Here is a 1,153,433-nt window from a genome sequence, read left to right as displayed (position 1 = left end):
TGACAGTCACTTTTGGAGGCCCCACCCCATACCACATCACACATTAATTTTGAGTGGGGGTAGTAAAATAACGGGCAGAAAAGATTTTTTAAAGTTTTTCTTAATTTTATTGTAATTTTAAATATATAGATTTTTAGGTTGGTGTAAAAGTAATTGCAGTTTTCACCATTACTTTTACTTTTGCACCAACCCAATACATGATTCCAAACTCAAAAGATTCAAAAATGTATAAAGTCCTCACTTGACATTGTTGATAGGTTCTTGGAAATTGTGACTTTCAGCAAAACAACAAAAAATGAAACCAGTTTTTTTCTCATCAATGTTATAATGAAATAGGTTGAACAAAATGACAATATTCGAGAACCTGTTGTGCATCATTTTGCTTAAAGTCACAGTTTCCAAGAACCATCTACAATGTTAAGGGAGGACTTACTGTACACAAAAAGTCCCACATTTTTGTCCACAAGCTACTTGGTTCCATTACCAAGACACGATTTATTGTATATTCTGAAATGATTTGTAAAGTTTTATTTTTTGACGTTAATAATTACAGCTTCTAATTAATAGTTGATGTTTCTAGCTTACTTCTCATTCTTTTTATTTTCAAGTGTATGTGTTTCCATGCTTACAGTCCTTTGGGATGCCACAGGCTCTGGGTCTAATCACTGTGCTTGTAGTGCCCAATTGGCAACAGGGTCCTAGAGTAGATTTGTTTCTAACAACTCTGCATTCCATTTGCACCTCTCCCCAGTGACTCCCACCAGCAGCGACACCACCACTATGCCCTCTCTGTGCCCCGGGCAGACAATGAGCCAGAAAAATCTGTGACTTGGATTTTTAAAAAAATCTCAAGGACCATTTCTTAAAGAATGGTACTTCAAATCTTCTGCTCTTGGTCAAAGTCTTATCACTTCCACTCCCCCATTTCCAGAGAAAATGTTGGAAGATGGTAGAAATTGACATTTGGGATTGTGTGAGGTTAAACAGGTTTATAAGATTTACAGTACTTACATTCTTCCCAGAGTAAGCACCAGGTAGCTATCCCAGAGCTCTCTTGCAAAGCATTTTACTTCAAGTTAAAATTTCTAAGAACCTATCAACAATGTCAAATGAGGACTTACTTTATACGTTTTTTAATCTTTTGAGTTTGAAATCACGTATTAGGTTGGTGCAAAAGTAAAAGTAACGGAGATATATATATATATCTCCATATCTATCTATCTATAGATATATCTATCTATCTATATCTATATATCTATCTATATCTATCTAAAGATATAGATATAGATATAGATATCTCCATTACTTTTACTTTTGCACCAACCTAATACATGATTCCAAACTCAAAAGATTAAAAAGTGTATAAAGTAAGTCCTCACTTGACATTGTTGATAGGTTCTTAGAAATTTTAACTTAAAGCAAAATGCTTTGCAAGAGAGCTCTGGGATGGTTACCTGGTGCTTACTCTGGGAAGAATGTAAGTACTGTAAAAAAAAAAAAAAAATATATATATATATATATATATATATATAGAGAGAGAGAGAGAGAGAGAGAGAGAGAGAGAGAGAGGGAAGGAGAGAGAGAGAGGGAGATACCCCTAAGTATGTGGTATGTTTGGAATTACACCCAACAAGATCTTAAAAGTGATAGTCCCTGGATCACAGAATTATGGAAGTATTTTTTCCTTAATTCTACATTCTAGTTTTTCCATAGTAAAAATGAATAACTTGTGTTTAAAAATGAATTAAGAGAAAAATGTGTTCATGCTTTAAACTAAAGATTATACTGTAAGAGATTTATTCAGATGTAGTAATTAATAGGGACCACAAAAGCTGGGATATGGGGATGTTTATCACAATATTTGTCTTTTTTAGTTTTAATTGAAAACTACTTCAACACAAAAAATTCTACCCAGAGTACCTAGATACCAGTCACCTGCGCATAGATAACAATTACCTATAGAGCCCTGCACCCAGGTTAATCATGTATTAAGATTTTGCCATTTTTGCTTCAGATCTTTCTATAAAAAATAAAATATTACATTCAAAATCAACACTTAATCATCCAAATTCCCTGCCTCCTCAGTGTTAACAATCCTCATGAAGTTTCTGGGTAGCCTTCCCATTCATGTTTTTGTACCTTTTTTAATAGGTGTACATCTCTTCAACAGTACATAGTATTTGGGGGCAATTATAAAATTTACATGAATCATGTCTTTCTGTATGACTATACCATAAGTTCCTTTTTAATAAAGCATTGTTTCAAGATTTATCCACACTGATGTATATAAATTTATTTTGATTGATGTTACTCTATTAATGTATCATAATATATTTATCTATTATTTTATTAGTGCACAGTTTAAATTACTTAACAGTTTTTCATTATTAAAATGATCACCGAAAGACATCCTTGTACATGTCTCTTTGCACATATGCCAAAGCTTATCTCCGTATATACCTAGATGGAGAATTGCTAATCCCCAGGTAGATACATCAACTTTCTAGACGTTGCTAAATTACTCTGCAAAGTTAGTGAAGCAATTTATACTCCCACCACCTACATATGGGAGTTCCTGCTTCCCCATATGTTCATCAATAATTGATTTCACCTTTTTTTTTCTGGCCAGGCATATGGGCATAAAATGGTAACCCATTTTATTTCTCTTCTTCAATAGCTAAAATGTTATTTATAGTTTCATATAGTTTTTGACCATTTGGATCTCATTATTTGTACAGTTCCTGCATATATCCTTTGCATATTTTTCTACTGGGTTATGTTATCTCTCTTTTAAATATGTAAAACTTTTTATATATTCTGGTTACTAATTATTTGTCAGTTATAGGCATGAAAGTGTTCTTTCAGTCGTGACTTGACTTTTCATTTTGCTTATTTTTTTTATATAGAATGTTTTCATTTTAGTCAAATATACCTATGTCTTTCTTGATAGTTGTGCTTTTGGTATCTTAAGAAATTATCCAATATCCTGCCATCATTTGTTTTTCCTGTGTCTGAAGATAACTTTACAGAAGCCAGTGCTCCCCTGCTCCTTCTGCCAGTGGACTGAGTTGGAGAAACCACTCTGCCCAGTGCAGTGTCTACTATATCTGATTCTGAAGACATCAAGGCTCTCAGGTAGTACAGCTCTCTCCTCCTTCATTTATAAAGTATCTCCTCAGAGAGTCTTAGTTATTATATGGCATTTTGTGACTTTAAAAAATTTAGTAAATATCAAATACTAAGACTTTTGGAGTGGTACAAGAAAAGCAGTTGAGGGTCAAGAGGCCTTTACTCAGACACCACTCTTATGACAGCAGAAACCATGGCACAAAATACAATATTTTTATTAGTATAATATCCAGCCATAAAAAAGGATGAGTTCATGTCCTTTGCAGGGACATGGATGACACTGGAAACCATCATTCTCAGAAAACTCACACAAGAACGGAAAACCAAACACCACATGTTCTCACTCATAAGTGGGAGTTGAACAATGAGAACACATGGACACAGGGAGGGGAGCATCACACACCAGGGCCTGTCGGGGGGGGGGGACTAGGGAAGAGATAACATTAGGAGAAACACCTAATGTAGATGAGGGGTTGATGGGTGCAGCAAACCACCACGGCACATGTATACCTATGTAGCAAACCTGCACGTTCTGCACATGTATGCCAGAACTTAAAGTATAATAAAAAATAATAAAAATATCCACCAACTATAACTCCCTCACAAAACATGTAATGCAAACTTTAAATTCAAGCATGCTTATAGAAGTTCAAATAGTTTTACGCTTACCTAGAACTATTAATATTCTTATTTAACAAATACACATGAATAGTTGACATTTATATAGAGACGAAATAACGGTTCTTGTAGGAACAAAGAAGTTTCAGCATTCTGAAAACGTTGATTTTTTTCTTTCAAGTGTAACTTTAAATAAGAAACACAAAGTTATACCAACAATATTACAAGGATGAAAAACAGTAAAAGCCAAAATCGAACAATCTCCAGATATTCTGCCCCTTGAGAAAATTTATACAAGAAAAACTTTAGGTGACAAGTACCGCCAAAGGCTCTTAGAATTAACTTCAGCATTATCAGGACTCTTCTGCAATCACTACCAAAATGCAGTATTCATTTTATGATCTCATATGTAGAGTATAAAAAAAGTCAAACTCATAGAAATAGAGAATAAAATGGTGGTTACCAGAGATCTAGTCAAAAGACTAAAATTGTCAATTACATACGAGGAACTATTTCAAGGGTGCTATTGTACAGCATGGTGACTAAAGTTAATAACGATATATTTGAAAATTGCTAGGAGAATAGATTTAAAGTGTTCTTACTGCAAAAAATAAGTAATTCAGATAATGCATATGTTAAATAGCTTGATTTAGCCATTCCACAATGTATATATATAACAAAACATCATGTTATACACCATAAATAGATATAATTTTACTTGTCAATTAAAAATAAATAAATGCATACATATATAAAATGCAGTAGTCATAAGGGGGAGAAAGGCATTGAAAATACGTAAAATTCCTGAATCAGAAACAACCACGAAGTCTCTTTGAAGTCAAAGTGTTGATAATTACATTTAGAATGACCATGAGAGGGGTATTTTCATAGTGAAGAAAATATATATGTCCTATCATGCCTGGAACAGAGTAAATATGTAACAAATGAAAATTTTCATTATTTTTAAAATTACTACAGTCAACAAAGAAAAACAGAACCAAATCTGAGGGAGCAGAGGGCAAATTATTATATCAATTCTGCAAACAACAGCATTATTTCCTCTGACATAGACTGCACAACAAATGAAGACTCTAAAACAGATTCTAGTTTCAGTGAATGTATGAAGAATGATTTTGATGTCACTCTAAAATAGAGACAAGTGAAAAATATAAAAGATGAGTAAAAGAATGATGAGACCTTTCCTAAATCCAAATTTAATATTGTGACTTTAACCAGTCACTTAACTCTATTCTGACAACTGTCACAATAAGAGTTCTGTCCATTCTGAAGGTAAAGCATAAAGCCGCATACACATTTAGTCTTTAGTTGCAATTCAGAGGACCCCGTTCACTCCACCTTCAGTGTAAAGAAGCAGATGGCTTCTTTAATTTAGTTTCCTAATTATACATTCTGTCCTCAAGTGTATAATTTGTCCTGTTTATCAAGAGTTAAACCTCTGCATCCAAGTGTTCCTTCCAACTAAGAGAATGAAAAGGAAATCTTCTCTCATTAAGGAAATTACAGGTTTTGAAGTATGTTGATGTTTGAAGAGAATATTGTAACATAATACAGTTCTTTACCATTTTATGTAAAAGTTTCTAAATTATTCTGTAATTACCTTGTTTAAAAATTAAGCGACAATGATGAGATTTGTAGAAATATTTCCTAATTTCCTTTCCTAAGTCATACAAATTTTCTCATTTTCCACCAATGATATCACAAATACATCTTTCTAAATACCACATCGGTTTAACTTACAAGAAATCCTTTCACATAGTCATGGCAATCCTAAGCTATACTTCCATATTTGAGCTAAGTTTTAACTTTCTGAAGTTGTTATCAAACTAATGATAAAGAATTTATGTGGAAAAGTAAAAGTTACTCTTTTTATTTTTATTTTCACAGAAACTTATAATCTTTTGTAACACAAAATAGATGTGGGAAATACTGAAGCTTCCAATATGCTGCTAGATCTCCCCTTACTATGTAATAGACACACAATTACTAAGTAGAAAACACATTCTGATCCATAACTGTTCTAGAAATACAAAATAAATCTGAGTTCCTATTACAAAGAATATCAGACTGGTTAAAATATGAAAAACCTATTAGGTGAAACTTATAATTGTCCTTAAAGAGCCCTAAATATTTGAAAAGTGTCCTAGAAACAGAAGGGAATGGGAAACAGAAGGGAATGGGAAACACAAGGATGATGAAAAAGTTGATCTCTTGGAATCAAATGACATTAAATAAACATTTACTCTCTGAGATTCACAGATTCAAAATTGGATTAGGCACAGAATCTGGCCTCAATGAGTTCATATATAATATGTAAAGTAAGAACAATACTTATAAATTTTATATTTCTAGGTATTGTCCAAAGTGCCATACAACCTCCGACTCCTGGGTTCAAGTGATTCTCCTGCCTTGGCCTCCTGAATAGCTGGGATTACAGGCGTGTGCCACCACAACTGGCTAATTATTGTATTTGTAGTAGATTCGGGGTTTCGCCATATTAGTCAGCCTGGTCTTGAACTCCTGACCTCGTGATCCACCCACCTTGGCCTCCCAAAGTGCTGGGATTACAGGCCTGAGCCACTGCGCCCGGCCTTTTTTTTTTTTTTTTTTTTTTTTTAACCAACCAGGGGCTTCTGCTAGCAGTCTTCTGCAAGGCTCCTCCCATCCTGGAGAACTGCCTGGGAGAACATTTCCAGGCATGGCCTCTGCGATACTCAGTCGGCCTTGCGTATTTCCAGTTTCCAAACTTTTTCTTGAATGCATTTCTCTCTTCAGTCTCCCCTTGGTCATGACACTTTGAAGCATTGCTGGCTACCTGAGTTCATCCTTGCCAAAGACTTAGATTCTGGCCCCTCTTCACCCAACACCTCAGAGCTACCTGCTATTCTCACTCATTCCTGACTTAGGTGGATCCTGGAACTCCAGCTGGCCCTGAGCCTGGGCACTCTCTTGCTCCTGCTGGGAAGTCAGGGAATCTTTCAATGAACTCAAGTTAATGTAATAAAGTTTAGAAAGATGCAGGAACACCTAAATTGATCCCACAAGGACATTAAGTTGTCAAGTGCTTGAGCAACTGAAAATTATGACAATGATGGTAGCCATCTTTTTTCCTTAGGTACTCTATCCCTACATACAGGTGAAGAAACAGGTTCACATGGGTTAATAACTTGCTTGAGTTCACACAGTTTGTAAATGTGAGGAACATAGCTGATATTCGATCCCAAGTTGTTGAGCTCCAAGGCTGTGCTCCATGTAAGAGTATATAGTTTTATTTTTATTTCATTTTATTTATTTTTCTTCTGTCTAGAGATTTTTATATTTTTTATATATATAGGCTTATATGTACATATATTTTCATCTTTTATATTTAACATATAATTTTTTATTATACTTTAAGTTCTGGGGTACATATGCAGAACATGCAGATTTGTTACACGTGCCATGATGGTTTGCTGCACCCATCGACCCATCATCTAAATTAGGTATTTCTCCTAATGTTATCCCTCCTCTAAGCCCCCACCAGCTGACAAGCCCTGGTGTGTGATGCTCCCCTCCCTGTGTCCATGTGTTCTCATTGTTCAACTTCCACTTATGAGTGAGAACATGTAGTGTTTGGTTTTCTGTTCTTGTGTTAGTTTGCTGAGAATGATGGTTTCCAGCATCATCCATGTCCCTGCAAAGGACAAGAACTCATCCTTTGGGAGAAAATTTTTGCAACCTATCCATCTGACAAAGGGCTAATATCCAGAATCTACAACAAACTTTAACAGATTTACAAGAAAAAAACAAACAACTCCATCAACAAGTGGGTGAAGGATATGAACAGACACCTCAAAAGAAGACATTTATGCAGCCAACAAACATATGGAATAAAGGTCATCATCACTGGTCGTTAGAGAAACGCAAGTCAAAACTACAATGAGATACCATCTCACACCAGTTAGAATGGTGATCATCAAGAAGTCAGGAAACAACAGAAGCTAGAGAGGATGTGGAGAAATAGGAATGCTTTTACACTGTTGATGGGAGTGTAAATTAGTTCAACCATTGTGGAAGACAGTGTGGCGATTCCTCAAGGATCTAGAACTAGAAATACCATTTGATCCAGCAATCCCATTACTGAGTAAACACCCAAAGGATTATAAATCATTCTATGATAAAGACACATGCACACGTATATTTATTGTGGCACTGTTCACAATAGCAAAGACTTGGAACCAACCCAAATGCCCATCAGTGAAAGACTAGATAAAGAAAATTTGTCACATATACACTATGGAATACTATGCTGCCATATTTATTTATTTTTGAGACAGAGTCTCACTCACTCTGTTGCCCAGGCTGGAGTGCGGTGGTGCAATCTCATCTCACTGCAGCCTCCGCCTCCAAAGTTCAAGTGATTCGCATTCCACATCCTCCTGAGTAGCTAGGACTACAGGCGCGTCACCTCGCCCAGCTAATATTTCTCTTTTTCTTTTTTTTTTTTTTTGTTTGTATTTTTAGTAGAGACAGTGTCTCACCATGTTGGCCAGGTTTGTCTCAAACTCCTGACCTCAAGCAATCCACCTGCCGCCTCGGCCTTCCAAAGTGTTGGGATTACAGGTGTGAGCCACCGTGCCAGGCACATTTCATTTTTAATAACAGTATCTGCAATACTGACAGGATTGAATCAAGATGGCAAATACTATAATGGAGGAGCTGGAGGCCACTGCCACTTAATAATTGCTGATACTAAATGTTTACTATATACCAGGAACTGGGCTATACACTTTATAGAAACCATCTCATTTAAACCTCAAAAATAACCCTATGGGATATACAATGTTCTTATCTTCATTTTAAAAAGGAAAAGAAACAGCTATGGCCCAGAGAAGTTTAGCAGGCCCCACAGCTATTAACCAGTAGAGCTAAAGTGCCTTGAGTCCAGAGCCCATGTCACCAGTCATCATACCTAACCATTCTATCAGCCATTCTGACCATTTGTCAACTTGACGGATGTGGGGATTTGTTCCATTCCTCCTTGCTTAGATGGCATCTCTCCCCTCCTTACCATTCTTGCAGGTTCCAACTCAAGCTACAATATCAATCCTTGCTGACACAGTAATCTTAAAAATAAGTGTAACTAGTAAAACAGGATCCCAAAGCAAACTCTGAATTATACCTTCTTTACTCATTTTCTGCAATGGCTACCAATGCCCACTAAAGATATATATCTCTGTCTCATAATCCCAGGATGCAATAATCTCATCCAAACCCAGAGGAGATATGTGTTGCGTGTTTAAAAGGTAAGAACTGGGTAACTCTACATTAGGAAAACTGGATATATTTGATCAGTACAATGATATACTGTGCTATTGTTTAAATAAGTGTTACCCAAACTGTACTCCTTTGACCTCCTTGCTTTAGAGTTATTTGGAATGGTTTTTAAATGCAGATCTGTAGGCCTCCCTCAGCCTGTCTCCAAAAATTCTGGAAGGGGTATGGAACTCAGTAATTTTTATTTAGCAATTCACAAACTGCCCTAGTATTTTGGATATAGATGCACAACAGAACCCCTGGCCCCGTGGTGCTTGTTTCTATACTCTTCAGTATTGTATAACTTGGTTTTGCAACTGTTTGACAGATTAAAGATCAGGATTTATGTTACCTCAGAGCTTACAGAATAATTTATTACTCCAATCATTATCAGAATAGATTACTGATATTATAGGTACACCCAAATATTTCAAGAATTTTATGTACTCTATTGTCATGGAGGCCCAGTGTGCAATGATACACACACAGCATGCCCCTAAAAGTAGCAAACAAAATTTAACTTGAGTACTTTTTATGCATATTATGTCATACTGATCTTTAATTGCATTAGCCCAAGCACTGCAGAAGATGCTAATCAGTATTTTGAGTACAAAGTGTTTTACACTCAACAAAAGCTTAGGAAACTGCTTTATTAAATCCTTCTCCTGAGGATTCACAGTCATACAAAATTTTTGAGATGCTCCAGTGTGAAAAAGAAACTTGTTAACTTTAAGTAGTATTTCACACACAAAAAAAACTTATTTGTGCAGAGGATAAGCTTTTTTTCCTTCTTTTCTGCACATTTCTTACCACCAATTTGCTTAGTTCTGAATTCATTTACTCGACAAATGTATGTTGTAAATATATGCAACAACTATAAGCTAGGCAGTTACGTTAGATCTGAGGATAAAATGATGACTAAACTAGACAGACTCTTCAACAGCCACATTCATTATCACTTGAAACTTGTCAAGTCACACAGGTTTCTCATAGCCCAAGGGGCTCTGATGCAATGCAATCAGCTATATTGCCTCAGTTCCACTACTGACCTTACTTTAGTTACAGCTTTCAAGAGGCTTCGAGAATCTCCAAACAAACCCAGAGCTGCTGCTGAGCTGGGCTTGACAAGCAGAAGAACTCCCCAGGTGGCTGTATATCCAAGTTAGCCCTGTAACAAGTAGAGTATTATAGAATCTGTTTTGGCACACATAGTGCAGTGGCTGCTTCAAAACAGGCATTTGAACTAGTTGTTGAATCAAAATTTAACCTGCAAATTTTTGTGCTGGGCAGGAGTTTTTTCATACCATGAAATAATGCTAATTATTTGTAAGGCTATTTTGAACATCCACTGACAAATAATGCAGATAATTGAGATATTTATTTGATAACGCAGGTGGACAATCCTTTGTAATTACACTTTTGTTGCTATTGGCTTATTACTTTTCTCCTGAAATAAGGAGCACAAATGAGTTCACTGAAACAGCAGATCTTCCTTTTACCCATAATACTATTGCTATGAGAATGACTGAAAGCATGGTACATAACGGACACATAAGAATTAATTTCAGAGTTTTATTTATTTTAATGGTCACACCGATGATACATACTCCTAATTCTATAACGCTATATATATCCTCATAGCTGTTATAATTTAGGTGATTATAATTTTGTATTTGCAAAAGATGCCTTCCAACATGGAAGATGCAGCTAACCATCCTATAGTACACAGAATTGTAACCTATAAAGGTTTTATGATTGCGAAACATTAAACTCTGCCTTAGTTCCCTCCTATGGCAGAGGAGATAATACCAGAAATTTAGAAATTGAAATAGGTTCAAAAATTAGTGGTCAAAAGTCTCCTAGTCTTCAATGCACATAGCACAGTGCTATTAGAGATGTCCTACTGACACACAGAGGAAAATACCACTTCACTTTCACAGTCTCCTAATGCATAGGTTATTGTCCAAACTCTTTAATGTGGTTATCAGAGCATGCCACAATTTGTTCCCAATCTACTTACCTTAAACTGTTGCTTATAACCGACTTTTGTAATCCTCAGGAAGAATAACATGACTCACTTTGGTACCCTGTATTCTAGACATCAGCTGGATCCACCCTGCTCATCAACACAGTGGCAGATATTGCTGCCAAATCTTGCACACATCCACATTACAACTACTAGCTTTCAATGCCTTGTGCTGTTCCTATTTTTATCTGACCAAATAACGGAATGCTTTGCTTTGGAATTTGGACAAAACTGACAAAATCAGACCTAGACTAAATCAAATATGTTTGTTTCTTTGGATATGTTTGTTTCTTCAAGGCTGCAGAATTATCCTTCATCTATTTAATCAAGAAATAGTTAGCAAATGCCTACTGTCTGCCAGATACTCTGCTAGGGAGTGTAGATGGAGCAGGGAAAATAAGACGACGTCTGGAATTAAAAGTACATTTTCTCAAACCATATGAGGTTCAATTCTGAATATGTAAGACAATGTACAAAATTAAAATAGCTTCTCCGTTTTGAAGTTGTATGATCAATTTGGGTCATATAGGCCTATAACCTCTTCCAGGCTCACTCCCCAACCAGCCCACCAGCCACCTCTGCCACTATGGGGCTATTTATGGAATCCTAACTTTCAGCTGAAGAAGTTTCAAAAGGAATACTAAGTAGAAAATATGATGGAAAAAATAAAGCTCATTTGGGAGGTAGAATTAATAAAAAGTATTAAAATATAATTGAGTGACATAAGTCCCTTGTGTAAGAGAATGTAGTATGCAGGTTACATGTTATGTTTGAGATTCTCTCCCAAAAGAAAATTATCAAAGATACCACTCTGGCAGTGTGAAGTTTACCATTTAGCATACCAAAAAAAAAAATGCAAGTTGTGTTATGGCTTTATAACTTGAATTTGGGAAACTACCATCTGATTTAAAAAGAGAAAATAAGAGTGAGTATGAAATTAACATTCTGTTATCAAAAATCTAGACTTCAATCTCTTGGCAGAAAATTTTACAATTTTTCTATTAATCATTTATTTACGTTTTAACATATGAGTTTCTTATTTGCCTGTATTTATTATTATCCATTGAATAAAATCTATCAGTCTTCTAAAATCTATCACTCTTAGAGAGCATAGTATAACTAGATATGGAATATAAATGCAATATGTGCATGTTTATTTGCATACCAATAAACTGTAGCACTAAACAATTCATTTGGGGAGCTTGTTTGTGATAGCACTTTATGAGGTGGCTTTAAACAAAAGGTAGAAGAAACTGGAGCTATTTGTGTTTGTCTCAAGAGAATAAAAGCTTTTTCCTTGAGTTCTCTGATGCATGTAATGTTTGAGATTTACAGAAATAGCATCCTTCTCTCAAGAGAATAAAAACACCTCCAGGCAGAAAAATAACCCTGCAACATGTAACTAGCAGGTAGTCTGTTTCATCAATTACTTAGATAAAAGATGCAGAAATTTGAGAAAAACAATTTTAAACTGCATTACGAAAGCACTTATTTCCTTAACAGAGCTGATAGTCCATTCTGCTCCACCAAAAGAGAAGGCATAGAATTAATCAATTCAATTCTTTCTGTTTTGCCCCTCTGTCCTCCCCAGTTCCCTCTTTTACCCCATAGAAATTCTAAAGTTCCAAGGGAAGCTTTGCAATTAAGGATAGCTTTTCACAGCATCACTGGTCAGCTTGTCCTGCTGTCTACACTGCTGGAAATCTCACTGAATTCTCCAGGTATTCAGTAGCATTCTCTGACAGGAAAGGGGAGAATGAAATCCTTCCTTCTTTACAAGTTAAAGCTTCTTCATCATCAAAATCCTGAGTTTCCTTCTGCCCCTCTTTAACTCCTGCAGGTTGCCTTTCCCCCCACAGGACATCAGGGTCCTGAAATCCTGTTCAAGGGATGCTTTCCCCTGTAACAGCACTAGATTCTTAGCTATTCCCTTCTTCCTGACCCTCTCTCTTCCTGTGGCTTCTCCATCACTTCTTGAGCCTGGTTTTCCTTGAGCACATCTGACTCTCCTTCTCAACTTGTCTTGCCTTCTTATCTTTGAAATGTTGGTGTTCCAGATGTTTCATCCTCAGTCCTCTTTTGTGTCCTATATTCTCTTCTAAGCTAGGTGTTTTTAGGTAAGTCACTTACCCTCTCTGACACTCAGTTACACATATATGGTAGGGGTGAAAGAGAGTGGACTGGATAGCTTCTAAAGTTTAATCCCATACTAAAATTCAGTGATAATAACTCAGAAGGAAGAAATGACAGTGGAGATAGAGAACTGCAAATCCTGAATGAAAATAGATGGGCTTGGGAGAATGGATCTTGGTAAGAATACCATGAGAGAACTGGATGCTGCAGCTCAGAACAGGATGCCCCAGTAACCCTGTGGATCCCACTCTCTTTGGGATCCATTGAGATTCTCTAATAAATGCCAAGGGCAGTGTGAAACAGGGAAACAGTCACAAAAGAGAAACCAGAAAAGTGTCTGGATAAGGGGACAGATGTGGGGAATCCTTTTCCTTGCTTCCTAACTCAGAGAAAAGCAAGGTAGAAGCAACATACTCTAAGAGGAGAGTTACTGCTTACCTGGTTTTGCTCCAGGAAGCCCAAGCACAAGACATTTTACTCTGATATTCAATTAGAGCTCACCCAGGATTCAAAACAGTAGTCAAAGTACTCTTTTTGTTTTCAGACAGAGTTTCACAGTTGTTGCCCAGGCTGGAGTGCAATGGTGCACCATCTTGGCTCACCGCAACCTCCGTGTCCCGGGTTCAAGCGATTCTCCCGCCTCAGCCTCCCCAGTTGCTGGGTTTACAGGCATGCACCACCATGCCCAGCTAATTTTGTATTTTTAGTAGAGATGGGGTTTCTCCATGTTGGTCAGGCTGGTCTCAAACTCTCGATCTCAGGTGATCCACCCACCTTGCCTCCCAAAGTGCTGGGATTACAGGCTGAGCCACCACACCTGGCCCAAAGTACTCTTTGATCATGGATTCTATTAGGACAACAAAAGGTTTTCTTAATAATTCCAGGTATTCTGGAACAAAAACTCTACACACATGGTTTATGGGTAACTTACATGTAAAAATGATTTTTTGATGCCTGGATCACAAAGTTATACACAAAAATTCTAAAGAGTATTCATTTGGGAGCTGATATAAATGTCCAGCTCTTCCTCACTAGGGACCTGGTAAGAGGTCACCAGGTGTGGCTCAAAGCTATAGCTCTGTCCTAGCTGGGTTCACCCTCTTTCACTGTATAAGTGTTGTTGATTCTTATCCGTAAATCTTACCCTGCCTACAGGGGACGCCTATTCTTGTTTGGGAGCCCTTAGTGCTATCTTCCACCTTCTATCACTGCTCAAGAAGTTTGTTTGTGCCAATAAGTCTACAAAATGCCTGAAGTACATACTCATTACCCAGGTGTAATGGATCTGGCCTGTTCCACAAGACTCAGATTCAGATAATGTCTTGTCATTTTCTCATATTTGTTTTAGAACAGTGGTTCTCAACTGGGGAACCCCAGAAAACATTTGGCCATGTCAGGAGACCACTTTGTCACACTGAGGGGCTAGGGTGCTATTGGCATCTCACAGGTAGAGGCTAAAGATGCAGCTAACCATCCTACAGTACACAGAACAACCCCTACAGTAAAAAATTATATGACCCAAAATATCAATAGTGTCAAGACTGAGAACCCTCAATTGAGACCCAACTCAGAGTGCTACCAGTCAAGAGTAATGGAAACTCACCTAGGGACTCTCTCCCCCATCTCTCCCTCTCTTCTCTCTGGGGGTTTAATAAGTCTGAAAAGACACCTGTGTGACAAACTGAGCTGGGCGTGGGGAGTTGTGCCTCTCAGCCTATCGTTACCTGATGTTGTTCCTGGTGGCCAGATGGTACCACTGATCTGACACACCAGGAATTTGTTCTTACCTCTCGTTTCCCCACAAGAGCCCCTGATTCTCATTAGAAATATCTTGATGTCTCAGGATCCAAGACTAACAGAAGGTTTTTTGCCTTTTCTGGAAGAAATGAAAGCCAGGGCTTTAGGCACACTATGCCTTCATTAAACTCTCAAGGGGGGAATCCACATGCCTTTCAGTTCTTGCTGATAGGACCACAGCAGTAGAAACAAAGCACAAGGTAAGTTCCCAGTGGGTTCCCCTGCTCTGTATAAATTTGTAGTAACTTAGTCTGATTCTGGTAATGGCACCTCTCACTCTGCCTGCCTCCTTTTAGTCTGTGACTCTGCCTGTCTTCTCCTGAGCTGGGCCTTCAGGGTCCTGAATTCTGCCCCTAGAAAGACTGTACCCTAAAGGGTACTCATCTATACCCTCACTATTGGGCACGTCTATACCCTCACTATTGGGATGGGAGAGGGCAGGAAATTGCCACCCTTTAGACAAAAGAGTAACTCTCTGATAGGACCTCAGAGCTACAAATGGGTGCCACAGGGTGCTAAGCATGACTCCTCCTGTGGCCTATCTCCCATGTCTCATCCTCACCGTCAGTAATGGTCTGAGATTTTCCTGTTTAACCATTTCATACTTGATGTGTGTAGATACCAAGTGATATGGTTTGGCTGTGTCCTCACCGAAATCTCATCTTGAATTGTAGCTTCCACAATTCCCATGTGTTGTGGGAGGGACCAGGTGGGAGGTAATTGGATCACAAGGGCAGGTCTTTCAGTGCTGTTCTCCTGACAGTGAATAACTCTCATGAGAGCTGATGGTTTTATAAAGGGGAGTTTCCCTGCACAAGTCCTCTCTTGCCCACTGGCATGTAAGAAGTCCCTTTGCTCTTCCTTCATCTTCCACCATGATTGTGATGCCTCCCCAGCCATGTGGAACTGTGAGTCCATTAAACCTCTTTTTCCTTATAAATTACCCAGTCTCATGTATGTCTTTATTATCCATGTGAGAACAGACTAATACAACAAGTCTTCATCACAATACTTATATCATGGAATTGTAATTATCTGTATACTCATTTGTTTTCCCACTGGGCCTAGAGCTCCTTGAGGAAAAAGACTGTTTTAGTTATTGCAACAAAGAAAGCACAAGACAGAGTGCTTGTGCGTAAGAAGCATTTAGCATTACAGAATTAAAAATGCATTTAACTAAAATATTTTCCAGTGAAATATTTGTAAAGATTTATAAAGGAAGGTATTAATAGGGTGAGACTAGCTATCCAGAATTTACAAGGTGATATTTTATTTTATTTTATTTTATTTTATTTTTAATTTTTTAGTTCTTTGAAAAATCTTCAGACTGCTTACCATGGTGCCTGAACTAATTTACATTGCCACCAACATTGTGTGTGTGTGTGTGTTTTATTATACTTTAAGTTTTAGGGTACATATGCACAACGTGCAGGTTTGTTACATATGTATACATGTGCCATGTTTGTGTGCTGCACCCATTAACTCGTCATTTAACATTAGGTATATCTCCTAATGCTATCCCTTCCCCCTCCCCCCACCCCACAACAGGCCCTGGTGTGTGATGTTCCCCTTCCTGTATCCACGTGTTCTCATTGTTCAATTCCCACCTATGAGTGAGAACATGCAGTGTTTGGTTTTTTGTCACAAGGTGATATTTTATATAAACCAGTTAAAATACCAATACACAGCTCTTCTGAAGCTTTTAGCACAATGGAATAAAAATCAGAAAGATTTTTTTTCTTTTTTTTCTGTCATCTGGAAATTGTGGCAGCAAATAAATTCCTCTGTCTTTTATTTTTGGAAGACGCTGATAAAATTTCACACATCATCATTTGAATTACTTATTTCACAAGGTTAGATGAAAAACTTACCTGCAAGTTAAATAGAAGAGACACCAGAGTGAGCTTTCACAGGCTTGCTGGGTCTCATAATCTCAAGAGAGAAATGACTAAAATCAAAGTGTTCTATGGACCTATAAGCAGCTTCTCTCCAACGCCCTCTGTAATCTAAAAGCTGCCTGCTTTTAGAGATAGTTCTGAGTTATATAAATGATCTTTCTATTGGTCTCATTCAGCCCAAGGTCAGGTAACTAGCATGCATGTGTATTTCATTAAGAAGAATTCTGGTTTTGCACCATTGGATATACTTGACTCACAGGAAAGAGAAATGAATGAAGTAAAGTTTGCACTTACATTTTTTTCCTGGCTCTTAGGTGCATGTTACTAAACTGTTGAACCACCTGAATTAAGTCTATGGGAATAAGTTTGAAGTCTTTATAATAGCAAATTATAACCTATGTTTTAAGGTAGCTACTCTCCAGCTACCTTAAAAAGTAGCATAAAATTATCAATACAATTTATTTTTATTTATTTTAAAAGATTGACCCCTAGTATGAAAAAGAAGGACTCAAGTGTTGATGTGAGAATAATTATTATAGCCAATGTAGTTAATATTAATCTCAGATGTGCAAATAAGTAGACCATTATAATAATATTAACAACTTGACCTAATATATACTTTGAATTTCCATTCCACCAAGATAGGATGAACTTAATCTCACATATTTTGGGGTTCTATACCTCAAAATAATAAAAGCCATATATGACAAACCCACAGCCAACATTATACTGAATGGGGGAAAGCCGAAAGCATTCCTCCTAAGACCTGGAACAAGACAAGGATGCCCATTTTCACTGCTCCTATTCAACATAGTACTGGAAGTCCTAGCCAGAGCAATCAGGCAAGAGAAAGAAATAAAAGGCATCCAAATTGGAAATGAGGAAGCCAACCAAATTACCTCTGTTTGCTAATGATATGCCTACAAAACCCTAGGGACACCTCTAAAAGACTCCTAGGTTTGATAAATGAATTCAGTAAAGTCTGAAGATACAAAATTGTTGTACAAAAGTCAGTAGCATTTATATAATCAATAAAGTTCAAGCTGAAAACCAAATGAAGAACTCAATCTCATTTACAATAGCTACCAAAAAAAAAAAAACCTAGGAATATACTTAACCAAGGGGGTTAAAAATCTCTATAAGGAAAACTACAAAACACTGATGAAAGAAATTGTAGATGACGCAAACAAATGAAAAAGCATCCCATGCTTACAGATCATAAGAATCAATATAGTTAAATGACCGTACTGCCCAAAACAATATACAGATTCGATGCAATCCCAGCAAAATACCAATATCATTTTTCAGGAATTAAAAAAAATTAAATTCATATGGAACCAAAAAAGAGCCCAAATAGCCAAAGCAATCCTAAGCAAAAAGAACAAATCTGGAGGCATCACATTACCTGACTTCAAATTATACTGCAAGGGTAAGGTAACCAAAACAGCTGGTACTCATACAAAAATAGACACCTAGATGAATGGAGTAGAATAGAGAGCACAGAAATAAAGCCACATAACTATAGCCAACTGATCTTTTTACAAAGTTGACAAAAACATACCTGGGAAAAGGGTACCCTGTTCAATAAATAGTGCTGGGAAAATTGGCTAGCCGTATGTTGAAGAATGAAACTGGACTCCTATCTCTCACCATATACAAAAATTAACCAAGATAGATTAAAAACTGGACTTATAGACCTAACACTATAAAAATACTAGAACAAAATCTAGGAAAAACTCTCCTGAACAATGGCAAATAATTCATTGCTAAAATCAAATGCAACAAATACAAAAATAGACAAAAGGGATTTAATTAAACTAAAAACCTTCTATGCAACAAAAGAAATAATCAAAAGAGTGAACAGACACCCTGAAGAATGGGAGAAAATATTTGCAAACTATACATTTGAAAAATGATTAATATCTGGAATCTACAAGGAATGCAAACAACTCAACAACCACAACAAAATAACCCCATTAAAAAGTGGGCAAAGGACATAAACAGATATTTTGCAAAAGAAGACATACAAATGACCAACAAACATAAAAAAAATGCTCAGTACCAGTAATCCTCAGAGAAATGCAGGTTAGAACCACAATGAGATACCATCTTATAGTAGTCAGAATGGCTATTATGAAAAACATGAAAAAATAACAGATGTTGGTGAGGGTGCAGAGAAAAGGGAATGCTTACACACTGCTAGTGGGCATGTAAATTAGTACAGCCTCTATGGTAACACAGTATGGAGATTTCTTAAAGGAATAAAAGTAGATCTACCACTCCATCCAGCAATAATCCCACTCTTGGGTATATACCCAAAGGAAAAGAAATCATCATATCAAAAAATACTGGCACCCATATGTCTATCACAGCACTATGCATGATAGCAAAGATATCGAATCAACCTAAGTGTCCATCAACAGATGATTGTATAAAGAAAATGTGTGTATGTGTATATATATATACACACCACTATATATACATATACACACATTTTCTTTATATATACACACACACACACACACACATACAATGGAATACTATGCAGCCATAAAAAAGAAAGAACTCATGTCTTTTGAAGCAACATGGATGGAACTGGAGGCCATTATCTTAAGTGAAACAACTCAGAAACAAAGTTAAATGCCACATGTTCTCACTTATAAGTGGGAGCTAAATAATTTGTATATATGAACATATGAAATAATACATGTAAAATACTCAGAAGTGTGGAAAGGTGGGAGGGGGTGAGGAATGAGAAATCACTTAATGAGTAAAATGTATATTATTATTCAGGTGATGGTTACACTAAAATCCCAGACTTCATCACTACACATATAGCTATGTAATAAAATGGCACTTGTACCCTCTAAGTCTATAAAAATAAAAATTTAGGGTTCCCTCCCCTTGCCCAAGAGTGTGTTTAAAATCTGGGTGATTTATACAGTGCTATGCCATTTTGATGTAAAGGGTTGGATTCCCATCTGATGTTCAGTATCATATTTCTATGCAGTTTTCCTCTGAGAATGCTGTGACCCCTTTTGGTTCTCTGTTATCAATCTGCAGAGATCACCACTAAAAGAAATATCACCAGCTTCTCTCTGCCTGCCCCCTTCAAGTTGGATGTCTTTCTCTTCTTCTTCCTTTTGTTTTATGGACACATAATATATTCTAACCTTTCTGTGTCATACTGAGACATCAAAATCTCCACCAAACTGGCTAAGACCCATTCTTCCTAAACTTACCACACCTGTTTCCTCTCTGAACTCCAGGCTTTCCCCAGAAAGCAAGATACAGGATCCATCTTCCTGGACCAATCCATCCACCTTCTTCTACCTGGGAGTTAGCAAGGTCAGCCTCTTTCTCTTCCATCCCAAACATTTTGGTTGTGCCTAAGCTTATCTCCAGTCACCTAAGAGCCTAGGTTTTTTGGAGACAAAGTCAATAAGGCTCCTTTGTTTCTATCTTTTATCCTATCCTGTCCCCTGCCTTGAGCAAGGATCATAGAACTTCCCAAATCATTGAATGGGGTAGGGGTAGGAGGTTGATGAAAAAGTGAAGTACACATACGAAAAAAAAAATGTTAGAATCTCAAAATGTTATCTCCCCACACTTACCACATTTATTGAGTATGCTTCCCTAGTCAATATTTTTTTAATTGCCTCCTACGGTTTGCTTTTTGGTTTTGTCGGTTTTGGGGTTTGTTTTTTTTTCCTGTTTACACATCTTTCAATCCAACTCCACTGTTTGTCCTGAGTAAGCTTGGGTGGATTGTCACTCCTCCTTACACCCCATTCTGATGTTGCCACTTTCCTTCACATAAGGAATCTGGGGTTTTCTGCACAACCCAGCTTCTGCACAAACAGCTTCATTTGTGATTCCTAGCAGATGGACTAATGAGCTAAGGTTGGATCTTCCCTTCCTCAATCTGATCATTTCTTTCATCCCTATCTATTAACTACTATCTGTGTTCCACATGTCTCTACCTGTTTTCATTTTTTCTCTGACTAAATATCCCATAATACAGGACATTTCTTTCATAGTATACCATACAATGAAGTTTTTTCTGAGCCTCTCTTCCTCCTGCAGTGTGTGTCTTTGACATTGTATTTACCTCATGGACTGGAGAAAGAGAACTGCCATTGGAGGGTTGATGGGCTGGGGCACTGTCACAGAGTCTGGGAGAAAGGATTCCAGATCAGTCTGGCTCAGAGGGGAGCAGTGTGTGCATAACTTGCAAAATGACCCTGGATTTTTCTAGTTGTGTGACCCTTCATTATCCTGAGTTGGGTATAAAGGGAAGGGATTGGTTAGAGTTTTTCATCACCTTCCGAGGGACTAGATTAGGTGGAGCATATGGTACATCATCTAGGAAAGTGCTTCTTAATTCTTCCCCCTCAATGATGCAGTTAGTGAAAATTTGGGCCAGACTTTGAACTACATTTTTTCTTTGTCAGTGCCATTGTTAATTTTATTATATTTTCATATTCTTTTGGATTTTCAGTGAAATTTTCATGGCATATCTATTAACCACATCCAATATACCACCCTGCAAACACAGATGTCCCAAAGCTGGAATTTTCACCCATGTACATCTAATTCCAAAGCCCCACATTTTGTGCTACTTCATGGTGCCACCTTAAATGTAGTACATTCAGTTCTGTTCCTTGAATTCATGAGGCTGTTTTAAAATAGATTCTAATACTCTATTTTATCCTTGATTTCTGTTTCCTGAATTCCCTGAAGTTATTCAGTAGGAAAAAATGAGCATTGTATATGTGTGGCCTATTTCTCAAATAACATCAGTGGATGGAAATACTTCCAGAGAGAAGCCAGCAAAAGGCATGAGACACATGGAACACAGAACTTTAATAAAAATATCTGTTTTTATAAATGTTTAATAAAAACATTTTTAAAAAGTGACCTGGGACCCCACAATTGAAATATAGCATGACATAAACAGAAAAAGTCCAGGCTTTGGGGTTTTGATAGAATCAAGTCCATCACAAATCCATCTGTTCTGCTACCTTAAGCAACAATTCTGAGCCTCGGCTTTCTAATTTGTCAAATGGAGATCATTATGTTTACTTCCCAGGATGGTATATAAATTAAATGAGTTTATGCCTAAGGCTTTTGACAAGCACAGGAGGTAAGTGAAAAATAGTAGTTGTCTTAGGTAAGATACTATTGACTTCGTGTAAAAGAATACCTAACAAATTGACTTAATTAATAATGAAGGTGACTTATTATGTAGATGAAAATTTAAAAGATAGAGTTGGCTTCATATACAATTTAACATGGCAGTTCCTGATGTCATTTCAGGATGCCAGTAATTCTGTGGGCTTGTCTTCGTTCTGCTCTTCTCCTCAGGTCAGCTTTGTGTTGAAGCTAGCTTCCCCAATATTAATAAAATGGTTCACTGCAGTGAGAGAATGAGCACTTGTTCCAGAATTACTGGCAGGAGTCATGAGATTCACTCCAGAACTAAGTGGCCAAGAAGATGGAATCCACTGATTGGCTCAACTCAGGACTCTGAGTTGGGAGCAAAATACAAGCTTATTCTCTTTGTTCTCAAAATATCTACTGTTTCATTTTCCTTCAATTTCTTCTACATACCCTAAGTACTCCTTTTAAGGAAACCTTTTCTAGTCTAAGTTTGAAAGATGAATAAAGGGTACCCTCTCTTCTCAAACTATGTAGAATTCTGTACCTATTTCTAAAAACTCAGGTATTTGGAAATCAAAGCTAGAAAGTTCTCTTTGTCTCTGTGTTTTATCTGTGCCTGTCCCTCCTCTGTGACAATACTCACTTGATTCTTAATTTTTCTTTTCCTCAAGTCAAAAAAGTTAGAAAGTCTTACAATTATTTAAGCCACACACTCATATTTGTCTGTGGAGATGAGATATATTACACACATAATACTTATTTCGATAATCATCAGCAGTTTCATCTTGATGTGACTTTTTTTGCAGCTGCCTTGGTATTAGCAATAAACTCTAAGGACCATCTTGCTGATACTTTGAACAAATAAATAAGAATATTTCTAATCGCTAGCCCACAAACACAAGGACTTGAGCATGCACAAAATCTTAATATACTCCCCAAGCACTACTTGTGAGAGCTACACTAACTCTTGGTTTGGATTCCTATTTCCAGATATTGTTGACTCTAGGTATTCTAGTTTTCATCATGCGTTTGGGGTTTGATAGTGAAACTAACAATCTTTGGGATTCTCTTTTTGATCTTATAGTTTAAAAATAAATCAAGCAACACCACCAAATGGCTGAGAACAAAGAAATTCAGCTTTTGTGATTCTAGACCAGTGGAACCATAACTGCATCTAGTTACATAATCTTGACATATTTTGCCTACTGTTTGTCCAAACACAACATTACTTCACTAGAGCTGTGGGTAAGTATCAAACAAATCTACATACAGAAAGACAAACAAGCAAACCTATCTGGCTTCTAGAATGGCTTTCTTCTTTTCCTCTCCAAACCTAGAAAGTTGATTTGAGAATTGGTGACATCACAATTTACATATGGCATTTAGCAAGTACTCAATTGAGGGCAACTTTACTCTTCACTATCATTATGAGAAGAAAGATATACAGACGGTCCCCAACTTACCCTGGTTTGACTTACAATTTTTTTACTTTACTATGGTGCAAAAGGGATAGTCATTTGGTAGGCTTCTTGACTTAAGATGGGACTAAACCCATCAGAGGTTGAAAATATTATTAAGTCAAAAATGTACTTTCAACTGAAGATATTTTCAATTTACGATGGATTTATCAGGACATAATCCCATTGGATATTGAGGAACACCTGTGTATTCTTCCCAAACTCCTGTTCTGGATCTTCAATTCTGTTTCTCAGTACGGCCCCAGAGGGTGGTAGAGAGGCTTTGTAATAGAATTCCTAATTGAAATTAAATACATGGGGATTTTCAGTGAAGCTGCAAGTAGAAGATCTGTGTTTCTTAGATTAATCTAAACACTGTTCTGTGTTATTAAAGTTGTCTTGTATTGTGCTGATGTTGGATTTGGCTGAAATTTTAAAGATAGGGCCTTTTGTCTGAAGGCACTTTTTTAAAGAAATGAGACCAGGCATGGTGGCTCATACCTGTAATACCAGCACTTTGAGAGGCCAAGGCACAATGATGGCTTGAGCCAAGGAGTTCAAGACCAGCCTGGGCAACATAGAGAAACCTCATCTCCACAAATAATTTTTAAAAATAGCCAGGCATGGTGGCATGTCCCTGTGGTTCCAATTTCTCAGGAGGCTGAAGTGGGAAGATTGCTTGAGCCTGGGAGGTCAAGACTGCAGTGAGCCATGATTGTGCCACTGCATTCCAGCCTGATTGACACTGACCCTGCCTCAAAAAAAAAAAAAAAGAAATGTAATAAATACAAACCAAGGAATGAGGGAATAATCTGGTAGTTCATAACTGTGGTCCTCATGTACCATTGAAGATGTTTAACCATACACAGGAGTCACCAAATCCCGGGTGGGAATCCAAGTAGATAACTAAAAATCACCTAGGTAGACAACCCATAAGAGTAACAATTCCTGACATTGGACTCAAGTCATCTTCTACACAGAGTTCTTCTAACCTGGATTCTTCCTTTAATAATAGTTTGCCTATGACAGTGCCTGGCACAGAGTGGGCATTTAACATACAGGCATACCTCACAGATACTGTGGGTTTAGTTACAGACCATCCCAATAAAGTGAATACCACAATAAAACAAGTCACGCAAATTTTATTTCCCAGAGCATATAAAAATTATACTTACACTATATTGATATTATAATCTATCAATTATACATTATGTCTAAAAAGATGTACATACTTGCTTTTAAAATACTTTATTGCTAGACAGTGCTGACACAGAGACAAAAGTGAGCACATGCTGTTGAAAAATGGCAATGGCACCAATAGACTTACTCAATGCAGGATTGCCACAAACCTTCAATTTGTATTTTAAAAGAAAGAGGCAGTATCTGTGGAACATAATAAAGTGAACCACAATAAAATGACATATGCCCAAATATGTGTTAAATGAATAAATAATTAATGAGACACCTTCAGGTTTTCGTGGGCTTTGACACTCCAATCACCTGCACAAGCAATGACCTTCAACATTAGAGATGTTTTCAGATAGATATGCAAAGACTCCAGGAACATTGTTAAAAAATCAATCTTTTCTCCCATAACACATTAACCCAGGAGAGATGTAAGCATGAAGACATGCCATCAAGACTGATCCCTACCCATTTATTAACTTAGAATAACTAGGGTCTTTTGTGGGGGTAAGGGAAGGGCAGGTAAATGTAAAACTGGGAATCTTGGAAAGAAAAACGCAACATGTATTTCCCTCCAAATGTTGTCATATTATATTTTAATCTGGGACAATCAAATGCAAGACTACAAACAGTGAGCAGGAAACAAGCACTTCTGAGCAGACAAAACAAGGAAGTGTTTTCTGTCACTCTGTTAATCCAACCTCATCCATGCTATCGTAAGGCCCTGGAGTAGAAAGGAAAGTACAGTCTCTGTCAGCCTTCCAGACTGCATCAAGCTTCCCCAGTTAAAAAGATCTGCATTCTCTACTCTCTCCTCCAAGAGCTAAACTCCAGTCCTGCAGCTGCTATGGACATGTGGAAGCTGCAGACCAACAGTTTTAAGAGTAAACAAAGTATCAAGTAGGCTGTCAAAATGAACCGCTTTCTTAAGGAGTGCACTAAACCAACTGTATCTCACAAATTAGTTTTTCCTGACAAGGTTCAATATTTATAAAGTAATCAAAACAAACTAAATTACCAGGAAAAACTTCAGATAATTTGCAAATACATGGAAATTAATCAACATGCTTTTGAACAACCAATGGTTCAAGGAGGAAAATAATAGGGAAATTTTAAAATATCTTGAGACAAACAAAAATGGAAACATAAAATACCAAAACTTATAAGATGCACCAAAAGCAGTTCTAAGAGGGAAATGTATAGCAATAAATGCCTACATCAAAAAAGAAGGAAAAACTCAAATACGCAATATAACATTACGTCTTAAGGAACTAGTAAAACAAGAACAAATGAAGCCAAATGTTAGTAGAAAAAGAAAATAGTAAAGATCAGAAAAGAAATAAATGAAATAGGGACTAGAAAAAAAATCAATGAAACTAAGAGTTGGTTTTTTGAAAAGATAAAATTCATAAAACTTTAGACAAAGGTTAGACTGAGAAAAAAGAAGACTTAAATAAATAAATCAGAAATGAAAAAAGAGAAATTATGACTGATACAAAAGAAACACAGAGGAACATGAGAGAATATTATGAACAACTATACGCCAACAAATTGGATAACCTAAAGGAAGCTGATAAATTTCTAGACACATGCAACCTACTGAGACTGAATTATGAAGAAACAGAAAATCTGTACAGACCAATAATAAGTAAGAAGATTGAATCAATAATTTTAAAATCTCCCATTAAATAAAAGCTTGGGACCTGATGGCTTCACAGTTAATTCTACCAAACATTAAAAAAATTCTACCAATCCTTCTCAAACTCTTCTAAAAAATTAAAGAGGAAGGAATACTTTCAAACTCATTTTATGAGGCTGGCTTACCCTGATACCAAAGGAACATGAGGACATTATAAAAAGAAAAAAAAAACTAAAGGCTAATGTGCCTGATAAACCTAAATGCAAAAGTCCTCAAAAAAAAAAAACACTGGCAAATCAAATCTAACAGCACATTTTTAACATCATTCATCATTAGCAAGTGGTATTCATCTCAGGGATGCAAGGAGAGTCAAACATACACAAATCTATAAATGCGGTAAAACACATCAACGGAATGAAGGAAAAAAATATGACCATCTCATTAGATGCAGAGAAAAGCATTTGACAAAATCCAATATTCTTTCATAGTAAAACTCCCAACGAATTTGGTACAGAAGGAATGCACCTCAACACGATAAAGGTCATATATGAAAAACCCACAGCTGACATACTCAACAAGGAAAGTTGAAAGCTTTTCCTTTAAGATCCAGAACAAGACAAATGTGCCCACTGGAATCAATTCTATTCAACATAGTACTAGAAGTTCTAGCCAGAGGAATTAGACAACAGAAAGAAATAAAAGACATCAAATGGAAAGGAAGACGTCCCTGTTTACAGATGACATAATCTTATATAGAGAAAATCCTAGACACTCCATCAAAAAAAAACTGTTAGAACTAATAAATTTAGTGAAATTGAAGGATATAAAATAAATATACAAAAATTAGTAACATGTCTATACACTAAAAGCAAGCAATATGAAAAATAAATCAAGGAAACAATTTCATTTACAATGGCATTAAAAAACCTTAGGAATAAATGTAACCAAGAAGGTGAAATATCTCTACACTGAAACTATAATACTTTTATGAGAGAAGTTGAGGAAGACACAAATAAATGCAAAGATATCCTGTGTTCATGGATTGGAAGAATTAAGGAAAATGAATATTGTTTAAATGTTCATACTACCCAAAGCAATGTACAGATTCAATGCAATCCCTATAAAAAATACCAATGACATTCTTCACAGAAGGAGAAAAAACACTCCTTAAATTTGTGTGGAACCAAAAAAGACCCCAAATAGCCAAAGTAATCTTAAGCAAAAAGAATAAAGCTAGAGGAATTAGACTGCCTGATATGGAAGTCTACTATAGAGCTATAGTATTCAAAATATCATGATACTGGCATAAAAACAGACATACAGATCAATGGAACACAATAGAGAGCCTAGAAATAGATTGACCCATTTATAGTCAATTGATCTGTGACACAGATGCCAAGAACATACAGTGGGGAAAGAGCTAATCTCGTCAATAAATGATCCTGAATATCCACATGCAGGACAATGAAATTAAATGTCATCTCACACCATATGCAAACATCAACTCAAAATGAATAAAGACTTAAACCTAAGACCTGAAACTTAAAACTATTAGAAAACATGAAGGAAAATCTCCTTGACATTAGTCTGGGTAGCAATTTTTTGGATATAACTTCAAAAGCACAGGCAACAAAAGCAAAAAAATAGACAAATGGGATTACATCAAACTAAAAAACTTCTGCGCAGCAAAGGAAATAATCAACAATAAAGAAACAACCTAAGGAATAAGAGAAATATTTACAAACATTTATCTGATAAGGAGTCAATATACCAAACATATAAGAAACTCAAACAACTCAAAAGCAAAACAACAAATAATGTGATTAAAAAATAGATGAATTACCTAAATAAACATTTCTCAAAAGAAGACATACAAATGGCCAACAGGTATGTGAAAAAATTTTCAACATCACTAATCATCAGGGAAATGCAAATTAAACCACAAAGAACTATCACCTCATCCCTGTTAGAAAGGCTATAATCAATAAGACCATAAGAATTGTCAAGGATGTGGGGGAAAAAAAAGGCATCTTTGCACATGCCAGTGGGAATGCAAATTAGCACAGCCATTATGGAAAACACTATGAAGTTTCCTCAAATATAAAAAATAGAATTGCCATATGACCCAGCAATACCACCACTGGGTATATATCCAAAGGAAATGAAATCAGTTTGTCAAAGAGATATCTGCACTTCCATTTTCACTGCAGAATTATTTACAATAGCCAAGATATGGAATCAACCTAAGTGTCAATCAACAAATGAATAGATAAAGAAAATGTGATATATATACACAATGGAATAGTATTCATCCATTAAAAAGACAAAAACGCTGTCATTTACAACAACACTGATGAACCTGGAGGACAATATGTTAAGTGAGATAAGCCAGGCACAGAAAGACAAATACCAAGTAATCTCACCTATATCTGGAATATAAAATTGATCTCCTAGAAGTAGAGAGTATCATAGCGGTACCCAGAGGGGGAAAGGAGGTTGAGGAGAGAGTGGTCAAACAATATAGAATTACAGTTATATAGAAGTCATATATTCAAGGATATCTAGTGTAAAGTGGCTATAGTTAAATGACCATTTATTGTATTATTGAGAAAGGCTAAGAGAGTAGATTTTAAGTGTTCTCGTCACTAAAATAACTTTGTGAGATAATGCATATGTTAATTAGCTCAATTTAGTATTTCTTTAATGTAAATATTTCAAAATATCATGTCAAACATGATAAACACATACAGCTTTATCTGTCCATTTAAACAAATAAAAAACACTAAGGAAACTAATTTAATTTTTAAAATAAGAAATGAAAAGGGAGAAGGTAGTATAAAAGGGAGGGAAGAAAGGAGGGAGTGATTAAGGAAATAATATAATTGTTATTTTATTTTCTACTTGAAGAACAATATAAGTGATACCAGTCACCATTCTCTAAAAGGCTGAGTAATGTAACCGTGACTCGATTTGATTTCTATAGCTATAATTTGAAAACGAGGACCTTCATTTCTTTAAAACTAAGTACTGTAAATAAAGACCTCAAAGTAAACAAAATTAAATCCATGAGTTGAAGTTTTTGCAAAATACAAATTGACTATTTTTTATGTAATTTTATTTGTCAACTTCTATCCTTTATGTCCCTCAAAGTCCCTCTTCCTTGATAACAGTCATTATCCAGCTGGCTGTATCCTTGTGAAAACACCATCAGCCAATGTAGCTGCTGGTGGGAAATCCAGGGCAAGCTTCCCCTAAGAGATTTCAAGAAAGTAGGTAGACTAATTTACAAATTATTTCTTATGTTTCCTTACAAATTAGTAGTGACTGTAGAATAAATGAATTTATATTTTAAAAGAGAAAGGAAAGGAAAAATAAATTTTCCATCTTTTCTTCATTTATACAAACTTTGGATTTCAAAGGCCTCCACTTAAAAAAATCATTGACTCCCTGGGTTTAAGGGATTATTGTCTGTGGAATTTTTAATTACTTTTTGAAACAAAAAGATAATTGGATTGAGGATTTGACCAATAAAAGAGAAACTGATTTGATTTTTAATTTTTGGGATTTTAATTAAAATCTATAGTCCCTATCTAGTTAGTATCTCACACATTTTTGGCTCAAAGGGTCACTCTTCCTCCCATGTATAAAGTCAGTCACATGAGCACATATACCTCTTTAGACTTTTCTATACTATATAGTAAATATGTCCATTAAATGAAGAAATAAATACATGACAGTTCAAGGTTTGGAAGCTGTGAGTGGCAGTGTTTAAATGTCTGGACTCTCAAGTCAAATGTCATAATTCACATGCCATGCTCATTTCAATCACTCTTTGTCACTGTCAAATAGATTTTACTGTGCAGGGCCCTAAACTATATGGGCACTACAGGGACAAAAAGATACCAGCCTACATAAAACCACACTGTTGTCTTTCCAAGCGTACCTTTATCTATCCTTCTATAGCCTGCCTAATTCTTTATTTAAATTTTACCATTATTTATATTTATGTAAATGTTATTTATATTCCTGTTTTAAGCCTCTTCAGATACTTAACAAACACACACCAAACCAACCAACCTACAAGGTATTTATGTTTCTCAAGATTTTAAAGACATCTCTAAGCACTAATGTTCTGAAGGTACAATCCCCATCAGATTCCTTAGGAGTTATATGTTCTCAGGAAGAAACAAAACATTGTATGACTTTCATTCATCTTACCCTCTTTGAGGAATAATGCTGAGGGCACACTTGGGTGTGGCTATTACACGTGATTCAGTACCACTGCTGATGACTTTTTGTTGTGTGACCACTGGTGCAGTTTTCAAAGCCTTCCCTCTGTCTTTTTAATTCCCCCAGTCATATTTACCCAAAGTTACCTTGCTGGAAACTATCCTTTGGAATGATCATGTTTCTTTCCTATCCTTGCTCTTGAGCTTACCCCATTTGAGTTCAGCCAGGACAAGCTGGTTTATCCTCTGATGTCATCTCCACACATGGCTGGTTCAATTATGCTTCATCACTGCAGACCTAAGAGTCATTCCCCAGAATTGATTTTAGTTTTAGTTTCATATTTAGGTTTAGGAAACAACTCAAGTACTCCCACTATGACATCTTGGAGTTGATATAGGTTTCCCAACTATGTAAAACATAATAAATTCCCCTATTGGACATATTTGTGTTTAGTGTTGAGTTGGATACCACATCCATTATACTGTCAGAGGCCATTCTCAATTTTTAATCACATTCCAAATTCTTTGATCCTCCAGCCATTGCTGACAAGAGTGTTACTTATGTAGCAGAATGAACTGGGAGCTTTCTGCTGTCTCAGCCAGTCTACAAAAGAATTATGAACAGCCTCTGGGACTTTGATTTTGTTTTTCCAGTTTATTTATGTCCATGACACTCTAGCAATTTTCTAAAAGTTAGCCCTTTGTGTTTTATATTAGCAGTACTAGCTTGGCATACACTAATAATAATTAATGAAATATTAATTGTTGCATTTATTTGTTTGTATAATTACCACTTTTATTATTCTCAAATCATCCTTCCTAAACTTAATGACTTTGCTCTTAAGAGAGCAACACCCAACTTTGTGATTAAAACAGGTTTCAAGGGGGATAAGCATTTGAAGTCAAACTCTTGTCCCTAAGACAAACTCAAAAGTGTATATACTTATAAGTACATACTTAAATTATTTTATGCAATACAAAATAAGTAACAAATATTTACCGCTGGACAGAGTACAAATTCTAAGTTTGTTGTAAAAAAGAAGAAAATTCTTCCAATCAGTTACTACATGCTTGTCACCATCGTTGGTATTTACCAATCAAAATAAGCAGGTTCTAGAAGCTCAATGGATGCTTGTCAACACTATGGCTTGAGTAACCATGTGAAAACTATGCCCAATTGGACACCCAGGTGAGTGTTTACACAGATCAAGAACATAGAAAATTGATATCATGCTGGACAAGCAGAGCCATCCAGTGTAGTTGTTAGGAATGTGAAGATTACTGTAGAATTAAATTCAAGATGGTTGACTAGGAACAGCTAGTGTGTGGTGCTGTCATGGAGAGGAAACAGAATGGTGAGTAAACACTAGCTCTTCAAGTAGATCATTAATGAGACCACATCAGGATTCACCAAGGAAGCAAGGGGACCCACAGAGAATAGAGAGGAGTGAAGCCAGGAAGCTGCCTATCCAGGACCAGCCTGGAGCGAGGGGAAGCTCCCTAATGCAGAGAAAGGTTGAATGAGTGAGAGTGCCCAGGGATCCACGCTTGCCACATGGACCTTTGTAATCCTGAACACAGAAGCACCCACCGCCACAGCCCCTGTCTAGACCACACAGAGAGCTGCCTGGAGTTTTTCCAGAGGCACTGCTCTGGAAACCCCATAGACCCTGGATCCCTAAGCAGCCAAGCACCAACTGCCATAGCCCCAGTAGAGGTCAAAGTCATGGTGCTGAAGAGTAATCAGACTGCCCCACTCCTCCTCTCCAGGAAAGGCTCGGCTTGGGCTTCCAACACAGCAACCCCACCCCTGCCTGAACTCTGCACTCACCCAGGAACCACCTGGACAGCAGACCATCCACTTCCCATGCCCACTGCTCCTAGCAAGGCAAGGCTTGCCAGCTTGGACTTCCAGTGTAGCAGCCCCACCTGAACATTATGGTCAGTGACAGCTCTGTGTTCTTCTAGGGCAAAACTCCCAGAAGTAGCATGCAATGCTTGACACCTTTATGTGCCCCCAATAGTAAAGTTCAGCATCGCTTGCGTGGGAGGGAAGTATGAGCGTGCCATGTTCCCTATAGCCACCAGTCTCCATTGCCCCAGCTAAGGGGTCCTGCCATCCCTAGTGAAAGGCCCACAGCACAGCTGCCCTGCCCGCACCTGGTCATTTCACCTACAGCCCAGAGCCCTTCTGAAAACCCAGTCCCCACAGGCCTGTGATCTTCCTTCAGGCTCCCACCACCTAAGTGTTCCACCAGCCCCTGCCTGAGAGTTTGACCAGTTACCAGGGGACCAGCCTTCCTGCCCCCATAATAGCCACCACGTCAACTCTGAGTTAGCTGGACCCCGATCAAGCCCTTTCAGGACTCATACATGCTGTTCAGCAGACCATATAGAAGGGCCTGGGAACTGGGGATCTACCTAACCCAATTCAAGTTTCCTGGAACCTGACTACTTTCCCCAGAAACTAAGGCTGAGCTGACTCAAGCAGCTGACACCACCACAACCAACACCTACTCACACTGGCCCAAAGGTGGAGCACCCCTCCACCCCTCCTTTAAGAGAAGCAGTAGCATTGCTACATTGGAGAACAGGCGAGCCTAAAAGCTATCCGTGTCAGGTTGAATGACAAGGTTATGCCCTGAAACCACTCCCATGGAGAGTCACAAAACAAGCATTGCCCATACCTCCCAGCTACACTGCAGTCCAGAGACAGATGACAGTGTGTGTCTGAACTAGGAGTCACAAGCCCTGGAACAGGAATGTGACAGGGAAACAGACCATATTGCTGCCTATGTAAAAGCGGGGGCCAGTTCAACCACTTCACCCCCCTCTGCACAACACCCTCTGCCGAAACTTCAGCACATTTTACCAGGAACTCCCCCCAGCCACCCTCATCAAGGCTGGTGCCTTCTGTCACTATTGGGATATTGGTGGGAAGCCAGGGAGGGGCTCCAGCTCTGCTCAGCTGTGTCCTGCCACCTCTATACAACAGGAAGCTCAGGACACTGGGCACCCCAATGTCCAGTCCTTCACCCAAAACAACAGACAGCACCTCACAGTGAACAAAAACCAGGTTCATACCCACCAACTTGTGAAGCACCTGGCTGTTACCTGCAAATTCCATCTAACAGCCTGCAAGTTGAGCCATATAGCCCAATAAAAAACATGCCAAGAGAAGTGCGTAGGACTACAGGAGCAAAGCCCTACCCAATACAATCCTTTTCAGATGAGAAAGAACCAACATAATAATTCTGCCACCATAAAATATCTGAATGCTGTGATACCACCAAAGGCTCACTCTAGCTCTCCTGCAATGATCTCTAGCAAAAACAGAGGCACAGAGATAACAGATGGAGACCTCAAAGCATGGATTGCAGAGAAACTCAACAATATACAAGACAAGGTTGAAAATGAACAAAAATCAACCTCTAAAGCAACTCAGGAAATAACAAAAGAGGTAAATATCTTAAAAATAAATCAATTAGAGATACTGGAACTGAAAAACTCACTTAAGGAATTTCAGAACACAATTGAATGCTGTATCAATAAACCAGATCAAGCAGAAAGAAGAATTTCAGAGCTTGAAGACTGGTCTTTCTAACTAACCCAATCAGAAAAAAAGTTTTTTTAATTTAAAAGATGAACAATATAGGATCATGTAAAGCAATCAAACCTATGAATTATCGGCATTCCCAAAAGAGGAGAAAAAGTAAACAATCTGTGTATTAGTCCATTCTCATACTGCTATAAAGAACTACCTGAGACTGAATGATTTATACAGAAAAGAGGTTTAATTGGCTCACAGTTCCACAGGCTGTGCAGAAAGCATGGCTGGAGAAGCCTCAGAAAACTTATAATCAAAGTGGAAGGGCAAAGGGGAAGCAAGCACGGCCTCACACGGCAGCGGGAGAGAGACAGAGCAAAGGGAGAAGTGCCACACACTTATAAACCATCAGATCTCATGAGAGCTCACTCACTATCATGAGAACAGGAAGGGGGAAATCTGCCCCCATGATCCAATCACCTTCCACCTGGTCCCTCCCCCAATATTGGGAATTACAATTTGACATGAGATTTGGGTGGGAACATGGAGCCAAACCATATCATCCTGGAAAATATATTTGAGATAATAGTTTAAGAAAATTTCTCTAATCTTGCTGAGTACAGGAAACCCAAAGAACACCTGCCTGATACCATACAAAGTAAACATCAGCAAGGCATATGGTCAGTAGACTAAGGTCAATGCTGAAGAAAAAATCTTAGTGGCGACTAGGGAAAAAAGTCAGATCATACACAAAGGGAGCCACATCAGGTTTAACAGCACACTTCTCTACAGAAATTCTATAAGGCAGAAGAGACTGGGGGTCTATATTTAGCATTCTCAAAGAAAGGAAATGTCAATCAAGAATTTAATACTGGTCAACATGGTGAAACCCCGTCTCTACTAAAAATACAAAAATCAGCTGGGCATGGTGGCAGGCGCCTGTAATCGCTCCTACTCGGGAGGCTGAGGCAGGAGAATCACTTGAACCCAGGAGCAGACGTTGCAGGAAATAGGAAAAGAAGAAGTCAAATTATCTCTCTTCACTGATGATATGATTCTATATATAGAAAACCCTAAAGGTTCTGCCAAAAGGCTCCTAGAGCTGGTAAACAACTTTAGGAAAATTTCAGGACACAATGTACAAAAATCAGTAGCATTTCTATACACCACTAATATTCAAGCTGAGAGCCAAATCGAGGACACAATCCCATTTACAATAGCCATAAAGAAAATAAAATACCTAAAAATACATCTAACCAAGGAAGTGAAGGTTTTCTACAAGGAGAATTACAAAACTCTGCTGAAAGAAATCATAGATGATGAAAGAAACAAAAAGAAAAACATCCCATGTTTATGGACCAAAAGATTCAATTTCATTAAAATGGCTACAATTCCCAAAGCAATCTATAGATTCAATACCATTTCTATCAAACTACCAACATAATTTTTCAAAGGATTAGAAAAAACTATTCTAAAATTCACATGGAAACAAAAAAAGGAGTCCAAAAAGCCAAAGCATTTGGGCTTGGTTCAAAGACTTGGAACCAACCCAAATGTCCAACGATGATAGACTAGATTAAGAAAATGTGGCACATATACACCATGGAATACTATGCAGCCATAAAAAATGATGGGTTCATGTCCTTTGTAGGGACATGGATGAAATTGGAAATCATCATTCTCAGTAAACTATCGCAAGGACAAAAAACCAAACACCGCATGTTCTCACTCATAGGTGGGAATTGAACAATGAGAACACATGGACACAGGAAGGGGAACATCACACTCTGGGGACTGTTGTGGGGTGGGGGGAGGGGGGAGGGATAGCATTAGGAGATATACCTCATGCTAAATGATGAGTTAATGGGTGCAGCACACCAGCATGGCACATGTATACATATGTGACTAACCTGCACATTGTGTACATGCACCCTAAAACTTAAAGTATAATAATAATAAAATTAAATTAAAAAGCCAAAGCAATCCTAAGCAAAAAGAACAAAGACAGAGGCATCGCATTAACCAACTTCAAACTACACCATGAGGCTACAGTAACCAAAATAGCTTGTTATTGGTACAAAAAACTGACATGTAGACTAAGGGAATGGAATAGAGAACCCAGAAATAAAGCCATACCTACAACTATCTGATCTTCAACAAAGTCGACAATAACAAACAGTGGGGAAAGGACTACCTGTTAAATAAATGGTGCTGGGATAACTGGCTAGCCATATGCAGAAAAATGAAACTTGATCCCCCACCCGCCAACTTTCACCATATACAAAAATTAACTCAAGTTGGATTAAAGACTTAAACGTAAGACCTAAAACTATAAAAATTCTAGAAGAAAATCTAGGAAATATCATTCTAGATATCAGCCTTGGCAAAGAATCCATGACTAAGTCCCCAAAAGCAACTGCAACAAAAAAAATATTGACAAATGGGACCTAATTAAACAGAGTAAACAGACAGAATGGGAGAAAATATTCACACACTATGTATACAGCAAAGGTCTTATATCCAAAATCTGTAAGTTTCAACAAGCAAAACTCAAATAGTTCTATTAAAAAATGGGAAAAGCACATGAAGAGACACTTCTCAAAAGACAACATACATGTGGCCAACAATTATATGAAAGAATGCTCAACACGATTAATCACTCAAAACCACAATGAGATAACATCACATTCCAGTCAGAATGGCTATTAAAAAGTCCAAAAACAACAGATGCTGGTAAGACTATGGAGAAAAAGGAACACTTATACACTGTTGGTGAGAATGTGAATTAGTTCAGCCACTGTGGAAAGCAGTTTGGAGGATGTCTCAAAGAACTTAAAAGAGAACTTCCATTTGACTCAGCAATCCCATGAGTACAACCCCCCCGCCAAAAAAAATCTTCCTATCAAAAATAAATCATTCCATCAAAGGAAAATAAATCATTCTATCACAAAGACACATGAACTCACATGTTCATTGCAGCACTATTCACAATAGCAACCTAGGTGCCATCAATGATGAACTGAGTAAAGAAAATGTGGTACATATATACCATGGAATACTAAACAGCCATAAGAAAGAATGAACTCATGTCCTTTGCAGCAGCGTGGATGCAGACACAGGCCACAATCCTAAGAAAACTAATGCAGGAACAGAAAACCAAATACCATGTGTCCTTACTTATAAGTAAGAGCTAAATATTGGGTACACACAGACATAAAAACGGGAACAATAAACACTAGGGACTACTAGAGTGGGGAGGGAAGAAGGGGGCAGGTTCTGAAAAACTACCTATTGGGTACCATGCTCACTACGTGGGTGATGGGATCATTTGTATACCATGCCTCAGAGACACACAGTTTACCCATGTAACAAGCCTACACATGTGCCCTTGAACCCAAAAAAAGTTGAAAAAAATAATAAAAATAATAAAGATTACCATAGCTGGAAAATGTGTACTTCATGAAACTCTTAGGGCTTTGTTAAAGTATTTTTTGCCTTTTGAATGTTTGAAATGTGCCCTAACAAAATTCAAAACTAAAACTTTAGAAAATTGAACTAACAGGACTGGGCACAGTTGGCTCATGCCTATAATCCCAGTGTTTTGGGAGGCTGAGGCAGGAGGATTGCTTGAGGCCAGTAGTTCAAGACCAGCTTGGGCAATACAGCAAAACTCTGTCTCTATGAAAAAAAACAAAAATTAGCCAGACATGGTGGTTCACACCTATAGTTCTAACTACTTGAAAGGTTGAGGCAGAAAGATTGCTTGAGCTCAGGAGTTCAAGGCTGCGGTGAGCTATGATTGTGCCACTGCACTCTAGCCTGGGTGACAGAGCAAGACTCTAGCTCTTTAAAAAAAAAGAAGAAGAAAAAAAAACCTTTATTTTAAAAAAAAAAAGAACGGAAACTAAGGGCCTGTTCACCATAGAATATTATGCAGCCATAAAAAAGAATGAAATCTTGTATTTTCAGTTACATGGATGCAACTGGTGGTCATTATCCTAAGCAAATTGACACAAGAAAAGAAACCCAAATACTGCATATTCTCACTTATAAATGGCAGCTAAACTTTGAGTACACATGGATACAAAGATGAGAACAACAGACACTGGGAACTACTAGAGGGGGGAGGGTGGGATGGGGCTCACCTATCACTCTACTGACTCATAGCTGTGTCATTAAGTCTCTGAGCCTAAGTTTCCTCATGTGTAAAATGAGAATGATAATAATATATACATATTTCATAGAATTGTGAAAATTCAAACATATATAAACAAAACAGAAAAATAGATGTAAGTAAAAATAGTAATAACTACAGTTTCTGCTTCTTACCTTACAAGTACCTAGACATGGTACCTGGAATATATTAATCATAAGCTATAATTGTTTTTTTATTACAGTGTGTATTTGGAGTGGTCAATGTGTCTGAGGTGGTAAGTCTGTACTGAGATGCTAACTTCTCAGTGTATATAAAGCAAACCGGAATGCCAGTCCTTAAAGTTGGTCAGGAAATCAGGAATAGACAGTGAATGTGGAGTGGTCAGGCCATCCAAGCCCCAGGGGGCCTAGGGTGGGCAGTCAGCAGAGGCTGGTGAGGTTGGTGCTGAGCTTTCATACTTCTCCAAAAGCAAGACCAGGGTGAAATCTTGCTTCTCCAGGGAGAGTGGACCCTAAGGCCTTTATAGCCTAGATGGAGGCAGGTGGTTATTGCTGGCTACTAATGTGCAGATTTATTTTCTTTTTCTAGAGACTAGTCCCTAAATGAAGCCCCCAGTGTAGATCCCAGGTGGGCTAGAATGTAGGGCTCTTCCTTTTCTTTTCTTCCCCTTCCTTACCCTCCTAGTTCTTCATTCCCATAAAGTTGCCCTCTCCAATTTCCGGGCCTTTTCACAGCGAAGTTCTCAAAAGGTAGCACAGCTGGCAGGTCTCCAGCAGGTACAGACTCTGAAGAAGCACTGTTCAATGGAACTTTCCATGATGATGAAAATGTTCCATACCTGTGCTGTCCAGCAGATTAACCACTAGCCACAGGCGCCTACTGAGCACTTGAAATGTGGTTAGTGTGTCTGAAGAACTGATTTTGTAATTTTAATGAATTTTAATACTATATGAAGCTAGTGGCTAATATATTAGATAGCACAGCTTTAGAGACAGATACTCTGCGTTCAAGTCCAAGCTCTGCATTTTCTTGGCACCATGAAATTGGGAAAGTACCTTTAATTCTCCGAGCCTCAGTCTCTCATTATATATGTGGGTTATATTATTACTGACCTCATAGTGCTATAAGATTAAATAAACTCTTAAACGAAAGCACCTAGAATCAGATACAATCTACCCTAATATTTCAATAATGGTAGTTATATGCTTCAACATGCATTAGTTTTTCCCTGTGTTTCAGCTGGGTTTGCTCTTCTCAGTGTATTGACTGGCTGAAGTAACCAAACCAAAAATTATGTCCAGCTGATCCTTTGGTAAACATACAGAAAACATCAACCAGTAGTCCTGATGGAAATTTAATAAAAGACATTTTCAACTGTACCTTGAGGAAATAAACCAACAATCATGCCTAACTGAGCCATGTAGAAATATAACTAAGCCTTTTTTAAAAAAAAAAATCAAAAGATATCTTATTCTAAGGGTGTCTGAAAGGCTGAGTCACAAGAAAATTTCTTAAAGCAATGATATATTTTGTTTGATTATGGAAGTGTTGGGTCTTGTCTGAACTATCTAAGATATTTAATAAATAAAGGATAATTGACAATAAAGCATCAAAGGGGTAAATCAATTTAATAATTTTCAGTTGAATAACTGCTCTGTGTCTAACTCTGTGCTAAGTGAAATCGGATCCCAAAAAAGAAGATGACATTGCCTCTGTTTTTGAAAATTTTGCAGTGTCTTTAGAGATGCAATTTTTTCTAATACAAATGGCAGATGTACAAGATAGGATAAATACTATAGGTGTTTGGAAAGAGCAGAGCCCAATAGTGGCTAAAATGGTCAAGGGGTTGTTTTGTGGACAGAAGTGTGCACTTGGTCATAAAGCCTAAAAACAGACAGTGCTTATCATCTAGGTCTGAAGAGATTAGAATAGAAATAATCATTTCTGAAAGCATGTTCATGTGGCAAGCATTGTTTAAATTGTGTAGGCACGTATGTGAGTTTCCTTTGGATTCAATTCAGCTAACAAGTATTCACTGAGCATCTAGTGGGTGCCTGGCAAAAACACATCATAGGCAGCTTGTGGCTTGCTCAGAATTGTACAGTTAAAAACTGCACGAGGGGTGGGGAACCTACATTATGTAATGGCAACTTTGTAACCACATATTCATAAATCAGAATGTCCCAGTACATGAAGAAGTAAACATATGGTTATCATGACGACAATTGTTACAGAAATACAACTGTCCAGTTATCTAGTGGTGTCCACGTTAAATCTTTACTTCATTATTGTTTGCTTAATGTTTCTGGTTTCAATACCCTTCATTACTTCTTTTAAAAGAACATCTTTTAACAAATATTCTCACTTAGTAGACCAAAATCTTATTACTTTTAAAACAGTTACAAGTACAGGTCTATCAAGCCTTCCATATCTCATATTCTAAGCAACAACTTTGATCTCCAGCCCTGCCCCAGGCCTACTGAATGAAAATTGCCAGATCTGCTTTTAACATAATTTCCAGGTGATAGATACACACATGAAAAGTTAAGAAGCACTTCTCTAAGGAATATTAGATATTATTGAACTAATTCAAAAACACGGTGCCAGTTAACAAAGCCCTACACCCTTTAGTTTCATTCACAGCTAGTTACATGTAAATTGGTCTTGTGAAATAGACAGGAGTAGTGCTTTCAAGGTGAAATGACAAAGGATTCCTAACAGGTACTGACATTCTCTCTTCCTCAGATAAATATTGAACATGAATTTTTAAGATGCCAATTTAAAAAGCTGACAAATTGCTTTCTTACCTAGGTCACCTACATGACTCTCTATAGTCATCTTTCTCATCAACTGTTTCTTTTTAAAAATTAAAGTCTGAGATGTAAATGCAACCTAATTAGTGTAATAAATGATGAATTAGATCATGATGAAAGGAGAATTGGAAAGAGTAAGGAAGAAAGAAATATCAAGGAGGTTGAGAGAAATGGAGGAAGCCAGCTGTTTCTTAGAATCCCTGCTTCCTTAACTTCTCAGGGTACTCCTGTCAGACAATCTGTCTCCCACACCCACCCTGAGCAAGTCCTCCACGCTTTAGGATGATGGAGCAGAGCTTGAAACATGACCCTATGCAAGGGACACTCATTTATGAGACACTTTCTAGAGCAAATGAAATTAAGTCCATTATTACATAACTGGAGGCATACATCCTCTAATTGATGTTAAAGTTTACTTTTTTTAAAAAATGGAATAGAAGTGCATCTTTTAGCATGGGATGATTGATTTAAAAACAATCAAAAAAGATCTAGTTTATAGCTGTTGCGTTTTTGTAGTTATTAGCCACCAACCAACAACTCCTTATGAAAAACAAGGGAGGAAATCATTGCTTGAGCATGGTTTCCTGCTCTTGTGTAAAATCAAATGTATGAAAATTTAAATCCAATATCATTGGCTGACTCAACCAATCACAATGATGAACGCTGGGAGTTTTATATAAATAAACTAAATAAAATCATATAAACATGGGAAAGAAAGTATAAAAAGGGCCCTAATAATTGCAGTGTGCTGATAAATGTTTAACAACTGGCTTTCTGGTGGAGAGAACCCTAACTGTAGCATTTGCTGATTTCCATGACATAAATGCTCCAAACGTGCTGTGTTTCAAGCTGTCAGTGTTGTGTCACTGAGCACAGAATTTGGAAGAGATGCACACAGTTGGTCTCCGGTTCCCATGAAAGTCACACTAGCACACCCTCACAAATAACTAAAGGTACAGATTTTTCTACTCATCAATAACTCAGCAACATTTGATATTTGATCTAGATATGTATTTATTTATATTATGAAAAGTTTAGTTGTTCTGTTAATCTTTTTTTAAAAAAAAAACAAAAACAAGAAAACGGAGTCTCTCTCTGTCTCCCTGGCTGGAGTGCAATGGCGTGATCTCAGCTCACTGCAACCTCCGCCTCCTGGGTTCAAGCAATTCCCCTGCCTCAGCCTCCCAAGTAGCTGGGATTACAGGTGCATGCCACCACGCCCAGCTAATTTTTTGTATTTTTAGTAGAGACGAGGTTTCACCATGTTAGCCAAGATGGCCTCAATCTCCTGACCTCGTAATACACCCACCTAGGCCTTCCAATCTACCGTTAACCTTAATCACATGTGGCAGGGCCAAAATTTAAACTTCAGAAGAATAAGCATATGAATATTAAAGTCTGGATTTCCTTTTTCATTTTCACTATATCAGAAAAAGCCTTCAAAGTCTTGCACTTTTATGATATCCACCTACATGTCAATCATTCTCATGCTTATGTTTTTAATACCTGTTAAAGATGGGGATCTATTCTCTGCGGCTTAGGTTTTGCTTTCTTGGATATCTTCCCCTGAGTTTCTGTCACTACATTGGATGTAATCATGAATTCTAAGGAGAGATATGAAGCAATGGCCATGAATATGTATGCTTTGAGTTACTTCGTCATAATTTTTGGCAGCAATATTCTTCAAGATTGGCATATAAAGTTGAAGTGGTGCTTCAAAAATAATTTTAAGCTAGATATTTATAGCATGTACAAAGCAAGCTTACAGTTATTTGTCACAGATATTTTAATCACATAATAGAAAATAATATTACTTATGAGTAAAGTTTAAAACACATGAAATCACAAATCCCTACTGCTATACATTGTGTTCAACTAATAAGACAAACTCTAGTATGCATTTATTGTAATATATGTAAATATGAGATTTCTCATTCAAAGGAGTGTCTTGTTAGCATTTACTTATGCTGTATTTCCCAATCTTTCAAAGAAATATTAATGATAATATATTTTAAAAACACAATTCACAAAGCCAGTAGAAATTAAGGCTGCCACACCGCCTAATGCCAAAATCTGGGAGAAACTAATAATAACTAAGAAAGATAACATGAATTTAGAAAATTGACCAAAGCATCAGCTCATGGCATTAACCATCTTTGCTTTGTGGAAATAAAAGAACCATGAAAAATAAGGTAGGAAAAATCTACTACAATCCTTGCAACATAAAGTGTTTCTTAAACCCACATAGAGGAGCTGCTCCCAGGAATCATCATTGCATAACTCTTAGAACTTTAGTGGAACATGAAGACCTCTGAACTCATGAAACCACTTTTTCCCATCTCCATAGGCATTCCTCTACATCCTCTTAGAGTCTGTAAATCCTAGAAAAATAACTGGGCAGGAAATGGAAGTAGTGGTTTAAGAGGGGCACAATTACAAACGGCATGGGGCATCTTAGCAAATTTATTCACAGTTTTTAATATCCTAGAAAATTAGGCAATGACAGAGAAGCCGCCCTCACTGGGGACATGGCTGCTAAGAAATGGGAATTTAAGACCTGTGTACATGAATCTTCCTTCTTCCAACAAGAAATCTAAGAAAGAGATTTGATCTCTGTGCAAATAGGAAGAAGTACATAGGTCAAATTAATCACCCTATTTGTTGATAAACACTAAGTCTATGTGATAGTTATTTTTTTGTGTTAACTTGACTGGACTAAAAGATGCCCAGATAGACGGCAAAACATTATTTCTGAGTGTGTTAGAATCGACAGGCTGAGTAAAAAAGATCCGTCCTTGCCAATGCAGGTGGGCATCATCCAATTCATTGAGGGCCTGAGCAGAACAAAAAGGCAAAAGAAAGATGAATTTGCTCTTTCTGCTTGAGCTGGCACATGCATCTTCTTCTGCCCTCAGACATTGGCTCTCCTAGTTCTCAGGCCTTCAGGCTTGGACTAGAACTACACCACCAGCTTTGTTGGGCCTCCAGCTTGCAGAGAGCAGATTGTGACAGATCGTGGGACTCCTCAGCCTTCATAATCATGTGAGCCAACACCTCATAATAAATCTCATATACATATATATGGTATATGATATATATAGCTATAGCTATAGATAGATATCTCTTATTTGTTCTGCTTCTCTGGGGAATCCTGACTAATGCAGTCTATATAGATGTTACCTTTACCAAGGGTGAGTAAAAAGGAAATGTAAATATGGAACAAAACAAAATATAAAACTGCATAATAGGAAAAGGCAATATCCTGGAGACTCAGAGAAAAGCATACCTTTACAATACTGTCAATTGCAAGGTCTAAAAAAAATCCAGAAAATACCAGTAAAGTGTAAAAGATATGTTATATATTTTAAAAACCAACAAGTTATTTTAAAAGCTGAGATGAGATGAAAGGGGGAAATGGATGAGATAACAAGGAATTGAAAAAACACAATAGCAGAATTTAAGACCACATTGAGAGGGTAAAGAACAAAATCGATGCCGCAGAAAATGGAAGAAGTTATGTCATTTAAAAACTTGAAAAGCCTTCTTAGAATGCTGGATTAGTCTGTTCTCACACTGCTATGAAGAAATATGCAACATTGGGCAATTTAGAAAGAAAGGAGGTTTAATTGACTCAAAGTTCTATAGGGCTGGGGATGCCTCAGGAAACTTACAATAATGGTGGAAAGCACCTCCTCACAGAGTGGCAGGAGAGAGAATGAGTGCTGAGTGAAGGGATAAGGCCCTTATAAAACCATCAGATCTCAAGAGAACTCACTCTCTATCACAAGGACAGCATGGGGGAAACTGCCCCCATGATTCAATTATCTCACCTGGTCCTGCCCTTGACATGTGGGGATTATTACAATTCAAGGTGTGATTTGGGTGGGGACACAGAGCCAAACTATATCATTCCACCCCAGCCCCTCCCAATGTCCTCACATTTCAAAACACAATCATGCACTTCCAACAGTCCCCAAAGTCTTAACTCATTGTAGCATTAACTCAAAAGTCCAAGTCCAAAGTCTTATCTGAGATAAGGCAATGCAGTGGGGATACAGGTATTGGATGAATACACCCATTCTGAATGGGAGAAATTGGCCAAAACAAAGGGGCTACAGGCCACATGCAAGTCCAAAATCCAATAGGGCAGTCGTTAAACCTTAAAGTTCCAAAATGATCTCCTTTGACTCCATGTCTTACATCCAGAGCATGCTGATGCAAGAGGTGGACTCCCATGGCCTTGGGCAGCTCCACCCCTGTGGCTTTGCAGGGCACAGCCTCCCTCCTGGCTGCTTTCATGGGCTGGCATTGAGTGTCTGCAGCTTTGCCAGGCACACAGTGCAAGCTGTTGCTGAATCTACCATTCCAGGGTTTGGAGGACGGTAGCCCTCTTCTCACAGCTCCACCAGGAAGTGCCCCAGTGGGGACTCTGTGAGGGGGCTCCAACCCCACATTTCCCTTCCACACTGCCTAGCAGAGGTTCTCCATGAGACAGCCACCCCTGCGGCAGACTTCTGCCTGGACATCCAGGTGTTTCCATATATCCTCTGAAATCTAGACAGAGCTTCCCAAACCTCAATTCTCATCTTCTGTGTACTTACAGGCTCAAAACCATATGGAAGCCACCAAGGCTTGGGGCTTGTACCCTCTGAAGCAATGGCCTGAGCTGTACCTTGGCCCCTTTTAGCCATGGCTGGAGCTGAAGCAGCTGGAACTCAGGGCACCATGTCCTAAAGTTGCACAGACAGGGGGAGCCCTGGGCCCAGCCCAAGAAACCATTTTTCCCTCCTAAGCCTTTGGACCTATGATGGGAGGGACAGCCTTGAAGTTGTCTGACATGCCCTAGAGACATTTTCTCCATTGTCTTGGTGATTAATATTTGGCTCCTCATTACTTATGCAGATTTCTGCAGTGGGCTTGAATTCCTCCCCAGAAAATGGGTTTCTCTTTTTTACTGCATTGTCAGGCTGCAAAATTTCCAAACTTTTATGCTCTGCTTCCTCTTGAACAATTTGCTGCTTAAAAAGTTCTTCCACCAGATACCCTAGATCATCTCTCTCAAGTTCAAAGTTGCACAGATCTCTAGGACAGGGGCAAAATACCACCAATCTCTTTGCTTAAGCATATCAAGAAGCACCTTTATTCCAGGTCCCAACAAGTTCCTCATCTCCCTCTGAAACCACCCCAGCCTGGACTTAATTGTCCATATCACGATCAGCATTTTGGTCAAAGCCATTCAACAAGTTTCTAGGAAGTTCCAAACTTTCCCACATCTTCCTGTATTCTTCTGAGCTCTCCAAACTGTTCCAACCTTTGCCTGTTACCCAGTTCCAAAGTCACTTCCACAGTTTTGGGTATCCTTATAGTAGCACCCCACTCTCCCAGAATCAATTTACTGTGTTAGTCCATTCTCATGCTGCTATGAAAAAATACCCAATACTGGGTAATTTATAAAGAAAAGAGGTTTAACTGACTCACAGTTCCACATGGCTGGGGAGGCCTCAGGAAACTTACAATCATGGTGGAAGGCACCTCTTCACAGGGTGTCAGGAGAAAGAATAAGTGCCCAGGGAAGGGGGAAGCCCCTTATAAAACCATCAGATCTCGTGAGAACTTACTCACTATCATGAGGACAGCATGGGGGAAACTGCCCGCATGATTCAATTATCTCCGCTTGGTCCCACACTTGACATGTGGGGATTATTACAATTCAAGATGAGATTTGGGTGGGGACACAGAGCCAAACCATGTCTAATGTGGGGACTAAAAATAACCACATGTAACTAATGAAAGATACCATTATAGATATGGAAGAAAGAAAACAGAGAATATTCCAATTTTTAGTGATGTTTAGTGATATTAGAGGAGAGACCAGAGCAAATTGAACATTATGAAGAAATCAGAATAAATTTTAAAAGAAAAAAATGATCAAAGCTATAGTTTAACAAAATCCTTGAGCTTAGGAAAAATAAGTGCATACATTTCTTAAAGGGTTCCATACGTCTAAGAAATATCTGCTAAAGATACACAACCACTACCTATTTGGATGCCTTTCATTTATTTTGCCTGATTGCTCTGGCCAGGGCTTCTAGTACTATATTGAATAGCAGGGTGAGAGAGGGCATCCAAATCTTGTTCTGGTTTTCAAGGGGAATGCTTCTGCCTTTTGCCCATTCAATATGATGTTGGCTGTGGGTTTGTCATAGATAGCTATTATTTTGAGGTATGTTCCTTCAATGCCTAGTTTATTGGGAGGTTTTTTTAACATGAAGGAATCTTGAATTTACCAAAAGCCTTTTCTGCATCTACTGAGATAATCATGTGGGTTTTGTCTTTTGTTCTGTGTATGTGATGAATCACATTTATTGATTTACATATGTTCAACCAACCTTGCATCCCAGGGATAAAGCCTACTTGATCGTGGTGGATTAGCTTTTTGATATGCTGCTGGATTCAGTTTGCTAATATTTCGTTGAGGATTTTTGCATTGATGTTCATCAAGGATATTGGCCTGAAGTTTTCTTTTTTTGTTGTGTCTCTGCCAGGTTTTGGTAGCAGATGATGCTGGCATCATAGAATGAGTTGGGGATGAGTCCCTCCTCCTCAGTTTTTTCAAATACCTTACATGCAGCCAAGAAGCATTAAAAAATGCTCAATATCACCAATCATTAGATAAATGCAAATCAAAACCACAATGAGATGTCACCTCACACCAGTCGAAATGGCTATTACTAAAAAATCAAGAAATAACAGATACTAGCAAGGTGCAGAGAAAAGGGAACACTTACACACTGCTGGTGAAAGTGTAAATTAGTTCAACCATTGTGGAAAGAAGTGTGGCAATTCCTCAATGAACTAAAAAACAGAACTACCATTTGACCCAGCAATTCTAATACTGGGCAAATATCCAAAGGAATATAAATCATTCTACCATAAAGACACATTCACATGTACGTTCACTGCAGCACTATTCAATATAGTGCTGCAATACAATAGCAAAAACATGGAATCAACCTAAAAGCCCATCAACAGTAGACTGGATAAAGAAAATATGGTACATACATACCATGGGATACTATGCAGCCATAAAAAATAACAATATCTTGTTCTTTGCAGGAACATGGACGGAACTGGTGGCCATTATTCCTAGCAAACTAGTGCAGGAACATAAAACCAAGTACTCTATGTTCTCATTTATAAGTAGGAGCTAAATGATGAGAACCAATGGACACATAGTTGGAAACAACAGACACTGGGGGACTATTGAGAAAGGAGGATGGGAAAAGGGAGAGGTTCAGGGAAAAAAAAAAAAACTGTCAGCCAGGCACGATGGCTCACGCCTGTGATCCCAGCACTTTGGGAGCCCTAGGTGGGTGGATCATCTGAGGTCAGGAGTTCGAGACCAGGCTGGCCAACATGGTGAAACCTCGTGTCTACTAAAAATACAAAAAAAAAAAAAAAAAAACAGCTGGGTGTGGTGGCACGTGCCTGTAATCCCAGCTACTCAGGAGTCTGAGGCAGGAGAATTGCTTAAACCAGAGAGGTGGAGGTTGCACTGAGCCGAGGTCGTGCCACTGCACTCCAGCCTGGGCAATGGATCAAGACTCTTGTCTCAAAAAACAAACAAACAAATGAAAAACTGTCAGGTACTATACTTAGTACCTGGGTAATGAAATAATCTGTACACAAAACCCCCAAGTCATGAATTGACCTATATAACAAACCTGCACATGTACCACCAAACCTAAAAGTTAAAATATTTTAAAAATAAAAGAAACACAACCTCTTGGCAAACCTGACAAAATTTTGAACAATCAAAATAAACGAATTTTTTGAAATCTTGTAAACATCTGGACAAGATTACTGATACCTGAATAAACTTACCTCTAAAGAATTGTCTTCCAGTGGGTTCCCCCAAAGAAGATTCTGAGACAAGAGTTTGCTGATCCCAGGAGGAACCTGTAGAGGAGTGGGTACATGAAATAAGAAAGAGTCAGTAATGATTAAAGTCACCTTTATTGAGATTGTTACAGCTGTAGGCAACTGAAGCTCAACTGTAATAGAGAAATCTAGGAATATAAAGCATTATCCCACTTAAGGGGTGAGGAAGCTGAGATATTTATCCTGAACTACTATCCATCTCTGGCTAAAAGGTGATGAAGGGATCTTAAGTCCTGTTACTTCAGGCCAGCCCATGTGCTGACAGAAGTTCTCAGCACAAAGTCAGATGCTTATAGTAGGACACTGTTGCCACATGCTAAAAAGGTGAATATTTAGGTTATGTGAGAGAGTACTGAAAGCATCTGTGTACAATGATCAAGAACCTAGCTAACGAAGGCTTCCTTTGTACACCACAACAAAAAATGCTAGAAGGTGGTGAATTAATGTCAGCAAAATTTCTAGAAGAAAAGAATATGTATCAATAACTTGATATCCAACCAACTCTTTCATAGGCAAATACAACAGCCAGACATCTACATATGCAAGACCTCAAAAACTGTATGGCCCACGCACCATACCTTTTAAAAAATAGTTGAAGATTTCCATGCAAAAATAACATTTAATCATACTTATTTAACTCTCTTCCCTCCCAAATTCCCTTTGAAATTTCAAAGCAAGAAAAAAATGTTCATCCTCAGCATAACCCAGAAAATAACTTCATCCATCATCCAGAAGCTTCAAGGTATAGCAATTTCTACAAGGTATAGGAAAAATAAGATCTGGCTGAAAAATTTACTGAGCATCCCAAGGTTCAGTGCATGCATATTTAAAGTAATTATTAAGAAGAGATCTAATGTGGGGCAGCTTCCCAAGTGACTCCCAGTGATCTCTGCCTTTGGTATTCATACTTTTGTGTAATTCCTTCCCAACATACACGCATGTGTGCTGAACCTAGTGACTTGCTTCTAATAGAATACAGCAAGAATGATGGCATATCATGTTTTAGATTAGGTTATAGAAGACTGTGACTTCCCTTTCGCTAGTCCTCTCTCTCCTGCTGGTGCTCTTTCTTGCCTTCTACCTTGCTCACTCTGCCATGTTGTGAGATGCTCTGTGGAGGGACCCATGTGGCAAAGAACTAAGTGTAACCTCTGACCAGCAGCCAGTGAGAAACTGAGGCCTTCCAACAACCACGTGAATGAGCTTGGAAGTGGGTGCTTCCCCAGGTGGACCTTGAGATGAAACTACAACCCCAGCCTATACCTTGGCTGCAGCCTATGAGAGACCATAAAAAAAAAGTCCCAATTAAGATGCCCAGATTCTTAGCACTCAAACTGAGATACTGTTTTAAGCCAAGTTTAGAATAATTTTTTACAAAGCAAATAATATACCCAGAAATCTCTCCTAACATGGAATTTCAGGACTTGGCAATAAGGCTGGGTCATCAGGATGCAGTGGATACATTGAACAAATTTAAGTTCTGCATCAGTACCCATGCTAACCTTCCTTGTGAAGCAGTGCTGTTCTCAATGGTGGAAGCGTTACTACAATGAGCTCCCAAACACTGTGGACATGCCTGTTAGAGGTCAGTTTCAGACCCTCAGCCATCTCTCTGTTGCTGCCTGTAGTGTGCCCAGGGCAGGGCAGTGGGAGTGCTCATATTTAGTGTGAGAGCAATAAGTGGGTGCATATTCTGGGGAAATTTTAAATACTATAAATAAAGCCAACTAAAAGTCTGATTTCTGTTATCACCATGTACTGGCAATTCTAAACAATGTCAAGGCAACTCCTCCCCATCAGGCCAGACAGCCTTTACCGCCTCCCCTTTGGTACATCACTGACTGCTATGACAAAGATTTTACAAATGGTTGGCAGAGCTAGACTCCCTGCTGTGCATAGCCTTCTTGATAACTCCATCTGTACTTTTTATGGAAAATTGGATCCTTACCCAACAGATGCCCCCACAGATCAGAGTAGCAAGAAAGAGTAGGAGGAACAGCAAAAGTAATGGCAGGCTCAGGATCAAAGCAAATGAGACTCTTATGATTGACTTCCAGAAGTGCACCAGTGCGACAAGTACAGAGTGACCACCCATGCTCACCTGTCAGGGGCAGTGTGCAGTCTCATTTATTCAACAAATATTTATTGAGTGCTCAACTTGAGCCAGATACTGTTCTTGGAACAGGGAATCAGTAATGAACAAAGACAAATAATTGCCTTTGTGAAGCTCATATTCTAGTGGAAATAGACTGGCATAAATAAATTAACAAGTAAAATATATATCAGATGATGATAAATGCTATGGGGAAAAATGAAGCAGGGAATGGGGGAATGGAAACGTGCCAAGATGGTATCTGTCATTTTAAGTAAGGTGCTCAGGGAAGATTTCAGGAAGTACGGGACGTTTGAACAAAGTCAAGAGAAGGGAGACAGTCACATGAGTATCTAGAAAAAACAATCCAGGTAGAAGGATAATTGAGTCAAAAACCCTTACAGGGTAGTATCCTCATTACTGTTATCTCAACATCAACGAGGTTGAGAGGAGGGCTGGAGTGGTGTGAATATGCAAAGAGTAGTAGGAGATTGGATGGAGGGGTGGACAATGACTTTTTTTCTCTTCCTCTCCCAAATCTTCTATGAATTCCCGTCATCTGTGGCATCTGCAGTAGGAGCCTGCTGACAAAGGATTCTGGAAAATAAAGTGTGCAGGCTTCCTGCCTCTAGGACACTGAGGAGAGAACTCAGGTGGGCAGAAAAAGTGCAAGATACCAACAGGCAATTCAGCACCTTCACTGTCCCCAAACTTTCCTTCCAGGATCTGAAAATAATACCGTCAAAAATACCTTCTAAGACCTTACAACACTGACACAACCTGAAAGCATGAAAGAAACACTTGCCTTCCAGAAGACCGGATTTCTAGTTCAATTCTACTGCTTGACCTTGAATAGGCAGGCCCTTTAAGCTCTCTGAATCTCAGTTTCCCAACCTGTCAAATGGAGATAACCATATCTATATCTCAGAGTCAAGGAGGTCTCATGATTCAGTGCATGTGAAGGACTCGTCCCAGTATCTGGTAGGCTCTAAATAAACAGTACATATGATTATAGATGTAAAATAAAAGGATCTGTGGGTTCTACCTCTGGCTCCACCTCCCACTAGTGAAATGACCGAGCAGTTGTTTTCACTTTTCCAATCACTGATTTCCTCATCTCTAAAATGAGAATTCCATGTGTGACTTGAAGAATAAAAATTTTGACTCCAAAAATTAAATAAGTAAAATACAATAGCAAGACCTAAAGCCCTGTTGTTTTAAGGATTAAATGATATAATACAGAGGTGATACATAAGCTGGCACATAGTTAGGTTCTCAATTAACGCTAATTATTATAATTATCTAAAAAAATCAAGGGATTGGATTTCTTCAAATTTCCTTCCCATCCTCACAGTCCTTGGTATTTATCGTCAGTGGTTCTACAAGGTAGGACTTTTGTAAGTTACCTCTTCAAGAACTTGTGGGATTTACAAATTTTAATTTCCACTTAAGTAAATTCTACCTGACACACTGTCGCCAGAACATAAGAAAAGTAGAAATACATGTCTGTCCAATCAAATGTATGTCCACCGTCCAGATTCCTGAGCAGGAGCTGAAGTCAAGAGGTAGGAGTTACCACAGGAGGAGACCTTTCACAGATCATTTAGACAAACTCACTCCATTACTTTCTCATTTATCCACCATTTGGCCTCCTGGTCTCACCTGAAAGGGCAACTGCAGGCGGCTGTCCCATTTTCTGAGGCTTTTTCAGCAGAGTAAACCCAGCATGTAGGACTTGGCTGTCACCAAGCAATGTGAGGCCAAAGTCAGTGACAATCAGGAAAGGGGAGAGGAGAGCAGGCAGCAGCCATTCAGTCATCAACCACCCTGCTTCCCAGAGTCCCAGACACAGCCCTGGGAGGAGTGAGAACACACACAGTGGGAGATCATTCTCTCACTTCAACCCATCAGGGCAATTTCCTGAATGCAGCCAAAAGTGATGCTGAAAGAAAAACTGTTGAAGGAGCGAGGGAGACAATGAATGAGAAGATCCAGATATGAGTACCCTGAACTCTTGGCCAGAATGGAGAGTCACTGTTTAAAGGCCATATCAATGCACAGCTAACACAGGAATGTGAAACAATTCTTCATATGACCCTTTACTGTGACAGTGAGGAAACCAGCTGCAGGTGTACTCCATCTGAACACGTTCTCAACAGCCACTAAGTAGATAAGCTACACATAAATAATGCTCTTTCTACTCCTCCATTAACCACTCTGTATTAGTCGGGGTTCTCTAGGGTATATGGATATATGTATATCTGAAAGGGAGTTTATTAAGTAGAATTGACTCACATTATCACAAGGTAAAGTCCCACAGTAGGCTGTCTGCAAGTTGAGAAGCAAGGAAGCCACTAGTGGATCAGTCCAAGTCCCAAAACCTCAAAAGTAGGGAAGCGACAGTGCAGCCTTCAGTCTGTGGCTGGAGGCCCGAGAGCCCCTGGTAAATCACTAGTGTAAGTCCAAGAGTCCAAAAGTCAAAGAACTTGGAGTCCAATATTTGAAGGCAGAAAACATCTGGCATGGGAGAAAGATGAAGGCCGGAAGACTCAGCAAGTCCGTTCCTCCCACCTTCTCCTGCCTGCTGGCAGCTGATTAGATGGTGCCCACCCACATTGAAGGTGGGTGTGCCTATCCCAGTCCACAGACTCAAATGTTAATTTCCTTTGGTAACAGCCTCACAGACACACCCAGGAACAATCCTTTGCATCCTTCAATCCAATCAAGTTGATACTTAATATTAACCATCACACACTCCAATTTTTCTTAGAGGAAGAACCAGGCATGTGGCTAACAACTTCTCCACTCGTCCCTCCAGAACTAACATTCACTTAATTATTGATTTATTCATCCATCCAACTGCCATGCTGGACCCCTATCAACGTCATTAGGTATGGCACCAGGTTCAAGACGCTGAAGAACAGACCTGACACCAGCAAACTAAAACATAGGTTTATTTAGGGGAACTTACAGGGTGGTCCAGTGGTAGTGGGTGTGGCCACTTGTAAGAAACATGCTGTTTATATAGCACTTTCATTTATCACCCTCCACCCCACCAACCTCCATATGGCAACCCTAGTTTATTTATTTGTTTTTTGTTTTTTTGGTGTGGGTTTTTTTAATTTTGTTTTGTTTTGTTTTTCTGAGATAGGGTCTTGCTCTGTCACCCAGGCTAGAGTGCAGTAGTGCAATCATAGCTCACTGCAGCCTCAACCTCATGGGCTCAAGTGATCCTCCCACCTTAGCCTCCTGAGTAGCTGGAACCACAGGCATGAACTACCATGTCCAGTTTTTTGTTTTTTGTTTTTTGTTTTCTTAGACACAGGGTCTCACTTTGTTGCCCAGGCTGATCCCAAACTGTCAAACTCCTGGGCTCTAGTGATCTTCCCACCTCAGCTCCCAGAGTGCTAGGATTACAGGTGTGAGCCACTAGTCCCAGCCCCTCATTTCTTACTTTCTTGCTGTCAGGTGCATCTGCCATACAGGGTCATTCTCCTGGAATGCCTAAGTTAAGTTACTGCTTTCAGATGTGTCAACCCCAGCATCCCCTTTAATGGCCCCCACAATCTTAGCATACCATTCTCCCACAATTCCCCTGGGGCCAGGTGTGCAGAGGCACACTGCGGCCAGACACAGCAGCAGGAATACAAACTACAACAAAAAAGAACAGGGAATATAATAACAATCATAAAGTTTTTCTAAGTGCTTGGGAGTTGATCTTGGATGTGCCACAGCAGGCCCATGGTGGAGGAGAAGGGCAGCTCTCCACAGACCCAACCATCTGTTGTGTTCTGGAGAGAAGCCACGGTCTGTGCCTAGTCAATGAAGACGTTTGCTGCACACTGTCTATGGGCAGAAGGTGAGATGTTTAGTGGGTACAAGAAAGGACAAGTTTGCAGTACTAAATGGATTTCCCCTCCCCCTCCCCACCATGTTGCACATGAGGCCAGAGCAAGACACCAGGGGCACCACAACATTCCACAATGAGAAGATGGTCATCCCCCCGTGTGCAAGGGCAGATCAGGACTCACCATTCCAGAAGGAAGTATGAGGGGGAGTAGGGAGCAATACGGGTGTGACCCAATATCTCCCTCCAGGCCTTTCCCAACAATGTGGAAAAACCAAACCACTGGGGCCCGGTTTGCCATTTCCAAAGCCACATAATGATGTGCTCCCCAGGGGCAGGTTCCATGGCAAGGGCAATAGCAGGTTACCTTGATCCGTGTGCACCCCACACCTACACAGTTTCTCCACTTCCCCAAAGCTGGCAGCCACTTGGGCTGCCCAAGACACTGGCTGTCCTACCAAGGGGCTCAGGATAGACACTAGCATGCCATACCATTAGATAGGTGCCAACTGTAAAATGGTGTCTTTCATGGCAGCAGTGAAAAGCTCATTGTCAGGACCTCTGTAATGTTAAGCATAGATAGCATGCTTTGTCCCTAATTCCGGGAGGATATCCTGCAATTCCTCTGTAGTCTGTCATTGCAGAGGAGACATAGGGATGTCTCCCTCATTTGGCCAGGCTGCCTTGCAGCCTGCAACCACTCAGCTAAGAATAGGAATGGCCCGATGTTCACTATTGAAGCCATAGAGGTACTGCCTTAGGGCTGTGTGGCTTGAGATGGATGCCATTCCACTCATCTTGAGTCCAGAGAGTACGACACCCTTTGCCCCATGTCCCATAGATGGAGAAATCACCCCATGATCAACTCTCTCCCCTTCTGCCTGAACCTCTTTCCTGGCTCCACAAATTACACAGCAGTATAGTCCTACATTGTGGCATGCTGCTGCCTTTCAATTGGGGGCAACTCTTGGTGGCCTACTCCCTGCAGGCCCAGTTGGCTCACTTTTATCTTGGTAGTGACCACTGGATGTGCAGAGGATACAGGAACCTCTATGAGCTGATCTCAATCCTCACTCTCTTCCTCACTAGAGCTCTCTATGGAGTCCCAGGACAATTTAGTCATGATAGCCCTGACTCATTGATGTGGCAGCCAGTGACCCTTCAAACAGGCTACCTGATAAGCCAAGGTCTGCATTTTTTCACCCTGTGTTCACAGGCAGGACAGCAAGGTCTCCGACATTTCGGCCTGAACTAACCTGGCACCTCTTTCTAATCATAGCTCATCCTGTAACTGATAAGCCCTCACCTGTGCGGCAAGCTCAGCTTCCTTGGCTGTTCACAGTGTAGTCAGGAGCAACCAGCCAACCACAGCTGCCACAGTCTAGGCACTTTCACATAGTTGGATCCACCTACTGCAACAGCTCTTCAAGACCCTTCAACGTTTTGGGGTATCCGTGTACGCACGTGTTGGGCCTCATCCACCAAACACAGGGGCTATTGGGCCCCACATAAATGTGTATGGCCAGCCTGGAATTTCCCCCATGGATTTCCCCATCCCCAATCCCATCTTCTTGGCACTCATGGGGTTTTTCTCCAACATCCCAGCTAGCTCACCAATTGTCTGGTGGACCCGTGTTTACCTCAATAGGAAGGGCACCAGGTTCAAGAGGCTGAAGAAGAGACGCAAAGCCAGTGAAAAAAACATAGGGTTTATCTGGGGGGAACTTACGGGATAGTCCAGTGGCAGCAGGCTAAATGGGAGAATCACAACCACTTGTAAACACCATGCAGTTTATATACCACTTTCACTTGTTGCCATCCTCCCAGCAACCTCCACGTGGCAACTCTCATTTCTTATGTCATTACTGTCAGGTGTGTCTGCCATATAGGCTATGCTTAAGTTATTGCTTCAGGTGTGTCTGCCACAAGGGATTATTCTCAGGGATGCTTAAGTTACTGCTGTCACATGTGTTTACCATATAACAATGTGTAACTATTGAGTACACGCTATGCCTCAGCTAGGAACTGAAAATGTAACAAGAACAGGACTTCATTCAGCCCCAGCCCTCAAGGAGCTCTTGTTTTGGGGAAAGAGACAAATAAGTTAATGCACAATTATAGTATACTATGATAAGTATTGTGGGAGAGAAGGAAATGGCAAAGGATGCCAGAAGGAAAGCATAAAAATCAGAAAGACACATGGGGAAAGCTTCCAGGAAGAGTTTCATTGGAACTGAGTATAAAAGAATCTGGAGGAGTTAGCAAGTTGGAAAGGCAGTGATGTGGGGGTGTTAGTGGTTAGCATTAGAGATGGGATTCTATGCACAGGAAACAGCAAGGGGAAAGGCATTGTGTGTTCTAAGTCCTGCAGGTAGCTCGTCATGAATAGGAGTGTGGTGGGAGATGAAGTTTGAGTCTGCAACTCAGAGCCACAACCTAGAGCCAGAGCCTTGCAAGTCCTCAGCCTCAAAGATCTTGCTGAAGCCACGGAAGGGAAAACTATTGCCTGTGGGGTGTAGTGTGAGAAATACAGCTCAAGGACCAAGACCTGCAATGGAGCTGATTGTTTCTTAACGTTCTATTCAATTCCAGACACCAAACTTCACCACACTAAATCTTCCCCGCCCTTTTTCTTCTGATATCTAGACCCTCCCTCACCCAGCTACCATTTCCTGTCTCTACAATTTCTAGTGTTGTCCCCAGTTGTCATTCATATAAAGATAGAAGAATAAGGACTGTCAACTCTTTAGGTTTTTAGGTGACAGTGGGATCTTGGGTACGATTCTGCTGTAGAGAATCCTTTTATAGTAAGAATAATCATTTGCAATAGGTCTGTGTAATACATTGGTCATAGAAAGATACTGACATTTTTATAAAACAGAGTGTAAACTGTATTTTAACCTCTACATGTTGCTAATTAAGCATTTTCCACCAAGTCAGAGAGCAGACGGTTTCACAGACTTTACAATCTTTTGTTTTAATGATGCCTTTGTAGGAATCCTGGCAGAAAATACGTTCTGTTGTTTTTCCCTATTCATCTTTGCTTACAGGGCAGACTTGATGGATTGTTCTCACTGAACTTTTTCAACTTAAGATTTCTGACTCCTTTTGGCCAGGGAAGCCCCAGATTTGGCCTTTCTGGACTTTGAAAGCATGTGAATTTATTTTTATTGGAATTCTTCTGACTAATCGTTCTGCTGCCGCATATTGTAATTATCTGCCCAAGTTATCTTCTGGAAGGAGATGCTGCCTCTTTTTTCTTTTAAGGACTGGACACTTTCCTGTCTGTGATGGTGAAGGGCTCCCCAGTGCATCTTGTCCCTATTGAAGCTTCCTAGCTCCATCGTCATGGTAACACCATGGCATGGCAAGGAGATGCAGAGGACCTATGATGACATTCAGGCTCAGCTTCATGGGTGTATGACCTGTGCATTCACTCAAGGCCCTGCACTTAGAAAGGCAAAGACCAGCAGCATGCAGTGGCTCACACCTGTAACCCCAGCACTTTGGGAGGCCAAGGTGGGCGGATCATGAGGTCAAGAGATCGAGACCATCCTGGCCAACATGGTGAAACCCCATTTCTACTAAAAATACAAAAATTAGCTGGGCATGGTGGCACGTGCCTGTAGTCCCAGCTACTCGGGAGGCTGAGGCAGGAGAATCACTTGAACCAGGGAGGTGGAGGTTGCAGTGAGCCAAGATTGCAGCACTGCACTGCATCCAGCCTGGCAACAGAGCAAGACTCCATCTCAAAAAAAAAAAAGAAGAAGAAGAAGAAAGAAACAAAGAAACAAAAAAGAAAAAGAAGGAAAGGCAAAGACCCCATGCTTGGCTTAATGCTCTGTCATCACTGCCTTGAAAACATTGATAATGTTTTCACAAGAGGCCCCAAATTTTCATTTTACTTTAGGCCCCATAATCTCTGTAGCCAGTCCTGTTGACATTATAATCCCTTTTAACGACAAGAATCAGCCTCATTCCATAAACACTAGGTTTTCAGCCGCAGCAAAGCCAGTTTATTTCTTCCTGCCATCGGTGCATGGCTGCACGCACCTGGTAAACCACAAGATTTCAGAAGTCCAGAGGGCACTGGTACACCGGGAGAACATGGACAGACACATACCCACACTCAGCTGAACATCGCCAGGCACCATACACAGCTTCTTTGCCAAACATCAGCACTGTTCAGAATAATAAAGACAGAATTGTCAAGGTACTGCGAGTTTCCCCACAGCTGTCGCTAGCTGTGGCTAACCTCAATCAACCTAAGGGCTGTTCCCTAGAGAGTGGTACTTGAATGATCCAAAAAAAAAAAAAAAAAAAAAAAAAACTTACAAAATCACAATTCACAGTAATCTGAATCTGCTTTCAGGAAGTGTGAAAAGTGATGCCTGTTCAATTAGACCTTTTATTCATTTAAATGCAGTACTAAAAACCAGGTTAACAGAACAATGCTCTGTTTTTTTTCTTTTTAGTCCAAGAACACCTGGCTTGTTAGAAAAGCAACCCGAGAAGAGAAGAAGGCATCTCTCCAATTGTGGAGAGGTTTTATGCCTAATCTCTTTATTCATTTAGATTTTATCCAAAGGAGTAAAGCTGTTATACTGGATTTCACTTGCAATCACATGATACTCAGTTGTCAAGGATATGAATATGCCTAAAATTCTAGCTACAAAGGAAAAGGAGGTCTGTGTGCATGTGTGTAGGTATATGTGTGTATGTACATAAATATATACATACATAATATACATATAAAATATTTTTCAAATAGTGTAGAATAATTTTGAAATACTGACTAAAGTTTTCTTAGTCAAAATATTTAAGGTGATAGATATCCCAGGTACACTGATTTGATCTTTATATGAGTGTATTAAATTATCCCATGTACCCTGAAACTATGTACATCTATTATACATCAATAAAAAATTGTTTAAGAAATATATACACACATAGACAATATGAAAAAAGGATGTATTATTTCATTATTAACTTTAAGATTTTGATGACACATTGAAATGATATTTTATATTTATATATATATATATTCTGTTAACAACAGAGGCAGTGGCATACTAGAGCAGCTTCATTGGCTCTCGAGTGCTGAATGTACATTTTCAACTCCACATTCAGTGATGTTATATTGGTATTTTGAAATCAGCCATCATTTCAATACCATTAACATCATGGTATCATGGTGACATATGCTACAACCCAAGGCATTTTCCTCCTGGAAATCCATGTAAAAACACACCATTCTATTGAGCTTACTGTAAAAGTTCTAAATAAAACTTGGAAATTGTGAAAATTAAAATATTGTAGATCCAAGTGATTAAAACAAAACAAAACTGATGAAGAATGATTATAGTAGGAGTTTCAATTCCACATAAAGGAAGAGAGGAAGCTGGAAGAATAGCACTTACCTCCATCAGTTCCAACCTGGTGTTTCAGACTGTCTTCCAGGACAGCACATGATAGCCTAAGACACAGCAGTTAAAATAGCACATGTTCTAACTTATAAGTGGGATCTAAATGATGAGAACACATGGACACACAGAGGGAAACGACACACACTGGGGCCTTTCAGAGGGATGAGGGTGAGAGGAGGGAGAGGACGAGGAAAAATAAATAATGTGTACTAGGCTTAATACCTGGGTGATGAAATAATCTGTATAACAAACCCTCATGACACACGTTTACCTATGTAATAAAACTGCACTTGTACCCCTGAACTTAAAATAAAAGTAAAAAAAATCCTTCCCCTGAGCAACGCTGCACCTGAAAATGCAATGAGTGAGTATGTATAGTCTATCTTGGAGCTAGGCTACCTAATGTCATGAGTACGAATCACAAAATTAAATAATTACATAAAATATATGCCTTCATTTTCTCAAAGTCAATACTACTAAAATAAACACATTTTATAAAGATGGGGACAATTAAATCAATTAGAACTCTGTTTAATTATCCCATTTTGCTGAAGTATATTAAAATAACCCAAACATTATATATAACACAGAGGGAAATAATGATTAAAACTGAATAAGAATGTTGTCATTTTCTTTCACATCAAGTCTAATCATATGAAAAGACCCCTTCTCAACAGGGAACTATGAGAAATTAAACAAAGAATTTATTGGTCAGCTGTCTGTGGCTGCATAAATTTATGGCCAAAGGGAAAATTGCACCAGATGTATTCTGCAGGGGGAAAGGGACCACTGCATTTCATTAGTGCTAGCAAAGGTCTTACAGGAATAATTCAGCCTTTTTTATTTCATAATTTCAGCTTTTAGATCATCACTAACTTTTAGATATATCACTAACCACCCTCCACAGCCCATCAAATATTCAACATTTTATTTTCTATTGACTTCTTTCTTTCTGCAATTCCTTAAAGGAGGAGAACTAGAGAGAGGGAAGGAGAAAGTTTTTAGGAATCTTCAGGTCATATGTGTTGTTTAGAAGGAAGGATTGTTTATACTCTTGTTTTATAATACAAATTAAAGAAAGCAAATCTGGGCAAAATATTTTGGACTAGTGAGAATCCAGAGAAGATGCAATGCCAGCATAGATTAAAGACACTAATTTACAGTACTAACTACTAACACTCTAGGGCTAACTACTAATACTCTGGAGCTAACTATTAATGCTTTAGTGCTTTGTGCCCAGCACTGTTCTGAGGTGTCACAACAATCCTATCAAGTGATTATCTTTGATAGGCCTCATTTTACAAATGAGGAAACTGAGCACAGAGAGGGTAACTAAAATATCAAACTAAATTATAAAACCAGAAAGTGTAGTTGTAAACTAGACTCTAATATCTGTGTACATACCTCTATACTCTGCCGCTTAAAGCGTGAAATACCTGCCTTGAGAAAGCCAAAGAAATGAAAATATAAAGCCACCAAACAAATGATTTGGGGCAGGATTTAATGACTGGTCTTGTACAGAAAGTTAATCTTGTATAAAGTACCATACATGTATAACACATTTCTGTTTTTCTTTGAGGAAGTTTTCTACCATCCCAGACTCAGCTCTTGTTTATCTCCATAAAAAGATGTCCTCTTCCCCAGCCCCTGATACAGCTAGCATCCAGAATACAGTGTTGCTTATGAAACAATTTTTCAATGAATGAATCCATCAACCAATTAATCAGTTAGCCAATGAATGAGATAATAGCTATGGCATTAAATTTATCTGTAGCTGAACAGTGCTTGATGTGGTTTATTGTTTGAATAATCCTTTATGGTCTCAGAGTATCGGGATAAGCTTTGAAAGTTTGTAGACTGGAGCTGTGAAGACCTAATAAGGATAAAATGGAGAAATAATATTGAGAAAGATAAAGGTATTAGTCTTTAATGATGTACTGAGGATGTACCAAACTCAAGACTGTTCACATAATTTAACTCATTAATTCTCACAACAATACATTTGATAGATGAAAAAATGGAGGCTCAACAAACAAAGTTATTTGCCAAAAGTGATGCTGGCAAATAAGTGGAAAATTGAGGTTGTGAGGCCAATCTTTTTAATTCCAAAGCTCTTTTCACTACCATCCAGTATTTCAGGGGGAAGTGCAGGAGTGGAACAGGAGACGGGGAGGAGGAGAGAGAAAGCATAAAGTGAGTGTAAGATGAAATTTAGCCAGGAGAGAAGCTTTATCTGTGAACTTCGGTTCCTGCTCCAGTTTGACTTAGAAATATCCAGGCAATTATTTTAATTCCCCAATTTCCTCAGCTGGGATTAAAATAAGCATGACTCAGTTGTCACAGTCCTCCTGACAGGAAAGTCAGTGCTGACATGCAATTAACTCGGGGCTTCGCTGTGTGCTGGCAGGAGTTCCCATACGGAGGTAGCCTCCATGGAAGTTCTTTTTCACCTTCTGAGTTGGAGGTAATTGTCCCTGTACGGGAAATTCTAAACCTTGGTGCCTTCAGGCAGAAATATGGCCATTGATTTGCAGAGCCTTGGTACTATCCTGGCAGCTGCAGATGCCCCCTCAGCAGTTACAGCTGTCTGGTGGGACACCTGTTCTCCCTAATTGAAGGTGATGGGCAAGGGGCTGGTGAAGAAATATTGGCAGCAGCTCCTCTAATCTCTTGTGATTGGACAAAAACTCACAAGGAGCCATAATGTAAAGGAAATTCTGCCCACAGTAGCATTTTTCCAGAGAAGTACCAGCTTGAGATGCGGTGAGTTAGAGACACCCAGTAGAATCTGATGATGGGCAGTAAAGAAACTCCTTTAGAAAAGAATTCCTGGCAGTGGCTCATGCCTATAATTCCAGCACTTTGGGAGGCCGAGGTGGGCAGATCATGAGGTCAGGAGTTTGAGACCAGCCTGACCAACATAGTGAAACCCCGTCTCTACTAAAAATACAAAAAAAAAATTAGCTGGGCGTGGTGGTGGGCACCTGTAATCCCAGCTACTTGGGAGGCTAAGGCAGGAGAATACCTTGAAGCCTGGAGGCGGAGGTTGCAGTGAGCTGAGATCATGCCACTGCACTCCTGCCCAGGCGACAGTGCAAGACTCCGTCTCAAAAAAAAAAAAAAAAAGAGAATTCCTAAGGAGAAACTATAAAGAAGTGAAGAGTGCAGTGACCTCTCCACATTGGTAACACTATACATTTAAAAATCTCCAGCATCCACAATGGCTTTCTTCATCCACCCTCCTCCTACTTTTTAGTAATTGGTTTAATGGACACTAAAAGCATGATGAAGAATGTAGTGTACCCGATTTATTCCTACGGCTAATTTCATAGATAGCAAGCCCACACCTTACATGCTGCATTGAATATATAGGTTACATTTAAAGATCAATATCACTTGACGGCAATTTGATAAGTGCTTATAATTTAATTTCCAGTTATGACATTTACTTAATCAAAACTTTGGCAATGAGAGTCCATTCAAGTACAATATGCAATAAGAGGATCTGGAAAAGAGTCAGAGGAAATCACAGGGTGAATATTCAGAAACTTAAGTGCATGATTTACATCCACTATAACTTAAATAAAAACTCTTACGTCTTTTAAGAAACATTCACAAGCATTAACTATCCCAACACTTGTGGAAAACATAATAATTACAAAACATTTTATATGTAGGGAGTCTGGTAGAAGATATGAACAATCCAGATATGGCATGATCAATGTAAATAATGAGATTTAATCGGAAATACCTTATTAACTAATTATATATAAATGATGTCTTCATATTGCATTATGATCTGATACTTTTAATCACTTTAAATATATTTTGAGTGTGATTTTTAATTAAAAAGTAAATCATACTCAGGAAAATTTAAAGGCAGCTTGGAAACTGTTTTTAATGTATCTAAAAGTTACTCTAGGTATCTAACTTAAAGCCCTCAAGTAGGACTATTTTGTTATAAATAATCAAAAATTGTTTTTGTACCACTAGAGCTCCTGAATACAGCATTGTTTTCCTCATTTCATATTTTAAAGACATTGTGTCCTCCTAGTAAAGAGTTCCACAACCACACATGAAATCGTTTATATTGGTCCTTTTACTTGAAACTTTGGGCCTTTAGAAGAACATGGTTAGAGTAAGAAGAAAGAAAACAACTTTTAAGTAAATGATGAAAGATGAAAGACCAACACAGAATGTACAATATTTCAACTCAAACCTTTAAATGAGAGTGCCAAAGAAATGTACTCTTCACCTAAAAGACAGAAAAAGAGCATGGCCTTGCCATGCCAAGTAGAGAAAATTCTGGGAGCTTTCCAGGTGCTCCTTCCCTTAGATCTATCCTCTATTCTCTTCCTTTTTCTCCAACATCTCAGACATCAGCAACTTGCAGAAGAGAATTTCCCTGACTCAAAATGTAGTATAGGGGAGTTAATCTTGGCACCCCAACACTTCATAAATGATTTTTTGTGGACTCTTTTCCTAGGATTCAGGAAGAGGATATGTGCTATCCTCTCCCCTCACCCCTGCCCCCACCCCCCACACACACACAGAGAGAGAGAGAGAGCACAAGGTAAGTAAGGAGAAAACTTCCTTGTGTGAATACAGTACTCCCCAAGAGGATACCTCCTTCTCTCTTCCAGGCCCCTTATTATACCCAGTTGGGAGAGGGCAAGCCTGAAGAGAGGCAGATGGTACCTGCGGATGATGGTCCCATGAAGAGAATGTGAGGCATTTTTGCCCTTAGCTTTAGACCTTAACCAATTTCTGCATTTCTGAGCCAACTGAAAACATTCTACTCCACACTTAACACCAAAGTCTTACACTGAAAACAGCCTAAATGCTCATCTATGGTGAAATAGAAAAAAAAATTGACATATTCAAATTACGTAATATTGTGTTAAAAGGAATTAGCTAGATCTATGTATACCAACATGGAAAGATCTCAAAAACATAATGATAAATATAAAATGAGGCAGAATGAGATGTATAGTGCTCTCTAGCCTCAGTTTCCTCATCATTAAATTAATTCATTCACTCAGGAAATCTTGGTTGATCTGGGGCCTACCATGCCCCAGAACCCCAGAACCTGTTTTAGGCAATAAAGATATAGCAACAAAAAATGAAAGGAAAAAAGGTTCTTCCTTCATAGAGTTACATTCTAGTGGTGTGAAACAGGGAAACTAACAATAAATGAATAATAAATTTATGGCAAATCAGATCTATTGTTTTAAAAAAGCTATAAATAAAAATAAAACAGAGAATTTAAAAATGTAGCATTAGAGGAAGAGGACCAGAAAGTTTTGCAGATAAGATTTTGCTAGAATGGTGATATCCCAACAAAGACATACAAGAGTAGAGGAGAGAGGAATAAACCCTTGTTGTGACAAATGCACAGATTAAGATTTGAGGTTGTTAGTGAAGCCTTCTCAAGCCTGTTGTAATTAACATACATCCTTTCCTATTTTCTTTTCTTCTTCTTTTTTTTTTTTTTTTTTTTTTTTTTTTTTGAGATGGAGTCTTGCTCTGTCATCCAGGCTGGAGTGCAGTGGCAGAATCTCAGCTCACTGCAACCTCCGCCTCCTGGGTTCAAGCGATTCTCCTGCCTTAGCCTCCCAAATAGCTAGGATTATAGGCACATGCCACCAGGCCCGGCTCATTTTTGTATTTTTAGTAGAGACGGGGTTTTACCATGTTGGCCAGGCTGCTCTCGAACTCTTGACCTCAGGTGATCCACCCGCCTCAGCCTCCCAAAATGCTGGGATTACAGGTGTGAGCTACCACACCCAGCCTGAAAAAGGGTGGCTTTTTTTTTTTTTTTGATGGAGTCTTGCTCTGTTGCCCAGGCTGGAGTGCAGAGGCACAATCTCGGCCCAATGCAACCTGTGCCTCCTGGTTCAAGCGATTCTCGTGCCTCAGCCTCCTAGCAGCTGGGACTATGGGTGTGTGCCACAATGCCCAGCTAATTTTTGTATGTTTAGTTGAGATGGGGTTTTGCCATGTTGGCCAGGCTGGTCTTGAACTCCTGACCTCAGGTGATCTGCCCGCCTCAGCCTCCCAAAGTGCTGGGATTACAGGTGTGAATGACCAAGCCTGGCCTCTATTTTCCAGTGTAGATAAAAAGCATTCTTTATTTTTATATCTCTTCAGGCATTTCGGTGGGAATCTACTTCCTGGGGCTGAGAGGCAGACAATTAAACTTGGAACTAATTTTATTTTGAATCAATGTGTACCTTTTAAGGGATTTGGTAGAAAAAAAATATTGTTATTGAGCTACTCAGAAATAATTGTGCCTAATATACCTGATGCTTAAGCAGGAGTCACTATTAAGAACTCTGATATTGAAAATTTTTAGGAAGCTGAATAAAAGCATCTGGCTTGTTTCCTGAAGAACAATCCAATATATGTCAAAATCTCACTAGCTTGCCTCTCAAATTTATTGTTTAATCTAATGTTAGCTACAAAGCTAACTGTAAAGTTAATGGCAGAAGAGATTCTGTGACAAATGGAAGAATATCAAAATTAATGTCTAGAAATAACTGGATATAAAACCCAGCTTCTTAATGGACCTGTTATATTAAGCAAGATAGCTCACTTCTCTGGGACTCAGTTTCCACATTCGTAAATGGAAATACATTCCTTCCTCTCAGAAGTTGAAAAAAAGGATATATAAATGTTTGCTCTACATCTTTTCCTGTGCAAGAATCTAAGCTCTATAAATGGAAAGAGCATGCCTGCTGTATTAGTCCCAGTGCCTTAGGACCTATCAGAGGCTATCCTGGAACATAAAAAATGCTCATTAAATTTTTATGGACCAAATTAATGAATATATGATAATATCTGAAATAGTGCCTGGCACAGAAAAGATCTTCACATAATAAACATTAGTTTTATCCTTTCTTTTCTTTCTTCTAGCATTCTAGACATTTTTCTCTTCCTAAACTATTTAACCTAGTCCTGTGCTAGTAATCATGAATCTCAACAGTTTTTTTCTTGTTTGGAAGTTGACTTGTTTGGAAGTTGTCAGGAGTATAACAGGAATCTTCAAGCCATGAACATGATGCCTGCACTGAAAATTGACTTTCACCAGAGTGTGATCCCTAGGTAGACCCTGTGGGTCTCTCTGTCAGCTCTGGCATCCTAATATACATGTTGTGCCTCTTTAGAAGTCTTTTGTGACGTAAAAAGAATGCATTGATCAGCTTACCTCATTGAGGGCCTCAATCCAGGTATCCTGCTCCTGCCTAAATCGGGTGTTTCACTCAAGGTGTTCAGAGCCCAGGAGGAGTCAGCAGCAGGCTATCACAGCCTCCTGGCTTGTGGCTAGAGGCACAAACTGGGGCCACCTACTACCTCTCTATGGTTTGCATGGCATCTCAGAGGTAGGAGGTGGAGAGTGCAGTACTAATAGTTCAGAGATCTAAGCTGTTACTTGAAGTAAAGAAATTGAGAAGAGACTGCAGCTATAAATGCTGTGAAGAGAAGCCACATAGCATTATATTTAAGTGGATACTGAAGTCAGACATGATTCAAACTGCAACTTCACTGACTTTACAGCATCTTGGCAATTGCCTAATCTGTCTGTGCCTGGGTCTCCTTCTATATGATTTGATACCAACAGCCAACATCTACCGAACACACCCTATGGGCTAGAAACTGTTAATACATGCCTGTATTAAATCCTCACAATAACCCAATGAGGTAGATGCCAGAATTATCCTCATTTTACAAATAAGGAGACAAACACATGGAGTGGTTACATTACCTGCCAAATTCCCACAATAAAGTCCATTACCCGCCTGGGTTCAATGCTCAACCAGCCAGCACTCATGTTCACTACACCATGGTGAGGACTGAATTCAATGATACGCAGAATAGTTTCTGGAATGTCATCATGCCTTAGAAGGACCATGACAAGAACTGCCTGGCCAGAAATAAGGGATCATGAAGTTCCATAGGCAGTGGGATTGGTTAATAAAAATTGGAATTTTGAATCTCGTACTGCAAGGCTTGGGAAGGAATAAAGTTTGGAGCAGACGAGAGGAAGTCAGTTAAGAGAAGGGTGACTATTTGGAGAGGCAACCAACAGAGGGGGGACTTTAAAATGGTTCCATGAATTGCAGTAGGTAAGGATAGTACCATGCCTTTAAGAATTGGTGGGGTCACAGGGCCAAGAGTGAAAGTGGGCTTTCAGAAGAGGTGAATGCATTCAATTTCAGTCATCTTAGATTTAAAAAGAAAGCAAGACATGGCAGCCATACAGAAGATGACAAGGCTTCTTGTGAATACATGAGGGTAGACATAACAAATAAAATGGTGTAATTAAAAAGAAATGGAACTCACCTTGAGTAAGCCTCTGTTTTTATGCTTTTCTCTCAACAATCACAATTTATTAGGCTCCAACTTACTATTATTACATTTTCATACTTCCTTTACTTATGAAAGTAGGAGAGCTTTGTGAACAATTAAGAAATTTTCACAGGTGCTTCTTTTCTGAATAAATTGTTATGTGAAATAGTTTATTTTGGCAGATTCTTAGGGCTTGAGCCTTTATCTTGAAAAGAGGAAAGAAAGGTCTTTCACTTAAAGTGGCTTCTCAACCATTATAACTGAAAGAGACAACAGGAAGGAAAAAGCTTTCACAACCTTTTATCTGAACATTCTGTTGAACTGTTTAAATTATAAGAACTTATACCTGAGTTCTTAAATTTTCAAAGTGCACAAAATAAACTTTCTGTTCTCCTCAGAAATCATGTGATATTATCCCTCCAGGAGAAGAGATTGGGAAGGTTTAGAATATTCTTTAAGCTTTTCAATTGATGTCAAATGGAATGGGATACCTGCCTATGTCAGGAAGCTCATTTGCTTCACCCTGTGTCTGCCAAAGTCCAATATGCTGAAATTCTCACTCAGTGGTTCCACTCCGTGGGATGCTTTATGCCACCAGGCATTAACTATTGAACTGCCAGTCTCAACTACCACTATAAACAGCCTTAGTCACACAGAAGAGTTACTTGAGAAATGGCTGCCTTTGCAGGAAGTGGTGCCTGGAATAGTGTGATGCATAATATTTCACCAAGCATGAAAACAGATGGTAACAAAGGTGAGAAGTCACCCAAAGTGTCTTCTTCCTGGAGAATCCTTACCATGCCACATCAGAAAGGTATAATATCCACGGTATTGTCGACAACCATATTGTTCAGCCTCTACCTGGCTGTGTAGTCCTGGACAAGTTACTTAAACCAGCTGGGTTATCAATTTCCTCATATGTAATATGAAGATAAAATGCCTAGTTCACAGTATTGTTATTGAAAAATTATATGAATAAAACACCTTAGAATAGTGCTTAGGCATTCAATACACGTTAGTATCTGTCTCTCAGTTCTCAGTCATGAGCTTGTTCTCTAACTATGGCCCAAGTACTACCAGAACCCACTTTTCTCTGCATTTATGCATTTATGCCCCCTTTGGAGGGGGTCATAGGATCAGTATAAATGGTCAACAATATTTGGCTGGCAAAGTATTACGTTTTTTGACACCTGCTGTACCTTACACTGTGGACATTAAGAAATGTCTCTGTACTAGCTTAACCCAAAGAAAAATACTTACACATGAATTTTGCAACTAAATCCTCCCAAGACAATATGAGGATCAAGCAGAAGGCTGCAGAAAGAGGCACTGAAGAAGAGACCATAGAGGTAATATATTTAAGAGAGAAAATGCACTCTTTGTCCATTGCCCTAGGAGATTTGCTCCCATATTTTTCCATTCTCTCTTGGTATTTTGCCTTTAGCATCTGTTAATAAAGACATTTACTAGAGCAGGTTGATCCATCTGTGGGTCAACAGGGAAATACACAGATTATATAGATCCTACATATCAACCTGAGGAAAGGTAAAGAAAGAGAAGGTATCATTTGGGGACACTGTATTGGAGAAATTCAAGATGGTAGGCTAAATATCTAATCCTAGAGCTGCTATAATTCCAAATTCATAATGCTTATCTAAGTAATACAAAATACTACCTCAATCCCCTTTGAGGCCTTCCTAAATTTCTATCCTTTGGACCCATTACATAAGCCCATTTGACTATGTGTTGTCCCCAAGTTAGCTGTGGAATCACAATTAGTAAGTCATTCTAGAAAACTGTACATATCACAAATAATTTTAGAGTAACACCATCTAGAGATGTACCAATCATTTGCCAATTTGTCCAAAAAAAGACAGATTAAAATATGTATTGTAGAAGCATGTGTCATACATATATCAGTAAGAAGAAGTGATCAGGCCGGGCGCGGTGGCTCACGCCTGTAATCCCAGCACTTTGGGAGGCCGAGGCGGGCGGATCACGAGGTCAGGAGATCGAGACCATCCTGGCTAACACAGTGAAACCCCATCTCTACTAAAAAATACAAAAAATTAGCTGCGCGTGGTGGCGGGCGCCTGTAGTCCCAGCTACGCGGGAGGCTGAGGCAGGAGAATGGCGTGAACCCGGGAGGCGGAGCTTGCAGTGAGCCGAGATCGCGCCACTGCACTCCAGCCTGGGAGACAGAGCGAGACTCCGTCTCAAAAAAAAAAAAAAAAAAAAGAAGAAGTGATCATGTCAGAGGTTCTGATATTACAGTCATTCAAATGACTTTCTCCTCTTGGTTCCAGGTCAAAGGAGCTCCCTTTATTTCACACATAAAGATAATAATATAACACATTTCCAGTGATAAATAATGATAAAATACCTTAGCATTAGACCATTATGCTCAAGATAAACCAAAGAAAGCACATAAATCTGTTTGGTCCTATTCATTCCTTAAACCATTTTAGAGAGCACTATATCAGTGACAAGCACCATTCTAAATGCTAACAATATAGGAGTAAATGACAATTTTCCCGTCTTCAAGGAGGTTACAGCCTGTCAGACGAGGTTTGCCCACCACTACATATATACAAAATAGCATGTCGTATGCTTTAGTAACAGTAGAGGTGCCAGGTACCATGAGAGCACAGAGATATCAGCAATTCAACTGGATCTTTATTAATAATGGAGAGTGGAGGCACATTCCAAGTAGAATATCTAAAAACAATGCAAAAGATTGGTGAGTTGAGGAATGATGGTGTTTTAGCCTAGGTCCCCTAGAAAGCAGAACCTGAAGTAAGTCTTAAGGCACTAACACTTAATTTGCAAGGTATATTCCCAGGACCACAAAAGTAACAGAAAATAGAGTGGGGTGGTGGTGGGGCGGGGTGGAAGATGTGATACAGGGTGATACAATGCATTACAACAGCTATAGCTTCACAAGCAGAGAGACAGAGCATGCCACTCAGCAAGCATGTTTGCTAAGTACAACTCTGGAAGCACCACATGTGGAAGTAGTCTACAAGGAAGAGGAAGAAAGAAAATGTCTGTCAACTTTTTCATCGATCAAGGTTCTCCCAGTGGTGGGTCAGCTGGCCCCTTGATAGCTGCTCAAGAATGCAGATCATACACTAGGGAGTGATGTTCATCCAAGTCTGAAAATGAAGGAATGACCTGAGGCAGGTGGTGTGACGACAAAGAAAGACAAAGATGCAAGCAGTGGAGGACTCTGGGAAGCCACTCGAGGTTTTTGTGACTAGAAAGCATAGAAGGAAGACAGGGCAGAAAAAGCAGAGATTAACTTGTGAAGACCTTTGCATACACATTTGAAGGGTTTGGATTTTGTTCTGTGGGTGAAGAATATTTTTAGGAAAGGGGAAGTCAGTCAGACACTGTTCAAGGTTAATTGATTATCTAGGTAAAAGTGGATCCGCATTTTCTACTGATTGCTTCAATATTTACCCAAGGTTAAAGAAATTCATTTTGAGACACTCCAAATTTAGATATAGAAACAATCAACTGAGATGCAATAATTATTCAGGGAGCAGACAAACTGTCAATGAACAAGCAATGGTAGATGCTCTTGTCTATTTTGTTTAACTGAAAATAGAAATTAAATTATTATTTACTCAAACAACAGATGGATACCAGGTCCACATGGCATCTTGAGATGGTCTTGAATTATGTGAGTTGGCTGATATCACTGTTGAAACTCTCTGGGAAAGAGCCTCCTTTTCGCACCTGGCTTACAAAGCAACCACCCTGGAGGATGCAAACATATTTAGTGCTCTTTGAAACACAACCAAGAAAAACATCTGGCATTTTTTGGAAGAATGGTTTTTTTCACTGTATAGTTAAAAAAAAAATCATTGTTGTCTAGCAACAGCCAACATTTCTAGACAGCTTTTCATAATCCATAATCTCATTTAATCAGCATAGCAAGTTTATGAGAAAAGAATTATTGCCCCCTCGTACAGATGTCAAAATTCAAATAGATTCAGAAAGATTAAATAGTGAGCCCAATTCCTACACCTAATTAGTGGTGCTGCTGAAATGTTGGACCTTAATACATTTGCTCCAAAGTGCACATTTTTTCTGGACTATCTTGCTGCCTCACTTTGTGTTATGAAAAGACAAAGCCTGGTTTTTGTTGTTTTTTGTTTGTTTATGGTGAGAGTACAAAGCCACAGAATTTGAAAACCTATTAAAACACTCACACCCATAATTTCCCTATGGCAAATTTCTGAGAATCTTTCTTGATCAGATTTATCTTCTCACATGGCACAAAATCTTGAGGAAATGAGTTCCACATATCTGATGTGAAGTTGTTCTTCCCATTAAGGGTATTTAGTTCATACCCTTAAAGCTTACAGAGTTCCCGTGCTTTTAATATTCTGGAATTCACCTTGATGATTTCAAAGACTTTTTAATATCATACACCATCCTTCAGTCAATAGACCTGAATTTAAGTCTGAGCTCCTTCATTATGTAGGTTTGAACAAACGATTTAAATTATATGAACTGTCTCTTCCTTGGATGTAAAATGGGGCTTTCTTATGGGGTTTCTAGTCTGCTAGATGAGAGATTTATACAAAGCATAAAATAGGCCATTGTTTGCCTGAGAGTTACAAGGGTATCGATGATCAGCACCCCCAGTGGTGCACACACCTGTACATGATCCTGTACATGATGCTGACTTGAAGTATGTATCACTCTTGAGTGCCCAAATCCTCTGATTTCCTTCAGAGTCAGAAAAATGAAAATTTGCCTTCTGAAATAAAGACACTGTATAGATAAGCTGTGTTTGTATGCATGCACCTTAATCTTTACAGTGAAAAAGAAGAGTGACCGTTTGTCTCCTGTGTTCTCTTTTACAGTTAATGTCAAATACAACAAGATAAAAGGTGTAAGACCCCACCTCAGACTCTGTCATCTTTCCGGGATCTGTTTCTCCAGGTTTGCCTCTTTTTTCCTATGGGCTTCACCTTTGTGTCTCTCTCTCCTTCCTGCTCTGATGCTGCTGTTTCTGAGATGAGATTAGCAAACTTAACCCCCTGGCATAGATTCCTAGCTTTCACTTAGCAACTAGATTCTGGTTCCTTCTCATTCTCAATTCATTCTCAACTCATTCAAAAACTGTTGCAGAAAATTCATGATAAGATGTGCTAGAATAATAAATGTCTTACCCCTTTTCCCTGATCCCATTGAAACTACCAATGAACATAAAAATTAGGCTGCAAAAATATTTTGAATATTTGAAATTGCAGGGATGTAACAATATCTGGAGGACGTTTCTTTAAATTAATGTGTTTCCACATAGGAAATAAAAGCTTAAACAAAACATAAAATAATAAAATGCCATGATATTATGATTTTTTACTTTGTTTTACTCTTATTTGCTTCAAAATGTTAAATAATGAGCCTGAATCACTCTAAATAGAAACAAGATAAGCGCTATTTTTTAAAGAAAACAAAAGAAGAAAAAAACAAAAACATAACATTGACTACATTTTACAACTTAATAGACACTGTAGTTCATTTTGTCTACTTTGGATCATAAATACCAATACTAAGTACTTTGAAACATGCTCCAAGGCTAGTAAATAAGATGTGGCATATAATCCCCACAGGAAAAAGACAATGTGCATTTTAATGGTCTTCTGGTTAGGCAAAATGTAGATATTTGAAGTATCTTCTAATGAGTTTGGTACTAAAATTTGAAATATGCTGATAACATATCACAAAACATTTCAACAGCACAGCTATTAAGCTGATTTTAGTTTTCCATTTAATCATAATCATAAAGAATATACAGGTTAAATTTAGATTTATTTTAATGATCTTCAGCATTATTATTCTATTTCTTGAAGCATTCTTCATCAGCACTCTGACAAAGGGAATTTAACATCTTTATTTACTTTTACAGCTTTCTCTTTTGCAAGGGACATTATGATCCAATAGTCTGCATGTAAGAAATTCACCTAATTATGGTGTTCCAATCTTAAGACATGTCATAAAAGTAGCTTAGATTGATAGCAACGTGGAAGGGGTAGGGAAGAAGAAGGCATAGGCAGATAATTAGAAAACTCTATTGAAGAGCTTGAGAAATGATTAAAGTATCAATGTTGAATCTTTAAAACACTTCCAGTACAGTCTGTGACCGCTTCGCAATCATTTATGAATTTATGTTGCCTTAGATTTTCTTCATATTCACATCTTCCCTCTGTTCTATGTTATTTCTTGAAATATAATTTTTTAGAGACTTCTTTCAATTATATTTTTAATTAGGCTCAGAAATACTATCTAATCCTCTCCAAATTTCTTTCTTTCATCCTTCTTTCCTTTTTTTCCCTTCCTGCAAGTTGAGCGCACTATGTTCCTAGAAACTGCTAAAAGCCAGTTGTGCAAGTGACATAAGATACAGACCTTGCCCCTCAAAGAGCTCATAGTTGAAAATCAAGTCAAACTTGTAAATAAAGAACTGTGAGTTCCATAAGAACAGTTTTCACAATGCCCTTAATAGCACAGAGAAGGTGAAAAACTCATGTATGATACAGTTAACAGGGAAGAGCCCAGGCAGGGAGATTAGTGAAGATCTTATTGCAGTTTTCCTCCAAAGAGAGAATGATGTCTTCAAATATGTTTTATTAAAGAGAAAAGGTCAAAAGGAAATAATTCTGATCGAATAGGAAGCCGAGGGCAGGAACTAGTAGGGCCAGGCTGCTGCTCTCAAGTATGATACAAGCTAGGGATGGAGAAACACAAACACAATGTGGTAAAGATTATAACTGAGTTAATTTTTGAGTTTAAAAGGGAATTATAAAGGCCAGAACCCAGGAGTAACAACTATTTTTTCTATTGATAATGGCTAACATTTATTATGTCAGGTTTTAGGCTAAGTTCTTGACCTGTATTATCTAAGCTAATGTTTACAGCAACCCTAAGAATTAAGTAGATTATTTTCTCAATTTTATAGATGAGAAAACTGAGATGTAGAGAAGTTAAGCAACAAAATACACAGTAGTAAAATCAAGATTTACCTACAGTCTGACTATTCTGGGCCCTTAACCACACTCCTAGGGGTTCTACTTGACTGCATGTTTGATTCGCCTGGGAACCTTACAAAATGTATTGATACCAAGGCCCTACTTCAGACCAAATAAATCAGAATCTCTGGGTGTAGGACTCAGAATTGGTATTTCTCTTTTTTAAGTTACCTAGTGATCCCATGTTCAACCATGTTTGAGAACCACTCCATTATTCTCTTCTTAAAGAAAAGCTAAGATGATATTGAGTTGACATTTGAGGGATTAATAAAAGTTTAGCTTATAGAGAAGCAGAAAAGGGCACTCCAGTTGAAAGAAAAGCATGAGCAAAGGCATGGCATATTAGGACAAAGGGTATGCATCATATACAAGCCAAGAGCTTTGTGGGATGGAGAAGGCAAGAGAAGCTAATTGAAACTAGATTTTGAAAGGCCTTGAATTCCTCAATAAGAGCCTCTTACTTTATTCATCATGCAACAGAGAGTTTTTAAGTGTTTTTAAATATGGGAGTGAAAGAGAATCTGATCTATATTTTAGGAAAAAAATGGCTCTTTGGGGTAACAGGTATAATAAAGTTTAGTAAATGGCTTAGGGCATATTGAAATAATTTGAAGAATTCACATTTACCAGTGATTTGTTCTGTTGCATCCTACTGGAAGTGGACATACTGTTTGATATTTATAATTTAATTCAAAGTTAATTCTCTACTCTTACACCACAGCTGTTATCCAAGAGTACATGAACTTGAGAGATTTAAAATCAATTTAATAATCATTTAGGTATAAATAGAACCAAAGTGACTCACTAGCCTCTGTTTGGTGTCAGGTTTTCATCCTACATGGAGTGAAGACAGAGAAAAAGGTGAGAGCAGGAATTAAAACTCACATTTTTAAATTAGACTCAAATATTTTTTGTTAATCAAGAAAACTCTCCTTGAACCATGAAAACAAATGACATTTCTAAAACTATGGCCTATCTCATAAATCATGTTTTCTTTACCAAACTATTGCATGTTTTTAGTCACCTTACCATTTACAAACGGGATGTGGAAGACATGGGAATACCGCAATGAATTACAGTAGAAGGCCTTCTCTCATCTTCTCTGTAATCTCTCTAAAAAGCTGGGCTTCCTGCTTCCTTTATGACTGGAGTCAGCTGAAGAGACCCCTCAAGAATGACACGTAGCATAGTGCTTAGCAGCTGTTTTCATGTGAGGCTCCATAAGAGAATTAACTATAATTCCAGCCTAAGGTACTCATTGTACAGAATAAATTAACTTCCCTTATATATCTAAAATGGTACTAGCTTGTACTGTCCTTGGGAAAATTGAGAAAGTAGTCACTAAAATCATTTTCTGTAGGGTTTAATTCTCTGGTAGAACCCAAGTGCTAAATCAGATGTATGGAAAAAATCATGGGTTGTTCAAAGAAGAGGGAGCAAGAATATCAAAAATACTCTTATCTCAAAAATAAACCATCCCAGATCCATATAATTATGAGACTGGAATTTAGGGAAATACATATATCAAGACTATTTTACTTTTTAAAATTATTCTACATTTCCTGAATGTAGTGCTAAAAGAAAAACATTAGCCAAATTAAATTTAAAAGAGTTTAATTGAGCAAAGTACAATTCAGTCAGTCTCCCAAGCTCAGAGACTCCAGTGCAGCCATGTGGTGGAAGAAGATTTATGGATGGAAAAGGAAAGTGACATACAGAAAACAGAAATGATGTACAGAAACAGCTGGATTGGTTACAACTCGGCTTTTCCTTATTTGAACACGGTTTGAACAGTTGGCCACCTTTGATCAGCCAAAACTCAGTGATTGACACAAGAGTAGACTACAGTTTGTATATAACTCCATTTAGGCTATAGTTCGCAAAGTACAGAGAAACCTCTAGGCCAAATTTAAAATATGTAAGGAGGCAGATTTAGGCTAAACTTGGTCTAACAATTCCCCCCTTTTGGTCATCTTCTCAATTTTGAGAGATTGGCCAAAACTTTAATCATTGATGTCACAATCACCATCGTAAATATACTTCTTTGGTGTTTAAACTCACTGGGAAATAGCAGACATGGGTTTTGCAAGGTGGGAACAAGGAATTTAGGTTACCTTTTTTGTGAGGGTTAGAGTAGAGGTACCTCCTTATATGCTAGAATGTCCTGTTTACAGGAGGAAAAAACAAAACCCGGTCTGTTCTAGAATCTATGTGTTTCTTTAAACTCTTAGTTTGATTATGTCATATTTAGCACAAGTGACTCCATTTTGGTTTGGTCTGGTCTGTTAGGGCCTACTGCATGAGCTTAGTCCAAAACAATGGCCTGTCATAATTTTGTTTAATAATTCCCCCCTTTTGGTCAGGTTCTCACTTAGGTGAGAGTATGACCAAAATTTAGGGCCTTAGCACCTCTCTCAGTTACCATCATTTTGGGTTTCTGGTCTTAGCACGTCATTTACAGATTATGGTGCCCTCATGGTCACACATTTCTTTCAGGTCTTGTCATTCCAGTTGAAGAGAGACCACTTGACATTCTATAGACGGCTGCATGCAAACATTTAAAACTTTTGAGAGAATACAGTGCACCAGGGAGACTACTATTATGACTATCAGGAGGATAATACCAAAAGTTTGGAGTATGCTCCTTAGCCAGTGCTCCATAAACCAAACCACCTAAAATCAAATACATTAAAAAATGAGCTAGATAGTCTATTCACTTTAACTAAGCAGTCTCTTCATTAATCCCCTACAACTGAATCTCTGTAATATCTGATGTGATGTATTCCTCCATGGGCAACAAGTGCCAGCAGCTGCACAGACACTTCTCTGTTTAGTCAGTAAGTAATCTAGAGCAATTCTATTATTTAGCATAACTTTCACAAGAGAATTTAAAGTCTGTTGTGTAACCATAGCCTTTATAGTAGAATCTGCTATAGAGCCTATCATGAGGGATAAATTTCTAATCATTGCCTCATTTACTCCAAACCATGGCAAAAGAACCTAACAGTTGATGCCCTTCCAGAAGAGTAAAGACCTCCTGTCAATGTTTTCTTTAACCTATGATGTGGGTTAAGAGGAATGAACCAATGTTCTATTTCTGACTGATTATGAGGCAATGTAGGTACCATTAAAATTTCTCACCTACATTGAGCCTTCGTCTTTCATCTATCAAGGCATAAGTTTATCAAATGTATAAGTTTGGCTACAAAATCCTTCACAAGTAAAATTATACCCCATGAGTATACACAATGGACTCCCTGTACACTTCTATTGTTTATAGAGGCATAAGTAAGGGGAAAAAAGTGAAAGAGTCTCATGATAGCAGAGAAAGCTTGACCTGTGATTTGGGGGGAAAAGCTATTTCCATTAAGGATGCTATCTTCTTCTGGGAAGAAATTTCCCTGGTTAGCTTTACCTTAAGGTTTCCAATGGGTATACATTCCAAGAGTGTGGAGGGATCCTTCTGAGTTGAGAGATTATGAACCCAAGATTCAAGGTCCTGAAGTTTTGCTGCAGTGTGGATGACAAGAGCATCCTTTCTCTGATGTTCTCAGATCTAATCTTTGGGTTCTGGATTGTAAAGGGATTGATTGTCCTCAGTCAGTCAGTGAACCATGAAAAGCTTTCTTTAGCTGGTGAAAATACACTGTGGCATAATGAACTACTGTTATAACATCAGCCCTCTTGCATGGGAAAGCTTTCATACAACCAGAAAACATGCATTGAAAATGACAATTGGATGAAATCTGTCTATAAATATTTAAAAGGTCCATCGGATAGTGAAATGTACCTGAAGTTTTGATTGTCTTTTCAGGAATATGGGTTTGACAAAACCACACGTTGGTCATAAACTATTTTAGCAATTTAGAAGTCACCACACCAATATAATATTTAATTTGGATCATTTTATCTTTTTCATGATGAGTCATGATGCAGAACTTGTAATTAAAAAAAAAAGCCGAAAGCCTTAAGGACTCAGGAAGGACACGGCGGCCATCCTGGTTCTCCATGCTTAACATTGGACTTATGTCCTCTTGAAGTTGTTTCTCCACTTTAGGTGCATAGCACTGACAACTGATGGGTTACCATAGGTAATTTCACTTAGACCATGGAGTTCATTCAAATTGTGTATCTAAACAATTTCAGTATTGGCTGATTTAGCATGAAAATCTGGCAAAGTATTTTCTTGGTATTCAATTAATTTTTGTTCTGTTTGAGTTAGCAGTTTTATAAACCAGTCTTTTTATTGAAGTTCTAGGAATTCTTATCTAGTCCAAATGATGTGATTCTAAAGCTATCAGAAACCTATATTCAAGAGTGCTTTTCAGGGCCCTTTGCACCCTTTCATGAACCTCTTTAAAGACACCATATTATAGGATTTTGCATGCTTGTGAAGTTTTCAGAAATTGCATCATAATACATACAAATGGCCAACAGACATATGGAAAAAAAGGTTCAACATCAGTAATCATTAGAGAAATGCAAATTAAATCACAATGAGATATCACCTCAGACATGTTAGAATGGCTGTCATCAAAAAGACAAAAGACCGTAAGTGTTGTCAAGGACGTGGAGAAAAGGGAACTCCTGCACACTGTTGGTGGAAACTTAAACTGGTACAGCCATTATGGAAAACAGTATGAAGTTCCTCAAAAAATTAAAAATAGAATTACCATATGATTTAGCAATCCCACTACTGGGTATATATCGAAGGGAAATGAAATCAGTTTGTCAAAGAAATGTCCACACTCTCTGCAGTGCTTGCAGCACTATTTTTTACTATGTTTACTGCAGCACTATTCACAATTGCTGCATTATGGAATCAACCTAAGTGTTCATCAAACAACAAATGGATAAAGAAAATGAGGTATATATACACAATGGAATGCTATTCAGCGATTAAAAAGAAGGAAATCCTATCATTTGCAACAACATGGATGAACCAGGAGGACATTATGTTAAATGAAATAAGCAGTCACAGAAAGACAAACACCAAGCTTCACTTAAATGTGGAATCTTAAAAAGTTGGACTTGTAGAAGCAGAGAGTTAATAGTGGTGATCAGGGGCTGGGGTGGAGGGTGGTAGCGGATAGATGTTGTGCAGAGAATACAAACTTTCAACTAGTTAGGAGAAATAAGTTCAAGAGATATACAACATGGTAACTATAGTTAATAACCATGCATTGTATTCTCAGAAATCAGTAAGAGGCTAGGTGTGGTGGCTCACGCTTATAATCCCAATACTTTGGGTAGCTGAGGCAGGAAGATAGCTTAAGCTCAGGAATTCAAGACTAGCCTTGACAACATAGTAAGACCTTATCTCTACAAAAAATAAAAATAAAAATTAGCCAGGCATGGTGCCACATGCCTGTAGTCAGAGCTATTCAGGAGGCTGAGGCAGGAAGATCACTTGAGCTCATGAATTTGAGGTTAGAGTAAGTTATCATTGCACCACTACACTCCAGCCTGGGTGATGAAGTGAGACCCTCATCTCAAACAAACAAACAAAAAAATCAATAAGAGAGTAGGTTTTTAAGTGTTCTTAATAACAATAAAAAAAGATGAGTGTGTGAAGTAATGCATACACTAATTAGCTCAATTTATCCATTCCACAATGTATACATGTTTCAAAACAACATGTTGTACACAATAAATATATATAATTTTTATTTATCAATTAAAAATAAAAGGAAAATATTTTGTTCTTTTGAGTGTATTAAAGGAGGAGGTTTCTTGATTTTTTTAAGCCATTATCCTCAGCAAACTAACACAGGAGCAGAAAACCAAACACTGCATGTTCTCACTTATAAGTAGGAGCTGAACAATGAGAACACATGAACATAGGAAGGGGAAAAACACACACTGGGGCCTTTCTGGGTGGGGGGATGGAGGGAGGGAGAGCATCAGGATAAATAGCTAATGCATGCAGGACTTAATACTTAGGTGATGGGTTGATAGGTGCAGCAAACCACCATGAAACACGTTTACCTATGTAACAAACCTGCATGTCCTGCACATGTATTCCAGAACTTAAAATTAAATTAAATTTTAAAAATAATAATAATTGATTACAGAGCAAGTACAAATGTAAAGAATCTACAGAAGTCAAATTAAGATGTAAAAGGAATCTTGGTAGGAAACCAAGCAAAAAAGTAATTTTTTCTTAAGTTTTTTGTGAAGAACTATATCTCTTTTGATGGCCATACAGGGCACTGAGGAGACAGAAAAAGTCACAGGTCTGTGTAAAATAGGCAAATCCCTCCTCCACAAGTCCCCAAATAAAGCTGGAACATCTAAGATTTTCATCGTACATATAATGGTGGGGATGTGAAGTAAATCCATCTTGCAAAATAGCATTATTCGGAAACCAAATTGTCTTGGCCCTGGTGCTGCGTGGAGAAGAAAAATACCATACCTGAGAATTCATAGATAAAACTTACCACTCATGCTACCAGTATAGTCTGAAAAACCTCAGGCAGATAATTTGATATAAAATAGTTGGCTATGCTCCATGGAATAGTAAACACTCATTCTTTCTAAAAGAATGTAATGCAATCTAGGCTTCAGAAAATTCCCGTAGATAAAGTTCCAAAGAACATGAGTTCACAGTCAAAAATCCCAAAACACACAAGAACCCAAAGAACAACCATTGAAAGCATCCAAAACAACAATAAGCAAAGTCGGACCAGCAAAGATTCTAGACAATGGTATTCTTATACACAGAACACAAAATAGCTATGTCTTACGTGTTTAAAGAAATGTTTAAAAATCTTTAAAATGTGAGCAGAAAACCAAGAGGAATAGCCAAACAGATTGGGAAAAGAACCATATAATTCTTCCAGATATTAAAAGTATATTCTATCTTCCACCTAGGATGCAAAAAGTCAGCAGAGAAAGTCGCTCCTACCCTAACAATAAGAGCAAGTCTGATAGCCTATAAAAAACGTCTAGTCTACACAGAGAATTGAGGCTGCAAGGTAACCTACTGCACTAAAATCCAAAAAGATGGCAACACCCTCTGAGAAGAAATGAATCCCACAGCTGTTTCATCTTCAGCAAAGGAGTGGAGGTAGGAGGTAGCCACCACAGAAGTTGGCAAGAATAAAACATCTGAGGCTTTAATAACATGTTAAATGGTGAGTTTGGGTTGGCACAAAAGTTTAGAATAACTGGGGGCCCCAGACAAGGGGGGATTCTTACCCATCCACAAAATCTTTTTACTAATTTCCATTGAATATTTGTGAAAAAGATTAGGGGCAGGAGAGGAAACTTGAAAAAGATTGTCCCCGCAGTAAAGACAAGCAGGGCCTGCCTAAGTTTGAGGTTGAGAGGAAAATGAGAGCTGACCTGCTAAGCCCCAGACTCTGTGTGAGTAAGAAGCAGGGTCCTCCCCTGTTGGGAGAGGGCAGGAAATCCTGCTTTGCTCCTCTGAGAAGAGCCACCCCCACCCGGTCTCAATCTGACTTAAAGTCACTAATCTTTTTAAGTTAAAAACCATACCTGCTGTAAAGTTAGTTTTATCACTTTTACCAGATCTTCAAATATACAGAAAAACAAATAATAAAATCTCGCAGTCTCAAGACTGCTTTTTAGGTAAATATGTAGAATAACTCCACGAAACATTAAAATAGTTCATTGAATCTTGCAACTGAGTTCACTTACCTGATTATCTAGAATTCATTGGGCAAAAAAGGGAATCTTTTTCTAGGGAAACATCAGCACTCTATAGAGAAGTGTGGCAGGAAAAAAGTGCCATTTCATGTAAAGGTAGAAGAAGAAGTTCTTCCTATGCCATGGTCATGGTCTTCCCCACTACTGCCACCAACAACAAAATACCTCCTCCAACTTCCAAACACTTCTAGACTACTGAAATTAACAGTGGTCTAGATAGATAAAGAAAGAGTGAGAGAGAGAAATTTAGAAGGCAAAATGCCTGTATGAAAAACAATCATATTGAGATGATTTTATTCTTAGATGTGAGTGAGTGATCTAACAGTAGGTTATAACTACAACTGAATATGGAGGGAGAGGGAGAAGGGGGTATCTGAAAAGGGAGAGGGCATAATTTAATTTTATAACCTAAGAAATTTGTTACAAAGTAAATAAAAAAGATAACAGTAAAAAGTTCAGGTTTCATATGGATTTTCTGTTTCTGGTTCGTCCAAAACCAATAACCAATATATGCCTTCACTGACACCCACATTTCTTCAGTCAACCTAATTTTATTCAACAAATATTTATTGAACTACTATTATGTGCCAGGTACTGTTCTGACCATTTAGGATACATCATAGAGTAAAGATTCCTGTCCTCGTGGAGCTCCCATACCAGTGAAGGGAGACAGAGAATAAACAGTAAATATGATAAATCAGTAAATTATTTAATATGTTAGGAGGTAAGTGTGATGGGTAAAAGAAGGGGTAGAGAGGATGGGAGATCAGAAATGTAGAAAATTGAAGTTAAAATATTAAACAGGATGGTCAGGGTAGACCTCATGGAGAAAGTCAGATACGAGCAATGACAGAAAGGAAGTAAATCAAGCAGTTAGCTTTCCGGAAAAATTCCTGCAGGTGGGACATCTGGTATTCCAGCTGTATTCAAGGAACAGGAAGGAGGGCAAAATGTGGAGCAAGCAAGAGGAAATGTAATGGTATTGGAGGTCATCTCCTCCTTTTTATTCATTTTTATTCCCACTCCAAGCTATTAAATCCTACTTAAGGAAATCACACAAATGCAGTGATGGACTCCACCTTGAGATAAATTATCCAACTTCAGCTGCTGTAACTCAGTCCTAGTTATGTTCTCCCTTCCCTGAATCACTTCCCACAGCAGAACTTCCAATTATATTCTTATCAAGGTGGCATTCCTGCCTCCAGACCGTCACCTCCAAAGATGCCCTTGACTCCTACTTTGTTCAGAGAGGAGAAAAGACACTGGCTGTGCTATTCCCATGTAACCCCACTCCCCATCTCATACAGTTCAAAGGGAGACTATCCTCCTACTCAAGGCCAGTCTCTGCACCTGGCCTGGGCCCTTAGCACTTCCATTGCCCCTCTCTCACAGACTCCTGAGCCTCCCTCTCTGAAGTTTCCTTATTGAATGCGGGTGTCTCTCCTCAATCTCACTCTCCTCGAGCAGTTTTGTTCATGCCATCGCTATATATTTCCATCTAAATGTTGATGATTTTCTCATCGACTTCTCTAGTTCTGAGTTGTTTCTGAGGTCTAAGCAAGAATTCCCAACTGTGTACTAGACATGTATGTTCTAATGATACATCAGATATAATGTGTCAAAAATCAAGCATAACTCCACCTTCCAGATAAATTAATACTTCCCCTGTTTCCTGTCTCAACAGATGGCATCATTACTCTCTTAGTCATCTTGACTTTACAGTCAGCTTCTCTCTTTCCTTTATCTCCCATTTATAATCAGTCAAGTTCTATAAACCCTACCTTATAAATGTCTACCACATCAATAGCTACTTTTTACCAAATACCTGCATTCACAACTCTCACTGGCCTCTTCATTCAAAGACAAAAATCCAATCATGAGCATCTTTTACACTGATGCAAGGAATAATGAGCCAAGTGCCATTTGCTGTCTCTACATAGCCTTTTTTGATAAATGAGATTTGGATTTTTGCTTGTCGTTTTGTTTTGTTTTGTTTTTGTTTTTAATTTTCTAGTACCCAATGAGGTAGGTGCTTAATTCCATTGAACAAGTCATGTGAACAAGAAAAAATTGATTGGCTTCTATGCAAATTAAATTCATCTTAAAACCACACCGTAACAGAAAAGTTAACAGGGTAAAGCACTTGAGTTCAGACTGGAGAAAAATTAAAAGCTTGCAAAGCAAATAAGGGAGTCTGGAAAGAACTTCAGAGGGAGAGAGAGAAAGAGAGAGAGAGAGAGACAGAGAGAGAGAGAGAGAACACCATTGGAGAACATATATTTTTCAGAGGAAGCCTGGAGTTTAGGCTGTCATAGGAAGGATAATGAGGAATACAGTAGGCAAGAGTGAGCTATGATTGCACTACTGCACTCCAGCCTGGGTAACACAGCCAGACCCTGTCTCTCAAAAGAAGAAAATGTAGGCAAGAGATGGATTCTATATCCACCAGGGAGCCATTGAAGAGTTTTCAGCAAAAGAGTAACCTGAGAAACATAGATGTTAGGAAGACCCCACTGTATGTTGGTGGGAGGACTTGGCTTAAGTCATTTTTATTATCCCCCACAGAATCCAGTACAGTGCTTTCAAAGAATGTGTGAAAGTCAGAAATGAATTGTATTCGATTGAAGTAAACGATAGAGACTTTGTGGAAAGCAACGAGTGGCTGTGTTGTGTGCAAAGCACAGGCCTGAGCTGCCTAATTTGAAAGGGGATGTATTGGGCTGTTGTAAAGTTGAGACCAGCTTGTAAGCCCCACTCTCCCAGTTTGAAGGCTGGTGGTTGCCATGGTTACGGTTGCATGGGTAGGCTTATTTATAGCTGTACACTATCTTTAGTGAATTCCACAACAGATGAGAGAAAAATTCAACTGTGAAGCCATTTAAGTGCATTGGAAGCACTTAGGAAGAGCAATAGAATTAAATATACACTAGAGAATCTCAAAAACACTAAGGAGAGCCCCCATTTTAAACAACTGTTTTGTGAAGAGTGTTCTGTGTAAATTGAAAAAATAAAGGGGTAGAAACTGCCAAAATCTAGGCTTCTGCATGCCCTCTACTAGCTCTGCCTCTAACAATTTATAAGCATAAGCTCTAGGATAGGTTTTGGAAATAAATAAATTTTCTTTACCACTAATCACATGCAAGACACCTACAGATATCAGGTCTTTCAATTCTTACAAAAACAACATAAGATAGGTACTATTATTATCCCCATTCTGCACATTAGAAAAGGAAGTAAAAAAAGGTTAAGAGTTTCCCAAAGCCACATAGTTGGTAAAGACCAAGCTAGCCAAGAGCCCAGGCAGTCTGCTTCCAGTAATCTTAACCACTATGATATACTGCCTTGTTTTAATATGTATAACAAAAAGGTCTGGGGACCAGAAATCACTGGAGACCAAGAAGCTATATTTATTTCACTTTAAAGTGAATACAAATATAAAGTGATTATTTGATAATGCAGAAGACTGAGAATTCATGCTGCAGAACAAATTGTACCCAACCCAAAAATTTCAAATAAAACAAACCAGGGGCATCCTACTCCTATTTCAAAAACAGCGACAGTAGGATTACTTTATAAAGAAAATTTATCTGTTTTATGTCAAATTAAATATAATTTTTAAAAATCTATTTTATGTGTGGGTGCACATGTGTATGTTCATGCGCACACACAAATTTTGGGAACACATCCATTATGAACCACAAAGTAAAACTATAAATTATTTTTAAAGGGATGGATATTGACAGCTATCGAGCATGTTCATTCATTTAATCTTGACAAGTAAATGAGGCAAGTATTATTGATCCCTAGTTAACGGGGAAAAACTGAGGCTCATGCTGGATAAAATTCCCCTAAACACACATACCAAGTGGCCAGCAGAACTGGACCTGAAACGTAAGTCCCCCTAACGTCAAAGCCTGAAATTATTTTCTCTGTATCTTTCTGTGTCATCCTGACTTCAAGGGAACCAAAATTTGGCCAGTTTCTAACTGAGGCGCTCCTCAAAGCCAAGAAAGCTGTCTTTGAAAAACCACAGCTGTTCAAAGGAGGATGACAGGTAAAAATTTGCCTGGACAAGTCCTAATTCAGTGCAAGAACCGCTCACTTTTTGGACAAATGTGTATTAAAATACCATGACTTGGGCTGGAATACATTATTGTAGTATTTCTATAACCTACACTGAGAGTAGTTTTGAATAAAAGTAATATGGTAAGTCTTTGGAATTTGTATTTGTTGTTAGTGATCTTATAATCTAAAAAATCATATGATGTTTGTTCATGCTTTTTATCAGATAAATGTTTACTAACTCCTTAAAATGTTCCTCTAAGTGTGGTAGGTTCTGGGGATTTAGTGTTGGATAAGACAAACATAATTTTGAATGCCAATGAAAGTGCAATCTTAGACTCAAAGAACATTCAGAATATTCATTTATTCAACAAATGTTATCTAGTAACTCCCATAAACCAGACAATATGGGAGATACTGAGGACATAATGGTGAATAATTCACATTACTAGAAGTAACTTTAGAGATCAAACATATGACAAATGACTGAACTGAAAATACCAGGAGACTCAGCACTCATCCAAGGTCCTACAGTGAAATTGGAGTTAAAACCAATAGTTAGTAACTGTCTTTTTGACCCCTGTACTTTTCCTGAGGGCTCAAAGCAGTGGGAAGCCTCCTACCTTCTCTAGCACTTCATGGTATGACATAATTACTACCTGCTATCTTTTCTTCTAAACTGGGGGAAGTGCCAGAAAGAAGCAACATCACATCTGCCATAAAGGTGTTGGAGCCACAATTTCAATAATAAAGAATTATCTGGTCCAAAATGTCAGTAATGCCCAGGTTGAGAAACCCTACTCTAGCCTATCTTCTTATTAATAAAAAGGACTATAGAATATGTATGACAAAATAAAAATCATCCTTTCTGTCTAAAATAAAATACAAACTCAAGGAACTAGGAAGTAGTTTGATGTGACTCAGAAAACAAAAAAAAAAGTAGAGTGGTTATCCTGTTATCTTTAAATGCTGAAAATGGCGAGGGGGATATTTTTGGAGTTTATCATCAGTATCAGTTTGAATAAAAGGTTCACATCCAACTGGACCATGATTATAGGTTTAGACATGCCTTGACCTGCACATCTAACTCATTTCTGAGTCTGTATACTTACCAAGTAATTCTCAGACCTCTGTTGCTTGCATATGCAGATTATTTCAAGGAGAAAAAGACCCACTTATTGAGTAGCAAAAATCATAGGGCAGATGGTCTTTTTGGCTTTCAGATGCAAAGTAGTCCTGTTTGGTCTTAAACCAAATGTAGGTAGACCCAAAACTCTGGTCAGTGAGGTCCCAGGTCTATAGAATATTATAGTTCAGAGATATAGAGTCTACACCAGCCCTTAACTGCTTCCTGCTGCAGCCACTACATGCCAACTTCTCATCCCACTATTTTTGTTCCCTATGTAAGTATCTAAGTTAAAATATTGAAGTCCTGGGCTTTGGAGATTTAAAAGATTTTTAATAATGATGTAAACTGAATTAATACCCTAGCAGTACCTGAAATTAGCCATGAACACAATAAGTAATTATTTCTAGTAATGACAAACATTTTTAAGATACTACTTATGAAACTGAATCTCTGCCTTGAGGAGTCCTCTGACCAGAAATGATAAACACAGAGGAATTAAAGGCCAACAAATTGGCAAAACTCAAAACATTTCTCAAGAAATTTCAGGAAGGGAAGGGTTGTAATGCTAATATAAAACAAAACTGTTTGCAACCAGCCTGGTGAACACAGTGAGACCTCATCTCTTAAAAAGTAATGTTTAAAAAAACCAGCCAGAAGTGGTGGCAGGAGCCTGTAGTCCCAGCTACTCAAGAGGCTGGGGCAAGAGGATCACATAAGTCCAGCAGTTTGAGTGAGCTGTGATCACACCACTGCACCAGCCTGGACAACAGAGCAATACACTGTCTCTAAAATAAATAAACAAATAAACAATCTTTAAAAATTAAAATAAATAAAATAAAATTCAAGCCCTAAAGGAGAAAATATAGCATTTTATATTGATAAAAGCTAAAAGGCCATGTTGAACATTTATGTACTAAACAAAATAGCATGGAAAACAAAAACAGCTATTATTTGTTCAGTTCTTTGACTTTAACCTTCAAAACAACCTAAAGAAGTAAGTATTCTGAAAGGATGAGGTCAAGACTTAATATCTGAAATAAAAAAACACAAAGCTGATTTTATTGCTTACCTAAATAAAGAAGAGCTGTGCTGGTCAGGCACAACCTCTCCAAGCTGCTGATATAAGGAGAAAATGATGTATCTATAATTAAACTTTATGTGCCAAATAATGTTGCCTCAAAATATATTTAAAGGAAAATATCTTGGAAATATATTGAGAAATTGACAAAAAGACACCAGTGAAAGATATCTACAGAGCAAGCAAACAATACATGTCTCCTTATGGTGACACGTATTGACCTTCAAGGTAGAGACTTCCACATTGTCATTAAGCCGGAGGGATCATCAGCATTTAACAGGGAGGAGCTGGTCACTTCTGTAGGCCCAGAGGGTTCAATAGGATCTGAGGTTTCAAATTTATGGAGTAAAATGATACAGATAGCCCATTCCAAATCTCAGAGTCCCACACCTTTCCAATCAGGTCCTCCTGAATTTGGCATAGAAGATTTGTTGGAATAGAGAGTTCAAATTTCTCAAGAACTCTGCTAGTCTTAAGTTTTGGACCTCAGATTTTTCTTCTCTTTCAGCTAAAAGAGGTACATCTCTATATACGCTGCTAAGGAGGCACTCTGATTTACTTATTTTTTCTTCATCTGGTGATTAACCTTTAGCCTTTCATTGTCTTCTCCAATGCATCAGTATTATGAAGCATGATCGATTCCATAATTCTCATAATTTCTGTTTCCCACACAACTCTCAAGTGCCTGAGATATTGCAGCAACCAAGGCATTCCCTTCCAATATTATGCAATCCCAATGAAAATTTTATCAATTGTAGAATTACAGCATGGGGTGGGGGGAGGGGGGAGGGATAGCATTGGGAGATATACCTAATGCTAGATGACGAGTTAGTGGGTGCAGCGCACCAGCATGGCACATGTATACATATGTAACTAACCTGCACAATGTGCACATGTACCCTAAAACTTAAAGTATAATAAAAAAAAAAAAAAAAGAATTACAGCATGCCAGGGGCCATGTACTCTATCTACGGTTGGTGATGAGGTTTTCCTGCCCCAAAACTGCACTATAGATTCGGCTCCCTAAAACCATTTCTGGTACCAACTGTCATAGGTTTGGCTCCCTGGAAACATACTCTAGAGTAGAGATTTGCGTGAATCACCCCTTGGGGGGTGATTTCATGAATGACAACTCTGAGAATTGGGCAGAGGGCAAAGTTGATCTATGACATGTGATGCAGTTACAACAGAGGCCTTGCTGATCCCACAGGGAACGCTGGAGAAAGAATGGCCCTTTAGGGTTGTCTGAAATTAAGGCAAGGGGCAATCCTTGTAACTCCACCTTGACCCTTTATTAGACATGCGCTACCCCTGTGGAGGGATAACCTTGGGAGAGAAGGCCCCATTTGACTGAGGCAGCTCCCGGAGAGGAACACCTGCCAGCCATTAGCACATAACATTCCTGGCAGCTGGGGGAATGTGTTCTGGAGTGATCTGGGTATTTGGAACTCTATGAAAAGGAAATAAACCTTCTTTTTCATGTAATTTTGTTTTCTGTCTAATATTTTACCCTATTAACAGAAAATAGACCTTAGTGTCCATAGTAGTATGAGGGGTTTTGTTTTCTTATTTTCTAGAATGTTCTGACTCTGCACTTTCAAGCCAGCTAAGTATTTATTTTAAATTTATATAGAATTGTTTAAGATAACCCTTTTAGCACTGCCACCCCAATCACCTACTTTGTAAAGAGCTGTTTTCCCAAAACATTTTTAAACCCATCATGCAGACATAATGGGATATCCAAATTAATTGAAGGTTTTCTGAAAAAATTAGGTAGTCTTGATTGACTTTTGGCAAGTAACTAGTTGTGGTTAAGAAATTAAAATCACAGGACGGACGCGGTGGCTCACACCTGTAATCCCAGCACTTTGGGAGGCCAAGGCGGATGGATCACCTAAGGTCAGGAGTTCGAGACCAGCCTGACCAACATGGTGAAACCCCCGTCTCCACTAAAAAAATACAAAAATCAGCCAGGCATGGTGGTGGGCGCCTGTAATCACAGCTACTCGGGAGACTGAGGCAGAAGAATTGTTGGAACCTGGGAGGCAGAGGTTGCAGTGAGCTGAGATTGTGCCATTGCACTCCAGCCTGGGCGACACAGCAAGACTCTGTCTCAAAAACAAAAAAAAAGAAATAAAAATTATAAATAATATATTTGAAATACCATAGTCTTAGGGCCTCTACAAAAAAATTAATATAGCTTGTGATATGGCCAAGGGTTCTGATTTTATAGGACCTTAGTTCTTTATAATGGAAAGAGATGAGGATAGCGAGCCTGTATTATTCAAAAGAGCAAAAGATACTGATTTATTAATTTATTTATTTTTTAAATTTAGTAGACATTTTATGTTGCTTACCACGTTTTTTTTTTCAGAAATGAGGTTTATATGTGAGTTCAGCAAAATCTCTTTGAAATTAAGATATCGGTCACTTTCTTTCAGTCACCACTTACAGTGTTACTTATTTTTAAGGCAGCAGCTCAGATAAGCAAGACTAATTCCTAGAAGACTAAACATCAAATGATCTGATACCCGAAAAAAAAAGACAAGTTTGACAAAAGATCTGGTTCTCTCCTCAACTTTTTCTTAGTACAAAAATGAAGTAATATACTCACTACTTGTGGTCCACAGTATAACCATGCTGGATGACATTTTAAAAAATCAGAACTCCTTAGCTCCTGAGTTCCATTTGCCTTCGTTGTCCAATTAACAGGAATAAAACCAAAATGAATCAAGAAATGCTAAGAAAACATCAGCCACATTATATCACCCTAAGTCTTATAGCCCGAGCTCACCATATTGATGGATACAAAATTAGAGAACCAGCTAATGTCACTAATATTTGATGAGTCACAAAACTGAAAAGGATGCCAGGACATAGAACGTGGAAAAAATGTAATCCCAATATTTAAGGAAGAGCACCACAATATGAAACCAATCATTGTGGTCACCTGTAAAAATACATAGATCACTAGGGGCCAACACCAGTTCACTAGGTCAACCAGTCAGTTTGTCCTGACCAGTTAGTAGATTGGGTAAATTAGGGGAATGTAAGGTATAGTCTGTGTAGAGCTTAGCCAGCATTTGATGTTTTATCTCTCATGATATCTGTGAGAACAGCATAGAGGAATATCAGTTGGTTCCCAGTATAACTAGATGTATTCGTTGTTGGTTGAATTATTGTACTGTCAAAGAAGACTTATGAACCCTCTTGAGAAGTGAGGGCGGAAAGGGTGGTAGCACATATAGATGCAATTTGGATTTTAGAAACAGCTGAGATGAAAATTCCAGTTCTGGCACTATCCTGGCTGACTCTCTGAGCAAGTCAATCCCTGCTCTGATGACCTGTAGCACCACTCCAATGGGATCTCTATCACATTTGTTCTCTTAAAACTAGTCTTTGACATTGGTTTTCAACATAGCTTCCTAATTGAAATATCCTTTCAGATTCTGTCCATGCCTCTGCAGAGAATATAGACTTGTCTGATTATAAAACTCAGTGAGGAAAACTTTCTTTTCTTCCATTGCCCTTTTATTTCTTAGCAGCTCTCTTCTTGAATTTTTAGTGTCCCTAAATTCTATCCTTAGCTCTTCCTTTGACTAGCCTTGGAATAGCTTCAAGCTGAAAATAGTTAATACTCAAAGACTGTTAATGAATTACAAAAGCTGGTATCTACCAAGAAGGACAGTTCTAGTGACAAGCCATGGGGTATCGAAAAGAGTAAAAAGAATAGAAGCACAGAGGTAGCTGTGTCATCAGACCTAAGGGCTGAAAGTAAAAAACAAGTGGAAAGTTAGTGGCCAGGTCAGCCCATAAAAAGAGCAATTAGAATGAAGAGACAGGAACCAGCAAGACATACCAGAATATTCCTCATGTAAGAAGGAACTGTGGGGCCCTGAGCTTTGTTAGAGGTTTTCTGTACAGATGTGTGATGACAGCTCAGAGTTAAGTGGAAAAGATGTGGCTGTCAGCTTTCAGGAGTCCCTGAATAACAGCCATGTAGTACCTCTGTGGAATGCTGCCTGAAGAAAACAATATGGTCCCACCTTCTAGAAGACACCCTGCCTTATAAGCTCACTTACCCCTTGGGATAACAAAATTTACACTAACAACTTTGTCTCACTACAGATCATAGGATAATTTTGAGTGAACAATATTTAAAACAACTGAAAGAAGTGTGATGAAAAGTCATTGTGGTATGTTCTTTTAATAGGAATAAGAGAGATAATAGTTACAAAGACTTTTTAAACAACATAGAATTCTATGGCTGTGTGCCCTGAAACTACCTGTTTTCTTTAATGACAAACTATGTATTTTAAAGAGTGAGCATTATTGCCTTTTAACTTAGTAGCCTAAATCATTATGTGATATGAATTTTCTTCTCCAGTGACCCATGGTTCTGGGTGCTATTGATTGCTAAAATAGCATCCGATATTGAAAACCTTTCAAGGTTTTATGATTGCTATTTGAAAGAAGTGTGATACAGAATAAAGCTGTAGTGGCTCCTACAATCACATCAAATTTCACATCTCGAGTATAATTAGCATGACATTTTATGGATTTAGCTTGAAGAAGTCTACAAAATAATTCTTATTTTGCAGAATCAAAGAAAATTAGGCATTTAGATAACTAGCAGTTATCTTTGCTCAGATTTTATTATTAAAATGAATTCCTAATTCTATCCGCCAAGAACTCCATTCTCATTTGGAAAAAAAAGTCTTTCTTCTCATGAGCTCAATAACTGAAAGTCCATGGGAGTCACATAAAATGTCAAATTTATTATCAAGTACTCATTGGTTTAATTCTATTTTATGCTGGCAAACATCTGGAAGATTATGAAAAATAAATTATTTTAAGAGCATGAAAACAATAATAGGAAAAAATTAATTAGGGTTTTGCTTACATATTCATTTGTAAGTCAACAAATATTTATTGAAATCTATTAGACCACCCAGTCCTTATCTTACCAAAGCCAATTATTTATTATAAGTCATTAGCATATAAAACTTAATGATAATTTACTTTGATGTTTGCTACATGTGAATTCATGAAGATATTTGAATTTCATATCTAGCACTTCTCAGCATCAATCCAAGATCAGTCACTTACTTTTTACATTGGACACTGTGGTTGAGCATAAAGTTTCTAGAGTAACATAAGATTTATAACGAAGTTACAAATAGTACTTGAATTGGGTCTTGCTAATGTGACTGATGAACATTGTCTAGGGTTTGGTCTCAAACAACGCAACACACACACACGCATACATACATACACACACTCGAATAGTGACCATCTGTTTCTCTGGTTGCCATCAGAAACTCATTTTTCATTTCAGGAACCACTTCTCCCCTATTCTTAAACTACCTGGTTTGAGTGAGGTGACTTCTACTTTTCCTTCCAGAGAAAGACACATGACAGGGCCTGGTCAATCATTGTCCATCCTTCTAGTCGCAAATGGCCAGGTGACCAAAGTCATACTAATCAGAGCCCTCCTTGGAAGTTTTTCTGTGACTATTGGGGAAAAAATTGCTTCTCTTCTATGATTATAGAGGCTAAGGACCCACTAAGAGGATGCGGTTAAGAACAGCTTTGTGGCCATATGAAAAGAACCTTTCTGGCCGGGCGCGGTGGCTCATGCCTGTAATCCCAGCACTTTGGGAGGCCAAGGTGGGTGGTTCACGAGGTCAGGAGATGGAGATCATCCTGGCTAACACGGTGAAACCCCATCTCTACTAAAAATACAAAAAAAAAAAAATATTAGCCGGGCATGGTGGCGGGAGCCTGTAGTCCCAACTACTCGGGAGGCTGAGGCAGGAGAATGGCGTGAACCCAGGAGGCGGAGGTTACAGTGAGCCAAGATCGTGCCACTGCACTCCACCCCGGGTGACTGGCGAGACTCCGTCTCAAAAAAAAAAGAAAAGAAGCTTTATGAGAATGAGTCCAACAGAAGAGTGCAGCTCTGAGAGATGGAGAAAACAAAACAAACAAACAAAAAAATTCTTAATGACATCAATCTAACCTCACAATCCAACCATTTCTAAAAACAGCTTGACCCCTTGAACAATCCCAGTTATATGAGCCAGTTGATTCCAATTTGTGTTTCTTTGTTTAAGCTGATTTGAACTGAATTTCTGACATTTGCAACTGAATAAATCCAGACAATATACATACATACCCACAGACTCATTATCTTCTGTTTGTGATTTTTTCCTTATACCAATATACATCACACACACACACACACATGCACACACACAGTGTGCTACAGAAGCTTAGCATTTGTCCTATAGATGATGACAAAAAATTTTACAGTATGGTTTTCACCTTCATGGCCAACAGGATTTTGCTGAAACTCAGCAACTTTTTATCTGATTGATGTGCAACAACATGTTCTGACTGCTTGCAGAAACTCTTTTAGCCATTGACCCAAACGTGACAATACTTCAAATTGTGCAGCAGCCCTCCATCTGGGTAGCATTATTCCTGCCTAAGCTCTGAGAATCAGAAAACTCACTCACGTTTCTCACAAAGTTGGAGTCCCGTAAATTATCCAGTCTCCAAAATGTTGGGCCTAAAATGATGTAAACACCTGGAGGTTCTTACCCATGATTATATAGGCATCTGTTTTCAGTTGGAGCTTTATTCCTTATTGATGCCAAATTGAGACTGGCTTAGTTGTGCATTTTCTATATCTTTGGCTGACAGCATATTGTCAGAGTTTGCTCGATTATAGCAGAAACTCATAATTGTTTTCAGCTGCAAACAAATGCAAGGCTGACCCTATAGAGGTACGTGTCTTTTGTTCCTTTGATCAGTAGCTTCAGTTTGTCCCATCAAGATGGCATCTGTACACAGCATCTCAAGGTTAACTGCATTCAGTGTAATATATTCTGTTGTATTATTTGACATGTATACTAGTTGTTAAATTTTCTTTTCTTCAAGATAGTAGAATTAGGACCACCTTATCAAGTAGACACATGTTAACCTTAAAGTCCTTTCACCTTCCTGAATTTCAGACTTCTCAACTGCAAAATGGAAGAATTACTGACAACTTTCTGAAACTGCTTTTAAACTCAAATGAGAAAATTTATATGAAAGCACCTTATAAAATATAAAGTTTTGAATTTCATATCTATGAAATTCATATGAAAATATATGATGGTATTGTTGCCATTTCTGCTGTGGTTGACTTCATTATTGGCACTGGGGTATAAAAAAATAAGTGTATTTGTATGTATTAAGCATCTAGCATGTACCAGGTTCTGGTCAGACAAAAATCCTATTCCCTAAATGCTTATAATCATTAAAAAGACATTAACAAGAATAACTTCAAAACATAATATAGCCTTTTTTACTATTTTAACTAGCAAATCCCTTTCACAATAATATAGATAAATGTGGTCTGATAGAATTTTCTATGATAACACAAATGTTCTACATCTGTACTGTACAATATGATAGCCACGAGTCATGCGTACTACTGAGCAAGAGAGATGTGGCTAGTGTGAGTAGGAAACTAACTTTTTAAATTTCATTTTAATTAATTTAAACTTAAATAGCCACACACAGGTAGTGGCTACCATATTAAATAGCACATATCTAGAAGGTCTTCAATACCTTGATACTTGTTGGTGGATTTGACAGTTCTTGCATTGTATGCTGTAATGATGTGATTTTAGGTTGAAAATCTATTACATTTTAAATTCCATTTAAATGCAATCTTCCACAAATCACATATTTATATTTAATATTTATATATAAAATATAATATACAATTCCAATTTTGAACCCAGTTTCTTATTTCAAATGGTTTACATTATTTACTTGAATATTTGTCCTTTTTAAGAATTATTTATGAATATGGGTATATGCGCCTGAGGCTACTAAAAGCCAAAGAGAAAAAGAAGAAAAAAAGAAAAAGAAAAAATGTATACCACCTATATATAAAAACAAGTTTTGACTTTTTTCTGCTAACAGTGAGAAATGCTATTTAATTTAAATTAATTTTGTACGTAAAAGTATAATTTTAAATGCATATTATATTGATATGGGTAGCCAAGAGTATAATAAAATTTAAATTTAACTGCATTATGGCATAAAATAGATTAAAAACTATCTTGCTGAGGAAGTTTGAAATTCATATATTTTACACACAAAAATACATATTTTGTTTCATTTGTCTGAGGATGCATACTCCTCTAATAGTAACACATGTGGTAAACAATAGTCTTTATCCCCACACAAATGAAAAGTCAACTTTACATTCTCCACTTAATATTGATTTTTGAATTCTTCTCAACTGTCCTGCTGTGCTACATGAGAATTTTGATCAAATGGATGCAGCTTACAGATTTGAGAACTATTAACATTTTATATGCCTCATTAACTTGATGTATATCAGTTTCTATATTCCTTATGTCCCCATCTTAAGTAATTGTCGAGCATTAAGAATAATTTTATTCTTTTTTTATTATACTTTAAGTTCTAGGGTACATGTGCACAACGTGCAGGTTTGTTACATATGTATACATGTGCCATGTTGGTGTGCTGCACCCATTAACTTGTCATTTACATTAGGTATATCTCCTAATGCTATCCCTCCCCCCACCCTCCACCCCACGACAGGCCCTGGTGTGTGATGTTCCCCTTCCTGTGTCCAAGTGTTCTCATTGTTCAATTCCCACCTATGAGTGAGAACATGCAGTGTTTGGTTTTCTGTCCTTGAGATAGTTTGCTGAGAATGATGGTTTCCAGCTTCGTCCATGTCCCTACAAAGGACATGAACTCATCCTTTTTTATGGCTGCATAGTATTCCATGGTGTATATGTGCCACATTTTCTTAATCCAGTCTATCACTGATGGACATTTGGGCTGGTTCCAAGTCTTTGCTATTGTGGATAGTGCCACAATAAACATACATGTGCATGTGTCTTCATAGCAGCATGATTTATAATCCTTTGAGTATATGCCCAGTAATGGGATGGCTGGGTCAAATGGTATTTCTAGTACTAGATCCTTGAGGAATCGCCACACTGTCTTCCACAATTGTTGAACTAGTTTACAGTCCCACCAACAGTGTAAAAGTGTTCCTATTTCTACACATCTTCTCCAGCATCTGTTGTTTCCTGACATTTTAATGATCGTCATTCTAACTGGTGTGAGATGGTATCTCATTGTGGTTTTGATTTCCATTTCTCTGATGGCCAGTAATGATGAGCAATTTTTTATGTGTCTGTTGGCTGCATAAATGTCTTCTTTTGAGAATTGTCTGTTCATATACTTCTCCCACTTTTTGATAGGGTTGTTTCATTTTTTTCTTGTAAATTTGCTTAAGTTATTTGTAGCTTCTGGATATTAGCCCTTTGTCAGATTGGTAGATTGTAAAAATTTTCTCCCATTCTGTAGGTTGCCTGTTCACTCTTATGGTAGTTTCTTTTGCTATGCAGAAGCTCTTGAGTTTAATTAGATCCCATTTGCCAATTTTGGCTTTTGTTGCCATTGCTTTTGGTGTTTTAGTCATGAAGTCCTTGCCCATGCCTATGTCCTGAATGGTATTGCCTAGGTTTTCTTCTAGGGTTTTTATGGTTTTAGGTCTAACATTTAAGTCTTTAATCCATCTTGAATTAATTTTTGTATAAGGTGTAAGGAAGGGATCCAGTTTCAGCTTTCTACATATGGCTAGCCAGTTTTCCCAGCACCATTTATTAAATAGGGAATCCTTTCCCCATTTCTTGTTTCTGTCAGATTTGTCAAAGATCAGATGGTTGTAGATGTGTGGTATTATTTCTGAGGGCTGTGTTCTGTTCCATTGGTCTATATGTCTGTTTTGGTACCAGTACCATGCTGTTTTTGTTACTGTAGCATTGTAGTATAGTTTGAAGTCAGGTAGCGTGATGCCTCCAGCTTTGTTCTTTGGGCTTAGGATTGTCTTGGCAATGCGGGCTCTTTTTTGGTTCCATATGAACTTTAAAGTAGTTTTTGCCAATTCTGTGAAGGAAGTCATTGATACCTTGATGAGTGTGGCATTGAATGTATAAATTACCTTGGACAGTATGGCCATTTTTATGATATTGATTCTTCCTATCCATGAGCATGGAATGTTCTTCCATTTGTTTGTGTCCTCTTTTACTTCATTGAGCAGTGGTTTGTAGTTCTCCTTGAGGAGGTTCTGTTTATATCCCTTGTAAGTTGGATTCCTAGGTATTTTATTCTCTTTGAAGCAATTGTGAATGGGAGTTCACTCATGACTTGGCTCTCTGTTTGTCTGTTATTGATGTATAGGAATGCTTGTGATTTTTGCACATTGATTTTGTATCCTGAGACTTTGCTGAAGTTGCTTATCAGCTTAAGGTCACTTTGGGCTGAGATGATGGGGTTTTCTAAATATACAACCATGTCATCTGCAAACAGGGACAATTTGACTTCTGCTTCTCCTAATTGAATACCCTTTATTTCTTTCTCCTGCCTGATTGCCCTGGCCAGAACTTCCAACACTATGTTGAATAGGAGTGGTGAGAGAGGGCATCCCTGTCTTGTGCCAGTTTTCAAAGGGAATGCTTCCAGTTTTTGCCCATTCAGTATGATATTGGCTGTGGGTTTGTCATAAATAGCTCTTATTATTTTGAGACACATCCCATCAATACCTAGTTTATTGAGAGTTTTTAGCATGAAGCGTTGTTGAATTTTGTCGAAGGCCTTTTCTGCATCTATTGAGATAATCATGTGGTTTTTGTCTTTGGTTCTGTTTATATGATGGATTACGTTTATTGATTTGCGTATGTTGAACCAGCCTTGCATCCCAGAGATGAATCCTACTTGATCGTGGTGGATAAGCTTTTTGATGTGCTGGTGGATTCAGTTTGCCAGTATTTTATTGAGTATTTTTGCATTGATGTTCATCAGGGATATTGGTCTAAAATTCTCTTTTTTTGTTGTGTCTCTGCCAGGCTTTGGTATCAGGATGATGCTGGCCTCATAAAATGATTTAGGGAGGATTCCCTCTTTTTCTATTGATTGGAATAGTTTCAGAAACAATGGTACCATCTCCACTTTGTACTTCTGGTAGAATTCGGCTGTGAATCCGTCTGGTCCTGGACTTTTTTGGTTGGTAGGCTGTTAATTATTGCCTCAGTTTCAGAGCTTGTTATTGGTCTATTTAGGGATTCAACTTCTTCCTGGTTTAGTCTTGGGAGGCTGTATGTGTCGAGGAATTTATCTATTTCTTCTAGATTTTCTAGTTTATTTGCATAGAGGTGTTTATAGTACTCTCTCATGGTAGTTTGTATTTCTGTGCATCTACTTGATTCTTTTCTCTTTTCTTCTTTATTAGTCTTGCTAGCGGTTTATCAATTTTGTTGATCGTTTCAAAAAACCAGCTCCTGGATTCATTGATTTTTTGAAGGGGTTTTTGTGTCTCTATCTCCTTCAGTTCTGCTCTGATCTTAGTTATTTCTTGCCTTCTGCTAGCTTTTGAATGTGTTTGCTCTTGCTTTTCTAGTTCTTTTCATTGTGATGTTAGGGTGTCAATTTTAGATCTTTCCTGCTTTTTCTTGTGGGCATTTAGTGTTATAAATTTCACTCTACACTCTGCTTTAAATGTGTCCCAGAGATTCTGGTATGTTGTGTCTTTGTTCTCATTGGCTTCAAAGAACATCTTTATGTCTGCCTTCATTTCATTATGTACCCAGTAATCATTCAGGAGCAGGTTGTTCAGTTTCCATGTAGTTGAGTGGTTTTGAGTGAGTTTCTTAATCTTGAATTCTAGTTTGATTGCACTGTGGTCTGAGAGACAGTTTGTTATAATTTCACTAAGAATAAAAACACTTTATAGTATGTGTTGGCCAAGTTTACCATGGTTGGTGGTTATTGTTTAGCTCAGATTTTGGCCAAGTGACTGAATCATAAGCACATTCATCTCCACAATAGGCAATGACCACATATTCAAGAACTATAACACTGTCCTCTTTTAAAGGGATATTTTTGACAAAAATTACTTTATCTGTTGCTCCTTAATACAAATGTAAATATGTTGTTATTATTATTGCTTTTGATAACAAAGTTAACAAGGCAGTAAACTCATCTTATTCTGATATGTTTTTTTCTTTTTTTATCAGTGGTCATATTCTATTCCAGCTCCTACTGTCACTTAATTTCTTCAGTAGTCAAGCAGAAATTCATTTCAATATTTTTCCCAATAATTTTTGGAATTTATTAATCAAATCTTCTTATTCCTGTGTTCTAATCCACCAAAATCTTCTTTTATCTTTATTAATTTCTTTCTCCTGGTCTCCTTTGACTCATTTATTGTTTTCTTTAGGACTGCTTGAATTGAAAGGGTGGGTATATTTATTTGTATTTTTTCTAATCAATGATTTTAAAAAGATAATATATAATTCCAGTTTTGAACCCAGTTTCTTATTTCAAATGATTAAAATTATTTATTTGAATATTTGTCCTTTTTATAAGAATTATTTATCACTCTGGGTATGATATTGTTACTAAATTTACAACTGATATTTAGGCTTAATTTTTAATTTAAGTTTGTTTTAGTATTTCCCATCATTCCTTTTTTTAAAAAAAAATTACATCCAGTAAAATTCACCTTTTTAGGTGTACAGTTTTATACACTTTGACAAATGTAGTTTTGTAACTATCACAATCAAAATAAATTTTATCTTCATCAAAAACTTTCTTGTGTACCTCTCCTACTCCCAGCACCTAACAACCATTGATCTCATTTCTGTTCCTATAGTTTTACTTTTCTACATGTATTTTCTACATGTGTATACATATTGTTGCATGTATTAGTAGTTTGTTCCTTTTTATTGCTGAATAGTATTCCATTGCATAGGTGTGCCAAAATTTCATTCATCCATTCATCAGTTGATGGACATTTGGGTTGCTATATTTGCATAGAGACCTTTGTGTAGGCAGATGTTTTCACTTCTCATGGGCAAATACCTAGAAGTGGGATTGCTGGCCCTATGCTAAGTATATGTTTATCTTTATAAGAAACTGCCAAACTGTTTTCCAAAATTGCCATACTATTCTGCATTCCCACCAGCAACATATGACAGTTCCAGGTAGTCCATATCCTCATATCCTTGTCAACACTTAGAATTGTCAGATTAGCATGAAGGTGCACAAACAAATGAAGGGGTGGAGTTTATTCGTTTTGCTGTTGTCATTCTAATAAATGTGTGGTGGTATTTCCTGGCATTACTTTGCAATTCCCTTGTAAGTAATTGTGTTAAGTGTCTTTTCATGTGCTTACTTGCAACCAGCCATCCGGTATCTCTCCTTCGATAAAGTGTCCACTCAAAGCCTTGGTCCATTTTTAAAAATTAGATTTATGATTTTACTACTGCATTTTGATACATCCTTATATATTCTGGTTACAAATTCTCACGTGTTTTGCAAAGATTTTCTTTCAACTATGGCTCCCTTTTTTCATTTGTAATAGCATTTTTCACTTTATTCATTTTTAACAGTATTTTTCAAAGAGCAGAAATTTTTAATTTTGATGAAGTCCAATTTATACTTTTTTTCTTTTATGGTCTGGGCTTTGCGCATCCTCTCTGTGAAATCTTTGCCTAACTCAAAGTCTCAAACATTTGTCTCCAATGTTTTCCTCTACAAGTTTAAGTTTCAGGTTTTATATCTAAGCCTCTGATCCATTTTTGCATTCATTTTCGAATATAGTGTGAGATATGGGTCACCTTTTTCATATGGATGTACACTTGTCCCAGCACTATCTTTAAAAAGACTATCCTTCCTCTTATGAATTACCTCAGCACCTTTGTTGAAAATCAGTTGACCATATTTGTGTTGTTCTTTCTAGACACTATTCCGTTCTATTGATCTATACTACTATCCTTTCACCAATACCACCCTGTTCAGATTACTATAGTTTTAAAGTAAATTCTGAACAGTCTTCCAACTTTGTTCTTTATTTACAAAATTGGTTTGACTATTCTAAGTCCCTTGTAATTCTATAACATTTTAGAATCAGCTTGTTAATTTCAACAAAGCCTTTGGGGATATTGATGGCTATTTCATTAGATCTATAGGTGACTTTGAAAAGAACTGACATTTTTTTCAATGCTGAGTCATTCAATCCTTGAACATAAGATCTCCTTTCATTTGTTTAGGTCCGTTTTAATTTCGCTCATCACTGTTTCCTGTTTTTGATTTTCAACATTCAAATATTGATATTTTGTTAAATTTGATCTTAAGTTTTTTATATTTTATGATTCTATTGCAAGTAGTACTGTTTTTACTTCAATTTCCAATTTTCATTGTTCGTATGTAAAAGAACAGCTGATTTTCTAGTATATTGAGCTTGTAATCTGCAACCTTGCCAAACTTGTGTAGATCATAGTTCTAATAGCCTTTTTTTTAGATTTTGGGGAGAGTGTCTACATTGACAATCAGGTTGTCGAATGAAGATAATTTTATTTTCTCTTTTCTAATCTGATTGTCTTTTATATTTATCTTGTCTTCTTGAGCTAACTGAAACCCAGAGTACAAGGCTGAATAGAGGTATAAGAATAAACAACCTTTTTTGTTTTCATTCTTAAAGAAACTGCATTCCATCTTTCATCATTAAGTTTGACACCTGCGTTAGATCATCATTGATGTCCTTTATCAGGATGAAGAATTTCCCTTCAAGTTATAGTTTGGTAAGAGTTTTTATCAAGAACTGATGTTGAAATGTGTCAAATAATTTTTCTGCATCTGGTCATATAATTTTTCTCTTTTAATCTGTTGATATAATGTTATGATGATTTTTAATGTTGAACCAACTTTGCATTCCTAGTACAAATACCACTTGGTTATCTCTACCCCTTTTAAGCCACAATTTCATATTTTGTTCTCTATTTTTGTTTTATTTCTCACCTTAGTATTTCAGCAACTATCTTTGATGTCTACTCTATTTTAAGCATTGGTCCAGGTACTCAGAAGGGAGTGTGAATAAGACATTAGAAATCCCCCGCCCTTCTGGAGCTTAGATTTCAGAGGTGAGGAGAGACCCACAATAAAAAGCAAACAAATAATTTTAAATGGTGTAGTAGAGTATCAAGTAATATTTTTTCAGGTGCAAGTCACAAAAAAAAATCCCAAAACTTGTAAGCTTAAACAAGAACATATTTCACTATTTTATACAGCTTAAGTTCAGAAAGGTTTCAAGCATGCTTTAATCATTGGCTCAATAATGTCCTAAAAAACCTGAATGCTTTTCCTCACTCCACTGTTTTCTCAATGTAACTTTTGCCTAAGACTGTTCTTTCCTCCTGGTCCTTATTAGGCTGCCAGTGAGCTTGTTCTTGTGGATTTTCTTACTCAGTTTGGAAAGACTAGAACGTTAAAATTACCTCCTAAATTTCCTTACAGCTGTATTTCCGTATGTAAATTAAGCTCTGACAATTAGAATTACCTACTTGAGATTTAGAAAGCAGGAGTGAGACAGAATCTATTTTCCCAGACTTTATTTGGCTGTTTCTGCCAGCAACACTGTCATGGGAACATGAATTCTCTCTGCAGCAGTGTCCATTCTCCGGTTGCCTGGCTGGTGAGTAGTTGTGGGGGTGAGTGAAGTGGCAGCATTGACTTCATGCTTTGGTTTGCTACTTTACTTCAGGAATCAAAGCAATGATGTGTGTATTCTAGTTCCCTATGTTTCCAAAGGGAATTGGAATGGTCAATGGCAGCAGGAGGTTTTTCATTTGTAATAGGTTCAGTAGTGGTCTCACAGGTAGTTGCTCTCCTGTTGGGTCAGTTCTATATTTTTCTGAGAGTCATTCCTAAATATTCAGCCTAGAATCTACTCTCTCAGTGCTTCCAAAAATTTTTAAAGCAATAATCTCCTATGTTAAATCCATTTCTGCTCCCCAGATTCTTAATATGATTATCTTCACTGAAACCTGGCTCATGAAAGATCTAGGGATTGCCAGAGATGCTTATAGTGTCAAAGAAGTAAACTATCAGCCATATTAGAGATGCATCTGCCCTCCTCATAGGAATTACAGGTGAGAAATTCCTTGCAACTTGGGGAGGTGACTCATCAAAGAGCACATGAAGGTGGCCTGGAAAGCAAGAGTCAACGTTACATACACACCATGTCTACAGAGTTCTGATGCTATTTCACCAAGACGGTGCCCATGACATACAAACTTTATTGCTCCCCTTAACTCATCTGCCCCCCTTGTGGTCCAATCTGCAGTTCTCAGAAACAAGGGTTTGCAAAATAGAAAAAAGTAAATGTGCTAGATGGAGAAACACAGCACTTTTCTCTCCTCCTCAACTGCAGTTTGGCTGCATTAAAAAGGCCCAGCTGGGGAGGAAAAGAAGTCTCAACTTTAAACTGAAACTGAAGCTTTAAGTGTTACAGTGGACTTGATATTTTAATTATTAAACTGTTTCATGGTTTGAATTGACCTCAGAATTATGTATTACCTAAGAGTAACTACAAGAGTAATGGATCCTGCTAGAATGTTTATCCCGCGAGAGGATGAGAATTAGCCTCATACACTAACCTTTAAGATACAATGGGTCTCTAAATTAAGTTGCTTTATTATTATACACCATGAACTGTGCTTATTCAGTATAATGTAACACTGTCCTTATATTTTATTGATATTTATCCTATTAGCAAGAGCTAAATAGGATGCCCTTATGCAATCCGATATTTTTTCCCATAATCTCTATTCCTTCCTTCCCTTACTCTTCAAAATATATATTTCTTTGGAAATTCCCCAGCCTTATAGATAACCTCTTATTTCAAAAACTGCTTTTAATAGCCCAAACATTGGTTTTCTTCCCTAAATAAGTTTTCCCCAGTTTGACACAGCGGCAATGGGTGCCACTTACCTGGTTCTTAAATGAACAATGCCAGACAATCATGAGACTTAAAAGAATGATCTTGCTGGATACTGTGATAAAATGATAATATATCCTGTTACCAAGATCGGTTGTCACCTTCAGTTGTGAAATTAGGATAAGAAATCCCTTCTCATAAGATTGATGTATGGATTAAGTTGAATACTATTTAAGAAAGTACCTCACAGAGATTAAGTCACATAAAAGTCACTTAATGAAAGTCAGTTGACTCTAAGTCTGATTTGAACTTCACTCTGTGCAGCTCTATCTCAAAATCCCAGACTACAAATGTCAAAGATCCTTATGTTCCAAGAGCATGAAGCACAATTTTACCACTGAGTTTCAAAATTCATTTGTATTAACTGGACTTTATACCGCAAAGAGAAATAATGGAGGCCACAAAGAAGAAATGTTTTTGAAGAAAGATAAACCAGATTGCTAATCAGTAATTATCATTTCCCATGAAATGAATGTATTTTTGACTGAAAATGAACGAGTTGTACTTAACAGCAGGACCTATTACTATATTAATATACCTTCAGTAAAATGCCATTAACTTTCTCTACCTCACTTCCTCCATCTTTAAAATGGTGGTTATGGTTATAGTTGATGAATTTTATGACTGTCTAATTAAAAGTTATGTTCCCAGTGGGAAATACAGATTTGTGGATTTTAATAACATCTTTCCCTTCCACGCAGTATTGCCAGTGATAGCAAGTCCCTAGGACCTGAGTACTGGTATGAGTGTGGACCCATATAATAGAGGTTATATATATACGTTTGTAAAATAGCATTAGTAATGTCCCTCATCTGCCATATTCCTCCAAAATTTTTTCCTTCCACAGTTGGCGAGAGGAAAATCATTCTTTAACTTTGTGAACAACCTTCAGAACTAATTTCAATGGTAGCAGGCAGGATTGCCAAGATGATAATGGACATCTAGAGAGTATTTGAGAAAATCAGATCTGAGGTTTTGTAATTCTGGACATAAAGAGAAGCCCCAGGTATGATCAGATTATCTGCACAAAGAGAATTCATCCATGTGAAGCAGAATGTGCTGAAAGCCCCCAGGAAGGTTGTTTTTCTTAATGCCTAATTTCAAAGCAAGAAATACCACTAAATGAAACTAACCTTCAGTCTAGTAAGCACACGTGGGCTTAAAGATAGTTTGTCTTTGGAATTCAGTTTCTATTTAGGATTTCCTTCATGTGCTGTTCAATATAATTAATCCTATACCCAGAAAAGCAGAAAGTCATTTCAATTCAGGGTACACTGTCACTTACGAAGCTTTCTACTACAGGTTGGACGCTCAGAACCGAGAATATACGGTTGCTATTCTCAGATAGCTGGTGTAGTGATGTTCACTGAAGCACCTCTCTCAGAAATGCTGACATAATGGAGAATGTGACTGTATTAGTCAGGGTTCTCCAGAGGGACAGAACAAATAGGATATATGTACATATGAAGAGGAGTTTATCAAGGAGAATTGACTCACACTATCACAAGCTGAAGTCCCACAATAAGGCATCTGCGAGCTGAGGAGCAAGGAAGCCAGTAGTGGCTCAGTCCAAGTCCCAAAGCCCCAAAAGTAAGGAAGCCGGGAGTGCAGCCTTCAGTCTGTGGCCAAAGGCTGGAGAGCCCCTGGCACACCACTGTTGTAAGTCCAAGAGTCCAAAGGCTGAAGAACCCCCAATCTAGTGTTCAAGGTCAGGAAGCATCCAGCATGGAAGAAAGACGAAAGCTGGAAGACTCAGCAAGCCAGCTTATTCCACCTTCTTCCACCTGCTTTTTCTAGTCTCACTGGCAGCCAGTTGGATGGTGCCTATCCACATTAAGGGTGAGTTTTTCTTTTCCAGTACACTGACTCAAATGTTCATCTCCTCTGGCAACACCCCCATGGACACACCCAGAAACAATACTTTGCATCCTTCAATCCAACCAAGCTGACACTTAATATTAACCATTACAGTGAATAAAAGTTATGTTTTTATGAATCCTCAGTGGACCTCCTGGGAAGGCAGTGGAGGGGGCATGTAAGTGATGGTTTGTATCCGGGATACTGGAATGTAAGCTCCCAGTGAGAAACTGGAGTGAACATTGCTGGTGCTCTACACAGAGCCTTACAATCCTACAGTGAACTCGACAAAGGTGCCAAGAACATAACACTGGGGAAAAGACAGTCCTATTTACTTTTTCTATGTGCCCCTTCCCCAGCTTTGGTGTGCTTTTACTTTTGACAGCGCATACCTACAATGCTAATCTGGAAGGCTGCACTGTGGCTGCTGGAGCCAGGTTGCCCAAGCACACAGAAAATCAGAGGTGCCTGGGAATTCACATATCCAAAGGGTATGGCTAAAGCATACAAGAGCATGAAAGCTCAGCTGCCTTGCTTTGGGATGGGACAGCATTGACATAAAATTGGCATTCCAAAATTCTTCTATAGGATCAAGATAACACTCCCTTCTACAGGATTTTCTGAAACTGCACACTTATATGGCTCTGTCCTCTTTCCTGTTCCACTTTCCACACTATCTTGCTAATTTCTCCCAGGAACATGTCCTTAATCAGTTGCTCACATGCAAATCCTCTTCTCAGGGTCTTATTGACAGGAATCGAAACAGGCTATGCCCAAGCTCTTAGGAAATTCCATGGATAAGAAAGACGCAAACCAAAAATAAAAAAAGAACATAAGGGTATACCCATGTTCATAGTAGTGTTATTCACAATAGCTAAAACATGGAAGCAACTCCTGTTCATCAACAGATGAATGGATGAGCAAAATGTGGTACATACATACAATGCAATATTTTTCAGCTTAAAAAGGAAAGAAATTCTGACTTATGCTACAACAAGAATGACACTTGAGGACATTATGCTAAGTGAGATAAGCCAATTGCAATAGGACAAATACTATATGATTCCACTTATATGAGGGACCTAGAGTAGGCAAGTTTATAGAGGCAAAGTAGAAGAGTGGTTGCCCACAGTCAGGAGTTGGGGGAGATAATGGAGACTTGCCATGTAATGGGTATAGAGCTTCATATTTGCAAGATGAAAGGAGTTCTGTGATGAATGGATGTAATGGTTACACAACAATTTGAATATATTTAATACCATTGAACTGTCCACTCAAAAATACTTAAGATGCTAAATTCTATGTGTATTTTACCACATTTTTTAAACTGAGAAAAAAAAGAGAATGTAAGGATCTGTGGGGTCACTCATGGGACATGGGACACTAGCCTTGAAGACATTATTGGAAGTAAAATACTGCAAGGTACCTATAGAATTTATCTCCCACTGCTGGCTAAGGAAAAAAGTCTCACATTCCAGGTATCTAGAGCAGGCTACAAAAGGCTGAGAGAGTTCAGTAGCCCTCCTTAGAAGCAAGGCACCACAATCCACCCACAGGCCCCAGCAAAATCCTCCTAAAGGTGACCAGGTTAATATGAGAGTAAGAGAAAGGGGATATCAAGATTGCCAGGTGGTGGAGTAGAGATCAGACACCAGCAGGTATAAGACAAAACTTTAAAAACAGTGCTACATAGAAATAGAAAGAACTACTCCAAAATTCATATGGAACCAAAGAAGAGTCCAAATAGCCAAAGCAATCCTAAGCAAAAGGAACAAAGCCAAAGGCATCACACTATCCAACCTCAAACTATATTACAAGGCTACAGTAACCAAAACAGCATGACACTTATACAAAAACAGACACTAGATGAATGGAACAGGTTATAGAACCAAAAAATAAAGCTGCACACCTGCAACCATCTGTCTTCAACAAAGTTGACAAAAACAAACAATGGGGGCCAGGCGCAGTAGCTCACGCCTATAATCCCAGCACTCTGGGAGGCCAAGGCTGGCAGATGACTTGACACTAGGAGTTTGAGACCAGCCTAGCCAACATGGCGAAACCCCATATCTACTGAAAATACAAAAATTAGCCAGCATGATGGTGCATGCCTGTAACCCCATCTACTCTGAAAGCTGGGACATGAGAATCACTTGAACATGGGAGGTGGAGGTTACAGGGAACCAATATCACACCACTGCACTCCAGCCTGGGCAACAGAGCATACTCTGTTTCAAGAAAACAAACAAACAAACAAAAAACCAGCAATTGGGAAAGGACTACTTATTCAATGAATGATACTGGGATAACTGGCTAGCCATATGCAGAAGATTGAAACCAGACCCCTTCCTTTCACCATATACAAAAATCAACTCAAGATGGATTAAAGACTTAAATATAAAACCTAAAACTATAAAAACTCTAGAAGAAAACCTAGGAAATATTCTGGACATCAGCCTTGGCAAAGAGCAAACAACTCTATTTTTAAAAATGAGCAAAGGACATGAACAGACACTTCTCAAAAAAAGACATACACGTGCCCAACAAGCACATGAAAAAATGCTCAACATCACTAATCATTAGAGAAATGCAAATCAAAACACAATAAGATACTATCTCTTGCCAGTCAGAATGACTATTATTAAAAAGTCAAAAAATAACAAATGTTGGCAAGGTTGCAGAGAAAAGGGAACACATATACTGTTGGTGGGAATGTATATTAGTTCAGCCACTGTGGAAAGCAATTTGGAGATTTCTCATAGAACTTAAAATAGAAATACCATTCAACCCAACAATTCCATTACTGGATATATACACAAAGGAAAATAAATCATACTACCAAAAAGACACATACACTACTATATTCATCGCAGCACTATTCACAATAGCAAAGACATCAGATCAATCTAGAAGCCCATCAATGGTGGATTGGATAAAGAAAATGTGGTACATACACACCATGGAATACGATGCAGCCATATAAAAGAATAAAGTCATATCCCTTGCAGCAAAATGGGTGAAGCAAGAGGCCATTATCCTAAGCGAATTTATACAGGAACAGAAAACTAAATACCACATGTCCTCACTTATAAGTGGACACTAAATGTGGGGTACTCATAGACACAAAGACAGGAACAATGGACACTAGGGACTACTAAAGGGGGGAAGAGAAAGAAAGGGGTAAAAGCTGAAAAACTACCAACTACCTATTGGATACTGTGCTTACTACCTAGGTGACAATGTCATTTGTACTCCAAACTTCAGCATCACACAATATATCTGTGTAACAAACCTACACATGTACCCCATGAACCCAAAATAAAAGTTGAAATTAAAGTAATAAAATAATAAAAATAGTGCTATGGACTGAATGTATGTCCCACCAAAATTCATATGTTGAAATCTAACCCCCAATATGATGGTGTTTGGAGGCAAGCCTTTGGAAGGTGATTAGGTAATGAGGATAGAGGCCTTGTGAATAGTATTAGTGCCCTTATCTCCCAGTGGCCTGAGAGAGTTTTCTTGCCTCTTCCACTACATGAGTACTCAGCTAGAGGACAGCCATCTCTGCACCAGGAAACAGGCCCTCACCAGACACTGACTGCCAATCTTGGCAGGCCTTGATCTTAGACTTCTTAGCCTCTGTGACAGACAAATTGCTGTTGTTTATAAGCCTCCTAATCTATGGTAGTTTGTTATAGCAACCCAAATGGACAGAGACAAATAGCAATAGGAATTTACAAGTCACACAGAGATAAACTCACAGAGATTTACCAGGGAGTGGACTCAGAGTCTGACAGTTTTTGCATCTTCTAAAGGAGAGAGCATGTGTACAAATCACCCCCCACCACAAAAGGCAAGACATGATGTACATCACAAGTCATATGCAAGTTGAGTATTATGAAAATGCAAGTAGAAAAAATTGCTTCCAGATGAGAAAATTTGCAGCATCTGGGACCACGTGAACAAAAGCATGGAAATGGTGTGTTGCAGGACATAGTCACCTATAGATTTAAGAGGAGTTGTGATACAAGTTATAAATGCCATGGTATATTGATTAAAGCATTTATTGACTCCAGCTACCTCTAGAACTTACTTAAGTGTTACTCACACTTAAATGTCCCACACAGACACTCAGGCATTGCAAATATTCCCAAGATATACAAAGCCATTTGTTACACATGCTCATAGGTCCACTCCAATTCAAAAGTTTCTATTCCATGCCTGCTGGGCACGGCCAGAATAAGAATATCACCAAAGCTGGAAGATTTATACTCTGATAGAATTTTCCTTTCTCATAAAATTCTGTCTAACACCTTGTAGTCTCAAATAGAAGGTCCAGTCCAATCTTGGTCTTCCAGTTTTACTGTCATAAAGCACATGCTAATCTGCTTTGCAGACCTTCAGAAACTCACAAGACTAACAAAACCTTCCCCAAAAAGATTAGGTTTTGCTGGTCTTCTCAGCACTATTAATGACAACTATAGTCAGTTTTTGATCACATATGAACTCAGAACATTAATAAATTTATGATTTATATTGATCATAATTCATAACAAAACCTATTTAATAATTTGAAAATAAAACCTATTGATGGAGAAATTACACATCCAGCCTTCCCAACCAAACCCAAACCTTCTCCAAGGTTTCTTGTCTCAGTGAGTAGCACCACAATCCACCCACAAGCCCCCAGCAAAATCCTCTATGTCATCATTGCTTCTTTCTATCTCTGTTCACCCACGTCCAATTAATCGCCATATCCTGGTGTCTCTGCCTTACTTAAATTTCTTACTTCTTGCTTCTTCTCTCCTTCTTTACTTATGTGACCTTAGTTCAGGTATGACCATGATTCAGTTAGACCACTCTAACAACTTTCTGTCTCCCCATTTCCAATCTGATCCACTTCAATTGGCTCTCCATATTACAAACAGAGTGATCTTTCAAAAGTACAAATGTTAAGGATAAATTGTAAATGCTTTACATGACAAGCATGCTTTATTTATTAGAGTCTCAAAAGGAAACATGGTACACTCAAATTGAGAACTTGAGATCATAATGAAAAAAAAAATTTGCAAAGGAGCAGCAGGATTTAGAGCCTAGTTAACAGTAGGGTGGCCAACTTTTTTGGCCAAAACCTAAAAGTTTTCTGAATTTAGGACTTCCAGTGTTAAAACCCAGAAATTCCCAGACAAACTCAAGATGAAACGTTCACAGTCAGTTACAACCAGAAACCATCACCATCCTATGCCTGAAGGCACATGAGAAGGGAGTGGTTGGTGAGATCCAGAGAGAAACGCTGTACAGAGCTGGCCACCTCCCAGGAGTTGTGGCATTTTGAAGACTGGTAGATACCTAACCTGTAGAGACCCAGAAGGAAGGAGACTAAAATAATAAAGCTCAAACTCATCATGCTCTTTGATCTCCTGCTGGTGTCTCTCAGTGGCCTAACCTCGAGGAAAGGGCGAGAGAGATTACTTGATGTCATCATATGGGTCATCTTGGGGGAAGCAGAATAGGGAAAACCAGAGGTGACAACATGAAAAAGATGCAATCTGACATATTTGGCTTTGAAGATAGACAAAGGATACCACAATCCAAGGAATACAGCTGGCCTCTAAAAACTAGAAAAAGTCAGCAGTAGATTCTCCCCTAGAGCCTCCAGAAAAAAATACAGGCCAGCTAACAACTTCATTTTAGCCCAGTGAGACCCACTTCAAACTTCTGACCTCCAGAAGTGTAAGAAAATAGATGTGTGTTGTTTTAAGCCACCAAGCTTGTGGTAATTTGTTTACAGCAGTGATGGAAACTAATACAGAAGGAAATTCAGAGGGTATCTGGTCTAACATCTCAACCAAGGCATGAGTTGAACCAGAGCTTTGACGAGTGTGGGAAGTGACTTTACTCTGCTGACAGTGTGAAGTTTGTGAAGGTCTTTAACCTGCAAAGCGACATACTAAAATCTATGCTCCCACCTCCATTATAGGTGAGATGGGAAGGATGAGCAATTAAACGAAGGAACACCAGTTAGAAGGCCACTATGAAATTCAGGTTAAGAGGTATAGGCTCAAAATAAGGTGGAGACAGTAGGCATATATAGGAAGACAAGTGTGGCAGAGATGTCATTATGTGATGAATGCAACTCGGTGATGGTTAGGAGAACAGAAGCCAAAGTTTTTAAGACTGACTGACTCCAATAATGATGTCATCATTAAGAGAGCCAGCGTGGCCTTTCCTGTTGGCATTGTGCCTGCCACCTTTAACAGAGTCAAGAGTCTCTTAGAAAACATTTGAAACTCAGCTTCTAAATAAATTAAAATGTGAAAAATAAATTATTTGTTTAAATAAAGCCCAAATCTAAAGTAGTTAAAAATAGCTGGAATTCAATCAAGTAAATTGATGGTATGAGTAACTGCAGAAGTGCTTACTATGTAAATACTATATTTACCCTTCCATTTCCATTTTTCCTTAAGTTGCTCCATTTTAGGAAATTTTAAGTAAATGTTTTTGAGGTGTATAGCAAGTATGTCAATTTTTCGCACACATTTCTTTTTTCATTTAATGAAAACAGCCTAGTGAAGGCACTAAGCCACTTTGAATATGTCTTATAAATAATGAAGACAGAGTTTGAGCAGATGGTTTTTATTCTATAAACAAGATTGACATCAATAAGCCACCAATGAGGTTGATGTTTGTTTGTTGTTGTTGTTGTTGTTGTTTTTAAGTGTTTTAGGTGCTATCCCTGAGGGAGAACCTAAGATAAGGATACACGGGAAGTGATTTATTAGGAAGTTTCTCAAAGAAAACTGGTGGAAAAATGTAGAACTGGGATAGGAAACCAAAAAAAAGGCTGAGCAAGGATATGATATCAAGAAAAGCCCTGCAGTGAGCTCAGTCTGCAGGGGAATTCTGGAGACTGACCATGTAGTTGTGGTAGCATAAAACAACAAAGCTGGAATATTTGTATTCCCACCTGGCTTAATTTTGGTTAAGGCTGCCCCTCATGAACCCTGAAAGTACATCCTTCTCTCCAGCTGGGCAGACAAAGTAGACTCCAGCAGCCTTCGTGCAGCCCCACAGCAAATGAATACAGGGACTGGCTGCTGGGAATGAAAGTACACCTGGAGCACCTGGAGCCTGTGTACAAGGAAAAGGTAAAGGAATCCAAAGGGACCATTGTTGAGGACTTACAGTGTCTGTGACAAAACATTACTGAAACTTTCAACATTTTATATGATCATTTGACTAAGAAATTGATTCAAATGGTTCAATGGGGTTTCTATATCCACAGGTCTAGCAAACTCACTCTTATAAAAAAAATCACCAATGATTTTCATTGTTACCAAATCTAATAAATATCTTTTGTTCACATCTTACTCTTATTCGTAGCTGTGCCATTGCCTCCCTATTGAGACACAGTCCTCTTCTTTCTCAGCTTCTCTAACACTGCACTCTTGTAGGTCCCTCCCACTCAGTCTCCTTTGCTGGCTGTTCATATTTTTCCATAAATCTTAAAACACATTCTTGGGCCTTTCTTTAAAAAAAATTATTTAACTTTTTTATTTTTAAACAATCTCAAACCCTCAGAAAAGTTGCAAGTATAGTACAAAAATTTTTTATCTGAAATATTTGAATGTAAATAGCCAACAAAATGCCCCCTCACCATTAACTATGTTACTGTGTATTTTTTCCAATGAAAACATTCTCCTACATAGAAACAATACAATCATCAAAATTAGGAAATTATTACATAGATACAATAACGTCATCTAATTCCACATTTTCTTCCTTCGCCTCACCTATTCCCACAGCTTTAAAGACCCTAACACTGTAGTCTCCTCATTTTGAATCTCCATTCCAGATCTCTCCTCCAAGCTTAAGCCTCACTGCCAACTGCTTACTTGGTATCTTTGCTTGAATATTTTTAAAACCGTATCAATTTTAAAGTACCATAATTAGAAGCTCTGCTGGTCTCCGCATCCTATATTTTGCATCCAGATGGTCAGGACAGTGCCTGGGACTCAACCTGATTGTTTTCTAAATTCCTGTATCTAGTCCCACAGCATTCCATATGGGCAATACTTCCGAATATAGCATGGATATGTTCACTTCTTTCCACCTGCACTGCCAAAACTGTGGTCCAACCCTAGTCTTTCATCTGGATGACTACAGTCATCTCCCGACTAGTCTTCCTGCTGTTACTTCTGTCCCCTTAAAATTCAATCTCCAAGTAATAGCAAAAATGATCGTTTAAAATTGAATTCTGCCATCTCCCCATTAAAACCTTTATTGGCTTCCCATGGTATTGTAATTCCTGTCACTCTCTCCTGATTAAAACACTGTAGTGTCTTTCCATGGTATTTAAAATTAAATATAACAACGTCCTGTGGCACTTGGCCTCTGCGTGCCTTTCCAACCTCATCTCACATTTCCTCTGCTTGTTTTGCTTTGTCACACAGGATTCTGACATTTCCCAGACAACTCTCTCTGCACTGGTCCTGGGACACCTTAATACTTAATACTAGCTCTCCACATAGCTGGCTCCTTCTCATCCTCTTAGGTCGCGGTCTAAATATCACCTCCTTGAAGAAGCCCTCCCTTATCCCTCTCTCTGTTTATTGCTTCTTACCCTATCATTATTTATGGAAAATTTCTTCTTTAGCACTTATCAGAATCAGTACCTCTTTTGTTTGTTCATCTAACTGTTTAAGTGTTCCTTCCTAGAAGGTAAGCTCCTCAAGGATAGGCATCATATGTGCTGTTCACCATTGCATCCCAGTATCCAACAGTGTCTGATTCACATTCAGTGCTGATTTTGTGAGTAAGTGAATGAATAAAACACAGGGCTACTACATCTTATTTCACTTTCATTCCTAACAACTTGACTATTTGAGGTCATTTAAGGTATCATCACTTTATATACAAGACCTGACCAAAGACCAGGCATGGTGGCTCACACCTGTAATCCCAGCACTTTGGGAAGCCAAGGCAGGCGGATCACTTGAGATCAGGAGTTCAAAACCAGCCTGGCCAACATGGTGAAACCCCATCTCTACTAAAAATACAAAAATTAGCCAGGTATGGTGGCACATGCCTGTAATCCCAGCTACTCGGGAGGCTGAGGCAGGAGAACCGCTTGAACCTGGGAGGTGGAGGTTGCAGTGAGCCAGGATTGTACTGCTGCACTCCAGCCTGGGCAACAGAGTGAGATCCTGTCTAGAAAAAAAAAAAAAAAAAAGATCTGACCAAATCTTAATTATAACCAACAAACAAATTTGCAATCCTGGGGGATAAAAACTGATGGTTTTTTTTCCATGTTGAATTGGTCAGTTAAACAAGGTTTATATATGACAGATAACTTTTCAGAATGGGTACAAGACTCTAACAGACTTTTCCAGCATCATACTGTCTCTATTTTAGATAGTTATGCAGATAGTTTCACTGATACGTTCAAACTGTTTTGTGTCAGGTCTTTTCCTCAACTGTCCTTATTAATGTCTGGTAGATTCAAGAAGACTAACCCCTGGCAACTATTTATTGAAACTAAGAAGTAGTTCTTGACTTTTTAAAATTATTTTTCTCCTTATTTGACAAGTTTTATTTTAGAATCTTAAAAGGGGATCCAATTTAGTTGATGGTTTTTGGCCCAATTTCTACATTATTCAGTTAAGCTAACTGGATGTGTTAGATGTGTGAATACTTTAACATGATGCAAGCTGACACTCTCATTTCTAGGAAATTTGTTCTTTATAGTATGCATAGTTTATTATCTTTTGTCAATCTAATTGAGATTAACAAATTGACATTATAGATGCTATCATTTATTAAGATGTGGCTTCCATCAAATACCATTTATTCATTATTCTAACAATCAATGTAATTAATAGGTATTCATTTTAGAAAATTTGGAAAAGACAGAAAAAAGGAATTATCGACAAAATTCCTCCCATAAATAACCCTGTTATTGCATTTTGCTATATGTTATTTCAGTTTTTTATTTACACATATACATATTCATTCCTTCACTCACCTATTCGACAAACACTCATTTAGTATCAATTGTCAAAAAACAAGTGTAGGTGCTGCTGAACAAGACATATACATGAGGTCTGCATTCTAGGGAACAGATAAAACAAATAAATAAGATCAATCAGTTAGTGACAGAACACAAAACAAGTAATGTGACAGAGTGAAAGTCATAAATGGGGGGACAGTGAGGGCTGGCTACTTTAGAGAGGGTTAACAGAGAAAACCTTCCTAAGAAAAAAATGTTTGACCTGAGACCTAAAGCACGAGGAAGGGCCAGACATGGGAGGATGCGTAGGAAGACCATTCCAGGAAGAGGGAGCAGCACATGCAAGGAAGGGTCTGGTTGTTTCTAGTAATTGCCACTAGGTTATTGTGGTTGGAGCTAGAGAATAAAAAGGCCAGGACCTCTCATATGAATTAGGCATTTTAGCCAGCCTTGTGTATACTTTTTTGTTTATGGTATTTTTGACCTAGAGAATTTAAATTTTAGTGTTGTCAGATCAATCTGTCATTTTCCTTATTTCTCCCATTAGAAAGCCTTTTACCTAAACTTCATTCTGAAAAAAACATTCACCCATGTTTTCTTTGGGTACCTTTATTATGTCATTAATACACCCACAGTTTATTATAATATATAGCAGAAGATTTACATGGGAATTTTCCCTAAGTAAATAACTCATGTCTAAGCACAACTTTTTGAATGATCCTTTCTTCTCTGCTTATTCTGATGGTGCCATTAACATATACTTATTTCTTATATTGAAGGCCCGTGAAGAGAAAAGTGATAATAGCAGAGCGATCAAAACAGTTTTTTAGGATATTTATTCTGGCAAAAGTTTTAACCATTTAAACAGAGATTGTCAGGAGCTTGAGAAGTGGAAGATCAATTGAAAAGCTACAGTAGTCATTCAGACAAAAGGTGATAAGGGCTTCAATTAGGACAATAATACTGAGAATGGAAGGGAAGTCACAGATTAAAAAAAAAAAACTGAAGACACCAAATAAATAGAGCTCATCAAATGACTGGAAATCATGGCTGAGAAAAAAATAATTCTGAGCAGAACCCAAAATATAAAGCCTCCACATCTTGATTCGTGTTACGTGTTCAGAATCAAATGTCCACTCTTACTCATTTATTCTGAATTCTAATAAAATATTGGGACAGGGAAAAATCAACTAATCTTTCTTCTTGGCACATTGGAAGCAAAAAAATCACAGAGCCCAGTTACAAACTGAGTCCCATGCTGAATTTAAAATCCCCAATCCCATCTATCCCCACTAATCCCTTCAAAACCTTGCTTATCTAGAATTTACCTCTGTAGGCTGAGTGATACTTGTTTCACCTCCAGCTCTCGAAATCTTCACACTTGTTTCTTTTTCTTTCAGGATAAACAATGTGGCTTTCTTCTGGTCCTCACCTAGATTAGCCTCACCAACAGCAAGAATTTAGTTAATGCTTAGGGTTGTGATAAGTTCTAAGATAGTTCAGTAATTCTTAGCTATAAGTCACTCATCAACTAACTTGATCCAAGTCTTTCTGAGTCTCCAAACTAACACCCATAGTTCTCTGGTAAATATCTCTCTGTAGAAATTTTTCCAACACAATCATGTAGATAAAACAGTTCTCCCCAGGTGTTAATCCTGGTGGTTTCCAAGGTGAAGGAGGCCATCCACCCTCTCTTCTTCTGCCAAATCAGTTTTTCTAGACAGTCAGAATTATAAAAGACTTGAACACAAACACAGAAATAGCATGATGTCATCCACTGCTAACTGTGGCATTGTAATACATAGGGTTATGAAATTGTTTGTTGTGTTTACTGTAAAAATGTTGTTTAGACAAAAAAACAAATTGTGGTTGCCAGGGGAGTGACTATTCCATGGGTGTGGGGTTTTCATCTAATGAAAAAGTTCTGGAAATAGATCGTGGGTGCTGATGGTTGCACAATAATGTGAAAGTACTTAATACCACTGACTTGTACATTTTAAAATAGTTAAAATGACAACTGTTATATGTTATGTGTACTTTATCACAATTTCTAAATGAATATTGTTGATGCCATCATCTAGATTTCAAAATGATCTATCTATAAATATCCATGAGAGGAATGTCTCATTACCAACGTTATGAATTGCATTGTGAATCATATTTCCCTGGAATACTGGCATACACGAAGGTTCAATCCAACTTTCACCCTTTCCTGACAAGTGCATGAGACGTCTTTTTAAAATAACGTTTTATTTTAGGTTCAGGGGTACATGTGAAGGTTTTCTGCTCCTCTCCCTCCTCCCACCCTCCACACCTCCCAGTGTCTGTTGTTCCCCTTCTTATGTTCATGAGTTTTCATCATTTTGCTCCCACTTTTATAAGTGAGAATTTGGTTTCCTTTTCCTCCGTTAGTTTGCTAATAGTAATCTCCAGCCCCATCCATGTTCCTGCAAAAGACATGACCCTGTTCTTTTTATGGTTGCCTAGTATTCCACTGTGTATATGTACCATATTTTCTATATCCAATCTGTCATTGATGGGCATTCAGGTTGATACCATGTCTTTGCTATTTTAAATAGTGCTGCAGTGAACATTCACATGCCTGTGTCTTTATGATAGAATGGTTTCTACTCCTCTGGGCATACACCCAGTTATGAGATTGCTGGGTTGAATAGTAGTTCTGTTTTCAGTGCTTCAAGAATCGCCATACTGCTTTCCACACGGCTGAACAAATTTACACTCCCATCAACAGTGTATAAGTGTTCTCTTTTCTCTGCAACATCTTCAGCATCTGTTATTTTCTGACTTTTTACTAATAGCCATTACTACTGGTGTGAGATGGTATCTCATTATGGTTTTGATTTCCATTTCTCTTATGACAAGTGATGTTGAGCCTTTTTTAATATGCATGTTGGCTGCATATATGTCTTCTTTTGAAAAGTGTCTGTTTATGTCCTTTGCCCACTTTTTAATGGGATTGTTTTTCAATTGTAAATTTAAGTTCCTTGTACACACTGGATATTAGACCTTTGTCAGATGCAGAGTTTGCAAACATTTTCTCCCATTCTGTAGGTTGTCTGTTTACTCTGTTGATAGTTTCTTTTGCTGTGCAGAAGCTCTTTAGTTTAATTAGGTACCATTTGTCAATGTTTGCTTTTGTTGCAATTGCTTTTGGTGTCTTTGTCACGAAATCTTTGCCTATTCCTATGTCCAGGATGGTACTGCCTAGGTTGTCTTCCAGGAATTATACAGTTTTGCCTTTTCTGGTACTAAGCTAATTCCAGACTCCCTCATACTTTCGTAACTTTATTTTTCTTTTTTGCCTCATTTTTCATGTCTATTTTCAATTTATTTTATCTTACTACTACTATATGTGGTTTTTTGTAAGATACCTTAAATAATTTTAAGAGCCTGACAGAATATAAATAACCTAAAATCAAAATATGACCAGATATAGTGTTTGCTTATTTTCTCTCTCATAATGTGGTCTCCTTTCCTGGTGTGAACTTCAAAATGGTCCTTGCATTGAGATCTCCAAGAAATTCTATTAGATAAGTTGTTATTTGATAATTAACTTAGTCACAGTGAACATATTCTTTTTACTGACTTTATTTGCACCTGGTATTTTCCTCTATTAGTGGAGCACCAACCTTCAAGCACCATATTATAAATGCAGTAATCATGATGAAATATCCTTAACTCTGAGTAATAACCACTGCTAGGAAACTGAATCATACTTCCTCTCTGCCAGGTTTTTACTGCTTTCCATGCTACAAGCAAAAAGGCTTAGCAATGCCTTTTTGTCCTAGAAGTGCAAAAATTTGCTACCTTTTAGAAAAAGAAATAATAGACAACTATAATTTGCATTGTTCTTTTTATGGCAAATTGGAAACATAAAAATAGTTCCTCTTAGCAGCAATGCAAGCTTTTGTCCTTGGAGGATGGGAGAGATTCCCCATAAAACAGAGGCTGGTTACAGTGGCAGATAATACTCTTAAATAGAAATCTCCATGTTTGGCGTAAAACAAATATTGAATATATGGACAGTTAGAACACATCTTGGAGATTAGATGGGTCATCAAGACTGTAGTTCTGACTAATACAGTGACAATATTAATTACTTTATCCATTTGCTCAACAAATATTTGAGCTATATGTACTGGGCACTGTACTATGCCCCAGGGATAAAACAGTGGGAAAAGATGTTTACTCTTTAGTCAAGGAGAGAGATAAATAAGCATACAATTATAATAAACATATTATATTGTGCTAGGAAGCACAATACAGGTGGTTGGGAAAGCTCCTAGAGAAAGTGACATCTACATTGAGATCTGAAGTCAATCTTAGGAGAGGTGGGACTGAACTGGAAACCAAGCGCTTTCCAAACAAAGGGATGAGCACATCCAAAACCCCAAAACAGAGTAGAGGAGAGAATGGTACATTTGACAAACAAGTAGCTCAGTATGTCTGGAACTTAGAGGGCAAAGGAGTGAACAGCTAGAAACAAAGCTGGAGGGGGAAAGCAAAGGACATTTGAAGGAATTTGAGGGTCATTAATATCTAGGGTTTATTCTGAGAAAACTGGGAACCACTGAGGTTTTAAAGCAAGAGAGAAACATGATCAGATTTACATTTTAGTAATAAACACCTATCATCAGTGGATGGGATTGGAGGAGAGTAAAACATATCAACATTTTCAGAGAGAAAACCATTGCAGCAGTATAGGTAAGAAATGATGAAGACCTAACCTACTGTTGCCTAAATGTTTTGATCATGCACTCATATCATTAAAATAATCTTGAGCAATATGCTCTTATTTTATGCACATTTATATATCTATAAACTATAAATGTGTATTATTGTATTAATAAAGCTAACAAAAATAAATAAATGAAATAAAATAAAATAGATAGAAACAGAAATCCGGTATTTTGTTTTACATCCCAACAGATTGCCTTATACACATCCCCGAATGCACATGCCACACTCTGAAGACCACTGGCCTGAACCAAGAAAGTGGTGCTGAAAATAGAGGAATGTTAATAAATTGGAGAGACAGATAAGATATACAAGCAAAAATATTTGAATGATTGAAGATAGAGGGAGAACAAGTGAAATAACAAACACCAGAAACACCTGGGTTTTCAAGGTTTGGGTAGCTGGTGCTATATATTGAGTTATGGTGCACTGGAGAAAAAGTTAGGTTTGGCTGGAAAAAAATAGAGGACCTTTTTGCACATATTGAATTGAGATAGCGAAGCACAGCAAACACTAGTTTAAGCAGGTATAATGATTAATATTGAGTATCAACTTGATTGGATTAAAGGATTCAAAGTATTGTTCCTGGGTGTGTCTCTGAGGGCGTTGTCAAAGGAGATGAACTTTTGAGTCAGTGGGCTGGGAAAGGCAAACCCACCCTTAATCTGGGTGGGCACCATCCCCTCAGCTGCCAGTGCAGCTAGAAAAAGCAGGCAGAAGAAGGTGGAATGAGCAGAGGTGCCAAGTCTTCTGGCCTTCATCTTTCTCCCATGCTGAATGCTTCCTGCCTTCAAATATCAGGCTCCATGTTCTTCGGCTTTTGGACTCTTGGACTTACACCAGTGGTTTGCCAGGGGTTCTTGGGCCCTCAGCCCGAGACTGAAGGCTGCACTGTCAGCTTCCCTACTTTTGAGGTTTTGGGACTCGGACTGATCCACTACTGGCTTCCTTGCTCCTCAACTTGCAGACGGCCTATCGTGGGACTTCACCTTGTGATCGCGTGTGTCAATTCCCCTTAATAAACTCCCTTTCATATATACATGTATCCTATTAGTTCTGTCCCTCTGGAGAACCCTGACTAATACAGCAGGTATGGAGAGAGTTTATTGTTTATTGGGCACTGACTTACGGAGAGACAGAAAAGTCACCTCACCTTTCCGGCTGAACTCACGAGTCACAGAATTTTTTTAGTTATGATGAAAACTGGGAATTCTCTTCCTGCCATATACACAAGGATCTCCTTCCTATTTGTGGCTGCATAGTTAGGGAACTCTATGAGACAGGAAACATCAGACTTTCCTTCATGAAGGTATCAATTTCCCTTAAGAATCTTGGCCTTCCATAAGAATGATACAATGGAATTTGGGGACTCTGGGGAAAGGATGGAAGATGGGGAGGGATAAAAGACTGCATTGAGTACAGTGTACACTGTTCGGGTGATGGGGGCACCAAAATTTTAGAAATCACTACTAAAGAACTCATCATGTAACCAAACACCATCTGTTCCCCAAAAACCTATTGAAACTTAAAAAAAAAATTTTAAAAAAGATTCTTGGCCTTCAGGTCTGGTAATCTATTAATCCACTATATCAGGGTTTAGTAATGGGTACCATTAGTTAAAATACCTGAAATGTAATATGTTCCTTAAGTGAAGATAGGCTTTCTGTGACCTCTAAACTCCTGTACTTCAAGGCAACTCATTTAGAAGCTAGAACATCTATTCTAATATAAAATTGGGAAGCTCTAACAACATAAAAATATCTACTATGTACTGAATGCATCTAATGTCATACAGAGAGCTAATGCAGAAGTCATCTGAAAGCTCCCAGTGTCAGTCACTGAGGCCCACTGTGGACGCCAATTATTTTGTGGAGAAGACAGAAAAAATGTAAAGAAAGGACCAAAGCCATCTATATACTTTCACCCTTACCTTTAAGATGTTTAACTGATCTCTTCGTAATTCTCAAATGAGTAAAGTAGTGACTAAAGATTAATGTCAGATGTATAACCATGTTTTTTGTTTTTGTTTTTGTTTTTGTTTTTGCTTGTTTGTTTTTGTTTTTTGAGATATAGTCTCGTTCTGTCACCCAGGCTGAAGTGCAGTGCCACGATTTCGGCTCACTGCAAACTCTGCCTCCCAGGTTCAAGCGATTCTGATGCCTCAGCCTCCCAAGTAGCTGGGATTACAGGCGCACACCACCACACCTAGCTAATTTTTGTATTTTTAGTAGAGGCAGCGTTTCACCATGCTGGCCAGGCTGGTCTCAAACTCCTGACTTCCAGTAATCTGCCTGCCTCAGCTTCCCAAAGTGCTGGGATTACAGGCATGAGCCACCCCACCCAGCTCTCTTACCATGTTTTTATCTTATATTAAAAAGGCATCAAGATTTATCATTGTTAGAAGAGAAGTTGTTATTTCATTGGAGGATGTTGATTTTCTGGTGCAGATACATTCTCACTTGAAGCTCACAATAGCCATATTCAGGCAACTGTGGAAACACTACCTGAAAAGCAGAGAGTACCACTGATCCTCACCATTACACCATGGCGTCTCACTGACTCACCCAGCAATGCTGAGTGAGTGTTGCTCTCATATACGTTTTAAGGATGGCAAGAATAAAAAAAAAATAAAAAATAAAAGAAACACTGCTATTGCAAAATTTAAGAGTTCAAAGAGGCAGTGGTTTTCACTAAGTCACCTAGACCATGAGTACAGGAAGTAAAAATAAACGTAGGTTTCCTACCACCCAGTCCAGAACTTTTGCAATATAGCACATATGCAACCACACTCACATGTGCACATGCACACAGAATAACAAGAGCTCAGCCTTACAACTGCCAGGCAAGAAATGCACCGCCTTACACTGAAGAAGCTGTGAAAGCAGAAAAATCAATCTACCGTTTTAATGAAAATGTGAGAAACTGAGATGAGGTATGGTGCAATCACTTTGGGCAGATTTGGCTGTTTGGCTATTAATCATTTCTCTACTGTGCAGTCAGCACAACTAAGTCTATTCAGCATATTGTTGGGGCCACTGTAGAGACGCTGTAACCAAGTCAGATGAGATTATTAAACCATCATTGTATCCTAAGGACCAGGAACTGTGCAAAAAATTGCAGTTTTCAAGTGAAAAAGATTAACTCTAGGAAAAAAACAATCATTTTCCCCAGGACTGGAATATTGAAATTTCCTGACATGACAACTTACACTCTAGCAATTACAAATCTTGGATTTAAGATAAAATTTTATACCAAATCTAAAATCAATCTTCTATCACTTTCTGTTTAAAGAAAGTACAAATAAGATAATACCTTATAACCTCTCATTATAAGCTATTATCAGGTTAATACTTTATAATGAGAGTCTTAAATTTGCTTATAGATCTAATTATTTTTCTTTATCTTTGCCTTCTGCTCCCAAACTAATTTAGAGACCTCAGTGACTGCCTCAGAGGCCATCACACTATCCTTCCTAGTGTTTGATACTTACAGAATCATTCTGCTGACTACTGAGTTACCTAGAGAATACGGAGTATTTTCTAACAAGCCTTATAAATCCACCCATCTGAGTCTATTGTATTAGTCAGAGTTCTCTAGAGGGATAGAACTAATAGGATAGATATATACATATATAAAGGGGATTTTATTAAGTATTAACTCACATGATCAAAAGGTCCCACAATAGGTCGTCTGCAAGCTGAGGAGCAAGGAGAGCCAGTCCGAGTTCCAAAACTGAAGAACTTGGAGTCCAATGTTTGGGGGACAGGAAGCATCCAGCACAGGAGAAAGATGTAGCCTGGGAGGCTAGGCCAGTCTCATATTTTCACATGTTTCTGCATGCTTTATATTCTAGCCTCTCTGGCAGCTGATTAGATGATGCCCACCCAGATTAAAGGTGTGTCTGCCTTTCCCAGCCCATGGAGGGTGTTACCCAAATGTTAATCTCCTTTGGCAACACCCTCACAGACACACCCAGGATTAATACTTTGCATCCTTCAATCCAATCAAGTTCACACTCAGTATTAACCGTCACATTTATTGAATACCTAAAATACCCAAGATCTTGAAGCAAAAGCCTAAGTATTGGAAGTCAGCAGTCAATAGAAGAAATAGTGCCTTCAAGGGCCCATCTCCACTAACCCCCTCTACAAGTCTCAGAGCTCCACACTGTCTATATCCAAGAATGCTTCATGGGAACAGATGTCACTGGTGGTGCATCCAATGTTGCTGCCCCCTCTTGAACAAAGGTTGGTTGGCATTGGTTTACCAACTTCAAGAGCTGGTCCAAGGTAAATGTGTCAAGTCTCAGCATCAACCCAGCAAGCATAAATAAGATCCCTTTTCTCAACACCATATTCCCTCCTAAGAGAGAGTCAACTAAAGCAGGGGCTTTCTTCATATTAATTCAACTATTTTCTATTGCTTAGTGAAGGCAAAATCCAGAACACAAAAACAAAAAGATGCATTTGCTGAGGAATAGAATATTTTCTCTACTTTCTTTACCTAAACCTTAATCTCATTGCAATCCTAAACATCTTTAGCTTTTTATGACCTCTTCCCTTTACACTCTGTCCCAAGGCTGGGATAATTATAACAATATCCTTTTAAAAATCTCTTTGTGTAATACAGATTTGCTACCCCAATACTGCAGGAGCCATGACTTGGACTTTAGTGGCCTCTGCACATGTGCACGCTGTGTTACCTCACCCTGAGCTCAGCCTTCCTGTCCCCTCTGTTAATGCCATGAGCTCTCCACCCCCTAAAAAGGCAGCTGTTTGCTTTTGTATATAAGGTATTAACCTGATAATACCTTATCTCATTTGTTACTTACCTTCTCAACTGCAGCAGCAAAATCACATCATGATTCACTAAGGGTCTACGTGACCTCACATTTGGCAATATTGTCCCAGGATAAAAACCTCACTGACCACATTTGGGTCCTCTAAATGCCCATCCTTAACACACTGGCCACAAAATCTGAGGCTTCACTTATTCTAGGTTCTTCTGGTTTGGATGTCCAACCTATCTCACTGTCAAATCCACTGACCAGTCTATCCTCAGGAACAATACTGGCCTCAGACTAACTGTTAAATATTTGTGACCTCAAAAACTCCTACAATATGATATGAATGTGACTCCCTGTCAGATTCTTCTAAGTGTGGTAGGCAGAATTCAAATCTGTATGCATGCAGTTCAAGGCTATTTTATCCCAGTCTTATTGTTTGGGGTACAGAAGAATCTCTTTGGGATAAAGGGCCCAAATAATCTGTAGAAAGATCATTCTCTAGAAAACTACACTTCATTCCATAGATTTATCTTGTTTCTACATTTCAGCTTATCCTTTTACCATATTTAGTACATAGAGGAAAGTTTTGACTTCATATTTAGAGCAAGTGGGTGGGGCTCCAAAAGAAAATTTTCAGAAAATCAAATCTTCTAATTTTTCCTATCAGCTCCTTCCAGGAAAACAATTACATCTGCATAGACCAAATGCTGAGTTTGTACACAAGATGGTCATCAATTTTGTACAGATTAATAAAAGTATATTCATTCAAATCCCATTAATTTGAGATTTCTCATGAAGTCAGATGATTTCCCTGTATTACGTGAGGAAAAAAATGCCATCCCAAGCATATTAAGACAAAGTGACAGGGGGACTACATATGATATCAATATTCAATCTCTTCTAAGTACATTTTTAAAGCACTCCTAGAAGTATCAGTATACACATATCACAACATTCTTCATTCATTGTTGAGTCAAATTATTGTTGAATATTTTGTTTTTACCAAATAGCTGCCCTCAAAGAATTTACAATCTAGTAGCCACAAACTACAAATTTCCTTAGTTATAAATCATCCTGGTTATTGGATTTTTTAATTATATAATACTGCACACGGACAAAAGAAAGTCTATGTACATACATTATAAAGCATAACAATGAAAAATAAATATCCTATGATTCTACCACCTAGCCTAAGAACTAGAATATTCCCAGCATCCTTGTATTCACCTCAATGCCCCTTTCTTATTCTCCCATCTGCCTCTTTCCCCATCCCCACCAGAACTAACCACTATCCTGAAATTTTGTGTTTATCATTCCTCTACTTTTCTTATAGTGTTATTCCATATGTATGTATTCCTAAACACTAAATTAAGCTTTGCTTTTTTCAAACTTTTTTTAAAAATGACATTGTACTGTATGAAAACCAGATTTTGTAATCTGCTTTCTTCATTCAGTATTTTTAAGATTTATTCATGCTATAGCTGTATAGCTGTGATTTGTTCATCTTCACTACTGTATATTATTCCATTTTATTTATCTAGTCTCATGATAATGGACACTTGGGCTGTTACCAGTATTTTTCTATTACAAACAACACTGCTAGGAACATTTTTGCACATGTGTGGTGTTTATAAACAAGAGTATCTCTAGAATATACCTAATGCTGGGACCTGGAGCATATTCAAGTTTGCAAGTACTAAAGTATTTCCAAAATGGCTGTATCAATTTATAGTTCCCTCAGCAAGGTATAGTTTTCCATTGATCTATACTCACTTCAACAGTTAATATTGGTAGATTTATCTTTTAAATTTTGTGAATTTAGTCAATGTGAATGTTATATCATTGCAATTTTAATTTACATTTCAATGATTATCAATAAAATTGAGCACATTATCATATGTTTACTAGCCATTTGAATTTATTTTGTGAAATGCTTGCCCAAGTCTCAGAAATTTTTATATCAGATTGCCTGTCTTTCTCTTACTGATTCGTTGGTGTCATTTATGTATTAAAGATACTGGTCCTTTGTCAGTTACATGTGCTGCAAATTACTTTTCTTAGTTTGTGACTTGTCTTTTCATCCTACTTATGGTGTTTTGTAGTGAATAAAAAACCTTTATTTTAATTTAATTGAATTTATCAGTCTCTTCTTTTATGATCAATTTTTTATGTCTTAAGAAATCATATCCACCTCTGAGACCATACAGGTAAAAAATCACTGTTCTTATAAATTAATTACTTGTCCTTGCAAATAGTATAACTTTATTTCTTTTAAACTATTCTATAACTTTGACCAGTGTTTATTTGCCAAAGTGTATTCCTAGGACCACCTGCATCAGAATCACCTAAGTATTTTTAAAATGCTAATTCCCAGGCCCCATTTTTTTTTCAGCAGATATTTAAGTAGCTTTTAAATGCTTGGTTCTAAACTTGAGAACACAAAAGTAAATAAAATAGACAAAACACCTCAAGATTATGTGACTTGGAAACAACAGGTGCTGGAAAGGATGTGGAGAAATAGGAACACTTTTACACTGTTGGTGGGACTGTAAACTAGTTCAACCATTGGGGAAGTCAGTGTGGCGATTCCTCAGGGATCTAGAACTAGAAATACCATTTGGCCCAGCCATCCCATTACTGGGTATATACCCAAACGATTATAAAACATGCTGCTATAAAGACACATGCACATGTATGTTTATTGCGGCACTATTCACAATACCGAAGACTTGGAACCAACCCAAATATCCAACAATGATAGACTGGATTAAGAAAATGTGGCACATATACACCATAGAATACTATGCAGCCATAAAAAAGGATGAGTTCATGTCCTTTGTAGGGACATGGATGAAGCTGGAAACCGTCATTCTCAGCAAACTATCGCAAGGACAAAAAACCAAACACCGCATGTTCTCACTTATAGGTGGGAATTGAACAATGAGAACACATGGACACAGGAAGGGGAACATCACACACCGGGGCCTGTTGTGGGGTCGGGGGAGGGCGGAGGGATAGCATTAGGAGACATACCTAATGTTAAATGACGAGTTAATGGGTGCAGCACACCAACATGGCACATGTATACATATGTAACAAACCTGCACTTTGTGCACATGTACCCTAAAACTTAAAGTATAATTTAAAAAAGAGATTATGTGACTTACATGTATGGGCAGAAAGAAACAACAAATAAATACAATTCAGTCTGGGCATGGTAGCTCATACCTGTAATACCAGCATTTTGGGAGGCCGAGGCGGGCAGATTACTGGAGGCCAAGAAACCCCTTCTCTACTAAAAATACAAAAATTAGTGAAGCGTGGTGGCACATGCCTGTAGTGCCAGCTACTCAGGAGGCTGAGAAAGGAAAATTGCTTGAACCGGGAGGTGCAGGTTGCAGTGAGCCGAGATTGCACCATGGCAATCCAGCCTGGGCAGTAGAGAGAGATTCTGCCTAAATAAAACAAAATAAAATTCATAGTATGCCATCTTCCCATTTGTCTTCCTCTCTTTATTTCTCTACTCTGGGACTCTCAATTTTTCTGACTCAGGTCTTTTACACTGACTGTAACACTATGGCAAGGATGTCTTCACAGACGTTGCCAGAAAAATTGCAACTATGACATATGTTTTAGCCTTGAGGATTTCATTTTAGGGAGAGCTGTTAGCATAGGGCAATGAACAAGGTACTAGTAAACTCTTGTAAACTCTCACCTCTTCTAATGTATAGAGCAAGTAACCTCAATAAATATTTCTATCAACTTAGTAGAAGCCCATCATCTTGATTGATGTTTAAATAGCTGATCAGATTAATATATACACTAAGTATTAATGCAGCTACTCCAAAATCTGAGGCCCTTGCTTTCTTCAAGAAATAAACATTTTTTCTCATTTGACAAGATCAGTGCTGATTTAAAGGCAAATTGAGACCTTACGGTTTAAACTTAAAATAGAAATATTCAAAATTGATAATTATGGAAACTGCACTTTAGGAAAACTCAAAGATTGAACCAAGACAGAAAAAAGATCTGCTTACTGTGCAGATGATTCATTTGCAATTTAGCTCCAAAATCCCTTTAGGTTCTCACTTGTGTCTCAAGGGATGACAGCCTGGGAACTACATTTCCCAGAATCCTTACAGCAGAGCTCTGGTTAGAGAATGCCAATGAGAAGCTTCTAATCTTGTGCATGATTAGAAGGTAAGACAGAAGGAACTGCTATGTCATTGTTCCCCCAGCAGCAGTGGATGGACATATGCAGGATTTGAAAGGACTTCTACATGAACTTCCTAACTTGGTGCTACAGGAACTCTGTGAAGTTCCTGCAACTTTCTGATTTCCTGAAAGTGAACCTGAGAGCTAGTGATGGCCTTCCTTGAACTTGTATACCCCTATCTTTTCCAATGGTTTAGAAAACACCCAATTACCTATATTAATTGCTTGAAATACCTACAGTGGTTTCTGTTTTCTAGACTAAACCTTGGATAACACACCATACCATTCCATTTCATTTTCTTTCTTTCTTGATTTCTAAATTCCCAAATCAGAATTAATTTGATTGATAAGCTTCAAAACACAGACGACTCCTTCCCCCATTCCCAAATTGGAGATCTGAAACCTCAGAAAATCTAAACTTTAAGTGAAATGATGATTGGGAGCCCAATAGATCCTCTAAAATACAGAAGAAGAAAAAACATAAGAATTTATATTTTATTTCATTCTTACAGTGACCATGAAATTTTCACGATTCATAAATTTCTGTGTACACGTACTGAGCAAGATGGCCTTTTTAAAGAATTATATATTTTAACATCTGATTTAGAGAATTAAATTTCCTAAACTTTAAAGGCATATTTCTACTAAAGACCAATTTACTGAACATCAGAAATATGTCTTCCAATTTAGCATCTGTACTAGTTTTGGGAGGCTGTCATAATAAAGTACCACAAACTGAGTGGCTTCAAACAACAAAAAGTTATTGTCTCAGTTCTGGAGGCGAGATGAGGAAGTCTAAGATCAACATGTCAGCACAACCCTCTGAAGGTGCTAGGGAAAGATCTGTTGCAGGAGTTTGCTGGCAACCTTTGGTGTTCCTTAGCTTGCAGGTGCATCAGCTTGATTTTCCTTGTATGTGTGTATGTCTGTGTCCAAATTTCTCCTTTTTATAAGGACATTAGTCATATTTCATCAGGATCCATCCTAATGACTTTATTTTAACTTAACTAATTAAATCTGCAATGATCCTATCTCCAAATTATTCACATTCTCAGGTCCTGAAAGTTAGGGTTCCAACATATCTTGGTGGGGAGACACAACTCAACACATAACAACATCCTTCAAAATTGTCTCTCAGCAGGGTCAAAGCAAGACAGAGAAAACACTGATAGACTGCAAGCCATATTCTCAAGCTGGTAAAATCCTAACAATAAAATATAAGTATATTTTAATCCTTTTTCTTCTCACATATCACAGAAGTGAAAAAAAATGGTAACTCTAGATTACCCATGAAGATGGGCAGTTTGGGGCAGATAAGGAGCATTAACAAAGTTATACAGAAGACCTGGATTCAACCATGTACTTGAATTTGTTAGTGATGTAAATTTGCACAAGAACCTGCTGTCTAAACTTCCATTTCTCCATCAGTAAAATAGAGAAAATAACTTCCATACCAGTAGCAGTTCCATAATTTTGAAACAAGAGAGTTCCCTTGCACCCCGCCCCCCTCTCCCCACCCCCCCCCCCCCACCCACCACCCCCACCCCCCCGCCTCAGGACTTCCAACAGGGTTGTGGCTCGTCTGTTCGGCCACGGTGTGCACTCAAACCCCTCATGGGAGCGGGAGCACACAGACGGGCAGGTGCAGGAGCTGAGGTGAGTGCCCCTGGGCTGTAGCCCCACAGCAGCGTCCACGGGTGGGAGCCTGCGACTCCCAAAGCACAAGTGAGTATGTATTACAGTGCGCTCCTTTAGCTTTGCCATCCGTGGATGGCTTAAGTATTAACCAACTCAGTGCCCTCTTGGTACCCAGGTCCTTGTCTGGCATCGAGGAAGAATTAGGTGGCATACGGACTTGAAGGATGAATGCAGGGGTTTTATTGAATGGTGGAGGTGGCTCTCAGTGGGATGGATGGGCAGCTGGAAGGGGGATGGAATGAGAAGACAACCTTCCCCTGGAGTTTGGCCGTCCAGTGGCCTATCTCCTCCGCAGCCAAACTCCTCTCGGCGTTCATATGCTCCTTCTCTTCTCTCTGCCCTGCCGTTCTGCCATTCTTCTGCTCTTCTGTTCATTTCCTCGTGGAGCTGGGAGTTTGGGGTTTACATGGACACAGGATGGGGGGTGTGGCAGGCCAAAAGTCAACTTTTGGGCTCAAAAACAGGAATATCTGTTCTCATGTAGGGCCACAGGTTTCCAGGCTTGAGGGTGGGGCCTTTGCCAGGGAACTGCCCTCTTCTACTCAGTATTTCCTTGTCTCCTGTTTTTGTCAGCTTCTATATAGGAGTTCCATAGAAGCAATCACATTGGAAAAGGGATTAGAGGTAGTACCTGCACAGCATTTTACATAGAGGAAATACCAGTTTTCCATTTCAAACTATAAGAGGAGTTATTTTGAAAAATTGTGTGGAAAAGCACTTTGAGACAATATAAAACTATATAAAGGCCAGGAGCACTGGCTCACACCTGTAATCCCAGCACTTTGGGAGGCCGAGGCAGGTAGATCACCTGAGGTCAGGAGTTCAATCGAGACCAGCCTGGCCAACAGGGTGAAACCCCATCTCTACCAAAAAATACAAAAATTGGTTGGGCATGGTGGTGCATGTCCCAGCTACTCGGGAGACTGAGGCAGGAGAATCGCTTGAACCCAGGAGGCAGAGGTTGCAGTGAGCCGAGATCATGCCACTGCACTCCAGCCTAAGCGACAAAGTAAGACTGTCTCAAAAAATAAAAAAAATAAAAAAGCTGTATAAAGTCATTAAAGTCATCATTATATACTTTGTAGATTATCTTTGGTAATCCAATTTTCAACTTACTTTAAAAGTTTTCAGTAATATTAATAGTTATAATTGCTACTATTTACCTAATATCTTTAAATAATTGATTTGATTCTAAGTTTAGAATAATACAGAGTCATCATAGAAAACTTACCATTCAGAAAAAAACACACAGAAAAGTAATTTAATATCAACTATGGCCCCCAAGCCAAAAATATGTTTCGCTGCCTTTTTGCTTTTGTATCTCATTAAGACTCTTTTACAGATAAGTTTCAAAACAGAAGAGAAGACCCCTCTGTGCCTGTAGGGACAGAGGAGGAGTTATAAACTGGAGTCAAACTTTATGTTGTAATGTATATAACCTTTTTTTTCTTCTAACAATATATTGTGACCATTTCTCCATCTCATTAAATACTCTTCTCCAATATCTTTTCTAAAGACTGCATAGTATTCTATAGTATGAACATACCATAATTTATATTAGGATTACCTGCTATTTTCATTTTTTGTTATAATATATAACAATATAATATCCATTATTGAACATAAATTTTGATGTAATCATAATTTCTTTTTTAAAAATTCTATGAGAAAACCTCAGTTACAAAATATGATAATATTTTTCATATGAGTAATTTTTATACATATTATAACATTATACTTCATTTTATTTGTGCTCACCAAAATGGGTTTTTCTTTCGTCTTTGCAAATTCACTGGTAAAAATATAGTATGTAATAGTTGTTTCAAATGAAGCTTTTTAATTACAAGTAAAATTGAGCATGCTTTAACAAACATCTCCATTTACAATTTTTAGTGTGTATGAAATGTCCCATTATAGTATGATACATTGGAATGTTGTCTTTTTTATATTGATTATTATAGGATAAAAATAATAATGCCCTATGTGTCAGATATGTTGCAAATAATCCCAACTTATTTGTATGCACTTTGTAATGATTTTATAAATATCCATAAACCTTAGATTTTTAAGCAAATGACTGTGAAAATCTTTTTTTTTTATGATTCTGCTTCTGCATATAGATTTAGAAAACCTTTGCCCAGCCTAAGGTTAGGAAAATACCCAACATTTATTCTTGAAGTTTTTTTGCTTCATGTTTTACATTTAGATCTTTTCTTTAATTATAACAGCTATTTTATATATATATTAAAAATCATAAAAAAATTTAAGCCACATAGAAATGAACCAAAAAAAATGTCTTTTCCAGTCTCCACCTCTACCCACCTCAAGTCCTATGTCACAGAAAGGTTTGATTCAGAATACATCCTTCCAGATCTTATTAAAGCATGTAAATATAAAATACTTTTCTTTTTGTTTATCTAAATTTCCCAATGTGTATAAATGAACACATAGTGCTCACCTTTAAAAGAAAAAAGAGAAGCTTTGAAAAAATAAAATGGAAATTTTATTTCAAGATATCTTAGTGTATCTCTGGAATTGCATGGGCAAAGGAAGACAGAGCTACCCTTAGTGGGGAGAAAGGCAACATTTGTTTGTATATTGCAATAGAAATATTCACTATGTTTATTACCAGACTCGTTACTATTCAACTGGACAAGAACTAACTAGCTCAGTTCTTGGCACACAATACCTCCTCAATAAATATTAATTATTAATTAGACAATAAAGTAGTTTCCAGGAAACATCATTTGGGACTGGAGATTCTTGATTAGGAAGCTGTGAGGGCACAGGTGGTGTTGTCATTGCTTCTTCCAACTAACAGTTGGGAGTTTCAAAGAGAAAGAAGGCTATGGGAGGTGAAAGGCTGGCTATGCAGATGGTGTCAAAGAATGTAATTTATATTTCTGGACCACAGTCTAAAACAACAAAATGATAAGCTTTTGGCTAAAAATGCAATGCATGTTAGTAATTCATGGAAGCATATGTTTGTCCAAAAATGAGCTAACCTGGTTAAAAGGTCCTGAGAATGGAGCAGGGGATCTGGACACAAGTTGAAGTTTTGCCTCAATTAAACTTTATTAAGCCAAATCATTGTACTAATTTTGTACTAGCCAATTTTTAAATGACAAGACAATGTCTAAGAGCTCTTCTAATCTTAATATTCAATGTGTCTCTAAAGAGGGAGGGAGAAAATAAGAAACTGAAGTGTGTATCCACTTATTATGGAGACCCAGTAAAAAAAACCTGGTACACCGTGGTGTCCACAAAACAGCAAGTTTTAAAATATTCAGAAATAACAGTCATCGCCTTAGATGATTATATACCATTATGTAGAGTGTAAGTAGAGAACACAGAAATCTCGATATTGTACAAACAAAACAAAAAACACAAATGCAACATCATTGTAGTCCTCAGACTTGATAAGCAGCTGCATGGAAATGGAATATTGTGACTTATGTGAAGGAAGGAGGGGAATAATTTTATTGTGTGTTGATAAGATATACACCTGCTCAAAGATTCTTAAATGTGAGGGTGATATCTAGAAGAATACATGGGTAAGGATAAAAGAAGAGATCAACTCTAATAATATATCTATCCATTCATGCATTTAACCTGGATGATATTCAAAACATTTAAAACATTTATCAATGGGTATAGTATAGCAAATCAGAATGTAAGCTTCCGCCCATCAAAAGAGATACCAGCTTTAAACTAATGGCATAATGGTGTGGGGCACCTGGTGCACATATGCAAGCTATCATGTCTGCATTCAGCAGATGAGCACATAAGAGCAGTGTGTGCGTGCGTGTGTGTGTGTGTGTGTGTGTGTATAAAACTACATGGAACCCTTTTCACTACATATATCCCTACCTTACATAACACGTTAGGTCAAAATTATTGCTAATAAAATTTTAAGATCACGTATTTTCTTTTTTATTTTATTTTATTTCTTTTTTATTTTCTTTTTTATTTTATTTATTATTTTTTTTATTTATTTATTTATTTATTTTCTTATTTATTTTATTTCTTTTTTTATTATACTTTAAGTTTAGGGTACATGTGCACAACGTGCAGGTTTGTTACATATGTATACATATGCTGTGTTGGTTTGCTGCGCCCATTAACTCGTCATTTACATTAGGTATATCTCCTAATGCTATCCCTCGTCCTTCCCTCCACCCCACAACAGGCCCCAGTGTGTGATGCTCCCCTTCCTGTGTCCACATACACCATGGAATACTATGCAGCCATAAGATCACATATTTTCTCACCGAGAAAAAATTTTGAAACCCTCATTTAATTTAAAAACTCATTTTACTATAAATGTTTGACTTAATTCTGTTTCACTGGTTTAAAAAAAAACCCACAAATTCATTTATACCATGTTTTATTTATTTTTGGAATAATGGAGTAAAACATCCAATATATGTATGTATTTCTCCATGCCTTTCTGAACTTTGAAAGATCCAATCCCTCAAGATTAATCCTAACTGACTAACTGGGCCTAAATTCAAATTAGACCCAAACAGTCATTTTCTTACTAGAGGTCACACACCTACTCTGAGTTCCAAAAGAACCGGCACATCTTCTTAACTTTGGAACTTTCATAGCTACCTGTGTTTATGCTACCTGAGCTAACCAATAGGCTGTGACCTACATTGGCCAATCATAACCCAGCAAGCATCGACCACAGTTCAACAAACACCAACTAATCAGAGTAAGCAAATTTGAACACTTCATTTACATAAGTGAACCTGAATAGAAACTTTCCGAATAAAAGACAAACCCTCCCTTTATTCTCTGGAACACAGCTTTATTTTTCAACAAAGTCTGCTGGATTTCACCAAAGGCTCCTGTTGCCCTCATTTGCAAACTCTTCACTGAAATGAAGTATCTTTCCTCTAATTTCTTTTCAAATAACTTTTGTTCATACCTTACATACATGATACGTATCTCTCTTGCCTTTACACATAAATTCTAATTTAAATAGGCATTAAATTGGTAAGGTCTCAAAAGTTTCCTTATAGATTCGAAATCAGTGTCCCATTGTTCTTCAGCATTTATCCTTTCTAAGGAGAATTCTGAGTCAGGAAGATTTTTATTCCTTTGCAGGTAAACATCATATGCAATGAGATTATTTCCCTTTCAACTGAGTAAATTTTGCCAGTAACTATCCAGGTATGGTTTTCTTTTTAATTTTTAATTCTCTTTTTCATTTTTTATAAACTCCTTTCAGGAAACATTTCTGCTTTTGTCTCTATGATTTCTGTTTCCTTTTCTCTATTCTTTCCTTATACTATTCTTTCCTTTTTCAAAAGACCTATACCTCTTATCAACAAATAGTTTTCTAAAATATGTACATATGTTTTATAAATTTTTTAAAATATATGTATAAATATATACTATAATAAATAAAATATAAATATTTTAATAAATATATACATGATAAAATATAAATATTTTTATAAATATATACTCTCCCCATATATGTATTTATATATATCCATTTATATATATATATATATATATACACATAATTTTTAGCCTCAGCCTCTGAGTCAGGCTATTTCCTTTTCCTGGCTCTGATGCAATTTTTCTGTTGGCTTCATGTTGCTGTGGCAGATGTTGCTGTGGTTGTTGCTGTTGCTGTTGTTGTCTTCATCATCAGATGAGAAGCAGTCTGCCTAGATATCATGTTTTTCAACAAACAGGTTTTTTTTATTTCCTTGACTTTGTTCTATGTACATTTAGACAATGATGAAATCCCCTTTCTGGGATCTAAAAATGAAGAGCAGGTTGATATACCCAAACACGGCTAATAAGTGGCAGATTAGAATAAGAAAACAGCTCTTTCGACTCCATAATTTTTCTTGATGCTACACTATAAGAAGAATCTAATGTACCCAGGTATGGCATTGTGATAAAGCAGTGATGCTAATTTTAAAAATGTATGTCTATGTGAGTGCGTATGTAAATATATATAATATATAATGACAGTCCGTCCTATAAATACTATTCTATAACAGAAGAGGATTCAAAATAACACCAGAACCAAAAAGAAAAAGTAACACTAAAGTCAAAGATGATATACTAAAATATATTGTTACCAACATGATGTGAGCAGAGCTCAGTATAGCTTATGCAAAGAGTAACCCAAAGGGTACTTTGCATTGAAGTAAATCAAAGGACTTCTTTCAAATTCATAATATACGCTTGATAATTCTCCTCCCTTTGGTTTTCACATTTGCCCTAAAAGAGACTGGAGAGTTGTGTAATTGCAAAATGACGTGCAGCACGAAGAGTGATTTTTTTTTCATTTTATGCCATCCACTGATTAAGTGATCCAGTTTTCAACAATGTCAGCAATCTTTAAGGAAATCAGAGATTAAATACTGTATAAAAAATGTACAAAGGGGGCAAATGAATAAATTGTTTTTTAGGACTTGCAGAAACTTGATAATGGAATTTCATGTTTAAATTAAAAACTAATTCACCTTTAAATAATGATGATATTAGCAATACCCAAAACTATTGCCCTGTAGTGCATTTCCGGTATGCCTTCTATGGTCCTTACATGGCAAGTCCTTTATGTTGTGCATATTTATAATCTTGATTCTTTGGGGGACCATGGTCATACAGGATCACCTTGAACTCAACTTTGTAGAAAAGTCTAGAAACCACTCCTACAATAACATTAACCTGTTCACTAGCCTTGCTAAATATTTAATAAGCACCAAATTGTTAAGAAGCCAAACTAGCATGACCTTACAGTCTCTTTAAAAGTTTAAATGCAAGTTTCCACCATTTAATTGTAAAAATATAACTAAATTTTTGTATCTGATTCAGTCACCTAATAACCGATCAAAAATTTGCTACTCAATTCTAAGCAGATTATTTAGCTTACGCTTTGCTAGTTTGAATAAAAACAAAGTAATTCAAACAAATTTCCTTCCACTCCATCGAGATTATATAGGCAAAAACCACTTGGATTCAGATCCATGACTTTTGAATTATGTATTGTTTATTTTTTCTTTATATAAAATAGTAGTTTAATTATACTGATTTAAATTTTTTTCAAATAAAAAAATGAAGATCATCAGCAGTATTTCCACCATTAAAAATAATTGTGGTAGGGACTTGCTGGCAAGATGGCCGAATAGGAACAGCTCTGGTCTGCAGCTCCCAGTGAGATCAATGCAGAAGGTGGGTGATTTCTGCATTTCCAACTGAGGTACCCGGTTCTTCTCCTTGGGACTGGTTGGACAATGGGTGCAGCCCATGGAGGATGAGCCAAAGTAGGGTGAGGCGTCATCTTACCCAGGAAGCACCAGGGGTTGGAGGATTTCCCTTTCCTAGCCAAGGGAAGTCGTTAGAGACTGTACCAGGAAGAAGAGTGCACTCCAGCCCAGATACTGCACTTTTCCCATGGTCTTCACAACCAGCAGACCAGGAGATTCCCTCTGGTGCCTGGCTCAGCAGGTCCTACCCCCACAGAGCCCAGCAAGCTAAGATCCACTGGCTTGAAATTCTTGCTGCAAGCGCAGCAGTCTGAGGTCGACCTGGGATGCTCAAGCTTGGTAGGGGGAGGGGCATCTGCGATTGCTGAAGCTTGACTAGGCATTTTTACCCTCACAGTGTAAACAAAGCCGCCAGGAAGTTCAGACTGGGCAGAGCCCACCTCAGCTCAGCAAGGCTGCTGCAGCCAGACTGCATCTCTAGATTTCCTCCTCTCTGGGCAGGGCATCTCTGAATAAAAGACAGCAGCCCCAGTCAGGGACTTATAGATAAAACCCCCATCTCCCTGGGACAGAGCACCTGGGGGAAAGGGCGGCTGTGGGTGCAGCTTCAGCAGACTTAAATATCGCTGCCAGGCAGCTCTTAAGAGAGCAGCAAATCTGCCAGCATAGCATTTGAGCTCTGATAAGGGACAGGCTGCCTCCTAAAGTGGTTCCCTGACCCCCGTGTTTCTTAACTGGGAGACATGTCCCAGTATTGGCTGACAGACACTTCATCTGGAGAGCTCTAACTGGCATCTGGCAGGTTCCCCTCTGGGACGAAGCTTCCAGAGGAAGGACAAGGCAGCAATCTTTGCTGTTCTGAAGCCTCTGCTGGTGATACCCAGGCAAACAGGGTCTGGAGTTGACCTCCAGTAAACTCCAGCAGACCTGCAGAAAAGGGGCCTGACTGTTACAAGGAAAACTAACAAACAGAAAGGAATAATAGAAACATCAACAAAAAGGATGTCTACTCAGAGGTCCGAAGGTCACCAACATCAAAGACCAAAGGTAGATAAGTCCACAAAGATGGGGAGAAACCAGAAAAAAAGGCTGAAAACTCCAAAAACCAGAATACCTCTTCTCCTCCAAAGGATCACAACTCCTCGCCAGCAAGGGAAGAAAACTGGACAGAGAATGAGTTTGACGAATTGACAGAAGTAGGCTTCAGAAGGTGGGTGATAACAAACTCCTCTGAACTAAAAAGGAGCATGTTCTAACCTAAGGCAAGGAAGCTAAGAACCTTGAAAAAAGGTTAGGTGAATTGCTAATTAGAACAACCAGTTTAAAAAAGAACATAAATGACCTGATGGAGCTGAAAAACACAGCACAAGAACTTCGTGAAGCATAGACAAGTATCAATAGCCAAATCAATCAAGTGGAAGAAAGGATATCAGAGCTTGAAAATCAACTCAGTGAAATAAAGCAAGAAGACAAGAATAGAGAAAAAAGAGTGAAAAGAAATTAACAAAGCCTCCAAGAAATATGGGACTATATGAGAAAACCAAATATAGATTTCATTGGTGTACCTGAAAGTGACGGGGAAAATGGAACCAAGTTGGAAAACACTCTTCAGGATATTGTCCAGGAGAACTTCCCCAACCTAGCAAGGCAGGCCAACATTCAAATTCAGGAAACACAGAGAACACCACAAAGATATTCCTCAAGAAGAGCAACCCCAAGACACATATTCTTCAGATTCACCAAGGTTGAAATAAAGGAAAAAATGTTAAGGGCAGCCAGAGAGAAAGGTCGGGTTACCCGCAAAAGGAAACCCATCAGACTAACAGCGGATCTCTTGGCAGAAACCCTACAAGCCAGAAGAGAGTGGGGGCCAATATTCAACATTCTTAAAGAGAAGAATTTTCAACCCAGAATTTCATATCCAGCCAAACTAAGCTTTATAAGGAAAGGAGAAATAAAATCCTTTACTGAAAAGCAAAAGCTGAGAGATTTTGTCACCACCAGGCCTGCCTTACAAGAGCTACTGAAGGAAGCACTAAACATGAAAAGGAATGACTGGTACCAGTCACTGCAAAAACATGCCAAATTGTAAAGATCATCGAAAATATGAAGAAACCGCATCAACTAACGGGCAAAATAACCAGCTAGCATCATAATGACAGGATCAAATTCACACATAACAATATTAACCTTAAATGTAAATGGGCTACATGCTTCAATTAAAAGACTCAGACTGGCAAATTGGATAAACAGTCAAGACCCATTAGTGTGCTGTATTCAGGAGACTCATCTCACATGCAAAGACACATATAGGCTGAAAATAAAGGGATGGAGGAATATTTACCAAGAAAATGGAAAGCAGAAAAGCAGGGGTTGCAATCCTAGTCTCTGATAAAACAGACTTTAAAACAACGAAGATCAAGAGACACAAAGAAGGGCATTACATAATGGTAAAGGGATCAATGCAACAAGAAGAGCTAACTGTTCTAAATATATATGCACCCAATACATGAGCACCCAGATTCATAAGGCAAATTCTTAGAGAACTACAAAGAGACTTAGACTCCCATACAATAATAGGGGAGACTTTGACACCCCACTGTCAACACTAGACAGATCAATGAGACAAAAAATTAACAAAGATATCGAGGACTTGATCTCAGCTCTGGATCAAGCAGACCTAATAGACATCTAAAGAACTCTCTACCCCAAATCAAGAGAATATACATTCTTCTTAGCTCCACATTGCACTTATTCTAAAATTGACCCATAATTGGAAATAAAACACTACTCAGAAAATGCAAAAGAACAGAAATCATAACCAATAGTCTCTCAGATCACAATGCAATCAAATTAGAACTCTGGATTAAGAAACTCACTCAAAACTGCTCAACTACATGGAAACTGAACAACCTGCTCCTGAAGGACTACTGGGTAAATAACAAAATAAGACAGAAATAAAGATGTCCTTTGAAACCAATGAGAACAAAGACACAATGTACCAGAATCTCTGGGACACATTTAAAGCAGTGTGTAGAAGGAATTTATAGCACTAAATGCCCACAAGAGAAAGCAGGAAAGATCTAAACTCGACACCCTAACATCACAATTAAAATAACTCGAGAAGCAATAGCAAACAAATTGAAGAGCTAGCAGAAGACAGGAAATAACTAAGATCAGAGCAGAACTGAAGGAGATAGAGACATGAAAAGCCCTTCAAAAAATCAATGAACTCAGGAACTGTTTTTTTGAAAAGATCAACAAAACAGATAGACTGCTAGCAAAACTAATAAAGAAGAAAAGAGAGAAAAATCAAATAGATGCCATAAAAAATTATAAAGTGGATAGCACCACCAATCCCACAGAGATACAAACTACCATCAGAGAATACTATAAAAACCACTACGCAAATAAACTAGAAAATCTGGAAGAAATGGATAAATTTCTGGACACATACACCTTACCAAGACTAAACCAGGAAGAAGTCAAATCCCTGAATAGACCAATGACAAAGTCTGAAATTGAGGCAGTAATTAATAGCCTACCAACCAAAAAAAGTCCAAGACCAGACAAATTCACAGCAGAATTCTATCAGTGGCACAAAGAGGAGCTGGTACCATTCCTTCTGAAACTATTCCAAACAATGGAATAGCCTTGGCTGGGCGCAGTGGCTCCTGCCTGTAATCCCAGCACTTCGGGAGGCTGAGGCAGGTGGATGATGAGGTCAGGAGATTGAGACCATCCTGGCTAACATGATGAAACCCCGTCTCTACTAAAAATACAAAAAATTAGCCGGGCGTGGTGGTGGGCGCCTATAGTCCCAGCTACTCAAGAGGCTGAGGCAGGAGAATAGCATGAACCTGGGAGGCGGAGCTTGCAGTGAGCCAAGATTGTGCCACTGCACTCCAGCCTGGGCGACAAAGCAAGTCTCCATCTAAAAAAAGAAAGAAAAAGAGGGCCTAACTCATTTTATGAGGCCAGCATCATCCTGATACTAAAACCTGGCACAGACACACCAAAAAAAGAAAATTTCAGGCCAATATCCCTGATGAAAATTGGTGCAAAAATCCTCAATAAAATACTGGCAAACCGAATCCAGCAGCACATCAAAAAGCTCATCTACCACAATCAAGTCTGCTTCATCCCTGGGATGCAAGGCTGGTTCAACATATGAAAATCAATGAAAGTAATCTATCACATAAACAGAACCAATGACAAAAACCACATGATTATCTCAAGAGATGCAGAAAAAGCATTTGACAAAATTCAACAGCCGTTCATGCTAAAAACTCTAATCAAATAGGTATTGATGGAACAAATCTCAAAATAATAAGAGCTATTTATGACAAACCCACAGCCAATATCATACTGAATGGGAAAAAAACTGGAAACATTCCCTTTGAAAACCAGCACAAGATGAGGATGCCTTCTCTCACCACTCCTATTCAACATAGTATTGGAAGTTCTGGCCAGGGCAATCAGGCAAGAGAAAGAAATAAGGCATATTCAAATAGGAAAAGAGGAAGTCAAATTGTCCCTGTATGCTGATGACATGATTGTATATTTAGAAAACCCCATCATCTCAGCCCAAATCTCATTAAACTGATAATCAATTTCAGCAAAGTCTCAGGATACAAAATCAATGTGCAAAAATCACAACAATTCATATAAACCAATAATAGACAGAGAGCCAAATCATGAATGATCTCCCATTCACAATTGCTACAAAGGGAATAAAATACCTAGGAATACAGCTTACAAGGGATGTGAAGGACCTCTTCAAGGAGAACTACAAACCACTGTTCAAGGAAATAAGAGGGGACATAAATAAATGAAAAAACATTCCATGCTCATGGATAGAAAGAATCAATATTGTGAAAATGACCATACTGCCCAAAGTAATTTATAGACTCAATGCTATCCCCATCAACCTATCATTGACTTTCTTCATGGAATTGGAAAAAATGACTTTGAAGTTCATACGGAACCAAAAAAGAACCTGCATAGCAAAGACAATCCTAAGCAAAAAGAACAAAGCTGGAGACATCACCCTACCTGACTTCAAACTGTATTACAAAGGTACAGTAACCAAAACATCAGGGTACTGGTACCAAAACAGATATATAGACCAATGGAACAGAACAGAGACCTCAGAAATAATACCACACATCTACAACCATCTGATCTTTGACAAACCTGACAAAAACAAGCAATGGGGAAAGGATTCCCTATTTAATAAATGGTGTTGGGAAAACTCGCTAGCCGTATGCGGAAAGCTGGAACTGGATCCCTTCCTTACACTACATACAAAAATTAACTCAAGATGGGTTAAAGACTTAAACGTAAGACCTAAAACCATAAAAACCCTGGTAGAAAACCTAGGCAATACCATTCAGGACATAGGCACAGGCAAAGGCTTCATGACTAAATCCTCAAAAGCAATACCAACAAAAGCCAGAATAGACAAATGGGATCTAATTAAAATAAAGACCTCTGCACAGCAAAAGAAACTATCATCAGACTGAACAGGCAACCTACAGAATGGGAGAAAATGTTTGCAATCTATCCATCTGACTAATGGCTAATATCCAGAATCTGCAAAGAACTTAAACAGATTTACAAGAAAAAAACAACCCCATCAAAAAGTGGGCAAAGGATATGAACAGACACTTCTCAAAAGAAGACATTTATGCAGCCAACAAACATATGAAAAAAAGCTCATCATCACTGGTCATTAGAGAAATGCAAATCAAAACCACAATGAGATACTATCACATGCCAGTTAGAATGGTGATTATTAAAAAGTCAGGAAACAACAGATGCTAGAGAGGATGTGAGGAAATAGGAAAGCTTTTACACTGTTGTTGGGAGTGTAAATTTGTTCAACCATTGTGGAAAACAGTGTGGCAATTCCTCAAGGATCTAGAACTAGAAATACCATTTGACCCACCAATCCCATTACTGGGTATATACCCAAAGGATTATATATCATTCTACTATAAAGACACATGCACACGTATGTTTATTGCAGCACTATTCACAATAGCAAAGACTTGGAACCAACCCAAATGCCCATCAGTGATAGACTGGGTAAAGAAAATGTGGCACATATACACCATGGATTACTATGCAGCCATAAAAAAGGATGAGTTCATGTCCTTTGCAGGGACCTGGATGAAGCTCAAAACCATCATTCTCAGCAAACTAACACAAGAACAGAAAACCACACATCGCATGTTCTCACTCATAAGCGAGAGTTGAACAATGAGAACATATGGACACAGGGAGGGGAATATCACACACCATGGCCTGTTGGGAAATGGGGGGGTAGGGGAGGGATAGCATTAGGAGAAATACCTAATGTAGATGACAGGTTGATGGGTGTAGCAAACCATCATGGCACATGTATACATATGTAACAAAACTGCACGTTCTGCAAGTGTACCCCAGAACTTAAAATATAATAAAATAAATAAATAAATAATTGTGGTTAAAATAGACATTTATCCCAGCTAGTCATTCCATAAATATTTACTGTAACTTTACCATATACTGTGCTAAGTGCTATAAAATACAGTAGTGGGCAAGAACAAATTCTTTCCCCCCCAGAGTTAACAGCCTGATAAGAAATGAAGACACTGAGCAAGTAATCATAATTTGATTGGTAGTTCTGAGACAGTAGTTCTGGATATTTTAGGTGCATTCAATCAAAGGTTCAACTAGTGTATGATTAAGAAAGCAGTTCCTTGAAGAACTGATACTGTCTCCTTCCAGTAGAATGTAAGCACCACATAGGCAGAAATCTGTTCACTGTAGTTCCCAGCACTGATAAGTATGTGTAGACACTTAATAAATATGTATTCTATGAATGACTGTAGCTAGAAATGTAGGGAAGTAAGCAAAGTCCAAAGAAAATATAGGGATCTATGTTAAGAATTTGGCACTTCGAAGTAGTAGGAAACCATAGAAAAATTTTAAACACAGATGTAACATAATCATATTTATATTTTAAAAAATATATCTGTAACAATAAATAGAGAATGGTATAGAAAGGGACAATAGTGAGCCAATTCAGATGCTATCTAAGTAATCTACATGAAAGATGATGGTGATGGGGACTAGTGAATGGCAGTAGGATTAAAGAGAAGTGAATGGACTTAAGAGATAATTTGAGCATAAAATATAGGGTTCTTGGTCACTGGTTGGATGAGAGGAGGAAAGAGAGAGGAAAAATCAAAGATCACTCTGAAGTTTCTGGCTTCTTAAACTAGGGAGATGGTAATACCATTTGATGAGAAGTGGGCAACTAATATTGGTGCATATTTGTTAGTGGGGATCAGATATGATGGATTACACTATAAATATATTGAGTTTGAGGCACTAGTGAGACTTTCAGCTGGAGATATTCAATAGGCAGCTGCAAATACAGGTCAAGAACCCTGGGAGAAGGTGCAGGCTAGAAATAGACTTTTAAGGATCGTTAGAATATAGATGCTAAGTGAAGCAGTGAGAATGAGTCACATTACTCAGAGAGTATATACAGGAAAGAAGCAAGCTTAACATACTGAATTATTACAATATTTAGATTGGATTAAAAGGGTAGAACTACCGTAGACACTGGGAAGGATCAATAGAGAGGAGTAAAGCAGCCTGAGAGAGTGTGCTGTCATGGAAACCAAGGGAAAAGACTTTCAAGAAACAGAGAATGGTCAATAACATTGAATGCTACTGAGAGGGCAAATAAGGATGGAAAAATGACTGTGGGAATAAGTTACGGGAAGACCACTGGTGAACTTAATGCATACAGTTACACTAGCATGGTAAAAGATATTTTAGAATAGACTGAGGGAAAAAAGGAAGAGAAGAAATGGAGATAATCACTAAGATTTATTTAAGAAGCTTTGCTGTGAATGGGAGGAGAGAGGTGTCTGTACAGAAAAAAAAAAGCAAGTCAGACTGAGATTTTTTTTAAGATGGGAAAGACATTATCAATTTAAATATTTATGGAAGTTTATATTAGAAAGGGATATGTTGAAGATTCAGAAGCAAGAAAGTATAAATTATTAGTAGATAAAATAGGTGGGAAAATAGATAAGAGGAGAGACAACTCTTCAAATAGGTGAGAACGATGAAAAATAAAAGGAAAAGCAAGATTGCAGGTTAACAAATTTGGTGAAGGGAAGTTCACAGAAGTCTTATCTGAAAGCATCTATTTTATCTGTCAAGTAAGAGGTACTGTATCTTAATCTGCTTAGAGTGCTATATAGGAATAATTGGGAAAAGGAGGTATCAGATGTCTAAGGAGAAGAAAATATGAAACAGTTGTGTAGGGACAGAGTTTGAGTTGCCGAGGAAACTGGTAATCACAAATTTATAGTGACAAAAATTTGATCAGATTGTGAATTTTTGCTCACAGAATGAGGTAGCTGCATGCAGGCAAGGCAAAGGCAGATAGTTGAGTTAATCCAGGGTTGGGGTTTTTCCAAACAGATACATTATACGAATAAGGGACAAGAGAGCATAATATGTTTCAAGTTCATCCATCTTGTGGCATGTGTCTGTAGCTTATTTCTTCCAATTGCTGAGTAGTATTTCATTATATATATATATATATATACACACACTATATATATATATACTATATATATACTATATGTACTATATATAAGGATTGTTATATAGTCTGTTAACTGGTGAATGAATAAACAAAATATAGTATATATAGTATATTTTGTTTATTCATTCACCAGTTAACAGACAGTGGATTTTAGAGGTTTGGAGGCTCTTATAAATAATGCTACTATGAACATTTGCAAACAAGTCTTTTCTTGGGTAGGTACCTAGGAGAAGAAATGTTATGACATCTGGAAAGTATAAGTTTTTAAGTTTTATGAAACTGAAACTGTTTCCCAGAGTGGCTGCTCCATTTTTCATTCCCACCAGTAATGTATGAAGGTTTCAGTTTCTCCACATCCTTACCGACACTTGATATTGTTAATCTTTTGGATTACAACCATTCCAGTGAGCATGTAGTGGTATCTCACTGTGGTTAATTTGCACATCTCTAACAACATTTTAAGACGTGCTGTGGCATTTTTTCTCTACTTTGCTTGACTGGGCTGGCTCTATTTTAATTCAGTTCCTTGTTCTAATATGTCATCAATCAACTATTTCTTCAAGAGTTCGTGTTTTAACTGACAGCACTGCGTAGGAGCACTTCTGTTTCTTGCTGAAAATTATTCTCAAAAAACATGCTTTTCTTCTGCCTCTTTCTACTTTTCTTATTTTATCTTTCAGAATCTCTTCGTAGTTTCTATGTCAGATGCCATTCTATTTTATTTGGCTTTATTTTTCATCTTTGAATGAAAATAACTTTAACCTGGACTTTCATTTACTCTCAAAATGATCTGGTTAATTTCTTCCTAGGTCCTTTCCCTGATGCCCTGAACACCATTAAAGTCCTCTTAAATTCTAAAATGAAAAAAGCTTTCACAGTCTTGCAGCCTGACAGAGGATCTGGGACTAGGGGAAATCTCAGCGATTGTCTTTCTGTAACCACTTCTTTGTTGAGAAGCCACAACCACCTTTCTGTATTTGATTCTCCATTCCTTGTACTCAGTATGACTGAGGGAATCCTTCTTGCTGATATTACTGCCCATCATTTTTGGGGTGACCCCATCTCATTAGTTGGAAGTCATGTCAAGAAAAAGCCTGACACCTGCTGGTTTCCTATTTGGTATCGCCATGTTACTCTCTTAGCCTCATCACAGCCATGTCCAAACGCTATTGATCTGTGGTGAAGAAAGAAGCTCCAGGTGGCATGGTCCTCACTATTGATTCTTCCTTTGTCCATGAAATTTATTCATCTTACCAGGATTTTCACTGTAGGTACACTGAGCCCTTTTGACCTGCAGATTCAGGGGGTTTTCCATTGAGTAAAAATTATTTAACGCAACTTATTTTCCTTTTGTCCTGATTTCTTTATATGGCATGTATTTATATTTTTAATATCTGCCATATCTGACATTTTCCTATCATCTTTACATTTCATGGCCTTTTTTCTATATTTCAAGAAAGCATCTCGAAACTGTCTTCTGCGTATATTATGTAATTTCCTAAAATCTTTTCTGCTTTATGTCCTTCTAATTCTGATTTTAAATCTGAAATTATATTTTTAATTTAATTAAACTCTAATCCAGGTCTTTATTTCTGCATGCCTTTCAAGATACTCTTTTGTTCATTCTTAATATAATGCTTCATTACATTGTCTTTTATCTTTTACCATAGAGTCACTGAAACACGAAGTATTTAGTTAATCCCAGAAAGAGATGTTATCAAAATACTTTGTAAATCCTACAGCAAATTTGTATCAAAATGTTTGTCCTTCTTCTGCATTTTTAATGTCTTTGTTTTGCCATCCTATTTTTGAAGAATCCCATATTGATTTTTCTTTACTTTTCACTCTGTAATTAGAAGAGGCCTAAGTTTTCCCTTGCTGCCCACCTGATTGTTGTTGGAATTTCTTCAATTGTAAACATGAATGCTTCTTTATACGCCTTTACATCACAGTTCAGAGAACCAATGACAGCTGTAGCAAGGAAACTTCATGTGTCATTTTCTCCTCATGTTCCGTTACACAGTTATGACAGAGGCCAGCTTTCTCTTGAGAGCTTTTTTTTTTTTAATAGTTTAAGTTTTAGGATACATGTGCACAACGTGCAGGTTAGTTACATATGTATACATGTGCCATGTTGGTGTGCTGCACCCATCAACGCATCATTTAACATTAGGTATATCTCCTAATGCTATCCCTCTCTCTGTGTGTGATGTTCCCCTTCCTGTGTCCATGTGTTCTCATTGTTCAATTCCCACCTATGAATGAGAACATTCGGTGTTTGGTTTTTTGTCCTTGCTATAGTTTGCTGAGAATGATGGTTTCCAGCTTCATCCATGTCCCTACAAAGGACATGAACTCATCCTTTTTTATGGCTGCATAGTATTCCATGGTGTACATGTGCCACATTTTCTTAATCCAGTCTATCATTGTTGGACATTTGGCTTGGTTCCAAGTCTTTGTTATTGTGAACAGTGCCGCGATAAACATACATGTGCATGTGTCTTTATAGCAGCATGATTTATAATCCTTTGGGTATATACCCAGTAATGGGATTGCTAGGTCAAATGGTACTTATCCCAGCCTCTGGGCCTGTAACATGGTTTGGTCCTCCTAAGCCTCCTCCCTGGGCCTTCTGTTGGATACAAACGCCCTGCTGTGCTGCCAACCTTTTGCTTGATTTAGCAACTGTGCAGATCCTGGAGCTACCTTCAAGTGTTCTTGCTCCAAGACAGCAAAAGGGATTCTGCGTGACTTATTCCCCTGCTACTTCCCAACTCATAATTGCCTCTCCCAAAAATGGCATTGAGGTGAGTTTCTACCAGTTGTTACTGTCTCAGAAAGGACAGCAATGAGTCAGCCTTTAGGTTTCCTTCATCTTTAAACTTTTCTTAACTCCAAAAAGCTGGAACAATTTGTTTGTTCTAAGTGTATTCAGTCTCCTAATCTTTACTGATGGTAACTTATTTCACTTCTCCAACCAATCTTGTACTCTCATGTAAGACAAAAATACAGATGTACACACATGCATTATCAATTCATAGCATTCCTGGCTTTAATGGAAATGTGTTTAACTCTGTAATGCTATGAATCCATATGTGTGTGTGCATATGAGTTATTAGCCTATCATGTTCCTGACTTTAATGGAAATGTGCTTAACTCTGTTATGCTATGAATTCATATGTGTGTGTGCATAAGAATTCACAGCATACACAGAGTTAAACACATTTCTATTAAAGCCAGGCACATGATGAGCTAATATTATCACAATTAATTGTCATTATCCTGGAAAGCCAATGCAATTAGGCATGAAAACAAAATCAGTGTTATAAATATTGGCAAAAATATTATAAAAAATATTGTGTGATAGGTCTAAATACAAGAAAATTAATGATGAAAGTATAGAAACTAATAAGAGAATTCATTGTGATTATAACTTATTGTTGGGTGGAACACATTAAAAAACTTGTTGAATATTTTTACCCTCTTCTGGTTATTTGAAATGGTGCGTATGTGTGTGTGTGAATGTGTCTGTAAGACAAAAATATCAAAATGTCAACCGTATCTTACAAATACATACACTTACAAAAGTGATAAGATTACAAATGCCTTTTCCCTTTGTCTGTATTTTCCAAATTCTCTACAGTGAACATGCATTGTTTTTAGAATAAAAAGTGTTTTAAAATAATAAAATGACAATGAATGTTAACATGCCCACCTACATTAGTAGCTCCTTTCCTATTCATTAACCTTAGTGAATATTTAGAAATACATTAAGAAAACCCTTCTTGAAACAATAATTCATGTAAAAAGATTTTTTATGACTGTGCCTTTAACAAAGGAAATCTGAAAAAGAAATCCAGCCAAGCGTAAGTACAACCTGAAAAATGAAAACAAGAGCAAAGGACTAAAATCCTTCACAAAGACCTTGCAGGTTGGTATATAATGAGATTCAGAGTTTAATAATAGAAAACAATCTCAGTGTAAAATATGTACATTAATGTCAAGTTGGGATGAAGTGCAAATAAGACTCACAGCTCTGCAGAGTTCTCTCTTCTGTATTCCAGATTCCCTTTCTTGCCTATTCCCGAATAGCCTGGGAAAATGCCACACATCCTGAGATTCAAAAAATATTTATAAAGATAATGGCAAAATAACTTTCCAAGGGTCTCTCAGCTATTTTCCAGGAAACTAGTGAATACTAGAACAGATACCTGGTGCAAAGTTCTCCAAATACCGATTCCAATTTTAAGTTAGCAAATATTTGTCAGACTATACCAAGTGCTCTAGGCATTTATACACACTTTAGCTAATTTAATTTCATAATGTCTTCAAGAGATAAATGTCTTTTTCCCAGAATAGATATGAGGACACCTTCGCTCTTTAAAGTGATGGATCTTTGAAGAGCAAGGTGGGTAATGATGGCCCATGTGACAAATGAACAAATAGAGGCAGATGGAGGAACCGCTGTTGAAACCAGGTAAGAGGTTTTATTTGATGTTAGAGCGAAAATGGTGGGTCTCTTCATCAAACAAGGCCCGAGGACTATGCTAGATGCCAAGGACACTGTGGTTTTTAAAAAGTGCAAGCCCTGCCTTTTCATTCATGGTGCTTACAGTCTAGTTGGAAAGACAAACATTAAGTAGACAACCTCATTAGAACTTATTTTAAATAGTAAAAAGGACTAAAACAGAGAAGCTTGGGTAAATAGAAGTTGTCCGGGTAAAGAGTATAGGTAAGACCATTCCAGGTAGCTGGCACAGTATATTTGAAGGTGCTGAGACAGGTAAAAGCTGTGAAAATCCAAGACAATGAACAAGAGCCAGCTGCTGTGAGTGGATGGTTACCAAGGGCAGATGGTGGCAACAGATGAGGCTGGAGGGATAGGCAAGGCCTGATCACAGTGGGACTTGTAAGGCATGATAAGGACTTTTTAAATTTTATCTTTATCCAAAGAGGAAAGTGAAGCCAAAGAGCAGTTTTAAATAAAGACGTGGCACAACACAATTTTCTTTTTTAAAAGACTACGCTACCTAGACTGTGGAGAAAAAATGAATGAAGGCAAAAGTAAATATAGTGTGGTGGATATCTCATGCATGCTGCCTTTTACCTTCCTTCTAAGTTAACACTTCCTCAAAATCCTTCAGGTAATTTCCCCTGTGACATTCCTGGCCATGTGGTTGAAATAAGATTTATCCTACCTTAACTCAAAGAATGAGCCTTAATTAGTTACTTCAGTCAGCAAAATCCATCCCTCTGACTACAGCAAAAAACACATCACCCAAATTGGGCAAATGGGATATGAGAGGGTGTTTTCTAACAAAGACCACTGGAAAAGAAGCTTTGTCACCATTCTATAAAAACTGCTGAGAGAGATGTTCTGTCTTCCCTAAGATCATGAACAAAGAAGCATGAAGCTCTAAGACCTCCTGACAACCCCCTTGTTTGACATTGTGAGCCAGCTTCAGCAGCAAGATAAAACAGTAGAAGGTTGAGAGGAGAAATAGAATAAACTAGAATTTTGTTGACATGTTGATATGCTCAATCAAGTCTTGCCTGAATCCTACCCCAACTCTGGGCTTTTCAATTATATAAACTGATAAAAGTTTTTTATTGTTTAAGCTGTTTTCTGTATTTGCTACTAAAAGATTCCTAAAAAGACATCTCTCAGGAGTCTATATTCCAGGATAAACATACCATTAGCATGGGCTAGGGTTGTAGCAATAAACATGGATAAATGTGATACATTTCAGATTTATTTAAGAGCAGAACTGGTGATGATGGGTTTGAAAGAGAAAGAGATGACAAGGATGATTGCCAGGTTCAGAGGATGATTGAAGAAGGAGCTGGCTTCAGATTAGTTTGGGGGAAGGGAGTTAGAGAAGAAGATCATAGTTTTAGAGTCTGAGGACCCTCTGATATAGACAAGTAGAAATAGCATAGGCAGTAGAAATGCAAGCACCTAAGGAGGAGTAATAAAATAGTACTGCATAACCAGCTTCTTCTTTCTCACTTCGGATGTAAAAGAGCAAGTCCATACAATCTCTTAAAGTCAGCCTGTTCTCAGCCTCTGAAATTACAGATGAATGATCAGAAAAAGACAGCGAAACATAATCTTTGTTTAACAAAACAGGCAAAGAACAGTATTTCCCATTCTTTATAAAAATTACAGAAATGCTAAGGAAAGTGGGAATTGGGTGTGAGCCATAACATCTTCAGGGGAAGGAGGGGGCCCCAGAAGGGGAAAACCCCGAGAACTTTAGTACATTGGTGATTCAAAAAAGAGAAGGGTTTCAGCTAGTAACAATGTGAATGGGTTTTTGATCCATTATTATATGACTGTTTCGGGATCTTTGGGGTGTCAATTTTCTGGCTCAAAACCTCTCTGGCCAGTGGTACCTTTGACTAAGTTCTTGTACTGCATCCAGGAAGAATGAGGTACACAGACAAGTGGAGGGTGAATAAGATGAAAAGGAGCTTTACTGAGTGTTAGAACAACTCAGAGGATACCAGCAGTGGGTCTTCTCTCTGTAGGCAGGTCGTCCCATCAAGTGTTCAGCTCTCAGCAGAGAGGAGGCCCTGGAGAGGGTAGCTCCTCTCTGTAGCTGGTCAGCCTGATGTCTGCCTAGCTCCTAGCAGAGGGGAGGCCCTGGAGTGGATAACTCCTCTCTGCAGCTGGTAGTCCTGACATCCCTGAAGTTCTCTGAAGCTCTCAGCAGAGAGGGTAGCTCCTCTCTACAGCTGGTCTTCCCATCCTCTCTCTGTCCTCTACCCTGCTCTGACTGAGCCCAGGGCTTTTATGGACATCAGAGAGGAGGTAGTGCATGCCGATTGGTCCATGGGCAGCCATGGGAGGCCTGGAAAAGGCACCACAATTCCCCACTCCAGTGGGCAGGTCTGGCAGCCCAGCCCCCAACCTTCAGGCCTTCCCTGGCCGGAAGGTGGGGCCTTACTGAGGACCCTCTCTCTTCCAACCAGGAACCTGTCAGCCTTTAGCAGCCATCCATGGTGCCTAGGCTTCTTTCATCAAGGGGCACCTGCAGGCCAGTGCACAGTCACCTTCAGCTCCCCTTCAGTTTCCCCTCTCATGCTGGTTGCTGCCCAAATTCCAGAGGGAGCCAAGGCAGCAGGAGGCAGGCATGTCAGCACTGCCCTGAGCCGTGTGTACATCCAGCCAAGCTGTGACAGCACCTGGGCTTGGCCCCAGCCCTGCTCCAAGATTGGGGCAGGTGCTAGGAGCAGAGAGAGGCCAGGCAGTAGGAGTGGCACCCCAATGGGGATGGTGGGGGGCCTTCCCGCTTCATGGAGCAGACAGTAGCCCCACCCTCCTTGGTAGAGCTGCAGCTGCCCAAGTTGTGGCAGCATATCTGAGCCTCCCTGTGCTCTTAGGGGTGCCAGGAGCAGGCAGGATCCCTGCTTTCCTGGGTGCAGCTGCAGCCACCCAATCCCTGGCTGCAGACCCAGGTCTCCTGCTCCACCTAGCAGGCAGGAGCCGGGTACAAGTGGGACCCCTGCCTCTTCTGAGCTGGGGTGGGAGCTCCCCAGGTACCACTGCAGCTAACCAAACTGCACTGTAGACCCAGCCTCCTGCTCCATGGAACAGGCAGGAGCCTCACCCTCCTGGGATGTGGAAAAACCAAAGATAAGAAAGCTGAAATATGAGCAAATAAGGAAGGCAAGCCAAAGAAATCAACTCTGACTAATATAAGAAAGGGGAATGATTTCAAAGGATTTCAATGGCACACAGAATCAATAAAAGCCTGGAAAACCAGGTTTGGAAATAGATGGAAACCAACCAAGCTCCAGGAAGCAAAGAGGCAGGAACTTTAGTCCATCCTGTAGATAGAAGAGGCTCTAGGATATGAAGAACTTCAAAGGACTGCCACTCATTGGTCCTATCCCACTTGCTCAAGTTCCGAAGTTCTAGGAAAGGACATTCAATTGTCCAAGCTTGAAACAATATTTCCAGGATCCTTGAATAAATTCCACTAAACTATAAGCTCCTTAAAAGTCAAGACCAAGTAATATATAATGTACGTGTAATATACACAGTCCTGCCATGCTTACAACAGTGATTTTTTTAATGCAGCTACTCAATAAATGCTCATTGAATGCTGAACAAAAATCAAAACCGTGTGGACACTAAATAGGCTATATTTAGAATAGTCTTTCAGATAAATTAATGACATGAAATGAAAAATATTTCCTTCAATGCTGTCTCCAATCATTCACAAATGCCCTTTTATTTGCTTTTATTTCTAAGAGATTCTTCATTTCCACCCCTTTCTCTCCATTCTCACTTCCACACTGTGAGTTCAGGCCTGCTCTAACCATGCAAACCTTGCCAAGCTTCTTCATCTCACCAAGCCTCGATTTTCTATTATTAAAATTTATTATATTACAGTTTTGGAGGTCAAAAGTCCAAAACTGGTCTCACTGGGCTAAAATCAAGATGTAGTTGGGGTTAGATCTTTCTAAAGACTCCAAGGGTGAATCTGTTCCCTTGCCTTTTTCAGCTTCTAGAGGCTGCTTGCACTCCTTGGCTCATGGCCCGCCTCCCTTCATCTTTGAAGCCAGTAGAGCATTTTTCTGACTCTATTGTATCTTCACGTATCTGTGACCACAGCAGTGAAAGGCCCTATGCTTGGAAGGACCCATGTGCTTACATTGAGCTCACCCAGGTAATCTAGGATGATCTCTCCATCTCAAGGTCCTCCATCTGATCATCTCTGCAAAGTCCCTTTTACCATATAAAATCACATATTATTAACAAGTTACAGGGATTAAGATGTGCACACCATTGGGGGCCATTATTCAGCCTACTACTGCCTCTTTCATAGCGTTAATGTAAAGATGAGACAATTATGAGCACAATGTTGTACAGCAGACCTCTAGAACTTATTCATCTTGTATAAGAGAAACTTTACATCCAATGAACATCAATTCACCATTTCCCCCTTTGCTCAGCCCCTGAATACCACTATTCTACTCTCTGCTTTTATGAGTTGACAACTTTAGATACCTCATATAAGTGGAATCACCTAGTATTTGTCCTTTGTGACCGGTTTATTTCACTTAGCATAATGTCCTCATCAAATTGTACACTTTAAATGTGTACAGTTTTCTGTATATCAATTATACCTCAATAAAGATGGTATTTTTTAAAAGATGAGATGTTAGCATATTTAAAGTATTTAGAACAGTAACTGCCACATAGAAAACATCACATAAGTATTAGTGAATATTGTAACTATAATAATCACACAGTTCTGTTTTGTCTAAGCCAGTTAGCTAATAGAGATGTGGAAGGAGCGGAAGCCGGAGGCAAATGTAACTCCAAAACAAGTTGCTACAGTCAGTGCTGAATTTGCTCTTAGAAAAAGCAGGTGAGGCCAACTTCCATGCCTGCTCCAACAATGAGTTGCACAGCAAGCTGGTCATTTTCCAAGCACTGATTCCGCATTAGCCAGACCTGTAAAAGTTGATGTTGCACAATATCAACTTGTAAGAGCCTAATTTGTGCCCAATGGCTCACTTCATGTTTTCTTTATATATTGTGACTATTTAACCTGATCACAAATGTTCTTCCTCAGGATAAAGTGGAAAGGAAATAAACATTTTGGAGCACCCATTACATAATGGTACTCTGCAAGATATTCACAAACAGCATTTCATAAAATCCTCACCACACTCCTGGGAAGTTAGTATTCTTGTCCCCAGCTTCCAGATGAGAGAATTGAAGTTTGGAAAGGTTAAATAATTTGCCACCATCACACAGAGTAGTAATTGGTCAGGCCAGGTTCCTAGCATAGGGCTATCTGGTCTGTCTGACCCCAGTGCCCATGGCCTTTTCATTACACACATCTCATAAAACTCAGAATGTGTGTGTGTAGAGATACATCTTCCTGAATTCTGCCAGAAAGAAGAGAGCCATGAGTTTGGGGAAGTCAAAGCATCTGGGAGTCATCTTAGCACCTCCCAAACAGGTGATGGGAGTAGATGACCTCTGACATCCCTATAGGGCAGGGCTTCTCAATCTCAACACTAAGACACTGGGGCCGGATAACCCCTTGTTTTGAGCCTTGTAGGATGTTGATCAGCATTCTTGGCCTCTCACGCGATGCCAGTAGGAGCACCTCTGCCCCATTTGTTACAACTAAAAATGTCTCCAGACATTACCAAATGTTCACTGGGGAACAAAGTCACCCTCAGTTGAGAAATACTGCTCCAGGCCCAACATTCTGCAATTCTGAGACCTTCAACACAAGAAAGGAGGACAACTGCTCAATACAAACAGCCTAGGTCAACATTGGTCTGAGACCAATTAAGGGCCAAACCTACAGTGAAAATGAGAAGCTTTGGTTCTGCTCTCCTGCTCTCTCTGTGGAGCAGAGGGCTCATGGGCTCAAAGCTAAGTCATGAATATCAAATAGTGATGGATCCACACAGCAAAACTATGTTGTATTTATTTTTCCAGTCAAATTAATGTTGTTTGCACAGACAAATTCATTAGCCAAATTTGCGAGCCACTACTTGTGGTTCCAAGATTCTGTATTTTGTGTAATGTTATTTTGTAAGTGTGGTTATCCTGTTTATAAATGCTCAAAGGAAAAAATATTACCTGTAATCTTAACAACACATATATAATCACATTTCTATAATCAATATTTACATATATGTATCATATATATGGATAATATATGTGTACATATGTATATATAATTTATAGTAAACAATACATATAGGAAATCACATTCAGCTTCAGAGGTTGTCTTTTTAGTCTGTCTAAGCAGTGGTAGTTGTGGTTAACAGCTCAGACTTTGGAGTCAAGTTTTTCCCAATTTAATCACTGTTTTGCCTAGTGACCCTGAGCAAGTTATCTAAGGTTTCCGTGCCTGTTTCCTCATCTGTAAAATAGGGGCAATAATAGTACCTCACAAGTTTTGTAAAGAATTAAATTATTTAATACACTTAAAGCAACTTGGGTAGTGCCTGACACACAGTATTCACTCAATGTACATTAACTATTACTATTATTTCTACATCAAATACACTCTTTAATAAAACATATGTGTTTTTAACAAAAAATATTATTAATTACTTGGTAGCCTGGTTGTTTTACTGAGAAATGTATCATAAATACCTTTATGCCTCTAAATCTTTTTCTACAACATGATCCTTAATGGGCTGGATGTACCTCATTTAGCATAAACAGTTTATTTGAGGATATTGAAGAAAGTTGCAGATTTGAGATTTTGAGAAATATTACAATTGGGCATGCTTGAACATCTGTCTCATTATTTCCTTAGGATACAGTCCTAGAAGAAAAATTGTCAGGATAAAAGGTATATTTATTTTGAAGTATTTTGATACACTTTAGGTCCCAGGATTTCTGTCACCCAGAGTTCTTTGCGATATTTTATTCTTGGCTTGTATGAAAGAGGCCATAGGTGACTGCCTATGAGCAAAGTATTAAGCTGGTGCAAAAGTAACTGCAGTTTTTGCCATTCAAATGTGATGTCCTATTCAGGGACCTAGATGAAGCTGGAAGCCATTATCTTCAGCAAAGTAATGCAGAAACAGAAAACCAAACACCACATGTTCTCACTTATAAGTGGGAACTGAACAATGAGAACCCATGGACACAGGGAGAGGAGCAACACTCACTGGGGTCTGTCAGGGGAGGGCAGGGGGGCGGGCAGAGCATTAGGGAAAAGAGTTAATGCATGCGGGGCTTAATACCTAGGTGATGGGTTGATAGGTGCAGCAAACCAGCATGACACACATTTACCTATGTAAAAAATCTGTACATGCTGCACAAGTACCCCAGAACTTAAAAAAAAATAATAAGAATTAAAAGAAAGAAAAGAAGAAAAGGAAAAAAAAAGTAATGGCAGAAACCCCAATTACTTTTGCATCAACCTGATAACATAATCAAATCGGGATACTGTGTTCCTCAGCTACTCTGAACAGAAATGTGATGCTGAATTCCAAGTTGTGGGTGATGTGAACATCCAGTGAAGGTGATTTGGTGATGGATGTGGGCTGCCTATCATGCCAGCTCCTCTCCAACCCCATGCTGTTTGAAGTGCCAGTGCTCTTCCGATATAACTAACTCCAAAAACGAAAAGCATCATGTGGCCTGAGCGTCAGGAATCCTTAGCTTCAAACTGAGATAAATTCAGGGAACTCAGAACAGCTGCACTGACACGCATTTCTCAGGCTATCTCTCTTCATTTATTCCATTCATGGAGAATTCCTCTTGGCAAGGTGTTACAGCCCTTGTGTCAGGAAAGACTTGTATAATTTAGAAATGTGTTCCTAAAATAGTGAAAGGGCTGAAATGTCTCAGAGGCATAAAAATGACCTGAAAGGACTCCATCAAGAGGAACCTTGCCAGAGAGAGCTGATCACATGGAACTGCAGGTGAAGCAACAACATGACATGAGATCCAACCTATTAGTCCAACACTTTATACGTGCCTGTAATTAAAGGGACACCAATAAATAAGTGCTTTAATATTTAGAGAAGATACAAAATCATGAATTCATGGACTCTCAATATCATAGGGATCTGCAAGGTCACCTATTCTAGCCAATGGTCAGCTGTTGCTTGAATTCCATTTACAATTGTCCTGACAAGTGATCTCCAGCCTCTGCTTGGATATTTCCAGTAGCACAAAACTCACCACTTCCTGCAGGTGATTCTCTCCTTAGAATATCTAATTTTGGTTGTTGTTTTTTATTTGTTTTGAGGCAGGGTCTTGCTCTGATGCCCAGGCAGGAATGCAGCGGCAAGACCACAGCTCACTACTGCCTCAACCTCCCAAGTTCAAGCAATCTTCCCACCTCAGCCTCCCTGAGTAGCTAGGACTGCAGGTGCACACCACCACACTTGGCTAATTTTTGTAGTTTTTGTAGAGATGGGGTTTCTACAACCCCCATAGAAACATGAGGTTTTGCCATGTTGCTTAGGCTGGTCTTGAACTCCTGAATTCAAGTGATCCGCCTGCCTCAGCCTCCCAAAGTTCTGGGATTACAGGCATGTACCACCATGCCTGGTCTTAGAATACCTTTGTAACTAGAAATTTTATCCGTATTAAGATCCTGAAATCCATCAGCCTAAACAAACAAATAAATAAATGTTTTCAAGGCATTTGTGAGAGATACAGGGTGTTGAAAAAAATTGATCTTAATAGCTGGCTCCCTCTTAAGGAGGGAACAACTTTTTTTATAAAAATACTTGATAACCTATTTTGATTGACAAAGATGAGGTCTTAAGGGCTTATAGTAAAGTAAAACCAACTCTTATGCCCTAGAAATTAATGGAAATTTGTGGGTGGGATGAGCAGTCTAAGGTTAGAGATGGAATTTGTAGTAGGCAGAAGGGAGCTGAACAAGACATTGGGTCCTGTAGGGAAAAGGTGGCCAGTTAGAAATTTCCTGTGCCACAGGTATTTTAAGAACAATATTCCATTTTAAATTTGCTTCATTTCTACAATATGAAAAATAGATTGGTATAACACTTTAACAAGTAATTTGGTTAAAAATACTCAATTTGTAATTAGCCAAGAATAATCCGAATTCTTGACATCTATCCTGAAAAACTGAATCAAAATGTGGACATGCAAAAAACTGGAAGCAATCTAAACAATAAAACAAGGATTGCTAAGTGAATTATGGTACAACCACTTGGTGGAATATTTTACAACTATTAAATATGATGTTAAAGATAATTTAACATAGGAAATGTATGACAAAATGTTCTCGAAAATATAAGAAAAGTTATTCTTCAGTGTTACCTAATAAACAAAATGACAAAGAAATTCTATGCATAGAAAACATTTTAAAATAAATACATAAAAATGTTGATAATCATCATCTCTAATGGTAATTTTCTCCTATTTTCCCAATTTTTTACATTGTTATATAGCAAACATGTTTAATACCTAGGATTAGGAAACCCTAACATAATCTGTATGTAAACATTAATGTTAAGCCTCACTTAAATTGTCTTTATTGCTGGGTTCTTCAGCAACTAGCTGAGGAAAGCAGCTTCATGATTATAAAAAAGAAGCCAGCTGTCCTTTCTTTTAGACTGAACTCTGACACCTTGGTCAATTCCCTTCATCTTTTTGAGTGCCATTTATACAGGACTGTTGGGGATACAATGAGTTAGCGAAAATAAAAGCTCTCTGGATTCTACATCCTTATAAAATTACAAAGAACTGTTACTGTTAGAATAGAATCTAGAGGTGGTCACTTCATTCTTCCATCTTGCACTATATTCTTTTGCAAATGGTCATTTCATACAATCTAGGAAAACAAATTGCATATGGGTCACATTTCTATATAGCATACATTGTGATAAAATTTATACATTGGGATAAAATTCAGAGTAATACACTGAACTTCAGTGTATTATCCTGAAAACAAAATATACGAAGGGTCCCAAAACCGGTGATATCATAATTCTCTTCAACAGTGTGTGCATGTGTGATATGTGTGCAAATGCGAATGTGTACACACATGGTGTGTGTGTGCATATGTGGTCTGTGAGGCGTGTATGTGTTTATGTGAGTACGTGTACATTGAGGAGACCTTGAGAGCTAGAAATGATTTAGAATTCCTACTGCCCTGTAAAGAACTTTTGTTTGTATGGGGGGTTTTTTGCCTTACTATCCATGGTATATCTGGACATTAAGACAGAACTGTTCAGGACCACAGATTACAGATTCAAGTTCTGGGAACTTGAAATTATCACATATAAATGACCTGATGAAGCAGGCCATTCATTGGAATCTGATCACAATACTTTAATCTTTGAACAAAATTCAGAATAAGTCCATCTTTTATCCCTTCAAAAAGCCAGGTGAAGACCCACATATAAAGCAGTTTCAAGTGATAATTAAATAACTTTGCACTAATATTCAGATATAAACTGAATTTGCACTGAATTTAAGATAATATTCAGATGTATATACTGAGCAGAACACAACGCTTGAGTCAGAAGCACGAAATTATGTTCCTAGTTTCACTAACTACAAGGCCATTTTTGATTACCCGCTCAGCAAATGGCTCCTCTCCATAACTGGTGCCACTTCATTCCACTCTACTCTTTACTTCCCCAAATGACTGAGCCCCACCTGGCTATCCTTTCCCATTGCCAATCCCTCCCAACTCATTGCCAATTCTATGACCAGATCTTTTGGCCTCTTAATTCTTACAACTGTATCCCTTCCCACTCCCAGCCTGTACCATTTAAGTGAGATCAAGCTCCCAGCCTGGCCCCTTCCCAAAGATTATTCAAGCCATGTCTCAAAGTGGACACTATAGAGCCAAGAGAACATTTTTAAGTTATTTAACCTCACCAAGGCTTGTGGGTTAAATGACATCTAATGACCTTCCTTGATCTAACATTCCATGGTTCTGTGACAACATAATACTACTAATAATAAATATAATAATTATTACATCTGACGTTTGTGTAGAGGGCCAGTTCTCAGTGCATCTTCACTCACATTACCTTTGACTCACACAACAGATAGATAAATCAGGTGCTATCATCCCCATGCTGCAATAGAGATTGGAGATTATATGATTTATTTTTCCAGAACAGTGAGACTCAGAGCCACATCTACTGACTCCAAATTTTAGGCTGTTTTTTTTTTCAATCCACAGAATGATAACCTAAAATTAGGCAAAACTCTATTGCTATTTATTCACAGTGGAAACAAGAGATTTGTGTGATTATGGTAATTCCAAACTTTCAAATATCAGTAACATGACTTTTTCAGACTAGATTCAAATTCTTTTGAGTCTAATAAAGCATTTCAGCTCTTACGAAGCAAACCACATCTCTTGCCCAGAAGAGAAACTGGTAGGGTTTCAAAGACTCTTACTGAGCTCAAAGGGACTAAAATTGAGCACAGACCCTACTAGCTTGTCCAGATACAGAGCACTGTGAGCCTCATCCTTTCTACAATGGCACAAACTCTTGACAGTCTCTAATTCTGTATTAGTTTCCTATTGCTGCTATAACAAATCACCACAAACTTGGTGGCTTAAAACAACACAAATATATTCCCTTATAGTTCTATGTCTCAGAAGTCTGACATGGATCTCCCTGGACTAAAATCAAGGGGTTGGTAGAGCTGGTTCCTTCTGCAGTCTCTAGGAGAGAATCATCTCCTTGCCTTTTCTAGCCTTTAGAGACCACCCACATTCCTTGGCTTCTAGGCCCCCTCCTTTCATCTTCAAATCCAGCAATATAGCATGTCTCTGACTCTACTCTGTCCTCACATCTTTTCCCCTGGCCACAGCAGGAAAAGTTTCTCCACTTTTAAGGGGGCCTGTGATAAGATTGTGGCCACCCAGATAATCCAGGATAATCTCCCAATTTAAATGTTCTTAATTTAATGATATTCGCCAAGTTCCTCTTGCCATGAAAAGTAACATATTCACAGTTTCCAGGGATTAGGATGTTGACATCTTTGGAGGGCCATTATTCTGCCTACCACAATGATTATTTTTGTATTAATCTTACCAAAAATGATAATAGCAGAAATGTATCCATATACCTTCCATAGGTCAAACACCAATGTAGGAACTTTACACACCTTGCCACAAATTTTTTTTTAAAGTACCACACGATCAGTATCACTATCCCCATTTTACGGTGAAACTGAGATTCAGGGGCTATGTTACCCTACAAGCTAGTCAGAGGCAGAGCAGGCTTCCAAACTGCTGTAAAACAACTGTGTGCAGCAAAAACAGCCACTTCTCAAGGAAATCATTTATTCCCAGGCATAAACCTGCCATGTAGCTAAGCTCAGCTGGAAGCCTGGCAAAGATTTCTACACAGGGGAAACCCCGCCTATCCAGATTCCCAGCTTGCAGCCTGAGATTCCTCTGCAGTGGCACGTTCCATCCACAGCACAAGTGAAATCTGGAGATTAATATGGCAAAAGCTCCCTGTGAATAAAACTCTTCTAAAACCTCTGTAGACTCGTGGCTTTTGGTAACACATTTGCCATGTGACAGGTTTCCTGGGCTTCTGCTACTACTTGGCATCATCACACTCCACAATCAATTCTAAAATTGTCATTTTTGTCCCACTGAGGCTTTAAATAGCACCTCCTAACAGCCAGGCCAGCTTCTGCAGCTTTTGCTTTCTATTAAGAGCATGTGAGGGCTCTCAAGCTATTGAAAATAAATGCCACAGAGTATTTGCTGTGATGGTTAACACTGAGTGTCAACTTGATTGGATTGAAGGATGCAAAGTATTGTTCCTGGGTATATCTGTGGGGGTGTTGCCAAAGGAGGTTAACATTTGAGTCAGTGGAGGCAGACCCACCCTCAATCTGGGTGGGCACCATCTAATCAGCTGCCAGCATGGCTAGGATAAAGCAGAGAGGAAGAACGTGGAAGGACTAGACTTGCTGGGTCTTCCAGCCTTCATCTTTCTACCGCACTGGATGCTTCCTGCCTTCGAACGCCAGACTCCAAATTCTTCAGCTTTTGAACTCGTGGACTTACACCAGTGGTTTGCCAGGGCTCTCGGGTCTTTGGCCACAAACCAAAGGCTGCACCATTGGCCTCCCTATTTTTGAGGTTTTGGGACTCAGACTGATCCACTACTGGCTTTCCTGCTCCTGAACCTACAGATAGCCTATCGTGAAACTTTCCCTTGTGATTGTGTGAGTCAATTCTCCTTAATAAACTCCCTTTCATATATACATCTATCCTATTAGTTCTGTGCCTCTAGAGAACCCTGTCTAATACACTTTTATACATTTGCTTTGTTTAAATTACTTTGAGGACATTGAGAATGCAGACAAATAATTCACAATAAAATTTTCCAAAATAATACCATATATTCCAAGCACAAAAAACATCAATGCCATCTTCTCTCTGCAAGCTGCAGAGATAGAAATGCACATGTCACATTAATGCTAGGACCAAAAAGTGAGAGAATAAAAGAAAATGAAATTTCAAAATACTAACATTTATTGAGCACCTTGTTTGCCAAGTGTTTTGGACAGTTAATATCATTTAATTCATACAATAGATGTAAGTAACCCAAAATTACCGGTGAAGATACCGAGCCTTCGAGAGGTTAAGTAACAGGTCCAAGGTCACTCTGCTGGAAAGCAGTGAAGCCTGGGGTTGTCTGGCCATGAAAACAATCCACTGCACTACACACCCAACCGAAGAAACCAGGCTCAAGGGTGTAAGGCAGGAGTCAGCCCTGATTCATTTGAAGGCAGGGTGACTTGGGAAAAAATATGTATTTATTTGCTTATAGGCTGTGTGAGAGATAGGAAGCATTAAGGCTGAAGGTAAGAGACAAGCAGCTGCAGCTGATTTAGTTCCAGCTATCACAATCTCCATGCACCTAACAGCAGCAGTGATAGTAACACCTTGTAATTACAAACCACCCTTCTCAAAGATGCTCAGAGCTCTTAATGGACACATTCACATCCGTCTTGCCAACAGCTCTGGAATGGAGCAGACAGCACAATTATCTTCCTTTTACAGGTGGAGAAGCAAATGCATTTGCCCAAGGTCATCCAGGGACACAGGGATCAACAAAAACAAAAGCCCTCAAACTACTGTCTAGACTGTTACCCAATGGCTATGGGGAAACAAATTCAACACCCTGGTTCCAGAGACCCATGGGTGAAACATCTATCCATTCAGACTTGCTATGCTCTGTAAAGTTCCCTGTCAAAATGACCCACATATCCAGAAATATGTGACAGGAAGGGTCTCTGTATCCTTCATGCCTCCAGATACTCACTCCTGGTACAGAAACCTTTCTTTTGATAAACAGTACATTTACATTATTGAAAGCAGAGAAAGTTTTATTTGTCAAATTGATGATCTATCCTAAAGAACCTCAAAGCCATGGCCAGAAAAGTCCCCAATACCATTCCCAGGAGGGATGCTAGGATTTGCCTCTCTGGCCTTGACTACAAGAAGCACCAATTGAAGAAAGCAGGAACCAGAAGGCTAGGAGAGAGAAAAGGAAAAAGAAGGGTGATCCTGCAGAGAAGTGTGCAGACCCCACATGTGGGATGTCCAAAGTGGACTCTGTATGGGCCATTTCCCAGGTGAACCATACAGATGGTAAAATGTTATTTAGCAATAGCTTTGAACACCCTTGGTGATTATAGCTGACTACTGGTATAATTGTGTTCTTGATGAGTATTGTATTTTTATGATCTTCCAGATATTTCAAGGCTTAATAGCAAGTTTACTCAGGGTTCGGAAGGTATTGTGTAAAGCACAATACTACAGCATATAAAACCAGATAGAACTCTATTTTTTTTTTATTTTATTATCCTTTAAGTTCTAGGGTACATGTGCACAACGTGCAGGTTTTTTACATATGTATACACGTGCCATGTTGGTGTGTTGCACCCATTAACTCGTCATTTACATTAGTTATATCTCCTAATGCTATCCCTCCCCACTCCCCCCCACCTCACAACAGGCCCTGGTGTGTGATGTCCCCCTTCCTGTGTCCAAGCATTCTAATTGTTCAATTCCCACCTATGAGTGAGAACATGCAGTGTTTGGTTTTTTGTCCTTGCGATAGTTTGCTGAGAATGATGGTTTCCAGCTTCATCCATGTCCCTACAAAGGACATAAACTCATCCTTTTTTATGGCTGCATAGTATTCCATGGTGTATATGTGCCACATTTTCTTAATCCAGTCTATCATTGTCGGACATTTGGGTTAGTTCCAGGTCTTTGCTATTGTGAATAGTGCTGCAATAAACATACGTGTGCATGTGTCTTTATAACACCATGATTTATAATCCTTTGGGTGTATACCCAGTAATGGGATGGCTGGGTCAAATGGTATTTCTAGTTCTAGATCCCTGAGGAATCGCCACACTGTCTTCCACAGTGGTTGAACTAGTTTACAGTCCCACCAACAGTGTAAAAGTGTTCCTATTTCTCCACATCCTCTCCAGCACCTGTTGTTTCCTGACTTTTTAATGATCGCCATTCTAACTGGTGTGAGATGGTATCTCACTGTGGTTTTGATTTGCATTTCTCTGATGGCCAGTGATGATGAACATTTTTTCATGTGTCTGTTGGCTGCATAAATGTCTTCTTTTGAGAAGTGTCTGTTCATATCCTTCACCCACTTGTTGATGGAGTTGTTTGTTTTTTTCTTGTAAATCTGTTTGAGTTCTTTGTAGATTCTGCATGTTAGTCACATGGGTAGATTGCAAAAATTTTCTCTCATTCTGTAGGTTGCCTGTTCACTCTGATGGTAGTTTCTTTTGCTGTGCAGAAGCTCTTTAGTTTAATTAGATCCCATTTGTCAATTTTGGCTTTTGTTGCCATTGCTTTTGGTGTTTTAGACATGAAGTCCTTGCCCAGGCCTATGTCCTGAATCTTCTAGAGTTTTTATGGTTTTAGGTCTAATATTTAAGTCTTTAATCCATCTTGAATTAATTTTTGTATAAGGTGTAAGGAAGGGATTCAGTTTCAGCTTTCTACATATGGCTAGCCAGTTTTCCCAGCACCATTTGTTAAATAGGGAATCCTTTCCCCATTTCTTGTTTTTGTCAGGTCTGTCAAAGATCAGATAGTTGTAGATGTGTGGTATTATTTCTGAGGGCTCTGTTCTGTTCCATTGGGCTATGTATCTGTTTTGGTACCAGTACCATGCTGTTTTGGTTACTGTAGCCTTGTAGTATAGTTTGAAGTCAGGTAGCATGATGCCTCCAGCTTTGTTCTTTTGGCTTAGGATTGACTTGGCAATGTGGGCTCTTTTTTGGTTCCATATGAACTTTAAAGTAGCTTTTTCCAATTCTGTGAAGAAAGTCATTGGTAGCTTGATGGGGATGGCAATGCATCTATAAATTACCTTGGGCAGTTTGGCCATTTTCATGATATTGATTCTTCCTATCCATGAGCATGGAATGTTCTTCCACTTGTTTGTATCCTCTTTTATTTTGTTGAGCAGTGGTTTGTAGTTCTATTTGAAGAGGTCCTTCACATCCCTTGTAAGTTGGATTCCTAGGTATTTTATTCTCTTTGAAGCAATTGTGAATGGGAGTTCACTCATGATTTGGCTCTCTGTTTGTCTGTTATTGGTGTATAAGAATGCTTGTGATTTTTGCACATTGATTTTGTATCCTGAGACTTTGCTGAAGTTGCTTATCAGCTTAAGGAGATTTTGGGCAGAGACGATGGGGTTTTCTAGATATACAGTCATGTCATCTGCAAACAGGGACAACTTGACTTCCTCTTTTCCTAATTGAATACCCTTTGTTTCCTTCTCCTGCCTGATTGTCCTGGCCAGAGCTTCCAACACTATGTTGAATAGGAGTGGTGAGAGAGGGCATCCCTGTCTTGTGCCAGTTTTCAAAGGGAATGCTTCCAGTTTTTGCCCATTCAGTATGATATTGGCTGTGGGTTTGTCATAAATAGCTCTTATTATTTTGAGATACATCCCATCAATACCTAATTTATTGAGAGTTTTTAGCATGAACGGCTGCTGAATTTTGTCAAAGGCCTTTTCTGCATCTATTGAGATAATCATGTGGTTTTTGTCATTGGTCCCCTTTATATGCTGCATTACGTTTATTGATTTGGCTATGTGGAACCAGCCTTGCATCCCAGGGATGAAGCCCACTTGATCACGGTGGATAAGCTTTTTGATGTGCTGCTGGATTCGGTTTGCCAGTATTTTATTGAGGATTTTTGTGTCGATGTTCATCAGGGATATTGGTCTAAAATTCTCTTTTTTTGTTGTGTCTGTGCCAGGCTTTGGTATCAGGATGATGCTGGCCTCATAAAATGAGTTAGGGAGGATTCCCTCTTTTTCTATTGATTGGAATAGTTTCAGAAGGAATGGTACCAGCTCCTCCTTGTACCTCTGGTAGAATTTGGCTGTGAATCTGTCTGGTCCTGGACTTTTTTTGGTTGGTAAGCTATTAATTATTACCTCAATTTCAGAGCCTGTTATTGGTCTATTCAGAGATTCAACTTCTTCCTGGTTTAGTCTTGGGAGGGTGTATGCATCGAGGAATTTACCCATTTCTTCTAGATTTTCTTTTTTATTTGCGTAGAGGTGTTTATAGTATTTTCTTATGGTAGTTTGTATTTCTTTGGGATCGGTGGTGATATCCCCTTTATCATTTTTTATTGCGTCTATTTCATTCTTCTCTCTTTTCTTCTTTATTAGTCTTGCTAGTGGTCTATCAATTTTGTTGATCTTTTCAAAAAAACCAGCTCCTGGATTCATTGATTTTTTGAAGAGATTTTTGTGTCTCTATCTCCTTCAGTTCTGCTCTGATCTTAGTTATTTCTTGTCTTCTGCTAGCTTTTGAATGTGTTTGCTCTTACTTCTCTAGTTCTTTTAATTGTGATGTTAGGGTGTCAATTTTAGATCTTTCCTGCTTTCTCTTGTGGGCATTTAGTGCTATAAATTTCCCTCTACACACTGCTTTAAATGTGTCCCAGAGATTCTGGTATGTTGTGTCTTTGTTCTCGTTGGTTTCAAAGAATGTCTTTATTTCTGCCTTCATTTCATTATGTACCCAGTAGTCATTCAGGAGCAGGTTGTTCAGTTTCCATGTAGTTGAGCAGTTTTGAGTGAGTTTCTTAATCCTGAGTTCTAGTTTGATTGCACTGTGGTCTGAGAGACAGTTTGTTGTAATTTCTGTTCTTTTACATTTGCTGAGGAGTGCTTTACTTCCAACTATGTGGTCAGTTTTGGAGTAAGTGCGGTGTGGTGCTGAGAAGAATGTATATTCTCTTTATCTTAAACAAAAATGTGAGCCTTATTCCAATTACCAGAGTTACAAAAGGTTTCTATTGCACTTACAAAAAAGTCTTTTTTTTTGAGACAGAGTCTTACTCTTTTTGCCCAGGCCGGAGTGCACTGGCGTGATCTCGGCTCACTGCAACCTCCGCCTCCCGGGTTCAAGCAATTCTTCTGCCTCAGCCTTGTGAGTAGCTGGGATTACAGGCACCCACCACCACACCCGGCTAATTTTTTAATATTTTTTAGTAGTGATGGGGTTTCACCACGTTGGGCCAGCCGGGTCTCGAACTCCTGACCTCAGGTGATCCACCTGCCTTGGCCTCCCAAAGTGCTGTAAGTACAGGCATAAGCCATTGCCCCCAGCCCACAAACAAGTCTTAAAATTAAAAACACTACTCCAAAGCTGAGCACAATGGCATGTACCTATAATCCCAGCTACTTGGGAGGCTGTGGCAGGAGAATTGCTTGAGCCCAGTAATTCAAGACCAGCCTGAGCAACACAGCAACACCCCATCTCCAAAGAAAACACTACTCCAGGCACAAGACTTAGCACTCAAGAGCCATGCCAGCTTCCTCGGCTGCAATGTTAGGCCAACCATTGAGCTATTCTCACCTCCTAGGGAAAAAGTTCAGTGATACTTGTTTCTCCCTGGCAGAGGATACCATCAAGAAAATTTTGAAAGCTAATACCTGATTTTGGAAATGCTACAGTCTTAAATGTGAATTTAATGAAAATACTATGTTATTTTGTTTGGCTTGTCGCTCCTGGACTTGATGAATAAGATCAGGGGCTTTTAGATTAATAAAATGGGTTTTACCTACCCCACCCTTTCCCAATTTCTGATGAGTAAAATCTAAAGGAAAATAGAAAAGAAAGGAAACAAAAGAGCAATCTGAATTAGAAGAAACCGGGAGTGAAGTTTCAAGAAAATTCTGCTACATTGACAGTAGATGAGAATAAAATAAAGCAAAAATGGAACACAATCTGTCGGAAGAAAGTGGCCAGAATCCAAGGAAAAATTGACAAACAGCCTCCCCAGCCCAGCCCTGAGCTTCAGTGGTCAGAAGAAAGAGATGGCCATGGCATACCAGCTGTGAGGTCAACTCTCAGTCTCCTAGGCAATCATAACTATAAATATATCATTAATAAAATATAGGAAAATCAAGTCTGTCAGGATATTAAAGTACTAATACGCCATGATAAAATAGGCTTCATTCCAGGAATAAATGCAATTGTGGCTCAATATTAGGAAATCTATAATTCATCACATTAATGGGTCAAAGGAGAAAGCCATCTGATTGCCTCAATAGATTTTTTTTAAAGCAATTGATAAAATTTTAAGTATATGTCCTAGAAATAGAAAGATATACTTTAATTTGATATGGAATATCTACAACCAAATTAATCAGAAATACAATACTTAAATATAAAACACTAAGAATATTTTGATTAATATAAAGAAGGAGATAAAAATGGCCATCATCACAACTAATATTTTAATATCCTTCTGGTAGTTTTAGACAGTTAAATGAGACCACTAGAAATAAAAAACAAAAAAAACATAATATTAAGAAACAGGAGAGACTTTATCCTTACTTGCATATAATTAAAAATATCTATCTGAAAAAAATCTAAGACAATCAACTGAAATACTAAAATAAGAGAGTTGAGTAATACAGCTATTTCAAAAATATAAATAAATAAATACTTCAAATGATAGATTTGCTATATGCCAGTTATAACTATTTTCTTCCCAACCCTTGGATACATGTTGCTGAGTTCTAGCTGAGGTCTAACGCTGGGGCCCACCCAATTGAGAAAATCCAAAGAAAAATGAGGGTAAAAGTAATTTGGACACATGAACAGAACATTTCAGGAAACTTAAAGATACCAAAAGAGCACCAGCTCTCTAACTTATAATGCCCCAAACTACAATGGCATGGTTGAGAAAGGTAAGAAACATTTCAAGGTGACCACTATTGTATGAATAAATGATTACTTACAAATGGGAACAAGCAGCATTCCCTTCCCTTTTTTGTCAGAACATTCTAAAGTTTCATAACAGATGGCATCTTTAGCATAGTGTCCCACATCCATGCATCAACCTGCTGATTAGATCACAACTATATCTACACTTGAGATTAGAGAAGCCATGCCTAAGTCATGTTCTGGACCCCCAGTCACAAATAGGTCACCTCACTGCAAACCTTCATAATTCCTAGGATAGCCTCTTCTGATCTTTAGCAACGGTTGTCTTCCTGTCTTTCTAAACTCTGGAGTTATTCCTTTACTTACTTTTCAAACGCTCATCCTTCATCAATGAAATCAATCCATAAGCAAGGAGAACTTTGTCTTATTTCTTTTATTTGAGAATTAAAATACTGCTACCCACTCAGGGACTGCTCTATGCACTTATCCATTCATATGTTATCCAACAAGTGTCTATTCTGTGCCAATTATAGGCTAGGCACTGTTGCTGGTTCATTCATCCAACAAGTGTCTATTCTGTGCCAACTATAGGCTAGGCACAGTGGCTGGTTGCTAGTGGCAGAATGATGAATCACTTGGATAGAGTAAGGAACCTCAAATACTTTTTAGCTTAGTGGGATAATCAAACAAGTGGAGAGGCAATTTTAATACAGACAGCAATTGTGTGCTAAGGGATTGCTAATATAATAGAAAGGAGGATCTTCCAACCCTTGTTGAGGAAGGAGTTGCAGACAGACCTGAAGGATGACCAAGAGTTGAAAGACAAAGTATAAGGTGACGATAGGGAGAGGAGAGCTTGACTCATTTTACTCATTTCTTGCATACAAGATAGCCACACCCTCAGTTAATATTCTCATAATCAAGATGAGACCTTCCAATAGTTCAGCCTTTTTAGCTGGTGCAGACACTGTGTCACATGCAGTGTTTCTTAGCTTCTTGGAGATCTCTGACAGTGCTTTAAATAATCCTCTTGGAACTACCAGAAGTTTCAATTATATATGATGAATTCTAGGCAGTGTTTTTAAGAGCTTTTTATCCTCTGGGCCAAAGTGCCTTTCAAGGACAGTGCAAGCGATCCTTGTTGCTAGATGACAAACCCCATGGTTACCAAGGATGAGAAAACCATACGAAGAAAATATCGTTTTACTCTTCAGTAAATGTTTGAACTCTGCTGGGTCTGACAGCAAAACTCCAAGGACAAAGAAATGTTATGAAGTAGGCTTTCCTCATTCGGGCTCATGACAAAGATTTCTTAGGCTCAAATCAGGGTCTGCTACCATGGTCAGCATTTGAAGTATGCAGCCTAGAAAAGAGCAGCTTTGTAGATTTGGACAGTCTTATTGTCTTTTGTCCAGTAGAATGTGAATGTTACGGAGCAAAAATTTTTGCTAATCCCCTGAGAATCAGTACTTCTGCCCAATTTCAACTGATCCTCAGCTACTACAAATACTACTTTATTAATATATTACTGCTAGCCCCTTTAAACATAATTTACATTTTAAATAAAAAAGACATGTTTATTATCAGAAAGTAGTTACTATCTTGCCTCCCTATCCTTAAATATTTACATGCATTCTGCTACATCCTGAAAGAGAACAAATTCCAGCATCTCTCTTATTAATTACAGTAAAATTGGTTTCAAAGCTAATTTATATTAAACACATATATTGATTGCTGAAAACATGACCTAATTGTTACTTCCAGGAATAAGCAACTTTTGTAAATTATAACGAAGAAAAATATAACAGTTTTTCCCCTAAAATCAGGAATAAACTTAGGATGTCTACTCTTACCATGCCTATTAACATGGCACAAGATGTTCTAACTGAAGAAGTAAAACTGTCTTTATCCCAAGACAACATGATTGTTTATGTAGAAAATCCCAATATGGGAAGAAGAGAGGAGAAAAAAGGATAGGAGAGGAGGAGGGGAGGGGAGAGGAGGGAAAGAGAAGGGGACTACTACTAAGTAAATTTATCAAGTTCAATATTCAGCACCCAACTGCATTTGTATATACTAGCAAGAAATAATTAGAAATGAAAATTTTTTAATTTCCATTACGACAGCAGCAAAATGTGTGAAACACTTAAAACATCTGATAAAAGATACGCAAGACTTGCATGCTGAAAACTACAAAAACATTGCTAAGAGAAACTAAAAAAGAGACGTAAATCAATAAAAAGATATACTGTGTTCATGGATCCGAAGACTTAATATTAAGATGTTAATTCTTTTCAAATTGATGTATAGATTCAATGCAAACCCAATCAAAATTCCAGGAGACATCCTTATAGAATTTGACAAGCCAATTATGTAATTTGTAAGGAAGTGCAAATGGCCTAGAATAACCAAAACAAGCTTTTAAGAAGAACAAAGTTAAAGGACTTACATCGCCTGACTTTAAAACTTAGTACAAACCTACAGTAGTCAAGACACTGTGGTGGGGCATCAGGATCAACAAATAGGTGAAACGGAATAAAGAGTCCAGTAATAAATCCACACGTACATCATCAGTTGATTTTTGACAAAGATACAAAGACAATCCAGTAAAGAAAGCACAGACTTTTCAACAAATGGTGCTGGAACAATTTGAAATCCATATTTAAAAAATCAACTTCAACTGGCTGTAGTTGCTCATGCCTGTAATCCCAGCATTTTGAAAGGCTGAGGTGGGAGGATCGCTTGAGCCCAGAAGTTTGAGACTAACCTGGGCAACAAAGCAAGCAAGACTCTACCCCTACAAAAATTTAAACAAAATAGCCAGGCTTGGTGACACATGCCTGTAGTCCCAGCTACTTGGAAGGTTGATGCTGAGGATCACTTGAGCCTGGGAGTTCAAGGCTGCAGGGAGCCGTCATTTTGCCGCTGCACTCAGCCTGGGTGACATCGCAAGACTCTATTTCATTTAAAAAAAAAAAAAAAGCATCAATTCAAAACTCAAATCACATGCAAAACATAACTTGAAATGGATATAAATGTAAAACCTACAACTGTAAAATTTGTATGGGAAAATCTTTGGGTTGGGTGAAAATAACTATGATACAACATCATAAGCATGGTCCACTTAAGAAAGAATTAATAAATTGGGCTTCCTCAAAATTAAGGCCTTGGCTTCGAAAGGCATTGTTAAGAGAATGCAAGGATATCCTGCAGACTGGCAGAAAATATTTGTAAATAACATATCTGATAAAGAACTTGTTTCCAGAATACACAAAGGGCTGTCAAAACTCCACAATAAGAAATTAATAACAATAAATGGGCAAAAGATTTGAGCAAACACATCTCCAAAAAAGATAGACTGATGGTAAATAAACATGTTAAAAGATGTTCAACATCAGCAGTCATTAAAGAAATGCAAATTAAAACCATGACAATATAGATACTACACACCTTTCAGAGCGACTAAAATTTAAAAGACTGACCACATCAACTTTTGGCAAGCATGTGGAGGAATTGGAACTCTGATAAATCACTGGTAGGAATATAAAATAGTATAACCACTTTGGAAGATATTTTGTCAATTTTTTAAAAAGTTAAACATACACCTACTATATGATCCAGCCACTACATTCCTAGATATTTACCCAAGAAAATGAAAGTACATGTACACAAATGTCGATAGCAACTTTATCTGTAACATCCAAAGACCTCAAATCGTCCAAATGTCCATTAACAAGTAGATAGATAAACAAGTGATAAATCTATACAATGAAATTGATACAGGCCACAACATGGGTGAATTTCAAAATAATTATGCTGATTGAAATAAGCCAGACAAAAAAGAGTGCACGTATAATTTCTTTTGTATAAAATTCTAGAAAATTCAAGCCAATCTATCATGACAGAAATCAGTGGCTGCTTCTCAATGTTAGGATGGGAGGAAGGAATTATAAAGGGGCAAAAGGAAAGTTTTAGAAGTGAAAGACATGCTTACTTGCAGTGATATACATATCATTTGTGTGTATATGTATCAAAACTTATAAATTATACACTTTATGTACAGTTTATCATACTTAATTATACCTCAAAGAAGCTGTAATAGAAGAATATGCACAGACATACATATATCAAAGTGTTATTTTAGGATTATAAAGTTAAGACTGGTTTTTATTTTATTCTATATGCTTCACTTTATTTTATAACTTCTAAAAATAAATACATTACATTTTTACTTGATATTACATTTAAAATCAGACAAATGACTTTCTGGTCTTTGTATGCTTTTTTGTATAAATCGTAAAAAGTTTAAGCATACAAATAAATAATCCGATTTTTTTCACCATGTTTTTCTCATATACCTGACATATAACAGACTTTTGGTTATATTTTTTAATAAATCCATAATATTCCTCTGTATAACTGGACCACAATTTACCTAATCATTTTCTTTCATTGAATGTTTAAATTTCCCCTTCTTGCTGTTATCTTTAACTTTCTATTTTTTTTTATTTATTTATTTATTTATTTATTTATTTATTTATTTATTGGAGACAGAGTCTCACTCTGTTGCCCAGGCTGGCCTGGTCTCAGCTCACTGCAACATCCACCTCTCAGGTTCCAGTGATTCTTCCTGCCTCAGCCTTCCAAGAAGCTGGGATTACAGGCACGTGCCACCACACCAGCTAATTTTTGTATTTTTAGTAGAGACGGGGTTTCACCATGTTGGCCACGCTGGTCTCAAACTCCTGACCTCAGGTGATCCACCCACCTCGGCCTCCCAAAATGCTGGGATTACAGGTGTGAGCCACTGCAACCGGCCTATTATCCTAAACTTTCAAAACCGCTTTCATGCACATGGCTTACATATTCTTTTAAAATACAAGTATATGTTACCCAATTGTTTTCCCAAATAGAGGCAACAGTTTATATTTCCCTCAGCAATATATGAATGTGTTGGTTTTATCATAATCTTGTCAGTTTTGTGCTGATTTTTTTTGTTTATTTCTCTTTGGATTTTTTAGGGTGAGGAGTGTAGAATAGAAGTGTCCGGTAAGGCACAAAATGATACATTATTATTAACAAAGTTAAGCATTTCCCACGTATTTATTTTCGATATTTTGTCCTATGTAATGGTATTATCATTATCTCATTATCACAAGAAAACATTTATAGTCAATTATTTCAAAAGGAGATATAGGAAAGAATGGAAACCCAACTATATAAAATAAATGAGGAGGAGAATGATATATTTTACTAAAAAGGATTAGTGGTGACATCTTTAGGTAGGCAGAGGATAGCACACAAGTGTATAACCTGTCATGAATTTCCTAAATCCAGGAAACACTCTTCTGGGGATGGAATGAAGGGTAAAATCAAAAGCCTCAGGGCTTTAAGTGGAGCGGACTTGAGGGCAATTGGCAAGCCAGGTAGCAAATGCACCAGGTAGCAAAAGTCACCCCTTATATCTAGCCAATTGTTACCATGCAATAACCTGTGACAAGATTTTCTGATTTGTTTTAAAGATGTCTGAATTCTTGGCTATAATTTGAAATCTCCCCCATTTTTAAAACAGTGCATATTAAATAAAGACTTTGTATATCCAAACAAAGTACATCTCGAGGCTGTTTTGGACCTGCAGACTCCCAGTCTTACTTCTGGGTTGAGCCTCAGTCTGAATATCTTCTACTTGAGTTCTAACACTTTTCATGAGTATCCACCATCATGTGTATGAGTTGTTCCTAGACACAAAAGACTTTCCATGAAGGACATCTTGTTAGTCACGGTGTATTGAGCACATGTACTTATCTCTGGCTTAGTCCTGAAACTCTGCTAATGAGAATAGAGAAAATTAAAAGGTAAAACTCCATAAGGACTGAAAGAGCAATAGAGAAAACCATACTAATAAAGATAACAGGAGAAGAGACAACACAGGTAGATTCAAGGTGTCAACAAATTTTTGGAAGGTGGAAAATGGAGAATTAAAATTATTTTAAATTAATTTTAAAGGCTGAGTCATAGCTTGGCTTTATCACAACCAATACTGAGCATGTAATAGATATTCCTCTGAAATGTGTGACTTTGTGTTGTGGATTTTTTTTTAATTATACTTGAAGTTTTAGGGTACATGTGCACAAAGTGCAGGTTTGTTACATATGTATACATATGCCATGTTGGTGTGCTGCACCCATTAACTCATCATTTAGCATTAGGTATATCTCCTAATGCTATCCCACCCCCCTCCCACCACCACCAACAGGCCCCGGTGTGTGATGTTCCCCTTCCTGTGTCCATGTGCTCTCATTGTTCAATTCCCACCTATCAGTGAAAACATGCGGTGTTTGGTTTTTTGTCCTTGCGATAGTTTGCTGAGAGTGATGGTTTCCAGCTTCATCCATGTCCCTACAAAGGACATGAACTCATCCTTTTTTATGGCTGCGTAGTATTCCATGGTGTATATGTGCCACATTTTCTTAATCCAAAGTGTTGTGGTTTTTAAATATGTGTAAATTTTATCATGTATACTTGAGTTTCACAACATAATGTTATAGGGTATATATAGAGATAGATAGTAAAATGGTTGCTGTAGTGAAACATTAACATGTCTCTTATCTCACAGTTACTTATTTGTGATAAGATCATCTAAAATCTACTTATTCAACAATAATCCTTAATACAATATAATTTTATTAACTATTGTCCTCATGCTGTACATTAGATCTCTAGACTTGTTGATCCTACATATCTTCTTCTTTCTATCCTTTGACCTACATCTCCCCATTTTCTCCCACCCACCTACCCTCACCCACACCCCTGATAACCACTGTTTGATTCTCTGTCTCTGTATGTTTGACCTTTTCGTTTTTAAGAGTCCACATGAAAGTAAAACCTTGCAATCTTTTTCTTTCTGTGCCTGGCTTGTTTCACTTAGCATAATGTCCTCCAGATCTATCCATGTCGTGGCAAATGGCAAAATCTCCTTCTTATTTAAAGCTGAATATAAAATATTTTAGTGTGTGTGTGTGTGTATATATATATATATATATATATATATATATATATATATATACACTACATATTCTTTATCTATTCATCCATCTACAAACACAGGTTATTTCCATACCTTGGCTATTGTGAATAATACTACAATAAACGTGGGGGTGCAGATATCTTTACAAGGTGGTGATTTCCTCTCCTTTGGATATATACTCAGAAGAGGGGTTGCTGGGTCATATGGTAGCTCTGTTTTTAATTTCTTTAGGAACTTCCATACTGTTTTCCATAAGGGCTGCACCAAGCTACCTTCCCACCAACAGTGTACTAGGGCTCCTTTTTCTCCACACCCTGGCCAACATTTATTACTTCTTGACTTTTTTATGATAGCCATTCTAATGGATGTGAAGTGATATCTTACGGTGGTTTTAACTTGCATTTCCCCCTGATGGTTACTGATGTTGGGTACCTTTTTATATACCTGTTGGCCATTTTTATGTCTTTTTTGGTGAAAAGTTTTTTCAGGTCCTTTAGCCATTTTTTTAAATTCAGTTATTTGTTTTTCTTCTATTGAGTTGTAAGAGTTCTTTATAAATTTTGGCTATTCAGCCCTTATCAGATCTGTATTTTGCAAATAACTTTTCCCAATCCATAGATCACCTTTTCATTTTCTTGATTGTTTCCTTTGCTGTGCAGATGCTTTTTAGTTTGATGTAGTGTCATTTATTTATTTATTGCTTTTGTAGCCTGAGCTTTTGGTGGTGTTAAGCCAAGGTCAATGTCAAAGAGTTTTCCCTTTATATTCTCTTCTAGGATTTTATGGTTTCAGGGCTCACATTTATGTTTTTTATCAATTTTGAGTTGATTTTTATGTATGGTGTAAAATAAGGGTCCAAATTCATTCTTTTACATGTGGAAATCCAGTTTTACCAGCACCATTTATTGAAGAGACTATCGTTTCCCCATTGTGTCCTTTTGGTGCTCTTGTCGAAAATAATTGACCATATATATTTGGATTTATTTCTGGGGTCTGTATTCTATTTCACTGGTCTTTTTTATGCCAGTACCATACTGTTTTGATTACTATAGTTTTGTAATATAATTTTAAATCACGAGGTATGATGCCTCAAACTTTGCTCTTCTATCTCAATATTGCTTTGGCTAATCAGGGCTCTTGTGGTTCCATACACATTTTAAAATTGTTTTTTCTATTTCTGTGAAGAATTCCATTGCAATTTTGACAAGAATTGCATTGACTTTGTATATTACTTTGGGTAATGTGAACATTTTAGCAATATTCTTCCAATCCATGAATACAGGATATTTTTCCATTTATTTTATCTTATTCAATGAAATGTGTGAGTTTTAAATGCATAATCAACCATGTTCCTTTAATATTTAAGAAAATGATGTATTTTCAAATATTTCAATGATTTCATTTGATATAATTTTCAAGATTTAAGAAACTAATATACATAGTTGTCCTGTTTTTGATTTGAAAATATGTTTACCAAGAGACATGCCACAAACTTACAAAATTACCTCCACAATTTGCAAAGTATAAAAAAAGATAATAAAATTTTCTACTAAGAAAGATTAGATTTACGAAAATATATTTTAAGAATGTTTATAATAATAATAGCTATCATTTACTAACCAACTATTATGTGTGCCAGGCACTGTGCTAAATGCTTCATGATGCTACATTTTCTTTAATGTAATTCTCATGTTCATCCCATGAAGTATTATCCCTAGTTTTTTGGGGTTTGTTTTTTTGTTTTGAGATGGAGTTTTGCTCTTGTTGCCCAGGCTGGAGTGCAATGGCATGATCTCGGCTCACTGCAACCTCCGCCTCCCAGGTTCAAGCGGTTCTTCTCCCTCAGCCTCCTGAGTTGCTGAGATTACAGACGCCTGCCACCACACCCGGCTAATCTGCCACCACACCCAGCTAATTTTTTGTATTTTTAGTAGAGACGGGGTTTCACCATGTTGGCCAGGCTAGTCTCGAACTCCTGACCTCAGGTGATCCACCCGCCTCAGCCTACCAAAGTGCTGGGATTACAGGCGTGAGCCACTGTGCCCGGTCCATCCCTAGTTTTTAAAAATATTTAATTGGCAAATAAAGATTGAATATATTCATGGTTTTTATAGATGGATACATTGCTTAATGATTACCACAACCAAATTAACACATCTATCACCACCCAAGCTGTACATTAGATCTCCAGAACATACTCAACTTCTAACTGAAAGTGTGTTTGCTGAGTCATATTTTTATTAAGCAAATTACTTTTTAAGCATTCACATATTTCTGGAGATTCTAATCTGAACCTACTGGCTGAATTCAGCATAAGTCTTATTTGAACATTGCCCTACATTTTTGTATTTAAATACTAAGGAAACATTCTAATTAGCCACAAGCCACACTACCTCCCTGTGGTGTTACATAAAGTCCATTATACTCAATTACACTGCCTCAGTCCTATAAACATTTGAGTTGTTGAACTTTTATTTAAACCAAAACAAAAACAAACAACAAAAAAAAAACCACCATGAGGTTACAAGTGGAGTCAATACAATCTTTCATGATTCAAAGGGAACTGAATTTAAAGTATGACTGGATATGAAAAGAGAACTGAAATTTGAGCCCTGTATAAACCATTCAAAATGTATTCATTATAATCAATTAATATTTATAGTAGTGTATACTGGTCGGAAAGAATGGAGACCAAAAAAAATTCTTAACAGTATGGCCCCAGGTTTAAGAATATAGTAAACACTAATTGTGGTTGTAATTCTATCTGTATCTGCTTAAGTCATCTACACTTACAGCTTCAGCATTTTTGTCTGGGAAAGAGAGATAAGGCTTACCTTTGTCATAGTGGAATTAGGAAAGCTTAGTTTGGAAGAGGGAAAGTTCTTTGAAAAGGATACATAAATAGTCTTACTACATATTATAGTCCTAATACTAATGTATTTAGGAAAATCCAATCAGGTATTAAGACACTGCTCTAGAAAATTCATTTTTCTTTTCTTTATCAAAGTATAATTTTCAAAGAAAAATTACTTTTATCCCTAAATAATCTTTCCAGATCCCTCTGGTTTGTAAGGTGTCAGGTCTCAGCAGTTTTCAACATGAGCTCCTCTAAGGTAGGCGCTTGCTGTCCTCAGGGGCAGATGCCATCAAGAATTCTTAAAGAAAAATGCCTTTTTCAAATACATGTTACTGCCAGTAGAGCCACAAACCAACCTCATAGAAAAATGTTAAAGGTAGGGAGGACTAAAAGAAGTTTTATACTTTGTAACCACCTGGCAACAATTTTCTTTTTTCCACCTTCATATTGCCATGGCAATAAACAGACTTATACAACAGTTAATAAATAGGTGAAAAATACCACCAGACAGCTGTTTATTTCATAGATTTATAGGGCCTTGGCCCATTGGATATGTTGGCAGCATGGAGCACTTCTTGCCAATGATTCTGCTTCAATAAATTCCAAGCAGTTCCAAAATATTGGCATTTGGGGATGCTAAAGCCACTTCCTGTCACAGTCATTTTTCATGCCTTTTCCTACTGCCTCAGATGAAGAGACTCTAGAAAAAGCAACTGGAAAATATATTTATCTTGCTCACAGGCTTTCAATGTACATGTAGAATTATTGGTCAAGCAATGGCAGAGACATCAACCTTTCTCAACCCCATATTAAATTTTACTAAAGAAATTCACAAAAAATATAAAAACAGACATAGAAATCAAATTTTTTTGAACTTTTTTCAATTTAATTCAAATACAGAAATAGGCAGAGGCACTTAAAACCTTAGGGCTCAGCTTTTAACAGCTGTCCTAGAGCAAGTAGAAGTGGAACTCAAATGACTGAATAGCAAGCTCTGTATGACTCAGTGGTAGGAGAGAGTATTTTGTCTCTGGAGAACGAGTATTTCAACCATTCTTTCAACTTACTACCATTTAAAGGGAGAATTCCAAGAAAGGAGTTTAATGTTAGCATATCTAGGATCATAATGAAATATGCTGGGGCTTTTCAGTGTACTAGGGAAAAGGAATTTGGATAAGAACATCCGTTATAATTTCGAAGAGATACCTTGTTAATTGCTCCATTCTGGAGCAAGAAATATTTTTAACCAATGAATTTATGAAATTAGCAGCTGAATTTCTGGCTACAGATTTTGTTCTCTTTTTTACTTGCAATAATACAGAATATGAGTTTATGAGTGGCATTTACTCATTAATAGAGCAATGAATTTTCTCTTTAACTACAGATCAAGGCACTTTTAAAAGCCTACAGCAAAAGGAATCCTCCCACTTAGAGAAATCACTAAGCAGAAGGCTGCCAGCCTCAGCTCCAATGTTCCTGGGCGGAGAGCTTTCCTGACAGTATTAAGCAACTATGCAAAGTTCATGGCATGCCTATCTAATCTAGTAAGACCCTGAAATTCACAAACATACCCAATGCTGGGGACGTGATACTCACATGTCAAAAATTTGGGGGCAACTAAAGAATGCAGACCTTCTACCCCATAATTTGGGCTGGGAAAGCCTCTTTTGTCACAGGGCCCTATACTTCCCTTTCAGCACAAGTTGATTATAAAAAATAGGTGCCAGGGAATAGAATGTGGTCAGTGGTGAAATGCAATAAAGCAGCCGGTGTGTTCCACTAGGCTTATGAGCTGTGAAGGTCCCTCAGAGCCGATTTTGGGAGTAGCAGCATGCCAGGAGCAAACATATATGTTTCACCTAGATTATTAAATGTTTTTATCAACCAAATAGCTGATGAAAGAATGTTCTTTTTCATAGAAGAAATTCTACTAATAATGCAGAAGAAATAAGGGCATTGGAAAATCACCCATTTTGTAAACCCTAATGAATAAAGGATATGAATCTCAATGGGAGCTAAGACCAGTAAGTGACAATTGATGGTGAACTTTACAAAAGACAATCAGCTAATACCACCTGAACCCACTAATCAACCTTAAAATACCATTTAAGTGGAACAACCAGTCATTCTGTGCTTTACCACCTGTGAATTATTCTTGCTGGAGTAATTGAATTTAAATCTAGTTGAGCCTCTAGATCAAGACACTAAGTCTACAAGAAATACATAAAATTGAGGATGATGTTAAATAACCCTATAAGGATGTAATCAGCCAACTTCAAAATGAGAAAACTGTTACAGGAAAAATGTCCCAGTTTCCTTAAGAAATAAATGACATGCAAAAGTGGGGTGGGGGGGTACTGTTAGAGATCAAAAAAGACTTCAGAACCTCAGGAAAATAGCAGCCAAATTCAACATCTGAACCTTATTTGGATACCAAATCAAACAAAACAATTGTAAAAAGGTATTTTGAGACAAATGTGGGAATCTTAAAAAATATATATTTAATCAGATGGTATTGTGGAATCTTTGCTAATTTATAGTGGTGTTTTTAAATCCTTAGCTGTTATAAACATACTACAATTGACCCTTGAACAACACAGAGGTTAGGGGTACCAAATTCCATGCAGTTGAAAATTTGCATATAACTTTTAACTCCCCAAAAACTTAACTACTAATAGCCTACTTTTGAACAGAGGCCTCATCAATAACATATACAGTCAATTAGCACATATTTTGTATGTTACATGTGTTATATACTGTGTTCTTCCCATAAAGTAAGCTAGAGAAAAGAAAATGTTATTAAGAAAACCATAAGAAAGAGAAAATATATTTACTATTCACTAAGTGGAAATGGATTATCATAAAGGTCTTCATCCTCATCATATTCACGTTGAGTAAGTTGGGGAGCAGGAGGAAGATGAGAGGTTGGTCTTACTGCTTCAGGGATGGCAGAAGTGGAAGAGACAGAAAGGAAGGCAGGACAGGCAGGCACACGCAGTGTAATTTTTAATGAAAAAATATATATATAAGTGGATCCATGCAGTTCAAACCCATATTGTTCAAATGTCAATCGTAAAGCATTTATGAGTAAAATATTTCATGGATTTGTTTTAAATATGCCACCAGACTATGAAGATATGGGGGGAGGGGATAGATGAAATAAGATTGGCAAAATTTAATAACTTTTGAAGTTGGTTAATGGGTACATGAGGGTACATTTTACTATGCTACTATCGTGTGTATTTGAAATATTGCATAATAAAAAGACTAAAAAGAGAGAGAAAGAATTGCTATGGAAGGTTGTTCCCTTAGTTTAGTCCCCCACTTAAAGAACCCATGGACAGACAAAAAGTTTGCAGGGGGGAAAGCGGACAGAATGAGAGGAGAAAGAAGCAAACAAGAGGAAGAAAATCATGAGAGCTGAGAAAGTAGCTGCAGGTCATTTTGGTCTCTCTGAAGGAGAAGACATGAATTCACCATTACGACTGATGCTGCCTTTTTTAAGGAAAAAAAAAATCTTACATCAGCCCTTGGTCTAATCACATGTTCTCACTCATCATCCTTAGTGAGAAATTATGAAATTATATGAATGTAGATATTGAGTTTGAAAAGATAAACTATATATGTTGTTGATGCAGATTATTGTAAAAGTATATTTTCCAGAGTGATGTCTCTAAGCCTTTATTGTTTATTTTCACAGTAATTTTTTTCTATACATGGATTTAAATAATACTGTTGTTTTTCCAATGGAAACGGGTAAGTTCAGGGACAGGGAAAGGGCAGGTATATTGAGAGCTGATTATGTAGATAAGGATATGAGACCCCTAGGATGGCAGAAATATAAGTAGGCATGATCTTCAAGTGCTTTAAAAGCAAATTAAACTGGGCTCAGCACAGCTCAACCTGGACAGGAATACTGCCACCTTTCTCTGATATGCCGTGTTACTCAAACTAAAAACCCCTCAATGTGCAGATGCTGGATAATTGTAACTTGGCACAATTACCCTGGTGGGAGCCATTGGTCAAGATCACTTGCCTGTGGGATTTCTTTGAAAGGAGTAGATGTTTTCACTGTCAGCTGTTCCAAGAAAGAGTAGATCCTGGGGCCAAAAATGGGATCTAAAAAGACAGAGTCTAGAAAAGCAGATAAATTCCTTTCTCTCTCTGAAAATTGAATCTGGCCTCCAAGTATCACCAGCCTTGAGGACATCATCTGTGACTCATCTTCATGGATGCAGGCCTATGGAGCTAAGAGGGTCCTCATCTAGAAATGCTTTTAGGTTACATGTTCTATATGCCCCTTCCAATGTCCTTGAATCTTCATTAGAGTTTTGTCAGTGTTGTGACCAGCTTTTGGCCATTTCATTGGGACACTCAAGAAAGGGCTTGTGCCCATACTCATGCAAAGAAGCAAAAAAAAAAAAAAATTACCAGTCAGGAACTATACAGTGACCTAAAGCATAGTGAGCAGAGACTCAGGTACACATCAAAGCAGAAATCCAGGACCAGGCCTGGTGGCTCATGCCTGTAATCCCAGCACTTGGGGAGGCCAAGAGAGGCAGACCACTTGAGGTCAGGAGTTGAAGACCAGCCTGGCCAACATGATGAAACCCTGTCTCTACTAAAAATACAAAACTGGGTGGGCGGGGATCACCTGAGGTTAGGAGTTCGAGACCAGCCTGGCCAACATGGTGAAATCCCAACTCTACTAAAAATACAAAAATTAGCCAGGTGTGGTGGCAAGCACCTGTAATGCCACCTACTCGGGAGGCTGAGGCATGAGAATCACTTGAACCCAGGAGGCGGACGTTGCAGTGAGCCAAGATAGCCCCATTGCACTCTAGCCCAGGGGATAGAGCAAGACTCTACCTCCAAAAAAAAAAAAAAAAAATTAGCGGGGCAAGGTGGTGCATGCCAGTAATCCCAGCTAATCTGGAGGCTGAGGCACGACAATCACTTGAACTGGGAAGCAGAGGTTGCAATGAGCCAAGATCACACCTCCAGCCTGGGCAACAGAGCGAGAGTCTGTCTCAAAAAAAAAAAAAGAAAAGAAAAACTTCAAAGCTAAATGGCTCAACACCAGCACAGAGTTTTGTTTTTTTGTTTGTTTGTTTGTTTATTATACTTTAAGTTCTAGGGTACATGTGCACAACGTGCAGGTTTGGTGCATATGTATACATGTGCCATGTTGGTGTGCTGCAACCATTAACTCGTCATTTACATTAGGTATATCTCCTAATGCTATCCCTCCCCCCTCCCCCTACACCACAACAGGCCCTGGGGTGTGATGTTCCCCTTCTTGTGTCCAAGTATTCTCATTGTTCAATTCCCACCTATGAGTGAGAACATGCAGTGTTTGGTTTTTTGTCCTTGCAATGGTTTGCTGAGAATGATGGTTTCCAGCTTCACCCATGTCCCTAGAAAGGACATGAACTCATCATTTTTTATGGCTGCATAGCATTCCATGGTGTATTTGTGCCACATTTTCTTAATATAGTCTATCATTGATGGACATTTGGGTTGGTTCCAAGTCTTTGCTATTGTGAGTAGTGCTGAAATAAACATATATGTGCATGTGTCTTTATAGCAGCATGATTTATATTCCTTTGGGTATATAGCCAGTAATGGGACAGCTGTGTCAAATGGTATTTCTAGTTCTAGATCCCTGAGGAATCACCACACTGTCTTCCACGATGGTTGAACTAGTTTACAGTCCCACCAACAGTGTAAAAGTGTTCCTATTTCTCCACATCCTCTCCAGCACCTGTGGTTTCCTGACTTTTTAATGATCGCCATTCTAACTGGTGTGAGATGGTATCTCACTGTGGTTTTGATTTGCAGTTCTCTGATGGCCAGTGATGATGAGCATTTTTTCATGTGTCTATTGGCTGCATAAATATCTTCTTTTGAGAAGCATCTGTTCATATCCTTCGCCCACTTTTTGATGGGGTTGTGTGTTTTTTTCTTGTAAATTTGTTTGAGTTCTTTGTAGATTCTGGATATTAGCCCTTTGTCAGATGAGTAGATTGCAAAAATTTTTCTCTCATTCTGTAGGTTGCCTGTTCACTCTGATGGTAGTTTCTTTTGCTGTGCAGAAGCTCTTTAGTTTAATTAGATCCCATTTGTCAATTTTGGCTTTTGTTGCCATTGCTTTTGGTGTTTTAGACATGAAGTCCTTGTCCATGCCTATGTCCTGAAGGGTATTGTCTAGGTTTTCTTCTAGGGTTTTTAGGGTTTAGGTCTAACATGTAAGTCTTTAATCCATCTTGAATTAATTTTTGTGTAAGGTGTAAGGAAGGGATTCAGTTTCAGCTTTCTGCATATGGCTAGCCAGTTTTCCCAGCACCATTTGTTAAATAGGGAATCCTTTCCCCATTGCTTGTTTTTGTCAGGTTTGTCAAAGATCAGATGGTTGTAGATGTGTGGTATTATTTCTGAGGGCTCTGTTCTGTTCCATTGGTCTATATCTCTGTTTCGGTACCAGTACCATGCTGCTTTGGTTACTGTAGCCTTGTAGTATAGTTTGAAGTCAGGTAGAGTTATGCTTCCAGCTTTGTTCTTTTGGCTTAGGATTGACTTGGCAATGTGGGCTTTTTTTTGGTTCCATATGAACTTTAAAGCAGTTTTTTCCAATTCTGTGAAGAAAGTCATTGGTAGCTTGATGATGATGGCATTGAATCTATAAATTACCCTGGGCAGTATTGCCATTTTCACGATATTGATTCTTCCTATCCATGAGCATGGAATGTTCTTCCATTTGTTTGTATCCTCTTTTATTTCATTGAGCAGTGGTTTGTAGTTGTCCTTGAAGAGGTCCTTCTTGTCCCTTGTAAGTTGGATTCCTAGGTATTTTATTCTCTTTAAAGCAATCGTGAATGGGAGTTCACTCATGATTTGGCTCTCTGTTTGTCTGTTATTGGTGTATAGGAATGCTTGTGATTTTTGCACATTGATTTTGTATCCTGAGACTTTGCTGAAGTTGCTTATCAGCTTAAGGAGATTTTGGGCTGAGATGATGGGGTTTTCTAAATATACAATCATGTCATCTGCAAACAGGGACAATTTGACTTCCTCTTTTCCTAATTGAATACCCTTTAGTTCTTTCTCCTGCCTGATTGCCCTGGCCAGAATTTCCAACGCTATGTTGAATAGGAGTGGTGAGAGAGGGCATCCCTGATTTGTGCCAGTTTTCAAAGGGAATGCTTCCAGTTTTTATCCATTCAGTATGGTATTGGTTGTGTGTTTGTCATAAACAGCTCTTATTATTTTGAGATACATCCCATCAATACCTAATTTATTGAGAGTTTTTAGCATGAAGGTTGTTGAATTTTGTCAAAGGCCTTTTCTGCATCTATTGAGATAATCATGTGGTTTTCGTCTTTGGTTCTGTTTATATGCTGCATTACGTTTATTGATTTGCATATGTTGAAGCAGCCTTGCATCCCAGGGATGAAGCCCACTTGATCATGGTGGATAAGCTTTTTGATGTGCTGCTGGATTCGGTTTGCCAGTATTTTATTGAGGATTTTTGCATCGATGTTCATCAGGGATATTGGTCTAAAATTCTCTTTTTTTTTGTTGTGTCTCTGCCAGGCTTTGGTATCAGGACGATGCTGGTCTCATAAAATGAGTTAGGGAGGATTCCCTGTTTTTCTATTTGTTGGAATTGTTTCAGAAGGAATGGTACCAGCTCCTCCTTGTACCTCTGGTAGAATTCGGCTGTGAATCTGTCTGGTCCTGGACTTTTTTTAGTTGGTAAGCTTTGGTTATTGCCACAATTTCAGAGCCTGTTATTGGTCTATTCAGAGATTCAACTTCTTCCTGGTTTAGTCTTGGGAGGGTGTATGTGTCCAGGAATTTATCCATTTCTTCTAGATTTTCTAGTTTATTTGCATAGAGGTGTTTATAGTATTTTCTGATGGTAGTTTGTATTTCTTTGGGATCGGTGGTGATATCCCCTTTATCATTTTTTATTGTGTCTATTTGATTCTTCTCTCTTTTCTTCTTTATTAGTTTTGCTAGCGGTCTACCAATTTTGTTGGTCTTTTCAAAACCCAGCTCCTGGATTCATTGATTTTTTGAGGGTTTTTTGTGTCTCTATCTCCTTCAGTTCTGCTGTGATCTTAGTTATTTCTTGCCTTCTGCTAGCTTTTGAATGTGTTTGCTCTTGCTTCTCTAGTTCTTTTCATTGTGATGTTAGGGTGTCAATTTTAGATCTTTTCCTGCTTTCTCTTGTGTGGGCATTTAGTGCTGTAAATTTCCCTCTACACACTGCTTTAAATGTGTCCCAGAGATTCTGGCATGTTGTGCCTTTGTTCTCGTTGGTTTCAAAGAACATCTTTATTTCTGCCTTCATTTCGTTATGTACCCAGTAGTCATTCAGGAGCAGGTTGTTCAGTTTCCATGTAGTTGAGCGGTTTTGAGTGAGTTTCTTAATCCTGATTTCTAGTTTGACTGCACTGTGGTCTGAGGGACAGTTTGTTCTAATTTCTGTTCTTTTACATTTGCTGAGGAGTGCTTTACTTCCAACTATGTGGTCAATTTTGAAATAGGTGCGGTGTTGTGCTGAGAAAAATGTATATACTGTTGATTTGGGGTGGAGAGTTCTGTAGATGTCTATTAGGTCTGCTTGGTGCAGAGCTGAATTCTATTCCTGGATATCCTTGTTAACTTTCTGTCTCGTTGATCTGTCTAATGTCGACAGTGAGGTGTTAAAGTCTCCCATTATTATTGTGTGGGAGTCTAAGTCTCTTTGTAGGTATCTAAGGACTCAGCACACAGTTTTTAAAACAGGTAAGCATCTGGATTTCCAAAGAACCTGGTGAAGACCGTACTTATTTCAGGAATCCAGAGTGGAAGCATGAAGACTTTGTGATGTAGAGTATTAATCAAATGTGTTCTCACACACTAATGTGGCACATACTAGTTAAAATTATAAAAGGAAAATTTAATTTTAGTTTGGATTTTAAAAAATTAAAAAGCAGTGCATTCAATTGCAAAGAAAAACATGCTGCAGCTGAAGCTCTGACCAAAAAAAGCTCAGGAAGAAAATGAACCCGAAATTAACTTTGTTAGATTTATGTATGCACACACATGTGTGTGTTTGTGTGTGTGTCTATGTGAGTAACTGATACAGAATTGCATCAGCCTTCACTAGATCCACATCTCTTAATGTCAAAGAAATGGAAAAGGATTTTGTTAGACATTAAATTTTGTATCAGACCCCTGATTTTGCTGGTGGCCAAATGCTCTGAATATGATGGTTTGATTCGATTTGGAGAACTATAGTGTTCATCAGTTGATGCCTTCAGGCTTCAGGACACATTAATTTATGATAAATACCAGAATTGACCTCTTCCAAAAAGATAATGGTGTGAATACAAGTGACCAACCTCCCCAGCAGATGCCAGTTAGAATGACGCCAGCCCAGACTTGACTCTACCTTCACTACTGAAACTATGTGATGGGATCTTCTTGGGCATCTGACTCTAGTTGGCCTCTGCATAACATTCCTTACTCCCATCTCTAAGACGTCAGCTGAGAGTCACTTACCTGATAGAGTCTAAGACTGAATGTGAGTAAGTGGCACTGGACCTCCTCCCAGCACTTGATTCTCCTCCCACCTCCTCACCCATGTGTCCTAACCAGGCGGGAAATCCAGTTCTTGTGTCTAATTCATTCCAATATCCCTCGTTCTTATCAAAACATGCTCAGCCAAGGATAAATTTATCCTTTATCCTATCACCTTCTGATTAATCCCCACTATACTTTTCCCTCCCCACAAATATTTCTATCAAATGACTATAGCCTTTTCTGGTTGTCTCTAAACAGGTCAAATCTTGGCAAAATCTCATCATATAAATTCATAGGAATCATCAGTTGAATAATTTACCAAAAATTCATTGTCCCCATCTGTGTGCCCAATACCACATTAAGTCCTATACTACTCTTTCCAAAATATACCAACCTTAGGATTTTTTTAACTTACTAATTTTCCTTTTTTATTTCACCATCACATATATTGCTTATTATTTCCCTGGAACTATTCTAAGTGCTGCTACAGAGATTAACTCATTTAATCCAATCAGCTAATATAGATTGACCGCTTATTATGTACTTAAGTATTAGACATTATTAAAGGAACAGAAAAATATAATTCCCTGAACTTCAAGACCTTGAAATGTAGTTGAGTAGATAAGACTTAAATACAAATAACCATAATACATCAATCAGTGCCATATAAGTGGTTCAAACAGCAAGTTTTATAGGAGCTTAGAAGTGGCAGAAAGGTATAACTGAAACACAGTAAATGTGCAGTCAATGTTTGATTGAATTAAATTGAATCAGGGCACTTAATATTGAAAATAAAGACAAGTGGAGTGATATGAAATTTAATAATCTGGAAACGCGCAGGAAAATTGGATGTTTCCCTGCATTGTATGCATGTTTTCTTTTAAATAGATTTTTACTTAAAATAATATAAAAACATATTAAAGGGACACATTTTCTTAAACAATATCACCACTACACATGGGAATTCCTGCAGGTGGTGTATCTGATAATATGCTAAAAATATTATCATAATTATAATTCATTCTGCTTTTTGATAGAACATCACTGTAATTGGTATATATTTTGTAGAGTTTGGCTTAATCTGAGCCTGCTGAAAAAATGTCATTTGATTAACGAAGTTTTTTCTCTAATGTTGTATTGGTTTTTCTGTTTATTTCAAATCCCCCAAAAAAGCAGACCATGACATTATTCTAAAAGTTCACAATGAAAATTCAAAAAGTCACATTTTGGGGGAAACACTACACAAGCAGTACCATAGACATGAAGGAGTGGCGACAAGACTGTATCTCACTTCTTTACTGTGACATCGATTCATAAATTGAGATTAGCATGCCTAAAATATCACTAACAGTTTAGCACGCTAGTATGATTTTCATGGCAAAATCTCACAACTGAAGTATTTGTTAAAATGGCAAGCCCATAAATTGAATCAAAATGTTCATACTAAAATGGAAGACTCATAAGTTAAGATTCCAGGTAGTAATACCAGTATCCCAACCTGAATGAGGTCTTAGAATTCCCATTTGTAGTCAGGAAGAAAAGAAAAGATCTTGCAGAACAAGAAAGCAAGGGCACCTTCTGAAAAAGAAACTAGTAAAGACAGGATGTAATTAACATATTAAGTGACCTGGATAAAGAACAGGCTACCATAAAGAGTAGGCAGCATGGAGAAGGGAAAAGGACAGTCAGGAAGCCAGGGCTCGTACCAGTGTCTCCCTCATTGATTAGATGAAGGGCCCTGGCCACTTGAGAAGAGATGAATAGGTCTGGATGATAGTGTCCATTAAGATCGTTACGACACTTCCTGCTGTGGACTGCCCCCTAAGGAGCCTCTGACTATTACTGAGTTTCCCCTGAAGTTGCTGCTTTGATCGAGCTATGAGGGTTGTTATCTTGGTGAAAGTGTTCTCCTTGAAATAAATAAGTTGGCATACATTTCCTACATTTTCATCTTGAAATCTGGTTATCCTGTATTCAATCTTTCTGATATGTAATCACTATGTAGTTGACATTATTGATCTGTGCACCCCCATACTGTGAGACCACTTTAATAACAATAATCACAACTAATATTTATAGCATTTTATCCCATGTGCCAGACACTACATTAACAATGTCTGCCCATCACTGGCAGTGAGAAAACATTTGTTAATGTATTTATTTAAGGTCCTAAGCACCGTGCCTGGCATATGGTAGATGCTTAATAAATATTTGTTGAATAGGTAAGCAAGTAAACCTTAAAAACCTCAGTAATTCCTAGCCCTGCCCTTCCTACGGAGAAAAGCATTCACAGCAAGAGAAAGAATCTGCCTTCCCTAGTGCCTTAATTAACAGCAGGTGGAATGACAAACACAGGCCCACTTTTCATGACAGTATCTCTACCTTGGCTTTCTTAACTTCAACCACCTCCTGTATATCAGGTCTAAAATATGAATTAGAAGAGTCTAATTCTTACCCTCTTTATGTCTCAGACTAGAATATTCAACATCCCATGCCTGATAAATATTAATATATGTTGAATCAGAAGGGAGGTTTTTTTAAGCAACACAGAAGATTCAACACATGAAAGAAACTTGCAAAAGCCAAATATGAGTGTGAGTGCAGAGTCAAACTCCAGTTTCCAAGAAATATAAACACTAATCTGAGTTTGAAACCTTCTTTTGGCCAGAAAATTCCCACTGAAAAAGATGATAAAGGATTTCTCTACATTTAACTTTCCTTTTTTAATTTTTTCAAGGCTGTTTCTCAGTATGAAAGATTTAGCTTTCTTTAGGTATCATTCTGAGATGAAGGAGAAAGGGAAAGGGATAATTATAGAAAACCTATTCCTGAAAAAGTCCAATATTCACACATTTATTCATTTAATAGGTATTTATTGCAAATCTATTACATGCATGACACTTTGCAGGGCACTGGCTATGTAGTGATAACTAGGACCTTGCAGTCTGGTGGGAGAGACACATAGCAATCAGGACTGTGTGGTCCCTGTTTCTTACAGGAAGCTGCAAGACACAGGAAGGTCACCTACCTCAGCTGGATACTGTACCTATACTAGATTACATGCAGAGCGAAAGGGTCGCTCTGCAAATAAACATTTCAGCATGCTCTTTAGAGCAAGGGTGGCACTTGAAATATCTTCTCAGGCAATGCCAAAGCCAACGCTGAAAATCTCCAGGTGGAAACCAAAGGCAGTTGTGAAAACTCTGCTCTGTTTGTGCTAGTGTACTTAATGATATTATGATGTTTTTGACAATCTAGGAAAGATGTTCCCCCATGAAAACTTAGCCAACCAAGGCCTAAAATAACCCGATGGTTTCAGGAAACAAGATCATCTATACATTCCCTCAGCTCAATCCAAAAAAATTTATTGAGATAAAGCCTCATCAACTTATTTTCTTTCTAAATCCCTATATGAAACTACCTTTAATATGTTTTTAAATGCAGATATTCTTTGTGCCAGAGGATGGCATGAATAAAAATACTGTAAATGCAGTTTTGTACACTTGTTTCTTCATGGGCATCATCAAGTATTTTACATAATAATGTCATAATACAGATTTCTTCCCGCTGAGGAAGAAAGAGCTGAAATATAGGGTAAATAACAAATATTTCATTATTTGTGTTTTCCCATCTAACGCTACAGGTTCCAATAGTTGAACCTGGAATAATGTACTAGTTTTCCTTTTTCTATTCAATTAGTCTAAGATTGCACATAGTAAATTCCCAATGTAGTTGATAAAATAATATCCTTTTAAAGGAACCAGTGATTTTAATGTTTCTAGTTAAATAATAAATAAGATTGCATTAAGTAGGCTACTAATGGGGTTGATAAAATGTGATCCCTTTAAAGAAACTGGTGACTTTAATGCTTCTGGCTAAATAGTAAATATTACTAGTGCTATAGACTGAATATTTGTGTTCTGCTAAAATTCATATGTTGAAATCCTATCCCCCAAGGTATTAGGAGGTGGAGCCGTTGGGAGGTGATTAGGTCATGGGAACAGAGACCCCATGAATGCAATTAGCGCTCTTATAGAAGAGGCCAAAGAGAGATCCTTTGTCTCATCTGCCACGTAAGAACACATCAAAAAGATGGCAGTCTATGAACCAAGAAACGGGTTCTCAACACACACAGAATCTTCCTATGCCTACAGCCTCCAAAACTGTTAGAAATAAATTTATCTTATTTATAAGCCACCCAGTTTATGGTATTTTGTTATAGCAGCCCAAACAGACGAACAGCTAGCACTAATGTTTTAAGTATGACTGTGTGGCAAGGGAAAGAGAACGTGATCAAGGACTGAGCTAGTACAGAATGGGTGGCTTTCCATCTTCAATTAAAAAGCATTTGTTAGTATTACAAAAAAGAAATAGAAAGTTAACCTGGAAATAAATAAATATATAAATGTCAATGTTGTGCCAAGTGTACCAAGAGCGCTAGGGAAACTGGAAAGCATTTAGCTCAAGAAAAAAAATTGTAGTTTATATAGAAAGTCATTTCTGTAAGAGTCAAATATTCCCATTTAAAAGTTATCATGTCTTACTGTATAGTTGCATGGAATTTTCTTATTGCCAAAGTAAATGCCAAAAACAGGGAAAAAAGATTAAGGAGAAAATAAATTACCAAGATTTCTACTTACGGCAATATGGTGGATAAGAGTCAATGAATAGCCCTCAAGCTTGAAATAATAACATATTGATAAAATTATGAAATGAACAAATTCAATGCAATGCAAAACTGAACAGGAAATAAAGTAAAGTATACATAGAGCCCAAAAATAAAGTGAAAGCAGGAACCCCAAGAGTAATCAAACACCAAAGTTAGCTTTTATCCTAAGGTTTCTGTTGAGCCCTAAGGACTTTAAGCTTACACTTTGAGGCCGTGAAGATCCCAACACAAAGGAGATAAAGCCTGTGATTTCCTCAAAATGAGTAAACCAGTTTTTTTTAAACTACATATAAAAGCTAGGAGTCCTAGGTCCAAGATGAGAAATGAATCTCACTGAACAAAAACAGACAGCAAAATCTTGCCTGTCTTTACCTTGACACTAGGTGGAGAGAAAAATATCCCTGAGAATTAGTAACAAGCTAGTTCTCACATAAGTTTGCAGCCCCAATTCACACCACCTGTGTGAGTCCTCAATCAAAATTCAATTCGAAGTTGCTCAAGGTTGGTAGTTCCACTAAGCAACTGGCAAAAGCCAATGCTAATCCTATCTAGAGGAACTCAACTTCAATCCAGAACTCAGAGTTCCAAAGAAAATGAAGAGTCCACAATAAAAATATTACAAAACACACAAAGGAAAAAAAGGCACTATGAGCAAGAAACAAAAAATAGATCCCAGAGAAGGTCTGCAAAGACCACCGGTAATATAATTGTCAGGCACTGAAAATAAAATAATTATATCAACAAAGTTTTAAAGATAACAGGGGAACTTGAAAATGTGAGAAAGAAACAAGAGACCATAAGAAATTATTAAGCATACTGAGTTGAAACAAAATGGAATTATAGAAGTGAATGTTAAAATAAATGAACTCGAAACCTCAATGGAGGAATAAAATAGCAAACAAGATGCAGCTATAAAGAGAACTAGTGGTCTACAAAATAGATATTAAAAATTATCCAACATGAACTCAAGAAAAAAAAGGATGAAAATAATGAATAAAAGGTTAAGAGCCAGGGAGGATTGAACTAGAGGTCTAATATAGGTTCAATCAGAGTTCCATTTAAGACAGGCAGTATTTGAAAGAACAGTGACTGATCTGAGAAGACTCTATTTCTCAGATCCAAGAACCCCAATATATCCAGTCTCCCAGACACTTCCAGAATAATACACTCCCAGACACATTGCCGTGAAGCTGCAGAACATGAAAAGGAAAAAATAAATTAAATACAGACAGAAAGAAAGGGCAAAGCACCAACAAAGAAATGACGATTGACAGCTGACTCTTCAATAACAATGGGATGCAGAAAATAGTGAAATATAGATAATTATTACAATGTACTAAGAGAAAATAACTGCCAGTCTCAAATACAATAAGACAGTGGAACAATCTTTTCAAAACAAAGGAGTCCTACGTATAACAAAACTTGTGCTTTACCTTTAAAAAATGAAAATTATAATAAAAAACCTCTAAAGGATATACTTCATCAGAAGAAAGATGACTACAGGTAGTCTGAAGAAATGTTAAGAAAATATATTGGTAAATATGCAGGTAAACCCAAACAAATATTTACTACATAAAACCTAATGAAGAATATATTAAATTATAAAAATGTAATTTCAAATTAGTGGGGGAAATGATGAATCATTCAATCAATAGTATCAGGAAAACTGACCAGCCATTTTTTAAAATAGATGTCTGTTACTCAAGTGGATAAAGAAACTGTGGTATACATATTTATGATGGAATACTATCCAGCTATAAAAAGGAATGAGTTAATGGCATTCACAGCAACCTGGATGGAATTGGAGACTATTATTCTAAGTGAAATAACTCAGGAATGGAAAACCAAATATCATACACTCTCACTTATAAATGGAAGCTAAACTATAAGGATGCAAAGGCATAAAAATGGTACAACGGACTTTAGGAACTTGGGGGAAAGGATGGAAGGGGGACGAGGGATAAAAGACTACGAACTGGGTTCAGTGTAACTGCTCAGGTGTTGGGTGCACCAAAATCTCACCAATCACCCCTAAAGAACTTACTCATGTAACCAAATACCACCTGTTCCCCAAAAACGTATGGAAATTTAAAAACAGTATTAAATAAATAAATAAATAAAATGGATGTCTGTTATGGCCTCAATCTTGTTCCTTGAAATATTCACAGGTCAAAGCCTTAACTCCCACTATGACTGTATTTGGAGATAGGGTGTATGAAAAAGTCATAAAGATTAAATGAAGTCATAAGGGTAGGCCCGAATCCAATAGAACTGGTGTCTTTATAAAAGGAATAAATATTAGAAACCTCTGCCTCTCTGAGCGAGCACAAAAGAAAGGCCATGTGAGGACACAGCAAGAAAGCAGCCCTCTATTAACCAAGAAGAGAGGTCTCACCAGAAGCCTGCCCCAACCGCACCTTGATCTTGGACTTCCAGTCTCCAGATATGAGAAAATAAATGACTGCTGTTTAAGCCGCCCAGTCTGTGGCACTTTGTTGTGTTGGCTAGCTGATAAATATAATATCTTAAGTGTTCCATTTTTTACATTTCAGATGCATTAAAACTTAAATATAAAATTAAAATGCTAAAAACTAATAATTATATACAAAATTTTGAATATTTTGAATAGCAGAGATATTTCTTTTTTTTTTTTTTTTTTTTTTTTTGAGACGGAGTCTCGCTCTGTCACCCAGGCTGGAGTGCAGTGGCGCGATCTCGGCTCACTGCAAGCTCCGCCTCCTGGGTTCTCGCCATTCTCCTGCCTCAGCCTCCCGAGTAGCTGGGACTACAGGCGCCCGCCACCACGCCCTGCTAATTTTTTGTTTTTTAGTAGAGATGGGGTTTCACCGTGTTAGCCAGGATGGTCTCGATCTCCTGACCTCGTGATCCACCCGCCTCGGCCTCCCAAAGTGCTGGGATTACAGGCGTGAGCCACCGCGCCCGGCCGAATAGCAGAGATATTTCTAAGCGTGATAACAAAGAAATCAAAAAGAAAACACTGATTTAATATCAACATTTAAATATTGGCAAAAATATAAGACAGGCAAAATTTAGATGGCACACTTGGAAAAGATTTGTAATATAAATGAGCAAGAGATAATTTAAGAATTTGTACAAACAATGTGAAAAGGGAAATGACTCCAGTTTACAAACGGGCAAAGCATATGATCAGACAACTCACAAAAGAGTGAAAACAATGGGTTAATAAACATGAAAAGCAAGCAACATTCTTATTAGTGAAGGTTATACACATTATGACTACAAGCAATCAATTCTGCTTGTAAACAATTAAGATTAAATTGTATTTGCCCATAGTTTGAGAGGGTGTGCAGGCACATTTGGCAATATGTATTGTGTTCTTTGGCATCGTCCTTTCATCTTAACAAGAATTTAACCTGAGGAAAAAATTGGACAAGAATGCAATAATATATATGAATGCATGTGTGGGTGGATGCACATGTGCACGTGCATGGGTGTCTATTTGGACGCTCATTATAGGGCTGTCTCAAATAAGTAAAGAAAGTAAATAATTGAGACTTGTTTTTCAGTGCAAAACTAGTTAAATAGAACCTACAATGGGATATTATCCAATCTTTATAAATTGTGATGACAGAGAAAGATACCAGCATTATATTAGTAAATGGCTATTATCTTGTAAGTAAAGCAGGCTAAAAACTGTAGATATAGTGTGATGTCACCATGTTTGAAAAAATATATACATACATAATATATAAATTCATACTTAAGTAACTACTCAGAATATTTTTCTGTCATTGCAGCTGCACAGTCAAAAAATACTCCCATGCAAAACTTAAAACTCTAAACCACATTCGTTGATGATGTAATTCTCCATAGTTTTATACATTTCAGAGCTCATTATGTTTGATGGCAATTAGGCTAAAAAATGCTGTAATTCTTCATATCACCATCATGTTCAAATTACACATATACTTGATGAATGCACATGTTACTAGTCCCAAAGGAAAATACTGATTTAATACTAATCAAAATTACTAACATGTACATTCATCAAGTTTCAATGAAAAATGCTTTCTTAGCTTTATTTGTTCAGTTTTTCAGAAAAATAATTTTGATTTTAAACTTCTTTAACTTCTGCATTTAAATGATATTTAAGTTTTGATGGTTTCATTGCTTCTTTAACCAGTACACCTCGACAAATCCAGCATCCAAAAAGTAAAATTCACTATGTCTGCCATCCAACCAAAGATTACCATGCCTGAAAAAAGAAACCAGAAAAGTAGAATGCATAGTGAGGAGAAGAATGTATTAGAACTGACACAAATGTTATTAGTAGTAGACAAGAACATTGAAAGACCCATTGTTGTAATTTATACATTCAAATTAATTTGCAGAGACACAGAAAATATTTGAAAGATCCAAATTGCATTTCCAGATATTATAACTACAGTGCGTAAAATGAAAATACACTGATGGGATTAATGACAGAAAAGAAATTGAAGAATAAGCGATTAGCAAACTTAAAGATGCAACAATAGAAATAATAAAAAAAGAGAAAAGAGAATTTTTAAAATAATATAGCATCAGGGAGCTGTGAAACAAATACAAGTGTAATAATATGTGTCTTCAGAGGCCCTAAAAAGGAGGGGGATTAAAAAGATGAAAAATTTTTGAAAATTTTATAGCTGAAATTTTCCTAAGTTTGGTGAAAATTGTCAACCCACAGATTCAAGAAGCTCAATTAACTCCAAGGAAAATAAATGTGAACAAAATTACACCAAGACATGTCATCATCAAATTGAAAAAGATAAATCTTAACAGTGCCTATTCAAAAGATCAGTGAATCCAGGAGTTGGTTTTTTGAAAAAAATGATAAGATATACCACTAGCTAGACTAATAAAGAAGAAAAGAGAGAAGATCCAAATAAAAACAATTAGAAATGGTGAAGGGTATGTTACCACTGACCCCACAGAAATAAAGATACCCAAATAACCATCAGAAACTACTATGAATGCCTCTATGCACACAAACTAGAAAACCTAGAAGAAATGGATAAACTCCTGGGCATATACACCTTCCTAAGACTGGAAGAAACTGATTCCCTGAACAGACCAATAAGAAGCTCCAAAATTGAATCAGTAATAAATAGCCTATCGACCAGAAAAAGCCCAGGAACTGACGAATTCACAGCTGAATTCTACCAGATGTACAAAGAAAAGCTGCTACCATTCCTACAGAAACTATTCCAAAAAACTGAGGATGAGGGACTCCTCCCCAACTTATTCCATGAGGCCAGCTTCATCTTGATACCCAAACCTGGCAGAGACACAAGAATAGGAAACTTCAGGCAATATCCTTGATAAACATCAATCCAAAAATCCTCAGCAATATACTGACAAACTGAACCCAGCAGCATATCAATAGCTAATACACCACGACCAAGTAGGCTTCATCCTAGGATGCAATGTTGGTTCAACATATGCAAATCAATACATATGATTCATCACATAAACAGAACCAAAAACAAAAACCACATGATTATCTCAATAAACCCAGAAAAGGCTTTCAATAAAATTCCACACCCCTTCATGTTAAAAACTTTCAATGAACTAGGTATCGAAGTAACATACCTCAATAACAGCCATCTATTACAAACCCACAGCCAACATTATACTGAAAGGGCAAAAGCTGGAAGTATTCTCCTTGAAAACTGGCACAAGACAAGGATGCACTCTCTCGCTATTCCTGTTCAACATAGTATTGAAAGTCCTAGCCAGAGCAATCAAGCAAGAGAAAGAAATGGCATCCAAATAGGAATAGAGAAAGTCAAACGATCTATTTTCAGACAACATGATTCTATATCTAGAAAACCCCATAGTCTTGGCCTAGAAGCTTCTCAAGCTGATAAGCAAATTCAGCAAAGTTTCAGGATTAAAAAAATCAATGTATTAATACAAAAATCACTGGCATTCATATACACCAACAACTGCCAAGCAGAGAGCCAAATCAGAAAGGCAATCCCATTCACATTTGCTACAAAATGAATAAAATACCTAAGAATACAGCTAATCAGGAAGGTGAAAGAACTCTACAATGAGAATTATAAAACACTGCTGAGTTCATTGTAGATTCTGGATATTAGCCCTTTGTCAGATGAGTGGGTTGCAAAAATTTTCTCCCATTTTGTGGGTTGCCTGTTCACTCTGATAGTAGTTTCTTTTGCTGTGCAGAAGCTCTTTAGTTTAATTAGATCCCATTTGTCTATTCTGGCTTTTGTTGCCATTGCTTTTGGTGTTTTAGACATGAAGTCCTTGCCCGTGCCTATGTCCTGAATGGTAATGCCTAGATTTTCTTCTAGGGTTTTTACAGTTTTAGGTCTAACGTTTAAGTCTTTAATCCATCTTGAGTGATTTTTGTATAAGGTGTAAGGAAGGGATCCAGTTTCAGCTTTCTACATATGGCTAGCCAGTTTTCCCAGCACCATTTGTTAAATAGGGAATCCTTTCCCCATTGCTTGTTTTTGTCAGGTTTGTCAAAGATCACATAGTTGTAGATATGCGGTATTATTTCTGAGGGCTCTGTTCTGTTCCATTGATCTATATCTCTGTTTTGGTACCAGTACCATGCTGTTTTGGTTACTGTAGCCTTGTAGTATAGTTTGAAGTCAGGTAGTGTGATGCCTCCAGCTTTGTTCTTTTGGCTTAGGATTGACTTGGCGATGTGGGCTCTTTTTTGATTCCATATGAACTTTAAAGTAGTTTTTTCCAATTCTGTGAAGAAAGTCATTGGTAGCTTGATGGGGATGGCATTGAATCTATAAATTACCTTGGGCAGTATGGCCATTTTCATGATATTGATTCTTCCTACCCATGAGCATGGAATGTTCTTCCATTTGTTTGTATCCTCTTTTATTTCATTGAGCAGTGGTTTGTAGTTCTCCTTGAAGAGGTCCTTCACGTCCCTTGTAAGGTGGATTCCTAGGTATTTTATTCTCTTTAAAGCAATTGTGAATGGGAGCTCACTCATGATTTGGCTCTCTGTTTGTCTGTTATTGGTGTATAAGAATGCTTGTGATTTTTGTACATTGATTTTGTATCCTGAGACTTAAAGAACCCCATCAAAAAGTGGGCGAAGGACATGAACAGACACTTCTCAAAAGAAGACATTTATGCAGCCAAAAAACACGTGAAAACATGCTCACCATCACTGGGCATCAGAGAAATGCAAATCAAAACCACAATGAGATATCATCTCACACCAGTTAGAATGGCAATCATTAAAAAGTCAGGAAACAACAGGTGCTGGAGAGGATGTGGAGAAATAGGAACACTTTTACACTGTTGGTGGGACTGTAAACTAGTTCAACCACTGTGGAAGTCAGTGTGGTGATTCCTCAGGGATCTAGAACTAGAAATACCATTTGACCCAGCCATCCCATTACTGGGTATATACCCAAAGGATTATAAATCATGCTGCTATAAAGACACATGCACACGTATGTTTACTGCGGCACTATTCACAATAGCAAAGACTTGGAACCAACCCAAATATCCAACAATGATAGACTGGATTAAGAAAATGTGGCACATATACACCATGGAATACTATGCAGCCATAAAAAATGATGAGTTCATGTCCTTTGTAGGGACATGGATGAAATTGGAAATCATCATTCTCAGTAAACTATCGTAAGAACAAAAAACCAAACACTGCATATTCTCACTCATAGGTGGGAATTGAACAATGAGAACACATGGACACAGGAAGGGGAACATCACACTCTGGGGACTGTTGTGGGGTGGGGGGAAGGGGGAGGGATAGCATTGGGAGATATACCTTATCCTAGATGACGAGTTAGTGGGTGCAGCGCACCAGCATGTCACATGTATACATATGTAACTAACCTGCACATTGTGCGCATGTGCCCTAAAACTTAAAGTATAATAATAAAAAAAAAACACTGCTGAAAGAAATCAGAGAAGGCAAAAAAAAAACAAAAATGGGCAAACATCCATGCTTATGGCTAGGAAGAATGAATGTCATTAAAATGGTTATTCTGCCCAAAGCAATTTAGAGATTCAATACTATTCCTATCAAACTAACAGTGACATTCTTCACAGAGCAAAAAAAAAAAAAAACTATTTTAAAATTAATATGGAACCAAGAAAGAGCTCAAATAGCAAAGGCAATCCTAAGCAAAAACAACGAAGCTGGAGATATCATGTTACCTGACTTCAAATTACACTATATGGCTACAGTAACAAAAACCAGCACACAGACCAATGGAAAGAATAGAGAGTCCAGAAATAAGGCCACACACCTGGAACCATCTGATATTCAACAAAACTGACAAAAACAAATGATGGGAAAAGGAGTCCCTATTCAATAAATGATGATGGGATAACTGGCTAGCCATATGCAGAAGATTGAAGCTGGACCCCTTCCTTAACCATATATAAAAATCAACTCAAGATGGATTAAAGACTTAAATATAAAATCCAAAACTATAAAAACCCTGGAAGACAACCTAGGCAATACCATTCTAGACATAGGAATGGGCAAAAGTTTCATGACAAAGACACCAAAAGCAATTGCAACAAAAGCAAAAATTGACAAGTGAAATCTAATTAAACTTAAGAGCTTCTGCACAGCAAAAGAAACTATCAACAGAGTAAACAGACAACCTACAGAACAGAATATTTTTGCAAACTGTGCATCTAATAGATATAATATCCAGTATCTATATGGAACTTAAACAAATTTACAAGAGAAAAACAACCAACCAAATTAAAAAGTGGGCAAAGGACATGAACAGACACTTTTCGAAAGACATATATGCAGCCAACAAGCTTATGAAAAAATGCTCAATATCACTTATCATTAGAGAAACACAAATCAAAACCACAATGAGATTCCATCTCACACCAGTCAGAACGGCTATTAATAAAAAGTCAAAAAATAATAGATGCTGGTGATGCTGTGGAGAAAAAAGAACATTTATAGACTGTTGGTGGGAGGTGTAAATTAAGTATGGCAATTCCTCAAGAGCTAAAAGCAGAACTGCCATTTGACCCAGCAATCCCATTACTGGGTATATAGCCAGAGGAATATAAATCATTTTACTACAAAGCCGCATGCACGCAAATGTTCATTGCAGCACTATTCACAATAGCAAAGATATGGAATTAACCTAAATGCCCATCGACAACAGAATGAATAAAGAAATTGTGGTTCATATACACCATGGAATACTATGCAGCCATAAAAAAGAATGAGATCATGTTTTTGTGAGAACACAGATGGAGCTGGAGGCTGTTACCCTCAACAAAGTAACACAGGAACAGAAAACCAAATACCACATGTTCTCACTTATAAGTGGGAGCTAAATGATGAAAATTTACAAACACAAAGAAGGAAACAACAGACACCGGGGTTCTTCTTGAGGGTGGAGGAAGGAAGGAGAAAGAAGAGCAGAAAAGATAACTATTGGATGTTGGGTTCAATTCCTGGGTGATTAAATAATCTGTATAACAAACCCTTGTGACACGAGTTTACCTATGTAACAAACCTTTCACATGTGCCCCCAAGCCTAAAATAAAAGTTTCAAAAAAAAGATTTAAAAACTTCAGATTTCTAGTTTTTTTACAACAGAGAAGCCATTAAAAAGACCCACTATATGATATGTTTATTATGTTGACTGTAGCTATTGTTTCATTCTCTCTCTCTCTCTCTCTCTGTGTGTGTGTGTGTGTGTGTGTGTGTGTGTGTACTTGAAATTGTATACTTAAGATATGTGCAGTTTATTGTATGGCAAGCATACCCCAAATAAAGCTCTTTTCTAAATCTTGTTAGATTATTTTGTTCTTTCAATAAAGCCCTTTCTGAAAGGGCAGGTTAAAGACATGAGCATAGGTCTTAGTCTCTGTCTCAAATCTCAGAATCCCCTTTTTGTTTTGTTTTATATTGCCTTTGCTCCTGTGTATAATCTTAGACAATATAGTCTTCTCTGTGGCGTGGTATAATGAAAAGATTATTGGGTTAGAAGTTAGAACCAAATTTTTTCATTTTTAATTTTTGTGGGTATATAGTAGGTGTATACATTTATTGGATACATGAGATTTTTGAATATAGGCATGCAATGCACAATAATCACATCAGGGTAACCAGAGTATCCATTACCTCAAGCATTTACCCTTAGCGTTTCAAACAACCCAATTATACTCTCAGTTATTTTTAAATGAATGATTAAATTATTTTTTACTATAGTCACCCTGTTGTGCTAGCAAATACTAGGTCTTATTTATTCTAAGTGTTTTTGTACCTATTAACCATTCCCCCTTCCCCCCAACACCCCCACCCCTGACGACCCTTCCTATCCTATGGTAGCAATCCTTCTACTCTCCATCTCCATGAGTTCAATTGTTTTAATTTCTAGCTCCCACACATAAATGAGAACTTGTGATGTTTGTCCAAACCAAATTTCTATTTTGGCACTAAATAGCTGTGTAACCCTGAACACTTTACTTAAATTTTCTTGGATTCACTGCTCTCATCCAAAAAATCAGGTTGGACTGGATGATCTCTTAAATTTCTTCAGCATCTGTGATTTCCTGCAAATCAGATCAGGAGTACCACAGAAAGACTTCCCCTCAAAACTGATTCCAGAGCAACAGTAGGACTTGCATTTGGACATGATTAAATCACCTACCATTCAAAAGGAAACAGGAGCAATGAAAACAGAAAGAATATTTGGCACTGAGTCCATAAGTTTCCACCTACTGTACATTCAAAGGCAATCAGAAAAGGAAAAGTAGGGACCTGCAGATTGGATATCAAATCAGGGAAGTCATTAAGGCTGCAGTAACAAAGCAGGCAGCTCTGCCCTGTCATCCTGGGTAAGACACAGACAAATGCACACAGGGCTGGCACAATGCGGCCCATTTTAAATCACAGATCAGGGCTTCGGACTAAACGGCCTGTGAAGACCCTCCTTCTTGCTCCAACACGCTCTGATTTGCATTTTTATTGTAGAACAAGGATTAAAATGGAGACAGATGAACATTTTTCACACCCAGTCCCAGTTTAATGTGAAATGTTTCTGCACAAAAATGTTTAATTGCTTTGCAGAAGTCACAAAGATGATTAAATGCCTCTTTCCTCTCCCAATGTGTATAACTATTAACTCTGCTTGTACAATACAGAAAACATGATGTTTTGGGATAATCTAGAAAATGAACATGAACAATATTCTCTGAAATAGCTATCACTGGTATCTAACTCAGCAAATGCCTGCTGAATGGTGCTGCGCTCATTTCTCCTTTTGTCTTTGGCCCTTAAACAAAAAGATTGGAGCAATTGTTTCAAAAAAAAAAGTCTTCTGCAGAATGTTACCTAGATTAATGGGTGGGTGTGAGAGATACTCCCAATAGCCATTCCTCTTTCACCTGCCTGCCTTCACTAAAGTTTAAACACATTCCCAGCCTATCCCTGAAGCTACAATTGGCCATATGACACAATTCTAGCCATTGGGACATAAACAGAAGTCAGATGGGGGCTTTTAGGAATTTTTGCTTTTTCTGATAAGGCTTAGACAACCCCATCAGCCATCCCAACCCACCGCACCACACTTGCTTCCTGCACTGAACACAGGTGTGATTTCTGGGCTGACAGCAGCTATAGTACAACAATGAAATTACATATCAATATGCCAGTGACAGTAGAGGGAAAAGTTAGAAAAGGCTTAGGTCCCAAATGGCATAATTGAGTCAAAAAGATAAATAGGCAAGTAAACACCTATTTGTTTAAGCCTCCATTAGCCAGGCTAACTAGTAGACTAACCATCTACTAGTTTTAGCAGAATATATTCCTCTTCGATACAGTAGGTTTAGAAAAAGGATTACTTGCCCTTTAGTTTGATAATGTGTCCATTACTTGCAAAACAAATAAAATTGATCCTTGATGTTCCTTAGTATAAGAAGATCATCATTATTTTACAGGGCTTGGATAAACAAGTCTTGGTTTTCATCAGTATTCCAAGAAGGATATATTAGCATATATTGTCATCTCAGATAGACAACATATAAATACACGACTTGTATGTATATCATAATCTAGTTTGTGTCATGATCAAAGCCATAGTGATAAACCCTTCCTACTACCAAAGACCATATATATTTAGCATTTGCCTATTATCTACCTCAAAAGTCATAGTCATTTCATTCATTCATGTAATAAGTAGTTAAAATGACATTTCACATATTCTCAATGGATTAGTACAGGAATTTGTCAATCTTTGTCATCCAATGTGCTTTAAATTCTAAAACTTTACATTTTTATGCTACAAAGAAAGTGAACTAGTTATGATTTGTCATGTTATTTTAGCTATGCTAAAAGTTTAGATGAAGGAAAAATGAACTTGCTCTACAAAAGGCCAGATAATAAAAATTTTAGCCTTTATACACCATGTTGCCATGACTCAGTTTTGTCATTTTAGCACAAAAACAGCCATAGACAATATGTAAATGAATTAATGGCACTGTGTTGCAATAAAACTTCATTTATTAACACTGAAATTTAAATTTTATATAATTAACAGGTGTCACAAAGTAGTCTTCTTTCTGATTTTTTTTCAAACACACAAAAATGTAAAAAAAAAATTCTCTTATCTCACAGGTCATACAAAAACAGGAAGTGAACCAGATTTGGCCTGCAAGCCATATTTAAATCAATCCTCTCACTTTTTCCCTAAATGCTTCAGTCACCTGATTATGCCTTATAGAATAAGCAAGTGGGAACTTTCGAAACCTCACTCATATTTCATTGTGTAGCTCTTTCTAATAAAGTGTTCAACAGAATCTCTGAAATATACTGCTTTATAAATCACTGATACTAAATTTCTTAATTCCTGCTTTCATTTATACGGGCGAAATCAGCCTTGTTGCACAGCAATAGGCAGAATTAAAATGAATGCATTATGATCTGAAATCACATTTGCACAGATAGCTGATAATCCCCACGGAAGCTGCCTCCACAGCACCAGGGAGTACCCATTTATCTCTGTGCTCAACCCTGTTATCTTCCCCCAGAGCTCACCCCATCACAGGCTGCTTTTCTCATGCCACGTAAGAACACTGGCAGAGTAATAAAAGAAGGCATTCTTTGGTTAGCACATGATTTTAAGTGGCTTCCTTGAGTTTAGTCTGGCCACTAGAGAGATTTACACAGTTTCATCATTCATATAGAAGTTAATGGGACATCAAGGTTTTTTAATAATAAAATAGCATCAGGCAGGAAAAACATTGCTTTAGCATTCCTCAGGAAAAAAAAAAGACAAGGCAACATTATTTTTGGAGTATTAAAAAAATGATGCTTCTTGTCATTCTGGGGCTCAGAAGCATAACCTCAAAGAATGACTCAGGCATTTTTTTTACTATCGTCATATTTATTAAGACCAGCTTCTGTGCACATTTGGCATCAGTAACTAATACAAATTGTCTTTTTATGATCAAGTATTTTCTGATTCCTTCATTTTACTGAGCAGAAACAGAAACCAGCGGATTATGAAAGAGCTTTGAGCAGCTTATCCCCCCCACCACCACTTTTGTCTCATTCATCTGACTTATTACCCTGGCACAACCCCCTTCAGGACTGGAGCTCTGCCCACATTTCTATTATTTTTGGCTGGAAATCAAAGTCACCTATTAAATGAAGGTGACCTTGATTTCCGGGATTAAAAAAGAGACTTGAGGTATTCGCACTTTCACATTAACTGCAGCATTATTCACAATAGCCAAGATATGGGATCAACCTGTGTCCATCAGCAGACAAATAGATAAAGAAAACATGGTCTATATACACAATGGAATTCTATTCCATCATAAAAAAAATAATGAAATGTCATTTGCGATAGCATAGATGGAACTGGAGGACATTATGCTGAGTGAAATAAGACAAACATCGCATGTTCTCACTCATATGTGAAAGCTAAAATAGTGGATCTCACGGAGGTATAGAGTAGAATGGTGGTTACTAGAGGCTGGGAAGGGTAGGGGAGAAGGGAGGATAAGGAGAGATTGGTTACTGGGTACAAAAATACAGTTAGAAGGAATAAGATCTAGTGTTCGGTAGCACAACAGGGTGACTATAGCTAACAATATCTTATTGTGTATTTCAAAATAGCTAGAAGAGAAGATCTGAAATGTACCCAACACAAAGAAATGATAAATGTTTGAGGCAATAGATATTCCAATTACCCAGATTTAATTAGTACACATTGTATGCTCGTATCAAAATATCACATTAGCCCAATAATATATACAACTATTTATATCCATAAAAATTAAATCGAATAAAAAAGAGATTTGAGGATGGCTAGGCAGTGAATGACTTAGCGAGCACATCTACTAATAGCAAGGCACTATGCAAAGCTCTTCATATATTTAATATCTTATCACGTATTATACCTTTAGCTCTCAACAGTATCATTAGGTGCTTTATCACTGTTTTATACAAAAGAAAACTGAAGCTTAGAGAATTTTTAAAACTTAAGCAAATTCACATTGCTGGTAATAAGTAATATTCCTTCCACTGTACTGTAATTCCTCTTGGATTCCAGTTCTTTACAGCTCTTCCCTAAGAATGAATTTATCTCTAATGTCTCCATATGAGTATGGGAGGAGCTCCCAAAACAGTCACCACTTGGCAGTGGATACTCTGGCATCTGAATATTGATTTTGGATTACCTGGAACCTTTTCCTTCCAGGATGAGACTTGAGCATATTGTGTTTGAGCAGCCTAGCTGCTTGTTTCAGGCCAAGCCTCTATCACTGGATAACTTCTCCAGCCCCTATTGCATACCTTGGTAAACAGATCCCACTCCTTTCTTGACAGCACAGTATTTCTGGATACCTATTATACCCAAACCATGTCTACTTAAGCCACATTATTGCATTGTAAATCTCTGAATGCATAGTTCTACCAGTGAGAAAGAAGAGCATTTGTCCCACCTTAAACAACAATAAAAAGTAAATTATATGGTATGATGATATAATTAAATGTGAGGTTTTCTACAAAACAGAAAATTCCAAGGAACTTTTATGATTTTTTTCAATAATACATCTTGAATGCCAGGTCCTGGAATGTATCATGTACACAAAGAGACACATGGAGCTTTCCCTATGTATTTAAATTATCAGACCTACTCCCAAATCTAATGCACCCATATCCAAAGTTTGAATATATCTGCTACTAGTATATTGCGTATCTGCCTCAACTGTAAGAGAGCCTTAGTTTATGTTGCACAATTACAGCATAGCAATCAGTACAGGCCTGAAGTCTCTTCAGCATCAATGGTGCCTCATCCCTAGACATCCTATGACTGTCATGTATCATGCAGACCTTCCCATGGGGATCCCCCTTGTATTAGTCCATTTTCATGCTGCTGACACAGACATATCCGAGACCGGGAAGAAAAAGAGATTTAATTGGACTTACAGTTCCACATGGCTGGGGAGGCCTCAGAATCATGGTAGGAGGCAAAAGGCACTTCTTACATAGCAGCAGCAAGAGAAAATGAGGAAGAAGCAAAAGCAGAAACCCCTGATAAAACCATCAGATCTCATGAGACTTAACAACTACCATGAGAATAGCATGGGAAAGACCAGCTCCCATGATTCAATTACTTCCCCCTGGGTCCCTCCCACAACATGTGCGAATTCTGGGAGATACAATTCGAATTGAGATTTGGATGGGGACACAGCCAAACCATATCACCCCTATACTCCAGAATTTTCTCATTCCCCATTTTTGTCCCTGTCATAATTATCTGTTCAGAGTCGTTTTCTCAGTCATATTCTGCATTTTGAACCAAAAAAGAGATATCCATAAAATATTTTCAGTATAAGTGCCTTAGTATATCTCTCCTCAAAGGTAACAAATTATCAGTTTGTCTTCTAAGATTGGAATAGAGGTCTCTGGTCAGAACAAAGAGAGTCAAGGTAAAGGATTTCAGGTGACCATGGAGGCATAGAAGGAGAGGAACTTGGCAAATGGCCAGAGATGATGACAGGTACAGATGGCAGGCATCCAGTACCCAGGGATTCAGCTGGCAGCTAATTGACAGGAGAAAATAACCAGGCAGGTGGCTAACAGCACAGGCTCAGCTACCTGAAGTTAGGTCAGGCATAGGGTCAAAAAATCAAGAATAGAAGTCTAAGGAATAAGGAATCAATAGAAACTGAATGATTATGCAAAGAGGCTGCATTACTGTAACATTTCCCTCTCCAGCTTTGGAATGGCCTTGTCCAGACGCGGTTAACCTCCAGAGTTCTGAGAATGATAGGATGTAACAAGTTCAAATGAGAAGACACCAGACAGCATCGAATGGACTTAGGTTAGTAAGATCATGGACCAAGCCTTGTGAAAAAACCTTGGCTATTACCTTCCTTCGGGAGAGTCCATATTTTTAGTATAGGCAGAAATGTAATGACTGAAGCCATTCTAAATGCAATGCTCAAGTCCGTTCTATAGCACGGAGATTAATCCCACGTTAGAGCAGAAAGTTGCACAGGGAATTAAGAAGGATGTTCAAGAAAGGTTTCACAAAGAAGACAATACTTGAGCTTGATCACAGTGCATAAATAGAATATTGGTCATGGGAATAAGGACTTTCTAAAGTGGGATACAGCAAGAGCAAAGGCATGGAGGTTTGAAAGTACACATTGTACTTAAAGAATTTTGGATTCTCTACTACGATTAGCACATAGATAATGTGGTAAGAAGATGCAAAAATTAAACTAGATTTTATACACACACACATACACAAATGTAAATATGTACATTTAAATAACTTCACAATCTGATTCCAATTTGTATACACACATACATATTTGTTACATTGGAATCAGATTGCAAAAGTCTTTGACTAAAACCCTTAGGGGATGGAATTTGGCCTTAAGGGAATTCACTCAGATTTTAATCAAGCAGAGGAGCATAATCAGTTTTGCAAAATCGGTTTTAAAAATGCAAAGAATGGATTGGAAGAAAGGGAGAACCACAGCACAGAGAACAGACTCATCAGAGGTCAGTTGCAACAACCCATAAAGGAGATGATGAGAGGCTAAGTAGAGCAGTGGCCAATGGGCTTGGAGAGGTAAAAGCATCTTCCGGAGCTTTGAGGGGTAGAATCAACTCAACTTAGTGACCTGTTTTACATAGAGGAAGAGAAACATTGAGGTTTCTAAATTATGGAAACTTAGGATAGATATGATTGAAGTGCCAGGAATTAAGACAGACTGAGAGAGAAGACTTGGAAGATAATATGAATCGAATTTAAATTTGAAAAAAGAAAAACTCTGGAACAGAGTAAAGTAGTGCTAATCTACTTCACTCCAGTATATCAGTGATATTTCAAGACTTGGGAATATATGAAATCACGCAGGAAAAATTTCTAGGAAAAGGGAAACAGAAAGAGAATCTGGGAAAGACTAAATTTGGCTGTACACAATAAGATGGGTCATGACTACAACAACTGCACAGATATTGAAGTCAAATGGATATTACCTAACAGATTCTTGCTTTAGAAATAGGTGGGAGGCAATGCAAGATAGCCAAATAGAAGCCTCTGGTGAATGCTCCCCCTGGAAGGAACACCAAATTGAACAACTATCCACACAAGAAAGCACTTCATAAGAATGAAAAATCAGGTGAGCAATCGTGTACCTGGTTTTAACATCATATCAAGTGATATTGTTTGTCTGTGTCCCCACCCAAATCTCATCTTGAATAATAGCTCACATAATTTCCACATGTTGTGGGAGAGACCCAGTAGGAGATAATTGAATCATGGAGGCAGTTTCCCCCATAATGTTCTCATGGTAGTGAATAAGTCTCACAAGATATGTTAGTTTTATAAGGGGAAACCCCTTTTGCTTGGCTCTCATTCCCTCTTGCCTGCCACCATGAAGGACATGCCTTTTACCTTCCACCATGATTGTGAGACCTCCCCAGCTACATGGAACTGTGAGTCCATTAAAGCTCTTTTTCTTTATAAATTACAAAGTCTCAGGTATGTCTTTATCGGCAGCATGAGAACAGACTAATACAGTAAATTGGTGCCAGTAGAGTGGGGCGCTGCTGTAAAGATACCCAAAAATGTGGAAGCAACTTTGGAACTGGGTAACAGGAAGAGGCTGGAACAGTTTGGAGGGCTCAGAAGAAGACACAAAATTGTGGGAGAGTTTGGAACTTCCTAGAGACTTGTTGAATGGCTTTGACCAAAATGCTGATAATGATATAGACAATGAAATCCAGGCTGAGATGGTGTCAGATGGAGATGAAGAACTTGTTGAGAACTGGAGTAAAGTTGACCCTTGCTATGTTTTAGCAAACAGACTGGTGGCATTTTGCCCTTGCCCTAGAGATTTGTGAAACTTTGAACTTGAGAGAGATGATTTAGGGTATTAGGCAGGAGAATATTTTGGGGGATGCAGAGTCTCACTCTGTTTCCCAGGCTGGAGTGCAGTGGCACAATCTTGGCTCACTGCAGCTGCTGCCTCCCATGTTCAAGCAATTCTCCTGCCTCAGGCTCCTGAGTAGTTGGAATTACAGGCACATGCCACAATGCCCAGCTAATTTTTGTATTTTTAGCATAGACAGGGTTTCACCATGTTGGCTAGACTAGTAGTCTCAAACTCCTGACCTCAAGTGATCCACCCACCTTGGCCTCCCAAAGTGCTTGGATCATAGGCATGATCCACCACACCCAGCCTGGCAGAAGAAATTTCTATGCAGCAAAGCATTCAAGAGGTGACTTGGGTCCTATTAAAAACATTGTTTTAATAAGGAAACAGAGCATAAAAGTCCAGAAAATTTACAGCCTGACAATGTGATAGAAAAATAAAAAACCATTTTCTCAGGAGAAATTCCAGCCTGTGGCAGAAATTTGCATAAGTAATGAGGAGCCAAATGTTAATTGCCAAGACAATGAGGAAAATGTCTCTAGGGCTTGTCAAAGACATTCACAGCAGCCCCTCCCATCACAGGTCCAGAGGCCTAGGAGGAAAAAATAGTTTCATGGGCTGGGCCCAGAGCCACCCTGCTGTGTACAGCCTAGGGACTTGGTGCCCTGCATCCCAGCCACTGTAGCCATGGCTAAAAGGGGCCAAGGTGCTGCTTGGGCCATTGCTTTAGAGGGTGCAAGCCCCAAGCCTTGGCAGCTTCCACATGGTGTTGAGCCTGCAGGTGCACAGAAGAATTGAGGTTTGGGAACTTCCACCTAGATTTAAGAGGATGTAAAAAAACGCCTGGATGTCCAGGCAGAAGTTTGCTGCAGGGGTGGGGCTCTCATGCAGAACCTCTGCTAGGGCAGTGGGGAAGGCAAGTGTAGGTTGGAGGTCCCACACAGTACCCCCACTGGGGCATTGCCTAGTGGAGCTGTGAGAAGACGACCACTGTCCTATAGACCCCAGAATGATAAATCCACCAACAGCTTGCATGGTGCCCCTGGAAAAGCTGCAGACACTCAACACCAGCCTGTGAAAGCAGCTGGGAGGGAGTCTGTACCCTGCAAAGCCACAGGGACAGAGCTTCCCAAGATCATAGGAACCCACCTCTTGCATCAGCATGATCTGTATGTGAGACATGGAGTCAAAGGAGATCATTTTGGAGTTTTAGATTTGACTGCCCTGCTGGATTTCAGACTTGCATGGGGCATTTAACCCCTTTGTTTTGGCCCATTTCTCCTATTTAAAATGGGTGTATTTACCCAATGCCTGTAGCCCCATTGTATCTAGGAAGCAGCTAACTTGCTTTTCATTTTACAGACTCATAGGTGGAAGAGACTTGCCTTGTCTCTTTGGACTGTGGGCGTTTGTGTTAATGCTGAAATGAGTTAAGACTTTGGGGTACTGTTGGGAATGCATGATTGGTTTTGAAATGTGAGGACATGAGATTTGGGAGGGGCCAGGTCAGAATGACGTGGTTAGGCTGTATCCCCACCCAAATCCCATCTTGAATTCTAGCTCCCATAATTCCCACATGTAGTGGGAGGTTCCCAGTGGGAGATAATTGAATCATGAGGGTGGTTTCCCCCATACTGTTCTCATGGTAGTGAATAAGTCTCACAAGATCTAATGGTTTTATAAGGCGGAACCCCTTTTGCTTAGCACTCATTCCCTTTGCCTGCTGCCATGTAAGACATGCCTTTCACCTTCCACCATGATTGTGAGGCCTCCCCAGCCATGTGGAACTGTGATTCCATTAGACTTTCTTTTATTTATAAATTACCCAGTCTTGGGTATGTCTTTATCAGCAGCATGAAAATGGACTAATACATCAAGGAAAGAGGCACTGAAAAGAGTAGAAAAAGCAGTCTGGAAGTGTCTACACTACCTCCTCACTCAGCCTCCAGCAATGGCCTCAGAGAGAGAATCTGTGCACTTGGAGGAGGGGTTGCACAGTGATTGTGGGACTTTGCATTGGAACTCAGTGCTGGCCTCTCACAGTGGAAAGCAACACAGCTGGAATCCATGGAGGGAACATTTAGACCAGCCATAGCCAGAAGGGAACTGTCCATTCCAGGGGTCAGAACCTGATACCAAAACCAGACAAAGACACAGCAAAAAGAGAAAACTACAGGCCAATATCTCTGATGAATATTGATCCAAAAAATTTGCAACAAAATACTAGCAAATGAAATTCAACAACATATTTAAAAGATCCTCATCGGCCAGGCATGGTGGCTCATGCCTATAATCCTAGCACTTTGGGAGGCTGAGGCAGGTGGATCACCTGAGGTCAGGACTTAGAGGCCAGTCTGGCCAACATGGCAAAACCACGTCTCTACTAAAAATACAAAAATTAACTGGGCATAGTGGTGGATGTTTGTAATCCCAGCTACTCAGGAGGCTGAGGCAGGAGAATCGCTTGAACCTGGGAGGCAGAGGTTGCAGTGAGCCAAAACCGCACCACAGCACTCCAGCCTGAGTGACAGAGTGAGACTCTGTCTCAAAAAAAATAAAAAAAATCCTTCATAATGACCAAGTGGGATTTATTCCAGTGATGCAAAGATGGTTCAAAACATGCAAATCAATCAGTGTGATACACATGTCAATGGAATGAAAGACAAAACCCATATGATCATTTCAATTAGTGCTGAAAAAGCATGTGATAAAATTCAACATCCCTTCATGAAAAAAACCCTCAACAAAATTGCTATAGAAGGAAAACACCTCAAAACAATAAAAGCCATATATGACCGATCCACAGTTAGTATTGTATGAATCGGTGAAAACTGAAAGCCTTTCCTCTAAGATCTAGAATGTGACAAGGACGCCCAGTTTCACCACTGTTATTCAACATAGTCCTGGAATTCCTAACTAGAACAATCAGACAAGATATAGAAATAAAGGGCATCCACACTGGAAATGAAGAAGTCAAATTACCCTTGTTTGTAGATGTCATGATCTTATATTAGGAAAAACCTAAAGTCTCCACCAAGAAACTATCAGAACTATAAACAAATTCATCGAAGTAGATGTTATGATCTTGTATTAGGAAAAACCTAAAGTCTCCACCAAGAAACTGTCAGAACTAATAAACAAATTCAATGAAGTAGATGTTATGATCTTATATTAGGAAAAACCTAAAGTCTTCACCAAGAAACTATCAGAACTAATAAGCAAATTCAATAAAGTTTCAGGATGCAAAACCAACATACAAAAATCAGTAGCATTTCTATATGCCAACTGTGAACAATCTAACATAAAAATCAAGAAAGTACTCCCATATACAATAGCTACACATAAAATGAAATACCTAGGAATAAACTTTACCAAAGAAGTGAAACATGTCTACAATAAAAACTTTAAAACATTGATGTGAGAAATTGAAAACAACCCAAAGTGTTCATGGATTGGAACAACCGTATTGTTAAAATGTCCATACTACCCAAAGCAATCTACAGATTCAATGCAATTCCTATCAAAACACTAATGACGCTGTCCACAGAAATAGAAAAAATAATGCTAAAATGTATATAGAACCACAAAAGACCCAGAATAGTCAAAGTCATCCCAAGCAAAAATAACAAAACTAGAGGAATCACACTACCTGACTTCAAATTATACTACAGAGCTATAATAACCAAAACAGCATGATAACAGCATAGAAACAGACACATAGACAAATGAAACAGAATAGATAACCCAGAAATAAATCCACACATCTACAGTGAACTTCTCTTTTACAAAGGTGCCAAGATCATACATTAGGGAAAGGACAGTCTCTTCCACAAATGGTGCTGGAAAAACTGCGAAAGAATGAAACTAAACCCCTATCTCTTGCCGTATAAGAAAATCAAATCAAAATAAAGACTTAAATCTAGGACCTCAAACTATCAACCTAATAAAAGGGAACTTTGGGGAAACACTCCAGGACATTAGTCTAGGCAAAAATTTCTTGAGTATTACCTCCAAAGCACAGGCAATCAAAGCAAAAATAGACAAATGGGATCACATGAAGTTAAAAAGCTTCTGCACAACCCTAAAACTTAAAGTATAATTTAAAAAAAAAAAACCTTCTGCACAGCAAAGAAAATAATCAAAAAAGTGAAAAGACAACCCACAGAATGGGAGAAAATACTTCCAAACTATCCATCTGACAAGGGACTAACAACCAGGATATATAAGGAGCTCAAACAACTCAATAGGAAAAAATCTAATAATCCAATTAAAAAATTGGCACAAGATCTGAATAAACATTTCACAAAAGAAAACATACAACTGGCAAACAGGCATATGAAAAAGTGCTCACCATCATTGGTAATCAGAGAAATACAAATCAAAGTTCCAATGAGATATTATCTCACCCCAGCTAAAATGGCTTCTATTCAAAAGACAGGTAATAACAAATGCTGAGAGGAGGTTCCAAGATAGCTGAATAGGAACAGCTCCAATCTGCAGCTCCCAGCATAAGTGACGCAGAAGATGGGTGATTTCTGCATTTCCAACTGAGATACTGGGTTCATCTCACTGGGGCTTGTCAGACTGTGGGTGCAGTCCATGGAGCAAGGCAGGGCATCGCCTCACCCAGGAAGTGAAAGGGGTCAGGGAATTCCCTTTCCTAGCAAAGGGAAGCTGTGACAGACGGTATCTGGAAAATCAGGACACTCCCACCCTAATACTGTGATTTTCTAATGGCCTTAGCAAACGGCACACCAGGAGAGTATATCCCACGCCTGGCTCAGAGGGTCCCACGCCCACAGAGCCTTGCTCCCTGCTAGCACAGCAGTCTGAGATCAAACTGCAAGGCAGCAGCGAGGCTAGGGGAGGGGCATCTGCCATTGCTGAGGCTTGAGTAGGTAAAAAAGCGGCCAGGAAGCTCGAACTGGGTGGAGCCCACTGCAGCTCAAGGAGGTCTGCCTGCCTCTGTAGACTCCACCTCTAGGGGCAGGGCATAGCTGAACAAAAGGCAGCAGAAACTTCTGCAGAGTTAAATGTCCCTGTCTGACAGCTTTGAAGAGAGCAGTGGTTCTCCCAGCACAGAGTTTGAGATCTGATAATGGACAGACTGCCTCCTCAAGTGGGTCCCTGACCCCCTAACTGGGAGACATCTCCCAGTAGGGGCCGGCTGACACCTCATACAGCCAGGTGCCCTTTTGACATGAAGCTTCCAGAGGAAGGATGAGACAGCAACATTTGCCATTCTGCAATATTTGCTGTTCTGCAGACTCTGCTGGTGATACCCAGGCAAACAGGTCTACAGTGGACCTCCAGCAAACTCCAACAGATCTGCAGCTGAGGGTCCTGACTGTTAGAAGGAAAACTAACAAATAGAAAGGATATCCACACCAAAACCCCATCTGTACATCACCATCATCAAAGACCAAAGGTAGATAAAACCACACTGATGGGGAGAAACCAGAACACAAAAGCTGAAAATTCTAAAAATCAGAGCACCTCTCCTCCTCCAAAGGAATGCAGCTCCTTACCCGCAACGGAACAAAGCTGGATGGAGAATGACCTTGACAAGTTGAGAGAAGTAGGCTTCAGATGATCGGTAATAACAAACTTCTCCGAGCTAAAGGAGGATGTTTGAACTCATAACAAAGAAGCTAAAAACCTTGAAAAAAGATTAGACGAATGGCTAACTAGAATAAACAGCATAGAGAAGTCCTTAAATGACCTGATGGAGCTGAAAACCATGACACGAGAACTACGTGATGCACACACAAACTTCAGTAGCCGATTTGATCAAGTGGAAGAAAGGGTATCAGTGATTGAAGACCAAATTAATGAAATGAAACAAGAAGAGAAGCTTAGAGAAAAAAGAGTAAAAAGAAACAAACAAAGCCTCCAAGAAATATGGAACTGTGTGAAAAGACCAAATCTACATCTCACTGGTGTACCTGAAAGTGACAGGGAGAATGGAACCAAGTTGGAAAACACTCTTCAGGATATTATCCAGGAGAACTTCCCCAACCTAGGAAGGCAGGCCAACATTCAAATTCAGGAAATACAGAGAATGCCACAAAGATACTCCTTGAGAAGAACAACGCTAAGACACAAAATTGTCAGATTCACCAAAGTTGAAATGAAGGAAAAAATGTTAAAGGCAGCCAGAGAGAAAGGTTGGGTTACCCACAAAGGGAAGCCCATCAGACTAACAGCGGATTTCTCAGCAGAAACTCTACAAGCCAGAAGAGAGTGGGAGCCAATATTCAACATTCTTAAAGAATTTTCAACCCAGAATTTCATATTCAGCCAAACTAAGCTTCATAAGTGAAGGAGAAATAAAATCCTTCACAGACAAACAAATGCTGAGAGATTTTGTCACCACGAGGCCTGCCTTACAAGAGCTATGAAGGAAGCACTAAACATGGAAAGGAACAACCAGTACCAGCCACTGCAAAAACATATCAAATTGTACAGACCATCGATTCTAGGAAGAAACTTTATCAACTAACGAGCAAAATAACCAGCTAACATCATAATGACAGGATCAAATTCACACAAAACAGTATTAACCTTAAATGTAAATGGGCTAAATGCTCCAATTAAAAGACACAAACTGGCAAATTGGATGAAGAGTCAAGACCCAAGTGTGCTGTATTCAGGAAACCCATCTCACATGCAGAGACACACATAGGCTCAAAATAAAGGGATGGAGGAAGATCTACCAAGCAAATGGAAAACAAAAAAAAAAGCAGAGGTTGCAATCCTAGTCCCTGTTAAAACAGACTTTAAACCAACAAAGATCAAAAGGGACAAAGAAGGCCACTACATAATGGTAAAGGGATCAATTCAACAAGAAGAGCTAACTATCCTAAATATATATGCACCCAATACAGGAGCATCCAGATTCATAAAGCAAGTCCTTAGAGACCTACAAAGAGACTTAGACTCCCACACAATAATAATGGGAGACTTTAACACTCCACTGTCAACATTAGTCAGATCAATGAGACAGAAAGTTAACAAGGATATCCAGGAATTGAACTCAGCTCTGCACCAAGCAGACCTAATAGACATCTACAGAACTCTCCACCCCAAATCAACAGAGTATACATTCTTCTCAGCACCACATCACACTTATTTCAAAATTGACTGCATAGTTGGAAGTAAAGCACTCCTCAGCAAATGTAAAAGACCAGAAATTATAACAAACTGTCTCTCAGACCACAGTAAAACCAAACTAGAACTCGGGACTAAGAAACTCACTCAAAACGGCTCAACTACATGGAAGCTGAACAACCTGCTACTGAATGACTACTGGATACATAACGAAATGAAGGCAGAAATAACGATGTTCTTTGAAACCAACGAGAACAAAGGCACAACATACCAGAATCTCTGGGACACATTTAAACCAGTGTGTAGAGGGAAATTGATAGCACTAAATGCCCACAAGAGAAAGCAGGAAATATCTAAAATTGACACCCTAACATCACAATTAAAAGAACTAGAGAAGCAAGAGCAAATACATTCAAAGGCTAGTAGAAGGCAAGAAATAACTAAGATCAGAGCAGAATTGAAGGAGATAGAGACATAAAAACCCCTTCAACAAATCAATGAATCCAGGAGCTGGTTTTTTGAAAAGATGAACAAAATTGATAGATTGATAACAAGACTAATAAAGAAGAAAAGAGAAAAATCAAATAGATGTGATAAAAAATGATAAAGGGGATATCACCACCGATCCCACAGAAATACAAATTACCATCAGGGAATACTGTAAACACCTCTATGCAAATAAACTAGACAATCTAGAAGATGTGGATAAATTCCTGGACACACACACCCTCCCAAGACTAAACCAGGAAGAAGTTGAATCCCTGAATAGACCAATAAAAGGTTCTGAAATTGAGGCAATAATTAATAGCCTACCAACCAAAAAAAGTCCAGGACCAGACGGATTCACAGCTGAATTCTACCAGAGGTACAAAGAGGAGCTGATACCATTCCTTCTGAAACTATTCCAATCAATAGAAAAAGAGGGAATCCTCCCTAACTCATTTTATGAGGCCAATATCATCCTGATACCAAAGCCTGGGAGAGACATAACAAAAAAAGAGAATTTTAGATCAATATCCCTGATGAACATTGATGCAAAAATACTCAATAAAATACTGGCAAACTGAATCCACCAGCACATCAAAAAGCTTATCCACCACAATCAAGTAGGATTCATCCCTGGGATGCAAGGCTGGTTCAACATACGCAAATCAATAAACGTAATCCATCATATAAACAGAACCAAAGACAAAAACCACATGATTATCTCAATAGATGCAGAAAAGGCCTTTGACAAAATTCAACAACGCTTCATGCTAAAAACTCTCAATAAACTAGGTATTGACGGGATGTGTCTCAAAATAATAAGAGCTATTTATGACAAACCCACAGCCAATATCATACTGAATGGGCAAAAACTGGAAGCATTCCCTTTGAAAACTGGCACAAGATAGGGATGCCCTCTCTCACCACTCCTATTTGACATAGTGTTGGAAGTTCTGGCCAGGGCAATCAGCCAAGAGAAAGAAATAAAGGATATTCAATTAGGAAAAGAGGAAGTCAAATTGTCCCTGTTTGCAGATAACATGACTGTATATTTAGAAAACCCCATCATCTCAGCCCAAAATGTCCTTAAGCTGATAAGCAACTTCAGCAAAGTCTCAGGATACAAAATCAATGTGCAAAAATCACAAGCATTCCTATACGCCAATAACAGACAAACAGAGAGCCAAATCATGAGTGAACTCCCATTCACGATTGCTTTAAAGAGAATAAAATACCTAGGAATCCAACTTACAAGGGACAAGAAGGACCTCTTCAAGGACAACTACAAACCACTGCTCAACGAAATAAAAGAGGATACAAACAAATGGAAGAACATTCCATGCTCATGGATAGGAAGAATCAATATTGTGAAAATGGTGATACTGCCCAGGGTAATTTATAGATTCAATGCCATCAGCATCAAGCTACTGATGACTTTCTTCACAGAATTGGAAAAAACTACTTTAAAATTCATATGGAATCAAAAAAGAGTCTGCATTGCCAAGACAATCCTAAGCCAAAAGAACAAAGCTGGAGGCATCACACTACCTGACTTCAAACTATACTACAAGGCTACAGTAACCAAAACAGCATGGTACTGGTACCAAAACAGAGATGTAGACCAATGGAACAGAATAGAGCCCTCAGAAATAATACCACACATCTACAACCATCTGATCTTTGATAAACCTGACAAAAACAAGAAATGGGGAAAGGATTCCCTATTTAACAAATGGTGCTGGGAAAACTGGCTAGCCTTATGTAGAAAGCTGAAACTGGATCCCTTCCTTACACCTTATACAAAAATTAATTCAAGATGGATTAAAGACTGAAATGTTAGACCTAAAACCATAAAAACCCTAGAAGAAAACCTAGGCAATACCGTTCAGGACATAGGCATGTGCAAGGACTTCATGACTAAAACACCAAAAGCAATGGCAACAAAAGCCAAAATTGACAAATGGGATCTAATTAAACTAAAGAGCTTCTGCACAGCAAAAGAAACTACCATCAGCGTGAACAGGCAACCGACAGAATGGGAGAAAATTTTTGCAATCTACCCATCTAACAAAGGGCTAATATCCAGAATCTATGAAGAACTTAAACAAATTTACAAGAAAAAATCAAACAACCCCATCAAAAAGTGGGTGAAGGATATGAACAGACACTTCTCAAAAGAAGACATTTATGCAGCCAAAAAACACATGAAAAAATGCTCATCATCACTAGCCATCAGAGAAATGCAAATCAAAACCACAATGAGACACCATCTCACACTAGTTAGAATGGCGACCATTAAAAAGTCAGGAAGCAACAGGTGCTGGAGAGGATGTGGAGAAATAGGAACACTTTTACATTGTTGGTGAGACTGTAAACTAGTTCAACCATTGTGGAAGACAGTGTGGTGATTCCTCAAGGATCTAGAACTAGAAATACCATTTGACCCAGCCATCCCATTACTGGGTATATACCCAAAGGATTATAAATCATGCTGCTATAAAGACACATGCACACATATGTTTATTGAGGCACTATTCATAATACCAAAGACTTGGAACCAACCCAAATGTCCATCAATGACAGACTGGACTATGAAAACGTGGCATATATACACCACGGAATACTATGCAGCCATAAAAAAGGATGAGTTCATGTCCTTTGTAGGGACATGGATGAAGCTGGAATCCATCATTCTCAGCAAACTATCACAAGTACAGAAAACCAAACACTGCATGTTCTCACTCATAGGTGGGAATTGAACAATGAGAACACTTGGACACAGGGTGGGGAACATCACACACCAGGGCCTGTCATGGGGTGGAGGGAGCGGGGAGGGATAGCATTAGGAGATATACCTAATGTAAATCATGAGTTAACAGGTGCAGCACACCAACATGGCACATGTATACATATGTAACAACCCTGCACATTGTGCACATGTACCCTAGAACTTAAAGTATAATAATTTAAAAAAAAAAAAAGCCCAGAAACAACAGATGCTGGAGAGGATGTGTAGAAATAGGAACACTTTTACACTGTTGGTGGGAGTGTAAATTAGTTCAACCATTGTGGAAGACAGTGTGGCGATTCCTCAAGGATCTAGAACTAGAAATACCATTTGAACCAGCCATCCCATTACTGGGTATATACCCAAAGGATTATAAATCATGCTACTATAAAGACACATGCACACGTATGCTTATTGTGGCACTATTCACAATACCAAAGACTTGGAACCAACCTAAATGTCCATCAATGATAGACTGGATTAAGAAAATGTGGCACATATACACCACGTAATACTAGGCAGCCATAAAAAAGGGTAAGTTCATGTCTTTGCAGGGACGTGGATGAAGGTGGAAACCATCATTCTCAGCAAACTCTCACAACGACAGAAAACCAAACACCGCACGTTCTCACTCATAGGTTGGAACTGAACAATGAGAACACTTGGACACAGGGTGGGGAACATCACCCACTGTGGCCTGTCGTGGGGTGAGGGGGCTGGGGGAGGGATAGCATTAGGAGAAATATCTAATGTAAATGATGGGTTAATGGGTGCAGCAAACCAACATGGCACATGTATACCTATGTAACAAACCTGCACATTATGCACATGTACCCTAGAACTTAAAGTATAAAAAAAAAAACTTAAAAAATAAATAAATAAATAACAAATGCTGGTGAGGATGTGGAGAAAAGAGAAACCTACAGTTTTGGTGGGAATGTAAATTAGCACATCCACTAGAGAGAACAGTTTGGAAGTTCCTCAAAATACTAAAGTAGAGCTACCATATTATCCAGCAATCGCACTGTTAGGTATATACTCCAAAAGAGGAAATCAGTATATCAAAGATATAGCTGCACTTCCATGTTAATTAAAGTACTGTTCACAATAGCCAAGATTTGGAAGCAACCTAAGGGTCCATCAGCAGATGAATGGACAAAGAAAATGTGGTACATATACACAATGGAATACTTTTCAGCCATAAAAAACAATGAGATACTGTACTTCACAACAACATGCATGAAACTGGAGGACATTAAGTGGAATAAGCCAGGCGCAGAAAGAGAAACTTCACGTGTTCTCACTCATTTGTGGGAACTAAAATTAAAACAACTGAACTCAGGGAGATAGAGAGTACAGTGATTGTACTCCATAAATATATATACCTACTATGTACCCATAATTTTTTTTTTAATTTTAAGAAATAGATTCAGGAGAGAAGGGCCACTCGTACTTAAAAGAATGTATTTAAAAGTAGAAAAATGTTTACATATCCAAGTCCAGCCACATTGACAGAGAGCTACTCTCTCTGTTCAAGCCTTCTTGAAAGATCAAGAAAGCAGTAATGGTCCACAGGGTCTTTTCCAGTCTTTGAATTTGTAGTCCTGTAATGCTCTCTTCCTAGCAGCACTTGCTTGACTTGTTATTTACGTCTTCTCTATAGAACCCTAGCCTTTCCATGGCCTGCCATGGCTGGCAATGTCACAGTTATCATCTAAAATGCATTTGAATACATGGCAACGAAGTCTACCACGAAAATCGTGCATCAGCTCCCATGTTTGTTGCAGCACTGTTCACAGTAGGCAACATCTGAAAGTTAAGTGTCCATTAACAGATGAATGGATACATACATGGTACATATAATGGAGTACTATTCAGCCACAAAAAATAATAAGATCCTGTCATTTGCAACAAGATGGATGAAACAAGGTCATCATGTTAAGTGAAATAAAGACAAACCATATGTTCTCACTTATTTTGGGGATCTAAAAATCAAAACAATTGAACTCATGAAGACAGAGAGTAGAAGGATGGTTATTAGAGGCTGGGAAGGAAAGTTGGGGTATGGGGAAGGTGGGGATGGTTAATGGGTACAGAAAAATAGAAAGAATGAATAAGACCTAGTATTTGATAGCACAACAGAGTATATTAGGCTATTGTTGCATTGCTATAAATAAATACCTGAGACTGAGTAATTTATAAGAAAACAGGTTTAACAGGCTCACAGTTTCACAGGCTGTATAGGAAGCATGGTGGTATCTGCTTCTGGGGAGGCTTCAGCAAGGTTTCACTTACAGCAGAAGGTACAGCTAGAGCAAGCATCTTACATGTCATGAACAGGAGAGAGGAGAGAGGGGCTACACTTTTAAACTACCAGATCTCGTGAGAACTCACTCAGTATACAGTACCAAGGTGGGATGGTGCTAACCCATTCATGAAGGATCCACCCCCATGATCCAGTCACCTCCCATTAGGCCCCACCACCAATATTGGGGATTATAGTTCTGCATGAGATTTGGCCAGGGACACAGATTCAAACCATAAGACAGGGTGGTTATAGTTAATAATAATTTAATAATTATTTTATTACAGTCAATAATAATTTAATTGTACAACTGAAAGTAACTAAAAGAGTATAATTGGATTGTTTGTGATACAGAGGATAAATGCTTGAGAGGATGGACAACCCATTCTCCATGATATGATTATGACACATTGCATGCCTGTATCAAAACATCTCATGAGAGATTACCATGGTGGATGGGAGGCAGGACTAGATTGCAGCTCCGGACAGAGCAGCGTGTGGAGGCTCGCATTGTGAACTGTAGCTCCAGATCGACTGCAAGAACAAAACAGCAATTCTGAGAAGACCCAATCCTGCAGGACCTGGGAGACACTTCAAATATTGTGAGTGCCTCATCTGCGGAAGTGCGAAAAGAAGACCCTCTTCCCCCAAACACACACCCCCACTGGAGAAGCTGAAGGTCTGTTTGTGGGAGAAGTTTCTGACTTTACCTGGAGCTGAGTCAATTTAGAGAGCCAAGGGAAATACAGAGGTAGAGAAAGCAGCAGAAAGGCCCTGGGTGCTCACTGGGTCCCCAGGCAGCCCATTCCTGCCTGGCACCACAGGGATCCATCAGGAGGGTGGCTAGAGGAGCAGGGGGTAAAACTCCACGAGGAGAAGGAAATCTTTGAACTTTGTAACAATCTGAATGGGGCGAGAACCTCCTGGCCAGAACTGGTGGGGAGTGGAAAGAATCCAGTGTGTAGACTCCACAGGTCGGGTAAGAACCAAGCCCTTTTCTTTCACAGCTGGGAGGCAGGAAGCCCAGGGCAAGTTTTCAAGTCTGTCTCACCCTCCACCTGGAAACAGACTCTGGGCGGTTTGGGGGGCAGGGCATGATGGGAGTGAGACCAGCCCTTCAGTTTGCATGGGAGCTAGGTGAGCCCTGTGACTACTGGCTTTCCCCTACTTCCCTAACAACCTGCATGACTCAGCAGAGGTAGCCTTAATCCTTATAGGTACACAACTCCAGTAACTTAGGAATCTCACCCCTATCCTCCACAGCAACCGCAGCAAGACCCACCCAAGGAGGGTCTGAGTTCAGACATGCCTAGCCCTGCCCCCACCTGATGGTCTTTCCCTATACACCCTGGTAATGGAAGATAAGGGGCATTTAATCTTGGGAGTTCTAGGTCCCTGCTCACCATCAGTCCCTCTCCACACTACCACAGCTGATGCTTTCTGGAAAGTGCCACTGCCTGGCAGGAGGCCAACCAGCATGAAACAGAGCATTAAACCACCAAAATTAAGGACCCTCACGGAGCCCATTGCACCGCCCCTGTGCCGCCACCTCCACTGGACAGGAGCTGGTATCCACAGCTGAGAGACCCATAAATGACTCACATCACAGGACTCTGTGCAAACAACCCCAGTACCAGCCCAGAGCCAGGTACACTCACTGGGTGGCTAGACCCAGAAGAGAGACAACAATCACAGCAGTTTGGCTCACAGGAAGCCACATCCATAAGAAAAGGGGGAGAGTACTACATCAAAGGAATACCCCGTGGGACAAAAGAATCTGAACAACAGCTGTCAGCCCTAGACCTTCTCTCTGACAGAGCCTACCCAAATGAGAAGGAACCAGAAAACCAACCATGGTAATATGACAAAACAAGGCTCTTTGACATACCCAAAAAATCACTCTAGTTCACCAGCAATGGACCCAAACCAAGAAGAAATCTCTGATTTACCTAAAAAAGAATTCAGGAGATTAGTTATTAAGCTAATCAGGGAGGGACCAGAGAAAGGCAAAGCCCAAGGCAAGGAAATCCAAAAAATGATACAAGAAGTGAAGGGAGAAATATTCAAGGAAACAGATAGCTTTAAGAAAAAAAAAATCAAATATTCAGGAAACTTTGGACACACTTTTAGAAATGCAAAGTACTCTGGAAAGTCTCAGCAATGGAATTGAACAAGTAGAAGAAAGAAATTCAGAGCTCAAAGACAAGGTCTTCAAATTAACTCAATCCAACAAAGACAAAGAAAAAAGAATAAGAAAATATAAACAAAGTCTCCAAGAAGTCTGGGATTATGTTAAACGACCAAACCAAAGAATAATCAGTGTTCCTGAGGAAGAAAAGAATTCTAAAAGCTTGGAAAACATATTTGGGGGAATAATCAAGGAATGCTTTCCTGGCCTTGCTAGAGACCTAGACATGCAAATACAAGAAGCACAAAGAACACCTGGGAAATTCATCAGAAAAAGATCTTCTCCCAGGCACACTGTCATCAGGTTATCCAAAGTTAAGATGAAGGAAAGAAGCTTAAGAGCTGTGAGACAGAAGCACCAGGTAGCCTATAAAGGAAAACCTATCAGATTAACAGCAGATTTCTCAGCAGAAACCCTACAAGCTAGAAGGGATTGGGGCCCTATCTTCAGCCTCCTCAAACAAAATTTATCAGCCAAGAATTTTGTATCCAGCAAAACTAAGCATTATATATGAAGTAAAGATACAGTCATTTTCAGACAAATGCTGAGAGAATTTGCCATTACCAAACTACCACTACAAGAACTGCTAAAAGGAGCTCTAAATCTTGAAACAAATCCTGGAAACACATCAAAACAGAATCTCTTTAAAGCGTAAATCACATAGGACCTATAAAACAAAAATACAAGTTAAAAAGCAAAAAAAAAAAAGAAGTACACAGGCAACAAGAGCACGATGAATGCAACAGTACCTCACATTCCAATACTAACATTGAATGTAAATGGCCTAAATGCTCCACTCAAAAGATACAGAACTGCAGAATGGATAAGAACTCACCAACCAACTATCTGCTGCCTTCAGGAGACTCACCAAACACATAAAGACTCACATAAACTTAAAGGGGTAGAAAAAGGCATCTCATGCAAATGGACACCAAAAGCGAACAGAGGTAGCTATTCTTATATCAGACAAAACAAACCAAAGCAACAGCAGTTAAGAGACAAAGAGGGACGTTATATAATGCTAAAAGTCCTTGTCCAATAGGAAAATATCACAATCCTAAACATATATACACCTAACACTGGAGTTCCCAAATTTATAAAACCATCACTAATAGACCTAAGAAATCAGATAGACAGCAACACAATAATAGTGGGGGACTTCAATACTCCACTGACAGCACTAGACAGGTCATCAAGACAAAAAGTCAACAAAGAAACAATGGATTTGAACTATATGTTGGCACAAATTGACTTAACAGGTATATACAGAACATTTCATCCAACAACCAAGAATACACATTCTGTTCAACAGTGCATGGAACTTTCTCCAAGATAGACCATATGATAGGCCATAAAATGAGCATGAATAAATTCAAAAAAATTGAAATGACATCAAGTGCTCTCTTAGACCACAGTGGAATAAAACTGGAAATCAACTCCAAAAGGAACCTTTAAAATCATGCAAATACGTGGAAATTAAATAATCTGCTCCTGAATGAGCATTGGGTCAAAAATGAAATCAAGAAGAAAATTTAAAAATTATTTGAGCTGAATGACAATAATGCCACAACCTATCAAACCCTCTGGGATACAGCAAAGGCGGTGCTAAGAGGAAAGTTTATAGCCCTAAACACCTACATGAAAAATACTGAAAGAGCACAAACTGACATTCTAAGGTCACACCTCAAGGAACTAGAGAAACAAGAACAAACCAAATCCAAACCTAGCAGAAGAAAGGAAATAACCAAGATCGGAGCAGAACTAAATGAAATTAGAACAAAAAAAAACCACAAAAGATAAATGAAACAAAAAGCTAGTTCTTTGAAAAAATAAAATTAATAGACCAAAAGCAAGATTAACCAAGAAGAGAGAGAAAACCCAAATAACCTCGCTAAGAAACAAAATAGGAGATATCACAACTGACACCACTGAAATACAAAAGATCATTCAAGGCTACTATGAACAACGTTACTCACATAAACTAGAAAACCTAGAAGAGATGGATACATTCCTGGAAAAATAAACCCTCCTAGCTTAAATCAGGAAGAATTAGCTACCCTGAACAGAACAATAACAAGCAGTGAGATTAAAATGGTAATTTAAAAATTACCAACAAAAAAAGTCCAGGACCAGACAGATTCATGGCAGAATTCTACCAGACATTCAAAGAAGACTTGGTACCAATCTTTTTGACACTATTCCACAAGACAGAGACAGAAGGAACCCTCCCTAATTCATTCTACGAAGCCGGCATCACCCTAATACCAAAACCAGTAAAGGACATAACCAAAAAAGAAAACTACAGACCAATATCCTTGATGAACATAGATGCTAAAATCCTTATCAAAATACTAGCTAGCCAAATCCAACAAAGTATCAAAAATATAATCCACCATGATCAAGTGGGTTTCATACCAGGGATGCAGGGATGGTTTAACATACACAAGTCAGTAAATGTGATATACCACATAAGCAGAATTACAAACAAAAATCACATGATCATCTCAATAGATGCAGAAAAAGCATTCGACAAAATCCAGCATTGCTTTATGATTAAAACTCTCAGCAAAATCATCATACAAGGGACTTACCTTAATGTAATAAAAGTCATCTATGACAAACCCACAGCCAACATAATACTGAATGGGGAAAAGTTGGAAACATTCCCTCTGAGAACTGGAACAAGACAAGGATGCCCACTCTTGCCACTCCTCTTCAACATAGTACTGGAAGTCCTAGCCAAGGCAACCAGACAAGAAAAAGAAATAAAAAGGCATCCAAATCAGTAAAGGGAAGTCAAACTGTCACTGTTTGCTGATGATATGATTGTTTACCTTGAAAACCCTAAGGACTCCTCCAGAAAGCTCCTAGAACTTATACAAGAATTCAACAAAGTTTTCAGATACAAGATTAACATACACAAATCAGTAGCTCTTTTATACACCAACAGCAACCAAGCAGAGAATCAAATCAAGAACTCAACCCCTTTTACAATAGCTGCAAAAAAAATAAAATACTTAGGAACTGACCTAACCAAGGAATTGAAAGTCCTCTAAAGAAATCATAGATGACACAAACAAATGGAAACACATCCCATGCTCATGGATGTGTAGAATCAATATTGTGAAAATGACCGTATTGCCAAAAGCAATCTACAAATTTAATGCAATCCCCATCAAAGTACCACCATCATTCTTCACAGAATTACAAAAAACAATTCTAAAATTCATATGGAACAAAAAAGAACCTGCATAGCCAAAACAAGACTAAGCAAAATGAACAAATCTGGAGGCATCACACTACCTGATTTCAAACTATACTATAAGGTCATAGTCACCAAAACAGTGTGGTGGTGGTGGTGGTATAAAAATAGACACATAAGACCAATGGAACAGAATAGAGAACCCAAAAATAAGCTCAAATACTTATAGCCAACTGATCTTTGACAAAGAAAACAAGAACATAAGGTGGGGAAAGAATACCCTTTTCAACAAATGGTGCTGGGATAATTGGCTAGCCACATGTAGGACAATGAAACTGAATCCTCATCTCCCAGCTTATACAAAAATCAACTCAAGAGGGATTAAGGACTTAAACCTAAGACCTGAAACTATAAAAATTCTAGAAGATAACATTGGAAAAACCCTTCTAGACATTGGCATAGGCAAGGATTTCATGACCAAGAACCCAAAAGCAGATGCAATAAAAACAAAGATAAATAGCTGGGACCTAATTAAACTAAAGAGCTTTTGCACAGCAAAAGGAAGAGTCAGCAGAGTAAACAGACAACCCACAGAGTGGCAGAAAATCTTCATAATCTATACATCTGACAAAGGACTAATATCCACAATCTACAAAGAACTCAAACAAATCAGTAAGAAAAAAACAAACAATCCCATCAAAAAGTGGGCTAAGGACATGAATAGACAATTCTCAAAAGCAGATATATAAATGGCCAACAAACATATGAAAAAATGCCCAATATCACTAATGATCAGGGAAATGCAAATCAAAACCACAATGTGATAACACCTTACTCCTGCAAGAATTGCCATAATCAAAAAAAATCAAGAAACAGTAGATATGGGTGTGGATGCAGTGAACAGGGAACACTTCTACACTGCTGGTGGGAATGTAAACTAGTACAGCCACTATGGAAAACAGTATAGAGATTCCTTAAAGAACTAAAAATAGAACTACATTTGATCCAGGAATCCTACTACTGGGTATCTACCCAGAGGAAAAGAAGCCATATTTGAAAAGAATACTTGCACATGCATGTTTATAGCAGCACATTTCACAATTGCAAAATCACGGAACCAACCCAAATGCCCATCAATCTATGAGTGCGGTGGCTCACTCCTATAATCCCAGCACTTTGGGAGTCCAAGGCAGGCGGATCACAAGGTCAGGAGATCTAGACCATCCTGGCTAACATAGTGAAACCCCATCTCTACTAAAAATACAAAAAATTAGCCAGGCGTGGTGGTGGATGCCTGTAGTCCCAGCTACTCGGGAGGCTGAGGCAGGAGAATGGTGTGAACCTGGAAGGCGGAGCTTGCAGTGAGCCTAGATCACACCACTGCACTCCAGCCTGGGCAACAGAGTGAGACTCCGTCTCAAAAAAAAAAAAAAAAGGTAACTGTGGTGTGTATATATAAAATGGAATACTATGCAGCCATAAAAAGGGATGAATTAACAGCATTTGCAGTGACCTAGATGAGATTGGAGACTGTTGTTCTAAGAGAAGTAACTCAGGAATGGAAAATGAAACATTATATGTTCTCACTGATACGTGGGAGCTAAGCTGTGAGGACACAAAGGCATGAATGATACAATGTACTTTGGGGACTTGTGGGGAAGAGTGGGAGGAGGGCAAGGTATAAAAGACTACAAATATGGTGCAGTGTATACTGCTCGGGTGATGGGTGCGCCAAAATCTCACAAATCACCACTAAGTAACTTACTCATGTAACCAAATACCACCTGTACCCCAATAACTTATGGAAAAATAAAAACTTTTTTAAAATTTCATGTACTCCATAAATATATACACCTACTCTGTACCCACAAAAAATTAAAAATATTTTTAAAATCATGCATCAGTCCTGGAGCACATCTTCCTAGAAACATACTGGTTCTGTTGTGGCCAAATACCCCATGCATATTAGGTCTTCAGATTCATCCTTATTTCCAGCTACATATAGAAAATGATGTTTTCTATTACACTGATCAGAAACAAATTTCCAGTTATTATGTTCTCCAAAACCTCAGTATTCTCAACAGTAAAATAAGATAACAAATCTATCTTACAGGGTTGTTGCAGAGGTGGGTTCTGGTTATGGTTGATGTGTTCTGTAAACTTTTAATTACTACATAGTTGTTAGCTGTTAACTGTTTCAGATCTCTGGAGTTTAATGTATAGTTAATGATACATAGGACTAAATTGCAAAATGATTTTCGTCTCATTTTCATTGCAACTCATAAAAAATAGTAAATGATTAAGACATTAACCCAAAGAAATATATGATTTTTTTAAGGTGTGCACTTTTTTTCAACTGGTCTCAAGTCAGTGTACAGGTAAGCCCCTGGCTGCCCTCCACCCACTCCCAGGGACACCAAAAGCTTTCATATATCTCAAGTTGGGGGCCAAAAAAGGGGGAGCCATGAAGGCTGATCATTTAAAATAAAACAAAATTTAAAAAGTATTAAGGCAAAGATTTAAAAAATTGTGCTAGGCTGGGCGCAGTGGCTTACACTTATAATCCCAGCACTTCAGGAGGCCAAGGTGGGTGGATCACGAGGTCAGGAGATTGAGACCATCCTGGCTAACACAGTGAAACACTGTCTCTACTAAAAGTACAAAAAATAATAATAATAATAATAATTAGCCAGGCGTGGTGGTGGACGCCTGCAGTCCCAGCTACTTGGGAGGCTGAGGCAGGAGAATGGTGTGAACCCAGGAGGCGGAGCTTGCAGTGAGCCGAGATCACACCACTGCACTCCAGCGTGGGTGACAGAACAAGACTCTGTCTCAAAAAAAAAAATTGCATTACATAATTTACATGAAAGCAATGCTATCACCTCCCCTGTGTGGACTCGGGGGAGGACTGGGCCATTCTCCGTAGAGAGAAGTGGGGTGGCTTTTAGGAGGGCAAGAGGCTTCCTGTGACAACGCATCTCATGTTATTTGGAATTACTATTAAAAAAAGAACAAGAGCAATGTACAATCAAAGTCCTCGGCCACATTGTAGAACTTTGGAGGATGCTTGCTCAAACAGACTGCTGTCACCTTCACCGTTCCAGTTTTTAAATCTGAGTCAAGCCACACAAAAAAATAAAAATAAAAATAAAATAATAAAATAAAAAATAAAGCCATGCCAATCTCATCTTGTTCTCTGCACAAGTTAGGTTTTATCAAGAAAAGGTGTAACGCAATTAACAGTCTGCCTAGAAGCATTTGGAGGATGGAGGGGCCTGCTCGTCATACCCCTGCTTGCTGGTCCATATCTGATCTGCTGGAAAGTGGACAGCGAGGCCAGGATGGAGCCAATCCACACAGAGTATTTGAGCTCGGGAGGAGCAATAATCTTGATTTTCATTGTGCTGGGCACCAGGGCAGTGATCTCTTTCTGCATCCTGTTAGGGTTGCCAGGGTTCATGGTAGTACCGTCAGACAGCACTGGGTTGGCATACAGGTCTTTGTGGATGTCCACATCACATTTCATGATGGAGTCGAAGGCAGTTTCGTGAATGCCACAGGATTCCATGCCCAGGAAGGAAGGCTGGAAGAGCACCTTGGGGCAGAGGAAACGCTCGTTGCCGATGGTGATGACCTGGCAGTAGGGCAGCTCCTAGCTCTTCTCCAGGGAGGAGCTGGAGGCTGCTGTGGCCATCTCCTGCTCGAAGTCCAGGGCGACGTAGCACAGCTTTTCCTTGATGTCATGCCCAATCTCCTGCTCTGCCCTGGTGGTGAAGCTGTAGCCGCGCTAGGTGAGGATCTTCATGAGGTAGCCAGTCAGGTCCCAGCCGGCCAGGTCCAGATGCAGGATGGCATGGGGGAGGGCATACCCCTTGTACATGGGCACAGTGTGGGTGACCCCATCCACGGAGTCCATCATGATGCTAGTGGTACGGCCAGAGGCGTACAGGGACCACAAGGCCTGGATGGCCACGTATATGGCTGGGATGTTGAAGGTCTCAAACATGATCTGGGTCATCTTCTTGCAGTTGGCCTTGTGGTTCATGGGGGCCTCAGTCAGCTGCACGGGCGCTCCTCAGGAGCCACACCCAGCTCATTGTGGAAGGTATGGTGCCAGATCTTCTCCATGTCATCCCAGGTGGTGACGATGTGTGCTCGATGGGGTACTTCAGGGTCAGGATGCCTCTCTTGCTCTGGGCCTCGTTGCCCCACGTACAAGTCCTTCTGACCCATGCCCACCATCACACCCTGGTGCCTGGGGCGCTCCACGATGGAGGGGGAAGATGGCCCAGGGGGACATTATCACCTGCAAAGTCGGCCTTGCACATGCCTGAGCCGTTGTCAATGACAAGTGGGGCGATATCATCATCCATGGTGAGCTGGCGGCGGCTGTGGACTGGGCGGCGGAGCGGCAAGGGCGGGGTTCTGTGCTCGCGGGTCAGATGTGGTATTGGCCAGAAATATATGATATTTTAACAGACAAAATTGGTATTCTGATGAGCTGGATGAAAAATATTCATAAAATTGTACACATTTAATGTACCACCTACATAAATACAGACAGAAATTCTAACCCTTTCATTGTAAATAATGGAATAAAGTAAACTAGGCTGCTAGTGAGAATCTAAACGGATGTGCTTCTTCCAGTCGATAATACCGTGTGAATGAAAAAGGCATTAATTTCACTGTTATATATTTGGAATGATACTGTACAGGCATTGTTTTAGAAGAAATCTCTGTTCTGAAATTATCAAAGCTAGATAAAATGCAGAAGAGTGCTGTTGTTCAGGACACTAAGTTTGATAATCAGTTCACCTGGAGGGAAAACATTCTAGTTTTCACGTCTTTGCAATATTTTACATCTATGCTCAAGAGAAGCCTGAGTGAAGGAAAAGATATGAACATTTTAGCAGCAAAACCGTTAAACTCATGGTAGAATAATAATGAGACTAGTTGGTTCAGAAGAAAAACAGAAGAAAAATTTGCAGTAAGGGTAAACAAAATGAATTCATATTTCACAAGAATATACATATTTTAAGAGGAATAATACAGTTTGTAAGGAGAAAAATGTTAAAGGGAATACATATGTTTGTAAGGGGGTAAAAATATGTTGACAATGAAGTCAACTCTCTGGGTAACCTAAGCATTTGAGAACATCAGGGAATGCAATTCCTTAAAAGAAATTTTTGTTTAAGAAAGAGTTATCTATTAATGGAAGCTTTGTCTGAAAACATTGGGGCCAGGAATAGAGAAACAGAATGATTTTAGTCTAGAAGAAAGCTGCAGATCTATGCATTGGTGATCTTTAACAAAGGATCTGTTTAGAAATGTAAATCTGTTTCCACTGCTCACAGGGCTTAATGTTTCCAGGCTTTCCAGCCATTCTCTTCCACAGAGGTCCTGGCATGGCAGCATATACCGAGTGGGATGGCCATTAATGAGGAAATGTGGGACTGGGATAATAATCAATCCCAGCTGTCTTGTTATATGATCAAAGATAATTTTTAAAGCCCAAATGTTTTCCTTGATTTGGTGTTATGGCGATTGAGCTCATTTTTCAGTAGCTGAAAATGCATGACTGTATATTTACCCCTAAACACTTAAAAGGAAAACAGAAAGCCATATTTTTCCAGAGAAGCAGACTTGGCTTGGCTAGACTATAGATCACATTAAGTGGGGGCCATCAGGCAAATGGGCCCAGATTTGGGACAACAAATTCTGTCAATGGATTTGCTCCATTAGACTTGGATATAAACTACACCAAAATAATGGGATTTGGTTCCACATGAGAACAAAATTATGGAGCTACAAAAAAAAAATTGCTTCTTCCCATTACAATCAACTACTAAAGGATTCTGCAAGTGAAATGCACTAAAATGAATTAGTTGTATAACTGTTACTCTTTCATTAAAATGATTTAATAGTTCTACAAATGTCATTGCATTAGCATTTTATGCAAAGCTATAAAACAGTAACAAGTAAAAAAAAATTCAACTGCCTTTGAAAGTCAGCACTTTTGGACTATGTTTATGAGACTGCATGGTCACTTTGTGATATGAAATGGCAGCATCGCTAAGATAAATACCGCTTGCTGGCTAGTTTTATTTTGGGCAGGAGGCCATTAAAAGAATGAGGCAGCAGAATTCATCTTTCATTTGGATGGGCTTCAACCCCCCATTTACACTGACTAACTCATCCTAAGATGTCTCTTAGGAGAAGAGAAGCTTTTTGGAGTATTTCCTTAAGAAATTATCTAATGGCATATTTTTTACAATGTTTGAGGAGAAGGTTAAACATTTTTACAATGTTTACAATGTTTAACCTTCTCCTGTCAGGGAAATCTAAAAACCTATTTACAGGCAGGTAATAGACAGGTAATTTGTCATGGCAAAGCCCTAAAAGATCCATGTACAACATGGAGATTATGGTTAATAATAATGTATGGTATTTAGGATTTTTGCTAAATGTGTAAATTATAGAGGCTCTTGCCACAGGGGGGAAAAATGGGTAACTATGTGAGGGATGATGGATATGTTAATTCATTCCATTATAGTAATCATCTTACTACTATATATATATATATATATATATATATATATATACACATACTATATATAAAATATACAATATAATTTATAAATAAACACAATATACACAATAAAATTTATTTAATAAATTCCTAACAAACGACTTTTCTAGAAAGACAAAGGGCACATTCACAGGTGCTGTTTCTGTTGACAACTCATCCCCAGTCCATCGGATCTCCAAATAAATATTAGATGTTTTCCATCCTCAATAGTGTGTGATATGTAGGTGATACTTATATTTTTTGCTTATTGTTGCTTCCAAAACTGTTTCTTTAAACAAAATGTTGATAAGAATTAATAACACACAGGCAGGACAGTAACCCACAAGATTCCACAGTTTAAATTATTCGTTGGACATTAGCCAATTGCTAGGGTTTAATGATAACAATTGCCTAGTGATACAGTTGGTATTCACATTAAAAGTAAACATTTGGATTGCCATGATTCTGATTGTAAATGGATAAAATGTAAATGGCTAATATGCTGTCAGCAGTCCTTCAGGAGCTGATGCTGCATAAGAAATTGGTTAGCCAAAAAAAAAGGTCAGGGGAGTACAAAATAAGTTCTTTCTTTTCTGTTACCAGCCTTATTCCCACACGACCTACGCTGCTTTTTGACTCATATGTTTAGTAGCATGCCATACAGAGGAAATAGGATGCGGTTGTGGGAAACAATGAATTTGGAATATTAAGATCTGGGTTAAAATTCTGGCTTGACCTGAGGAAATTATATAGCTCATCTGAAACTAGCAGGCTGGACTGGAAGTTGTGAGTATCCTGTTATCACAGACTAATGCAAGGCCACTACTAGCTGACTCAGCAATTATCAACAGCCATCAGAAGGTACAGAAAAGCTTTTGTGTGACCCCTCAACATCTATCTAATTGAACTGATGTGAAAGTCTTGTCACAGTGAATTAGAAATGGACCATGTATGATCTAATTTCAATAATAAGCTAATTTCATTTATGTCTTAAATTTCTAAATGAGATGTTAGTCTTATCACTTTTTAAATTCTATATTCTAATTACCATTACTAGCTCCCACCAATACCTCTGTTTCTTTATTATTAAAACGTCCCCAACTTCAAAGGCAGGCAAACTGAGGCAGGAAATGAAGATGTACTGAGTCAGTATCAGAATGAGAAGAAGCATTCATGAGGTTGGTCTTAACTACGGGGCCTTTGGCTATTACCAGATGCTTTCATGAGAAGTCCCATCATATGAATCTTTCCGACAGTTGTATGAAAATATTTAATTTTGCTGCCTATATCAGAAAAAAAGCAAGTATTGATTAAGCTTGTAGTCAATGTCTAAATGTCTATTGCAGACTTGGGGATTTAGAAGGTTGTATGTAGATAGCATAATCTCTGACCTCAAGAAGTTTACAGTCAGATTAGGAAGGTAAATATATTAATGAAAAGTCAGCAAAGTACATGCAATGATTCTCAAAATATAGTTTGTAAGAGTTACCCGGGAAGCTTGTTAAAGATGCAGATTCCCAGGCTCTACATCTAGATCCATAGATTCTAAGACAGTAGATCTGGGTGGGTTCAGTAATCTGCATTTTTTTTGTTGTTTTTTTTGTTTTTTGGTTTTTTTGGTTTCTTTTTTTGAGACAGTCTCGCACTGTCTCCCAGGCTGGAGTGCAATGGCGTGATCTTGGCTCACTGCAACCTCTGTCTCCCGAGTTCAAGCGATTCTTCTGCCTCAGCCTCCCAAGTACCTGGGATTACAGGCACCAGCCACCACACCTGGCTAATTTTTTGTATTTTTAGAAAAGATGGGGTTTCACTATGTTGGCCAGGCTGGTCTCCAACTGCTGACCTCATGATCTACCCATCTCAGCCTCCCAAAGTGCTGGGATTACAGATGAGAGCCACTGCGCCAGGCCAGTAATCTGCATTTTTAACAGTATCCATGTTGGTGATTCTAATGTACATGATCAGAAGACCACACATTCAGAAATGCCAGTGGATAATAGCTCAGGCTCTAGGATCTAATGGTCTGGGTTTACCCAGATCCACCACTTGCCAGCTGTGGGGCCTTTATTAAGCTACTAAAGTCCTCTGGATTGCAATGTTCTTATCTATAAAATAAAGATAATAATAGTACATGCATGTCCAGTGGTTATAACATTGGTACTCAGTAAGCACTTAGTGAAAACTGCTGTTTGTTGTTATTAATGTTATTGAAACACTAGAAACTGACCAAGTGTTAATTGCCCTGACATTGCTCCTAGAATTTAATGAATAAAAAGAGAGTTCTGGGTGAGGGTAGGGAAAGCTTTAAGGAGGAAGAAGAGTTAAGCTAAGCTTTAAAAAACAATGAAAAGTTCATATTATCAAAGAAAAGAAGAAACTCTGGGTGAAGGGGACATAACAAGCAAATTATCAAAGAAGGGGAGAATGAGCTCAATGCAAGAAATGTCACAAAAGCAGAGGGTTGAGTAGGGGAAAAGTGGGAAATAAGTGGCCAGAAGACCCAAGGCTCAACAAACCTGGCTCTCACTTCCGTTGTTTGAAACACCTGTTTTAAGAAGCAGCTACACTAGCTATAAAGCCCCACATTAAGAAACAGGATACAAAAAGAGTAAACTTACAGTGCTCTTCTTATGGCAAAAAGTAATCTTTTCTTTACAAAATAATTAACCAGAACTTTAATTCATGGACTGGGTGAGCACACTTAAAACACATTTCGATTTACTAAAGATAAATAATTCAAGCCTTCAATAAAAAGGACTGTGAGTTTTTTGAAAGCAAGGGGTTATCTTACTCATTACAGGAATCCCAAACTCTAGCAGTGCTAGGAACATGAAAATAGCTTTATAAACAAATGGTTACCCAGTTAAACAGTCATATATGTTGTTATGACATAGAATGAGATATCTGTGAAAAAAAGTTTCTTTCTTTTTGAGAACTGCCACATCCAGTTATTATTCATATTCCTAGGTAAAACTATTGCTTTGAAAATCTAGCCAGATTTTCATTTATACTGTATTAGTGGTAATAAATTTAATTAAATATTGTACATGTCAATAATCAAACTGGATAATTCAATTGAAAACACACTGAACTCTAATCTGACTTATAGTTATCTGAGTAACTTCATTAAATTCATAATGTGATGGTTGATGAGAATAGCACAATGCACCGAGGCACTAAAAACCTATCTTGTTCCTCTTCTCTCCTCTCCTCTATTGATAGGGATCCTTATAGGTAAACTGACAGTTGCAACTTGATCTTCCAGGAAATAAGTACATCTCTGAACCTTCAGAATAGCCGTATCCCAAACTGGTTCCCATTGCCATGAATTTCTTTTCTGACTTAGCATATTTCAATTTCTCTTTCTTAACCTTGGGAAGTAGTATTAAAGGAACATATGGGATAGTTCACTCTTTTCCTTTGACTCACCAAATGTTATCTTCAAAATTAAGTCATGTCCATAAGGCATTCAAAACATAGGGGTCAGAAGTTCACGAGGCTATCCACGTCCCACAGACAGAGCAGCTGTGTTGATCACCTAGAAAGTACAAACTAAATGTGGATCATGGGATTATATTGCTGAGGAATCAGAAATCTAGGCAAGGAGAAATGTCCACATTGGTCATTAAAACAATCATTACAGTAGAAAAGATTTGCCTTAAAAACCACCAGAAAATAGAGATTTATCGAAAGTGAACATTTTATATCACTGTGTGAAAATATTGCACTAATAGAATTTGTGATCTTTGATGAACTAGAAATTGTGTCTTTGCTCCCACTGCCATTCGCCTCCTATTTTTGTGAAACTGGGAATAAAATGACCAACTTAAGCTTCACTTTACAAATATGATTCCGGTTAATGTCCCAAGGGAAGCTATCAGCATGTCTCTTCCAATTGCCTCCTAGGGAACAAGAGAGAAATATTTGGCCTATTAAAAACAATGGATGCATTCACTTCTGTACTGGCCTGACGGGGACCCTGTGCTTCCGTTTACAACTGCCAGGTTCATTCAGCTCTTTGATTACCTTCTATCAGTGCGTTCACAACCAATTCAAGCCAATAGTGGGAGATAATTAAATCCATGGAAACAGAAGCAGTTTTTATGGTCACACCTGCTTAATGCCCCTCAGTCTATTTTCACTCACATGTAATTAATAGGGTTCTCTGTCAGCAACTCAGACTTCCAGCAACACAGAGGATGGTAGTGAGAGCTCTGGGTATTGCCTTAGAATGAGCAGCCCGGTCTGAGTTTGTATTCCAGCTGACACACTTATTGCTCCAGCTGATACACTTAGTTGTGTGACCTTCAGCATATTTAATCTGTCTGAGCCTCAGTTTTCCTGTCTATAACAAAGGTAATAATACACACATCATGAGAACACTGATATAAAGAACCTAACACATGGCATGTACTCAACTAACATCAGTCCATTTACAAACATTGCTCAAAAATATGTTAGAATAACTATAACTTTGATTATATGGGACTTAAAGAATGGAAATGAAAACCAGGCAATAATGGGTTCAGAATTGTTTTAGTTTTACACAAACCAATGTGTCCCATAAGTTCAAATGGTAATTAGTTGCAACAAACTGGTTTCCAGTAGGTATAAATATGCCCTTATAAAGAAATACTGTATGATTCCATTTATATGAGGTATCTAAAATAGTCAAACTCATAAAAGCAGAAAGTAGAATGGTGGCTTTTGGCGGCTGGAAGAGGGGGAAAAAAGGAGGAGTTGCTGTTCAATGGGTATAGAGCTTCAGTCATGCAAGATGAATGTGTCCTAGAGTTATGCAGATGTACAGCATGGTGCCTATAGTTAACAATACTGTATTGTGTGCCTAATTTTGTTAAGAGGGTAGATCTCATGTTAAGTATTCTTACCATGAATAAAAGGGGCATGGATATGTTTATTATCTTGACGGTGGTAATAGTTTCACAGGTGTAGGCATATGTACAAACTTATTAAATTGTATACATCAAACATGTGCAGCTTTCTGGATGTCAGCTACACTTCAACAAAGCTGTGTTTTAAAAAAAAAAAAGAAAGAAGAAAGAAACACTTAGAAAGCCTTTACACAGCAGCTGGTCTCTATCCCAATAACAAAGTACATCATGGTAACCAGAAAGCTCTGCAGTCAGCACTTGCTGTTTATCTCACTATAAAGAGCCTACTCGCCTTACCCAATTTTTCCTTCAAGACTCAGCTTGGACATCTCCTTCTCCAGGAAACCCCCACTCAAGTGCCCTCTCTCATGCGCTCTTAGTGCCCTGTTCACACCTTTACATTTTCTTTCTTGTAGTTTAACTTCATCTCTAGAACCATGTCTTCTCCTTGTATCCCCAGCACCTACCAAGTGCAGTGTCTGGCACCAGCAAGTACCCAATAATAACTGTCAATTGACAGAATAGACACTGGCCTCAGAGTCAGGGAGATGGAATCAAATTCTGACTCTACCACTTATCTGTTTGCCTTTTCTAATACTGTGACTCCATATGCCCACATTAGCCATGCTCTCTCGTATCACAGAATAAACATAAAGATGACACAATACCACAAAAGGAGTTACATCTGCCTTTGTATTAACAGTCTCTGCCAGCTGCTTTTCAACATAGGTAGGGGAAGAGTAGTACCTTGAACAAGATATTTTTTCTTCAAAGAATCACTTGAGTGTTCTCTCTTTTGAAGAATGAGCATGGACTTTTTGTCTGGCAGAAGATTACAATAGGAATATTTGTGCCTTGCCAAGTCAGACCCAATACAATATCCACTGGCAAGCAGAGTCCATGTCTGCTGAAGAAAGTGGACCAATCTGCATATTGTATATTGCAGGAGAGAAGGATCTGATCCCGCAAACCCTGTTCCCTCATGGGAGAACCATGAGGGTAGACCAGGGTGGCCCAGAAGAAGGCCCAGAGTAAAGAAAGGCAAGGCCTCTGGAATAAAATTAACTGTGGAAAGGTATAATCTAGGCTAGTGACCGGGGCTCAACAGGCCTGAGACTTGGGAGTCAGGAGGCCTGGTAACAGCACAATGCATACTGATACTAGAAGCCTCTTGGGACTCAGCCATCCTAGCACAGTGTTGTTAGGAGATGTTTATGGACTATGGGAATAATGATCTTGAGCTCAACTTTGAGATTCCACAGTGGTCTGCACAGGAACTTGAGCATTCAACATATTGCAAAGGGAAACATCTATGGGACCCAGTTTCAACAGCAGTGACATGAGCTAATATGAAGCAGTGATCAGGGTTCCCACTTCCCTCTAATTATGGCATTATTAATAGAAGGAGAAATAATCCTCCCCTAAATTTGGACAGAGTAAAGCTTTGGAGTTCTTGGGAATTTTTAAGTAGGGGTAAAGGTCTTAAGGCAACCACTGGATATCTTCCTACCAGGATACCTTGGGTTTTAAACAATTAATTTGACAATATTAAGGTGACGGGATCATATTTGTACCCCAAATGAATGAAGTAAATGGTATCGGTTATGCTGATGCAACAGTAGGATCCACACAGCCCCACACAGGATCCACACAGAAAGAGCAAGCACTGACCTGTTGGAGAAGCCAGCGCTGGTAAGAAACAGACATCAGGCTCTCAGCAGCATGGAACTGCCACCTCTGACCCCAAACATTTAGTTTATGATCTTCTTTTTTAGATTTCCAGATAAAGAAATCTTGTCATGTCCCATTCCCAGTGCCAATTTAAAAGGTAAAAGCAAAATTTTAGGTAAGAATAGTGTGTGACATCTTCAACCAAGAAACATCGAGGTATTTCAAACCATTATGCAAAGGGAATTAGATAGGAGAAGAGCGGGCTGTTCCCATGACTTCTCTCACGTGTTGGACAAATGTACCTAAGAAATCAGCTCATGTTGCCATGCTGACCAAGTATAGGAGCACTGCCATCACTAGCCCATTTTAAAAACAACCCTGCCACACCAGGAAAAGTAGCATTGCCCTTGTTGAAGTCTGATTGCCTCAAGAAATATGGAAGTAAATTCTGATTCTACTTCCCAGCCTTTACCCACTAGCATGCTTGATCTCTAGACTAATTGGTAAGTCAAAGTCTCCTGACAACCTAACCTTTTCCTTTTCTCTTTCTTCTTCCTATGTGCCTGAAATAAACAAAAATCCACATTCCTTCCATCAGACCCATTTCAACTACCAATAGAGAAATTGATGTCACTCTGTAAGATGAGTAAACGGGAAAAAAAAATCACTAAACATGTAAAGCAATAAAGCAAATCAAATAAGGGGAAACCTGAAGAACCGGGACAAATGCACCCCTCTGAAACAAGTTGGGGCTGCATATGGTGGCTCATACCTGTAATCCCAGCATTTTGGGAGTCCAAGGTAGGAGGATTGCTTGAACCCAGAAGTTATCAGCCTGGGAAACATAGTGAGAACCCATTTCTCCAAAAAAATAAAAATTAGCTGGGTGTGGTGGCTCACATCTGTACTCCCAGCTACTCAGTAGGCTGAGGTGGGAGAATCACTTAAGACTGAGAGGTCAAGGCTGCAGTGAGCTGTGATCACACAACTGCACTCCAGCCTGGGTGGCAGCGTGAGGTCCTGTCTCAAAAAAAAAAAAAGAAAAAGAAAAGAAAAAGAAAAAGAAAAGCTAGTGATCAGTAAAATGTAGTCTCCAAAGTTAACATACACATTAAAATTTAATACAAGTTTCAAATTATCGTTATATTACTTAACATAAAAATAATAATTTTCTAACCTTAATTCAAACTGCCAATGCACAACAAAAAGTGGCAAGTGGGGAAAGCAGTGAAAAAGTCAAGTTATACCAAATTTCTCATTTTCCAGTCAGAAGTGGGCTGAAGTCAGCTCCTACTGACTCAGAAGAGCCAATGTTGCTCTTCTATTGCCAACTCCAAGTTCAGAGTCATTGTGTTGATAGCTTGAAATCTGCCTCAGAGGAAGCATTTACACCATGGAAATCAGCCAATGCTACAGATAAGGCTTTTGTTTATTTTCCAGAAAGCCACTACTCTCTACTCTCCTCCAGCATATAGTCAGTAGTTACATGTGTGGGGGGGGAGGTGGGGGCGGGTAGTGGTGGTGATAAAATATGGGGTAGTGGTGGTGATAAAATATGCCTAACATAAAATTTGCCATTTCAAGCATGCAATCCAATGGTATTAAGTACATTCACAATGTTGTGTAACCATCAACATTATACATTTCCAGAACTTTTTCATCATCCCAAACAGAAACTCTGTACTCCCTATAACTCCTCTTCTTCTGCTCCACTCAATGCCTGGTAACCACTGTTCTTTCTGTCTCTGTGAATTTGCCTATTATCATACCTCACATAAGTGGAATCATACATTATCTGTCCTTTTGCATCTGACTTACTTCTCTTGGCATCATGTTTTCAAGGTTCATCTGCGTTGTAGCATGTATCAGAATTGTCTTCATTTTTAAGAATGAATAGTATTCCATTGTTTGTATAGGCCACATTTTGTGTAGCCATTCATCCACTGATGGAAGTAGATACTTTTTAATATTTGTTAATAAATAGAAAAATATGTTTAAATAATTTTACTACCTACATGAGTAAGCAAAGATAAGAACAAACTCTGAACTTCCTGCTGATAAGACCTCCGTATTCTCAGTTACTTAGAAAATAAAAGAAAATATTGTAACCCACTATCAGTGAAATGGGTCATACTCTTATCACTGACATGGTCAAGGACTCCCAGCCTCTTGTGCTGGAAGCCCTCATCAAGCGTCTTGGCACAGGAGTTAATAAATTAAGAAACACAAACACATTGAGCACCCATTCAATTCCATGAACTGTGCTGGATACCGTCACATACATCATCTCATTAGTTCTTATGAAATAGATATTCTCCATATTAAAAACCTGTATGCACTGTTTAAGCCACTGTGTACGTCAGTATTTAAACTCTTTAATGATACCAACGAACTGGCTATTCCCTGTTAACTTATCTAGTCTACGTTGCAGTTCTTTCTACTATGAGAACGTAAAAAAAGAAATCATGCCCTCAGAGGTATGTTGATGAGAATAGAAGAGATTTTCAAGCCATTTCTGCAAGCACAGTGATATGGTTTGGCTCTGTATCTCCACCCAAATTTCATCTCGAATTGTCATCCCCACATGTTGAGGTTGGGAGGTGATTAGATCATGGAAGCCATTTTCCCCATGCTGCTCTCAAGATAGTGAATGAGTTCTCATAAGAGCTGATGGTTTTAAACTGTGGCACTTCCTCACTCTTTCGCTCTCTCTCCCAATGTCATGTAAGATACGACTTGCTTCCCCTTCACTTTCCACCATGATTGTAAGTTTCCTGAGGCCTCCCCAGCCATGCAGAACTGGGAGTCAATTAAACCTCTTCTTTTTATAAATTACCCAGTCTTAGGTAGTTCTTTACAGCAGTGTGAAAACGGACTAATACATTCAGGCTATTTGCACTCATTTCACAATACTGAGGAAGAAAGACACTGTTTCTGATAAGGAAAAAGGCTTAGATGGTCCAGTAACTTACCAATCCAGTCAAAAGACAAGAACCCAGTTTAAAAGACATGAAATAAAAGTTCATTCAACTAGGAAATGGATATGCAGTATCTAAAGGCTCAGACTACCAGATGTACTAAAAGTTGTGAACAGTAATCAACTATCATGGTACTGCATTATTTCCTTCTAGCCATGCAGCTGCTTGCTGTTCTTATAGCCATGGAGCTATGATTTCCTTATGCCCATGGAGTTGCCTGGTTTCCTCAGGCCCATGGTGCTGCATAGTTTCCTCATAACCATGGTGCCCCATGGTCCCCTCATGCCCATGGAGCTGCATGGATTCCTCATTGTCATGATGCTCCATGGTTCCTCATGTACGTGGTGCTGCTTGGTTTCCTTATGCCCATGGAGCTTCATGGTTTTCTCATGGACATAGAGCTGCATGGTTTCCACATCCCCATGGAGCTGCATAATTTCCTCATGCCTATGAAGCTGCATAGTTCTCTTATGGACGCATAGCTGCATGGTTCCCTCATGCCCATGGTACTGCATGGTGTCCTCATGCCCATGGAGCTGCATGGTTCCCTCATGCCCATGGAGCTGCATGGTTCCCTCATGCCCATGGAGCTGCATGGTTCCCTCATGCCCATGGAGCCACGTAGTTTCCTCATGGTCATGGTGCCACATTGTTTCCTCATGGCTATGGAGCTGCATGGTTTCTTCATGCACATGTAGCGTCATGGTTCTCTTATGCCCACAGAGCCGCATAGTTTCCTCAGGCACATGGAGCTACCCAGTTTCCTCATGCACATGGTGCCACATGATTTTCTCAAGCTCAAGAGGCTGCATGGTTCCCCCATGCCCATATTGTTGCACGGTTTCCTCATGCCCTTGGAGCTGCATACTACCGCATGCACATGAAGCTGCATGGCTCCTCATGGCCCTGTAGCTGCATGATTCCCTTATGGCCATGGAGCTGCATGGTTCCTCATGCCCATGGAGCCTCATGGCTCCCTCATGGCCATCATACTGCATGGTTTCCTCATGGCCATCATGCTGCATGGCTTCTTCATGCCCATAGAGCTGCATGGTTCCTTTAAGGTCATGATCCAGCATCATTCCCTCATGCCAGTGGCCATGATGAGGTACAGGGAATTTTTGCCTCATGCATGTGCCTAGCTAAGGATAGGGGATAGAGAGGGGCATGTGTGTCCTGGAGGAGTATAGATAGACCTTACACTGCAAATATTCCCCTAACTTTGCTCTTCTGTCTTTCAAAGCAAACAAGCCAAAAAGATGGAGGGCATGGTTCTCAACATTGGCTACATATTAGAATCACCAGTGCTGCTCTTAAAAAGCACTATTCCCAGACCCAGCCAAGACCAATTGCAGCAGAATCTATGGTGGCATTGCCAGGATTGAAAGCAAGTAGCATAAAGGCATAACTTTCAGTAAGGGACTGAAAACTTGCATGTCTGCATCAGATATGAAGGGGCTACTACCTCTTCTATAGCCTCTCTTGTGACTCTCATTCCAGGGAGTAAAAGTGGAGGAAACTAACAATACATGAAAAGACACATAAATGTTTCATAAACTAAGCATTGAAATGAGAAGCAACGTAATGCAGGCAACTCCAAGAACACCTCTTCAACCAACATTAAACCAGTGACTTAAATCTGCCATGGAAATTGGCTACATCTTCCACTGGTTTCACTTCTTCCACTCAGTTGTTTCTGCTACTTTTGACTTTGTTTTCTCTCTTGAGGGGATCCCTGTGGATTGTGCCAAACAGGCTTATTCTGGCTGACTCACTGCTGTTCAGAGACTTTCTAAGATTATCCCGCCTCAGTGGAATTATTCAGGGGGTTCCCAGTCCTTTCAGAGATAGCAAACCAATAAAATATTGGAATATATTATCAGGAGGCTGCTATAACATTACAATTATTAACAGATTATCTTCCCACAAATGGGTCACAGGCACAAAAGCTTTGAATAGCCTGGGGCATTACTGAACTTGATTTTAGCTGGATGCCAATGCCAATGAGCAAATTTTTTTTCACTTCTCAAAATAAATGTACAGCCCAGTTTACTTAAAGAGTGAAAGATTAAAAATACCTCCTAGTTTGACTACTGCATTCTCCTCGAGAATATAGAAAAGGAAAGTGAACTAGCAACTATTGGATACCATGTGAACTCCCTCTTGAAAAACAGAAGCTGCTATGGGAAGCTTTGGTGAAACCTGGGCCAGCTGCGTGGTGCTATTTACCATTGAGGTGTTACTAGATGAGGCATCTGTTATGGGTTGAATTGTACCCCCCAAAAAATGCTGAAGTCTTGTCCCCTAGTATCTGTGAACATATTATATTCACAGCTGGAATTATAGGCATGCGCCTATAATCCCAGCTACTCAGGAGGCTGAGGCAGGAGAATCACTTGAACCCGGGAGGCAGAGGTTGCAGTGAGCCAAGATCACACCATTGCACTTGTTTAGAAATATGTTCTTGAAGATGATCAAATTAAGGTGAGGTCATTAGGGTGAGCCCTAATCTAATATGACTGGAGTTCTTATGAAAAGGAGACATTTGGACACAAAGACACTTACAAAGGGAAGACAATGTGAAGTCACGGGGTAAATATCTACATGCTGAGGAATGCCAGAAGCTAGCGGAGAGGCCTGGAACAGATGCCTCCCTCACAGCCCTCAGAAGGAACCAACCCTGTTGACACCCTAATTTCAGACTTCTAGCCACTAGAAAAGTGAGACAACAAGTGTCTGATGCGTAAACCACCCAGTTTGTTGTACTTTGTTATGGCAGCCCTAGGAAAGTAATACAGCATCCAAAAAAAAGTATTGGTTTAAAACCTAGTGAACAATTCAAAACCAAACCACAAATCCAGAGCCCTAGGTAAAAACAGGCATTCAGGGTATCATGCCAAAGAAGGCAGGTACCAGAAAGAGCTGACTAGAGAAAGTTAGAATGCTAGGGGCTGGGGTGGGATCAGGGGAGGGACCAGTGGTAAAGAAATCTCAAAGACAAAGAGGAAATAAGCTCACTTCATAAACACAGATTTAGCACCTACTGTGGGCTAGGCAGTTTCCTAGGTGCTGGGGATACAAAGGTGAGTAAGTCATACCCTGCCCCCAAGGAGTCATGTGTCATCTGCCCCATTAGACTGCTGTTGATATCCTATGCCAAGATAGCAGCAAGCAGAGTAGTTTGAGGGCATAAAGGGATGGAAGATACTCACATAGCAATGTGGGTGCTTGGGGAAGACTTCCTGGATAATAGGATATCTAGACTCAATCTTGAAGAATGATATATTGGCAGGGTGGACAAAAAGAGGTCTATTTTCATAAAGAACTCAGGGGCCTCTCGGTACTGTGTTGAGGGTATCTAGTAGGATGTGATTCTTTCTAAAAAGAGAAGAGGTGGCCAGGTGCGGTGGCTCACACCTGTAATCCCAGCACTTTGGGAGGCCAAGATGGGTGGATCACCTGAGGTCAGGAGTTGGAGACCAGCCCAGACAACATGGTGAAACCCTGTCTCTACTAAAAATACAAAAATTAGCTGGATGTGGAGGCATGTGCCTATAATCTCAGCTACTCAGGAGGCTGAGGCGGGAGAATCACTTGAACCTGGGAGGCAGAGGTTGCAGTGAGCCAAGATCACACCATTGCACTCCAGCCTGGGTGACACAGCAAAACTTCATCTCAAAAAAAAACAAAAGGAAGAGGCATACCTTCACACACACACACACACACACACACACACACACTCTCTCTCTCTCTCTCTCACACACACACACACACACACACACACACTTGCACATAAACCACCACAGGTTTGGCACCTCCAGAGCTGGAGAGCAACCACAGAAATAACCAGCAGAAGCAACAGCCACCTTACAGAGCAGAGGGGACCGTGGCCAGTGGGAGTAACTGACCCTTGTATATGGGCACCTGAGATCAGGAGAAAGGGAATAAAACCATGCACACCATGTGGAAACTGGTCGTACTTCTTCGTCATACACGTGACATGCTCTGCACCACTGCTGCCTTTGAGAACTATCAGAAAAACAGAGAGAGGACTTTGCAGGGGTTCATGACAGCAAGTGGGAGCAGAGCCAGATAAATCAGAATAAAAACTTAAATAATGCAATCTCATAGTGTTGTTGTAAGAAATCAAGCACAAATAGAGCAACTGGGATATACCACCCCCAGCTCCATCTATCAATGTTTGGCCCAGCCTGCATTTGCATTTACTTTATCATCTTGTGTTAATTTGTCATCATTATCACTTACCCATATTCATTTCTTGAAAGCAACCTATTTCGGGAATGATGGTTTCTTACCACAAATGAGGCTGCTTTAATGACTCCAGTGAGTGGCAATCTAATGGGATCACTGCGGCTGCGAGCCTGAGCACAGACAAGCTCGGCAGCAGCCTCCTTTGTGCAGCAGCGCTCTGTAATTGGGTCTAATGGAGGAGTTGGAGGTTTTCTCTTTCTGCCTTCCTAATGATATTAACGTCTTCATGAGGTTAATGAAACTGCTAACCCCGGGCCAACATGAATCGCTTCCTGTATAATATAAAAACTTTCTATTTGGAGTCTTACGCAAGCACTAGGGATTACTATTGTTGTGATAGCTGTGTCTGTTATTGTGTATAACAGGTTTTTCCTTCTTTTCTATTCCAAGAGCCAGAATCAGAGACTACCAAGGACCTGATCGAATTCAGATTCCTGTCAGTGGTGGAGGATCCCAGAGGCAGTTGGTTAAGGAGATCCTCCTGGTTGGGTCAGATCCTTTACGGTCTCTACTGCCCCCTGCTGGCCTAGAGAAGGAGGAGCGGCTCTCCAGCACCCCTTGGGAGATGGAAAGTACCAGAAGACAAAATATGAAGAACTATTCTTTATTATCACTGACTATATGCTTTTCTGTTTAATACTTACAAATTCCTATAGGGTAGGTCTTGCTACTGTCATTTCATGTATGAAGAAACCTATCCTCTAGTGGTAAGCCAGCTTACCTAAAGTTGCTAGGGTGTGGGAGCGTCAGATCCAGGACAAGGTACAATTCGGTCTGGTTTGCCACTGTTGTTTGAAGACATGGTACAGTAAAAAATGCATGTACTTTAACACCAGAGCAACTTGGGTTTTCACCTTAATTCCCTAATGTAAGAGCTATACAATGACAAAACAAGTTACTTAAAAGAGCTAAGCTCCGTTTCGTCTACAAAACATGAATTATCATATCTACCTTGAAGGACTGCTGTGGGGGTTAATAACAAGGTAGGCAAAGCACAGGGCCTGGAATAAAGTGGCTGCACAGTACATGGAGGGTGGTATTGGGACCAGAGACAGAGGGTGGACAAGGGTAGGCCTTCCTGTGGATCTAGTGGCTCAATAGTTGCTTTATTCAGGTCCCCAGGAGGTTTTAACTCAAAGTCTGGGCTCAAACAATATACTAGAATGCTCAGCTAATGATGCCAGCACATCTGAATAGCTCTTTATCACTTATAAACCAATTTTGTGTATATTTTATTTGATCTTCACAAATATGTACCTGTAGATGCATAAATATGCCACAGTTAGTTGAGGAAACACACAATATGTCCAGTATTATACTAAGCACATAAAATAATGGCTGGATTTCATCTTCATAACAACCCTATAAGTATTATTATTTTCTCCATTGTCTAGATGAGGAAACTGAGCCTCAGAAAGATTAAGGAAATTTCCCAGAGTCACACTGTATTAAGTTGCAGAGCTAAGACTTGAACACTGGCCCATATGACTACAGAAATCATTTCTCTCAACCATTGGGCTACACTGCCTTTTTCTGAAGAAGGGAGACAAGTATTACATTTTCACTATATAGACAAGGATATTCTGACTCGTGTAATAGTGATATGGTTTGGCTCTGTGTCCCCACCCAAATCTCATCTTGTAGCTCCCATAATTCCCACTTGTTGTGGGAAGGACCCAGTGGGAGATGATTGAATCATGGGGGTAGGTCTTTTCCATGCTGTTCTCGTGAGACTGAGTGGGTCTCACGAGTTCTGATGGTTTTTAAAATGGGAGTTTCTCTGCTCTCTTTTTGCCTGCTGCCATCCATGTAAGATGTGACTTGCTCCTCCTTCTGCCATGATTGTGAGGCCTCCCCAGCCATGTGGAACTGGAAGTCCAATAAACCTCTTTCTTTTGTAAATTGCCCAAGCTCAGGTATGTCTTTATCAGGAGCATGAAAACAGACTAACACAATAAATTGGTACCAGTAGAGTGGGACACTGCTGAAAAGATACCCAAAAATGTGGAAGCAACCTTGAAACTAAGTAACAGGCAGAGGTTGGAACAGTTTGGAGGGCTCAGAAGAAGATGAAAATGTGAGAAAGTTTGGAACTCCCTAGAGACTTCTTGAATGGCTTTTACCAAAATGTTGATAATGATATGGACAATGAAATTTAGGCTGAGGTGGTGTCAGATGGAGATGAGGAACTTATAGGGAACTGGAGCAAAGGTGACTCTTGTTATTTTTTAGCAAAAAGACTGGCAGCATTTTGCCCCTGCCCTAGAGATTTGCGGAGCTTTGAACTTGAGAGAGATGATTTAGGGTATACGGTGGAAGAAATTTCTAAGCAACAAAGCATTCAAGAGGGAAGTTGGATGCTGTTAAAGGCATTCAGTTTCAAAAGGGAAACAGAGCATAAAAGTTTAGAAAATTTGCAGCCTGACAATGCAATAGAAAAGAAAATCCCATTTTCTGAGGAAAAATTCAAGTGAGCTGCAGAAATTTGCATAAGTAATGAGGAGCCAAACGTTAATCACCAAGACAATGGGGAAACTATCTCCAACTGTCAGAGACCTTTGCAGCAGCCCCTCCCACCACAGGCCCAGAGGCCTAGGAGGAAAAAGTGGTTGCGGGGGCCAGGCCCAAGGTCCCCGTGCTGTGTGCAGCCTAGGCACTTGGTGCCCTGTGTCCCAGATGCCCCAGCCATGGCTGAAATGGGCCAACATAGAGCTCAGGCCATGGCTTCAGAGGGTGGAAGCCCCAAGCTTTGGCAGCTTCCACATGGTGTTGAGCCTGCAGGTGCACAGAAATCAAGCATTGAGGTTTAGGAACCTCCACCTAGATTTCAGAGGATGTATGGAAATGCCTGGATGCCCAGGCAGAAGTTTGCTGCAGGGGTGGGGCCCTCATGGAGAACCTCTGCTAGGGCAGTACGGAAGGGAAATGTGGGGTTGGAGCCCCCACACAGAGTCACTACTGGGATACCACTTAGTGGAGCTGTGAGAAGATGGCCACCATCCTCCAGACCCCAGAATGATAGATCCACCAACAGTTTGCACTGTGCCCCCAGAATGGTAGATCCACCAAAAGTTTGCACTGTGCACCTGGAAAAGACTCAGACACTCAACACCAGCCCGTGAAAGCAGCCAGGAGGGAGGCTGTACCCTGCAAAGCACAGGGGCAGAGCTCCCTAAGACCATGGGAATCCACCTCTTGCATCAGCGAGACCTGGATGTGAGACATGGAATCAAAGGTGATTACTTTGAGCTTTAAGATTTGACTGCTCTACTGGATTTCAGACTTGCCTGGGGCCTTTAGCCCCTTTGTTTCAGCCAATTTCTCCCATTTGGAATGGCTGTATTTACCCAATGCCTGTATCCCCATTGTATCTAGGAAGGAACTAACTTGCTTTTGATTTTACAGGGTCATAGGAGGAAGGCACTTGCCTTGTCTCAGATGAGACTTTGGCTGTGGACTTTTGAGTTAATGCTGAAATGAGTTGAGACTTTGGGGGACTGTTGGGAAGGCATAATTGGTTTTGAAATGTGCAGATATGAGATTTTAGAGGGGCTGGGGCAGAATAATATGGTTTAGCCCTGTGTCCCCACACAAATCTCACCTTGGAGCTTCCATAATTCCCACATGTTGTGGGAAGGAACCCAGTGAGAGATGATTGAATCATGAGGGCAGGTCTCTCCTGTGCTGTCCTTGTGATAGTGAATGGGTCACATGAGATCTAATGGTTTTAAAAACGGGAGTTTTTCTGCACAAGCTCTCATTTTGCCTGCTGCCATCTATGTAAGATGTGACTTGCTCCTCCTTGCCTTCCACCATGATTGTGAGGCCTCCCCAGCCATGTGAAACTGTAAGTCCAATAAAACTATTTCTTTTGTAAATTCCCCAGTCTCAGGTATGTCTTTATCAGCAGCATGAAAATGGACTGATGCAAGTAGGAAACTTGTTCAAGAACTCACACGGTGTATTTGGCAAGTAAATGTAGGAGGATTTAAAGTCTTAAAACTGGAATAAATTTTTATTAGCATAAATCTAAAATAACGTTGGCACAAAAAGTTTCCAGGTGACAGCTGGAGAAGAATCTTGTGAAACTCATCATTGTTCAAAAGCATTAGTGTGCAAAGATAAATTAATAATAATGGGAAAGACCAATTATTCATTGAATCTAGAATGAAATGAGGAGGAAAATATTATCTCTTTACAAATCTGGCCCAGTACTTTCACTATAAATTAAAATCGGTGATAAATCACAAATAAATTGGATAGACATCTGCAGCAGAAATTAAATTACCAAATAAAAACTACACATTTGGGGAGTTTTATGAACATGGAAAGCTTTAAGAGAGATGGCTTTCTTTGTGGATTGTTTAATGGAGTCATTTCTTATTTAAAATGTTTTAAAGAATAAATGTAATGCCTTTGAATATTGAGAGTTTTCTAAGAACTAGACTATAAGGAAGGTGTCTCCTGCACTTTCTCCAGGCTTTGTTGATCTCACAGTATCAGATACATAAGGAAACAGTGATACACAAATGAAATGCCTAAATATAAATTTAATACATTGCAGTTACAAGTCCAACTTGTGACTTTGGCTTATGACAAATCACAGTTTAGTTATATTTATGAAAATCACGAAATCAGAATGGAAAGGAAGACCTTTATAAATATGAACTTTCTTATCTTTAAAGATAGCTTAGGTTTCTATATATCTAAGATCAGCTTTGTATTTAAAATGAATAGTGAAGGGGGTCGCTTCCAAGATGGCCAAATAGGAATAGCTCCAGTCTGCAGCTCCCAGTGAGATCGACGCAGAAGACGGGTGATTTCTGCATTTCCAACTGAGGTACTGGTTCATCTCACTGGGACTGGTTGGACAGGGGATGCAGCCCATGGAGAGCAAGCTGAAGCAGGTCACAGCATTGCCTCACTCAGGAAGCACAAGGGGCCAAAGGATTTCCCTTTCCCACCCAAGGGAACTGAGACAGACTGTACCTGGAGAAATGGTACACTCCTGACCAAATACTGCACTTTTCCCACGGTCTCAGCAACCAGCCGACCAGGAGATACCCTCCCATGCCTGGCTTGGTGGGTCCCATGCCCACAGAGGCTTGCTCACTGCTAGTGCAGCAGTCTGAGATTAACTTGCAATGGTGCAGCTTGGCGAGGGGAGGGGCATCCACCATTGTGAGGCTTGAGTAGCTCACAGTGTAAACAAAGCAGCTGGGAAGCTTGAATTGGGTGGGGTCCACCATAGCTTAGCAAAGACTACTGCCTCTCTAGATTCCACCTCTAGGGGCAGGGCATATCTGAACAAAAGGCAGTAAACAGCTTCTGCAGACTTAAACGTCCAGTGGTTCCCTCAGCACGGCGTTCAAGCTCTGAGAATGGACAAATTGCTTCCTCAAGTGGGTCCCTGACCCCTGTGTAGCCTGACTGGGAGACACCTCCCAGTAGGGGCTGACAGACATTTCAAACAAGCGAGTACCCCTCTGGGATGAAGCTTCCAGAGAAAGGATCAGGCAGCAATATTTGCTCTTCTGTAGCCTCCGCTGGAGATACCCAGGAAAACAGGGTCAGAGGGGACCTCCAGCAAACTCCAACAGACCTGCAGCTGAGGGGCCTGTCTGTTAGAAGGAAAACTAACAAACAGAAAGGAGTAGCATCAACATCAACAAAAAGGACATCCACCCCAAAACCCCATTGTAGGTCACCAACATCAAAGACCAAAGGTAGATAAAACCACAAAGATGGGGAGAAACCAGAGCAGAAAAGGTGAAAATTCCAAAAACCAGAGCGTGTCTTCTCCTCCAAAGGATCGCAGCTCCTTGCCAGCAAGGGAACAAAACTGGATGGAGAGTAAGTTTGACGAGTTGACAGAAGTAGGCTTCAGAAAGTCGGTAATAACAAACTTCTCCCAGCTAAAGGGGAATGTTCTAACCCATCGCAAGGAAGCTAAAAACCTTGAAAAAAGATTAGACGAATGCCTAACTAGAATAAATAGCGTAGAGAAGACCTTAAATGACCTGATGGAGCTGAAAACCACAGCATGAGAACTTCGTGACGCATCCACAAGCTTCAATAGCCAATTCAATCAAGTAGAAGAAAGGATATCAGTGATTGAAGATCAAATTAAGGAAACAAAGCGAGAAGACAAAGTTAGAGAAAAAAGAGTGGAAAGAAATGAACAAAGCCTCCAAGAAATATAGGACTATGTGAAAAGACCAAATCTACATCTGATTGGTGTACCGGAAAGTGACAGGGAGAATGGAACCGAGTTAGAAAACACTCTTCAGGATATTATTCAGGAGAACTTCCCCAACCTAGCAAAGCAGTCCAACATTCAAATTCAGGAAATATAGAGAACACCACAAAGATACCCCTCGAGAAGAACAACCCCAAGACACATAATTGTCAGATTCACCAAAGTTGAAATGAAGGAAACAATGTTAAGGGCAGCCAGAGAGAAAGGTCAGGTTACCCACAAAGGGAAGCCCATCAAACTAATAGCAGATCTCTCGGCAGAAACCCCACAAGCCAGAATAGAGTGGGGGCCAATAGTCAACATCCTTAAAGAAAAGAATTTTCAACCCAGAATTTCATATCCAGCCAAACTAAGCTTTATAAGCGAAGGAGAAATAATATCCTTTACAGACAAGCAAATGCTGCGAGAGTTTGTCACCACCAGGCCTGCCTTACAAGAGCTCCTGAAGAAAGCACTAAACATGGAAAGGACAACAGGTACCAGCCACTGCAAAAACATGCCTAATTGTAAAGACCATCAACACAATGAAGAAACTGCATCAATTAATGGGCAAAATAACCAGCTAACATCATAATGACTGGATCAAATTCAAACATAACAATATTAACCTTAAATGTAAATGGGCTAAATGCCCCCAATTAAAAGACACATACTGGCAAATTAGTTAAAGAGTCAAGACCCATTCATGTGCTGTATTCAGGAGACCCAACTCATGTGCAAAGACACACATAGGCTCAAAATAAAGGGATGGAGGAAGATCTACCAAGCAAATGGAAAGCAAAAAAAAGCAGGGGTTCCAATCCTAGTATCTGATAAAACAGACTTTAAAACAACAAAGATCAAAAGAGACAAAGAAGGCCACTACATAATGGTAAAGAGATCAATTCAACAAGAAGAGCTAACTGTCCTAAATATATATGCACCCAATACAGGATCACCCAGATTCATAAAGCAAGTCCTTAGAGATCTACAAAGAGACTTAGGCTCCCACACAATACTAATGTGAGATTTTAACACCCCACTGTCAATATTAGACAGATCAACAAGACAGAAAATTAACAAGAATATCCAGGACTTGAACTCAGCTCTGCACCAAGCAGACCTAATAGACATCTCCAGAACTCTCCACCCCAAATCAACAGAATATACATTTTTCTCAGCACCATATCACACTTATTCTAAAATTGACCACATAATTGGAAGTAAAACACTCCTCAGCAAATGTAAAAAACAGAAGTCACAACAAACTGTCTCTCAGACCACAGGGCAATCAAATTAGAACTCAAGTTGAAGAAACTCACTCAAAACTGCTCAACTACATGGAAACTGAACAACCTGCTCCTGAATGACTACTGGGTACATAATGAAATGAAGGCAGAAATAAAGATGTTCTTTGAAACCAACGAGAACAAAGACACAACATACCAGAATCTCTGGGACACATTTAAAGCAGTATGTAGAGGGAAATTTATAGCACTAAATGCCCTCAAGAGAAAGCAGGAAAGATTTCAAATCCACACCCTAACATCACAATTAAAAGATCTAGAGAAGCAAGAGCAAAAAATTCAAAAGCTAGCAGAAGGCAAGAAATAACTATGATCAGAGCAGAATTGAAGGAGATAGAGACACAAAAAGCCCTTCAAAAAATCAATGAATCTAGGAGCTCGTTTTTTGAAAAGATCACCACTAGCGAGACTAATAAAGAAGAAAAGAGAGAAGAACCAAATAGACAAAATAAAAAATGATAAAGGGGATATCCCACCAATCCCACAGAAACACAAACTACCATCAGAAAATACTGTAAACATCTCTATGCAAATAAATTAGAAAATCTAGAAGATATGGATAAATTCCTGGACACATACACCCCCCAAGACTAAACCAGGAAGAAGTTGAATCTCTGAATAGAACAATAACAGGTTCTGAAATTGAGGCAATAATTAATAGCCAACCAACCAAAAAAACTCCAGGACCAGATGGATTCACAGCCGAATTCTACCAGAGGTACAAAGAGGAGCTGGTACCATTCCTTCTGAAACTATTCCAATCAATAGAAGAAGAGGGAATCCTCCCTAACTCATTTTATGAGGCCAGCATCAGCCTGATACCAAAGCCTGGCAGAGACACAAGAAAAGAGAATTTTAGACCTATATCCCTGATGAATATCAGCGCAAAAATCCTCAATAAAATACTGGTAAACCAAATCCAGCAGCACATCACAAAGCTTATCCACCACAATCAAGTTGGCTTCATCCCTGGGATCCAAGGCTGGTTCAACATACGCAAATCAATAAACATAATCCATCACATAAAGAGAACCAACGACAAAAAACACATGATTACCTTAATACATGCAGAAAAGGCCTTTGACAAAATTCAACAACCCTTCATGCTAAAAACTCTCAATAAATTAGGTATTGCTGGAATGTATCTCAAAATAATAAGAGCTATTTATGACAAACCCACAGCCAATATCATACTGAATGGGCAAAAACTGGAAGCATTCCCTTTGAAAAACAGCACAAGACAAGGATGCCCTCTCTCACCACTCCTATTCAACATAGTGTTGGAAGTTCTGGCCAGGGCAATTAGGCAGGAGAAGGAAATAAAGGGTATTCAACTAGGAAAAGAGGAAGTCAAGTTGTCCCTGTTTGCAGATGACATGATTGTATATCTAGAAAACCCCATTGTCTCAGCCCAAAATCTCCTTAACCTAATAAGCAACTTCAGCAAAGTCTCAGGATACAAAATCAATGTGCAAAACTCACGAACATTCCTATACACAAATAGTAGACAAACAGAGAGCCAAATCATCGGTGAACTCCCATTCACAATTACTACAAAGAGAATAAAATACCTAGGAATACAACTTACAAGGGATGTGAAGGACCTCTTCAAGGAGTACTAAAAACCACTGCTCAATGAAATAAAAGAGGGCACAAACAAATGGAAGAACATTCCATGCTCATGGGTAGGAAGAATCAATATTGTGAAAATGGCCATACTGCCCAAGGTAGTCTATAGATTCAATGCTATCCTCATCAAGCTACCATTGACTTTCTTCACAGAATTGGAAAAAACTACTTTAAAATTTATATGGAACCAAAAAAGAGCCTGCATAGCCAAGACAATCCTAAGCAAAAAGAACAAAGCTGGAGGCAACACATTACCTGACTTCAAACTATGCTACAAGGCTGCAGTAACCAAAACAGCATGGTACTGGTACCAAAACAGATGTATAGACCAATGGAACAGAACAGAGGCCTCAGAAATAACACCGCACATCTACAATCATCTGATCTTTGACAAACCTGACAAAAACAAGAAATGGGGAAAGGATTCCCTATTTAATAAATGGTGCTGGGAAAACTGGCTAGCCATATGTAGAAAGCTGAAACTGGATCCCTTCATTACACCATATAAAAAAATTAACTCAAGTTGGATTAAATACTTAAACATAAGACCTAACACCACAAAAATCCCAGAAGAAAACCTAGGCAATACCCTTCAGGACATAGGCATGGGCAAAGACTTCATGACTAAAACACCAGAAGCAATGGCAACAAAAGCCAAAATTGACAAATGGGATCTAATTAAACTAAAGAGCTTCTGCACAGCAAAAAAAAAAAAACTATCATCAGAGCGAACAGGCAACCTACAGAATGGGAGAAAATTTTTGCAATCTACCCATCTGACAAAGGGCTAATATCCAGAATCTGCAAATAACTTAAAGAAATTTACAAGAAAAAAAACAAACAACCCCATCAAAAAGTGAGCGAAGGATATGAACAGATACTTGTCAAAAGAAGACATTTATGCAACCAACAAACTTATGAAAAAATGTTCATCATCACTGGTCATCAGAGCAATGCAAATCAAAACCACAGTGAGATGCCATCTCATGCCAGTTAGAATGGTGATCATTAAAAAGTCAGGAAACAACAGATGCTGGAGAGGATGTGGAGAAATAGCAACACTTTACACTGTTGGTGGGAGTGTAAATTAGTTCTACCATTGTGGAAAACAGTGTGGCAATTCCCCAAGGATCTAGAACTAGAAATACCATTTGACCCAGCCATCCCATTACTGGGTATATACCCAAAGGATTATAAATCATGCTGCTATAAAGACACATGCACACGTTTATTGTGGCACTATTCACAATACCAAAGACTTGGAACCAACCCAAATGTCCATCAATGATAAACTGGATTAAGAAAATGTGGCACATATATGACATGAAATACTATGCAGCCATAAAAAAGGATGGGTTCATGTCCTTTGCAGGGACATGGATGAAGCTGGAAACCATCATTTTAAGCAAACTATCACAAGGACAGAAAACCAAATACCACATGTTCTCACGCACAGGTGGGAGTTGAACAATGAGAACACGTGGACACAGCACAGGGAACATCACACACCGGGCCTGTCAGGAGGTGGGGTCTGGGGGAGGGATAGCATTAGAGAAATACCTAATATAAATGACGAGTTGATGGGTGCAGCAAACCAATATGGCACATGTATACCTATGTAACAAACCTGCACGTTGTGCACAGGTACCCTAGAACTTAAAGTATAATTAAAAAATGAAATAAAATGAAAAGTGAAAATAATATAAATACTATACAAAAAAATAACATTGTGTTTCTTAAAAGTTGTACCTAAAGGGAAATATTTTCAAAATTATTGGACATCTTGCTATTTAAAACAACTCTATAATTTGTCCTTTCCCTCTATAAAGTAAAAAGATAATTTACTGTTCCTTCATTCTTATGGTTTTATTTTTATTTTAAATTTATATTTTTTCCTTTTATTGCAAATATTCGTATTTCTTCAATCTAGACTTTCAAGGCAAGAAAGTGACATTAAAGTGTTTGCCTGAAACACAGACTCACCTGCTTTGCAAGGAGAATTTTCCCTTTCTGTGACCACAGCATGAACAAAGACACACCTGGCCATTCCGTAGTACTGGGCAGGGGAGTTGTCTGTATCTCATAAACCACTATTGGTAACCACAACATAACAACAAGACAGAGGGATGATAAGTGTCCGGGAAGGAGGGAGGTCTCCTATCTATTATGAGATGCTTTAATGTGGAGGAAAGGGAGAGTCACCTTGATGAATAATAGATATCCCTAAATCTCAGCCTCTCCACTCCAAGCCTGTGCCATCTACTGACCAATCAAGATACATAATACCCTGCACACCACACTCCCTTTTCTCCTTATTTCTGCTATCTACTTCCCACTCCTGCTGATGGCATGATGTATGTAAGACTCTCCTCTGTCTACAACAGTGAATCCTTTGGCAAAGAAGCCACCATAGCTATTTGTATAGTTGTCTCTTGAGGTAAATAGAAACTGGGAATTGAGAGCAGCTTCTTTCAGAAAAGCCAAGAGCAGATCCACGTAGTCTCCACACCTTCGTTTGGACCGTGACCCCTGAAGCAGACCAATGAGCCCAGGGTGTCCATGTGTGAGAGCAAAGCCTTTCCTCTCTCCCAACGGGGATGCTTTAGGTACCCAGCCAGTACAGGAGCGATCCACCAAGCCAGAGAAAATGTTCAGCCTCCGTCTCGGTCACATAGGAGGATAACACTGACATTTCAGTGTATACTTTTATCTGGTTGAACAACCCCCTTTCTTCTAGAAAATAAGGCTAGGTAAGATGTTTGTATTTATTTATTTATTTATTTTTGAGACGGATGTAGCTCTGTCACCCAGGCTGAAGTGCAATGGCGTGATCTCAGCTCACTGCAAGCTCCGTCTCCCGGGTTCACACCATTCTCCTGCCTCCGCCTCCCGAGTAGCTGGGACTACAGGCGCCTGCCACCACGCCCGGAGAATTGTTTTTGTATTTTTAGTAGAGACGGGGTTTCACCGTGTTAGCCAGGATGGTCTCAATCTCCTGACCTCGCGATCCGCCCGCCTCGGCCTCCCAAAGTGCTGGGATTATAGGCGTGAGCCACTGCGCCCGGCAAGATATTTTTATTTTTAGAAATCCTTAAGGGATAAAATCCATCCAGACAGCCTAGAGAGGGTAATCCATAAATCAGACATCAGAGCTAAGATTTCATCGCACAGTAACTGTGAGTGGGGAGAGAAGCTTGGCAACGATTCACTTGCCCCCTACATGGTCTCAGACTAGAATATCACTGGAGCTGAGACCGGCTTACAGGCAGACCTAATGAAGGTTGCCTTCTGCCTCTGCAGACAAGAAGTCCAACAGGAAGTAATATACATGTTTCTATAGCACCTTCCTGATCTGCAGTTTTTAAAATAAAGCAAGGGCTCTTTTTTACTAATTGTATACCATTGTATAAATGTTGGTCTTTATTATTATGTGGAATAAATGCAATAAAATTGAGAAGGAAAATGTGTCAAAGGTTTATTGCATGCTATGAAGAAGATTGAACCTGGATTCAGAAGGCCTGGGCTCTCCCGCTGCTGTATACAACCAAGTCCTCAGCTGACTCACATGGGCTGTCAGTTTCTCTGTAAACCAGGGTGATTGGAGGGGTGGCAAATTGGCAGCTCCTGGGCTGAACATTCAATGCTTCTCAAAAAGTTGAATTTAATCACCTTTAAATGGGACACCTGCTCTCCAGATGGCCAGGGTCCTGTCACCTTTTTGTCTCATATCCGGTTTTCCTTCACACATTTACGATACCAGCCTAGCCCTGAAAGCGTCTGAGCTTGAACTTAGAGAATCTCGAGGATCTTTCCCAGTCTTTAAAAAAAAAAAAATCCACGATGTTTTGACACAGGATATCAACCACTAATGCTCCCTCTTTCCCTCACTACTTGGATGTCTCAGCTTGAGCTGCATTTTGAAAATGAAGAAAGAGATAAAGACAGCCTAGCAGGAGGAAGGAAAGGCATTTGTTAAGATATGACACTGGGCAGCGCCACCCCACATTCCAGAACTGCAAGCAGGTGGGCCTGACTAGAGAGAAGGGTGTAGGAAGTGAGGTAAGGGGAATAGAAAAACTGAGGCAAATACCGAAAGGAATTGTGATTTAACTGGAAGTCCTGAACTTTGTCCTGACAGCTGGAGAGAGATGGGAGAGCAGGGAGGGCATTGAGGGCTTTTAATCTGCTAAATTTCTGTTTTAAGACCATCATTTTGAAGGCTGCTTGGAGGATAGGCAAATATCTTCCCCACCAGCAAAAAGTACTTTCCCCAGCTGTAAAATGATGGGCATAGATCAAAGGTTCACAGTACCGTTGCGTATAAGAATTGCATGAGAAGCTTGTAACAGTGCTGATAACCTAGCCTCACACCAAGAGATTTTTATTTAATTGGGTGGGGAGTGTGGGGGGCGGAAGGGGTGGGTAAGGGTACTTATTAAAGTGTGAGACCCTTAAGGACACTTCTTGCTCTGAAATTCTATCAACTATGTCAAGGGAGGTCCCCATCATTCAAATTGAAGAATGACAAGGAGCCATTTCCTTTGCATCTTCAAACCCCAAAATCTGAAGCAAGGTTTAGAAAGATGTCCTAACAGTTTACATCACTCTTCTTTAAATTAGCTGTTTTTCTTGGTCATATCCAATTACTCCCTGAAAAAAAAAAGAATTATTTCATAGTATGATTTCAGACTTCTATTTTAGAATTTCACACTGTCAAATCATTTTGATGTGAAAAAATACCAGCACCTCCCAAATAAATGGAAAACAATTATAAAATAAGCAAAACCTATTCGCAACCAATAAAGGATTGTTTAAAATCAGTAAATGAGCATATATATCAATCCTTAGTCTGTGTAACATTTTCCAGAATGAGTCATTCCAGGCTTGTGGGCGAATAGGCTCCCTGCTCATTTTCTGCTTCTATCTTCTCCTAGTCAGAACCTGAGAGTGTTTACTTGCTTGCTTTTTTCTTTTTAAGTTAATATTTATTGGGTAATTCGCATAGGCCAGGCATTGGGCCAAGGGCTTTACAAACAAGTGTCTATCACCACTGTATTAATAAGGAAACTGAAGGGAGGACAAATAACTCCAGGACACAGAGCTAGTAAGAAGCAATGCTGGAATTTGAATCTGCAATCATGTGCCCTAAGTCCGTGGGCTTCATTCACCATGACCCCACACTGTTTCACCCCTCCTCCACAGCTCTCTAATTTTACCTTGTCTCCTACCCTGACCTGCGGAGCCAGATTCCACTCTGAGTTCACTGAAGGTATATGCAGAGGTAGATTAAGGGTACACACACCCCTGAGACCATTTGGTCCCCGCTGTTGGGTGTAAGTTTGCTGTCAATAGGGCGCCCTCTGCTGTTTAAACAATGTAGAGGTGTGTTAAATATAGAGGGCCATGAAGATTTACTTCTTAGGAGGAAACCAATTTTTTTAGATACTTTTTTTATTGTATCTTCATAACAACTCTGAAAAATAGGACTTATATTAATTTCACAAATGAGCATCTGCAGATCAGGGAGCTAGATTTAAATCCACATCTATTTGACCTTAAAGTCCAGGTCTTTTTTTTTTTTTAATTATTATACTTTAAGTTCTGTGGTACACGTGCAGAACGTCCAGGTTTGTTACATAGGTATACATGTGCCATGGTGGTTTGCTGCACCCATCAACCCATCATCTACATTAGGTATTTCTCTTAATGCTATCCCTCCCCTAGCCCCCCACCCCCGACAGGCCCTGGTGTGTGATGTTCCCCTCCCTGTGTCCATGTGTTTTCATTGCTCAACTCCCACCTATGAGTGAGAACATGTGATGTTTGGTTTTCTGTTCCTGTGTTAGTTTGCTGAGAATGACAGAGGAAACCAATTCTTGAGATAAATGCATCCCTTATAAACAAACAACTGTACCTCCCCATCATAAAGAAAACACTCCTGCTCCACAGATCAATCCAAAAAGGGCTTCAATCCAAAAAAGCCAGAGACATCAGTCTCATCTTTCAAGATTGATTATATCCATATTCAAGCCATGGAGTCATTATAGTGGTCCTGAAATTAGTCTCTGCCCCTCCTGTTAGATGATACGTTCCTGTGTTTGCACTGTTCACCCTGAACTGACGCTTTAACCTTTATAACCATTGAAAGTGTGATTATGAGAAGAGGGAATGCCTCCCACCTTAGGCATCATAATAATTCTGAGCTTGCTGCTAAGAGTGCACAGTGCTGGATGCTTTTTTTCTTTACCCAGAAATTATAAAACATTTAGGGACTCCTGGGGCACGTTAATCATAAAATATTCAGCAACATCTGTGGCATATTATTTACTGACATGCTAGACCCAGAAAATATGGTGCCTGTATCGCATCACGTGAATGGTTACGCTGAGACTGGAGGTGCTATTTTATGGTCCTTTGCTTCCAGGCTACCTCTCTCTCTCACATGGTCTTTCTCCCCAGCACCTTACAGGCATGGGGCTACCAGTACAAGCTTAAGAATAGGTTTGTGCTCAGAGTCTCCTGGAGCAAAGTAATTTCTAACAAAGGCAGTCTAGTCATGCTGGGATGGGGTTATATCCATCTCCTTAGGAACTGCACAGGTGAGTCACAGGGGCAAGGGAAGAACAGGCAAGGTCACAGCTGAGGTGGGAATTGTCTGCAGGATTGTGAGACCAACTCCTCCCTCACTGGATCCTGTGCATGCAATCAACACACACGCATGCACACACACACGCTCACACACACAGAAGCTTCCAGCTGCTTTGCCCAGAAACTGACAGAATTCCTAGAAAGGATAGCAGACCAAAAATCAAGACACATGACTTATGTTAGGCAGTCAATAAAAAATCAACACCTTCTCTGTGCCAGGCTGTGTGCCAAGCTCAGCCACCATATGATTCTAGTGCCCTGTGATCCTCTGTATTCTTATATGGAGTGGACTTCAGGGTGGAGGAGACAAGAAAGTCACTTGTAGAGCTGCTGGGAACTACACACCCTCCTGGCACTGAATTCTGGCAAACAACTGCCCTCTGCAGCCCAGGCTCATCCCACTCCCAATTCCATGCTTATTTTGAAAAAGTCCCTCACTGGATATGGCTCCTCCCCTTCAAGAACCATGAGCTTAGGTCCTTTATAAGTAAAGTGGCCACATATCTGGTTTGTCCAGAACAGTCCCAATTTATGCCTGATATCCTGGCTATTTTATTAATAACACTCACTTTCACTCTCCAAAGTGTATCAGGTTGGGATATAAATTATATAGTCATCCAATATAAGAATCCTTCCAGATATAGTGTGACTTTAACACACCCTCACAAAGATGCCAGAGCATCAGAATCTTCCCTCTTCCCCCAAAGAAATCATCCCAACTATTTTGAGAATCCCAATTGGGATGTCTTATAAATGTCTCAACCTTCACGTGGCAGCTTCCATTCTTCCTCTGCTCCTGCTCTGTTTCCCCCAGAGTCTCCAGGAAAACCTGCAGGAATGAAGACCCCTTGCCACAGCCTCTGCCTCTCCCACCACTGAGGGTTTCGCCCATGGAGGCCTCCACTGAGGCCTGGCATAACAGCACCTTCACTGCCCCCAGTTCCGCATATTGAAGGGGGAGAGTCCCACGTACCTCCTGTGCCACACTCAGGCAGGAGGCTGAGGAAGCAAAGCTCACTCAGGCCCCCAGTGACCCCAGGGGTCTTCTTTGCATAACGTCTAGTCTCACTGCTCATATCTCATTTTACAGAGACCACAAAATCATGAACCTTTCAGCCAGACCTAAATTGCTGGTGTGCTTTTGTTTTTGCTTTTTACATTGAGCCAATGTTTTAGAATTAGATTTTACATGAAATCAATGATGTGCTGAAGAACCACTCGCAAGAGCTAAGGGTTACATTTTCAAGAATTTTGTGAGTGGCTGTTATACATAGCTGCCATTAAAACTTAAGTTATATAAACATACATCTAAATAAATTCTATTAAAACAAAGGCAACAATTAGGTTGTGGTGATGATTGTGCAAGTTGGTAAACATACTAAAATTTTTAGAATGCAAAGGGTGAATTTTGTGGTATACAAATTATATCCCAATAAAGCTGGGTTTGATTGTTCATTCGTTTGTTTGTTTGAGACAGGTTTTCACTCTGTCACCCAGGCTGGAGTGCAGTGGCACAGTCATAGCTCACTGCAACCTCGACCTCTCAGGCTCAAGCGATCCTCCCACCTCAGCCTCCAGAGTAGCTGGGACTACAGGTGCTGGGATAACAGGCATGAGCCACCACGCCCAGCCTAAAGCTATTAAAAAATAAAATTTTGTAAAGGTAATAAATATTCAAAATTTATCACTTGCTAATTATTTTATTACAATTTACTGTGGCCTATGTTCTTGTAGTAATTTATACCTATTGTATCTGTAGAGCGAAAATGCTATCTAATGGAATGCCATTGCACGTCTCTTATAATTCCACATAACATCCTTTGGTGGCTTGAACTAAGCCATGTGATGAGGGTATTGACACCACAGAAATAGGCAAACATTACAAATAAGGTCTTGGTTCATTGTTTGTTGATTGTCTAGACTTAAGAAAGTAAGGGAGAAAATGCTAACAATGCAGATTAAGCTTAAAACTGTGTTATGCCTGTAGTCTTTACATTGCGAATAGCACAAAAAATAGAAAAAATATTCTTCCAGTATCTGAAAACTATTATCCAGTTCAGAAAAGAAGTAACTCATCTCCCTGATAAACAAGTATAGTTATAATATGAATGTTGGTTGATACTTTCATGAACCATAACAAAACAACAAAAGTGAAACAACGAAGATATGTTAGAACTTCACTAATAATCAAGCTTTTATTCATAGTCTGGTTATGTGACCCTGTTGTTGGTGGTAGAATTATAAAACCTGATAATGGATTTAGTAAGAAATAGCAAGTCACACAGTATTTTAAATTTTATGAGTATTTTCAAATTGTATGCTACAATGCATTCTTTATATCAGTAAAATTTATAATACATATTGCATATATGCATACACACACATACACACACATTTTGTTATTGAACACTTCCCAGCACACCATTGTCTAAAGTCCTCATTTAAAAGCTTCTCTTGAAAAACTGAATCTGATATTATTGCCTATCTGCCCACCTAGTAGCTGAAGCTGAGGATCACCTTGTCTTCCACCTCATTAAATAGATAAGATGCCTTATCCCCCTTTAGACAGGCGTGCAGTCTCTAGTTCATGCACAGTGCCCACCACTGCCTACTGTTTTGCACTCTGCTTCTCATGTTTTTATTATCTTCCTGACTCTTGTAGGTTTCTGAGTTTAAACCCCTTCTCATAGGCTCTCTCCTTGACACTCAGACACAAGTCTTTTTTTTTAATTAATTAATTTATTTTTTATTATACTTTAAGTTTTAGGGTACATGTGCACATTGTGCAGGTTAGTTACATATGTATACATGTGCCATGCTGGTGCACTGCACCCACTAACTCGTCATCTAGCATTAGGTATATCTCCCAATGCTATCCCTCCCCCCTCCCCCACCCCACCACAGTGCCCAGAGTGTGATATTCCCCTTCCTGTGTCCATGTGATCTCATTGTTCAATTCCCACCTATGAGTGAGAATATGCGGTGTTTGGTTTTTTGTTCTTGCGATAGTTTACTGACAATGATGATTTCCAATTTCATCCATGTCCCTACGAAGGACATGAACTCACCATTTTTTATGGCTGCATAGTATTCCATGGTGTATATGTGCCACATTTTCTTAATCCAGTCTATCATTGTTGGACATTTGGGTTGGTTCCAAGTCTTTGCTATTGTGAATAATGCCGCAATAAACATACATGTGCATGTGTCTTTATAGCAGCATGATTTATAGTCCTTTGGGTATATACCCAGTAGTGGGATGGCTGGGTCAAATGGTATTTCTAGTTCTAGATCCCTGAGGAATCGCCACACTGATGTCCATAATGGCTGAACTAGTTTACAGTCCCACCAACAGTGTAAAAGTGTTCCTATTTCTCCACATCCTCTCCAGCACCTGTTGTTTCCTGACTTTTTAATGATTGCCATTCTAACTGGTGTGAGACGATATCTCATTGTGGTTTTGATTTGCATTTCTCTGATGGCCAGTGATGATGAGCATTTTTTCATGTGTTTTTGGCTGCATAAATGTCTTCTTTTGAGAAGTGTCTGTTCATATCCTTCGCCTACTTTTTGATGGGGTTGTTTGTTTTTTTCTTGTAAATTTGTTTGAGTTCATTGTAGATTCTGGATACTAGCCCTTTGTCAGATGAGTAGGTTGCGAAAATTTTCTCCCATTTTGTAGGTTGCCTGTTCACTCTGATAGTAGTTTCTTTTGCTGTGCAGAAGCTCTTTAGTTTAATTAGATCCCATTTGTCAATTTTGGCTTTTGTTGTCATTGCTTTTGGTGTTTTAGACATGAAGACCTTGCCCATGCCTATGTCCTGAATGGTAATGCCTAGGTTTTCTTCTAGGGTTTTTAGGGTTTTAGGTCTAACGTTTAAGTCTTTAATCCATCTTGAATGGATTTTTGTATAAGGTGTAAGGAAGGGATCCAGTTTCAGCTTTCTACATATGGCTAGCCAGTTTTCCCAGCACCATTTATTAAATAGGGAATCCTTTCCCCATTGCTTGTTTTTCTCAGGTTTGTCAAAGATCACATAGTTGTAGATATGCGGCGTTATTTCTGAGGGCTCTGTTCTGTTCCATTGATCTATATCTCTGTTTTTGTACCAGTACCATGCTGTTTTGGTTACTGCAGCCTTGTAGTATAGTTTGAAGTCAGGTAGTGTGATGCCTCCAGCTTTGTTCTTTCGGCTTAGGATTGACTTGGCGATGCAGGCTCTTTTTTGGTTCCATATGAACTTTAAAGTAGTTTTTTCCAATTCTGTGAAGAAAGTCATTGGTAGCTTGATGGGGATGACATTGAATCTGTAAATTACCTTGGGCAGTATGGCCATTTTCACGATATTGAGTCTTCCTACCCATGAGCATGGAATGTTCTTCCATTTGTTTGTATCCTCTTTTATTTCCTTGAGCAGTGGTTTGTAGTTCTCCTTGAAGAGGTGCTTCACAACCCTTGTAAGTTGGATTCCTAGGTATTTTATTCTCTTTGAAGCAATTGTGAATGGGAGTTCACTCATGATTTGGCTCTCTGCTTGTCTGTTGTTGGTGTATAAGAATGCTTGTGATTTTGGTACATTGATTTTGTATCCTGAGAATTTACTAAAGTTGCTTATCAGCTTCAGGAGATTTTGGGCTGAGACGATGGGGTTTTCTAGATATACAATCATGTCGCCTGCAAACAGGGACAATTTTACTTCCTCTTTTCCTAATTGAATACCCTTTATTTCCTTCTCCTGCCTAATTGCCCTGGCCAGAACTTCCAACACTATGTTGAATAGCAGTGGTGAGAGAGGGCATCCCTGTCTTGTGCCAGTTTTCAAAGGGAATGCTTCCAGTTTTTGCCCATTCAGTATGATATTGGCTGTGGGTTTGTCATAGATAGCTCTTATTATTTTGAAATACGTCCCATCAATACCTAATTTATTGAGAGTTTTTAGCATGAAGGGTTGTTGAATTTTGTCAAAGGCTTTTTCCGCATCTATTGAGATAATCGTGTGGTTTTTGTCTTTGGCTCTGTTTATATGCTGGATTACATTTATTGATTTGCGTATATTGAACCAGCCTTGCATCTCAGGGATGAAGCCCACTTGATCATGGTGGATAAGCTTTTTGATGTGCTGCTGGATTCGGTTTGCCAGTATTTTATTGAGGATTTTTGCATCAATGTTCATCAAGGATATTGATCTAAAATTCTCTTTTTTGGTTGTCTCTGCCCGGCTTTGGTATCAGAATGATGCTGGCCTCATAAAATGAGTTACGGAGGAATCCCTCTTCTTCTATTGATTGGAGTAGTTTCAGAAGGAATGGTAGCAGTTCCTCCTTGTACCTCTGGTAGAATTCGGCTGTGAATCCATCTGGTCCTGGACTCTTTTTGGTTGGTAAGCTATTGATTATTGCCACAATTTCAGATCCTGTTATTGGTCTATTCCGAGATTCAACTTCTTCCTGGTTTAGTCTTGGGAGAGTGTATGTGTCGAGGAATTTATCCATTTCTTCTAGATTTTCTAGTTTATTTGCATAGAGGTGTTTGTAGTATTCTCTGATGGTAGTTTGTATTTCTGTGGGATCAGTGGTGATATTCCCTTTACCATTTTTTATTGCGTCTATTTGATTCTTCTCTCTTTTTTTCTTTATTAGTCTTGCTAGTGGTCTATCAATTTTGTTGATCCTTTCAAAAAACCAGCTCCTGGATTCATTAATTTTTTGAAGGGTTTTTTGTGTCTCTATTTCCTTCAGTTCTGCTCTGATCTTAGTTATTTCTTGCCTTCTGCTAGCTGTTGAATGTGTTTGCTCTTGCTTTTCTAGTTCTTTTCATTGTGATGTTACGGTGTCAATTTTGGATCTTTCCTGCTTTGTCTTGTGGGCATTTAGTGCTATAAATTTCCCTCTACACACTGCTTTGAATGCATCCCAGAGATTCTGGTATGTTGTGTCTTTGTTCTCGTTGGTTTCAAAGAACATCTTTATTTCTGCCTTCATTTCGTTATGTACCCAGTAGTCATTCAGGAGCAGGTTGTTCAGTTTCCATGTAGTTGAGCAGTTTTGAGTGAGATTCTTAATCCTGAGTTCTAGTTTGATTGCACTGTGGTCTGAGAGATAGTTTGTTATAATCTCTGTTCTTTTACATTTGCTGAGGACAGCTTTACTTCCAAGTATGTGGTCAATTGTGGAATAGGTGTGGTGTGGTGTGGTGCTGAAAAAAATGTATATTCTGTTGATTTGGGGTGGAGAGTTCTGTAGATGTCTATTAGGTCTGCTTGGTGCAGAGCTGAGTTCAATTCCTGGGTATCCTTGTTGACTTTCTGTCTCGTTGATCTGTCTACTGTTGACAGTGGGGTGTTAAAGTCTCCCATTATTAATGTGTGGGAGTCTAAGTCTCTTTGTAGGTCTCTAAGAACTTGCTTTATGAATCTGGGTGCTCCTGTATTGGGTGCATATATATTTAGGATAGTTAGCTCTTCTTGTTGAATTGATACCTTTACCATTATATAGTGGCCTTCTTTGTCTCTTTTGATCTTTGTTGGTTTAAAGTCTGTTTTATCAGAGACTAGGATTGCAACCCCTGCCTTTTTTTGTTTTCCATTTGCTTGGTAGATCTTCCTCCATCCCTTTATTTTGAGCCTATGTGTGTCTCTGCACGTGAGATGGGTTTCGTGAATACAGCACACTGATGGGTCTTGACTCTTTATCCAGTTTGCCAGTCTGTGTCTTTTAATTGGAGCATTTAGTCCATTTACATTTAAAGTTAATATTGTTATGTGTGAATTTGATCCTGTCATTATGATGTTAGCTGGTTATTTTGCTGGTTAGTTGATGCAGTTTCTTCCTAGTCTCGATGGTCTTTACATTTTGGCATGATTTTGCAGCGGCTGGTACCGGTTATTCCTTTCCATGTTTAGCGTTTCCTTCAGGAGCTCTTTTAGGGCAGGCCTGGTGGTGACAAAATCTTTCAGCATTTGCTTGTCTGTAAAGGATTTTATTTCTCCTTCACTTATGAAGTTTGGTTTGGCTGGATATGAAATTCTGGGTTGAAAATTCTTTTCTTTAAGAATGTTGAATATTGGCCCCCACTCTCTTCTGGCTTGTAGGGTTTCTGCCGAGAGATCCGCTGTTAGTCTGATGGGCTTCCCTTTGAGGGTAACCCGACCTTTCTCTCTGGCTGCCTTAACATTTTTTCCTTCATTTCAACTTTGGTGAATCTGACAATTATGTGTCTTGGAGTTGCTCTTCTCGAGGAGTATCTTTGTGGCATTCTCTGTATTTCCTGAATCTGAATGTTGGCCTGCCTTGCTAGGTTGGGGAAGTTCTCCTGGATAATATCCTGCAGAGTGTTTTCCAACTTGGTTCCATTCTCCCCATCACTTTCAGGTACACCAATCAGACGTAGATTTGGTCTTTTCACATAGTCCCATATTTCTTGGAGGCTTTGCTCATTTCTTTTTATTCTTTTTTCTCTAAACTTCCCTTCTCGCTTCATTTCATTCATTTCATCTTCCATTGCTGATACCCTTTCTTCCAGTTGATCACATCGGCTCCTCAGGCTTCTGCATTCTTCACGTAGTTCTCCAGCCTTGTTTTTCAGCTCCATCAGCTCCTTTAAGCACTTCTCTGTATTGGTTATTCTAGTTATACATTCTTCTAAATTTTTTTCAAAGTTTTCAACTTCTTTGCCTTTGGTTTGAATGTCCTCCCGTAGCTCAGAGTAATTTGATCGTCTGAAGCCTTCTTCTCTCAGCTCGTCAAAGTCATTCTCCATCCAGCTTTGTTCCGTTGTTGGTGAGGAACTGCGTTCCTTTGGAGGAGGAGAGGCGCTCTGCTTTTTAGAGTTTCCAGTTTTTCTGTTCTGTTTTTTCCCCATCTTTGTGGTTTTATCTACTTTTGGTCTTTGATGATGGTGATGTACAGATGCGTTTTTGGTGTGGATGTCCTTTCTGTTTGTTAGTTCTCCTTCTAACACACAGGACCCTCAGCTGCAGGTCTGTTGGAATACCCTGCCATGTGAGGTGTCAGTGTGCCCCTGCTGGGGGGTGCCTCCCAGTTAGGCTGCTCAGGGGTCAGGGGTCAGGGAACCACTTGAGGAGGCAGTCTGCCCGTTCTCAGATCTCCAGCTGCATGCTGGGAGAACCACTGCTCTCTTCAAAGCTGTCAGACAGGGACATTTAAGTCTGCAGAGGTTACTGCTGTCTTTTTGTTTGTCTGGGCCCTGCCCCCAGAGGTGGAGCCTACAGAGGCAGGCAGGCCTCCTTGAGCTGTGGTGGGCTCCACCCAGTTCGAGCTTCCCAGCTGCTTTGTTTACCTAAGCAAGCCTGGGCAATGGCAGGCGCCCCTCCCCCAGCCTGGCTGCCGCCTTGCAGTTTGATCTCAGACTGCTGTGCTAGCAATCAGCGAGACTCCGTGGGCGCAGGACCCTCCGAGCCAGGTGCGGGATATAATCTCGTGGTGCGCCGTTTTTTTAAGCCGGTTGGAAAAGCGCAGTATTCGGGTGGGAGTGACCCGATTTTCCAGGTGCGTCCGTCACCCCTTTCTTTGACTGGGAAAGGGAACTCCCTGACCCCTTGCGCTTCCCAAGTGAGGCAATCCCTCGCCCTGCTTCGGCTCACGCACAGTGCACACACCCACTGACCTGTGCCCACTGTCTGGCACTCCCTAGTGAGATGAACCCGGTACCTCAGATGGAAATGCAGAAATCACCCGTCTTCTGCGTCGCTCATGCTGGGAGCTGTAGACCCGAGCTGTTCCTATTCAGCCATCTTGGCTCCTCCCTCCAGACACAAGTCTTTAAAATGCTGATCAGAGCATTGAAAACTGAAACGGACACAATACCGACCTCCTGTGGTAGACTGACTCATGGTCCCACAGATGTCCACATCCTAAACCCCAGAACCTATTACCTTACATGGTTCAAAGGATTTTGCAACTGTGATTAAGCTAAGGACCTTAAAATGGAGAGATTACCCTAGATTATCCAGGTGGGTTTGGTGTAATCACAAGGGTCCTCCTCGGAGGGAAGTGAGAGGATCAGAGTCAGAAGAGGGAGGTGGAGAGACAGAAGCAGTGGCTGGAGTGATGTGCTTTGAAGATGGAGAAGGCACCATGATCCAAGGAACACAGTGGGCTCCCAGAAATAGAGGAGCACAAAGAAACACTCTCCTCTTGAGCCTCCAGAAGGAAGGTGGCCTTCCTGATGCTTTGATTTTTAGCCCTCTGACTAAAAATTTCAGACTTCTGACTTCCAGAATTGTAAGATAATAAATGTGTGTTGTTTTAAGCCATGAAGTCTGTGGTAATTTGTTACAGCAGCCACAGGAAATTACTGTACTTTCCATTCCCTAACGCATATTCTTCCTAACACATATTCTTCCCTAACACATATTCTCCCTCTGCCCAAACTCTCTTCTCTCTTTCTAACCAGTCATGTCTCCACCTAATGTTTTGTAACCAGGCTCTTCAGACCAAGAGCAGCGTTTTTGCTTAAAATATTGACTTCAATTCTGTGATGGGGGATCAAGCAAGAACAGGCAGGGAATCCACATTTTGCAATGGGCTCCCATCCCTCCATCTTATCGTTACCTCTAGTACTGCTCAGCATTCTCTTTGTTCCCCCTCAGAGTGAAAGGGGTAGTGGTGTAACCACAGCAGCCTGTGGTTAAATAAACCCAGACTTCCCTCCAACCTGTCAGTACCTCAACCTGCCTCTGACTATCCCACTTCTGATTCTTTTTGCCCCCCGCCCCCGCCATTTTCATTCTCTGCCTCCCCTCCTACTTTGACTTTCTAGGCCAACTGATCTTTTGGCTCTGGATCTTCTGGCTTTGTTTTTTCTAAACTCCATCTAGCATGCTCCTTCCTGCTGTGATGTTTCCACAAACTGGTAACTCAGAAATAAAACTTTCCTTGGTCCAAGGCTGGAACACCACCCCATTTCAAGGAAACTAACCTTAATCCCTGGCACCTTCTCAGCTCAGCTAGAAAGAATTCAAGATCATGAAAATTAAGTGTTCTTGGAATATATCCTCTTTATTCACGGAAGTATTTGAGAATTCAAATTCATATCATATTCTCCTGTAATAATATTTTAAATCACAGTGGACCAGCTCAGTCCATTAAACACATCACTTACATCCCTCGCCTGTAATATACATAAGCTATAGAATTCCCCTGCCTTCAGAGTCACAGAATAAAGAGGAAGAGATTGTTGAGCTCCAGGTCAAATGTGAGCAAAATTCTGAAGTGAGTTTGTAGCAGGACAAGCCGCAGACAAAACCCCTCCGACACCGAGTTAAAGAAGGAAGCAGTTTATTAGGCCAGGAGCGTCGGCAAGACTCCTGTCTCAAGAGCCAAGCTCCCTGAGTGAGCAATTCCTGTCCCTTAAAAGGGTTCACAACTCTAAGGGGGTCTGCTTGAGAGGGTTGTGATCGATTGAGCAAACAGGCGGTATGTGACTGGAGGCTGCAGGCACCGGTAATTAGATCGGAACAGAACAGGACATGGATTTTCACAGTGCTTTTCTGTACAATGTCTGTAATCTATAGATAACATAACCGATTAGGTCAGAGGTCGATCTTTAACTACCAGGCCCAGGGTGTGGCGCCGGGCCATCTGCTTGTGGATTTCATTTCTGCCTTTTAGTTTTTACTTCTTCTTTCTTTGGAGGCAGAAATTGGGCATAAGACAATATGAGGGGTGGTCTCCTCCCTTAAGTTAAGTTGTATGGTTTCTCTTAGTCTCCTTTCTCTATTTGCCTTCATACTTAACTAAATCAAAAACTCCCTATCACCCCAAATACCAGTTGAACTGTAGACTGCACTGACCAATTTGGTAGCCACCATTCACACGTGGCACTTGAAATGTAGCTACAATTGAGATGTCAGTGTAAAATACCAGATTTCAAAGACTTAATACAAAAAAGAACATAAAATATCTCATTAGTACTTTGAACGTTAATTAGATGTTTAAATGATAATATTCTAGATACATTGAGTTAAAGTATATTACTCAAATTAACTTCACCTGTTTTTATTTTTTATTGTGACTGCTTGAAAATTTAAACTGGTATCTGTGGCTCACATTGTATTTCCTTCCTTCCTTCTTTCCTTCCCTCCTTCTTTTTTTTTTTTTTTTTGAGACAGAGTCTCACTCTGTTGCCCAGGATGGAGTGCAGTGGCATGATCTTGGCTCACTGCAACCTCCACCTCCCGGATTCAAGTGATTCTCCTGCCTCAGCCCCCCAGGTAGCTGGGACTACAGGCACATGCCACCGTACCTGGCTAATTTTTGTATTTTTAGTAGAGACAGGGTTTCGCCATGTTAGCCAGGCTGGTCTGGAACTCCTGATCTCATATGATCCACTCACCTTGGCCTCCCCGAGTGCTGGGATTACAAGCCTAAGCCTATAATCTACTGGAGAATATTGCTCTATACCCTTCTATTCAACCTGAGCATCACTTGGGAGCTGTTAAATGCAGAATTTCAGGTCCTATCCCAGGCCTACAAAACTAAATTCTGCAATTTGACAAGATCCCCAAGTGATGCATACGTACATTAAAATTTGAAAAGCACAGTTCTGGGATCAGGAAACTTTTTCTTTCAAGGGACAGAGAATACACATTTTAGGCCTTGAAGGTCATATGGTCTAGGTCACAACTACTGAACCCTGTCATTGTAATATATACAAATGAATGGGTGTGATCATGTTCCAGTTAAACTTCATTTACAAAAATAGGCCCCATACTTTTCCCATCCCTGGGCTAGACCAGTGGTTTCTTGAACTTTAGCATTCACTACCATCACCTGGGGAACTTATTTAAAACACTGCTTGCTGGACCCCACCTTCAGAGCTTCTGTCTGACTCAGTAGGTTTGGGGAAGGATCTGGGAGTCTACATTTGGGCAAGTCTCCAGATGACACTTATCCCTCTGGACCTGGGGCACACTTTGAGAACTATTACTCTAGCATAATAGTTTTTTACTCTGGCTGTACCCTAGAATCATCTAGCAGTCCTTTTAAAAACAGTGATGCCTAGATCTCACCCCAAACCAATCAAGTCAATCTCTAACGGTGGTCCTCAGTGGCACTGGCATGTTGTAAAAACTCCCCCAGGTGACTTTAGTGTGCAGCCAGGCACCTGCCCATTACAAAATTACCAACTACCCCCTAAATGAGCAGTGAAGGTGTTAGGAAAACAGAAACATTAATCAATAAGTTACAGTTATCTGAGAAAGACCTATTGAGACTTAACACACCAAAAACATAAGTATTTTACAAAGAGATTTCTTCTTACCATTCCCAAATTGATGGAATTGACAGTATGACTAAGCACAGTTTTTAAACTTTCAGATTGCTTGGGGATATACTTTTAAGTGAGCAGAGAGAAACATGGGCTATCATGATTTTCTTACCTACACTATTTCTGTTTTCGATTTCACAAATAATCAACAACAGCAAATACTAGGGTCTAGTTCTGACCTTGCTGATAAACTAGCTGTGTGACCTTGGATAAGTCATTTAGGCCTGTGCTTCCTTGACTATAAAATGAGGGGGCTGACTCTGTCCCTTCCAGCTCTAAGTGTCTTTGCTTTATGATACATATTTTGTGAATCATGAATTTTCAAAAAACATTTTGAGTTTTTTTTCTCTTTTGCAGAAAAAGTGGGAATTGTGTCAATAGGATCAAGGCAAGAGCAAAGGTAATTGCTTATGTAGCGATATCCTGTATGTGAATTTTGTTTATGTGGCATCTCACCACTGTGCAGCTTGCCAGCTTTATGGACCACTCTGTGAAATCAGAATCATGGCCAAGGCCAACATCAGGTACATGAGACATCAGCTACTGTGCCAAGGTCTCAGCTACCTTGGAGAGCGACATTGCAGGGTGGGGAGGAGGGAGTAAATAATCTTTTTTTTTTTTTGGGAGATGGAGTCTTGCTCTGTTGCCCAGGCTAGAGTGCAGTGGCACAATCTTGGCTCACTGCCACCCCCATGCCCCTAGTTCAAGCAATTCCCCTGCCCCAGCCTCCCAAGTAGCTGGGATTACAGGCACAGGCCACCAGGCCTGGCTAATTCTTTTCACATCTTCAGTAGAGACAGGGTTTCACCATGTTGGCCAGACTGGTCTCAAACTCCTGACCTCAGGCAATCCACCCACCTCAGCCCCCCAAAGTTCTGGGATTACAAGCATGAGCCACCGCGCCCGGCCAATAATCTTAACCATGTACATATATATAAAACAGACTCTTGGAAAAGAGGTTTTATCTATGGACTAAAGAAAAATAGACCCAAGAGAAGTCAACAGAGATGCCCTAGCATTGGTATGGAATTTGGCCAAGCAGGAAATGGCAACTGCTACATATACTTGAGAAGGGAATAGGGCCACCAAGAGAACCAGAGGAAAATAGCTTAAAGGGAAAAAGGGTAAGTAGACATAATTGGCTTCCTGTATCTATATTTTAGGCCTGACTTGAAAATAGTCCAAACGTCCTTTGAAAAAACAGTAAATTTACAGTAATAAGATCAGTTCTGATTCTTTGAGAACCCCTAAAGCACAAAGGGGCCTCTATTACCTCTATTACTAGACAGACAGACTGGACTCTAGGAGTTATAATTTCTACATAAGGTTTTAAGGAGGCAGTTTTTTCTTTTTTTTTTTTTTTTTTTTGAGACGGAGTCTCGCTCTGTCGCCCAGGCTGGAGTGCAGTGACACGATCTCGGCTAACTGCAAGCTCCAGCCTCCCAGGTTCACGCCATTCTCCTGCCTCAGCCTCCCGGGTAGCTGGGAGTACAGGTGCCCGCTAATTTGTACATTCCACAACCAGCTAATTTTTTTTATTTTTAGTAGAGACGGGGTTTCACCATGTTAGCCAGGATGGTCTCAATCTCCTGACCTCGTGATCTGCCCATCTCAGCCTCCCAAAATGCTGGGATTACACCGCGCCCAGCCTAAGGAAGGCAGTTTTTTCAACTTCACTAATATTCTTTCTAATGAATAGTCTTTTTCTTATACTGCCATGGAACTAGTTATCCAGTTTTTTTATTTTTTTACTACTCTAAATAATCTCAATTTAACAATAAATTAATAAAACTGATTTTGTGAAAAGCAAGTAGAATGATTGGCAGCAGTCTACAGATTCTGTCTTTTATCAGTAATGGATGTCAGTCAGTGTAGAGTGAGCCAACCTCCTTCTCTCCTTGAGGTCCTGCCCAGATTCATAAAATAGAAGCTTCCACCAACACATCCACCCTCCTGAGAAACTTCCATTAGCAATTCTACCCTCTTGGTCTTCTGGAAGAGAAGAGGAACCACTTATCTGATTGTTGAGATTGGGGCCAAAAATGTACAGCTCATACATAATCTCTGGCTGAGTCTAGAGAACCAAAATGAAATTCTAAAAACTGAAGAGTTATAGAATTGGGCTGAATATTACGAAGCATTCCTGTTACTCAGCAGGAAGGAAATTTGAAAAGGATATAAATGTGACAATTATTGAAGAAAACAGTAGCAGTCCATGTTTATACTCCAATAAAGTGTATTTTTGTATATGCATTTCTTTTTAATCTGAAATGCGATAATCTGTTACACATTAGTCTCCAACTTGCTTTTTTCCCTTAATAATGTGTCATTGGAATCCCCCCAGGTCAATATATGTAAATCTGATTCGCTCTTTTTAATATTGGCGCAACAATTTGTATTGAGGAATAGATGAATTATTCTAATTCATCTATTCCCCTATCAATGTTCATTCGAGTTGTTTTCAGTTTTTTTTTCTTCTTGCCACTATAAAACAACAAATAGGCATTGTTTCTCATCCATCCTTAAACACTTGTGTTTTTTCTCATAACATAGATTCCCAAAAGGGATTACAAGGTCAAACGACGTGACATATTTTAAACCTTGTCAGATGTTGCCAGATGCTTTCCCAAAATGTTGTAGCAATTCACATTTCAACCAGCAGTGTATTAACTACCCATTTTCCCTTTTCACTAATAGTGTTTCTAAAGATTCCCATTTTTACCATACTAATGGCTTGATTTTTATTTCCCTGAGTACTACTGAAATAAAGCATCTTTTTGTGAGTTTACTGGCTACTTGCATTCTTCTTTTTGTGACTTTTTGGTGTATACACTTTGCCCATTTTTTTCTATTAGGTTATCTGCCTTATTCATATCCATTTATTAGAAGTCGTCATTTATTAGAGTTGTTAAATTTTGCCTTTCATAGGTGTTGAAATATTGTTTTCTTTTTGTCTTCAATCTCTTGCTTTCGTTTATGTTATATTTAACCTTACATATTTTTAAGCTTTTTGAAGTTTAATATATCTATCTCTTATTGCAGCACAGCTTCTTATCTTGCTTAGGAAGTTTTCCCCACCCAAGGTTGTGAAAATATGCTCCTAAATTTTATTATTTTATCTTTCTACATTGAAATCTTTATCAGAAACATTTTTATTGAGGTAAAATTCACAGACACAGAAATGCATAGCTCTTAAGGGTAAAATTCAATGAGCTTGGACAAATGAGTACATCCACATAACCAAAACCTGTTGAGCTAGAAGACAATTCCATCACTCCAGAGAACTTTCATATGCCCTCTTGTAGTCAATCTGCAGCTGTCATTGGCAACTACTGCTCTGATTTCTATCACATACATTAGTTTTCCCTGTTATTGAACTTCATATTAATGAAATCACACAGTGGGAACTCTTTTGTGTCTCACTTCTTTCAATCAATATATGTTTTTGAAAGTTTTTTCCCATATTATTGCCAACCTGTATTCCATTGTATCAATATACAAGGGTTTGCTTACTCAATCTCCTATTGATGGCCATTTGTGTTGTTTCCAGTTTGGGGCTCTTACGAAGAAAACTTCCATGAACATTCATATACACATCTTTGTGTGAACAGACTGGATATATGCTTTCATGTCTCCCTGGGGAAATACCTAGGAGTGGATTTGCAAAGTCTTAGGTTAGGCAAACGTTTAGAAAGTGCCAAAACTTTTTCCAAAATGCCTGCACCATTTGTTATGTCTGCAAGCAAAATATGAGAGCTTCCTGCTGCCTCACATCCTCACCAACATTGGGTGCTGTCTTTTAAATTTCAGCCATTTTAGTAAATTTGAAGTGGCTTCTTACTGTGACTTAAATTTATACTTATTTAATACTGTAATTAATCATGTTTTGCCCCCGTTCATGTCCTTAGTGCCACTTAAATGGGGTTGTCTTTTATTATTGAGTTGTAGGAGTTCTTTATATGTAAATATATGTTCTTTATATTTATGTCATATATATGTATTGTGATATATGATATATTCCTTCCACCTCTGGCTTGTCTTTTCATTTTGTTAACAATGTCTTTTTATGAGAAGATATTTAAGTTTTGGTAAAGCCGAATTTGTATATTTTTTTCATTTATGGTTAGCACTTTTCATAAGAAATCTTTGTGTATACCAAGTTTACTAACATACTGTTTCCTTCTAGACACTTTATAATTTTACCTTTTAAACATAGGTCAATCATTTATCTTCAATTAAGTTTTGTTTATAGAGTTAGGTAAGTGTTAAAGTTCATTTTTTTTCCCATGTTTATTCAGTTATTCCAGCACCAGTTGCTGGAAAAAAAAATCCTTTCCCCATTGAATACACGTGGTGCTTTTTTCAAAACTCAATTAATTGTGGCCGAGTGTAGTGGCTCACACCTGTAATCCCAACTCTTTGGGGGGCCGAGGCAGGGGGATTTCTTGAGTCCAGGAGTTCAAGACCAGCCTGGGCAATATAGTGAGATGCCATCTCTAAAAATTTTTTTAATCAAGTGATGGTATATGTGGGTCTACATCTAGATGGCCTATGCTGCTCCATTCATTAATCTATTTATCTACTTGTTCTTATGCCAATACTACAGGCTTAATTATCATGGCTTTATAGTACATCTGTAAATCAGACCTTTTTTCATTATTCTAGGTCCTTTGCCTTAAATGTGAATTTCAGAATCAACAGGCCAATTTCTAGCCCCCTCAAAAAAAGGCTCTGAAATTTTTATTGGGATTACATTCACTCTATAAATAAATTCTGGAAAAATTGACATTTAATAATATTGGGTCTTCCAGTATATGAAATGAGTGTATTTCTTCATTTATTTAGGTCCTCTTTAATTTTTCTCAGCAATGCTTTATAATTTTCAGTACATAGGTTTTACACAACTTTTGTTAAATTTATTTTTATTTATATCATATTTTAGGCTATTACAAATAGAATTGCTTATAAAACTTACTTGCGTCTAGTATAAAATGCAATTTTGTATATTGATCTTTTACTCTGTTACCTTGCTAAGTTCAATTATCAGCTTTAATAGTTGCTTTGTGGATTTCTATATGCCTAGTCATGTTGTCTGCAAATGAAGATTATTTTACTTCTCTTTTTTTGTCTTTTTTGCCTTTTATTTCTTTTACTTGACCTTCCGCACTGGCTAGGGGCTAGGATTTCAGGAAAATGTAGAATAAAACTAAAAAGGGTGAAAGTTATTAGGTATAAACATATTTCAGAATGTTAGATATTGCTGATTAACCAACATTTTATCTTTTCTTTTTTTTTTTTTTTTTTTTTTTTTTTGAGATGGAGTATCACTCTGTCGCCCAGGCTGGAGTGCAATGGCACGGTCTCGGCTCACTGCAACCTCTGCCTCCCGGGTTCAAGCAATTCTCCTGCCTCAGCCTCCCAAGTAGCTGGGACTTCAGGCACGTGCCACCACACATGGCTAACTTTTGTATTTTTAGTAGGGACAAGGTTTCACTATGTTGGCCAGGCTGGTCTTGAACTCCTGACCGCATCATCCACCCACCTCAGCTTCCCAAAGTGCTGGGATTACAGGCATGAGCCACCACCCCTAGCCATTTTATCTTTTCTAACATCCCTCTTTATCTCTGTACCTAGTAACGGAGCTACAAAGTATGTGAAACAGATAGAAACAAAGGGTGAACTAGTTAAATGCTCAATGTGATAAAGACCATCTATTTTAAAAATACAGTTAACTAAATGATGAAATAATATTTGAAAAAAGGTAAGGTCTTCCAGTTACATTCATCATGTCTGAATGTACAAATTGTTTAAAGTGTTTTTCAATGTGATTTTAGTTGACAGATTCTAGATTTATTTTCACAGACCTGTAATTCGCAAATGAAGAAATTAAAATTGTGAATAACCTACTTTAAAAAGTTAAACTTGTCAGTAATCAAAGAAATGTAGATTAAAATGGTAATGAGAAAATTCCAAATTCTAGTTAAGGTGCTTCTTCTGCAGGCTTCAGTAGATCCCTATACTTCCTCTAGTATAGAGATAACCACTGTAAATTGAAATTGTCTGTATATTGTCTTATCTCCTTCTAGAGGAAATCTTTGTGAGGGCAGGGTTAGTTCAATAAGAACACAAAGATAAAAAATAATTAGAATGCCTAGAATTGTCAAAGACAAAAGGAATTAGGCACTCTTATATACACTGCTGGTGGAGGCATAAATTGATAACTCCTTTCTCCAGAGCAATTTGACACAGTATCAAGCTCCTTAAAATATGCATAAACTTTGACCTAGCAATTTAATTTCAAGGAATTTATTCTAAGGAAATAACTCATGTGCCCAAAGATTTCTACATAAAAATAAGTATAAGATATAGGTAATCTGAGTGTCCAAAACTGGGAAATAAGTAAAATAAATTATGACATTTATAATGGAATTATATAATAGAATTTTATGCAGCTATTAAAATTTGATTCATAAATGCTTTACCATTCTTTACAGATATGTTTGTAATACAGTAAGTGAAAAAGAAGTATAAAATACCAAATATCATTTGAATACATTTTTTCAAAAAAAAACATAGCTATAGCTGGGGGTAGTGGCACACACCTGTAGTCCCAGCTATTCAGGAGGCTGAGGTGAGAGGATCACTTGAGCCCAGAAGTTCAAGAACAACCTGAGCAACATAGCAACATAATGAGACCTTGTCTTTAACTTAAAAAAAAAAAAAAGTAGCTCAGATGAAGTAAAAAAATCACAGAGATCCATCAAAATGCTCTATTCTTAAGAGCAGTTTCCCTTATACCCATTCATTCTTTTATCCTCTATAAAACTGGGGATTGGGATTATAGGTAATGTTATTTTACTTATCTATATTTTCTTTTTTCTCTACCATTAGTGAATATTGCTTTTGGCACTAGGGAAAAAAAAACACAATTTTATAAGAAAAAATGGGGGCCTTCCAACCCAGTATGTATTTCGGTCATATGTTTCCACCCAATCAGCTTCAAAACAGCTGTCTTTCAGTTAATTGCTACTTCTCTTCCTCGCCCTCTTTTCCCTGGTACAGATATCATGTGGATTCATGGGAGGTTTACAATTACTCATCCTCTCCTTAGCACATCTATTCTTTTGATCACAGCTCTGGAAGGTGTGTGTCATGTGGGTAACAATAGAGAAGTGATGAAGTAGCTCATCAATGTCACCACAGAGTCAAATAGAAAATAAAAGACTAAGCTGAGAACAAGGATCATTTGTGGCAGGTATATCCAGGATTTCAGCTTTCATGTAGAGAAGAAATCAAGGGAAAATTGTAATTTCATTTATTGTCCATGTGTGAGAACAAAGAGAACTTGTCTCCTTCCCAATTCCCAACTCCCTCTCACCCCGTAAAATTTGTGCCATTATTTTATATGTTTGCTTTGCTTATGCAGATAATAAAAGGTATATGTTTCTTGCTCTGTTTTCCTCATTATATAAAATTATATAACGTCATTAATGTAATTTTAGCCCTAACAACTGACCACATTTGACCATTGCCTGGAACCACAAGCTTCTTTTAAACCTTGAGCTAAAAAGCACAATTTATTAGAATCTGATAGTCTCTTCTAAAGTTAGTTATTCTGTTGGGAAAGGGATTGTTTGTGCCAAGCTCCCATTCATCCTTTTGTCCTCTGCAGGACTGTAGGACATTGAAACTAGAAAAGGTCTTAGATAATAATAGCTATCACTTAAAGTGCTCGTTAAATAACAGGCACTATCCTAACAGCCATGCATACACATTAATACATTTATTCTTACGACTCTAAGGTAGGTTTTACTACTCATTACAAAGATCAAGGAACTGAGGTACAGACAAGCTAGGTTAAATTGTTTAATGTGACACAAGAAGTATCCCAGGATTGGAACAGAGGTTATATGCCACTGAAGTCCCCTCAGTTTCCATGCTCTACTGCCTTGCTGTCATCATCTGTATATCTAGTCCTCTTAGAGAACACCAACTATAATTCCCATTGTAGAAAAATCAGAAAGCAGACTGCAAAAGTAATACATCATTCATGCATATGTCTTTTTATTTATGGTGTTTATTTATGATTTTTATTCTTTATGTGCAAAATCATCCTCCATTTTCTTATGGCTTCTTCCTGTTGTGCCATCCTTAGATTTTCACACTTCCAGATGATATAAATGTAGGTAAGTATAGATATAAATTTAGATATAGACACCTACATCTAGGCCAGTTCTTCTATATTTATTTACTTGTTCTATACCCAATTTACTTCAGGTCTTTTTAAACATTTATATCTGCATTCAGGTGGAACTTATTTTAGGTAAAACTTTTTCCCAAACAGTTTCCTCTGCTGTCTAGCATGACTTACGATATATTTCTTTCCTCCTTCCCACTTATTTTAAGTGTGATCTTTATCACATGGATCTATTGAGGACTCTGCCTTCAATTTCATTAATATGTCCATCATTAGTCCATTAACACACATTTTTGCATATTCTGATTTGTAACACATTGTAATATGTTACCGGACAAAACCCCTCTAAATTACTGTTCTTTTAGAAAGTGTTTCATTTGATATAATTTCTCTTTCAAAAATGTGGTGTGCCTTCCTATTCATCTTAGTACTGGGAGTACTAGCCAGAGCAATCAGGTAAGAGGAAGAAATAAAAGGCACCCAAATAGAAAGAGAGGAAGTCAAACTATGTCTGTTTACAGACTATGTGATTTATACCTAGAAAACCCCATAGTCTCTGCCCAAAACTACTGCATCTGATAAACACCTTCAGCAAAGTTTCAGAATACAATATCAATTTACAAAAATCAGTAGCATTTTTATACACCAACATGCAAGCTGAGTGCCAATCAAGAATGCAATCCCATTTGCAATAGCCACAAAAAGAGTAAAATATCTAGGAATACAACTAACCAGGAAGGTGAAAGATCTCTACAACAAGAATTAAAAACATTGCTCAAAGAAATCAGAGATGACACAAACAACCGGAAAAACTCATGGATAGGAAAAATCAATTTACTATACTCCAAGGCTGCAGTAACCAAAACAGCATGAGGCTGGTACAAAGACGGACATATAAACCAATGCAACAGAACAGAGAGCCAAGAAATAATGCTGCACACATACCACCATCTGATTTTCAACAAAGTCAGTGAAAACAAGCAACAGAGAAAGGATTCCCTATTCAATAAATGGTGCTGGGATAACTGGCTAGCCATATGCAGAAGACTGAAACTGCACTCCTTTACACCATATACAAAACCCAACTCGATGGATTAAAGACTAAAATGTAAAACCTAAAACTATAAAAACTCCAAAAGATAACCTAGGAAATACCATTCTGGACATAGGCCCTGGCAAAGATTTTATGACGAAGACACCGAAAGCAACTGCAACAAAAACAAAATTGACAAATGAGACTTAAACTAAAGAGTTTCTGCACGGCAAAAGAAATTATCAACAGAATAAACAGACAACCTACAGAAATATTTGTGAACTATGCATCTGACAAAGGTCTAACATCCAGAATTTCTAAGAAACTTAAACAAATTTACAAGCAAAAAATAACCCCATTAAAAAGTAAGCAAAGGACATGAACAGACAGTTTACAAAAGAAGATATACATGTGGCCGACGATCATACGAAAAAATGCTCAGCATCACTAATCATTACAAAAATGCAAATCAAAATCACAGTGAGATACTATCTCACACCATCAGAATGGCTGTTATTTTTTAAAAGTCAAAAATAATAGATGCTGGTGAGGTTGCAGAGAAAAGGGAACACTTAAGCACTGCTGATGAGAATGTAAATTAGTTCAGCCATTGTGGAAAGCAGTGTGGAGATTTCTCAAAGAACTTACAACAGAATTATGATTTGACCCAGCAATCCCATTATTGGGTATATATCCAAAGGAACATAAATTGTTGTACCATTAAGACACATGCACCTGCACATTCATTGCAACACAACTCACAATAGCAAAGACATGGAATCAACCTAAATGCCCATCAATAGTAGACTGTGCCAGGCACAGTGGCTCATGCCTATAACCCCAGCACTTTGGGAGGCCAAGGCAGCAGCAGGATCACTTGACCCCAGGAGTTTGAGACCAGCATAGACAACTTGCCCAGTTTATGAATTCTGGCCAATTTCTGCCTGAATCACACTTACCAACCTACAGTTGAAGTGTAGGTTTCCATCCTGGCTTCTAGCAGTCAGCTCTACAATTCTGAGGAGAAGAGTTCTTTCCCCTATGTCTGGGTCTCTGACATACTGAACCAAACCAAGGAATTAAAAATCACATCCCCCATCACACACTACAACAAACATCTATCATCCCGTCTCCTCCCCTAACCATAATGCTTTACCTATTGGATACTACAATAGCGGTGCTGGTGGAGAACAGCTACCATGTCTGGAACACTGCTACATTCTAAATCTTGGCATCACCCCAAAATTCATGCTGGAATCTAATAACGTATAGTATTAAGAAGTGGGACTTTCGGGAAAGCGATTTAGTCATGAGGGCAGTGCCCTTATAAAAGAGGTTAAAGGGAGCTGCCTTGCCCCTTCCACCACGTGAGGACAGCAAAGGCACCATTTTTAAAGCAGAGCAAACCTTGACCAGACAGTGAGGCTACTGGAAACTCGATCTTGGACTTCCCAGCCTCCAAAACAATAAGAAATTTCTGTTGCTTAATAAATGACCCAGTCTGTGGTATTTTGTTACAGCAGCCCAAATAGACTGAGACAAACACCTACTATAGGCCAACTTTATATAGGACACTTTCTACTTCAAATCCATATAATAACTCTGTAAGAGAGACAATATTATATACATATTAGAGATGAAGAAACTGAAGCTCAGAAAGAATAAGTCACTTTCCCAAAGTTTCTCATTTATTAAGCAGAAGAAGTACGATTCTAACCCAGATCCATCCGTTCATTTGTTCCTCTGTAATGGGCAACATGCCCCCTGCCAGCACCCATCTCCTTCTTCCAACTCTGTTGTTTTCCAGTAACCTTTAGTATAAACAATTATAAAAAGATAGGGGAGTAGATACTTTCGTCATCTTAAAAAATCATTGTGCAGAAGAAATATGAGACCCAGGGTCCCTAAGATGGCACATATGGCAAGGAAGAGGAATCAGAGTATGCTGTGTTTTTTGTTTTTTGTTTTCAAATACCTATTTCATATGGTAAAGCATGGGTGTGCCAGAAAAGGAAATGAGGAGGTGTTTCTAAATCCCCCTTCTGTCAATTAGCTTTTTTTCTTTTATCTTCTTAGGTGGTATAATAGTTTTAAGATTTTCTTTTGCGCCTCCATACGCATATTCATGCAAACTTGGGGAAGGCTATGTCAGAGGTTGCTAACCTAATACAACTTTAAACATTGCAACATTCTATAATTAGGCCCAATGAAAGCCAGTGACATATATAATGCACACTGACTTTACCATCCTTCCTCTACACCACACATGAACCTATTCCACACAGATTATGGAAACTCTAACCTGGGAATTCACAGATGTCAAATGGGAAAAGTTGGCTACAATCACTCGGCCACAATTTTTAAAATACCCCTTGCATTCATTTGAGGTTAATTAAGAGGATGAGTTTTGTCATAAGGCCAAATACCTCCTCTAACTAGAAGAAATAATCATTCAGAGCATGTCATTAAAGGCGACAGCAAAGACTTAACGTCACTCCATTCTTTTTATATTTGCTGGTTGTAATTGTCTTTATGTGGGCTTTTTATAATGCTTGGATCAAATAATTTATAGAAAAATAAAATAACTAGTATCCATGTTCAGCATCCCTGTTCAGGTGTAAATGTGTTCCTAAGATATTTTTCCTAGAAAAAAATACTAACTCTATAAAAGAATGCTAAAATAGAATATAATCTGCGTTGTAAATTAGCAGTTTATACTAGTAAATGATGAAAATTATTCATTAAAGAGCTAGATACAATTGAAAAAAAATACATTTTACTTCTTCCAAGTGTAACCTGGGAAAGAAGATGCTCTTAAAAATGTTTGACTTGGTTCTTCAATAACTGAAGCACACTGTTTAGTTCTAGGGGTCATAAAATCTGTCATTATTGCTGCTGTTATTAGAAGTCTTGCATTTGCAACTACAAGTTACTAAAAATATTGAAGGAAATAGTACAGGGTTACAACAGATGCTCAGAGCTGAAATCCTATGCCCAGAAACTGCTGTTGCTTTTGAAATCACCCTTGTCGCTGAGTCAGTTGTTCACGTGCATGTCTGCCAAGGCGCAATGATCATTTTGAGCCAAATTTGGCAGGTGTTGTCTTCATACTCCAAAGTGAGGAGAGAATCTCTCTAAAAATATCTTTCTTCCTTATTCACACAGGCACCATATTATTCTGAGAAGGAATGCATCACTACCAACAATAGGGTGTGTATGTATTTTTGTTTATTTCTTGTACCATTTCTTTTTCCAAAAAAAAAAGATTTGTGTTTACACCATATTTTTGGATGGAGCACCTAAATGCATCTGATATGTGAATCACAGTATTCAACAGATGTTGAAGGAATTAATGATTCAGCAAAGCAACTCAGGCTCTCTTTCCCAGGAATTATATTGCAAAATTCTCAATGCCTGAAGCAATTGGCTTATTTTCAAGTTCCAGTACGTTTTTTGTATAATTCCTATTTATTTTCATAATGCTCATCCTTATCTAGATATTTGATGGTAGTTTATGGAAGCACAACTTTGCCAACACAGCTCTGTCCTGCTCACAAAGACCTTCTCCTGTACATATCTCCCTAGGATCCTTCTCACTAAGTTCGCTCAAACCTTGCCCTCCGCCTCAGATGACCTCCTTATCATTTTGCAACAATCCACATCATTTAAGTCCCAGCTCAAAATGTGTCTCTTGTGAGAATCTTTCCCCAGGACCTGCCGCCCCTTTCCATCTGTTTTCACCCCTCAGCACATATACACTAGGTCTGTGCTAGACACCCTAGTATTTCTAATCTCCTTTCTTTATAGTTGTTTTCAAACTGCTTATGGTGCACATATATTTTATAGCTCCTTAATTATGAATGCCTTCAGGAAAGCATCTGTTCTATGTTTTGGACACACTCCCACTTCCCCATAGGGTCAATTTTCCTATGTTGTATATAGTAAAAACTCAGTGAAGGCATCACCATTCAGAGAACACACTTCACAATTTTTCAGCCAAAGCTCAAAGCAGTTTTTTCTTCTTAGCCATCTTTGGGCAATTTATACAAGCCTCTGAGTCTCTATCTTTTATATCTGGCACTTCATTATTACACATTTTTCACTTTGGCAATATATGCCAAATGCTGATCTTCTATAAGGATGTCCTAACAGGACCTAGCAAGTAAGCAAGTAATTTTATGTCAGTGTGTGTGTGTGTGTGTGTGTGTGTGTGTGTGTGTGTGTTTTCTTTCTATGCCCAGAGCTTCTTTCCACTTGTCCAAAAATAGACTCTTCAAGGAAAAGATGTAGCTTCATAAAATCATCTTTACTCTAGGAGCAAAATAGACCTCCTTTGATCTTTATTATTATACAGTGTAGAAAATCAACCTCTGTCCTGCTCCAAGTTCTCAAATGATAATATTAAAAGAACTTGGTAAGAGCTTTGTAAGGTAAAGTGCTCAGATTTTTTTTCTAATGTCTGAGAAGCCACAAGAGTGTTGTAAGTAGAGTGGGGCTTTCTGAAAGATCACCCGGGCTGCAGGGGGGAGAACAGATGGTGGGAGAAGATGAGGATTTCAGAAGGAGGCCATAGAGTAGTCCACATGAGGACGGCTTGGACAATCATGCCTTAAAATATAATAGCTTTATATGTTTTTTAAAAAATAGAATATATGCTCAATGTAAAAAGTTTAAATAATACAGGAAACATTCACTCCTGCTTCCTGGCAAAGCACTACTTGGGTGGGAATCTCCAAGCTTCGGTGGCATCATGGGCCTTCTTGCACTTCTGTGTGTACTGATCCTTTTGGCTAGAATCGCCTTCCAGATTCATCAAAACTCCCTTATCTCCCTGGTAAATTCATACACATCCTACAATTAGTCCAAGTTCCTTCAAAGCTGTCCCTGTATGTCTTCCCCTTGCCCTCTATCTTTCCCTAACCAGACAGAACCACTGCCTCCTCCACCTCCTACAGATCTTCACTCACGCCTCTTGAAAGCACTCCTCCCATAATTTGCTGTTTATGAGTCTCTCTCTTCCACTGAATTGTAAGTTCTAGGACGGTAGGGGCCAAATTTTCTTTATCTTTACATCATGAGCATAAATGCCAGGGCACAGTTTGCAGCCTACCCTCACAGCAGGAGAAGATATAGCATCTCTGTTATTATATGGAGAGGTAGCATAATATGGTAGTTTAACTCTGGAGCCAGATTTCCTGGGCTCCAGCCTGGCTCTGCCTTTACCAGTTGTGACTTTGGACAAGTTAATTAACCTCTCCATGCTTCAGTTTTCTCATCTGTAAAATGGAGGTAATAATAGTACCCATCTCATTGTGTGATATTATGACAGTTTAATAAGGTAGGATTTTTAAAGATCTTGGGAGAGTACCTGGCACTAAATAAATGTTTTAAAATATTTAAAAAGTAACTATGATTCAGACTACATCTACATCACACCATTCAAAGGAGAAGAACAGACAGCTCACATTGAAACTCTTGAGTCTGCTTTTTCCTTCCAATAGTTTTTACCAGGTATTTGTCCAGTTGGTGCATATGGACAGCTAATATAGTTCCCTGTGCTAAAAACAAATTTGGTAAGCGGAATTGATTTCAAAGACCACTGAGTTTAAGCTTCTCATTTAATGGGTAAGAAAACCAAGATGAAGTGGTTTTCTGAGGGTACAGGGATCATTCATGACAGTGTTTCTCTTGCCAACCCAGTGTTCTTTCTACACATTCTCAGGCAATACCAGAAAGCGTGAGCATTGTTAAAATTATTTGGAAGAAAAAGTCAGCAAAACTTGTGCGGGCACAGGGCCGAGACTGATTAAGCAGCTGTTCTTATGCAAAACAGACCTCATTATTTTTTAACCAAAGTTGGATTCCACTCCTTCTTGTGAACTATTGTGCCCTTCTCCTTGGATAAAAATTACCATGAGTTTTAGAAAACGCCTCAAATTGCCTAATGAGTGGCGGGAAGAATTACAGAATGTAAAATTGCCTTTGTGTCATCTGGGGAGAATTTCTTCAATGCTGTGCTTCCAATGGGAAAGGACAGATGATTGTTCATATTACAACAAACATGGGGATACCATGGAACAGAATGCAAAATATGCATGCCTTTGTTTTGCGTTAAAAGAGACACTGCAAAGAAATTTCTCACTTTTGAGGAGGATGCTTCAGGCAATACCTCTGCCCTCTGGAGATTAAGTTCACACCTCCTCCCCTAAGGGTACTTCAATAGGACATTGTAAGATTCAGTGAAACAGTATAACAAGTTATTTACTGGAGATATGCACAAAATGCCTGAAAATATGTAAGTACTTAAGTCTGCCTGAAGACCTATGGGAGGCTTCCCAGGTGTTGGTGCCTCCCTAAATAACTGTAATTAGGCCATTATACTTTAAACATACAGAATTACTAACATTTTTTACTTATTCTAGTTAAAGCCACATTTTACCCAGAATTTATTTCTTTAACTAACATTTTTATAGCACCTGCTATTCAACAGGCAGTGTTCTCAACAAGCACCTCTTTAAGCACTACTCACATGTATTCTTTACTTTAAATTGGCTGCTGGCATTATAAATAACTGCTTTCAAGCAAGGAAATTATTTCTGATGCAAATATTTTGTTCTGGTTATATCCAAAATCTGCTCCTCCATACCATTACCAAATTCTACGGCTATCAGATCAACATACTTAGGCAATAAAGATGTGTCAAAAGGAAGAATGCAAGCTCATGCACTCAACAAATATGTACTGAAAATCCACTGTGTCCTAGAGCTTTTGCTACACATTGGGGTTACAAAGGCAAATAAAACACTGTTCTTCACCTCCAGGACGGGACAGTTGTAGTGGATGACAGTTGCTTCATCAACCCTGTTTTCCCTCCTCTTCTTCTGTTAACATAACCTCTATGGGGCTGTAAGTCATATGGCCTCAACTTTACCCCCAAAGTGCTCTTCTGTCTAAACACAGTGATTGGTTTCAGAGATGAGCATGTGACCCAAGTAAGGTGAATCAGAGATGTGATTTAGGGAACTGAAATACACACAGGGCAAGAAGCTTTATGTCCTTTTTACAATCCCAGGCACTGAAGACCATCCATGCATGTAAACTTGGCGCAGCTGGTAACCACTTTGTGAGGAGAAAGCCTGCCTACCAAGGAAGGAAAACAGGAAATGGGAAAGGCTATACTAATTTACATTATCACCAACAGTGTGTAAGTGTTCCCTTTTCCCCACATTCTCACCAATGCTTGTTGTCTTTTGTCTTTTTTTTATAATATCCATTCTAACTAGAATGAGGTGATTTCTCTTGGATTTGATTTGCATTTCCCTAATGATTAGTAATGTTGAGCATTTTTTAATATGCCTGTTGGCCATTTGTATGTCTTCTCTTAAGAAATGTATATTAAGGTCTTTTGCTTTTTTTTTCATTTTTCATTTTTAATTTTGTGGGTACATTGTAGGTACGATACAGGAGCAAAAAAGAAATTAGTTAGGCAGTTAGTGAGCAAAAAAGAAATTATTTAGGCAGTTAGTAAGGGTAAGAGAGTCATCAGTAAGTCTTCCCTTGTAACAAAAAAGCAGCCAAAAATCATTTCTTTTCTGACAAAGAGCAGCCTGTAAAATCGAGCTGCAGACATAAATAATCAAGCTGGAAGCTTGCATAGGTAAATGCTGGCAGCTGTGCCAATAGGAAAAGGCTACCTGGGGGGCATGCATGTTCAACATGGAGGTTTCCTCTTCCCTTTTCTTTGTGGCCACGTGTGCAGTAAAAAGGCTGCGCTGGCCACGTAGAAATCTTCTGCATAATAAAAGATTAGGGTGGGGTGGCCAGCTTCTTCCTGAACTACGCAAACAGCACACCTGGTCTAACCAATCTCTTGGGACCTATGTAAATCAGACACCGCCCCGTCAAGCTCGTCTATAAAACCCCATGCATTTCACCACAGAAATGGAAGATCGACTTGGGAGCCACTCTCTCTCTGCAAGAGAGCTAGTCTCTTTTCTCTTTCTTTCTCCTATTAAATCTCTGATCTTTAACTCACTTCTTGTGTGTCCCCATCCTCAGTTTCCCTGGCATAAGATGATGAACCTCGGGTATTTACCCCAGACAATGATGCCACTTCAGGTATATATGTTTATGGGGTACATGGGATATTTTGATACAGGCATGTATAATAATGTGTAATAATCACATCAGGGTAAATTATGTATAAATCACCTCAACCATTTATCCTTTGTATTATAAACCATCCAATTATACTCTTTTAGTTATCTTTAAATGTACAATTAAATTATTATTAACTATAGTCACCCTATTGGGCTATCAAATACTAGATCTTATTGATTCTTTCCATTTTTTGTACCCATTAACCATCCCACATCCCGCCTACCTCCCCACACACACACTCTACATTTCCTAACCTCTGGTAACCACAGTTCTACTCCATGAGTTCCAGTGTTTTCATTTTTGGCTCCCACAGATAAGTGAGAACATGTGAAGTTTGTCTTTCTGTGCCTGGCTTATTTCACTTAACATAATGTCCTCCAGTTGCATCCATGTTGTTTCCAATCACAGGATCTCATTCTTTTTTATGAATAGTACTTCATTGTGTATGTGTACCACATTGTCTTTATCCAGTCATCTGTTGATGGGCACTTGGGTTGTTTCCAAATCTTGGCTATTGTGAATAGTGCTGCAATAAACATGAGAGTGCAGATATCTCTCCAAAATACTAATTTCCTTTCTTTTGAGGTATATAGCTAGCAGTGGGATTGCTGGATCACCTGATAGCCCAATTTTTAGTTTTTGAGGAACCTCAAAACTGTTCTCCATAGTAATTGTACTAATTTACATTACCACCAACAGTGTAAGAGGGTTCCCTTTTTTCCACATCCTTGCCAGCATTTATTGCCTGTCTTTAGGATAAATGTCATTTTAACTGGGGTGAGAAGATATCTCATGGTAATTTTGATTTGCATCTCTCTGTTGATCAGTGATGTTGATCATCTTTTCATATAACTGTTTGCCATTTGTATGTGCCCATTTTTTAATTGAATTATGGGTTCTTTGTTTTTTTCTTTTTTAGGGGTGGTGGTGGGGTTTTTTTGCTATTGAGCTGTTTGAGCTCCTTATACTATTTATTAACCCCTTATCAGATGTATAGTTTGTAAGTATTTTCTCCAATTTTGTAGATTGTCTCTTTACTTGTTGTTTCCTTTGCTGTGCAGCAGCTTTTTAGTTTGATGTAATCCCATTTGTCTATTTTTGCTTTGGTTGCCTGTGCTGTTGAGGTCTTATCCAAAAACTCATTGCCTAGTCCAATGTGAGGAGGCATTTTCCTAATGTTTTCTAACAGTAGTTTTATAGTTTGGGGTCTTACATTTAAGTCTTTGATTCATTTTGAGTTGATTTTTGTATATGGTAAAAGGGAGGGGTCCAGTGTTATTCTTCTGCAGGTGGATATCCAATTTTCCCAGTGCCATTTATTGAAGAGACTGGGTGTTCTTGACACTGTGACAGGATCCTTGGGGTGTTGCTTCACCAGCTGGAAACCTTTGTGGCTGGTGACACCTTTGCTTGAGTTTTGCTCAGGCCCACTAGGCTTGTTCCACCCACTCGGCCTGGCAGGTGCACCTGGCTCATGCTACCAGCCCGGATCCCACACCTGCCAAGGGTGACCCAGGCACAGAGTGGTAAGGGATGCATGAGTGAGTGAGCACAGGGTCCAGCCACTGTGCACAGCCAGGCATGCCAGCTGTGGTGGGGCAGGCAGCTCCAGGCACCAGCATGGATGCCAGCTCCCTGTGAGGCTGCGGCTGGACCAGGCGTATGTCAAGCAGCTTCCACAGCTGGCACCAGGGAATGCAGTGGCACCTGGATGCTTAGAGATGCCACAAATTGTGGAGTCCCAAAGTGGGTGTCATGGCTCTGGCTTGGGGAGCTCCTAGGTCTGAGATCCCCGAAGCGCCACAGCTCTTCTCTCCTTCTCTCCTCTCCTTCTCATCACCCACAATGTAGTGAGCAAGGGGCATGTTTCAGCCTTGTTTGTGTTATAGTTCTTTCAACCCCACCATTCAGGGGTCCACAAGTTCTTATCCTGTGTCAAGGAAGAATGAGGTATGTGGACAAGTGGAGAGCGAGCAAGGTGAAGAGGTGCTTTATTGAGCAACAGAACAGTTCAGAGGAGACCCTCAGTGTGTAGCTCCTCTCCGCAGGCAGGTCATCCCATCATGTGCTCAGCTCTCAGAGAGAGAAGATCCACAGTGGGTAGCTCCTCTCCTCACACAGGTCATCCCTACATCTGCTCAGCTCTCAGCAGAGAGAAGACCCACAGTGGGTAGCTCCTCTCCTCAGGGAGGTCGACCCCATGTCTGCTCAGCTCTCAGCAGAGCAGAGACCCACAGTAAGTAGCTCCTCCCTGCAGACAGGTCATCCCAATATCTGCCCAAATCTGGCTGAATCTAGGGTTTTGGGGGGCTTCAGAGGGGAGGAAGTACATGCTGATTGGTCCAGAGGAAGCCATGGGTGGGCCCAGAAAAAGCACCACAAGTTCTCACTCTTGTCCATGGAACTGGCAGCCTGGCCCCCAGGCTTCAAGCCAACCCGGGCCTGAAGATAGGGCTGCACTGGGGACCCACCTCTTTCTACTCAGGAGCCTGTCTGCCTCCTGCCACCATCAACCTGCCATCCATGAAACCCAGGCTGTTCATGCTGAGGGGTGCCTGCAGGCCCATGCCAAGCTGCCCTCCTTGGCCTCCCCTTGGCCTCCCTCCTGTGCTCTTTGGCCCCACTTTGGCCTCCCTCCTGTGCTCTTTGGCACCCAAAGTCTAGAGGGAGCCAAGGCAACAGGGCATTGGTGTGTCAGCACTTCCCCGAACACACGCACACTTGGCTGGGTGGCAACAGTACCCAGGCTCGGCCTCAACATTGCTCCTAAATCAGAGTGGGCACCAAGAGCAAGGGCTCCTGGCAGCAGGAGCAAGTATTTCCAACCTGCAGGAGCAAGGAGGATTCCTGAGCCCCCAAGAGTGCAGGAACGCCTGCTTAGACAGGGGTGGGGCTTCTGCCTGTTCCCAGCTCCTATTGGATCCACACAGCACACAGCCCCAGTCACACCTCCCCTGCCGCAGCTGGCATCTTTGCAGCAGCTGCTCCAGACTGGCCACTGCTGCCATCAATACCTTTGTCAAAAATTGGTTGTCTGTGAATGTGTGGATTTATTTCTGGGCTCTGTATACCATTCAATTGGTCTATGTGTCTGTTTTTATGCCAGTACCATGTTGTTTGTGTTACTATAGCTTTGTATTAGATTTTTAAGTCAGGTAGTGTGATGCCTCCAGCTTTGTTTTTGTTGTTGTTGTTGTTGTTGTTGTTTGCAGGAATTGCTTTTATTTTACTATTTATGGCCTTCTGTAGTTCTTTATGAATTTTAGTATTTTTTTCAATTTCTTTAGAGAATGTCATCGGTATTTTGATAGCAATTGCATTGAATCTATAGACTGCTTTGGGTAGTATGGACATTTTAACAATATTCTCCCAATCTATGAATATGAAATATCTTTTCATTTATTTGTGTCCTCTTTCATTTCTTTCATCAATGATTTATAGTTCCAGTGTAGAGATTTTTCACTCCCTTGGCTAAATATTTATTCCTAAGTATCTTTTTCGTAGCTATTGCAAATGAAATTGTTTTCTGGATTTTCTTTTCAGATAGTTCACTATTAGTATATAGAAATGCTACTGATTTTTGTACATTGATTTTGTATTCTCCAACTTTACTGAATTTATTAGTTCTAACAGTTTTTTGGTGGAAACTTTAGGGTTTTCTAGATATAAGATTGTGTCTTCTGCAAACAGGGACAATTTGACTTTCTTCTTTCCAATTTGAATGTCTGTTATTTCTTTGTCTTGTTTAATTGCTCTTGCTGGGACTTTCGGTACTATGTGTTTTTACCAGGAAGGGATGTTGAACTTTGTTAAATGCTTTTTCTGCATCTATTAAAATGATCATATGGCCTTTGTCCTTGTTTCTGTTATTGTGATGTATCACATTTATTGATTTGAATGTAAATTGGTATGACCATTATAGAAAACAGTAGGGAGATTCCTCAAAAAATCAAAAATGGAACTATCATATGATTCAGGAATCCCACTACTGAGTGAATATCCAAAGGATATAAAATCAGTATGTTGAAGAGATATCTGCACTCTCATGTTTATTGCAGCACTATACACAATAGCCAAGACATAGAATCAACCTAACAGTCCAACAACAGATTAATGAATGAAGAAAGTATGATGTATATACATGATGGAATACTATTCACCCATAAAAAAGAATGCAATCCTGTCATTTGTGACAACATGGATGAACTTGGAGGTCACAACATTAAGTGAAATAAGCCAGGCACAGAAAGACATATATTACACGTTCTCACTCATATGCAGAATCTAAAAAAGTTGATCTCATAGAAGTAGTGAATAGAAGAGTGGTTACCAGAGACTGGGGATGGTGGGGGAAGGTGGGAATAGGGAGAAGATAGTTAATAGGTACAAAATTACAATTAGAAAGGAAGAATACATCCTGGTATCCTATTGCACGGTAAGGTGACTAGAGTCAACAATAAAGTATTGTATATCTCAAAATAGCTAGAAGAATTATGTTACAACCACAAAGAAATGATAAATATTTGAGGTAATGAATATACTAATTGCTGTTAATCATTACACAATATATACACATATTGAAACATCATACCCATAAATCTATAAAATTAGCATGTCAATTAAAAATAAAAAGAAATGGAAAGGGGAGATAGTAATTTGATGGCATCATCTGAATCCCTGGGTTTATTCTTGAAGATAGCTCCTCTCTGCCTTTTACTAAACCAATTCTCCTTCTGGCTTAGGTCAGTTTGAGTTGTTTCCTGTTGTTAATAGAGCCATTGGTTTCCACAGTGATATTTTCTAAAAATATGATAGTTTTACAATCAGAAAACATGAGTAGTAATTCAAAGGGCAGCCCATAAGTCACTACGTAAAAATTGCCATTTCAACTCAATTCATTGAAAGCTTGATGCTCCTGATGATGGACTAATGGTGGCAGACAGAGTGGAAGCAATAGTTATCAGTTACATCCATCCCTATCTTGAGCTTTGAGTTCCTAATCTCCCTCCATTGACCATACCCTGCCTTGCTCTCATTAGAGTTTCACTGGAAGGTCTGGAGTCCTGTCTCTGGGCCTCCTTCCAGTGACTGGGGGCTTCAGACCCACAGACAGAATGACAAGTCTGCTTGCTTGGGTGGACTTGGGGCTTATCCCCAAAACCTTTCTGGACTCATTTCCTCAACTCCACCCCATGCCGAGCCCTCCAGCTCCCTCAGCCCAGCCTCCTAGTGCTAACCAAGTGTTACAGATTACTAAAGTCCCTGGATCCCACTGCTACTCCCCGCTCTGAGTTTACCCCTCAAAGCCAGGGACAGATACCAGGCCCTGTCTCATTCTAGTGCCAAACTAATTCCTGAAAATAGTACATTTTATCCCCCCTCCGCTCCACAAACCCACCCCCCCAAAAAAAACAAGTGAATCAAAATTAAAACAATGTTAACTATAAAATAAATATTATAAGAACACTTAAAATTTCAAAATAAGAGGCTTAATTCTCCCTATTAAAAATAAGAAAAGATCAGTTAAATAGGAGGAATCAATTTAAGAAATTTATTGTGCAACATGGTAGCTATAGTTAATAATATATTTTATGCTTGAAAAATGCTGAGAATGAATTAAAGTGTTCTCACCAAAAAATAATAATAACTTTGTGAGGTAATAATACATATGTTAACTAGCAAGATTTAGTCATTACACAATGTATATATACGTTAATACAACAAGCTGTACATGGTGTGAATGCATACGATTTTACCTGTCAATTTTTTTATTTAAAATAAATAAGGAGGGCCAGGTGCAGTGGCTCATGCCTATAATCCCAGCATTTTGGGAGGCCAAGGCGGGTGGATCACAAGGTCAGGAGTTCGAGACCAGCCTGGCCAACATGGTGAAACCCTGTCTCTATTAAAAAATACAAAAAATTAGCCAGGCGTGGTCCCACGTGCCTGTAATCCCAGCCACTCGGGAGGCTAAGGCAGGAGAATAGCTTGAACCTGGAAGGTGGAGGTTGCAGGGAGCCAAGATCGCACCACTACACTCCAGCCTGGGCAACAAGAGCGAAACTCCGTCTCAAAAAAATAATAATAAATAAATAAATAAATAAATAAATAAGGAAAGAGATTTCCCTCCTCTCCTTTTTCTTACAGCATTTTCTTTAGAAACCTTAAAATTGTAAGCATATTCTCCTCTCTTTGAAATGTATATAAACCTTTGCCAAAATTAGATAGGTCTTTTGTCGGCTTTATGACCCAGAAAGTCTTCCTCAAAGCCTTGGGAACCATTTCTCTGAAATGCAAACATCAGCGGAGATAGTGCCCCTATCTCCCAGTTTCTGTGGAAGGGTAGGAGCCTAACTTAGGTAGGCACAATCCTCCAAGTTGCAAAACTACCTCCTGTCATAAAGATATGAGAGGTTTGTTTTTCCTCTGGATAAAGCCAATTAGCTAACACAGATGGTCACCTCAATTACCAGGTAAAGTTAGAACAAACGATGTGTGACAAATAGTGCTGTCAAGTCTTCTTACCTGAGGACTAGTTATTATTTATCTTGAGAACACATCTGGAATAGATTGTATCTGCTTGGCTATAGAAAGGGGTGTGATTTCTTTCCATCTTTGCAATCTCTTGAGGGATTGCCTGTGATGCACATCACATTTGGGTTTAATGCTTTTTCAGTAATAAAACTGTTGTCTTTCTCTTCTTTTGTGGAAAAGATTTCTTGAGCTGGAAAATTTTGTTTTTAATTATATTTGCCAAACAGTGTTTGGGCATAAAGAAATCCCACAAAATTCTGGGTCTAAATAAGAATACATGGACCCAGGGAAGGGGACATCATATACCAGGGCCTGTTGGGGGGTGGGGGGCAAGGGAAGGAAGAGCATTAGGACAAATACCTAATGCATGCAGGGCTTAAAACCTAGATGATGGGTTGACAGGTGCAGCAAACCACCATGGCACATGTATACCTATGTAACAAACCTGCATGTTTTGCACATATATCCCAGAACTTAAAGTATTGAGATGCTTTCCTCCAATTTTTAGATACTATCCTTCCCTTAAGAAAATTTTTTGCTCCAGTTTTGCAAGTGCCGAAAACACATGCTTAGTCTGCCTATTGAATAACCGAGCCCCGATTCTTCCCCATTACCTTGCAAGAAAGCTCACCTGGCCTCTAGTAAAATATGATAAGGCACTAACAACTAAGCTAGTTGCAGATATGAATCACCCATGGGTTCACCTTCAAAAACTCACACATGCAGTCTAGTCAAAAAAAAACAAAACCAGCATGGCCTCTTTTGGGGAGATGATTCCTGCTTTCCTGCCTTTTTCCTTTTGACAAATGTGGTGTGTTGCTAGGAACCATTTTCATAAATGTGTCATTCTCCCTCCTCCAGGCACAGTATTGCCAGAGAATGAATTATGACCAGCTTGGCCAACGAGTGTCTTTCCAGGAGCACATCCTTTCTAATTTGCTGTCACGGTAGTGCCTCCAGTGGCACAGACTGGGTGGAAAGAGCTCAGTGTCAGAAAATACCAGCAGCTTCTGCATCTGCTGATCAATCCATTGCTTGAGAGCTTACCAGGCAATTTATTTATAATCTTTTCTCAAAGTCAAGATGAACACAGTTTTCTTTCCTTCCTGCTTGGTAGAAAACATAAGGAAATCCTGCTGCAACTGACTTCTCCCACTTACAGTTCCCTTTTCAAGCTCTATTTCCCTTATGCCACATTCAAAGAAAAATTATTGTTCATCCTTTTTGAAAATGGCATACAACTTCCCTGGCTGCTGAATGATAATATTCATAATTGTTGCCTATCAGGAGAATTCATTTGTGGGTATTTCCTATTGCAGCTGTAACCACAGCACTGGAGGGGACAAGCGAGAGAAAAGAACATGATGTAGCCCCAAACGCACGCCCTCTGACAGCCTCATTCATCTCACCCAGGATCCCTCTCCCTTACACCTTCCTACTTTGTACCATAAAACCGCCCACAGAAAACACTTAAATTATTGAAAAGTCTTCACAAAATATTGCCATAGTACTTAGAAAAGTAGAAATTACTGATGTGGAAAAATTGATCCATCTTTTAAAGGAAACCCTCATTATGAGGTGAAGCAAAATGCATTAACCCTGAGAGTACTGCACTTTGGAGGATTCTGCTCTCCTCTGACATGGTTGGGCTGTGTCTCCACCAAATTCTCATCTTGAATTGTAGCTCCCATAATTCCCACATGTTGTGGGAGGGACCTGGTGGGAGTTAATTTAATCATAGGGGTGGGTCTTTCCCATGCTATTCTCGTGATAGTGAATAAGTCTCATGAGATCTGATGGTTTTATAAAGGGGAGTTTCCCTACACAAGTTCTCTTCTCTTGTCTGCCACCATGTGAGACGTGCCTTTCACATTCCGCCATGATTGTGAGGCCTCCCCAGCCACATGGAACTGTAAGTCTATTAAAGCTCTTTTGTAAATTACCCAGTCTTGGGTATGCCTGTATCAGCAGCGTGAAAATGGACTAGTACATCCTCCTTGGGACCCTAGCTCAGCTCAGGCATGGTTCCTTTACCCACCCAGCCACTCAGCTCAAAACCTTTCTCTTCCTAACTTCCCTCCATCCCATCACCAAAACTGTCACATTTTACCTCCTAAATATGTATTAAATGTGGCCTCTCATCCCTAACCCCACTGTAAATTCCTTGATTCAAATAATTGTTCTTTCTTTACAACAGTAGTTCTCTCATCGTTCTCAAAGCAGGGTTCCCAGATCAGTAATGTGGGCATCCCCTGAGAACATTTTAGAAAAGCAAATTCTCAGGCCCCACCCCAAACCTACTAGATTGGAAATTCTGGAGTAGCCCCAGCAATCTGTATTTTAAAGCTCTCTGGGAGGTTCTGTGTGTAGTAGTTGGAGGACTTCTACTTTATTACAATAGCCCTCTAATGAATCTCCCTGCTTACTGTCTTGCCTCGTTCCCCTTGCATCTTTGCTGAATGAGATTCCTAAATTCAAATATTGCTTATGTCAATTCTCCAGCCTAAAATCCTTTAGTGCTTCCCTCTAGATAAGATACTGACTTCCTCTAACAGTATGTAACGCCTTCCCTAATCAATAACTTTCCTCCCCTTCTGGTGTTGTCTCACCCCCTCCAAGTACCCTGTGATTCACCTATACCAGACAGCCCTCCTGAATGTGCTTCTCAAAGTACATGCTGTCACCTTAGCTGTGGAAGACATGGAGAGGACAGGGAAGGTTTCACAGAGGCAGAGTTCTTTGTCTGAGTCCAAAAATAAGGATATGGAAGCCAAGCCAGATAGGTCCTGATGGGTACAGAGGTCACTGAGGCTCTACTGTGCCCATAGGCACATGTTGTAAGGCTCGGTGACATCTAAGTTCTAGAACTTAGCATCTAGTAGAGGCCTATGTCAGCAGATACTCTACTGTGTGGGGCAGGAGGCCTGGCATCAATGGCTCAATTCAGTCTATGGCTTTCATCCACAACATTTGTCAGTGATCCCCATGTGACAGTAAGAAATAAAGATAAAAAATATATTTTGGTAGACCTATTGAGTGACTAGGAACTACTATGAACCAAAATATGCAGTTATTTTTCAGGTGATTTATTAAGTAGTAATCAAGGCTGAGAAATGGGAAATAACATTAATAGTTTGTCAACAGGAGACAGTGCTGGTTACATGACCTTGGGTAAATGAATAACCTCTCTGTGCCTCAGTTTTCTCATTTGTAAAATGGGGTTTGTAATAGTACTTACCTTGCGGAAGTGCGGTGACTAGGAAATGAGATTTTGAAAGAAGGGTACTTAGCAAAGCTTGACACATAGTAAGCACTCAACAAATGTAATCACTATAATTACCAACATTGTAATCCCTCATATTCTAAGAGCCTGTCAATGCCACACAGTATGCATTTGGGGAGAAGGCAACAAATGGGACAGAACACGTCCTGGAAATCATAAAAGCATAACAAGATTCAGGCTGCTCATATTCTTTGCATTTGTCCCACTTTTATTCATTCCAAATAGGTCTGCTGGAGGTCCTCACTGATGACATTACCCAAGTCCAAAAGAATTTGTTTCAGGAATTTGAGAAGATGACAGGAAAGAACTTTCTCCAAGCTTTGTGCAACTTACCCAAGAATCTCAGCTATAGAGATGGAGACAGAGATGAGAATATTATCTGGTAAGATTCAGCTCAAAAAATAAAACTTCATGTATAAAGTTATCTTGATTATTTGGTTTCCTTTTGACCAACAAAAATATCACTGAGTTTTGATAATTTCCACACCTTGTAGGTTGAGTTGTAACTACCTGACAAAACTGGAGGAACTACAAGAGAAAAAGATACTATTCTCATTTCTACAGTCTGTCTTTAAGTTCTTCTAATGCTTGACACAGGTGCCTAGGTGTTTGATAAGCTGGTTACAGCACAATCAAAATCAAAGAAAATTATTCCTATGCTTTTCTGACAGTTTATCTTCAGAACAAATTCTAGTGGCAGTTAGTCACAGTGAGAATTTAAGTTTTCTCCCAAGCTTTCTAAGTTTACACCATTCACTTTAGAATGTATGTTTCATTTTGGAATCTATGATTTTTGCGACTGAGAGACCCTAGGTAGTGGAAACTGAACAGACGCCACTAATACATATAAGTTGGGCTACTAACAAGAGAACTCATGATTGTTTTTAGTGAGAATTACAGGAGCTGTTACTATAATGAAAGGAGTGACCTGGACGTAACTCTACCCTTGTCATCTCAGTAAGTGCTTAGGGGTCTTTTGTAATTTGCAAATGTTTATCATGAATTTCCATCTGCCCAATTGGGTCAAATAACACATTTGGCATCTCAGTAGAATTTACATTGCCATAATCAAAAAATTTACTTGGTTATAGCTGAAGGGGCCTGGTTTGGAATGAAGGGGTTTCTTTTTTTTTTTTCTTTTTCTGAGATGGAGTCTTGCTGTGTTGCCCATGCTGGAGTGCAGTGGCGCAATTTCGGCTCACTGCAAGCTCCGCCTTCTGGGTTCACACCATTCTCCTGTCTCAGCCTCCCAAGTAGCTGGGACTACAGGCACCTGCCACCATGCCTAGCTAATTTTTTTGTATTTTTAGTAGAGACGGGGTTTCACCGTGTTAGCCAGGGTGGTCTCGATCTCCTGACCTCATGATCCACCCGCCTCGGCCTCCCAAAGTGCTGGGATTACAGGTGTGAGCCACTGCAGCCAGACTGAATGAAGGGGTTTCTAACACACTTGCACAACTTCTCTGCCTCCATGGTAATAACATTTAAGAATGCCAAATCTGTTCTCGATGCCATGTTAAATACTTTTATCAATTCTCTCTTTCAGTCTTTTTAAATAAATTTTATTGTGTATCTTTGAGGTTTACAACATGATGATACAGGATATATATAGATAGTAAAATTGTTACTGCATTCATCTGTTTTCATGCTGCTGATAAAGACATACCCAAGACTGAGAAGAAAATGAGATTTAATTGGACTTACAGTTCCACATGGCTAGGGAGACCTCAGAATCATGGCAGGAGGCAAATGGGACTTCTTACATGGGGGCAGCAAGAGAAAAATGAGAAAGAAGCAAAAGCAGAAACCCCTGATAAACCCATCAGATCTCGTGAGACTTATTCACTATCACCACAATAGCATGGGAAAGACTGGTCCCCATGATTCAATTACCTCCCCCATGGGTCCTTTCCACAACACGTGGGAATTCTGGGAGATACAATTCAAGTTGAGATTTGGGTGGGGGCACAGCCAAACCATATTATTCCACCCCTGGCCCCTCCAAATCTCACGTCCTCACATTTCAAAACCAATCGCGCCTTCCCAACAGTCTTCCAAAGTCTTAACTCATTTCAGCACTAACTCAAAAGTCTACAGTCCAAAGTCTCATCTGAGACAAGGCAAGTCCCTTCCACCTATGAGCCTACAAAATCAAAAGCAAGCTAGTTACTTCCTTGATACAATGAAAATTGGGTAAATACAGCCTTTCCAAATGGGAGGAAACTGGCCAAAATAAAGGGGTTACAGGGCCCATGCAAGTCCAAAACCCAGCAGGGCAGTCAAATTTTAAAGCTCCAAAATGATCTCCTTTGACTCCAGGTCTCACATCTAGGTGACACTGATGCAAGAGGTGGATTCTCATAGTCTTGTTCAGGTCTGCCCCTGTGACTTTGCAGGGTACAGCCTCCCTCTCAGCTGCTTTCATGGGCTGGTATTGAGTGTCTGTGGCTTTTCCAGGCACCTGGTGCAAGCTGTTGGTAGATCTGCCATTCTAGGGTCTGGAGTATGGTGGTCCTCCTCTCACGGCTCCACTAGGCAGTGCCCCAGTAGGGACTCTGTGTAAGGGCTCCAACCCCACATTTCACTTCTGCACTGCCCTAGCAGAGGTTCTCCATGAGGGCCCTGCCCTTGCAGCAAACTTCTGCCTGGGCATCCAGGCATTTCCACACGTCTTCTGAAATCTAGGTGGAGATTCCCAAACCTCAATTCTTGACTTCTGTGTACCCACAGGCTCAAAACCACATGGAAGCTGCCAATGTTTGGGGCTTCCACCCTCTGAAGCCACAGCCCAAGCTCTATGTTGGCCCCTTTCAGCCACAGCTGGAGTGGCTGGGATGCAGGGCACCAAGTCCCTAGGCTGTACACAGCATGGAGACCCTGGGCACAGCCCACAAAACCACTTTTTCCTCCTTGGCCTCTGGGCCTGTGATGGGATGGGCTGCTGTGGAGTTCTCTGACATGGCCTGGAGACATTTTCCCACATGGTCCTTGGGGATTAACATTAGGCTCCTTGCTACTTATACAAATTTCTGCAGCTAGCTTGAATTTCTCCTCAAAAAATGTGTTTTTCTTTTCTACTGCATCATCAGGCTACAAATGTTCTGAACTTTTATGCTTTGTTTCTCTTTTAAAATTGAATGCTTTTAACAGCACCCAAGTCACCTTTTGAATGCTTTACTGCTTAGAAATTTCTTCTACCAGATACCCTAAATCATCTCTCTCAAGTTCAAAGTTCCACAAATCTCTAGGGGAGGGGCAAAACACCACCAGTCTCTCTACTAAAACATAACAAGAGTCACCTTTGCTCCAGTTCCCAACAAGTTCCTCATTCACATCTGAGACCACCTCAGCCTGGATCTTATTTTTCATATTACTATCAGCATTTTTGTCAAAGCCACTCAACAAGTCTCTAGGAGGATCCAAACTTTTCCACATTTTCTTGTCTTCTTCTGAGCCCTCCAAACTGTTCCAACCCCTGCATGTTACCCAGTTCCAAAGTTGCGTCCATATTTTCAGGTGTCTTTTCAACAATGCCCCACTCTACTGATACCAATTTACTTTATTAGTCCATTTTCATGCTGCTGATAAAGACATACCTGAAACTGGGAACAAAAAAAGATTTAATTGGATTTACAGTTCCACATGGCTGGGGAGGCCTCCCAATCATGGTGGGAGGAAAAAGGCAGTTCTTGCATGGGGGCAGCAAGAGAAAAAAGGAAGAAGCAAGTGCAGAAACCCCTGAAAAACCCATCAGATCTCATAAGACTTATTCACTATCACCACAATAGCATGGGAAAGGCCAGCTCCCATGATTCAGTTACCTCCACCTAGGTCCTTCCCACAGCATGTGGGAATTCTGGAAGATACAATTCAAATTGAGATTTGGGTGGAGACACAGCCAAACCATATCAGTTACTATAATGAAATCAATTAACGTATCTATCGGCAAGCCTAAAAGGAGGCTATATTAACATTATAGACAAGGAAAGTGATGTTTAGAGAGTTTTAACCTACCCAAGGTCCAACAGCTGGTCAGTGTGGGGCAACAATAGTCAGAACAGGCAGTCTGCCTCATGGAGCCCATGCTTAATCACAGGGCTTTGCCGCTGCCATATTATCTCTGAAAGCCTGGGTTTCTGAGAAATTCCTTGAATACCACAGTTAGCTGATCATCTGTCTCCAATTTTTTTAGTTGCTAATAAAAAGTCAGAATCAAACTGAGGGAAAAGTCCAGTTAGCACATGGAAGATGGCTCAGCTCAGGTTAGTCAGAGACAGACCTATACCTCTGCTCCTTTCCTTAACTGCCATGTGAGCATAGTCAGCAATCTTACCTCTGAGAGCCCCAGTTTCCTTATCTAGAAAACAGTACAATAATATCTGCTTAGGGTCATTGTCAGGAAAAAAATCAGATTAATTAATGTATGTTGTCTTGTCAGTAGACTGATGGTGCTGTGTTTGATGAAAAGACACCAGCCTTAAATAGTAAGGATAAGAATGTTCATAAAAAATGTTCTGGTGTTGTGCCTGAACACCCACACTGGAAAGCCATGTAAAATATGCAACTGTGAGTTGTGGCCAAAGTTTGAAAATCACTGCTCTAATCCTTTCTCCCTCCCAACCCTTATATCTGAGATCTTTGGGGTCCCTTTCCACAATTTGCTGTTCCTCTCACAATGAGAAATAGAATCACCTTTTCCTCAGTATTTGAACTTCCTAGCACAGCCATTAGTTTAGGGTATAGAGTGAATGTTTGTGTCCCTCCAAAAACTCATAGGTTGAACTCCTAACCCTCAATGTGATGGTATCAGGAGGTGGGGCCTTCAGGAAGTAATGAGGTCATGAGGGCAGAATTAGGATTAGTGCCCATATAAAAGGAACCCCAGAAAGCTCTCTTGCTCATTCTGTTGTGTCAGGACACAGAAAGAACATGAGTGTCTAAAAACCAGAAAGTAAGCCCTCACCCAACACCGAATCTAGGAATTCCCAGCCTCCAGGAACACAAGAAATAAATTTCTATTGTTTGTAAGCCACCCAGTCTAAGACAGTTTGTTATAGCAGTATGAACAAAGACAAGAATATATTCATCACAATAAAGGTCTTCGTTATGGGCCCTTTCTGGTTTGAGAAAAAGAAGCAGTAATTTTTTAACTTCAAAGTGTCCTAAACGAAGTGGCAGAAATTTAAAGTCAGATTCTCAAATGCTGCCCACAGGCATCTCTGAACATAGAAGAAATCCCAACACAGTTAGCAAACCATGTGGTTTGCTAACAACTCTGAGTATCCCAAAAAATTTCCTAAATGAGTGTGGCTGATGATTGGGACCAATTTCCTGGTCTTGTGTCTTTGTTTGCCTTCCTTGGTGTATATTCCATTCTCCTAAACCCTTTTCACTTATTCCTGTACTTCCTCAAATCCTTCTATTCTTCCTTCTAGCCAAATAACGAATTGGGATGCAAAATGCTAATTTATCATTATTCATTGTGTATTTTAATGACAATTACACAAAACCAACATCCTTCAGTCAATTTGAATTAGCCCAACTCTTCAGTAATTGAGTGGTTGTCAAAACAGTAGTTTTGGTAACAATTGTTTCCACTCTCTGTCTGCCATTAATCCATCATCAGTGGCATTAAGCTGGCATTGAATTTCCCAAGTTCAAGTAGTGCATCTACATGTAGTGACTTATGGGGCTGTCCTTTGATTTGCTAATCACGCAGACTGATAGTAGAACTGCCATACATTCAGAAAGCCTCCTCATGGAAGCAAATGGATCTATTAACAACCTGAAACACTGATGCAGTCATTCAGAGCCAATAGCGCCATTATGTACACAAAACAAGATGAATGGTACAGCATATGAAGCCAAGCAGAAACGCTTCCAATACATGGTGAAAAAGATATCTGATTCACTGCAAATGCAAGGGACAATTGTCATTCTATGATATATAGTTACTTTTCTTCACTCATGTTAGCTGAGGTTTTTTTTTTTTTTTACTTTTACCATAATAATTATTATGGACAGATTCATTTGGGGTAAGAAATGGTCTTTCAGAAAAACACTGGGGGATTGCAGCAGAGCCCAAGGTATGGGAGCAGATGTGCGTTATAAAGCAATTTGCAGCATAATGAGAAAAGCATTCTTCCCTATCCTATTGATTGTTGGCACCACCTAATAATCAAGAACTGCTGACCCCTCCCACCCTCCAACTCACAGATATTTGTGTATTGTAATGCATGATGGCCCAAACACAAGCTCAACTCTCTGTAATGTTAAGAGCCAGCATTTCAGTAACTAAACTCTACCTGTTCTCTCTGCGTTGCCTATAACACAGTTTGTCAATAATACATAAGTACCTTCTAATTGGTGAATGGTTGGGTAAATGACATAATGCAATTGACTACTGTGCAGAAATTTTAACTGATAATTATGAAGCTGAATTTAAAATATGGAAAATGCTACAGATATGAGGTTAAATAATAAAAGCAGAATGCAAAAGTGTCAGAATACTAAGATTACAGTTATATAAAAATGCACTTGGATATAGAGAAGAGAAGAAAAAGGCAAGCTGCTGTATTGATGAGGATGACAAGCAATTTCTTTTGTCTTTTGAAAATACCCTTTAATGTTCCTAGGTTATTCTTATAATAAAAGTTATTTTTAAGATTAAGCCCACCTCTTATGAAAAAGTTAGTTACCCCTTACCATAAAATCCACACAATAAAACCTGCATGTGATAAATGCCGAAACATTTTTTTTTTCAGATTCAAAAATAGTGCTGGAATCTGCCAAGGAATTGGCTCACATTATTCAATGTCAGGCACATTTACACTCATATGTATTAGTAATCCCTTTGGTTGACTTTTCCTTGTCGTTGTCATGGCAACCGTTTCCACTGCCATTAGTACCTCTAGGGCCCAGCCTTGTTCACATATTTTTAGGCTGTTTCTCTTCTAACATAGCAATTAATACTTATGGCATATCTGTATCTGAAGCCCTGGTGGCGGTGATCCATTGTTTCCCTTGGAACTGCTGAGTGTTTGGTTTGCTTCCTTTCTGCTTTGCAGTTACTTCTATTTCTTTTTGGCGGTTCTTTTCATTAAATATTACAAGCCTCTTTACAGTTTCTAATTATCAGGTTGGTGCAAAAGTAATTGTGGTTTTTGCCACTGAAAGTAATGGCAAGCCGGGCATGGTGGCTCCTGCCTGTAATCCAAGCACTTTGGGAGGCGGAGGCGGGCGGATCACCTGAGGTCAGGAGTTCGAGACCAGACTGGCCAACATGGTGAAACCCCATCTCTACCAAAAATATAAAAAATTAGCTGGGCGTGGTGGCGCACGCCTGTAGTCCTAGATACTCAGGAGGCTGAGCATGAGAATCGCTTGAACCTGGGAGGCGGAGGTTGCAATGAGCCAAGATCATGTCACTGCACTCCAGCCTGGGCGACAGAGCAAGACTCTGTCTCCAAAAAAAAAAAAAAGAAAGAAAGAAAGTAATGGTAATGGCAAAAACCGCAATTACTTTTGCATCAACCTAATACATACTATTTGCATTATTGAAAGTTTTTTTACACATACTTTATGTTTCCCTATCAAATGACCTTCTCTCCATTATCAATAAAATAGCACATTTTCATAAAGCTAACTTTAGATCACTACCACAGAAGAGAAGCAAAATACTTTAGGAAAAAAGCAAAACTTTGGAGTGGTTCTAGACTAATAATCACATGATTATATAGTCTGAATTGGCATACCTCCATTCACAAGAAGTTCACAAAAGCAGAAGATATCCCCTTGCATTTTCTGACAAATGGAGTCATCTAATAGTCCTTTCTAATGAAGATATTGCCACTAATGGCTGCCTTTTTTCACTTGTCAAATTAATTTTTTAATAGTAATTAGTGCCCAGTACGGTGAGGTTGCTGTGAGATGGGCTTATTCTTACACTGCTAAATAGAGAATCAGTGTCCATCAACCTTTAGTTAAGCAATGATTCCTATAAAAGCTTTATCAATGTTTACTCCCTTCGGCTCTGCAATTCTTGCAGGAATCTTTTCTAAGGAAAAAGTCCAAAATGTAGAAAAAATTATGTATATTATTGACTGTCAAGTAATTTATAATTTTTAAAAATGAGAGCCATCTAAACATCTAACAACAGAAAAAAATACACGATACACCCACGAGGTAAAATAATATGCAAATAACACATCTATAATGGCATAGCAAGTACAAATGATATAATGATAATAATTGTAAAATGTTAATTTAAAGAAACAGATGTGGTTATTATGTGATTATAGCTGTGCAAAAAGAATAAATTAAACCATAAGCCCCAGAAGAACAGGAACTGTGTTTGTCTTATCTACCTTGTAAGAGAGAAAAAAATAATTTTCTCCTCTACCCTTTCTGGGTTATTAGTTAGAATGGACTCATGTAACAAAAACAGGTTAACAAGAGGGGGCAAACACAGTTTATTAACATGTATATTTCATATATACATGGGAAATACCCAGGAGATGGGTAATTCTCCAAGAAGTGGCTTTGAATTCCAGCTCATAGGGTATATTTAACAGAAAAGAGTAAATTTTTAGAAAAGTGCCAAAACAAAGTAAAAGAACTTAGAGTCTCTAGGGGTGGCAAATTTGGGGAAGGCAAATAAATGGCAGATAAAGGCTAGTTAGTAAAGTTTGTTCTATAGATTCCTCTGACCATCTCCAGGATGTTAAACATCAAAAGTTGTCTTCAGTGACTAAACTTTGTCCTTCCTGGTAGAGAGGGGAAGACAACTTTGTCTTTATAAGTCTATGTACTGCTTCTAGGAAAATAGAGAGAAAGCAGAGAGTTTTTCTCATACCTGCTTATCCTCTATTGCCTTCAGCTCAAAATAATCCTCATGCCAGTGTGGCACATTTTGGGATGGCATATACTGATCTCTTATAACCTTGTATCTATATAATCTACCAAAATATCTATATATTTTTGTTGTATCAAATGAAATGAATGGATGGACAGATAAATACGTGTAGCAAAAAGAATGTAAGGTAATATATCAAATTTTTTAAATAGTTATTTTCAGAGATGATAATTTTGATGTTTTCTAAATTGTTCTTTACTTATGTTTCCCATCTTACTAACTTTTAAAGACTTTTTGGAGGAATTAAATTAATCCTAAGCTTCTTACTCTCCTGTGGAGACAATACATATCTACACCCTCTATAGAACTCTTCAAATAATCGGGGTCAGTTCCAGTGATCAAACAGATTTCATATGGCATGCATTCTTAATCCCAATTCCATACAGGGCTTTATCTACTTCATTCTGTAGAACCAAATGCTTTTAAAGTACATGGAAAAGCCACATAAACTTTAGAATTCTGTATACATATAAGAATTCTGTACAATTAAGTTTATTAGTTTATAAATTGTCTTCCCAATATATGAATCAGATCACTTCCACCTTCAAAAATCTTCCTGCCTAATGAATAAAATTCAACTCCTCAGTTTCATCCAAGGCCTTCCAAAACCTTGTTCCAAAGATTATCTCCAATTTCCTGTCCCATCATCGTGTTACCCAAAGCCTCATCAGATTACTTTCCATTTACTCTGTATACCATGCAATGCCTTGCCTTCCTACCCATGCTCACACTGTACCCTTTGCTTGAAAGGCTGTTTTTCCCTTCCCTCTTGACAAAATCCTTCAACACCAGCTCAAATACCACCTTCTCAAGGCCATGAATATATGGTCAGTGATGAAAATCAGTCTGTAGAATGCTTAAAATTAAAGCCCTTTTCCATTTCCAAATACTTAGGAATTTAATGTCTGCTATCAAATCAATCAAAAATGAAAGTGTCTCCTATTCATTAGCCTTCTAATTAGAATCTACCGTGAGCAAGTCTCATTAATGATAGACAGCCTTTTAACCTGGCAGAGGTTCACTCAACTCCATTGTGACAGAGGTGTGTGCACGTGCACATGCTCGCATGCATGCATGTATAACATGGGGGTTTAGGTTCAGAGTGAATGTAGCCATCACTCTGCTGCAGCATGTGTACATGTGTAGGAGATGAGGAAGAGCATTTCATACTAACTAGAATTTTCTGGGATTGTGGAACCATTCCCTGACTTTTTTTTAAGAGCTCCAAAATTGAAGGTTGTAGTAAGACAGAAGAGAGTAGTAATTTTCTAGTCTGATAGATGGGCCAAGAATAGCATGCAAAGGAAAAAAAATTAATTTCAAAGGACATTAGTTTCCTTCTTTTAAAGCATACTTGGAAAATCCACAAAAATATGACATTTTTAAATGTTTCCCTTTTATAATGGCTGCCTGATATTAGTCTTTACCCTGCCAATGAGCACACGAGGGAGATAAAACCACCAACCCAGAAAAACACCAACTGTCAGAAGAGACTGACACATGGCAACCCCAGTTAATTCAGACACAGAAACACCTTCACTGAAGCACCATGCTCTTGTCTGTCCTTCCTCCTGTGGGTGACACCTCAATGCTTCCAAACCATTTTCTCTTGCCATGCAATTGTCTTTCTGCAGTGTTTTAGAATATCTAGAATATTTTCATTATTATATGTGTTCAAATTTTCATACCCATCAATAAAAGCCATAACACCTCCTCTCCATTTGTACAAAAATTCACTCCAATTCTTTTCCAATAAAAGCAGTGTGCACATTTTCTCATTTTGTATTTCCCTAATTCCCTCAATAAGCTGTAAGAGAATTATACCTATAGTTCATCTCCCAATGCCTTTTCTCACTGATTCATTGGAGGACTGCTAGTTCATGCTGTTTCAAGGGTCCGGGTAATTGATTGATGCTCATTGGTTTTACTCCATCTCTCTGGAAGATTGAACAAAAAGAAATGTGGTTAAATCACATCCGATTCTGGATATTAGCCCTTTGTCAAATGGGTAGATTGTAAACATTTTCTCCCATTGTGTAGGTTGCCTGTTCACTCTGATGGTAGTTTCTTTTGCTGTGCAGAAGCTCTTTAGTTTAATTAGATCCCATATGTCTATTTTGGCTTTTGTTGCCATTGCTTTTGGTGTTTTGGACATGAAGTCCTTGCCCATGCCTATGCCCTGAATGGTATTGCCTAGGTTTTCTTCTAGGGTTTTTATGGTTTTAAGTCTAACATTTAAGTCTTTAATCCATCTTGAATTGATTTTCATATAAGGTGTAAGGAAGGGATCCAGTTTCAGCTTTCTACTTATGGCTAGCCAGTTTTTCCAGCACCATTTATTAAATATGGAATCCTTTCCCCATTGCTTATTTTTGTCAGGTTTGTCAAAGATCAGATGGTTGTAGATGCATGGTATTATTTCCGAGGGCTCTGTTCTGTTCCATTGGTCTATATATCTGTTTTGGTACCAGTACCATGCTGTTTTGGTTACTGTAGCCTTGTAGCATAGTTTGAAGTCAGGTAGTGTGATGCCTCCAGCTTTGTTCTGTTGGCTTAGGATTGTCTTGGCGATGTAGGCTCTTTTTTGGTTCCATATGAACTTTAAAGTAGTTTTTTCCAATTCTGTGAAGAAAGTCATTGGTAGCTTGATGGGGATGGCATTGAATCTATAAATTACTGTGGGCAGTATGGCCATTTTCACAATATTAATTCTTCCTATCCATGAGCATGGACTGTTCTTCCTTTTTTTTTGTGTCCTCCTTTATTTCGCTGAGCAGTGGTTTGTAGTTCTCCTTGAGGAGGTCTCTCACGTCCCTTGTAAGTTGGATTCCTAGGTATTTTATTCTCTTTGAAGCAATTGTGAATGGGAGTTCACTCATGATTTGACTCTATGTTTGTCTGTTATTGGTGTATAGGAATGCTTGTGATTTTTGCACATTGATTTTGTATCCTGAGACTTTGCTGAAGTTGCTTATCAGCTTCAGGAGATTTTGGGCTGAGACAATGGGGTTTTCTAAATATACAATCATGTCATCTGCAGACAGGGACAATTTGACTTCCTCTTTCCCTAATTGAATATCCTTTATTTCTTTCTCTTGGCTGATTGCCCTGGCCAGAACTTCCAACACTATGTTGAATAGGAGTGGTGAGAGAGGGCATCCCTGTCTTGTGCCAGTTTTCAAAGGGAATGCTTCCAGTTTTTGCCCATTCAGTATGATATTGGCTGTGGGTTTGTCATAAATAGCTCTTATTATTTTGAGATACGTCCCATCAATACCTAGTTTATTGAGAGTTTTTAGCATGAAGTGCTGTTGAATTTTGTCAAAGGCCTTTTCTGCATCTATTGAGATAATCATGTGGTTTTTGTCTTTGGTTCTGTTTATATGATGGATTATGTTTATTGATTTGTGTATGTTGAACCAGCCTTGCATCCCAGGGATGAATCCTACTTGATCATGGTGGATAAGCTTTTTGACGTGCTGCTGGATTCGGTTTGCCAGTATTTTATCGAGGATTTTTGCATCTATGTTCTTCAGGGATATTGGTCTAAAATTCTCTTTTTTTGTTGTTGTGTCTCTGCCAGACTTTGGTATCAGGATAATGTTGGCCTCATAAAATGAATTAGGGAGGATTCCCTCTTTTTCTATTGATTGGAATAGTTTCAGAAGGAATGGTATCAGCTCCTCTTTGTACCTCGGGTATAATTCGGCTGTGAATCCATCTGGTCCTGGACTTTTTTTGGTTGGTAGGCTAATAATTATTGCCTCAATTTCAGAACCTGTTATTGGTCTATTCAGGGATTCAACTTCTTCCTGGTTTAGTCTTGGGAGGGTGTATGTGTCCAAGAATTTATCCATTTCTTCTAGATTTTCTAGTTTATTTGCATAGAGGTGTTTACAGTATTCTCTGATGGTAATTTGTATTTCTGTGGGATCGGTGGTGATATCCCCTTTATCATTTTTTATTGCATCTATTTGATTCTTCTCTCTTTTCTTCTTTATTAGTCTTGCTAGCGGTCTATCAATTTTGTTGATCTTTTCAAAAAACCAGCTCCTGGATTCACTGCTTTTTTGAAGGGTTTTTTGTGTCTCTATCTCCTTCAGTTCTGCTCTGATCTTAGTTATTTCTTGCCTTCTGCTAGCTTTTGAATATGTTTGTTCTTGCTTCTCTAGTTCTTTTAGTTGTGATGTTAGGGTGTCAATTTTAGATCTCTCCTGCTTTCTCTTGTGGGCATTTAGTGCTATACATTTCCCTCTACACATGATTTGCAAGAAAAAAATCAAACAACTCCATTAAAAAGTGGGCGAAGGATATGAACAGACACGTCTCAAAAGAAGACATTTATGCAGCCAAAAGACATATGAAAAAATGCTCATCATCACTGGCCATCAGAGAAATGCAAATTAAAGCCACAATGAGATACCATCTCACACCAGTTAGAATGGCAATCATTAAAAAGTCAGGAAACAACAGGTTCTGGAGAGGATGTGGAGAAATAGGAACACTTTTACACTGTTGGTGGGACTGTAAACTAGTTCAACCATTGTGGAAGACAGTGTGGCGATTCCTCAAGGATCTAGAACTAGAAACACCATTTGACCCAGCCATCCCATTACGGGGCATATACCCAAAGGATTATATACCATGCTGCTATAAAGACACATGCACACGTATGTTTATTGCAGCACTATTCACAATAGCAAAGACTTGGAACCAACCCAAATGTCCACCAATGATAGACTGGATTAAGAAAACGTGGCATATATATACCATGGAATACTATGCAGCCATAAAAAAGGATGAGTTCATGTCCTTTGTAGGGACATGGATGAAGCTGGAAACCATCATTCTCAGCAAACTATCACAAGGACAGAAAACCAAACACCGCATGTTCTCACTCATAGGTGGGAATTTAACAATGAGAACACATGGACACAGGGTGGGGAACATCACACACTGGGGCCTGTGAGGGGTGGGGGGAGAGGGGAGGGATAGCATTAGGAGATATACCTAATGTAAATGACGAGTTAATGGGTGCAGCACACCAACATGGCACATGTATACATATGTAACAAACCTGCACGTTGTGCACATGTACCCTAGAACTTAAAGTAAAATTTAAAAAAATAAAATCACAACTTAGAGGAAATTCTGAGACAGAGAAAAAGCTTCTTGAGTGTATAAATCAAATATTACTATGGTTTCTATAAAGGTTATAGAACACCTGTCATCATAGTTCTTTACAAAAGAGTTAACTCTATTTTTAAAGCCCCAACTTCGTTGGAAGAAGTGATCTTGAATGAAAGACCTCTTGATCCTTTTCCTTCACAATAATATTATGGTTGACAATATTAAAGCAGCAGAACTGGCTAACTGCTTGCCCAATATCCATTCTTCCTTCATCCTAGCTAACAAGTTCTTCCCATGCTACTAGAGATGGCCATGAAACCTGGCCAATAAGATGTAAGTGAGGCGACTGGGAGGAGCTTCTGAGAATGCTTTTCAAAAAAGCAGCAGACGCAGCTGGCATGCTCCTTTTACCCTCTGCCATTTGCTCTTTGTCTTTGCCCATTATTCTGACTGAAAGGAAAACTCAAAGCCTAGAAATACAGCCACTGTCTTGTGACTGTAAGGAAGCCACACACTAAACAGCAAAGGAGGAAGACAGAAGGCACCTTGAGTCAGTGCTCCAGCCATGAATGGCCTCTTCTAGACTTATTGTTACAGGAGAAAATTAAACCCTTTCCTTGTTTAAACTACTTTAATAGGGGTTTTCATTATTTACAGCCAAACTCAAAGCTAACTGACACAGTTACATTCTGCCCTCCCTCCCATTACAACAGATGTGGTGTCCCAACTCCTACCGAATGCCAGTTATTCCACTTGGAATCTGATTTCCTCCTCCTTACCTTCCCAAGAAATTCCCTTCTCTCTCCTACATCTTCAGTTTCTCCCTCTCTACTTCACCATTACCATTAGCACAAGCATGCTTTAGTGACTACTGTCTTGAAAGAAAGAAACCAATACAGAGAGAGGGAGAGGGGAAGTGAGGGAAGGCGAAAGGAAAGGAGAAAGGGAGGGACAGAGGGAGTGAGGAAGGAAGGTAGAAAGGAAGGAAGGGAGGGAGGGAGGGAGGGATGTCTTGATCCTATATCTCCTTCTAGCTATCACTTCATTTCTTGAAGTTTTCCTGAAGTTGCTATTCCACCTCCTCAATTCCCATTCTCACCTTGAGCCACTTCTCAGCCTCCATTTAGACCACTCAAATGAGACCACTTGTGCCAAGTCACTCAAGATCTCCTTATGGCCAGATCCAAGCTCCTTTGTCAGCTTTTGCTTGACCGTCCAGCAGCACTGGCCATCAGCAGCAGATCACTCCCTGGTTCTTAAAACTGGCTACCTTTGGCTTCTGTGGCACCATGTACTCCTGGTTTTCCTCCTCTCTCACTGGCCCCTCCTTCTCCTTTGCTGGATGCTTCTCTGTTCAGCCTTCTAGGAACTCTCCAGGAATCAGTCTTGGGTCTTGTCATAGACAAAATAATGGCCCCTAGAGTTGTTCACCTCCTGATCCCCAGAACATGTAAATATTTTACTTTACATGGCAAAAGGGACTTTGTGGGTATAATTAAGGAGATGGGGAAATAACCCTGGATTATCCAGGTGGACCCAATGAAATCACAATCATCTTTATGATTGTGAGGGAAACAGGAGAGTCAGAGTCACAAAAAAGATGTGACAATGGAAACAGAGGTGAGAATGATGTACTTTAAATATGGAGGAAGGGGCCACAAGCCAATTAATGCAGGTACCTCAAAAAGTGAGAAGAAGGATAATGCCTTAGTGTGTCCAGATGAAGCCCAGCCCTGCCAACATCTTGATTTCGGCCCAGTAAAACACATTTGGGACTTCTGACATCCAGAGCTATAAAATAATACATTTGTGTTGTCTTAAGCTACTAAATTTGTTACAACAGCATTAGGACACTACTACAGGTCCCAATTTCTTCTTTTTTTTCTTTTTTTTTTTTTTTTTTTGAGACAGAGTCTCACTCTGTTGCCCAAGATGGAGTGCAGTGGTGTGATCTCAGCTCACGGCAACCTCCACCTCCCAGGCTCAAGCGATTCTTCTGCCTCAGCCTCCCGAGTAGCTGGGAATAAAGGCATGCACCACCATGCCCGGCTAATTTTTGTGTTTTTAGTGGAGACAGGCTTTCACCATGTTGGCCAGGCTGGTCTCAAACTCCTGACCTCATGTGATCCGCCCACCTCAGCCTCCCAAAGTGCTGGGATTACAGGTGTGAGCCACCACTCCCGGCCTCCAATTCCTTCTTTATCTATACATTCTTCCTAAGAGACCTCACGATGTTCTATAGCTTTTTTAAAAAACTGTATTCTAAGACGACCAAACTGATCTCAGTAATTCTGACCTGTCCCCCAGGATTCCAGATTCATATATCCAAATTACTACCTATGAGCCAAAAAAAAAGTAGCAACCCCTTTACAAAATGCAGATTTACCTGAATCTATTTTTGTTTGAATGTGTTGCCTTTTGAGTTCATCTACATCTTCCTGTACTCCTTATGTGAGATAAGGCAGCATCTGATGAAAATGAGGGTCCAGAGCAGGCCACCATCCACTTCATTCATTCATTCTTTCATCCAAACATGGATATTGACCTAACCTAGAATGTACCAGTTCCCATCCCAGTCCCAAAAATGGATAAGGCATGTTCCATCTTATGTGTTGAATAAATATCCTAAACTCCTCACAGCCAAATGGGAACCCCTGATTTCACCACCTCATCCCACACACCAGCACCTCCTCACAAAAAAAAAAAAAAAAAAAAAAAGCCACTTTGCTTCTTCCCCAGCCTTCTCCATCTCTGGAAACTGCAACATCAGCCAACCAGGTGCTCCTGTCAAAAACCTAAGAACTTACTTGCATTCATTCCTTTTTTCCTCAGTCCACACATCCAGCCTATGCGCAAATCCTTTCAATTCTACCTTCAGAACACACCCCAAGTGCATTTGCATTTCTCCATCTCCATTGCTTCCTCTGCAGTCCAAGCTACCACCATTTCTCACATGGAATATTGCAACTAACTTTAAGAATCTATTTCCCACACAGCTGCTAGAAGTACATTTTTTAAAATGCAAATTAGGCCATGTCATGCCCCTACTTAAAACCCATCAATGGCTTCCCATTGCACTTAGAATGAAAGTCAACCTCCTTATGCCAGCTTTCAGAGACTTTCCTGCATCCTCCCAACTCTCTATCTTTGTCTTGTACCTGGCTTGCCTTGCACCAGCTACATTGGCCTTTTGAACATGTCAGTCTCTATTTTGCATCAGGACATTTCCACTAACTTTCCTCTCCACCTAAATTGCTCTTCCCCTGATTTTCTTTCTCAACCTTTAGGTCTCATTTCAAATGTCACCATCTCAGGGAGGCTTTCTTGACCACTCTATATAAAATAGCTATCCAATTATTCCCCAAACTATCTCCCTTAATTCCTTGTATAATATATATTCTTATTTGATATTTTTCCTAGTAGTTTATTCTGCTTCCCCCTAGAAGAATGTAAAAGTCATGACAGCAGGGGTCTTGTCTTCTTTACTGCTATATGCCCAGGTTTTTTTTAAATTTCCTGGCACATAGTAGGTAGTCAACAAGTATTTGCTGTATGAGCAAAATTTTTGCCCAGGACCTGTCATTACAGTTAGGAGCCACCTTCATCTAGTCATTGTTACCAGATGTCTTCACTGTCACTACATGTAACAAATACCACTATATTTTATTTCCCTGCTTGCTTTTTCTGTCACCTCTACTGGATGTGAAATTCTTGAAAACAGAGATTATAATACTAGTGCAGGGAGTGACTGGTACATTTCAGGTGGTCAGTCACCATAGTTGAATGAATAAATGAATGAATCAATCAGTTAATGACTCCATGAGTCAATGAATAAATGATGAATGAGTAAAAGGGAACAGTCTTTTGTTTTGTCACTGTATCCTCACTGTATCCTCAGATGCTACTTCACTACACATGAGGGACACATAAAGATTCAAACTAAGTTAACTGGTAGCAAATTCAGACGAAAACAGGCTTTGTTAAGTCTGCATTCTGTAAGGGGGCTGCTTATATGACTCTACTTTTCCACTCTGGCCAGTCCAATAGTCAGGGCAGGGCCACCTGTAGTAGATATCAATGTAGAATAACACCCTAAGGATTTTCTGCTTAGGAACACTATAAAGAGTATAAAAGGATTTGTGGGGAATTCTTAAAACTTCATTTTGTAATGAGAATAAGATACAGTTCACTAAATATACTAATATACTAAAAGTCATAAAATTTTAGAATGGATTCTGATAATAGTCTCCTTTCACTATGGAACTAATAATAAAATAATTGCATTAGCATATGTATAGCTAACATTATGGAGAATTTACTAGGTTCCAAAACTTTGCTAAGAGCTTCACATGAGGTGTGTTATATCATTATTCTCATTTTATAGATAACATACCTGAGTTTTAAAAAGACAAGTTCACACAGGTGTTACTTGGTGGATCCAGGATATAAACCTGTTGATCTGACTCTTGAGCCCACAAGCTTAACAAGTGCACTCGACTGAATTAACCAGCAGGGCCAGGGACTGGCCAGACTTTTTCAAGTGGTTCTCTCTGGACCCTCTCCTGAATGGTTTAGTATATGTGGTGCCCATCCCAGCTGGCCTGTTCCCTGCTGGGATGTCTAGATGTCTTATGTTTATTCCAGGGCTCTTATTATGAGGACTTGAGTCTCTGCTTATTCAAAGAGCTGATTTTGTCACATCCTAAATCCCTACACATCTGGCTTTGCTTCCCTCTAATGGGTCCTGGGTAATGCTGCTTGACGTAGAGTTCCCTGGCTCTCCATGCTGGGCTCTCTTGGCCCCAGTTTATCCGCTACTCTGTAGCTGAGCTCTGGCAGCAGGATAAGCTTATTTCAAAGACCCTGCGATATGAAGAGTGCATATCCACTTTCAATGGAAAGTTAAAATGACTCCCTCATTGGAGAGAAATATAGAGGGAAAAGCATTTCCTTTGAAACACCCTCTATTAATCCAACATAAAATGTTTAATTACTTCACGCCCAATTTTGTGTAAGTTATTCTAGAATACTATAATAGGATACGGGTCTTTTTAATCACATTTGGTAGATTCTTAATTGAAACCCTACGGTAAACTAAATCATCAGGTACTTTCGTTTCTTAATCATTTCAACCCTCTAGCTCAGAACAAGAGCATAGTCATACTTTTTCCCTCAGATAATACTCCCCTGGAACAGACAGTAATACATTTTTTTGCTTTGGCATTTGGCCATTTACCACAATGGAGGTGAGGATGACAGTGATAAAAGACTGAAATGTGCAGTTCTGCTAGCTTTTTTTCCTACGAAAAATTAAAAAGCACATGTCCTCTATGTCATGTGCCTTTGCTTTGGGTTCACACAACTACTGGGATATTCAAAAGAACCACAGAGAATTATTGCTGAACTGGAAAGGGAAATTCACCTAGATAAGTCATAGCTATCGGTCATATTTTTAAACAGATATAAGCATATTTTTAAATGACATATAAAATGGCATATGCATAAGGAATATGCTGAAAAGCTAGAAAAACACATCTACATTCAAACCACTACAACCTCCTGCCTCACTAAATGCAGAAGGTAAACTTCTAAAGAGAAGCCATGTCACTTTAAGAAAATTGAGGCCCTAGGCATACTAGAAACACAGCCAATCACAATTATCAAAAATAATTCATGTCTATGTTTCCTAGTGCACAAGACATTGCTTATACCCAAAAAGAAATATTAGGGCTTGGTGGTGTGGCAGCTTCTCACAGCTGTCAGAAACCCATTCCTTATCAGTCCAGGAGGAGTGTAATTAAAGACAATAGCCAGAGCAGCTGTATTGGAGAAACAAGTCATTTGTCTTCCCCCTCCCCCACCCCTTCTGTTCACATAGTTAACCTGAACATAGCATCAGCTCCATCGGCAAGGCTTCTTCAAAAGGCAGAATAATAGAAAACATCTATCTGTCTCCCATTGTGGATTATGAAGGTTAAAGAAATACTTGGTCTTATCTTGCTATTACATTATATAAAATGCAAATAATTTAGGTCTAGAAGTTCAAACACTCCTGAGAATAAGGCAGGTTTTGAAGCACACAAAAAAATAATCTTTAGGAACAGAGAGAATCTAGGGAAAAATGGCTTATGCTCAGTGGTGTTCTAGAAAATGTTTAACAACAGGCTCTCCAGAGGTAAAGCCCTGATTTGTAACATTTTTCCAATTTCTGTGGCATAAATACTCCAACTGTGGCTGACTGCAAGCTACACATGTGGCATCATTGAACACAGAGAATCTTAACAGCAGATTAGGTGAGAAGAGATGCACAGTAAGATGCCATTATAGAGTATTTCCACTACACAGAAACAAGAGATGGAAATAATCTCAAGGACATGGTAGTGGAATGTGGTAAAAACAACCAGGAAGTAGTGAATTTTGAATATTTGTTACTTTTGTTTGTAATATAATTTATTGAAATGTTATGTAATTCAATTTTTAATAATGGCTATGTTCAATTACCACCTTGCAGAATTCCTGAAAACAATCATATCTCACAAGCCCGTGCAAACTGGCTGCAGCCCACCACTCTCTATACTCTGGCTGCCCTGTTACTAGAATAAATAGCCCTCTTGTTATAACAGGTGAAAAAAATGCATAACAACAATATTCATTTTTATCAACAGTGGAACTCAATTACTTCTTTAACAATTTTCCCAAAACCTATATTTGCAGAATGATCTCCCTGAAGCTAGAAAGAGAGTAATTTAGGAATATCTTTATGCATTGTTACTAAAACAATGAAAACACAGGCTTTTTACATAATTGGTTGTGTTGCAAACATACTGTATTTTGCAATCCTTTCTTCTTCATGTGCATGCAACTAGATGCCAATAGGAAATTTTGTCTGAAGCACTGAGATAATAAATTTCAAGTGAGGCACAAGGCTACGCCACAAACTGGCAAAACGGGTGATTTTAAAAAGCAGTTTTACATCTGGGAAGACGGAGTTGACATATTTTTTCCTATCTCTCCCACTAAGCACAACTAAAAACCCTGGAAATTATATCTAAAACAACCAAAAGATTCTGGAGAGAAGACAGGCCAGCTAGGGAATAACATGGGCGAGTCCACTTCTTTCCTTTTTGCTGCATACATCCCAGACTAGCAGCTGGAGGAGTTGGCAACCCAGAAACACCAATGAGTGCAGACTAAAAAGGCCCCCAACAGCCTACATTTCTATCCAAAGGACCTTATGATGATGCAACTGTTCTGTATCTTGACTGGATTGATGTCCATTTCCTAGCTGTGAGATTGCACTATAGTTTTGTGAGAGGTTACCACTGGAGGGAAACTGGGTAAAGGGTAGAAGGGATATATCTCTACTATTTCTTACAAATGCATGTGAATCTACAACCAACTCCAAATAAAAAGTTTAATTTAAAAACAACTGTGGGCGGGGGTCACTTCCAAGATGGCTGAATAGGAACAGCTCCAGTCTATAGCTCCCAGAGAGATCGAAACAGAACAGGTGATTTCTGTATTTCCAACTGAGGAAAATGGTTCATCTCATTGGGATCGGTTGGACAGTGGGTGCAGCCCATGGAGGGCAAGCCGAAGCAGGGTGGGGCATCGCCTTACCTGGGAAGTGCAAGGGGTCAGGGGATTTCCCTTTCCTAGCCAAGGGAAGCCATGAGTGACTGTACCTGGAGAAACAGTACACTCCTGCCCAAACACCACACTTTTCCCACAGTCTTCACAACCAGCAGACCACAGGATTCCCTCCCATGCCTGGTTCAGCAGGTCCCACACCCACGGAGCCTTGCTCGCTGCTAGCGCAGCAGTCTGAGATTGACCTGGGATGCTGGAGTTTGGCAGGGGGAGGGGTGTCCGCCATTGCTGAGGCTTGACTAGGCGGCTCTATGCTCACAGTGTAAACAAAGCAGCAGGGAAGCTCAAACTGGGTGGAGCCCGCCACAGCTCAGCAAGGCCTACTGCCTCTCTAGATTCCCCCTCTAGGGGCAGGGCATATCTGAACAAAAGGTAGCAGAGAGCTTCTGCAGACTTAAACATCCCTGCCCGACAGCTCTGAAGAGAGCAGTGGTCTTCCCAGCACGGTGTTCGAGCTCTGATAACGGACAGGCTGCCTCCTCAAGTGGTTCCCTGACCCCCGTGTAGCCTGACTGGGAGACACCTCCCAGTAGGGGCCAACAGACATCTCGTATAGGTGGGTACCCCTCTGGAACAAAGCTTCCAGAGGAAGGATCAGGCAGCAATATTTGCTGTTCTGCAGCCTCCTCTGGTGATACCCAGGCAAACAGGGTCTGGAGTGGACCTCCAGCAAACTCCAACAGACCTGCAGCTGAGGGGCCTGTCTGTTAGAAGGAAGACTAACAAACAGAAAGGAATAGTATCAACATCAACAAAAAGGACATCCACACCAAAACCCCATCCATAGGTCACCAACATCAAAGACCGAAGGTAGATAAAACCACAAAGATGGGGAGAAACTAGAGCAGAAAGGCTGAAAATTCCAAAAACCAGAACGCCTCTTCTCCTCCAAAGGAACACAGCTCCTTGCCAGCAAGGGAACAAAACTGGATGAGGAATGAGTTTGACAAGTTGACAGAAGTAGGCTTCAGAAGGTCAGTAATAACAAACTTCTCCAAACTAAAGGAGTGTGTTCTAACCCATCGCATGGAAGCTAAAAACCTTGAAAAAAGGTTAGATGAATGGCTAACTAGAATAACCCATGTAGAGAAAAGCTTAAACGACCTTATGGAGCTAAAAACCGTAGTACGAGAACTTTGTGAAGCATATACAAGCTTCAATAGCTGATTCGATCAAGCGGAAGAAAGGATGTCAGTGATTGAAGATCAAATTAATGAAATAAAGTGAAAAGGCAAGATTAGAGAAAAAAGAGTGAAAATAAATGAACAAAGCCTCCAAGAAACATGGGACTATGTGAAAAGACCAAATCTACATTTGATTGGTGTACCTGAAAGTGATGAGGAGAATGGAACCAAGTTAGAAAATACTTTTCAGGATATTATCCAGGAGAACTTCCCCAACCTAGCAAGGCAGGCCAACATTCAAATTCAGGAAATACAGAGAACACCACAAAGATACGCCTCAAGAAGAGCAACTCCAAGACACATAGTTGTCAGATTCACCAAGGTTGAAATGAAGGAAAAAATGTTAAGGACAGCCAGAGAGAAAGGTTGGGCTACCCACAAAGGGAAGCCCATCAGACTAATAGCAGATCTCTCAGCAGAAACCCTACAAGCCAGAAGACAGTGGGGGCCAACAGGCATGTATACACCATGGAATACTATGCAGCCATAAAAAATTATGAGTTCATGTCCTTTGTAGGGACATGGATGAAACTGGAAATCATCATTCTCAGTAAACTATCGCAAGGACAAAAAACCAAACACCGCATGTTCTCACTCGTAGGTAGCAATTGAACAATGAGAACACATGGACACAGGAAGGGGAATATCACACTCTGGGGACTGTTGTGGGGTGGGGGGAGGGGGGAGGGATAGCATTAGGAGATATACCTAATGCTAAATGACGAGTTAATGGGTGCAGCACACCAGCATGTCACATGTATACATATGTAACTAACCTGCACATTGTGCACATGTGCCCTAAAACTTAAAGTATAATACTAATAAAATAAAAAAAAACAGTCAATGTTCTCAAGGAAAAGAATTTTCAACGCAGAATTTCATATCCAGTCACACTAAGCTTCATAAGTGAAGGAGGAATAAAATCCTTTACAGACAAGCAAATGCTGAGAGATTTTGTCACCACCAGGCCTGCCTTACAAGAGCTCCTGAAGGAAGCACTAAACATGGAAAGGAACAACCAGTACCAGCCACTGCAAAAACATGCAAATTGTAAAGACCATCGACACTATGAAGAACCTGCATCAATTAATGGGCAAAATAACCAGCTAGCATCATAACGACAGGATCAAATTCACACATAACAATATTAACCTTAAATGTAAATGGGTTAAATGCCCCAATTAAAAGACACAGACTGGCAAATTAGACAGAGTCAAGACCCATGGGTGTGCTGTATTTAGGAGACCCATCTCACATGCGAAGACACACATAGGCTCAAAATAAAGGGATGGAGGAAGATCTACCAAAAATGAAAAGCAAAAAAAAGCAGGGGTTGCAATCCTGATCTCTGATAAAACAGACTTTAAACCAACAAAGATCAAAAGAGACAAAGAAGGCCATTACATAATGGTAAAGGGATCAGTGCAACAAGAAGAGCTAACTATTCTACATATATATGCACCCAATACAGGAGCACCCAGATTCATAAAGCAAGTTCTTAGAGACCTACAAAGAGACTTAGACTCCCACACAATAATAATGGGAGACTTTAACACCCCACTGTCAGTATTAGATCAACAAGACAGAAAATTAACAAGGATATCCAAGACTTGAACTCAGCTCTGGACCGAGCCGACCTAATAGACATCTATAGAACTCTCCACCACAAATTAACAGAATATACATTCTTCTCAGCACCACATCGCACTTATTCCAAAATTGACCACATAATTGGAGGTAAAACACTCCTCAGCAAATGTAAAAGAACAGAAATCACAACAAACTGTCTCTCAGACCACAGGGCAATCAAATTAGAACTCAGGATTAAGAAACTCACTCAAAACTGCACAACTATATGGAAACTGAACAACCTGCTCCTGAATGACTACTGGGTAAATCACAAAATGAAGGCAGAAATAAAGATGTCTTTGAAACCAATGAGAACAAAGACAGCCTACCAGAATCTCTGGGACACATTTAAAGCAGTATGTAGAGGGAAATTTATAGCACTTAATGCCCACAAGAGAAAGCAGGAAAGATCTAAAATCGACACCCTAACATCACAGTTAAAAGAACTAGCAAAGCAAGAGCAAACAAATTCAAAAGCTAGCAGAAGACAAGAAATGACTAAGATCAGAGGAGAACTGAAGGAGACAGAAACACAAAAACCCTTCAAAAAAAATCAATGAATCCAGGAGCTGGTTTTTTGAAAAGATGAACAAAATTGATAGACCGCTAGCAAGACTAATAAAGAAGAAAAGAGAAGAATCAAATAGCTGCAATAAAAAATGATAAAGGGGATATCACCACCGATCCCACAGAAATACAAACTACCATCAGAGAATGCTATAAATACTGCTATGCAAATAAACTAGAAAATCTAGAAGAAATGGATAAATTCCTGAACACATACACCCTCCCAAGACTAAACCAGGAAGAAGTTGAATCTCTGAATAGACCAATAACAGATTCTGAAATTGAGACAAGAATTAATAGCCTACCAACCAAAAAAAAAGGTCCAGGACCAGACAGATTCACAGCCAAATTCTACCAGAGGTACGAAGAGGAGCTGGTACCATTCCTTCTGAAACTATTCCAACCAATAGAAAAAGAGGGAATCCTCCCTAACTCATTTTATGAGGCCAGCATCAGCCTGATACCAAAGCCTGGCAGAGACACAACAAAAAAAGAGAATTTGAAGCCAATAGTTCAAGACCAGCCTGGCAAACATGGTGAAACCCCATCTGTACTAAAAATACAAAATTAGCCAGGCATGGTGGCATGCACCTGTAACCACTGGTACTAACTAGGGAGGCCGAGACAGAACTGCTTGGACCCAGGAGGCGGAGGTTGCAGTGCCGCCTGAGACAAGATCGCATCACGGCACTCTAGCCTGGGCAACAGAGTGAGACAAAGAAAGAAGGGAAGGGAAGGGAAGAGGAAGGGGAAGGGGAAGAGGAAGGGGAAGGGGAAGGGAAGGCAAGGGAAGGGAAGGGAAGGGAGGAAGGAGAGAAAGAGAAAAAGAGAGAGAGAGAGAGACAACTGTGCATGTTTCCTACTCCCTCAGCTACATCAGGATATGAAAGGGTTAGAAGTCACAGATTAGGAGATTTGGGAGAAAGCTGTTGGAATATAACAAGAGGCCTAACTCCTCTCCCAAGACGGTAAACTAGAGGATGTCTTCCCCATCCCCACAAATCAAAATAGACAGGCTTTAAGAAGACCACTTGGAAAGCTTGCTATTTGGCCTTTAGAGATGGGGACACATAGACTAACTTACACCTGAGAAATCTAGAATAAAAACAAGGTATTACCATACTATAGTAATTTTCTACTACCCCTTGTATTTGAGTACAAAATTTAAAAGTATGTTAAGATGCTTTAAAAAAAAAAAAGTGGTGTAGAAAATTGTACTTTATTGTATCAGTGACAAGATCTTATATGCAGAAAGCATTCAAAAATATTTCCAGAAGCTAAACACAGCGGCTCACACCTGTAGTCCCAGTACTTTGGGAAGCCAAAGTAGAAGGATCACTTGAGGCCAGGAGTTTGAGACCAGCCTGGGCAACAAAGCAAGACTCCATCTCTACAAAATAAAAAATAAAAAAATTAGCCAGGCATAGTGTCATGTGACTATAGTCCCAGCTACTCAGAAGGATGAGGCAGGAGGATTGCTCGAGACCAAGAGTTGTAGGCTGCAGCGAGCTATGATCATGCCACTGCAATCCAGCCTGGGTGATGCAGTGAGACTCCATCTCTTTAAAAAAAAATTATATATATTTTTTGAAAGAACAAACCACTCTGGACCTTTTTAAAACCTCTTATTTGAAAGTTAACTGTATAAAAAGGGCATCTCCATCATTTACTCATTTAACAAATATTAATTAATATGCCAATGGACCTATCGTAGTCTTCACCTATAAGGAACCTTAGAGTTCTATCTACCTGTATTGGTTACATCAAACAGTCAACATCTAAGTCATAATAATAATAGCTAACACTTATTAAGCAACCATTGGGTGCCAAGAATTTGACATACATTACTTCACTTAATCCTTCAACAATCCTATAAAGGAGATGCTGTTATTATCCACATTTTATAGACGAGAAAAGCTGAGGCTTGTAGAGAGATTGATAACCTTTCTGAGGCCACTCTGCTGGTAAACTGTAGAGCCAGAATTAAAAATTATCTCATCTGATTCCAGAACTCACTCTTATCCTTATCATAGTCACACCCAAATTTCAAAGCACACAGGCTCAGGCATGAAGCAAAGGTAACAACATAAAGCCAATAAGGAGAGGAACCAGACTGAGATCCAGAGTTCCTTATTCACTTGGACATAAAATAAGGGCTGGGGGTAAGGAACCTGCTGCGGAAACTGGCCTCAAGGAAGACACATCCAAGGTCTGGACTGAAGCAAGTTTTTATTCCAAGGTTCACAAAATAGGGAGTCTCAGGCTGCTTCTTCCCATGGCCCCATCTGAACAGGCTCAGGAGCTGGAACAGTCCTGAGCTTTAGGAGTTCAGATGTAGGGAGCTGAGGGAGACAGAGTGAAACTCTGTCTCTGAACAACAACAACAACAAAAAAAAATGAAAACAAAAGACAAGTTCAGAGGAAGACATGCTGTGTTGAAAGCATGAGAAGCTAAGGTGAAAGGGTTGAGGGTATGAGCTTCTGAACGGTACTTTTAAGTTGTTAAGTAAATAGATGATCAGTGCCAAAAAAAGAAAATCAAGGATATTTCTGAACACTTGTTAGCAAATGCAACTTCTTGTAAATAAAAGGTCTTTGCAAAAATGCTGACTAAATGGGATGTTGTAAAATTCTTATATCTAAATAGAATATGTTATACAACCTTGAAAATCCCATTTTAACTGTTCTTGCAACAGTTTGCCATCTATAAAAGTTCTACCCAGAACAATTAAGAGAAAAAACTGTACACATTCTTTAATAATGCTCTTGAGTATTATGGAAAAAATGTGATGTAATTATAAAACTATCAGATTATTGCCTGAGGCTGATTAATCTCAGAACACCAGACAAGACGTTAAGGAAGCCATGGCCAAGTGTCAATTGTTGTGAAAGCTATTCAGGGTCATTGTGTTTCATGGCTTCCACCTGACCCCTCCCCTCAGCAAGACAAGGAGATGAAGCAAGACAGAGGGAGGAAATAGCCCTACTGATAGCAGAGGAATGACATTGCCTTTATATATAAAGAAAACATATTATTAGGTCATGACTGACATTAAATAGGTAATTTACTCAAATGACAGTACCATTTCATTCTCTGTAATTTGATGTAGTTGTTTTTTAAATAGCACCCTGAACAGATATATGTTTCCTATTTACACTGAAAAACACAGCAAGTTCTCTTTCCACCAGTATGGCTCTCCTGAAGGTTGAGGAATGAGAAGGTGAAGTCATTGGGAAACCACCCAGACCCCCAGCCTTAACAGCACTCTGCTTCCATCTGCCCTCTTTGCCTCTGTGAGCCCATTTTGCCCGACATCAGAGCTTTTACTGCTTTCCTTTCTATTTTAGAGTTACTATCACCTGGACTGTTTCTCCTGGAACCTTTCCCTGTCTCCCTGGTCCTCACCCTTCCCTTCAATGTGATATCTCAAAGTATGTACAAGGTGCATTTTTTTAGGGTGTTGCTGTTCATCACTATGAGAAAACAGGAGTTCACCAAAGTAACAAATACATATAAACTACAAACTGGTAAGACTCCCTTGGCTGGGTGCGGTCATTCACGCCTATAATCCTAGCACTCTGGGAGGCCAAGGCGGGTGGATCACAAGGTCAGGTGTTTGAGACCAGACTAACCAACACAGTGAAACCCCCGTCTCTACTAAAAATACAAAAATTGGGCATGGTAGTGCATGCCTGTAGTATCAGCTACTAAGGAGGCTGAGGCAGGAGAATCGCTTGAACCCAGGAGGCGGAGGTTGCAGTGAGCCAAGATCGTGCCACTGCACTCCAGCCTGGACGACAGAGCAAGACTCTCTCTCAAAAAAAAAAAAAAAAAAACTCCATGAGGTCCCCTAGTAATTGTACTTTTGGTAGAGCACAGTTCTCGGTATAGAGAAGACTCAATATATGTTTGCAGAAAGAAAAAAAATGCACTACCATTTAGTAGATTATTGTACGCATGTATCTCTAAAAAGTAAGACTCAAACTATCTTAAAAAAAGAGAGGTAAAAGGTGGGGAGGAGGCTCTTCGCATATTTATATGAAATGATCTGCAAGATACGTTATGAGAAAACTAAATGTAGAACAGATAGAGTTTGTGTACAGAAGGGAGAAATATATACTTAAATGTATTTACTTGTAAATATTTAAAATACTCCTAGAAAGATATGCTAGAAGCAGTCAATACAGATTGTCTCCGTGGAAGAGAATTGGGCGGCTGGGGGATCCATGGCAAAAAGATTTCTCCCTATAGTTCCTTTTATATCTTTTGAAGTTTTATTCTTTTCTCTCTCAGCCCCTTTACCTGTGAATGTATTCACTACTCAATAGATTAAAATGACAGATTTTAACGTAAGGAATCTAAAGAGAAAACGAGTGGCTAGGGTTCTAGGACCTCTAGTGAAGTTTCCAGAGCTGGAGCTCCATATAAGTTCTTTACCAGAGCCTTTCATAAAAATAAAATTCACTGCATAACTTAGAGTCACCACATTTTCAAAGGAGTGGATATGTGACCTAGATTAATCCCTCTGTTTTTTCATAATACTGATATTTTAAATGTAACAAGAATTATTAGCAATGTTTTCAGAGAAGACTCTCTTCTAGTTTACTAAGGCCTGAAACTCTTTATTTCCAAGAACAGACACATTTTTTTTCCTATTTTCACCTACTTAATATTACCTAGCTACCAAAAATCTTGGGATTCTTCCATTTTTAAGGGCAATATTCAATTAAAATTTGGCTTCCCCTTTTATTGTCAAGAATTTGATTAAGATACCTGTAAGTATAGTGATGTTAATGTGAATCTAATAATTTGTCTTTTCTAAAAGTTTATCAGAGATATCATCAAAGGATTCCAAGTCATCAGTCTAGTATCATTCAGGATCAATACCAACACCATTAATGACACAAAGGCATTGTTCTGGGAAGAAAACTACATCTGAAGATTGATAAATGGATTTCAAACAAAGAAGAGCAGAAAATAATCCATACAAGCTGAAATAAAGCTTTTAAAGGCAGGCAAAACCAAATGTAATATTCTGAAGCAAAATGCACCTTATGTCTTTTGTAATTTGAAAGAGAAACATCTGTAGAAAGATGCCATATACATTTAGTGATGTTAATATCTTAACCATTTATCTGACATTTTAACTATATACCTTTAGGATAGAACCAAAATCTATAAACCCCAACCTTTTTAATTCTAGGTAAACAATGATAAGATACTTGACCAGAATTATAAACATGGTATTAGAAAAAAAATACAGGGAGGCTATTTTTTCTCAAAGTACATCATTAAAATTCAATGCTATGAACACACACTTAACATGCACACTGTTATATCTGTATATAAAATAAAGGCACAGACCAGAAAATAAAAAAGGTAAGTTTACATAAGGAGATTATAGGTGATGCTTTGGTTTATATGTTAATATCTTTTTTATTATTATAATAATATTTTAAAACAATTACAAATCAATGCTGCTACTAGCATCCTAATTTACATACAGATGTTAATGTCCTATATATTTTCATTTTAATAAACATTTCAGCATAATTCATGCACTTTTCAGAAAACATATCTCATAAGGGAGTAAAAATGAAAACAAAAGCTTCCATGGTACTACAAAAATTCTAAATTCCTTGAGCCATTTGTTTATGCGTATTTCTACGACTAGGAAAAAAAATGGAGTTCTGCTTCTAGCAATGGATGATGCATACTTTTAGAATAACCCTCCTGTGGAGAACAACTATAAGCTATTTTAAAATATATACTTGAAATATATGTTGGCCTCAAACGACGACGAAGACAGTGAGAAATTGTGGGGCCAAGGTCTAGGAGATAAGGGAAACCAAGAGAGGTAGTTCCAGAATTTACAGCACGTTTCCCCTCAAGGCAAATTGCCAGTTCTGAAAATGAAAATAACAAATGGGAGGCAAGAAAGTGAGCACAATTTTCTTCATTTTCACAGGACTCAGAGAACATTTGAGTTCAAGGCTTCCCAAAGAGAAGGGTCTCTGGCAAATACCCTACACTTTCAGTAAGGTTCTTAAAGGTTGCCCCCAAAGAATAAGGGTGAACTAGAAACAAACTAACCCACCCAAGGACTGAAGCCCAGATTTGAGTCCTCTCAATTCTGAAAGAATTAAGCTGACCTGTCTAGACAAGCTCTAGAAAGAGCTAAAGGAAATCTTCCCTGGAGAAAGAAAACAATACCCAGAACCTCAATTTTTCTCTAAAATTCTTTATAAAAATATCTGGCACTCAATCAGAAAAAGGTTGGGGGGAAGAGCAGGTAAAAAGATAAGATTTATGTAAAAATCAAGAAAAAACACAATAGAAACAAACTCACAAGAGATTTAAATATTGAAATATCGAAGACAGACAAACTATTATTATGTTCAATCAATTAAATGAGAGGATGGAGAATTTCAGCAGAGAACTGGAAAGCAGAAAATAAATGAAAATTCTAGAAAGTCTAGAAGTGAAAAATAAACATTGTAAATTGACAGTACAATAGATAGATTTAACAGATTGCATACAACTAAAGGAATAATTAGTGAAGTAGAACATCAGAAGAAAATATACAGGCTGAAGCATGGAAAATCAAAATAATGAAAAAATACAGCAAAGAACATAAAAAACACAGGAGATATGATGAAATGGTCTAAGAAGAAGAGGGGAGAGTAAAGCAGAAGCAAAATTTGAAGACATAATGGCAAAAATTTTCCCAAAAAAATGATAAAACCACCAAGTGCTACAAACTCCAAGATGAATAAATATAAAGAAAATGGTACTGAGCACATCATGGTCAAACTGCTGAAAAACAAAGACAAAAGGAAAACCTTAAAATCAGCCAGAAGAAAAGCAATACATTACATGTAAAACCATCGGCCGGGCGCGGGGGCTCACGCCTGTAATCCCAGCACTTTCGGAGGCTGAGGAGGGCGGATCACGAGGTCAGGAGATCGAGACCATCCTGGCTAACACGGTGAAACCCCGTCTCGACTAAAAATACAAAAAATTAACTGAGCATAGTGGCAGATGCCTGTAGTCCCAGCTACTCGGGGCTCAGGCAGGAGAATGGCATGAACCCGGGAGGCGGAGCTTGCAGTGAGCCGAGGTTGGGCCACTGTACTCCAGCCTGGGTGACAGAGCGAGACTCTGTCTCCAGAAATAAATAAATAAATAAATAAAACCGTCAACTGATTTCCCAACAGTGGTGGAGGAAGGCAGGGGAGGCAGGGAGGAGAAGGCGATAAAATAGTGTCTTCAATTTGCTAAAAGAAAATAATTCTGAATACAGAATTCTATAACCACCAAAAATCCATTTGAAATTTAAGGTAAAATACACTTAATGCAAAAACTACAAAAATTTGTAATCAGCACAAATACACTAGTGGACATATAAAAAGGGAAAGGAAAATAATCCCAGAAAGCAGCTTTGAGATACAGGACAGAATACAGAATGATGGGAAGGGTAAAGTATGTCAGTATATCAGGTGAATGTTAACTACAAAATAATAGTAATAATGTCACATGGAGTTTAAAACATGTCATTATATGGAATCAACCTAAATGCCCATCAACTGTTGCCTGGATATAAAAAATGTGGTATGTATACACACATGGAATACTATGCAGCCATAAAAAAGAATGAGGTCATGTCGTTTCCAGTAACATAGATGGAGCTGGAGGCCATTATCCTAAGTGAACTAACACAAGAACTGAAAACCAATTACTACATGTACTCACATATCAAATACATATGGACACAAAAAAGGGAAGAATAGACACCGAGGCCTGCTTCTGGGTACAAGGTAGGACGAGGGAGAGGATTGAAAAACTACCTATCAGGTACTACGATTATTACCTGGATGATGAAATAATCTGTACACCAACCCCCTATGATATACAATTTACCTCCATAACAAACCTGTAGATGTACCCCTGAACTTAAAATAAAAATTAAAAAATAAAATATATCATTAAAATCCTTGACATTAATAATATATGAGGCAGGCAGGGGCTGCTCTACCATCTCTGCTTTATCCAAAACTAAAAAAAGTAACAACACATAAAATACCTGTATAAATCAAAAAAGAATGTTAATATATCAAGTTTAATCCCTAAAAGAGTGGTAAAAGAAGAGAGGAAATGGAATAAAAACTGATTAACCAAAAAGAAGGCAAGAAAGGGAGAAAAAAAAGGATAGACTAGCATGACAAGTATGTATTAAAATGGTAGGTTTTACCTACCATCAAATGGTATATTTTACCTACCATCAAATATACAAATAATACATTGAATGTGAATAAATCAAATGTATAATTAAAAGAAAACATTGTCAGACTGGATTAAAAATAAATAACTCAATTATGTAAAAGATACACCATAAGTAAATGATGTTGAGAGTGAAAGGATAGAAAAACTGCATATGCCAGGCAAACACTAACCAAAAGAAAGCTGGTGAATCCTCAGTAATATAAGGCAAAGCAGACTTTAAGGCGAGGAGCATTACTGAAAAAAAGAGGGACATTTAATGGGATAAAAAATTTAAAGGGAAAATATAATAATATCTAAATTTGTTTGAATCTAAGAATGTTACCTAAAAATATATAAAGCAAAGACTCTGGCAGAAATAAAAGAAATACAGAAATCCACACCATGATTGGTGATTTTAACACATCCTTTTCAGTAATTGACAGAAAATGCAAATAAAACATCATTAAGGCTACAGATTTGAACAAGAATAACAAACTACCTAATGGACAGATATAGAACAGTGTGCCCAACTAGTGTCAAATATACTTCTTTTCAAATACCACCGAACATTTACTAAATTGTGCAAAATCTGAGCCAAAAATCAAGTTTCAACAAGTTTCCAAAGATTTAAATAATACAGATTATGTCTTAATTAACCACGTAAAATTAAGCTAATAACACCAAAAAGGCACAGTAGCCCATGCCTATAATCCCAACATTTTTGGAGGCCAAGGCAGGAGGATCACTTGAGCCCAGGAGTCTGAAAGCAGCCTGGGAAGCATGAAGAAACCTTGTCACTACAAAAAATTTAAAACATTAGCCAGGCATAGTGACACGTGTCTGTGGTCCCAGCTACTTGGGAGGCTGAGGCAGGAGGATCGCTTGAGCCCGGGAGGTGGAGGCTGCAGTGAGCTGTGTTTGTGCCACTGCACTCCAGCCTGGGCAACAGAGTGAGCCCATGTCTCAAAAATAAAAATAAAATAAAATAAAATAAAAAGATAACTTTAAAATCCTCATATGTGTAGAAATTAATCAATACCCTTCTAGATAGCCCATGGGTCAAAGAAGATGATGAAACTAAGAGATATCTGAAGTGGCAATAATTTTTTTTAAAAAAACTACATATCCATATTTGCAGAAGAAGAACTAAAGCCACATTTAGAAGGACATTTATGGCCTTAAATGTATATATTAGAAAAATTAGGAAGGCTAAAAATTAGTGATCTCTGCACCCTAATCTTAAGAAGTTGGAAAGAGAAAAGGATGTCAAATTAATCCCAAAGTAGAAGCATGGAAATATTAAAGATAACATTAGAAATTAAATAAAAAATCATATGAGAAGATGAACAAAGAAAAAAGTTGGTTCTCTGAAAGCCCTAGTAATAAAATTAACAGGCCGGGCGTAGTGGCTCAAGCCTGTAATCCCAGCACTTTGGGAGGATGAGGTGGGTGGATCACCAGGTCAGGAGTTGAAGACCAACCTGGCCAAGATGATGAAACCCAGTTTCTACTAAAAATACAAAAAAATTAGCTGGCCGTGGTGGCAGGCACTTGTAATCCCAGCCACTTGGGAGGCTGATGCAGAGAACTGCTTGAACCCAGGAGGCGGAGGTTGCAGTGACCCAAGATCGCACCACTGCACTCCAGCCGGGGCAACAGAGCAAGACTCCATCTCAACAAATAAATAAATAATAAATAAATAAATTAATTTAATTAAATTAACAAATACCTATAAAGACCAAGAAAAAAGAAAAAACAGAAAAAAAAAACATCAACTATGGCTCCTAGAAACATTCAAATATAATGAGGATATTATTAACAACTTTATGCCAATAAATTTGAAATGATAAATGAAATGGACTAATTCCTGGAAAAACATAACTTAGGAAAAGTATGGGCAAGACAGAAAATCTGAATAGTCTTTAATAGATATTAAAGGTAGCCTAATTTTTAATAGCAATATGTTATAAACATTTCCTTATGTCATTAAATGTAGTTCTTCAGTGATAAAGGACATTTATTATAGTAGTAAGATTGAGGTTTCATTTAAGTTTTGCTCATTCTTAACTATGTGACATCTGATAAATTACATAACCTCTTTATGCCACAATTTTTAAAATACTGACCTCATAAATGAGATAGCACATCATATACTTAGTATATTGCCTTGTATGTAGTAAATGTTTGATAAGGATAGCTATGAGTACATTTAATGACTTCATGGTAGCCTATTTTCTCCTCTTATAAATGCTACAAGAAAATCCTTATTTATACACCTTTACACATATCCTTATTTCTTCAGGATAAAATCCCAGTAATAAAACTGATGCCTTAAAAGAGATTCATAATACATAGGGCCCAATTTTGCTTCAGAAAAGCTGAATCAGCTTATACTTCCACAAGCAGAATGAAAATGCTCATTTTCCTACACCCATACCCAACTAGATATTATCTTTTTTTGACAATTTATTGGGACAATGTGTCAGATTCATATTTTATTTATTTTTCACTCATTTATTATTCCTAGTAACTGTGGCATTTATTAGATCTACTGGTATCTGTAGCAGTCCTTTCATAAATTGCCTTTTTATATCTTTTACCAGAAGAGATGAAAGTAAATCTGGTGCAAATCACAAGGCCCAGTGGTCAAGGAGTCCCAAAGCAAATCCCATCTGAAGATTTTTTAGCCAGTCTTCCCTTTCTGGGGACCCAAAAATTGTTTGCACATGGGCCTTCTTCTCCCATCCATTTTTCTCCTAAGATACTTTTAACTTTGAATATTGATTTATAAGAGCTCTTTATAGGGCCTCAAGCAACCCTCCTGCCTGGCCTCCCAAAGTGCTAGGCTCTTCATAGGGCTGTTGGTTGTTTTAAATCCACTTATGCTGGTGTTCATTTACTTTCATTCTTATTTAATAATAAAAATATGAAGTCCAGATGAGATTGGGCATGCTCGCAAACTATACATCTGATGAAGGACTAATATCCAGAATCTACAACAAACTCAAATAAATCAGCAAGAAAAAGCAAACAATCCCATCAAAAAGTGGGCTAAGGACATGAATCGACAATTCTCAAAAGAAGATACATAAATGGCCAACAAACATGAAAAAATGCTTAACATCACTAATGATCAGGGAAATGCAAATCAAGACCACAATGTGATAACACCTTACTCCTGCAAGAATGGCCATAATCAAAAAATCAAAATTAACAGATGTTGGTATGGATGTGGTGAAAAGGGAACACTTTTATATTGTCGGTGAGAATGTAAACTGGTACAGCCACTATGGGAAACAATGCAGAGATTCCTTAAAGAACTAGAAGTAGATCTTCCATTTGATCCAGCAATCTCACTCGTAGGTATCTACCCAGAGGAAAGGAAGTCATTATACAAAAAAAGATACTTGCACATACATGTTTATAACAGCACAGTTTTGCAATTGCAAAAATATGGAACCAGCCCAAATGTCCATCAATCAATGAGTGAATTTTTTTTAAATGTGGGGTATGTGTATATATATAATATATATATATATACACACACACACACACACGCATATATATACACATATATATAGACACACACACATATACATACATACATACACACACATAATGGAATACTACTCAGCCATAAAAAGCAATGAAATAATGGCATTTGCAGCAGTCTGAATGGAACTGGAGACCACTATTTTGAGTGAAGTAACTCAGGAATGGAAAACCAAACATGTTTTCACTCATAAGTGGAAGCTAAGCTGTGAGGATGCAAGGGTGTAAGAATAATATAATGGGCTCTGGGGACCCAGGGTAAAGGGTTGGGGAGTGAGGAATAAAAGACTACACATTGGGTACAGTGTAGCTGCTCAGGTGATGGGTACACCAAAATCTCATAAATCACCACTAATAAAGAACTTATTCCTATAACCAAACACCACCTGTTCCCCAAAAACCTATTAAAATAAAAATAAAGTATGAAGGCCTTGGATTTATCTGCGGTTGCAGTTTTGATCACATGCTATAGGTTCTTTATTTATTTGTCTGTTTTTGTAGAGATGGGAGTCTTGCTATGTTATGCAGGCTGGACTTGAACCCCTGGCCTCAAGCAACCCTCGTCCCTGGCTTCCCAAAGTGCTGGGGTTACAGGTATGAGCCACTGTGCCCAGCTGTTTAAGGGTTTTTGTAGGGAGTTTTCTCATTATCATTATTTTCTAAATTTTTGCATCTGCAATATTTTTCATCGTATCTGAATTTAGCACATAAATACGTGTATATAAGAAAAAAATCAGGACAACACAATTACTAACTCATCTACAGGGTTCTGATTATTATAGAATATTAAACAAAGCACATAAAGACCATACTAAAAGGATATTTTGGACTAGAGTAGGGTTTTTGTCTGTTTGTTTGTTTTTTCAATTCAAAAGTTAAAGAAAACATACGGGAACAGGGAGAGTATGTAAGTTCTAAAGGGCAAAAATTATACATATTTACTTTTAAAAGTTATATGCAGTTGAAATTATACTGTATGTATTATCAAATAATGTTCATTTTTATTTTATCAAATATTTCAACATACCAGATGTAATCTATAATGCTTAGGCTTAGAAAATGAGACAATTCCAATGCCAGGCCATGGACAGGCACCAGCTGCAGCTGGGTCTTTACTGATCCCAAGTGAAAAACACGGCATCACAACAAACTTCCCTGGGGTCTGTTTTATTGGGATTAGAGATTACTTCTCCTATTAACAATGTATGTAGCATTGTTTATATTGTAGCGTTGACATTTTAGAAATTGTTGACATTTCCAAAAGAGCCATCTGATATGAGATTTTGAAATTATTTGAACTGAGGATAACCCGTGGCTTCTTGTCAAATTAAGCTCTTGTTGAATGCCTAGAGAGAGAGGATGAAGTGGAAGCCCAGAACAGGCCTGTAGGAATGCAAAATTGAATGAATTGATGCTGAGGCACTGACAGAGCCAAGATCTTCACTAAAACTTTTACATTGCACCTTTTCAGAAGAAAGCTACATGTAAAATCTGTGCCATGTAAGAGAAAAATTGTAATTACAAAATTAATAGTTAATACCCTCCCGCATGAGTAGGCATATAATCATGTCAGAGGGATCTAATTGTGCCTCATCCAATGAGATACAGTAAAAAGGGCTACGAGAGTTAGAAAAAGCAAAGTAACAAAACACAGGCAAAATATGCTAGTGCAAGAGGGATATTGATTTTCGCTTCCCTTTTGGCACAAGTGACCCTGTCCCCTTTAAAGCATAACTATAAGAACCTGAGGCGCTGGTTTTTTTTAGATGCCACAGGCGTAGAGGATTCCTTAATCTCAGTATTTCCCCAACTGACTTAACAATGGCCTGAGAAACACTTTTTGGAATATATTTTGTAAAAGAGTATTGACCTGTATACAATATATTGCCAAGTAGCGGAACACTATGTATAAGATATTAACAATTAGGTCATTATGTATTTTATATAGACCTTATATATAAAATATAAATATATGTAAAATATATTTATATAGTATATATTTTATCATTATATATACATATACAGTCAATCCTCATTATTCATGGATTCCATATTGGTGAAATTACCTATTTGCTACAGTTTACTTGTAACCCCAAAATAACACTCAAGGCACTTTCCCAATCATTCTTGGACATATGCAGAGCAGCAAAAAATCTGAGACCCCCATACTCATGTTCAGAGCTGAGGTCAAAGGTCAAATGAGGCACTATTCCGCCTTCTTGTTTCAGCTCTCATATTGTAAACCCATGTCCTGTCCTTTTCACATTTTATTTAGTGCCACATTTTTCTGCATTTTGTTGGTGATGTCACTGTTTAAAATGGCCCAAGCATAACACTGAGGTGCTATCTAGTGCTCTGAAGGAGAAGGCTATGATTTGCCTTACAGAGAAAATGTGTGTTAGATAAGCTTCCATCAGGCCTGAGCTATGGTGCTATTGGCCATGAGTTCAATGTTAATAAATCAAAATACATTAAACAGCGTCTTTATACAGGACACACATAAAACAAGGTTATATATTGACTAATTGACAAAAATGTTGTGACCAGAAGTTCACAGGAGCCTAACCTTGTATTTCTTCTAGTAGAAATGGCTCAGTATTCACTAATTCCATGTTTGTAGCAACTTTATAAACTATTACCACTGTGAATAATAAGAATGGATGATATACACAAATGAGTCAAAAAAACTTTAGGAACTTTAATTTCTTAAGCTGGAGAAATTAGCCTGAATAAGAGCCACCTCTGGAAGACATTCATTTTTTCAATCAATAAATATGTATTGAGTTCTTACTCTGTGCTGGGTATAACAGTCTAACCCAAGCTTGTCCTACCCACAGCCCATGGGCTGCATGTGGCCCAGGACGGCTTTGAATGTGGTCCAACACAAATTCATAAACTGCCTTAAAACATTATGAGATTTTTGCTGCATTGCTGGCAAGATGGACAAACAGAAACAACTCTGGTCTGCAGCTCCCTGTGAGATCGATACAGAAGGCAGGTGATTTCTGCATTTCAAACTGAGGTACTCAGTTCTTCTCATTGGGAATGGTTGGACAGTGGGTATAGCCCAAGGAAGGCAACCCAAACCAGGGTGGGGTATTGCCTCACATGGGAAGTGCTAGGGGTTGGGAAACTCCCTTTTCTAGCCAAGGGAAGCCATCAGGGGCTGTACCGTGCACTTTGGCCCAGATACTGTGCTTTTCCCATGGTCTTTGCAACCCACAGACCAGGAGATTCCCTCCGGTGCCTAGACCACCAGGGGCCTGGGTTTCAAGCACAAAACTGGGCAGCCATTTGGGCAGACACCGAGCTAGCTGCAGGAGTTTTTTTTCATACCCCAGTGGCACCTGGAACACCAGCGAGACAGAGCCGTTCACTCCCCTGGAAAGGGGGCTGAAGCCAGGGAGCCAAGTGGTCTGACTCAGTGGGTCCCACTCCCACAGAGCCCGGCAAGCCAAGTTCCACTGGCTTGAAATTCTCGCTGCCAGCACAGTGGTCTGAGCTCGACCTGGAATGCTTGAGCTTGGTGGGGGGAGGGACATCCACCACTGCCGAGGCTTGAGTAGGGTTTTACCCTCACGGTGTAAACAAAGCCACCAGGAAGTTCGAACTGGGCGGAGCCCACTGCAGCTCAGCAAGGCAGCTGCAGCCAGACTGCCTCTTTAGACTCCCTCCTCTCTGGGAAAGGCATCTCTGAAAAAAAAGGCACCAGCTCAGTCAAGCACTTATAGATAAAACCCCCATCTCCCTGGGACAGAGCACCTGGGGGAAGGGGCAGCTTTGGGCCCAGCTTCAGCAGACTTAAACGTCCCAGCCTGATGGCTCTGAAGAGAGCAGCAGATCTCCCAGCACAGCGTTCGAACTCTAATAAGGGATAATCTGCCCTCTCAAGTGGGTCCCTGACCCCCGTGTATCCTGACTGGAAGATACCTCCCACTAGGGGCCGACAGACACCTCATACAGGAGAGCTCTGGCTGGCATCTGCAGGTGCCCCTCTGGGACGAAGCTTCCAGAGGAAGGAACAGGCAGCAATCTTTGCTGTTCTGCAGCCTCTGCCGGTGATACCCAGGCAAATAGGGTCTGGAGTGGACCTCCAGTAAACTCCAGCAGACCTGCAGCAGAGGGGCCTGTTAGAAGGAAAACTAACAAACAGAAAGGAGTAGTAGCAACATCAACAAAAAGGATGTCCACTCAGAGACCACTTCTGAAGGTCACTGACTTCAAAGACCAAAAGTAGATAAATCCACAAAGATGGGGAAAAACCAGTGCAAAAAGACTGAAAAATCTGAAAATTAGAACGCCTCTTCTCCTCCAAAGGAACACAACTCCTCGCCAGCAAGAGAACAAAACTGGACAGAGAATGAGTTTGAAAATTGACAGTAGGCTTCAGAAGGTGGGTAATAATAAACTCCTCCAAGCTAAAGGAGCATGTTCTAACCCAATGCAAGGAAGCTAAAAACCTTGAAAAAAGGTTAGACAAATTGCTAACTGCCATTTTAGAGAAGAACATAAATGACCTGATGGAGCTGAAAAACACAGCACGAGAACTTCATAAGCATACACAGGTATCAATAGCTGAATCGATCAAGCAGAAGAAAGGATATCAGAGACTGAAGATCAACTCAATGAAATAAAGTGAGAAGACAAGATTAGAGAAAAAAAGAGTGAAAATAAATTAACAACGCCTCCAAGAAATGTGGGACTATGTGAAAAACCCAAATCTACATTTGATTGGTGTACCTACAAGTGACACAGGGAACAGAACCAAGTTGGAAAACACTCTTCAGGATATTATCCAGGAGAACTTCACCAACCTAGCAAGACAGACCAACATTCAAATTCAGGAAATACAGATAACACCACAAAGATACTCCTCAAGAAGAGCAACCCCAAGACACATAATAGTCATATTCACCAAGGTTGAAATGTAGGAAAAAATGTTAAAGGCAGCCAGAGAAAGGTCAGGCTACCCACAAAGGGAAGCCCATCAGACTAACAGCAGATCTCTTGGCAGAAACCCTACAAGCCAGAAAAGAGTGGGGGACAATAGTCAACATTCTTAAAGAAAATAATTTTCAACCCAGAATTTTATATCCAGCCAAACTAAGCTTCATAAGCAAAGGAGAAATAAAATCCTTTACAGACAAGGAAATGCTGAGAGATTTTGTCACCACCAGCCACCAGACCTGCTTTACAAGAGCTCCTAAAGGAAGTACTAAACATGGAAAGAACATCTGGTACCAGCCACTGCAAAAACATGCCAAAGTGTAAAGATCATTGATGCTATGAAGAAACTGTCTCAACTAATGAGCAAAATAACCAGCTAGCATCATAATGGCAGGATCAAATTCGCACGTAACAATATTAACCTTAAATGTAAACGGTCTAAATGCCCCAATTAAAATGCCCCCAGACTGGAAAATTGGATAAAGCGTCAAGACCCATTGGTGTGCTGTATTCAGGAGACCCATCTCATGTGCAAAGACACACATAGGCTCAAAATAAAGGGATGGAGGAATATTTACCAAGCAAATGGAAAGCAAAAAAAAAGCAGGGGTTGCAATCCTAGTCTCTGATAAAATGGACTTTAAACCAACAAAGATCAAAAGAGACAAAGAAAGGCATTACATAATGGTAAAAGGATCAATGCAACAAGAAGAGCTAACTATCCTAAATATATATGCACCCAATACAAGAGCACCCAGATTCATAAAGCGAGTTCTTAGAGACACACAAAGAGACTTAGACAACCACACAATAATAGTGTGAGACTTTAACACCCCACTGTCAATATTAGATCAATGAGAAAGAAAATTAACAAGAATATCCAGGACTTGAACTCAGCTCTGGACCAAGCAGACCTAATAGACATCTACAGAACTCTCCACCCCAACATTCCATGCTCACGGATAGGAAGAATTTATACTGTGAAAATGGCCATATTGCCCAAAGTAATTTATATATTCAATGCTATCCCCATCAAGCTACCATTGACTTTCTTCACAGAATTGGGAAGAAACTGCTTTAAATTCCACATGGAACCAAAAAGAGCCCGCATAGCCAAGACAATCCTAAGCAAAAAGAACAAAGCTGGAGGCATCACGCAACCTGACTTCAAACTATACTACAAAGCTACAGTAACGAAAACAGCATGGTACTGCTACCAAAACAGATCTATAGACCAATGGAACAGAACAGAGGCCTCAGAAATAATGCCACACATCTACAACCATCTGATCTTTGACAAACCTGACAAAAACAAGCAATAGGGAAAAGATTCCCTATTTAATAGAAAACTGGCTAGCCATATGCAGAAAGCTGAAACTGGATCCATTCCTTACACCTTATAAAAAAATTAACTCAAGATGGATTAAAGACTTACATGTAAGATCTAAAACCATAAAAACCCTAGAAGAAAACCTAGGCAATACTATTCAGGACATAGGCATGGGCAAAGACTTCATGACTAAAACACCAAAAGCAATGGTGACAAAAGCCAAAATTGATAAATGGGACCTAATTAAACTAAAGAGCTTCTGCACAGCAAAAGAAACTATCATCAGAGTGAACAAGCAACCTACACAATGGGAGAAAATTTTTGCAATCCATCCATCTGACAAAGGACTAACATTCAGAATCTACAAAGAACTTAAAAAAATTTACAAGAAAAAAACAAACAACTCCATCAAAAAGTGGATAAAGGATATGGACAGATACTTCTCAAAAGAAGACATTTATGCAGCCAACAAACATATGAAAGAAAGTTCATCATCACTGGTCATTAGAGAAATGCAAATCAAAACCACAGTGAGATACCATCTCATGCCAGTTAGAAAGGTGATCATTAAAAAGTCAGGAAACAACAGATGCTGGAGAGGATGTGGAGAAATAGGAACACTTTTACACTGTTGGTGGGACTGTAAATTAGTTCAACCATTGTAGAAGACAGTGTGATGATTCCTCAAGGATCTAGAACTAGAAATACCATTTGACCCAGCGATCCCAATACTGCATATATACTCAAAGGATTATAAATCATTCTACTATAAAGACACATGCACATGTATGTTTATTGCAGCACTGTTCCCAATAGCAAAGACTTGAAACCAACCCAAATGCCCATCAATGATAGACTGGATAAAGAAAATGTGGCACATATACACCATAGAATACTATGCAGCCATAAAAATCGATGAGTTCATGTCCTTTGCAGAGACATGGATGATGCTGGAAACCATCATTCTCAGCAAACAAATGCAAGAACAGAAAAACAAACACCACATGTTGTCACTCATAAGTGGGAGTTGAACAGTGAGAACACATTGACACAGGGAGGAGAACATCACAAACGGGGGCCTGTTGGGGGCTGGGGGTCTAGGGGAGGGATAGCATTAGGAGAAATACCTAATGTACATGATGGGTTGATGGGTGCAGCAAACCACCATGGCACGTGTATACCTATGTAGCAAACCTGCATGTTCTGCACATGTACCCCAGAACTTAAAGTATAATAAAAAAAGTTAAAAAAAAAACGTTATGAGTTTTTTTGCAATTTTTTTTAGCTCAGCAGCTATTGTTAGTGTTCACATATTTTATTGTGGCCCAAGACAATTCTTCCTCCAATGTGGCCTGGGGAACCCAAAAGATTGGATACCTCTGCTTCACGATTTTAGCAAATATATACACTGTCCTGACTTTCTGAAAGATTGTGGTCTAGCCAGCAGGGCCACCATTTCCATATATTATATAATGCAACACCTGAGTGGAGAGCACAGACTTAACCAAATAATCCCATTGGTGAATTAATTATTGCAAGCTTGATAAGTGCTTGGAAAGAGAAGAACATGGTTCTCTAAGAAGTCACCCTGCTTAGATGGAAGGTGGGAGGTGGGCTGGATAATCCAATGAGAAGATTGAGTGAAAGGAGCATGACATTCTGTAGAAACTGAGAGAAGACCATCAGGCCCAAAGCAAAAGGAAAGAGAAATAATCCAAACTAAAGCTGGAGAGACAGCAGGGGGTAAACCTTATAATCCAAGCTTTATAAGCCAAGCTAAGAAATTTTGGTTTTATTCCAAGCACAATGAGAAACCACTAATAAGTGTTGATTAGATTATTTACCTTATACAATCACTCTAGCTACGGCATTACTGGAAGGCAGAGGAGGTGGTCAGAATCAACGTGGAGAGAACAGCTAAACTATCACAACCTCCCTCAAGTGTCTCTTAAGTAAAAATATAGCCTAACAAATACATAAACATAAATGTACAGAGCAGAGCTGACCTTACACGGAGGGAAGAATGATGAGAAAAATCAGCATGGCCATAATCAAGAGTTTTATAGCCCTTGTTCTAAAAATTATAAACCGTGGGAATACTGTGATGACTTCTTTTTATAAATATATATCTGAATTTACTTTCAAATGCATACTTAACCTTCTTTACTGTGGTTTCCCTTGTTTTCAAAAGTTATATTTGAGTCTCCCTTCAAATGTCATTATTCCTCCATTTTCACAAAATCTGCTTTATGAAAGCAAACCACTTTCTGAATGTATAAGTATTCTTATGAATACAATGATTTCCCTCATCTGTGAATCCCAAAGCAATTTCTGGAAAGGATAGAGGTGGCAGGGAATTTTTAGTTATAACCATGAATTAAAGGTAACCTATATAACTCACGATTTAAGACATCTAGCTTTTGCTGTGGATGCTCCCCTTTTTTCCTGTATCAGACATATTAATAAATGGTAAAAGTTGTATTTCAGAGGAGGAAGTGAGAAAAGACAGGGAAAGGAGCATTGAACAGGAGAAGAAGGAAAAAGAGAAGAACACTCCTTCCCACGTGACCTTGTTTGGATCCTGATTTGGCCTTGTTTGGATCCTGAATTGTAAACAGACCTTCTTAAGACAAGCAGGGAGATTTGAATATGGACTGGTGGAATTGTATGATCTTGAGACATTTTGTTGGGTGTTATAATGCCATGGTAGTATGTAAAAATATATTTAAGGCCAAGTATGGTGGCTCACACCTGTAATCCCAGCACTTTGGGAGGTCAAGGAAAGAGGATCACTTGAAGCCAGGAGTTCAAGACCAGCCTGGGAAACACAGCAAAAAAAAATAAAATAATTAGCTGGGTGTGGTTGTGTGCCTGTAGTTCTAGCTACTTGGGAGGCTGAGGCAGGAGGATCACTTGAGCCCAGGAGGTCAAGACTGCAGAGAACCATGATCATGCCACTGTACTCCAGCCTGCATGATAGAGTGAGACCCTGTCTCTATGAAAACAAGAGAAAAAAAATTATTTAAAAGTTTTAAATAGAGATGCAGATTCAAGCATCATGTGTAAACTAACATGATATCTAGGATTTGCTTCCTAATACTCCAGAAAAGGGATAAGATAAATAAAAGGTGATTGGCAAAATGCTAGTAATTATTGAAGATGAGTAGTAGGACGTAGTGATTCATTATACAGTCATATGTCACTTAACAACTGGGATGCATTCTAAGAAATTCATTGTCGGGTGATTTTGTGGTCATGTGAATATCATAAAGTGAACTTAACACAAATCTAGATGTATAGCCTACTGTACACCTAGGCTATATGGTATAGTCTATTGCTCCTAGGCTACAAACCTGTACAGCATATTACTTACTGTACAGAATACTGTGGCAATTATAACATGATGGTATTTGTATATCTAAAAATATCTAAATAGAAAAGTACAGTAAGAATACAGAATTAGGCCAGGTGCAGTTGTTCATGCCTGTAATCCTAGCACTTTGGGAGGCCAAGGCGGTCAGATGACCTGAGCTCAGGTTCAAGACCAGCCTGGGCAACATGGTGAAACCCCATCTCTACTAAAATACAAAAAAAATTAACTGGGCATGGTGGCATGCGCCTGTAGTCCCAGCTACTCAGAAAGCTGAGGTAGGAGAATTGTTTGAACCCAGGAAGCAGATGTTGCAGTGAGTCAAGATTATGCCATTGCACTCCAGCCTGGGTGACAGAGCGAGACTCCGTCTCCACAAAAAAAAAAAAAAAAAAAAAAAAAAAAAAAAAAAAGGAATACAGAATTATACTCTTATAGGACCACCATTAAATATATAGTTCATCATTGACCAAAACATCATTATGCAATTATGCAATACATGGCTGTACTTGTTCTTTAGTTTTATACGTGCTTAAAAACTGAGGCAAAAGGAGGCAGAAGCCAAATTGCAGTGGGCTGAAGAGTGACAGGAAAAATACTTTTATGTTTTGCTATCTCAACTTCTTCAATGCATCTTTATGAAATGCTAAGCTTTGTTGTGACTGGGATTTGGGAAATTAAGACAGTGAATTGTGTTCATGGTTGGGAGGGTGATCTGGTTTTGCTGTGTCCCCACCCAAATCTCATCTTGAATATAGCTCTCATAATTCCCAGGTGTTGTAGGAGGAACTTGGTGGGAGATAATTGAATCATGAGGGTGGTTTCCCCCATACCGTTCTCGTAGGAGTGAATAAGTCTCACAAGATCTGATGTTTTTATAAGGAGTTTCCCTTTACATTTGGCTCTTTCTCTCTCTTGCCTGCCGCCATGTAAGACATGCCTTTCACCTTCTGTCGTGATTGTGAGGCCTCCCCAGCCATGTGGAACTGTGAGTCCACTAAACCTCTTTTTCTTTATAAATTACCTAATCTCAGGTATGTCTTTATCAGCAGTGTGAAAACAGACTAATACAGAGAAGATATTGGTGCAGCCTCATTTTTAGGGAGACAGTGGTCTAGGAACCCCAGGAGGTGGCCAATAGCACAGGACACAGCAGTTGCTGGTAGAACATTGAGCACCAGCCAGGAGTCCTGCCATGCTGAAGGTGGAGACAAAGGTGATAAGATGGATTTGTGGAAGTTGTTACAATTCCTTTAAAGTCCCAGATATGACTGCGGAGGTGAACGTGGTCAATGACGCACTTACAGTGTTCAGCAAACTGAGTGCACAGACTCAAAAAGCAGGCTTGAAAGGGGAAGGCATGCCCTGGGGCTGGACATACCAGGAGCCAAGAAATTAGATATACACAAACAGATAAAAGCTAACACGTACAAAGCACTCATCTTGAGTCATGCGCTGTTCTAAACTCTTCACATATATTCATTTATTCCTCTGTGAGTAGATATTATTCTATTTGGCAAGTAGAGAAACTGAGGAACAAAGAGATTCTGTAGCTTGCCTAATTTGGCAAAGTCTAACCCAAGTATTCTGACTTCAAACTCCTGCTTTTGACCTGTATTCTATACTATTCTTTACCCCAAACACACACACACCCTAGGAATAACAACCAGATAGACACTCAGTAATATGTTTGTGGGTGAATATTTTTTTCTTTATGTTTGTCCATTTTTTAGGTGTTATGAGTTAAACATATTATTTACATCTTTATTTTTAAATCCATAAATATATGTTTTAAATGAGGCCTTTCCTTGTTATAAATTCTCAAAATATTAATGTGAGATTTTGCCTCAATTAAATGAAAGTAAAAGTCCTTTCTGGAAGCGTTTTTGATTTATGCTCTTGAAAGGATGTTCCCTAAGAATAGGAAAGTACTATGAGATAGAAAATGTGACTATGAACATGGAAGAGCCCCAGGAAAATGCTCCTGTGTGGTCAGAGACCTCTTGACACTACAACAGAGAGATGGGATTAACACAGTGGGGTGAATTGCAAAAATGGCCAAAAATATTTCCACCCTAGTATATATGCTGCCTTGCAATGGGACTTTGCAGGAAGGGAAGGACCCCAGAAAGGGAAATAAAAGCCATCCAAAATACTTGCTACATCTCTGTTTTACTTTGAACCAGCACTGATCCAGGTAGATAACCACATGTTAGAAGGGCAGATTTGCTGTGGGAAATAAAAGATTAAGAAACGTCACGCAGAGAGCTGCAAAGCTCCTAGTGTGACCACTAAGGATCAATGTCCGCTCATTTCCTCTCTTTCCAATAAGACTTTCTTAGGATTCAAATGTCAGGGAAGTCAATTTCATCTTCATACTATTTTCCCATTGTTCATATTGCCATGGAGAACTGAGCATGACCACTGGATAAAGATAACATTTTTATTTCTTTAGTGTCATTCCCTGTGAGGATGTTTCTGAACTATGCAAATTTTAAATGTTACATGTTTAACAATATGTGGGGAAGCACATAGGGGTTTTTTAAGTTATAAATAAACTATGGAAAGTGTATGCAGTACTGTTGAAACAGAATAGCCCTTATGAATTACATTATTCAGAGCCCCTCTATCCTCCATCACTCCTATGGTCACACCATAGTCATCTCCTGAAGCAACAGTCACTGAGTTAGACCATAGCTTCCTAATCTTCTGACCTCATCAGAACTTCCAGTCCATTGGCCCATCCACTTTTTCCCAGCCATCAGCCCATCCTGGCTTCCTGCTCACCCTGTGCAATTCACATGCCAAGAGCTATCATTTCCATATTTATTTCAATTTCTCACATTTCCCTGGCTAAACTCTAGTGCTGGATATGTCCAATCACCCACCTGCCCCATGCACATACCTGAGCTTCTGATCATATTTAAGAAAAATCCCCAAAGGCTTCTCTAGTCAGCTTGCTCTGCACTATCACTACTATGATGGCTAATTTTACGCGTCAACTATACCTCGAAAGCTGGTAAAGCATTATTTCTGGGTGTGTCTGTGAAGGTGTTTCCAGAGGAGACTGGCATATGCATCTGTGAACTGAGTGGGGTTAGATCCACCCTCAATGTGAGTAGGCACCATCCAATCAACTGAGGGCCCAGATAGAACAAAAAGACAGAGGAAAGGCAGATTCACTTTTTCTCCGGGACATTCTTTTTCTCCTGCCTCTGGACATCAGAACTCCAGATCCTCTGGCCTTGGAACTCCAGGACCTGCACTAGCATTCCTCCTACCACCAACACCACCGCCACCACATTCTCAGGCCTTCAGCTTCATACCAAGTCATACTACCATCGGCTTCCTTGGTTCTGAGGCTTTCAGACTTGGACTGAGCCATGCTACCTTTCCATTCCTGGGTTCCAGCTTGCAGGCAGCCTATTGTGGGACTTTCCAGCCTCCATAATCATGTGAGCCAATTCTCCTAATAAATCTCCTATCAGATATCTATACATCTATACAGCCAGCCTCAGTATCCACCAGTTATGAATCTGTGGATTCAACCAAATGCAGACCAAAAATATAGTATTCAGATTGAAAATATAGTATTTGCAGGATACAGAACCCACGGATAGAGAGGGTTGACTTTTTGTATCTATAGGTTCAGCAAGGCCAAGTGCGGGACTTGAGCATCCATGGATTTTGGTATCCATGGAGGGGGGGAGTCCTGAAACTAATTCCCTGCAGATATCAAAGGATAACTGTATATTTATATTGATATAGATATGAATATATAAATATATATCCTATGGGTTCTGACTCTCTGAAGAACCCTGACGATACAACTACTTAAACCTTAAACGTTTTTCTACTTTCTTCAAATATCTAATCTCCCCTTTAACCTCCTCACTCCCAGCAGATAATCTCACCTCTTACTTACCACAGAGAAAAAACACTATCAAATGAAAACTCCATCAACTTTCCTTTCCTCCTTCCCTCCTGTTATGATTAGGAGTACTCTTCTGTCTAAAAGCTATCTCTTTCACCTACATTCGGGATCCCATTCCCCCATCATCTCAGGGTCTTCTAGCCTTTATGTTTGTCCATTTTTTGTCCACAGCTCACCCTCACTCCAACCTCACTTCCCATCTCTCTCTGTTCTACTGACTTCAGGTCAGCATTTGAGCATATCCAAGTCTTTCTTTAAAGTGATAGTTAATTGCATGTGTCAACTTGACTGAGCTAACGGATGCCCAGATAGCTGGTTAAATATTACTTCTGGATGTTTCTGTGAGGGTGTTTTGGAAGAGACTGGCATTTGAACTGGTAAAGAAGATCACTCTCCCTAATTTTGGTGGCATTAGAGAGCATGAAGAGAATAAAAAGGCAGGTGAATTTGCTCCCTCACTGCTTGAGCTGAGACATCCATTTTCTCCAGTCCTCAGACATCGGCGCTCCTGATTCTAATGTCCTCAGACATCAGCACCTGATTCTCAGGCCTTAGAACTCAGACCAAGACTTGTACCGTCAGCCCCCTGGTTAGCAGACCTTCAAACTCATACTGGGCTTTATATCATTGGCTCACCTGGTTCTCAGGGCTTTGGGCTTGGACTGGAACTTACACCAGCAGCTTTCTTGGGCCTCCAGCTTGCCAGTGACAGATACTGGGATTTCTCAGCCTTCATAATCACAAGAGCCAAAACGTCATAATAAATCTTTTTCTCTGTATCTATATATCTAGGAGAATCCTAATACATCTTTCATCATATATATATATATATATATATATATATATATATATATATATATGTAACATCCAATCAAGTAGAACATATATGTAACATCCAATCAAACAAGCATCCAAATCAAGTAACCCACCCCCATCCTCTGATCCTTAATAAAAACCAATGGAATATATATATAATCTCCACTCATTTCCCATCTACCCTCTCCTCTTTTCCCTCCTTCACAGTTAAATGTCTCCAGAGAGTTACATACCTTAACAATCTATTCATCACCATCCACTCTTTCCAATCTGGATTCTACTCTTACCAGTTCCCTATAACAGCTGTAACTAAGATCAATAATGATCACCATGTCAAAATCCAGTTAGAATGGAAAACTAGAAAAATATCCTCAAGGAGCTTAAATTGATCACCTTGTCATGATTGTCCATCTTCCCTTAGAAAAAACTGTAAATATAGAAATTATAGAAACTGTCACCTTATCACAAAAACTCTAACCAAAAATAGCTTGCAGTCACATTTATGGAGTAACAACAAAAATTTAGCAAAGCTAAGTACTAAAAGTAGATCTTAAGAAAATTTTGTAATACATACAGCTTGCTAAGGAAAACCACAGAGTTGTACTTGTTTTAATCTTTTTCTTTAATAACTTTCACATGGTAAAAATGCCTGCTTGTTCAATAACTAAAACAAAAGGTATACAAAGAAGACAATCATACAAATCAAGTAGCCTGCCCCCATCCTCTGATCCTTAATAAAAAACCAGTGGAATATTCTTCCACATCTTCCTCCCAGTCACAAAAACATACACAAGCATGTAAATACATACACAGGGGTTTGGCTTGTTTGCTAGTTAGCTATTTGGTCAGTGTGGTTGGGTGGTTGGTTGCTTGGTTTTCTTCAATATACTTTATTTTCTAGAATAGTTTTAGGTACACAGAGAAATTGAGCAGAAAGTACACAGAGTGCTCATATGCTCTCTTCCTCCCACCCCAACATCACTTCCCCCACTATCAGCATCCAGCACCAGAGCGGTCCATTTGTTATCATCAATGAACCTACATGGACATGTCATTATCACCCAATGTCCATAGTTTATATTAGGGCTCACTCTTGGTATTATACATTCTATGGGTTTTGACATACATAATATCATGTCCACAGTTATAGTATGGTACAGAATCATTTCTTGACCCTAAAAATCCTCTGTGCTCTGCTTCTTCATCCCCCCTGCCTCCTAAATGCTGGCAATCACTGATCTTTTTACTGTCTCTATAGTTTTCCTTTCCAAAATGTCCTACAGTTGGAATTATACAGTATGTAGCCTTTTCAGATTGGCTTCTTTAATAAGCCTTTAAGATTCTTCCATGTCTTTTCATAGTTTGGTAACTTACTTCCTTGTATGATTAGGAGGACTCTACTGTCTAAAAACAATGGAATAAACAATGGAATAATATTCCATTGTCTGGATGTATCACAGTTTGTCAGTTCACCTAGGAAGGACATCTTGATTACTTCCAAGTTTTGACAAATATGGATAAGGATGCTATATACAATCATCTGCTGGTTTTGTGTGAACCTAGGTTTTCAACTCATTTGGAAATACCAAGGAATGCAACTGCTGTCATGTATGATAACAGTATCCCAGCTGTCTTCCAAAGTGGCTGTACCATTTTGCATTTCCACCAGCTATGAACGAGAGTTCCTGTTGCCCCATGTAAGTTTGTTTTTATAGAAATAAAATAATTCTATACACATTACTCTACATCTTCCTTTTTTTAAACATAAATCATGGATATCCCATAAACCACTGATAAAGACTACATTCTTTTGTCTTAATAATTTTGTGCATATATATTTTACATATATGTATGCTTTTATACATCTGTATAATTTTATATATGTATGATTTTATATATATATAAAATAGCATACATATTTTCAAATTCTAGCTCCTTCATTTTACTGTGAGCAAATTAAAATCTCAATGTCTTCATTTTCTCATCTCTACAATAAAGATAATTTGGTGAAGGTTTATTGAGTTAAGATATATAATATGTTTATAATTATACCAGATATACTAAACACTAATGTTATTATTGTAGGAAAAAGGTTATTAAAGACATTGAAATGAGCCAAAGAAATTACTAAGTGTCTGTCTAGCACACCCTTCCAGGTTATATTAACCTTTCATCATCTTTGAGCTATTTTACAACTCTGTAAGTTGTAGAAAATAGAAAACAATGTAAATTATTTGTGTCCATAAAAATGTAAATTAATTTTCTCCAGAACATCATTGATTTTTCCCTCATAGATAGATCTGTTTTACATCTATTTGTAAATTAATTCCAGTATTCTTTATTTTCCTATATAATGTGTGGTTCTTTTAATTTCCCTTTGAACCAACTGTAACATTTTAACTGCCTCCTTCATTAATTAATAAGTTAAATAAACTCTTTATACATGTTCATTTTATATCTGTATGAAAGTCATGATTTTATATATTTTTAATTGCCCTTCAACACTATTATTATAGTGGTTTTTTTTTCAAGGAATGTTGTGAATCAAAATGTTACACCCACTTTTTTATATGTACAAAAGCAAAGATACTCTCATAAAGGCAAGTGTGCAGAAAATGTGTGAAATATATAACACAAATACCTTCATTGTTTAAAGTGCTTGAAGAAATCAGCATGCTGAAGCATAAATCAACATTAAGAACCCTGCAACAACCAAGAACTGGAGTTAAACACTAAAATCCCATAAATATGTATCATGTAAATAATTACAGCCATACGTTACAAATAAAAGGAAAAAAGGTTCTGAAATAACATATAATATTTTTAAAATACATTTAACTACAATATATGTCTCTAAAACCCTTCCATGCCCAATCCTTTGGTAGATAGGAAATCTGATTGCATAATTACTTTGGACTATAAGAAAGAGATTCCCCTACACGCCTGAAAAACTTTCTACAAAAAAGGCACCATTAAGGGGAGGATAGACAGCCTGCCTGCTTTGTTCTCACAAATATTCATGAGCACAGAATTCTCCTTCTGGCAGCTTCTTTCTGCAGACCTTGCCGGGGAACAGACCCTCTTTTTGAGCCATAGCAATCATCTGCCTAAACTAAGGGGACCTAACAGGGTCCAGCTAATCTCTTATCTGTGTATGCTCAAAGATAATTGGCTTGATTCTGATTTGCCTGTTTTTATAAGAACACTAAGAAATGGTAAGGAATATCCATTACCTCCTCAAAATGTTTGGCAGGAAGAGGTTCTGAATAAAGTGGATTTAAAGTGGATTATGTAAAATTTGCAAAATGAATTAAACTGATTCCGACTCAGCAATGTCTGAGTACTTACAAATTCATAAATAAGCACACCATCCACGCCAAGAATACTTTTTAAATGAAAGGTAAATAGCTATAGAAGTACAGGGCCTTTGATCAGTATCTTGACAAATGAAGTACTGTAGTCCCCCCCTTATCTGCAAGGGATGCATTCCAAGATCCCCTGTGGATGCCAGAAATAGTGAATAGCACTGAACCCTATATATACTGTCTTTTTTCCTATACATACAATAGAGTTTAATTCACAAATTATGCACTGTAAGAGATTAAAAACAATAATATAGTAGAATAATTATAACAATATACTGTAATAGGTCAGGCACGGTGGCTCATGCCTGTAATCCAGCATTTTGGGAGGCCAAGATTACTTGAGGATGGATTACTTGAGGCAAGGAGTTCGAGACCAGCATGGCCACCATGGCAAAACCCCATCTGTACTAAAAATACAAAAATTAGCCAGGCATGATGGTGCACACCTGTAATTCTAGCAACTCAGAGGCTGAGGCACAAGAAATCACTTGAACCCAGGAGGTGGAGGTTGCGGTAAGCCGAGATTGTGCCACTACATTCCAGCTTGGGTAACAAAGCAAGATTCTGTCTCAAAATAAATATATATATATATGTGTGTGTGTGTGTGTGTGTGTGTGTGTGTGTGTGTGTGTGTGTACATACTGTAATAAAAGTTATGTGGATATGGCCTCTCTCTAAATATCTTATTGTACTATACTCACCCTTCTTGTGTTGATGTGAAATGATAAAATGCCTACATGATGAAATGAAGTAAGGAAGCAGGACAGCGTGAGATTTCATCATGCTACTAGCACAGTGCTCAACTTAAAACTTATGAATTGTTTGTTTCTGGAATTTTCCATTTAATATATTTGTACTGTGGTTGACCACAGGTAACTGAAACTGCAGAAGGCAAAACTACAGATAAGGTGGGAATACTGTAATTAGTATAACAGTGACCTACTAGTCCCGCTGTGGGAAAGTATGCTAAGAAACTATAAGGAATTCACATCATATAGGCCCATTTTTTCCCACTTAAAAGAGAAAAAGATATAGCACACTTGAATATGTAATTCCTGAAATGAATTTATAAATATAATTCTGATTTATATTTCCATTTCTAAGAAACCTTAAGAATCTATATCATTCTACCCAGAACGTTTGCTTCCCAGAAGGAAATCAAGTCTTTCCCCAAAAGGGTCAAATCACTATTTTTCATGAAAAGTCAGTTAAATGCTAACCAGATATTAAGGCTTCTAAAAAGTTTATATCCATCTAGACCAGAAGTTCCCAAACTTTGTCTTTAAAGGGTCAGATAGTATTTTTGGCTTTGCAGAACATATGGTCTCTGTCGTAATGTTAGAGGCATTTGAACCAGAGCAACTCCATCTTGAATAGGGGCTGGGTAAAATGAGGCTGGGACTCGCTGGGCTGCATTCCCAGGAACTTAGGTATTCCTAGCCTCCAGATGCTTATGGTTAAGGGAACAAATTGGTAACATCTACTAAACAGACCTAGACTCAGGAATGTCCTGATATCCCAATATCTTGAGAACAGAAGCATTCGTAATTTTGCTTTAAAGATAATAATATCAATTGCTGCAAAATATAGTAATTAAGAAAATTAATCCTTTATCACAAACTGTATTAGTCCATCTTCACATTGCTGATAAAGACATGCCTCAGACTGAGCAATTTATAAAAGAAAGAGGTTTAATGGACTTACAGTTCCACATGGCTAGGGAGGACTCACAATCGTGGCAGAAGGCAAGGAGGAAAAGTCACATCTTATGTGGATGGTAGCAAGCAAAAACAGAGCTTGTGCAGAGAAACTCCCATTTTCAAAACCATCAGATTTTGTGAGACCCATTCACTATCACAAGAACAGCATGGGAAAGATCTGCCCCATGATTCAATTACCTCACCAGATCCCTCCCATAACATTTGGGAATTCAAGATGAGATTTGGGTGGGGACACAGAAAAACCATATCACAAACCCTTGTAGTAGAACGCCTCTCCCCATAATATAAACAAGAAGTGTACCTAGTTGGGTGCATCCCTCCTCTTGCTTTCGGGAATGCCCTGCTCTGCCTATGGAGTAGCCATTCTTTATTCCTTTACTTTTTTAATGAACTTGCTTTCACTTTACTCTATGGACTCGACTGGAATTCTTTCCTGCACGAGATCCAAGAATCCTCTCTTGGGGCCTGGATTGGGACCCCTTTCTGATAACAATAACTATTCATAGTTGTGCAAAAGACTTAAGATATGCCAACAAATGGGCATGGCTGTGTGCCGATTAAACTTCATTCACAAAAGCAGGTAGAGAGAGAAATTTAGCCCTAGGGCCATTGTTTGCTGACCTCTTTCTCTAGGCCTTTCTTTTAGAACTCACAGTTCATGCAAAACAAAGTGTGAGACAAAGAGCAGTGAATATTATATTCCCTATGTGTCCCTATTTTCAGAGCACAGGGTTCTTGTGCTTTCCCTAAAACTGTTTCCTAAATCATGCAGTAGCCTCTCAAGCAAGCAGAAGAGAAGATGTCTTGCTTGATAGTATTCCATACAGTTCCTCTGGGTCAGTGAAGAAGTGAAGATGCAGAGGATGTTTTCAGAGAAGTCTTCTGTATTAAGTGACTCAATCACACTCACTTCAAAGAGATCTCCCGACTCAAAGGCATTTTAACCTGAAGTGCCACTTCTTTTCTCAAAGGATATCAAGTACCAGAGTATCTTAGCCTGCCATCTTGTGGCAAATTGGAATATGGACAGGAAAATCACTGGACCAAGACTGGAACAAGCTGGAATACCTGCTTTGTAACAGGCTCTTTGTAACATGTGCTAGACACAGGGGCTCTGCAGGGAGGCAAGAAAGCAATAGTCCCTTGCCCTCAGGGAGCTTACAACTGTAGAAGAAAAGATAGATATTAATCCAAAAAATTACATGAACATATATAAAATTACAGCTGTGAAAAATGGTCTGAAGGAGCTGTCCATCATGCTTGGAAAGTGGATAAAGTGGATTCAGCCTAGGCAGGAAAGGTGGAGAAGACATCCCTGAGAATAAGACGATTCAACTGAGGTCTGAGATGAGTAGGGATTTGCCAGGTGAACAAGTGAGAGAAGAAGATTCCAGAGAGAGAAGCAGTAACTGTAAAAACCATGTGGTGGAGAAAAGCTAGGGGGGACTCTGGTATGAGATAAGGCCAGGAGGTAAAGAGGGGCCAGATGGTGCAGGGCCTCAGAAGGCATGAAAGGAGGTGTTTTTTATTTATCCCATAATCAGAGTGAACCTACAAAACAGTTTATGCAAGGCAGAGTGACAGAATCAGGTTTACATTTCAAAAAAGATCACACCCTGTATCAGTCAGGGTCCAATCAGGAAACAGAAACTATGCAGCAATTTGAACGGGGAAAATTTAACATCAAAGATTATTAGCTTTTTAACAGGAAATTGGAGTCACAAGGGATGGTCTGTGGGAAATAAAGAAAACTGGAGACGAGAGAGAGAAAGAATTACAAGCATAGCCGATATAAGGAACTGCCACTAACCAAGGAGGAGCCTCCTAATGAGATCTGGAACTTGTTGGAGACGCCATGGCTGTGGCTTACTGGACAACACAGAAGTCTCACTGGTGGAACTTACTGAAAAATGCACCCTCTAGGGTACCAGGGAAAGCCATTCAAAAGGAGGTAACTCTCCAGAGACACTCCATAATGAAACTGCCCAAGAGCATGCCACAGGAAGCTTCTGGCCACTGGGTGCTGCTGGCCATGATGCACTATAGGAGCTGGGCTTAGGAGCCTGGCACCTGTGAAGCTGCCCACAGGAGATGGGCCCTGGGAAATCTATGCACACTGCAAGAGGCTGCAGAGAGCCAGAGAGCCATACAGCCCAACTAGGAGAGAAAACTCCTTCCTCCTCCAGTGTCTCTCCAGTGCCCTCTGCTGACAAAGCTTAGCAACATGCCAGTTGGCAAAGGAAACATATTTAAAGGACCCAGCCAGAGAAGGCAATGCAGAGTGGATTTGAAACTGAGGGGCCATAAATTGATAACCAGTAAACATTGGCCTCTTATATGGAAAGCTTTCTAGAAGAAGAGTAAAAGTGGATGCAAATAAACCACTTAGGAGGTGCTTAAGTAGCCCAGGAGAGGGAAGAAAAGGAGATAACCTATAGGTTCTGGAGCAAATACATGAGCAAGTTCCCAATGGATTATGGGAAGGACACCAAATAGCATGGCTTATGTCCCTGTGCTCACTGACCTTGCAGAAGAGCTGCCTCGAAAAGTATGGCTAAGAGACCAAGGAGAGTCAGCTGTCATACACGGGTCGTAAGACAAGAGATTGGCAGCACCAGCTGTGTGGAGTCCATTCTTTGTATACAAAAGGCAAAGGAGTAGTGTTGCTCCCAAGAGACAGCCTTGCCAGGCTTAACAAGAACATCAGTTCCAACAAAAGCCACACCCAATCCATGCAAACAAACACTGTCAAAGCCAGGCCCACAAGGGCAGGCCTTTGGATCTAAAAAATTACTAGACAACAGCGAGCATGGCTTGTGACAAGGGCTTTTGGCTGACAGCCAGCAATCCTGGCCTTTTGGGGCTTCATACAGGCCTTCGAGCTACCTGCTATCTCAAGAAAATGGGTGGAGGGGAGTCCAGGTGAGGAGATGAAATGTCACAGCATGTCTCTGAGTCATCTCTCATGTCTCCCAAACATTAAATCGCCAAGTGGCAGAACCTGAGTTCCTACTGAGAAGCCAGGGTTAACGTAAATTTATCAACAACTATAATTTACTAAACACAAAAATAAGCGTTTAGAATGGCTTCCTCTAGGCAGTGGAACCGTGGCTGGAGACAGAAGTAGGGCAAATGACTATTGACTATTGCTTTTTAAATAAACCCTTTGGCATGGTTTAATTTTTTTTAAGACTTCACTGAAGGTGGAGAGTTTACAATTGGATAGAGAAAGTTGTTATATGATTTTGATATTGGACTGGAATTTTCATAACTCAAATAAGATTACTTTGGGTCTAAAAGTAACTAGAAGAATTTTTATTATCTGAGAGTGACCAAAGAAGTTGTAAGAATATGCCTGAGATGGTCAGTGGGAAAAGAACAGTTTCCCTCTCCTGGTACTCCTCTGAATTCAGCTCTCTCAATATAATGGCACACATAGGAAGTGTGCTGAGAAAGAATCGCTTAGAATTGAGTTCTGCTGGTTGGTGGAACCAGGATTTCGACAAATCTGAATGTAGGGGTAGTCGTGGTTTCTGAGAGTTGAGTAAGCTCTTTTGTTCCATGAAAGTGTTGCTTGCTTGTAGGTTGGTTTGCATAATGCTGCAGTACCAAACTAAAATTCTTCTCATTTGGAAGTGTGAATCCATATCTCAAAATCAGTAGTGAAACAGACCATCCTGGTGGATTTGCAAAGCAGGACTTGGCTAAAACCTTGAATTCATTATCTGTCCATAAAGAAGATATGAGGTCAAAGAATAGAGATGGGAAGAGAGGTCAGGTGAAGATCCTTTGGAGAGATCTGCTGAACCCCCTACCAAAGGAGGTGGTGTGAGGGGCCTGCTTCTAACCTCAAGCTTACCAAAGAGGGCCTCCGAGGGACCACTCAGGGAGCTTGCAGTCCAAGGGATGCAGTGCACTGCTGTTTGATTCCCATCCAAGAAATCTGGAGGCACAATGGTGCCTTTCAGGTGTGGCAAATTCTCAAGGCTGATTTTTTTTTTTCTTGTGGAGCCCTTTCAAAGTTTCCTCAAGCAATGCCTCCCCTCCAGCGGACTCCTGATGACAACCCCCTCAACTTACGCATCTGACAGTGAGGCCCCAATTCCCTTCTGCTGAGCTCTCACCTTCGAGAGGAAGTGTCTTAAGGAGAATTTTTTTCCAAGTAGCCAACTCCCTACCACTGACCCGCTTGGCCCAGGAAAAACTCAGTCATCATTGCCCTCTTGTCATCATATGGACAATTTGTTCCTAAGTCTAATTCAACCAACGAGACAGAAACTGCAAAGCTTAAACAGCTCAGTCGCCAGCCATAAATAAAACAGTGCCAGGAGAGAATAATTTTTCAACTGTAAGGAGACCAAGACAAGGGAATAATTTACATTTCTGGTTTGCGTGAGTGGAGCTGCAAAAATAGCCCATCATATGTACATCACTATATTTTAACAAATTTCCTATTGGTAGACGGCTAGATTGCGACAGGAATTAACAGGAATTCCTACAAAACAAACCGGACTCAAGCCAGGCGCTGAACCTGGATGCTGACGGACACGGGAAGAGAACACCCACCCCGCAGACCTCGGCGCCTGCGCCGGCTCTGCACCGGCTCTCCGTGGCGCGCATGCGTTACGCCATTAGCGCTTTTCATGTGGCTCCTCCCCGGCCCCGGCGCGCTTCCTGCGGGAAATGCAAAATTCCCTCCTCCTGCCTGCGGAGCCGGTTTCAAGAGAGCGAGCGGTGGGTTCTGGAACCACCCAGTCCTGCCGGAAGCGTACGCTCCCCCGCCTACCTGGGGACTGGGCGGGGCTCCAGGGAGAGAGGCCAGGCCTCCGCAGCCCCACCAGCTCCGGCCAGGTGCGTGGTATTCGAGTGTAGATTTGTTGTGAGGGTTAAAGTACTTAAAGTTCCTTGCCTTAAAGAGCATAATAAATTGTGGCTGTTGTTACCTGCTTCCATCACTTCTGGCGCCTGAGATTTGGTTCTTCCTCTCCAGGATTAGTTTTGTTTGCTCAGTCATCTTCCACCTGCTCAAGAATTTTAACCAGTTGCCACACCTGCGGCCTTCGCTTTATCCCTTCTTGGCTGGGCCTTCTCCTTCAGCCCATCTCCCCCATCATTTACAAATACCCTCCTGTTTTCTGTGCTCTGTCCCTACCTACCTCTCCTGTCCCCATCTCATGAGAGTTATCAAAGGTTATCACATTTGTCTCTTCTCCTCCCACCCCATCTACCCAACTCACTGGAATCTGGCTGCTTCTACCCACTCCACTCAAACTGCTCTCAGCAAGGTCCTCAGCGACCTTGTCATGCACCCCAATGAACACTTTTCCATGCTGCTCTCTCTGCAGCTCCTGACACATCTATCTGAAACTGCTGCAAATCCCTCTGTCATCCACAATGCTCACACTCCCGGTTTTCCAAACTCTCTGATCACTATATTTGCCACAAGTGTGTCTTCCTTCCCCTGCCCATTTCTGTTGGCTCCCACACACATGCTTCCTGGTTTGTTTTTTTTTCAGACTCCACACTTTTATGGGGTGAAGATTTCCTTAATGCCATTGTTTTTGCCTTGCTGATGACTCCCAAATCTGTACCTCTAGTCTAGATCTTTCCTCTGAGCTTCAAACTCCTGGCTATCCCACAGGCACCTCAGACTTAGCACCCCCAAAACGTATCTTTTCCAGCAAACCTGCTTCAACTTCTGTACACTTTCTTCTTTGTCCCTCTTCTCACTGGATAACATCATGTGCTGTCTCAAGCCAGAAATCCAGGAGCCACCTTAGACTCCTCCCTCTCCATCATGCCCAGCTGTGGGCTGGCTTCCCTAGGAAACAGACTCAGAGATATTGTAGGTGGCTTATTGAGTGATGCTCTCATGAACAGCACCTGTGAGGGCTGAAGGATGAAGGACGGAGACAGGAGTTGAACACTTAGTGAGGTTTAAACCGGGGCCTCAGCCAATGCTATGGCAAGCTCTGGACCCAGGAAGGTCCTTCAGAGCTGTTCCACACTGAAGCCAGAAGCCACACACATATCCCTCAGTCAACCCGTCACTCAATGTGGGCTGCTCTCAGGAGGGGGCATGACCTTGGGTGAGGTGGCTCTGTCTGCTGAGGTCAATTCCTGGAGACAGACTTGGGCGAGAGCCATCAGCCGTCAAAATTCCCAGCATCTGGAGGGATGAGTGCCAAGTCTTAGAGGGAATCTGATTGTCACCATAGAACCCACTACATCCCTCATACTCGGTCACCAAGTGTTTTACCTATTTCTACATTTTAACTTTCAAATAAAATCCCTCCCTTTTCAGACTACTCTATCTGAGGCACCCTGGCAGGGACAGAGCAATGGGCTGAGCAGACACAGTGCCAGTGCTCAAGAGGCTTACAATCTAGCTGAGTGAATAACCACCTAAATATATATTTTTAAACTACAATAAGTGTTCTTACTGTGTAACAGGGGAGGCTTTCCCTGTCAGGGAGTGACATAGAGGCAGGGAAAGCTTTCCTGAAGAAGTATCATTGTCAATGGAATCCGAAAGATGAATAGAAGTTAACTAGGTGTATGCTTAGTTGGTTGGGAGGGGAGTGGGAAGAGTGTGGACAGGCAAATGGAATTGCCTATGCAAAGGTCCTGAGACAGGTGGGATAAGGCATTGGAGGACCTGAGAGGCCAGTCTCTGGAATGCAGAAACTGAGGAGGAAGAATAAGAGATGAGGATGAAGTTAGGCACGCAGGAGCCAGATCCTGCAGAGCTCATATTTGAGCCTTTTTTTCCTAAAAGTTATGAAAGCCACTGGATGATTGTGATCTCTGTGTAGTAAAAATGCTATGTCTTAGTTAAGCAGAATATGCAACTGCCCACAATCAAAGTCGATAAAATGGATCATATACATCTACAAAATGGTTTCAAGCTAAATTCTGTTAATGTTAAATGCTAGGGGCAAAAAAAAATGTAATGCAGATACCATTATTACAATAGCCTCCTTCTCTATCTCTAGAGGCTACTTGTAGTCCCTCTAAACAATAACGCCTATTTTTGACTGCTTACTAAATGCTAAGTTTGCTAAGTGCTTTCCATAAAATATCTGGCTTAATATAACACCTTTAGGTGGGTACTATTTAGAAACTGGATTCAGATAATATAATTTGCCCAAGTTCTCACAGTCAGTAAATGGCAGACACAAAGCCAATTTTCCAGTTATAAAGCTAAAGCTCTTGATTGCTACATTGAAATACCCCACCTAAGCTTTTGGAAACACTCAACTTCACAGCTTTCAGTATCTCCATGCTGCCTTGAACTTCATTCCACCATGCCCTTCGCAGTAGACTCCGTTTGTAAATCAATGCCAACCTGACGCAAGCACAGGTTTGGAATACACACACCCTTAAACACCATACAACAAACCACAGCTACCTTTTGAGGGCCACCACTAGAACCAGGACACTTTCTCCTGGCTCATCCCACCTGATACTTTTTCTCCTCCTTACCAACCCATGATTTTGATGCCCTAATCTCTGGCAGCTGAACCCAGTTCTAATTAATACATGCTAATATATGCTAGATAAATGTAAATTTACCTGAATAAGAGCCAAAGAAAAACAGAGGCAAATCCACTATAGTATTCTACTAATCATCCAGTTTGTGATTTTCTATGTTAAACCTCCCCGTCTATTCTTAATCAACAGTGGATAGGTTCCAAACTGCCTGTGCATAAACAATTATGAAAATATCCACTAGATGTCAGCCTTGAGCTGCAGTGGGGCTTGGGGAGCGGACATGGAATGGAAAACTCTTGGGAGTTTGGGTGATTTCCTTTGCAGTGTAAACTAAGGCAGGAACTGTAGTTAGCTTTTTGTATGAACACAATGGCTGGATTTTTTCAATGAGTATAAATACAATAAATTGGATCATGTCGTTCTTATTAACACGTTCCCATGGGTCCCCTTCTCATTCAAAGTAAAACCCAAAGTCCTTAGAACAGCCTGTGACACCCCACTGCTCCCACACTTCCCACCTCACCCATTTCAACCACACTGTCTCCTGACACAACTGAAACTTTTCCTAGAAACACCTGAATGATTGACTATCAGATTCAAAACATTCTGGTTACCTTACCAGAGGCCTTCCCAGACACCCTTTCTAAAATAGTGGCAGCCTGCACCACCCCCACTCATAATGCCCTGCCCCCTTACCTGACTTCTTCTTCACAGCACTTATCACCACCTAACATAACTATATTTGCTAGTTACTAGTCTTTCTCTGGAATCTCTGAAAGCAAGGGCTCTGTTCACTACTTTACTCCCAGAAGAGTGCCAGGCTTACATGAGGTGCTCAAAAAAATACTCATCAAATAAATGATCCTAATTCAAAGATATTCAGAGAAGAGGCCATAGTTCAAAGAGGCATTCATTTGTTTTCATTCAGTAGATACTTATTAAATACCTATTATCTTATTAATGAGAAACACAGTAAGTCCTTTGCACTTACAGAATCTCAGAGAGAATGCACACACAATTTTAAAAGCCTTTACAAAGAGAGAGATATTTGGGCCAGGTGTGGTGGTTCATGACTGTAATCCCAGCACTTTGGGAGGCCAAGGAGGGAGGATTGCTTGAGCTCAGGAGTGTGAGACCAGCCTGGGCAACATAGTGGACCTCATCTCTATTAAAAATAAAGAAAAAAAAATAGCTAGGCATGGTGGGCATGTGCCTGTGGTCCCAGCGGTCCCAGCTACTTGGGAGGCTGAGGTGGGAGGATCACTTGAGCCCAGGAGATGGAAGCTGTAGTGAGCTATGATTGCACCATTGCCATCCAGCCTGGGCAACAGAGCAAGCCCCGCCTCAAAAAAAAAAAAAAAAAGCCGGGCACAGTAGCTCATGCCTGTAATCCCAGCATTTTGGAAGGCCAAGGAGGGCGGATTACGAGGTCAGGAGATCGAGACCATCCTGGCTAACACGGTGAAACCCTGCCTCTACTAAAAATACAAAAAATTAGCTGGGCATGGTGGCGGGCACCTGTAGTCCCAGCTACTCGGGAGGCTGAGGCAAGGAGAATGGCATGACCCCGGGAGGCGGAGCTTGCAGTGAGCCAAGATTGCGCCACTGCACTCCAGCCTGGGCGACAGAGTGAGACTCTCAGAAAAATAAAAAATAAACAAATAAATAAATAAATAATAAAAATAAGGGGAAAGAGGTGAATACAACAATATGGCTGCCCACTATGAAAAACTGTGAAACAACAGAAACACGATACATGCAGCATTTCTCTCTAGGCACTTCATTTACTACTCTGCCTCCAAATACAAGATTGTTCATTCAATTCTTAGAACTTCCAGATGGAAATGTTTCTGGAGTAGAAGCCTTTCTTTGTGATTAACCCGATTCCCTTCTCCTGCATTTAAACCCATTTTCTTTTGCATTTTATATTGCTTTGTCCTCAATGACAACAAAGGCCACAGGTTACCCTTCTCCAGATTCCTCCTCGTGCACAATTTACAGTGTTCTTGCCTTTGACCTTTAATTCACAGTTGAGAATTTTTTTTTTTTTTTTTGCCAAAACTCATAATTCAGTTTCATGATTTCCATATACAGTTTCCCCATTCCTATACCTCAAGCCCCTGGAAAAATCTAATAATCGTCATCCTTTCTACACAAAATTTTGAGACAAAGTCAGGAAAAATAATCCACCATATGCACATGACTTGGTCTCATCAAGCCACAGGAGTAAATCACAGGCTTCCTTGGACCCGGCCCAGTGCAGGCTTCTCCAGCTCCTCTACCTTGAGAGGGGCTGGCATTCTGGAGAACAAAGAGGGTGGAAGGATGCTTTAGCAGATTATCGCTGGAAAAGATGATTTAAAAAAAATAGGCAACTAGCAAATCTTAAGTGATTTTACCCTCCAATAAAGGTTTGTCTGAAATGCTGATGATTTCCTTTTATGTAAGATGTATGAGTTTCAAGCAGAGAATATGTTGGTGCATTTTCCTAATAAATCTACAACTTATGATTTATTGAGATATTTTCTCTCCTGTTAAAGAAAACATAGTCCTATTTCTTGGCAGCTGACAGCATATGAATGTTTCCCTCTGAAATCTTCTCTGTTGCTTTAACTAGAAAGGAACACATCCCATGCATAATTCTGTTAATTTATTTCTTCTCCTTGTGGAAACTGTCCAAACAAATGTGGCCACTTGAAAGGTGCTAATACAATTAAAGTGATACACTCATTTCAATGATTTTATTTTACCCTAAAACAACGTATTTACATAACCAGAGTTTGTTAAGAATTTAAAGCCTGTTCAGATAAAAAGCCTAGTTAGACCCTAGTAAGTTATGAATATTGGCCCATGACATTATTAGGAGACCTTGGCTGCCTTATAATACTAAGCAAACTTCAGCCAGGAGTAACACCTCAATGGAGTCACAGTAACAAACTGAGCCAAACTCTTCAGACTGGGGTGCTCATTGTAGTTCTAAATTTCAGCTTAGAACAATATGTAATGTTCCTCTTAAAGTGATTCTGTCAGGGGCTGGAAACCAGAATGAGGATAGAGACTGTTTGCCCTTTCAAAGGTAATGACAGTCACAGACTGATCGGCAGAATATAATTTTTGAAATAAGAGCCCAAGAACAATTGTTCAGAAGAATATTTTAGAAGTTTGACAAATAAAAGATCTTTATCCACTCCTTTCAAACTGCATGAAAACTCACAATTGCACTTACCTATACTTCAACAAATGTGTTATCCAGCCTTCATCTCTGGGCTGGGATCTGTAATATCCAACTTGCCTACCTTCCACTTGGTCCTCACTTAGTCCCCGCTGAAGATACACATACCTCAATTCAGTGTGTCCACAACAGGCCTCAGAAGCACTACAGGCTGAGTATCCTGTAACTGAATGCTTGGGAACAAGTATTTGGGAGAAGTGTTTCAGGTATTTTTTTGGATTTTAAAATCTGGCATTATACAGGTTGAGCATTTCCTTAAAGTGTCTTGTCCGCACTCAAGAAGTTTTGGATTTAGGAGCACTTCAGTTTTCGGATTTTTGGATTAGGGATGCTCAACATGGAGAAGCTAGGTTCGGTGGGCTCTGTTTAACTCTGCATAGTAGGCCTGAGAAGTGTAAACGAGGCTGTGGCTTCAAACTGGACCCCATGTTCTGACCCAGAGGCCCTGGCCTCTCAACTCTCTCCTTGCTACCTGCTCACTTGAGTTGGAGGTGACCACAGAGAGAAGGCACTCCATCCCCACTGCTCTCCCTGGCTGAGGATGTAAGCCAGCCTGGAGGCTTCACTGCTAGCTGAGAAAATGGACTCTGCTCCTGCTCTGTAAACCTTGCTCACCTGCCACCACATCAGAGCATGCAGGTCCCAGGGAGGGCCTAAGCCACATTCGCCCCCTGAATTTACTAAATGCCCTACTTTGGGGGGATTTATTGAACACATGCTCAGGCTGTAATAAAGGTGTTCTCCATTTTCCTGACAATCCTTGTATGAACTCTCCATAAGCCAGAAACTTGGAGGGGAAGAAGAATGGGTTGCATCAAACCCACCTTGAACCCCTGATACATTTTTGATGCCATGACTCATATCTAATATGACAGACATGGAGGGATTAAATTTGAAAACAAGTACCCGCAATGAGATCAAGGCTCTTGCTGCCACCATGGCAGCTGACTGGAGAAGCTACATGAACCTGGGCAATTCACCCTGACCTATGCAGCTGGTCACAGCAACTGTTATTGTGATGTCAGATGGAATAAAGCACAGCTTTGTCTGGAATCCTCAGGTGCCCAACAAAAAATGAGATTAGAAAATGATAATCCATTCTAAGAATCAGAAGTAGCCTTTCTTTGGACCACACAAACAGAAACAAACAGAAATCTGGCCTTGAGCAAAGACACAGATGGGAAAGCAGCTTTCACAATGGCCTTAGATCTGCAAGGCAGTTCTGCTTCCCAAGGACTTTCGCATCTTGGTGGAGATGGCAAGGCACCTGCTACAGCCAGAAAAGGGTCCCTTCAAAGGAGGCTTCTTCACGCATAGGTAGGAGCCACAATGGCTGGAATGGGCAGACCTCTAGTGGGGGAGCTTCTGGAGTATGGGCATAGTTCCCCTTTGTTCCTCAGCCACACTGAGGGATGAGTAACGAAGGCTGTCAGAGGAGAGACAGAAGCATCAGGAGAGCGCTGTCTTAGAACAGTCTTATATTTCCTGTCCCAGTGACTGGCACCACTTGCGACTTACCCAACTCAGAAACCTGGCAGTCATTTGTTCTCATCACAACCCGCAGCCAAGCTGACCCCTCCATAGCTCAGTTACTGCTTTACGTCAGGTACTCCTCTTACCTGGAAAAATTCAAGGCCCCTACCAACTGGTCCGTCTGCCTCTGGTCTGTTAATAGGACATCCTTTAAAACCTCTCAATGGCTCTCTATGGCCTTTGACATAAATCTCAGAACACCCTCATACAATCTCTCTAGCTGCATCTTGCCTTGAATTCTATTCTTGACTCAAATGGCCTTCAAATGCCAAGTTAAGCAACACTTTCTCTAATTTTCCCTGACAGCATTTTCCCAGATTGTGAGATATTTTTCCTCTATGTTCCCCTATCATCCTTTCTGAAATCTGAACATGATGTGTCTATCTCCTCCACCAAGAAAAAAGTTCCTTAAGCATAGGGACCACATCTTTCATCTCTGGATTCATAATACAGACGGCTAGCATATGGGAAGCTCTCCAAGTGCTGGTGACCCAGAGATGAGTAAAATGCAGTCCCTGACCTTAAGAAGCACAGTCTAGTCTAGAAGACGGTTACACAAATAAACTGCAATACAGTGCAAGTGCTAGGGCAGATGCATAATCAAAATACTCTATAAACAGCTTCCATCTCCGCAGTTCCATCATCTGATACATAGCATTAGTCACACTGCTGAATTTTTGCTTGTCTCCCAGAACTGAGCCTGAGATATGGGATAGGAAACGGCAGGGAAGAAACTTCCATTCATCTTTGAATCCTCAGTGCCTCACACAGAATGTGTGTGTGTGTGTGTGTGTGTGTATAAAACATATATATATATAATATATATATATATATATATATATATATATATATATATATATGGAGTAATTAGTCCTGCCCTTCCTAGGGGATGAAGGGACCAGGGAAAGCTAAAATTAGGGAATTGACATTCTCAGTGAACTTGAAGGGCATCTCTCAGAATGAAAGGGAAAAGTGGTGCTCCAAGACATACAGCATGGGCAAAGGCATCAAGTGGCAGAGCATTTGGCGAGGGCCTTTTGACAAAAGTGGTTGATTTTAGGAAGATGCCCAAAGTAAATTCGAACTGTGAGGATATTCTGCCACTCCAGTCTACCCTCTTAGGGATCCTTGGATGTCCTAAGACATGCACAGTGAAGTGGTTATCCTAGATCTCCTAGCCACTGCTTATGAAATACAATGACGGATTCTGACCTGGGAAAGACAACTATAAATCCTGAGACAACATAATTCAGAGGTGGCCACAAGAACAACACACAGAATTTAGCATGAAGCTTTTTCATTTTTTATTCACTACAGACCAGGGACTACCATGCCCCAAATTCAAACAGAATTGAGGATGAGACCATAATGGTCATTCCGCCGATTTGGGAATCATGATGTATAATTTTCTTAGCAGGGTTCAATAAAAGAAGCTATAGTAAACATGTCTCAGAAGAAAAATGAGCCCAATGATTTCATGTAATGGAACTGCACAGTTAACAATGGTTCTGTGGAATATTTTACATAACATGACTCATGCTTTTTGGCTGATAGAATCACAATGAACTGCAGGTCTTGGTCTAAACCAAACCCTTTAATGTGCATAGAAGGCAAAGAATGAAATCAAAATGTTTTGTATTTTTATCTCGATTTGTATTTTTAATTTATGGAGGCTTCGGGGAATTCACACACACACACACACACACACACACACACACACACACACCCCACAAGTACACTTTCAGCAAGCTGAATGTACTTTTCTTTCTTTTTTGAGAAGGAGTCTTGCTCTGTTGCCCAGGCTGGAGTGCAGTGGCGTGACCTCGGCTTGCTGCGACCTCCACCTCTCGGGTTCAAGTGATTCTCCTGCCTCAGCCTCCCAAGTAGCTGGGATTACAGATGCACACCACCACACCCAGCTAATTTTTGTATTTTTAGCAGAGACAGGGTTTCACCATGTTGGCCAGGCTGGTTTTGAACTTAAGTGATCCTCCCGACTTGGCCTCCCATAGCACTGGGATTACAGGCATGCACTACCACACCCGGCCTTGAATTTTCATGTACTTTGTTGTTTGCCCTGCTTCTCTAACCTGTAAGCTACAATCAGGCTATCACCCACTCAGAGGAAAGACCTGGATCATCGCGTGCCAGAGACAGACTTGCACCCCCCTACTCTATCCTGTCTACTCTGCAGAAGAGCCTGAGTGGCTCCATGCCCCCTGGTGTCTATAGATGCTACACTGTTCTGTCTCAGAGCAAGGAATCTTGCCAATGGTTTTATTTGAATACACTGTTTAAAACCTGGTATGTATAATTTCTAAAATACATATGAATAGGTAAAATAATTTGTCCCTGTTATCTGAAACTTTAAAAATAGGAACACTGACTAGAATATTCCTTATGTCAAACGGGACGTGTGACTTTGCAGCCCATTATTTTTATACCAAGAAAATTAAGTTAAAGGAATAATAAATTATGAATGTAGCATTTGGAATGTCCCAAATATGGGAGGAAATGTAGAGAAACAGAGAAACATGGAGGGAAAATCCTAGTACCAAGAAAGCAGTACAAGGTTACAATAAACCTCCAGGGACATGAAACTGTTTAGTGTTTTGGGGTTGCACAAAGTCTACCATGATGAAGAGCTGACCAGGTTATAACTCCTTCCTCATCAAAATTCAAATACAGCTATATGTGAAATGTTCCATAAAATGTCAAGTCTGGTTATATATGAATCAGTAAGCAAACTGACTTTACAAAAATTCCATGACAGTGATGTTTGCAGAAAAATATTTCAGGCCAACTGATATTTATTCTGCATAGGGCTAGAAAAAAGAAAAAGCTTGTAACTTCTTTACATTCACTGTTTGCATTATTAGTAAAAATATTTATAGGACACTAACATCAAATGTTGTAATAACGTTTTCTTAAATTCAAATTTATTATGGTTCTTAAGAAAATATGTGATTAGGCACTCAAGATATTTCCAAAATGTCATAAAAACATTTTAAAATTATTCATTTGAAAGTGTTATCCAATGTTGTATACACTTTAGTTTTCAATATAAAAAGGTAACAACATGAACGATATATGATTTTATGTATTCATGCAGGGTGAAGAGGAAATGATGCTGAATCAGACTCCCAAACCCAAACATCTGAGTAACTGAGTCAAATATTTTAAAGCCGATTTATGTATGCCTGTGTGTATATGTGTACACTTATTATTTTAACTACCATATGATTATCCAAAAACTGATCTGAAAGTGAGAAAAAAAGTGGGATAGCTGATCGTTGCCCCAACTCTTCAAATTCAACAATTTCATCATTTCTTCTCTATTACAACACCATGCTACATTAAACATCCTTCAAGTACAGAATCAGTACTACCATTTCTTTCTTTTCTTTTTTTCTTTTTTTTTGAGACAGAGTATTGCTCTGTCGCCCAGGCTTGAGTGCAGTGGCACAATCTCGGCTCACTGCAACCTCTGCCTCCTGGGTTCAAGCAATTCTCCTGTCTCAGCCTCCTGAGTAGCTCGGACAGGCGCATGCCACCACGCCCAGCTAATTTTTGTATTTTCAGTAGAGTCAGGGTTTCGCCATGTTGGTCAGGCTGGTCGTGAACTTCTGACCTCAGGTGATTCACCCACCTCGGCCTCGCAAAATGCTGGGATTACTCCCCGTGAGCCATCACACCCGGCCCATTTCTTTCTTTAGCAACAATAGACATTGTTCTACTTCCTGGATTCCACGATCTAAAGCTAAAAGATAAGGGGAATCTGGCTTCCTCCCAAAGCAGCTATGATGAACTCCTATCAACACTGTTTTGGACAGCTGGACCCTGAAGGGTACACTCAGGAAAACAGGAATATTTGTGGTCATTTCCAAACCCAATGCATCAGGGCCAACTTTAGAAACACAGTCACAATTTTATGCCTCATACTGCTTAAACAAATGTAGTGCTATAGTCCACCAAAGATCTTAATCAAAAGGAAATTAGAAAGGGTCTGGCCGGGGAACATTTTGAGACCCAACTAAAACCCAAGATTTAGTTAGTCTGATGAAAAAGTGGTCACCCAAACATTTACTTATTTTTCACTCTTGATTCTGTGAAAAGGCTTCTGAAGACCAGCTTTAGTTTCTCTCCAACCTAGGACCTTATTGATTGGTGCTGAGGGCTTTTTCAGAAGGTGTAACTCTTTCAATTCTGTTTTGGAGGAACTGGTGAGGCTTGTTTTCTCTGGGCGTGCTTCTTGTTCCCCCAGAATGTGTACCATTTCCTTTGATCATCACAACAGTCCTCTGAGGCGGGCAGCAGAGGCCAACCCTCTCCATTTTTACTGATGAGAATAAGCAGATGACTTGCCCAGGGTTTTCTTATAAGTAAAGCTATGATACTAGAGCCAAATGCTCAAGTCCAAAACTTCAATTTTTTAATGTGAAAGCATCAAAAAAGGGGTGTGACTGCTAATTTACTAACACATCTGTTGATCTGAACATTGGACGATATAACCCACACATGAATTATTCCCCTTTGAGGCTGGCCACAATATTAATCCTAACCAATATTTAGAGTTCTCTTGCAAATGATGGCCGCAAAGTTGCCCTTACCAAACACGTAACTGGCCCAACCTAGGAAACTATTTTTCTGGTGGACAAGAGAAAGGAACTAAAAAATCCACAGCTGCCGTGAGAAAGAGTGACAATAATATTTATATTATCTTCAAGATTTTAAATATAAGAAAAAAACATACATTTATGTTTTCCTACATGGCACAGAAATGTAGATGACTACACTATTCAAACTAAAACTGCATGATTAGGAGATTCATATTTAGGATATACTTAATTCCTCTTTACGATGAGTGCTTTAAATCTAACAAAAGAGATTCATCATCCTCTACTTTCACCTGAGATTTAAAAGTAACTTTTAAAGGCTCGGGGGTGGGGATTTCCCTTCCTTCATGGGGAGGATACACCGGCCTGGCTGCCTCGTGTTCTGGTTCACTGAGCTCATCAGAGTAGAGCTCACTGATGGGGCCCAGAGACTCGCTCCTGGCAGTGATGTCCACGCCCATCTCCCTGGCACATTCCTCACCTTCAGCCACTGTTCGGTCCTTACCTTTCCTGAGGCTGCGCATCTTAAAAGCTTCCTTTGAGGGAGCTGCATTAGAAATAGATTTCTTAAACCTCTCCCCTGACTGTCTCAGCCTCTCCCCTGACTGTCTCAGCCTCTCTCCTGACTGCCTTAGCCTCTCTCTCCTCTCCGGGGTCACTATTCTAGTTCTAATTCTGTTCACTTTCTTGTCAAGATTCTGCCGTGTCTTCTGCATGTTTTCTTTGGAAAATGCCTTCTTGATATTATCAATGCGCTCCTTGCCTGACTTCCTAAGCCTGGCAGATCTGCTTTCTTCAACATAATATTCTTCATCCGAAGACAGATCTACTGGGGGATCAAAGACATCATCATCATCCTCTTCTTGGTTCTCAGTTAGGTTTCTGTCTTTAACAACAGACAGGGATGTCGGACACCGAAACTTCTCCTGAAGTAGAGAAAAAACAAAGTATATTAGTGCTTCCTTTGCACTATAGAGCAGCTCTTTTACCTTCTGGCCATGCCTTGTAAATCTCCATGGGCTGTTTATCCTCTGCCCGCTCCTTAAATATTACCATTTCTTAGGGTTTCTCTTACCTTGGCCCTTTCCTCTTCTTCATCTCCCAGGCTTACCCTGGGCAACCTTAACCACTCCATTTTTCAGATCCAATTGTAAGTAAACTCACATGTATTTTATCTTCACTTTCCTTCTCTCCTAAGATGAAGACACATGTGTGAATGATGGGCAGACTGCTCCACAGTTTGAGGTTACACAGTCATCTTGAACTTAGCAAGTCTAAAAATCAAGGCCCATCCACCATCCTCTCCATTTCTACTTCTTTCCCTGTACCTCTCAGCACGAACACCTATCCAGGTGCCACATAAGATAGAAACTCCTGAATCATAATCCCAAATATTTCCTCTCCTTCTCATTCCATATCCAACCAGCCACCAAGCTTTGTTGATAATACTGCCTAACAACTTGTCTGTTCCCTCCTCCTTCTTCATTCCCTCTACCAATGTCTTGATTCTGGCCCTTGTCGTCTCAGTCCTGAACTTGCGCAATGCCTCCTCACTGATCCTTCTACCTCCAGAACATCAACTAAGTATTTTCTGAGAATATTACTAAAGCATAGCTTTGATCACATCTTTTCTCTGCTTTAAACTTTGGAGAGCTCACCAACACTCAACGAAGAGTTCAAATTCTTCAGTATGATTAGAAGGCTCCTCAGCTTTAGCTAGACCTACTTTCCCACTCTTCCAGCCCAGAAACATACAATCACTCTCAATTCCTCAAGCACAAGATGTTTTCATCCCTCTATGCCTACGTATATGTGATTTCTGGTATCTTCTTCTTTTCATAAAGACGGGGTCTCACTATATTACTCAGGCTGGACTCGAACTCCGAGACTCAAGGAATCCCCCTGCTTCAGTCTCCCAAGTAGCGGGAACTACAGGCACATGCTACCATACCCAGAAGTTTCTGACATCTTAGGTCCCCTTTCACCTCTTTTTGGCTTTGTAAATGAAATCTTTCTTCAATAATCAATTCAAGTGTCCCCAACTTCCTCAAGTGGCTAACTCTATCTCAAATTTACACATACATACCTCTGTTTATAACATTTAGCACAGTTTGAATTGAAGCTTTACTCAAAAATATGTGTCTCCCAGAGGTCTTCTCCAGATTCCTTGAAAGCAGAGATCATGTGTCTTATTTATGTTTTATGCCCAGCATCTATCAGAGTGTCTTGCACATAGTAGGCATACTCAATAAATGAATATTGGATCAAACAGGTGTATACCTTCCTTCAACAAAGTTATTAAGCAACACCACAAACCAGTAAATTTTCTGATTCTAGAAACTGTGAAGCTTCTTTGAAGACAAAAGAGTGAAAGAGCTTATATTCTCAGAGAGGGACAAACAAGTAAAATCTATATAGCATGTTAGATGGCAAGATATACACTAAGGTGAGAACTAAAGCAGGGAAGGGGAATATGCAGCGACAAGGAAGGTGCTGTTTGAACTACAGTGGTCAGAAAGGCCTCACTCATACGGTGACATCTAAGCCTAGACCTGAAGGCTGCGTATAGATCTGGGAAGAACAGAGAAACAGTGGGGAGGGCCGTGTGGTGACAGCAGAGTGATAAAAGGGCAAGAAGGGGAGGCAAGAGGGTAAGAGAGATAGCAGGTGGTCCAGGTCATGCAATGCTCTGTATCCAATGGTGAGGTCTGAGCATAAGAGGAAGTCTTCTAAAAGCCTTGCAGGAAGCCGGGTGCAGTGGCTCACACCTGTAATCCCAACACTCTGGAAGGCCGAGGCAGGGGGATCACCTGAGGTCAGGAGTTCGAGACCAGCCTGGCCAACATGGCAAAATAGTCTCTACTAAAAATACAAAAATTAGCCAGGTGTGGTGGGGCATGCCTGTAATCCCATCTACTCGGGAGGCTGAGGCAAGAGAATCACTTGAACCCGGGAGGCAGAGGTTGCAGTGAGCTGAGATTGTGCCATTGCCCTTCAGCCTGGGCGACAGAGCAAGACTCTGTCTAAAAGAATGAATGAATGAATAAATGAATGAATAAATGGCTTGCAGGAGAGTAGTGCCAGGATTTGACCCACATTATAAAAGCATCACTCTGTTGAAAACAGGGTGTAGGGACAAGAAAAGAAGCAGGGAGAACAGGTGGAGAACATTGAGGCAAGGGAGCACTGGGTAAAGGTGCTGACAGGGTGGGGGTGAGAAGCAGTCTGATTCGGAGCTGCTTTGAAGGTAGGAGCCAACAAGATTTGCCGCTAGATTTGGATGTGGAGTGCCAGAGTGTCAAGAACGATCCTCAAGTACATGGCCTGAGCAGATGAAAGATAGATCTGCCATTAATTGAGATGGGGGAGACAGCAGGAGGAAGAGACTGGAGGGGAAGGATGGGATCTGAACACGCTGCCTTGGAGACACCCACTAGCCATGCAGGCAGAGGCACTGAGCAGGCAGCTGAGTAGATGAGTCTGGAATTCAGAAGAGAGGGCTGGGCTAGACACCCAAATTTAGGAGTCATTGATGTAAAGATGGAATTAAAGTCATGAGACTAGATGAAAGAGATCACCAAGAAACTGAGTGAATGGGTCTATGCTCTGTTTTACTCAGAACTCCTTGGCACCAAGGTGTGTTTCAGAATTCAGAATATTTCAGACTTTGGAAATAATATGATTTATTACATAACATTCCCAGCAAGATCTTGGAAGAAACATTTCTGTGGCAAAAAAAATATGAATATTCACACTAAGTTGGGATAAAAGCTAGAAATAGCCTCCTGCTACTTTAGGTCAGGTTTTTCCACTGAATAATTTCAGGTCAAGTTAGGTCTTGCTGTCAAATATGTTATTAAAAAATATTTTAAAGAATTTTTGAATATGGGTGTTACAGAGCATGGATTTTGGACTGGTAGAAGGAAGAAATGAGAAAAGAAAAAAAAGGACAGATATCAGCCAGTGAGGCAGGGGGAACTCCCAAAGAGAGGAATAACCCCAGAAGTCAAGAGGAAAGAAGTTTCAAGGAGAAAGGGAGGGGCTGGGTGCAGTGGCTCATGCCTATAATCCCAACATTTTGGGAGGCTGAGGTAGGAGGATCACTTGAGGCCAAGACCAGCCCAGGCAACAAAGTGAGACCTCCACGAAAATTTTAAAGTGTAGCCAGGCAAGGTGATGCGCACCTGTAGTCCCTACTACTTGGAAGGCTGAAGAAGGAAGATGGCTTGCCCCCAGCAGTTGGAGGCTGCAGTGAGCTATGATTGCACCGTAGAACTCTAGCCTGGGCAACAGACCAAGACCCTGTCTCTTTAAAAGAGAGAGAGAGAGAAAGAGGTCCAATCGCGTCAAATGTGTCAAAAGAATAAGGATGAGAATTGGATTTGGGACATGACACACACTGGAAACCTTGAGAGCCAGCCCAACCACAGCAGCTAGAGGAACCCAACTGAATAGGGAGCATTTCTCAAACTAAACAGACAAAAGTTGAAAAATCATGAGATTTTTAACTGAACCACGAGTTAAAATTTCTAAAAGAAACTGTGCCCCCACGTGAGATCCAGATTAAATCTATTCAATCAAAAAATATATAAATATATACAAAACACATTTATGCATATTCCAAAACCTATCAGCCTGATAGTCAAGAAGATATCCCTGGAACCTTATTTCTTTGGATACTTATTTAAAATTAAATTCTTTGGCTATAGGATTAGAGAGTCTAGGAGCTAAAAAAGGCAGGGGTGGGCGTCTCATAGCTCTCTGATGAATCAGTTTGAAGCAGCGAAATTATTCCTCTCCTTTCCTGACACCTGCTGCAGGGAGTAGCTTCAGCAACACAATGTGGGTTGGCACGGCCTGAGAAGGTATAATTAGAAAACGAAAGAGCCAAAAGTTAATTACTGTTAGGTAGGGGAAAAAACACAATCTTGCTGTGAAGAAATCAGATATAGCTTAGCCCAGGAATCACATACCCTCCTTTAAGTACACAACAAATAATATAAAATCAGGCTTTAAAGTAAAGCAAAACAGGAGTAGAGTCAGAAAAAAGTACTTGTTACGTAGATCTATTAGTTGCAACTCCAATGAGACAGGGATATCATGAGCTAACGGTGAATAGACTGTTATAATAATTGAAGATTGTAGATGTTGAATTATAGTTGACTTCCAAATATAATTGTATCTTTTAATATAAAACTCCAGGTAAAAAGACTATTTTTGTAACAGAATGAATACTGTGCATCAAAGTACTGTGGGCTGGATTGAACATCAAACTAATATAGCTATGGGATGTGAGGGTGATTGGCTGCAACATCTGTTAACCCACTGATTGCCAGGGTTGATTCAGCTGATCTGGCTGGGCTAAGTGGGTGTCCCCTTCCTCCCTCACCCGCTCCATGTGCGTCCCTCTCGAAGCCGCACGCTTGGTCGAAGAGGATGACCATCCACGACAGAGGAGGACCAGTCTTTGGTCAAGGGTATACAAGTAGCTGCACTCCCCTGCTAGAACTTCCAAACAAGCTCTCAAAGTAATATAGCTAGGGAAATTTTGAATATACAGAAGTCTGAGGCTTATTAGTGAAGATATAGTATGTTCGAAGAGAAATAATAAATGTATAAGAAATAGCAGGTAATTTTTACTATGGCTGAATTGCTTGGTTTCAAGTTAATTTTAGTAGAAGGGGCAATCTCAATATAACCATTTATATACCTTAACTATGATGATTAATTATAACTAATTTTAACTGCTAAGAATAACCATGTGACCATGTATACAGCGTTCTAACATCTAATGCATCTTTGAATCAGAGTTCTATGTCCATTATTCTTTTCTCTACAAGCTGTCCCATTATAAATGATAGCAATTACTTTTTGACGAACTGCTGCTACTCTGAACAACTTAATTATGCAGAATCTTCATGGCATTATTTCTTACAAGAGAAGAGATGTGCGCTAAACTAGCACCCCTCAGTTGCTTTAAATAACTACAAGGGATCAAAGAAAGGAACAATTAGCAGTAAGTTACAGGGACTAAACAGGTGAATACAGAAACATCTTAAAGTTTAAAGAAGAGTTATGTCAATCAACAGAGTCAATGGAAACTTTTCAGAAACTTCTTTGCTCTTGCTTTTGTAAATCTTAATTGGCACTTAGTCCACTGCTTTGCACAAAAGTTCTCAGCAGTCGTGAATGCCAAATATGTTTCCTGGCCATGCGCCCATGCCAGTGGAGGGTAAGATATACCCACAATTCTGAACATCTTCAGAAGGCAAATCAAAGAATGGATACTACATTTCCCACTACATATACTAACACTGGAACTGGCCTCTGAAAATCAGGTGACTGATTTTTTTTCAATTTTTCAATTTTTTTTCTTAAGACAGGGTCTCACTATCACCCAGGCTGGAGTGCAGTGGCACAATCATGGCTCACTGTAGCCTCAACCTCCCCACAGGTGACCCTCCCACCTCAGCCTCCTGAGTAGCAGGGAACACAGGCACGCGACGACACACCTGGTTAACTTTTCTATTTTTGTAGAGACAGGGTTTTGCCACATTGCCCAGGCTTTTTTTTTTTTCCAAATTTTTAAGCCTATAGAAGGACTTCCAGGGACATGAAAGGAAAGGGAAATGATAAAGAACTTCAAATAGCATAGTCTGCCCTATCTACCTTTGAAATAAGCAACTCTTCACTCTCCTATTACTTTTCCTAAATAACCTACAGGCTCTTAAAAACAGACCTAAAATACCACTCTACCATCCCAGTGTAACCTTATCAGTCAACAGAGGGCTATGGAGAATTGCCTAATGTGTAAAGAATGCCACGGGGAGTTATGGGCCACATCCCTAGTGTTTTACAAATTATCCTCTACATAATCCAACTGTGTTCCTATTTCATTTAGTTTATATTCTTCTAGTTTTTTTCCTATGTACATAAGTACTTGTTTTTAAAATACAGGTGTCATTTTAAAAAATAACACTTTATATGCATCAGTGAACATTCCTACACACATTCCTGATTTTACGCATAGAACAAATTCTTTGACATAAATTTTGGGGCCAAAAAGTTTGTGAATTTTTAAATTTCTTAATACATACTACCAAATCTGCCTTTCAAAAAGTTTTATCAATTAATATTTCTACCAACAGAATGTGAAAGTGTTTTTTCCCAATCCTTAAATTAACCTCTGGGTATAGGTTTTAATAACTGCCAACATTTAAACAGGTGAAAGTAGAATTTTATTCTTATTTGTGTTTTGTAAACTGCCTGATAACGACAGTTTCCCACTTTTCTACTGTGAAGGAATGCTCAATTTTTTTCCTTTTAACTGTAAGAGTTTTAAAAATATACCACAGATATTATGCATTTGCCATAAATATGTTCCTATTTCCAAAAATATGAGTGCCAAGCACAGAATAATATGGGAACTTAGCTCAATACACAATGCCACACACAAAATATTATATTAAATCACTTAAGTAAAAAGACTTTGTAATCAAACATAGGAAACTACTTATGTGACTCATATATTTGTATTACTATAATAAGAAAAATAATTGCCTCATTGTTCATTGGAAAATCGCTATCACTGTGATCTATATGTAAAAATTCCAATACACAAATCACATTCTGAAAAGTTTATATCTACTGTTTAGGCCTTTCCAGGCTCTCCATATAAGCGGAAAAAACCATATTGTGGAGCTACTGGTTGTCAGTTTCTTCTTTTAGAGAACAAAGAAGTGTTTTAAACTAGAGGCTTCTGAGTCTTCTTCTAGTTCTAACATTTTGAAGGTCTATAAGAGGGCACCATGCTAGTAAGGCTAATATGCTGAAAGGGCCTTACCAATATTAAGTTTCAAAGGCAAGAAATAGCCTAAGCTATGAGCCACAGTTCATATTACATGAAATGGTTGAGAAGCTCAAAATACCGAAATGATAGATAGTACTTTGGTTAACTGAGAAATGGTTTTATCCTGAGATCGCTGCTAATACAGAACTCCATTGTATTAATATATACAATAGTTAAGATGTGACACTGGAAACCTCTGATATGACTTTTGGCAATTAAAAGATGCAAGAGATTAGAACAAGCAAGCTGAACACAAGTGCAAGCTTACCTGGAATATTACCACGCGGAATTTGTTTTTCTTCATTATTTCCTCTTGCTTGACTTCAACTTTTTTAACATGAATTTGTTGCTTCTCCACCCGGGCTTTCACATCTTTAATGTGAGCACTAACTTTTCGGGTTTTCTCAAACAACTTGTTAATGATATGCCCTGTATTGCTATGTGACTGTGAAAGCTTCAACAGGTCAATCTGGACGGATTTTATGGCATTTTCCATTTCCCTGTGTCTCTCTTCTATTCTCTTCTGGCTTGCCTGCACACTGTCCACGATGGAGGCTACTTTGTCCAGCACAGTCACAATGGTAAGAGCAGCGTCTTGGTCTTCATCTTCTGTAACACTCGACAGGCGATTCTGGTGGATTTTATCAGCATTTGAAGCAGACCCATTATGTTCCATTTTATTTATTTCTCAGCGTAAGATGTCCTAACCACAATCAATTCTGGCACTTGGAGCAAAAAGTCAGCTTGATAACAGGCAACAGGGTTGTTTAAAGAGTTGGAAACCCCACCCCTGGAGAATGGTCAAGTATTTATAACTACAAATACCCATATGTGACTGTTCTGCAATCTGAACCCTTGCAAAGCACCGGGGACTGTTCCAAACATGCTTGCTGACTGACTAAGGGACTCAAATAAGACTGTGTGGGTAGAAGAGGAAAGCTTTTTTAAAAAGTTCACTAAAGCCACCATGTAACTAATACTAAACCTAGAAGCCAAATGATCAAAAAAGCAAACTCCAAATGTTGGGTAAAGCTTTTGCCTTTAGATAATTTCAATCAGTATTTGTAACAGTAAAGGGGAATTCTGAACCGAAATCTGCTTTTTCTACTAATTTCACATATTAAATATACTGAAACACCAATATCAAAAAATTTAGTAAATAAACACACCAAAACAGAGGCCATATAGTGAAAACATTATATTATAACATGCTTTTCCAAACAAAATATTAAAATTAATAATTTTTAACATATTCTTTAAATTCTACATGCATACTTTTGAATATCTAAACTACATGTTAAACAGCTGAATACATTCTACTCACACTTCAGATCTTTAAACACCAACAATCTATGAATATTAACCTATTACTACAGGACAAATTTGGATAGAAGTCTTGGATAAATTTTAAGCTCACTTTAAGAGCACCAATCATTAACAATCATTTTTGTATTTTATTCACAAACACTGATACAATTTATTTATTTATGTTAAAACAAATATTTTCTTTAAAAATGAGTGTGTATTAGTTTAACTGGTAGAGTAGGCTTTATTCCAATCTGTTTGTTAAACAGCCTATTTTCACAATATCTATATCTACTTTTCATTGATCTGTTCCATCATTACTAACATACTTGTTCAAATTATTAGAACTATTTTTTCAAAGGGAGGAATAATCAAATTCTCCAGTCCATATATACACCTAATACACACAGCTTTACAGTTCATGCGATAGGCAGTGTCTAAAAAATCAGTTACTAAATCTCAAAAACATTTAAATATCTATTTAAACACAGTGTCTTCTAGATTTTTTTTGTAAGAAAAGTAATCTGTAAACATCTTTACCTTTAGTTCATGCTTGGTCATTTGCTGTGGTCATTGTGGAAGAAGTGGATATGACTTTATAACCATTTGTGAAGTAGTCCATCTTTGCAAAAATATTACATTCCATGGGTAAAGAACAAGTCTTAGAATTACCATGTGGTACAAATTTGTGAAAGCAATTTCTGTATTTAAAAACATAAAACAAAGACTACTAAACAGTCCAAAACTGTCGTAGCTGAATATTCTAAATACGAGCCAACAGTACTACACTAAAAATGTCCAAAAATAAGGCCTCTGAAATAAATATTTCCATTCTTTAAAAAAAGACATAATAAATGTACATCACATGGTCAGTGTACATATAAAAGTCATCAGTTTAAACCATTCTGGATGACGTATCTGAAGTAAAATGACCTAGGTTTTGCTTCTGTCGACGTCCTCTATTGTTTTTGGGGCATTTTCTGTTGCATTAAAAAAAGAAAGAGAGAAAAATATTGTTTTGATGATTTTGTTCAGGATATTTCAAATGTTTCCAAAGTAATACACATTTTGCACATAAAGCCACATTGCAAGCAATTACATGAAAGGGAAATGAGATGGTATCTGTTGCAAGACAAGATGAAGATGAACACAATTCAGACTGCTACCTCCTCTACAAACCTGGAAGTTGAGAGGATTAGATATGTAATATAGGTACTGGCACAAGCAAAACTCATTACCAGTGTCTATGCTACTATGTATGCATCCCTGACAGATATCCCACCCTTCCTCCAGCCTAGAAACTCCCTAGTCACAGTGACTGATAACATGAAACCCCTGACAGGAGAAAGGACTCTGGCCTATGTACTTTCCCTGTGCATTATGAGAAGACAGCTCTAAAATGACAAGAAGAGCTTAGATGAAGGAAGAAATCAGGAAGAAGTGTGCTTATTAACCTCAGCTATGAATACACAGGAATGTCTACTGATTTTAGACAATGACTCAAAAGAAGCTGTCCACACCCTCCTGGGGCAAACCACAGAAGCCCATAAGGAACTGCCACACTGAGGATGAGGGACATTCTTTAACTCTGCTCTCATTTTACCACGTTTCTCAACAGCAGTACAAATCTCACTGTGTTGGAACTGCTCTTGTGCCTGCACACTAGATTGCAAACACAAGATGCTGTGCTATGCAATGTGGAATAAGGGGGCTGAGATGAATTCTGGGCTCTGCTAATAACTAACTGTGCAACCTCAATTCTCCTATATGTAAAAAATAAATTAGGAGTTGGACTAGCTTCCAAAATCTCTGCCAGCAAGAAATTTACAACCTAATGGAAAGAAAGTCTTATAACAATGAGTACTCCTCATTTCGTTCGATTTCAAAGAGTACAGCTTTGCCTTGACTTAAAAGTGTTGACAATACTTCCATTTTGTATATGGTTTTACCTCACTAATCCTCATTTTAAAAGTATGAGGTAGACAGAGTTGGAATCATCTCCATTTCATAAATGAGAAAACTAGCTGACAGATCAAGCAACCCTCTTTTACTGTCACTAACTCACCATGACCTTGGACAAGTTCCAATTTCCTAGTGCCATGGTTTTTAAATCTATAAAATTAGGGCGTTTAGTTAAGGTGATGTTCAAGGTTCCTGACAATCTGTCATTCTATGAGTCTGAAAATATGAAAGGCGATTCCAAGAAGAAAAGAAGAAAAATTGACTCATGCAGTCTTGATAAACAGGTCAGTGGGAACATCCTTTTAAAGAAGATTCCTCCCACGTGACAGCCGCCACGGTATATGTCAACAGCTGTCTCATAATGGACTGTGTGGGAGAGATACTTAAAAACTCAATGGAAATAAATCCAAGTACATAAATGTTCTAAATCCAAGATAGCAAGACATTCTAGGGGAGGAAATACCATAATAAAAAGACAGGCCTCCAGGAGAAATCTGTGATAAATTCAGTGAGATGACTCTTCAATCGTAGAGACAGTGGGCAGTAAAGACACTGTGACATAGTTAGAAATACACTGTGATGTCTAAGTGGCTGTGAGGGCAACAAGGAGGGATCTGGAGCATAAACTAGAGGGTACCTACTTCAAAACTGCCTGCCAGGTAATTTTAATTGAGTAGTTGAGCATTATAGCACTGAAAGAGTTGGGTAAAAGACTGTTGTAAGGGGGCTTTCCTAGCTCTAGGACCTTAGACTGAGGTACTTCTTATCTCAGGGCTTCAGTTTCCCAACTTCTCTAAATGAAGGGGTTGAACTCAGAATTGTTTCTCATTGACTCTGACATCCTTTGACCCTCTTAAAAATGGCACTATCTGGCTGGGCACAATCCCAGCACTTTGCGAGACCGAGGCAGGTGGATCACTTGAGCCTAGGAGTTGAAGACCAGCTTCGGCAACATGGCCAAACCCAGTCTCTACAAAAAAAAAATACAAAAATTAGCAAGGCATGGTGGCGCATGCCTGTAGTCTCAGCTACTCGGGAGGTTGAGATAAGCCCAGGAGGTGGAGGTTGCAATGATCCAAGATCATGCCACTGCACTCCAGCCTGAATGACAGAGTGAGACCCTGTCTCAAATAAAGGCACTATCTCCAGGCCTCAAACATCTCCCCTTACTTTACCTTAATTTTCCTTCTGCCTTCCAAATCATTCATTACCTCACTCCTATTTAACTCTAATAATGACTTAAATGGTCTTCACCCTACCTCATATGTTCACTACTCCAATGAATTTTTCAGATGACTCATTAATACTCTGAAAAATATGGTTTATACCAAGTCCCTCCCCTGCTCAAAAACCCTAAACTGCTACAAAATCAAGTTTGAACCCTGCTCCCATGCAATGGTCATACTGGGCAAACATGTTTCCCAAGATGACTCAACATGGAACCTTTCAGTGTAAAGAATGAATGGGAATCAAACTGAATCCAAATCCAGACAATTCCACTTACTAGTCGGATGACCACAGGCAAATTACTTAACCTCTGAGTCTATATTAAATGGCTACAGCCAGTCCAGTCATGCTGTTAAATGTGTTTTCCCTATCTTCTCTTTCTGTTATCATTATTTGTTACATGATTATGTCCCTACTTTGATCTACCGTCCAATTTTATATTCAGTAGTCTTGCCTAAGGGCAGATCATCTGTTCTGTGAAATAAAGCGCACTGACTTTCATGCCTAGGTGTTATGAAAAATATCTGTTACTTGGAGAACCTTTTTTTTTTTTATCATTTCTAGATTTATCATTTCAGCTCCAGATGGCTGAGACTACTGAAGGTCTGGCTTCTATCCAGACCTTGGATAGAAGGGCCACAAATCCATTATGGCCTGCCAATATCTGTATTTGATATGCTTCAACCCTCTGCCCAGAATAATGCAGGGAAGTGGAGAAATGATGCTTATGAGACTTCTGAACTGAAGCTTAAAGAAAGAGGTAAGCAGGAAGAAAAGCATTAGACTGGGAAACACAAAGACAACACGAACTTGCTGGATTTACTCTGACTTTTCTCAGGCCCAGTTCAGTCTGACTTATGTATTTCTACTCAGTTTAGAAAAGACCCATTTTATGCCACTGCACTCCAAATAAGTCATTTAATTTATGACGAATAATTTTATTTATAATGCAGAATTTTAAAGCTTATTACTTATCGCTGCAATCCTGAAAATGAAGTAATGCTAACACCATGATATCACAATAAAACTATCTTCAGCCTCTGATTTCTTCCTTTCTTACTATACTAACTGTGAGTAAAGTACATTCTTAGGGCATAGAACCCCTTGCAGTTGTGCAGGGCTTAAAAATCTTCTGCATGGATCTCCTATGCATGTGCAGATCATTCTAGAAATTCTGAGCCAGTCAGGGCGGTTCACGCCTATAGTCTCAGCTACTCTGGAGGACCACTTGAGCCCAGGAATTCGAGGCTGCAGTGAGCTCTAATTGTTACTGCACTCCAGCCTGGGCAACAGAGTGAGGCCCTGTCTCTTAAAAAAAAAAAAAAGATTGCTACTAACATTATTTTCCCAGAATACAGTGTTCAAAGACTGTATACAGTTCTCAGATCCCTAAATTCCTTTATCTCATTGACTATTCTCACTCCCTCTCTGCTTGTCGCCCAGATATACCTGTAAGACTGGGAATTAGTCCCTGCCTGTATCCTAAAGAAGAAGGATAGGGAGAGACCACTGAAAACCTCAGGGAACTAATCATAAGATTTTTCCTAATAGACTGGTGGCCTCAAAGCATCTATAAATAAACAGTTGCCTGCCTCTAATTTAAAGTTGATATTTCTTACATCATTACCTACCTTGTTATGCACATTACAATTGCTACTATGATGGCAATCTGTACAGCTCCAATAATTGCTGCAATAAGAACATGAGTGAGCTTTTGCCTACTTGGCACTACATAGAGAATACTAAAGTCTGTCTTTTCACAGTGCTGTCCAGTGTAGCCAGATTCACATCTGAAAAGGAAAAATATATATATTCCTATGAAAATTACAAATTTTGATACTCCCAAGCTTTTACATTAAAAAATACAAAATAGTAATAAAATTTAAACAGGAATAGGATATCATGCACTTTCCTACCATCTGGGGGAAAAATGTCATTTGTATATTTCCCTACTGTCTTTTTGATATGCCTACATGGTGCTTCTTTCACCTAAGTTATATCACATTAATTTTAAAGTTGCTGAATATTGTTAATGTATATCTTTTTTGTTATTGTTGCTTTTGCTTTTGGTGTCATATCAAGAAATTATTGCCCAATCTAAAGCCACAAAGATTTACTCCTTTTTTTCACTTTTTAAATTAAATTTGCTTAAAAAGTGACAAATAAAATTACGTATATTTATCATGTACAACAGGGATCCCCCCCAACTCCCAGGCCATGGACAGATATTGGTCCATGGCCTGTTAGGAACCAGGCCACACAGCAGGAGGTGAGTGGTGGGCAAGTAAGCAAAGCTTCTTTGTATTTACAGCTACTCCCCATCACTCACATTACCACCCAAGCTCCGCCTCCTGTCAGATCAGCACTGGCATTAGATTCTCATAGGAGCGCAAACCCTATTGTGAACTGCGCACACAAGGGATCTAGGTTGAGTGCTCCTTATGTGAATCTAATGCCTAAGGATCTGTCACCGTCCCCCATCACCCCCAGATGGGACTGTCTAATTGCAGGAAAAACAAGCTCAGAGCTCCCACCGATTCTACATTATGGTGAGTTGTACAATTATTTCATTAAGTATTACCATGTAATAATAATAGAAATAAAGTGCACAATAAATGTAATGCACTTGAATCATCCCCAAACCATCCCCCCACCCCCAATCCCCAGTCCATGGAAAAACTGTCTTGTACGAAACTAGTCCCTGGCAACAAAAAGGTTGGGGACCGCTGATGTACAACATGATATTTGGAAATGTATAGACATTGTGGAATGGCTAAATCAAGCTAATTAACATATGCATTACCTCATATAGTTATAATGTCTGTGGTGAGAACACTTAAAATCTACTCTCTTAGCATTTTTTTCAAAATAGATACATATAATTTCAAAACAGAAATATAATACTCCATCCAGTGACTATAATATAGCTAGCATATCTATTCCCAGTTCTAAGACATGTCAGTTATTTTCAATTTTTCACAATTATAAATTAGATGTGATAAACATCTTGGTGAATATGCACTTTTCTATATTTAGTGTTATTCCTTAGGGCTAAGTACCTGAAAATTAGACTATTGAAAAAATAGGTATAAACATTTACAGTCCTCTGAACATAGCACCAAATTATATTCAAGACACTTTTCAGTGTATAAAATATAAACATGTAAGATGCAAGGGGAAGATGAAAATAAGCTATTAATGACAGAAACAATGTCAAGCAGTCAAGGAGGTAAGCTGTAGGTGCTAATCTTAGAAATCATCTGAATTCCAATTAAAAGTAGATAAAAAGACAACTGCATCAGCTGATGATAATTTGACAGGGAGAAATATTTAAGACACTTAACAGACAATTTACATTTTTAAGCTGACAGCAGTGAAATGTATAAATTAGCCAGCCTTCAGTGAGAACTGATTAATAAAACATTTGAAGTATAAAAATAGTATTTATGAATGTCCCACAACTCATTAAGAAAAGAATTTGAGGCAGCTTATTGCAAAGCACACATTAAAACAACAAAAAAGAAATGTGGGAGGAGGGAAACAGGGAAATCCAGGGGTGCTGCAAGTCTACCAGTCCAGTCCCTGAGGTTCCTAGACACTTCCCAGTACATTTCACATTGGGCTCTACGCTTCCCAGCAAACAAAAAAACAACGAGCAGTGGGCAGGTATGTGGATCATGGAAGAGAATGGAGAGCCTAGAAATAAACCCAAACATCTATGGTCAATTGGTTTTGACAAGGGTGCTAAGATAACTCAATGGGGAAAGAACTGTCTCTTCAACAAATGGTGCTAACTGGATATCCACACGCAAAAGGATGAAGCTAGACCTCTTCCTCGTGTCATACACAAAAATTGCCTCAAAATGGATCGCAGATCTAAATGTAAGAGCTAAAACTATAAAACTCTGAAGAAAAAAACATAAGATACAGTTATTATGGAAAACTGTATGGAAGTTCCTCAAAAAATTAAAAATAAAACTACCATATGATCCAGCAATCTCATTACTGGGTATATAACTATAGGAAATAAAATCAGTATATTGAAGAAATATCTGCACTACTACGTTTATTGCAGCATTATTCACAATAGCTAAGATATGGATTTAATCTAAGTGTCCATTAACAAATAAATGGATAAAGTGAGGTATATATACAAAATGGAATACTATTCAGCCATAAAAAAAGAAGGAAATCCTATCATTTGCATGGATGAACCTCCAGAACATTATATTAAGTGAAATAAGCCAAGCATAGAAAGACAAATACTAAGTGATCCCACTCATATGTGGAACCTAAAAAAGTTGATCTCATAGAAGTAGAGAGTAGAATAGTGGTTACCAGGGACTGGTGTGGTAGGAGGTGGTTTGAGGACATGTTGGTCAGGGGATACTAAATTTCAGTTAGATGGGAGGAATAAGTTCAAGAAATGTAGTGTACAACATGGTGACTATAGTTAACAATGCAGTGTATTCTTGGAAAATGCTGAGGATTTTAAGTGTTCTCACCACAAAAGTGGTAACAATGTGAGGTAATGCATATGTTAATCAGCTTGATTGGACATTTCACAATGTATATATATTTCCAAACATGATGTACATAATATGTATACATAATTTTGTCAATTTTTAAATAAATTTAATTTTTAGAAGAGAATAAAACATAGGAGTAAATCTTTGTGACCTTAGATTAGGCAACAGTTTCTTAGATACGACACCAAAAAGCAAAAGCAACAACAACAACAAAAAAGATAAATAGCACTAAATCAAAATTAAAATCTCTTGTACTTAAGGACATTATCAAGAAAGTGAAAAGACAATCCACAAAATGGAAAAAAAAAGTAAGTTCCATATATCTGATAAGGGACTTATATCTAGAATATATAAATAACTAATACAACTCAATAATAGCCAAAAAATAAAATAAAAGAGCAAAGGATGTGTACTGACATTTCTCCAGAGAAGATATACAAATAGCCAATAAGCACATGAAAAGATGCTCAACATCACTAGCCATCATGGAAATAAAAATCAAAGCCACCGTATATGCCAGTTTTTACAGTTACTACGATAGCCTAAATCAAAAAGTCAGATAATTACAAGTGTTGTCGAAGGTACTGTAGGGTGTGTAAAATGGTGCAGCCACTTTGGAAAACGGTCTGGCAGTTCCTCAAAATGTTAAACACTGGGTTACCATTTGGCCCAGCAATTCTACCACTGAGCTTTACCCAAGTGAAATTAAAACACGTTCACACAAAAACTTGCAAATGATCATTCAGAGCAGCATTTTTCATAATAACCATAAAGTGGAAAGAACCTAAATTTTCATCGACTGATGATGAGTAGATTAAAAACATGTGGTGTTATCCATACAATGGAATAGTATTCAGCCACAAAAAGGAATGAAGTACTGATATGTGTTATGACACGGATGAACCTGGAAAATATTACGCTAAGTGAAAAAAGCTAGACACAGGAGACCCCATACTATATAGTTCAATTTACATGAACTATCCAGAATAGGTAAGTCTATAGAGATAGAAAATAAATTAGCGGATGCCTAGAGCTAGAGAGCATGAGGGGATTTGGGAGTAAAAGCTAAAGGGTATGAGGTGTCCTCTTGAGGAGATGAAAATGTACTAAAATTGATTGTGGTGATGGTTGCACAACTCTGTGCATATATTAAACACCAATGGAGAAGGAAGGAAGGAAGGAAGGAAGGAAGGAAGGAAGGAAGGAAGGAAGGAAGGAAGAGAGGGAGGGAAGGAAGGAGGGAGGGAGGACAGTTGACACAAAATACAATCTCCATAAAAGAAAATCAAACAAGTCATTCAAAAGAAGCACAGTTATTACTGTTATGAAACTTAAGGGAACTTAATCTCATTGGTCCTCATTTAAAGAGGGCACCTTCTAACATAAAGAACATTATCCTCAACAACACAGCTGCAGTAAATTCAATGATATAATGAGGTCTCATGGGATTTTTAAAATAATGTCCTTCATGGTAGGCTAATGGCCAATAGTCAAAGCTCAGTAAAATAAAAACAGTTCCATAAGGAGCTGTAACAATGTCCTAGATATGCAGCTCTCTAATGGTTTGGCTTAAGCCAAAGATTAAAATCAGAGTATCAAAAAGAACCAATAGGCCATATATCATCCCTGCAGTTCTCCCTGGATATCGTTTTCTCCAACTGACTTTTGGTTATACTATCTGATATGGTTTGGCTGTGCCCTACCCCAATCCCATCTTGAATAGTAACTCCCACAACTCCCATGTGTCGTGGGAGGAACCCAGTGGGAGGTGATTGAATTATGGGGGCAGGTCTTTCCTGCACTGTTCTTGTGACAGTAAATGAGTCTCACGAGATCTGATGGTTTTAAAAACTGGAGTTTTGCTGCACAGGCCCTCTCTTTACTGGCTGCCATCCAGGTAAGATGTGACTTGCTCCTCTTTGCCTTCCCCCATGATTGTGAGGCCTCCCCAGCCACGTGGAACTGTTAAGTCCAATTAAACCCTTTATTTTGTAAATTGCCCAGTCTTGGGTATGTCTTTATTAGCAGTGAAAACAGACTAATACATTCTCCTAATACCTAGAGTACTAACTTCTAGGTTATTACTTCTTGTTCTGTTACTGATTAAAGGCAGATCCAGGGATTCAGTCCTCCACTTTCTATTTTCATCCCAAAACACCTTCCACAGGCAATCCCATTTACTCCCACTGTCTCACGTGTGAATTCATTCACACATCCATTTACCACAATTATTGAGCACCTACCGTGGTGAGCATTTGGGATGTATCAACGAACAGAACAGATAAAGATCCCTGGCCTGCTTACCAGCTACCGGGAGAAGAGTGTCAATAAACAAAGTAAGTGAATTAAATGGTTATGTTAGAAGGTGATATGCACTACAGGGGATGTGGGGTGTGAGGTGTTAAGGGAAACTGCGAACACCAGGTATGAGCCAGGAAAGTTGCAGGAAGGGAGGGTTGCAATTTTAAATAAGGCAATCTGGGTAGGTTAAGAAGGTAACACGTGAGTAAAGACTTGAAGGAGGTGAGGAGCCTGCCATGCAAACAACTGGAGGACAGCATACCAGGCAAAGGAAGAGCCAGTGCAAGTCCCCTAAAGTGGGAGCATCCATGCATGCATGGCATGCCCAAGAACAGCAAGTGTGGCTGCAGAAGAGGGGGTGAGGGAGAGGAGAGCCAGACAGAGAGGTGAAGAGACAAAACTGTGTAGGGCCTTCTGCACTTAGTGAGATGAAGGAACCACTGGAAGGATTTTAGCAGAGGAATGATATGAACTGACTTTTATTTTAAAAGGTTCACTTTGCACTTTGGGAGGCCAAGGCGGGTGGATCACCTGAGGTCAGGAGTTCGAGACCAGCCTGTGCAACATGATGAAACTGTCTACGAAAAAATGCAAAAATCAGCCTGGCCAATGTGCTGAAACCCTATCTCCACTAAAAATACAAAAAATAGCCGGGTGTGGTGGTGCACGCCTGTAATCCCAGCTATTCAGGAGGCTGAGGCATGAGAATCATTTGAACCCAGGAGGTGGAGGCTGCAGTGACCTGAAATCACACCACTGCACTCCAGCCTGGGCAACAGAGTGAGACCCTGTCTCAAAAAAAAGAAAAAAGAAAAAAGGGGGGGGGCACTCACTGTCTGCTGTTTTGATTATGGACTGTAGAATACAATCACGGAGGCTACTGCAAAAATCCCAGGAAAACATTGGCCTGCACTAGGAATAGCACTGGCAATGGTGAGAAGTAACCAAATTCTGGAGCTATTCTGAAACAGAATTCCCAGCTGACTGGATACGAAAGAGAAGTCAGAGATACATCAGAGGGTGTTTTGTCTGAGCAACTGAAAAGATGGAGTTGGAATCAACTGAGATGAAGAAGGTGGCAGGTAAAGCAGGTTTAGGGAGGGAGAGCAGATCAGGAGATCGGCTTTGGTCCTATTGAGATTGAGGTGTCAGACATCCATGTGGAAATGTAAAGGAGGCATATGGATCTACGAGTTTCAAATTCAGTAGAGAAGTCTGGGATTTATGTAAATTAGGAGTTATTAGCATATGTCATGGAAAGCCCTGAGACTGGACAGAATCTGTAAGGGAAGAGGACTGGGACTGAACCCGGGTACACTACTACATTGAGAGGTCAAGGAGCAAAGTGGGAAGCAGCCAAGAAAACTGGAACATCCAGCGAAGTAGGAAAAAAACAAGAGACAGTATAATTCTTGACACCAAGTGAAGAATGCATATCACACAGGAGGGGGTGAACAACTGTGTCAAATGCACTGATCATTCAAAAGTAATTTGAGACTAAGTACTGACCACTGAATTTAGAAATGAGAACAGTCTCAGTGGAGTGTTAGGGACAAAAGTTTGTTGGGGTGAGTTCAAGAGAAGTGGGAAGTGAGGAACTGGAGATAGACTTTAGACAACTCTTCTGAGTTCTATGAAGGAAAGGAAACAAACAGGACAGTAACTGGTGGGAATGAGAATGAGGAGTTTTTTTCCAAGATGGAATAAATAAAAGTTTATCAATATATATGAGATATACTGATATCAAGTTCTATGATACAGAGAAACAGGGAGAGGCTTGCTGGTAGGTGATAGTGAAAGTGTGCAAGTTCTCATATTGCTTCCATTTTCTCAGTGAACTTGGAAAGAAGATCAACAGGCCAGAGTGAGGATGAGAGAGGAGGTACTGCTAATCTGAGGAGAGAGGAGAAGGTACAAAGAAATCGTACAGGAGAGGAGGAGAATGTATAAACTGCAGGTGTAGAATGACTGCCAGGGCAGCATAAAGGGCCCACCTTGAGACCGATCGGTATGTCAGTGAGACGAGTTAACCGGTGGTGTGCTTTTCACCGACAGCCATGATCAACTGCATGTATAGGTATGCAGTGGGTGGAGAGCTGGGAGGAACCAGGACTACAGTTTTGGCAGGTGAGTATGATGAAGCAATAGAGGAATGTGGGATTCAAATGCAAAGGGAACTACAATGACTGGCCATGGAATTTACACTAACAAGGGGAAGAGAATATCCAGGGAGGGACACTGAAAAGGTGATAGGATCAATAAATGGGAGGGCTAGTGGGATAGAAGAATTGCTAGGTAGAAAGTAAAATGGATATGCTAGAGAGGGAATGATTCTCAAATGTATGTCTTCAATCACATCTCTCTCATCAGTTCCAAAACTAAAATATATCCAGCAGCCCACTAGACATCTGTAAGTGGATATCCCACAGGCATCTTAGACCAAGCATGTCAAACTGAATATATCATTTCCCCTCAAACCTTCTCCCTCTTCCCAATGCATTTCCCACTCAATCCTGTGTTAGCCAGAAAGCCAGGAGACTCTCCTGACTCTTAATCCCACTAACCTCCACCAATCCCCAGGTTCTCGTGCTCATATCCAACCTAACAGGTCGGTCACCAACATCTGTGAGTTCAACCACCTAATGATCTCTCTGCAATCCATTTATTTTCTCAGCCTCACAACTCCTTTATACTTAATTCAGGCCCTTACTTCTTACTAAGTCTCCTAAATTTTCTAATCTACTTTCCACAATGTCACCAGAGTGGCTTTCAGATTTGATCTCATCATTGCTACTTAAAATCCTCTAATCGTGTCTCACTGCCTTTAAAATAAAAGCCAAGCTCCTGGAATGGCCCAAATGTTCCTGTAAGACCTGACCCTTCCTCCAACAATGTCCCCCACCCATCTTCAGGCTGACGTGCCTTTTCTGAAGTCCCAAATCGCCTCATGTATAGCTGTGTATGATAGCATTTTCCATATTATAATTACTTATTTGTCGGTCTCTTCCACCAGGTTGTATGCTTTTTAAAGGCAAGATCCCTGGATCTCTGTCATAGTTGAATTTGACACCCCAAATTTGGGAAGAATTTGGCATTAATAAGTCAATCAACCAATCAGTCAATCAAAAAACAAATCAGGCCAGGTGCGGTGGCTCACGCCTGTAATCCCAGCACTTTGGGAGGCTGAGGCAGGTGGATCACCTGAGGTCAGGAGTTCAAGACTAGCCTGGCCAACATGGCAAAACCCTGTCTCTACTAAAAATAGAAAAATTAGCCAGGCATGGTGGCACACGCCTGTAATCCCAGCTACTTGGGAGGCTGAGGCAGGAGAATCGCTTGAACCTGGGAGGTGGAGGTTGCAGTGAGCCGAGATTGCGCCACTGCACTCCAGTCTGGGTGACAGATCAAGCACTCCATCTCAAAACAAAAACAAAACGAAAAATCAATGGTACCATAATGCTAGAAGATTTTAACCTAACAATAGGACTGTGGCTAAAGGCTGTTTATCCTTGCCTGTTTACTGCTATGCAAACACACCTACCTACTAGCAGAAGTGCACATGATATCATGGCCTGATTCCTATAGACACTGCACAGACTCAGACAAAAGAAAAAGATCAACTGCTTTTAAGGAGTTATAATTGTGCAGAAAAGGGATTCTTTAGCATTTAAGATATTCCTCTTAAAAATTTATCATCATCACATGTCATTCAAAAAATTTACTGAGTACCTACGGGGCTAGGTCCTATACTAGGCACAGGGAAAATAGTGGTTAACAAAACAAAGAGCCCCTGACTAACGGGCTTAGAGTCTAATAATATCAACTGCTATTCACTAAGTACATACTACATACCAGGTATCAGGCTAAGCACTTTACATATATTATCTCACTTAATTTTAACAACATGAGATAGGTACTATTACTATTCTACTTTAAGAAAGATGAAAATGAGGCTTAGATATTTTACGTAACTTCCAAAGAACACACAGCCAATAACTGGCCAGGTCAGTGTATCCAATTTCAAAGCCTTTAACCTGTACACCATTCAATCCTCTTACTTTCAGTTAGTAAAATACTAGAAAATGACCTTGTATCACATCATTACCAGAACATGATCCTCTCTCTCATCCTTCATTTAAGTATCTTGAAAGACGCACCATCCTAAGAGGACAAGATCCAAACTTCTATCAAGCTATCCATGCCACTGTAGGACAAACATGAAGAGCCCACTATAAGATTTAGTTTAAAAACTGGCCTGGGCCAGGAGCAGTGGCTCACACCTGTAATCCTAGCACTTTGGGAGTCTGAGGCACGCAGATTTAATGAGCTAAGGAGTTCAAGACCAGCCTGGGCAACACAGCAAAACCCTGTCTCTACTAAAAATGCAAAAAATTAGGCTGGGCATGGTGGCTCACACCTGCAATCCCAGCATTTTGGGAGGCCAAGGCAGGCGGATCATGAGGTCAAGAGATCAAGACCATCCTGGCCAACATAGTGAAACCCCGTCTCTACTAAAAATACAAAAATTAGCTGGGCATGGTGGCGTATGCCTGTAGTGCTAGCTACTCAGGAGGCCGAGGCAGAAGAATCACTTGAACCCAGGAGGCGGAGGTTGCAGTGAGCCGAGATCGCACCACTGCACTCCAGCCTGGTGACAGAGCGAGACTCCATCTCAAAAAAACAAAAAATTAGCCAAGCATGGTGGCCCATGCCTGCAGTCCCAGCTACTCAGGAGGCTGAGGCAGGAGAATCGCTTGAACCTGGGAAGCCGAGGTTGCAGTGAGCCAAGATCGCACCACTGCACTCCAGTCTGGGCGACAGAGCAAAAAAACCTGGCCTGTTACCATTCATACAGCTAGATTTTTTAAATGTTCACAAAAAAAAGAAAAGAAGGCTAGCTCCTTCAAAGACAAGGAGAACTTTCAATCAGGAAAAAGCAAATGTCTTAAAGAACTATTCAACCATTAACAGTTTACAGTGTTTTGTTTTGTTTCTTGTTTTTTTAAGCAGGAGAAAGGCAGGTGAAAAAAATCAGGAGCAGGGAGCTAAAGAAGTAGAAGGACCCAAGAGACTGGATTTCCAATTGCTTCCTCTTATTTTTTTGGAAAGAAAGATTCACTGGCTTCTAGGTGGACTGAACAAAAGAAAAGTATAGTATTTCTCCATGTTTCGATGTTTTGACTAAGAAAGGAAAAAAAGGATCTGGTCAAACTCCAGGAGGCAAGGGTGAGCAAAATGACAGCAATGTCCCCTTGTCTATAGAAACATCACCTGGCTAACTAGACCAACATCAAGCAGATGATGAGCTTCTAGCAGCAGCAGCAAAAAGGTGTATCCGCAGACAGGCAAGAGCAGCAAAAAACACTAAGATCATTAGGTAGGGTATCGGAAAGTCTGAGACTTAGTTTTTTCCCAGCTCTATTTCTAACTTGCTGTTGACCTTGAACAAGTTACATAACCTCTCTGGAATCAGGGATTTGAGGATTTACGCCCTTTCCATTTTCATCTCTCAATTCACACCTGGTTCTTCGTCCCCATCCCCTTATTTTTAGAAATCTATTTTAGCACATATTTTATTTGAGTTACATGTTCTCTGTTCTTAATACAGTCTTTAGTCCCTCAGCCACCTTGTGACAGATTGCCTAAAAACCAAAATAGTGTTGGAACGTGGCACATTTATTTTTTATATTAAAAATGTATAGTATTATATTTAAAATGTTAAGCCCTAAAAAAAATTGGTTTTTGTTTTCTACATACTACTTGCCAGTTTTTTTTTCCAAATAATGCTGCTGATTTGTTTTTTACTTGTCTACTGCAAATAAACACTACTTTCTGGTAATATTTAGTCTACATTTCATTCCCTTCTATAGAGCAACAACCACTGATGAAAAAAAATGCTCACCACTGATCTGGAAGCACTGACTTACCTACAAGAAGCCTTCTGAGTAGAATAGATGAATTCACATTTTCCATGGATGCAGTAACCATTGAGGTTTTCAGGGCAAGGCATGTGGTTTCCAATATAAACATCTTCTCTTTGATCACTAGCATCTTAAAAGAACATAAACCAGATCGTTCAACAATTAAACGCAAGCTGAAAAATAAGGACTTTTCAAATGTTCTGAAACAGCAAATGAATTCACCCGCTGTCAACCACCTACTGGCAATTTGAAAAGAAAATTTATCAGATAAGGGGTTAGATAAGATCCAGGGTCTCTTCTAATTCCTATTATGCCATAAACACAGCAGGTAAACTGTTTAGATTCAAAGCATTTAAAAATATTTGCAGAATGTGACCGCTAGGAGTTACTGTTGTTTAAAAACAATCTGGCAAAGAAAACTAAACACCTTTGCTAAAGAAATAAATGCTCTAAAAGAAAGTTCACCTCTGTGACAGACAGATGGTGTACATAGAATTGGCTTTTGGGGAATGAACTTAATCATTTATTTGAGGGCAATGAAATTGAGGCCAAAGAACACTGAATGACAGAGAGTAAATTAAGGGACTCTGAAATTTTAGGGTTAAAGGTTTATTTTTGGAATGAAAATTATCAAGCACATTGATTTTTTTCCCAAGTGAAAATAGCTTTGCTGCTCTTTTCATATAGTTTTTCTTAGTATATGGTCATTATTTTAAAAATTCAAGTAATACAGAGGTTAAAAAAGAAATTCAAAATAACCTGAGATTTGGCTCTCCAAAAATAAAACACTGTCAACATGTTGATGAACATCTGCTCAGACTTAAGTATAATGATTTGAACTGAACTGAAGTGAAGAAAATGAAGAGAGTCAGGAAGGAGAGATAGAACGGGTCAGGAGAGATGAAAACATAGGAACTTGGTCTTCAAAATCAGATTCATTCACTCGTTCATTCTCTGTATATACATCACACACTCACATATGCAGACACACATACACAAATAAATTTGGGAATGGATTTTTGTACTTTTTTTGGTATATTCCCCAATACATTAATCCTAAGCTCAAAGGACCCAGAATTCCGCAATATTTACAGGCCTGTCCATGTGCAGGAAAAATCCCCAGGCTTCCTGCCATTTCTATCTTACACAGTTCTAGCTAACAGATTCTGTGCACTACAGCCGTACCTGCAGCATACTACCCTCTTAAACCTGAGACTTCATAACTATAAATTCAGAATAATAGGACCTATACTTCATGCAGTTTTGAGAGGACTAAAGGAGATAACAAATGCATGTACAATACCACCAAAACAACCAGCTATTTATATAGCACATCATGTAACATCACACGGCCTATCTCCCCAAAATACAAATAAAAGGTATTAATAAAATTTTTTAATGTTAATGGAAACAAATTAAAAAGGAATGAAAGAGTGAGTTATATGTATGTGTATGGAGAAGATCAAGAGGAAGATCAAGGGAGAAATGAGAATAGAGGTGCCAAGTGTAAAAAAAACCTGAGAACCAAAAATGCGGATTTTCTGAGGATCAAAATTTACATATAGACAGAAAAAAACCTTAATGATTATTAAGGTCAGTGACAGTGGAACTAAAGCAGAGAGAAATCAGACCAAAATGATATTATTTTTCCTCAAAGTGTATATATTTACATTGTGCTTATTTAATTTATGCCTAGAAAGAGAATAGACCTAAAAGTCAGGAAACCTAACATATAAATTCTCAATTTAAAAAATGTCTTTACTGCTTTGTGACCTCGTTCAAATCACTTCTTCTCTCTGAGGGAACTGAATGAGACCAGCACTACCCAACATAGGTATAGTACAAGACACATACGTAATTTTATATTTTCTAGTAGCCCAGATTTTAAAAAGTAAATGGAAACAAGTAAATTAATTTTAATGATATATTTTAATCCAATATAGCCAATAAATATCATTTTCACATACTACCAATATTAAAAATTGAGATATTTTTACTTTTTAAAATAAGTCTCCAAATTCTGATATTTTACACCCACAAAAGATCTAAATTCTGACTAGCCACATTTCAAGTGCTCAATAGCCACACGAGCCTAGTAGCTATCATAATGGAAAGTGCAAAACAGATCACTAATTTATCATCTACTGATCACCTTGTATATGCTGGGTACTCTGTTAGGTGCTGGGAATACAAAAATGAAAACATATTCTGTCATCAAAGGGCTTATAAGGTCTCCTCCAGCTCCCATACTATAATTCTGCCATGGCAAAAGAAATCAAGCTCTCTTTTGGGCTGCTATGATCCTGAGCACTTACTCCTCTATTAAAACACTCACAATACTGCCTGTTTTATTGCTATTTGGGTTTTTTAAGTCAGCCTCTACCATAAGACTGTGAGCTCCTTAATAATCTAGCTGCTTGTGTTATTCGTTTCTGTATAACTCCTAACATTTAGAATGTAGTACATATAATGGCTAAGCACACAGCTCTAGAGTCAGACTGCCTAGGTTTGAATCCTGGTTACAACACTCTCTAGCTGTGTGACCCAAAGGCAGTTACTTAACTATTTCTGGCCCTCAGTTTCTTAATCTGAGAAATGAAGATGACAGTGATGTCTACTTCTTGTAGGGTTGTTTTGAGGCCTAAATGAGATAATATATTTAGTGTATTAAGTATGTAAGTGTGTACAGAACTTAGAAAAATGCCTGGCAAACAATAAGTACTTAATAAATAAGTATTACCAAGTATTGTTCCATGCTCAACAAATGTTTGTTAAATGAATAAATTCCAATTTTCTCCTGGTAAAGGGAGAAAAAACAGTTATAAATTGTATCTTTGTTGTTTTCCATTGACAAAATTATTATCCAATAAAGGTTTCCATCTTGAATTCCTTAGTGAACTGGGCTGTCTGCAGTAGTCCTATCCTGTGTTTCCTAACAGAGGTCAAAACTTAATTATCACATCTTTTATTTATTAATACTTGTGATCCAAGCAGAAAACTTTCCTGAAGTAATTTAGCTTTGATGAGAAATAGTTTATCAGAAGCCAAATAACTGAGATCAAATATACTTTTCTTGTTACAGTTTCAAACTAAAAATGCCACTCTACATTCCCAATCAGGCCATAAGTGAATTGAGGAAAGTGGTCATCTCCCATAGCATTTCTCAGAACATGGTCATGAAAGGGTATAACAATGGGACTATAGAGAATAACGTTATGCACCAACCTATGATAATAAAGTCCTATAAGGATAAAGTCCTAGTAATAGGACTGTGCAGGTCTGTAGAGGCTGTGGTAATGTACTAATCTACCATAAGAAAGTTCTTTAAACAGCAAGGAATTTCAAGAATAATGCAGAGCTGAAAGCTATAAGAGAACTCAGCTAGGTGAAAGCAGTCAGAGGAAGTTAACCAAATTAAAAACAAGGTTTTGAGAAATTAATAGAAAAAGTATGGCACCAATAAACATATACTGAATGAATTAATGAAAGAATGTGGTATCAAGCTGTAGGCAAAGTGAGGCTATATAAAACATGAACATGTCTAATAAGGCTTTGAATCCTGTGCCAACGTCCGAATTCACAGAGTCTAATATTCCGCTCAATGCCAACTTTATTCATCCCATTAAACGTACATACTATTTCTGGGCATAGCTACATGCTCAGCTAAGCTACAGAGGATATTAAAAAAAAAAAAGCATGCATGGTCCTTGCCCTCAAGAAGCTTATAGTCAATTTAGAAAATCAGCATATACACATGAAAAGCTGAATAACACAAGAGGAAGGGGTCCCATGTGGCAGTTTACAATTAAACGGCAAAAGATGGTTTTATAACACTAGGTGCTATGGAAGTTCAAGTTGAAAGGAGAACTCACTGTAGGCTAAAGGATTTATTGATAGGGTAGGACTTAAGACTCAAAGCATAAATAGATTTAGACAGAGGAATGGTGGAAGGCAAAGGGAAGGTATAATGCACATGGCATTCTCAAGAATAAACAGTAGCAACCTAGGTAGAGTGATACATTCAGACTGGGGAAGGGTATATGTCAAAGTTGGAAAAGTAGGCTAAAACTAGATTATGGAAAAATTTGAATTCTAGGTGAGACATGTTTTCTTCATCGTATGGACAAGGAAGACACTAAAGGCCTTTTGAAGAGCAGCACAGGGAAAGCCGGGTTTTGCATGAAAATTAGTTGAGAGTAGTTGCCTAGAGCTGGTGGTTAAGCGAATGGGGAGTGACTGACTAATAATGGGTGTGGAAGTTCTTTTAGGGGTGCAGAAAATGTTCTAAAATTAGATTATGATTAACACTTTTACAACTCTGTAAACATACTAAAAACCACTGAATTGCACACTTTAAACAGATGAACTTAATGGCATGTAAATGGCATCTCAATAAAGATACTAAAATAATTAATTGGATACCAGCATACAAGATAATGGGGCAGGGGAACTAGGAAGACCATATATATATATCAGGTGACCAATTAAAAGGTTAGTACATAATCCATTAACTGGGAATGGGGTGCACACCTGTAAGCCGAGCTACTCAGGAGGCTGAGGCACAAGAATCGCTTGAACCCAGGAGGTGGAAGGTTGCAGTGAGCTGAGATCGCACCACTGCACTCCAGCCTAGGTGACAGAGCGAGACTGTGTCTCAAAAAAATAAAGAAGGTTAGTACATAATCCAAACTTGTGGCAACAAGAAGCTAAGCTAAATCTCAGCAATAGGAGTAGATACTAGACACACAGAAAAAATAAAAATGGTTTGAAGATGTTTTGGAAAGTGGATGAGCTCAGAAACTCAGATCTGGAAGGGTCCTTGGAGGCCATCTGGTTTGATAAAGGAATCTCTTTAGTTTTATAACTCTCAGAGCCTATGTCTACTTGAACACTTCCAGAACTCATAATACAGTTTATTCTAATACCATCAGATTTTCTTTATGTTGAATGAAACCTCGCTTCAACTTGGTGTAGACTTCCCCACATCTGTTTACCCTCTCCCCTCTATTAACCAATCTTTTATTTTTAAGCTCAGATTTCCCCAGTCTCACCCCTATTCAAACAATTTACAACTATCTTGAAGAGTGGTACCCAGCAATAACCCCGCACATTTAAGAGTTTAGTAGAACCAAACTGACCTCTTTATTGAAGATGCTTGTAATACAGAATTATGTAAAAATGACTCCAAATGTGAGCCTAATGATGGGGGTTCCGAAGAGAAAATGTAGTAAGCTGAGAACAAGTTTAGATCTCCAGTCATTCAAAAAGTATTTTTTAAGCATCTATTATGTTCCAGGCACTATGGTAGTTCCAGAAGTTTGAAGCAATGGCAAAACAAACAAGTAAGTACAAGGACCCGCCAGGCAACTGAGTATGTGAAACCAGTGCTTGAAAAAAGATCCAGGCTCGAGAACAAGTGTTAAGGTTCACCAAAGTAATAGCTCAGAGGGGATTAAATATCTGAAGGTAATTAAGAAAGCAAGGAAGCAGAAAAGAATTCTAGAATCATGGTACAAACGGAAGGAGCAGCACTTAGGGTCAGAAAGGCTGAATTCCAGTCGCTGTTCTGCCATTCTATATGGGCAAAACTCCTGCAGCTTCAGTTTCTTCATCTGCAAAATGAGGATAAACTTGGTTGTTATGAGGACTAAATAACATAAATATGTGAAAGCACCTGGCACATAGTAGGGCACTCCATTAATAACTATTAAATGAAAGAATATCCTACTGATGTCACTTATGAACCATAATATTAAATAGCAAGACAGATAACTAACTCACCAATGGTGAGACTGTTGAGCACAGCCAGGTTACTGAACATGAAACTAGGAAACAAAAGTATTAAAAATAACCATAATAACACTGATAATGAACTCAGTAACATAGTGTTTAATATTCATAGTGATCTTAGGTAGTAGATATTACTGTCCCTAATTACAGATGTGATCAGTGAGGCTCAGAGAAATCAACACGCACAGCTATTAGATATAGACCAAGTCTGACTCCAGAGAGCAAGCTCTTAGCCATTACAGTATTATTTCTCCAAGCTATCCTAGGAGATGTGTAGGAAACAGATAAAAAGCAGAATGGCCAAGCACCTGCTCTCCAGGCCAAGTAAATTAGCCAACTTCAAAAAGGAAAGATAAAAAGCCTCAAAAGATGTAACATAACATGGTTTCAGAAACAACAGCAGAGATGTCACCTGCACACAGTAAGAACTGAGCACAGAATGATCCTGCCTAAACAAGCCCTTAGCCAAGTGGTGACAGGCTCCAAGAACAACAACTGCAACTGCTAGTCTCTGAACAATGTGTGTGTGTGTGTGTGTGTGTGTGTGTGTGTGTGTGTGTGTGTGTGTGTGTACAATATAAAAAGTATACTTGGTCATCAAATGGCTCCTTTCACCCACAGAGGCATTCAGAAACAAATCCACCACCAGCTGCAGTGTTTTCAAATACAAAAGATAGTTGTGGTTCTAAGGGATGATGTTATGAAAAAACCCAGTACCAGATGGCTTATCTGCAAAGGCTTGTTCCACTGGCTATCTGTCCTGGTCCAACAGTGTACAACCAAAATAAAGCATGAGGAGTTGCTATTAGCAATGGAGACATGTACCTGGAAGGTAAACCGCTGAGGCCACAACTATATCAACACTGCATCAGTAACCCTAGGGCTCATTATTTCTATAAATCTCTACAGTTAAAAAATTCAAAATATTCTGTCTTGCTTCCCCTATACTACCCTGCACCCCCCCAGCCTTCAACCACTAACATATCCCTCCACACATCCTTCCCTAACCACCGTCTGCTTGGACTCCATTAAGGAATTATCTTCCGCTATATAAACTCCTACCCACACTCCAATGCCTCCCACTCTCCCAATTCTAAACCCCACTGTCCTCCACACCAGCCCTGATTCCTCCTTTCCTAGCCTGCCCACTGTGCCCAGAGAAACACCTTTTCTAACATGAATAGGTTCATCTACCTCAACTACTCCCTTAGAAAATACTCCTTTCATCTTCCTGATGTACCAAGACCACATTACTTCCTAGATTCCCTTCCTTCCCTTTTCCCCTGATGTGCTCGCCACTGTCACTTCCAGCCCAGCATTCCACTCTCAGCTCCCCAGCACCTTCCTCTCTTAGGAGCCTGCTAATCATCCTCTGTATGACTCTCCACCAAGCTCCATGACATTCTCTGATTTCCTTCATTGATCTTAGCGCTTGGCTCACAGTCTTTCCTTTTGATGAGGCATATTTGTCAAAATCGTTTTTAAAAGGACATATCAAAAGAGCTGGACTGAAATATCTAAACAGTCACCAGTAATGGAAATGATATCAATATCTCGCTATCTCAGGTATCCCTGGCCAGCTGCAGGAGGAGAGACTAATGAGGCTCAAGGATGAGACCAAAGATGGGGTGGGGGTTGGGACAAGGTGGAGCTCAGGAACAAAGTGAGAATGTCTTCATAATAATAAAAAGGGTGGTATAGTTAGATTATAGGCTGTATGAGCATATCTTTGAATCAAAATGGTCACATTAAAATGTCATATACCACAGAGAAACTTCCTGTGCAGGTGGAAATGGTATCGATTATAAGATGTGGTATATGTGAAGTATATTCATTGGTCAAGATTTGTGCATTTCAGTGCTATAAATTACACCTTTAAAAACCATAAAATGAGAATAATGATAATCACACGGGTGGAAGTATACAGACAAAGAATGACAATGCTGACAACTGTTGAAGGTGGGTACTGGGTATATGAGGTTTATTATACTATTCTGTTTATATATCATAGATACATGTTTTCTAAATGTCACATACCCATCTCCCATACAACTCATGCTCAATCATATCCTTTATGACTTCAACATCTACAACAGAGCTTCTAACACCCCAATTTCAATATTTACCACAGGTTTTCCAACAGCCCAAGAAAAGCTCTAATTCAGCAGCTATTCTAGACATACAAATGCTCCATTTCACAAGCACTCTTCTCTAAGAGCTAAGTTTTAAAAGACATTTCTTACTGAGCACTATCTTCCAATCTTTCCAGCTTCTTGCTGGTGCTGTGTTCCTGCTTTTCATTTTGTAGCCTCCATCCCCAGATCACTGCCTTACCTACCCAATCTTGGCTGTGTGTTGCAGACGTGGATATTTACTAAGGGCCTCCTATAAATGCTGTGAGAACAAAAAAAATAAATAAATAAAAGCAAATGAGGTAAAAATAAACACAATAAAAATAGAGTTACCTTTTAACCTCTATTTCCTATGAGAACACTTTTACAATTTGGGTTTCATCTTTCATCCTTCATGGAAGAAACTTGGTCCAAGATTGACAATGATCCCCTTGTCTTCAAATTCAAGCATAGTTTAGTCCTTGTCTTCTCATACCTTTCTGTAGTTTTTTAAGCTATTGGCCATCCTTTCCCTCGTAGCTTCTGTGTACTCTTCTTGATTTTCTTCCTCTCAGTCCTCTTTCTGCTTCATCCCAAGTTGGGCCTTCTCTCCTTTCTAAATAATAGTGCATCCAACAGAACTTTCTTCAGCTCTGAAAATGTTCTGTATCTGTGCTGTCCCATATGGTAGTCACTGGTCATATCTGGCTATTGAACATCTGAAATAGGGCTAGAATGCTTTTTTTTTTTCCAAAACAGCGTCTTGCTTTGTCGCCCAGGCTTAAGTGTAGTGGTGCGATCTCAGTTCACTGCAGCCTCAACCTCCTGGGCTCTAGCCATTCTCCCACGTCAGCCTCCCAAGCAGCTGCGACCACATCACGTACCACCACCACGGGTTAATTTTGTTTAGAGACAAGGTCTCACCATGTTGTCCAAGCTGATTTCATTTTAATTTAAATTTAAATAGCTACATGTGGCCAGTAGCTATTATAACAGACAATACTCTCTCTCATTCATTCTTGTGGCTTCAGTTATCACCTCTATATCCAAAGACTGACTCACAAATTTATACTGAACAAAGTGACCTGGATGAGTTCCACAAGCACCTCAAACTCTAAAATACAATCAGTCATCTCCACCATCAACTCCTCTCTTACTTTATTCCAAACACCTTTACCTACCTAATATCCTTAGTTCTGTGAACAGAATTCATCATCCAAGTCATCTGAGCTTGAAGACTTAAGTCATTTTTAACTCTCTATCTCTCATATCTAAGATGTCTATTCCTTTTGACTTTACCTAACTGATATCCCTGCCTCCATTCCAATGTATACAATATGCACAATATTCCTGCCAGGTATCATTCTTTCAAATGGTTAACTTTGTAGCCTTGCTTTTTTCAAATATATTAATGATTCCCCACTGCCCACAAATAAAGTCTAAATTCCCTAGAGTAGCATAGCATTCAACACTCTACACAATCTGGCCCCAAGCTGTCTTTCTAGCCTTGCCTTCTACTTCTACCTCTTAAGCCTCCTATTCTCCAGCCCAAAGGATTCCTTACCTTTCTCCAACACATCCTGTCATAACATTGTGTGCATATCTATGCTCATGCTCTCCTATCCTTAGATATCCTTCTGACTCCTGTTCGTCCTTCATGGTTCACTCAAGTTCCACTTCTTCCATGACATTTCACAGATTCCCACTGTTCCCCAACAAAAATTAATCTCGACTTTTCTGAATTCCCATTGCACTTTTAAACTGTACTACACTTATAGCAATAATCAATCTCTACTTTGTTAGAAGTTGGTTATCTGCATTTACTACATCACAAGAACTTTAAAGATGCATATATTTTAGATATCTTTCTAACTACAAACAGTAAAATGACCAGTATAAATTAGGTACATAATAAATTATATCTACTAACTATGATAATTTCATTTAAATTAGAGATCAATTCTTATGTGTAAAACATTTTCAGTATCTCAAAAGTGGCCTAGGCTCTAAATTATCCATTATCAATGGCACACAAGTGCTTCGGAACACACAATTCCCCAAACTGCCCTAAGTATAAGCTTCCAAATACTGAAAAATGGCCTTCCTATTCTAGTCAAGTACTATCAGTATAGTGAATAAAACTGAAGCTGACCTATTTTGTCTCCTACGAGAATACAGGAAATTTTCTATTTTAAATACAGCATTTTGTTTCAACATAGGAGACATATTTCAGCAGCTTATGGGTTATAACTAACTCAGGTTTCATATGATTCAAGTAAGAGAAGTAACAAATTACTCAATGATAACAGCTACCATTTGTTGAACACTTACAAGTATATCCGATACTGTTCAAAGCACTTAACATATATTATCTCATTTAGTTTTTATGAAACTCTATGAAACAGGTACTATTATCACTCCCATTTTACATATTGTTTAGAAATTAGGTATAAAAGATAGATCACATATCTTTTAATGGGGCAACCAAACAAATGGATAGATGATGCACTTGTAATTCAGCAATTATATAGAGGTCCTGGCCTAGAAGGCCAAAGATATAGACCTGTTTCAGTTAACCAGATACAACCTCATTGATCCTCAATCTTCCCATTGGTCCTTACCTATCAAAGAGCAGTTATAAGAATCAAACAAAATAATGGATGTGAAAACAAGCAAAAAGAGCAGTGGCCTTGAAGTCAAGGGACCTGGAATCCAGCCTCTGCTCCGACCTTTACTACATGAGACCTTGTGTAAATAAAACCTACTGCTTCTTTGAGCCACATCCACTCTTTAGACAAGCACAGAGTACCTACTTATGTGCCAGATATTCGGCTAGGGTTAGGGATACAGAGTGAACATGACAGACAGGTTCTCCTCTCCTCACAGAACTCATAGCCTAGAGGAGGTTACAGATGAATAAAAAGGCAGTTATAATAGAGTGGGCTAAGTGTTCAGAGAGGGGAGTATACAGGAAAGGCATCTAATATAGACTTCAGAGTCAAGGGATATTTCCCAAAATAAAATGACTTCCAAGCTCAGATTAAAAGGATAAGAAGGAATTAATCAGGAAAGGAAATAAAGAGTTTCAGGCAAAGGAACAAGGTTCAAAGACCTGGGCATCGGGCAAGTGTTAACAGGAGATTCTAGAGGAGTAAAGAGGATTTTTATAAAACATATTGAGAGATCTTTCTGTATAACTTCTTACAAGTGCATGTACATCTAAAATTATCTCAATACAGACTTTAATCAAAGAAAGCACATATGAGAGTACCTTATAAAATGAGATGAACTTCAGCTGTTTCTGTTACTATTAATACTAATAATTAACTGTGTTAGGTATATTACTATAGAGAGCAAAGTTAGAGGTGTTGTTATAATGGAAAGAGAACTAATAAGGACAGCTAGTGACCGTATTTCCACAGCTGGCCAAAATTTGGAGATGCATGATTCAGTACCTTTCACATCTGGTCGATATTGTAGTCCATCATCTTTCTTTCCCAACAAACTAGTGTCATCTGTATCTGTAAGAGAAGACAGTTTTCAAATTAAAATATATACAATGGTTAAGTCATATCATGATACTCCCAATAATTCCAAATTATTCCAAGTTCTTCTTAACCTCTGCCCCCTTATCCTGCTCATGTTGTCTATCATTCTCTAAATCAATTATGTCATTTCTGTCTTAGGCCTCTAGGCATCCTAGGTATAAGTGCTCTTTGCATGATGAATAGCCAATTTCATCTATACTTCAGCTCCAATGTCGCCTCCTTTAAAAACTCTTTCCTATGCAAACTAAAACAACACCTACTCTGAGAAGAAAGGGTTAACCCTTTCTTTCTCTAAAAGACAACTGCCTCAAGATTTACCTTCTCCTACCATTGTTACCCTGGAAATATCAGATTAAGATAAATGGGGAATCTCCGCTGTGTTATGAAACACTTACTATAAAAAATGACCCCTGATTTGAGAACTGCACCTGGACTGGGAAGACTATAAATGAGCCATAACCACGTGTTTAGAAGCACAAGCTTCCCAGTACTAGTGGAGGAGGCAAACGAAAGACATAGTTAGGTTTGTGAATGAAAAATTACAGAGGGGACTAAGACAAAACTTAAGGCCCAATCACTCTAAAGGATGCATTTCAATTAAACTCTCAAACTTGACTGATATGGTTTGGTTCTGTGTCCCTGCCCAAATGCCGTGTCTAATTGTAATCCCCAACGTTGGAAAAGGGGCCTTGTGGAAGGTGACTGGATCACGGGGGGCAGATTTCCCTCTCGCTGTTCTCATAATAGTGAGTGAGTTCTCACAAGACCTAGTTGTTTACAAAAGTGCATGACACCTCCCTTTGCTCTCTCTTCCTCCTTTTCTGGCCATGTAAGATGTGCCTGCTTTCTCTTTGCCATCCACCATGATTGTGTTTCCTGAGGCCCTCAGCCATGCTTCCTGTATAGCCTGTGGAACTGTAAGCCAATTATACCTCTTTTCTTTATAAATTACCCAGTCTCAGGTAATTCTTTCTAGCAACGTGAGGATGAACTAATACACTGACCAGGTGCTCTGAACTTGAAATTCCAAAGAGTAGAGTATCATTCAAATATGCATCTTTTCCTCAGAGAACATAGTCCTTCTCTAAGCTAGTCTTCCCACTCAAGCTCTAAATGCCACCCCACTGGGGTGGGGGGACCATACTTCTTCAAGATCAAGGCTAAGTGGGACATCTACCCAGAAGGGGTCCCTGTCAGTAAATGGTGTCCTCTATCATGCCCACACTCAACTCCTACCTAAAAATTGTCTGATGAGCTTCCTGGGTATTCTTTGGTAGTTTAGACCAGAGGTACTGCAATCAATTGTGTAGTGTGTCACAAATAATTTGTTACCAATATAATGTACCAAATTTTGGCTTACAACCTTTTCCCTTTAGCTCAGATAAAAACATAATATCCCTTTAATAAGTCTAAAAAGGGAGGAAGAAGGGAACCAGTAAGCAAGAAAGATGTACAATCCTAGTCCATGAGAGTGTGCCTGGCCCACATATGTGACTGAGGAAATAATCCATCTTCCCAACTCATCTGAATATTACTGGGGAAAGAAAATTGGGAACTCTGGCTTTAGAGACTGAATATTTCTAGTAGGGGTGGAAAACAAAAACTCTTTCTTATATGGTATCATGGTTTCTAAGCTATAACAAAAAGCAAGAAGGGTGAAAAGAATTTTAAGCTAAAGGCAATAATTTTTCCTTACATTCTCTAACTTCACACCAAAATCTGTATCATACATAATATGTACAGGAAAATGATACAGATAATGGAAAAACAAAGTAAACTATTATGCTCTATAAAAAGAGGTTTAACAAATATATAGCAATAACATAGTTTTACTGAAATTAAAATAAGTTATCTAACTCTTAAATAGCTATAGTCATTCCAAATTTGAGATGATATTAGAACTATAAATAATAATTATAATTCCATGTTAGGATCAGCTAGCAACCAAGAACTAACTAAATAAAAAACCAAGAAGCATGGTTTATGTCTTGAGAAGATGAAAATAATGAAAAAAAACTAAATTAGTAATAAAAAATCTGAAATATAAAGTAATAAAAAAATAAAGCTTCGAGGATTTCTCATTTTACAAATTTGAAACACTACCAAATGTACAAATAAGATTACATTTATACAATAATAAAGATGGGTCTCTGAATAAATAAAATGGATTTTACCTGTGCAATGACCAAGATGCCTTATATCAATTTGTTCTTGCTTTATACAAGATGCTTCTCGAACAAAACAGGGATTGTTATAGGAACTCCCATCAGAAGCACACACAGGATTAAAACTGTATCCACTGCAATCTATATTACATACACACCTGTTGGAAAAGACAAAAATTACCTATATTTTACAACAAAAATATTTCACAATGCTGCAACAGCAAAAAAGACCAATTCTTTCTTCTGCTTTCTGTAACAAAAGTCAATATATTGTTTTAAGTCACTGATGAAAGCTTAAGCAAAGTAAATACCTAAAAAAAATTTAGGTGAGGATTTAGAGATAATTTCATCAAGATATTAGGAATCCAGTGGTTTCTCTGGAATTTTCATATCTAGATAAAGTAATCAGGAGATGTCAAATACCAATGACATTAATTAAATAGCAAAATGGCACAGTGTAAAGGACACAGAATTATGAGTCAATGGTCACAAACCTAAATTCTACCCCTAGTTATTACCAGATTTGTATCCAAATTCTTCCTCTAAGTCTTAGTTTACTGATCAGTAAAATGGAGGTAATAATAATGGCCAGGCATGATGGCTCATGACTGTAATCCCAACACTTCGGGAGGCCAGGGTAGGAGAATCACTTGAGCCCAGGAGTTTGAGACCAGCCTAGGAAACAAAGCAAGACCCCATCTCTACAAAATATAAAAAACTTAGCCAGGCACAGTGGTGTCTACCTGTGGTCTCCACTACTTGGAAGGCTGAGGCAGGAGGATCACTTAAGCCCAGGAGGTTGAGGCCGCAGTGAGCCATAATTGCACCACTGTACTCCAGCCTGGGGGACAGAGTGAGACCCTGTCTTAAATAAATAAATAACCTACCTTGCCAAATAACTGGGAAGGTTAAAAAATATAATAGACATGAAATACGTAAAATGGAAACCCTCAAAGTGTTTTCTAGCTACATGTCTACCTGTGTAACTGAGTATCCACTGAACACTGAGTGTTGTACTACAGAGAAGGCAAAAGAAGTCCAAAGCAAGATTACTCCCCTCAAGAATAGTAAAATCTAGTTAGGAATAGAGAAACAAAAATAAAAATACAGAGACTCTCCTGTTTATAGCAACACAGAGGACTAGGAACCTTTACTAACCTTCCTGATAAAAACAACAAAAAACACTGGACAAACATTTTAAAACATTCTCTTAAATACATTCACACGTTGGTAAAAAGTCAGGAATATTTAGGACAGAAGTTATAAGTACACAGGCACAGAGAAAGGTCAACTGAGCTCTCTAAAGCTGATTTTCACTTTGAAGGCATTTGCCAAACTGGGTAAATTCAATTACCAATTTTTTGGCTTTGCAGGCCTGATGTGGTTTGGCTGTGTCCTTACCCAAATCTCATCTTGAAGAGTAACTCCCACAATTCCCATGTGTCGTGGGAGGAACCTGGTGGGGGGGCGATTGAATTATGGGGGAAGGTCTTTCCTGTGCTGTTCTCGTGATAGTGAATGAGTGTCATGAGATCTGATGGTTTTTAAAATGGGAGTTTCTCTGCACAAGCACTCTTTTTGCCTGCTGCCATCCACGTAAGATGTGACTTGCTCCTCCTTGCCTTCCACCATGATTGTGAGGCCTCCCCAGCCATGTGGGTCTGGGGAACTGTGAGTCCAGTTAAACCTCTTTCTTTTGCCCAGTCTCCGGTATATCTTTATCAGCAGCGTGAAAACAGATTAATACAACAAACTGGTACCAGTAGAGTGGGGTGCTGCCGAAAAGATACTTGAAAATGTGGAAGTGACTTTGGAACCAGGTAACAGGCACGAGTTGGAACAGTTTGGAGGGCTCAGAAGAAGACAGGAAAATGTGGGACAGTTTGGAACTTCCTAGAAGACTGGTTGAATGGCTTTGACCAAAATGCTGATAGTGGCACAAACAATAAAGTCCAGGCTGAGGTGATCACAGATGGAAATGAGGAACCTGTTGGGAACTGGAGCAAAGTGACTCTTGTTATGTTTTAGCAAAGAGATTGGTGGCATTTTGCCCCTGCCCTAGAGATCTGTAGAACTTTGAACTTGAGAGAGATGATTTAGGGTACCCAGTGAAAGAAATATCTAAGCAGCAAAGCATTCAAGAGGTGACTTGGGTGCTATTAAAGGCGTTCAGTTTTATAAGGGAAGCAAAGCACAAAAGTTCGGAAAATTTGTAGCCTGACAATGTGATAGAAAAGAAAATCCCATTTTTCGAGAAGAAATTCAAGCTAGCTGCAGAAATTTGCATAAGTTACAAGCAGTCGAATGTTAATCCCCAAAACAATGGGGAAAATGTCTCCAGGGCATGTCAGAGGTCTTCATGGCAGCCCCTCCCATTGTAGGAGGAAAACATGGTTTCCTGGGTAGGGCCCAGGATCCCCGTGCTCTGTGCAGCCTAGGGACTTGGTGCCCTGCATCTCAGCTGCTCCAGCCATGGCTGAAAGGGACCAATGTAGAGCTTGGGCTGTGGCTTCAGAGGGTACAAGCCCCAAGCCTTGGCAGCTTCCACATGGTGTTAAGCCTGCAGGTACAGAGAAGTCAAGAAATGGGGTTTGGGAACCTCCACCTAGATTTCAGAGGATGTATGGGAATGCCTGGATGCCCAGGCAGAAGTTTGCTGCAGGGGTGGGGCCCTCATGGAGAACCTCTGCTAGGGCAGCGTGGAAGGGAAATGTGGGGTCAGAGCCGCCACACAGAGTCTCTACTGAGGCGTCGCCTAGTGGAGCTGTGAGGAGAGGGCCACTTCCAGACCCCAGAATGACAGATCTACTGACAGCTTGCACTGTGCATCTGGAAAAGCCACAGACACTCAATGCCAGTCCATGAAAGCAGCCAAGACGGAGGCTGTACCCTGCAGAGCCACCTGTACCCTGCAGAGCCACAAAGGTGGAGCTGCCCAAGACCATGGGAACCCACCTTTTGCATCGGCATGACCCAGATACAAGATGTGGGGTCAAAGGAGATCATTTTAGAGCTTTAAGATTTGACTGCCCTGCATGGGGCCTATAGCCCCTTTGTTTTGGCCAATTTCTGCCACTTGGAATGGCTGTACTTACCCAATGCCTGTACTCCCTTTGTATCTAGGAAGTAACTAACTTGCTTTTGATTTTACAGGCTTATAGGCAGAAAGGACTTGCCTTGTCTCAGATGAGATGTTGGACTGTGGACTTTTGAGTTAATGCTGAAATGAGTTAAGACTTTGGGTGACTGGTGAGCAGGCATGATTGGTTTTGAAATGTGAGGACATGAGATTTGGGAGGGGCAAGCAGGGGAATGATATGGTTTGGCTGTGTCCCCACCCAAATCTCATCTTAAACTGTAACTCCCACAATTCCCACGTGTCGTGGGAGGAACCCGGTAGGAGGTGACTGAATTATGGGGATGGGTCTTTCCTGTGCTGCTGTCATGATAGTGAATGAGTCTCACAAGATCTGATGGTTTTAAAAATAGGAGTTCCTCTGCACAAGCTCTCTCTTTGCCTGCCACCATCCATGTAAGATGTGACTTGGTCCTCTTTGCCTTCTGCCATGATTGTGAGGCCTCCCCAGCCACATGGAACTGTGAATCCAATTAAACGCTTTCTTTTGCAAATTGCCCAGTGTCTAGTATGTCTTTATCAGCAGTGTGAAAACAGACTAACATAAGGCCTCTGGGAACAGGAGACAAATAACACTGATCCACCTAAGGTGGCCTCTGGGAACATGAGACAAAGAACACTTACCCACCTAAGGTAGGGAGTCTGGAGACCCTAAAAAAGTAGTTATATATATATATCTCAGCATGAAGGTAAACTGGAAATGAGCTGTCATATTCCAAAGGGACTATTTAAAAAATTTAAAAGGTTGCACTGACCCATAACTTTGAAAAACAAAAAGAAAACCAGCTCCCCTGAGAATTCAAAGCCACAAGCCAGCCCTCACACAGATAATTACAACTTAAAATACTACTTGGTTGTTTCGAAAAATCTCAAACCCAGAATTAATTTTAAGGGGTCAAGGACTAGAAGAGGCTCTAGGCCAAGCTTGTCCAACCCACAGCCCAGGATGGCTTTGAATGTAGCCCAACACAAATTAATAAACTTTCTTAAAACATTATGAGATTTGTGTGTGTGTGTGTGTGTGTGTGTGTGTTTACTTCATCAGCTATGTTAGTGTTAGTTTATTTTATGTGCAGCCCAAGACAATTATTCTTCTTCCAATGTGGCCCAGGGAAGTCAAATGATTGGACACCCCTGCTGTAGGCAAATGACAGAAGCAGATGCAATCTTCTATGGAGAAACTCAATTTCATCCTAGACCTAAATGATTTTCCACAGATACAATTCTGAGAAAAATATGCAGCTCAGCCCACAGAGACACATTCAGTCACATACCCACAACAAAGAAATAAAACACCATGAGGAGAACAAATCAATTTTTAAAAGAACCAAACAGAACTTCCAGAAATAAACAATATATTACTAGATATAAGAAATGCAATGGGCAGATTTAACAGCAGATTAGAGAAGCTAAAGGAGAATTAGTGAATTAGAAGACAGGTCAGAGGAAATTAACCAGACCACAGCAGAGAGTCTAAGACATGGTGCATATTTAAAAAAGAGACATGGGCTGGGCGCGGTGGCTCACCCTTATAATCCCAGCACTTTGGGAGGCCAAGGTGGGCGAATCACCTGAGGTCAGGAGTTCGTGACCAGCCTGACCAACATGGAGACACCCTGTCTCTACTAAAAATACAAAATTAGCCAGGCATGGTGGCACATGCCTGTAATCCCAGCTACTCGGGAGGCTGAGGCAGGAGAATCGCTTGAAGCCAGGAGGCAGAGGTTGCGCTGAGCCAAGATCACACCACTGCACTCCAGCCTAGGCAACAAGAGTGAAATGCTGTCTCAAAAAAAAAAAAAAAAAAAAAAGACAGAGAGAGAGATGGAAGAGTCAGAAGATCTAACAAAAATCTCATTAGCATTCCAGGAGTTAAGAAAATGAGGCAGGAAAATATTCTCAGCTACTTCTCTTCAAACTTTCTAAAACTAAAAAAGATACTCATCTAAATATCCAAGAAGCCCAATGAATCCCAAACAGGATTACTAAAAATGGATCCACATACTGAAATATCATAGTGGAATTTTATAATGAGAAAAAGAATATTTTAAAAGCAGCCAGAAAGAAGAGAAAGATTACCTTCAGCGAAGTAAGAATAAGAGGGAAACTGACTTTTCAAAAGCAATACTGAAGCCAAGTTGTTTATAGCTAAAAGTGAAATAGTACCTGCTATGTGCTAAGGTAGAACATAATTCTATTTAAGACAAATCTTTTGAGAATAAGGGTAAAATAAAAGTAACTTGGAAGGAGTAAAAAGTTACAAAATTTGTCACCTGCTGACTGTCAGTAAAGGAAATTCTAAAGGCAATAGAAAAATGATCCTTTAAGGAAAGTCTGAGATGCAAATACGAATGAAGAACAAAGGTCTAAATACATGGGTAATATAAGAACAACAGTGCTCTGTGTGATTAAATTTTTTTAAGCTGGAAATTAAAATACATGATGGTAACAATAGCACACAAGTTTGGAGGAATTGAAATTCAAGTGTTTAAGGAGAACAGTGACATTAAGGAAATTTAGATTGTGATAAGCTGAATATGCATGTTAAAATTGCTGAGGTTACCATTACAAGAAGGAAAATCCAAAACTTCAAAACTACTAGAGAAAAAAAAAAATCCAAAAAAGGCAAGAAAGGAAAAAGAAAAAGGAAAAGCAAGACAAAAGTATAAAATAAGAAAAAAATCAGTATTCACAATATATTTAAGTTGACCACATTTTCCAATTAAATAACAAAGGTAGTTGGCTGGATAAAAATACAAAAGCCAGCTATATGTTGCTTGTAAGATACATGTTAAAATGATGACACCAAAAGTTCAAAATAATAGGAGAGTGAAAGAGATACATCACCCTGGGTATAGAAGAAACCTCGTATGGTTATATTTAATATCAGATATAAAAGATTTTAGGTCAAAAAGGATTATAGGAATTAAAGAAAATCCCTTCATAATAATAAAAATATTTTATTCAGCAGGATAACACAATTCTAAACATTTTAAGATAGTCTCAAAATCTATAAAGTGAAAACTGATATAACCACAATAAGAAATTGCCAAATCCGGCCAGGCGTGGTGGCTCACACCTGTAATCAATCTCAGCACTCTGGGAGGCTGAGGCAGGCAGATCACGAGGTGAGGAGTTTGAGACCCACCTGGCCAACATAGTGAAACCCATCTCTACTAAAAACACAAAAAATTAGTTGGGTGTAGTGGCAGGCACCTGTAATCCCAGCTACTTGGGAAGCTGAGGCAGGAGAATCACTCGAACTTGGGAGGCAGAAGTTGCAGTGAGCCAAGATAGCGCCACTGCACTCCAGCCTGGGCAACAGTGCAAGACTCCATCTCAAAAAAAAAAAAGAAAGAAAGAAAGAAAAAACAAAAAAAAACAAAATTGCCAAATCCACCATGATAGGGTTTAACACACCTCTCTCAGCAACTCATATACCAAGCAGAAAAAATATCAGCAAAACTGAAATCTTAACAGGTAAGGTGACTTGATGCTGGGATTTGCTTTAAATACTTCCCAAAAAAAGGTAAGGATGGAAGAAAAGATGTAACAGAATTAGACTTTTGAAGATGAATAAATGGGTAGGGGTCCGTCATTTTTCTCCTTTTCTGTTTGATGATTTCCTTAATTCATAATGAACTGAAGATCTAAATGTGAAAGTCAAAAACTATAAAGATTTAGGAGATCAAACATAAGACTGAGGAATTTGAAATAAACAATGCCCCATAAAGAGAATAAGAAGACAAGTTACAAACAAAAAGATAAACATAGCCCACATAATCAACAAATAAGTAGTATCCAGAATACATAAATACAAATCAATTTTTTAAATAACATATGTGATCAATGGGAAAGGGGAGCAAAAAAAATAGAAATAAAAGAGGAAACATATAAGAACAACATATGTGAAAAGATATTCAACCTCATTAAGAATCAGAAAACTTAAAATTAAAATCACAATGAGATACCATCCACACTCACGAAATTGGCAAAAGTCGAAAACAAGAACAAAACCCAAGTACTGGCAAGGATGAGGAGCTAAGGGAATTCTCATCCTCTGCTGGTAGTGAGAGGTGACAACGTGCTAGCAGCCCTCACTCGCTCTCAGCACCTCCTTGGCCTCGGCATCCGCTCTGGCCCTGCTTGAGGAGCCCTTCAGCCTGCCACTGCACTGTGGGGGCCCTTCTCTGGGGCTGGCCAAGGCCAGAGCCGGCTCCCTCTGCTAGCAGGGAGGTGTGGAGGGGGAGGCACGGGTGGGCACTTGGCAAGGCCGGCTGGTGCCTGCTGGGCTTCATCAGGGAACAAGCTCCCTCTGGGCTGCCGGAGTGCCCAGGCTAGGTGCCGCAAGGTCCCACGGCAAGTACCATTGAGAGGTGAAGCCGGCTGGGCTTCTAGTTCAGGTGGGGACTTGGAGAACTTTTCTGTCTAGCTAAAGGATTGTAAACGCACCAATCAACACTCTGTGTCTAGCTAGAGGTTTGTAAATGCACCAATCAGTGCTCTGTGTCTAGCTAATCTGGTGGGGACTTGGAGAACTTTTGTGTCTAGCTAAAGGTCGGGTGGGGACTTGGAGAACTTTTGTGTCCAGCTAAAGGATTGTAAATGAGCCAATCAGCACTCTGTGTCTAGCTAATAGGGTAGGGGACTTGGAGAACTTTTCTGTCTAGCTAAAGCTTTGTAAACGCACCAATCAGCACTCTGTGTCTAGCTAGAGGTTTGTAAATGCACCAGTCAGCACTCTGTGTCTAGCTAAAGGTTTGTAAACACACCCATCAGCACTCTGTGTGTAGCTAATTGGGTAGGGGACTTGGAGAACTTTTGTGTCTAGCTAAAGGTTTGTAAATGCAGCAATCAGCACTCTGTCAAAACGGTCCAATCAGTGCTATGTAAAATGGACCAATCAGCCCCCTGTAAAACGGACCAATCAGCTCTCTGTAAAATGGATCAATCTGCAGGATGTGGGTGGGGTCAGATAAGGGAATAAAAGCAGGCTGCCCAAGCCAGCAGTGGCAACCTGCTCAGGTACCCTTCCACGCTGTGGAAGCTTTGTTCTTTCGCTCTTCGCAATAAATCTTGCTGCTGCTCACTCTTTGGGTCCGCACCACCTTTATGAGCTGTAACACTCACCGCGAAGGTCTGCAGCTTCACTCCTGAAGCCAGCAAGACCACAAACCCACCAGAAGGAACGAACAACTCCAGACGCACTGCCTTTAAGAGCTGTAACACTCATCGCAAAGGTCTGCAGCTTCACTCCTGAAGACAGCAAGACTACGAACCCACCAGAAGGAAGAAACTCCAGACACAGCTGAACATCTGAAGGAACAAACTCCGGACACACCATCTTTAAGAACCGTAACACTCATCGCGAGGGTCCGCAGCTTCATTCTTGAAGTTGGCGAGACCAAAAACCCACCAATTCCGGACACAATAGGAAAGCTTACTGGGACAGCAACTTTGGAAAACAGGCATTCTGACGAAAAACTAGACTTGCACACGCCCAACAACTTCACAACAAGGCAAGGCCCTTGAAAATCTCCTACACACAGGCCAGGCTCCAAGGTTCATGCCTGTAATCCCAGCACTTTGGGAGGATGAGGCAGGCGGATCACTTGAGATCAGAAGTTCAAGACCAGCCTGGCCAACATGGCGAAACCCTGTCTCTACTAAAATACAAAAATTAGCCGGGCATGGTGGTAGGCGCCTGTAATCCCAGTTACCCAGGAGGCTGTGAAGCGTGAAAATCACCTAAACCTGGGAGGTGGAGGTTGCGATGAACTGAGATTGAGCCAGTGCACTCCAGCCTGGGCAACAGAGCAAAACTCTGTCTAAAAAAACAAAAAAAAACAAAAAAAAAGAATATCTCCTACTCGTGTATACCAGAAAATGTGAAAGAATATTCACAGCAGTATTATTCATGAAAACAAAAGACTGGAATAATCCAAACGTCGAAAGTAAAATGGACTGTAAAAGAATGTGGTACAGGCAAACAATCAAATTCAACAAGCAGTAAAACTGAATTAACTACAGCTATGTGCATCAACATAAATGAATCTCAAAAACATAATGCTGTGCACGAGAAAATCAAGAAGAATGCATATAGCATGATTCCATTTATACAAAATACAAAAGCAATCAAAAGCCAGATTATAGATCATTAAGGGACCTATCATATGTGATAAACTATAAAGAAAGGAAGGGAATAATTTCTGCAAAATGCAGTATAGCATGTGGGTGAGAGAAAGATGCAATTAGAGAGAGACATGGGAGGCCCTGAAGTACAGTCTGCCTTCCATATCCTCAGGGCCGACTGCAGGGCTTTGAGCGTCCTGAGATTTTGGTATTTGAGGGGAGTATCAGAACGAATTCCCCCCAAATACTCACAGATGACTGTACTGCTAAAATTCTGTTTCTGGCCGGGCACAGAGGCTCACGCCTGTAATCCCAACACTTTGGGAGGCCGAGGCAGGTGGATCACAAGGTCAAGAGATGGAGACCATCCTGGCCAACATGGTGAAACCCCATCTCTACTAAAACTACAAAAACAAAATTAGCCAGGCGTGGTGGCAGGCACCTGTAGTCCCAGCTACTCGGGAGGCTGAGACAGGAGAATCATTTGAACCCAGGAGGCGGAGGTTGCAGTGAACCGATACTGCGCCACTGCACTCCAGCCTGGCAACATGAGAGTCTGTCTCAAAAAAAAAAAAAATTCTGTTTCTTGCCTTGGGAGGTAGATTCAGAAAAGCTCATTTCATTTTTGCGCATTCAATCAAATGTGTATATTTTAGTTTTCATACACTTTTGAATGAATTTTTAAATTTTATAATTTAAAAATTAAGGCAACAGAAAAAAATTTTAGTTCATAAGAATATTCACTAAAGTCAAAAAATATATATTGTACCAAAAATTTAATTTCTGGAAAACAAGAGGTGAAAGAACCAAAGAAAATAAAGTTAGCCAATCACAGAAGGTGAGTTCAGGTAAAAGTTGTGGATAAGGGAGGGGCGCAGACAAATGCAGAGAACAACAATCTACTATGCGTGGGTGAAAACATGTGCACAAACATTTAGTCATAATACCTCTGCATCTAAACAAATATTGAAAGAATGCCATGCTGAAAAGGACTTTAGAAAGCCATCTATTCTGATCTTCCACTCAGTGCAGGGCTCCTCTCAGCAGTATTTGTGACCTTATTGTTACATTGCCCCTGCCAGAGCATCTGTAGCGATAGACAGCTTACTATCTCACCAAGGCAGTGCATCTCATGGGTGAGTGGTTATTACCTGGGCTGAGTCCCAAACATGCATCCTAATTAATTTCCACCCGTTGACTCTAACTCTGGCCTCTGAATTTACATGTAATAAGCCCAAAATATCATTTAAAGATTCAAAGATAATCATTATATTGAATACAAGTTTTCACCTGAAGTTAATTCAATGATTCATTTGTTATATCATCCTCATCACCCTCCAAATTCAGTATCTCATAATATGAGGCCAAGAACAAAACAAGGACTACAGTACAGAGAAGCTATTACCTTAACTGTTCTGGACACTATGCTTACATAAACACAGGAAGGATTGCATTAACTTTTCTGATAACCACATCAAACTTTAGACACATACTCAACTTCTTAAATATACTCAACTCTGTAGGTATGGCCTGCAAAACATGTCACCACTATTGTCTGAAACCCAGGGTTAGAACTTCACATTTATCTCTATCAAATTTTAGATTATCTATCTCAGCATGCTGAAATCTTTTAAACTCTAATTCTATCATGTAACATCTCTTCAGACTGACATATTCATAATGTTGACAAGTCATCAATAAATGCACTGACTAGAACAAAATAAACATAGCCATGTGTAATATTCTAAGAAACCTACCTTAATGTTTCTAGAAAAATGAATCCATTACTGAACACCTTTTAAGGAAAGTTGTTAACCAGCTAGAATTGCAACTATCATCTGACCTGACTTCCTATGTCATGTATACCAAGCCAGATTGATGATTATCTTGCTTAGATTCATATACATTACAGTTAAGGCTCAGCCCTGGTACCACAATCTTATCACACTACCAAAAAAGAAAAAGAGGTTAGATTTAGCATGCTCTTACTAACAATCTCAGCATGCGCTCAGAAATAAAGTTAATAATCAACAGAAGACTTAAAAGAAATGTAATCCTAAAACGTCAGAGGCTCAAAGATCATGGCTTCCCCAGTACCAAAATTAGTGACAATGCTTTTTATATTAAACAAATGTACAAAAACTTTTCCCATTACTTAAACAAAACTTGAGGTATTAAATTAATTGTGAACCTCCCTGCTCAATTTTCCAAGGAAAGGCCATATTTCTCTTCATTCTTTTGTTCCCAGTTCCTCTTCCTCAAGGCTCAGCATAAAGGACAAAAAATCATGCAATAACCAGTTTCATTTAAAAAATTTTTTGAGCCCTACAATATGAGGCAAGGTCTGCATAAAAACTTCCAAGATATTATCCCTAGAAATGGGCTTTCAAAGATTTAACCTATTTTTTTCTACTAAAGAACAGTATTTCAGATTCTCTCAATAGGGTCTTGATATACACATACCATTAGTTTTACTTTTGAAATAAATGACACGCTTCTAGCACTAATAAACATAGCCTGATCTATATACACACTGCTACATTTGAGAGAGCCCATGCTCGTTTCCACAGAAGATATTGTTTTTTAATATATCAAAATAAAAGAAGGTTGTTAAAATACCCTCCAAATTCCAAATTACTATATTAAATATCAAATCTAAATATATATTTGTCTTTAAAGGAGTAATATAATAAAACAATATTTGAGAATGATTATTCTCATGGCTACAGGTAAGCTGCAGTGAAATAATGTGAAAAAGAGTAGCAGAATAGAGGGGGCCAAATCAGGCAAAGGAGAAGAGAAAATTAATTTCAAAGAGCAATCTGGTAAAGTTAACAGATTTTCTTCTTTGTGGTTGTTAGTCTAGTTTAAGTTTTGTTTTTTGAGATATGGTCTCACTCTGTCGTTCAGGCTGGAGTGCAGTGGCACAATCTCGGCTCACTGCAACCTCCGCCTCCCAGGTCCAAGCCTGCCTCAGCCTCCCAAGTAGCTAAGATTACAGGCACATGCCATCATGCCTGGCTAATTTTTGTATTTTTGGTAGAGGCAGGGTTTAGCCATGTTGGCCAGGCTGGTCTCCAACTCCTGACCCCAAGTGATTCCCCCACCTCGGCCTCCCAAAGTGCTGGGATTACAGGCGTGAGCCACCACATTCAGCCCCGTTAGATTTTCTGGTAAATTCCTATTAGTAAAGGAAAATGAGAGAAAGGTAATAAAAGGGATGATCCAAAAAAGGGAAGTGCTTCTTTCCTTTCAATATGCCCCCAAGGAATGGGAAACATTTTTAAATGATATGAATTAAGTAATTAAGGAAAGGGATAAAACAAAGGCTTCACTAAGCAAAACAGATTTCTTGATTCATGGAGAACACAGGTGGAAAACACAAAGGTGAAGAAAATGAACAAGTAATGAAAAATAAAAGGAATTAAGAAACAACAAGGGGGAAAAAAGTACAGCTCAACCTGGAATAAAGGCACTATTTGCTGTCATTTTACCATATATTAAAAATATATATATATAGATGGATGATTTAAAGTAGGGATCAATCCTGGCAATTACAGAAGTGGGTCAATCCAGACCAATGCCTGTTTTTGCACACCCAGCAGCTAAAAATGGTTTTCACATTTCTAAAAGGTTAGGTATGGTGAAGACCACATGTGGCCTGCTAAGCCTGATATATTTACCACCTAGCCCTTTACAAAAAAATTTTGCCCACCCTGACCTACAGGATAAAAGTGGGCAAAACTGGGATGGCAGTTAAATAGAAATGGTGGTTAATGGAAGAAAATGACAGCAACATAGCAAAATACCATACCAGTCCAATAAGAAACAAGTAATCACTTGTTTAACAAGTGGCATTGTTTATAGTGGGTATTGCAGCCCAACCAGGAAATGCCTTGATCAAATGTATGAAAAAGACAGTGCTCCTTAGTGGGATGGTACCACTGCATCTAAGACTAACAACTGTGAAAACAATCACTACTGTTTTCAATGGCATACAAAGAAAGATTAAATTACCATTTCAAGTAAAGTCCAGCTCAGTGAAACAATGAGCGAAGGAGGAAAATATTAGACTCCAGAGGCCACGGATACTACTGATTATAGTGATTACAGCTGTTTGCAGACTGCCAAGCGTAGCAGAGGTCAGGATGCCCAAAGCACAGAAGCGTGCACTCAAATGAATAGAAATCACTCTTTAATAAATATGCTGAATTTGAAACATTTAACTACATTTACTCTGCACCTACTGTGTGGGTATAGTCAAATTTGCCTCATCTAACCCTGACAATTCTAAATTATCAATACAGAAACTGAATATGAAGGAAATCTAAAAGCCCCCGATCAAAAAACTAGTGAGGGGCTGAGACCAGTGTTTTCTCTATTCATTACAGCTGTTATACCAAATAAATATCTGAGCATGGAAAGTACCACATGAAAAGGCATTTTTCATGTTTATCATAAAATTTTTCATGAAACTCTACCACATCCACTTCTAACACTCCCACTTTTCTTTCTAACACACCAGGGACACTCCTGCCTCAGGCTTTCCCTCTTCCTGAAACACTTCCCCACACAGCCTCCTGGTTCCATCCCTCACCTCAAAGTTTTTTCTCAAAAGAATAGATGAAGGCCGGGAGTGGTGGCTCACGCCTGTAATCCCAGCACTTTAGGAGGTCGAGGTGGGTGGATCATGAGGTCAGGAGATCGAGACCATCCTGGCCAACATGGTGAAACCTCATCTCTACTAAAAATACAAACATTAGCTGGGCATGGTGGTGCACGCCTGTAATCCCAGCTACTCGGGAGGCTGAGGCAGGAGAATTGCTTGAACCCAGGAGGCGGAGGTTGCAGTGAAACAAGATTGCACCACTGCACTCCAGCCTGGCGACTGAGCGAGACTCTGTCTCAAAAAATAAATAAATAAAATAAAAAGATAAAAAATAAAACTAAGCATCCATTTAAAAAGTTAGAAAATGAACAACAGAAAAAAAAGCCAATAAAAACAAAAAGAAGGAAAATATATAACAACAGAAATTTAAAAGTTACAACAGAGGTTAGTAAAACCAAAAGTTGGTTCTTTGAAAAGACTTTCAAATTGATAACGCAAGCTTTTCTGCAGGCTTTTTCCTGAGAGAGAAAAAGATAAAAAGCAGTATCAGTAATGAAACAGACTAAAACTTCAACAGGGATTATGATTTAAAAGATAATAAAAGGTTATTGTAAACAACATTATGGCAGCAAGTTTGAAACTCTAGGTGAAATGAGCAACTTTTTAAAAATTCTATCAAGTTCTAACAAAAAAGGAAATAGAACCTTAAGGGTACACTAATCATTAAAGAAACTAAATCAGTTGTTCTTAAAAAGTCCCTTAAAGATAGCATCGGATCCAGGCATTTTTTTTTTTTATTATACTTTAAGTTCTAGGGTACATGTGCACACTGTGCAGGTTAGTTGCATATGTATACATGTGCCATGCTGGTGCGCTGCACCCACTAAATCGTCATCTAGCATTAGGTATATCTCCCAATGCTATCCCTCCCCCCTCCCCCCACCCCACAACAGTCCCCAGAGTGTGATATTCCCCTTCCTGTGTCCATGTGATCTCATTGTTCAATTCCCACATATGAGTGAGAATATGCGGTGTTTGGTTTTTTGTTCTTGCGATACTTTACTGACAATGATGATTTCCAATTTCATCCATGTCCCTACAAACGACATGAACTCATCATTTTTTATGGCTGCATAGTATTCCATGGTGTATATATGCCACATTTTCTTAATCCAGTCTATCATTGTTGGACATTTGGGTTGGTTCCAAGTCTTTGCGATTGTGAATAATGCCGCAATAAACATACGTGTGCATGTGTCTTTATAGCAGCATGATTTATAGTCCTTTGGGTATATACCCAGTAATGGGATGGCTGGGTCAAATGGTATTTCCAGTTCTAGATCCCTGAGGAATCGCCACACTGACTTCCACAACGGTTGAACTAGTTTACAGTCCCACCAACAGTGTAAAAGTGTTCCTATTTCTCCACATCCTCTCCAGCACCTGTTGTTTCCTGACTTTTTCATGATTGCCATTCTAACTGGTGTGAGATGGTATCTCATTGTGGTTTTGATTTGCATTTCTCTGATGGCCAGTGATGATGAGCATTTTTTCATGTGTTTTTTGGCTGCATAAATGTCTTCTTTTGAGAAGTGTCTGTTCATGTCCTTCGCCCACTTTTTGATGGGGTTGTTTGTTTTTTTCTTGTAAATTTGTTGGAGTTCATTGTAGATTCTGGATATTAGCCCTTTGTCAGATGAGTAGGTTGCGAAAATTTTCTCCCATTTTGTAGGTTGCCTGTTCACTCTGATAGTAGTTTCTTTTGCTGTGCAGAAGCTCTTTAGTTTAATTAGATCCCATTTGTCAATTTTGGCTTTTGTTGCCATTGCTTTTGGTGTTTTAGACATGAAGTCCTTACCCATGCCTATGTCCTAAATGGTAATGCCTAGGTTTTCTTCTAGAGTTTTTATGGTTTTAGGCCTAACGTTTAAGTCTTTAATCCATCTTGAATTGATTTTTGTATAAGGTGTAAGGAAGGGATCCAGTTTCAGCTTTCTACATATGGCTAGCCAGTTTTCCCAGCACCATTTATTAAATAGGGAATCCTTCCCCATTGCTTGTTTTTCTCAGGTTTGTCAAAGATCACATAGTTGTAGATATGCGGCGTTATTTCTGAGGGCTCTGTTCTGTTCCATTGATCTATATCTCTGTTTTGGTACCAGTACCATGCTGTTTTGGTTACTGCAGCCTTGTAGTATAGTTTGAAGTCAGGTAGTGTGATGCCTCCAGCTTTGTTCTTTTGGCTTAGGATTGACTTGGCGATGTGGGCTCTTTTTTGGTTCCATATGAACTTTAAAGTAGTTTTTTCCAATTCTGTGAAGAAAGTCATTGGTAGCTTGATGGGGATGACATTGAATCTGTAAATTACCTTGGGCAGTATGGCCATTTTCATGATATTGATTCTTCCTACCCATGAGCATGGAATGTTCTTCCATTTGTTTGTATCCTCTTTTATTTCCTTGAGCAGTGGTTTGTAGTTCTCCTTGAAGAGGTCCTTCACATCCCTTGTAAGTTGGATTCCTAGGTATTTTATTCTCTTTGAAGCAATTGTGAATGGGAGTTCACTCATGATTTGGCTCTCTGTTTGTCCGTTGTTGGTGTATAAGAATGCTTGTGATTTTTGTACATTGATTTTGTATACTGAGACTTTGCTGAAGTTGTTTATCAGCTTAAGGAGATTTTGGGCTGAGACAATGGGGTTTTCTAGATATACAATCATGTTGTCTGCAAACAGGGACAATTTGACTTCCTCTTTTCCTAATTGAATACCCTTTATTTCCTTCTCCTGCCTAATTGCCCTGGCCAGAACTTCCAACACTATGTTGAACAGGAGTGGTGAAAGAGGGCATCCCTGTCTTGTGCCAGTTTTCAAAGGGAATGCTTCCAGTTTTTGCCCATTCAGTATGATATTGGCTGTGGGTTTGTCATAGATAGCTCTTATTATTTTGAAATATGTCCCATCAATACCTAATTTATTGAGAGTTTTTAGCATGAAGGGTTGTTGAATTTTGTCAAAGGCTTTTTCTGCATCTGTTGAGATAATCATGTGGTTTTTGTCTTTGGCTCTGTTTATATGCTGGATTACATTTATTGATTTGCATATATTGAACCAGCCTTGCATCCCAGGGATGAAGCCCACTTGATCATGGTGGATAAGCTTTTTGATGTGCTGCTGGATTCGTTTTGCCAGTATTTTATTGAGGATTTTTGCATCAATGTTCATCAAGGATATTGGTCTAAAATTCTCTTTTTTTGTTGTGTCTCTGCCTGGCTTTGGTATCAGAATGATGCTGGCCTCATAAAAAGAGTTAGGGAGGGTTCCCTCTTTTTCTATTGATTGGAATAGTTTCAGAAGGAATGGTACCAGTTCCTCCTTGTACCTCTGGTAGAATTCGGCTGTGAATCCATCTGGTCCTGGACTCTTTTTAGTTGGTAAGCTATTGATTATTGCCACAATTTCAGATCCTGTTATTGGTCTATTCAGAGATTCAGCTTCTTCCTGATTTAGTCTTGGGAGGGTGTATGTGTCGAGGAATTTATCCATTTCTTCTAGATTTTCTAGTTTATTTGCATAGAGGTGTTTGTAGTATTCTCTGATGGTAGTTTGTATTTCTGTGGGATCGGTGGTGATATCCCCTTTATCATTTTTTATTGAGTCTATTTGATTCTTCTCTCTTTTTTTCTTTATTAGTCTTGCTAGCGGTCTATCAATTTTGTTGATCCTTTCAAAAAACCAGCTCCTGGATTCATTAATTTTTTGAAGGGTTTTTTGTGTCTCTATTTCCTTCAGTTCTGCTCTGATTTTAGTTATTTCTTGCCTTCTGCTAGCTTTTGAATGTGTTTGCTCTTGCTTTTCTAGTTCTTTTAATTGTGATGTTACGGTGTCAATTTTGGATCTTTCCTGCTTTCTCTTGTGGGCATTTAGTGCTATAAATTTCCCTCTACACACTGCTTTGAATGCGTCCCAGAGATTCTGGTATGTTGTGTCTTTGTTCTCGTTGGTTTCAAAGAACATCTTTATTTCTGCCTTCATTTCGTTATGTACCCAGTAGTCATTCGGGAGCAGGTTGTTCAGTTTCCATGTAGTTGAGCGGTTTTGAGTGAGATTCTTAATCCTGAGTTCTAGTTTGATTGCACTGTGGTCTGAGAGATAGTTTGTTATAATTTCTGTTCTTTTACATTTGCTGAGGAGAGCTTTACTTCCAAGTATGTGGTCAATTCTGGAATAGGTGTGGTGTGGTATGGTGCTGAAAAAAATGTATATTCTGTTGATTTGGGGTGGAGAGTTCTGTAGATGTCTATTAGGTCCGCTTGGTGCAGAGCTGAGTTCAATTCCTGGGTATCCTTGTTGACTTTCTGTCTCGTTGATCTGTCTACTGTTGACAGTGGGGTGTTAAAGTCTCCCATTATTAATGTGTGGGAGTCTAAGTCTCTTTGTAGGTCACTCAGGACTTGCTTTATGAATCTTGGTGCTCCTGTATTGGGTGCATATATATTTAGGATAGTTAGCTCTTCTTGTTGAATTGATCCCTTTACCATTATGTAATGGCCTTCTTTGTCTCTTTTGATCTTTGTTGGTTTACAGTCTGTTTTATCAGAGACTAGGATTGCAACCCCTGCCTTTTTTTGTTTTCCATTTGCTTGGTAGATCTTCCTCCATCCTTTTATTTTGAGCCTATGTGTGTCTCTGCACGTGAGATGGGTTTCCTGAATACAGCACACTGATGGGTCTTGACTCTTTATCCAATTTGCCAGTCTGTGTCTTTTAATTAGAGCATTTAGTCCATTTACATTTAAAGCTAATATTGTTATGTGTGAATTTGATCCTGTCATTATGATGTTAGCTGGTTATTTTGCTCGTTAGTTGATGCAGTTTCTTCCTAGTCTCGATGGTCTTTACATTTTGGCATGATTTTGCAGCGGCTGGTACCGGTTGTTCCTTTCCATGTTTAGCGTTTCCTTCAGGAGCTCTTTTAGGGCAGGCCTGGTGGTGACAAAATCTCTCAGCATTTGCTTGTCTGTAAAGGATTTTATTTCTCCTTCACTTATGAAGCTTAGTTTGGCTGGATATGAAATTCTGGGTTGAAAATTCTTTTCTTTAAGAATGTTGAATATTGGCTCCCACTCTCTTCTGGCTTGTAGGGTTTCTGCTGAGAGATCTGCTGTTAGTCTGATGGGCTTCCCTTTGTGGGTAACCCGACCTTTCTCTCTGGCTGCCCTTAACATTTTTTCCTTCATTTCAACTTTGGTGAATCTGACAATTATGTGTCTTGGAGTTGCTCTTCTCGAGGAGTATCTTTGTGGCGTTCTCTGTATTTCCTGAATCTGAATGTTGGCCTGCCTTGCTAGATTGGGGAAGTTCTCCTGGATAATATCCTGCAGAGTGTTTTCCAACTTGGTTCCATTCTCCCCATCACTTTCAGGTACACCAATCAGATGTAGATTTGGTCTTTTCACATAGTCCCATATTTCTTGCAGGCTTTGCTCATTTCTTTTTATTCTTTTTTCTCTAAACTTCCCTTCTCGCTTCATTTCATTCATTTCATCTTCCATCGCTGATACCCTTTCTTCCAGTTGATCGCATCGGCTCCTGAGGCTTCTGCATTCTTCACGTAGTTCTCTAGCCTTGGTTTTCAGCTCCATCAGCTCCTTTAAGCACTTCTCTGTATTGGTTATTCTAGTTATACATTCTTCTAAATTTTTTTCAAAGTTTTCAACTTCTTTGCCTTTGGTTTGAATGTCCTCCCGTAGCTCAGAGTAATTTGATCGTCTGAAGCCTTCTTCTCTCAGCTCGTCAAAGTCTTTCTCCATCCAGCTTTGTTCCGTTGCTGGTGAGGAACTGCGTTCCTTTGGAGGAGGAGAGGCGCTCTGCTTTTTAGAGTTTCCAGTTTTTCTGTTCTGTTTTTTCCCCATCTTTGTGGTTTTATCTACTTTTGGTCTTTGATGATGGTGATGTACAGATGGGTTTTCAGTGTGGATGTCCTTTCTGTTTGTTAGTTTTCCTTCTAACACACAGGACCCTCAGCTGCAGGTCTGTTGGAATACCCTGCCGTGTGAGGTGTCAGTGTGCCCCTGCTGGGGGGTACCTCCCAGTTAGGCTGCTCGGGGGTCAGGTGTCAGGGAGCCACTTGAGGAGGCAGTCTGCCCGTTCTCAGATCTCCAGCTGCATGCTGGGAGAACCACTGCTCTCTTCAAAGCTGTCAGACAGGGACATTTAAGTCTGCAGAGGTTACTGCTGTCTTTTTGTTTGTCTGTGCCCTGCCCCCAGAGCTGGAGCCTACAGAGGCAGGCAGGCCTCCTTGAGCTGTGGTGGGCTCCACCCAGTTCGAGCTTCCCGGCTGCTTTGTTCACCTAAGCAAGCCTGGGCAATGGCGGGCGCCCCTCCCCCAGCCTCGCTGCCGCCTTGCAGTTTGATCTCAGACTGCTGTGCTAGCCATCAGCGAGACTCTGTGGGTGTAGGACCCTCCCAGCCATGTGCGGGATATAATCTCGTGGTGTGCCATTTTTTAAGCCCGTCGGAAAAGCGCAGTATTCGGGTGGGAGTGACCCGATTTTCCAGGTGCCGTCTGTCATCCCTTTCTTTGACTCGGAAAGGGAACTCCCTGACCCCTTGCGCTTCCCAAGTGAGGCAATGCCTCGCCCTGCTTCGGCTCGCGCATGGTGCGTGCACACACTGACCTGCGCCCACTGTCTGGCACTCCCTAGTGAGATGAACCCGGTACCTCAGATGGAAATGCAGAAATCACCATCTTCTGCGTGGCTCACGCTGGGAGCTGTAGACCGGAGCTGTTCCTATTCGGCCATCTTGGCTCCTCCCCTCCAGATCCAGGCATTTTTTAAAAAGACAATTCATGAACACATCCATTCCAATCTTTCAAAGTAGGTAATTTTTTTTTTTTTTTTAAGACAGAGTTTCACTCTGTCGCCCAGGCTGGAGTGCAGTGGCGCGATTTTGGCTCACTGCAACCTCCGCCTCTCGGGTTTGAGAGATTCTTGTGTCTCAGCCTCCAGAGTAGCTGGAATTACAGTTATGTGCCACCACGCCTGGCTAATTTTTTCCCTTTTTTTTTTTTTTTTTTTTTTTTGTATTTTTAGCAGAGACAGGGTTTCACAGTGTTGCCCAGGCTGGTCTTGAACTCCTGATCTCAGGTGATCTGCCCACCTCGGTCTCCCAAAGCATTGACAGGCATGTGCACCACACCCGGCCAAAAGTAGATAATTTCACTCTTACACAAAGTCATCCAGAGACTAGAAAAAAACACTCCCTAACTCATTTTAAAAGGCCACATAACATTAAAAACTAAACAAAAGAACAATTATAACTCATTGACTACAAATGAATAAAAGAAAAATCCATGAGTCCTGAATGATTGATAGAAAAGCAAATCTCACTCTTTCAATAGATAGAATACCAACTAATAACGTATAGGTACCAAAAGAGACTGCAGTCATAAAATAAAAGTAAAATGCTCTAAAAATGAGTACTCTGAAAACAAAAATGAGCTCCTGGAAATTAAAAATTGCAGCAGAAATGAAAAACTCATAAAGTTGAAGAAATTTCTCAAAAAGTACAGCAAAAAAAATTTAAAACAGAAAACAGGGGGAAAAAAAGATAAAATGAGACTAGTCCAGGATGTCAACATTCACGTAACAGGAGTACCAAAAATAGAAAAAAGAGGAAAGGAAATCATCAAATAACTAAAGAAAATTTTTCAAAATGGAAGTAAGTAAGTATCTAGGAAAGGGCATAACATTGTGAGATATCACTACACTGGAGACCAAAAGAAGACTCTACATGCTTCAAGAGAGAAAAAAATCATATGCAAAAGATCAAGAATTAGAATGGCTTTAGACTTCAACAGCAACACTGGAAGCTAGAAGACAACAAAGCAACACTTTCTTAATTCTCAGGGAAATTTGTCTCACAGCTCGAATTATGCACTTGCAAAGTTCTAAATAAAATATTAGGTGTGGAATAAAAATACTTAAACACTTCAAACAAGGTCTCAAAAGTTTTTAAAATCTTACACCTTTTCATAAGAAGCTGCTAAAAGAAGTAATAAAATAGGAGAGTAAAACCAAGAAGTTAGAAGCAAAAATAGAAGAAATACAGTACCCTATATAGGAGGGAGAGACAAAGGAATTTATAGGAAGATCCTAGTGGTATAATAATAAATATTCATGGTCTTTTTCCCAGTTCCTGGTATAGAGTTCCCTTGACATATCTTGAGTGATAGGAGAGCTCTTATATTCTAGTGAGATGACTCATGGGGTGAGGGCGCAGGGAGTTAATGTCACCAGAAAAACCAACCACAGTGATTACAGGGTTAGAACTTCTGCCTCCCAGCCCCACCCCAATTCTTCTACCTCTGGGAAGGGGAGAGGGGTTGGATGTTAAGTTCAATCACCAATGACCAATGAGTTAACCAGTCACGATTACATAATAAAACTTCAGTTTAAAAACTCAGAATAAGGGGGGTTCGGGAGCTTCCGGTGAGTGAGCACATCTCGGTGGTGCACTTGACTCCATGGGGACAGACACTCCTGCACTCAGGACCCTTCTGGACCTTGCTTTATGTACTTCTTCATCTGGCTGATCATTTGTATCCTTTACAAATAAGTATAGTGCTTTCCCGAGTTCTGTGTTTTAGCAAATTAGCTAGGGCATGGGAACTCCAAAATTTATGGTCATCTGGGCAGAAGTGGGGGTAGCCTGGAGACCTCATTTGCAGCTGGTTATAAAGTGGGGGCAGTCTTATGGGACTGAGTCCTTAACCGTGGGTCTGCGCTAACTCCAAGTAGTTACTGTCAGAATTTAATTGAATTGTTGGACATCTAGGTAGCGTCAGAGAGTTGAAAAATCGATTGTTGTTGGAAAAGACACCACACTGAAGGGAGATCCTGGGATGACAGCTATATACAAGGTGTAGAGGGCAATCAGTCCACAATGAAATAGTTTAACTCTATAGACAGCTGCGTGGATGGCCATCATTACTAAGATGCCTAGTGCTACCGTACCCAACTTTCAGTCAGAAGACAGACTGCCCAGGTAAGCCTGGCCCAGATTCTTATCTGTAGTTGGCTTGTCTTGACCATAAGATAATGAAGTTCCTCATCACACACCGGGGCCTGCCAGGGGTGGGGGTCTGGGGGAGGGATAGCATTAGGAGAAATACCTAATGTAAATGACAAGTTGATGGGTGCAGCAAACCATCATGGCACATGCACTATGTAACAAATCTGCACGTTGTGCACATGTGCCCCAGAACTTAAAGTATAATAAAAAAAAATAAATGAAGATAATGAAGTTCCTGCTCTCCCCTCCATGTCCTGCTGCAAGAACAACTCAACCCACTCAGTTAATTGACATACTCCTGACAGCTGAAGATGAGCTATGGGGAGATTATAAGTAAACAACACAGAGCAGAGCAGTCCATTCTGATCACATTTCTACCAGTGATCCATACATTAGAATCCTATCAGATGCCTCAACTATAGTGAGCCTACGTTCTCCATGACCCTGTGACTCCAATACTCATGGCTTTGTCCACTGACTTCCCCAAAAGGGAACCTTGTAAACTCTCTGAGGAGCTGAAAACCAGACCCTGCCACAGAGGCTGTTCAAAGTGTCTTCTGTAAGCCTTCCTCTCTAAGTGGGCACTATTGCCCTTTCCTTCCATGGCTAGGTTAACACAAGGTACTGGAAATAATAGCAGTATTCTATTTTGTACCCTAGGTGTTAGGTACATAGGTAGTTTTTAATAGGTATTCCTTAAATTGCACATGTATGTTTAAACACTTTTGTATACAGTATACATTTTACAATAAAGATTTTAAATAAGGTACAGAACTATGGGTATAGTGTGATGCCATTAGTTTTTTTTTAAAAAAAAATAAAAGAATATATGTACATATTTGCTTGCACATACATAAAATACCCCAGGAGATTAAACAAGAAACAGATCACAGTGACTGTCTCTAGTGAAGACAACTGAGTGACTGGGAACAGGGGTCGAAGTGAGACCTTTCACTCTAGAGCCTTTTTAAGCTTTTGAATTGGCAGCACTAAATTTCAAAGGCATGAATGCATATATACATACATAAATGAATGCATAAATTCAATACCTTCTATGATTTAGCACTATAATTTTGGCAAATCACAACTCCAAGTCTTTAAAACAGGGATAATACCTCAAAACACTGCTGACAGGATCAAATAAGATTTTGTAAAAAGCCCTTTGAAATCTATCAAATACTGTGCACATCTGAATGGTATTATTACTGAAAAACATCCACACTTTCGCTTCCTTTTTTCTTAACCCTATATAGAAAGTACCATTTCTTCTCAATATAGTAAGTTTATTTAGCAGTTAGGAAAACATTGGCTTAAACTAATTCATGTCAAGTTACTGAGATTTAACAAACACCTAATAAAGCCTGCAACAAATTCAACACTAGTCTTTTTCACACATATTAAATCCTTACAACCACACTGTAAGCAGCTCTAAGTGAATAATAAAGGCCTAGTGTTGATTGCCACTAATTCAACAAAGGCCTATAAAAGGATCCATCCTAAGATACCCAACCTTATAGGCAGTTTACCCAAGACAAAAATCAGCAAGACAAAGTCCCTGCCCTCAGGAAGCTCACAGTCAACTTAGTGCTATGCAGAGGTTGCTTTTTCAAGACGAAGGAGGAACACAGAATATGGTCACATAACTCATAGGAACTGTGGGAGAATGCAAGGTAGGCTTATAAGAAGAGGTGGTGAATCTGACCTAAGTCACACGGCATCTAAGGCTAGAAGGAGGAATAGGAGTTAAAACAAGCTGATAAACAGGAATGGGACTCCAGGCACAGGGAATAACAGGGGCAAAGTGGGTAAGAAAGTGTTCAATAATAACAGTGCCTTCAGAAAACTGCAAGAGATTGTGGGGAGACGGAGTTTTGCATTTTAAAGGCAAAACTCTCTTACTGGCAACTGTCAAAGGACTTTAAGAAGGTATTTCTGGGCTGGGCGTGGTAGCCCACGCCTGTAATCCCAGCACTTTGGGAGGCTGAGGCGGGCGAATCATGAAGTCAGGAGATCAAGACCATCCTGGTTAACACGGTGAAACCCCGTCTCTACTAAAAAAAAATACAAAAAATTAGCTGGGTGTGGTGGCGGGCGCCTGTGGTCCCAGCTATGCGGGAGGCTGAGGCAGGAGAATGGCGTGAACCCCAGAGGCGGAGCTTGCAGTGAGCCGAGATCATGCCACTGCACTCCAGCCTGGGCGACAGAGCAAGACTTGGTCTCAAAAAGATACTTCTGGAAGGCCGGGTGCAGTGGCTCAGGCCTGTAATCCCAGCACTTTGGGAGGCCGAGGCAGGTGGATCACGAGATCAGGAGTTCAAGACCAGCCTGGCCAAGATGGTGAAACCCCATCTCTACTAAAAACACAAAAATTAGCCAGGCGTGGTGGCAGGTACCTGTAATCCCAGCTCCTTGGGAGGCTGAGGCAGAGAACTGCTTGAACCCGGGAGGCGGAAGTTGCAGTGAGCCGAGATTGTGCCACTCCACTCCGGCCTGGGCGACAGAGCAAGACTCCGTCTCAAAAAAAAAAAAAAAAAAAAAAGAAGATATTTCTGGATAAAGGAACCTGTCATTACTAACATCCAGATTATACTTTGGATAAAATAATGCTTAATAATGTTTGTGTTTTAAAAAACAACACAAAATTATTTTTCCATTATAATCTAAGGGGCTACAGTAGGGACTTACTAAACCTAAAAATAGTTTTAAAATATCCAGAATAAGGCAGTGCTAAATGACAAAAATTACTGCCATCTCTGATTAGGAGGAAATAAAAACAGAAGAATAGAAAAGGTAATTCTTCAGTTCTTGTTTTAAAAAGTACATGAAGCTTCCAGAAAGGAGGATATATTGCAGGACACAAATGTGTAGCATTACTCTGTTTACACAAGAGAAAAGATATCACTGCACCTTCTGAGGGAGAGACTCGTCATATTGTAGTACTGACCAGAAATCTGCATCAAAACAGAAAATGGTACCACAAATGACTAAGATGTCCAGCAGGTGGATTAAACTGGTTATCCATGTTGTCTGCCACACCCTGCACCTGTATGATTCTCTGAGCAACTCTGAGATATTTACATCACTCAGGGGGATAAATGGAAACAGCATCTCTAAAAAGGAGACTGACATAAAAAAGGCAGAAGAGCAGGGGCTATTTCCATAAAGTGCATTGCAGACAAAGTTCAAAAGGAATAACTGGAGGATTTTTATAACTCACCTGTATTGGCATTAGGCCTGATGATTCTACAGACTCCTCACACCATTCCTGGGCAGGGATTTAGGTCGGGTATATAAAAGGTACTGAAGTGAAGGAGTCCTATGATTATGTGTCCCCACTATCCAGAGAAGCAGCTGATGGCTATCTTACAGCAATAACTTCGGCCTTGGACAGATTAGAAATACTGTTTAGAAAGTGAGGGGGTGTGGTACTAAGAATATGTGATTTAAGAAATACAAGTTGCTGTAAAGGAAGTGCTGTTTTCAAGTTTTAAGACCCAGTAGGAAGTCTATGCACTGTTTCACAGTGGCCACAGTGAAATACTGAAACCCACTTATGTGGGGAGTCATATTTCTTGGAGCCTCAACCACCTACACCTCTAGGTATAAATTTGAAAGGTAAGCATTAACGAACATAACTGTCACAAACCCAAGCAAAGCCCACAATGCCATCAAAGAAATGCAGTGAGTTTCAGGAAGGAAGGGTGAGGGGGAAGCCTCTTAGAAGCAAAAATAATTTAAATTATAAATGAATTAAAATAGCCATTGAGCAGACAAGACAGATAAAATACATACGATGAATAAAGTTCACGCACATAACTCAGAAGAACCTATACACTCTTATTTTACATTTAGAACTTATTCCTACTTTAGATACAGTTTCTGCGAGTGTTTGTTTCCTATTCCAGGGAAGCAGAGAAGCAAATTAAAAATTGAGGGCATCTACAGTCAAACTCATTGCCGAGGCACACTGACAGCATCTAGAAGCAGCAGCTAACAGCCTTACAAGAGAGAAGAAAACATTTTTAAAAAACAGATATAGAACCCAAAACACAAAGCTAAATGAAGCCTTAAGTGCAGCAGTGAAACAACCACACATCATGGGCCTCTACATGTGCGTGCACAACACAATAGACTGATTCCTTGTCATGAGACCTATGTTCTGGTTCTCCATTCAGCCTTTCTGAACTCACCTTCACCTATAAAAATCAGGATAATACTTCCTTGCCCTACTACCAAACAGAACTGCTCAGAATAGCTTAAAAATATATTATGTGTAAAAAATGCTCTGAAAACTGTAATATACTACATATGTAATTGTAAGAGTATGTTAAACATGTTCTGTATATTCTGTTTAAGAAGGCAAAGAAGTATGTAATGTATTTAAATCAATTTCTATTTAAACGGCTAAATTTAAAAAAAGCACTTCTCTTAATAGCAGAAAATTAACTTACACGGTATCACCAAAATGCCAGATTTTTTTAACAACCATTAGCAAGAGAAAGAATTTTTAAAAGCAAGAGAAAGATTTTAGCTGCTCTTTGCAAATCAGATAGGTTGGATAACATTTCTTCTGACAGGAAAGACATTTCAAATTGAGAAAAGACAAAGTACGTGTGATTTTCTGGGTTGTTTGTTCGTTTGTTTTTGGAGACAGGGTCTTGCTCTGTCACCCAGGCTGGAGCACAGTGGCACAATCATGGCTCACTGCAGCCTAGATCTCCCAGGCTCAAGCAATCCTCCTGCCTTGGCCTTCTAAAGATTCTGAGATTACAGGTGTAAGCCACCACAGCTGGCCTACAATAAAATTTTAAATGAATACTTACACCTAAAAAAATACATGCAGTACACATCTATTATAGTTTACTATAGAGCAATACTTTTCAAACTGTAGGTCATAATCACTAGTGGATTATGAAGTCAATTTAGTGGTTCACTGCCAGTATTTTATAAGAAAGTAGGATAGAAAATATTAGAGTACATTGCATTTAATAAAGGTAAGTACTATTCCACAGAATTTTGTTTGACTTAATATTTATTAGTACCATGTGTATATAAACAGGAGTGCTGGATAACAATGCAAATGTATTTTTTACATGTAAGTGTAGTCAAAAAAGACTGAAAGTCACTGGTAAGAAATTCAGTAAATAGGCATTTGATTTCTAGATGCCAGCTAAGAACTAACAGAATTTAAAAGCAGCTAGTACTCAGAGTGACCAAGACTTAATACAGAAGTAAAGAAATCACAGCTGGGACCAGGCTGATGAAGAGGGCAGTGTTTTTGTTAAAAAAAAAAAAAAAAAAAAGTCACTGGGCAGCAGTCCTCAAAGTAGGAAAAAGAAGATAACATTCCTTCCGGGAATTTTTTCTTTAAAGGAAAATTAGAAAGAGGCAGATGGTAAGAAAAGCACTGTACTATTAATTAGAAGAATATACCCACATCAAACCCTCTGACTTTAGTCCTCAATGATTTCATCTTTGAAGTGAGAGGATCAGACTAGAAGATAAATTTTTTATTATTTATTTATTTATTCTTTTGAGATGGAGTCTCGCTCCATCACCAGGCTGGAGTACAGTGGCGCAATCTTGGCTCACTGAAACCTCTGCCTACCAGGTTCAAGCAATTCTCCTGCCTCAGCCTCCTGAGTAGCTGGGACTACAGGTGCATGACACTACGCCCAGCTAATTTTTGTATTTTTATTAGAGACAGGTTTTCATCATGTTGGTCAGGATGGTCTTGATCTCTTGACCTCATGCTCTGCCCACCAAAGTGCTGAGATTGAGATTACAGGCATGAGCCACTGCACCCTGCCTGAAGATAAATATTAAGATCCTACCTTAATACTCTGATTCCAATGCAGTTCATAATAATTAAGTCATAACAGAACTACTTGAATTAAACTGAACTTTTGTTCTTAATAACTAAAAGTTTATCTTTTAATAAGAAAATTATGTAACATCTTAATAAATAATAGGTTTTTATATAAAAATCAAGACTTAATGGCTAATGTCATATTTCTGCAGCTTTCCATTTTCCAGACCTAAACAGCCCAGCTGGATAGGTAAAAATTACCTTTAGATACATCACTATTCACCTGGTTAGCAACCATGAAAAACACATGGAATGTGCCTTGAGGGAGTTACATAACCACCATGTAACTTTCTTGGTACCATGGCCCATTTAAAAGTTAAAAAAAATTAACCAATGAGATACATTTACACTGTTAAAACAACTGCAATCAGTAACAAGTGCTTTACAGACTAAAAGATTAGATATTACCAACATTTCCTTTTGTCTCTTTCCATAGAAGGATCAAACACTTTAGCTTAATCACTTTTTTCTAGATAAAGATACCAACTGCTTCCTTCGTATTTTCCTCTTGTTGCATCAATTTCCTTGCCTGACGTTGGCTGCTTGTCACTGTCTATGTGCTCCTTAGCCTGCTGGTAAGAGCCTGCATGCTCCTTACTATTGGTAAGCCCTTCCATGGTCTATGTCCACTTCCTTATGCTTAGAGCTGGTATCTACAACAATAGTGGTGGCAAGCTCTCAGATAAATAGACACACAAAAAATTAATTTAGTAAACACAACAGAGTTGCTCTGATTGGGAATAGGCTACATATTACACTATGAGGAGGTGTTTACATAAAGATATGTATTTTATCATGTAGATGTCTAGAACTCCCAGCCTCAAGCAATCCTCCCACCTACGCCTCCCAAAGCACTGGGATTACAGACATGAGCCATTGCACCCAGCCTATTATGCAGATGTCACATCTGGAGCCACTTCTGAGACTAGATGGAATATGTTTCAATTCTAAGCAAAAGACCTCCATCTTTTTAAATTTAGGCATGAAAAATGATAATAGAAAAATGTATAAAATAGGGATGAATAGAAGCACCACGAAAGGAATAAAAACAGACCAATTGATCAAGCCAGTCAATCACTGACAGCTATTTTGACTCTGAACACTAATATAGAAGAGTACTAAGGAAAAATACTGACACATATACCTACATTAAGGTGTTTCATCATGCCATATCATTAGTACAAAATAAAAGGAAGAAACAGCATAATATCTATTATCAGTTCTCTCTGTAAGTCCATATTGCTCATCATTTCTCTATTGTTCTATAGGCCAGTATCTGCTTTGGAAAACATGTTCTTCCAAATCAAACCACTCTGAATGAAGTGAATGGACATGGGTCAATCTATGTGACCAATGTGCAGAAACAGTAAATTCAGGTTTTGTTGAGTTCATTTTTTATTGAACTTACTTGTCTTTTGCCAGTTCTCACCCACTTTGAAATATGCACCAAATAAATTAATACAATTTTACCAAGGGCCATCCAAATAGCTGATTTTGTACATAATACTGAAAATTGAATGTTCTTAATTTGCAAAACTAACTTTGGACATTAATGCTAATTAGATCATATTATTACTGTTCAGTGAAAGGCTCGAATATGCAGTTACGGGCTGAATAAATACGGAACTGGAAAATACACACCAAAAATATGTACAAGTAAGGAAGAAAGCACAAATATCTTATAGAAATAAATGTTTTAAAATAGATACTAAGTGGAAACTGAGGAAGTGAAGAAGATCTATTTATGCTCCCAGGTCCTAAAGTCAACATTAAAGCTTTTAGAATCAAATATGCAAAAAGCCAGCACCACAGGAAAATGAAAGAAGAATGATATTGGAAATAAATAAGAATACTGATGAAAGGAAAAATCAAACATGACTGTTGATAAATGTCTGCAGCCTTACTGTTCTAAAAAAGAACACCATTTCTTACACGGAATGAATGGGAAATTAGACAGACAGTGCTGTCAGCTACAAAACCTACCTTAATGAAGACTGAACATGAGTGAGAAAAGCATTTGGTATAAAATACATAAAACTATCGGGAGGAAAAAAAGCATAGATAAAACCAGAAAACTATAAATGGATTATCATTCTAAAATATAACACTTAAACTGATTTAAATAGCCATAGTATTATATCAATTTAAAAGTCAATAGACTAGCATTAAACAAAAAAAAAAAAATTTGAAAACACACAAAAGATACAGAACCAGGAAAATGATACCTTTCCACAATATAATCATACTGATGATTAATCTCTAAATAACTTTGTCCCTTCCCCTCAACCAACTCACCCAACATTTTCTGCATCTTCATCACACTCAGCTTTATATTTGCAGGGTCCACACTTGGAGTGTTTTCTGTGAACTTCTGCCCCTGACCCTTCCTCTTCTGTTTAAAAAGAAAAATCAAATTTACAACCAAAAGTTGGGATCCTTTCCAGATATACTTCATGTTTTCAGTAGTCATTATCCTGTTTCTGAGGAAAATGTACCTGAGCTCTTGAAAACAGTCACTTCCAAAATCTACCAATGCTTGAAGTTCAAAAATGTTGCCAGTACTGAGTACAACATATTTTGTGAGGAAAAGAAGTTTTGGTGCTGAAAAATGATCCCTTAAACTACGTAGGCAGAACAACATAGTAGGTTTGATAACGAATTGCTTCTTTAAAAAAAATTACCATATAACGCTGAATAAGGGAGAAAGAAAAGAGACAGGAGCAATACATTTAAGTCCTGTGATTACCCTCCTGTTGCAATCAGCCTGTGCAAAGCTGGTCAGCAGATAAACGCCTGACCACAAAAGAATGTAACTCTCACCTTTTCCTCACATCAGTTTCATACCTGTCTTTCTAACTACATAAAAACTAATTTCAGAGTTAAAAAAAATACTTATCTCCAAATTTTAAAATGGAAAAGGGTCTCTTTATAAAGGACTTTTCTTCTTTTTCTACTTGGTCACTTAGCACAGCCAAAAATATGCAGATACAAAAGTATGCAGGTCTCTTATGATCCAACGCAAAAGAAAAAAAAAAAAAACACTAAATACCTCCAGCCCCAAACTCAGCTCACATCCCACACTGAAAGGGCCTTACACTTTGTGGGTCTCAACTAGAATGGATCATATCCTGATAATCTCAAACTGGCCAGGGAGATCAGTTCTGAAATCAACTTAAGGATTTCAGTTCATTCAAGGGATTTCCCTCAAATTTGGTTTGAAAAAGAGTACTATTCAGGGAGTGTCTTTATTTTTGTTTTTTGTTTTTTTTTTCAGATGGAATCTCACTTTGTCATCCAGGCTGGAATGCAGTGGCGCAATCTCAGCCTGGATGAATCTCAGCCTGGAGAATCACTTGAACCTCTGCCTCCTGGGTTCAAGTGATTCTCCCACCTCAGCCTCCTGAATAGCTGGGATTACAGGCACATGCCACCATGTCTGGTGAATTTTTGTATTTTTAGTAGAGACGGGGTTTCACTATGTTGGCCAGGCTGGTCTTGAACTCCTGACCTTGTGATCCGCCCACCTCAGTCTCCCAAAACGCTGGGATTACAGGCGTGAGCCACCACACCCAGCCTCAGGGGGTGTCTTATAATAAAGACAGTGTTAAAAAAGGTACACAAATCTGCCATGCCTGTTTGGTAATGCTTCCGAACTTCTAATTTTTGGTGTCTGCCTGTCCTTAAATAGAAATATTCCCCTGAACTCTCATGAATACTCCCAAACAGATACCAGGGATTATCATCCTAAGTAATTCTGAGGCCCCAAAACATCATAATATTCAGAAATACTACAGTTACCATGAGCTCACTAAGGTCTGTATATTAACTGGGGCAAACCACTTAGCCCTTCTAACTCATGCTCTCAAAAAAAAATTTTAAAAAAAAGGTCAACCTACATCCTCAGGGCAAGATATCCAGCATTTTTTGTTTGGTTTTGTTTTGTTTGAGACAGGGTGCAATGGTGTGATCACCACTCGCTGCAGCCTCAACCTCCTGGGCTCAAGCAATCCTCCCGCTTTAGCCTCCAAAGTAGCTGAGACTACGTACCACCACACCTGGCTTTTTAAAATTTTTTTATTTTTTTATTTTTTGAGAAGGAGTCTCGCTCTGTCCCCCAGGCTGGAGTGCAGTGGCGCAATCTCAGCTCACTGCAACCTCTGTCTCCTGGGTTCAAGCAATTCTCCTACCTCAGCCTCCTGAGTAGCTGGGATTACAGGCCCCCACCACCACGCCTGGCTAATTTTTGCATTTTTAGTAGAGACGGGGTTTCACCACATTGGCCAGGCTGGTCTCAAACTCCTGACCTCAGGTGATCCGCCCGCCTGGGCCTCCCAAAGTGCTGGGATTACAGGCATGAGTCACTGTGCCCGGCCTTTTTTTTTTTTTTTTTTTTTTTTTTTTTTTGGTAGAGACAGGGTCTCACTATGTTGCCCAGGCTGGTTTCAAACTCCTGGGCTCAAGTGATCCTCCCATCTCAGCTTCCCACAGTTCTGGGATTTTAGGCATGAGCCACTGCGCCCAGCCCAATATTGTATTATATAAGCAAATCTTGAGATCAACTCTCACTTCTTTAATATAAGAACAATGACAATGACAGTTTCCTAACTGAATACCTGACCACAGGGGCTAGATAGACTACATGATCGCCTAAAATCTGTTCCAGCTCTAAGATCTGGAATTTATTATCTGATCCTTCACACCTAATTATAAAGCTTCTGCTTGAACATGTCCATCTACTTCAAATTCTATTGTTTGACAGCTTTAATCTTTTTTTTTTTTTTTTTTTTAGCTGAAACTGTCATCCTTGAATTTCTCCTCAGGACAGTTCTCCTATTCTCCAGGAGACCTTCAAAGTCCCTTCCAACTCTGAAATTTTAAGATTCTATGAAATGTAGACGTATGGAGTGAGGTTTCAGGCAGTTTTGAAAGGATCATAACTGCAGTTTCCATTTGCATTAAGTGTGAATTGTACTGAAGTGGGTGTTCTTTGGTGTACCCCATAATATCTCAAACATTATTTGGTATACAGTACATACTCATTAAGAATTATAGCCTCATTAGACTATGATATAGATTAGTCAATCTCAATTCTGATCATTTAAACTCCATTATATGCTATTACCAAATATTAATCTTTTAAACAACAGAAATAATTCATATATTTGTAAAATAAAATCAAAAACATAGATAGGAAATTGTTAAAGATTTAAATTAAACTCTAAATTCCATGAGAGTTGTTGGGCAAGTCTTCCTTTTTCTATGCACAACTCCCTCTGGAGTTTTTAACCCTGTACCATGAAAATTCCTTATGAGCAAAAACTTGAAAGCAAGGTATGGGAAAGAGTTACAAATAATCTGGTCCAAGCTAAAATCACTTGTGGGGATAATCCCAAGAAGAAATCACTTTGATGCAACCTCAATTTAACAGAAACTACAACATCTTCCCCTTAGCATGACAACAAACTTCCAGAGAAAAATGCAAGAAACAAAAATGCCTAGAGCTGAGAGGGAGAGTTGGGTTAGGAGTGATGGCTAAGGAGTGCATGGTTTCTTTTTGAGGTAATTAAAATGTTCTAAGAGTGACTGTGGTGATGAATATATAACTCTGAATATACTAATGAATATATAACTGTGAATTTACTAAAAGTCACTGAATTGTACACTTCAAGTGGCAAATTATATGGTATGTGAATTATATCTCAAAGCTGATTAAAAAAAGAAAAAGAAAAAGAAAAAGAAAGAAAGAAAGAGAGAAAAGCAAATATCCTTTAAGAGGTACTTGAAACTTACCTCCTTCTCCAGATCCAGATCCATTATCTGAGAAGAAAAACAAAGAATGAATATGAACATTTTTCCCGGAAATTTCATCTTATCAAATAATAAAATTTCCTATCAAAAATAAAACTGTGATATCCATTCTCAAAGAGTCCTTTTCTCATATTTTTGATATCTTATTTATTCTTACATACTTATTTTATGCTGCTCTTAAAATATAAGTTGCTTAGATACATAATCATCTATATTTCATACATCTTTGTATACCATTAAGGACATACCCAGATGCTTTGCACAGAGTAAAGACAATAAATACTGTAAAGTAAAAGGCTAAATATAAATAATTAATTTTAATCCACTCATTTAAAAGATAAGAGAAAATTTTAGTTTTTGTTAAAGCTTGAGAGAAATAATGAATAAGCTGCTTTTAGAAAGGCAGGAAAAGAGCTTTGGGTCTTACTACAAAAAAAAAATCTTCTTAAGGAAATCTGCGGATAAAGACCAAAAGCCAAAAGGTAAGAAAAGCCCCAAGGTTTAGGAAGCAAGGAACCAAAGGCTTGAGGTTTTCATGTTACTAATAAAATTAACTTCCTCTAGGAAATCCAATCCGAAGGACTTACCTGACTTGTCGCTAGTGAAATTAAAAAGAGCCTTCATCAAAGTTACCAGAAAGAAGCCAGTCTCAAGTATAATTAATGTAAAATATTTATTCTATAATCCTAAAGGAACCAACATATTAGCACAGAACATGTTGAAAAGAGGGTAATGATGTAAAATCATCAGCACAGAGTCATTTTAAAAAGCAGAGAGAGCAAGTGAGGAATTCGATGCTTTATCTAGCACTTGCCAGGGGAGAGGATACCCTGGACCCTAAAGAACCCATGCTAGCTCTCCAAATTGTCCTCTAGAGCAGAAAACAACACTCAGAACAATATTGTTCCCTTCCCTTCAAGCTCCTTCGGACAATAATCAAATTCCCAGATACCGCAGAAACAGGAGGAATTAGAAAAATATATGTTGTATGCAGTACCCATTGTAAAATCTTCGTGGGATTTTATGGAAAGTCTTAAATTATGTTCAATTTTGATTAATCAACCACAAAATGACATTTTCTCTGAGTAAATAAGGAGGAAATGAAAGAGTGATGGAACAGAAAAAAAGAGAGTGAGGGAGGAAACTCAAAATTGTTTTTATGACCAAACTCTTCTTAGGAAAACACCCCTTTATTACTTCGATTCCACATACAATGATTGGTTACATATTATGTGCCAGGCACCATGGTAAATGCGAGGAATAAAATGATAAATAAGACATATTCCCAGTACACGAGATACTACTCCCAATCTTTTTTTCAAACCATGTCTAATTTTAATAAATATAAAAATCTCATACCTTCGTCATTTAGAATCCTTAAATAAATTAAATACTGTGGCTACTCTGATAACAAGGTAGAATTCTCCCTGTATGTTATATTTTGTAAATGGTACGCATTTCCCCAACCTACACGATTCCATCCCACCCTGAGATTATGATACACATCCCTAGGTAAGACAGTACCTCCCCACTGAGAAAGCACTGATTTGGCTGGAGGTACTTATGTCAGATGAATGAAATACAATATGGTATATGTATAGAAATACACCCAAGGTATAAACAAACTCTGCAAGGAGATGTCACAGAAGGAAGATTTCACAGAGGAGAAAAGGCTTAAGACCAACCTTAAGCATAAGAAAAAGAGTTTTCAAATAAGGAAAAGAGAACAGTATTTCTAGTTCAAGGAATAGGATCCACAAAAGACCAAATAACATCAAACACTGCCCACTCAGAAAATAAAATCAATATAGCAGCTTATAATTTCGCTCATTCAATCCTTATTTAACAACCCCAGGAGATAATATCCACTTAACAAGGAATTGGGGCTCAGAGAGGCTTAGTGATTTGTCCAAGGTCACACAGTAAATAAGGGTTGGAGTTAGGTTAAGGCGAGGTCTTATAACCCTAGCACAGTGCTCCCAATCTACCACTCTGCTGCCTAATGTTTAACATTAGGTGTTAACACTTGGTGTCTTAAACATATGCTCCTCATAAGTGAAGCATAATTTGAGACTGGAAAGAACCTCCATATTCCTCTTTAATTTCTAGATCATTTCGTGAAACACAATGTACTTAAAGAAGTATATAACAACCACACCAAATCATAGTCTACTAGACTAAAAACATAATTTCTCTAAGCACGTGATTATTTTAGTGTGTATAGAAAGAATTTGGCCTTACTACAAGAGAGGTCTGGTCTTTTCCCTCTGCTTCCGGAAGGTAACCTACGTCATACCTGATAGGAGGATATTTGTTAAGGGAGGGTGCTGACCACACTGGAACTTAGTGTTGGGGGTTGGGCCATATCTAAGTCTTAGGGTGGGGGCTGGTTACACTAGAAAGACCAATCATGAAGAGTAGAGTAGGGGCTACAGGTCACAGTATTAGTGGACCTAGAGTCTTCAATTAACCACACAACCAACTCATCAAATTATACTTACATAAATGAGCCCCAATAAAAACTATGAATATCAGGGTACAATGGCTCACACCTGTAATCCCAGCACTTTGGGAGGCCAAGGCAGGCAAATTGCTTGAGCTCACAAGTTCAAGACTAGCCTGGGCAACATGGCAAAACCCTGTCCCTACAAAAAATACAAAAAAAAATGAGCCTGGCATGTTGGCATGTGTCTGTAGTCCCAGCTACTCAGGAGACGGAGGTGGGAGGATCCCTTGAGCCTGGGAGGTCAAGGCTGCAGTGAGTCATGATCGTGCCACTGCACTCCAGCCTGAGGAACAGAGTGAGATGCAGTCTCATAAAGAAAAAACTATGAACACTGACGCTCAGGCAAGCTTTCCTGGCTGGCAATACTCCATGTGCACTGCCACATACTGTAACTAGGAGGAGTTAACTCTGTCCATGCCTCCACTGGGAAAGAAAAATCAGCAACTCCATGTTTGGAACCTTCCCAGAATCTTCTGGGCATCTCTTTCTTTGGTTGATTTTAACACGTATCCTCTCCCTTCATAACCATGCATATAACAGCTGTCAGTGAGTCTGTTAGCCCTTCTAGCAAATTACTGAGCCCAGGGTTAGCTGGGGAACCTCTTGATCTCAGCTGGTGTCAGAAGTGAGAACAGCCTTGGAGACTGTCCCCTTTGACTTTGTAGTTGACCCTAAAATTGTCATATTTAGTAAAATGGAGAATTTCTGAACACTGTAATATATAGGGAAAGAAAGGAAGTGGAAATCCCGTAAGAATGGCCTTCACCTTTACCACTAACCTCGATATAATAATTCAAGTTACCTCACCGGCATCTCTATCCCCAAACATTAATACAAACACAAGAAAATAACATTAATAGTTCCCCAAATCAACCACTACCAATTCTGGAAGGAAAAAAAAGATGAAGTAAATACAAACAGCATGGGATGAACAGGTGGCAGAGAAAAAACTTGGAAAGCAACAATCTGTGATACTGCTAATGACTTTCTACAGAAATTCCTCACCTTTTTTTTTTTTTCTGAGACGGAGTCTTGCTCTGTCGCCCAGGCTGGAGTGCAGTGGTGCGATCTTGGCTCACTGCAAGCTCCGCCTCCTGGGTTCACGCCATTCTCCTGCCTCAGCCTCCCGAGTAGCTGGGACTGCAGGCGCCTGCCACCACGCCCGGCTAATTTTTTGTATTTTTTAGTAGAGACGGGGTTTCACTGTGTTAGCCAGGATGGTCTCAATCTCCTGACCTCGTGATCTGCCCGCCTCGGCCTCCCAAAGTGCTGGGATTACAGGCGTGAGCCACCGCACCCGACCTTCCTCACCTCTTTTTAAAAAATCATCAAGACAGATCCCCTATCATTCCCCACCTCAAAGCTCATTCTGTCTAATGTTCAAATCATAAGGCAAAGGACATGCAAAGAAAGTAAGTCCCTATAAAAAGAGGGTTAAGCCTTAACAATGTAGTAAGGAGTAACATAAGTCTATACAAGACCACCACGGGTTAAAAAGCAACAACCTGAAATGAGGGCAAAAAAGATTTCCCCTACTCCCCACAACAACCACCACCAATCCACGCAGCAGTTGTGGAAATATACCTCTGACTCAAAACTCCCTTTTAGAAATGATTGCACCATATTTTCCAAAATGTATTCAGAAGAATATCATACATACCAGAGTAGCATGGTCCTCTTGCTACTACTGTTATCTCTTTCTGGTGCTTACAAGCAGCCCTTCTGAGAAAGCATTCATTTTGATAAGTGTCCCCATTTGATCCACAGACAGGAATATAATTTGTATGGCACTGCAAAAGCAACAAAAATAAATTCTCAGAACTAGGCATGAATATTAATAGTTTATTTCACATTCATGAATGCAATACCATAGCATTATGACATACTTCGCTACTGAATAGTCTGGGTTTTTTATTTTTGGTTTAAAAAGAATTATGCTACTTCTTCATACCTTTTTTCACATTCATAAGGAAAATAACTACCAACTATCCATAAAAATGAGAATGAAAATCTCTATCTACTTCATTTGCTTGCTATGAAAAACCACCGAGGTAATAAGAGGAAATTATTGACAATGTAAAGAGTGCTACTTATGTAATAGCATTTTATTATTATCAAAATTCATTTATTCATTCAAACCTAATCATAAAAATAGAAAACAATCATTATTCAAAACATCTAGTAGGCAAAGTCCCAAGGTAAATGGTACAGAAGACACAAAGAAATATAGGATGATCTCTGTTCTTGGAAACCTTACAATCTTGTCAGAGAGTCATACAAGTAGGAAAAAAAAACCAATACTGCAAAGCTAGATCATGTACCAAATCAGTAAGCATGTGATGCCTAATACCTATTATTGTAAGCTGAAGTATTCAAGAAAAGCATCCTCAGAGAAAGTGGAATATGAACTGAGCCCTGAAAGATGAGTAGAAATAAGACAGGTGAAGAAGAAAAAAGGTAATACAGGTTTGAGAAATGACACTGGACCTGCATGTAGGAAAACTTGAAAACATCTACATGTTAGAAATATCATAAATGACTAAAGTTTTAAAATCTGGGGAAAATGTTATAACAATATGATACAAGTTATTATTATTACTTAAAAAATAGATCATACAAATTAATAAAAACAGAACCAAAGACAGACATGAAGTGTTTACAGAAAAATTACAAATGGCCAGTTAATGCATAAAATATTATTGATCTTCACTAGCAATCAGAGTTGTCCACTAAGATGAGATGCTATTTCCAACTTATAAAATTGGCTATTAAAAAATTCAATTAGGTGGACATCCCACTACACCAGTTTTGGTCATCTAAATTGGTTCTACTTTGGGGTAAGATAATTAAAGAATATGTTTCAAGAATTCTAAAAAAAGGAATACAGTTTTTGATCCAGAATCACACATTTAGAAATCAATGTGACAGAAACTTGTAGACAAACATTTATTACAGCCATTTCCAACAGAAATTTATAATATCAATAACCTAAAAATCTTAATATCTAACAAGACAATGTTTAATTGAAGTATAACTGTTCAAGAAATTAATATTGCAGTCATTAAGAATTACCTTTTGAACTTAAACAATCCAACAAGCAAAAGGCAAATAATTCCATTAAAAATAGGGCAAAGGACATGAACAGACACTTCTCAAAAGAAGACATACAAGTGACCAATAAACATGAAAAAATGCTCAACATCACTAATCACCAGAGAAATGCAAATCAAAACCACAAGAAAACACCATCTCACAAGAGTCAAAATGGCTATTATTAAAAAGTCAAAATAACAGATGCTGGTGGGACTGCAAAGAAAAGGGAATGCTACACAGGTGGGAATGTAAATTAGCTCAGCCACTGTGGAAAGCAGTTTGGAGATTTCTCAAAGAACTTAAAACAGAACTACCATTCAACCCAGCAATCTCATTACTGGGTATGTACCCAAAGGAAAACCAATCATTCTACCAAAAAGACACATGCACCCATATGTTCATCACAGCACTATTCACAATAACAAAGACATGGAATCAATCTAGGTGCCCAACAATGGTGAATTTGATAAAGAACATGTGGTATATACACACCAAGGAATACTACACAACCATAAAAAAGAATGAAATAATGTCCTCTGCAGCAACATGGATGCAGCTGGAGGCCAATATCCTAACTGAGGAACAGAAAACCAAATACCTCATGCTCTCATTAGTGTTAGGTAAACACTGGATACACATGGACATAAAGATGGGAACAATAGACACTGGACACTACTACAGTGGGGAGAGAGGGAGAAAGGCAAGCACTGAACTACCTATTAGGTACTATGCTCACTACCTGGGTGGCAGGATCAGCAATAAACCCATCTACCTACACATGTAGCCCCTGAAACGAAAATAAAAGCTGAAGTTTAAAAATAGTAATTGTAAAAAAGAATTATCTTTAAAAAAATATATTGTGTGACAAGAAAAGCTAACAAAGTTAGGCAAAAAGCACATATATAATTTCTGGAAATTCTGTCCTTTTTTTTTTTTTTTTTGAGACGGAGTCTTGCTCTGTTGCCTAGGCTGGAGAGCAGTGGCATGGTCTTGGCTCACTGGAAGCTCCACCTCCTGGGTTCATGCCATTCTCCCTGCCTCAGCCTCCCAAGTAGCTGGGACTACAGGCGCCCACCACCACACCCAGCTAATTTTTTTTGTATTTTTAGTAGAGACGGGGTTTCACCGTATTAGCCAGGATGGTCTTGATCTCCTGACCCTGTGATCCGCCCGCCTCGGCCTCCCAAAGTGCTGGGATTACAGGCGTAAGCCACTGCACTTGGCCTGAATTCTGTACTATTTTTAAACGTATTATGTATTCCACAAAGCTAACTGTAAATGTTTTAAATAATATAATATAAAATAAAATATAGCAAGAAAATCAAGTATATTTATAGCCCATTTAGAAAAAAATGAATACATGTAAAATAAATCCTGGAATAAAATGTCAACAAATTTTTCACATTACCTGTCTTCATGGTTTCCTAGTTCCCTATTTAAGATTTTCCATATTTCTCTATTTTTCTTCAATGAGCAAGACTTACTTTTATCATTTATCTACTTTTAAAAAGTGATCAGATTTACTTTATGAAGCATACATATGGCATGCTACCACAGGTCAAGCACTGACAAAAACAACTTCTAGTAAAATATTTTATAACCTAGTCAACTTTGCTATACATTCAGTATTGGCAGAATCTTACACCAACTTTTCTTAAAATTATATTTTTATTTTAGGAAGCCTCCCTATTATATATATTCCTCCAGTTTTTCATGGATCACATTCCTTTCTTCTCTTTCCCTAAAATTTACACAATACCTAGTATGATGTCTACATAAGTCAATGTTACTTTGTAATTATACAATACTCAATTAGCCAAGGAAACTACTATGAGCTCCAAGATATCAAGTGCTAAATCTATGAACTTTCCAATCCCACTTCATTCCTCAACAAATGCTTACTTTCTAACGTAGTGTTGTGTTCACAAAGGTGCCAATATCGCCCCCTAGGGGTGGCTGTCCCTGTGGAGGCATTTTTGGTTGTCACATTGACAGACGGACATCACTGTCATTTACCAGATAGATTCCAAGGATGCCTGAAGTACTGCAAAGGAAAGGACAGTTCCATACAACAAAAGCAAGTACCACACAACTTCTGAATGTCTCTCTGGCTATTCATGTAGGAATTTTGACAAGACTTTCCTTAATACTACAGATCAGTCTGATCTGTTATACCTTATCCTAATATTGGTTTTTATTCTAGCATCTACTAGACATCTACACTTTTGTTTCACGTACTCCTGGTATGAAATTGCTTTTAGTTGTTTTTGTTTTTTTTTTTTTTTGAGACAGGGTCTAGCTCTGTCGCCAGGTTGGAGTGCAGTGGCGCAATCTAGGCTCACTGCTATCTCCGCCTCCCGGGTTCATGCAATTCTCCTGCCTCAGCCTCCCAAGTAGCTGGGATTACAGGCACACACCACCATGCCCAGCCAATTTTTGTATTTTTAGTAGAGACGGGGTTTCACCATGTTGGCCAGGATGGTCTTGAACTCCTGACCTCGTGATCCGCCCACCTCGGCCTCCCAAAGTGCTGGGATTACAGGCATGAGCCACCGCGCCCGACCTGCTTTTAATTTTTTTAATCCAAACATTTATCATAAGCAGACATAAACATCTGATGACTGTATTTTCTTCTATGGTAATCATACCTAAGCATTTACATTCTGAAATATTTATTTTATTATAAATTACTTTTATTTCTCCTTTACATTGCAATCATGCATTAAATTCATTTCTTTAATCATGTGTTTATGTAGGTTAATTTATCCGTGAATTTCTTCTAAGGATAGTAAAGAAACTGAATATTAAAATGAAGCATTAATTCTGATAGGGCTGAGAATCTTCACATTTATTCAACAGTTTTTATCCAGTAAGCATTAGTCTACAACTTTAAGTGTCCTAACTTAAATATCATAAACCATGTGAAGCACATGGTTGAATGCTTAGAGCTAAGGCTATAAAGCCAAAAATGTTTGAATTCAAATCCTGGGCCCACCAACCATGTGACTATGGGCTAGCACCATCACCATGTTCAACGGTGTACAATGGTGATTATAATACTACCTACCTAACAAAGTTGTTATGAAGATTAAATAAGATAATCTACCTTTGGCATTTCTATCTGACCATGGTACATTCTCAATAAACATTAGCTATTTTGCTATTGCTAGTATCATTTCTCAGTCATAAGTATTTGCCAACAGTCACTAATAAGTGGAAGAGAACAATTCCTCCCATATGATGTATTTTAACCACTACGCACTCAAGTTAAGTCAATGGTGTACTGCCATCTGTCACTTGGTGATACTGAGCAGAGGACTTAATGTCTCTGAAATTCACCCTCACAAGCATACACCTACGAGTGAGTGTGAGATGGGAGAAGTAGACCTGCCGTTGGTCATTCTCAGTTTCCATGGGTCTCTCCTGGAAGCCTCTAATTACGCTAATGGACAAATTATGGGATTTGGACAATTTTAACAACATGCGATTTCTGACTTATGCACTGATGTTGGATTCTAAGTCTAACCTAAAGTCTGCTCCTCTATATTGCCACCCTTGTTGGGAGGAAGAACTCTCCCCTGTACCTTTTCTTTAGCTAGAAGAATGTGATGATGTTGCCAGCTATTTTAAGTAGTTTAGAAAGATGGAGCAGTGTACGACTCTGGAACTGCATCCATTCAAGCATTTATTGTGTACCTACTGTGTGTCAGGAACTATGCTGAATACAGCAAGTAGAAAATAATAACAAGGTTGTGATGATTAATTTTATGTGTCAACTTGACTGGGCCCCATGGTGTCCAGACTAAACATCATTTCTGGGTTTATCTGTGAAGGAATTTCTACATGAGATTAATATTTGCATCAGTGGATCAAGTAAAGCAGACTGCCCTCCCCAGTGTGAGTGGGCACTATTCAATCCACTGAAGAACTGAATAGAATTCTTCTCTCCTTCTGCTTGACCACTTAAGCTAGGACATCGATCTTCTCCTGGTGCCCAGGCCTTCAGTCTCAGATAGGGACTTGTACCACTGGCTTTCCTGGGCTAGTATACAGATGACGGACTGTAGGACTTCTCAGCCTCCATAATCAAATGAGCTAATTCCTTATTGCTCGCTCGCTCTCACATTCGTGTGTGTGTGTGTGTGTGTTTCTGTTTCTCTGGAGAACTGTGACTAATAAAGGGTCTAATAAGAGGGCATGGCACCTAGCAAGAGCAGACATTGATAAATACAGGAAGAAAGACACATAGTTCAGAGAACGCCGGAACAAAGACGAAGAAAGAAAACACGAAAAAAAGTCATAGACTGTACTCTATACAAAGTTTTCAGGGAAAGATGCAGTATTAATCATTTTTCTATATACCAAATTAATAAAAGTGGCTTTGTTTATATGTGTGGTAAGATAATAGCTCTTATTAGCAGGCCGAAAAAAAAATTTGAATTTTTATTTAAAATCCTGTTATCTGTTAAAATGTATTTAAATAATGTCCCAGAAAGCTTCTATTTAGCACTAAAAGCATGCTGAATCATAAGCAAGTTTTTAAAATGAATTGAAAGATACTGCTAAAGCATCCAGCAGAGAAGGGTTTAATGGGCATGTCAGGTCATTATTTTTAAGCTGGCAATAACCTAAGTCTACCCTGAACAGATTTATAATCTTATAAAGGAAGGCAGAATGGTCAAAGGAAGGTTCACTCGGTAGCAAGATCAAACTATACTGTAAGCCCTGAGGCAGTTTGCTCCTACAAGGCAAGGAACCAGTCTTTAAACATCTTTACATCCTCAGCATCTAGTCTCATACCCAGCACAAGTAAGCACTGGATAAATGTCTAATGGTGTCAAATCCCAACATATTTTCCTTCCCTGCTTTGCCACAAGGTAAAAATGCAAGGAATTCAGACAGATCATGGAAGGATTTTCTAGCTGTTCAAGTATATTTTTTAAAACGTCAAAAAGGCTATTTCTTTATAATCTTAGAGTTTCAGGGAAATACTTTTCTCAAAAAATGAAGAAAAGCAGGGCTGGGCATAGCAGCTCATACCCGTAATCCCAGCACTTTGGGACGCCAAGGTGGGAAGACTGCTTGAGACCAGGAATTCAAGACCAGTCTGGGCAACCTAGAGGTCTTGGCTCTACAAAAAAAAATTTTTTTAATCAGCCAGGTGTGGTGATGCACACCTGCTGTCCCAGCTACTGAGGAGGCTGGGGTGGGAAGATCATTTGAGCCCAGGAGGTCAAGGCTACAGTGAGCTATGATTGTGTCACTGCACTCCCGCCTAGGCAACAGAGTGAGACCCCGTCTCAAACAAAAAAAAAGACAGATAAATATAAGGTGAAAATCTGAAATTTCTTTGTGTCTAAAATATAAACAAAATGAAAATGAAACTAAGATATACAATTATTTTTGTCAATTAAAAATACATAGTGTTAAAAAGAAAAACAAAAAAATGAAATTAGGATAACTTCTTTAAAATATAGAGTTCTTTGGAATCTATTGTTCCTGGAAAGGAACAATCTCCAAGATAAATACTATTAAATGATTTAATATTTAAAAGGGGAATTAAACAAATTTATATACACACAAAATACTTCTAGAAGGAAATGCAAGAAGTAACAGATGTTGCCTCTGAGAAGAGTTGACAGTCTGGAGTGGAAGCTTTTTTTGCTACATATCTTCTTATATTGTTCAAGTTGTTTACTATGGGCATATATTACTCTTTTTAAAAATAAATCAAAGTAGCCAGGCGCGGCGGCTCATGCCTGTAATCCCAGCACTTTGGGAGGCCAAGGCAGGCGGTTCACGAGGTCAAGAGTTCAAGACCATCCTGGCCAACATAGTGAAACCCCGTCTCTACTAAAAACACAAAAATTAGCTGGGTGTGGTGGCGTGCACCCGTAGTCCCAGCTACTAGGGAGGCTAAGGCAGGAGAATCGTTTGAACCCGGGAGGCGGAGGTTGCAGTGAGCCACGATCGCACCACTGCACTCCAGCCTGGCAACAGAGCGAGGCTCCATCTCAAAAAATAATAATAAATAAATAAAAATAAATAAATAAATCAAAGCAGCAGGTTCTCTTGAGAGTTCATGAGTTAATGAATATCAAATGCTCAGCATAGTAAGCAATATATATATATTCCAATATTATACTGTACAGAGTATATATATATGCATACACATATGTCTTTACAAATCAACATGAGGGAAAAAGAAAATACCCCAGAAACTAGACACAGAATATGAAATATTAATTCACACAAAAAAATGGTAACAAATATACAGCACATTTTCAATTTCTCTAGTAATCAAATGCAAATAAAAATTGTTTTTGCCTTTCAGATTTGTAAATTTAAAAGGACCAACAAAATCCACTACCAAAAGGTTGAGGGGAAACAGGACATCTGATATGAGGCTACTGGTGATAATGTTAATCTGCACATGAGCATCCACTGGCCCAACAATTCCACCTCAAGGAATTTAACCTAAGGAAACACAGCAGCTGAAGAGGAGAACAGCCCCGGTCTTCCCCACAAAGGGTGACTAAATCTTCAACAACAAAACCCACCACCTTTCTTTTAACGAACCAGCTAACAGACTTGAGGACAATCACAGCCACTAAAAAGTGAGAGGGAAATCTCGGAAAGGAGAGAGTTCGAGGGGAGTCCCAGTTTCCGCGTATAAACTCAGAGCACGTTTCTGGCAGACCCCTAAACCACACATGGGGCAGACTCCAAGTAGCCCCAGAGAGGCTAAAAGAAATGAATTGATACTTGTGTTGCTGCCCACCACAAGTAAGGCAGAATCTGCAGTTTGAATTCAGCCAACTGTTCCAAAAATAACAATAATCTTCAAAGGAACATAACAAAACTCACACACTCTAAAACATATGATTCACAATGTATAGGATAAATTCAAAGTTACTCTAATGTGAAGAAACAGGAAAATATGGTCCATTCTCACATGAGAAAACAATCAACAGAGGCAATACCTGAGGATGTCCTAGATATGGACATTAGCAGACATATTTTAAAGTGGCAATAACATCTACGCTCAAGGAAAATATGCTTACAGTGAATGAAAAGAGGAAATCCCAGCAGGTAAACAGAAACTGTAAATTCTAAACATAAAAAATCTACGATTAAAAACTCACTGGATGGGAAGAATGGAGATGACAGAAGAAAGGATTAGTGAACCTGAAGACAGATCAATAAAAATTATCTAATGTAAAGAATAGGAAAAAATTTGGGGAAAAAATGAACAGAGTATCAGGGACCTTGAGACAGTATCAAAAGGTCTAACACATCATGAAGTTCCAGATTACAAGAAATAATAAGCAGAAAAAAAATTTTAAGAAATAATGACGAAATATTTCTTAAACTGAGTAACAAATAGATTTCAGAAGTTCTGCCAACCCCAAGCATAAGTTCAAGGAAAACCATACCACAGTACTTAATAGTCAAAAACAGTAACGAAGAAATCTTGAAAGCAGTCAGAGAAAAATGACACATTAGGTTCAGGGGGAAAACAGTTCAAATTATCACCGACTTCTCATTTCATTCTGGCTAAAGTCACCTTCCATGCTATGCAGAGCTCTATGGAAAGGTGCTCTTGGCAAAGAAATGATGTCTCCAGCCAACAGGCAGCAGGGATCTGAAGCCAGCCAAAAGCTACCTAAGAAAGCTTGGCAGAAGGTGGCTGATATGAAAATGCCCAAGAGAAACCCTCCTATCATTCTATGTAATTGAATGTAAAGCGCCTTTCAACCATGAAGAAACTGGCTGGACAACAGTATACCTACATACCCTTCCTCCTTTACCTAAACTCTCCACTTCTTTTAATTAAAATAAACCACCTGATGGTTTACAGTTTTCAAAGATGTTTCATATGCAAGCTTTCTTTCCAATTTTGATTCTCATTTACAGTATCATAAGTAAGGGTAGGAAACATGCCTTCACTTTTCAGATAGAATACTGATGCCAAGAAAATTACCTGAGCTCATACAGAAATTTGCCTGAGGTCACAGGGTTACCAGAAATACTAACTCTCCTATGCTTTCGTTCCTGATTTCTGTACCCTTTCTTCCCCTCAAAACCCAAATGGTGGGTACATTTAGAATAAAATTGTGAGTGGAGAAAAAATTCTAGTTCCTTTTTCGCCTCATATCAAATCAACCATCAGAGACCATCTTGTAAGAAACATTCTGAAGTCTGATTACCATTTAACCACAGAAAATAAAAAGAAAGAATTAAATATAACATATTTCCCTTGTTTTAATTTTTTAGACAACAGAATCACAACTAAAAGAGCATCTGAAAAGCAAAAATATTTACACTCTTAGTTTGAGGTTCCACTTGCTATTTGAGCTCTAACCTTGACTTACCCCGAGTCTCCAAGTCAGTCAAGTTCTGTGGCCTGAAGAGATGAGACAGCAACAAATAAGAATGGAAGGGAAAGAGACAGACTAGAAGGAGAAGAAAAGGAAAAAGATGCCAACATTTAAAATAAGAGACTCTAGTTCAACCTGTAGCTCTTTCCTTTCAGTGACAATTATACCTTACATTTAAATAGAAATTTGACATTTTTTCAAAGAATTGTCACATCTATTATTGTCAATCTGTCCTCAATTCCATGCAAGCAGCATGGAAGATACAAATAACAGGGCATCATCTGACAAAAAAGAACTGAGGGGCTGTGACCCCAATTTCTTTATGGGGTTCGAGGTGTTTTAGGTTTTTTAATTTGAAGAATTTAGAATTATAAAATATGAAGAATATAAAACTTTTCAAAATAGGCTGGGTTTCCTCACCTGAAATTGGCATGCACATTTCAAACCATCTCCATCTTCTTTACAGACTCCTCCATATTTACATGATGAGTCATCACAAACTCTTACGTCAGACTCCTTCACATTTAATTCTGCAAAAGAAAAAAATTGTTTGACATATATATTTGGCTTTTTATTACGTGTGTGTGTGTGTGTGTATGAAAAAGTCCTTAAAATGTATTGAGTCCCCCCATTCAGAAGTGTAATAAGACATAACTATACAAAAAGAAATTCTGTAAGACACAAAATGCTCAGTATTCCCCAAACAGAATCCTGCATAGTAATGAGCCTAAAAGTAACTCAAAATAGAACTCAAAATTTCAGGACTTAACATAATTTCCAAAGGTAAATCTGTGGAATTTTTCTATTTTGCCTTCTAAGGCCTTAAGGTAGCAATCTTACTATTTCTTATTTAACATTTTAGGTTATTTTTCTAGTAAGTTACTTTTAAGGCTAATGAGAATTAACAGTAATATTAATTAAATGAGATAAAAATTATCTTAATTATTTTGGTATGCAGAATAAATTTTGGGTGATCATTATTCATTCTAGACAAACTATTTTAACTACAAAAGAACAGTGAATCTGAATTTCATACAATAAATAATATGGAGCATTTGTGTACACAGAATTAAAGACATTCAAAATCTTACTAGACTTAAAACTTTTAACAGACTGAATTAAGTTGACTCTACCAAAGCAAGCAGAGCCAATCAACAATACCAGAATTCTGTGGTCATATTGCTCCTGCTCCAACATTAAGCACCAAATTAAGCTTCAAGGTTAGTGCTTGCAGCTGCCAATCAGTGAAAGTGGGTGAAAATCACTACAATGCAATTTTCATATACTTTCTATGGGGAATGAGAGCTTACAAAAACAAATGTACTTAGGCAAACAATAAACAAATGACTGTTTAAAAAAAAAAAAAAACCATCCCAGTGTAGTGGTGAATACATGAGTCTGGGAGCAGAGAGAGTCCTAGATTAACTCCTGATTCTGCTGCTCAAAAGCTAAGACTCTCTGGGAAAAGAGCAAGGACTTCTGTATCTCTAGATCATGATGAGGTCCCGGCAAAGAGATCTAAGGGAGCATTTCTCCAGTTATCCCCATTCCTGGTTGTTTTCTATTTCTAGATTTCAAAGCAGGACTCAGTAAACTAAGTCAAGGGAATTCTATGTCCGGTGACAACTGTCCTAGTGACATTTCATTACCTCTCTCTACCCTATTTGTTCCCACTGCTCTGCAGTGGTGTCTTGGGTCTCCTACTCCCAGCTCACCCTCTGAGGAGCTGGCAATCAAGTACCTGAATCCCTAAGGAGTTGACAGTCAACAGTACTTACTTGAGTAGTCACTGTCAACTAAGTACTGCACAAGGGCAAGATCACATCTACGTGGGTTACAAAAAAAAATCTTTCTTAAATGATTTCTGGGTTACAAAAAATTATTTTCCTTAAATGATCTCAGGTGCACAGAACTGGATTAAAGCTCAAGCACTCACCAAAAAAAAAAAAAAAAAAAAAAAAGAAAAGACATCAGTGGAAACTTAAAGCAAGAGAAAGCTAACACGAGCATTTTGTTATTCTTACTGTTTCACAAACTATTCCAGGTAGAGAAGGCCATCTTTTCATTACTCATCACCCTGGCTGTGGAAGCTTTATGTCCTTGGTTCTCCTTACCTCCCCATTTTTGCTGTCTCTTCCCTTTCCCCCTTGACCATTTGCTTTAGCTCTTGAGGCTCAATCCTAGGTATAGGGATTTTCCCCCTATCTACCCACACTTCTGCTAGGAACTTGGACAAGGTCTGGTTCCAATTACTATCAAATACACATCTTCAGACAAAAGGAAGATAACAAAATATTAATAAAGAACTGCCCTGTAAAAGAGGGTAAGAATGTACAACATCTGCTCAACTAAGAGCTTAATCAAGTTTAGGGGCTACAGAAATAAGAACTGCACAATTTGTCTTTTCTCCTTTCTCTGTAGGCTTAAAGTTCACACTGGGTTCTATTACAATCAGACATAAAAAACAAGAATAAGTAAAGTTTTTATTTTGTCTGCGAAGCAAGATAATGCTCTGAGTTATGATTTGCTACTTTGAGACTCTTGAATTGTAATGTTTTACCTGTTGTACTTTACAGGTACAGTGGATTGCAAGCTAGAACCTAAACCATCCCTGCCACCAGGAGTCACATTTGGTAACCCCAAGGAATGTTTGTATGAGGGACTACAGAATACTTTAGGGGAATAATCATCCCTGCTAATGTGAGGCAGAAAAGCTTGGTCCCACTGGCTGGGCCTGGTGGCTCACGCCTGTAATCCCAGCACTTTGGGAGGCTGAGCCAGGTGGATCACCTGAGGTCAGGAGTTCAAGACCAGCTTGACCAACATAATGAAACCTCGTTTCTACTAAAAATACAAAAATTAGCTGGGCATGGTGGTACATGCCTGTAGTCCCAGCTACTTGGGAGGCTGAGGTGGGAGGATCGCTTGAACCCAGGAGGAGGAGGCTGCAGTAAGGAGATCGTGCCACTGCACTCCAGCCTGAGTGAAAGAGCAAGACTCTGTCTCAAAAAAAACAACTTGGCATAAACACAGTCTTGAACAAGAGAGGTGATCCTGAGCATAGTCCCTTCTAAAGACTTGGTTTGCTCCTCCAGCCCAGCCCCAAGAACTCATAACAGAGACAGAGGAGCTACAACAAAGAAACTAAAGAATGATTTTCACTAAAAACGAAGTGACAAGCTCTGCTTTGATGCTCACACAAGACATAATACATGGGGAGAAAGGAGCTGGGAAACATCAACAGTCCCTGAATATCAGCGATGTATCTAGCAGGACAGCATAAGACCAAGGAGATGGTAGTGTCAGGCAAAGAGGTAGACCTCTGATATCTGACAGGAGGTACCAACGTGCAACTGCAGAGGCAGCAAACAGCACAGGAAGAAAAAGACAGGTGTCATGTAGCAGTGGAATGCATTAGTGGGCACACATCAAACACAATTTGGTGACTCCCGGAATAAATCTTGGAGGGAGGCATTTATGAGGGTGCTAGAGGTCCTATATCATTAATAGGTAAGGGTAAAAGTCATGAAATTCTGATTACTCTGGTTATTAGTCATATTTTATTTTATGCATATCTTGCTATCAAATCCATGCTAGTTTCATGTGTGTTCATGCATAAATGTGATTAGTTTATCATCAGAAAGCCATTACTAAGCATCTACTAGGTACTTAAAACTATGCTAAGAATTTTGGACACACAGGAAAAAAATGTAACAGGGGATGATCTTGCTAATATATGCAACAATTAGTGATGAATTCAATACAGTCTATAATTAAGGGGCTAAATGTGTCATACAGTCTATGACTGCTGTAGGAGTTCAAGAGACAGGGGACAAAACTGGATTTGAGGCATAGGGTGCAGTGTCAGAAAAAACAAGACTTGTATTGACCTTGAAAAATTAATAAGGCTTTTTTATCATAATAAAGCTAATCAGGATCATTATAAAGAATTTGGAAAAGATATTTTAAATATAGAATGTTCTAATTGCCCACAACATATGAGTAATAGTAAAAGACAGAAAAGAGAATGTTTTTATCTAGGAAAACAATGTAAGTGAAAGTAGAGAGAAAGTAATTTCATAGTACACACAAACAATATTAATATCAGTGGTTCCAAAACCATGTTCCTCAGGAACACTGGTGTCCTGGACTAGGGTATGCCTTCATTAAAATCAAATATGAAATTTTCTCATTTGCAAACGAAAAAAAAATCAACAAAAAAAACTTCTCATTTTTAAGGGTTTTTTTTCATTTATGTTTCTTAAACCTTCAATATCTGAGATTATTTCAGATTTGTTGCTGGCTATCAACTAACATCAGATGATTTCAGATATTTTGCTGGCTAGCAGCAAAAGTATGTTCAACAAATAGGTAAGGAATACTAATACAAATATTCCAACAATGTTTCATGAGAACACAGGTCAGGTCATGAATGGCACAAGCTCATGAATGGACATTTTAAATTGTTTTGTAGTTGCGGCAGTCACTGCTAATTGCCTACCTTGGATCTATTCTCCCCTTCTTACTTAGTAAGAGAACTCCAATTTTGTTCAGGGAAACAAAGTACCCAACTAAATAACCTACATTTCTTGGCCTCCCTCGCTCTGTGTTCATATGTAGGCACTGTCCCTTCCTCCTTCATTCTTCCTCTGTTTTTTTCCTTGACGGGAGAGCAAACCTGTTGCCTAAAGTTGCAGCAGCCAAGAGATGACAGAGCAGAAAGACCAGGAGCAAGACAGTAAGATGGAGGAATCATGAAATCACCATACCGCCTGTGGATTTCCTCTTTCCAGACTTACCATTATAGAAAATAATGTATATAAATGAATACATTTTTTAAAAAGCCCTTATCATATAAGCCACCACTGGTCACACCACTGATACATGCAAACGTAATTCCAATAGAATGATTGTGTGTAAATTTAATAAGATAAATATTTCTAAGTAATGGTCTTAAAAACTTTTGTGCTACATCAGAGACCACATGATAAAATTTATCAAGAGAATCATGACTTGCTGGTGCTCTGACACCTTACCTTTTTTTTTTTTTTTTTTTTTTTTTTGAGACAAGGTCTCACTCTGTTTCCCAGGCTGGAGTGCAGTGGTGTGAACACAGCTCACTGCAACCTCTGCCTCCTGGGCTCAAGCGATTATCCCACCTCAGCTTCCCAAATAGCTGGGCCTCAGCCTTCTGAGTAGCTGGGAGAACACAGGTGTGGACCACCATGCCCAGCTAATTTTTGTATTTTTTGTAGAGACGGGGTTCACCATGTTGCCCAGGCTGATCTTGAATTCTTGGGCTCAAGCCATCTGCCCACCTCAGCCTCCCAAAGTGCTAGGATTACAGGCATGAGCCACCACACCCAGCTGATTTCTAACAAATTTGAGAACAGAATCACTGCCTTAGCTTAAACCCAATACAGAAGGAATCTATTTTGGGATCATCTTCTGAATGTTCTTTGTTTTCAAGTATTCTGTACAGTACCAGGCATCAAGAGGACATTCTACTACCTGTCAATGATTATGATGATTACCCACCTGCCTTCCTGAAACCAAAATGGAAATTCAGTAAAATGGATGAGCCATTACTAAGGCCCTCAAAAATGAATTCTCCAAATAGAAATGTTTTACACAAAGAAGTATTCACAAAAGTTGCTCAGAACAAAATATTTTGCTCTTGTTGCAAATCTGCCCCACAATTCTCAAAATGTAAAACTTGTCTCAAGAATTTCATTAACATTTCAAAGCTCAGAAACAATACACACTAGTGGGAGAAACTCTGCTTTCTATGAACCTGAGCTGCCCAAATTCCCAACTTCTGGCAGCAACAACTAGGTTCAGGCTCTGATTCAAAATGAGATCCAGCAGCCTTCCAGAATGATATGACTTTTCTACCACCCTTCCGTTTAAAAAAAAGGTAGTTTTGGGGATCTTATGAGTTAGCTAACACTCACGGAGAGCCAAAAGGAAATAAACTTCATTAGATGTTACAACAGAATTCAGGGTTTCTCAGTCTGGGCACTATTGACATTTGGAACCAGATAATTCTTTGTTGTAGGGAATATCCTGTACACTGGAGGTTGTTTAGCAACAGTCCTGGCCTCTGCCCACTAGATGCCAGTAGGACCACACCAGCTCTGACAACCAAAATTGTCTCCAGACATAAGCAACCACATCCTGTGGGGCGGGGGGAGGGGGGAAGGGGGCAAAGCTGTCCCCATTTGAAAACTACAGTAAAAGGAAAGCAAACACTTTACATCTAATTCTCTGACACAATCACTACAAGGAAAATTAGTCAAATAATCGGCAATCTCAAAAGATCTCAACATACTGCCACAGCTATTCTCCATTTCAATAGAGGGACCTAAATATATTGATTCCAAGTTTATGTTAAATCTCCCACCTTTAATAGTACCTTAACCTCCAGCAGGCCTCATTTCCTCCTTCTTCCTATAGCAACTCTTCTTCTTCAAGGTCAAAGCAACCTCAGATCCAGTGGCTTTTTTAAGTCCTCCAATCCTTTTCTTGACCCTTCTAGAACAGTTGACACTTCTGGCCTCCCCTTGTAACCAAACAGTCTTCATTATCCCCCCAATTTTCTGACCTCTTTTCATTTACCCACTCCTTTTTCCTTCTCCTACTGCCCAGTCCGTGTCAATAACACTCTTAGAACTTATCTCCAACTTAGTCAACTCTCCAGATTAACCGAAGTGTGGCATTCTCTATAAAACCTACAGAGCAATGCCTATGGCACAATGAATTCTCAAGGCTACTAGGCCCTCTCTAGAACATCCATGAGCACTTTAGCTCCAACCAAGGTAGCTGTTCTTGTGCTTCAAGAGTCAGTTACCCAGCCTATGTAGTTGTTACTACAATTATGTGATTTCGACATTTCATGAGTGAAAATAAATTACTTCTATGAAAGCTAAATTCAAAGACTTGAATAAGGTGAGCTACTTTTTAAAAAAAACCTACAGTTGCATTTAGAATTCTGCATCCACAAGTCTTTAGCTTCCTTTTTAAAGGGATTAAAACTGGAATTTGTTATCAATGCATTATACAAGTCGTTTGTTCAAGAAAGAGGAGGCCAGGTGCGGTGGCTCACGCCTGCAATCCCAGCACTTTGGGAGGCCAAGGCGGGCAGATCATGAGGTCAAGAGTTCAAGACCAGCCTGGCCAACGTGATGAAACCCTGTCTCTACTAAAAATACAAAAATTAGCTGGGGGTGGTGGCACAAGCCTGTAATCCCAGCTACTCAGGAGGCTGAGGCAGGAGAATTGCTTGAACCGCGACCCAGGAGGCAGAGGTAGCAGTGAGTAAGATCGTGCCACTGCACTCCAGCCTGGGCTACAGAGCGAGACTCTGTCTCAAAAAAAAAAAAAAAAAAAAATTCTCAAAGAAAAATTATGGGCCCTCTTTCAAAATATTTAATAAATATGTATATGTTAAAATAAAATGTTACATGCACTTATGAATCATTTTTGTGACTCCCTACTTTAAATAACTTTCTCAATTAACCAAATAACTACCAGATTCTTATGGGACCAAGACAAAAGGATCCCTACTGTATAGTAAATGTTCTGCCTTCAACCATCCCATGTGTCATCTCATTTTGTTCATTCTCTGGCAGTATTCACATTCACACCCATCACTTCGAGTCTTCAAGCCTGGTTTTCCCAACCATATTAAAGCCATGTCATCTGTTTTTGCTAGTGCTATTTCCAGTCTTCAGAGCATTGCTGGGGAAAGTCTTATAAATTAATGTTCCCTAAGGCCTTATTAACATGTGGAAAACTTTAATTCATCTCTACTGGATTCTGTATTGACTCCCCACAGAATATGTTCAAACTTTTCACCTTGTCCTTTAAAAAAATTTGTCATGAGTTTATACTGACTGTCTAGATGTTAGTAGTATTTGGAGAAATCTGCCCTTTTTCAGAAAAGCAAACCAATCCAATCTGACAGGACCCTGCTGGATGGTTTCACTCCCAGAACAAGGCCAGTTTGTTCTTGAACATGTACCCAACGGCCTACAAAACAATTCCATGATCTCTATACTGAAAATAGCAGAAACATTTAAAATATTTAAACATTTGAAATACTGCACACCAGGAAATGGTGTGGTACAACTATGGAATATTATAAAGCTATTTAAAGATGTATATTATATAATATGGAAATAAGCTTATGAATGTTAAAGTGAAAATGCAGACCACAAACTATATACACAGACTATGATTTTATATGAAAAACCTGCCAGGCACTGTGATGCAGGCCTGTAGTCCCAGCTACTTTGGAGGCTGAAGCAGAAAGACCAGGAGTTGAAGATCAGCCGGGACAATATAGTGAAACTCATTTCAAACACACACATACACACATACACACACACACAAACACACCATACATATAAGATAATCCAGCCAGGAATAAACAAAACTGGTAACAGTAACCTGTTACAGCAGTTGAACAATGAGTGATTTCTCCCCTTTTCAAGTTTCTATATTGGTTATTATTTAATGCGGAAAAAAAAAAAACCTCAATGTGATTTCAAAGACAACCCCAGAGACAGTTTGCTATACCACAGACGAAGCATAAGTTTAGATATCAGGAAGGGCCAAGTTCACGTGGTAGTTCTCCTTTTAGAATAATACTTTCCCTTGATATTGTAATGATTAGATAATGTATTCAAAAGCAATCGTGCCTAGAACAAGTAGTTATACAACAAATATTCACTTTTTTTCTTTTCCCAGATATGACTTCAACTCCCAACCAATCTGAGGGGCACCTCTAATGACACAAATCACTGAAAATACATTTCAGGGTATAAAATCAAGCAACAGATTTAGCAAATGTTGACTTCAAGTCCCAGGAAATCAGAAGAATTAGAAATTAAATCCTCTTCAACTTGTTTACTAATCATATTAGTTATCTTCTAGTATAAAGATATGAGGAGGAAAAAGAAACTTTACCTAATATTTTATGACACAAAACCAAAAGCAGTTTACATTAATATTAAAAAGCATCAACTGCAGAGATGGCTAAAACTTCTCTAAGCTATACTTAACGAAAGAAATTTCACATATGCCACACAATCGTCTGACTCCAATATTTTTCATTCCATTTTGCATACTACTGCCAACTACCCTTTGTTAAACCACATTGCTCCTGTCAATCCTCCACCCCCACTCCTGCAATCTTCCCCCGCTGCCTACTTTAATTCTAAATGCCTGTATCAGGACTCTCCAGGCAAGGTGACAGGGAGAACAACTACTGCAAGATCAGATGGAAGAAAAGGCCTGGGTACAGAGTTGAGTGGTTAAGTCTCCCAGGGTCTTTCCAGGCCTCGCCAATCCTAGCCAAAGATCTCAGAGCTGTGACACTCTCTCCCTCACGGATGTTTCTGATCTCTGGGGTTCTGACACTAGCTTGGCAAACCATAAACTGAATCTGTTATGGTGCGGTTATTAAAATTAATGATGAAAAATCTCTACATTTCCTGACATGACACATTTAAAGGCAGGCTTTTTAAAATGTAGGTAACACAAACTTTTTTTAATGCCTATTTTAAAAATCTGGAAGGTATACCCACCAAAATAGGAACCACAGTTATCTCTCGGTAGAATTTAAGCCTTCTTCATTATTCTGTATTTTTCTGAATTGAGTTTCACAACAAACTTGTATTACTTTTAAAATCAAATAAAACAATTACATGCTACAGTATGTAAGAACCTTGAAAATTATGTAGGCAGGGTGCAGTGCCTCACGCCTGTAATCCCAACACTTTGGGAGGCCAAGGCAGGAGGATTGCTTGAGCCCAGGAGTTTGAGATCAGTCTGGGCAACATGGTGAAACCCCCATGCAAAAATTTGCCAGGCATGGTGGCACATGCCTGTAGTCTCAGCTACTGGGGGACTGACATAGGAGAATCACAAGCCGGAGGTCAAGGCTGCAGTGAGCCATGATTGCACCACCACACGCCAGCCTGGGAACAGAGATCTTGTCTCCAAAAAAAAGAAAAAGGAAAAGAAAATATTATGTTAAAAGAAATAACTCAGGCACAAAAGGCTACACATTGTATTATTCCATTTATATGAAATATCCAAAATACATAAATCCACAGAGAAAGTCTCTGTGGTTACCAGGGGATGGGGGTGAGGAGTAGTGGGACTGACTGTTAACAGGTAGAAACTTTCTGGGATGATAGAAATGTTCTATAATTAGATGGTAGATAGTGATGATCACTGCACAATATAGTAAATGTATGAAAACCACTGAATTGTATACTTTAACATGCTGAATTTTACATTATGAAAATTATCTCAATAAAAAATAGAAATAATTTTTAAATCATATAAATCATGCTGCTTAAATTTTGGAAAAATTGAAATAAAAAAATTAAAAACAGGCATTATAATATGTTTTTTAAGAGGGACACCCTGGCATCAGACCACCTTGTCCAGCATCCCGGCTCTACCACTTATCACAGCTGTGTGAGCTTAGTAATTTACCACCTGTGCCTCCATTTCTTCATCTACAAAATGGGGACAATAACAGCACCTATCTCAAAATTCTGATGGAGGATTAAAGATATGGAAAGCACTTAGAGCAAAATAATAATACACATAATAAGTACTCTATTAAGTGTAAGCTACTATTGTTTTTTATTAGCACCAGTTCTGGAGAAGGTATAGAAAAATGAGCACTCAAACCAACTGCGGAAGTACATAGTGGCACAACCTCTCATGTGTCCATATGCATTGCCATTTTAATTGTCTTTATCCTTTTACCCAACATTTCCAGGAAACTATAACAGATATAAAAGAAAAACATACAAAAACCTATGTCCAAGATTGTTAACGTCAGCACTTTCTGTAAAACCAAAGTAGAAAACAATCTAAATGTCTATCTTTTGGGAATTAAATTGTTGACATAATACTACACAGACTTTGGTAGAAACACATGTAGTGATATGAAAAGACAACTAAGACATATTGTGAAAAAAAACACATTGTAAAACTATATATACAGTTATAATCCCATTATTTTGAAATATATACCAGTTTACATATATAAGATTTTGCAGGTATACTCAATAAATTTCCTTCATTAAACTATTTTTTAAATCAATAATTAATCTAAACACAAGAACAATGTCCTCTGGTTCTATTTCTAACCACTATCCCTTAGTGTCCGCAACACTAAGTAGAATAGGAGGTAGCCAGAACCCAGGGAAATCACCCACAAAGACGAAAATCTACACAGCAACTTGCATATTGGCACTGAAAAACCTGGTATTAATGATTTTAAAAGATAATTTTTTAAAGACTTCACAAAATTCTGGTGCATTAGAAAGAGTTCCAGACTTGGGGTTCCAATTATTTGATTAAGTAAAAGTAACTATATGATCTTGACCAAGTGCTAAATCTGAGAATCCCAGTTTCCTAGAATTAAAAAAAAAAAAAATGAGTATAATAATCCCTTATAGGATTCCAATGGTTATAAGAGATCCTTATAAAAGAACACTGCAAACTATCAAGAAAACTGACTGTTACTCTGGCTGAAACCACCAAAAACAAACTTAAAAAGACACTACCATAACCAGAAACCCTGACAAATTTTGTTGTAAAACATCGAATAATTTTTTTAAAACTAGGTCTAAATAAATGGGAATTAGGATGTGCTTATGGTATAACCTTGAAGTAAACAATGGTAAACACAAGTGTACCACCTAGAAAACACCTCAAACCACTTGAGAGAGAGAAGGAGGCTGGGCGCAGTGGCTTAAGCCTGCATTCCCAGCACTTTGGGAAACCAAGGCAGGCAGATCACCTGAGGCCAGGGATTCGAGACCAGCCTAGCAAACATAGTGAAACCCCATCTGTACTAAAAATACAAAAGAAAATTAGCCAGGTATGGTGGTGGGCAGCTGTAATTCCAGCTACTCAGGTGGCTGAGGCACAAGAATTGCTTGAACCCAGGAGGTAGAGGTTGCAGTTGAGCCAAGATAGTGATACTGTACTCCAACCTGGGTGACAGAGTGAGACCCTGTCTCAAAAAATACTAATAAATAAAAATTAAAAATTTTTTAAAAAATAAAATAAAGAGAAAGAAGAAAAAAGCTATAGAAAATGAATACAGGACACTAAAAGATTGAGCTGACTTGTGAACAATAAAGAATCTAAATATATCAACTGGGCTATAAACAACAGAATTGATACAGCAACATCAGCAGTTTAGTTTCACGTGCAAAACAATATTAAATGAAAGCTGACCAGGCAAAAATAAACTGAACTTAAAAATTCCTAGCCAGGCACAGTGGTTCATGCCTGTACTTTGAGAGGCTGAGGCGGGAGTATCACTTGAGCCCAGGAGTTCGAGACCAGCCTGGGCAACATAGAGAGACTCCGTAACTACAAAAGATAATTTTTAAAAATTAGCTGGATATGGTGGCACACGCCTGTGGTCTCAGCTACTCAGGAGGCTGAGGTAGGAGGATCAGTTGAGCCTGGAAGGTCAAGGCTGCGGTAAGCCATCATGCCACTGCACGCCAGCTTCGACAACAGAGAGAGACATTGTCTCAAAAAATAAAAATAAAACATCCCAAAAGGAGATCTGACCTCTGAACAACAGTGGCTCCAGCATAAACAGAAAATGCAAAGCAAAACAACATGAATATTTTTTTAAAAGTTCAGGCCAGGTGCTGTGGCTCACGCCTGTAATCCCAGCACTTTGGGAGCCCGAGGCGGACCAATTATCTGAGGTCAGGGGTTCAAGACCAGCCTGGCCAATATGGTGAAACCCCATCTTTACTAAAAATACAAAATTAGCTGGGCACGGTGGCGCGCGCCGGTAATCCCAGCTACTCAGGAGGCTGAGGCAGTAGAATTACTTGAACCTGGGATGCAGAGGTTGCAGTAAGCCGAGATCACGTCATTGCACTCCAGCCTGGGCAAAAAAAGCAAAACTCAACTTCAAAAATTTTCTGATGAAAAGTGAAATAATTTAGCATAAACACTGAGATTAAAGAAGAGAATGGCAATTATCCCAGATTTCCTCTTCATATTTTTCCATATTCCTCAAATTTTCTACACAGATTATATACTGCTTTTACAACAAAGAAAAAAAGGTGTGGGTTTTTTCCCTTTTTTAATCCATGGAAAAGACAGACTCAGAATATTTGCAAAAAAAAAAAAAGAGAGAGAGAAATTGAGCTGTGGTTGAAAATATAATAACCTGCCAAAGTTTTTAAAGGTAAAAGAATATGTTAAGAACTTTAGAACCTTAAATGACTTCTGAAAAAATGACAAGGCTGCTGAGCCATGGAAAATACATGATACTTTTTAAAAAATAAATGAATTTGAATAGTAGCAAAGGAATTACAATAAATTAAGTTACCTAATAAACTAAAAGCATATATGGAGAGAATTTTCAGATTTAAGTATAGAATTTCCAAGTACATGAGAAGTATGCCAAGCCCCTAAATGCTCAAGAAGCTAATAACAGAATTATATGAATAAAGAAAATAGTTAAGACAATGTTTCTAACAATGTAAAAAATGAAGGGGGATAAATAGGTTGAAGTTATCTCCCAATCCAGCTTAAAAGAAATTGAGAATTTAAATTCCATTAAAGAAACCACATATATAGGGAAAATGAAGGATAACAAATAGGAACTTAAATGAAGATGGTTGGTTATAACAAAGAAGACAATAACAAAGGTTGGTGAGGATGTGGAAAATGGAATGTTCACACATAGCTGATGAAAATGTGAAATGCTGCAACCATTTACAATAGTTTGGCAAATCCTCAAATGTTAAACATAGAGTTTTACATGGACAGCAGTTTGGCAGATCTTCAAAATGTTAAACATGGAGTCACCACGTGACCCAGGAATTCCACTCCTAGGTGGAATACATACACCCAAGAGCTATGAAACCATGTATTTACACAAAAACTTGTACATGAATATCCATGGTGGCATTATTCATAATAGTCAAAAAGTGAAAACAAAAAAATGTCTATCAACAGATGAACGGATACTGAATGGATAAACAAAATGTGGTATTATCGAGATAATGAAATATTACTCAGTCAAAAAAAGGAATGAAATTCTGATACATCCTACAACATGGATTAACCTTAAAAACATCATGCTAAGTGAAAGAAGCCAATTATGAAAGGTCATATTGTATGATTCCATTTAAATGAGATGTCCAGAATAGACAAATCTACAGCAAAAGATAGTAAATCATGGCCAGGGTTGGTGGCTCATGCCTGTAATCCCAACATTTTAGGAGGCCGAGGCAGGCAGATCACTTGAGGTCAGGAGTTTGAGACCAGCCTGGCCAACACAGTGAAACTCCGTCTCTACTAAAATTACAAAATTAGCCAGGTGCAGTGACAGGCACCTGAATCTCATGCCGAGGTATGAGAATCTCTTGAACCGGGGAGGTGGAGGTTGCAGGCCTCCAAGATCACACCACTGTCCTCTAGCCTGGAGGATAGAGACTGTTTCAAAAAAAAAAGTACGTCAGTGGTTGCCTAGGGCTGGATGAGGAGAGGTGGGGATTGGGGAGTGACTGCTAAAGAATGTAAAGTTCCTTGGCCAGGCGCGGCGGCTCACGCCTGTAATCCCAACACTTTGGGAGGCCGAGGCAGGCGGATCACCTGAGGTCAGGAGTTCAAGACCAGCCTGGACAACATAGTAAAACCCCGCCTCTACTAAAAATAAAAAAATTAGCCGGGCATGGTGATGGGCGCTTGTAATCCCAGCTATTCAAGAGCCTGAGGCAGGGAGAATCGCTTGAACCCAGGAGGCAGAGGTTGCGGTGAGCCAAGATCGCACCATTGCACTCCAGCCTGGGCAACAGAGAGAGACTCCATCTCAAAAAAAAAAAAAAAATGTAAAGTTCCTTTTGGAGGAGATGAAAATGTTCCACAACCTTGTGACTATAGTTGAAAACACTGGATTGTGCAATTTAGAAAAAAGATGATGATGGAGGGTAGCACAGATATCAATTACTTAATTTAATGTAAATGAGTTGAATGCCACTGAAAGCAGAATGATCTATAACTCTATTGGGAGACAAATCCCAACACCTAAAAACTAAAATATAAACACAAATCCAGAAAAGGTTGGGTCCTATGATAACTTCAAGAGATACTTGAAATCTACTCTATACAAAGGTAAAAGTACAACAAATTATGATACAAAATAATGTTCAATGTATATGTCCTACATAGAATAACAAAAATATAAGAAAAACTGAAAAACTGTGAAAAATAAACCTATCATTATAAGTGGAAGTTTTACTATTTAATTAAGAGGAGATGACAAAACAAAAAATTTAAAGTATGGAACTAAAACATAAATTAACCCTCTCCCTTTGGTAGGGGCCAACTTGACAGAGCCAAGTTCAGTGAAAAAAAAAAAAGACAGATAGACGATAGAGAGAGAAAGAGTAGATATACAAAGAGAGACTTAAAGCAAATGTGGTAAAATCTTAATTGGGGAATCTGGGTATACTATTACAACATTTTTCTAAGTTTGAAATTACATGAAAATAAAGTAAACTTAAGTAAAAATAATAGTTAACATAACATGGAGACTGAGAAGTCAAGGAAATAACTCTTCTGGATAGAAGAATCTTTCACAAAATTTGTTTTCATACTAGAATACAAAGATACACCTTGTTTGTTTGTTTGTTTGTTTGTTTGTTTTTTGAGACGTTGTTTCTCTCTTGTTGCCCAGGCTGGAGTGCAACGGTGCGATCTCGGCTCACTGCAACCTCCACCTCCCAGGTTCAAGCGATTCTCCTGCCTCAGCCTCCTGAGTAGCTGGGATTACAGGCATGCGCCACCATGCCCGGCTAATTTTTGTATTTTTAATAGAGACGAGTTTTCGTCATGTTGGCCAGGCTGGTCTCCAACTCCTGACCTCAGGTGATCCACCCGCCTCGGGCTCCCAAAGTGCTGGGATCACAGGCATGAGCCACCGCGCCTGGACGCACCTAGTTTAATATGAAAACCCAGAGATTCCATATGACACATTCTTAGACCATAATGCAAAATCATGAAAAAACCCATCTGTAACATATATAAATTCATGTGTTTCACAACAATAAGAGAAATTTTATCATAAATGACAATGTAGTTAAAGAAACATAATGATCTATATCCAACTAAAGAATTTAGAAAGAGACAAAAGGGAAAGTTTAAGGGATAAAATTAAGAAAAAAAATAGACATAAAAACATCAGAGAGTGATTCAAGGACAATGGTATAATCAGAGATAGCAGGGTAGGTTTCAAATACAAAGGAGGAAGTGGATTCAAGGAAAGAGTTAAAAAGAAGAACAATACAGTGGAAGTTACAAGGAGTACAGGCAGGAGAGGAGTTCAGACCAAAACACCTAGGCACTGGAGAAATAAGGTCTCCCATCCAAACATGTAATTGTGAATAACAGGAATGAGGGAATGTACACCAATTTGACTCTCCTCCAAACAGGCTCTCCATCTCAAATTAAGAGCATCACAACTCACCCCACCATCTATAGCAGAAGATCCAGAAGTTTAGGCAGAAAAAGATCAATAAAAGAGGCTGGCTGGTTGAGGACTGGGCAAAGTAAAGAGCTCATGCCTCACTAGACAGCACTGACTGATTTTTGCAATGTGGAAATAAAAGCCCAATGCTGACAGTACCTCCAAGTTTAGAAGAGAATGCAGGCCAGAGTGGTGGCTCACGCCTGTAATCCCAGCACTTTGGGAGGCCGAGGCAGGCAGATTACTTGAGGTCAGGAGTTCAAGACCAGCCTGGCCAACATGGTGAAAACCCGTCTCTACTAAAAATTCAAAAATTAGCCAGGCGTGGTGGCGTGCACCTGTAATCCCAGCTACTCTGGAGGTTGAGGCAGGAGAATCGTTTGAACCTGGGAGGCGGAGGTTGCAGTGAGCAAAGATCAAGCCGCTGCACTCCAGCCTGGGCAACAGAGCAAGATACTGTATCCAAAAAAAAAAAAAAAAAGAAAGAAAGAAAAGAAAAGAAGAAGAAGAAGAGTCGGCAGAAAAATAGATTGCCAAGTGAAACCTCCAGATTTTTAATGGCTAACAACCAATGTAACTTTTTAAAAAAACTGTGCAGGCTAGACTGGGCGCAGTGGCTCACGCCTGTAATTCCAGCACTTTGGGAGGCCGAGGCAGGCAGATCACAAGGAGACCGAGACCATCCTAGCCAACACGGTGAAACCCCGTCTTTACTAAAAATATAAAAATTAGCTGGGCGTAGTGGTATGCGCCTGCAGTACCAGCAACTCAGGAGGCTAAGGCAGGAGAATCGCTTGAACCTGGGAGGCGGAGGTTGCAGTGAGCTGAGATCATGCCACTGCACTCCAGCCTGGTGACAGAGCTAGACTCTGTCTCAAAAAACAACAACAATTTAAAAAAAAAAAACAAAAAAAAAAACCTGTGCAGGCTAAACAAGTCCTCTCGATTCTTCCCATTTCTACTGTTACCTTTCATCGTACCGCCAGGCTCTTCCCTTCTCCATTCCATCTTCACCAATTTCAGACTTTGTTTTCTAAAACCATAATGTCACTCAAACCCTTTAAAAGCTTCTTGATGTCTTTGAACCAAATGCCAAAACTTCAGATGGGCCTTGAAGACCTTAATGTGGTGGCATAATCTCCTGCCTTAATCCCCGCAATTTAGTATTTCGAAAAGACTCCCTTCTCTTTTCCACCTTTGTGCCTTTCCTAAAGCTATTCCTTCAGCCTAGAATACCCTTCCTAAGAGGTATTCTATGTTCATTCATCTATGTTCAGCTCCTATGTTCATTCAGCCATTAATCTATTCCACAAATAAATACGTAATGGGAACCTAACTTCGTACCAGACACCAATCTGGACACTGTCAATACAGTGGTAAACAAAACAGATAAAAATCTCTGCCTTCATAGAGCTACATACAGAGACAGAAAACAAGTAAAACGTATAGTATGTCACACAGGAAAAGGTGTCCTAGAGCAAGAAAAAGCACAAAGGAAGATTAGCATGTGAGAAAGACATTGTGGATGGAAGGTGGAGAAGGCTGTAATTTAAGGCACCACTGAAGGTGACATTAGAGCAAACAACTGTAGGAACTGGGACGAGAAGATTCCAAGCCAAAGGAACATCAACAGCAAAGGCCTCAGGCAAAAGTGCATCTGTTGTTTCCAGGTGATATTCTACTCTCCTCATACAGCCCAGCTTGAGTGCCACTTACTCCAGGAAACCAGTTTTGATTCCTACAAATCAGAATTACACATTCCCATGACACCACATCTGTATCTTCCTCAGGGCACCTTGTACAGTGGAAATCCTCTTTTCAAACATATACAAGAGTGATCATTGATCTATTAACCAAAAAAGTCAGTTAAGGCAGAAACCATTTAAAATGATACCTATTTTAGCCATTTTAGTCTTAAATACGTAATTATACATTCATTTCCCAATGTAGCACCAAGACCTTTTTTTTGAGTGTAAGTCTGCCAAACACAGTTCCCCACTTCCTTAGATAAATCACACCCATAATCCATTAGATCTACAATGTCCATTTTCCTTTCCTTTAAGTAGAACAGGGGCTTAAAAATACTTGCAGTGTTTTCTGGGAAATCCTTCCAAAAGTTTACAGGGTTTCTCCACTCTGTTTCAGTTGTCTTGACCATAATTTAATTCGTTCAGAGGCAATTCTTTCAGCTTCTTGTCTTTATCAAGTCTTTTGAAAGCATTTCATAAAAACAACTTTTTGTATTCATATTTCATCGATTTGAGTAATATTTATTAAATTATACTCATAATTACCACTGGTATAAATAAGTTTGAAAACAAATACAACTGACTCTTGCTTAGTAAGCAGAAAAATCAAATGACAAACAACGAGAGCCAACTTAGCATTTGAGCATCTCTGTGCTTTCTGTGGGAACTGATTAGTATGATTTACTAAGGGAATGATTACTCCAAGATGTCAAAATCAAGCCCAGCAAAGGATCTGAATAGACATTTCTCCAAAGAAGATATACAGATAGCCAATACATTCATTAAAAGATGCTTAATATCAATAGCCATTAGGAAAATACAAATAAAAACGACATTGATACATAACTTCACACCCACTAGGATGGCCAAAATCAAACAGACAGACAATAACAAGTGTTGGAGAAGATGCTGGAGAAATTAGGATCTTCAAACATTGCTGCTAGAAATGTAAAATGGTGCAGCCACTTTGGAAAACCGTTTGGTAATTCCTCAAAATGTGAAACACAGAGTTACCATATGACCAAGCAATTCCACTCCTAGATACATACACAACAGAACTGAAAACATGTGTCCACAAAAAACTTGTCCATGAATGTTACAGCAGCATTATTCATAACAGCCAAAAAGTAAAAGCAACTCAAATATCCATCAGTAGAGAAATGGATATGCAAAATGTGGTTTATCCATACAATGGAATATTATTTGGCCATAAAAAGGAATGAAGTTCTGATACACGCTACAACATGGATGCACACTGAAAACATTATGCTAAGGGAAAGAAGCCAGACACAAAAGAACACACCTCATATGATCCCATTTGCATGCATATCTAGAATAGGCAAATCCATAGAGAGTAGATTAGTAGTAACCAGGGACTGGGGAGGCGAGGAATGTGGAATGACTGTTAATAGCTATGGGGTTTCTTTTGGGGGTGATGAAAATTTTCTGGAATTAGAGAGTGGTGACAGTTGTACAATTTTGTGAATATATATAAATCCACTTAACTGTACCCCTTTTAAAAAATCCTATCTTGTTCGTGCTCAATAAATGCTTATTGATGGGGACTGCTGTGGGGAAGCAAGCCCAGATGTGGTAAACAGAAACTTCCACTGTATATATCTGTAAGAGGCTAACCACCTCTATAAGATTATAAGGCCCTTGAAAGCAGGGAAGCCTTCTCACATATTTCCCTTAACATCCAGTATATTAGATTACACTACGCAGTATTCAATCAAGGTTTGCTAAATTAATTATTATCCATCCACATTTTACACAACAGGGATCTAGAAGATAAATGCCCTGCCCGAGATTCCCCATTAATTAGAAAAACTCACTTTTATTCCCGAGAATCCTGAATTGCCACAAATAAGGCACTTCTCATAATCTGACATTTATATCATCCATTAATACCATTCCTACCACCATATAATAATCCAGAGGACCCACTTCTAGTTAAAACCCATTTCAAATTCTCTACCTTATATCTATCACGAAATGCCACTTACTGGTCTCTCAGTATGTTCTTCTACCTCTTTAACCATATTCCCTAAGCTAGAAATGCCCCACATGGTTAGTCTCATTTGTTCTTCTCAAATATCCCAGAGCCAAAAAGGACCATCATCATCTTCATTTCACAAATGAAAAACAAAGTCAGTCAGTCTAAGGTTACCTGGTCTCCTAAATTCAAGTTTATCTTTCTTCACATATGTCATGTATTTCCAAGCTTTTTTTCTCTTTGGATAACTGGGAACTTTCTGTTAAGTTAGCTTTAAAAAAAAAATAAGCATAAATAAAAAAGATATAAAATTGAAGTTTTTCTTTTAATCGCAATAAGTCTAAAGTCCAGAATAAGTGGAGAACTGCGGCAAGAAGACAACAAAAGAAGTCTTGTTCCAGCCTGGGCATCATGGCGAAGCCTTGTCTCTACTAAAAACACAAAAAATTAGCCGAGTGTGGTGGCACGCACCTATAGTCCGAACTACTCAGGAGGCTGAGAATCACCTGAGCCCAAGAAGTTGAGGCTGCAGTAAGCTGAGACTGCGTCACTACACGCCAGCCTGGGCGACAGGAATGAGACCCTGTCTCAAACAAACAAACAAACAAACAAAAAAGTCTTGTTGAGAACAAGAAGAGATAAACCAAAGGCCCACTGCTTAGGGAAGATGCAATATCAAGAGACAACAGGGCCAATTCCCTATGCTTCATCTTCATCAAGAAGCATGATCTTCAAGCTAGGGAGGTCAGAAATCTGATAAAAGGAAACCAGCTTCTAAGGTAAGTGGCATGGGTAGGGGACAGTAACAGAATACAGAGCTAGTTCAAAAGAATATGCTTTCTGATCCAAACAACTCACACTCCATGATGCTGAAAAAACTTTTACATCTGCCTTAAAAACTACCACAAATTATCTAAGCTACCTTGACAAGGTGCCAGAAGACCAGAAATAAAATAAATAAAAATAAACACATGCTCAAATTTCAAAAAAGGAGAAACGCAGGCCGGGCACAGTGGCTCATGCCTGCAATCCTAGCACTCTGGAAGGCCAAGGTAGGCAGATTGCCTGAGCTCAGGAGTTCGAGACCAGAATGGGCAACACAGTGAAACCCCATATCTACTAAAATACAAACAATTAGCCGGGCGTGGTGGTGTGCGCCTGTAGTCCCAGCTACTCGGGAGGCTTGAGGCAGGAGAACTGCTTGAACCTGGAAGGCAGAGGTTACAGTGAGCCGAGATCATGCCACTGCACTCCAGCCTGGGCGACAGAGCAAGACTCCATCTCAAAAAAAAAAAAAAAAAAAAAAGGCAGAATGCAGATCCAGAAAAACATCTGTGGGTAAACCTGCTATGCAACTGCTGAAAAATTCTAAAATGGATAAATAAGTTTTCGAATACAGTAAAATGAGAAAGCCACCATCAGCTCTTTATTAAGGCAGGCTATACAACATGTGCTTTTTATTTAACAGGATTACTAAAATGGAAAAAGGGACGATGACAGGATGATATATATACATAACAATCTAACAAGACAATCTGAAAGAATCTTTTAAATAATAGGCTGGTGAACAAAATGGGAAAATGTTGAAGAGCAGAAGCTCGAAAATCTGTTAAATTCAACTAACAGGATGCATAGCTAGTTGAACATCTGGTTGACTAACGTAACAACATCAACCAAGTTGGTAGAAAGTCTCCAGTAATATGTCGCAGGGTTCCATCCTTTTTCACAATCTAGACAACTTCTATTAATTTAATGAAGCCATAGGACTGCTCTTCACATTTGCAAGTGAAAAAAACCTGTGAGTGACCCAACACACACAGCCTGACTGAATCAGCTCCAGAAAGCTCACAGTAGGCTGAAATGATGGTCCAAAACCAAAAATGAATATCTACAGGGAATCGAGGGCTGTATTTAGTTTTAAAACTGAAATAGGCCGGGCGCAGTGGCTCATGCCTGTAATCCCAGCACTTTGGGAGGCCGAGGCTGGCAGATCACGAGGTCAGGAGATCGAGACCATCCTGGCTAACACGATGAAACCCCGTCTCTACTAAAAATACAAAAAATCAGCCAGGCATGGTGGCGGGTGCCTGTAGTCCCAGCTACTGGGGAGGCTGAGGCAGGAGAATGGCGAGAACCCGGGAGGCGGAGCTTGCTGTGAGCAGAGATCGCGCCACTGCACTCCAGCCTGGGTGACAGAGCAAGACTCCGTCTCAAAAAAAAAAAAAACGAAATAGGCCAGGCACATTGGCTCACACCTGTAATCTCAACACTTTGGGAGGCCGAGGCGGGCGGATCACCTGAAGTCAAGAGTTCAAGATCAGCCTGGCCAACATTGTGAAACCCCAACCCTACTAAAAATACAAATTAGCCCGGCATGGTGGTGGGCGCCTGTAGTCCCAGCTACTCCGGAGGCTGAGGCAGGAGAATCACCTGAACCCAGGAGCCAGAGGTTGCAGTCAGCCAGGATTGCGCCACTGCACTCTAGCCTGGGTGACAAAGTGAGACTCCATCTCAAAAAAAAAACATGACAGAGTAAACTTCAGTTTGCGGGGGGATACCTAGATAATAAAAGCTACTAAACAAACTGTGCACAATTTCGAGCTGCATTAATAGATGTGTGTGTCCAGACTGTATTACTATGGTTCTCAAACTTACCAACCAAAAAAAATTTTTTTCCATATGAATCGTTCCCAAATCTTCATCCTAAAAAGTTACAATAAGAATCTACAAGTATCATTTAGTTAAAACTCTAGCTTTAGACCCAGTTATTCAAGTATATCTTCCTGCTAGAAAACATTTTATTTGATCAGCTTAATTTATTGACATTTATATCAGTGATGAATACGGGTGAAAGAAGACTCAGATATTACTAAATCCAAGTCTCTTTTTTAAAAGGAATGGAAACTAAGAGAAATTAAGTAACTTGCCCCAAATTACACAGCTGCTTAACAAGGACCATGACCCCTAGATCAGTCCCCTTTTTCCCACACTGCGTGTCACCCACCCCTCCTCTTCAATGCATAGTACCCCACGGTGACTAACTGAGCCCCAGGCTTCACACACACACACACACCACACAAAAACACAGGTTCACTTCTCGGGCCCTGGGACTTTCCTGCCCATACCAGAGGTCACTCCAAGCCCCTACATTCCATCTTAGAACCCAAAGAACACACACACACACACACACACACACACACAGTCACTCTGCATCACCAAGGGTATCCTTGGTGATACCCTTGGTATCCGCATCCTCAAGGGTATCCATCCCTCTATTTCTTTTATTTCCTTTCTTAAAACTTGAACTATGCAAGTTAGAAAGTACACACAAAAACATCCCATCAAGACACACTATATTTTGCTAAGAACGAATTAGCTTAGCAAGAACAAATACCCGCGACACATTAGCTGGAAAAATATTGACATGGTGCGATCACTTACAAGTTTGATAATTAATATTTGTTACATAAAAAGGCACTCTAATATACAACTGGTTTTTATTCTTAAAGTATGATTATGTAATAAAGCATTACCCCATATCCCGTTCAACATCAGAAAAATAACAGAAAAGTTTTTTCACAGATGGAAATGCTTTTAATGGACATGCCATTGTTTACTGTGCTCAAAACTGCCATTCCCCTCATAAAACATTACCATATGAAAATTATTAAAAGCTTTAAGGCCTTCAAACCTAAATAGCGGGCCAAAGGCTTGCTTCATTTAGGGTAGCATAAGCATCTGCGCTGAGACTCTCTTGCTCCTTCCTCACTCTTCCAGAAATAATGCCCCTTCAAGAGCCCAAAAGTATAAAGGTTATCCGGCAGATTCCCAGTGGCCTTATGTTCCTCCCTCCTCCCCCTACTCCGCCTTGGTTTAAAGAAGACAAGAGAAGGCTCCAGAATTGATAAAAGGGCAAGTTAGCAAGGATGTGGCTTATGATCACTAGCATCTGCTAGGCCAGCTCCAAGAAGACCCTCCACTCAAAAAATGAGACCTGAATGCCTGTCTTTGCCCCAGGGCCATAATCCTTGTGCGCCTCTGGGACCCCTTTAGAAATGAAGAGGAACTTTACTGCTGGGACCCTCCTCCCCAGTGTTATCCACTAAAGCCTCAGCAAGCTCTTTGTTTCCAACAGCTGTGAGGGGGCAAGCGGCCTTGGAGAGAGGGGAGAGGTCACTCCCTTGCTCCCCGCTGCTGCCAGTATCCAGGCCCTCCCGCAAAACACACACACACACAGGCACGACATCTTCCCTGGGACCCAATTCTCTCTTTCCACACTTTAATAACCCAGGGTTACACCTTGCTACACAAGGGCATTCCCTGAGACCTAATTTCCTCTTTCTACAACCAAACCCTACACAGGATGATGACTCCCAAGCCCCCTCCCCTTTGAAAAGACATAAATGGGGTTCGCTATAGGGCACCCGTCCCTCCTCTTCAGTGCATACCCCAGGGTGACTAACTGAGCCCCAGGCTTCACACACAACACACAAAAACACAGGGTCACTTCCTGGGCCCTGGGACTTTCCCCGCTCATATCCACAGACCCGAGGTCACTCTAAGCCCCCAGATCCCATCTCAGAACCCAAAGAACACACACGCGCGCGCGCGCACACACACACACAGTCACTCTGCATCGCCAAACCGCGTCCTCAAGACAACCCGTTCCCTTTATCCACATGACCCCCACCCCCGAGACCCCAGTGCCTTAAGGAAGAATCTCCCCAGCACATCAGCACATGGTCACTCCCCTGCCCTCACCCCGCCCAGCCCCTCGCCGTCTCCCACCCACCGCACTCTGCACACACACACACAGATCCCTGCCTGGGGCCGCCCTCCCTCCCCTCAGCCTTCACAACACAAACACGCGCTCCCGCGAGCACACCCACGACCACACCGGGAGCCCCTGCCGGCCGCTCAGCCTCGCCGGCCCCGGCCCCGGCCCCATCGCCTCCCCACACGCCGGGCCGCCCTCGCCCAGCCACTCGACACACTCGGACGCACCCACGGCCACTCCCATCCCCAGCGCCGGTCCCAAAGCCACACCGCACGCTCGCGCCCTGCCCTCCGCCCTCGCTCACCCTCACCTCGGGCCCAGCTCCCTGGGACCCCCACGACGGGGTCTTTCCCAGCCCGGCCGACCGCAGGGACCACGAGGGAGGCGGCAACGGAGGGGTGGGAAGACCTAGGGCCGGCTCCGACCGGTCCTACCTGAGCAGTTGATGCTCTTGCCTTTGCCGCCGGGACAGTCCCCGCCGCTGCCGCCGCCACCACCCGGGGGCTGGTTGGACGCGCGGCTCCCGGGCAGAGAGAAGGCGAAGAGCAGAAGCACCGACGTGTAGCAGCAGAAGGCGAGCGGAGGCGCGGCAGGCAGCCGGAGCGGCGCCTCAGCGGCCGCGGCGCCCATGACTGGTGCCCCTGGACGGCGGGAAGCGCAGGGAGCCGCAGGCCGGGGGCATCCAGCCGCGCGCCCAGAGCCCCGCCGCTGCCTCGGTGCCTCCTAGCAGCCGCGCCGCTGAGCCGGGGAGCAGCCCGTCAGCATCCCCGCCCCACCCGCAGCGCCCGCCAGGCCCGGGCCCGCGGCGCTCGGGACGGAGTCGGTGGGTCCGGGCGCGTGCGAGGGTCGCGGGCGCGCAAGGGTGCGCGCGAGGGTGCGAGCCGGCGTGGGGGACACCGCGGCGAGGGGAGCGGGCGGGCGCGCGCGCGGCGGGCGGGGGTCGCGGGCCGGAGGCAGGCCCAGCCTCTTGCTCGCCTCCTCGCCTTCCCTTTGTGTCCGTGGCCGTTGCCACCGCGTCACAAAGACCCCGGCCCGCCCGGTGAGGGGCGCGTGACGGAGCCGCCGGCGGGAGGGGAGGCTGCGACCCCGCCCCGCGCACACCCCCAGCTCCCGCGCCGACAGCTCCGCCCCCGGCCGCGGCCGGCGCCGCCTCCAGGGGAGCTATTGTTCCTGCGACAGGGCAGGGGCGCGGGGGCCGGGGTTTGGCCACCCCTCGGCGGTAGGCTGCACCGTAACAGACTTGTTTGCCGCCCTTTGTGAGCTGTTTTTGAAGCGTTTCCTTCGCCCAGCAGCAGGGCTGGGAATGAGGGCAGGTGGTCTGTCGTATATCTATAATAGTTTTTAGGTGGAAGAAACTGAGTCACGGAAGAGGTAAAGGTGACTTGTCCAAGGTTGCATACCAAGAAATGGGCAGGACCAGGATGGGAGCCCAAGTTCTGACTCTAGCCATGCAGTTCTCAGAGATGTTGGGTGAATGGTTAGATTTCTAGGTTCCTCATTCCCACCTCATTCCCGTAGACTCACATACAACTGAGTGAAAATAGTTTTACAAAAGTCTGTGTTGCCCTCTCCCCCTAACAAAAGCTGAGATTCAGAGAGGATTTTCTAATATACAAGGCCTGGTGAAAGCTCTTTATGTGCATTCTCTTCAATTATTTTTTTACAGGCCTCGGAGGGAGTTTTCATTCTTATCTGCATTCTACAGATGAGGAAGTAGGGACCCAGAGAGGCAAGGTGATCTGACTCCCAGTCCAGTGCTCTTCCTACCACATCCTGCTAGGTGATACCTAGACATAGGTACTAAGATCATGGACTGAATTGTGTGAAAGTCCTCTGCCTTTTTCATTCTATTATATTGCATCCCACCCCAGAAGGAATTTTAAGTCTCATTGAAAAACTGATCAATTTGATTCATAAAATTAAGAAATGTGTGAAAAGCCACCACAAGCAAAGCCACATTAGGAAAAATGTCTTCAGTGCAAATATGAGACAATATACTTAATATAAAGTTATATGTCAAGAAGAAAAAGTTGACATAATAGAAAAATAGGAAGCTTGACTCTTATTCACAAAAAGTACAGACAATAAATACATGAAAACAGATTTTGAACCCACTAGTAATAAAAGATTAAAACCACAAAACTCTGGCCAGGGGCAGTGGCTCACACCTGTAATCCCAGCACTTTTAGAGGCCGAGGTGGGCGGATCACCTGAGGGCAGGAGTTCGAAACCAACCTGGCTAACATGGTGAAACCCCGTTTCTACTAAAAATAGAAGAAATTAGCCGGGCATGGTGGCGCGCACCTGTAACGCCTATAATCCCAGCTGCTCAGGAGGCTGAGGCAGGAGAATCGCTTGAACCCGGGAGGTAGAGGTTGCAGTGAGCAGAGATTGCACTATTTCACTCCAGCTTGGGCAACAAGAGCGAAACTCCATCACGCACACACACGCACACACAATTATTTTCCCTTTGGATGATTAAGAAGAGTTAAAAGAATTGGCAGACTGAGCACTACTAATTTATACATTTTAGGAGGTCAATTTGACTATGTATCGAAAAACCTTTAAAATATGTTTACTCTTTAATCTAGCAATTCCATTTATTGGAATTTATCTAAAGGATAACTGGATAAGCACACAAAAATGTATACATTAGGATGTTCATCACAGCCTTTATAACTTAAATGTCCATCAGTGGGGACTAAAGTACGGTACCTCTTAGTACAATGGAGTATTATGCAGCTTTAACAATGATGATAATTAGGTTAGCGTTTACTGACGTGGAAAAAGCAGGATACTAATGAGTAATAGGAAAACCCTATTTTTCTAGAATATATATAATGTGTACACATCCGTAGGAGAAAAAAGTGAAGAACACTATACAGCAATATATTAACAGTGGTTATGTCTGAAAGACCAGCTTATGAGTAATAATTACCTATAATTACCTGTTCTTTATATTTTTCTCTGTGATCTGAATTTTTATCTTTTTTTTTTTCTAACAGGGTCTCACTTCGTCACCCAGGCATGATCACAAGACTCTGTCTCAAAGAAAAAAAAAAACTATTTTAAATTGTACTTTCATCATACTTTTTATACAAATAAATTCACATTTTTTAACATTTTATTAAGACTCGCCTCACACGTCTAAACTGTTAGTGGCATGCCAAATGTTACAACTAAAATTGAACTTCTGGCTTTTCTGAATATTGTGGGATCTCAGGTTCCTAACTGCTAAGCCACAGCTAAGGCTTTTTCTCAGACCTTCAGCAGCTTCTCTGCTAAGCTTGACCTCTTCCATGCTTCATTCCTGACCTGTGTCTTGGCTCTCCAAGCCCCAGTATTCTGCCTTGAATTTTCATTTCACTGCTCACCATAGCCCAGGCAGGAATACTAAGAGAAGTTAACCATTAAATAAAAAGCAAAAAATCGGCGGGAGTGGGTGGCTCACATTTGTAATCTCAGCACTTTCTGAGGCCGAGGCAGGAGGATTGCTTGAAGCCAGGAGTTCAAGACCAGACTGAACAACATAGTGAGACCTTGTCTCTACAAAAAAAAAAAAAAATTTAATTAGCCAGTGTGGTGGTGTGCACCTGTAGTCTTAGCTATTCAGGAGGCTGAGGTGAGAGGATCACTTGCACCCAGGATTTCAAGGTTACAAGTGAGCTGTGATCATGCCACTGTACCACCTGGGCACTGGGCAACAGAGCAAGTAAAAAAAAAATCCTGGGGCCATAAGTCACAAATTAATTTACATCTGCATCTTTCCCCAAATCAGCTAAAACAAATTCAATACAGATTTCTTGAAAAGAACTCTGCTTCAGAAACAGAATTTGTCTGACTTTGATCATATAATCTCAGAGAGGGAAAAGGTTGTTAGAGGTGAATTAATGTAACACCCATGACATGCCTTAATACTGGTGACCCCAAAATATCAGATAGCAAAAGGCTGTGGGACTCACTACCTAAATACCACCCAGTGAATTTTAACAGAATGTAGATTTCTGAACAGTACTCCAAACAGTCTAGGTGATGCCCAAGTATCTCTTATTTATTTTAAAGTTGTCTAGATAATTCAGATGCACTGTCAAGTATGGAAAACCCTGACCCTGATCAGTCAGCTATTGCTCCCTAACAAACCACCATAAAATCTCAGCAGCATGCCACAAGGAGCATTCATTTCTCATAGGTTTAGAGGTTGACTGGGGGTTGGCTGGTTGATCTAGGCTAGGCTTGGGTGGATGGCTTTGCTTCAAGATACAGGTTCAGCTGGGTTTGGCTCCTATGTGCTGGTTGAGCTCTGGTTCACTATTCTAGTATTCATTCTGGGGATGGGACCCAGGAAGAACTCCTGTCACGGAGATGGCAGTGGTACAAGGGGGCACACCCAACTGTGCTAGCACTTTTTACACACTGCTTGTATATGTCTGCTAAAATCTCACTGGCTAAGATCAGTCCTATAGCCGAGCTCAAAGACAAGGGATAGGGAAGTTTATTCTCCTTATGGAGGTAAGTGAGAGGGAGTAAATAGGAAGTGAATATTCTAAAACAAAAATCTATCAGAGATCTTATATTGAACATCATTAGTTATGCTCTACCAGAATGTTTTCAGTTCCAAGTAACAGAAAACCCCAATCCAAGTTAAGGTAAACAAAAAGGGATTTATTGGCTCAGGTTTAAAAAAAAAAATGCCAGAGGTAGTGCCCTCTCTTATGAGTTGATTTCTGTTCTCAATTAAGCTTCACTCATGGAAAACATTGCATTCCTTCAAGAAACCCTTATGAGCATTTGCTGCACACCAGAGTAGCCTCTGTGGGCAAGAGATCCTGCCCTCACTGTGTGGGAGAGAAGGAGACACTTGAAAATTAACAACTACAACTCAGTGTGATAAATACTAAATATAAATGGAGTGAGGGTGGGGTAGATGTAAATGGCAAATCCCATCCCATACTCCCAGCCCTGCCAATATCCTGGCTTTCCTAGACCTCCCGCTGGAGGGTCCAGCTGCATAATGAAGTCCTGATAAACAGTAATGAGACACTTTGGGACTGACAAATTGGCCCCAGTAGGAGAGAGTCACAGTGCTTGACCCAGAAACAAGGGAAAGCAATGATTTATGGTGCAGCACTGGCAAAGCCTGGGGTTAATCTCTGATCCAATTTGTGAAACTGGACCCCAATTTCTAGATAGGGGGGTCTTTGTAAAATTGATGTTATTTATTCATTCAACAAATTTGTGCTGAAGGTCTACTCCTAGTGCCTGGGAATATACAATGGTAAGTACAGCAGACCTGGTCCCTGTCCTTAGGAAGTTTACAGTCAAATATTAATCAAACAGTTATACAAATAAAATTAAAATTGCAATATTGTTAACAAATGCTATGAAAGAGAAGGTCAGAGAGGTTTCCCTAAAGGAGTGATGCTTGTGCTAAGATCAGAAGGAGGAGTAGAAGTTAACCAGGTGAAGAGGGAGTGCTCCAGGCAGAGGGAACACTCCCCTGAGAGTAAGAGCATCTGAATGCCAGCCAGTTTAGTAAGAACCTAAAAAAACAAGGTCGGCCGGGCATGGTGGCTCACGCCTGTAATCCCAGCACTTTGGGAGGCCGAGGTGGGAGGATCACTTCAGGTCAGGAGTTCGAGACCAGCCTGGCCAACGTGGTGAAACCCCATCTCTACTAAAATTACAAAAAATTAGCCAGGCATGGTGGCAGGCGCCTGTAATCCCAGCTACTCGGGAGGCTGAGGCAGGAGAATCGCTTGTACCTGAGAGGCAGAGGTTGCAGTGAGCCAAGACCGCGCCACTGCACTCCAGCCTGGGCAACAAGAGCGAAATTCCGTCTCCAAAAAAAAAAAAAAAAAAAAAGGTCAACTTATTTAGGACTTCATTTATTGATTCAACAAATATTTACTGAGCACCCACTATGATCTAGGCACTGTCCTAGATACAGAGAAACAGCAGTGAACAAAACAAAGTCTCTGATTCTCACAGAGCTTATGGTCTAATAGGGGAGACCTGATAATAATAATAATAATGTCAGTGGGAGAGAATAATTTTTGGGTTGAGCCATGATAATAATACACCAAGGACCTGCTATGGCCCAGGTATGCCTATGTCCCAGGCACTTCGCATTTGTTGTCATTAATCTTCCCGCCCACCTTTTTGGTAAGTATTATTTCCATTTTATAGATGAAAAAACAAAGCATCAGGTCAAGTACCCAAGGCCACAAGGTGAAGAAGTTGGAGTCACCAGGTTCATTCTGACTGTAAAGCCTCACCACATCACTAGCAGGAGAAGATGGAGAAGCATCATCATCTGACACATGATGAAGCAAAAAATTGGCATTATCAAGACTGCAGGCACCAGAATCTTCACAAGCCATCCTGACCATCTTGCAAGAGTGTCAGGAGATTTCATTGGGTTTCTTGTGATTATATTCAGAGATTCTTGTGATGACATTGGTGGGGACTTCAGTTGGAATCACTGTTATTCTTATCCACTTCCCCTGAATGGTCCTCAGTTACACAGACAAGGTAGAAGCCAAGAAGGCAAGGGTTACAGAATAAAAGTGCTATGGGAATGCAGAAAGATATTCTAACTCTCCTGAAGGAGAACAGGCTTCATCACTATAATTGTCACTTCTCACCCAAACAGTCCCTGTGAGTGGGTAGAGAAACTGAGGAGGCATCTCTGGGTTTTTACTGCAGGTCTTCTTGTCATTCAGTTGTTCAGCATTGCTCTGAATACAGAAGTAAGATTTTTCTTGATCTTTCACCAAATGGAAATTTTCAGCCGCAATCCAAAAATTTCTCCAAGTGTTTTAGTTCATAAAGGAGTGTACCAAAGAAATAGCTTCTCTGAGAAATACAATCACATGTAAATGGAAGTAGGAGGTATAGCATAGTAATTAAGAGTGTAGGCTCTGGAACCAAACCATCTGGGTTTGCATCTTAGCTCTACTGTTTGTTAGCAATATGACCTTGGCCAAATTATTTAACTTCTTGGGGCCTCAGTTTGATAATCTGTAACACAGAGATAAAATTTTTATCTGCTTCATAAGGTTGTTGTAAGAATAAAATGGGTTCATAGACATGAAGTGCTTAGAACCATGCTTATTACATCATAAGTACTCAGTAAATGATTAACTAGAAGTAGGAGTCACATAGTAACCACGTGATAAATGTTAGTTATTGTTAGTGGCAGTTGTCATTAACTGTACTTATATACCAGACTAAGAGCTCCACATGTATTATCTAATACAGCCAAAAACCTAGTCTTTTTGTGTTTTTTTTTTTGTTTTTTATTTTTTTAGAGACAGGGTCACACTCTGTCACTCGGGCTAGAGTGCAGTGATGCGATCATAGCTCACTGTAACCTTGAACCCTGGGCTCAAGCAATCCTCCACCCTCAGCCTCTTGAATAGCTAGGACTATAGGTGTGCACCATCATGCCTGGCTGATTTTTTTATTTTTTTTAAGAGATGAGGGTCTCACTATGTTGCCCAGGCTGGTTTTGAATACTTCGCCTCAAGTGATCCTCCCATCTCAGCCTTCCAGAGTGCTAGGATTACAGGTGTAAGCCACTATGCCTGGCCTGAGAAGGTACTACTATTATCTTAATTGTATAGATGAGAAAGCTGAGGTTTGGTGAGGTTAGGTAATTTGCCCAAGGTTACTCAGTTAATGGGCAACAAGGCTGGGACCAGGTCTGTCTAGCTCCAAAGCCTATACTTTGAATCCAAAGCCTATACTTTGAGTCAAAACCCAGAAGGTTAAAGTCAACAGTGAAAAGAGCTCATCTGGGCTGGCTGGGTACTAGAGAGGCCTGCAGGACGGCAGCCTGGTAATTGGCAGAGGTAGCCAAGCTGCTGGGAGGAAAAGTTCTGACAAAAAGCCAGGTGGGTCAAAAGGAAGGACAAGATGTTTCAGCCAAGAGCCTGGGAACTTGAGAATGGCATCCACTGAGCCAAGAATCATGAAAGAGAGATAAAGCAAGGAGCTAGGTACCTGGAGGAATTACAGTGAGTCAAATAATTACATTTTACCACTGTGTGTGTTTAAGTATGTCAGCCTTCCTCTGTATGTATACATATGTATTGACCATATGTCATTTGCCTGTGTGTACATATGTAATGAGTGTATCAGCTTGCCTCTGTACATATGCATAAGTGCCAAGCATATGTCATTTTACTCTGTGTACATATGTAAGGAGTGAGTATATATCAGGTTGCCTCTGTGAGTGTGTGTATGCATGCATATTGGAGTATGACAGCTGGGCCCTGTGTTTGTACATGCACATTTACATGTGTGTATCCATGCATCCATTACTGTATTTATCAACTCATCTGTATATGTACATGTGAACTTGAATCAACAGACTTTTAATTATTCTCCCTTCATCCCAGTTAAAAATTATTCCCTAAAGTCTAATGGCCTGGGGGTTCAGCATAAGGGTCAATATTATTGGATTCAGCCCTTAGTCTAGTTTCCTAATTGAGGGAGATGTAAAAGTAAAACAGCAAGACTGCATTCTGAAGCTATTTCTCTCAGCACAGAACAATAGTAATAATACATAAGGCAGCTTTGGCAGTGGTGACTTCAACAACGATGAGAACAGGGGTCAGGGCAGGGCATGGATCTTGGTAACAATACCCCCATTCACCCAGCATTCATCCAACAATATTTAGAGATTGCCCATTATCTCCTAAGCAACCATGTTAGGCAGTGAGGATGCAAAGGTGAACAAGATAAACACCATCCCTGTCCTATAGTCTAACAGAGAAGTCAAACTTTAAATGTAAAGCCTTTTGCAAATGATTGTGAATGTATCAGATTCCTACCACAGCAGGCAGTGGGGGTATCAAGGAAAGCTTCCCAGAAGTAGTGATATTTAAGCTGAGGCGGGAAGACTGATGAGTTAGAAAGGGGTAGAGAGGGAACAGTATTCTATGAAAAAAAATCAACGCGTAAAAATGGAATAAAGGGTATGGCAAGTTCAAGAAATAGAGAAAAGGCAACCGTGGATGAAGTCTGGAGAGTGAATGACAGAGAATGAAGTTGGGGACTTTAGGAAGCAAGGGGCAGATCATGTGGACTTTTTAAGCTAGAATAAGGGGTCGGGCGTGGTGGCTCATGCCTGTAATCCCAGCACTTCGGGAGGCCGAGGCGGGCAGATCACAAGAGATTGAGACCATTCTGGCTAACACAGTGAAACCCTGTCTCTACTAAAAATACAAAAAAAATAGCCGGGCGTGGTGGCATGCACCTGTAATCCCAGCTACTCGGGAGGCTGAGGCAGGAGAATCACTTGAACCCGGGAGGTGGAGGTTGCAGTGAGCCAAGATCGCATCACTGCACTCCAGCCTGGGCAACAGAGCAAGACTCTGTCTCAAAAAAATAAATTAATTAATTGAATAAAATAAGCTAGAATAAGGATTCAGACTTGATTTCAAAATTATAAGCAGGTAATAACCTGCTCAGATTTGTGTTTGTAAAAGGTCACTTGGTTAAATGGGTGAACTGTAAGTTATGTTAATTACATCTTATCAAAGCTGTTACAAATCATTTGGGTTGCAGTGTGCATAATGGATTGGAAAGGCAAAATATATGCAGGGAAACCATGAGGGGGCTATCACCATGGTCCACGTGAGTGAGGATGGTGGCTCGGACTAGGGAAAATGGAGACAAGTAAATTGATTGAATTTAGGAAGTAAAATCAGCAGTACTTGGTAACTGACTAGATGTGGGAGATGAGGAAGAAAAAATGTCAAGCAAGGGTTAATTCCAAATTCAGTGGCGTTTACTAAAATAGAAACTCTGGACAAAAAGCAGGTTTGGAGAGAAAATGATGAGTTTAGTTAGTTCTAGGCACACTGAATTTGAAGGGCCAGTGAGGCATCTGGATGGAGGTGTCCAGTAGCAGTTGAATTTATAAGCCTGGTGCTCAGAAGAGAGATTTATACTTGGCATATAAAGGTGGAAGGCATCAGAAGGTAAATTAATTGAAGTCATGAAAGTGAGTGTGATGATTTAATGAGATTTTATAAAATGAAAGAAGAGGACTAGGCTGAAGCTGAGGAATACTGATAGAAGTAACTAACTGTGACAGAACTGTCAGGAAATTCAGAAGGAACCCAGGAAAGAGCACTGTCATAGTGACCAAGAAGCAAAAGTGTTTCAAAAAGCAGGACATGGTCAACTGGTCAAATGCTGCTGATAGGTAAAGCAAAATGAGTCCAATGGATACAGTCACTTATAAGTCATCAATGATCTTAGTAAAGCCATTTGGTAAAGTGGTAGGAGCAGAATCCAGAAAAGAGTTTATTGAAACTTAGTAATAAGTAGGAAGTAGAGGTCAGGCGCAGTGGCTCACACCTGTAATCCCAGCACTTTGGGAAGCCAAGGCAGATGAATCACTTGAGGTCAGGAGTTTGAGACCAGCCTGGCCAACATGGTAAAACCTCATCTCTACTAAAAATATAAAAATTAGCTGGGCATGGTGGCGGGCACCTGTAATCCCAGCTATTTGGGAGGCTGAGGCAGGAGAATCGCTTGAACCCAGGAGGTAGAAGTTGCAGTGAGCCGGGATCATACCACTGCACTCCAGGCTGGGCAACAAGAGGGAAACTCCGTCTCAAAAAAAAAAAAAAGAAGTAGGAAGTAGAGACAGAATGTTTAGACAGCTCAGCTGTTAAGGGAAGAAGAGAAAGCTAAAGGTGACTGTGGGTAAAGAAAGTACTTTTTAAGATAAGACTATAAAATATTTAAATGATTATGATAAAAATCCATTAAGGGGGCAAGAGGAGACTTGAACATAACAACACAGGAGAAAGGATAATCAGTTGCATAAGACTTTTTCTTTGAGACAGAGTCTCGCCCTGTCACCCAGGCTGGAGTGCAATGGCACGATCTTGGCTCACTGCAATCTCTGCCTCCCAGGTTCAAATGATCATTTTGCCTCAGCCTCCAGAGTAGCTGGGATTACAGGCGCCCGCCACCACGCCCAGCTAACTTTTGTATCTTTAGTAGAAAGGGGGTTTCACCATGTTGGCCAGGCTGGTTTCGAATTCCTGACCTTATGATCCACCCGCCTCAGCCTCCCAAAGTGCTAGGATTACAGGCATGAGCCCTGCCTGAGATTCTTGAGAAAATAGGAAGCAGTGGCATTCAGAGCACAGACAGAAGAAATGGCTATTAAAAGAAGACACTTTCTTCTTTGTAACAAGAAGGAAGGTAGAAAGAATGGGGGCTGTTGCAGGTGGTTTGTAGTTAGGATTTTGAGTTATTGAGGAAATTCCCAGATCACAGCTTCTATGTTCTCCCAGCAGAGCTTAGGAGAGATGGATAGCACCAGAGGCAGACACCAGAGAGGCAACCTAAAGCCGTGATGCTTAGGAGGAGGAAGGAAGTTTTCTCTCTGGTGGGTGTTTCTTGGCACAGGGAAAAACTATCCCCTCTCCTCCCCACTCCAGCAAAGGAGTTCTAAGGGAGACAATCTCTTAAGAAACATGTGGCGAAGTGGAGCCTTTGCTTTCTGAGTAGCCAGCATGACTTGAGGTAACCTAAATTCAGATTTTCTCAAACCCAACATACCTTCTTTCCATATGAATGCTGACAAATGGTCAAGACTGAGTTAATCACCACTTTGCAATCTTCAACAAGATAATGGAATCAGATAAGGATCATCAATGTATGCCAAAACCGTTGGGTGAAAGGTTACAAGGAGACAATATTCGTGGTCTTAAAGCATCACCCTACAGACAACTTATTAGCTATGAGTGAAAGTAACTTTGGCCGGGAGTAGTGGCTCACGCCTGTAATCCCAGCACTTTGGGAGGCCAAGGCAGGCAGATTACTTGAGGTCAGGAGTTTGAGATCAGCCTGGCTGACATGGTGAAACCCTGTCTCTACTAAAAATACAAAAATTAGCCGGGCATGGTGGCACAGGCCTGTAATCCCAGCTACTCGGGAGGCTGAGGCAGGAGAATCACTTGAACCCAGGAGGCGGAGGTTGCAGTGAGCCGAGATCGTGCCACTGCACTCCAGCCTGGGCGACAAAGTGGGACTCCATCTCAAAACAACAACAACAACAAAGAACAGGGGTGTTTCAAATCCATAACCTTGTGTTTGAAATGAATGAAATATAATTAAAACAAGTTATTTAAAAAAAAAAGAAAGAAAGTAACTTTATAATGGAGAGATCTGACTGCTACCGCCTCCACCAGGTGATCAAATTTAGGGACAATTTGCCATCATGTGCCTCCTAAAATGATGCAATCAGAGGTTCGTGACATTTATCTGCATGATACCCTTGCTGACAAAGTTGAACCTGAATCTAATCACGAGGAAGTACCCAAATAAATTCAGAATGTGAGGGTACTTTACAAGTCCTGGACTTGAAAATAAATTTAATGTCACGAAAAACAAAAGATAAGGAGAGAGGTTCGTTCTAGATCATTTAGACTAAAGAGACAAAACAACCAAATGCCGTAAACCTTAATTGGATCCGAAAAAATAAACAGCAATAAAAGATATTAAGATAACTGCAGAAATTTGAGTATAGACTATCTATTAGACGATACTGAATTAATGTTAATTGCCTTAGGTGTGATGATGGGATTATAGTAATCTAAGAGAATTTTCTTATTTTTGGTAGATACATGCTGAAATATTTAGGGATGAAGTGTCATGAAGTCTGTAACTTCCTTTCAAATGGTTAAAAGACAGGAAAACGAACTATTAACAATTGATAAATGTAGGTAAAAGGTTAAAAAAAATTTAAAAAAAAAAAACCTCAGTGCAAACTATTTCTTAATTACTTCACCAAACTTTTCTTTGCCATGACCTTGGATAACTTTATGCTTATAACATAAACTGTGCTGCTTAATGTGCTAAATTAGATTGAAATCTTTAAAAGCATCATAGAAAGAAAATTGCTCTGCAAAGCTTTTTAGACATAAAAGAACTTCTAATTTGTGTAGGAGTATAAGTAAAGATATGGTAAAGTGGTAGAGCAAGGCACAAAATAATAAGAATGCTTTCCTGGGAGTCAGAAACCCTTTGAGTCTAGCACTTAAGACTAGAGATGTCATTCTCCTCATTTGCAGAGCAGGGCTAATGGTATCAGCTTCATCAGCCTGCTGTATAGGTACAGGAAAAACAGGATGTGAAAAGGATTTATAAACTGGAAATGGGTATGCAAGTGAAGGGGTTTATAATTATGATGACATGTTGATGTCCTATTAGCAGTGGTTCTCAAACATCATATACGTAACAAGCAAATGGGCAGCTTGTTACAAGTGTACATTCCAATCCCACCTCAGAGATCCCGATTCAGTAGGTCCAGGATGGGGCCCGGAATTTGCTCTGTGAAAGCACCCCAGATTCTCTGGTGCAAGTGATCTGAAAGCCACATTTAGACAACTGCCTTGGAGGAGGTTAGAGTGATCTAAATCCTTGCTATACATCAGTTAGTCCATGGCCAGCAATATCACCATCATCTGGGAGCTTGTTAGGAATGCAAAATTCACCGCATCACAGATTTACTAAATCAAAATCTGCATTTTAATGAGATATCCAGGTGATTCATATGCATACTAACATTGCAGAAACACTAATCTAAATGGCAAACCTGATTGATGATCTCTTTTTTGCCTTGGTCACGGGTTCTCAGCTTGCTATCAGACAGAATTGGGGTTGCCATCTTAAAATGGTTGCTGACACTTAAAACCTCACTTAGCTCTTCTCTCTGCTTTTTTTGCTTCAGGCTCCTCAGTCTCCTGGCAGATCTTTGATGAACATAACCACCCAATCAGCGTGCTGAATTTCTCCCATGTCATAAACAGACCAATCAAAGCCTACTGACTTGGAATCTAAATCTAGTTAAGCTATTTACTAGCTATGTGATTTCCTTTTCTTTCTTGTGGTGAAACATAACACAAAATTTACCATTTTAACCACTTTTAAGTGTACAATTCAGTGGCATTAAGTACATTCACATTATTGTGCAACCATCACCACTATCCATTTCCAGAACTTTTGGTATATAATTTTGAACAAGTCACTTTAACCTCTCCAGGCTTCACTTCCTCCTCTATAAAATATGAATATTATTACTTACATCTGCAGACTATTTTAAGAATTAAATGAAATAATACATAAATATGCCTAAAGCCCACCAGGTGTTCAATAAATGCTGACTTCCTTCCATTTGAAGTAGTTTTTCACATAGCCCTTGTTTTACAATAGAAATCATCTACCATAATCAATTGATTAGAATTTTTAAATGACATACAAAAATCTACATATCCTGGGCACATGATTGCCTTAGAATGGGGAAATTTATAAAATAGAAGTGGTATATAATCTACAGAACTGGGCAGTTTGAAATAAACAGCAGTCAATTACATTTTGTTGGGAAAATTACATTTGGAGCAGCAACAACCTTTTTGTTCCCATTGTAGAGAAATTCTTGTATTACCTATATTTAGATTGCATTTATAAACAGCTTAAGTATAATACAATAATCAATAACATTCATGAATGGTGCTTTCAACCTTGGGGGCTGATCCACCTGCATGTAGTATTTGAATTCCATTTATGTACACATTATCTTTTAAGGAGAAGGTAAAATTGATAACTTGGGTTACATGCAGTAAATTGAAAAAGTTAGTTTAATTTCAGAATTAGACTAATTAGAACATGAATTTAGAGATCCTCTTCTCCAACACCCTTATCTCACAAACAAATTAGTATCCAGAGAGACCTAGTAACTTGCCCACAACACTGGAACCAGAGCCCAGATTCTAGGATTATGTCCTGTTGTTCACTTGACCTTGAAGAACGGCTAACATTTCAGCAGCATAGGTGGTGGGAAGGGATTGCAGAGAAGCTAAGAGAACTCCAGGTAGAGGGATCAACAGAAGAAATTTCACAGAGCCTGGCTCTGAAACTGAGAGACTAATGATTGTGTTCAAGGAGTGTCAGAGTAAGGAGGCTGGAAGGCAACTGAAGATGAGGCTTTGTGATGGGAGAAGAGATAGTCTTAGACTCTTGTAACACAAAAGATCAAATTAGAGGGTTAGAGGTTTTGGGGGTTTGTTTTTGTGGAATTTTGTGGGGTTTGATTTTACAATTTTCAAGGCTCTTCCAAATTTGTACTCTCATGAGATCATAGCAATCATGAGAAAGTAGGTATTTTGCTGATGGTGGTCTTTACTCAGGAGGTCACATCTTTGCAAAGCTAAGATTTGAAGTCAGATGCTGAATACAAAGGCTGTGTATTACAATTCTTTTTTATTAATATTTTTTAATTTTTTTTTTGAAGACAGAATCTCACAATGTTACCCAGACTGGCCTCGAACTATTGGGCTCAAGTGATCCTCCCACCTTCGCCTTCCTAAGTGCTGGGATTACAGGGATGAGCCACCGCACCCAGGTGTATTGTCATTCTTTCCTTTTTTTTTTTTTTTTTGAGATGGAGTCTTGCTCTGTCGTGCAGGCTGGAGTGCAGTGGCACGATCTAGGCTCACTGAAACCTCTGCCTCCCAGGTTCAAGACATTCTCCTACCTCAGCCTCCTGAGGTAGGAGTACACCACCACAACCGGCTAATTTTTGTATTTTTAGTAGAGACAGGGTTTTGCCATGTCGGCCAGGCTCGTCTCAAGCTCCTGACCTCAAGTGATCAACCTGCCTTGGCTTCCCAAAGTGCTGGGATTACAGGCGTGAGCCACCACCCCTGGTCTGTATTGTCATTCTTAAAAGCATGAACTCTGGAGCCAGACCACTTAGGTTCAAATCTCTCCATCCCCATGTAGAAGCCATATGACCTTGAAAAAAATAATAATGGCTAAAATATATAATGTTTATTATATACCAGGCAGTATTCTGAATACATGTCACTCATTCAATCCAACAACCCTATGAAGGGTATTCTATTATTATCACCATTTTAAAGCCTCCCCCACTAAATGAAAAACAAATTTAGAGGAAGGAAAGCAGTAATGAAGAAGTGTCTTAGTAGAAAATGAGGAATGAGGACGCATTTGTTCCCTGGGTTCCCCATTCCTTGATTTATAATATAATCTCAACTCCTTGGTATCCCCCTAGTTTTCTTCCCACTTGTGATTCTGTGGTAGATTAGATTATTGTTCCTCCTCTCCTCACCTTCTTAGGAGGAGTCTACTTCCCTCCTCCTGACTTAGAGCTTCATGCTTTGGCCAAGGAGATGTTAGCAGAAATAACACTCAATCATAAAATGTTCTTCTACAGTTGGGCTTGCCCTTTTGTACTTCTGCCCTGAGAAGAGCTTCCCCTGCATAGCTCCTGCCCCTTCAGCCTGGAAATAAAGGTGACCACATGAGACATTTGCTCCAGCCATACCCCAGATTTCTCAATGCCTGAGTGACTGGGGCAACTGCCTCCAGTCCCACAGAATGTTGAAGACCAACCAGCCCCTTCCAAGAAACTCTTTGGAGACTCATAGTTAAGAATCTAAATCTATATGCACAGCACCAGCCTCTGAATTTCCTTTTTGGCTATGCTGGAAGCTGAACCAGATGATGGGACAGAAAAAGAACTAGAGCCTTACCTTCCACTGCCACTTAGAGTATTTCCCCCATAGCAAGTAGTCTTTAAATTTAAAAAAAACAATTTTTTTTTTTGAGACAGTGTCTCACTCTTGTTACCCAGGCTGGAGTGCAATGGTGTGATCTATGCTCACTGCAACCTCCGCTCACTGCAACCTCCGCCTCCCGGGTTCAAGCGATTCTCCTTCCTCAGGCTCCTGAGTAGCTGGGATTACAGGCATGCGCCACCATACTTGGCTAATTTTTGTATTTTTAGTAGAGACAGGGTTTCACTATGTTGGCCAGGCTGGTCTCGAACTCCTGACCTCGTGATCCACGCGCCTCAGCCTCCCAAAGTGCTGGGATTACATCCACCCGCCTCAGCCTCCCAAAGTGCTGGGATTACAGGTGTGAGCCACTGCACCCAGCCAGAAAAAAAAAAAAAAATCTCTTAACAGGATTTTGAATTTTCCCCCCAAAAAACCCATAGAGAAGAAAACAGACCACAGCCAACTTAAATCTCTTAGCAGTCACCAGGAGTTAAGAAAGAGAACCCATATTCCATTTCCCTATCTCATGGACTGACTGTCAGCCCTTTAGTGAGCATGCATGGTTAGTCTTTTCCCCCAAAACTGGCTGTGCTGTAAGGGCATTTTAGAAGTGGAACTGCAGATCCTCTCATTCGGAAGTAACAAGATCACATTCTGTCCATTCCAATCAGTACTTACAGTGAGAGAACTTTCATATACAATCTGGACATCTGGATAATGCAGAAACCAAGTTTTCCACCTAATGATGATAAACTTCACTGTTAGATTAATAATCAGCTTGCAAACCTAACAGTTATATTGGGTAATAGAGGTTCAATAGATGTGTTCTTTTAAATCTTCCATAAATCACTTCTATAAATTGAATCTCATACTAAATGCACCAAAAGCCTATTTAAAGAAATGCCATGTTGAAATTTTTCATAAAGAAAATAATCTGAAAGTAGAGCCTGAGATGAAGTTAAAAAAGAAAGAACGGAAACAATCACACTCTTGTATTTGTTATGGAAGTTTTGTACACTGGGTGTTCCTAAACCATGGTACACCTGGGATACTTCCCCTACAGGGCAGCCTCTCTACAGGAGGGCACCCACATCCCAAACACAACAATTCAATGCTTTATATCATTCTTTATTTTAAAAGTGCTTTACCAACATATACTAATCTTCACAACATTCAAGGGAGGTAGATAAGTATTACACCACTTTCACAGATGGAGAAACTGAGGCAGAGATAAGTAAGTTGTATTGAGGGGCATAATATACGGCACAATTAGGAAAAGAATTTGTTGCAGTCATGGATCACTGAAGACCTTTCTCATGATTTCTGAGTCCCATCAACACAAAAAGCAGCAGATGCAGCATGGAAGCAGGTCATCACTAGTTTGGCTAGTCTAAGGTTAAACGTTACCTTGTTGATACCAGATGTTGAATATGCTGTCCTTTGGCAAGCATCCCCCTCACACGCATTCTTACGTGCTTCCACCTCTAAACGGGAGAGGGGAAGCTGTTGTGAGTGCAGCAGGAGTGGGTGGAGAAACAGCGCTGGGAAGGAAGATGACAGAAGAGAAAACATGAACTGATATAAAAGCGAGGGCAAGGACAAACAAGAGGACCCTCTGGGAACCAGTCCAATAGAAAGGAAAGCCACAGCAGAAAAGAAGTATCATTTGAAAAGCTCAGACATCCAGAAATGCTACTCAAAGTGTAATTCTTAGCAATGACATTCAAAGCCACTCCTCCTGGCTTTGCCAAATGTAATCATCAGGTCCTTCTGACATTCCCAGGAGGCAGAATCATTCCTTTCCCTGGTCCAGTCCAAGTGCTGATGTAATTGACCTGACACTGCAGAGACTGTTGACAACTCAAATGTACCCTCCCACCATGCCACCTCTCTTCCTCTGCACATCTAGTCTCTTCAAAACAAAGCAAAACAATGCATTTAATATTCTCCCTGCAAAAATCCTAAGACATTTCTGGAGATTTTGATGCATAATAATGTAGGATTCCATGCATGAATTTTTATAAAAGGGGCACGATGTGTATTAACAGCCCCTCTCAGCGAATGCTTGTTTATACAACATGGAACATTTTTTAAAATTGTGGATACCAACTGTCTAGAGAAAAATTGGAGCACAAGGGAAAGAAATAACTTCTCTTGATCTTTCTAGTGGGAAGCAAATGTAAGAGATGGTGATTGACATCCCACCAGCTGCAATGGAGGTACTGACAGCAGATGAAGCACCAAATGAGTAGGTGAACAAGGACCCAGCAGGGAGGGTCTAAGTCAGATGAACAGGTGGAAGTGGCAGCCCAGAGAGCTGAAGAGGCAGAAGTCAGGGAAAAGACATAGTAGCCAAAGAGGAAATGCATGGAGGTGTTGGTGTTTGAGGTCTAGACCTTCCTAGGACAGGTTGGAGCCCGAAATACATCCTTTCTTCTTTTATTTCAATCAGCAGCATCATTCTTTCAGACATGTAGCTTTAAAATCTTATCCCTTCTCTCCAACAAACAAGGTCAACTGCCAAGCCTTACCGATTCCACTTTGGCAATGCCCTTCACACTGATCTCCCTCGTGGGTTTGTTTGTTTGTTTGTTTTGAGACGGAGTTTCACTCTTGTTACCCAGGCTGGAGTGCAATGGTGTGATCTTGGCTCACTGCAACCTCCACCTCCCGGGTTCAAGTGATTCTCTTGCCTCAGCCTCCCAAGTAGCTAGGATTACAGGCGCCTGCCACCATGTCCGGCTTTTTGTATTTTTAGTATAGACGGGGTTTCACCATGTTGGCCAGGCTGGTCGCGAACTCCTGACCTCAGGTGATCGACCCGCCTTGGCCTCCCAATGTGCTGAGATTACAGGCGTGAGCCACCGCACCCGGCTGTCTCTCTTGTTTTTACTGCAACCTCTTCTGGGTCCTGCTATCATCTTATCCTAACCAGGGACAAACCCTCCTACGTATCCCCTACTCCAGTCTTCTCTCCACTCAGTTCTTTCTTCTACTCTTCTTCCTGGAGTACAGTTCTGATCACATTACTGCCCAAACTCAGAAATTCCCCATGCTGTCACTCCCTCTCAATTATGTGTCTCATTATCTTGAATCTTCAACAGGACCTTGCATCTAGTGAAGTTCCTCTGGTTTCCCAATCTCCACCTGCCAAAATGCCGACTCTGAAGACTTAGCTCCAGTGCCATCTCCTCCATGAAGACTTCCTTCATGCTTCTTAGCTCTCTGCTGAGGTACAAGTACACTTTGAAGACATGCACTTGATCAAGCGCATGATAGCTGTGTACAACCCTTATACTCCCTACTGGGCTGTGTCCGTAATTTGCCAAGGTGGGGGATGATGAACTGTGTCTTAATATTTACCTGTCTATCCCCTACACCACCTACCAAGAAATGGTTATTGCATTTCTACCTCGGGTAAGAAACTGCTCAAAAGTGAAATGAATTGTGATATACTTGCTCACAAATGGAGACACTGAAACAAGTACCCTGTAATGTGATCTGACTCTCAGGATAAAACCAATCCATGATAGAGCTCAAGGAATGGGACAAGGGCAGGCAGTTTGGACTACATATTTTGGAGTCAAGAAATCTGGGATTGAGGTTCTGCTTTGCCATTCGCTAGCTATCTGCTTGACACCAGGTGGTTCTTCTTTGAGCATCATTTCCTTCCTTCTGCATGGCCTCATGGGATTAAGAATAAAATGAGACACAGTTGTGAATGCTACATCAGTGATTCTCAATCCCAGTTATGCATCATAATCCCCTGTAAAGCTTCTGAAAAATACAGAGGACAAGGCCCCAGCCCAGGTAAATTGAATCAGAATCCTCTGGAAGTGGGACGCAGTGGGACTAATTATTTATAAAATGCTGTTTCTAATGCATAGCCAAGGTTGGAAGCTACTGTTATAAACTCATAAGTACCATTAACAGTAGAGCAAGGTGCTTTAGGCTGCTGGTTTAATTATCCTTTATATGTAAAGTTAGGAATCAGTTCAATGCTTTTATAGTTCCATTAAAATACACTACTGTGTGCAAGCATTTTTTGTATTCTTCTGCATTGTTGCATGGTTAAGTTGTAAGTTTGGAAAGAATAATATCTAGCACCACTGTATGTAAAGATGTACCTAAGCCAAATTTTTGAGAAATAAAAACTTCATAGAGTCCTCTGAAACCTTCTATTCAGAAGTGTGGTGACCAGACAAACAGAACTGGCATAAACCAGGAACTTGTAAGAAATGTAGAATCTCAGACCCCACTCCGTCCTCTCTATATTAACGAGGTTCTTAGATGTGTCAGTAGGTGAAGCAAAGGCAATCTTTGCTCAGTTCACATGTATGTTTAGGGTCTGCCGTTCCCTGTCCTAATTCTAAAAGGGTAGGAGGGCATGAATCATCAGATTCTCTCTTCCACAAACCACTGAAGATTGGGACTTTATCCTGATGCTTCTTTCTCTAAAAGGGTCCATTTGGTAAAAACTAAATTAAGAACATAAATCCTTACAAAAGGATCTTTTCTTTCAAAGAAGACTAGTCTTCACAGGCTTTCTTCAAATAACCAGTTCCTCTGAGACATTGAAAATATAATTCATTGTTTAAAATAAATTCATACCCGTTTTGTGTGCTGTGCATAAATAGCAAGTATATGTGTACCTTACCAAACTTATGGTCCCCAGCCCCCAAATTCCAAAATTATGCAGGAGGGAAGGTTAGCCATTGCAGTAAACAATTTCTCCCTATTGACCCATGCTCTCCAGCTGATCATGATGTGGGCAGTACTCATCCAAGACTATACAGACCAGCTGGGCGCGGTGGCTCACGCCTGTAATCCAGCACTTTGGGAGGCCGAGGCGGGTGGATCACGAGGTCAGGAGATCGTGACCATCCTGGCTAACACCGTGAAACCCTGTCTCTCCTAAAAAATAGAAAAAATTAGCTGGGCGTGGTGGCGGGCGCCTGTAGTCCCAGCTACTCGGGAGGCTGAGGCAGGAGAATGGCGTGAACCTGGGAGGCGGAGCTTGCAGTGAGCCAAGATGGTACCACTGTACTCCAGCCTAGGCGACAGAGTGATACTCCATCTCAAAAAAAAAAAAAAAAAGACTATACAGACCACACCATAGCCAAGAAGTTGTAACAGACTTGGAATGTCATCTAGCCCAACTCCCTTGTTCTGTGGACAGGAAACACCACACCAAGGGTTAAAAGGAGTTACCCACATTCATACGGCAACTTGACGGAGAGTTGAGCTTAGAATTCAGGCCCTGACTCCAAGGCCTATACCACTTATGTGGACTCTGCCACATATACTCCTCCTTCCCCACCACATGGCCTTGAACTCTCACTGTCAGAAACTGCTGATCTGCCTTGGCACTTAAGTGTCACTTTGCTGCTTCCAGCTACTGCTGTCCCCAACACCCGGGGCTGTTTTTAACAAGAGGCTACAGGAGAAGCTATACTGCAGCTCAGTCAAAATATCCATTTATCAATCCATATTTCCGAATATGTTGGTAATGGATTCTCAAAAGGCCCAATGCTAATTATGTAATGCCAGCTACAAAGCATTACTACTGGCTAGCACCATGAGCATGGTGAGGGAAGGGCCTTTCCTTTGGTAGCTAAAGACTAAAAGCAAGGGCAACCATCAACTCAGTAGTACAAAGCTGGGAGGAAACTAAAGAGAGAAGAGAAAAACTGGAGCACAGCTGGGAAGGCAGCACCTTTAAAAAACATACACAGTGTGACTATAAAATTGCAAGTCTTTTTTTTTTTTTTAATAAAACCAACATAACAGAATGTAGAAATCTAAACGAACATCTCTCCCTCAAAGTAGTTACATCCTTAGCTCCAACAAAACTACCATTGTTGGAGACTTATTTAGAACTCCTGTTTGAGGAAAGGCCTTAAAAGGTGGTTTATGAGCCACATTAGAAAATACCCTTCTAAACTTTGGGCTGTTTAAAAACAGAAAATCCATACTCAGAGGATGACACCGAGAAAATTAAAAAGGTGCTGCAGCTCTCATGGAGGTTCCCTAAAGACCTCTAGTAAGTTCTGAGCAACAGCATCACCATTGGAGAAACGTGTAGCCTCCCAGGACAGCCACTTTCCATGGGACGGCATTCATTTGGATAGAAAAGTTCTGCTGTCTGTTTAAAAAGAAAAAAGAAAAAAAAAATCAGCCACACTCCTTTATAGTCACACTTGCATTTGATTAAAAAAAAAAACAACAACAACAACACTCACAACGTGGTTCTTGTATGAATTCTAATTAAGAGACATTATATTCAGAATTATAGCACTCATAGTGATAATTTTCAGAAGACTATAACAGCTTCTTTGCCACTTAAGGGGTACAGAGGGTGCAGCTGTTTACCTGAATGAATTCTTAAATAAGTGACTACTACCACTCTAATTTTCCTAGCTGTAGCTCTGTTACAGGTTACTGACCGCAAGTCCATGTTCCAGACATTCTTTGCCAACACAGATTAATTACAAGACAGCCACCCCCAAAGTCTTAGGGCGAATTGGGAAAGGGCCGGTTAAATGAGGAAACAGGCCATTCCTTGGTAAAAGTTTGTAGTTTTCTTTCCCAATACATCTTCTTTTTATTGAGAACTTCCATTTTTATCCTGTGTTCCTCCTCTGCCATCTCACACTCTCGCTCTATCTGCTGGATTTTGGCCACATGCACCTCATTCATTTGTATCAGTTGCAGTTGTAAGATGGACATTTGTTGATGGTGTTCTTCCTCATGCATCTTTTTTAAAGCACCTTCCTGAGAGGTTTTGCTCCTGTAGTTTTTATTGGCTGTTATTCTGACAGCTGAACACGAGGGTTCAGGTTGAGAGGTCCCCTCACATACTGGAAAATGTATGAACTCTTTCTCATCATCGCACAGTTCTCTATTTGAAACAGCAAATGATTCTGAAAAACAGTAGCAGAAAACATACGTTCAAAGATTTTACAGGCAGAGAAAAAAAAAAACCAATCCTATTTCAAATGACAGGGTCCTTCATTACAGGATGTATCTAAAATCATGTCTGCTTTGGCCTTCATGTCTACAGGGACCCTAGCCACACCTGACTTTTTAAAAACCCACAAATCAAAAGCAATTTTTTCTTAAGAAATAATGATAAGGGGTTTTGTTAGGTTATTTCTAGAACTTCAAAGTATGGGATCCGTGGTCAGAAACCATGCTTATCAAGAATCAGAGACCTTTTTATGTTGATATTCTAAACTGAAATATGTCCAGCTCTGATGAGCGTAGGACCACAATGCAAGGCCAATGTGGATCTTCAAATTAAGTTCTCTATCAGTCTGATCACCCTTTGCCAACTTCTCATTCAGCTATGAACATTTATATGTAATCTTTGCAAGAGTGCTATTGCTGTTTCCTGGTCACAGGTGTTAGCCCTTACCCTGGAGAGCCATCTTGTAAATGCTGTTCCTTGAAAGATAAGTCTACATTCCCTGGCTTAACTCCCTCACATACGTTTTCTCTTTACTCTCCAGCACTGCCATTTGGGGAGTTTTCAATGTCCCTCTTATTTAACCTGTCCCTGGTACTTGACTATCCTTGAAATTTCTTTCCTCCATTAGCTTCTGAACCATGACTCTCCTAATTTCTAAGCTGCCTTCCCCTCTGATTGCTCCTTCTCAAGTCTTCTTGATTTACAGAGACTCTTGCTCTACTCACCTGTTACCTTTTCATATTCTCCTGGGGGTTCCCATCTGTGGCTCTGTTCTTAATCTGCCCTAAGTAAACTCATAACCTGATTCCAACCTTCCTTTCTTTCTTGTCTGACTCTTCCAAATGCCCTGTGCACCCTTCAGTCCTACCACAAGCTACTCACATCCTTTATAAGGTCATGCTTTTTTTCATAATTCTGTTTCACTGTTCCCTCTGCTTAAAGTTAGGCTATCTGTCCCTCCACTTACTGTAGTCTCACTTTTTTAACCTCCCCCCAACTCCTACTCATTCAAAACCAATGCCGCTTGCTCTGTGAAACCTCAGGTCTCTCCTTTATATGTACTCTTCTGTTACAGCACTTAACACACACTAGTATTGTTTTGGCACCATGACATTCTCTTTTTTTAATCCTTGGGCACTAATTACTTTGTTTGGTACATAATGGATGCCTAGTAAATGTTTATTGGCTGAACCCTTGAATATAAAGGGAAGAGTATATGGATGCAAAAGGATACCATGTTTGGTAGGTGCTATGTTTGCCCTGCTTTTTTTATTAGAGCAGTAACATCAGTGTCAATTAGGGAGTTGCAATAAGGAAACCACTAACTCCACTAACCCATGGAGTCTTGTAGCTGTGACTCTAAGGCTTTCTCGAGAAGCTTTACATTTCCAATAACAAGCATTTTCTCCTTGGAGAAAAACAATGCCAATTTATTAACATAGTTGATTACATTATTACGTCCACTCCATTATTCTGGAAGATGAGATGCTGGGAATGTTCATGGGTACTGGGGGAAACCTAACTCATAATACCCTGTTAATAAAAGGAAAATGGCTACTGTTTAATTATTCCACTCCAAGAGGTAAAGTAACAACGATAACTAGTCCCTAATTATGATTAAAGAAAAGGTAAAAATCTTACTTCTGGAAGAGAAGTTTAAAAAAAAGAAAAAGTACTTCTGTGCCATCCAGAAATAATGAAAATGTCTCTTGGAAATCTTTCCTGGAGACAGCTCTGGCCTCAAAGACAGCTCTTCCTTCATGCTCCCACTGCCTCCTGGGCCTACCTCTGGCAGAACACTTGTTAAAACTGGCAGTTTACCTCCCTTTCAAGTCTCTAAGTACTTTGAAGACAGAGATTGCTTCTGTTCATCCTCATGGAGAACCCAGCACAGGGCCTGGTATAGTGCTGGGCATGTAAGAAATGTGTATGGGGTGAATTACGTGCAGTGGGTCACATCCCTCCCAACACGCCCAACCATGGAGAAGGAACAGTGCTCTGTGTGGGTAACCAAGGCACAGGACAAAGGAATGGGAGAGGGTTAACACTGAGAACAGGGCCCTCAGGTGTGAGTTTCAACTGCAAAGAGCATTACCTCACCTGTTTCCTTTCTAGTTTTGGATCTGAAAATGTCTTCTTTGAAGACTGGACACATTAGACATTTTGTGGTACTTCTAGTCTCTTTTCTCTTTGATTTCATTCCAGGGGATAGTTCTGGATACTCCTCTGAGTCCTTAAAGTTCATCCCCTCACAATGCTGCTGTCTCACCCAATTTCTTTATCTTCTTCTTTTTTTTTTTTTTTTTTTTTGAGATGGGGTCTCATTCTGTCACCCAGGCTGGAGGGCAGTGGCGTGATCTCAGCTCACTGCCATCTCTGGCTCCCAGACTCAAGTGACCCTCCCACTTCAGCCTCCAACTAGCTGGGACTACAGGCATACACCACCAAGCCTGGTTAATTTTTTGCATTTTTGGTAGCGATGGGGTTTCACCATGTTGCCCAGGCTGGTCTCAAACTCCTGAGTTCAAGTGATCGGCCCGCCTTGGCCTCCCAGAATACTGGGATTACATGCGTGAGCCACTGCACCGGCCTCTTCCAATTTCTAAAGGCTCACTTTCATCTCAACAATTCCAGGCTTTAGAGACCTGATGATGATATGGTGATGATGATGATGATAGCACCTACTGTTTTTTGAGCAGCTAACCAGGTCCTAGGCTAGTGCTTTATGGCATTACCTCATCTAATCCTTACCCTATGAGGGAGGTATTATAGAAAACCAAATACAATATCCAAGGTCACATGACTAGTTGAAAGAACCAGGATTCTAATCTAAGTCTGTATGACTCCAAAATCCAAACTCAACCACTACAATAATCAGCCTCCCACTCTTCCACTTGCTCAGCTGATCACTTGCATATCTTAAAATGTAGCCTCCAAATTGTATCCACTAAAAAACCATCTCTTATTAAGAATATGGGCGTGTATCCTGCATTTTGATCTCTAAATTTCTAGAGCTGTGAACATAAAAAGACAGTATGTTTGTGTCCGGGAGCAGAAAAATGACTCTTCTTTAAAACTACTCTTTTTAGTTTAAATGTATGCTAACATCCAAATTTTAAAGGAAAAAAAAGCCAGGCCTCTTAAGAAGACTCTGGCAGAAAACAGGGCTTTAAACTAGAGAGGCTCAATGGTATAATTAATTAACTTTCACACACATATTAGCTCCAATGAATAGAAACTACTGTTCAGATGGGAAGAATCTTGTCTTAATTGGAAAAAGACTAGCCTAGGAATGGCACTGTGCTGCAAATACACACCATGTAATCTCTCTCAGAGGTAAAAATAAAGCCACCTGAAGGAGAAAACAACTCAATCTTATGCAAAAAGGGTAGGAAATCCCAACAGCTTTCCTGGGACCAGGAAAGCCAAGGGGCTTTTCTTTCACTTGGACAACTGGAGTAAGTTTAATATCAGCAAGAAAAGCCTACTATGACAGCAAAAGGATGGGAAGGAAACTGTAAACAGGCCAAACCCCAGACACAGGAAATAGGGCTGACTGGGAAAGGGGATAAATAAGATGTGTGGATGCATGCTATGGAGTATATATAACACATTAAAAGAAAGAAACTAGACTTACACACTGCAGTGGGAATTGATCTTTTTTTTTTTTTTTTTAGACGAAGTCTGGCTCTATCACCCAGTCTGGAGTGCAGTGGTGCAATATTGGCTCACTGCAATCTCCGCCTCCGGGGTTCAAGCAATTCTCCCGTCTCAGCCTCCCAAGTAGCTGGGATTACAGGTGTGCGCCACCAGGCCCAGCTAATTTTTGTAGTTTTAGTAAAGATGGGAGTTTTGCCATGTTGGCCAGGATGGTCTTGAACTCCTGACCTCAGGTGATCGGTCTGCCTTGGCCTCCCAAAGTGCTGGGATTACAGGTGTGAACCACTGTGCCCGGCCTAGGAATTGATCTTAAAAACAGTATTCTAAGTGAAAAAAGAGAGAAAATGGTATCCCTAGCACAAATTTAAATCTACATGAATGTAAAATAGATGCACACAAAACACATGTAAAAGGATATGCAAGCGTGTTAGAATGATTCAGATGCAGGAGAAGAGAATGAAAGAATGGAATAAAAATAGAACAAACACGTAACTAACAAAAGAAAGGCTTTTCACAGACCAGTGAGGCTGGGGTGCCATGACTGGAAGTGTAACTCAGCCCTCTGGTACCAGAGATCTCACCCCCAAAGATTAGGATTGAACAGTAATAATAATGGCATTTATTAAGAAATGTTCACAGTTATCAAGTATCACTTTAGAGCATAGAATGTGAAATTAAATATAAATTATCCTAAGACATCTAGGTGCTACACCAAAGCTTAGTTTTCTTAAATGTATTTGACCTTTGGTCATCCTAGCCTCCCAGCCACTCCTAGCGAATTTTATTGGCTCCCTTAGTTGGTTCTGTACACAGTTGCCCTCAAAATAATGGAAGATAAGTGTCAAAGCCAAATTATCACACATCATAAAATCTGCAGGGTGTAAATTGTTTTAATATATTTAAGGAGGAAATACTGGGGTTTTTTGGCAAATATTAATATATTCCTAAGTGTTATACTTAAATTTTAAGACTAGTGTGTTCGAATGCAGATGGACATTTTCAGAAAGTCGTTGACAAAGCTAAGTATATCCAAGGGACAGTGATCAAGATGACACAGTTGAAACTATCTCATACCAAAAAGTAGTTGCAGGGAGGCCTCTAGTGGAATACTATTAGAGTCCATCCTGTTTAACAGTTTTATCATAAATTCCAATAAATTTCTGAGTACCTAATTCTGTAACAGGTACCCTGTAAGGTGTTGGAACAGTATTGTCCAATAGAAATACAATATAAGCTATTTATATAATTTTAAATATCCTCAGAGCAACATTAGAAAAATAAAAAAAGGTGAAATTTTATTTTGGTAATATATTTTTTAATCTGATATATCTAAAATATTATTGTTTCAACATGTAACAATATAAAAATTATTTAATGAGTTTTTTTACATTTTTAGGTACTAAGTCTTCAAAATGTGGTGTGCACAATTATAGCACATCCTAATGTGGTCTACCCACATTTCAAGTGCTTGTGAGCCTCATGTGGCTTGTAACAACTGTATTAGACAGCACAGCGTTAGAAATAGAAAGATCACACACACACATTCCTTATGTCAAATACACAAGATGTAATGAGGGCCATAACTCTATAGCAGATTTTCCACCTTTTTCCCCCCAAGTCCCAGAAAGGATGATTGACAATTCCAGGCTTCTTTTTCTTTCTTGAAAGAAAACTGAAATGCAAAATGAGTGAAATGAACTCAAAGTTATTTTACTGTATAGAAAGAGTACCAGTACCCTACCTACTAGTATTAACAGATTACCTTTGGACACACTTCCCAAATGACAAAGCACCAAGGTTCTCCACCACCCTCCAGATGGGACCTGGACACAGGAGCAAGGAGCATTTGGCTATGCTTTAATAATCACCAGCAAAAAGGGAAGTCCCCAGTGTCATCTATGTACAAACATCCAATTTAAAATAAATCCATTTATACTTGAGTCACTATTAAATGTCACTATAAGGAAAACACTCAGAATGTACCTTTATTCCCTTCTTGCTGAAAATTTATAAATTACATTTATGAGTAAATGAATTACATCATTTCTTCCAAAGAGAAAGAGAAAAAAATTTGTGGGATGAACTTTCCTAGTTCCTACCCCAGAATTTGAAAATGGGGAAACAAGACTGTCCAGGCCCCCTAAGAATAACCCTATGTATTCAATACACAATAATCTAGATCACAGGTTTGCAAAATGAACAGAAGGCAGCTCACACCAGCATGGTCCTCAGCAATATCTCCCAGGGAACATAAGCAATGTAAAGAGCGGCCCTGCTGATCCATTCCTTCCCTCCCCCAGCACACTCCTCCACAACCTCACAGAAGCTGAATGGCTCTGAAGCCAGCAAGATGGAGAGGAACAGAGTAACTGGCTAAAGCTATAAACATCTCCAAAACAAGGACACCATTAATTAGCAGTGGGGGCCCATGCACTACAGAAGCAGCAATGAGGAGTGATAAGAGAGAGAGCTGACAGTGCCCCCATAAACTGTCTGCTAGGAGGTACCCTGGCTTGGGAGCTTAGGGATCAAAACTCAGACACAACGTTCCCACACTGGAAATCGATGCATGAGGTTCCCACACTGGAAATCGATGCATGAGGTTCATAACATAAACCACTATGGTTACGCAACTGGCTTCCTGGACTTAACCTTGGTCAAATGATCAGTAAGCAAACTTTTGATCATAATTTGCTTCTCCAGGATCGTCTGCCTACAGGACAGAAAAAAAGGTGCTAATCAAAAACATGTATTTGATTCACTTGGCAATTATCTTTTCCACTCTACACAGATAACATTCCTGGCTTTAGACTGCTTCTTGTTACTTTTAATTAACAGGAGCCAGTCCCTCAGAGCTCAGTCTACTCTGGAGGCACTGACAATTGAATTTCCCATTCTGCAAGCTGAGAACCAGATTCTCCTGGGGAAGTGCTTGCTGGGTCCTTGAAGCACCTTATGAACAACCCTCTGTCCCCCACCAGGAAACATCCTCTGCTTCAATGTCTGTCTTCTGCAAACTGAAATGAATTTTTATATAAACTGGCCACTTCCTGTCTGAAAAGAAGCAGGAATTTCTGGAAATTTATCTATGTGCATTTCCACCCTCCCCTTGCCTAGAGACATTTCAATAGCCCCTAAATTCCAACCTTTTGAAGCTATGACACACTATCATTGCATCCTTCATTATATGACAGTGTTTTTTTCCCTAAGAATTATGTATGACATATTTTTCCCTTTTTAATGGAAGTATATTAAACTTAAAGTTAATTTCTTTTGGAGCTTTTCAAGATCCCTGGGGTGCCACAAACCAAAACTGTGGATCACAATAGTATAATGGCAAAAAATGCTGGTTTTTAATCTGGGTGAATGCTAAAACAGGCGTTTATCATATTATTCTTTGCACTTTTTTTAAAGTTTGAAATAGCTCTTTTTTTTTTTTTTTTGAGACAGAGTTTTGCTCTTGTTGCCTAGGCTGGCGTGCAGTGGTGCTATCTTGGCTCACCACAACCTCTGCCTCCCGAGTTCAAGCGATTCTCCTGCCTCAGCCTCCCAAGTAGCTGGGATTACAGGCATGCACCACCACGCCCAGCTAATTTTGTATTTTTAGTAGAGACGGGGTTTCTCCATGTTGGTCAGGCTGGTCTCAAACTCCCAACCTCGGGTGATCCACCCGCCTCAGCCTCCCAAAGTGCTGGGATTACAAGGCATGAGCCACAGAACCCAGCCGGTTGACTCTTTTAATACGGCCTTTTGAGTGGCCTACTGCAATGCTTTGCAAATAATGACCTCCAAAAATATTTTTTGGAAAAAGTGAAATTGAGTGGATGAATATAAATCTTCATACAATTCTCTTTAACATATTTGAGACAGGCTGATAGGCAACTGCAGCACCTCACTAATAAGAACTCCATTAACCCAGTCCCTTATTTTTCTTTATGTTTAAGTAATAATAAAGTCTCCAAGAGAGCTAGCACAATGATGTAAACAAGTACTTTTGTTTTTATATATTACTTTTTTTTTTTTTTTGAGACAGGGTCTCACTCTGTCACCCAGGCTGGAGTGCAGTGGCGCAATAACAGCTCACTGCAGCTTCCACCTCCTGGGCTCAAGTTATCCTCCAGCCTCAGCCTCCCGAGTAGCTGGAACTACAGGTGCATGCTACCATGCCCAGCTAATTTTTTCTATTTTTTGTAGAAACAGGGGTCTCACTTTGTTGCCCAGGGTGGTCTCAAATTCCTGGGCTCAAGCCATCCTCCCGCCTCAGCCTCCCAAAGTGCTGGGATTACAGGCATGAGCCACCACGTCCACTTCTATGAGACTTTGAATGTCCTATATAATCCTGAGATCTTGAATTAGGAAAATTGGATTTGATACAAAAGTTTCATTTTTAGAAGTTCCCTCAAAGTGGAGGGTTTTAAAATTAAAATGTCAAACAGATACCCAGTGAGAGCGTGCACACTGGCATCAGGAACGGATACCTTGGGCTGAGGCGTCGGGGTGGTATTCGGGCTCCTCCTCCGGGGGGCTCTGCAGGAAGTAGAGCTGCTCCGGCAGCATGCTGGCGATCTTCTCCTTCCCTAGGACGTGGGTACTCAGGATAGGGCTGACGCTCCGTTTCACTTTCTCTCTCCTTTCATGGGCCATAATTTTTTTGGTCCGAGCCTTGATGTTCTCCCAGCACTTCTTCAGCTGTTTGAAATCCCGCAGGGACACGCTGGGCTGAGAGTTGTATTCGTGGGCCAGCGCCTGCCAGGTACGCTGCTTAAGGGCAATAGTTCGCGCATCACTTTTCTTACATTCCAGCACATATTTATACTTTTCTACTAAAGCCAGCAGGATGCTCTTTTCCAATTCTGAGAAGTATTTGGCAGGCTTTATAATTTCGTTGTTTTGCATTTTCCACTATATTTCTCCTGGCCGCTAGCTATCCTGTAAAAGGAAGTTTGAAGCAATGATTACCAACTCCAGCAAAAACAATGCCTATAAATCACTGAAGCTTAATTCCTGACTTGATTCCCTTGTCTGAAATATAGTACTTTCTTTTCCATTAATGTTGAATTATGACATTCAGGACTCTGGAGAATATTTAGAAATGTACTAGGAATGGGGTTTTATTTCAAAGTGGATTGTTGTGGCTATACTGTGACTATCTGGTATATAACAGCAAAAAAAAGAAAAATTGAACATTTTTTTTTGAAACGGAGTCTTGCTCTTGTCGCCCAGGCTGGAGTGCAGTGGCATGATCTGAGCTCACTGCAACCTCCACCTCCCGGGTTCAGGCAATTCTCCTGCCTCAGCCTCCTGAGTAGCTGGGATTACAGGCGCCTGTCACCACGCCCGGCTAATTTTTTTTTTGTAGTTTTGGTAGAGAAAGGGTTTCACCATGTTGGCCAGGCTGGTCTCGAACTACTGACCTCAAGTGATCTGCCTGCCTCGGCCTCCCAAAGTGCTGGGATTACTTGCGTGAGCCACCGCGCCCGGCCTAGACTCTGATTTGTTAATTGATTTTTCTTTAATATTAGGGAACTGATTATTCCCCCAAATCATGTTAGCCAGTTTTAGAACTAAACAGCTTTCCAAAAGTTTTGTCACAGCTGAGGACAAAAGAAGCCACCGTGTACTCAAATATAAAATATGATGTGGGAGGCTGAGGCAGGCGGACCACGAGGTCAGGAGTTCCAGACCAGCCTGACCAGCATGGTGAAACCCCATCTCTACTAAAAATACAAAAATTAGCTGGGCGTGGTGGCGTGCACCTGTAATCCCAGCTACTCAGGAGGCTGAGGCAGGAGAACCACTTGAACCCGGGAGGTGGAGGTTGCAGTGAGCCAAGATAGTGCCACTGCAATCCAGCCTGGGTGACAGAGTGAGACTCCATCTCAAAAAAAAAAAAAAAGATGTACAGCCGGGCACGGTGGCTCACACCTGTAATCCCAGCACTTTGGGAGGCTGAGGTAGGTAAATTGCTTGAGCCCAGGAGTTCAAGACTAGCATGGGCAACATGGCAAAACCCTGTCTCTAAAAAAAAAAAAAAAGAAAGGGAAGAAAAAGAAAAAGAAGAAAAAAAAAATTAGCCAGGTGTGGTGGCACGCACCTGTAATCCCAGCTACTTGGGAGGCTGAGGTAGGAGGACTGCTTGAGCCCAGGAGGTCGAGGCTACAGTGAGCCATGTTTGCACCACTGCACTCCAGCCTGGATGACAAAGGAGACACTGTCTCAAAAAAAAAAAAAAATTTGACGTTTTCATCACTCTGTGGCATGTACCTGGAGCAATGGCAACCTCAGTTTTTTCATCTTTAAAATGAGGGGTTGGAGTCTGTGATCCTTCAGGTATGCGGGCTGCTTTTTAAAATCCTAAGTAAACAATGTATGTAATTTCAGATGTGAAAGGGCCTAGGCACTTAAGAGACTGAGTCCAGTGTCCCTCTTTACATTCCTCAAGTCTCTTTCCAGCTGAGAGAAGAAAGGGTCAGAAAGGTGAAGTGGATTGCACAAGATCACAAAGATGGTGACATGGAAAGTCCAGAGCTTGGACTGCCCTAGGAGTCTGGTATTCTTAGAATCATTCCACAACTGTTTCTCGGCCTCTTGCCTTGGGTCACTCCAAATGATTCAACCATGATTCCCATAAGTCACTTTGTCATCCTCTACAGTGCCGGGTCAGCATGTTTCACACAACAGGTGCTTAGTGAATGTCTTCTTCCAGTGAAGTGTATGAAACCTATGTGTGTTTTAGGACTGCACACTATTCCCACATCTTTCAATCACAGAAAGCTTCCTATAAAATTAACCTCTCAAATATGTTACGGCAAAAATGTAGCTAAGCAACACCGACTGCGGCAATAAAGTAAGCATTATCTATCGTTCCCCTTGTTGGGAAGGGCCTACGTATTCCCAGTGCTTCTTACATTCTCCAAGCCTCTGATTTCTCAGAGTAACAGGCATACATCAAGATACTGATGAGGCGGTCCATTTAAAACTGACCAATCATGTCAAAAAATTAGGAACTGGGCAGGCGTAATGGCTCACACCTGTAATCCCAGGACTTTGGGAGGCTGAGGCGGGTGGATCACAAGGTCAGGAGATGGAGACCATCCTGGCTAACACAGTGAAATCCCGTCTCTACTAAAATTACAAAAAAAAAAAAAATTAGCTGGGAGTGGTGGCAGACGCCTGTAGTCCCAGCTATTCGGGAGGCTGAGGCAGGAGAATTGCTTGACCCAGGGGGGCGGAGCTTGCAGTGAGCCGAGATCACGCCACTGCACTCCAGCCTGGGTGACAGAGCAAGACTCTGTCTCGAAAAAAAAATTAAAAAAAAAAAATTAGGAACCAACTTGAAAAGAGCCCCACAAGCCAAAAATGGAATAATTTGAAATCAAAGGTCATATGCACACAAGGATTCATTATTTTCTCAACCTTTGTTATGTTTTAAAATTCCATAATAAAAAATTAGGAAGGGGAGGCTGTGACTTTTAAGTTTACAGTACACTAATTTTGAATCACACTATTTCAAGCCGGCTACTCACGCACTATGCCTGGGAAGGGGTTTCTGTAGTTGTGAATGGCTGAAATCTGTTTGACTGAGGCTGGAGAGGACTGGGCCAGATCAGAGACCCTTCAAATTGACGCCAAGGAGTGTGGTCTTTACATAAGGGTGACAGAACCTGATCACGGTCTCTCACTACGCACTGCCTCATCCTAAAAGTTGTTATTAATAGAATGAAGTACGAGGGTAATCCGTGTCTCCAAATACCAGGTACCCTGCTCTACATTCATACTGGACACATCAGGTATCAGACACTGGGAGGTTCGGACACATGTCAAAGGTGGTTTGGCCCTCAGATCCTGAGCAAAGCTAAATGAGCGGACATTTATCTTTGGGGATGTGTCCCTATAATGCTAAATTCCCATGCTTCTGTTTTGATCATGTTGCTCTAATATCCATACAATGATACCCAATCCAGGCTCCTTCTTCCTCAAAGGTCCCAAATTAATTTTTTACCTTCACCCATACTTTTATTCCCTATGAATCAATGTTCCCCAAACTGAAATGTATTAACATACACCCTGTACAATATCTCTCTTCTGTATTATCTCTATCTGCCAAGATGTCTATGTCCAGCTTAACTTTCTGTAGTTTTTGTTAGGAAATCAATAGGTACCTGCCTGTTCTTAAATCACACAGCTTACACAGCAGATTCTGATCCAATTCCCTAACCTCAATGTCTCTGCTCCAGATGTCAATATGCCAACTTTCCCCACTTCTAAGAATTGCTGCTGTAAGGATGAAGAACTCTGATTCACAAATGAAAAAAGGATTACTCCCCATTTTGTTGTTATATGTAATGCTATTTTACATATACATTACATGTGTGTGTACACACACACACACACACACTTTCTAAATAACTCTCTTTTTTCTATTTTAGTTCTTCAAGATAAATTCCTAGGACTGCTCCACCAAAAGATAAAAACACTTAAGACTTATGTTATATCCCCAACTTGTCCTTGTAAAATGTTGCACCAATTACAGTTCTATTAACAGCACATGAGCATGTCCATTTCCCTATTTTGTTTTTTTATTCTGTGCCAACTGTGGAAGTAAAAAATGTCACTTCATTGATTAATGACATATGAATTTCAGCTCTGAGGTAAGTAAGCCACACTCTGAACAAAGGTCCTGTGATCCTTGGTGGGACTGAAATTACATGGAATTAATTCCAAGCAATCTAATTCTTCCTCAAGATGTGTGCAGTACCTCTAGCTGCCACTAGGTGGTGGTGGACTTGTGGGGAGTCTAAATTTCACAAAGGTTCTTGCCCTACATGTGGCCAGTTGAGTCTCAGAGTAATAATAATGATAGCAATAATATAATAGCAGATAACTTGCATTGAGCCCTTACTGTAGGTGTAACAAATGTTTAATATGCACAATATCATTTAACCCTCCCAAAAATAGCCTCTGAGAGCACAGTTTGTTATACTTCAATGTTTTCTGTTAAAAATACATATACATATGCATGTATATATATATTTACATATATAAAGTACCAGAAGAAATTATACGACTGCTCTTAAAAGCAAATACTCAGAATTACCAACACCTGGGGACCATTAATAGCCTATTAACTAAACTGTTATTTAATCACTAGCTAAGTAAATCCAAAGTTACCAATTTACTTTGCTTAATTTTGTAGAACAGCAGGTCTCATTGGGCCTTGCGGTTGCATTCTGCCTGGCTGTAAAGGGATTCTGATACAAGGCAATGTACCCCAAAGGTTCCTTATGGATTTTCAACAGCCTTGTGAAATAGGCTGTTTATCTCCCTTAACCAATTACCATTCCCATTTCCCAGATAAGAAAACTGTGGCTCAGTAACTTACTCTGGTCACAAAATAGTAAGTGGTCTGACTTACTCCAATGCCCATGCTCCTCTCTGCTCTGCTTAGCTCTCTTGTTTCAGACCTAGTGATAGCCTCTATTCCCCTCCTCAAAGTATGGACATTAACACTCTAATCATCAGCCGGGAAAGGGCCCAGGGTAGGGCAATTTAGGTGGAGTATGTCTCCATCTGTTGGCTCTTCCCCCATTCATTTCCCTCCCTCCATCACCTCCTCCCGATTTCAAACTTAGGGCCCATAATCCTCCCACGTGTACCTTCCTCACTCTAACCAGAGCTCTGAAATAATTTCTGCCCTTGATCCAGTAAGACTGTATGTTTCGGCCAGGCATGGTGGTTCACACCTGTAATCCCAGCACTTTGGGAGGCCGAGGCAGGTGGATCACCTGAGGTCAGGAGTTCAAGACCAGCCTGGCCAACAAGGTGAAACCCCATCTCTACTAAAAATTAAAAAATTAGCCAGGCGTGGTAGCAGGTGCCTGTAATCCCAGCTACTCAGGAGGCTGAGGCAGGAGAATCACTTGAACCTGGGAGGCGGAGGTTGCAGTGAGCCAAAGTCGAGCCACTGCACTCCAGCCTGGGCAACAGAGTGAGACTCTGTCTCAAAAAGACTGTATGTTTGAAAGGTAACTGTGGAGATCTTTTGGAGCTTTAACATGGTCCATGCCTCCGGGGAATGCTGGCATTCTGACTGAGCACAAAAACAAATACTTCCCAAAGAGGTCTCTCCAGCAAAGCTTATTAATGCTTATTAATACAAACTTTGAGGCTAGAAAGGATACTCTTGTTTAAAACTATTCATCAATTGTCCATAATTGTTTATAAATGACAACATAAAAAGCCTTCCCTGCCGCATTAACTTTTATTAGGGATAGACTGGCCTTCCCTGTCCCCAATTCTGCTCAGGAGCCATTATCTCTTGTGTCTGCTGTTCTGCTAGACAGTATATGATCCATTCTTATGCATGGTTGTAGGGCAACAAGCAGCCCAGTGACCCCCACAAAGTAGGCGCTCAGTAAACATTTCATAAATGCAGATATTTTGATATAGGCATAAAACAGCCCACCATGCACACAGCATCATACATGACAAAACAGTACACTAAAGGCTGCATTAGCTGGGTATGGTGGTGTGCCTGTAGTCCCAGCTCCCTGGGAGGCTGAGGCAGGGTGATCACTTGGGCCAAGGAGTTAGAGGCTACAGTGAGCTATGATTGTGCCTGTGAACAGTCACCCCACTTCAGCCTGGACAACACAGTGAGACCCCATCTCTTAATGAAAAAAAGCTGCATTAAAGTAGAAATGGTCAAATAAAATAGCAATATCCAAATGCAATGGAAGTTCCCCTTGGGCTAGGCAAAGACCCATAGATAGGCCTAAATAAAAAGGCACAATTCCAACACCCATAGAAAAACAAGAAGGAAACAATTAGCACAATTTCCAAAACACTAACATTGACTAAACCACCAGAATACTGTAATGCATACATTTACTATCCAACTTAAAACAAAAATTCATCTGTTTATGGACTAAATGTCTGTGTCCTCCCAAGATCCATATGTTGAAGCCCTAATTCCCTAGTGGTTGTATTTGGGGACTGGACATCTGAGGAAGCAATTAAGGTTAAATAAGGACATAAGTATGGGGCCCTGGTCCAGTGGGGTTAGTGCCTTGATAAGTAGAGACACCAGGAAGCTGCCCTGCTACCCTCAATGGCTTACAAAGAGGAGGTCATGTAAGAACACAGCAAGATGGCACACAGCAAGATGGCCACCACCTACAAGCCAACAGAAGAGATCTCAGGATGAAATCTAACTTGCCAACACCTTGATCTTGGCCTTCTCAGCCTCTAGAACTGTGAGAATCCAATTTCTGTTGTTTCAACCACACAATCTGTGGTATTTTATTATGGTAGCCTGAGAAGACTAATATACCATCTAGTGATTTTTAAGTCCACCAAGGGTGAAACTAAGTCCTAAAGTTTGAGCAAAGACAGAGAAACTTGTCAAGATTTCACATCTCTTGCTCTTTGTGGAAAGGGGAGTTCTTTGAAGTTAATGCTCAGAATGGGTACCATGACTGAAGAGCTGTGGCACTGGAAAATCAGACTTCAGGACATTAATAGACTGCTGATCTTAAAGTGAGGTGAAATGAACCAAGACACTGGATACAGAAAACCCGGGCTCAAATCCTGACTTTACCCCTCACCCAACCGTGTGACTTTGGGCAAGTCAATCAACCTCTAATGCTTCATCTGTGAAATGGAGTTACTCCCCCACTATCCCGGCCCTGCCTCATTCCCTCTACGCAAAAGTCCTGCAACGTGAATAAAGAAACACAGACTACAGCTTCAATCAATTTTAGTTCTTTCTACTCTTCCCACCCATATTAAACTGCTTCCAAAAGTAGAATAGTACTGTGTGTGTGCGTGTGTGTGTCTGTATATATGGTGTATGTGTATATATAACAAGTTATTGGCTCTTTATTTCATACACACACAATTCAACAAATATGTAATGAACTCCTGCCAAAGGCTCAGCACTGTTCTAGAGTATGCGGGAGATACAAGGACAGGCTGAACCCTCCAGCCTAGAAAGAGCGCTGACATGCACAAACTGACAACTAAAATGAGAGGCACGCTGAAACAAACACCAGAAGAGAGGACAAAGCACCTTGAGCATGAAGAAGAGGGAAGAGGTTCACTTGCATTCTTCATGAACAAGAGGACATTTGAGCTAGATCTTTAAGAATGTATAGGATATGAATGGAGAGAGTTGAAGAAGATCATCAGATAAATAATTGATAAGAGAAGGCCTGGACTCTGAGTGGGGACAATGTTATTGGAAAGGAGGCAGTATACACCAAAGACTGTTTCTTTCTTTTTTGAAAGACAGAGTCTAGCTCTGTCGCCCAGGCTGGAGTAGAGTGGCGTGATCTCGGCTCACCGCAACCTCCGCCTCCCGGGTTCAAACAATTCTCCTGCTTCAGCTTCCCAAGTAGCTAGGATTACAGGCACCCATCACCATACTCAGCTGATTTTTGTACTTTTAGAAAAGATGGGGTTTCACTCTATGTTGGCCAGGCTGATCTCAAACTCCTGACCTCAGGTGATCAGCCTGCCTCAGCCTCCCAGTGTTGGGATTAGGATTATAGGTGTGAGCCACCACACCCAGCCAAAGACTGTTTCAAAGGAAGAAATGAGCAGGATGTATATGTGTCCACAGTAGGGTAGGGGATCAACAGAAAGCAGAGGCCGGTAGGATATATGAGGATTAACCAAACACCTACTTTGTGCAGGCATCAGAGAGAATGGTATTCCTTAAGATCAAGGAGATCACAGACCTATGAGGACATCAGAGTCCCATGAAGACATAATGCACATGTATTGTGGGATAGGCTGGTGACGAGACAGTGTGATAAGCACAGTAACAGAGATAAGCCTAGGGACATACTCCAAAACTGGGGGGATCTAGAACAGGAACCTTAATTCCTACTTGAATAGACTGAAATTAGATTAGCTTGAGAATAAAGCAGGGCCACAACTCGGGAGGTAAAGACTTAACATATTCAGAAGTAGTGGGTGAAATGAAGGACACGTGGCAGCCCTCCCCACAAGCAAGGCCTGGAAAGTAATGGGCAATCCGTTTGCTCTAAAGAAAGGCTGTCTCCTACCCTAGTATCTTGCCTGTCTCCTGACTCAACATCTCAAAAATAACCTTTGTTTTAAACTACAAAGGACCTTGGCCAGGTGTGGTGATCCCCATCTGTAATCCCAGAACTTTGGGAGGCTAAGGCAGGAGGACTGCTTGAGCCCAGGGGTTCAAGACCAGCCTAGGCAACAAGGGGAGAACTCCATTGCTATAAAAATTAAAATTAAAAGTACTAGCCAGGCAAGGTGGCATGTGCCTATAGCCCCAGCTACTAGGGCGGCTAAGACAGGAGGATCCCTTGAGCCCAGGACTCTGAGGTTGCAGTGAGATATGATCATGCCACTGCATGCCAGCCAGGGTGACAGAGCAAGACCCTGTCTCCGAGAAAAAAAAGGTAGTATAATATAGAGGTTAAGGACATGGGCTTGGACCCATGGCCTGAAATCCCAACCCTACCACTGCTTCTGAGAGTGGAGCTTTAGAAAAAGAAAAACTATAAATAAATTTAAAGAAGGACCTCAATCTAATCCTCTTACTTTACAGTTGAGGAAACTGAGGCTCAGAGCAAAACAGGGCTTCCCAAGGCCCTAGTAACAGAGGAGAGTCTGAAATCAAGGCTTCATCATTTGCTTTCCAACCCCTCTCCCACTTCAGAACCCCCTCACCATCAGATGCCCTTTGTGCTAGGTACTCTCAAGCCTCCCCGACTGTACCATTTGAAAACTCCAGGGCACTGCTCTCAACTCTGTCATTCATTTTGTGACATTTGTCTTGGCACGTCTTCTTTACTTGCTGTCAATTCCTCGTCTCTAAATTATAAAGCTCAAGGGGGTATTCTCTAAAGTCCTATCCAGTACTGGTCATCCATGTTAGCACTGCCATTAAAATGGTTTTTCTGCAATCTAATTTCCACAGTTCACTGCCAAAGACACATAGTTGGTATTTTCTGATTATTTATGAGACTGGTGGAGCTACTGGCCAATGAAAGAGAGCATTACAGCAGAATGAAGTGATCTCAGCACTTTAGATGACCTTGTTATTTTGCTTAAGGCCTTTAAACAGGTTTAACTGTGCAAGTTAAGCAGTTCCAGGTGAAATGGCAAAAGCAGGTGATCTGATCTGTTCACTACGGCTCCTTGAAGAGTGCCTGGTGTACATCAAGCACTCAATAAATATTTGTGGAATTAGCTGCCATAACCAACCTGCTTGCCATTTGCATTTTTTAACTAATTATTGCTAGATGTTTTATTATTTTAAATTTCTCCTCTTACAAAGGATTTATCATAAAATAATCGTTTCCTTCTTGCAAATATCATTACAGTTCAAAGAAGGTAGAAATGGCAATGTTTTAAGAGCCTCACTACCACTATGATGCCTTCAGGATTTCATTTTATCCAGAGGTGAGAGTAATTGGACAGTACTCTTACCTGCCTGCACATGTACATACCTGTGTGCCCAGGATGGCCACTCACCCAAGCTCTCTCTGCCTCTCTACCTTCTTTCTTTCCTTTTCGAGAGCTTTCCAGTCAAGCCTAGCACCGAACTTGCTTTCTCTAATGCATTCCCTCTCTACCACTTTTCCACCCACTCCAGGCAGCCATGTAACTTGGAAGTGTTTATTTTCATCATCTGCGCCTGAGTGTGACTGTGTGCATGCAGAACCAGCCTTGTGTTGAAAGCCAGGGCTCCCCCACTTTCCCATCCTCACAGTCCCCTCTATAAACCAGATGAGAGTTCTTAAAGTCCTAACCCCGTCCTTCCCCTTCCCCACACTCCATCTTAAACCACCCCCACCCACGACTTCCCTGAAATGCCTTTGGAATCATTATTAAGGTATCTTCCACAGAAAGCAGTGTTGAAAAACAGAAGGTCCCCTTCTGTAGGTGTTCCCACTCCAGCCTCCTTCTCGTCTACTGAATACACTCTCCTCCACTCCCACCACTTCAGCTACAACTATCGGCTCTCAAATCTTCTCTAGGACAAGGGTACCAAGTATTTACCTCTTGCAGCACTCAGAATTACTCTGCACTGAGATCTATCCATATCCTGAAGGCTCTCCCTATCTGGCGGTGAGCTCCGAGGCATGGAACTACATTATATTTGTATCTTCAGCACACAGTAGATTCACAGTAAGTGTTTGTTTTAAAAAAAAGTTGGGAGTGGGGACGCAGGCACAGTAGCTCACACCTGTAATCCCAGCACTTTGGAAGGCAGTGGGGGGAGTACTGCTTGATGCCAGAAGTTTGAGACCAGCCTGGGCAACACAGTGATACTCCATCTCTAAAAATAAAAATTAAAAAATTAGCCAGGCATGAGCATCTGTAATCCCAGCTACTTGGGAGGCTGAAGTGGGAGGACCACCTGAGCCCAGGAATCTGAGGTTGCAGTGAACAATGATTGCACCACTGCACTCCAACCTAGGTGAAAGAGTAAAACGCTGTCTCTTTAAAAAAAAAAAAAAAAAAAAAAAAAGGCCAGGCATGGTGGCTCATGCCTGTAATCCCAGCACTTTGGGAGGCCGAGGTGGGAGGAGCACCTGAGGTCGGGAGTTCGAGACCAGCCTGACCAACATGGAAAAACCCCATCTCTACTAAAAATACAAAATTAGCCAGGTATCATGGCGCATGCCTGTAATCCCAGCTATTCAGGAGGCTGAGGCAGGAGAATTGCTTGAACCCGGGAGGTGGAAGTTGCGGTGAGCCGAGATTGCGCCGTTGCACTCCAGCCTGGGCAACAAGAGCAAAACTCCGTCTCAAAAAAAAAAAAAAAGAAAAGAAAAAAAGAAAAAGAATAAAGTGGCAGTGATGGAAGAACCTCTCTTCCAAGCCTCAACCTTTCTCCTTAGCATCAAACACATTTCCAATTATCTGTCAGCCACCTCTGTGCCCCACCATGGGCACCTCAGAAAACTCCAATTCTCCATAGCCAAAAACAAACTAATTATTCCCCATACACCAAAATCTCCTGATTTCTGATGATGTCAGCCACATCAACTTGGCTTCCCAAAGCAGAAATGTAATCTTCAATCACATGCAACTAATTAACAAGACCTATGGTACATTTTACCCAAACATCTGTTCCCTCCTCTCCCATTCTCACTGCCCATGTCTGTGGACAGACCTAATCTCTAAAATGGTCTCCCAAACTTCCATCCCCTCTTCCACACAACTACAGGGATCTTCCTAAAACACAGTGATCAAGCCACAGGCCTCCTTGTAAACCTCAGACGTCTCTCCCACTGCCTAAACGATAAAGTCCCAACTCTTCACATGGCATTCATGGCCTTTCCGGATCTGGTCCTGATTATAGCACCCCCACCAGCCCCTCATTCTCTCCATGTATTTTCAACCTAACCAGACCAAACTCAACATGCGGCTTCCTTTGGCTGGAATCCTTTACCCCAAGGCCACCAAGGGCCCATTTTCAATCTCTTTTTTTTTTTTTTTTTTTTGACAGTCTCACTCCCAAAGTGCTGGCATTACAAGCGTGAGCCACCGTGCCCGGCCCATTTTCAATCTTCAAAGCCCAACTCTCATGCAATTTTTGTTAAGCCTTCCTCAATTAATACCCAGTCTGTTATGTTTATTTTCTTTATAACGGCTTCCTTCTAAAATGGGTTTGAAGCAGCTTACAAATTACACACACACTGCAACTAGATTTTTTTTTTTTTTTTTTTTTTTTTTGAGAGAGAGAGGAGAGACTAGCAGGGCAAAGATAAGACAAAGGTAAAAGAGATCAAAGTTAGGTGGTAAAGGAGCATTCAAAACCTGTGTCATAGCTGGGCACGGTGGCTCACGCCTATAATCCCAACACCTTGGGAGGCCAAGGTGGGCAGATCACCTGAGGTCAGGAATTTGAGACCAGCCTGGCCAACATGGTGAAACCCCACCTCTACTAAAACTACAAAAATTAGCTGGGTGTGGTGGTGGGCGCCTGTAATCTCAGCTACTTGGGAGGCTGAGACAAGAGAATCGCTTGAACCCAAGAGGTGGAGACTGCAGTGAGCCGAGATCATGCCACTGCACTCCAGCCTGGGCAACAGAGCGAGACTGTCCCCCACAAAAAAAAACAAAAACAAAAAACAAAAACCTGTGTCATAAGGTCTCATACTCACCTTGTTAGATATAGATCGGCCCTGAGTTCCCACTGACTCAGAATGAGTTACTCTTCTATGAGCTCACTGACAGTTGTACATGACTGTACTGTAGCACTTCCCATATTTTTTGCAATTTGCTCTTTGCGTCCATCTCCCACACTGGACTGGGAAATTCCTAGGGGAATACATAATTTCTGACTCATCGCTGTATCCCCAGGATGTAACATATGACTCAGCACACGACTGGTGCTCAGCAGACATTTGTTGAATGAATGTTATCACGGACAGGGAATACAGTACTAGTGCTTGTTGAACTGCACGCCAGATATGTGAAAAAACATTATTTTATCCTCACAAAAAATGTACAAAGCTAAGAAATGGCAGAGCTAGGATTCAAACCCCAAACTGTCTATCTCTCCAAAGCAATTGCTCTTCCAACTATGCATGATGTTCCCTACCTTCACCATCGCTACGTACGCACCTACTCTCTGCTTCAATGCCTGGTTAAAAACAAAATAAAACACCCTTCTCCCAGACGTCTTTCCTACTCACTCAGGACAGCCCTTGATCTTCCACAATACGTTAACAAATCATCACCAACTGGGAGAGGAAAGGGTGCCCCCTCGGTAGCTGAGAACTGAACAGCCTCGTGGGTATTCTGCAGATGGTGGGGTGAAGTCCTCAGCTCCTTCTTCTCCTGCCTTTCCCTACAGGTGCAGTGCCTGGGCCCTTCCTGCCTCTCTTCCTTCTTCAGGATCCAAAGCCTTTTTAGTTCTTCCCATTCTAAACCCAAAATAATCTCCTCAGGCCCATTACTTCTCTAACCCAGTGAATGGTGTTGAAAATGCACTCCTCCATTATATCAGTGAGACCTTTGTATTTTAAGCATCTCATCAACCATTAGGGCTGGCAAGCATCCCCATGCCCTGAAACACAAGAATTTTGTGAGAAGGGACAATGGCATTTTAGGAGGCCCAATCACCCTACCCTCCATCAAGCTGAATATTTTTGGCGGCCTGGGAGTAAAAAGAGACAACCTATAACATCCCTCCCCACCCCCTGCCCCAGCTGCCTTTGTCCCCTAGCCCGGGTCTCTGCGGGAGGGATGAAATCTGGCCCAGCAATGCTGCAGGGGAGGGATGGTGAACCCTGGTGCCTTCCTCTACATCTTCCTCCAGGACTTCAGAATCCTTCTTCTCCCCCTTGTCCATCCCATGTCTCTCTCTGGCCCCGGACTCCCACAGCCGTCCTCAATCCTAACTCAGAAACTATGTTTTTTAATTAGTATTCAGCAATTTCCTTGGAATACAATCATCTGCTCTGACATGCTGAAAGGCACACTCTCTGGTCCTGATATTATCCTACCTCCAGTTTTAAATGTATGACAAATATATCCCTGCATCCTATAACTACTCTCCTCGATACTGCAGGAACGTCTGTAACGTTAAATGTTATCACGCCTAAGAAATACCCAACCTCCTGAATCGGAATAGGGAGACTAAATTCTTCACTGTTTCGTACTCCTAAATAAAGATTATTCATGCAATTTACAGTAACTACCTCATAGCGCCAGGGTGATGATTCAATGATAATTCATGCCAACTGTTTAGTACCCAGGGCCTGGTACATACAGAGTGCTCAAAATTTAGCTGTTATCATTTACATACATTATCTTTCACAATAGTACCTGAGGGTAGATATTATACCACGCCCCCCCGACCCCCGCCTCTAATTTACAGAAACAGTAACCCCGGCTCGGAGTAAAGGAGCTTTCCCAAGGTCAGTCGAGCAAGGATGTGATGCTCGGCCTTCATCCTGCAAGTGAGGGATCCCTCCCGTTACACTCTGGACGGGCGGGGCACTGGAGGTCTTAAAGGAGACAAGTATGGAAAAGCGCCGAGCACAGTGATCAGCACACAGTGAGGACGCCGGGATGGGAAGACCGCGGTACTGCGGGTCACCTGGATTCCCCCCGAGCAGCTCCCCGAGCCCGGGAGTCCAAAGCCCACCCCGCTCCCAGCCATGGGCGCGCCACTGAGTACCCCGGAGGCCCGCGCCCCGGGGCTTTGTACGCAGCAGGCCGGCCCTACTCACCGAGTCCCATCGCGGCGCGCAGAGGCGGCCGCCCGGCGCCCAGCCTGCAAGGCCGGGGTCGCAGCGGCTCGGCCCGAAAACCCTCCATGCCGGCCCCCGGCCCCCGGCCCCCACTACGCCCGGCCCGCGCCCCCCACCCCCGCCCCCGCCCGGCTGCGGCCCGCCCGGAAGGGGAGCCTCCTACCTGCAGCGGCGGCGCGGCGGCCGCAGCGACCGGGGGAGGGGCCGGCGAGGCGCGAGCGCGGGCGGCCTGGGCTCCTCTCGCAAGCAGGGCGGCCGGGAGGGCCGCGGGCTCCCGAGCGCCGGGCGGCGGCGGCGGCGCGCCCCCGGCCGGCCAGGCCCCGCCGCGCGCGCCGCGGCCACAAAGCCCGGACGCCGCCGCCCCCTCGCGGACCGCCCGCCGCCTGCCGGTCCGTCGGCGCCGCCGAGGAGGGCGGGAGCGCGGCCCCGCGCCAGTCCCCACTTCCCCGAGCTGCGGCCGCCGGCCTCCAGGGGACTGGGGCGGGGCGCGGGGTGCCCCCCCGCCCACCTGCCGGTCCGCACCGACCCCGCTCCTGACATCCTCGGGCTGACGTCCTCGTGCAGATTTAGTTGCCTTTTTTCCCCACCTTTGCAGAGGAGCTCCTGAAGCGGCCCGAAAAACTGTTTTATTTCTATGAACAACAAAAGAATACATTTGTCACACGGGATTTGGCGGCCATGAACACGAGTTAGTTCAGTCCAGGTCCCCCGACTGAAATAGGCCCTTTTCTTTTAGGACTCCTTGAGACTTGGGACAGCGAATCCCCCTATGCTGAGTTTATCAGAACTTCTGTTAATTTGCGGAATGTGCCTCCCCCAGGACAGCGACTGTGCTCACTGGAGCCCAGGACCTGTCTCGGACACTGTGCTGACTCATTTGGAATTAATGCGTGTGTAAATGCATGCACAACAGCTCAAACTGTCGGGACAAGCCACCCTTTGCTCCTCCCGCAAACAGAGTGGCTGGATGTTTCTTTTGCCCTGGATCCATTGGGAAGACTCCAACCCCAGAGAAAGGCAGAGAGGGCTTTTTAACTTTTGATTTATTTTTTTTTTTGAGGTGAAATTCGCATAACATAAACCATTTAAAAGCGAACGATTCGGTGGCATTTATTACATTCATAATGTTGAGCAACCACTTCTATCTAGTTCTGAAACATCCATACTCCATTAAGCAGTAATTCCCCAGTCCCTCCTTCCTCCAGACCCTGGCAACGACTCAGCTATTTTCTATCTCTGTGAGTTTACTTTTTTCTGGGTATTTCATATAAATGCAACCATACAATATGCGGCCTTTTGTGTCGTTTCTTTGACTTAGCCTGTATTTAAGATTCATCCATGTTGAGGCGTGGATCAGTACTTCATTCATTTTTATGGCTGATTAATATCCCATTGTATGTGTATATTATAATTTGTTTATTCATTCATCCCTTGATAGATATTTGGGTTATTTCCACCTTTTGGCTATTGTGAATAGTGCTGCTCTGAACATGCCTGTACACATATTTGAGTACCTGTTCCCAGTTCTTTTGGATACATACCTAGGAGTGGACTTTCTGGGTCATAGGGTAATTCTATGTTTAACTTTTCCAGGAACTGCCAAAAAGTTTTCCACAGCAGCTGAATGAATCATTTTACATTCCCATCACCAATGTTTGAGGGTTCCAAGTTTCCACAACCTTGTCAACACTTGCAATTTTCCGTTTTTGTGTTTTAATTCCTTGAACATTTTTGAGACTGTTGCTTGCCCTCCCAACTCCCACTATCCATAGCCCTAAAATAAAAACTGATCTAGGTTTTCACTATGTACAAAGAATCACGCAACCCTTTCTTTCTTCCCTCAAAAAACAATCCAGGGCAGAAGCACCAATAAAAATAAAGACCCTAAACTAAGAGCTATACTGGTCCTCATTCTTTTCCTTTTCTTTTTTTTTTCTTTTTTTTTTTTTTTTGAGACAGAGTCTCTGCTGGAGTGCAATGGTGCAATCTTGGCTCACTGCAACCTCCGCCTCCCGGGTTCAAGCAATTTTCCTGCCTCAGCCTCCCAAGTAGCTGGGACTATAGGCATGTGCCACCACTCCTGGATAATTTTTGTAATTTTAGTAGAGACAGGATTTCGCCATGTTGGCCAGGCTGGTCTCGAACTCCTGACCTCAAGTGATCTGCCCACCTCAGTCTCCCAAAATGCTGGGATTACAGGCATCTCATTCATTATTTTAACAATAATTTGTCTGATGTCCAGGAGGCCTTGAAATTGTCCAGAGAGCCTGGAAACTAAAATTATGCCAGGGGAGTTGCTACAATGTGCTAGCAAACAAACTATGATACCACACTGAAAGCCAAGGCTGTACATCATTTACACTTGTTTTCCACTAAATCCATGAAGATTCCCTTCTTAAATGCAGATACGGTCAAGGGAAAACTATTGGGGTGTGACATTAGAAGGTCAATTCAGATTGGAAATTTGATCGATAAAGTGATACACTGTGGAAAAAGCACTAGATAAACGTAAACTAAGTTAAGCTCCTGAATCTGAGTTTTCTCATTTCATTTTTTTTTTTTTTTTTTTTTGAGACGGAATCTCGCTTTGTCACCCAGGCTGGAGTGCAGTGGTGGCGCAATCTCGGCTCACTGCAAGCTCCACCTCCCGGGTTCACGCCATTCTCCTGCCTCAGCCTCCCGAGTAGCTGGGACTACAGGCGCCTGCCACCACGCCTGGCTAATTTTTTTTTTGTATTTTTAGTAGAGACGGGGTTTCACCATGTTAGCCAGTATGGTCTCGATCTCCTGACCTCGTGATCCGCCCGCCTCTGCCTCCCAAAGTGCTGGGATTACAGGCGTGAGCCACCGTGCCCGGCTAGTTTTCTCATTTCTAGGATGGGAATATGATGCCTACCTGGCTGGGTAGATAAAAGCTTCTAGTCTTAACTTCAGCAAATGATCAGTGTTATTTTATTGATTTAAATAATGAAGATTGTGGCTCATGTCTGTAATCCCAGCGCTTTGGGAGGCTGGAGCATGTGGATCGCTTGAGCCCAGGAGTTCAAGACCAGCCTGGGCAAAGTGGCAAAACTCCATCTCTACCAAAAATACAAAAATTAGCCAGTCTCATAACCTGGTCTCAAAATAAATAAACAGATAAAATTTTAAAAATAAAAAAGTAATGCTGTAATAAATAAATAAATAATGGTGATTGACATGAGCCACATGTAGATGTGCTGCTAAGGAGACATGGGAAACTCATATTTAGTCATGTGTCTCTCCTCAAATAAAGAGAGCAGACTATCTTAAAAACTAATGGTGCAGGGTAACTACTCAGGCCTGCAATGTGGTGGCTGCCTTCCCAGCTCTCTCCTTGATCCCTGACTTAGTTCTGCATGCTACCTTGGACAACTGTCTTCTTCTTCTTTTGTTTTTTTACTTTGGATCACTTACATCAAATTAAATAGGTTTCTTGAAAACACATAGAAAACACTCAATAAATGTAAGCTATTTTATCAATAATAAAGCTATTACAGTTTCTTTGTAGAAAGTGTTAACAGAAGGGAGGGTCTACACAGAGTCTAGGAAAAGAAAACCATAAAGAACTCATCCATGTGACTTGTCCCTTTTTCAAATGCTGGAGGGTCCCTTCAGGAGATCCATTCCTGTGATGGAGATGAGTGATGCATTGCGCTCCACAGGTTGCTGAGAATAGCTATACATATTGTATCTTTTTTGCTAGGATCCAGGCTCACCAAGCAGTCTTGATATAGTAGTTGATTTCAACGACATCTTTTTTTTCCCCCCCTTTTTTATTCCTTTTAGAGACAGGGTCTTGCTCTGTCACCCAGGCCAGAGTGCAGGTTATGATCATAGCTCACTGCAGCCTCAAATTCCTGGGCTCAAGCAATCCTCCCACCTCAGCCTCCCTAGTAGCTGACACTATAGGAGCATACCACCATGCCCAACTCATTTTTTAAATTTTTATTTTTGTAGAGAGGGGGTTTTTCTTTGTTGTCCAGGCTGGTCTTGAACTCCTAAGCTTCAAGCAATCCTCCTACCTCAGGCTTTCAAAGTGCTGAAATTACAGGCATGAGCCACTGCACCCAGCCTGGTTTCAACAAAATTTTCTTTTCTTTTCTTTCTTTTTTTTTTTTCTCGAGACGGAGTCTTGCTCTGTCGCCCAGGCTGGAGTGCAGTGGCATGATCTCAGCTCACTGCAACCTCCGCCTCCTGGTTTCAAGCGATTCTCCTGCCTCAGCCTCCAGAGTAGCTGGGATTATAGGCGCGCGCCACCACGCCCAGCTAATTTTCTGTATTTTTAGTACTGACGGGGTTTCACCATATTGGCCAGGCTGGTCTCAGACTCCTGACCTCATGATCCGCCCGCCTCGGCTTCCCAAAGTGCTGGGATTACAGGCGTGAGCCAATGCATCTGGCAGGACAAAATTTTCTTAAATGAGGGAAAATGCCCTGAACATCCAACTCTCACACTCTAGAATTCTGTGATGAAAGTACAGCTGTCTTTGAAAATTAATCAATTGGTGTTTAGCTTATCCATCTGTCTGTTATTTTAACTGGCAAATCCAGCCCCCCCAAAGTCTAATTACATATGGATATTAGAGGCTCTTTTCATCTCAGGCTCTTTTGGTGGCAAGGAACAGAGACTCATCCAAACTTGCTACAGGAGAAGGCTGTTTATTGAATCTTAGGTGTTGAAAGATAGGAACCCAAATTGAGAGGACTTCAAGGAACTTAAAAGCCACTGGGGGCCTCGTGCAGTGGCTCATGCCTGTAATCCCCACATTTTGGGAGGCGGAGGCAGGTGGATCTCTTGAGCCCAGGAGTTTGAGACCAGACTGGGCAACATAACAAAATCCCGTCTTTACAAAAAATACAAAAATTAGCTACGTGTGGTGGGAGGCTGAGGTGGGAGAATCATCTGAGCTCAGTGAGGTGGAGACTGCAGTGAGCTGTGATTGTGCCACAGTACTTCAGCCTGGGCCACAGAAAGAGGCCCTTTTTCAAAAAGAAAAAAAAAAAGCCACTGGGAACTGATTTTCCTCTGTCTCTCATTTGAAGTTAGTGTGTCTTTCTATGTCTCTGCTTCTCCAACTTTCTTTTTCTCTCAGTATTTTTTTTTTTTTTGGACGGAGTCTGGCTCTTTTGCCCAGGCTGGAGTGCAGTGGCGCGGTCTTGGCTCACTGCAACCGCCACCTCCTGGGTTCCAGCCATTCTCCTGCCTCAGCCTCCCAAGTAGCTGGGACTATAGGCAAGTGCCACCATACCCGGATAATTTTTGTATTTTTAGTAGAGACGGGATTTCTCCACGTTGATCAGGCTGGTCTCAAACTCCTGACCTCAGGTGATCCACCTGCCTTGGCCTCCCAAAGTGCTGGGATTACAGGCATAAGCCACCACGTGCAGCTGTCTCTCAGTCTTTTTGTATGGTTACACCACTCTCCCTCTGTTTACTGATGCTGTGCTTGGTCATCATAGACACCACAGCCCAAGGTCAACAAGGAAACCTCCTCCTTGTCTCTTGGTTCATATTTACCCAGACAAAACCTATGGGCTCAATCCATCGTTTCAAGCCAGGACACAAGACGGCAATCTATGAATTGACTAGTTTCAGATTAGAAGTCCACTTCCGATCCAATCAGCTGTTATGAGATGGAGGGGCAGTATCACCCGGTACAAAAATAGCCACCTGGCACAAGCAAGGGCTGTAAGTGAGGGTATTCACCAGAAGTTGGCATGGGTAGGTAGCTACACTGAAATCATTCTATTAATATGACCATATTTTCTGAGCCAAAAATTAGGATAAGTAGTATAAAATGTATTTGGGATCCACTTTCTGATGGTAGAGGCAGTCTGGATGATGCAGTTCAGGTGCTAAAATATTGCAACTTCTCAAGTATTTTGACAGCTAATGAGAATAATGAAACAAGATCTTTGAAATTGAGACTTTCCTGGAAAATTTGTCACTATAAAATAGTAGGTGACCTGCCAGGTGCAGTGGCTCATGCCTGTAATCCCAGCACTTTGGGAGGCCAAGGTGGGTGGATCATTTGAGGTCAAGAGTTCAAGACCAGAGTGGCAAACATGGTGAAACCTTGTCTCTACTAAAAATACAAAAATTAGCTGGGCATGGTACTGCGTGTCTGTAGTCCCAGATACTCTGGAGGCTGAGGCAGGAGAATTGCTTGAACCCAGGAGGCGGAGGTTGCAGTGAGCCAAGATCACGTCACTGCACTCCAGCTGGGCTACAGAGCAAGACTTTGTTTAAAAAAAAAAAAAAAGTAAGTGATCTTATAAAGCAGAGTACCTACGTCACAGAATTGTTGAGAGGATTCAATGAATTTATATATGTAAATCAATTTGATGGTTTCTATATAAATATTAACTATTATCATCACATATTGAAGAACTGGATAATCTTTTTTTGTTTTTTTGTTTTTTTTGTTTTTTTGAGACGGAGTCTTCCTCTGTCGCCCAGGCTGGAGTGCAGTGGTGCCATCTCAGCCCACTGCAAGCTCCTCCTCCCGGGTTCACGCCATTCTCCTGCCTCAGCCTCCCAAGTAGCTGGGACTACAGGCACCCGCCACCACGCCCAGCTAATTTTTTGTATTTTTAGTAGAGCTGGGGTTTCACCGTGTTAGCCAGGATGGTCTCGATCTTCTGACCTCATGATCCACCCGCCTCGGCCTCCCAAAGTGCTGGGATTACATGTGTGAGCCACCGCGCCCGGCGAACTGGATAATCTTTGATCTGTGCTGACTCCACCAAGGTACAGTTATCCTGTTAGGTAATCTCTGACCGCCAATCTGCCTCTTTGCAGATTTCTCGTAAATACAACATCAAACAACAGCCAAGCAGAAGGATAGCTTTTAGGAAGCTTCAAGAAATAGCAGTGATGCCCTTTATGATCTTACCAATGCACACATAAAGTTGATTTTCTATCTCAACATCCCCTTCCATAAAATGGAAACTGTTCTTCAGATTGCCAGATATATCCAAATATCTTTTATAATAAATGGATATTGAGAGAAATAGAAATACCTCAACCTGCAGAATCCAGCTATCCAGGGAGCAAATGAGGGGAGGAACTTGGAGCGCTGAATAAGAGGCTACAGGTAGAACTGTTGAGAAGCCCAAAAGCCAGAGTTGAAAAGCAACCTAGAAAAGTGGCGGGTCAGGAAGTCGTGGGGGACAGAGTCAGAATGAAATCCAGGCTGCATGAAAATTCCAGGACTCGTGCATTTCAAATGTCTACACCCCATCTTTTCCTGAGGCCCACTTTGTTGATTTTAAAATGGCTAGACTTGCAAGGTACTGGCCACTGGACTGGCTGGTGCCACAGCAATTTGATGTTGAGGTGGTTTTGGTGAACATATTCCAAGCCCATAATACATGGATTTTGAAATTTTTGTTTGTTTTTCTTTTTTCTTTCTTTTCTTTTTTCTTTTTTTTTTTTTTTTGAGACAGAGTCTTGCTCTGTCACCCAGGCTAGAGTGCAGTGGTGTGATCTTGGCTCACTGCAACCTCCACCTCCCGGGTTCAAGAGATTCTCCTGCCTCAGTCTCCCAAGTAGCTGGGATTACAGGCACGTGCCACCATGCCCAGCAAATTTTTGTATTTGTAGTAGAGATGGGGTTTCACCATCTTAGCCAGGCTGGTCTCAAACTCCTAACCTTATGATCCACCTGCCTCAGCCTCCCAAAGTGCTGGGATTACAGACATGAGCCACTGCGCTCAGCCTCTGAAGCTTTTACTACTTGTTTTTGGAGTACTTGATTACTCAAAATAATTGGTACCTAGATGTATAGTTACTTATTGCTATACAGCAAATTACTCTTAATATTTAGAGGCTTAAATCAACCAACATTTATTATCTCACAGTCTCTGAAGATCAGGAAGTAGCTTAACTAAACAGTTCTGCCTTGAGGTCTCTCCTAAGGTAGTCAGCAATATGTCACCTGGGGGAAGAGTCATTTAAAGCCTTGCCTGGGTTTGGAGAATAGACTTCCAAGGTGGCTCATACACACACACAGTTGTCAAGTTAGTGCTGGTTTTTGGTAAGAGGGCTCAGTTGCTCTCCATCTATGTCTGTTGCTGAATTAGAAACTTGAGTGAAAAGATGAGGGTAGTAGCGACTAATGTTGAAACAGCTGTTAGGGATTGAAAGCAAACTCTTTGTTTTTAAGATGTTAACCCTCCTTGTGAGCTTCCCCATACACTGTTTGAATAACCTCACAAAAGGGTGACTGTCTTTCCCCATAGCAAAGTATTCATAGACATATTTTAAAACCTCCACACCAGACGCAGCAGCTTTGTACTACGTCAGGTTAGCTAAGCTAACTTGGTACTGTTTCCCAGAATTCTGTTCCTTGTATAGTTCTGGCTTAGCCATGGACCTAAGAGACATTCTGGGTTAGATTTGGAAGGTGGAGATTTGGAAGCTGGAGACATGTCTTTTACACTCTGAAGGTCTTCCTGGGCAATAGGCGGTGGGACATCATGTCATGATCACTGGCTAACCTTATGCCATGGGGCAGCACTGGGTCCTGCAGCTCCTTTAGCTTCCCTGAGTTCTGACCCCCAATGAAAGCATGAGCATCAAGGTTAGAGTTGGTGAAAGACAGAGTCAGGGTCTAGTATTCGTTGTGGGCTACAGTTTGTCCTCACAGGTTTTAGTTTGTCCTTGACCTTGTCCATATTCAGTCTCCTTCCCGTCTGTCAATCTGGCTGACCTACAGTGACTTCAGGCTCAGCATTAGACTCAGAGGCAACAGCAGCCTGCACAGACTGCCACCACTGCTGCTGCAAACCTATGTTACTTTCTATAAAGCTGCTTGAAATTGTTCTTTATTTCTAGAGCCGTTCTGCCACTAACAGGCTGTGAAACCTCGAGGAAGAGAATTGATGTCTGAAAAACAAAGAGTTTGGTTTTGATCCCTAACAGCTGTTTCAACATCAGTTGCTACTACCCTCATCTTTTCACTCAAATTTCTAATTCAGCCGTTGTACTTCTCAGTGTCTTTTCTAGAAAAAGACTTGCCTGTGATTACCAAGAGCCATGTTCATGGCAGCTTTGATTATGGACAATAAAGGAAGGCAGGAGATAGGGAGAGAGAAAAGAGGCAGGGAGGGAGAGAGAGAAAGAAAGCAAGAAAGAGAGAGAGAGAAACATTGAAAAGAACTTAAAAGTTCATCAATAGGGAAATGCATCAATAAACTATGGTATTTCATAGGACTGATAAAGCATTGTATTGATGTGCATTTTTGTTTGATGATTTTTGGTTTGGTTTGGTTTTGGCAAGCCATTTTGACTCCACAGTTTTAAAACTGATAAACATTTTAGACCTGGGCACATTCCCACACAAGGAAATTTTGGGCTTTTATTTATTTATTTATTAGAGACAGGGTATCACTCTGTCACCCAGGCTGGAGTACGGTGGCACATAGCATGATCATAGCTCACTGAAGCCTCAAACTCTTAGGCTCAAGCCTCTCGAGTAGCTGGGACTGCAGAAGAGTACTGCTGAGCTCAGCTAATTAAAAAAAAAAATTTTTTAGAGATGGGGTCTTGCTATGTTGCCCAGGCTGATATCAAACTCTTGGCCTCAAGCAATCCTCCTACCTTGGCCTCCCAATCTTCCTGCTTTGGCCTCTCAAAGTGTTGGTATTACTGGCATAAGCCACCATGCCCAACAAACGAAGGACATTATAATTTAACCTATTGTTCTTAACTCTACCACAAAATGAGCAGTTAGTATATATAGACAAAGCTAAAAAAGCAAGAGACCAATGGAAGATGACAAGATGATGTTACTCTTCTGTAGCATCTGAAAGGATTTGCTTACAGTGTTTTCATAAGTTAAGAATTAAATATAAACTGTCAGTATTGTGTCCAATTTATAATAATATAAATATTTCTGTAGAAAGAATTAATACAAAATAAAATTGACAATGGCTAAAACTGCACATGGTAAACGTGCAATTTGATAAGTTGATTCTAAAATTTATCTCCAAGAGAAAATGCTCAAGAATAGTGAAGACATTTTGCAAAAGATTCGAGATGGCGCTCATTCTATCGGATAGTATCCTACAAACTTATAGAAATTAAATCTGCATGTCTCTAAACAGGATTAGACAATTAAACTCAAAGAATAAAATAGAACCTGAAAAGACTCTTGGACATGTAGAAATATCATACAGTTAGACCGTAGAGGAAAAGATTGATTAGTCCACAAATGGATTTGAGATAATTAATTACCTGTTTACAGAGAAATAACATTCCTACTCTGCATCACATAAAAAGAAAGATTCCAGACGCATTTTAAAGCTACATGTAAAAAACATTAGCTAGGTACTAAAATAAAATAGAGCACTTCTTTGTGTTATCAGAAAAGGAAATACAAAAAGCAGATCCTTGAATAATGTGTCTTTCAACATCGTTTTCTTCTAATTTTGATGAGAAAAAAATTGGTTTTCTATGTTGTTTTGCTTAAAGTTGCAGTTTACAAGAGCCTATTGACAATGTTAAGTGAGGACTTACTGTACTTTCTTATGTAAAATACTACAAGCAAAGTCATACAGAACAAGATTCATAAATATAACTATGTAAAAAATCATTTCTATACACATAGTGCCCAGATATTGATTTCTAATAGCATTCTCCAATAAAAGGGACCAGGATTCTTTGAAAAAATGGCTGATTCGAGAACTAGGGTAGGAAATATACAAGATAAGCATTGTGCATTTTTTAAAGTTAGAAAGTAAGGAAGAGCTGGCCGGACATGGTGGCTCACGCCTGTAATCCCAGCACTTTGGGAGGCCAAGGCAGGCGGATCACCTAAGGTCAGGAGTTTGAGACCAGCCTGGCCAACATGGTGAAACCCCGTCTCTACTAAAAATACAAAAATTAGCCGGGCGTGGTGGCAGGCGCCTGTAATCCCAGCTACTTGGGAGGCTGAGGCAGGAGAACTGCTTGAACCCGGCAGGCAGAGGTTGCAGTGAGCTGAGATCACACCACTGCACTCCAGCCTGGGGGACAAGAGCGAGACTTCGTCTCAAAAAAACAAACAAAAAAAGAAAGTAAGGAAGAGCTAAAATATGTACACAATTATGGAGATGTGTTGAAGGGACACAGGAATTAATTGAAGGTGATCCCAATGGCCAAAACTAGAACAATTTGAGCAACAAAAGAAAGTAGCATTGAATTTTTTTTTTTTTTTTTTTTTTTTTTTTTTTGAGACGGAGTTTCACTCTGGTTGCCCAGGCTGGAGTGCAGTGACTCGATTTCGGCTCACTGCCACCTCCGCCTCCCGGGTTCAAGCAATTCTCCTGCCTCAGCCTCCCAAGTAGCTGGGATTAAAGGCGCCTGCCACCACGCCCAGCTAATTTTTTTATTTTTAGCGGAGACGGAGTTTCACTGTGTTGGCCAGGCTAGTCTGCAACTCCTGACCTCATGATCCACCTGCCTCGGCCTCCCAAAGTGCTGGGATTACAAGCATGAGACACCATGCCTGGCTGAAGTAGCAGTGAATTCTTAATGTAACTCAAAGTATACAATAAATAACCATGAGCCCATACTGTACAAATAAATGATTGAATAAACACATTAATTAAATTAATAGGGAAGAGTTGGCAAATCTTCTATGCAGAAGAATTCCAAATAATGTGTGAAGATACTCCATCCTTAAGGTGGTGGAGCATAAATCCCCACCCCTTAAGTATGGATTGTGCAGTGACTGCCTTTCAAAGGGTACAGTATAGAAAAGGGGGAAAAAAGAAGAGTAACTTTACCATGGAGAAACCTGACAAACGCTATTTCAGCCAGACGAACAAGGTTAATATCACTAGTGACAAGTCATGTTAACAATCTGTACCCTTGAAATGGTATGATCAGAGTTACCTCTTCAGGTTTCCGCCCCCAAACCCAAACTCCAGTCCAGTGATTAGAAAAACACCAAACAAATCCCAACTGAGGAACGTTCTACAAAATACCTAATTAGTACTCCTGAAAACATCAAGGCTATCAAAAACAATAAAAGTCTGAGAAATTTTCACAACCAAGAGGGGTATAGGAGACATGATGATTAGATTTAATGTGCTATTTCGAATGGGACTGTCCAACAGAAAAAGGACATTAGGCAAAAATGAAGAAAATCTGAATAAAATATGGGCTTTAGTTAATAATAATGTATCAATATTGGTTCATTGATTGTGACAAAGATACCATTCTAATGTAAGATATTAACAATAGAGAAACTAGGTGTGGGATATATAGGAGTACTCTGTTCTATCTTCACAGTTTTTCTGTAAATCTAAAACTACACAAAAATAAAAAGTTGATTTTTAAAAATTGGTTTCTATGTTATAGACACCCTTAACAACACTAAAAGACAAAATCAAAACAATGATGTACTATTTTCAGATACCAGACTGACCAAAATGTAAAACTGGTTGGAAAAAATGGGTTCTTTCATGGAAGTGTAAATCGATAGGAGCTTTTTAAAGGGCAGTTGCTCTCAGAATGTTAAAATGTGCATTCCTAGGTATCTAGAGAACGACTACTTTCACATATGGAAAAAAGGGCATGCACAAGGGTTTCCTAAAGCATCATTAAACCTAACTTCTATCAAAAAGGAAATGATTAAATAAGCTATGGAATAGTCATATTTAGAACACCATATTTCGGCCTGGCGCGGTGGCTCACGCCTGTAATCCCAGCATTTTGGGAGACAGAGGCGGGCGGATCACGAGGTCAGGAGATCGAGATCATCCTGGCTGACACGGTGAAACCCTGTCTCTACTAAAAATACAAAAAATTAGCCGGGCGTAGTGGTGGGCGCCTATAGTCCCAGCCACTCAGGAGGCAGAGAGAGGAGAATGGCGTGAACCCGGGAGGCGGACCTTGCAGTGAGCCGAGATCGCGCCACTGCACTCCAGCCTGGGCCACAGAGCGAGACTCGGTCTCAAAAAAAAAAAAAAAAAAAAAAAAAAAAAGAACACTGTATTTCATTAACTCGAGGATGTGACCCGCTATAGCCTTCGTTATTTTATACATCATTAAGAAAGAAAAATGATCCTAATTAAGCTATGACACAAAGCTTTCTTGCCATTTATAATTTTTATTTTATACTTATTGAAAAAGCTAATTAAGGCTTAAGACATCTTTAGTTCCATATTATCCTTATGCATAAATTAAAAGGATTCATGAAATAAATTGATTACCATATAGCTAAATCCTCTTCTCAGAGTCTGAACCTTCTGTATAATGTTTAGACTCAGAATCATCAATATGCCAGGCTGCTAACCTCCATTCTGCAAGTTTTGATGCATACCCAGCAGGCAATGACAACTACATCACTATTGCTGCCTAGCTAGCTGACAGCAACTGTAAGATGCATACCAATCTGAGAGATCATAAAATGTGAATAAAAAAGTGTGCCTTGGAAACAAGAGTATTTTGCAGCAGCTAAAGGAACTGAGGAATTCTAATTCATATTGCTAAGAAAAAATAGCAAGTTGCAAAAAATAATATGCAGTATAAGCACATTTATGGAAAAAAGCAAAATAAACCTCTATGTTTGTGGGACATTCCCTGAAAATTTGGCTACTCAAATTTTCTTCCTTCTTTTTTTTTTTTTTTTTTTTTTTTTTTTGATACAAAGCCTCTCTCTGTCTCCCAGGCTGGAGTGCAGTGGCGCGATGTCGGCTCAGTGGCACGATGTCGGCTCACTGCAACCTCCGCCTCCCAGGTTCAAGCGATTCTCCTGCCTCAGCCGCCGGAGCAGCTGAGACCACAGGCTCGCACCACCATGCCCGGCTAATTTTTTTTGTATTTTTAATGGAGATGGGGTTTCACTATATTGGCTAAGCTAGTCTCAAACTCCTGACCTCAGGTGATCCGCCCACTTTGGCCTCCCAAAATGCTGGGATTACAGGCATGAGCCACCACATCCGGCCTCAAATTTTCTGACTTGAAAATTCTATACTTTAGATACTTGAAATTACCTTTCAAGTATCTATAGAATGGCACGATAAGGGGGACCTCACAGCTCCCCTTTATTGTGCCATTCTATACTTTAGACACTTGAAAAGTAACTTTCCCAGACGCCTGTTGAGAGGTCACGTGATAAAATTTTTGTCAATGAGTAGCAGGCGGGCATTCCCTTAGGCTCCTTTTTTTGAATGAAAATATAAAACTTCACAAGAAGATGACTTTTGGCTTTTCTTATCTAGTACATGCACACAATTCCTCGAGAAGCAGCAATCATCTTATGACCACAAGGACAAAAGTCACATGCTGGGAGTGGTAAACTGAAAGATAGAAGGACCCTAAGCGCCTGAGGGCATTGTTGAGCTGAGCTGCCATGCACTCCCGCTGTGCGCTGCCTGCTCCTGGGCTTCTTTCCTTTCCTTTTCTTTATGTGGTAAAATATACATAAAATTTACCATTTTAACCATTTTTTGGCTTTGTTTTGGTTTTGAGGCAGAGTCTTGCTCTGTCGCCCAGGCTGGAGTGCAGTGGCGCGATCTCGGCTGACTGCAACCTCTGCCTCCGGCGTTCAAGCGATTCTCTCGCCTCAGCCTCCTGAGTAGCTGGGATTACAGGTGCGCGCCACCACACCCAGCTAATTTTTGTATTTTTAGTAGAGACGGGGTTTCACCACGTTGGTCAGGCTGGTTTCGAACTCCTGACCTCGTGATCCACCCGCCTCGGCCTCCCAAAGTGCTGGGATTACAGGCGTGAGCCACCGCGCCCGGCCCATTTTAACCATTTTTAAGTGTACAGTTCAGTGGCATTAAGTGCATTCACATGGCTGTGCAACCATTTTCACCATCCATCCAGACGTTTTCATCATCCTAAACTCTGCACCTGTTAAACACTAACTCCTCATTTCTGCCCTACCTTCAGCCTCAGGTAACCATTATTCTATGTTCCGTCTTTGTGTATAATATTTGACTATTCCAGATACTTTATGTAACTGGAATCATACAACATGTGTTCTTTTGTGTATTTTTTTTTCACTTAGCATAGTGTCTTCAAGGTTTGTCCATGTTGTAACTTGCATCAGAATTTCACTCTTTTTAAAGGCTGAATAAGGTTCCGTATATACCACATTTTGTTTATCATTTATACGGGGACATTTGGTTTGTTTCCCCTGGGCTTTTTTTTTGGGTTTGTTTTGTTTTTTCAGGGTTTTACTCTGCTGCCCAGGCTGGAGGGCAGTGGCGCGATCACGGCTCGCTGCAGCCTCAACCTCCCAGGCTCAAGCCATCCTCCAGCCTCATGATAATGGTTATAATAGCACTTGCCATTTACTGGGCTTTTTCTGCGTACCAGGCACTGCGCTAAGCCCTTGATACATACGACGTCATTTGATCTTCACAAAATCCCTGTGATGCACACAACTACAATCAACTACATTTGATACAGGTAGAGATTGAAACTTGGACAGATAACTTGCCCAAGGCCACACACAGTCACACGAGACACTGGAATCTGGATCTGTCTCACTGCAAAGCAGCAGTTCTTGACCACTAAAGTAATTGAAAAAAAAAAAAAAAGCAAAATCAATAGACTCGATGTGAGCAGTAAAAGACGCATCGTGTGTAAACTAAGGTCAGTCTCTGACGGGTTCTCTTTGAGTACCCCCGGGACACCCACTAAACGGCCCCAAGAGCACTAACCCCACAGAGCCCTAGAGGTTTTCCTGCTCCTGTCCCATCCATGTTTTCCTCGTCACTGCAGTCTAAGCTTCGCGGGCTCCTCCCCTTCTTCGCCACTGGCTCCTCCTACGCAAGCGCACTGTGACCCGGAACTTGACTACCGTTCCGCGTGTCTCCCAGAGCTGCGGCGCGGGAGCTGAGGGAGCGCGCAGAGCGGGGCGGTTGGGCGGGGCCTCTGTGTAAGCTGCGGGGCTTCGCGGGCTTTGGGTTGGGGAATGAATGGCGTGGACCGTACTTGTCAAATGGAAGGAGTCGCAAAAATTTCGATTGCACAAGTGTTTCATCCATCCCTCCATTTACTCCAGAAGTCTGTACAGTGTCAATGACTGCTGTGTGCTGGCACCCACCTGGCACAACGACTGTGCTCCCTGCGTACCCGCACTTGATAGATACAGCAGTTCATGAAGGAAATGGGGACTAGGGGATGTGAAAGATGTTCCTGGAACCTCCCTCCTTGCTCACAGCCCCCATTTCCCTATCCCCTCACCCCACCGCCAAAATTCATATAGGAGAAGTCAGTATCTAGCAGGAATGGCACCAGGTTGTCTCTAGGGTTACCATTCCATGCTCCTCTGTTATCCAGAGGACCCGTACTTACCCCATGCGCATTCATCTGAGGGTCATGTAATGGCCTTTTTTAGTGTCAATGTCCTCCTAAGACTGTATGATCTAGGATGGTAGAGACAAGGTCTTGCTCACAGTTGAGTCCCCTCACAGTTGAATACCCAGATCCTAACACAGAGTTTGACCCAGGTAAGATTCAGATTTACCTCAATATAAGAAACACAAATGAGCAGCTACTCTGTACAGTGGGCTATGTGATATACAGCATACAAAAATAGGCTAAGTCCGCTTTCTAGGAGCTCACAGTCTAGGAGGGTTGGAACGCTTTTCATAAGATAAGGTGAGGAAAGGGGGCACTCAACAAAGGAGCAAATAGCTAGGGATAGGGACTGTCGAAGGCAGCCCATTGATCCTTACGCTGGTCCCCAGGGACAGAGAAAGAGAGAAAAGGGAGTGGGGGAGGGAGGGGAAGAAAGGAAGAAAAGTAGTAATTTTGTTTTGCTTGCTTATTTGTATTTTTGTGCCAAACTATTTTTTTCTATTATGTTTTCTCAAAAGTTGAATATTTTCTCACATCTGCAGCAACCTGGGCCATTATTGCATAAATTCCTCTTTCCTCAATGTCTGCTTCATGTCAGTCCTCTATCCTCTGTCTCCCAGTTCTTCCTCCTGACACCTACCACTCCTCTGATTGCTTAACAAGTGTTAAATTGTAGAAATGGTTTCTGTTCTCATTGTTCAGCTTCACAACCACTTTATTTCTAGAACATATGGTCTTTAACTCATTAAGAAATAGCCGAACTGACCGGGTGCGGTGGCTCACGCCTGTAATTCTGGCACTTTGGGAGGCCGAGTCCGGCGGATCACGAGGTCAGGAGATCGAGACCATCCTGGCTAACACGGTGAAACCCTGTCTCTACTAAAAATACAAAAAATTAGCCGGGCGTGGTGGCGGGCGCCTGTAGTCCCAGCTACTCGGGAGGCTGAGACAGGAGAATGGCGTGAACCTGGGAGGCAGAATTTGCAGTGAGCCGAGATCGTGCCACTGCACTCCAGCCTGGGTGACAGAGCAAGACTCTGAAAAAAAAAAAAAAAAAAGAAATAGCCAACTATCTATCTATATACACTATTTTATAATTTCCCAGTTCCAAAAAGCTTTTCATTTATCCAGTTTTTTGTTTTTGCTTTTATTTATTTATTTATTTATTTATTTATTTATTTATTTATTTATTTATTTATTTATTTTTTGAGACAGAGTCTTGCTCTGTTGCCCACTGCAGTGGCATGATCTCAGCTCACTGCAACCTCCACCTCCCGGGTTCAAGCGATTCTCCTGCCTCAGCCTCCTGAGTAGCTGGGATTACAGGCACGTGCCACCACACCCAGCTGATTTTTGTATTTTTAGTAGAAATGGGGTTTCACCATGTTGGCCAAGCTGGTCTCAAACTCCTGACCTTAGATGATCCACCTGCCTTGGCCTCCCAAAGTGCTGGGATTACAGGCATGAGCCACCGTGTCCGGCTCCATCCATCCAGTTTTATAAGCAAGCATAGTAATCTGGTAGATTTATTTGACACTATCCCCACCCTTACATTCCCATATCCAATATATTATCAAGTTTTGTCAATGTTATGTCCCGCACATTTCTCAAACCTGTCTGTGTCACACCATCTCTACCAGCACCTTAATCCAAACTTTTACCTGGATTAATACTATACTCACCTCAATTTCATTTTTGTTTATCTGCCAATCCATTCTCCCCAGAGCAGAATAATAATATTCTTAATATGCAAATCTAATCTGCCATTTGATCCTAACACCTGTCAATGATTTCCTTTCATTTCAAGGTTAAAGACGAAAATCCTTAGTGGGACCTACAATATTGCCCTGCCAAAATCTTCACTCTATTTTACTTTGTTCTATCCCCTTTTGTCTTTCTGTCTTACCCACTGGCCTTCTTTCAGTTCCTTAAAAACACCCTTCTACCACAGGGACTTTGCACATACTATTCCCCCTACTTCATGTATTATTTTCCTTGTTCTTCATATTCTTAGCAACTACACATCCTCTAGGTCTCAGATTTAACATCACTTCTTAAGAGAAACTATCTCTGACTCCCAGATCAAGTCATTACAAAGATGAATTCTGCCAAGTAAGCGTGATCAAAGTAAAAGTGTGTGTTCAGAACTCCATTTGCTCCTCCTGGTGCACTCTTCATGTTTCTCTGCCATGCCTTGTGGCTAAGCAGGCTGATTTGTGTGGACTACACCAACATCTCCCTGGCCTCCCTGGCCCTCAGAGCAAATGAGGGTGTCAAGGTGTTTATCCCCTGCACCTCCAAGCTGGGTCGCTGCAGGCTGGCTACTCCCTCAACCAAGTGCCAGCTACAGCTTTTGTCAGGCAGCTGTCTCCGTGGAGGTTTCTTTGTCTCCAAGTTCTAGGAACTGCTGCCTCCTCTTGCTCCTCCAGGCTAAGGGGTACCATCAACAGTGCTGTCACATACTACATTATTACTTCTGGTTCCCCTAATCCCTGCCCACTCCTTTGTAAATAGTTCTTGTATTTAACACTTTTCAAATTACCCTCTTGCTGTTTGCCATCTGTTTCCTCTGGGGACCCTGACTGCGACATTGCCCTGGGGAATTTTTGGTGTAACTAAAGTTTACATCATTGGTGTCAAAACTTTTATTTATGGCCAACCAAAAGGATTATCTAGTCCTTTATATTTATAAAATGGAATACTATATGGTTACTGAAAAAGCATGTTTTTGAAAATAGAAACAGGATAGAAATATGTTGAATTTGGTCTCAATTTTATTTTAAAAAATCATAACTAATATTTGTCTATATTCAACAGATATGCTTCAAAATGTTAATAGTTGCTTTCAGAGTGACAGGATTACCTTTTCGTGTATGATTTTCTCTATTTTCCTGGTTTTCTGCAATAATATTACATTTTTATGATAATAAAGATATATATACATACACATTATTTTAAGACACTTTTAATTGATCCAATTATTCAAGTTATAAAATCCATTAATTAATTAAAGTATAGATTAAACAAGACAATGAAAGTATATTGCCTAGGACACTACTTGCACAAGGTGGACACTCAATGTATCAATAACAATTTATCATGACAAATAAATGTTTTCCAAACTTCTCAGCTTTATTAAACAAAATACAGAGAACACAAATTAGACTTTTCTGGATGACTTGGGAATATTAATTATTATATTGTACTTTAATAGGATGCTCTGAGCTCATTTAATTCAATTCTTTCATTTAACATACCAAAAAAAATCTGTAAAATAGAATCATCCCCAGAGAGGTTAAGTGACTTCCCTGAGGTCATATACGGCTAATTAGTGCTCTCAGCTCATTTTTTTCTCTCTAAAGACTTCCTCCAAGATCTGCTTCCTTTCCTCCAGAGAAATACTTCTTTTCCTATATTTGTCACTACCTGCAACTTATTTAATTCTATTGCAAACTTTTTTTTGAGTAATTAACCCTATTTCTAACTCTGTAGTACTACATTATGTATTTTTTCTTTCTCTCTCCTTGTCTCAGTTCTATTTTGATTCTGGAAATAGATGTTATCAAGTGAAATGAATACTAATAATAGATAACAGTGAAAGAAAATAAAATAGATTCAGAATAAACTTAGATTTAAGAATGAGTTGCTGCAACTATCTGAGGCTGGTGATGCAGTTGGTAAAAAGAATTTACTAAGGCAGGCTGGGCATCATGGCTCACTCCCATAATCCCAGCACTTTGGGAGGCCGAGGTGGGCAGATCAGTTGAGCTCAGGAGTTTGAAACCAGCCTGGCCAACATGAAACCCCATCTCTACTAAAAATACAAAAATTAGCTGGGTGTGGTGGCACATGCTGGAATTACACCAGCTACTTGGGAAGCTGAGGAGGGAGGATCGCTTGAACCAGGGAGGCAGTGGTTGTAGTGAGCCAAGATCATGCCAGTGTACTCTAGCCTGGGTGACAGAGTGAGGCCCAATCTCAAAAAAAAAAAAAAAAAAGAATTTACCAAGGCAGTATATGAGAGAAAGTAGTAAAAATCCATTGCAAGAAGGCAATGGGCAGATCAGCAAGAGAGGAGCTGACTGCAAAGAGACAGAGGCTTGCTTGGGTTTTATAGGATGATGCTTGTGCTGGAGAGGGATATGTGCAGTACTGATAATGGCTAGGTTGCAGTGAACTAACTTGCATTTTTCTATCAGCTGAGGGACTGGTGATAGCTGGGTGCAGGAAGATTGTGAGCTATTTGCGCAGGAGGGCTATGTGTCCTGGACCATGAAGAAAGGCAGACTCACAGCTTATCTGCTTTTTCTTTTTGCTTTCCCCTGCTCCCACCAGCCTGACTCCCTTTCTCTAATTAGGACTCCACATGAATGCCATCAACTTTTAGAGCCAATTAACATGCCTTGTACTCCCCTTCAGAAATCACACAAATGCCTACCATCACCTTTCTCCACCTCTTTATACTAACAGTACTTTGTTGAGGTGTAATTTATGTATTAAAAATGAATACATTTAAGTGTAAAGCTTGATGAATTTTGACAAATATATACACTTGTGCAACCATCATCCAGATCAAGGTAAAGAAATTTCCTTAACTTCGGGAAATTCCAGTATGTCTCCTTCCTGTCATCTTCCCCCCAGACCCCAGACCCCCCAGTATTTCTCTGGAGGAAAGGGAGCAGATCTTGGAGGAAGTCTTTAGAGAGAAAAAAATGAGCTGAGAGCACTAATTAGCCGTATATGACCTCAGGGAAGTCACCTAACCTCTCTGGGGATGATTCTATTTTACAGCTTTTTTTTGGTATGTTAAATGAAAGAATTGAATTAAATAAGCTCAGAGCATCCTATTAAAGTACAATATAATAATTAATATTCCCAAGTCATCCAGAAAAGTCTAATTTGTGTTCTCTGTATTTTGTTTAATAAAGCTGAGAAGTTTGGAAAACATTTATTTGTCATGATAAATTGTTATTGATACATTGAGTGTCCACCTTGTGCAAGTAGTGTCCTAGGCAATATACTTTCATTGTCTTGTTTAATCTATACTTTAATTAATTAATGGATTTTATAACTTGAATAATTGGATCAATTAAAAGTGTCTTAAAATAATGTGTATGTAGATATCTTTATTATTATCATAAAAATGTAATATTATTGCAGAAAACCAGGAAAATAGAGAAAATCATACACGAAAAGGTAATCCTGTCACTCTGAAAGCAACTATTAACATTTTGAACATGAGACACACCACTATTCTGATTTCTATCACCATAGCTTGGTTTTGTCTGTTCTTTACCTTCTTATAAGGAATCATGCAGTGCGTACTCTTTCATTCCGTGTATGAGCGGTTCATTTCTTTATATTGCCATATAGTATTCTACTGTGTGAATACACCTCAATTTATTTATCTGTTCTGTCAATAGACACTTGGGTTATTTCCAGTGTGGGCTATTATGAATAAAGCTATTATAAACATTCCTGCACAAGTCTTTTTTGGACATACAGTAAACTTTCTTAAAACAGGAGGGTTTTTTTTGCTTTTTTGTTTTTTTAGCTCATCAGCTATTGTTACTGTATTTTATATATGGCCCAAGACAATTCTTCTTCTTCCAATGTGGCCCAGGGAAACCAAAAGATGGGACACCCCTGGATATGCCTAGGAGTAGAATTCCTCCATCATGAGGTAAGTACATGTTTCACTTTTTAAGAAACTACCAAACAGTGGCCGGGCGCGGTAGCTCACACCTGTAATCCCAGCACTTTGGGAGACCGAGGCAGGCGGATCATGAGGTCAGGAGATAGAGACCATCCTGGCTAACACGGTGAAACCCATCTCTACTAAAAATACAAAAAATTAGCTGGGCGTGGTGGCGGGTGCCTGCAGTCCCAGCTACTCTGGAGGCTGTGGCAGGAGAATGGCATGAACCCGGGAGGCGGAGCTTGCAGTGAGCAGAGATCGTGCCACTGCACTCCAGCCTGGGCGACAGAGTGAGACTCAGTCTCAAAAAAAAAAAAAAAAAGAAACCACCAAACAGTTTTCCAAAATGGTTGTTTTATTTTACACTCTTTCCCATTACCCCACATCCTCACCAATACTTAGAATTACCAGTCTTCTAAATTTTAGCAATTTTGATGAATATGTGTTAGTCTCTCATTATGATTTTAATTTGTTGAGCAACTTTTCATACATTTAGCAGATATCTATTTTGTGTGTGAAATATCTGTTCATTTTGCCCATTTAAACACTTGGGTTGTTTGTCTTTTTATTATTGATTTGTAAGAGTTCTTTAGATGTTCTGTTTACCTGTTCTTCATCTTTTCCAGTCTGTAGGTTGCTGTTTCACTTCTTTAAAGTGTCATTTAATAAACAAAATTTTTAAATTTTTATGAAGTCCAATTTATTGACTGTTTTTTTTTTTTGTCCAGTTAGTGAATTGTGTTATAGGAAACAGTTATCTGCCCCAGCACAGTGCCTCATGCCTGTAATTCCAGCACTTTGGGAGGCTGAGGCGAGCAGATCACTTGAAGCCAGGTGTTCGAGACCAGCCTGGGCAACATGGTGAAACCCTGTCTCTATCAAAAATACAAAAATTAGCTGGGCATGGTGGTGGATGCCTGCAGTCCCAGCTACTTGGAAGGCTGAGGTGGGAGGATTGCTTGAGCCCAGGAAGTGGAGGTCTCGGTGAGCTGTGTTCACACCACTGCACTCCAGCCTGGGTAACAGAGCATGACCCCAACAATCCCCAAAAAAAGAGTAGTCCAGAGACTTTTGCAAAGAATGAATGGATGGGGTTTGCTTTATCAGATATTAAAATATTATATAAAGAGGCCGGGTGCAGTGGCTCATGCCTGTAATCCCAGTACTTTGGGACGCTGAGGCGGGTGGATCACTTAAGGTCAGGAGCTCGAGACCAACCTGCCCAACATGGTGAAACCCCATCTCTACTAAAAAAATAAGAAAATTAGCCAGGTATGGTGGCAGGTGCTTGTAATCCCAGCTACTCCAGAGGCTGAGGCAGGAGAATTGCTTGAACCTGGGAGGCAGAGGTTGCAGTGAGCCGAGATCATGCCATTGCACTCCAGCCTGGGCGACAGAGTGAGACTCCATCTCAAAAAAACAACAAAAAAATACGTATATATAAAGATAAGTAATTTTAAATGTATGTTACTCCAGAGAAATGGAAATTTTTAGCAAAGAAACAGAATAGAGTTCAAATATAAACAGATACTTCTAAGCACATGGGCAAGGATGTACAAGCCCATAAATGATATTGAAACAACTATTTATTCATTGGGAAAAGAAATCAAATACTTACCTTACATTAAGGCAAAAATAAATTCCAGATGGAGCTTAACATTAAGAAATCATACCACTATTAAAAGAAAAAATGAAAATTGTTTATAATCTTAATGAATATCTTATGCAAATGCAAAATAATTAGAAATTAACTGTAAGAATTGTCTTCTGCCTGAGATAATAGGCAAAAATAAATGAGAAGCAATTTAAAACAAATGAGATAACATTTTTCAGGATCAGATTAGGAAAAATTTATTAATAAAAAACATGCTTTGTGTCACTTAATGGATACCCTGATACATTATTAGTGCACATTTATATTGATATAATCTTTTTGAAGGACAGTAGTTAGATTTTAAATGTGCAATCCTTTCAATTTAGAAATTCCACACCTATATATATATATATATTCTAGAGACACAGGTGTACACAAAGAGGCATGTATGAGGGAGTTCACTAGAACATTAATTTTGATAAATGGTGTTTAAAAGTCATAAAGTAGGCCAGGCACGGTGGCTCACTCCTGTAATCTCAGCACTTTGAGAGACCAAGGTGGGAGGATTGCTTGAACCCAGGAGTTCCAGACCAGCCTCGGCAATATGGTAAGGCTCCATCTCTATTTTTTTAAAAAAAGTAATAAACACACTGTATAATACTGTATTTCATTGACTCTAATGTGACATCATTTGTAAGACCCACCATTATTTTGTATACCAATAAGAAAAAAAAATGCTGCCAATTGAACTGTGGCACAATACTTTATTATGTAGAATATATATTTATATTTAATGAAAGAGATCTTTTTAGACTTATTTAACCTAGATTTATAAGTCACATATCTTTCTTTTGCACTCACAAAATGGAAAATATAAAGGAAATAAATGAGTTAAGGTATTTTTAAAACAACTTCACAGGCAAGGTGCAGTGGCTTACACCTGTAATCCCAGCACTTTGGGAGGCTGAGGCCAGTGGATTGCCTGAACTCAGGAGTTTGAGACCAACCTGCGCAACATGGTGAAACCTCATCTCTACAAAAAATACAAAAAATTAGCCGGGCATGGGCACACACCTGTGGTCCCAGCTACTCAGGAAGCTGAGGTGGGAGGATCACCTGAGCCCAGGAGGCAGAGGTTGCAGTGAGCCAAGATCTCGCCACTGCACCCCAGACCAGGCAACAGAGCAAGACCCTATCTCAAAAACAAAAAACAAAAAACTTCACATTAGGTCAGCAAGTCTGACTCTTCTGAATCCCTTTTGAGTCAGAGTCATCAATGATGTGCGTTTTCCCCATGAAGTTGTCCCGTGTGCCATCCAAAGTATTGGTGATACAGCATTTGTTTAAAAAATGTTCCTCTGTTTCAGTTTCTGTTGGATTTTCTAGCAAACTGACACCCATTCTCAGGTTTGGTGCACATATAAAGTCTGTGATAAGAGACTGTATTAATTCATTCTCACATTACTGTAAAGAAATACCAAAATACCTGAAAATGGGTAATTTATGAAGAAAAGAGGTTTAATTGACTCATGATTCCACAGGCTGTACAGGAAGCATGGCGGCATCTGCCTCAGGAAACTTACAATCATGGTACAAGGCAAAGAGGGAGCCAGCATTTTACATGGCTGGAGCAGGAGGAAGAAGAAGAGAGTGGAGGTGCTACACACTGTTAAACAACCAAATCTCACGATAACTCACACACTCACTATCACCAGAATAGCATCGAGGGGTGGTGCTAAACCATTCATGAGAAACTGCATCCATGATCCAATCACCTCCTACCAGGCCCCACATCCAACACTGGGGATTACAACTGAACATGAGATTTGAGATTTGGGTGGGGACACAGATCCAAACCATATCAGAGGTTTTCACGTTAAGATGTGAAAAACTGTATGTTAAAAATTGATGAAATATATGTGTTATACAGAAATATCTCTTCTAGTACATATTAAATGAAAATAGCAATTTGCATAAAATACGTACAATATGATTCCAGTTGTGAAAGAAAAAACTAAAGAGTTTCTGTGGCAGACACTCTAGGTTGACCCCCCAGAGCAATTTATAATCCTCTCTTCTTTTTAACTTCTAATAGCTTTATTGAGATGTAATTTGGGTACCATGCAGTTCATCCATTTTAAGTGTATAATTCAATGATTTTTAGTACATGTATTCTATTGTGCAACCATCACCATAATCCAGTTTAAAAGCACTTCCATCCCCATAGGTGGTTAGAGAAAGTGCCAGGAAGTGATCAGGGTTCTGGCTAAGACTGCAGAATAGCCTTGGGCTTGTGGAATGGCTGGGAACAGTTTCTATGTTGAAGGACTGGCATAAAGCTTCAATTCCATACAGATTTACTTTCATTTTATCATTCAAGAAATCTGCATTATTGTCTAAAATGTGCAGGCTCCCACCAAGCAATTCCCTTTGCCCCTACATTTAAAAGTATAGTAGGGACAGCATTACAATGCACTGCAGTGAGTACAACAACAGAGGAAAATGCTGGTAGGGATCAGGGTGGGGATGGGAGGTGGGGAAGGGGATTATAGAATGAGGTGGTGTAGGTGATGGTCCAAAAATGCACTTACCAGGGAAATGGCACTCAGGGCAGACTCTAAGTCATGCATGTCCTTTGAGCCTACAAATTTTTATCTGATCTCCTCCACTGTGTTCCACCCCATTCTGTACTAAACCCATCAGCTCTTAAAATGTATTGTTAACTGCCAGTTTGGTTGTTGGTAATCTCCATTAGACTGCAAGCTCACTGAGGGCACAGACTGAATCTTGCCCGTAATTAAACCCCTAGCTCCCACACAATTCCTGGCACAGAGTAGGGCCCATCTCCATAAAAATAGGATGAATCACTCTACCCTTTGTGCTAAGGGTTGCATAATGTCTAGTGTATAAAGATGAATGAGACCTCAGTCCTAGCTTCTTGGATCTTACTCCCTAGTGGGAGTAGAAGGCAGATTCCCCACAATAAAGTAAGTTGAGAAAAGGAGCACTAAACAGAGGGGCAGATAACCAGGGATGGGCCTGCAAAAGATAAAACTGTTAATACCCCTACTAGGCCCTAGGAGTATCACTGCTGTCCCAAAGTAATTATGCTCAGGATATACAGGAAATGTAAGAAAGTGGTAGCCTCTGCCTTAGGATGCCCATAATCTAAGAAAAACAAAACTGTGGTATGGAAGATATGGTTGCTAAAGCCTAATCAGCTAAAGGCTATGGTCAGATTATTCATTCACTTCAGTGAGGGAGAGGACCCCAGAGGAACCTGGAACTTCACTCAACAAGAGGGAGAAGGCAGCATCTTTTGTAAGGTTGTAGTTACATGCAAAATCCTGAGGAGGTCTAAGGGAAGAGGGGGTCAGTTTGGGATTGGCTGCTGTTTCTGAGACAATATTAGGAGAAAGGGGATAAACTAGGGATTGGGGCCAGGTGTGATCGCTCATGCCTGTAATCCCAACACTCTGGTAGGCTGAGGCAGGAGGATAGCTTGAGTCAGGAATTCAAGGCTGCAGGGAGCCAGGATTATGCCACTGCACACCAGTCTGGGTAACAAAGCAAAACACTGTTTAAAAAAAAATCCTAGGAATTGACTGCTTCTGTTGGTGAGATATCCTGGCCAGTCACAGAGAGAACACTGCAAAATCACCAAACATGGAGAGGTAGGACCAAACAATGGAAAACAGCAACAGCAACAAGAAACTTCCCACAAAATGAGCCTGCAAACCAAAAACCAAAGTACAAATCCACTCCTGAGAAAATGGATGATAGAGCAAATTAAAATATTTAATATTCTCAAAGGAATGAAGAAAAAAATCAATAAAAGAAAACAAAATATCCCACGTGTGGTGGCTCACACCTGTAATCCCAGCATTTTGGGAGGCTGAAGCAGGAGGATCACTTGAGCCCAGGAGTTTGAGACCAGCCTGGACAACATGGTGAGACCTTGTCTCTATGAAAAATACAAAAATTAGCTGGGCATTGGGTGCTTGCCTGTAGTCCCAGCTACTTGGGAGGCTGAGGTGAGAGAATTGCTTGTACCTAGGAGGTCAAGGTTGTAGAAAGCCGTGTTAATGCCACTGTACTCCAGCCTGGAACAGAGAGAGACACCGTCTCAAAAAAAAAAAAAAAAAAAAAAAAAAAAAAAAAAGAGAGAGAGAGAAAATGAAATAAACAAAACTACTGGAATTGAAAACTACAGTGAAATAAAATCTCAAAAAAATGATAAATACTGATGAATTCATTGACAGCATCCACAAAAAAAAAGATTCTTTTAAAAATATAAAAAAAGCAGTTAAGAAACACAGAGAGTAATTTGAGACATTTCAAAATATATTTAATAGTGAATAACGTGTACATTATGTGAATTATACCTCAATAAAGCTGTTTTTAAAATATCTATTATCTATCTATCTATCTATCTACCTATCTATCTCTCATCTGTCTGTGAGTTCCAGAAGAGAATAAAGGGAATGATGGAAAAGTGATACTGAAGAAACAGCAGCTGATCATTTTGAAAACTGAATAAAGTCCAGGTTCTCTGAAAGAAAGCTCTAGATACAGTCTAGTGAATCTGCAAAATAAATGAGAAACTATTAAAAACTATAACACAGAAGGAGAGAATTCATGGATTGGAAGTCCTTCTTTATCTATCCCCTTAATCTCATGTCCTGCTCCACAAATCACTAGTAAAAGTTTGGTGTATGGGTGCACATATATAACTATATATTTATGCAAATATATTATGCAATTGCTATGCCTGTGTTTTTGCTTTGTTTGAATTGATAAAAGGTTCATACAATATAACTTCTGTGCAATGTTCTCTTTTCATATAGCAATAAACCATGGGGATCTTTAGGACTCTGTAAGAATCTGTTTTTTTACTGTAACATTTTCCTTTTTTTAAAATGCTATTTAAAAATAATATTTAATTTTTTTCAATGTCAGAGAAAAATAAAGAGAAACTCATAATCTCATTGTCCAGATACCACTTGTTGATATTTTTTAAATAATAAAAGAAAGAAATATTCATAGCTAGGAAACGTTTTTACAGTTTAGAAAAACATAAAAATTTTAAAGATAACGTGATTTTTTTCAGACCTCTGCTTATTTACTTATTATTCCAGGCCTGTTTATACATTTATTAACATATGTTATTTACATGGATTTTTCTTTTGTTTTAAAAAGTTTTTTAAAGTTTTAAAACAAAAGGAATCATTATAACATTGTTCCTCATGTTGACTTTTACCTTAGTAATATAGCTTGGAGATCTTTCCATACTGGCCCATTTAAAACCATAGTGTTCTTTGCTTTTTAATGGATCCATAATATTTCATAACGTGCAATACCCCATATGTAACTACAACCATTTACTATATAGGAGATACATTGTGTATAACCACAACCACTGATATCCTCTGAAGTTCCTTTAATATTTCTCTAAAAGCAAATTTTAACTTGTTTCCAGTGTTTTGCTCTATAAGCAGTACTCACACTAAACATCCTTGTTCATATACCTCTGTACCTCTGTAAAGTTTTCTGTTGGACAGATTTCTAGATTTGGAATTTCTGAGTAAAGGCACATGGGCACTTCAAATTTTGATTACCACTTCCCCCTGCAATTTCCAATCCAGTTTCCCTCTCAAAAACCTGCACCAGTTTACCCTTCTAACGTGTATCTGGTGCTTTTTTCTCTATCTTTCATCAATGGGTGTTAGCAATTTTTAAAATGTTTGCAGCAAGGTGCAGTGGCTCATGCCTGTAATTCCAGCACTATGGGAGGCTGAGGTGGGTGGCTCTCTTGAGCTCAGGACTTCGAGACCAGCCTGGGCAACATGGCAAAAACCTATCTCTACAAAAAATACAAAAATTATCTGCACATGCCTGTAGTCCCAACTACTTGGGAGACTGAGGTGGGAGGATAACTTGAGCCTGGGAGGTGGAGGCTGCAGTGAGCTGAGATTGCACCACTGCACTCCAGCCTAGGGGACAGAGTCAGACTCTGTCTCAAAAAAAAAAAAAAAAAAAAAAAAGTTTTCCTGCATCATGGATAACTAAAAGTGATATTTTATTATTTTAAATTACATTTTTCTACTTAGTGGCAAGAAGGATATTTCATAAATTTGAATCTGAATTTTTCTTCAAGCCCAATTTTTTGGAGGTTAGTTTTTGAATGCATGATGTGTGTGTGTGTGTGTGTGTGTGTGTGTGTGTGTGTGTGTTTAATAGTCTAATACTTGTCTTTTATCTATCATTATATATATTTTTTATCATACCAAAGCTTGAAATTTTTATAAAATCTAATGGTTAATGGATTTGTGGTTTAGTAATATGCTTGTAAAGCCCCCAAAATATCATTTTATATTTTCTTTCTACAGTTTTTTTTTTAACATTTGGATGTTAGGTTGGAATATAGATAAAATTTTTATATCCAAACCCATAGCTAATCATCTCAACACCATCTATTGCATCATATATTCCTTCACTGACTTGAAATGTCACATTCATCATGCACTACATATACATATATTTGTATATCTATGCATGCCATATGTGGAGATCTCAGGTTTCCTCCTGCAAGGAGAGTAATTACCAACGGCTCCACTTCTTGCACTCTGAAATCCATCATTGTTTTCACTCTAAGGCCTTACTTCTCATGGGCTGCCCCCACTCAGTGATTGAGCACTGAAGAGACAGAAAGCAAGACTTTCCTGGAACACAAAGAATTCCTCTGACAGGTGACTTTTGCTCAAAACTTGGATGCTATGCTATGTAGACTGGACCTTATTCTCCAGTCAGTGGAGACCCATTAAAGAGCAGACTGACAGCAAATTGAGACCCACTTCCACTGTCAGCGTGCATAACAGATGTCTATAGTACAGTTTTCATGATCATAACCATCAGCAAACACTTGTTAGGAACCTGCTATGCATATAAGACTCAGATCCAAGTTTCAGAATATTTACATTCTTTTCCAGGATGATAGGAAATGTTGGAGGTAAATGTGATGTAAATGGAAGATTAGAAGCATAGAAAGTAAATGTCACTGGTGGGGTGTGGTGGCTCATGCCTGTAATCCCAGCACTTTGGGAGGCTGAGGTGGGTGGATCACCTGAGGTCAGGAGTTCGAGACCAGCCTGGCCAACATGGTGAAACCCCATCTCTACTAAAAATACAAACATTAGCTGGGTGTGGTAGTGCACGGCTGTAATCCCAGCTACTAGGGAAGCTGAGACAGAAGAATTGCTCGAACCCAGGGGGCGGAGGTTTCAGTGAGCTGAGATCGCGCCACTGCACTCCAGCCTGGGCGACACAGCGAGACTCAGTCAGCAAAAAAAAAAAAAAAAAGAAAGAAAGAAAAAGAAAATAAATGTCACCAAGTTCAAAGAGAAAGAAAATACTATTTGCTGGAGTAGCAGAGGAAGGCTTTCTTGAAGAACTAAAGTTTGAACATGAACCTGAAGGATAGGTAGCTCTTAGATGTGGCACAGAAGGTGAGAGGTATTCTAGGCAAAGGGGTTAGCAAAGAGGAACATCATATTATGACACTAAAGAAAGGATTAGTAAGAAATGAGTTCATTGAATAGGTGAATTAAAACCAAATAATATTATTTTTTAGACAGCTGGGACTCATAAAGTTTTTTTTGTAGAAAACGCTGACTTCTACAAAACAGTGTTTATTTTTTGTTTATTTATTTATTTATTTTTATTTATTTATTTTGTTGAGACAGAGTCTCGCTTTGTCGCCCAGGCTGCAGTGCAGTGGCGCCATCTCGGCTCACTGCAAGCTCCGCCTCCCAGGTTCACGCCATTCTCCAGCCTCAGCCTCCCAAGTAGCTGGGACTACAGGCGCCCGCCATCATGTCTGGCTAATTTTTTTGTATTTTTAGTAGAGATGGGGTTTCACCGTGTTAGCCAGGACAGTCTCGATCTCCTGACCTCGTGATATATATATATATACATATTCAGCCTTTGATATCTGCGGGTTCTGCATCTTCAATCAACCTCAGATTAAAAATATTTAAAAATAAATAAATAAAAACAATACAATAAAAAAAATTTTAAAACAATACAGTATACAACTATTTACATAGCATTTATCTTCTATGAGGTATTATAAATAACTTAGAGATGATTTAAAGTACACAGGATGATGCTAGTAGATTATATGCAAATACTACACCATTTTGTATGAGGGATTTAAGCATCTAAGGATTTTGGTATCTGCAAGGCCTGAAACCAATTCCCAAGGATATCAAGGAACAATAATATAATATAATTTGTATTTACCCTTATGTGAGCAGAAGTGATGTGCACCTCCTCCGGCAAATCTTGCCCATAAAAATGTCCCTCTAGTGATTCTTCATATTATTTGTCCTTCCAACATCTTGATACAGAGGAGCTCAGAGGCCATATTTTACTTGGCTTTTCTGGTTGATTGTTGCTAGTGTATAGAATAATTACTATTTCAAATAGGTTATATGTGTACATGGACAAAATTTCAAACAATATTAAAGGATACTGTAGTCAGCACTATTCATGCCTATCCAGATCCTCTTTACCAGGCCAGTACACACATTCCTAGGTGCTAAATGTTGTCCCCTAATGATATAGGAGTTAAGAAGAAATTATTTAGGCACATAGTGAGGGTAAGGAAGTCCTCCGTAAGGTTTTCTTTTTAATGAAAAGCAGCCCCAAAGTCATTTTCTTTTCTAACAAACAGCAGTCTGTAAAATTGAGCAGCAGACATAGACAAGCAAGCTCGAAGCTTGCATGGGTGAATGCTGGCAGTTGTGCCAATAGAAAAAGGCTACCTGGGACTAGGCATGTTCAAAATGGTGGCTCCATGTTCCCTTCTCTTTGCCAGCCACTTGTACAGCAAGGAGCAGACAACATGGTGTCCGGCCAAATGGAAGGCCCATTTGCATAATAAGATTAGGGTGGAATGGCCAGCCTTCCCCAAGCGCTGTGTAAATGTCACACCTGGTCTAACCAATCTGTGGGCCCTATGTAAATCAGACACCACCTCCTCAAGCCTGTCTATAAAATCTGGTGCGCCCTGCCATGGGCCAGAATTCCCATTGGAGGAATCCCTCTCTCTCGCAAAAGAGAGAGCTGTTCTCCTTTCTCTTTCCTTTGCCAATTAAACCTCCGCTCCTAAAGTCACTCCTTGTGTGTGTCCATGTCCTTAATCTTCTTGGTGTGAGATGACAAATCTCAGGTATGTACTCCAGACAATAACACCGCTTCACTAAGACATAAAGCTACACCCTCCTTTAGAGATTTGCTCTGGCCAAACTTACCCCTCACCCTAAGAGGGCACTCACAGCCAGTGATTCATCCAACGTAGGGGTAGAAAGGCCAGCTAGTTTGTCTCAAGTAGAAACCAACTCTTTGTGGCAATTTGTGCTCCTGCTTTTACAGTATGACCAGGTTGAAGTAACACTCTGAGACAATATCCTTGCTTAACAACTTCTACTTTATTCAGTTTTCCTTACTCCCTGTCTCCTGAAAGCATTTCCTCAATAAACCACATGCATGCTATTTCCTGTCTCAGGCGGTACTTCTACAGAATTTGACCTAAACAATTACATTGTGAAATGGGATTGTCAGTAAGGGAAGTAAAAGTAACTCTTCCCAACTTGCAATGTCTCCCTAAGAGACATTACAAAAAGAAAGGGAAAAGACTGACACCTTCATATATGCTATACAAAACTGCACATTTTAGTGTACTGCTAGACATAGTGTGCAGATTTCCTCTTGCATGCCAACTGTTGACTATTATATGTTGTGCTGAGAAGGATTCTGAGACCCAGCCTGGGCTCAGTGAGCAAGAGTGCTGATGGAGACGGGATACTTGCTTCAGGCAGGAGATAGAGGTGTGCAGGAGGAGGTGTAGTGAAGGATAATTTCAGCATAATTTTGCTGTTGAAACATACCTTTCTATTTTCTTAACATTTCAGGCATATTTTTGGTGCCAAACACAAGGTGGTAAATTCCTCAGTAACTCAATTTCAAAACAAGTGTGGATGTGACATTTCCAAGGCACTACACTGTAGTGGTTAAGAACAGAATTCCATCCCAGGCCACAGGCTCAAAGTTAAATGGCCTGGGTTGGAATTCTGGCTCCTCCATTTACAAACTATATGACCTTGAACAAGTTACTTAATCTCAATTTCTAGGTCCATAAAACTATAATAGTAGTATAAAGGTTCACTATAGAATTTTTATAAGAATGAAATAAGTTGATTCATGTAAAGATAGAACAGTGCTTGGTACATGTTAATTATTTGATGACTGTAAGCTTTTATCATTTTCATTTAATGATTTCACAATAGTAGAGTCTTGGCCAATGAGTGATTATTCCTTACTTAAAAAGTTTATTTATCTTCACATAACTGGTTATTCATGTTAACTTAAGAAAAAGTCCTTTGTACTGTAGAATTATAACTTTTAGGTGATGAACTACAACTACTTAAACTTTTAAGTGAATATTTAATAAGGCTGGTGATTGACCTGATTATCCGTGATTCATCAGGTTAAGGTTTGGGGGACTTAATTCCTTCTGGCAATTACAAGTGCTAATCACCTTAGGGAAGACAGTAAAAGAGGAAATCAAACTGAGAGATTTAAAATTAGAGGTTGAAACTCTTGGAAATATTGATTAGAAGAAATAACTTTTTGTTTTTTTTAGTATTTATTGATCATTCTTGGGTGTTTCTCGGCGAGGGGGATGTGGCAGGGTCATAGGATAATAGTGGAGAGAAGATCAGCAGATAAATACGTGAACAAAGGACTCTGGTTTTCCTAGGCAGAGGTCCCTGCGGCCTTCCGCAGTGTTTGTGTCCCTGGGTACTTGAGATTAGGGAGTGGTGATGACTCTTAACGAGCATGCTGCCTTCAAGCATCTGTTTAACAAAGCACATCTTGCATGACCCTTAATCCATTTAACCCTGAGTTGACACAGCACATGTTTCAGAGAGCACGGGGTTGGGGGTAAGGTTATAGATTAACAGCATCCCAAGGCAGAATTTTCCTTAGTACAGAATAAAATGGAGTCTCCTATGTCTACTTCTTTCTACACAGACACAGTAACAATCTGATCTCTCTTTCTTTTCCCCACATTTCCCCCTTTATTTTTCAACAAAACCGCCATCGTCATCACGGCCCGTTCTCGATGGTCGCTGTCTCTTCGGAGCTGTTGGGTACACCTCCCAGATGGGGTGGCCAGGCAGAGGCACTCCTCACTTCCCAGACGGGGCGGCCGGGCAGAGGCACTCCTCACATCCCAGACAATGGGTGGCCGGGCAGAGACGCTCCTCACCTCCCAGACGAAGGGCGGCCGGGCAGAGGCACTCCTCACTTCCCAGACGGGGCGGCCAGGCAGAGGCGCTCCTCACATCCCAAATGATGAGCAGCCGGGCAGAGATGCTCCTCACCTCCCAGACGGGGCAGCCGGGCAGAGGCGCTCCCCACCTCCCAGATGGGGAGGCCAGGCAGAGGCGCTCCTCACAACCCAGATGGGGCGGCCAGGCAGAGGCGCTCCCCACTTCCCAGACACGGTGGCGGCCGGGCAGAGGCGCTCCTCACTTCCCAGACGGCCTGGCGGCCGGGCAGAGGAGCTCCTCACATCCCAGATGGCGCGGCCAGGCAGAGGCGCTCCCCACTTCCCAGACGGGGTGGTGGCTGGGCAGAGGCGCTCCTCACATCCCAGACAGGGTGGCCGGGCAGAGGCACTCCTCACTTCCCAGACAGGGCGACCGGGCAGAGGGGCTCCTCACTTCCCAGATGATGGGCGGGCGGGCAGGGGTGCTCCTCACTTCCCACACGGGGCAGCCAGGCAGAGGTGCTCCTCACCTCCCAGACGGGGTGGCCGGGCAGAGATGCTCCTCACCTCCCAGACGGGGTGGCCAGGCAGAGGCGCTCCTCACCTCCCAGACGGGGTGGCCAGGCAGAGGCGCTCCTCACCTCCCAGACGGGGTGGCCGGGCAGAGACGCTCCTCACCTCCCAGACGGGGTGGCCGGGCAGAGGCGCTCCTCACTTCCCAGACGGGGCGGCCAGCCAGAGGCGCTCCTCATGTCCCAGACGATGGGCGTCCAGGCAGAGACGCTGCTCACTTCCTAGACGGGGTGGCGGGCGGGCAGAGGCTGTAATCTTAGCACTTTGGGAGGCCAAGGCAGGCATTTGGGAGGTGGAGGTTGTAGCGAGCCGAGATCACGCCACTGCACTCCAGCCTGGGCAACATTGAGCATTGAGTGAGTGAGACTCCGTCTGCAATCCCAGCACCTTGGGAGGCCGAGGCGGGCAGATCACCCGAGGCCAGGAGCTGGAGACCAGCACGGTCAACACGGCGAAACCCCGTCTCCACCAAAAATACAAAAACCAGTCAGGAGTGGCGGCGCGTGCCTGGAATGTCAGGCCGAGGCAGGACAATCACCGGAACCCGAGGCAGGGAGGTTGCAGTGAGCTGAGATCATGGCAGTACAGTCCAGGCTCGGCAAGAGAGGGAGACTGGAGGGAGAGGGAGAGGGAGGGGGGAGGGGGAGGGGTGGGGGGAGAAGGAGGGGGGAGGGGGAGGGGTGGGGGGGAGAGGGAGGGGGAGGGGGAGGGGTGGGGGGGAGAGGGAGAGATAACTTTTTAATGGAAGTTCTTTCTCACCTTTGAAAGTCATTTCCAATGTTGATTTACTTATTTCACTATTTTTGATGCCAGTTGAACAACATCTACTCATCAAAAAGTATTTTTTAAATGCTTTCATATCTGGTATTGGTATGATTGCTTTGTGAATAGCAAAAGCATGTAATTTAAGGATAGATATACACTATTTTGTGGACATGTTTGCACAGTGTGCAAGCTACTTGAAATAATGGTAACAAAGTTGGGTTAACGGGCTTTCTACATGAAAAATTAAATTTTATGGTTCCCAAGAGAAACCAGGAAGAATTTGGACTGCTGCTGTCTTAGACATGTGCTAATGTGGCTGTTATCAGTCTGAGGTGGAAGATACTGAGGTACTGCATGAATGGTTTGCATTTAGCAGTGATTGTTTTCAAGCTATGTTTAAAATTCCATTATGGGCCAGGCGCAGTGGCTCACGTCTGTAATCCCAGCACTTTGGGAGGCCAAGGCGGGCGGATCACGAGGTCAGGAGATCGAGACCATCCTGGCTAACACAGTGAAACCCCGTCTCTACTAAAAATACAAAAAAATTAGCCGGGTGTGGTGGCGGGCGCCTGTAGTCCCAGCTACTCGGGAGGCTGAGGCAGGAGAATGGCATGAACCCAGGAGGTGGAGCTTGCAGTGAGCCGAGATGGTGCCACTGCACTCCAGTCTTGGCGACAGAGCAAGACTCCGTCTCAAAAAAAAAAAAAATCCATTATGGTGAATATTTAATTGTAACAAAAAATAGGCTACATTTGCATTAGCCTACCCTAGATGATACCTAATTGGCACACAAATTCCATAGGAAGGCAATATTCCTACTCATTAACTTTCTTTATTTCTTTTTTTCTTTGAGACAGAGTCTCACTTTGTCACCCAGGCTGGAGTGCAGTGGCGCGATCTAAGCTCACTGCAACCTCTGCCTCCCAGGCTCAAGCAATCCTCCCACCTTAGCTTCCCCAGTAGCTGGGACTACAGGTGCGTACCAAGACGCCTGGCTAATTTTTGTAGTTTTTTTTCTTTTTTTTGGTTAGAGATGGGGTTTTGCCATGTTGGCCAGACTGGTCTCAAACTCCTGACCTCAGGTGATCTGTCCATCTTGGCCTCCCAATGCACTGGGATTACAGACATGAGCCACCACGCCTGGCCTCCTACTCATTAACTTTCTACAAGAATCCTGTGATGAAATAATTAAACAAATTTCAAGTAAGAGTTTATAGAACCATACACATAAAAGGTATCCATGTGAGATGATGAATATGTTAATTTGCTTGATTGTAGTATTCATTTCACTATGTATATATGTCTCAAAATTACATGATACACCTTAAATATATACAACTAAAAAAAGTTAATAGATAAATATATTGTGCTAGGGGTCAGTGTGGGTTCAGAAAAGCAGTCACAGAAAAATCTAGTTGTATAACGTATTTTAAAAATATTTTGGGGGCAGGGTGTGGTGACTCACGCCTGTAATACCAGCACTTTGGGAGGCCAAGGTGGGGGATCACTTGAGCCCAGGAGTTTTGACACCAGCCTTGGCAACATGGCAAAACCCTATCTGTACACATAAAAAATAAAAAACTTACCCAGGCATGGTGGCATGTACCTGTAGTCCCAGCTACTCAGGAGGCTGAGGTAAGAGGATTGCTTGAGCCCAGGAGGTAGAAGTTGCAGTGAGCTATGATCATGCCACTGTACTCCAGCCTGGGCAATAGAGTGAGATTCTGTTTCAATATGCATTTCTGCTATAATCTTTATTATTTTCACATGTACCATAATTGACTTTAAAAGGAATATAAGTACTTTCTACCTTAACGAAAGGTAGTCTAAATGGGCTCATATATTGGTTGTGTTAGTTATAACAATATCTGTAAAGTTGTAAGTAGCTAAATATCATAAAATTGATGAGTAAATTTAATTTCATTTAATAAACATATAATAAATAGATACATTTTCCTATACCAAACAAGGAAACAAGCATTATAATAGAAAGGTTAAGCATTATGTAACAAACAACCCTTGATATTAAAGTAGACTCTCACACAGTTTGGCACAAAGTAAGCTCTTGGCAAATGTCAATTTCCTTCCTCTTCTCTCCTCTATATTAATATATTGACTTTCTCTTATTAAATGTGGTATATTTTTGGTTTCTCTAAAGAAACAAAATTTCAGAAGCATTGATCACACATATGATTACCACCCAGTCTCCCAACTCTCCTGGGTGACGTAGGCTGAAGGGAACACAATTTAACGCCTAGGAAGGATGGGAAAGTGAACTATGGTGTAATAGGTACAGGCAATTGTCTCAACCAAGCCTCAGACAAATTGCAGGCAGATCAGGGATTTAAACCTTTCTTCATAATGTAATCTTACTATTTCAAACTACAGATGCTCCTTGACTTATGATGGGGTTACATCCCAATAAACTAATTGTAAATTGAAAACATCATAAGTTGAAAATATGTTTAATATACCTAACATACCAAACATTATAGCTTAACCTAGCCTACGTTAAACGTGCTCAGAAAACTTTCAGCACAGTATTCAATAAATTGCATAAGATTGCCAAAGTCAAATAAAATAGAGAGACTAATTTTAAAATGTTTTATTTGGGACACAAGAATTGCAATTCAGGGCATAAATACCGGCATGGTGGTTTTGGGTATGTATGAAGAACAAAGGGAAGGTTGGAGGTTTTAAAAAAGGAGAAATGTTATGTATTACTTTGAAAGAAAATTCATAGGCACTAATAAAGTTTTGAGGAGCTGACAGGTTCTGATTGGTGAGTGACAGTAGTGGGTAAAAGAAGTCTAGAGTCAAGTAGGTTGTTTCCTACTGGAGGTTTACTGGAGGTAAACCATTCAGGCTTTAGCATTTGAAACTGTGAGGCTAGACACCACCTGTTCATGCAGATTCAGGAAAACATTAGCAGTTCAACCACCAGGTCTCTTGGGAAGCTGAGTTCAGGCATAGCCCCTTCCACCTGGCGGACAGGGAACCAACTGTTCATAGGCAGGCAACACAAAAAGTGTTCTCAGGTCATTTATTGGACAATCCTGCTTGTTCTCCAAAGTCCACTCCTTCACTTACAGAAAGTTCTGCATGTTTTTTTCCATCAGAGGAAATAACCTATTCATATCTGAAATAGGAAGAGAGAGATGCTCATTTGCCTTCCTACCTCCCACCCACTTCCTGGGTTGGATACGGTCACGTCAAATTAATTGGCATCTGTTCTCCTCCACAAGGATGAGCCACACTGTTGGTCAGTCACATTCTGCCTAGTTGAAGCCATGAGAGTGAATGTGTCTAGATAAAAAAAGGAGAATGCATTTAAGGGCAGGACCTTGAGGAGCCCCTATGTTTAGAAGGGCATGGAATAAGAATAAGCTGATGGAAAACAACAACAACAACACAGAAAGAATGGAAGGTATTAGAGCCAGCATGTAAAAAGCTACAGGGTGGGTGGGGTGATCAACAGTGTTGTATGCTATAGAGAGGAGAAAACTATAAAGACCAAGAAAAGGCCAGATTGGATTTGCTGGTTTTGGGCCTCTAATAAATTTGGAAAGAGAAGTTTTAGTTAACCGGTGGGAATAAAGTCTCCTTGCAGAAAATCTTGTAGTAAGCTACAGAAGAGTCAAGATTTTAAGAAATTTGAAGGTAAAGCAGTCATGTTGAGTGTATTTTATAAATTTGTTCATATCTTTTCTTCACCTACCCCCACCAATCCCATCACAGGTTTTCATCATCTTTCTTTTTTTTGAGACAGAGTCTCACTCTGTCACCCAGGCTGGAATGCAATGGCGCGATCTTGGCTCACTGCAACCTCCGCCTCTTGGGTTCAAGTGATTCTCCTGCCTCAGCCTCCCAAGTAGTGGGACTACAGGCACACATAACCATGCCCAACTAATCTTTTATATTTTTAGTAGAGACGGGTTTCATCATATTGGTCAGGCTGGTCTCAAACTCCTGACCTCAGGTGATCCACCCACCTCGGCCTTCCAAAGTGCTGGGATTACAGGCGTGAGCCACTGTGCCTGGCCAGTATTCATCATCTCTTACCTGGTTTATTAAAATAGTCCTGTTTCTAGTGTCACTCTCTGACTCCCACCCCATGTTAATAACGGTGGCTATGTTGATAGAAAAAATAAACCTCCAAAATTCAGCATCTTAAAGAACAATAAATTCATTTCTCATCTCATCCAGAGTAAGTTTCTAGGTCAGCAGGTGGCTTTTCTCCATGTAGTGATTCACAGATCCAAACTCCTTCCATCTTAGGCCTTTGTCATTTGCAAGGACATTCGTCTCATTTGCATGATTGAGGCAGGGTCACCATTGCCAAAATTCAGCTGGTGGAAAGGGAAAGCAGGAAAAGGGTCAGCCTGGTCTTAAGGTGCTGGTGTGGAAGTGGTGTGCATCACTTCCATCACTTCCATTTGGCTAGAACATGCTCACATGGCCACACCCAACTTAAGAGGACACTGGGAAATGTCAGCTAGCTATATGCTCAGGAAGGAAAGGAGGCTGCATTTGGATAGACAGCTCTCAGTCTCTGCCATCCTCTCTGGGCCTTGTTCATCCTCCACACTGCTGACAAGCTAGCTACCTGATCATGTCATTTCCCTGTTAAAAATAGAACAAAATTCAGTGGTTTCTATAACTGAACAACAAACAATTATTGAGCATCTACTGTGTGCTGAACACTGTAGATACAATGGAAACAAAAAGAAAGATTCTGCATTTGTCCCCTTGAAGCTTATAGAGGAGCTGGAATTCTGGGAATCATATGTAATTCCTCATTGTCTCTCACCCAAGCCATCATAAAGACCTGTGAATTTTCCTTTCATTCACAGTACTACTCTGGACCGGGCACGGTGGCTCACGCCTGTAATCCCAGCAATTTGGGAAGCAGAGGCGGGTGGATCACCTGAGGTTAGGAGTTCGAGACCAGCCTGGCCAACATGGCAAAACCCCATCTCTACTAAAAATTAAAAATCAGCTGCATGTGGTGGCACACACCTGTAATCCCAGCTACTCAGGAGGTTGAGGTAGCAGAATCACTTGAACCCGGGAGGCAGAGGTTGCTGTGAGCTAAGATCACACCACTGCACTCCAGCCGGGAGACAGAGCAAGACTTCATCTCAAAAAAAAAAAAAGTACTACTCTGTACCCCTCCTCCCTGTTTCCCCCAAGTGTGGCAACCCTAGATATTTCTTTAAAATCCTAAATTGCATAGCTTTTACATAACCAGAAGTTTAGAAGATGTTATCAAATAACCCATGAATGTGCAGTGTGTGGGGGGAAATGGAGCATTTAAACTAGTTTGTTGGTATTATCTATTTTTATATTTATTCTCATTCGGCTCCTGCTTGAAGCTGTGTGGGAAACCTTTTCTGTAAATGCTATCTGATCCCTTTTCTTTCATGTAGTGGCTAAGTTCATTATCTGTGCTTGGTGGTCCATGAGATTTCCCTCTTTATCCTCAAAATAAACTCCCTGTAGCTTCAGTTGCTTGAATGGCTTTCTACTCCTAGTCACCAATATATCCCTCAGTAAAACAGTAATTTTATTTTTGAAAAGCATATTTAACATCTAATGTGGGCATCGTATAGTATTACATATTTTGGGGTGCCCATAGCATCCTTCGTGGAAAATGCTTTGGCAGTGGCTGGTGCCTGGTTTGGAAAAGAGCAAGATATCTGTATTATTTCCCTATTGCTGGTGTAACAAGATATCACAAACATAGTGGCTTAAAGCAATACCCATTTATTCTCTCACAGTTGTGTAGGTCACAAGTCTGAAACTATGTTAAAAAGTTTGCTTAAGTACATAATAATAATAAACTCCAATTAACATGATTTGTTCTAGTTAGGAGATTGATTTGCAAACTCAGTCTGCAGTAAGGAAGACAAGATAGCATTGTAAGTGAAAAGACCCCAAACCCAGCAATATCACTTACTAGTTGTGTGGCCTTGATTAAGTTACTTAACCTCTCTTAGCCATGTATCATATATTGCTGTATAATAATAATGCCTAAATCATAGAATCATTATAAGAATATATGAAAGTACATGTAGCAAAGTATATGTAAAAACTGTTGGCATAAACTAAATGATCAATAAACACTAAATAAGTAAATTTAAACATAAATGAGATGGGCCGGGCGCGGTGGCTCATGCCTGTAATCCCAGCACTTTGGGAGGCCGAGGCGGGTGGATCACCTGAGGTCAGGAGTTTGAGACCAGCCTGGCCAACACAGTGAAACCCCATCTCTATTATAAATACAAAAAAGTAGCCAGGCGTGGTGATGCATGCCTGTAGTCCCAGCTACTCGGGAGGCTGAGGCAGGAGAATCACTTGAACCCGGGAGGCAGAGGTAGCCGTGAGCCGAGATCACGCCACTGCACTCCAGCCCAGGCAACAGTGTGAGATTCTGTCTCAAAAAAAAAAAAAAAAAATTAATTTTGCCTGTTTGTTAAATTCACATAAATGGAAAAATAAAGTATGTATTCTTTACTATGTGGCTTCTTTTGATCAAAATCATGTCTGTGATATTTTTCCACATTGTTGTGTGTTTCAGTTGTTCATTCTTTTATATTGCTGAGTAGTATTCCATTGTGTGAACATACCACGATTTGTTGATTAGTTTTCCTGTTGATGAACATTTGGGTTGTTTCTGGTTATGAACAAAGATGCTATGAACACTTCTGAACAGAACTTGTAAATTTAATTTTTTATTTATCTTGGGTAAATGCCTAGTAGTGGATTGCTGGATCATATGGTAAGTGTAAGCTGAACTTGATTAGAAACTGAAGAACAGCTTTCAAAAGTGTACATACCATTTTATAGTCATAACTATAAAACGTAAGCAAAATATAAGACTATCAGAGTTCCTGTTACTCTTCCTCCTCGCTACAATTTGGTGTCATATTACATGACAGAGGCTGTGCCTAATAATTCTCTCTTTTTCTCTCCCATGTCATCCTCACCAGGACTCAATAAAATAGGCATTAGTGTCACCCAAATTTTATAGATGAGAAAATGAAAGTACAGAAATATGAAATAATTTGCCCAAGATCACACAACTTTCAAATTGTGATGCAGGGAATTTTATCTGGTAGCCTTCCTCCAGTACTGCTTTTGTTACAGGAAAGGGGTACCAATCCAGACCCCACCAGAGGGTTCTTGGATTTCATGCAAGAAAGAATTCATGGCAAGTCCATACAGTAAAGTGAAAGCAAGTTTATTACGAAAGTAAAGGAATAAAAGAATGGTTACTCCAGAGACAGAGCAGCCCCGAGAGCTGCTGATTGCCGATTTTAATAGTTTTTCTTGATGATATGTGAAACAAGGGGTCAGTTATTCATGCCTCCCCTGTTTAGACCATATAGGGTAACTTCCTGACATTGCCATGGCATTTGTAAACTGTCATGGCACTGGTGGGAGTATAGCAGTGAGGACGACCAGAGGTCACTCTCATCACCATCTTGGTTTTGGTGGGTTTGGGCTAGCTTCTTTACTGCAACTGTTTTATCAGCAAGGTCTTTATGATCTGTATTTTGTGCTGACCTCCCATCTCACCCTGTGACTTAGAATGCCTTAACTGTCTGGGAATGGAGCCCAGTAGGTTTTAGCCTCATTTTACCCTTCTGCTAATTAAGATGGAGTTGCTCTGGTTCAAACACCTCTGAGACACTTTCATTCATTACACATTACCTCTTCAGGTAGAGCTTTTACTTACACAGATAGTTATAATATATATTGTAACTATAGTATATATATATTACATAATCTAGTTACTTCACCCTACTGTACAAATGAAAATAATTGCCCTAAATAGATAATTTTATTAATTTGGCACTTGTGCCCTTTGCTCTTCCTAAATTTCCTGGTTATTTTTCAGAGCTTTGGATGCTTAGGTGTATATTTCTAACCTGGGTCATGGATGATTCCAAAGGAGAAAGGATAATTGAAGAACAGCTCTTGCACAGGGTACGGTAACAGTACTCTTAGGTCTTCTCTCAACTTCAAACATCTGGTTTACTGCTTGCCTTAGTCCATTTTCTATTACTTATAACAAAATACCTGAAAGTGGGTAATCTATAAGAAATGAAATGTATTTCTTACTGGTCTGGAGCCTTGGAAGTCAAAGCAGGAAGGGAAACATCTGGTGAAAGCCTTCTTGCTGGGAGACTCTCTGAAGAGTCCTGAGGCAAAGCAAGGTATTATATGGGGAGGGGGCTGAGTGTGTTAACATGCTAGCCCAGGTCTCTCTTCTTCTTCTTATAAAGCCTATTAATCTATTAACTAATTAATCTGTAACCACCCAATGGGTTCATTTTGCCCACTGCCCAGAAAGAGCTGACTTATCAAGACAGGGGAATTGCAATAGAGAAAAAGTTTAATTGACATAAAACTGGCTGAATGGGGACCAGAGTTTATTATCACTCCAATCAGCCTCCCCCAAAATTCAGAGGCTAGGGTTTTTCAAGAATAGTTTGGTGGGCCAGGGAATGGGTACTGCTGACTGGCTGAGGATGCAATCACTGGGTTGTGGAAAATGGTCCTTGTGTATGTGGAATCTTCTTCTGGGTGAGGCCACAGGACCATTGCTGGGTCTGGGTGGAGCCATTGACCAGAAATGCAAAAACCTGAAAAGATATCTCCAAAGGGCAGTCTTAGGTTCTACAATAGTGATGTTATCTGCAAGAGTAATTGGGGAAGTTGCAAATCTTGTGACCTCCTGAATAATGGCTGTTAATTGTTTACATCTACAACTTAGCAGAATTCAGGCTCCTCTCATCCTCCTAACCTGGTGGTCTTTCATTAGTTTCACAAAGGCAGTTTGGTTTTGGGGAATAGTTATTATCACTGAAACTATAAACTGTCTCCCAAAGTTAGCTTGGCCCAAGCCCAGGAATGATTGAGGGCAGTTTGGAAGCTAAAGAGAAGATGGGGGTTGGTTAGATCAGATCTCTTTTACTATCATAATTTTCTCACTGTTATAATTTTTGCAAAGGCAGTTTCAAATTCATTTATCTATGAATGAATTCATCCATTCATGAGGGTAGAGCCTTCATGATCCAGTCACCTCTTAAAGGGCCCACCTCTCAATAATGCCACATTGGGGATTAAGTTTTGACATGAGTTTTGGAGGGGACATTCAAACCATAGCACTGCTAAAAAGAAAATAGTTACTATATAAAGGAAGTATCTGTGAACTATTTACTACAGAAAAGTTAGCTTACTTATTCTGTAACTATTAGCCCTCGTAATCATATTTCATACAAAAGAGTAAGGGGTATAGAAAGAGAAAAAAAAGTTTGAATTTTTTTTTTCTGGCTTCAGATCACAACTGATATAAATGTGCATGTACTTGTAAGTGTGTGAATGTGTGTATAAGTATGTTTATGTGTGTATATATATGGTAGATATATACTAAATTATATACTATATAATTTACTATATACTATATTTTTACTAAACTGTTTTTTTTTTTTGAGATGGAGTTTTTTGCTCTCGTTGCCCAGGCTAGAGTGCAGTGGCGCAATCTTGGCTCACCACAACCTCCGCCTCCCGGGTTCAAGCAATTCTCCTGCCTCAGCCTCCCAAGTGGCTGGGATTACAGGCATGTGCCACCACACCTGGCTAATTTTGTTATTTTTAGTTGAGACGGGGTTTCTCCTGTTGGTCAGGCTGGTCTCAAACTCCCCACCTCAGGTGATCTGCCCACCCCAGCTTCCCAAAGTCCTGGGATTATAGGCGTGAGCCACTGCGCCCGGCCTATATTTACTAAACTTAAAAATATATAACATATGCTATATATATATATATATATATATATATATATGCATGCTATATATATATAAAATATATGCTATATATTATATACTATATAGCATAGATATATTTATATACTAATATATATACTAAATATATAAATAAATATTTAGATATATATATAAATATATCTATGCTATATATAGTATATAATATATAGTACATATATATTTCATATATAAATATATTTATACTATATACATAATATATATATTTTACTATATATATTTATTATGTCATTAAATTATTAAATGTTATTGAAAAGTACGGGTTTAATAAATGTACATTGAGGAAAGAATAAATAAGTTTATCCAGGTGACTCTAAGCAAATCCAGAATGTCTCTGCATTTCTCTTCTTGGACTTAAGTTACTTAGAAGAAAAATTCTAGAGGACTGAACTAAATAAAAACGGAAAGAAATTAGAATATATGACCCCAAAACATGCCTCTTTGACACCAATATTTTTGAGCTAAAGGCAATTAAGCAAACAGAGGAAGAGCTCTTTCTATCCTCCCAGCTTTTCTACCTAAAAACAGGATATACATTCTCCTTCACTGGAAATAACTCTTATCAGCTTAGAGATAGCACCAAAGGAATCTTCAAACAAACTTAATAATGACCCATTACCTACCATTAATTTCCCCATATATTTACCTCCCCATAGTTTCCTGCCTTTGGAAGCCTAAACCTGATTTCCTTTGTCTTGTCACTTCTCTTGAATTTTTTTTTTTATTAAAACATATATATGCCAGAATTCTAAACCACTGCTTTGAGTCACCTTCTGATTATGTTTCGCCTGCGTGATGTACACTGCAGGTGTTAATAAACTTGCTTGTTTTCTCTTGATAATCTGTCGAATTGCAAACTTATGATGTTGAGGATAAATTATATTTCCTCCTTGACATGATCATCTCTAATCTCTGGATGAAGAACTTGCTTAAGGCTCTAGATGTGACACCTCTGGGGTCAGTGCCAATGACTTAGGGAAGATTTGCCCTGTATCCTGAGTCTTACAGGCCTTGGCAGCGAAGACTTAGATGCATAGATGAATATTTTCTCTAGACCAAGGGCATGATTGCTATATTTTCCAAATCCAAATTTAGGACTTATAACCTGAAAAGGAACTTCAGGTTACAAGTCATATTGTAAATAATTCTAAATAATTGCAATTCTTTTTTTTTTTTGAGACGGAGTCTCATTCTGTCGCCCAGGCTGGAGTGCAGTGGCGCAATCTCGGCTCACTGCAAGCTCTGCCTTCTGGGTTCATGCTATTCTCCTGCCTCAGCCTCCCGAGTAGCTGGGACTACAGGCACCCGCCACCATGCCTGGCTAATTTTTTGTATTTTTAGTAGAGACAGGGTTTCACTGTGTTAGCCAGGATGGTCTCACTCTCCTGACCTTGTGATCCGCCCACCTTGGCCTCCCAAAGTGTTGGGATTACAGGCTATTTGTTTATTCATTACAAGGCATAAAAAATATGGCCCAGGCGGATCACCTGAGGTCACGAGTTCAAGACCAGCTTGGCCAACATGGTGAAACCTCGTCTCTACTAAAAATACAAAAAAATAAGCCGGGCACGATAGCGAGTGCCTGTAATCCTAGCTACTCGGGAGGCTGAGGTGGGAGAATCGCTTGAACTCGGGAGGCGGAGGTTGCAGTGAGCCGAGATCGCGTCACTGCACTCCAGCCTGGGTGACAAAGCGAGACTCTGTCTCAAAAAAAAATGTATATCTATATCTATACGCCCCAGGAAATGTCCTTAGTCTCTTGTGAGTCTACTTGTATTAAAAAAATTATATTATGGAAAATTCCACACACAAAAATAGAGAATGAACCCCCACATTCCTATCCTCCAGCTTTGACAATTATTAGCTTGTGGACAAACGTGTTTTATCTCTACTCCACTGTTAAGGACTGAATGTTTGTGTCTCCCCCAGATTCACATGTGGAAGCTCTAACCCCCAATGTGACAGTATTAGGAGGTGGGGCCTTTGGGAGGTGACTGGGTTTAGCTGAGGTCTTGATGGTGGGGCCTTCATGATGAGATCAATGTCCTTTTAAGAAGAGGAGGAGACTAGAGTTCTCTTTCTCTCTCTCTCTCTCTCTCTCTCTCTCTCTCTCTGTGTGTGTGTGTGTGTGTGTGTGTGTGTGTGTGTGCACGCCATGTGAGGATACAGCAAGGAGCCTGTCCGTAAACTGGAAGAGGGCCCTCACAACACACGAAATCTTCTGGCACCTTGATCTTTCACTTCCCATCCTCCAGAGCTGTGAGAAACTAAATGTTTGTTGTTTGAGTCACCCAGTCTATGGAACTTTGTTATAGCAGCCTGAAATGACTAAAAACCCCTCCCAGTCCCCTTCTGCTCAGGGATATTTGAAGCACATTTCAAACCATCACTTCATATTATTATTTCATCCACAAATATTTCAGTATGTAAGTCTAAAAGATAGGAACTCTTTTTTAAAAAATGATTACCTTTATCATTATCCATGATTTCTTAATATTACCAAATCTCCAGTGTTCATATTTCCTAGGTTTACATATAGACAAAGACTCTCTTTTTGACTAAAACTTCAGTCAGTCTCCTGAGTCTTTTCTGACTAGGCCTAAACTTGGGCTTCCCTCTCTGTCTGTGTAGAAGCCAGTTAGAGCAAGAATCCTACAGTCAGTTCAGTGAAAATTCCTCAACCTTGGTATGTGACCACTCTTGATATATTACCACCCTGGTCTGCCTTCAGCAATAATCCTGTAAAGTCTGTTTAGCCAGAAACTTCTTATCCTTGCTGTTTCTTCTTAGTAATTTTCCATCCACTGACCCCACCCTGATCTTTGGTTATAAATCCCCACTTGTCCTTGCTGCAGTCAGAGTCAAGTGTAATCTCTCTCCTCCAATGCAAGACCTTGCTGCAGTGGACCCTATACCTATCACCATGGTCACCCCTGAATAAAGTCTGCCTTATCATCTTTAATAAGTGTCATGGGCTGGGCACGGTGGCTCACGCCTGTAATCCCAGCACTTTGGGAGGCCAAGGCAGGCAGATCATGACATCAGGAGATCAAGACCATCCTGGCTAACAGGGTGAAACCCTGTCTCTACTAAAAATACAAAAATTTGGTTGGGGGTGATGGCACATGCTTGTATTCCCAGCTACTTGGGAGGCTGAGGCAGGAGAATCGCTTGAACCCTGGAGACGGAGCTTGCAGTGAGCTGAGTTTGCGCCACTGCACTCCAGCCTGGGTGACAAAGCGAGACTCTGTCTCAAAAAAAAAAAAAGTGTCATGAGTAATTTTTTCTGTATAAATATATATATTTAGTTTCTTTATTTGAATCAGGATTCTTAGAAAGTCCATACATTATATTAATAGTTCACTGATATATCACTTAAGATTCTCTTCATCTGTTGCTTCCTACTCAATCTCTTTTTATTCCTTCAAAATGACTTTTTAACAGAAATCAGGTTGTCTTGTTGAGTTTCCTACATCCAGATTTTACTGACTGCTTTGCCACAGTGTAGTTTAATATGCTCCCCTGCCCTTTATTTCCATAAATTGGTAGTTAGATCTCGGCTTGATTAGATTCAGTTTTGATTTTTATTTTTTGGTTGGGGGGGGCAAGACTTTTTAAAAAGTATTTTGTGTACTTTAATAAGAAGGTTCATAATGTCTGCTTGACTCTTTGTGATTTAAAAAGCTATTGATGGTCATTGCCCAGATCCATTTGGTTTACTAAGGGTTGCAAAGTGGTGGTGTTTTAATTCTATCATTCCCTCTTCATGTATTAGCTGGAATATTTCTACAAAAAGCAAATTGCCCTTATTAACTTTTTCCACCGAAGATTTCTCCATATCTTTAACTATACTTTTAAAATACTGTTTTTAAAAGTTGTAGGCCAGGCGCAGTGGCTCACACTTGTAATTGCATGCCTTTGGAAGGCCCAGGTGGGAGGATTGCTTGAGTCCAGAAGTTCAAGACCAGGCTGGGCAATAGAGTGAGACCTGTCTCTACAAAAAATAAAAAATAAAATTAGTGGAGTGTGGTGGCATGTACCTGTAAAGTACCAACTACTTGGGAGGCTGAAGTAGGAGGATCACTTGAGCCTGAGAGGTCAAGGCTGCAGTGAGCCATGATCATACCACTGTACTCAAGCCTGGAGAACAGAGTGAGATGGTCTCAAAAAAAAAAGTTGTAGTGTTTTCTTTCTTAAGTATGTACCATATTTTATATACCCATACCCTAACTGCTAGAGATATATAATGTTTCTGATTTTTCACTCTGTAAACATTGATGGGATCAACATTCTTATATATTTCTTATATATAAATCTTTATTTAGATACCTGGTTATTCAATTAGAATAGAATCCTAGCAGTGGAAGTCCAAAGGATAAACAGTTTTGTAGCTTCTTACTAAATATTAAAATGTTTCTTCCTGAAAAGTGCCAGTTGACTCCCTCTACCAATGAGAGTTCCTGTTTCCCTAAATCCTTACCATTCTCACATGTTTAATGTGTTTGTGTTCCATGTTTTATGTGAACTGTAAATGGTAACAAGTGAATTAGGAATGTATCTACTATACAGTGAGAAAATTTAAGGTTTGATATTTTATTTTATAGAGTACAGAGAAATAACACAAAGCAATTGCTCACATGAGAAAATAAAAATTAATCTGTAGAATTTCAAAACCATGAAGAACTATTGAGCTACTTGGTAGGTCTCATGTTTATTCATCTATTGTTCTCAGGAACTAATGGTTATTTATAGTGTGTGTGTATGTGTGTGTGACTTATTTTTCTAAAAATTTTGAAGTAATGTTTTTAAAATGTAAATTTCAGACTATAACTGTAATATGCTAATAGCAAAATACTGCTCTGAGGAAAAGCATTTTAGAAATAATGCTCCAGGCTCGCGATAGTCATTTTGTAATTTAAAAGTTTTCTTTAGTTGAGTATAATAAGGAAGGTTATTGTATTAGTTCATTTTCACACTGCTATAAAGATACTACTTGACACTCGGTAATTTATAAACAAAGGAGGTTCCATTGACTCACAGTTCCACGTGGCTGGGGAGGACTCAGGAAACTTACAATCATTGTGGAAGGGGAAGCAGGCACCTTCTTCACAAGGTGGCAGGAGGGAATGTGAGTGTGCGAAGGAGGAACTGTCAAACACTTATTAAATCATCAGATCTCATGAGAACTTAGTCACTATCACGAAAACAGCAAGGGGGAAAACACCCCCCCATGATCCAATCACTTCCCTCCCTCGACACATGGGGATTACAATTCAAGATGAGATTTGGGTGGGGACACAGAGCTAAACCATATCAGTTATCCTATTTCTTTGCAGGAAAATTTAGGAGTTTTGAGATCTGGATCAGAATCTTACTTTACAGATTAATAAATACGTATGTCTCTGTGCCTTACTTTCCTCAGGACTGAAATTCAGCTGGGAGGCACTAGGACAGCTATTTCGGTAGCTTAAAGCTGGCCTCAGTGCTGATTGTTGCTGGGCCACACTAGCTGTTAAACCTTTTGAGTATCATCCTTCTGATATGAATATCAACCTGTTGTTTGCAGCTTCTTACTTTTGTTGTGGGCTCAAGGATGCCTATCTAACTCCTAATAAAGTCTGTGTAGGATCTGGAAGGTAGCAATTTAACCTCTGATGATTACATGACTTTTACAAAAAGAGCTGTAAAAGGATGTGCTTCCTTACTTAAGCGGTCTATTTGCTTTTTAGCTTTTCAGAAGAGATAACTGGGAAGTTTACTACTTAAGATGAGTCTTCTACAGAGTTTTGTAATGGGACTTATGGGTTTACTATTGTCTCAAGTTCTGGGAAATGACAAAATATGCATTTAAATATCAATTCTTGAGCTGGGTGCAGTGGCTCATGCCTGTAATCCCAGCACTTTGGAAAGCCGAGGTGGGTGGATCACCTAAGGTCAGGAGTTCAAGACCAGCCTGGCCAACATGATGAAACCCCATCTCTACTAAAAATACAAAATTACTTGGGTGTGGTGGCACATGCCTGTAGTCTCAGCTATTCAGGAGGCTGAGACATGAGAATTGCTTGAACCTAGGAGGCAGAGGCTGCACTTAGCCGAGATTGAGCCACTGCACTCCAGCCTGTGCGAGACAGAGTGAGACTCCATCTCAAAAATAAATAAATAAATAAAATAAAAATAAAAATAAATTCTCGTTGTAAAAAACTGGTGAAATCCAAATAAGATCTGTACCTGAGTTAATAGTATTGTACCAACTGCAATTTTCTGGTTTTGACAATATACTATTGATAGAGGCAAGAGGCAGACAAATGCCTAGGCAGATAAAAAAGGGTCTCTGAAGAATCTCTGACCTGCTGCACAAATGTTTACACCAGATATTTTTGTGCAGATAAGGGAACCTGCACAGGGTCTTGTCAGGGCATGCCCGCAATGGACTGGAGGATTGGGGTGGAGCCACCAGGAGTTCACACCTTACTCAGGGGAGCAGACTGTCCTCTTCAGCTCATGTGTGGCAGCCTGGTATTCAGTCTATGAGGTTGGAGCCTGCTGGCGCGACCTTCTCTTTTTGCTGACAGCTTTCTTTTCACTTAAAAAATTCTGCCCTCCTCACCCTTCAATGTGTCTGCATGTCTAATTTTTCCTGGTCATGAGACAAGAAACCTGATTTAGCTGAACTAAGGAGCAAAAAATCCTGCTCACTATGGTTTTGTAACATATTAGGAAAAGCTGGATGAAGAGTACAAGGGAACTTGCTGTACTATTTTTGCAAATTCTTGTGACTCAAACTGTTTAATAATATAATATTTAAAAAACAACAACCAATGCTTGACATGAAGGTGTTAAATATTATTTTCTTTTACATTTTGTTAACCAGACATTTATTTATTTATTTATTTATTTATTTTTTTGAGACAGAGTCTCACTCTGTTGCCCAGGCTGGAGGACAGTGGTGTAATCTCAGCTCACTGCAACCTCTATCTCCCGGGTTCAAGCAATCCTCATGCCTCAGCCTCCAGAGTAGCTGGGATTACAGGCAGGCACCACCACACCTGGCTAATTTTTGTATTTTTAGCCAGGTTGGTTGGCCAGGCTGGTCTCAAAATCCTGACCTCAAGTGATCCACCCACCTTGGCCTCCCAAAGTTCTGGGATTACAGGCATGAGCCACCGTGCCCAGCCTGTTAACCAGACTTTTAATCATCTCTTTATGGTATTTACATGTTCCTCTTTCTTTCCTTCTGATCCTTCCAGGTCACTAATAACTTTCTGACCTGTTATTTTTCAGACTTTTCTCTATGTTTATATAATAGCCTACAAATAAATAAATACATATATGGATGTTTACATTTTCATTTATTTCATAATAATGTGACTAAATTGTATATACTTTCCTGCAGATTGTTTTTCTTACTTGAAAATACATTGTGAAAAATCTCTTCAATTTACTTGGTATAAATGGAATTCTGTCCTTTTAATGGCTTCATTGTAGTCAATGAATCACACAGCTTATTCAACCATTCCCCTACTAATTGGTGTTTATTTCCTTCACAACGTTTTGCTATTCAAATATTTTTATACTAAATATTTCAGAAATGTATATTTTGGACTGATGCTTTTATATCTGTTGGATAAATTCTCAGGGATTTATCTGTGGGATTACTAGATTGAAATAATATGATTTAAACATTTTTAAAGGTATTTTCAGACTTCTTTCCTAAATGGCTTCACTATTTCACATTTTCAGCAGTGAAATAGAGCATACTTTTTCCTGCATCCCTACCACTAGTAGGTGTTATATCTAATCCATGCTTCGTGTGTTCATAGAAGTTATATTTCACTAACATATTAATTTATGTTTCCCTAACAAACAGTGAGATCCAGCAGCCTTGCAATGTTTATTATCCTTTGGATTTTTTGTAAATTGTTATTCATAACTTTTGCCCTTTTTCTACTAGATTGTTTTTGCCATTTTCTTGATAATTTGCAAGAGCTCCTAATATATTACACATATTAATTATGTATCTTTCATATGTATTGCTAGTGTTTCCTCTATTTTTTGTCTTTTGTCTATGTTTATGATATCTTTTGCTATACCACCTTTAATTTTTTTAATGTTGTCAAATATGTCTATATTTTTCTTTACCATCTTCTTAGTTTCCTTTTTTTAGTCTTTCCAACTCCCAAATTACATATGCATTATGTAATTTTTCTGATGCTTTTGTTATTTTATTTAGTTGTTTTATATTCATATAGAGCTAATGTACTGATTATTAAGCTATCATCATTCAGCTTCAAATCCACCCTTCTGCATTCTGCTTTGTGATGTGGGTCTTGGACTCTGCAAACCACATTTCTGCTTTGCCAGCTGGTTCCCTGCTAAGCCCTGCCAGTGGGAGGCAGGAGAGGGAGACTGGGTGGATAAAGGAAGAATACAGGGCTTGATCTTTTTGGTCTTTTCTTTGTTCCTGTCAGCATCACTTAAGCAAAGAATCTTCACACAGTAGTAACTTGGTTCTAGGGTGGCAGTGGGTTTCAGTTTGTGGTTTTTCCAATTCTTGCAGAAACATCCTCATTGCACTCCCTTAGAAATGCCAGCCAATGGGCACCCCACCTGTCCATGCTTTCAGCGATCTGACTTCCAGTTCAATGAGCCCCATCTCCAACCTTCTAAGTTTTTTTTTTTTTTTTTCTGAGAAGGAATTTTGCTCTGTCGCCCAGGCTGGAGTGCAGTGGGGCAATCTTGGCTCACTGCAAGCTCCACCTCCTGGGTTCACACCATTCTTCTGCCTCAGCCTCCCGAGTAGCTGGGACTACAGGTACCCGCCACCACACCCGGCTAATTTTTTGTATTTTTAGTAGAGATAGGGTACTAACCTTCTAAATTTTAATAATCCCCACTCCTTCCCTTTGTTCTCCCAGTCCTATGGGTAGTAGCTGCTTTCTACATTTTCCCTGTGATATCTCAGTGTCCTCTTTCTGCCTTTTTATTCCCTGAGTTCCTAGTTAACAATTCTTTATATTAAATCCTCTCTGTTAAAATAGCTGGTATGGTTTCTGCTTCCTGCCTGGGCCTTGAGTGTTACTGTTGAATTTGTCAGTCTTTTCGTTTAGGATTTTTGCATGTTGCGACATGCTTTTGATGTTGGGAATTTCAGAGATGCCAGTTTTTTTCTCTTTAAATGGCTAATTAATTGTCCCAACAGCATTTATTGTCTACTTCATCTTTCCCTACTGATTTTAAAATATGTTTTGATATGTAGAACTTCAAAATTTTTGTATAGTCGAACTTATCAATTCATCCTTTATGATTTTTTTTTTGTTTTGGTGTTACTGATAAAAAGGATAAGTTCAGTCCCATTTCTCTGTGTCATGTCCTTTCTTACCTTCCACCATGAAATGACCTTTGCTACATGTTGGCACCATGCTCTTGGACTTCCCAGCCTCAAGAACTGTGAGCCAAGTAAACTTCTGTTCATTACAAATTACCCAGTGTATGATAGTCTGTTATAGCAGCAGACAGTGAACTAAGACACACTGGAGTTCAGACAATAATCATGCCTGTTTTCTTTCCGTGTTCTTGTACTACATTATACTGCCTCACTTAGCATAGTAGTTTTCAACATTTTAAAAATTGAGATTCACTGTAAGAATATATTTTGTGGCCAGGCGCGGTGGCTCATGCCTGTAATCCCAGCACTTTGGGAGGCCAAGGCGGACAGATCACCTGAGGTCAGGAGTTCGAGACCAGCCTGGTCAACGTGGTGAAACCCTGTCTCTACTAAAAATACAAAAATTAACTGGGTGTGGTGGCACGTGCCTGTAATCCCAGATACTTGGGAGGCTGAGGCAGAAGAATTGCTTGAACCCAGGAGGCCAAGGTTGCAGTGAGCCGAGATTGCGCCATTGCACTCCAGCCTGGGCAATAGAGCAAGACTGCGTCACACACAAAAAAGGAATATGTTCTGCTCTGTCAATGAGTATACATATACGTCTCTATAAAATTGAAACAAAAATTTCACAAAATAATATTTGTGGCAGAGATTTTTACTACTTACAACTTCCAAGAAACCTCCTTAAATGGAGGTTTCAATTTTCCTTTTCCTTTCCTTTCTTTTACTTGCTGACTGAAATGTGGGCATGATGGCTTGAGCTAGAATTGCCATTTTGAAGCATGAGATGACCTTGAGAATGGAACAAGAAAGAAGTAGTCTGAGTGAGGACTTCCTGGAATGGAGCCACTTGATGCTTAGTCTGCCTACATTTGAAGTTTAACATGAAAAATCAATTCGTTGTTTTGTGTTTTACTGTTACTCCCAGCCAAGTTAATGCTTACAAATACATTTTCTGTAGCGTTTATGCCAATTTACACTTCTGCCAATAATGTATGAGCACTATTTCTCCACAGCTTCACTACAGGTATGTTGTCAAACTTTTGGATTTTGATAATCTTGAAAGTGAGAAAAAATATCTTTTAATTTGCATTTCTCTTATTATGAGTCAGGTTAAACAGCTTTTAGTATGTGGAAGGGTCATTCATTATATTTCTTTTTCTGTTGTTTGAAGTAACTTTAGATGGATTAAATTTAACAGAGTTTAATTGGGCAAATAATAATTTGTGAATTGGGGAGCCCCTTGAACCAGAATAGGTTAAGAGAGACTCCAATGCTGCCACATGGCCAGAAAGGATTTATGGACAGAAAAAGGAAAGCAACGTACAGAAATAGAAATGAGGTACAAAAACAGCCGGATTGGTTACAGCTTGGCATTTGACTTGAATACTAAACAGTTGGCTATTTATGAGTGGTTAAAATATGGCTTCTGTGATTGGCTGAGACTTGGCTACTTGTTACAAAAGTCAGTTTCAGTCTGTTTACATGTCCAGTTAGGTTACGGTTCAATATGTACAGAAAAACCTTTAGGCTGAACTTAGAAGGAAGCAGCTTCCGACTAAATTTAATTTAACAATTGCCACCTCTTGGTCAACCTCTTCACCTCTTAGTCAACTTCTCAATTTTGAGAGGTTGACCAAATTTTTAGGCATTGATGTCACTCTGTCCCCATTGTGATGTTCTTATTTGGTCTCAAATCCCTCTGAGAGACAGTAGAACAGTGGGCTTTGTAAGATGAGAACATGGACTTCAGCTTCAGGTTACTTTTTTTTTTTTTTGAGACAGAGTCTCACTCTGTCACCCAGGCTGGAGTGCAGTAGCACGATCTTGGCTCAATGCAACCTCCACCTCCTGGATTCAAGCAATTCTCCTGCCTCAGCCTCCTGAGTAGCTGGGATTACAGGTGCCCACCACTATGCCCAGCTAATTTTCATAGTCTTAGTAGAGACAGGGTTTTGCCATATTGGCCAGACTGGTCTTGAACTTCTGACCTCAGGTGATACACCTGCCTTAGTCTCCCAAAGTGCTGGGATTATAGGAGTGAGACACTGCACATGGCCACTTTTTTTTTTTTTAATAAGGGTTATAGCAGAGGGGACCTCCTTGTGCTGGAATCTCTTGTTTTCAGGAGAAAACAAAACCTACTCTATGTTAGGATCTATTTGTTTCCTTAAAGTTTTAGTTTAATTCTGTTGTATTTAGTATGAGTGACTTCATTTTGGCTTGGCCTGATCTGTTGGCGCCTAGTGTGTGAGCTCAGTCCTAAACAATGGCCTCCCATAATTTTGTTAAAATATTTCCCCCTTGTGGTCAGGTTCTCACTTAGGTAAGACCAAAATTTAGGGCCACTCTCAGTTACCATCATTTTGGGTTTCTGGCTTCAGCATGTCATTCATACATTACGGCAACTTCACGATCATACTTTTTTTTGAGTTTTTGTCATCCTAGTCAGAGAGGGGCTGATATGGTTTGGCTGTGTCCCCGCCCAACTCTCACCTTGAATTGTATTAATCCCCATGTGTCAAGGGTGGGGCCAGGTGGAGATAGCTGAATCATGGGGGCAGTTTCTCCCATATTGTTCTTGTGGTAGTGAATAAGTCTCATGAGAGCTGATGGTTTTATAAATGGGAGATCCCGTGTACAAGCTCTCTTGCATGCTGCCATGTAAGATGAGAATTTGCTCCTCATTAGCCTTCTGCCATGCTTTTGAGGTCTCCCCAGCCATATGAAACTGTGAGTCAATTAAAACTCTTTCCTTTATAAATTACCCAATCTCAGGTATTTCTTCATAGCAGTGTGAGAACGAACTAATACAGGGTTCATCTGACATTCTATGCATGGCTGTAAGAGAATTTAAAGAAGTCTGTTGTGCAACCATGGACTTTGTAGTAGAATTTGCTATAAGGTCTATTATGAGGAATAAATGTTTAATTACTGCATCATTTACTCCAAATCATGTAAAAAGAGACCTAGCAAATGATGTCCATCCAAAAGAGTGAAGGCCTCCTGCCAATGTTCTCTTTAACCTATGACACAAGCTAAGAGGAGTGGACCAATATTTTGTTTTTTGATTCATTATGAAGCAACAAATGTATATTAAAATTTTTCACACATGTTGGTCCTTTATCTTTTATTTATCAATGCATAATGTTGTCCATGTATAAGTTTATAAGGTTGCTTAAAAAATCCTCTACAAATAAAAGTACACTCCAGAAATGCACATAAGAGACTCATTTTCTGGTTTTATTGTGGGTTTTTCTTTTGAGACAGGGTTTTACTCTGTTGCCCAGGCTGGAGTGCAGTGGTGTGATTACAGCGCACTGCAGCCTCAAACTCCTGAGCTCAAGTGATCATCTTGCTTCAGCCTGCTAAGTAGCTGGGACTATTGGTGCATGCCACCAAGTCTAGCAAATTATTTTTATATATTTGGAGTAGCGGGTCAACCCATAATTTGACCACAAACAGGGTCTCACTGTATTGCCCAGTCTGGTCTTGAACTCCTGGCCTCAAGCAATCTTCCTGCATTGGCCTCCTAAGGCACTGGGATTACTGACATGAGCCACTGACCCCAGCCTAGTTTTATTGTTCATAGAGGTGTGAGCAAGGAAAAAACTGACAGGTAAGAGCTTCATGATAGTAGAGAAGCCTTGATCATTAATCTGTCATCTTGCAAAAGTTGTCCACATCTAGGATGTTGTTTGTTTCTGAGGAGAAACTTTGCTGGTTAGTGTAGGAGTTCAGTCAGGGTGGTGGGAGAAATTGTAAAATAGACACAAACCTTCTTGGAAGGCTGGAAGGTTTTGCAAAAGCCTCAGGATAGCGTTATGGCTGAAAGCAGCCTAATCCTCTTACCTTGAGTTAATAGCTGAGAGGAGGTACAAAGGAATGTAAAGGAGTTTATCTAAAGAGCTTGTTTACTCATGTGGTGCTGACCTTTGATCATTTGTAGGACTGCTCTCTCCTGGGAGAGTGACCATCTTAATTATCCACAAGTGTGTTAACTCAAAGCCTTTGTCATTAAATCTGTACTAAATAAATGTGAACTTTGCCGGCTTATCAAGGTTGACACTGTGGACTCAGGCAGCAGATCCCCTTAGCCGTGCTGATGGGCAAAATATCTGTGTCAGTGTACATCTTTCATCCGTCACTGGGTAAAGGTCTGTGGGTCAGACCCGGCAGGTGGTGCCCCATGTGAGGAACGCTGCCACGAATTGTGAGAGAACCCTCAAAAACGAAGGTGAAGAAGACTGCACAGTTAGTAAATTCGTAAGTCATTGGTGCCTGCTTGGGATTTCCAAGTTTGAGGGAATTGTTCAGGCTAGGTTTCATCATGGGACAACAGTTTCAGCTCAACATCAACAGTAGATAAAAGTATTGAAACAGCTGCTTAAAATTAGTGGAGCCTCGGTTTCACAGGCTCAATTAAGGAGCTAATGCAAACTGTTGTATCCCATAACCCATGGTTCCCAGAAGAAGGTACGCTAGACGTAGAGTTCTGGGAACAAGTGGAGAGAAATCTTAAACAACATTGTGCGCAAGGGCAACAGGTCCCCAGTAACATCTCAAATGTTATGGGCCTTAATTAAGGCAGCTCTGGCCTCGTTATACACAGAAAAGCCTAAAAAGGGAAGGAAGGAGAAACAGTCAACTACTTTACCACCTCCTTATCCCTTAGCCCTGCTATCACTGAGCCAAAATAACAAAGAGGATACGGAGGTTTTGCCTGAGCCCCCTCTTCCAATAAATTGGAAAAAAGACAGGGGATACGCTATAGCTATGGGACCCTGTCTTAGGCAAGCAGCATTAGAAGGGGAGCTCTTAGCCTGCCAGGTAATACAAGATCAACAAGGCAATCAGGTACATAAAGAGATAAGGAAAAGCATTAGAGATAACAGAGCTGCTAGCCCATTTAATGAAAGGATTAATTGAGGCCAGAGCAGACAACTTCTATATGACTCCATGGGACTGGTCAGTGCTAGCTAAAACAACTTTAAACGCCAGTCAATACCTCCTCTGGAGGGCAGAATTTGATGAATTATGTGAACTGCAAACCTGCAAACCTCTTTCTAATAATGGCCACTGTCATTCCTCCACTACCCTTGACGTGGCTCCCTCGAAATCCTATTTGGGTAGAACAGTGACCTTAGAAGGGAGAGAAATTACATAGAGCCCATGAATTAGCTGAGGAGCAATTAAAAGCCGGTTATATAGAACCATCTAACAGCCCTTGGAATTCACCCATTTTCGTCATTCCCCAAAACTCTGGTAAATGGAGATTTTTGCATGACTTAAGTGCTATTAATGCTAATTTGCAGTCTACGGGGCCTCTTCAACAGGACCTCCCCTCCCCCGCAGCAATTCCTCCAGATGGGCCTATAATCGTTATTGACTTAAAGACTGTTTTTATAGGATTCCCCTTGCAGAACAGGACAGAGAAAAATTTGCATTTACAATACCAGCTATCAATAATGAAAGGCCAGTTTGTCGATTTCACTGGAGAGTGCTTCCTCAAGGAATGCTGAACAGTCCTACCGTGTGTCAGTATCATGTAAATCAGGCTTTGCTCCCCAGTAGAAAATTATTTCCTAATTGCAAGATTATCCATGTTATGGATGATACTTACTAGCAGCCCCAACAGAGCGAGTACTTTTTTTTTTTTTTTTTTTTTTTTTGAGACAGAGTCTTGCTCTGTCGCCCAGGCTAGAGTGCAGTGGCGCAATCTCGGCTCACTGCAAGCTCCACCTCCTGGGTTCACACCATTATCCTGCCTCAGCCTCCTGAGTAGCTGGGACTACAGGCGTCCGCTACCACGCCCACCTAATTTTTTGTATTTTTAGTAGAGACGGGGTTTCACCGTGTTAGCCAGGATGGTCTCGATCTCCTGACCTCGTGATCCGCCCGCCTCGGCCTCCCAAAGTGCTGGGATTACAGGCGTGAGCCACCATGCCCAGCCTGGAGTGAGTACTTTTAAAATTACATGCCTCTGTGGTAAAGAATACACAGTTAAGAGGTTTAATCACAGCACCTGAGAAGATACAAATGTCCTCTCCTTGGAAATATCTTGGATACATACTAAATTCCTCAATCAGTAAGTCCTCAAAAGGTTAAATTAAATACTAGCAACTTACACACCTTAAATGATTATCAAAAATTACTGGGCAATATTAACTGGCTTCGCCCCACCTTGGGCATATCTATTGATAAGTTGCAAAACCTGTTTTGTATCTTAAAGGGCAATACAGCCCTGGACTCTCCCAGATATTAAACTCCTGCAGCACAAAGGGAAATTGAAGAAATAGAACAAGCTATTTCCCAAAGGCAACTAGTTCGCATAGACACCCAATATTCCATCCAATTGTTTATTTTCCCTAATAAACACTCCCCTACAGGGTTAATAGGACAGATGGCCCCAGGGCTACGCTTTCTAGAATGGGTTTTTTGCTCACATACCAGGATTAAAACACACTCGACCTATATCCAGTTAGTCAGTAAAGTCATCTATTCAGGCCGCAGACTATGCAATCAGTTGCTAAGTTATGACCCTGATGTCATAAGAATTCCTTTGAGTAAAAAGCCATTTGAAGCAGTATTGCCCCTCTCTTTAGATCTTCAGACAGCACTCTCTGATTACACAGGCCATTTAGAACATATGCTTACTGCTGACAAGCTCCTTCAGTTCTTATCTCGTACTTCTATGGTTTTGCCTACAAAAATTTCAATCCCCCATACCTAACACTTTAACACTGTTTACCGACGGCTCTGGTAAACATGGAAAGGTGGCTGTTTGGTGGAGAACACATAATTTCCTCACTTGTTCTGGATTTACTAGCACTCAGAGAGCTGAGGTTGGAGCCTTAATATTGGCCTTGGAAACTTTTTCTGCTCAGCTCATCAATATTGTTAGTGACTCTACTTACTCTGTTTATTTATTGCAGAACCTGAGACAGCCCTAACTAAGTCTACTCTAGAGCCCATCCTGTGTGCACTTTTTCTCCAGCTTCGGCAATTGCGAGATCAATGTACAAATCCTATTTTTATTACACACATTCAGGCCCACAGTTCACTGCCTGGCCCATTGGCTTATGGCAATGATCAAGCAGACCTAAAAGTTATGACATCACTGCTTGTCCAAGCCACCCAATCACATCAATTTTTCCACCAAAATTGGAGAAACTGAACTAAACAATTTCAACTTACCCAAAGACTAGCTAAACAAATTATCCTGCAATGCCCAGATTGCCAGCTCACAGGCACGTCCCCTTCTTCTACAGGTGTTAACCCTAGAGGACTAGAACCTAATCAGTTATGGCAAACAGATGTTACACACGTCCCTGAATTTGGAAAACTAAGATATGTACATGTATCCGTTGATACCAACACTCATCTAATTAGTGCACACGGTCTTCCTGGAGAGTCCATTGGATATGCCATTAAACATCGTCTTTTAACTTTTGCATTTATGGGGTGGCCCACAAAAATTAAAACTGATAATGGTCCAGCTTATGCCAGCTCATAATTTCAACAATTTTATCACACACGGAACATCCAGCATTCCACAGGCATCCCGTATAACCCCCAAGGACAGGTCATAGAACAGGCCCTCTACCCTTAAAAATATGCTCAGAAAACCAAAAGGGGGAGTATGGGTAAGGACCCTGGAACACAACTAGCACAAGCCTTATTTACCCTTAATTTTTTAAATTTAGATGACAAATTTCAATCAGCTATAGAAAAGCACTTTGCTAAAACCTCTCAAGACAAAACCCACAGTTTTATGGAAGGATGTAAATAGTAATGAATAGTGTGGTCCAAATGATTTGCTAACATGGGGAAGAGGATATGCTTGTGTTCACACCCCCTCAGGTCCTCTTTGGATTTTAGCACGATGCATCAAACCATACCATGGCGTGGCTAGGACCCAACCCAGTACCAGAAATAAAGAAAATGACCCTACAGGACCCACAGCCCTGAACAATGCGGCTTCCTTGGACAACACAGGCCCCAGACAGGATGCTGAAGAGAACAACTCAGAAGGTGAAGCGCATCCTGCTCCATACACAAACACCATTCACAACCAAATAATTTATTCCTTTTTTAATTTTCTCACTCTGCCTGCAACCAGTACCTGCTACACTCTATTGGGCTCATCTCTCAAATCTGCCTTTCTTCTGCCCTGTTACTTTGACAAACACCCTCTTCCCAGCTTCTAACAACGTGACTGCTTAACTAAGAGGGATTAACATACCCCCAGTGGGGTTCCTTAGTAATGGCACACATGGAACTGAAGTGCCAGGTAACACTACAGGTCACTCCTTGATTAGAAAAGAATATTGCTAATTATACTCATGTTTGTTTTATGTTATTTACTAATTCTAAGATACAAAGCCAGAATATGAGCAGTGACCACCACACCTGACAGACCTGTTGCTGCACACATCTGTACTCTCTAATCAACGAAACCTGATGCTAAAAACAGAAAAGGTGGAGACGTAGGAGTTCAGTCAGGGTGGTGGGAGAAATTGTAAAATAGACACAAACCTTCTTGGAAGGCCGGAAGGTTTTGCAAAAGCCTCAAGATAGGTTATGGCTGAGAGTGGCCTAATCCTCTTACCTTGAGTTAATAGCTTAGAGTAGGTACAAAGGAATGTAAAGGAGTTTACCTAAAGAGCTTGTTTACTCATGTGGTCCTAAGACCGAGTTTTGATCATTCGTAGGTCTGGTCTTTCCTGGGAGGACAACCACATTAATTATCCACAAGTGTGTTAACTCAAAGCCTTTGTCATTAAATCTGTACTAAATAAACGTGAACTTCAAGAATTATCAAGGCCGACGCTGTGGACTCAGGCAGCAGAGCCCCTTAGCTGTGCTGACGGGCAAAATATCTGTGTCAGTGTACGTCTTTTATCTGTCACTGGGTCAGGGTCTGTGGGTTGGACCTGGAAGGTTAGCTTTGCCTTAAGGTGTCTAATGGGTGTATAGTTCCCAGAGTGGGAAGGGGCCTTTCTGAGTTGTGAGATTACAAACCCAAGTTTCAAGGTTCCAAAGTTTTGCTGCAGTGTGAGTGGCAAGGGCAGTCTTTCTCTGATCATTTCCAAAAGACCTAATCTCTGGGTTTTAGATCCATGAAGGGTTAGATTGCCCTCAGTCCGTGGACCACAAAAAGCTTTCTTTATCTAGTGAAAATACACTTGGGCATTGTGTTAGGTTGTTCTTGTGTTGCTATAAAGGAAAGGAATACCTGAAACTGGGTAATTTATACAGAAAAGAGATTTAATTGACTCATGGTTCCTGCAGGGTGAGCAGGAAGTGTGGTGCCAGCATCAGCTTCCGGTGAGGGCCTCAGGAATCTTACAGTCATGGTGACAGGCAAAGGCAGAGCAGACACATCACATGGCAAGAGTGGGGGCAAGCAGGGGTGTTGTCACACACTTTTAAACAACCAGATATTGCATGAACTCACTTATCACCAAAGGGCTGGTGCAGAACCATTCATGAGAGATCCACCCCTATGATTCAAACACCTTCTATCAGGCCCATCTCTAACTGGGAATTACATTTTAACATGAGATTTGGAGGAGAAACATATCCAAACCATATTAGGCATAATGCATTTGCATTAATCCATTTGCATTACTATAACAGAATACCTGAGACTAGATAATTTTTAAAGAAAGGTAGTTTAATTGGCTCTTGGTTCTACAGGCTGTACAAACATGATGCCAACATCTGCCTGGCTTCTGGTGAGGACCTCAGGAAACTTACAGTTGTGGAAGGCAAAGTGGGAAGCCAGGGTATTACACGGCAACAGAGGGAGTAAGGGAGAACAAGGTGAGAGGGAGGTCCCAGACTTTCAAACAATCAAATTGCATGTGAACTAACTGAGCAAGAACTCACTTATCACCAAGGAGATTGTGCTAAACCATTCATGAGGGATCCACCCCCATGATCCAATCACCTTTCACCAGGCCCCACCTCTAACATTGGGAATCATATTTCGATATGAGATTTGGAGGGTGCAAATATCCAAACACATGCGCATTAAAGCCTTGTAGCATTTAGTTATGTCAGAATTTAGAAACAGAAGATATTTGAAGTTTTATTATTAGAAGCATAGGCCTTTTAGTGACTATTGTGTAAGAGGTCAACTTATGTTTTCACTGGAAGTAGATCTGATTGTCATTAAACTCTAATATCTTTGACTAAGGCAATCTAGTCAACTCAGTTAGCTTTGTCTAATGTTACTGTATCTGTAACACCTTATTTAACTATCTTACAACTTGTCCAGTGAAACAAGTATCTTTTTTGCTGGAGATTTCTTCAGGAACAACCCAGGAGGGAAACAAATTTTTAAAATAACCTTTTATCTATTGTTATAACATCAGCGCCCTTGCATGGGAAATCTTTTATAAAAATAACTAGAAAAGATGTCTTGAAAATGAAAAGTGAGTAAAATTCCTCTATAACTGTTTAAATGGCCCATCAGGTAGAAAACATGTACCTGAAATTCTGATTGTCTTTCCAGGATTATGAATTTAAGAAACCAAACATTGGTCATAAACAATTTTAGCAATTTGGAATAGTCACCATGCCAATGTGTATTCTTTTCTTTCTTTCTTTTTTTTTTTTTTTTTTTTGAGACAGAGTCCCACTATGTCACCCAGGCTGGAGTGCAGTGGCACGATCTTCACTTACTGCAACCTCACCTCCCAGGTTCAAGCAATTCTCCTGCCTCAGCTTCCTGAGTAGCTGGGAATGCAGGTGTGTGCCACCACACCCTGCTAATTTTTGTATTTTTAGTAGAGACGGGGTTTCACCATGTTGGTCAGGCTGGTCTTGAACTCCTGACCTCGTGATCCGCCTGCATCAGCCTCCCAAAGTGTTGGGATTATAGGCGTGAGCCACAGGGCCCGGCTGTCAATATATATTCTATTTGCATATTTGCATCATCTTATTTCTTCCTTAAGAGTCATGGAATGCACAGCTTTTAATAATGAAAGCTTTAAATACTCAGGAATAACTAGGCAGCCATCTAGGTTCTGAGTCTATGCTTAACATTGGATTTACATCTTCTTAAATTCTATTTTTGCTTTTCTAGTTCAGGTGCCTACCATTGTTTATTAGATGGGTTATCATATGTAATGTGATGTGGATCATGGAGTTCATTCAAATTGCATATCTAAACAATTTCAGTACCAGCTTCTTTAGCATGAAAATCTGGCAAAGTATTTTTTTGGTATTCAACTAATTTTTGTCCTGGTTGGGTTATCAGTTTTATAAACCAGTCTGTCTCTTTCTTACGAGTTTTAGGAAATTCTTACCCAGTCCAAATGATATGGTTCTAAAGTCATCAGAAACCTGTATTTAAGCAAGTTTGTCAGGGTCCTTTTTATCTTTTCCATGAACTTCTTTGAAGACACAATACACCAGAATTTTATTTGCTTTTGAAAAGTTTTTAGAAACTGTTTCAGAATTAAGTAATCAACTGTGGAAATGACTTCAAATGGTTGTAAAGGCACAACTGACAAGGAAATTTGGTTATTTCTGTGGCCTACAATACTTTAACATAATAACTATAATTATGACTGATAACATATCAAGACATATCAGAATGTTAGGAATCTCATATAATTTTGGAACATATATTAATAATATATCTATTAAAATATAACTTGAAGAAGGTTAAACTTTATTCTTTATTTCACAATACTTTTCATATAATTTAACATATCAAACCATTTATCTCTCTTTTGGATGTTGTAAGAGCCCTCTGTAGTATCTCAAAGTTAGTTGCAGGTCAAAAAGACTGAATTTTGAATTCAAAATTTGATTTTGAGAAACATCAAATAGGTCAAAGGTTTAAAACAATCCAAATAGGATCACAGGTTACTGTAAAATAACAGTCATTCATTTAGCCAAAATGATAAAAGGTTTTTTTTTATTTTTTTATTTTTATTTTTTTTGGGACGGAGTCTCGCTGTCGCCCAGGCTGGAGTTCAGTGGAGCAATCTCGGCTCACTGCAAGCTCCGCCTCCTGGGTTCACGCCATTCTCCTGCCTCAGCCTCCCGAGTAGCTGGGACTACAGGTGCCCGCCACCATGCCCGGCCAATTTTTTTGTATTTTTAGTACAGACAGGGTTTCACCATATCAGCCAGGATGGTCTCGATCTCCTGACCTCGAGATCCACCCACCTTGGCCTCCCAAAGTGCTGGGATCACAGGCGTGAGCCACTGCACCTGGCCAATAAAAGGTTTTAAAAAGCAAAAACTTTATTCTTTGAGAGGGTACTGAGTTTTCCAAACAATTAACAGATCTAAGAAACAGCATAAGACAGAATCTTTCTCTCTTTTTCTCTTCTTGTCTTTTTTTGTCATTTACTCAAAAGGTGAACAAAAATTTTTACTATTAATACTACATGAAAATTTTTGTTTAAAAGAGAAAGCCATATTTTACTTTTGCATTTGTGTATTATAAATACTAAAGTTAATTTTACTAAAACCTTATAAACCAAATTATCTAATCTCAGTCATCTTTTGACTACACAAGATTTTTATAAACCTTTTATAACATATTGCAATGAATTGTTTTCACTTTTTATATTTAGCTTTATCATATCTTTTAAATTTTTTTAATTTGAAATAATCTTTAAGTAACTATTAAGTGAGATGAAATTATCTTTTTCTCAATAAACATACATTTTTATGTCTATTTCAATAGCTTTAGGGGTACAAGTGGTTTTGGGGTACATGGATGAACTGTACAGTGGTGAAGTCTGGGCTTTTGTAGTACCCATCATCCAAGGCCATTTTCATGTTTTTACAAAGTTTTTCACTAAAAGCCCATCTATCTTTTCCTTTATTATTATTATTGTTATTTTTTTTGAGACAAAGTCTTGCTGTGTCACCCAGGCTGGAGGGTAGTGGCATGATCATGGTTCACTGTAACCTCAACCTTCTAGGCTCAAGCGATCCTCCCACATCAGCCTCTGGAATACCTGGGACTACAGGCACATGCCACCACACCTGGCTAATTTTTGAATTTTTTGTAGAGACAGGGTTTTGCCATGTTGCTCAGGCTGGTCTTGAATTTCTGGGCTCAAGCAATCCTCCCACTTCAGCCTCCCAAAGTGCTGGGATTACAGGCATCAGCCACCACGCCCAGCCCTTGCTTTTCCTTATACACTCTGTATATAGAATTAGTATACTCTTAGTAACCTTAATTTCTTTTATTTTTTCCTTCTAACTTTCCTCATTTCAGAGGGTACATGTTCAGGTTTGTTACATGGGTAAATTGCATGTCGCTGGGGTTTGGTGTAGAAATCATTTTGTCACCCAGGTAGTGAGCATGGTGCCCGGTAGGTAGTTTTCCAATTTCCCACCCTCCACCCTCTAGTAAACCCCAGTGTCTATTGTTCCCCTTTTTGTATCCACGTGTACTCAATGTTTATCTCCCACTTATAAGTGAGTACATGCAGGATTCAGTTTTCTCTTCCTGCATTAATTTGCTTATGATAATGGTCTCCAGCTGCATCCATGTTGCTGTAAAGGATATGATTTCATTCTTTTTACTGGCTGCATAGTATTTCTTCATGTATATATACCACATTTTCTTTATTCAATCCACTGTCGATGGGCATCTAGATTGATTCCATGCCTTTGCTATTGTGAATAGTACTGTGATGAACATATGTGTGTATGTATCATTTTGGTAGAATGATTCATTTCCCTTCGGGTATATACCCAGTGATGGGATTGCTAGGTTGAATGGTAGGTTCTATTTTAAGTTCTTTGAGATATCTGCAAACTGCTTTCCATAGTGGCTGAACTAATTTACATTCCCACCAGTAATTTATAAGCACTCTCTTTTTTCCACAACCTCACCAGCATCTGTTATTTTTTTTACTTTGTAGTAAACATTCTGACTGATGTAAGATGTGATCTCATTGCGGTTTTGATTTGCATTTCTCTAATGATTATTGATGTTGGCCATGTGTATGTCTTCTGTTGAGAAGTGCTTATCTTAGTAACCCTAACTTCTAGTGAAAACTTAGGAAGTTTGAGCTGTTTTATATCAGTGTTTATAGATGAAAACATTTTATAATTTTTAGAAAGATTTGTTTTCTCACATTTTTGTTTACCAGTTCTAAATATATTTAGCTTTTAAATACCATAAGATGTCAAAGTACATAAATTTAAATTTATGTTTAATAATTACTGTTCAATATTTTAAGTGACTTAGAAGTGACTCAGCCATTTTATGATTATCTATTACTTTACTTAACAAGGATTTTAAGATTTTTAATTACTCAAACTATGACACAGGTATCTTCGTTAACGTCTTTCCTCGGTCTTAAGTAGGCATGTGGTACTTAGAAGGGCTATGAAAGGCAGGGCCCATCTGGTTCCTGAACTTACATACCAGGGGTAGGCTCAGGATAGACGATAACTGTGAAGACAATGCCTGGAGGATCCAACCCCTTCTAACATAGCCAGGGGGCAAAACTGGAACAGGTAGGAAGTGGTTATAGTGGGCTTGACTGCCTTATAACTGGTGGTCAAGTTGCTAAGAACATGTCCCCAACCCTTACCACAGCTACCTGTCCCAACAAAAGAATCCAGAGATTCAAAAGCAAAACCAAAAGCTTACAAACCAATAAGTATCAAAAATTAAAGAAGCCACATGTTATGACCTTAAAACATGTAGTAGACACATTTTAAACCTGTCTGACGAATATATCCAGGAAAAAATGTCTGAATTATATTTAACTGACAATTCTGAAGTCATTATTATTTTATTTTACCAACTATTTTAAAACTAGCTTCATTTCCCAAATATTATCACATACATGTAACACATATTGAGTTATAGAAATACAGACACATAGACACAGCAGGTCTTAGAGCTTTCATCAGGAATTCTCATTTGCCAGCTTTCAAAAATAAAGCAAAATTTAGACAGATTAAATTTAACAAAGTTAAACAAAAAACAATTCACAGCTCCCCAAATCAAAACAGGTTGAGAGAGACTGGCACTGCTGCATGGTCCAAACAATTTTATAGAAAAAAAGGTGACATACAAAAAACAAAAATAAAATACAAAAACAGCTGGGATTACAGTGTGAGCCACTGTGCCTGGCCCTTTTCTGAATTCTTTTATTGTTTATAGTAAGTTTTCAGTTGATTTTTTTTTTTGGATATACAATTATATCTGCAAATGGAGATAATTTAACTTCCTCATTTCTAATCCTTTTGTCTTAGACTGATTTTGTGGTGTAATGGTCTTTGCACTCCTGGCCTTGCTGGTCTTTTCCTTCCTGTCTTTTTTCTAAGCCTGAACTGGTAGCCTCCCTGGCCATTCTCTGTGTTATTCAATATACTTTCAATAAATTCCTTTTCACTTAATGTCAGAACTGGTTTTCTGTTACTTTATCTAAGAAGCCCAACTAAATGTTGATTTTGCACATATAGTGCAAATAATGCCCAATGATGCATTATCAGTAGTGATATCTGTTGCCATTTATTGAGGGGCTATTGAGGCTGTGTGCCAAGTCATTTGTATATATAATACCAATCAATTCCTAGACAATGTGCCCCTGGTTATAGTATCATGTTTGAACTCATCATTTCAGCTTCTTCAAAGAGACTGCTTTTTGTGTTAGTAGTAGCTCTAAAATGTAAGGTAAGAGCCAGTTTAATATGTATATGCTTTTGTTTGCTTTGAAATTATAAAGTCAATTTTTATTAGGTTAACAATGTTTCAGGTTTTTTTTAAAAGCAGTGATACCTTATTCCCAAAGCAAATGCTGGAAGCCCAGTATGAAGCACATTTTAAAGGAAAGCTGCAAAGGTTGGGTAGATTACGTAGAAGGAAGCTACTTAACCTAGAATATCATGATGTGTCTGAGCATAGACAAAAAGGACAAATCGTTTGGATGATGAAATACAGACATTTCTGGACACAGATCTTGGTGGCTCTTACGGGTTGAATTGTGTCCTCCAAAAAGATATACTGAAGTTCTACCCCCTAGTACCTCAGGTGACTTTATTTGGAAATAAGGTCTTTAGAGAAGTGATCAAGTTAAAATGAGGTAATGAGGGCAGCCCCTATGACTGGGGTTCTTATAAAAGGAGTAAATTTGAACACAGACAGATATACACAAGGGAAGACAATGTGAAGACACAGAAGGAATGTCTACAAGGAATGTCTAAAGCTACCAGAAGCTAGGAGAGACGTGTGGAACTGAATCTTCCTCAGAATCCTCAGAAGGAACCAATCCTGCTGATACCTTGATTTCAGATTCCATGGTCTCCAGAACTGAGATCCAGAAATTTCTGTTATTTAAGCTACCCAGTTTGTGGTACTTTGTTATGGTTGCGGAAACTAAACACAGCACCTATGTGGCCAATTGGACAGAGTTTTGGAATTGGAGTGTCCTACACATTCCAGAATGGATGTTTGTTGTAAATAATGTTTTTCTGGCATGGGTGAAGGACCTTGATTAATTACATGCTTGTTATTTATCAAAGATCTCTTCAAGCTCGGGAAGTGATCAATCCTTATAATTGTTGAGTTCATCACTTAAGAGTTGGAAAAAGCCTATCTTCAAGTACAAACTTTTTATGTCCTAAACCAGAGACAGTAAACTGGCAACTGGCAATAAGTATTTTGTTTGGCCTACACAGTGTTTCGAAAATAGGGGGAAAAATGTACTTGCCAATATTTAAAGAGCAGATTTCTTATAAACATTTCTGGATGTTATGGTTTGAATGTCCCCTCCAAAACTCATTTTGAAATTTAATTGCCACTCTAACAGTATTGAGAAGCGGGACCTTTAAGAGGTGATTAGGTTATGAGGGCTCTGCCCTCATGAATAGATAATTGTTATTGTGGGAGTGGGTTAGTTATCCTGGGTGTGAGCTCTTGACAAATAGGATGAATTCAAACTGATTTGTTCTGTCTCTAGAGCTCACTTCTGCCTTCTACCCTTCTGTCATGGTATGGATGACCCTCACCAGATGCTGATGCCACACTCTTGGACTTCTCAGCTGCAGAAGCATTAGCCAAATAGTCTTCTGTTCATTGTAAACTACCCAGTCTGTGGTATTCTGTTATAGCAGCAGAGAATGGACTTAAACACTGGATTTCCGGTTTGCTTGAAAAATGAGAAGATTTGCATTTCCTCATGACAACAGTTGACTGTTGCTGAAGATCTGCTGCTTCCTTTAGTCAGGCCAGGAGTACTTCTGTCAGCTACATAGCCACCAGACCCACTTAATGGGCTGAGTCTATAAACCCTGTCCTGCAGCGAAGTAGGGAAACAATAAGAGCTAGTGTTTGCTCAGCACCACTATGTAGCAGGTGCTTCCTAGACATTTATTCAACAAATATTTATTGAGGGCCTACTAGGTGCCAGACACTGCTCTAGCTACTTGGAATATACCAGGGAATAAAACAAACGACCCATGTAAAACTTACATATTAGTGGTGGATGAAGGACAGAATCAAATAATCATTATGATAAATAAGTAAATTACATGGTATATTAGAAGGTGATATGTTCTTTTTTATTTTATTGTATTTTATTATTATTATACTTTAAGTTTTAGGGTACATGTGCATAATGTGCAGGTTAGTTACATACGTATACATGTGCCATGCTGGTGTGCTGCACCCATTAACTCGTCATTTAGCATTAGGTATATCTCCTAAAGCTATCCCTTCCCCCTCCCCCCACCCCACAACAGTCCCCAGAGTGTGATGTTCCCAGAAGGTGATATGTTCTAAAGGGAAATTGCAAGTCCTGCGAGAAGGTAATTTGTGATTTTAAATGAGGTGGTCAGGGTAGGGCTCCCTGAGAAGATATTTGAGTGGACTCATGGGAGGAGAGGGAGTTAGCCACATGGACTTATTGGGGAAGAGTGTTTCAGGCAGACAGAAAATCTAAAGGAAAGGTCCAAAAGCAGGAGTGTGTCACTGGTGTTTGAGGAAGGCAAAGAAGCAAGTGTGACTGGAGCAGAGTAAAAAAGGGGAGAGTGGAAGGAGGAGTGCTCAGAGGGTAAGAGACTGTGTCAGAATATGGAAGAGCTTGAGAACTGATATGGTTTGGATATTTGTCCCTGCTCAAATCTCATGTTGAGTTGTAATCCTCAATGCTGGAGGTGGGGCCTGGTGGGACATGCTTGGGTCGTTGGGGTGGATCCCTCATGGCTTGGTGCTTGTTTAGTGATAGTGAGTTCTCATCAGATTTGGCTGTTTAAAAATGTGTGGCACCTCTCTCTCTGTCTGTCTCTTTTCTTTTGCTCTCTCTCTTGCTCCTGCTTTCAACATGTGACATGCCTGTTCCCCCTTCACCTTCTATGATTGAAAGCTCCCTGAGACTTCACCAAAAGCAAGCAGATGCCAACATAATGCTTCCTGTAAAGCCAGCAGAACCATGAGCCAATTAAACCTCTTTTCTTTATAAATTACCCAGTCTCAGGTATTTCTTTATAGCCATGCAAGAACAGCCTAAGGGAAGGCCCTAGAAAGGACTCTGGCTTTTACTCTAAGTGAAATAGGGAGCCATTAAAGGGTTTTGAGCCAAAGAGTGATCTGATCTAACCTAGATCTTAAAATAATCACACAGCTGCTCTGCTGATACCAGACTGTAGGGGGAAGAGGGACAATAACGGAAGCAGGAAGATGTGTTTGCAGGCTTTTTGCAGTGATCAAGAAGCGGCTTGGACCAGAATGGTAGCAGGGGAGGTGTGTTAACTGGTGAAAGTTAGGATGTCTTTAAAGATAGAGTCAATCTCCAGATGGATTAGATGTGAGGTGTGAAACAAAGAGGCCAAACCAAAAACCCAAAGGTTTCTGCTTGAGTAACTGCAAGGATAGACTTACTATTTGAGATGAATAAGCTGTAGGAAGAGTAGATTTCAAGGGGAAAATCATCAGTAGCTCTGTTTTGGACAAGTTGACCTTGAGATGTATACTGGATATCTGAAGGAAACATTGAAAAAACTGTTGGATACAAGTTTGGAGTTCCAGGGACATGTCTGGTTGGCAATAAATCTTTCCTCTTCTGATCTAGTCTCATAGCTTTAAACAGAATATAATGCCACATAAAGCCAATGACTCCCAAATATTTATGGTTATGGTCGATTCCAGGCAGATTGTGGTGATGTGGCCATATTGCCAGCAAAGGGAGGTCAGGATTTCTAGCGCTGCCTCTTTATCTCCGATTATGGAACAGGCATGGTTTTAGTTCCAGTGCTTGGGTCTCCCTATTTAGACATCATCCCTTTGAATTCCCACCCAAGATAATGAGGGTCAATATCTTCGCCAGCTTTACTAAGTCTTAATTATCTGGTGAGGTGTAGAGACAAATTTGAATCAAGGTCTGAAGTCCTTACCTGGGGCTCTTTCTTCCATGCCATCATGCCAGTCTCTGTGAAGACATTTTTCAAAGGCTCATTCTTCTTACCTCTTTTCTAGGAATTTTAGTTTATTTCTTTACTTAACTTCAGAAATTAATTTCTCACTTCATTTTAGTAGCAGGAATGTTAGTGCTGAGAAACTGAGATGTTAGGGAGAATCCTTGACCAAGACTTCCAGGCTCTAGATACTAGGTGTGTCTTGCTCTAATTAAGGAAATCTTATCTGCTCCATCTTAGCCCAGTTTAACGTCCCCAGGAATTCCATCTTCTGCAGTCCTAAACTTTTCCCTTTTTCAATTCAGTGCAACTTATACTCTTCTCTGAAAGTGGCTCCAGGTCTGAAGAACTGTGGTCTGGGAGGAAGAGAAAAGCATGCTCAGCTATAACCAGGCCCACATCCCCTAAGCTGCCTGCCCACCAAGTTACGGGCCGGACTTCTGCGCCACGCTCTGTCCGGGAACCTCGCGCTGTCCTCCCTCAGGTTCCCACAGAGCAGGGGGCTTCCGGCGCGGTACCCTCCTCTGTGGGCGGGGCCTACCGCTCCCGCTCCCGCCTCCCCGGTTGCGCGCGGCTGCGGGCTGCGATCACGTGAGCACAGCAGGGAGGGGGAGGGGCCCTGATTTCCGGGCGGCGGAAGGAGACGCGGCCGCGTGAGGACGAGGCTATTTGAAAACACGCTCTGGGAGCTAGAGCCTGAGCCGGCGGCGCACGCTGTTGCCCCGTGGGCTTCTGCTCGCTCGCTTGTCCCCTCGGGCTCCTCGCCCCGGCCGTGGCCGGGTCCTCAGGTAAGCGGCCGTCGCCCGTCGGGCCGGGTTCTCCCGGGGCGCGGGACTGAGCGTGGTGGGGCCGTCGCCCCTCGATCCGCGGCCCAAGTGGGCAGGGTCGGCCGTGCACGATGTGCGTCCCCCGGGTCTGGGCCGCGGCGTCCCTCCGAGCTGGGCCTGGGTGTGCGGCCGGCACTGCGGGGGCGGGACCCCCTAGGGCGTTTGGGGAGCTTCAGGTGACGGGGCGGGTTCGCCCGGTTTCGGGTCCGAGAGAGTTTTAGGCCGGAGTGTGTGAATCGGGCCCCACTTCCCCGACTCTGGTCCTGGCCGGCGTCCCTTGGAGTAGGAGGAACGATGGTTTCCTAAAACCCATGGTGTGTTCGCCTCTGGGATGGATGCAGGACCGAATACGGAGTGGGGATGAGCTGGCGTCCCCTGTTCCGCCCTCTGGTCGCCCAGGCGGGAGAGTTAAGCGAGCGGAAGGGGACCACCAGTTTTCTGGGGTCGCCCCTGCCTGGGCCATTTGCTTTTTGGGAAGTCTGTCGCCTCTGGTTGGCCCCTCAGTGGAGTTTGGAGGAACTCATGAGTTTAAGGGTTTGGGGAGGAAATTATCAAAGGCCGAGTGCAGTACGATCGTTCTCTCTGATTTTTTTTTGGAAAAGAAGGTGGAAATGAGGAAGGGTAAGAAGGTGGCAGGCAAACTATTTATAGTTGGAATTTAGTTAGATTGAAATCCTAAAAACGCTAGGATCTGCCTTTTGTTGGAATTAGCAGAAAAGACCTACAGTAGGAATGTGTGACATTCAGCTTTGAAACTATTGGGGATCGCAAACCTAAGGACTAGTGATGTGAGCTCCTCCTCTGAGACTGGCGTTCCTACCTTTTGCTAAAAACCGGCTACTGTAAAAGTGGCTTAGTGGGACTTTTTGATTTGCTGTGTTATGAAAATCTTTGTTATAAGTTAAAGTCAATTACTAGTAGAACTTTGAGAGTTCTTCGCATAAAAATGCTTTGTATCCCGTAATAATATTACTAGGTTTGAAAAGTCAAGGAAGGTCGATCAGCCTTCTTAATTTTCCTAACAGAGAAAGCATTAATGTGACTAATACAAAGCGATAGATAATATGGCATAAAGTTGACAGTAGACTGTTGAAGATCCATCAGGTGGGTAATGGCTAAATAGAACCCACAGGAGTGGAGGAGGAAGGGAGTTAATTTTTCTGAATGTCCTGTACCATTTACTTTCGTGTCTGGTACCAGCTAGTAATAAAATTGTAGGAAAAGCTCACAAAGTGTGCTTGCTTAATTAATGAAAACCATTTTTGTATTAAAAGAGGCCAGGTGAGTATCATGGCCTTCTTTTTAGGCCTTATTCCCTCCCACCCACCCACCGACCCCCAGCTTTTTTTTTTTTTTTTTTTTTTTTTTTAAGACTAAGGTAACTAGACGTGTGGGTGAGATGAAAATTTGGTCGGGCTTGGTACGTACTGATCCTGAGACTTGAGGGACACGCACATGTTTATGCTTTGAGCATACGTATTTAACCATGTACCAGGCACAGTTCTGAGTGTTTTACAATTGTGTATGATTATCCCTATTTTGTAGATAGAAATTGGGACAGTGTACAGCTGGAAGGCGTCAGAGTTTGGATAGAAGCCTAATCAATCTGGTTGTAGAATTGGTTCTTAACCTGTGGGAAATCCTACCTCATGGCGATCTAATATAACCCTGTAATTAAGTAAATTTGGATATATTGTCATAGCTGATTGGCTTCTGAATTCCTTGAACTTGAGCTGTTCAGTATTGCACTGGCCATTTTATTAATATTGTAATAACGGAAACTTTCGTTTTACCCATTTTTTTATACCCTCGTGTAACATTGTCACTTTTTATGGCCAGGCGCAGGATAATTATGATAAACCAGGAGATTAGCAGAAGTTTTATATATTCCAGAGGTACTTACCCTATTCAAGTGGTGTACAGTATTGTTCTCGGGTGTGGAAAAGGCTTCAAGAATTTAGCTGGTTCCAGGTAGAAGAGGCTATTGTTTTAGATAGAGGTTAGCTTGTGGGAAGATAAAGCTGGAGAGGATGGATGGGGCCACATTAGGAAGGACCTCATATGTCCTGCTAAGGAGGTTTTACTGTGTATGAGGAATAGAACAACTGAGAACTCTTGAGTCTTGATCATGAGATCTGTGTTCAGAGAGAGCTCTTTCGTAAAGGCCCAGTGGACTAGAGAGTAGACACTAGATAGCAGGCAGGAGTACCAGTGGGGAAGGTATTGAATGGTAGAAATAAAGGACTTCTTGAAAGTAGTGGCCTGGAAATGGGTAAGAGACACAGATCAAAGATTTCATGTGTAAGTACAAGGTTTGGAATGTGGTATAGAGGGGGAGGAAGTACAAGATGGCGTGGTGTTATGCCTGAGTTATTTATTATAATAGTGGCTTATCTGGTCTTTGTTCCTTATCCCCCTATTACATTATATTTCTTTTTATGCTGCTTTTTATCCTTTTTGGGGACCAAGGGGGAATACTGTTTTCTGTTTAGTCTGAAGTTTATTCACTTTTGCTGTGCTAGGTTTATCCCCTACACCTGATCTTTACCTTGTTTTCCTTGCTCTTGAAAGGCCTATTATTCTCCTTGCTGTGTATTTGAATATTACCCATTTTTCAAATGCTCAGCTTAGGTTCATAAATCTTTTTCTAACGGTTATAGGCTGCATTAAAGAATAACATTGGTTTTCCAACTTTGTTTGGTATTGCTAGAGAAGTTCCTCCGAGGCTCTTACGAAGGCCAGGAGCACACCAGCAGATACAAGTTATATCTCTAGGAAGTCTGTGCTGCTCTCCTACACTCGAACAAAGGAAAACAACAAAAAAAAAACACATTTCAGAAGGTTTCCCTTTAGCATATAGCTTGACAGAAGATTCTGTGACCCAAAAAACTTTCCAAAACCGTGGCAAGACTGTTGCCTTGTTACAGTATTTTATCACTAAACTGAGTTTTTAATAGTTCTTAACAGCATTTTTTAATATTTTGATCTTTCAGCATAATCAGATTCTTGATTACGATTGAAATAAATGTTACAGTAGTATGTGTTGGAAAGTGCCTTTTTTCTTCTTTTATCATTTATTCTTGTCTCTATCCATTGCTTTTAATTAATTCTTTTCATTATAGTAGTCGAGAATGACTAAAAAAAGAAAACGCCAAGATGATTTTCAAAAAGTAAAATTGAAAGTTGGTAAAAAGAAGCCCAAGTTACAAAATGCTACTCCTACAAACTTTAAAACAAAGACTATACATCTGCCTGAGCAACTCAAAGAGGATGGAACACTTCCAACAAACAATAGAAAACTTAACATAAAGGTAAATCATAAATCTTGTTTTGACAAAATAAGATTTTCTTTGGAATCATGTAGAATGTTATATTTTTGTGAAAATTTGTCTAAACTCTTAGAGTAAATAGTTTGCCTAGGGTCTTAGGGTTTATTGATGTTTGGAGTTTATCTTTTACCCGGAGATCTTTCATGCAGCTGTGTCTTTCCACTTCCTCCAGAAACGTTTGCTAAACTAAATGCACAGTTGTTTCTCCCTGGTATATTTATTTGATGATTTAATTTTTTTTTGAGACAGGTCTCACTCTTACACCATGTTGAGCACAATGGGGTGCTATCATGGCTCACTGCAGCCAGGACCTTCTGGGCTCAAGTGATCCTCCTACTTCAGCCTCCCAAGTAGCTGGGGCTGCAGGCGAGCGTCACCATGCCTGGCTAATTTATTTTTTTGTAGAGGCAAGGTTGCAATATGTTGCCCAGGCTGGTCTCAAACTCTTGGATGCAAGCAATCCTCCAGCCAAGGCCTCCTGAGGTGCTGGGATTGTAGGCGTGAACCACGGCACCTGGCTGTATCTGGAAATAATTCTTACATGTTTTTGATGTGTCAAATTTTTGATGAACAGTTTTCTAGCTGTTTTTTAGCGAATTAAGATACAATCCTGTCATTCCTTTTTGAACCCATACAGCACATAGTTTATTGTAGGTTTGTAGTAAATACTTGAAGTCAATTGAAGTTTGAGAAGTGTTGCTTAAGAATCTAACAGCTTTATGGAGACATAATTTACACATAATTAAAATCTCTCATTTAAAGAATACAATTCATTGGTTTTGGTATATTTACAGAGTTATGCTGCTATCACCTTAATCTAATTTTAGAACGTTTTTATCACTCCAAGAAGAAAACTTGTACCCATTAGGAATCACTTCTCATTTCTTCCAGCCCTAGGCAATCACTAATCTACCTCTGATATCTATAGATTTGCTTATTCTGGAAAGTGCATATAAATGAAATCATATAATACATGGCCTTTTGTTACTGGCCTTTTACTTAGCACAGTGTTTTGGAGGTTCCTCCAGGTTGTATGTAGCTTGTAGCATATATCAGAACAGTAGTACATTCCTTTGCATTGTCGAATTGTATTTCATTGCATGATTAGGTCACATTTTGTTGATCACTCAGCAGTTGATGAACATTTAGTTTGTTTCTGGTTTTTGGCTCTTATGAATAATGCTGTTATGAATATTTGTGTGTAGGTCTTTGTGAGGATATACATTTTTCGAGTTTTGCTTTTTAAGCTCTGAAGTTTAAATAATACTAAAGAGTTATTTAAAGTTTTTTTTCCCAAAGGTTACATAAATTATTCCACAGATAAAATTGTCAAGTAGTATACTCTGAATAAAACACAAACACCCTGTGAAAGCCCATTTGAAACAGGCAGAAAGGGCCTGTCAAGAGTATATATATACACCTTCCATGATGTTTGGTACATAGTAGATTTTCAATAAATGATGGTGTGATTGCTGTCACTTTATATCATAGAGCGCCTAAGCCTGCATGTAGGTTAATGTAAAGAGAGAAAATTCCAACTGAAAATTATGCAATGTTTTTATTAAGCTGAAAGTATTTTTCTGTTTCTGATCCTAACAAAAGCTAAATAACATTTAAAAAGTACTTATTGAAGCAGTTTCCCCAAGGAGTGTCAGTTTACTAGTGTAGTGTTAGTTAGCATGTTTATCTGAAATTGATACATGTATATAAGTATACATCTAAAATTTGTATTTTTATTTATAGGATTTGCTGTCACAGATGCATCACTACAATGCTGGGGTTAAACAAAGTGCTCTTCTTGGACTTAAAGACCTTTTGTCTCAATACCCATTTATAATTGATGCACACCTTTCAAACATATTAAGTGAAGTGACTGCTGTGTTTACAGATAAAGATGCTAATGTACGATTAGCAGCAGTTCAACTTCTTCAATTCCTGGCCCCCAAAATACGAGCTGAACAAATTTCTCCATTTTTTCCTTTGGTAAGTGCCCATCTCTCTAGTGCCATGACTCACATTACTGAAGGAATTCAGGAGGACTCTTTAAAAGTTTTGGACATTCTGCTGGAACAGTACCCAGCTCTAATTACTGGCCGTAGCAGCATATTGCTTAAGAATTTTGTAGAACTTATTTCTCATCAGCAGCTGTCCAAAGGACTGATAAATAGAGACAGATCCCAGTCCTGGATACTTTCTGTAAATCCTAATCGGAGACTCACTTCTCAGCAATGGAGGCTGAAAGTCTTAGTGAGACTCAGTAAATTCCTTCAGGCCTTGGCAGATGGATCCAGTAGGTTGAGAGAAAGTGAAGGACTTCAGGAACAGAAAGAAAATCCCCATGCCACTAGCAACTCCATTTTTATCAACTGGAAGGAACATGCCAACGACCAGCAACACATCCAGGTTTATGAAAATGGGGGTTCACAGCCAAATGTCAGTTCACAGTTCAGGCTACGGTAAGAAGGATTTCAGTTATGTCCACACAGTTTTCCTGTATTGAATTATAACTGCTAACCATTGATGACTGTTGGTGGGAAGACATGCAGTTGTCTTTCATAGTTTTCATATAGTTACTCATGATTTGATTTTATTTACTGATGGGAAGAGTTATTTGTATGTTAATTTATTAATTTATAGCAAAGCCTTTGAGAAATAAAACTTGATAATATCTTTTGGCTTTGTCATCTTAGAATTTCATTTTTCTTACTAGTTTTGATTGCTGTAATTATCAGTTCATGGTGCTTCATTTTACTAGTACTTTATATTTAAGATTTAAATTAGCAAGGGATAATAAACATTTTTTAATCACTTAATTTTTTTCTTTCTTACCCTTATTAGGTATCTGGTTGGAGGACTGAGTGGTGTGGATGAAGGCCTGTCATCTACTGAAAACCTGAAAGGATTTATTGAGATAATAATTCCATTGCTAATTGAATGCTGGGTTGAAGCTGTACCTCCACAACTAGCTACTCCTGTTGGGAATGGTATAGAACGAGAACCTCTACAGGTTATGCAGCAAGTTCTTAATATTATTTCCCTTCTGTGGAAACTCTCTAAACAACAGGATGAAACCCATAAATTGGTGAGAACTAATGGTTCTTTATTTTCTTAGTATTAATAGCCTTTTATCATAAATGGCAAGATTCAAAATCAGCTCATTACTACTAATTGGTTATATATTTTTCTGAAAAGTACCCTGGGTTTAACTGTAAACTTGTTTGTTTTGCACAAAACTACAAATTAGTTTTCTGAAGTTATTATCTGTGAATATATATATATATTTAAGTGAAATGCGTAACTCATGCCTGGTTCCATTAGTTTTTTACTAGCTATAATTCATAGTAGTGTTACAGTGTATTGTTTATGGCAGATTGATTGTGTAGGAACATTCTAGTTTCTGAAGGTCTCTTACAAGGTTTAAAAAGTTGCTTGTTAAGTAGTCTCTTTCAATTTATTCCACGTTGCCAGGTTTAGTAGAAATGGACAAAACTGAAGAGCTCATAATCAGACTTGAATTGTTTTAAGTGTTGTGCTATAGTGAATGTAGTGCATAGTGTATGCTACACTTTTCCTTTGCAACCAAGGAGGAACAAGCTGCAAGATTAAGTTGGTGCTAAATCAATACAGTAACACACTTGAAAAGGGTAGCTACAGAAGCAAGACTTCAAAGCTAGAAGCATCTGGTTTTCAGAAGAATTGCTGTAAGGACTTTTGATAAGGCAGGTGTGAATCCTTCAAGTTTATATAAAACTGAGAAGGTAGTTTTCTTGTTTTTGTTTTATTCTTTTTATTTCAAATTGAAGTTTAGAATGAGTCAGTATGCTGCATAAGACGGGATAAATTAAGTAGTATTTGATAGTCTTGAAAAGCATTATAGAGTTGTAGTAAGGTGTATATTTTAAGAGCGTGTTCTATTGCTGTTAACCCATCATCTGTAGGAATGTTTTGTCAATTGCTTTTTCAAATAAGATGGCATTTTATTGATTACGGTTTTGAGACTTTGTTTTATGATTCATTGCATACATTGGCAAAAAATTAATAATAGGGCTATAATGTAAGATTTTGAGAAAGCAAAGCTTGTTTCTCATATGGCAGTTAATTTGTGATGTAGGCTAGAGACAGTAAGAATGTATATAGCTCCTTTAAAAAAAGTATATATTACTTACAGTCTTGATCTATGATCATCTGAAAGGTTCAGATAGAAAATAAAAGTAATGCTAAAGTCCTTAAGATGTCCTATAAAAAAGAAAAAGTAATATTCAACATGGACTTTGAGTGCTAGTTCTTTTCTTTTTATTTTTGAGACATAGTTTCGCTCTTGTCGCTTAGGCTGGAGTACAGTGGCACGATCTTGGCTCACTGAGACCTCCACCTCCTGGGTTCAAGCAATTCTCCTGCCTCAGCCTCTTGAGTAGCTAGGCTTACAGGTGCCCGCCACCATGCGTGGCTAATTTTTTGTATTTTTAGTAGAGATGGGGTTTTACCATGTTGGGCAGGCTGGTTTTGAACTCCTGACCTCAGGTGATCCACCCACCTCGGCCTCCCAAAAAGTGTTGGGTTACAGGCGTGAGCCACCACGCCTGGCCTAGTTTTTTCATTTTTAGAGAGCCAAGAAGTAAAAATTCCAAGCTTCTTTGGTGTTTGATTACATGTAAGCACTAGTAAACTTTTGTTAACTGCTTTGTTAGTAGCATTTGTATTTAGATAGACTAGTAGGACCAAAATTCAAAATCTGAAAATTTATTAATTATGCTAGTTTTGGGTCATCTTAATCTGGATAACACTAAAAAAGGATCTAAATACTGCTTTAATTTTATGGATATTTAAAATAGTATACTTTAGAACTATTTTGTGCTATTATGACTAGGCTTATTAGCAGCTCATTAACATATAATGGTAAGTTTAAAAGACTGCGTAGACTGTTGAAGATCAGAATACAAATTGAGATACTGTATAAAGCTGAAATAAATAAATTCAGATAGGAATAATATTTAAAAACATCCACTGGTAGAATGCTCTAATTCACCTTGGCAGATTTGTAATAACTTGATAAGAACCATTATTTATTTATTTTTTAAAAAGGAACCATTATCTTAGAGACAGAGTATAAAAATGTACATCATTGGTACAATCTATACAAAATGATAGATTGTTAGTAGCATTCTATACAAAATGACATTAAAATGCACATTCTGGTCTTGAACTTCTGGCCTTAAATATCCTTGCACCTTGGCCTCCCAAAGTGTTGAGATTACAGGCATGAGCCTCTTTGCCTGGCCACAGCCTAATCTTTAGGAGGAACCAAATAGCATTGCTTGGCATTGATGTCAGATCACACACCACAAGCTGAATTGTAACTCTTTTTCTCTCAGAAACTGTATAGATTTTTCTATTGGTAAATTGGTGTCTCGGTTAGATATAGTCTTAGGACTACTGACTGTTTGCTTTTACATGTTGGTGCTGCAGCTTAATGCATTTAGTTTGCTAGTATTTACAAAAAGTCGAGAAATTTCACTTGTATTCAAGTAGTTTTTTTTTTTTTTTAAACTTTTTAGTAATTTGAAGCTTTGATCCTTACTTTGAAAAGAAGTCTCAGGGTACATTAAGTCTTACATGCAGTGGCTGAATAGTCAGATTCTGTAATAATCAACTGAAGTTGTTTATTTCTGAAATACTGTGTGTATCTTTTTTTTTTCTGTTCATATAAACAGCCATTTATTCCAGCAATATTTGTTGAAAAGATTGTTGTTTTACATTTGATTACCTTGGCACTATTTTTCTTTTCTTTCTTCTTTTTTTTTTTTTTTGCATTCCCTTACCTATCTTTTTTATTTTAAAGTCAAACCATCAGAAGGAATACAATAAGCACTTGCCTACCCCCATCTAGTTGCAGCAATTTCTAACATTTTGTGCACATGTTGAACTACTACTGTACGTATTCTTAATAGTTAGCTAGCTATATCCTTGATATAGCTAGTTTTTATTTTTTTTTATTTATTTTTTTTGGAGATGGAGTCTCACTCAGTCGCCCAGGCTGGAGTGCAGTGGCGCGATCTTGGCTCACTGCAAGCTCCACCTCCCGAGTTCACGCCATTCTCCTGCCTCAGCCTCCCAAGTATCTGGGACTACAGGCGCCTGCCACTATGCCTGGCTAATTTTTTTTGTATTTTTAGTAGAGACGGAGTTTCACCGTGTCAGCCAGGATGGTCTCGATCTCCTGACCTCGTGATCCACCCGTCTCAGCCTCCCAAAGTGCTGGGATTACAGGCATGAGCCAACGCGCCCGGCCGATATAGCTAGTTTTTAAAATGAAATTACAGTTTAACATTAGCTTTTTGATTTACTGTGGTTTTTAGGGTACTGTATTAGTAGTGTCAGGGTCAGTATTATGTTATAAAAATTGTGTCTTAGCTTTGCATTTAATGCTTGACTTGCTTGCTACTTTTTCTCTACGTGTGTGTCTCATTGCTTTTATCCTTTTGCTGTGAGGGTTAGAGTTTGTAACCAAACACTAATGCAGTCATGCTTTATAAGGCATTTATTCAAAGCTTTATTGGGCATCAATAAATAATGGCTACTTAAATTAATTAAAATTTAAAATTCAATTCCTCAGTAACCCTAGCCACATTTCAAGTGCTCAACAGCTACATGTGGGTAGTGGTTACTATATTGGACAGTGCAGATAGATATAGAACAGTTTGATCATTACAGAAAGGTCTTTTGAATAGTACTATTCTAGACTCTGGGGCTACAGAGATAAACATGGTTGATAAGGTGCTTGCCCTCATGGTATGTACCTTCTGGTGGGATCTATAGACAGTAAACAAATATATAATGTCAGTACTAGGAAGAAAGATGAAAGTAAAATGGGGTATAAAGAGCATGGGCAGGAACAGTGAGGGGGAGCTATTTTAGATAGGTTGTCAAATGCTCTCTGAGAATAAGTATCTGAATGTCATTGAAGTGAAGGAGCAAGTCTTGTCAACATCTGTGGGAAGAACATTCAGGCATAGGAAACAGCAAGTACAATGGCTTTGAGGTGAGAAAAGGCTTCGCATATTTGAAGAATGGCAGGAAGGCCTGTGCAAATGAGGTACTGGGAGAATGGTAGAAGATGGGGGCGAAGAAGAGTGATAGTGGCCAGATCATGTGGGACTCTGTGGTCCTTGGTAAGGAGTTTGGATTTTAACCTGAGTGTGGCGAAAAGACCACTGGAGGGTTTTGAGCAGAGGAGTGGCATGATCTGCATTATATTTATTTAACTTTAATATGCTGAATTTATAAAAATAGAACACTAGTGAACTCCCAGGTGCTCACAGTCTAACTCTGGCAACCATCATCTCTTGGATGACCAGTCTTGTCCTACATGTGTATACATTTCGTTTCCTTTCCCCCTTCCTGTATCATTTTGAAACACGATTTATGTTTTAAAAGATCACCCTGGCTGCTGTGTGGGGAATTGACTTTTGGAGGATAAGAGGAGAAACAGGTAGACTGGTTAGGAGGCTATTGCAGTAATCCAAATAAAAGATGATGGTGGCCGGGTGTCTAGTGGTTGAAATGATGAGAACTAGCTGGATCTAGGTAAAGCCAGCCAGACTGCTGGTATGTGTAATGAAGGAAAGAGGAGTCAAGGATGATGCCAGTGTTACATCGCCCAAATGAGAAAGAAAGTCATTTGGCAGGGAGAATTTGGTTTTATTCATGTTAAGTTTTAAGATGCTTGTCAGAAGTTGAAGAGGAAGTGTCAAGTATGTATTTGTATATAAAATCTGGAGCTCAGGCAGAAATGATTCAGGTATTATTACTGGGCAGATCCAAACGTTTAGAAGTCAGGAAGAAGAGAACCCAGTAAAGATACTAAGGAGGAACAATAATTGAGCTGTAAGGCCGGGTGCAGTGGCTCACGCCTGTAATCCCAGCACTTTGGGAGGCCAAGGTAGGTGGATCACTTGAGGTCAGCAGTTGAAGACCAGCCGGGTCAACATGGTGAAACCCAGCTCTACTAAAAATACAAAAATTAGCCGAGCGTGGTAGTGGGCACCTGTAATCCCAGCTACTCAGGAGATTGAGGCATGAGAATCGCTTGAATCTGGGAGGCAGAGGTTGCAGTGAGCTGAGATAGTGCCACTGTACTCCAACCTGGGCGACAGAGTGAGACTTCATCTCAAAAAAAAAAACCAAATTGAGCTGTAGAGTGACCAGCTGTTTTAGCACCTCAAGTCCCACATCTAGGAAACTTCTCAGTCTCTGACAAAATGGGATGGTTGGTTACCTTGGATAAGAGGAAATAAAGAATATTCTAATTTGGAATTAGAAAGACAGTGTTTCCATAGGAGGGAAATGATAAATTCACCAATACTACTGAAGCATTTTAAGTAAATGCATTGCTTTGTGAAATTGTTAAATAATGGAATTGCTGGAGAATAGAGTTATGGTGTAGACAGAACATCAGGGAGAAAGACTTTCTTGTATATTTCATAAACATTGCATTAGTAGTCCAAATTCAGAATTTTCTTAAGTCTCAGATACTTTCACTTTTTCTCTCTTAAGCAGCAGACGGAATGCAAGTAAATAGTTATTAAGCACCAAAAGGATCTATAGATGAAAAGTGGGTGCTTTAACAGTTAATTCTGATTTTTAAATTTATTTACATATTACTGGTAGAAAGTGAATTATGATGGGACATTTATTTGACAAGTTGTCATTTCTCTTCAAGTTTTATTGCTTTACATTTTTTCTTGTCGATTTTTCTAATCTTTGCTATTTCAATAGGAGTCATGGCTTCGAAAGAACTACCTTATTGATTTTAAACACCATTTTATGAGTCGTTTTCCATATGTCTTAAAAGAAATAACCAAGCACAAAAGGAAAGAGCCAAATAAAAGGTATTATGATTCTTTTTCACTATATAACCTTGAAAAGCTGTTTAAACTGAAATTATCAGGAAATAATTAACCTTAATATGGAACTTTCTACACTGCTGTGTATTTATGTCTAGATTTTGTGAAAATAAAAGTAGTAATATGGCTGATTTTTGGACAAGTGAGTTTGAACCTTGGGATTAACATTTTATTTTTATTTTTTAGTCTGTAAAATGGTTTTTTTGTGCTAGATGAATGTATCAGCTTATGTAAATACGAATTTAATAAAAATTGCCAAGGTGTATGGTTTATTTGGGTGAGGCACTGTGTGATTATTGAACCTCTTAAGCAAGAGAATATCTTGATGATCATCTGGTTCCACTCTCATTTATACATGAGGAACCTGGTAATGAAACTAATATCAGTATCCCGAAGGAAGGAGGGTAATTGGAGAAAAATCAGAAATAAAAGGTAATTGATTAGAAGGTGAAAGTTAAAAGTAAGCCTAGAAATTATTTAAAATGTCTACCTCAAGTAAGAGCAGATAAATGTGAGAACAAGTTATGTAATAAAATTTGACAAGCAGGTACAAGCTAAAATACTAATACTGTAGTTCCCGTAAATGAGCATACACTTGCAAGGGATCTTAAAATCTGTCAAAGGCTCTTTTATCAAAGGGAATACATTAGCTAGAGAATCACTGAGGTTTTTTGAGCAGGGTTCAGAGAATATGCTTGGAAGCAATACAGCTATTTCAGGCATAAGAGTTTTTCATTCATGCACTAAATATTTGTTTTGGTTGCTTACTGTGAACAAGGTAGAACAAAGTATTGTGATAGGATCAGATTTTTAAAGCCTTGTACCTTGCCCTCCTAAGCAGTTTTATAAATATATATAAATATAAATATATATAAATATATAAAAATGTATATTATATATATAAAAAATATATAAATATATATATATATTTTTTGAGATGGAGTCTCACTCTCTTTCCCAGGCTGTAGCACCATCTCAGCTTACTGCAACCTCTGCCTCCTGGGTTCAAGTGATCCTGCTGCCTCAGCCTCCCAAGTAGCTGGGATTACAAGTGTTCACCACCATGCCTGATTAATTTTTGTATTTTTAGTAGAGACAGGGTTTCACCATATTGGCCAGGCTGGTCTTGAACTCCTGACCTCAAGCGATCTGCCCACCTCAGCCTCCCAAAGTGCTGTAATTATAGGCATGAGCCACTGTACCCAGCCTTAAGCAATTATATTCTGAATCATAAAAGAATGTGTCAGGGTCCAGTCATGAAACAGAAACTGCAACAGTGATTTTTTTTTGAGACAGAGTCTCACTCTGTTGCCCAGGCTGGAGTGCAATGGCGTAATCTTGGCTCACTGCAACCTCCATCTCCCAGGTTCAAGCGATTCTCCTGCTTCAGCCTCCTGAGTAGCTGGGATTATAGGCATGCACCACCACGCCTGGCTAATTTTTGTATTTTTAGTAGAGATGGGGTTTCTTTCACCATATTAGCCAGGATGGTTTCAAACTCCTTACCTCGTGACCCACTATCTTGACCTCCCAAAGTGCTGGGATTACAGGTGTGAGCTACCGTGCCTGGCCGACAGTGATTTTTTTAACAAGAGAATTTAATGTAAATAATTGTTAACTAGGTATACAAAGGAAGTTAGGTATTATGGAGGTACCAACTGCAAGAAGCAGATACTACTTGTAGAACTGGGAGAACAAAGAAGGGAAGAAGCTTGGAGGAAGGGAGCCAAAACTCTAACCTCTCAGAAGGGTATGCTCCTCAGGCAGGTACTGATATCTTGAGCTGAGAGCAAGAAGCCCATAGGGCTGGGGCCCAGTACTCTGAAAAGGGGGTGCTGGCTGGCTGGTGCTGACGTTTCTTAGAGGCATGATGATTCTGGTTCTGTGTCAGAAAAACTACAAACTGGAGTCTGCTATGGCTACTATAATGAACTGCAAATGACCTGAAGAAGAGCTGCTGATCGACACTGGCAGCAATAGGAAACAAAAACAAAACTAGCAAGCAAACAGAAGAGTGTCCCGTCTTCCTCTTACAGCTTTCTAGGCCCTTTGTACCACCCCTTTATTGGCAGAGCCTAATAAGCCATCTACAAAGGAAAAAATGTGGGTCGCAGAGTCCCAACCCCAGGGTCACAAAGCAGAGTATAGAGGGCGACTTTGAAGCTGAGAAACAGTAGCTCTGTAACTAACATTTACATGTGTAAATTTACATATGTAACACAAAGCAGTATAAAAGTATCATTAGAACTGTACAACTAAGTGCTATAAGAATTCATAGGAAGAGACAGATAACTGCTTATTAGGATAAACAGACAAAGCTAAATTGAAGAGTAGTATTTGAACTGGGTATGAACATGGATATGGTTTCAGGAGGCAGAAATGCAAGGGATGAGACTATTGTAACTAGAGGAGATAGCATACAAGAAAGCTACAGGATTAGGAAATGGATGGAGAGCGTGGATCTGGGTCCAGTCTGATTTCTGCTCTTCACTGGCCTTGATGTGGAAGCCGTTTCTTGACTCAGGAGTTCATCTTTCAGATCCTTTTGGCATTGAAGACTTTTGGTTCAGTCAGAACTGTTTTGGGGAGCTTCTGGAGTTGAGGGGACAGAAACAAAGAGACACTTTATTGAGCAAGATGTTAGACTTTTTCCCCCATACAATTTTCTTACGAGTTTTTCTTCTGGGATTCATAGGTAAGCTTCAGAAAATCCATGAACTCTCGAAGTATTGATGGAGAATTATATGTATGGGTATTTTTTCGAATAAGGCATTCCATGTATAATTTTCATCAAAATGTGATTAAATTGTGGTTTAGATGTTTAGGATTTAGTAGACTTCAGTGTAAATAAATTATTGAAGAATGTATCAGCATATCATCATTCAAGAAATTTATTGGACTCTTAAGCGCAAGGCACTTATTGTACTAGTTGCTGAGCATTTCATGGTAAAGGAAATAGGTAGAGTACCAGCTCTCATGGAGTACGGTCTAATGAAAAAGACATTTATTTCACTTGATTCTTTAATCAGTGACGGATTGTGATAGATACAGTGAAGGAAGAGCTTAGGTTAATACAGGAGTATGTAACAAGGAGTTGGTCCTGATCTTTCATGAGGGGAGGACCATCTTAGAGAAGGCTGCCCTGATGGAAGTGACAGCGTGCTGAGATATAAATGGGAAAAAAGAAAAGGAATTTATGAGGAGGTTGAGATGATGAAATTGAGGGATTTTTAGCAAAGATGGATTGCCAGTGTGACCTACTTTTCAAAAGATTCCCCCCTCGTGATTGATTTTTGGGGAGCCTACAGGCTACAGGCTACTCTTAAGTAAATGCATTAAATACTTAGCAGCACAAATCACAGTTAGGGAAGTCAACAGTGGTCTAGGCCACCAGTCCCCAACCATTTTGCTATGAGGGACTAGTTTCATGGAAAACAATGTTTCCATGGACCTGAGGTGGGAGGCTTGGTTTTTGGGATGATTCAAGTGCATTACATTTATTGTGCGCTTTATTTCTATTATTACATTGTAATACGTAATGAAACAGTTCTACAGTTTACCATAATGTAGAATCAGTGGGAGCCCTGAGCTTGTTTTCCTGCAACTAGACAGTCTTATCTGGGGGTGATGGGAGACAGTGACAGATCTTCAGGTGTTAGATTCTCATAAGGAGCATGCAACGTAGATCCCTCGCATGCACAGTTCACAATAGGGTTCATGCTCCTATGAGAATCGAATGCCACTACTGATGTGACAGGAGGCAGAGCTCAGGCAGTAATGTGAGCAATGGGGAGCAGCTGTAAATATAGAACAATCTTCATTTGCCTGCCGCTCACCTCCTGCTGTGTGGCCTGGTTCCTAACAGGCCATGGACTGGTGCCAGTCTATGGCCAGGGGTTGGGGACCCCTAATCTAGGCCAATGTTGTTTGCACTTCTTATTCAGGTACCCCCAGTGTATTTTTATTTTTTGTTTATTTATTTATTCATTTTTTTGAGATGGAGTTTCATTCTTGTTGCCCAGGCTGGAGTGCAGTGGCACTATCTCGGCTCACTGCAACCTCCACCTCCTGAGTTCAAGCAATTCTTCTGCCTCAGCCTCCCAAGTAGCTGGGATTATAGGCATGCGCCACTATGCCCGGCTAATTTTTTGTATCTAGTAGAGACGGGGTTTCACCATGTTGGTCAGGCTGGTCTCGAACTCCTGACCTCAGGCGAGCCACTGTGCCCAGCCTGTATTTTTAACCATCCTACATTTTAAAATCTCAGGTTGAAATACAGAGTTAAAAATGATATAATTTATTTTTATTGGGGTAAAATATATATAACATTAACCATTTAAACCACTTTTTAAGTGTACAGTTCAGTGGCATTAAGTACTTTCACAATATTGTGTGATCATCACCATCTATCTCAAAAAAAAAAAGGACATGCTTTGCATTTTTCATTGTTTTGACATTTGCACTAATGATAAGAAAGCAATTGTGGGTAAAACTGTTAGTATCTTAGGCTGAATTAAGGCAGTGGCACCAAACTATACTAGTAGGCATGTATTCTTTACCACCATACACTCACAGTTTAAAAAAAAACAAGCCAGTTTCACTTAAGAAGGTCCTGAATAAGCAGTAAACATAAGTAATTGTATTAAGTCATGACCCTTGTCCGGGTGTGGTGGCTCACACCTGTAATCCCAGCACTTTTGGGAGGCTGAGGCAGCGGACCATGAGGTCAGGAGACCTAGACCATCCTGGCTAACACGGTGAAACCCATCTCTACCAAAAATACAAAAAATTAGCTGGGCATGGTGGCGGGCACCTGTAGTCCCAGATACTCAGGAGGCTGAGGCAGGAAAATTGCTTGATCCCTGAAGATGAAGGTTGCAGTGAGCCGAGATCACACCACTGCACTCCAGCCTGGGCGACAGAGCGAGACTTCTCCAAAAAGAAAAAAAAGTCTTGACCCTTGAGAACGCATATTTTTAATATTCTGTGTGATGAATGGGAAGTGTACATAAAGCATTTCTGCTGCATATCAAAGAACTATGATTGTCTCAAGGAAATAGCCCTGTGGGAATTTCTTACTTGTATTTTCCTGGAATGGACTAGATTTTAACTTGAAAAAAAATGACTGACAAACTGTGGTTATTCAGATTTGGGTGTTTGGCACATGTTTTCACAAAAATGAACAAAGTGACTGGCCAGGCACGGTGGCTCACGCCTGTAATCCCAGCACTTTGGGAGGCAAAGGTGGGCAGATCACCTGAGGTCAAGGGTTCGAGACTGGCCTGGCCAACGTGGCGAAACCCTGTCTTTACTAAAAATACAAAAATCAGCCAAGTGTGGTGGCGCACAACTGTAACCCCTGATACTTGGGAGCCTGAGGTGGGAGAATCACTTGAAGCCCAGAGGTGGAGGTTGCAGTGAGCCAAGATAGTGCCACTGTACTCTGGCCTGGGTGACAGAGTGAGACTCTGTCTCAGGAAAAAAAAAAAAAAAAGAACAAAATGAGCCTATCAGTTCCAGGAAAACAAATGGCATTTGTTGCCAATGATAAAATTTGAGCTTTCAAGCAAAAATTGATACTTTAGTAAACTTCTGTCTACCACTGTGAATTCTGTCCTTAGATTTACTACCTTTTTGCTCTTCATGTTTTTCATGTATCTCAGTCCTCCCTGGGATCATTTAGAGTCTTCTTTAGTTCGTTTTTTTCTCCCCCCATAAAAATGTATTTCTCTCGCATTTCTGAAGAATGTTTTAGCAGGGTTAATATTATAGATTCGGCAGTTATTTTCTTTGAGCACACTGACAATAATATTTTACTGTGTCCTGGTTTCTATTGTTAAGAAGTCAGCTATGAGTCTTAACTGTTGATACTTTAAGAGTTATCTGTGGTTTTTTTCCCCCTAAAGTTTTTCTTCTTGTCTTTCGTTTTCTGCAGTTTCACAATGATGTATCCAGGTGTGGTTTTCTTTTCTGTTTATTCTGCTTGGGATTTAGTGGATATCTGAGATCTTGAATCTTGAATGAAATGTCTTTTCATCGCTTCTGAAAAACGTATTATCTTTTAAACATTTGCCAATTTCTCTTCTTCCCTTTCAAGACCAATTTAATGCATTTTACATCTACTTACTGAATCCTCCACCTATTTTTTAATCTTTTATCTCTTCCAGTTTTTAATTCTTTAGTTGTATTCAGTTGTAGTCAAACATAAGTCCATTGAATTTTCATTTTTTATTTTTCAATTCTAGAATTCTTTCCAGTTGTTCCATCACCGTTCATTGGAAAGACTGTACTTTATCCATTAAATTTCCTTTGTTCATTTGTCAAAGTTCAGTTGACTATTTTCATGGGTCCGTTTTGGGACTGTGTTCCCATTAATTTATGTATGTTTATTGTTTCACCAATACCATCTTATCTTGCTTATTGTAGCTTTATTGGGAGTCTTGAAAATGGGGAGTGTGAGTCTTCCAGCTTTGTTTTGCTTTAGTGTATTTTTTTGTTGTGTGTTTTTTTGTTTTGTTTTGTTTTTTTTTTTTAATGATAGGGTCTTCTTATGTTGTCCAGGCTGATTTTGAACTGGGCTCAAGGGATCCTCCCGCCTTAGCCTCCCAAAGTGTTGGGATTACAGGCATGAGCCACCATGCCCAGCTTGTTTTGCTTTAGTCTTATGTTTGGTATTCTGGGTCTTTGACCTTTCCGTATAGACTTCAGAATCAGTTTGTCAGCAATTACAAAATAGCTTGCTAGAAATTTGATTTGGATTGTGTTGAATCTATCTATAGATTAGTTTAGGAAGAATTATTCCTTAAACTGCTAGAATGATGCAGAACTAGGATTCAGGTTTATCTTGACTTATTTTTACTTTCCTGGGAGAGAAACCTTTAAGGGCCAAGCTTAAGGTAGGGATGTTGTCCGGGCACAGTGGCTCACACCTGTAATCCCAGCCCTTTTGGAGGCCGAGGCGGGTGGATCACTTGAGGTCAGGAGTTACAGACCAGCCTGGACAACATGGTGAAGCCCCATCTCTACTAAAAATACAAAATTAGCTGGGTGTGGTGGCATGTTCCTGTAATCCCAGCTACCCGGGAGGCCGAGGTGGGAGGATCGTGCCACTGCACTCCAGCCTGGGTGACAGAGCAACACTCTGTCTCAAAAACAAAAAACAAAAAAACAAAAAACAGGTAGGAATGTCTTGGTAGGCCCTAGGCTTTGACTTTTGACTTTCTTTTCTTGTGGGGCCACTAAAAGGTTGCCTTAGTTTTGCAGCTTTTTTCTTTGGAACTGGCAGTTGCCCTCAGGACTAAACCTTGAGTGCTGGAATCTTGCACTTCTAGTTATTTTCAGCAATTTTTTTTTTTTTTGAGATGGAGTTTCGCTCTGTCACCCAGGCCGGAGTGCAGTGGCATGATCTCGGCTCACTGCAAGCTCCACCTCCCGGGTTCACGCTATTCTCCTGGCTCAGCCTCCCGAGTAGCTGGGACTACAGGTGCCTGCCACCGCGCCCGGCTAATTTTTTATATTTTTAATAGAGGTGGGGTTTTTATATTTTTAGTAGAGGTGGGGTTTCACCGTGTTAGCCATGATGGTCTCGATCTCCCGACCTCGTGATCCGCCCACCTCGGCCTCCCAGAGTGTTGGGATTACGGGCGTGAGCCCCTGTGCCCGGCTTGTTTTCAGCAATATTATAATCACCTATACTACCTTTACTGGAAGTTAAAGTTTCATCAGAGATCTGCCTTCCTCCTAGAATTGTTGGTTGGTATATTTAGTCTTTGAAATTTCTGTATATGTTATTGGAGGAGCAGAAGGAACTCTCCCAAGTTTGCAGATGTCCATTGAGACTTTCCGGATTGTAATAGATTATGCTGCCTGAGATAAACTTAGGGTAAATTTTCCAAAGCTCTACCTGTGGGGAAGAAATGTTGCAAGTCTATCCCAGTGTTTACTGTCTCTTTTCTTAATGATAGGATTCTTAATTTTCATCTGAATGTATCACTACACAAAATAAAAAACAGATTTCCCAGCTTTCTTTGCAGCTAGGAGCAGTTATATGGGTAATTTCTATTAAATAGCTCAGACTTCTTCCAGTGTCAGACTTGTACATTGAATTATCTGTTGGCCATCTCCGTCTGGATTTGATTATGATACTTTAGGCTCAACATATCCAATGTAGAATTAATTTCTAGATCTCTCTGCCCCTTTTTCTTCATCATCTCTGAATTTAGTCACTAGTGTTAGAACCCTTAGTGATTACTCCTCCTGTCTCCACCATCTTCAGACTCACATATTTGTATATATTTAAGCATATTTCAAATCTGGCTAATTTTTCTTCTTTGTAAATGCTCTCCTTCTCCCAGTTCATACCAGTATTGACCCTGGTTCTTGGACTTGCCATCTCTTGTCTGGAGTGCTGCTTCTTTGTTTATAGGCTGTAACTCATTTTCCCTTTCGTATCCACACAATCATGTCTCTGAAAGAAGCTTGCAACCATGTTATTCCCTTGCTTACACAATTAATTTTGATGTCTTTAGCCTCTGGCTCTTTGTAACCTGGTTTCATTTTACCTTTCCAGGCTCATTTGTCGTTCCTGGTCTTACATTTGATGCTTGATAATGCCAGATTTCTTTTATTTCCCTTCTCATGTATTTGTGGTTCCTCACTACTGTGCCCTTGCTCAAGACTAACTAGGATTAATCTTTTCCTTTAAAATTGATTGGCTTGAGATATTTATGGCTTTAGTCAAATTTACATGTTTCTTTTCTGTTTTTTAGTGATAGGGTCTCTCTTTGTTGCCCAGGTTGGAGTGCAGTTGTGTGATCATAGCTCACTGTAACCTCAAACTCCTGGGCTTAAGTGATGCTCCTGCCTTGGCCTCCTGAGTAGCTAGGACTACAGGCACTTGCCAGCATGCCTGGCTTATTTTATTTTTATTTATTTATTTTTTTGAGATGGAGTTTCACTCCTGTTGCACAGGTTGGAGTGCAATGGCGCAATCTTGGCTCACTGCAAACTCCGCCTCCTGGGTTCAAGTGATTCTCCTGCCTCAGCCTCCCAAGTAGCTGGGATTACAGGCATGTGCCACCACACCTGGCTAATTTTTTTTTTTGTATTTAGTAGAGACAGAGTTTAACCATGTTGGTCAGGGTGGTCTTGAACTCCTGACCTCAGGTGATCCACCTGCCTCGGCTTCTCAAAGTGCTGGGATTACGGGCGTGAGCTCCCATGCCTGGCCTTAATTTTACTTTCATTTTTTATAGAGATGGGGTCTCGCTGTGTTTTCCAGGCTAGTCTCCAACTCTTGGCCTCAAGCAGTCTTCCCAGTTCATCCTCCTAAAACACTGGGATTACAGGCATGGGCCACCACACCCAGCCAGCTTTATGTTTTTCTAAACATGAAAGAAATAAGCTCTGCTGTTGAATATACCACAGTCTGAAATGAGTATGTTCTAAGTTGCAAATTTTGTTTTTATTAAAATATTTTATTTTAGATTTTTTGAAATTTTGTTTTGTTTGGCTAGAGTGAATAAACTGATATTAATATGTGAATTATAAAATTGTTTCAAATCAGTGCTTACCGGGGTATGTCTCCTTATTTCACATGTGAGAAAGTTATGGCCAGGAAAGACTAGTGATTCTTTTAAGTCAGATGATTAGTTAAAAGCAGAGCCAAGATCTACTGTGATTTCCATCCAAATATAAGTATCTGCCTTAAATCAGGTGTGTCAGGGTTTTTAAGTCTTATTTTTCAAGTTCCCAGGCAATATTATAAGGGCATTTACATTTTGTGTGAATAGCACCTTGGGCAATGAATTGAGCTGTATACACTCTGTACCTTCTTAACAATTCTGATTCCATAATGAAATGGTTTATTTATAGAACTGTGGCCTAAGTCTTGCCTATGCACCTATCTTCTTGGCCATCTATTAATTCTAGAAGGGAATTTTTTAAAACTCCACTGATAGATTATTTTAAGTATTCTAATGAAGCAGGCCTGGTAGACATAATGCTTTATAGATGTGTGTGTCTTTGTTTCTAGCATCAAGCATTGCACAGTTCTCTCCAATAACATAGATCATCTCTTACTGAATTTAACACTGTCTGATATCATGGTCTCCCTGGCAAATGCATCAACTTTGCAGAAGGATTGCAGTTGGATAGAAATGATAAGGAAATTTGTAACAGAGACCCTTGAAGATGGCTCTAGGCTAAATAGTAAGCAACTGAACAGATTGCTGGGAGTATCCTGGAGGTTAATGCAAATACAGCCAAACAGAGGTAGGTGATGCTACTTTGCCCTTATTTAAGAGTGGAGCTCTTACATGTGCTATCTTAAGGTCTAGCTTTGAAATGATGGCTTGTAAACATTCCATGTAGTCAGGCTAATTGTATTCAAGCCGTAAAAGGTAGCTACTGTCTACTTGAACACTGAAATTGTTTATGGCTCAGAGTATCTCTAAGTGGGTAGGTCCACTCTGAAGCAGATTGATAAAGATTTCTACCCTCTTCTGATCTAGTTTGGCTAGAACTTGAGAACTTTTTCCCTTGATTGATATGGCATGAATCTTCCCTGTCTCTTTACCTTTTTTCTAGCTTGAGGTTAAGTTATATTAAGTCAGTTTTAGAGTGACTTACTAATTCTTTGATTTTAAAACAAAGTTTTCCTATTTGGTTCCCATCTAAATTGCCTTTCTAATATTCTGGTTTTTGTCATTCCTAGGTTTGTTGTTAAGAAAATTTATACTGTAACTACTGATTGGTTTGACTTTTTTATTAGGCCATTGCTATAGGACTTCAATGGTAGTTGTCAATTTGTGGCTAAAATTGGCTTTGCCATAGGAAGAAAGTAAAGTACTTCAGTGCATTCAGAGGAATTTGGGGGCTGTTAAACATTTTTTGATTCATATGCAAGTTGTTTTCTTTCTGTTTGTAGAGGACACAGAGACTCTTATTAAGGCAGTTTATACATTATATCAGCAGAGGGGCCTTATCCTTCCAGTTCGGACTTTGTTATTGAAGTTTTTCAGTAAAATCTATCAGACAGAAGAACTGAGATCTTGTAGATTCAGGTAAAATCTTGTTATTTTTCCTTTCTTTTTCTCTTGCTGAGTTTTTCTGTAGTCTAAGTATTTAAATAATTTTAGAGAGATTAAATCTTTGGAGAAGTTCATTCTTTTTAATCCTACTTGTTTGCATTTAAGAAATGGTATAAAATTTTAAAAGATGCATACGTAATAGTGCCAGTAAACTTTATACCCATATCTGAACAGATAAAAGACTGCTTAGGCATGCATATCTACCTGTCCACTTATAGCTAAGGGACAGTTGGAACAACCTCAGCCCTTTCTCTTCCCTTCCCATAAAAATTACGGAGGTTGAATCTCTAGCCATTAGTGACATATTGAGGCATATGGGATAAGAGTGAGGGCAATAGAAGATGAGAAAGTTTCTGGCTTAGTTTAGTGCTATCAGAGAGAGACAACAAAAGAGTGGACTAAGGAATTTTTCAATAAGGTGAGTTTGAGGTTTATTTGGCATAGTCAGAAATGTTTGAGAGGAAGATACAGATTTGGGATACCTCAACATATATAGGTAGTTGTTGTAACGTATTCTGGTATTTACCTTAAGCCAAGTACTTTACATAATCTCAATAATCTTCATACTGCTACTGTGAGGTGGATACTGTTAGCTTCCATTTTACAGAAGGAAGCAGAAAATAAATAAATTGGTGAGTATTATGTAGCTAATGTATAGCAGAGCTGAGACTTAAGTTCAGGTCTATCTTGACAGCAAAGTCCATGATAGAATCACCAACCTTTCAGGGGACCTAGTGAAAATGTTCACTGTTATTCAAGACATTTGCACTCCAGCAAGTATTCTAAAGAAATAAAAATAGCACAAGTTTGAAGCTATTTTGTATGGGAGCAACTTATGGTGAATGTGTACACTTGTTAATATAGTATAATAACACTGATTAGGATAAATAGTTAAGTGTCTTTGTCCTTCAAAATAAAAATAGAATTTAGATACTGCCCCAGTTAACATTAATTTAGTGGGTAAAGCCTTGGAAAATGATGCTGGCATCTTGTAGGTTCTCAAATGTTTAAATGAATAAATGTGGTATTATTGATACATAATTAGTCACTTTGTGATATATTTAAGTTAAAAAAAATTTTTTTTTGTTTAAATTTATTTCCCTTGTCTTTGAGTATTACATTTTATTCTTCTTTGGCCTTTCTTTCTAAGATATCGTAGTAAAGTGTTATCCCGTTGGCTGGCTGGCTTACCATTGCAACTTGCTCATCTTGGCTCCCGAAATCCTGAGCTCTCTACACAGCTTATCGATATCATTCATACCGCTGCAGCACGAGCAAATAAAGAATTACTAAAAAGTTTACAAGCTACTGCCCTCCGAATTTATGGTAAGAGTTCATTTGTTTAATGGTGTGGGTAGTCATTGATCCACCCTGATATACAAAAGAAGTTTTTAAGGGGAGCTCTGTAGTTTTGCCTTTCCCTTAGTCTGAATTAGTAATACCATGGTTAAATTGCCAAAACAAAACATCAGACAGTAAATTCATTTTCAATATTTATTAGAATATAGAAGGTTAATGATTGTTGATGCTTATTGCATTCTTAAATTGTCTTTCAAACCACTTGCTATTCATAAATTCAAAACTAATCTGATACTTAAAAATTCCTTTGAAGCTCTGATGGCAAGACATATCTTTATTACTTATTTAATCATAGTGAATATCTCGTATGACTTTCATATATTCTTTGTTCATCTAGGACGGACTTAACTAATATTTTAAGCAAAATTATTAAAACATAACTGGGATGTATGTATGCATATAATTATTTATTGAAATATAATTCACATACTATAAAATTCACCATTTTACAATATACAGTTCAATGAATTTTAAAAAATATATTCCTAAGGTTGTGCAACTATCACCACTGTCTAATTCTAAAACATTTTTATCACCCCAGAAAGAAACTTGTACTGATTGGAAGTTCATCCTTATTCCTTTCTTCCCCCAGCCCCTGGAAATCACTCATCTACTTTCTGTCTATATGGATTTGCCTATCATGGATATTTTGGAATTACATAACATGGGGCCTTTTGTGTCTGGCTTGTTTCACTTAGCATAATATTTTCAAGATTTGTCCATGTTGTAACAAGTGTCAATACTTTATTCCTTTTTATTGTTGAGTAGTATTTTGTTGTATGGATATGTCACTGGCATTTATCCATTTGTCTGGTGATGAACATTTGAGTGGTTTCCACCTTTTGTGGGTTGTAGTTTTAAATATGTATTTTTCAATATTGGTCATATATCTGTAGGTATATATATACACACAGCAAACAAAGTCTTTTGCTTTAAGTCAGGTTGATGTAATTGTCACTGTTTAGCAAAATTGCTTGTTTACTTTGCATTCAATCTCTTTTCCTTATTACGCCCCTGAAAGTTTTTATTTCTAACAAGACACTTGTATATTAAATCTTTAAATTATGTTTGGTGTTTTATTTTATGCAGTAGCTTAACAAGCCATACATATGTGTTTTATGATATTAATATAATTATGCTTTTATGTAATTGATATTCATAAAATTCAGCATAAAATGTTAGCCCATAATTCAATGGAAGTCATTGATCTGCTTTATTAATCTCTGGTTTGCATGTCTTTTATAGTTGCTTTTAATATGTCTATCCACCTCACTAGATCCACAAGAAGGTGCTGTGGTGGTTCTCCCTGCAGACTCTCAGCAGCGTTTGGTTCAGCTTGTATATTTCCTACCCAGTCTGCCTGCTGATTTGCTTTCTCGGTTAAGTCGTTGCTGTATTATGGGAAGACTCAGTTCAAGTTTGGCTGCCATGCTTATCGGGATACTGCACATGAGGTAGCATGCTCAAGTGAGCTGTATTTTAAGTGTATAATCTTTTTCCCCTTTTACTGGTAATTTGTGAATTATGGAAGCCTTTTGAAGTCGCATACACTACCTTCATTTACTCTTAATGCAACAATTAAAACTATTTATATCACTAGATAGAGTAAGTTCACAAGAGTAAGACTGTTTCAAATTACTTGTTTAATGACTTTTATAGATAGGTTGGAATAAGGGTTGAAGTAGAATTATCAAAAGTGTGTGTAGTAAGGGATTTATTGGTAGGTGATGGTGTCGTACTTCAAACCTTTGTTGTTATGGAATTGCAGTATAGACCTTTTCTTCAGAAAGCTCAGAATTTAATGTAGCTGGTGAATTAAACAAGCTTGTGGACTGAGACCAGGAATCACTTGTAATCTCTCACTTTTTTTTTCCTGGTGGTATAATAAACATAACATAAAATTTACCATTTTAACCTTTCTTGAAAAGTTTTGCCAGGCGTAGTGGCTCATGCCTGTAATCCCAGCATTTTGGGAGGCCGAGGTGGGCGGATCACGAGGTCAGGAGTTCAAGACCAGCCTGGCCAGCATGGTGAAACCCCATCTCTGCTATAAATACAAAAATTAGCTGGGCATGATGGTGCATGCCTATAGTCCCAGCTCCTCAGGAGGCTGAGGCAGGAGAATTGCTTGAACCCGGGAGGTGGAGGTTGCAGTGGGTCAAGATGGCACCACTGCACTCCAGTCTGGGCGACAGAGTGAGACTCTGTCTCAAAAAAAAGAAAGTTTTAATATTTCAAGAGACAAGTTCTCACTCTGTTGCCCAGATTAGAGTGCAAGTGGCATGATCATAGCTCACTGCAGCTTTGAACTCTTGGGCTCAGGAGATCCTCCCTCCTTGGCCTCCAAAGTAGCTAGCACTACATGCCATTTTCCATAGCGGCTGTGCCATTTTACTCTGAAACTCTGAAAGGTTTTATGTTGCTCATGTTGGAAGTATCCTCATGTATATATCTTCAGTCATAGTATTTTAGTATTCATCAGTATTACTGGTTGTGGGAAGGGTCTGATGTGGTTTTAGGCAGAAATAGAAATCTAGGCTGTAGTTGAAAACTTTTGTTGTATAGATCTCCTATCTCAGGTAGTTAAGAGTAGCTTACTCTTAATAGACTTTCTTCATACCAGTATAGGACAGATATTTGACTCTGGTCACTGGAAGTGTGCTTCATAACTGACAATAAACTTGCCTTTTACCAAAACAGAGAAAAAATATAAATAAAATATTGTTTGTATTTAAAAATTTTGGGTTTATTTCTTCCTTGTATATGCACATTAGAGGGGCCTGGACATATTTTTTAAGAATTTTAAATATTGATTAGTTTCCCATGTTTTTTCTTTTTAGATATTAAAAAACTGCACTTTGTTTTGTGTAAGCAAAATGCTAGGCCTTTTAAAAGTTAAATTTTTTAAAAATTTTTTCCGTAACTTAAGAGCTTGTTTTTTATTTGACTTCCAGTAGAGGGCACTCTGTTCCTTAGATATAACTTACATTCAGTTCCGTTAAATCACCCCTTGAATGTTTCTTGAAATTGATTCTCCTTGGAAGATGCATTTAATGTCTTCATCAACATCTGTTCACTTATGTTTAATAACTTTTGTCAAGGATTTTTTTTAAATCTTGGGGTTTTTTTTGCTTTTATCTTTTTGTGGCGATGAGTGGCGAGAATTGGGAAAATATATTAATTTTACAAATACTGATAATACAGACTCATGTTTAAATGATTGTCATTGTAGTTAAAAGTCTACCAAATTAAAATTTTGCTTTTTAGTATTTGTACAGAGTCCATTAGTAGATTTCTCTCTATGTAGGTATATTATTCCCATCTAAAGTAGTCCCTTTTTAAAAAGAATACAAAATTAGGACTTTTCAGCCTTCTTGAGCCCATAGCACCATCATTTTATCACTTTTCATAGGGTCATAATAAGACTAGCCAGGCGCAGTGGCTCATACCTGTAAATCCTAGCACTATGAGAGGCTGAGGCAGGCAGATCACTTGAGGTCAGGAGTTTGAGGCCAGCCTGGCCAACGTGGTGAAACCCCATCTCTATTAAAAATACAAAAATTAGCTGAGCATGGCTGCTCATGCATGTAACCCCAGCTACTCAGGAGGCTGAGGCAGGAGAATTGCTTGAACCCAGGAGGCGGAGGTTGTAGTGAGCTGAGATCATGCCGCTGCACTCTACCCTGGGTGACAGAGGGAGACTCCATCGTTAAAAAAAAAAGACTGACGGTTAGTTCATTCAGACATATGTTGGGTTACTTCATATCTTTAGTTTTTTATTCAAAATAGCTCCTCTTCTTGACCATGACTATAAAATAGTCAACTTTTAAATTATTTCCCACTTATACTCTTACAATGTTGCTTCTCAGTCCTATGCATCCTGTACACTGTTGCCAGATTGATTTTTCTACAGTACTCCTTTACTCATTTCTGATTTTTATCTTGTCACACTAATTGGTCTGTGAGATCAAGTTTAGCTCAATTTTTGTAGTTCTGATACCTTGCTGTCTCTATTAAAGCATTTGTCTAATGGCAGGACATGTACCACCTAAGCAAGGATTCCATGTGTTAAAAACCCATCAGCTAGAAATCATTCATGTTTATTTTCTCTCAGCTTTTAAAAAATGTGTTTAGAATTGCTCTCTCTACCTTTTTACCAACCAGTTATAGTTTTTTTACAATCTGATGTTTTCCTCATACCATTCTACTTGTGGTGTTTCATAATAATATCCAGTGGCCTTTTCTCAGTTCTTACCCCTCTACCCCAGTTTATTTATAGCCAGATTGGGGGAACAGAAAGCATAAATACGGAAAGATGCTCCGTGGTGTTAGATAAAATCTCTGAGGAAGGAGAAATTGGCTTGCACCAAGAAGTTTGGCTTGGGTTTTAAATAGGGTGAACATATGACCTGGTCTGCCAGGAACAGTTCCATTTTACTCCTTTTGGCCCAGCATAATCAGCGCCAGCACCCCCTTTTACTCACAGAAGTGTTCAGGCTTGGAAAGTATATATGGTTTTCATAGTTTTAAAGACAGTATGATATATTGCTTGTCATTTATCACTTTTCACAGGGTCAGAATTTTAAATAGGCTGTTAAATAAATTTGCTGCCCCTTTTGGCCACTGGATGGCACAGTTGCTTCCTGTTTTCATTGAGTTCAAGAAGATAATAGTTTGTTTTTCAACCACTCTTTTGTACTTGTGTTGAGCATCTGTGCTTTTTATAACCCCCTTAGCATGTGCTATTGTCCCCATAGACCTTTGCTTATCACCTGGGAATGACACTCAAGAAGAGTGTTTTCATTATTTTATGCCTGTCCCCTCCTTAAGAATATTAATAAGGCTGGGTGCAGTGGCTCACACGTGTAATTCCAGAACTCTGGGAGACCAAGGTGGGCGGATCACCTGAGGTCAAGGGTTTGAGACCAGCCTGGTCAACATGGTGAAACCCCATCTCTACTAAAAATACAAAAATTAGCTGGGTGTGTTGGTGCACGTCTATAATCCCAGCTACTCAGGAGGCTGAAGTAGGAGAATCGTTTGAACCCAGGAGGTGGAGGTTGCAGTGAGCTGAGATCATGCCATTGCACTCCAGCCTGGGCAACAAGAGAAACTCCATCCCCCCAAAAAATATATATATAAATAAATATAAATGCAATTATTATAACAGTAAAAAAATTACTGAGTACTTATAGGTGAATTAGAAGTTCCTAATTTTGTTTGATATTTATTCAGTTGTCTGTGATAAAAATTTTTAGTATCAGTTTGTCTGATTATTCTCAGCCTTTTTGCAATACCCATGATTGACATCTGTTTTCTTCCTAGCCTTACCTTGAAGGGAATTTTTAAAGGAGACACTAGAAACTGATCTCATAGGAGGAACCAAATAATCCTCATTTAATGGGAAGCTGCTTTACATTTAGCTATTCCTTTTGAGTCCTCTGCCAATACCTTAGCTGCACTATTGTGAAATAGACCTAGTTACAACTTTACTAAGAATAAGAACACATAGTTGCCTTATAGTGGCTTTAAAGATAAGTTTTCTTTGCCTAATTAAGATACTTTTGCTTAGTTATGTAGGAAGCTGAAGCTTGTTTAAACATAACTCATTTGCTGAGGGTAAGACTATAAAAATCAAATAGTAAATACATAGCAGCTGAACCTACTACTGAAAAGCAAAACTTCATCTTGGCTCCTTAGAGTCTGATTTTCAGATGGGATGGAAATTTTCTGTTGTACTATATATGTTGATCAAGTATGCTTTTTAATGAAAGTTTGTATTAATATGTTTGAATTTCAAACATTCATACTAGGGTACTTGAGCCCTTGGATATGAAATTAATACAAGGCATACTATGGGTTTTATTTTAAGCTACTAAATCAAACTTGTTTTCAGTAAAGAACAATGGTTATATACTGTGCTGCCTTTGACAAGTCTGTCAAGTTGGTCACTTCTGGTAATAGTTCTCCCTTTGTTTTTTATAGATCATCATTTTCTGGGTGGAAGTATTCAGCTAAAGACTGGTTGATGAGTGATGTGGACTATTTCAGCTTCTTATTTTCCACACTTACAGGTAACCACATTCACTTGCCAGATTCAAAAAGAAAAAACCTAATATGAATCACAATTCTCCTTCTAAGATTTGCCATTTTATCAGTTTGGTTCAGTTTTGAAGATGATAAATATTCTATCTTGGAGTGATTTTTGTGATTAGTAACTGGAAATCGAAAGAATATTTCTAACCTACATACACTGTTAGGCTTCTGAGGCAGGAGGATGGATGATTTGTCTTTAAATCTCTTATAGTATGAGTATCAAAACCCTGAGCATTATTTGAATGTCATGTTATTGTATTTTTAAGTTTGATGTACTACTACTATTATTTTAAATGTATTATTTGAATATTTTCATTTTATACTTGGATAATGATAGGATTCTTTGAAATTTTCTGAAGACTTGAAATTAGGAGAGTTAATATAGTGTCAGGATCCAAAAAGAACTTGACAGATCCAATACTATGCTGAATCTAGCAAGATAAATACTTCAGAAGATAAATGTAAGCTCCTATATGTTTACTGTATATTTATGAATGTATACATTTGAGGTGGGAGAGGCTGTGTGTTTTAATAGTAGTTGTCAGAAAGTTTTTAGTGATTTTAGAAAGCTCATTGGGGGTCAGTACTATGACATGGCTATCAAACTAGATGATGCCTCTTTAGGTAGTGCTTACAGAAGTATAGTGATTTGAACATCAAGGTAGCTAGGGTTGGGCCACATCAGTGGTATTCTGATCATTTTGAGAACTACCTTTCAGGAGTGACTTTGGCAGCTTGTTTGTGTAGGTTAGGCCAAGTGTAAATAGAGGTGGTAAGGGGAACTAGAAATTGTTGAATGAACTATACATGTATTGTCAAAGTAAAAACACCTAGGGGGATGGAGTAGTTTTGAAACATTTGAAGGTCTATTATCTAAGAACCTAAAGCATTTGATATATATGTAGGAGTATATTACTGCTTTTACTTGCTCATTTGCTTTTTTAAACCTACCATTAATTGGGAAGATTATGCCTTTCACTCTAAGTAAAATTGTCAAAACCCTAGTAGAAGTGGTAAAACCTGTTTCTTGCTATATTATAGATTGGGTCTGATCACATCTTTTATATAATTATATGAATTTAACTGTCTTCATTGCTAGCATTTTATTTTTTAAAATATAGCATGAAATGCAGAAGCTCAGAGAAAACAAGGTAGCTTAAAGAATGTTCACTTGAAGGCATATGTCATCTCTGTTTTTTAAGAAAGTCACTGTTCTTTTTTTTTTTTTTTTTTTTAATTGGCTTTCTTTGTTACCTGAATTAGGGTTTTCGAAAGAGGAGTTGACTTGGCTTCAGAGCCTTCGAGGAGTTCCTCATGTCATCCAGACACAGCTTTCCCCTGTGCTTCTCTACCTTACAGATTTGGATCAATTTTTACACCACTGGGATGTAACAGAGGTAATAGTTCATTTAAAAAGAAACTAATAATTATTAAAATTCAGTTCATCAACCAGCAATAGTTACTATATATGAGTTGCCTTGTGTGAGATCTTTTCAAAGATACTTGTTTAAAGTGCTTATAATCTTGGATGGGAGAAGTACGTTTGAAAAGGGAAACGTTCTCTATAAATTATGCCACTAGAACAGAACAAATCAGCAATTTGAATGATAGATCCATCTTTTTAAAAGAGGAAAGCATTATGAAAGAGTAAGAATTTGAGGTTTTGAAGGATAAGACTTAAGTAAGAGTTGGTATCCTTGAAGGTGACTTTTTAAATGGTAGATTATTCACCAGTTCCTTTGGTTTTAAGAATTACTATGTAACTTATTAAAATTAAATTTAAAACCCAAATTCTTTAAGTTTTGAAGTTTGGTTTACAAGTCTTATTTTTTATTTTATTTTATTTTATTTTATTTTTTTGAGACAGAGTTTTGCTCTTGTTGCCCAGGTTAGAGTGCAATGGTGCAATCTCTGCTCGCTGCAACCTCCGCCTCCCAGGTTTAAGTGATTCTCCTGCCTCAGCCTCCCAAGTAGCTGGGATTACAGGCAGGCGCCACTGCACCTGGCTAATTTTTTGTATTTTTAGTAGAGACGGGGGTTTCACTATGTTGGCCAGGCTGGTCTCGAACTCCTGACCTTAGGTGATCCACCAGCCTCGGCCTCCCAGAGTGCTGGGATTACAGGCGTGAGCCACCACACCCAGCCTACAAGTCTTATTTTTTAAGTAAATTTAAACATTTAAAAGAGGACTTTGATTTAATTTTATTCCTTTTACAAACCTAATTTTTTTATTTTCTTAATAACCATAATAGTATTTGTCCAATACTTCAGTTTTCTGACAAACCTTCACAAATAATTGAAGTAAATCTTAGAGATATTTAATAAATTAAAGATATAAATATGGGAAATCTTATGTTTTAGTACTACTTAATGAAACTTGAAATTAAAACCACAAGTCTAAATTAATTAACTACTGACTTTAAAAAGTTTTTTGTTACTGTTTTGGGGTTTGGTTTGGTGTTTTTTGTTTTTTTGAGATGGAGTCTCGCTCTTGTCGCCCAGGCTGGAGTGCATTGGTGCTGTCTCGGCTCACTGCAACCTCCATCACCCGGGTTTAAGCGATTCTCCTGCCTTAGCCTCCTGAGTAGCTGGGATTACAGGCGCCCGCCACTACTCCTGGCTAATTTTTTTGTATTTTTAGTAGAGATGGTTTTGCCATGTTGGTCAGGCTGGTCTTGAATTCCTAACCTCAGGTGAGCCTCCCATCTTGGCTTCCCAAAGTGCTGGGATTACAGGTGTGAGCCACTGCTCCCAGCCTGGTGTCTTCTTTTTAAGAGATCTTGCTATTTTGCCCAGGCTGGCCTTGAATTCCTGGGCTCAAGTGATCCTCCTGCCTCAGCCTTCTGAGTAGCTGGGGCTGTAGGCATATGGCATCATGCCCAGCTGCTGACATGTTTTAAATTGGAATTATAAGGCTGATCTTTTGCCCTAATAGGCAAAATTGTCTTAAATGTTACAAATACTTACACTAAATACACAAACAATATCACAAACATTAATACTAAAGATTTGTTTCATTTCTAAGTTTTTAAGTTTATTTTTATTCTTTTGTGTGTGCATGTAAATTTAGGGGTACAAATGCAGTTTTGTTACATGCATAAGACTACAATGGTGAATCAGGTATCTGAGAGTATCACCCAACAACGTACACTGTACCCATTAAGTAATCTCCTATCATTCACCCCACTCCCACCCATTCACCTTTTTGAGTCTCTATTTCTGTCATTTCACACTCTATGTCCATGAGTAGACATTATTTTTAGCTCCCACTTACAAGCAAGAATATGCGCCATTTGTCTGTGTCTGACTTGTTTCACTTAAGATAATGGCCTTCCGTTATATCCATATTGCTGCAGAAGGCATGATTTTATTCTTTTCTATGGCTGAATAGTATTTCATTGTGTGTAAATATCACATTTTCTTTATCCACGCATACGTTGGTGAACATTTAGGTCAATTCCATATATTTGCTATTGTGAATTGTGAATAGTCCTGCAATAAACATAGGTATCTTTTTGATGTAATTATTTCTTTTCCTTTGGGTACATACTTGGTAGTGGGAGTGCTGGATCGAGTGGTAGTTCTATTTTCAGTTATTTGAGAAATCTTTATACTGATTTCCACAGAGGTTGTACTAATTGACATTCTCACCAACAGTGTGTAAGTTCTGCATCCTCACCAATATCTGTTTTTTTTGTCTTCTTAATAGCCATTCTGACTGGTATGAGATGATATCTTTTTGTGGTTTTAATTTGTATTTCTCTGATGATTAATGTGTTGAACATTTTTTCATGTGTGCCTTTTTGGCCAATTTGTCATCTTGAAAAATACCCATTCATATCCTTTTGTCTACTTTTTAACGGGGTTATTTGATTTTTTGTTGTTGCTTGAGTTCCTTGTATTGTAAATTTTTGGTATTAGTCTCCTGTTGGATGCATGGTTTGCCTATGTTTTCTCCCATTCTGCAGGTTTTCTGTTTGCTTAGGTAGTTATTTTTCTGTGTAGAAATTTTTTAGTGTAATGAAGTCCTATTTGTCTATTGTTGTTTTTGTTGCTTGTGCTTTTGGGCTCTTAGTCATGAATTATTTGTCTAGATCAATGTCCAGAAGAGTTTTCTGTAGATTCTTAGTATTTTTATAGTTTCATGTCCTACATTTAAGTGTTTAATCCATCTCGAGTTGATTTTTGTATATTGTAAGAGAGATCCAGTTTCATTTTTCTGCATGACATTCCAGTTTTCTCAGCACCATTTATTGTAAAAGTTGTCCTATCTCCAGTGTAGTTCTTGTTGACTTTGTCAAAGCTGAGTTGGTTATAAATATGTGCTGTTATTTTTGGTTCTCTATTCTGTTCCCTTCATCCATGCATCTGTTTTTATAGCAGTACCATGTTGTTGTGTTTACTACAGCCTTGTAGGTAATGTAAAGTATCACAGGGAATGTGATACTTCCAGCTTTGCTCTTTTTGCTTAGTATTGCTTTGGCTATTCAGGCTCTTGTTTTGGTTCCATATTATTTTTAGGATGGTTCTTTTCTAATTTTGTGAAAAATGATATTGGCATTTTGACAGCCGTTTCATTTAATCTAAAGATTCATTTGGTTAGTGTTGTCATTTTAACGATGTCCGTCTTCCTATCTGAACATTGAATGTTTTTCCATTTGTTTGTGTCATCTACATTTTCTTTCATCAGTGTTTTCTAGTTCTCTTTGTAGAGCTCTTTTACCTCCTTGGTTAAATATATTCCTAGGTTTTTTTTTTTTTTTTTTTTTTTAGCTATTATAAGTGGGATTGCCTTCTTGATTTTGTTTTCAACTAGTTATTGGTATATAGAAATGTACTGATTTTTGTATGTTGATCTTACATCTTGAATTCATTTCTAGATATAAGATCATACCATCTAGTTGGATATGGTGGCATGCACCTGTAGTACTAGCTACTTGGAAGATTGGGGCAGTAGGATAGCTGGAACCCAGGAGTTTGAGGATGCAGTGAACTATGACTGTGCCACTGCACTCCAGTTGGGGCAACAGAGCGAGACTCCATCTCTTAAAAAATAATCATATCAGCAAACAGGGATAATTCAGCTTCCTCTTTTCCAATTTGGATGTCTTTTATTTTTTTTCTCTTGCCTGATTGCTCTGGCTAGGACGTCCCGTACTATGTTGAATAGGATGATGAAAGTGGGCATCCTTGTCTCGTTCCATTTCTTACAAGAAATCTTTCCAACTTTTCTTCATTCAGTGTGATGTTGGCTGTGGGTTTGTCATATATGGATGGCCTTTATTATTTTGAGGCGTGTTTCTTCTGTGCCTAGTTTGTTGAGGGTTTTTATCATGAAGGGATGCTGAATTTTATCAAATGCATTTTTTGTGTCTTTTGAAATGATCATATGGTTTTTGTCCTTAATTCTGTTTATGTGATGTATTACATTTATTGATTTGTGTATACTGAACCATTCTTGCACCCCTGAGATAGAAACCTGCATCATGGTATATTATCTTTGATGTGCTTTTAGAGTTGATTTGCAAGTATCTTGTGGAGGAATTTTGTGTCTGTGTTCATAAGGGAATAAAAGAATGAACAAAGCCTTCAGGACATTTGGGACTTATGTAAAGTGACTAAGCTTATGAATTATTGGTATTCCCAAGGGGAAGAAAGATTTAAAGTTTAGAAAACCTAGCCAACAAAGTAATTGATGAAAACTTTCCAAGCCTACCAGGAGATTTAGACGTCCAGATACAGAAGGCCTAGCAGTCCTTGGGAGAATACATTGCAGAAAGAACTTCATCGTGACATATTATAATAGACTGTCTAAAGTCAAAATGAAAGAGAGAATTCTAAAATCAGCAAGAGAATAGTGTCTAGTCATTTATAAAGAAAATCCTGTCAGACTAACAGCAGACTTTTTAGCAGAAACCTTACAGGCCAAAAGAGAATGGGATGGCATAATCAAAGTGCTGAAAGGAAAAAACAAAAAAACCCTGAAAGCTAAAAAGTACTTTATTGGCTGAAAGTTGGGATTAGAGAGGTGGTAAAAGATACTCATACAAACAAACCACAAGTGAGCAGGAGTAGCTATACTTTTACAGGTAAAACAGACTTCAAATCAAAAACAGGTTTAAAAAATACAGAGAAAATCATTATGTAATGATGAACGGATCAATTCAGCAAGAGGATATAACAATTCTAAATATATATGCACCCAACACCACTAAGTATATATGCACCCAACACCAGAGCATCCAGATTCCAAAGTATTACTAGACCTAAAGGAAGAAATACATAGCAATACAATAATAGTGGGGTGCTTTAACACCCCAGTCTCAGCATTAGATCATTGAGAAAGAAAATACAAAGAAACATCGGACTTAAGTTGAACTTTAGACTAAGTGGACCTTACAGACATTTATAGAACATTCTACTCAACAAACTGCAGAATATACATTCTTCTCATCATCACATAGAACTACCTATCTCCCAGATAGACCATATGGTAGGTCACAACAAGTCCCAACAAATTTTAAAAAAGCAAAATCATACCAAGTATATCTCCTCAGACCACAGTGGAATAAAATAAGAAATCAGTACTAAGAGGAACTTTACAAATGATGCAAATACATCGTTTTGCATTAATGTATTGCAAAATTAAACAACATACACCTGAATGATGACGTGCTCTTGAGCAATCATTGAGTTACTGAAGAAATTAAAATAGAAATTCAAAACATTTTAGAAACAATTGAAAATGGAAACAAATCATACTAAAACCCGTGAGATACAGGAAAAGCAGTGCTGAGAGGGAACTTTATAGCATTAAATGTCTACATCAAAAAAGGAGAAAGATTACTAATCAGCAACCTAACGTTGCACTTCAAGGAACTAGAAAAGTAAGAACAAACCAAGCCCAAAATTAGCAGAAGACAAGAAATAACAAAGATTAGAGCAGAACTAAATGAAATAGAGATCAAAAAACAATACAACGGGTCAACAAAATGGAAAGTTGGTTCTTCAAAATGATAAGATTGATAGCCAGTAGCTAGACTAAGGAAGAATAGTGAAGATCCAAATAGACAAAAAAAGAAATGAAAAGGAGACATAACAACTGATACCACAGAGACTGTTACAAACAACTATACACCTACAAACTGGAAAACCTAGAGGAAATGGATAAATTCCTGGAAACATACAACTCCCCAAGGTTGAACCAGGATGAAACAGAAAATCTGAACAGACCAATAATGAGTAGTATGGTTAAATTGGTAATAAAAAAAATCTCCAGGCCGGGTGCAGTGGCTTATGCCTGCAATCCCAGCATTTTGGGAGGCTGAGGTGGGAGGATCACAAAGTCAGGAGTTCAAGACCAGCCTGAGCAATATGGTGAAACCCTGTCTCTACTAAATATACAAAAGTTACCCAGGTGTGGTGGCATGCATCTGTAGTCCCCGCTACCCGGGAGGCTGAGGCAGGAGAATTGCTTGAAGCCAGGAGGTGGAGGTTGCAGTGAGCCTAGACAGTGCCACTGCACTCCAGCGTGGGTGACAGAGGAGACTCTGTCTCAAAAAAAAAAAAAAAAGAAAAATCTCCAAAGAACGAAAAGCCCAGAACCAGATGGATTCACAGCTGAATTCTGCCAAATGTACAAAGAAGAGCTAATACTCATTCTCCTGAAATTGTTTCCAAAAATCAAGGAGGGAAGAGGGAATTCTCCTTAATTCATTCTGTGACACCAGTATCACGTGATACCAAAACCATACAGGGACACGCTGAGAAAAGAAGGCTACATACCTATGTGTGTGTCTTTTTTTTTTTTTTTTTGGAAACACAGTTTCACTCTGTCGCCCAAGCCGGAGTGCAGTGGCACAGTCTCAGGTCACTGCCAACCTCCGCCTCCTGGGTTCAAGCGATTCTCTTGCCTCAGCCTCTTGAGTAGCTGGGATTACAGGTATGCACCACCACACCTGCTTTTGTATTTTTAGTAGAGACGGGGTTTCACCATGTAGGCCAGGCTGGTCTTGAACTCCTGACCTCAAGTGATCTGCCTGCCTTGGCCTCCCAAAGTGCTGGAATTACAGGCGTGACCCACTGTGCCCGACCCTATTCTTTATTACTTAAATTTCTTTCTTTTCTTTTTTTTTTTTTGACCAAGTTTCACTCTTGTTGCCCAGGCTGGCGTGCAATGGCACGATCTCTGCTCACTGCAACCTCTGCTTCCCGGGTTCAAGCGATTCTCCTGCCTTAGCCTCCCTAGTAGCTGGGATTACAGGCGCTTGCCACCATGCCCGGCTAATTTTTGTATATTTAGTAGAGACAGGGTTTCACCATGTTGACCAGGCTGGTCTTGAACTTCTGACCTCAGGTGATCCACCTGCCTTGGTCTCCCAAAGTGCTGGGGTTACAGGCATGAGCCACCATGCCCGGCCACTACTTCTTAATGTTGAAAGGTGCTTGTCCAGTGAGAATGCAAAATTATGTCATCCTAAGTAATTTTGATTTCATTTTTTCATGAAGTAATATTCTCTCCTGGCTAATTTTATTTTTTGTTAGCCAGTTTTGACAGTGTTGTCAACAGGGTAGTCTCTAGGTTCAAGTTACAACCTAATCTTTTGTTGTTGTTGTTGGTATACCAATGAATTTATTTACTTGATAAATTCATTTTATTTTGAATTATCTTCATGTTCTTCCTATCTCTAGGGACTATATCTTTTATAGATATTTAACTTATTTCTCTCATGGCTTTGTTTGACTCTGGTCACAATGCTAGGGTCATGCCAATGACATCCTCTTTTTATTACCCATAGTGCCTGGTACTGTGTTAACTTATAGGTCTTGAAATCTTACGTTTATTTTAGGTTTTCAGCTTGCTTTTATCTCTCAGGGTCTGTATGGTGACTTGTAAATTCTCAGGGAAAGCTCAGCTTCTATACGGTTATGGTAGCACATGTAACTTTCTTGGTATGATACTTGGGGAGAGTTCAGGTAGTCTCCTATTTGTGAAAGAGGAGATTATATTAGAGTAGTTATGGCAGACCAGTTTTCTGCAAAAAACAGTGGAGAATGGTATTTAGAAACCAACATGTGGAATTTAGGTGTGCTTATTGCTGTTGGGTGTTGCTTCTCCCGTATCCTCTTATTGGACATAAAGTAGTCATTCAACACCACAGAGTTTATTCTAGTTATATCCTGTTTCTTTTTTGTACCTGCTTTCTCTGATAGAAACCTGGCTGCAGTTATACTTAATATATTTACTTGATCAGCTTCTCTGTCTATAATTAGTCTTCCTTTGCTGCCACCCCTCTCATCTCACTCCATATGGGCTCTGGTTCTCTCGGGCTGTCTACTCTGGGCCATCTCAGCACTCCCACCAAATCCAGTGCCAAAGTTTACCTAGTTTGGCTCCAGCCATTGGCTTTAGAACTGAATTGTTTAGGGCAGCAAGGGGAGGCAGAAGGGAAGTGATGAAGTGGTCATTATTGAATGTGCACTTTTCAAATGTGGTTTGGATTAATAAAAATATTCACCATGTTTGCTTTGGAGTAGGAAGATGGCCTTGGAAATGAGTTTTTTCTCATTGTTACTTAATGGTATAAAAGAAGTTACCAAGTAAAATATCTGGGTAATATCTACAAGATATTTTACAGAGAAATAATGTATAGATCTGTTGATTCCCCCCCCCAAACTCTCAAATCTGTAAATAACAAGTATAAAAAGTCTTGATTTTTCAGGGCTAGATGACAGCTCTCTTGAACTTAACTGACTGATCTCTTCCTAGAGTGATATTCATCCTCCCAACATTCTTGTTTTTTCATGTGATGTTTTTACATATTTCATTTTTGGTAGTATACTGTATCAGATTCTGGAGTTTGTGCTGTGACTGATATCTGTGAAGGACTTAGTACTGTTCTTGACTCTTCTTGTTTTTCTGAGAACTTAGGAAATTAAAAATACTAGGGGTTTTACTTCTCTCTACTTTTTGTGCAGATTTCTTTTTTACCTTTAGAGAAGGCAGTGTTATGATTAAATTGAACAGGATATTTGTATTTTCTGGGTCATAAATATTTTTCTGTGATACATTTCTCTATCAGGTGGGCAAAAAAAAGCTTTTGTTAGCCCTTTGTTCATATCACTCAGATCTTTCTGTCGTAGCACTCAATAGAAATACAGTATGCCCTCACTTAATATCCTCAGTAGGTTCTTTAGGAAACAGAAATGACATACACGGCAGGTCCTTGAATAACACTTATTTTTTGGAGACAGTGTCTCACTCTGTCATCCAGGCTACAGTGCAGTGTCACCATTATGGCTTACTGCAGTGCAGCCTCAACCTCCTGGGCTCAGGCGATCGTCCTGTCCCAACCTCCTGAGTAGCTGGTACCACAAGCATGTACTACCACATCTGGCCAACTTTTTTTTTTTTCCTAGATGAGGTACCACTATGTTGCCCAGGCTGGTTTCAAACTCCTGGGCTTGAGCAGTCCTCCCACCTTGGCCTCCCAAAATACTAGAATTATAGTCATGAGCCACCAGGCCTGGCTGAAAAACGTTTCTTAATAATGTTGATTGGGTGGGAAAAATGATTGCATTATACATTGTTTTGCTTAAAGTCATAGTTTCCGAGAACCTGCTGAAGTTGTTAAGTAGAGGACTTACTGTGTGGTCTCCATGTTGGTAGATTGTAAGCCACTTGAGGGGTATGAGAAGAGAAGGTTTCTCATTCTTTTATTCCTGTGCATGGCATCTAATAGGGGCTAGCTCAATATTCAACATATGATTAGTAGATGAATTATTTGGAAAATTAGGCCATATATAAGGTCTATTTGTTTGATCTTTGACATTTGCATCTTCAAAGTAATTTGTTATGTGTTTCCTATTAATATGTAGAGCAAGTAGGTATTAAAAGAATCTATTGCTGGGCACAGTGGCTCACACCTGTGATCTTAGCACTTTGGGAGTCTTGAGGTAGGTGGGTTGCTTGAATCCAGGAGTTTAAGACAAGCCTGGGCAAAATGGTGGAACCCCATCTCTACTAAGAATACAAAAATTAGCCAGGCGTGGTGGTGTGCACCTGTAGTCCCAGCTACTGGGGAGGCTGAGGCCAGAGGATTGCTTGAGCCAGGTCACAGGTGACCTGAGACTGCATCACTGCACTCCAGCCTGGGCGACAGAGTGAAACTCTGTCTCAAAAAAAAGAATCTGTTGAACTTGTTTCTGACCTAAAATGTTCTGATTTGGTTAGTGGTTTTCTCCTTTTCTGACAGGCAGTTTTTCACAGTTTATTGGTTATTCCTGCCCGAAGTCAGAACTTTGACATCCTGCAAAGTGCCATCAGTAAGCATTTGGTAAGTATCCTTAAACTTTTTCTCTTAAGAACGAACACAGGATGCATTGGTTAGAATAGAGTTTTCCACAGCCCCAGAAAGAGCATGTCTGGAATTCTAAGATTAATGATATCATAGTCTCTTGCAGCATGATGCATTGGCAAGAACTGAGGAATCTTGGTATTTTTCCTTGCTGTTATTAATTTACTTCTGAGTGACCTTGGGAAAAGTCTCTTCTTAGGACCTCACTTTTCTAAATCAGTGAAAGAAGGGACCTGAAAATTAAACTTCACATCCTTTCCAACTTCTGTAATTCACGTGTGCTTGGCCTCATTGTATTGAGAATTCAACATCTAGACTGAAGTCTGGGTTCCACCTAGAAGGTTTGGGGTCCAAAGTAGGCACATCATCTAACCCGGCACAAGGTGTGGTCACTGGCAGCTGTAGACTCAACCCTGAGACTGACCTGTTATTTGATATTTGATATGGGATGTCTCATTTCCATTGGTATTAAATTCACATTAGATATACCTCTGTAGTTGCTTTTAACTTTCTCCAGTGTTTATACTCTTATCTTTGGCTTTTTATTGTAATGTGTTATAGTACAAAGCAGGGCTCCCAAATTATATCTTTGAGAAACACACTTGTTTGGATAAAATATAGGCACATCCAGACTCCTTTTTCTCTTAAAATGTTACTTCCCTTGAGTTGGAAGAGAGTACTGCTTTGAATTCCTAGTACTTTCTCCCTGCTGTCAAACTTCCAGTCCTTATCCCTGTGCCATCAACAATGCCCACTTTTTTTTCCCTACCTCCACTCCAGAGAATTAGACTCTCCGTTGACTACATTCATTATTCTAGTAAAAGATCAATATGCCAGTCAGTCTTGGCCACTATTTTCACACAGCCTGTGGAGGAGGTTAAGACATCAGAGTCTGCAGACTTTGTAAAATCATTACCCAACAGTAGCCTCCAGGAGATTGAAACCATGTATATATACAGTTACAAGTTAGACTCTACCTTAATGACAATGCATACAGTACATTCTAGAAGAATTAGCAAACTCTATTGACCCTTCCTGGGTTTCCTGGCAGTGAAACAGTCAAATGTTAACTATAGTAATATCTTTTACTGACTCCGGTAGAGGTGTGTTTATTCATGTCTAAATGACTAAATCAAAGTGCAGAGGAAGGCTAATTTTGAAATGAACTATTTATACATTTAATTACCTGGCATATGAGTGGTGCCACATGCAAGTTTTCCAGCCTGAATAATTTAAAAATTTTTAAGTATGATTGTTGGTATTCAGATTTTCTTTGAGTGCATGAAATAATCCCTTTAAATAGTTATTTCTAACCAGCAATAGACATTTTATAGAACATTTAGAAGATTCTGTCATGAAGGGGAGGCAGTGGATTGGGTTAATAGCACTTCTTGCGTTTGCATGTTTTCAAAGTCATTTAATTTAGGGATTAAATTCTCAAAGGAAAACAGGACCTTAAGGTGTGGCAGGTGGCATATGTTAGGTATATATTGGTTTTCAGTAGAAATGATGTAAAGTTAATCGTGAATTAACAGGCTTTGGTTTTATGTGGAGGAGCGGGTCTGTTTTGAAGAGGTGATTAATCTCGTTTTTCTCTGCTTAGGTTGGGTTGACTGTAATTCCTGACAGCACGGCTGGCTGTGTTTTTGGTGTTATCTGTAAGCTCCTGGATCATACTTGTGTAGTTAGTGAGACTCTACTGCCATTTCTGGCTTCTTGTTGCTACAGTCTTCTTTATTTTCTGCTCACTATAGAGAAAGGGGAAGCAGAACATCTAAGAAAGAGGTAATTATTTTTTATTCTTCAACCTTAATTTTCCTACTGTTCCTCCTCCCCCAACCAAATAATAAAATAGACAGTTAAAGATAATTAGGTTATACAAATACCTTAAATTCTGTTTCAGAGAGTTTGTGTCAGCCTAGCTAGCTTTTTCTTTGTTCCTTCATGAATCCCCTTTGTGTTGTAGTGAAAATTTTTAGTTTTTTGTTCTTTCCCCTTTAAGTTACAAATTTGAAAACTTAGATGGCATTATAAAATTTCTTGAGAGGTTTCTTTTATTAACATTGCTATAAGTCTAGCAAGAAAAATAATTCTACCCTTAGGAGGATGGGCTATTAGTACCAACCTTTGTATTTTGTTTTGAGCTTCATTAGAGCTAGCCAGAGTGGGAATTTTAAAATCTTGGATTTAAGGAAATTCTTCTAAGATGCTAGTGCTTTTAATTAGTACTTTTGCTCGTATATAAAATATTCAGGCTAGAGCTTTTAGCATAGTTGGGAAGATTTTATTTTAATTTTAAAAAGTATTTTATGCTTGTATTCTTATTGGTGTGCCCATTAAAAGTTCATTGTAGAAGGTTTTAAAACCTGCTAACAGGTTGGCAAATATTCTGTCACCTGCTATTAATGTTTTGATATGTGCCTTTTTGGTCTTTTTTGAACTTTTAAATGACATGAAAATACATATACTGAATGTATAAAAAAACATTTATGTAGTTTAAAAGGTAATTATAAACTGAACCTCCATTTAACCAACCCCAGGTTCGGATATAGAATATCATCAGCACATATACTGTTAATGTACCCTGCACAGTTAAATGTCTTCTACGTACCCCTCTGCCCCAGATCACTTGGTGTTGATCAACTTCATTACCTTAAAAAAAAAATGGTTTTATGTGCATTTGTGAACAGTATCAGCTCTGTTTTGCATATTTGTGGATTTTTTGTAATGGGAATTATACTGCATGTATTTTTTGTGATTTGATTCTCTCAGTATTGCTTTCGAGATTGATTGAAGTTGACTCATTCAGCTGTATTTCATTCGTTTTTATTTCTCCATACCAGGGTTCAGCAAACTTCTTTCTTAGGGTTAGTTAGTAAATATTTTAGGTTTTGCAGACCATTAGGTCTCTCTCATGGCTACTCAACACTACCACGGTAGTGTGAAAGCATCAATAGATAATATGTAAATAAATGAGTATAATTGTGTTTCAGTAAAACTATTTACAAATACTTACCATGGGCTGGATTTGGCCTGTGGCCATAGTTTGCTCAGTCTGCTCTATAGTATTCTGTTACATGCATGTACCATAACTTAGCCATTTTATTGTCAGCATTCAAATTTTTTCCAGTATGTGCATAGAAAAAAATTATGTATTTCACTTTAAATATACTATAAAATTTATGCATAACATAAATTCGATGATAGTTTTCTTATACATCATCAAACATTAGGTCTGACAGGTCAAGAAAAGGCTTTATAAGTAGCAAGGAACTTCTCAGGGTTCTAGAGATTTTATAAGATCCCCATTTAATGAAATGTGTGTGTATTGCTATTTGTTATTTCCTGTCACTTGAAGTATGGCCCCTAAAACAACTTCATGCATAGTTTCAAAGATCTATTGTAGTTTCTTATAGAGAAACGTCCTTTGACTTCATGTGGCTGGAATGAACAAAATTAAGTGTGTGTAATACTTGTTTGCCTGTTTAAAATGCCCAGTTGTAGGGGTATTCTATACTGGGTACTGGAAAGGTTAACATTACTAGGATATTAGGCACAGTTGGCAGCCGAAGTCTTAGGTACCTAAAATTCCCATTTGGGCTATTTCTTCCCCACTGGGGAAGGTGTTTATAAGATTACAAAATGATGAAAGTGCTAGTCAAATTACTGGGGAGCCTTTGATTTCACAAGTGCTGGCCAGAAAGTTAGGTTTGACCGAGTTGAGTTGTTTAGTACTGTCTGCTGTGCCTTGAAGATACTGTTGTATTGTCTCCTTGCCTCAGTGTTAACTAATGAAAAAATCTGCTGTTAGTCTGAGCCCTCTTAGTTTGTAGGTAGTAATCTTACAGGTAGTAATCTATATTTTTACTGTTTTCTCTTTATCTTCAGTGTGTTGCAGATCAGGACGTGTCCTAGTGTAGGTTTGTTATTTATCCTGCCTGAGACATAGTGTGCTTCTGTAATGTGAAGATTCAGTTTTTTTTCTTCAAGTCTGGAAAGTTGTTATTAATTTTTAACCATCTTCCCCCATTGTTTCTATTTTCTTCTAAAAACTCCTTTTAAACATAGGGAGCTTTTTATTCTGTCTTCATCTCTTAAAAATCTTTCAATTTGCTAATTCTTTTACTTAATCCTCCTACTGAGATTTTATTTCATCAACTTTTGTTTTCTTTTGGATTTGTTTCTATTTTGGATTTTTATTTGGTATTTTGTCATTTTCACGTGTTCTTGGTTTATTGGTGTTTCTTTAAAGTTCTTGTTAGTTCCATTAGCTCCTTTTTCCTGCGGTGTCGGCATTCTCCCTTATTTTAGGGAGCAAGTTGAACAGACTTGTATATTTTGGGCTGCATACCTTTTCCCTAAGTGTGTCTTTTGTGGGAGTTCTGTGGAGGTTTATAGAGACTTCCCTGTAGGATAGTTTGACATTTGCACTTTCCTGGCTTCCCATTCTGTGCAAGGAGCATAGTTCAAACTCCCTGCCTTCCATACCTGGGTTCTGAAGCCTCAGCTTCCAGTACTGTTGACTGTTGAAAATCCTAGCCCTAAAATCCCACATACAGTTTTTATGACTGTTGGATATCTTTATATGAATTTCATTATAGTTTCTTTCACCTAGAGGTTTTACCCATCTGGCCTTGAGCTTGGCTGTCTTTTTTTTTAAAGGTCTGTGGTTATTTGAAATCCACTCAAATTAAGAAAAGTAGAAAATGAAAATATTTGATTATTACAGGAGTAACTTGTAAAACCCAAGGGCTAGGAATTAGAAATTTAGCAAGAGACAAAGCAGCTTACTCTATGTTTCTTCTAGTTTGTGTAGTCTATATCTCCGTGCCTTTGCATTAGCTATGTCTGCAGTCTGGCTTTCTCTTTTCTCCTTGCACGTGACTGTCCCAGCTGGGCTCTTCATAAGAGTATCTATTTGGCCTAGAATGGATTCACTATTCACCATAGATGGAATTACCATATGTACAGTCAGGGAAATTGGTTATATAGTGAAGGGGCTGCTCCCTCTAGACCTGGAGGTAGTCAGGTTCTCTTAGAAAGATTTAGGAACTAGGAGGATTATACACTCCTGGTAAAGAAGCTGCAAAAAGGTCAGAGCCTTTCATAGTCAGTGGACTCTAGGTCTATGTGAATATTGCACCATCTAATTAACACTTGGAGAATGTGGTTAGGCTAGCTGGAAGGTCACCTGTCTCTACCATAAACATTTTGCTCCATAAAGATACCGAGAGAATGATGTTCTTGATTTGGCTCTTAGCCTAAATGTTAGTGAAAAACACCATGTTTATTGAAATGTGGATAGTTTCTCTTGTTCTTAAGTTTAATTAGGGCCCACTTGTCATTTTTTGTTTGTTTTTGCAATTGCTTTTGAGGACTTAGTAATGAATTCTTAATCTATCTTGAGTTAATTTTTTTTTTTGAGATGGAGTCTCGTTCTTTTGCCAGGCTGGAGTGCAGTGGTGTGATCTCGGCTCACTGCAACCTCCACCTCCCGGGTTCAAGCAATTCTCCTGCCTCAGCCTCCCGAGTAGCTGGGACTGCAGGCGCGTGCCACCATGCCTGGCTAATTTTGTATCTGTAGTAGAGACGGGGTTTCTCCATGTTGGCCAGGATGGTCTTGATTTCTTGACTTTGTGATCCACCTGCCTCAGCCTCCCAAAGTGCTGGGATTACAGGCGTGAGCCACCGCGCCTGGCCGAGTTAATTTTTTGTATATGATGAAAGATAGGGATCCATTTTTATTCTTCTACAAAAGGATAGCCAATTGTCCCATTTATTGAATAGGGAATCCTTGCCCTGTTGCTTGTTTTTGTCACCTTAGTTGAAGATGAGATAGTTGTAGGTATGTGGCTTTATTTCTGGGTTCTCTTTTCTGTTCCATTGGTTTATCTGTCTGTTGTTTTCTATCATTACCATGCTGTTTTGGCTACTGTAGCCTTGTAGTGTACTGTGAAGTCAGGTTGTTTTTGCTCAGGATTGCTTTGGCCATTCTGGCTTTTTTGGTTCCATGTGAATTTTAGAATATTTTTTTTTAATTGTGTGAAGAATGATGTTGGTAGTTTGATAGGAATACAGTTGAATCTGTAGGTTGCTTTGAGCAGTGTGGCCATTTTAACAATACTGATTATTCCAATTCATGAGCATGGAATGTTTTTCCATCTATCTGTGTCACCTGTGATTTCTCTCAGCAGTGTTCTGTAGTTTTTCTTGTAGAGATCTTTCACCTCCTTGGTTAGATGTATTCCTAGGTATTTCGTGTGTGTGTGTGTGGCTATTGTAAATGAGATTGCGTCCTTGATTTGGCTCTCAGTTTAAATGTTATTGGAAAACATGTTTCTTAAAAGGACATTTCACTTTGGGGGAATATAGAAGGGGGGCTTTTCCTGTGGGCATTTGCTCACTGACTCATTTCTGTCTCTGTTATTGTAGGGACAAGCTGTGGGGGGTCTGTGTCTCCATCCTGGCTCTCTTGCCTCGAGTCCTCAGGTTGATGCTGCAGAGCCTGCGGGTGAACAGAGTTGGGCCTGAGGAGCTGCCTGTTGTGGGCCAGCTGCTTCGACTGCTGCTTCAGCATGCACCCCTCAGGACTCATATGTTGACCAATGCGATCTTGGTGCAGCAGATCATCAAAAATATCACGGTAAGAAGCATGGTACCGGAGGCTTTGCAATATTAGCATGAGAATGAATTTATGACGGGGGCATGGGGGAGAGTGTGTTTTGAGGGAGGAAAGGGATCCCATACATTGAGTCCAGGAATTAATCCCAATATGGTAGTTTCTCAGGGTCTCCCGTGCTGTCCAGCACCTGACTGTGACTTAATGGGGGGGGGGGGCGGGGGGGGGGCGTGTCTGTGATTCCAGAATTAGTAATAAAAGTCAAAATAATCAAACTCAGTGAAGGTGACAAAGCTTAGTTTAGTTTGAAAAGGTAAGGGCATCAGAGTCATTCCTACCTAGACTGTGATACAGACTCTATTAATGAACTGTGACAGCTTGGCAAGTTTTTTTCTTTCTTTCTTACCTATCCAAGCTTGTTTTCCTATCTGTAAAAATGGGAATAATGCCAACTTTATTGTGTTTTGGTGATCATTAAAGGAGATAACCCAAGTAAAGTTTTTAGTATACCTGACATTTGTTAAGTGCTCCATAAATGTTGTCATTAAGGAAATTATTTAGCAGGAATAAACTTCAGGCCAATTTCTAGTCACTTAGTTCACTCTAAAGTAAGAAAATCAGAAGTTGCAGACTTCAGCTTTGTCTAATGGTTGGCTCTCTGCCTTCAGCTGTGTCTGTTTGGCCGGGACAGCTCTGTTGTTTAGGATTCCTTTGGTGATTTTAGTTTGGGGGGGGGGTTAAAAAAGTGTCTTGTATAGTTTGATTTGCAGATTATCCCTTGAGATTCGTAGTGATACTTTGAAGTAATAGTGCTTTTACATGCATATAACACAGGTGCTCATTAGTATTTTTTCAGTAGCCTTTGTAGGGGTAATGGAAGTGGCAGTGGAATAATTCAGAAATAGTGAAGGGAAGAAAATCAAGAGCTTGGATTATTCCCAGACTGGAGAATCAGCCCATCTTTGTAAAGAAGAGATTGACAGAAATTGTTGGTTGGCCCTGTAGAGTTAGTTATTCTCAGTTGGCATTGGGGTAAAGATCATGAGACACTAGAATGGCAAGAGGGAGAGAGGCAAGGGTGAAGGGATGGTTGGTGGTGAAATTTCATTAGTCTCTAGCATGTGCAGGAGGGAACAGACTCAACAAGAAACCATTAGCATTTGAGGATATAACTAGGAATTTTCACTGCCTGTGGTAATGCCCAATTAATAGTTCCCTGTTTCCTGGAAGACTTCCTATGGTAATTTATAGATGGGGATACAGTTGCCAAAGCTCTGGGAAATTGTGTTTGGGTGTGAAAAATACTGTCAGGTAGCATAGTGATTTGGGTGCAGTTCTCAGATTACTCTTGTTTTTCTCTCCAGACATTGAAGAGTGGAAATGTTCAGGAACAGTGGCTCACAGACTTACATTACTGCTTCAACGTGTATATCACTGGGCATCCCCAAGGGCCCAGCGCGCTGGCTACAGTGTATTGAAGAGGCCATAGTACCTCCTGTTTGAAGTTGTTTATTCACATCTATCTTATTTGAAGAAAGACTGATGTAATAGATCTTTGTCATTAAAGCTGAACTTTTAAAGAAGTTTACGAACCTTCTTTGCACTGATATAGGAAAATAATGTTTGGGCGTTCCTATTGATGTGTAGGCTGGCTTCCTGGACTAGCACACGATACATGGTCACAGGCGGTTGTGCATTGTGCATTTCATAGGAGCTAAATATTTACAAAATAGAGAGTGATACTGTGGTACCTTCTGTTATATACCAAGAAACTGGCTAAATCTTTGTAATCCCATCCAGGCAGACCTCCTTCTTTGTGTTTTTGTGATCACAAAAACGATGAATATAATAATTAGTAAACTAAAAACCAAGGTAATTAACTTAAGTGAACACTTCATTGCCTATCTATCTCTTACCGTTAGCACAGAAGTGGCACTGATCTGAAGAAAATGAAAGCAACCCCCAAAATACCTGTGAGTAAAATATATCACTGTTTATGCCTACTGTCAATATTCCCACAGCAGCTTTCCCCTTAAACAATGTGAAAGAGCCCATCATCACTGGATTTTATTTAAACCAGGTGTTCTTAGAATGCTAGGATTTGTGCCGTTTCATTCTTCCCTGCCAACAGGAATGGCATTTTAAGAAGATTGCTCACTTCTGCAAGTTGGTCAGAAAATACAAGTAGAACGTTGAAGCCTGAGTTAGCACCTTGCTGCATGAACAGTCTGGTCTGTAAACCCTACCTGACAGAATCCTTGATACTGTAATACGGCTGTTGGTATTCAGCACTGAGAAAGCCATTCAGAGAAGACGTGGCGGCAACTTGTGGCCTTGAGAGGCTAACGTAGGAACTGTAAAATGTAAGGAATCACCAGAATGTATCTATGGTCTTTTGGACAATTTCTAAATGAAAACAGTGGGCCATGATTCTGATCTAAAATTTAAACCTGATTAATTTTGAAGTAATAGTGGGATGTGATGTGTGTGTGTGTGTGATAAGTTTGTTGCATTAGATTCCAGGAAAGTAGTGAGAGGAAGGCTGCTATGGGACAGGCTTCCTATCTCATTTAGGTTCATCTCTTGAAACAAGAAGCCAGTACCAGCTAGCTGGCAGAAATCCCAACCCAGCAGCCGTAGTTTTCCTTAGATTTTGCTGTTAATTATGAATTCTCATTTCCAACTGTACAGACTGAGGTGAAAGCAGACACTCAGGCACTTTGCACAGACATAGTCTATGCAGGTCCTTTCAGTGCAGGCTGTGTTGATTGACAAAACAATGCTGTGTAACAGCAGAAAGGAAACATTCTGACATTTTCTTTCAGTTAACACATTTTTAGGTGAATCAGCCTTCAGGTACGGATATTAAAGTTTTCCCAAGGTGTAAAAGATTATCAGCAGAAAATCTGAACTCTGCACTAGCTACGCCAGCTCCCCCGAACACAGTCTTCCTCCATAGGCAGTCAAGGTTTTGTTTTGTTTTTTGGCTGAGTAGCTGATTGCAGGTTATAAGAAAAGTTCTTTGATCTTCCACTGTTCTCAAGGAGATGTATACACTGTAGGTTGCTCACTGTTAAAAACAAATACCAGATAGATATTAAGGTTATTAATTTTAAGGCTGAAGGGAATAGTTCATTGGTGTTGAGGAAGAAGGATTTCGGTTTAGGCTCTCCCTGGGATGATGGGCCAGTTTACTGTAGAGGCAGGATGACTTAATATAATAGCTTTATATTTCCTGCAGTCTCAAGATATGGGACATCTCTTCAAGGGAGACTTGATTAAGAGAGAGCAGGCACTTGGGGAGCTGGTACGAGAACCTCGGTCTTCAGTCTGCCTGAAATAACAAATAGATTCTCTCTCTGTGTCTCTCACATAACACATTACATAAACAGGTAACACATCTTTTAACTCTCCTATTACACTTCGAATAGTTGTTCTAGAAAATAGGTTTGTTAGAAAATATTCAGATCCTCATGAATGATAAGCTGATGGGAATATCAAAATGGATTTTTGAGGCCTTTTTATGACTTTGAATTAACAAATGTATAGGATGCCACAGTCAGAAAACATTAGTGATATACTTTGACAAATGATACTGAGGCCCCATATGAGAAACCTTGCTGAAGACATTGCTATATTTTGCTTCTAACTTTTTATGGAGCATATAAGCAAATACATTAAAGGTTTAGTAGTTTTTAAAAGTAACAAACATATGTCTCAACTTTTCTCTCTTGGTTTTATAACTTCCACAAAATTATTTTAATGTGAACTATTGTTTTTGGCTGTCTTCACTGTATCTTGAATGGAGTTGTCATCTGTACCCCTCTGCAGGTGAGCAAGAATAAACTGGATTTGTACAGGGGGTACCAATACTAATAATCACAGTTATTCCATTCACTGGATTGGAACTTTAAAGGGAGTTCTTTTCTTTTATTGTTAAAGAGATAGGCCCAGGTGTGTGTGTGTGTATGTGTGTGTGTGTGTGTGTGTCAATAAAAGGCTCTGCTGAGATTCTTGGTGGGTGGTTTGCAAGGCTGGGTGTGGAAGACTGACATGAGCAGGGATTGATTTGCTGCCTCCCAAATACATGTGGAGAAACAGCCCAAGGAGGCTGGCATTTTGCTATATCCACCTTTCTGCTTCTTCCTTTTTGAGTGGTAAAGGCACTACTAAAACCTCGGGGGTGGGGGGTTCTCCAAGTTGGAGGGTGAGAGCAATAATATTCATTAACTGGTTAATGCTTAATGTGGGTGGGCTTGAGCCTAACAAAACTGTGTGTTCTCCTAAATTTGGGGTTAGGAAAAGATCATTTTATCCTTGTCTGATTTTAAACCAGTCAAAAATATGTGTAGGACAAGTAAGTTGCTTGTTCATATGAAGTCCTAAGAAATCATTAAGTATTGATTTGAATTTATTTACTCTGTCCCTTCTGAGTCTCTTAACTAAAAAACTTATATGCTGCTAAACACCATTTTAAAGATTTCTGGTAGTCTTGGATTTGTTTTTCTCTTAAGACTGAAAAATGATCCAGTTATCTAATTTATGCTAGTATTTGATTGTCTAAATGCCACTTCTCTGGTAGTGATATCTGACAATTCTGTTTTTGAAATGATTCTTTAATTTGCTCAGGTATAACGAAAGGGGTTTTTTTGTTTGTTTGTTTTTAAACAGACTGTAGGCCTTGATTGCTTTGAAAGTTTCTAACTACCCCACCCACCACTCCCTGATCAGCCTGTCTGTATTACATGAGTTGTCCAACACTTATTAAAGATTTGGCAGTAATTACTCTGTCCCCCACCTCCAGATTTTTGCCCCCCATCAAAAAGCTAAATGAATATTAAAGTTCATGCTGACAGTCATTGTTCACCTTCCCAGCTGCACTCTGTTCCTCCAGGATGACTGTGTGGATCGAGGAGGCAGGGGGGAGCGTGTTGCCATAGCCACCTATGAGAAACACTGGACCTGGCATTAGCTGCTGACAGCAATGAACTTATCACCCATATTTAATGCTGGTGTGAATGAGGGGGCCCTAAGTAAAACACTCTTGTCTTGGCGGCTGAAAAGAAAGTTCCCTGAGCTTCTCCTGTATGAGGGAAAGCACGCACAGCTGAGCCTGGGCTGTACGTGCTCTCAGTGTTCTCTTCATGGTGTTCTTCCCATCTTGGAGAAGGAAATAGGGGATCATAATGTGACACCAAAATGGAACAAGGATTCCCAAGGTATTCCTTTGAAGAGTGACAGTATTTTCATTTATTTCCTCCTTTGTGTGAAAAAATGTGTAAAAGTGATCAATAATAGCTACCATTTATTTCTGTTGGAGTTAATGTTAACAATAATAGCTTTTAGTTGTGAAAATAATTTGCCTCTTAGGGAGACAGATGTTGGCTACAGTAATAATCCCATGAAATCAAATGACCATTGGAAAACCCTGGCCATCTCTGTTCTAATGTCTTCTGTCTTTGGGGATGAAACAAAGGAAAATGCTTCCCCATGTTCTTCCCCACCATCTGCTTTGCAGTGGCTGCCTTACCTGAGTTGAGACGCAGCACAGAAGAGGCTTTTACAGATCTTGTAGGATGATGTATTTTCCCTTCGTGAGAACAACCTGAAATGAACCAACAACTGTTACTTTTCTTTGGCCAGGGATACATTTGGCCTGACCAACTTCTGAATTCCTTATTGTGGTAAAGGCTTGAGCTTGCAGGTGTGTGTCAAGATAAGTTAGGTATGGTGTGGAACCATGTAGGCCCAGGGTAAAGTCCTGAGATTTTGCTAAATGAATGTTAAAGTTCATGCTGTAGGAGATCTTTCTAAAGGTGCCCTTGCTTATCTTTTTTTCTCTTGAGCCAGCAAGGCTTCTTGAACTCCACTGGGTCTATTTGGATGGGCTCTTTGCAGAGCTGAAAATGTTTCAATTTACAGCAGTTAATCTGCTGAACAAATATTTACTATAGTGCATGGGTGTTGAGCATTCTCATAGTGGGCAACCCTATAACATCTTAGCATAGGAAAAGTCAAAGTGATACAGGCAGAGTCTAGCTAAGTCTTGAATGCTCCAAATGGGTAATGCAAGGAGGAGACTCAAGCAGGGGTCTGGAGAGGTTTAAACAGTAAAGCTTGAGGGCACTCTGGGCTGAGATGCTAGAATGCCTCACGAAACCAAACAATTCTGACCCAGTATCGTTGGGAGGCAGGAATGAAATGGTGCTTGAGAAATATTAGGTTGGTGCAAAATTAATTGCAGTTTTGACCATTTTTAATAATACAATTAATTTTGCACCAACCTAATTTATCTGAATGGAAGTTTACCCAATGTAATTAAATTCTACTTCAGATTCTGATGTGGCGCTCTGGGGGTACTTGTGAACTACAAAGTAGGCAGAAGGACAGTTACCATAGATTTGCTTAAGCACTGAGTGCTTGGTGGACTTTGTGCCTGAGGTGCCCTTGGATGGACTCTTGGGGGCCTTGCTTACTGCAGTGGTTTGGGGGAATTTTAGTTCCAGTTCCTTCCTCCAAACCTGGAGGAGCAATGCTGTAGACTCTTGCCTCCATCTGTCCACATCTGCAGCTCCAAGCTGCTTCATATGCCGAAGGTGGGACAGGTGCTTCCTGAGCTGGTAGCTGGTTGGGTCAGAGGAGAGGAGAGGCTTTAAGATCACAGTACTGAGAAAACTAAATTTCCTTAAGGTTCCTAGAAGCTATAGGAGTAGTATTTGCTGAATTCCTGGTAGGTTCATTCAAGCTCCCATTCCTAATTTTGGCGGCAGCATGTTGAATGTGGAATTCTTTTTCCATTATCAAACACCTCCTGAACTAGGATTCAATCATGATTCCTTGCCTTCAAGGAGCTCACAGACTAGTGGAACAGGCTGCTGTGTAAAGAGGTACGTGTGGCATGAGAGTACTGTGCAAGAGCAAGGAGCTGGTTGTGCAAACAGATGCAGGACTGACTGATGGTTTGGTAAGGTTTCACAAGGTTAATATTTGTGCTGGATTTTAAAAGATGAATAGGAGCTTACCAGGCAGAGAAGGGCATTCTACGTAGCAGAACTGGCATCAGCAGAGATAGAGGCATTTGTGCCAGAAAGTCAGTAACACAATGTGGTGGAAGCACTGTGTATTTGGTGACAAAAGGGGGCTTTAGAGTGGTAAAGGCATGAGCTGCATCTTACTAAGATAAGTCTTTTGGAGGTGGGTTTGGAGTGGGTGAGGAATGGGGATGATGGCTATATTTACATCTAGGATTTATTTGATGTTTTCAGTCCCACATGCACTCCCAAACTTACTGAGCACAACAACTATTTTGAGGCCTCCAAAGGAAAGCTGCAGCAATGTTTATTATCTGTATCTGTCTTGATTCCTAGTGAGCCTATAGGTAGCTGCAGAGAGCAACAGGCTTCATGTCTGATTTTACAGTGATCCCATTTGGGCTGCACCAAATGGGAAGTAATCTTTTTCCTAAGTCTGCTAAAAGTTCCTTGCAGCGCTTGGTGCAGCCCCTCCCTCCTTCCCCAAAGACTGATTTCAGTCAGCCTACACTACTCTTCCTTCTTTCCTGGAGGGTAACACCATGGCATCCCTCTACTAGAATACGTACTACATTTCCAAAAAGCCAAGTCTAGAGAAAAGTATGGCACTACCGCGCTATAATTCAGTTTCTCCTGTTTGAAATGCTGTCTTCCATACCTTCTGCTCTTGTGGGCACAGAACTTGGGGGGAAGCCCAGGTAGTGGCTGAAGCTGTTAATGGTGTCAGCCCTCAGTGGGCCCAGCAGCACCTTTCCTGCTCAGCTTGTCCAGGATCCTGTTTCAATCTTTAAAATAGTCATCTTACTTGGTTATTAAACTGACAATTTTAAGATCAAGTTTCATTTTCTCAGGACCCAAGGTTCATTTTGCCCACTCCTTCCCTGCCTGTTTTCCAGCTCCTTTTCTCCATCCTCCACCTGTCCCCTATAACCACAGCCTGCACTGAACACTTACGTGTCCAGCCCTGACCCCTGCCCCAGCCCTCACTGCTTAGGTTTGCTATCAGATACACTTGCAGGACAGTGCTTCAGGCTCCTGTATTTACAATAGAAAATGTAGTTAAAATATAATAGAATCAATAAAGTGTGTTTACTGTCACCAGACTTGGCTTTCTGCAATGTGCAACAATCCCAGAAGTCCTTTGGGCCTGAGAATTGCACAATGGCACATCCAGAGGGGGCCTGTGTAGTTACCTACCCAGGTGGGCATGTTAGACCATAAGCCCACTGTTCTTGGGGGAATGACTGAAGGCTCATTTGCTACTCTGGTCACTTACTGACAGGACCTGTCAGCTTCTGACTCTTCAAAGGAGTCAAACAGACAGTCAGAGAAGGAGACATTTCAGGTAGGGAGCAGCTGTGGGGTCTGGTGTGATAAACCTTGCTGGCTTGTTTAGATCCTAGATTTCAGCCAGAATACTTAAAAAGTTCATCTGGATGGTAGCCAGTGCATGTCCCAGCATAACTGCCCAACAAGGGGGTGCAATGGCCATTTCCACCTGTGGCTTTCGAGGCCAACTGTCTTGGCTCAAAGCCAGCCCTGGCACTTGCTCTGTAATGTTGGTGAGTTGATGAACCTCTCTGTGCTTCAGTTTCCTCATCTGTGTAACGGGGATAAGAACAATACCTACCTTGCAGGGTTATCGGTGACGATTACATGCACAGGTAAAACTAGTTTGAACAGTGGCACAAGTGTCCAATAAATACTACTAGTATGCTAACAATTGGTAGTAGTAACATCACCCTTCTCCTGGTTACCCTGATGTGTGTGACACCAACCAGGCAGCCTTCTCCAGGCTATTTTCAGGCAAAGTGCATGGGGCCCACCTCCACCTCCATTAGCTTGACCACAGCAAAAACTAACTTCACTAATAATGTAAGGGAAAGGCCCTTGGATTTGAGTCAGCCAGAGGTTCAAGTGCTGGATCTGCACCAAAAGGACAAGTCAATTTTTCCTCTCGTCTGAAAAATGGGGATACTGCTCCCTGTCATGATGGCTTCCTGGTGTGGTTGGGAGTTCACATGGGGTCAGGCATGAAAGGACTTTGTTAATGGCCAAGAGCTGAAACAGACATAGGGAGAACACATTGCAAAGCCTGTGCAAGCACAAACCAGATCAGCCGGCTCTGGGTTAGGCAGTCTCTGGTATGATACGAACGGAGGCCTCTCCCTGGACCTCCTGGGAATCTATCTAGTTTTCTCCCTGCCAATGTTAAGGAGAGAACGTCTTCCTTTTTCTCCTGACGGGAACCTCGATATCTCATACACCTGTGCCCGCATTATTTCCTTGCCTTGTCTCCACATACGTCTTCCTCTCCCCAGTGATGGCGGCGACATAACTTCCACCTATTTCTTTTCTTGAGACAAGGTCTCACTCTGTCGCCCAGGCTGGAGTTCTGTGGCATGATGATGGCTCACTGTGGCCTTGACCTCCTGGGCTCAAGCGATCCTCCTGCCTCAGCCTCACAAATAGCTAGGACTACAGGCATGTGCCACCATGCGTAGGTAATTGTTGTACTTTTTGTAGAGACGGAGTTTGGCCATGTTTCCTGGGGTGGTCTCGTCTCATAACCCTGGGTTCAAGTGATCCTCCCTCCTCGGCCTCCCAAAGTGCTGGGGTTACAGGTGTAAGCCACTCTGCCCGGCCAACTCCCACCTACTGGTGATGGGTCCAGCTTCTCTCTGGACATTCATCACTGTAAGGCCTAATTTAGATTTAGGCTGTAGTGAGGCTTTCAGGATGAAAGAAATTATGAGACGTGAACATTTGTAGCAATAAGACCCCTCAAGTCCTCCCATAATCATCCCCTAGCGGCATTTGTCTCTACTATATTGGGAGTCTGTTTCAGGCTTTTAGGACAGCCTTCACCCCCACTCCCAGTGCCTACTATGTATTTTGAGCTTGGTAGATGCTCAGACAGGTTTACATAATACAGTTTAGTCACCCAATCTATTATATCCAGACCCTGGTTTAGGTGTTTGGAGTATGACTAGTTCCTGGGTAGTAAAGACATAAGAATAAAAATAAAGTATCTCCTATGTGTAGTAATTTAGAATTAATGAAGCGTGCATTATCTCATTCCAGCAACCTGTCATATTAACAGGACATGTGCAACAATTATTAAATCCTGTTTTACAGATGAAGAAGCAGAGGGTTGGGGGGCCATATGATTTGCCCAAAGTCACATAACCTGTTAGAGCTTACCTTAACCTCACATTTCATGGTTACAAACCCAGGGCTTTTTCCTTTACCCCATGCTGTCCTGAGCACTTTCCCATCTTTCTAGGCAAAAACATCTTCCAAATGGTTTATACAATGTAAATTACTAGGATCTGGTGTGAATTTCATGGGTAGGCTCTATAAAATTGGCCTTACCATGCCACCACATGGAACTCACTGGGAAAACATCAAAGAGCACAGATGTCATGTTGAGAATATCAGTAACAATCAAAGAACCACAGATGCGGCAGCACCCCATTTTCCTACCTTCGCCAGGCGCGCTGGATGACTGCTGCTGCCTTGTTCTTTTTGCGAAACAGCTCTTTCCTCCTTCGTTCTCTCTGAATTATCTGCATTCGGAGCTCTACGGGGAGAAGGTCAATATTCACACTCTGCCCAGAGACAGGACCAGGTGCTGGATCAGTCTCCTTAGATACCTGAAAGTCCTCGGACAGGGCAGATGTCTCCAGCCTCCTAGCTCCTGACCTCAACTCCTCTGTGCTCTGTGGCAAATCTGAATAGAGCCCTCCTGTGAGCTTGGCTTGTGTCACTTTGTTTCTTGGTGTACGATGGTGGGGAGGATTCTGCCCAGCATGGACTGCCTCCCCCCGGGCACTGCCAGGGCGGCTAGAACCAGCCGGGGAGCACCTTCCTCCTTTGAGCTCTTGAGTGCGCCTTTTCTGGGGGGCACATTTGGCCTTGGGTTCTGTGTCATGCCGCCTGCTGGGCTTCCAGTGGCTATCGTGCGGTGGAAGGCTTGCAACTGCTCGCCTGGAGTCCTCTCCTTTCTCATCAGGCCCAGCCACCCTGATACAGGAGGGCTGCTTCACGAAGCCTTTCCCCTTTGCACACCGCTCATCGCCAGCTGTCTCACCTCTGGACTTCTCAACAGAGGGAACTCCTGGATGCCTGCTTCCATCACTGCCTTCATTGGGTCTGAAGTGGACACAAGCAGATTGGCCTTTAGAATGTTCTCTGGCTGTTTCTTGGGGAAACAAAGAAAAAATATTGTCCAAAACTTGCAGAGTAGGATAATTTTCCTAATATGTTCACATAAAATATTCAGACTTAGCCTATATCATCACCATAATAGTGGCAGTTACAGACTAGGAAAAAAGCGGTTTAACTTCTATTTCCAGCAATATGGTAGGTTAGATAACCTGAAGCCCTTCTTGCCTTAACGAAAATATAGTGGATATCCTTTGGAAAGCACTGTCATGCCTTTAAGAAAATAAAGGAACTCTGGAGGCCAAAAACAAAGAGAAAATTGAAAATCAAAGCAATTAAGTATGTGAGCTGATCCAGTGACTGTCTAGGCAGGTAATGGTGGTGGAGTGGGCAACAGATGGTCTTATTAAATATCTGGCTGTGTTTTAACATCTACATAAGAACAGAAAATGAGGCCTTGCAGGAAGAAAGTTAACTGGAACCAAGACTACATGAAGCCAGCACTCTTGAAGGGATATACCTTTTGGAAATAATCCAGATTTTAAAATCTGCTCTCCAGCACTTAGAGATGACAAGGAAGTTTGTTTCAGCCCAGTTTCTGGATGGGGTAAGGAGTCTCCCATAAGAATTTAAAACCAAAGTCTTCTTCCTTACGTGGGCTTGGTATTCATTTATTCTCAATCCATAGGAGACATTACTATAAAAACTGGTCTTAGGATGGAGATATCCCAGGATGCCTCACAGAAGCAAACACAATATTGCTTTAGTGTGACATGCCCTCAACTCAGGCTGCACAACAGAGTCCTCTGAAAATGACTTCACAATCCAAAATCACAAAATGCATGAGGAAACAATGTACCATAAGCAACAGTTAACACAATAGCAAGATCAGATCTCTCAAAACGTTAGCACACACACGTTGATTAAACACACAAAAGAAGTTTAAAATACGAGAAAAGGATAGATTTGAAAAACAATTAAATACAACATCTAAAATGAAAAATATGCCAGGCACGGTGGCTCATGCCTGTAATCCCAGCACTTTGGGAGGCCGAGGCGGGAATGATGAGGTCAGGAGTTTGAGACCAGCCTGACAACCATGGTGAAACCTCGTCTCTACTAAAAATACGAAAATTAGCTGGGCATGGTGGCACACGCCTGTAGTCCCAGCTACTTGGGAGGCTGAGGCAGGAGAATCGCTTGAACTCGGGAGGCAGAGGTTGCAGTGAGCTGAGACTGCACCACTGCACTCCAGCCTGGGTGACAGCGAGACTCCGTCTGAAAAAAAAAAAAAATTCTTAATAAAACAGGCACATAGATTATCCAGATAATGTGTTTTCAGAAACAGACTTTAAAATAACTTCTGGCTGGGTGCAGTGGCCCAGCACCTTGGGAGGCTGAGGCAAGAGGATTGCTTGAGCCAAGTCTGAGACAAGCCTGGACAACATAGTGAGACCCCATTTCTAAAAATAAAACAAAAAAACAATTATCCAGACATGGTAGTGCATGCCTGTAGTCCCAGCTACTCGGAAGGCTGAGGTGAAAGGTCGCTTGAGGCTGGGAGGTTGAGGGTGCAGTGAGCTGTTTGTGCCACTGCACTCCAGCCTGAGCAACAGAGTGAGACTATGTCTCAATAATATAAAATAAAATACTCTTAAGTGCAAAAGAGCTATCTAAACTATACTACTCTTCATGTAAGAAAGAAAGGGATGGGCTGGGTGTGATGGCTCACACCTGTAATCCCAGCACTTTGGGAGGCCGAGGTGGGCAGATCACCTGAGGTCGGGAGTTCGAGACCAGCCTGACGGATGTGGAGAAAACCTCTCTACTAAAAATACAAAAAAATTAGCTGGGCATGGTGGTGCATGCCTGTAATCCCAGCTACTCCGGAGGCTGAGGCAGGAGAATCACTTGAACCTGGGAGGCAGAGGTTGCGGTGAGCCAAGATTGCACCACTGCACTCCAGCCTAGGCAACAAGAGCGAAACTCTGTCTTGAAAGAAAGAAAGAAAGAAAGAAAGAAAGAAAGAAAGAAAGAAAGAAGGAAGGAAGGAAGGAAGGAAGGAAGGAAGGAAGGAAGGAAGGAAGGAAGGAAGGAAGGAAAGAAAGGGATATAAGAAAATATATCTATATTTGCTCATCTGTGCAAAAGAAATATAGAAACCATAAAGCAAAAACTAAAGAAATTGATTACCTGCAGGAGTTGAGTGGGAAAGAGGTGGAAAGAAAAGAGAAATGGGAGCTGGATAGTAGAGATGAAGAGGGAGTGAGAGACACTTCTCTGACTCCACCTTTTTGTATAGCTCTGACTCTTAGAGCTGTTACAATGTTTCACATATATGCAACCCCCACCCCATCCCCTGCCAAAAAAAACCTAAAACTACAAGATACCACTGCACACCTATTAGAATGGCAAAAATCCAAAACAGTGACCAAATGCTGGTGGGGATGTGGAGCAATAAGAACTTTCATTCATTGCTGGTAGGAATGCAAAATGGTACATCCACTTTGGAAGACAGTTTGGCAGTTTCTTACAAAACTAAACATATTCTTACATAAGATCCAGCAATCACACTCCTTTATATTTACTCAAATAAGTTGAAAACTTATGTCCATACAAGCTGCACAGGGAGGTTATAGTAGCTTTATTCATAATGACCAAAACATGGAAGCAACCAAGATGTTTCTTCAGTAGGTGAATGGATAAACTGGGTAACATGCAGTTTCTGCCTTCTCTCAAGAGTACTGCTCTGAGAACAATATATGTAAGGAAGATAGTCTAACCTACTGGAGAACAAAAGGCCATATAAAGGAGAATAGAGACAGCCAACAGCCACCACCAATTGCCAGATATATGAAGGCGGCCATCTTGGCCACATCTTGTGCAAATTCTATCAACCTCATGAATGAGCCCAGGTGATTGAGAAGAGGAACTGCCCAGGTAGCCCATGGGACTGTGAGAAATAATAAACTTCTGTTGTTTTAAGCCACTTAGTTTTGGGAGTGTTTTATTATGCCACAAGAGATAACCAACACAGATATTTATATCTATAAAAGAGAGGTACTGTCTTAAAATACAAAACCCAGGGTATTGACTTTGGACTGGTTGGTGAGCAGAAGCTGGGAAGGCAATGAAGAGACTGCTGGTGAAGGCTGAAAGAGCAGAAAAGAAATTGCTGTTGGAATCTAGAGAGAAGTGAACCTTGTTATTCAGTGGCAGAATTAACTGGCAAAATTGTCACTTGCAGTAACATAGAAGATAGAAAATATACCTAATGGAGCTGTAGATACAGTTCAGGAAGTTTCCAGGTGGAATGTAGAACAAAATGTCAACTGCTTTTTAAGCTACATATGACAAAGTATGGGGAGAAAACAAAATGAAGGAAAAACTGCTCCGTTTGCAAGCAAAATTTAGAGATAATGTAAAGATCCCAAGATGTGCTGGGTTAGAAAATAAAACTATTTTAACATTTTTATTCTTTCCAACCAGCAAAAGAGTCTCATAGGCCTCAGCATAAAGATCAAATCAGGGCAGACACAATGACTAACACTTATAAAATCCCAGCCCTTTGGGAGGCCAAGGCAGGTGGTTTGCTTGAGTCCAGGAGTTTGAGACCAGCCTGGGCAACATGATGAAATCTCATCTCTACAAAAAAGAAATGCAAAAAATTAGCCAGGCATGGTAGCGCACACCTATGGTCCTAGCTACCCGGGAGGCTGAGATGGGGGGATCACTTGAACCTGGGAGGCAGAGGTTGCAGTGAGCTGTGCTTGAACCACTGCACTCCAGCCTGGGTGACAGGGTGAGACCCTGTCTTAAAAAAAAAAAAAAAAAAAAAAAAAAAAAAAAAAAAAAGTATGGTTGTACAACCCTTTATTAAGACTCAAAAATATTTAAGATGGTACATAATAGGCCCTCTCAGCTCGACAAAAAAATTTCTAAGACTCTCAAGGGCATTTTCCCACAGAAATCTAAGCCACTCAAATTAGAGCAAAGCTTGTTTGAAAAATAATGGATGTGGCTTTTGAAATATGAAATGAATCCAATCAGATTCGCAGGAGACCCATGAAGTTTTTGAGATAATCGCATTATTGAGAGTACCACAAGCTTGAACTGGTGACATAGTTCAAATCATAAGCCTCTGGGGCCCCAGTATCCTATAGTCAGGAGATAGGCTGACAAAGCTACTCAGCTGCAAACATGGGCATTTCTTAGGAAAAGGAAGAACTTCTCAGAGAGCAGAGCCAAGAATTCAGGTAGCAGAGCCAAGAGACATGGAGAACAATGGAATAGGAAGCCACCAGGAGTAATATGAGACCCTAATCAAGGAATACTTACCTCAGAGTAGGGGCCCTGGTAAAATGTGACCAGCTGGTTTTCAGAATTGCTACGGACTAATGGCTGCTATACGCCTCCTATTCCACCCTCTTTTGTCTACTATGGTTATTCTGTTCCTGTCTTACCACTGTTTGTTGGGTGTGGGGGGTGTTGATAATGTATCTTTTTGGCTGATTGGTCTCTGAATCAGAAAGAGTCCCAGCTGGTGAACCTGAACCACATCTAGTTCATGTCTTAAAATCCTAGACTTCAAGTGTGATGAGATAATCAGGATGAGATTTTGGGGTACTGAGATAGGGATGTATTAGTCCGTTCCTACACTGCTATAAAGAACTACCTGAGACTGGGTAATTTATAAAGAAAAGAGGTTTAGTCGACTCACAGTTCCACAGGCCTAACAGGAAGCACGACTGGGAGGCCTCAGGAAACCTACAATCATGGTAGAAGGCAAAGGGGAAGCAAGCACCTTCTTCACATGGTAGCAGGAGAGAGCATGAGCGAGGGGGGAAGTGCCACACACATTTAAACCATGAGATCTTATAAGAACTCACTATCATGATCCAATTACCTCCCACCAAGTCCCTCCCCAAACACTGGGAATTTGGGTGGGGACACAGAGCCAATCCATATCAAGGGGTAAGAATATCTTGCATGTGGGAGGAATGTGAATATTCTGTGACCAAATAGGAACTATGACATATTGTTTAATAGCCAAAAACTCCTTCCATCTTAGTATGCACAAAGGTGGAATCTATTTCTCGACATCATTTGGTCTGGGATGGTCTCGTAACTTGCTTTGATCAATATAATGTGTGCAAATTCTAGAGTCTATTTCTCAAGAGGTCTTGTGGCTTTTATCTTCGCTTTCTGAAAATGCTGTCCTGAGACCACAATGTAAGGAAGCCAGTCTAGTCTACTGGAGGATGAAAACCATGTAAACCAGAGTCAAGGAATCCCATCTGGTAGCCAGCATCAATTGCTAGACATTTAAGTGAGTATATCTTAGACATGGAATTCCACTGACTCTCCACCTGAATGCAGACACGTGAGTGAGACCAGATGAAGCCCATAAACAAACTTCCCAACCAAAATAGAATCATAAAAAATCGTCATTGTTCAAAGTCACTTTGTTTTTGTGTGGTTTGTCATACAGCAGTAGATAATGGAAGCAACCCTACTCTTACAGATCTTGCAGTTTGGTGGAAAAAATGACAAGTAAACCAGTAATAACAGTAAAAAGTGATGATCTTTATAAGAGGGAAGTATAGGAGAAGTATGGAAGCAATAGCAGGAAACTATAGCCTCCTTTAGTGGGGAGATATTGGTTGAACAGAAGAAGAAACATTATCCCTGATATCTAAAAAATAAGGTAGAGGGAGTGGCATCTGCAATGGCCCCAAGCTAAGAAAGAACTCAAGGAAGTTCAACATGGCTGTCACATTATGGGAGCTTAATTAAAGCTGGTTGGATGAATAAATGAATGAATATGTACTAAAGCATCATGAGTATATAATCCTTAAGGATTACACTGTAAAGTGGATTATGGAATTATATTCCAGAAATGTTTATATTCATTTTAGATATATATATTTTTTGAGACAGAGTCTCACTGTCACCCAGGCTGGAGTGCAGTGACGCAATCTCGGTTCACTGCAACTTCTGCCTCTCAAGTTCAAACAATTCTTGTGATTCAGCCTCCTGAGTTGCATGCACCACGATGCCTGGCTAATTTGTGTATTTTTAGTAGAGATGGAGTTTCGCCAAGTTGGCCAGGCTGGTCTTGAACTCCTGGCCTCAAGTAATCCACCTGCCCCAGCCTCCCAAAGTGTTGGGATTACAGGTGTGAGTCACTGCACCCGGCCTGTAGTCATTTTATGTATACTTTTCTGTAGTTCTTGGCTAGATTAATGAGTGGCCCAATAATAATAGTTACTGAAAACCTATGATGAGTTATGGGCTATAACAAGTACACTACATGAATTATTTCTATCCATAGCTACCTTGTGGTGTAGAAAGTATACCCTCACTTTATAGCTAAGGAAGTTAAGGTTCAAAGAAACAGATTGAACTGTCCAAGCCCTGAATTCAGTAATCATGAAGTTCCAGAGCCCCTTTCTGAGAAAGTCCATAAGGTCAGGGCTATTTTCATAATAATACGAAGACATTATTTGCCTTTTTCACTGTGTTGGCATTTGCACTTAGATTTTGGGAAAGCTCCTCCCATTCTCTAACTTATAAGAGTAGCTCAGTGTGTTTAAATTGCTTCGTGCAAACAATAGGGTTCGTGCTGCACACCTTTCCTTCTGGGAGTCTGGAATTTTGGCATATGCTAGGCAGAGGGTATCTATGTGACTGACTCCAGATAAAAATCCTGGAGTCCTAGGTTCATGTGAGCTTTCTTTGTCAACAAAAGGTTGTCTGACTGGTTGTTACAATTTATTGCAGAAGGAATTAAATGTGTTGTGTGTGACTCCACTGGGAGACAGCCGTTGGAAGCTCGTGCCTAATTTCCTCTGGACATTGCTCCATACACCTTTTCTCTTTGCTCATTTTGCTTTGTGTCCCTTTGTTATAATAAATCCTAACTGGGAGTACAACTATATGCTCAGTCAACCTAGTAAATCCTCCAACCTCACCAAACCTGGTGGTAGTCTTGGGGATGGGGATCATGGGGATCCCTGACACACAAGTAAACTCTAAATAGGATAAACTGCAAAAACCCATGCCAAGACACATCATATTAAACTTCTGAAAGCTAATGATAAATTTTAAGATCTTGAAAGCAGCCAGAGAGAAATGACATATTACCTAGGACTATTACTGAGAAACACCAATTTGAATGACAGTGGATTTCTCATCTGAAACCATGGAAGCCAAAAGGAAATGGCACAATATTTTTCAAGTGCTGAAAGAAAAGAACTGCCAACCCTGAATTCTATATCTGGCTTAATGATTCTTCAGGAATCAAATAAAAACATTCTCAGACAAAGGAAAACTGAAAGAATTTGTTGCTAGCAGACATACCCTTAAAGATTGGCCATAGAAAGCTCTTCATACAGAAAGGAAATGATACAAGAATCTTAGAGCATCAGGAAGGAAGAAGAAACAACAGAAGAGCAGAAATACAGGCGGGCACGTAAAATGTTATTTCCTTTGTGAGTTTTATAAATTGTATTTCATGATTGAAACAAAATTTATAACACCATCCGATACCTAAGCAATGAAACGTAAAAGTGGACAAGGTAAATGGAAGTGAGGTTTTCACACTTCACTCTAAAAAAGAAAAGAAAACAAAAAACCATAAATCAATCAAGATAGAGTTTTTAAAAATGCTGAAGTAACCTACAGGAAGGGAAAAAAAAGAAAAAGAACTGAGAACCAGAGGAAACAAGTAGAACACAAATCATCAAGTGGCGGTCCTAGGTGCTAATATAACAATTATCTTAAGTGTAACTGGTCTAAATACACCAATCAAAAAAGCCCACAGTCCATGGGCCGGCAGAAGATGACAAAGGCAATACACCTACCATTTGGCCTTCTGGAGTTTGTTCCCTGCAAATCTGAGGAAACATGCTGCTCCTTCTGGAGGGCTCCGCCTAGAGACCCTCCTGGAGATCCTCTGCTGTCTCTTGGCTCAGGGCCTTGGGCCACGTTGCCAGCAGAAGGCTGCTTGCTGGGGGCCCGGCTCTGCCTGCTGGGCACATCCTGGGTGCTGGGCAGACAGGGAAGGGCCTGGGGTCTGCAGGAATCTGGGCTCCGCCTTCCTTTTTGCTGTTCTGCCTCTTTTCGTTTGTTTTCTTCCTCTCGCTTTCTGGAAGCAAAGCCAAAGAAGAAGATGAAAAAATTTAAAGAGTATCACCTCCTCAAGTCTCTGTGTGAGTTTAAATTTTAAGAGGAGCTACTACATCACAGGAGATATTTGGAAATTTGCATTTTCCAAGAGCAGTCTTTTCTCCAGATAAAATAAAAACCATCTCTTTTACACCCAGGCCTTATAGCCCAAAAGATGATGGAGCAAAAGAGTTTATAGATCAGTCTTTGTGCTGTTGAGACACATGACAGATAACCAGGCAACTTTTCTGTGTGAAACATAACACACTCCCAACGGTGTATATGCTGCAAGCTTATGTGTGATCCCTGGAGCTACCTGTAACTCCACCCATTTTTCTCCTGTTTCAGAAAGCACACCAGAATGCTACTGAGAATGGCAGTCAAAGGCATAACCTTGAATCTGCTCTATTCATTTAAAAAAGCCCATCAAACCTTAATGATCATATAAAAAGTCACTTGCAAAGTACCTTGCCAGTGATTAAAACACACCTGTGAGTTGCAAATGCTGCCGTTGACAGCTCTAGCTAATGAGTCAAATCCACTCATTTTACAGATGAGACCCAGAAGGTAGGGTGATTTTCAAAAAGTCACACATAAGTAGCTGGTGGCAAAGCTGGAACCCTTGGGTAGCAAGAGAACAGAGAAGGGCTGGGGAGCAGGGGCCCGTCTAAAGATGAGTAGCTGGGCGAGGCAGGTGGGTCTGAGGTGGCTCAGAAAGGTAGCCCAGGCCCCTAACTCAAGACAAAGGGGCCGAGTTAGGGGCAGGATTTGTTTGATCATTGCTGTTAACTTGTAGGGATTCCCAAGGGAAAGACAGGAGGAAAAACACTTAATTTCTGAGTCTCTCTCTGCTGGGCACTGAAGATACAGAAATGACAACCACAGATTTCAGGTCCTCTCCTGAGGAATCTTCTACCCAGAAGGGGATAGCCAGGAAAACAAAGACCTAATATTTGATAGAAGAAATGTTATATTTTGTATTTATTTATCTTTTTAAAGACAGGGTCTTTTACCTAGGCTAGAGCACACTGTGCAGTGGTACCTTCTTAGCTCACCGCAGCCTTGAACTCCCAGGCTCAAGCGATTCTCCCACCTCAGCCTCCCGAGTAGCATGCCCCACCACACCTGGATAATTTTTAAATTTTTTGTAGAGTTGGGGAGGGGGGGGGGGTCTCACTTTGTTGCCCAGGTTGGTTTTGAACTCCTGGCCTCAAGCTATCCGCCAGCTTTAGCCTCCCAAAGGGTTGGGATTACAGGCGTGAGCCACCGTGCCCAGCTGAAAAGGACTTTAGTTCTGTGCTCCTCACACTTTATTGGGCTGAATCACCTGGTGTCTTGGTAATTATGGATTCCGACTTAGGCTAGGGAGAACTCAAGATTCTGCATTTCTAGCAAGCACCCAGGTGATCCAGGTGTTACTGGCCCTTTGGCCACACCTTGAGTAGCCAGGCTTAAGAGCACAGGAAAGTCTAATATGGACTGTTCACTATACCACTAGATGGAATGAAACATACAATATGAAATGTGATTCTCCACAATGACACCAATTTTTTGTAAGGCCCACCTTGCTCACACATGAGCATGCCTTCTTTATAGGCAACCTGACAAATTGCAGGGCTAAGGATCAGACACAGAAGCATGAGACAAGGCGGAGACCCTAAGCCTCCAAGCAGTCATAGAATCCAGACTGCTATGGACTACGGCATTTGAAGCAAAGCTTATTTAGATCTCAAGCGACAGGAAAGCCCCAGCTGACATACATCTGGGTTACATTTTGATTTACAACCTTGTCAACTTGTTAAATTCCCCTTCTGAAACTCTTTCTTCCTATATGGAGTAGCCCCTGATCTGGGGTCCAAGCTTGCTTATATAATAGTTTCCTACTGAGTCCCATTACCGAGAACATGGCCAGATGGGTCGTGCTAACTCCTGTACAGGTCTAGTGTTTTTATTTGACTCTTGTTTTGTGACATCTTTGCCACCTGCTAATGACTGTGGTCTACAGGCCAGCTGGACAGCCTGTCATCTCGGAGCCTGAGATTCATACGGATGTGAGCAGGTGCCATTTCAGTGTGATCTCTCTGGGACAAGGCTGCTTTTCAGAAGAAGGTGGAAGCATCTGGGTGGCTGAAGTGCTGCTAATAGATTTAATAGCCTTGCTCCAGGAAGGCAGAGGAAGTGCTGAGCTTTTTATCAGCACCGATGAGCAGGGCTGTTTTAAGAGAATGATATTGGCTCTTTAGACAGACACATGTGGGTGGTTGTCTGGGTTGGCACCTATATGGATCTCACTGCCATTAAGGGGGACTCTGAGGTGATAAATTAGACTTTGTTATTTGAGCAGTCTCCTCTTTCTTTTTAGGAAACCAAACAGCTCTCTTGTTCAATTCCAAGAAGCCTCTCTGTAGCCAGCCCCGGGGCAAACCTTATCACTACAAACCTTCCTCGGCCTTCAACAAAGGCAGCCACAGGAGGAACAGGGGATCCAGCCTTTTAAAGTGATCAAGACATCCAGAAAGCAAGAGGGCTTTGGCTTCTGGAGATTGCTTTGGAGGGGGGGATACCAGGGGGGTGATTTTTCATTTTGGTAGAACTAAGTAAGCAGAATTAGGAGACAGAATGCAATCATCTGAATGAATAATTAGCCCCTGGTCTTACAAATATAATTAATGTTTTTTAAATTGATGCATTTTGCATTAAAAAAATCTTCCAGGTGGCACATGGCCCACAGTTGTGAAGTTCTTCAGACCAGTGGTTCTTTGATGTAATAGCAGTGATCACTGAGAAAAAACGGAGTGGGATTAAAACTGGAAATTATGCATAACCTGTATCCTATTTTATCTATATTGCTGCCTTAAAACTAAAGCAGCAGCAGCAATAACAACAACACACACAATTCAGCTTCTGAGAATTGAACATGACCCCACATATATGTGTCTCCCTGGGGAAAAGGTCCAGAACCATTGCTCATAGTGTAAGAGTTTGAAGAAACCAGTTTATTGAGGGTGACACCCTCATTTGGTAGATAAGAAAACAGGCAGAGAGGTAAGTGACTTACCCAAGGCTACATGGTAAACTACAGACAGAGCCAAGATAGAATGCAGCTGCTTTATCTCCTGGTAAAATTCATCCCCATGACAGAATTGTTTTTAAAAATTTCACCTAATCTTCTTCCATTATTTAAAAAATTAATTGGGTCATACAAAGAAGCTGGGGATGCCACTTCAAACTAACCATTAGCAGCATTTGAAAATGAGCTTTATTTTTTATTTTTATCTTTAGAAACAGGGTCTCACTCTGTCACCTAGGCTGGAATGCAGTGGTGCAATCATAGCTCATTGTAACCTTGAACTTTTAGGCTAATTTTTTAAAAAAATTTTTGTAGAGACAAGGTCTCCCTATGTTGCCCAGGCTTGTCTTCAACTCCTGGCCTCAAGTGATCCTCCCACCTCAGCCTCTCAAAGGGCTGGGATTACAGGTGTGAGCCACCACACTCAGCCATAACTAGCTTTCGATGTAGTGTTTAGTCCTTAGCTCTTAGATTCCAATAATTGTCCTGAAATTTAAATGTTTTTTTCTTAAGTTATGATGAAATGTCAAAGATCTTTAATCATTAAGGTGTGCTATGTTATAAAGATCTATTTTACTTGTAAAGTTTAGAAAAAAAATCAGAAAAAGATTATTCTAGTCGATATGAAAAATTAAAAAAAGTTCTATGACACAGCAAGCAACATTTCTGCAGGAAAATTATTAACATGGCAGAATATTAGTGGATAAACTAGTCCCACCTTTCACTCTCTTTTTTTTTCCTACTATGTGAAGAGAAATTGGCTAGATGACAGCTTCTAATGGGCTTCCAATTTAGTCTGGTTTGTACTGTCTCTTTTAGAGCAATTTTTGCAGCTCTTCAGAGGCTTACAGGATAAGAAAGTGAGAAAGTCAACTGGGGGTCAAATCTTTGACAACATCTGTTTCAGGTCCTGTGCTCTATAGGGTGAAGAGGAGTTTCCAGACTATCAGCTGATGGGACTGGGGCTGTCTACCCAGGGAAGAAAAGATTTACAGTTGTAAAAAGATTTACAACGCTGCTTCACATTGCTGGAGGGCTATCGTGGGGCACAGATATTCCCCCAAAGCCCCCTAAAACCAAATCCAAGACCCACAGATAGAAATTTTTACAAATCACTAGCCTGGATGAAAATTTAGCAAGAAAAGGGCTAAAAAGAAGGTGAGTGATCAGAAATTTTAACAAATTTTAACAAAAGCTGATCAAGGGCAGTAACTTAAATGACTTGAATGTACGATGGTTTCAGCATCTCAGGAGTGGATGTATTTGTTTGCGCAATATGGCAAACTCTCGACTCTGGCCCTGCACAGTTGGAGTTATGGAAGTTGATATTTTTTCTACCCCACTATGTGCCTTCTAAATACTGCGACCCACAAGAGAGTTCTATTTGCCCACTTTTGACACGAAGAAATTAATTCTATCAGACACTGCAGAAACAGGCAGGCTCTTTCCCATCCCATGAATATTCAGGTTTCCATTGCCATGAATACAAGACCTAGTGAGGTCTGAGAGATGTGATTAAAATGCTTCCACAGAGAAGAGAAGTCTAGTTAGTGTGTCCTGTTGTACTGATTTAACCCAGCTTTGCCTAAATGCTGCCATCCTAGTTAACTGTCCTGGTGTAGGCTAGGGACCAATCAATATTTGTAACTTTCTCAAGGATTTAGGAGAATATTGGTGTGCTCTGTTCTGTTAGTTTTGAGGGTAATAGGAAGAGTGTTATTGAATTATATTATAGAATTGATAATGGTGGCTTGGCACCACTCTCTTAACAACGAATGGGATCAACAGTGGCATAATTGAATGACACAGATGGTTATTCAATCGGATGGTTGCTAGCATCTGGGGACAGCCTCTAGTATGGGCTTGGCTGGTAGGAGGATTCCCTTGAACCAAGTAATGGTAGGTAGCTTGGCCTTGAGACTTAGATTCATGTGCCATCTCTCTTCCTCACTAGCTGTGTGACTTCAGGCAGGCTAACCTTTGTGTGCCCATCTCCGCATTTATGAAATGAGATTAAGGACAGCTGTCATGTCTACTTTTTAATATTTATCTATATTTGTAATATCTAAAATCCACATTATTCAATCCGGCTTCCATTTCTTACGGGTATGTTTTTGGTTCCTAGAGACAAATTAACGTCAACTATTTGGCTAAACTTCCTTATATCTTCTAAGCAAGAAACAGGGTATTTACCTGCATTTGTTCTTCCCAATATTCTCTAAATCTGGCAGGGATAAGACTTGTAAACAGTTTGAGTCTAAGAAGTTTACAGAATCATGGTTTCATGTTCAAGTACAGACAGCGGTGAGCCCCTTTGCTCTGTCTTTCTTTTTAAAATCAGAACACAGACTGTTATAATCTGTCAAATGATAATTTTCTCATGACCAATATTCAGGGAGTTGGAAAACAAAATGAATATGTAAGTGTCAAAGAGCATTGTGAGGATGAGTGGTATATAATGTGTTTGCTGCCTTGAGCAAGGCAAACAAGTTAAAGTTGTACACTTACAGAGAGTCACGTATAAGAACTGAAAGAGACCTAAGAGAGTATTTGGTCTAACCCTTCTGTTTGACAGATGGGGAAACTAAGGCCTACAGTGATCAATGGCTTATGTAAGGTTTTAGACCCTTTGTAGGGGAATTTACTGAACATTTATTTATTGAATGCTTACTATATACCAAACATTCTAAGGTACTAGAGATGTGGAGGTACATAACACACAGTCCCTGTTCTCAAGAAACTGACAATCGAGTCGGGGAATCAGACCCATACACTCCTGCCAACAGTGAGTTCTAGATGTGATGAGTGCTAAAGGAGAAGTAACTATATAGGGCTATGGGAGGATGTGGGAGACACTCACTAATTAAACAGGGGGAGAAAAAGCCTGCATATGAAGAATGAGAGAGGAATAAACTGAGAGGTTATTTCAGGCAGAGAGAGAAGTATGCATGAGCAGAGACTCAGAAGAGATCTCAGAGACCAGCTCCTCACATAAATTTTTTTTTTTTTTTTTTTTTTTTGAGACAGGGTCTCTCTGTCTGTCTTACAGGCTAGAGTGCAATAGTGTGATGTAGCTCACTGCAGCCTTAACCTCCCTGGCTCAAGTGATCTTTCCACCTCCCTAGTAGCTGGGACTACAGGTATAAGCCACTACACACTGGCTAGTTTTAAAATTTTTTTGTAGAGACGGGGTCTCACTATGTCTTGAACTGCTGGGCTGGTCTCAAACTCCTGGGCTCAAGCGATCCTCTTGCCTTGGCCTCCCAAAGTGCTGTGATTATAGGCATCTTCACATAATTTTAAAAATTCCTTATATACGATCGTGGAGAGATGATAATTCCACTTCTGTTGGATCATTTCCAGTGAGAGGAAAATATTACCTCATGAGACAAAAAAGATTTAGCTCTAACCTTTTCAGTTGGTGTTGCATGGTGTCTAGGGGTTTGTCAGATTTTTATGTCTTCACTGTCACTGAATAACAGGCATAGAAATAGTTGATCTTTAACTCCCTCTCAAGGGAATAAGAAAATGTCGTGTGTCTTAGGACCTTTGACTTACAGAATGTTAGAGCTGGGAGGGACGTCAGAGATCATTTAGTCCAGTGGTTTTTGTCTTTTTGTGTGTGACTCATGGACCCCCTTTGGAGAATGTGATAAAAAAAATCTATAGATCCTCTCCCACAAAATGCATATGTGCTCCTGACACACAAAATGCTGTGTACAATTTCAGGTACCCATGGATCCCTGAGGCCCATCTTGAATTAAGAAAACCTCTTTCCATTAAGAAAATCTGAGGCTCAGAGAAGTGGAATGGCATGAAATAGAACTATGGAAGTAATTCCCCATGGGCCAGATGACTTTGTGAGCAGATGAGTCAGACACATGGGCCAACCATTAACAATCTGGTGATGTTCACGGGAGCATTGACTAATTACCAAGTGAAAAGGAGTTGAGCAGTAGCAATGGAAGAGTGTTATGAGCAGTTTTTTAAAAATCTGAAAGGTGGTTTATGAAAAAGGATTTAGATTTTTCTCTTTGGCTTCCAGGGGTAGCTTCAAGACCAAAGGGTAGAAAAGAACTTTTGCTAGACAGAGCCCTCCACAAATGGAATATGCTATCTTGAGAGGTACAGGACTTCTTGCACTTGACTTTTTGGGGACACAGAACAACCTCTCGTAGAAGGGACTTAAGCATCACAAGAGTTTGAACTGGGTGACCAAAACTGGACACGACAATGAAACTCTTAGAAACATAACCACATATACTAGCCAGGAAGGAGCTCAGGTCTCCCAGTAAGTGAAGTGAAGAAAGTTCAGGATGGCTGAGACATCAGGTGGGAGGGTGGTGGTAGTGGAGGGAAATGAGACTTAGAAATGTAAGTGGAAGTGAAAGAAATGTTGAAGGATCTTACAGAGCACCATGGCTGGTATTTAAGAATGAGGGGGCTGGGCGTGGTGGCTCATGCTTGTAATCCCAGCGCTTTGCGAGGCTGAGGTGGGTGGGTTGAGGTCAGGAGTTTGACACCAGCCTAGCCAACATGGTGAAACCCCATCTCTACTAAAAATACAAAAATTAGCTGGTCGTGGTGGCACACACCTGTAATCTCAGCTACTTGGGAGGCTAAGGCAGGAGAATGGCTTGAACCCAGGAGGTGGAGGTTGCAGTGAGCTGAGATCGAGCCACTGCACTCCAGCCTGGATGACAGAAAGACTCTGTCACAAAAAAAAAAAAAAAAAAAAAGAAGAATGAGGGCTTGTATAGAGTGCTGGTGGCACAGAAGAATGAAAGCAAAAGGCTATCAAAGGGGGAATGCATACGATCAATGGTAGCAGCACTCGCAAGCACATAAAAAGGCCAGAAGAGAGACAGACTGTGGTGATGGGCTGCTTCCATTTGCATGTCGGTGTGTTGCAGAGTCTGAAGTTATAGTGAAAACAGGACATGCAAATGGAAACGTCCAATGATCTAAAGTGTTGGCAAGTGACAAAAGCATAGCAGAAATGCCCAGTAGGCAACTGAAGATATGAGATTAGAGTTCCAGGAGGTCAGGATGTGAGACAGATTAGGGGGCTATCTACAGAGACGAATTAATTTAAAATTTAAGGGTAGATACATTTTCAATGGAAAAAAGTATAGCATGAGCAGAAGTCTAAAAGGTTTGCCTTCAAGGCTGACTGCAGTGTGGAGATGGAATAATTTAAAAGATGTGAGAAGGGAGAATCAGAGAGTTACAGGAGATCTGAGATTTGAGTGAAATAAGAACCTGGCAAAAAGGGAGCTTCAGGGAAGAAGGGTGATCAACATAAATATGGTTTTATTTTAGTGTACACTCAACCGTGTGTTTTGGCAGGTAAATTATAGTAATGTTCATTTTGGCAACAACATAGGCAGTGCAGTGTGAATTATAAAGTGCTTTTAAATTGATTATAGATATTCCTTAAATAGCATTTTCTAACATTACCTGCCTTAGTAAATATCGCTATAACTTTTTCTCTCCCGGTTTCTCTTTCAGTAAATTAGAAATCACTTTACTTAAGTTTAATAAGTGCCTTTCACATCCTCATTTTGAGGAAGATGATTTCTGCCATCCTAACATAATAAACTGGGAAAGGTACACCGAGGTGACATGCTGTGCCTGGGCCAGCTTAGTCAGTGAGGCAGCAGCAGCAAGGACTGAGTTTAGCATCCCGATGTTTGTTTCTTCAAGCAAGAATTAAACGGAAAATTAAACACTGACTCAGATTTTAAGAAATAACTTTTGAGAAATAGAACAAATGAAATCAGTTTCTCCACCACTTAAGTATATCTCTTAGAGATCTATAGCCTCCCTTTAGGGGACATACAAAGTCAGTTGTGTTGCCTTTGTTGAGTCCCACCTTATATTCAAGTAGGTATGACTACAAATTTTGAAAATAGATTGTCACACAATAAACTGGAGTTTATGGAAACATCAGTAGAAGGAAATACAACATTCCATCCCTTTACAGAGATCATTTACTTGCAACACAGGATAATTTGTCATGTGTATTATCTACTTATGCTTGCCACTCACATGCAGAGAACTTTTATAAGAAGGCTGGAAAAAGAGGGGTGTAGAGGCTTTTAGGTTGATACTGGATTCTTTGGCAAAAGTGAAAGGAAGAGGGCATCATTAAGAGAAGAGTGCAACATAGTATTTCCTCGGATGCCATCTACTTCAGTAGCTTTAGAGTCACAGAAAATGGTATGTTTCTCTATTTACTGAAGGCTGACATGATGATTAGCATTCCAGTACATAGTGGTATTTAACTTCTCATTAAAATGACTTATCTTGCCTCTTATTATTACTTTTAATGATTATTTAGTACACTTATGCTTCCCCCTTGTGGGTAAGATGTAGGATTTAAGAGTTAGAAGGACTCAAGATTTAGAAACATTCGAGATACAGCCAGGAAGTTATCTTTCAAGAATCTGCCCAGGCTGGGCACAGTGGCTCATGCCTGTAGTCCCAGCATTTTGGGACGCCAAGGTGGGCAGATCACTTGAGGTGAGGAGTTCGAGACCAGCCTGGCCAACATGGCAAAACCTCATCTCTACTAAAAGTACAAAAATTAGCTGGGTGTGGTGGCACAAGCCTGTAATCTCAGCTACTTGGGAGGCTGAGTCATAAGAATCGCTTGAACCCGGGAGGTGGAGGCTGCAGTGAGTGGCAATCACGCTCCTGTACTCCAGCCTGAGTGACAGCGAGAGACTGTCTCAAAAAAAAGAATCTGCCTGTCCACATCTTTATCATCAGAGTTTTTGGTATCTGTATTTGCTAATGTGATACACTGCTGCTATTTAAAATACTTCTACCCAACATATCTATCAAAGAAAAGGCAAACCTAAGTATAATCTAAAATCAATCTTTTTTTTTTTCTTTTTTTAGACACAGTCTGACTCTATTGCCCAGGCTGGAGTGCAGTGGTGCCATCTGGGCTCACTGCAACCTCTGCTTCCCAGGTTCAGACAATTCTCCTGCCTCAGCCTCCCGAGTAGCTGGCATTACAGGCGCTAACCACCATGCCCAGCTAATTTTTGTATTTTTAGTAGAGATGGCGTTTCACTATTTTGGCCAGTCTGGTCTTGAACTCCTGACCTCAAGTGATCCGCCCACCTTGGCCTCCCAAAGTGCTGGGATTACAGGTGTGAGCCACTGCACCCAGCTTTAAAATCAATCATTTATGTGAAATAATCAGAATGTGCAGTAGGCACAGACAGCTATTTTGTATCATCGTCCAAAAAAAACGCGAAGTCCTTGAGGCAGGGGGGATTTTGCTTTTTTAGTCGCCATTTTCTCTCTGGGCTCTAGCCAAGCATTTTGTCTGTATAGTAAGAATTCAATCAATATTTCTTGAGTAAATTACTTTATTTAGTACAGATGTGTTAAGAAATGGGTGAAGGAAAGCTGGGTGCGGTGGCTCATGCTTGTAATCCCAGCACTTTGGGAGGATGAGGTGGGTGGATCATTTGAGGTCAGGAGTTCAAGACCAGCCTGGCCAACATGGTGAAACCCCATCTCTACTAAAAATACAAAAATTACCCGGGTGTGGTGGCATGCGCCTGTAGTCCCAGCTACTCGGGAGGCCAAGGCAGGAGAATTGCTTGAACCTGGGAGGTGGAGGTTGCAGTGAGCCGAGGTTGTGCCACTGCATTCCAGCCTGGGCGGCAAGTGAGACTCCATCTCAAAAAAAAAAAAAAAAAAGAACTGGGTGGAAAAAAAAAACCAAGTTGTTTGCTTTAATCAAATTAAAACCAGACTTAGACTGGTCTAGTGAAAGTAGGCTAGATATTGGCATGTTTCTTTTGGAAAGAGAGGAAGGGCAAGAGGAGCAGTTATTTCTTTACAGCTTATTCTAGGAAGCAATCCCATCCCCAACTCCCTCCCATGGGTGGGAGTGGTTTGTCCCTGGGCTGAAACATTGGGACTAGTCTAGAGGAATCACTACCCAGCAGAGGTTAGGCCTCTGTCCTTCACTGCAGCCTCGGTTCCAGAAGACGGAGTGCTGAGAAGAGGGAAGATGACCGGTTGCAGGGACCAACAGTAATTCAGATTCTCATCTGTTTCCCTCTCCTGGCCACCCCAGCACCCCCCACACCCCCACTTCCATCCTGATTCTGGGTGGCGAAAACGCAATCTGCATAGCTCATACTTACTTGGCAGCAGCATCTTTTCTCAACTGTTCATGCTTCATGAGGAGATTTTTCCTGTCTCGGAAGGCTTTTCTGACCTTGTACCCTTTGTAGACAGCTTGGATTTTGAAGGCAGCGATGTCTTGTATGGCTGCGATGGACAGGGCACCGTGCTCCAACATGAACTGGATCACTTCATGGCGCTCACCAAGCAAAGCATAATCAAGGGGTGTGTATCTGAAGTGGGAGGAAGATTTCTTTTTTTTTTTAATTTTAGAATGTAATTCAAGGCAGTTAAACTGAAAATATTATTATGCAGCAGAAGGAAACTTCATTCTAAGATGTGGAATATTCCCCAGGCAAAGCCACCTTCTCTATAACAGGGCTATTCTTTTTTTCTCCGAGGGGCACAAAACAAGGTTGACTATGACTGTGGGTCAGGTGCTTTGTGCTGCTCACCATGTCAGTTTCTGAGTTTTACTCCCTGGCAAACAAATAGGGGCCTATTGGAAAGACGTGATCACTTCCCTTCTTTCCCATGTGCCAAATAATTCCCTGCCCCTATCTAAAAAGGTAGTGAAAATATTGTGAGATTTGTAAATTGGAGCCCATGATTACTGACAGTTAATGCTTATGAAGTAAAAAACAGAACTCCAAATGGAGAAATTCAGTATATGATAAGAATGGCCCTTTAAATTTCTGCAGAAAAGATGGATTACTAAATAAATAGTGATGGGACAACCAGGTAGCCATCTGGGGAAAAAAAAGAGATGCTTATAACCACATTTTATACCAAAATAAATTCTGGATAGAGCAAAGATCTAAATATTTTAAAAAGGAACCATGAAAGTACCAGAAGAAACCAGGAAGATTAAAAAATGATGTTGGAAGTCTTTTCTAAAAAAAGGATACAAAATTCAGAAACCATAAAAGGGCTGGGCGCAGAGGCTCACGCCTGTAATCCCAGCACTTTGGGAGGCCGAGGTGGGCAGATCACTTGAGGTTAGGAGTTCGAGACAGCCTAGCCAACAAGGTGAAACCCTGTTTCTACTAAAAATACAAAAATTAGCCAGGCATTGTGGCATATACCTGTAGTCCCAGCTACTCAGAAGGCTAAGGCAGAAGAATTGCTTGAACCCAGGAGGTGGAGGCAGCAGTGAGCTGAGATCATGCCACTGCACTTCAGCCTGGGCGACAGAGTGAGACACCGTCTCCAAAAAAAAAAAAACTTCGGAAACCATAAAAGAAGATTGACAAATCTGACTACATAAAAATAACAAAATTTTACAGAGTAAAAAAGACATCAAAGACAAAGATAACAGTTCCCAGAAGAGTACTAATAGCTCTTAACACATAAAAATGTTGAACCTCACTCATTTAAGAGAAATATGAATTAGACTAACATGAGAGAGTACCTTTCAATGATGATCAGATTTGCAAAAATCTGAAAAGTTAGTAACACACTGCACTAGCAAGGACAGAGAGAGTCAGGCTCTTTCATATACTACTTTAACTTCTAGGGAGGGTGATTTGGCAATATTTATCAAAATTATTCATGTATATATGCCATTTGACATAGCCGTTTCACTCTTAGGAATTTATCTTACAGATCTGCTCTCATGTGAAATGCTTTATGTACAAGGCTACTCATAGAAGTACAGCTAGTCATAGCAAAAGAATAGAAACAACCTCAATGTCTATCAACAGAGGACTGCTTAAACAATGCACAGGCCATCCATATAATGAAGATATCTGTATATGCAGTCATTACTGCTGTATATGAATAAATAAGAAACAATCTCCAGGATGTCAAATGAAGACAAAGAAAAAAGCAAGAAACAGGAGTTATTATGGCATGTTCCATTTGTATAAAAAATATATCCCTGTATGTTTATCTATGAAAAATGTATTTTCAGAAGTTTTCCAAGAAACTGCTAACAGTGATGCCTCTAGGGGAGGAAAACTAGCTGTCTCAGAGTCAGGGGTAGGAGGAACATTGAGTCTTCAGTGAACATCCTTTTAAAGTTTGTACAGTGTATATACATCACTGTTTTGATAAATACATTTAGAAACGATGAATATTATTGTCATATTGTTGTATATTTGAATCTCAAATGGCAACTTTCTAGGTGTGCTGTTTTCGGCACATTCTTTTTTTTTTTTTGAGATAGGGTCTCACTCTGTTGCCCAGGCTGGAGTGTAGTGGCGCAAACACAGCTTACTGTAGCCTCGACCCCTCCTGGGCTCAAGTAGTCCTCCTGCCTCAGCCCCCCAAGTAGCCGGGACCACGGGCATGTACCACCAAGTCTGGCTAATTTTTTTTTTTTTTTTTTTTTTTTTGAGATGGAGTTTTGCTCTTGTTGCCCAGGCTGGAGTGCAATGATGCGATCTCAGCTCACTGCAACCTCCGCCTCCCAGGTTCAAGCAATTCTCCCATCTCAGCCTCCCGAGTAGCTGGGATTACAGGCACATGCCATCACACCCGGCTAATTTTTTTTGTATTTTTAGTAGAGACGGGGTTTCATCATATTGGTCAGGCTGGTCTCGAACTCCTGACCTCAGGTGATCCGACCACCTCGGCCTCCCAAAGTGCTGGGATTACAGGCATGAGCCACCGCACCCGGCCAGTTTTTGTATTTTTTGTAGAGGTGGGATTTCGCCATGTTCTCCAGGCTGGTCTCGAACTCCTGAGCTCAAGCAATCCTTCTGCCTTGGCCTACCAAAGTGTTGAAATTATAGGCGTGAGCCACTGCACCCAGCCTATATTCTTTTAAAAAAAATTTCTTCTTAAATTTTGGAAACATAAAAAATTGGGTAAATATACAGAGGAAAATAGCTATCATCCATATTCCCACCCTGAGAATTAACCACTGTTCATATCTGGGAGATACAATTTCCTTTTTTAAAGAAAAATTACTACTTTGTCAAAATGATATAGATTTTATGAACTCAAAACACCGCAAAAAAAAATTGAAGTAAAAAAAATCCCCCAAATTCTACCATCCAACAATGGTAACGATGACTATCACTTTTTAAACAATTACTTTACATCTCTAAGCCTCAGTTTTCCTCATCTGTTAAACAATGTAATACGTTGCAGACTTGGCATGAGGAGAAAATGGAAAAATAAGTGTAAAGAGGATAGCAATGTTCCTGGCCCAAAGGAAGCAGTTAATAAATGTCAGCTCTGATTGTTATTATTACAGGACATTCACTGCTGTATGGCTTGCAATACCACAGCTGCTTATCAAAAATAGTATCTCCATAGGACCCAAACTAGTATCTATGACCATCCCATGATCACCACTGATGCTGATTCCTCTCAGGATGACTCTGACCAGCCCAAAGCCATAAAAGGTCTTAGGAAAAAACATCAGATGATTTATGAGGCAGAAAAAAGGATGATTATATGGATGCATGACTAGACATAGAAAATCATCTGATTATAGAAAAAAAATTATTTATCTTCAAAACTTACCTAACAGTCACAGTTAAGACATAAAAGGAAGAGGTTTTTCACTTTAGGAGTATTTTGATCACTTTAGTAAGGAAACTGAGTTTGGGAAGAAACCCCAAACACTGAAATTAAGGAACCTCTATTTTAGGACAGCTTCATTTGCCACTTACTGTTCAGGGACCAGAAGGCTGTAAGTAGAGAGGCATCTACATAAACTTTAAAACATTATTTATAAGTGGATAACATTTTTTAAATTCAGGAGAATTAAAATTTTGCTACAAGTTCTAAAATGCCTTTCTTGACTGTACTTTCTCTAATGGAAAAAATTATCATAGAGTCATTAAACCATGCAATAGTAGAGCTAAATTGAATTTTAGAGGTCATTTAGTTCAATACCTTTATTTTATAAATGGATGAACAGATCCAGAGAGGTTAAGCAACTTACCAAAGGTTATGTAAATTGTTTCTATAGAATGCAGACTAGAACTAAGATAACATGTCTCCCAGTCCAGTAACCTTCCACAACACATATATCAATTACTTAGTGTGTTTCCTATAGAATAAAACTGTTTCTTAAATCAATGTGCAAACAACATACGTATTTGGTAAGTTTGATCATTTTTTTCTATAATTATTAATAGGTAGTATCCTTCACATAATATATAAGCAGGATTAACAAAATTTAGTTTATAAAATGTAGGGCCCAAATTATTCCTTTACCTACAAATATTACAAAAGGAAATAACATGTAGCTTAATATACCCTAAAGAATGCTGATCTGGGAGTCAGGGGACCTGTGTGACCCTGGGCATTCTCTTAACTTCTCTGGGCTTTTGTTTCCTCATCTGTAAAGAGAAGAACTAGACTTCTTAGGCTGCTTTTGGATTGAAAATTATATCTTAAATATTTTCATGTAAAAAAATATATTTTTATTATGAAAAATTTTAAGCATAAAAAAGGTAGAGAGAATAACATAATAAATAAACACTTATACACTCAATACCTAAATTTAACAATTTTTTGCTACATTTGCTTCATCTAGACCCTTCCTTTTTATTTTTGCTAGAGTATTTTACAGCTAATCTCGGAACTCCTATCATTTTGTCAGAGGTATTGGAACCAGAGGACTCCATCTTGAGTGAGGGCTACGAAAATGAGGCTGGGGCTTGCTGGGCTGCATTCCCAGAAAGGTATTCCTAGCCTCTAGATGTTTACCATTAAGGGAACAGACTGATGTTTACTAAACAGACCCAGACTTGAGAGAGTCCTAATATCCCGATATCTGGAGAACAAAGGCATTCCTAATTTTGCTTTGAAGATAATAATATTGATTCTTGAAAAATGTAGTAATTAAGAAAATGAATCCTTTATCACAAACCCTTGTAGCACAGCACATCTCCCCATAATCTTTTTTTTAATCCTGTATATAAACAAGTATTGTACTTAGGGTGGATGCGTTCCTCTCTTACTTTCGGGAACGCCCTACTCTGTCTATGGAGTAGCTGTACTTTCACCACTTTACTTTCTTAATAAACTTGCTTTTGCTTTGCACTGCGGACTCACCCTGAATTGTTTCTTGCGAGATAGCCAAGAACCCTCTCTTGGGGTCGGGATCGGGACCACTTTCCTGTAACATCTTCATCTCTATGTGTTTAAGTATTCATCAGTAAATAATATGGGCATAGCCACAATGTCATTATACTAACAAAATTAACAGGAATTCCTTAGTAAAATCTAAGGACCACTTCATAATAAAATGTACCCAATTTTCTCAAAAAATATATTTTTGTAATTGGTTTATTCAAATTAGGATTCTCAATTTTTTATTCAGAGACACAATCCAAATATCTAGCATTATTTTAAGATTGAAGTCTATACCCAGTATTTAAAACAAGTGTGATGATAAAACACATTGTGATTATTACTACTGAATCTTTTTTCATCCCAAATTCAATTTAGAAAAATTCAAATGCTGTGAATATTCCCATCAGTGTTGGGGTGAGTGTGTCAGATAGTTATTGACTGAAAGTCAGCAGAAGTTGGCAAAAATTATGTCTATACGTTGTTCATCAACTGACTAGTGTCAATGTATGAGAAGTAAAAATTAGCACTACACTGATGGTAACCAACCAAGAAACAATGTGGATATAGACAACAGACAAGATACAATTGGACCTGCCATGTGGGAATGGTCTGATGGGATGAGTAGAATGCCTAAACTGGAATGTCAATAAACGTAAAAGGCAGTGCCAAGTTCTGACATTTGTACATCAAGGTACATTGCTGATGAAACATTAACAGAGACTGAGTTATTGCCACTGTCTCTTTTTATCTATAGTTTGGCAAGTAAAGTTAGGAGGATTTTTCCTTTGGTCTTTTGGTCTGTAATTAACATATGTTTATTCCAGGAGGCAGTAAACACCTTAATTCATGCAGTTACTTAGGTCTCATATTCAAGGTTTAGCATATAAATGGAAATTGAGTTAAAAAAAATTTCATTGTTTCCTTAAAAATATAGCAGTCAGGTGGTAAATGCTGTTACACAGAATAAATTTTTATAGAAACAAAACAAGTCATCACTAAGTCTAAGGATTCTTAAACTTTCTTTTTTTTTTTTTTTTAGAGTTTCAAAGGGAGACATCTTCAGCTCTCCCTCTAATGAGGGAAGTTTCTGAAAGAAGTGGTAAAGGGGTTGGTTCTAGAAAACAGGAACATGTTTCCTCTGAGATGGACCTAGAGAAGTCCCTTCTCAATAAAGTTTCCCACCAACTAATAGAAAGAATGGGTGGTGGCTAAGAGGATGGGAATGGTATTATAGCAGGAGCCATTTTAGTTAGAGCATCCATGAAACATGAAAACTAACACAAAGACCTAGGTCAGAGGGACTGTCAGAGGCATGTGAACTCCATCTTAAAGAGGATCTCGTAAAATGAGGCTGAAAGCTGTTGGGCTGCATTCCCAGAAGGTTAAGGCATTCTAAGGCATAGGATGAAATAGGAGGTCAGCACAAAATACAGGTCATAAAGACCTTGCTGATAAAACAGGTTGCAGTAAAGAAGCTGGCCAAAACCCACCAAAACCAAGATGCAGATGAGAGTGACCTCTGGTTGTCCTCACTGCTACACTCCCACCAGCGCTGTGACATTTTACAAATGCCATAGCAAAGTTGGGAAGTTACCCTATAAGGTCTGAAAAGGGGAGGCATGGATAATCCACCCCTTGGTTAACATATCATCAAAAAATAACCATAAGAAAACGGGTAACCAGCAGCCCTCAAGGCTGCTTTGTCTCTGGAGTAGCCATTCTTTTATTCCTTTCCTTTCTTAATAAACTTGCTTTCACTTTGCACTGCAAACTCGCCCTGAATTCTTTCTTGTGCAAGATCCAAGAACCCTCTGGTGGGGTCTGGATCGGGACCCCTTTCCTGTAACAGGACCTCAGGTATGGAAGTGTGATCACAAACTCAGTTGTTACCTACAAATTATAAGAATCTTCCTAGATCTAACACCACCAAGAATCGCTATTCCTTAGACTTCACATTCTGTTTGTTCCTTTTTTTTTTTTTTTTTTAGACAGAGTCTTACTCTGTTGCAGAGGCTGGAGTGCAGTGGCATGATCTCAGGCTCACTGCAACCTCCGCCTCCTGGGTTCAAGCAATTCTCCTGCTTCAGCCTCCTGAGTAGTTGGGATTACAGGCATGTACCACCATGCCTGGCTAATTTTTTTGTATTTTTAGTAGAGATGGGATTTCACCATGTTGGCCAGGCTGGTTTCAAACTCCTGACCTCAGGTGATCTGCTCGCCTTGGCCTCCCAAAGTGTTGGGATTACAGGCGTGAGCCACCGCACCTGGCCTGTTTGGTCCTTTTTATTGGGCCTGGATTCTTGGTCAATAACCCTAATATAATTCTCCAGACCTTACATTATTCATGCTATCTGCATTTTGATTAAACCCTGAACTTTCATCTTAGCTTCTCCTTATGTTTTCATGCTACATGGTGGCATCTCTTTGTCTACTGACTGATAATATCCTCTTCATCAAGAGAAACCTCTGGAATATATAACACATTCCGCTGGCCTAAATATACTCCTGGGCCCAGTCAATCAGGATTTCACTGACGTTATGTTATCCAGAAGTCAGAAGCAGGACTAAAATTTTCTCATCTGCAAAATACGTGCTTGCCCTAGGCAATAGATGAAATTCTGAAGAGCTATAAGATCCCATGATTCTAAATCAACATTGCATGAAAGTTTTGCTCTTCTATTCTGGCTCAGTATTTCTTAGTGTAATGTTTTATTATGAGTATAGTTATTATTTCTGAACAATATCTAACCTTGAGATTTAAAACATCTGGTAGAAAAGATGTATGATAAAGAGCACTTTCTTAAAAAAAAAGTCAACAACTTGGCTGGGCATGGTGGCTCATGCCTATAATCCCAGCACTTTGGGAGGCCGAGGTGGGTGGATCACAAGGTGAGGAGTTTGAGACCAGCCTGGCTAACATGGTGAAAACCCATCTCTACTAAAAATACAAAAAAATTGGCCAGGCGTGATCGTGCATGCCTGTAATCCCAGGTACTCAGGAGGCTGAAGGAGAAGAATTGCTTGAACCCAGGAGGCGAAGGTTGCAGTGAGCCAAGATCATGCCACTGCAACCCAACCTGAGTGACAGGGCGAGAAGCCATCTCAAAAAAAAAAAAAAAAAAAAAGTCAACAACAACTTACCTCTCTTCATTGTTTTCCATCTGATTAGGGAAAGCAGCAAAGTCTAGCAGTAATTTAATGGCATCAAGGTATCCATTGTTGCAGGACCAATGCAAAGCTGTTCTTCCCTATAAGCATAAACAAAAATCAAGTACATCTGGAGTAAGTATTTTTGGATATGTGGTTATTTATGCTAATTCAAAATTAATATAAGCAATCATTTTTCCAAATTGCTTATTTACAAAAAGGGAAAATATTAAATATACAGTGGAGAAAGCAAATGATATTTGATCCAAGAGCTCATAATTAACACTATTTTTTTTTTTTTTTTTGAGACAGAGTTTTGCTCTCGTCGCTCAGGCTGGAGTGCAATGGTGAGATCTCAGCTCACTGCAACCTCCACCTCCCAGGTGCAAGCAATTCTCCTGCCTCAGCCTCCCAAGTAGCTGGGATTACAGGTGCCCGCTGCCACGCCCAGCTAATTTTTGTATTTTTAGTAGAGACGGGGTTTTGTCATGTTGACCAGGCTGGTCTCAAACTCCTGACCTCAGGTGATCCACCCGCCTCAGCCTCCCAAAGTGCTGGGATTACAGGCGTGAGCCAACACACCTGGCCAATTAACGCTATGATAAGGGGCATCATATATCTCCAGAGGTAATACCCTTAGAAGGATTCATATTACTTATGTAATATTCCAACCAAAAATGTGAAACCTGAATCTAATTATGAGGGAACATAAGACTAACACAAATTGAGTCAAATTCTATAAAATAAATGGCTTGTATTCTTTAAAAAGTTCAATGTCATGAAAGATAAAGAAGAGATGAAGCATTGCTAGACATAAAGAGGGACACTTCATAGTGTTAAAGGAGTCAAAAAGGAAGATATCACAATGCTAAACTTGTGTGCATCTAATAACAAAGCTTCCAAATATACAAGGGAAAAATCGACAAAATTAAAAAGGAAGATAGTCAAGTCCATAGTCATAGTGGGATTTTAACTCATCTTTTAAAAACAACTGATAGAGCAGACAAAAGAGCAGTAAAGATATATAAGACCTAAACAACAGACTTTTAAAAATGGGCCCTAAGTGATATATATATAAATAAAGAACACTGCATCCAACAAGGACAGAGTTAGTGCTCTTTTCACATGTACATAGAACATTTCCCAAAATCAATCATATGCTGGGCCATAAAGTTCCAAAAAAAATAACGCACTCCCTCACAAAGATGTCCATATCCTAGTGCCTGGTACCTGTGAATATGTTATGTTACATGAGAAGGAAGAATTAAGGTTGTAGATGGAATTAAGATTGCTAATCAGCTGAATTTGAGATGGGAAGATTATCCTGGATTATCTGGGTAGGCCTGACCTAATCACAAGGGTCCTTATAAGGGAAACAGGGAGTCAGGAGGGTGAGTGTAAGAATTATACAGATAAGTGATACAGAGAAAGGCTCAACCAGCCAACGTGGCTTTGAAGATGGAGGAATGGGGTCATCAGCCAAGGAATGTGGGCAGCCTTGAGAAACTAAAAAATTAAAAAAATGGATCCTCTCCTAGATCCACCAAAAGAAAAGCAGTCCTGGTGACACCTTGATTTTTAACCCAGTAAGGCCCAGTTTGAATTTCTGACATCTAGAATGGTAAGATAATAAATCCGTGTTGTTCTAAGCCACTAAACCTGTGGTAATTTGTTACAGCAGCAATAAATAACTAATATAATCAATTTAAAAAATGAGAAAACACTCAACTGACTGAAAATTAAACAGTACACTTCTAAATAATCTATGTGTCAGAGAATAAACAAAAATAGAAATTAGGAAATAGAAATTAGAAGTTAGAAAATAAGACAGGAGCAAGACCAATGAAATAGTAAACAAACTCAAAATACAGGCCAGTTGCGGTGGCTCATGCCTGTAATCCTAGCACTTTGGGAGGCTGAGGCAGGTAGATCGCTTGAGCTCAGGAGTTCAAGAACAGCCGTGGGCAACATGGTGAAACCCCTTCTCTACTAAAAATACAAAAAATTTAGCCAGGTGTGGTGGTGTGCACCTGTAGTCCCAGTTACTCAGGAGGCTGAGGTGGGATGATCACCCGAGCCTGGGAAGGTTGAGGTTACAATGAGCCATGATCATGCCACTGCACTCCAGCCTGGGTGGCAGAGTGAGATACTGTCTTAAGAAACAAACAAACAAACAAGCAAACAAAAAAACCCAAAATCTCAAAATATAGAAAATCCACAAAGACAGAAATAAGTCCTTTGAGGAGATGAATATCAAGTTTTTTTTTTTTTTTTTTTTTTTTTTTTTTTTTTTTTTTTTAGTGCTCCAGGTAAGGAATAAAGAAAATTTTTAAAAAAGAAAGAGAAAACACACATTACCAATATATGAAATAAACAAGAGGAACTCACTACAGGTCCTACAGGCATAAAAAAGATAAGGGAATATGTGTGACAAAATTTATGCAAATACATTTGACATTTTGAATAAAATGAATAAATTCCTTAAAAAGTACAACTTACCAAGCTGAAAGAAAAATAATTAGAAAATCTGAATAATTAATGGAATTGAATTGGTTATTTAAAACTTTTACACAAAGAAAACCCCAACACCAGATAACTTCAAGAGGAAATTCTTCCAAACATTTAAGGAAGAAGTAATACCAATTTTATTCTCCAAGAGAATAAAAACAAGGGACTATTTTCTAACTTTTTTTTTTGACAAGGTTAGCCTTACCTTGCTACCAAAACCTTGCAACTATAATATAAGAAAGGAAAATTATAGGCCAATCTCTCTCATAAACATAGACGCAAAAATCTTAAAATATTAGCAGGTAAAATACATCAGTATATAAAAGTGCATAATATATGTGGGGCTTACTCCAGAAATGCAAGGGTTAACATCTAAAAAAAAAATCAGTCAATGTAATTTGCCATATTAACAGAAAAAAGGAAAAACAAATCTTGTTGATAAATGCATAAATAGCATTTGACAAAAACCCAACTATGATTTAAAAAAACTCTTGGCAAGTGGGAATATAAGGAAATCTATAGCAACATCTTACTCAATGGTAAAATGTTGAAAGCTTGCCATCTGAGAAACCAGAATTAATTAATGATGCCAACTATCACCAATTCTATTCAAGATTGTATTGAAGGTTCTAATTCAATATGGCACAGCAAAGAAATGAAAAGTATAAAGATTGGAAATGAAGAAATAAAAATGTTATTATTCACAGATAGCATGCATGATTGCTTACGTAGACAATCCAAAGCAATACACATAGCAGCTAATAGAACTGGAAAGATGCTTAATATTCGACTTATGTAAAAAACTGGCAACTTGGTAAAACATTAAAAGTACTACAAATTATAAAAGATGCATTCCTCCCAGGCACAGTGGCTCATGCCTGTAATCCCAGCACTTTGGGAGGCTAAGGCGGGCGGATCACAAGATCAGGAGATCGAGACCATCCTGGCTAACAGGTTGAACCCCGTCTCTACTAAAAATACAAAAAAAAATTAGCTAGGCGTGGTGGCAGGTACCTGTAGTCCCAGCTACTTGGAAGGCTAAGCAAGAAGAATGGCGTGAACCCGGGAGGTGGAGCTTGCAGTGAGCTGAGACTGGGCCAGTGCACTCCAGCCTGGGTGACAGAGCGAGACTCCGTCTCAAAAAAAAAAAAAAAAAAGATGCATTCCTAGTATCATAAAGACATGGACCATATTTTACATACTTTTCTTTATGTTACTTTTACATACAGTAACAATCTTGATAAATACTTGTTCAATGAGTTCATAGGGACTTGAGTTAATAGGGACAGCTAATTTTCTGACTTGGAAAACACAATTAACATGCAAATATTTTTAAAGAGTTAAAATAATTTAATTAACAAAAAAGTTAATACTGGCTAAACTGAGAGAAATTAATACTACGCAACTGGGGAAAGTAGAGATTAACCTGAATCTTTTAGAAATCAGTTTGGCAGTATATATGAGAGCCTAATCATATTAATAAACGATTGGTTGCTTTGATTTGATAATCTCACTTGGGGGAATTATTCTAATGCGATAATCCCAAAGGAAAAAAGTTAAATGCACAAAGATAATTACTGAAACATTACCTATAATAGTGAAAAAGTGACCAGCAATAGGAAGTTACTTATTTAACCTATATTTGGGTTAAGAGCATAGTTTGGATATTAAATCTCCCCCCAAGCTTCCCCCACTGTTGTTACCTTAGGCTAACTACTTAAACTACATGAGCTTCAATTTCCTCATCTGTAAAATGAGAATAATAATAGTAACTACTTTATAAGATTATTGTAAGGACTGAATAAGCTATTAAACATAAAGTTCTTGGAACCTTGGAATTTTAAGCATTCATGATAATTAAAAAGATTACATATCACATGAGAAAACGGTGACAATTTTAAGTAAACAAAATGTGGTTTGAAAATCATGTAATAGGCAGGCACGGTGGCTCACACCTGTAATCCCAGCACTTTGGGAGGCCAAGGTGGGTGGATCACGAGGTCAGGAGTTCGAGACCGGACTGACCAACATGGTGAAATCCTGTGTCTACTAAAAACATTATAAAAATTAGCCAGATGTGGTGGTGCATGCCTGTAATCCCAGCTACTCGGGAGGCTGAGGCAGAAGAATCGCTTGAACCTGGGAGGTGGAGGTTGCAGTGAGCCGAGATTGTGCCACTGCACTCCAGCCTGGGCGAAAGAATGAGACTCTTGTCTCAAAAAAAAAAAAAAAGAAAAGAAAAGAAAAGAAAAGAAAATGTAATAGGTCGGACATGGTGGCTCACATCTGTAATCCTAGCACTTTGGGAGGCTGAGGTAGGCAGATCACAAGGTCAGGAATTTGAGACCAGCCTGGCCAACATGGTGAAACCCCATCTCTACTAAAAAATACAACAATTAGCTGGGCATGGTGGTGTGCGCCTGTAATCCCAGCTACTCAGGAGGCTGAGGCAGAAGAATCACTTGAACCCAGGAGGCAGAAGTTGCAATGGGCGGAGATGGTGCCACTGCACTCCAGCCTAGGTGACGAAGCGAGACTCCATCTCAACAAACAAAAAAAGAAAAGAAAAGAAAATCATGTAATAGGGTCAGGTGCGGTGGCTCATGCCTGTAATCCCAGCACTTAGGGAGGCTGAGGCGGGTGGATCACCTGAGGTCAGGAGTTCGAGACCAGCCTGGCCAACGTGACGAAACCCCGTCTCTACTAAAAATACAAAAATTAGCCAGGCATGGTGGTGGATGCCTGAGAGGCCAAATACCCTCTCAGCTACTCAGGAGGCTGAGGCAAGAGAATCACTTGAACCCGGGAGGTGGAGGTTGCAGTGAGCCAAGATTGCGCCACTGCACTCCAGCCTGGGAGGAAAAAAAAAAAAAAAAAGGCCCCAGTTCCAAGATGGCCGAACAGGAACAGCTCCAGTCTACAGCTCTCAGCATGAGTGACGAAGAAGACGGGTGATTTCTGCATTTCCAACTGAGGTACCGGGTTCATCTCACTGAGGCTTGTTGGACAGTGGGTGTGGCCCATGGAGTGTGAGCCAAAGAAGGGTGGGGCATCACCTCACCCAGAAAGTGCAAGGGGTCGGAGAATTCCCTTTTCTAGCTGAGGGAAGCCGTGACAGATGGTACCTGGAAAATCGGGACACTCCCACCCTAATACTGCACTTTTTCCAATGGTCTTAGCAAACAGCACACCAGGAGATCATATCCCATGCCTGGCTCAGAGGGTCCCACGCCCACAGAGACTCACTCACTGCTAGCACAGCAGTCTGAGATCGAACTGCAAGGCAGCAGCGAGGCTGGGGGAGGGGCGTCTGCCATTGCTGAGGCTTGAGTAGGTAAACAAAGCAGCCGGCCAGGAAGCTCGAACTGGGTGGAGCCCACCGCAGCTCAAGGAGGCCTGCCTGCCTCTGTAGACTCCACCTCTGGGGGCAGGACATAGCTGAACAAAAGGCAGCAGAAACTTCTGAAGACTTAAACGACCCTGTCTGACAGCTTTGAAGAGAGTAGTGGTTCTCCCAGCATGGAGTTTGAGATCTGAGAACGGACAGACTACCTCCTCAAGTGGGTCCCTGACCCCCAACAGCCTAACGGGGAGACACCTCCCAGTAGGGGCCAACTGACATCTCATACAGCCGGTTGCCCCTCTGAGACGAAGCTTCCAGAGGAAGGATCAGGCGGCAACATTTGCCGTTCTGCAATATTTGCTGTTCTGCAGCCTCCGCTGCTGATACCCAGGCAAACAGGGTCTGGAGTGGACCTCCAGCAAACTCCAACAGACCTGCAGCTAAGGGTCCTGACTGTTAGAAGGAAAACTAACAAACAGAAAGGACATCCACACCAAAACCCCATCTGTACGTCACCATCATCAAAGACCAAAGACAGATAAAACCATGAAGATGGGGAGAAACCAGAGTAGAAAAGCTGAAAATTCTAAAAATCAGAGTGCCTCTTCTCCTTCAAAGGAACACAGCTCCTCGCTAGCAACACAACAAAGCTGGACGGAGAATGACGAGTTGATAGAAGTAGGCTTCAGACGATCGGTAATTACAAACTTCTCCAAGCTAAAGGAGAATGTTCGAACCCATTGCAAAGAAGATAAAAACCTTGGAAAAAGATTAGACAAATGGCTAACTAGAATAAAAAGCATAGAGACGACCTTAAATGACCTGATGGAGCTGAAAACCATGGCACAAGAACTACATGAGGCATGCAAAAGCTTCAGTAGCCAATTTGATCAAGTGGAAGAAAGGGTATCAGTGACTGAAGATCAAATAAAGGAAATGAAGTGAGAAGTTTAGAGAAAAAAGAGTAAAAAGAAATGAACAAAGCCTCCAAGAAATATGGGTCTATGTGAAAAGACCAAATCTACATCTGATTGGTGTACCTGAAAGTGACGGGGAGAATGGAACCAAGCTGGAAAACACTGTTCAGGATATTATCCAGAAGAACTTCCCCAATCTAGCAAGGCAGGCCAACATTCAAATTCAGGAAATACACAGAACGCCACAAAGATACTCCTCGAGAAGAGCAACTCCAAGACACATAATTGTCAGATTCACCAAAGTTGAAATGAAGGAAAAAATGTTAAGGGCAGCCAGAGAGAAAGGTCGGGTTACTCACAAAGGGAAGCCCATCAGACTAACAGCGGATCTCTTGGCAGAAACTCTACAAGCCAGAAGAGAGTGGGGGCCAATATTCAACATTCTTAAAGAAAAGAATTGTCAACCCAGAACTTCATATCCAGCCAAACTAAGCTTCATAAGTGAAGGAGAAATAAAATCCTTTACAGACAAGCAAATGCTGAGAGATTTTGTCACCACCAGGCCTGCCTGACAAGAGTTCCTGAAGGAAGGAGTAAACATGGAAAGGAACAACTGGTACTAGCCACTACAAAAGCATGCCAAATTGTAAAGACCATCGATGCTAAGAAGAAACTGCATCAACTAAAGAGCAAAATAACCAGCTAACATCATAATGACAGGATCAAATTCACACATAACAATATTAACCTTAAATGTAAATGGGCTAAATGGTCCAATTAAAAGACACAGACTGGCAAATTGGATACAGTCAAGACCCATCAGTGTGCTGTATTCAGGAAACCCATCTCACGTGCAGAGACACACATAGGCTCAAAATAAAGGGATGGAAGAAGATCTGCCAAGCAAATGGAAAACAAAAAAAGGCAGGGGTTGCAATCCTAGTCTCTGATAAAACAGACTTTAAACCAACAAAGATCAAAAGAGACAAAGAAGGCCATTATATAATGGTAAAAGGATCAATTCAACAAGAAGAGCTAACTATCCTAAATATATATGCACCCAATACAGGAGCACCCAGATTCATAAAGCAAGTTCTTAGAGACCTATAAAGAGATTTAGACTCCCACACAATAATCATGGGAGGCTTTAACACCCCACTGTCAACATTAGACAGATCAACGAGACTGAAAGTTAACAAGGATATCCAGGACTTGAACTCAGCTCTGCCCCAAGCAGACCTAATAGACGTCTACAGAACTCTCCACCCCAAATCAACAGAATATACATTCTTCTCAGTACCACATTGCACTTATTCCAAAATTGACAACATAGTAAAGCACTCCTCAGCAAATGTAAAAGAATAGAAATTATAACAAACTGTCTCTCAGACCACAGTGTAATCAAATTAGAACTCAGGATTAAGAAACTCACTCAAAACCACTCAACTACATGGAAACTGAACAACCTGCTCCTGAATGACTACTGGGTACATAACGAAATGAAGGCAGAAATAAAGATGTTCTTTGAAACCAATGAGAACAAAGACACAACACACCAGAATCTCTGGGACACATTTAAAACACTGTGTAAAGGGAAATTTATAGCACTAAATGCCCACAAGAGAAAGCAGGAAAGATCTAAAACTGACACCCTAGCATCACAATTAAAAGAACTAGAGAAGCAAGAGCAACCACATTCAAAAGCTAGCAGAAGGCAAGAAATAACTAAGATCACAGCAGAACTGAAGGAGATAGAGACACAAAAAACCCTTCAAAAAATCAATGAATCCAGGAGCTGGTTTTTTTAAAAGATCAACAAAACTGAGAGACCACTAGCAAGACTAATAAAGAAGAAGAGAGAGAAGAATCAAATAGATGCAATAAAAAATGATAAAGGGGATATCAACACCGATCCCACAAAAACACAAACTACCATCAGAGAATACTATAAACACTTCTATGCAAATAAACTAGAAAATCTAGAAGAAATGGATAAATTCCTGGACACACATACCCTCCCAAGACTAAACCAGGAAGAAGTTGAATCCCTGAATAAACCAATAACAGGTTCTGAAATTGAGACAACAATTAATAGCCTACCAACCAAAAAATGTCCAGGACCAGATGGATTCACAGCCAAATTCTCCCAGAGGTACAAAGAGGAGCTGGTACCATTCCTTCTGAAACTATTCCAATCAATAGAAAAAGAGGGAATCCTCCCTAACTCATTTTATGAGGCCAGCATCATCCTGATACCAAAGCCTGGCAGAGACACAACAAAAAAAGAGAATTTTAGACCAATATCCCTGTTGAACATTGATGTGAAAAATCCTCCATAAAATACTGGCAAACTGAATCCAGCAGCACATCAAAAAGCTTATCCACCATGATCAAGTGGGCTTCATCCCTGGGATGCAAGGCTGGTTCAACATACACAAATCAATAAATGTAATCCATCATGTAAACAGAATCAAAGACAAAAACCACATGATTATCTCAACAGATGCAGAAAAGGCCTTTGACAAAATTCAACAGCCCTTCCTGCTAAAAACTCTCAATAAACTAGGTATTGATGGGACGTATCTCTAAATAATAAGAGCTATTTATGACAAACCCACAGCCAATATCATACTAAATGGGCAAAAACTGGAAGCATTCCCGTTGAAAACTGGCGCAAGACAGGGATGCCCTCTCTCACCACTCCTATTCAACACAGTGTTGGAAGTTCTGGCCAGGGCAATCAGGCAGGAGAAAGAAATAAAGGTATTCAATTAGGAAAAGAGGAAGTGAAATTGTCCCTGTTTGCGGATGACATGATTGTATATTTAGAAAACCCCATTGTCTCAGCTGAAAATCTCCTTAAGCTGATAGGCAACTTCAGCAAAGTCTCAGGATACAAAATCAATGTGCAAAAATCACAAGCATTCCTATATGCCAACAGACAAACAGAGAGCCAAATCATGAGTGAACTCCCATTCACAATGTCTTCAAAGAGAATAAAATACATATGAATCCAGCTTAGAAGGGATGTGAAGGACCTCTTCAAGGAGAACTACAAACCACTGCTCAATGAAATAAAAGAGGACACAAACAAATGGAAGAACATTCCATGCTCATGGATAGGAAGAATCAATATCGTGAAAATGGCCATACTGCCCAACGTAATTTATAGATTCAATGCCATCCCCATCAAGCTACCAATGACTTTCTTCACAGAATTGGAAAAAACTACTTTAAAGTTCACATGGAACCAAAAAAGAGCCCGCATCGCCAAGACAATACTAAGCCAAAAGAACAAAGCTGGAGGCATCACGCTACCTTACTTCAAACTGTACTACAAGGCTACAGTAACCAAAACGGCATGGTACTGGCACCAAAACAGAGATATACACCAATGGAACAGAACAGAGGCCTCAGAAATAATACCACACATCTACAATCATCTGATTTTTGACAAACCTGACAAAAACAAGCAATGGGGAAAGGATTCCCTATTTAATAAACAGTGCTGGGAAAACTAGCTAGCCGCATGTAGAAAGCTGAAACTGGATCCCTTCCTTACACCTTATATAAAAATTAATTCAAGATGGATTAAAGACTTAAATATTAGACCTAAAACCATAAAAATCCTAGAAGAAAACCTAGGCAATACCATTCAGGACATAGGCATGGGCAAGGACTTCATGATTAAAACACCAAAAGCAATGGCAACAAAAGCCAAAATTGACAAATGGGATCTAATTAAACTAAAGAGCTTCTGCACAGCAAAAGAAACTACCATCAGAGTGAACAGGCAACCTTCAAACTGGAGAAAATTTTTACAATCTACCCATCTGACAAAGGGCTAATATCCAGAATCCACAAAGAACTTAAACAAATTTGCAAGAAAAAAATCAAACAACCCCATCAAAAAGTGGGCAAAGGACATGAACAGACACTTCTCAAAAGAAGACATTTATACAGCCAACAGACACATGAAAAAATGCTCATCATCACTGGCCATCACAGAAATGCAAATCAAAACCACAATGAGATACCATCTCATACCAGTTAGAATGGCGATCATTAAAAAGTCAGGAAACAACAGGTGCTGGAGAGGATGTGGAGAAATAGGAACACTTTTACACTGTTGGCAGGACTGTAAATTAGTTCAACCATTGTGGAAGACAGTGTGGCGACTCCTCAAGGATCTAGAACTAGAAATACCATTTGACCCAGCCATCCCATTACTGGGCATATACCCAAAGGATTATAAATCATGCTGCTATAAAGACACATGCACATGTATGTTTATTGCGGCACTATTCACAATAGCAAAGACTTGGAACCAACCCAAATGTACATCAATGATAGACTGGATTAAGAAAATACAGCACATATACACCATGGAATACTATGCAGCCACAAAAAAAAGATGAGTTCATGTCCTTTGTAGGGACATGGATGAAGCTGGAAACCATCATTCTCAGCAAACTATCACAAGGACAGAAAACCAAATACCGCATGTTCTCACTCATAGGTGGGAATTGAACAATGAGAACACTTGGACATAGGGTGGGGAACATCACACACCGGGGGCTGGCGGGGGATGGGGGAAGCAGGGAGGGATAGCATTAGGAGATATTCCTAATGTAAATGATGAGTTAATGGGTGCAGCACACCAACATGGCACAAATATACATATGTAACAAACTTGCACGTTGTGCACGTGTACCCTAGAACTTAAAGTATAATTAAAAAAAAGAAAAAAAATCATATATTTATTTTTATAGATGCATACATGTGTATGCCATGTAATCTTTTATAAAAGTTATAAAATTATTCCCAGCCTATATTATAACTATGTTAAATTATATATATAGGAAAAGACTGGAAGAGAACATGGACAAATAATAGTCATGATTAACAGATGGATTTGTGGGTGATCTCTTCATCTTGTAAACTGTTGTTTTACTTATGTTTACAACAAAGAAGAAATACTCTAAATTCTTCGGAGCAAACAATACAGAAAAGACATAATTTCTACCTCTTTGTCTTGAATGTTAGGGTCTGCATTATTTTCCATGAGAACTGCCATGCAGTTGATATAGCCTCCATATGCTGCACACTGCAAAGGGGTTCTTCCTGCATAATCCTGGACATTTGGATTGATCTTATTTTCTATTAATATCTGGCAAACATCAGCATTTCCTCCCAGTGCTGCCCAATGTAGAAGAGAATGTCCATCTTGGTCAACTAGATCTACCCTTGCTCCACCTGGAAAAGCACAAATATAATGAGAATGTCTAATATAAATAGCTTTTATTAAAATGAATAGAAGTAGAAAAAACACAATTGTTCCTTAAATGCATTTATTAAAATTAATAGAAGAAAAACAACAACAATTGTTCCTTTAATGCTTTATTCTTATGGAAATGCTTCCACATACATTGTCTACATCAGATTTTTACAATAAGCTTGTAAATTGGACTGGCTAGGAATCAGTCCCCCTTTATATAAAATAAAAGTGAAGATCAGGCAGGTGAAATGACTTTTCCTGTATCAAGTAACTCCCAACAAGTGGAGCTAGGAGTAGAACTTGAGGTTCCTCATGCCATGTTGTGTGATCATCCCTTCATCCTTGTACTTGTGCAGCTTTCTGCTAAGGAAAGCTTTATCTTAAACAGAGTATGCAAGAATTCCTACCTGTTAAGAGAGACTTATTAGGAGTACTCTTATTAGCCCACCTTTAATGAGTGTCTGAATCACATCTTTGTGTCCCATCTCACAGGCTCGGAAAAGTGGAGTATGTTTCATAACATCAGTAGCATCTACTTGAGCGTTATTTTCCAGTAATAACTTCACGGTGCTGACATGGCCAGAAAGAGCAGCAGCATGCAAAGCTAAAAGGGAACCAAAAGAAAGTGATGAACTAGTCAATAACAACTTCACCTTTTAAATTATTATATGTCTTTTCCTCTCTTGATTTCCCCATCATTTTGAATAAATGCAATCTCAATTTTAAGGATTCACTAATTTATTTTTTGCTTTTTTAGATTCTGCCTTCCTTCCTATTCATATGTATTACTCACACTTTCTCCTTTCCTTCTACCTTTCTCTTCTTGCTATTTTCTTCCTTTCCATCCTGTTGGTCTGAAATGGTATCCTCTTCTCAGCTACTAGTTTTCTCTTTTCAGCTATTAGTTTTCTCTTTTTCTCTTTAAGAGAGCAAGAAAACAATAACAAAGAGGAATGATTTAAATGATGTACACAATTCTGCCCAACAACCCACTCAATAAGCATATGCCCCTAAGGGGTCATGTGACTGGAGACATCAATCTACTGTTCCTTCCATTGGTTACATGCACTATTCCTTCAGTTGGCTGAAGTACCCCAGTGGTACTGAAAGCACGCACATCTTGCTGCATTGAGTGCATTTTTAATACAATATCAGCTACAAGCCAGCTACTTCCCCAGGGCTCAATTTAAGAAACAGCGAGGTGGCACATGTCTATAGTCCCAGCTACTTGGGAGGCTGAGGCAGGAGGACTGCTTGAGCCCAATAGGTCTAGACCAGTCTGGAGAAAACAGAAAGACCTCATCTCAAAAAAAGAAAAGAAAAGAAACAGGAATTTGCTTCACTGGAGAAAAACTGAGATGGAATATGGCCTCCTCTCTTGTGCTGTCCAGAGGTTTTAAAGATTAATTTTGATTAAATGTGTTTCATGTACACTGACTCCTCTCTATGTTACTCCACTGTAATGCTTGGCTTATGCCATCCCTCTATAGGTTTGAATTAGCCACAATAACACTTTAGAGGCCTGGGCCAGTTCTAAGTATTATGGCTCTATAAGGCCTAGAACAGTGTCTCTTTCATAAAGGGTGATCCACAGAGCAAACCTGGATGCAGATTTTTGGGCTGGGTACTATTATAATGCTGGGTGTTTAGCAAAGAATACAATAGATAAGGTTACATTCTAGGAAGGGAAGCAAAACAAAACAAAAACAAAACAAAACAAAACAAAAAACAATTCCCCACCAATAAAGTATTACATAGTGATAATTGGTATAATTAAAGTAATAAAAACTATTTTGATATGTAGACTCACTGAGGGACTACTTTTGATTGGTGGTTATAAGCTGACATTTAAGTTGAGACCCGAACCATGAAAAAGACAGCATATTTTGAGCAAAGGGAAGAGTTAGTACAGGACAGGAACAACTGTGTATGTTTAAGGAAGGAAGGGTAGTTGCAGCACAGTAAGTGACAGTGGAGTAAGTCAGAAAAGTAGAAGAGGCCAGATCACAAATGGTCCTACCAGTCAGTGATGGAAGACATTTGAAGGGCTTTATATAGTGGAGTGATATTATCTGATTTATGCTTTAAACAGATCACTCTAGCTCTTCTGAGGAGAAAGTATTTGTAGTAGATTAGAATATAAGCAGGGAGCCCAGTAAAGATTTTGACAGTAGACTGAGTGAAAAATGATGGTGGTCTGATTAGGGTGGTTGCAATGGAGATGGAGAGAAACAGAATGATTTAGAACACATTTTGGAGGTGGAGTCAACAGGACTTGCTACGGGATTTGACATAGAATCTCTGTCCATATAGCCTGGGAATCTGAATTTAAACAAACACCTCTAGTAATTCTTATGCCATTCTTGAATTTGGGAACCACTGACCTAAATGACTGAATGTTAGTTTGACCTAGACAAGATTCAGACAGGCGTGAGTAACTTCAAATATCTGAAGTGCTATAACATGAAAGACAGCACAGGGTAGAACATTCACATTTACAGATGAAAGGATATGACTCTAGAATTTTTTTCAAAACAATCAGAAGCAGAGGAAATGAATCGTGGTTAAATAAAACAAGATTAGCCACGTATTGATAATTGTTGAAGCTGGGTGAGAGGTATATTGAGTTCACTGGACAACTGTCTACTTTTGAATGTGTTTGAAGATTTCCATAATATAAAGTTGTATTTAAAAAAAATTAAGTTTCTATATAAACTTACAGCACTTTTCAAAGAGGGAGTAACAATAGCTAAATTCAAGGTTATTTTTATTTTATTTTTTGAGACGGAGTCTCACTCTGTCATCCAGGCTGGAGTGCAGTGGTTCAATCTCAGGTCACTGCAACCTCCACCTCCCAGGTTCAAACGATTCTTCTGCCTCAGCCTCCCAAATAGCTGGGATTATAGGCGTGTACCACCACACCCAACTCATTTGTATAATGTTAGCAGAGACGGGGTTTCACCACGTTGACCAGACTGGTCTCAAACTCCTGACCTCAGGTGATCCACCTGCCACGGCCTCCCAAAGTGCTGGGATTACAGGCGTGAGCTACCACGCTTGGCCTAAGGTTATTTTTAAATAAAGTAAATTCAGGCCAGGCGCGGTGGCTCATGCCTGTAATCCCAGCACTTTAGGAGGCCGAGGTGGGTGGATCATTTGAGGTCAGATGTTCAAGACCAGCCTGGCCAACATAGTGAAACCCCACCTCTACTAAAAATACAAAACTTAGCCAGCATAGCGGTGGGCACCTGTAGTCCCAGCTACTAGGGAGGCTGAGACAGGAGAATCACTTGAACCCGGGAGGTGGAGGTTGCAGTGAGCTGAGATCATGTCACTGCACTCCAGCCTGGGCAACAGAGTGAGACTCTGTCTCAAATAAATAAATAAATAAAAATAAATTCAAATAGTCATAAATGGGGAATTTCCTTTAATATGATCATTAATTTTATCTTTTACTTAATTGAAATTTTATTTTTTTAAAAAATTTGACATTGATATTATCTATACAGAATATTTCATACTTGATGCCACACCACAGAACTGTAGCATTTCAGAATTAGAAGTCACCTTAAAACTAAATCTAGCCCAGGGTTTTCCAAACCATGTTCTTCAGAACAACAGCTTTCTATAGAGGTACCTGAAATACTTAGCTGAGGGAATAGACAGTCAAGTGGGTAATGCTCCACTTCTGATTTAGTCAGAACCACTCAACCCTTACTTGCTTTATATGTTAGGTGTTTTATAAATTTTCATTTGGGGGAAAAGGGTTCTTCTGCTCTTCAAATGTGAAATCACTGAAATATCACAGATATTATATGATGCTTTCATCTGCCTTATGATATTCTCAGCACTTTGGGAAGCTGAGGTGGGAGGATCGCTTGAGCCCAGGAGTTTGAGACCAGCCTGGGCAACATAGTGAGATCCCATCTTATTATTACTATTATTATTTTTTTTAACTTTTTTTTTCTAAAAAAAGAAAACGAGACAAAAGCAAGAGCAGGACGCAAACAGAAAGATGTAATCCCTTGTCCATCTTCCAGCTTTCCAGTCTCCCTCCAATGCTCCCTGTTGATGGACTCTAAAAGAGCACCTGTGGCAAAGGGGAAATGTGATTTACAGAGCCCCAGGCCCAGCATTGCAAAGAAAGGACAAAAGGATCAACAAGAAGCTGAGAGACAATAGCTTAATCACTGGTAAAACCATAATGCTGTTATCACACCTAAAAAATACAAATAGAAATTCTGTAATGTTCAATAATATTGACATTTTCCTGATGGCTTTAACATTTTTTATAGTTTATTTATTTGAGTCAGGATCTAAATAATGTCATACATTGCTATTGGTAAGACCTCTTTTTAATGGGAAGGAAAAAAAAAACCCTGTAGAGGGATGACGGAGAGGAACTCACTTTCACAGAAAAGAAATGCCAGGAAGACATCTCTGACATAATAAAATCCCCATAGAAGAAAGAAACCAGCAAATTAATGAATCTGAGAAGAATTTATGTCTGAACTTCAACCATGGTGCATATGAGATACTTTTGGTCAAAGAGTGCAAGTATCCTTGCCCATACCTTATTCAAATACCTGAAAAAGTTAAACTAAAATCAAAGCTAGTGATAAAGTGGAAGAATATATAATGGAAATCTGACAAAAAATTAAATGTTCAGATCATTTATAAAGTCAATATCCTATGTGTCTGCACTATGCCCCTTAAGAAATTTAAGATCTGCTGGCCGGGCACGGTGGCTCACACCTGTAACCCCAGTACTTTGGGAGGCCAAGGCAGGTGGATTGCTTGAGCTCAGAAGTTCAAGACCAGCCTGGGCAACATGGTGAAACCCCGTCTCTACTAAAATACAAAAAGAAAAAAAAATTAGCTGGGCGTGGTGGCATCCACCTGTAGTCCCAGCTACTTGGGAGGCTGAGGCAGGAGACTTGCTTGAACCTGGGAGGCAGAGGTTGCAGTGAGCCAAGATCATGCCATTGCACTCCAGCCTGGGTGACAGAGTGAGACTCCGTCTCAAAGAGAAAAAAAAGAAATTTAAGATCTGCTGTAAGGCTTTCATAGAGAAATACTTTTGAAAGTTAAAGTCTTTATTGTAAAATTGTATTGTCTTCTTAAAATATTTTTTTTGAGGCTGTGGTTGTCTCAGTATAGGGAGGGAGATTTTAAGTAAAGCAACTCCCCTCCCTTCTCTCTCCCTACTGTTGCATCAGTAGTTTTGGTGGCCAAGAAAAATCTTATTCAGGATAACAGTAGATGCAAATAGCTCTAGCAGGTTTCTACAAATAAAAAAAAATAACATGGAGAAGCCCATCACTGATTTTTTATTCTATTCAGTGTTATTGTGGTGGTATGTGATTTCTCCTTCTGTTTCTGAGTTGTAAGTACGATACAGTACACAAGGAAGAGACCTCCAAGTTGACACTGAGGCAGAAAAACTTTATCTTTCATTAACCAACACATAGGTAAAGGCCTCTTCTATTAGAGAAAGAAATTAAAAGAAGTATCTAGTAAGAGTTTTTCAAGCAAGGTTGATTTGAAGCTTTGAAGCTTCTAGAGCCATGGGAGGTTATCTCTAAAAATGGGAGATTCAGGATGTGGTAATGCTATTCAAACCTGAGAAAAGAGCACAGTAAAGGAGACTGGTGAGAATACACTTAGATGTGTGCATTCCTTAAATAAAATTCTAAATTTTTGAAAATGTAATTAATGACTACTAAATATGCATAGTTTTAAAGTATAGGTTTTTTTTTTTTTTTTACAAAAAGATAAATGATCAGAAGAGTCCCCATAATCATGTCTAAGGAGCAACCAGGGTTTTAAACCAAATGCAACCATTCATTTGGTAGAAACATGCTAATCTTTGCCATAATACTTGGAAGAAATAAAACCTTTGGAGTGACATCCTGGCAAACCCAAACTTAAAACTGAAGACCAAAGTCAAACAATATTAGATTAGGAACAATGATTTCAAGTTGCTATTTTACAAATTTTATAGCAACATCTACACTTTGGAACCTAAATGAAAGCAAATTGAATGTGTCTACCAGTTCTTACCTGTACCTCCATATTTGTCAGCCATGTTAATATCTATGTCCGATTTTAAGCTCAGCATAGTTCTAAGGACATCATCACTGCCTTTGCCAGCTGCCCACATAAAGGATGTTCTTCCTTCCAGGTCTGAATCATCTTTCACTGAAGGATGTTTTAAAAACACTTTAACCGTTTCCTGTAAGAAAACTTGATTTAAAAAATGGAGACAAAACAGTAGTATTTTCTGTGGTAATAAAGTCATATAATAATATGTGAATTCCATTAAGAAGCAAAGCATTTTCCCCTTGCTTTTGAATCAAATTAAATTATCTTTTTATTAATGATAGAACTACAATTTCCATCGAAGATAACAATCCTCTGTCCTTACAAATTAGTTGTAGTGTCCATAACACTTCATAAACATAACCTAACTCTCCCATTCAACATCCTCAAAATGGAAAATAATCATCTTCAATCAAGCTTGGAAACTTTATAGGTCATCGTTTGAGTGACAGTTAGAAAACTCAGAAGTATTCAGTGTTTTATTTATTAATGACCAAAATTTAAATCTTTCTTTCTGCCTTGTTCTCTTCTCTTCTCCTTCCTTCCTTCCTTTTTCTTTCTTTCTTTCCTTCTTTTCTTTTCTTTTTTTTTTTTTTTTTTGAGAGGGAGTCTTATTCTGTTGCCCAGGTTGGAGTGCAGTGGTGCAATCTCGGCTCACTGCAACCTCTGCCTCCCAGGTTCAAGTGATTCTCCTGCCTCAGCCTCCCAAGTAGCTGAGTGTCACCACACCCGGCTAATTTTTGTATTATTAGTAGAGATGGGGTTTTACCATGTTGGCAAAGCTGGTCTTGAACTCCTGACCTCAAGTGATCCATCCATCTTGGCCTCCCAAAGTGCTGGAATTACAGGCATGAGCCACTGTACCTGGCCCATAAAATACATGTTTTCCTGGACATTTTACATGAGACCCATCTATTCAGGCATGCCTCCAGAGAAGGTTCTGCATTCTCTCACTGTGTTTTTTGTTTGTTTGCTTTTGCCTTAAATCCAGAACAAACTGGAACTATGTGATTAGTTACTAAACATTTTTAAAATGGTTAATGCATTTACTGAATACTGATTGATGGTTACTGAGAAATGCAGTGCTGAATTCATTAAAATAAGTATTTATTCAGCAATTCCTTTATTACTGAATTGTCCTTCTTCTATGGAATCATACAAAAATTAGGACTGGGCCGGGCGCAGTGGCTCACGCCTGTAATCCCAGCACCTTGGGAGGCTGAGGTGGGTGGATCACAAGGTCAGGAGATTGACAGCATCCTGGCCAACATGGTGAATCCCTGTCTCTACTAAAATATAAAAAAAATTAGCCAGGCATGGTGGCACATGCCTGTAGTCCCAGCTACTCGGGAGGTTGAGGCAGGGGAATTGATTGAACCCGGGAGACGGAGGTTGCAGTGAGCCGAGATTGCATCATTGCACTCTAGCCTGAGCAACAGAGTGAGACTCCATCTCAAACAAAAACAAAAACAAAAATAACAAAAAAAATTAGGACCCTTGACAATTCTATTAGTGCCTCACAATTTTAATGGGGGTTAATATTCCAGCATTTTAAATTGCCTCTTTACTCTGAACTCAGACTCACATAAACTTTAGAAAGATCATAGAAACTTTTGATTGAATGGAGGTAAAAGAGTTTCAGACAAAAAGTGCTGGAGGCTGTGATCTGATCAAAAATGTATAAAATGTTGACTCTCAGTATTTTATAGAAAGAAGAATTCAAGGGCTCATCTAATCCAGTTCCTTATTTTACAGATGAAGAAATTTAGGTTCCAAGGTCATATAAATATTGGTGGCAGATAAAGGAAGAATCCAGGGTTAAATCACAGCACTCCTTCCACAGCATCACACACTGCTTTCTACTTTTAAGACTATTTGTTGAGTTACTGAGGTAAAAGTTTGTGATTTTTTGCTTTGTTTTCTTTTACTAATTTGCAAACATTTCTTTGCTGAGTATGTTTTTACTTAATGATGAATGTTTACAGGGCTCTGTGTGTGTAGGGGAATGTGTCTGCATTTTTCAAGGAACGAGTTGTAATTTCTTGTCAGTTAATAGAGGACAAGGAGATCAAGGGACTTGAAACTGAGCTTATATAATTTGTATAATTATTAAAAATCAACTCTGGAATTGGCAGATTATCCAACAAAATATTTCTTTGAATACAATTATTATATTATTATATTATTATATTATTGAGTCATTATAAAGAATAATGTTCTACCATTCTTTCTTGTTTCCATTAGCACACCTATTTAATTATTGGTGTCTGTATATATATATTAAATTTGGAGTCTAAATTTTGGGTTCAAGACCATGAGCAAGTCATTTAATCTCATGGAACCTTGTTTTGTTTTGTTTTGTTTTCTGTAAACAGGGGATAACATGACTTATCTAATAGCCTTGTGTTGATTTATGGGTTGAGCTGTGATTTCCATAGATTGACTAGACTGGGTCAGGTTAATTTCCTATCTATTTGTAATAAGAAAAAGCTTCTCCTAAAATACTGCTTTGTTAGGTGATAATAGATAATGATTTGTCAAAACTCTAGGTGGTAAATTGAATAAGTTATTAGGAATACAAGAAGCAAGGATTATAGGAATAGTTGTTCTGGATAGCAGAGTAGGAAGTGTGTGAAGATAAGATATTTTAGAGATCTGAGTATTTAATGGAGCATTTGGAGAGGTCACGAAGATGAAATTATACTATGCTTGATGATAGTATTATTTATTTATTTATGTATTTTTGAGATGAAGTCTTGCTCTGTCACCCAGGCTGGAGTGCAGTGGCGCTATCCTGGCTCATTGCAACCTCCGCCTCCCAGGTTCAAGTGATTCTCCTGCCTCAGCCTCCCAAGTAGCTGAGACTACAGGCGCCAGCCACCTCGCCTGGCTAATTTTTGTATTTTTAGTAGAAACGGGGTTTCCACCATGTTGGCCAGGCTGTTCTTGAACTCCAGACCTTAGGTGATCCGCCCATCTCTGCCTCCCAAAGTGCTGGGATTACAGGTGTGAGCTACTGTGTTCGGCCTGATGGTATTATTATAATTTGATGAAACGAAGGGTTTCACTATGCATACCCATGTAGAAGGCAGCAAAATCTGTTTTAACATGTGCATCCTTGGATGAATCTGGTTCTTGATGGCCATTCATACTCAGGAAGCTGAAGTAGCCTAGACGCTATCATGTTGCGGCGTGGACTGGGGACATAATGGATGAGAAAGTGGAGGGGAAGAACTATGAATGCTATTCAGTATTTTTGGAAATAATTCATTTTTGCCTTCTCAGACGTATAATATACATAATTATCAACACTAGTAGTAATGAGAGTACATTCTATTTCTTGAGTACCTGCTCTATGCTAAGGTATACAGCAGGCACTTGTCATAAATTTTCTCTAATCTTTACAACAATCCTGGAAGAAAAGGTAAAATTATCCTCATCTTACATATGAAGAAACTAAGATTAAGAAACTTGTGTAAGGTAATGCCGTTTAGCAAAGTGCACAGACAAGATTCTAGCCGAGATTGTTCTAGTTCCAAAGCCTTGCCACACTGCTTTAAGGACAATTACACGTGGCTGAACACTAAGATGTTCTTAGTGCTATAAAAGTAATATAAAGATGAAGTATTCTTACAGTAAAGTAAAATGTTATGCTTAACATTAAAATAAAAACTGTATAAAACTTCAGATGTGACTAACAACTTAAAAAAAAAACCTCAGACTATCACTTGCATCACAGAGTGAACAGCATGAACCATTGTTAAAAGATAATTGCTACATAAAAACAGACAAATGAGTCTAAGTAAATCTGGGCAAAGCTGAATAAGATCAGGCATTGTATCAATGTCAATTTCCTGTTTATGATATTGTATTGGATGTTAACATTAGAGTGAATTAGGTGTAGGAGTGCAAAAAGCTTATTGGAAAAATAAATAAATAAATAAATAAAAACAGAGTGAACTAGGTGAAGGGTACATGAAATCTTGTTGTATTATTTCCTACGACTACATATGAATCTACAATTACATAAAAATAACAATTTTCACTAAGAAAAAAGAGCACTTACAGCAAAGTTACTCTGAGCAGCATAGTGCAAAGGTGTGGCTCCTTGGCTGTCAGATGGGATAGTTCCAGACTTATTTCTTTCTAAAAGGAGATGGACAATCTGTGCATGGCCTGAGAAAAGACACAAAAAGGTAATTATCACTTATAAAGGATGTTAATTAATTTATAATCTATTTAAATGAAAAAGATAAGAAAAATCACTAACATAATACAGCATTCACAATGGTTTCTGAACAGCAGCCCCCAATGCAGCCTCTTCTAACTTCTCACTAACATATTAATATGAGGTAGAACAGAATGAAAACTTACTAAAAACTTAATGCTTCAATCAGGTAGGAATGAATTAAGTATAATTGCCAGGCTGAGAAAAAACTATATTAGGTATCACCTCATTGCATTCCCTGGCTTCACTTTATAAAGCTGCCTAAAGCAAAGGAGGGGAAGGTGCTTTAGAGCCAAGCCCTCTTAGCCTTCACTGCTCCTACTCTCAAGGTTCCATTGCCCAACCAAACAGAACTGCATAGCTGTTCTCTTCTATTCAGGTGGACAAACTATAATACAACCTCTTCTATCTCTGAGGCTTCCCATCCCTATATTCTCCTTTCCACAATCTTTTATTATATTTATATTTTATAACATCTAGGCAGTGATTTCAAATCTCAGAAAACAAGTGGGCCGGCATGATAAGGCAGCGATGAAGACAATATAGTGCATTCTGGAGGATGTGATCTCCACAAGTGAAGAGCTGTAGAAAATATTAAAAAATGAATAAACCTGGTAGTAGCATACGTAGGAAACCTGAAATTTCATACACTCTATTGCTTTCAGATATTGGAGAATGAAGAAGATGCCCCATTAGCAGAGCAAGGATATACTGCATAAAAGCCAAGCAGAGAAAAGTAATTTGAGTGGAAATTGTGCTCATCTATCTGCTCTCCAGAGGTGGTCTAAGATGGAGTTCTCCATAACACAAATGTGGGATTAAAGACAATCTTTGCCACATAGTTACTCTAAACACATATCATTTTGTTTGAGAAATAAAGGGAAAAATTCAGTAAAGACTACATAAAAACATACTATAGGAAAGTGAAAAAGAAACACTGTCAGGAAGATAAGCAGCATACCTCTGAAAATGATCTAGAGAAGGATCCAGAGGAAAATTTCAGGAAACTGGTATCCTCGACTTAGTGCAAAAAGAGATGGCTTCTATGAAACAGAAACAGGGTATTCTAAGAAGAAAACAGAGTGAAATGAAAAAGTAATGGAAGGAAGTTAAAAGGAAATGAAATGAGATAAAAAGAAATATAGGTAAGACAAGGAAATAAAAATATAACCCAAAATACAATCTATATAGGAGGCAGAAAGAAAGCAAAACTTATAGAACAAAAAGTCAGTTTAGTTACGTGGAGACAAATTTGCCAAGTAAGCCCAGAATCCAAAGGAAAAATAAAAAGGGATGTAAGATGAAATCTGAATAATAATTCTAAATCTGGCGATAAAAGTGAGTGCACATATAAACATCATTTAAAAAAAAGATAACGTGTAATTTAAAAACTAAGATCAAGATTATAATAATTAGGGGGAAATCTCAGATTATATTAACAAGTACTAAAACGGTGATGAGTATCTGTGCTAAATTTTTTGTCTTAAATAGGTGGGAATCAATAGATGCATTTTTGCTCTTGACTCTGATTCAGGCTTTAAAAAGTTTTTAATAAATTTAAAAGTAGCCACTCCTAAACCCTCCTAAAACATTAGGCAATTCAAAACCAAATAACAACATCAAATCTAATCCATATACCAAAGAGCAGAAAGCAAAGGAAACAGGAAACAAAACAAAACAAAACGTTAAACTGAAAACACTAAGAATAGAAAGATAGCAGGAAAAAAAAGACCTGATTATTTATCTTATAACAATGACTATTAATGGGTAAAACTCCTTCATTGAAAGAGAAAGACTCTCAGATTGACTCCACACACAAAAAACCCCAACATACACATAAAACATACACATATATACACTCTCTCATCTATAAAAGTGATCTTCAAAAAGGTTAAGTAAAAGGCATTTCAGGAAAATATAAAGAAACAAACTCAAATATCATAGTATTAGCACAAACATAAAATTAAAGCCCTCCTCCCCAAAAATATAGGCGCTGAATGTGAGAAGAGGTTTATGTTACATTCACATGTTGTCACTAAATGTGAATTACTTTTATAACAAAAATTTAAAGTGAAGATATGATGTTGAAATTAAAACTAATATTTAACATAAAATAAATTTATATTACTATAATTTAGTTTATAAAACAATGCAACATATCAGTTAGAAATCAAAATAATTAACTAGGAGTTGGGAGTAAACAGTGGAAGGGAAGGCATAGAAATATTCCTATACTCATGCAGTTCCTTCTACTGTTGATCCTTTGAGTCACGTACCTAATAAAGCTGCCCAGTGCAGTGGGGTTCGAAATAAGTTATCATAAGACGTTATATTGCAGCTTTCATATGAGGTCAAGACATCAACCACGGTCACATTCCCATCAGCAACTGCAAAGTGAAGAGGAGTTCGACCCTCATAGTCTTGCCAGTTCAGTAAAGACTCTGTTGGAGCAGCATCCTGATTTGAAGGAACCAGAGACTTCAGACATACATGGAATCCTCAATAAATTACATTTGGTGTAAGTATTTTTTTCTTTCTTTCTTTTTTGAGACAGGGTCTTGTTCTGTCACCCAGGTTGGAGTACAGTGGCATGATCACAGCTCACTGCAGCCTCAAACTCCTGGGCTCAAGCAATCCTCCTGCCTCAGCTTCCCAAGTAGCTGGGACTACAGGCACACCCCACCACACCTGGCTAATTTTTCTGTTTTTTGTAGAGATGGGGTTTTGCCATGTTTCTCAGGCTGGTCTTGAATTCCTAGGCTCAAGCAATTCTCCTACCTCGGCCTCCCAAAATGCTGGGATTATGGTGTGAGTCACTGTGCCCAGCCTGGCAGAGGAATTAACTGAGGAATTTTCGAAATAAGACCTCTACATTATCTCTCAGCAGAAGTGATAAATCATGGAAAAGGTACAAAGTCTAAATCTTTAAAAAATTATTTTCATATTTAATTATAAAAAGTACAGAAAATAATATAACCATTACATACTGATTATCTAGATTAAAAAGGTGTCAACATTTTGCCTGATATGCTTTTGTTTCTGTTATCATTCAACTAAAGATGTATGTTTTACACTTTTGTATATATGTATGTATCCATAAACAATATATAAATTTTGTATGTGTGTTTTCAAATGTTTACATTATGGCAACGGACATGTATCCTTTGGCAATTCTTTCTCTCAACACTATACCTTGGATATCTATGTTGGTAATAGTTCAATTATTGAGGTGCTTGAATAAACCACAATATAGTTATCTATTTTCCTACTGAGGAACATTTAGGCTATTCCCATTTTTTTTCACTATTACAGACAATGCTGCAATTAATGTTTCCTTTACATATCCCTTGTAGCACATGTGTGAGATTTTTCCATAGGCTAGACACCTAGAAGGGGAAGTGCTGGGGTGAAGGATATCTTCAAACAGGTATTGTCACATCACTCTCCAAATGGTCTTACCAATTAACACTCCCATGACAATATGTAAAAGTTTTTATTTCCTACATGCTGGCACAAATTAATCATTTGGTATTATCAAGCTTACTGCATTTTTCCCTTATGGTTATGAAAGACATTTCACTGCCATTTTAACTTGTAGTTCATTTATGAATGGGGTTGAGATTTTTTAATCATGTGTTTATTAGTGAGTTCACAACGTTAATTAATTTTTCTACTGGATCTTTGTAGCAAGCATTACCAAAATTACCAGGCAGATTTGAAAAATAACCAAATAGAACTTTTAGAAGTGAAAAATGTAATCACAAAGATTAACAGTTCAATGGATAGGGTAAACAACAGGTTGGACTTATTTGAAGAAAAACTTAGTAAACTGGAAGACAGATCTGATGTCATTACCTAGGACGCAACAGAAAGAGACAAGGAGATGAGAATATGAAAGAGAAGTTAAAAGACATGGAGGATTAGATAAAAAGCCTTAAAAGATATATAATTGGAGACCCTAAAGGCAAGAGTAAAGGGAATGAAGGAGAGGTGATATTTAAAGATAACAGCTATATATGTTTGGCAGAACTGAGATGCAATAATCAGAATGTATACCAAACAGGATTTTTTAAAAAGGCCACACCTAGACACACTGTAGTAAAACTGTAGAATGCCAAACAAAGAGCAAAATGTAAAAGCAGCCTGAGAGAAAAGATACATCATGTATAAAGGAATGACAGACCAATAACAGACTCCTTAAGAGCAATAATAAAAGGCAGAAAGTAGCAAAATAATATGCTGAAAGAGCTGAGAAAAATAGATTCCTAGGACTGTGTACACAGGATAATCATTTTTTTTTCAAGAGGCATACATTCTTAACAATTAAAAAGGAGAGCTGGCTGGGGGTGGTGGCTCATGCCTGTAATCCCAGCACTTTGGGAGGCTGACGTAGGTGGATCACTTGAGGCCAAGAGTTCGAAACCAGTCTGGCCAACATGGTGAAACCCCATCTCTACTAAAAATATAAAACTTAGCTGTGTGTGGTGGCATGTGCCTGTAGTCCCAGCTACTCAGGAGGATGAAGCAGGAGAATCACTTGAACCCAGGATGCAGAGGTTGCAGTGAGTTGAGATCACATCACTGCACTCCAGCCTGGGAGACAGCCCAAGGCTCTGTCCCAAAAAAACTAAAAACAAACAAACAAAAAACCAGAGAGTTGACCACCGAAAGATCTATACTAAAGGGAGTCAAGAGGACAACTCAGCAAGATGGCCAAACAGGAACAGGTCTGGTCTGCAGCTCCCAATGAGACCAATGCAGAAGGTGAGTGATTTCTGCATTTCCAACTGAGGTGCCCAGTTCATCTCATTGGGACTGGTTAGACAGTGGGTGCAGCCCACAGATGGTGAGCAGAAGCAGGGTAGGGCATCGCCTCACCTGGGAAACGCAAAGGATCAGGGAACTCCCTCCCCTAGTCAAGGGAAGCCGTGACGCACAGCGCCGGCAGGGACGGTATCTGGCCCAGATACTACACTTTTTTCACGGTTTTTAGAACCTTCAGACTAGGAGATTCCCTAGGGTGCCTACAGCACCAGGGCCCTGGGTTTCAAGCGCAAAACTGGGTGGCCGTTTGGGCAGACACTGAGCTAGCTTCAGGAGTTCTTTTTTGTACCCCAGTGGCACCTGGAACCCCAGGGAAACAAAACTGTTCACTCCACTGGAAAGGGAGGGAGCCAAGTGGTTTTGCTCAGTGGGTCCCACGTCCCTGGAGCCCAGAAAGCTAAGATCCACTAGCTTGAAATTCTCGCTGCCAGCACAGCAGTCTGAAGTCAACCTGGGATGCCTGAGCGTGGTGGGGGGAGGTGCGTCACCATTACTGAGGCTTGAGTAGGCGGTTTTCCCCTCACAGTGTAAACAAAGCCTCCATGAAGTTTGAACTGAGCAGAGCCCATCACAGCGCAGCAAAGCCGCTATAGCCAGACTGCCTTTCTAGATTCTTCCTCTCTGGGCAGGGCATCTCTGAAAGAAAGGCAGCAGTTCCTGTCAGGGGCTTATAGATAAAACTCCCATCTCCCTAGGACAGAGCACCTGGGGAAGGAGTGGCTGTGGGCACAGCTTCAGCAGACTTAAATGTTCCTGCTTGCCAGCTCTGAAGAAAGCAGCAGATCTCCCAACAGAGCGCTTGAGCTCTGCTAAGGGAAAGACTGCCTCCCCAAGTGGGTCCCTGACTCCTGTGCCTCCTCACTGGGAGACACCTCCCAGCAGGGGTCAGCAGACACCTCATACAGGAGAGCCCCGGCTGGAATCTAGCAGGTGCCCATCTGGGACAAAGCATCCAGAGGAAAGAACAGGCAGCAATCTTTACTGTTCCGTAGCCTCTGCTGGTGACACCCACGCAAACAGGGTCTGAAGTGGACTTCCAGCAAACTCCAGCAGACCCCTAGAAGAGAGGCCTGACTGTTAGAAGGAAAACTAACAAACAGAAAGCAATAACATCAACATCAACAAAAAGGACACCCACACAAAAATCCCATCCAAAGGTCATCAGCATCAAAGATCAAAGGTAGATAAATCCATGAAGATGAGGGAAAACCTGTGCAAAAATGCTGAAAATTCCAAAAACCAGAATGCCTCTTCTCCTCCAAAAGATCAGAAGTCCTTGCCAGCAAGGGAACAAAAATGGACAGAGAATGAATTTGATGAATTGACAGAAGAAGACTTCAGAAGGTGGGTAATAAAATCCTCCAAGCTAAAGGAGCATGTTCTAACCCAATGCAAGGAAGCTAAGAACCTTGATAAAAGATTACAGGAACTGCTAACTAGAATAACCAGTTTACAGAAGAACATAAATGACCTGATGGAGCTGAAAAACACAGCACGAGAACTTCGTGAAGCATACACAAGTATCAACAGCCGGATCGATCAAGTGGAGGAAAGGATATCAGAGACTGAAGATCAACTTTCAACTTAATGAAATAAAGCATGAAGACAAGGTTAGAGAAAAAATAATGAAAAGGAATGAACAAAGCCTCCAAGAAATATGGGACTATGTGAAAAGACCAAACCTATGCTGGTGTACCTGAAAGTGATGAGGAGAATGGAACCAAGTTGGAAAACACACTTCAGGATATTATCCAGGAGAACTTCCCTAATCTAGCAAGACAGGCCAATATTCAAATTCAGGAAATACACAGAACACCGTTAAGATGCTCCTCAAGAAGAGCAACCCCAAGACACATAATCATCAGATTCACCAAGGTTCAAATGAAGAAAAAAATGTTAAGGGGCGCCAGACAGAAAGATCAGGTTACCCTTAAAGGGAAACCCATCAGACTAACAGCAGATCTCTCTGCAGAAACCCTACAAGCCAAAAGAGAGTGGGGGCCAATATTCAACATTCTTAAAGAAAAGAATTTTCAACTCAGAATTTCATATCCAGCCAAACTAAGCTTCATAAGTGAAGGAGAAATAAAATCCTTTACAGATAAGCAAATGCTGAGGGATTTTTGTCACCACCAGGCCTGCTTTAAAAGAGTTCCTGCAGGAACCACTAAATATGGGAAGGAAAAACTGGTACCAGCCACTGCAAAGAGATACCAATATATAAAGACCAACCATACTATGAAGAAACTATCAACTAATGTACAAAATAACCAGCTAGCATCATGATAACAGGATCAAATTCACACATAACAATATTAACCATAAATGTAAATGGGCTAAATGCCTCAATTAAAAGACAAAGGCTGGCAAATTAGATAAAGAGTCAAGACCCACCAGTGTGCTGAATTCAAGAGACCCATCTCACGTGCAAAGACACACACAGGCTCAAAATAAACGGATGGAGGAAGATTTACCAAGCAAATGGAAAGAAAAAAAAAAGCAGGGGTGGCAATCCTAGTCTCTGATAAAACAGACTTTAAACCAACAAAGATCAAAAAAGACAAAGAAGGGAATTCCTTAAAGGTAAAGGGATCAATATAACAAGAAGAGCGAACTGTCCTAAATATATATGCACCCAATACAGGAGCACCCAGATTCATAAAGCAAGTTCTTCGAGACCTACAAAGAGACTTACACTCCCACACAATAATAGTGGGACACTTTAACACCCCACTGTCAATATTAGATGGATCAACGCAACAGAAAATTAAGAAGGATATTCAGGACTTGAACTCAGCTATGGATCAAGTGGACCTAATAAACATCTACAGAACTCTCCACCCCAAATCAACAGAATATATATTCTTCTCAGTACCACATAGAACTTATTCTAAAATTGACCACGTAATTGGAAGTAAAACCTCCTCAGCAAATGTAAAAGAATGGAAATCATAACAAACAGTCTCTTAGACCACAGTGCAATCAAATTAGAACTCAGGATTAAGAAACTCACTCAAAACCGCACAACTACATGGAAACTGAGCAACCTGCTCCTGAATGACTACTGAGCAAATAATGAAATAAAAGCAGAAATAAATAAGTTCTTTGAAACCAATGAGAACAAAGACACAACATACCAGAATCTGTGGGACACAGCTAAAGCAGTGGTTAGACGGAAATTTACAGCACTAAATGCCCACAGGACAAAGTGGGAAAGATCTAAAATTGACACCCTAACATCACAATTAAAACAAGTAGAGAATCAAGAGCAAACAAATTAAAAACCTAACAGAAGACAAGAGATAACTAAGATCAGAGCAGTACTGAAGGAGACAGAAACACGAGAAATCCTTCAAAAAAATCAGTGAATCCAGGAGCTGGTTTTTTGAAAAGACTAACAAAATAGATGACTAGCCAGACTAATAAAGAAGAAAAGAGAGAATTAAACAGACACAATAAAAAATGATATAGGGGATATCACCACTGACCCCACAGAAATACAAACTACCATCAGAGAATACTATAAACACTTCCATGCAAATAAACTGGAAAATCTACAAGAAATGGATAAATTCCTGGACACATACACCCTCCCAGGACTAAACCAGGATGAAGTCGAATCCCTGAACAGACCAATAACAAGTTCTGAAATTGAGGCAGTAATTCATAGCCTACCAACCAATAAAAGTCCAGGACCAGATGGATTCACAGCCGAATTCTACCAGAGGTACAAAGAGGAGCTGGTACCATTCCTTCTGAAACTATTCCAAACAATAGAAAAAGAGGGAATCCTCCCTAACTCATTTTATGAGGCCAGCATCATCCTGACACCAAAACCTAGCAGAGACACAAGAAAAACAGAAAATTGCAGGCCAATATCCCTGATGAACATCAATGCGAAAATCCTCAATAAAATACCGGTAAACCGAAACCAGCAGCACATCAAAAAGCTTATCTACCACGATCAAGTCAGCTTCATCCCTGGGATGCAAGGCTGATTCAACATATGCAAATCAATAAATGTAATCCATCACATAAACAGAACCAATGACAAAAACCACACGATTATCTCAATAGATGCAGAAAAGGCCTTCGATAACATTCAACACCGCTTCATGCTAAAACCACTCAATAAATTAGGTATTGATGGAACATATCTAAAAATAATAAGAGCTATTTATGGCAAACCCACAGCCAATATCATAATGAATTGGCAAAAGCTGGAAGAATTCCCTTTTAAAACTGGCACAAGACAAGGATACCCTCTCTCACCACTCCTATTCAACATAGTATTGGAAGTCTGGCCAGGGCAATCAGGTAAGAGAAAGAAATAAAAGGTATTCAAACAGGAAGAGAGGAAGTCAAATTGTCTCTGTTTGCAGATGACATGATTGTGTATTTAAATAACCCCATCGTCTCAGCCCAGAAACTCCTTAGGCTGATAAGCAGCTTCAGCAAAGTCTCAGGATACAAAATCAATGTGCAAAACTCCCAAGCATTCCTATACACCAAAAACAGAAAAACAAAGAGCAAATCATGAGTGAACTCCCATTCACAATTGCTACAAAGAGAAATAAAATACCTAGGAATACAACTTACAAGGGATGTGAAGGACTTCTTCACATTGTAGTTCCCTGAAGGAGAACTATAAACCACTGTTCAAGGACATAAGAGAGGACACAAACAAATGGAAAAACATTCCACACTCATGGACAGGGAGAATCAATATCATGAAAATGGCCATACTGCCCAAAGTAATATATAAATTCAATGCTATTTCCATCAAGCTACCATTGACTTTCTTCACATAATTAGAAAAAAACTACTTTAAATTTCCTATGGAACCAAAAAAGAGCCTGTATAGCCAAGACAATCCTAAGTAAAAAGAAGAAAGCTGGAGGTATCATGCTACCTGACTTCAAACTATAATACAAGGCTACAGTAAACAAAACAGCATGGTACTTGTACCAAAACAGATATATAGACCAATGGAACAGAACAGAGACCTCAGAAATAATGCCACACATCTACAACCATCTGATCTTTGACAAAGCTGACAAAAACAAGCAATGGGGAAAGGATTCCCTATTTCCTAAATGTTGTTTGGAAAACTGGCTGGCCATATGCAGAAAGCTGAAACTGGACCCCTTCCTTACACCTTATACAAAAAATTAACTCAAGATGGATTAAAGACTTAAACGTAAGACCTAAAATCATAAAAATGCTAGAAGAAAACCTAGGCAATACCATTCAGGACATAGGCATGGGCAAAGACTTCATGACTAAAACACCAAAAGCAATGGCAACAAAAGCCAAAATGGACAAATGGGATCTAATGAAACTAAAGAGCTTTGGCACAGCAAAAGAAACTATCATCAGCGTGAACAGGCAACCTACAGAATGGGAGAAAATATTTTGCAATCTATCCATCTGACAAAGGGCTAATATCCAGAATCTACAAGGAACTTAAACAAATTTAAAAGAAAAAAAAACCATCAAAAAGTGGGCAAAGGATACGAACAGACACTTCTTAAAAGAAGACATTTATGTGGCCAACAAACATATGAAAAAAAGCTCATCATCACTGGTCATTAGAGAAATGAAAATCAAAACCACAATGAGATACCACCATCTCATGCCAGTTAGAATGGCGATCATTAAAAAGTCAGGAAACAACAGATGCTGGAGAAGATGTGGAGAAATAGGAATGCTTTTACACTGTTGGTGGAGTGTAAATTAGTACAACCAGTGTGGAAGACAGTGTGGTGATTCCTCAAGGATCTAGAACCAGAAATACCATTTGACCCAGGAATCCTATTACTGGGTATATACCCAGAGGATTATAAATCATTCTACTATAAGGACACACACACACATATGTTTGTTGCAGTATTATTTACAATAGCAAAGTCATGGAACCAACCCAAATGCCCATCAATGATAGACTGGATAAAGAAAATGTGGCACATATACACCATGGAATACTATGCAGCCATAAAAAAGAATGAGTTCATGTTCTTTGCAGGGAGATGGATGAAGCTGGAAACCATCATTCTCAGAAAATTAACACAAGAATAGAAAACCAAACACCACATGTTCTCATAAGTGGGAGTTGAACAATGAGAACACATGGACACAGGGAGGGGAACATCACACAGTGGGGCCTGTTGGGGGGTGGGGGGCAAGGGGAGGGATAGCATTAGGAGAAATACCTAATGTAGATGACAGGTTGATGGGTGCAGCAAACCACCATGACACATGTATACCTATGTAACAAACCTGAACGTTTTGCACCTGTATCCCAGAACTTATAGTATAATAATAAAAAAAAATCTAAGAACTATATTTCAGGATGTAAAATAATAACTTTAGAAGGAAAATTTGAGATACAAAAAAAATGCAGAGCTAAGCATTGCATATACAAAATAATACTTTTAGTATCAGAGGTTGTAAAAAACGATTAAAAAATAATACTTTAAAGTCTAATTTGTGTGTTAAAAACAAATATGACTAACTATTGGACTATCATAGCATGTAAGTTAGAAGCTGGGAGAGAGGGATTAGAAAACCTCAAAGAATCTACTGATAAATATTCGAAACAAATAAGGAGTTTAGCGAATTAGATATGTAATCAATGATCAAAAATATCAATTGCATTCCTATACACCTATAACAACCAGTTAAATATATATCCTAGATATGTTCAAAAATGTCAATGCAGCACTGTTTGTAAATAACAAAAAACTGCAAACAAAGCATCTGTCAATAACAGAATGAATACTGTGTGGCTTATTCATAAGATGGAATCCTATATAGCAGTAAGAATTAATATATCATGGCTACATGCAGCAACATAGATAAAATCACCAGTGGTCAGACACGTTGGCTCACACCTGTAATCCCAGCACTTTGGGAGGCTGAGGCAGGTAGATCACGAGGTCAAGAGGTCGAGACCATCCTTGCCAACATGGTGAAACCCGGTCTCTACTAAAAATACAGAAATTAGCCAGGCATGGTGGCGCACGCCTGCAGTCCCAGCTACCCGGGACGCTGAGGCAGGAGAATTGCTTAAACCTCGGAGGGGAGGCTGCAGTAAGCCGAGATCATGCCACTGTACTACAGCCTGGGTGACAGAGCAAGACTCTGTCTCAAAAAAAAATAAAATAAACAGCATAAGGTTGAGCGAGAAAGAAAAGGGCATTGCAAAAAAACAAAACAAAACAAAAACAAAAACATGCAATATAATTCCTTGTATATCAAATTCAAAACCTTTAAAAACTGAGCAATATATTGTTTAAGGATACAAATAAATGTGGTAATGGAAATCAGGGGAATGATAACACAAGATTGAAGACAGTTGTTGCCTCTGTGAAAGGAGAGAATAGAATGAGACTGAGAGGTACTCCACTCAGAGGACTTCAAAGGTAATGGTAATATACTTTTTCTTAAACTTGATATTGAGTATATGAGTATTTGTTGTTTCATTATTATTTATACTTTACATGTATTTTACTGATACTTATATCTATTCACTGTTTAATAAAAACAAGTATGAAACAAAGTAAGGAAATAAATATAAATTCAGGGTTCAGGGAAGTAGTTGCTGGGATACAGGAATGAGCACGACATAGGGGGAATGAATGTGTTTAAAAACTGGGACATAGGAAACCTCTATGTGGTCTTAAATAGTGGTACTGAAATGTTCTACTTCTTGGGGGATGAGTCCATATGTCTGTTGTATTGTTTTGCTTAATAATTTGCTCGTATATCAAATATACACTTTTGGATATATTAAATAATTCATAATAAAAAAATTTCAAGGCCATTCAGGTCTAGCAGTACCATTCAACTCACCAGAATGCATCTCACTGTGTGAACAGCACTTGGATCTTTATGGTTGGCTGCCCAGTGAAGTGGGATCTTGCCTTCAACATCAGGAATCCCAATGTTAGAATCATGCTTGATGAGCAGCTTCACATGCTCAGGGTTATTGTAGTAGGCACTCCAATGCAGAGCTGTTTGCTGCAAAATCGAGAGGTTCTCAAAATAACAACAGTAAAAACTAACTTTCCCCAATCTTTTATTGTGGGACAGGCACTGTTATAAGAGTTTTATACAGTAGTTACCCTGTATCTTTGTTTTCCCTTTTCATGATTTCAGGTCTCTGTGTTCAACCAAAGTCTAAAAATATTAAATAGAACATTCCAGAAATAAACAATTCATAAGTTTTAAATTGTGTGCCATTCTAAATAACATGATGAAATAGTGCTTCATCCCACCCCATCCTACCTGGGACACAAATCCTTCCTTTGTTCAGCATATCCCCACTGTAGACATTCCCTGCCAGTTAGTCACCTAGCAGCCAACTCAGTTATCCCATTCATTGTCACAATATTAGATTCACAGTGCTTGTGTTCAAGTCATCCTTCTTTTACTTAATGGCCCCAAAGCTCAAAATTATTAATACTGGTGATTCAGATGTGCCAAAGAGCAGCTATGAAGTGTTTCCTTTAAGTGAAAAGGTGAAAGCTCTCAACTTAATAAGAAAAAACTGTTTGTTGAGTTTGCTAAGCTCTACCGTAAGAACAAATCTATCTGTGAAACTGTAAAGAAGGAAGAAGAAACTCATGCTGGTTTTGCTGTTGCATACCAAACTGCAAAAATTATGGCCATAGTGCCTGATGAGTGCTTAGTTAAGATGGAAAAAGTACTACATTTGTGGGTAGAAGATATGAACAGAAATGTGTTCCTATTGACGGGAATTGGGTTTGACACGATCCGCAGTTTCAAGTGTCCATTGGAGGTGTTGGAATATATTTCCTTTGAACGAGGGAGACTATTGTCTATTTAATTGCATGCAGTCATCTTACTATCTCTGGGAGACAAGTATGTTTTTAAATTTGCATGTGATTGATGAGGAAACAGCACACAGAACCTAAGTAATCTGCTCTGGGACACAAAGGAAGTAAGTGGCTGAACTGAGATTTTAACCCAGGCAGTCTGACTCCAGAATCTGACCTCTTAGGCATGACAGTTATTTAGTTCATCCGGTACTGATAACACTGAGAAAGAGAAAGCGGCCCAGTCATTTATAAATAATCATCAACAAAGTAAGTGACGATCTTGATAATGCACATCTGGTTATCACCAAGGACCTTAAGAACTTGATAGGATGTTTCGAATTTTAATATCTATAAAAAAATCCATGCATAGGAAATTCATGCATCTGGAACCCATTCTATATATCAGAAGATAAATTTTAATTTAACTATAATTTTAGAGGATAAATTATTAGACCCAGTTATTGATGAAAAGATACATTTTGAAAATACAGCAGCACTTGCTTTAGTCAACCTAAATAACAGAGTCTCTCTAAAAGAAAATAATGTTTGGCTGGGCGCAGTGGCTCATGCCTGTAATCCCAGCACTTTGGGAGATCGAGGCGGGCGATCACTTGAGGTCAGGAGTTCGAGACCAGCCTGGTCAACATGGTGAAACCCCGTCTCTACTAAAAATACAAAAATTATTTGGCCCTGGTGGCGCACGCCTGTAATCCCGGCTACTTGGGAGGCTGAAGCATGAGAATCGCTTGAACCTGGGAGGTGGAGGTTTCAGTGAGCCAAGATCACACCACTGCACGCCAGCCTGGGCGATAGAGTGAGACTCTGTCTCAAAAGAAAGAAAGAAAGAAAATAATGTTTATTTGGTATCTGGTAGTAGGGCATTGCTAAACTATGTGTACTCAAGTAAAGGAAGACAAAAGTTTTTAAAAGAAAAATGAGGAGGATTACGTAATTGTTTTCAAATGATGATCCTTGGCTACAAAGATCGATAACAAAGATAATGCCAGTGCAAGGTTGGACAGGCAGTTGCTGGGCAAATGTCTTTGAAGAAGTAATTTTTGTGTAAGGTTATGATGGCCTTTGTGCAAGGCTGTGGTTTTTGCACAGTCTGTGATTTTTTTTTTTTTTTAAATCAGGCTTACAAGCACAAGAATCCTCTCTTCATGGCCTTCCCTAGCTCTGTCAGGTTTTGTTGTTGTTGTTTTAAACAGAAACAACTCCATTTTGATTTTGACAATGTTCACACTTTATTTCAGATAAAAGTTGAAAATGATCATCTTGAACTTGTTGAAGTTGCTTTAAAATCTCTTCTGCTGTTCTCGTCAACATAATTCTATAAGACTGGCTTCCCTATTAGGATAATTATTAAGAAAAAATGTAAGAACTGTTTAAATATATATTAGCCCTCGTGAGTAGCATTGTCAGCAATCCAATCTACAATTAGATAATTTAATGAGCAGGAACCAAGCTCATCTGTCACATTAAAAACTTTAGAAACTGACATACATGGTATTCCTTCAAGGTGTACCTATAGGCATTTAATATGAACACTCACTATTTAACTTATTACTTTTGCTTACTAACAACTGCAGATTTTTAAAAAGCCACAAGTATAATAGCACTTACTAATTACCTATAACCACATCTTCAGTAAACAACACGTAATTCCTTTCTTTTCCTATGTTATACTTGTTCTGATTCTATTTACTGAAATGTAATACTATGCTGAACCTAAGAGTAATCCTATTACCCTTTTTCCATACATACAAAAATTGAGGCACAGAGGAGTTAAGCAATTTGCTCAAGGACACAGAACAAGTTATGTAGTGGATTCTGGGTTGAAACCCAGGAAGTCTGATACCAAAGCGTAGGCCACTAAACTACTAAGCATTTAGGACATTGCCATAGGCATTTGGCCATCATGACTCTAACCACCTATAGTAACTATTATGACTCCCTGTCAAATATTGGATTTTGGAGTTAAGACAGGACTGATTTTTGTTTGTTTTTTTTTGAGAGTCTCACTCTGTCACCCAGGCTGGAGTTCAGTGGCACTATCTGGGCTCACTGAAACCTCCGCCTCCCAGGTTCAAGCAATTCTCATGCCTCAGCTTCCTGAGTAGCTGGGATTATAAGCGCATGCCAACATGCCCGGCTAATTTTTGTAGTTTTAGTAGAGATGAGGTTTCACTATGTTGGCCAGGCCAGTCTTGAACCCCTGACCTCAGCTGATCCACTTGCCTCGGCCTCCCAAAGTGCTGGGATTACAGGCATGAGCCAATGCGCCCGTCCGACAGGACTAGATTTGAATTCTAGTTCTGCCACTTGCATCTTGGGCAAACTTTTAATCTTCCTCAGCATCAGTTTTTCCATCTGTAAAAAGATGATACTACCTAACACACATGGTTGCTGAGAGGATAAAATGACAGAATTTAAGTGAAATACTTCCCTGAGATGTATGGAGATTTGGAATTGTTCTACCATGTATATATGTGGTAACTCAGGCCTTCTTCCTTGAAATTTCACATCATAAAAGGAAGCATTTGCTTTCTGGTCTTATTAGTCTTTGATTTTGAGTATCCATTACCTTGTTTTTATCCTGTGTATCCACTTCTCCTGGTGCCATAAACTTCAGCAGAAGTGCCAAACACTTAGGGCTCCTGTGCCGGGTGGTCAAGTGCAAAGGAGTCATCTCTTCCAGATCCTTTTGCATCCAGTTTGCTCTGCGTGTAAGTAAGAGTTTCATGAAACGATAATTTCCCTAAATAAAAAACAAGAGATGATAAGAAAAAAATGTACTATGGGGTCAAAATTTTTTTTAATTTTAAAATGTTTTAAGTATGTTAATTATTCTCCTAGAGTAATAACATTCAGAGAAATTAATAAGGAAAAATGCTTGTAATTCCACTATACTGAGATATCAATTGTTTTATTTTTTCATGTTTCCTTCCAAGAACTTTCTACATGAATATAATTTACATAGTGGTTGGCCAATATTTTATTGCAAATAAAAGCAACATGTTTTATTTAACCAGTCTATTATTGTTAGATATCTAGAATGTTTCTAATATTTTCTTTTGTAGAAAATGCTTCAATGTACATCTTTTTTCACATTTTTTTTCTTAATTTTTTCACAAGAATAAATTATCAGGAACCAAATTGTTGGGTCAAAGACGTTTGCACATTTTACAGTGTTTGGTGTATTTTCCAAATTGCTATCTAACAGCAGCAATGTGTAGGTGTATTAGTTTCAGCACATTTTGACCAACATAGTACCTATTATTTATACTCAAAGTGTAATAATGCAAAATAAGCAGAGATGTTAAATCCCAATTTACAGGTGAGGAAACTGAGATTCAAAGAAGTTAAATGTTTTGTTCAGGCCCTCTGGTTAATAAGGGAGGGATGATTAGTTTTCTTAAAGAAAGCTATTTATGGGTACAACTAAGGTAGAGGCAGCTTATTCAAAGTTTGGATCCCAGGGCCGGGCGTGGTGGCTCACATCTGCAACCCCAGCACTTTGGGAGGCCGAGGCGGGCGGATCACGAGGTCAGGAGATTGAGACCATCCTGGCCAACACGGTGAAACCCCATCTCTACGAAAAATTAGCCGGGCGTGGTGGTGGGCGCCTGTAGTCCCAGTTACTCAGGAGGCTGAGGCAGCAGAATGGCGTGAACCCAGGAGGCGGAGCTTGCAGTGAGCTGAGATCGTGCCACTGCACTCCAGGCTGGGCGACAGAGTGAGACTCCGTTTCAAAAAAAAAAAAAAAAAAAACAACCAAGTTTGGATCCCAGACTCAAACGGTCACCTAAATGCCAACTCAGAAGTCATGGTAGGCCCACCCACTTGCAGGCAGTACTCTCCACGTCAGTTAAATCCTCCAGTCTGGTAGAATCAACCCACCTCAAGAAAGAAGCAGGCCGGGTGCGGTGGCTCATGCCTGTAATCCCAGCACTTTGGGAGGCTGAGGTGGGTGGATCACGAGGTCAGGAGTTCAAGACCAGCCTGGCCAACATGGTGAAACCCCGTCTCTACTAAAAATACAAAAATTAGCCAGGCGTGGTGGCAGGCGCCTGTAATCCCAGCTACTCGGGAGGCTGAGGCAGAGACTTGCTTGAACCCGGGAGGCAGAGGTTGCAGTGAGCGGAGATCGCACCACTGCACTCTAACCTGGGTGACAGAGCCGGACTCCATCTCAAAAAAAAAAGAGAAAGAAGCTTAGTTACAAGGGCCACAGCAAGAGTGTTAATAAGCCAGGCCAACCATTACATAGTAAGTCTGTGTAACATGGGAGCTTTGAACAAAATAAGACTCTAAAAATTGTTCTTCTGGGCTCTTTTCTCAGATCTATTTCCTCATTTTTACTTCCAGTTGGAGGTTTCTATGTGCTTGGTACCTCAGATATTTCAAGGTCAGTGTGACCAAACAGTATTGCCTGATCAGGTTCTCAGCCTACTTCGTGCCTAGTTATCTCTCCCTATTCAGAGGATAATGGCAGGCAGGATTATTTGTCCATTTGTCATCCTTAACCTTGTTAGAAGTGGGCCCTTTTAGCATGATAATGCATTGATGTTCTCCTATGAGAGACTATCAATATTAGTAAGGAATACATTTTTTAATCAAGCAGACCACCTACTGTGAAGAATGTGCAGCTCTACAGCAAGCTTGTCCAAACCGCGGCACCCGGCTTGCATGTGGCCCAGGATGGCTTTGAATGTGGCCCAACAAAATTCTTAAACTTTCTTAAAACATTATGAGATTTTTTTGCATATTTTTTTTGTTTTTTTGCTCATCAGTTATTGTTAGTGCTATTTTATGTATGGCCGAAGACAATTCTTCTTCTTCCAGTGTGGCCCAGGGAAGCCAAAAGATTGGACATCCCTGCTGTAAGTCAAGGTTACTAGAGTGACAGTGAGGTGCAGAAGGACTAATGAGAACTAACTGCTTGCCCACAGGGGCAGAGATAGGATTGATTCAGTCCACCACAGGGGCAGAGATAAGAGAAGATAAGAAAGACCATGGCTAGGAAAGAGGATCTGTAGACTGTCTATATTAGATGGGAAGACTTGGAATAGGTGGAAAAGCCAACGGACTCTGCTGGGTATTTCCTCTCAGAGAGGCTTCCCTTGACGACCCTAAATAGAACTTACTTGTTATTCTTTATTCTAGTACCTATTCATTTCCTTCATAGTACTTTTCTCAGTTTGCAATTACATATATATTTGTTTGTTTCTCTTCAGTGTGAGCTCCCTCACAAACTGTAAGCTCCATGAAAGCAGAGACCATGTTTTATTGATCCCTGTGCTCAGCATAGTTCCTGGCACAGAATAGGTGCCTAATAAATATTACTTGAAGAAATGAGTAAATAAGAAGAAATGAAATATCTTCTAGAGGTTTTTGTTTTCATTTAAAAATTCTTATTTACAAGCCTGGGAGTGGTGGCTCATGCCTGTAATTCCAGCACTTTGGGTGGCCGAGACGGGCAGATTACTTGAGGTCAGGAGTTCGAGACCAGGCTGGCCAATATAGTGAAACTCTGTGTCTACTAAAAATACAAAAAAAATCAGCCGGGCGTGGTGGTGCAAGCCTGTGGTTCCAGCTACTCGGGAGGGTGAGGCATGAAAATCCTTGAACCCAGGAAGCGGAGGTTCCAGTGAGCTGAGATTGCACCACTGCACTCCAGCCTGGGTGACAGAGTGAGACTCTGTCTCAAAAAAAAATTAAAAATAAATAAATAAATGAATGATAAAAATTCTTATTTATAGTTGCTATATTAGATCATAACAGTTAAGAATCTTAATTCTCAAATACCTGGTATTTGGTTATTCTTACTTTTTAATGTTTCATTTTTCTGAGCTTCATTAATAGGGCACATCATTTATCTGGACTTGTCATTTCATTTGATGTCAGTTCTTGAGAAGGAAGATGCTAAAATTTCCTCAAGAGGGCACCCTGCTCTAAATTTCTTGCCATCTTTTCTTTGGGGGAAAAAAAAAAAAAAAAAAAGTTTGCCCAGGAAAAACAAATCTGTGTGACACTTCATACCGAAAAATAAAGTTTGACCTTTCTGAACATAACATTTCAAATATTACAGAATAATTCATCATGACCTTTAAAGATATTCAATCAGACAGTCATTTTGATTGGAAATTAGAGGAAAAGGGAAGGAGAAGAAGGAAACTAGTATATGTTGGTGGGGGTAACTACTGAGCTATAGACACAGTGCTTGGCATATTTACACTTTACATTATTCTGAGGACTCTACCCTCACAAGACACAGTGCAACTCAGTAATGATATTTACTCATTCATTCATTCAGCAAATATTCATTGAGCCTTGTTATGAAGCAGGTAACAGTACAATGCTTGTACTTTGTTTTACGTATTACAAAGCTCTTTGACATAATTTCATCTTTGTTTCTCATAGAAGTATCATCAAAAAGTTTCACAGATTAAATAAATTATCCTCCTGTGCCTCTATTTTCTCATACATAAAACAGGGGTAATAATGGTACCTGAAGTTATTATGCATATGAAATGAGACAAATGATATTTGTAAAAGTTCTTAGAACAGTGAACAAAGCAAATGCTCAGTAGATGTTTGCTATTATTATAAATAGTTTTCCAGTGTGTAGTATTCAACAAAACATAGATGGTCAGATAGAACCAAGAATGGCCCATGATAAAGGGCATGCAGATAGAAAGATCTGATTGTAATATACACAGTTCAGCTAGTGATTAAGAACCAAGATTAGGAAAAGGTAAAAGTAAAAATAGTTAGAATGTTATAAATAGAGTAGTCCCCCTTTATCTCCTGGGGATACATTCCAAGATCCCCAGTGAAGAGCTGAAACTGCAGATAGCACCAAACCCTCTATATATACTATTTTTTTCATATACATACATATCTATGGTAAATTTTAATTTATAAATTAGGCACAGTAAAAGATTAACAATAACTAATAATAAAATAGAACAATTATAATAATATAGTGTATGAAAAGTTATGTGAATGTGGTCTCTCTCTCTCTCAAAATACCTTAGTATTTTTAGATCATGGTTGACCATAGTAAATGAAATCACAGAAAGCAAAACCGTGGATAATGGGGAATTACAGTAGTGGTTTGTCTGATTTTTTTTTTTTTTCACTGAGAAAGATGTCTATATTCTGCCTACAGATAATGATGATATAGGAACAACAAAGGCATAGCCAATAGGAATTTAACAGGTACCTTGGGGAGGAGTCAGCTATTTGATAAGGCCAGCATCTCCTATTTCAAATGACAGAGACCCATCAGATATTATCTATGAAGGCTGGACTAGGAACAATATAATTTACTTGGACCAAGGCCAACCTGTTTGTTCTCCTAAACAAGCAACTGGCTGGGCACAGTGGCTCACACCTGTAATCCTAGCACTTTGGGAGGCTGGGGTGGGAGGATCACTTCAGCCCAGGAGGTCAAAACTGCAGTAAGCCATGATTGTGCCCCTGCACCCCGGCCTGGGTATCAGAGAAGACCCTGTCTCAAAAAAAAAAAAAAATTGTCCATTGTATGCAAATTCAATCTTTGGGAATGAGCAGAAGGGACAGAGAACTTTAAGTGCTAAAATCAGGAGAATATTTCTAGTATCAATGGAACAGACGAAGATACTAGTTTGAGGCAGTAAGCTAATTTGACAACCCTCTGAAGGTTGTGTGACCCTTCGGACCCATGTTATAGGCTACTTTGCTTCCTGTAAAACCTTCTCATTACAGAAAGTCTAAATACTTCCTCAGTATTTCTTGAACTGACGAGTTCTTATGTTTTTGAGAATATTCTTATAATGCATACTTTTTGGAGGATTTGGAAGTTAATCTATTTTTTTTTTTTTGGGACAGAGTCTTGCTCTGTTGCCCAGCTAGAGTGCAGTAGCACAATCTCAGCTCACTGCAACCTCTGCCTCCAGGGTTCAAGCAATTCTCCTGCCTCAGCTTCCTGAATAGCTGAGATTACAGGTGCCTGCCACCAAGCCTGGTAAATCAGGTTTCGCCATGTTGGCCAGGCTGGTCTCAAACTCCTGACCTCAGGTGATCCGCCTGCCTCAGCCTCCCAAAGTGCTGGGATTACAGGTGTGAGCCACTGTGCCTGGCCTGGAAGTTAATCATTTAGTATAACCTGTTAGAGCTATACAGAAACTGATCCTGTTGGGAGGACTGTTTGTTTTAGGGTCTCCTTTTATAATTTTGGAGTGGGTAGGAAATAGTATAAGAGTGAAGGAGATAATAGATCAAAAGAGGATATATACTTAAGAAAACTCTGATGGTAGGTAAGCAGAAGTAAGGGAGCTGAAGTTACAGGAAGGTCTTGATTTAGTCATTTAAAAGGACATTACTCTGCTATGATCAGGTCCGTCATGCTTCTGAAATGTGAAAACATTTCCCAGTATCTCTGAAACAGTGAATAAATTTTTTTTTGTTTTTCATTAGGTGGTCATAATTTTCCTCTAAATCTTCCTGTAATTAACACCAAGAGCTTCTTTCATCTGTCACATAAAGATTATGACACTTAGATTTTCTCCAAATGTATGAAAAGGGTGAAAGAGAATTAAAAGTTCTCTGACCCAGAGAACAGCACTTGAAATGAATCTGGGAAACAAATTAGGTCAAAATGTGATTTTTAACTTTATATTTGTGTCTGTCCAGTTCTCTTAAGATGAACTCCTTTTTTTAAAAAAAAAAGCATATTGCTATTTAATGGTAATAACAATGATATGGAGATTTTGAGAAAAATACTTTGATATTTTGCTTTGGATTTTTCATTTTTTAAGTAATAAAACCTAACAGATAAAGTTAATACTTCCTTTGTGTCCCCAATTCCATTACCTTCTCTCCCTCTTTGGAGACTACTATCCTGAATTGGGTGTTTATCATTCCAATGAATGTTTTTATGCTTCTATTTCATACAAACATATATATATATATCCATAAACGACATAGTATTGTTTTACATGTTTTCAATCTTTGTACAAATGGTCTTGCATGAATCGTGTCATTTTTTACTCAAAGCAGTATTTTTCAGATTTATTCAAGTTGCCTGGGTTCATACATTTTCACTGGAATAAGTACGCTGTCATATGAAAATAATCTATTTATTCTTCTCTAGAGGAATATTTAGCATGTTTCTCATTTTTCAAGGTTACCCAATATTGTAATGAATATTCTCATACATATCTCCTGGTAAGTACATAAGAATTTCTGAAACTTCTGGTTTGAGATTGCTCTCTAAAATAGCTACTCCAAGTTAACATCCATAACAGTAATGTATGAGTTCCTGTTTCTCCACATCCTCACCACACTGGGTTTTGTCAGACTTGCTAATTTTTGCCAATCTGACGGTTACAGTTTTTTGTTTTGTTTTTTAATAGAAGGGGTCTTGCTATAGCTTGCCCAGGCTGGACTCAACTCCTGGGCTCAAGTGATCCTACCACCTCAGCCTCTCAAGTAGTTGGGGCTACAGGCGTGCACCACTGTGCCTGGCCTACAGCTGTGTTTTAATGCGCATTTCCCGAATTGAGGTGGAACGTTTTTATATGTTTGTTGGATATTTGTTTCTTTTGTAAATAGCCTTCTTGTGTTGTAACTCATTTCTGAACTTGGCTATTTGTTTTTTTTTCTTACTGATCTATAGGAGTTCTTTATGTATTCTGGATACTAATTCTTGGTTGGTTTTGCAAATATCTTCTCTGTGTGGCTTATTTTTTTGCTTTGTTTATGCTCTCCCACTAGGAATGAATTCGTAATCTGAATAATATTGTTTGCTTTGTTAGCATTAGATTTCTTCAAATATTTTGAAATTTCTGTCTGCAGGTTCATTTTTGCTTTTCATTTGTTTGCTTTGTTTTCCTTTTTTCTCCTTGTTGACCCATAGAGTGTCTTCCACCCAGCTCCTAGTCCATTATAACAATCTGCTCCTACACAGATCTCCTGGAGCCCTGTCTTCAGTGATATTAGGGATGTCACAATTATTAACAGTGAGCTAGTGAGTAGCTTCCTGACCTGAGGCTTGGCTGGTGTCCTGCTTCTGCCATTTCTCTAGATAAACAGCTTCCTATAAAGCTGTAGCCTCACAGTGAGGCAAAGAATACTCCAAAATTCTAAGAATTTTCTTGCCTTTTGCACAAATATGACCACCTTTCAATCAGTGAAAAGGAAGGAGGCATCTTCCTGAACCCTATTCTGAAATCATATTCTACAGGACTGCTGTTTGTTCCCAGTAAGTGCCTTTATGATTAACTTATAGATAATTGGCAGCTGATCCTCAAAATATTCTGGATCCTACCTCTACACTTTTTCCCCAAAATGGCTACCATATTTTCTATATCTGTCTCCCTGGGGCCTTTGCTATTTGCTTCCTCTTCAGCTGAGACGATTACTTTAACAGACTTCAATGCCCAAGACTTGACTAAAACTGCCTACAGTGGCCCTTCTCCCCACTGGAGTACTGAAGAGGCCACATGTTTTCCCAAAACCAATACTTTGGGACCTACATGTTTTCCAATTAATTTCTTTGCATTCTTGTTCTGTGTCCCCAGTGCTTATATTTTCTGTCACTGTACTTGGAGAGAAAAACAATTGCTCACTATATATATATAAATGTTCACTATATTTTTTTGTTCATTTACAAATTGGTATATAATTTTGGCCTAGAAAGATAACTATATTTATAATAGCACACACAAATGTAAAGTAGGTACCCTGTCATAGTTCATTTTAAATCCTAAATATATTATATACCCAAAATACATTACTTAAAATTGAAATGGAAAAATAGAAACATGATTTATTAATTATAATGATAGCTATATAATTATGTATTTATCAACTCTCAAGGCATTTACTGTATTAATTTTTAAAAAGATTACTATCCCTAGGAAGTATATAGGTTGCAAATATCAGTAATTTCATTATATCAAACTTTTCTGTAGTGGTTGCAGACAGAAATGAGTTTTGGAAATACCACAATAGTGTTGGGAGAGGCAATCTGCCCTGGGCCTTGAATGTCCCTGAATGTACTTACTGGGTATGCCAAGAATGCAAAAGCTTGACTCCACTTTACTGGGACCATTTTCCAGAGTGGGGTTTGCAGTGAGCAATCTTGAGTGATGAGGTAATGTCACCCACCAGGGCAAAGAACAAGCAGGCTTGCTTACTACTCTATTTACTAAAAGCTGGAGATTCCCAAAATCTAGCACTCTTCAGATGTCATGCAAACCCACTGTGTGCTGGGCCCATCTGAGTCCTCTATATTGCCCCCATAATCCTTGGAGGGGAGGGAAACTGATGCAAACAGATAAGTACTCCTAGCTCCTAGCTATGCCATTAGTAATGACACTTTTCGTCTCTGATGCGAGTCTTGTGTCTTCTGCCAGCATCTGCAGCTAACTTATTACCTTGTAAATAGGGTTAATTAAATGCCAGAACTGACAAGACAGTAAAAGATGATAGGATACTGACAGAGACATAGTTTTCCTTTCTTTCTTCCTTTTTTTTTTTTGAGACAGAGTCTCACTCTGTCGCCCAGGCTGGAGTGCAGTGGCGCGATCTCGGCTCACTGCAACCTCTGCCTCCCGGGTTCAAGCAATTCTTGTGCCTCAGCCTCCCAAGTAGCTGGGATTATAGGTGTGTGCCCCCATGCCTGGCTAATTTTTATATTTTTGGTAGAGACGGGGTTTCACCATGTTGGCCAGGCTGGTCACAAACTCCTGACCTCAAGTGATCTACTCACCTCGGCCTCTCAAAGTTCTGGGATTACAGGCATGAGCCACTGCACCCAGCTGGAGAGACATAGTTTTCTTGAAGAGTAAGGGCAAGAACCCTAGAGGCCCATTCTCAGGTATCCTCAGGTTCAAGGGTGAGAAGACCCCCTGAGATCATGCCCAGGTGGTGGGCAAGGTTAAGGGGCAAGTGATCCCAATATTCTCTCTGTTAATGAGTCTGAATGGTGAGAGGTGGGATTCAAGCAAGCCACCCAAATAGTACCTTTGTTTTTGCTCACCTTCCTCTGGGCAGGCAAAAGAAGGAATGGTACATGACCACGGGGGCGGCAAGCTGAAAGACCATGTGGTTGTGGCTGCTGGGCCAAGAAATCTCCAAAACAGAAATAAATGGAGAGAACGATGAAGATTTTGCTATTTGACATGGATCTTTAGGTGGATTGAAAACATTAGAAGTTCATTTGGTTGAGACATGAGTGAGCAGGTGCTCAAAAGTGAATGTGAATGCAAAACCTTGCCTAATAGGACAGAGTCAACTGTTCTATGTATCTGATTCCTGCTTTAGCCTGACTTATTTGACATTGAAGACAAAGCACTGGGTATACAGGTGGCCACTGTCTGAAGCAAAGCTGCTGGCTTAATGGTCCCTTAAATGCCTTGGCCTGGTTTACTGATGCTTTGGCTAAGTTAAAACCTGATGGTGTCCAGTAGGGGGCAGTAGCTGTCCAACCTCAATGACAGCTCCAGGAGACTGAGTGGTAATGACCAGTTAGCCCAATGGGCTGAAATGAAAAGCCATCACCCTTACCTTAGGCAATACTCCCAAAGACTAGCCGTATTTTTACTGATTCTTGGTCTGCTAACAGTACTGTAGTCACCTGGTCTGCCACTTGGAAGACTACAGTTGGTAAATTAAAGATATTCCTGTTTGGGGCCACAAACTAGAAACAAATTGTGGCTGCCAATCAGACACTTTGGGTCACTCACATAGATACCCACAGTAACAGTAAGGGCCTGCTCTCTGATAAGACCGACTGAAATCAAGTCGCTGAACAAGTCTGTATTGCCTGGTCACTGGGATTTCCCACTAGGATCCATCACTGCACTAGATAAGGCAATGAACCCACCACAATAGACTGGATACAAAGTAAAAGGTATGTTTTTCATGCAGAAGATACCACTGCATACCACACTTATGTATCTTGCCCAGTTGGCCTCCTTTTCTTGTGGTGAAGAAGTCCACATTACATGGAGGATTGCCCTTGCCCCTTCCCAGCAGGGACCTCTGTCACCTCCTCTTGGGCTCACCTCGTGCCTTTCCACCATAGACATTTTTCAGGTTATGGTGTTGCTGCTCCACCATATGGAGTTGCTGCTCCAATCTGATTAGCCTATTCAAGCTATAGCACTGACGACCATGTTTTGGGGTTCCTAGACCTTCTATAGTCTGACCATGATATGCCTAACAATGAGCCAATAGTTAGGTACTTAATGGACATTCCATGCTTCCTACCATCCTCAGGTATCTGGAATTGTTGAGAGCTTGGAATGGCCTTCTTGAAAATCAACTCAAAAATGTTTCTGGCTCCACCTCTCTTACCTCCTCCTGGTCCACACTCTTGTATGAAGCAGTTTGCTTACTAACTGTGGCCACCTTCAGAAAGGGTTCATTTCATCCTTGTAGCCTCCTGGGAAACAATCAGGACAAAAGGAGTGGGGGATTATATATATCTGTTTTGAAAATTTGGGATTCTGCCTGGCCCAACCCTGGTTATCTTGCTTCTTTCTTTTTCCCAAAAGCAATCTCAGGATGGTTTGTTTCATATATCCCTTGGGTGGCAGCCAGCCAAAAGGGGGCTTAGAGATTCAAGCTTAATTTGGGTTTACCCACCTGGATTCATTTTGTTCAACTGATAAGGTCCCAGATCATAAATATCCATAATGACCATCTGATTGAGTGCCCTGCTCACTGAGTCATTCTATAGTGGTCCACATAGGCCAAAATGGAAGACATAATAGGTTTATAAATTTGTCCCATATGTACTTACCCTTCTATAAGCTACAGGCACAAGTAGGGGATGATTGGAGAAAAGGCGAAGTTATATCTACTGGAATGGGACACATTAACTATGTGGCCAAAGAAGGAAAGCAACAACTTCAGCCCCTAGGAAGGGAACACATGAGTCCTCAGGAAGTACAGGGATGGGGAGGACAATTAATACTTTCTTTGTCCTCTGGATCTGCAAGTGCATCCTGGCAAAACAAATATATAGTTAGCTACCTGAATCAAACAGCAGCTGAGGCCAGCCATCTGACCTGCGTCTGTTTCATCTCTGACCATGTGCTTGCTATGAAACAGAAAAATTCACATGGGCATTGGTGGTTCTTAATTCTTTTGTTGTGCTTGATACCATCAATGGCAGCTCCTGAATGTGGACCCTGTTGTATACATGGAAGCAGAGGGACTGGCACAACCTTATTTTAATCTGATGTACACAAATCCATATGCTTCTTCTGACATGTGAGAAGCTTTGGATTATGCCATGCATGGCAACTGAAGCAACAACTACTTGGTGATACTGCCCATGTGGCTTAGACAAATCAATGTAATGGTTGATCCAAGTTTAATGACAAATCCTGAAATAAAGTGACTCTTTATTTCAGCCTCTTTAGGCTACATGTTTGTATGTAGGAAAGAGTAGGCCACGGTGTATTCCACCTTTGAGTTTGGGGGTTGCTTTTTGGCCCCTGTAATCTAGCGCCTCCTGTAACTATCTGCAACGAGGCCAAAGATTAGCATGTCAGTCTAAACTCCCTTGCATGGGTCAAAATAGATAACAGACCAGACTTAGATTACATCCTAGCTGTATAAAGTAAGATCTACTTTCTCCTCTGGGGCTTATTCACAGTTGATTTAGTCCAAGATACTGAGGGACATAGTTGATACCAGTATTACAGGATGTTTTTATCCTGCTACTTGGAGTCTTGTTAAGTAAGTGCTGTATGAGACAAATTAAAGCGATGGTCCTAGTCTCTCTTGGTAAGATTAATAAGAGTAGCTGATGTAGTAGCATACTCATGTCAAGACAATGCTGGGCTGAGGGATGGGTTGTTGGAAGAGTCAATCTACCATGGGCCTGAAGCATTCCTAAACATTCTTACTGGGTATGCTAAGAATGCAAAGTCTTGGCCACTCTTTACTTAGGTAATTTTTCAGGGTTGTGTTTGCAACAAGCAACTGGAGAAATGAGGTAATGTCTTCCTCTGGGCTTACTAAGTGCTTACTATAAAAGTGGTAGATTCCTGAAGTTCGGTGTTCCTCAGTTGTGATGAAAACCCACTGTGTGCAGCCTCTGCAACTTCCACGTGTTCTCTGGGGGCAAGGGAAGCATAGAGGTGGTGCTCATTCTTTTTGCTGTGTTGTGAGTAGTAAACTACTTTGTCTCTGACTCCGGAGTCTCGTATCTATTGTTAGCATCCATGAAACAGTAACAGACTAACTTCTTAGCTTATATTTAGGGTAAAATCTCATCTCAAACTCCGCAAATAATTCAATATCATTGTAATATGAAATGCATTGTAAGGGCCAGGAATGGTGGCTCATGCCTGTATCCCAGCACTTTGCGAGGCCGAGGTGGGCATATCACTCGAGCCCAGGAGTTAGAAACCAGCCTGAGCCACATAGTGAGACCCTTTCTCTAATTAAAAAAAAAGAAAAAAGAAAAGAAACGCACTGTAATAGGAAGTGAAAAGTAAGATCAGAGAGGTGAGCAGGGGTTATAAAATGGATAGTCTAATATGTTATGATAAGGAGCCTAAGTTGATCATATTGGTAAAAAGGAGTGCTACAGACTGAATATATGTCCCCCCAACCCCCAACCCCCCCCCCCAATTCATGTGTTGAAATTCTAATGCCAATGTCTTGGTATTAGGATATGGGACATTTGGAAGATGATTACATCACGAGGGTGGAGCTCACAAATGGGATTAGTACCCTTAAAAAGAGACCTCAGAGAGCTCTTTCACTCCCTTCTGTCATGTGAGGATACAGCAAGAAGACAGCCATCTATGAACCAGGAAGCAGGCCCTCACCAGACACAGAATCTGCTGGTGCCTTGATCTTGGACTCTCCAGCCTCCAGAACTGTGAGAAATAAATGTCTGTTGTTCCAGCCATCCAGTCTAAAGTATTTTTGTTATAGAAGGCCAAGCAAACTAAGACAGGAAAAAGGGAAGATTTAAGAAGGAAATGACATGACTGGATTTGTGTTTTTAGAAAAGACACTGGAGGTTATGTGAAGCACTGATTTGAGGGGAACAAATCTTTAGGCAAGCAGAGCAGTAAGGGGGTTATTACAGCAACCCACAATAGAAATGTTGAGAGCTAAATGGAAATAAGGGAAGAGATCAGTGAAATACATAAGAAGATTCCTGAATGGCTACCAGATAGAGGGTGTTACCAACAACTGAAGAGATGGGAGAAAAAAATAGGGTTAGGGATAAAAATTTTTGAGTTCTGTTTTTTTTTTTTTTTTCTAAAGTGGAGTTTGAGGCACCTGAAGGGAATCTATGCAGAGAGGTCTAGCAAAAAGAAAAGGTTGTTGGGGAGGGGCAGATATATATAGACCTGAAGATTAGAAGAGATGGCTAGATTCAAGATATAGATTTATGAGGCATCTATATTAATAGTTGTCTCAACTGTTTTCTCAGAAGACATTAATTTTCTGACATAAATCAAAGACTATAAATTGGAAATATGAATCTCTACACCCTTCTTGAAATATAAACATAATATAAATATCCACATAAATGGCTCAGTACAATGCAATCATGAGTTAGCTACCAGTGCCATATAAAACGTAGAGCAGAAATGGATTAGAAAGAAGAATGCCTTCTTGTATGCTTAGATAATTTTCTTATTTCAGTTGATTTCGATGTCTGTTTGTACTTTGGTTTCTTAGTCTTTAAAGTGATTTTATAGGGAAGCAAACAGTTACAGCAATCAACTCATGAAAGACATAAATTCACTGAGCTACAGAAATAAAATGAAATCTGCATTGCTTTTTCCACTGACCGACATTCTTCCTCTTTACTTAAACTTCTGATTGTCAAGGCTTAATTCTGTGTTTTATTGCTAAAATTTCTAAGTACTTAACAAATATGATGAGAACCACATCACTAACCTGCCATCTTAAGCAAATCTTCAAAAATATATTTTTTAGTTATTTGACAATTCTCTAAGCAAAGGCTAAGAATGTGCTCCAAAGACAGAATAGGAGCTTTATTTGCTATTTTCCAAGTTTAAGATGTTCATCCATCTGGCAGAGCAGCTAGACAATACATCAGCCAAGAACATCTCTCTGGCTTGAAATAGTTCTGGCTCTCAAAGAGGATTTGACTGAGGGAAAGGCAACATCTTTAGTTGCTCTAAGGCTGAACTCTTCTAATATTTCCCCCCAATGCCTTCTCCAAGCCTTGGCTCCGTCCACTAACTCGGTTTCCATAGGAATAGACAGAGCTATCAAGTGGCACGTAGTCAAACAGCACAAATGAGAGAAGGAGAAAATGTTACTGTCAAAAAAAGGCTTTTCTCTATGAGAGGAAATTATGGAAAGGTATTCTTGACTCTGAGGCTTCCTTATCCAATGCCAGATTTTTCATGTGCTCTTCCTGACTAATATAGCCTATTTTATTTAGATTATTATGAAAATTAATGCCTTCATTGGAGAGCCTTTTATATATAGGAAACTCACCAAAAATAAATATTGAAAAAAGTTATAAAATGCTGGGATGCTTATTTCCACAAGGATAATTCTGTTGTGCTTGTGAGGTACTCTGATTTATTTAGAGTGGTGCTTTAAATTGGTACAACCTTTTAGGATGATTATAAAGTATATTTGGTTTCTTACAGTTGGTATTTTATTTAAGGACAACATTTTTTTTTTTTTGTCTTAAACTCCAGCAAAAGAAGTTCTCAAACTCTAGCATGCATCAAGATCGTCTGGAGGGCTTGAAAACACATAGGCCCTCCCACAGAGTTTGTCATTCACTGGTGTAGGGGCCAAGAATCTGCATTTTGTAGCAAGTTTCTGGGAAGTGCTGCTGCTGCTGGTCTAGAATTCTAAACTTTGAGAACCACTGTTGAAACAAAGAACCTAATCTAGGAGTTCTCAATCCTTAGGAGCTTAAAAAAAAAGTCTGTTCCCATCCTAGATCAACAAAATCAGAATTTCTGGGACTTTGGAATTAATATTTCTTAAATTTTCGGTAGGTGATTCAAAAATGCAACCGGGATTGAGAAGCACTGACCTAATTAAACCATTCATTCAACATTCAATGGTTATTTTTGATGTAATTACTCTGTATCAGACTCCATGCTAAGAGTTGGGGAAGCTTTATACAGATGTATGCTTGTATGCAATGCAAAATTATAAGCAAGGAAGGGTAAATGCATAAAAAGGATACAAAAACAGACCACAAAGACAGGATAGATGATGTACTTAAAAGTCATTCCTTGTGACTTCCCCAAGATGTCCTTGTGAAGAGGTGAAGGGGTTAGAACAGAATGACTTCATGAAAGAGATGGCAGTTGAACAGGATCTTAACTTAGGATTACTAACACTTTGGCACTCCTCGATGTCTCCATCTTGTTCCTGCTCCCAATTTCTTTGATATGGAGGGCAATAAGTATTTTCTGAATTTTATGTAAAATGCTATATAAAGACAGCTTCAAATCTTACTCCCACCCCTTCCAATCAATTTGTCCCCATAAGCTCCTCCTATATGCATATTCTGAAGCCAACATTAGTAAGTTGTGTATATCATGTCTCTTGGATCCACTTATTACATGCTCCAATAACCCCCACACTATCCCTCCCTTTGACCGTAATAGAAAGTGAAACCATATGCAATGCTATTCACTGCTGTCATACAATGAGATCAGTTCTATGATAGAGGTAAGGACACACGGTAGTAAGAACTCTGTAGAGGGGCACCTAACCCAGCCTTGAGGGGTCAGTAGAAGCTTATTGGAGAAAACAGTGCCTGAGCTGCATGTTGAAAGTATATGCAATTAAGCCAGCTTAAAGTAGGAAGGAAGCTGAATGTGCGACGGCATTGTGTGTGGAGGATGAAAAAGAGGTGACTAGAATGAAAGCTTTAAAAACACAGTATGTCTGAGGATAGAGTAGAACTGGAGACACAGGACACTGAAGCCCAAAAGATAAGCAAGAACTCGATGACGAAAAGTGCAGGGTCAAGGAGTTTGGGCTTTTCCTTTCAGTCTTCTGAAGTAGTACTGAAGGATTTTTTTTTTTTTTTTTTTTGAGATGGAGTCTCGTTCTGTTGCCCAGGCTGGAGTGCAGTGGCGTGATCTCAGCTCACTGCAAGCTCTGCCTTCCAGGTTCATGCCATTCTTCTGCCTCAGCCTCCCGAGTAGCTGGGACTACAGGCGCCCGCCACCACGCCCGGCTAATTTTTTGTATTTTTAGTAGAGACAGGGTTTCACTGTGTTAGCCAGGATGGTCTCGATCTCCTGACCTTGTGATCCTCCCGCCTTGGCCTCCCAAAGTGCTGGGATTACAGGCATGAGCCACTGCACCCGGCCAGTACTGAAGGATTTAAGTAAGGGCGGGACATGAGAGAGGTCTCAGCCAGAACACTCCCACACCCAAAGGCAAATCACTGAATTTTTCCTAGCCTCTGTTTCCTCCCACATGAAAAATAAGGAGGGTGGATTATGATCTAAAGCCCACCCAGCTTAATGTCCTTTGACTCTATGATTCTAATTCTAAAAGGCAGAAGACCCGCTCCCTATAGCTACTTCAAAACTAAATGTTTTTTATTCCAACTGACTCAACAATGACTTAATTTCTAATAATTTTTATTTTCCTTAACCACAGGGTAACAGTTTTTACATCCATTTCCTTTTTCCCAATACTGCACAAGTAATTCATTTTCCTAGCATATTGATGTTCGCTTTAGGGGATCCAAAAATGCTACTCCATGGGGAGGCAGTATGGTGTAACAAAATGAGAATGGATTTTGGAACCAGTCAGATCTGGGCACTTCATTGGCTATATTATTAATAACTGTGAGCAAGTTACTTCTCAAAGCCTCAGATTTCCCATTGGTAAAAAAGAAAAAAAAGTGACCAGTGCACAGCGAGTACTCAACAAATATTGGTTTCTTTCTCAGATACCATCATTGCTCTCCTCTCATCATAAAAGTAGTATCTGTAAACAAAACAGCTTTCATTTGCTCCTAATGTTCTCATTGTTTGATGTCCATGATAATCTGTGTAGCCTGTTCTTCTTACTGACCCTGACCAGCCTTCTCAGTGACACTGCAAGCAAAGTTATTAAAACATCATATTTTAATATTAAACTCAGAAGCTAAATGCAACAAATTTTGTTTAACTCCTGGTTCCTTTGAAGCACCCCAAGTCTTGTAGGCTCCATCTTTAGTTTTCCAACAATGTACCTTAGTTTTATTGATCCTAGCATGCAGTTTAGAAAAATCAATTCACCTACTCTGCAAAGATGTGTGCCTTTGGGGGAACTGTTTCAAACAACTGATTGAATCCATCTGTTGCCTTCTCTACTTCAGTTCCACACTATGGATGGGATTTCTTAGATGGTGGGAAAAGACAAATATACAGACAAATGTATAAGTAAATTCGATTATACTAAAAAACCTTTAATGAACCTCATTCAGACCATGCATTAAAGGGTTTAATCAAATGCTGACCATAACTAGTAATCTGACTTGGTAACTATTATCCATTTTCAAAATGGTAGCCTAAATCCTCACAGTGGTGAGTGCTTGAATTCAAAATTGTATCTTCTAGTTTCAAATTTAGCCATCTTTAAAAAATTATATCAAAACATACCTCCATCTGCAAGTCAATCCCTGAACTCTATACTGCTCCTCATCTGTCTGCCACCATTTTAGACCTTTTTATTTGAAACTAAGAGAAGCAACTGAGTTGAGAAAGCATAATGCTACAGCTTAGTGGCTGAAGTGAGGAATAAAGATTTGCAGATTAAAGACTATTTTAGTTGTGTCAATCTGTAATTTATGCCAGGGTAGATGTCCTGTTTGTTATAGCTATGTTTTAACTCTAATCTAACTATTCTTCCAAGTGCAAGCACACTACAATTCTGAAATCAATACTTTAGTATCTCCCTCAAGCCCTTTGTGGACCAAATGGAAATAAACAAACATAAATTTTAGAAACACATTCAAAGATTAGAAATTTTATGCTTTACATATATTGAAAATTTTGAAAAACTATTAAAAGTTGGGAAAACAAAGTAAGAAAAAAGGTTACCAAAAATTTTATTACCCTAAGCCTAACACAAGCTCTGCTAGCATTTCTGTGAAAACTCTTCTAATCCTTTTTAGTTTTTTTGTTTAAAAAGAGAGAGGATTTGCACAGTTTTCATCAAAGTATACATCTAACTGTATATCTTAAATAAGCAGTGGTTTTAAAAATAACTTGTGAAGCTGTGCACAGTGGGTCACACCTATAATCCCAGCACTTTGGGAGAATGAGGCAGGTGAATCACCTGAGGTCAGGAGTTTGAGATTAGCCTGGCCAACACGACGAAACCCCATCTCTACTAAAAAAACAAAAATTAGCAGGCATGGTGGTGCACACCTGTATTCCCAGCTACTTGGGAGGCTGAGTCATGAGAATCGCTTGAATCCAGGAGGCAGCAGTTGCAGTGAGCCAAGATAGTGCCACTGCATTCCAGCCTGGGTGACAGAGTGAGACTCTGCCTGAAAAATAAATAAATAAACAAAAAATAAAAAATGAATGAATAAATAAATAACTCTTTCATGTGGCAGCCATCATCATAACAACCAACTCAGGTGTGAGTGGTCAAATGATGCTAATAATAGAGTGGGTTGGAGGGGTCCCAGGATATTTATATAGTTTCAAATTAGCTCCCACAAGATACTTATTATTTATAGTTACAATGGAAAAAATAGTGACGTCACAGCAGAGGAACCTGGCAGGAGCTGCTTTATTCAAGTGAATAATCCAAAATTAACACCATTACTGGGACAAATTGATGACACATGCTTCCTGATATGAGGCACTGAGAGGAATACAACATCACTCCTGTGGTATTCTTACCAAAAGTGCATAATCTGAATCTAATTATAAGGAAATATCAGACAAATTAAAAAGGAAGGCTACTGTACAATTTAACTGGCCTGTATACTTACAACATGTGAATATCATGAAGTACACACATACGTACACAAAAGACTGAAAAACTGTTGCAGATTAATGAAGACTAAAAAGACATAAATGATTGAATGGAATGCCTGATCCCGGATTTTTTTTTTAAATAGATGACATTGTTGGGACAATGGGCAAAATCTAAGTAAGATTTTTGGATGAGATAATATTATTTATGTTAACTGCCTGATTGTGATAATTGAGCTGTGGCTATGTAAGAGAATGTCCTTGTTTTTAGAAATTATGCACTGAAATTTAGGGGCAAAGGAGTATCACACCTGCAACTTACTCCAAATGATTCAGAAGGCAATATCTACACATTCCCATATATCAAGGCAAAGTAGAGAGAAGGATAAAGCACACATGTCAAAATGTGCACATTTGAGGAATCTGAGAGTATATGAAAATTATTTGTACTGTTCTTGAAACTTTTCTGTAAATTTGAGATTATATCAAAACATAAAGTTAGAAAAAAAGAAAAAAAAAATTAAAATTTTTGTTATAAAAGTAATAACATGTCCATTAAAGGAATTTCAAAAATAAAGTATAAAGAAGAAAACAGTGATCAGCCTGCACCTCTTAAACCTGAGGTAATCACAGTTTACATTTTTACATACTCTTTTCCTCTTGTCTACAAGGAGTTGTTTCTTATCCTCAGATTACATTTAAATTTCAAAATGCTCCCTACTCATGCCTTACTTAATATTCACAGTATTCTTGTTGTGAAAACCAGAAGTATTCTCACTACTTAGATGAGGAAATATACATTCAAAAAGATTAAACTATGGGTTTACTTTTAAAAGATTATCTGTTTATATCCTATAATAGAAAAAAAGTCACTAAATAGCTGGTTGAGCATGATTCACAAACTAAGATCTAGTTTCCTGTAAAATGAGAAGTTAGTAGTAGATGATTTCTAGGATTCCTTCTAACATTAAAATGCTACAATTCTAACATGTTCTATCATCACAATTTTGTTTTGTATAGAGAATTTGTAGTGCCTAGCACAGTGCCTCATTTATAGTAGGCACTACATAAACATTTTTTGAATAAATAAATGCTTTACAAATTGTAAAATGGATAGTTATAGAGATTATCAAGATTGAATACTATATGTGAGTGGTTTGTAAAGTATAATTTATAATTATAATTAATTATAATTATTACTGATGATTTGGAATAGAAAATATAAAACAAATTGCTCATTATTCTAGAGATTAAAGTTAAGACAACAGCTAAAATATGTCACCTTTTTGTAGGAATCTAAGACATTTACTATGAAGTTTATTTCTATATTACTCTTGTTTCAAGTATAATTCACCTTCTTCTCATCAATAACCAATTTAACTGACTGTTTACAGACAGATGGAGAGATGAATGACAAATTAGTACTCCCCAGGTTTGTGGCATGGACATAAAAAGTGAATTTATTTTTCAAATACATTTTATAGCCATAGCCTTGCAAGTAGAAGACATCTTATCTAGTTTACTATTGATCCAAATGACAAGGCTGAGCATCAGATTAAGGATATGTCAGAAACCTGAGAAAGGCTACCAACAGATGCAGCAGGATGGCAGCTTCTTTCAAAATGATCTATTAAGGCTACTGTGTTTACAAAGGCAGTTGAGAAAACAGCACAATATACTAGGTCACCAGCAGAGTGGCCATAAAAACTTCTGATACTAATGTGAACCCCCATACACCAATCATGATACATGTTTATTTTCAGCAATAAAAACTATGCACAGACTTTTGCAGATAAACAAAAGATACGTGACTTTTTTTTCACCCCACATCCCTTTCCTATTGTCACAGTGTCTTCTTCAACGAAAGGAAGCATTCCTAAGAGATGACATCTGTTGTGAGATAATGGGAGATACTATATAATTTAAGCTGACTGTCAACCGGAAAGGTCAAGCGCAATTCAAGAATTTCATTTTAAGATATTTTCTTTGGTGATATTAAAATATGACATAGCTAAGTAGGTAATGACCAAAAAATATCATGCCAAAATGGAGTCCTTAAAAACAGAAATTCTGAGGTATTTCTTATATATATAGTACAATATTTTATATAAAAAAGAAACATTATTTTTGGTATAACATGCTAAGCATACTTAAAAAAAAGTAGCAAAACAAGAACAAGAACAAAAGAAACCTGTTCAGAGGTGGGAAAATCTTTTTTTTTGTGATCACCTTGGGATTAGCACATCTTTATGGAAGATCCATTACTTTCTAGACTAGAATGAATTGAAGAATTTTGTGAGAATCATGGGAGTAGAAAAAGCTTCAGAAAATTCCCCTTTCAGATGGCTTTGCACATACTTGAACTGTTTTTTCAAAACCCAGAGTGCTCTGAACACTATCAAGAGACCAATATTTGACACTGTTAAAAACTAAAGAGATAGATAACTGTGGTCTAAGTCGATTTAAAACATCAGCCAACTATTCAACTTCTTTAGTTTGCCTTTTAAACCAGCATATGATGCTTTTTTAATAGCAATTATAAAATGTTTTTATCATCAGCTTAAATAGCAGTGAATAGAAGTGAACTGCATTATCCTTATTAAATGCTATAGGTCTAACTTGTCAGGACAGCTGGGTTTTAGTCCTGGCTCTAACTAGTTATCTAAACATAAACATATCATTCAATTTACCAAACAATTATTGAGTACCTTCTTTGTGTAAGGCATTGTTTTTAGTTGTGATGAATAAAACAACTTTCTGGGCCTCAGTTTCCTCAATTGTGAAATGAGGAAATTCATTTAAGTTATAAACTAGTATTTTATTTACCAAAGTGTTTTACAGATCACTGTTTCCTTAAATGCTGTTAGTTTATGCTGGAAAAAAAAAGCATTGGGATCAAATGATTATGAGAAATTTTGGACTTAAAAAATTAATGGGTTTCTTCACTGTGCAACTTCTCAGAGCTTCTAGAATGCTTATACAAGCTAAATTTTCAAGGAGAAACATGCAGTAGTTCCTACACTTATCTGACCATGGGACCCATTTTTTTACACAACATTACATGTGAATATTACTTTAAGAAAGAAGATTTGGGGCTGGGCGTGTCCAGCACTTTGGGAGGCTGAGGCGGGCAGATCACCTGAGGTCAGGAGTTCGAGACCAATCTGGCCAACATGGTAAAATCCTGTCTCTACTAAAAATACAAAAATTAGCCACGCATGGTGGCGCATGCCTGTAATCCCAGCTACTTGGAAGGCTGAGGCAGGAGAATCGCTTGAACTGGGGAGGCAGAGTTTACAGTGAGCCTAGATCATGCCACTGCACTCCAGCCTAGATGATAGAGTGAGACTCTGTTTCGGAAAAAAAAAAAAAAAAAAAGGAAGCTTTGGGAAATGCTGCAGTAAATGTTTTTCAAGGTTCATTTTAGCTTTTATAATTTGTATTTCTTTTTATAAGAAACACAGAGCTGTTAAATACCTAGCCTGGATAAAATAAACTTGAGAAAAAAATGTTCACAAAGCCAAAGAAAAAGTTACCTGAGACTACAGTTATTAACAACAAGAAGTCGAGCTACTGAGTAATAGGCAATATAAAAGATTGAGAATGAGTAACAGTAAATGGGGCAGGAAAACAAAATTACAGGGTATGTTTGAAGCAAGGATTTAAAAAAAAAATCAAGAGTTCTTTCAAGCTACTTTATCAAAAGTAACTTGTATGTGCTTCACAATGGCTCACCAAATACTATAGATGCTAAACATCAAATGTATGTTGGACTTTATGTTTTGTACCTTAGGAGATATAATTTGCTGAGAGCTACGGTGAAATATCTATGTTACTGCCTCCAACATGCCTTGCACTCATCCTCTACAAGCCCATCACATTACTTTCATGCCTACCACTAACTCAAATTCCCTATCACATCCTTAACTCTTTTCTGCCAATGGATAAGAGATATTGCTCTGGTTAGAATCAGGTGGCAGTAAACAGGGCTGTAAAGCTCAAAGCTTCCAAGTGCAGTCATGCACATCTGGGGAGGATTTCTGATAGCCCACAATAAATCTAGTTAGTCTAAGGAGACTAAATTTATGAATGAGACTGCTTAGTAATAGAGCCAAGTTCAAGAATGAGCCTGCTGACCTAATAGTGGAATATTCAGTGGAAAGAACAAAACTTTGGAGGTGCAGCAACTTCTTTAATTCTGAAGGCCCCCAAAATAAGTAAGCAATGTCCATGAATGCTACTGTGTGACATGGAAGGTTAAAGCGACAGACAAGTGATATGCGGAAAGAAAGGAGAGGGAAGAGAGAAAGAAAAAAAGGAAGTGGAAAAGAAAAAGAGATGAAAACATTTAGGATTTGACAGGAAATAAAGAAATTTGTATAACAGGAAACTCTATCATTCTCTTCTGTAATCAATTTCCTCAATGTTTCTAAAAAATGCCATGGCCATTTCTGCCTTTTAATCTTTGCTCACTCTATTCCCTCTGCCTGAAGTTCTCTCTGGGTTCTCATTCTATGTCAAAAGTTGACCATTTCTTTAAGACCCACCTGAAATTTCAATTCCTCCATGTATTAGGCAGGTTCAGTACAGGAAACAGAAGCCATTTAGGTATTTTAGGCAGGAAAGATTTTAATACACGGAATTATGTACTTATAAAGTAAGTGGAAGGACTCTAGCTAGGCTTAAGGAATGACTCCCTGAATGATGTAAAGTCACCATTGTGACTACAGTATTAAGTTCAGTGCACATCTGCAGATGCATCAGGAAGTCAAAATAAAAAAAAAACTATTGTAATAACTGCTTTTCAACACCCAGTCAGAAGAATAATGGAAACTGAAATGTTCTATAAAAGCACCCCCTAATGACTGTTCCCGCCTCTGAATATGAGAAGCACTATGGCCAGACTTGCTTGTATGGGACACTCAGCATAATAACACTGGCTTGTAAGATTATGCCCTCTTTAAGTATATGTGCCCATTCTCCTTATCTTGGGTATAAGGCCCTTGCAGCTAGAACCATAGTGCATGTCTCTAGTCTCTTACTCTTCTGATTAAACCTAACTCAATTCCTTTGGATAGCCGTTTAAAGTATACATAAATTGCTAATTATAAACAGGTAATGCCTGCTTTTGCAGACTATACCTTTCCAGTTTAGTGTAAAGGAGTGCTAGCCCAATACTTCCAAGGTAATTCTGGCTTCCAGTCTTATATCTTGTTGTGGGATGAAATATTTAAAACCTTTTGTGGAAATTTATGTCTATAATTAGCAAGTGGTTGAGATTCTTTTATCTTTGCAGATGGAAAGGAGAATGATAACTGGGGTTGGGGAGCAGATGGACACATTTCTGATATCTCTGAAATCATTCTCAAAACTTGACCTAAGTGATTTGCTTTCTCCTTGTACTTGTTTGGAAGCAATTGTCCATCATGTTTCTGCATATCTGGTAATTTGGACTATCTTTTCAAAGACGTCTGCGTAACTAGTTGCTTTGGAAGCTAGAAATGGTACCTCCCTTCAGGTTAGAGGACAGATTTGTTTGCTAACCAGGATAATAAAGATAATGTTTCATTTGGTGGCAAAGGATAGGCAGGTTTGCTCACAGCCTTGATGTAAGATTGGAGGTTTTTAAAGTTCAAGTTTCCTCAGGTGTGACACTGACCCTCTGCCTTTGCAGCATCTACGTGGACCTGCCTCCATACCACCCTTATGGGACTTGGGGGCAAGGAGAACCAATGCAGACATGAAGCTCATGCTACCTGCTGTGCCATAAGCAATAAACTGTCTAAATCAATTTGGACTTATGGTCTTTTTAACAGCTGAATCTATGTGGCAAGCCAGCCTAGCAGCTGCAGTAGCTTGACTGCTTGACAGTATTGTCTTTTAGGAAAGTGCTCATTGACTATTTGTTACATGAGTAAATGAGTGAATGAAATCTGGCTGCAGTGTGAAGAATGGTTTAAAGAGGGGAAAGACTTGAATCAGGAAGATTGGTAGGCTACTTCAGTTGGTTAGACATTAGATGTGGTAAATCAGATTAAAATGATGGAATAAAAGAGATGGGTAAAAGAACCAAAAAGGGGAAGCCCCATATATGCATACAGACTCCCTTAAAATCCTTGGCTGATCTCTGAATTGACAATGTATGGGAGACTCCAAGATGTCTGCAGAAACCCACAAAAGGAAAGTTGAAAAGCTGATCAGAGATTTCAGCTACTACCCAAGGCATAGGGGTAGAATTTGGAGTTTGAGTTCCACTTAGTTAGAGATCTTAGTACATATTTCAGACTTCCCATTGAAATCTCAGAAGGGCCATGCCTTAAAAGTATAGACTATGTACCAGGACTGTGGACCTGGTCTAATAGATTCAACTAGACTAAGGGAAAAACCGAGATACTCAACAAGTTCAGTGTAATTAGTCAGCTTTAACTTTTACAAAACAAAAAGTCAACATTCTTTAGAGGAAGATAACAGAATCAAGAGTCCCTACAAGGTATCATCCACAATTCTGAGTATACTATAAAAAATTACTCCATATGCAAACAAACAGAAAAACAGGACTCAATTTCAAGAGAAAAAAACAAAATAAAGATATCTTAAGATAACCCAGATGTTGGAATTAGCACACAAGGAATTTACAATAGCTTTATAAATATGGTCAAAGACTTAACAGAAAAAGATGGTCATAATTACCAAACAAATGAGGGAATCTCAGCAGAGAAAAATTACATAAAAAGAAACAATTGGAAGTTCTAGAATTGGAAAGTACTATATCTGAAATGTAAAAACCATAGCATGGACTTAATAGTAGACTAAAAAACAGAAGAACAAGCCAATAAATTTCAGTTTAGATCAACAGAAATAATTAAATTTGAAGACAAGGAAAAAATGTTTCAAAAATCAATAGAACCTCAATGACCTGTAGGACAATATAGAAAAGTCTAATGTTATGTGTAATTGGTGTCCCAGAAGAAGAGAGAATGGAACAGATAACAGTATTTGAGAAATGATTTAAATTTGGTAAAAATATCAACTTTTATATCCAAGAATCTCAGTGAATCCAAAGCATGGTTAATATAAAGAAAACTACCTCTATGCACATGATAGGGAAACTATCGAAAACCAAAGCTAAAAAAGAAAACACTGAAAGAAGTCAGAAAAACAACCACCACCATTATACACATAGGAACAACAGGGATGATGGTGTACTTCTCATCGGAACCGATGGCTACCAGAAAACAATAAAATGATATAGTTAAGTTTTCTGAGGCATAGTATAATATTCCAATGCGGTAAGTGAAAGATGCATACTGTAAACCCTAAAGCAACCTCTTAAAAATAATACATAGGTATAGGTAAAGAGCCAATTGAAGAACTAAAATGAAAAATTAAAAATTTGATTAATGCAAAAGAGAAAAAGAAAACAGATTGAAAGGAGCAATAACAGATGACTCAAAATAAAAATAATAAGATGAAAAACTTAAAATCAACCATATCAAGAATTCATTAAATGTAAATGGACTAATGTTTCAATTAAAATGCAGATATTGTCAGACTAGATAAAAAAGAAAGTCTATAAGAGATGCTTATGTTGTCTACAAGAGATACACTTTAAATATAAAGACACAGATAGATTGAAAGTAATAATAGAAAAACATTTGCCTGAAATGAGTGATAAGAAAGTTGGAGTGGCTACATTAGTAGCAGATAAAGTAAACAATAAGACATTTACATAGTTTCAAAGTACTGTCCCTCAAAATATTTATTGATTATAAAGATAAAAAGCCTACAAGTACCTTAATTAAGTGAGCAAGTGAATGTAATTAGTGATGAAAAACATCAAAATTTTGTGACACATAATAGGATTCAATAGGAAGAACACAGCATTACTCCTATGATGTCTCTGCCAATGTGGACAACACAAATCTAATCATGAGAAGATACCTAACAAACCCAAACTGAGGGACATTATATAAAATATGTAGCCAGGGCCAGGCATGGTGGCTCACACCTGTAATCCCAGCACTTTGGGAGGCTGAGGCAGGCGGATCATGAGTTCAGGAGATTGAGACCATCCTGGCCAACATGGTGAAACCCTGTCTCTATTAAAAATACAAAAATTAGCTAGGCGTGGTGGTGCATGCCCGTAGTCCCAGCTACTCGGGAGGCTGAGGCAGAAGAATTGCTTGAACCCCAGAGATGGAGGTTGCAGTGAGCCGAGATCATGCCACTGCACTCCAGCCTGGCGACAGAGCAAGACTCTGTCTCCAAAAAAAAAAAATGCCAGGCGACGGTGGCTCACATCTTCATGTCTGTAATCCCAGTACTTTGGGAGGCTGAGGAGGGCAGATCACCTGAAGTCAGGAGTTCGAGACCAGCCTGACCAACATGGAGAAACCCTGTCTCTACTAAAAATACAAAATTAGCGGGACCTGGTGGTGCATGCCTGTAATCCCAGCTACTTTGGAGGCAGGAGAATCGCTTGAACTCGGGAGACAGAGGTTGTGGTGAGCCAAGATCGCACCGTTGCACTCCAGCCTGCACAAGAAGAGTGAAACTCTGTCTCAAAAAAAAAAAAAAAAAAAAATTCTAGCCTTCAATCTTCAAATGTGTCAACAGCATTAAAGTTGAGGAAAGATTAAGAAACTTTTCTAGATTGAAGGACACTAAATAGGTTTGACAAAGGCAATGTGTGATTCTGAACTTAATACCTAAGGATATTATTGGGATAATAATAGGGTCTGAGGATAATATTGTATAAATTTTAATTATCTGATTTTGACAGTGATATAGATATAGACACAGATTTTTGTCCATGGTTTCTGGCTTTTCACTCCCACAGACCTAGTTACAGTCTTTTGTTAAAATGTTGGGTGCTTTAGGCCTCAGAAACAGGCCTCAGAAAACAATCTCTCTCTCTGACCTTCTGCTTTCCTTTCACCTGATCCTTTTTCTCCCCAAGGCAGGCCCTTAGAAACTAAAAATATACTCTACTCTTCCTCTGCCTCTGGCCATAAAGAAATTCTCTGACCTACCTTGTCTGACTGTAGGTTACAAGACCACTGTTTCAAAAGAGCTTTGCCCCATACCCTGGAGGAAGGAATGCTGCAGAGAGGCCAAGATGAATCTGAACAGACAGGCCTTAATGGGTTTCCCCCTCAATCTATTACAATTAGATCACACCTTTTTGGCCCAATCACATTTCTACATGGTTGCTAATCATGCCTATCCAATGAAGTCTCCATAAAAGGCCCAAAAGGATGGGGTACATGATAGCTGAATATGTGGAGGCTTATAGGAAGGTGAACAAGAAGTTCATCCATATGCTGAGAGGGTGGTGCACCCCACTCCACAGAGACAGAAGCTCCTGTGCTTGGGACTCTTCTATACCTTGCATTATGCAGCTTATCTTTTCTTTTTTCTATTTTATTTATTTATTTTGATAGAGTCGGGGTTTTGCAATGTTGCCCAGGCTGGTCTTGAACTCCTGGGATCAAGGGATCCTCTCGCCTCAACCTCCCAAAGTGCTGGGATTGTAGGCATGAGCTATGGTACCCAGACCATGTATCTCTTCAACCGACTGTTTATTTGTATCTTTTAATATATCCTTTGTAATAAACTAGTAAACATGTTTCCCTGAGTTATGTGAGCCACTCTAGCAAAGTAATTGAAACTAGACAGGGAGTTGTAGGAACCCCAACTTGAAGCCGGTTTGGTCAGAAATTCAGGGGGCCTTGACTTGTAACTGGTGTCTGAAGCATGAGGCAGTCTGGAGACTGAGACTTCAATCTGTGGGATCTGATACCATCTCTGGGTAGATAGTGTTAGAATTGAATTAGGGGATATCCAGCTGGGTGTCTGCTACAGAACTGACTGCTTGCTTGCTGGTGGAGAGGTCTCCATATATTTGGTCACTGAAGTCTTCTGTGTTGATTTTGTGTTGAGTGAGAGAGCAGAAAAAAACCCAAACATGTGGGGTGTGTTTTCTCCCCTCAGAATTTCAAACTTGAAGAAAATGCAACATAGCAAAACTTGTGAGTTGCAGCTAAAGCAGTGGTTAGGAAAATTTCACAGGCTTAAATAATTATATGTATTTAAGAAAACTATGTATACAATTAGGTAATTATAAATAATATATTTATATATTATATATAATATTTTATAATAATTTTATCATAATAATGATTATATAAAATCATTGACCTAAGATTCCAGCATAAGAAGCTAGAAAAAGATTGAGATAGAACAGCGACCCCTTTCAGGGACCTGCTGGGCCCTCCTCAGCATGGAAATAAAGGAACCATTTTGAGTCCCTTCAAGGGAAAGTCCAGGCACCCAGCTAGCCTTGAAAAGTAAATGAGCAACCTGATAAGCAAGAAGGTAGTAAAAACAGTTTCCGAAGCAAGCCAGAGTCACAAGGTATTTTGATGTCCCATGGAAACTAAAAGATAACATCTTAACATATGTTCTTGAGTTGTTTATCAGAAACTCCCACCAGAGGAAAAATGCCAACAGCTATCACACAGGCCTCAGATAAAGGAGAATTGAGGACTGAATTCTGACCATCATTTTTTGTTCTAAATTTCTTCCTGAGGGGCCTTGGAGAAATCATTGAAAAAGACAGCATACTAAAATGGAGGTAAGAAGAAATAAAATCTGAAAAGTCTAAATCTATAAAAGAAAGTAGGTTTGTTGCCAAAAAACCTTCCTACCAAATCGAAAAGAAAAAACTCCAGCAAGACTAGATGGTTTCACTGGTAAATTCTACAAAAAAGTTAAGAAATAAATAATTCCAATCTTACCAGTCTTACTCAACTTTATAAATAATAGAAGAAGATAAGACAGTTTCCCAGCTTATTTTATGAAGTCTGCAAATCCTGATAGGAAAACCTGACAAACACATTATAAGAAAAAAAAAAAAAACTAAACTATAGACCAATATTCCTTTTAACACTGTTGCAAAAATCCTTAATGTATTAGCAAATTAAATTGAGCAATACATAAAAAGTAGGACTTAATCCCAGAAGTGCAAGGTTAGTTTCACATTTTAAAATCAATTGATGTGGCCAGGTATGGTGGCTCACGCCTGTAATCCCAGCACTTTGGGAGGCCAAGGAGGGCAGATCACTTCAGGTTAGGAGTTCGATACTAGCCTGGCCAACATGGTGGAATGCTGTATCTACTAAAAATACAAAAATTAGCCAGGTGTGGTGGCGCGCAGCTGTAGTCCCAACTACTCAGGAGGCTGAGGCAGGAGAATTGCTTGAACCTGGAAGGTGGAGGCTGCAGTGAGCCAAGATCACATCACTGCACTCCAGCTTGAGCAACAAAGCGAGACTCCCATCTCAAAAAAAAAAAAAAATCAATTGATGTGTTGCGTGTGGTGGGGTGTGTGCCTGTAGTCCCAGCTACTTGGGAGGCTGAGGTGGGAGGATTGCTTGAGCCTAGGAGTTCAAGTGTAGCCTGGGCAACACAGTGAGACTCCATCTCTATATATATTTTTAAACAATTGATATAATGAGCAAAATAAATAAAGAACAACAAGTATATGATAATTCCAATAGATGTAGAAAAGGCATTTGACAATATTCAACACCAACTCTTGGTTTAAATTCTCAGCGAACTAGAATCAAAAGAAAGTTTCCTCAATCAGTGTATCATTTATCAGTTTTTTGCCTCTCAGCTCCAAATCAGCTTCTTTACCCTGTTTTGTGAGACTAGACCCTGTGAAAATTTCTCCTTTGCAGTTGCCACAATATTTGACTTTATCTGTAGCAGGTGCAGCAGGGACACTGCAAATAATAGCAGAGGAAGGGGCTCTTCAATCTGGTTCCAATGTGCTGTTTTTGCTCCTATGATGCAGATGTCGGAGGTCTATAGGAGACTCAGTGGGTCTCACACTCCAGTAAGTTTCACCACTACCCCAGTGGGCAACTTTCTGCTCATCAGCCCTAGCTCTCTAGCTCTGGCCCTTGGCATTCCAGTGAACTTCACCAACTGGGGCACAGCCACACTCATTCCTACCAGGCCTGAATCTCAGCTTCCAAGTTTGCTCCTCCCTTGGATACTCTCCCTAAGCCTCAGAGGTAGTAGCTTCCCCCTACATTTGTTATTCCTGTATTCTTTAGCTCAAGGACATCTTTTAAAAATTGAAGTTAATTTCACGTTTAGTGGTGAAATACTACATGCTTTCTTCCTAAGATCAGAAATAAGGCAAGGATGTCTACTCTAATCACTTCTATTTAAATTTGTAATGGAGGTGTTAGCCAGTTAAATAAGGCTGAAAAAAAGAAAAGAAGGAAGAAAGGAAAGAAGGGAGGAAGGAAGGGCATAAAGATTTGAAAAAAAAACCCTCATTTTAATTTATATATAAGATGATTGTTTATGTAGGAGCCTAAAAAATCTATGAAACGACTAATAGAATGAATGAAGAACTTTAGCAAGTTTGCAGAAACAAGATCAATGCAAAAAGATCAAAGACCTACAAATGACAAGCACACGAAAAGATCTCAGCATCATTTGTCATTAGAGAAATGCAAATTAATACCACTACACACCTAAATGGAATAAATGGCTTTATTTAGAATGGCTCAAATGAAAAAGACTGACTATACAAAGTATCCTCATAAGAAAGTGAGGGTATGGAGGAAATAGAACTTTCATTCACTATCAGTGGGAAAGTAAAATAGTACAAGCACTTTGGAAAACTGTTCACCATTTTCTTAAAAGTTAAACGTACACCTGCTATATGACCCAGCCATTCCATTTATAATGATTTGCCCAAGAGAAATGAAAGCATATGCTTACAGATGAATATTCTTACCATCTTCATTAGTAATAGCCCAAAACAGAAAACAACCCAAATGTTCACCAACAGGCAAATGGTTAAACAATCTGTAGTGTATCCAAGGCTAGGTGCTGTGGCTTACACCTGTAAACTTGAAACTTTTACCTTGTTCATGCCTGCAGTCCCAGCACTTTAGGAGGCTGAGTCAGGAGGATCACTTGAGACCAGGAGCTTGAGACCAATTTGTAATATATCCATACAATAGAATAATACTGAACAATGATAATATATAAATCATTGGTGTATGCAATAATAACATGAATGAATTTCAAAATAATTATACTGAGTGAAAGAAGCTAGGCAAAAAGAATAGTTTTATATGATTTCACTTACATAAAATTCTTGAAAATGCAAATCAATCTGCTGTGACAGAAAACAGATCACTGGTTGCTTGGGGAGGGAGGGTGGAGGCAGAGAGTGGTTTGAAGAAAGGATAACAAATGGTCATGAGGAAACTTTTGAAGATGTGTAAATATGGTACAACTTATCAAATTACACATCTGAGATATATGTAATTTGTTACATATCAATTACATGCAAGAAAATACTAAATACGCAGAAGGAATAGTGGGGATGGTGGCACAACGCTGTTAATGTGCTTAATGCCACTGAATAGTATACTCAAAAATGGTTAAAATGGCAAATTTCATGTTATGTATATTTTTGCAAAATTTTTATAAAGAATCTGTGCAAAAGAGATTTAAAAAATCAATCAAAATATATTGCTGACTGGGCGCAATGACTGATGCATGTAATCCCAGCACTTTGGGCAGCCAAGGTGGGAGAATTGTTCATGGCCAGCAGTATAAGACCAGCCTGGGCAACATAGCGACACCCCATCTCTACAAAAAAATTTTAAAAATTAGCTGGGTATGGTGGCACATGCCTGTAGTCCCAGCTACTCGGGAGGCTGAGGTGGGAGGAATGCTTAACTCAGGAGTTCAAGGCTGTAGTGAGCTATGCTTCTACCACTGCACTTCAGTGTGGGTGACAGAGTAAAATCCTGTATCAGAGAAAAAAAAAAAAGACATTGGTATCATAGGTAATCTAATCTGAAATCTTATTTAAAAACTTTGGTTAGTGTCTTATTGTAGTAGCATCTAAAAATAATACAGAAAAAAATGGGTAAAGGACTTGAGCACACAACTTCACAAAAGAAAATATACAAATTATTATTAAGCATATGAAAAGTACTCAACATCAGTCATTAGGTAAATGCAAATTAAAACAAAAATGAGAAACACACTAGAAATGCTAAAAGTAAAAGGACTGACAAAACCAAATATTGCCCAAGATATATGGCATCTGAAACTCTCACATACTGTGTTGTTGGTCGGAGTGTAAAGTGGTAGCAACATTTTGGAAAACCATTAGGCAGTATCTACTAAAGCAAAAAATATGCAGGCACTATTAAAGATCATTGCACTTTTAGGTATTTATTTGATGAGTACAAATGTCCACAAAAAGACTTGTACAAGAATGTTAATTTTTTCAGTTTATTCATAAGATTCTCTCATAATAGCTAAAGACTGTAACCAACCCAAATGTCCATCATCACATGAATGTATAAACAAATTATGATATATTTGTGCAATAGAATATAATTCAGCAACAGAGAAAGAATAAGCTATGATATGTGCAACAATATGGATAAATCTCAAAAAATTGAGTGAAAGATCCTAGACACAGAAGAATACATACTGCATTATTCCATTTACACACACACACACACACACACACACACACACACACACTCTTTTTTCCCCAAGATGGTGGACTGAAAGCATTGTTAGCATGCCTCCCCTACTTGGAAAGACAAAAGAGTGTGTAGAGAGTCATACTGTGAACTTTTGTTCAAGAAGCAACACAGGAACTTAACAGGAAAACTGACAGAAATCACAGACCCTCTGAAAGAAATGGTGGGCTGCGGTCTACCCTGAGCCAGATGGAAAACTTAAGACAGTGAACCTGCTTACACACCAAGCACCTTGCTACTACAAACAGCATCTGAGAAAGCCATCAGACAAAGATTCTCTATAACCAAGGAACTCAGAGTCTTCACACCGGAAATCATCAAGAGCCAAATTGGGCTATAATAAACTGTAAACATTAAAGTTACATCCTTAAGGGGGAATAAAAAAATTAAAAAACACAGTTGAATGAAAAATAAATTCAAAAATACTAGAAGAAATAGTCTACCCAAGTGAGAAGGAACCAGAAAAATAATTCTGACAATATGACAAAACAGGGTTCTACAGTACCCACAAAAGATCACACTAACTCTCCAGCAATGGATCCAAACCAAGATGAAATCTTTGAAATACCAGATAAAGAACCCAAAAGGTTGATTGTTAAGCTACTCAAGGAGATGCAAGAGAAAGGTGAAAACCAACATAGTGAAGTTAAAAAAATAATTCAGGATATGAGTGATAAATTTTCTAGAGATGGATAGTTTAAAGAAAAACCAATCAGAACTTTTGAAAATGAAAGACACATTTAGAGAATTAAAAAATGCACAGGAAAGTTTTAACAATAGACTAGAACTAGTAGAAGAAAAATTTCAGAGCTTGGAGACAAAGCTTTTGAATTAACCCAATCAGACAAGAGTAAAGAAAATATAATTAAAAGAAATGAATAAAGTCTCCAAAACATATGGGATTATGTAAAATTGCCAAACCAAAGAATCACTAGTGTTCTTGAGGGAGAAGACAAACAAAAAATTTGGAAAACTTATCTGAGGGAATAATTAAGGAGAACTTCCCTGACCTTGCTAGAGATTTAGATAACCAAATACGAGAAACTGAAAGAACTCCTGGGAGATTCATTACAAAAAGGATATCACCAGCTGGACCCAGTAGCTAATGCTTGTAATACCACTTCGGGAGGCCGAGGTGGGAGGACTACTTGAGACCAGGAGTTTGAGACCAGCCTGGGTAACATAGAGAGAACCCATCTCTATAAAAAATTAAAAAATTAGCCTGATGTGGTGGCATATGCCTATAGTCCCAGCTACTCAGGAGGCTAAGGTAGGAGGATTGCTTGAGCCCAGGAGGTCAAGGCTGCAGTGAGCCATGATCATGCCACTGCATTCCAGCCTGGGTAACAGAGTGAGACTCTGTCTCAGAAGAAAAAAAAAAAGAAAACAAAAAGGACATCACCAAGGCATATAATTATCAGGGTATCTAAAATCAACATGAAGGAAAGAATTCTAAGAGCAGTAAGACAAAAGCATCAGGTAACCTATAAAGGAAAACTTATTAGACCAACAACAGCCTTCTCAGCAGAAACCTTACAAACCAGAAAGGATTAGGGTCCTATCTTTAGCCTCCTTCAACAGAATAATTGTCAGCCAAGAATTTTGTATCCAGCAAAACTAAGTTTCATAAATGAAGGAGAAAAAAAGTTTTTTTTCAGATGAGCAAATACTGAGAGAATTTGTCACTACTAGACCAGCTCTACAAGAAATACTAAAAGGAGCTCTAAATCTTGAAACAAAACGTCAATATGCACCAGAATAGAACATCTTGAAAGCATAAAACTCACAGAGCCTATAAAACAATAACACATGAAGAAAACAAAGTAGGTTAACAGTCAACAATGATGACTGAAATAGTACTTCACATCTCAATATTAACGTTAAATGTAAATGGTCTATATCCTCCACTGACAGAATGGTTGAAAAATTACAAACCAAATATCTGCTGTATTCAAGAGACTCACTTAACATGTAAAGATTCTTACAGACTCAAGGTAAAGGGTGGAAAAAGATATTCCAAGCAAATGGAAACCAAAAGCAGGCAAGAGTAGCTATTCTGATGTTAACAAAACAGACTTTAAAGCAACAATGGTTAAAAGAAAAAAAGACAAAGAAAGTCATTATATAATGATAAAAGGATCAATCCAACAAGAAGATATTACAATCCTAAATATATATGCACCTAACTCTGGAGCTCCCAGAGTTGGACAGAAACACAATAATAGTGGGGGACTTCAACACTCCACTGACAGCACTAGACAGATCATCCAGGCAGAAAGTCAACAAAGAAACACAGGACTTAAACTGCACTCTACAACAAATGGACCTAACCAATACAGAAAATTCTACCCCAGAACTATAGAATATACATACTTTGCTGGGCACAGTGGCTCATGCCTGTAATCCTAGCACTTTGGGAGGGTGAGGCAGGCAGATTGCTTGAAACCAGGAGTTCAAGACCAACCTGGCCGACATGGCAAGACCCTGTCTATTAAAAAAAACAACAACAAATAAATAAATAAAAGAAAAAATAATACACATACTTCTTATCAGCAAATGGAACATTCTCCAAGATAGAACACATGATAGGCAACAAAATAAGTCTCACTAAATTTTTAAAATTCAAAATCATATCAAAGGTAATCAAGTATCAATAAGGTAAACAAGTATCTTTTCAGACCATAGTGGAGAAAAACTAGAAATCAACTCCAAAAGGACCTCTCAGAATTATACAAGTAATGAAAATTAAACAATTTTCTCCTGAATTATTTTTGAGTTAACAATGAAATCAAGATGGAAATTAAAAAATTCTTTGAAATGAATAATAGTGACACAGTTATTAAAACCTCCCAGATACAGCAAAAGCAGTAGTAAGAGGAAAGTTTATAGCACTAAATGCCTAAATCAAAAAGTCTGAAAGATCACAAATTGACAACCTATTGTCACACTTCAAGGAAGTAAAGAAACAAGAACAAACAAAAACCCAAACTAGCAAAAGAAAAGAAATAACAAAGATCAGAGCAGAATCAAATGAAATTGAAACAAACAAACATAAACAATACAAAAGAACCAATGAAACAAAAACCTGAGTTTTTGACAAGGTAAACAAGATTGATAGACCATTAGCTATATTAACCAAAAAAAAAAAAAAAAAAAAAGAAGATTCAAATAACTTCCATTAGAAATGAACGTGGAGACACTACAGCAATATCTGTAACACAGAAATACAAAAAGACATCATAGATATACAAAAGATCATTTGAGACTACTGTGATCACCTCTATGCACACAAAGTAGGAAATCTAGAGGAAATGGATAAATTCCTGGAAATACACAGCCCCCCATCTTCAATTAGGAAGAAACAGAAATCCTGAACAAACCAATAACAAGCAGTGAGATTGACTCAGTAATTTTAAAAATTGCCAACAACAACAAAAAACGCCCAAGGTCAGATGGATTCACAGCCAAATTCTACCAGATATTCAAAGAAAAATTGGTATCAATATTACTGAAACTATTCCAAAAGATTGAGAAAGAGGGAATCCTCCCTAACTCATTCTACGAAGCCAGTATCACCCTGATACGAAGACCAGGAAAGGATCTAACGGACAAAAAAAAAAAAAAAAAAAAAGAAAGAAACCACAGACCGATAGCCCTGATGAACACAGATGCAAAAACCCTCAGCAAAATACCAGCAAACTGAATCCAACAGCATATCAAAAAGATAATTCACCCTGGGTTTCATCCAGGGCTGCAGGGATGCTTTAACATATGCAAGTCAATAAGTACGATTCATCACATAAATGGAATTAAAAATAAAAACCATACGATCATCTCAATAGACACAGAAAAAGCATTCAATAAAATCTAGCATTCCTTTATAAAAAAACCCTCAACACATTATTATTCTGAGGTATGTTCCGTCTAAGTATAGAAGGAAGCCACATATGACAAACCCACAACCAATATCTTAATGAATGGGGAAAATTAGAAAGCATTCCCTGGAAGAACCGGAACAAGACAAGGATGCCCACTTTCATCATTTCTATTCAGCATAGTACTGGAAGTCCTAACCAGAGCAATCAGCAAGAGAAAGAAAGAAAGGACATCCAAATTGGAAATGAGAAGGTCAAACTATCTCTCTTTGCCAATGATATGATTGTACACCTAGAAAACCCTAAAGACTCCTCCAAAAGAATCCTAGATTTGATAAATGAATCCAATTAAGTCTCAGGTTACAAAATCAATGTCCACAAATTAGTAGCACTGCTATACACCAACAGTGACCATGCAGAGCATCAAATCATGAACTAAATCCCTTTTGAAATAGCTGCAAAACAACACCACCACCAAAACAAAACAAAAAACTGGGAATATACTTAACCAGAAAGATGAAAGATCTCTACAAGATGAACTGTAAAACACTGCTGAAAGAAATCATAGATGAGGCTGGATGCACTGGCTCACGCCTATAATCCCAGCACTTTGGGAGGCTGTGCATCACCTGAGCTCAGGAGTTTGAGACCAGCCTGGCCAACATGGTGAAACCTCATCCGTACTAAAAATACAAAAATTAGCTGGGTGTGGTGGCACACATCTGTAATCCCAGCTACTCAGGAGGCTGAGGCAGGAGAATCACTTGAACCTGGGAGGCGGAGGTTGTGGTGAGCTGAGATCACGCCACTGTCCTCCAGCCTGGGTGACAGAGTGAGACTTTGTCTCAAAAAAAAAAAAAAAAAAAAAGAAATCATAGACGATACAAACAAATGGAAACACATCCCACGTTCATTGACTGGAAGCATCAGTACTGTAAAAATGACCATACTGCCCAAAGCAATCTACAGATTCAATGTAATTCTGATAAAAATACCAACATCATTTTTCACAGAATAAGAAACAATCCTAAAATTCATATAGAACCAAAAAAGAGTCTGGACAGCCAAAGCAATCCTCAGCAAAAAGAACAAATCTGGAGGCATCACAATTACCTGACTTCAAATTACATTACAAGGCTATAGTAATTAAAACAGCATGGTACTGGTATAAAAATAGATGTATAGACCAATGGAACAGAATAGAGAACCCAGAAATAAAGTCAAATACTTACAACTGATCTTTGACAAAGCATACAAAAACATAAATTGGGGGAAAAAACACCTTATTCAATAAAAGATGCTGGGAAAACTGGATATGCACATGTAGAAAAAAGAAACTGGATCCCTATCTCTCACCATATACAAAAATCAACTCAAGATGGATGAATGACTGAAATCTAAGACCTGAAACCATAAAAATTCTTGAAGAAAACCTAGGGAAAACTCTTCCAGACAATAGTCTAGGCAAAAATTTATGACTAAGACCCCCCAAAGCAAATTTAACAAAAACAAAAATAAATGAGACGTAATAAAAATAAAAAGCTTCTGCTCAGTGAAAAAAATAATTTTCAGAGTAAACAGACAACCCACAAAATGGAAGAACATATTTCTAAGCTATGCATCTGACAAAGAACTAATAACCAGAATCCACAAGAAACTCAAATCAGCAAGGAAAAAACCCAAATAATCCCATTAAAAAGTAGGCAAATGACATGAATAGATATCTCAAAAAAGATATACAAATGGCCAACATCTGGAAAAAATGCTAAACATCACTAATCATCAGGAAATGCAAATTAAAACCACAATGAGATAATATCACTATAGCCCAGCCAGAACAGCCATTATTAAACAGTCAAAAACCAAGAGATGTTGGCATGAATGGGGTGAAAGGGGAACACTTTATATGCTGCTGGCAGGAATGTAAATTAGTACAACCTGGCTGGGCTCGGTTGGTCGTTCATGCCTGTAATCCCAGCACTTTGGGAGGCCGAGGTGGGTGGATCATGAGGTCAGGAGTTCAAAATCAGCCTGGCCAAGATGGTGAAACCCCGTCTCTACTAAAAATACAAAAAAAATTTAGCCAGGCGTGGTGGTGGGTGCCTGTAATCCCAGCTACTCAGGAGGCTGAGGCAGAGAATTGTTTAAAACCCGGGAGGCGAAGGATGCAGTGAGCTGAGATTGCGCTACTGTACTCCAGCCTGGGTGACAGAGTGAAACTCCATCTCAAAGAAAAAAAAAAAATTAGTACAACCTGTATGGAAAACAATGTGAAGATTTCTCAAGGAACTAAAAGTAGATCTACCATTTGACCCATTTGATCCAGCAATTCTACTACTGGGTATTTACCCAGAGGAAAGTAAGTCATTAAAAAGACATCTGCATGCATATGTATATTGCAGCACAATTCACAGTTGCAAAGATATGGAATCAACCTAAGTGCCCATCAACTGATGAGCAGATGAAGAAAATGTGGAACATATATACAATGGCATACTACTCAGCCATAAAAAGGAAGAAATAATGTCCTTGTAGCAACTTGGATGGAGGAGGCCATTATTCTAAGTGAAGCAACTCAGGAATGGAACATCAAATACCGTATGTTCTCACTTATAAGTGGAAGCTAAGCTATGGTTATGCAAAGGCATACAGAGTGATGTAATGTACTTTGGGGACTCAGAAAGGGGAAGGGTGAGAGTGGGCAGAGGAATAAAAAGCTACATATTGGGTACAACATACACTATTCAGGTGATGGCTGCACTAAAATCTTAGACTTCACCACTAGACAATTCATCCATGTAACCAAAAATCACTTGCACTATAAAAGCTACTAAAATGAATATATATATATATTTCTATGCATATACAAAATGAAGTGTTTCTCTTGTAGACAGCAAAAAAAAATTCTATTTATAAAAACTTCAAGAACAGGTAAAACTAATCTTTTGTGTTAAAAATCATAATGGTGTTAACCATGGAGGTGGTGACTGGTTGAAAGTGGGGAAAAAAGGAACTTTCTGGTGTTGCCTAAATGTTTTATGTCCTGACTGTGGTGGTGGTGATGTGAGTAGGTACATTTATTACACATATCTAATTGTATATTTTTCTGTACATTCTTGTATGCACATTTTAACTCAATAATAATAATCATTAAAAAATATTATTGGAACAAATATAAAGATGACAGTATAAAGTTTACATTTTTGCAATCTAAGTTCATTTTAAAAAGTAAATCTATTATCAACATTATTTCATAAAAAAGTGTAAGCCCTCAAAAAGGAAATAAAGGACTGTCCTTCCTCAAAGGACAGCTGGTAGCTTTTCACCAACATCTATTTACATCTTTCGTGCCTGAGGAAAATCATTAATAACTGACAATCAATAAATCTATGGCATGCATTACACAGAATTGCCCAGGTAAGAAATAGCTTTACAGCAAAGGATCACAAATTAATTGTAACTTGAGTACCTACTCCTATCATTTTCCATTTGTGGCAAATATTCAAAATCGCTGTTTTTTCCTGCATGCAATGTCTTTAAGAATTATGGCATCTCCCTTCCAATGACCTCTTAAATAGGCCTCTTATTGAATCTCTGCTTGAGATGCTCTGAAAGATCTCTTTGAGTGCTCCCCTTACTTTCCCCCACATGCATTTTTTTGTATACCATGTAGCCTATATACGAAGTCATATTATTCTAAATATGCCTTTCCAATGTAGCAAAAGGCCACCCAACTATTTTCAAGAACTGTAGTAACAGGAAGACAGACTTATTACATACAGACTATAGGTGCACAGACATACACAAACCTATATGTTAAATACTACACAAACCTATATATGTTAAATACTACAATGATCTTTTCTTCATTTTTTTACAAAATGGTGAGGACTTTGTCATCAACAAGAAGCAAGTGGTCTATGGATTCACAGGAACTAATGCTTTTCAGTGAGGTAAAACAGTGCTCTGGTGATCTGCATGGTTTTCCAGCAACATATACTCTCTGTTACATGCAATATATACTTCTCTCTTATACAACTATATCCAATAACTTTGATTTAGCACTGCTAGAAACATTCCCAACACTGGCATTTTAAACATATTAGAATCAGGTGAGGAGCTTTTAAAAAGCATTACTGTCTGGTTTCCACCTCAGACCAATTGAATTAGAATCTTGGGAAGTGAAACTCAAGCAATTTTTAAGAATTCCTTTAAAATTTTTTCTCTTGAATTAAAAAAAAGCGATACTTCATTGCATTATTATTTTAGTATTTCCTCCAAGTATTATAGTTCATATCCATAACTTTACAAAGTCTACTTAGAGTTAATGTTGTATCACTTTACACAAAATGCAAGACCCTTGCAATTGTATAGTTGCATTATCCCCACCCCATACTTTATGCTGTAGATATCACATATATGTATTATACCTATATTTACTATAAATTCCAAAATAGTTTTATAATTTTTGCTTTAAATAGCAATATTAATTTTAAAGAGATTAAGAAAAAATAATTGTTTATCTTTAGCTACCTATTTATCTTTTCTGGTGCTTTTTTTTTTTTTTTTTTTTTTTTCTTCCCTGAAACAGAGTTTTACTCTGTTGCCCAGGCTGGAGTGCAATGGCGCGATCTTGGCTCACTGCAACCTCTGCCTCCTGGACTCAAGCAATTCTCATGCCTCAGCCTCCCGAGTAGCTGGGACTACAGGCGCATCACCACACCCAGCTAATGTTTTGTATTTTAGTAGAGACAAGGTTTCACCATGTTGCCCAGGGCAGTCTTGAAATGCTGAGCTCAGGTGATCTGCCTTCCTCAGCCTCCCAAAGTGCTGGGATTACAGGCGTAAGCCACTGTGCCCGACCATTATTTCTTTTAATATAGGTTTGTTTGGGATAAATTATCTTAGTTTTGTTTGTCCTTATTTCAGTTTTATTCTGGAAAGATAGTTTTACCAGATACAGAATTCTAGATTGACAGTTTTTCCTTTCAGCATTTTAAAGCAATTATTTTACTGTCTGCATGTGCCTATTGATACTGAAGAGTATGTTGTCACCTGTATTCATGCTTTACTATATTGGATCATGTCTTTTCTTTTTTTAATTATAAGTTTTGAGATACATGTGCAGAACGTGCAGGTTGGTTACATAGGTATACACGTGCCATGGTGGTTTGTTGCACCCATCAACCTGTCATCTACATTAGGTATTTCTCCTAATGCTATGCCTCCTCTTACCCCTCATCCCCCGGCAGGCCCCAGTATGTGATGTTCCCCTCCCTGTATCCATGTGTTCTCATTGTTCAACTCCCATTTATGAGTGAGAACATGCGGTGTTTGGTTTTCTGTTCCTGTGTTAGTTTGCTGAGAATGATGGTTTCCAGTTTAATCCATGTCCCTGGAAAGGACATGAACTCATCCTTTTTATGGCTGCATAGTATTCCATGGTGTATATGTGCAACATTTTCTTTATCCAGTCTATCACTGATGGGCATTTGGGTTGGTTCCAAGTCTTATTGTGAATAGTGCTGCAATAAACATATGTGTGCATGTGTCTTTATCGTAGAATATTTATAATCCTTTGGGCATATATCCAGTAATGGGATTACTGGGTTAAATAGTATTTCTGGTTCTAGATCCTTGAGGAATCGCCACACTGTCTTCACAAAGGTTGAACTAATTTACACTCCACCAACAGTGTAAAAGCATTCCTATTTCTCCACATCCTCTCCAGCACCTGTTGTTTCCTGACTTTTTAATGATCGCCATTCTAACTGGCATGAGATGGTGGTATCTCATTGTGGTTTTAATTTGCATTTCTCTAATGACCAGTGATGATGAGCTTTTTTTCATGTGTTTGTTGGCCGCAATAATGTTGTCTTTTGACGACAGTGTCTGTTTTTTGAGACGTGTCTGTTTATATACTTCGCCCACTTTTTGATGGGGTTGTTTTTTTCTTGTAAGTTTAAGTTCCTTGTACATTCTGGATATTAGCCCTTTGTCAGATGGATAGATTGCAAACATTTTCTCCCATTCTACAGGTTGCCTGTTCACTCTGCTGATAGTGTCTTTTGCTGTGCCAAAGCTCTTTAGTTTAATTAGATCCCACTTGTCAATTTTGGCTTTTGTTGCCATTGCTTTTGGTGTCTTAGTCATGAAATCTTTGCCCATGCCTCTGTCCTGAATGGTATTGTCTAGGTTTTCTTCTAGCATTTTTATGGTTTTAGGTCTTACGTTTAAGTCTTCAATCCATCTTGAGTTAATTTTTGTATAAGGTGTAAGGAAGGGGTCCAGTTTCAGTTTTCTGCATATGGCTAGCCATTTTCCCAACACCATTTATTAAATAGGGAATCCTTTCCCCATTGCTTGTTTTTGTCAGGTTTGTCAAAGATTAGATGGTTGTAGATGTGTTGGGTTATTTCTGAGGCCTCTATTCTGTTCCATTGGTCTATATCTCTGTTTTGGTACCAGAATCATGCTGTTTTGGTTACTGTAGCCTTGTAGTATAGTTCAAAGTCAGGTAGCATGATGTCTCCAGCTTTGTTCTTTTTGCTTAGGATTGTCTTGGCTATATGGGCTCTTTTTTGGTTCCATACGAAATTTAAAGTAGTTTTTTCTAATTCTGTGAAGAAAGTCAATGGTAGCTTGATGGGGATAGCACTGAATCTATAAATTGCTTTGGGCAGTATGGCCATTTTCATCATATTGATTCTTCCTATCTATGAGTATGGAATGTTTTTCTATTTGTTTCTGTCATCTCTTATTTCTTTGAGCAGTGGTTTGTAGCTCTCCTTGAAGAGGTCTTTCACATCACTTGATAGTTGTATTCCTAGGTATTTTATTCTCTTTGTAGCAATTGTGAATAGGAGTTCACTCATGATTTAGCTGTTTGTCTATTATTGGTGTATAGGAATGCTTGGGAGTTTTGCACATTGATTTCGTATCCCGAGACTTTGCTGAAGTTGCTTATCAGCTTAAGGAGGTTTTGGGTTGAGACGATGGGATTTTCTAAATATACAATCATGTCATCTGCAAACAGAAACAATTTGGCTTCCTCTCTTCCTATTTGAATACCCTTTATTTCTTTCTTTTGCCTGATTGCCCTGGCCAGAACTTCCAATACAAGAGTGGTGAGAGAGGGCATCCTTGTCATGTGCCAGTTTTCAAAGGGAATGCTTCCAGTTTTTGCCCATTCAGTATGACATTGGCTGTGGGTTTGTCATAAGTAGGTCTTATTGTTTTGAGATACATTCCATCAATACCTAGTTTTTTGAGAGTTTTTAGCATGAAGGGGTGTTGAATTTTATTGAAGGCCTTTTCTGCATCTATTGAGATAATCATGTGGTTTTGTCATTGGTTCTGTTTATGTGATGGATTATGTTTATTGATTTGTGTATGTTGAACTAGCCTTGCATCCCAGGGGTGAAGCTGACTTGATCATGGCGGATAAGCTTTTTGATGTGCTGCTGGATTCAGTTAGCCAGTATTTTATTGAGGATTTTCACATCAATGTTCATCAGGGATATTGGCCTGAAATTTTCTTTTTTTGTTGTGTCTCTGCCAGGTTTTGGTGTCAGGATGATGCTGGCCTCATAAAATGAGGTAGGGAGGAGTCCCTCTTTTTCTATTGATTGGAATGATTTCAGAAGGAATGGTACCAGCTCCTTTCTGTACCTCTGGTAGAATTCAACTGTGAATCTGTCTGGTCCTGGGTTTTTGGAGGTTGCTAGGCTATTAATTACTGCCTCAATTTCAGAACTTGTTATTGGTCTATTCAGGGATTCAACTTCTTCCTGGTTTAGTCTTAGGAGGGTGTATGTGTCCAGGAATTTACCAATTTCTTCTAGATTTTCTAGTTCATTTGCATAGAGGTGTTTCTGGTATTCTCTGATGGTAGTCTGTATTTCTGTGGGATCAGTGGTTATATCCCCTTTATCATTTTTTATTGTGTCTATTTTATCCTTTTCTCTTTTCTTCTTTATTAGTCTGGGTGGTGGTCTACCTGTTGTTAATCTTTTAAAAAAACCAGCTCCTGGATTCTTGATTTTTTTAAGGGTTTTTCATGTCTCTATCTCCTTTAGTTCTGCTCTGATCTTAGTTATTTCTTGTCTTCTGCTAGCTTCTGAATTTGTTTGCTCTTGCTTCTCTAGTTCTTTTAACTGTGATGTTAGGGTGTCGATTTTAGATCTTTCCCACTTTCTCCTGTGGGCATTTAGTGCTATAAATTTCCCTCTAAACACTGCTTTAGCTGTGTCCCAGAGATTTTAGTACATTGTGTCTTTGCTCTTATTGGTTTCAAGGAACTTATTTCTACCTTAATTTCATTATTTACTCAGTAGTCATTCAGGAGCAGGTTGTTCAGTTTCCATGTAGTTGTGTGGTTCTGAGTGAGTTTCTTAATCCTGAGTTCCAATTTGATTGCACTGTGGTCTGAGAGACTGTTACGATTTCCATTCTTTTGCATTTGCTGAGGAGTGTTTTACTTCCAATTATGTGGTCAATTTTAGAATAAGTGCAATGTGGTACTGAGAAGAATGTATATTCTGTTGATACGGGGTGGAGAGTTCTGTAGATGTTTATTAGGTCCCCTTGGTCCAGAGCTGAGTTCAAGTCCTGAATATTCTTGTTAATTTTCTGTTGCATTGATCTTTCTAATATTGACAGTGGGGTGTTAAAGTCTCCTATTAGTATTGTGTGGGAGCCTAAGTCTCTTTGTAGGTCTCTGAGAACTTGCTTTATGAATCTGGGTGGTCCTGTATTGGGTGCATATATATTTAGGATATTTAGCTCTTCTTGTTGCATTGATTCCTTTACCATTATGTAATGCCCTTGTTTGTCTTTTTTGATCTTTGTTGGTTTAAAGTCTGTTTTATCAGAGACTAGGATTGCAACCCCTGCTTTTTTTTTTTTTTTTTTTTTTTGCTTTCCATTTGCTTGGTAAATATTCCTCCATCCCTTTATTTTGAGCCTGTGTGTGTCTTTGCATGTGAGATGGGTCTCCTGAATTACAGCACACCAATGGGTCTTGACTATCCAATTTGCCAGTCTGTGTCTTTTAATTGGGGCATTTAGACCATTTACATTTAAGGTTAATATTGTTATGTGTGAATTTGATCCTGTCATCGTGATGCTACCTGGTTATTTTGCCTATTCGTTGATGCAGTTTCTTCACAGTGTCGATGGTCTTTACCATTTGGTATGTTTTTGCAGTGGCTGCAACCAGTTTTTCCTTTCCATAGTTAGTGCCTCCTTCAGGAACTCTTGTAAGCCAGGCCTGGTGGTGACAAAATCTCTCTGCATTTGCTTGTCTGTAAAGGATTTTATTTCTCCTTCACTTATGAAGCTTAGTTTGGCTGGATATGAAATTCTGGGTTGAAAATTCTTTTATTTAAGAATGTTGAATATTGACCCTCACTCTCTTCTGGCTTGTAGGGTTTCTGTAGAGAGATCCACCGTTAGTCTGATAGGCTTGCCTTTGTGGGTAACCTGACCTTTCTCTCTGGCTGCCAAGCCCTTTGTGGGTAACCTGACCTTTCTCTCTGGCTGCCCTTAACATTTTTCCCTTCATTTCACTCTTGGTGAATCTGACGATTATGTTTCTTGGAGTTCCTCTTCTTGAGGAGTATCCTAGTGGTGTTCTCAGTATTTCCTGAATTTGAATGTTGGTCTCTTGCTAGGTGGGGAAAGTTCTCCTGGATAATATCCTGCAGAGTGTTTTCCAACTTGGTTCCATTCTCCCTGTCACTTTCAGGTACATCAATCAAACATAGATTTGGTCTTTTCACATAGTCCTATATTTCTTGGAGTCTTTGTGCATTCCTTTTCATTCTTTTTTTCTCTAATCTTGTCTTCACACTTTATTTCATTAAGTTGATCTTCAGTCTCTGATATTCTTTCTTCGATTTGATTGATTCAGCTATTGATACTTGTGTGTGCTTCACAAAGTTCTCCTGCTGTGTTTTTTAGCTCCATCAGGTTATTTATGTTCTTCTCTAAACTGGTTATTCTAGTTAGCAATTCCTCTAACCTTTTTTCAAGGTTCTTAGCTTTCTTGCATTGGGTTAGAACATGCTCCTTTACAGAACAAGCTCAGAGGAGTTTATTATTGCCCACCTTCTGAAGCCTACTTCTGTCAATTCATCAAACTCATTCTCTGTCCAGTTTTGTTCCCTTGCTGGTGAGGAGTTGTGACCCTTTGCAGAAGAAGAGGTGTTCTGGTTTTTGGAATTTTCAGGCTTTTTGCATTGGTTTTTCCTCATCTTTGTGGATTTATCTACCTTTGGTCTTCTATGTTGGTGACCTTTGGATGGGGTTTCAGTGTGCACATCCTTTTTGTTGATGTTGATGTTATTCTTTTATTTTTGTTAGTTTTCCTTCTAATAGTCAGGCCCCTATTCTACAGGTCTGCTGGAGTTTGATGAAAGTCCACTCCAGACCCTGTTTGCCTAGGTATCTGCAGCAAAGACTGCAGAACAGCAAAGATTGCTGCCTGTTCCTTCCTCTGGAAGCTTCGTTCCAGAGGGGCACCTGCCAGATGCAAGCCAGAGCTGTCCTGTATGAGGTGTCTGTCGGCCCCTGCTGGGAGGTGTCTCCCAGTCAGGAGGCACGGGAATCAGGGACCCACTTGAAGAGGCATCTTTCCCTTAGCAGAGCTCGAGCGCTGTGTTGGGAGATCTGCTGCTCTCTTCAGAGCCAGCAGGCAGGAACATTTAAGTCTGCTGAAGATGCATCTACAGCTGCCCCTTCCCCCAGGTGCTCTGTCCCAGGCAGATGGGAGTTTTATCTATAAGCCCCTGACTGGGGCTTCTGCCTTTCTTTCAGAGATGCCCTGCCCAGAGAGGAGGAATCTAGAGAGGCAGTCTGGCTGCAGTAGCTTTGCTGCGTTGTGGTGAGCTTCACCCAGGTTGAACTTCCTGGTGGCTTTGTTTACACTGTGAGGGGAAAACTGCCTATTGAAGCCTCAGTAATGGGGGACGTCCCTCCCCCCACCAAGCTAGAGTGTCCCAGGTCGACTTCAGACTGCTGTGCTGGCAGCGAGAATTTCGAATCAGTGGATCTTAGCTTGCTGGGCTCCGTGGGAGTGGGATCTGCTGAGCTAGACCACTTGGCTCCCTGGCTTCAGCCCCCTTTCCAGGGGAGAGAATGGTGCTCTCTCGCTGACATTCCCAGGCACCACTGGGGTATGAAGAAAAACTCCCACAGGTAGCTTGGTGTCTGCCCAAATGGCCGCCCGGTTTTTTGCTTGAAACCCAGGACCCTGGTGGTGTAGGCACCCAAGGGAATCTGTGGGTTGCAAAGATTGTGGGAAAAGCGTAGTATCTGGACCGGAATGCACCATTGCTCATGGCACAGTGCCTCACGGTTTCCCTTGGTTAGGGGATCATCATGTCTTTTTCTTTGCCTGCTTTTTTTTTTTTTTAAAGGTGATATGGTTGTTTTATTCATTTGTACTTAAACCAGGCAAACTAGTACTGATGTCATTGTGATGCAGCAAATACAAGACCGCTGTCTATAAATATTAGCATAACCAACCAATTAGGGGCTATAGTAAAACACAGAGCCAAAGGGGCTGATGAAATCAGTGAAGTATGTTACAGCTTAATCCTTCACCTTAATAATTGGGTTTTTAACAGTAAGTAAGGCCAGGCACAGTGGCTCATGGTGTAATCCTAGCACTTTGAGAGGCTGAGGTGGGCGGATCACAAGGTCAGGAGTTCAAGACCAGTCTGGCCAACATAGTGAAACCCAGTGTCTACTAAAAATACAACAAAATAGCTGGGTGTGGTGGTGTGTGCCTGTAATCCTAGCTACTTGGGAGGCTGAGGCAAGAGAATCGCATCAACCTGGAAGGTGGAGGTTGCAGTGAGCCGAGATCGCGCCACTGCACTCTAGCCCAGGCAGCAGTGCGAGACTCCGTCTCTAAATAAATAAATAAAAATAAAAATAAGCAAAGCCTCCCAATCCCAGCAAATGGGACTACACCTTCACCACATCAATTTGTACTTTTACTTCCTATTCTTGAGGCTAGGTTCTAAATCCTAAAGATATTCAAACTAGTATTATATCTACTTATCTATAGCCAGAGACAGCTTCTATCATGTTGTCCTTAGCAGCCAAGGTTATTAAAACCTTTTTTCTCCAGAAAGATCCCATAGGAAAAAAAGAAAACTCTCTGATTTGGCTCCAATCATACCCCACCCTCCACAAAATCGACTTGATAGGCATAAAGGAAACAAAGATATGAAGGCAGAACATGCAGCTTCCAAACAAGTAAAATCCTATGAGGGAGGCAGGAGGGGAGAGGAAGGATTCAGCCAGTGCCCAGACTGAAATTGAGTAATATCAGTTTCACTCATCTTTACATATCTTCAGGCTGCATGTTCTTGGAATAGTTTAGGAATAAATCTATGGTTTGTGGAGTACTAAAATACCTAGTGGTCTGCTGTATTCCACTGTAGCTTTCTTCAGCAGTTTCCAAGGCAGCCTCCAAGTCACTGAGAGAAGAATTTTGCTGGAACTGCATGCAGGACTTGCAGAGATTCCTCTCCACAGCTATAGAAGGGATTGTTCCAGGCCTGATTGTTCCAGGATTGGGTGCACCAGGTCTGAGTGTTCAGGAATGGCTGTTCTAGGACTGGATGTTCCAGGTCTGGTTGCCCCAGGCTGAACTGCTACAGGTCTGGTTGCTCCACATTGAAAGGTTCCCAGACATGTTCGCCAAGCATCCTTGGGGGCAGGAAGAATAGAGGCTGGGGTAGGTAGGTGCTCAGGCCTTTGGAGTCACACCATTGCTATTCTTTGGGCAGCTGTTTTTCTGCCACCTCTTATATTTTATTCTCTGGTTCTGGAACCAAGTCTTAACCTGTTTGTAGCTAAGATTCAGGATGCTGTAAAGTTCTTGCATCTGCTGGAGGCTGAGGTATTTCTGTCTCTGAAATCTATCACTGAGTACACACAGCTGGGTGGAAGAGAACACAGTTCTGGTCATCTGTTTCTTGACCAGGACTTTGTCTTCCTTTTTTGTGGTGCTCTTCTCTGCAGAAGTGAGTTGTCTGTCTTTGGGACTGGTGAAAGAATTAGGGCTGTCCAGACTCTGTGTGAGGCATCTCAGCAGAAGATATATGCAAGGATGGATAGTTTGTTTTGGGCCCACAAATCACAGACATTGGCAAAGAGTCTTTACAGTTGGATGCTTCAGAGCAAGGCAGGTTTTGGGGACAAGCTGGATGCACACTCATGTTATTATTGAAAAAGGGGAGGAAAAAATTTAAGAGCTGGACTGTAAAAAAGGCTAAGGCTTTAAGACTGTTTTTCTGGAAGATGTCAGAGGAATATGAGCTCCAGAAGTGAAAGTATGAAGAAGCTGGGATGAAGTGAGTTCTCCCACAGTAACAGAAGGCAACCAGCTCAGTTCAGCCCTTTGGCTGCTTTTAAGAGTTTCTCTTCATCTTTGGTTTTCAGCAATTTGATTATGGTATTTTCAGGTGAGATTTTCTTTTTTTCGGAGATAGCATCTCACTCTGTCGCCCAGGCTGGAGTGCAGTGGCGTGATTCTGGCTCACTGCAACCTCCTCCTCCTGGGTTCAAGCGATTCTCCTGCCTCAGCCTCCCGAGTAGCTGGGATTACAGGCACGCACCACCATGCCCAGCTAATTTTGTATTTTTAGTAGAGACGGGGTTTCACCATGTTAGCCAGGCTGATCTCCAACTCCTGACCTCAGGTGGTCTGCCTGCCTCAGCCTCCCAAAGTGCGGGATTACAGGCATGAGCTACCACGCCTGGCCAAGATTTTCTTTGTATTTATCTTATTGGAGTTCATTACGTTTCTTGAATATTTAAATGTATATCTTTCACCAAGTTTGGGCAATTTTTGGCCATCATTTTCTTAATTATTTTTCTGCCCCATTCTCTCTCTCCTATCTTTGTAATTACAAACAGTTTGGTCTTTCAATATTGTCCTACAAATCACTGAGACTCACTTTTTTCTTAGTATATTCGCTCCTTTTTTTTTAAAGATTGGTTAATTTCTATTGATCTATCTTTAAGTTCACTGACTCTTCTTTATCTCCAATCTGCTGATAAGCCCTTCTAGTGAATCTTTAGATATTGTATTTTTCAGTTCTAGAATTTCCATTAGTTCTTTTTATAGAGTTTCTATTTTTCTGCAAGACATCCTATCTGTTTATTCATTACGAACATATTTTTCTTTGCATCCTTAAGCAGAGTTAAAAGACCTGCTTTAAATTCCTTGTCTGCTCATTAAAATCTGGAACAACAAAGATAGTTGTTCTCCATTGTTACTTTTTCTCGTGAGTATGGAACACAGTTTACTGTTTGTCCTCATGTCTAGCAATATTTGAGAATATCTTAGACACTGAAAATGATGTGTTGTAAAGATTCTGGATTCTGTTATGTTATGCTGAAGACTATTCATTTTTTGTCTTAGCAGGCAGATACCTTGGCTGAACCCAAACTCTAAATTATGTTTTTCCTGCATAGGCAGGCAGCAGCTAAATTGCTGATGAGTTATTTTAGCCTTAGCTTGGCTGCCTGAATTTTTCCCCATCTATGTTTAGGTTAGGGGTTAGTCAGAGATTTTGGCAGTTTATATGCAGAGGTTAGGCCTTCCCTTATATGAATTTATCTGTTCTGGAAAATCTCTTCTGTTTTTCATTTTTCTTCTTTTTTGAGATGAAGTCTCACTCTGTCACCCAGGCTGGAGTGCAAGGGCACGATCTTGGCTCACCGCAACCTCTGCCTCCCGGGTTCAAGCGATTCTCCTGTCTCAGCCTCCTGAGTAGCTGGGATTACAGGCATGCACCACCATGCCCGGCTAATTTTTTGTATTTTTAGTAGAGACGGGGTTTCACCATGTTGGCCAGGCTAGTCTTGAACTCCCTACCTCAAGTGATCCACCTGCCTTGGCCTCCCAAAGTGCTGGGATTACAGGTGTGAGCCACTGCACCCAGCCTGAAACATCTCTTCTGACTTACAGCCATTGCCCCAAATGCTGTCCTTTGATTCTTCAAAAAGTAAGAATGCAGATTTCTACTCAGTTTTCATCCTCTTTGAAGAACTGAGTAGGCCCTGTTATAAAAGTGGAAGCTCACCCAGTGCTATCCTCTTCTTACGGTCTTCCAAGGGCTGATTACACTGCAATTTCTGCCTACTTGGTCACTCTTCAATTCCTCCAGATAGTTTTTTTTATATTTTGTTCAGAGTTTATAAATGTTATCTACTGGAGGGCTGATCCAATAGGAGCTACTACACCATTTTCAAAAGCCATTGCTACTTTAAAAGGCTTTCTAGATGGTTGAGTACTGCTGTATCAATCTTGATGATGTGAGAAGTACTTAGGCCATCTCAATCATCTTCATCCTTCTAACTAAGTTAATCTAAGACAATGGTAGCCCTGCACTGACCACTAAGAAAGCACACACCTTGAGCCATCCATCCAACTATTATAACCTGGGACTTGGTATCTAGTGATTTCAAATCTAGTGATTACCACTGGGCTTTCATATTTTCCCCCATGCAGCCAATTCACTCTATTGAACTAATAATCTGACTCGCTGGGTGGAATAGCCACTCAATCTTAAGCTCTATTCTTGCTGGTGATTGGAACCCTCCTACTCTTGGACAGAATTTCAAGTTGCCCACTGCCTACCTGTAGTGGACTCACAAGTATTATCTGACTCTCTATCTACTTGTTTTTAAATCTTGTGCTAACAATAGCTGCCCTTGATTACAGGTAAACTATAATCTTTATGCAGCTCAATGTCCCCTCCTGCTGAACCTCTGTAACCAGCTTCTCTTAGAGCTTTCCTTGTCCAAGTAGATGAGACCAGTACTAAGCTTCTGTCCTTTCTTGCTGAGTTAAATGCCATATCTCATTAATAGATTCCAAAGTTGGAAAAATAAAAGATTTTAGAGAAGTAGTGGTATTTTTAAACATCTTTGCAAAACTGAAAAATAGAAAACAAAATGATCCAAGGATGTTAGATATTAAACTGTATCCAGAATGAATTCTGACACTACAAGAATTCATTGTTTCATTCCTTGAAGGTATTTATTTAGCACCTATTTTGTGCAAGGCATTGTAGGAAGATATAAAGATAAATTTGATAGGATTCTGTATTCTAGAAGCTCATAGAATAACAGGGGTAAATTTGTTCATGAATAATTATGGGATAATAAGGGCTAAGATTCATATGTAAGGGTCCAGTGTTATTCTTAGAACTGTTACCTAAGTGTTTTGGCTGACATTTCTTAATTTTAACTTCAATCTGCTTGAATACATTTTTTTTTTTTTACATGCTCAAGGGCCTTATCATTTTGTGATCTAAGTCAGGACTCTTTAGACTATGTGTCCCTTAACATAATCAAAGGTTTTACAGAGTCCTTTCAAATCTATTTATTTATTTAACTCCTGTAAGAACCTAAGTATTTCCACAAATTTAAAAAATAGGAAACAGAAGTCCAGAGTATTTAAACTTAAAACTTGCCTAAAATCACCCTGTTAGAAAGAAGCAGAGCCTAAGTAATGAATCTAGGTCTTCTGATTTGTATCAGTCCAATGCTTTTGCCAATGTTATACTTGATATACATCAGAGAAAAGAAAGAGATGCATGGAGAAAATCATAAAGAAGGTAAAATGTACCAATTTTGTCAAGAGGTATGAGGAAGCAGGAAAGGTATATGAATTTGGTGATCAGAAGGGCAGTGTTGAGTTAGTTGCAAATCCCTTTCATTTAGTCCAATTTAATCAATATTCAAGTTTTAAATCTAACTCTTCAGTAAATATTCAAATTTATTTATTGTCCTCCATGTAGGACAGACACTTCATGGTCTGATCCCACTTTACTTATCCAATATCATCTCTCCACGTTTTCTACCTCATAGTCAATAATACATACATATTGAGCTATAGTCATATGTTGCTTAACAATGGGAATATGTTCTGCAAAATGTATCATTAGGTGATTTTGTCATAGTGTGAACATCATAGTATACACAAACCTAGATGTTATAACTTATTACACACCTAGGCTATATGGTATAACCTGTTGCTCCTAGACTACAAACCTGTACAGTATATTACTATATTGAATACTCTAGGTAAATATAACACAATGGTAAGTATTCATGTGTCTAAACATATCTAAACATAGAAAAAGTACAGTAAAAATATTCTATGAAAGATAAAAAATAGGCTGGGTGTGATGGCTCATGGGACCACCATTGTATATGTGGTCTGAAGTTAAACAAAATGTCATTATGTGGCATGTGACTGTACATATTCTTTCCCTCCTTGAGAATACTCCAAGGGAATGGAGGGAATACTCCTTGGAAATGGGCTTCCTATCTCTTTTCTCCTCTCCACTTAGCATAGTTGCTATCTATTGAAGGAAGCCATTCTTCACCACAACACCCCAGGATGGCTTAGATGCCCCTCTTACATTTTCCTATGATATACCTAGGCTTACTCCTTTCCTAGCATTTAACACAGGAATACTATATTTTCATTACCCATTTAGCTTGTCTGTTGTCCCCATTAAACTATGAACTTCTTTGAGGGCAGGATAGTCCCTGTCATGGTTGTATTTCCATAACTTAGCACAGTGGCTGTTGCACAAATATTTGTTGAGTGAATAATAAGGATTATAAGGAGTTACAAAGCAACAAAATATTCTCATCTAACCTCAAGAGCAACAATTTTGTTTATAGGTCATAGAAAGTATGTTCTGATCAAAACCCCAAACACAAACCTATTTAAACCTATTTAAACTTTGAACTTCTTTTGCAAGGATATCAAATCTGATCTTACCATTTCCTTTTTTATTTTATTTTTTTTTTTGAGACAGAATCTTGCTCTGTCACCCAAGCTGGAGGGCAGTGGTGTGATTACAGCTTACTGCAGCCTCGACCTCCTAGGCTCAAGCAATCCTCCCTCTCAGCCTCCCAAGTAGCTGGGACCACAGCTGTGAACCAACATGACTGCTAATTTAAATTTTTTTTTTTTTTTTTGTACAGACAGGGTCTCACTATGTTGCTGAGGCTGGTCTCAAACTCCTGGGCTCAACTGATCCTCTGGCCTTGGTCTCCCAGAGTGCTGGGATTATAGATGTGAGCCATTGTGTTTGGCTGACCTTACCATTTCCTATGAGTAATTCTGCTTAAGTATAGATGTACTCACAACTATACTTCCACAGATAGAGCTCTAGAAGAACTGCATGAAATCTGAGAAATTTCTGTAATCACAAATAATTGTTTGAAATTTTAAATATTTCTAGCTTAGATCAAGCAAAGCAAGTTCTTTAGATAACCATACTTCTAAATTCTTAGTCAGTAGTATTGAGAATTTTGCTGATCTTCACTGTGGATTACACAAGTGAGTAAAATCATAGAATTTTCAAGCCAGCACCGATCAGGAAGAACTTAATGAAATATTTGTAATGGTAAGAAATAGTATGGACCTCAGGGTTTGAAGGGCCCAATGAGATAACCGGTTCATCCATCTAGTGTCTTTTGTACACACATTTAGTTCTTTTGGAGTATTTTTTGAAGTTATTTCAAATTGGTTAGCTGGGCTTTGATGACTATAGAAAAGGGACCATGGGTTTATAGAAATGGACTAAGTATATAATCCATAAGTTAGAAATGCCTATTCACATACTCTTGGCATTACTGTCAACTCACCTTTATTCAGGGCTTTCATAAAGATATACTGTATAGATGATGCTTACAAATGCTCTTAGTACCTACCACATTGTAAAAACATTTTTAAAAATTATACCTGCTTTTGGACAACAGCAATGCACTGAATTTAACTTGTACATAGAGAATGGATTCATAAAGAAGTTTATACTTTTTTTATAAAATTGTGTTTAACATTTATCATTATTAAATTTGCTCAATTTCTATGACATTTAGTGGAATTTAAAGTCATTTACTTGGCCTTGCAGAGGTAGTATTAAGAGCTCCATAGATTAGAGAACGAGCTAACTCATTTTTCTCAAATACCATCTCCATTCATACTCCAAATGATGGCATTATACCATAAATGTAAAGGAGTACAGCGTAAGTATGTAGGGATATACAAAAACATTTTGGGACTGAGTTGGACATGATACCATTGATATCACTTAAATGCAATCCTGTCACTTGCTAAGGAAGAAAAAATTAGGCATTCCTTTGAAGAGGTAATTTAGCCAATGCGTAATTCTTCATTTTTTGGATTAGTTCAGGTTGGAATAAATGAAAGATTTTGTTTTATAGGAAACCACATTTCTAAATGACCAGGGGAGAAAAATAACTGTCACATATCCATACTTCATTATTAACTAATCTATCCGTTTAATGTCTCACTTATTTTTTCTATTAATAGTATTAAAAATGCTTATCACTTGTTAATTCTGACAATGAGATGACAACTTATGCAATTTCTCTCATAAAGTTTCATTTTTCACCTCCATTCAAGTGGTTTATCTTCTGGCATCAGCAAAGACAAAAGAACCAACCTGGATTTGTATAGCGTTATATGTGAATGTGTGTGTATATTACATATCCAACCTTAAAAATGTCATTTAAAGTTCCACAGATTTATTATCTAAAGGGATATTTAATTAAGTTTAAAAGGGAGCATATGTTAGCTGAATCAACTTCAGGAGCTATTCCTTTGTATAAAGGGCTTTCACATGCCTTTCTCCTCAGTTCTGAAAGCACAAGGTTCCTCATTCCCTTCACCATGAATAAGGCCGATATTTGACAGCTTCACAAGGCTGACAGGGTTACCCAACAGCCCACCCTCCCTATTCTCAATCCAATTAGACCTCTAATCCTCCAGATGAAAGGCCCAACTGCTCACGTTCCTCATGACAACGACAGCTATTGATTATTTGTCACTGCAGCTAACACCTTCCCTGTCGAGGCTGCTCTGACAGAAGCAAACCTACCAAATTAGACAGCACTTTATCTGCCCTGGAGGCCAAATGGCACAACAAGTAAAGGCTAATAAATGGTATAAAAATGAACAAATCATAACATTATGACAGGCTGATCGTTGCCAGCAGCCTCCCAGCTCAAGCTTGATGTTCTGTTAGTCTGGCTCCTTCTCTTTCCCCTCTGCTCTAGCTCCAACTTTGACTGAATTAAAGGCCAGAACAATTAAGGCATTTGACCAGCAAAGATAAGCCAATTGAAGTATCACCAAGGGACAAAAATGTCAATAACTGACTGCCATTTGTCAATACAAACATTCTGGAGATGCAAATGCTCCGGCCTCTGCTCTCCACTAGGCTGCACTGACTCACTTTCCAGCAAGAATCAGCTCAAATGGACAGTCTGTGGCTATTTAACCAGAAGAAAAAAAAAATAAAGAAAAGAGAAAGAAATATCTAGTCCCAAGAGAGGAAATATTCTATGAAGTACAAGCAGGAGTCGCTGGGGTGGGGAGGAAGGATTGTATGAGAAAAAGAAAGATAGCAAAACAGGATTATTCTTCCTTTAAAAATATTCTAATATTAGACAACTGGAATCTCATAGTATGTTTTTTGCCCACAATATATGCATCATATAAGAAATCCTGGATCACCTGGGAGAATTATTAAAGCTATAACTTTAGAAGTACACTCATTCATTCAACAAATATTTTTTGAGCACCAACTACTAGTTCTAGGCAATGGGGATAAATTAGCGAATAAACAGACCAAAAATAAATCCCCAACTTCAGGGAGTTTATATTATAGTGGGGCAAAAGACAATAAGCAAGATAAATAAGTAAAATATATAGTATTTTAGATAGTGTTAAGTGCTAAGAAAAGACATAAAGCAGAGTAGGGAGAATACAATGTGTGAGGTGAAGCGGGTATTAGATAGGATTGCCAGAAAAGGGTTCACTGAGACAGTGACTTGAATAAGAAACTAATGAAAGCAAGGGAGTTCAACACAGAGATTCCTACTGGAACAGCATTCCTAGGAGAGGGAAGAACAAATGCAAAAACCTGTGGTGAGAGCTTGACTCACCTACTAGAGGAACAGCACTGAGGTCAGAGTGGTGTATGTGGAGGAAATATGTGGAAGATTAGAAATAAGGTCATACAAACAACAGAATTCAGAACATGAAATAAAAGCCTTGATAGAGCACAGGAAATACTTAGTCTTTTACTCTGAGATGGAAAATCTTTTTCTTTTTTTTTTGAGATAGAGTCTCCCTCTGCCACCCAGGCTGGAGTGCAGTGATCTTGGCTCACTGCAAACTCCAACTCCCAGGTTCAAGTGATTCTTGTACCCCAGCCTCTGGTGTAGCTGGGACTACAGGCACACACCACCATATCTGGGTAAATTTTGTATTTTTAGTAGAGATGGGGTTTTGCCATGTTGGCCAGGCTGGTCTTAAACTCCTAACCTCAAGTGATCTGCCTGCCTTGGTTTCCCAAAGTGCTGGTGTAAGCCACTGCGCTCAACTGGAAAATCCTTTAAAGGGTCTGGAGCAGAGGACTGACATGCTTTGACTTAAGTTTTAAAGGATCATTCTGGTTGATATGTTGGGCATAGACTGCAGGGGGCAAGAGCAGAAACCGGGAGACCAGTTAGGACACTATTATAATTATCCAAGCAAGGTTACTACAATAATCTAACCCAACATGATGGTGGCTAGGACCAAAGTGGTGGTAAAGGGAATGTTGAGAAAAGTGGTTGCATTCTGGATAAATCTAGGTTTGTAGATAAATCAACAAATCAAATTTGTTAATAGACACCAGTATCATACAGGTGAACAGGACTTTGTATAAAAATATTAATAGGTGCTCAGTGTGTGTTAGTTGAATTGAATTCTCTACCTGGCAGTTCTGCTAAAAATGCTACGCCTTGCAGCAAGGGATCTGTGGCTTCTTTTTTTTCTTAGACAAGGTCTCATTCTGTTGCCCAGGCTAGAGTACAGCGGTGGGAGCACGGCTCCCAGCAGCCCTGACCTCCCAGGCTCAAGTGGTCCTTCCACCTCAGCTTCTTGAGTAGCTGGGACTACAGGCATGTACCACCATGCCTGGCTAGTTTTTGTTTTGTTTTGTTGTTGTTTGTAGAGATGGGGTCTTGCTATGTTGCCAGGGCTGGTCTTGAACTCCTGGGCTCAACCCCTCATCCTGCCTAGGCTTCCCTAAGGAGCTCTGGCTAAACACAAATTTTCTAAAGATGACTTTAAGCACAGACTTTAGAGTCAAACAGATACATATTTGAACCCTGGTTCTGCCATTTAATGACAAATTACTCAAGCTCTTGCGTCTCAGGTTTTTCATTTAGACAATGTGATATTCTATCATTCTTGACTGGGTGAGCAAAAGGAGTAGAGATGTAAGAAGAGGTTAAGTTTAAAACCTTTTAGCCCAGAATTAGAATAGGAAGTGATGAAATATTTTTATTGCTTAAAAAAATCCGCAAGCTCTGTCCACTATAAAAGCCTAGAAACAATCACCAACCTGGTAGCAGTGAGCACCCTAGATCCTAGATTGTGTTCTCCAAATACTTTTTCCTACTAAAAGTAAAGCTATTGGAGAAATAGCTGATTCCAAGTCTAAAACAAAAATATAGAAATGAATCTGGAATATTTGGACATAGCAGATAGCAAGTAAGCTATCAAATACTAGGCTCATGACAAATGGATCAAGAAGTCTACTTGACAGGCCTCCCACAGGCCAAAAATAGAGTAATTTGAATACTAATTAAGGATAATAACTTCAATGGATTGATATAGTAAATATGTTAAAATGATACTAAAAAAATCTAGGCCTTGTTCATAATGATGTTAAAAATGAAAAAAAAATTAATTGATTATCCTAGGAGGATGCCAGGAAACCAATTCATTATTTTGAAAATTGGTAAATAAAGAGGGAGAATCAAGCATTCATCCTTCCTTTCCTATATGAACTGTACCACTGAGTAATCTAATAGTAGATACGGGGAAGTTTCTCTTTAATGAATTATTCCAGCTAATAACTGTAGGATAGATGGTAGAATTAAAGTATCAGCATTTTGCAACTCCTAATGAACAACGGGCTCTAGGCACTGAGCATCACTAATTGTTAACATCATAAAAATAGACACAGTGAAACATTATGTCCCTCCTAAGAATGAATGTACCATAATAATAAAACAGTTTGCCAAAAATTGAACTGTAATTCTAACAAAAAAATGATAAATGCTTGAGGTGATAAATACCCCACTTACCCTGATATGACTATGACACATTGTATGCCTGTATCAAAACATTACATGTACCCCATAAATACATATACCTACTAAATACCCATAAAAATGAGAAATTTAAAAAAGAAAAAAAAAATTGAACAATAATCAGATCAAGTCTTTAGACCCAACAGCTAATTTACAGGAAATACATAGGACTGAGGAATAGGTTTATCACACCTGAAGGGAGAATCATCTTACTGAGGCAATCAGTCTAGACTAAGACATCAAGTTAGGGCAGGGGTTAAGCCACAATAGCCAAAAAGTTGTAAAAAAAAAAAAAAAAAAGAAAAAGCCAAAAGAAACAAAGAGAGATGGAGGGTGAATCTATAGATTAAAAAAGACTTGACATATCAGCCAATCACAATATATAGCTCTTATTTGGAATCCAATTCAAACATGTGTAAATAAACAAAAACATTTATGACATTTATGAGACAATGGTAATTTGAACATCAATGGGCCATTTTATGATACTATGATATTAAGTGATTCTTGTTACATTTTTTGAAAACTATTATCATGATTATATTTTAAAAGGTCATTTCCTCTTAGAAATACATATTGATATAATGATATCACTGCAATATCTGAGATTTGCTTTAACATGGGAAGGGGAGAAGTTAATGAAGGAATACAGGAAATAAGATTAGCATGACCTGGTAATTACTGAAGCTGAGTGATGATACATGGAAGGTCATTTTACTATTCTATTTTTGAATATGTTTGAAGTTGTCCTTAAGAAAACATTTTTAAAAATGAGGCTTAAAAAAAAACTTAGTGTCAAAGTCATTGACTCTTCCTTTCACATCTATAATTTGCAGAAAATTCAAGATATATTTAATATTGGCTACAACACGGTGACTAGAGTTAATAACAATGTATTATATGCTTGAAAATTGCTGAGAGAGTAGATTTTAAGTGTTGACACCATGTATAAATATGAGGTAGTTATATATAATTAACATATGTACTACCTCATAATTAATTTAGTCAATCCAGAATGTATACACATTTCAAAACATCTTGTTGTACATATAAATACATACAATTTTTGTCAATTAAAATAAATAAATTAGAAAAAAATAAAATTGGACTTCTAACCACCTCTGCCACTACCATTCTGGTCCAAGCCAACATCAACTCTCAGCCTCCTAATTAGTCTCTCTTCTGCTTTCATCCTTTGACAGTCTATCCTCAACACAGCAGTTAGAATGAACCTTTCAAAATATAAGCTAGATCATATTTTCTGTGCTCAAACACTTCAATAACCGTACCCTCTTGTTCAGCGTAAAAGTAGAATCATTAAATAGCATACAGGCCTTCTGTGATCTCTGAACTCATCCTTACTTGACTAGAGCCACAGTGGCCTCCTTGCTAACTGTTCCTTGTAAATACAAAGCATGTGCCCGTTTCTGGACCTTGCACTTGGCATATTCTCTCCCAGAAAGGTTTGTTCCTTCATAATCTTTAAGTATTTGCTTAAATATTACTTTCTTAAGTGAGGTCTACCCTGATCACCCTATTTATATTTGCAAATCCCTACACTCCCTATCACCCTCACCTGTCTTATTTTTTTTCCATAGCATGTATCTTCATCTGACAAAATATATACTTTAAAAATGTATTCGCTTGTTTATTGGTTTGTTTCCCACCAACAAAATGTAAGATCCTTGAAGTCAGGGATTTTTGTTTTGTTTTGTTCACTGCTATATCCCACATATATAGAGCAGTACCTTATGATTAGTAGGTGCTCAATAAATATCTGTTATTAAATGAATTGTTTCAATTTTCAGATCATTGCTTTTTAAATTCTGAATTCAGAGACTAGATGATTGCTTTTTATCACTACACTTCTCAATTAAGTTTGTGGGGTAACAACATGTGAGGTGGTGCTCGCGTTTGTTACTGGAACAGCTAAGTGATTTGACTGTTTCCTCATTTGGGAGCATTTGGGAGGAAATATCCATATTTGCTAAAAAAAAAAAAAAAAAAAAAATAGAAAGAACATCAAGGTAGGGTAAAAGTTAGGGTCACCCCAGTGGCAAGAAAGAGTCTGTAGAGCTGGTTTTCTTGTAGCCTAGAGCTAAAGGGCAATGCCACTAGATGGAATTCCATGAAGGTGACCTACAGCCTATGGCCATTGCTTTTGATAGTAGTTAGGTTCACAAGGCTCTGTAAGTGTCCAACAGACATTGTGGCTGACACCATGGATTGCCTGGATAATATACATGCCCATCCTCTTCTAGGCTTCTAGGCCAACAGAACCCTGATATTGGTTGGTCTCCTTTTAAGTAGATATGTCCTTCAGAGAAGGCTGGGTCCTTGCCAAACTCAGAAGGTGACTTTTTTTTTTTTTGAGATGGAGTCTTGCTCTGTCACCCAGGCTGGAGTGCAGTGGCATGATCTCGGCTCACTGCAACCTCTGCCTCCCAGGTTCAAGTAATTCTCTGCCTCAGCCTCCTGAGTAGCTGGGATTACTGGTGCCTGCCAAGGTGACTTTGAATGACATAGCAATCAGGAAGTTTTCATTTTCCTTGCCAAGGGATAGGATTAGGCCTGGGAATCAAAGGAATGGAAAGAGCATCTGCCACAGGGCTTCTGAGAAGATTTTCCACGTTCAAAAGATATATACGGGTATTTCATTTTTCTGCTTCTAGATATTGTGGTCTATATGCAATGCCTGAAATTTAGGCAGCCACCTTGAAATTAACTCCAAGGAAAGCTAGCTTGAGAGTATAAGCCAACATCCTGATTACAGCAGAGAATAAAGATTTAAAAACCCAAGTCCTTGCTAATATCATTGAGCCACTGAGTTAATCAACCCTGGATATTACCTCTTGTTATGTAAGACTGCTTGATGTGTAAAATAATAGATGTGCTTGTCATCTAAGCCACTTTTATGTTATTCGTATTAACAGAAAATGTGTATTAATGATACAAATTTCCATGATGGACCCAAATGACTATAGAGCCACCCAAGCAAATATGAAATATTTCAGCAAAGGAAATCAGTTAGAGCATAGACTGCATTTCTGAACTCTAGTTGATTGTGCTACCAGCCTGATACTTATTATTATACCATTTAGTCTATTATTTCCGGCTCCTTTTTTTTTTTTCCTACGTTCTTTATTTATTTTTTTAAATTTTTATTTTTTTAATTAAGTTTTAGGGTACATGTGCACATTGTGCAGGTTAGTTACATATGTATACATGTGCCATGCTGGTGCGCTGCACCCACTAACTCGTCATCTAGCATTAGGTATATCTCCCGATGCTATCCCTCCCCCCTCCCCCCACCCCACAACAGTCCCCAGAGTGTGATATTCCCCTTCCTGTGTCCATGTGATCGCACTGTTCAATTCCCACCTATGAGTAAGAATACGTGGTGTTTGGTTTTTTGTTCTCGCGATAGTTTACTGAGAATGATGATTTCCAATTTCATCCATGTCCCTACAAAGAACATGAACTCATCATTTTTTATGGTTTTGTGGCCTACATGGTGCTTCATGTCAGTTCCCAGCCTTTTCTTCCAGGCTCTATCTTCTGTGTGAGATGCTCCTTGCAGGAAGTCTAACTGTTTATTACTCTGGAGGTTTTAGTTTGAAGTTTTTTTAGTTGACAAACAATGAATGGGATTGATAATTATCTTCTGGGGTCCTTGTGACCTTCCAATTTTCCCAGTTGAAGTTCTCTATCTGTAGGGTATGCTCTCCTTCCTTCAGTTTTGGGGCTTACCTTGACTCTAATCAAGGCAAGATTTAAGTCTAACTCATTAGTGAGATTAGCAAGAGTTAAATCAACCTAAGCGAAGCCTGACCAGATAATGTAATTCAGTTTTCTGTCTTGCTCCTGCAATCCAATCCTAACCTTCTGCCCCAAAGTCTAGAAAATTGATGTTCATCCACCCACCCATCCATCCATCCATCCATCCATCCATCTGGCCAGCCACTCAACAGCATTATGGTCTTAGTCACTGGGGCTCCAATTATGTTCTTTGTAAACTTCAAAACTTTCCTAACACCCAAATTTCCTCAATTTCCTACCTTTTGTGAGTTCTCCTAAGGAATGAATTATAAAACCCACTTCTGGCAGACTAACAAAATTAAAGTAGATCATATTCAAATTCTTTTGGAGCACAACACTCAATTTATGAGTTTTTTTTTTTTTTTTGAGATGGAAGTCTTGCTCTGTCGTCCAGGCTGGGCTGGAGTGCAGTGGTGCGATCTCGTCTCCTGAGTTTAAGCGATTATCTTGCCTCAGTCTCCCAAATAGCTGGGATTACAGGTGCCCACCACCACACCCAGCTAATTTTTGTATTTTTGGTACAGATAGAGTTTCACCATGTTGGCCAGACTGGTCTGAAACTCCTTATTGCAGGTGATCCGCCCAACTCGGCCTCCCAAAGTGCTGGGATTACAGGCGTGAGCCACCATGCCCAGCCAATTTATGAAATTTTTGTCATAAGAAGACAACTGCCTAGACTAAATGGTAGTAAAGGGAATGGGAAGAAAACAATAAATGTGGGATGATTGACAAACAAGATCAACAGAGTTTTTTTTTTTTTTTTTTTTTTTTGAGACAGAGTCTCACTCTGTCACCCAGGCTGGAGTGTAGTGGTGCGATCTCAGCTCACTGCAACCTCTGCCTCCTGGGTTCAAGTGATTCTCCTGCCTCAGCCTCCTGAGTAGCTGGGATTACAGGTGCCCACCACCATGCCCGGCTAATTTTGATCAGCCTTTGATGTGTCTTGGGACTGAGGAAGACAGAAGGCGTCAAAGATTAGGGTAATATTTTGAGCCCAAATTACCGAGGAATAATACTTTTCTTCATAACAATGGGGAAATTAACAAAGGAAGCTATGTTTTAGGTTACAGTGGGATATTTAAATGTAAATTATGGAGGGAGATAACTAACTGAACTAAATTTAGGAAAGAGAACACAACTATAAATTCAGACTTGCAAGTCAGCGTTATGGAAGTGAAGTAGAACAACTGAGTTCTGAGGAGAATGTATAAATGCAGGAAGGGACTCTATTGACTAATAAATGTGTTTCATAATCTGCACATAAATGATGAGACTAAAAAGGTAATCTGCTGTGCTGTTTGGGAAGACAGTCAATTAGACATCCAGGATTTCTTGTTATTATATATCACTCTGTATTCAAAATATAGATGCATTCCATTTGAACCCTGAGGGCTACCTCATAGGGTTGTACGAGGTGTACAAATGGTGCAATGCATAACCTGTGTAGTTATCTAGCAGTCCTGTCTCAGTGGCTGACTGTGCTAAATGGTGAGCTCTTTAAAACCAATGAAGAATGTCTTCCTCACCACAAGAATCCTCCATGCATAGAGAGTGGAACAGAATATGCCCTCAGAATATGATTGCTGAATGAGCTCCCAGAAGGGCATTGTTTCAAGGTTCTCTTGATAGTCTTCATTTGGAAGTAGAAAGGCTTCATAAGATACATCAGAGCAAAGCCTGATGCTGCTCTGTTCATAATTTTACAGCAATCATTTGTACTTCCAGAGGCTACCCTGGTTAGAAATCATGAAGTGGATTCCTCCCACAATACTGAGGACACATAGTTTGGGGAGATGGTCCAGGGCAGCATTTTCATTACAGTCAAGTGTGATGACAACTTCCTAGAACATCCATTCTGACAACAGCAGAATCATCAGAGTCGATTCATTAGAAGGGGATTTTGATGAATAAACCTTTAGCTACACTTTCTGAGAAGTCTCCAGAGTTATGAGGCAAAAAAATTAATTCCAACTACTCAAGCAGAGACACCTGGTAATTTCATAGTTATTAGTATAACTCAGATATAACATTTTAATAGGAGGCATCCTCAGTGATGAAGATATTTTAAATTAGTAGAAGAGAGGTGCTACGAACACCAGAGAAAACTGCCTTCTATTATAGTTTAGTCTGTATTTTTTATGTATTTGTGTTAGTGTGTTCTAGCAAATAGGAGGTAATTGGTTATGGAATTCCTATCTATAATAAAGGAATGTTCCAGGAATAGCTTTGTGTCTACCTGGTGTTATTAGTCCAAAGATTAAAAATGCTGGATATAATTTTCTCTGAAAAAAGTAAAAAACCTATTAACATAAAAAGATGTAGCTAGTAGAGCCACTCAGGGCCATTGACTATCTGTATGTCATTTACTTGGTTATCTCTGCAGAATATACTATTTATCTCCAAGCCTTTGAAAATTAATTCTGATTTTTCAATATCCAGTTCAAATTCTCTCTCCTTCATGAAACCTTCCCTAAAACTTCTCATTGAATATTCCCTTCCTCTATCTTTCCATACCATTTTGTTTGTATTCTTCTCTAGCACATATGCATTCTACCTTATACTTGAATTTTCTGTAGATTGTCTTAGTCCATTTGTATTTTTATAAAGGAACACCTGAGGCTGGGCAATTTATTTAAAAAACAGGTTTATTTGGCTTATGGTTCTGCAGGCTCTACTAAATGCATGGTGCCAGTATCTGCTTCTAATAAGGACCTCAGGAAGCTTCTAATCATGGGGGATGGTGAAGGAGCAGCAGCTATGGCACATGGTGAGACAGCAGGCAAGAGAGAGAGAGAGAGACAGAACGGGGAAGGATGCCAGGCTCTTCTAAACAACCAGCTATCACATGAACTAACAGAGCGAGAATTCACTCATTACCTCTGGCACCAAGCCATTCATGAGAGATCTGCCCCCATGACCCAAACACCTCCCATTAGGCCCCTCTTCCAACCACTGGGGATCAAATTTCAACGCGAGATTTGGAGGGGACAAATATTCAAACTATAGCATAAATACAGCTCATCTACTCCATCAGAGTTAACTTTGCTCATCTTTGTATTCCCCATAGTATTTAGTCCGGAGCATGGACTAGATGATAATTATAATAGTTAATATTCACTGGGCACTATTTTGGTGCCAGGAACTGAGCTAAGTAAGAAGTTTGTGGGCACCAGTTCATTTCATTCTCATAGGAATGTGGTAATATAGGTATCATTATTATTCTCATTTTCAGATGAGGAAACTCAGAATTAAAGAGATAAATGTCACAGAGCTAATAAATAAATGAGCAGGGACTAGAATCAATATAGGTCCCACTCCAAGAACAATTCTCTACTCTTTATTCAATATACTTAGAGAATTGAAGTGTAATAAGAACTCTGCTGTCATTGAAAGTTATAAATGAAAATATAAAGATTTTTTTCTGGAGTGCTAAAGCTTTTTGCATTACCAATCAAAATCAATATTTTAAGAATGGAATGCAATATTTATGGTACAGAAAAGAGATAATAGGATTCCCCTCATCAGCTAAAATATATCCTATGAGGTCTTCACTAAATATGAGAATATAAACAAGATAGATCTACTAAGAGGAAAGAAAAACTATCATTCTTTACAAATAGGAAACTTCCCAAATAAAAGCAATACAGATGGCAGAATAATAAAAACTGGAATGAAAAATTGGATATGCTATGCCCTTATTGAGTGACAAATGTTCTGTGATATATACCACGTTAAGAAATACTAAGAGATATGAAAATAAATTTAACAAATGGGTGGTGAGGACAAGTAAGCTTCTTCTGCATTAGAAACATTTAAAAGGAGACTGTAAAAGTGTCAGAAAAGGTAGCATTTTTGTTGTAGGAGATAATGAAAAATGATTTGGGAAATGAAGGAAAACAGGATTTAGTCTCCTCTTTGAAGTCAAAGATCTGAAACTCAGTTAAATTTCAAAGAAAATAAAACATGTAAGGAACTGCAGGAATTGCAAGGAATTGTCACCATTGAAGGGTGGCAGAAGTCTGGCTCAAAATAAAATTTAGAATTTTTAAAAAGTCTGTTTTTGAACTTTCTTCAGACTAAAATAATGCATGCCTCTTGTGAAAATGTTTTCCTATAATTTAAACCATGAGTTTTCTCATAATACCACCATAAGACATTTCTGCTATTTCTTGGCCGGGCACGGTGGCTCACACTGTAATCCCAGCACTTTGGGAGGCCGAGGCGGGCGGCTCATGAGGCCAGGAGATCGAGACCATCCTGGCTAACACGGTGAAACCCCGTCCCTACTAAAAATACAAAAAAAATTAGCCAGGCGTGGTGGCAGGCGCCTGTAGTCCCCGCTACTTGGGAGGCTGAGGCAGGAGAATGGCGTGAACCCAGGAGGCGGAGCTTGCAGTGAGCCGAGATTGTGCCACTGCACTCCAGCCTGGGCAACAGTGTGAGACTCTGTCTCAAAAAAAAAAAAGAAAAAAAAGAAATTTCTACTATTTCTTTAAATTTTTGCAATCTATATGATACATATGTATAACTGTGGTTATTTTAAAAAGTATTTATTTATAAAAACAGGTTTCTACTATACATATTCTTCTGCAGCTAGCTTTTTTTTCAGTTAACAGTATACCCTGGAGATCTTTCCATGATAGTACATATAGATTAATTTTTTAAAGTGGCTAAAAAGTATTCCACTGTATGAAAAATAGATTATATTTAACAATGAATAATTTACCTGTATTTTGCCATTATAAACAATGCTGAATGAATATCCCTATATATATGTGTGTGTGTGTGTATATATATATATGTATATATACATATATGTTAGTTTGAGTGGTTTATAAGGTACATTTCTAGTCACAGAATCTAGAGTCAAGGAACATGTAAACTTTTACTGCTTTTTTCTTCCTTTTTATCTGGTTTAAAAATCTTAATACTATCTGAAGCACAAAAGAGCATATATTAGAAGAAAAAGAGGCAACAAGGAAACATACATATATGAAACATACGAAGGGTAAACCAGAAATCAATATAGTTGATTGTCCTCAAAAGACAGGGAAAATGAGACAGACAGGACATGGAAGTGACTGAAACTTGTAAACCTATCTTTTCATGTAGTTTCAACTTTTGAAAAAGTTAAATCAGTAAGGATGGGAAGGAGGGGAAGTTAAACTGAAACACATAAAAACAACTGTATTTTAAATACACTAGTACCTTGGGAGGCTGAGGCAGGCAGATCACTTGAGGTCAGGACTTAGAGACCACTTTGGGCAACATGGCAAAACCCCATCTCTACCAAAAATACAAAAAAAATAGCCAGGTGCAGTGACTCATGCTTTTAAACCCAGCTACTTGGGAGGCTTAGGCTGGAGAATTGCTTGAACCCAGGAGACGGAGGTAGCAGTGAGCCGAGATCGCACCACTGCACTCCAGACTGAGAGACAGAGTGAGACCCTGTCTCAAAAAAAAAAAAAAAAAAAGTATTCCTAACTCATGGAGTTTTAACATGTTTGTTTCCATTGAAGCAACTGTACTTTTGCTACTCAAATTGTCCATCTTTGGAAGCTCCTTTAACACGGCTTCTGTGGCCCTTTGACATGACTCCAGTAGGCTTTGTTAGATACCTTGCCATCCAGCATGACCAGATGAGCCAGGCTCATTTCATATATTACTTGTCCCAATTTCTAAGCAGCCACTTCTCTAAGGAGTTCTGGCTCCTTTTAGTGGTATTGAGAGACACAATCTGGGTGATGGAGGTGATCCTTCATGGGGTTAGTCATTACTTCTAGGCTTTTTCAGTAGCTAGTGCTATGAAATTCAGAAATATAAATTTTTAGCAGACACATATATCAATAGTTTATATTTGTATATTTCTTATTGAAAATCTTGGTTACTAATGAAATTGACATATTCACTTGCTTCATCTTACCTTTATATAGTGATCCACTTATTTGTGTTGTGTCAAGATAACAGTAATAGTATTATTACTAACAGTATGTTTACTGAGCACATTTTAGGATTTCTTTGTAGCTGTCTTTGTCCTTAGGATGTTTCCTACCAGGACTGCAGAGTCAAATTTACTATGTTTTAAAGTCACTTGGGCTGGGCCCAGTGGCTGACGCCTATAATCCCAGCACTTTGGGAGGCCAAGGTGGGTGGATCACTAGAGGTCAGGAGTTTGAGACCAGCCTGGCCAACATGGTAAAACCCCATCTCTACTAAAAATACAAAAAATTAGCTGGGCGTGGTGGTGCGTGCCTGTAATCCCAGCTACTAGGGAGGTGCAGCCAGGAGAATCACTTGATCCCGGGAGGTGGAAGTTGCGGTGAGCCAAGATTGTATCACTACACTCCACCCTGGGTGACAGAGCGAGACTCCATCTCAAAATATAAAAAATAAAAATAAAAAATAATAAATTCACTTGAATAATTCTCTCTGCAGTTAAGCTACCAACTTAATACACAGGTGTCTTTGTTTTATTTGGCTATCAATCTTTAAGGACTGCTCATTTTCTTTTTTTTTTTTTTGAGATGGAGTCTCACTCTGTTGCCCAGGCTGGAGTGCAATGGCACTATCTCGGCTCTCTGCAACCTCTGCCTCCCGGGTTCAAGCGATTCTTGTGCCTCAGCCTCCCGAGTAGCTAGGATTACTGTGCCACCAGGCCTGGCTGCTAATTTTTGTATTTTTAGCAGAGATGGGGTTTCACCATGTTGGCCAGGCTGGTCTTGAACTCCTGACCTCAAGTGATCCGCCCACCTTGACCTCCCAAAGTGCTGGGATTACAGGCGTGAGCCACTGCACCCAGCCTGTAGACACTTAAATTTTTATAATTATGGAAATAATTTACGAAGTTCCAAAATCAAAACTATAGAACAAGATATACTCAGATAAGACTAGCTTCGATCCCTGTGTCCTCTACATTATCTCCTTCTCCCTTTAGGTAAGAGTCTTCATTCATTTTTCATTTACTCTTCTATCTTTTAAAAATACAAGAAAATATTGTTCTCCTCTTTCCTGGAAAAAAGGTTACACATGCTCTTTAGCACCTTACTTTTTTCTCTTAACAATAAACCTGGAGGTCACTTCATAGTTATGTATAAAATAGAGAATATCATACACAATATTCTGCGCTTGCTTTTTTCATTCCAGATCATTTTATAATGTTATATAAAAACATTTCTCATTACTTCTTACAGATGCATAGCATTCCATTGTGTGAATATACTCTTCTTTATGTAGCCAGCTCTCTAAAAGTACATTTGCAAGCAGGGCACGGTGGACACACCTGTAATCCCAGCACTTTGGGAGGCTGAAGAGGGCAGATGGCTTGAGCCCAAGTTTGAGACTAGTGTGGGCAACTTGGTGAAACCCCATCTCTACAAAAAAAAAAAAAAAAAAAAAATTAGTCGGTTGTGGTGGCACACACCTATAATCCCAGCTACTCAGGAGCCTGAGGCAGGAGGATTCACTAAGCCCAAAAAGGTCGAGATTGCAGTGAGCCATGATTGTGCCACTGCACTCCAGTCTCGGTAACAGAGTGAGATCCTGTCTCAAAAACAAAAACAAAAAAAAAGTGCATTTGCTTTCAAGCTTTCTCTACTACAAATAATGCTGCAATTAAATAACCTTGTGTATACATTTCTTATTTTTACCACATATGTATAGAATAGATTCCCAGAAGTGACAGATCAAAGGTAAATGCATATTCTGGTTAATTTTGCTGCATATTGTTATGTTTCCCTCCATAAGTGTTGTACCAATGCTATGGTTTGAATGTCCCTCCAAAATTCATGTTGAAATTTAATCATCATTATGACAGTATCGAGGTGGGATCCCTAACAGGTGATTAGGCCACTGGGGCTCTGCCCTTATGAATGGATTACTGCTGTTTTCATGGGAGTGGGTTCCTGATAAAAGTGAGTTTGGTACCCCTTTTCCCTCACTTGTTCTTGCCCTCTTTCGTCCTTCCGCTTTCCACTGTGGAATGACACAGCTTGAAGTCCCTCAGCAGATGCTGATAACTTGATATTGGACTTCCCAGTCTCCAGAATTGGGAGAAATAAATTTCCTTCCTTATAAATTACCCAGTCTGTGGTATTCTGTTATTGCAACACAAAACAGGCTAAGGAAACCATTTCCATTTCCTTCAGGGATATGTGAATGCTCATTTCCCTACAGTTTTGCCATCAGAACATGTTGTCAAACTTTTGGAGTTTTGCCAATCTGAGACATGAAGCATGTTATCTCTTTGTGATTTTAATTTGTATTTCTTTTATGATGAACAATATTGAGCATATTTTCATATATTGAAGGGCCATTTCCTTTTCTGTGAACTATCTAGATACACTCTTGCTCATTTTTATAGGATCATTGGTCTTTTTCTTCTCCACCTTATATATGAGGAGTATTAAACCTTTGATAATGATATAATTTGCAAATATTGTTTCCAATTTGTCTTTTTTTTTTTTAACTTTGCTTGCCACATTTTCTAGAAGGAAAAAGTCTTTCTTATCACTATGTAGCCATATTTATTAGTCTTTTTCCTATCACTTCTATATTTTGACTTGCAGATAGAAAGTTTTCCTTACACCCAGATTCTTCACTGCAAACCTTCTTGGTATCTTTAACATTTTACAATATATGTAAGCATTACAATCCAATTAAATAACAATTTAAAACATGCACCTGTGTGCACCTGTACACACACACACACACACAATTAGTTAACAATCTGTACAACACTGAAATAACCAAAGTTACATACATGAAGTTTACAGTCATTACTTCAAAGTACAGTCTAATATTTCAGCCCAAATTCCTTAAAAGAAAATGGCTTGAAAAGAGATGACTGACAAAGTGACAGGAAAGACTTGAATAAAAGGACCCAAACCATGTCTTCTGAAATCTGTAATTGTTTAAGATAAACTATGAGTATATGTCTAATAAATTGCCTGAAAATGAGTAGTTATATTGGTGAAATGTTAATTTTACTATTATAAAATCTGAAAGACCACATATTTAGACAAAGGTTGAATTTAAAATACTTTGAGATATAGTGTAATGCCTGATACATATTAAATACTAAAAATTTATCTGTTGAACAAATGAAATGAATAAATGAATGACATACCCATCAGAATTGGAACGGTGAGCAAGTGAATTCTGATAGATTATACAAAATTTTTCAAGAGGCTGAGTTAATACTGACGACATAATTTAGACAAGTATAATAAATGAATAAAACAACTTTTTAAATTAGTGAAGTTTATTTTAGTACTAGTGTTTCAATGATTAAGGTTTTCTATAAGCAGGATCTATTTTAATATCAAAGATTAGGATGAGAATCTTGGTGACTCATAAGTGGGAGAGATGACAACTATACTGAATGGCCGACTCAAGAATCAAGAGGACCTGGGTAGGTTACATGATGAACCCAATTCAATTCAGCAAGCATTGATTGAGTGTCGTTAAGTACTACTAGATATTGGAAATAAAAAAGATGACTAAGACACTCTTACATACTAAGATGTTCATCATCTGTGGAGAAATAAAATGTGTAAACAAATAAATATATTTCAGTGTAAAAGGTGGTATAACAGTGGCTGAGTACACAAGGTACTGGAGGAACAAAGGATACAATGGTCAATTTTACCTAAGTATGTCTGGGAAAGTTCAAAATATGGATACAATAAGATGCTGCCTTTGGGTCCAACAACCACGGCCATTATTAATATAGGATGTAGTTTAGGCAGTTGTAAGTATAAAGCAGATTTAGAGTTTTTATTTGAAAAATCTTAAATATGAATCAACTGTATTTTGTTGCTAAAATGTCAACAGTTATAGTCATGTAACACTCTGAGCTCATCAGACTGGCATTGTATTCTGTTGTAGGTATCACATTTTCAAGGGAATTTAGACAAATATGTGCATATCTGGTGAAAATGATCAGGATGAGAAGGAAACTTGAAAGCATATTATATGAGGAATGGGTGAAGGAATAGATAGTACTAAAACTGGAGGAAAATGTCTTCACTTGGCCAGAATGATTCTTTTGTAAATACATAAGTCAGACCATGTCACGCCTTTCTCAAACCCTCCTCATCTCATTCAGAGTGAAAACATATTCTTGACAATGGCCTATAAGGCCCTACAGGATCAGGCCACCATTCTTTCTCTTTCTTCACCTCTTAGTGCTTTCCTTTTGCTCATTCATTATAAGGTATATATATATTTATTATTATTTTTTTAGACAGGGTCTCACTCTGTTGTCCAGGCTGGAATGCAGTGGTGTGATCGTGGCTTACTGCAGCCTCAACCTCCTGGGCTCAAGTGATACTCCCATCTCAGCCTCCTGAGTGGCTAGGACCACAGGCATGCACCACCATGCCTGGCCAATTTTTAAAAATTTTTTTGTAGAGATGGAGTCTCCCTATGTTGACCAGGCTGGTCTCAAACTCTTGGGCTCAAGTGACCCTCCCGCCTTGGTCTCCCAAAGTGCTGGGATTAAAGGCATGAAGACTAATTTATACTAATTTTCTTGTTATTTTGCAAAAATTCTAGGCATGCTCCCATCTGAAGGCCTTTGTTCTGACTGTTTCTTCTGCCTGGAATGAATGCTCTTCCCTCAGGTGTTCACATGGCTAAAGTTCTCACCTCCTTTAAGTCTTGCTTCACATGTCACCATCTCACTGAATACTATTTTGATTGCTTAATTTAAAATTACAACCTGTCCTCCCCTGCCATCCCCTCCCTGGTTCTCTTAATCCCCCTCACTTTGGCATTTTAGTTATCATCTGTTGTCACATTTGTAAAAGATCATTTGCACCTTGTGAAAGCTTAACAGCTAAAGGAGGTACAAAGAGACCTCCTTTATTGGTCCTATGATTGGTCATAGGAAAAATGTCGTGCCCAAGTGTTGACAATATTCACACTATAGGAATAATAATCATCCTGATTCCCTCTCATCCTTTTATCAGTCATAAACTATGGGTAGGAGAAAAAACAAGAAGAGGAAATTACATAAACAAATAATGGCCCTATGACATAAGGTAATTAGAAAATTAACGCTCAAATTTTCTTTAGAATTGATGTTATATACAAAATTAATTTTTAAACGGTTAAATGAAAGTAAATGGATTTGAAGTCCCTTTTTACCAGCCATAAAAATATTTGCTGGCCCTGTGCCCAGAGTTTAAAAGAAACCAGCATGAGTCTAATGAAAAACAAGCTGTAGGTTTCATGGAAATTCAATATATACTCTTTATTTTCCTTTTAGTTTTTGATTGGTTTCCATGGGAATCTAGGCTTGTGAGATCTCTGATCTATTCATGGAAAGCAGATGCTTGTATTTTCATGACTTGGTAAAAGTGGGAGTCAGAGAAGAGATGAAGATGATTAGAAAATGAAGATGATTGTAGGAAACATAATCATATTTAAAACAAAATTCCACAGCCATGTAGATTTTAAGACAAAATCTTCAAGGCTGCTCTACTATGTTTGAGAGGTATGATAAAGAAAAAACAGTGTATTTAAAGAAAGAAGCTTTGGGTTCAAACCCTGAATCTGACCTATGAGAAAGAAACCCTTCAGTACTTCTTTGGAGGTTTGACAGGAAAACTGGATCTAGGAATTACTCATGGCCAGAAGAACAAGAAGTCTGAGAAAGTAAGCTTTAGGAAAGTATGTAAATTTTCTCCCAGTGCAGCAGTATCAGGAACACTAAGATGAGAATCAGAAAATCAGGATAATTTGTCACTCTGAAAGTGACAAGGTGACCTTGAAGAACTTTTTCAAATTATAGTTCAGTTTATGTATACAGAAAACACATAATATACAACTATTCCAACTGCTATGAAGCTACTATGAAGCTAAATGAAGTTTTTTTTTCATACTAGAAACATGATAGAAAAATTCAAAGTGGCAATTTCAATCAAGATGTGTTGACATGTTATTCCTAGTGACTATACATTTTACCCATGTAAATAGAAGTACATAAACTATAATCAAAGTGTTAAAGGACAGACAGGTTTTTATTTCAACTCGTTTTGATTGGAATACTAATTTGAAAGTAACTAATAAGATCCTAAATATTTGAAAGCACCTTCTAAACTGGAAAATGAGAGGATAGGTTTAGAGATAGTTTCTACATATGGAAGAACACAAACAATGCTGGTTTAAAAACCCCAGAAGTTGGAATAAAATGAAGCAAGACTCTTTAGCACTTTCTCACTGCCTGGAGAAAGTAGCCTAGCTAGCGTTGAAGTCAGCTACAAGAGCTGCCTAACATCACCATCTCAATCCAGAGGTTTCTTAAGATTCTAGGACATAAGAGTTTCAAATACTAAGATTTTCCTACATTTCTAAGTAATGTGGGCATCACAAATGTCTTTTGGTGCCTTCTTTTGGAAGCATACCAACAGTCAAAAACTCATAAACTATCACTACTTGCTTACTCTTCAGATACCCATTTGCTACATAGCTTGTGGTAGAATGGGCACTTATTAAATTGTTTTAAAATGGACTAATGAGTGGATACAGCCACAGAGATGCCTAGTAGTATCCACTGAAAATGTTTAACTAACTAAAGCAAAAGGTATGAGTAATGGCACAAAATCCATTTTTTTTTTTTTTTTTTTGCTACAATGAACATGTCTTACCTATATAACAAAAAGAGTTGAAGAAAAACAATGACAATATTTGATACATGGCAGTCTGTTACCTTCAGACAAGATTATGGGAGTTCTACTGTCACTTTAACAATATTAGTTCATTTACATAACACAGTCAAATCCCAGATCTAAAGTTGTTTTCATACATATGTTGCACCATGTAAGTCACTAAGATAAAAAATGACTTTTCTTGACGTGGATGGAATGTACATGTGTTGGTTTTATAGAAAGACTGAAGTAGAGGTCGAGAATATGTAAAGAATGGAGGCGATCTACAATATATATTCTTCATTTAAAATGTTCTTGCAGCTTTAAATAACAGCTTTAATTAAAATCTTTTCATTTTAATGTGTTAAACATAAAATCTAATTCTTCTACTGCCTCTTCTCCTGTGCTAATATTTTACTTATGCTTCAGCTGTTTAAATGTTGCTGCACAGTTTAATTACTTTTCTTTGCACTAGAGTAATCTGTCTGGTGCTTGTTGCCTATGGCATTATATCCTTTGTAAACTTGAAGTTACCTTATGTCTATCTCTTTCCCTTGGAATTTTCTGCCATTTCCCAGTCTTGCTCAAACATGTCTATTTCTATTAACCTTTTTGCTGCCATCATTTTTAAAATAATTTACTTTTACCTTAAAATTTTTGCATAAAATGCATTCAGATGGTTCAAAAAATAATATAAAGAGGTACATAATAAAAGCTTTCTCCTACCTCTGCTCTAGTCTGCATCATACCTTCCTCTACCCTCACTCTGGATAAATTATTTTATTAGTTTCTTATATGTCTTTAGAAAGTTTTTATATTCTTAAACTTTTTGGTGTTTTTTGTTTATTTCTGTTTTTTTTTAGAGACACGGTCTCACTCTGTTGTCCAGGCTAGAAGGTAGTGGCACAATCATAGCTCACTACAGCCTCAAACTCCTGGACTCAAGTTGATTCTCCAGACTTAACCTCCTGAGAAGCTGGGATTACAGGTACACGTTGCCATGGCCGGCTAATTTTTAATTTTTTTTTTTTTTTTTTTTTTTTGTAGAGACAGGGTCTTGCTTTGTTGCCCAGACTGGTCTCAAACTTCTGGCTTCAAGCAATCCTCCTGTTTTGGCCTCCCAAAGTACTGGGATTACAGGTGTAAGCCATGACACCTGGCCTTGTTTATTTTTTAAATTTTCTTAGCAATTTATAGTCTTAATTTTACATACTCTTATTTTTAACCCATCTCTTATTCACTTAACAATACATCTTGAAGGTATTTTCATTTTAATAGACACCATCATCTTTCTTTTCACAGTTCCCTAGTTTTCCATCGTATAAATGTACCATATTTTTTAAACCAGATTCCTTTTGATGGGCATTTGGGTTGCTTCCAACCTTGTTTTTGTAAATATTGCTGCCATAAAAAACCTTCTATATATATCATTTTTCACTTGTGCAGGCTTATTTTTAGGATAAATTACCAGAAATGGAATTGCCTGGTCAAAGAGTATATGCATTTGCAATTTAGATAACTATCCCAGGAGCAGAGTATGAAAAAACTTATTTATCCACAGCCTCACCAACACAATGAGGCAATAGGTGAGAAAAAATATTTTAGCATAGTTTTAATTTGCATGACTTTTATACGTATATTTGAACATATTTTCATATGCTTGAGGGTCATTTGAATTTCTTTTAATGTAAACTGACAGCTGATTTTTCTCTAGGTTGCTTATCAATTCCAAGGAGCAATTCATATTTGCCCTCTGTTGTAAGTGAAGATGTATTTCCCAGGTTGTCTTTGACTTTATGTTTGTGGTTCAAGAAAGTCATTTTACAGAAGACTGAGTATGTAGAGGGCCTATAGAGGTCTACAGAAGACTAAGCATATAAAACTAAGCATATAGTTGTGTTTTGCCCAATGTTATACAGTTTGTGGCAGAGTTAAGTCTATAATTGAATTAACATGTGATTAGACAGAAGAGGTAAAGGGGAAAGAAGAGAATGAGAACAATTCAACACATTAATTTAATAAATCCATTCAACCAACATATATTTAGCACCTACTACATGCCATGCAGTTTTTAAACTCCAGTGACTAAAAGAATACAGTACCATAAATTGATGAAGGACAATCAAATGAAGGAATTGAAAACAGGTACTCAAACAAGTATATGTACACCTACGTTGACGGAAGCACTATTCACAATAGTGGAAACAGCACTTGGATGAAGGAATAAATAAATTGCGGTATATACACACAACAGAAAATATTACTCATCCATAAGTTAGCTATATATTGTCAACTAGAAGCTTATTCTAATATACTACCTCTGTTATTTTCTCTTTCCTTTCTAAATCACTTAATTTCACCTAACAAACTGTCTTTTAAACTCTAGACTCATTTAAAAAATTTAATAATTAAATATAGTGTCACTGGTTTTATAAAAGAAAATATTATTCAACCATAAAAATGAATGAAGTACTGATACATGTGACAGCTTGGATGAACCTCAAAAACATTACCCTAAGCGAAAAAAAGCCAGACACAAAGTGTCAGGCCTCTGAGCCCAAGCTAAGCCATCATATCTCCTGTGACCTGCACGTACACATCCAGATGGCCGGTTCCTGCCTTAACTGATGACATTCCACCACAAAAGAAATGAAAATGGCCTGTTCTTGCCTTAACTGATGACATTATCTTGGGAAATTCCTTCTCCTGGCTCATCCTGGCTCAAAAGCTCCCCTACTGAGCACCTTGTGACCCCCACTCCTGCCCGCCAGAGAACAACCCCCCTTTGACTATAATTTTCCTTTACCTACCCAAATCTTATAAAACGGCCCCACCCCATCTTCCTTCACTGACTCTCTTTTCAGACTCAGCCCGCCTGCACCCAGGTGAAATAAACAGCCTTGCTGCTCACACAAAGCCTGCTTGTTGGTCTCTTTACACGGATGTGCATGAAATTTGGTGCCGTGACTCGGATCAGGGGACCTCCCTTGGGAGATCAATCCCCTGTCCTCCCGCTCTTTGCTCCATGAAAAAGATCCACCTACGACCTCGCGCCCTCAGACCCACCAGCCCAAGGAACATCTCACCAATTTTAAATCAGGTAAGCGGCCTCTTCTTACTCTCTTCTCCAACCTCTCTCACTATCCGTCAACCACTTTCTCCTTTCAATCTTGGTGCCACCCTTCAATCTCTCCCTTCTCTTAATTTCAGTTCCTTTCCTTTTCTGGTAGAGACAGGAGATGTGTTTTATCTGTGGACCCAAAACTCCGGCACTGGTCACAGACTAGGGAAGACAGTCTTCCCTTGGTGTTTAATCACGTGGGGATGCCTGCCTGATTACTCACCCACGTTTCAGAGGTGTCTGACCACACGGGGACGCCTGCCTTGGTCCTTCACCCTTAGCGGCAAGTACTGCTTTTCTGGGGGGCAAGAACCTCCCAACTCCTTCTCTCTGTGTCTCTACCCCTTCTCTGCTTTTTCAGGGGGGCAAGAACCCCCCAACCCCTTCTCCTTCACCCTTAGTGGCAAGTACCACTTTTCTAGGGGGCAAGAACCCCCTGATCCCTTATTTCCACTCCCCAACCTCCTACCTCTGTGCCCCGATCCCTTAATTCCATGCCCCGACCTCTTATCTTTGCATCCCAATCCCTTATTTCTGTGCCCTGACCTCTTATCTCTGTGCCCCAAACCCTTATTTCCATGCCCTGACTTCTTATCTCTGTACCCCTATCCCTTATTTCTGCACCCCAACCTCTTATCTCTGCACCCCGATCCCTTATTTCTGTGCCCTGACCTCTTATCTCTGCACCCCAACCCCTTATATCTCCGTGCCCCGACCCCTTTCCTGCTTTTCTGGAAGGTAAGAAATCCCAAACCCCTTCCCTCCGTGTCTCTACTCTTTTCTCTGGGCTTGCTTCCTTCACTATGGGCAACCTTCCACCCTCCATTCCTCCTTCTTCTCCCTTAGCCTGTGTTCTCAAGAACTTAAAACCTCTTCAGCTCACACCTGACCTAAAACCTAAACAACTTATTTTCTTCTACAATGCTGCTTGACCCCAATACAAACTCGACAGTGGTTCCAAATAGCCAGAAAACGGCACTTTTGATTTTTCCATCCTAAAAGATCTAGATAATTCTTGTTGTAAAATAGGCAAATGGTCTGAGGTGCCTGACGTCCAGGCATTCTTCTACACATTGTTCCCTCCCTAGTCTCTGTTCCCAATGTGATTCCTCCCCAGCCCTCCTTCTTTCCCTCCTGGCTGTCCCCTCAGTCCCAACCCCAAGCGTCACTGAGTCTTTCCAGTCTTCCTTTTCTACAGACCCATCTGACCTTTCCCCTCCTCCCCAGGCTGCTTGTCACCAGGCCGAGCTAAGTCCCAATTCTTCCTCAGCCTCAGCTCCTCCACCCTATAATCCTATCATCTCCCCTCCTCACACCCAGTCCGGCTTACAGTTTCGTTCCGTGACTAGCCCTCCCCTACCTGCCCAGCAATTTCCTCTTACAAAGGTGGCTGGAGCTAAAGGCATAGTCAAGGTTAATGCTCCTTTTTCTTTATCCGACCTCTCCCAAATCAGTTAGCCTTTAGGCTCTTTTTCATCAAATATGAAAAGCCCAGCCCAGTTCATGGATCGTTTGGCAGCAACCCTGAGACGCTTTACAGCCCTAGACCCTAAAAGGTCAAAAGGCCATCTTATTCTCAATATACATTTGATTACCCAGTCAGCTCCTGACTTTAAATAAAGCTCCAAAAATTAAATTCCGGCCCTGAAACCCCACAACAGGACTTAATTAACTTCGCCTTCAAGGTGTACAATAACAGAAAAAAGTTGCAATTCCTTGCCTCCACTGTGAGACATATCCCAGCCACATCACCAGCACACAAGAACTTCCAAACGCCTGAACCGCAGCAGCCAGGAGTTCCTCCAGAACCTCCTCCCCCAGAAGCTTGCTACAAGTGCCGGATATCTGGCCACCGGGACAAGGAATGCCCGCAGCCCAGGATTCCTCCTAAGCCGTGTCCCATCTGTGTAGGACCCCACTGAAAATCAGACTGTTCAACTCACCTGGCAGCCACTCCCAGAGCCCCTAGAACTCTGGCCCAAGGCTCTCTGACTGACTCCTTCCCAGATCTTCTCGGCTTAGCGGCTGAAGACTGACACTGCCTGATCGCCTCGGAAGCCCCCTAAACCATCACGGACGCCGAGCTTCAGGTAACTCTCACAGTGGAAGGTAAGTCCGTCCCCTTCTTAATCAATATGGAAGCTACCCACTCCACATTACCTTCTTTTCAAGGGCCTGTTTCCCTTGCCTCCGTAACTGTTGCAGGTACTGACGGCCAGGCTTCTAAACCTCTTAAAACTCCCCAACTCTGGTGCCAACTTAGACAATACTCTTTTAAGCACTCCTTTTTAGTTATCCCCACCTGCCCAGTTCCCTTATTAGGCCGAGACACTTTAACTAAATTATCTGCTTCCCTGACTATTCCTGGGCTACAGCCACACCTCATCGCTGCCTTTTACCCCAGTTCAAAGCCTCCTTCACATCCTCCCCTTGTATCTCCCCATCTTAACTCACAAGTATAAGACACCCCTACTCCCTCCTTAGCGACCGTTCCTGCACCCCTTACCATCCCATTAAAACCTAATCACACTTACCCTGCTCAATGCCAATATCCCATCCCACAGCACGCTTCAAAAGGACTAAAGCCTGCTATTACTCGCCTGCTACAGCATGGCCTTTTAAAGCCTATAAACTCCCCTTACAATTCCCCCATCTTACCTGTCCTAAAACCAGACAAGGCTTACAGGTTAGTTCAGGATCTGCGCCTTATCAACCAAATTGTTTTGCCTATCTACCCCGTGGTGCCAAACCCCTATACTCTCCTATCCTCAATACCTCCCTCCACAACCCATTATTCTGTTCTAGATCTCAAACATGCTTTCTTTGCTATTCCTTTGCACCTTTCATCCCAGCCTCTCTTCGCTTTCACTTGTACTGACCCTGACACCCATCAGGCTCAGCAAATTACTTAGGCTGTACTGCTGCAAGGCTTCACAGACAGCCCCCATTACTTCAGTCAAGCCCAAATTTCTTCCTCATCTGTTACCTATCTCGGCATGATTCTCATAAAAACACACGTGCTCTCCCTGCTGATCGTGTCCGGCTAATCTCCCAAACCCCAATCCCTTCTACAAAACAACAACTCCTTTCTTTCCTAGGCATGGTTAGTAAGGTCAGAATTCTTACACAAGAGCTGGGACCACGTCCTATAGCCTTTCTGTCCAAACAACTGGACCTTACTGTTTTAACCCAACCCTCATGTCTGCATGCAGCGGCTGCCGCTGCCTTAATACTTTTAAAGGCCCTAAAAATCACAGAGTATGCTCAACTGACTCTCTACAGTTCTCATAACTTCCAAAATCTATTTTCTTCCTCATACCTGACGCATATACTTTCTGCTCCCTGGCTCCTTCAGCTATATTCACTCTTTGTTGAGTCTCCCACAATTACCATTGTTCCTGGCACGGACTTCAACCCAGCCTCCCACATTATTCTGGATACCACACCTGACCCTCATGACTGTATCTCTCTGATCCACCTGACATTCACCCCATTTCCCCGTATTTCCTTCTTTCCTGTTCCTCACCCTAATCACATTTGGTTTATTGATGGCAGTTCCACCAGGCCTAATTGCCACTCACCAGCAAAGGCAGGCTATTCTATAGTATCTTCCACATCTATTATTGAGGCTACCGCTCTGCCCCACTCCACTACCTCTCAGCAAGCCGAACTAGTTGCCTTAACCCAAGCCCTCACTCTTGCAAAAGGACTATGCGTCAATATTTATACTGACTCTAAATATGCCTTTCATATCATGCACCACCATGCAAGAAGTTTCCTCACTACACAAGGGTCCTCTATCATTAATCCCTCTTTAATAAAAACGCTTCTCAAAGCCACTTAACTTCCAAAGGAAGCTAGAGTCATTCACTGCAAGGGGCATCAAAAAGCATCAGATCCCATTGCTCTAGGCAACGCTTACGCTGATTAGGTGGCTAGACAAGCAGCTAGCATTCCAACTTCTGTCCCTCACAGCCAGTTTTTCTCCTTCACGTCAGTCACTCCCACCTACTCCCCCACTGGAACTTCCACCTATCAATCTCTTCCCACAGAAGGCAAATGGTTCTTAGACCAAGGAAAATATCTCCTTCCAGCCTCACAGGCCCATTCTATTCTGTCGTCATTTCATAATCTCTTCCATGTAGGTTACAAGCCACTAGCCCGTCTCTTAGAACCTCTCATTTCCTTTCCATCCTGGAAATCTATCCTCAAAGAAATCACTTCTCAGCGTTCCATTTGCTATTCTACTACCCCTCAGGGATTGTTCAGGCCTCCTCCCTTTCCTACATATCAAGCTCGGAGATTTGCCCCTGCCCAGGACTGGCAAATTGACTTTACTCATGTGCCCCGAGTCAGAAAACTAAAATACCTCTTAGTCTAGGTAGACGCTTTCACTGGATGGGTAGAGGCCTTTCCTACAGGGTCTGAGAAGGCCACCGTGGTCATTTTTTCCCTTCTGTTAGACATAATTCGTCGGTTTGGCCTTCCCACCTCTATACAGTCTGATAGCAGACCGGCCTTTATTAGTCAAATCAGCTAAGCATTTTTTCAGGCTCTTGGTATTCAGTGAAACCTTTATATCCCTTACGGTCCTCAGTCTTCAGGAAAAGTAGAACGGACTAATGGTCTTTTAAAAACACACCTCACCAAGCTCAGCCACCAACTTAAAAAGGACTAGACAATACTTTTACCACTTTCCCTTCTCAGAATTCAGGCCTGTCCTCAGAATGCTACAAGGTATAGCCAATTTAAGCTCCTGTATAGATGCTCCTTTTTATTAGGCCCCAGTATCATTCCAAGACCAATTTGGACTGTGCCCCAAAAAACTTGTCATCCCTACTATCTTCTGTCTAATCATACTCCTATTCACTGTTCTCAACTACTCACACATGCCCTGCTCTTGTTTACACTGCTGGTTTACACTGTTTCTCCAAGCCATTGCAGCTGATATCTCCTGGTGCTATCCCCAAACTGCCACTCTTAACTCTTGAAGTAAATAAACAATCTTTGCTGGCAGGACTATGCTGAACCTCCTTAGGCACTCTCTAATTAAATGTCCTAGGTCCTCCCAATTCTTAGTCCTTTAATACCTGTTTTTCTCCTTCTCTTATTCCATTTAGTTTTTCAATTCATACAAAACCGTATCTAGGCTATCACCAATAATTATAAATGACAAATGTTTCTCCTAATAGTCCCACAATATCACCCCTTACCACAAAATCTTCCTTCAGCTTAATCTCTCCCATTCTAGGTTCCCACGCTGCCCCTAATTCCGCTCGAAGCAGCCCTGAGAAACATCGCCCATTATCTCTCCGTACCGTCCCCCAAAATTTTCGCCGTCCCAACACTTTACCACTATTTTGTTTTATTTTTCTTATTAATATAAGAAGACAGGAATGTCAGGCCTCTGAGCCCAAGCTAAGCCATCATATCTCCTGTGACCTGCACGTACACATCCAGATGGCCGGTTCCTGCCTTAACTGATGACATTCCACCACAAAAGAAATGAAAATGGCCTATTCTTGCCTTAACTGATGACATTATCTTGGGAAATTCCTTCTCCTGGCTCATCCTGGCTCAAAAGCTCCCCTACTGAGCACCTTGTGACCCCCACTCCTGCCCGCCAGAGAACAACCCCCCTTTGACTGTAATTTTCCTTTACCTATCCAAATCTTATAAAACGGCTCCACCCCATCTTCCTTCACTGACTCTCTTTTCGGACTCAGCCCGCCTGCACCCAGGTGAAATAAACAGCCTTGTTGCTCACACAAAGCCTGTTTGGTGGTCTCTTTACACAGACGTGCATGAAACAAAGGTCATATATGATTCCTTTTTACATGAAATGTCTATAAATCCATAGAAACAGAATGCATATTGGTGGTTGCCAGGGGCTAGGGAGAGAGGGCAATGGAGACAAACTGTTTAATGGATAAGTGGTTTTACTTTAGAGTGATGGAAATGCTTTGGAACTAGATAGAGGTAGTGGTTGCACAACATAACGAATGTACAAAATTTCTCTGAATTGCTCACTTTAAAATGGTTATTTTGTCTGGGTGCGGTGGCTCATGCCTGTAATCCTAACATTTTGGTGGGCCAAGGCAGGCTGATAGCTTGAGCTCAGGAGTTTGAGACCAGCCCGGGCAATAAGGTGAAACCCCTGTCTCTATAAAAAATACAAAAATTAGCTGGGCGTAGTGGTATGTGCCTATAGTCCCAGCTACTTGGGGGCTGAGGCAGGAGGATCACTTGAACCCAGGAGGTTGAAGCTGCAGTGAGCCCTGATCACACCACTGCACTCCAGCCTGGGTGACAAAGTGAGACTCTATCTCCCCCCACAAAAAAGGGTTAATTTTATGCTATGTGTATTTCACCTCAATAAATTGTTTTTAAAAATCAGATGACGGGACTGATTACAGGTAAAAAGGTAAGGTCTTGTTTCAGATATGCTGAAATTGAGATTTTGGGAAGATATCCAGGTAGAGATTTCTAGAAGATAGCTGGAAATATAAGTCTGGAATAAGGGGAGAGGCTAGGGCTAGAGACAAATATTTGAGGGAAAATAGCTGAAAGTTATAGAAGTAGATGAGACCTCTGAAAGGTAGAATATATAGAAAGACTTTTATCTTGGGGCAGAAATGGGAGTTAAAGGAAAGGAGTTAATAAAGAAAACAATGAACTATCAAAGGAGTAGCAGAAAAATAAGTTACTGCAGTATCAAAGTCCAGAGAAAATTCTGAAGTGAACAAGTGGTCAATATATCAATGAATCAGAGAAATACAGAAGTACGAGAACTGAGAAAAGAGTAAGCCTAGGTAAATTAGGTCACATTGTGCATCATGAAAACCACAACAACAAATAAGTCATTTCTGTACCCTATAATGTAAAACAAAGAAGTGCAAAATATGTTTGTAAAAGAAATCTCTCTCTACATGCTTTCATCTGTTTTGATTAAATAATGTTTCGACAAGGAAAACCATCAATAAGGCCGGGCGCGGTGGCTCACGCCTGTAATCCCAGCACTTTGGGAGGCTGAGGCAGGTGGATTGCTTGAGGTCAGGAGTTCAAGACCAGCCTGACCAACATGGTGAAACCCCATCTCTACTAAAAATACAAAAATTATCCGGGCGTGGTGGCAGGCCCCTGTAATCCCTGTTACTTCGGAGACTGAGGCAGGAGAATCGCTTGAACCCAGAAGGCAGACGTTGCAGTGAGCCGAGATCGCGCTGCTGCACTCCAGCCTGGGTGACAGAGCGAGACTCTATCTTGAAAGGAAAAAAAAAAAAAAAAAAAGGAAACCATCAATAAAAATAATTTAAAAACAAAAGTCGAAATCAATAAAATTTCAAGGTTAAAGACTCTTTATCAAAAGTGCCTATATGCAACTCTTTTGATTTAAATAAGACAGATTTGTCTGAGCAAATGACGGAGCCGGAAAAGGTAGAAGCTGGGTACAGAAACATTAATGGTTGAAGTATATGATAATGTTTCTTCAACTCAAATCTAATGTTTCCAATTAAAGAATAAAAAGATGTTGCTCTGAGGGCTAAATGTATAAGGAGATATATATATATATATATAAATTTTTTTTTGAGACAGAATTTCGCTCTTGTTGCCCTAGCTGGAGTGCAATGGCACGATCTCGGCTCACTGCAACTTCTATCCACTGGGTTCAAGCGATTCTCCTGCCTCAGCCTCCCGAGTAGCTGGGATTACAGGCACGTGCCACCACGCCCAGCTAATTTTTGTATTTTTAGTAGAGATGGGGTTTCACCACATTGGCCAGGCTGGTCTCGAACTCCTCACCTCAGGTGATCCACCTGCCTCAGCCTCCCAAAGTATTGGGATTACAGACATGAGCCACCATGCCTGGCTGAGGAGTTATATATATTTTAAAAAGAAAGTTAAAGTCACCAGATGGCTATACCTACTTGCTGTTATTCTCAATTAAAGTTACTTATAAATAAAGCACTTTATACACATATATTATTATGTTGACTCTCAGTCTTTTAAAGTTTAACTCTTTTTAAAGTTAAAAAACAGCAAAAAAAAACCTACAAAAAATTCAGTAGAACCTTAATGTTTAAATTTAGTATTTGTTGGTTCATTGAATAAATATGAGAATCGAATTCAGCTACAATTTTAAATGAAATGCCATTTTCTTAATCACATCAACTTCTAAATACAATTGGAAAAAGTACCTATATTTGCAAAAGAGATTATTTATATGGTTTTCAGATGTTGCATACTCATATATATCTGTAAACACTATGTATAACTTTGCTGCCTTCCAGGGTCTTTGGCATACACATCAATCAGTATTTCAATGTATTTTCATACTTACAATCTTATGATGTAAGTATGTTAGAAATATTATCTCCATTTTACAGAGGCTTAGAGAGTTAAACTACCTGCTCAAGGTCACAATCTAGTGAGTACCAAATGTCTTTGAATTATGACTCGAATATAGATCTTATAAATTCAGATACCAGATACCATTTCTTTTTCATTATGCTATATTTACTCTGCAGAGCACCAGAAAATAACAAGATCCTTGTTATGCAGTGAAAAAACAACTTATCATTAAACACTAGCTTTCTCACTTCCTCTGTTCCTGAAGCCCAAGTTTAGGAGTTCAATGGATCCAAGGGTGTTAGGGTTTGGGGAGGTGTGAGAGGAGCAGCAGTGGTCCCCTATATTCCTAAGGTTTCCTTTCCTATCCAGTCTCCCCTGCTTTAGGGACAAAACATCTCCCTCTAATCAAAAGAAAACCTAGAGCTCCTTGTTTTCCCATGCGTAAAATAAGAATAATTTCCAAGGCCCTGCGAGTTTTCATATTTTATAATTGATTGTCAAGAATATTCAGATACATTCTAAGTTCATAGCATACTCATTCATTGAACAAACTTTCCTATTGTGTATCTAAACTTTCCAACTGTCTGTCCTTTTTTTTTGAGGAGTCTCCCTCTGCTGACCAGGCTGGAGTAGAGTGGCGTGATCACGGCTCACTGCAACCACTGCTTCCTGAGTTCAAGTGATTCTCCTGCCTCAGCCTCCCGCACAGCTGGGATTACAGGCGCGTGTCACTACACCTGGCTAATTTTTGTATTTTTATTAGAGATGGGGTTTCACCATGTTGGCCAGGCTGGTCTTGAACTTCTGACCTCAGGTGATCTGCCCACCTCAGCCTCCCAAAGCATTGGGATTACACGCGTGAGCTACTGTGCCCAGACCCGACTGTCCTTTCTGTTCCCATCTCCCCAGCGACTTTGATCCATCAATAATCCGTTCTTTCTCCTAAACTTTTGATGTCTCCTTTTCCTTAACATTTAAACGTGTTCAAATATCTCTCATCTATTAGATTACAAGAGACTTAAAAGACTTATCAACCAAATACAATGTATAGACCTTGTTTAGGTCCTGATTTGAATAAATCAACTGTAAAAAAATGTTTAAGATATAATCAGGAAAATTTGAACACTGATTAGGTATTTAATAATATTACAGAATTATCACTAATTTCTTTTTGGTACAATGATATCGTGGGGATATATGAATTATATATATACTGAATATATACTGAAATATTTATGGATGAAATAATAGAATATATAATAAAACAGTTTGGAGTCTACAGAAACAAGTTTATGAATTAATATTTATTGAAAGTGGGTGACGGTTATACTGGGAGAGATTCATTATTATTTATTAAAAATTTTCCCACCACAATTTCTTCTGTTCATACTTTTCCTGATCAATAACCCCATTAATCAATCACTCGTACTGTCTCCATATCCTCATTTCCTGTTTACTCAACAGTGATATATATCTAGCTTGTGTGTCCACTAAATACCATTGCTCTTGCTAAGGTCACTTTCTAACTGAAAAATCCAATGGAAGCCTTTTAATTCTTATCATATTTATATCCATCCATTTATTGAGTCATTTAGTGGAAAAGGAACTATTCAAATCTTAGCATCATAGTAAAAAAGATGAAACAAATGGATCCTCTTCTGCTTGAAACCTGTCCCTCTGGCTCCATAACACCACTCTGATCTAGTTCTTCTCCTATCTTGTACTGTCTCCTTTGTAAGTTTATTTTCTGTAAATAAACCTTAAATATTGGTGTTTTCTATTTCTAGTCCTCTTCCCAGCTATAAACCATACCTGAGCCCTTCAACTACTTCTATGGTTTCTATATGTATACTAATAACTCCAGCCAAGACCTCACTTTGGAGATGCAAACTATCACAATTCATGCTAGTCATTACCACCGAAGCCTAAAATTCCATTTTTCACAACTGAACTCGATAACTTCCTCTCAAAATTGTACCTGGACTAGTATATCCTATCTCTATGAGTCATGTCATCAAGAGCTAGGAATACCAGTCAAAAGAGTCCCCAGTAAAACAGGATAGGTATCTAGAGGTTATAGAGCCAATAGCATTGAAAATGCAGCAAAGACAAATGGTATAAGCAGAATAGAGTAGTGATTCTCAAAGTGTGTTGCCTACATCATCATCATCACCTGGGACTTGTTGGATAAGCAAATTCTCTGGCCCCACACCAGCCCTGCTGAATTAAAAACACTGGTGGTGGGGCCCAGAAGTCTATGTTTTAACAAGTTCTCCAAGTGATTCTGCTGCATGTTCATCTGAGAACCCCAGGATAAGAGCATAGACACAGGGCTTTCATATAGCTCCTGAGGCTAAATGGGGGAAATTTGACCCGAGTGCTTAACAGTCTAGGTCAGGAACCATTCTTGGTTCCATCCTCCCTTACCTTCCCTACAAATAATGTCTACCAAGTTCTGAACATTTTATCATTTTTTAAATAATACTTTAAAAATTGAGAATATAACATATACAGTAAAGTGCATAAATCTTAAGCATACAGACTGATACCTTTTAATGTAACCAACACACACACTGATCCAGAACATTTTCAGCACCCCCGAAAGCTTATTCATATTCTTCTCAGTCTATTACCCATCTTTTAGGTAACCACAAATCTGATTTGACTCACCATAGATTAGTTTTTCTTGTTCCTGAGGTTCATATGAACAGCAAATAAATTTTTTATAAGTGTCTGACTTGTTCCACTCAACATAATGTCTATGAAATTCACTTATGTGGTTGAACGTGTCAGCAGTTCATTCATGCAGTGTTCCATTGTAGGAATACATCACAATTTAGCTACTCATTCACCTGTTGGTACGTATTTGGGTTGTCTGCACTATTAAGAATATTTGCTTTTATAAAGAAGTTACACAAATGACCAAAAAACATGAAAAAATGCTCAACATTACTAATGATCAGGGAAATGCAAATCAAAACCACAATGCAATACCACCTTACTCCTGTAAGAATGGCCATAATCAAAGAATAAAAAAACAGTAGATGTTGGCATGGATGGGGCGTTCAGGGAACACTTCTACACTGCTGGTGGGAATGTAAACTAGTACAGCCGCTATGGAAAACAGTGTGGAGATTCCTTAAGGAACTAAAAGTAGAATTACAATTTGATCCAGCAATCCCATTACTCGGTATCTACCCAGAGGAAAAGAAGTCATTATACGAAAAAGATACTTGCTCACACATGTTTATAGCAGCACAATTCACAATAGCAAAATTGTGGAACCAACCCAAATGCCCATCGATCAACGAGTGGATAAAGAAACTCTGGTGTATAGATATACACAATGGAATACTACTCAGCCTTAAAAAGGGATGAATTAACAGCATTTGCAATGACCTGGATGAGATTAGAGACTATTATTCTAAGTAAAGTAACTCAGGAATGGAAAACCAAACATCATATGTTATCACTGATATGTGGGAGCTAAGCTATGAGGATGCAAAGGCCTAAGAATGATACAGTGGACTTTGGGGACTTGGGGGGAAGAGTGGAAGGGGGGCAAGGGATAAAAGACAACAAATATGGTGTGGCATATACTGCTCGGGCGATGGGTGTACCAGGTTCTCACAAATCTCCACTAGAGAACTTACTCATGTAACCAAATACCACTTTTACCCCCGATAACTTATGGAAAAATAGAAGTTAAAAAAAGGAATGTTTGCTTTTCTAAATAAAATATCATGTAATTCTCATACATGTCTTCTAGTAGAAAGAGGCACTTATTTTTCTTAGGTATTACCGGGGCTGGGAGCATGAATTGAGATGAGGGATGTGAGTGTGTGTGTGTGTGTGTGTGTGTGTGTGTGTGTAGCTTTGGCAGATATAGTCAGATAGTTTGCGAGAGTAAATGTACCAATATACATTCTCAGCAAAAATGTTGGAGAGCTCCAGTTGCTCCATATCTTCACCATCAATCAATATTGATTGCCAGACTTTTTTACTTTATACATTCCACTGGTCATGTAGTAGTATCTCATTGGAGTTTTAATTTGCTTCTAATTAGTAATTATGTTGTGTACCATCTCATGTGTCTTTTAGGCATCTGAATATAATCTTTTATGAAATAGGGCTACATGTTTCAACATGAAGAAGTTTCAAATACATAATATTAAGTTGAAAAAGCAAGTTGGTAAATGTCACACAGTATAATACCATTAATTTAAAGATGCAAAATAATATGGTTTACCCATAATAGTGTATGTGCACATGTATACACACACACACACACACACACACACACACACACACACATAAAGTAAAGGTAGAAACACATGCATGGGAATTGAAACCACCAAAATCAAGACAGACTGAGGAGACAGGGAAAGAAGGGTTTTGGAAGATAAATGGAAGACTTCAAGTGAATCTATAGTTTTGTTTAAAAATTCTGAAGCAAAAATAAGAAATACTGAGTTTGATCTCTTCGAGGTATTAGGTACCTAATGTTTTCTCAGTTCTCCATTGTTTTTTGTTTGTTTTTGTTTTTTGAGATGGAGTCTCACTCTGTTGCCCAGGCTGGAGTGCAGTGGTGCAATATCCGCTCACTGCAACTTCCACCTCCCAGGTTCAAGCGATTCTCCTGCCTCAGCCTCCTGAGCAGCTGGGATTACAGGTACACACCATCACGCCCAGCTAAGTTTTGTATTTTTAGTAGAGATGGGGTTTCACCATGTTGGCCAGGCTGGTCTCAAATTCCTGACCTCAGGTGATCCTCCTGCCTCATCCTCCCAAATTGCTGAGATTACAGGCGTGAGCCATGGCACCAGGCCCTGTTCTTTCTTATCTCTATGCTTAAGATAATTAAAAAAAAAAATTCCAGGCATATGCAAAGGCAAAGAGAATGTGAGTACAGTAATTTTTAAAGAGAAGAGATGTAAAAGGAGTAGAGTTCAGTTTCCTCATCCAAGGACAAATTGGACAAGAAGATCCCAAAGACCTTTCTATCTCTGACATCTACTGATCTCTAAACAGTAATTTGATGTTTGCACCTACATTGTAGTGTGACTAATAGCAATAATATTGATAATGTAGTCCTTGAGAATAAATTTCTCCAACAAACAGAATGCTTTATATCTAAGCACTCATCATCCCTACATAGAAGACAGGATGTATTATTCCATTTTATAGATGAAGAAATTGAGGCATACAAGAGTGTTATTTGTTGAGAAATTAAGCTCACAGAAAATCTTAAAAAATCCTGATTACAAAATTGTAAGGGCAGGGAGTGGATAGTGAAAAGGAATAAATATAATTATTCATTTAAATTTCAACAGTCTTGAAGGCCATGCCCTTCATATTAAATCTATTTGATATTCACATTTACTGATTCATTCATTCATTCATGTATTCCTTAAATAAATTACTGTCTTTATTAAGTGGCAGAAGCTATGCTAAGACTGTAACTATGAAATCAAATAAGACATGGTCACTGCCTTCAAATAGCTTTACTGGGCGTGAGACCTAGATAAACAAAATCTCCAATAAACTGTGGTGATGAGTTATGGTAGAGCTATATATGTACTGAGGGGGAATACAGAGCTGAAGGGGACTGGGGCGTGGATTGTTTGTTGTGTTTGTGTGTGCATCTGCAAAATAAGAAAACCTAATAGTGTTACCTGGTATAAGTTTTCCTGAAAACTTTCAGAGGTATTCTTTCTCCTTCTTGTAAATCAGTAACATGGAAACAGCGTATCTTGAAAACTGAAAATAAACATTCAATTTTCATAGATGAACTAAGAATTGTTTATGAATTTAAAAAAAGGACAATGCAGCCACAACCAGAAGGTTCTTTAATTTTTGTGTTTACCGTGATATAATTTGTCAAAGTGGGTAGTCTTAAGCTTCTTGAAGCCAAATAAATAACCTCCTGGAAGATTAAACATGCATAACTATTAACATATAGTAATATTTCTAAAGCTTTTTTATCCTTATTAACAAATGTATCAGTAGAAGTCAGAGAAATAGTAGCCTCCCTGGAGCAAAACATTTCTAACAATTAGATATCTTTTGTGAGAAGCCCAGAGAAGGTATGACCAATTGCTTTCTTGGATTAAACTGATGGTTCTAAATGAAAAACAAATTAGGTGCAGATGTTCAGTATATTGAGATTAATTTTATTCTCACGGGTACCATTTCTTCAGTTTCTTGGACTAACAGTAATTTGTTTCCAGAGAAGTGAACATGTGCCAAAATAACTAAGCCAAGCAGCACAGTTCAGTAAGTTTTTCCACAAACATATATATTTTTAAAGTAGATAAATGTTTCCAATAAACAAAAGGTCTCGTATTTGTATTAGTAATGACTTTCTATAAAAGTAAAATAAAATTCATTCAACCAAGACATGTCAGAACCTACTAGATTCAGAGAGATTCAAAAACAAACAAAAAGAGCTACTTGCCTGGAGCTCCAGCCTAGTAGAAAAGAGACAAGTATGCAATAATTACAATATAAGGTAATGGGGCTCTAATAGAGATGTGAGCAAAATGCTTTGGGAATATGAGCTTTTCCCACTAATGAACCCAAGAAAAGATAACATAATATAGTTCACTATCACACACACACAAAAACTAGAAACATAATAAATAATGTATGAGAATGTTTGGTCTTCTCATGTCAATAATAACAATGACTATTATGGCTATAGATATTTTATAAAACACTTATGTATTACAAGGTAGATCAATCAGCTTTAATTATCATTTAATATCTTCATCCATGATCTTTGTAAGCAACTTAAGAGCAAGAATCATGTTGTTCAACTTTGTGTTCCAAGGCACCTAACATGATGCCTGTTACATAATAGTTTTAACACATGTTGAATGAATGAAGGTATACACATATACATGAGTGTTCATGATTACAAAAATAGCACACTTCTGCATTCATGGATACCAGAATTAAGTGGGACAGACAATACTTGGAAAGGATATTTGATATCCAATATATCAGAAGGTTCACTAAACAAAGGGAAATGAAGTTTAATAGGGATGGGTACTGAGAGCACCTATCTATAAGCTAACATACGTAATTCATTTTTTTCATATTCTCTCTAGTTGTATAATCATGACTACATAGTAGATATTCAACAAACGCTTATTGAATGAACACTTCTACCTCCATAATATATCTTTTAAACCCAATTCCTCTCTATTGGCCTGAACTATAATAGCAATCTATGTATCTCCACTCTTTCTCTTCCAAAGTAGCTTTAGTTGTCATATTAGTCCCCCTAAAATACACTGATCATGTAACTTTTATTTTCAAATTTCCCAAAGGCTCCCTAGTATTCAGGATCCCTCATTTAAAAAAACAGAAATGCATAGGGAGTTCATAGTACAAAAGCCTGGAACTGACACAGAGCAGATACTAAATGGCCAAAAATTAATGAACTAGGTTGTGTTGGGAAAATTAGTTATCCATATGCTTTAAAATGAGAATGGATCCCCATACAAAAATCAATGTGTTACATATTAAGAGATTTAAACATAAAAGAAAACATAGGATAATTTAAAATAATCTCTACTCAGCTGTCTAGTCTCCCAGCTGTTGTTTAATACTAGGTTTCTTAGAGCACCACCCTATACAAGCACAGTTTAGGAATCTGTTAAAAACTTGTGAGGAATTTGTATCCAGATTCTTGCATTCTTTCTCTGCAATTCCCTCCTCTCCAGGATTTTGACCTTCAAGTTCCAGCCACTATTATCTCCAAACTCTGCCTCAGTTTCTTCCACCTGGTAAGGCTGCTGCTTCCTGTTAGGGTTGTATTCTTTTGCATTCCAATTTGGAAAATGTCATAAAGGAAAAGGCCAGGATGAATGTGGTACTCACTTTACGTGTTTCTCTTCTTTGAATGATTGGAGTCTCTTAGATCCTGCCTGTGCTGATTGTTCTCAATGCCTTCAAACAATGTATATAGTATTTTATTCAGTTTTTACAGATTTTTTTGACAGGCAAATTAGTTTAAAATAAGCCATTATGGCCAGAATTGATGCCTAGTTATGAAAGTGTCTTGTTGGTTTCTGACTTTTCTGATTCCTTGTTTTTTTTAAAAAAAATTTTTATGTATTTACATTTTTTTTTTGAGGCAGGGTCTCACTCCAGTCCCGGGCTCAAGCGACCCTTCCACCTCAGCCTCCCAAGTAGCTGGGAGTACATGTGCTCACGACCATGCCCAATTAATTTGTGTGTGTGTATGTGTGTGTGTTTTTAGTAGAGACAGGGTTTCATCATGTTGCCCAGGCTGGTCTCAAACTCCTGGCCTCAAGTGATCCACCCACCTTGGCCTCCCAAAGTCCTAAGGTTACAGGTGTGAGCCACTGCACCCTGCCAGATTCCTTCTTTTAATTATAATATTAAATAAAAAATATACTTTTTGAGACAGGGTCTCACTTTGTTGTTCAGGCTGGTCTCAAACTCCAGGGCTCAAGCAATCCTTCCGCCTCAGCCTCCCAAGGAGCTAGGACTACAGGTGTGGGCCTCTACACCCAGCTAATTTTTTTTGTTTTAAATAAATAGAGTCTCTCTCTATGTTGCCCTGGCTGGTCTCAAACTCCTGGCCTCAAGAGAGCCTCTTGCCTGGCCTTTCTAAAGTGCTAAAATTACAGGTGTGAACCACTGTGCTTGGCTGATTTCTTCTTTCATATCTTTAAGCATTCCATCAGTGGTTATTTTATATTGTGTCTCTAATGATGCCAATCCCTGATGTTTTTCATAGACTAAATCTGTTTGTTGTTTCTGCTGACTCTCATTCATAGTGGATTGCTCCCTTATGAGTTTGGTGATCTTTCATTGTCAGTTCACGTTTGGTTTATTTAATATGGGAAAATCTTGGAAGTTTCAGGTGAAGATGTTTTCTCTAAAGAGAATTTGTGCTTGTGTCTCTTTGGGGGCAAGGAGTATTACAGCCCTGGGACATATTATCTCCAACTATTATTTGAAAATTATTTGTAGATCATTTACTATCTTATTCCTGACTGGTGTATACTATCTTTCATTTCTGAATGCTGGTGCTTTGTATAAAGCACAAATGAACTAACACAGTACCCAGATTTAATTGGACACAGGAGAATACTAAAGAATTATTACTATCCTTTTCTGGGAATTCAGATCCATTACTGCTTTTGGCAAGCATGTAAAAACAAACAGCAACACAGAGTAAGGAAGGAAATGCATAATTATCAGATACTTGAAAGAACATGAAATCTGTTATGAAACCAACTATGTAAATACCACCATATAAATCATAGTTCTATTTATTCTTCGATACTATGAAAAACTTATAATCAAAAATCAAAGTAGAAACAAAAAAACAAAAGAAAACAATGCATGGTATCTGATGAAAAGATTCCAGCTAACATGTCTGGTTGTACATTCCCCTTCTTTCAACCATCTTTGTCACATAATACTTCTACAGGATGTTATACTGTTGGATCATCAACTGAAATCCTCACTTGCTCCACATAATCTACTTGATGTTAAGCTAGATTCCTTCACTCTACATTTTTGAAGCTGAGTTTTACACCTAAATAAATCATAATGAAAAACCTAAAGGGTATCAAAGTCTTAATTTTGCGGCTTTTCCCAATCTGAACTATTTGCTTTTTTATGATAACAAGTTAAATGGAGTTACCTTTCTCGAGTGAATAATTTCATTAGCTGACAAGCCTAAGTGAAAGGTTATAAATACCTGAGCAGTAGTTAAAACTGAGATTGAAAATGAGGGAGATTTTTAAAAAAATTACTATAATAAAAACCAAATTCAAGAGAAGTAACTTTGAAAATAACCTGAAAGACCTAACTGAGAAGCGCATATAACTAGCATATTCAGTAGTATAACTTAATGTCAGCCTTTTTTAATGCATTCAACTAATGAAAGGTATTTTTCTAACCCCTTAATTAATTAGCTATATCTGGTTCACATTTTTAAATAGAAAATAACTCTAATAGTTCCCACTGGATCTAACTCACTTTAATTGCTTTTTATTCAAAAAATATAGAAATCTAAAATAACAAAAAGAAAAATACCAGGCACTGGAAATCTATTTTATGGACCAAAATTTTATGGAAGAAAAATAGTTTTTGGTGAATAAGTCTTTAACTAAATGTAGAAGCTTCCTATTTTATCTGTTTGATGGGTTTAATCTTAAAAATCTGAGCTCTTAATAATACATTTAAAAATGTGAAATCATTAATATTGACAACATAGTTTTAGATTTTAAAAAGTTGAAAATGCATTCAGAAAATAAATTTATTTTATGCTTCTTAATGCCACATATTTCAAGCGACATTTCAACCTTTTAAATTAAATTTAATTAATTAATTAATTAATTAATTTAGAGACAGGGTCTTGCCCTGTCACTCAGGATGGAGTACAGTGATGTGAACTCGGTTCACTGCAGCCTCAACCTCCCAGGCTCAAGTAATCCTCCCGCCTGAGCCCCACAAGTAGCTGGGACTGCAAGTGTGCACCACCATGCCCAGCTAATTTTTTAATTTTTTGTAGAGATGGGGTCTCACTATGTTGCCCAGGCTGGGATTTCAACTTTTTATAGTAAAAGTAATACTCATTAAGGAAAAAATTTTAAACAGTGAAAAGTAAAAAAAATTCCATATATATTCCCCAAATTTAAACCCAACCACTATTAATATCTTTGAGTATTTCTTTTTGGTCTTTATTTTTTCCCTATACATAGATTGGTAACATTGTTTCATCACATTGTATATATAAATTTGATCACTTTTTTCCCAATAAACTTTAGATCACAGAATAAATTCTACTGTTTGAGGAACCTGAAATGCAGCCGCTGATAGTTATCTGTGCTTTTACTCTCTGCAGCTTAAAGACAGCTTTTAGAGAAAATATATAAAACCTATGAGTCACGCATTTGAGACTTCTTTATTATCTGTCCATTGCATAGTTCCACTAATCAACTAGCAGACATCACAGAAAACATTTACTCTTCAAGGAAATTTTACTTCTCACCTTCTGGGCTGCAAGATGGAGGGCTGTTCTCTGGCTATGGTCAGTTTTATTCACATCTGCTCCTGCCTTCAGAAGAGCATCTGCACAATCCAATCTGTCAGCCAACACGCAATACATAAGTGGTGTTCTCCCAAATTGATCTTCTTTGTCTTTAAGAGCAGAGTTTCCTATAAGGATAAGAAACAGATAGTGATATTTGATAATTGTTATTACTAATATAAGTAGGAACTATATTCGCTGTTTATTATCAAACATTGTGCTAAATGCATTAAGTATATCATCTTATTTTTACTTGTCCTAATGAAGTAGATATTGCCATTGTCATATTATAGGAAACTGAGGCTCAAAGAAGTTAAGTAACCAGTCTATGTTCACACTGAAAGTACGTGGGGCTAGAATTTAAACTGATGACTCAATCATATTATGCTGAACTAACATTTTGAGATACAGAGCTACTTATGTTCCTCCCTCACTCACTCTTGTCTTTTGAAACAAATATTTAATTAATGCCAATTGTACACTAGGCATTGTGGTATGTTTTATGAGTGATACAAAAATGAATTACAGGCTGGGTGCGGTGGCTCACGCCTGTAATCCCAGCACTCTGGGAGGCCAAGGTGGGCAGATCACCTGAGGTCAGAAGTTCAAGACCGGCCTGACCAACATGGTGAAACCCAGTCTCTGCTAAAAATACAAAAATTAGCCAGGCGTGGTGGCGGGCGCCTGTAATCCCAGCTACTCGGGAGGTTGAGGCAGGAGAATTGCTTGAACCCAGGAGGCAGAGGTTGTAGTGAACCAAGATTGTGCCATTGCACTCCAGCCTGGACAACGAGAGTAAAACTCCATCTCAAAAAAAAAAAAAAAAAAAAAAATCACAGTTGATTTCCCTTTCTAGACAAGACGACAAGATAGAGCAAGTACATAGCATCCTCATCCTCCTGCTAATTACAACTAAAATCCGCAGGGCAAAAGGCAAAATAAATGACAGGCAGAGAAGGGAAGGCATCTTGGACTAGGAACTTTGGAACTTGAGAGACAACCTGGTGGTAAGTTCCCTGAAGCGTTTTCTGTTTGCTTGTTTGCTTTTGCCTCCCATTATGGGCTACAGTAGCCTATAATCCAGAAACACCAAGGTGCACAGATGCCAAATTTCTCAAGAGAAGTCTACTCTCTCTAGTAAAAAGACTGGGAGGCAGGTAACTCTGCCCAGTGAACCATTTGACTATGCTCTACTCAAAACAAACACAATAAAAGAAACTGCACCTCTTTTCCCCACTGGACACTATAGAGACCATTGGGAGGAGCCCTGCCAAATTATCAATGCCCAGAATTAAGCAAAGGATAGCAATGAGGTAGTATTTTACCCCTTTCCAATTAGAGAGTAGGAGATAGGAATACGGAGAGGACAAAGTTGGAGGAAGTAATTCTTTAAATTGGTACAAAAAGTCAGGACACTTTTGAGCAGCCCACGTGTGAAACTGGTCAGAATCAAGATAGCAAAAGCTCTGAGAATTGAACTACAGTTAGATCATTGCCTTGGTTCTAAATGGGCCTGAGCAGCCCAGAGATGGGGCAAACCAGAAGAGCCCTGCAAGATCTCTGAAAACTAACTTGAAATTTGAACCACAAAATCGAAAGAGAATGTTCATTCTAAACCTTGACAGATTGTCCGTTTACTAAAATAAGATATTTAAATAGGATCCAGAGTCTCATAATACAGAAAATGTCAAAGATATAATCCAAAATTATGAAACAACTCAAAAGTTTGGAAAATATTAATTTAAACAAGAAAACATAATCAACAGGCACTGACACTGTGATGACACAGATATATCAGAATTATATGACAAGAATTTTAAAACAACTCTCATAAAAATGCTCCAACAATCAACTATGAACACTCATGAAACAAATAGAACATCAGGAATGAAAAAAGAGAAGCAGAATGTAAATATGTGAGAAACATAATAGACTGTTTTTAACCTCTTTAGTTTTTTGTTTTTTTTTTTTTAATGAGGGTCTCACTGTGTTGCCCAGGCTGGTCTTGAACTCCTGGGCTAAAGCAATCCTCCCTGCCTCAGCCTCCTGAGTAGCTGGGGCTACAGTGCATGCCTGGCTTATCCTCTTTAATTTTTAGAGTTATGTTTCAATGATTGAAAGCAAAGATAACCTTGCTGTATGATGTGGTTCTCAGTTTATGTAGAGGTGATTTTTAAGATAACTATATCAAAAAGAAGGGTAAAGGGACCTAATTAGTGATAAGGCTTCTATGTTGTACTCAAAGTGGAAAATACAGACTGTGATAAAATAAGTATACATATTCTAATACCTAGAACAATCATACACACACACACACACACACACACACACACACACACACACTCAGAAACAAATAAAAAACCTCCAATGAAAACAAACTATACAAAGAGATTTATTTAAAAACACAATATAGACCCAGCAGGGTGGCTCATGCCTATAATCCCAACATTTTGGGAGGCTGAGGTGGGCGGATCACTTGAGGCCTAGAGCTCAAGACCAGCCTGGCCAACATGGCAAAAACCTGTCTCTACTAAAAATACAAAAATTAGCCGGGTGTGGTGGTGGCACATGCCTGTAATACCAGCTACTTGGGAGGCTGAGGCATGAGAATCACTTGAACCCAGGAGGTGGAGGTTGCAGTGAGCTGAGATTGCACCACTGCACTCCAGCCTGGGTAACAGAACAAAAACTACAATATAACATACCACTTCACATACACTAGGATGGTTATAATAAAAAATATACATAATAACAAGTATTAATGAGAATATGGAGAAATCAAAATCCTCATATACTACTGGTGGGAATCTAAAATGGTAGAGTCACTTTGGAAAATATTCTGGAAGTTCCTCAAAACATTAAGTAACCATTTGACCCAGCAATTCCAATCTCAAGTATGTACCCAAGAGAAATGAAGACATATGTCCACACAGAAACTGGTACACAAATATCCATTGCAGTATTATTCATGAGAGCCAAAAGGTGGAAATAATGCAAGTATCCATAAGCTATTCATCAACTGACGAACGGTTAAACAAAATGTTGTATAGCTCTACAGTGGAATATTACTCAGCAAAAGGAATGAAGGTCTAGTATATGCTCAACATGGATGAACCTTGAAAACATTATGCTAAGCAAAAGAAGCCAGTCAGAAAATACCACATATTATATAATTATATTTATGCGAAATATCTGGCACTGGCATATCTATAGAGACAGAAAGTAGATGAGTAGTTGCCTAGGACTGGGGGTTGGGCACAAATTTGAAGAGTAACAGCCAAAGGGTGAAGGGTTTCTCTGTGGGATAATGAAAGTGTTCTAATATCATTTGTGGTGATGTTTGTCCAACACTGAATATACAAAATCACTCAATTGTATACTTTAAATTTTGAATTGTATGGTATGTGAATTATATCTTAATAAAGCATTACAAAAAGCTCTACCATATATAAATTAAAATGGAATACTAAAAATATTCAAGAAACGGAAAGGAGGACAGGAATGAAAAATAGAAGGAACATGCAGTGTTCTACACAATAAATTGGAAATCTTAAATCTTAACATTCATAATTACATTAAATGTAAATGATGTAAATACATCAATAAAAAGGCTGAGATAAAAAAGAAGACTCGATTAGGCCAGGCGCGGTGGCTCATGCCTGTAATCCCAGCAATTTTGGAGGCTGAGGTGGGCAAATCATGAGGTCAGGAGATCGAGACCATCCTGGCTAACATGGTGAAACCCCGTCTCTACTAAAAAACAGAAAAAATTAGCTGGGCGTGGTGGCAGGTGCCTGTAGTCCCAGCTACCTTGGAGGTTGAGGCAGGAGAATGGCGTGAACCCGGGAGACGGAGCTTGCAGTAAGCTGAAATCGTGCCACTGCACTCCAGCCTGGGCAACAGAGCGAGACTCTGTCTCAAAAAAAAAAAAAAGAAACTCACTTAAAATACAATAACATAGGAGGTTAAAAGTAAAAGAATTAGCAAAAGTATAATAAATACTAATGAAATGAAAGCTGGAGTTACGTATATTAATATCTAATAAGGTAAACTTTAGAGAAAAGACAATTACCAGAAACAAATAGAGATGTTATATAACAATAAAAGGGTCAATTCACCAAGAATACATAAAATTCCTAAATGTATACATACTAAATCACAGAGCTTCAAGATACAGGCAGCAAAAACTGATAGAATAGAAAGAAACACTTGAAAACACAATTATAATTGGTAACTTCAACACTCTTCTCTCAATAATTGCTGGAACCACTAAAATGAAAATCAGCAAGGACACAGAAGAACTGAACACAAAAATAAAGCAACAGGATCCAACTGGTATTTATTTAACACTTCATCTAATGACAGCCAGAAATTCAATCTTTCAAAACACCCATGGGACCTTGACCAAAATATACAATATACTGGGTCATAAACGAATACTAACAGATTTAAAGAAGTGAAGTCATACAAAGTGTATTATCAGATGACAGTGTAATTAAACTAGAAATCAATAACAGAATAATAACAAGAAATAACAAAATATTTAAGATAATCCATGGGTTAAAGAGAAAATCTCAAGGGAAATTAAAAAGCATAATTAAATGAATAAAAACATATTGTTGTAAGGTTCTTGCACCACACATGAGGGAAGCTTAGAAGGAAATATATAGCAATGAATGCTTTTAATTAGAATAGAAGAATAGTTTCAAATCAATTATCTATGCTTCTACCTTAGAACACTAAAACAGAAGAGCAAATTTAACCCAAAACAAGCAGAAGGAAGTACATAAGAAAAATAAGAACAGAGAGCAATTACATTAAAATCAGAAAAAAATAGAGAAAATCAACGAAGCTAAAAGTTGTTTCTTGGAAAATTAAATTAATAAATCTCTAATCAGATTGATCATTAAAAACAGAGCAGACACAAATTCCCAATATCAAGAATGACATCACTACAAAGCCTGCAGATATTAAAAGGCAAATAAGAGAATGTCATATGCTATAAACTCACAATTTAAATGAAATGGATAAATTCCTTGGAAGATATACTCCTTCAAAGTCCACTTAAGATATAGATACTCTCAACAGTACTTGTGGTAGGATAATTCTAAGATGGCATCCAAGACTTCCAGCCCCTGGTATACATGCCCTGTATGATCCCCTCCTCTTGAGTGTGGGCAGGACTATGATGTCACTCCCATGATTAGATTTTGTTATGTGGCAAATATGAAGGGATTTTGCAAATGTAATTAAGTCTCTTAATCATTTAACTTCAAGTTAATCAAGAGAGATTAGTTTGGGTTGCTTTCACCTAATCAGGTGAGTCTTTCAAAAGAGTGTCTAGAGGTCTGAGGTAGAAATTGTAGAGATTTGAAGCAGCAGAGACACTTTCCTGCTGGCCTTGGAGAAGCAAACTGCAATGAATTTTAAAATTGTTCAAATAAAACTGTAGTCAACTTGTTCATCACTATTTGTTGGAGTTTAGGTTTTCAGGCTCTTTCTGGGCTACATAGTTCTTTCCAGGGTACCTTGTAGCAATTTGAGAGTTCAGCAACACATTCTGCTGGGACTAAAGATCCAGAAGGAGCTTAGAGCTATGACTAGACCATTGATTGACTCATCACAAATGTGCACCTTGATCCCAAAGTCTTCACAGTCTTCACAAATGCTCACCAAAGAAAGATTCCCACGATGATTCAGAGGCCTCTCATAACTTCTGCTCCAAAACGTTAATAAAGAACCTTGATAACTTGATTCTCCACCCAGGTACCAAATTCCCCTCCCCTCCACCAGAAGGTTCACCCCAACAACAAGATAGAAAAGCAAAGACCTTCCAGGACATCAGAGATGGTTTGCCTTACAGGAGGAGAGGAAAAAGGACATCGTTATTTGTGGAAAGAAAGGATGGTAAAACTGAGATACCTGTTACTCAACAGATTTTTCTCAGCTTAAACAAAAGCTAACAAATATTGGGCCTAAGAGGGTTCAGAATGAATCAAGAATTGAACCATTCAAATGTGGCTGCAGTTTCTACATGTATCATAGATGGGATCCTTCTGAGAATGCTAGAATAGGAAATTATGACAATGAACTGAGTTAGTCATAAACTTTATTCTTGTACTTTTCTTTCTTGCTGGCAAATTTATGCAGCAGTCTATGCTAGGACAGACTGTATACCAATAATAACCTATGATGAGTGATGTCTTTTTCTTCTTGTATCTTTTCCTTCTTACCTTGATAGCAGTAATTTATAAGGAATCTGTGTAAGTTTGAATGTATTTGAATAACTCGAATATACTTTAGCTCTACTTTTTAATTTGAACCCAAAGCAGCACCAATAAGTCTGAATTATTCTCATGTGCTGGGATTACAGGCATAAGCCACCACACAGGGCTCCCATATGTTTTAGAACCTAAGTCAGTGAGATGAATCCCAACATCTGGAATTTGAAGCACGGTAACTTGTGGGGATAGAATGAAAAGAAAACATTGAGAAGTTTGATTAGAGCATAACTAATTAGATTTTCTGGTTTTTAAAAATTTGAATTATATTAAAAGGAAATTCCAACATGCTATTTTTTCAATTTTCAGTAACAAATAAATGTGCATATAGAGAAACAATAAGGTTGACATATTTAAGTACCTTTAAAAAAGTGAATTCTGGACCAGGTGCAGTGGCTCACGCCTGTAATCCCAACACTTTGGGAGGCCGAGGTGGGCAGATCACCAGATCAGGAGATTGAGACATCCTGGCTAACATGGTGAAACCCCATCTCTACTAAAAAATACAAAAAAATCAGCCAGGTGTGGTGGCGGGCGCCTGTAGTCCCAGCTACTCGGGAGCCTGAGGCAGGAGAATGGCATGAACCTGGGAGGCAGAGCTTGCAGTGAAGCCGAGATTGCACCACTGCACTCAAGCCTGGGTGACAGAGTGAGACTCTGTCTCAAAAAAAAGAATTCTGCCAATGTGCAGTGGGGAGAGAATCCTAAATCTCAGATGAGACCTTAGCCCTGGCTGACGCCTTGACTGCAGTCTTGTGACACCACGAGCAAAAGCCTCAGCTTGAGCAGTGTCTAGATTCCTGACATACAGAAACTGTGAAGTAATAAATGTTTGTTGTTTGTAAGCTAAGTTTGTGTTAATTTGTTACACAGCAATAAAAACCTAATATAGTACTTTATTAAAAAATTAAATTCATAATCCCCACTATAAGGTACTACTACAAATAATTTGTTAAAAACTTCCCAGAGCAATCTTTGTAGAAATGAATGTGCAGTTTTAAAATTGTTATGAAAAGGCAAAAGAAGTAGGAGAATAAAAAGTTTTTGAAAAAAAGAACAAAGTTGAAGAACTCACATTGTATGATATCAAGGCATATTGTAAACCCACAGTAATGAAGAGAATGTGGTAGTGGCAAAGAAAGAGACTCATAGACCAATAGAACAGATTTGAGAGTGTGTAAATAGACACACACAGACATGATTAACTGACTCTGACAAAGATGCAAAGGCAAACCAATAGATAATCTTTTAAATAAATGGTGCTGGAAAGACCAGGCATGGTGGCTCATGCCTGTAATCTGAGCACTTTGGGAAGCCAAGGTGGGTGGATCACCTGAGGTCAGGAGTTCCAGACCAGCCTGGTCAACACGGTGAAACCCCATCTCTACTAAAAGTACAGAAATTAGCCAGGTGTGGTGGTGGGTACCTGTAATTCTAGCTACTCAGGAGACTGAGGCAGGAGAATCGCTTGAACCTGGGAGGCAGAGGTTGCAGTGAGCCGAGATCATGCCACTGCACTCCAGCCTGGGCAACAGGAGTGAATAATAATAATAATAATAATAATAATAATAATAAATGGTGCTGGAAAAATTTGGCATTCATATACAAAAACAAAAACAAACCCAAAGCTTTCAACCTATATTTTGTATGTTAGTCAGTTCAAGCTGCTATAACAAAGTACCATAGACTGCGAGGCTTATAAAAAACAAAAATTGGGGCTGGGTGTGGTGGTTCATGCCTGTAATCCCAGCACTTTGAGAGGCTGAGGCAGGCGGATCACTTGAGGCCAGGAGTTCGAGACCAGTCTGGCCAACATGGTGAAACCCTGTTTCTACTAAAAATACAAAAATTAGCAAGGTGTGGTGGTGGGCGTCTGTAATCCCAGCTACTCAGGAGGTTGAGGCAAGAGAATCGCTTGAACCCGGGAGGTGGAGGTTGCAGTGAGCTGAGATATTGCCACTGCACTCCAGCCTGGGCAACAAAGTGAGACTCTGTCTCAACAACAACAACAACAACAACAAAAATTGACTGGGAATGGTGACTCCTGCCTGTAATCCCAGCACTTTGGGAGGTTGAGGCAGGAGGATCACGTGAGGCCAGGGGTTCAAGACCAGCATGGCCAACATAGCAAGACCCCATATCTAAAAAAAAAAAAAAGAAAAAAAAAAGAAAAAATCTGTCTTGGTGGTATGCACCTGTGCCTAGCAGTTCTGGAGGCTAGAAGTCTGAGATCAGGATGCCAGCATGATCAGGTTCTGGTGAGGCCTCTCTTCTGAGTTGCAGACTGCTGACTTCTGATATCCTCACATGAAAAAGAGGGCTTGAGAGCTTTCTGGGGTTCCTTTTATAAGGGTGTTAATTCCATTCACGAGGGCTAAACCCTCATGACTTAAATTCTCTCCCAAAGACCCCGCCTCCTAATATCATCACATTGAGGGTTAGGGTTTCAAACATATGAATTTTGGAGGAATACAAATATTCAGTCCATAATAGCACCATATATAAAAATTACCTCAAAACGGATCATAAACTTAAATCTAAAACCTATAACTGCTTCTTCTCCGAGAAAACACCAAATGGCTGATAACGCCGGTGCAGCGGGAGGTGGGCGGGAGGGGGGGGACCAGAGGCCCTGGTGGCCCTGGGATGGGGAACCGCGGTGGCTTCCGCGGAGGTTTCCGCAGTGGCATCCGGGGCCGGGGTCGCGGCCGTGGACGGGGCCCGGGCTGAGGCCGTGGAGCTCGAGAAGGCAAGGCCGAGGATAAGGAGTGGATGCCCGTCACCAAGCTGGGCCGCTTGGTCAAGGACATGAAGATCAAGTCCCTGGAGGAAATCTATCTCTTCTCCCTGCCCATTAATGAATCTGAGATCATTGACTTTTTCCTGGTGGCCTCTCTCAAGGACGAGATTTTGAAGGTTACGCCGGTGCAGAAGCAGACCCGTGCTGGCCAGAGCACCAGGTTCAAAGCGTTTGTTGCTATCGGGGACTACAATGGCCACGTCGGTCTGGGTGTTAAGTGCTCCAAGGAAGTGGCCACCACCGTCCGTGAGGCCATCATCCTGGCCAAGCTCTCCATTGTCCCCGTGCACAGAGGCTACTGGGGGAACAAGATCGGCAAGCCCCACACCGTCCCTTGCAAGGTGACAGGCCGCTGCGGCTCTGTGCTGGTGCGCCTCATCCCCGCACCCAGGGGCACTGGCATCGTCTCGGCGCCTCTGCCCAAGAAGCTGCTCATGATGGCTGGTATTGACGACTGCTACATCTCAGCCTGGGGCTGCAATGCCACCCTGGGCAACTTCACCAAGGCCACCTTTGATGCCATCTCTAAGACCTACAGCTACCTGACCCCCGACCTCTGGAAGGAGACTGTATTTACCAAGTCTCCCTGTCAGGAATTCACTGACCAACTCATCAAGACCCACACCAGAGTCTCCGTGCAGCGGACCCAGGCTCCAGCTGTGGCTACAACATAGGGTTTTATACAAGAAAAATAAAGTGAATAAAGCCTGTTAAAAAAATAAAAAATAAATAAAACCTATAACTATATAAAACTTTTAGAAGCAATTGAAGGTGCAAATCTTCCTGATTTTGTGTTAGGCAGAGATTTCTTAGATATGATACAAAAGAATAATCCACAAAAATTAATAAATTAGATTTCATCCAAATAAAGAAATTGTGTTTGAAAACACAATTAAGAAAAATTTTTAAAAAGCCACAAATTGGGAGGAAATATTTGCAAAACACATATTTGATAAGGCCTTTTATTCCAGAATAAATAAAAACTTTTACAATAGAATAATAAGATGGATAATGAAACTTAGGCTGGGTGCAGCGGCTCACACCTGTAATCCCAGCACTTTGGGAGGCAGAGGCAGGTAGATTGCTTGAGTCTAGGAGTTTGAGACCAGCCTAGGCAACATGGCAAAACCCCATCTCTACTAAAAATATAAAAATTAGCCAGGTGCAGTGGCTGGACTCATGTCTGTAATCCCAGCTACTTAGGAGGCTGAGGCATGAGAATCACTTAAACCTGGGAGGCGGAGGTTGCAGGGAGCTGAGATTGCACCACTGCACTCCAGCTTAGGTGACAGAGTATGACTCTGTCTCAAAAAAAAAAAAAGAAAGAAAGAAAAGAAATTAAAAGCCAACAGACACATGAAAAAATGCTCATCACCACTGGCCATCAGAGAAATGCAAATCAAAACCACAATGAGATATCATGTCACACCAGTTAGAATGGCGATCATTAAAAAGTCAGGAAACAACAGGTGCTGGAGAGGATGTGGAGAAATAGGAACACTTTTACACTGTTGGCAGGACTGTAAACTAGTTCAACCATTGTAGAAGACAGTGAGGCGATTCCTCAGGGATCTAGAACTAGAAATACCATTTGACCCAGCCATCCCATTACTGGGTATATACCCAAAGGAATATAAATCATGCTGCTATAAAGACACATGCACATGTATGTTTACTGTGGCACTACTCACAATAGCAAAGACTTGGAACCAACCCAAATGTCCAACAATGACAGACCGGATTAAGAAAATGTGGCACATATACACCATGGAATACTATGCAGCCATAAAAAAATGATGAGTTCATGTCCTTTGTAGGGACATGGATGAAGCTGGAAACCATCATTCTCAGCAAAGACAAAAAACCAAATACTGCATGTTCTCACTCATAGGTGGGAACTGAACAATGCGAACACTTGGACACAGGAAGGGGAACATCACACACTGGGGCCTGTTGTAGGGTGGGGGGACGGGGGAGGGATAGCATTAGGAGATATACCTAATGTAAATGACGAGTTAATGGGTGCAGCACACCAAGATGGCACATGTATACATATGTAACAAACCTGCACGTTGTGCACATGTACCCTAGAACTTAAAGTATAATAAAAATATATATAAAAAATAAAAATAAAATAAAAAAAGAGAAATTAAATGGTGGCCAAAAGGTTTTAATAGACATTTCACTAAATAAGCATATGAAAAGACTCTCAACATCATTAACACACAGGGAAATGTAAACTTAACCTATAATGCGATACCACTGCACATCTATTAGAATGGCTAAAATGAAAACAATCAAAAGCAAACTTCACAATACCAAATGCTGTTAAGGATGTAGAACCTAGTTGTAGAACTATTAATAGAACTCTCAGCCATTGTTGGTAGAAATGCAAAATGGTATAGCTACTATTAAAACTGTAGCCTAATAATTATGGCCTAATAATTTTTCACTTAAGTGTTTACTCAGGAGAAAAAAAAGCATGAAAGTTTAAGTTAATATAAAAACTTGTATGTGAATATTTACGGCAGCTTTATTCATAATTGCTAAACACTGGAAACATCCCAATTGTCCTTAAACTGGAAAATGAGAAAATAATCTGCAGTACATCCATAAAATGGAATATAGTTCACTAATAAAAAGGAATGAACTACTGATCCACAACATGGAAAATTCTCAAATGCCTTAAGTCAAGTGAAAGAAATCCACTTCACCAGGCACAGTGGCTCACGCCCATAATCCCAGCACTTTGGGAGGCTGATGGGGGGAAGATCCCTTGAAGCCTGGAGTTTGAGACCAGCCTGGGCAACATGGCGAAACCCCATCTCTACAAAACACACACACACACTTAGCTGGGCATGGTGGAACATGCCTGTAGTTCCAGCTACTCAGGAGGCTGAGGTGGGAGGATCACTTGAGCCTAGGAGGTTGAGGCTGCAGTGAGTCATGATTGTACCACTGCACTCCAGCCTGGGAGACAAAGTGAGACTCTGTCTCAAAAAAAAAAAAAAAAAGAAAGAAATCTGCCTTAAAGGGTATATATATCATGTGACACATTGGCATAGGATTGTGGAAAAGTTAAAACTATAGAGACAGAAAACAGACCAGTGGTTACCAGGGACTGGAATAGGTGGAATGTGGGGAGAAACTGGTATAAAAGGGCACAGTTCTAACATTTTGGGGCATGATAGAATTGTTCTATATCTTGATGGTCATGGTGATGACATGATTATATATTTGTCAAAATTAAATAACTGTATACGAACAAGGGTGAAATTTACTGTATTATATACCTCAATAAATTTTAGTTAAAAACAATAACTACAAAAGATGCCATGGCTCCAGCTATGTACTGTAAGTGAAAAAAATGTTGCCACTTGTGTTACAGATAATCATCAAGTATTCATCTCTTACTAGCTGAGGGTAATTACATCTGGGTTAAACAAGAGGGAAGCCAGTTACTTCTAAGGTATCTTGGCCTGAACTGTGCTAATGGAGGAAGTGAGTAGACAAAATGAAAGTGTTTTCTTTGGAAAATAGAATGCTAGAAATGTCAATGGGTACAGTTAGATATAAGGAATAAGTTTTGGTGTTCTATTGCACAGTAGGGTGACTATAGTTAACAATACTGTATTGCATGTTTCAAAATAGCTAGAATTTTGAATGCTCTCACCACAGAGAAATGATAAATGTTTGAGTTAATGCATATGCTAAATACCATCATTTGATCATTACACAATGTATACATGTATTATAACATCACACTCCACCCCCATAAACACATACAATTAGTATGTATCAATTAAAACTAAAACAAACGAACAAACAAACAAACAAAAAAGACACCAGATAAATGCCTGGGTTGTTTTGGGCATGAAACTAAGCTACTGTTTTAGTTTGCAATACTTCAACATGTATTTTAATCTTGGATACGCTGGAACCCAGAAAGACTTCCTAGCTTTTCAGCAATTTACTTCGCTGGTAAAAAGCAAGAAAGGTCATTGCTCTGGAAATTTGAAAGAGCCTTATAGATGTATTCAGGTTGTGTATAACTCCTAGAGGAGGCAGATATTCTTTTTCAGAACTTTTTTGAAGATGGAGGCAAATTTTGCATTGGATTCAACACATATAATAACAGAAGCCCTTATGCACAAGGCTCTGTGTAGTACAACAGTATATTCTTTGTACTAGAGCCTTCAATATCTAATCTAGAAGATTCCAAAGATTCTATCACTGTATTTATAGATAAAGATTTATTTAAACTGAAACTCATTAACAGAACGAAAATGTACTACAAGAGCATGTTCCTTTTATCAGTTTGAGTCCTTCTGGAGTCAGTGATACTTATAGAGAATATGCCATAATGAGACTAGTCTCTAGTTCTCTTTCATGATTAAAGACATGTCTTTCATGTCTTTCATGCCAATCTCTACTGGCATCTTGTTAGGTTAAGCAAAGATAGTAGTAGCTAGTATTAGCAAGATAACAGTAATTCATTTACACTTTCTGCCTAGAGGGACATTCCTCCTTAGAAGCTTTAGTAAAGGAGAGGATTAGGAACTATGGTCACAAGAGTAAGTGCTGAGAAACAGAGGCCATCTCACATTCTGGGATAATCCTAACTCGAGCTTGACCAACCTGTGGCCTGTGGGCCACATGTAGCCCAGGAAGGCTTTTAATGCTGCCCAACACAAATTTATAATTTTTCTTAAAACATTATGAGTTTTTTTTTTTGCGATTTTTTTTTTTTAGCTCATCAGCTATTGTTAGTGTTAGTGTATTTTATGTGTAGCCCAAGACAATTCTTCTTCCAATACCCAGGAAAGCCAAAAGCTTGAACACACCTGTCCTAATTGATTAGGCTCCTCAGGGTCAAAGCAGAGTCAGCATCATGGGGTTAATAGGCAACTCACCTTCAAGGACACAGAACTTCAGGTCAATCCTGTCCTCTTCCTAAGTCTTATATAAGATACAGGGAAACTTCAAGCCTTCTCTTTGTTCCCTGACATACATTGTTTCTGTGTAACCAATATATGTATTTCCCAGAAGAGAAGATGTTATTGGGTTATGTCATCACAATCCAATATTTTGTGCCTATAAGGCAAAACTTGTCTATTTGAGGAAATTGAAAGTATATATCCCCTGGCTGGGCGTGGTGGCTCATGCCTGTAATCCCAGCACTTTGGGAGGCTGAGGCGGGTGGATCACCTGAGGTCAGGAGTTCGAGACCAGTCTGGCCAACATGGCAAAACCCTGTCTCTACTAAAAATACAAAAATTAGCTGAGCATGGTGGCATGTACCTGTAGTCCCAGGTACTCGGGAGGCTGAAGCAGGAGAATCACTTGAACCCGGAAGGCAGAGATTGCACCACTGCACTCCAGCCTGGGTGACAGAGTGAGACTCTGTCTCAAAAAAAGAAAGAAAGAAAGTATATATCCCCTAAATGATTAGAAAAAGCAGCATTCAACCTCACTTAGGTCCTGTCTTGAGTAGCTCTAGGGGGACAGTGGCTTCATGGCTAGTTTCTGAATAATGAGGGTACCATTAGGTTCTGGGCTTCCTGGCCAGTAACTGAGCAAGGTCTGTGCCTTTATCTATCCACCCTACTCTCTTCCTTAGTTTCCTCACTTATAACATTCAGCTAATACTTGTCCAGTCTACACCGTAACTTGTTTGATGATCCAATAAAACAATGTATTGTTTGGAAATATTTGGTAATTGTAACATGTTGTACAAACGTAGAGCTTATGATGTAAACTAATATTCACTGGATGGCAGTGCATTTAAATTTGCATTCCTGTCAGGAACAGTTAATATAGAAAGCAGCTGGCTACTGTGCTGTGTTGTGCTAATTATTCTGGCAACTGTGGAGATGGCCTCTAATCCATGACCAATTGGTGCTTGCTCAACTGTGGCTGGCATTCTGCATGTGCTCTGTCTCAACACAGTCCAGAAAGCTGAGCTAGAAGCATGACTGGAAAGCCACTGCTCTACCGCATTCAGTTATTTTAAGGCTTGTGGAAGCATAAGAGTACGTATGGTTAATGGGCTGGTATGTGCAGAAACCAGAGCGCCAACTCTAGCAGTTAGAGGAAATGACCGTCACTTGCAGTTATAGTTGTGCTAGTCCGCACAATAGCTACAGCAACACAATGCCCAATACAAGTAACAAGAGTAGTCTCTATTTATATCTTATTTGCTTGTTCTAAAATGTTATATTTGCATGGCATCCAAGATGTATTTATTTCATCTGATTTCACCCACTTCTTACTTTACATATTTTATACTGTTACAATCTTGGGAAGGCATTTTGCTGTCATTAAAAAATCTCTGATTATTGTTATAGAGTGACAACATGGGAACAATGGAAAGAACATAGGATTCATCATCAGATAATTTGGTTTGAGGCTCAACTTTGCCAGTTATTAACTGTGCAACTATATTTCTCAACTTCTGAGTCTCAGTGTCCTAACACGCAAATTGAGAATAATAATAACATGAGACATACTGTATTTTGAGAGGACTTGAGATTTTATAAAATATTTCTATAACATAATTTGTGCAGGTATGTTAAAATATCATTTTCACTCACTGCTATTTCAAAATTATCATCGCTGTAAGACTTGCCCCTACACCTTGCTATTTAATATGTTCATAAAAAATTATGGCAGAATATTGCTACGTCTCAACTTAAAAATATTTGATATTTCAATATAACTGGTTTCCTTTGTAATCCTCTATATTGCATTTCAGCTCTTAAAAATATATATATATATATATTTTTTCTGAGGAGTCCAGAAGCTTACCAGATTGCCAGAAGGGCCCATAGCACAAAAATGTTAAGAAAAATCCCATCTAGATAATCATTCATTTCATCATGCAAGGTTCACACCTAATCGGTTCTTTCTTTCCTATCTTTCTCATTCCTATTTATTTATACATATGAAAGTGCACGTGTGTACAAAAATATCTACCCATATACTGAGGTCCCATACTTTAGCAGTTAAAAGAATGGACTCTGGAATCAGACTTCTTGGCTTTAATCTCAGTTCTGATACTTCTTAGACAAGTTACTTAACCTCTCTGCATCTCAATTTCCTTATTTAAAAGTGAGGGTAATACTAATACCCCAAACTCTTCATATTATTTCACTGTTAAATTAAGTTAATGAGTTGCCAAACAATACAGTGGCTGGCACATAAAACATAACTTTATAAATGTTAGCTAATTTTATTACTATTGTTAGTATGGATGCATAAACATGTAAGTATATTTATAAACACATTTGCATGTAGGCAAGCATTTTAAAAACATTTAATGACTCTAGCTTTTAAGGTAGGGATTGAGGTAAGGGAAGAAGTAACCTGAAATAGTACCTCTACTCTGTCATTTATGAGGCTCACTTCCGTATCTAAATACTGTGTCAGAAGATGTTAAAAACAAGTAGAGGAGGCTGGGCGCGGTGGCTCAGGCTTGTAATCTCAGCACTTCGGGAGGCCGAGGCGGGTGGATCACTTGAGGTCGGGAGTTCGGGACCAGCCTGACCAACATGGAGAAACCCCGTCTCTACTAAAAATACAACAAATTAGCCGGGCATGGTGGCACATGCCTGTAATCCCAGTTACTTGGGAGGCTGAGGCAGGAGAATCACTTGAACCAGGGAGGCAGAGGTTGTGGTGAGCCGAGATCGCGCCATTGCACTCCAGCCTGGGCAACAAGAGCGAAACTCCATCTCAAAAATAAATAAATAAATAAACAAGTAGAGGAAATGATTTAGAGAGATTATGCTGCTCAGAACATGGACAGTGAAACAAAAGTTGTAGTAGAATCAGAATGGTGCTTTCTGGTCATGATACCACTAAAAACGACCTCAAATATTATTGGCAGTAATGACAACATTGATCATTACACACCATGCATATTTACAAATTATTTTGTTTAGTTTTAACAAAAAACCCACAATATTAATCTTTGCTGCATTTAGTGCTCTTTCATCTTGAGACATCTGAAGCTATGAAAAACTTGATTATTTTAGTCTAAGCTGATATAACAATAACAGTAATAGGATATTAACTTATTGTCTACTATGTGTCAAGTACCATGCTAGATATTTTACTGTCATTATTTCATTTAACTCTCACACAAGTGAAATATTATAATCTATAGTTTATGGATGAGGAAACTGAGGATTAAAAATTAAATGGCTTAGCCAAGATAATACTACTAATAAATAACAGTTAGAATTTAAAACTCAGGTTTATCTGACTCTAAAATCTATACTTTTTTCTACCAATACTACACTGTATAGTATTAAAATGAATCTACTAAATTCTGTTCTCAATTACATTTCTAGTATTCATTCAAATTATTTGAGTTTGGTGTTAAGAGAAAAAGCTAAATATCTATAAATGAGAACCATAGCATATAAAGATTTTACTATGTATGTTTATATTTTAAGGCTCAGAAGTAAGCCCTAATACATCTGAATCTAGAAGCAGTAAGTTATGGTAAAACATTAATCCACTGTATTAGGTTAAACACTGAGAATTGCTACTGAAATGATGTTTCATTCAGAGAAGTCCTCTCCAGTCCTCCTCCAGGACAATGGGCAGCACAGAAAGTGTTCGATTTAATTCGTTGTGTATGTAGAAAGAGACACTCATCTGTTTCCATGGAGTCAAACACATCACTGACATACTTCTCCATGGAAACAGAGAGGGGAAAACAGAAAATGCTAAAGTGAATGAATTCACTGAGCAGTTGGTGAACAAGGATTCAAGAAAAAAAATTCATCTGTAGTACTATGTCACTAGTTTAGAAAAGAGAAATAGCATATATTTAGAGATCATCAAATATGTGATACATAAAAAGATGTTTAAAATACATTGAAATTACCACCTGGCATTCATATGCATAGAAAAAAAATTACATTGAAATTTAAGATGAAACAGTTATTATTTTTGCACAAATATACAAATGCTGGAAAATACTCTGGAGCAAAGGTACACAGAAAACATAATGGCACAATTCTTAAAAGATGAGGAGTGGCACCCTCAGTCAGTAATTAATAAGAAGTTCCTCAGACAAGATGATAGAAAACAGAAAAACAATTTATAAATAAGTTTATTAGCTACATACTGGCTTCACATCATGATTGCTTTTTGGTTTTTAAGGATTTTCTCTTTGGGGATTTTCAAGGTTTCAAGTTTTAATAATAACACATTAATTAATCTGTATGACTGAGCCATAAAAATATAAGTGTTTTTAATTTACAACATACTGCACTTTTTTCTTTAAAGGTTATATTTTTAATTAAAGCATTAATGAATTCATTTTACTTGGTACTTTTTCTTGATACGTCCTGACTTAAAATTTTTTTTTCTCATGGAATTTAGTCCCAATCTGCTCCTCAGTTCAATTTAATTCAACTCAATTCATTTTTAGTCCTGGCCCTCAAGATGATTATAGACTACTTGGGAGAAAAGATACTTAAAGAATGATTAAAATATTTATTCATTCCTTCAACAAATATATTTCTTATGTGCCTACTATGTGCCAAGTACTGTGCTGGATTTTGTGGATTTAGTGATGAATTAAACAGACCCAGACTACTTTCATGAAGGCCACTAGCTTATGGAGGAGAGAGATGTTAAAATATTCATACACATAAATATACAGTGATAATCTGAAACAAGTTCTATGAAGAAAAACTACAGAGGGCCAAGAGGGAATACAATGAACAGATTTCATTGAGACTGGATGGTTAGCAGGCCTCTTTGAAGAAGTGACCTTAAAATTGAAATCTCAAGGATGACTAAGAGTTATTCAGACAGAGAATAGGGAGAACAGCGTTTCAGGCAAAAGCCCTGAGATGAAAAAGGGCTTGGCAGGTGTGAGACACTGAAAGAAGGCAAGTTTTACCACGTGAGGTAAAACGTGAGGATGGACAGGTAAAGAGATACAAGTAACCTGTCAAATTTTATTCCAAGTATAACGGGAATAATGAAAGAATTTTGAGCAGGAAAATGACAAAAGTGTAATATACATACATTTTTTAGTTCAAGTGAACATGGAACATTTAGCAAAAAGTCAAAAATGGCAAAATTAACTAAAGTGTTTAAGGATGTATATGTAGGTGGTAAAACCACAATGTAATGATTATTATAAAAGTCAAGATAGCCTATTCCTCTAGTGGGGAGAGAAGGATGCATTAGGGGCTTCTGGGGTTACTGACAATGTGCTGTTCCTTAACCTAGGTGGTTTAAGTGGATGTTTGCTTTATGTTTATTTGTTAAATTGTACATATAAGTTGTATGCACTTCTCTATATGTATACTTCAAAATAAGAAAGTATATTTTGTTTTAATAAAAGAGTGAATTAAGGTAAATAAGTGTGGACAATGGGTACAGCTGGCCCAAGAATCTTGGTTTTGGTGACAGACAGCAATATTTGCCCCCCATTCATTCTTTCATTCTTCTTTTCAGAAATTGAGCACCGTGAGTTTTAGCTGGGCATGATACCATCCAGGGCAAGACTTTTTTTTTCAGCTTCTTTTGTTCTAGGTGTGGCTTTGTGGTCTAAGTCTAGTCTACCTCCTCACTGACAAATTGCTTTCCCTGTGCTGTCTCTTCCTCCTTCCTGCTGACTGGGCTATGACTATAATGAACGTATCTGCCTTTGACCCAGAAATAGAAGCATCATGTTGAGAATGGAAGAGCCAAGGCCTGGCAGCATACCTAAATGATTTTGTGAAATGGAGATATCTATCTAACCTAGACTGCCCACATAACTGTGTACTATTACACAGCTGGGTTCAACTGCTTAGTAGTTGCCAGGAAGATAGGTTTGGTCCATGTAGAGTTGGGATTGCAATATCATGAGAGTGAAATATACTTCTATCTTATTCAAGTCATGGTTGTAGCAGTTTAGCCTGTGCACTAATGCAGTCGTGAGGGAAAGTTGAAAATGGCAATACCTAAAGGGAGATGAAGAAACAGAGATGGGATTTTTAAATAATGGAAACAATGAAGCATGTTTAAGTGTTGATGGAAAGAATTTAGCATAGAAGAAAGGTTGAAGGTATAGTAATCAGAGGGGGAAAAAAAGAAGCAATGTCCCTGAGAAGACAGGAGGGGATGGAACACAGAGCATGTGTGGAAGAACTGGCCTTTAACAGAAAGATGGATCTTTGCTCTGTTTTAGCAGGAAGATGAAGAGAGAAGATGGGTACAGATGGAGGTAGATTTGTAGATACCATACTGAAAGACGAGGGAGTTCCTACTTAATGTCTTCATTTCCTCTAGTAAGCCTACTGCATTAAAGAGAATGAAAGGAGGGGGAACTGGCAGTCACAGGATTCAGTAGAGTGAAAGGTATGAAATATTCATTACAGAAAAAATGTGGTATGATGAGTAGTAAGTACTGAGTGCCTATTTGAAGTGGGTAATCATGAATTTGGGGTGCTATCAATCTTTCAGCTGGATTCAACTGCTTAGCAAGATAGGTTTGGTACATCCAGAGTTGAGAATGCAACAGTCAAGTGCAACAGAAGGCAAAAAAAAAAAAAAAAAAAAAAAAGGGAATTTTTCCAAGAGAAGGATTTTAATAACAGACATAGAATCAAGGCTGAGTAGTGAGGAAGGAAAAGACAGAAGGAAAACTGATGGTCAAAACTAGAGAAGCTAGTGGATTGGAGGTCTCAGTGAGCATGGAAAACTATTGTTTGTCATCAGTAAGTGAGCTGAAAGTAAGAGTTTTAGTTGAATGGTAGAATGTTTGAGTGATTTGGAAGTGGTGGAAAATGTCAAGTTCCAGTGAATGTAGATAGCTGAGGTAAAGTAAGGATAAGCAGAGGAAGAGAAATCTTCACAGAGTGTGAGATAAAATAGTTTTGTCTTTAAAGATAAGTAGGAGTTTGTTTAGCACAGAAGAAGGTTAACAGAGTAGCAGATAGAAAAAAGGTGGGGAAACAGAACATATGGAGAAAGTTAGACAAAATTCATGGCTTATTGGGAAATAGAAGTAACCTCTAGCTTAGCCAGAGGTTACGGTACACCAGTAGAAGCTCCTGGAGAAACTGCAAATGTAGGGTAAAAACAAAGTCTGAAGGAACAGGTATGAAAGTTCAAGTAATTTGGACTTTATTTTGTAGCCCAAGTTGTCAATCATGATGTCACCAGACACTGGTGTGAATAAAGACTACAAATAATATATTTTTATTTTATTCTCTTTGGGATTTGCAACTTGTGAATATCTGGATTTGTGATAGAAAGATGGATCTTTGCTCTGCTTTAGCAGGAAGCTAAGGTTCTAGAAAATTCTTAGCTATTCTTTGTTCTCTTTATTCTCTTCTCTAGAACTCCTACATTGGACCTCTCTATATATCACTTATATATGCAAATCACAGGGGGAACATTGAATCAATTTTAAATCATTAAAAATTAAATCATTTGTAAACTTTAATACTTTGGGTATATATTAAATGTTAAAAGATTATCCACTGTTTCATTCGAGATCTGTTAACATAAAGATGAATTCATTCCCTTAGTACCTTAGAATATCTATCTAGATTTAGTGCTAAATACATAGAAATTTCTCAAGTACTTTTCACCTAATCCTAACCCATATTTTTAAGTTTTAGGACTTAATTCCTTTCTTGTTCATGTGTTGGAAGAAAATATAAATAATAACATATTTCCATTAAAATGTATGAGTACATTGCAAATTAAAACTAACGTTAACACACTTCCTCAGGACAAACAGTTGCTTTTAAAGTTTCTGTACTTAAGGGGACTGCTTACCTACGATGAGCCTCTGTAGAGCACCCTTATCTCCATTAACGGCAGCAGCATGGACTTGTGATGCTAATGATGAACCAGCAAACAGCAGGTTCTCTGACTTGTTCATAGTCTTCTTAGCAACTGGAGCAACCTGAAACAATGATTCAGACAATGAGCGCATGCAGCAAACATTTCTGAAACCTGTCTCATCAGTTCCAAGTGGGTATTTTATAAATATGGCTTACTAGAAATACTTGACTAGGATTAGAAAAATCTATAGTCCTGGCTGGGTGCAGTGGTACATATCTGTAATACTAGCAGTTTGGAAGGCCAACGCAGGAGGATTGCTTGAGGCCAGAAGTTTGAGAGCAGCCTGGGCAAGATAGTGAGGCTGTCTATCTTAGTGAGACCTGTCTCAAAAGAAAAAAAGCTACTGTCCTAGTCCTGGAATTGGCATTAGGTGGCAAATTAGGTGACCTTTGTACAAGTTGCTCATCTGCTCATCTGTAAAATGAGAGGGTAGGTGCTTCTGGGACTCTTCTTAGGGACTATCTGAGGAAAAAACAAAGACAATATTTAACATTAGGCACAGGGCTCAGGGTTACAGTGACACAAGCAATATGATGCCACATAATCTAAGTTAATACAAGTAATATGATGCCACATAATATTACACATTAGAATTGATATTGTGAATAAAAGTGAGCCCGATCCACAAAAAGAGTATAACATAAACTTAATTGTGAAGTCAGAATTAGCTGGATTTAAGCACTAAATAAACTTAAAAAAATTAATTAGGGCTGGGCATGGTGACTCATGCCTGTAATCCCAGCACTTTGTGAGGCCAAGACAGGAGAATTTCTTGAGCCCAGGAGTTTGAGACCAGCCTGGGCAATATAGTGAGAGCTCATTTCTACAAATCCCATCCCCTCCCCTCCCTTCCCCTCGCCTCCCCTCCCCTCCCCTCCCCTCGCCTCTCCTTTCCTCCCCTCCTCTCCCCCTGCTTTCCTCCCCTCTTGTCTTTTCGAGACAGGGTCTTGCTCTGTCACCCAGGCTAGAGTGCAGTGGTGCGATGTCAGCTCATTGCAGCCTCTGCCTCCAGGGCTCAAGCAAGTCTCCTGCCTCAGCCTCCTCAGTAGCTGAGATTATAGGCACCTGCCACCACGCCCGGCTAAGTTTTGTATTTTTTAGTAGCGACGGGGTTTCACCATGTTGGCCAGGCTGGTCTCGAACTCCTGATCTCAAGTGATCTGCCCACCTTGGCATCCCAAAGTGCTGGGATTACAGGCATAAGCCACTATGCCCTGCCTACCAAAAGTTTTTAAAAATTAGCTGAGCATGGTGGCATGCACTGTAATCCTAGCTACTTGGGAGGCTGAGGTGGGAGTTTCACTTGAACCTGAGAAGCAGTTTGCAGTGAGCTGAGATCACACCATTGCACGCCAGACTGGGCAACAGGTTGAGACCCTGACTCAGAAAAAAATAAAAAAATTAGTTAAGGCCGGGTGTGATGGCTCACGCCTGTAATCCCAGCACTTTGGGAGAGCAAGGCGGGCAGATCACCTGAGGTCAGGAGTTCGAGACCAGCGTGGCCAACATGGCGAAACTGTGTCTCTACTAAAAATACAAAAATTAGCTGGGCGTGGTGGCGCGTGCCCATAATCCCAACTATTCAGGAGGCTGAGGCAGGAGAATTGCTTGAACCTGGGAGGTGGAGGTTGCAGTGAGCTGAGATTGCACCACTGCACTCCAGCCTGGGCAACAGAGCAAGACTCCATCTGAAAAAAAAAAATTAGTTAAAAAACTATTTTTAAAGAGACGGGATCTTGCTATGTTACCTAGGCTGGAGGGCAGTGGCTATTCATAGGCGCAATCCCACTACGATCAGCATAGGAGTTTTGACCTGGACCAGTTCATTCCTTCTTAGGCAGCCTGGTGGTCTTCCACTCCTGGGAGATCACCATATTGATGCCAAACTTAAAGTGGACACCCGAATGGCATAGCGCACTACAGCCTGAAACTCCTGAGTTAAGCGATCCTCCCTCCTCAGCCACGTGAATAGCTGGGACTTCAGGCATGTGCCATCACACCTGGCTAAATACTAAATTAAAAGGTATCTAGTTCTTGCCCTCATTCCCACAAAAAGTGAAATTTTTATTTGTTCTCTCCTTGGTCCACCAGGAAAATATACCTAGATTGAGGTCTTAACCATAAGATCTTACTTGGAACATCATATCACTAAAATGAACCATATTTCAATAAGGACAATTTTGTTCTGACCGGTAGTCTCATGGAGCTTGTAAGAACCTTTTAAAAACATACGACAGGAGTTTGAGAGACCAGCCTGACCAATATGGTGAAACCCCATCCCTATTAAAAACACAAAAATTAGCTGGGCTGTGGTGGCACACACCTGTAATCCTAGCTACTCAGGAGGCTGAGGTGGGAGAATTGCTTGAATTTGGGAGGTGGATGTAGGTTGCAGTGAGCCAAGATCATGCCACTGCACTCCAGCCTGGGCAACAGAGGGGGACCCTGTCTCAAAAAAAAATAAATAAATAAATAAAAAATAAGTATCAGCTGCATAGGAAGATAGTGAGATCCCTATCACAAGAGTGTTTAAGAAAGCAGAGGCTGGAGAAATGCAGCAAGAATTCAAACATCTGATGGGAAGGAAAGATGAATAGTTGCATCAGTGATCTTAAACATCCTTCCTAAACCCTTAAGCTGCTTTATCAAAGTTCCAAAGCTGAATGCCTACAACGACCAGAGAGGTAACAACTGTTAGAAACGTAGGGCATCACAGAATCACGGTAAACTCGAGCATATGTACTTATGTAAAGGGAGCAGCTGTTAACCAGCTCCAGTTAATTGCTGCCATGAGGGTAGGCAAGTCCTTTTCTGATTTCACCAAAAAGCAGGTCACGCCAATCGCTGTTACTCCTGAGGATCTGAGAGTTTTCTAAGATAAATTTATAACGGATGAGCTGGTATTTGTCTTGTCATCGACAAGGATTATTGGTTCAAATTCTGCCCTTGAGAGAACATATTAATACTTTCTTAATTATGGTAAAGGACAGCTCCTTACGTCTTTATTTTGCTGACAATTTGAGTTAAGGACTGGCAGAAAATATGGAGGAAGAGGGTGTTGTGAGACACTTCAGTCATGTCTGAGTCTAACAGTCATCTCAGAAGAACTACTGTCATATCCAGGATTATATTAAGGTTATTTGAGAGAAGCTACAAAATAGAGGTGGAGGTGAAAACATGGGAGGGGAGTAACTGCACTTGGGTTCTAGGCCCAGTTGTATTTATAATCAGCAGTGTGTCCTCAGGCTACGTCAGCTTTCTGGGTTTCTGTAAAATGCAAAAAATAATAAGGGTAGACCATGTTCACATTCGTTCATTCAACAAGCTGAGTGACAACTATGTGCTAGGCACTGTTCTAAACTCTAAGACCTGTCATTTTTCATTCTAAGTGATCAGAGTTTTAGGCACATCAGAACCACAAAAAAAGTTCTTTATACCCTTTGAAAAATACACTAAAAATGTGATCTCTGTTTTATATATATGTGTGTGTGTATATATTATACATATATAATATATATAATATATACACATATATAATATATACACATATATAATATATACACATATATAATATATACACATATATAATATATACACATATATAATATATACACATATATAATATATACACATATATAATATATACACATATATAATATATACACATATATAATATATACACATATATAATATATACACATATATAATATATACACATATATAATATATACACATATATAATATATACACATATATAATATATACATAATATATATACATATATAATATATATACATATATAATATATACATAATATATACACATATATAATATATATACATATATAATATATATTATATATATATACTTTTTACTTCATAATTCTTAGCACTTAGCACAGTAACAGGTATATAGCCAGTACTCAGTAGATGTTTGTTGGATGAAAGGTCACAGGCTGAGTGCTAAGTCCAAAAAGTGAGCAGGATCAAAGTTTAATTTCTTGAATAATGAGTTCATACTTACAAGTCTCTGCTCTTTTAAAATTTCCCATTTCAACTATCTTTGGGCTCTGTCAGGGGCGTGGACAAGAGATAGGAGCACTAGTCTAGGAGTTAGGCAGCCTTGGTAAGAGTATTGGCTCTGCCACTGTCTAATTTTGTCACCCTGAGAAAGCCATTATGCAGGGCTCTTTTTTTTCTTAAGAAAAAATGTATTTTTTGCCCCTTTAAGAAAATAAATCATTTTTTATAGAAAAAAGTCAAAACCACTTTGATAAAGTGCTATAAAATGCAAAGGTGTCATTATCCTTGCCTAATTATACAACAAGCCCGTGTAATAAATGCTCTAATAATTATAACCGTACAAAACTAGAGGTACTGCAGTCACACTCATAGGAAGAGTAATTCTGATTAGGACTAAAGCGTTGGTTGTTCGGGAAGTTCTCAGAGATGGTGATATTTAAGATAGCATTCCAGAGAGAGAGCGGGGTAAGGCAATTCCAGGCAGCAGGAAAGCTGAAGCAAAGGCGGGAGCAGGGAGAACCACAAAAGCACAGTGTGCCTCCTGGGTACTAAGCAGAGATCGCGTGGGCTCCTGGACCTCACTGAGTGTTTGCAGAAGAAGCCGCAGAGCTACCTGGGGCCAAGTTAGGATCCTCGACTGCTTTGCTAGGGAATTTCGTAATTATACTGGAGGAGCGATCCACGCCTTAGCAGCAATCACTCACACAGTTTTCCAGTTTACGACGTGCTATCCCATCCCGTACCACATCTACTCCTTACAGGAGCCCTCAGAGACAATCAAGGATAAGTCATTGACTCATTCAACTGAGGCCCCGAGTGGTGGCTCTGACTTTATAATGCAGGAATTAGAGCAGAAAGAAGAGGCAGCGGGCGAGGAGGCCAATGATGGAGGCTCAGGCCACAGCCTAGGCCAGGAAGGCCGTGAGTCTGCAGCAGGGGCCAAGGCGGTGCGGACCGAATGATCCGAGCCTCCCCAGCCAGGCCCCCTCCTACTCACCCTCGCCTCCTCCAGGACTGACGTCCCGGGGACGGCTCCAGGAGGCGCAACCCGGACCGGGCCGCCCCTCCTGCCGGGTCGGTACACTATACCCAGCCAGGTCAGACCCCACGGCGCTGAAGCTAGCCGAGCCCCTCAAAAGGCCGCCCGAGGCTTTCGGCCGCACATCCTTCTGGGAATTGTAGTTCCCATCCTCTGAAGCACCGCGTACACCCGCCCTCCGCCCTTCTATCCCACAGGACCCCGCGCGTAGAGGACTCAGTGGACCGGGGCCGAGAGCCCAATGGGAAAGGAAGTTCTAGATGACGGACGACGTGCGGGGTGAGGCTAGTGCAGGACTACATTTCCCGAAGTGCACCGAGGTGGGCAGGACCCGGAAGTGAGGGTGTGAGAGGCCTCTCTGGAAGTTGTCCCGGGTGTTCGCCGCTGGAGCCCGGGTCGAGAGGACGAGGTGCCGCTGCCTGGAGAATCCTCCGCTGCCGTCGGCTCCCGGAGCCCAGCCCTTTCCTAACCCAACCCAACCTAGCCCAGTCCCAGCCGCCAGCGCCTGTCCCTGCCGCGGACCCCAGCGTTACCATGCATCCTGCCGTCTTCCTATCCTTACCCGACCTCAGATGCTCCCTTCTGCTCCTGGTGAGTGAGGGAATGACAGACCCATCGACAGACGCACGAACGGCCTCCGGCCCTCGCCCAGGGGGAACACTGCTACTCCTCCCCCTGCTTTTCCGTTTTTTCCTCCAGTGTTTTGGAGTGCACCCTCCCCCGCTGCCTTCACTCTCGCCTGTCGGCTTCCAGGCGCGGAGTCCCCGAGGCCTGAGAAACCAGGGTCGGGGGAGAATGGGAGAATTAGCCCTGAGGGAGTGATACGTAGTCACGGCGTAGGAGCTTCCCCTTCTCCCCGAAGTCCGGGGGTTTCAGTTTCGAGGGCTAGTGGACCTGGTGGTAGCTTGAATCGGAAAAGACCAAGCATAGACCTAGCGTTCCTTCCCACCCTCTCCATTTGGGAAGAGTGTGAGGTCGACAGGTGCTGGGGTTGTGTGAATCTCACTGTGTCTAGATCCCTGAAGCGGTGCCCGGGTTGGCAGATCCCTCTGTTGTGGCTTGATGCGATTGGTTGGGAACCCGGAACTGGAGACTTGTTTGGATTCCACTGGGAGAATAGAGTTTGAAGGGTGGAAGGTGTGGTTACCTGACAATCTCAGCTCGAGGCCTCCCTCAAATCTTATTGCAACGTATTTCCCCATGGAAGCAGATTTCTTCTTCATTGCGCCTTATTTGAATATGCATTCATTCCTAACTGCCTGACCTGCTCAGCATCATCCCATCTTAAAAGAATCTTTCCCTAGTCCCTCTTGCCCCAGAGTACGTCTTGAGTGTGCAGACTAATTGATCCAGGCTTCAGGTCAAATTGAGACAAAAGCGAAGGACTAAACACGTATGGCAAAATGGCTTATATTTAATTGGGCTGTTAATTATAATGTAATATTTGAAAGTACCTTAATTGTAGTAGATTTTTAGAAATTCAGATTTAAACATGAAGAACTACTTTCTTTACAATTTCAGAAACGATTTAGTGACGCATATGAAGTCACACAGCTAGTTACAGGCAGAGCTGGGATTAGAAACAAGTCTCTTGACTTCCAGTGCTTATTCCGCCATACCCCATTAAATGTTTAATATTTGTGTTTGAAATAGTTCTTTCTTTTCTTTTGTCACTTGGACCTTTTCAGAAAAAGCACTGTAAAAAACTAAATGGCATGTCAAAGTACTTTTGAGAACAAAAAGTTGTGTATAAACATTGTAATATTAAATGATAGTGTCTTATTGCCACTTCTTATAAGTATACAATAGTGAATGACTTCTGTATAGAGGAAAGTGTTCTGTATAGTGCTGTTTCTTGGTGATTTCATTATACACTGTGATACATTTTTCCTTCTAGAAGTGTTAGAATAATACCATTATTAGAGACCACTCTCTCCTTAAGAAGACTGGATACTAATCTTATCCACAAAATGGCTTGAGTTATGAATTGTGTGCACTTTTAGGAAATAAAAAAAAAGGGCAAAAATCTTAAGACATTGGAAAGAAAAGTTGAGACACTGAACAGGCAAACTATATCAGATGCACTTTCCTCAAATGGTATGGTTTGGTTGTAAAGCTAAGTTATGAAGAAGAAATAATTTATTTTGGAATAACTCATGCTTTTTATAGAAAAACCTAATCTTGTTAAATATGAGTTTTTTCCCAAATAGAATCTAGATTTAACTAAAATCTAAGCATTTTGTATAATTATCTTTCTAAGCAAATGTAAAGGCATAAAAATCTGGAAAATATGTTAGAGAATACCTGTAGATATGAAAAGGCTGAAAAATAAAGCCCCAGAAAAGGTTTAAACTAGAATTACAAGTCAAACTAGATTTAATTGGAATACAGTGTTTACCTAGTTTTAATACTCATATGCTAGTTAGCAAATATTTATAAAACATCTATCCTGTCTAATCGCAACTTTGAGTTGCTTACTTAACTGGTAATTCTCTCCTACTGATGGAACCTACTTACTCAGTATTCTCGCTGTCTAATAATTTGTCCTCTTTGTTCCCCGGTGTACTTTTTTCCTACTCCTCCAACTTTCTCTCTCAGACCTCAAGTTTATTCCTTCTTACATACAGATAAAGAAAAGCCAAGTTCCCATTTAGCTGAGGTCATCATTTTTTCCTTAAATGGCCTCCTCTAAAAAGCTGTATATTCTCTTACTGTGATAATTTTCTTCAGGCACTTTGTACCTCAACCCTAAAGAACTAGACCTATTCAAATTTAGTGGTGTTCATATAAGATAACAGTTGAAACATAATCCCAAACTTCTGGAGGCAAGTAGCTATCTTTTCCCTGATCTCAAAGCATTTTGGAATATATCACTCTGCCACAAAGCCTTTCTGGATGCTAAACACAAAAGCTGAATGTGATAACTTTTTTTCCTGAGCTTTTATATGTATATGTATCTTTTATATATATATTTATTTGCGTCTATATAGATTTTTATTTACATATATTTAGATAGATAGATTTAATTAGCCCTTTTCTGCTTATCTTCCTATCTAAGGTGGGTTTATTCAGGGTTTTCCGCTGGGAAAATGATCAGTAAGGGGGATAGAAATCTTGCCTGTTTTTCCTGCATTGGTTGTGTACAAGTTTTGAAAAGGCGAGATAAGAGAAATAAGACTAAATTGGAAAGAAGTTGTCTCATGCACCCTAAGTAACCTCTTCTGTAGTTCAGATTTGTAGCACTGCAGTCCATTTGTTTTATTGAAGATGTGTTCTCATTAATCTCTTGATAAGTATGTTTATAGATCATAATTGTTACTAGTTGTAATTGTCCCGTACGTGAACACTTAAGGGTTTTGCCATTGTTGTTCTCGGTTTGTTCAATATGTATAGGTAGCCAAGAAAAGTTTGCTTAGTTTAGGTAGCTATGTAAATTTGAGAGCTAAGTAAACATTTATTTAATTGTTACAAGTACCTTAAAAATAAGCACAGTAGAATTCAGAGATGTCAGTTTTATCCTTTATGTTAATAATATATGCAGATTCCAGTCTTCAGGAAGAGTACTTTTGGAAGCATGCAGTTTGATTAATACCTAGGTGAGGTTTTATTTATTTTGTTGATTTAACTTGCCCTAGATCAATAGTTTACAAAGCCTGGCTGCTCATTAGAATCATCTGTGGCAGTTTTAATAAAATGATATCGGGGCCCTATACCAGGTCAGTTATATCTGTGAGCCCCAGAAATTAGTTTTAAAAAAAAATTTCCCAGGTGACATACTAAAGTATGTCCCTCTAAAAGGTAAGAATTAAACAAAACCACAATACCATTATCACATCTGGAAAAATTGACAGAAATTCCTTCATATCATCAAATATCTGGTCAGTGTTTGGGTTTTCCTGATTGTTTCCCTTTTTAAAAAAAATAAATAAACATCATTGTTCAAAGCAAGGGCTATATAAAGTCCATCTATTCCAATTGGTTCATATGTCACTTATAAAACTTTTTAAATCCCTAGGTTCTCTCTCCATCTCATCATTTTCCTTATAATTTGTTTAGGAAACTGATCCTCTGTCCTGTAGCATTTGCCACATTCTGGATATTGCTGATTGCATCCTTGTGGGGTTTTATGTTTCTCTGTTCCTTGTGTTTCCTGTACATTTGTAATTCCATTTATGTGGTCCTAACCACCAGCTGCATATATATTGTTAGGTTCATTTGTTTCATTTATCTTTCAATTTTTAGTTTTTAAAAATTTACCTTTTATTTTATAATTATATAAAATCTCTTCCAAAACTAAATCTATAAAGCTAACTATATTTGGGTAAGTCTAATTTGTCTCTTTTACTGTCTTATCTCCCTCCTAATAAAATAACACTTTTTTTTTTTTTTCTTGAGGCAGAGTCTAGCTCTGTTACCCAGGCTAGAGTGCAGAGGAGTGATCACAGCTCACTGCAGCCTCAACCTCTGAGGCTGAAGCAATCCTTTCACCTCAGCCTCCTGAGTAGCTGGGACTCTGGGACTACAGGTGTGTGCTACCACACCTGGCTAACTTTTTTTAGTTTTTGTAGAGACAAGGGTCTCACTATATTACCCAGGCTGGTCTTGAACTCCTGGCTCAACTGATCTGCCTGCCTTCCAAAGTGTTAGGATTATAGGAATGAGCCACTGTGCCAGACCTAGGAAAATTTTTTTTTAAATTTTTTTTTTGAGTTGGAGTCTCACTGTGTTGCCCAGGCTGCAGTGCAGTGGCACCATCTTGACTCGTTGCAACCTCTGTCTCCTGGGTTCAAGTGATTCTCCTGCCTCAGCCTCCCCATTAGCTGGGATTACAGGCGCTTGCCACTGTGCCTGGCTAATTTTTATATTTTTAGTAGAGATGGGGTTTCACCATGTTGGCCAGGCCGGTCTCAAACTCCTGACCTGAGGTGATCTGCCCGCCTTGGCCTCCCAAAGTGCTGGGATTACAGGCATGAGCCACCACGCCCGGCCTGGAATAGTTTTTAAAAAACTTTTTCAATTTTATGTTCCTTTCTTCTTTTTTTTTTAAACGTACAAGCTATTTGTATTTATTTTGGCATATATTTGTTTCTCCCTCCACTTGGATTAAATTGTAGCTTATTAGTCACACTTTTCCCCCACCTTTTTTTTAACTTAAAATTTTATTCTAGAGATGTGGATAGAAATTTTGCCTATTTCTTTTTAACTGCTTATGCTTCACTGGATAGATACCAATTCACTGTTGTTACCATTCTTTTGCTGTTACAGATAGCTCTGCAAACAATAGCTTGTGCTTACGTAATTTTGATAGTGTATTTTTGAGATAGATTTCTGTACTTGCAGTTGCTAGGGCAAAAGGTAAATGTATATGTAGCTTTGTAGGTATTGCTGTATATTTGAAATTACTCTCCGTATAGGGGTTGTGCCATTTTATGACCTCACCAACAATGTAATAGTTTCCCTGTAGCCTTGACTAAAAAGGTATAATGTCAAATTATTGGGTATTTGTCAGTCTGATGGGTGAGAAATGGTATCTCAATGTATTTTAATTTGCCTGTCTTTAATATGAGTGTGATCAAGCTTCTTAGGTGTAAAAGTCATTTGCATTTCTTTTTGTGTGAACTGTCTTCCTGTCTAGGCTGGTTTTCTGTAGAATTGTTGGTCTTCTATTTCTAGACTATATAGACACAGACACACACAGAGTTCTTTTTTTGTTCCCCCCCCCCCCCGCCCCAGACAGGGTCTTGCTGTGTAGCCCAGGCTGGAGTGCAGTGGCCTGATCTTGGCTCACTGTAGCCTCAACCTCCCAGGTCACGTGATGCTCCCACTTTAGCCTCCCAAGTAGCTGGGACTACAGGCACAAGCCACCACACCCAGCTAATTTTTGTATTTTTAGTAGAGATAGGCTTTTGCCATGTTGCCCAGGCTGGTCTCAAACTCCTGGGCTCAAGCGATCCACCCACTTTGGCCTCCCAAAGTTCTGGTATTATAGGCCTGAGCCACTATGCCCAGCCCACACAGAGTTCTTAACCCTTTATATCCTTCGTTGATTCTGTGATGATGCTCACAGGGTTGAGAAGCACTGGAATATACAGCCATATGCGAATTCAGTCATATGTCTGATAGGTTAAAATTTGTAAAAACCCTTGGAGATGTTTAATTGCTTACAGTTATTGAAAACTTTTTCTAAACTGTATACTGTGATTTTTAATAGCATTATAGAAGCTCAACCTTTAAATACACTGTAGCTTACTTCATTATTTGTTAAGACATTTTGGTTACTGGTTATTTCAAGTTTTTCACAGTTATAAAAAATGTACAAAAGGTATGCATACAATGATGTTCACTGCAAATGTTCAGATACATTCTCAGGTTACTTTTCTAGAATTATATTTTTTGGGTTATATGGTGTGTCTTATATTTAGAATTTCTGATATGTTGTACTAAATTGCCCTACTGAAAATTTGTACCAATGTGTATTCCTAACAGTGTGTGACTATGCCCACTTCCTCACACTCTCATCAATAGTGGGTGTTTTTGTAATCTGTGCCAATTTACTAGACCAAAAATGGTATCACAATTTAAATTTACATTTCTTTGATTACAACCAAAGTTGAATTTTTTTCATATTTATTGATAATTCATTTTTTTGTGTGCATGTTTGTATTATGGGTTCTTGTTATGTGTCTTCTTTTCAAAAAATGGCTTACTCTTCCAGTAATTCAGAATGAATGTACTCACAAGATAGAGTTTATGAACAGTGGAAGGTATTATTCTTTTGTCTCTTCGTTAGTCTCCATTCAAAGGGCAGTGTAATGCAAAAGTAGATGTCATGGCATCTATGTAAGTTCCAACTCTTCCATTTACTTAACCATCATAACCTTGGTTAAATTACTTGTTTTTCTTGTCTATAATGTAAGCACATGGATTTGATGATTCAGTGATTCTTTGTGTAGTCTATCTTATTTTCAAGATAGACTACAAAAGGGTATTCTTTAGCTCCTACTGATTATAGACTTATTATTTGATTGGGTAGTTGCTTTAAAAATCTGCTAGCTTGTCAGCATGTTGCACGTGTGTATGGGGCATGCTTAGCATGCTTTTGTCACAGCTTTTCTGATATTGACTCTTGCTGTACTCTATTTCTTCTAACCAAGAAGACTAAAAACAGTTTGAGTTTTTGCAACATTTATTGATTTTTAGCCTAACTGATTCCATAGAGAGGAACTCATCTATGGCCCAGGCTGCAGAAACTTAATCTGTATCTTCGTTATTATTTTTCTTTTCTGCCTATCATTTGAAAGTCTATTTGCAATCTACTATGGAGGAGAAAAAGATCATTGAGATGCATATCATGCCTTCAAGAAATTAGTAATTCAGATGAGGAGAGAAGATATATATATAAATAATTAGAATACCAAAAGGAAAGTAATGGATGCCAAAGGTGTTTGTAGAAGTGGGTTATAGATCCTGCTACTCAGAAGTGTGGTTGTGAGCCCAGGCATCAGCATCATATGAGACCTTTTAGATCACCTCACCTCAGACCTACTGAATCAGAACCTGCACTTTAAGAACTTATACCCAGATGATTCATATGCACATGAAAGTTTGAGAAGTACTGCCATGGATGTTTGGAAGAAACAAATTATTTCTCAGTGGAGGAATCAGAGTAGTCTTGGAAAAAGATGAATTTGAATATTGCCTTGAATAGTTAAATGGATCAACTTATTTTCAGTCCTGAATGGAATGAAGAAAAAGGGCTGTGCCTCTCAATAACATAGTAAATCTTTTCTATCAATTGAATACTTGTTTTTTATTGTTTTATTTTTAAGAAATCTTGTTGTCTGGTTGGCTGACGTGGCCAAATGTCAGAATTGGCGCTAAAGAAGCTGGCAAACCCTTTGGCCAACTTCATTAAAACAGTTTGTTATCAACTTAGCAAAAATAAAAATCATGATCTTTAGTGGATTCTAACTAGCCTTCAGATTAGTCCATTCAAGAGGGGAGAGGAATAAAATGCCACTTTGGAGAAGTCCCTTCTGTAATGCTGTGGGTCTTGGTTCTGTCCTTGCAAAGACTGAAATCGAATTCTAACTGCTTTGGGAACCCTTGGTGATATTGTGGTTACCACATTCATCTCTGCAATTCCTACAAACCTGAGATTTCATCATTATGTAGAACTCTGAGCATTATATTGGACTCTAATTTTAAGTCACCTGAATTTGTAGACACGAACATTGCTAATATAGTAGAGAAAAGCAACAAAAAAGCAGAAGAAACCCATCTCAGAAAAACATTGTAGTAGTATTTGAGCTAAAGAAAACCATAGGCTGAATAGTAGAATACCAGTACTTTTTCCATTTCTTCCTTATTATAGTCTAGTAGTGGGACCTTTGGTGAATGGATTTAAGAGATTTTAGAAAAAGGTTAGGTCGTGTTTGACATCCTTCTGGGAAAAATAAATTTTTAAAAATAAAAAAGAGGTCATTAGGAATATAGATTATGAATGCATCTACAAAATAAAATATTAGAGTTAAAATTTCTTGTCCTATAGACAGTACGCACTCATATTTACAAGCCTGCTCTTTAGCTGTTTTGTTGTATATTTTTTTTTTTTTGAAACAGAGTCTCACTCTGTTGCCCAGGCTGGAATGCAATGGCGTGATCTCGGCTCACTGCAGCCTCCACCTCCTGGGTTCTAGTGATTCTCCTGCCTCAGCCTCCCAGGTAGCTGGGATTACAGGTGCCTGCCACCATGCCCGGCTAATTTTTGTGTTTTTAGTAGAGACGGGGTTTCACCATGTTGGCCAGGCTGATCTCAAACTCCTGACCTCAGGTGATCCACCTACCTCAGCCTCCCAAAGTGTTAGGATTACAGGCGTGAGCCACTGCGCCAGGCCTGTTTTGTTGTATTTGAAGTTTTAAATAATGTAGGGGAAAATGTCAGCTTTTAAAAATTACCATGACATCATTGAAGTATATCTCTTTGCTTACAGAACAGCTGCAAGTGTAAGATAATGTATTGTCATTTGGCATTACCTTGAGAGAAGAAACCTGCACATCTTCAGTACCTTTGACTTCTTACTGGAGTTCTGGCCCAAGTACAGTAAAATGTCAGCTAGCCAGTGGTAAGCTGACACTTCTGTAATGATTTTACCTCTGAAAGGGCTGAGAATAAAGAATAGCTACTTTTTTTTTCTTTTTTTGCTAGTCAAAATAATTTCTTAGAAAACAGCTACTCAAATGGACTCATTCCTCAAACTTTCTAAATAGCAGGAATTTTTACTGTAGGAGTGGATATTATTTCCTCACAGGAAGTCTTGTAGTGTGCTAACAACAAAAGTATTACAATGTTGTAAAATACTTAGTTCTTTGTTAGTTTAACCTTTGAATGAAATGAACAGTTTCAGAGACCCTAATTTTGCTTTAGAGTTACAGTAGTCCCCTCTTATCCACAGGAGGTAATGTTCCAAGATGCTCAGTGTCTGCCTGAAATTGTGGATTATACCGAACCCTATATATACTATGTTTTTTCTTATACATACATACCTATGATAAAGTTTCCTTTATAAATTAGGCACAGTAAGAGATCAACAATAGTAACTAATAATAAAATATACTGTTCACAGTTTCTTTATAGAAGATTTATTCTTAATCTAGATCTTAGCCACCTAAGCATATGATTTATTTTCTTTCCATTTAAAGTCAAGAGCTTTCATCTTTTCACTTAAGGAAGCGCTTTATGGCTTCTCTTTGGCATATCTTTTTTTTTTTTTTTTTTTTGAGATGGAGTCTCACTCTGTCACCCAGGCTGGAGTGCGGTGGCGTGGTATTGGTTCACTGCAACCTCTGCCTCCTGGGTTCAAGCGATTCTTCTGCCTCAGCCTCCCGAGTAGCTGGGATTACAGGCACTCGCCACTACACCCAGCTAATTTTTGTATTTTTAGTAGATTTGGGGTTTTGCCATGCTGGCTTGGCTGGTCTCGAACTCCTGACCTAAGGTGATCCGCCTGCCTTGGCCTCCCAAAGTGCTGGGATTACAGGCATGAGCCACCACACCTGGCCTCTCTTTGGCATATCTTAATTGCCAGCATCACTACTCTTGTGCTTTGGAGCCATTATTAAGTAAAGTATGGGTTTCTTGAACACAAGTATTGTGATTCCAATACCACTACAGTTGATAAGGGGCGGGTTATGTCTGCAGTGGGAATATGCTGGACAAAAGGATGATTCACATCCCACCTAATTTGAAGCAAGATGGTATGAGACTTCATCACACTACTTAGAACTGCATGCAATTTAAAACTTATAAAGTGTTTATTTCTGGAATTTTCCATTTAATGTTTTCAGATCATGGTTGGATAAAGGGGACTAATATAAAGACTGTGCTACATTTTTAAAGCATGTATCTTATTTGTTTCAGAAATCATCCAGTTTGTTTATTTGTACCTGTACTCTGGTTTTAGGATATCTTCTGGAATATTCGAAGTATTTCTTTCCCTTAATGATCGCTTGAATGTATATAGACTAAAGAGAAAACTTTTAGAAGAATGTTTAGTTTAGGGATCAGGGATTTGGGCCCAAATCTTGGATCTGTTACTCACCACCCTTCTTTCTTCTTAACATCTCTATTTTCCTATTAACTTCTGAGGAATAATACTGGTATTATGTCTGACTCCTAAGTGGTGGTGTTATTCCATGCTACTATTATGATTTTATGAAACAAAAAGTGGTGAAAGGTATCCCCTTTTCTCATTCTTAGATCTCAGTTTGTTGTACAATGCCTTATTATAGAGTAAGTGCTTAATAACAATTTAAGTACTGTGGAAAAAGAAAAGGTAGGGTTTACGTGAGAAGGATCAGGAGTGTATTAGGGGAGTTGTAGTTTGTAAGCATCGCTGGACAGGTGAGCCTTGAAGCAAGTGAGGGAGTTAGTCATTTGGATTTCCTGGAAGAAGAGCCTTCCAGGCAGGGCCATTAGTCAGTGCAAAGCCCCTAATGTGGGAGTGTCCGAGGCATATTCAAGAAATAGCAAGGAGAGCAGCGTGATTGTCATATAGTGAATAAGATACAGCGTATTAGAAGATGAAGTCATTTAGCTAAAACATATTTTGCAAAAGTGTACTTGCCCTTACTATGTATGTTGTTTACTGATAATTGTTTTTCTTTTTCTATTCTGTGCTTTATTTTATTTTTTAAAAATTGCTGATCTGACTCAGTAGGGAAGAACTTCCTAACTGGGTGGCTGATATTATTGATCTCTTCAGCCTTGCCCCATTTGCCTCTGTTGGGAGTAGCCTTTGTTGTTTTGATTCTCTCTCTTTTACAGGAGGGGTCCCAACTTGCAGTGTGAAAAATACTGTTGTAGTAACTTAAAATGTTAAACCAAAAGATTTCCTGACGTGTTTTTTAATTCCCGAAAGTGATAACACTTTCATGGTACAGAAAAGCATAATGAAGAAAAAAATGCGTACACTAACCACTGATAACATTTTAGTGTATTTCCTTTCAGTTTTGTTCTGTGCATATGCGTATGGATTTTTAATAGTAATGTGTATATTTTGAACAATATAAGATTGGGTTCTTTTTGTTTAATCCTGATGTAGAGTGGTAGACTTCTGGTTCATAGAAATATAGAAAGAAAAGATACCACATGCGTAGATGTATTCTACCACTTGGAAATAACTCCTAGCTTGACCATGTAACTTCAGAAAGTTATTTAACCTTTCTGAATTTCCATTTTCTCACATATCAGATAGAGATGAAGACCTCTCCTGCTTAGTTCTGGGGCAACTAATGAGACTGAATGTGTCTGTAGTGCATTATAAGAACCTAAACTCTCCTGGTTTTTGCCACATAATAGGTGTTCAATAAATGTTAAGATGAGGGACTGAGTGAATGAATGAATGACTAAATAGATACCCTTTTTTTGAAACTTTCAAGTTGTCTGTCCAATGGTATTAAAATTGTGTGCACTGATGTAATGAGTTCACTTGACCAGCTTCCGGCCCCTGTGGTCTGTGGTCTTCTTATCCTAATAATTACATTGTCATTATGCCAACAAAAACAGCTTAAAAATGTGACTGTTAAGTGAATAAGTTATCAGCTTAGCTCTGTTTTATAACTGTATTTTAATTAGTGTTATACATAAATTTGTTATATTATTTTGAAAAAAGCTTATGGAGGGAGTTGTGTTTTGTCGTATAGTCCATTGGTTTTAGAATTAAAGGAGAACAGGGTTTGAATTCTGTTCTGCCATTAATTTGGACATGTCACTTAGCTTATTTGAATCTTATTCATTTAATAAATATTCTCCCTTTTACTGTATGCCAGAGACTGCAAAGTTTTTTTTTTATTTATAAAATAGGGATAATGTAATTCCTACTTCACGTTCAGAGTTGCTATGATGATTTAAAGAGATAATATACATGTTTGTAAACTGTTGATAGAAGATACTGTTAGATTAAAATATTTGTGGATGTTTCAAACATATGTTTGTTGTGTGGATTCTTTCCCCAGAAGGCTAGGTGTGCAATGTATTTCCCTTTCAGGGAGAGTTGATGAATTATGGAAGTAGTTCTATGGTCTGGATTTCTGGGGTAACTGAGAGTACTAGAAGGTAGAGTGACTTTGAAGCTGGAAAGACCTGCTTCATTCCTAGCTCCCTCTCTTTTTAGCTGTTGTGATAGTAGGCAAATTTCTTTATCTTTTTGAGTATCAGTTTTTCTAAAAGTGGGAATAATAATTCTGCAAGATTGTGAGATTGAGATATAATGTATGTAAAGGACATTGTATGATGTCTGGCATGTAGGAGATACTTGTTTGTAAAGTAATAGTAGAGAAGGAAATGTTGTTAAGTGAATGGAGTCGTTGTGAAATGAAGAAAGCACGTTAGAAAAGGATAGTGCTTGTGCTGACCATCCTTCTGTGATTGTTATCTTTTGACTCTCTGAAATGAGTAAATGGGTGAGGCTTTTAATTTTAAAAGTCAAGTCTAGATATTAGTGGTTTCTTAAAGTATTTGTTAACTTGTCTCTTTCCTTTGGTAAGTTATGACATAGCCTTATCAAAATAGTGACAACTATAATTATGATTGATAGAAATAAAAATCTAACTTGATATGCATTTCAGCTTTTAATACAAAAGCAAATAAATTCCTGTAAGTGGTATAAATGAAAGTGAGGAAACATGCGTTATGCCCTGCTGTTTGAAAGGTATCATTTGCACTACATAGAAAAACATCGTTTCTATTACCTTGAACATTCAAAATCATTCAAAAAAGATTATCTCTGACTGTTGTAATTGACTAGGTATATGGAAAATGATGACAAATCTTTAGAAAAATATAATCTTTCTCTAGTTGAATTTAGTAAGGAAAGAGTAGATTATACTGCAGATTTCTCATTACTGAAAATATGAAAAAATAAAAATTCTGTTTAAGTGTGGAAGATTTTTTGTTTTGTTTTTGAGACAGAGTTTCGCTCCTGTTGCCCAGGCTAGAGTGCAATGGCATGATCTCGGCTCACTGCAACTTCTGCCTCCCAGGTTCAAGCAGTTCTCCTACCTCAGCCTCCCAAGTAGCTGAGATTACAGGCATGCGTCACCATGTCCAGCTAATTTTGTATTTTTAGTAGAGACGAGGTTTCACCATGTTGGCCAGGCTGGTCTCGAACTCCTGATCTCAGGTGATCCACCTGCCTCGGCCTCCCAAAGTGCTGGGATTACAGGCGTGAGCCACTGCACCCAGCCAGTGTGGAAGATTTCAAATTGCTAGTTATGCAGTTTCATTTGCTCCTGTAACTTAACTTACGTACACCATAGTTATCATAGTTCTGTGGTCTGGAATGTTGCTTCCATGGGGGTATAGTTTTTTTATACAAAAGCATATGTAATATTTACTACTTTTAGTAAGTTTTGGCCCTTAAGCTAAATCTGTTTATAGACTTGATGAAACTGGGGATTTAACAAATCTATTTAAGTTTAGATACTGTAATGAAGGTATTTGGTGAGAACCTGTTGGCAGATAAGATTGATTATGATGGACATTTTAATTTGGGATAAAGAAAAGTTCATTATATGGTCTTGCTTTTCTGATCTCATTAATAGTTACACATATACCTACCATTGGAAAGATGGAGAGTTGGTTAAAAGAGGAGGGTAAATTGTATTTTCCATTCTACAACGATAAGTAAAATTATAAAGACTTCCTTGATACACACTAGTTATTGTCTTGAATAAAAAAGTGTTTTAAAATATATAATAACCGAGCCCTCAGTAAATTTTAATAGCTTTTAATTCTGAGAAGTATCCAATATCCTGTAGCAAAATAATCAGAGGGTTCTGTTTTTCTTCTTCATTTGTACCATGAGGCAAGATAAACCACCTGGCTAGTATGACTGAAGTAGTTAATTGTGGTAAGGCTGTTGTGTTTGTTGCCTTAGCTTTTTGTGGTTGATGCCTTTCTTAGCTTACTTTATTTGGGGAATACCCCTTTCTACAGTAGTATCTAGTGTCTCTGGATTATCTTTAGCTCTTCTAATGCAAAACGGATTGTGGTATTTAAGGAAATAAGCAGGGAGCTTTATCCATAGTTCCGTATGATACGATTTTCTGAGAGTCTGTCACTTATTTTTGAATATTACTTTGAAGTATTAGTTAATAAATATTCTGGAATATTGTAAAAATAGGATAAAAGATGTTTTCTTGGTATCTTTAAATGCACTTTTATTCAGGTTGTTTAAATGGTTTTTAGTTTAAAGAAGCAACGAGGGTGTCTTCAGGGCACAATTTCTTTTAAGAGAAATATGAACTCTTGTATTATTATCAGTTTATTAACCCATTGTCAGGTAATGAAGTAATTCATATCAGTCAGATATTTTAGGTAATTAAAACCAATACCATTAAAGCAAAACAAGTTTGGTTGGAAATCATTTAAAAGTATACACAGTCATCCTCTTTATGTTTAGGTTCTGAAATGGTGTTTGTTAATGCCCTTGTGCATAAGTCCAGAGTGGCACATCGTACAAGGGATGGCTAATTTTATCTGTTGGTGACAGGCAGAGTCAATGTGGTTTTGCTTGATTTGCATCTGTGAAAACTTTTAAGTTTGTAGTTAGAAAGATTATAAATAGAAGAGCCTGTTGTCTGACATACTGCAGGCTATCATACATGATTTAACTTTTTAAGTGACTGTGATGTATTCCCTAGGTTGGAGTAGCTTCCTAATTACAAATTATAATATCCTTTGGTAAGTCTTCTGTAAGACTCTTAGAGCATTTCCTACTGTTAACTACCTCATTCTTCCCTGTTAGGCTATTTTCTCTGGTTCTTTTATGCTCCAGTAGTTCCATCTGTCTGTCCGTCTGTCTTTCCCTCTGTATCTGACTGTTTTCTCTTGCTTTTTCACGGGGTGGAAAAGGGAAAAATATCTACATTTAAGGGACAGAGGACCGTAAGGAGATATATGTGGATGCTCTCTAATGTACTACCTTAGAGCTTTTCTCCCGTCCTATTGCATCTTGATATCCAGTCATTTTAATTCATATCCACTATTCAATTTCACTTTTGCATCTCTATAGATCGGAGTAGCTAGGAGCCTGTTAGTGCTTTTGGACAGTGTTACTTTCTTGATGCATTAGTCCTGGGTGTAAAAGGTAGTCAAACACGATTTCCAAATTTCCCATGCTGATTGGTAGAAGGTGTCTCATCTTCTGACAGCTATTTTCCCATTGACTGGAGCAAGGCATGTACTAGTGAAATTGAAGTAGATCTGTGACTGCACAGAAATTCTTTTCTCTCAAATAGTCTTCCCTTTCAGTTCTCAGTCACCTAGGTTTGAAGTCTTACACTTTTTGACTCATTGTACTTTCAACCCTTCTCATGGCTTTTTATTTTTTGCTGTAGCTGATATCAACCCCCCTATCTGGCTTTCAGTGGTCTATTTTATATACACCTTGCTTTTTTCCTTTAATAATGTATTTTGGAGGTCTTTCCATTAGTACATAGAGAATGTCCTTATTTTTATTTTCATAGTGGCATAGAATTCCATTGTATTGATGCATTGTAATTTATCCACTATCTAGTTGATGAATATTCAGGTTGTTTCCAATCTTTTGCTATTACAAATAATATTACAGTGAATAGCATTATATGTTCATCATCTTTGTTCACCTTTTTTTTAATTGGGATGTTGTCTTTTCCTTACCCATTTCCAGAGCTTTTTATAATTTAGGGAAATTCTTTTTTGTTTTCTCAGTTTCTTTTCTCTTTCTTTTGTTTATTCATTCTTTCTATTATTTGTTATGTGGTTTTTTTGTGTAATAAGTGTGCTTGTGTTTGTGGTTTCATCAATCTTTTATGGCTTTGGGTTATGATTCATAATTAGAAATGCCTTCTCCATTCCAAGATTTGAAAGTAATTCTCATGTATTTTTTTTGGCTGCTTTTGTGGTTTCATTGGAAATATGTAAATCTTTAGATTTATTTGAAATATATTCTCATGAGGATTTAGAGCATGCTTTTTAATATACAGTTAACCCCTTGAACAATATAGGTTTGAACTGCATGGATCTACTTATACGTGGATTTTTTTTTTTTTTCCTACAGTAGGCCCTCCATATCTGGCAAGTTTCACGTCCACAGCCAAATGCAGATCTAAAATACTGTATTCATAGAATGCGAAGCCTGAGGATGTGGAGGACCAATTTTTTGTATCTATGGGTTCCACAGGGCTAATTGTGGGTCCTGAGCATGCATGGATTTTGGTGGAGTGTCCTGGTACCAATCTCCTGTAGGTACCCAGGGACGACTGTATATGTTTTTTCAGGTGGCTGCCTGTTGTTCCAAACCAGTTTATTGAAGTGCCTGTCTTTTCTCTCTGACTTGAGGTGTATAGCATGTCTTTATTTGGGGTTATTAGTGGACTTTATCTTCAGTTCCTTTTTTCTGCATATATATATATATTATTTTTTATATTTCACTCTAAGTTCTGGGATACATGTGCTGAATGTGCAGTTTTGTTACATAGGTATACATGTGCCATGGTGGTTTTCTGCTTATATTTTAGAATGGGCTTTTTTGGTTTAAAAAAACATTTTGGTATTTTATTCATTACATTGCATGTATATTTTAACTGAGGGAGGCTTGACTGCTCTATGATGTTTCCTGTTCATGAAGGTGGTATATATTTCTACAAGCTCAAGTGTCCTTTTATGTCCTTTGGGATAATTTAAAAGTTTTTTTGCTTTTTTACATTTTTTTGTTTATTCCTAGATATTTGGTTCCTTTTTTGTTGCATTACAAATAGGCTTTTTTCCTCTTCCATTATATACTCTAATTGTTTTGTGTGTGTGTATGTTATTAATTTTGTATATTAATCTTATACTCTGATACACACAGTCTCTAACTGTTTGTGGTGTTATTTTAGTTAATTTGTTTTTGGTTGTCATGTATGCAGTTATGTGATTTGCAGTGAGTGGCAATTTTATCTCCTCCTTTCTCATTTTTATACCTACAACGTTTTTCCTAATTGCTTTGTCTTGTACTTCCAAAAATGTTAAATGAATGTTAAATAATAGTGTTCTTAATGACATTCCTGTCTTGTTCTAAATTTAGTAATAATGCCTTTAGTATTTCCCCAATAGACGTGATTATGGCTTTGGGCTGAGACAGATGTATATTTTTTCTGTTAAGTGACTAGCATTTTAAATCAGGAATGCTGTTGGACTTTGTCAAATACCTTTTTAGCATCTATTGAGATGATTATATCAGATTTAACATTAATAAATCTCACTTAGGTCATTTTTATTAATATTTATGGTTTTTTTTTACTTGATCTGTCATTGAAATGAGAGAAGTAAATTAAAATTTATGTTACAGATTCATTTCTCTACTTGTATCTCCCACAATTTCTGCTTAACAGATGTTGCTGCTGTGCTATTTCGCATATAGATGTTTACAACTATTACACTGTCATTGTAAATTGTGCTGTTAGCTATTGAAAGAGCCCTTTTCTTTTTGTCTTATTAAATGCTTTTTGGCCCCATTCCACTTTGTTTAGTAACTAAAGATGGGTATCCCCCAGCTTTTCCATTATTTGCATTTGCTAGTATTATTTTATTTATTTTTTAATTTCCAACCTGTTGGAATTACTATCTTTTATAGGTATATCTCTGGTTTTCAGAATAGAGTTGGGTTTTACTCTGTGACCTACTATGAAAACTTTTAATAGATCAGTTAAACCTTTTATAATTACCGATATAAATTCTTTTATAATTACTGATATAGATGTGTTTAGTCTTGATTTTCATATTTTTTTCAGTTTTTCTAAATATATTTTACTATGCAATCTAGGTTTTTTGTTTATTTTGAAAAGTAGTTCTTTTCATATATAGGAAGCTTTTTTTCTTATATTGGTAATCACTATAATTAAATCTTATATTCCTCAATGTGTGTCATTCTACATACTGGCAGGATATTCATCTTTATTAAGATGCTGTATTATGTTAGTTTCCTATACCCACGTTTGCAAGGCAGCTTATTGGAGGATCAAGTCCATAGCTCTTTACAATCTTGCCCCAACCTAACCTTCCATCTTTATCTTCCAATGAGGCACTACATGAACTTCCATAGCCAGGATTCACTACTCTCTTCATCCATAGAAACTGCTTGTTGATCCAACCTGTGCAGTGCTCCCTGCCTTTTTTTGGCCCTGTCTGTAAATTTTCTCTGTAATGCTTTCTATTAGCCTTACAGTATATGCATCATACATATTATGTACTTTTTATACTAGATCATTAAAATCTCCCTAAGTGAATTGTAGGCTCTTGCAGGACAGAATGTATCTTGAATTTCCTTCAGGCCTTAGCTGGTGCAGTGCTTTCATCTTCATAGGTTCTCATCTGAGGACTGCCATGAGCTTGTGGAAGAGTAGGTAGATATGTTCTTGATGAGCTGTATATGATAGAATTTTCATCAATTTGTAGAAGAGAAAGGTGAGCAGATGTTCAGTCCTGCAAGGAAAACCTTCTAGCAGCATTACTTTACAATGGATTGGGTTTTCCTGTAAGCTCTCTGTCATAGCAAGCGTTCAATTGTACGGTAAATGGCCATTCTGCCGGGGATGCTGTTAAGGAGAAAGAGAATTGAAAGGGAAAGAGTATTCTAAAAGTAGGTAAACTAGGGCTCACTTCATCTTTGTAATTCTGAATACCTATGATTTTGACCTAAATAAAGCAGAAACCATAGAGGATATAGTTATTTAATATGGGGATTGAGGAATTGACAAGGATAATATGATAGGAAATTAAACAGTAATACACTTACTTTATATATAACTGAATAATCTTTGAAGTTTATGATTCTGTTTTTGTTTTTTTTGTTTGTTTGTTTGTTTGTTTTTAAAGACAGCACTCACTCTGTCACCCAGGCTAGAGTGCAGTGCTGCAGTCATAGTACAATGTAACCTAGAACTCCTGGACTCCAATGATTTTCCTGCCTCAGCCTCCCAAGAAGCTAGGACTACAGGCATACACCACTATGCCCAGTTAATTTTTTATGTTTGCAGTGAGAGAGGGGTCTTGCCGTGCTGACTAGGCTGGTCTCTAACTCCTGGCCTCAAGATCCTCCTGCCTCTGCAGTGCTGGGATTATAGGCATGAGCCACTGCGCCTGGCCTGATTCTATTTTCTAGTGCTCTTTTTACATCTCATGATATAAACAAAATAAAAAATTATAATATATATTTTTATGACTTTCATGTTTGATCATTTCTTAGACTACTGAAAGAGTCCTGTTAAGAAGAGGGTCAGCCAGGCGTGGTGGCACTGAACAATATGTTTGTATTAGGGTTCTCTAGAAAAGCAGAACTAATAGGGTGTCTGTGTGTGTGTGTGTGTGTGTGTGTGTGTGTAAAGGGGAGTTTATTAAGGAGCATTAACTCACACAATCACAAGGTTCCACAATAGGCTGTCTGCAAGCTGAGGAGCAAGGAGAGCCAGTCTGAGTGCTAAAGCTGAAGTACTTGGAGTCTGATGTTTGAGGACAGGAAGCATCCAGCACTGGAGAAGGATGTAGGCTGGGAAGCTAAACCAGTCTAGCTTTTTCACATTTTTCTGCCTGCTTTATGTCCTGGCCATGCTGGCAGCTGATTAAATAGTGCCCACCCAGATTAAGGGTGGGTCTGCCTTTCCCAGCCCACTGACTCAGATGTTAATCTCCTTTGGCAACACCATCACAGACATACCCAAGATTAATACTTTGCATCCTTCAAGCCAATCAAGTTGACACTCAGTGTTAACCATCACAAGTCCACCCCTTATCAACTTGAACCCATATATATCTCCTGATCATACATAATCTTTAAATAAAGACAATGATAAGGTCATAATTATGCCTAACATAATACAACTGTCCTTCGCACAACCGGAAAGGCACCAATCCCCAACCCAAATACTACTACATAAAGTTAACATACTTAAATGCTGATATGAAGTCAATAAATCTCATGTCACGTGATAAAGGAAATAAAATGAAGATATTTTTCTTTACTTTGTTTTTTCTTTTTTTGTTTTTTGAGATGAAGTCTTGCTCGTCGCCCAGGCTGGAGTGCAATGGCGTGATCTTGGCTCACTGCAGCCTCTGCTTCCTGGGTTCAAAGGATTCTCCTGCCTCAGCCTCCCAAGTAGCTGGGATCACAGGCGCCTGCTACCACGCCCAGCTAATTTTTGTATTTTTAGTAGAGACAAGGTTTCCCTATGTTGGCCAGGCTGGTCTTGAACTCCCAACCTCAGGCAATCCACCTGCCACTGCCTCCCAAAGTGCTGGGATTACAGGCATGAGCCGCTGCACCCAGACTTTTTTTTTTTTTTTTTTTTTGATAGAGTCTTGCTCTGTCACCCAGGCTGGAGTGCAGAGGCGCAATCTCAGTTCACTGCAACCTCCACCTCCCAGGTTTGAGTCATTCTCCTGCCTCACCCTCCTGAGTAGCTGGGATTACAGTTGCCCACCACCACGCCCGGCTAATTTTTGTATTTTTGGTAGACGGAGGGTTTCACCACGTTGGCCAGGCTGGTCTTGAACTCCTGACTTCAGATGATCTGCCCACCTCAGCCTCCCAAAGTACTGGAATTACAGGCATGAGCCACCGCACCTGGCCTGAAGATATTTTCTTAGTACAAGTGTATACATGCACAAACGTTTTTAACAAAAGGAGGAAATACTCATGACAATTACAGTCCTCATTTCTGCAGCTGGCCACATGGTCGTAACTGGTATTGATGACTGCCTTGTTCTACCCATTCTGTATTTCCTTTGCCTTCAGCAAGCACCTCAGCAGGTCGTGGTTTTTTTTCCTGGTGGTTGTGGTTTTTTTCCTGGTGGAGTGACCCAAACCTTCATTCCTGAAGTGTCTGGGCCATTTGTAGTTCTGCCTGGATTGGGCTGTTGTGGTTAATCACAAGGCATAGTAATACTAAGAGACACCCTAACAGATCTCCTGTATTCCATGTATACTCTTCCTTACCTCTGTTATGGAGTAGTAGACTGATTGCATCTTCATAGTCTGGGTCAGTCACCCCAGCCAACACTGTACCTCCCTTCTTAGCCTGTTGGCTTAAAGGTAGGAGGAGTCCAAAGTGTCCAGCTGGCAACCTGAATTTCCAGTTTAATGGAATTGTTGTTGTGTCCTTCCTCCCTCTGGAACTAAGACCTCTAGGCCAGCAGAACGTAATGTTGTGGGAACACGAAGCAAAAATTTTGCTAGTAGATCACTAGGGGTGATGGTGAGTGGTGCCACTTCCACCCCTTGATTACTGGATCCATGAATCCTGGCTATGGGAGAAATAGTACCATATATTGGATGTTGATTCAGAGCATACATGGCCTTCTGGAGAACTTTGCCCGAGCCCTGCAAAGTATTGTCACCTAGTTGGCGTTGTAATTGTGACTTCAAAAGGTGATTCCATCGTTCTGTCAATCCAGCTGCTTCAGGATGATGGAGAACATGGTAACACCAATGAATTTCATGAACATGAGTCTACTGCCACACTTCTTTAGTTGTAAAGTGAGCGTCTTTGTCAGAGGCAATGCTGTGTGGAATACCCTGACAGTGGATAAGGCATGCCTTGAGTCCACGGATGGTAGTCTTGGCAGAAGCATTGTGTGCAGGTTAGGGAAACCCATATCTGGAGTAAGTGTCTATTCCAGTGAGGACAAACCTCTGCCCTTTCCATGATAGAAGAGGCCCAGTATAATCAACCTGCCACCAGGTAGCTGGCTGATCACCCTGAGGAAGGGTGCCTTATTGAGGGCTCAGTGTTGGTCTCTGCTGCTGGCAAACTGGGCACTCAGCAGTGGCCAAAGCCAGGTCAGCCTTGGTGAGTGGAAGTCCATGTTGCTGAGCCCATGGGTAACCTCCATCCCTGCCACCATGGCCACTTTGTTCATGGGGCCCATTGGGCGATGACAGGGGTGGCTGGGGAAAGAGGCTTAGTGGTGTCCACAGAATGGATCATCCTATCCACTTGGTTATTAAAATCCTCCTCTGCCGAAGTCACCCGTTGGTGAGCACTCACATGGGATACAAATATCTTCACAATTTTTGACCACTCAGAGAAGTTCATCCACATACCTCTTCCCCCAATTTCTTTGTCACCAATTTTCCAATCATGCTTTTTCCAAGTCACTGATCATCCCCATTGGCTACAGCCCATGAATCAGTATATAATCACATATCTAGCCATTTCTCCTTCCATGCAAAGTGCACAGCCAGGTACACTGCTTGAAGTTTTGCCCACTGGGAAGATTTCCCTTCTCTGCTGTCCTTTACGGATATCCTAGAAAGGGGCTGTGGTGCTGCAGCTGTCCACTTTTGGGTGGTGCCTGCATATCATGCAGAACCATCTGTGAACCAGGCCCTAGTCTTCTCTTCCTCTGTCAACTGATCATAGGGAACTCCCCATGAGGCCATTGGTGCAGGTTGGGGAAGAGAAGGCGGGGTGGCAGGAGTGGAGACCATGGGCATTTGAGCCACTTCCTCATGTAACTTATTTGTGCCTTCAGGACCTGCTTGAGCCCGATCGTGTATGTATCACTTCCATTTGCTGATGGAATGCTGCTGTGCATGACCCACTTTATGGCTAGATGGGTCAGAAAGCACCCAGTTCATGATAGGCAGTTCAGGTCTCATGGTGACTTGAAGACCTATAGTCAAACATTCAGTTTCCACCAAAGCTCACTAACAGACCAAGAGCTGTCTCTCAAAAGGAGAGTAGTTATCTGCAGAAGATGGCAGGGCCTTGCTCCAAAATCCTAGAGGCCTCCACTGTGATTCACCTATAGGGGCCTGACAAAGGCTCCAGACAGCATTCCTATCTGCCACTGAGACCTCAAGCACCATTGGATCTGCTGGGTTGTATGGCCCAAGTGGCAGAACAGCTTGCACAGCAGCCTGGACCTGTTGCAGAGCTGTCTTCTGTTCTTGACTCCACTCAAAACTGGCAGCCTTTTGAGTCATTCGATAAATGGGTTGGAGTAATACACCCAAAAGAGGAATATGTTGCCTCCAAAATCCAAATAGGCCCACTAGGTGTTGTGCCTGTTTCTTGGTTGTAGGAGGGGCCAAATGCAGCAACTTATCCTTTACCTTAGAAGGAATATCTCGACAGGCCCCACACCACTGGAACCCTAGAAATTTTACTGAGTTAGAACGTCCCTGAATTTAAGTCAGATTTATTTCTCATCCTCTGGCATGCAAATGTCTCACCAAGAAGTCCAGTGTGTCTGCTACTTCTTGCTCTCTGGATCCAGTTAACATAATGTCATCAATGTGATGGACCAGTGTGATATCTTGTGGAAGTGAAAAGCAATCAGGGTCTCTCCAAATAAGATTATGACACAGAGCTGGAGAGTTGATATCCCCCCAAGGTAGAACAGTAAAGGTATATTGCTGGCCTTGCCAGCTGAAGGCAAATAGCTTCTGGTGGGCCTTATGGAAAGGAATGGAGAAAAAAGCATTTGTCAAATCAATGGCTGCATACCGGGTACCGGGAGATGTGTTAATTTGTTCAAGTAATGAAACCACATCTGGTACAGCTGCTGCAATTGGAGTTACCACTTGGTTAAGCTTACGATGATCCTCTATCATTCTCCAAGATCCATCTGTCTTCTGCACAGGCCAGATAGGAGAGTAGAATGGGGATGTGCTGGGAATCACCACCCCTGCGTCTTTCAAGTCCTTGATGGTGACACTAATCTCTGCAGTCCCTCCAAGGATGTGATATTGTTTTTGACTTACCATTTTTCTAGGTAGAGGCAGCTCTAGTGGCTTCCATTTGGCTTTTCCCACCATCATCGCCCTCACCCTACCAGTCAGGGAGCCAGTGTGGGGGTTCTGCCAGCTGCTAAGTGTGTCTCTGCCAATTAGGCATTCTGGTACCTGGAAAATGACCACAGGATGAGTCCGGGGACCCACTGGACCCTCTGTAAGTCAGACCTGAGCTAAAAGTCCATTAATTACCTGACCTCCATAAGCTCCTACTTTAACTGGAGGACCACGATGACATTTTGGGTCCCCTGGAATCAACGTCAGCTCAGATCCAGTGTCCAGTAGTCCCCAAAATGTCTGATTATTTCCCTTTCTCCAATGCACAGTTACCCTGGTAAAAGGCCAGAGGTCTCCTTGGGGAAGGATGGGACAAAGATTCACTGCATAAATTGTTGGTAGTATAGTGGGGTCCTTCCTCAAGGGGACTCAGCCTCCCCTTCATTCAAGGGGTTCTGGGTCTATAAACTGGCTCAAGTCTGGAAATAGATCGAGGGGCCATGATTCTCGGTTTATAATTCAAATTAGTCTTTTGTCCATTCGACCTACAAGTTTTTTCCTTATATAAATTAAGTAGGAATGCAGTAGGCTTCCTATCAATTTCACTCCTAGGAACACCGTGATTAATTAGCCAATGCTAGAGCTCTACATGAGTCAGACTATTCTGAATAGTGTTATTCAGTGTGATAACCCAGCAGTCTTGAACGTTTTTGGCACCAGGCACTGGTTTTGTGGAAGACTGATGGGGGTGGGGAGGATACTTTCAGGATGAAACTGCGGACTAGTACTGGTCTGCAGCCTTGGGTTTGGGGACTCCTGTGATAACCCACTTTGGACATTTGGCTCTAGTGAAATTTACCTTTTCAGAAAGATTAATCCCCAAAAGTCTTAGCTTTGTAGTGATGGATTATGTTGAAAAGCATGGATCATGGCTTTTTAAGGGATTTCCAAAGGAGATTTTCTCTCCAAAATATTTTCAGCAGTATTGTTTGAATAAGTGTATAATAGTCTTTAGAGCAGTATTTTTGGAACTGCAAACTGAGATACATTAATTGGTTGTATTGGGCTTACATTCAACATTAATTAAAAGGATAGGAATAGAAAATACTACTGTGCATTGAATGTAGTAAGGATAGGTAGTTTTGAGAAACTTTTATTTGTGTTTCTGTTTCCTGGACTGCAGTGTAAAGTGTATTTCTTGCTGTGGATCATGGTCATAAAAAGTTTGAAAAGCCTCTGCTGTTAGATGATAACACACATTTGGATATTAACTTCTTAGAGGTTAGTATATGTAGTCTCACCTATGTAGAATGTAATTGAAAATTTCTGTTGCTGTGTATTTGTCAAAAATGTGAGAATGATTTCTTGTGAAACAGTTTTTAGTCCAGTAATGATTTTAATGTTTATCTTCAATGGAAGACAAATTCCACTGAAAGAAGGCGTCTCCACATCTCTGCTGAATCTTAGAACATCAGAATCAAAAGCAGCCTTAGATTATTAGTTCAGCTTATTTATGGACAAATAGAACTCTGAGGTCAGGAGGTAGAGAAATGCATGCCTAAGGTTACACTGTGAGTGGTAGAGCTGGTACCAAAACCTAGGTCTCTTGACTCCCAACTCATAGACTGCAGAAGGTCAGTTGTAGTTTAATCATAATCTCAACTAATTGTATGTAACAGTTATAAAAACAAGCTTTTATGAGAGTTCATATTCAGAAGTAAACAATGACCAATTGTTTAGTTTTTTAAAAAAAAACTTGATCATGCATTACTTTTAAAATTCTCTTTGGCTATAGAATGTGAAATTCTTAATTTGAATTATGTAAGCTTATACTCTTTTTGAAACCGTACTTGGGAATTCTTGAGTTTGTTACAGGGTACTTATTTTTAAATCATCTGCCTCTTGGCTGAAATGAACTGTTACCAGATCCAAATCACCACTTAAAATTGCTTGAAATGTTTGTCAACTGCTTCATTAAAGCCCAAAGGGAGCATATATTCAGTGGGCAATTTTGAAGAGTCAGCATGAAGTTCAAACATTAGGAAATTAAGGACATCCTATACCTCATTATTTTAATTAATACATGTTATAAAAATCTAAAATTCAGAAGGATTCAAGGTTTGAAGGTTGTGGATGACTCAGGGACTTGGAAGATTGCCCTTCTTACCTCTAAGGTTGATTGACTGCCTCAAAACTCCAGAAGATGGAGAGTTAGAGAACTTTTTGTAATCCCAGCACTTCGAGAGGCAGAGGTGGGCAGATCACCTGAGGTCAGGAGTTTGAGACCAGCCTGGCCAACATGGTGAAACCTCGTCTCTACTAAAAACAAAAAATCAGCCAGACGTGGTGGCACACACTTGTAATCCCAGCTACTCAGGAGGCTGAGGCAGGAGAATCGCTTGAACCGGGGAGGCGAAGGTTGCAGTGAGCCAAGATCGCTCCATTGCACTCCACCTTGGACAACAAGAGCAAAACTATCTCAAAAGAAGAAAAGAGAGAGTTAGAGAACTTTTTTGTTTTTTAGTTCTGTTTTTTAGAAAAATGAGTTCTCTTCCTTTGTCCCTGCTTGTTGGTCTTTTCCCTCTACCTCCCAAATGGTTTTGAGGATTAAAGTAAACAGTATATTCCTAATTGTGCCAATGCTTACTTCTTCTTTCTGTACCTCCATCTCACAGCAAGTACAAAAGTGAGGACAGACATGAGCAAAGGAGATAGATTCCTAAATTCAGATTTCCTTTTAACACACCAAGGTCATTCTCTGATTAGCTTTTTGGTAAAAGTGCTTAGAAAGCTGAACTACTATGTGGTAGTAATGAAGATCAACCTTAGTGACCCTTAATATATAAGAAAGCCTTGAGACTGTCACTGGGGGTATTTTAGACTAAATAAAAGATAAATCTGTTTGCTTTACAAAGCTAATTCAAACAGTATATGGCAGATGGGACAGCATTAAAGATTCTTCTAATGATCATTAATTAGGATAGGCACCTCAAGAAGTATATGGCCTCTCAAGGACTACTTCTGATTGATATTTAGAATTAATTTGGTTAGAAGTAACAATGTAATTTTTAAAACACAGAGGTTTATTCTTTTTCTGGAGACAGAGTTTCACTCTTGTTGCCCAGGCTACAGTGCAATGGCATGATCTCAGCTCACAGCAACTTCCACCTCCCGGGTTAAAGTGATTCTCCTGCTTCAGCATCCCAAGTAGCTGGGATTATAGGCATCCGCAACCACGCCCGGCTAATTTTTTGTATTTTTAGTAGAGACAGGGTTTCACCATGTTGGCCAGGTTGCTCTCAAACTCCTGACCTCATGTGATCCCCCTGCCTCAGCCTCCCAAAGTGCTGGGATTACAGGTGTGAGCTACTGTGCCTGGCCAAAAAATACAGATCTTTAAAGTCAGTAGTGGATTAATACTTTGGATATATATAGTAATGGAATCATTAGGGGATTTGGTAATAAAAACATTTTTACCCAAGAATACATACAGTATTCTACTTAAGAATAAGAAACTAGGAAGTCTGAGAGTGATTCTGGAACTAAGTGACTGTGGAAAATAAGTAAGCCAAGGTTTCACTGAAGACAGTTTTTCCTTAAAGGCCATTTACTCACCCAAAAACAGCCAGGGCCACATGTTTAGTAATGAAATAAAGGCATTCTTTGACACATAGGAGATATTTTCCTCATACTTTGGAGTGTAGAAATGTGTGTGCCAATAGCAACAGCTAGTAAAAGGGCTAAAGAATGTTATATGTTAGCTGGATATGGTGGCACATGCCTGTAGTCCCAGCTACTTGGGAGGCTGAGGTGGGAGGATTGCTAGAGCCCAGGAGGTGGAGGTTGCAGTGAGCCGAGATCATGCCACTGCACTCCAGCCTAGGTGACAGAGCAAGAACTTGTCTCAAAAAAAAAAAAAAAAGTTATATAATTTAGGAGATACTACAATCTGTTGAGTATAAACTTTGAAAAATTGTGTAAAAGTCAAGTGAAAACATTGGTATTTCCAAAGTTTAGTATACCAATACTATAGCTCACCTGCTATAGTATATTGCCTGAGTTTCTGAGTTTCTGTCCCTGTCTCACTTCTCTGTTCCTCCTTTATCTCCCAAATACTTGACTCCTTGTGCTTAACTCCTTGTCTCAGAGTCTGCTTCTGGGGGGAGGCCAAATGAAGATAGGCTATCATTGTTTTCTGTAAAATTTCCTGTCATCCGACATGGCAGCTTGCATCCTCATGGTGTCATTTTACAAGATGTTCCTCTATAGCCAATGTTTCTTATACACTAGTTTCTTGGGCTTGATTAAATTGAGATCATGTTCAAATTGGTTGTTGTTAAGAATATTTACAAGTGGTGCTTTCTGTTTCGTATTGCATCCCATCAAGAAACAGAATACTTGGTTGTCCCACTTTTAGTGATGTTAAAAGATTGTTCAGTAACAGTGTGGATACATTCATTCTGCACTAAAATTAATTCAAAGCTTCATGAAAACCCAGGCAAAAACAGAGTACTGACATACAAGTAATCTCATGGTTTAATGCCCAGCAGTTATCTTCTTTAGAGAATATATAATGACTTTGCAGGAATTATGGATGACTTTTAAATTAAAATATTTGAATGAGAGAACCTTATTTCTCTCTTTTATTTTTAATGTGAAAATGAAGTTTGTAAGATTAACCATGTACAAATTATGTTTTTCACAGTGTCTAGCATGTTGACACTGTGATGACTCAGTGAAATATTTGTGGAAGGAGTGAGTGAACAAAAGATGTATGTACCAATATGTATGTAGATTCTCTTAAGGTAACTTTCTCTCATCAAGTATCCTGGGTAAGAATTACAGTGCACGCCTGTAATCCCCGCACTTTGGGAGGCCGAGGCGGGCGGATCACGAGGTCAGGAGATCGAGACCATCCTGGCTAACACGGTGAAACCCCGTCTCTACTAAAAATACAAAAAATTAGCCGGGCGTGGTAGTGGGCGCCTGTAGTCCCAGCTACTCGGGAGGCTGAGGCAGGAGAATGGCATGAACCCAGGAGGCGGAGCTTGCAGTGAGCCGAGATCGCGCCACTGCACTCCAGCCTGGGCGACAAAGCAAGACTCCGTCTCAAAAAAAAAAAAAAAAAAAAAAAGAATTACAGTGCAGCACAAAGTAGAATGGTCACAATTCTCATCTTGACTTTTCTTCCAATTCCCATGCTTTGTTAGTACTGCCATTGCTAGAAGTTTGAGTTTTAGAAGAGCAAAATGTGGTGATTTTAAGAGAATAATTTTTTTCCGCACATTGAGAAGTTCACCCCCAGCTCTGAAAAACTTTTTATAACAAAAATATACTCTTTGAAGGTCAGAGAAAAATACATTGTCTATTCCAGGTAAATTAATCTCATTTTTAAATACGCTGAAGAACGAAACACAGATAACATCAGTTTTTAATGGAAATTCATGCATGATCAAATAACTAAAATTCAAGAAAAAGTATGAATTGCAACAAATTTTGTTCCTTTTTATTTGTCCATGATTGTTTTTACTGGCAGCATTTGAGATTAAGGATTTGTATAATCTATATTTGAACTTTTTGGGGGTATGGAATTTGTTTTCTCAAACATTTCTGCACCATATTTTGACTTATTTAACGAAGAAATCTTATAATTCTTCTAGTGTTTCTTTATAAATGCAGATTGGTTCTCACATGACCAAGATGGGTTGCACTGATGCTATAGGAAGGTTGTACTACTGAACAATTTAAGGGTTAAAGTGGCTTCCCAGTGTTATTCTATACTTAGTCCTATTTTTCGCCTCTCTTTGAACTTCTAGTTCATTATAGTGCTTCTGGGAATGTGAACAGTGTGAGATGTGCCTTGATTGATACCCAACTTCAAGGCCCTTATAGTTCCTGTCAGCCTCAGCTTCTTTTCTCCAGGGACATTTCAACATCTCCTGCTCCTTGAAGCCAACTGGAAACCTGTATACTTCTCTTATCTGCCAGCTTAATGCGAAACTGAAAGCAAGAGTGGACTGATTGGAGTCAGGGAAGTGGCCCCCAGGGAGGAGAAGTAGCCTAGGTCTCAGGGCATTGGGACTTCAGATGGTAGGCTGACTTGTCAATCTAGATTAGAAATGGAAGATAACTGTTGCCTGGTACATTGCTTGTTTTTTGCTATAGGAGAGACATAGTTTGTAAAGAAAGGGCTCTGAGAATCTCCCAACAGAAAGGCAAGTCAATGAAAGATTTAGCAAAAATACACTAAGCTATTACAGCAGAATGCCTAGCAGATGTACTGCCAACTGAGAACAGTAATGCCACAGGGAAAGAAACATCCCTTATTGAAGCTTCTATTTTATGACAGTGATTTCGTGCAGAAATATCTGTTTAAGCTATTTTTTTGAGTAGAAGACAGTATACTTTAAAAAATTAACATCTATGTACATCTCTGATAGGTTACAGATTCATTCTACATTTTTCTAAAAGCACAGCAATTTGCATGTCAATGCATTGTCACAGATGAGTCTTACTTGTACTTGTGTTCATATTTGAGGATCAAAAACATTGTACAGAGTTTAAGATGAATTTACACGCTTGCTCCTAGAGTAAAAAAAATTGCTTTCTAAAACAGTGTTCCTGAACTTTAGTGTGCATAGGAATCAACTGGGCATCTTACTGAAGTGGAGCTTCTCATTCAGTGGGTCTGGAGTGGGGCCTAGTATTCTCTATTTCTCACAAGCTCCTAGGTGATACCAGTGTGGCAGTTTCAGAGACCACACTTTAAATATCAAGGTTTTAAGATATTGAGCTTTAAATAAACAAACTCACTAGAAATACTTCTTGTTTTCTAAACTCATTTACTAAGATATTCTAAGAAAACACTTGACGCCTAGCTAATGCGTCTATGAATTAGAAATCTTATTAACAGAAGTAATGTTTGATAACCTCTTTTACCTGACGTTTTATTAGCCTCTAGTCCTGAAAGTCTCAAATCATTTATTTTCATGACTGAATTAAAAACCTTAAATTATAGCACTGTACAAGAAGTGTTGAATTTTTATCCACTAATGTAATATAACTCTTCTTCTGTTTTGTGGTAATTTATGGATGATTTGCTTTATTCCACCGCGCAGCTTTATTAGGGTATAATTGACAAAAATTGTGTATATTTATGATGTACAATGAGATATTTTGATATATGTATACATTGTTAAATGATTACATGAAGCTAATTACCATATCTGTCACCTCACATACTTATTTTTTTTTGTTGTGAGAATATTATAGACTCTCTTAGGAATTTTCAGGTATATAGTACAGTCACGCATGGCTTGATGACGGGGATATGTTCTGAGAAATGTGTCATTAGGCAATTTTGTCATTGTGCAAACATCATAGAATATACTTACACAAACCTAGATGGTATAGCCTACTACACATCTGGGCTATGTGGAATAGCCTATTACTCTTAGGCTACTTGTATAGTATGTTAATGTACTGAATATTGTAGGTAATTGTAATACAATGGTATTTGTGTATCTAAACGTAGAAAAGACACAGTAAAAATATAGTATAAAAGATAAAAAAGTTATACACATGTATAGGGCACTTAACATGAATGAAACTTGCAGGACTGGAAGTTGCTCTGGGTAAGTCAGTGAGTGATGAGTGAATGAGAAGGCCTAGGTTATTACTGTACCTTACTGTAGCCTTTATAAACACAGTAAACTTACGCAATACTAAACGTATTTTAAAATGTTTTTTCTTTAATACTAAATTAACTAGCTTACTGTAACTTTTTAACTGTATAAACGTTTGACTCTTTTGTTATAATATGGAGGTTAAAATACCAACACGTTACATAGCTGTACAAAAACATCTTTCTTTATAACCTCATTCTGTTTGCTTTTTTTATTAAAATATTTTTTTCTTTTTAGCCTTTTTGTTGAAAACCAAGACAAAAATACACACATTAGCCTAGACCTACAAAGGGTGAGGATTATCAAGACATCAAGAGGCTCCAGGAATTTTTCAGCTTCATTATAATCTTATGGGACCACTGTCATATATGTAGCCTCTCATTAACCAAAACATTTTTATGCAGTGTGACTGTATGTGCTGAAGTGTCTGGAAATCATACCAAAGAACAGCTGGGGGAACCAACTGTTAAGTAGTGATGTAGAGGGGTTTCTGCAATAGGTGGGAAGATCCTTTGTGAGATTCCTTCTAAGTCTGTGAATCATCACCAAGTGGTGTGCTTTTTGCTATTATATAATTAAAACCAAATTATAGTATAGACTTTATTTTTATTTGATAACCTCAGTTTCCTCAAACATGTTAAAATGTTTGTTCGCAATTTCAATTTCTGGACCTTTTCCTCCTACTTCTCATATCCAATATCGTCTCTCTAAATTCTTAGTGTGTTAACATCATCTACCTATTCATCCATCTAATCATTCATTTAGTACATATTTGAATGTTTCTTGTGTACAAACAGGGTACAGTGATCTGTGGGATACAAAATTGAATAAGGTGGTCTCTACTTTCAAGGTACTCCCAGTCTGTTGGAGGAAGTAAGACACCAGCGCAAATAACTAATTTAAGGATAGAATTAATTTGTTTCTTAAAGACAGAATAATATGTTAACACCCTATAGAAAGTGCTCTTGGTGTTCAGAGCAGGGAGAGATATAAATTTTTAATAACCATCTAATGGAAGAAAACATTCTTTCCTTGCTGAAGAAGCTCCTGCTATTGAAAGCTAGCCTTTCACTTTTATTAGTCTTTTAAATGAATTTGGGTATGGTATTTGCCATTTTACTGGTATGCCTTTTTATATGAGATCCCATCACTAGGCTGAAATGTTGTAATAGTTGGTACAGTAAATGCATGGAGGAGTTATCTAATGAATTATGAGATGATTAAAGATGCCACTCTGCTCTGCTTTCTTGGCAAGAAAATGAGCTAATAAACTGGAGAGAATGACCAAGTTGTAAAATACTTCCTAAGTTTGTATCTGTATATTTGTATATGTTGTCTAAATATTTCACCATTAGAGACTATATTCTTCATGACTATTAAGATCTATGAAAATTTCCGTATAAGTTTTTATTTTGTTTTTAACGTAAATTTAAAAGTTTTATTCAAGTCTAAATTGAAAACAAAAATTAATGATCCCTATCAAAAGCTTTATGGTCTGGAGTCATACTTTATTTTACTTAAGCACTATAGCATTTGACACATGAAGATGTTTTCCCGGGAGAATCTTGTTGCTGCCCAGGGCTGACAGGAAAAAAAAACAATTTGTCCGACTAGTGGAGCTTACTAACAGTTCAAATAAACAACCTGTCTTTCCCTTCATACTGCATATTAATAGAAATGTTAATGATAAGCTAACAGGAAACTGCCTCCTTTACACCCTACAGGGAGCAGAGATTACTGGGTCAGAGAGTTTTCTTGCTTTGGGCCCTCTTAACAAACACAACTGTTAGCAAAATACCAATCTTATCACTTGCATATTTATTAGCACAGTATTTTTAAAGTAATAGTTATCTATTTAATACAGCCAAATTGATCATTGCCTCATTTTTGCCATTACTTAGCATGTAAATATTTTTGCCATGTAAGTATTTCAAGGTAAAATCAATTTCCCTCTCTCTCTCTCTCTTTTTTTTTTTTTTTTGTTGTGAGACAGGGTCCTGTTCTGTCATCCAGGCTGGAGTGCAGTGGCACAATCATAGCTCACTGCAAACTCGAACTTCTGGGTTCAAGTGATCCAGTGGCCTCAGCCTCCCCAGTAGCTAGGACTACAGGCATGTGCCACCATGCCTGGCTAATTTTTTAAGTTTTTTGTAGAGACAGGGTCTTGCTATGTTGCCTAGGCTTGTCTTGAACTTCTGGCCTCAAGGGGTCCTCCTGCCTTGGCCTCCCAAAGTGCTGGGATTGTAGGCATGAGTCACTGTGCCCAGCTAGTAAAAAGCTATTAACTTTAGATTTTAAACATATATTCTCTCTACATATTTTGATAGATGATAATTAACTCTTCAAAAATATTTCAGAATAACCAAAAGAGTGGATTTGGAGTGTTCCCAACACAAAGAAATGATAGATGTTTGAGTGATGGCTATCCCACTTACCCAGATTTGAGGTAGCACACACCATGCCGTATGCATTTGTGCCCTCAGTACCTAGTAGACACTGTAAATATTATTGAATTATTTAATGACTTGACTTCAATAATGCCAGCTTCATTGTTCTATGATAATATTTTTCTGCCTTCTTAAGTTTTTCTTTAGCACACAAGTGTAAAATCTTGCTATTACCAATATTATTGGGTTCCACAGTTATCTAGAACTGGTCAGATACTTATGAAGCCAGGATCTGTTATTAAGACATTGATAATGTAGAGTAGAAAAGATTTCTTACCCATCTCTAGGTTCATATCTGAGACTCCTATAATAAAAGGTAGATTAACAAGAGAAAAGCATACAAATTTATTTAATATAAGTTTTACATGACATGGGAGCCTTCAGAAATTACAACCCAAAGAAGTGGGAAAAACTTTATTTTTATTCATAGGTTGATGTACAGACATACGACTGGACAAAGGGGGTATGATCTAATAGTAATAAACTGGGGAAACTGTTAGTTTAGATTCTTCTTGGTATCTCTGTGTCCACAGAGATTGGGATATTCCTTTTCTCAGGGTCTAGAGGATACGTCTCTTAGCGGGGTCTTAAGACCTAGTTTAGAGTAATGTCAGAGAATTATTTTATGACCTGTTTTAGGGAAGAAGGGCAGGAGAAGGTCAGGGAGACCTTTTTGCTTCTGCTATTTCCTCAAATGCCAATGTGCTGTATTTTGGAGTAATGTGTCCTAAACCCCATCAATAGTAACTAATGACTAGTGAGGGAAGTCTGATCTTTCTAGTTAATGTTTGAGGCACTGAAAATAATGAAATTAGTTTTATAAGTCAAATATTTGGAGATTTGCAATTATTTAGCCTACTTTTAGGAGAGTATAATTTATTGGTTGCTAACAGACATGATAGTTATTGGCTACACCGTTATGGTAATTTAAAAATAAGACTTAGTGTTATCCTTAGGCCTTTCCTAAGAACAGAATAAATATATATATATTTATATATATTTCTATAAATATATATATTTCTATAAATATATATATTTCTATAAATATATATATTTCTATAAATATATATATATTTCTATAAATATATTTCTATAAATATATATATTTCTGTAAATATATATATATTTCTATAAATATATATATATTTCTGTAAATATATATATTTCTATAAATATATATATTTCTGTAAATATATACATTTCTATAAATATGTATTTCTGTAAATATATACGTTTCTAGAAATATATATTTCTGTAAATATATACGTTTCTAGAAATATATATTTCTGTAAATATATACGTTTCTAGAAATATATATTTCTGTAAATATATACGTTTCTAGAAATATATATTTCTAGAAATATATACGTTTCTAGAAATATATACGTTTCTAGAAACATATACGTTTCTAGAAACATATACGTTTCTAGAAACATATACGTTTCTAGAAATATATACGTTTCTAGAAACATATACGTTTCTATAAATATATATTTATATATATTTTATAAATATATATATATTATATATTTTCAGATGGAGTCTTGCTCTGTTGCCCAGGCTGGAGTGCAGTGGTGCAATCTCAGCTCACTGCAACCTCCACCTCCTGGGTTCAAGTGATTCTCCTGCCTCAGCCTCCTGAGCAGCTGGGACTACGGGCACCCGCCACCATGCCCGGCTAATTTTTGTATTTTTAGTAGAAACAGGGTTTCACCACGTTGGCCAGGATGGTCTCGATCTTTTGACCTCGTTGTGATCTGCCCGCCTTGGCCTCTCAAAGTGCTGGGATTACAGGCATGAGCCACCATGCCCAGCCCAGAAATATTTTTAAAAATTAGTTGGGCTTATGTATATACTAGCATCATTGTATCTCTTTATAGCATTTAGATTGAATTGTTGGTGAATTATAAAAGTTTTGAGTCTGTCATAAGTGCTGAAGTATTCAGGAAATGGGTGGGCAAAGGAATAGTCTTCAGCACTTTGATCAGAGCCTGACATTAGTTGTCATTCAGTAAAAAGCAATGATTTAGTAAGTGAATTTCCATACACAAACTCTATTTCAAACAAAAAACTCTTCAGGCAGCAAACACCAAGTCATTAAAGTTGGAAACTAAAAATAAAATACACTAAATTTTACTTTTTAAAATAAGTAAACATTTGCTAGTTTAGTTTAAAATTTTATATTTTCTTTGTTTTGTAGATGGGAGGCTAAGATTTTCTTTGATAAACTTGAACTTTGGATTTCAGGTTCATTAAAGTGCAAAAACATTCTTATTTTCTTTTTAATAGCCTCTCATGTAACACATTGTTGTCACCAATAAGTGAAAATTATACCGGAAGGGCTTTTGGTTTACAACTTGCAAAAGTCTTTCTTGCATTCTTCATTATTTTCTTCTGTCTTAGAAACATGGCAGGATAGAATCCGCAGACTTAGCTTTGGTTTTTATATTTATACTTTAAACACTGATAATCTCACAAATTTTTTCTTGTGGTGCTATAAAGTTCTTGAAAGTGTTAATTTGAAAAGATATGTATATTCCCAGTTTTCCTAATTCCTTAGAAGCTATTTTGTATATTTGCAAGTATAGAAAGTTTTATTTGACCAATTTCTAGGTTTGAGAAGCTAATATTTCTCCTATTTCATTTATCTAGTAAAAGATTAGACTAGATAATAAAGATTCAATTCAATTGATGTATAATTTTCTAAGGAACAAGTGGAATCACACATTTATTTTTAGACTTTTCACTTTTACGTATTTGTCTTTTGTGGACACATTTATTAATTTCTCATTTTTTAAATTTTCAGGTAACTTGGGTTTTTACTCCTGTAACAACTGAAATAACAAGTCTTGATACAGAGAATATAGATGAAATTTTAAGTAAGTACCTCAATATTTTTAAAGTGTACTCTTTCTTCTCTATAGAGAGTTAGTTTATATATACAAAAAAAAAACCCAATAAAATCTCAGTTAGCTAGCACAGATGAAGAGCTGGCATTCTGATTAATTCCATGACTTTCTGAATTATCAAAGCACTTTTGGTTACTTTTAGTCTTTTTTATTTATTTAACTTGATATAGATACCATTCTTAACAATTCACGAAATGTTTTGATAAGCCTACTTAGAGACCAATAGTTCTCACTGTGCAGAACTAAATGTTAATGACCTTAGGACACAGCCTAGACTTTTTTTTCTTTTTTCCCTTTAATTAGATCACCTATTCTGATCTCTTTTATTGTTATTGGTCCAGTTAAGCTCAGTACTTTTTTTATTTTTTATTTTAGAGAAAGGGTCTTGCTTTGTCACCCAGACTGGAGTGCAGTGGCATGATAATATTATAGCTCACTTCAGCCTTGACCACCTGGGTTCAAGCAATCCTCTTTCCTCAACCTTCCAAGTTAGCTAGGACTAAGGTGTGCTCCACTGCACGTAGCTAATTTTAAATTTTTCTTGTAGAGACATGGTCTTGCTATGTTGCCCAGGCTGGTCTTGAATTCCTGACCTCAAGCAGTCCTCTCATCTTGGTCTCCCAAAGTGCTGGGTTTACAGGCGTGAACCACCACACTTGGCCTAATAAGTTTTTTACTGAATGGTTTGTTTGCTGACAATGTGGTTGTGGATATAATTAACTTGACAGAAACCATTTCTTGTTTTTTAAAAATAGTAAAGGAAAGGTGAAGATGTGGTTGATAGATAATCGTAACTTAGGAGCTTTAAGAAAATGTACAGTGTGCATAAATGATTTCTTTTTTTAATCCTCCATCTTACACATATAATAGAGGCAAAAGGAGTTACAACATTCATTGAGTGTAATATATTATGTTCCTGGACCTTTAAATGCTAAAAGTCTATTCGTGTCTTATGGAGTCTCTTTAGAGGAGTGGTTCCATAAACTTTAGCATGTATCAGAACCACCTGGAACACTTATTAATATCTATACTGCTAGGAAACTGCTAGACCCCTACCTAAAGATTTGCATTTCTTAAGGATTTGCATTTCTGTGAGTTCCCAGGTGATGTTGGTGTTTCTGGTCCAGGAACCACAGTTTGTGAACCACTGCTTTAGAGCGAATAAGCAAGTATATAAAAAGTAACTTGAAGGTAAAAAGGGAAGAAAGGAATTGAAACTCACATGTCATTTTCACTTCTGTCATCTTTCAAATTCTAGAATATCTTTGTGTTTTATTTTCATGAGTGCTTAAGGACTTTACGTTTCTCTAAATTAGGGATAGGCAAAAAGCACTACATCTTTCTCACATCTTTACATCTTGATATGCAAATGATGCTGTTATTTTTGTAGGGGGGAATAACTTAAATGGATAGGAATTAAAAAATTGGCGTCTTGTGCAACACTATTAGTTGTAGATTACTTGTTGCAACTAGGTGGTATATGTGAGGTTTAAAAATAACTTAGTTATACAGGTCTTTTCTGTGATGTGGGATTTTATTTGCAGAACTAATTCTCAGTTATTCATGAATATGCAAGATCAAAAAATAAAATACAGATCATTCCACTTTACTTTTTATGATAGTAGCTTACTTGCCTTATCTGGACTTTATTTCACATTTGCTTTAAATTCATTTAAGATGCAACGAAGGAAGCCCGGTGTGATGGCTCATGCCTGTAATCCCAGCACTTTGGAAGGTTAAGGTGGGAGGTTGCTTGAGGCCAGGAGTTCGAGACCAGCCTGGGCAATATAACCAGATCCTGTCTCTACAAAAAAATACAAAAATTAGCCAGGTGTGGTGGTGTTTGCCTGTAGTCCTAGCTACTTGGGAGGGTGAAGTGGGAGGATCACATCAACCCAGGAGTTTGAGGCTGCACTGGGTTTTGATCATGCCACTGCACTCTAGCCTGGGCAATAGAGTGAGACCCAGTCTCCGTAAAATAAAAGATACAGTGAACTTATAAAGATAAAGCATACAGAGAAAAGAGACAAAGTTTCCCATAAATTATATAAGCTGTCCATGACTCTAGGTTTCTGAGTGAGAGATAATAGTTACTGTGTTTTTTTAAGTGGACCCTTATATTGGACAAAGATCATAATGAAACTGTATCTTTAATTATGTCAAAATTATTACAAATATCTTATTTGGTTTTGTCTTTCAATTTCAGACAATGCTGATGTTGCTTTAGTAAATTTTTATGCTGACTGGTAAGTAATCTTATTGTTTGGGTTTGGGTTTGTTTTTACTTGCTAAAGGTTAATTTTTCTTTGCTAGAAAGGGGAAGGGAAGGCTTTTTCTATTTCAAGACAGTATTCCATACATAAAGTCAATTAAGTTTCATCCACAAGGGAAGTAGTTTAATTTGGTAAGGATTTCTGTTTTAAGAAAGAAATAGAGCTGATTCTGTTATCTTATATCTTGAAACAAGTAACATATAACTCAAATATGACTCTCTCCACCCCTGACTCAAAGGGAACACATATTGCAATTCCATGTTTGTCCTGACTGTGGAAGAAGGTAGTGTTTATAAGTCATGATTTGGGTATGTCAAGTTTAGAAGGAAAAATAATGTTGACATTTTTAAATTTATACAATCTGCTGCCTCTGTCTTTTGTGTTTATACAGTACCCTATGTACCACTTTCTTTTTCTTACTAAATGTTTTGTCTTTTCTTGTTTGTGCCCTAGCAAACAAACTTTGAGGGCAGAGATAATGGCATACTCAGTATTCCCAGCATCTAGAACAATATGGTATATAGTAGATGTTACAGAATATGGCATGGAGATAGGAAGAAGGGAGATTTAGCTGGAAAGATTCTGAAACACAAGGGAGATTTAGCTGGAAAGATTCTGAAACACCGGCATAGTCTTTATCCCTAGACACTCTGTATCTTATCTGACCCTTTAAGGCTTACTACCTACTAGCTGTCACTACCATACTCCAGGCCACAGTCCTGTCATTTACTTAAAATTCATGCTACAGTCTCTTCATTTCTTTTCTGTGCCTCTAGTCTTACGTATCTCCATTCTGTTCTCTACAATGTAAGCCAGAGTTCTCTTTCTTACAGTGTAAATAAGATTAGTTTATACCCCTTCTTAAAGCCCTTAAAATGTTTCCATTACCTTTGGGTTAAAGTTTAAATCCTTTACTTTGACCCAGAAGGCCCCTTATGAACTGGTCTCTTATTCCCTCTGTAGCTGTTATGTCTGGCCTCTCTCCACTTCCACATTCTGCTCCAGTTATACTAAGCTTCTTTCAATTCCTATAAAATTCTGTATTTCATCACTGGACTGTGAGGCATGATATTTCCCCTGCCTGGATGGATCATTCTTCTGTCACCCACTTCTTTACTTAGTTAAGTTCTAATCTTTCAAGTCTTAGATTAGATGCCATTTTCTTCAGGTATGGATCAATACACCTACCCCTACTCTTGACTCTGATTAGGAGCCCTTCTGTTATTTCCTGTAACACCCGTACTTACCCAATCATAACACTTGTAGGCTATAATCCTAGTTGGTGACTCTCTACTACATTGTTTGCTCTGTGAGAATACATACCATAATTTTATTTTCAACTTTAATCCCCAAGCACTTTGGTTAAAATGTGGCTGATAAGTACATAATGTCTACTGAATGAATGTATATATGGTATGATTATTTAAAGAACTTTAGTAAAAAGTTGAAGATACACAGAGAAAATGCTGTTTATAAAATATGTCTCAAAGGTAGCATTTTTCAAAGTAAATTAGGGTTGTCAAGATGTATTAATAGCCAAAAAATTTGGTAGAAGATTATGTAGTCCAATCCATTTTAAAATAAGAAAACTGAGATCCAGGGGATTGAAGTACTTTCCCAAGGTTACCCAACTAGATGATGTCTGAAGAAAAACTAGAACGACTTTCTCCTGACTGAGAGATTTTGTGTGTTGCAAGAAAGAGTAATAGAATGTGCTGCTGATCTTTTGAAAAAACTGAATTGGAAACATGGACTGAGTTATTTGGGAAAACATTACCTAAAGAATACCTTAAGTTGTTGATGAATTAATACTCTTTTATATGGCTGAAAAAGCGTGGGTAATTGGCTGTAAGACATAGACTTAATACTATGTGGCCTCAAAGTCTAGACTCTGAGTTCATTCTGGAAGTTATGGATGTGGCACAGTTTAATAATTCTGTAATAGAGGTGCTTAAAAATACTGCAGCTCCTTGAGTAATACTGTGGTAGGTGGTTAATAATGCTGTTTTGTGCCAGACTATTTTTTAAAAATTACCTAATATTTATGGGTACATAGTAGGTATATATATTTATGGGGCACATGAGATATTTTGATAGAGGTGTACAAAGTAGGATAATCACATGGCTGGGCACAGTGGCTCATGCCTGTAATCCCAGCACTTTGGAAGGCCGAGGCAGGCAGGTCACCTGAGGTCAGGAGTTCCAGACTAGCCTGACGAACATGGTGAAACCCCGTCTTTACTAAAAATACAAAAAATTAGCCGGACGTGGCGGGCACCTGTAATCCCAGCTACTTGGGAGGCTGAGGCAGGAGAATTGCTTGAAGCCAGCAGGCGGAGGTTGCAGTGAGCTGAGGTCACACTGTTGCACTCCAGCCTGAGTGACAGAGCGAGACTCCGTCTCAAACAAAAACAAAAACAAAGAAAAAAAACACACATCAGGGTAAATGGAGTATTCATCAATTCAAGGATTCATCATTTTTGTTACAAACATTCCAGTTTTACTCTTTTAGTTATTTAAAAATGTACAATACATTTCTGTTTAGTCATCCTACTAGATCTTATTCATTCTAACTATATTTTTGTACTGATTAACCATCCCCATCCAGACTCTTTACATAGGTTTTTTTAATGCTCAGAACTACTCTGTAGGTAGGTATTATAATTTCCTTTTAGGCTGAGGAATTGAGGCTCAGAAAGGTCATATGGCTAGTAAGTGGTGGAACTGGGATTTAAATTCAGGTATGCCTAACTGCAAAGCTTATTTTTTTCTCTAACTAGATCATATTAGTAAGTGCCCTCAAAATGTCTCTGCAAATACTTATCTATTTGGTAGATTTGTTAAGGATTGATTTAAGCACTAGATTGAAGATTAGGTTTAGATGACCCTTAGGCCCTTTTAATAGATCCATTGCTTTTGTGATATTCCTTTTATAAATGTAACATTTCCATGTGTATGGATACACATGTATGAAGGTACAGTAATTATGGAATTGAACTTTTATTTCATTTTCCCTTTTCATCTTTTGGTACAGGTTGAGTATCCCTTATCTGAAATACTTGAGACCAGAAGTGTTTCAGTTTTTGGATTTTTTCAGATTTGGTAATGTTTGCCTTATACTTACTGGTTCAACATCCCTAACCCCAAAAATACGAAATCCAAAATGCTTCAATGTGCATTTCCTTTGAGCATCTTGTCAGTGCTCAAACAGTTTTAGATTTTGAAGCATTTTGAATTTTTAAATTAGGGGCATTCAACCTGTATTAAGACAGGTCCTATTTTAAACATGAACCATGCTTAAATACTTAATGAGTGGCAAACTGGACAATCTAGAGAAAAGAAGCCCTTGATGTGTTTTTTTACGTCGCCCTTAAGCCATAAAGAGGCTTGCCCGCTCTTTCTTCACTAGGTCAGATCTAAATTTTTCAAGAAACCATTAATCAGCCCCTACTCCTTGCGTCCCTTGCCCTCCAGCTACCTTATTTTCAGCGAACTGTAAGAACCCACAAACTTGCGGTCCTAGCCGCTCCAGTTCCTCCATTCTATGAATTTATTGATTTAATACATATATTGAATGTTTATTAGAATACATAGTCAAATAAGACACGGTCCATGATGTCCACAGACCCCATCCTCTTATCCCTGATGGGAGAGATTTAAGAATGCTAAAAGAGGAAAGAGCCACTTGAAAGCAAGAGATTGAAGATACAGATGTGTCTCCTTGATATATTCTAGGACATCTCCTTAGGAAGTCAGGTGAGTGGGCTAGAAGAGATATATATGTACAAGAAGAAATAGGGAGGAAGTATAATGTTTGCATCCTTTCACAGGCTTTCCAATATTTTTATTGTATTAAAGCTAATATGTATGAACTAATTACATGTGGATTAAACTGTTCACTGACATCATTTAAGTAAATTTGGTGGAAAAGGGCTCTGGAAGCAACAGTAGCAATTGTAGTTTGTTTACATATTCTTAATACTTCTTCCGTAAGAGAATGGCCATTCTAACCCAGCTGGTTGCTAATTCTGATTCTTCCCCTTCTTATTGGGTCCCTTTAATTACCTAGAACATAGTCATCCATGACATGATGTTTAGGTCAATGACAGAAGTCCCATATATAATACCATATTTTTACTGTAACTTTTCTGTGTTTAGATACCTGCTATTGTGTTACAGTTGCCTACAGTATTTAGTATATTAACATGTGGTACAGGTTTGTAGCCTAGGAGCAGTAGGAGGCTGTATACCCTATAGTGTAGGTGCATGCTAGGCTATACCGTCTAGGTTTGTGTAAGTATACTTTATGATGTTCACATAATGAAGAAATCGCCTAATGGTGTATTTCTGAGTGTATCCCTGTCGTTAAACACCACATGACTGTATTTGTGAAATGTTTGGCTTGATTAAGGGACAGTTAGAAGTAACAAGTTTGTAGAATATTGTGGGGTTTGTGCCTTGTGTTTAAAGTAAAAGAAAGAAGAAAATATAGACAGGAAGTCTTGGTTAGGAATTTAAGATATTTGCTTCTGGACTTACTGTATTTAGTATGTTTACAGATATAAAAGCCCATTTTATCAAGGGGTAAATTTTGAGGGGAAATAGTTAATTATATACCATATATTCTTTTAATATAACTTATTTATTTAGTATGTTAACTTGCCTGTGAGATTTGATAGAACTAGCCAGGTAGAGAGGTCTAATATTTGCAATACAGTTAAAATATTTTACACAATAGTCTAAAATTTTATTATTTTGAGGTGGGAGGATTGCTTGAGCCCTGGAGGTGGAGGGTGCAGTGAGCTCAGATTGTGCCCCTGCCCTCCAACTTGGGCAACAGAATGAGACCCTGTCTCAAAAAATATTAAAAATAAATAAAATAGAGAAAGCTAATTTTTCATAAATGTTCAAGCCTCAGTAGTTACAAATCCTAATAGTACTTCTTAGAGGGCTTATTTCAGACTTGTTTTATGACCTCTGCAAGAGATCCTTAGCTGTGTGCTCCATAATACTGGCAATTGTCTTAAGATGAATAAAACCAAAATCTATTATACATTCTTGGAATTGGTATACAGTCTTTGAACTTAAAATTGTCTTCATCTCCATTGAACGACGTCAGGGTCCATGATTAAATTAAGTGTGTGATTATCTCGCAGAGTCGTTTATTATGCCTGTATCAAATGTCAGTGGGCAATAACGGAAATAAGATTTTATTACTTCTGCTTTTCATTTCTAATTGGCATCCTTCTCTGTGTATAGGTGTCGTTTCAGTCAGATGTTGCATCCAATTTTTGAGGAAGCTTCCGATGTCATTAAGGAAGAATTTCCAAATGAAAATCAAGTAGTGTTTGCCAGAGTTGATTGTGATCAGCACTGTAAGTACCTCAATAGGAAGTCTAGAAGAAACTGTCCCATCCCAAACACAGGCACACATACACATTTTTTCTTTTCTTTTCTTTTCTTTTTTTCTTTTCTTTTTTTTTTTAGATGCTCTGCTTTTAAGTGGAGAACAAACCGAAAAGGTTCTAGTGACCTTGGTTAAATTGTTACTATTTAATTTTTATGTACTTAGAACACTACTTTCCATTTTGCTTGTGTGAACGTTTTTTTGTTGTTATTTTAAAAATTACAGTACATCAAGCGTAGGGAACAAAACTAGCAGTGTTTTCTACCAAAGCAAATACCAAAATCAGTAAATAAGATTGAAATGTAGTATTAGAAGAAAAAATGGATTTCTGTTAGTTTTAGAATCATGTGAAAATACCATTTATAGTCATTTCAAATAAGATAGTCTCAGATTTTTGTGTGTTTCTGTTTTTGAAAAGATTCTGTTTTGAAAAGATTCTGGTTTAGATTATTTTTGAGTCTAATTAGCTGTAGCAACTGATTATAATTATTAAGAGTATTAAGAAACTTAGCTTAGGCTCTTAAAATCCAACCTCTTGCATTTTGCTTGTCCTGGTGGAGCATTCTCTATAAAATCCTCATGGTTTTTCGTATACATGACGGATTTGTCTAACTTGAACTAGTGATCTTGCTAGTGGTGTTTCCTCCTGTGTGTTCCCATTATACTTGAACTTTCCTCTCTCATCGTGCTAAACTCATTGTATTTGATAGTTCTGGTTCATTGTGTCTTAGTTGTCTTATCAGCTGCATTGTCTGTTCATCAAGGCAGGAATTTTTTTTTCTTTCTTTTTTCAATGCTCACTTTTAAGAGGAGACCAAACCACTTATTAATCTCTGTGTCTCAAGCATCTGACAGTTTCTGGGAGACAGAGACTGCTCACGAAAAGCTATTGCATTGAGTTATTTGTAAGTTGGTGTGAATACAGAACTGTCTCCCATTCTTCAAGTTTTCTATTTTTTTATACTTAACCTACTGATTAAAATTAGTATGTGTGTACACACACCTAACTTTTCATTTTACTGATGAGGAAATGGATATGAAGTGGCTTAATCAATGTTACATAGCTCAGTGTCTGGTCAAGCCCGAATTTGAATCCTGATTTTCTGACCAAATGCCTTCATTTGCTCTTTTCTGTTCAAACATTTTGGGGAGTTATTGGTATAGCTTTGTGCTAGGCAGCAAGGCATTTTCCAATAGTAAATTATTTCACAGTCTTCTGAGCCCCACCCCATATTTCTGTCTGCTGAAATTCATAACTAGATAGGGTGAAGGGAGCAATAAAAGGTTGTCAGTACAGGCATGGGCTACATTTTCACACTGCTTTCCAGATCTTTTCTCCGACCTTTCGCTGACGGAGAACATGATGTTTTTGGTGTGGGTTCTCATTTCAAGTCTTTCTATTCTTTATGTATTTAATTAGATGTTACACTGCAGATAAGACTTCCTTCTTTTACTGAATTTGAACCATAAAATTGGAAATTATGCTCTAAAGCTTACATTCATTGGGAAGAAAATTTAATACTTATATCCTTGAACCATAAATATCATTTATTCCATCTTTTAAACAGATAACTTTTGAAGAAAATCTGACGTCATTGCTAGTAAGCTTTCTTTTTATGGGAGCAAATAGCACAGTTCAGATGCTTTTCAATCCACCAGCAAGTTATCTGAGGTATTATGCATATTATGAGGTATTATGCATCTCTCTGAATATTTTTTCTCTTCTATGTAATTCTTTTAAAGAAATGATTGTTATGAAACCCTTATTGATTAATGTATTTACATTTTCCACAGTCTCTTTAGAGATTGTAAGACAAACTGTAGTTTTGTTAACCTCTTATGTGCCAATTAGATTGTAGAGGTTTTGGACTGGAAGAACCTTAAGAATTCTGTGTTCTAAAGAGAAATGCCTTTTAGGCAGATTATTCTGTGGTGGAATTTTTTTTTTTCCTAACCATTTAAACAACTTTAATTTATATACTGATATACATATCAGTGCTTTGAAAAATAGATTGTTCAGTCCTAAAGCAGTTTTTAAATGAGATTTATTGAGGTATAATTGACATATATTACACAAATTTAAATTTTATAATTTTATAGGTTTTGATACATGTGTGTATCCATGAAACCATCACCACAATCAAGATATTGAGCATAGCTGTCATCCTCCAAAATTTTCCTTGTGCCCCTCTGTGGTCCCTGTCTGTCCCTTCTATACCTCACCTTCATCATCCTTAAGGACCATCTACTTTCTGTGACTGGAGATTAGTTTGCATTTTCTAGAATTTTATATAAGTGAATCATACAGTATGAGGTTTTTTTTTGTCTGGGTTTTTTTTTTTTTCTGGACTTAGTATGTTTATTTTGAGATTGTTTCATGTTGCATATATTATTTCTTATTATTTAGTGGCATTCTGTTGTGTGGCTATATACCACAATTTGTTTATCTGTTCACTTCCTGACAGACATTTGGGTTGTTTCGACTTGCTGGCTATTACAAGTAAAGCTGTTATGAACATTCAGATATAAATCTTTATACAAATAAGGATTACAAATAAAGCTGTTATGAACATTCAGATATAAATCTTTATACATATGTTTTCATTTTTCCTGAGCAAATACCTAGATGTGAAATGCTAGGTCATATGGTAGGTCCATGTTTAACTTTTTAAGAAACTGCCAAACTATTTTCCAAAGTATTTGTTCTATTTTATGTATCCACTAATAGTACATGAGAGTTCCAGTTGTTCCATATTCTTGTCAAAACTTGGAGTGGATAGTCTATTTAATTTTACATATTCCAATATGTGTGAAGTGGTGTCTCCTTGTGGTTTAATTTGCATTTTTCTAATAATTAATGATGTTGAGAATATTCTTACATGTTTATATACATTCATGTATCTGTGATGATGTGTCTGTTCAAATATTACACATTTTTTATTGGATTGTTTATTTTCTTATTGAAATTTGTTTATTTATTTGTTTGCGACAGGGTCTCACTGTCTCGCCCAGGCTGTAGTGCAGTGGCACAATCTTGGCTCACTGCAGTCTCGACCTTCCAGGCCCCAGTGACTTTTCCGCCACAGCCCCCCAAGTAGCATGTGCCACCACACCCAGCTAATTTGAAAAAATATTTTTAGAGACAGGTCTCCTTATGTTGCCCAGGCTGGTCTCAAACTCCTGGGCTAAAGTGATTGTTCCGCCTCGGCTTCTGAAAGTGCTGGGATTACAAGCATGAGCCACTGTGCCCTGCCCTCTGAGTTTTGAGAGTTCTTTATATATTGTGAATACAAGTCTTTTTTCACATATGTAATTTGCAAATATTTTCACCCATTCTACCCTTGTATTTTTTTAAAAAAATTGTAACATATACATAAAATTACTATCTTACCATTTTAAATTGTACAATTTAATACTGTTAAATGTATTCACATTGTTGTGCAACCAGTCTCCAGTTCTTCATCTTGCAAAACTGAAGCTCTACACCCGTTAAACAACAGCTTCCCATTGCCCATTCTCCCCAGCCCCTGGCAACCACTTTTCTACCTTCTTTTTCTACAAATGCGATTACTCTGGGTACTCCACATAAGTGGAATCATACAGTATCTGTCTTTTTGTGACTGGCATATTTCACTTAGCATAATGTCCGCAAGGCTCATTCGTGTTGTAGCATGCGTCAGAATTTCCCTACTTTTTAAGGCTGAATAATATTTCGTGGTATGTATATACCATGATTTGTTTATCATCCATCAAGAACACAGGTTGATTCTGCCCCTTGGCTATTGTGAATAATGGTGCTATGAACATGAGTGTACTAATATCTCTTTGAGACCTTTAAAGAAAGTTCCCAGTTTTTTAAAATATATATCCAGCAGTGGAATTGCTAGATCATATGGTAGTTTTTAATTTTTTGAAGAAACATCATACCATCTTTCATAGCAGCTGTATCATTTTACATTTTCATTAGGAGTACCTAAGGGTTGCAGTTTCTCCACACCCTCACCTGCACTCTTATTTTCTCTTTGTTGTTGTTTTTATTTTTTTTTAATTTTATTATTATACTTTAAGTTTTAGGGTACATGTGCACAACGTGCAGGTTTGTTAACATATGTATACATGTGCCATGTTGGTGTGCTACACCCATTAACTCGTCATTTAGCATTAGGTATATCTCCTAATGCTATCCCTCCCCCCTCCACCCACCCAACTCCTGGGCTCAAGGGATCCTCCCACTCAGCCTCCTGAGTAGCTGGGACTACGGTGTGTGTGACCCTGTGGGCTCTATTTTCTGTTTTTGTTCGTCTGTTTGTTTATAGCAGCCATACTAATGGGTGTGAGATGGTATCTCATTGTGGTGTTGGTTTGCATTTCCCTAATAATTAGTGATGTTCAGTATTTTTTCACATGCTTATTGGTCATTTGTGTATCTTCCTTGGAGAAATATTTATTCAACTCCTTTGCCCATTTTAAAATCAGGTTATTTGGGTTTTTGTTGTTGATGTTGAGTTGTAGGAGTTCTTTGTATATTCTAGATATTCACCCCTCATATATATGATTTGCAAATAAATTCTCCTGTTCTATAGGTTGCCTTTTCACTCTGTTAATTGTGTCCTTTGAGTCATAGAAATTTTTGATGGTAATGTGGTCTATCTTATGTATTTTTACATTGGTTGACTGTGCTTTAGATGTTATATCCAAGAAATAATTGCAATCTAATGTCATGAAGCTTTACTCTCCTATGTTTTCTTCTACGAGTTTTAGAGTGTTTAGAGAGTTTAAGAGTGTTAGGTCTTATATTCAGGTCTTTCATTTATTTTGAGTTAATTTTTGTGTATGGAACAAGGTAAGGGCCCAACTTTATTATTTTGCATGTGTACTTCTAGGTTTTCCAGCATCATTTATTGAAGAGACTGTTCTTTCCCCATTGAATGGCCTTGGCATCCTCAACAAAAATCATTTTACTATATATTTGAGGGGTTATTTCTGGACTCTGTACCATGGTCTGTATGTCTGTTTTATGCCAGTTCCACACTTTTTGATTACTGTAGTCTTGCAGTATGTTTTGAAATCAGGATGTATGAGACCTCCAACTTGAAGAGTGTCTTTTGAAGAGCAGATGTTCTTAATGTTGGTGCAGTCTTACTGTCAGTTTTTAAAATGGATTATAGTTTTGATGTTGTATTTAAGAAGTCTTTGCCTCACACAGGATCACAAAGATTTTCTGCTATGTTTTCTTTTATAAATGTGGTAGTATGAAGGTTTATACTTATGTCTGTGATCCATTTGGAATTAATTTTTACATGTGGCATAATGTATGAATTGGAGTTCAATTGTTTGCATATGGTTCTGGCATTATTTTTTGAAAAGACTATCCTTTCTTCACTGTCATTGCATCTTTGCTGAAATAAACTGACACTGTATGTGTGGGTCTATTTCTGTTCTCTCTCTTCTATACTGTTGATCTGTTTGTGCTTATACCAGTACTTCGTAGATTACTATAGCTTATAAAGAGTTTTGAAGTCTGGTCAGGTAAAGCTTTCAACTTTGTACTTTTTTTTCAGAGTTGTTTCGCAGTTCTGGTTGATTTAGATTTCCATTTAACTTTTAGAATCAGCTTGTTAATTTTTAATGACAACATAAAAGGCGACTGTGATTTTAACTGGGGTTACTTTGAATCCTCAGGGCAATTTGTGGGAAATTGTTATTTTAATGATACTGATTCTTCGAATCCATGAAGATTGTATATCTCTCCATTTATTTAGGCATTTTCAGTTTCTTCCAGCAATGCTTTGTGGTTTTTCAGCCTACATGTCTTGGATAGCTTTATCAGATTTATTCCTAAGTATTTCTTATTTTTTTGATGCTATTGTAAATGATACTTTAAGAATAAACTTTATTTCTGGAATAATTGTAGATTATATGTAGATTATAGTTGCAAAAATAATACAGAGAATTCCCTTATATTCCTTACCTATTTTGCCCTAACATCAACATCTTATATTACTATGGCACATTTGGATTTTATTTGGATTTTATCCCTCTTCCACTTAATATCTTTTTGTTGTTATTGTTCTAGAGTATCACTTTTAGGCATAATGTCTTCCTGGTTACCTTTGATCTGTTTGTTTCTCAGTCTTCATTTTTTACAACCTTGACAGTTTTGAGTAATATTCTTTAAGAATTTTGCAGAATGTCCTTCATTTTGGGCTTGCCTGGTATTTTTTTTTCTCATGTTTTGGTCATCTTTTGTGAGATCTCTCAGTAAGTATTTCTTATTTTGGGGTGCTGTTATAAATGGCATTGATTGTTAAATTTTAATTTTTAGTTTTTTGTTGCTAGTTTATAGAAATAAGATTGATTTTTTATATTGACCCTATATACTAAAACTTACTAGCTCCAATAAGTTTTATAAATACAGTCCATAGATTTTCTACTTAGACAATTAGGTTTTTTTTGCAAATTAAAAGCTTTAATTCTTGTGGTCTGTATTTCCTTACAGTATTCTTTCCAACCATGTGTACCTACTTGTTGCTTTAGGATTAGTTTTTGTTAGGCAGAAGATCTGTAAGAAGCTTCCTAGCAAGGACAGAAGGTGACCTCAGAATCAAGATATCATCATGCCCACGTATGTCTTGTTTGTATCAATCACCTGTCTGGTATTATGTTAGCCTACTCTGTCCTGCCCTTGAGTACTTTAGTCTGTCTGCCTTGCTTCTGACTCACTGCTTCACTGAGACCTTTTATCCAAAGTCACAGTATTATTTCTTGGAAAAGTTCCTGTAAAAAGTTTCTAGTCAAATTGCCTGGGAAAAAACCTTACTACTTATTGAGTGCTTACTTGATTTTAGACATGTTCTTTCGGATATTTTAGTTATCTTTACCACGACTCATTACACCTCTAGTTAAGTAGTAGTATTCATTTAACAACAAAAAAATTTATGCCTACCTTATGTAATGCTATGTGGAAGGTTCTATAGCTACAGCAATGAACCAAACACACACAGAAAGGCAAGAGAGTACAATACACAATCGCAAATTGTGATATCTATTCTGACGGGAAGGTATTGAATGCTACAAAATGTTGAGTCTGACTTAGTCTGCAGGGATAGGGAAGACGTTTTCGAGGAAATGATTAAAAAAAGTGAAGGAAGAGTAGGAATTTTCAAGTGAAGTAGTGGAAGAAGAATGTTTTAGATGGAAGTAGCAGTAGATGTGAAGTTTCTGAGGTAGGAGAGAGCACTGACCTTTCAGAGAGTTGGACTGTGTTACCATTTTACTGATGAAGATGCTGAAAGATACAGAGAGGCTAAGTTATTTCCCAAGGTTGCATAGTAAATGGAGGGAGCCAGACTGGAACCTAGGGCGATACAGCTTTTATCAGTTAACTATGCTATTTGAAAGTCAAAATAAAGTAATTTAAATTGAATTCCCCATAGAAATGGAGAATTCGCCCATTTCTGAATAAAAACAACTTAAAATGTCCTATTAGGACTATAAAATAGTCTGTTTAAATAGTCTATAATGGGTCATTATATAAATAAAAATGCAATTGCAATTTTTTGGTAAGTTTGAAATTTTACAAATTTTTAGAAACTTGGTATTTTAAAAGTCCTGAACCTATAGTTTGTCATTGATTAAGGAAAAAGCTAGGAGTGCCTTACTTCCTTGGAGTTTTTGAAAAAGTATGTGTAAGAAGCTAGAAATCTGCAGTATACAGAGTATTGTGATATTGTTAATTGTAATTTGCTTATTTTCACTGTAATAAATGACCTTCAACACAATTATTGAATTTTTAAAAACTTTCTTTGAATAGGCTTTTGCCAGCATTTTGAGGAATGCTTAGAGTTGAGCTACTTGATGGCTTCTAGAAACTGACCCACAGTTCTCTGTGTAGTTGTCCTGAGTTTTTCATTTTCATTCATTTAAGAATTTCGTTTAATATGTTCGTACTGTTCTGTCCATTAAAAAAAAAAAGAATTTCATTTAATATTCTAGCCTGTGGAAACAACTAGTAGTAGCAGCAGCAGCAGCAGCAGTGATGTTAATAATGACAATAATAATGATAAAATGGCTCTATGAGAGTAGAGACCTTATGTTTTTACCCTTCTATTCCTAGCACTGGAATGGTATCTAGCACATAGTAGGTGTTCAGTTGTAATTGTTGAACAGATGGATAGATAAATGCATAGTAAACAGTACCAGCACTTATGAACTGTTTTGTAGGCACTACAGTTATCATTATTTTCCAAAAATGAAATAAATACTGCCATAGTTTATACCCAGTCTAACTCATCATTGATTGCAAGGCAAAATTTTATGTACAAAAGAAAAAATGAACTACAACACAAAGCTTTCTTATCAGTTATATTTTTTAATTCATATGTGATATAAACATTTATGAGATACAGAGTAATATTTCAATACATGTATATAATGTTTAATGGTTACATCAGGATAATCCTCTCTTCTAGTATTCAAAAATATACAATAAATTATTATTAACTACAGTCACCCTACAGTGCTGTAGAACAACAGTAGAACTTATTTCTCCTGTCTAGAGGTAATTTATTTTTATCTAACTTTTGTAGATACATAGTAGGGTGTATATTTTTATGGATTACAAGAATTTTTTTTTTCTGTTTGAGACAGAGTCTTGCTCTGTCTCCCAGGCTGGAGTACAGTGGCGCGTTCTCAGCTCACTGCAACCTCTGCCTCCAGTGGTCAAGCGATTCTTGTGCCTCAGCCACTTGAGTAGCTGGGATTACAGGTGTGCGCCACCAAGGCCGGCTAATTTTTGTAGATTTAGTAGAGACAGGGTCTCACCATGTTGGCCAGGCTGGTCTCGAACTCCTGACCTCAAGTGATCCACCCGCCTCAGCCTCCCAAAGTTCTGGGACTACAGGCGTGAGCCACTGCGCCAGGCCAAAAGATATTTTGAAGTCCATAATAGTCACATCAGGGTATCCATGACTTCAAGCATTTATCCTTTGTCTTTAAAACGATTGAGATCGAATCATACAGTTTAAGTTATTTTTAAAAGTACAATTAAATTAGTTTTTACTATAGTCACCCTGTTGTGCTAGCAAATACTATGTCTTATTTATCCTTTTTTTTTTTTTTTTTTTTTTTTTTGAGACGGAGTCTCGCTCTGTTGCCCAGGCTGGAGTGCAGTGGCACTATCTCGGCTCACTGCAAGCTCCACCTCCTAGGTTCAGGCCATTCTCCTGCCTCAGCCTCCTGAGTAGCTGGGACTACAGGCGCCCGCCACCATGCCTGGCTAATTTTTTGTATTTTTAGTAGAGACTGGGTTTCACCGTGTTAGCCAGGATGGTCTCGATTTCCTGACCTCATGATTCGCCCGCTTCGGCCTCCCAAAGTGCTGGGATTACAGGCATGAGCCACTGCGCCCGGCCTATTGATTCTTTCTAACTACTTTTTTGTACCCATTCACCATCCCTCCCTGACCCTCGACTACCCTTTCCACCCTCTGGTAACCATCCTTCTATGCTCTATCTCCATGAGTTCAGTTGTTTTAAGTTTTAGCTCCCACAGTTAAGTGAGAACATGCAATGTTTTCCTGTGCCTGGCTTATTTCACTTAACCTAGTAACCTCCAGTTCCATCCATGTTGTTGCAAGTGACAGGATCTCATTCTTTTTTTTATGGATTAGTAATACTCCATTATGTGTATGTACCACATTTTCTCTATCCATTTGTTTGTCAATGGACACTTAGGTTGCTTCCAAATCTAGCCTATTCTGAATAGTGCTGCAATGAACATGGGAGTGCAAATGTCTCTTGCATATACTGATTTCCTTTCCTTTGGGTGTATACCTAGCATTGGGATCATTGGATCATATGGTCCTTCTATTTTTACTTTTTTTGAGTCACCTCCAAACTGTTCTCCATAGCGATTGTACTAATATACATTCCTACCAACAGTGCAAGAGGGTTCTCTTTTCACCTTATACTCGTCAGCATTTGATTGCCTGTCTTTTGAATGAAAGCTATATTAACTGGGGTGAGATAGTATCTCATTGTAGTTTTGATTTGCATTTCTTTGACGATCAGTGATGTTGTGCACGTTTTTATATACCTGTTTCCCATTTGTATGTTCATTTGAGAAATGTCTATTCAAATATTTTGCTCATTATTTAATCAGATTATTACATTTTTGAGTATAGAGTTGTTTGAGTTCCCTATATATTTTCATTATTAATCCCTTGTCAGATGGATAGTTGGCAAATATTTTCTCCAGTTATGTGGGTTGTCTTTTCACTTTGTTGATTGTTTCCTTTGCTGTGCAAAAGCTTTTTAACTTGATGTGATCCCATTTGTCCATTTATTTACTTTGGTTGCCTTTGCCTATCGGAGATTGCTCAAGAAGTCTTTGCCCACTCCAGTGTCCTGGAGAGTTTCCCCAATGTTTTCTTGTAGTTTCATAATTTGAAGTCTGAGATTTAAGTCGTTAATCCATTTTGATTTGATTTTTTGTGTATGGCAAGAGATAGGGGTCTAGTTTCATTCTTCTGCATATGGATATCCAGTTCTTCCAGTACCATTTATTGAAGAGACTGTCCTTTCCCCAGTGTGTGTTCTTGGAACCTTTGTCAAAAATGTGTTCACTGTAGATATATGGATTTATTTCTGGATTTTCTGTTGCACTGATATATCTGTCTGTTTTTTGTTTGTTTGTTTGTTGTTGTTGTTGTTGTTTTGAGTCGGAATCTTGCTCTGTCGCGGGGCTGGAGTGCAGTGGCGCAATCTCGGCTCACTGCAACCTCCACCTCCCAGGTTCAAGTGATTCTTCTGCCTCAGCCTCCCAAGTAACTGGGACTACAGGCACGTGCCACCATACCCAACTAATTAGTGTATTTTTGGTAGAGATGGGGTTTCACCATGTTGGCCAGGATGGTCTCGATCTCTTGATCTCGTGATCCACCAGCCTCAGCCTCCCAAAGTGTTGAGATTACAGGCGTGAGCCACTGCGCCTGGCCTGTGTCTATTCTTTATGCCAGTATCATGCTGTTCTGGTTATAGGTTGGTGCAAAAGTAATTGCTATTTTTGCCCTTTTTTTTTTTATGGCAAAAAACCGCAATTACTTTTGTGCCAACCTAATACTATACCTCTGTAGTATAATTTGAAGTCAGGTGATGGGATTCCTCCAGTTTTGTTCTTTTTGCTTAAGATAACTTTGGCTATTCTGCATCTTTTGTGGTTCCATATAAACTTTAGGATTGTTTTTCTATTTCTGTGAAGAATGTCATTGGTATTTTGATAGGGATTGCATTGAATAGGTAGATTGCTTTTGGTAGTAATAACATTTTCACAATATTGATTCTTCCAATCCATAAACATAGAATTTCTTTCCCTTTTTTGTCCCTTTCAGTTTCTTCCATTGATGTTTTATAATTATCATTGTAGAGATCTTTCATTTCTTTGGTTAATTCCTAGGTATTTTATTTTATTTCTAGCTATTGTAAATGGGATTACATTTTTATTTCTTTTTTAGATTGTTCACTGTTGGCATATAAAAATGCTACTGATTTTTGTAAGTTGATTTTGTATCTTGCAACTTTATTGAATTTGTTTATCAGTTCTTATAGTTTTTTAGTGGTCTTTAGGTTTTTCAAAATATAAGATCATATTATTTACAAACAAGGATATTATGACTTTTTCCTTTCTAATTTGGATTCCCTTTATATCTTTCTCTCATCTGACTGCTCTAGCTACGACTTCCAGTACTATGTTGAATAATGGTGACAGTGGGCATCCTTGTATTCCAAATCTTAGAGGAAAGCCTTTCAGTTTTTCCCCATTCAGTATGATACTAGCTGTGGGTCTATTGTACATGGTCTTCATTAAGTTGAGATATGTTCCTTCTCTGCATAGTTTCTTGGGGGTGTTTATCATGAAGGAATGTTGAATTTTATCAAATGCTTTTTCAGCATCAATTGAAATAATCATACGTTTTTTATCCTTCATTTTCTTGATATAATGTATCACATTGATTGATCTGCATATGTTGAACCATCATCCTTACATCCCAGAGATAAATCTCACTTGGTCATGATTAATGATCTTTCTAATGTACTGTTGAATTTGGTTTGCTAGTATTTTGTGGAGGATTTTTGCATCATTATTTATTGGCCTGTAGTTTTCCTTGTGTGGATGTGCCTTTGTCCGGTTTTAGTGTCAGGATAATACTGTTCTCATAGAATAAGTCTGGAAGTATTCCCTCCTCCTTTGTTTTTTGGAATAGTTTGAGTAGGATTGGTATCAGTTCTTCCTTAAATGTTTGGGAGGATTCAGCAGTGAAGCCATCAGGTCCTGGGCTTTTTTTTTGCCGGAAGCTTTCTTATTATGGCTTCGATCTCATTATTTGTTATTGGTCGGTTCAGGTTTTGGATTTCTTCATGGCTCAATCTTGGTAGGTTGTATGTGTCTAGGAATGTGTCAGTTTCTTCTAGATTTTCCAATTTTTTGGCAAATAGTTGCACACAGTAGCTGCTAATGATCCTTAGAATTTCTGTGGTATCCGTTGTGATGTCTCCTTTTTCATTTCTGATGTTATTTATTTAGGTCTTCGCTCTTTTTTTCATAGTCTGGCTAAAGGTTTGTCAATTTTGTAAAACTTATCAAAAAACCAACTTTTTGTTACTTGTGCTTTTGTATTGTCTTTTTCAATTCAATTTCATTTATTTCTGCCCTGATCTTTATTATTTCTTTTCTTCTACTAATTTTGGGTTTGGTTTGATCTTGCTTTTCTAATTCTTTAAGAGGTATCATTAGGTTATTTATTGGAAGTTTTTTCTTATTTTTTGATGTAGCCATAAACTTCTCTCTTAGTTCTACTTTTGCTGAATCCCATAGGTTTTGGTATGTTGTATTTCCATTATTATCTGTTTCAATAAAATTTTCAATTTCCTTCTTAATTTCTTCATTGACCACTGGTCATTCAGGAGCATATTAATTTCCATGTAATTGTATAATTTCTAAGATTTCTCTTGTTATCCATTTCTAGTTTTATTCCATTGTCATCAGAGGAGATGCTTGAGATAATTTCAATTTTTTTGAACGTTTTAAGACTTGTTTTGTAACCTAACATGTGGTCTGTCCTTGAGAATGAGCTTTGTGATGAGGAAAAGAATGTGTATTCGGCAGCCATTGGATGAAATGTTCTGTAAGTATCTGTTAGGTCCATTTGGTTTATAGTGCAGGTTAACTGTGATGTTTCCTTGTTGATTTTCTGTCTGGAAGATCTGTCCAAGACTGAAAGTAGGGTATTTAAGTCTCCAGCTATTATTGTGTTGGGGTCTCTCTTTAGCTATAATACTTGCTTTATATATCTGGATGTTCCAGTGTTGGGTGCGTATATATTTACATTGTATTACATGCATTACATATGTATATGCATTGTATTTACATTTGTTATATCCTCTTGCTGAATTGACCCGTTTGTCATTATATGTGACCTTCTTTGTCTCTTCTTATAGTTTTTGTCTTGAAATCTATTTTGTCTGATATAAGTATAGTGATCTTGCTCTTTTTTGGTTTCCATTGGCATGGAATATCTTTTTCCATTTCTTTATTTTCAGTCTATGTATGTCTTTAGAGGTAGAGTGTGTTTTTTGTAAGCAACAGATCTTTGGGTCTTGTTTTTTTTTAAATCCATTACACCAGTCTGTGTCTTTTGATTGAAGAGTTTAGTTCATTTATATTCAGTGTTATTATTGATAAGTAAAGGCATACGCCTTCCATTTTGTTATTTCTTTTCTCATTGTTTTGTGGTCTTCTCTTCCTTCTTTCCTTCCTTGCTGTCTTGCTTTTAGTGAAGGTGATTTTCTCTGGTGATATGATTTCATTTCTTTTTATTTTTTATTTATCAGTTGTATGTTTGATTTGAGGTTACCATGTGGCTTCCAGATACTATCTTATAACTCATTATTTTAAGCTGATAACACTGCATAAACAAACAAATGAACAAGCAAAAAGAGAACTAATAAAAACTGTACACTTTAACTTCATCTCCCTGCTTTTTAACTTTTTGTTGTTTCTGTTTATATCTCTATGTACTTTTTGTCTTGAAAAGTTGTTGTGGTTATTATTTTTTGATTGGTCCCTAATTTAGTCTTTTTACTTAAAAGTAGTTGACACACCACAATTAGTGTTATAATATTTTCTGTTTGTCTGTGTACTTTCTATTTTCGGTGACTTTAGTACGTTCAGATGATTTCTTATTATTAACGTCTTTTTCTTTCTCATTAATGTACTCACGTTAACGTTTCTCGTAGGACACATCTGATGTTGATGAAATCCCTCAGGTTTTGTTTGTGTGGGAAAGTCTTTATTTCTCTTTCATATTTGAAGGATGTTTTTGCCACTATAATAATAGTGGGATGTTATCCCACTATTCTGGGATAAAAGTCTTTTTCCTTCAGCAGTTTGAATATATCATGCTACCCTCTTCTGGCACGTAAGGTTTCCACTGAAAAGTCTGCTGCCAGACCTATTGGAGCTCCATCTTATGTTATTTGTTTCTTTTCTCTTGCTGCTGGTTATTCAGGCCAAAGGGCTCTTCAGTAAGCAGGTGATGAATCCTGTCGAGTGGGTCCTTCTTTTCAAAGCAGCAGGTTCCCTTCCAGCCCAGGATGTATCTAGAAATGTCATCCAGGAGCTAGGGCCTGGAAAGGGTGCTCCACGACTGTCTGGTGCCCTGTTTTGCTGTGACTGAGCTGGTATCCCAGATGTGAGACAAAGTCCTCTCCACTCTTCCCTCTCCTCTCCTTGAGCAGAAGGAAGGGGTCTCTTTTGGAGCGGTGAGCTATGCAGTCTGGGGTTAATGGAGGGGTGATGCCAGCAGCCCCTTAAGCCATCCTGGCTGGTGTCTCAGTAGGTCATATATCCGCCCACCATGTCCATTGGCTCTGAGTCCAGTTCAGCCCTAAGACTTGCCGAGAAGTTGCAGTTCTTGTGGCCTACACTGCCTTTCAAGTTTATTTAGGGGCCCAGAGCACTGTGGCACAAGGTGGTAATGTTTGCCAGAACTCAAGTTCTGACTGCTGAGATGGGTGATTTTCCTCTGGCTTGGGCTAGTTTAAATACTCCCTCCATGTGTGGGCGTCAGCTGAGTTCTGTTCAATTTTGCTTTCTGCTGTAACAGGGAAGCCCTGAGTTCAAGGCAATGTCTCACAATTGCTGTGCTCTCCTTCTCCCAATCACTGTTTATTGTACTGTGCAGCTGCTGCCAGGGGATGAGTGAGGGGTGGTGTTGGTGATTCAAGACAGTTTTTTCTACCTTCTCACTGCCTCTTTCAGTGAAACGAAGTTAAAACTAGGTAGTGTGAGTGTTCACCTGATTTTTAGTTCTTATGAAGGTGCTTGTTTTGCATAGATAGTTGTTAAATTGGTGTCTTTGCAGGAGGGACAATTGGTGGAGCTTTCTGTTTCACCATCTTGCTCCACCTCTCTCTAGAGGTAATTTTTTTAAATCTGTTAAGCAATCTCTCCCTATCCTCCCCTCCCCACTACCCCTCCCACCCTCTAATAACCACAGTTCTACTCTCTACTTATATGAGCTCAACTCTCTTAGCTCCGACATATGAATGAGAACATGCAATATTTATTTTTCTGTGCCTGGCTTATTTCACTTAACATAATGTCCTCTAGTTCCATTTATGTTGCCATGAATGACAGGATTTCATCCTTTTTTGTTCATTTTCAACTTTTATTTTAGAATCGGGGGTACATGGGGGTATATGTGCAGGATTATTACAGAGGCATATTGCGGTGTTTTGAGATTTGGGGTATAACTGCACCTGTCAACTTGCTGTGAGCAGAGTACCCAATAGGTAGCTTTTTAGTCCTTGCCCCACTTGCTTTTGCCTCTCTCTAGTAGTCCACAGTGTCTATTGTTCACATCTTTATGTCCATGTATACCTAATGTTTTGCTCCCATTTAAAAGTGAGAACATGCAGTATTTTGTTTTCTGTTTCTGTGTTAGTTCACTTAGGATAATGGCCTCCAGCTGCATCCAGGTTGCTGCAAAGGACATGATTTCATTCTTATATATGTGGCTGCATAGTGTACCATGGCATATATGTACCACATTTTCTTTTTCAGTCTGCCATTGATGGACACCTGCAGAGGACATGATTTTGTTGATTTTTATGGCTGCATAGTAATCAGTTGTGTATATGTACCACATTTTCTTTATCCAGTCCACTGTTGATGGATACCTAGGTTGGTTCTGTGGTTTTGCTATTGTGAATAGTGCTGCAAGGAACATACGCATGCATGTGTCCTTTTGGTAGGACAATTTATTTTCCTTTGGGTATATCCCCAGTAATGGGATTGCTGGGTTGAATGGCAGTTCAACTCTTAGTTCTTTGTGAAATCTCCACACTGCTCTCCACAGTTGGAGTAGTTTACTTTCCCATCAACAGTTGTTTAAGTGCCTCATTTTCTCTTCAGCCTTGCCATCATCTGTTCTTTTTTGACTTTTTAACAAAAGCTATTCTGACTGGCATGGGGTGGTATCTCATTGTGGTTTTGATTTGCATTTCTTTGATGATTAATGATAATACGCATTTTTTCATACGTTTGTTGGCTGCTTGTATGTCGTCTTTTGAAAAGTGTCTGTTCACATCCTTTGTCCACTTTTTGTTTTTTTATTTACTTTTTGTTTTTATTTTTATTCTTATTTTTTTAAGACAGAGTTTCGGTCTTGTTGCCCAGGCTGGAGTGCAATGGCACAATCTTGGCTCACTGCAGCCTCTGCCTACCGGGTTCAAGCGATTCTCCTGCCTCAGCCTCCTAAATAGCTGGGATTACAGGCACATGCCACCATGCCCGACTAATTTTGTATTTTTAGTAGAGATGGCGTTTCACCATGTTGCCTAGGCTGGTCTTGAACACCTGACCTCAGGTGATCCATCCACCTTGGCCTCCCAAAGTGCTGGGATTACAGGCCTTTGCCTACTTTTTAATGGGGTTATTCGTGTTTTGTTTCTTGATTTAATAAGTTCCTTATAGATTCTAGATATTAGACCTTTGTTGAATGCATCATTTGCAAATATTTTCTTCCATACTGTAGGTTGTTTGTTTGCTTCCTTGGTAGTTTTTCTTGCAGTTCAGAGGCTCTTTAGTTTAATTAGGTCCCACTTACCAGTTTTTGTTTTTGTTGCAGTTGCTTTTGGTGTCTTAGCCATAAATTTTTTGCCAAGGCCAATGTCGAGAAAGGTATTTCCTAGGTTTTCTTATAGGATTTTTATAGTCTGATGTCGTATGTTTAAGTCTTTAATCTGTCTTGACTTAAGTTTTGTATATGATGATATGTAGAGGTCCAGTTTCATTCTTTTGCATATGGATAGCCAGTTATTCCAATACCATTTATTGAATAGAGAGTCTTCTTCCATTGCTTATTTTTGTTGATTTTGTAGAAGATCAGGTGGTTGTAAGTGTGTGGCTTTATTTCTGAGTTCTCTATTCTGTTCCTTTATTCTATGTGTCTGTTTTTGTACTAGTATCATACTGTTCTGGTTATCATAGCCTTGTAGTATAGTTTGAAGTCCAGTAATACAATGCCTCTGGCTTTGTTCTTTTTGCCTAGGTTTGCTTTGGCTATTGAGGCTCTTTTTTGGTTCTGTATGAATTTACAATAGTTTTTTCTAATTCTGTGGAAATGAATTGATATCGTTAAAATGGCCACACTGCCCAAAACAATTTACAGATTAATACTATTCCTGTCTTTCTCTTTTTGACTGGCTGGGTTGTATTTCTTTTTCTTTTTGTTTTTGTTTTTTTGTTTTTTTTAATTAAGTGAAAGCAAATTAATTAGGAAAGCAAGGGAATAAAAGAAATGGCTGCTGCATAGGCAGAGCAGCCGCAAGGGCTGCTGGCTGGCTATTTTTATGGTTACTTCTTTATTATATGCTAAACAAAGGGTGGATTATTTGAGTTTTCTGGGAAAGTGGTGGGCAATTCCTGGAACTTCCTGCCCTTTTTAGATCATGTAAGGTAACTTCCTGACATTGCTGTGTCATTTGTAAACTGTCATGGTGCTGCTGGGAGTGTTTTGTTTTTTAGCATGATAATGCATTATATTAATAATTATCATAATGAGCACTGAGGATGACCAGAGGTCACTTTCATTGTCATCTTGGTTTTGTTGGGTTTTGGCCAGCTTCTTTACTGCAACCTGCAAGGTTTTTGTGATCTGTATCTTGTGCCAACCTCCTATCTCATCCTATGACTTAGAATGCCTAACCTCCTGAGAATGCAGCTCAGTAAGCCTCAGCCTTATTTTACCCAACCCCTATTCAACATGGAGTCACTCTGGTTTGAACGCCTCTGACAGAGTTGACCTGGTTGAGTGGCCTCTGGCATATTTTCCCTCTCTCTTTTACAAGGGAACCCTTAATCCTAAGGATTGTAGAGGGACAAAGATCCATATTCTGTAACTTGAGGCTGAATAGGGGCAATGATATTCCTGCCTACCTATTAGAGTCTCTTGTATTCAGGGTAGAGAGGAGCTGAGTCAGAAAGCATTGGTATGTCGAGGGCCATTCATAACTCTGAGTTCTAATAAAAGTTGATATCCATCCCTCTTGCTTCTTCTGAGTACCAGCCAGAGATGACTGGTTGATTCACAGGAATAAGCAGAGTCAGTCTCAATTGCAGAAAAAAACTCAAAAACAACTGATGAGACAGGTGTACCATAGTTCTCTCTCCAGTCCTCATTTTTACTAAAGATAAATCATGGTAAGACTGCTTTGCTTTATTATACTTGGCCTGGTTATTTGTATAAAGTGCAGCAAGAATAATTATTTTTCACACAGGCTATCTTAATTGGCTTTAATGGGATTTTCTTTCATAGAAGGAATCTCAGGTTAGACTTTTTTAAAAAGTTGAGCCCAGCCATGGGTTTGTATCCTCAAATACCTGTGAGTTTAGTAAATTCCTTTCCTCTTGAGGTCCCAAGATAACTTGGGGCTCCTTGGCCTATCAGAAAGTGACATTCTTTACTTACCACAGGTCAGAAACCATGTACAGGGACTGTGTAGACAAGGTGTAAGGCCAGTTTTCCCAAGGGGCTTTTATTGGCTCTACAAGTCAACGTTGATTCCTTAAAGGAAAGCACACCATTCTAGTCAAAGCCTTGGTAAAATAACAAATTTTTCCAATTGTGTCATGATGCAAAAGAAAACATTCTTATTGCACTTATGCAAATAATTGTATTGCCATAAGTTAAGAATACTTACAAATAGTTTCCAAATTCTGGAGAAATCAAGTAGAAACAAATATGCTCCAAATTTTGTTCACAGGAGTATACTTTACTTAATTATTAAAAGCTGTTAATAGCTGAAAAGAAGAGTTTCCTTGATTCTTAAAAACTAAACAAAGGATCAGCAACATTTTAAGCAAAAAGTCAAAAAAGATTATTTTTGTCCTGTATTAGTTAGGTCCATGTGGTTAATACCTGTCTTGCTTAATAGTCACGAACATTTCAGCTCTCCATGAGTCCTGAATGCTTTTTCCTCTAAAGTCAGAATCTCCAAAGATCAGAAACCTGCATTCAAGAATACCTGTTAGAGTTCTATAGTTGATTATAAAACCACCTTCTGAAGAGGATCAATACAAGACAACATTGTCTGTGGATGACAAAAAGTCTTAGGACAGCCACTATTAAAGCCACAATTGACAAGTTAATTTTGCTTACTTCTGTGCCATACAACAATTTTACATATCAATTATAATTATTAATAACATAGACTAAGTCATTTCAGAATAATAGGAGTTTCTTATAATTTTAGAACACATACCGGTAACATATTTATACAAATACAGCCCAAAGAAAGCCAAATACCATCTCATATTTGGCAATGCTTCTTATATGATTTTCATACCAAATAAGCCAAATATGTCATTTTTTGACTTTAGGGGACCTAATATCTAAAAGATTAATTAGGTCAGAAAAGACATAATTTATAATTTGATTTAAGCACTTACTAGTTTTAAGCCAATAGATGCTTTTTTTACACCACACACAACATATATAAATACACAGAAGATCTAGTAGTTGTAAGATTTTTTACTTCCCAGTTTTTTAATTGGATTACTGGCTTCAGGGTGGAGCCCTGGAGGAACAGGGCCAGGAAAGCGTGCAGTTTCTACAGCCTAATAAGCAGGCATAGCTGGAATGCAAAATAGATCCCCCAAATTAAGGGTCCCATTTTTATACCAGATCCTGGATCCCAAAAAAAAGAGGGAGCCAGCCCATCTCCCATGGGAGTCTTATCTCTCAGTGGGGTGTGAGGACATTTTCATACCTTCTAGGGGGCCAAGAGCATGCTTCTCTAATCCAAAAGTGCAGAGTCAAGTATTCAACTATAACTGCCATTAAGCATGCCCAAAAGTACATTTCTTACCTAGTTCTCTCATAATTCAAAGTAATTTCTGATACCTTCCAAAGTCAAAAACGTCAGATAACATAATGCAAAACAGAACAGAGCCTTAGATTTTGAGAGGAATCTTAGCTATTTCTAATTTCTAGGGTTTCATGAAGAAAACAGAGGTTTTTCCCAAAACAGGGTCTGTCATGCCTCCTCTGTTTTTCCCAGGGAATCCCAGGCTGTTAGAGCTTGAATATCTGCTTTTAATTAAGCTAACTTTTAACCATAGCACTCTTTAAAAAAAACAGTTCTTTTAAATTTCTTATTATCTGACTTTAGCCAGGCCAAATGACCAGTATTTCTGGGTTTTGAACTTTACCAAAGGTAACCTCCAAGGTGCTCAGAGAAAGGAAAATTCAAGATGGTTCGCGGAGAGGGAGGGAGTCAACAAATGATAAAGGTCTTACAGATATCAAACCAGAAAGGACTTATTCCCTAAGCCAGGAATTGAACCCTCAACCTGTGCCACCATTGTGAAAAGACAAAGCCTTAGCTACTAAGCTACAGCATTGGACAGTTTCTATTGCTCTTCCCTGAAGGAGGCTAGAGCAGTCAGTTTTGAGCTTGCAAAGGCTTTTAATGGCTTAAGATAATTTTTTGAGCAAACTACGACATGGACCCCAAAACTCCTGTTCCCTGGATGGCAGAGACCAACAGAAAGTACTGGCCCATTCTTACAAGGTCAAGCTCCCAAAGACATAGAACAAAATGAGAAGGAAACTTCAGCATTTTTTTTTCAGGTACGTGCAGCAAAGTCTGTAATTAACCATTTTTCCAGGCTGGCTTGAACCTGGGCTTATGGGATCCTAAGCCCGTGTTCTGTCCATAAAGGTATTCTTCTTTATGACAGAGCAATGTAGAAAGACAAAGTTGCAGCACAAAGTACACCAGATTCGCTACAGTAGCCACTCTGCTTAGTATGCAATATGGAATTGGCAAGGTTCAAACTTGCCCTCAGATAGGCCCTGTCATCTTTAATCCAACCTCTGCCGTCATGTGGTCTCGGCACAGAGGATAGGAAAGGGAGAAAAGATAGGAAAGGGAGAAAAGCATTCATTGCCTGCAGCAAGGGGGGGAAGGCAAGGTGCTCAGGGAGGCCAGAGAAAGACCTACTTATTGCAGTGACACGCAATCAAAAGTTCAGGCGGTCACTTGTCAGTTGCAAAGGGGTTTTCCAACAGTCTCACCAGCTTTCAAGTTTCCCCTTTTGGGGAGAAAAAAGGCTCTCCATGTCCAGTGATCCTGTACATGCCTAATCCTGTCACCCACAGCTATCAGCAAAGAGTACAAGGCAGATTAATCCAAAGAGAATGGTGGTTAACACCCCATAATGCCAAATCCATTCATAGCTGAGAGGAACTTTACTGAGGGGGGCCTCTAACTCCCTAAATTTTAGGAAGTATTCTAACCATCCTAAGCTGGGCCTTGAACCCAAGTTCCACCAGATGTCCTTGCCTTTTATTAAGAGGGGCCTTTAACCCACTCTTTTTTAGGAGACACTCTAACCCCTCTCAGTTGGGCCTCTAACCCAATCCCATCCTTTACCCGGATACCCCACTACTTACCCAGAGTTGGCCATTTGGTGCTGCAGTCTGTTTCCTTTTGGGTTGGGAGTTTCCTCAATATCGTCCCTCCATGGTTCACCAGGAGGATATTACCAGAAAGGAGTCCTGATCCAGACCCCTAGAGAAGATTCTTGGATCTCAAGAAAGAATTTGATGTGAATCCATAGAGTAAAGTGAAAGCAAGTTTATTAGGAAAGTAAGGGAATAAAAGAATGGCTACTCTATAGGCAGAGCAGCCCTGAGTTGTATTTTATTGTGTATATGTACCACATTTTCTTTTTTCTTTGTTTTTGAGACTGAGTCTCGCTCTGTTGCCAGGCTGGAGTGCAGTGGCACGATCTCGACTTACTGCAACCTCTGCCTTCTGGGTTCAAGTGATTCTCCCGCCTCAGCCTCCTGAGTAGCTGGAACTACAGCTGCGCACCACCACGCCCGGCTAATTTTTGTATTTTTAGTAGAGACGGGGTTTCGCCATGTTGGCCAGGATGGTCTCAATCTCTTGACCTCGTGATCTGCCCGCCTCGGTCTCCCAAAGTGCTGGGATTACAGGCATGAGCCACCGCACCCGGCCCCACATTTTCTTTATCCATTCATCTGTTGATGGCCACTTAGGTTGATTTCATATTTTGACTACTGTAAATAGTGCTGCAGTAAACACGGTGGCGCAGATATGTCCTTGCTATACTGATTTCCTTTTCTTTGGATAAATACCCAGTAATGGAATTGCTAGATCATGTGGTAGTTCTATTTTTAGGTTTTGAGGAACCTCCATTTTGTCTTCCATAGTGGCTGTGCTACGTTACTGTCTCATCAACAACATGTGAATGTTTCCCTTTCTCCAAATCCTCTCCAGTATTAATTATTTTCACATTTTTGTTAATAGCCATTCTAACTGGGGTGAAATGATATCTCATTGTGGTTTCGATTTGTATGTAACCACATGATTAGTGAAACTGACAATTTTTTTTCACATGCTTTTTGGCCATTTGTATGTCTTTTGAGAAATGTTTGTTGAGATGCCATGCCCTTTTTAAAATAGGATTTTGTTGTCATTGTTGTTGTTGCTTGTATATTCTGGATGTTAATCCCTTATCAGATGATAAGTTTACAGATATTTCCACTAATTCTCAGGTTGCCTCTTCACCCTGTTGAGTGTTTCCCTTGCCCTACAGAAGCTTTTTAGTTTGATAAAATCCCATTTGTCTATTTTTGCTTTTTTTTTTTTGCCTGTGCATTTAAAGCAGTATCCATAAAAAACTTTGCGCAGACCAATGTGCTAAAGCATTTCCCCTATGTTTTCTTCTACTGGTTTTATAGTTTCGGGTCTTAGATTTATGTCTTTAATCCATTTTGAGTTGATTTTTGTTTATGGTGAGAGATAGGGGCACTTAGAATTTTTTTATACCTATTGTGAAAACTATTTTAGACTCAGAAATAGATTTTAAAAATTCTGTCATTATTGTGTGTGCCTTAAAAGGAAAATAAATTTGTTCAAGTTATTCTGAAACTGGAGTCTGACTCTTGTGCATCATTTCTCAACTGAGTCGAGTTTTTTGTTTTTGTTTTTGTTTTTTTACACAGTATTGGCCTCCATGCCATTAAGAGTATTGGTAATGCTCTACTCTCTCTAGGAATTTCTTCCAAGCTGCTAAAACCCATTCTGCAAGTATTGATGCTATCACTTTACTATTTGACTAACCTCAGTTTATTTTTTCTGAATTGAAATATATCTCTGCTAGTTAAGCAACTTTTCTTCAAAGTTACCAAAATATAAACCAAAATGTTAATAGTGGTTTTCTCCAGTGGTGGTTGGAAGTGGTTCTTCTTTTCTTCTTTATAACTGTCTGCTTTCCAAAATTTCGAAACACACATAGACACACGTGTACACATGCATGTACATATGCACACAATTAAAACATGGCCTTGCTTCAACTTGCTTCACATCTTATCTTCTGCAGTCTTATCATTTGGGGAATTCAGGAGTGTAATTCATTATTCTCCTTCGTGGTCATGCTTGCTGCCTTGAATCTAGAAAATCCCATCAGTCAGCCCCTGGTGGGACCAGGTTCTCTGCTGACCTCCAGTGGCCTTAGGCTGTATGGCACTAAGCAAGAGGCGTTCATATGCTTGCTGGTCAGTGCAGAACAGACCCACACTTGTGTTTTTAGGAAAGTACTTTGTAATTGTCCTTGATTAGGTAGCACATGCACCCATATACCTGAATTACTCTTACCTGTCTTCCAGTGCAACTCGAACCTTACTTATTGGAAATTGAGAAGCTTTTTATAGGAACTATATATAAATATCATAATAAGAACAAGAAAATATGAAGTGAAGACTTTATGTGCATAGAACAGAATTTGGATGAGCAGTTAAGCCTGAGTTCTGAGTGAACTTCTAGGCTTTGCTTATTAGTTTTCTGTTGAGGTATTTTGTTTTGTTTTTTGGGGATGTTTGTCTTTTTGGGTTTTTTTTGTTTGTTTTGAGGGGTGCAGTTTGGGAATGGGAAGAAGTACATAGGCAGCAGTGGTCCTTCTCCTGGAACCAGAAGAACAATAAGACTTTCCTGTTGAAATGATCTGCCTCTTTGTATTTTCTGCCATGGATAACCATTGCAGGGAGAGAAGTTGCTGAAACGAGTATGAGGCAATTTCCCCATTTGGAACCCTGCTGGGTATTAGTGAGGCAGGCAGGCAGGACCCATCAAGGAAAAGTAAGTGACCACTGGAGCAAAAATACATGCTAATTTTCCAATCAGTGAGCTGTTAACCTTCTGGGATTTATAATTCCTCTGACATCCATTTTAACATTTGATCTATCCAGTTAATTTTAAAAACCCATTTATTATACCCCTTAAGTCATTTTTTGTTATATTGTCAAAGTGTCACATTCTAATTATCTTAAAATCACTTTTGGCCAAAGCTTGTAAAATAAAAAAAAGTCAGCATTATGTCTGAGATTACTGATCAATGAAATGTTAAGGTTTTTGCTTCTTAATAATTAAACGCCACTGCATTATGCAGCATACCTGCTGCCAGGATGTTGTTTGAGAATGAAGCAAATGAATATCTAATCCTGTAATAGTTTTCAAATATTTTAAATCTTTTTCTCTCTGTAACCAGAATTTTAAAGCAACCTAAAGATTGTAATGTTTGTTAATAGACTCTTGTGATTTTTGCCACAACTATTACAGTAGCTTCCTTACTAGTCTCCCTGGTTCTCTACTACTTCCGGGTGAATTTTTTGAAAGCCCAGCTCTACAGCTCAGTGGCTGCTTATCACAACACTGGATAAAATTCAAACTCCATCAGCTTAGTGCTTAAGACCCTCTAGAGTCCATCTCTAACCTTATTTATTCTACTCCTGGTTTATGCATACTTGCTGTTAGCACACTACTTTCTCATTGCGCCCACTAATTCATCAAGTTTAGAAAGTTGAAAGCATTATATTGTCTCCTATAGTGCATCTTGCTGTCCATTTTCATACTGATACTTAGGACACAGATGGAAAATATATGTTTTCTATTAGACTAGTTTCTTTGCTTCTGAGTCCATCTCATATCCTCTCTGCCAGATCCTTTGGGTATTAAAAAGTCTTAGGGTATTAAAAAAGATTACTTGACTTCTTGTTGACAAAGTAGGCACCAGCTAGGCTAGTTTACCTTTAACAACATTGAATATTGGACCTAAATGAAACCTACTAGGAATATTTTACTTTCACAGGGTTTCATATTATTGAATTTTAGTTTAAAACATTTTTATTATTATTGATTTTTTGCCAGTATGAAAGACAAAATGTTATCTGGGAGTTTTAATTTGTAACTTTCTGATTACAACTGAACATATGTAATAGTTTATTGGCAATCTGTGTTTCTTTCATAAACTGATAGCTTTAACTCACTTATCTTTTTGGTAGTCTTTTTTTAGTTCATTCTTTTTATATTCTGAATATTAATCAGTTGTCTCTAGTACATGTCACAAGTACCTTTCTTCCTGTCTGTCTTAAAAATTCATGTTTTTCTTTTAATGTCTAGATGCTTCCTAATCTTTGTGGCTTCAAAATCTGGCAAATGTCTTGGCTGCATGTGGTCTTGATACAGGGTTGCAGGTCCTTTCCAAAGTAGACGTTGTCTCCTAAGTACCAGGAGGCCATAGGAGATTTTTCATCTTTGTGACCCAACTCCCCAGGTTTGTATATCACCCCAGCACTCAGCAGATGTCCTCTGGAGACATTTCTCTTGCCTATGCAGGTATAATTCTCAGCCCTAAATCTGCAACTGCAGACTTAATTTCCAAAACAAATTACACAGGAAACCTATAAGAAAGAAAATGGCTAGTGATCTTTGCTTACCTTAGGAATGGTTCTTCTGTTCCTGGAATGTCAGTTCCTTTAGTCTTCATTGTTTTCATGATTTCTGGTATCTTAAAAATATGATACAAAGTTTTTTCTAGTTGTTGCAGTAGGACCAACACATTTTTGCTACCCACTACACCCTGCTTGAAAATGGAAATCCATTTGTAGATTCCCTTTTGGATTTTCTGTGAACTCAATAAAAACATCTGCAAGTAATGACATTTCTTCCTTTACAGTCTTTTATTATTATTATTATTTTGACCAAGAACTCCAAATCAGTATTATATAGAAGTGATAGCAGGCATCTTTTTTCTTTTTTGATCTCAGCATGAAAGCTGTTAGTATATCACCATTTCAGTTGTTTGGTATATCAGCTTTTAGTATATCACCAGTCAGTTGTTTATTTAAATATCCTTTTTTTTCAATTAAGGAAGTTCTCTTCCTAGTTTGCTAAGAGTGTTTAAGCATGAATGAATATGGATTTTTATCAAATGTTTTTCTGCTTTTGAGAGATAACAAAATTTGTCTCTTTCATTCTGTCAGTGTTGTGATGTACATTAATTGGTTTTCAAATATTTATCTAAACTGAAGTGCTAGACTAAATCCAGCTTTACTGTGATGTATTATCCTTTGTATGTAGTGCTAAGTTTGTTAATATTTCTATTCAAGTTTTGCATCTATATTCTTGAGTAAGATTAACAAATACTTTTTTTTTCTCATAATTTTCTTGTCAGGATTCCCGTGAAGATTACGTTGACCTCAAAAACTAGTTGGGAGATGTTCCCTGTTTTTGTATTCTCTGGAATAGTTTGTGTAAAATTGCCATTATTGGCTCCTTAAATGTTTGGTAGAATTTACTGGTGAAGATGTGTGGGAATGGAGTTTTCTTTGTGGAAAGGCTTTGAATTAGATTTGGGTTCTTTAATAATTGTAGGATTCTTTTTTGAGATGGGGTCTTGCTATGTTTCCCAGTCTAGTCTTGAACTCCTGGGCTCGAGCAAACCTCCTGCCTCAATCTTACCATAGCCGGGGCTATGGGCATGTGTCACTGTACCTGGCAATAATTTTAGGACCATTTATATCTTCTATTTCTTCTAGTGTCAGTTTTGATTCGTTATATTTTCATGGGAATTATGTGAATCATCAAACTTATTGGAATTAACTTACTGATAATAGCTATCAGTGGAAGGAGCTTAGAAGTATATTTTTTGAAAGAGAACAACATGAGGTCATACCAGTACTTCCAATTCAAATTATAGGGTTTTTACTTAATTACTCAGTTTTATATATGTTTTCCTTATGCTGAAAATCTTGATTCTTAATGGCATTAGCATGATTACTCATGTGCTTTATCTGTAATATATGTGTATGTATTTAATTTCAAAATAACAATGACAGTATTAAATTTTTTTAAAATTTCATTTTGTTTTAATGTTAAACATTTCCATGGTTCCAAAGTCAAAACTATAAAACCAAAGTATAGTCAGGGAATTCATCCCTGACCTCTCCATTTTCTCCCATTGGTGTTTTTTTTTGTGGGTAGAGGAGAGACAACTATATAAGCAAACATATATAGACATGTAAATATGTGTGCATGTATATACATATGTATTTATATTTCTTCCCCAAGTTTCTTCTCCCTATTTCTTACACAAAATATTTGACCTGTACACACTCTTCTGCACCTGGCTTTTTTTTTTTTTTAACTTGTCTTGAAGATTGCTCCTTAGCAGCAAACAGAGATCTTTTTTATTTCTGTATGTTACAGCCTAGTACTTCATTATATGGGTACCATACTTTATTCAGCCAGTCTCCTATTGATGGACATTTGGAGAAATAGTAACTTTGTTGTTGTTGTTGTTGTTGTTGTTGTTGTTGTTGTTGTTGTTGAGTCAGGGTTTCACTCTGTCACCCAGTCTGGAGTGCACTGGCACGATCTTGGTTCACTGCAGCCTCCTCCTCCCAGGTTCAAGAGATTCTTGTGCCTCAGCCACCGGATAGCTGGGATTACAGGCGTGTGCCACCATGCCTGGTTAATTTTTGTATTTTTAGTAGAGACAAGGTCTTGCCATGTTGGCCAGGCTGGTCTCAAACTCCTGACCTCAAGTGATCCACCCGCCTCAGCCTCCCAAACTGCTGGGATTACAGGCATGAGCCCCTGGGCCTGGCCAAAATAGTAACTTTTAAAAAGGCATTTTCCATTCTCAAGACTACAACACTGTAGTGTAGGCCATTAGAACTATTTGATCTAATTTTTTAAAACTTTTTGTTTATACATCATGCAAAAATTCATTTTATGGCTAGGCACAGTGGCTCACAACTGTAATCCCAGCTTTGGGAGGCTGAGGCGGGAGGATTGCTTGAGCTCAGGAGTTCAAGACTGACCTGGGCAACATAGTGAGACCTCATCTCTACAAAAAATAATTAAAAATTAAAAAAATTTAAGATTAGCCAGGCGTGGTGGCACACACCTGTTGTCCCAGCTACTCTGGAGGCTGAAGTGGGAGAATTGCTTACGTCTAGGAAGTTAAGGCCGCGGTGAGCTGTGATCGTGCCACTGTACTCCAGCCTGGGTGACAGAGCAAGACCTTGTCTTCAAAAAAAAAAAGAAATCAAAGTTTCTTATTTTTTTTTATGATTTCTCAGGTTATTTATCATTGTAAGTAGGATAAGCTCAAGTCTTTGTGGCTTTTGCTTTATTACAGGTGTCTCTATTTTATTTAAAAGACTTCTACTTGTTTATGGTACCACTCTCTCATTTCTCAATTTGTAGTACCAATTTAATCTCATTAAATCCTTGCTCAGGTAATAGGACCCATCATCTTTATAGCACCCCAAAGACATAGTCTCTCCTTGTAATTTATCAGGTTGAAAAGGGACATATAGTTGATATGTATCTATTAATGCATCTGCTTCAAGGAAGTACCAGCTCCTAAAGCAGACAGATTATTGTCTATGTTAATTATGTATAAATTAAAATGTCTTCAGATTTCTGTGATTTGATGAATGAAGCATTCTTCTCAATCTCAGTATGACCAGTTGTTCCCATTGTTTATTCATATTTGTCTTCTGTTTAAAGAATTTTAGTAATCATGATTTCTACTTTATAAATCCACATGGAATTTGCCAAAGTGCTATATAATCTTAGTTACTTCGTTTGCCAAAGTGTTATATAATCTTTTCCTCCAGCCCCCCTTCTGAGAGCTCATATTCCATTTTAACCTCTAATATATTTTTAGTATTTTTGATTGCCTATGCTAGAGAGAATAAAGTACAACCTCGACTAAACAAAATATTGTAAGTACTTTTGCCTCTTCCTGGACCATGCAAAGACTTTAGAATATTTAGCATAACTTACCTCCTGCTTACCTCCCCTCCCCAGCTTATATGCTGCTGTCAGGTATTTTAATGTCTGTCGAACCCCATAAGGCATTATTGCTGTTTTTTATAGTCATTATTCATGTGCCATGCTTACTGTGGCGTCTGTTGTATTATTTAATTTGATACTTAAGACAATCTTATGTGGTAGAAATGATTATCCTTATATAATAGATGAGAACTAAGGCATGGAGAGTTTATGCAGTTTACCAGTTCACATGGCCAGTAAGTCGCAAATCAGGATTTAAACCCAGTCCAGAACCTGGTCTCTTAAATAATGTAAACTCAAGTCCTGATTATTATTATTTTTTTCTCTCTCACTGAAAAACAACGACTTGAACCAAAAAGTTCTCACTAAGCAATTGTAAAATTTTTGACCATTAGGCAAACAGGCTTGCCCTGACTACATATGAGGGTAAATAATTTTTTTTCATTCTTTTAGCTGACATAGCCCAGAGATACAGGATAAGCAAATACCCAACCCTCAAATTGTTTCGTAATGGGATGATGATGAAGAGAGAATACAGGGGTCAGCGATCAGTGAAAGCATTGGCAGATTACATCAGGCAACAAAAAAGTGACCCCATTCAAGAAATTCGGGACTTAGCAGAAATCACCACTCTTGATGTAAGTTGTAACTTTTGCTAGATTAAACAAACATTCCCTGATTAATGTAAACAAATTCTAATGCAAACAAAAAATCTGGACATTCTCCTATAGTCTATTGCAGTGGATTTGACATACGTATACTTAATGAGTTGAATTTTTTTGAATTAATTTCAAGGCAAATGCTTATGTTATACTGAACTTCTGGATAAAAGATATAGCATGCAGTAAAGCTGTACTAATTTGAATTAATTGAGCACAAAGGAAAGCCTCAATTATAAAGAAATGGAAGTTAAAGTCAAGTATATACAACCAGAGCTTCTGTATTTTTCTTGTGGAGAGCTTCAGGGTGTCTGCTCTAATTATTCTTGTATGAGCTCTTTTTATGAGTTTTAATGTCCTCTTAAATAGCCTCTTCTTAATAATAAGTTTAGCACACCCCTTTCTTTGTACACTAGGTAATGTTTTAAAGATAACAAACAACAAAAGCAAAAACAATTGAGTTTGGGCTTTATCACAATCACCAATCATCACTGTCAGGTTTGAGATTTGATTTTACCCTACTTGCAAGCTAAGCTAACCAATTACCATTTCATGGATTCTTTTAGAAGACACAAGACTGCTGGGTCAGAGACAAAGGACTTTATTGCTCACATCACAGCAAGTAGTGTGAGCATGTTTGCATTTGTTTCCTTGCCCTCCAAATCCTATGGAGGCAATACAGAGGGCTCCCCAGATGCATACCTGCACATGCAGTGGGTTATGTCACAGGAAAGGGACACTGGGCTTGGGGAACTCACTATTTCAGAGCAAGCAGTAACCCTGCTATTTGTCCTGGCTAGAGGCATTACCTCGTATTTCAGTGTTGCTCGCTACAAGCACAACTCTGAGAAATGGCCTGAATAAAGGATAGTCAGGGTCTTGCATTTTTTGGTGTACCCAGTAAGATGGGTAGGAGTGTGAGAGAGTCATGGAGGAGTCTCTCCAACAGTCACAAGTTATGATTGATAGATTGTTTTAACACATTTTAGAATTAGTCCCCTTACTTAGGAAAAGATTGTCACTGATCAAATAGTTATCTATTTCTTAAGAATTTTGAACGCTGGAAGGAAATGTTTATGATTATATTTATTATAGTTAAGATTGTTTTCAACCCAATGTAATCTTTAATAGTTTTGGACTAGGTGTTAAAAACTAAATATGCATTTATAGTCATACTTCATTTGAACAATAACTGGACTTGTTTAGGTACTAAGATAACGGGTAAATGAAATAACATGTTTATAAAACTATGTATGTTTGCAAAATAATTGCATACTTTATTTTACAGCGCAGCAAAAGAAATATCATTGGATATTTTGAGCAAAAGGACTCGGACAACTATAGAGTTTTTGAACGAGTAGCGAATATTTTGCATGATGACTGTGCCTTTCTTTCTGCATTTGGGTAAGTATCTTATTTAAAAGTGTGTTAGTGGGTTGGTTGGCTGCCATGTTAAATTGCTGTTGTATTTGGTCATTTCCTGAAGATGATCTCTCCAAAAATGATCTCAATCCTTTTAAAATCACTAAACAGTCTTTATACCTGTCTCTGAATTCTTTTTAAGGTTTTAAAAGTCTGTTTTTCTTCTGTAATATTATCTATTTCAGAATGTGGGCAAGAGGGAAAAAATGGACAAGTTAACAATTAACTAATTCATGCTTTTATTCAACTCATTTACTAACTCTTACCCTATGTCAGACAAAATGCTAATCTGTGGGGTAACCACAGTGAAACAACACACTGTCTTTCTTGTTAAGAAGCATGAGTTTTATCGTCTTCATTCATCTCCATCTCTCCACCACCTTTTTTTATAGATCTTCCCTGTCTCAGGGGAACAATTCTTTCTAAGGCTAACCTCTTCACTGGTGTCCTTGTAACTGGTGTCCTTTCAAACTCCTCTGGGGCTTTGATCCATCAGTTGTTCCTGCTTGTGTTTTCAACCTGACCCTTTTCAAGAACTGCTTTCCTTTTCTGAAAACACGCTTCTTTCTTTCCTGACCTGCCTCTTCTCTTAAGCTATAATTTCACCTTTGTTTTTATTTTTATTTTTTTCAAAGATTAGTTTATGCCTGGCTACCTTGATTTTCTTAAATTCTAACCAGTAAAAAACTTAACGTTTTGGAAGCTAACTTTCACCTCCATTGCTCTAATGAAACTTGTCTCTACACAGTCACAAAATGACTTCTTAATTACCAAATCGAGTGGCCTTTTAAACATCTTACTCCTTTTCAATTCCTCTGAAGGGTGTGATGTTCAACTACCTTTTTCTTTTTTTGCTGTGTCAACACTTACATTGAATCCCCCTGGTTTGCTCCCTACCTGTCTGAATTCTGTGACTTTATCTCCCTTTTTTTTTTTTTCTTTTTCTCAAGATGGAATCATTTTTGTGGTTCTGTTCTTGACCCTCTCTCCTCACTGGAGGTTATCTCAACCATCCTTTGACTTCCATGCAGTATTATTTCTCTTTTCATTGGCTCATGACTATTAGGCTTAACTGTAGTAGCTATCTTGAATGGAGCCTGGATGTCTGGCACAATATATCCTCTCCATTTTTTGACCTTTATTGTTTGTCCTTGCTTTAATGCTTTTGTGAGATTTTGTTTGTATGTTTTATTGTGCGCATTATCAGTTTTTTGTTTTTTAAGCAATTGAGGTCTCACCATGTTGCCCAGGATGGTCTTGAACTCCTGGCCTCAAGTGATCCTCCCACGTCTGCCTCCAAAAGTGCCAGGATTATAGGCATGAGCCACTGTGCCCAACCCATATTCATTAAATGCTGCAAGCACAGTTCTGCAGCAGAGACTGAATCTGGAAGTGCTTCTCCCAGATGTCATCTCATCAGAAAGTCCTTGCCTGGTAACTTTATATACAGTAGCACTACCATTATTTAATTTGTCATTCTTTACTTATTCCACTTATTTTCTTCATAGCATTTTTTTGTAACCACCAAAGATAAATATATCTACTTGTTAGTCTGTCTCTACTCACCAAAATGTAAACTCCATGATAGAGAGAGTTTTGATAGTTTTGTTCACTCCCGTTTATCCAATGCCAAGACCATAGCTGGTACAAAGGAAGCACATAGTAAATAGTTATTGAATTAATTAATTAATGGAACACATTTTTTTCTGTTCCCACTGTTATCAATCTAGGTTAGCACCGCTTGCCTCTATCTCCTGGACTACTCTAGTTAGAAACTAGAGATAAATCAGTGTTCAATTAATCTAAAAATTGATTACAAAAATAATTTGTTGTAGTACTCTACAAATGTTTATTAAGCAACTTCTATGTGCCAGATACTGTACTAGGTTCAGGAAACAACAATGGACAAATAAACAAAAAATTACTTATTTATGAAACTATATTTTAGTGATGTGGGTTATTTCGTTTTTGTTTTTTTTAATTAGTCCATGTGACCAAACCAATGACCTTGATCCCTAGTTGCCAGAAAACAGTCTGGGGTCAAAAACAACCTTTTAGTGCTAAAATTCCCAATCTAAACTTACACAAAACACAAAAACAACTAACTAAAATTTTCCTTTAAAAAGTCTGCCTCATATTAAACGTTTTCTTTAAATGTACGCTTTTCTTGGTATTGTATAGTCTTATAATAGGGAAGATGATGGATAAGTATATATTTCAAGTCTGTAATTCCTACATTGCAAAATTCTGTCATTCAGGTTTATTACTATTTCTCCCTTCCTATAGGGATGTTTCAAAACCGGAAAGATATAATGGAGACAACATAATCTACAAACCACCAGGGGTAAGTTGCTATTTCTTAATGTTGTATGATAAGATATAATTTAAATACATGCATAAGATGTAGTTTTATATGTGTTAATGTTCATAGACTAATAGAACTTTAGAATTGAAAGGAAGTTTGAAGCATCATCTTGTGCTGATCTAAACCCTTCAAAATGAAGATGGGACCACAGAAGCCTAAAGTCACACAGGCATTAGAGTAGCAGAGCTGGCGTTAGAGTAGCAGAGCTGGCATTAGGGATCTCCTGACTCTCAGGCCTTTTCTATCTCTCTGGCATTCAGTCTGAGAGCCAGATTTTTAAAATGCTCCAGTTGTCTGTGATTGTCACTTCTACCCGTATTGTACTAGCCAAACTCCCAAATCTTCTGGGGTATAAATTTACTTGGTACCTGCCAGATAATAAGGAGCAGCTAGGTTGTTTTTAACCTGTGGGGTAAGAAGTTTTAAGTAGCTGCTTAGGCCCTACCAGGTGATGGTAGCCATAACTAAGAGGCAAAAATCGTAGCACGTGTTATCCCAAATTCACCAAGGGTCTGCCATTGCAATTTTTTTTACATACAAAAAAAAAAATCGAAATTTATGGATATTTTTTCAATTTATAGTTTTCATTTTAATGTTGTTTACAGTATTTTGACACTGAGATTTTTAATTTTTATGCAGTCAGATAAATGAATTTCTTGCTTAGAAAGTTCATATTCTATTTTGAATTCACATAGGTGTTTGCTTATATTTTTTGCAAGTGCATTTCTTTGAGTAGCTTACTTAGTATCATCATCTCTAGATTATCAGAATCCAGTATCTATCTCTCAGTGGTAGTGTGGTTGTTCAGAGCATGGGCTCTGGTGGTATCAGACTGGGTTTGAATGTCAAATGTGCCACCTTCTTAGTATGTTACTCTGGGAAAGTTTCTTCGCTTCCCCGCACTTCAGTTTCTTAATTTGTAAAAACGGGATGATAAAAACAGTTCTTGCTTTATTGGGATGTTGGGAAGATTAAATGAATCAACACATATAAAATGTTCACAACCATGCCTAGACACAGTAAGTTTATTGATTAATATTAGCTATTATTTTTATCATCATTTTAGACACTTCATAGATAATTGATTTTGAGTTAATGTAGAAACAGATATGTAGGTAATAAAAGAAATAGTCGTGCCTTACATCCATATAGCATCTTGTATGTTTCAAGGCTTTTTCACTATCCATATTTTCTTCTAAAAGAAGAAATTTCTAAAATTTTCAGCTCTTAGGAATAGCTAAATTAATTCATTTGGAGAATTCTTTTCACAATGCCTTCCTGCCTTTGGTGAAGATACTGATAAAGAGTTAATTGACCTAAATCCAAGAAAAAGCAATAGGCTTGGGTGTCACAGGTTAGATTATTAGCTCCCTGGTAATCACAGAATTATCTGCTTTTTGCCACCATGGCCCTCTTTCTTGGAAGTTCCATGATCTATGTTTCTTTTGTATTACCAGTAGATTTTCTGGGTTCATGGATGGATATAAGAATGTACTTTTTAGCCTGGGCAACATAACAAGACCCCATTTCTGCATAAAATAAAATAATTAGCTTGGCGTGGTGGCATGTACCTGTAGTCCCAGCTACTCTGGAGGCTGAGGTAAGAGAATTGCTTGAGCCCAGGAGATCAAGGCTGCAGTGAGCCATGATCATGTCACTGTATTCCAGCCTGGGTGACAGAGTGAGACCTTGCTTTAAAAAATATAAAGAAAAAAAATAAGAATATACTTTTGCCAGCACAGGTTAGATTTAATTTTTTTTTTCTGTTTTGTAATAGCATTCTGCTCCGGATATGGTGTACTTGGGAGCTATGACAAATTTTGATGTGACTTACAATTGGATTCAAGATAAATGTGTTCCTCTTGTCCGAGAAATAACATTTGAAAATGGAGAGGTATGAGCTTTCTACTGTGTATTGTTATTTTAAATTCAAATGTCTGAAACCACAAGCTTCCTCCACCTGTCTTACTATGTTAACAGAGTTATCAATTGTAAGAATCATATAGTGAACATTAACTATATCATAGCTGTTTCTGTAATATACACCAGTGATTCTTCACCTTTGCTATCCCAGAACCCCTCTGTTACATTTCCAGTAATAATAGTAGTTCACTACAGCCTTGAAAATGAGTTTGAAAATGCCTTTCAGGTGATTCTGATACCCATCTGTTGGTTGAGGATCCCTGTTTAGGTGGATGTCCTTTAGAACAAGGGTCCCCATCCCCTGGGCCGCAGACCTGTATCAGTCCATGGCCTGCTAGGAAGAGGGCTGCCCAGCGAGAGAGCATTATGGCCTGAGCTCTGCCTCCTGTCAGATCAGTGGCAGCATTAGATTGTCATACGAATGTGAACCCTGTTGTAAACTGTGCATGTGAGGGATCTAGGTTGCATTCTCCTTATGAGAATCTAACTAATGCCTGATGATCTGAGGTGGAACAGTTTCATCCCGAAATCATATCCCCCACCCTGATCAGTGGAAAAATTGTCTTCCATGAAACCAGTCCCTGGTGCCAAAAAGGTTGGGGACTGCTGCTTTAGGAGCAATGCTTTGCAGATTTTAGTTACAATTATTTCTATACAATGAATAATCCTTTGCCACTAAAAGATTTTTCTGTTTTTTGTAAAGCAGTTAATGTTGTCTTTTCCATTATAAATAATGAAAGCAGGTAGTAGTGATAGGTAACCGACCTCAGTCATCCCATGCATCTGAAATCAAGCCCATCGAAATTCTTTCAACTCCCACCAAAATAAAACTTAAAAACCTAAGAGGCTGGAGGAACAAGTACAAAGAGTTATGTCTGTAAAGACCTCTCTCCTTTCTTTACTTTATGTAAGACATATCTTTCATTCCAGGTCTTTTGTTTTTAAAACCAATGGCCTAAGAATGCAAGTTTTTAAAAACTTTGTATTAGGTACAGTTTTTAAAAACTTTGTGTATGCATATACACTTCAAAGAATTGTAAGTGTATAAATCACAGTTTAAATATCTGGTCCCCCAAAATTATCACAGAGTAAACATACCCATATAATCACTACTTAGAGTGGTATGGACCAAATATTTGTGTGTCCTAATATTCATATGTTGAAATCCTAATCCCCAATGTGATAGTATTAGGGAATGAATCCTCCATTCATGAGATGGAGTCCTTGTGAATGGGATTAGTGACCTCATAAAAGAGACCTCAGAGAGTTATGTAGCTCTCTTTCTGCCATGTGAGGATACAATGAGAAGTAGGCAGTCTGCAACCTAGAAGACAGCTCTCACTAGAACTGACCATGCTGGCACCCTGATTTTGGATTTCCAGCCTCCAGAATGATGAGAAATGAATTTCTGTTAATTTGTAAGCCACTCAGTTTATGGTACTTTAATATAGCAGCCCAAACTAAGAGAGAGGGTGGACAATTTTTTTCAACAAAGGGTCAGATAGTAAGTATGTTAGCCTTTCCAGTTCATATAATCTCTGTGGCAGCTACTCAGCTTTGCAGTTGTAGCACAAAAGTAACCTTAGACAATACATAAACAAATGAGCGTGGCTGTGTTTCAATAAAGCTCTTTCTGGACAAATAATTTTCACATGCTGTGAAATATTAAATTTTTTTCCCAATTATTTAAAAATGTAAAGACCAGGGCCTTGTGCCATGGCTCACGCCTATAATCCCAGCACTTTGGGAGGCCAAGGTGGGTGGGTCACCTGAGGTCGGGAGTTCGAGACCAGCCTGGCTAACTAACATGGTGAAACCCCCGTCTCTACTAAAAATGCAAAATTAGCCAGGCGTGGTGGCAGGCGCCTGTAATCCCAGCTACTCGGGAGGCTGAGGCAGGAGAATCACTTGAATCCAGGAGGCAGAGGTTGCAGTGAGCCAGGATCCACCACTGCACTCCAGCCTGGGCGACAGAGTGAGACCCCGTCCCTCCAAAAAAGAAAAAAAAAACCCAAAAAACAACTAAAGACCACTTTTAGCTTGTGGACCTAACAGAATCAGGCAGCAAGTCAGATTTGACCCATGGCTCTAATTTGCCAATCCCTGAGCTAAGTCAAGAAATAAAGTATTTCCAAACCCCTTGTCTTCCTTCCCAGTTATTACCCCCACTTACCATCTTCATAATCACCATACTTATTTTCAGTAGGACTATAGGAAGCTTTTCCTGTTTTTGAACCTAAAATGGAATCATGTCTTTTGTGTCTGGCTTCTTTCACTCAACTTTATATTTATAGAGTTCATTCATATTGCATGAAGCTGTAGTTCATTCATTTTCATGCTGAATATAATTCCCTATATAAATATAACACAATATATCCATTCTACTATTAGTGGACATTTAGACTGCTTCCAGATTTTGACTACCGTGAATAATGCTGCTATGAACATTCTTATCTATGTCTTTGGTGAATATATGCACAGATTTCTACTGGATATATATACCTATGAATAGAATTGCCGAGTCATAGGGCATATATACATTCAATTTTAGTGGATACCAGTTTTTCCAAAGTGGTTTTAGCAGTTTACATTCCTACCAGTAGTATATCAAAGTTCACATTGCTCCACGTCCTTACCCACATTTGATACCAGCTATTTACATTTTTAATCTATTTTGGTGTATGTGTAGTAGAGTCTCATTGTGGTTTTAATTTATATTTCCCTGATGATCAGTGGGATTGAGCACTATCAGTTGCCTTTTCCGGAAAGACAGATGGTCGTAGAAGAAAAGCAGCTTCAAATGCCATGCTTAATGTTCTGGGTTTCCTTCTATTCCAGTCTTGGCCCATAATTCTTTGTTTTTTTTTTTCACTCTTGGATGCTTTCAAAAAGTGTTTTATTATTATTATTATTATTATTATTACTCTGGTTTTTCTAATTTTCCCAGTAGTAAGATTAGTCCAGATTACATCCATTATTACTCCAGAATGCAATTTTTAGCACTATAGCTTAACCTAATTGTAATACAGCAAAACCTGGAGTTCTTAAGAAAGAGTATAATTTCAGATTTGATGTCTTCTGTTACTAAGGTGTATGTATATTGTTAAGTGCTTTCAGATTTGGAGATAATATATGTGAATTCTCCAAGATTCCCTGAATCTTTTCCAGAGGCTTCCAGCTCTTAGATCTTACTATCTCTTTCTCCCTTTCTTGGGGAAGAGAGAGCAACACTTAACTTTTGGGACTGACCATTGTGAGCAAACCAGAATGCTCTTTGCCCCCTCTTTGTCTTGAGAATGCATTCTCGGGGTATTTTTGATCTGCGTCCATTGCCATTTCCAACACTTAGACTGGGATATATAAGGCAAAAAGAAAACCCAAGGAACTGAGTACCATTTCTTGGATCCTTAAGTCCTTAGCCAGTCTGCTTTCTTTTATTTGCTTCTCAGGGCCTTATGTTTGTTTATATAATGTCCAGGATTTTTAGCTGAACTTCCTGGGAGAAATAGAGAAAAGTGTCTATTTCATCTTTCTGGAAGCAGAAGTCTATGCCAACAGCATTTAAAAACTCCTTAAAAGACTTTTTTTTAACCTGATTTAAACGTTGCCTTTGCATTTTAGTACATAAAAATAAGTTAGTATTTTTATGTCAGCATGGTACATTTTTGGTGTACCTTTTCCACCATAAAATAATATTTAATTCTTATTAAGCTTGTAGCAATTTCAAATCAAATGTATGAATGTTTGTATGAGATTCTCTGGGTGTGTCTGCTTGGACAGATCATTGCAAACCTAAATCATCTTACATTGGCTCTTTGCTGAGTGTTTCATAGAAAGACGATTAGTGCTGCCAGGATCCAGTTTAACATGTCAGAATACCCCACTGGGACATCCTACTTGTTTATAATAGCTGTTTCTCAAATCAAGTTTCTAAAAATGGCTTCTCATGAAATGTGATTAATATATTTTTAAGCCTGCAAGCTTAAATATCATAAACTTATCAGGCTCTATTGCACTAGATATGCAATAGATATTGCAATAGATATGCAAATTCATTGCATATCTTAATGCAATGCCATATTTTTAAATATTTTGGAATTTTGAATTATAGAAGACTTTTGAGTGAAAATTCTAACAGGCCTTTTCTTGGAAAGTCTCTTATTTTTGGTTTGAAGAAGTTGCTTTACCAAATTTTCTAGTTTCTTTTGTTCCTGAGATTCTTTGGTTCTACTTCCTTTTCCCCAGCTTTTTAGAATTTCGGGGAGTATTTCTAATTTGAAAATCTGAAATGCTCCAAAATCCAAAATTTTTTGAGCACCTACATGACACTCTTGGAGCATTTCAGAGTTTTATATTAGGGATGCTGAAGCGGTAAGAATAATGCAAATATTTCAAAATCCAAAACACTTCTGATCCCAAGCATTTTGAATAAGAGATACTCAACCTTTATTTTTATATGACAGCTTGGCATTTTAAGGCCATTCTTAATGACCAGAGTATTTTTTTTTTCAGTAATGTTCTGTTGCTTTTTTCAGTGTTATTTTTGAACCTGCTTCTCAAAGTAGTATTTCCCTGGATTCTGAGTAATTCATATTGTTAAGATGCATCTTGAGTCATTGTAGTTGTTTTGTATGTAGTTTTTTGAGATGGTTTGAATAAATATGCTCAGATTGGGTGTCTTTCTATCTTTAATTATGTGTCATTACCCCCCATGGCACACTGGATGCTGAGGTACAGGAGTTCAAATGTTTGGACCAAATAGTGGCTTTCAAACCATTTTTCATTGTAAGGCAAAGTAAGACATTTTCACTAGTATATACATAATTCTCATTTTTCACTATGTGCAGTGCACTCAATTTTATATTCTCTTCTTTTCTTTTTAATACTGGGTATATAGATTGGACATAGCACGCATAATCTTGTCTTGCCTCCATCTCTTTCCTATCATTAATAGCATTTTAAGGTAGATAAGACATTTCACAGAATTCAAAATACTGCTCCTACAATTTGAGTGTTTGGCCACAAGGTGTCAGTGGTGTGTCATAGTTTTATAGTACCAGAAGCCTAGAAGAGATTGGGATTTAAGTTCCCTCTGCTTTTTAATGCACATACATACTTATGTTTTTTTTTAACTTAGAATTTATTAATAGAATAGTTAAGTACAAGCAATTGTAAAGCAGAATGTTTGAAGTCCTTTAAATCAAACTTTAAGAAAGTAAACATTTAAAAAATATTTCTTTATATTTGAATTGTTAGTCTTTTCCATTTTGATCTTAAACTTGGTTTTGAAAGAGAGGGTGGATTAGACTTTTTCTGCTAACAGTTTATAAAAATGAATGTCCTGGCTTTCTTTTTTTTGCTTTTCTCTTTTTTTTTTTTTTCTGAGATGGAGTTTCACTCTTGTCGCTCAGGCTGGAGTGCAATGGTGCGATCTCGGCTCACTGTAACCTCCGCCCCCCAGGTTCAAGGGATTCTCCTGCCTCAGCCTCCTGAGTAGCTGGGATTACAGGCGCCCACCACCACGCCCAACTAATTTTTGTAATTTTAGTAGAGACAGGGTTTCACCATGTTGGTCAGTCTGATCTTGAACTCTGACCTCAGGTGACCCACCCGCCTCAGACGCCCAAAGTGCTGGGATTACAGGTGTGAGCCACCGTGCCCAGCCTGTCCCTGGTTTTCTTACTTCTGTAGGCCTCAGGTATGTTTAGTTGGATTACTTACAATTTTTAAAAAATTTGCATTCACTCATTTAGTCCTCAGAGGCCCAGGAAAATTTAAGAATTTGTCATGACTATTTGCCTGCTGTGGTAGTTCTTGCAGGGGTAGTTTTTAAAACCAGATTTAAAGGTATAGACCTGGAAAATCTTAAACAGTGAAACGGCATCTCCCTTCCCCGTGGTTGTTGGCACATCTAATAATTCTTGAGATTTATTATGTTGTAAGCAACCATTTAACCATTTAACCAACCATTAAATCATTTAATCTGTGGGGAAGGATCTGTTTCCTGTAAATCTGGTTGTCTTGATATTCTTCTCCTTAGTCTTTTAACATTTGTTTGGTAAAGAATATGCTTGTATGGACATAGTAAACTTGGAAGCCTAAGCAGCATGAATTACCACCTATTTAGCAACATTTGTTTATTTATTGATATATGTTGATTGTGAGGAAAAGAGAAATGAAATAAGATTGTCTTCAAGGGGTTTTCAGTTTAATATTTCATATGTACAGATAACGTAACACAAAGTCATGCCCCGTGCCACACGAGGGGCACTGATAAAATGCTCTTGGAGTTTAGGAAAAAGAATTTTCCATTGATAAAATGCTTTTGGAGTTTAGAAAAAAGAATTTTCCTTTGACAGGGATGGAGTGGAATGAGAGATGACTTTAGAGAAGTGGCATTACGTCCTGAAAAGAAAAGTGCTAAGAGAGAAGTAGAAGTACTAAAGAAAATGGGAAAATAGGAGAAGGAGGTTAGAGAGGAGGGGACTAGGCATTAGTTTTGAGTATTTAAGGTACTTGTTTAGAATTTGAAATGGAGATATTAAGCAGGCAGATGGAAACCTAGGCTTGGATTTTGTACTGGAGCTGGGCTTGTAGACACAGATAAGCGATCAGTTAGAAGTAGTGATCAAAACTGTTGAACTACATGAACTTGTCAGGCTAGAGCAGAGAAGTCCAAAGACAATCATTGAGACCAGCATCAGTTAATGGATGGGGGAAGAAAAAATGTGAGTCCAAGAGATAAAAGATGAGGAAGAAAAAAATCAGCTTACTAAAAGATTAATGTGATGCCAGGGGGTGGGGAGAGGGGAGATGGGAATCACTACTAATGGGTATGTGGTTTCTTTTTGAAGTGATAAAAAATATTCTGGGGCTGGGCGCAGTGGCTCATGCCTGTAATCCCAGCACTTTGGGAGGCCGAGGGGGATGGATCATGAGCACAGGAGATTGAGACCATCCTGGCCAACATGGTGAAACCCCATCTCCACTAAATATACAAAAAAATTAGCTGGGCATGGTGATGTGCACCTGTTGTCCCAGCTACTCAGGAGGCTGAGACAGGAGAATCGTTTGAACACAGGAGGCAGAGGTTCCAGTGAGCCGAGATTGCACTAGTGCACTCCAGCTTGGGCTACAGAGTGAGACTCCGTCTCAACAACAACAAAAAAACCTCTGGAATTAGTGGTGATGTTTGCACAACCTTGTGAATATAATTAAAACCACAAAATTGTACACTTAAAAATGATGGGCTGGGTGTGTTGCCTCATACCTGTAATTCCAGCACTTTGGGAGGCTGAGGCAGGCAGATTGCTTGAGCCCAGGAGTTTGGGACCAACCTGAGCAACATGGCGAAATCCCATCTCTACAAAAAATAACAAAAATGAGCTGGGCATGGTCATGCATGTTTGTAGTCCTCACTATTTGGGAGGCTGAGGTGAGAGGATCACCTGAGCCTGGGGAGGTCGAGGCTGTACTCCAGCCTGGGCGACACAGTGAGACCCTGTCTCCAAAAAACAATGGTGAAATTTATGGTATGCTAATTGTATCTCAGTTTTTAAAAAAAATAAATGTAACAAGAGGCTTAATAATTGATCTTATATACAAGTGAAACAGGCTTAAATATGGAAATGAGAGCCAGAAGAAAACTTAATCCTGTAAAATAGGTCCCAGTTTGTTTTTTAAAAAATAAAGGACATTTGTACTTTCTCGTGAGGTAGTTCCTAGATTTATGGAGAGATCCTCAAAAGGATAGTTGATGAAAATAATTTTGTTATGAGACCCTTTCTGGACTTTTTCTGATGAGTCAGAACTTAGCATTTGTTGGGGAGAATAAATGATTAAATCTGTCTACGTATCACATTTTATTTAATCATGTCTACCCATTGTATTATTCTCCAATTACAACAATAAAAATTTTAATAGCACTTTATAATTTTCAAGGTGCTTTTCTGTGTGTATAAATAAAGAGGTATAAAAAATATATAGGGGTAGGTATTTATTAATAATGTTAATTGCATATTGGTTGAGAATTAGTTAAATAATGGAGGTTTTGTTTTTTACCCTGGATAAAACACTTCAGCTTTGGGTAAGTTTTATATGTAAGTGTAATGGTTTTTGCAACCTTAGAATATAAAAAAATACAAAAAATTTTGCAAGTCAGATTTATTTATTGCTGATATACTGTTTTTCACTGTTACTTGTGAAGACTGAAAATACTAGTCATGTTTACCCCACTCTAAAATTAACACCTTGGTAAAGAACCAGCATAGTTCACCTCTATATGTCATGAATTCAACAGCCTAAACCTGAAGCCTCATATCCCATACTGGCTAACAGACAGTGGGGGCAGATCAGTTTCTGCAGCAAAGCAGGGCATGTGGGTCCTCTGACTGTCTGGGTACTTGAGGTGGGGAGGGGAGTGAATTCAGTCTTCTGTTCAGGCTAATGTTTATTCACACCACTGGGCCTTTTTTTTTCCCCCGGGATATTGCAACTATTGCATTACATGGGTTGGGTTCAAAATTGTTCCTACCTAGAAAATAGCTACAACTGAATGGAGAAGCCTGATAATTCTCACTGAATGCTTCTCTCTACAGGAATTGACAGAAGAAGGACTGCCTTTTCTCATACTCTTTCACATGAAAGAAGATACAGAAAGTTTAGAAATATTCCAGAATGAAGTAGCTCGGCAATTAATAAGTGAAAAAGGTAGACAGATTAAGGTGTTTATTTTCATCATTTCTTTCTCTCTTTTTTTTTTTTCCCTTTCATCATCTCCCCTCCCATTACTGTCAAATCACATAAACATATTTGGGTTAATTATTTTAACACATTCAAATGTGATGGTAAGGAGGCATTAGTAGAGAGATAATATGAGGTAGTTTTTTTTGTTTGTTTGTTTTCTAACCATTACTATTTTGGAGAGAAAAATCAAAGTGCATGAAAAGCAGGGTCATGAATGAGCATTAGTTCTGGGCACTTTCCTTAATTGCTTGTGTGACCCCTTTTCCAATGGACATTCCCAGAGATGTTGCTGAGAGAGCTTACACAGTCTGATTAACATTTATTTCTAAATGAAAGAAAGTTGAGTAGTTGTCTGTGGATTTCTCCAAAGCATTTAATGGAATTCGAGGTGTCACCAGCTTTTCATCTGTAGTTAGGGAAGAAAGTCAAACAAAATAAACTAAAGGTACTCTATAGAGCTGCCCATTTTAGTCACATACTATCTTGCAGGTTGAATTCGACTAAAAATCAACCAGTATAACTGGAATAGGCTGGAATGAAAATGGTCCCATGAGAATGGCTCATATATCAACTTGAACTTCCTGCCTAGAACCTGATAATCTGCAAAGTAAATGATTGCCCATTTAAGGAAAGTAAAAAATTCATTATAGCCTTCAAATTTGCTCTAAGTCAATATGATTTCTAAAGAAGTTATACTCTGTGCCCTAAGAACTAAAAGCCTACCTATTTTAAGTGTTAGATATTTAGGTTTTAGTTTTTCTGATCTATATTACTCTTAAGAATGTTGGGGTGCTTTTTTTTTTAGTATGTCACTTTTTGTGAGCTTGCAATCTTACAAAAATATTTTCAAGAAAATTTGAATTTACCTCTCAAAATTCTTTTTTCTTAAAGGTACAATAAACTTTTTACATGCCGATTGTGACAAATTTAGACATCCTCTTCTGCACATACAGAAAACTCCAGCAGATTGTCCTGTAATCGCTATTGACAGCTTTAGGCATATGTATGTGTTTGGAGACTTCAAAGATGTATCGTGAGTATTCATTTTGTTTTTTAAAAATTACTGATATGTTTTTCAAAAATGAACTGAAAATAGTTGTTTGAATATTTTAAATAATCCTATGTTGGAACAGTAAGACTTTGTTAACTGGATGGGAGAGGTTTGGGTGACTGCTGCTTTTTTTCACTACAGAGTGTGGTATAATTATGAACATTATGATATAGCCTTGTAGAAATACCAACATTAAGTGATTAGAATTGATAATGAATGCTTGGATGATTAGTGATTAATGCTTGGGAATCAATCTCTCAAAGAAAATTTTTGTCTTGTGAGAAATTAGCTCTTCATTGAGTTTGGTCTTTACCAAGCACATCGAGAAAAATAGCTTATAACCTTAGGCCAGGGTAAAGGAAATTGGTAATATTGCTGTTCATTCGTGACTGCACATAGCAAGAACATTAGTAGTATTTATGAATCTTGCTATTACTAGGCGTTTCTAATGGCATATAGCTATGAACTGTTCCAAGAATAGGTAAGCTTTCTTACTCAATTCTCAGATATTTATAGTATTAATATATGTACAAGCCTTGTAGCTACTACAGATACTGAATTTTTATCAGCTTTGTGAGGTGTTAAATGCAGTGGTTAAAAATGTAGATGTTTCTTATACGAAAAGTTTAAGCAATACAGGTATTCAAATTAGACATTTTATTTTGAAAATTCATTTAAATGCCATTTTTATCTCAAAAGATTAAATTACACAGAGGATGATTTGTAGTCCTATGGCAGAATGAATTACCCCACTGAGTTCTAAATATTTCGGTGGAGATGTGGTTGTTTGGTAGAAGATTCCCAATCCTAAAATTACCTAGGAAGCCTAGATTTGAGTCCTGCCTTGGGAAAGTCACTTACCTCCTCTGTTCTTGTTTCTTCGTATATAAAAAATGGTTAATGATACCACCTACCTAATGGGATTGTTATAAAAACTAATGAGAAATAATGATTATGTTATAAACCATAAAGCAGTGAGAAATCTTAGTTGTTCTTACTTTATCTATGCTCAGAAAGATACCATTCAACCTATCAATTCATTAAATATTTAGCTATCTCTTCTGTATGACAGACATTGTGCTAAAAACCAAGGGTTTTTACTGAGACTGGGTCCCTGCCCTCAAAGAATTCATAACCAAGTAGAGGAAAGGGACAACCAGGTTAACAGGCAATTGTGTTTTATTAAGGGATAAGTGCTCTGACAGAGATCAACAGAGTAGTACCTGCTCCAGGATTTCTGGCGATATTGATGCCCAAGGTAGGTATAAAGTTTTGTAGAAGTTTATCCCGAGGTGAGAAGGAGATGGGGCTTAGAGAAAGGTGACATTGGCAAGAACAAGTTCAAGGGCTGTTGGTGAATATAAATGGAAAGGTGAATGCTGAGGGATGAGGTCAAGAGAACTGACACATGAAAGTCCTTACATGCTGTGTTAAGGAATTTTGACTTTATCCTGAAAACCATGAAGAGCCAATGAAAGGTTTTAATCAGGGAGTGACATAATCAGATTGTTTTTTAAAGATTACTCTGGCTGCAATTTGGAAAACAGATTAGAGGGGGTCAAAATAAAATCTAGGAGACTGTTCAGTAATCTAGTCAAGAGTTGATTATGAAAGTTAATCTCAATGGACATCAGCAAGATGACAGAAAAGGACTTTCCATGTTCGTCTCCACACAGAAACATCAAGTTGAACATACATCCATGCACAAAAATACCTTCACAAGAGCTAAGGAAACCAGGTCAGAGATAATAGTACCTGAGAGTAGTAAAGAAATGATGCATTGAAGAGGCTAAAAAGGACAGTTTTATGCTACTTGCACCACCCCTCCACCAACCCCAGGCAGCACAGTATGGAGAGAGATACCCTTCATGTGGGGAAAGGAGAAGGAAGTTAGCACTGAACTTTTCCTCAGACCCTAACACTTGGCTTGTCCTGGTAAAACCCAGTGCCAGAAAGGCTTCTGTGGCCCCAGACTCCAGGCTGGTACCCGTGGACTGAGCATTTAGTCCCACCCTGGTGCCAGGCGAGATCTCAAAGCCCCAGGCTGGATTCCAAAGCTGCAGGCCCGAGGCCTGCCCAGCAGACTCAGTCTCTGGACCTATTCCAGCACCAGGCCAAACCCAGTGGCTTCAGGCTCCAGACCAGCTGCCCACAGCCCTGATCATGAGGCTAGCACTCACAGACCCAGGGTTCAGGCTTATCCTAGTAGACTCCAGTGATGGACCAGCCTCCATGGACCCAAGTTCTAGGACTACACTTGTGGATCCAGGTTTCAGACTGGCCCCTAAAGCCCCAGGACCCAGGCTAGACTTTGCAGACCTGACTCCCAGGCCAGCACCTGCACACTCAGCCTCCAGGCCAACACAAGTGGACCCAGGCTCTAGCCAGACTCCTAAGCCCTAGGCTTTCAGCCAGCCTCAGTGGCTTCAGATACCAGGCCAGCAACCATGATCCTACACTCCAGACAAGCTGCCATAGATCGTGATTCCACACCTGCCCCAGCACTAGGTCAGCTGCAGGTTCCAAGGACCCAAGATCTAGGTTTGCTCCAGTAGACAGAGAGTCCAAGTTCACCCTAGTAGGCCCTGGTTCTAGGCCAGTCTCCATGGACGGAGGCTCCAGGACTACCTCTGCAGACCCAGGCTCCAGGCCAGCCCCTGTGGACTCTTGACCCAGGCCCACTCCCACAGACTCAGCCTATCCCAGTGTACCCAGGCACCAGGCTCATCCCAGTGCCTGGCTGGCCCCTGCAGACTCAGGCTCAAGGCCTACCCCAGTGCCAGGTCAGCTCTAGTGGACCCAGGCTTCAGACCCACCCTCTTAGATGCAGGCCCATTCCACAGAACCAGACAACAGGTCCACTCCTGTGGACCCAAGTTTCAGGCTTAACTCCATGGACCCAGGCACCAAGCTCACCCACCTGCTGACCCAGGCACCAGGCCAGCCAGTGTGAAGACTCTTAAGAGCAAGCCAACCTATGGACCATACCAGGCAGCTGGACTAGAATCCCTGAATTGACTGACTAGTGAAGGGCTTTCCCAGACAAAGCCAGTCAAAGACTAGAATAAGTCTCTACATCTTCAAATGCCCAGACATCAATGTAAGGCAACAAGAAATGAAAAACCAAGGAAACATAAACATAACATCACCAAAAGAGCACAATAATCTCCCAGAAGCTGACCCAAAGAAATGGAGATGTATGAACTGCCTGACAAAGAATTCAAAATAATTGTTTTAAAAAGTAACATCCATGAACTTCAAGAAAATACTGAGAAACAATTCAATGAAATCAGGAAAGCAAGTTACCAAAATGAGAAGTTTACCAGAGAGATTGAAATTATATATTTCTTAAAAATTAAACAAATTCTAAAGCTGAAAAACACAATGAATGAAAAGAAAATGTAATAGCATCACCAACAGAATTGAACAATTAGAAGAAAGAATTTAAACCTGAATATACAGGTTATTTGAAAACATACAGAAGAAAAAAAGAATGAAGAAAGTTTATGGAATTAATGGGACAGCACCAAAAGAGTAAATATTCAAGTTATAGGAGTAAATGAAGGAGAAAGGAGAAATAAAGGGGTAGAAAGCTTATTTAAAATAAAAAAAGCTTTGCAAATCTGAGGAAAGGTATAAGTATCTAGGTACAGGAAGGTCAAAGAACTCCAATCAGATTTAGTCCAAAGACTACACCAACACATAAACTGTTGAAAATCAGGGACACAGGGAAGATTCTGAAAGCAGCACGAGAAGATTGTGAAAGCAGCAAGAGAAGATTGTGAAAGCAGCAAGAGAAGAGCAAATAACATATAAAGGAGTTCCAGTACAGCTAGCAGCAGTTTTCTCATCAGAATCCTTATAGACCAGGAGAGAGTGGGATGATATGTTCAAAGTCTTTAAGGAAGAAAACTGCCAACCAGCAATATTATATTAATACCTGGCAAAGCTGTCCTTCAGAAATGAGAGCTAAAGACTTTCCCAGATGAACAAAAGCTGAGGGAGTTCATTACCATCAGACCTGTCTTAAAAAGAATGCTAAAAGGGAGTTCTTCAGGCTGAAAGAAAAGGACAGTAAGTACTAACATGAAAACATGAAAGTATAAAACTCACTGGTGAAAGTAAGTATACAGTCAAATTCAGAATACTCTAATTCTGTAGTGGTGGTATATAAATCACTTATAGCTTTGGTATGAAGGATAAAAGACAGAACTATTAAAATAATAATAGCTACAATAATTTTAGGGATACACAATATAAAAAGATGTAAATTATGACACCAGAAATTTAAAAAGTGAGGAGGGTAGAGTAAAAGTGTAGGTTTTTTTTTATGTGAATAAAGTTTTTATCAGCTTAAAATAGCCTGTTATGAGCATAGGACATAGTGAAGAAATGTACAAAATAAAATAAAAATTTTAAAAACCCTATTATAATTATATTTTATGTAAATCTCATGGTAACCACAAAGCAAAAAACTTTAGTAAATACACGAAAGATAAAAATTAAGGAATAAAGCCTACCACTAGAGAAAATCACCTAATCACAAAGGAAGACAATAAGAGAGGAAGAAAGTAACAAAGGATGTACAAAACAACCAGTGAACAATTAACAAAATGGCAGTAGTCTTTACCCATCAATAATTATTTTGAATGTAAATGTCTTAAATTCTCCAGTCAAAAGACAGAGACTGGCTGAATGGATAAAAAGCCAATACCCAACTATAAACTGCCTACAAGAGATTTGCTTCACCTATAAGGGACACAGGTAGACTAAAAGTGAAGGGAGGTAAACAGATATTCGGGACATATGGAAACCAAAAGAGGGCAGGGTAGCTATAATTATAAAACATTTAAGTCAAAAACTGTAAAACAAGGTCATTATGTAAATATAAAGAGATCAATTCAGCAAGAGGATATAATAATTACAAATATATCTGCATGCAACATTGGAACACCAAAATATATAAAGAAAATATTAATAGATCTGAAAGGAGACTATAATACAGTAATAGTAGGGGACTTCAGTACCCTACTTTTTCAGCAAGGGCCACATCATCCAGACAGAAAAATAGGGAAATTTTGGACTTAAGTAGTTTTAGCTCAAAGGGACCTAACAGACTTATATAGAACATTCTATTCAACTGAAGCAAGATACACATTCTTCTCAAGTGCCCATGGAACATTCTTCAGGATAGATCATATGTTAGGCCACAAACAAGTCTTACCAAATTTAAGAAGATTAAAGTTGTATCAAATATCTTTTCTTACCACAATGGTATGAAGCTAGAAATCAATAACTGGGAGTAAATTGGAAAATTCACAAATACCTAGAAATCAAACATGTTACTGAACAACCAGTGGAGCAAAGAAGAATTTAAAAGGGAAATTTTAAATTATCTTTTAAAAAATGGAAATGGAAATACAACATACCAAACAAAACTTATGGGAAGCAGCAAAAATAGTTTTAGGAAGGAAGTTTTATAGCAAGAAACACCTACATCAGAAAACAAGAAAGATCTCAACCTAACATTACATCTCAAGGAACTAGAAAAAGAACAAACCAAGCCCAAATTTAGTAGAAGGAAGAAAATAATAAAGATCAGAAGAAATAAATGAAATTGAGATTAGAAAAACAATAGAAAAGAGCAACAAAACTATAGCTGGTTTTTTAAAAAGATAAAATTTTAAAACTTTTAGCTAGAATTAGAGAAGTCTCAAAAAATAAGAAATGAAAGAGGAGACATTACAACTGGTACCACAGAAATACAAAAGAATAAGAGGCTACTATGAATAATTATGTCAACAAATTAATAACGTAGAAGAAAATACTAGGCACATACAATCTACCAAGGTGGAATCATGAAACAGAAAATCTAAACAGACCAATAGCAACCAATAACAAATAAGAGATTGAATCAGTAATGAAAAGTCTACCATCAAAGAAAAGCCCAGAACCTGATGACCATTCTTTCTAAAACTACCAAAAAATTGAAGAAGGGAGAAAGTTTTTTTTTTTTTTTTTTGATACAGGATCTTGCTTTATCACTCAGGCTGGCGTGCAGTGCAGCAATCATAACTCACTGCAGCCTCAAATTCCTGGGCTCAAGTAATCCCACCTCAAGCCTCCTGAGTAGGTGGGACTACAGGCATGTGCCACCATGCCCACCTAATTTTTTTTTTTTACTTTTTATAGAGATGGATTCTTGCTGTTTTCCAGGCTGGTTTCAAGTTCCTGGCCTGGCCTGAAGTGATCCTCCCATTTACGGCCTTCCAAAGCACTGGGATTAGAGACATGAGCCACTGCACCGGCCTGGGAGAACACTCTTAAACACATTCAAAGTCAGACTAGGACACTACAAGAAAAGAAAATTACAGGGTAATATCCTTGATGAACATAGATGCAAAAGTCCTCAACAAAATCCTAGCAAACTAGAGACCCTGGTTATGGTCAATTGATTTTTGACGAAGGTGCAAAAAAGGTGCACTTTTCCCAGCACCAAAAAGGGAGAGAAAAGAGAGTCTCTTCAATAAATGGTGCTGGAAAAAGCGGGGGGAAACTGGATATCTACATGCAGAAGAATGAAATTAGACCCTCATCTCGCCCCGTATACAAATATCATCTCAAAATAGATTAAAGACATTAACATAAGATCTGAAATTTTAAGAGTACTGAAGAAAACAGGGAAAGCTTCATGACATTAGTGTGGGCCACAAATTTTTGGATATGACCCCAAAATCACAGGCAATAAAAGCAAAAATAGAAAAATTGGATTACGTCAAACTAAAAAGTTTCTGCACGGTGAAGGAAATCTACAAAGTGAAAAAAACAACCTACAGAATGGGAAAAAGGATTTGCAAACCCTACATCTGATGAGGGGTTAATACTTAAAATATATAAAGAATCCAAACAAATCAATAGTAAGAAAACAACCTGATTGAAAATGGGTAAGGCATCTGAATAAACATTTCTCAAAATAAGACACACAAGCGGCCAATAGGTATATGAAAAAGTGCTCAACATCACTAATCATCAGAGATATTAGAATGGTGTCTTTGACAACCCATGGAGTGGGAGAAAATCTTCACAATCTATACGTCTGACAAAGGACTAACATCTAGAATCGACAATGAACTTAAATCAGTAAGAAAAAAACAAATAATCTCATCAAAAAGTGGGCTAAGGACATGAATAGGCAATTCTCAAAAGATACACAAATGGCCAACAAACATGAAAAAATGATCAACATCGAGAGGATGGCCCTGAGTGGAGGGGGAGGGGCGGGGGACGGGGTAGGGGGGCGGAGCCCGGGCCTCCCAGCACGGTACACTGTGCCTCAGGTGCCCCGTGTCCATGCCCCGCCGCTGTGGGAACGGCCGTGCGCTCCCCGCAGGCGGTCATCCGCCGCCTGCCCCTGGCCTCACCAAGGAGCAGCTGCGCCCACTGCCCACGCACGGCTACTTCCAGTTCTTTGCCGCCGACCTGAGATCCAGAATATAAAAACTTTTTAGAAACCTACTGTGTGGAGGAAGAGAAGACCAGTGCCAACCCTGAGACTGCTGGGGGAGATGGAGGCGAAGACAAGAGAGCTCATTGCTAGAAGAACTACACCTATTTTGGAATATATTAAAAATAGAAAATTAGAAAAGCAGAGAATTCGAGAAGAGAAGCGAGAAGAACGGAGGAGGAGAGAGAAAAGAAACGTTTGCGGGAAGAGGAAAAAAGAAAAGATGCAAAAAAAATGAGATAAACAGAAGAAAATTGCAGAGAAGTAAGGATTAAGGTCACACAGCAGCAGTGACAAAGAGCACAGAGATGTGGAGAGATCTCAAGAAAAAGAATCTGAAGCACAAAGACAGCATGTGGATGACGGCAGGAGGCACAGAGCTCACCACGAGCCTGACTGGCTTTCCAGAAGGCATGAAGATTAGCAGAGATGGGGGAGCCAGGACAGCGGGGCTCCGAGGGAGGCCGTGGAGAGACCAGGAAGAGCGCAGAGGTGTGATGACGGTCCGGCACCCAGAAAGGAGCAACTGGCAAACGAGGACCGGCCGGCCTGGCAGCTGTATGATCCGGGAGCTCGCGTGTGGCGGAAGCGGGAGGAACTGCAAGGCAGAAGGTTCGGGGACAGATCCTGAGAACAGGGAAGAGGCAGAATGAGTCACTGCGCGCACCAGGCCTCCGTGGACGAGCGAGGGTATCCCAGAAATGTGTAAATGACCCCGAGTGTGACTGGGAAGGAGAACTTACTCCTTACCAGGAAACTGGAAGCTAAAAATACAGAGGGTGACATAGAAACACACAGAAACCATTCTAAAGAAAGTAGTGATCATGTCTTAAATTAAGCAGAATTCTCACGGATTTTAACCATTCCTGTTATACACTAGTATTTGTTGTTTAGCCAAAACAGAAAATGACTTCCATTGGACAACAGAAAAATGTGTGTAAAATAGGGAAGAAGGTTATTATTGGATCAGTGCAAGTCCTGAAGCACTTTCAGTGCTGTGAGAACGACACCCACTTTGGGTTTCACTCTTTTGTAAGCAGAGGAGCTGTCAGTCGCTTGTGCTTCTCGGTGGCCTCTGAGCTGTGGTGTCGAGTAAAGAGCAGTTCTTGTTTGTTACAATCTTTGTGAGTCAGCCATGCCTGCAAAGTGTGCTGTGTTTTAGTCCTGGTAGGAATATATATCAACAGTTCACACTGTATAAAACCCAATAGCTTCAACTATTGCCCTTTCAACAGTTTTGCCACTGACCGGATGAAAATGGTTTCACAGTCTTTGGATGGATGCATTTCTGGTTTGTAACCATTACGGTTTAAACCATGGTTTAAGGATTTGCCCAAATAACAGAAATTTTGTTCGGGAAGGCATAAATTTGGTAAAGCATATAGAGCCTGCCTTTGCATTTTAGACGCTTTATTTGTAAATAACTTAAGATAGCTTTCTGAAACTGTGCATTCTACAGTTTCTTCCTTTCAGTGAAATTGTTAAATGTTAATGTATTTTTGGCACTGAGATTTTAACCATTTATTAAATAAAAATTTTGTTAAAGAAAAAAATGCTCAACATCAGTAATGATCAGGGAAATGCAAATAAAAACTACAATGCAATACCACCTTATTTCTGCAAGAATGGCCATAATAAAAAAATTTTTAAAAGTAGATGTTGGCGTGGATGTGGTGATCAGGCAACACTGCTGGTGGGAATGTAAACTAGTACAGCCGCTGTGGAAAACAGTGTGGAGATTCCTTTAAGAACTGAAAGTAGAACTACCATTTGATACAGCAATCCCGCTACTGGGTATCTACCCAGAGGAAAGGAGGTCATTATATGAAAAAGATACTTCGCACGCATGTTTATAGCAGCACAATTCACAATTGCAAGATCATGGAACCAACCCAGATGCCCATCAGTCAACAAGTGGATAAAGAAACTGTGGTGTGTGTATATGCATGTGTGTATATATATACACACATGCACACACACACATATATATACGTATGTGTACATATACATATATATGTGTGTGTGTGTGTGTGTATATATATACACGATGGAATACTGCTCAGCCATAAAAAGGAATGAACAGCATTTACAGTGATCTGGATGAGATTGGAGACTATTATTCTAAGTGAAGCAACTCAGGAATGGAAAACCAAACATTGTATGTTCTTACTGATATGTGGGAGCTAAGCTATGAGGACACAAAGGCTTAAGAATAAAACAATGGACTTTGGGGACTTGAAGGGTGGGAGGTGGGTGAGGGATAAAAGACTACAAATAGGTTGTAGTGTATACTGCTGTGGTGATGGGTGCACCAAAATCTCACAAGTCACCACTAAAGAACTTACTAATGTAACCAAATACCACCTGTACCCCAATAACCAATGGGGGAAAAAAAAAAGAATAATGGTGTCTTTGTTTTGTCTTGCTATAAAGGAATACCTGAGGCTGGGTAATTTATAAAGAAAAGAGGTTTATTTAGCTTATGGTTCTACAGGCTGTACAAGAAGCATGACACCTGCATCTGTGTAGCTTCTGGTGAGGGCTTTTATGCTGCCTTAAAACGTGGCAGAGAAAGTAAAAGTGGAAGTGGGCACATGCAAAGAGGGACCAAACCTGAGGGGCGTCCTGGCTTTGTAACAACTCACTCTCACAGGATCTAATTCAATCCCAGCAAAACTAATCCTATCTCACTAGAGCTAGAACTCAACTACCATGAGGGTGGCACCAAGCCATTCATGAGGGATCTGCCTCCGTGACCCAAATACCTCTCATTAGGCACCACCTACCAGCACCTCCATGTTGGGGATAAAATTTCAAAATAAGGTTTGGTGGAGACAAACCAACCATATGCAAACCATAGAAGATGACTATTATAAAAGAGACAAAAGTGGTGGTGAGGATGTGTGAAAAAGGGAACCCTTCCACACTGTTGGTGGAAATGTAGATTAGTATAGTCATTATGGAAAACAGTATGGAGTTTCCTCAAAAAAAAAAAAAAAAATAGAACTACCCTATGATCCAGCAATCCCACTACTGGGTATCTATCCAAAAGATAGGAAATCAATCTGTTGAAGAAATATCTGCACTCCTATGTTCATTGCAGCATTATTCACAATAGGCAAGATACGGAATCAATCTGTCTGTCTATAGATGAATGGATAAAGAAAATGTGCTATATATACACAATGGGATACTATTTAGCCTTAAAAAAGAATGAGATCCTGTCATTTGTAACAACATGAATGAACCAGGAGCGAACAGTATGTTAAGTGGAATAAGAAGCCAAGCACAGAAAGACAAATACTGCATGATCTCACTCATATGCAGAATATTAAAAGTTGAACTCATAGAGGTGGAGAGTAGAATGGTTGTTACCAGAGGCTGGGGGTTATGGGGATTGGGGAGATTTTTAAAAAAGGAAACTTCAGTCTTTTAAAGGGCATCTATAAAGGACCTACAGCTAATGTCATATCTAATGATAAAGGACCAAATGCTTTTCCTGTACGATAGAGAACTAGGCAAAGATGTTCAATCTCACCACTTCTTTTAGTATTTTACTGGAAATCCTAGCAAGTACAATAGAACAAGAAAATAAATGAAAGGCATTCAGACCTGAAAGGAATAAATAAAACTAACTTTCTTTGTATATAACATGATTATCTGTGTAGAAATTACCAACAAATTATTAAAAAGCTCCTAGAACTAATAAGTGATTTGAGCAGTATACAGGTTAACTTTCTAAAACATCACTTGTATTTCTATACAAAGACAATGAACAATTCGAAACCAGGATTTTTTTTTTAAGTTCCATTTATAGTAGCTCCAAAAGGAGGGGGAAAAAAAACTACCTAGGTATAAATCAAACAAAACATGTGCAGAATCTGTATGTTGAAAGTTACAAAATGCTGCTGAAGGAAATCCAAGACAACCAAAATAAACGAGGAAGCATACTGTGTTGATGGATTACAACACTCAATACAGTCAAATTGACCTATAAATTTAATGTGATCCCAGTCAAAATCTCAGCTAGATTCATTGTAGATATAGACAACCAGATTCTAAAATTTATATGGAAAGGTTAAACCAGAATAGCTAAAACTGTTTTGAAAAAGAAACAAAGTTGGAGGACTCACATTACCTAGTTTTAAGACACAATATAAATCTAAGGTAATTAATACAGTGTAGTATAGGTGAAAGAGTAGGTCCATGGAAGAGAGAGAGTCTAGAAATAGACATACAAGTATGGTAATAGATTTTTTTTTTAATTGTACTTTTTTAAGTTCTAGGGTACATGTGCACAACGTGCAGGTTTCTTACTTATGTATATATATGCCATGTTGGTTTGCTGCACCCATTAACTCGTCATTTACGTTAGGTATTTCTCCTAATGCTATCCCTCCCCCCTCCCCTCACCCCACACCAGGCCCCGGTGTGTGATGTTCCCTGCCCCATGTCCAAGTGTTGTCATTGTTCATTTCCCACCTGTGAGTGAGAACATGCAGTGTTTGGTTTTCTGTTCTTGGGATAGTTTGCTCAGAATGATGGTTTCCAGCTTCATCCATATCCCTACAAAGGACATGAACTCATCCTTTTTTGTGGCTGCATAGTATTCCATGGTGTATATGTGCCACATTTTCTTAATCCAGTCTATCACTGATGGACATTTAGTTTGGTTCCAAGTCTTTGCTATTGTGAATAGTGCCGCAATTAACATATGTGTGCATGTGTCTTTATAATAGCATGATTTATAATGCTTTGGGTATATACCCAGTAATGGGATGGCTGGGTCAGATGGTATTTCTAGTTCTAGATCCTTGAGGAATTGCCACACTGTCTTCCACAATGGTTGAACTAGTTTACACTCCCACCAACAGTGTAAAAGCATTCCTATTTCTCCACATCCTCTCCAGCACCTGTTGTTTCCTGACTTAATGACTGCCGTTCTAACTGGTGTGAGATGGCATCTCATTGTGGTTTTGATTTGCATTTCTCTGATGGCCAGTGATGATGAGCATTTTTTCATGTGCCTGTTGGCTGCATAAATACCTTCTTTTGAGACCTATCTGTTCATATCCTTTGCCCACTTTTTGATGGGGTTTTTTCTTGTAAATTTGTTTAAGTTCTTTGTAGATTCTGGTTATTACCCCTTTGTCAGATGGGTAGATTGCAAAAATTTTCTCCCATTCTTAAGGTTGCCTGTTCACTCTGATGGTAGTTTCTTTTGCTGTGCAGAAGCTCTTTAGTTTAATTAGATCCCATTTGTCAATTTTGGCTTTTGTTGCTATTGCTTTTGGTGTTTGAGCCATAAAGTCTTTGCCCATGCCTATGTCCTGAATGGTATTGCCTAGGTTTTCTTCTAGGGTTTTTATGGTTTTAGGTCTAACATTTAAGTCTTTCATCCATCTTGAATTAATTTTTGTATATGGTGTAAGGAAGGGATCCAGTTTCAGCTTTCTATATATGGCTAGCCAGTTTTCCCAGCACCATTTATTAAATAGGGAATCCTATCTCCATTGCTTGTTTTTCTCAGGTTTGTCAAAGATCAGATGGTTGTAGATGTATGGTGTTATTTCTGAGACCTCTGTTCTGTTCCATTGGTCTATCTCTCTGTTTTGGTACCAGTACCATGCTGTTTTGGTTACTGTAGCCTTGTAGTATAGTTTGAAGTCAGGTAGCGTGATGCCTCCAGTTTTGTTCTTTTGGCTTAGGATTGACTTGGCGATGCGGGCTCTTTTTTGGTTCCATATGAACTTTAAAGTAATTTTTCCAATTCTGTGAAGAAAGTCACTGGTAGCTTGATGGGGATGGCATTGAATCTATAAATTACCTTGGGCAGTATGGCCATTTTTATGATATTGAGTCTTCCTATCCATGAGCATGGAATGTTCTTCCATTTGTTTGTGTCCTCTTTTAATTCATTGAGCAGTGGTTTGTAGTTCTCCTTGAAGAGGTCCTTCACATCCCTTGTAAGTTGGATTCCTAGGTATTTTATTCTCTTTGTAGCAGTTGTGAATGGGAGTTCACTCATGATTTGGCTGTCTGTTACTGGTGTATAAGAATGCTTGTGATTTTTGCACATTGATTTTGTATCCCAAGACTTTGCTGAAGTTGCTTATCAGCTTAAGGAGATTTTGGACTGAGACGATGGGGTTTTCTAAATATATAATCATATCATCTGTAAACAGGGACAGTTTGACTTCCTCTTTTCCTAATTGAATACCCTTTATTTCTTTCTCCTGCCTGATTGCCCTGGCCAGAAGTTCCAACACTATGTTGAATAGGAGTGGTGAGAGAGGGCATCCCTGTCTTGTGCCAGTTTTCAAAGGGAATGCTTCCAGTTTTTGCCCATTCAGTATGATATTGGCTGTGGGTTTGTCATAAATAGCTATTATTATTTAGAGATACATTCCATCAATACCTAGTTTATTGAGAGTTTTTAGCAGGAAGGGCTGTTGAATTTTGTCAAAGGCCTTTTCTGCATCTATTGAAATAATCATGTGGTTTTTGTCTTTGGTTCTGTTTATGTGATGGATTACGTTTATTGATTTGCGTATGTTGAACCAGCCTTGCATCCCAGGGATGAAGCCCACTTGATCTTGGTGGATAAGCTTTTTAATATGCTGCTGGATTTGGTCTACCAGTGTTTTATTGAGGATTTTTGCATCCATGTTTATCAGGGTTACTCGTCTAAATTCTCTTTTTTTGTTGTGTCTCTGCCAGGCTTTGGTATCAGGATGATGCTGGCCTCATAAAATGAGTTAGGGAGGATTCCCTCTTTTTCTATTGATTGGAATAGTTTCAGAAGGAATGGTACCAGCTCCTCTTTGTACCTCTGGTAGAATTTGGCTGTGAATCGTCTGGTCCTGGACTTTTTTTGGTTGGTAGCCTGTTAAGTATTGCCTCAATTTCAGAGCCTGTTATTGGTCTATACAGAGATTCAACATCTTCCTGGTTTAGCCTTGGGAGGGTGTATGCGTCCAGGAATGTATCCATTTCTTCTAGATTTTCTAGTTTATTTGCGTAGAGGTGTTTATAGTATTCTCTGATGGTAGTTTGTATTTCTGTGGGATCGGTGGTGATATCCCCTTTATCATTTTTTATTGCATCTATTTGATTCTTCTCTCTTTTCTTCATTAGTCTTGCTAGCGGTCTGTCAATTTTGTTGATCTTTTCAAAAAACCAGCTCCTGGATTCATTGATTTTTTGAAGGGGTTTTTGTGTCTCTATCTCCTTCATTTCTGCTCTGATCTTAGTTATTTCTTTTTTTTTTTAAGTTTTAGGGTACATGTGCACATTGTGCAGGTTAGTTACATATGTATACATGTGCCATGCTGGTGCGCTGCACCCACTAACTCGTCATCTAGCATTAGGTATATCTCCCAATGCTATCCCTCCCCCCTCCCCCCACCCCACCACAGTCCCCAGAGTGTGATGTTCCCCTTCCTGTGTCCATGTGATCTCATTGTTCAGTTCCCACCTATGAGTGAGAATATGCGGTGTTTGCTTTTTGTTCTTGCGATAGTTTACTAAGAATGATGATTTCCAATTACATCCATGTCCCTACAAGGGACATGAACTCATCATTTTTTATGGCTGCATAGTATTCCATGGTGTATATGTGCCACATTTTCTTAATCCAGTCTGTCATTGTTGGACATTTGGGTTGGTTCCAAGTCTTTGCTATTGTGAATAATGCCGCAATAAACATACGTGTGCATGTGTCTTTATAGGAGCATGATTTATAGTCCTTTGGGTATATACCCAGTAATGGGATGGCTGGGTCAAATGGTATTTCTAGTTCTAGATCCCTGAGGAATTGCCACACTGACTTCCACAGTGGTTGAACTAGTTTACAGTCCCACCAACAGTGTAAAAGTGTTCCTATTTCTCCACATCCTCTCCAGCACCTGTTGTTTCCTGACTTTTTAATGATTGCCATTCTAACTGGTGTGAGATGGTATCTCATTGTGGTTTTGATTTGCATTTCTCTGATGGCCAGTGATGATGAGCATTTTTTCATGTGTTTTTTGGCTGCATAAATGTCTTCTTTTGAGAAGTGTCTGTTCATGTCCTTCGCCCACTTTTTGATTGGGGTTGTTTGTTTTTTTCTTGTAAATTTGTTTGAGTTCATTGTAGATTCTGGATATTAGCCCTTTGTGAGATGAGTAGGTTGCGAAAATTTTCTCCCATTTTGTAGGTTGCCTGTTCACTCTGATGGTAGTTTCTTTTGCTGTGCAGATGCTCTTTAGTTTAATTAGATCCCATTTGTCAATTTTGGCTTTTGTTGCCATTGCTTTTGGTGTTTTGGACATGAAGTCCTTGCCCATGCCTATGTCTTGAATGGTAATGCCTAGGTTTTCTTCTAGGGTTTTTATGGTTTTAGGTCTAACGTTTAAATCTTTAATCCATGTTGAATTGATTTTTGTATATGGTGTAAGGAAGGGATCCAGTTTCAGCTTTCTATATATGGCTAGCCAGTTTTCCCAGCACCATTTATTAAATAGGGAATCCTTTCCCCATTGCTTGTTTTTCTCAGGTTTGTCCAAGGTCAGATAGTTGTAGATCTGTGGCGTTATTTCTGAGGGCTCTGTTCTGTTCCATTGATCTATATCTCTGTTTTGCTACCAGTACCGTGCTGTTTTGGTTACTGTAGCCTTGTAGTATAGTTTGAAGTCAGGTAGCGTGATGCCTCCAGCTTTGTTCTTTTGGCTTAGGATTGACTTGGCGATGCGGGTTCTTTTTTGGTTCCATATGAACTTTAAAGTAGTTTTTTCCAATTCTGTGAAGAAAGTCATTGGTAGCTTGATGGGGACGGCATTGAATCTGTAAATTACCTTGGGCAGTATGGCCATTTTCACGATATTGATTCTTCCTACCCATGAGCATGGAATGTTCTTCCCTTTGTTTGTATCCCCTTTTATTTCCTTGAGCAGTGGTTTGTAGTTCTCCTTGAAGAGGTCCTTCACATCCCTTGTAAGTTGGATTCTTAGGTATGTTATTCTCTTTGAAGCAGTTCTGAATGGGAGTTCACTCATGATTTGGCTCTCTGCTTGTCTGTTGTTGGTGTATAAGAATGCTTGTGATTTTTGTACATTGATTTTGTATCCTGAGACTTTGCTGAAATTGCTTATCAGCTTAAGGAGATTTTGGGCTGAGACAATGGGGTTTTCTAGATATACAATCATGTCGTCTGCAAACAGGGACAATTTGACTTCCTCTTTTTCTAATTGAATACCCTTTATTTCTTTCTCCTGCCTAATTGCCCTGGCGAGAACTTCCAACACTATGTTGAATAGGAGTGGTGAGAGAGGGCATCCCTGTCTTGTGCCAGTTTTCAAAGGGAATGCTTCCAGTTTTTGCCCATTCAGTATGATATTGGCTGTGGGTTTGTCATAGATAGCTCTTACTATTTTGAAATACGTCCCATCAATACCTAATTTATTGAGAGTTTTTAGCATGAAGGGTTGTTGAATTTTGTCAAAGGCTTTTTCTGCATCTATTGAGATAATCATGTGGTTTTTGTCTTTGGCTCTGTTTATATGCTGGATTACATTTATTGATTTGCGTATATTGAACCAGCCTTGCATCCCAGGGATGAAGCCCACTTGATCATGGTGGATAAGCTTTTTGACGTGCTGCTGGATTCGTTTTGCCAGTATTTTATTGAGGATTTTTGCATCAATGTTCATCAAGGATATTGGTCTAAAATTCTCTTTTTTGGTTGTGTCTCTGCCCGGCTTTGGTATCAGAATGATGCTGGCCTCATAAAATGAGTTAGGGAGGATTCCCTCTTTTTCTATTGATTGGAATACTTTCAGAAGGAATGGTACCAGTTCTTCCTTGTACCTCTGGTAGAATTTGGCTGTGAATCCATCTAGTACTGGACTCTTTTTGGTTGGTAAACTATTGATTATTGCCACAATTTCAGCTCCTGTTATTGGTCTATTCAGAGATTCAACTTCTTCCTGGTTTAGTCTTGGGAGAGTGTATGTGTCGAGGAATTTATCCATTTCTTCTAGATTTTCTAGTTTATTTGCGTAGAGGTGTTTATAGTATTCTCTGATGGTAGTTTGTATTTCTGTGGGATCGGTGGTGATATCCCCTTTATCATTTTTTATTGTGTCTATTTGATTCTTCTCTCTTTTTTTCTTTATTAGTCTTGCTAGCGGTCTATTTTGTTGATCCTTTCAAAAAACCAGCTCCTGGATTCATTGATTTTTTGAAGGGTTTTTTGTGTCTCTATTTCCTTCAGTTCTGCTCTGATTTTAGTTATTTCTTGCCTTCTGCTAGCTTTTGAATGTGTTTGCTCTTGCTTTTCTAGTTCTTTTAATTGTGATGTTAGGGTGTCAATTTTGGATCTTTCCTGCTTTCTCTTGTGGGCATTTAGTGCTATAAATTTCCCTCTACACACTGCTTTGAATGCATCCCAGAGATTCTGGTATGTTGTGTCTTTGTTCTCGTTGGTTTCAAAGAACATCTTTATTTCTGCGTTCATTTCGTTATGTACCCAGTAGTCATTCAGGAGCAGGTTGTTCAGTTTCCATGTAGTTGAGCGGCTTTGAGTGAGATTCTTAATCCTGAGTTCTAGTTTGATTGCACTGTGGTCTGAGAGATAGTTTGTTATAATTTCTGTTCTTTTACATTTGCTGAGGAGAGCTTTACTTCCAACTATGTGGTCAATTTTGGAATAGGTGTGGTGTGGTGCTGAAAAAAATGTATATTCTGTTGATTTGGGGTGGAGAGTTCTGTAGATGTCTATTAGGTCCGCTTGGTGCAGAGCTGAGTTCAATTCCTGGGTATCCTTATTGACTTTCTGTCTCGTTGATCTGTCTAATGTTGACAGTGGGGTGTTAAAGTCTCCCATTATTAATGTGTGGGAGTCTAAGTCTCTTTGTAGGTCACTCAGGACTTGCTTTGTGAATCTGGGTGCTCCTGTATTGGGTGCATATATATTTAGGATAGTTAGCTCTTCTTGTTGAATTGATCCCTTTACCATTATGTAATGGCCTTCTTTGTCTCTTTTGATCTTTGTTGGTTTAAAGTCTGTTTTATCAGAGACTAGGATTGCAACCCCTGCCTTTTTTTGTTTTCCATTTGCTTGGTAGATCTTCCTCCATCCTGTTATTTTTAGCCTATGTGTGTCTCTGCACGTGAGATGGGTTTCCTGAATACAGCACACTGATGGGTCTTGACTCTTTATCCAGTTTGCCAGTCTGTGTCTTTTAATTGGAGAATTTAGTCCATTTACATTTAAAGTTAATATTGTTATGTGTGAATCTGATCCTGTCATTATGATGTTAGCTGGTGATTTTGCTCGTTAGTTGATGCAGTTTCTTCCTAGTCTCGATGGTCTTTACATTTTGGCATGATTTTGCAGCGGCTGGTACCGGTTGTTCCTTTCCATGTTTAGCGCTTCCTTCAGGAGCTCTTTTAGGGCAGGCCTGGTGGTGACAAAATCTCTCAGCATTTGCTTGTCTGTAAAGGATTTTATTTCTCCTTCACTTATGAAGCTTAGTTTGGCTGGATATGAAATTCTGGGTTGAAAATTCTTTTCTTTAAGAATGTTGAATATTGGCCCCCACTCTCTTCTGGCTTGTAGGGTTTCTGCCGAGAGATCCGCTGTTAGTCTGATGGGCTTCCCTTTGAGGGTAACCCGACCTTTCTCTCTGGCTGCCCTTAACATTTTTTCCTTCACTTCAACTTTGGTGAATCTGACAATTATGTATCTTGGAGTTGCTCTTCTCGAGGAGTATCTTTGTGGCGTTCTCTGTATTTCCTGAATCTGAACGTTGGCCAGCCTTGCTAGATTGGGGAAGTTCTCCTGGATAATATCCTGCAGAGTGTTTTCCAACTTGGTTCCATTCTCCCCATCACTTTCAGGTACACCAATCAGACGTAGATTTGGTCTTTTCACATAGTCCCATATTTCTTGGAGGCTTTGCTCATTTCTTTTTATTCTTTTTTCTCTAAACTTCCCTTCTCGCTTCATTTCATTCATTTCATCTTCCATTGCTGACACCCTTTCTTCCAGTTGATCGCATCAGCTCCTGAGGCTTCTGCATTCTTCACGTAGTTCTCGAGCCTTGGTTTTCAGCTCCATCAGCTCCTTTAAGCACTTCTCTGTATTGGTTATTCTAGTTATACATTCTTCTAAATTTTTTTCAAAGTTTTCAACTTCTTTGCCTTTGGTTTGAATGTCCTCCCGTAGCTCAGAGTAATTTGGTTGTCTGAAGCCTTCTTCTCTCAGCTCGTCAAAGTCATTCTTCATCCAGCTTTGTTCCGTTGCTGGTGAGGAACTGCGTTCCTTTGGAGGAGGAGAGGCTCTCTGCATTTTAGAGTTTCCAGTTTTTCTGTTCTGTTTTTTCCCCATCTTTGTGGTTTTATCTACTTTTGGTCTTTGATGATGGTGATGTACAGATGGGTTTTTGGTGTGGATGTCCTTTCTGTTAGTTTTCCTTCTAACAGACAGGACCCTCAGCTGCAGGTCTGTTGGAATACCCTGCCGTGTGAGGTGTCAGTGTGCCCCTGCTGGGGGGTGCCTCCCAGTTAGGCTGCTCGGGGGTCAGGGGTCAGGGACCCACTTGAGGAGGCAGTCTGCCCGTTCTCACATCTCCAGCTGCGTGCTGGGAGAACCACTGCTCTCTTCAAAGCTGTCAGACAGGGACATTTAAGTCTGCAGAGGTTACTGCTGTCTTTTTGTTTGTCTGTGCCCTGCCCCCAGAGGTGGAGCCTACAGAGGCAGGCAGGCCTCCTTGAGCTGTGGTGGGCTCCACCCACTTCGAGCTTCCCGGCTGCTTTATCTAAGCAAGCCTGGGCAATGGCGGGCGCCCCTCCCCCAGCCTCGCTGCCGCCTTGCAGTTTGATCTCAGACTGCTGTGCTAGCAGTCAGCGAGATTCCGTGGGCGTAGGACCCTCCGAGCCAGGTGCGAGATATAATCTCGTGGTGCGCTGTTTTTTAAGCCGGTCTGAAAAGCGCAATATTCGGGTGGGAGTGACCCGATTTTCCAGGTGCTGTCCGTCACCCCTTTCTTTGACTCGGAAAGGGAACTCCCTGACTCCTTGCGCTTCCCAGGTGAGGCAATGCCTTGCCCTGCTTCGGCTCGCTCACGGTGTGCGCACCCACTGGCCTGCGCCCACTGTCTGGCACTCCCTAGTGAGATGAACCCGGTACCTCAGATGGAAATGCAGAAATCACCCGTCTTCTGCGTCGCTCACGCTGGGAGCTGTAGACCGGAGCTGTTCCTGTTCGGCCATCTTGGCTCCTCCCCCTGATCTTAGTTATTTCTTGCCTTCTGCTAGCTTTTGAATTAGTTTGCTCTTGCTTCTCTAGTTATTTTAATTGTGATGGTAGGTTATCAATTTTAGATCTTTCCTGCTTTCTCTTATGGGCATTTAGTGCTATAAATTTCCCTCTACGGACTGCTTTAAATGTTTCCCAGAGACCCTGGTACACTGTCTTTGTTCTCATTGGTTTCAAAGAACATCTTTATTTCTGCCTTCATTTTGTGATTTACCCAGTAGTCATTCAGGAGCAGGTTGTTAAGTTTCCATTTAGTTGTGTGGTTTTGAGTGAATTTCTTAATCCTGAGTTCTAATTTAATTGCACTGTGGTCTGAGAGACAGTTTGCTGTGATTTCTCTTCTTTTATATTTGCTGAGGAGTGCTTTAATTCCAACTATGTGGTCAGTTTTGGAATAAGTGTGATGTGGTGCTGAGAAGAATGTATATTCTGTTGATTTGGGGTGGAGAGTTCTGTAGATGTCTATTAGGTCAGCTTGGTGTGGAGCTGAGTTCAAGTGCTGGATATCCGTGTTAACCTTGTATCTCATTGATCTGTCTAATATTGAAAATGGGGTGTTAAAGCCTCCCATTATTATTGTGTGGGAGTCTAAGTCTCTTTATAGGTCTCTAAGGACTTGCTTTATGAATCTGGGTGCTCCCGTATTGGGTGCATATGTATTTAGGATAGTTAGCTCTTCTTGTTGATTTGATCCCTTTACCATTATGTAATGGGCTTCTTTGTCTCTTTTGATCTTTGTTGGTTTAAAGTCTGTTTTATCAGAGATTAGGATTGCAACCCCTGCTTTTTTTTTGCTTTCCATTTTCTTGGTTGATCTTCCTCCATCCCTTTATTTTGAGCCTATGTGTGTCTCTGCACGTGAGATGGGTCTCCTGAATACAGCACACTGATGGGTCTTGACTCTTTATCCAGTTTGCCAGTCTGTGTCTTTTAATTGGGGCATTTAGCCCATTTACATTTAAGGTTAATATTGTTATGTGTGAATTTGATCCTGTCATTATGATGTTAGCTGGTTATTTTGCTCATTAGTTGATGCAGTTTCTTCCTAGCATCGATGGTCTTTACAGTTTGGCATGTTTTTGCAGTGGTTGGTACTGGTTGTTCCTTTCCATGTTTAGCGCTTCCTTCAGGAGCTCTTGTAAGGCAGGCCTGGTGGTGACAAAATCTCTCAGCATTTGCTTGTCTGTAAAGGATTTTATTTCTCCTTCACTTATGAAGCTTAGTTTGGCTGGATATGAAATTCTGTGTTGAAAATTGTTTTCTTTGAGAATGTTGAATATTGGCCCCTACTCTCTTCTGGCTTGCAGAGTTTCTGCTGAGATATCCGCTGTTAGTCTGATGGGCTTCCCTTTGTGGGTAACCCGACCTTTCTCTCTGGCTGCCCTTAACATTTTTTCCTTCAACCTTGGTGAATCTGACAATTATGTGTCTTGGGGTTGCTCTTGTCGAGGAGTATCTTTGTGGTGTTCTCTGTATTTCCTGAATTTGAATGTTGGCCTGCCTTGCTAGGTTTGGGAAGTTCTCCTGGATAATATCCTGAAGAGTGTTTTCCAGCCTGGTTCCATTCTCCCCGTCACTTTCAGGTATACCAGTCAAATGTAGATTTGGTCTTTTCACATAGTCCCATATTTCTTGGAGGGTTTGTTTGTCTCTTTTTACTCTTTTTTCTCTAACCTTCTCACTTTATTGCATTCATTTGATCTTCAATCACTGATACCCTTTCTTCCACTGGATCGAATTGGCTACTGTAGCTTGTGCATGTGTCACATAGTTCTCGTGCCATGGGTTTCAGCTCCATCAGGTCATTTAAAGTCTTCTCTCCACTGTTTATTCTAGTTAGCCATTCATCTTTTTTCAAGGTTTTTAGCTTCCTTGTGATGGGTTCGAACATCTTCCTTTAACTTGGAGAAGTTTTTTATTACCGACCTTCTGAAGCCAACTTCTGTCAACTTTCCTGCTTTGTTCCATTGCTGGCGAGGAGCTGTGATCCCTTGGAGGAGAAGAGGTGCTTTGGTTTTCAGAATTTTCAACTTTTCTGCTCTGGTTTCTCCCCATCTTTGTGGTTTTATCTACCTTTGGCCTTTGATGATGGTGACCTACAGATGGGGTTTTTGTGTGAATGTCCTTTTTGTTGATGTTGGTGCTATTCCTTTCTGTTTGTTAGTTTTCCTACTAACAGTCAGGTCCCTCACCTGCAAGTCTGTTGGAGTTTGCTGGAGGTCCACTCCAGACCCTGTTTGCCTGGGTATCACAACAGCAAATATTGCAGAAGGGCAAATATTGCTGCCTAATCCTTTCTCTGGAAGCTTCGTCTCAGAGGGGCACGCAGCTGTATGAGGTGTCAGTCGGCTCCTACTGGGAGGTGTCTCCCAGTTAGGCTACACAGGGGTCAGGGACCCACTTGAGGAGGCAGTCTGCCTGTTCGCAGAGCTCAAACATGCTGGGAGAACCACTGCTCTCTTCAGAGCTGTCAGACATGGATGTTTAAGTCTGCAGAAGTTTCTGCTGCCTTTTGTTCAGCTATGCCCTGCCCCCAGAGGTGGAGTCTAGAGGCAGGCAGGCCTTGTTGAGCTGTGGTGGGCTCCACCCAGTTTGAGATTCCTGGCCACTTTGTTTACCTAGTCAAGCCTCAGCAATGGCAGGCACCCCTCCTAAAGCCAGGCTGCCACTTCGCAGTTCCATCTCTGACTGCTGCACTAGCTAGCAGTGAGCAAGGCTCTGTGGGCGTGGGAGCCGCTGAGCCAGGTGTGGGATATAATCTCCTGGTGTGCCGTTTGCTAAGATCATTGGAAAAGCGCAGTATTTGGGCAGGAATGTCCTGTTTTTTCCGGTACAGTCTGTCATGGCTTCCCTTGGCTAGGAAAGGTAAATCCCCCAATCCCTTGCGCTTCCTGGGTGAGGGAATGCCCCACCCTGCTTCGGCTCGCCCTCCATGGGCTGCATCCACTGTCCAACCAGTCCCAGTGAGATGAACCAGGTACCTCAGTTTGAAATGCAGAAATCACCCGTCTTCTGCGTTGATCACACTGGGAGCTGCAGATTGGAGCTGTTCCTATTCGGCCATCTTGGAAGGGTAATCCCAGTAATAGATTTTTTTAAAGGTGCTAAGGCAATTCAGTGGAGAAAGAATAGTCTTTTCAACAGATGGTCCTAGACCAACTGAATGTCCTCATACCAAAAAAGAATTTCCTTCTATGAAAAATTAGAATTTATCATGTACCTATATGTAAGATAAAACTAGAAAACTCTTAGAAACAAACATAGGAGAAACTTTATGACCTGGGGTTTCACAGAGAGTTCTTAGAGTATCAAAAGCACTATCCATAAAAGGAAATCATTTATAAATTGGTCTTCATCAAATTAAAAACTTTTGTTCTGTGAAAGATACTGATAGAATGTAAAGAAGATATAGGGATGGCAGATAAACACATGTGAAAGGTGCTCAACATCATTAGTTTATATTTTTTAGAATGCCTAAATTAAAATACTGATAATACAAGGTATTCATGAGGATGTGGAACAACTGGAAGTTTCATACATTGCTGGTGGATTACAACATGATACAGCCACTCTAGAAAAGAGTTTGGCAGTTTCTTCAAAAGTAAGACATATACCTATCATATAACCTGGCATTTGTTCTAGACAAAGTTCACAAAAACTTGTGCACAAATGTTTGTAGCAGTATTGTTCATAATCGCCAAAATCTGGAAAGAACTTGAATGTCCTTGAATGGATAAACTAATTGTATATCTACTCAATGGGAAATACTATTCAGCAATGGATACAGGAACAGATCTTTTTATACATACAAAAATGGCTGAATCCCAAATGCAATATGCCAAGTGAAAAAAAAAGCCATTTTTATAATTACATGTTGTATGATTTTCTAGAAATGACATCATAGAAGGTCAGCAGTTGCCAGGGGTTATGGGAAATGGAAGAGTCTGACTTAAAAAGGGTATTGGAATTGTTCTGTACCTGATTTGAGCAGCTGGTAGCAAAATGCTATGCACATGTTGAAACTCATAAAACTTAAGCCTAAAAAAGTGAATTCTGCTGTATGTAAATTTTAAGAAATAATAAAAATACGTATTACCTTGTATTCATTTGTCAAAGTTTGTTCATACACTTAACATTTGTGCATTTCACTATGTCAAAATTTTGTGTCACCTAAAAAAGAATTGTAAATAAACAAAAAAGTAACTGGAGGATGGGAAACACTTAGGTGTTCTAATTAGAACAATTTTGCCCTAAAGTGTGATATATATAATTTTATTTATTATGGCAAGGGCCCATTTATTTTCCTGTTTAGGAGATTACCACGTAGTCTGTTTTCTTGACAATTTAGTGTTGATTCACTGAATGTTACTTCTTAATAATGATGGATAGTTTCTGGCCACAAGCTAGATAAGAGCTCTTTTATAATCTATTTTTCTACTGCATCAGTTCAGATTCATCCTATCTCTCGTCTTTTCCTTTTGCACACATTCTTTCGTCTGTTGACAGTGGAAAAAAATCAGCTTGGAAAAATGTGTTTTGAGTGTTTTCATGAATTTCTCACATTTAAGATTTAATCATAAATTATTTCTTGACTAGCAGAAGCAGTTCACACTGTATTAGTTGTGATAATCTTTGGACCTCATAAAACAAACTAGCAGAGGCTTTATCTTAAACATTATAGACCATTTGCAATGCTATGGATTGAATGGATATATTTTAGCACTTGCTGTGGGTGACAGTAGATGATGTCAGATTAAATTTAAATTGATCTCCTCTCAATGTTTATCTCTGGTGCATGTGCAATTCAGCACCAGAGAACCTTTCAGAGGCATTCTGTCAATACAGCTACCTGACAGTCATTTGTATTTGTAAACTGTGCATTTGGCACCTGCTGGTCTCTGTTGCATTGGAGCTAGTGGGGAGCCAAAATGGGTATACAATGAAGTTATTGGTTGGTACATCTCAGTGGGAGTTATTGAAGGGAAGAAACAGCACTTCCGGGACCTCAAGAGAGGATAAAAAGAAAAAGAAACTGGTAATATTAACTACAAGCCAGCTATTGTTTGCTACCAAAAAAATAATGATTTTAAAAGTCAATCAATTCTACCCAAGGAATTAAAGTGTATATGGACCTGCATTTTAATTCTTGTAACAGAATGAAAAAGTGTTTCTATTTAAAATATATAATTTTTTAAAGCACCAAGATCTCAGAAGGCAGACAATTCGTATGAGCAGAGATATAAATTCAGACAAGCAATGAAAAAAATGCTTAATTTGTGAAGAAATGTAAATTAAAATGCAGGTATCTTTTACTTATCAAATTAGCAAAACCAATTTTAATTTAAAAAAGACATGCTTGGCAAGACTTTAAAGAACAAACAGGTAGACAGATAGTAAAAACCAACTGATGTTTTATAGGTATAATTTGCTCACACTTGGTCAAAAGCTCTTATTTGTTAACCCAGTAATCCTACTTTATTGTATATAACTCAAGGAAATATTACAAAGAAGAAAGCCTGGTACATAAATTTGCTTAGCTCAGTATGGTGGTGTCTGCTACAGTGCATTGTTTCTGTGCTGCAGATTTGCTCATACATGATTGGTAATTAAGAGAATAGTGTCCATAGAAAGTGAAGTTGTGTCAGTTCATATATCATTATCCTCAGAATATCCTGAAGCCATCAGAATAAGCTTTTTCGTAAAGAGAATGCCGCAGGGGTATATGAAGACCTCCAAAACAAAACAACTGAAAATCCTGGGGAAGTCCCCTTGTTAGTGTAAATAAAAGCTAGTTTAATGATCTTGAGAAGTGCTTTGCTTTTCACAATGTTAAGCTATCCAATGAAGTTGCACGTGTGGTCTGAAGACGTTATGAAGACATTTGCCTCTATGTTTAGGAAAAAAAACATAAAAATGCTATGCCCTGGTTCAGGTTAATTTGATGAAATTGGTTTTACTGTCTAGTGAAGGCCCTTAAGGACCTGAACCTCAAAAGTAGGCTCACAAGCTTTACATTAAGGCTGCAGAGGATCACCTGGTTGACACTAGGTTTAAATGGTGGTGGACATTGGATGGTGCTAATATTTTTGTTATAGCTTCGTAGTAGTGCTTTGGTTACAAAGCTGCATAGTTTTCAGTGGTTAGCCCCTAACTGTTTTTCCCTTGAGCCCTGTTATTTTTAGTGTGATGTTGCAGAACAAAGTTTTTTTTTAGTTACATATATGTAATTTAGGAAAATATATAAAGTGCCCATTAATTAAAAATGGTTAATTTGGGATACAGCATCTTGATAGACTATAATGTGCCTTAATGATAAGCATGGAAAATTTTCTATGAAACAAGTACAGGAATTAGAATACAAAACTGAGTATCTGGATACTATGCTTACAACTGTGTAAAAATGTTTCACACATACCTGGCCTGCAATAGTTGTGGTAGGATGGTAGGACTATAGGTTAGCAAAAGTTTTTTTAATACTGTGAAGTTGGTAAAATAGAGATAAGTCCATTTTAACAGTTTACATTTTATTTGACTCTGGTTTTAGAATTCCTGGAAAACTCAAGCAATTCGTATTTGACTTACATTCTGGAAAACTGCACAGAGAATTCCATCATGGACCTGACCCAACTGATACAGCCCCAGGAGAGGTAGGACTCCTGTTTATTTTTCAATGGGAACTCTTTTTTTCCCTTTTTCAGTTAGCCTCAAAGAGGGTCTGAAGTTCTTGCATCAGCTTGAGCTTCAGCTTCTGAATATTTGTGTAGAGAAATTCTGAGTAGAAATTACCCCTTTAAATTAATTTTTAAAGCTTTAGGTCTTCAGAAAAGTTGAAAGAATATTATAACGTAGTTTCTTGATCGTTTAAAAGTGTTCTGATGTGACCTCTGTGGAATATGGCTGTAACAGTTAAATATAGTTGGCTTCAAATGGGAATAGGAAATAGGAATCTAAAGCAGATAAATCAGTGAAGAAATCAGTGGATTCCAATAACTATCCAAGCCTTCCTCTGTGGCTGGAAGATTGACCACACTATAAAGAAAGTAATGATTTGTTATTCTTGCTAAATCATTCTAAGAGCCTTCACAAATACACTATTCATAATGCTCAAAACCTTACAGTTTAATGCAGCTTTCCCATTTGTGATTTAGAATACTTGACAACTGTTTTATCAAAATTTTATGTTCTTTTATGTTTTTTTTACCTGAGAATTTTACTGTTTCCACCTTGTAACTTCTGTTACAAGTAATTTCTATGTTCCTACTGTACTAAACAGCCCTAAGTTTGCATTTTGATAGATTATGATTTCTATCATGCCTATTACCATGATACCGAGGGAAGATATGTACCAAAACCCTCTATTTCATATGCTCAGAACTTAAATCCATTATTTTGCCTATAAAACCTCTATTTATAAAAGGAAAATAAAAACTGAGTTTTTCTTTACCTTATTTAAGAGTGAGATTAGGTTCAGAGGCAAGAATTCCCTATAGGAATCCAACAACATGCTTTTTCCTTTAAAAATTAGGTCAGATTTTTGATAATTAACAACTATAGGAGGCAAACTTGTTGGCTATAACCCAAAGGTGATTATTTTCCTCAGAAAAGAAGGCCTGCATAGTATTTTATCAGATTAGGAAAAGATGTCATTTACCGTTATTGTATTATCCTGATTTGTTTCAATTTCCTCATTAGACAGTGAACTTATATTTGTTCATCTTTGTGTACTAACAGAGGGCACCAAATAAATGTTTGTTTTATAGTAATATAATTAATTTCAGCTTAATCCAAACATATATCTCACTGAAAAAATTAAAAATGTATTGGGAAAGAGGAACATGATAAAGTCAAATGATAAGTTTGTAGACACATTGCTTCCTGTTAGAATTAATGTGCCATTACATATAGTATGTAATATATGCACTGTGTGCCTATGTCAACTACAAGGGATATTAAAATGAGGAGAACAATCAGGCCTGCTCTTGAGGTCACAATTTGGAAATAGAGGATAGACTGCACTGCCTTTTCTTTAAAATTCTTGGAAATAGCTCGTTTCACTGTGTATTTTTGTCTGCTCTTGGTACACAAGTAAAATACTACAGAAATTAATTTATTTCAGCATTGAAGTGTTTGCTTTCCTCTTTATTTCAACTAAGTTGTAATAACTTCTGGTATCCTGGTAATTGATAACTAAGATAATATCTACAGAGTGGATGCTGTTAATTCTCTTAGCAGTCAGGCGCAGAAGGGAAGGGTCTGGGCCAACCTAGGGTTGTGCTGTCTCTGTCGACTAGTCTAGGAAAGCACCCAGGTGTCATGTATTTTGGTCCCTTCCACCACACCTCAGCAAATGTAAAACAAGCCCACAGTTAATGGCCCTGTGGCAACCCTGCCCTGGAGAATCTCAATAAGAGCATTTGAAATGAGGAAAGCAAGATTTCACATTTAAATATCTTGCTTTGGCACACAGTTGCTTTTATTGATTAATAAGCAAATAATTATAGGGGAACTACTATTCATCGAATACACTTATTAAAATATTATAGCACCATAAACTATATTGGTATAAAAATGTTTTATTCTTTCTTTTGTAGCAAGCCCAAGATGTAGCAAGCAGTCCACCTGAGAGCTCCTTCCAGAAACTAGCACCCAGTGAATATAGGTATACTCTATTGAGGGATCGAGATGAGCTTTAAAAACTTGAAAAACAGTTTGTAAGCCTTTCAACAGCAGCATCAACCTACGTGGTGGAAATAGTAAACCTATATTTTCATAATTCTATGTGTATTTTTATTTTGAATAAACAGAAAGAAATTTTGGGTTTTTAATTTTTTTCTCCCCGACTCAAAATGCATTGTCATTTAATATAGTAGCCTCTTAAAAAAAAAAAAAACCTGCTAGGATTTAAAAATAAAAATCAGAGGCCTATCTCCACTTTAAATCTGTCCTGTAAAAGTTTTATAAATCAAGTGAAAGGTGACATTGCCAGAAACTTACATTAACTTGCACTACTAGGGTAGGGAGGACTTAGGGATGTTTCCTGTGTCGTATGTGCTTTTCTTTCTTTCATATGATCAATTCTGTTGGTATTTTCAGTATCTCATTTCTCAAAGCTAAAGAGATATACATTCTGGATACTTGGGAGGGGAATAAATTAAAATTTTCACACTGTGTACTGTGTTTTACTGATTGGTTGGATATTGCTTATGAAAATTCCACAGTGGTATTTTTTTGGATTCTTAATGTGTAACTTAAACATACTTTGAAGTGGAGGAGAGTCATAAGACAGAACATTTGGCAGGAATTGTCCTTATGAACCAAGAAAAAGAAAATGAAAAGTATTATTAAGCTTCTGTGTTTGTCTAAAAATGTGGCATATGGATGGCATTTAAAACTTTGAATGAATTATACCTAAATCTGGGACAGGGAGGTGACAGTGGAACAGGTTACCAATCAGAACTAGATGACTTTTAAGGTTCCTCCTATTATGAGACTTCAATTTCCAAAGAGAAGAACCAGCAGAGAAATTATATTTCAGTAATTTTAAGCTTCTTCTGTCTTGTAGAGTCTTGTTATAGTTGTATAAATCAAAAACACAGAATAAGGAATATATTTAACTTTTTTTTCATTATAAAATGGTTAGAGGACCCTACCCCCTCTAGATTCCCTGATTTCCCAGGCCTGCAGCATACAGTAAGATGGGTCCCTGTGCCAGGCCTCAATACTGCCAGGGAATAAAACCAGAGGGAGAGGACCCTCAGTGTCATATCAGGAAGCCCAATGCCAGAGGACAGACAGGTTCAAAACTGGCTTTTCCTCTGGGCCTGGGTTGGTGCTATAGGCCAAGGGTCATTTTATACTTGGGTATAAATCAATCCCAGTTTGGGAAAAGATTATTTTTAAGCTTAAAAGGCTGACATGTGCCATTATATGTAGTATGTAATATATGTAACATCTTCCAATTCTTTTAAAATAAAATTAATATTTATAATGGATATTTAATGATTGTTATTTTTAAAAACCAGCTTATAATTCCTCGTTATGCATGATTTATCCATAGTTTCCATAGTTTTATTCAAAATAATAAATGTTAATAAGGTGATAAGGGGTATATTTAATGTATTGCACCAAATTGTGAATAAGAAAGTAGGATGGAGCTTTCTAGAGGTTGGGCCTTAGTTCTGTTATCCTCATTGCTTTTAACCAATAAGTTAAATGAAGTTAGAGTTATGGTCTTCAGGTTAGATGATGGACCAGATCTGTGAGGGTCAGCATGGAAATTCACATTCAACAAGGTAGCACACAGGACCAAAAGCAGCACATGCAATCAACTGGAATAATATAGTAATCCTGTAACTGGGTTTGAAAAAATAATCAACAAAAGATACAATTCAAGGGTTAGGTTGCAGAAAGCTGGCTTGAGAGTAGTTATTATGAAAAAGGCCTCAAAGAGTACGTGTTCAGTATGCTCTAAGATGATAAAGTGGCTGTTAAAAAGGGAGTTGATTTGAGGAAATATTACTTAGCATTCATGCATATTGGGCTTAGGCTCTAGCCCTGCCACTATCATTGTCTTCTCTGGACTGTGAAGTCACTGAGGACAAGGAAACTAAATTTAATGTCTATATCACTAGCGCCTAGAATTTCTGGACACTTAGTAGTCACCATCAGGCGTTTATTTAATGAATGAGAAACGAAGTGACCTTGGTTACTTTTTTACCCTGAGGGGCTCAGCACTCATTAGGACTTGGTGCCTAATTTTATAAAACGTCACTAAGCTCAAGTGCTTAGATGAAAGGACAGCTTGGATAAAAAGGTTTTTAAAACATGGATGTTAAGGCTGTTTTGCTTGGAGAAGACTTGGGACTGGGACAGTCTTTAGATATTATTTGAAGGGCTGGCATTGTCTATCTGGATCCCAGGGCTTGAACTAGGATTTGAGGAAGTCACAGGGAAGCAGATTTCAGTCTGACATTTATTCAGTGCAAGTTTTTTGGTGCTGTAGTATATGATGAAAGATGTAAAGCTGAATAAAGCATTATTTCTGCCCTAGAGTTGTTCACAGTCTAGTCAGGCAGATGGATATGTAAACAATGACTGTAACATGTTATAGATGTAAAGACAGAAGAAAATAAAGGTTAAAGAGGGCATAAAGGAGCACTCAATTGCAGAGATTTGAGGACATTATTTTGAGCTTTTAAAAGATGAATAGGTGTTCTCAGGAGGTAGGGATCTGGCTGAGAGGGAATAATCTGAGCAAAGGTATGAAACAGCCTAATGCATTAGAGAAAAAAGTTCTTTTAGTAAGGCATTTGGGGTTGGGGAAGCTAGAAAAAGAAATGGGAGCTGGTCACACAGGGCCTTGTGTGCCAGACTAAGGGGTTTGTAGTATATATTGTAGGCAGAAGAGATCTATCAACAGATTGCAAGCAAGGAAGTATGTTCACTTTAAAGTTTAAGAAAGAATAGTGTGGAAGCACATCTCAAATTTAGACTTGTTCCCCTCTGAACCGTGAATCAGACCATTTCAGGCAGAAGTCTTCCCCGGTTTATCTGATCTACTCGGGGCCTCAGGCTTCTCAGCTGGGAAGAGAGGATGCAAGACCAGACCGAAGAACACGGTTGAGTCCCCAGAACCAAAAGGAGGCCTTTCTGCTTCTTAGCCAGCTAGCTCTTCCAGTTTTTCAAGTTGTGAGGGGGACCATAAAAGGATGAAAACTTTTAGATGACATTCTACAAATTATTTTTTTCTTTAAATTAAAAGAACCTAGCCAATAAGATAGAGAATGGGCATCTAAGGCATCTCAGAGCTCTCTGATGAAGCCAGGTTGTCAAAGATCATTTGCAAAAGAAGGGAAAACTGGCATAACAAAAACTACAGAGAGGAGAGTGAAATATAGAAGTGTTTGAAATGTTCAAGCTCACAATAAGCTTAAATTTATAGAAAATGCTAAGGTTGTCAAGAAGGCTTTTTTTTTTTTCTTTTTTAAACCTGAGGGCAAAAAGGAATGGATAAAGTAGTGTAATGGATTGACAATCAGGAAGAACAGAATAACTCAGTTTTTTTTTTCTCCTACAAGGAGATATGGCTGGACCAAAATAAAATGACATGAAATTGCAAAAATGAAAAGTAAAAAAAAAAAAAAATTATTGTCACCTTAAATGATTTCAAGGTTGTTAGACGCACACTTCTGTATCCTAGAGAGCTGCTGGAGGTTGCAAATGCTTTCTATTAACAACTGTTGGGAATTTTTGAGAAACCATGGAGAATGTAAGGTGACAGAAGACTGGAAATGAGCAAACGCATTGCAGTTTTCAAATCATTAGCTAATAGCTTTAGCTATTTTTCTAAAATAAAACCTCATGAACCAAACAAATGTTAGTACTCTGTATTTGGGGGAAAGATTTAAATAGCTGTAAAGAACAAAACACTTATCTGTTTTTAAACCCATTATTTAAAGACCCTGAAGACAGTAAGTTGTTTCAGGACTCAAGTTTTATGCTGATAATAACTTTATGTTCATTAAACCAGGTTGGATAGGACCTCTGCTTAGCAACTGTTTTTTAGCTGTGTTTGAATTTTTGTATGTATTTCCAAGTAATAAAATTATATTTATAAAATATTTCTATATTTGAGACTTTTTACTAATTCACTTTGTTATAAATAACATCATATTGTAAACCCTTTACTCAGAATCTAGATGACCACAGTTGCTAGATTTTTCAGATTTAAAGTTATTTCCCAGGTAATTTAATTGTACCGAATCAGAATGGGAAGCTATATGAATCCATGTGATCACTCAAACCCAGCCTTTCATTGAAGCAAGCATCCAAGTTCCCTCTTGAAGAACACACTGGGGAAAGGCTGGCCTGCCCTTAAACAATAGGTTTTGGAGTCACCAGAAGAGGAACAGTGCAGCTTACAAATTGCTTCTCTAAAATACCCCTTCCCCCAACCCTGCTTAGTAAATTCCTCCTATTCATCCTTAGTGCCTAATAACACTTGTCACTCCCTGTGATCCCACAGTCCTTTATGGATTTTAGAGTACCCAGTCTAATTCAGAGCTAGAAGTACACGTATCTCTCTTCCTTATCACTGTGTGAATGCCCTGAAAGCACGAACTCCTCTATCTTTGTAATCCCAGCACTTGGTGACACTGAAAGTACTCAGGAAATCTCTGATGGAAAAAAAAAAGGCCAAATTAAATAGTAAGTATGTGAGCAAATGAATAAAGAACAAGAAAGCATCGCCGTAAGTGGAATGAGCTCTACTGGTTAATCTGCAAATCTCAATTATCTGATGATTCTGTCCATCACAAATCATGTTTAGGTGAATCTAGTCACCTTTAATCCTGTATCCGAATCCGGCTTTGGGGTCCTAAGAGTTTTTGTCTAGAATAGATTAAAATCTTACAGTGCGCACCAACCCAGAGATACGTAACTATCAGAATGACATCTGAATACCCTCTTGGGTAATGCAGAGTCCTGCAGAGGTGCTGGAAAATTTCTGAACTCCACATTTGCTGTGAGGTAAACCTGACCCCTAGCTTGGCCTCACGGAGCAACAGACTTGAGTTGACAAAATATCCCTGTTGTGGTTTTCAAAACACCATTCATCTGCCATTCAGCAAGCATTATCTACTGTTTCCAGGCTACAGATCTAACAGTAAGGAGACTGTAACTACCATCAAGGAGCTGAAAGTTGAGTGAAGGAGCAAAATAGATGTGTAAATAATGGAATGTTGTAGGTGCTAGGATGTGAGTTAGTCACAGAGAACATGGAGGTGTGTACAGCCTTGGGAATTGGGAGTCTTCCTAGAGGAAGTGCTTTCTTGCTCAGAATAGAAAGAGCTATACTTTCCTAAGCACATCAGGCTCTTCTCCAGGAGAATTGTTATTAATAAAGACTGTCATTATTCTATTATCTTACTGTAATAAAAGTATTGTTAGGTATTGCTGACCTGTTTTTTTCTCACAGTTCTAGTCCTCTCAGGTAATAACATGTCCCATGTGTTTTACTTATTGCCATGGCTACCAGGGAAGAAACCACATGCCTACTGTCCTGGTGCCCTGTATAAACTTGCCTACATAGGATTAGATCAATATTAGAATCCTGATGCCTTGTTTTCTTGCCCTACCTACTGCCTAGGAAGGGGAATAGAACATGGCATTCCTGGCTATGCACACAGCAAGGATTATAGAACAGGTCATCAATTCTGAGTGATCAATTCTGACTTCAGAATGAGCACGGCTTTCTGATTTAAAACACTAAGTGTCCATTTCAGAAATTTTCCACGATTCAAAGGTAAATTTCCTGGTCTGTGGCTTCTAGAATCCAGCTTTTACCCCTTAAATTTAGCCTTTTGCCCAAGCTCAGTGTTCTGGAACATTTTCTATTGTCTTGTTTTTCACAATTACTGGTAGTAATTTAACTTGCATGTATACGTTCCCACTAACGTTGGGATTTTGTTTTTTATCTGAGCCTAGAAATGATCAATTCTTTTAAAATATAGATGCTCTTTTTTTTTGATAATGCCACCTATTTTCATTGCCCTTATTACTAAGGTGACCATGTAATTGTATTCATCCAAATCAGGACATTGAGATGAAAAGGGAGCATTAGTAATTTCACCAAGACAACAGATGTAAATCAGGACCATCCCAGACAAACTGGGATATATGATCACCCTGCTCCTAACCAGATCTTACATATTTTCATGTTTGGATATCATTCTTAATAAAGATGAAAAAGATGCACTTTCTACCAGGCATCTGTCATCTTTGAACCGTCTTCTTAATAAAGCCTTTTGAAAAAATCATTTTAAGGATTCTTAGTGTATTTCTCAAGTCTCCACTCATTTTAGGTGTCTCCCTAACACTATTCTTGTAGGTACATGATACCTTTTTTAAATTAATGTGCATTTCCTTTAAACTTTGGGAAAAAATAGTAACAATTCTAACAGTAACAGCAACTAACATTTGCACAGTTAGCAGAAGCCAGGCACTATTCAAGGCACTGAATATGAATTGTCTTTTAATCCTCATAACCACCCTGTGAGATACCAAGGTGTCAAGGTAGGAAGAAGAGTTAAGGACGTCCTGAATTGTTGACCCCCAGTGTACCCTGATAAGTGGCAGCAACCTGTTATGAACATTAAAGCCTATAGAGGAAAGGGAACTATGGAGAACTATTAATGCCACTTGATTCCTTTTCATTCCTATAAGCTAATTGAGTGTCTGTTTGTTGGAATAAGTATATGAACCTTAGCATTAGAGACCCGGGTTCAAATCCTGCCAAATGCTTACCTCTTCAGCCCCACCCTTGCCCAATGCCAATACCTGCTTGCTTGACATGGCCATTAAATTGCTGCTGCTGCATCCTGTTTCAATACTAGTCTGTCAGACTATCAATACTTCTTGGGTTCCTGCTATTCTGACCTAGTAATCCTAAGGTAGGACAGAAGATAAGTCAGTCCAAATTTTCCCACAGCATTTCCTCAGTGATTCAGGTCCTATATCCTCTCTCTTCCAAGTCATGACTTTTAATTGGAAAAAGAGATAGAAATATCTTCACCTGCAAATTCTGAAAATTTAAATTCATGATTTCCAAGTCCTGGAGTTGTCTGGATTTCTTCTGTTGCATCATTCATTCCTGTTAATATACAAAAGTGGGTACTAAGTAAGGATTTTATATGTCTTAGAAAGCTATTTCATATTTCAATGCATGTCCCCAAAAGAGAGCAGAATTCACATGCTATTACCTCATCACTCGTCATCTAACAATCACTAACAGGAATGTAGTTTCTTTTTTCCTTCTCATCACTGTATTTTATTGCAAGAAGTACTCAAAGAAGATGATGTGATCCCTGTCCTGAAAGCAGATTACAATCTAGTTGAGGAGATCACACCACCACCAGTGAAAGAATTTAACCCCTCTGAAGTTCGAGAACGTTGCAGAATTAACCATAAGTGAAAACTGGAGCCATGAATTGCAGTGGTTAAGAAATGTTCATGTAGAGATGGAAAACGATTTTGAAGCACTTGGACACTAAAAAGTAAATTTCATGACTGTTTTCTCAGTGGGTTTTCAATAAATATGGAATGACTATTAGAACAGGAACAAAGAGGGCATTCAGTGTTAAGCAGATGATCTCTTAAGCAGAGAGGGAAGAAAGCACAACCTGTGGGAAAGGAAGGCAAATATGCCAAATATACCAAGAACTCCACCAAATGTGAGGTTTAATACTAACTTCCCTGGCAAGAAGGCAAAATGAGGAACTCAGAGGAGTAATAGTCTTATCTGACACAAAGCAATACATCAATTCCTATAAACAAAGAAGTATTAAATTTTAAATAGATCACATCCTAGTCTGTATTTCCATCCAACCATCTTCATCACTCAGGTGCATTTGGTTTCTTAGTTTTCTGTGAGCCCACCATGTTGTGTTTTGAGCCCTTTGTCCATAACTCCATCTTCAATCAGGCATATTCTTCTTTAGGTATGGCTCAAACACCACGTTCCACAAAGCCTGCCCCTTCTTTTCCAAGCAGAATTTGGTCCCTCCACTCTGTGTGCCCTCGTATTACTTTGTTCATTCCTCTCTTAGGGCAGTTACCAGGTTTTACTGTGATTTGCTTGCTTTAGGTATCTGAATTCATTAGCCTGAATGGTTTACAGGGGTAGATTCTATAGGTCTAGTATTTTTCTATGTATGGCCCCAGCACTCAACACACCACAGGCCTTCAGTTAAATGTTGGTTAAATAAGTAAATTTATTGCATGTTTCCTTATTCAAGCACCACTCAGCAATGTAATAAATGACAAATGAATTCAGTAAGCTTTACAGAATTTGCAGAAATTCTTGCCATTGGGCCTTTTCTCGTGCTGACCCTTGCTAACACCAAGTGTTTAACAATAAAATGGAAAACATCTTTAGGGGGTTTAGTTAACGAAACCCAAGTAAACATCTTTTTAGTGATTAACCTTAATACAAGAAAATCTCATCTACTCGTGAAGTGTACAGAAAACATGTACCATTGAATGTCTTTCTCAAATATTAAGTTTTTCACAGGAGCTGGACAATGGTCCATTCAAGGCTGGAGGATTTATGCTCCTGAAGAATACTTGTGCTGTGGCTATCAAATGCACAGGTGACAACACTGACATTGTTTTGAAGGTTAAGAAATTGAATGCAATTTCTTCTGGTGGAAAAAAATATTTTCTTCAGGATACAAGTTTTAGGCTCGTCCAAGAGCTTAAATAACCCCCAGCTGACTATTATAAAGTAATATAGAAATTATTTTAGACCAGAAAAATGTAAACATGGTTTATTACCAGTTTGAACCTTCACCATAGAGAAACCTTAAAATCACTCTTGTGGATTTTTAGTGGCATTGTCAGATGGTGAGTAGTGAGTTTCAAGAGATAAAGCTGGGGCCAGAACGTAGAAGGCTGTGAATGCCAATCTAAGGGATTCGAACTTTATTTGGTATTCAGTGGGAACCACTGAAAATCTTTCAGCAGAAAAATGAAAGATGGACATGGTTGTTAATTCTTGTGGCAGTGATATGAGGAACTGAGCCACTTAAAGTTGGGGGAAGATCAAGTGTGGGGTGTGAGGTAATAGTCTTTTTACTAGAGTGATGGCCATGGATATATTTAGAAATGGATGCAACTAACATTTAAGGGAGAATTGACAGGACAAGGCTTGATATAAGGAATGGAGTCAAGTTGGTGACCACTAAGGTTGAAAGATTCATGGCTGGGATGGGAGAAGACAGCTGCCCCTGATTTAAAAAATCTTGCTACAAGAGACAAAGCCAAACTAGGACTCTGATCTCAGGATTCCCCATCCAATTATCTTTCCATTGTAGCTACTGCCTGATTTGGAATGTTAAAGCTAGTCTAAAAGACCATGAGCCTTAGCAGGTAACTTGATATGGCATAACACTCAGTTAAATTACCTTCAGAATTTTTTTTCTAGACCCTGGTTATAATCCTAGCTCTTGTGCTAACTAGTTTTGTGATCTAGAGCAAATTATTTGCCTCTGACACTTTTTATGGGTTTTTTTTTCAATTTAATATTGCACAGATGTATTTCTTATCTCCTATTTCTATTTGAGAGTAGCAATGTGGATACATACCATGTGGATCCTTTACATTGATGGTTTATAATACCTAAGAAGTTTCTTTGTAAAACGGCATCAAATTAATGAATGTAAATTGTGAGAACCACCTGTTAAAAACAATAAAGTATTAATTTAAAAACAAAAAATACCCCTGAACTTTTAATATTAATTTACGCTAGAAGAGAAACTCCCCTGCCTTTTATTAGGCCTCTGATTACTTAAGAACATTATCTAACATTCGTTAAGTACCTGTGAACCACAGCCACATTCTACTTAATAACAAAAAAAAAACCACCTCATTTCCGAGGAGAACTTCCCCCCAGGCTTTTCCTCATCCTTCCTTGTAAGATTTCATATGGCAGCAACGAAGGACAAAGGGGACCCTGAGAAACACCTTTCATATTTAAGGTTAACACAAAGCATGGTTTGGTTTCTGCACTCTAATGGAAGACAAATGTTCTATATTATCTAGCTATATTACAGGTTTCCTCAACTTCTTGTGATTGATGTTACCAGTATTTGATTCTTACTCCTGTACAAAAATCTTAGAGCACTTAAGGGAGGGCAGGAAGGCAGGCAGCCCACAGAAGGAGGTTTCTGGACTCATGCAATTCTCCCTGTACAGCACTCAGTTTCAGTATAACCTCAAAATCCTCCAGGAACTCTGGTCAGTTCTACACAGCACCATCATACCGCCTTTTCTGGGATGATCTGCAAAATGTCTTTGAAGGCAATTCTGAAAGAACAGTTTCAAAATTGGTCTAAGTAATATTAATACTAGCATCACTACAGTAAATACATGATTTCCCAAGGGTATCATTTTAAAGGATAATCATTTGATCTATGAATTATGATAAATTTGTTTTAAAAAGCATTAAAGTTTATTTTTAAATTACACAAAAAGCACTGTTTAAACAATGGTTATAACCAGTGAACATTAAGAAATCTTGCAGGCAGGTGGATGGGATTGAAATACTCTTTCTTGATTTTATAGTTTAAGGGCCAAATTGAGCACTGTTTATGTCTGCATCAGCTACCATTAAAAACTTTGAGGCTGCTGGACACTCAGTAAGGAATCAGAAGTTTTTTAAAAAGATGCAAATGAATGGAATGTGTCATTTCAAAGCCTGTTTGGTAAAGCAGAATGGATGACCCACCTTTTTTTATTTTTTTGAGAGAGGGTCTTGTTCTGTCACCAAGGCTGCTCCTGAGTTCAAGTGATCCTCCCACTTCAGCTTCCCATGTAGCTGGGACCACAGGTGTGTGCTATGCCACACCCAGCTAATTCTTAATTTTTTTCATACAGACAGAGTCTATGTTGCCCAGGCTGTTCTCAAACTCCTGGGCTCAAGTGATCCTCTGGCCTCTGCCTCCCAAAGTGCTGGGATTGCAGGCATGAGCCCCTGCCCCCGACCCCCATCTCAATTTTGTATAGAGGCTGTATAGTCTGAGAGACATAAAAGTTTTTGTAGGCCGGGCGCAGTGGCTCACGCCTGTAATCCCAGCACTTTGGGAGGTCAAGGCGGGTGGATCACAAGGTCAGGAGGTTGAGACCATCCTGGCTAATACGGTGAAACCCCGTCTCTACTAAAAATACAAAAAAAAATTAGCCAGGCGTGGTAGCGAGCGCCTGTAGTCCCAGCTACTAGGGAGGTTGAGGCAGGAGAATGGCATGAACCCGGGAGGTGGAGCTTGCAGTGAGCCAAGATATAGCGCCACTGCAGTCCAGCCTGGGCGAAAGAGCGAGACTCCGTCTCAAAAAAAAAAAAAAAAAAAAAAAGTTTTTGTAGCTCAACAGACCTAGTTAACATTCCTGGCTTCACCCCTTTGTAGTTGAGTAAACCTCTGCAAATTATTTTCTCTGAGGCCCAGTTTCCTTACTTGTAAAATGCCTGGTGAAGTGCCTGGCAAACAGAAGGTATTCAAGAACTCTGTGAGGGTGTTTTTTTCAAGCTAAGGGTTGCAACCCATTGGTAGATATCAATTTAGTGGGTTGCAACTGGCATATTTTAAAAACTGAAACAATAAAAAGCATCAGAATGGTAAGTATTGTTCATTAAGCATATTCTAAGGTTTGATATAAATGCGTTTTTTACTGTGGGTTACAGCCAAAAGGTTTCAAAGTCTCTGCTCTACAGAGAAATTCTCAGATTATGTTAAAAAAAAAAAAAAAGTCCTTAGGATTGCTGCCTTTATCCAAACGAGGGCCCACAAATTTTAAGACATTAATCAAAGTGTTCCCACTTTCTAACTTGTTGCAGTAAAAATAAGACATGAATTGGAGAAAATATTTAATCTGATATGATAAAACATTAAATTCAATTTTAAGATTGGTTTCTGTGTCACACTGACTATGCTTATAAACACTTCATCATTTATAGTTGATCAAACTCTTCTAGCAATTTCTATGAAAAAGTTGGCTATTAGGTTCCATTATAGGGAAATGAGATACTTTTTAAAAGGACTGTAACTTGCCTATGTGTGAAGACTGCTAGAGTAATATTCCAATCCTGATGAGCAGTAAAAGTCAAGGGCTTATATGAGTACATACAGTGGTATTCCACACTGGCTCAGTAAAAATGAGAGATACCAATACAAAGTGTGAGCTTCAAATACAGGCCTCCTTCAGGTCTTTATGTAAACCAGACTTACCTTATAATGAATCCCTAGTGCTGCCGCTAAGTTGGTGGGCTGAAAGGATAGCCAATTTGGGATGGAAGAGTGGGGTAATATGCAGTGATGAAGAAGGGCAGAATACTGGGAGTTTCAGAATTAAATGACACAGCAGAATCTTGATGTAACTGTATCTTAGATTTATAATTTCAGCTGACTATGCTGGATGGGTGATGTCAGAATTACCCCTGGAACTGAGGTTTAGGAATCTTGCTTTAGTAAGTGTCTGGGTGAGTTCTGATCCTCATTCAGGTTTGACCACCCTGTGTTAAAGGGACAGAGCAAGGTCCAGAAACTAGAGAAGAGGTGTAATTCAAAAGTAATTATCCCAGCCTCACAGGTGTCCAATATCACAGGTGTCCAATACTGGATCAGAATCTGACACTTATTCAAAGTATTTCCTTCTTGGTATTATTAATATGTTAATGATATAAAGCAGCAGAGAGCAATACTTGATACCTTCTAGTTATTTAATGATACTAAGAAATGGTGCTGTTTCACTGGATTTCATTGATGAGATTTAAGACGTATGAAAGAGAAAGTCTCTTTAGACAGGGACATGAAAGGTAGCCATCAATAAAAGTTACTAAAAGTAAACTCAGAAAGAAAGAAGTGATAAACCATCCAATCCCCTAATGAACCTTAGCTCCTGGCAGAGAGACAGCTCACACCTTCTGGGGTGCAGGTGCCCATCCCTGTGCTCAGAAAAAAGCGTAAGTAAGGCAAAAAGTGATTCCTCCTATTTTAAATGAGTTGGGGTACAGAGGGGAGCTGCCTGTAGTCTTGAATTCTTTTTTTCCAATATTAAAGCCTTTCTGCAGTTTGAGATAGACATGCGGTTGGGCTGGACCATGCTTGCTGTGAATGTCAGGTGTTGAGATTAGCACCACACCCTTCCCTGGGTCTGAGTCTTGCATGGGTCTTTGTCCATCATTGTCTAGAATGTGAGAAAGGTAAGCGTGGGAACGCCATTTTGGGGAAGAAACACCAGCTATAGAAAGCAAAGGGATGCACAGGAGATAAAAAGTCTGGGGAAAAGGATGTGAGGTAGCAAGCGAGTTCTCAGCTCCCCCCAGAGACCAGCTGAAAAGAAGACTGGGTCAGATACCCCCTATCTGGCAGATATATCACCCCTCAAAACTGGAACATGCCCCAGGAAATGTTCTTGGTGGTTTTTTTCTCCTTGCTCATTTTAGCCCAAACTCTAACAATGTTGAAAATATCTGGAAATTTCTTTTTTTCTTTTCTTTTTACCTAGAGGTTATAGGAAGGGATGAACAGAGATGACAGACAAGACAAAAAAGGTTATGAGAGAATTCCTCATTATACATGGGTAGAATTCACCCCAGAAACCAAAGAACTTTTCATAATTACAAGGGAGGGACGGCACAGGGCACAAGATCTTTGAGGTGTTAGGAGACAGGCTGACAGACCAAGCTTGGTGACTGGCTTAATAAGTCTCCTACCACTTGAAATTCTGTGTTATTTATTTAAAGAGCGGCAGAGGAAGAGTTCAGAAGCCAGAAGATTTTTGGAAGAGAAGTTGAGCCTCTTGCATTTTCTTACATCATTAATTTCCTTCACCAGAAGATATAGTTGGACCAAATTGCAATAGGGTTCGCCAATGGACTCCATTATGTAGCCCACCTGTGCTCCTCACTAGGCCCTGATTTCGCTATCTGATAACAAAGGCTTCTGAACTCTTACTCTTTTCCTCGCTAACAAACCTCAATAATCTATACTTAGCATTAAGGTCTCCAATTCAGGGTTATGGAAGAAACTAGTCTTCCATAACCCAACGTTTCTACACATCTCAAGTCCTTATCAGAGTTATAGGTTCAGTTTTCACATTTCCAGGGAGAAAATCTGCTCCTTGGCAGTCTTCAAACTTTACCTGACATACATTATATACCCTCAGCCCAGGGCCTCAATCTCTTAACATCTCCATGAACACCCCAGCAAACAACAAAATATATCCATTTATCACATTTCAATCCCACTTGAACATCAGTAGCCACCATCTTGATATACTTGTGTTCCAAAAGGTGACGGAGTGTCCAACAGCAGCAAAGGTCCTCAGGATAGACATGTTGGCACCAATAATACTGAAGTTTGGTTTTTAACTGCATTTCTTGTCAGTTTGGCTGGGAAGATCTGGACAGCTGGAAGTGAGCTTCTCCATCATTTTCTGTTTCTTTCTTTGTATCAATTTTCCACCTGTGAAGCCCAACACCCCACCACCAAGTGCAGCTGCAATTCCTGCCACTTTGAAGCCTGCAAGGAGGCCAATAGGACCCCCTACCATTCCTCCGATGAGTGCACCTGCCACAGGCAGAGCTGCCAGCTTGTATTTTGCAGCCTGTAAAAAAAAAAAAAAATTCAATTTAGAAACTGAGTTGAGAATATCTGCCTGTGGTGATGTGCGTTTTCCTCTCATTACTCCTGGCAATGCCTCTTTAACTCTTGGTACATAATTAACCTTAGAGACTGTACTTGTAGGGGGGAAAAGAAAGTATTCCACAGGTACTGCAATTGCTCCAGATCTCAGAACTTAGAGAGCTGAGCTACAAAGAGTGGACTGCTACAAATTGATTTTACTTGCAAAACAATCAATTCACTAACTATCTAGCTGGCTTATTTAAACTGTTTCGGCAGCCACAGATTTCCCCCAAAGCTTTTATGTTGCACAGAGATTATTCAGTGCTGTGTGCCTGGGGTTAAAAGCAACATCCTATGGAAAATAGATGGTCCCACTCCATGTGTGCTGTCACATACTTACACTTTTACCCTCTGCAAATATTCCCTGTTAACACCAAATGCCTTACAGCAGAGCTACAGTTTATTCTCTCTTTGAAGAAATTCCTCTCCTGATAGAATGAATCTTAGAGTAGAATATTACAACATTGATTTCTTGCACTACCTATGTGTCATTTCTTCCTTATTTCCTTAATTGCTGGTTCCCTCAACATTGAAGAGAGCAGATCAATTGGGTTAATACTAGAGATTCCTGGGAGCCAGAGTACCATTGATTTGTCAGCAGGAGCAGAATCTTACCTTCCCTAAGTTTTTGGTTCCCTCTTCAACATTCACAGCAGCACTGTTGACATGGTCTGCAATGCTGTCAATCTTCTCCTGCTGAGACTAGATGCAAAGGAATTATGAGTGAGCGGTCCTGCTGGGGAGCAGCAGGGAGCCAACACACACTATTTTAATTCCTGTAATCAGGGCCCTGGGTACTGCAGCCTTGCCGTCTTAATAGTGGTTCATTAATAGCATCTGATAAGCCATGTCGAAAGGACAAACTAACTTTCATAAAAAAAAGGGGGGGGGGGTCTTAATTATTAGGTAATAAAAGGGTGGCAACTTTACAGCAAAAAGCATCTCAAGCTAAAATTCACTCAAACATACAAACATATTATTCTCCAAATGAATCTACTTTCCAGAAAAAAAAAATCCAAATAAGCATTTACATGTCATGTTGGGTTTGATGGAAAAAAAAACCCAACAAAATCAAACCCCAAAATACTTCCCTAACTTACCTTCTTCGAGGATTCAGTTTAAATCAGGCACATTTACTTTAGGAGTAAAATGCCCTTGGTCCAATAAATACAAATTGTTATGTTTCAGGAACAAGACTACAATACGGTTTGATCTATTATGAGATCTTTCCATTTGTAATATGCAGTAGGGAACAGTGAATGAAATCACTGTTCTGTGCTTTACACCTGTATATCTTAATACATTTTAAAATCATGACAGTTTAAAATGTTTCAGATCAAATATATTAATAAAGCATTCTACATAAAATGGCAACACCTGTGCTGGCACAACAGCAACTGTGACTCATGGAATCTCTGGGTAGAAGGAATGTTGAGGTCATCAGGTCAATCTCCTCTCTGATGTGCGAAGCCCTACTATAACATTCCTGACAAGTGGTTACTGAACCTCTGCTCAGATACCTCCAGTGACATGAACTCATTACTTGCTGTAGGAACACATTCCCATTTTTAATTCAACTTTATTTAGATAGAATTTACATATAACAAGTACTGCTTTTAACGGTATAGTATGATGAAATTTAGCAAATGTATAAACCAACTATCACAAATGTATAAGCCAACATATAATCAACCATCACAGTTTACAGACTATTTTGGTTTTGTTTTTTTAATGTGCAGAAAAAAGAGAATCTCTCTTTGATCCTAGATAGATGCCACCTGCAATGAGGGTGAAATAATTCAACTTTAATCCTGAAGTGTTTGATTGCCCTTATATAATTGGCCTATTCATTTATATTGAGGCAGACACATATAACACTTTTCTAATTCCAACCATTATTTCATTTGAAAACATGAAGCCCAAACCACACAGCTACTTTTTTCCCATGTTTGTTTCCTCTTAGCATTACTGGTATTACTTCCCTTCTCATACACAAAATATGTCTATCTTCGCCATTGTGGTATCCCTTCATTCCAATATTCTCCACCACTATCTTGACATCTCTAACACAATGCCTAAGAAAGTCCCTTAACAGTTTTCCTTTGAATGTCTCTGTGAGAGACAACTTTAACAATGGTTCTCAGTCTTCCACCTGGAGGCTTCTTAAAACACAGATTGCTGGGCCTAATCCCCGGAGTTTCTGATCCAGACTGGGATGAAGCCTGAGCTAGTAAGCTCCCAGGTGATGCTGATGCTGCCAGTCCACAATTCTCACACTTTAAGAACCACTATTATATGTGCTCAGATCAAGGGCACCACCTTTAGTCAGATAATCTGTGTTCAAATCTCAGCAAATGCCACTATGTGCTCTTAGACAAATTACTCAAGCTCTCTAGGTGTTGGTATTCTCATTTATCAAGTAAGAATAATGATACCTATACCTTCATAGAGTTGAAGTGGGGATAAAATGTGTTTGCAAAGTGTGAGGGGGGAAAAATAGAGAAATCCTAATTTCCCCAAGGAAGTGTTAACTCTCATCTTTCTATCAAAAAATATATTTAACTTTGTCTTTCGGTGCTTGAAAATTCTAGGACACTAAAACTTCAGGTATCTTTTAGCATTCATTCAATCATTCAATTTTTATTTTCCTCAATAGCAAAACTTATTTACGTGAGCTTTCTTTTTCTGACCCATAGAAGAAAAAGTTCCAGCACTAATAATATACAACTTGTCTAGATTTCTGACACCCTATCATTGTTTCTATTTAGGACACCCCCAACACTTTCCACTCTTGCCTGAAACAGTCTATGCTAGCAGATAAATCACAGGCTTAAAACTCTATCATCAGCCGTCATATGTTGATGAGTTGAAAGGTAGACGAAAAATAGTGTCTCCCTTCCTTCAGCCCCAAAATAATTCCAGCAAGAGGGAGGAGCCTGCCAGGATTATTGCCATTTCTATACCCCAAGTGTAATCGTAAAGCCTCAGGGAAATACTTTCTAATGTTCCTTCCTTTAAAAAGGGTTGGATATTGTACTTCTATAACTTTTTAAAAATTAAAGCAAAATTTTAAAATAATTTAAATATTTTTTCATAAAAATCATTTGGAATAACTGAAGAAGCAACCACAGGCAAAAAACCAATCCTGAGATCACTAATTATTTGAACTACAAAGTTCCCCATCATTGCAATCACCAGCATTTGATGAGGCCCATCCCACTCTGGGGAGTAGCCCACATCTATAAGTATTTATTCATGCCATCAGAAAGCATGCTAAGATATGGGGCTGGGGTGTGGGAATAAGGCAGAGGGCAGACAGCCCCTATCCTGGGATCAATAATCACCCCTCGATTGTGCACGTCTGCCTTTCTCTTGTCCGTATTTTGCTTGGTTTGCAACTTCAAACTTTGCCCATATCTTCAAATTCTGCTTCTTGAGTAAGGAGGACTCACTGACCCCCACAAAGGTTACAGTTAGGCAGCAGACTATTGTCACAGAGTTGTCAATTACCATCAGCAGAATGCCAACCCAGACTCCATACAGAGCTGAATTGGGTCACTACCTGTCCACTATGTCCTTGGCTCTTTTTGTGGGACCAAAAGATATATATACAACCCTGCCCCAGCCTGTGAAATCAAGCTCTAAACATTAATGGTGGTGCAGGAGCCTCCTAACCTCTATCTATCAATCTCCCCTGAGGTTTTGCTTCTGATTTGCTCATGTTTATTTTCATCTGCTTAGGCCTCCCACATTTGACAATCTTCAAATTCCATACCTGCCATTTTATAGTTTGGCACCCCATATATGTTCTCAGCATTCCTTTAACAATGAGCTAAACCATATTTAAGTGTTTAGCTCATTACACTGCAGTGTTTCTCAAGCTAGAGTAATATACTGACCTCCTTTTACAGAAAAAGAAAATTCTCAAATGACTCTAAGAATATGTCTACGGATTTCATTTTAAAGAACATTGAATTAAGTCCCCCTATTGGCCTGAACATAACAAATCTTGACGAACAGCTATAGGAGTACCTAAGTTTCTGTATAAACTGTGATTTATTATACTTGTCAAGCAGAATGCAATTTGGGAATATAAATTCAAAACCAATGAATTGTTTTGTTCTTGAATGCCTGTTGGGGACACTTGTAGGCCTAGCATCCTCTATGTCAAGCAATAATAATACATTCAAAAATTAACCCCCAAATCCATTTATATCATTAACAGTGGTCTTCCATAGAGAGTTCTGATAGTAGTTGTAAAGTTTAAGGTTCTTGGAAAGCTATGAGTTTATTTAAGAGGGTAATACCAAAACTCCAGGTACGTCCATTTATTCCTCTCTAAATTCCAGCCAGCCTTCAAGGCCAAGTTCTAATCTTAGATCTTGACCAATCCTGTTCACATTGAGCTATTCTGGTTCTAAACTCCTATGATATATTCTATATACTCCTTAATCATATGCAATCATATACACAAAAAGGCCCAGAAACAAACTTATAAATACTATGATATATAGGCAAAATAAGTGATTATATTGGCCTCGAGTAAGCAATAAGCAGAGTAGATAAGTAGGATGTTGCTAACAGAGGATTCAGCAGTTGGAAAGGGACTGAAGGAATTCCAGTACTAAAATGCCTAAGGATAATAGTGGTGGAAAAAGTAGAATTTTTGCAAGGAGCCAAACAAGGAACGAAAATAAAGGAAGGACAAAAGTGGGAATGCAGTTGGGGTCAGTGGAAGGGAAGAGAATGGGAAGTACTTAATAATACACATTACCTCATTTAGTCCTCCCATCAGTGTTATAAAGCTCATTGTTGTCAAATAACATCCTGAAGGTCACATAGGTAATAAATGAAGGAATCTGATCTAATCCATTGCAACCAGTTTTTATGTTTCCAGAGTAAAACTGGATTACAAAAACTACAGGGAATAAGGCAAAAGGCAGGAGTCAAAACAGACTAGCAGCAAGGGTGAGTTGTTACTGAACTACTGGCCCAGGGTTCTTTAAATTCTCCTTGACTAGAAATAGGGCTAGTTACAAAGTTATAGGAAGAGAAGAGGGCACTTGAACAACAAAGGCTGAAGAAAAATAGAGCAGGGTACCTAGTAGATATTAATTTATTAACATTTATTGTACTATACCTTGATCTGTCAATGGCTTTGTAAGTTCTTTTTATAGTGGTAAAATAAATATAACATAAATTTACCATTTTAACCATTTTGAAGTGTACAATTTAGTGGCAATAAGTAACTTTACAATATTGTGCAACCACTACTACTATCTTGTAAGTTTTTTTAAATGCTTTTTTCTATTCCTCATTAAGCTTAGCACAGTGCTACGCAGATAGAAAGTGTTCCTTAAATACATGGTTAATTTGTCTAGACGCTATCATGTCCATGTGATGATAATGAGAGGATGTGGTCACTCTGGTTATGTTCCCAGGTCATTCTGTGCCTAAATAGAGCTTCTGTGAATCCTTGGCCATGTGGTCATGAGAACTTAGTCACCCTGGGAATAATAATCAGGGGTTCTCCTTTGAGCTTTTGCTTATTAGCATTCTGTCTCATGTACTTAAACAGATTATTACAAACAGGACATTTGTATAGAGCTGTGGCTACAGCCAGAGTTTTCCTACACAAATCTCCGTTAGATTAGAGGTTATGAGCTGCTTACATAATATAATCAAACATGTAACTATCTTATGGTCACAAACCTTTAATATTTCTTTTATGTGCCTATCCCAGTAGAAAAGAAATGTGTTTGTATTGAGTAAGAACTTTGTACATGTGTAGTTTGTTTTTTAAAATCAGCTTTATTGAGGTATAATTTACATACATTAAAACACATTTTATGTGTACAGACCAATGACTTTTGGCAAGTGTATATATTTGTGTAACCATACATGTATAGGTTTTACAAACTGCACTGGATTCAGAGATTATTAGTTTACAATAGTTGAATAAATGTTGATTCTGAAACAACAGATATTTTGGGATTCTTGTTCTATTATTTCCTTCTGTTTGCAAGTATATTAATATTGTACAGATACCTAATCCAGAAACTTCAAATATTTTGCTTCTTCTAAGTTAGAGGCATCCAGAAGCAATTCAAACAATTTACTGCATTCAATTGTAGGTAACATATTTCAAGAAAATATTCAGAATATGGAACATAAGCATAGTAAGAAGCCAGTATTGAGAAGCCTAGAAATTATATTGTAGAAGGAATGCAAAAGAAGCAAGGGTTCTGAAGAGAAGAAAATATGGTGGGGTGGGATAGAGTGAGGAAAGATGATGGTTTCAAAACCTTGAAAGACTTTCATATGGAAAGAAGGCAAAATTTGTTCAGTATGTAGCTTTAGAGGCCAAAAATGCCAAAAAGAAGTTATTATAGGGCAGACACTTTTAACTCTAACCCTTCTAAGAGTTAGACCCTCCAAATGCAATAGTTTAAGTATCAATATCCTTGTGCTGTAATAGTTCCAAAAGAGGCTAAAAGACCATTTATTTTAGAAATTGGGGCAAGAGTAGAGGGATTAGATTAGTTGGCCTCTTGAGTCCTTTCTCATTCCAATTCTAATTGTGTGATCTAGGAACTTCTCATTTAAAATTAGATCTCAGGGAAACCATAACTCAAAGATAACCCCAAAATCATGGTTAGATCAGAAACAAAGAACTAAACCTAGACAGAACTGCAAGCAGAAACAGGTATGCCTGTGTGGACACACATACATAAATATACATACACACGCATTCATACATCCTACTTTCCCATAACTCCTGAGAAAGACAAAAAGAACAATTTAGAAAAATGGTGGAAAACCTATCTTTCCCACCAAATTGACTTTGTGCTTCCTAATCTATGTTAACAGTATCACTGACACCCAATTATGCAGAATAAAGACAATGTTCCTTATCTTTGACTCCATCTTCCTCCAATTTCTGCTAAGTCCCCCAGAAATATCTCTCAGCTGTCCTTTACCTTTACACTGGTATTGCCATTGCTCCAGGTGAACTCCTGCAATTGATTCCTAACCAGTCTTCCTTTCCATGACCTCCTCCTCTCTTAGGCCATTATTCACAAAGCCAACAGTGATCTTTCTGAAGCACAGACTGAATTGCATGACTCTAACCTGCTCAAGAATCAGTATTAGGCTTTCTAATGCCCACAAAGTAAAGTTCAAATTCTTTAGCATGGCATTCAAAGCCATCACAATCTGGCCCTCACCCTCCTTGCTTGCCCATGGTACCTTATGCTTTGGTTATACTGCAGTACTTGTCAATCTGGAACAGGCCATATACTTCTCTACTCCATGTCTTTGTTCAGCTTCTCAAATATACTCCATAACTTCCCCCTGTGGATATTTACTCATTTTTCAAGGCTCATACAAATACTGTCTACCTGTGTGAAGCTATCCTTAATGCTTCTACCTTATGACTCCTGCCTCCTTCCTTTGGAATTAAATGCTTTTCCTTGGAGCTGATAATACCTCTCTTCATTCTTGCTTTTGCATTTAGCCATCATGCTTGAAAGCTCAGTTTCTGGGGTCCAGGCCTATCTCCACTCACTGTAGAAGGCTCAAAGGCGGCAGGGCGTGGTGGCTCATGCCTGTAATCCCAGAACTTTGGGAGGCTGAGATGGGTGGATCATGAGGTCAGGAATTTGAGACCAGCCTGACCAACATGGTGAAACCCCGTCTTCACTAAAAATACAAAAACTAGCTGGGCATGGTGGCACGTGCCTGTAATCCCAGCTACTCAGGAGGCTGAGGCAGGCAAATCGCTTGAATCTGGAAGGCGGAGGTTGCAGTGAGCCAAGACTGTGCCACTGCATTCCAGCCTGGGCGACAAGAGTGAGACTCCGTCTCAAAAAAAAAAAAAACACAAAAAACAAGAATCTTCAAAGGCAGAAAATGGGCTTCATTTATTTCTATATCCAACCTGACCACACTCTCAATGTTAAGCATCTAACACAGTGCTTGTATATAACAAGTGCTTAATAAAAGTTTCTTGAATTAATCTGGAATTTGAGAACAGTTAAACTTCTATCTATGGCTTAATACCAGTCTTAAAAATTATAAGTCCTATTAAAATTCTAATTAAAAGCCTAGTGATTATAAAAGCTTCTCATTCTAATAATCCAACAATTCTGCATCCAAAACAGTTATATACTTACATTCACTAGGAGAGAGAAGTCAGTGACCAGTTGGCTAAGTTCAATTAAGTCCTTTAAAAGAAAGGGAGAGGAAGTTACTTTCATGCCTCACAACTACCAAAAAGAAAATATTTTTTAACATACCGCTTCTAAGGTTTCCCACGATTCTGCAGCATTTTGATCTTGAGGAATTTCAGGTAAGGCATATATCTGAGTCAAACTCTGAGAACTAGCTTCAGCTTCAGTAGTATGAAATGCTCCTGGATGAACATAATAACCCCATGTTTAGAGTTTATTTGCTTTGTTAGAAAAGAGATAGCATAAATTGATTTCATAAAACAAATGCCACGTTAAATGGTGTCTAATTAAATTTAGGCTAAAAGGAAATTGATTATTCTACAAAAATAGAATTGTTTGGCTGGGTGCAGTGGCTCACACCTATAATCTCAGCACTTTGGCAGGCTGAGGCGGGAGGACTGCCTGGGCCCAGGAGTTCAAGACCCGTCTGGGCAACAGAGTGAGACCTCATCTCTACAAAGAAATTAAAAAGTCAGCCAGGTGTAGTGGCACACACCTGTAGTCCCAGCTACTTGGGAGGCTGAGGTGGGGGGATCACTTCAGCCTGGGAGGTCGAGGTTGCAGTGAGCAGTGATCACGCCGCTGCACTCCAGCCTAGGTGACAGAGCAAGATCCTGCCTCAAAAAAAAAAAAAAAAAAGATTTATCCATAGGGTAGCTTGTTCCCCAGATTAGTTAACACATTTTTTTTTCTAAAATTTTTCTTTTTGTTTTTAATTGACACACAGTCTTGCTATGTTGCCCAGGCTGGTCTTGAATTCCCGGCCTCAACTGATCCTCCTGTCTCAGCTTCCCAAAATGCTAGAATTACAGGCATAAGCCATGACACCAAGCTTATACACATATTTTTTTAATCTACACAGTCATCTAAAAAATGGCTACAAATACTATCTATCCAATCTGAATAACTAGGGCTAAATGGGGAAGAAGCACCAAAAGAAAACTATTCTACTTGGCCAATGTTCCAAGGAGACGTACCTATATAAATAGGTTTAATATTTTTCATCCTTAAACTTCTATTTGGCTATTTCAATGTAAATACCAGATACACAAGGTGTTGAAAGCAGGGAAGTAATATATTTTTATTAATGATAATCAGTCACTATTGGTAATAATAAGATTGTCACCAAACATTACCATATGTGTCTTTTTTGTCACTACTCTTCTCCTCAATCTTCTGGCCCATGCCTCCATTGCTTCTACTTCTTTTGAGTTTTAAAAAGTTGTCAACCCAGTAGGACTTTCCCCATTAAACACCGCTATGATGATGAATTAATTCATACTTTAAAATCTACCTTCAAGTCTTTATTTCCTCATATTGGTTTTACCAATCATTCATTCATTGAGTTGACATTTATTAAATGCCTACTACCTGCTGATCAGTGTGCTGAGGTGCTGCAGACACAATGGCAAACCATAAAAACAGTTCGGAGGAGACAACATAGTGTAGTGGTTAGGAGCCTGGGCCTAGTCAGAAAGACTTGGGTTAGAATTCTGATTTGGCTATTTATAAACTGTTTGTCTTGGGTATTTCATCTCTTTGGCTGGTTTTTCTCATTTGTAAAATAAGGTGATATTTACTTTGCACAGTACCTGGGTTATATATAAAGTACAAGTGCTCAATAAATTAGTTACTGCTGCTGCTATTATTAACAGATCTTACCATAAAATGTGTGATACAGACATATTAATAGTCAAGTTCAGTCCGTATAGTCTAATAAGAACTGTAATACTGGTAAGTATAGAGTGCTACATGGGCACAGATGAGAGATATTTAACCTAGACTTGTGGAAGGGAGAGTGGTCAGAGAAGGCTCTGAAGCTGAAGCCTGAGGATGAACAGAAATTACTACACAGGTGAACTGGTGCAGGGGTGGAAGGAGAAGCAAAGAGTATTCAGGTCAGAGAGAACAGTACGTGCATACGCTTAGGGACTGAAAAATGTTCAGTAGAGCTGACTGTGATAACGAGAAAAGCAAAGTCTAAGGCTGGAAATCTACTTTGAGATTATTCACGGCATTTGTAAACTATGTTAAACAGTTTTGCTTTTCACAAAAGATCAATACGTTACTATTAAAAATAGCCGGAGACTACTGGGAAGGTGCCATAATCAGATTTTAGATTTACAGAGAAAACTATAGCCACCGTGTAAGAAACACATTAAGGATGCAGTTGGAAGGTGACAAAATTAGAGAGTAAAAAAACCACCTGAGCTCAGGAGTTCGAGACCAGCCTGGGCAACACGGCGAAACTCCATCTCTACTAAAACACAAAAAATTAGCCGGCATGGTGGCACGCACCTGTAATCCCAGCTACTCAGGAGGCTGAGGCAGGAGAATTACTAGAACCTGGGAGGCAGAGGTTGCAGTGAGCCAAGATCACTCCACTGACTCCAGCCTAGGCAACAGAGCGAGACTCTGTCTCAAAAAAAAAAAAAAACAATAACACAAAAACAAAAACAAAAAAACAGTCTGAAGGCTTTCCAATATATCCAGTGTAACATGATGGTGATCTGCTGTAGGATAGTTACAGTAGAAATGGAAACAAAAGATCTGAAGTTCTACTATCTCCCCTTCACTTCAAGCTCAAAACACCTACCACTTACATTTTCTGAGCACCCAGTGAGTATTGTGTTAGGGTGCCAGAGATAAAAAGTAATTAACACAGAGTACATTCTCTCAAGGAATTTGTATTTTAGAAGAGCCAGACATACAAAAAGAAATTATAAAACAATAGGAGACTGCATTGGTATCTATCTAGAATCAGAAATATATACATAAGTATTTTAAGAGACTTCCGAGCTGTGGGTGGCATCTGATCCAGTTTGATATGGTATGCAACTCATGGGAAGCCTTTCTAGAAAACTTGAGGTTACTAGGCAAAGAAGAGAGGAATACATATTCTAGGCAGAAAAACCAGTATGAACAAAGGCCCTCAAGGAATAAACAATATAGCTATGTAAATCAGCGGTTTGATGGTACAAAGCAAGAAGTAAAAGACAAGTTACAAGTATAAGCCTACAGATGGTCAGGAGGGGCCTTGCAGACCAGTTAAAGACTTTGGACTTTATCTGGCACACCAAAGAGAGCTGTTGAAGGGTTATAAGCAGAGAAATGCCATGATGACATGTGGCATCTGATCTACTCCTAAAAGTAAGCAATTATAACTCTAAGTTCATGTTCTCTCAATGCCCCTTTCAGCCAAACCTATAACTGAAATAGTATTTTATAAAACTGCATTACTATTTTACCTTTAAAGCCTATGAATGCTTTACCTCTCTAGGAAAAATGTTTCAATTGTTTAGGAAGGCCACAGTCAATGGACTAAAAAGTAATTTGTAGATTTATCAGGACTGAGAATGTTTTTAATCTTATCTGAATATATTTATTTAACTTAAAGGAAGAGCAAAGGCAGGCGATACAGAGTAAGTTTTACATTAAAACAGTATGGCAAATAGCCAACATTTTAAAAGCTCTAAATGATTTTTACAAATGCTTAAAATAGTTACTCTATGCTTTACATTATTGCCATAAAGACACTCATTTTCACATCAACCAAGATAAATGAATTACTCTATGATCTTTCTTCTACTTAATATTTCCAGGTATTTACACTTCTTTATGATGAATAAAGATAACTTCATTATTATTAACAGATCAAATATAAAGGAGAACTTTATAACCATGACAACTCAAAATATTTTTTAAAGCCATAATTTATGTACTATCAAAGAGGATTCAAATGAAGTTTGCGAGGGTATGCAATGAAATGAGGACAGATTATTATATATTAATACTTAATCTAAAAAAATAATGTGTGGGAAATGTTTGACATTTTAAACAAACATAAAAGATTTCCCTCAGTAAAGAATAAAAATGTTTAAGTCATTTACGTCTCACTTGAAACCAAACTACGTATGCATCTTAGTTCAAACAGAGTCTTAGAACAAAGAGGTCTGTGCTCTTCCATAAAAAACCCTGATGTAAACTTAAAACTCTAAACCTCGCTAATCAATTCAAGTCATGACTATCAATTAAAGCAAATCTTTTCATTTCTACAACTTCCGTAATTCATTTATTCCAGCTTGCATTTAAAATCACTACCTCAGTGATGATCCTTTGAACTTTTACGAACTGCTATGGACATGATAAGGCAAAACGCTGAGATAGATTATAGTTTCAGGAAAGAAAGCTGAAGAACTTTAGATCTGCCTACAGAAGTAAAAAATTGCAACTGTTTCATGTAACATAATCATCTCAGGTACTCCCACCCACACACAAACCAGAAGCATAAAGGGCAAGTAGAACATAGGACCTATCACTCACCACTGTTTTTTAAACCCCAGGATTGGTTTTAAAACCTTATTGTTGGTTTAGTTGAAGTGAGAAATAAACAAAATAACATAAGACTTTTCCCTTTTATATATATCCAAGTATTCTCTCCCTCTTTCTCCATACTTTATGAACAGCAATGATTTTACCAAGAATTATAGTATATAAAAAATTTCCACTAACCTTCACCACATAAGAAAAAGTTTTATTATAAATCTAAATTAATTCAAAAGCATTGCTGAAATGTTTTCCAGTTCTGATAGTTTAAAAATAGTGAAAATAATTTACTGATCATCTACATAAGCCTATCTATCAAAATAAAATTACTTCTAAGCATGGCTTAACTTAGCTGCAAATGAAGACTTAAAAAAAAATTAAAACCAATAGAAAATACATCTTCTGAATCATATAATACAAACCATCTACATGTTTCATAAAACTATTCAGTACATGTATATACCTGTGATAAAAATCTAAATTTCATCAAATTCAATACGCTGGTCTGAAGTTCCCAGCAGTTTTAAGATTATATTCTTTTCTTTTGTGAATATTTGTTTAAAATGTAATAAGATTCTGTTCCTTTTGCGTTACTGAAGTGTGTGTCCTGAGAGTAAAGAAAGACAGAAATGGAGAGAAGCACTGATTCACTCTGTATGACTTGAATCACCTTTCTAAATACAAATCAGATTTGGAGGCTCCTCACTTCACTTGGTGGAAAGCAGTATGCTAAAAATGAAACCAGACACACAAGTGAGACAGAAGGGAGTTTCTCAGATCAAGAAGATTGGCAGAGAAGATTTGCTTTAGGAACTCTCGGAATCTGGACAAAAGAAACAGCAAAATCATCACAGCTTCTCCCTAAACTTAATAAGCTTCTTTCATTCTCCAGAGAATATAAAACATCCTATTCTACTTGTTATTTCTATCTGTAAATGAAAAACTATTTTTGTATTTTTGATCTTACTCATGGAAATGTGGCAACATTGCTTCTGAATCTCTGCTGATGTTTCCAACCAATTTATTTAGAATCAGATTGAATTTGTAAAGTAAAAAGTATTTTAAGGCACTTAACTTCTATGCAATAAAACAGATTTTCCATATAGGCTGTTGCTACTATAATAAGTATCTAAAGCAAAAATAAGGAAAAACTGGAGAGCATAGAATAAAAACATGTAGAATGACAAAAACAGTCTACAGCTAGAAGAAGACCAAATATGGAGCAAACTCAATTCCTACCCCACTATTAAAGTCTTATGTAAATTAGTTACTTGCTTTCATTATTCATTTCCTTTTCCATTCTCTTATTTATTAATAATATTTCTGGACTTGAGGCAATATAGCAGAAACTCTCACACTTGGCGAAATACTCAGGCACTTGGTGAGACAGTAGTTTTTTAATTGCTTTATGTTGGCAGTGGATTAATAGTGAAAGCACACTATGACAAGCAGACTATTAAATTTGAAATTCTATACACTATTTTAGGTATAACCTAGGTATTGATTTTATTAATAGAATGACTGTCTCAACCAAATCAATACTAGTTATAGAGATTTAATTTTTTAGTTTTCTCCTAGTAATTAGGTCTTTAATAGCCCATTTGGTGAATTGAGAAGTTTGAGAATCAAGAGAATTGGGAAGTGAATTTCACCTGCTATTTCTTCTCCCTCGTTCTCCAGCTCTGCTCCAATTTTTTCATTTCCTTTATGCACATACTTCTTCAAAATCTGCCGAACTTTTTTTTAATATACCAATCAGCTTACTATGGAGAAAGTTAATTGCCAGCAAACTGGGTAAACTGCCTTTTTCTATTAATAATAATCACCCAATTTCTCTGATGACATATAAGCCCAAAGTTGTTGATCCCAAACAGTTCTACTGGTAGTAACACAAATAATGCAATAATAAAATGCAAATTAAAGCAAGTACTAGGATATTCAAATACTGTGAGAAAACTCTCAGATAGAACTCCAAATTTTTGTTTGATAGGGGAATTGCTAGAGATAGGCAATTCAAAGCTAAGTAGCAAAGAGACTGATGTTAGTTACTCTTTCCAGAAAATTCAGGTTATCTTCACAGTTATTATTACCATCACAACTATCACAATGTCTGGGTACATAAGATGAGCCCTTAATCACATGGAACTATAAAACCCAGTTACTCCACATGTGCACATAAAGCATCAGTTTGCACTAAGTGATAAAAACAGCCTTCAACCTCACCAATATGGCAGCAATAACTATAGATGAACAGAATAATGAAACGGTAATTACAAACTATCAAAAAGCATTCTTCCCAAATACTTTTCAACCAAGGATTGAGTGCTAGCATCTCCTTCTCTCAAAAACATTTACAGTACTGGTTATCCACAGAGTGAGGTGATTACAGCGCATGTGAAATTACAAAATTGTCTCTAAAAAGATATTTATGTATTTATGTTTATAAAACATTTAGGTCCATTATGTGCCAAGCATTGTGCTAGGTACTAAGGCTACAACAAAAGCAAGATTACCCAGAAACTCTGACTAGTGGCCTAAATGTTTCTTCCAAAAGCTTTTTTAAATCTCTCTATAAATTACTGGATCATTAGCACTGAAAATATAAAATTAAAAATAATCTGGCTTTGGAGATAGTGATGCAGGAGTGCCCTGAGTAAATAAAAAAAGAAAAAATGGGCAGATGTAACATTTCTTTTTTTATTTTTATTCTTATTTTTATTTTATTGTTATTATACTTTAAGTTTTAGGGTACATGTGCACAATGTGCAGGTTAGTTACATATGTATACATGTGCCATGCTGGTGTGCTGCACCCATTAACTCGTCATTTAGCATTAGGTATATCTCCTAATGCTATCCCTCCCCCCTCCCCCCACCCCACAACAGTCCCAAGTGTGATGTTCCCCTTCCTGTGTCCATGTGTTCTCATTGTTCAATTCCCACCTATGAGTGAGAACATGCAGTGTTTGGATTTTTGTCCTTGCGATAGTTTACTGAGAATGATGATTTCCAGTTTCATCCATGTCCCTACAAAGGACATGAACTCATCATTTTTTATGGCTGCATAGTATTCCATGGTGTATATGTGCCACATTTTCTTAATCCAGTCGATCATTGTTGGACATTTGGGTTGGTTCCAAGTCTTTGCTATTGTGAATACTGCCACAATAAACATACGTGTGCATGTGTCTTTATAGCAGCATGATTTATAGTCCTTTGGGTATATACCCAGTAATGGGATGGCTGGGTCAAATGATATTTCTAGTTCTAGATCCTTGAGGAATCGCCACACTGACTTCTACAATGGTTGAACTAGTTTACAGTCCCACCAACAGTGTAAAAGTGTTCCTATTTCTCCACATCCTCTCCAGCACCTGTTGTTTGCTGACTTTTTAATGATCGCCATTCTAACTGGTGTGAGATGGTATCTCACTGTGGTTTTGATTTGCATTTCTCTGATGGCCAGTGATGGTGAGCATTTTTTCATGTGTTTTTTGGCTGCATAAATGTCTTCTTTTGAGAAGTGTCTGTTCATGCTCTTTGCCCACTTTTTGTAACATCTCTAAGATTCTATTCTAATTTGTAACTTACTTATACTCCACCTTTTCCGTAAGGATTAAAGGTAGCTTAGAATAATTTATAAAATGTAACAAGATGAGACAAGTTACTAACAAAAGAGAAACACTAAAACAAAAAGAAAACAAGGGCAGTAGTTATAAAACAAAGCTAGGATAGGTTTAAAAATCTGACTTTTGGTGGCTAAAAATTTTGGCTCTAAGCTTTCTAGTAAACAATTTAAGTAGGAAAACCTTATCAGTTATTCCACTGAATACCCAAAAGATTAAAAAAAAAAAAGACCAACTACTTTGAAGTACTACTATGTATTAAGCCAAGAATATTTTCAGAATTAAAGACATTATTATAATGTGATCAGCAATTATCAATTACATCCTTAGAAGAGATGTAATGACAAATTTCACAGGGCTGTTTCTTAGAGTATCACTTCACAGAAGATGATGGCTTAACTCCCATTGTAGATTACTTAATGTTGTCAGTTATTCAGAGAACTTGGCTGAAAGATAGATCTAACATCCCCTCTGAAAATCAGAATGCTTAAGAAAAAAAAGCATGCCTGAAGAGGTCACCCCTGCACCTGGAAAGGAGTAAAGAGTACTTTGCAGACAAGAATGACATTATCCTTAGGAAATATATTTAAATTTCTCTTCAATAAATAAACAAATGGGTACTTTCCCTGAAGTCCCACTCCATAAGCATAGCCTCAAATTTTTTATTCTGCAAAATATCCAGGGTACACATTTCCAGGAACACTGATCAGGGTCCAAGGATTCAGCATATTGGGATAGTGAATGGTCTTTGAAGACCTATAGATAATTCAGTATCTACTCAAGGAGGTGATCTTTAATTAACTGCACTACTGTGACTGAGAATAAGACTTAGTACAATACATTACCACCAACAGTCATGGATCTGGTCAAAGGAGGCTGTAGCAAAGTTTCTTCATCATTAAATTGCTTCTTAAGTTCTTCTACAGATTCCAAATGGAGTTGGAGAAATTCTGCTGTTGCTGCTGATGCTTCTTCTTTAACAGGATCTATCATTCTCTTCAGAAGTACTAGGTCATCCTTTCGGACTTTCAAACAAAGTTTCTCAATTTCTCGGATATTGGATCGGAGTTGCTATAAAAGAAAAAAATCATTAATGCCACCATTTCTTAGTATAAGATATCTTTCTTTTCAGAAGTAATGTTATAATAGTTGTGGATGGAAATTATAACAAATATCTCCACAATAGAAGGTGTAGCATAATACTTTTACATTTTCCATGTCTCTGGCTGGCCAAATGCAGCATCTTTGGAACCCACATGCTCATACTTTGAATTTATTTAGCATTTTTCCTTCATTAAATGTGGTTATACAAAGATAAATGCTCTTCACAATAAATCAAACACTACAGAAGCATATGAAATAAAAATGATATTCTCACTTCACCTATCCCACCCCCTCTTAACCCAATACTCCCACACATTTCTCACGGCTCATGCACACATTTAACATATATAAGCCTTCTCCCTGTTTATTAAAAAAATGGATTACATTATACACAGTAATCTATAATTTGCCATTCCATACTCAACAATATTATCCCTCCTGCTCAATGGTTACACTATATTCCACGGTGTAAGTGTAGAATAATTTACTCAGTCACTCCTTCGGTGATCAACATTCATGTTGTTCCTAATTTTTAGTTATTACAAACTATGAAACAAATATCTCTGCATATAAGTCCTAATTTACTATATTAGTATATATTAACATTATAGTATACACTAATATTAATATATTATTTTGTGTAGGAAAGACTCCCAGAAACAGGAATATTCAAATGATAATGTGCATTTTTATTTCAGAAGCTATTGTTGTTTTTTTCCCAAAAAGCAGTAACACTTCACACTAGCATCAAGGTATGATTGCCTATTTCTTCACATGCTGCCAGTCCTGCACGTCATCTCACTGTTGCTTTACTCTGCACTTCCCTATGAATGAAGTTGTTAGATTTTTATCAAATGATTTTCCTTCTTTTTGAGAAATACCTACTGGCTTAGTCATAAATTTACCTCTAATATGTTGCTATAATGAATTATGTACAGATTTTGTAGTGTAGAGTCATCTTTATATTCCTGGGATAAAGCCTTTCTAGTCAATATATATAATTTTTAAATACAATGCTGAATTCATTTGCTAGTATTTTATTTGAAACTTTAGCACATAGGTGTGTGTGTGTGTATGTGTATACATGTGTGCATGTACACAGTTTGTGTATTTATACTATCTTTACTAGGTTTAAATTTGCTTTAACAGGTTTAAGGTTGTGCTAGCTTCATAAAATATACTGGGGAGCTTTCCCTCTTTCTCAATGGTCTATACTTTGAAAACAAAGAAACAATCCCTTTAAGATTAAATAGAACAAATTTGCAAAAATAATCAAAGTAAGAAAAGTTATATGTCTATTCATATATTTTAAATTATTTTCCCCTAAAGTGTTTTCACAATATTAATGCAAATCCTATACAGTAGACAGACCAGTAAGTAAGAATTAATTTTTCAAGTGCATACTCTGAGTGAGGTGTTACATTATTACAGTCCAAATTATTACATATGGAAAAAGCAAATGAAAAAAACCGTTTAGGATTTACTTAAGTTATCTAGTGGCAAAACTGGGGTTAAAACCCAGGTATTCCGATAGGGCCAGCAATCTTTCCACTAAACTATAATAATAATGTCTATCTATATAGTATCTTAATATAATACAATCTAAAGTTTCCATTTTACTGTAGTAAAATTAAAGTCAATTCTAGAAAAAAAAATAGTTCAGTTACAACCTAAAGCATCTTGTAAGATTTTTCTGGGTGAAAAAATTGTGCCTCTATCTTACCATGACTTTATACTTCCTGTAACCTTATCTTCAGTCTCTTACCATTCTAATATGAGCTGAAAAACCTAAGGATAATTAAACTGTAGATTCAAAATATGTGAAATGTAGGTATTAATATGTTAAAATTATATAACCTTAAAGGGGGCATAAGTGAGCATCTAATACAACCTCACAATTTTACAATAAGGAAACTGGAGTCTAGACAAACACAGTGGCAGAATTTGGACTACAGCCCAGGCCTCAAGTCCCAGAACAATACTGTTTCCAACACACCACCATTTCCTGGCTATGTGACTCCTTTCTGGACCATAATTATAAAGCTTGGTTATATAGTTACCAGTCTACAGAAATATTTTAGGTAATATTATCTTGGAGAAGCATTAAAAATTTTCTACAGCCAAGCTTAATGAGCATTTGTTTGTGACATCTTCCTCACTTATGTAATTTGTACATATGTCTGTCCCCAGTCAAATTACAGTATCCAGCTAAGAACTCTATTACTATGAGTAATGTGGAAAATTTTGAGGGAGAGAAAGAAAAAACCCACTGAAGTATAAAATCTGATACTATAATAACAGCAACAAGGATAACAAAAACATAAATAGTGGCTAAATTTTAATCAACACTTAAAGTTATCGATTGTGCTGACAGCTTTACGTCTTTTATCTTCCCCTCACAATATATCTTTGAAATGGATATTACTATTATTCTCATTTTATAGAAGAGAAAATTAAAGCAAGAAGTTCAAAAAGTAGCCCAAGATTACACTGCTAGTAAATAGTATAGGCAAGAATCAAATCCAGACCACAGATCTTGTGTTCTAACTACCTTATTACATAGCAAACACCATCCAACACAAACATAATGCAAATCACACACACAAGCCACATATGTAATTAAAAATTTTTTTAAATTACATTAAAAAAGTAAAAACAAGGGAAATTAATTTTAATAATATTTTTATTTAACCTAATATAGCTAAAATACTATTTTAATATGCAATTATAAAACTTAAAATCTTTTAAATTGTTTTATTTGTAGTAAGTCTTAGAAATCTGGTATATATTTTACATTCACAACACATCTCAGTTCAAACTGGCTACATTTTAAGTGCTCAACAGTCACATGCAGTTAGGAGCTACTACATTGGATAGGGCAACTAGGGAATCTCTCTAAAATCAAATAGAGGGAACAGGATGGTAAAACCATATATGAAGAACATAAAGTCAGGTGTTTCTGCTTCTGAAAACAGCAGGCTAGGTGATTCAGACTAACCTTCCCACTAATGGCTACTTCAAAAGTTGAACAAAAATCAAATCACAAAACAAACCAATAGGAAAAAAAAAAAAAACTTGAAAAGTACCATAAAGCAAACAAGATAGTAAGTAACTATAGGACAAGAATTGGGCAAAGATGGAAATCTAGAGAGGTGAGTCCTGAACTCAGGGCCACATTTGCTTTGGGAGTATTTGCATACCAGAATATAAACTCACAAAGCTTGGATTAAAATTTCAATGCCAAGACCTGCTAAGTATAAGGACTCTGGTACTTTTGGCTGGGATCGTCAGAGCTCCACCCTAGGAACACAGGTAATCCTAAAATAAAGCAGCCCTTGCATGAACTACAGACTGGCCTCCAGTCTCGAGTAGCTCATAAAAAACCTTAAGCTCTAAAATTGGATAAAGATAATCTTGGAAAGTTAGTGCCCCCAGAGGCTTAGAAGAGCAAATGAAAATATCTGGAGTAAGATAACATCATCCCTAGCTTCAAATAATTTCTATAAATAATGTTTCAAATACAATGTCCACCAATCAATCAAAGATTACCAAGCACATGAGGACATATGCAGCATGAGGAAGAAACAGCAAAAACAACAGGCAACAGAAACATCCAAAAGGACATGTAATGAGGGAATGAGCAAATATAGTCTATAAAACTATAGTTATTTTGTTCAAAGGCATAAAAATAAAGCTTGAAAATTTAGCAGACAATTGGAAACTATAAAAAGCAAAAGCAACATATAGGTTTTTAATGAATATTCTATAATTTTTAAATAATGTCCAAAAGAATTTAATAATTGAGTTTAGCTTCATATTAGGCCCAGTTCAAGAAAGATATAAACTGGAAAACAGATCTGAAGAAACTATGTAAAAAAGAAACAAGGAAAGTAAAAAATACAGAAGAAAAGTTAAGAAATACAGAAGATATAGTTAGAAAAGGGTACAATATACATTTACTTAGAATTCCAGAATAAGACGGAAAATGAATTTGAATAGATAATGACTGAGAATTTTCAAAACATTGAAGAAAAACATCCATCCACAATTCAAGGTCAACAAATCCTGAGAAGAATAAATAAAAGGAAAAATACACCTAGCCAGAAGAGAGAAAAGGAAGGAGAAAAGATGTCTAAAAGCAGATAGAGACAAGAGTTTCTTGCAAAGAAACAGTAAGATTATAATATGACTTCTCAACAGCAATAACGAAAGCCTAAAGACAATGGAACAATATATTCAAAGTATAGAAAGCAAATTACTATCAACCTAAAGTTCTATATGCTGCAAAAATATCTTTCAAGACCACAGGTAAAATAAAAATATTTTTAGACAAACAAAAGCTGAGAGAATTTGCCTTCAGTCAATAACACACAGTAAGAGAAATATTAAATGGTGATCTTCAAAAATAACAATTAATCCCAGATAAAAAGTTGGAAATGCAAAAAGAAATGAACAGAAATGAAAATAAGCTAAAAAGTGGGTAAATCTAGATGACCAGTAACTCTACTAAAACAATAATACTAATGGTCTGTGGTGTTTAGAAATATTTATATAAAAGTAGCATTTAAGTTGCAGGGCATACATGGAACTAAAATAGTCTAAGGAACTGATATTATCTGTACTTCTAAGTTAAAGATGTACGTTGTAATTTCTAGTAAAAGTATATACATTTATTCCTTGGTATCCATGGAGGATTGGTTCCAGGACTCCCTGCAAATACCCAAAATCCATAGATGTTCAAAGCCTTATATAAAATGGTGTAGTATTTGTGTAAAACCTATGAATATCCTCCTGTATACTTTATTGCTAGATTACTTATAATACCTAATATAATATAAATACTATATAAATAGTTGTTATACTGTACTTTTATAGAGAACAATGACAAGCAAAAGAGTCAGTACAGATGCAACTATCCATTCTTTTTGTTTTTGTTTTTGTTTTTGAGATGGAGTCTTGCTCTATCGCCCAGGCTGGAGGGCAGTGGCACGATTTTGGCTCACTGCAACCTCCGCCTCCCAGGTTTAAGCGATTCGCCTGCCTCAGCCTCCCGAGTAGCTGGGATTACAGGCGCCAGCCACCACGCCCACCTAATTTTTTTGTATTTTGGTAGAGATGGGGTTTCACTATGTTAGCCAGGTTGGTCTCGAACTCCTGACCTCAGGTGATCCACCCACCTCAGCCTCCCAAAGTGCTGGGATTACAGGCGTAAGCCACTGCGCCCGGCCGCAACTATCCATTTAAAAAAAAAAAAATTTTGTTCCACAGTTGGTGAAATCCTTGGAGAAGGCTCAAATGTAGTTCCTAAACTAGAAAGGAAAAAATTAGATAAATTAAAAAAAACAAGATCAATACAAAAGAAAGTAAATATGGAGATTTTAAAAATATGTGTAAGAAATAGAAAGCACACAATAAGGTGAAAGATTTAAACCTAAATATATCGATAATTACATTAAATAAAAATGAAATAAATATTCCAGTTACAGGATAAAGATTTATAGACTGAATTTTAAAAAACTTAAGTGATTGTATCTAAAACATAAAGAAAGAATGGTTCAATGTAAGAAGATGAAAAAGATAAACCACTTTAACCCTAACACCTCCTCTCCAAAGAAAACCTGCTGCGGCAATATTAGAAAAAAAGACTTCAAAGCCAAAACATTACTAAAAATAAAGAGAATCACTTTATAATATCTGTACCAGGAATACATAATAATACCTAAGTTAAGTATACCTAATAACATACCCACAATACATATAACGCAAAACCGGACAAGAACTATAAAGAAAAATTGAAACAAATCCACAATCATAAGGGAAAGCTTTAACACCTTTAAGTAATTAACAGAACAAATGGACAAAAGGATGTTAAGTTAATATAGAGGATTTGAACAATAAGTTTAACACAAACTAGATATAAATTATATAGAACATTATACCCAACAAGGTGAGAATACACATGTAAAAAACACACAAATACACATGGAGAACAATTATAAAAACTGATTATATACTAAGTCTTAAAGGAAGTTTTGACAAATTTCAAAAATATTGACACTGATATCATACAGACCATATACTCTGATCATAATAAAATTAAACTTGAAATCATTAATAAAATATACCTATAAACATTTCATGACCAATAATGAAGAAAGACATATTTCTAAATAACCCACAAGTCAAAGAAGAAATCACAATAGAAATTAAAAATGCTGGCTGGGCGCAGTGGCTCATGCCTGTAATCCTAACACTTTGGGAGGCTGAGGAGGGTGGATCATCTGAGGTCAGGAGTTTGAGACCAGCCTGACAAACATGGCGAAACCCCCTCTCTACTAAAAATACAAAAAATTAGCCGGGTGTGGTGGTGGGCACCTGTAATCCCAGCTACTCGGGAGGCTGAGGCAGGAGAATCTTTTGAACCCAAGAAGCGGAGGTTGCAGTGAGCCAAGATTGCACCATTGCACTCCAGCCTGGGCAACAAGAGTGAAACTCCGTCTTTAAAAAAAAAAAAAAAATGCTTTGACCTGAATGAAAAGAAAAATAATGCATATTTAAACCTACAGGCAGCTAAAGCAATACAAATTTATAGCTGTAACTGCATATATATATATTAGAAAAGAAAAAAGGTTGAAAATTAGTAGACTGAAAATCCATTGCAAGAAACTAGAAAATAGTAAAAACAATTGCAAAAAAAGTAGAAACAAGAAAATAATAAAAATGTAAAAATAAATTTGATGAAACAGAAAAACAAACATAATACAATAGATTAACAAAGCCAAAACTAGATTTTTGGGAAGACTAATAAAATTGATAAACCTCACTGAGAAATAATTTTAAAAAATAGAGAAGGCATAAATAACCAAAATCAGAAATGAAAAATGGCATTACTACTGATCTTGCAGAATTAAAAAATAAAATATTCTGAAAAAATGTATGCCAATAAATTAGAAAACTTAGATGAAATAAATTATTAGAAGACTATAACTTATCAAACTGACAAATAGAAACCAAAATAGTCATATAATTATTAAAGAAATTAAATGTATATTTTGAAGTCTCTCTTCCTCGCCACACAAAACCAAAACCAACTAAACAAACAAAGAAAAAGCCCAGCCTGATAGTTTTACTGGCCAATTCTACCAAATATTTAAAGGAAATTACACAAATTCTTCAAAGGCACAGAAAAAGACCATCCTCTAACTCTTTATGATAGCACAACCTTGAAACGAAACTTAAGAAGATTAAGAATAAAGAAAAGTTCAGACTAGTCTCATGCACTATAAACAAGATTTTAAAATCCTAAAGAAACATCAGCAATTTAAATCTAGCTTCATATAAAAGATAAAACAATAAAATATGGTCATGGATTGGAGGATTCAATATTGCAAAGATGTCACTTTTATTCAAATATAGAGATTCAGCTGGGTGCAGTGGCTCACGCCTGTAATCTCAGCACTTTGGGAGGCCAAGGTGGGCAGATCACTTGAGGTCAGGAGTTCGAGACCAGCCTGGCCAACATGGTGAAACCCTGTCTCTACTAAGAAATACAAAAATTAGCTGGGCGTGGTGGCGCACACCTGTAGTCCCAGCTACTCGGGAGGCTGAGGCAGGAGAATCGCTTGAACCCAGGAGGCAGAGGTTGCAGTGAGCCACGATTGCGCCACTGCACTCCAGCCTGGGTGACAGAGTGAAACTCCAACTCAAAAAAACAAAAACAAAAACAAAAATCAGCCGGGCGAGGTGGTATGTGCCTGTAGTCCCAGCTACTTGGGAGGCTGAGGCAGGAGAATCACTTGAATCCAGGAGGCGGAGCTTGCAGTGAGCAGAGATTGCGCCACTGCACTCCAGCCTGGGCGACAGAGCGAGACTGCATCTCAAAACAAAGAAACAAACAAACGAACAAACAAAAACAAATACAGGAATTCAATAAATTAAATAAATTTGCAAAAGGTTAATTGATACTTTGTTTTGTTTTGGTGAAACTTAATAAGCTGATTCTAAAATGTATATGAAAATGCACAGGGCTGAGACTATCCAAATCACTTGTGAAGAAGGAAGTAGGAGAACTTCCTCTATTAGATATCAAAACTCATTATAAAGCCATAGTAATTAAGAGAGTACGGCATTAGTGCAAGAATAGACAAATACACAGTGAAACAGCCCAGAAACAACCCAAACATAAATGCACTTGACTTACGACAAAAGTAGCACTACAGAGCAATGCTGGGAAAAAAAAAATGAAGTTTTCAAATCATTATGCCTAGTAATTTGGGTATCCTTATGAAAAAAAAATAAAGCTGGATATACCACTTCACGCCATATACAATAATCAACCAGATGGACTGTAGACTTAAATGTGAAAGGCAAAACAATAACACTTTTAAATAGAAGAATATCTTTGTAACCCTGGGTAGGAAAGATTTCTTAAACATGGCACAACTCTCGAGCCCAGGAGTTTGAGACAGCAGTGAGCTATGATTGTGCCACTGTACTCCAGCCTGGGTGACAAAAGGAGACCCCGTCTCTAAAAAATAAAAATAAAAGTAAACACGGCACAAAATAACTAACTATAAGATTGATAACCTTTAAATTAAATGAGCTTCTAGTCATCAAGAAACACCACTAAGACAGTGAAAAAGTAAACCACTGAGTGGCAGAAGATAACTGCAACACGTATAACTGATAAAGGGGTCATAGGCAAAACATATGAAGAAGTCTTACAAATCAATATAAAAAAATATAAACAACCCATAGAAACTTAGGCAAGAACTCTAAATGGGCATGTCTCACAAACACATGAAAAATTAATCTCATGAATAATCAGGTAAATGTAAATTAAAACCACAATTAACTTACCCACCAGAACAGCTAAAATTAAAGTCTGACAATACTAAATATTGGTATTGGTAAGGATGTGGTGCCCACAGGATTGTATTCACTGCTGGAAGGAATGTAAAATTAACATTACTGTTTTGGAAAATAGCTTGGCATTACTTACTAAAGTTGAAAGTAAGTATGCTCAAGGAACCAACAATTCCTGTCCTAGGAATATACTCAACAGAAATATGTGCACATGTGTAAAAATATACAAGAATGTTAATAGCATTTATAATATAAACTGAACAATTCAAATGTCCATCCACAGAATGGAAACACTATGGTATGCTCATTAAATAGAATATATACAGCAATGAAAATGGATGAACTATTGTTATAGGCAAAAACACAGGTAAATGACAAGCCAGACACAAAAGATATCTTGTTTAATTCAATGTATATAATGTTCAAAAATAGGCTAAATTAAACTACAGTCTTAAGGACACACTTTGGCAGTAAAATTATACAGAAAAGGTACAAAGTATTTACCATATAAATCAAGATAGTGATTCTTTTTGCAGGGGAAAAGGTGGTTGTAATTGGGAAGAGGCTATGGGCTTCTAGGATACCAGCAACTATTTCTTGATCTGAGTAGTGATACATGAGTGTTCACAGTATAATAATTTATTTAGGTGTATATTTATATTTTAGGCATTTTTTAGAATACGTAAATTATATTTCACAATAAAAAGCTTAAATACTTTCAGAAAATACTACTACATTGACTTGCATGGTCAATTAACCTTAGGACAGAAACGAGGTTGAAGCATTTGGGTAGGGGTAAAACTGAGCAGGAATTTTATTGTGGAAGTATACTGGATAAGGATATTACTTAACATTCAACTGAACTGTAAAGTTTCTAAGAACGGGGATTGTGTCTAATTTCTTTGTCATATATCCTCAAGGCCACATTTGGTCCCTGGTATATGGTATGATTCAATCAATATGGTAAAAGAATGAATGCTTTCTTAATACTTTGCAAAAAGTGGCAAAGTAGTGGTCCAACAACATGGATCTCCAACTATCAAGAAACCAACTAAAATTCTTCCCTAGAAAAGTGTAACTCACTAGCATATGAAACATTCCACCTTTCATTAAGTGGAAGAAATAATGAAAAGAACTACTCCTTTGGAATTAATTCTGACATACAAGCATAAAATAGTGAAGTGGAAGTGAGACACATGAGAGAGAAACCATGATGCCATCTTGCAGTTCAGTTCACAAGAGTTAGAAGGAACACTAGGATTAGAGATTCTTTAGGAAAGATAATTTGATCAAGTTTAAAGAAAAAAGCTGTATGATGCCATAGCAGAAATCACACTGTAATAAAGTTTTTTGCAAAAGAGATAAAGTTTCTAAAAAGTAAAATTCTAGGCCGGGTGCGGTGGCTCACGCCCGTAATCCCGGCACTTTGGGAGGCTGAGTCAGGCGGACTGCCTGAGGTCAGGAGTTTGAGACCAGTCTGGACAACATGAAGAAACCCCGTCTCTACTAAAAATACAAGAAAATTAGCTGGGCATGGTGGTGTGCACCTGTAATCCTAGCTACTTGGGAGGCTGAGGCAGGGGAATTGCTTGAAGCCGGGGGGTGGAGGTTGCAGTGAGCTGAGATCTGAGATCACGCCACTGCACTCCAGCCTGGGTGACAGAGTGGGACTCTACCTCAAAAAAAAAAAAAAAAAAGTAAAATTCTACACTATACAAACAAGTTAATCTGACATTATAAAACAATTAACCTCACACCTGTACTCCCAGCACGTTGGGAGGCCGAGGCGGGCGGATCACTTGAAGGTCAGGAGTTCGAGAACAGCCTGGCCAACGTGGTAAAACCCCATCTTTATTAAAAATACAAAAATTATCCAGGCATGGTCGTGGGCACCTGTAATCCCAGCTACTTGGGAGGCTGAGGCAGGAGACTCACTTGAACCCGGGAGGTGGTGGTTGCAGTGAGCTGAGATTGTGCCACTAAACTCCAGCCTGGGCGACAAGAGCGAGACTGCCTCTCAAAAAATAAAAAACTAAAATAAGTTAATCTGATAAGAAAGAAAAGAAAGTGGCATCTAAAGAATCCAATATGGTTGTTGTGTAAGATGTGCTATGATAAGTTCAGAATTTTAAGAGACTTGTAAAACAAAGAGAATCTTGTAAGTAAAGTTAGAGCCCAGAACGAGCGGAGGCTGATGAAAAAATGTTAAGAACAATAAAAAGGACTTAAAAAATACATGTAGAGTAAGAACAAGAAAGAAAGTTCAGGCCCACTGCTTGGGGCAGATGGTGCAGTGTTGGCAGATGATGCAGAGAGAGCAGAACTATGTAACTCCTATTTTGCTTTTGATTCTCTATTAAGGGGAAATATTCAAAATGAAAGGGGTGGAAGAAACATGCTCAAAGGAAATCTGAAACATATCTTACAGTAAGGATCTAGGTAGGCTTCATGAAGGAGGGGAGACTTGTGCTGTCTCTGAAAAATAATACTGGGAAAATAGAACACACTAAATAGGAAGAACAGATTGGGAAAAGACCGAGGTAGGGTAGAAGCCTTCTAAATACTGTATTTCATCAATTTTAAAACACAGTATCTTGTCCACATTTTAACATCTCTAAAATTGGAAAGTATCTTAAAATAAATGGTAAAAAGCATTGTGCATAGTTAACTGGCAGTACTTTTTTCTTTCTTAGAGGTATACAAAATAATAGTGTGTCTTACAACTGACGATGTTTTAGATTTAATTTCCTCCCTGAGATTCTGTAGAACCTATGCCAATCAGAGTAGAGGTCAAGGATCCTAAATCCTGATTAATCAGCTCATAAGAACTTTAAGGCAAAACTTAACTCACAATAAACTAAAACAATTTATATCCTAATAGCATTCATTTTGGAATCTACTCTTGTATCTTCTTTTCCATTCTCTATCTGGTTTTGCTTCTCCTTAATCGTTTCTTCTTTTCTCTAACCAGTCTACTATATTTGCTTCTCCACTCTCCTCCTCATTCCCTCTCTTTTCTATTGTTTCTCCCTTTTAAATCATCCCCCTTTTTAAAAATTAAAAAGTAGATAGCTCAAGTGTTCTATGTTTTTCCTAGTAAAATCATGAAAGTCACATCTCACATCTACAAATTCCATGGCTGATTTTATTTTTGTGCATCTGTGTACTTACGGAACTGGGATAGCTTCTCCAAAGCAGTATCTTTCCAAATGTGGTCTGAGATCTACTGAATCAGAATCTCTAATGTGGATCCCAGAAATCTGTAACCTCAACAAGTTCTACATCATCACTATTATGAAGAAAAAGCTAGGCCGAGAGCTTCCTTCCTTCTTCCCTCCCTCCCTCTTATCAGGTCCTTCCCTCCCTCCCTCCCTCCCTTCCTTCCTTCCTTCCAGACAAGGTCTCACACTGTCACCCAGGCTGGAGTGCAGTGGCATGATCATGGCTCACTGCAATCTCAATCTCCCAGGCTCAAGAAATCCTCCCACCTCAGCCTCCCAAGCAGCTGGACTACAGGGCACACACCACCATGCCTGGCTAATTTTTTGGTATTTTTTGTAGAGACAGAGTTTCACCATGTTGCCCAAGCTGGTATTGAACTCATGAGCTCAGGCAATCCATCCACCTCGGCCTCCCAAAATGTTAGCATTATAGGCGTGAGCCACTGCGCCTGGCCTTTATCAGATTTCTATAAAAGCCAAGTTAATGTTCTTCAGTGAATTATTATAGTAGTAACAATTTCCAACTCTCATTTAGTTTCAAATTTTGATCACAAAATGTTTCTTAATCCTAATGTTTTCTTATCATAGAAAAGAAAATTGTTAAGTATACTATATTTGCAGTTTCAAAACAATAATAGATGACTTCTGGTTCTGTCCAAGGTGAGCGCTGTTCACTTAACAGAGCCCTGCAGAGGAGAGTGCAGCACAGGGAGAGAGAGCCCTGGAAATATGCAGAGGGATCAGTGATACCTCAGTATTTAGAGGTCACTAAATACCAGAATTCAGCAAAGAACTGATCAGAACATGTATGTGAGGAAATTACCCAAAGCTGGCGAGCAAACCACCTGAAAAAGTTAGAGAGAACAGTACCCAGCACTCATTCAACACTGGAGACACTGCCTGTTGCCACCAGCCAAAATGGGAAAACTCTTAATTCACAGGGCATTGAGTAGTGCACTCAAAAAGGTTTTGCCCCCGTGATGAGAAATAATTAGCCACAGACTAAGCAGCGCTATAGTTAAGCCTAATGAATCATAAGAGTAAGACCCTAAAGGATCAGTTTCCAAGCAACTTAACTACATTCCAGAACAAAGCTCATTGTTTTATATAAACATAAGATTTATAAAACATAAAAATATCCAGCACCTACCAAAGTAAAAGAGACCCAATCAAATATCACTAGACACAAAGAAACAAGAAAACATCACCCATAATGAAGAAAATAATCACTGAACTGAAATTGACCTAGAATTGCCATAGATATAAGCATTAGTAGAAAAAGATATTAAAATAGCTATTACAATTGTATTTCATGTGTTCAAAAAGTTAATTAGAGACACAGAAGATATAAAAAAGACTCAAATCAAAATTCTGGAGGGGAAAACTACAATATGTGAGTGAGATAAAGAATACATTGAACAGATTAATGGCAGACTAGACACTGCTGCTAAGACTAATAAACATAAAGGCATGGCAATAGACACTATCCAAAATAAAACACACAGATAAAACAATCAAAAAGAATTAAAAGAGCATCAGTGAGCTATCACATAACTTTAAGCAACCTAACATATGTGTAATTGGAGCCCTTGAAGGAGAAAAGAAGGGAGGGGACAGAAAAATATATGAATAATGGCCAAAAAATGCCCATATTTGATGCAAACGGTAAGTCCAGAGGTCCAAGAAGCTCAATAAATTCAAAGCACAAGACAGGAAGAAAATGCCACCAAAGCCTATCATAATCAAAGTGCCCAAAACCAGAGATTAAAGGAAAATCATAAAAGAAGCGAGAGAAATGAGACACATTACATACAAAGGAACAACGATAAGAATTAAGCAGATTTCTCATCAGAAACAATGCAAGTGAGAAGACAGCTGAACATCTTTAAAGTACTGAAAGAAAAAAGTCAATGTATATACAGCAAAATTTCTTTTAAAAACAATGGCGAAATAAAAACTTTTCAGATATACAAAAACTCAAAGTATTCGTCACAGCAGAATCACACTCCCAGAAATGTTAAAGGAAATCTTTCCAGCAAAAGGAAAACCACACCAGATGGAAATATGGATCTACATAAAGGCATTAAGCACACTAAAAATGGAAATGACACCAGTACATATATAAGATTTTTTTCTTTAATATCTAAATCACTTAAAAAATAAATGCCTATTTAAATATTATGAAGTATATGATGTATAAAAGTTAAATATATGAGAACAACAGCATATAGGCTGGTAGAGGAGAAATATAGGTGTATTGTTAAGTTTCTTAAACATATGTGAAATAGAATAATACAAGTTGCAAATAAACTGTGATAAGATGTACACTAAAGACCCTAAAGGAACCACTAAAATAACAGAGGTATTAGCTAGCAAGGCAAGGAGATAAAATGGAATAAAAAATTCATGAAAGAAGGAAAAAAGCCATAGGCAGTTATAACATTTAGTTATAAAATCAAAGAGAACAAAAGAGAGAAGTTTTTAATTTATTAAAATTCAAAATTCAAAAGAAAACAGAAACATCATTAATCATTAAGCAAATGAAGGTTAAACTCATGAGATACCATTACAGACTTAATTAGAGGGGTTAAAATTTAAAAGGCTGACTATATCAACTGTTTGCAAGGACAATGGAGGAACTGGTGGGAATATAAAACGATACAATCATTTTGGAAAACAACTTGGCAGTTTCCTAAAAAACAACTACTATATGTTCCAGCCATTCCACTCCTAACTATTCACCCACAATAAATGAAATCCTTTGTCCACACAAATACCTGTACCCAAATGTTCATAGCAGCTTTATTAGTAATAGCCAAACAGTGGTATAGTGGTATAGCCATACAATAGAATACTATTCAATAATAAAAAGGAATTAAACACTGACAGACATTACAACATAAATGAATTTCAAAGTATTTACGCAGAGTGGAAGAAGCTCAGAGCCTTCCAAAAGCTGCCTACTAACTCTAAGTTACCATATCCTGCAAGGCTCTCCATGATCTGACCCTCTGATCTCTTTGACTTCATCTCCTGTACTCTCCTTGCTCACACTAGCCACACTGACCTCCTTACTGTTCCTTACTATTTCTTGACTATGCCACATCCTCTCACCTCAGAGTCGTCCCTCTGCCTGGAAAATTCTATTCCCCATGGTTTATGCCTTCACTTCCTTTAGATCTCTGCTCAAATGTCATCAGAAGCCTTCCACAAACACCATTTATTTAAAAGAACACTCAACACCTTCTGTGATTCTTTGTTGCCTTTAACCTATTTTACTTTTCTTCATGGCACTTATAATCATCTAACATATTACATATTTGTTTACTTTAAAAAAATCTCTCTCTGCTCTCTCCACTTGCCACCGCCACAGATGTATGCCCAGTGTCTAGAAGAGTATCTAGAACACAGCAAATGTTCAAATGCTTCTGCTTTTCTAATAATCAGGTCAGAAAAGCAGGTATTGTACCAAATTCTGAAAATTTTCAGAAATATCCAGCAGTTAATCAAGGGGTCTATAATCACTGACATAAGTTTTTAAAAAAGAACATATATCAACTTAACAAGCTTTGCAGTGTACAAATAGTAAACTGTAAACTATAGCTACACTTTTTTTTTTTTTTTTTTTTTTTTTGAGATGGAGTGTCGCTCTGTCACCCAGGCTGGAGTGCAGTGGTGTGATCTCGGCTCACTGCAAGCTCCTCCTCCTGGGTTCACGCCATTCTCCTGCCTCAGCCTCCCGAGTAGCTGGGACTACAGGTGCCCACCACCACACCCGGCTAATTTTTTGTATTTTTAGTAGAGACGGGGTTTCACTGTGTTAGCCAGGATGGTCTCGATCTCCTGACCTCGTAATCTGCCCACTTCAGCTTTCCAAAGTGCTGGGATTACAGGTGTGAGCCACCGCGCCCAGCCTACACTTTTAATAAATTAAAAACAACTTCTCTCTTTTGTTCTCTTTGGTTTTATAACTAAATGTTATAAGTACTTATGGCTTTTTTCCTTCTTTCAGAAATGTCCCAAAACTTCTGTTTAAAGATTAAAAAAAATTCAAATATATACTTATCTATACTGATAATTGTAAAAAGTAATTATTTTAAGTTAATTGAAAATTCTGAAAAATGGCTAATTATGTATTTAATGATTAAGAGTGGCTATGCATATATTTGCCTTTTTAAAATATTGATTTAAGGATTCTTAATGTGTTTTTACAACATGTAATTTTGAGAACAAATTGTGTACAGCAGAAAACATTTGGTATCATAATAATTAATCTGATTTCTTTACAAACACAGAGCAGAAGTCCACTGGTAAACATTTAAATAACTTACAGTAAACACATTCTAGACAGCATATAATTTATTGCTAAGGGCTCCAGAGTCATAGCTATTTAATTAAAATAAATCTGGACTATTCTTTACTTTCATTACCTGACTACTATACTTAAGGCACTGATACTAATATAATGACTTCTCACTTATTTCAACATCAAAAGTCACCAAAAAGAATATATATAGCTTAACAAGTATTAACTAAGCCACCAAAAAGAGTCAAAATCAATAGAGAAAAAGGTCTCCGTCCATTTATTTAACAAATATCTAATGAGCATCTTATACAGGTATTAAGTGTAGCACTCGAATCCCTATCCACCTGAATTATTATTCAAAATGTTTCCAGATTAAAATAAAAACACTAGAATACAACACTGGAATGGGTTCTCATTAAAGATTCTTATGAAGTGCCAACTAAGAGCACTGACACTATGCCAGATAAACTGGTTTCCTACTACTTCTTAGACAAACACTAAATCTCTTCAGCTTTCTGGTATCTGAAAAATGAGGATAATACCCCCTTATCCAGCATCCAGATAGCAGGTACTATATCATTTATTGGTCTCTATAATGCAATTGTCAATTAATCATATTCTGACTTACATTAACTTTTACTAAGGTTTTAAACTATTGTTTAAATACTTAATTTAACTTTTTGTGAATTCCTGTCTATGTAAGTTCCTTCAAGGTAGAAACTGTGATGTACTTTTCAGAATCCTCTATTATCAATTAGTATTGTTACTAAATATTAAGTATTTGGGAAGAAGAGCTGAGGAAGTCGAAGCTTTGTAAAATATTCCTTTTATACTTTTGTATGGTAAGTGACAAAAATGGGGAAAATAATGCAATTACAATGTGTTTTAAATTAAACTAGCAAGTCAACAAATAAGCAGCTTTACTTCTGCCCAGATTCAAGAGAAGGGAGATTAGACTCCACCTATTGGTGGGGGAGTAGCAAGGTCATAATGTAGAAGGCCATGTGGGATGAGGGATATTTTTGTGGGTATCTTTAGAAAGTACAATGTACCACAACCTGTATGCAAAAAACTATAAAGATTCCCAAATATTAAAGAAGATAAATACAAATGCAAGAATATCCCACATTCACAGGGAGGAAAACTAGATATTGTAAAGATGTCAATTTTCTCTACCAATGCAACTCCCAACTTCCCAACAAGACTGTGTATGGACTTTGAAAAGCTGATTCTGAATTTCATATGGAGGACTAAAGAGCCAAGTATAGCCAGAACACTCCTGAAAAGGAAGGATACTGTGGAAGTATTGTACAATCAGATATCAAGCTTTATCTTAAAACTGTCATAATTAAGACAGTGTGTGGAATTTGGTGCAGAAATAGACTGACAAATGGAATAGAATATAAAGATCAGAGACATATGGAGTTACATGCATCTTTGGAATTACAATGTGCTTCAGAAGTAGCACCACAGAAATCAGGTAATAGTGACACACAAGTGATTTTTAAGATGGAATAAAATAAAATTTTATTGATGTCTACCTCATACCACCAATTCCAGATGGATTAAAGACTTGAATGTTAAAAGCAAAATATTTAAAACACTCAGTTAAATATATAAAGAAATATCTTCTTGAATCCTCCAAGAGAGGATTTCTTGAACAAGCCGCCAAAGTAGGAACCATAAAAGATTGATAATTTAAACTACATTTAAATTAAGAACTTATTTTTATCAAGATACCATAATGAATGTGACAATATAGCTCTTACTATGTAAATCTAATGATGATAAATCTAGAAAATCTGTGATAATTGTTGATGAGGTTATTTGTCCCAAAATAACTTTTACACTAACTAGCAAAGTAGAAATCTACACACAAAATTCAGAGCAGATATCAGTAAAACTCACCAAATACCTACATCTAACAATAGCTTCAATCTTACTACTCTAATGGCACCCATAAATCTTTTATGCCAGATGGAGGTCAATACGGTAAATATATACACAAATTTTAAAAATCAGTAAACAAATACTTTGACCATAGCCAATGTCTCAACCAAATCATGTGATTTTTAAATGATAGATTAAACAGTGAAGATGGTAAGAAATCTAAGTCATAATAATCTCATTAAATCATTAACATGCTGAGTACCATTCAATAGACACCAAATCTTGCTGGGCACCAGGTGCTGCAGAATATACAAATAGTGGAGACATAGTCTCTGCTTGTTAGGCCTATCATCTAATTAGCAAGCAGTAAATACAGCTATAGAGAGATAAGTCAAATTTCCATCTAAATCTCAAATCAATCTGTTTTCCTTCATCTCTATTATCTCTAAGCTACTAACATCTTTTTCTTGGACCTCTGTAACCCTTCCTAATGATCTCTTGAATTCATTTCATTCTATCACAATTTAATCACTATACTGCAGCTATAATAACCTTTCTGAATTCAAGAGGACAAACAGATGTATTCTTTGGAGCAACTGACTCTAGATTCAGAAACACCAGGTACAGGGCTAAAAAGCCTGTACTGAATAAAGCCCAAAAGTCTTTATCTAATCTGCCTCTATAACTTTGTAAGATAAGCACCTACCTGCCGTAGGGGGAAAATGAGAATTCTTCTTCAGAAAACTAAATAAGAACAACCTCCAGATACTGATATTTGGAGGTATCCCTAAGGAAAATGCCAGCTTGCCCAAGCATCCTTAAGTGAAGTCCACCAGAAGACAAGCAATCTACTTTTTAATATTTCAGAAAAACAAACAAAAAAACCTATTACACCCATAGACAAAATGCTATCAAGAAAGGAAAAGAGAACAAGAAAAAGCTCTTGTAAACTAAATATCATAATAGCAGAAAAAAAGAATTCAAAGGAAAAAGGTAAAGAGAAACCTGAGGAAATCTTTCAGAAAATAGAGCGAAAATCAGACAAGCAACCCAAGAGTTCCAACATCCAATAGAACAGGGACTGCCAAATTTTTTCTACAAAGAACCAGACAGTAAATAGCTCAAGCTTTGTAGGCCATACAGTCTCTGTTGCAACTACTTAACTCTGCTGTTACCGTGTGAAAGCAGTCAAAGAAATGTGTAAGCAAATGGGATAGACAGAGGCCAGACATAGCCTCTGAATCAGTTTGCTGACCTTTAGAATTAAAGAAAAAAAAAAAAGAGCAAAATGAGAAAACACAGAAGAATAAATGACCAAAGAAAAATCTAAGAAAAGTACCCAGAACTAAAGAACATAAATTTTTAGAAAGAAACAGTCCAACACAATGACATCATCATCAAATTTCAGAATACCAGGGATGAACTAATCACAAAAGCTCCCAAAGAGGGAAAAAACAAAAAAACAAAACCAGGTCCTGTACAAAGACTGGAAAATCAGCTGGGCACAGTAGCTCACGCCTGTAATCCCAGCACTTTGGAAGGCTGAGGTGGGCAGATCACAAGGTCAAGAGATTGAGACCATTCTGGCCAACATGGTGAAACCCCGTTTCTACTGAAAATACAAAAATTAGCTGGGCGTGGTGGCATGCATCTGTAGTCCCAGCTACTCAGGAGGCTGAGGCAGGAGAATCGCTTGAAACCGGGAGGTGGAGATTGCAGTGAGCCAAGATTGCATCACTCACTGCACTCCAGCCTGGGCGAAAGAGTGAGACTCCATCTCAAAAAACGAAAAACAAAACAAAACAAAAGACTGGGAAATTATATGATACTAGCTTTCTAAAGTATAACACAAAGAAGATAGCCTTCAATATTGAAAGAATTCCAACTAGAATTCTATATCTAGTGAAACTAGCAATCACATGTCAGGAGAGAATAAAGGCATTTTTTAGAAATACAATTACTTATATTTATCTCCAAGGTACCCTTAATTAGAGGGCTACTGCAAGATTACTCCAATAAAACAACAGAATAAAGCAAAAATGAGGAAGGCATAATACCTAGGAAAATAGAGATGTAAACACAGAAAAGCAGCTAAGGAAAGTCCCAGAACAGGAGCTGCACAACAAGCCTAGAAAGTTCACATAGGAAGTAGGGGAAGAAGAGTTCAGAAGAACATCTTTAAAATAAAGAATGGAAAAGCCGGGCGCAGTGGCTCACGCCTGTAATCCCAGCACTTTGGGAGGCTGAGGCGGGTGGACCACGAGGTCAGGAGATCGAGATCATCCTGGCTAACATTGTGAAATCCCATCTCTACTATAAATACAAAAAATTAGCTGGGCGTGGTGGTGGGCGCCTGTAGTCCCAGCTACTCGGGAGGCTGAGGCAGGAGAATGGCGTGAACCCAGGAGGAGGAGCTTGCAGTGAGCCGAGATTGAGCCACTGCACTCCAGCCTGGGCGACAGAGGGCAACTCTGTCTCAAAAAAATGAAATAAAATAAAATAAAATAAATAAAGAATGGAACTGACATATTTGAGCATATAAGAAATATTACTGGCCAGGTGCGATGACTCATGCCTGTAATCCCAGCACTATGGGAGGCCAAGGCAGGCCAAGACAGGCCAAGGTGTCAAAAGTTTGACACCAGTCTGGCCAATATGGTGAAACCCTATCTCAACCAAGAATACAAAAATTAGTCAGGCATGGTGGTGGGTGCCTGTAGTCCCAGCTACTTGGGAGGCTGAGGCAGGAGAATTGCTTGAACCCGGGAGGCGGAGGTTGCAGTGAGCCGAGATTGCAACAGTGCACTCCAGCCTGGGCAACAGAGGGAGACTCTGTCGCAAAAAAAAAAAAAAAAAAAAAAAGAAAAAGAAATATTACTGACAGCATGTGACAGAGATATGAAGCATTTAGAGAAAATGAACCACAAGATACACAGAAAGCCAGACAACTAAAAAATGAGGTAATTATTAACTTTTTAAAAAGTAAAAGTTAGTACTGTATTTCACTATTTGACTCAGCAGAAAACAATATCTCCATAATCAATATAATGAGTTTATATTATATTAATTTAACCAAAAATTGTAATATATGTAATTATATGGGGGAAGGGAAGTAGGAGAGCAAGGTAGGAACCTAGAGCTCCACCTACCATAAGAAAAAAAAATCTAAACCTGATTAATCAAGAAATATCAGTCTACACGTTATTTAGTAATAGCGGTAAATTTCAGGGAGAAAGGCCAAAAGGATTAACAATGGTTTCTTCCAAGTAGGAGGACTTGTAGGTGGAGAATATAGGATATTATAAGCCCTCTATTTGTATTTGGCTTTTAAAACCATGTAAATATATTATTTTTAAAAATTATGTTAAAATAATTAAAATGTATTTTTAAAAAGCAAATAACTAGCAAAGAATATTTGCAATACTAATTGTAGACAGAAGATCAGTATCTTTCAAATTATAAGGAGCTCTCACAAAAGACATCAACATAATATAAGATATACAAATATATTAACAGGCAATTAACAAAAAAAAAAAAATTACTGCCCAGGCAATGTGAAAAAAAGTTCACCCTTCAAAGTATTTACGAATCCAGATTAGAACAACGAGGTGGCACAATTTTAACCTATCAATTAGCAAAAATTTAAGAAATGGGTAATACCAATGTCAAAGTATTTTACAAAATGTATTGCTTGTGAGAGTATAAGTCTGTGTATCATTTCTGGAGGAAAATTTGGTAACAAAACAAAAGTTTAAAAATATGTATGGCATGTGATTCAGCAATTTCTGCTAAAAATGTATCCTCAAGTAAATAGTAACAAATGTGTATAAAAGGGTTCAGCTGCAAAGGTAATATTTTAGCAAAATTGTCTTAAGACTGTCTTTTTCATACTGATTTAGCAGAAAAAATATAATAGCCTTACCTGAACTGTACGTCCTGCATTGATATGCTCTTCATGCAACTTGTCCCAGATTCTGCACCTTTGATACTATATAAAAGAAAGGAGGTATTAAATTTTTCATCACTAAAGGGTTATTTCCCATTACCACAAAAATCCCCACTCACCCACCCAAACTTAAACATACTATCTAGAGAAGAGAGTGATTTAGTAGTGGTAATTAACTTTCCAAACACATACAAGTAGGAAATTATTAAGAATGCTGCATACAAAATTACGGAAATTATAAAATAAACCAAAAAAACCCCACTAAGCAGGTTATTTTATTTTACTGAAAAAGAGTATGTATTTTGTCTATGTTGCAAACTCTCTGGAGATGGAAAATATAAAGAATTAGAATGTAAAATAATATAAAAAATGAAAAGAATAGTGTTCATAAGATATTCTTATTGTATATGAAGAATTGTACGTTTGTCAATGACAGTGTTAAGTATTGAAAACTAAAATCTGAATTTTAAAAAAATAACGCTGAAACCACAGACTAGAGAGTAAATAAAAAATGAGACTGCACTTTTAATATATATGTTTTAATTTTTACGAAGGCAACTGTTAGCTTTCAGAGTATCATCCAAAAAGAATTAGGAACAGAATCATCGGAATTTTTTCATTTGATAGGAACCATAGGAATATGTGATAATATTATAGCAGAATATTTATATAGAATATAAACATCAACACCAAATATCATATATTTTTATTGGAAATTAAAAAATCAAATAAGTAAAATGTTAGCAGATGTGAATAGTTACATTAAACACATTTTTGATACTTTACACATTCCCAAAACATCAACTTAGAAATAATTTGAAAGGACAGAAATATAAAAATTCCCTCATATATGCATAGAAAACATAGATTATAAGAGTAGAGCATTAAAAAAATATCTAGGGCATTTTTATATTCCTTGTTCTGCACATTCTTAAAATTTGGTAAAGAATGATGTAGCAAAAACTTCTTTTGATACTCCTAAAATTTTTACATAATCTAAGAACTAAACAATAACTATTAAGCTTAAAACAATTAGACCGGCCAGGCGCGGTGGCTCATGCCCGTAATCCCGGCACTTTGGGAGGCTGGGGCAGGTGGATCACCTGAGGTCAGAAGTTTGAGACCAGCCTAGCCAACACGGTGAAACCCCGTCTCTACTAAAAGTACAAAAAAATTATCTGGGCGTGATGGCAGGTGCCTGTAATCCCAGCTACTTGTGAGGCAGAGGCAGGAGATTGCTTGAACCTGGGAGGTGGAGGTTGCAGTGAGCCAAGATCGTGCCACACTGCACTCCAGCCTGGGCAACAGAGTGAGACTCCTTCTCAAAAAATAAATAAATAAATAAAAATATTTTAAAAAATTAGACCATATTGAAAATGTATTTACCAAACATAAATTTAAAACCATTACCAAACCACTTTCATTTATAAGAAAAATTTAATTGATGCCATCAGATCCAGTGTGAAAGCTCTTTTAGGCAGTGTTATAACAGTAATAAAAGTTTGAGAAAGGAAGCCAGAGATTCATGTTTGAAAATAAACCACTTTTAAATTAATTGCCCACTACTAACCTGTTGTGATATTTTAAGAAAAATTAACACTAAGGAAACAGAGTTGAGAATTTGTAGTTGCCAAGGCTATCAGAATTCATGGATCAGACAATACCAGAGAGGAGAAGGCTGCATGGTGAAGGGCTAGTTGCACTGAGAGGAGAGGAATACACTGAGAGAGAAATCCAGAGATCTGCAGGGTTTTCCTTTTGAGTCTTCAACAAAGGACTCCTCCACACATGCATGTGAGGGAACAACCCGTGGTCAGAAAAAGAACAGGTAGAATAATTCCTGAAGATCACCCAAGGCTAGAAATGGTACATGTGACCACAAGTCAGAGTGGAAAAACCTTGGAATACACTGAGTATCAGGTAGAATACTCCAAAGTATTGCTCTCCGTAGGAAAAAATTAGCCCTGAAGTAAAGGCTGTTCTGGTCCTAAGCAAGAAAGGTTAAAAGAAAGACTCAAGGCTGGGCGCAGTGGCTCACGCCTGTAATCCCAGCACTTTGGGAGGCTGAAGCAGGCGGATCACAAGGTCAGGAGATCAAGACCATCCTGGCTAATACGGTGAAACCCCGTCTCTACTAAAAATACAAAAAAATTAGCCACGTGTGGTGGCGGGCACCTGTAGTCCCAGCTACTCAGGAGGCTGAGGCAGGAGAATGGTGTGAACCTGGGAGGCAGAGCTTGCAGTGAGCCCAGATTGTGTCACTGCACTCCAGCCTGGGCAACAGAGCGAGACTCTGTCAGAAAAAAAGAAAGACTCAAAAGGATCAAACTGTTCCCAACGAAACTGTGTTTCAGAATAAAGCTAAAAAATATTTAAACAAATTAAAAAATATTCAGTACCCAATAAAGTAAATTTCACAATGTCTGGTATCCAAAAGATAATTGCCATGCATGCAAAAAAGCAGAATAACATGATCTGCAATGAGAAAAACCAATCAACAGAAATAGACCCAGATATGATAGGGATAATGGAATTAATAAATGAGGATATTAAAAACAGTTATGATATGTTCCATGTATTTAAGAAGGTAGAAGAAAATATAAGCACATTAGAAGAAAAGCCATATAAGATATTTTAAAATATTAAATTAATAGAATTTAAAAAAAGAGTACCTGAAATTAAAAAATGCACTAGATGGGATTAATAGCAGATAAGACAATGCAGAAGAAAAGATTAGTAAACCTAAGGACACAGCAATAGAAACTATCCAAAATGAAACACACAGAGAAAAATAAGTTGAAAATAAATTAACCAAGATCAATAGTCATGGGCCAAATGAAAACAACATAAAACACATGTAACTGGACTCCATGAGAGAAAAATAATTTGAAAAACTTAATGGCCAAAGATTTTCTACATTTGAGAAAAACAAGAAAACCATAGATCCAAGAAGCTCAAAGGACAAGAAAAATGAAGAAAGCTATACTAATGCACATTACAGTAAAATTACTTAAAATAAATAAAGAAAAACATCTTAAAAACGGGAAGAAAAAAGACACATGAAATACGAAGAAACAAAGATAAGAATGACAGAAGACTTCTTGTGAGAAACAATCCAAGCCAGAAGACAGTGGGACAACATCTTGGAAGTATTTGAAAATGACAGAAAATGCAACCTAGAATTCTATCCCCAGAGAAAGTTTTTTCTTAAATAAGGCAAAATAAAGATATTTTTAAACATTAAAAAGCTGATAGAATCCATCACCAGCAGAAAGGTGTGCTAGAAGGAATGTTTAAAAAGTACTTCAAGTTGATAGAAAGGGGATACCTGACAGAAACCGGATTCTACACAAATGAATGAAGAGCATTGAAAATGGCACATACGGATATATATGTAAATATAAATATTTTTCCTTATTTTTACAATCTCTTTGAAAAATAACACAATTTAAAGCAAAAATAACAAAAACAAATGGGGCTGACAATGTATGCAGAAGTAAAATGTATAGCAACCACAGTAAAAAGACCCTAAGAGAGGACCTAGAAGTATACTGTTAGAAGGTTCTTATATGTGAAGTGAAATATATAACATTACTTGAAAATAGACTGTGATGTTAAAGATGTATACTCTGAACCATAAAGCAACCACTAAAAAAATAAAAAATAAAAAACCAAGAGCTATAGTAAGCCAGCAAAAGGAAAAAAATTGAATCATAAAAAATATTTGATTAATCCAAAAGAAAGAGGGAAAAGAGAACAGATGGACAAATAGACAAAAATAGCAAGACGGTAGATTTAAAGATAATCATTTGACAAAACTGAACATTTATTCATTATAAAAACTCTCAGCAAACTAAAAAATAGAAGTTAACTTCCTCAACCTGACAGCAGGAATCTACAAAAACCCTACATTTAACACCATACTTAAGTGGTGAAAGACCATTCTCTAATATTGGGAAGAAGGTAAGGATGTCTGATCTCACCATTCTTACTCAACTTCATACTGGAGGCCCTAGCCAGGGCAATAAGGTTAAAAAAGGAAGGAAGGATGAAAGAAGGGAGAGAGGGTGGGTGGGGCAAAGACTAGAAAAAAATAAAATTGTCTTCACAGATTACATGATTGTCTACATAGAAAATATCAAAGAATCTACAGAAAGCTATATAATATTAAAAGGTGGCCCAATGATTGCAGGCCATAAACTGAGAATTACTTGTATCATGAAGATAAGTAATATCTACCCCATAGGGTAGGTAAGAGTAACTCAACTCACTATGCTTACCAAATATCAAAAATAGAAAACCAACAACACAAAGAATATATCTCAGGAATGTTCTGAATCTAATGCATTAGAAACTATTAACTGATGGTGTCTGTGATATTATGATTATATAAATATTACATATATATAATATATATACATTGGTCTTTGTCCACAGTTCCTTGATCATAACTCCCATGGCCCATGTGGGACACATGACAGACACATGTCTTTTGTTACAATGCTGGGGCACTTTCAGTGTCCAAAGTAGACCTCAGGAAACAGAATCTCTCTCTGACCTCCTGCCCTCCGAACCTGCCAATGGCAGGACTCTAAACTGATTGTGGGTCATAAGACACTCATTCCAGAGGGGGTCCTGCCCCATACCCTGGAGGAAGAAACATTACATGGAGAGGCCAATAAGAATCTGAACAGACAGGCCTTGTTGGGTTTCTCCACTCAGTCTGTTAGTATTAGATCATACCCTTTTTGTCCAATCACATTTTGACATGGTTGTCCATGCTTCCATCATGCCTATCCAATGAAGTCTCCATAAGAGGTAGAAGAGGACAGAATTTAGAGAGCTTCCAGAGAGATGATCACATGGAGGTTCCTGAAGGGTGGTGTCTCCAGGGAGGACATGGAAGCTCTGCACCCATTCCCTCATACCTCACCTTATGCATCTCTTCAGCTGTATCCCTTGTAATATCCTTTATAAAGAACTGGTAAATTGTCTCCCTGAGTTCTGTGAGCCATCCCAGCAAATTAATCGAGCCCAAAAAGGGATCGTGGGAACTCCAACTTGAAGCTGGTTGTTTAGAAGTTCCAAGGGCCTGGACTTGTGACTGGTGGGAGGGAAGGGTGTGGTCTTGTGGGACTTGGCTCTCAAACTGTGGTTTCTGAGGCTATCTCTAGGTAGATAGCACCAGAATTGAATTCAACTGGAAGATACCTAAGCTAGGGTCTGTTGAACTGATTGCTTGCTTGAAATATGGGGAGAAACTCACACACATTTGGTCACAGAAGTCTTCTGTGTTGGTGACTGTTGTTGTTGAGTGAGAGTATAAGAGAAAACATGTTGTGTGTTGATTTTTCCATTCACAGTGTCTATGCTGAATGCCTGGGTAAACTAACTTACTTGTTATATTCTCCACTTCCAAGTATCAACCTTGCATGCAGGTTTTTTTCATATAATATCTTAATCTTCACAATAATCTTATGAGGAAGATTATAATTTTACTATTACAACTGTCTAATATCATAGACATTTGCAGCTTTCCCATGAATTATTAAAATGTGAATGTTCAAGTACTACGCTCACTACCTGGTGAAATCATTTGTACATCAAACCCCAGCAACACACAATTTACCCATGTGATATTCCTGCCCATATACTCCCTGAACCTAAAATAAAAGTTGGAAGAAAAAAAAGAGAGGAAAGGAAAGAGAGAAAAGAAACAGAAGATGAAGGAGGACATAGAAAAGGGAATAAAAAAGTGTTGTTAAAAACAATTTGGTTCTACAGGTTTTGAGAGGTTTATTTGTCAGTGTCATTTGAAAAGTTCCACCAGGGGACAAGAACAATTTTCTTCATCTTTTTAAAATTCAGATGAGTTTATTCGTCAGTGTTTATACTGCTTCCACTGCCCAGACCTTGGGAAGAACAACTTTTGACTTGTGTGACAGACACCACACCATGGCCCTCCAGGTTTGGAGATGGAGCACTCAGTCTAATTTTAGCAGTAAGATTAGACTAGTGAATGATAGTCGCACTTCTTCCTTCTTCAAAAGCATGGATGGGGAAGACCTTCCTTAAGCTGAGTGATTCCATCTTGCCCACCCCTTGCTGCCCCTGGAATGGGGCTCTGCAAGTTGCTGTCTCCACAGGGCTTAGGTCCTGATAAGAGGCCAACTGTGAGACAGTGGCATTTAGGACTACACATGTGGGACACATGACAGACACAGAGGATGACTTGACAGAGATATCTTCAGCTTCCTTCCTGTCTTCTTGATGTTCTCGTTCAGCAAGAATATACCCTTCTAGGTTGTTATAGTTTGACAGTAGATAAGGACAATTTTAGTTAGTTCAATCAATATCTATTGAGCACGTACTATGTGACAGGCATTGGAAATACAGATAGGCGTTGGGGAAAATGTCAAAGTCCTTGCCTCCTTCAGTCTACAGTCAGGAAGGCAGTAAACATCCCTCATTTGCAAAATATTTTGTACCCCTCCACTCTCACCAAATATGGTCACATCTTCCAATACACAGACTGACTCCTGTCCCCTTTGAGTAAATAAAAAAAGGAAATCTTTGATGACCAGGAGATAAATAATCTGAAAGGCAAAACAAAAACAACAAACATGTTAATGTTAAATCTATGAACCTTAAGGTCTGTGGCCCAGTACTGTGTAAGGGTGGTGTGTTTATATCTGACTAGGGATGGTATCATCAGGACGTGCTAAGTAGGAAGTAACTGAGCTATGCAATAAACAGTGTCTGAAAGGTGACAAATGATAGGGTGGATATTGTCAACGGATGTAAAAGAGAAAGCAAAACTGTTCAACTCCATATTTTTTCCACCTTCCTTCTTTACTGAGGAAAATGATCTTCAAAATACAAAAATCTAAAATAAAATTAAGAGGAAAATAAAAACAAAGGAAGATTAAGAACAAACCTAGATACTTCAGATGAGTTCAAGTCAACAGGCCCAGGGAAATTAACACTCGAGAGAACCAAAAGACCTTGCAAATGTGATCACAGAAATATCTCTGCTTATCTATGAAGAACTGCAAAGAATTGGTAAGGTTCCTAAAGACTTGCAAATATTGACCCAATTTTCACAAAAGAAAGTATATTTAAAACACTGCAGGCTGTAAATCTTAATGTGAATCTTGGGGAAAATTCCATACTAGATAATTAGTGAGATGGTTTGGGAGAGCGTGTGGAAATGGTGACAGTATACCAGTGTGCTCTGGCCCCTTCCTGTCCAACATTTTCATCAATGACTTCAAAACAAAGAATGCATAATTATCAAATTTGCACATAACATAAATTAGAAGGATTAACATAGATGAAAGGTCACAATTCCATATAATAACAAATATAACAATGATAACTGTAAAGTCCAGCATTTAAATTAAAAAGAGCAATTGCACCAGTATAAGAAATAGGTGTGATCTGATTCAATACATGTAATTCATATAAAAAAAAGTCTTATGGAATTCATTTAATTGATTACAAAGTCAATTAAAAAGCTGTCAGTATAGAGTGGCTTCTAAAATGATGTAATCTTAGGCTCTATACATGTATATTCATTCATTCAACACACTTTTTTTCAGAAGCACACTACATTTCAAGCATGTTAGAAGTTTAACACATTTACTAACATAGGGATCTCAAGCAAGTAATTTACTCTAAATCTTTCTCCACCTAAAAAGCGAAGGCAATAACAATAACTAACCTATAATGATGCTGTAAGGATTAAATGCTATGATGTATAAAAACACCTAACACAGCACTCAGCAAATGAAAACAACTACCACCTCCACTGTTATTATTTTCTCACCTGTCAAGAAAACTAGAAGAGATTCCTATTTCAAGTGGAGGATGAACTAGATGAACTTATTTCTTATTACAACAAATTACAAGAAAAATAAGGAACAATTCAGATTCCTACTGTTTACATGATTTTATAACTAAATTAGGATACACTATTAAAAGTTATCAATCCAAATGTTTGAGGAGGAAAAAAAACTTAAAATGATTTAGTGATATGTGTGAAAAAAATTACAACTCCTTACAAATTTAGTTAAGTTGAGATCCCTGACAAGCATTGCTAAACAGCACTACTTTTACAAAATATCATTTTGATACTGTCTCTTTGCATGGTGGCACTAGAGAGGTAGGTTGAAGCAGTGCCATAATTTAGCCAATTACTATGCTTTGGGTTGCAAACAACAGAAAACCCAAAATTAAAAATGGCTTTAATAATAAGTATTTATTATCTCACATACAAAGCAATCTAGAAGTAGAATAATTCTACATTAGTTTAATTCAGAAGCTTACAAGGTCATTAAGTGTCCAAGTTCTATGTTGCTGCTTTACTACTTTCAATAAGGAGCTTTTGTCCTCAGATTTGTCCCCTAATAGCTGCAAGAGGATTGGTTACAGTTCTAGATACAACAGGAAGACACAAAAGACCAAGAAGAAGAAGGGGACTGTTTCCTTCCACGCATATCTGTATATCTTCATAACAGTAGGAAAATCTTTCCAGTTTCCACACCCCAAACAGATTTTCCCTCAGGTATAACTGGCCAGAACTACAGGATATGTCTATTGTTCACTGGTAACCAAACACTGACAAGATTGGAATTACCACATTTATCAGACCATTATCATTCACCACCTGTGCTGAGGCTTGCCTATCTTGAAACACAAAGGAAGGAAACTGAATGGGGTTCTGTCAGAAAAAAGGAACGAGGTTGGGAAAGGTGATTAAAAGATCAAAGCAGATACTCACACACTAAAAAGAGAAATGAAAAATACTTTCATTGTAATCACAGATTAACAATAAATAAGACTGATTATGTCTGACTTTATACTATATAGTTCAGATTTCATGTTGCTTGAATAGCCCATGCCATCCATTTTCATAGTAATTATATGCTGCCTCTTATCATTTTTTGACTATTTCCTATCTTATTTCCTTAACTGGACTGCAAACTTCTTGAGAATTAAAAATCTATCTTTTACATATTCTTCAATGCTAACAATCTAAGAAATAGCAAACATCAATAAATATTTACGAAAAGCTAACATTTATTTCCTATAATAAATAATCTCCCTTCTCATTAAACCTGGCAGATTCAACACAAATATTCATCTCTACTCTTTTCCAAAATCCCACTAAATGACAACAAAGAACTTTAGAAAGTATAAATTCACAAGAATGAGAATAGAATAGAAGACATCAACTGACAAAAAAATTTAACATTTTGCAACATTTTGCAAACTAGAAAGAGTATGGATATGTTGTAATTGACTCAGCAAACCAAAGAAAGCTAAAATGTAAGCCTGCAAAAGGGGTACATGGTAGGGAAGAGTGGCAATGAGAAGCAAGCCACAGCCAAGCATGGTTGTTCATGTCTGTAATCCTAGCACTTTGAGAGGCCAATGCAGGAGGATCACTTGAGGCCAGCGCTTTGAGATGGGATGGGCCTGGGCAGCATGGTGAGACCTCGTCTCTAAAAAACAACTAAGCAACTGAAGGTACCAGCTACCAGGTAACCAGATGGAAGTGTATGGTGGGGCAAAAAGCAAAAGGATTGGTTGAAAGTTTATGTAATGAACAGGTAGTCCACCAGATCCCCTCTATACTTGCCCGAGTAACTGCCCTGTTCCATCACTGCACAAGACAATACTATAGAAGACAGCCTCTGGAGAGGCTAGAGAAGCTAAGGACCCTGGACACCAAGCACAGCTAAGGGCAGGGATCAATTACCACACCACAACCAGGAAGATTAAGCCTGGACAATAAATATCTGAATGGTGGTGAGCCTGCTCACCTCTTCACCTACTTTCCTTCCCCTGGCTTAAAAGGCTGGTCACAAAATTCATACTATATCCACCCCTCCAACCTCCTCACCCAACCCCTGCCACAACTATCACCGTTGAAAAAATAAACACACCCCAACAGGTAGGAGATGGAGGACTGCTCTTTCTTAAAACTGAACAGCTAACAAGACCTAGAGTTACTGACATCTAGTGGTTCTCCAATTAAAATAGATTCTCAGCTATTCAACCCTCCAGACAGCAAAGCCCCCACCCTAACCTGTTACCCGCATGCATACACACAAACACATTTACACACATACCTTCCAATCAGCACTCTTAAATATCAACAGCCAGCCAAGAAGAGCCTACAATACTATATGCTGAAACAGAAGAAAGAGAGAGAGAGAAGAAAGAAAAAACGGACTTGGGAAAAACAGGACAAAGAAGCAGAAGAAAACTTATAAAAAAAAAAAACTATAGAAAGATGTTATGATACAGCATCCACGAAATGAAAACAGAATTCTCTTTAAAAGAAAAGGAGAGGCCAGACATGGTTGTTCACATCCATAATCCTAGCACTTTGAGGGGCCAACGCAGGAGGATCACTTGAGGCCAGGGCTTTGAGATGAGATAGGCCTGGGCAGCATAGTGAGACCCCGTCTCTACAAAAATATTTAAAAATTAGCTGAACATGGTAGAGGACACCTGAAGTCTTAGCTATTCAGGAAGCTGAGACAGGAGGATTGCTTTAACTTAGGAGTTTAACATTACAGTGAGCTATGATTGCACCACTGCACTCCAGCCTGGGCAACAGAGTGAGACTCTGTTTCTATTTTAAAAAGAGAGAGAGACAACAAATGCACTGAGAGAAAAAAGAACACAGAAAAGGTATGATTCTGGCTATTCCATCCAAGCTGGAATGTGGATGTGATGGCTAGTGCTGGAGTAGCCATTTTACACACAAGGTAGAACCAAGTTGAGGATGGGAGAGCAAGATAAAAACAGCCTGGGTCTTTGATGATTGCTGAGCAGCCACTGTACCCCAGACTGCCTCTGTTACTATGAGATTAAAAACAAAAGCAAAACAAAACAAAAACCTCTATCTTATTTAACATATGATTTTTGAGTTTTCTGCCTCTTGTACCTTATCCATATAACTAATACAGTATGTGCTACACAGTAAGTTTTTCCCCAAATCCCTACAATACGAAACAAAGAAAATTATGTTCCAGGCTTACTATCTTGTCATTCCTACTAACAATGCTTAAGTCTATCTTACATTAGCCAAGAAAGCTGAATGCTAACACTTCAAATTTCAGGATTACATTCTAATCAAGTTTATCATGTATAATAAAATGAAGGACCTATGGAATACAGCTCCAGGTGTCCACAGCACACTACGCTCATTGTTTTCAGATGTTGCAGAATCACTCCACTAAGGCTTACCTTCAATTTCCCTTCAGTCTGACTTTCTTCTTTTAAATTCATATCGGATGACTGATGTCCAGCATAATAAATATTTTATCTTTCTACACCTTTCCCCTAAGAATAATATGCCTTTTTGAAAGTGAGGCACTGTCAGACACCTGGAGTCCAAACTTAGTTCTTAACTCTTTTGTCCAGAGTGAGCCCTGCAGCTTTTAAATGTTTTTACATTTCCATAACATATCTATTAAAATAAGCTATTCAATCCTATATAGATAAAAAAAAGTCACTTTTATAATTAAGCTAGACATCCTAGAGACAGTGGAATGATCAAGGATATGGAATAAAACCTAGATCAGTATAAAATTAACTGTTTGGCTTAAGATGATATCACCTACAATTATTCTGATACTGTCTAAAAATTCCACAGTAACTAAAAATTTCATAAAATGCTAAAGAAAAAAATGTCTGGCAGAGATGGATGGATGTAACTCTGGAATAATCTTCTTGTGACCTCTGGCACAACTAATAAAATCAGTAATATAACCATTCTATCCCCACCCACCTGGCTTTTCCATTGATGACTGATTGGGTGGTACATGTAGCAAGGATCTGAGGGTACTGACAGCAGGCATTTTTGTATAGAATAAACATAAGAAAAAGGAAATCAAAGACAGACATGCCAAACCTCAAAGGAAAAGTAGGACAACAAAGGAAAGAAATGGCCTTAATTTGCTTCCATTCATGTTAAAAAGAACCCATTTACTAAACAACTCCTTATCCATCCTTAAAAGTCACAGTATTACTTATTGCTTGTAAGTAAAGAAGAAAGAAATTCAAGGATGACAAAATACTAATCCTAAATTCTAGAAAGACTTCAAATATTCGCATTAAACTTTTCATTTTAATATTCTCAGAACTGATTTTCTCCACTTTTAAAAGGACTTGAATTCCAGAAAGACAGATGGTATCTATGGAAGAAAAAGGTACACTTTTCTGACTTCTATATGCTACTGAGTTGAGTAATGAATAATGTTTATATTGAAAGGCTTAATGACCATATCCTCCACTCCCAACCTTCAAAAGAATGAATGAATGAATGAATGAATGAATAAATAAATAAATAAATAAATAAATAAATGGAGGTTCTGCAGCTTAACACTTATGTTGGGAAAAGTCTTTTTGAAACAAAAAATATCACTGGCCTGTCACACAGCAAATAAGACAACATAATCTGCCAAATTAATGCTCAGTACTGAGTAAACTTGATGTTTCCAAAAATGCCACAACCACTTCACCAGAGCATAGAGGTTCTATGCAACCTCTCTCATAGTCCCTGAGACTAATTCATCTTCTCTCTACCTATTTCCTCAACTGACTTAGGCAGTACTTCTCAATTGTGAGCTTTCCTCAAAGGGAAGCTGTGAAGTAAGGAAATTCCCTCATATCTCACAATGATTTACTTCTTTAATGTATGTATACCTAAAGAGGATACGAGTTACTGAAAGACACACACTCAAAGTTCAAAAACTTGCCATGGGGTGAATGAAATTAAGGCAGGTACATTAGCCAAAGTTCTCTGCCTTTACATTATAGTGCACCATCAATCAATTTGTATCTTAATTATTAACTGCCTGAAACCTCAATATGTACAATTAAAAAGGTATAGACTTGGCCAGGCGTCACGGCTCACACCTGTAATCCCAACACTTTGGAAGGCAAAACAGGAGGACAGCTTGTGGCCAGGAGTTCAAGACCAGCCTGGGCAACAAAGCAAGAACTTGTTTCTCCAAAAAAAAAAAAATAAGTTAGCCATGGATAGTGGTGTGTAGATAGCTTGAGCCCAGAAGTTTGAGGTTGCAGTGGGCTATGATCATGCCACTGCACTCCAGCCTGGGCAACAGAGCGAGACCTTGTCTCTCAAACAAACAAACAAACAAAAAAGCATAGACTCTATTCCTATATCCCTTCCCAGAAAAAGGAATATATGAGAGGTATATATGCAGAACAGAAAAACCAGCTAAAAAATGCATAATGTTGCTAAATCAATAGGAGCTAGGTGTTTCAGCAATGCCTCTTATCTAATACTCTAAATTTAGCTGAAATGAACAACCAATATAAATCAAACTATGTAACTATTTCTTGTGGTAGTAAATGAAACAGCTCACCTTCTCAATATTTATCTGGTGCTTTCTTAACCTTTCCAGGTCTGTTGGGATTACTATCTTAATGAATTTCTGGATAGCTGGTTCAAGACGGCGTAATTTCACTTTTTCTTCATCTTCAGACATCCTAAAAAAATGTTGTATGACCTCCCTGGTAACAGCTGTCTTCTCCACTCATATAGAAAAACCTAAAAGAAAAATATTTCTTTAAGAATGTTTTCAAATCCGTTTCCACTATTTTTAAAAGCCAACGATTAGTTTTACAATTTATTCTAAATCAATAAATAGAAATAAATATTTCTAATGCTGACCTTGAGTGACTTGTTTTTTCTTTATGAAACCACTGATTTTTAAATCTTTTTCTCTTTACAAAAATTATATTTTAGAATGTTCAGACAATATAAATAAATGAAGAATAAAATAAAGTCAGCAGTCATCTCCTCACCTTTTACAAAGAGTACAAAATGTACTCTTTACATTTTGGCATACGTCTCTCCAGGTCTTTTTCTATGTAAGTTGGTATGTATGTATATAAATACTTTTAAAAAAGCTAGGAGTATACTGTCCAAGTTTTCATTTTCTGATCTATCTTGGACATTGAATAACCTTTTTAAAAAAGGTATCAAATGGCTTAACACTGATGCTTGTATCAAACTTCATGTCTAATGTCATCATAATGTAACTTTGTAATTACACAACTTCAAATATATTATAACATAATATGCAACTTTTCTCATTGATGTGCTTTAAATTGCCTCTTCCATTTTCAATAAAGTGATTAGTATTGCCTACAACTGATTCAAAAAACCAGTGACAGAGCTGGAATAAGAACCCAGATTTTCTGAAATTACATTGAAATACTTTTTCCACTTCACCAGTAGTTTCCTACTAGTGTTCCAGAAAGTCCAAGGGTATGCATGTGGGGCCAGAGTACAAGGGTAGGGGCTAGAGGTGAGTAGGTTCCAGGACTCCACCCCCTACTTCAGTTGTAGAAACTTTACTTACAACTATTTTATAAATTGGAGCTTATCAGAGCTTATATAAATAATGGGCTTCACAGCTTAACCAAGCTTGAAAGCCACCATTGTACACCATGCTTTCATGCCATTTCATTAGCCACAACCTCACCCATGTTTAAAAAATTTTAAGTTGAGTATGTTAATACTGCTGAGTTATGCTGTCTTAGTCCAGGGTCTATAAAGATAGGAATTCACATACAGACTTTGTGGAGCCACTGAATCCTTATGAAAAATTGTGAATGAAGGGGCCGGGTACAGTGGCTCATGTCTGTAATACCAGCACTTTGGGAGGCCAAGGCGGGAGGACCACTTGAGCCCATGAGTTCATGGCCAGCCTGGGCAACATGCCAAAATCCCATCTCTACCAAAAAAAAAAGAAAAAAAAAGTGAATGTAGTTTATTTTGGAGAATAGAGTCCATTGTTTCAAGGGATTCTCAGAGATCTATCATCCCCAAAACATTAAATATTTATCCCCTTTCTTTCACAGTTGAAAATCTTGATGTGTTGGTTATATAAACTGCCTCCAGTACCTACCCATTGGTAACTTGGTTTTTATGTTTGATACAAGCTCAAAAGTCAAAAAGGAAAATCTCCAGGTACAAAAACAAAGAGGGTAAAACAGGTGCAACAGTGAATGGAAACTGGGGACATATGGAGAAATTCATTACCAAAAGAGACCATCCACAGACCCAACAAAACAGGAAAATTCATACCTAATGGACTAAAGATAATAAAATAATTTAAAAAAGAAACTAAAGTAAGTATATTTTTAAATATCCAAAAACATTCTATTCCAAAAAGGAATAGAATCTTTTAAAAAAATAGATATTATGAAACAGTAAGAGGCCAGCCTGAATATAAACCAAGTAAAACTTCTAGAAATGAAAATCTCAAAAGATGTGTTAAACAGTAAATTATATAGATAAGAAACAATTATTGATTGGAAGAAATCACTCAGAACACAGAGGAATAAAAAGATGAAAAGTATAAAGAAGAAGATAAAAGACATAAAGGATAAAATGAGAAGCTTAATAACAAGTAGGAGTCCCAGAAAGAAAGAACAAAGAAAACAGTAAGAAGGAATTATTCAAAGAGAATATACTGATAATTAAAATGTAAGACCTCAAACTGAAAAAGCACATCAGCCTCAAGTAGCATACATTAAAAAGAAACAAAATTTGCCTAAATACATGGAAGGGAAATTGCAAAACATTAAAGAACAAGAATCATTAAAAAAATGAGAGATAAAAGACCGATAAAGCAATAATAGATTGCTTTTAAAAGCAAGATATTAAAAGACAGAAATACCTTCAAAGTGCTGAGAGAGTTGGTATATTCCCAGGTAAATTATCATTTAGAATGAAAGCAAAATAATCATTTTCAGACATACAAGGACTAAGAGAGTTTATTACCAAGCCCCTCATTAAAAGTACTTAAAGGAATATTTCAACAATAAAGAAAATAAACCCAAAGGAGTGGAATAGCAAGGAGCAATGAATAGAATAAACTGTTAACGGATAGAATAAATGGGTGGATGAAAGAACAAAGAAAATAAAACATTTATTTTGAATAGTGTGATGAAGTATAATAAAAATGTTTCCGTGTAAATAATTTTCTATAATTACGTAGATGCTTCACAATTTTACAAATTGGCTATTGTTGGCTATTTAGGTTGTTTCTAATTTTCCACTATTATAAACTACAGTGTAATTACCCTGCTTACACATAAATCCACACTGCTGCCTATAATTATTTCTTTAAAACAATCAACAAAGACACAACCTGTATAAAGGGAGAAAATATTTGCCAACTAGTCATCCAACAAGGGACTAATATCTAGAATGTATGAGAAACTCAAACAACTCAACAGCAAAGAAACAAATAGTTCCATTAAAAAGTGGGCAAAGAATCTGAATAGACATTTCTCAAAAGAAGACATACAAATGACCAAAAGGTATTTTTTTAAATGCTCAACATCATTAATCAGGGAAATGCAAATCAAAACCACAATGAGATACCATCTCACCCCAGTTACAATGGCTATCACCAAATGGATAAAAAATAACAAATGCTGGTGAGGATGTAGCAAAAGAGGCCTTTTTTTTTTTTCTTTTTAGATAGATTTTCGCTCTTGTCACCCAGGCTGGAGTGCAGTGGCACGATCTCAGCTTACTGCAACCTCTGCCTCCTGGGTTCAAGCAGTTCTCCTGCCTCAGCCTCCTGAGTAGCTGGGATTACAGGCACATGCCACCATGCCCAGCTAATTTTTTTGTTTTTAGTAGAGACGGGATTTTGCCATGTTGGCCAAGCTGGTCTCGAACTCCTGATCTCAGGTGATCCACCTGCCTCGGCCTCCCAAAGTGCTGGGATTACAGGCGTGAGCCACGACGCCTGGCGAGAAAGAGGACTCTTATACACTGTTGGTGGGAAATGTAAATTAGTACAGCCATTATGAAAAACAGTATGGGCTGGGTACGGTGGCTCATAGCTGTAATTCCAGCACTTTGGAAGGCTGAAGCAGGAGGATCACTTGAGGCCAAGAGTTTGAGGGCAGCCTGGGCAACATAGCAAGATCCTTCTTCTCTGAAAAATTTAAAAATTAGCTGGGTGTGGTGGTGGGTGCCTGTAGTCCCAGTGACGCCGAGGTGGGAAGATCCCTTGAGCCCTAAAGTGTGAGTCTGCAAGAAACAGTGTTCTTACTACTACACTACAGCCTAGGCAACACAGTGAGATCCTGTCTCAAAAAAAGAAAAAAAGAAAAGAAAAACTGTACAGAGGCTTCTCAAAAAATTAAAAATAAAACTACCATATGATCCAGCAATCCCACTACTGGGTATTTATCCAAAGGAAAAAAAATCAGTATATCAAAGAGATACCTACAGCCCCATGTTTATTGCAGCAGCATTCACAATAGCCAAGATATGGAATCAACCTAAGTGTCTGTCAATGGATGAATGGATAAAGAAAATGTGGTGTATATACACAATGAAATACCGTTCAGCCATTAAAAAAAAGAACGGGTCGGGCGCGATGGCTCACGCCTATAATCCAGCACTTTGGGAGGTGGAGGCGGGCCGATCGTGAGGTCAGGAGATCGAGACCATCCTGGCTAACATGGTGAAACCCCGTCTCTACTAAAAAATACAAAAAAATTAGCCAGGCGTGGTGGCATGCACCTGTATTCCCAGCTGCTCCGGAGGCTGAGGCAGGAGAATCGCTTGAACCCAGGAGGCGGAGGTTGCGGTGAACCCAGATCTCACCACTGCACTCCAGCTTGGGCAACAGAGCGAGACTCCGTCTAGGGAGAAAAAAAAAAAAAGAATGAAATCCTGTCATTTACAACAACATGGATGGAACATCTAGCCTGTACTCCCAGCTACTCAGGAAGCCGAGGTAGGAGGATCACTTGAGCCCAGAAATTAGAAGCCAGCCTGGGCAATATAATGAGACCTCCATTTCTAAATAAAAAGGGGGAAAAAAGTTGATCTCCTGGAGGTAGAGAGTAGAGTGATGGGAAGGGGCAGGAGGGACGAAGAGAAGTTGATTAATGGGTACAAACATACAGTTAGATAGAAGGAATACATTATTCATGTTTAATAACACAGTGAGGTAGCTATAGTTAACAATAATTTATTGCATATTTCAAAATAGCTAGAAGAGAAGATCTGAAGTGCTCCTAACACAAAGAAATAATAAATGTTTGACGTGATATATATCCCAAATACCCTGATTTGATCATTACACATTGTATGTATGTATCAAAATATCACATGTATCCCATAAATATGTAAAATTATTGTGTATTAATTGAAAAAAGTAACATAAAAATAAAAAATAAATATCTAGAAATAGAATTATTAGGTAGACAGATTTTTCAAGGTTTTTAAAATATATATATAGCCATATCCCACAAAAGGTTATGCCTATTATGTTCCTACCAGAAACATAACACAATGTCCATTTATCCATATTCCAAGCAATATACTTAGTCATTCTTAGACATGTCATTGGTGAAAAAAATGATGTCTCATTATTGCTTTACTTTGCATTCCTTAAATTACTAACAGGGTGGATTTATCAGCCATTTGCCTTTCTTTTTTTTTTTTCTTTTTTTTTGTTTTGAGACGGAGTCTCACTCTTTTGCCCAGGCTGGAGTGAAGTGGTGCGATCTCAGCTCACTGCAACCTCCGCCCCCTAGGTTCAAGTGACTCTCCTGCCTCAGCCTCCCAAGTAGCTGGGATTACAGGCACGTGCCACCACGCCCAGCTAATTTTTGTATTTTTAGTAGAGATGGGGTTTCACCATGTTGGCCAGGCTGGTCTCGAACTCCCGACCTCAGGTGATCCACCTGCCTCGGCCTCCCAAAGTGCTAGGATTACAAGCGTGAGGCACCATGTCCAGCTGCATTTCTTCTTTTTTTAATTTTTAATTTTTGTGGGTATATATTAGTAGTAGGTATATATTTATGGGATATTTGAGTTATTTTGATACAGGCATACAATGTGTAATAATCACATTAGGGTAAATGAGGTATCCATCACCTCAAGCATTTATTCTTTGTATTACAAACAATCCAGTTATACTCTTTTAGTTATTTTTAAATATACAATTGAATTATTATAGTCACCCTGTTCGGCTATCAAGTACTATATTTTATTCATCCTCTATCACTATTTTTTTGTACTCATTGCCTTGCTTCTTTCATGAATTGCCTGTTCATGTCATATGCATCTGTTTTTACTACAGGGGATGTCTTTCTCTTATTAACTCATAAAAGGCTATTACATGTTAAATGTATCAATTATTTGTCTAACATTAACATTTCCCAATCTATCACACTGCCTCTTTTCTTTTCTTCTATACCACAAAGAGATTATCTTTATATCTACCATCATTCCTATCAAAATGTTTTTTGAACACACCTGTTGTTCAATAGATGCTGCCTGAACTAAAATATTTCTTCACACGTCCCTTCTATACAATTGTTAATCCTATCACTGTAGTCAAATAAGCACAATATGCATAGCCATGATAATGGAGCTTCAATTAGTCTACCTTTAGACTCTTTCCCTCCAAAATGGAATATAAACTATAAAAACATAAACTGTATTATAAACGAATAGCATAACCACACTGAAAGAAGTGAGGAAGAAAAATTATCTAAGCCACTTTTGAAAACAATATTTTAACTGAATACTATAAGCCTAGAGACAAAAAGAACTACACTGTACTCTATTTAGTAAACGTGTTTCTCACAGGAATATAGGTCAGAAATCCTGAAATTACTTTATGTGTATACTAGGACTGAAGAAATAAGAAAATATTTTGTAGAATGCCAAGAGTCAGATTTCTCACTGTCAGATAAAGAAGTTAAAAATAAGGGACAAAACTAGAATGAACCCTGTGGTGTTAGACTAGAAGCAAAGCTACTGGGATGAACTTTTGTTTTTAAAAAGTATATGGATAGACAAATACAGAAATAAATATAGATCTTTGTGTATGCATGGGTATGCATATGTATAGACTGGTGTCTTCTGTGGGGCCCTGGAAGCAATGTTACCCCAGTAGCAATGAGCATCCCTAGAGCACAGATCTTTGTGTTTAAATACTATTCTCCAAAAAAAGAAACTACGGGTCGTTGGAGAAGTGGCTGACTATCAGGGCTGAGGCACAGAAAACACAAGATGAGCCTGGGGCATCCTATGGTACCAGAAAATTAGGAAGTTCCAAAAAAGAAAAAGAAGGATGGAAGCACGCTGAAAAGCTACAGAAAGCAACCTGAAAGAAAACTCCCAATGATCAAAGCTGGAACAATTTCAAACATAAAATAACACAAGTGTAGGATAACAACCAATAGAAAAACATCTGAGTCCACATGGATACAAATAAATAACGGAATACAAATAAACAAATGGGAAATGGGCAGCTCATCCTTACAGAATAATTTCAATTAATAAAGAAATGAGGAAAGTAGAAAATCATCATTAGAACACCATAGTCATAATAATTGCTGAAGGCAAGATCCACCAATGGATGCGAAATTTAGCAAAGGAAAGTCTGAGGAGAAACAGGATATGCGTACGGTTTAAAAGCTCCCCCCAAAATGTCAATTATAAGGAGAAAAATAAGACCTTTACATTGGAGAATCCCAGCAGACACTCTCTACCAAGTGATCAAGATTAACCTCACGAGCAATAAGTCATATATATCAGCTATGCTCATATGATGAACTGAGAAGGGCACACACACTTTTGTGTTCTTAACAAAAATGTATAACCTTAATCTAATCATGAGAGAACACTGGACAAACCCCATTTGAGGGGCACTCTACAAAATAACTGACCAGCATTCTTCAAAAGTGTAAAGATCAGAAAGAGTATAAAGACAGAAAAAGACTATCAGTGTAAAGACAGGAAAAGACTGAGGAACTGTCACAGACTGGAGGAGACCAAGGACCCAAGACAACTAACTGCAATGTCAGGTCTTAGAGTGGATCCTAGAATAGAAAAAGGACATTAATACAGGGAAAAAAAACCACAAGTTAGTAATTCAGTTAATAGTATTATACTAATATGAACTTCTTGCTTTTGATAATTGCGCTATGGTATGTAAAAACTTATTAATGGAGGCAATAGGGAACTCTGTATTACTTTTGAAACTTTTCTGTAATTGTAAAATTATTTCAAAATAAAAAAGTTTTTTAGTATAAGAGGATGTTTCACGTAAGACAGGTAAAAACATTTAGAAGTCAAAGAACTGCAATCGTATTCACTGCATTAATACTTGGAGAGAGGGGTGCCAGGACTGTGCCAGGTGCTTTACAAACTTTATCATGTAGTGCTTACAACTAATATGAGATGGGTACCATAATACTCATGTTTCCCAGTAAGTTACTTAGGAGGTTATTAATAAGTGAAAGATCCCATTTCTCAGGAAACCCAGCCCCCAAAAGTGACGAACACCTTCCATCGGCCCAGAGCTCCCACTTTTCGGGATACTAGAGGCGCCCGATTTCTTCGGGCCCGCCGCTTAATGTTTCTGACTTATGGAAGAGATACCGAATTTGGAGAGAAAAGTCAACGTAAGGTCTCCTCTCTGAACCTCGGTTAGCTAAAAGGAGGGAGCCAAGGTGTGGGACCTTCTGCGAACCACCTCTGGGTTTGGCGAGCAGGGGCTTCCGGCCTCTCGCTCCCAGTCCTCCGAGCCTCACTACCATCGAGCGTCGCGTCATCCCTCGCAGTGTTACCCACAGCACACCTGGGCCACACACACCAAACGCCCCCACCAGCGAACGGATGCGCGGGTCTGTCCCAGGACCCAGACGCCAGCGACCCTGGCGACCCGGGGCCTACAGCGCGCCAGAGACAGGACGCGCGCCGGAAACTTTTCCACCCCGCGACCCCGGGAGGCCGTCCTGCTCGCATCGTCTGCGGCCTCCCTATACCAGCTTATAATAAAGCTTCCAAAAACGAAACCAAGCGAGGCTCCGCCACTTCTGAAAAACAGGAGGAGCCACCATGGCGCTCGCACTTCGGATCCAATGCCCTACTTGCCGCCCAGCGCCTCTTGCGCGCGCCACAGGGGCGCCAGGCCCACCAAGCCTGTGAGGGCCCGACGCCCCCAAAGGCGGCCTCCAGAGAGCCCCTTACCTCCCGCCGGGGCGCTCGAGGCCGGTCGGTGGGCACGGCGCAGGCGCAGGAGCGACGGGGCGGGGCATCACGAGGGGTGGGCAGGGTTGGGCCCCGCCCCCGCCCCCGCCCCCGCCCCGCGAGGCCACCAGGCCGGGCGCGGGGGGCGCACAGGTGAGTACAAATGCGGACGCTGCTGAGAACAGCGAAAGCCTTTTTCAAAAGTGATCTTGATTTACGTTATGGGGTTGTGACTCGAGCCAAGAGGAGAGAGATGCACAAACGGTCTTTAGGTCTGCTTGTTGTGTTTAAGACAATTCATGCTTGTATGGCCGACTGCATTTCGCAGTTTTCCTGTCCGTTTTCCTCTATTCTTCCTAGAATTTTATTTGCGGGTTGGGCATGTATTCTTAGCTCTGTTTTGAAACTGAAGCTCAGAAAGGTGGTGCCTCCCCATCCCGTCCCCAAAAGCCCTGTGAAGTGGACAGGGCAGGAGTGCCATCTTAATTGCAACAGGTGTAAAAATTAAAGCTCAGCAAATTGTGGTTTCCTCCAAAAACTGGTGGAGGGCTTAAGGCAAACGTCTTTATCCCGATTTTATAGATTATGACTCTAGGGTTTAACGAAGAGTTTTAAGTGACTCACTCCAGTTCAGCCAGCTTATGACAGAGCTGGAACTCCAACTGGGTGTCCTAATTTCCTTCCCAAGTTATTCCAGTTAGACCAGCTGCAAGCACATGAACAAGCAGGTGGCCGGCTTTGAAGCCTTGTCCAAGTCACAGGTCCTCCTCTCTTCATGGCCTAACTTCCAGATCCAGCCCTTTTAAAAAGATGTCTGTGAATATTCAGATGACGTGCTTAGAATTTATTCACTAATGGCATTGTCTCAGAAGTGATCAGGATGTTCAAACCACAGTTAAGGAAACTGAGTTCTTAGGGTCTTCCAGTAGAGTAGGAGGTAAACAGGGAAGATTAGGGGCCTGTAGATCCTTTAAAAAGCCTTGAAAGACAATTTCTAAAACAAAGCACCAAATCTACCAAGCAATTTGGATTTTCTTTGGGGACATAATGTATGCTGATATTTGTTTTACAATGAGCTCCAGAATGTATTTATCAAATTTTGATTCTAAGGAGAAAAATTAAAGTATTAGGCAATACTGTGAGAAAATGTTTTTTATGTAAGGATCAGTGAAATAAGATCTTTTGAAATAAAAGATCATTTGTGTTAAGTTCTGAAAAAGCTTCCTCAGGTACAAAATCAGGAGGTGTGGTACTCAAAGATTCTAAATTTGGACCTGGACTTCTAGGTTGTTATATGTATGTTTGCTGTAAGTTAGGTGTGTCAAAGTAGTAGGATAAACTTTTTTTTTTTTTTTAGACAGAGTCTTGCTCTTTTGCCCAGGCTGGAGTGCAGTGGCATGATCTCAGCTCACTGCAACCTCCACCTCCCAGATTCAAGCGATTCTCCTGTGTCAGCCTCCTGAGTAGCTGGGACTACAGGCGTGTGCCAACACGCCCGGCTAATTTTTTGTATTTTTAATAGAGACGGCGTTTCACCATGTTAGCCAGGATGGTCTTGATCTCCTGACCTCGTGATCCGCCCACCTCGGCCTCCCAAAGTACTGGGATTACAGGTGTGAGCCACCACGCCCGACCAAAACTTTTTAATCTAACTGTTGGTTAGCTTGATTTATAATCTTTAAATATTCAAACATATGGTGTGTGGACCTCTTTTGTGTACTCTGGGTCATCAAGTTGTTAGGGGCAGGCCTGCTACTACTGGCCAACATTTTCCTGAAGTCCTAACTGAACCCAGCAAGTCCAAACAAAACATTAAGTGTATATGTTGGAAAGAAAATTAAAAAAAAATTCTTAGGGTATTATGATTGATTGCTTTCTTGGAAAATCCATGGAATAGACTGAAACTAATTCAATAAGATGGCTATAAAATACCTCTCCTAAACAACAATCATCAATTTTAAAATGTAGTGGGAAGAAGACTGGGCATGATGGCTCATGCCTATAATCTCAGCACTTTGGGAGGCCAATGAGGGAGGATTGCTTGAGGCTGGAAATTCAAGACCAACCTGGGCAAAATAGTGAGACCCCATTTCTAAAAAAAAAACAAAAAAAACGTAGCTGGGTATGGTGGCATGTACCTATAATCCCAGCTACTCAGGAGGCTGAAACAGGAGGATCAGTTGAGCCCAGGAGTTTGAGGCTGGAATGAACTATGATCCCACCAGCCTGCACTCCAGCCTGGAGAAAAGACTGACACCCTGTCTCAAAAAAAAAAAAAAAAAAAAAAAAAATTGAAATGTACTGGGAGAAAGATTACATTCAAAAATGACAAAAATCAAGTTTGTGTTTATAAGGAATTACAAGACCTATTTGAAGAATTGAGAATAATAGCTAGATGAGGGATAGGGGTGGAAGGAAGGATCACAAAGGGGCATGAGGAAACTTTGGGAGTGATAGAAATGTTCATTATCTTGATTGTGGTAATAGCTGCATGGACGTATATATATGTCAAAACTTACCAAATTGTACACTGTAAATATGTTTATGTATAAGTGCTTATTGTATGTCAATTATACCTAAATAAAGCCATGTAAAAAGGAAGGGGGGAAGAAGTAGCTTTTTATTTGATTGCATGTGATGTGTAAAGCACTTGGTTAGGCACTTTACATGCAATATGTTATTTAATACTGATGACAACCCATGAAGTAGGTATTACAATCACCCCCTTCATACAAACTAGGAAATTGAGGCTTAGAGAGTAACTTGACCAAGGTCCAAGTCTCATATACTACATAACAGGAGTAAGACTCAAATCTTATGTAACAGTATTTATACTTTAACCTGACTTCCATATTTCCATAAAAGATACAAGTAAAGACTTGACTATATGGAAAAGTAATACAGTCAATATTGTAAAGTTGTCCATTTCCACCAAACTAATTTAAAAATTTATCAAAATCCCATTATGATTTCTTTCTCTTTCTTTCTTTCTTGTTTTTCTTTCTTTTCTTTCTTTTTTCCTTCCTTCCCTTCCTTCCTTCCCTTTCTTTTCCTTTCCTTTCTTATTTCCTTCCTTCCTTCCCTTTTTTCCTTTCCTTTCTTATTTCCTTCCCTCCCTTCCTTCCTTCCTTCGTGTTTTGTTTTGAGATAGAGTCTTGCTTTGTCACCCAGACTAGAGTGCAATGGGGGTGATCATGGTTCACTGCAGCCTTGACCTCCTCCCGCCTCAGCTTCCCAAGAAGCTGAACCACAGGTGTATGCCACTGTGCTGGGCTAATTTTATTTTTCTAGAAATTGGGACTCCCTGTGTTGCCCAGTCTAGTCTCCAATTCCTGAGCTCAAGTGATCCTGCTACCTCAGCCTCCCAAAGTGCTAGGATTACAGGTGTGTGCCACCACACCAGGCCCCCTTTATGATTTCTATAATAAAACATTTTTAAAAATCCAAATTGATTTTGCAACTATTACTCTTTCTTCTTAGAATGCCATTTTTTGCCTGCTTTCCCCCATCTCTTTCTCCCCACCCCAGAGTAAAGAAATTACTCTTTGTTCTGCTGGACTCAAAAGTCATCTCACCTAGGAAGCTTCTCCCACTGATATGGTTTGGCTCTGTGTCCCCACCCAAATCTCATCTTGAATTGTACTTCCATAATTCCTACATGTTGTGGGAAGGACCTGGTGGGATATAATTTGAATCATGGGAGATAATTTGAATCATGGGGGCGATTTCCCTCATACTGTTCTCATGGTAGTAAATAAGTGTCAAGAGATCTGATGGTTTTATCAGGAGTTTCCGCACTTTTGCATCTTCCTCATTTTCTCTTGCTGCTGCCATGTAAGAAGTGCCTTTCACTTCCCGCCATGACTCTGAGGCCTCCCCAGCCATGTGGAACTGTAAGTCCAAATACAGTTCTTCTGTATTTCTTCCCAGTCTTGGGTATGTCTTTATCAGCAGCATGAAAATGGACTAATACAGTAAATTGGTACCAGTAGAGTGGGGCGTTGCTGAAAAGGTACCCAAAAATGTGGAAGCAACTTTGGAACTGGGTATCAGGCAGAGGTTGGAACAGTTTGGAGGGCTCGGAAGAAGACAGGAAAGTGTGGGAAAGTTTGGAGCCTCCTAGAGACTTGTTGAATGACTTTGACAAAAATGCTGATCGTGATATTAACAATAAGGTCCAGGCTGAGGTGGTCTCAGATAGAGATGAGGAACTTGTTGGGAACTGGAGCAAAAGTGACTCTCATTATATTTTAGCAGAGACTGCCGGCATTTTGCCCCTGCCCTAGAGATTTGTGGAGCTTTGAACTTGAGAGAGATGATTTAGGGTATCTGGTGGAAGAAATTTCTAAACAGCAAAGTATTCAAGAGGTGTCTTGGGTGCTGTTAAAGGCATTCAGTTTTATCAGGGAAGCAGAGCATAATAGTTTGGAAAATTTGTAGCCTGACAATGTGACAGAAAAGAAAATCCCATTTTCAGAGGAGAAAGTCAAGCTGTCTGCAGAAATTTGTATAAGTAATGAGGAGCCAAATGTTAATCGCCAAGACAATGGGGAAAATGTTTCCAGGGCATGTCAGAGGTCTTCACAGCAGCTCTTCCCATCACAGGCCCGGAGGCCTTGGAGGAAAATATGGTTTCATGGGCTGGGCCAAGGGTCCTTGTGCTGTGTACAGCCTAGGAACTTGGTGCCCTGTGTCTCAGCTGCTCCAGCTGTGGCTGAAAGGGGCCAATGTGGAGCTTGGGCTGTGGTTTCAGAGGGTGCAAGCCCCAAGCCTTGGCAGCTTCCACGTGGTTTTGAGCCTGCAAGTGCACAGAAGTAAAGAATTGGGGTTTGGGAACCTCCGCCTAGATTTCAGAGGATGTATGGAAATGCCTGGATGCCCAGGCAAAAGTTTGCTGCAGGGGTGGGGTCCTCATGGAGAACCTCTGCTAAGGCCGTACAGAAAGGAAATGTGGGGTCAGAGCCCCCACACAGAGACGCTACTGGGGCACTACCTAGTGGAGCTGTGAGAAGAGGACCACCGTCCTCTAGTCCTCTAGACCCCAGAATGGTAGATTCACTGATACCTTGCACTGTGCACCTGGAAAAGCCACAGACACTCAACACCAGCCCGTGAAAGCAGCCAGGAGGGGTGGTATACCCTGCAAAGCCACAGGGATGGAGCTGCCCAAGACAATGGAACCTACCTCTTGCCTCAGCATGACCTGGATATGAGACGTGGAGTCAAAGGATATCATTTTGGAGCTGTAGAATTTGACTGCCCGCTGGATTTCTGTTACAGGGCACGTGATCTGTAACCCCTTTGTTTTGGCCAATTTCTCCCATTTGTAACAGCTGCATTTACCTAATACCTGTACCCCATTGTATCTAGAAAGTAACTAGCTTGCTTTTGATTTTACAGATTCATAGGCAGAAGAGACTTGCCTTGTCTCAGATGAGACTTTGGACTGTGGACTTTTGGGTTAATGCTAAAATGAGTTAAGACTTTGGGGGATTGTTGGGAAGGCATAATTGCTTTTGAAATGTGAGGACATGAGATTCGGAGGGTCCAAGGGCTGAATGATATGGTTTGGCTCTGTGTCCCCACCCAAATATCATCTTGAATTATACTCCCGTAATTCCCACGTGTTGTGGGAGGGACCTGCTGGGAGATAATTTGAATCATGGGGGCAGTTTCCTCCATACTGTTCTCATAGTAGTGAATAAGTCTCATGAGATCTGATGGTTTTATCAGGGGTTTCCGCTTTTGCATCTTCCTTGTTTTCTCTTGTCACCACCATTTAAGAAGTGCCTTTCTCCTCCTGCCATAATTCTGAGGCCTCCCTAGCCATGTGGAACTGTAAGTTCAATTAAATCTTTTTTTCTTCCCAGTCTCAGGCATGTCTTTATCAGCAGCGTGAAAACAGACTAATACTCTCACCCTCTCAAGTCCAGGTTTAATGTCCCCTTATAAGCTACTACAGCAATCTATGCTTATCCCTATAAAGGTCCTTATCATAATTAGTCGAATTCTTCATCTTCTTATCTGTGACGCTACTAGATTCTAAGTTTCTTGAGGAAAGATATACATTATTATTTACTTAGAACCTAGTACGGTTCCTGGAACATCCTAGGAAAACAATGTATTTTACATGAATTAAGAAATAAATTTTCTAGTATCATAAAGCAAGTATATGAAGAATCTGAAATAAAATCCAAATTTGGTACAATGGTATAGACCTAATAGGTTACCTTCCTGGTCCATTACTTTTCTGAGAACTCCAAAGAAAAGCCCAGGAACTGCTCCTCCCCTCCAGATCTGAATGCCAGTAGTTATGAGTCTCTGTTGTACCAGCATGAACCCCTTCCTACCCTTGACCAGAGGGAATTGGTCCAGGAGCAGACACCTGAGTGGGCTTTTCTTTGCTGGAAGCCTTTTTATTATAGCTTCGATCTCATTACTTATGATAGGTGTGTTCAGGTTTTTGACTTCTTCACGGTTCAATCTTGGCAGGTTGTATGTGTCTAGAAATTTGTCCATTTCTTCTAGATTTTCTAATTTATTGGCATATACTTGCTCATAGTAGTCTCTAATGATCTTTTGAATTTCTGCAGTTTAGATTATAATGTCTCCTTTTTCATCTCTGATTTTATTTCTTTGGGTCTTCTCTCTTTTTTCTTAGTCTAGCTAAAAGTTGATTGACTTTATTTATCTTTTCAAAAACCACCTTATCATTTTATTGATCTTTTGTATTGTTTTGTTCATTTTTATATCATTTATTTCTGCTCTGATTTTTATTATTTATTTTCTTCTACTAATTTGAGGTTTGGTTTGCTCTTGTTTTCTAGTTCTTTAAGATGCATTGTTGGGTTGTTTGAAGATTTTCTCCTTTTTTATTAGGTGGTTATTGCTATAAACTTTCCTCTTAGTACTGCTTCTGCTGTATCTCATGGCTTTTGGTGTGTCATGTTTCCATTTTCATTTGTTTTAGGAAATTTTAAATTTCCTTCTTAATTTTTTTATTGACCTGCTGGTCATTCAAGAGCCTATTATTTAATTTCTATGTGTTTGTATAGTTTCCAAAGTTCCTCTTGTTTTTGATTTCTAGTTTTATTCCATTATGGTGAGAGAAGGCACTTGATATTATTCTGATTTTTTTTGAGTGTTCTAAGACTTGTTTTGTGACCTAATATATGACCTATCCTTGAGAATGATTCATATAATAAAGAGAAGAATGTGTATTCTACAGGCATTAGATGAAATGTTCTGTAAATATCTATTAAGTCTATTTGGTCTATAGTACAGAGTAAATCCAGTGTTTCCTTGTTGATTTTCTGTCTGGGTGATGTGTCCAGTGCTGAAAATAGGGTGTTGAAGTCTCCAGCTATCATTGTATTGGGGTCTATCTCTGACCTTAGTTTTAATAATATTTGCTTTGTATACCTGGGTGCTCTCCCGTGTTAGGTGCATATATGTTTAGAATTACTAAATTCTCTTGCTGAATTGACCCCTTTATCATTATATAATGACCGTCTTTGTCTCTTTTTATATACTTTGTTTGAAATCTTTTGTCTAATAAAAATATAGCTGCTCCTGCTTGTAATCCCAGCACTTTGGGAGGCTGAAATGGGCAGATAACTTGAGGTCAGTAGTTCAAGACCAGCCTGGCCAACATAGTGAAACCCCATCTCTACTGAAAATGCAAAAATTCACCAGACGTGGTGGCATGTGCCTGTAATCCCAGCTATTCAGGAGGCTGAGGTGGGAGAATTGCTTGAACCCAGTAGGGCAGAGGTTGCAGTGAGCTGAGATCATGCCACTGCACTCCAGCCTGGGCAACAGAGCGAGACTCCATCTCAAAAAAAAAAAAAAAAAAAAAGAACAAAAAGCGTTTATGGCTGCTCCTGCTCCTTTTTTGTTTGTTTCAATTGGCATGGAATATTTTTTTCCATCTCTTTATTTTCAATCCATGTGTCTTTATAGGTAAAGTGTGTTTCCCGTAGACAACAGATCTTTGTGTCTTTTTTAATTAGTTCAACTACTCTGTGTCTTTTTGATTGGTGAGTTTAGTCCATTTATATTAAATGTTACTATCGATAAGTAAGGACTTACTTCTGCCATTTTATAATTTGTTTTCTTGTTGTTTTGTGGTCTTCCCTCCCTGCCTGCCTGCTTTCTTTCCTCCCTCCCTCCCACCCTTCCTTCCTTTTGTGAAGAGTATTTTCTCTGGTGGTATGTTCCAATTTCTTGCTTTTTACTTTTTGTGTATCTGCTGTAGGTTTTTAAATTTGAGATTCTCATGAGGCATGGAAATAACAGCTTATAACCCATTATTTTAAGCTGATAACAACTAAACACTGGTTGTAAAAACAAACAAATAAGCAAAGAGAAGAGTAATAAAAACTCTACACTTCAACTTCACTTTACACTTTAACTGCTTGCTTTTTAACTTTTTGGTGTTCTTATTTATATCTTACACTGTCCGTGTCTTGAAAAGTTGTTGTAATTATTATTTTTGATAGGTTCATATTTTAGTATTTCTGCTCAAGACATGAGTAATTTCCATACCACAATTACAGTGTTACGATATTCTGTGTTTGGCTAGGCACAGTAGCTCATGCCTATAACCCCAGCACTTTGGGAGGGCAAGACAGTTTTGGCCATGTTGCCCAGGCAGTCTAAACACCTTGAGCCCATGTGTTTGAGACTAGCCTGGGCAACATGGCAAGACCCTGTCTCTACAAAAATTTTTTAAAAAATAAGCCAGGCACTGTGGCATGAGCCTGTGGTCCCAGCTACTTGGAAGGCTGAGGTGGGAGGATCACCTGAGCCCAGGAGTTGAGGATGCAGTGAGCTGTGTTATTAATAGCACCACTGCACTGCAGGCTGGGTGGGCAACAAAGCTAGACCCTGTCTTAAGAAAAAACTTCCGTTTTTGCCTGTTTACTTATTATTACCAGTGAGTTTTGTACCTTCAGATCACTTCTTATTGCTTAACATCCTTTTCTTTCAGATTGAAGGACTCCCTTTAGCATTTCTTGTAGGACAAGTTCGGTGTTGATGAAATCCCTCAGTTTTTCTTTCTCTGGGAAAGTCTCTATTTATTCTTCATGGTTGAAGGATATTTTTTACCGGATATACTATTCTAGGATAAACGTGTTTTCTTCATCACTTTAAATATGTCATGCCACTCTGTCACACCATATGTACTGCCATGTCAAACCTGTAAGGTTTCCACTGAGAAGTCTGCTGCCAGACATATTGGAGCTCCTTTGTATGTTATTTGGTTCTTTTCTTTGGCTGCTTTTAAGGTTCTTCCTTTCCTTCACCTTTGCGAGTTTGATTATTAAATGCTTTGAAGTAGTGTTCTTTGGGTTAAATCTGCTTGGTGTTCTATAATCTTCTTGTGCTTAAATACCTGTATCTTTCTCTAGGTTTGGAATTTTCTCTGTTATTATCCCTTTTAATACATTTTCTACCCCAATCTCTCTCTACCTTCTCTTTAAAGCCAGTAACTCTTAGATTTGCCCTTTTGAGGCTATTTTCTAGATCCTGTAGGCATGCCTTATTCTTTTTTATTCTTTTTCATTTTGTCTCCTGTGACTGTGTATTTTCAGGTAGCCTATCTTCAGGCTCACTCATTCTTTCTTCTGCTTGATCAGTTCTGTTGTTGAGATACTCTGATTCCTTCTTCAGTATGCCAGTTGTATTTCAGTATGCCAGTAAGCTAAAGCTTCAGAATTTCTGCTTGGTTTTTAAAAATTATTTGAATCTCTGTTAAATTTATCTGATACGATTCTAAATTCTTTCTCTGTGTTATCTTGAATTTTGTTGTACTTCCTCAAAAGAGCTATTTTGAATTCTCTGTCTGAATGTTCATGTAATTCTGTCACTCCAGAATTGGTCACTGGTGCCTTATTTATGTTGTTTAGTGAGGTCATGTTTTCCTTGATGGTCTTGATGCTTGTGGATATTCAGCAATGTCTGGGCATTGAAGAGTTAGGTGTAGTCTTTGCAGTCTGGGCTTGTTTGTACCTATCCTTCTTGGGAAGGATTTCCAGGTATTCAGAGGGAATTGAGTGTTGTGATGTAAGTCTCTGTTCACTGCAAGCATAACTGCATTAGGGGCCACCCTAAGCCCAGTAGTGCTGTGACTCTTGCAGACTCGTAGATGTACTGCCTTGGTGGTCTTCGGTAAGATCTGAGAGAATTCCCTGGATTACCAGACAGAGACTCTTGTTCACTTTTCTTACTTATCCCAAATAAATGGAGTCTTGATGAGCTTCCTGGATCTGGGGGAGGAGTGACACAAGCACTCCCATAACCACCACCACTGGGACTGTGCTGGGTCATACCTGTAGCCAGCATAGCACTAGGTCTCGCCCAAGGCCTGCAGCAGCCACTCTGGCTACTGCCAGTGTTCACTCAAGGCTCAAGGGCTCTTCAGTCAGCAGGTGGCAAATCCAGCCAGCCTTCTGTCCTTCCCTTCAGGACTATAGGCTCCCCTCAGCCCAGGGCAGGTCCAAAAATGCTATCTGGGAGCCAGGGCCTGGAGCTGGGAACCTTAGGCAGCTCCTTAGTGCTCTATTTTACTGTGGCTGAGCTAGCACCTAGGCCACAAGACAAAGTCCTTTCCACTCTTACCTCTCCTTTCCTCAAGAAGAAGGAGTTTCTCCCCATGGCCACCACCACCCCAGGCCTATGGCAAGTACTGCTTGGTTTACCCAAGTCCCAAGGGCTCTTCAGTCAGCTTGCAGTGAATGCTGCCAGGCCTGGGTCTCTCTTTAGGGCAGTGTGCTCCCCTCTGGCCCAGGGTTAGTTGAGAAATACCATCCAGGAGCAAAGTCCTGGAATCAGAGACCCCAGGAGCGCACTTGGTGCTTTACCCTACTGTGGCCAAGCTAGCTGCAAGGCTTACTTTTCCCTCTCCTTTCGTTAAACCGAAGGAGTCTCTCTCCGTAGCCACTACAGCTGGGAATGTGCTGGGTCACACCTGAAGCTAGCACAGCACTCAGTCTCATCCAAGTCCTGTGACAAGTACTGCCTTGCTGCCGCTGGTGTTTATTCAAGGCCCAAGTGCTCTTTAGTCAGCAAGAGATGAATCCTGCCATAACTGTGTCCTTCTCTTTAAGGCAGAGGGTCCCCTTCTGGCCCACAGTGTCTAGAAATGTTGTTCAGGAACTAGGACTGGTTTGGGGGCTTCAGTACTCTTCCTGGTACCCTGTTCTACTGTGGCCGAGATGGTATAGAAGTTGCAAGACAGAGTCTTCTTTACTCTTCCCTCTCTCTCCTCAAGTGGAAGGAAGGAATCTCTTTTGGAGCTGCAAGCTGTTCTGCCCGGGTTAAGGGAGGTTTGACATAAGCACTCCCTTGGCCACCCCAGCTGGAGTCTCACTAGGTCACGTGCCCCCCAGGTCCACTGGCTCTGAGTCCAGCACAGTACCAGGGCTTCCCCAGGAAATGCAGTCCTTGTTGCTTAGACTGCCTTTCAAGTTTATTTAGGGTCCCAGAGCACTTTTTAGCCCATGGTCATGTGGCTTGCTGGAACTCAGGTTCTGACTATTGGGAAGGATGATCCCCCTCTGGCTAGGGCTGGTCTAAATGCTCCCTCTGTGAGCACCAGCTAAATTCTTTCTTGTGTTGCTTTCCACTATGACAGGCAGCACTGAGTTCCAATGCAAAGTCTCACAATCACTGTGCTCTTCCTCCCCCAGGCATACAGATTCTCTCTCCTCACCACGCGGCTGCTGCTGGAGGATGGAGGAGGGGTGGTGTCAGCAATTCAAGACTGTCTTTCCTACCCTCTTCAGTGCCCTTCCTTGATAAGCTGTTTAAACCAGGTACTGTGATCACTCACCTGATTTTTGGTTCTTACAAAGGGGCTTTCTTGTGTGGATAGTTTTTCAATTTGCTCTTCCTGGAGGGGAGATGTTCATTGAAGGCGTCTGGCTCAACCTCCCTCCACTCTATCCCTCATTTTTCTTTGTTTTAACTAGCTCAAATGAACTTCTACTTTCAATCTAGATAATTCTAACTATTGTAGACACAAAATCCCATGTTTCTACTATCTTATGATATCAATTTAAACATATATATATATAATGAATCCACTGACTTTAGTACTTAAACCTCACCACTGTCTGCTTTATTGTCCTCTGCCACCACACACACCATCACCAAACAGTTCATATATGTAGTAAGGTTAAAGAGACTTTATAGCAAACCCAAATGAGTAAACACTTTCCCATTCACTACAGAGGAATTTGATAATCATTTTATATATGGAGTGGCTTAAATGCCCAGACATCTGCTTATAAATTTCGTTCCCTTTTTCCCTCTTCCCCTTATTTGTTCTTTAGATTAGCTAGTTTATTTATTCTCACAACTTAGTGTGCCCAAGAATTATTGCATAAAATAGTATTTATAAAGTCATGCTTAACAAACCTTTTGGACAATTTAAAGAATTTTCAAGGGTAATTTTGACTATGTAATTTTTGCTTTGTTCACTGACTTTAATTCCTCTTATTCACATCTCTTACCATCCTAACTCCTCCTCAAACGTGGAACTTTACACTATGCTTACAATGAGAACACAGTAAACAAACAGCATTAAAATTATATCAAATGTTATTTTTACCTTAGCAGTTTACAAGGCACTTTGGATTTTGTAGTACCTTAGTTATTATTATTATGAATGTCAATAATATCACATGATAGATGAACAAACACGCAAGTTAATAGAAATTCCACTTGAGCCCAACCTTATTTTCTAACTTTATTTCCAGTTACTTTCCATCACACATCTTTAGTTCTAACCAAATTGAAATTCTCAGTGTTTTTTAATCCCAACGCTTTCCCCAATCCTATCCTGTGCCTTCCACCTGGGATATTCTCTACCAATTGCTCTTCCCTCTAAGTATGTCCAAATCATACTCATCTTTCTATGTTCATACCAACTATGGCCTCTCCTAATATTTCTAGAATTTCTAAATTTAATGCCTCCTTCCTCCAAATGACTACCTTATAATGTGGACTTTCTGGTTTTTTTGACCCATCAGTCTACATTTTAGTACAGTAATCTGGTATGTGTCCTGTTGTCCCTCCAGTGCTTTAAACCTTTCAGCTCTCTGTTTAAAGTAATAACAGTAACAATATATTGGGTGATGATAGCTTATGGATAAGTCAAATGAATGGCATAAATGCTTTAAGGGATGGGAGGGAGGAATTGGGAATAAGGTAACTGCACTACCTCTAGAGTGGCATTTTGTTACTTGAAAGTGGACTTCGATCAGTAGTGAATGTATATTGGAAACTCTAGGGCAACTACCTAAAAAATTCAAAAAGAAGTGTAATTGATATGCAAAAGAAGATAGAAAAGAAGGGGGAGCAAAAATAAACAAAGAACAAGTGCAATGAGTAGAAAACATTAGGAACATGTAGATGTTAAACCAAATACATCAATAGCCACTTTAAGTGTGAATTGTCCAAATATATCAATTTTTTGTGAGTGTGATTGTCAGACAATAAAAAACAAGACCCATATGTTGTCTACAAGAAACTCACTCTATAAAGACACAAGTAGGTTAAAAGTAGTGGAATGGTGGAAGAGATACCATGCTGTATTCATTAGCTAGGGCTTCCATAACAAAGTTCTAGAAATTGGTGGCTTAAACAAGGGAAATTTATGTTCTTACAATCTGGAGGTTAGAAGTCTGAGATCAAGGAGTTGGCAGAATTATTTTTTTTCTGAGGATCATGAGGGAAAGATCTGTTCTTAGCTTCTCTCCTTGGCTTGTAGATGGCCATCTTCTCCCTCTTGAGAAGAATATAGAGTTCCCTCTGTTCGTATCTGTGTCCAAATTTCCTCTTCATATAAGGACACTAACCATAGTGGATTAGGGCCCATTCTTATGACGTTATTTTAATTTTGTACCTCTTTAAAGACCCTGTATCCAAATATACAAGTCACATTCTGAGGTATTGGGAGTTAGAACTTCAACAATAAAAATCTGGGGGAGGAGACACAATTCAACCCATAATATATGCTAACACTATTCAAAAGAAAGCTGGAGTAGCTCTATTAATTGCAGTCAATGCAGACTTCAGAACAAGGAAAATTATCAGGGATGAAGAAGAGCACTTACCTAATGATAAATGGTTCAATTCTCCAAGAGGACAAGACAATCCTTAATGTGTACACACCTAATAACAGAGCATCAAAATATATGAGGCAAAAACCAATACAAATGCACGGAGTAATAGACAAGGTGCCTTACAAATAGAATTCGGGAGCAACGGTGCAAAAATTAATTTCCTTAAACATGTTATTTCTTCCAGGGGCAACAGGATTGTTAAAGAACCAAGGAAGTATAACAATAGGGCAAAATTATTCCTGAGATAACAAATATTTCAAGATTCCTGTCAGAGAAGCTGTTGGAGCTCTCTTTTACAGGATTATAGAATCTATCCTCAGTCCTTTGACAACTGACACTCTCACCAGTAAACCTTTTAATCCCCCAAGTAGTGGAATACATTTAAGGAACTGGAAATCATCAAAATTCACAAAGAGCACCACCCTCTCTCCTCTTATCCCGGGAAGCCCCAAATTCTATTGTCATATCCCTTACGGGATTTTTTCCCCTTTTGTAGGCTTCAGTTGTTTTTAGGAGCTTTTTGAGTAATATTTATACTTCTAGCCAAAGATGCATTAACTTTAATATTTCCTTGGCAGATTAGTACTAAAGAGAGAAATGTTGCTTGTTTCACGGAAATAAATTGATAGGTCCAGCAACTGTCATTTTGCTTATATAAGTGAACACTTCAGAAGAGAAGTGTTTTGAACCTGAGCAAATGGTTTTAAATATGGAAAAAAAATTCCCGAATCTCAGTACCTAAACATTAAAGGACATAATTGGTAACTTTAAATCTTTCCAACATCTGGTAAGTGCTTTCTCATTCACTCATTCAGTCTGCACCACCAGCGTGTCAGCCACTGTGCTGAGTCCTAGTGATTGAAAGTTTAAAAAGATCCTGTTTCTGTCTTCCAGGGTTGACAGTCTGGGAGGGAACACAGACATGTTACTAAATACAGTATAATTAATAACTGTTAGATTAGCTGTCCCTATAAAAATGCTATAGAAAGACACACAGAGCTGGCAACTTAAGAGTTTAGTCAGTACATGGGCATTATCACAGAAGGAAGAAATAGCATTCTCAATGGAGAGAACATATGTAAAAAGCACAGGAAAAAAATGCAACAGTGGTGTGTCCAGCTCCCTCAGAGTAGTGGGAGTAACAAGAGGAGACTCTTAAACTCAACTTGATTTAGGATGAATAATTTAAGTGGCTTGTCTGTGCAGCTTTCTGCTTCATAGTTAACACCTACAAGTGCTAAAGCATAAAATCAGAGAAGGCTGCCCAAAAACAGGATGAATAACTACCTCAGAGGTATTTATCAAAGTTCATATTGATCATGTTTCTATTTGTTTCAGATCTTATCATGGCACGATTTGGTTTTTATCTTTATTGTGTTCTCTCCATCTAAGACACATACCGTATAGACTCACAAACTCATAACACCTACAGATTACTTGTGGGGGCTTCTGAGGCCTTCCACCAATTTTTTTTTTAAATTTCAAAAACATTTTAAGAGACAGGGTCTTGCTATATTGCCCAGGCTGGAGTGCAGTGGCTATTCACAGGTGCAATCGTAGTACAAATGTGCCTGGCTTCACATTTAAATTTAAATCTCCAGCCTCGCCAGGTGCAGTGGCTCACGTCTGTAACCCAAGCACTTTGGAAAGCTGAGGCAGGAGGATCGCTTGAGTCCAGGAGTTTGAGACCAGCCTGGGCAACATGAGACCCCATCTCTACAGAAAATTTTAAAAGTAATAATTAAAAAATAAAAACCTCCAGCCTCATAGGCTACTATTTTCTGAACCAGGTTCCTATAGTTCCTCAATATCCCATCCACTTTCTTGCCTCTATGCCTTTGCTCAAGCTATACCGCTTTGGAATGCCTTCTGCCTCTTTTCCATTGATCAGAACTTTATCCCTCCTTGAAGACCTACCTCAAATGTATTTTCTTCTCCAAAATCTTCCCTCATTTCCCCAGCCTGTGCTCCCATAATACCTTGATTTAATTTTGCTCTGTGTTATAGTAATTCACATACCCGTCTTTCCAGCTAGAGCAGAAACTTTTTGAGGGCAGAGACTTTGTCATAATTATTTTGTGTTCCCAGCACCTGGTACATGACTGGGAATGTGGCACTTGATAAATATTTGTTTTAAATGACCTGTTCGTCTCATTGCCTTTGTGTTCTCATTAGTGTCCTCTCCAGTTTCATAACTGAGTTTCTCCAGCTGAGCAAACCTTCTGAAGCTCAATTGATGACTGAGGCTGAGATTAGAGGAAGAATAAAAAACTACCTGAGGCACAGGGTCACCACCCTGACAGCACAGCGAATCACTTAGAAACCTTTTAAAAGATGTAGTTGCTCCCAGCACTTTGGGAGGCCGAGGCGGGTGGATCACGAGGTCAGAAATTCGAGAACAGCCTGGCCAACATAGTGAAATCCCGTCTCTACTAAAAATACAAAAAATTAGCTGGGCGTGCTGGGGGGCACCTGTAATCCCAGTTACTCCGGAGGCTTGGGCAGGGAATCACTTGAACCTGGGAGGTGGAGGTTACAGTGAGCCAAGATCGCGCCATTGCACTCCAGCCCAGCGACAGTGTGAGACTCCATCTCAAAAAAAAAAAAAAAAAAAAAAGATGTAGTTGCCTCGGCTCCACCTTCAGAGATCTTGACTTACTTGTCCTGGAGTAGAAACCAGGTGTCAATATATTTTCTGTAAACAATTCTAAAGTATAGTCAGTTTTGGGAACTACAGATCTGAAGGGTGGATGGGAAATTATTGCTGGGCCCCATATATAAGTTAGAATAATTTCTAATTTGCTTTTCTCAAAAGGTAATGCTTTTCACAGAAAAACATAGCTAAAAGAATGGAGACCACACAGTCTGGATGAAGTTGACCTTTTTTCCAGAGAAATCTTTGCCATCAGGAGCCTGAGTTACGCTATGGGGGGAATCACACAATTGGCATGATACTCACCTTTGAGTTCCTGCTTAGCATGTCTAGAGAATCCCAGTGCTCCCCGTCATATATATCTTTAAAATCTTATTCAAGGAAAAGCCATAAAGTGAACTGAAATCAAAATGCCAAGCACCAAATCATGAAATGAATAATGGAAGCTTGAAAGTTCCCAGTTCCCTTGAGGGTCTCGACATGGATGTCCCCTGTGACATGCAGTCAGTGGAATGGGAGAACAGGGCCAGATACCATGAGGAGGACCCCATGTTACTTAACTCCAAGGCCATGTGCACAGTATGGGCCATGTGAAGAGTGCCCCCTGGAGTTGTGTAGTGCTGCATCTTAGCACAGGGACTTTCCAGTCCTCACACCCAAAAGATTTCTGGTGGTGGCCTCCAGTTTGGTTCTGTTCTCCAGCCTTCTTCTGGCTTGGAGCTGTCACTCAGAACCAAGGTGAAGGATGAAGAGCCTCCTCATCAAAATCTGTCTGCTGGGGTCTTTTCCTACCTGAGGTTGTCTTCACCAGAAATTCCCCTAACTGGCAGCTCTTGTCAACACATTCTGGATCCCCCTGATGGACTCCAGCTAGACTTGATTCTTAAATCAGTCACTGTAGCAGAGTTTCAGAAAGGATTTAAGTTCCTTTGCGTCACCACTACTCCTGTTCTCTTTCCCCATTGATCAAAGTGTCCATAGAGCATGAGAGTACGTACTTTATTTTCAGATTAGGGCCATTTCAGGGTGTGTGTGTGTGTGCGCGCGTGCATGTGTGTGTGCATGTGCGTGTGTGAAATTTAACAGTCTAAGGGCAAAGAAGTAAAATAAAGCAGTATTATCTATTTAAAAATTATCCCAGAACGTTCCAGAGAGTAGGAACCTTAAAAATGTTAGTTTCTATTGTTCTTGGCGGATGATAAAATGAATGCAGTGATGGTGGTGAAATCTACTGAGTAGCTTTCACTTTTTATATTTTTAGAGAGAGCGGAGAAAGCAGCAGGGTCCTCACAGTAAGGGGAGGATTAATTTTTTCCAAATGAAGTTGTAAAAATCAAAAAAATAGGAATTTTGATTGAGAAACCATTTTTTATAAACTGTAAAGGACTATGTAAAATGAATGGAGTTATTTTGATAAGAGATGCCAAACTGAATGCCACAAGGGTTTGAAGAAGAGAAAGAGACCACAACCTGTTGTGGAAATCAGGAGGAAATGTTATCTCCCATTTAATAAGGATGTGATCTTGTACAAGATGTGATTTCTGCATTGTGGAGCTGGGACCATGATCCCTGCCCTGACTACAAAGCAAGGCTGATTACGAGAATAGAATTGGATTTTTTGTGTCTGCACTTGTGTCTGCACTTTGTGTCTGCACAATACAAATGCAAAGTGATGTTATTGTAGCTGTTATTGCCGATGAAGATATTATTATTGATTTTGAAGAAATTGGCCAGCATTTAACCGAGCTGGCAGGGGAAGGCCTTACAGGTGGAGAAAAGAGGACTGGAGAGGTTTCTGCCAATTTTCTTGGGTGATTGAGAGTCCCTGCATAAAAGAGTTGTTTCTGAGCATCTGTTGACACCTACATTGTCAGTGGACCTGTGGCAATTCTAGTAATACGATATTGAATAAGAAATGCTATCTGCCTTCAGGGAGCTCACCTTGACTTGGTTTTAAGGATGGCTTCAAATATCAGATCAAGAAATGTATAGTTAATGTATAGGCAGTGGAGAGCCACTGAAGGTTTTAGAGCAGAGGAATGACATATTTTAGGCCCTTCTAACAAAATACAGTACTTAATTCAGCTTTCAACCAGCTTACCACCAGGAAGTATTTTTGGCTAGCAGGTGATTGAGCTCCGCAAGCCCCAGGCTTCAAGAACCTGGAATGCTGTACCCCTCTAAATAGCACTTTTTAAAAAACTTGTGAATAATGGAACTGATTGTTTCCTTCTTTGCAATGACTGTTAGAAAGCCTAAGCTAAATTTAAACAAGTACATAGGACTTCAAAGCATGAATATGAATCCCTGCTTCAGCTCTGGCTAATTTTTCCCACATTCACTTTATTTTTAATCCTTCCCTTGCTTTTATAAAATGTTGTTGAATTATATGTAGTTTTGTAAATCAGGAAAAAGATTAATTATAAATAGATAAATATCATTTTTTATTTTTTCTTATTTAATTAACTTTTGGTGAAGATTATTTGAAATGTCCACAGGAGACATTTGCATGGATGAGGTATATTGGAAAAGTAATGTTACAGATGTTACTTTCTAATATTACTGCTCATCTCCTAACTTAAAATTCTGTTAAAGTCATGTATAATATAACACTTGAATATGAAGTGAACCTATCAGCAACAACATTTTTGCATTTAAAGTTTGAACTCTGCTTTCAAAAGAATTTAACAAAAGATACCAACTTAAAACTACCTAAATATTTGTTCCCCTGTGTTTTTAAAGTTCTGTTTAAGTTTAAATAAAGGAGCTATGATTTATAGCCTATCAGAATGTTAGAAGATAAAATCTGCTATCCTGATTTTAAAAATCATACATATAAAAATTCATTTGAAATGAAATGAAATCTGTTCTGTAACTAAAAGTTACTTATAATGCTTGGATTACATTGCTAGATCAGAAGAAAGGAAGGTATAGAAAAGTCTGTATGTATTTCTGTGTTCAATCTGCCTTATCATTTGAAACTTACATTTTTAAACATTTGAAAGCAAGATAATATTTAAGAATTTGAAAAGTATTAAGGACATTTTTCTCTATTAAAAATTTCTCTTTAGAGATTGCTTTTAGGGCCAATTTACAAGACCCACAACTAAATTGTTTTTTTTTTAAATTTTTTTTTTGGTTTATACGTATACCCTAATCTTTGCATTCCTCTTTCCCTCTACCCCGTCCTTCAATTGACTAGGTGATCAAAGTTTATCTCTTTTTGTTTCTGATCGAACCGACTGTTTCTGGAAAAGGTAAACATCTATTCTCCAAAGGGCAGTGACTTTCTACCTGTGAAAATAAAAGGTAAACTTCAGAAGAAAATTCTGAAAGAGGAATTTAGAGATGTTCCAAATAAAGGCAATATGGTTTCACTGGAACTGAAATGTTGCCTTCCAATTCTACTACAGAAGGCAGAGTGGCACATGTGGCACCTGGTCAGGATGGACTCACTAAAGGATTTAACCCAGACTTCTGATCAACAAATATTGCTGCTACATTAACTGATTTGCAACAAAGAAAGAAAATATCATCCAGTTGATTTTATTATTTAAATATGGGCTCAAATCTTAAATCTGACAAACTAATAAATAAATATGTCTGAAAAGTAAATAGTAAATGGTGAACTGGTATGGCTGAGGCATTTGTACTGAACTCATGCTGCTTCCTGGAGATCACTGCATTCTTTTCTGTGCTCAGTAATCTACTTAAACTATGTCAGAGATTCGCCCGAGACTTACTTTCCTGTCCTTTCTGGCTCATATTATTTCTTTATTTAGAAAATCAGAACATTTGTTTGTTTTTAGGGTTCAAGCACCTCTTCTCATCTCTATAATGTCTCCAAATGTCTCAGAGGATCCCTAACACTATCTGTGTTTCTTGCACATTATGGTATAATTTATCTGTGTCTAGAGATCTGAAGTCAGGCAAAGTAGTTAAGGGCACTCTTTCTTCTTCCTCATATATCTTGAGACACAGTTCTCTGCTCTTGTGGTTTGTCTGACCCTTTTGAGTTCCTGTTATGCTTCCATTTGCACCAGAAGACAATGGAAATCAAGTGAAATTAAATATAAAATGTCAGAACTAGAAACGCTATTAGATCAAGTTTAGATAAAGAAATGAGAGGGATTTAATCTGCTTTGTTCCTTACTAAGACATGTACATGGGGCTGTATCCAAGATAAAGCTATGAAACACTTGAAACACTAACTCCCCTTGTACTGAGTCTATGCTTATGTGCAACAGACTTTTGATAGTAATTTGGCTTTCTGTGTAGATCCGCCTATAGATAAAAAAAAAATATACTTACCGGAAGATCCAAGACCCAGTTATAAGTTAATAGATGAACTTCTAATTTATACATCAGAGCTTGTTAGTGGATGTCCATCTCGGGGTTGGAGAGAGGGAGAGATTGATCCACTGTCATTATGCTGCTAAATCAGGTTCCTGAGATATAGCCCTTGGAACATGGAGATCACACCAGGGTACTGCCCCTTCAAAGCCTCTTTGGGCACCTAGCAACCCTTCTCCGTGGTGTACTTTGACTCTATCTTGTTGCTAGTTGTCCACAAATGCCTGTTCTGTGAGATGGTCCACCTCTTGGTTTGTAAGGCCAGACAGACATAAGCACAGCTACTTCTCAAGAGGCTGTTACTGACCACAATAGGTCTTTTCTGTTTTTTTGTTTTGTTTTGTTTTGTTTTGTTTTGTTTTGTTTTGTTTTGAGACAGAGTCTCACTCTGTTGCCCAGGTTGGAGTGCAGTGGTACGATCTTGGCTCACTGCAACCTCTGCCTTCTGGGTTCAAGCAATTCTCCTGCCTCAGCCTCTGAGTAGCTGGGATTACAGGCGCCCACCACCATGGCCAGCTAATTTATTTATTTATTTTTTTTAGTACAGATGGGGTTTCACCATGTTGGTCAGGCTGGTCTTGAACTCCTGACCTCAAGTGATCCAACTGCCTCAGCCTCCCAAAGTGCTGTGATTACAGGTATGAGCCACCGCACTCGGTTGGTCTTTTCTTCCTAAAGGCAAAACCCAGAATCTTTCCACCTGTTAACACCTGTAAATCTTCTGAAATACTCCTTGGAACAAAGACTGCAGTTTCTTCTTTAAACGTATGACATGAAAATCCATTTTTACAGCCATGCAGTGAAATATGCAGCTATGTGGAAAGCTTCAAGGATAAAGAACGATTACAATAGACTTCATTCAAAACTTTTTAGGGATTCTTCAAATAATGATATCTAATTGGAGAGTCTGATACATGTTCCAAGGCTGAATCCTGGGCCTTTATAGCAACCAGAAAAAAAAAAAAAGGATTGAAAATGCCTAAAAGCTCTAACACCCACTTTAAAAAATGCTTTGAAATTATAATTATTGAAAAAATACTATTTGGAACTATATCATGATTAAGAAAGCATCAGAAATAAAGTAGCTTGGCAATTTTGAGTTACTCTCCAACTAAAAAAATCTGTTTAATGGACTTTGAAATGATTTTGTATTTGTGTTTAAAAAATATGCATCTCTATCCAGGTTGACAGCTTAAGTACCAAGATCTAGCCAAACAAAATCTGAAGTGACTAAGGCATTGCTTCTTAAATAAGAGCAAATTGGAACTGCCATTTCAAATCACTACCATGTCTTCTGGCAAGACTAGATTAGCACTCACACTCACATCTGATGAGGGAGTCACCTCAAGCTTGCAAACAGCCAATTTGGATTACCCAGCAAGGGCATGTTAAAACCAGCAAAGGGTTGCCAGGCCTCTGTTCTTTGGCCAGCCTATATAGAATGGAGAATTTTGTAGAAGTGATGTGTTCAACACTTGGATACGTTTAAGAAGACAGCTTGAGTCTAGTTTCTTTGGTCCCTAGGCCAGCTCAAAGTAACCAGGCACATGCCCTTGCTGACCTCTAAAGGCAGGTCACTCTTAAAGTAAGAGTCTTACTGGCTCTTGCTTGACATCTCTTCTTTGTTTCATTCTGCTACCTGACTTTGGTTCTGCTTCTGGCCCTTTGGAATTGGTGTTTGAACTTGGTCTCTGTTCTTTAGGCCCTGGATTTTCCTAACAGATTCCAATTGGGTTTATCCTGCTGGCTGTCTATGAGCTAGGCTACCCTACTTCTTGCCCTTCTGAGGCTAACTTCCAGCATAGTCCACTTGGCTGACTGGTTCTTCTCTGTGTCTGCAAGAGTATATGTGAGTGTTTGGTGGAGAGGGGAATAGGATGTATGCTCAATTTGAATAATCACTCACTAAAATGAGAGAGAGAGAGAGAGAGAGAGATCTAAACATGGGGAGTAGAAAGTAATACAATTGCTTCTCCTTATTGACTATCCTTAGGTTTGAGGTAAATTCTTAATTAGGTATTTAGTTCCCTCCCAAGTATTTTATCACAGGCCTCAGATTCTGCTGCCACCTGGTGCTAAAATGTTCTAGGTAGTGATGACTAAATAGTTTGACAAACTCCAAGAAGTATCACCTAGATTCAGAGATAACACATACTAATTAGGAGGCTAGATATTTAACATAGTAAGTAAAAGATATAACATTAAAAAAAACAAGAATAGCTTAGTGTAATACATAATGAATATGTTATACTTATAAACAGATATATAAGATGTAATAATAGTAGATTACTGTATAGTTCTGAGCTATCACTATCTCTTAGAAGTATGGTCCATGTCAGGGCCAGGTGCAGTGGCTCAGGCCTATAAGATCCCAGCCCTTTGGGAGGCCGAGGCAGGCGGATCACCTGAGGTCAGGAGTTCAAGACCAGCCTGGCCAACATGGCAAAACCCCGTCTCTAAAAAAAAAAAAAAAAAAAAAAAAATATATATATATATATATATATATATATATATATATATATGTATGTGTGTGTGTGTATATATATATGTGTATGTATGTATGTATATACACACTGTACACACACACAAAAAAAAATTAGCTGGGCGTGGTGGCACACGCCTGTAGTCCCAGCTACTTGGGAGGCTGAGGTAACAGAAACGCTTGAACCCAGGAGGTGGAGGTTGCAGTGAGCTGAGATCGTGCCACTGTACTCCAGCCTGGGCAACAGAGTGAGACTCTGTTTCAAAAAAAGAAAAAAAAAAAAAGAAAAAGAAAGAAATAAAAGAAGTATAGTCTATGTCTAATCCCCATTTGAGCTGTCACTTCCAAATATGACAGAATGCTTAGTGTTAATACACATTAACAGCAAACAGTTTCACTTAATGGCCTCCCTAACTGAAAAAAGTTTTCTGCCAGCTTCTAAATTAAGATTGGTTAATTTTGCCCAAGGTTTATTTATATTTCACAGAAATTATTTTTTTCTTTTGTGGAGTTTATTGATCTGCCATTTCTCCCCAGTCTTCATTTTGCCACCATTTTTCTCTATTGTTCCTCCAAGCAGAGTCTGTTTCCATTGCTTCCGGTTTTTCCAAAATTGTTTTGTTTCTATTCTTTAACTCTCTGTCTTGTGAGATTTTCATATTCCTGGTGATTACATATCACCCACCCAATCTTTCCCAGTGTAACTTATACAGAAATGCTGTCCTATTGGACTCCCAAATACAGCAATACCTTACTCATTTGGCTTTTGAGTCCCAACTATTGAGGGACATAAGAAGAATTTTTCCAAGGTTCAGGCAAAAGAGAAATTTAGTAGGACCATTCATCTAAGACAGATAGTATTTTCCAGAGATGATCAAAAGAATAATTCCCACTCCACACACATGCTTTTTTTTTTTTTTTTTTTTACAATATGACTTCTGTTCTGTTTTCATAGAGAAGTGGAATCTAAACTCTCTTCCCTAGAATCTGGGTGGGTTTGTGACTTTGGAAGAAGTGATGCTGTGTGACTTCACTTAGATGTGACTTAGGTTAGACGATAAAAAGTGATAAAGTTTCACCACCACCAAGCTGTGAGGAAAACCAAAGTAGCTCATACAGAGACACCACATGGAGAGGCCACTGTATTTTTTCCAGCTGACAGCTCAACTGAAGTCCCAGCCACAGCCAGCATCAACTGCAAAGACACCTCCAGATGACTGCAACCCCAGCCATCAAGTCATTCCCAGCCTTCAAGCCTTCCCAGCTGAGGCCCAGACATCAGAGAAGGTAAAGAAGCCACCTCTGCTGTGCTCTGTTCACATTCCTGATCCACAGAAACCATGAGGACAATAAGATTGTTGTTTTATGCCACTAAGTTTTTAGAGTGGTTTGTTACATAGCAAGAACAATAGAAATGGTATCATATTTAGTATGTTCCTCACAAATTGTGAGCAAGTATCCCAAGATGGGTGCAGAGCCCAACTTCCTTCTAGTTCATATGTAAGTTTCTTGTCATCCTGAGGCATTTTTTGAATAAAAAAATTAATTCAAGATGGATTAAAGACTTAAATGTTAGACCTAAAACCATAAAAACCCTAGAAGAAAACCTAGGCAATGCCGTTCAGGACATAGGCACGGGCAAGGACTTCATGTCTGAAACACCAAAAGCAATGGCAACAAAAGCCAAAATAGACAAATGGGATCTAATTAAACTAAAGAGCTTCCGCACACCAAAAGAAACTATCATCAGAGTGAACAGGCCACCTACAGAATGGGAGAAAATTTTTGCAATCTACTCATCTGACAAAGGGCTAATATCCAGAATCTACAAAGAACCCAAACAAATTTACAAGAAAAAAATGAACAACCCCATCAAAAAGTGGGTGAAGGATATGAACAGACACTTCTCAAAAGAAGACATTTATGCAGGCAACAGGCACATGAAAAAATGCTCATCATCATTGGCCATCAGAGAAATGCACATCAAAACCACAATGAGATACCATCTCACACCAGTTAGAATGGCAATCATTAAAAAGTCAGGAAACAACAGGTGCTGGAGAGGATGTGGAGAAATAGGAACACTTTTACACTGTTGGTGGGACTGTAAACTAGTTCAACCATTGTGGAAGACAGTGTGGCAATTCCTCAAGGATCTAGAACTAGAAATGCCATTTCACCCAGCCATCCCATTACTGGGTATATACCCAAAGGATTATAAATCATGCTGCTATAAAGACACATGCACACGTATGTTTATTGTGGCACTATTCACAATAGCAAAGACTTGGAACCAACCCAAATGTCCATCAATGATAGACTGGATTAAGAAAATGTGGCACATATACACCATGGAATACTATGCAGCCATAAAAAATGATGAGTTCATGTCCTTTGTAGGGACATGGATGAAGCTGGAAACCATCATTCTCAGCAAACTTTCGCAAGGACAAAAAACCAAACACCACATGTTCTCACTCATAGGTGGGAATTGAACAATGAGAACACTTGGGCACAGGCAGGGGAACATCACACACCGGGGCCTGTCGTGAGGTGGGGGAAGGGGGGAGGGGTAGCATTAGGAGATATACCTAATGTAAATGACGAGTTAATGGGTGCAGCACACCAACATGGCACATGTATACCTATGTAACAAACCTGCATGTTGTGCACATGTACCCTAGAACTTAAAGTATATATAAAAAAAAAAAGGCAAAAGTGAAGCCGTTGTCATTACTGTCTTAAGGTTGCTGTAGTCAGATGTGGTGATGGACAGATTCAGAGGAGTCCAGTGGGTCCATCTTGTTCCTCTCCCATTTGCATTTAAACATGTCTTTTCCATCTTTAAAAATCTCTCCTTTAACCTCATGTCTCCTTCCATACTACCTTCTTTTCTTTCATGCTAACTGTGTCCATTTTCATTTTTCTACTCTATCTTCTGCTATGGGTCTCTGCCACCTCCTTACCCCTAAAACTGTTCTCACCGTTCTTCCCACATACTCATTATTTCTGGATATCTATTACTATCATATGCTGATGGCTCTCAAGACTATATCTACTGGCAGGGCGCAGTGTCTCACACATGTTATCTCAGCACTTTGGGAGACCAAGCTGGTCGGATGGCTTGAACTCAGGAGTTTGAGACCAGCCTGGGCGACACAACGAAACCTCGTCTTTACTGAAAATTCAAAAATTAGCCAGGTAGTGGTGACATGCACCTGTGGTCCCAGCTACTTAAAAGGCTGAGGCAGGAGGATTGCTTGAGCCCAGGAGTTTGAGGCTGCAGTGAGCTGTGATTGTGCCACTGCACTCCAGCCTGTGCAACAGAGTGAGGCCCTGTCTTAAAAAAAAGAGAGAGAGAAAGAGAGAGAGAGAGAGAATATATCTACCCAGATGTCTCCTCTGAGTTTCATACTTTCATATCTAATGATCTCTACCTCTACCTGGGTGGCAGACAAGTGCTTAAACTCAGAATGTTCATAATTAAACTCATCATATTTCCAGTCAAAACTGTACCTTCTTCATATCTCAGCGAATAGCACCATCATCCACTCAGGTTTCCAAACCAGAAATCAGGTTCGAAAATTCCCATGTGTCTCCCTCCCACTGTCACTTTCCTAGTTGAGGTTTCCTTTATCTCTGGCCTGGAAGAATGCAGTAGTCATTCTTCCTGAAGTGAAGATCCCATTGTATAATACAATGAGAAGCTACCATACAAACATTATGGTTTATCTTTAGTACAGACCCTTATTATTACATGGGTTATTGCCTACTCTGAGAATGTGGGCAACAAATCCATTTTATGGGAATAGTTGCAACCAATAATGGTCTAAGAGGAACAAAAGGAAAACACATTTGCACAACAGTGGATATTTTCAGTGTGTTAGACCTGGTGGCAATGCTGTCCACTTCACAAATATTTATAATTTCCTACCACGCACTAGGAACTGTGCCTGCAGGAGAAGCTTCCAAGGCATTGATTCACTGTGTACTTTTTTTCTGGGCCCAGCACTATGTGACATGCAGAGGATCCAAAAATGAAAAATTCATGGTCTCTATTCCTAAGGGACACTCAACTTTCTTCAGTCACTACCCATGTTGAATGATGTCCCAGATGGTCCCAACCTAATGCTGAGGTCCTTCTATAGACAGTGTGGTAGTGAAGTTCCTTTTGTGGACTTTTATTTATAGAGAGTAAATTAAATGCAGAGGGAGAAAAAGTTTCCCATTTCAAAGTCAATCTAGAGACACGTGGAGACTGTTGTCTAGATGCAAGGATTCTTTTCCAGTGACACACAGGAACCACCTCCTTGAGACCTGAATTAAATTGCGAGCAATTTCAGTAATGAATTCAGCCTTGGGCTCAGCCCATTCCCAGAACCTCTGGCTTAATTATGAGAAGAAAACCTATTTATTCTGGGACATCACCACTTTGGGAAAAATTCCTGGAAGCCATCAGAAAAGCAAAGGGAAGATCTTTCTCAGAGTCTCTTCTCTGAATTTCTGAGAAAGAAGTGTTTCATGTTTGGCCTGTCAAGTTGCTTTTAGTTCCAGCCCATGGATTTGCCCCTTATTTAATTATCTCTGAACTTAGGTGTCTCTGTCCATCCAAAGGCCTAGGTCACCTGTGGGAGACTAAGTCAACCTTTCTTGGGCCTTCCTCAGATACCATCTTCCTCTGAGCACATTCTTCATATTATAAGTTACAAAATACAGTAAGAAAAATACTAATATGTATACAGTACTTTACATTTTACTAAACTCTTTTCAGGTGTTTTAGTTCACTTAATTCTAATAGCAACCAAGAAAGGTGCAGATATAAGGAATCTGAGCCTCAGAGAAAAGTAACCTGTCCATTTCATCATGCTACTGAGAATGAAAAAAAGAAAGTAACCTGTTCATGATCACACAGCTATTGCATGAGAGACCTCACTAAGAACCAAGATATTGTAACTCCTATCTTCTTTCCACCTTTTCTCCCTATATCTGTCCAGGGGCCAAAGTAATTTCTATATCTGATCTACTTCAAAATTATTATGAAAACTGAGTAAACTATGTGATACTGGGAGTCAAGGAATACTGATGTCTGTCCTGGGACTAGCTTGGATGTGGGGACCCACTGAGGCCCCTATAAGCCAGGGTCCTAAGGGGACCTATGAAGAGCAAGGAAAGGCAAGGAAAGCTCCCCTGAGGCGGTGGTTCGCAAACTTGGCCACATATTGAAAAAATCCCAGGAGCTTTAAGCCTTGGTTTCAGCCCCAGAGATTCTGATTCAGTTCGAAAGTCTTGGGGGAAGCCTTTCCATTTAGACGTTTTAAAATCTCCCCAGGTGATACTATAATACTATGCAGCCAAGATTCACTAACATTGCCTGAGGGCACCCACAGTTTCTTTGTAGGGCTTGGGGACTCATTCTTTCTCTTTTCTATATGCTTATTACACTAGTTATATTTAGTCATTGAATAAAATCTAGAAAATACTGATTAATTTTTGGAGGGTAATCATAATTATTCCACAGAGAAATAAATTTTGTTAACAACTGACTGTATATCTTTCCAGGATTTGTCTACATACATACACAGAAATAAATAATGCTTTTTATTTAATCAAAAATGATATACATACTGCTGTATAATAAGCCTTTTATCTTTGACTTTTTTTTCCATATCAACAAATTCAAATTAAGGCTATTTTCAAAGACTTCATAGTATTCCATTGTGTGACTGTACCTCACTGAACCTCTAATAACAAAGAGGAGTTTTCTTTTTATCCCCGTATCTGTTTCCCTTCCAAGGAGATGCTTGAAATCCTAGAATCTAGTAGGGAGGATCAAATTTTGTCAATCCTCTTGGTTTCTGCGCCATTTCAAATTTATCCGGAAGATTTACAGTTAATCAAACAATATACTAATTTGGGAAAATTGGTTTTTGGAGGAAAGTTTGGAAAATACTATTAATACCCAAGCCCTAATAATCTTAGAGAATGAAAGAAACTGAGGGTTCTACAGCTCTCAAAATTCCAACTTGTCTTCAGTTGTTTGAGGTCCTTTCTCAAAATTGTTTAAGTCTAGTCAGTTACCTGGGTAAGTTCATTAAGGGAGTCTATGACATAATGCTAAAGATAATAACAACAATTAGCACTTGCATAGCACTTTAAAGTGAATGATTCTAACATAAAACCAATATGAACTAACTACCGTTCATTAAGTATCCTTCTAGAGAATCAATGTGCCAGGCACTGAACTAGGCACTTAACATAGTCTTCTATTTGATATCTGTCATAAAGTCTATACACAGTGGTATTATTATTTCAGTTTTACAGATAAGACAGCTGAGGCTCAGTGAATTGCCTGAGCTCACTTATTAAAACTAGACTGTAAACATGTATTGTGTCATGGTTTTACACAGCATTATATCTCAGAATCTGGTTCAGTGCTTTGCACTGTGCCTAGGAGAAGGTAGGGACTCAATACATAATCGATGGATGAAGGAATAATTAAATCACTAGCTGTTTCTTTAATTCATATTGCCTCTGGGTGATGCAGAGATGCTCTACCCAGAGAAGACTTGCTTCCTATTTCCATCCTCCAGCAATAATTCATATAGTAATGATTTGGTGGCTGATATGGTTTGACTCTGTGTCCCCATGCAAATCTCATCTTGAATTGTAATCCCCACATGTTGGGGGAGGAGCCTGGTAAGAGGTGATTGAATCATGGGGTGAACTTCCCCCTTGCTGTTCTCATAATAGTGAGTGAGTTCTTATGAGAGCTAGTTGTTGAAGCCCCCTTCTCGCTCTCTCTCCTGCTCCACCATGGTAAAGATGTGCTTGCTTCCCCTTTGCCTTCTGCCATGATTGTAAGTTTCCTGAGGCTTAACCATGCTTCCTGTGAAGCCTGCAGAACTGTAAGTCAATTAAACCTCTTTTCTTCATAAATTACCCAGTCTCAGATGATTCTTTATAGCCGTGTGAAAACAGACTAATACAGTGGTTTATGGAAATGTGCCTTCAGTCTTTACATTCTCTAGGGTAATGGTTCTCCAAATGTGGTCCCCTTCCCAACAAATTCATGGACTCCACTTCAGGCAACCAAATCAGAATCTCTGGTCACGAATATCAAGAAACTGTTTTAATAAGCTTTTCACATGTGATCCGAGCACTTTGGGAGACCGAGGTGGGCTGATCACAAGGTCAAGAGAGCAAGACCATCCTGGCCAACATGGTGAAACCCCATCTCTACTAAAAATACAAAAATCAGCTGGGAGTGGGTGGTGCACGCCTGTAGTCCCAGCTACTTGGGAGGCTGAGGCAGGAGAATTGCTTGAACCCAGGAGGCAGAGGTTGCAGTGAGCTGAGATCGCAGCACTGCACCCCAGCCTGGCAATGGAGTGAGACTCCGTCTCAAAATAATTATAATAATAACAAGCTTTTCAGATGATTCCAATGAACATTAAAGATGAACATTGAAGTTTGAGGACTTAATAAATAAATGGCCTTTCTGTCCTGAGACTCATAGTAGTAGTTTAGCCTGGATGATTGGATGGAAGAGCCATTTACAGAGATTGGGGAAACAAATGGAAGAGCAAATTTGGAAGGAGGTCATGAATTTGGGTCTGGTGTGTTTAATTTGAAGTACTTTTGGGATATCCAGGTGAAGGTATCTGGAGGCATCTGGAGCCTTGAGGTCTGGAGCTCAGAAGACAGGACTGAGTCGGAGATACAGATTTGGGAGTGGTAATTGGAGCCATGAATAAGACTGCTCAGGAGAATGGGAAGCATTAGTTTACCCTAAATAATAGCATTATTTTAAGAGAGTTGGGGAGGGGTCCTGAGAGAATGAAGAATCTGAGGACAGTCATTCTTCCTTGTGAGTGACTTGCATTGGAATGTTTGTCTCATCTTCTCCTCTGGATTATAAGCTCCTTAAAGGCAGGGACTGTGTAAACTTTAATAAGTCCCTCAAACAAAAGTACATTGCTGCACAAGCCGTGAATAATCAGTGAATTCCTTCCAGGATCCTGCTTTGCAGAAATCCAATGTGATCAGAGCCACCAGCAAGATGTTTTCCCAAAAATCACTTCTATCATTTCCCAATGGACAGTATGGCAGATTAAAAATAAGTGAATAAATAAAGGGTATCATGTGTAATCCACTGATATCTATGCTAATCACATTAATCAGAGTGAATTAATTATACCTGAAAACAGATGCAAAGTTAAATTCCTCAGAAAATCAATTCATTAAACTCATATTGGAATGCACAGTCAACAACCCCCATGTTTAGAAACTATCAGCATGATTTGTGGCAACTTCTGATTTACTAACGAAACTGCTTAAAACATTTTTAAAGGCAATTACAATTACTGTCTGGCATTTGATGGAAAGAAATCTTGTCAGCATTGTCCCTTGTGTGTCAACTGTCACAATTTTCTAAAAATTTTGAGGGGAAAAGTAGGCAGGCTCTACTATTTGCTAGCCTCGATTAGGGTTAATTCAATGTGTGTCTGCAAATAATAGTGTTTAATGTAATCTCTCTAATTACAGATAAAATGCATTTTCAGTCATGCTCATCACTGACAGTATTTTGGGATAAGTTAAACTGACAGCTACTTTCCGAAGGAAAGGAAAAAAACAAACCTTCCTTGGGGTTGTGTTGATTTTCTCTCTCTCTCTCCGCCCCACCCCCCTTTCTTTTACATTAAAGTTGAGAAAAAGATGAAAGTTGACACTTTGGCTCTGGATACCAATTTTGGAAATTATGACATCATCTATCTCTTCGGAATTTGACATGTTTTCCAGCTCCTACTCCCATCAACGAATATCTAACTTGAATTCACTCAGCAAGCATTTTCTAAGGGTTTCCAGTGAACCAAATATTGTGCTAGGCAGTAAGGGAATCAAGAAGGAATGATTCTACCAAACCTGCCCCCTGCAATTGGCCCCATGAGTCAAGTCAAGCTTCCTCCTATACCAGACTTGATAGTCATAGAGCCCTTTTATTCTCAGTCCCTCCAGAGTGAAACTATTCAAGTCACAATATTTTCTGAAGGACCACAGCTGACTGGATCAGGGACTACCCAAGGACAGCTACTCCTCAGATTGTCCAGGCATCTGTAATGTGGCCTCGCATGACAAATTGAGCCAGATCAGTCAGATTTTCTTTCTCAGGAATAGAAATTGGAAAATACTAGATGAGGTGGTTAGGGGTGAAGGTGAAATTAGAAGGCAGTAAGAGAAAAACTACACAATAGAAAGAATTAAGACCTTGAGAGGGCAGGCATCACTGGGTCTATGAAACTATGAGGAAGCCGAAACACAGGTCCTAGTTTAAGGTTGAATGAATCAAAGGATGAATAAATAAACAAATAATTGTGACCTAAGATGTCTTTGGCTTTTTTTGGTAGCCTCAAAACATGAGTGATTCACACTGAGTCACTATCCTTGATACTCCTGACTATTTTTTCACCTATGCTGTAGATGAACCAAGTTTCTTGCATACTGTGTGTCTCAGTTGGGATACAATTCAGCTTTGAGTAATGGAAAAACTCAAAATAACAGTGGTTTAACAAGGAGTTTATTTTTTTTCTCATGAAAAGTCTACTTATATGCAATCCAGCTCAGATAGGGTTGCTCTGCTCCATAAAATCCTCAAGGCTGATTCCTTCCAACTTCCTTTGCTACAGTTCTTAGGAGGTACCCTTATCTTCATAGTCTAAAGTGGCATCCACGTTCCAGATAAAAGGATGGAGAGATGGATGAAGAAGAAGGGGTAGAAGTCACCAGCCATCGCTTAAGATAGTTTTCTAGAACCTGGGAAAGTCTTATTCATGATGTTTGGGTGGAAATTTTGGAAAAGATCTGAATTCTACTTCCAGAGCAACACCAGAAGCAGAGATGACACCAGTGGTACAGAAAAAAAAAAATGTTAACAGAGCTAATATCAAACAGAATTGGAAGCCTGAAGCCAGAGCTAATATAAAAGTTGGCAGAATTTACAGATATCTTGAGGAGGACTTTCAACCTCCCTCTTTGTGGAATAAAGTGTTTAAAACAATCCCTTCTGGATCCTAAGGAAAAGAGGCCCCAGCAACCTATGGGTTACAATATAAATGAGACATATTCCAAGACCAACCCTACATCTAAGCCATCCTAAAATATCACCTATCATGATACCACCATTGACTCTCTCCAAGTTGAAATTTTCATATGTAGAGCCACTCTCTGGAGCCAGATAGTAGTGATGTTGTTACTAGAAGGCTACTGTCCAATGCCTTCTGGAAGACAGAGAGGCATATAAAACATAGTGCCCAGATTTCTAGCCCTCAAGATGGTAGAAATTACACCATTTCAGAAGTGGGGGAGCTGGAAAAGAAAGGAAAGGAAAGCTAGTTCTGAAAAGTAAGGGGTTGTTTTGAGTATATTGACTTTGTTCTGCAAAAAGTGAGATATAAAGCACAGTAAGATGCCATTTTATAACCACTGGATTCACAATGATAAAAAATTCTGGGCCAGGCATGGTGGCTTATGCCTGTAATCCCAGCACTTTGGGAGGCTGAGGCGGGTGGATCACCTGAGGTCGAGAGTTCAAGACCAGCCTGACCAACATGGTGAACCATCTCTACTAAAAATACAAAATTAGCTGGGCATAGTGTTGCATGCCTATAATCCCAGCTGCCTGGGAGGTTGAGGCAGGAGAATCGCTTGAACCTGGGAGGTGGAAGTTGTGGTGAGCCAAGATCGTGGCGTTGCGCTCCAGCCTAGGCAACAATTGTGAAACTCCGTCTCAAAAAAAAAAAAAAAAAAAAAAAAAAATTCTGATGAATCCAAGTCTTGAGGAAGATGTAGAACAGTAGGAATTCTTATTGTTGGTGAGAGCATACATTGGTGCAATGCTTTTGAAGAAAATTAATATATCTAGTAAAGGAAACAACATGTATGCCACATATCCTACCAACTCTACTTCTTGGTTGGCCTACAGCTGTGGGTCTCAAACTTTGGTACGCATCATAATTACCTGGAGGGCTTCTAAAATGCAGGTTGCTGGGCCCTCCCTCAGAGTTTCTGATTCAGTAACTCTGGAGTGGGGCCTGAGAATCTGCATTTCGTAAGGTCCCAGGTGATGCTGATACTGCTGATCCTAGGACTACACTTTGAAAACCCCCAGCCTAGGGAAATTATTTCCTGTGTTTATTAGGAGATGTATACAAAAATTTCATAACATCATAGCTAGTAATAGCAAGAACCTGGAAACAAATATCCCTTGACAGGAAAACGAATAGAGAAATTATACTGTATTAAGAGAGGTACTACAGAGGAGAGAAAATTAATGAATTAGAGCATACAACATCATAGATAAAACAAGTTGCAAAAGAATATATGCTTTATGATACTAAATACAAAACTCAAAGACATGTAAATTTAAACAAGAAATTGTTTGGGAATATATACATATATAATGACAAACCAAAATTCAGAATGGTGGAGGGAAGAGGGAAATGGGATCGGGGAGGCACAGGGATTCTGATAGTTCTTGAGTTGGGTGGTAAGCTCAAATACGTTTGTTCTATTATTCTTTCACATGTATAAAATATGTAACAATTATTTTGTGCTTTAAAATCAGTTTCATAGAGTGTGGTGGCTCATGCTTGTAATCTCAACACTTTTGGAGGCCAAGACAGGTGAATCACTTGAGCCCAGGAGTTTGAGACCAACCTGGGCAACATGGTGAAACCCCTTCTCTAAAAAAAAAAAAAAAAAAAAAAATACAAAAATGAGGTGGGCGTGGTTGCTTGTGCCTGTAGTCCTAGCTACCTGAGAGGTTGAGATGTGAGGATTACTTGAGCTCAGAAGGTCAAGGCTGCAATGAGCCATGATTGCACCATTGCTCTCCAGCCTGGGTGACAGAGTGAGACCCTGTCTCAAAAATATAAAATAAAATCAATTTCACTTTTGTATGTATTAATTATTTCACTTTTTTCTTTTTAATCAGTTATATATTTTCAACTTCATATTCTTTTAGTTTCCCATAGAATCTTCACAATGTGAAAAGCAAAAATAAAAATATAAAGATGTATCTTTTTTTTTTAAATAAGGAAAAATCCCCTGAATATGTATATATGGACAAGGAAGCACGTAAGCAGCTATGTTAGGGTAGTGTGTGTGTGCGTGTGTGTGTGTGTGTGTATGTGTGTTTATACTTAAAATACCTTTATGTGGTTCTGAGCAATTGGTTAAAAACTGGCAGGAGAAAATCAGCAAAGGATGAAAGGGCTGGGGGGAAGAAACTACGGTTTTAGGAACAAAAGGTAGAAAGTGTATTTGTGGACATGTAAATTCAAAGGGCAAGATGGAGGCCAGGCTGCCAGGAAGGGAATGGCTCTGAGATGAGCAAGAATTGCCTGCTTCTCTGCATTTGTTCCAGCATCTTTTCTCAGGGATAAAAAAGGCAGATCTGGGGGGTGATGGCTTTGTGGGGTTTATGAAAGTAACCAGAAGGAGACAGAGAGGTGGTTGTAGAGTCCAAAGGAGAACAACTTGGAAGATGTGGACTACAGAGCCTGAGTGGAAGTTTTAAATCACCTGGAAATTGGGAGGTTGGCTGGAAGCAGAAAAGAGTCATGAGGGGTTGAATGTTTGAAGCCCACTCTGAGGATAGGGAATGTTTGTGTTTAGAGATGAAAGGGCTAGAAAGGGATTCCAAAAGTGGAGCAGGGCCTCGTTATTACAAGGCTCAGTGGGACTGAAGCTGGTGACGGACAAGCTTTGAGTAATGTGGGGACAATGATGGGGACTGTTGAGTCAAGAAGTCTGAAGAATTCACAAGACAGGTGATACGTCTGGCAGACAGGAATGATGAAGCTGAGTCAGAGTTTTGGATGGTAGCTGCGTTGCTCGGGTAGAGTTCTCACCATTGCTGATGAGCAAGGAACTGAGATTAGAGGACCCCTGTGTTCTGGGAAGGAATGGGGGTCTAATCACAGCTCCATGAATGCAGCTGGGGGCAGTAGAGCCATATTGACCTGTGTTCAAATCCACTTACTAGCTGTGAGGTCCTGCTGCTAAATACTTAACCTTTTCTGGCCTCTTTCCCCATTTTCAGACAGATGATATCACTTCCTTCTTAGAAGTAGTAACCATTTAATGCGAGCATAGATGAAAGGGTTTACTAGAATATCTGGCACACACCATAGATTATTAATAAATGTTAGTGAGACAAAGCAGGGGTCCTTCTTAGGGGCCTAATAGGCCCCCCAAGCATGGAAATAAAGGAAAAATCTTGAATCTCTTCAAAGGAAATTCCAGGCACCCAGCTATCCCTGAGAAATAAATAAGCAATCCCATAAGCAAAAAAAAAAAAAAAAGGAATAGCATAAACAATAATCTCAAGCAAGTTATAGTCACAAGGTGTTTTAGTTCCTTCTAGAAACTAAAAGATAACACCGTAACATATGTTCTTGAGTTGTTTATTAGAAACCAAGACTCCCACTGATGAAAAATGCTGGCCATTGTCAGGGAGACCTTAGATAAAGGGGACCTGAAGATTGAACAGTGACCACCATTCTTTGTTCTAAATTTCTTCCTGTGGGACCTGGATAAGAGTCACACCCACAGGCCAAACATTAACCTTACTTTCTGCTGAACCCAAGTTTTTAGACAAAACCTTCTTTCCTTAACCAATTGCAAATCAAAGAATTTCTGAATCCACCCAATGACCTGTAAGCTCCCACTTCAAGATAGCTCATCTTTTCAGGCCAAACAAATGTATAACCTCCATGTTGGACTCACAATTTTGCCTGTAACTTCTGCTTTCCTGAAATGTACCCCTGCCTTCAAAAACCTTTGCTTGGAAGCCATCAGGGAATCAGGGTCTTAAGTGTTAATTGCCCGATCCCCTTGCTTGGCACCCTGCAATAAACGCCTCACTTTCTATCACTGCAAATCCCAGTGTCAGTGTTTGGCTTTTTCTGTGCACTGAGTGAGCAGATCAGAGTTTGGTTTAGTAACATTAAGTCTGTCTTCTCTTCCCCTCAAATCAAGTACCCTTAGAGGCCCAGCATGGGGATGGCCAGCATCACAGGAGGTAATCAGAGAAGGGGCTGATGATCCCTGAGCTCATTGATGGAGCCATGAAATGAGTCAGACAGAGACAGAAAAACTAAAACAGGAAGGACAGTGCACTTGCAACAAAAGCCAAACAAAACAAGCATTGCCCATGTCAGTGTCACAGTGCAACTCAGAGACAACCCTGAGGAAGACTTTGCTGAAGCATTTCGTGAAGAATTTTGTACATGGTGAGGGATGGTAAATAATAGAAGGTGCAAAAACCTCTTTGAAACTGATGGGATTTTCAACTGGTTGGGCAAAGGATGGGCCTTCTTAGAGAAGAGCGTTCAGAAAAGATGATGAACTACTTAAGCCTCTTAGATTTTAGTCCTTTCAGTTTTCAGCCTAGCCCTGGAACAATGGTTTATAAACAGCCTTGTTCATGGAGCAACCTCAGATGCCTCCTGAGGTAAAGAAATGGGAAGGCTCTGAAATCAGTCCCTAAGGCAAAAAAACCCCACATAAAATCAAGATTATTCTTGAAAAGCACTTGAATCACACTTAAGCTCAAAAGTCAACAATTACTCAAAATAATGGAAAGCAGGATTTGAAAAGATATTTGCACATCCATGTTCACAGCAATATTATTCATAATAGTCAAGAGGTGGAAGCAACCCAAATGCCCATTGATGGATTAATGGGTAAACAAAATGTGGTATGTAAATACCATGGAATATTATTTAGCCTTGAAAAGGAAGGAAATTCTGGCACATAATACAACATGGATGGACCTGAAGACATTATGCTAAGTGAAATAAGCCAGTTACAAAAATACAAATACTGTATGGCTTTAGTTACATGAGTAGTCAAATGTATAGAGACAGAAGGTAGGATGGTGGTTGCCAGGGGCTGCAGAAGGGGAAATGGGGAGTTGTTTAATGGGTATAGAGTTTCAGTTTTACAAGATGAAAAAGAGTTCTGGAAATTGCTTGCTCAACAATGTACTTAACACTCCTGAACTGTACACTTAAAAACAGTTAGGATGGTAGATTTTATGTGTATTTTACCACAATTTAAAGTCAGAAATTAGTTGCTTGTGTTTATCTTTGCATTTAACCTGTAGGAATTCAACCATAGGCAAGTGCCCCTTTATTTAGCTTTGTTCTTCCTGGTCCCCTCCCCATTCAAACCACACCTTTGTCCTTATTGTCCCTCGAGGAGGGGCTTAACCTTGTCCTCTTATTTATTTTTTATTGTAGCCAAGCACTTACTTTTGTTTTTTATTGATAAGAGCACCTATATTTGAATTTATGTCAGATGGCACTCCGCTATAGCTGTCATTCTTTTCTTACTAATCATAGTTTGCGGTTGAGTAATGAAGGTCCTGTTGAGAAGCGGGAGGAAGTGTTTGGCTCCTAAACCAAACACTTGCATAAAGTATTGTCTGTGACATCTAAGTACTGTGTCTGCACAGTACACAGATAATATATTTATAATTTAATGCTGAATACTATTCTGCTGTATTTATATACATTTTGTTTATCCATTCATCTGTACTTAGATGTCACAGACAATACTTTATGCATGAACTGATGAAGTAAGTCATGAGAACTCCCACACTTTTGAGCCGTCAACACCCAAAAAGCATATTTGCACTAACTCAGAACACATGATGTTTTGGGTAGAGTTGAATAAAAGTTGCATTTGTATTACCCACAAAGAAGGGGTTTCTAAGTAATGTAGTAGTGATGGCTTAAACAAAAAGGCAGAGAGCACTCATCCATCTTTGAGAACTGTAACCTTGATTCTTGGAAATGTTGGTTCACAAACCGTATCATATTGTCTTGATATAGAAATGAATCTTTCTTACCTCTAAAGAATACTTTTAGCCAACAAATTTTAGCTCTATTTACATTATATACAGTTGAAAGAAAAATAGGAGTTTCACACACTGTGCATGTTTGTATCTCCTCAAAGCACTCAGCAGTGGTTTGCCCCTAGGAAGCAGTCAATAAATGGTTATTGAATTTAGAATGTCCTTCTTTCCCATCAGTAAGGTTTAATATATATCCAATTCAGAAATCCTATTAATTTTTCAGCATTACTAAGCCTTTAAAAAATCAATTTTGGGGATGTGCTTAAGAGTTCACAGCAAATACTATTACATAATAATTAAGAGAAAACTGTTAAATGAAGCAGGCTTATTCAATACACCAGTAGCCATTGATAAAATGTAATTTAATCATTTAAATTTACATTGTTAATGTACAAGAGCATTTCTTTCAAACCACAGGTTAACACACACTAAAGAGCAATGCTGTTAGAGGAGCAGAGAAACTCTGGAAAACTCTGCTGTCTGAAATAAAAGCAAGGCACTCTCCATTAACAGCTGGTGGCTTCCTGATTTCCGCCCACAGAAGGCATGTTCACACTGAGAGAGCTCTCCCGCCAAGGGGAGGAATCACCTGCTTTAATACATGTTGTTCTCTTCTGTGCTAGTGTGGTCATCCACTCTGTATAAACTTATGTGCAACATTAAGACAAAAAAAAGGGAGTTTAGTTGATAGATGACTTGGGAGGCTCTCATAGTTGTAATAACTATGGAAGACAGAAGAACATGCTATCGTCTTTATTTTTAGCACTCATATCTGGACCTATTACTAAAAAAGCTTCTTCATTCCTTCCAACCACTAGATTATAATGGCTAAAAAGTCTTTTCCTTAAATCTGATGGGTGTAAAAATAAAAAGTAACAGCATTTCTCTAGGGCTTTGTTTTTGTTTTGTTTTGTTCTTCCTTTATAGACACGACAAAAACAGGGATTAACGTTCCAAATACTCATGGTGCACAAGAAGGTTATGTATGCACAGTATTTCTAATTTATTCAAATTCAATTTGAATTTGGTCTGAAGTTATCTTGTATGAAATGTTAGCTTTCCTGATATTTAATAATATTTATTATGTTTGCATATAAGCTCAAAAAATTAATGCAAAAGTATACTTTACTCATGGTTATCTTCAGGTAAATATTAGTGGTTATGTTTAAAAGCCTGATTTTATATAGATGAAGTTGAGAAAAAAAAAGAGTATGGAAAGGTAAATTAGGTCTTAGTCTTGATTCTGTTACTAGCTGTTTGACCTTGAGTAACTCTTCACCCTTCAATGGGCCCCAGTTTGCTCCTCTATGAATTTTAAGGGGTTGGACTAGTTGACAGGCCAGGCCCCTTCCAAGTCTAACATTTCAAAATCCTAACATTCCAGGTTCTATCATCTTGATATATAAAAATAACAATCTTTCATAAAAGCACACATAAACATAACACATAATCAAATATTAGAATGACTCTTGGAAAAAAACATATGATTTCCTATCTGGGTTATACTTTGCAGCAATTAGGCAATTCATTTGGCATTTGTTTGATTGTATAATTTAATGACAATATAAACAGCATAGTTTTGTTATTTTCCTTTAAAAAGACTAAAGCAAAAATGATTTAAAGCTAACAAAAACTACTGTGACATCAGTTTGACATTCAAAGTTTGTTTCTTAGCAAAATGGCCAAAGATATTTTGACTTGATACAGAGTATATAATATAAAGACTTTTAGACCTAAAAATCTTCAAACATTATTCGAATTTAGCAAAACATAAGCAAAATTTTAATATCAAAGTGCTAAACAGTACTGCCTTAAAAGTCACTGCAAATGAACCATAAAATAACGGCATGGGAAGTGACATTTATTGTACAAATGGTTAATAAAAAGACACATTATAAATATATATATATGTAACCTGCTATATTTATATATATATATATATATATTTGCTTATTTAATTTCTAATTGGTGTATCCAAGTCACTGTGAACACCCCATTTAATTACTCTGTAACTCAGCTTCCAGGAGCTGGTGGTCTTGCAATAAATACAGGCAAAGCTATTACAATATAACGTGCATACAAATGTTTATACAAATAAGGACACTATGCAACAAATTATCTCATAGTAATATGGCATTAACAGTAGAAACATACAAAAGGGAGTACGAACACGGAATGTTGAAACGCAGCCCACTAATCCTTCCTAGTACTCACACTCATACTATTTTTTAAATCTTTTCTAGTATTCACATTCATACTATTTTTTAAAAAGACTTGCTTGCGCTCCAAAATTGTCTCCTTAACCAATAACAAAAATTAAATTATATCTATAAAAATCCTTATTGTCCCTGGTGATTACCCTGTATGACCCAGTTCCTGCTGATTTGCATGTTCTTATCTAGGGATCAAATACTCAACTGACTTATGGAGCTTCTGAATGAATATACCAGTCAGTTACTATAACTGAAGGAAGTTTAGGGAACTCTGGTGGGGTTGATAGAACACAACCAAAACAGTTACATGTAATCCAGTTTATAATCTGATCCGCTTTCAGGATAGCTGGACAGTCAGGGCAGGGATCTGGTTCCATCAAGAATGGCCTAAAAGTCTTGGATGGGCCATACCTCAGAAGGGATTGACAGGGAAGGTGAACACAGCCTCTGCTAGGGATATTAACATGTGTCATTTGCTAACATGACTGCCTCCTTTTTATTTCCATATAGAATAAAGGAGAGTTAATAAACAAGACTTAGTAAGACAGCACTTTAAAAAATTGCACTTGTTTATGGAAGCAAAAGCCATTATTGTTTTGCCATGTCTGATTTGTAGGTAATTCTCCATCTTTCACCATTTGTTAAAATAAAGGAAGAAGGAAATTAAAAGGAAGTTTCTGCCTTGTTTGCACCACATACGTACCTTTGATACAGGAAGCATATTTTCAAGGGACCAATCTTTAAGACACATCCTACCCTGGCGAACAACCCTTGGCTGTTCTTGTTTTTAAATACAAAGCAACTATAATTGGATTCCCCAGAAAGAGTTTTAAAACAGTTATATTATCCTTTTTTTTTCCTGCTGGGATAGCATTGTCCAAAAGTGCTTTGTTAGCAATTTCTTAGAAAACCCTCATGAACTATAACCCCCTCCCACCCCATCCCCCAATGCCTAAATATAAAACACAACCCCAACACAATACTCTGCAAGTTTTCTGGCTTTAGGTTGTAAGGAAAAGAGCCAGAAAAAAAAGAAAGTCTTTGCTTTCTACAGGAGCTGATTTTCCTCTTAAGGAAGGACAGGAAATGATAGGTTTCCAAACCTATCCCTTTGCTGCGTAGCAAGCAGGTGCTAGGAGAGGAGGCAGCTCACTGCTCCACTACTCCTGATTAGAAAGGTAGGGTGTCCAGGAAGAGCTTGTCGATGATGGAAGGTGGAGACACCAAGTCTTCCAGCTTCAGGTAGAAGATGCGCTGGAGGCCCAGGGTGCAGATCTTCCTCAGTTCTACCAGGGCACCCAGGACCTTGGACTCGGTGGGCTCCAGAGCCTGTCCCTTACTCTGGTGGTCTTTTAAACTGCTTGTGATCTTGTTGCATAGCTCTTCGACTCTCTTTGGTTCTTTTAACCCATGTCTTTCTGCAGAGGGATAGAGAAGGGCAAGAAGTTTAGGAGGCAAATACATCTTAAGACACTTTGAATCCCTAATTGAGGTCTGTGTCTCATTCTGCCAGTTTGGATAGCTTCTTTGCAATCAAAGTGCCCTCCCTGTTAGAGATAGCTCATGGCCTTTGGTATGAAGCAACACCAAGGTTTGAATCCCAGTCCCAACACTTACTTGCTGTGTGCCCTAGAGTAAGTCTCTTTACTTCTGAGCACCCATTTCCTTATGAGATGAAGAAAATGATCATACCCAATTCAGGGTTTCTGGGATGGCCAGCTTAGGTAAGTAACACAAGGGAAGCACAGTTCCTGGCACACAGCCACATGGAATGAATTGCAGGGTGGTTATTATTTCGCATACATTATCCTACTAAGCTCTCACAAAGCCTTGTCAGTAGGCAACTATTTTTCACAGTGACACAGAAACACATCCAGGCAAATGAATTAATGTTTCTATCTTGACAGACTCATTTAAGGGAGGTGGGGAGGCTGTAACTTCCATTTGCTAATGCAAGGGCTGCTCGAAAAGACCCAACACAGCAAAGTGCATTCCTGTGTTTTCATGCTAACCAGCACTGAGAAGAATTCAGCTTTTCTTTTCCTTGTTTTGTTCCCCCCCACTTGAAACCCCTGTTGACCTACACCTGGCACTCTGTACAAAATACACATGTCCTCCTGCTGTGGAGATGGAAAAGCCAAAGAGAAGGGGAGGAAGCCCAGAAGGATGTGATGCAGGCATGTTATAATGTATCAAGACACAAATACCAGTATCATATTTTACAAAACAATATATAAAATGATCTCCATGTTAAATACTATGATCTATTTTATGTATAAGGTTAAATGAATTTCCCAAAGTCACTCAGCTGCTAAAAGCTGGGATTAGAACCCAGTTTTCTGAGGCAAACACTGGTCTCTTGTTCCAAAGCAATGAGAAGGGAGCCTGACATGCACAACAAATCACTATGCTTTTCCTCAACATTTAGACTTCAGAGCCTCATTTCTCTCTCTTTTTTTTTTTTTTTTTTTTTTTTTTGAGACAGTCTTACTCTGTTGCCTAGGCTGGGGTGCAGTGGTGCGATCTTGGCTCACTGCTCCCCTACTTCCTCCACCCCGATTCAAGCGATTCTCCTGCCTCACCCTCCCGAGTAGCTGAGACTACAGGTGTGCACCACCATGCGCAGCTAATTTTTTGTATTTTCAGTAGAGATGGGGTTTCACCATATTGGCCAGGCTGGTCTCGAACTCCTGACCTCAAGTAATCCTCCCATCTTGGCCTCCCAAAGTGTTGGGATTACAGGCATGAGCCACTGTGCCTGGCCTCAGAGCTTCATTTCTAAGGGAAGAGCTTGGCCTCTGTTATCTCGAAGTTTTCTTCTCTCAGTACATTTACATGTAAAATCATAATTCTTGAGAGATGGAAGACATCCTTCTAATGGGAAATCAAGCAATAGTTTCTAATTTTTACAAAATTAATTTTTTTTTTTTGAGTCATGGTCTTGCTCTCTTGCCTGGGCTGCAGTGCAGTGGTGCAGTCATGGTTCACTGTAGCCTGGAACTCCTGGGCTTAAGTGATCCTCCTGCCTCAGCCTCCCAAGTAGCTAGGTCTATAGGCATGCACCACCATACCTGGTTGATTTTTAAATTATTTTTTGTAGAGGCAGGGCCTTACTATGTTGCCCAGGCTGGTCTTGAACTCTTGGGCTCAAGTGATCCTCCTGCCTCAGTTTCCCAAAGCACTGAAATTACAGGCATGAGCTACCGTGCCTGGCTCTAAATTAAATTTTTAAGTTGGGGGCATTTTTGTTAGAAAAGTTATTTCCTTGAAGCAAAAGCCAATAAGAAAAATGAAGAACTATCCAGACACTTTTTTCTTGTCCCAAATAAGAGGCCTGGGAACCAGAAAATTTGCATTATCCTCAGTTTGGCTAGTTGTGTATGATTTACGGAAGTTCCTCCCACTTTGGGGCCCTGTAAAAGGAGACGGTTGAACTTCATTATCTGTAAGGTCCCAAAGCTCTGATGTGTCCTCCTTCCTTCCTTCCCTCCCTCCCTCCCTTCTTTCCTTCCTTCCTTCCTTGACAGAGTCTCACTCTGTCACTCAGGCTGTGCAGTGGTGAAATCTCAGCTCACTGCAACATTCCCGGTTTCAAAAGATCCTCCTGCCTCAGCATCCCAAGTAGCTGGGATTACAAGTGTGTGCCACCACACCTGGCTAATTTTTGTATTTTTAGTAGAGACAGGGTTTCACTATATCAGCCAGGCTGGCCTCAAACTCCTGGCCTCAAGTGAGCCACCCACCTTGGCCTCCCAAAGTGCTGGGATTACAGGCATGCACCACTGCACCTGGCCTAATATGTTATAATGATATTAAAATACAACCATGAAGATTGCCAGAGGGATCTCCATGGACTGTAAGTTGCAGGCACCTTGTCTCAATGCAATATGCTATAAAGAGATGGGCACTGGCCCTGGAGTTAGACAGACCTAGGTTCTAGTTCTGGTTCTGTCATTTACTAGCTGGGTGACCTAATTTTCTCTAAGGCTCAATGTCTTCACAGGAAAATCGGAATTATTGAGTGGCAGATACACAGCCTTTGCTGTTATTATTCCTGTGTGTCTTCAATGTTATGTAATAAAAGAAAAAGTACAATGATAATAAAACCCAACTCCATGGATTGTTGTGGCTCAATTAAGATAATGTTATGGAAAAGTGGTCTGTCAGCTGTAGAGTGCTATACACATGGAATAATCAGAACCAAAGACAATGCTTGCCAGTGGGCAAGTGGCTGGTAACTACAAGGTCTAACAAAAAGCAATTCATGGCCTAATTTCCAAGCTTTGCAGTGCATCATTTTGCTTTCCCTGAGAAACTATTAGCTAATCAGCCCAGGTGCAGACCTGTCTCCTACGGCTTATCATTACTAAATACACAGGCTCCATGTTTCAGTCTCAGAAGAGACTGTTGTGAATTTTAAGAGAATGAATTTTAAGAGAATCCTGCATGCAGTGGTGTTCTGCCTAAAGTTTTATTTTTCTCCCCAAAACAAAAGAACAGGCTGTAAATTTGGCAGTAAATTTCAAGAGCTATAAATCGTTCATAGCCTCTGACCAAGTAATCCCACTCTTGGGAATTTATCCAAAGGAAACATTTAACAGAAGAATAAAACTGTATACATGGAGACATTTGGTTCAGCATTATCTATTACCAAGACAAAACAAAACAAAAGCAAACAAACAAAAAACTGGAAAAAGGCAAAGGGCTGAAGAATAGGGGAACTGTTAAGTAAATAATGGTATATGGAAGGGAAGATTCTGAAGACATCAAACAGAACAAATATGAAGGCCATGAAGCAAAATTAAAAAAAAAAAACGTTTACAACATTAAAGAGTAGAATATTAAATACTAAAGCTGTGATTCCATCTATGCAAAAATTATTTCTTCATATAGAGAAGGGTGAAAGAAAATATAAACGTGAAAATACCTATGGGGTTTTGGGATAAATTTTCCTTCCTTTTAAAATGTCCAGGTTGTGCTCTTTGTATAATAATGTTAAAATAGAACGAGATGGATTTCGTCCTTTGTGAAGCCCTTGAGTGCTATAACATGATCGAACATCACCTTGCTGATACTAAACTGAATTAATAATGAAAAATATTCAATTATATTCATAACCTAGGGAGAGACGCCTTTCTCAGAATAAATACCAGTCCATTGATTTAAGCTTTCCCTTCCTTTCAGTGTCTCATGTCTTACATAACATTCAAGATCTCATATTCATCATCAGGATACAGGAACTGAGTAATATGTTGGCTGGATTTGGGGAGGGAGCTGATTGTGGAACCTTGTAACCAGACTTTCTCATGGCCAAACTCACAGAAGGTGCTGCAGAGTTTTCCCTGCTCTCCAACCAGTTGCGACTGCTCAATAACTATGGCAACCATTATTTATTCAGTGAATTCAAGTGGAGATCGATACCTCCTGCCAGCTGGATCAACTCTAGGCCTGGAATTCCTTGAGGAATTCAGAGACACTCCTGTTAGAAGCCAAAGGCACCTCAACCCTCTTTGTTGTTTTGAACAGCCACTGGATTTGTAGCTTCTTTACTTTTTCAAAAGGGCTGAGATAATATTCAGTCTCCATGCAAACTACTGCCAGCAGCCAGGAAGATTTTCAAATCACTAGGGAGTCACTAAGTGTCTGGGTCCTTCCCTAGTAATTTGAAATCCCTTAAAACCTAATCACTGACATTTTAGTTAAAGGGATCTCCTTTCTTCTTGTAGCTTGGTAAACATGGCTACGGAGCTAATATATACAGAGTTCATAAATTCGGGGGGAAACCAGGCATTTGGACTATCCCCCTTCCTAGAGAATTATACACAGTAGATTTTAGTTTAAGGTCTTTGTCCACCATTAAACAAAACAAGCTTCTTAATATTTCTTGCATTTTGATCTGTATAATTTTCATAGAATGCTTTAGTATTTTAACTCTGGCATTACATATTCAAAACTTTGATATATAACATACAGAAATGGTTAAGTAATAGACTTATTATTTTTTTTTATTATACTTTAAGTTTTAGGGTACATGTGCACATTGTGCAGGTTAGTTACATATGTATACATGTGCCATGCTGGTGCGCTGCACCCACTAACTCGTCATCTAGCATTAGGTATATCTCCCAATGCTATCCCTCCCCCCTCCGTGTCATAATCATTGTATATATAGATTGGAAAGGGTTTGAGTTATTTAGTTCAAATTCCTATCTAAGACAAGAATTTCTACTACAAGCTACCATAAAGAGAGTGTCAGGTAGTGGCTGGACTGGGAGTTAACTATATTACGCCATAATAGCACATATATATTTAATAGCACTTTATACAACACTCTTTTACTTAGATTATTTTATCTCACTCTCACAACAATCCTGTGAATTAGGCAGGACAAAGATTATCTTTAAGTAATAGGTATGGAAGGTAAGGCTCAATTAAGTGACTTGCCCATAGTCAAAATTAGCACGGGGCTATTTTCTTTCACTCTAAGTCCAGAGATATTTCTCTTATAACAAGATGCCTTCCATCTCTGGACATCTCTAATTGTTAGAAAGTTTCTCCTCGTCCTGAGATGAACTAGCTTTTCTATAACTCTTTCCTATTTTCTGTGCACCAAATTAACTAACTACTTCTTTCAACAAATATTTATTGAGCACCTATTCTGTGGCAAGCAATGTTATAACCACTGGGGTTAGAGATGCGACAGATAGATCACACTCCTAATCTTTGTGTAGTATGAACATCTAAAGACACCGTTGGATTTCTGTGCATTTTAGCTATCCAGGCATAGACATCTCTGCTTAGAGCAAGAGGGAGGGGTTGCGAGGTAGGTGGAACCAGGGAAGAAGGAGTCAGGGGGAGAGAGTGATGGAGTGAAATAATAGAGCTATATTTAGGTCTGTGCTCATGTTTTCCCATCTTCATCTGGTTAAGATCTACTCATTCTTTGGATCTCAGATCAAATATTTCTTGAAGGAAGCTTCCCTTTTTACCCCTATTCTAGATCATGTTCTCCTCTGGCATTCTAATCTATCCCTTTGCAGGACACAACAGTTTGAAATCAGATAGTTATGTGATATTTTCTCCTCCCATTAACTGTAAGCACCATGGGGGCATGAACTGTATTTGCTCAACATTGTATCTCCAGCACCAAGCCTAGTACATAGGAGACACCCAATAAATATCTGTTAAATGGATACATAGAGGATCAAGAATCTGTGAAAAATGATTATATAAGCACTAAAAGTGTAAGCTGCTAAGAATAAATATACAGGTTGGGAGTTATTAAGAAGCTAACAACAGTAAAGAACTTTACAAACTCTAAAACCTACCACATCAAAGCTTTGGAATTAGATTTCCTGGTTGTAGACCTGAACTCTACCGTTTATTTATTTATTTATTTATTTATTTATTTATTTATTTATTTACGAGACAGAGTCTTGCTCTGTCGCCAGGCTGGAGTTCAGTGATGCAATCTCGGCTCACTGCAACCTTCGCCTCCTGGGTTCAAGTGATTCTCCTGTTTGGCCTCCCAAGGCCCAGCTAATTTTTGTATTTTTAGTAGAGAAGGGGTTTCACCATGTTGGCCAGGATGGTGTCCATCTCTTGACCTTGTGATCCGCCCGCCTTGGCCTCTCAAAGTGCTGGGATTACAGGCGTGAGCCACCACCCCTGGCCTCGACCACTTATTAACTGGGTGACTTTGGGTCTGTTTCCACATTTGTAAAATGGTGCTAATAATGGTAGCTGCCTTACGGGTTGTTATGAGAAGTAAACGAGTTAATACATGTCAAGTATTTGGAACCATGCCTAGCATATAGTGAGCACTTAGTGAATATTTGCAAGTATCCTCTCTATCTAAAACTCAAGCCATTACCTTCCCCTTCAAATCAGCCACTTCTCTAAGCTTGTCTATTAATGATATTACAGCCTTTCACATCACTCTTATAATCATCTCTAACAATTTCTTCCCCCCAAGCCATCATATTTAATCCATTGCAAGAACTTCCGTTATTATCTCTGTGATGTTCCTTGCATTTATATCTCCCTCTCAATACTCATGGCCTCTGGACGAGGATCTTCAATATCTTTGCTATCTAGATTATTTTAATAGCTCTTGACTGATCTCCATGCTTCCTGTATCTGCTGTAATCTATTTCAGGTACTTCCAAGTTTATTTATTAAGCAACATTAAACCAAATAACACATGTAAAGCCCTTGGCACAGTGCCTGGCACTGAGTATTTTAAAATGGTAGCTATTAATTTCATGGATTCCTAATCACCAATAGGTTCCCTTATTCCTAGATACTTAAGGTGTGGGCCCCAGACCAGCAGCATCAGCATCACCTGGGAACTTGCTGGAAATGCAGAATCCGTTTAGGCAGGCCCTACCCCAGACCTACCTAACCAGAATCTGCAATGCAACAAGATGCCCAGTGATGTGAATGCTGGAGAAGCTCTGCTCTAGTCAATCCTAGTCCCCATAAGATGCTTGACTGAGTCCACACCTAGTGTTCATCTAGTCTCTGTAAGCCTCATTCCCCAAAGCAGGAACTCACTCCTCAAGGCAGCTTATTCCAATTTCAAATGGTTCTTTCTATGTGAAAGTTTTTCTTACATTGAGCTAAAATTTGCCATCCTATATATCAGGGGTCCCCAATTGGTATTGGTCCATGGCCTGTTAGGAACTGGGCCACACAACAGGAGGTGAGTGGCGGGCAAGCAAGTGAAGCTTCATCTGTATTTACAGCCACTCCCCGTTATTTGCATTACCACCTGAGCTCCGCCTCCTGTCAGATGAGTGGCAGCATTAGATTCTCATAGGAGTGTGAACCCTATTGTGAACTGTGCGTGTGAGGGATCTAGGTTGCACGTTCCTTATGAGAATCTAATGAGTGGTGATCTGTCACTGTCTCCCATCATCCCCAGATGGGACTATCTAGTTGCAGGAAAATGAGCTCAGGGTTCCCACCGATTTTACATTATGGTGAGTTATACAATTATTTAATTTTATATTACAATGTAATAATAATAGAAATAAAGTGCGCAATAAATGTAATACACTTGAATCATCCCGAAACCATTCCTCCGACCCCAGTCCAAGCAAAAATTGTCTTCCATGAAACCAGTCTCTGGTGCCAAAAATGCTGGGGACCGCTGCTATATGTAGTTCCCAGTTCTGCCTCTTGGGCTTATATGAGAAATGTCAAATTCTCTTCCTCATGGCAGGGAGTAGGGGATAAAGAAAGGGATGATAGTAACCATCAGGAGCCCCACCAAGGGGAAAAGTAACTCCCCTTTCTGAGCAGGTGTTAGGGCAAAGGCTAACTTGGTGACAACAATGCTGTTCCAGCCAAAGGGGAAGGAAAGGTGGGCCCCTGGAGAGAGAGATATGTGTAGCTCAAACACAAACAGGACTCCCCATTCAGAGCTCTACCCCTTTCTCTGGGAATTCACCTTATTGTTATCACTCATGTCATACACAACATCCTTTACTGATGGGCAGTCCCAGAGACATTGAGCCCACGCTGGTCAGGAAGCCACAAGTCAAGTCGGCAGTCTGTGTTGAGGCTGATTTAAATGGTACTTTTCAGTCTGACCGTCTTTGATTTGGTAGAGTATGTGTCTGTCTCTCTCTCCAGTGAGACCACAGACTCTTTGAGGGTAAGGGAATGTGTGTCTGGTGCACAGTTGATGCTCAATAAATATTTACTGAATTAATCTGAATCGAAATAAGGCAATTTTCAAGAATTCATACTTTCCTCATAACAGTGGTAGGCTAAAAATTATTAATTCAGATTTTTCTAATTTGGGAGACTTTCTGATACTCACAATTGGCCCATTCATTCAATGAATATTTGTCATATGCCAGATACTTGTAAATGCTAAAGTAATTTTAAAGATAAATAAGACTCTCCCTGTCCTTAAGAACCCCACAGTCTAGCTGGTAAAGAAAGACACAAAGAAATTCCCTAACACAATGTGTATATTCAATTGCAGGGATGCATGAAAACTTTTATGGATTCTTAGCAAGACAGCTGGCTCTTCATGGAAGTGTGTAAAACAAATAATAACAGTGAAGGTTTGTCTAATTTTTTTTCTGCATAGTACATATTAGTTCATTCAATTTTTATAAGAAACCTGAAAGTAGACATCTTTAACCCTGTGAGAAAGAAGGAAATTGAGATTCAGAGAGGGTAAGGAACTTGTCCAAGATTGCAAAGACAGCACATTTCAGGGTGAAGACCTGAACTCAGATCTCCAGTCTCTAAATCCTGTGGCCTCTCCCCTCTCCCACCATTTTTGTTTTTAACTATTTTGCCCCGCTAAGTTTTACATTTAGTTTTCCTTGTGATGTAGCTGATGGCTTTATTTGATGCAAAAGCAGGGGTAACCAGGTAACCATTTACAGTGAGCAGTGGAGCTCTGGAAAGACAGATGGTGGAGGGTGTGGCATGGTCAGCCACCTGTCTAGTCCTGCTGTGTCACTGTTTCACTACTTTCTGCCATGGTTCTGCTCTCCTTCCTCCTTCTCAGTCTTAGAGGTCGTGTTTCAACAAGACCAGGAAAAAGACTACAGTCAGACGAGAAAGGAGTCATTTTCTCACCTGAGAGATGACCTGAGTAGGGAAAAGAAAGCCATGGGGAACAACAAAATGGCATTTGAGCACTTGAGATTCCCTCTGCCATCTGGTTCAAAACTATCTTTCCAATCTTATTTCCCCTATTTCTGTACAGGAAAAGCATTTTGCTCTGAGGTTAGGTCATCACATCAAGCCAGAAGGTAAATATCACATAGAATTAGTTTTATCCCTGAAAATCATTTAACTTTCCCAAGAGCACAAGACATCATCTCACCACTCATCACCAGAGGCAGAGAAACCATGACCTACAGTGGATTCATGCTCACTCCAGGACATACAGTCATCGAATGCAATAGCCTGCACTCTTAATTTTTCTCCTCTTTCTACTTGTATCATATGTGTGATTTTAATATATGCACAATGCAACTCCACTGTAATTGTTTTAACCCTAAACTGTACTGAGGCATTCAACTGCCATGCCCTTGCTGTTCTCTTTCCTTCATCTGGAATGTTCTTTATGTCTTCTCATGTCTAGATGCTACCTCTTTGGGAAGTCATTCATGACCAGCACTTCTACCTTCCTTCACCTCAAAAAAGTTAGCAGTAATCTGGACTTACTCCACACTGCATCTGTCCCTTTTCAGGGCCTGAGCACTAATCACTATACATCAAGTTCATATATCATAATCTATGACTTCCTAGTAGACTGCCCACTTCTTGGCAACAGAATGCGTGCCTGGCTCATCTTTGCATCCCAAGAGACTGGTACAATGCTTGGTACATAGTGGGCCCTTGATGCTTATTTAATGAGTGGATATTTATAAAATGGTAATGCCACACTAACTTTCTGTTTGGTGAGGGGGCTTCTTATTTATGAAACATTATTAACTGCAACCAGATAGCAACTCATTGGTATCCCACCAGATTCAAAGCACTTGCATTACTTCAGAGATGCAGCACTGGCAAAGGGCAATGGTTAGGGTAGATAAACAGGGAACCTGAAGAACGTTTGAAAGCCAACCACTGTGGGGAACCCCCTGTTTACTGCAGGAAAGGAGAGTGATCTGAATGAAACCCATTTCCTGCCCCACTTCACCGCCTAGTTTTTCATGAGAGGGTACAGAGAGGAGGAGGACAAAGAAAAAAAGAATGAGAAAAAAAAAAAAAGCCATGTTTGTGCAAACCACCAATACTATCCAGATTCTTAATACTTTTCCTGGAAGCAAGCCTAGTTAAACTTCTAAGATGCCATTTCCTTTTCATGAGCTCTCTGTGGTTTAAGAAAAGACAGTTTTGGGATGAATTTTGTAATGTAAATAGCCCAGCTGATACTCCACAATCACCATTTATGATCAACGAAGCTTATTCAGAAGTCAAGATCCATGGCAGCTCATATTCAAATGAAAATTAATATTCACAGCAATGCACACTGTTTCCCAGGCATTGCCTTTTCTGCCATTTCCTGATATTTTCACACTTATCAAACCCACTTTCAACCAGTAAGTCACAAAAAGAGTGTTTGTTGTAAGGTCCAGAAATGAGAGAAGAGGGCTTATTTTTGTTGTAGGCTAAAACCACAGCAGGAATGAGGGCAGGAACAGGAGCTACCTGGTCGGGGAGGCCCAAAGACACCATTGTAGAGCACTTGGTCTATTATAAGTGCTTGTTAAGTGCAGCTTAATTACTTTAATATCACTATCCTCCTTTGAGCCTCTCTCTTAAGCATCCAAGGAGACTGTCACCAAACATACTGCCTTCTAAAGCCACCACCTGTTTCCTCATGCCACTGAGTTTGATGCTTCCAAGGGGTAGGGGAAGGCATATGCCTAACTTGAGGGAATCTGTCACTATCACTCCAAGGGGGACCATAGGTGAATTCAGAGTTGCCTATCCTGAATCCAGTTTGGTTACATCACCAACTAAATTTTCTGTAATCCTCACTGCTGCCCTGTGACATAGACATTGTTATCCCCATTTTACAAATGGGGAAACTGAATTTCAGAGAACTGAAATGTGTTCCCCAATAGCGCCTACTTATTAAACATAGGACTGAAGATTAAAATCTGGGCGTGCTCGATTCCAAAGTCCATGCTATTTCTGCCATGCCAAACTGCCTCCTCCCCCAGCCAATCTCCACATAAATGGGCAGCGGGCTGAGCAGCTGTAACTGCAGGGAATAGAACAAATGGGATGCAGAAAGAGGACCAGCACCACCCTTCTACTAATTTCTACTTTGTATTCTCTGCACTGAACTGCCCAGTCTCTCCAGGTTGGGTCTTCCTGGCACCCACACGTCCTGGCCTCTTAGATATCTGTCAATTTCCATTTAAAGAGTGAAACAAAGATGTGGCCTTCAGGGATGGACCCTCCTCTTGAATCATGGCTCTCACACCTGGACTGGCCTTTTTCCTCTTAGATTCTTTCTCACTCTAATCTGTGCCCAAAACGCACTGACAGGGTAAATCTTTCTAAAATGCAAACCTGACCATCAAGCTCCTTTGGACAAAACCTGTGGATCCTCGTTGTGCTCAAGATAAACTCTGCTCCCCTCACCTAGGCGTGGAAGGTTCTTTATGTCCCGCCCCACCCTGACCTATCAGACCAGTCACATCTCCTGTCACTCCAATTTTCAGCTGTTTCCTTTCTGAAACTTAGCCATATTTTCAATGGCTTTTGGCAAATGTTTATGCCTGGATTCTCACTTTTTCCATTTTAGCCTGGAGACATCCTCTGCACTTACAAAGGACCAGCTCCTGTGACCTCTTCTGAGAAGACCACCCCCACCTGCTGTCTCTGAGCACTTTGAACTCACTCCCTTGTCTCCACGGTGGCACTCAACACCTTGCATCACATGTGGTACTTTGCATGTCTGTGTCCTCTAGGGATGTGTGTTATCATCTCTGAAAACCCAATGACATGCAGCATGGTGCCTAGGTCAGTGAATATTTGTTGATTAACTAGACTCAACACTCGTTGCCATGGAGATGAAGCAATGTACTGCTTTTACTTGTAGGAATCCAAAGCTGGATCTAGTTTTCTGTTTTTGTCTTTTTAAAATGAACTAAACTCCATACTTTCTAGTTTTGAATGTTTAACTGACGCAGGAATGGCTGAATGGTTTTGAAATTGAACTAAAGAGCTTTAGTTCAAAGGCAGCCTTGAACCAGTTTCCTTCCAGTCCTGATGAAGTAATATGCTTGTGCCTTAAATCTGTTTATTTTCTTCAGATGCTCCAGTATGCCATTTGAAAGCCTTCCAAATGGAATCCATACTCTTTGAGACTGCCTTGGTTTTTGTTTCGTTAATGGCTCTCTTGGAAGTCTAGCAGCCCCATTAAAAAAAAAAAAAGTGAGTTTCTCATCCTGGACCAAAGACCAGGAGGAAGTCAGTTTCCATTTGGAATACTGAAGGAACAGCTACTGTCTGAGTCCTCATTGCAGCCATACCATTTGCTTGTCTTTGCCTGCATGTCAGCCATCAAATGATGAACCAGCCTAGCCTCTTAAGGCACAGACACATCTAACCTTAGCTAATAGGAGATATCCCAAGAAATGCAAGTAAACAATGCTTGGGCAAACCAATGCACATTTCCAGTGAAACAGAAAGAAGGGGCCATCTGTACCAGAGGATGCATTTGATGCTCTGGAAACTCACCACCTGCCTGAGAAACATGTTTTCTATAGCCAAGAGCATATTATTCTGATCTTGAACTCTCAGTTCAACAGCCAAGCCTGTGCTTGTGTCTGACCAAAAGGTCAAGGATGAGCCCCTCATTTGGCCACTTCTGGAGCCCCCATCCTCTGTCACCACCTCCCCAGGCCCCAGTCTGACCAGAAAGAATGAGGTCTAACAGGAAACTCTCCCCCGGGGCAAAGGGAGCTGGGGCAAGGGCCTCCATGGCCACAGGGAGATGATATTCTTTCCTTTGCTCAACACGCGACTTTCTCCATCCCACCCCACCTTGGGATCCTTTATCTCCCAAAAGATAGAAAGAGAGAGATCTATAGAGGGAGACAGGCATAAATCAAATATCTTTTATGTTTGTGGTTAAAAAACTGCTGAGTTGGCCGGGTGTGGTGGCTCACACCAGGAATCCCAGCACTTGGGGTGCCAAGGCGGGTAGATCAGTTGAGGTCAGGAGTTCGAGACCAGCCTGGCCAGCATGATGAAACCCCGTCTCTACTAAAGATACAAAAATTAGCCGGGCATGGTGGCAGGTACCTGTAATCCCAGCTACTCAGGAGGGTGAGACAGGAGAATTGCTTGGACCCAGGAGGCAGAGGTTGCAGTAAACCAAGATCACATCATTGCACTCCAGCCTGGGCAACAGAGTGAGACTCCATCTCAAAAATAATAATAAAATTTTAAAAATAAAAATAAAAAACTGCTGAGTTGAACCATTTTTGCTTTTTCTCAGTCCTTTGCCAATCGAAGTTATTAAATCAAGTTGTATTTGATATGTCTATAGTGTTTTGGTTTTACTTTAGGTCACTAGCCAAGAACTGGGGACAGGAGAAACCTCATCACCTCTGCTCCACAGGAATGGGCTGGGTAAGGTAATCTCCCTAGGAAAGGCTTTGTAAAAAGAACGCTGAACTAGTCTGGGCAACAGGGTGAAACAGGGCTACAAAACAGGACAAACGTGTGGTGGCGTGTGCCTATAGTCCCAGCTACTCAGGAGGCTGAGGTGGGAGGATCACTTGAGTCCAGGTGGTGGAGGCTACACTAGGCCATGATCACACCACTGCTCTCTAGCCTGTGTGACAGAGCAAGACCCTGTCTCAAAACAAACAAACCCTGAAGCAGCTAGTCCCACTGTCCACAGATCTCTAGTAGGAAGTTAGATTTTCGTATATTGGGCTTACTGACAATGATAATTCAATAGACTATGGATCCTCTTTACTAGAAGTTTATGACAACAAATTATAGATGCATGTTTCTTTGCTTAAACTAGGTTAAACTTCACAGATTTCAGAAAAATGGTAGTCATTTTCCCACTTTTCTGGTGTGTGTAGTGGTCAAGGCCAGATTCCACCATAACAAAGGGAAGGAGAGAAATGAGGATGCAGTTTTGGCAAGGTGGCGCTTACCTGTGATCATGCTCAGTGCTGACAGGCAGGCTAAGGCTTGGATATCAAGGTTCAGGCTCTGCAAATTTAAGGAAAAGTCTTTAATAGAGTCGAGCCACTCCCCAAATCCACGAAGGCACTGAAGTCGATGCAGAACAAGTCCATTGCAGAACACAAACTTATCTTCAGCAGTGTTTGACCTGGGAGGTGAGAGGAAGAGAAACATTAAACAGGTCTGTCCAGTCTGTCCAACATGATAACATTACGACACACAGGCACCCAGACAGCCATGGGGCAGCATTGGGACCCCAGTGTGGTGCTATGAAGCATGCCAGATACCCACAATGAATAAGACCATGTTCTCTGGGATAAACAACTAGCACCACTTGTCTATGCTAATGTCTTTGGTGAACATCAGCCCAGGGGAAGATATGGGCTGTGGCACCTGCTGTCTTATTACTAGAATCAATTACTGGCTTTCCTTGGGACAGGAAATGGGGGAGCAGGCACTCATGGGTTCCAGAGGTGAAGCCCAGTGCACCCCTCTCTCAGCAATGAACATGAGACTGTTCCCTCCGGGGCTCCTGAGACAGGGCTTGTCCTTGATTTTCTTAAATGTTAAAAACTGCCAAGGCCTGAGGCTAGACACTACAATTCCATTGTGCAGACTTTAAAAATACCAAGTCCCTGGCCAGGTGCGATGCCTCATGCCTGCAAGCCCAGCACTTTGGGAGGCCAAGGCGGGTGGATCATCTGAGGTCAGGAGTTTGAGACCAGCTTGGGCAACATAGTGAAACCCAATCTCTACTAAAAATACAAAAATTAGCCAGGCTTGGTGGTGTGCACCTGTAGTCCCAGCTACTCAGGAGCTTGAGGCAGGAGGATCACTTGAACCTGGGAGGCGGAGGTTGCAGTGAGCCAAGATCGTGCCACTGCACTCCAGCCTGGGTGACAGAGTGGGACTCTGTCTCAAAACAAAACAAAACAAAAATCAAGTCCCTGTAAGTGCCAGAAGTCTATCACAAATTAAAGGGTGGCCTAACATAAAACAAGTCCTTATTTTGTATTACCTTCTCTGCTTTTAACATTGGGGCTGCAGAGGGCTATTTCTAAATCTGTCCTGATAGTTTATATTATGTCCATCATCATCTCATTCTTCTTTCATGATAGGTACCCTGGAACTTCCAGGTGGACATGATGACTTGGGGTGTGGCTTTGGGTGCTCCTTAAATCTCTCTGGACTTCTTTTTCCTTATTTATAAAACAAAAATTCTAATTGCTACCTCCTAAGATTGTTGAGGGAATTAAATAAAAGAAAGGATTTGAAAGCCCATGCATGGTGCCCAGTACACAGGATGGTTCGACAAATACTGGGTATAACAAGTAAGGGGCTGAATTATATGTGGTTCTTCCTTTAATCTTAGATTTCCTTTAACTTTCAAATCTCTTGCCACGTATGTATCTATCTTGGCCTGTTGTATTCACAAGTCAAATATCTCTTTGTGCTTCTTGGATGAACAGCTTTATTCATTCCTTCACTCAGCCAAGTGTCTACTGAGCATGAAGTATGTGTTATTCCTGGGGCCAGGCACTGGGAGAAAACATGGTGAATAGGACATATATGGCACCTGCCTGCATGGAGCTTACAGTCTACTTAATCCTTAGTTGCATGCCTAATAGATGACAGTCACATTGCTGGCTCAGCTCTGGTGTACACTAGATTGGCTACAAATTAAGCTATTACTGGCACTCTAGTTGTAACTCCACCCCATCTCTCCTACTGATCCCTCCACAGAAGGCATACACAGGACAGAATGATTTAGTCTCAGAGTATAAAACATGGACCCTGATGACATCAGAATCATTAAAGCATATGTTAAAAATGCAGATTTCTGGACTTCTTCCACAGTCTACCAAACCAAAATAGATGGCAATGAGGCCTGGCAATCTGCACTTTAAAAATTAAACAGGAGTTTCTGGTAATGATATGAAATTGGGGAGGTGATGGCAGGACAGAGAAAGAGGGGAAAGATGGATTTTTCTGATAATATTTGGTAAAAAGTTGGTATCATCTCCTAAAAATATATAACTGAAAGGAAGCAAGGAAGATGGAGTTAAACAGGCTATTTGTGAATGAAAACAATAATAAAATAAACTTTAAAAATTCTACATGTGGAACTTATTAGAGGAGCTTAGATCCAAGGTTCTATGTTTTTGAAAAATCACTTTTCCTTTTTGTGTTTGGCGTCACTGAGTATGATAGGATGGACTAAATCTTTCTATCTAAGAGTGTTCTCTTGGAATAAAACTGGGGGTTGAGAAGGTGTGGGAACTCTTTAGGGCCCCATCAGGTGTGCTAGAATAGTAACTTGTTAAACAGAAACCCACGAGGTAAATACAATGTTCCAAAGCAAACACTTGCTCCCAGGAAATAGCTTATGCACTATGAGAATCTTTCGAGAATCATAGAATGTTGGAGCTGCAAGGGACCTCAAGAGATCATCAAATCCAACCTCTTCCTTTTAAGGAGGATGGAATTGAACTTCCCGTCAGGCAAGTGACCTGCTCAGGGTGTGACAGCAAGTCCACATTAGAACTGGGACTAGAACCCACGGGTCCTGGTGGCAAGGCTAGTGCTCCCTCCGTGACTCGCTGCTCAGTCTTTTTAGTGCCTGATCATATTTCACATTTGCTTCTTGAGAAAACGTTTCACCAATGATTCAGTTACAAACACAGAAGGTTTCAGGCTTCTTCAAAGGACGTAGACTGAAGATAAAATCGTAGTAATTACCTGATGGAAAGTCTGAGGACAAACAGCTCCAAAAAGGCTGATTCAATAAGTAATGTCTGATCTTCTTTGGGGAGATCAGTAAATCCCGGAATCTTTTCTGCCCAGCTTCTGGATACATCAATGGAGGCTGTCAGGAGGTTGTAGAATTGTTGCACATGCTCAGCATCTGTGCCTGCAGCAGCCTGGTCAGTGGGACAGTACTAGAATGCAAACCAGAGAGAGCAGCATTATCCTGCTTCAGTGGGGATGATGGCATCATTTGCAAACAGGCCCTTCCAAGACCATCAATGCCTAAATTCTTACTTTTAGGTGTTACAGTTCATAAAACCCCTTCACATTCACAGTCTCATGTGATTCTCACAATGGCCCTGTGATACAAATACAGCAAATTTTATCGTTATCACTTAATAGACAAGGAAATTTTCTTAAGCCGAATTGGCAAAGTGGTTCTCACCCTTGACTGTGCAGTGCAATCACCTGGGGAGCTTGAAGAAACAACTCTTGTCTGGGTCCTGCGCCTAGAGATTCTCATTTAATTGGTCTGGGGTGGAGCCCAGGGGTCAAGAATTTTAAAAGCTCCCCAGGTGACTCCAAAGTGGAGTAGCCCAATTGAGAACTACTGCCCCAGGAGTTTGTGTCCAAGTAGATCTCAAGGGTCTACTCATTTCACTATAGCACAGCTGTCTCCCCATGAGATGCTAAATTAACCCAGTGGTTCTCAAAGTGTGGTCTCCAGACTGGCAGCATCAGCAACACCCAGGAATGTGTTAGAAATGACAATTTCGGCCTGGGCGGTGGCTCATGCCTGTAATTCCACCACTTTGGGAGGCTGGGGGCCTGGGGGGCGGGTGAATCACCTGAGGTCAGGAGTTCGAGACCAGCCTGGCCAACATGGTGAAACCCCATCTCCACTAAAAATATAAAAATTAGCTGGGTGTGGTGGCATGTGCCTGTAATCCCAGCTACTCGGGAGGCTGAGGCACGAGAATCGCTTGAACCTGGAAGGTGGAGGTTGCAGTGAGCCAAGATCGTGCCACTGCACTCCAGCATGGGTGCCAGAGTGGCACTCTGTCTCAAAAAAAAAAAAAAAATGACAATCTCAGGCCCTACCACAGACCTACTGAATTAGAAACTCTGGGGGTAGACACAGCAAACATCAAAAAAAAATTTTTTTTGTAGAAACGGGGGCATGGGTTGGGGGTGGGTATCACTATGTTGCTCAGGTTGGTCTTGATTTCCTAGACTCAAGCAATTCTTCTGTCTCAGCCTCCCGAAGTACTGGGATTACAGGCATAAGACACTGTGCCTGGCCCACCAAACTGTCTTATCAAGATCTCCAGGTGATTCTCACACACAATGAAGTTTGAGAATCGCAGAAATAATCAACAAGAGAAAGAATGATTTTTGCTGGCTGTTGATGGATTTCTGTGAGATAAAACAAACCAGGAAGTGGTGGAAGGAGAGGTCTCTTTGGCAGAACCCAGGCAGCTGTGTGCCATCAGACTCAGGACTTGTGGCTATTTAAGTTAATAAAAACTAAAAGAAATTAAAAATTCAGTTCCTCAGTCATGTTAGCCATATTTCAAGTGTTCAATGGCCAAATGTGGGATAGAACATTTCCATCACTGAGGGGAGGTCTATTGGACAGCATGGATCTAGAGAGTCCGAAGAGCAGAACGATATAAGTAGGAATAAAGTTTTTACCCAGCTTTCAGAAATTCTGGTGGAACCAGAGTTTTTCTTGAATCACCGGAGGAAAGACTTTTCTGCTGCAAGCAGGAAGACTGACACAGCAAGATACTAATCAAGGGACAGCCAACAACACTGAGATTTAAGAGATACACAGAAACACGTAAAGAGGCACATCATTTCCTTCACATTAACATGGCTGTGCATCATTTTGCATTCCTTTTCTGAACTGATCCTCATGGGTAGGGATTTTAAACTTTATTTTACAGGTGAGAAAACTGAGGCTCAGAGAAGCTAAGAGATTTTCTCAAGTTACACAACCAATAGTGGTACAGCCACCCTGTGATTTCAAGTTTTACCCCTCCTAGCTATTAAGTATGTCTGATGTTACTAGCTGGTGGGATCTTTTTTTTTTTTTTTTTTTGAGATGGTGTCTTGCTCTGTCACCCAGGCTGGGGTGCAGTGGCACGATCTTGGCTCACTGAAACCTCCACCTCCTGGGTTCAAGCGATTCCGTGCCTCAGCCTCCTGAGTAGCTGGAACTACAGGTGTGTGCTACCATGCCTGGCTAATTTTTGTATTTTTAGTAGAGACAGGATTTCACCATGTTGGCCAAGCTGGTCTCAAACTCCTGACCTCAAGTGATCCACCTGCCTTGGCCTCCTGAAGTGCTGGGATTACAGGCGTGAGCCACCGCGTCTGGCCTATGAAATCTTTAAAAAGCATTTTGCTTTACTCTCACTGGAGCTCTCCAGGTATGTATTCATTGGTCCTATGTTTCTGTCAACAGTACAGTGACTGGCACATAATTATACCTCAATAAATAACTGTCGAATATTTTTTCAATGAAAGAATAGTCAGAAGAGTGCTTAGTTTTGCTGTAATATCCTAACCTGGTTGGAGAAGAAACAGCTAATAAGCAACTAGGTGCTTACTGTGGCGCTACCTGGGTGAGAGGAAATGAGACGCTTATTTAATTGGGTCTTTTTTTCTTTGTGTTTTCCCAAGAAGCGGTATTAAATAACTAAAAAAAAAAAAAAAAAAAAATCAGAGAGTCCAGCTACTTTAATCTCAATTTTGTTCTGGCCCCTAATATGGGAAATAACGTAGGATCATTTTGCTTTTATGAACCTCAGCTTTCTACTCTGTGAAATGGGGATACCTTCCTCAAAAAAAATTTTTTTTGAGACAGGGTCTCGCTCTGTTCCTCAGGCTGGAGTGCAGTGGTGTGATCAGGGCTCACTACAGCCTCGACTTCTCCAGCTGAGGCGATCCTCCCACCTCAGCCTCTTGAGTAGCTGGGACCACAGGCAGGAACCACCACGCCCATCTAATTTTTTCTATTTTTTGTAGAGGCAGTGTCTCTATATTGCCTAGGCTGGTCTTGAACTCCTATATTGCCTAGGCAGGTCTTGAACTCCCATATTGCCTACGCTGGTCTTGAACTCCCGGGCTTAAACGATCCGCCTGGCTGGACCTCCCTACAATCTCTGCTGGGATTACCATGTGTACCATCCCTGGCCTTCCTCAAAATTTTGTTGTGATGATTAAATGTGATAACATATGTAAAGGGCCTGATATATAGTACATGATTAACAAATGACAGTGATGATATTGATAACAGTTATGATGTCTGAAATAATCACCATCCCTCAGCTTCCATATTTATGAAATGGAATGGGTTGAAGTAGAAAGTTTTTGATTTTCAGCCCTGATGTTCTAAGATCCTATAACATCTGGTCCAGTTCAGAGCCCTGGCTTCTCTGTTCCCAACAATCCTACACAGTGCCTGGGATTCTATGAAGTCCTGAATATTCTGTGTTGTAATAGACCATGGGAGCAAAGTCCAGGAGAAGGAAGCATGGCGGCATGATCCTATGTCATAGACACTTGCCACTACCTCCTCCTTTTTTTTTTTGGAGACGGAGTCTTGCTCTGTTGCCAGGCTGGAGTACAGTGGCATGATTTTGGCTCACTGTAACCTCTGCCTTCCGGGTTCAAGCAAGTCTCCTGCCTCAGCCTCCCGAGTAGCTGGGACTACAGGCGCACACCAACATGCCCAGCTAGTTTTTTTATTTTTAGTAGAGACAGGGTTTCACCATGTTGGACAGGATGGTCTCTAACTCCTGACCTTGTGATCCACCTGCCTTGGCCTCCCAAAGTGCTGGAATTACAGGCGTCAGCCACCGCGCCCCACCAGCACACAGACTCTTAACTAGAAGAGAGTGGGGAAAAGGGAATTAACTTTGCTTTTTTTTTATTTTCTCCTTATTTATGAATTTATTTAATAATTCCACAGGCTCTCCAAGAGCAGAATGAAATTCAGGGCAGATCCTCCCTTTCAAAAGCTGAGGGAGCTACTTGTGAAACTCCCAAATGAGTGGGAGTAAAGGAAAGTGTGTTGGACCAAGCAGCAGGTCATGGGGTCCTCATCCAGGCTCTGCACTGACTTGCTGTGTAGTTCTAGACAAGGCATTTAACCTCTCTGAGTCAGTTTCAGCCTCTGGAACAGGAATAAAGTGGACTACCTGATCCCTAAGATTACTTCTGGCTCTTGCATTAAATGATTCTAAATATTGCTAAATCACACCAGGTATGATGTTATTGCCTGGAACTTGACACTGATTCAGCATTATTTTGTTTTAAAATAGTGGGAGAGAGAAAAAGACTAAGGAATGAATAGTTTCCCCTGAGAATGGATCTGACAGCTACCTCCTGCACTGACTCCCCTGAATCCATGGCTCACAACTCAACAATCTCTCTGCTTCCAATATTTGTTCAGAATCCATCAAAGTGTGTAGCTTTCACCCAGGGTCCTCTGCAGGCTTCTGCCCCTGCTGGGCTCACATTTCATGCCTTCTGCACACAGGGAAGTGAAGTCCCTGCCCACCCTGTGTGTGTACTTTTCTCCGATGGAGCCCAGCAAGAAGGAAAGCCAGCCGGCCCAGCCTGCCAGGCTCCAGCCAGATCCTCTGGGCTTCACCTGCAGTGGTTTTGGTCCAAGTCTCAGAATTTTGGAGCCAAAGTGAATTCAGCCTGAGCCACCAGTAACTTGGGGGTGACTGGAGGGTCAGCATCCAATGCTGGAGGAAAAGAAAAATCTCCTCTATTGGACATAAGATGTAAAGGAACGGAACAAAACGTTTTAGATTTTTTCTCTGCCTGGCCTACCAGTTTAGGAAAACCTCACCCAATGAATACTGGTCCTAGAGTTGGAAGGACTGGACTCCCAGCTCTGCGTCTCTGCTGCCCTACATTGATTTCCCTGTCTCTGGGCTAAGTAGGTTTGGGGTTTGACAAAGAAAATCTAGAAATATTTGCTTACTGATCATGCCAATCGAACATAGGTCAAATGCAAAAAGATTTTTTTAAATGAACTTTTTTCCTGTTTATACTAATTTTTTTCCACCCTATAGGGGTTATTGATCTGTCATAACTCTGGCTTTCTCACTAGTCAAAGACACAGTATTACATTTACTGACAGCCAATGCCTAAGGAAGGTTTCTCTGAAGCACCTAGAATGGGAATCTAGAGCTGCAAACAACAGTAATGGATATTATGTAAACTAAAATGGGTCTGTGTGTTTCATATGGCAGTAACGCAGCTATACAAGTCAGACTTCAGCAATAGCCCAGGCCCCAAATGAGATATTTGTGTGGAAATTAAGTGAGACCCATGGAAAACACCACCCCTCAAAAATTAGTGATGTGAGGCTTTAATAGCAGAGTGGAATCTAATATTTACTCTATCTCACTTTCAGCCCTGGCTAAATACGTAGACTATGCTAAGGACACGTTTTTCTCCCCTTAAAATGTTACTTTTCTCAACTATAGCTCTAAAAATTTTAGATGTGATCATTGTATAAGTCAAACTATGTATACATATTCTTAGGTTCTTACACTTTAAAAAATGACATTTTAAAAATTGGCAATTAATATATTTTCCCCCCAATTTTTTCTTTTCTGATCTAACTCTATGCCCCCACTCCAAAAAGCAAACAGCAAAAAATTCCTCTCCTCCCACCAATGACATCACTGCAATTGTATATTTGTTTACTCTTTTTCTCCTTTACTGGTATGTAAGGTTCATGTGGATAAGGGGGCTTTGTCTTGTTCAGCAACGTGTCCATTGCCCTGGAACAGTGCCTACTACCTAGCAGCCATTCAGTAAGTATTTGTTAAATGAATTGATTGCTTTCAGGAAAATTTATATCTCTATTGCTCATCCCTTCTCAACCCCAGGAAAAGCTGGAAAATTCAAGGTAAAATTGAGTTGTTATTATAAATTATATCGATGGTTCTCAAACCTTAGTGTGCCAAAGAATCATCCAATGGCACTTTTTAAAGTACAGATTTTTGCCTACCTCTCCTTCTTCCCAGTTCTGATTCAGTATGTCTGAGTGGGTATGGCCTGGGAATCTGCATTTTAAAGCAAACACCCCACCTCTTTCTCGTAGGAGCAGTCTGGGCACCATGTTTTAGGAAATGCTGACCTGTACTCATAGTGGAACTATAGCAGTTATTAATATTATGGTCAGAATATCAGGGAATGAGAAGCCTGGAGGAGATAATGGGAATGAATTTAGCTTAATCTCTTTACCATTTGGATCAGGAAACTGGCCCACAGAGGGGCAGGAACTGGCGTTGAAATCATCTGGTGAATTGGTAACAATTTGAGAGGGTCTTCTGAGATGCTTCATGAAACCACTCTTTTTGCAGCTTCATTCTGTTTACCTTGTAGATCTAACGTGTCTTAAGCCACATTGTTTCATAGGCTATCTTGTGAACACATTTAAATGCCATTTGCTGGTGCCTGGTTTTATCTGAGCAGCACCTCTCGTATTTGCAAGTCTGTTACTCCGTTAAGTGGCACTGATTACCAGAAAACATCCTAGTATGCTGAAAAATACTTGAAATGATCAACTAATGAGGACACTAAGTATGTTTTCTCATTAGTAATTATGCAGACTCTGAAGCTAATCCCAGTATCTATACATACTTGTATTGCTAAATTAAAAGCAACTGTGGTGCAGAGAACAGAAACATTTTGAGGAGAGACAAATCAAACGTGACATGTTTTGACTGCACTGATGTACAATGATCTGAGCTCACTTTTGAGGGAGAGAAGTTTGGCCCAAAGGAGAACTGAAGGTCCCAGAGCCAGGAACGCTTCACAGAACTCAGGAGCTCTTTCTGGCCTCTAAAACATTCATTTCCTCTGTGACTTGGAACAAAACCCCTCCGCCTCCCATTCCCACAAATGGAGAAAACTGCTCACTTACTACCTTAAAGGAACACATGCTAGTACACGAAGATTAAAACATACTGGGCTGGCAACACATTTCCTCCTTTCTCTATTGACCTGACTCATTGGGGGAAGCTAGCATCTTTAATAAATTATAGGGCTCAAATCAACTCTCAAACTTGACAGGGCAAATTCTTATTTATAATGTAATAAATTATGGATACACACTAAAACACTGCTAAGGAGTGGGATCGGGCAGCTATAAATGAAGTAGAGACTTTCATTTTTCATTTTATCTACTTGTAAATGGTTGCCTTTAAAAAAAACCCCAATGGATATATATTACTATTATTGTAATTTAAAAATATTTAATAAAGTTTATATGTTCAAAAATATAATAAATTGTCATGAAATAGAAGTGACAGTATGATGAAATAGAAACCTGTTACTTTGAGTGATGAGATCTGGATTTTGTCCTCTACTCTGTCACCGACATTAGGCAAGCCAGTTAACCCCTTTAAACCTTAATTTACTCTTCTGAAAATATGGGACTTGGATTAGATGATCCCAAGGTCACTCCAGTTTTATGAATTTGTATATGTAAAACTTTAAGAAGGAAGGTATTATGAAAATTGAATTTCAGTGAATGACATTATTAAGGAAATTACTCAAACCATAAATAATACCACACAGAGCTGGAGTCTTAAGTGAAATTACGTAAGAATATATGTGATGGTCAGCAAAGGAAACAATTTAAAAAGTGAAATACTACAGAATGGGAGAAGATTTTGCAAACTGTCCATCCGACAAGGGATTAATAACCAGAATATATAAGGAATTCAACTCAATAGCAGAAAAAAAATCTATTTAAAAATAGATAAAAAACCTAAATAGATATTTTTCAAAACAAGACATAGAAATAGCCAACAGGTATGTTTAAAAATGCTCAACATCACAAATCAACAGGAAGATGCAAATCCAAACCACAAGGACATATCATCTCACCCCAGTTAGAATGATTATTATTAAAAAGACAAAAAATAAATGCTGGTGAGAATGTAGAGAAAGGGGAGCGCTCATATACTGCTGATGGGAATGTAAATTAGTATAGCCATTATGGAAAACAGTATGGGGGTTCCCCAAAAAGCTAAAACTAAAACTGCCTTAATTACTCCTTGTGTTGATGAACTCACACTTCCACAGCAGCTAGTATGGCCAACACTTGTTATCAGACAAGTGAGCGGGAAGAGGCCCCTCTCCTCTCTCTAGATCTGTCTTTGGGAGAATAGTTCTTTTTGCCATAGGGCAAAAGAGTGACCCAATTTCACCAAATCTTTTCCCTTCTTGCCTACATATTTCTGTTTCCCCCAATCATCCATTACAAGTTCCCAGAAACAGTAAATCCCAGCTTAGAACTGGACTCAATCCACGAAGAACAGTCTGACAGGACAGAGTCCATGCAACCATCATCAACTTGGGTCTGCCCATACTCCTACAACTGCAGCTGAAGGTAATGTGGCATCCCTCCCCTCTACCACACACGTTCTTTGTTGGTTCATTTTGAGTGTATATGGAATAAACTCCCCAGATCTTCTTAACATGAACCACTTTGCCAAGGCTCTCCCATTTGTTTAAATTCTAAATGCTGAGCTTCAGATTTATTTTTGTTAACTTTCTTTGTGATGGTTTCAGCCCTTCCTGTTCCAACCTGTCGAGATCACTCTGAATGTTGATACTGACATCCATCATATTAGCGATCCCTCCCAGCTTTCTGTCATTTGCAAATGTGATCAGCATGCTCTTATGCTTTCATCCAAGTTTTTGATGAAAACTCACTGTATTTTTAAAAAGTCTTTTAATTTAGTTGATTTGGGTCCAATTTTTGATAATTGTGTAATGCTATCTAAAAGCAGGGGAATCCAAGTTATGAGGTTCAACCTGATTCCAAAATAATGCAATTAAAATAAATATGCTTTGCAAAATTGAGCCAGGCCCCAAAGGTAGTACCAATGTGACCCAGGCTCTGGCATGGTCAATCTGCTATTTTGGACAAAGCTAACAATTAAATTGGATAAATGTTTGTTGATGAGGATGATGACTCTAGACTAACAGACTGAATGGTGCAGAGGCAAGCAAACACACTAGATTGATTTTTCAGTGTGGGGACAGTTCCCAGCTGGGACAACTCAAAGTGCTGGGAAAGGTTTGCCATTGAATGACTAATTAGGCCATGTAGACTGATAATTGGATAATTTGGGGCCAAAAAATTGGTTTTGAGGCCTAAATTATCTGTACTGACCATCTATTGTGCTTTCAAATGCCCTGGAGCAATGTCAGATTGTGTGCTATAGCCTTAGCCTAGGCAGTGCTAAGAAGCTTCACTAATTCAGATGAACTGCCTTTGGAGAGGCCAGGGTGCTTCTGGGAGGAGAACTCTTCATTCCTGAATACTTTTCTAGCACCCACTCTCACTGGAACCAGAGAGGCAGTGAAGCTTGGTATTTAGGAGCCCAGATTTTAGGTTCAATACACTTGGCTCTTAATATACTTGGCTCCTAATTCTGTCTCTGCTGCATATTAGCTCAGTGACCTTGGGCAAGTCAGCCCTTTAGCCTCTCCCAGTTTAAATTTCCTTATCTGTGAAATAGAGATCATAATACTTATCTTTAGAGTGTACTGCATGATACCTAATGTGTAGTGTTCATGCTCATTAGGACATTGAACAAATGGCAGAGTAAGAAAGTTTGGCCAAGGAAATAACATACAGGGCACTGTGCTAAAGCTTTGACAAGTATAATTGTAATTAATCTTCATGAACAACCCCAGGAAGTAGATATTACTATTACCCCACAACACAGATGAGAAAACTGAGGCATCAAAGGGTGTAATCAGTTGCTCAAGGTCACTTAGCTAGTAAAGGACAGTGTTGGGATTTTCATCTAGGCCCGCATGATTCCAAAGAAGCCTAAACTGTTAACTTAGTCTTATTATTCTGCTTTATTCTCTTACACTATTATTTGAGACTTGATTGTAGTCAAGAGCCACTACTTATAATCAGAATAAGAGTCCTCAACCTTTGATGCTAAGGATCTACCATGCTTCTCATATGACGTTTTGTTATCAGGTGCAGAGAGGAGGCATCGCAGCCTATAATGAGGGTGGGGAAGAGGGAAAGAGGATCACAGCAGGTACACTAATCATTTCTATCAACACTGCAACCTAAGGAGAAGGGCACATAGCAGGGACACACTCACACTGTTTGCCAGCCATTCAGCCAGAAGCTTGAAACACTGATTAGACCTGGGGAGGGCAGTTTGGTAGTAGCCACCAAGACAGATCAACCGACTGGGGGCCTCTGGACTGGTATTTCTTTATCTGAGTGCAAGCTGTGTTTCTAAGGTTTTTTGTTTTTGTTTTTGTTTTCCTTCAAGTAGGAGGGATAATGATTCCTACAATTCATGGTGGTTTAAAGGATTAAATGAGATAATGTACCACAATGTCTAGCATATAGAAACTGCTCAATAATTGTGATTTTTTTTCCTTCTCTTCCCTCTTCATTGAGACCCTGTTTTGCTAGAAGTTTACTTTTCTAAGTCCTTTAAAGAAATTGCCTTACAGAGCTGTTTATTCATTTGCTCAGAAAATCCTTTCTCATGGTTCTTCTCTGTGTTATCCAAATTTTGAGGAATTTGCAGGGTTCAGACTGATGGGATTTTACTATATCCCATATGAAATAAAAATGTTGATATGTTTTGGTTGACTTAACTATAACAACACCAATCGTCATTTATGGTCTTAAAAACATTTTCACAACCATCATTCTTGTGTGACTGGTGTTCAGAACACCCCTCTGAGGTTAAATATTGTAGTCATTTCCACTGTAGGCAGGAGAGAGCCAAAAGCAGGAACCAGGTGACACAGGCAGGAAGTAGCAGAGGTGGCGTTCCATCCCAGTTCTCCTGACAACTGATGTCACAGCCAGAGCTCGCTTCTCTCCACCAATGGTCTAATCCCTCTGAATAAGCAGCAGGTCAATCAATGCTGATGCAATTGGATAAACTGCTTAGTAATAACTTGAGGCTCACCCAGATGGTTTGAACACAATATGAAAAAAAACAGTAGTCACTTTGTCTAGATCACGAGATAAATCTACAAATTGTAGTTTGTCTGTGCAGATTTTCATTGGCACAACCACCAGGAATCCTGCAACAATGTGTATGACAGGTGCAGCACTGTCAGGGTCACTTGTTAAGGCATTTAGAGATTCAATAAGGCAAAAATTATTTGCTGCAATGGATGCACTGAATTGCTAAATGAAGCAAGAAATATAGAAAAAGTATGAAAACTGTCTAACATGGTGCCAGACACAAAATCATTCAATCAACTCTTATTACTAGTAGCCATAAATAGAGACCCTGATCATTCATTTGAAAGCAGGAAATCATAAAACTTACTCTGGAATAATCAAGATCTCTGGGTGTTGAGTCTGTTAAAGCTCGGACTAGGGCATTCATCATGCAGATTGGAGGAGAAGGTGGAGAGGGCTGAGAAGGTTCCTGTTGTAATGGGCTCTTTGGTTTGGAAGGCAGACGACCTCTCCTCCCTTTCAGACTATCTGTACGGACAACTGATGCCAAAAGAGACAAAGAAAACAATCTTCAAAGATTATGGAATGAATGACCATAAATCGCAAAAAGGAATAAAAACACATTACAGTTAAGCAATCATTAATGAGACCAACCATTTAAAAATGGTAATAAGTTTGGAATAATATTCACACAATGATTTCATGAGAGTTGAAACAAGCAGCATAAAAGCCACCGATATTTACATTTGGTAATGAATTAGCCCTAAAAATCTCCTTCTTAAATAGAACAAAGATGTATGTATACAAGTCCTCTGTTAATTTTGAGAAATTAGAATAAATAGTCCTCAGTTATTTTAAAATGTAGATATATATGATAAAAATAAAATGTTGAAAGGAAAAAGGAACTAGAAAAATTCACCATCCCAATGTAAATATTAACTTTTTTTCACTGATTTCTCATAATATGTATAAGCAAACTGGGTAAAAAGCATTATATCCATACCTTCTTTTACCATTCCAACACTGAGACACTTCTGAAATCGACAGTACTGACATCGGTTTCGACGTCTCTTGTCTACTGGGCAGTTTTTATTTGCCAGGCAAACATATTTTGCATTTTTCTGCACTGTTCTCTGAGAAAATATAATACAAGATAGTCAACTGATAGTTTCTGGAAAGAGGTAGGACCTGACAAGATGTATTTTAATTACAATGTGAAAAGCGACAGTGCAATTCGTATAATTCGATAAATTTAATTTCCTAAAACGCTAGCCTGCAGGAAAAACAATTTTATTAGTGTTAGCTGCTGACAATGAAAATCATCTCGGATTGTTCTAAAGCAAGTCTCAGGAGACACCCAACTCTGAATGATAAAATCATATCTGAAATTACCAGGTCAACATATCATACCTTGGAGAATTAGATTATCTCCACTTTTAATATCCCTTTGGGAACAATTTTCTACTTGTTCCACTCCCCTGATTATTGCTGACCTTATTAAAATAAAATCAAAATTATCTGGGATGTACTTTGTTTGCTATCACTATTGTAAGTCAAATATCACAGTAACTGGCTTTGTTACCCAACAGAGATGAAATCATAAAAAGCAAAATCAGGATTTTTCTAATTAAAACATATAGGAAATAATGTTTTAATGCAAAAAAATTAACTTAATCAGCCTGTATAGCTTATTTTATCTTTAAAGACCATATATGATAAACAGTCCATTCCTGATTTTTCAAAGCAAAATCTTAAAAGTAGTTATTACAAATCATTATTATATCCAAGGAAGAAAACAAAAAACCCCAAGGGACAAACAAAAAATGAGACAAAGAAAGATATATGACAGCCATATATTTTCAGTGAAAATTCCTATTAATAGGTCATTTCATAAATGTCTATTGACATAGACACAGTAACCATATTGTAAAAAAAATCATAAAACTTAAGGTTGGATAGAAAAATGATGTTGTATTTTTCAGAATCCATATAATTTAGAAATGACACATGGAGAAATAAACATATTTCATCCTCCAAATTTAAACAAATGCTTGCTTTTTAAATTGAAAACATTTGTGCAAATGAACGTATTTTTACCACTTAGGGTGAAACTGTTCAGAAATTACCTGGATCTATACAACTCCAAATAGAGCAGAAAGTTGAAATTTATTTGGGAAGCCTGGGCTGCATTAAAAAAAAAAAAGAAAATAAATCCAGGTAACTTGGGCTTTATGATCTGTTTTGTGTTCAAACATCTAGATTTGCTTTTTAACATTTACTTTCAGTCATTCTCAACCCCCATGTTTCAGTTTTACCCTGTTACCTTTTAATTTCATTTTAGGGGATAGTTTCTAGATTGCTTATATAAAACTTAATATAACAAAGCCAACCTGTCTCAAGTCTAAGACATGTTTCCCCTGCCATAGTAGGTGATTTTAGTTTAAAATGCAAAATTCTGAAACACGGGCATACTTCTGAGGTTCCAGCATTTAAATTCTTAGCAGTCTGTAAGGGTAGGAAACGTGTGTTTCCTGAATAAAGCTTTCATTGAACATGCAGTAATTTCTAACACTCTATTTCTTGCCATCATCCTCAAGGCTTTATGCCAATTTGAGTGCTGATGGCATTTTGCTTCAGGTATACATTTTCCCAATAACCTGAAGCCTTCCCTACATTTGTGTTTAAGGACAGGGAGAGATCATTATGGTTCAATCACCGAATTCCTATCATTAACTGCACTTCATGTCACATTTTTAAAGAACTCAATGTAATGGTAGAAAGCCACTGGGTAAAACCTGCTCCGGTTCCCTTAATTAACAGTTCTGTGGGGTGATTCTCCCCCATCTTGCCCCCACCCTTTCAAGTATAGATTTGTTTTCGAGGGATTGCTGCAGAAAAGAGAAGCTGTTGGGGAACACTTAATTGACATTTCTAGACTCAGAATGTATTACCACTCTGGTATTTTGGTCAACTCTCCATTATTTAGAGATAATTATATTTGTAGATTATTCATAATTCTTGTTTTTTTCTTTCCCCCTTTCTGCTGCCAGTTTCACTGTCCTTCAGCATTTTCCACTGAAATCCTGTAAAAATCAAATCTGCTAAAGGAATGCAGTTACTTGAAAGTAGCTCTGATAAAGCTTGAGTAGTTAAAAAATGGCCAAACTCAGTGGCTAAAAAATAAAATAAAATGACCAAGATTCTGCATTTAAAACATCATAATCCCAAATATCTGTAGGGCACTTAACATATTGCAGTCTTTCCCCAAACATTTTCTCATTTCTCTGCAGAATTCAGGTAGTGATATTTACAATCTGAAGATCAAAAATAATTGTTGCTTGTTGCTATGTATATCCCTCCACAAATGTGCATTTTTACAAAACTTTATAGCTTTTGTTTAATAATGAACTATTTGTACAGCTCTTTAAAGATTATAAAGCACTTTCATATATATTTTTATCTCATTGAATACACAGCTCTTCTCTGAGTTTTATTCATTGATAGGGAAACAGGCTTAGAATGAAGTGTCATGCCCAACATGATACAATTGGAAGGTGGAAGATCAAGGTCTTCTATTTGAGTCTTCTCTCACCAATTCTGGTGTACTCCCAGATATATCCTATTGGCCTCCCAAATCCAAGTTACCCAGTCAGCATCCTGCTTTCTCTTTCACTCTACCCTGTCCAGCACTAGAGGATAAGGAATAATTTGTGTGGGTTTGTAAATGACTGAAATAATGGCCAGTGGGGTGAGGAGTGAGAAGGATGGCACAGAAGTAAATGTCTGATAAAGTTTGGGAGTCAATAGCAAAAGGTAGCACAGCAAAAGAGCAAGGTCTTTTCCCTAAGTGGCAGAAATAACACTGAACTCAGGAGTCAGGACAAATCAGCTGGAAACATCTCATGGGCAGTTAAATCACTGCTTACAGCCTGCATAAGGCTTCACCGCTCCAGGCCTCAGCTTCCTCGTGGGTAAAATATGGGGGAGGCTGATGGCCCTCCCACTGTAAAATTTCTCCGTTAGGCCTATGAGGGAATGAATTATGTCTACACCTGGCACCGCATGTGATACAGAGGTAGGGAAAGGTTCCTAGAGGACACAAGACCCCAAGTTCTATCTTCTATGGAAAGAGGCAGCTCTTTCCATAAAAGAAGACAGTTGTCCCTGTCTCCCAGAGCTGCAGAGCTGTGAAAAGGGAGTGGACTTTGGGGTCACGCAAACGTGGGTTGGCATCCTGCCTCCATCTCCCTTCTCTGAAGGTGTGTCCTGAGGCAGCTGATTAACCTCTTCAAACCTCAACATCCTCATCTACAAAACAAAGAAAATTAAAACACTGTTTTAAAACAGTTACTAAAAACAGCTAGTGAGGGGCCAGAATTCAATCTTAGATGTGTCTGACTCTAGAGCCCCAGCTCTTACTGTAAGGATTAAATGAGACACAAATGTCCAGGGCTTGGTACGCACACACTATTCCCTCAGACACCCTGGATGGACAGACAAAGCAATGAGGTTTTTGCATTTTCGAAGTCACAGGTCGTTTTAAGACTCTGCTGAAAGCCCTCCAGAAAAATGTTCATAGGGCAGTGTCAGGCCAGGAGGTTCACGGACGGCCAGGAGGTTCACGGACCCCCGGAGTCCGTCTGGGGTGGCCTGCTGCACATGGACCTCAGTAGAAAGCCCGAGAAAATGGATGTGAAGGTGCTAGGAAGGGCTGTAGGAAAGCATGATGTGCCGATTACAGCTCTCAAACCGGGAAGAACAAGGATGCTCCTACACTCACAAGCTCCCTTCAGTGAGGGGGCTGGGTGCGGAGGGGAGGGGGCGGCGTGCGCTCACCTTGAAAAAGCCCTTGCAGCCCTCGCAGGTTCGCACGCCGTAGTGCTGGCAGGCGGCGTTGTCCCCACACACGGCACACGTGCCCTCGCCGGACGACGAGCTCCTGTTGGGCGGCGACGGCAGGCTGTGACTCTCGCCCAGCAGGCTGGACGCGGTAGGGGAGGGCGTGAGGCCGAGAGGAGGGAAGGCCAGCGGGGCCGCCCTCTTGGCCAGCGGCAGCCCGTACGGGTGGCCCTCAAGCGCGGCGGCCTGGCTGCCCGCGGCGGCTGCGGCTCCCAGCGGCAGGCTGAGCGCGGCAGCGGCCGTCGGGTCGTAGCTGAGGTGGTGGCCGCCAGCCGGGCTGGGCGCGGGGGGATGCGGCGGCGAGGGCTTGAAGTGGAAGAGCGGGAAGCGCGCGCCGGCCACCGTGGGGACCGCCTTCATCGGCGGGTCCAGCAGCGGGCCGGGCGCGATGCAGCCGGGCGCCGAGGGCAGTGCGTCGTCCCATAACGCCCCCGCCTGCGGGGGGAAGGCCGGCGTGGTGGGGGTGGACGGTGGGGACTGCTTGAAGTACATGGAGGTGCTGGGCAGCACCTCGTCCTCCGGGCTGGAGGCTGGAGGAATGGATGGCTGCTGATGCTGCTGCTGGTGATGATGGTGGTGGTGGTGGTGGTGGTGGTGATGGTGATGGTAGCTGGGCGCCCGCCCCTCCTCCACTTTGATCAAGGGCCGCTGCATTTGGTACACACAGGAGGGCTTGAGTTCGTAGTTGCTCGAGTAGCCCTCCACGAAGGTACTGATGCTGGGCAGGGACGTGGTGGCTGTAGCCGTGATCTCAGTGCTGCCAAGGTCCATGGTCAGCTTGGTGTAGTCGGGGTTCATGATCTCCGTGGTGTATTCCGAGCTGTATGTCTGCGCGGCATAACTGGAACCTGGAGGCGAAGGGCTATATTGGGCTTGGACGCAGGGCATATCTGCAGGGACAGACAGAGAAAAGGGTCTCTCAGAAGCAAGTTAACACTTGTTTTGTAGCCAACAGGCAGCATTGGGTTCACTGTTCTCTAATCTGGGAAACAGAGAGGAAGTGTCATCCTCTCCTCCTTCTGGTAGCATAGACACAAAGCCCCACACTTACTTTCTTCATCCCTAGTAAGGAAGCTGAATTCCTGACAAAGGGGTGCCAAAACCTGGCCTCCTGTGGACTCCTGTACCTATGTTTCCTCCCTTGCCCTGTCCTCCACTAGATTTGGGAAACTTGAAGTCTTTCCTCATAAGCTCAGAGATGTTTTTAAAAAGAGGCTTTGAATCCTATAAACTAATTGGAGTGGGCTCCTTAGCTATAACCTAGGGGGACAAAGAGAAAGCCAGTGGTTTATTTGGGAGGAAACAGGCCATTGGTCCCCCAAGGCATACACATTGATTTGTAAACCTGAGTTAGGCAAGAAAAACTACCCTGTGAGAGATTTAGTGGCCAAGGGAGAGAGTTGACATTCTAACATTTTATGAGTGCCAATTGAGGCTGCCCACACACGTTGTGGTTGCTTTCTCCCACCTCCTCCCCACTCCTCCAATAGGGCTAGCAGCCTGCACAAACTGGACCCCTGTTGATAACTTCAGTCAGCTAGGTGGGGACACAGGCCCAGGAAATTGACTCGGGGGAGTTTGTACCATCTGCAAAGAAAAAGATCAGCAGCTGCAACAAAACACCCACCCATAATATATATATACACACACACACACACACACATATATATATCCCAATTCTAACTAATAAAACATATCAGTGACTGTTTTGTGATAACAGTTTATAACTATCATAATAGGCAAGTTAGTATAGGTATTTCCTTATGACACTAGAATTAGTACCCATGAAAAAAAGCAGTTTCTCAATAGACTTGATTTCTCTGCCAGTTTGACTATGTTGCCCCCAAAGTGGCTGGTATCCAGGGTGCTTACTATTGTTCAGAGAGGCTGAACTGAGTGAGAAGGCTCTGAGAATTATTGGATGTAGTGGATGATTTATCTAATTATTTTTCTTTCTTTATGGCTAAATATAAATGGTAAAAAAAAACGGCGGTTTCTGGTGGTTGGTTTTTCTGAGCCAAAGGAAAACCAGGTGCTTAACGCCTCTTTGGAGTCTATGGTGTAAAAGGTGTGACTAATAGAGAAGTGAATACTTCACATTTCCTTTGACATCTTTCTCTTACCCACATTTCCAAATCTGATTGAGTCATGCATGTATGGGATGAAATCTTGACTTGAAAAAAGGTGATGAGGGCCTGTTGGAAGAAGCAGTGATGAGGAGAGGCCAGTTCAAGCCTTTCTTTAACAAGCAGGGCCTTAAAAATACACTCACTAGTTTGAAGTCCAGTTACTTATCTTGCTGTCCAGTTGTTGGGATGAAATGAAAGGCTAATCATTTAAAAGAAAGAACACTGCCTGATCTTTGATCTATTCTCCTTCTCCCTTCAGCACCTCTAGGATTTCTCCATTACTCTTTTCTGTCATTCTTTCCGGCCAATCCCTTTCTACTGCTCTTATTTGTGTCTTTCTGAGGTTTCTAGCTAGAAGATGAGCTTGCTGGGATTGTATTCTATTTATCTGCATTATCTATGGTGCCCACACAGGCTTGGCACCTAGTATTCCTTTAACAAATTTGTAAAGAGGTGGTACCAACCAAACGTGCAATCTGTTCTTTTGCCAAACTCAAATTTACTCTTCGGTTTTCAGCTCAAATGCTTTTCTCCTTCCCTCTGAGCTTCAATCATCCAAACTTCTGCACCCAAATGATTTGGGTTTTATATAAATGAAAATGCTCAGTATTGCTCTAAGTGATTCCATAACTCTTAAATGTGCACACTGGCTATAAAAGAAGAGCAAAAATGAAATTAAAAATCTATAAAATACCCTAATCTATTGGTGTATTTGTATTTCTCTTAGGAAAATTAATTTTGAGCAATGCAAGCTTAATTTAATTTGGCTGCTCCACTCAGTAGCAACAGGGTGTGGTATACAGAGGAGCTTCCTGTGAGGAAGCCACCTGTGTTGTGAAATTCGCGGCCAGCAGTCACTGTCCTGGCACTGGGCAGGTCGACCACGCTGCCCGCCGAGTGTGTGGTTCCCCCACCCACTTCCCTCAGCCAGGGAGGAGAAAAGGGTCTTGCCTTCGAACCTACCTGGAGGGTATCTTGCGCGCTGAATGGTGGGGCTGGGGGTCTCTCCAGCGGAGGCTGAGAGTGTAGGAGGAGCGGACGTCCGGCGAGGCGAAGCGCCGGCAGTGCTGCCTGGCACCGCTAAGGGTCCAGGCTCAGGGCCCGGGCTTACCGGGCTGCCCTCTTCCGCAGTGGGCTCTACAGGCACGGTGAAAGAGGACATAGGTCACAGTGAGACCAGGATGGGTCACTACGGCCCGGGCTGGGCGCATTGGGGACTGGGGGAATTGGTTGGCAACCTCTAGAAATGTTACATTAATTATAAAGAATTATCGTAAAATTAAGGGTGATTAATGGTACAGGAGTCCCCCTAGGCAAGAAGCATCACACGGCCTCGGGGAAGCCGAGGAAAGGTTGTTGGAACCCACTGCGCCTACCACCGTTTTGTGGCACCAAAACCGAAAAAAACGCGCAGCCTGTTATTGCCCAGAAATTGATCTCTCTGCCCCCACAATTGATTCCGAGCTTACGAAGTCAGGAAAACCAAAGAAAGCAGAACACTTGAGGAACGAGCTCCGCCCGAATACGGGGGGTCAGTGAGTGTTCACCAGCGGAAAAAAGCCATTTTCCAGCTCCGCTCGCCCCCACCCCTCAAATACAAATTTTACACGTTGCATAGGAAATACACAAGGTCCGGAACGAATGCATGAATGCCCTGAGGAATTAAGAAAGTCTGCGCTTTTCATTCTAAATGCTAATGGAGCTTCGCTTCTATTAGCAGCGAGTTTCGAGGGCCAGGGGTCAAGCAAACAAAAGGGCACAGCGATGAGAAGGCTGGCGCTGGAAGCAAGGGGACGAAGCGGACGGCGTTAGCGGCTGATGGGACGAGCGGAGGCAGGTCCCCTGCACCCAGAGGGCGGTGTCTTCGAGGGTGGGCGGCTTGGAGGCTCCTGGCCACCCAGCGGCCTAGCGGGGGCACATTCCTGAGGGCGCCGAGCGCGGCTCCGGGACCAGCGTCTCAGCGCACAGCCTCAGCGAAACTTTGTAGCTGAAAGCGCAGCTCAGCAGGCCTCAGGGAAGGAACTGGGTGCCCCAAACTCCGGCCTATAGCGCCCCCTTTGCCCGGGGTGGGCGCAGCTCGAATAGTGGGAACATGGACCGAAAAACCCCAAATCAAACCAAACCAAAAACCTCCGAGGTGCGCGGGGCCACGAGGGTCATCTCCTGGCGCCCCTGAGCCCGGGGCTTGCCTGCAGGAAGAGAGAAAGGGACTCGGGGCTCCCAGGTCCAGGAAACCCTCGACGACCAGGAAACGGGGGATTCCCTTGCCACCCCCAGCCCCAGCTGGAGCTGCTCGGACGGAAAGCTTGCGCTCGATGTAGCGCGGGTAGAAGCGGATCTTCCCACGGCTGTAGCACGTGCTTCCCGTCTCCCCGCATCTTCAATGGGGGTCTCCAGCAATCCCCCACCCGCCCCTTCAGTGGGTGCCCGCATTCCCGTCCCGCATTCCCTGAGGGCCTTTCAAGCGGAGTCGTTCTCTGAGAGGAGGCCTCAGAACTCGGGTGGGCGGGGACCGCCTCTCCCCAACGAAGGAGTTCCCCTCGAGCGCCCAGCGTTCGCCGGAGGGACCCACACAGCCTTTCCTCCAGCCCAGCCCAGCGCCCCGCCGCTCTCTCCGCCCCACAAACGGCCGGTTACCTAGGCAAAGCCTCAGTGCCTGGAAACACGTTCCGCCGCTCCGGCTTGCGGCCGCCGGGGCCGGGAGCACAGAGCCTTGGGGTTGTAAATTAGGAAGAAATAACTACCTCTGTCAAAGCCCCTTTCTTTCTCGTGGGCAGACGAAAGGAACACCCCCGTGTTCCCCTCCCGGTGGTGAAGTGTGTGGAGGAAACCGTGAAACGCACCATTGTGACCGGGGCTCCTCTGCGGAGTTTCCAACCCTGGGGAGCGGGGGCGGAGGTTGGGCGGGGGCAAGAGGAGCAAGGGAGAGACTGACAGAAAGGGAAAGACTGAGATTCTCAGAAAGACCGAGGGAGACTAGACAAACCGCGGGGAAGAATTTCTGTGAGCGCACGGTCCCAGGGAACGGGGTGGATGGGTGCCGGGGGGTGGGGGGCGGAGCGGACGTGGAGGTTGCTGTGGCCTAAGGAGGCTTTGATACTAACTCTGCGAGCATCTTGTTCAGCGAAAATAACTCGAATAAAGTAACTTCATTCATTGTGCCCATTAGCCACATTAGGCAGCTTTTTCTTTCCCTAACTTGATTCTATAAAATATTTCCCGGTCGTGGGAAAAGGAGATCCGGCACTGGACTCGCGATGAAATGACTGACGGCTCCCTGTTCTTCTCTCCCGGCACCACAAGGCCCTGGGATCACAGCCCGACATTTCTGATTACTAACTCCTCGCAGCTCTTCCCTCTGGAGAATCCGGACGCATAAATAAATAAAAGGCAATCTCCAAGAACGTTTTTGGAAATCAAGGGACAAATACGTTCTTCCTCACCACTGCCCCGAGGCTTCCAACAGGTTGGAGAGGTGCCTTTGGAAGTCAGTCTCCGCAGGCTGCGCTCGCATGACCGCTCTCGTCTCACCACGGAGAACTTTCATTTCTACTAAGAGTAAAACACTCGGAGCAACTTCTCCAAAAGCGCGAGTTCTGTCAGTGAAAAAGCATGCCTTTCCCACACCGAGCCAACGTCCAGAGGAGAGGGACACCGTCCCCACACGTGTCAGTGTGCGGGAGTCGCCAATTACACCCGATTTACCTCCTAAGGGAAAAGTGTAAACCGGCATGTCAGCGACCCCAGGCAGACGTGCCTAGTGGAACCCCAGGCTCATTTCAATACAATAAGCCACATTCCTACAATTACGCCCTCTTTCCTGAGGTCTTCCGAGTGCGTCTGCAAACTCTGGCCGTCGCTGCCTAGGCCCTTCCCTCCTAAGCTTCCTTCCAGAGAACCAGCTCGGTGCCACCATTAGCAACATTTACTTGGACCCACCAGAGCTCCTATTTTCAATCCTACTTAAAAGGCAGGAAAATTACTGCCGTTCATCACCGGAGCTGCAACTCCCTGCCGCTGCCGCTGCCGCCGCCGCCGCCGCCGCCGAGAGCATCATTACCATGACAACTAGAGCCGAAATACCCTGAATTACATCGCTGGAGCCGCTATAGCACAAATCCCGGTCCTCCTCTTTGTTAGAGGCTTTTCGCCTCTTCGAGTGGGGGGAGGAATCCCACGAGCTCCAGAGATCCCCGCGGGCCCACTACAGGGGAAAAGTTTCAGATCAGAACCTACCGGCCGCTGGGCTAGCAAAGCCGGAGCCGGGCGGCAAGGTCAGGGGAGGGAACCCCACACTCAAAGTTGTCAATTTCAGGAGCGACGCTTCCCAGCAAGCCAACTTTTTAGCAAGTCCCCTTATTAACTGGGCGAATCTCATACGTACTTGAGTGCTGTGGCGGTTCCGTCTTTAGAGCGAGTTTCTAGAGAGCTGTCCCGAAATCTGCACTGGGGGGGGAGTCACAGCTGCTGTCCCGGAAGGGCTGCGGTGTACAAGCCCAGCGGCTCCCGGAGGCGGTGAGCGGCTGGTGGGGGATGCTGCGATCCCGACTCATGGGAGAGCACAGCCGAGAGGTTCCGCGGGCGTCCTGGCTTGGGCTGTGACCAGGGGGGAGGATGCCGCCGCTGTTCCCACCTCCACGGCCACTGCCGGCACCGTCAGCGTTGCAAAGTGAGCCCGGGAGGGGCGTCCAGCTGCGGCGCCGCGCTGCACCGGCAAGGGCTCAGGGCAAGAGGGGTGTGAGCGCGCGGGAGAGCGAAGTGTGTGTGCGGAGCCTGTGTGCGCGCTTGTGTCTGTGTGTGCGAGTGAGGGAGCGGGTGTGAGCGCGTCTGTGTATGGGGAGCGGAGGAGGAGCAGGAGCTGGAGGGGTGGGGGGCGGGAAGCAGGAGACTCCGCTCTCCCGGCTGCGCGTTCGCTCTCTCTCTCGGCACGTCATTTATGCCACAGGAGCCCTAGCGGCCTCTCCATAGAGTGCCTGGAATGCGAGACGTCAATGTGACGCCATGGGACGCTACGTCACCCTCCTCCTCCCTCCCCTGGCCCAGCCGGTTCCGCGTGTGCGAGGGAGGGTGTGTGTGTTTGTGTGCGCGCGCGCGCGCGCGTTCCTCGGCCAGTCGCACGGCCGCACAATGGAAACTCCGCCGCACGGCCGGCCCCGGCCTGGGGGCTTCTCGGACTCACGGTGCCAGCCCTTTTGCAGCGGAACCGCTCGCCAGGGCGTGCGTCTGCGGAAGGGTGCAGCGGCCTGCCCACGGGTCAGGCGGGACCGCCCAGCTGTCAGGCTCGGGTGGAGTAGAGTTGGAGGAGTGCTCCTGGCGCGCCTCCGAGGCTGCCCCGAGGCACGGAGCCAGGGCGAGGGGGGTAAGGGAGAGGACAGCTCTTCCGAAAGGGAAGGCTACGCCAGCCAGCTTCTGACCAGCTCCAGTGACCTGGCAGCCGGTGCAGAAGGCGTCTGGCACCAGCCCGAAGACTCCCTGAGGTGCAGCTGCACTTTCCTCATGCAAAGGTTCTAAAGCTGTTTACGTTGCTCCGGTCCTCTGCGCCCAGGCTAATCCCCCCTCCCCGCATCATTTACTGGGTGCGTGTTTCACACGGATGCAGATGGTTCCCGGGATAAGTTTTGATTTCTTTACACATACGGCGTGGGTTTCTTAACTGGACACGTTATAACCCAGCGAAGTGCACATCCATCATGCACACGCGCGCTGCAGCAGAAACTACTCTGTGTGTAAAACAAACACACACGTGTTGAACAGCTGAGCGGGTCTGACTATTGCAAATCATTTCTCCTCCCCAGCACCGGGTCAGAAATGGAACTCTCAACTAGCACTTTCACTTTTTGATGGTTGTAGATGCCCTCCGCCCACATCTCCCAAATTAAACATTTCGAAATCAATCAACAGGATTTATTAGTCAGTCCCTCGCTAGGGGATTTGCTTTGGTCTCCTGGGACACATTTGTCATGAAATGGTGTGCCGAAAGCCTGGGTGACTGTATGAAGGAGAGCAATTTCTTCCTGGAAATGATAAATTTAAGTGTAAATTTCTTGATGAAAACAAAATGTATCAGAGTTAAAGACCCCTAGTCCCAAAGGTTGCTGCTGAGTGAACGCAGTCTCTTTCAGAAATGAATTTTTGGACAGGAGAAAATATTTGAGTGAAACAATGCAGATAGAGTGGTCCCCATGTGGTCCGCTTGAATCACAAATACCGTTTTATATGTTTGACCTGTCCCAATTTGTGTGTGTGTGGCGGGGGCGGGGGGCGCTGCGCCGAGGGGAGATACAAGATTCCTTTGTAGACAGCACACATTTCAGAATCGAAGAAGTTTCGAGCTAGGACCAGAAACTTGAAAACAAACTACATATAGGTAAATATGGCGTGTATATCTTTCTTCGCCTCCACTTCCAATTCAGAGACGGTGGCGCGGAGAGGATCGTGGGAGGATGCCCCGAAAGTTGACCCAGCCGAGAGCAACCGACTCTCTGCACTGCGGCGGGTTCCAATCCAGCCTCGGAAGGAAGGAGGGCGCTGCTACATTGTATCCATTCAAAGGCTTGAAGGGGGGAGCAGGACCTGGAGCCGCG

The 1,153,433-nt window shown here is 39.2% G+C and overlaps 9 protein-coding genes, 3 long non-coding RNA genes and 4 pseudogenes across 37 annotated transcripts; 6 read left to right on the top strand and 10 right to left on the bottom strand.

Moving 5' to 3' along the window:
• Window positions 1–238,416: 238,416 nt before the first annotated feature.
• LOC101138736 (actin, cytoplasmic 1-like) lies at window positions 238,417–239,544 on the bottom strand (annotated as a pseudogene).
• A 139,483-nt stretch (window positions 239,545–379,027) lies between these two features.
• On the top strand, window positions 379,028–382,695 carry LOC134756895 (uncharacterized). The gene is made up of 2 exons (XR_010130305.1): window positions 379,028–379,282; window positions 382,611–382,695. It is a non-coding gene; the product is annotated as an uncharacterized lncRNA (long non-coding RNA).
• A 1,492-nt stretch (window positions 382,696–384,187) lies between these two features.
• CAVIN4 (caveolae associated protein 4) lies at window positions 384,188–393,955 on the bottom strand. 2 transcript variants are annotated; one of them, XM_055350057.1, is made up of 3 exons: window positions 393,809–393,955; window positions 392,232–392,594; window positions 384,188–385,040 (listed from the first exon to the last, which is right to left on the bottom strand). In XM_055350057.1, the coding sequence occupies exons 1-3, from the start codon at window positions 393,827–393,829 to the stop codon at window positions 384,354–384,356; spliced, it is 1,071 nt and encodes a 356-aa protein (XP_055206032.1). In that variant the 5' UTR covers window positions 393,830–393,955; the 3' UTR covers window positions 384,188–384,353. The 2 variants fall into 2 exon arrangements, with proteins under 2 accessions (XP_055206032.1, XP_004048408.2); XM_004048360.5 differs by lacking the exon at window positions 393,809–393,955 and having other exon boundaries at window positions 392,232–393,015.
• TMEFF1 (transmembrane protein with EGF like and two follistatin like domains 1) lies at window positions 393,147–497,570 on the bottom strand. The gene is made up of 10 exons (XM_031014552.3): window positions 496,928–497,570; window positions 471,853–471,962; window positions 461,619–461,748; window positions 457,435–457,461; window positions 453,940–454,036; window positions 422,832–422,980; window positions 420,565–420,630; window positions 409,215–409,338; window positions 398,089–398,247; window positions 393,147–394,248 (listed from the first exon to the last, which is right to left on the bottom strand). Exons 1-10 carry the CDS (start codon window positions 497,121–497,123, stop codon window positions 394,164–394,166), a joined length of 1,143 nt encoding a protein of 380 aa, XP_030870412.2. The 5' UTR covers window positions 497,124–497,570; the 3' UTR covers window positions 393,147–394,163.
• Window positions 497,571–518,854: 21,284 nt separating this feature from the next.
• On the bottom strand, window positions 518,855–543,310 carry MSANTD3 (Myb/SANT DNA binding domain containing 3). Of its 4 annotated transcripts, none has more exons than XM_019033921.3 (4): window positions 543,159–543,275; window positions 540,899–541,055; window positions 528,215–528,665; window positions 518,855–520,029 (listed from the first exon to the last, which is right to left on the bottom strand). In XM_019033921.3, the coding sequence occupies exons 3-4, from the start codon at window positions 528,630–528,632 to the stop codon at window positions 519,620–519,622; spliced, it is 828 nt and encodes a 275-aa protein (XP_018889466.3). In that variant the 5' UTR covers window positions 528,633–528,665; window positions 540,899–541,055; window positions 543,159–543,275; the 3' UTR covers window positions 518,855–519,619. The 4 variants fall into 4 exon arrangements, with proteins under 4 accessions (XP_018889466.3, XP_055206033.2, XP_004048409.4 ...); XM_055350058.2 differs by lacking the exon at window positions 543,159–543,275 and adding an exon at window positions 542,975–543,080; XM_004048361.5 differs by lacking the exon at window positions 540,899–541,055 and having other exon boundaries at window positions 543,159–543,310.
• Window positions 543,311–576,089: 32,779 nt separating this feature from the next.
• Window positions 576,090–618,537, bottom strand: LOC101136036 (uncharacterized). Its single transcript, XR_002007389.4, has 5 exons — window positions 617,919–618,537; window positions 617,407–617,505; window positions 582,472–582,599; window positions 580,880–580,997; window positions 576,090–579,140 (listed from the first exon to the last, which is right to left on the bottom strand). It is a non-coding gene; the product is annotated as an uncharacterized lncRNA (long non-coding RNA).
• Window positions 618,518–669,102, top strand: TEX10 (testis expressed 10). 2 transcript variants are annotated; one of them, XM_004048358.4, is made up of 15 exons: window positions 618,518–618,727; window positions 621,889–622,077; window positions 623,839–624,551; window positions 624,934–625,177; window positions 630,871–630,983; window positions 641,032–641,270; window positions 641,926–642,061; window positions 643,239–643,414; window positions 644,724–644,901; window positions 649,433–649,521; window positions 650,807–650,940; window positions 660,799–660,879; window positions 662,504–662,685; window positions 667,333–667,543; window positions 668,884–669,102. In XM_004048358.4, the coding sequence occupies exons 2-15, from the start codon at window positions 621,898–621,900 to the stop codon at window positions 668,995–668,997; spliced, it is 2,790 nt and encodes a 929-aa protein (XP_004048406.2). In that variant the 5' UTR covers window positions 618,518–618,727; window positions 621,889–621,897; the 3' UTR covers window positions 668,998–669,102. The 2 variants fall into 2 exon arrangements, with proteins under 2 accessions (XP_004048406.2, XP_055206031.2); XM_055350056.2 differs by having other exon boundaries at window positions 618,525–618,727; window positions 621,892–622,077.
• On the bottom strand, window positions 632,389–872,233 carry INVS (inversin). 17 transcript variants are annotated; one of them, XM_055350049.2, is made up of 18 exons: window positions 871,999–872,208; window positions 867,367–867,441; window positions 866,911–867,040; window positions 844,990–845,156; window positions 744,925–745,098; window positions 741,349–741,516; window positions 730,947–731,127; window positions 728,509–728,618; window positions 724,404–724,575; window positions 718,789–718,944; window positions 718,089–718,318; window positions 706,289–706,395; window positions 698,131–698,343; window positions 686,583–686,866; window positions 678,037–678,754; window positions 673,914–674,143; window positions 673,050–673,124; window positions 669,013–670,589 (listed from the first exon to the last, which is right to left on the bottom strand). In XM_055350049.2, exons 3-18 carry the CDS (start codon window positions 867,014–867,016, stop codon window positions 670,483–670,485), a joined length of 3,198 nt encoding a protein of 1,065 aa, XP_055206024.1. In that variant the 5' UTR covers window positions 867,017–867,040; window positions 867,367–867,441; window positions 871,999–872,208; the 3' UTR covers window positions 669,013–670,482. The 17 variants fall into 17 exon arrangements, 16 of the variants coding, with proteins under 16 accessions (XP_063552687.1, XP_055206024.1, XP_055206030.1 ...); XM_055350055.2 differs by lacking the exon at window positions 867,367–867,441 and having other exon boundaries at window positions 678,037–678,133; window positions 678,644–678,754; window positions 871,999–872,171; XM_063696616.1 differs by lacking the exon at window positions 871,999–872,208 and adding an exon at window positions 869,303–869,419.
• LOC129524464 (homeobox protein NANOG-like) lies at window positions 794,685–814,453 on the bottom strand (annotated as a pseudogene).
• LOC109028360 (small ribosomal subunit protein uS5-like) lies at window positions 853,942–854,810 on the top strand. Its single transcript, XM_063696624.1, has one exon. The coding sequence runs from the start codon at window positions 854,082–854,084 to the stop codon at window positions 854,781–854,783; it is 702 nt and encodes a 233-aa protein (XP_063552694.1). The 5' UTR covers window positions 853,942–854,081; the 3' UTR covers window positions 854,784–854,810.
• A 105-nt stretch (window positions 872,234–872,338) lies between the features above and the next one.
• Window positions 872,339–992,607, top strand: ERP44 (endoplasmic reticulum protein 44). Its single transcript, XM_031014463.2, has 12 exons — window positions 872,339–872,631; window positions 909,293–909,365; window positions 911,602–911,641; window positions 916,928–917,043; window positions 947,267–947,451; window positions 948,761–948,876; window positions 951,181–951,238; window positions 953,037–953,153; window positions 961,780–961,891; window positions 962,819–962,960; window positions 990,327–990,429; window positions 992,374–992,607. The coding sequence occupies exons 1-12, from the start codon at window positions 872,575–872,577 to the stop codon at window positions 992,473–992,475; spliced, it is 1,221 nt and encodes a 406-aa protein (XP_030870323.1). The 5' UTR covers window positions 872,339–872,574; the 3' UTR covers window positions 992,476–992,607.
• On the bottom strand, window positions 893,272–896,738 carry LOC134756928 (uncharacterized; annotated as a pseudogene).
• Window positions 965,426–976,588, top strand: LOC129524651 (regulator of nonsense transcripts 3A-like; annotated as a pseudogene).
• An 11,059-nt stretch (window positions 992,608–1,003,666) lies between the features above and the next one.
• On the bottom strand, window positions 1,003,667–1,068,679 carry STX17 (syntaxin 17). 3 transcript variants are annotated; one of them, XM_004048348.5, is made up of 8 exons: window positions 1,068,609–1,068,679; window positions 1,059,943–1,060,127; window positions 1,046,510–1,046,575; window positions 1,024,047–1,024,272; window positions 1,015,317–1,015,432; window positions 1,015,194–1,015,244; window positions 1,007,635–1,007,721; window positions 1,003,667–1,006,939 (listed from the first exon to the last, which is right to left on the bottom strand). In XM_004048348.5, exons 2-8 carry the CDS (start codon window positions 1,060,063–1,060,065, stop codon window positions 1,006,700–1,006,702), a joined length of 909 nt encoding a protein of 302 aa, XP_004048396.2. In that variant the 5' UTR covers window positions 1,060,066–1,060,127; window positions 1,068,609–1,068,679; the 3' UTR covers window positions 1,003,667–1,006,699. The 3 variants fall into 3 exon arrangements, with proteins under 3 accessions (XP_004048396.2, XP_063552693.1, XP_063552692.1); XM_063696623.1 differs by lacking the exon at window positions 1,068,609–1,068,679 and adding an exon at window positions 1,068,112–1,068,608; XM_063696622.1 differs by lacking the exon at window positions 1,068,609–1,068,679 and adding an exon at window positions 1,068,217–1,068,501.
• Window positions 1,068,651–1,125,366, top strand: LOC134756893 (uncharacterized). Of its 2 annotated transcripts, XR_010130301.1 has the most exons (4): window positions 1,068,651–1,068,761; window positions 1,080,302–1,080,427; window positions 1,120,358–1,120,439; window positions 1,123,658–1,125,366. It is a non-coding gene; the product is annotated as an uncharacterized lncRNA (long non-coding RNA). The 2 variants fall into 2 exon arrangements; XR_010130302.1 differs by lacking the exon at window positions 1,120,358–1,120,439 and having other exon boundaries at window positions 1,068,655–1,068,761.
• Window positions 1,108,359–1,151,782, bottom strand: NR4A3 (nuclear receptor subfamily 4 group A member 3). 2 transcript variants are annotated; one of them, XM_031014909.3, is made up of 8 exons: window positions 1,151,234–1,151,742; window positions 1,147,813–1,147,986; window positions 1,144,658–1,145,610; window positions 1,140,825–1,140,954; window positions 1,140,189–1,140,361; window positions 1,128,802–1,129,001; window positions 1,126,032–1,126,210; window positions 1,108,359–1,111,778 (listed from the first exon to the last, which is right to left on the bottom strand). In XM_031014909.3, the coding sequence occupies exons 3-8, from the start codon at window positions 1,145,606–1,145,608 to the stop codon at window positions 1,111,531–1,111,533; spliced, it is 1,881 nt and encodes a 626-aa protein (XP_030870769.1). In that variant the 5' UTR covers window positions 1,145,609–1,145,610; window positions 1,147,813–1,147,986; window positions 1,151,234–1,151,742; the 3' UTR covers window positions 1,108,359–1,111,530. The 2 variants fall into 2 exon arrangements, with proteins under 2 accessions (XP_030870769.1, XP_063552691.1); XM_063696621.1 differs by having other exon boundaries at window positions 1,144,658–1,147,986; window positions 1,151,234–1,151,782.
• Between the last annotated feature and the right edge of the window lie 1,651 nt (window positions 1,151,783–1,153,433).

Source organism: Gorilla gorilla, chromosome 13 (assembly GCF_029281585.2).
Source record: "Gorilla gorilla gorilla isolate KB3781 chromosome 13, NHGRI_mGorGor1-v2.1_pri, whole genome shotgun sequence".
NCBI classification, from domain to species: Eukaryota; Metazoa; Chordata; class Mammalia; order Primates; family Hominidae; genus Gorilla; species Gorilla gorilla.
The sequence above is the reverse complement of the archived record's forward strand: the minus strand, read 5'-3'. Positions and strand labels throughout refer to the sequence as shown.

Coding starts and splice junctions, on each gene's coding strand:
- TMEFF1 (XM_031014552.3), bottom strand. CDS start 497,123: ATGGGCGCCGCGGCCGCTGAGGCGCCGCTCCGGCTGCCTGCCGCGCCT. Junction 457,462..461,618: donor AAGAGGACCATGCTACTCTG/GTATGTATGATA, acceptor TTTTCTTCTCAG/ATAATGGATCTGGATCTGGA. Junction 394,249..398,088: donor ATTGTAATGTGCATAACAAG/GTAGGTAATGAT, acceptor TTAATGCAACAG/AAAATGCCCCAAAAACAATA.
- TEX10 (XM_004048358.4), top strand. CDS start 621,898: ATGACTAAAAAAAGAAAACGCCAAGATGATTTTCAAAAAGTAAAATTG. Junction 625,178..630,870: donor AGGATGAAACCCATAAATTG/GTGAGAACTAAT, acceptor CTATTTCAATAG/GAGTCATGGCTTCGAAAGAA. Junction 630,984..641,031: donor AGGAAAGAGCCAAATAAAAG/GTATTATGATTC, acceptor CTTTGTTTCTAG/CATCAAGCATTGCACAGTTC.
- INVS (XM_055350048.2), bottom strand. CDS start 867,016: ATGAACAAGTCAGAGAACCTGCTGTTTGCTGGTTCATCATTAGCATCA. Junction 718,319..718,788: donor GATTCAGACACTCATTAAAG/GTGGGCTAATAA, acceptor GTGCTTTTCCAG/GTGGAGCAAGGGTAGATCTA. Junction 706,396..718,088: donor CTAACATTCAAGACAAAGAG/GTAGAAATTATG, acceptor TTATGCTTATAG/GGAAGAACAGCTTTGCATTG.
- ERP44 (XM_031014463.2), top strand. CDS start 872,575: ATGCATCCTGCCGTCTTCCTATCCTTACCCGACCTCAGATGCTCCCTT. Junction 911,642..916,927: donor GTAAATTTTTATGCTGACTG/GTAAGTAATCTT, acceptor CTCTGTGTATAG/GTGTCGTTTCAGTCAGATGT. Junction 948,877..951,180: donor GCCTTTCTTTCTGCATTTGG/GTAAGTATCTTA, acceptor CCCTTCCTATAG/GGATGTTTCAAAACCGGAAA.
- NR4A3 (XM_063696621.1), bottom strand. CDS start 1,145,608: ATGCCCTGCGTCCAAGCCCAATATAGCCCTTCGCCTCCAGGTTCCAGT. Junction 1,140,955..1,144,657: donor GCTGCAAGGGCTTTTTCAAG/GTGAGCGCACGC, acceptor ATATTTTCTCAG/AGAACAGTGCAGAAAAATGC. Junction 1,129,002..1,140,188: donor GAGATCTTGATTATTCCAGA/GTAAGTTTTATG, acceptor TTTGCATTCTAG/TACTGTCCCACTGACCAGGC.
- STX17 (XM_004048348.5), bottom strand. CDS start 1,060,065: ATGTCTGAAGATGAAGAAAAAGTGAAATTACGCCGTCTTGAACCAGCT. Junction 1,024,273..1,046,509: donor ATGCAGGACGTACAGTTCAG/GTAAGGCTATTA, acceptor TTTCTTTTATAG/CAACTCCGATCCAATATCCG. Junction 1,007,722..1,015,193: donor ACTTCTCTCTCCTAGTGAAT/GTAAGTATATAA, acceptor CTTTGCATCTAG/TCTCAGCAGGAGAAGATTGA.
- CAVIN4 (XM_004048360.5), bottom strand. CDS start 392,639: ATGGAACATAATGGGTCTGCTTCAAATGCTGATAAAATCCACCAGAAT. Junction 385,041..392,231: donor TCCGCGTGGTAATATTCCAG/GTAAGCTTGCAC, acceptor TCTCTACTTCAG/GAGAAGTTTCGGTGTCCGAC.
- MSANTD3 (XM_004048361.5), bottom strand. CDS start 528,632: ATGCAAAACAACGAAATTATAAAGCCTGCCAAATACTTCTCAGAATTG. Junction 520,030..528,214: donor CCCCGACGCCTCAGCCCAAG/GTATCCGTTCCT, acceptor ACTGTTTTTCAG/AATCATTTGCTGTTTCAAAT.
- LOC109028360 (XM_063696624.1), top strand. CDS start 854,082: ATGCCCGTCACCAAGCTGGGCCGCTTGGTCAAGGACATGAAGATCAAG.